The following is a 1119116-nucleotide window of genomic DNA, read 5'->3' on the forward strand; positions in this document are numbered from 1 at the left end:
TCCCATTTACGTCACCATCGTACTTGACCCGCTGATACCTATGTTCACCTATTCAGGTCAAGCATTCAAAAATATACCCTATACACATACAATTAGAGTATAAAATCAAAGTTAAAATAATGTTTATTCACTAAAATAGAACAGGACCAGAAAAAACAAATATAGATTAATTTGTCTTAGGAGATTACAGTAGTACAGAAAGAAATGACAACGGACAACGGCTCATAGAATTCACGTTTGCAAATAACTTAAAAATCTTAAATAGCTTCTTCAAAAAGAGAAAGACAAGAAAAGGGACATGGATATCTCCAAACGGTACAGATAGAAATGAAATCGATTTCATCCTAACAAGAGAAAAGAAAATATTTAGTGACATCGATGTAGTGAATAAGCTAAATTTTAATACAGATCATAGAATGGTACGAGGAGTTATACTATGTGAAAAAAATAAATCAAGAAAACATATTACCCCGGCAAATGGCAATAATATAATGTTAACATCGCCTATACCACAAGATGTCCTAATACAGTTAAAATATAAATTGGAAGAAATCGAAAGACATAAAATATTGAAAGAGAAGTATGATTTTCTAGAGTAGGCACTGAAAAATGTAAAAAAAAGTGTGTACTAAAAAAGAGCAGAAAAGTAAACTAGGAGAAGAAGCTATAAAACTAATGAACGAGAGGAAAATAATGTTAGAAAAACGAAAAGACAACCGTCATAACGTCTCACATATTAGAAAAAAAACTCAACTAACAACACGAAAACACAGGAAAGCAGAGAGACTAAAAGTACTAATTAAACAGATAGAGGAAACTGGCGGAATTAAAAAAGGTTTAAAGCAACTGAAAGAATACACTGCAATGGATACCTAATATGAAAATGAAAAACAAGGAGAAAAATGATAATGTAGCTACAAAGAGATTATCAATAAAGTAGCAACTAAATTCTATAAGAAACTATACACGGAGACAGAAAAAACAATAGCCACAGAAACAGAGAAGTTATAATAATGAAGAAGTGCTGCCTTGTATACTAGAAGCTGAAGTTAAAAGAGCTATAAAAACACAAAAATGCGGCAAAGCACCCGGAGGCGATAACATTTTCAACGAGTTACTGAAAGACACTTTGTCCATCATATCTGAGCCTTTGACGAATATATTTAACGAAATATTTACTATTGAACAAATACCAACTCAATGGCCTACTCGTAAGTCAACTATAGACCCATATGTCTAATATCCAACTTATACAAAGTGTTTTCTAAAATAATACTTGATCGAATAACAAAACGGTTAGAAGAAAACCAACCAAGAGAACATACCACCTAAATTAATTAAATTTATTATAAGTATTACTTAATATATAGTGTTATAAGTTATTCATAAGTATTTGGTCAGTGAATAAAGGCTTTTATTATTATGATTATTATTATTATTATTATATATATATATATATATAGTCACAAATGTCACAAATGTCAGAGCAACAAACGCAGCGTAGGACGCCCCTCAGCTAGGTGGACCGATAATCTGAAAAGGGTGGTGCGAGCCGAGAGGAAACGGAAGGTGGAAAAGCGAGAACTTTGAAGCATTTTAAGAGAGGCCTAAGTCCAGGGGTGGATCGTGATTGGCTAATGATGATAGTAATTCAATAAACATCCATTTCGATGTTTCAGTGCTAAGCAACCCTGGATGGGCAGGTTTTATCTTGTTCTACATGAAGATATACTGTACGATTTAGCAAATTTCAATTACTTAAAGTAAAATTTTAATGAGTCATCACTCTTTGATGTGTAGAAATATATGTCGAACACAACGTAGTCATTTTTAGTATTTACTTAAAAATTATTAACTTTACTTTATTCTGCAATGTTTTCAATTATAACCAATTCAATGTCTATTCAGAATTATGAATACATATCAAAAATACGTAGATATACAATTGTTAAATTCATTTATATACATACAAAAAGAAAATACAATAAAATTGTCGCTTTTCACTTTCTGAAACTGGTGAAATTCTTAAACGAGTTGTATGGTCTGGAAAAAAACCTTTTCAAATTATCTGAACCAATTAATAGCTTAAATTAACCAATTTATATTGGCTTAGTAGTTATTTCAGCCAGGAATTACAAAAATACACCTCGTTTATTAGTATAGATTATGCGCCTGATTAAAAAGATTAGCAACTTTTTCAATTTAAAATTTTGCTATTTTCAAACATCAGAAATAATAATAAAATTTTCATCAATGATAATAATCCACATAAGAGTATTTATCCTGTAGAATATAGGATAAATATTATGCAAGACAATCGAGTTCAATCATTCCAGAGTTTTAGATAGACTGACCACCCGATGGTAAATGTTCACCACCCTATAATTTCATTTTAAGACATACATAACCCTTCCAAGGTCCACCAACCTTAGGAACTAAATTATCACAACCCTTATATTTGAAGCTACACCTACACGGAACACCGCATTTGTAAGTATTGTTAAACAACGTTTAACAATACCGTCTTTACCATGTGGCACACGGGGCACGTACCCCAAGGCCCCCATCCTGAGAGGGCCCCGAAGAACCAACAATTTCTTTCACACGTTTGTCCTCCGGTTGACTGCAATGTATATATTCAAAATTGCCATATTTGTGAGAAATAAGTAACATATGTATCTAAAAGCTAGTAATGATAGACGATATTAACAGTAGAAAGCTACAGACGTGCTCTTCATGATAGAAATAGATGCATACCTATACAATAGCCATAAGATTGTACAACCAATAAGATTCCTACGAATTTACGAAAATTACCGCACCGTTTATTTGAAACTATACTTAAGGCCTGACCATAAGCAAATTATTTGAACATGGTAGTTAATATCTACCAAAAGGACCCTAAATTCATGAATGCCCAAGGGCCCCACCATAGCTTGAGACGGCTCTGCCTACGTACATATACATTGTAATCAAAAGTAGCATTATAATACTCGTCTTGCTGAATTCAACTTTGGTACATTTCCTCCTAACAGAAAACTCAAATTATACAACAAGTACGCTATACATTCTCGCGTTGACAACTGTCTGTAACACATTGACACAAACATGTTACGAAGAGCTTTGATTAAATCCATTTCTTAAGTTATTAAGTTCTTTCCTTATGTATATTGTTATTAAGCTCCCTTTGCATTCTATGTTTGTTGTTGTTTTATTTTGAGATCATTTTATGTTGTTGTTGTTTTTATTGTTGTGTTCCGGTTTGAAGGTGAGTGAGCCAGTGTAACTACAGGCACAAGGGACGTAACATCTTAGTTCCCAAGGTCGGTGGCGCATTAGCGATGTAAGACGGTAATATTTCTTACAGCGTCATGGTCTATGGGGGTGACCTCTTACCATCAGGTAGCCCATTTACCTATATCATAAAAAAAATAGCCCAGGAGTGGGCACTTCGAAAATATCACAAAGCTGTCAGTCTATCATTTACGATAGTATACGGTAACGTGTTGATCCGTTCTAACACAATTCATCCCACATCAGTAATCGAAACAGCGTCATCCCAAAAACCAGTTTCGGTCATCGAACTCGACCAAAAGTCACTCAGACGATCGCGAAGACTGATTTTATATACCGTTAAACAAGTCCTGTTCCGATTACAGCGATAACATCAATTATTTATTAAAACGTGCCAATATTACTATTTTACACCAATTAAAGTACATTAGGGTTTTAATTACTCACAATAAATTATATAAACAGCATGAAAATCAACGAATATTACAACGTTTTTTATTACATACGTAATCTTTAATTTCGTGATGTGTCGTAATTATCAATGATTTATTAACATGAATTATATTTTACTTAACAACTTTTACTTTAAATTTCCTACTGTTTTAAGAAGGATGCTTAGATCTTATTTCTCTGTCTGATGGCAGGGCTGAATACGAGCCTGCCTGGGTACCTCGGGATATATTCTAACGCCAAACGGCTATTGTTAGTACTTCTGTGTTCCGGTTTGAAAGGATTTAGAGCTAGTGAACTACAGGCCCAAGGTGTATGGTTAAGTTCCCAAGGTTGGTGGCGCATTGGTGATACAAGGAATGGTTAATATATCTTTCAGTACCAATGTCTATGGGTAATGGTGATACCACTTACGATTAGGTTTTATTTACCAGTCCACCTACCAATGTAAATTAAAAAAAAGACGCTTATCCAATAAATAGAATATCATCTGCACGAATAAAATTAAGGAAATATTATTAAATGAGCACATGAAAGCTCAGTAGTGCTTGCTCTGGTTTCGAGTAGCTTTGGAAAAACGGTGATGTCACAAAATTGAATTGAATTTGATCCTGTGACCGTTAATATAACGCGTACCACATACGGCATGTCTGAAAAAATATGACTATGTTTTATTAAAAGAAAATGTTTTGGTAACTTTTTTCTGTTCTATCATTGTTATTTTTTGCTAAAAATATAATAGTGTTAACGACACAGAACCATACTTAACAACAATCAGGTTGCGTCAACAGACGTCCTTACAACATGTTGCTTTAGATAACTTATAGATAACTTGAATGTATCGTTTCAGGGTTGCCACTTATTCGTTTACTTTTTATTTTAAATTAATTTAAATCTTAAGTACCACAGAAGTGTTATTATTATTAATAAGAAGTTAATAATAACACTTCTGTAATTCCGGACACTTATCACCACTGAAAGGCTCAGAGTATGCGCTTCTAAGGGCACATCCGGTGACCTCGACTTAGGACACAGTCGACGCCCCCTAACGCTGATAACCACCCGACATACGTCTAAGTGCAGCCGGGTGGTAGTAAACGACTAAACGTAGGAATTGAAAGAGTCGAGACCCTATATACATCGGGGTGAAGCAAACGTTAGCGCGATTCAGAAACTCGTTTCTCCATACAAACTTTATTTTTATTGTTTACGGTTTATAAATGAGCCGAGCAACATTACTACAATATATCTAAACTAATATAATATATAATTTAGATTTTAACTTCGCAAAGTGCAAACATCCTTCTCGGGATAAAGCATTCGTTTCCACGATAAAGTTCCACATATATTTTATAAAACATGGATACTTATGTAACTATAATAACAATAAAATTAAAATAAAAGGAATATCCGATAAAAGCCCAGAACGTGTGGACACACTACATTATAATTGTATTTATATAAAGTTATATTTTATTCAATATATTTGTATATGATTGTGAAAGTTGTATGGCGCTTGGTAAATTGTATTTTCGATTGAATTTGAATGATAAAGTCAAAGTTAATACGTATACAAAACTAGCGTTCCGCCCCGGTTTTGCACGCGTGCAGTGCTGGTACTAAATATACTACAGAATTTCTTGCAACGTTCACAGTTTCAGACATTAGACAATACAAACCGCTATGTCCCTGCGTTTTAAATCTGTAATATCTTCGAAAAAAATCATTTAAATTACATGCTGTAAAGGACCATAATGTTCTATATTAAATGCACAATGAATTTAAGGAACTTAATTGGATAAGGATTGATGCTGTGTTGCTTAAAATCGCTTCGAATATAAGCCATTATTTTTCTTAAAAAGTACAGTATAAAAAAAAAAAGTTATTGTTGGTTATCGCTAAGAGATAGACTTATACCATCGCGGACTATTTTGAAGACCTTTTTAAGGTGTACAATACTGTAGAACTTTATTTTCATCTGTCTCGTAGGGTTGAATCAGTATTTGCAATGTAAGCGCAAAAAATGTTTTTATTTACGACATCACTTTGGAAACCTCTAAAATTATTAATCTTTCCTTCCTTCCTTAAATATTAAACCTTCCTCTTTAATCAATCTATCTATTAAAAAAACACCGCATCATCATAATCCGTTGTGTCATTTTAAAGATCTAAGCACACATAAGGACAGACAGCGGTAAGCGACTTTGTTTTATACTATATAATGATGATAAAGACTAATTTTCCTTTTAACACTACGAGCTATTGAACCCAACAATGTTCGTCCTTCAATATAAATGTATGGGTTGTGATAATTTCGGATCTGGATGTTGAATATATGAGAATTATATATTTATAAGATAATCCGATTGTTTCGTATACTTTCAGTTACGAATATTGTCCGGATTAAACCTACACATCAGTGAAGCTGTTTAATAAATGTGAATGGTTTGCTTTGGAAAGTTTGTTATTTTTAGTTCCACGGTGACTCCTAGTTGGCGTTGTTAGGTTTATCTAAATTTGTGAATCGCGCTATGGTTTTGTTGGGCTGTAAGTATAAGACATTTAAAAATATTTTATTTTATTAAATCGTTTTACGAGAAAATAGACACTTAATTTGAAATTAGTGTTTTATTTCTTGCATAAGCAGCCTGCCGGATTTATTAAAATATTAAATTATTTAGACATTGCAAAAGGGAAAATACTTTGTAAGTAAACAGTTGGACTTCATTTGTAAGCTATTATTTGGTATAAGGTATAATCAAAAACAAATAACCTTAAAAAGCAAGTACTAAGTAAAAAAGTAAGGAATAAAATAAATTTTATTGCAGATTCGGTTTCGAATAGAATTTTATTTCGGATACTGTTATGGAGCTCCATAACATCCCTGCTATACTCCATGTGTACATGCTGGTGTATTATCGTATCTATGCAAGGCCGGGAGGGGCAGATAGCAAATTTGTATCTGTCTCATTTATTAGCTGCCTGAAAAAAAAAATCTCTAACATGAATTCACGACCAGTAATTGTTAGTTAGTGGTTAGAACACGTGCATCTTAACCGATGATTTCGAGTTCAAACCCAGGCAAGCACCACTGAATTTTCATGTGCTTAATTTGTGTTTATAATTCATCTCGTGCTCGGCGGTGAAGGAAAACATCGTGAGGAAACCTGCATGTGTCTAATTTCAACGAAATTCTGCCACATGTGTATTCCACCAACCCGCATTGGAGCAGCGTGGTGGAATATGCTCCATACCTTCTCCTCAAATGGAGAGGAGGCCTTGACCCAGCAGTGGGAAATTTACAGGCTGCTTATGTTATGTTATGTTAATTATTTTTGTCATAAAATATATTTACATAAGTAGTGGTCACCCTAGCGCAGACGTTATTCACGCTCATAGTACAGACTTCAAATCTACGACTCGGATAATATTGACACCTTATCGCGTTTTATTTATTGATACGTGAGTTCCCTTTGTGATTTAGTGTAACTTGCGTATGCGCGCGGTTTTACACGTAAAACGAAATCAAAATGTGCTTTATTCGCGGAGGCTTTGTTCGACACTTTTAAATCAATTATTCATGAAATGACATGCACCAAAATAAAAAATAAAATACTTTAAACAGGCAGACTTCTACAAAAACTTTGTTGAACAATTAATGTTTCGGAATTTAGATGCTATCATAAGAAACGACAAGAAAGTCAGTAGTTACTCTTTTCCAACAATTATTTAGAGGAACGTGTAAGTCAAAATATACTTTATTCAAGTAGGCTATTTTGATAAGCAATTTTGAATCGTCATTTTACAGAACTTTTAAAACGTCAGATAGAAAAAGTTTTTTTAACAAATGATTTCGATATATTAATAGGCAAAGGTGTTCAACACATAAATGATGCACAGGAGAACTGCCAGCAAGTTCTATTTAAAATTGATCTTTACCTTCACTGGGCCATCTTCGCTCTGAGGAATGAGGACAATAATGTCCAAAGGGGTCAGAATGTAACCCGCACTTTCACATCGCAAGGCGCCCACGAGATCGTTAGGCCATTATAATCTAACAATAATACTAGCCAGGCTAAAGAAGTAGCCATTGTCTTAGCAGCTCAATAAACTTGGAAAATATATATACATAACTATCTATAGTTTTATCTATCTATCTATCATATTTTTCTTATTGTATATTTCGTATTGACTCTATCATTATTCATTTTCTTTAAAAGTTTTATTACCAAACAACAACACGATCTAAATTTTAACCTCACTGACGACATGAATACGCTCAGATTGTAAAACAAAAGGAGCGAATCTATATTAATAATTTCGTGTAGATCTACGATGCACCCGATCGAAAACTTTCCACGATTATAGAGCGTTAAAAAACAATGACTTAGTCGACAACATATATCCGTAAAACGTACCATCGAGATATTGCATTCATGAAATGACAATTGTTTTGACAATAGGCTATTTGACAATGCGAAAAATAAAGTGTCAATTATTGTAATCAGTATATATTATGAGTTTAAAAATGGTTATTTATTAAATAAAGTTGAAAATAATAATTAATTTCTTCAAAAATCCATAAATAAAAATGCATTTCTATAAACGTTTGTCACGTGACACAAAACGCTCCTGATTGGTCGGGTTTATGATGACGTAACTTGCTTGTTAACGTCGTTTACTGTATGTACTGTATGTGGATTATATGTGCCACAGATTACAATACAGGCAAGTGACGTCACCGACCCCATTGCAGCGCCATATTGTAAAGGTAGCGTTTGAAAGTGGGTTCCTTAACCTCTACTAAATAATATAAAATGGATTTTAAAAATCAGTCAAATAGCCTATTGTAATTCAATGACGTGACAGTTCAACGATCGGCCATGTTTGACAAAAGGACTAACTTTCCGAATAATCGCTACTTTTGAATGTTATGTTAATTGGAATGTCAAAATTAGTAAAAATTCCTTTATTTTTTCACCATTTGTTTAGTTTCATTTATTTAACCTGAGCCAAGCCGGGTCTCCATCTAGTAATGAATAATTAAACTGACAGCACTTTTGTCGTATTAACAAAAAGGCGTGTCCTTTCGCACTGTCTACCGAGAATTTGTATTAACTTTTGTTGCTTCACGGTAATGTTTCGCGCGCTCCGTTTGTCTTTTGTTTTAAAATCTTAGACTGTACAAATTTAAATTGGACTCAAATATTGTTGTCTTAAGACGTAAGACGTAAGTATGTCCTGGGGGCCAATTTTTCTAATATAAAAAATGGGTACGCCACTCCGAGATCCCGGGTTCGATTCCCGGCTAATGTCGAGTCGATGTAGAAAAACGTTCATTAGTTTTCTATGTTGTCTTGCGTCTGGGTGTTTGTGGTACCGTCGTTACTTCTGATTTTCCATAACACAAGTGCTTTAGCTTCTTACATTGGGATCAGATTAATGTATGTGATGTTGTCCAATATTTATTTATTTATTATTTTAATGGTACGTTCTCGATTCTATTCAGAGGCAACTTCGACTATTGTTCACAAAAAATAACCTCATTTTAATCGTCATTGAGGACCAGTTAACTATTTATGAATATCGGTTACGATAAGATCCCTATATATTCCGGTCCAACCGTGACGGAAGCGCAACCGGGCGTTTGTAGACTAGGAAAACATGAACGGCTACGATTACGTTTCGATTCTACTATAAACTGTCGATAAACTGACGATTTGTTACTAGAATTGACACTACCAGAAAGAGTTTAACTTCACCTGCTATCCGAGGCACGGGGGCGAGGCGCACAAAATTCCTATTTTTAGACGCAGGGCTGTTACTGAGAATTTTTCCACACAAATATCCAATATTGTCCGACGTGAGGTTTAAATGGAGGACCTCGGAATTTGCGCCCTTTAATCGAACCATTAGACCAACGTCGGTCAACCTTTGTCCTGTAATATGACATTTGCAGTTCGTAGTCTCTCTACAACAACAGTCCTGATCGAAATAGAAGACATCATTATCAATATTATCCATACATTATTAAATGAAATTATGATACATTCATTGGCATATAATTAGTGCCACATACGTATATATCAAATCAAATCGAATCAAAATATACTTTATTCAAGTAGACTTTTACAAGCACTTTTGAATCCTCATTTAACAAACTCTATTAAGTAATTGAAAAATAATTAAACATTTTTAACTTTGCCGTTTCATAAATTCAAATCATTTGTAAAAATATATCGGTAAAGAAGGCATATTATTCGATACAAGATTATATTCATGATAAAAAAGCGTGGAGTTAATACTTGTTGACTTCCAGGCGGGAGACATAACATACATATATAATTGTATTTAACTAATATGACTGTATTTTTAGATGGTGAAAAATAGTAACTACTGAGTTTCTTGCCGGTTCTCGTCGGTAGATTAAATTAGAATCTAAATTCCGAGCCGTTGGTAATTTTACTTAATATAGTTTGTTAAATGACGATTCAAAAGTGCTTGTAAAAGCCTACTTAAATAAAGTATATTTTGATTTTTGATAACTGAACAATTTTTAAACACTCACGAGGGACAGAACACCGTAGACCCCATGTCTTGAAGGCCAATGAAGGATCTATACCAATATTATAACTGCGAAAGTAACTCTTTCTGTTGCGCTGTTACGGCTAAACTACTTTGATGATTTGATTTACCGAATTTGATGAAATTTGTCATGAAACAATCCCCTAAAAATGAAATTCCTCTGGAAACTAGTGGTTTACATTTCTTTTCATGCCAGAGTTTGCAGGTGCTCTTCTTAAAAGTAATCTCATTTTAATCACCATTAGTGATATTCGAGCAAGATTATCTATTAATTTTAATTGGTGGTAGGTTTTGTGGAAGCCCATCCGGGTACTAAGTGTGTGCCAGTGTAGCTACAGGCACAAGGGACAAAACATCTTAGCTACCAAGGTTGGTGGCGCAATGGTGACCTAAGTAATGGTTAATATATCTTACAGTGATAATGTCTATCGGCGGTGGTGACCACGTACCATCAGGTCAATCCCAGGCAAGCACTACTGTTTATAATTCATCTCGTGCTCGGCGGTGAAGGAAAACATCGTGAGGAAACCTGCATGTGTCTAATTTCAACGAAACTCTGCCACCTTCTCCTCAAAGGGAGAGGAGGCCTTAGCCCAGCAGTGGGAAATTTACAGACTCATAATGTAAAATGTTTTAATAACTGTCTTTTAAAGTTTCATCTCAGTGACGTGAAGCCTAAAAATAGAATTTGTAAAAACCTTAAAAATTTTGTGCCTGGACATAGTATCGGAGTGACCTAATCTTGTTATATTTAAGCAATTATCCACTTAAAATACATGTAATTAAAGTTCAATTTTAAATGAAATCATATTGACTTACGGCATTTTATTATCGTAGCGTAAGTCAACGCAGCCTTCGGGCCCACTCTCATAATGTTAGCTTTGAAGTGTAAAGCCTTAGACACACTGATTAAAGGTAATTAATTTATTCATAAGACTTATAAATTAAATATATGATAAGCTGTTATGAAACTTTTTTATTTTGAGATGTCATATTTTATACCCGTGAAGTTTTTGTATCTGTATTTTCGAATGACGTCATCTGACCAGACTGAGAGAAGAAGTAAAAACGCTAGCTAGTCCAGTGAATAGCACGAGTAGATATTAATAATTCCCGGGTTCCAATCGAGGTAAGAACCGATTATATTGTTGATTATATTGTTGATTATATTACTTTGTGTTTATTTTCGCAAGTCAGCTCGGCGGATACAAAATAAACATAATTTATTATACTAAAATAAAAAGTAGGGGTGAGACTCACAGACGCTATGTGAACCGGAATACTAAAAACAAGCAGTACCCACTCCGTTTCTTCGGGGCCATCACGGGATCACTTAACAGATCGTTTTCTAATTGTTTTAACACAAGCACTTTCATTTCATTACTATTTTATGAAAGTTTTGAGCATCACCTGAGCACACTTTTATATAACTCGAACTTAAATCATGTTGTGTACAACTTAAAGTTATTTTTAAACAGTTTTTATTTGCACTTTTGTCTGAGATAACATTTCCACAGGCAAACCAGCTGGTATATTGCATTTTTTATCCTGCCTTGATTAAACAGTGTATTCTATTTTTAAACTTTATATTTAACGGAATCGATGACATGCACGTCACAGACCGATTCTTGATCTTAATCTAGAAATTAATTATAGAAGTCGACCCAACAAGGTATGTACACACGGGCAAGAACTGCTAAATTGTATGGACACCTGCACACCTCGAATTAAAGTGTAACACCTCTTTCGTCCACTGCGGACGGGTGGGCTTAATTTTTTGCCCAAAGGATTGGAATTCTGATTCAACAGGGATATTCTGCTAGCATTCTTGCCAACGTTCCACGCGTTCATGATCTGGACAACTATATTTAAATTTTTATTTGTATACAATTAAGATATTAATGTAAATAATTCTTAAATTAAAGGGGAGTATCTTAGTTCAGTAGTTAGTAGAACATTTACCAGCTGTTAAGTATCTTTTAATGAAACCAGTCAAGTAATCGAGTAAATCTATTTACTCACGCGACCCGGTGCTCCACTCAGCCATTGCTCAGCAGGATATCCTGGCTTTGAATAAATCTAGGTCCTCTTTTTCAAGTCTTGCTTTAGATTTTTTTACTCCAGAAATGTTGCTCGGCTTATTAAAAGTATTGATTTATAAAAACTATTAGAAATGTATCCGTCTGTTAATTTGTTACGTATGATAAACGATGACGACATTTGGTTAAATCTACCGACTCTGTTTCCTTGTTGCTTCTAACCTAGCATTAATTCTAACTAATATTTTAAATGCATATACGTTTTAGTTCATTTATACGAGTATTTTTTTGTATATACATAGTATATTTAAAGAATATCATTGATAACAAAGTGTGAAAAATATGTGTATATTTGATTATTTTGTTTTATAAACTAGGAGAGTAAAATAGAATCTGATTAAAACCTTATAAATTGATCCATGACGTCTGATACAAATTGGAGTGACGTAACTTTGATATATTTAAGCGATTATTTACTTAAAATACATATAATTAAAGTTTAGTTTTAAATGGAATGCGATGTCTTTTGGTTTGTCTCTCACGCAACAGAGCATGTTTTTTTGTTGTGTACAAAAATACTTTACGGATCTGAACGTGATGTATTACATGCTGGTTCGTAATACAGGGATTTGATTCATGATTTTGAATTAAATTAGTTACAATAATAGATAGTTGACTTCCGGACAGCTGACTTGAAATTAAGTTATTTCAAAACAATATAACCAGCAAGAAATTTGAAATACAACGCTAACAGGTTGAAACGAATATTTAATGTCTCATTATATTGTTATATAATTTTAGTTTTTTTTTTTATTTTTTTCTGTTCTACATAAGACTTCAACGCGCTCCAAACTAAACGAAATCTTGTAAAATAATACGTCTTGATCCTTCTTCTTTAATTTAATTCCACTTGTTCAGTAGTGAGATGAAATATGAATAAATTTATTTATTGAAAACTTAAATGACTTAGATAAGTATAAAATTAACGGGGGATAAAAATACTATTAAATAAAACAAATAAATTTACATCATTTGACTCGTAACTACTAAAACAGTTAAAAAAAATCAAATAAAAATACCAAAACACTATATTTAAATGTAATTATATAAAAGTAAATAAAAAAAAACAATGAATATTACTTACCGTATTCAAGTCTTGCTAATTTTAAAGAACAATGTTTTATACGCATTAACATCTTTATTGAACGTCGGTTAAAGTGCATGGCATCACTAAGAACACAGCCTAACACGATCACGTATTCAAGGCAACGCACCAGTCGCTCCGACGCACGCGCACGCGACGCGCGTCGTGACCACACTCGCAATAAAACGAATTTAACTCCGCCATTTTGTTTATTCAGCTGTCAAAGTTTTGTGGTAAGTGTTTTTTTTTTTAAATCTGTGAAGTGTTGTGTATCGTGTTACTTAATATGTTGGGATTTTTTGATGACTCATTCATAGCTTGATGCGGATCGGTGGTACCATCCGTACCATGGGGTAACCACATTCGGTGATGATTGGTTCATGTGGGTGTGAAGGACGAGTGAACTAATTGCGAACGTAATGCAATACGAGGTGTTACGATGGCAGTCCTGCCTTTTTGATCTCTTCACTGGCATACAGTGTATTTCTGAATACATACGCAATCCAAAATAATATTAATAAAGGGTCAATAATTATTATTAATAAAAATACTGTACAGAATACGACTTCTCGTGCAGATGCTTATATTAACAGATATATACCGAATACAGCAAACGACCAAATAAATAACACATATACCGCAGAAGTGTGCCTGACACTAAAATACAAAAATTACAAATTAATAAAATTTACGAAACCCACCGACTTGTTTGCCGAGATTCAAATATAACAAAAACAAAACTATATACCTACTAAAGTTGGAAGTCAGAATTATACATATATGTCATATATACATTGTAACTGTATATAATGATTACATATATTGATTGATTGATGAAAAATAGTTACTGGGTAGCTAGGAATCTTTAGATTCTTCACGTGATGGTCAGAAACTTAAAATTAAAAAACTTTTGTCGGTAAAAAGTGATTTTTAATTAAGCTCAACTGAAGTAGATAGAGCACAAAGGCTGCACTTCAAAATAAACTAACCAACCAACAATATGGATGTTTGGACAACTTTTCAATGGTTTACAGGCCGCCTTGCGATGTAAAAATTCGCTGGATCGATCCTGACCCCTTGGGCTATGGTCGTCGCCACTTGTAACACAAACGATAAGCTTAAAAGGAGGGGTAAATAGGAATATCAGTAATTCCTTACGAATGTATGAATTTTGGCAATTGGTACTGTTCTTTATTTAAATACGTTCCCATTTCTATCGCGAGAGAAAAACCCAACATCAGAAACCACGCTTCAACACCGTCTCATTCACCAACACGTCAGACGTACAAAAACATTCCTACTTATATTTTCGTGACTTAACATTTTCGTAGTCGAATATTTGAATTTAATCTTCTAATAAAAACAAATGTAATTTTAAATTACACAACACGAGAATATACCCCGACAAAAACGTAGAGTATCGTATACGTTGGTTCTGTGAACGTTTAAATATAATTACAGATTCTTGATTCATTTTAAAAAAAGACTAACTACTTACTTTTTAGCGAGTGGAATAAACTTTTAACTGATGGAAGCCTTAAAATACTGTAACATGACGGTTCAACAGGGGTTGTAAGAGTATATTTAATTTGAGATAACGTTGATTTTGAAATAAAACAAAAGTTATTATGTTAACATATAATTATGCATTTAGTACATATATAATTAGCTTTTAAATTCCCTGTTTAAAGATATCGTACAGCCAAAAACATATTATATTATATTATATTATTTAAAAGAGCGTACTCTTTCCTGAAAGGCCGGCAACGCACCTGCAAGCCCCCCGGTGTTGCAGATGTCCATGGGCGGTGGTAGTCACTTTCCAACAGGTGAGCCTCCTGCTCGTTTGCCACCAATGACATAAAAAAAAAATTAAAAAGAATATTCTATACAATATAGTATATAGACGTATATACAAACAAAACGTGTGAAATTTTAATTGAGTTCCATACAAGATATAAAAAAGTGTTCTGTAAATACTTAATCGATACACTTAAATGAGTATATTTCTCGTAAGAATAAGCTCGTAATTATTCCATCGATGGACAAAGACCGTATTTTTATGTAATTTATTCAAAATCAAAATCAAAACATACTTTATTCAAGTAGGCTTTTACAAGCACTTTTGAATCGTCATTTAACAAACTATTTAAAGTAAAGCTACCAACGGTTCGGAATGTAGATTCTACCGTGAAGAACCGGCAGGAAACTCAGTAGTTACTCTTTTTCAACATCTAAAAATACAGTCATATTCCACGGCACTCCAGTATAAGTTGATGAATATGTGTCAGGATGTCATTCGACACAGGCAGGTTACCAATTCCACTAGCAAATTGATAGTTTATTGCAATCCAATCGAAACATAATCGTTGCCGTTCGGTCAAAGTTGAATCGATATAAAATCGGGATCGTCTCGTATCCGATATAAATAAATAAAAGTCAGTTACGATTTAAGTGAAGTTAATTTTTGTGAGGAATAATCAAAGTTGGATCGCAGTAGATGTCTGCTATGAATTATAACGAATTAAACAAATCAAGTTTATGATTGCCCAGATATCAACAAATAATCAATAAAAAAATATACATTAAACAGCTACAGACATTCGTAGCTCAATTTCAATTCTGAAATCCGTCCACACCATGTTAGGTAATAATAGTTTCCTTAACGCCAGGACAGAGGCAGCTCAGTCGATTTTCTTTTAGGATATTGCCTCTGTTAAGTATACGTCATAAAATATACTGCACGTAAACTCTGCGCGGCTTCGACCACCGGGAACTTTATTGAGGGGGCTCGCGTTAGACATTTACGGTTACAATCTTAAAACTATAAGCTGACATTATTATCTTTATATAAAACCATTGAATGCAAGAGATTCGTTTATGGTCGGATGAGTTAATATACTTCAAAACCATAAACCAAGATTTATAACTACGGAACTGAGATGAATAATTACGCTTTTATTATGAGAATCTAGTTTGTATGTATGTATGTATGTATCTACCACCGTAAACAACCCATTGCTTAAAGATTCTTCTACTCATGAGTTAATCTGGAGCTCCTACTTGGCTATTCGAATGTGATCTGGTGGTTTCCTGGCGATATTGTCCTACTTAAGCACATGTAAATTTTTGGTAAGAGCCGAAATGGCCCAGTGGTTAGAACGCGTCCATCTTAACCGATGATTGCGGGTGCAAACCCAGGCAAGCACCACTGAATTTTCATGTGCTTCATTTGTGTTTAAAATTAATCTCGTGCTCGGCGGTGAAGAAAAACATCGGAAAAAACCTGCATGTGTTTAATTTTAACGAAATTCTGCCATATGTGTATCCAAAAACCTTCTCCTCAAAAAGGAAAGGAGGCCTTAGCCCAGCAGTGGGAAATTTACAGGCTGTTGATGCAAATTTTGGGTTTGGTTGGACCCGCAATATTCGTTTAAGATCCAGTATATAAACGAATACCCTAAATTTTAGAAAATAGTAGATTTTTACATTAATACAAAAATAAAACAAACTCCACCCGGTTATCTCTTAATTATAATGAAATTGTAAACAATTACAGATTTGGGTTTAGATAAACGTTTACTTTTTAGTTATTATTTACTTTAACTACTGATAAGTAAATGTAACGTATTAATTTTAAGTTCATCACGGAGTTTTTATGCATAATATTCATAAGGATTTAATATTAAATTAAAAAAAAGCCAATAGCTCGAAACAGAAGACGACTACAAATGATTTTCACATATAAACACAGAGAGCTATAAAAACAGACACCGCGCTGTTCGATGTACTGAATACATCCTTACCGTAACCGCCGGAATTACTTCAGCTGTAGTTCAAAAATAAGTGGCATTTTTCGTTGTCACTTTATAACTGAAGGACGGGCTCATCTATCCAAACCAAATTTTCAATTTTCAGGGTTTGTTCGGACCATTTAGTAGATGGTTTATGTGAAGTTTGCACAAAATCGGTCGAGTGGTTCTTCATTTATCACAATTTTTTTGTAACAAATGATTTCAATAAATGGCGCGTCATTTTGTTAACGGAGATTTTTTAGACGGGGAATTGTCTGTCAAATGAGTACACTCATCCACCAGTTTCAATAGGTAATACGTCTTAATTCAATTTATTATTTCCAAATAACCCATGGCATAGCATTAAATACTGGCATGTAACACAATTTCTTATTTTAAAAATGATTGAGCTGTCATTAGAAATAATACAAAAATCAGTTAGAACATCGAACAAGAAATGATTCTTAAAAAAATATATTACTTAATTGCTAGCTATTTAAAAACTAAAATCATATAAATATTTATTTACGTTTGTCGATTTAAAAGTAGCGTGTACTTTCAATTTTTAAATTTTACTCAGTTTTTTAGTGCGCTGTCGGTTTTTCGTGTAGTTAGCAGGCTTTGTTTGAATTAAATTTTCAAACTCATTTACACAAACGGTAAGTTTTGAACTGTTGAAGTGATTACATGTATTTGTGTTTCTTAATTTGAAAAAAAACATATTGCTGTGTATTTTATTATTTTGTAATGGATTATTTTATTGACATTTTTTATACATTGACAACGAATGCAGTTATATAGGTACAGGGTGAAATTTTGTTGGTTGTTTTTCCGCAAAGAATAGATTTAGTAGTCAATACCTACTCCTTTTGTATTTTTATTTTTACGCGAAACTGAATCGATATCTTCCGGGAAAATAACCACCAATATTTCATCCCGTATATTTCCAAACACACATGTATAAATACTGATACACCACTATAATATTAATGTAGCAATTTGTTTTCAATTTCATTTTTTCTTTTGTATATATTTCTATTATATATTGCCATCTTCGTTTACTGGTAGCCCACGCCATATGAACGAATATGATATCGTGATATGTGATGATCGACTTTGATACATTTTCTGCTCAATTTTTAATAACATCTAAGATGTTATGTCGAACGTGAACGAAATTCTAAATTAATAACATCCCCCGTCTAACGTATTTACTACCAGTAACAGTAACATCTCATTAATTTCCTTAACATCACACTTAGTCACAACTAAATTTAAACCGTAAAGTTGTCAGCCGCCGAACGATACTAACACGTCTGTATTGCGCAATAGGACCCGGCACTGAAGATTAACACTTTGGTAGTTCAGCTTATGAGCTGACGTTTAGGTTTCGAAGTCAACGTAAAGATGAAGAGAATTTGAGATTTATTGTGATGGCTTTTCGCGCTTTAGAGATTAATTTCGTTTCCTTTAACGGATATTACGAAATTAACGACCTAGGGAATTTAATGAATGTCTGTTTGTCCTATTCTCATGAAGAGGAAATCTCATTACACCACGCTGCTCCGACGAGTTGTTAAACACCTTATTGAGAGACGTATTTACTGTCAAACACCTCCATAATCGTGGCGGGATTTTATTAAACGCGCACTTCCTGATAGTCTTCGGTCGCCGGTTAATCATGATTAATAAACAATGTTATCATTATGAAAACTCAGTCGCGCTTTGCACGTGTTTGAACGAACATACCGTAAGATTCACGTATCTACCCGCTGGGCCGTTGCGGCTTTACATACATAAATGATATATCCTACAATAGCCTTTTAATATACCTACCACTCATCAGATATTCTACCGCTAAACAACAGTACTTATTATTGTTGTGTGCCGGTTTGAAGGGTGAGTGAGGCAGTGAAACTACAGGCCCAAGGGACGTAACATCTTAGTTCCCAAGGTTGGTGGCGCATTGGCTATGTAAGGTATGGTTAATATATCTTACGGCGCCATTGGCTATGGGCGGTGGTGACCACATACCATCAGGTGGCCCATATGCTCGTCCACCAACATGTGCCATAAAAAAAGCCTGTTACAATGCCAGGAGTATGATATATAATGTCTTTATTAAAATTATCGGGAACGTGATTGAGAAATACTTTTAAGTATTTAATTTATGTACATTGTACATGTTTTTGGAGTTCATTCATATTTTATTTTTCCTCTTTTAATGAAATAACTGATGTCCCACCCCCAGGGGTGAAATTTACTGTTCAAATTTAAATTGAACCTTCAAAGTCTATACAATAATAAAATAAGAAAACGACGCAGACAGAAAAAAAAAACAGATAAGTGCGAGTCGGACTCACGTACTAAGGGTTCCGTACAAAAACATTACTTTACTTTACTTACGGTGCTCGGATTTTTCCTATACATGTGCTGCAACATATTGTTTCTTGCCAAATTTGATGGTTCTAAGTCAATAGATTACTTTTGCGAATGTATGAGAAATGCAACATAAACATATTTCGATTGCATAGACTTAGAGTTTTGATTATTTCACAGCTCCATGGAAGAGATCTTATAAGGGTCCCTTTAGAAGAACGGAACCCTAAAAATGAAGCCCTTTAGTGACAATTTTATTGAAATCAGTTAAATACTTCACTGAGGCGTATTTACAGTGCACAGATAATAAAAATTGTCCATTTGCGATGTGACGTTAAACTGTCTTCTAAATGAATAGTTATTGTTTGACATATATTCGTTAACGACACATTAGCAGTAAGTATTACTTACTACCGACTTAACTGTTGTTTGCTTTAGTAAGTTTATTATTTCATTTAACAAAAAATAAAAAAAATAATAAGCTGTTTTTAATTTTAAAGAGCCGAGATGGCCCAGTGCTTACAACGCGTGCTTCTCGTGCTCGGCGGTGAAGGAAAACATCGTGAGGAAACCTGCATCTGTCTAATTTCAACGAAATTCTGCCACATGTGTGTTCCACCAACCCGCATTGGAGTAGCGTGGTGGAATATGCTCCATACCTTCTCCTCAAAGGGAGAGGAGGCCTTAGCCCAGCAGTGGGAAATTTACAGGCTGCTTATGCATGTGTGTATGTATGTATGTAATTTTAAGTTACTAATTTATATTTGTTTTTTATTGCTACGTATATTTTTTGTCACTTTTTATCTTAATAGTAAATATATTATATAGTAATAAGTAAATATGTTATAGTAAATTTAAATTATTATTTAGTGCGTGTGTACATGCTGCGGTCTCCTATAATTGAAGGAGCACACAACTTGTAACCCTTATATTGTTTAGATTTAAGAACATGTATTTAGTGTGTATCTTTTGTTGGAGACGTGAATTAAATAAATAAATAAAGTATTGTGAACTCTTTGCATTCAATAAAATAAAAGAGTACATTTGATCAATGTTAATATTCTAAATGCGAAAGTAACTCTGTCTGTCTGTTTGTTGTTCTTTCACGGCCGAACTACTTAACCGAACTTGATGATATATGGTATGAAGCCAGCTTGAGCCCCAAGGGTCAACAAAGGCTTTTTTTTACGAGGAGGAAATACATTTACGCATTCCGCCCGGTCGAAAGGGGGGACCGGGACGGATATGTGGGACTCCCGGGGCTGAAGGCCCCGTCCTACCCACTTAAACCTCCTCGGATGTCCGCCTCACCGCAAGGCGGCAGGGCTACGGGAACGCGCGTGGCTCACCACCGCGGCCCTGCCAGCGGCAGTCGCTTAAAGGCGACCCGCCACGAAAGGCAGGCCAAGATGTTACGGCGCACCTTCCGACTCCGCCTCCATCTGAACCGTGACGGACTCCCCCGAGTCCGCCACTGCCAACCACACTATGCCTTATTCAAGGCATCCGGCCTAGATGGTCGGGGCCGTGTTTGCACTCGACCCACTCTTTGAGCACTGGCATAATGGCCGCTACGAGTTCCCTACTGGCTCCCGGGACTCGTAGCCTCTCCGACCAATGGCTGAGGAGCCTTTCGCGGGCTTCCTCTCGCCAAGCCCGAACCTCACGAGGGTGGGGCCGGTTCTCCTCCGCACTTGCTGCCTTGACCCTCCAGTAGACTAACGAGTTGACCTCGGCCTCGAGATCCCATGGCGGGCTTCCGGTCAGCAAGCAGGCCGCGGTGTATGACACCGTACGGTACGCCCGAGCCACCCTGAGCACCATCGCCCGCTGCAGACGTCGCGTTTCGAGCGCTCAAAGCGTCCGCCCATATCGGCGCACCGTACAGCCCCATCGAGCGCACCACGCCGGCGTAAAGCCGCCTGCAGGAACTCCCCGGTCCTCCGAAGTTGGGCAGCGTCCCAGCACTCCGGCTGCAGCCATTAGTCTCGGGGCCAAGCACCGGAAGTGCTAAGGGTCAACAAAGGCTACCTTTTAACCCTAACACCCGTTAACCAACCCCTAAAACGCGAGCAAAACCGCGGGCTTAATGTCTTTTAACAGTTTTCGACAAATTTCAAATATGTATACTTAGTATTGTTGCGGTACGGTTTAAACTTAAACTCTAGAAACAAATCAGAGTCAAAGTCATATTATTTTATTCAATATAGAAGATATACATACTTGCTTGTTGCGCGTCAAAATCTACCACCGGTTCGGGAAATAAACACCTCGGACCTGAGGAGAACCGAAAGAAGCGATATTTTTTTTAATGTCATATTTAAACGGACATAAGATCTTGGTGCCATAGCTTGTGGCGCATTGGCTATGTGAGGGATTGTTAAAATTTCTTACAGTGATACCACTAGATTGTCAATTGTCCGTCTGTCTTGACTACAAAATTGAAATTTGGAACATAGTTTATATATAACTTAAAAATCCGCTTAAAATATTAACTTGAATAATTTAAGTAACATTGTATAAACTTAAACGGTTGTAAGTAATCATTGCTTCGACACTAAAAAAGTTCCCGTCCAATGCATCCAGCGTGATAACCTAAGAAACGACCATACACAAAAGCTCCCAGGTTTATTAACACGACACAACGCCATAAATTCGCCTTAACGTACGTTTAACTTATTGTAACTTTTTAGTTTATTAACCGCTAACGTTCGTCCGTTAAAGTTTTTATACATCATAAAGAGAACACTTCCTAGTTCTGACAGCAATTATTTTAATTAATGGCGACTGCGCCGGGAATCCAATGGACACGGTCCGCCAGTGATCGCTCGACCGACACGCAACAGTTTGCTACGCATTCGTAATTATTTTAGCTCTGTAATGTGATAGCTTACTTTAGATATAATGGGCAGGCTACCTTTACTCGGAAGGGTTCTGTAAGCCAAGTAGCTACATTGCATACTTGGTATTGTTGTGTTACGGTTTGAGTGAGATAGTAGAACTACAGACACGAGGGGCATATCTTAGCTCTCGGGGTTGGTGGCGCATTGGCGAGGTAAAATGGCCCAGTGGTTAGAACGCGTGCATCTTAACCGATAATTTTGGGTTCAAACCCAGGCAGGCACCACTGAATATTCATGTGCCTAATTTGTGTTTATAATTCATCTCGTGCTCGGCGGTGAAGGAAAACATCGTGAGGAAACCTGCATGCTTCTAATTCCAACGAAATCCTGCCACATGTGTATTCCACCAACCCGCATTGGAGCAGCGTGGTGGAATATGTTCCAAAACCTTCTCCTCAAAGGGAGAGGAGGCCAGGCCAGCAGTGGGAAATTTACAGGCTTGCTTGCTTGCTAATGTATGTAATGTAACCTCCAGATAGGTGTTGACCAAATGTTTTTTGGGTGGGCTATCTTTTATACGTGGTTACCCAGTACAAATTAAGTCTTTAACATAATTCTCATATCGAATGCTGCTACTGGGGTAGCATTTCACGTAATCTTGTAAAATGACGATTTAAAAGTCAAGAGCCAAAATAAATACTTATTGATTTGGATTTTTCTTTTGTTACAGATATGAGTGTTCCGTGTGAAGAGTGTTTTAATATCAAGATGGTGGTTTTAAAACTGGTGTTGTGTCTTGTCTCTGTGCACATGGTGGCAGCTAAAGGTGAGCCAGTTTTATTTTTTACTCAGAGCGTAATGTATAAAGTTTAAATGAAGCGAATTTATTTGATATCGAGCGAATCAACGAGATGAGATCCAATATTAAGGGCGTCATTTGGAGCCCTTACAGTGGCTCCGTAAAGGATAATATTGCATTTCACAATCAAAAAATATCTAAAGTCAACATTTATTTTTTCGCCGGAAATTTTCCTTCAATATGTTACTAACGTATAAATAGGTTGCAACAAAAAAGTTTACATATAATCCGCAAAGTGACGTCACAAAGAGGAAAACCGCGTGCGCCGGTAATGTAAAACTAAGTTATTACATATCAACGTGTTTCTGAATTAATGGACCTACCAGTACCGTAGCGTTTGTGGTCAGCTGATGGTCATAAGAGCACTATAAGGTGGATAACTTACATTGACATAAACATCATCAGCCGATCGCAATCCACTACTTGATACGGACCTCTTCCAAAGTAATACTTAGCCTTTGATCTAAGATTTAAATTAATCTTAGAAATGTACTAAACGATATATTAATCTGCGTTCCAATACCGAAATATAATCTTGAATTGAATATCACACCGTTGCTAAACTACAATTATCTATTTATATTTGTGTGTGTGCGGTTCACACTGAAGTGAAACTTAGTTTGATTCTTCGTTGCGATGCATTTTTATCTCATCGAGTTTCAAATTATCGAATATTTATTTATTTATGAAGGACTGATTGAAATATTCAGATCAGTATATACATACTCTATTCCAAACATAACAGGAGAAAAGCCAAATAAATAAATTTGACAGCAAATTGACGCGATATCTTTGGTCGAGAGTTTGATTAATCTATGATATTAACTATGGATTTGCGAAAACATTGAGTTTTGAACGTCGACGAAACTATTATCGGATTTTCGGAAGTAAAATTAAAGTGGAAATGAGTGGTTAAGTGCAATAGTGTTATATTATAAATAAATATATATTAACTAGCTATTAGTAAATCGCAAGAAATACGTAAATCTAAGGTTTGTTTACCTTTTTTCCTACTTCTATTGGAATAGACTATATTTATGATGTGCCTTCGTAACTAACTTAACGTCTTCTATGGAATGAATTCTATATCTGTTTATTTTTAACTATGTTCAAAAAACAATTTTCTCAATTAGTCTTTGTATGATAGTTTTATAAGTTAAATATTCTTTATTTTAATTTCTAATCAGTATATTATAGAATCAAGTTTAATATAATACTACCGCCAAAAACAGCTAAGAATCAATCTACTTAATATATTTCTTAATATATGAAGAAAATCTTTATTAATTGGAACATGTTTAAGATCAAGAAATAAAAGATATATCTCCGAATATACGAATAGGTATAATATTTAAGTCTAATATTTATGCAGTTACATTGCTTCGCTCGGGTAAAATAAATAAAACTAAAAATATACTGTTTGTTATTTATAAATTATTCCGGATAAGTTTCAATTGAGTTTATATATATATCACTGAACGCACCCGTCAAACATGGCCGCCCGTTGAACTGTCATGTCATTGAATTTTATAGATTTAATATCGAAATATAACGATTATACGAATTGTGCGGATATATGTTGTCGACAAAAAAATAATTATTTTTTAACTATATATTATTGTAGATAAGTTTCGATCGGATCTATCGTAGACCTGCATGAAATTATTAATATAGATAGTTATTTAATAAACTCGTATTTTGTAAATGTATCGATTTCAGAACGTCATTCGTATGGCTTTAAAAATTAATCCAAGATGATTTCCCGCGTAAAATAAGAAATAAAAATGACCCTCACCGATTCAATGGAGGTCCCTAAATGGGATATTATTGTCAATTTTGATTTTATTTCAACCTCAGGATTATAAAAAAATAAAATTACAGTGTACTGGTGTATTTATTGGTAGGAAACCTATTGATCTAAATATCAATTGAGTATTTCGTATTGTCTTTTCAGTCAGTGTGTCAACAATTGCGTATTGAGAGCGTGAAATTTAATCAATTCGTTACGCCGAGCGATACACGAATTTTATGATTACTTTCTATGTTGTTCTGTTGACCGATTTTTTTTTTTCTATAATTGGTAGACCGACTTGCAAATGTAACTTGGTGTTAAGTGGTCTCCATCGCCCATAGACATTGGGCGCTGTAAGGAATATTTAACCATTCTCTACATCACCAATACGCTATAAACCTGTGACCACTTACCATCAGGTGCCCATATGCTCGTCCGCCAACCAATGCCACAAAAAAAACTGAGTATCGCTTTGGCGCTAAAGTATATGATAAGTGGGTGGTACCCAAACGGGCTTGTACAAAAACCCTACCACCAAGTAAAAATTTCAGTCCGACTTAAAATAAATGTTATAAAATTTGTATGAGATAACAATTTCTGAATCGTATCATAATAATATAATCAATCATGAAATATATTTGAGAATCTAAATAAACATATGAAAATTATTAAAATATATGAAATATAAACAGGAATTCAGCATCCAGCTGTCGTTGATGGAGGCATCAGGAGGCTTTTAAATATTTTCTTTCATTTTATTAAGCTGCGGTCAGAACCGTTTGAATCAAGCGAACTAGTCAAATCAAATCAAAATATACTTTATTCAAGTAGGCTTTTACAAGCACTTTTGAAACGTCATTTAACAAACTATTTAAAGTAAAGCTACCACCGGTTCGGAATGTAGATTCTACGGAGAAGAATTGGCAAGAAACTCAGTAGTTACTCTTTTTCAACATCAAAATATTATAGTAATAATAATAATAGTAATTAAATCACCTTTTATTTGTAACCAATCTTTATTTGGTAGTTTTCATTTGGTCGTTAGTTTGTAGTCTGCCTGTCCGTATTCATTGAAAAAATGAATTCTATACGATAAATAGATCTGGCTTTCCGACGACTTTACGTATCAAATTTTTTTTTTTTAATTCCCGACCGGGCATTAAACTTAGTACCTCGCTAATATACCGAAGCGGCTCAAAAACAACTTAATAAATTAGTAGTTCCGGAAACATTTACTTGGTAGGGATCTGTGCAAGCCCGTCTGTGTAAGTACCACAAACTGATCATAATAGCAAAACAGCAGTACTCAGTATTGTTGTATAGTTTGAAGGATGATCGCCCAGGAAAAAGGGACAAAATATCGTAGTTTCCAAGGTTTCAGGTTTCTTCGGTTCCAAGGCACTGGCGATGTAAGGAATGGTTAATATTTCTTACAGCGATATTGTCTATGGGCAGTCTTACCGTCAGGCGGACCGCTTGCTCGTCCGTATGGTAGATATACATATATGTTATATGTATATGAATAGATAAAATGGCTATGTTACAAATGATTTACTAATAAAATTTTTAACGATTAAATCCAAAATTGAGCTTTAACTCTGTCGTACAGTTTGTGGCGTAGATGATTCTGATTCGCTTGTTTGCGCAGATGTGGACGGTCACTTATACTTAAAGCTGTTTTCTTAAATATTTGAAGCGCAAGCCGGATTAAATGCGCGACGGTTTGTCACTGTCGTCTTCGTAATCGAGGCTGGATGAGTGGGGATTAAAGTGTATCTCTGGAAAAAATATTAAAGAACCGATTTGTTCTGTATATATAATATATATGTTCATATAAATAGAATCTTATATATGTACTAGCTGTGCCCTAGAATTCGTGCGGGTTTGAATTTAACAAAAAAGTTTTTGTTGTAGCCTAAGTTACTCCTTATTACATCAGCTATCAAATGAAAGTCCCGTCAAAATATGTCCGGCTAATCTCTGTAACGGCTTACAGATATTAGCCGGAACAAACAGACAGACAGACCAAAATTATAAAAAATTCTATTCGATATATGTACCTTGTATACATACATATGCATATATTACAAACAGACACTCCAATTTTATTACACGTTTAGATTTATTAAGATTTCTTTTGATATGTTTTGTATTTATTTTTCTGGTTCGAGAAGTGCTAATAACTAATATTTTTTTCATTGAGGCACATCGACTGAACCGTTTAACTTATCGTAAAGGTATGTATTATATACAAGCGAGAACAAATGCCAGCTAAATCGAAGTATACTTTATTCAAGTAGGCTTTTACAAGTCACTTCTGTATTGTCATTATACATAACCGCATTAAACGTAAAGCTAACGCCGGTTCGAAATGTAGATTCTATCGAGAACCGAAAAAAAACTCTGTATGTACTTTAGAAAATTTGAAATACGAAGTGATGTCAGTTAAATAGAATCGTATATAACATATCCTGCTTGAAACTTAACCAGTGTAAGCACCACGATTATTATTATATTATTTATAAAAACCTCTGATAAATTGATAACCCCATTGGAAGACAACTACATCGATGTAAATCTTAAAATTGCACACAGATACAGACGCAACTAGGAGTCCTAGTGTGATGTTAAATACTGTACTAGCTAGGCGTTTCAGTTTTGGTTGAAAATCCTTTAAAGATATTGCATAAGTCCGACCCTTCATAGCCGACTTTACCCCCTTGAGTGTCTTAAAAAGAAGCCAATGCTTTGGGGTTTAAACTTCTTTCGTGCTAAATTGCATCGAAAACACAGACAGAAACAGACAGTCAGAATTCACGCAATTTATAATATTAGTATAGATAAACTTCGAAATGAAATCTCCAAGCTGTTAAAGAGATTCTTGCTGATATAAATAAAATCAGATATAACCCAGTGGATGAGAAATGAATATCCTAACCAAAGATAATAGGTTCAAAATTGTTTTTTAGCTATAAATCAACTAACTTTATAAGTAACTTCGCGGAATCTATTGAATAATAATTGTTTAGTATAGTTTTGTGGAAACTATCGTAACATTAGTTTAATGCTCCGCGGCCGCATTAAATATTCCACATACAAAATGGCGTCGTGCGTATGCTAATTTAATCAATATTAACCAAGAACGTGTCTCGCAAATAAATTTGTATTCTGAACGAGGCTTGAAACAGTTTCGATAAAACAATGAAAAAGATTTAACAATTACTCTTAGTCTGATACAAAGTATTGAATACCTTATTCCTTTATATGTGGAAGTTCAAAGCTTTTAGTGCGTTGCTAAAGGCCATTTTAATATAATAAAGAGTATTACAGGCCATGATTGTCTGCTGGACACAGACCTGAACATCCTTAAAGAGAAGTTTGTGAACATAATCCACACTGCTGCAAAAAGGCTTGAAGAAAATTATTTTCATAGAAATTCATCCCATACAAAAATACTACTTCATGATACTTCCATAGCGTCGTTCACGAGATGAATTATAACACAGAACCTCAATGGTACATACGCTGTTTTATAACTACGACCATTAGTCCACGCGTTTCTCCACAAAGCCATCACGTCCCTTTCAAACCACATATATTCAATTATAAAATCATTACAATAATAAAAAAGTAACCAAAAAGTTTTTAATTAAGAATAATTCTCATCCGATATGATTCATATCATCCCACATGAGAGAACGGCCTTACGCCGTAAAAGGCTAACTTTATAAGCACAAGTACACCATTAAAAAACCGACCTTAATGCAATGTCATTAAAGTCAAAATTCAAATGCATTCTTTGACGTAATTACGTGACAAATATAAAAACAGATTCGGTTGAAAAAAATATATGAATCAGCCTTATGTTAAAGCAATAAGGTTGATTTTTTAAATATAAACTTAAAGAACAAATGTACCATTCAAATATCGACCTTAATAACGTTACTTAAAAGTCAATATTCCAATGAATTGCAATTCAAATACCTGACAAATATCAATACTAATTCGTTTAAAAATGTATAAAACAGTCTTATGTTAATGTAATAAGGTTGATATTAGAATGATAATCTCTTTTTTCAATGTAATTGTAATCCCACACAAGCCTTCACGCCCACGCAATGAGTTATAAACATTTCAAAGCTTCTATAATATGAATTTAAATAATACTTTCGTAACAAGAGATAAAGGATTAAAGGATACGATACGGTAAAAAGGCCGTTTCCATTTGTCGTACTGTAAACAGCGCACTGACGTTACGAAAAATCAACCTCAAATAAATAGTAAACTGTTAGGGTTAACTATTTGTGTGTTTTGCAAGAAGTAAAGATTGACAAACGAAACATTGCGGAGACGACCTCAAACGAGGTGCCCAGAATGGCTCAGAATTGCAAGAGGTAGGTGGAAGTGTTTGGACGAGGCCTTTGTCGAAGGACTCGCGTTGGAAAAATCGATTGTCAGTAATGAGTTTAATTAAGTCGTGTATTGTAAATTATAGTGATTCAGCAATAAAGGTTTTTTTTATTTTATAAGGCATTAAAAGTTTTTCGTGGCTGTGGGTTGTGGTGTACTTGTAACACCAAGCTTTCGACTTCACAAAGTTAGTACAACCCTTCTCAGGCAGGACATTTTCCATGTGCCTTTATTTAAACTTTAAACTCGTGTTATAAAAAATAACTATTCGTTAAGGCTTATTATATTGTACAAGATTATATAAATTATTGAAGATTTAGGTGTTTATATTCGTAACGTTGACATTATTTTTAATCATTTTTTGATTGGAAAAGAGTAACTATTGATTTTCTGGCCGATTCTTTCCATAGAATAAACATTTCGGTGGTAGCTTGATATTAAAATTAACCTTGTATGATATAAAATCCTACTGATTTAGTCATGTGGATCTTTTGACCGGTATAGAATTTCATCTTTCTCTTAAATATCAAGCGATACGATAATAAATTTTGTGAAAGCCCTTCTTGGTGGGTCACACCTCGTCACCTACCACCACCCACTCATTCTACCGCCAAAACAACAATACTTGTATTATTGTGTAAGGTTCGAAAGGCAGATAAGCCAATGTATTTACATTCACAAGGGACATAACATTTTTGTACCCAAGGTTGGTTGCACGTTGGCGATGTAAGGGATGTTCAATGTAACAGTGACAATGTCTATGGGCGATGATCACCACATACCATCAGCCCATTGGCCAGACCGATAATTAAAATTTGCCTTATAATCAGTAATCCCACGATTAGATTGGGATGCCTAAATATAATAACACGCATTCACAATAACAAGAATTCCAAAACAATAGAAAACTCACACAGGACACGGTCATTTGAGTAAAGAACAAGACTGTGTGACGTCACACTAAATTCAATATGGCGGCCTCTCGATAACACAAAGTCCTGTAGAACTAGATGTAAAGCGTTTTCAAAAGTGGATGTTAGTCGTTAATACCTAACAGTAGTGAATCGCAAACAATTTCGAATTAATAACATGGCCTTGCTAACGATTGCGAACGCCAATGACCCGAATAGTACAGTTAGCTTGATTCATCTGCAAAAAATTATACCTAATTGAGAGATAGTGGGCGTTTAATATACCACGCCATTTTACATCGGAAGACACAAAGACACGTGGGATGGTTACTGGTGCGGCACTCTTGGAAGTCTACGTCCTTTTGGTTGATTTCGTTAAGTTTAATATATTTAGATGAATGTAGATTTTAACTTAGTGAGCATCCTGCTAATCCACCTATAGCGTAAAAGTAACGTTTCCTTACAATATTTTCCTTTGTCGCTTTAGACAGACAAATTAAACAGGTAAAAATACATTAGTGCTCGGCGTAAACCCGTAATCGGCGATTGAGGTGCACGCGTTCTAACCACTGGGATATCTCGGCTCCGAGATTATAAAAAATTAGGACAGAATAAGACACAGGGTTCCAACCAACTCCGTTACCAACACCAATCCCACGTCACACGCGGCGGAAACTGTCGCCTTTATAATATATGGTAATATTATAAAGTTAAAGTTCAGTAAATGCTTAATGACTCTGCGTGACGTTGTTTAGTGCGTTTTTTCCGATCAACCCGTTGCAACGGTTTTATTAGATTAATGTTTCTGTTGTTAATTAAATTCCCTTCACGAATGAGTTATGTTTTTGGATTGTATGTTTGTGTGTATATTTTTAAACGGTGATTTGTCAATTCTTCTGGTTTGTCCGCACAAGCTTCAAAAGCAGTTTTTTTCGACTGGAAAATCTCCGTTACTCTAAATACTCTAATTCAAAGATCATCGATTCCGTTCGCCAGACTTTCTATAGCAGAGGTATTTCAGGTAGGCTGTTGTGCAAGGCCGTCGGTAGGTACCACCCACGTGTCATATATTCTATCATCAAGAAGCAATATTTATAATTGTTGCGTTCAGTTTTGTGGGGCGAGTGTGCCAGTGTACCTACAGGCAGGAGGGACGTAATATCTTAGTCCTCGAGGTTGGTGTCGCATTGGTGATGTTAGGAATGCCCAATATTTCATACAGCGCCAATGTCTAAAGGCAACGACCTCTCAACTCAGTCCATAGATTTTATAAAAAAAAAAACTTTCATTAAAACGTATCACCAATGACCTATATTTCTATTATATCTGTATAATCCTTCTGAACATTTTTATGGACAACGTTAAAAAAATAGCCGTTTTTCGTCTGAGTGGACATTCTGAGTAAAAAACAGTCCACTATGCAGGACATCATATAGTGTAATTGTCTCATGAAACAAAACAATTTCGAAATTGATAACAAACTAGCAATCGTTTCAGGACGTAACAGCGAAACGTTCAATTCTTAATTAAAACTTACGAAAATTCTTCAAAGTGTATATCGATATAAAACGAATACAAAATCGATATTAGGAACGAGCGAGTCGTCGCCGATGTATCGATATATCAAGATAGCGCTTCGTGGTAACAATGTGGACGTGCAGCGCGGACTCGGCGTTTCGTCGAACTATACGGAATGTTAGAAAGGGACGCAGAGAATAATCTATACTATAGTGAATAGGATAAAAGTTTTAAATACTAAACTTCAGCTAAGAACATAAACAAGCCGATTTTTTATATACCATACTGGCTGTTACTCGACCGCTTGGCTGGACATGAAATATAAAAAGGTTGAAAGATCAACGGAATTAAAAAAAAAAATAAGATTTTAAATTAACATGGTTATTTTTATTACTGTCAGTATTTAAAACGGGATATTTACCATGTTTTTATTTTTATTTGGTGCAGCTCGATATTTCGACATTATCTGCGAATGTCTCGTGAACAAGACAAAACATGGTAAATATCCCGTTTTAAATACTGATAGTAATAAAAAAAAATAGTCTAGAACCAAAGACGATTAGTAAGTATCACGTGATAAACACACAAAGAGAAAACATTTTATCATCATCATTCAACAATATAATTCATACAGGCTCTTAAAACACTTTTGAATCGTCATGTTTTCGATTCGAATTCATTTATGTACATCTAGTTTTTGATAGTGAAAGTGAAAACTACGACAATAAAAACTCAGGCATTTTTGGTAATTGAGTACAATGTTCAATATAACAAAGAAATAGCTACGAGGTGATATTATTATATTAATCATAAATTCAATTTCAAGTTACCAGTTCTGAATGTAGATTTTTACCGGTAAGAAACGCAGTAAAGATTCTTTTTCTCATATGAAAATAATAATCCTCGTTATACAATACTGTACTTACTATTAATAGACTTTACTATACAATGTTATTAATTTAATTAAATGTATATTTAAAAGTGTAATATAATATCGTGTACACGTTTCGCAGACCACACTACGTCTAGACATAACTGGTAACGGATGCAGGTTGGCGGGAAAAAAGCAAAATTGACACGAGTTTAAAAATAGAACGCGTTCCCGCCGATGGTTTAGGTTTTTTTTAAAGCGACATTAATATTTCTTCGCGAAGCTGCCAAGGTTTTTTTTTTTTTTTACTTTTAAAATTCCTCGTATAAAAAAGACCGTTTATAAGATAATGAATAGCTAGCCTTAAACGCATTGTGAATGGTATAGCTTCATAACTGGTTACGTCCCATGTTTTTACTTGTTTTAATAAATATATATATATACTTTTCGAACAGGGCTTTCGTTATTATTATTTATTATATATATGCGGATTAGCAAATGGGCAAACTAATGATAAGTGGTCACCACCGCCCATAGCCATCGGCGTAAGAAATATTAACCATTCCTTACATCGCTAACGTGCACAAACTTGGGCACTAAGAAATTATGTCTAAGCATAAATAAAAATAAAAAAAACGACACGTACTTAAAGAATTTGGTAGAATTTCATTTATTAAATCAAAGTATAAATATGTTCATTATATACATATATTCTAAAAATCTATTTAATATTTTACAAATACCATCTAATTTGTGATTTATCTGCTGTCTTTACGCTCAGATGTTTCGCTAACACTAAGACATGCTTTAGGTCCGAGCGGCACTCGTGCATCGATCATTTAAAGTGGAGGGGCGCGGCTTTGAGTGAACAGAACTACACTAGCTCTCAATGTGGTATATACTACCTTTGTCTGGTGGTGACAAGACATCCAAACGCACTTGAAGTCGAGACTCGAAGCGAACTTATTCCGTATATTTGTGGTAAGGCTTTGTGCAAGTCTGTCTGGATAGGTAACGCCCCACTTATCAGATATTCTACCTCCTAAAAATACTTATTATTGTCGTGTTCAGTTTTGAAGGGTGAGTGAGCCAGTGTACAAGAGACATAAAAATGCATCTCAATCTCTAGTCATAACCTTACGGGTCCCCCTCAGCCGAGAATTTCAATTTTCCGGCAAAAACTAGAATTTTTTTATTTATTTATTCTTCAATCTTAAAGTTGTATGAATACTTCAAGAAACTTCAAGAAAAATGACAATATAGTAACATATATATATAACGACGCGGACCCAGACGAGTTAATACTCGTGTGTTTGTTCGTCCACGTTTCTCGGTAACCATTGTTTGTTCAGTACACGTGGTTGTGCAATGTTTAACAATACACTGTAACTCGACTCGGGTCCGACTAATTAAATCACGCGGCGCCGCGTGTTTCACGAATATATAACAAACTGCGACTTTGCTCGCGTTTTACGGGTTGGATGTCAGTTGTAAGGCATAAAAACGTATCCAATGTCCTTTCATGGAGTTCAAGCTTGCTTCGTAATTCATACGGTTCTACAACAGGATCCCAGAAAGCGTTCAAAATGCTTCTGTTGCCAAATTAAAAAAAAAATGTTAAAGTACGCTTGTGTGCGAAATGTTGATGAATGAAACGATCGCCTCCTGGCTATTTCTATTCATATTTAATTAGATTGACAAAAAAAACATTATTGTGCACTACTAAGAGTTTATGATTAATATATCTTTATTTATAATACAACACTATTGCACTTAACATCTTATTCCTTCTTTAATTTTACTTCAAAAATTCCGATAACAGTTTCGTCGACGTTCAAAACGCCATTTTTTCGCAAATCCATAGTTAATATGATAGTTAATCAAGCTCAAGTCAAATGTTGTTTATGTGGCTTTTCTCCTGTTGTGGTTGGAATAGAGTACACGTTATAAAAATTTAAGTAAAACGGAAACTATGTCTAAAAATAATATCTAATATACCACGATTTTATTAACACGCAACCCGCCCTGGTTTCGCACGGTTGCAGATCATTGATAAAGAAAATGATATGATAATTATTTTGTTTGTACCCTATATCAATCGGGAGTAATGTAGCTTTCTAACAGGGAAATATTTTTAGAATTGGATCATCACACACACAGAAAACCTCTTCCCAATATTAGGTATAGGTATAATAATATATTCTTGTAATATATAACGGACTATACGTACTCATGTGTTTGTTTAACATAAGCTTTAAATTTACTTTCAACTTCACTGAAATAAAGATTTAATTAGTTGATTTTCGACGGTAGAACAAATCTACGAGCTACCTGTAAACATTATTTGGTGTACGATCCGTTGAATAAATTCGAGGCAATACTTTTAAAGGTCAAATCGAGTAAGTAAGTAAATGATAATCTACTAATACTGGAATCTAACTTTATTTTTATTAAGTAACTCTTAACCCAAATTAAGATTTTATTAGCTGTGAAAAAATTATAGGTAGTTAGGGCGGACGTTTAAATAAACATTACACTAAAATGGCGGGTTATTCTAACTTATCACACAGATAATAATTCATAAATTGATGACATAATAATGAAGTGCAACTTTTTAATAAATAATGACTGTAATTTAAAATATAGAAAAGAGTTTTATTACAAAAGGATGACAGAGAGTAAGAAATTCTCGTTTATCTAATGACCCGATAAACCTATTTATAAATAAAGTCGTAAAGTACTAAAAAATAGCCTCTTAAAATCCCAAAACAAGTCACTTACCATCAAACTGGCTCTATCTCTAGCTATTAAATAAACTCAGCCCAAAGAACACACCGTACGTGATGTCATCAATTCAAAATGCCGGCCGCCGTATCGCGAAAACGACTTCGAATATAAATCGACGAGTTTTAAGACATTGTAGAAAAATCTTCGGCCGTTATTCCCTTCGTTAGGACTAAATTCAATTGCATTTTATGGTATTTTATGCTACGTCGTGCAATTAACTCGGTTTAATTACCAATTATTTATCGGTCTTTTTTTATTTAGACTGTGGCTGCAGTAAATTGTATTACAATATGCTTCTATAAAACTTTATTTAAGCAATAACGGCGATATAACTCAGTGGATTTAACGTCAATTTTAAACGAAGACCACGGTTTAAAAGTCGCTTTTTATAAACTCAATTTGTATTAAGTTTTATAGAGTAAAATATCATGATAATATTAGCTTGAATGATATTCTATCACATGTATATTCAGAATAGTGCAAGACTTCCTTCCCTTTAAGAGATTTACATTACATTACCAATGCGCCACTAACCTTGGGGTCTGAGATGTTACGTCCCTAGTATCTGTACTGTTGTAGTACTGCTTTTTGGCAGTAGAATATCTTTTTTTTTGGACTCGCCGGTACTCAAGACGTGTAGTGCACCGAAGTACACCGAAATATCCACTACATAACCAACGATTGCATCCTGGCACAAAACCCTACCAACGAGTAAAATTTACGGGCTGTTTAGAACTTTTTTTAATATGAGAATTTTGAAAGAGGCCTTTTTTTAATTTACCATTTTAATTGTGATGGTGATGTCGCACAACAAAGGAACTAAAATGGGCCAAATCTGTTATTTTGGTTTACGTGACCGCTGCGCTTGACACCCGCCGAGAGTCATACTACTTTACAACGGTGCGTGCGCTTAGTTCAACTGTTAGCTACTATTTTTTTCGGTGCATTTTCAGCGTTGAAAATCTATCTAGACAAATAAATATTGACGGCGCATGCGTAGCACCATATGTTGAATTACGTCGGAACTAGATTTGATAACTACTCGTCACTGTCAAAATCAAGCGGAGCGTCGTGTGGATGGTTAGCGCAGACACAATGGCGGCATTCAACTGGAAAGAGAAACCATCATCGTAAATGCACCACAAATACGACGAATCGATTTTGTTCCATGTAATCTACGATAGTTTTTGTTAATTTCGATTCATTTGTGATATATACTGATAATTGAGACTTTTGATTTTAATTATATTTGAAGAAGTGAATTGATTATACAATTGATTTTGATGTTTTATCTTGTTATCCGATTGCATCCACAAGTCATAAATCATGATCTCTCGCCTTTACATTTATATATAATAGTTAGAGATATCGTTTCCTTTTCTAAGTCTTTCTATCGACCAATTTCGATTATACTCACTTTAATAGTGGCATGGGACACTACCAAAGAGATCAGACACAGACTAAAAACTCAATTTATCTGATTGCTATAACAATTCCTCTCCAGATAAACCTAATAGCTGCATTCAAACTCAGGAGCTCATGAGGTCATGACCTGGTATGAGATAGCCACTAGACGAACGCGGCGTTACCAGCTAAGACGGCGTAACCAGATGATTGTTATCAGCTACCAGACAATATAAAAAATATCCCACACTGTCGTCACGCTATAATCCACATGAAAGTTATTAGCGTTCGTTATATTTTTAATTGGTTAATATCTATATGGGTTTTTATCTCAAGATCAAATTGCATTTTTTCTCATGCCGCAGAATAATTGGAAAACACTGGAGTGACTATTGAAAATCTGTGGAGGTGCTTACACGCAGTAGAAGGAAATTTAATTCTTTGGAAAAAAATTTAAACTTTTCCTATTTCATTGGCATTTTTTGTTAAAAAATGACATAACATACATATATAATTGTATTTAACTAATATGACTGTATTTTTAGATGTTGAAAAAGAGTAAGTACTGAGTTTCTTTCCGGTTCTTCTCGGTAGAATCTACATTCCGAACCGGTGGTAGCTTTACTTTAAATAGTTTGTTAAATGACGATTCAAAAATGCTTGTAAAAGCCTAATTTAATAAAGCATATTTTGATTTGATTTGATTTATATATATTACCATTCATATTTCATCAAAATGACAAAATGGCATCTATTTAAAATTATCAAACTCCCAGATTTGCAAAGGCACGCGATATTAGCGAATAGTTACGTAGCCGTACGATTTGACCGATAGTTTTTGAAAAATAAATCAAGAATTCGTATATATACCTTGCTTGAAATTCATCCAGCGTGAAGGTGTCATTGACGGTTATGATCTTAAATGATCTAGATACTTCATCTTAATCTTCTGTTCTGTATGTAACTGAACTCCTCTTAAAAGTTTGGACTGATTTCGATGACATTTTTAGTGTGTATTTCAGTGTATGGTTTAGCTTGGACCCGAAATGTGGCATTACAATTTCTTATTAAAAGTTACAAAGTTGGGATGGACAGTATCTTGTGAAAAGAAATCTTTATGAAAGTACAATTTCATTTAGGTATCAAATTATAGGATAGAATCTTGCTCAGATGTGAAAACGAGATAACACACAGCGTGGGACGATATCAAAACTGAACTTTCTCGTCGTACTTATCTATATTAAGCAGAGAGTTGCTTTTACTAGCTGGTGCTAACTTAAGTGAACTTGTAAACGTGATATTTATGATTCACAAGACTAGTTTCACCAATATCTTAACTAACTTTATCGGGCTTTAAGCCAAAAAAATAAACCAATTTGCCTATTAGAGAATATGTGGCATCAATATTCCTCGCTGTAAAATATGCTTCTTGTAAAATATGATATACGGTAAATACATGTGGGTGGAAATTTAGGATATATTTTTTTTGCATTTCGCTTAAATCAGGAGCCCCATGGAAACATTGGTTGCATCGGCATAACTTTATCACTGACTTCTGCATGGGCAGCACTCAAGGGCCGATGGATGTGCTAATTATTAAAACGCGTATTACCTGGTAGTCGAAATTCGACCATATTCATTGTTTTAGGAAAAAAATGCCTATTTATACATAGATCCATTGAGTCCTAAAGATCAATTTAAAATCTGAAGTAAAATATTCTTTACTCGTGTAATCTTTGAGAAGGGCTTTTGAATTGTCAGTTTACAGCATCAAATAAAAAGTAAATATCATATTTCCTTCACCGGAAGCGTGGAATAAGCAAGCAGTAGGTGAGAAGAATCACAGTGAGCAACCGATAATGACACAATTTGTAACCCGACCCGATAGCAGGCGATTGTCCAAAAACTACTCATATCCCGGCGTTCGCTCGTCAGTGACGCAGTACTGTAACGTATTGCTCAAGATGGAATCCTGCATTACATTACATGCGAATTCTGCGGATAAGGGACCGCCCTAAAACTTCCAGGAAATATAGATTCTACCGAGAAGAATCGGCACCAAAATCATTTGGATTTTTTCAGCAATCATATACGTGTAAACATCAAATACATTGTTATTTCAAAAATACATAATCTGTATACAATTATATACGTCCAGTGTGAAATACGAATACGCAGTCAATGCTTTTTTATCGTCTATAAAACCATACTAAAAACATTCTTTATTCAAGCTCATAAAAGTACATTTGAGTCGTCATGTTACAGTATTGAATTAAATTTAAAGCTACTACCCGTTCGGAAAGTAGATTCTACCGAGAATTATTTATAATGCATGGCGTTATATGTAGCAAGCTTTACACCATAAGCGACTGAACTGTTATACGACATTCACCGCGCATTCAAGAATTAATCTTAATAGGACTGTGTATTACTCTAGCTTCACAAAAATATGTATTGTTCAAAGATCCAACGCGATGGGAAAATGCGACAATTGCTATTTTTGTGTCAACGTACTGGATGTACGGTTGACATTAAAATTACGATTCTGTTTTTATGGGAATGTTCGCGGGACACATAGTTACCGTATTTTTCATATTAATCACTTACAAATCAAGAGCTCGGAGGTAAAATTACGATCCAAGATTGTTTACGTCTTCCATAGACTTGGTACTTATTGAGGCCTGGAAATTCTTCCTGTTCTTAGTACTGTTGAGTACTATTTATTGTATTCATTTGAAACACACACTAGCAGGTCAATATAATACGCGCTGTTCTAGCGGTTACTTTTGGGCTAAGAGTTTGGGGTTTATCTATCAAGAAAATTCTAGAAACTGAAGTCTGGAATTTGCCAATAACAGCATTCCCATGCTTCAGGTTTACGGATCCAGTCTGAGATTATAGTTGAAGCGAACACAGATGGCCACTTAAAAATATTTTTGGTGGGGGGACATCCCCAGAACACTGGAGGCTTCCGGGCGGTTTTTGTATAGAAAAAATCATTACTGCAGCTTCGTCTATTTGTCAGTCTACTTATGAACTAAAAACTTGGACACCAACCACAGATACAGCTATATCGATTTACACTGATTTTAAATCGTTTTATCGTAATTATTTGTAATAATGTGATAATTATTTACACGAAGTGACCCGCTGCTAAGCGCGCGTGGAATTGATACACGTTTGATAAGAGAATGGCAATGAATGCTTGGTGCTAGGACTTACACCTGCTGTGTCTCGCGAGCTGATGGCGTTGATATAAGATAAATAAAACCAACCCATTTATAAATGTTACTAGCAGTATTCCTCGTGGGATTCCCCATCGACAACATCTGAGGAGCTCTACGAATCTTCTCGGTGATCAGTTCGGATTATGCCATATTTTTTAACCATTTAGTTGCGGTAGCTCTTTGTAAGCATTTACACTAAATTAACTTAAATATCTTACTTTAATTGAGCAATTTCCTTAAAAATAAGTAAGTTAGTAATAGCCAAAGGTCTAATCATCTCTGAAGATTTTTTTAGTTTATACCACGCTGCTCTAAAGGCGGTTGCTAATTTGTTCGTGCATAATATGTGTGTTGGCGATATTTTCCTTCACTGTTGCGCTACGGATGTATTGATCACTAATAGTCCACTATCTTTGATTAAGATTAACTAAACACTGAGCTCCATAAAACTCTGATAGAATGCAGTCTTATTTCGAACAGCCTAATCACCAATTTGAAAATTACTAATTTAAATAATTTTGGGAATACCATTGAGAGAAGTACCTTTACAGATTGGAGTGTACAACCAGAAAGTATTGAATATAGAAATATGAAACCAATAGATACATACCGTAAAGTGTATTTTTTTATCATTCGATGAAATAATTATTTGTCGTTATAAATGCAGAATCGTCGTTAGAAAATATTAAAACCGTTTCGAAGAAAACCTCAAGTTGTAAATGTGACTTCAAGGAAAGGCATCGTCGGAACACGCGTCAGTAACAATGCCTGTGGTCACAGCTTGTACCGTTAGCAGAAAAAACGATACCTACAAAAAAATACAGCGATACGAATTTTTGCTATTTGGCGGATAATAAAATTGATAATGGTAAATCCCACTAATTCAGTACCAAAAAGCCCAGTTAGTACCGCAAAATTGTTTGCTAATGAAATACAATCAAATGATTTTATTTATCCTGCGTCAAATCCGCGAATACAAACTCCTCGATTTTTTAACATCTAAATAGTATTTTATAGAGTACTAAGTCGTATTAATCTATATATATATATATATATATATATATATATATATATATATCTGTATTATAGAACATTATAGAAATTGTTCTGCTGTCTGTACCACATCCTTAGGTAATAGTCACGCTCCACCGCAGGGCACGCCTAATGTTAAACCTATTACAATGTTAGGATAACTTATCAAAATGGCGGATGACTATTTATACCGAGATAAGATACGACGAGACTGACGTTGTGGTCACTGAACCCAGTAGCGATTTGCGGCTTAACCTCATATACGTACTTCGAAGGTTTTATTTTAACCTGGAATGAATCAGATTGACAGAACTGCAAGTTCGTTGTCATAAAGTAAGGTTTTGTGGTGTTTACTATTTGGTGGTTTTCGTTTGTCTAAGCAGGTACCGCTAACCAGCAATACTTAGAATTGTTGGGTGTCGATTTGTAGGGTGAGTGGGCCAGTAACTACGGGCACAAGGGATAATTAGTTCCCAAGGTTGGTGGTATTTTACAATTTAGAGAATGGTTAATATATCTTGCAGAACTAACGACTAAACTATGACTAATCATATGACTAAACTCTTCAGTATCAAAGTGCTGTGCGTTTACGCTATAATAGCACATCTTAATATTCTGTGCTGTTAACTAGTCTCGGTTGAGAACAGCCTAAATTACTCAGATGGATATTATGACCACATAGTGAACGAGGATCGCAGCCTAGACAATACGACTTGTACCTTGACTGACTTGACTTGACTTGACGAAATGTATAAACATTTCGTGTCCGTTTATATTTATAAATTTGGAAAATAGATTGTCATTAAATAAGAACGAAATTAATTGTCATTTAGTAGTGGCCTTGTAAAGTACTTCACAAAATAAAGACAAGATGTTTTTGCATTTCCGTGTTTAAAAATACGACTTCATACTTTACCAATTGAACAATTACTTGCGGATCATATTATTACAAAGTATTTTTAAGAATATTTTCGTAATATATTCTTATGTTATATAAAATTCTAACAAAAAAAAACCTTGAATAACTCTCGGGGAAAATAAATTATAAATACATTTCGACCCCTTAAAATAATTTCATCCTGTTCACCCTTAGGACGTATAATCTCCGTAAAACAAATTTTTTTGTTCCAAATCGGTTTATAAATGTCGATATTATTTCTAATAATCAAATATAACTTAATTGAGAACCGCCTTCTTTTTTGTAAATCTGTTAAAAATACATCAAGTACTCATTGTCTTTATTCAAGTAGGCTTATAAAAGCAATTTGAATCGTTACAGTGTTGAATTAAATTTAAAGTTACCAACGGAGAGATTCTACCGAGAAGAACCGACAAGAAACTCAGTAGTAGCAATCATTACTCAACAATTAGTAATCATTAATACTCTACACTCAAAATTGGAGTTGCTTATCCATTCTTAAACAGTTTTGGAGAAGTTTTACCACTTCACTTCAGCGTGGGGAATAAACGTTTGTTACACAAGTAACCAAATTCCAGCCAACAGATGCCCAAAGCTCAAACCGAGCACAGGTTGAACCATGAACAGAAACGAAACGATTATTGGCTACAAACTATGTCCACGGGGTCATCGCCAAGTGTGCTCATGGGCCACATCAATAACTCAATCCTTGTCACATTTGTCGGGTCAATATAGAGGAAATCAAAGGTAAAACTTGTTTAAAACGTGTCAATGGGACGGACGGACTTACATTACCGGTGCGTGTTCACATTGACATGACCCGGAATCACCTGTTTACCTATCTAGGTGTTACGGAAACATACCACCAGCACGGACCAGTCTATTACAGCTATACCGAGTCATTTTAATGGGAATCACTCAGCAACTAAACCTGTAACAACTTCAGTTCACACATTACTAAATTTTATACTTTGGTTAAAAAACATCTATGCTTATAGAAGATTAAATATCCCACTGCTGGACGAACTCTCTCTCTCTTTGAGGAGAAGTTTTGGAATTTATTCTACCACGCTACTCCAATGCGGATTGGTGGATACAAATGTGATCCTCACGATGTTTTCCTTCCTCCGATCACAGAATGAAACATGAAAATTCAAAAGTGCTTGCCCGGGTTGGGAACCGATATTGTCAGTTAATATGCACTCGTTTTAACTACTGGGCTATCTCTAAGCGCCACTATTGAAAATTCAGTTTCACGGAATTGAAGCCACGATTATCAGGTAAGATATATGTTCTAACCGCTGAGCTATTTCGGCTGTTTTATCTTCAATTAAAAACAATTAAACAATATAATTAATGAATATGTACTAATACTCTGTACAAGATAACACACGTGATACATTAATTATAGTTCATGAAGTAATATGACCTATGTTCAAGATTAACTACTGAATTTCTTACCGGTTCCGATAGAACCTACATTCTGAACGGTTTACATTTAATTTAACCTTGTAAGAGTTAATTTAATAAAGTATTTATAACAATTAAAATCTGTTAAACTGTTGGGCAAAACTCTCGTATACCTTCGATCAAAGGAAATATTTTTTACATTTTCTTACTTCAGAAAAATTTTAAGCAACGAGTATCATTATTATTATTCATTATAAAACAAGATTAATCATTATTAATTGCAAGTATTTAATTAGAATTATGTTTTGTCATGAATATAGTTGTATGCTTGACTAAATTGAACATTAAAGTACGTCCTCTGCTAGCTCGGAACATTTATTTGCAATTGTATAAAATCCGTAGAAAAATGTAAGATTGTTTCGTCTTAACAAAATTTTATATGAGAGAAAATAAAGTTCGTTATTTTATAAAGTGATTTCTCCACGTGTATTTTGTCGCTGTTCCTGCGTAGGTATTGTATTAGGAATTGTTTTTCTGTAATAAAATAAGATTAGCACACATTTTTGTCGCCGGAATGGTACAGAGGCTGAAACGCTTGTGTTAGAAGAGTGTGGAGTCAAACTTCGACAAGTACTATTAAGTTTTCAGTTGCTTTTTTGTGTTAAAAATGCTCTTGTTTGGCGATGAAGGGTAACATCGTGAGGATACCTGCATGAGTCGGATGTAAATACGTATGTTACCGCCTTTAGATATTTAGATTTTGATACATTGTTTAATAAAGCGGGCAATATACAATACTTTAATAAATCACAAACTAAATCCTACAAATATTTTAGTATTTCAATTGATTCTTTCCGTTTAGATTTAAATATTTATTTAAAGTCGGACAACCAGTCATTCGTTTGACTAGATACGAACAAGAAAGGTGTCAAATAAATACCTACATTATAAAAATAATAAGTGCTTTTAATTATAATTAAAATCCTAAAGTCGAAAAGTAAAATGTATTAGTGAAAAATTAAGTTTGAGTGATTAAAATAATAAGGCCGTAACACGCAGCAGGAGGACTGGCAAATGCGCCACCTGATGGTGAAGCCACCACTGCCCATAGACACTAAGAAATATGAATCGTTCCTCATAATATCGATTTGCCCACCATCCATGGAAAAGGTTTTACATCCCTTGTTCCTGTAGTTTACTGCATTAGCAGCCTGTAAATTTCCCACTGCTGGGCTAAAGGCCTCCTCTCCCTTTGAGGAGAAGGTTTGGAGCATATTCCACCACGCTGCTCCAATGCGGGTTGGCGGAATACACATGTGACAGAATTTCGTTGAAATTAGACACATGCAGGTTTCCTCACGATGTTTTCCTTCACCGCCGAGCACGAGATGAATTATAAACACAAATTACTGTAGTTTACTGACTCGCTCGTGATTCGTACCAGAACACATTCCTGAGTATGGCTGTTTGGCAGTAGATCTGATGACTGATGTGCTTGTACAAAATCCTGTCACTAAAAAAGCGCACTGAACTCCAAACATTCTCCTTAAAAGGAAAGTGCGCAGTAACTTTTAACTTCTTGGCTTATCCGAGAGAATTTCGAAATAGATAAATTACACGCACCATAAACAAATCTTGTTTATTTATTTTATCAATACTCTAATGTTACTTAACTGTTGTAACGTTTAATTGCCTCATTAATCTAATCCGACGCTAAAGCAGATCCCAAAGGTTCTATGTCTCTCACTTGTGAATAGAACCTAAACTTTGACATTGAATTCAGACGCATTAATCGAAACTTAAGATAATTTATGAGATTCATAAAAAATACATTTTGAATACGTTATGATTTAATTAGAAGTATTTAAGAGGAATTTTATTATTTTTATTGTTATTGTTACAATAATGCATATCTTAAGATTTTTTGATGACAAGAATCGCAAAGGTTCGTTAAGAGGTTTTGTAATAGATATATCGGACAACATCACATACATTACTCTGATCCCAATGTAAGCAGCTAAAGCACTTGTTTTATGGAAAATCAGAAGTAACGACGGTACCACAAACACCCAGACCCAAGACAACATAGAAAAATAATGAACTTTTTCTACATCGACTCGGCCGGAAATCGAAACCGGGACCTCGTAGTGGCGTACCCATGAAAACCGGTGTACACACTGCTCGATCACGGAGGTCATCAATAGATGTTGAAAAGGCTATTAGTAAACTGGAATATGTACATCTAACAATTCTTTATCTCGACTCCGACCGCTGGAGTAGTCGGCTAGTGTTGCAAAAGGGTAGTTAGTCGAGCCATTATTGCTTGCATTTCATACAATCAAAATTAAATTTCAATAGTGCCTCATGCATTTGTAATACTTACGCACACAAAGGCACAGTCGACGTACAGAGCTTGTGTCCTATTCGTTTGTGTTCGTATAAAATATATCAAGAGTCCGGATTACAAGTTCTGTCTTGACCTCTCAGACTGTTGTTCACACCTCTTAGCAGATGTTAAACACGCTTGGAACGGACATTGTTAATGTTTGGAAAACATACATCCTTTATGTAATATATACCTATATATTCTGAAATTTACACCATCTCTAATTTAATATATACATTGATTTTTTAAAGTTAAACTTTTTTAACCGTCGTGAATATTCAATTGTTTTTTTTTTGACATTGTTACGTTTGTTACGTCATGTTCAATATTATTTTATTAACATTAAGATACGGACAACAGATGTGTCTATTCATATTAGTGACATAGTAATATTAAGTTTTAATTATATGCAATTATTATTCATATATCCTGCATGACCACCAGCGAATACATTATAAATTCAAACATATACTTATTCAAGTAGGCTCTGATGTCGTTAAGTTACTGGATTTAAGGTTAAGTTTCCGACCTGAGCCGAGATGGCCCAGTGGTTAACACGTGCATCTTAACCGATGATTGCGAGTTCAAACATAGGCAAGCAATACTGAATTTTCATATGCGTAATTTTTTATTATTCATCTCTTGCTCAGCCTTGAAAGAATCGTTCTCCTCATGGAGACTTCTGAGCTTATAATATTAATTAATTCGAGAAGTAATTGCTCATTTTCACAAAATAAATTATTATACAATCAACTGTATGTATCGTAACATTTCGTAATTGCTTTGGACCAGTGATTTGAGAGATATTACGAGATATTTGAATATACTCACGAGAATACGACGTGAGGCGGAAAATGTCAGCAAACGTTTCAAGCAGGCCTTCACGAACACTTTTACGGGATCGACTAAACGGCACCAACTTTTCGGAATGGAGTTTGATTCGGTTGCTAACTTTTATATTCAGTTTATTAAGAGACAAATCTAAATGTATTATTTCACATCTGTAGGTATTCTGGTAAATTTAAAACATGACGGTAAGGTCAGCAAGGACTGCCCATAGACATAGGTACCGTAAGAAATATTAATCATTCCTCATATCACCAACGCACCACCAACCTTGGGAACTAAGATGTTATGTCCTTTTTGATTGAAGTTACACTGGCTCAATCCCCCGTCAAACCGTAACACAACGAGATTGTCTGATGAGGATACCTATTGAGAGTGGCTTGCACAAAGCCACGTCAGCAAATTAATGGGAGATCACATGTGTATGCTCTAACACAGGTGCATTCTCGCTTCCCTCACTCTGATAATACAATAGGACGGCAGTTTATACACGATCAGAAAGAGTCCAGACACAGGAGAAACGATTTTAGGTGCTTTTGAACGTACCCCAAGTTGCTATTGAGATTTTTTCTCTCAGAGACTTTGTTGGGTCGAACTGGGCTTCAAACCCAGAACCACGGGATCTGCAGTCTTATATTTAGATATACCTTTGCATCTTGTATGTATAGCTGTATCAATAAGGGATGTGTTAGTTGTCATGTTCCCAGTAATCTCCTCGCGGATATAAGTATCCGAGAGCGCTTTGTAATTGAAATTTTTATTGCCTCGTTGGTTTAGTAGCTAGCTTGTTCTGCAAAATTGAAGGTCACGGGTTCAAAGTCCAGACCAGAAAACTTATTCTTCAAACGTCTGAATGTTAGTGATGAATGAAAAGGCTCACGAACTAAACACACATACAACATCCTGTTCAACTATTTTTAATTATCATATATTACAGCCGTGAAGACCAGTGGCTTCAGAGTTACTGCGAGTGATTTGAATGAACACAAGAGGAAAACACGCGAGGCGGAAAATGTATTCATACTCGTAGTATATTTAAGCAGGCACAAGTAATTTACAAGCACCTTTGGATTGCCATTTTGCAGTTTTTAGGGTTCCGTGCCGTAAGGATAAAACGTCTATTACTAAGACTCCGCTGTCCGTCCGACCGTACTCCGTATGTCCGTCTTTCACCAGGTTGTAACTCATTAACCGTTTTAGACAGTTGAAATTTTGGCAGATGATGTATTTCTGTTGTCGCCATAACAACTTATACAACAAAACATAATAAAATAAATATGTAAGGGCTCCCATACAACAGACATGATTTGCCGTTTTTATAGATAATGATACGGAACCCTTCGTGCGCAAGTCCTACTTGCACTTGAACGGTTATAATTAAGCTCCTCGTTTCAGTTTCAGGTTTGGTTGACAGGTTTTGGGCATAAAAAGTAGCCGATGTCCTTGCTTGGAGTTCAAGTTTGATTCAAACGAAATTTCATCAAATTCGATTCAGCGAATTGACCAAAAAACAGTATATTTCGCATTTATAAATAACGGAGAAGAACTGGAAAATTCGTTTCTCATTTAAAATAAATCTTGCAAAATTGCGTATCCGTAGCTTTCAACACTAAGATAACACACTGAATATATTCTGTCTCGACAGTGCAACGGTTTCCCGAGGGATACTTAAATCACTCCCCTGTTTATAATCATGAAGTTACTGGTTTACCAGCTCCGGGTTCCTCAAGGTCCGGTTCACTTCGGGCGTCCTCACAATGGCCTTTCACACAATTGCCACAATTAGTCTCGGTCGGTCAACGGTAGACTTTCCTACCTCAGAACTGGAACTGCAGGAAATGCCACGCGCATGACGTGCAGATATAACGTCTATCATCATTCAACACCGATAAAGAAAGATTTATAAAAGTAAGGACAGCAAAATAAATTCTTTCCAACAATAGCTAGGTAGAAATTAATTTCAGAATTTAATTTCAACCGAAAAGTGCGCATACTCAAGACTTGGATAAAAAATCATCTCGTGTACAGAAACACTGATAAATGTGCAACCAAATCTCCTCTTCAATGGGGAGCACGTCGCCCAGTGGAATATTTACTTGTTATTGAAATAAATTATTCATAATATATTCGGTCTATATGTATCTTTAGATTCAAATATTTTCCAACATTTAATTAAAGCTATCACCCAAATCTTTTCCTTCTAACGCGAAACTAATTGAACTATTTCGATACTCCTCGTCGCTGACGTAAATGCTTACCTACGTTTAATAAAACATTTTTTACTCACGACGCGAATAGTGAGGTGAGACGCGGACTTTATTGATTCGGTACAACGTATATGTATGTTACAACTTTACTCGGGTACATTCTATTGGCTCACTCGGATATGCATGTTTTTTGCAAAACTTTAACCGTTTACACAGAAGAAAATTTCAAAAAGACCTATTGCCACACAAAATACAACCTACCCCCCCCCCCCGCCATTACATAGATTTTAATTGCATGCAAATATTCTTCATTCAAGTAGGCTCATAAAAGCACTTTTGAATCGTCATGTTTCAGCGTTGAATTCGTCGGAAAATAGATTCTCGCGCGAAGAGCCGCCAAGAAACTCAGTAGTTACTCATTCCCACCATTTTAATTACAGAATATGTCAAGTACAATTTAATTTTTATAATACCTGCCTAGAAATCAATGAATACTAAGTGTATTGAGAAGTAAGCCTTATCTACCAACGTTGTTTTTTTTTTATGTGAGTATTTAAAAGGCCACGTTAAAAATAAGTGCGCAATCTTATAGAAACGAATACCGCGCCCCGGGAAAGATGTTTTAACTTTGCGAAGTCGGAAACTAGGTGTTATTAATTACCCTTCCTCCTCGAGTCTATACATGATTGTCACGGTTGCTTTTGAAAAGATGTATATTATTGTGAATATACATAATATTGTTATAAACATATAAAAAATAATTAGCTTTACATAATGCTTACATTGTTTTGTAATTTATATTTATTATTGAACTTAAAAAAATTAAGAGCCGAGATGGCCCAGTGCTTAGAACGCGTGCATCTTAAGCGATGATTTCGGGTTCAAACCCAGGCAGGCACCACTGAATTCTCATGTGCTTAATTTGTGTTTATAATTCATTTCGTGCTCGGCGGTGAAGGAAAACATCGTGAGGAAATTCTGCCACATGTGTATTCCACCAACCTGCATCGGAGCAGCGTGGTGGAATATGCTCCAAAAACCTGCTCCTCAAAGGGAGAGGAGGTCTTAGCCCAGCAGTGGGAAATTTACAGGCTGCTAATGTCATGTAATAAATATAAAAATTACAAAAAAATGTCTTATTTATAAATGATATTTTTCTTAAGAATCGTCCGCGAACTGCGGACTTTTCATAGAAACAAATACCTTATATCGGGTCAGATTTGGTAATATCGCGGAGTCGGTAACTTGATCTGACCCAATTTCAAGGTAATACTCATCTCGCAGCACTTCGACCAATCAATTGTAAGTTAAAGGTGAACCACTGGCGGACATTAGATTCAGATCCACCTAGATAGGAAATAAGTGGCCGAGGTGACCTATATCTATAAAACAAGATTGTATGCATGATATACGTCATTTAAAAAAAACGAGGTTTGGGATACCCGGTTAGAAAGAAATTGCTTTTGCTATATATTTTGTATAAAATAACAGACGCTATAAAATGAATTAGCAACGTTTGAGAATATTGAAATTATAATGACGAAAATTGTTTGAATTCAAAAAAATACCAGAAAGTATGTTAATGTAGAAAAAGTTCATTAGTTTTCTATGTTGTTTTGGGTCTGGGTTTCTGTGGTACCGTCGATACTTCTGATTTTCCATAACACAAGTGCTATATGGTTACTTACATTGGGATCAGAGTAATGTATGTGATGTTGTCCAATATTTATAAAAAGATTTCTGATATGTATTAAAAATATAAATTAAAAATAATCAATGATTAGAGATGAGAATTATAATCCTTTTTTTAACTGTTATAAAGAAAAACAAATCATATTAAAAAGGGACAGAGAAACAAAGGAAAACGTCGCCTGGAGGCGGTATTCTGCCAGCTCAAAATAATTACGAACGAACTGATAACTTGAAGTAGCCGTGTCGTCGTTGCGTAGTCGTCAATACATTCGGATATAAACATTTTGTAGTTGTTTTTCAATATATCTGGAAATCCCACACGAGCGGCCATTAAATAACAACATTATTACGACATAACATTCGCGGTTATAATATTACTTCAATATATATTACTTCTCGTATAACTTCCAGTCTTTAGTGTATTTTATTGTGAAGCAATCAACACATTCGTAGTTCTTATATAGCATTATTAATAACGTTAACACTGGAATACTATGTGTAAACGACTTCCTGAGTTTTAAATCGTATTTTATATGTAAAATCCGGCTTAGGCCTCTCGGCTAGAACATGACTCTATCGGAACAAGTACTGACTTTTCATCTGATTTTTCTTACATTTAGTACATTAGCAGCCTGTAAATTTCCCACTGCTGGGCTAAGGCCTCCTCTCCCTTTGAGGAGAAGGTTTGGAGTATATTCCACCACGCTGCTGATTGATGCTGCATGATGCGGGTTGGTGGAATACATATGTGGCAGAATTTCGTTAAAATTAGACACATGCAGGTTTCCTCACGATGTTTTCCTTCACCGCCGAGCACGAGATGACTTATAAACACAAATTAAGCACATGAAAATTCAGTGGTGCCTGCCTGAGTTTGAAGCCGAAATCATCGGTTAAGATGCACGCGTTCTAACCACTGGGCCATCTCGGCTCTGATTATTTTTTGTTTAATTATTTATATTCCACAGTTTTTGAAACTAGGCCTACTAAACAATTCAAATCTCATGTCAATTAAACTAAAAATATTCTTCATTCAAGTAGTCTCATGAAAGCACTTTTGTATCGTCACGTTAGAGTTTTGAGTTAAATGTAAAGCGACCACCGGTTCGAAAAGTAGATTCTAACAAGAAGTACCGACAAGAAACTCAGTAGTTACTCTTTTCGACCATTTTTATTACAGAGTATGTCACTTAAGTACAATAAACACTAAATCCACGATATTTTATCATTAATATAATCTTGTGTTGAGTAATATTCCTTGTTTATCAATGTTTTTTTGACATGAGCTTTAAATTTATTAACATTTCCACTGAAACCCTCTTAACATTATTCCAAGTTATTAAATATTCATAACGTAATGTCGTGTGGTAGATTGTTCCAAGTTTCAAGTTATCCCAAGTGCTTTTGAAGTCTAAACTTAGAACATTTATAAAGAAATGTTCGTTCTTATGACTTATTATACAAAAATAGACCGCGAGTATCGGCTATCTTGTTAAATGTCGCCCATAAGTTACGGGAGCGGCAGCGGGAGCGAGGGTTGTTACTTTATCGATATATTTTATCGACTTTAATTGAATTGAATAATTTTCATTATTATAATCGATAATAGATACTTATTAACAATAATATTTTAATTATATTATAGATATAAAAGTTATATAATTAGTATATATTTAGCAATTAACAATATATATATATATATTTGTATGTACTAAAGTGTGTTGTATATCCTAAAATTAAGTTAGTATTCTTTGATTATAATATGTATAAGATCTAGGTCGATATAATTTCATTTACAAACGACGGTAGATTTAAATTGAAAATGATGATGGTGCTTTAAAAACATTTGGCATTAAGTATGTTTGTTATTTTGCTTTTGAGTCAAAAACGTCTTGAGTGTTAAGTTAAACGGCCATCTTGATAGAATCTACATTAAAACCGGTGGCAACTTCACGTAACCATACATAGTAAATGTCACATACAGGCTCATTTACGACGTTTTGATTATAAACATGTGATAACTTAGAGTTACTGTATTTAAAATTGAAAAAAATATATCGTTATTGGTACAATAGCAAGAGATTTTAATGCTTGTTGACTTCCAGGCAGGAGACATAACATACATATATAATTGTAGTTAACTTATAGTTAACATAACTGTATTTTTAGATGTTGAAAAATAGTAACTACTGAGTTTCTTGCCGGTTCTTCTCGGTAGAATCTACATTCCGAACCGGTGGTAGCTTTACTTTAAATAGTATGTTAAATGACGATTCAAAAGTGCTTGTGAAAGCCTACTTGAATATAGTATATTTTGATTTTGAAAAAGAACATAAATTTTAATAAAAAAGAACATCTTTAAACAAATGACACTTCTAACCGGAAAGAATAGGACCATCCCGCGGGCCACGAGAGTATCGAAACTGATATTCCCGTATCCCAGGACATGAATAGTCTATACAGAAAAACTCCATAACTTTTTATTAGTCTGATAGTTGAGATGGGTTCAAACTCAGGAGTTTATTCAAAAACTCGGTATATGTAGCCTAATACGCTAGACCAAGAAGCCTGTCTACTGACTGCTAGCATATAATACACTAAAATACGCCATTTATGCTAGCTCTATAAACATTGCATTAAAATATTTTATCGATAAAAACTTGACTGTCGATAATTGCAAATCCAACACTACGTAACATTTACCTCCTGAGCCACTTTTTAGCCGTCATAAAAAGGACGTATAAATAAGTACTAGTTCTTTCTCGTAACAGGTCTTAACTGAACTCGTCTTACTGTTAATTTAATAGGGATGGGCTTGCCGTATGAGATATTTTTACATCGACTAATCGGTACTATTATCCTTGAAACTTTGTGTATGGTGTATGGGCCGCTTAACTCATTACCGATGGGACATGGTGAAATGAACTTTTTTTGTGATTTACAAGCTATTTTATGAGAATGCACTTGCATCTTAACCGATGACTGTGGGCTCAAACCCTTGCCTACCACTGTAGTTTCATGTGCTAGATTTGTGTTTATAATTCATCTCGTGCTAAGGTGCCAGGAAGCTGTAAGGAAACATGCTTGAGTCTAATTTCAACGAAATTCTGCCACATGTGTATCTAGCAATCCACATTGGAGCAGCGTCGTGGGATAAGCTCCATTCCTTCTCCTCAGAGGAGAAGAGGCCTTAGCCCAGCAGTGGGACGTATACAAGCTGATACTTAACCTATATTTATGATTATAATATAATTATTGTTAGCGATACAGAGTGGAATCCTACCAGGACTGAGCTAGTCTTTGTTCAAGCAAACTTTTTTTTTATGAAAAGTATAGTGACTCTTTCAGCGCAGATTCTGAGATCAAAATAAAATCAAATTCAAAATATTCTTTATTCAAGCAGGCACTTACAAACACTTTGTATCTTCATTTTACACAACTGTATTAAAGGTGAAGCTATCACCGGTTCGTAATGTAGATTCTACCGTGAAAAACCGGTAAGAAACTCTTTACTTACTCTTTTCCAACATTTGAAATGAGCTCCAAGCCTTTTTATTATCTATATAACATATAATATGCTTTATTTATTAATGTTTTCTTAACAACGACAAACGATTCGAATTTATGAATCGGCAAAGTTAAAAATATTTGCGAAATGTTTGTATAGAAACGGACGCATGACCCAAGAAGGATTTATTGACTTTGCGTACTCAAACACTTCACGTTGCAAGCTCATCTTTACGTCTCGTGATCATACAATGATTATCACTGATTCTATCAAATTGATCAATGCTACTGTGAATATACATAACATTGTTGTAAATATATTGTGACGCAACAGTGAGTATTCCTACTTTGTTGAAGACATCCCGAAGGGAGCTTCAAGATTGTCAATAGACCGGACAGTTCTCTTTTATAAATATCTGCAGCATTACCCCAAAGTTATTATGCCATATGACATTATACTATGAAAATGATCAAAATACACTAGACGAGCGGTATCAATATCAGTTAGTTGTCTAACTTTTCTAACCGCGTATGCTGCATAGTTGACTATTTCTCTTAGAATCCTTGATTCACACCCGGTCGGGAAAACAAGAAGTTATTAAGTTTTTGCCGAGAAATTCTCAGTAAACAGCCCGGAGTCTGCAAGGCGACGGTGTCCCCGTACTCCGGAAACAACGTAACAGCGCTAGTTAAAGCGTTAAAGCCTCAAGACTTTCTAGTCTCATTGGATTGTGGTCCCATCGGATTATTAGAACGAGAAATAAAGATTTAAAACACAGGAAGTCGTTTACACATAGTATTCCAGTGTTAACGTTATTAATAATGCTATATAAGAACTACGAATGTGTTGATTGCTTCACAATAAAATACACTAAAGACTGGAAGTTATACGAGAAGTAATATCTATTGAAGTAATATTATAACAGCGAATGTTATGTTGTAATAATGTTGTCATTTAATGGCCGCTCGTGTGGGATTGCCAGCGGATAGAAAACCAACCATAAATAATGAAATGTTTTTATTCAAAAATACTTTAGTAAGTACTGTTGGGAGTCAAACGTTAACACTGGGTTGGGATTCGAAATTGTGTAGCACGAAACATAAATTATAGAAGTTGATTATTTTTATTTTTATAAATACATTAAAAAACACTTTCACATAGGTTCTTGAAGTTAGATTTAAAGAGTATAATCACACAGGAATATGCATCACAGATGCATTTTATCGTAGTATCACAATATGACAATATTTTTATTAGAACATTTGTTTGTTTCAATTAACACAAGACACATAAAAATGTTAAGCACTAGCTGTGCCAGCGACTTCGTGCGTTAAAAAAAGTTATTGTTGTAGCCTAAGTTACTCCTTATTACATCTGCTATCTACCAGCGAAAATCCGTCCAGCCGTTGCAGAGATTAGCCGGAACAAAGAGATCGACAAAAATGGAAAAAGATGTTAATTTGGTTAGAACGCGTGCATCTTAATCGATGATTACGGGTTCAAGCCCAGGCAAGCACCACTGAATTTTCATGTGCTTAATTTGTATTTATAATTCATCTCCTCCTGTAGGAAAACATCGTGAGGAAACCTGCATGTGTCTAATTTCAACGAAATTCTGCCACATGTGTATCCAGCAACCCGCATTGGAGCAGCGTGATGGAATACGTTGCAAACCTTCTCCTCAAAGGGAGAGGAGGCCTTAGCCCAGCACTGGGAAATTTACAGGCTGTTATGTAATGTAATGTAATATATGCATATATACACTGACTATGTTCTGAGCGTATTAATAAATTTTATGTTTTAATACTCTACGTGGCATTTATAAAGTTAAGCTCCGATCTTATTCATCATTAAATGCATACTACGTTGCATTCAATGTAAGAAGGTGAGGAGACTTTGCCCATCATTGCTGCAAAACTGTTAAGTGGCATATGTCCGAAACGAAGCCTAAACGCTGTAATCACTTCGTTTCTGCTCATATTGGTAAAGACAAACCACGGTTTTTGGCACAAACTTGGTTGTATAGTTTTGTACCAGATTCCTTTAGTTAATGACCTTTCATCAAAGTGCTCGCTCCAAAGTCGTATGACATTAGCTTTAACAATATATAATCATCGTGTGAGATATATTATCCACTCCAGGTGAGGTGTCCTTTGACTTAATACATTTTTCTAATTCATGTAAAGTTATTTTTAATTCTAATTTGTCATTTCTGGATGTAAAATATTGCTTTTGAGTTGGTGCGTAGTCTGGTGTAAGGTTTCTTAACAATTCGCAAGCTGTATTCTCGTCAATATAATTTATTTGGGGCTTATAACCTTTTAACCATTTCATTTTGTTCCACAACTCACTTTGGGATGACGATTGATCGAAGGAAGAGCATAGATTCTGCCAAGACTGTGAACGTGCCTTCAGTATTACATTTTGGAAAATCCCTATTTTTTTCTGTAAAAGATTTAGATTATCAGGCGTTGGGTTGCGGCGAAATTGTGAAAGTGCTAGGCGACGCTCAGCTACACATTTGGAAAGCGTTTGATTCCAATAGGTTCGTGGATTAAATTATTACTAGGGTGTTCGCAAATTTTAGTGAATGGGATGTGAATGTCTGCAGCCGTATTCAAGTAGTCTATAAATTTATTAAAATCGTATTGCAAATCATTAGATAAATTGACATCGTTGTATAAGTTGTCTAGTAGTTAGAAATCCAATCAGCTTTTTTAAAATTTCTACGCACTTTATTTTTAGATTGTATGTTAACGTTTGCGTCAATCTTAATAATACAGTGATCGCTACCTAACATTTCGTTTAACACTTTCCAATTAAATTTGAGAGCTATATACGAAGATGCGAACGAAATATCCGGAGCGGATTGTTGAAGTACGTCACTCACCAGTTTGATCCTAGTTACCTGACCATTATTGAGTGTAATGAAATTATTGTCTGACATTAATGCGTTTAAAATTTGATTCCCTCTAGAGTCAATTTTATTAGACCAGTTTGAGTGGTGGCCATTGAAGTCGCCACATAACAACGTGTTTTTGTTTGAGAAAGCGAATAGATGTCCCCAATCTAGTTGACAAGTGTTGGCAGATGGGGGACAATATAAAGATATAATATTTTCAATATCATTGCAGTTGAACAGTTTTACTGAGATAACTTCTATACTTGAATTACGAGTAGGAAAATTAAATACCTGTGATTTTATTGACTTGTGCGTAAGTATAGCAACACCCCCATAGGAATCATATCTATCCTTTCGGTATATGTTGTAATTGTTAAGTCTTAGTTCACTGTCCCGACAGTGTTCTAACCAGGTTTCACATAGCAAAGCAACATGGATTTTTTCTTGACATAAAAGATTTTCTAATAAAATTAATTTAGGCTTAAGGCTCTGACAATTCAAATTTGGTTAATTTTGATTAATTTATCTTTGGACATTGCTGTTTTTTAGGAAATCAAGCAATACGTTTAAAATCGGCCAGTCGGATCTATTAATATCTATACACGCCAGGATAAACCATTCCATGCAGCACTTGAACGTTGCTAACATTTTTGACTGTAATGTAATTTCTTTTAGGAATACTATTTCTTTCAATTTTCTCAATAATTCGTTAAAATTGAAGTCTTTCTCTGAAACTTCCTTTTTCTCCTTCTCTGCTGGATGCTTATTGATGTTGGAATATGTGCCCTCCATATTTATACAGGGTGTGTGAGCGACGACGGTCGATGTCTCCGCCACACATATCTATCTGGGGCGCACAGACTCAACTGTCTTAATACATTAGCGTTATGGACTATACCTCTGAATACCTTAAATACATAGATAAATCTTATTTTACAATGACATTTTGCATATAAAGCTGAGAGTATACATACATATATATATGTATGTAACCGTTATAAGTAAAAACATTACCACCAAGAAACAGTTTCAACACATCAATAATTATTCAAAGAAATTATACGGTGACGTCCGGCGCGTGCGCAGACTGTTAACTTCGCGTAATTATTATGTACAGTATTACGGTTCGGGGAGAACTGAAGAATGCGTAATTGTGTTAGATGGTGCCATCACCACCACTATGCTATCTGATATGTTAATGTGTGAACAGACATCCTTTGACCTGCCGCCCAGTGACTGTAACCGTTTGACCGCGATGGTTCAGTAGATAATATCTAGATCTAATCATTATAAGGTTACGGGTTTAAATACGAGATAGTTAATAAATCTATTCGACTGTCTTGTAGATTTCAATCTGTTCAAATTGGGTGATTCAAAATGAAAATATTCTCAATTCAAGTAAGCTCATAATATCACTTTTGAATCGTCGTGTTACAGTACTGAATTAGCACCGGTTCGGAAAGTAGAGTCTACCGAGAAGAGCCGGCAAGAAACTCAGTTTCTCTCCCACCGTTTTAATTAAAAAGTATGGCAGCAAATTACAATTAAATTGATATCCTATTTAGAAATCAACAAATACTAAGTGACAGAAAACTACAAAGCTATATAGGTACATTAAATGTACACCAGACACACACACAGTGTATTTTGAAAGTAGTTTTAGTATAATAATATTATTATTACATAATGTAAGCCTATAAATTATTTTATATAAAATATTTATAAATAATCATTTAAGGTTGTATAGCTTTTAGCTATTGAGTTACATTCAATCACAGAATTATATAAATGTGATGAATATTTTTTGGTTTGACATTTTTATAATAAAAGTAGAGGAAAAATATTTTTGAATATGACATGGGAATTGTTAATCTGAGTTGAAAGGCGGAAGATAATGGATGATTGTAATAAAAACTGGAAAAATAAATATTGTAAACTATATTAAATATTGTTAATTATTTGACGTTCCCATTTACTTGAAGCTAGGTCTTCAATAAGTACTGCGCTTCGGAGTTTCACACGCGTATAATTTAGGCTATTCACGTGAAAATCGCGAATATCACGCAACTGACTAACGTAAGTTAATCTCTCTTAAATTTTAAATTAGTATAACGATTTATTAACAAACGAATTGATAACAATATATACAAATATGAATTAAAAATAGTTACTGTATAAAACTTGACCGCGAGGAATGGCGGCAAGAATGCTAGCAGCATTTCCCCGTTGAATCGCAATTCCGATATCCTCTGGGCTAAAAACGAACCAGCCCTCCTGTCTCCAGTGGAGGCAATAAGGCGAGGTGTTATACTTTTGATGAAACTTTTTGCACCACTACTCCAAGGGCCAGGTGTTTCGACAGCAAATGGGACAAAAAAGTAATTTGACATAAGACACGAATATTTAGATCTTTTGCTTCAGCTTTTTCCGCAGCGGCACCGGCTCTTAAGCGTCAGCGTGATAACATCATGCAGTTCTCTTAAATATGTCTATGCTAGCAATATCATATATGACTCGCACACCGTCTAGTATGTTAATGTTGCTAACCTTATTCATATGTGTCAGAAACCTTCACGCGCCAATATAAACAAAACGAGCATTATAAGTATTTTTATATTTGTCTAGTTTGAATCTTAACCTTCACTTCTAAAAGATGATCTATGTGTCTGTCTATGTTATTGTACTTCTTAAGCGTATGAACTGATTATTTTTATGAACTGATTAGATTTGATTTGAACGAAATTGTTCTTGGCTATGATTAAAGAAAATCTATTCAAGTATTTGAAAATCACCTGAAGACCTACTGAAGATCTTCTAGTCTGATCGATTCAAAATTTAATATCCTTTACCTGATGCTGCAGCAGCTTACCCAACTCCTCACCAACATAAATAATATTTAGAAGTATTTTTCGGTTTTATTAACATTTTTAATTATATTTTAACTCTACATTGTATAAAACATAGTCGTATCAATCCGTACGCTTAAATATTTTGAACTACACAACGGATTTTAGTCTGGTTTTTATCAATTTAACAGAATGACTCAAGAAGAAGGTTTATATCTATGTACATAAAATACATGCATATTCTCGTAGAGAAAAGCCGAAAATTTCAACTTTTCTAGCCGGAAATACCTTCAACCTAAAGGTTGTATATACACCCTTATTTAACTAGTATATTAATGTATGAGATGTCCTTAGAATGTATTTATGTATAAATTTCACCAACATATATAACGTAATGTACGATCAGCGACAACCCACGGTCTAGGACGAGTCTCAAACGCGAATTCCAACGACTAAGGGTACAGGTTTTCTAGATAAAGGTGACGTGCGAACAAACAGCCAGCTATTTTATCTAACCCCAATCAATTGAAACTTTGCTAATGAAAATAAACATTCATAAATAACGTTGCATGCGAAAATTCCTACCGGGAATCGAATCTGATACCATCTCGCGATTAATCTCTATGCTAATGGGACTTTTTTTAAGACTTGTATGCGTTTTATTTAACTCTCGACTGGGTTCAAGTGTAATTATAGTTTTAAAATCTTTATGTAGTATAGTAGGGCTTTGTGCGAGTTCGTCTGAGTAGGTACCACCCACTCATCAGATATTCTACCGCCAAACAGCAGTACTCAGTATTGTAGTGTTCCGGTTTGACTACAGGCACAAAGGATAACATCTTAGTTCCCAAGGTTGGTGGCGCATTGGCCATGTGAGGAATGGGTAATATTTCTTATGATGCCATTGTCTTTGGGCGGTGGTGATCGCTTACCCTCAGGTGTCTCATTTGCTCGTCCGCATACCTACATAACTCCTAAGCAGTTGAAAAGATTTCATTGTTATTTTTTCATGGTTAGTTTTAGTTGGCGCTGCGATCTGTTAGTAACTAAAATCCTTATTTCGCCCGGAGAAAGTCGGGCAGCTAGTTATAATATTAAATCTTCTGTCCTGACTGACTTTTAACACAGACAAAACTCCCGAGTAGAAATATGAAATTTGGAACACAGGTTTAGTTCATGGTATAAGCAACTTAACTGAGGGATATTATTGTAAGCAATAGTAATTTACATTTATTTACTTTCAAATAATAATCAAAATTTTATATCGGTTGTTTTTTATAGTTTTGGTGACGGATGTTAGATTATTTAGAAATTGTAAAAGAAACAACTACATCATAATAATTTGTTTACTTTCTCAGGTATAAAAACAGAAAAAAGGAACAGCTTTAAAATACAAATAGCTACTCTACTTAAGTACAACACTATGCATAAACAAATAATGTTTCGGATAGATTTTTATTTCGGATATCCGATAGTGTACGGAGCTGGAGGATGTTAATAACATCCCCGGTTGGAACGGCTACTATACCAGAGTTCATATTACGTAACAATGTCAAGACCTCTTTGTTGCGGAGCAGTTTTTGTAAACGTTATACGTCACAGGAAATTATATCTCTGTACGAAACACAGTACTAAGTATTGCTGTTTCCTATTGGCACATGCAGGGTTCCTCACGATGTATAATTTCACCGAAATGAATTATAAATATATCACATGAAAAGTTCGAGAAGCTTCCGTTGGTTTGAACCCGCAATCTTTGCTTAGATTCACGTGTTCTAACGAGTGGTCACAGCTCTTTTCAATTAATGCAATTATTAAAACTTAATTACCATCTAAGCAGTGTACGTGGTCGAGCAAAACAATTAATATAAATCACACAGTACTACCAGCGTAATGTTCAAAGCTTTGTTAGTAACAGAGCGATGCTCTGATAACATCTGGTTCCGTATACTGACTTATCTGATCTTAAGAGATAACGAGCGTATACAGAATGTTTATGTTTATAAACTTTAATAATTATTTAAAATTTAAATATTTCACTTCGGTATTAATACTTAATTAACAAATTTGCATATCTATAATTTATGTTTTTTTTTGTAATTATCGTGTTAATTTATAAAGTACTACTATGGTACATTTATTTTTGTCTAAATACTGTTTAGTCAATATATAATGTGCTTGGTGTGGGCTATAATTGGAGGAGAATACATTTCAAACATTGCTGCACGATGTTATGTTGTCGTGGATGTGTATCCTTTGTTGGAGATCCTTAATAAAAAAATTAAGGCTACTTGCCTTTAATTATTGGAAAAATTTTAATACTACGTTTCTTGATAGTTTACGCTCTGGACATTCAAACCGGTGATAGCTTTATATTAAATTTTGCAAAAGATTATCCGGCCTATTTATTATCTTGGAGATAGAGACTCCGGGACATTTCTGACGAAGTAGGAACGTACAATTGCGTCACAATATATTTACAACAATGTTATGTATATTCACAGTAACATTGATCGCTTTGATAGAATCCATGATAATCATTGTATGAACACGAGACGTAAGGATAAGCTTATAAAGCCAATTTACAGACTCCGTACAAAACAATAAATCTTTTTTGGGGCAAGGTATTCGTTTCTATAATCAAATCGGGCTGATATTTTTAATTTTCCCGATTCATAAATTCAAATCGTTTGTTACAAAAATAATTTAAATAAAGCATATTCTCACATTCTGAACCGGTGGCAGCTTTATATTTGATACAATACTGTAAAATTGGATTGGACTGGATTCAAAAGTACACGTGAATGCTTACTTCAATATATAACATATATTTCGTATATTGTAAGCAGTAGTGTATCACGCAGTCGAAGCATATTAACTCGTAAGACATAAATATATATATATAAAAAGTCGGTCTGTGAATTAAAAAATGACAACAGACAACCCGATAACTACAACAAACATCCTGACAGGATGCGGTATATTTTTTATAACTAATAATAAAACAGTTGTAACGTATCTAAATATATAATAAATTTACATTGTAAGGAATATTATATCTACGATTCAATGAGCGACTGAAAATACTTTATAACTTATTGACAGATATATCTGAATTTATCTTAGTCTCATCATTCAAATGGATGAATGTATTGTTATTAGTTTAATTAGTTTAATAGAAATAAATATTCAATTTATTTTAATATATGATATGAGAATACCGTGTACACATGCTTAGGAATGTAATCTAGCTCAAAATTGTGTACGTCCGTAATTGTAATGTATGTTCTGATCGTATTCTGTTTGTGTACCTCTGATAAATAAATAAAAATAAATTTAATGTTAATAAACTTGTCTCAGTTCATTGTAATCGAAATAATGTTATAAACTTAATAGCTACTTGGTATCGCTAGTTGTCTGACCCGACTTTGTTCGGATGTAAATGGTATTTGGGTACATTTGTTTACTATTATTTATTTTAAAAAAATATTCTGAAATTACAGCGCCATCTAGCGGGTCCGATCTAAGTCAATCAGTGTTCAAACACAATAATCAATTTAAAAATTAAAATGTAAACTGATCATATGCATAAAACTATAAGAAGAAAAATATATTTATTTTATTAAAGAATCTAAGTTTGATTTATTTTTTATCAAATAAAGGCTTTTTTAATTATAAATGCTATCAAATAAATATTCACAGTTGCCGACTTCCCCCGTCAACCACTTTTATTTTAATCTAGATTACCGAGGCAGGTCAAAATGTCCCCCTCTCTCCATAACATATTCCACTGTGCTGCTCCAATGTGGGTTGGAGGATTCACATGTGGCAGAATTTCGTTGAAATTAGACACATGCAGGTTTCCTCATGATGTTTTCCTTCAGCGCCGAGCACGAGATGAATTATAAACACAAACTAAGCACATGAGAATTCAGTGGTGCTTGCCTGGGTTTGAACCCGCAATCATCGGTTAAGTTGTACACGTTCTAACCACTGGGCCATCTCGACTTAAATGTCCTAACGCATATTGCAAATGAAAATGTGTGTTTGGTAATTTGTTCCGCCTTCGAGTAATTTATATTTTTATAAATATTAATTAACCAAGATATTATAAATTAAGATATTACGTTCCTTGTGTCTTTAGTTACACTGGCTCACTCGCCTTTCAAACTGGAACACCACAACACTTAGTACTGCTGTTTGGCAGAAGAATATCTAATGAGTGGATGGTACTAACCCAGACGGGCGTGCACAAAGCCCTACCACGAAGTGAATATGTGAGTGCATGGTCAATATCCATCCCCCACTTATCCGAGTGCGTCAGTTTCTATTCAGACGGGTGGACACAACTCTACAACTCTGGTGATGTATGGGTATAGCCATACCGGTTTTATTCGTGACATGGGATTCAAATCAAAATTAAAAATATACTTTCTTCAAGTAGGCTTTTACGAGCACTTGTACAGTAACGTAAAGCTACCACCGGTCCGGATTGTACCGAGAAGAACCGGCAAGAATCGGTGGTTGATTTATGACAGTAACTAATTGTAATGCGTCATTGAAAAAAAGTCTAAAATTTCTATTCTTTAGTAACGATATCTGCGATCGAACAAATGATATACCAGAACGCGTTCACAGTTCGTAGCGGTACTTTAATCGCTTAAAATAATCATTAAAACTTTAATACGTTGACGTTTCTAGCAAACCTTCATGAGATATTAAATTCCAGTGTAAAGTATTCGTCATTCTCATTCTCCTAAGCTGCTTGGAATATCTTAATGGCTCATGTGGACAGCTGTTACTCTGTACTGGCTTTAGTTAATTCTGATAAGAGGTGCTTCATTATCATTACATATTATAAAACAAAGTCGCTTACCGCTGTCTGTCTGTCCCTATGTATGCTTACATCTTTAAAATTACACAACGGATTTTGATGCGGTTATTTTAATAGATAGATTGATTCAAGAGGAAGGTTTATATGTATAAAACATTCTCAATATACCTAGTAGAGAAACACTGATACTGACTGATTTTAAGCAATACAGCATTAATTCTTATCCAATTAAGTACCGTAAGTACATTGCGAATTTAATATAGATCAATATGGCCCTATACAGCATGTATTTGAAATTAATATTTTCGAAGATATTACAGATTTAAAAAGCAGGGACATAGCGGTTTGTATTGTCTAATGACTGAACGTTGTAAGACATTCTGTAGTATATTTAGTATCAGCATTGCACCCGTGCGAAACCGGGGCGGGTCGTTAGTTGTTTATAAAACAGATAGGGCAAACGGGTAACCTGATGGCGAGTGGTCACCACCGCCCAATAATATTGGCTAAAAAACATGACGGAACAAATTTAAATCTTAATTTTATCAGTACGAAGTCGACACAGTACACCACTAAAATACTAAAATATCATAAAACGCAAAAAGTTATAAAAAAATATACAATAATAAAACTACCACTGCGTTCCGAAATAAAGACTATTTCACACGCTATTTACCGCGGCGGAGCGGAACGGGCATCGAACCTGCTACCTCGGACTTACGACCTTAGTATGTAATTATAGTGAAATTATATAAAAAAAAACATCTTACAACGATCATCTTCTGTTTGTACGTCGTCTTAAAGTATGTCGTCGTATTTATTTTTTTAACTATCTGTTGATTCTTTTGTATAATCAACTAGCTGCGTGCCCCGACTTCCCACACAAAATATTTCATCGAAATCCAACCGTTTGGGAAATTATTTACATTCATACGAACAGAGGATGTTCGATGAGGATATAGCCCAGTAGCTAGAACACATGAATTTACCTTATAAATATATCGGATCAAGACAGACAAGCACTTACATTTAAATAGGCTTAAATTTGTTTTTATAATTCATTTTGTGTTCGTCAAAAAATCGTGAGGAAACCTGCATGTGTCAAAAATCTACGACACGTTTATCTAGCACGTATTAGAGCGCGTAGATCAAATCTCAAAACGAGATGACGCATTTTCCCAAGCCCAAGCTCCAAGTGTTTCAACTCCAAGTATTATAGAATAAGTAAAAAATTTCAAAAGCTTCGAAAGATAATGAGCCGTGAGTCATGAACTAAAATTTTTTCTTATTGTAATTAAGTATTATTACCGGCTGAACCTGCCGCTCTACGACGAAACAACTACCCCACCCCAATTGTGATTAAAAAAAAGTAGCCTATATATCCTTCTTGAAACTCAAGCTACCTGTGAAATTTTATCTAAATCGGCGGTTTAAGCGTAAAGAGGTAACAGACGGAGTTACTTTCGCGTTTATAACATTAAGGATGTTGGCGAGTATCCCTGGCCCTGAATATACGGTGTGACGTCATAGGATGGCATAATTAATTATATCACGTTATTACATACAATGTTTATAATCGAGACTATTTATTTTACATCATTATGTACTTATAAAATTATTGCTATAATTAGTTGTTTAATAATTTACATTACATACATGCATAAGCAGCCTGTAAATTTCCCACTGCTGGGCTAAGGCCTCCTCTATCTTTGAGGAGAAGGTTTGGAGCATATTCCACCACGCTGCTCCAATGCGTGTTGGTGGAATACACATGTGGCAGAATTTCGTTGAAGTTAGACACATGCAGGTTTCCTCACGATGTTTTCCTTCACCGCCGAGCACGAGATGAATTATAAACACAAATTAAGCACATGAAAATTCAGTGGTGCCTGCCTGGGTTTGAACCCGAAATCATCGGTTAAGATGCACGCGTTCTAACCACTGGGCCATCTCGGCTCTCATATCTTAATTAATACTATTTTATTTGGCACACTATTTAAGACTGGCACAAACACGTATACCTACTTCTTTTTTTTTAAATATAGATCTGTCACGAGAAATAATGAGACGATTGCGAGGTTATTGAAAAATATATTTGTTGGAGAATTATTATAAAACGTGAATCTATTTTGTTATCTTAAGCTACTGAAATTACAATAGATAAAAGTAAAGCATTATATGTTAAAGTAAAGTAAAGTATAACATACGCGTCACGCACTCACAACGAGTCCGTCTTACTCCGAAATCGCATAATATGTTTATCATTAAAACTGATTAATTTTATCCGCTGACAACATTATTATTCATAATGATAATTTTAACATTAAATCCGTAATATTTTAAACAAGAATCAAGTAAAACTCGTCTGACCTTTGCAACGAGTGACATCATCCACATGTCTCGTCATCCGTGTATAAGGTAAACATTTTGAATAATAGAAAACCTGAGGTCATATAAACATTTTAATACTATTACTTTCCGGCACATTGAATTTAAAATTACCTCGCTAACGATACTAGCCGAGATGGCCCAGTGGATAGAACGCGTGCATCTTAATCGATGTTTGCGGGTTGAAACCCAGGCAGGCACCACTGAATTTTCAATGTGCTTAATTTGTGTTTATAATTCATCTCGTGCTCGGCGGTTAAGGATAACATCGTGAGGAAATCTGCACGTGTCTAATTCCAACGAAATTCTGCCACATGTGTGGATGTTGTTGGCATGGTGGATACCAACCCGCATTGAGGCAGCGTGGTTGAATATGCTCCAAACCTTCTCCTCAATTTCAGTGGGAAATTTACAGGCTGTTAATGTAAAAAAATGGCACTAGTAATCTACTTTATTAAATTTTAAAATGATTGACTGAAAACGCACTAAGCCCTTAAGTGCTTGCTTAACGGCTTAGTGTTAATTGTATACAACTTGGTATGAGAACGTGTTTATAAAGAAAATACTGTTTATAATGTTTCCGTTGAGGTAGCTTTAAATTTAATTCAACACTAACATGAATCGAGTCGAATCTAGGGGTTCATTTCCTCTCACCTTTCTGCTTCAGTGCAGCTTACTAACAATATTTTCCTAAACCGAGGTATAATATTCAAATTCGACGTGTGCAAACTCAAGAGTGACGTGGTTTTCAGATCTTCTATATATTAATAGACGGAGACAAAACAGTACGGTCTCTTTTCCTCTGTTTGTCAAACGATTTTCTTTTTTTTTGTAGCTATTACGAGCTTAAGTGCTATCAGTAAAAAAATGAGGAAAAAAATATATTCGAAAATTGTAAATCTATACACAAAAATACTAAGTAAACCAGAAAAGACCCACTTAGTTTCTTTCACCGATTCTTTTAAAATCTGCGGTGGTTCTTTCAGAATCGGTGGTTGACTTTCGACAGTCCATAACTAATTGTAATGCTTCTATATTGAATGAATATTTTTGACTTTTGATTTTGACTTTGAATGTTCATTTGTTTCAGGATCTGAAGCACAGATCGAGTGCACGCCAGAGTACATGCGGGTGATTGTTCCTATGGATGGAGACAGGAAGGTCTCCTACCTCGACCAGTTGAAAGGTGAGCTTGTATTATCCTACACCTTTACTAATCACCATTTTCAGTAGAAACCAATATATTTTAAAGATAATTATTTATTTAACTGATAGGCTTAAAATGTCCCACTGTTGCGTCGTTCGACCTCCAAGCAGCTCAAATGCGCCTCAAATCAGAACTCATCGTTGACAGGAGAAGAATGATAAACCCAAATTAAAGACATTAAGTGCAGTGGTACTTGTAGGACTTCGTAGCCACTTGGTGGTAGTCCAGCCCAGGTCTGGAATCTAGCATTGCTTGTGTAACTACAGGCACAAAAGACTTATCATCTTAGTACCCGAGGTCCGCCTACCTATATCTTAAAAAAGATCAAAAGGTAAAGTTTCACCCGCACCACCTAGATGTCCATAAATCCACAACAGCGCGATTTTTAAGAGAAAGACTTGGAAACCTTCGAGAAAAGAGCGTACTCATTTCTTGAAGGCCGGCAACGCACCTGCAAACCCCCGGTTTTGCATATGTCCATGCATATTCCATAAGATGACCCTCCTTCTTATTTGCCACTATAACATAAAAAAAGGTTTCCTCAATCTACGTTTAAGATCCACTCGTTCTGTTCACTGCGTCTGATATTGACTAAAGCATGTCTACTTGCTCCGTGTGGGTTCACACACGTTAAAACTTACTGCTCCTTCTCCGTGGATCGTAACTTGATGTGTAATGTAATCTATAAGGAAAGTGAACTTGTTCACACGTTTTCATAATTGCCACTGAATTGTTTTTGTGGGAAAGTTAGATTGAAATCGTCTGAGTTATACGAAACTAGTTTATTTATTTATATATTTATTTAAGCCTCATTTATTCCTTAGTGTAATAATAGTAATAAGAGATTTTTTATAAATCTAATTTTAACTAAGGACCTCTCGACGAGTACAGGCCTCCTCCAACTCACTCCATTTTTTTCTGTCTTGAGCTATTCTCATCCAGTCTTTGTTTAAGAACTTTAAGAGTTCGTCTTCCCATCTTTCAAGGGGGCGACCACTTTTCCTTTTTCCGGGAGGGCCAGCCCATGCAGTGATTTTTCTAGTCCATCTCTCTTTTTCCTGACGTGCAATGTGACCAGCCCACTTCTACTTTAGTTTCTTGCAGTGGGTTAAAGCATCAATCATTTTTGTCCTGTCTCTTATTTCACTGTGTCGTTTTTTGTCACTGAGTTTTAGGTTTAGAATGCTTGTCTCCATGGCTTCATTCCATGACATTCTTTCCTTCGTGTGCGTATTGAAGATCCAGGTTTGACTTGCATATGAGAGGCAAGGTAAAATACATGAGTCTAGGACTGTCTTTTTTAATCTTAAAGGTAGATCCGATTTTAAAACTTCTTTGTGGCTCCAGAACTTGTACCATGTCATTTTAATGCGTCTCTTTAGTTCGTCACGGTGTCTTGATTTTGAGAAACTAGTTTATGAGTTATCAAATAACCGAAACTATTCCACATATATTTGATCATCAAGCTTTACTACGTTATTTTTGAATATATAATGAAGGCCGTTTATATCTGATGATCTACGTGCAGTGGTCACACATAGCCAATGATAGTTTAAGAATTACCATGAAGAACCTCTTCTGACATTGTCAATCATCTACCAAACCTAATAGTTATGACCCTTTTACATGTAAATAAATAAAGCAGATAAGATGACCCAGTTAGAATGCGTGCACCTAAACGATGATCGTGGGTTCAATCCCAGACAAGCATCTCTGAATTACTATGTGCCTAATTTTTGATTATAATTTAGTTCGTGTTCGCCTGTAAATGAAAATATCGCAAGGAAACATGCATGTGTATAATTTCAAATAAAATTCTAATTTCAAAGCAAATAAAACACAGCCAACGTCCAATGTCCAAAGGCCAATTACCAACTTCCAAATTTAGTTACAAAACTGTAAACTTTTTTATCTACAACTTAGAAACATACAGTCACTAGAGCAAAAAGACATACATAAACATATACGGGTCACATGATACTTAGAGAATAAAGAAAAACCTCTGGTTTAACTTCAAGTAGATACATCCGTTTGTTCCGTATTAGTCAATAAACAAAGAACTAGAAATCTATTGAAGGGAAACCAAGACATTAAGTGTTATGTTACACAATAGATTGCACCATATTTGTATTTAATATCTATGTGATAATGTCGCGGCTAGATCTGCGCTAGAATCATCATCACGTGCGCCAGCCTTTACTTGCTGGTTGTAGAGTAATCCTTTAATCTGTGCTTACGGTTTTGTGTTGGCCTTGACCAGATTCCAATCGCAATTTTTCCATATAATTAGGTTAGAGGAGTTTTTTTGTAGGATAAAATAAGGTTTAACAAGTTATTTTTTTTTTAAATATTTGTCAATACGCACTTTACGTTCTTGGTAACATACGAGTAACTTGATAAGTTTTTGACCATTTAAAAAACTATATTAATACCGATTCCGAGTCTGAAAATCATTTTGATGATCTAAGGAAACAGTTTTTATTAATTGTAAACATATATATTTATGGACAGTTTTTAATTACAAATTATTTTAGTAATTTCCTTAGTGTAGCATTCTTAAAGCTCGCCTGGATAGCTACCATATTAACTCCCAAGGTTCTTCGGATCGTCAATGCACCATTGACGATCCGAAGAATTGTTAATATTTCTTGCAGCGCCAATGTCTATGGTTTGTGATGACCACATACCATCAGAGGACACAGTTGCTCGTCTACCTAAATTATTTTTAAATAAAATTTCAATCGTAGATGTGACCGCGGCATGTGAGCAGTTTTTACCATAAATCTGTTATGGCATTGCGCTAACATAATGCGTGTCTTCACCCATAAATGAAAACTATTGTCTTTTCATTAATCGCAACAATCTTTTCCCACAGACGGTAGTTTAATGATTTCTTAAAATCAGTCGATATATTTTCTCATGACGTTTACTTAAATCTGTACAAATATTTAACGCTGTTTGTTTGTCTCAAGATCGATCACCGTCTGTGACATCAATTCCATCATGCACGAAGAAATTTGGCAATTTTTCTTGGTCGCATCGCCAAAAAATGGAACTCTCCGGGACACGTGTTCCCCATGTTCTTATAAGTTAGGCTATAAGAGTCCTTGCCAGCAAAACGAGGGCGGCCAGTGCAGTTCATTCTCCCTGACTGTACTTGCCGTCTGGCCGAGGTGGAGTGGAGTCCAAACGCTAACCTAGTAAATATAAAAAAAAACTACCGAAAGGACATTTTGAAGATTAATTCCTAGATGGCGTTACGATAATATAATCGATAGGTTGAAAAGAATTGAGAGTTTACTTTAAGGACGCGTCATGTTTAGGGATATTTCGTTACACGAAAGAGAGGAAAGATGTATCGTAGAGAGCAAGAGAAGGACACCTATATACTTTCTTTTCTGTGGTACTAAGTAAATGTATCAGCCTTGAAGTAGGCTTGAAGCTTATTATACCACGCTGCTCCAATGCTTGGCGGACACATATGTGACAGAATTTCATTGAAATTAGACACATGCAGGTTTCCTGACGATGTTTTCGTGCACCGCCGAACAGACAAATTATAAACACAAATTCCCTTATTATTAAGCATCAGCAATTATCAGTTAAGATGCCTGCGTTCAGCCACTGGGCCATCTCGTAATCGCGTCGCCGATGGTTTAAAAACGAATACAAAACTAAGACACATTTAAGTGACATTAGGCAACATTAACTTTGCTAAATATTGAATTGTCCTGGTAAAAGAAGCACAGCAGCGTCATCTAATGGCGTCTGGCAGTGTATAGCTTGCCTACGAATGGCACAGAATAGGAATGCCTGGAGGAAGGTGGTGCGAAGTGTACAGGAGAGCCACACGCATGGTGGTCACGACCCTCAGTTATGAGGAAACGACTAGGAAGAAAGAAGAAGTGTATAGCACAAAAAAATCTCCATTAAAAAAATACGTATATATGCCAACTCTATTGTCTCAAATAGACATACTAACATACATTATATGTTATATATAGGTTACTCGCACAGACTCGTCGCGGACACTATTAAAGTTTTCTCGTGTTTTTTTTAAACTTAGTGATATTATAAAACAATCAGTCCAGCTCTGAGCGATTTTATAACTCTTAACTGCCCGACTCGACTTCGCACGGTTTTGTCCCGAGTTTTTTTTTCAATCGGCCGTTTTTTGCTCATGCCTCATACAATGTGCCTCGTATTATTTCACTCGTTCGTTTAAACAGAGCGATATTTCTAATATACAATTGCAAGCAGCGAATGGCAATATCAAGTTTTTGGGTATCTCTTATAGTTTTGGGAGCGTTCGCTTCAGAAGCATCTAGAACGACCATTCTTGCGACTACGTTTGGGCCTGTAAGCTAATAAATCTACAACATATTATCACACCGTACAGCCTGTGTCAATCCTGAAACTATAAAAATCATTAAAATCAGTTTATAATCACAGAAGTTACATCCGAATATTAAAAAGTGATCTTTGTACTTTTCCGAAACTGGGTAAAAACTAATGTATTTAAATTTTATAAAGCAAAATCTTTCGTTTCATATTTATAAAAACCGTTTTCTCGAACGTATAATTTGACGACCTCCGTGGTCGAGTAGTGTGTACACCGGTTTTCATGGGTACGCCACTCCGAGGTCCCGAGTTCGATTCCCGGCCGAGTCGATGTAGAAAAAGTTCATTAGTATTCTATATTGTCTATGGTCTGGATGTTTGTGATACCGTCTTTACTTCTGATTTTCCATAACACAAGTGCTTTAGCTACTTACATTGGGATCCGAGTTATGTATGTGATGTTGTCCAATATTTATTATTTATTTATATTATCTGTGAAAATTTTAAAGACAGCCTTACAACTATTAATAGTAAATACTGAATCGAAACACTGAATCAAATAAATTATCTGAATGTGTGATACACGCGTTATGTCTCGCCTATTCAAGTGTCGATCAGCGCGTGGCTCCTAAAATAAATGTCCTAAGTGGGCGGAACTTATCTCGAGTGATCTTCGTTCCACAGATACTAAAAGCGGAAAGATATCTCCCATCGATGTGGCAATTCTATTGATAACCGATATACAATACGCATTGTGTATTCGGCTTTGTCCGTGTGTATCTCATTTGTGAACGCATCTTCGTCTAGATCACCAATTATTTTAAACAATTCCCTGATACCTATAAAAATTTAAGGCGTTTTTTAGGAATGTCTATCTGAATAATGTATTAAACCTGTACATTAAGCTGACATTAGAAAATATAGCGCGTTTTGAACAACAACAGAACCAATTTTTGTTTACATTCACAATACAAACAAAACCGTCGCAATGTACTAAAACCATCTCCAAAACACGCTTCATCTTCCGGTGACAGTATTACAAATGTATATTGATTTAGTTGTTTTTAGTTAGAGTACACAAAAAAATACTTATTAAATAAATAGATACGCTTCCCAGTTTCACATGTTTCAAGAATATTGACATGACAAGCGTGAATTTCATCTTTTTGTGCTAATATTTAAGGCTGAGACGAGGCGTGAAGAGGCATCTTGCGTACGGCATGGCGAGGGCGGCCAGTCCAGTTCATTCTTTCTGACTGTACTGGCCGTCTTCGCGTTTATCACTAACACTTATCACCAGGTGGAGTGGAGTCATTTGTCTATAATACATATAAAAATTTTCGAAACGATAATGTTATTATCTAGCATCCGCTTTGGATAAAGTATTTGCGTTAGATAAAATTTAAATTTTTAGTTTATATAGCATCGCGGAATTGCGCGCTCCCGCTAATGTCAAAACTATTTAACAGCACTAAGAGTTGATTAAATTTTTGTTTTATAGTTTTCGCGTGATGTACGATCACAACGCAATTATCAAAGATTTTAATTCAAGTAAAGAATGGAGTCGAAAAGTCATACTGCTCTATTTGTTTGTCCAGTAAATAGTTTGACAGTTAATATTAATCATGTCCGTAAGAGAGAATTAAGTCTTAACGACTTTTACGTTAGCAAGAAGAAAGTTACGTAATCAAAAAAGCCTTCGAAAAAGTATCTGAATAAATGTCAGCAGTCTGTGTGTCCATGTTTGTGGTGAGGCCTCCTCTACTTTTAAGAAGGGTATTGACACCGACAGTTCTCCGTATATTGTTTTCTTCATGAGATAAATTGTAAAAATTAATTAAATACTTAGACTATTTATATATCTACATAGATAGAGTATCGAACTACAAAAATATTTATAACAAGTTTGCCAACTTTATTGTCTTGGTGATATATGCTATCTATTAAATAGTAGCCAACTGTTGGCTACGTTTTTTTTCGACGCGTTCTGAGCTTTTACAGTCCATCTAAGCATATAAATAATCAAAAATAAGTACGTAATTGTAGTATTAAGTTTCGAACACCGATCTTTGTTGAAATTCATATCCTATTTCCAGTAGGCCTTCCCAATTCTAGATACACACATCAGGTTGTAATAATAATACTTATATTGTTACAGAATACACGCCCTGCGAGCCCACTTATGAAGGAAACGCTTTAACCTTCGTCTTGGATCTTCTCGACTACCAAAAGTGCGCCGTCACAAGAGTCCTGAACACTCTGACAGTAAGTTAAGCAAACTAAAAAACATGTGCTTAAATAATATAATCCATTTGCATTAATATAATTAAATAATTAGTGTTATTCAAACGATTCGAGAAAGAAATGAGGTTTTGATGGTGTTTGGTACACTTAACTTTTCTTTCTAATGAACAACAATGGTTGCTTTAGATGGACTGACAGATGGTCCAGCTGTTAGTCCGTCTAGGTCAGTCCGTCCTGATGTTAAATGTTCACCGTCGCCATCCACATTAGATCTATAAGAAATAGTGACCATTGCTTACATCGCCAATGCGACACCGACCTTGGAGACTAAGATGTCTCTTGTGCATATAATAACACTGGCACACTCACCCTTCAAACCGGAACACAACAATAGGTAGACTTGCCGTTTGGCGGTATAACAAGTAATGTGTGGGTAACACATACCCAGATAGGCACGCACAAATGTCACCATGAAACACATAATTTTTTTCCAACACCAAACAAATCTTCGATAAAAAATAAACCAATTCCTCGTTATATGAAGTCTCTAAAAGGTTGTAACCGTTACAAGAGTTCGAAACGAATTTTCTCCCTCATTTTCCTTTACTTCCTGTTCTAACATTAACTCGCTAACAAAAACGGACCCGTCCAGAGTTCACATACTCAATAGAGTCAGCTGCGATACAAGTTTTTGTTTGCGAATCCGTTCGCATCGACTTCCTAGTTTTTTGTTCCGGCGTACTGTACTGCGCGTTGATATGCTCACCTGCGACGATTTTATTTCACTCTGAAAGTACATATTCTTAAATGTCGAACTGCTGGTCTTATGGACCTTTTGAGGAGATGGAGCTTTTTGTGAAACAGTTGTCACACGTGTGGCGGCCACGTATTCCATCCGACACATGAGAATAAATAAATAAATCTTGGACAACATCACATACATCACTCTGATCCCAATGTAAGTAGCTAAAGCACTTGTGTTAATGTAATATCGCCACAGATTTTCGGCCGATGTTCTCCTTAAACACAAGACGAGCTACATAAGCCAGATGAGCACCCAAAATATTCTTAAGATTCACGTATTTCAACCACTGTTTCAAAATCAAATTCTATGTTCGGATTATACATACCTCAGACCCGAGAAGAACCGGCAAAAGAAACTCCGCCAGGTTTTTGTTTGTCAGAAATTTGTATTTACAACTATAAATGATTTAATTTTGAAACGCGATGGAAGCGATCGTTTTATTCCCAAGACGTGCTATTATCTATGAAGTCGTTAATGTTATAATAACCTTTAGCGCACAAATGTTCTTTAACGGTATTTTTGAACCCTACAGCAGACTGAGCCTTATAAATGGACAGCGACATAGAAAATATTTCATAGATAATATTCCAGTGCTGGACAATCGTTCTGAAGAAGATTTGCACGCTTACTGTGCCACGAATTAAATCAAATAGAGGCTCGTAAAAGCACTTTTGAATCGCCATTCTTGAGTGGATTGAATGTGGAGCTACCGGTTCAGAAAGTAGATTCTGCCGAGAAGAACAGGCAAGAAACTCATTTTTTGCGCCATTTTGATTACAAATACGAGCTGGCATTTGGCTATCGTCAGACACATGAAGGGTTCTCCTTGGCGTTGGAGTTGGCGATGTTCTCCTTCCTCGTTGAGTATGAGATGCATTATAAACACAAATTAAGATATATTTGCACGGCATTTAACGTATAACATCTACTGAGCATTTTAAAACATTTTTATTACGTTTTAAAAAAAGACATTCGACGTTCGTTCGAAAGAAAAAGTTGCTTTAAAACGTCACGTTTTCGTCGAGTGTTTTTTACTCTCATAGTATTTCTGACACAGCGGGACATTTTGGATTGTTTTCTTCATCACGGCGGGACTATTACACTCAAAACGAGACTGATCGTTTACTACTTTTTATTAAAGTTTTTAAGTGAAAAAAAAAAAATCCAAGTTACTACTACGAAATAAATAAAGTTTAGGTTTTTAATACGTTTTGGTTGTCCTATAGCGTTTTTCTATTAAAACGCAACTTAATATCATATCAAGTGAAATGTTAACCGACATTAACAGTATTATATTTATATAGTATAATGTCACATCGACGCTATGCGAGAGACGATCGGAGGAAGAATTGTAAGAACAGAATAGCATTATTGATATTGTTGTAATCGGTGGTAGGACTCTGTGCCGTTGACGCAGCTAGTCAAGTTTCGGGAGCTTCAATTAGACTTTTTAAAAAATATTAAAATTGATTTAAAAATTAAATTGAATTTAAACAGAAATTAAAACTTAAATATAAAATGAATACATGTGCCAGAATCATTACGCTTAAAACTACACATTACATTTTAAGTAATCAGCAAGTTACTGGAAACTCACGGAAGATCTGGTTCCCAGAGATTCCTTAGTTGGCAGACTGCGGAACATAACTAGCTACCACTGATCTAATCTGTGTATTATGTATTTATTTATTTACACTTGAATGCACTCTAATAAACAATATATACATAACATGGGAACAAAATAAATACTTACCTAAACAATGTTGCATAAGGTAAAATTGACCCCATTATTCCTAAAGTGATTACCCCCAGGCAACCTTTCGGCAGAGGACTGATTGTAAAATAATAAAAGTTTAAAAAATTTACGAATGTAATTGTATGTAATATTTGTATTTTAAAGGGAAAACGCACGTATTACCATAAAATCGTGATTGAAGACTCGTCGGGTGGTAGCGAGACGGTGACCGTTCGGTGTGTGGTGACTGGCGAGAAGCACGCGATCGCTCGCCGCGCTGTGGAACCATTCCCACTGGATTTCAATGAACCGGAGTGAGTTACCAATCCCTATTGAGATTTGCACATGACCGACATTAAGTATTCTCTAAAAAAGCTGGATCCGTGCAAACGTCATTAGAAGGGCCAAATTAGGGAACCGTTTTGGAAAGCCGTAGATAGTTGAATAAGTCATTTGTACGTTTAAGCACTCGGATCACGGGCTTATGATAAAATATTTACACGACAATGTAAGAGAATTAATTTATAAAAAAACCTCATACTTTTTACAGCGTGCTAAACATCACGCGATACATGGAGAGCCGCGCGCCGGAACCAGTTCTGGGAGCAGTTGTCAAGCAGAATGGAAAACAGTTAGTATTAAAACTTAAATTATCACAGGATTAAATAAGTGTATACTTAATTAGCAGATCGATATTAATCACACACACAATCATGATTGTTTGGGCGCATGAACCAGTCATTTTTTTGTCTCGCTCGAAATAGGCGTTATGCGTTTCCCCTACATGATGGGTGTATGTGGACTTCACCAGTGCCCAGGGCACCAAAGCTCCCTAGTACATCGAAATACTCACTAGAAACATACATACATTAACAGCCTGTAACTTTCCCTCTGCTGGGCTATGGCCTCCTCTCCCTTTGAGGAGAGGGTTTTGAGCATATTCCACCACACTGCTCCAATGCGGGTTGGTGGAATACATATGTGGTAGAATTTCGTTGAAATTAGACACATGCAGATTTCCACACGATGTTTTCCTGCACTGCCGAGCACGAGATGAGTTATAAACACAAATTAAGCATATGAGAATTCAGTAGTGCTTGCCTGGGTTTGAACCCGCAATCATCGGTTAAGATACACGCGTTCTAACCACTGGGCCATCTCGGCCATTGTGTTATACTTGTGTTATATATACAGAAAGTTCTGTCAGCAGGATTTCGATAAAAAAATAATCCCAGGGATCTCAGATGATCACTAAGGTTTGGTTGTGTAATTACAATTTAAAATTTAAACAAGAGATCTCATTGGCTGTTTCTGTCTGAACAATTCGTCACCAAATTCATTTGATGTGACGGTCCAACGACGTCCATCGTTTACGTCTACCATCTGCTAATTGCATATTCGACATATTATATATTTATTTAAAAAAGTAAATTCCATCAAATCTCTATTCAATTTTTCGAAAAACAAATAAAGTGTCGTAAATATTTTAAAATTTACTTGTATAATTTCAGAGTGTCCGGCGAAATCTCCGTGAGTCCTGGAACTCCGCTGTCCATGGAGATATTCCTGGACAACAGGTCGATGCCCGTGTACGGCCTCCTCGTGAACTACATGCACGTCACGGACACCGGGAAACAACAGGAAACCATCATATTCAATGGGTTTGTATCTCGTTCGTAAAGTTTTACCACCAAGCGCGTTGTTGAACACAAAAGCTGCTACATCAGTGACTGCAATTTGTTCTACTGACACTGTTTTATTCAATTTGATATCAGATATTGACATCAGCCATGATTTGACGACCTCCGTGGTCGATAGTGTGTACACCGGTTTTCATGGGTACGCCACTCCGAGGTCCCGGGTTCGATTTCCGGCCGAGTCGATGTAGAAAAAGTTCATTAGTTTTCTATGTTGTCTTGGGTCTGGGTGTATGTGGTACCGTCGTTACTTCTGATTTTCCCTAACACGAGTGCTTTAGCTACTTACATTGGGATCAGAGTAGTGTATGTGATGTTGTCCAATATTTATTTATTTATATTTATTTATATTATTTCTTCAATCATAGCGTCCGCGTTTTTGTTTAATCTTCATGTTATTTTGATTGAGTTTAATTTGCACGGTTATAAAGCATCTCAATATCAATTTTAGGATTACTTATATCAATGAACAATCGTCGTCTTCTCGTGTAACTTTTTTATCTGCTGTGATCGAGACATCTCAGGCGATATACATTCAAACGAACATACATAGATAAATAAATACGCAACAGCATCATCGACTTAACACTTCCTTTTATATATATCTATCTCCCTCCCTCTAGTTTCTGTCCTCGAGCAGCATATCTCTTGGATATTCCATTAACATTTTTTAATTACTTGGTGGTAGGGCTTTGTGCAAGCCCGTCTGGGTAGGTACCACCCACTCATCAGATATTCTACCGCCAAATAACAGTACACTGTATTGTTGTTTTCCGGTTAGAAGGATGAGTGAACCAGTGTAACTACAGGCACAAGGGACATAACATCTTAGTTCCCAAGGTTAGTGGCGCACAGGTGATGTATGTCATGTGTGATGTGTATCAAAAACCTTCGGAATATACAGATCAAAAAGTTCGGAAAATACAACTAAAGAACCACAATAAATACTCAGAATTATAATGAACGAAACAATTTCCAAAAACTATAGAATATATTAAAAATTAACTTGAATTTAGTATTGAGCTAGTGAAACTACCGGCACAAGGGACATAATGTGTTAGATCCGAAGATTGGTAACGCATTGACCATGCGAGTGATGCTCTATATTTCTTTGAGTTCCAACGTTTATGGGTCGTGGTGATCAGTTCCTATCAGATGGCCCATTTGTCCATACACTAACAATTATAAATAAAAAAAAAAAATTGAATTCCAGCTGTTCCGTGGATCCATATCTATTCGACAACTTCCTCACCACCGACGGTAAGAACTTGACGGCTAAGTTCAGAGCGTTCAAGTTCCCGGACACCACGTACGTGCAGTTCAAGGGCACCGTCACGGTCTGTCTGGACAAATGTCAAGGGGTAAGTTGCTTATAGAAAGTGTAACATTTATTGTACCGTAATTAGTAATGAATCCTGTGTTTTTATGAAGAATTAGCGAATCATAAAAGCTATGAGACTTAGGGCCAATATTGCCGATAGTTGGGCAAGAAATGCCGAATTTATAAGCGAATCATTGTTGTTAGTATCATACTAACATACTGCTAAGTCTGTAGTTGTAGCTATATGATATAGGGGCATTAGTGTGCGTTAGATGTTAATGTGAGTAGTCACGATGGCGCCTCCGCGGACATAATCGAAATGCCTTAGTGTGAGTGAGAGGGTTAAGAGTAATAACAGCAAAAAGAATACAAATTAACTTTAATTTTTGCTAAGTTTATTTTACATATGTTGTGATGACGTATAAAAATGGCGTCGGTACCAGGGTGCCAAACACTCCACCGACTACGTTCTGAGTCGAGGTGCGATCTCATAGGAGACACCCTCAGGACGAACGTCACTCTCGAGCCCAAAAGGGTTCACCTTAAGGCAGAGTCTTAGCACTCGCCCCAACGTTCGGTGACGCTGTAAAGGCCAGTAGGGCCAACAGCAATACACAAATACAGATAAAACAGGGTGCCAATGCTACTAACCAATTGTCACGTGGTCGCAATCGAATCCAAACGGTATCGTTGCCGTTCTCGTTTTCCTACTCAACAAACGCAACAATCCGTTTCCGTCGAAGTTGAATCGGAATACAATCGTACCATCATCGATATCTGTTAGTAGAATTGTCCCTTGTTTTTATGTCTGTGTGTGTTCTTGTGTGCAGGTGCAGTGCGCGAGTGGCGCTACGGCTTACGGCCGTCGTCGGCGCGCAATCGCAACGACCGCGGACGCCAACAAAGTTTACGAGGTGTCGCTCACCACCATCATACGGGTGGACTGGGCTGACGGGAATCGGGAAGAAGGTAACTCAAGTCTACATTTAATTTAATTTTAATTGTATTGTACATCAACTTAAAATTTTAGAGCAATTAACACACAACGCACTTGAAACTAAAAATTAACTAACTTAACATAAACCAGTGTACTTAGCAGGATGAAATTTTTTTATCGAACCTAGGTAAGCATGAAAAGATTATTTTAAGAGAGGATTGTTCTGAATGATATTTTTCTGAGGGGTTAAATCTCTAAAGAACTCTTATCCCTCGATTAGACTTCTTATAGAAATTCATCATTTCCGATGTTAGACATATGGAAATCTGTATTTAAGCTTCCAATTATGAATTAAAGACAGCTTTTCTGAAAACGCATCATCCATCATCATCATCAACGGGGTGAAATTGGGTACATAAGTTTGTATAAAGCTGTCTAAAATTGTCTTTTTCCAATATTAGAAATATAAAAGGGCTTTTATTTTTGAATTAAAGATAGTCGATAGAGTTCCCTTAAAATGATAAAATTGAAGTTGGACATCGGTGTTTAGGCCTGCTTATGTGAAAAAGACTGTTCTTATCCAATTTTTAAACAAAAATGATCAGTACAGATTTAATTTATGTATCTATACGCAATATCTCTCAATAACTTATCCTAACTTATCGTTTGCAGAGGATGTCCTGACGTTATTGAAGAATTTGAAAGTCGGTAATCAACTCCTCGGTGACAAAGAAGGTTCACCAGCGACCGTCTCCGAGCAGACACAGGACACCAAACTAGTATACACAGAAGAACTAGTTTCCAATCTCGGCACTAACATTCAGACATACAGCTGTTTGTTGCTCATAATTAGTGTAATAATGAATTTCTACAAGTAGTACTGTGCGGTCTATTAGACCAGTGAAGGTCGCTAAGGTATTTTCGGGTTAACCATAGATATTTTCGCTATTTTTCTTAGTTTATACTCTCTTAACATGGTCTTACTTATAAATAATATGTAGCGGGCGTTTAAGAACTGTATATTCTGTAAGAAGGAACTCAAAACTAATGCACTATAATATTTAATATATTATATATAACATTTAAAGGATACGCGTATCAAAATGGCGTAAGTCGGTTGTCAACATTTCACGCGTGAGATACGAAGTGAACTCTTACAGAATCGCACTCCTGATCGATCTCTCTGTTCCATAGATTTGATGGCATTACTTTGTCTTGACCCCGTAAACTAAATTTATAGTTAAGCCCTTCATGTATTGATTGAAATTATGTAATTATTTGGTAACGTGTAGGTAATCTTATTTTTTTATTTCGAGAAAACATTTAGTTTGTAAGTAAAGTGATTTTAATTAATCTAAAGTAAGTGCCTTTTTAACTTAGTATAGTAATGCTAACGCATATAAGTCCACTAGTCTTTAATAATATGTTTATAATAATAAAGAAAAATAGTGTGAATGAATTGTACCATTTTTATTAGTTTTCGCAGACGATTTAATTCGTAGAATATTTAGATTGAAAAAACTGACAAAAAAAATAACAAAAGTGTCTTTAGTTTTTTTAATGTAATTCAAGGAACTTTATTACCAATAAAAATAAGTATTTTTACACAATATTACACAGCTAAATAACGAATATCGTTTTATCCTTCCACTCATTACCAGCAACACAAGTTTATGTCCTGACGCCAATGTTATTTTATCTGTGGTTACTGTCACGCGCTTCAAAATGACATTTCACTTACATTTACAAGGTTGTAGAGAAATATACTATCATCTCTTTTTGACAAGTGCTTTCATGAGTGTAGAATATGTTTTCTGTCTCTTTCACGCAAAAACAACAAATAACTTAATATGATGTTATTATACTGGCGAATGCCGAAAACTCTAGGTTGAATACATTCTACGTGAAACTCTAAATTAACGATTTTAAGAAATCACATAATATATTTCTCAATTGTGGAGTTAAGGCAAAGATATTGATTTTTTTAGAACGATATTGAATTTGAAATATTTATTTTTATCGAAATCTATTATGATGATTTAGTTGACGTTTATTTTGTGGGAATGTGACTACAGATAATATTCAATTAAATGTCAATTTCTTTTTTTTATTGAGAAACTCTATAATTACCAAACTTCATGTATTTATTTTTATTTCACGTATATAAATTGTTTTAAATAATGATCAACGAACAAAATAAAAATTATACCTAACATAATAAAATACTAAGTGTTCATTTTAACCCCGTGGTGCTTCAATAACTTTCACATTTGTGGAAAAATAACTATTTTAATAGAATTACATTTTAAGATTAATAAAAAACTTAAATCTACTAAGTGAAGTTTTATTTTCAACATTAAAGTAAAAAAAAAATACATTATTTCATTATTAAAAAGTTGTAAAATACGTCAATACTTCAAGTTGATTCAGATATATTTATTTGTGTTATATAGTTTAAACACAATTCAGAAAGAAATTTGAAAATTGATTTTCAGTCCGTTATGCAACTGAAACTTGACATCTTTACAACAGATTTATAATTCGTTTGGACCAACCAAGCGTTTTAGTATCATAATTGGTACTCGTGTATACTTCCCCTATTACGCTATCACGTAACACTACTACTAGTCAAAGACCTTAAAAGAATCCCATAGACAATACCTGTTAACTAACCATACATTGTCTGATGTATATTTTGCTGTGGTCATTTTACAATATTCTTGACATCCGAAAAATATCAGCTGGTTAAATGGTAGGTTTAACCCAGTGATTCCCAAAGTGGTCCATGTGGACCCCCATGGCCTGCGGGCATCTTACAATACCTCATTACTTATAGCAAAATCTGGAAAACCGCACACTATCGGAGAACATTTAATTTTACCCGCTGTTGAAGAGGTTTTAAAAACTATTTTGCACAAATCTCCATTTGACGTATTAAAAAGAATCCCATTAAGTAATAATACTGTACAGAGACGCATTGATGAAATGAGCTCTGATATCGAAAGTTTTCGTTAAGAAAGTTATCGAAAGTTAGTCAACGTTACCCGGTAATGAAGCATTATTATTGGCATATGTCCGATTTATTATGGAGGAAGAAATTCACGAAGAATTGCTATTTGCTAGAACTTTGGAGACTGACACTAATGGCGAATCAATATTTAATGTCCTGAGTAATTTTTTTACGGAAAAATCGATTTCATTTACAAACATTATTTCAGTGGCAACAGACTGAGCTCCTGCAATGGACTTACAGCTATTGATTGCGTAATCCACCGACAACATCTTGTGGCAAAACATTTAAGTAACAGGTTGAACCAATCTCTTCATCTTCAAAACAAAGGGGATAATTTCGGCTTTTATTGGGAAATTGAAATTTATGAAGCAAAACTGTCTGTCAAAAATTCTCTCAATTTCGAAACTTGTCGCAGGTAGAATGTATTGATGAGGATATCCATACCTACAGTCAACATTTAAGTGCCCTGCATGACTTCAAAACCAGGTTTGAAGATATGCTGACGATGGATATACCACCATGGATCATAAATCCATTTGATGAAACGGAAGTGGCCAATGTTGTATTACAAGAGGAGCTGCTCGAGCTAAACACCAATGAGGAGTTAAAGGTGAAATTTAGAAAAGCTACCAAACATTTTGGCTGCAAGCAGAAATACCCGGAAAATATCCTGGACTGTGGGAAATCGCAAGGAAATTTTTAATTGCTTTTCCCTTGTCATACCTTGTCGAAAGGAGTTTTAGTACCGTTACAAACCTCTTAACAAAAAAAAGGAGCAAATTAAACATCACAGAGCGGGGGTATTTGCGGTTATTGCTCACAAAAATAAAGCCAAACATTGATCGTTTGCTGACACTCCATCAAATACATCCTTCCCATTAATTAAAATTATGACCTGAACCTATACTACCTCATTAATTTTTTCTTGTAATTCTATTCTTTTGATAAATAAAGTGTTATAAAATTACCATTTTTCGTTTTTATTTTAGCTATCGGATTATAGGGACAGAACTCAGAAGCGACACAATTTTATTTTTTGGCGACTTTAAGAATGTGATAGAAATGTAGCAGCAGGGGGTCCACCGAAAACAGTAAAATTTTGAAAGCGGTCCACGAGAAAAATAAGTTTGGGAACTACTGGTTTAACCGAACGAATGGTAAAAAAATAATATGTCATTGAATATAGAAATATTTTATAATTTCTTTATAAGTTCCTTATTGGGCTTTTTCTAGTCGAAGAGCATACTTGAATAAAACATATTTGAGTACAAATCTAATCTAGCACTCAGACTGAGTAAGCTCTAGCTAAAATAAGAACGGGATAAATAATGAAAAACGTTGATAAGATTTCAGTCTTTTAATAGAACCATTATAGATAAATCTAACAATATAAGAAACTAACACTGAAAATTACAAATACGGACAAAAGAATCACATCACAAAGTTGTTTAATCTCAATTCCTAAGTATAAAACTGGACAGACGTGAATAGGATCAGTATTTCATGGACATCTTAGCATAATCATTAAAAAAAAAACTGTCAAAGAGAGCTGTCAAATTTTGACAGATTATTTTTTTATATGTCAACCGTCCTGGTGATTAACCTTCAGATTTAATATTTCATATTACTTTTACGTTTAGTAAGAAGTTATTTAAGCTTTCGTTTAAAAAAAAATGACCAATAATTATTGATTATAGTAAAATATCCATTACGTACCTATTAATTAAAATATCTAAATGTCTTAGAGTAATTACAAAAAATATACAATTACATATTTAAATAAAGATAAATTAATTAAACGGTAAAGTTTAATGAGTAATGATCAAATAATAAATGTCATTATTAATCTGTTTCCTAAAACAAACAGACATGGAGTCAAAACACCGAGTCGCGCCTGTCTAAATCATTGCGCATCGTGGTATTGGTGAGGCGCCATTATATTTGTATTTATTTACACACGTCTGGACCAAACCTTACAATGGAATTCTAAGCCAATTCCTCATAATCGATTAAGTTGAATTTTACGCACATTTTTAATACTGATGTCTATTAAATATAATCGAATATATTTATTATTTTAAGTATAACATAACTTAAGTATTAACTTAACAACTGATTAGTCAATTCAGTTCAATATTTAAATATGTTTTTATTAAGTTTGGTACCAACTACAGGGCCGGACCGTAAGTTTAGGGGGCCTTGGGCTAAAACTACTTAGGCTTACTTATCTGAACGTAGACTTGAATTAAATTAATTGAATGGGTTTGATTAATTGCGGGACTCGCAGCGCTGCAAACCATACGATTTGTTTAATTTAATAAAGTTATGGATTCTTTCGCATTATCGTCTATTTTTGACTTTGACTTGACTTATCTGAGGCCCCCTTGAATCCACGGGGCCCTGGGCTAAAGCCCAAAAAGCCATATGGCAGATCCGGCCCTGAATATATACTTGTAAGCACCAATAGTGTGTAGAAATTTTCAGATCGATCTCTGTGTGGAACTGGCTTAAATTTCAATTGCAATATTTAACTTGTAAAGTCGGTAGCGTTAGCAAAAAAAAAATTGTGAAAAAATACAAGAATAAAAAGTTTCTAGCAATTATTACTTTCTGAGAAAATGTTTTGAAACTACCTAAGGAAGTTGTTTCTGATTGCATTGTACAAGGAAAAATATTAAAATTTACAACAATTAAACTGCTATACAATAATTACTTTGCAAATATATTGCCAATTAAAGAATTACTTAAATATTTACTTAATTTTTTTAAATTAATGTAATGGTAGAATTTTTACAACTAAAATCCTGTCGCTAAGAGAATGAGTCAGTCTGTCAGTTGGTCACGAGATAACGTAGCAGCTCTGTATGAATAAAAATAAGTTTTCTTTTAGTTACAATTAAACGTTAAACACAATTATTCCATTCATAATGACATCGGTCTTTAAACTGCATGGAGTCTGTAACTTTTGTGGATTTACCAAATTATAATTACACAGTTAGTAATAATATTGAACGATCCCCCCCCCCTACCCCCCTCAAGGGCGAAACCTCTGACGTAACTATTCTTCTGACAGGACCGCGTTCTCTCAACGGGCGGACATTAAATAGGAATGAATTCCAGTTCGCGTAGTTTTAATTCATACGTCTAATATTAAAACACAAACCAGTTCAGATTCACTTTGTGCGCCAAATCAAGGAACTTTAGTATTCATATACAAATTGATACTTAAAGTAATATAGATTAAATAAAACCAGTGTTGCTATGCATAAAAAAATGCTATCGATTATAATTGAGTGAGATGAATTGGATAATATTTCCCCACGCGTAAATGGAGGTTGGTGATACGAATTAATTGAAAAAAAAAAAAAAACTTGTTGATTTCATTCGAATCTGAACCCCTGATGTATCCAATGTGCTCTATAATAATAAAATACCGTCGATACTCGTTCACAAAAATCCGAGCCGATTTCTCTAAGGGGTCTAACGAACCGCTAATACTTAAAATATGAATATTTACAAAGTATATTGCTCTATTGGAAGTCAACAGTCGCGAGATCGTAAAGGCAAGAAACGTTCGATCCGCAGAGCCGATGCCGAGTTGGCTGCGGACGAAGGGATTATAATTTTAGTTTCTCTATTGATTTGTGGTTTTTTAAAACAATTGAACTCGAGACGTCAATAGACTGACTCGGTTTTGTTCGGTATGTAAAAGGTCGTATGTGCAGTTGTATACACTAACAGGATATGTCAATTCGATTGTATCTCTAGTAACTCAGTTTCTTGTCGGATGTTCTCGTTTGAATCTACATTCTGATATAACGATTCAGTGTTATAAGAGCCCAGTTGAATAAAGTCATTTTTGATCGCAATTTTCGACTTGAATTTTGATTATCGTATCGATATCGACAACGATTACGATTCGATTATTAAATCGATTTTTTGTTCTTAACTATCAATTATATAATTAATTTAGCTCTTTGATATTTCTTTACTAACGTTAGAATTAACGTAACATAGAATTTATACGAAAAGACACCAGGAGGATGATTGTATGACTTATTTTAACAGCAGTGTTACATACGACCTTTTGCAATAACGATAATATTTTAAGGCAAAAGTCAAACTCGGCGAATTTCTAAACGTTTAAGAGATCAATATTTACAAAATGTTAAAATTTTCAAAGGCGAGATGTTATGAAATTAAAAAATCTTAATTAAATAAGAGTATTATTTCGATGACTCATTGATTACAAACTCGATCGATTACGAATCCGATCGAATGATTTCGTTCTATGATTCGTTTTCAAATGTAGATATCGATTTTTTTATAAAATCTTAAATTATTTAATTCGAAATTCATAATGGGAATAAATATTTTCCTTTATTATAAATTTGGTCGTATTTTTTTTATAAACTCGTTAATTGGCACATGCTTTACTTATTGTTGAATGAAAATTTGGTTTTCTATACAGATCGAACGAGTGACCTGTCCCGTTTCAGTCAAATTATAGTAGGTGGCTGTCTCGTCGGTCGGATGGTACCACATACCCTGTAAGTTGTGAGTAAATTCGAGATTAAGTAACGACACTGAGTCTAGAAGTCAGCAGAGTTTATCTCGCGTCTCGGGGAGCACCTGCACCCTAGCCCTGGTATGCTACGCTCGCTGTTAGAGTTTTATACTTCGGGACAAACGTGTAAATTCGTAACTAGCGGCCGAAATTTAACAAATTTAAACAATATAAGTGACTCCTAAGTTTTGAAAGTCTACGCAATATGTTCGATTGGTAAATAAATAAAAGTTTAGATTGCAACAAGATAATCGCCAACGACGGGTTCCGCTCGCGGGCGTCGTCACGTGTAGCGCAGCGGCAGGCGGCCGCCCGCCGGTCAGTCCGTGACCTGCCTCTCGGAGCCGCTCTGCCAGCCGGAGTCCATGGTGTTGGTGTCGCTGTAGCAGCGGTGGTGGTTCAGCTCGAGCTCGTCCTTGCCGTCCCGGACCGGCTCGTACTGCGAGTCCGGCGCCAGGCGCTCCGGCTCCGGCTCGTTGGAGTACACGGTCTCCGGCCGGCGCTCGTCCTCGTCCGACACGAGCGACTCCTCGGTGGCGGGCGACAGCGGCGACGGCGCGGGGGCGCAGTCCTTGGGCTTCGGGCTCGTGCGCGGGCGGCAGGGCGCCGGCGCCGGCCCGCGCCGCTCGCTCGCGCGCTCCCCGAGGCGCTCCAGCCGACACTCGTTCGGGCGCTCCCTCTCGCTCAGGCCCCGAGGCTCGTTCGGCCGATCTCGGGCTTCGCTAGTTCTGTCTAGCCTCGGGTCGGTCATCCGATCGGAGTCGTTGAGACGATCCCTTTCGGTCATTCTTTCGACTCTCTCGTTGAGTCTGTCTCTCGAGTCTCTCGACTCTCGCGACTCATTCGTTCGATCGATTCGGGAATCGTTCAACCGGTCTCTGGAATCGATCATCCTGTCGCTCATCCTGATGTCCGCCATGCGCTCGCTGATTCTGGAATCGTTCATTCTATCGCTGACTCTGGAATCATTCATTCGCTCGATCACTCTGGTGTCGTTCATTCTTTCGCTGATTCGTGAGTCGGTCATCCGGTCACTGAATCTGGACTCGTTCATCCGGTCACTGACTCTAGAGTCGTTCATCCGGTCACTGACTCGGGAATCGTTCATCCGGTCACTGACTCTGGAGTCGTTCATCCGGTCACTGACTCGGGAGTCGTTCATCCGCTCACTGACCCGGCAGTCGTTCATCCGCTCGATGCGCACGGAGCCGTTCAAGTGCTCCATCTGCTGCTCGGTGAGGCGCAGCGAGCCGCCGAAGTCCTGGCGCAGCTTGTCGAGCTTGGCGAGCTTGTCGGGGCGCGGCCGGCGCTTGGCGGAGCCCGGGGGCTGCGGGCGCGGCGGCCGGCTCGGCGTGAGCGAGCCCGAGTCGGACTCCGACGTGGACTCGGGCTGCGCCTCGATCGTGCCCACCAGCGCCGACACCGGCGGGTTCGCGCAGCAGTCCGCCTGCAGCGACATATCGTGTTACTCGTGTGATTTCATCGTGGTTACACTCACACAGGGGCGGTGTGGTCGCTTAAACAATGCCTATCTACCAGTCGCGTGGGTACTCACGTTGCAGCAGCTGGACACGTCCGCGAAGTACACTTCCGACTCCGCGGGGTGCGACGCGCACGCCGACAGCGACGACCTGGAACCGACGCCACTGTGACTTCTCTGACGTTACGGTTAGTTGGCCGAGAACTTCGAATAAAAGACGGGACCTCTGGACGGGCGAGGGAACATCTCAGTTCCCAAGGTTCGTGGCACGTTGGCGATTTAAGGAATGGTTAATATTTCTCAGAGTGGCATTATTTATGGGAGGCGGTGACCACTCACCAGCGGTGGCACATTTGCTCGTCCGCCAACGTATATCATAAAAAAAGACATGGAGTCGTAGCCCGATGAGGCCCTAAGGCATGGAGGCTCCGGGGGCATATATTACACCGAAGGCCGAAGACGGCCATCGCGGGCCGTGGTTTAAAGGATAAAAATTCCAAATAACCCAATTGCCACTTCAGAACAAATTCAAGAATCTATCTCTACGAAATTTCTATTTCAAACACGAGCTCGGAGATCTGGTTCCGGCCTGCAGTATTGAATCGAGACCTCAACGCGGAGTCGCCACACGTACCTCATCGGCGAATGTTTGTCGTTTTGGAACCCCAGGTTCTCCTTCCCCTGCTTCGGGCACGAGTCGCTGCTCTGATCTGAAACTGCAAACGGAGAGGTTACACCCGTTCCATACTCAGGGTGCTCGAAGACCAAACTCAACTTTGACTAATAATTCAACCGAATGGCTCAATTACGAAGCCTCCTCGCGGACCTTTGCTGGCAGATTTGAGGTGCAGGCACTCGGCGGCGGCGTCGTCCCGGCAGTCGGCGTGCAGGCTGCCGGCGCTCACGGCCAGCGACCTCGACCTCGACCTCGACCTCGCGCAGCCGCCGTACGGCACGAGCTGCCCGCGCAGCGAGCTGAACCGCTCCAGCTCGTGCGGCCGCTCGCCCGGGTACGCGCGGCCCGCCTCCGGGTTCATCCGGCCCGGCTCCGGGTTCGACCGGCCCGGCTCCGGGTTCAGCCGCGCCAGCTCGCCGGCGGGCAGGTAGCTCCGGGAGCACGTGTGCGCCTGCAGCGGCAGCGAGTGCTCGTGCAGCGGCATCGAGCTCCGATGCTCCATGTGGTGGTGGTGCAGCAGCGTGGTCGCCGCGGGGTCCTGGTGGTGGAGGTGGTGTCTGGAATTTGAGCCAGTGTTATTACTAGAACGCAATATTAAGACGCAGGGATTTAAGTCGATATCTCTCGATATCGATTCAACCATATTTACACATAGAGAGGGCGGTCCCATGTTGAAAATTGGAAGCGTACCTGCTGGCTGTCCTCCCCTGCGGGCTGTAGGGGGGCGGCGGACCCCACACGCCGGTCTGCGCGTCGAAGCTACCGCTCGCCTCTCCGAAGCCCTCCTGGAAACCTCCCGGTGGGAAACTCGTCCCCTGCACGAAGTTGGATCCTTGTGGGTATGGGCCTTGGAAGTTCGATACGTTCTGGGAGAAGTTTCCGGAACTCTGTACAAAGGTGACGGAAGATTGAGGGAAGTTTGCCGGATTCTGAGGGAAATTCGCGGAACTCTGGGAGAAGTTTGACGGATTCTGGGAGCGTTGAAATTGATCGAAATTATTCGGGTAGGTGCGTTCGTCGTAGGACTGTCCCGGGTTCTGGTTCTGTTCGGTCTCGCAGAAGCCGTACGCACTGTCCCCCGACTGCGGGACCCCACTCCTTCTGCAGCGAGACCTGAAAATATATTAACGCTGGTTATAAAATTATTGCAGACCGAACTCTGATTAATTTAAGACTCTTTCGATGGAGGCGACCAAGTGTGTCTGAATGAGTTGACGAAGAGCCAGTTAGTTAGTAAGTGTAGCCTCACGTTTGCTGCGTACGTGTCCAGGGCAGCCAGCTCCATGGCGACGCCTTGCGACCAGCTCCGGAGCCAGGAGTGGGAGAGTACAGGTTGCCGACGCGACCTGCATGAAATGGACTTTAATATTTGAACGTTTTCCTAAGAATAACTTGGGACTTTACAACCAAAACCATTTTTAACAGATGTTTTTATGATAATATTTTTTTGCCTTTTAAATAATTCAATTATCTTACGACAGCTGTACGTCTCCAGTAACAATAAACTCACCGGGCGCCCAAAACCTGTGCTGCAGGCTGAAGTCCCAAGCCGCCTGCGTCGGGTGACACTGCGTGCAGCAGCTGCAGGAGTTCTGGAACCATCGACACACGTGAGAGTTTATGTCGCTGGGATTATGATTGATTGATTTAAATATCATTACCATAAGCTGTATTCTATTCCATTAAATAAATTACATGCTCACGAAGACCCGCCCCTAACGGTGAATTAATTATTTTTTACTGAAATAAATAAAATAAAAATAATCTAATTTGTATATTTTTTTTGCTGTCTGTACTCTTAGTCCAGCTAAAGTATGACTTCTTGTAACCACGAGCATCCCTCACTCATACACGCACGTATATATTTTAACTTAATGGCACCTACGGGAATGAATAGATCTATACCACAGGGGTTAATAATTCCTTTATCCCCTTCAATTGACTAAATAGAGTTAGGGGGTAAATAGTCCAAGGGGTGAGGCTCTAACAACGACAATACAATATTTACAAATATTCGCCTTTAAATTTTTTTTTCTTACGTATGATGGGTATTTTAAGTCTACAGTCATGAAAATACCTGCACAGGTCTTCCAGCTGCAACAGCTGGCTGTCCACTGGGAGGTCGATATAGAGACCTGCATCTCAATTCCAGCTGCTCCCAGTACATCTTCTTTCGTTCGTGGCTGTAATTCATGGAAATTTATTATTCGAGAGGAAATACAAACATACATAGACAGTAGGTGGCGACTATAGAGAATCATGATCAGCGATGTAAGGACCACCGTGAGGAAATATCCATGTGCCAGGTGAAATTCTATCACATTTCTCTACCAACCCTCATCGGAGTATAGTGATGGCAGAGGCTCTAAGTCTTCTCCTGGAGAAAGGGGTCTTAGTTCAACGGTTGGACATTTTTATTGAGTTTATTGAAAATATAAAAATTTTGGATTACAATAAATCAACTCTGATTTTCTATGTTGACTTAATTTTTTCATAATTATTCTCGTGCTCGGCGGTAAAGGTCGCCATGAGGTTTTAGATTATTAAATCATTTTCAAAATTAATTATTAAATATTGTCTATAAGTATGTACAATTGTTTTATTAGTGTTATAGATATGTATGACATAGTCTTTTATATGGTCTGCAAAAACCATTCAGATTCAATTCCAAGACAAATTAAACCATCAATGATATTAATTCGCCCTAGACACAGGTCACGAGGTCACAATGGCATTGACACAAAAAGCCTATATACGGTTACCGTGGCAACCTCACTTGTTGACTTGAAACTACAATAGTCAATAAAAAAGCACACGTAACCAAATATAACCCTTATCGTCCAGGACTTAAAGGTCAAATTTGTTTTAATTAACTTCATAGACAAACAACGTCAAAATCGGTGTCACTGAGACTTGACGTGGAAATTTTAGATATTTGACGAGATATTCGATTTTATTTTACAATAATGTCGTATTTACAACCGCACGGACACAGAAGCAGTGTGAGCCAGCATTCGAGGTCGAGCTGCCACTTCGCGAACTACATCGAAGAAGTAACAGACGCGGAGCTGATCAAGCAAGTGAACGATTTGAAACAGCATATCAGGGTCCTCACGTTGGAAAATGAAATCATAGAGAGGACCATCATGAAACTCGAACCGTCTCTGATGCATGGAATCCAACAAGCACTGGACTACGCTTTGAAAATCCACAGCAACTCCTCGCTGAACGTTGGAAGTTTCATCAAATCCCAAACTTCTAAATTCGGAATGGAATCGCTGATAAGTCCGTCCCGAATGCTCGCCAGCCCGTCTAAGGTGTCGACGAGACGTGTCGACTCCTCGGCCAAGGTCAGCGGAACCGTCATCTTCGGTTCCGGGCCGAGGATCAACGTTTTGGAGCGTTCTGAACTAGTGTCAACCGAAATGGAAACTTTGATAAATAATCTCGAAAAATCCAGAAAGAAAGCTCAAAAGCAACAAGCGTTACTGAGAGCCCAGCTGGAGGAAATCGATTTGAGGGAAACGGAAATAAAAAAAGCGAGCGAAATGTTTGAGAAGGAAGTGATAGTCGAGGGCTGGGACAAAATAGCTCAACGTATTCCGGCGGAAGTCTGGATCAGGTACATGACCGAGTGGGCTAAGATAACCGACAGTTACATCGGCAAACTGAGACTCAGAACCAGCACGTTAAACACTCAATATTCAAAGTTTAAAGGTCAAATAAAAGTCAAATCAGAACTGAGCGAAAGTTTGAGGGCGGTCGACTTTGATAAATTGAAAATCGAAAACAAGGAATGTTTGGAAATCATCGACTACAAGCTCCAGCAACTCGGGGAGCTGAAGAAAATGACCGGCGACGCCAATTTAAACCTAACCATACACAAGAAAGCGATGATCGAACAAAATAATTACCTGATGAACATATTGAAATTGATCGAGGAGAAAAAGAAGCAAACCGTCGACTTGGATAAGGAGCGAGCCGTCATTCGAGGGCAAGCTGACGGGCTGGCCCAGAAACTCGACGGCGTGAGGAAATTGAAAATGGCGTACGAGGTACCGGACATACTCGACTACGTCAGCGTGAAGTCCGAGGTGACGGATCTGAAGCACAGCGTCAAGTTGCTGGAAAACAGAGTGCACATCCAACAGATTGCTTTGACCTCCTTGAACAGGAAGTTGAAATCTATTTTAACTGAATAACGGAAATTGCGTGTTCTGTTGTGGACGGCTTGTGTGATTTCTTATCAGTATTTACAGCAACTGTGTGTTCCATGCTGAATTACAGAATGTTTGTTTAAAAAAAATATTTTGTTGATTTATTTTGACTCTCACGTTTAAAATTAAGTTGCGTATCATAACATTTTTTTTTATCATAACAGTAGATTCTTATTGGATTAAGACTAAATCTAACCGAACTCCGAGGGAGCTACGTAAGCCAATATCACCTGACCTGAGCAGCTGGTAGGCGAGCATGCAGCTGAAGATGCAGACGAGCACGGCGCTGACGGAGAGCGCGAACACGCCGCGCAGGCACCAGTACAGCGCGCCGTGCACCACGCCGCAGTCCGACACGCCCTCGAACACGCAGCGCGCGCCTGCGCAACGCGAGGTACACCACCCGTACACCGGCCCACCGGCCCACCGGCCCACCGGCCCCCCTCGTAACGTCTCGTCGTACTCAATATACCAGGAATATATCTTCCGTGCGATACACGAGCACCAACTTGTAACTAACTACCTACCGGGGTGTCTTACAAGGAACTGCATTGGTTCACATTTAATTCAATACTCACATCGATGATAACCTTGTGAATGAAAGTACGAAATATTTTAAAAATATCGTGAGAAAAACTTCATACCTTCGAAATTATTTTAAATCAGCCTAAAGTAAATATTAATATATATATATCAGTAAAAGTAAATATTAATTCAATAACTAAACCAGCTAAAGCGATCGAAGTAAAAAGGGACATTTAAGTTCGGGGGATTGATGACGCGTATTATCCAAATATATTTTTTTATTAAATTGTATATTATTTCGCCGTTATGGTCTAAATTATTATATAGTTACCATCGTCGTCAGAGCTACTGTGCTGAACATCTGGAGACATGGAGAAACACGTACAGGTCCTCGTCAACTTGGTATACTCGCAGAATTTAAGAGTTTGCAATCTGAAACAGAAATACGTACAGATTATTGCTTTAGTTAGAAGCAGATTAGCAATTCATATGACCAGCTTTGACCTGGAATTACATATTTAGTATAGCTTTTGAGAAGAAAAGAGTTAAATGACTTAATAACGCAGTGACGACTGTATTTACTAATGACTTTCAACAAGAAAATATATCTAATTCAACGAATGTCGGTAATGTTGCTCTTGCACATGATAAACTCTTTAATCTATCTAAGTCATCATCATCATCATCCTCCTCCTGCCCTCGTCCGAGTTTTACTCGGGGTCGGCGCAGCACGTCTTCTTCTTCCATGCTTCTTTGTCGGACGTCATCTCGTAAGTCTCTCTAACCATATCTATTATTCATTTCATATAACAAGGTTATCACTTAGTCTTTCTAAATGTTACCATACAAAATACTATCTTTGCGATTAACAAATACATTTAAAGGAAATGTGATAAAGATGTCAAATACAATAATTTCTTGAATCATTAATGTTCTTTTGTTCTTTATTAATATTCCTATTATCAAACATTAGCAGCCTGTAAATTTCCCACTGCTGGGCTAAGCCCTCCTCTCCCTTTTAGGAGAAGTTATGGAGCGTATTCCACCATGCTGCTCCAATGCGGGTTGATGGAATACACATGTGGCAGAATGTCTTTGAAATTAGACACATGCAGGTTTCCTCACGATGTTTTCCTTCACCGCCGAGCACGAGATGAAGTATAAACACAAATGAAGCATATGAAAATTCAGTGGTGCTTCTTTCAGTCGTGCACTGGGCCATCTCGGCTTTTTTACCTATGATCATAATTTGATCGAAATACAACTCATCAGTGTCAATGGGGCGAAGTTAGAATACCAACCTAGCAAATTAACGTATGTATCCTAGAAATGGAGCAATGTGCTGAAATGAATTCCAGAACTTCAGTTAGGAGACGTGGTTTTGTCCAGAAGGTTATTCCCGTTTTTTCGTTTATGAATACACTTACTTGTTCATATGTATGACCGTCGTTGTGATGGTCACCAACACGCACGTCAGCGCGCACACGAGACAGCACGCTCCGACCACTTTGATCTGGGAATATCAGTTTGTTTCTCATCAATAGCCGTCTCCCTGTCTCCTAATCATACGTTAAGTTTAAACTAATTACACTTAACGGTAAAATGTATTGTATGTACATATTTTATAATGACAGGTTAAAATTCCATCAGTTTCGTCATTCTCACCACCTCTAAAACAGCTATTGAATCTAAAAGGGACCTCTGCTTACTATAAGTAGCCGTATTATTTCCGTCGTTTCCCGCTCCTGAACTATAACTCCTTATGGTTTTCAGGAGCGACAATCAACGGACTTCGGGACGATTCTGAGAATTCCGAGGCAGAGATTGCTTGCAAACCAGATACTAGTAATATTATAGGTTATGTGATCAACAATACGGTTGACTTTTGATTCGTACCATCAAATTATAATAATTTTGAACCAAATTCAAAATATCAAGCGCGTCAACTTCGGCCTGGTTACAATTGAAGACTATGAAGGGCTAAGTGACACTAAGGCATGCTTAAAATTCTTTGTCGGACATACTTTTCTTACCATATAGCTGTATCGGTTTCTTCGTCGAGCGAGGCTCATTATACAGACTCCTGTCAGGACCAACTGCAAGATACATTCGCGGAATATTAAAACCTTATCATATAAAAACATTTTTCAATGTCAAGCCCTATCAGAAATTATTTCGTGATATTTTTAGTATAATCCAGATTTACCAGGTAATTTTTGGGCTCGAAAAACGGTAAATTTTAAGAGAGTTTAGTAGACTCAAACTTAGCTTTTCTGACACAATTTTTTTTAATGCAAAATCAATTTGCAGTATAAGGAGTCCCTTAAGCCGATTAAATGCTAAAGAAAGCAGCAAGTGTCGGCTCACCATGGCGGCGGGCACGGCGGCCGGCACGGTCTCCAGGTGGTGCGGCGAGGCGGTGTAGGCGCGCAGCAGGATGTGCTGCGCCGCCAGCAGCCCGCCCAGCGCCGCCGCCAGCGCGCCGCAGCCGCAGCACCACCACGCGTACTTGCGCCGCCGGCATGAGGTCTCGTTGCCGTTACACCCCACGGACGCTTCAACGTTAATAGACAGACTAAAATTAAAACTAACACCAGAATAGTTTTTTTGTTTTATAACATAAGATCTAACAATCACCAAGGTCACCCGGTGTACCCACACGTAACCACTGCCCATAGATATCGACTCAATAAGAAATTCTAACCTTTCATACCTTACACCGGCAATGCGCCACCAATTTTGGGAACTAAGATGCCAGTAGTTACACTGGTTCGAAGCTTACTCTACAGGCTATTCCAATGACAGGAGTACAGATGGTCGAATTATTGAATCGTGAATAATGAGTTTTTCAATATCGACGAGTTTGTTATACAGAACAAAGACATAAGCATACGAAAATGTGCTGAGAGTTTAATTTATATTTTAATATGTATCTAAAGCAAATACCCCTATCCTATAAACGGAAAATGCATTAGCTGATTATCATTCTGGTCCCTTATTGAACTGGTAATTAAAACGCAAATTAAACTATTCTAGCGGCAAGATACGATGGCCGTTTTGACACATTAAAAAAGTGATGTGAAATGTAAATTTACTATCGATATAATATATTCAAATCTTTGTTTTTTTGCAAGTAATTTAATTCAAGTTTTTGTTGCAAGTAGTATCTGATTAAAAAGGTTTAATAAAAAAAATATAAAATAAGTTTAAGTAATATATTCGAACGAAATCAATTTAAATCAAAAATTGGAATTAGAATGAATAACTTTATAAACACATTACATACAAGAAATAAATTGATACAAAAAAAGAAACCAAAAACACTAGTGGCTATATTTAATCGGAGTCGTCCATACTGCTGCTTTCACTCTCACTGCTATCGTCACTCACATTAATTATAAGTTCATTTTCTAAAATATTATCTATTTTCACATTTATTTCATAATCGTCCTTTATTAATTTAATAGTTCGATTTACAACCTTTTCCCAGTCTTCTTTAGTCACATATTCACAAGCTTTTTCTAAAATTTTTAGCAGAACCAACATAACAATAGTGTCTTCTAAACTAAGAAACTGAATAAAAAATAACATTTTATCAAACAGGTCTGTGGAGTTAACATCCTACAGATCAGGACAATTTCCACACATAAAAATCGCGGGTTCCGTACATATTCGCTGCTCACATTTTGAACTTTGATCATTATATCGTTTTTCTACCTGATTTCTAAATACACTTACAGGATCTAACATAGTTGAGTTGTGATGGTGAAGGTTACTCTAATGACCGGAAATCCTCTTTTGTCTTTCCCATGTAATGATGTAGGTACGTTCTGTTGCCTGTTCTGAATACTAATATTATTTCTATTATCATTTTCTACAATAAACATATATAAATAAAATAAAATAAAATAAATAATTTATAAAATAGATAAAATATTTACTGTCAACACAAATATAACACCGACTACGAGGTCGAGTGTGAGAGTGTGACGTACACGTTTACGCAAAAAAATAAATAAAAAAGTTATATTCGCGGTACCCTAATATTTGTAGTTTAGAAATCACATTCGATAAATTTTATGACTAACTGCACGTCACTATTGACAATAAAGAACAACAATTTGCTCCTTTGATGTAATTATTTATTAAATACGAAACTTCATGAGCGGGCAAACGTCAAAACGGCCATCATAGCGTGCCGCTACTATAGTTAGCTGCGACATATACATTTTATTTACATTTTTACATTAGCAGCCTGTAAATTTCCCACTGCTGGGCTAAGGCCTCCTCCCTTTGAGGAGAAGGTTTGGAGCATATTCCACCACGCTGCTCCAATGCGGATTGATGGAATACACATGTGGCAGAATGTCGTTGAAATTAGACACATGCAGGTTTCCTCACGATGTTTTCCTGCACTACCGAGCACGAGATAAATTATAAACACAAATTAAGCACATGAAAATTTAGTGGTGCTTGCCAGGGTTTGAACCCGAAATCATCGGTTAAGATGCACGCGTTCTAACCACTGGGCCATCTCGGCTCGATATACACTCAAACGCATTAGAAGAACGTGGTGGAATAAACTCTACACCTTGTCCTTCAAAGGAAAGGAGACCTAAGTCCTCGACCTAAGACCAAGACCACTACTGTCCCAACATTTGCAGACTTTACTAAAAAAATATTCATCATCACCCTGACCTCGTCCACTGCAGGACATAGGCCTCTCCAATGGCACGCCAGTGAGCTCAATATTCTACAATCAATTTCCATCTACTGTCAGCTTCACATATATCGTAACTCCACCTAGCTGAACGTCTTAGACTAAGCTTGCCAATGCGCGGCCACTCCATAACAAATCTTCTCTAACGGTTATCGGTTCTGCGACCGCTGTATACGACCTGGGGGCCAATTCTACTAACTTATAAGGAATACGATACGTTTCCGATCCAATATTAACTATTCCTTATAAAAGTAACCCTCAGCTAAATCGTGTCAGGCCAATCGTATATATGTACTGTGTTATATCGGTTACGATACGATCCCAATTATATTCAAATCCAACTTCGAACGAACCGCCACTGGTTACGAATGCGATGACAATTTGTTAGTAGAATTATCACCCAGGCGACTTCAGCTTTCGAATCTTCTTTCAGAAAGAGAGGATCTTTCGAATACTAATTGTCATCATAACGAAACATATTTCGCGACGTACGCAATAAATGAAAACCGTTATTGTAGCGTAAATATAAGTATAGATAAAATACTGGACTATCATTATAAATTTAAGTGTATTTAATTATTTTTTCCTTTAATAAATATTTTAGTACCTTTCTATACAATCTAGCGGACTTCGCTTTGGCTAAAATATGTTTAAACATTTTTTTTTTATTTCGATCGTTAACCTGATAACAGTTAAATACCAGATAAAAAATGAAATTTGAATTGAAAACAAAGATAATTATTTAAGGCATATGTCTTGTTGTTGCCAGTTTAATTAACATTATTTATTATTTTTTTTAATACATATTTTTAAATAGTTACTAAAAAATATGTATAAAATATAAATAAATAATATTGATTAAGTTATGTTAACGTTCGAATATCAATTGTAATGTGTCCAAATCGGTGGTAACAGTACACGATTCAAAAGTACTTTTAAAAGTATATTTAAAAAAAATAAAAAATATTGAAATTCGTATTGTAACGTATTGTACGCTAAAGTGTAATAATCATTTTGGCGTATCTGTTTTTTAAAAAAATTACTCGATGCCGAAAACTACTTTAAGCTTAAATGTTATCAATCAATAAAAATATACTGTATTCAAATAGGCTTTTACAAGCACTTTTGAATCGTCATTTAACAATCTATATTAAGTGAAGCTACCACCGGTTCGGAATGCAGATTCTACCGAGAAGAACCGGAAAGATACTCAGTAGTTACTCTTTTTCAACATCTAAAAATACAGTCATGTTAGTTAAATACAATTATATACATATGTATGTCTTGTCTCCTGCCGGGAAGTCAACAAGCATTAACTCCACGCTTTTTTATCATCTATATAATCTTGTATCGAATAATATGCCTTCTTTACCAATGTATTATATATATATTTTATTGATAATTATTATTCTTAGACGACTTTATCGTTATTTTACAAGATCAGATTCAAGTCACCTGTTCGGATTATAGATTCTAACGAGAAATATTAAAAATAGGTAAATTATTATTTTTCTGTATGAAAATCAACGAATACAAGCTCTACGTTTGTGTGGTATACTAAATAATAATATCTTATAACAATAAAATATATCTATTAATCTTTTTAACAAGAGTCATAGATATTGACAGGCCAAGTTAATCAGCTAGTCGCAAAAAAACCAATTAGTGATTATTTATTTACCAAAATAAGGTGGTGGTGGTACGTAATGCTGGGCGACGTCCGTGGCGATGGTCGGCTGTGGCGTCGTCACTTGGTATTGTAAAACTTGCATTAGATCACAGGATTGCATGTCAAGGTAATCACTTCACAAAGAACCGTGTACAAAACTATCAGTGTTTATAATTTTAATTATTTTCGTTATTGTCACGTAAATAAATATTCATTTAATAACTTTTTACATTACGAACACAATAAAATAACAACTATCAAGTTTTGTTTTATTTTCGCGCTTAAAAAAACAAATGTCACTTGAAATTGCGCGCCATTTCTGCGAATCGATATTTACACACGCAAACACAGAACAATGACCCTCGTAACAACAACACTATTTACGTTCATAACTGACAGAATAAATGCCCGATTTAAATGAAAAGTAATACTATAATAATCATTTAATTATAATCTTTCAACTATAAAGCACCCAGTTAAATTACAACAGGATAAAATTGCATTTTTACACTCCGTTACATTTTATTTTAATGTAAAAAACACTCGTATATTTTTCACTTCACAGATAATTAATAAAAATAGAAAATAAGTTTTTTATTTTGAACATTGCAGGTTTATTTAGCGAAACATTTTGATTTATCTACATATTTGATGGAGTTCTTATAGTGAACTAGGTTATGTCGTTATGTTACAAAGGCCGTGATTCGCGCAGAAGCAGTGAGTTCCTTATGGTGTACAGGTAAAAAGGTCCTATATTCTATGTCCTATAGAATGTGCTAATATGAGATTTTCGTTCAATGAATACGTATTATTAACATCGTTTGTTACATTGTATATAATGTAGTTTATTTAGTGTTGCTATACTCATTACTTTATTGTGACAATTATGAAAATATTATTTAAAAAAAATATTTTAGCAAAATGTTAACGAAAATTTAAATTAATTTTGACGGATTTAAATCGTCCCTGCGTTGCTTTTTTTTTCAATGAAAAAAAAAAAACAGGTGAATACGGATCTCGTTGATAACTTTGAATGAATTTATTACCTAAGATTTTTACCTGTTATTCAGACAGGTAGTTAATACTTTTGTTAAAACGTTAGGGATGGAGCTTTTGTCGATATTCCATTGTCGGTTTAAGTTACGTGAGAACGTTTTGCAAAATTATATAGAACAGTTCTATTATTCCATACAATTTAAAAGTTATATATATAACTTTTGACCATGTTTTTTTTAAAATATTTTTATTGAATTAGATTGAAAGGCATACATTAACTAACTATATTCTGAACTGTTGAATCTTAACGTACCGTTTTTATCAAATATATAATTATATGCCTTAGTGTGGGTGGCACAATTTCATCGAACTATAAGTATATTTGACCCATTGGTTCTAACAATATAATTATATTCTTATAAAAACATTATATATTGGTAAAAACATTAAATAACTTACTTTATATTATTAATATGTAATCGCGAATATATAAATCCATATCCGACATAGTTACGATATATAGAGTAGACTATATTTGATATGTTTTATGATACAATAAAAGATATTTTTTATATATAAGCAGTTTTATCGCTACGAGAGCGATCTTTTCCAGACAACCTTTGGATAGAGGATTGATAATTACGTTGGTTAAATATTTCAAGTTCCTAAAGGCTTTTTGTTAGTTGTCTAGTTAGAGCAACGTTTTTATAAAATCCTCCCCCGTCATCGACGACGTACTTAACCGAAAGTCCCCACGGAAACACCTTCCAAACGCGCGTGTGCGTATTCTGAGGTCCCAAGTGGACTTAAGTGACTACTACTATTAATATTAATAAAACTATGGACTAGTTACGGTACCCGAGTTCATGTGAGTTCTTTTACAACTGGATCGTTCAGAGAACATCCAGAGAACGTTCAATAATATTCAATTTCAATTTGAATACAAATAATAACTGTACAAATTATATATTTTTAATTTTTTTATGATATCGGTATGCGGACGAGCAAATGGGCCGCCTGATGGTAAGTGGTCACCACCGCCTATAGACAATGGCGTTGTAAGAAATATTAACCATTCCTTACATCGGCAATGCGCCACCACACTTGGGAACTAAGATATTACGTCCCTTGTCCATGTAGTTACACTGGCTCAATCACCCTTCAAACCGGAACAGAACAATACAGAGTACTGCTGTTTGGCGGTAGAATATCTAATGAGTGGGCGGTACCTACCAAGACGGGCTTGCACAAAGCCCTACCACCAAGTGAAATCTAATATTTGCTTCTGAGATAACATGCCTTGGGAATCGATCATATATATTAACGAACTTCTCCAAATAATTCCGAATACAAATGTATTATATAATTAATTACAATTTAATTGCATATTAACAGCGAATAACGTATTTTTTTAACAATGATATTTGTAATGAGAGATGGCTCTGTGGTTAGAACGCGTACATTTTAACCGATGATTGCGGGTTCAAACCGCAACGCTGAATTTTCATGTGCTTAATTTGTGTTTAAAATTCATCACGTGCTCGGCGGTGAAGGAACACATCGTGAGGAATCCTGCATGTGTCTAATTTCAACGAAATTCTGCCACATATGCTCCAAACCTTCTCCTCAAAGGGAGCCCTTAGCCCAGCAGTGGGAAATTTACAGGCTATTAATGATAAAAAAAAAGATATTTATATTAATCGATTTGGTAAAGTTCCAATACGGCAATCGTAGTGGTTTATATTCGTTGGATGTTGTCTTCTGTGGGTTCCCGACCCCGGCAATTGGCGTCAGGAAATTCGCTAGTGGACAATGTCAAGTGTGTTACAATATATATATATATGTAAAAGCGAAAAACCACTCATTGATTACTCACGAATATCGGAAACTATCGGTAGGTACCTTATAGGGTGTAGACATCCGCTAAGAATCGATTTTACGAAACTCCACCCCTAAGGGGGTAAAACGGGGCTTGGAAGTTTTTTTTATAAATTTCGCGAAGGTAAAGCCGGAGGTTCAGCTAGTCTACCATAAAATCGTTTGACCCGATAATCCTGATTTGTATGTATCAATTTAAAAACCAAACTGTTGACTAAAAACAGTTTAAATGCTTAAAAACTGTGATAATTCTAGTGTTATTATGTGCCCACTTGATTGTGGCATATTTTTATTTAATGGTGGTCCAGACTTCTATCAATATAGAAATCTAAATAAAAACATGTACGTAAAGATGAATATTAAAGCACTTAATAGTAAATGTCTAGACCACACTGTTCAGACCCCACATCTCAAGGGTACTCAATCACACTATAATAAGCAAGAATCAATGATATGAACCTTATAGCTATAGCAATAACATTCAAAGTCGTACTAGCTTACAATTTTTCTCCCTTCAAAACTGTCGCGTATCTCAAATTATATTTATATATACATATATAATGTAGGGTTAGTTCTGTGGGGAGTGATGTATGGTGGTTTTTAAGTTAAATAATCTCAAGTGGTTACGTCCGAAGTACTATCGGGGAGGGGGGGGGGGATCAAAAGGGGAACGGTATAAAGGAAGTGTTATCAAAAGTTTATATAAAAGTTATGTTTAACAAGTTAATATAATAGTAACTGCCTATGGAGTCATCTTGATGTCTTTGACTAGACGTCTGAGTCCGATAACCTCCAGTAATATATGTTGCTTAAGATACATACGAGACTAGAGGCTTATGTCACACAAATCTAAATCAAAATATACTTTATTCAATTAAGCTTTTACAAGGACTTTTGAATCGTCATTTAACTATTAAAACTATTTAAAGTAAACCTACCACCGGTTCGGAATGTAGATTCTACCGAAAACCGGCAAGAAACTCAGTAGTCACTCTTTTCCAACATTGGTATATACATAAATACAAAGTTACATATGTCAGTTAAGTACAATTATATATAATACTTATATCCGGTCCAAAAGTCAACGAGTATAAGCCATTAAACCTACCATTATTTCTTCGATTGGTGGCTGCGAGTACGCTAGTGGGGGGTCGCGGTGGTAGCGCTGGTGGGGTGTCAGTCTTGGCTGGTGCTGGCGGGCCGGGATCGTCCGCGCATGCGTATTGCGCCGATGCCGGTTTACAAGTGCATGCCACTTGATACTGCGAAAAACACAAATCATTTAATATAAATTTTAATGTAAAAATCTATTTACGTATATATGTACGACCTAATCATTGAAACCATTTCAATGAACACGATACTTTCGCTGTTTGTGAGGTGTTGGGGATCCCGCTGATTGTAGTAATGCTACAGTATCAGGTCGGGGTGACCATGTTATTGTGATAGCATTTAAGTCACAGGATACGAAATTATGAATCGATCAGAACAGTGCGATGCATGAATTTTAATATAAAATAGATAAAATCTAATGGTCTTGAAACAGTCGTTCATTTATAAACAGCAACGTATAGCAATAGTTTGAGTCCCGGGAAAGGACACAGGCTACTTTTGAGGGTTCCGTACACAAAGGATTCAATGGAACCCTATTACTAAGTCCGCTGTCCGTATGGCCGGCTGTTACCAGGCTGTGTCTCATGAACCGTTATAGTAAGACACTTGAATTTTTTACAGGTGATGTATTTCTTTTGCCGCCATAACAACAAATACTAAAAAACAGAATACAATAAATATTTAAGTGGTTATCCCACACAACAGACATGATTTTATTGCCGTTTTTTATAAATAATGGTACGGAACCCTTCGTTCGCGAGTCCGACTCGGACTTGGTATCTCGGAAGTCTCAGGTTTAGCTTGTAATATTCACACTTGCCATATGGCGTGCCAATATTATCAAAATATATATGTATATTGCTTAAGGACTATATTAAGCAACTATACTTGCGATGAATACTTGAAACTTTGAAGTAGAATTATTAAGTGCACGGGGACCGCGTGTGTGTGACTTAACACTTCATTGGAGGGGATAGAGAAACTTTAGTAATTGAAGTGAGACAATAGTTTAGTTAAAGATCCTGGTGTCAATGGAGGTTGAGTTAACGGTCTTGCCGGTCAAGTGAAGTTTTGGACCGAATCGACCAAAATAATTTCGGACAATATATTAATTACTATGTTCTGTAAAAAAGAAATATATATGATTCAAGTAGGCTTTAACAAGCACTTTTGAATCGTCATTTTACAAACTATATTAAGTGAAGCTACCACCGGTTCTGAATGTACATTCTACCGAGAAGAACCTGCAATAAACTCAGTAGTTACTCTTTTTCAACATTGAAAATACAAAGTTATACATATAGTCAGTCTGTACACGTGTGTACACTTTTGTGCCTGGGAAAGCACTTCAAGACGTCCTGCACCTGAAGTCTTTCTGGGGGTCTGTTCTACTGAGGTATAACGGTAAAGATACGAACACCCTTTCTATTACGATCTAACTTAGACATTAAGAAAAACTTAGGAAGAAAACCTGCCTCGTTTTGTATGTCCTCTGTTTAATGTTAGTATTATAGAAAACAAACCTTATGCAAGTCTGATGTGACGGAGGCGCCGGTGTCGCACTCCGGGCAGGCGTCGGGCGCAGGGGAGCTGCGCGCTGACCGCACGTCCGCCAGCGACATCTCGTGGTCAGCTACTGGAATATAACAGAACATATTAATATAATACACACCAATGGGTAATAATATTAACATATGGTGACAGAAACAAAATTAAATTCAAATTTTTGGAAAAGACATTGTGGTAAGGCTTTGTGGGTAGATACCACTCATCAGCCGAGATGGCCCAGTGGTTAGAACACGTGCATCTTAACCGATGAATTCGGGTTCAAACCCAGGCAGGCACCACTGAACTTTCATGTGCTTAATTTGTGTTTATAATTCATCTCGTGCTCGGCGGTGAAGGAAAACATCGTGAGGAAACCTGCATGTGTCTAATTTCAACGAAATTCTGCCACATGTGTATTCCACCAACCCGCATTGGAGCAGCGTGGTGGAATATGCCCCATACCTTCTCCTCGAAGGGAGAGGAGGCCTTAGCCCAGCAGTGGAAAATTTACAGGCTGTTAATATAATAAAAAAAAAGCACTCATCAGATATTCTGCCGCCAAACAGCAGTATTTAGTATTATTATTGGTGAGTAAGCCAGTGTAACTACAGGCACTAGGGTCATAACAGCTTACTTCCCAAGGTTGGTGGCGCATTGGTGATGTAAGGAATGGTTAATATTTCTTACAGCGCCGTTGTCTATGGGCGGTGGTGACCACTTACTATCAGGTGGCCCATACGCTCGTCCGTCTACCTAATAATAAAAAAGAATCTACCCAGAGTTCAGACCTGGTTAAAACCGTGGAAAGAAATACAGCGTCAAATTTTATAATCAGGAATCTTGAATATGAAAAGGAATACCAAGACGAAGATTGTTTAAACCCTAAGGGATGCCATCATTAATGTACTCACTAATAGCATTGTTTAAGATGAAGTTATTTACATGAGAATTATTAACATTTAGGTCTGAGCCACATAAATAAGAATTAAAAATAGTTATTGTATAAGTCGTGAACGCGTGGAACGGTGGTACAAATGCTAGCAACATTTCCCGCAATCGCAAATCAGTTCCTCTGGGAAAAAATTAACCACCCTGTCACCAATGGAACGTAACTGTGTATTATTTGAGTAATGACTTTTTGCACAAATACTTTCCTTTACTGTTTATTTTAAAGGAGCGACAGAGATAGTACGATATTAAAAGAGGATGACATTATACATTTCGATTTAAATACCGCAGTGTTCTAGTAATCCTATCGATTTAAGAACTCTTGTAAGTATAGGTCTTACACGAACTTTCCTTTTTTTAATTTAAGTAAAACTATCGACTACTAAACGATGTAACTCCATACTTCATGAAAATCTAATCTAGATTTAACTAAATCTAATTAAACGGATTTATATCAAAACTCAAAGTGAAATTAAGTCATGGTGTTTAAGTTATATCGCCGGCTTAAATTTAAAACTAGCACGGGTTCCAACAGTATATTCCACTTAGAAGGGATGAAAAATGACTTCCAAGAATATGAAATTTAAGCTCGTCACGTCAAGTCTAGGTATATATATTATACATTATATTATACACTAAAACTTCTTGGAAGTTTCAAGTAGCTCTTTCGGTATAAGTTTTATGTATACTGAATTCGTAGTTATTTTCAGTTAGACATTAAAAAAAAGGTTTCGTATTTATTAATTATTTCCGTCCGGGGCCATTCATTTATTACGTAAGACGATTTAGGGGGGGAGGGGGTCGAACATGTCTTATGTCTTCTTACAAGGGGGAAGGAGTCTCGATAGTTCTTACGTAAGATCAAAAAAATGCGCAAAGTTAAAATTATTTGAAAAAGGTTCGTTTGTCGAGGTTCGCTCGGATGCGTGTAGGTATAAAACAATATTTCCATTTCCATGGCAACGGGCGGGCCAAAAAATAAAGATTAGTACCTTTGATATTACAAATAAATATTTTAAAAAATTATTCTTTGAAACATAAACATTAGAATAAACCAAACGTGTATTCATTAAGCGGGGAGGGAGTCGGCCTATTCTTATATTTTCTTATAATAGGGGGAGAGGGGGTCAAAAACAAGCGAAAATAGCCTTACGTAATAAATGAATGGCCCCTCCGCGGTATTACTCGTGCTTTAGGGGTTAGTCGTCAAGTGTAGACGTATGAAGTACGCTCTTCCTTGGAGTTCAAGCCTCATAACTAATTTCATGAAATTCGGTACAGTTGTTGGGTAGTGATAGAGCAATAGACAGACAGACAGAGTAACATTCCCATTTATAATATATGTATATAGTATGCATTATCGATACTCAACGTCGCATATAACCTTTTAACTTTTCACGATTGCGTCCTCCGTAAAGTATCAAGTATACACAGAATAGAGCTTAAATTATTTATGCTGCGAGTAAAAAGACTTGAAATCGCATCCTTCTAACTCGAACGAGTCGCCAATGCTCGTGTTATTAACGTCATAATAATTACTCACACAGGCACGTCATTTCCTGTCAAATGCGCAAAAAAACTCCCGATAGAAAGTTCCGCGTGGCTCAGAAACTACGTTAAAGCCATGTACACTACCTTATGTAAGGCTGCGTTAATATAAAACTATTTAAAGCTCATGTCAAAACAACATTGATAAATAAGGCATATTACTCGATACAAGATTATATTAAAGATAAAAAAGCATAAATTTAGTATTTATTGATTTCTAGACAGGATGTATAAAAATTTAATTGTATTTGACTGAATTACTTTACGTAATTGAGATGGAAAAAGTAACTACTGAGTTACTTGTCGCTTCTTCTAGCAGCCTACTTCAATAAATCATCGTTTGAATTTGATATGACAATTTATCTTTTAAAGTAGAGTATGGGCAACTTTATCAGAAATGGCAACATTTGCATTATTATAAGTACTAAGATTCAATCTTCAATGTGCCACAAATCTGATCGAAGATGTTAATGTCTCATGAACCTTTAATTGACACTCACCCTTAAAAATATAGTATCGCTGTTTGCCAGAAGTATAATCGGTACTTAATATGGAATTATGAATGTAATTATTCTAGACTTTATTGAACAAATGTCAGGCTTTATGCTGAAAGCATTATTTAACAGCAAAGGAACAGCAGGAAATGTTCTTGAAGGTGAACAAAAGAAATTAAACGACTATGACAATGAGTTCTAGTCTACTCTAGACTCTACGTGACTTCACTTTTAATATTCTAAAATGTCGATTAAAAAATATTGTAATGGGGGATAAATAAACAAATAAGTTTAATCTAGAAGTAACATGACATAAAATAATCATGGTATTCATTAGAGGTTTGATACAAAAATTCCGTTTCGAATGTCGACGTTTTTTTCGAAACTTAGGAAATAAAATTCGAATAGACATAAATAATAATAAATAAATATTGGACAACATCACATACATTAGTCTGATCACAATGTAAGTAGCTAAAGCACTTGTGTTATGGAAAATCAGAAGTAACGACGGTACCACAAACACCCAGACGCAAGACAACATAGAAAACTAATGAACTTTTTCTACATCGACTCGGCCGGGAATCGAAACCGGGACCTCGGAGTGGCGTACCCATGAAAACCGGTGTAAGCACTACTCGACCACGGAGGTCGTAAATGGCTCAGTATTATAAATAAAGATATATTAATCAAGTTGTTTATTGCAGAGTATAGCAGAACTACCGAATATAATATAATATGCCACATCCTCTTTTTTTTAACTGTATCTAAATTGTATAGATTAAAATCTTATTTCAAATAACTATATACAAAGCCATTAAACGACTTCGCACATAAAACGGCACGATCTGACAGCTGATGTCAGGGTATCACAGCAGATAGTATTCTGTTGTATATGTATTATTATACTTCCTACCCTTTCTAGTCGCATATATGTATGCGATTAGAATGGATAGGAAAATACCTACAGTCCTGTCAAATTATAAAAATGTCATTGACTAGTACAGCCTAACCTCAATGAGATAGTCAAATGTAGTCTCAATAATGTTTAATCTTATAAATTAAATGTTCATACGGTAGTACTAACATGATACTTATGTTTTATTTTTGCTAAATATAATTGTATCCGTATCATTTAAGGTTTCCTGTTTTGAAAGCTGGAAAAATTGCGTTTTGAACGTCGACGAAACTGTTATCGGAATTTTGGAAGTAAAATGAAAGTTTATAAAAGTATTTAAGTGTAATAGTGTTGCATTATATATTAATAATAAACTAAATAAATAAAAAAAACTCTTAGTAGTGCACAATATACCTTATTAAGAGTTATTAGCAAATCGCATGGGATTCGTAAACGTAAGGGTTGTTTATCTTTATTCCTACTTCGATTAGAATAGACTATATATATTAATAGTAATAAATTAATTACAGATTAAAAATATTTTTGAATTCTATTTTCAAAGGCAATAATTGTTTAAAATAAAAACGTCAATGCAAGGCAATTAAATGTCCATCGTAATCAGAGCTATAGTCTTAGAATAAATTAAAAAAATAAATAACGAATTCAATAAACCGGCCGCGTCCTGTCAGCTGTGTTACGCAAACATGGCGGCCGTGGTATATCGAGAGACTGAATTTGATTTCGTTCGTTGCACGCGTTTTTGTACTTTAAACATCTGCCAATTTCGCGAAGTTATGTTTTATGGAATCACCTGGTGACATTTTGGCAGCTATTCATTTCAAATATGATAATTATGAATACTTTTTTTTTTATGTAATAGGCGAACGGACAAATGGTCCACCCCAAGGAGAAATTTTAATTATTTTTTACAACTCCATTTCGTTACCAACTTTGGGAACCAAATTTTTATGTCCTTTGTGCCTGTGTCCACTGGCTCACTCCTCATTTAAATCCGAATACAACAATACAAAGTATAGCTGCTTGGCTAAATATATGATGATTGGGTGGCACCTCCCCAGACGAGATATTAATTCAGATAATTTTTAAACGGACGCATTTTAACTTGTCGAATACTATAACCCATTTTTACCCACATAAGATACATTATTCCATGCATTATATATATTTAGTCCTTCGTCGGATAATTATTTTTTTATGAAATAGCTCCATTTTTTTTTCACTCCAAAAATTAACAATTACAATTTAAAAAAAAAAACTTGAAGCAAAACTAAAAATTTTCGGTGGCAATTCCATTTAGAAATGTACTAAATATATTATTAAAATTACAATCTGATCTGTAATAAAATTATTCATTACTATTTTATGATTGCAATTTAAAATGATTTAATAACCACAGATAATAAATACACAGTAACAATTAATAGTCGTAGGTAATTGCGCGTTCAAGCGAGTGTAGTCACGGCATTATTGCGCAAGACAAAATGAATAAAATCGTTTTAGTGAATCTTGTCTCACTGATTGAATGATTACGGACGTTGACCTCCGCAAGCTGTCAACATGCAGCTTTGTTTCGTCTGTGGGAGTCGTTGCTGACATTAAGAGGACAGTCCTTGCGGAACGCCAAAATAGCGCTTACTATTTTTAAAATATCTTAAAACTGGAGCATAGATTATGGATAAAAAAATACATTCAGTATCTCAATAGATATATCTCAAGTTTCACCGCATGATATTTCTAAAATTTGTATCAATAACCTGGTAAATTAATCGTCAACATCACTCCAAACACTGAAATCGACCTTTTCTATTAACATTTTTTAAGCTATTTAGCGGCTAGTTTATACATGTATTTTTGGTTAAATGGGGACACGAAAGTGTAAATAATAAATTCACCGTGTTCAATTTCTATTATATCTCACAATGTTATAGTAATTTTTATTTAAATATTGCTTACTTTTTGGCATTCGTCGTCCATACATTTTAGTATGGAGAAAATCATTTGACGGTTTTGACTTATTATTCGACATCGCTGTCAATAAATTTTCAGTCCCTCCCCAGAGCCCAAGGTGAGAGCACGTCAATTTTTATTTCGAGCCGACTCTTATAATTTCGCAAAACGTCTACGCACACATAGACAAGTTAGCATAAGGGTGGGGCGCGAGTGTCGTGGGACACAATTGTTAATTTTTATGCTGCGGAGCTGTCTTCCTGTCAGGGACGATAAATGAGGACTCCACTGAAGTTTGGAATCCAATGCTATTCCCAAAAAAAACCGTAATATTGGCTACATCAAGACGGCCACCATTTAAAGATATATTATAATTTTGCTTTCTAAAATTTGGTAGGGTAAAAACTACACATTTCATTTTTTGAGTATTCAAAACTAAATTATTTACTGTAAACCAATCGTGTATCTGTGATAATGCACCGTTCACATCGTCATAGTCAGTTTTTTCCTGTCTACCTTAAAATCAGTGAAGTATCGTCAGCAAACAACATTATAACACAAATACCTTTAACATAGAAAGGAAGATCATTTATATATACTAGAAATAGAAAGGGACCCAAAATTGATCCTTGTGGAACACTCATTTATAACGTAGATCCAGAAAACTTTATGCCATTAATGAAAACTTGCTGGACTCTTTGACTTAAATATGAAGCAATGAGATCAAGAGCTTTACCTTTAATACCGTAGTATTTGAGCTTATAAAGAAGCGTCTCGTGTTCTACACAATCAAATGCTTTAGACAAATCACAGAATACTCTAATAGCATTCTGTGATTTTTGTCAAGCATCGTAAATATGTTTAAGAAGTGCTATTCTCGCATCAGTTGTCGAGCGACCTCTTGTAAAACCGAATTGCTCACTATGAAAAATAGTATTTGTACCGAAATGGACGAGAAGTTGATTTAAAATATTTTTTTCGAATATTTTACTTAAAAATAAAGTATTGAAAAAAATTATATTTAACTTCGTTATTTATATTTATAAAATTTAAGAAGTGATTATTTAATGTGTCTTTACTTTAATTTAATTCGGTATATCTACCAACCTTAAAATATCAAGAAAATAATTATTATTATTTAGTTAGACGAAAGCAGTTGAAACAATAAAAATCATAATGAATATTTGGCATCTTAATGCACTCTGACCGCACCCTATGCTAACAAATAATTTATAATTGCGTTTGCGAGTGACAACCTTATAGCTAATACATTACTCGTAATTAAATGTATTTTTATAAATCCTACGTTATGAACGCGCAATGAAAATTTAATTTATTCGTTGCACCGAAAACAAGCAACTAATTATCTCCGGGGATGCGTACGATACACTGCACAATGCAACTGTATTATTGAAAAGTACCTATGTGTGTGTTCTAAAATTAATTCCCACGCTTACAAACTACGCTCTTAATTAATTAATTACGTTTGTAAATATATGAAATTATTTTAAAATTCGATGAACGCGTAAACTCGGCGACTGGAACGCGAACGAATGTGAATGATTTTTATAAATATTATTCATAGTAATCAATTTAAGAATACTTTAACTGTACACCATTTTTTATCTATGATTTAATGAGATTACAAAAGAAAAACGATCGTTATAAACGACTTTATTTTTACGTTCAATTATTTCTAATTCAAAACGAATACATACATAAAAATTTAAACTGGGATTACAAAGCTGTTATTAGAGTTAACGACAAAGATGAGAGATGAATACTAATAAATAATTATCGTTTAACAGACAAGAGCTATTCCATTCGAAGGAATACGATGAACTCATATTTACAAATTCCATGCGATCTGGTTATGTCTTTGCTATATTATGCAGTACTAACAGCAGAGCTATTTTGTAAAAAGAAACTCGAAACTAATTTCAGAACAAGAGCGTGAAGTGTCAAATGTCGCATCATTGACTATAAATATTAAAAAAAAATAAAGTGACGTATCACCGTAAGTCAGTTGTCAACATTTCACAAGTTAGATACATACATACATACATACATACATACATACATAGATACATACATAGATACATACATAGATACATACATAGATACATAGATACATAGATAGATACATAGATAGATACATAGATAGATACATAGATAGATACATAGATAGATACATAGATAGATACATAGATAGATACATAGATAGATACATAGATAGATACATACATAGATACATACATAGATACATACATAGATACATACATAGATACATACATAGATACATACATAGATACATACATAGATACATACATAGATACATACATAGATACATACATAGATAGATACATAGATAGATACATAGATAGATACATAGACAGATACATAGATAGATACATAGATAGATACATAGATAGATACATAGATAGATACATAGATAGATACATAGATAGATACATAGATAGATACATAGATAGATACATAGATAGATACATAGATAGATACATAGATAGATACATAGATAGATACATAGACAGATACATAGACAGATACATAGACAGATACATAGACAGATACATAGACAGATACATAGACAGATACATAGACAGATACATAGACAGATACATAGACAGATACATAGATAGATACATACATACATACATACATACATACATACATACATACATACATAAATATATATGCGGAGTTCTAAACTCTAGGCTTTAGGGTCTTGTCATTGTATGAACTTTTAATGCAAGCTTATTACAAGGCTAAGGAATACCTATTTACGGTTCTTACTTTAAATCATTACTACTACGAGCCTTGAAGGGGGTGTTGACAAAAATCACGAAATATCACAAAGGGGGGGTTTGTAGTAAGATATCACGTGTATTTTTTTTTTTTTTTAATCGGAAACAAAAGTAAATCGAAAGGCGAAAAAGTTCTAAAAAATTATCACGTGATTAATGGTCGGCCCTTTCCGGCATGTTCCTCTCTTTTTTATTATAGAGGCAGGCGGATGGACAAATGGACCACCTAATAGTAAGTGGTCACCACAGCCCGTAGACAAATAACTAAGAAATATTAACTATTCCTTATATCGCCAATGCGCAACCAACCTTGGGATCAAGTTATATTCCCTTGTGTCTGTTTACACTGACTCACTCACCCTTCATACCGGAACACAGCAATAGTTTGTATTGCTGATTGGCGGTAAAATATCTGATGAGTAGGCGATACCTACACAGGTGGGCCAAAAAAAATTCTCAATTTTTCAATTTCAATTATGGTCGAATTTCGACCTCTAGCCGATCAACAGTAATTATTAAACCAAACAAGAATGTAAGGATTGTCCAAAGTTATATTCTAAAGGTTGATAACACTTCCTTGCAATAAATTATCTACGCTAAAACCGTAGAGGGACAAAAGCTGACTTCACAAATAAAAAATTTTTGTCGTCTCGTATTACACAATGGCCGTTTTGTATTCGTGATTTGTAGATGCGAAATATACACAAAAGATTTGAAATACTTTAAACTTTTACTTGGATTGTGTAAAAATCTACCTATGTATTTTTTTTTTTAATTTATCTGCGTGCAAAGGAAGCATTTGTTACGCACTTCACCAAAGAGTGCGCATTATGCTTTCTTTTAAAGTATTTCTATTCATAATCAATGACAAATAATCAAACATATCACATACATACCTATACTCTATTTCAACCACAGGAGATAATCCACATAAACAACATTCGACAGCAAATTAACGCGATATCATTGGCCGAGAGCTTGATTGATCTATGATATTCACTATGGATTTGCGAAAAAAATGAACGTTTGAACGTCGACAAAACTGTTATCGGAACTTTAGAAGTAAAATTAAAGTGGAAATAAGTAGTTAAGTGTAATAGTGTTGTATTATAAATAAAGATATATTAATCATAAACTCTTAGTAGTGCACAATATTGCTGAGTTATTAAGAAATCGCATGAAATACATAAATCTGAGGTTTGTATATCCTTTTTTCCTACTTCCATTGGTATAGGCTATAGACTAATATTATAAATTTGTTAAATATTTGTAGTAGGGGGTAATATCCGGAACTTACGACCAATTCTAAATTTTTTCACTGGTAGAAAACTACATAATTCATTAATGTTAAACAATTATATTATCTTTATTAATAATATGCACCCGTGCAAAGCCGAGAGGATTGCTAGTCTACATGAAATTCACGCTTGTCAAGTCGACAGTCTAATTTGAAACTGCGAAGCGCAACTACTTATACATATAATAATATTATATACCAAAACCTTCGAAACGCACTGCATCTTTTGGTATAAAATGTATATACATGTTTAGTAGTAGGGTAGATAACTCACGTCATCAGATATTCTGCCGCGAAATGGCAATATTAAGTTTTATTATGTTCCTATTTAGGATGAATGAGCCAGTGTTACTACAGGCACGAGGGACATAACATCTTAGTTCCCGAGGTTGGTGGCGCATTGGCGATGTCAGGAGAGACTATTTCCTATAGAGCCATTGTCTATGAGCGGTAGCGACTACTTACCATCAGGTGGGCCAGTATCTCCTTCTTATAAGTACATATATAATAGTTATCAATTTATGTATGTGATGTTGTCCAATATATATATTTATATTATATTTAGCAACAGTTTTTGCTCAATATATTAAGACACGAAACAAGATACTCAATTTCACATGAAAACTCAACAAAACATTTCAAATGACGCTTAGGACAGCTTTTCCCACGTGTGTATATGTTGCAAATATAATCGTTTCAAAATGTTTAGGACACTTAATTAAGCGCTGTAAAGCGCTTCTGTAACCAAGGCTAAACTAGAAACTGAACGAAGGAAACGATCGTGAAATATAAGAATTTGATAGCCGACATATTACTTGGTGCTAGATCTTTGTGCAAGCTCGTCCACCACCATTTTAATACCACACATTCATCAGCTATTCTACCGCCGAACAGCAAACACTAAATATTATTCTGTTCTCGTTTCAACTGTAAGCACAAGACATAATTTAGTTCCACTTTCAAGGCCAGTCCGTCTTCCAATATCATAAAAATGAAAAAATTCAAAGGAATATCTGATTTAATTTGTGTTCACATTGTGAGGAAACTTAATTTCAATGAAATTCTAACACGCATGTATCCACCAACTTTAGAAAAAGCTGTAAAACCTTCCCCTCGAGGGGAGAGGCTTGTAATTTATTTTAAAATCTCCATTTCAACAAACCATTTAACAACTTAAAATATAGTAAAAAGTGTAAATAATCTCTAAAAACATATGTCATATCTTTTAAATGAAATTTCATCGGAATTACCGAATAGCAAGTTACCTCAAAGATTTTGATGATGGATAGACGGTCATTGTGATAAGTACCTGCTTTATACTATAAGGTCAACCCACAGGTAACAATGCAACGCTCAACAATAACCAGCTCGTAATACCCCACAGATATATCTAGGAACGCTTAGAAAGTTTCGCGAGCAGGTAGATGAATCTTCAAAAACCTTGCTGCTCACATTTGCAACTACATCTGTCCCGTGAGAACGTCTGCACTTTGGCAATATACATGCCTATGTTCGCAGGCTAAATTTTATTTCATTGCGATCTGTGATGATGAAGAAACACACAATTTTTATGTGTCCGTTACGTTTTCACGGCTAAACTGAGTCGATTTTGATAAAATTTCTTACGAAGCAAGCTTGAGGATGTACATACGCCATGAGCGAAGCCGCGCGGAAAAATAGTTGATGAATAAGGTGACTCGATGACAGACTACATAGAAGATACAAAATTATATAATAATAGTTTAATTATTGTATTAAATTGACCTAAAACCTAAAGTAAACCTGAGTTCCTAAAATGTATGTTATGTAATTTAACTGTTGACAATTATAAATCAGTAACGACGGAATTTAGCCGGTTCAGATTTTTTTGCGATTCGGAACGCAGGTTTCGAACGACGGTAGCTTTACATTCGACACGACTTAAAAGTTCTTAAATAAGCGAACGCGAATGAAAATATTATAACCTATTTTAATTTTTTATAAAGTTTTTTCAAAAAAAATCAAAAATCTTTTCAATATAGTGGAATACACTTACTTATTGATTGTCAAAAAAAAATCATCTACTACCGGTTCTTAGTTTAACTAAAGATAAAATTGTTATAGTGACCAATATAGTATTAAGATGGTCTAGATCAAGATTTGTACTAGTCATATCCGTATAAAATAACAATATTCCTATTGCCTCCACTGGTGACGGGAGGGCTGGTTCGTTTTTTGCCCAGAGGATCGGAATTGCGATTCAACGGGGGAAATGCTGCTAGCATTCTTAAAACATTCCACGCTGTCATGATTTTTACAGTAACTATATTAAATTTATATTTATAGATGTTTAGGGCCTTCGTGTAAATAAATCTTTATTCATTTAATCTATTTTTATTACTTCAAATTCGTTTGAAATGAAAGTCGCTTTTACAGATCATTTCAAACCGTAATGTTTGCTCAACTTTTTTGAAAAATTTAGAAATTATTCATCCTGTATAAATATTTATTTACATCAAGACTAAATAGCTTTATACAATTCATTTTACAAAGAACAACCGAAAAATTATCTGTTATAAATCGTCAAAACGTACAAATTTACAATGGTATTAGTGATGCACCTTAACGGTTTACACATATCGATGAACGCCTATTCACCGATTTAATTTACTTCGGCTATAAAAATAATAGTGGAGAAACTCCGGGAAAATATCAATACAAATTTAATTGATTTTTTAAGGTTATAAAAATTAGATATACACTTTCAAAACCCAGACACAAAATCTTTTTTACGATATATCATTATTTGAATTGAAACGAATATAAGTTTCTTTGTACAGCCTATTCCAATGGAAGTAGGAAAAAGTTAAACAAACCTTAGATTTACGTATTTCATGCGATTTCTTAATAGCTCAGCTATATTGTGCACTACTAAGAGTTTATGAGTAATATATCTTTATTTATAATACAACACTATTACACTTAACTACTTATTTCTACTTTAATTTTACTTCCAAAATTCCGATAACAGTTTCGTTGGCGTTTAAAACGCCATTTTTTCGCAAATCCATAGTGAATATCATAGATTAATCAAGCTCTCGACCAATGATATCGCGTCAATTTGCTGTCAAATGTTGTTTATTTGGCTTTTTTCCTGTTATGGTTGGAATAGAACATATGATAAAAACGTTTAATTAAAAAATTTGTTGTGACTAATTGATATTCAGTCATTTAAATTCCAGGAAGCCATTTCTATTGACAAATTGTCAGTTCGCAATCAAATCGAAATGTAATTGTTCTTGTTTAGACGTTTTCTATTTCTACTAAAACATCGATCCAGCTGCGATTCGATAGAATCTCAATCGTAATATAATCGGGATCGTACTGTAACCGTTACAAATTAAGTGCTGTTCTGTGAAAACTCACTTCGTATTTTACGATTGAAATGTTGAAACCGGTTTTTGATGATATATTGAAGATAGTATCCATAAAGTGCTATATATTAGTAATCAATGTCACTTATAACTGTACGACATTTCACGATAGTTTTTCCTTATTCTTACAGAAAACCGGTAACCAGAGCCTGTAAATATCTCACATCAGGGATAAGCTTGGTTGGTTCACAGCTGAATTATTATAAACACAAATTAAGCAGTCCGAAAATTGAGCAAATTCAGTGGTGCTTGCTTAAGTTTGATACGATCTCGGCTCGTCAATTAAATAAAATATACACATTCCAAACAAAAGAGATGTCTCATGGGCCACCCTGTTGTCAAAAATACTGGGTACTGCTGTTTGGGGGTAGATTATATGATGAGTGGGTGGTACTTACACAGACAGGCTAGACAAGCTCTAACACGTAATTAAGTAATTATTTAGTAACTATTTACATTGCATACCGATTATTACTGCACGGGCCTTCGGCAAATAAAAAAAAATAATTCTCTAACCTAATCGAGCCTTCTGTTAAATCTATACTGATATTATAAATGCGAAATGTCTCTGTTTGTTTGTTGTTCTTTCACAGCGAAACATCGAACCGAATTTGCTGAAGTTTATTATGAAGCAAGCTTGAACTCTAAGGACAAAGGCCTTTTTATGCCCAACACCTGAAAACCAATCCCTAAAACGTTAGCGAAACCGCGAGCAATAACTAGTATTATACATACCAATCAAAGACCATGATATTTCGACGTTTTTGCTCATAGCTACCCTAACAAGTGATTCAATATACAACAAAAACGTCAATACAACAATTCTATTCGTAAGCAAAACGAGTCGTTTCTTCAATATAGTAAGCGAGCTTAGAGCTACACTTAAATATTACAAAACCAAATCGTTGTATCGTGACCAAAATGTTTTCCAAGAGAAAGTACGTTCTAGAAAAGTAACAACAATTCTTTTCCCACAATAGTTATGATTCACATCCTGTCGCGGTGTTAATTTGAAATTAATTTCGCCTCTAATAATGTTACCTCTTCCTTTTACATTGTAAGCGAATCATATTCCAATGTTAAAGAGTCTTAGTCGAAATAATTACTGTCGTCAAATACAGAAATCTTTATATAATCTATGCGTTTATACTTAAATTATAAATGGGAAAGTAATTCTGTCTGTCTGTTGCTCTCTCGCGACTAAACCACTGCATAAGACTTGGTGGTAGAGCTTTGTGCAAGTCCGTCTGGGTAGGTACCACCCACTCATCAGATATTCAGTATTGTTGTGTTCCGGTTTGAAGGGTGATTGAGCCAGTGTATCTACATGCACAAGGGGCATAACATCTTAGTTCCCAATGTTGGTGGCGCATTGGCGATGTAAGGAATGGTTAATATTTCTTACAGCGCCATTGTCTATGAGCGGTGGTGACCACTTACCATCAGGTGGCCCATATGCTCGTCCACCAACACATACCTAATACAATAATGACATAAGTTATTACGGGCGACATATACGCCGTCTGCCGTATAATTTGACAAGTTTTTATTGTATCTCACATTCAATATTTTATCGTTTATCACAACACCATAATACATATTAAGTATATTTAAATTGATTTATAAATATCAAAACGTTCAGACAATATATGTAATTTTAAACGACATCAATAAATGAGGTTCTAATGATTATTGCAATTATGAATCTATTGGTACTGAACCAATTTATACTAACATCATAAACAAGGTGCGCACGCGACTTCGTGCGCGTTTGGATTTAACAACAAAGTTATTTTTGTAGTCTGAGTTACTCCTTATCACATCACTATCTGCCAGCGAGTCCCGTCAAAATCGGTCCATCCGTTCCAGAGATTAGCTAAAAAAAATGTTACTGTGATATATGTACCGTGTATACATACATACGCATTTATTAAAAAGCCCATATTTTAATATTACAGACAGACACTCCTGTTTTATTATTATGTGTATGTATAGATGATAAATAACTCTCTGTTACTTTTTCAAGCGTAAACTGTTGAACCGATATAGATGAAATCTGTTATAAATATACTCTGAGCACAGGGGTAAGATAGGCTACTTTTTTAATTCACCCCTCGAGGGTAAAATTTATTAACTCTTGTCGGTTTGTGTGCTAGAGGTACAATTTTATAAATTCCGTGCGGATAAATCCGCAGGTTCAACTAGTTATGAATATTCTTTTTGCGTTGGGTCCAATATAGCGCCAAAAAGCATACGTTCTGCCCAAATTCTATTGCAAATTTGTTGATTACCTAAATCTGTAATCAATCAGAAAATTTAAAGTATTGTCTTCGATATTAATCAGGTTGTTCATTCCGCTAATAGATAAAACTAGAACAAGACGCTCGGTGTTGCGTGTACTGGGCTAAGTCATCTTAGCTGACCTTTAAAGCCAGGTCAATTAAACAAGATGGCGTCAATTGGCGGCAACATGTCACATACATAACGACCAATGGTGAATGTATATTGTAAGCTCGTTTATCTTTAAATATATAGATGTAACTGAACTCGATTAAATTGTTTGAGTCCTTGGATAGGTCAAATTGATTTACGTATTCCACGAGATTTTCTAATAATTTCTGTACTATGAACTAAAATACTTTATGATTAATATATCTTTATTTATAATACACTTAACTACTTATATCCATTTTAATTTTACTACCAAAGTTCCGGTAACAGATTCGTTGACGTTCAAAACGCCATTAATTCGCGAACCCATAATTAATATCATAGATCATTTAAGCTCTCAATGATGTCAATAGGTGCTACGTGATGTTTATCTATGTGTTCTGATCTTGTGTGTTTAAAAAACACTTTAGGGTTAAGACCTTCAAGACCATATTGAGGCACAGTTAACAGAGTTGCTTTTGTGTCAATATTGACAAAATGATCAAAAGAAACCGCAACAAACATAATGTTGTAATTAGGGATCAAATTTCTACCACGCACAACACTTTGTATCGTGAACAAGGAACTCTAAACCCAACCTTGTTTTTGCTGCGTAAGTACCAAATAGTTATATACATAGAAATAGTTTAATATTTTCACAATTTATAACACTAAAATCGATATATATGTATAAATGTATATATGTATATATAAGAGAAATACCACTAACTGATTAATCACGAAACATCAGAAACTATAATACCTATAAACTTGAAATTTGGCAGGTAGGTTCCTTATAGGGGGAAAACATCCGCTAAGTTAGTTGTGTTTTAAAAATTCCGGGTAAAGCCGCAGGTTCGGCTAGTACATTATAATTTTCAATCCAATGTGATACCATATAAAAATCAATAAAATATAACTTATTTTTTCTTTATTTTATTATCTGTATTATTGTCTAGGATAATATAATCCTTATTATTTTTATGTACGTTTGTCCTTAAACATTTAATCTAGTCACTTCTGAACAAGGAACTCGCTGAACGTACAAAACGAGGCCGTGGGTCAATTTAGCGCAATTCCTTTAAGTATGACCCTAACGAACAGCTACAGTACTGTCTGGTGTGAATTAAACGTTACTCCGGCTCTCGGCACTCGTATTTCAATGAACAACACATTCTTACATTCTTAACTATATAAAACATTTATTTGATAAAAAAAAATATTGCTTTAAAACAGTGGCAGGAACATTTTTCGTATTTAAGTCTGATTTCAATTCCAAAACCGATTTAGATTCGCCAAAACTAATAATTGTTTTTTTTTTTAATTTGGCAGATTATTTTCTATTATATTCAGTAATGGAAGTTTTAAAAAAATATATATTGTCTTTACTTTATGGTAGGACTTTGTGCAAGTCCGTCTGGGTACCTCTCATGACATATTATTCCTCAAAAATATATAAAATAAGTTAAATACAGGGATTAATAAGCAACACTAAACCCCGATTTAGTAATTTTATATCTCTTAATCGTGTCTTATTCACACATAGTATATAACATATCCCAAAGCCGAAGCTTCTGCAATAATCACAGCACAGCATAGCATAGCATAAAAAACAAATATTCAATTTAACTTATATTCAAATCAAATACAAGAATCGAGCGTTAAGCCGTCCTTAGCATTATCGATCTGCAATTAGTCGCAAACAAGTACAGTATAACTACACATTGCTAATTCCGTCCTCTTTAACAATGGTCATAAGAAAACACTCATTTCAATTTCAAAACGTTAACCAAGTGACATAAACAGAATATTTAGCGGCCATTGTAACCAAAACAGTAGTGATGCGTAAAAAAAACATCGATAATCGATAATAATCCATCACGTTTTCAAAGCACGCTGCGTGCCAACGACCGAGCAATTAGTTCCACGCCAAGTAACAAACCTTTACACGATAACTGTGGGAGAAATTCTTCAGTAAACGGTTGACTTTATATTGTATCAATCATTTCGCGTGATGACATGTTGCCCGCGCGGTCGAGTTACATTGTTTATGCACTTGAATTGTTTAATTTTCAATAACGATCACTCTAAAGTCAATAGCCTAGCAGTCGTCTCCATGTTTCCAAGTTGAGTCAACCTCAATAATGTTTATGTTTCACTAAGCGTTTCCAGTGTATTACACTGGAATGAATTGTTTGGTCTGTTTTAGGGTTCCATACCCAAAGAGTAAAACGGGACCCTATTACTAAGACTCCGTTGTCCGTTTGTCAACAGGCTGTATCTCATGAACCGTGACAATAAGATAGTTAAAATTTTCACAGATAATATATTTCTGTTGCCGCTATAACAACAAATACTAAAAACAGAATAAAATAAATATTTATTTAGTATGTAATAATCATTCATAATTTTACGCTATATTTTATCTGTTTGGATAATTGTCATCGGGTGACTTATCTCAGATCTGCCCTTAAGTATGGGGGAGGTATAAAGGAATTTAAAGAAATTAATCAAAAGGATAATCTTGTACAGCCATTACCGGTGGACAATAAACTTCCTAAAATAGAAATAAACGTGACGACACTTCACCCAATGAAAACTAACAGTAGTTAAAACGAGAGCGCTGAGATTTCAATCTAACGTACGGTATCATTGTTTGTTATATAAAGTTTCATTAAACTACAATTTAGTAAACGTACAGTTGATATAAGTTTTCTATAGTACGTGTATGAGGAAAACTTTACGCTTCTACGACTATTTATTGACGATCACATGATTTTAGGTATATTACAAAATTTTTGTATATAAGTGTTTAGGTGAAATGTGCTAAGGTTATTAACCAATTAACCAAATTATAATTAACCTTTCCAAGTTGCAGAAGGTTTGCTAAAGGAAGAAAGCATTAGATTACACTTATCTCAAGAAACACACTAAATTGAGATATTTATACTAATATAAAGAAAGACCACAGTGGTGTGCATTTGGAGAGGCCTATGTCCAGCAGAGGACGAATATGGGCTGATGATGATGATGATACTCATATTATAAATGCTAAAGTAACTGTCTGTTACCTCTTCACGTTTAAACCTTAACTGATTTAGATGATATTTGATATGAAGCTTGAACCCACCGCCTTTTTTAAACATAAAACATACGACCACCCCCGCCCTGACACGTGAGCGTAACTGCGGGAAATAACTTGTATTTAATCAAAGGCAAATTTGGACGATAAATGTGTATTAAGGATAAACGACTTTTTAATTTGATATGTTTATATATAAATAAGAATATTTTTTCTGCAATACCTAAGTTTGGTTGCTAGGGAAAGATTTTAGCATTAAACCCGCCTTGTACGATATAAGTATAGAATTACTCGCTGTGATCGTTTCTGTTGTAATCCAAGTGAGTCCACGCTTCCCATATGTTACGATTCTTGAAGAATTATGAGACGCCATCGAAAAATGGTGGGAAAATTAATAATACTGAAGATGAAATTGTACTTTATCATTCTAAAAAAAAACAACATAATTTTGACAATACAAATCGTAAATGAGATTAAGAAAATCTTAATCTTACAAATGAACATCATATTTAAAATTAAAATATTAATTTTATCTGTACTAATCATTGAACAGAACTGTATGTGATGTCTAACTCTAAACCAATGTAAATGAAATTTATATCAAAAGATACAGCGCGTATCGGAGAACGTTTTAGTATATAATATTATTATATAATTAGTTTAGTTAACTTGCTTTAATAATTAAGTTTATTTACGAAACAAGCGCGAATTTCATGTTCCTGTAGTATTAAATGTGTATATATAATTTCCAAAGTTCACATAATAACAATCTACTAATACGTATTTTTTATGATAGAGGTTGAGACTGTACTAATTTGACAGAACCAACAAACTATGCTATCTCTTTCTCGTGTTTACCAGTGACGAGGACTGCAACTTTGTTAGTTGTCTCAGTTACCGGGACGTCCGATTTTGATGTACGATTTACTATCGTGTCCTGTCAAACAAATACGTGCCCACTTTCGTGCTAACCTTCTTCTCAGGTTACTTGAATGAATATAATGCAGTCACTAAATGTAATGACCATCACTAAGACCTTTAAAGAAAGTCCTACCTTAGAAAAATCTACGACTATTAGGACAAAATCGGATATTTTGTTAGAGTAAATTATATGGCAACTTAACAACATATTTGAGTAACGTAAACTTCAACATGGTACCATCAATAGTGGTTTGCAAACGCAGAGAATAAGGTGAAAGGGTCGTCGGTCGTCAATATAAGGTTAATACTTGTCTCCTCGGTGAATACTTTTGAGGTCAGGGATTTAATACATTGTTTTATTATATACATAATTAAAATGAAATATATCATAATAAAATTACTAGAGTAAAAACTTGTACAGGAAGGTACTATTTGTAAACAGTCTGGAATATTATTGAAAGTATAATTTTAACTTTCTTGTAAGTCTAGTCCATAACGATAGAGTACATTAGTTAAATGTAAAGGTCACTTCGAACTAACATTCCATGCCGTTTATCGATACATAACTATAAAGTTCGATTTACATAAGCGAAATACAAATTGAAGTTAAGAAAAAATATCGACATCCAGCCCATCACTATTTTTTGCCGCCCACGCTAACTTTTTTTTTAACTTTAAATCCCTATGCTGATAACGTATAAAATTGAAAGGCCGCGCTTGTTCCAACTATTATCTAACAACAAGAATAAATTTAATTTAACATACCATATAATTCGTACCGAATCCTGTTTCGATTATAGCATCATTTTGCACTAAACTATTCGTAACTTTAACTGTGACGTCACTAAAACCAGATTAAAATGATAATTAAAGATTTATAACTCCATATTGTAAACTGTCACTTAATTTCGTTCATTTCGATTGAGTTTAAAAGTTTTGAAAGTATTTCAAACGCAGAGATGCGTTTAACGTACGCGCCGCGTTTTGACTGGAGTCAACTCCGCTCTAAGATATTTTTACCTGTCAGAGAAAAAAAGTTTTGTTCGTAGAACGACTAAATCGAACAACCGATTTTGAATCTTATTCATCTGTGTTAAAGCGCTAATTGCTTTGAAGTTTGTAAATGCATTAGTGTAGCCATATTGAAATAATATGCCAATACAATTTAGACTTTATTTTAATTGTAAATATGGTTGAAAATTTGTTGCCAATGATTGTAAAAGCTTAAGCCACCATTTCTGAGCTTGTACGTATATTGTGGGCAGTTGTTCCAAGTCGAAGCTTCTCAAACTTAGACATTTACTGTTGGCCTGTTTATAAGATTAATGAATTATTTTCGTTCGTTTTATTTCCTTTCATCTGACAAACTAAACGTATTTATTTCGAGATTTATTTGGATGGAGAATTACACACGCTTGGTAGATAACAAAACAGTCCTAGAATGTTAATTAATATTAATTAACACGTGGCTTTGGAACTAGAAACGTTTGTTTTCCTAAAAAATAATTTTAATATTTAGTATAGTGATTGTTTATTTTTAATTGTTTTTTAACTAAACTTCTGTTTTAAAAATACTTATATTAAACAAATACATTTTCGCTCTGCGTTCCCATTAGATATTTTTATCGTTATATTTTTGTAATCACCCAGTAATTAACATATTGAAATGTTAATAGGTGTATAACAACACGCTTAAATAATATGATACACATGTGAAGTTTGGGCACCACTGTCCAGGACCCGTAGTCCCAAACCTGTTTGTACTGAGAAATAAAATAACAGGCCCCAATTTGATATGAATTAACTCATTTCGATTGTTATCTAGTCGAAGTTTGGGATGAATCTTGTTAACAGTAAAAAAAATAATTGGCAGTACAAAGTTTGCCTTTTACAATAAAAGGAATTAATAGTGTTTCAAAAATGGAACACGGTTTTTGTTTCAATTTTTTTTTAGTTAACGGAGCGAAAGTCTTCATGCGAAACGCCTCATCCAGAAAAAATGGCAGAAAGTGATGCCATTCCCAAAATCTTTTTCAATCATGCTGTCTCTAGTAAAAATATACCTACTATAATTTATTTTAGTGGTAACCAAATTAACGTTTACAAAAAATTATACATAATTATGATACAGCCGAGTTTCTTGCACCTGCTCTTCGGTGAGATATTTCTTTTGGAGCAACTCGGAGATTTTTGACAATCAATGAGGAGAATTCATTATAATTTAACTAGTAGTAGTAGTTAATTATAATTTGACTAGTAGTAATCTGAGATTCTACTAGTCGGCAAATTTAGGCCGAGTAGGTCCAGGACTGCATAGGGAATTTAGTGTTTAAAAATGCATCCTAAGTGCCTCGAAATAAATAAATAAATAAAGTACCCAATTTAATTATTAAATTTCACCCCAGGAGCGGACATCTTCCATTGCCCTAAGGTATCCAATGCATCAATTCCGCCCCCGCACCCTCCGACTCAAGCACCAGAGCAGGTTCAGCTCGCAAGACCCCGAGACAGCTACTCTTAGATCTTGACTTTGATATTAAGTCCGTCGGTGTTGTTTCCTTTTTTCACTTGAAACAATAAACTTGCTCCACACAAACGCACTTTTAAATTGATTTATATAATCGTATACTAATTCAAACGTGTATAATATGTAGATAGACACGGCCGATCGAAGCGACGAAAAAATTGCTCGCTGCACTCTGAGCATAAAGGACATTTTTTGCATATTTGCCACGCATGATCCATGTGGTTTAGTCACATCTGTACATTCATATTTTAAATTAAAATGTGTTTCTAGTCAAACTTTCCGTTGGGTTTCACAAAGAACCCAACGTTTGGAACTTGTCCAGTCCATTCATTAAATAAACACTAGTATCCACCCGCGGCTTCATGAGGAGGCCCACATGTGGGAGGGGCAAATATTAGGTACCCCTTGCCCCACCACACCTCTAACATTGTGTTTGCAAAATTTAATGGTTATCAGTTGACTAGGTAATACGTGAGAGATTTACCAACAATTATGATATTCGTTTTTAGTTAGGATAAGGATCGGAGATCACATATTGCGTGAATGTTCAGTTAGCCCAAACTCCTCAATCCCATTTACGACGTTCCCAAAAGCCCCACGTACTGTAAATGTTGAACATTTGATTAAATTTGGTGAATAATACACTTAATTTTTTCATTGGTACAATGTTTATAAAAGAGAAGGCTGATGGAGTAGCAGAACTATAAAGTAAAGCAACAAAAGCGAATTCGAACTCCGGTGGATCGTGATAAAACGTCAAAAATGCTGTCAGCTGTCACTTTAACTTCAAATTATTGACGTTACGACGTATTAATAAATGGTTAATCAGTGTGTCTAACACTGTATATTAAATAAAATAGCAGTTTTAAATAATAGCCTTTATTTCATTTTCTACTTAAAGCTAAGCTATTAAAACCAAAATGTACACTCGGCTTTACATTAGATTATAAATTAGCGCCGATTTTTTTTATTTTTTTTTATCTGTTCAATTTCAACGTGTATGGAAAGATTTTATAATTAATATATAATTTTATACACTGGTCTTAGGTTTGGGCTGCCAGGCCTCGACCTTGGGTCTGGTCGTGCTGTAGGGAACATACTGGCCAGTCGTGCCTGACATGTTCTCTGTGAAATTCGCCATCCATTTGTATTTGGGTCTGCTTGGGTCCTGAAAAAAAAAAACTCTTACATTATTTATATTTTTACATACTTTTATTTGAGTACACAATTTTCTGTCAGCGGACTATTGCGGGATATTGAACTTATATTGTGGTGCTTTGAACAGCTCCGCCTTAAGCACAACAAACGCCCAAGAAGTGTTCTAGCGCTTCCTCCAAAAACAAATTAAAACACCTACTCGGTAATCGGAATGGCGATCCCAACGCGCGGCGTTCGTTTTATTTGCAAACTTTGCACCCTGCATTCAGATGGGACCGTTTCTGAAGGCAGCAAGGTGCCTTCAATACCAGGAGTAAATTCACATGCCTTAACTGGTCGAGGTTTAAATAATTTATAGTATTAAATATGGATTTCCGAAAAATGCCTGCCTAAATTTCGACGAATTTATGATCGCAACAATGAAGAAAAATTAAAGTTGATATATGTAGTTAAGTGGAAAAATGTATTACAAAAACGATAAAAAGAAAAAAAATCATATAAAGATTCCCCAATATCAAAAATACTAAAACAACATATAATTAACAAAATTATATAACAAATTTTACAACAAGTATAAGTAAATTAAATGCTGGTATAAGTAACATACATTTTCAATTAAAGTACGTAAACATGTCATATATTAGTGTCCAGATGGGGACTTCACCTGCGTGAGGCGGGAGAGTATAGGTGTTACGCAAGTTTCTCCTGGATAACCAAAACTAATGAAAATTAAAACCAATGTGCATGATTAAGTAACAAAAATCAATCCATCCTAACTTTCGCATTGATAGTATCCTACACACAAATAGAATCGCTAATGTTTGTTGTAAATTGTTAATTACTTTAATTTACCTGGTGAGGTGGGAGATCAGTTTTGTAATGCAGCCAACCGAACCATTCAGCTGTGACCTGGATTAAATTATTTCTATTAAATACACAAAGTTACAAATTTCATAAGAAATATAGACCACGACTCAACATCAGCAAAAATAATTTTAAAAAATAACTGTATGATCACATTTAATATCCAAATATATTATATGTAATAATAAACACATAGAAACATGAAATCCAATCTTGTCACAACAAAATATATGAAAAATTATTTACTAAAACCTTCAGATCACACTGCATCTTCTGCTATAAGTTTTATGTGTATTGGTTTAGTAGTTAAAATATATCTTACTTGACTACCATCATAATTCATGTTGAATTTATCCGAGTATTCAACCCATCGGTTCCTACTGTAGAAGTACCGGGGGTTCTCATAGTACTTATTGCCAAACTCATCCTCACCAACAAGGCGGCCATCTTTTAATTCATCCTGTCTGCAATATTATAGTTAGAATTTTAATGTAATAGTATTATAGACTAAAGATTTTAAGCTTTTAAAAATAATTATAAAATTAAATAAAACAATATTTACAGTACTTTTGAACTAGTTCAGTAGACTGCCATTTATTTTGAATTTAACACAATTTATAACCTCATTAAATAATAATAAGACTTTTCCTATTGTATATATATTGTATGTCACAAGAACTAAAATACTTTTCCCATAACTTTAAGGTAACATCAGGTGTCTTGTCTATAAAAATTTACATAATATCTTGCCTTCTATGGTCAGAGCCCAAAAATATTACATGTTAAAGAAAATAAAATTCAAATAAATGTATTATTCGCGCAGCGATGCAGGCTACAACAAATTCGAAAAAGGATTAATTAGATTCTCAATAATAGCAGTCAAAATAGAATGAGCACTTCCTCTCGTGTTTGTCAGAATGAACCTATTCTTGCTCTGAGGATGGCAAAAATTTTAGGGATTATTGCAGCAGCAAACATGGCTTTAGCACTGCTGAAACACTTCATTAGAAAGCGGAAAACGTTATTACGTTACAGCTGCGATTGGTAAACCTTATCCAAAACTGACAGGTGTAAAAACACTGGTAAAAAGTAAATATAGTATATTATAGTAGATATTATGTGTTTATCTTATAATTTCCTATTCTCAGTCTCTTTAATGTTATTGGTCTAATAGTTATTAAGTATTTGTTATTTTTGTTTATCAACGGCTGTATGTTCTCCAATTAAATAAATAAATAAATATATTTTATTCTAATAACTAATCAAGTATTGTTCGTTATCATGTTGTTTTAAATATCTATAATGTAATTAAACTTCAAAATTTGCGCTCTATTCGTTTCCTACATCTTTTCTCTATCATACGTGACATTGTCAGAATATAGAAAATAGATTTTTTAAGTAAAGAATCATCATTAAACACGAAAAAAATGACAAAATAACCAAGAAATTACATAATACAAAATAGTCTCACATTTACCTGTAAAGTTTATACATAGATGCTCTAATGCCACCATTTTGTTTAATAATTCTGAAAATTGTCGCCAATTTATCCAGGGCCAAGAATTTGGCGATGGGATTCGACATTTTTATAAAAAATAAAGCTTTCGCTCAGACGATATCAAAATAATTATTTGACAGTGACATATGACATCTCTTAATTTTTTTTTAATGATTTACCTTTTATCAAAAATCTTACACCACACAGCCTTATCTTAATATTTATTTATGTCAGATATACTAATTTATCACTTGATTATTTATATTTTTCTTACAGATAACATGAACAAGTAGTTACAAATTTCAATTATAAATCATCTATCGTTACATAACTCATTTGTAGCGTATATATGTACATACAAAATATAGGGGTAGCAGGGTCTTAAGTTTTTGCTGTACTTATTATTTAAAAGTTCATTATGTTTTTTGTATTAATATGATAATGTAAGGCTCTCAATAAATAAATTAGGTATAGTTTCCAAGAATAAAAAAAAACATTTCATACATAACAATGTATTCAAGTAATAGATATACAAAATTCTTCAAAAAAATACAATTATGCTAATCTCACTTATTGCGTTTTTTTTTCTTTTTAGCTAAACTATTTTCTGTTTCTTCTATTTCTAGATCGATTTCCGGTTCATCTTCATTTAAGGCACTATTGTTTGTACTTAGTTTACGCTTTTTCTTAGATAATTTGACATCAGAATCTTCAACAATATCTTCACTTACATTTTTCTTTGACTTTTTGGATTTATTTTTTAATATTTGCTCCTCTGTTTTAACAGTAACTTCATTTCCATCAACTGTATCAGGATTTATTCTTTCAGTAGACTCTCTATTAGAAGCTTCTATAACATTATTGGTACATTCATTCTCATTGCTCTTGCATCGTTTTCTCTTTTTCTTTTTCATCTTGTTTAGCTTAACTTCTTCGTTTAAACTTGTCTCTTCGATGACTTGAGTATCGTCCGTACTATTTGTTTTCTTTGCAAGGAATGTATTATATTTAGTTTGTTGTAATAGTAGTTGTTCCTGTTGCTCTATTCGTGCTAGTTTGCCCAACGCTCTAAGACCGTGCCGTGCACCTCTATAATGTAAATAAAGTACATGGGTTAAAAACAATATTTACCTATAAGAACATAATACATTCACAAATTTCAATTAGTTTGATTTAACATGTCAGTTTTAGGCATTAATAATGAGTTTTACAAATATTGTTTAAGCTTCATTACAATGTAGCATACAAAGTTTGTATGTAAATAAATTTAAATCTTAAACAGATGTTAATTTACTTCCATTTTGTGTATTTATTTCCTAATTTCCCGATTGCAAAGACTGGGAAAGTATTGAATGACAATATTATAATTTACTGGCATCTATGTAATTTGATCAAGGGCCTACAAGTTGGATGGTGAAACTCTTTAATGGCTCCTAATGAACTCGTCAAGTTAGGTTTCTTTGAACAAATCTCATAGATGATAGTCAAAAAAGATATTTTTATTTTTTAGTAGACAGACTGCCTTGGTTATGTGGTGTACAATAAACTATTTGTATTTTATTGTTTAGAAGTTCGTACTTATGTGCTGTCCTGCCCTGGCAAGCTGCAAACAATTCTTCATCAGTCAATTTCACATCTTTAGCACTGGACTCCTCATCCGAATCGGACTCATTGACTTTCGTAGTCTTTGACCCACCACTACCTAAAACAGCTTTCTTGACAAAGAAGTCAGAATATTCCTCTGTGTCATTATCATTGTTTTTCTTCTTCAGACGCCAAGTGCTGTTAGTGATTATGAATTCTTTGTCTTCTATTCTTTTCATCTTCTTTGTTTTACCATTTTCCTCTTCAACCTAAAACCGTCAAGCATATATAAAGCAGTTAAGTATTAAAATACATTAAAATAGAATTAAAATTGGATTTTTTGTTGTTTGTGCCTTTTGTGTATCTTTCTATTATTCCTATTAAGTTTATGTTTGTTTTGTCTGCATGTTTTTATTTTCAGCTTACAAAACAATCGAAACTTCAGGATTACAATTTTAAATATATTCTGTATCTTGAATAAGATTTTAAGTAACAAATATGAATAAATAAATAAATAACAGTATTTAATACCTGATAATTGCTAGCTGCCTTATCATACAAGGCGCTCCACCAGTGCTCCGTGAAGTCCGCGGCGGCATCGTATCCTATACCAGCTACGCTTCGCTTTAACTTAGGTTTTAACGGTTCGGATATACCATTTTCCTTTTTTCCAAGACCTTTGCCTGAAAAATTGTCGATAAATTAAAAAGTTACAATGAGTTGTTTTAAATTTTTATATTATTACTTTTACGATTTTTATTTATAGACTCGTAAATATTTTATAAGTGTTTTACCATCTGTCCAGCCGTATTTTTCTAGTTGCTTTCGAGCAAAATCCATAACATGTGTATAAAAAACTGATATAACAATAACAATGAATGAATTACAACATAATATTATATATATTTTTTTTCTATCTAACCTAAAATAAACACGTTGAAATGACAGCTGACAAAATTCATGACAACTGACTATCAATCAGGCCTCAGGGCTGCCAGAAGAGCCGATTTATTTAAATTCACTGAAATTATGCAGATTTAAATCTTATTACATAATACATATTTTTTCTTCGGTATTCTATTAAATGTCAAACTATCGATCTAGCAGCTTACGAAAATATTTGTTTTTAAGCAAAATTGATATATGAACTATTATTATTGTATGTAATTAAATAAGATAATCGGCTATACAGGCCACATAAGACTTAATTATACAATTTGTATCCAATTTAATGATCGGGCAGCTCTGCTAAGGAATACACATACCAGTAGCTTGCAGTTTGCACTGCAGCACACCAGCTTCAATTTATTAATAGTATTCTAGTCGAAGAACCAGTAAAGATAAATAAACCTTAAATTTACATATTCTTTGCAATTTGCTGATAGCTTTACTGTCTTATACACTATTAACAGTACTTGATTGATATAACTTGTTATGTCCCTATAAGTTAAAGAGGGGGTGATGGCTCGATTCCTTTTTATGTACCGGGGGCCTTACCCGCCTAGCTACGCCACTGCGCAGGGATGGTAATTGTATTTATTCTGCAGAAAATCTTTCTCCGAACTATTAATAATATTCGTTCTAGGATATCCTTACGCGAAAATTTTTAAGAAATAAGTATATTTATTATAATATAATGTTTATGCGAAAGAATATACAAAAATATTAAATAAAAGGTGATATATGTACATACCATTAATACAAGAAATAACAATAAAACTTGGAATCCCTGCTTTCAGCTTGAATACGGTACCTATACGCATATATTATAATGATATATTATTATATTAGATAGATTATAATAAGATAACGGAAAATATGATCAATTTACCATTCAACAAATATGAAAAGTGTATTAAGATTATATTAAACAATAAATCTTATTATTAATCAATATAATACGTTTTGAAAAAAGCGCCTGGTTATAGGCTCGGGTTTCATAACAGGACTGATTGAACCATAATTGTGAATAAGTTAAAACTATGCTAGCCACCTACATTTTTTAGCCACATAAATTTGCAGGTAGTTGGAAATGACTCTCTGTATGAAACGTCAATTGGATCTTACTATGGATAGAGTAGCTAAGTTAATCGCAATTGACGGAGAACACAGAGAAATGACCCAGATTAGTAAAGTGTTTTGTCGGTGCTTCTGATCACGCCAACTATAAGCAAAAAATGTCCATAGATATTGACACACACACAGGTGATTGATGATGATTATGATGACTTTAGTGTTGTCATGGGTATTATTCTACCTATTAAACTAGATTCTGGTGATCAACTTGGAAAACGATTCCCCTAACTCTGCATATTGGCATCGCCCAATCTTTTTCAAATTTCTAAAGGAAAACCAATTTAGCATTTTACAAGAAGATAGTACAAACAAGGCATAATGTACATATAGTCTTATGGCACATTTTTTCCGTATTTAATAACGAATAGATAGATCATAGATTATCTATATCAAATCAATATCAAGATCTTCAAGATTTTATAATAATAAATTAAATTCACAAAATAATAAGAATTAACAATAAATTTCGATGTATTCATTAAAAATTAGCAAAACATATTTAGAGCACCTTATATTTATTTTTCATTCAATAACTTACTGCGTAAACCCGTATTTTCCTAAAAACTATTCAGTGGAGTATATATAATCCCTCCAGTTCCTATTCTATGCAGTATGAATAAGAACTACTAAAATAGTACCTATTGAAATAAAACAAATTTATATCCTATTTTTTATTAAAACAAGTTTACTAATTATATTAAAATTCAAACAATTTAGGGAATGTGAAAATCACATAAATAATATCTATTTCTTTAATTTTCTATAAGTAATTATATACAAATTAGATAAATGTTTCATAACAATATTTATACGGCAGTAAATAATGTTGCCAGTGTAAAAATGTATTTAGAGCCCATTTTAAGTACGAATGCAATTTTGTTTTATTATGATATTTTACCACTTTGCAGCATATCGTCGAGATCATCTATTGATGATTCGTTGTTGCTGTAAGAAAAAAAAATAATTTTTTTATAAATATAACAAATTCTATAAAATTCTTAAGCCCTATTTTTGGTTACCATAGAAATTTGAAGGGTTGAATCTGCTTATTAAATACATACATAATTAATACATATCTTGCAAAATTTATATTTAATTTCAAACTACCGCCGATTCGCGTAGATTCTACCAAGATGCAGTTCAAGATAATTAACACTTTTACGGACAGTTTGCTACACACAATAGCTAATATTTATTTTTATTACATCTATAAGAGGTAAACTCTAATGTTGCAGTTTTCATTATTGTTTGTAAACATAGTCTATCAATGAAGGATTTGATTCAGTTGCTAGCAGATGTTTTTACAATCAACCTGTATAAACAACTCAATGAATTCAACACTAGCTACACTTCCTGAATACGCTTACCAAACTAATTCATTCTGATTATCGTTTAACTTCTGGATAATAATTATCATTAGGATCTCGTTTGGACCTTTCCATGTAAGGCAGGCCGTGTGAACCTTGGGACGAGTAGTTCTCTAGCTGCGGCTTGGTTAGCAGCTCTCGTCGGAAGTTCTTCAGGAAATATATCCAACATTTTAATGTTTCCTCTTCTGAAGAACCACTGAGACAAGAAATTCATTTTATATATCTATTGTTCTAGGTTGGAAAATTATTGAAAGTTTAGTGTATTCAAGAACCGAGATGGCCTAGTGGCTAGTATGTGTGCATTGTGTGTTATGATTGATAGTTCAAGCCCAGGCAAGCACCACTATTAAAACAGCAATTTTCTTGTGCTTGGTAATGAAGGATACTGCTTGAGAAAACCTGCATGTGTCTAATTTCAATGAAATTCTGCCACTTAGTAACCACAAACATGCATCGTAGCAGAGTAGCGTACCTTCTCCTCAAAGGGAGGGGAGGCATTAGCCCAGCGGGACATTTTTTATTTTTATTTTACGTTTAGTTTATTCAACAACAACCTGAATGTATTGTGCTAGCCTCATACCTGATGGATGTTTATTTATATACATTACATATGTTTTTTAATCGAAACAATTTTTTATCTTTTATCAAAAAATTACTCCCCACCTTTATTCTATTATGTACTTGTATCAATGTATATTAGTTCTAATTATCATTTATATAAATATGTAAACTTACTCTTTCTGAACAATAACATCATCCATTTCTCTAACATAATAGTTGGGATGGTCTTCCAGGATGTCTAATTTACCTAACATTGTGTCATCTACTTCATATACTTCTCCTGGAAATTATAAAATTATTAAAATATCTGTTGTGATATAGATAGGACAGGCAAATGGCCCAGCTCATAAACTTCAGCTGGGGACCACCACCCACCCCCAATAGACTTTTGGTACCGTGAGAAATAATAACCATTCCTTATGTGGCCAGCCTTAAGAACAAAGATGTTATGTTCCTTGTGCCTGTTCTTACACTGTTACACTAGTCTAACTCACAGTTGAAACCAGAAAATAACAACATTAACTATTACTATTAGGTGCAAGGATATCTAAAGTTTGGAAATAACTAGGCTACCGACAAAACCTAGTCTAGCCAATCCTTGACCCATTATAATTTCTAGTCACTTTATAATTTTTTTCGTTGTATTACATGAACAAACTTAATTTTAAATTATATATATTATTTGACTAAGAACATGTAATTATATCTTTACAATTCAAAAACATTGAGGTATTCTGTGTGTAAACTCAAAACCTTTCCGTCATAAATGAGGTCAATTCCCAGAAGTGGGATTTACTAACTGTTTCTTTTTACTTGTGAAACTGAGAAGTATATTGTAAAATCATTTTTCAGAAGTGCTAATGTGATCTGCATCCTTAACTATAAATTATTATTAAAAAGTTTTTATATCTTTTTCTTTTGCAACAAGCAAAAATTAATTCACACTAAGAAGAGATCTTAAATGAAAATTTGTAAAAATAAGATTTATTCCATATTGAACAAACTTGACAGATTTAATCAATGTTCATACAGTAACAAAACTTAAAAATATAATTTAATATATTGATAAGAATAAATAACTCTAGATCGAGTTTATAGTTTGAAACAAAATTTTGCATTGAGGTTAAATTGTATCTTGTAATTCACAATTCAAAGGTGCTTATCACAGCCTACTTGATTAAAGTTTAATTTGATTTGATGTACTCAAAAATGGACAACATCAAAACTATGTTATTCTAGCTCAAATACTAGAAACACGTAACACACACACACACGGAACACAGAGTAATTTACGAACTAAATGTAGTTTCCTTGCACCAATGAAGGATATAGGTATCCTATTCTCATTTTGAGTTGCACTCGAAAGATTATTGTGTGGACCATGTCCGTTAGGTTCTTTTATTGAATTATTCAACATTATTGTATTAAAAAATATGATACCTTTAACATTATGTCCATCACCTGGACTGTGTAATAAGAAGGGTATATTATACTTCGTTCCTATTATAAGAGGATATTTTGTTTTTGTCCTTCCCTCACTTATAAATTGTCCAACACCGTGATCTGGATTTGTGAGCCAATGGTGATTCGGCTCATTGCGTTTCAGAGTTCCATACACAAATACTTTATGAGACATCTAGAAAAATATTTTATTTATTAAATCGTATAATTGATTTTAATAAAATTTGCAACAAATTACTACTTACGGTTCTGTAAAATTGAAAAAAAAATACTTTAGGTTTTAAAAATAACAACTTAAATGGCTCTAGCATTTAAGACGACACATTTATTATTTGAAAAATATTAATCGAGATTAAGATACTAGTTCAGCTTTACAATTGTTTATTTAACAATAGTGTATTATTATTATTATGGTTTATCTTTGAGGCCAATAAAATATAAACAAAGAGTTTAAAATCACTACGTGTACGCAATGATAAAATTATTAAATGTCAATTTCAAATGTAAATAAAAATATTTATAAATCTCGAAGTCGAATCTCGATACTGTTACATTTGGCGTTTCGTCCAAAAGTCGAATCATTTATAAATTATACCTTGTTGTTAGTACTAGTAGACTTTGTTAAATAGCAACTAGGTTTAAAAAAAAATAAAAACGAAATTATAGGTATTTATTATTACTTTTAGAATAATATATATAATAAAATAGAAACAATAATAATCTATAAATATTATAATTTTATAAAAGTAAAAATATTTTTATAATTCTTCTTCAAAGTTAATTTATAGAGTATTAAAAAAGGATTCATTAGGAGGAGAGTTAAAATAATTATTTAAATTTATTTTATGACGTTTTACATATTTCAATTTTACATTTTAAACGCGACTCAATGACTATACATTTATATATATATTGTTACGTACTTTTAAGCTATATATTATATTATTTTATTTAAAATAATAATAGTAATAGTAAAGTTTAGTAACCTGCATATCCTATAACTTCATTTAAAGTCCGTCAGGGAGTTAAGACCATAACTACTATTATTAAAAAAAAGATAAGTGCAATGAATGTCTGGTGGAGTGTCTAATGGAAGGTCTGGGAGGAGTCACAGGATGCCTTAGGGATATTTTGTGATTTATCTAAGGCCTTTGATTTTGTTCAACACGAAATGTTGGTCAAGAAGCTATGTCATTATGGCATAGGGACACCGCATTCAATCTTCTTATCTGAATCCGAAGATTCAGAGTGTTGATATAAATGGAATGAGACCTCCCGGGGCTCCGGTTACTGTGGGGTCCCTCAAGGATCAATTCTCGGTCCATTTCTCTAAAATATCTCTAAATGACCTGCCACTTATTTTAAGTAATAAACACGAAATAGTTTTGTTAGTTGATGATACTTCCTTAATTTTTTTAAATAAACTATGTTTTGCAATATATGACAATGTGAATAATGCTCTCTCTGAATAGTATATAATACAGTACATTGATTCAGTGTTCATAAGTTACTGTTAAATATGTATTAAGAAGATAAAATGTATTAAATTCACTACTCCTAACTTAAGATGTGCCAAAACGAATGGAATTTTAAATAAGGAAGCATAAGATGGTTTAGAAACAAAAGAGTTCTTTGATATCACAATAGCCCAAGCTCCAATGGTCTTCATATAAATAGATACCTAGGGTATTTTAGTTAATTAAAAAATATATAAATACCATTAATACTAGGAACAAGAATAAACTTGTTAGTTCAATACCAGATTATAAGGATTTAGAAACTCTTTTTTGGGATGTAATGTATACATTACATTTCTACAACAGAATCCCAAATAACGTTAAAAAATATTCAAAAATACCATTTTAAAAGTATCACTAAACAGCGTCTGTAGGCTAAAGGATATTACAATACTAATGACTTTTTTTATTGTATGAAAACATTAATTGTAAAATATGACATTTAAAAAATTCCGCTAAGTTCCTCATCCTGCGTCGCATTCCTGCGTCAGCTTTTCTCAGGTCAAAGGTATTATTTCCGAAGCAAGTGTGACTTTAATTCAAAAAATTAGGAACTTCCATACAAAGTTTCATTCCCAATTTAACCTCTTAGGTGATGAATTTTCAAAAATACTGTATTAATTGTATCTTACTTATAACCAGAAGCTTCATCATCATCATCATCATCATTTCAGCCGTAAGACGTCCACTGTTAAACATAGGCCTCTCCCAATGACTTCCACCTCTACCGGTGACTAGCGGCCTGCATCCAGCGATACCCCTCGGACTTAACCAGAAGCGTAATCATCGATTTTCATATTTCTAACAGCAAAAATGGAGAGTTACATAGAAATCTATGTAACTAACATACAATAAATGATTCCATCAAATAATCCCCTTTTGAGTCATTAATTTTCAAAAACTGCTGTTTTATTACTCGTAAATAGAAGTTGAAATAACGATTTCCATATTTCTAAGCTAATTGGTAAATCATTAATTTTAGAAAAAAATTAAAGAAGAAAAGAAATATAATTATAAAAATTAAATACTGTTATTAAGTACCTACGTAATACGTCTTTAAATTACACCTACATAATTATTACAGTCAGTGATCTGTATTCTGTGGTAAGTTGTAGATATTGTAAACCGATAGTATGTTTATGTTTTATCATAGTACGCTATTTTTCAATCAAATCAAATTCCATTATTCAATATAGAAGCATTACACTTACTTATTGATTGTAAAATTAAACACTATCACTGATTTGGAAAAGAAAATACCCTGACCCAAGAACTGGCGAAAGAGATTCAGCGGGTCTTTTTTTTGAAGATTAGTGATTATTTACAAATATTCAATATCAAAAAAGAAATAGCCATGAGGAATCGTTTCATTCTTCTACTAATATTACAACTTTTTATATTTTAATGTTACGTCGACACTAATCTTCGATAATAATCGAGTTGTTCGAGTTTATGTATTCAAACGAGTTGCACCACCTATTATTCCGAATTACCGAGTAACGAATACGAATTACGAATAGCAGTAAATAGCAAAGCGAGTCAGTTGAATTTTTTGCGCGGTGATAGCTGGTTCGCGTCAAATCAAAACAATTTAGTGATTATTATTTTGTTGTCGAATTTAATTAACACTATGTGCGTCATTAATATCCAGTGAAAATATAATTTTGGGTGAACGTATTCTCAATATTCCTTGTGTCATAAAATCTGTAAAAAAAAAATAAACAAAAATGAGGCTGGCGGGCGCAATTTTCAGCAATGTTACAAAAATGTTGGACTTTTATTCGCAGTTCAACCCATCTCCACTTTCAATAAAGCAGTTTATTGATTTTGGTAAGTTTTAATTATAATATATGGTAATTTATAGTTAAAAACAATATTATTGATTCCCGATCAGTTTCGTCTATCTTGAAGGTCGAAAGGGTATGATTTTTATTTATCCTACGTTCAGAACTTACGCAATTATAATAAATTTATAACGAATATGACAATTGCGATGTATCATATAAGAAATGTAAGTCAAGGTTGGTCAGGTTGGTGATATTTTGCAAATAAATTGATTCTACAAGCTTAGGTAAAAGTTGTATTCATTTAAATAACTTTCATCTCATGATATTGATTATAAATTTTATTTTACTAGTATTGTGATAGAATTTTTAATAAAAATCTACATCATATATATCTATTTTATTATTACATTTATGTATTGCATAATCAAAGTTAGTTAGTAAAGTTTAAATGATAACATAAACATGATTTTCATGAAAAATATTGTAGTGTCAGATATATTGGAAATATAAATTAATACATATTCAATATTTTTTTATATTAAATATTTTAAGTGTTTTTTAACGAAATTAATTTATTTTAAAACAAACTAATTATTATATTTAATTACAATGGGAAGCTTTTATTTTACTCACTTGTTTAATGTCTTGGTAGAATTTTTCAACCAAACTTTAAACCAGTTGCACTCAACTACACAAAGCAGTAACAATGTTCATTAAATATATATATACATATTTCTAATCAGAATCATAAAATATTATTTATGGAACCATAAAAATGTAACATAAGCATATTGTACATGAAATTAATCATATCAATTTAATCAATATCAAAACACAATTATACAATTACAAAGTCAGTCGAATTACATGAATGTGAATAAATAGTTATATAATAATAATAAGATAAATAACAACACATCCAATTTGAAATTAGGACTATTTACTCTGAAAAAAAAAACATAATTAATAATAATAAAAAAATGACTATATATACTTTATTCAAGTAAGCACATATTTGTCATACAGTATTAAATTAAAAGTTACCACCAGTTCAGCAGCAGCAGAGTGTAACTCCTACAGTCAAGAACTGCTAAAAACTTCATAGTTTCTATTTTCTGACACTTGAATATGTTACGTTAGTTAAATGCATGCATGCATCAATTTATTATTCATCCTGCGGACTATATGAGGATGGGTACATATTTCAGCTATATTTGCATATAATTATCTATTATATATTATGAAGCATATATGAAGTCTAAAGTCACCTTAAGCAAGGTCATTTTGAACATACTCTGTGGCAATTATTCATGCATAATTTTACTGGTAGAGCTCCATATAGGTCTACAATATGTGTAGGAATGGAAAATATTGTTTTATTAATATCAAGGATAGTAAAATCAATATTTTTACTACAAGAATTGACCTTATGTTTTGTTTTTCTTTACACAATGCTCTATCATCTCTACTGGAGCAAACCAATGCAGAAAAAGGAAAAGCAGTGGTTGTCTGAACACCAGCTAAACAATGTATATAAATATAGAAGTCCTTGACTATGTCATGGTTGTTACCCATATGGAAAAAAGGGATAACTGAGAGAACTCGATACACAGGGAAAATAAGGGAAATTTAAAAAATCTCTGGAATTTTTCCAAAAACAACTTCAAAACCCATTTTAAATAAAAAAATGTATATTTTTCGAGGTGTTTAAATATTTACATTAATCTTTTGTTAATTAGAAAAAGTTGTATCAATGCCAAACATTGAAAATGAAAAAAAAAACATTGATTTACTGTAAAACTCTTATACTTTGGCATTTGATTAGGTGATATATTTTTTCTTTTCAAAAAAATTTGTGAGTGTGAGTCAGTAATGCGTTACAACCATTTGTTAATGTATATCTCCTATCAAAAGTTGTGATGTGTATGTGAATGCTTTACAAATGCAATTATTTCATTTATTTTTTTACATCCAATAAAAAAGTGCCAAAGAATTTTTGAGTAAACTGTTAAACCATATTTTACCATTCGGCAAATTATTTGAAATATATTAAATGACTTAACATCTATTGTTTCTATTCTCATTATCAAAAGTAAGGTTCGTGACATTAGCTCTTTTAGAAACAGCCACAGAATTATAATCAATAATAACTTAAATTTTATATACCATAAAGCATTCAAAGTTCTTTTGTTTAATTTGAAGTACAAATTAGTTTAGAATGTTCCTGATTTTAGTATTTGAAGATACCCTTATAGTTTAATTGCCGCTAATGTTATGTAATGTTTAATTCTATTAGATAAAGTCATAAGAATTTTGTATCTAGTTATTAATTGGTTCCATACTTGTGTGTATAATTATAATAATAATATTGATGCAAATTAAATTGCGCTTAAGTGCAACAAGCTACACTACAGTTCCTAATAATCTGTCTTCCACACCATAAAACTCATCAAGTCTGGCTGAAGATTACTCGCAAATGATCTAAATGAGACTCTTATCATTCTACAAAGAAACAGCACTATTTAGTATTATTGCATTCTGGTTCACAGGGTTAATGAGACAGTGTAACTGCGTAAGGGACATAATATCTTAGTTCCCAAGGTTAGTGATGTTGAAAAATGGTTATCATTTCTTATAATGCTAGCAGGCAGTGGTGACCACAGCCTTAGGTGGGATCATTTGGTAGTCCTCTTTCCAAATGCATATAAAAAATTTACATAATTGAATGTAAACGAAATATAAATCTAATCTTAATTACTTTGAAATATCTTATTAACTTTCAATTGTTGCTTATAAATAATTGAAATATTTTTTACATAAAAGGACATTAATGGCTAATTAAATAAATAATTAACATTAATATCCATTATGTACAAAATCAGGATTGAGATCTAGGTATTGTTTATGTACAAAATATTAAATTACACAATACACATTGTATTGTACAATGAAAACAACTTACCTCATACATATAGTATGATATTTGATATTGTTTGTGTTGTGAATATTATATTTCAGATGAATTGGCTCAAGTGTACTCAGTTGCTCCGTTTCCTCTATTTGAATATTGTCTCGAATTTGTAATGATATAATATTCTTATTGTGTAAATGCCGTTCATTGAAATTAATTGAGAAGAACTCTTGAAATTTCGAGAGAGCACTATTTTAAGACCTTTTGGTGCTTCTATGTATATAAAATAATATTCAGATATGAAACAGTTTAGTTCCATTTTCTCGTTTTTTTTCGTTTGGTATTTATAATTTAGAGTTTTGGTGCTATGAAGTAAATATTTTGGAAAATTTGGGAGTGGAAAAAAAGTCGTAACATGAAAATTTGTTTGTGAATGTTTTTCTTTAATGATTACAGTCGATCTTCGACAAATGGTTCAACAATCGTTTTAATAATTCATCGTTGTTATAAAAATAGGATATGACGCCCCTTAAGGGTAGGATAAGTGTGAACACTGCCCATTAGCAGACTGCTAGGGATGCTACTGAGAATTTATGCATGGTAAACCCACTAACTTTATATTGGCCCGACCCGAGGTTTGAGCCTAGGACCTCGGGATATACAGCCACATAAGCTCCTAGGCCAACGAGTCTGTTAAAGAGTACAATACCAATTCAAAGTATTCAGTCCGAAATGGAGCGTCGTAGTGGAATTAACAAAGAATTGTTTTCCTTGATCAGCTATGGGACTTTTGTCCAGCTATGGGACTTTCACGCGCTGTTGCCTTATTTCAATAGCGATGGTCTTGCGTACGAAGAAAATATTTAATTAAAAAGTAGGTACGTGGCACTGCTGTAGGGATCCAATATTATATTTTAGATATAGCATCAAGCTATGACCTTCACGGTTAAACGCGAGAAAACCGCACGAAGCGGGTGGCTTCCTATAAGGGTTGTAGGTTGTAATGAATATTTCAACAGCTTACTGTTTCTATTTCAATTTGAAAATCATGTCACGGACTCGGTAGACTTTGAAACTTTAGCGTCTCGTCCAATGCGCACTGCCAATTAAGCTTTTCATTCGTTCCGTGTCTGTTTTCGATGCATCTATTTAAATTATACTGATTTAATGTTCTTGTATTAAACTTTAGTGTTGTACGTGTGTCGTGTTGACGAAATAAATATAACATAATAACATAACATAATCAGCCTGTAAATTTCCCACTGCTGGGCTAAGGCCTCCTCTCCCGTTGAGGAGAAGGTATGGAGCATATTCCACCACGCTGCTCCAATGCGGGTTGGTGGAATACACATGTGGCAGAATTTCGTTGAAATTAGACACATGCAGGTTTCCTCACGATGTTTCCGTTCACCGCCGAGCACGAGATGAATTATAAACACAAATTAAGCACATGAAAATTCAGTGGTGCCTGCCTGGGTTTGAACCCGAAATCATCGGTTAAGATGCACGCGTTCTAACCACTGGGCCATCTCGGCTCGGCAAATAAATATGTATCGCTGTAAAATGAATGCTTGAAATGAAAATGCTTGGGGTTTCGGAAATTCTGGATTCAAATCCCTGATCGGTGGTAAAGTTATTTGTTTTTCCGTCAAGGTCAAATTCTCGGTAGCAGCTATAGGTTGATAAGTTAGGCGTCATACATCCCCGTGCCTAGGAAAACACAACTCAATCGAGGCAAAATAACGTATTGTAATAAAAACCTTTTTAAGAAATCAAGAAATAATTTATATGTACATGATTTTTTTCTCGAGGGTTATTTTGTTTTAAATAACACACATCTCGTCCTCAAACGTCGAGGAGCCAATTAGAGCGTTGACAAGAGGTGCCCCTCGCCTGCATATTATAGAAAGTTATGTTAATGAAAATAAAAAAAAAAATCAAAACATTTCACTGTCACTGATGTCGTTGTAAAGGTCATTTTGTTATGCGTCTTCTGTTAGTCAGTGTGACTTCAGAACAAGACTAAGGTATTCGTTGTGTACCCATTTGACTTACACGGATTATTTCCATCCGGTCAGTTGCTACACTGTTTCTGTACTAATCTAATAAATGCTTAAGTTTGGATCTGAATGACAATATCAAAATATTCTCTATTCAAGTAGGCTCATTAAAGCACTTTGAATCGTCATGTTACAGTATTGAATTAAATGTAAAACTACCACCTCCCTAATCTATCCCTGTGACGTTTCATAGATTCAAGTAATTTGTAAAAAATACATCGGTAAAGAAGGCATATTCGATACAAGATTATATTGATGATAAAAAAGCGTGGAGTTAATGCTTGTTGACTTCCAGACAGGAGACGTAACATACATATATTAATTGTATTTATCTAACATGACTGAAAAAGAGTAACTACTGAGTTTCTTGCCGGTTCTTCACGGTAGGATCTACATTCCGAACCGGTGGTAGCTTTATTTTAAATAGTTTGTTAAATAACGATTCAAAAGTGCTTGTAAAAGCCTACTTGAATAAAGTATATTTTGATTTGATTTGATTGGCACAGCGATAGATTGCAGTCTAGAATGGCACATTGGTTATTTTAGTTTATCTAGCTTTTTATCCCTAAGACCTGCAACTGCCCTACCCACTTCCTCAAACGGGTGAGATCGCGGGCGGAAACTAACGATCATATAATTATCGTCTTAGTAATGTATTGGCACTAAACCATACTATTTATATTTTATTATATCACACATATTATGTAGATGTCATAGTGATATTATGAGGTAATATTTAAAATTGATATGTTTATTATTCATATGTTAGTTGTGATGAATTTTTGCCGATTGTTCCGTGTTCAAACCCAGCCAGGCACGAGAATTTCCATTTGATTTATTTGTGTTTAAAATTAATCTTGAGCTCGGCGACAAAGGAATTCATCATGATGTTCGCATGTGTATCAATATATCAATCACGCATTAGAGCAGCTTAGTGGAATAAACACCAAATTTCTCGATAACAAATTGGGCCTTAGTCCATCAATGGAACATTTTTTAACCCTGAAGATATACAGAAATATTTAGCAAGGTTTTATTTTTTCCGGCAATCATCAACATGTTTTCCAGACGTGTGCGAAGCCCTCCCGCCACGTAATATCTATCGTATAGGTTTATCCTAGATCCTTATATACGGTAAATATATCGGTCACTAATATAACCAAGCAAATTATTTCAAGGCTCTCGTGATAATGGTATCTTCGCACGTGATGAGAAGGCTGACACTGTCTTGCCAGTGTGTGAATGACTTGAGTCATTGTAAACAATGAGTTCTTTCCTCATAAATAGGTAGTATAATTCATTATAATAAAAGATTACTCGATTAATTCTAGACGTAAACAAGCGTGTTAGCGCGTTGGGTATTCTTCAAGGTAATACGGGCTATTTCAAATTCATAATGTATGGTATAAATTCACATTTACACATCTAACTACGATCGATTTGTAGACTTAAGCGGAATACATAACCTCTATAATTCTGAAGAGTGATAGGAACGTACTCCTGCTACCAATCTGTGCAGATCTGTTTTGATAGAAACCACCCACACATTAATAGTTGTGTTTTTAGTCTGGTTGGAAGGGTAGTGGACAAGAGAATTACAGGTAAGGGATTTTGCATCCGAAATCCCAACGTGCAGTGGGCACTTTGCTGGCGAAGATGACGACTGAAGAACTAAACTTGACAATGAGATAAATATTGTGTTTTAATTTAAGGTCACGTTCTGATTGGTACGTTTTTTAAGTTTTTAAATTTACAATTTATTAATAAATTTATAAGACAACAAAATGTTTAAAAATGTTTTATCTGTTATAAATAAATTGTCATCTCCATCAAGTCTGATAACTTGAGTAATGTGATGAGTGGGTGGTGCATCGTGGTGATATATATCACCAAACAGCAATACTTAGTAGCCAGTGTTGGATGTGTAGTATTGAGTGAGCCAGTGTAACAATTGGCACAAGGCACATAACATATTAGTTCTTACGGTTGGTTGTGATAAAGACTAAAATGTGTAGATAGTGGTAATTTAATTACATCGCCTTTGGCGTTAAAAATCGCAACATCTTATAACTCGATCAGTACTTCTAACGGCTCGTTCTTCGTAGTAATTCAAAGTGGGACGTGTACTTCTTGCATTGCATATAATGCATAAACATAATCACAAACGACAATGCGTTTTATTATCCTGTGAAATCATTTAAGGACGTGACGATAAAGAAACAAAATGCACAATGTGTGCAATTGGCGAAGATTAGTGTATTTTGGTAATTCGAAAAATTTGGACATGATCTGGAAATTTGTCCTAAAGTTCAGTTCCACAAGTAATAATCTTTCCAGATTTCTGTAGTGTATTTATATTTAGTTTATACTAATATTATAAATATGAAGAGTTTGTTTGTTTGAACGCGCGAATCTCAGGATCTAGGTCCGAATTAAAGAAATCTTTAAGTGTTAGATAGCACAATTGTCGAGGAAGGCTGCATTTTAAGTACTATCACGTCACGACCTATAGGAACGAAATCATGTATGACAGAATCTTTAATATAGCCAAGCGAAGTCGGTTTATGATTAAAAGCCAACTTGTCTTAATTTTGTACAATATATTTGATTAATAAAAATATGTTCGTCATTATCAGAAATATTGGGCATTTTTTAGGCAGTTAGCGCATAATATAGCTGAGCTTTAAGCCAATCGCTAACTGAACCTAAGCTTTATCTTAACTCGTACTCCGATTGGAATGACCTACAGAAATGACAAGAGTGTTTGTCATTTCATTTGGCCAAATATACACATATTACCATTATACTATGTTTTTAATATGTATTTTTAATATATTCTGCGAAGTAATTTCAACTAAAGTCTATTCTCGAATCGAATGCATTTGTCAAAGTCAACCGTTGAAATATATAAAACAATTGAAATTATTTTTACCGAGATAAATATTCAATTAGTTTTAATTTACGGTATTTAGCATGTTATTTTTCTGTAGCAACAGTGGAACATTGAATAGCTGTATTGGAAAATTTCCTTCTGCCAAAGTTTCCTCCTGGCTCATCGCCATGCATGCTCTAGGTCAATGTCAACTTAGCAAATTTAAATAAAGACAGGTAGTTTTGCACAGTATCGGCACAAAACCACTCAAAACAAAATATTATTTACTGGTTTTTGTATGCGTGTTTGGGTGTTAGGTACCTTGTCCTTTCTCGTAGCTCTGACGAAGAATATCCAGCTCGTTTGCCACCTTTATAAATTAAAAAAAAATGCAAAATTTCACGACCATTGATTGAGCAACTGTTCCTGAAAGCGTACTAGGTAAACCCACTATGGTATTTTTATGTAAGTAATTTTCGATATATCACCTAGTTATAATAGTAAAAAAACTTATCGCAGTTCATGAATAATTCTAAATGTATTTTTTTTTTAATTTAAATTAGATTCGTCTTCACGGTACGTAATATTAAGTGTTATAAATATAATTGAAATTTACTTTCACGTTGTTTACGGTCCTCTAATCTCAGCGTAAACAAGTTGGAGCGATATTTTTTTATGTTTTCCAGCGTTACGTTGGCATGTTGTTTAGGAAAACACGTAACTCTTTTAATTTAAATTGTCTATCTATTGTGTGGTTTTAAATCTATTGAGTGATAATTGTTTAAAACGAAATCTATAATTAAATATTAACAAACATTGTCGTGATTAAACTTTTACAGTACCTTTCTGGAGACTGTTACAATACCTACGTAAAGATACAACGCAAAAGATTTAAATTGCAATAGTTTGCGCGAAAAGCTTAGTCCATATATAGCTTAGTCCAACAGTAGTGTGTGGTTTTGTTCTCGTGAACTTTGGACACGAAAACACATTTCCTGTACTGGTAGTAGAGCAAATGGGTTGATGGTCAATGGTTTTCTATGTTCATAAACATTGTCACTGTAAGAAGAATCTTAGATATTTTGTCTATTGTACTCAACGTTGGGCTAATTTTGGTAGTATAATAGAATATTCATTTGAATAGACACGTAACACTTGAATCTTAATAGATGATTGCGGGTTCAAACTCTGGCAAGCATTACTGAATTTCCATGTCTTCAGATAAGAGAAGTAACTTTAAAAAACGTCTACTTTTGGCAAATGAACTTAACTTTAAATGTAATTTCCAAAAAGCACCTTTTTGACGCTTGAGCCTTTCTTCCTGTTCACTGACGATGTGATTAGTTTCTTTTGTAATTCACTCGTCTTGTGCTCAGCGGAAATATCTTGAGGAAACTTGGTGGCGCTTGTTTTGGATGTATTTTGTATCCACTACCCGCATTAGGTGAGCGTTTCGGAATCTTCAAATCAAGATGAATGAGTATCTGAAATGTATAAAAAACTAACAATATTATACACCGATGTATCTTAGCTCACAAGAACTTCTAGAAGTTTCTACTATTAGTACGAACGTTACATCTTCATCCTCAATTATCACGGACGTGATATGAACGTAGCGAAGATTCAGTGCATCATGCGACGTCAAGTGTTGCGTACAATACAATATCGGACGAGTTCCTGCGGTTTATTTATAGCATTTAACGGGAAGATGAAGAGATTAAATTATTTGATGTTATACTTTGTCTATTTTTATTTTTAATCTGTGAATGTGATAACAAACCGTTGGTTAACAACTATTTATACATCCGAAAGGTAGAGCTGTGGTTCGCTTATTCTGTTGGCCCAAAAGTTAAGAAGACGATTTGTTTTGTTAAGATCATTAAATAATTTAATGAAACAAATTACTTTCTCGCGATTAAAACATTTTTCTTTTTCATATTCTAAGGAAATTGATTTGTGTTGGTAGTTTTTTGTGCCTTTGTACGGACCTCATTATTTATTTTTAAAAGCATCTCACACGCACTAAGACAAGTAGACTCTTGTAAGTACGAGCATAACAAATGTAGGCGGCTTCATGAGTACTTTGAAAACAATTGAAGAAGCTCAAATTTACAATAAAATACTTGACGGTAAAGTTGTGTGCAACCCCGTTTGGGTAGGTTAAGGTTTTTGAGTAGGTAGTATATTTAGCATTGTTGTGTTCCGGCTTGAAGGGTGATAGACCGGGAGATGATGACACAAAATACTAGGTCATTTGTACCAGTATGGCGGTTCTTCAGGGGTCTAATTACGTAAAGGCAAAAAGGAAAATGATGGTCACAGCGCTCGCACCGGCGGCCCAATCGCGTGGGCGTTAATCGAACGCGTCGGATAAATAACGACTGTCGAACGATTTGTTCCATAAAATGCTTGTATTTTCAGATAGTCGAAAAAAAAAGAAGTAGGCGGTAGCGTAACGCCATACTTCTCGGGTGTGACTTACTTGTAGTAGAGGGAAAAAGTGGCGCCATACTTGAAAAACCTGATTGTTCGACACGTTTTCAAGGTACAAGACATAAAATCATTTGCATTTATTGTATTCGGTTCATTTGGATAAAATTCAACCTAAAAAAAATAATCCCATACTATAACTATGGAGCGGAAGACTCACACTCGAGCAAGATATGAAAAAAAAAATTTGGCACGAATTGTAACAATATGGCATTTTAAATCATTTCCAAACTTGAAAAAAACAACTATGTTTGGGAAAATTACACCATACTTATGGTGTAGTGCCAAAGTGGTGCCATACTCGAAAAAATAATTTTCGGATTTTTTTTTGTGTTAAAAAATAAGCCTATACTGTGACCAGGGGAGCTGGAGCTGCCATACTCGCTCTGATATGCCGACAATTCGAGAAATCTTTCGAGCGGTGGGAGCCGCAATATTATACAACATAACATCTGCTTATAAGACAAGATTGCCGCCACCTAGGTGTTTGAAACTTTGTATTTATATTCGTTAAACCTCAAACTTACAGGAAAAATTAGTGCCATACTGGTACAAATCGTTCGAACTACGAATAAAATCTTAGGAGTTTTAAAATATATTGTTCACATTCGCCACCTCCCACAGGTATGGCATTATCAGACTTCTATTTATGATCATACAGGGAACTGTTAAAAAAAGTTTCAGGGCGGTACAAATCGTCTGGCGAAAAAAAAAAAATTACTCCTTTGCAGTGGTATGGCGGCCATTGGGAACTGTCGGAGAATATGGCAAGGTGATTTTCGTGTATGGCTCCTCGACGATGATTAGCTGTGCAAAAATTAGCCTGGTATGACGAATGAACGAATGAACTATTAAAAAAAATATGTTTCGTTAAAAGTTTAACCTTGAGAAAAGATTATACTTCTCGTCGCAGTTTTTAGTTTTGTTCATTGTTTTGTGTAACGCTTTTAGTAGCATATTTTAAAAACAAAAGACTTTAAAATAAACTTGTTATGGAGCTTAAAATTGTACTCTTTTGTGATGTAGACTTATTATGATATCAACATTGTTGGTACATTTTTAATGTCGTATATTTAAAATATACTTTCTTGAAGGATTTCTTTTGTATTCAATTTAAATATTGCATTGTTGACTTCCAGACAGGATGTATTATATGTTTATGTTAATGAAACATAACTTTGTATTTGTATATGTTGGAAAAGAATAACTACTCCGTTTCTTGATGGTTCTTTTCGGTAGAATCTAAATTCGGAACCGGTAGTAGCTTCGCTTAATATAGTTTTATAAAATGACAATTCAAATAGCTTGTAAAAGCCTACTTGAATAAAGTATGTTTCGAGTTTTGATTTGAGGTTGTGATGCTGCCGATCCCAAGGTCCTGGGTTTAAACCCCAGGACAGAACGATAAAAAATTGTTGGATTTTTCTGCCAATGAATTCACAGTAGCAACCTTGTATCTTCACTCGTGTCTCGGATAATATTTGCTCCTGTGTCTGAACACTTTCCGGTCTTGTCGGTTTTACGATCTCATCGAATTAAGAGAATTCACCTAGCCCCACCCGGACCAGGACATAAGATCGGACTTCTTTTCAACAACAGTAAATATATTTAAAATACGGAAATATCGAAAACAATGTACTTAACTATAATTAAAATTGTGATTTATATATGTAATTTAAAAGTTACTTAATATATCACGCATCTTATTGGCGACGAACTGTCATTTTAAAATAGAGCTGAAGCTGAGCTGAATATCTAGCTCATTAACTTGCTATTAGAGAGATCTATGTCCAGTGGTGGGCGAGTATAGGATCATGATGATAATGGTGATGAAATAATCACTGTTTATTTGTATGTATACTGTTGCGTAAGCGTGATGCTATAAAATTATTATGTTTATTTATGTACGAACGAGTTGAGCTATTGGTAGTATAATATATTGTATGTTTAGCTCTCGTTGAAAGTTCGAAGCCACCCGGGCACTACCTCGTAGGTAGCTCTGACTACCCCGTTATTAGTTTTGACCTGAAATGTCTGGGCCATGTGATAGGTTAGGCGCAAAGGCTATCAAGGCGATGATTCATAGCTATTCATAGATCCGATAGCGGTAGCTCCCGTACTTCTACTTAATTTTGCGATGCTTATATTTTCGGGGACGAAGTTGCGACGTGGCTTGCTAGTTTTCTTTTGTTTTACGATGACCTTTTGTAATTTGTTTATAAGGTATTTTCAACAAGATAATTTTTGTGTAAGACGCGTATTAATGTGTATGAAGACTAAGTAAATGGATACTTATGTGAAGGTTTAGAAGGCTGAAGGGCTAGAATAAAGATAAAATACAGATGCAAGTTTCCACTACAGAGCTCGAAATTACATAAATACAAATTAAGCACACGAAAGCTCAGTGCTTCAATGGATTTGAACCCGAAATCTCCGGTTAATATTTACGTGTTCTCACTGAGCCATCTTAGCTCATTGACAGTTACTTGAATTTAAATGATTTGAGGAGTACTTGTACTATATTTATGTATTTATTTTAAAAACGTTTCCGTCTTCGTTTAAGCTATTAGCGGTATTAATACTAGCTGTACCACACGATTCTGTCCGCGATCATTTTTCCCCATAAATCCGTATATTTGTATCCTTATGTCATGACGATGGTTTCAAGGCTTTGGTAGTGATGAGGTGACCGAGAAACTTACTTTTCCATGTATAGTACTAGTTACCCGTCAAGGCTTCACACGGGTAAAGTAAGTAAATGATCTATAATCTATATAAAATTATTGTTTTGATAGATAACATTTTAGAGTGATAAACAAAAATAAAAAGAAAAATCCTTGTTAGCAAAGTTGAATGTCTGCTTTTCTTTTAATATAATATCCGTGTATTATACATATAAGAGCCAAGATGACCCAGTGGTTAGAACGCGTGCATCTTAACCGATGATTTCCGGTTCAAACACAGGCAGGCACCACTGAATTTTCATGTGCTTAATTTGTGTTTATAATTCATCTCGTGCTCGGCGGTGAAGGAAAATATCGTGAGGAAACCTGCATGTGTCTAATTTCAACGAAATTCTGCCACATGTGTATTCCACCAACCCGCATTGGAGCAGCGTGGTGGAATATGCTCCATACCTTCTCCTCAACGGGAGAGGGGGCCTTAGCCCAGCAGTGGGAAATTTACAAGCTGTTTATGTTATGTTATGTTATACATATAAATGTTCCTCTTGAATCACTCTGTTTATTGACGAAAACCTCATTAAAGCCCGTTGTGTAGTTTAAAAGATCTAAGCGCACCGACGGCGGGAAGTGACTTGGTTTTATACTAAGTAGAGATTAGAATGTATAAAGTTTTTTTCTTATATATGCAGCAAATGTCAGAACTATTAGTCTGATTTTGAACAGTTAAAATGTTATTATGTTTTTAGTATTCCAGTATGTTTTCTATAGGCTGGTAATCGGTCTAGATAATTTTTAAATATACGCATATGTTACCAGCATGTAAGGTTTCATTTAAAAACAAGGTATTTCTTTGTTGTAAATTCTTTTATGTAATATTTGGAATCTTTCAGAGATAAGGGCTGTTCGGCCCGGATATTTTCCCGAGCCTATAAAATATATTACTTTTACTAGTGGCCGAGGAAACAAAGTTACTCCAAACATTTGTTAAAAAAAAAATGGAATTAAACTCCTTAATTCTTTAAAATCTGCACAACACTGCTCAAAGTCAACAATTACTTCGTCTGTGTAGTTTAAGTGTCCAAAAAGCTGTATCCTTTATTATCGCACAAATATGAGCTGATATAGATTATATATAAAACATTGGAAATTTAAAAAAAAACCATGGCAATATTCATAATATAATAAATGCAAATAATTTTATTTTGTTTATGTGATAAAAAAAAAAGAATAATTAAATTAAGATTCACTACAGCGACCTATTGATTTAAATTTGGAATAAGTTAATTCCAACGATCGGAATGTGCTACGTAGGTTTGTATATATGATATGTTTATCAAATAAAAACAATAGTGATTGAAGCCACTATGACATACACGTGTTATCGCTCCTAACATAGTAGGTAGGTCCAAAGTGCAAAGTGACGTCACTTTTCTGCTATCAATACAATATCTACATAGAAAGTTACTATTTATATTATTTATTTGTATTTCATTGTACGATGCGAGATTTTGACGTTGATCATTCTCAAGAGCTATCCACGCGACGAAAATTCTCAAGAGGCTAGTCGCTACTTCGATACTTTAGTTTCATAAAACAAAGGACATTGCCTTTTGTTTATCCTGATGGACGTATCAACGTTTATACAAAAATAAAACACTTGAAATACACAAACGAACCGAGAATATCGACGGCTTTGTAAGCATTACATTTTTATCAATGATGTGTTTATCTTAAGTGTAAAGGACACGAATACATATCTACCTAAGTATTCATTATTGAACTAATCGCAGTTTACTGCGGGACAATCGCTGCCTTTTTTCAGCCAGGCCTGGAGGAGGGAAATTGGGTTATGAGGAGGCGTACCCCTAAAACCACTTGGATGGGCGTCTTCGGTATGGATTCGAGGATACGCTGCGGCTGAGCTGATCGTATCGATGTAAAGCATCCGCGTGTGCTTTGTCCTGCTTATGGCTCGGTAGAACTAACTTCACGGAACAAAAGTGATTCATATCGTATATCATAAAGGAACGATATTATCGGTGGTTACCCTTAGCTCCAAAAGAATCGGTTACTGAAATAAATAAATAAGTAATTTGCAGTAAATAACAGCAAAAGCCTTCGTGTTCTCGTATAACTCAATTGCTAGAAAGTTTCGAGCATGCATTTTATTTACTTCCAATAAAAATTGATAAAACGTATTCATTCTAGTCATCGTGTTGTTTTGGCCATTATGTTTGTCTCATGAGTAAGTCTAATATGAAAGATGAAATGAATAGCAAGTGCTTTGTTCCGCACAAAGGCGTAAGGCAACCATACCTTCCTTCACACTTGTATCGACAAGGATAACAGTTTAAACAAACAAGCGAGGTCAATGAAAAGGTTGATCACACGATTTTTGTCAAGGAAATTCTGAGAAATATGCACTCGATATGAATATTAGAAATATATTAAGGATTTATTTCTTTGATTCGAGTGTGCACGCCAGTTTAAGTTGGTTGGTTTGATTTAAGGCTAAGCGAGAAGTATCATATCCGTCTCTAGAGCGTATTCCAATCGAAAATGGAGTTAAGATGATAAAACCTTAAATTTACAGAATCCATAATGAATATCGTAGATTAATCAAGATATTGTTTAATGACATCGCGCCAATTGATTGAAATGGGCTACAGATAAAAAATTGTGATTGGAGATATATAACATGTTCTGCACTTTCTCCAAATTTTCCAAGGATTCTTTTTGTTATGCTCCTTTGAGCAACAATTGTATTATAAATAATAAAAAAATATATATGTATTTAAAATAATTGGTTTTTGGCGAATTTGGGTTCCGCCAGCCTTAAGATTATATCCATGCGTTCTATCTACACGGCCATCTAGAAGCCTGAAGCGAGATCTTTTTCCCTCACATCTCAGATTACATATGACTAATTTAATTAAAGTCGAAGTACAAAATATTTAAATTGATGGTAGGGCTTTGAGCATTCTTCTCTGGGTAGGTAGAACTCCTCACATATTCTATCACCAAGCAGCATGTAACACTGTTCCGGTTCGAAGGGTGAGTGAGCCAATGTATCTACAGGACATAGAATCTTACTTCCAAGGTTGATGGCCTATTGACGTTGTGAAGAATGGTTAATATTTCGTACAGTACCAATGTCTGGGCCGTGACACAATACCCTTACAGTCTGCCTACCTATTTAGAGAATATGTGAATTGATTCGCAAGTGATTTAAATGTATCGATCCGAATAAAATTAATCCTGTGCCATTGCCATTATTAAGTGGAATATTTTAGGTGTCTCGGTACTTTAAAATAACAGAATATTTAAATACTCAGTTTTTCAATGTTTACGTGGTGAAAACAATTCTTAAGAAATTCGTAATGATGACTAAATAAACACATTGTAATGTGTCATCTCTGTTCGACTTCAAAGAAAGGAGGTTGTGTGTTACACGCGTGTATTTTATGCACCATTATTACATTAGTCTATTTTGCTAGATCTCCAGGTGGTTCCGTAATTCTTTGACTTGTACCATGTCGATTATCCACTAGTCCACTTCCTGATAACAATAATTGAAATTCTAAGACGCACCGTATTGATCCTTATCAAAATCAATAACATATTAATTATAGTGTTAATATCTTGTAAAAGATAAAAAAGCCACTTACACAATTTTTTTTTAATTTAACGCGCAATTAATGTGCAATTATTTTTTTTACAGTTAGGAATAAATATAGTTATATTCACGAGGAAAACATCTTACAATAATAAATTACAAGGAAAATAATAACTTGTTTTTTATTTCTATAATATATTATATCAATATGTAATAATCTAGACCTTGGATTGTGTATCTATAATTTTCACAAGATACAGATAGTAAAAATCGTTCCTCGAGGCTGTTGATAAGAATGTATTGTATAATATTATATAATTACGATTAGGCCTCCAACAAGGTCTGATAAGTGTCTTCGGTAGATACAGTACCAAGAAGAAAAAGAATAAAACAATATATTTAATTAAATAGTTATGGCTTTTAAATCATCGTCCATTGCCGGTTTTTATTAAAAAGTGACTTGGACTATTGAATTAAACGTCAAGATAAAATAGTATATCGTACTTTTTTTTTTGTTTACAATTTATGAACACTCGTACATTTACAGTAGGTACGTTATAAATCAAAATAAAATTTTTGGCGGATTGGTTATGGACTGAAGCCACAGTACTAAAGAGTCTTAAAAAAAAAAGGTGCCAATTTCAATGTCGTTAAATAAATTCTTTATTGTAAAGTCAATTTCTTTACCGTAATAATACAAAAAAAAATGTAAAGAGTTTCCGTTAATTGCGTGTAGTATTTACAATACGATACGATATTGTGGAATCATAGTAACCCAACTTTTGTAAATGTACTTGTACCGTTAAATACTTTGGCGTTTTGCTATTATTATTATTTTAATCGCGCATTGCTGTGCCCCTGCTAGCCTTGACTCCACCGGCTGGGGGACCGAGTACTGCAGCTGAAAAAGAGACTCCAAATATACTGGTTTTATACTCATTGTTCGTAGTTTTATTATTAACAATGGCATCAACGGTGTATTTGAGGACTGAATCTTCTAGAAGCTTTAAAAAAACGAAAGGGGTTTGAACAATTGCTTTAACTATATGTTATGGATATCAGACACAATAAAATAAATATTAAGTATGTTGAAAATATGTAATTAACTAACAAAATTGTTAATTAACATCCTGTGTGAATTAAAACGATACCAAAAAAAGTTTGTATATCATATAAAACCGCAGGAATTAGAAAGAGATAGAAACATAGATAAAGAGGGAAAAGTTACGTGACGATGTCTGTTAGATCCCTCTCCCTCTCCCTAGAAAATCTTCGTTCCAAAAATATTGAGATTTGTATGTGTTAGATTCGAAAAGTCTTAAGACGTTAAGTCTACGTAACGTTTTAATATCAGGCTGTTAAAATATATTATAATTGATGTAAATGTGTGTGATTGATTGTGTTAGTGATCGCGTTCAACGATTTCATAGAGGTCAAAGTATAGACACAAGTCAGAAATGGAAAAACTAAATTGACACATTTAAGGTTTATTTGTTTTGTTGATGCGATAGTTAAGAGTTATGCTAGGTGACGCTGCAGTATGTCATTAAACTCCTAAACGATGTTTTTTAGTGTGTTTCTATGACCACTCAAACGGTGCGACGTTTCAGGTTATTTTTCACCTGTACAAACGCGGGACAGGGAACCAGTTAATTTGTTAAACACAGACTTAAGAAGGCTGTAATCAAATCAATCAAAATCATAAGCCTATAAGTCAAATTCATCATCATCATCATCCTTCTGCCCTTATCCCAATTTTACTTGTGGTTACAGTCTGTTGCCAAATTTAAAAAAAATGTTAGGAACGCGTGTGTGCTAAAGGTTACAATTAGTGAGTTTATGTTTGATAGCACACCTTGGGAATGAAACGATCGCCTCCTGGCTGTTTCTATTCATATACAATTATGTATGTAATTAATTTGACAAAAAAAAATAGACCCGCTGAGTTTCTTTCGCCGGTTCTTCTGAGGTCAGGGTGTTCCTTTTTCCGAACCGGTGGTAGTGTTTAATTTGACCATCAATAAGAAAGTGTAATGCTTCTATGTTGAATAAAGGAATTTGAGTTTGAGTATGTCTTCTTCCATAGTTCTCTGTCGCACGTCATTTCACGAGTAACATTCTTTCTAACCATATCGTCTTTCACACAATCCATCCATCGTTTCTTTGGTCGTACCCCCACCTACATATCCATCCACATCCATACTCAAGATCTTATGACCTATAAGTCTCCAATTAATAAATAAATTTGTCTTAGTTGTCGAATATAGTAAATTAATTACCAAATCACATTAAAGTTAGTAGGTATAATCTATTCCAACCATAACAAGAAAAGAGGCAAATAAACAACATTCGACAGCAAATTGACGCGATATCATTGGTCGAGAGCTTGATTAATCTATGATATTCACTATGGTTTTGCGAAAAAATGGCGTTTTAAACGCCAACGAAACTGTTATCGGAACTTTGGAAGTAAAATTAAAGTGGAAATAAGTAGTTAAGTGTAATAGTGTTGTATTATAAATAAAGATATATTAATCATAAACTCTTAGTAGTGCACAATATAGCTGAGTTATTAGCAAACCGCATGATTTACGAAAATCTAAGGTTTGTTTATCTTTTTTCCTACTTCCATTGGAATAGGCTATAGGTATGAATGACTGCGATTAACTCGTTTTCTAATTGACTAATATCGAAATAATTACAATAACAATTACTTATTTGTATGTCGTGTGTCGTGTACGTGTTACACAGAATGGGTAATTAAAAATGATAATGACTGTAATGTTGTTCACACTACCCTTTACAATCGGTTTTAATCACAATCATTAGTTTCATTTGAAAATATCATTGCGCGACTCAGACTGCGTATGCGACAAGAGGGGGGGGGAGTGTTAGGTACTATATGACCTTTACTGTACCCTTTAAAGTGTATATGTGTTTCGTTAAGATCGCTTGGGCATTGAAGACGTGAAAGCGGAAGCTAACACGACCGCCCATAGACATTGGCGCTGTAGGGAATATTAACCATTCCTTACATCACCAATGCGCCACCAACCTTGGAAACAAAGATGTTACGTCCCTTGTGCCTGTAGTTCACACAACCGGAACACAACAATACTAAGTACTGCTGTATGGCTGTAGAATATCTGATGAGTGTGTGGTACCTACCCAGACGGGCTTGCACAAAGCCCTGCCACCAAGTGAAACTGTCTGAAGTGTCCTATAAATGTAATTATTATTATTATAGTCAATATCGGAAATCAAACCTGACGTGCGACGCTCGTGTTCTGCTGTCGGATGTTCTTACTGAATCGCTCTACGGGTATTACGGATAATGACTAAAGTTAAAAGTAACAAGAAATGTTTCTCTTTGTTTTATTTTTTTTAAGAAATATTTTTATTGAAATCGATGACTAAGCCGTTACCGTGGCTTCAGTTCATTGAATCGTTAATGTAAACTGGTTTACACGTACGGAATATATTCATGTAACGTAAAAACAGGACGATCACAAATATTTTACTCGACCAAGGCTGTCGATGTCATTGAATACATCACGGAAACTTTTTTTTTATAACATAGGTTAGATCTGCACTACACTGCCTCACTCACACTTTAAATTGGAACACAATAATACTGACATTATTGAGTATTGCTATTTGATGGTGGAATGGTGGAGCACAAAGCCCTACTATAAAAATAATATAACTATTCCTTATCTTGGGCGTGTTAAAAAAGGACAGCATGTATGAACGCTTACCTGCAAATTGAATAAACAGTGTGGAAAAAGTTGTTTTTTTAATTTAAAATAGGTTGGCAGATCACCTGATAAGTCACAGCACATCAAAATTGACGCTCTAAGATAATACTTTTCTCACATAACTCTTCTCGGTGGTAGGGTATTGCGCAAGCCCGTGGGTAGGTACCGTTCACTCACCACATCTGCCGCCAAACACCAATCAGTATTGTTGTGTTCCAGCTAGAAGGGTTAGTGATATGTAACTATAGGCCATAAGCCATAGAACATATCTTCGTTAACAATGTTACTTGTGCCTGTAGTTACAATGATACGTGTTATAAAAAATGCACTTGTCTCTTATTAAAATTATAGTCCCGTTATTGGTTAAGAGATTGTATTAAAGTGATTGACACATATGAGTGAATAATTGAGGTCTTAAAAACATTGATACGTCGTGACAGCGACTCGAGACATTTTAAAGAGAAAGTAAGCACCAAGTTTTTTTGGACATAATTCGTGTTAATTGGAAAATTTGAACGGAAAACTGTTTTGTTTCTCATTGTGAAATTCTGAAACATTTTTAGATCGCGAGACTGACTGGAGAAGTATCGTGTATTAATCAAGTCTTCCATAAGTTTGAAGGCCGATTATTCTTATTGTCCTTATTTGATGAAATTTTAGTTATTTCTAGGACAACGTGAAATATATAATTACTATTTCTTGCCCTATCACTGATTACGTACGAGTGACTCAATTCGACCTGCTTATGCACATGGTCGCTGAAGCGAGTTTATGCGCGTGCAATTGTTTTACTATTCGATACAAATTTATAGCACAATACACTTAATATTTAAATTAATAGTAAAAAACCACTGTAGAAAAAACAAGCTTTTAATTATTTGCTTAAATAAGAAATTAAACGATTTAGGTTTAGGTTTTCTAATATAATTTAAAATAATATTAAATAATGTTTTAGTCGATGTGCAATGAAAAATCCAAAAGATGAAAGAATTAGTGTTGCACATCGATAGTCCACTATCGATAGCCAGTAATTTCCGATAGTATTGCTTTCTCAAGATAAGTAATTTAGTAGACCAAGTATAGTGTATATTTAAATAAATAAAATTAAATTTACAACTATATTTGATTTTAAAATTAAGACATTTTGTACGGAATAAGGAATAACGAAAAATTTAAATGCGAAAAATGTTGCAGCTGTTAATATTTTTCGTGTTTGATTTATGAATAAACATTATAAATACTCATAACATTAAAAAAAACTTTTAGGCGGGTGGCATTACAATGAAACTTCCTTGTAGTAATCTTGAGTGTAGAATAGTCGAGGATAGAAAGGCCGGCAACGCACCTGCAAGCCCGCCGGTGTTCCAGATGTCCATTGGCGGTGGTAGTCACTTTCCATCAGGTAAGCCTCCTGCTCGTTTGCCACCCATGACATAAAAAAAAAAGCGATTAGAATATATTAATTGCGAAAATTAACAAGTATTTAGAAGGAGAGTGGCAGTATATTAAATTGTAGCGAGTAGAATTGTGGTATATTATATTAATAGAATCTTCATGTAATAGGCGCGAGAAATTCTCATTTCTGAGAACATTTTCTAAACAATTTGTAAATATGTTAGCGCAGTCTGAACACGTATTTTCGATTTTTCGAACTGTTTCTGTTTCAGTTACTCTATTTTCTACGTTTTTACGTCTTTTACGTATTTCACGTTTTATGGTAGCTTGTATTTGGTTTTCCCACTTCTCAGAGTTAAAAAGGGCAGGTTAGTTGCTTCGCTTAGCTAAAAAAAAAATAACAATATTCAACAACAAATCAACAAACATAACCGAAACTATCAAAACTAATAATTACAAAGTTTATAATTTTTCATTCCTAGTTTATTCTGACAATTTCCTTTATTAACAAAATCAACAATTACAAAGACAACAGACAGACAGACAGATTTATTAAAAACAAAAAAAAAAAAAACAATTAGCGTGACCTTGGAATTTCACACAGTTATAATTAATTAAAATATTCAACAAATAAACTTACCTATTTTGAATGAAGTGAGAACGTTACTGCTTCAAAAGAAAACTTGACAAAAAAACAAGCACAACATGAAAACTGGTATTAAAAATACAATTACTACATTACTTATATTAAAAAAGCAATACTATAAAAAAATCGCTGGCTATCGATAGTCCAAAACTATCGATATTATCGATAGTAGCAATAGTACCGCTACTACCAATAGTATTGCTTACAGAGAGCTAGCGATACTATCGATAGTATTGATCAATACGATACTATCGATAGTACTATCGATATCCTGAATAGTTTTCGAGGTCAACTATCGATACTCAAACTATCGATAGCTCTGCAACGCTGAAAGAATGAAATATCAAATGGAATCAATTTTCCCGCCATGACAAGTATCTGTCAATGCTAATGTTGCCAGATTAAAAATATAATATTGTAATGATTAATATACAAAGTGACAGATACTCGTCTGTAATATTCAGATAACAATTCGTTTTTATGTTTAATATTAAGTATAACATTCTAATACTGACGTGTCTATGCTGTCGACGGTTTAGATGTTCCTGGGTTACTTCTGAATGTAGAATCAGATCATGCTGAGCATAATAATGCATTGTCTGATCAAATTAATAAATATTGCAGTAATTTTATAATTCTATCCTAAATATAAATCCTTACTAATATTATAAATCCGAAAGATTGTATTTACGGATGTTTGTTACTCTTTCACGTAAACACTAATGAATGGATTTTAATGAAACTTTACATCAGAATAACGTATACGTTGTTATTTATAAAGATTGTGTGAATAATACCTCACAACCAATCTCTAAAACGAGTGAAACCGGTGGCGAAAACTAGTGAAAAATTAAATTAAGTAAAATTTCGACATGTTAAACCGGTCCTTTCCTTATAAGTATCGTAATATCACAATGTGTGGGGTCACGTGCGCAGGCGCGTATCTTCCTACTCGCACGTATCGTTTTGCGTTCAATTTCAAGTCAAATCAGAATAGAGTTTATTTCCAGATGGGTGTTCTACGTACTTTCAAATCGTCATATTTCAGGATTCAATTGAATGTAAAAGTCACCTCTGGTTTAGAAACCACAATAATGATTGCCCTCACACGCTGAAAAAGTCGCGGGTGGATACTAGTCGTATGTATCCCGGGAATTAAATTACGCTTTTTAAAAAATGTATGTATTATTAAATAACCCTTAATTTTTAATGTTTTGTTTTAAATATGACATTCAAATCATATTGAAATTGAGTTTTTTAATTTACTCGAAATACTTGTTGAGGTGCTAAGTAATGATACAGACCCAAAATACCCTTCCAAAGTCAACGGGTTGAATAGTCGATTCCAATGGTAGGAGGAGTAAAAATGAATAAACTACTTTGACCTTGAACTGACGCGATCGAGATCTAAAACGGTTAAAAGTTCAATATGGATTTATGAAGATATGACGTTTTGAATATTGGCGATGTGTTGTCCGAACTTTAATCGTAAAATTAAAGTGGATATAAGTATTTAAATGGAATGGTGATGTATTAATTATGAATTAAGATATGTCATTCAACTGCTTGTTCACAATAGCTTTTAACAAACCTCAAGGTAATAATACCAAAAATACGTAAGTACATTGAGGGTTTGTTTACCTTAGCTCGTCCTGCCATTGGAACAAAGTCTACCGAAAACCTTGACAGCGTCATCATTTGATAAATAAAATCTCTTTATTTTTTTTTACTAATTAGAGATAAAACAATGACGAGCACTCAACGATAAGACGTAACGTGTTTTGCTTGACAATATTGTTATTGTAACGATAGAGTAATCAGAAAACCCGTTTATTATACACGTAATAATATAAACTTCGTTGAAATAACAACTAACTAAATAACTTTGTAAATAGATCTTCTATTGTGACCCGTTTCTAATTGAATCGTGAAACGTCACAACATACATACATATATTGGGCACGGTAGTTGTGCCCCCCGTATCAATTGAATATGCGTATAAATTAAATTGTCGTAACTATTTATAGATTCGACCGATATTTACACCTATTATTTGCATACATGTAATTTTTAGCCGTTTTGAAGATTGTTTTGGACAGATGGACGGACTGAAATACAAAATAATGGTTGTAGAAATAGCCTTAATATTTTTATAGGAGGTAGTTGTTTTGTACTTTAATTTTTTTTATTATATATATAGATTAAAATTATAATATCATGATTTGGTGCAATGGATTCAGGAGGTAGATAGAATGGTATACTTCAATGGCTTCTTAATCTTCAATACTCATTTAGTTTGTTTTTTTTTGGAGTCCTGTTGCTCTGACAAAAATAGTCTTTAGAGTATAATTTATTATTATTTCGTCATTACGAGAAACCTTGTTTTATTTTAAAAAGGAAGTTAATACATGCAAACATCAATAATGAAAATAGATATCAATATTGAATGTTACTTTAACATGTCACGTTACGGAAAACTTACGTTTTAACGTAAACGCCCCTAATTTGATAAACAAACAGATTGACATACAAAAATTATGACGTAGTTAAACATTATTTATTTATTAAATACATTATTACACATAGCATAAATATTTTACAAAAGGCAGACTTAATAGTAGTGCAGTGCTTAGATTGTTTATACGTATATCTAGATAAAGTGTGCACTACAAAAGGACTAAAACAAAAGAGCCAACTGTATTATCTTGGTGTGCGTAACAGTTACACTTAACACTCGCCAATCGTCATACTTGTTTACTAGTGTGCGTGTATTTAGTGTTGGCTAGTAAGTAAAGCCAAAAGTTAACACACTGAGGCATTCAAATTTTTATATCATATGTAGTCGGACGCTTAAATGGGCCAGCAACATTGGTACTGTAAGAAATATTCCTCATTCCTCATATCACCAATGCGCCACCATCCTTGGGAACTAGGACGTCATATCTCTTGTGCTTGTTACACTGGATTTACTTGGTGGTAGGGCTTTGTGCAAACCCGTCTGGGTAGGTACCACCCACTCATCAGATATTCTACCGCCAAATAACAGTACTCTGTATTGTTATGTTCCGGTTAAAAGGGTGTGTGAGCCAGTGTTATCACAGGCACAAACATCTTAGTTCCCAAGTTGGTGACGCATAGGTGATGTAAGGAATGGTAATTATTTCTTACAGCGCCTTTGTCTATGGGCGGTGGTGACCACTTACCATCAGGTGTCCCATACGCTCGTTCGCCAACCAAAGCCATAAAAAAACCCTCCAAACAGTAACAATACTAAGAATTGCTGCTTGGTGTTAGATAGTAATTGTTGTCGTGTATCGTAATGTATTGTTTTTATCGCAGGTCTTGTCCACAATGATACCCAAATTGACAGATAACATGAAAAACATAAACAAGATTATAAATTAAATACCGATTATACTTTCAGTAAATATTATAAATAACTAATAATGTATAAGATATCTTATTTCCTACAAGATAGTATTTGTTTATTTTGACCAAACAGTTACAATAAGCAAATGTAACGCTTCCATTTTGAAAAGACTTAATTTGCATAGAATAGTTATTCCAAACCTAAATTTAATATAGATTTAAAATACCGAAGACTAAGACGACGATATTATATGGTTTCGGAATTTGACAACGGATCTCTATAAATAAGTCGTGAAATAGATATCCTAAGTACACACTTAAGCAAGATTAACATAATCTAATATAACATTTACGTAGCAAAATCCTTATATCTTTATAACTTAGCTATAATAATAAATGATGACGCTTGCGTGACGCCGAAGTCTCACCAGGGAATTATACCACTAGGGAATTAGTCTGCGTTCGACCTTTTGAGTTCATATCTTAACAATATAATAAATCTCCGCTGAGTCCTCAATTAGTATGGGAGTCCTTCAAGGATCAATTCTTGGACATTTTGTATTCCTCATATACACAAATGACCTATGAGACAAAGGCGAGATAGTGTTGTTTGCTGATAATATTTCACTAAAATAAAACAGATTCAGAATGTTGATGGAAACAACGCTATCGATGAGACAGTACCATTGGTTAGGTGTAAGTAATCTAATATTGACTGGATTGAATCTTGGTACAGCTGTCGCTCGATTTCGTGTAAGTTTCTGATATAGTACTAAATGGCAACTGATGGACAAATATATATATTTTAATTTCAAGGCCATTTCATGCATAGCAGATAGCTAGTAGTATTTAAAGTGATTTGTCACATATACGAATCGATACCACGATCTCAACACAAAAATATACGGTATCTACCGCTACAGTAATCGATTGTCCATCAAACAAAAAAATGATGGAGATATTTCTATCTATATAGACCATCTGAAGTTCTGAAATGTTATTGAAATAATATCTTGTATATGTTTGAGGATTAGATAAATATTTTCTTGTAAATATTGTTTGATTTATCACTTCAAGGATTTATTATAATTTAAAAAAGAAAAACAGCGCCCGAAAGGGATCATAAAAATATATCTCAAATTAAATAAAACTAATTAATTAATAGGCAATGATATCGTTATGTTAAAATTTTAATTCTAAAAAATCGAACTCGAATTCGATAAGATATAAGAGCCGAGATGTCCCAATGGCTAGAACGCGTGCATCTTAACCGATGATTGCGGGTTCAAACACAGACAAGCACCATTTAATTTTCATGTGCTTAATTTGTGTTTATAATTCATATTGTGCTCGGCGGTGAAGGAAAACCTGAGGAAACCTGCATGTGTCTAATTTCAACGAAGTTCTGTCACATGTGTATCCACCAACCCGTATTGGAGCATCTTGGTGGAATATACTCCAAACCTTCTCCTCAAAGGGACAGGAGGCCTTAGCCGAGCAGTGGTAAATTTACAGGCTGTTAATGAATTCGAATACATATTCCAAAATAAAGAAATTATAGTTCAAAAACAACCATTTTACTGTGATCTTGCGTCCAAAGTCAATGCTTGTAGAATCACGGTCAACTCTTCGCGTCGTTACAGCCCAAGGACGAGAAAGACCTTCGCCCTTTCATTAGTCTTATTCCTCACCGTCTTATCGTGGGTAACATGCGAGTAGAAAACAGCCAATTCTTTGGTATTCATTTCACCTTAAACAACAATAAAGTTTAATGGACACTTTGACGCTTATACGTTTTAACTTACTTTCGAAACAATCGTACGATTCCACCGAGTAGACCCGGCATGATAATTAAAAGCTGTTACTTCGAGGAGCGCTCTAATTTTATGGCGAGGGGGACAAAAATAATATACGCTACATATAGCTTTTGTCATCGAGGTGCTAATTTGTAAGGAGTACCTTTAGTGTGCTGGGAGCGGTCTGACTGCCGCTGGGTAGGGTAGGCACTAATTATATATCGCAAACAAAAAGAGAGTTGTTTTTTTGTAATACGTTATTTCATAACATTCAACGTTGTGTCGTTGGTCTAGTGGATAAGTTATCAGGCTGCTGATCTCTAAGTGCAAACCCGAGTCATAAAGCTATCAAGTTTTCTGCCAAAAATGTTTATGTTTGTGCTTCGTAAAACCGTAAATAAGATAGCCGTCACACGGGCTTATGAGAATGAAGATACAGATATTGCTCTTCAGTCAACAGCGGTCAGGCCGCCATCAACGTCACACGCTTACATTGTACGTAAACTGACAAATAGGCTACTTGGTGGTAAATTGCCACCGTTCATAGATATTGGTGTTTTAAGAAATGTTAATAATCCCTCACATCGTCAATGTGCATTCCTAAACAGATACGCCAATAACGTATAATTTGTATTAAGCTAGAAACTACACGACCAAAGGTCAAGCGCTAGTCAATATAACTGTTCATTGAAGGCTCAGATCACTCAACCGATAACCTTGGAAAGATAAAAACAATACAGCAATGAAAATTATCTCAAGTTCAACTCGAATCAATCGAAAATATATTTGCACGCGAATATAATCATTATCACGGGTAATCCTCTATCAATATCAAACAAATAAAATAGTTGGGATGATAAACACTTTAAATGATTTGACTTGATGGAAGGGCTTTGTCGCACTTATATTCTACCGCCATATTGTGTCTGGGCATAAGGGACATAATATATTAGTTCCCAAGGTTGGTGGGGCATTGGTGATGTAAGAAATATATCCAATATCCCACCAACCTAGCCACTTGGCTGTCCGCCTAGGTAAGTTATTTAAAATCACAGCCGGTAAGTAATTATTTTTAAATTCGATTTTACGTTGATTGAGAAAGGCCTTAGGCTATACTAAGTTAAACTGTAACGGAGTAGTACTCTTAAATTCCCTTGATGATAAATGATACGCCTTAAAAGACTTAAAAAAAAAGTGTCTGAAGTCTACGTCTCCTTATACAGTCAGATACTTCTACTGATAGACATTTATACTGCATATGAATATTTTACATCGAAAAATCAAATCCTCAAATTTAAATCGCTATGCTGGCTGGTAATAAAACATGTAGCTACAAAACATTTCTTTTTTATAGAATGGCTCCAGTCGCTTTTGATGTTATACTTTAATTGTCACTTATTTTGTTAATTTTTTATTTGAATTGTAATTTCACTTTTTTTTTCATTTGTTCGCAATGTTATGTATAGTTTTCTTGTGGAAACTGCATTGAGCATTTTGGCATTTGTCTAATGTTTAAATGTATTGCTTTGTACTGTTTGTTTCCTTAACAAAATAAAATTAAAAAAAAACACAAGGAAAATTGTCTCTAAAGAAATAACAATAAAATCAAAGTATCCGTAAATATGGAAAAATCTTGCAAAATGTATAAGGACTCATATAATACAAATTGAACAAAAATGAAACTTCTGCACACAAATACCATGAAATATAACCACGCCCATTAAATAGCATGTTCTTTGTCTCTCTTCTCGTTTCCCCTAGAGCGTCCCCCGTTTCCTTTTCACCAGTTTTCCCCCCTCATTACATCCGCGAATCTATTACAATGCACATCTGTGTTATAAAGTGAAGTAGAAAAGAGTTCTCGGTAGAATCTACTTTCCGAAGCAGTGGTAGCTTTGTATTTGATTCAATTCTGTAACATGATTGAAAGTTCTTTTAGGAGTCTACTGAAAATATATAATCTGGAACAGATGGATATGAAACAACAACAGATTCCAATATGCTTTAAATAGTAAATTATTTTGATAATGAAAGAAAAACTCGCGTAAACATTACAACAGACACAGGACATCCTCATCCCGACAAAATGTTTACGTTACGCTTAATTAGCCTCGTATTACATTGAATTTAAAATAATAAACATACTTATTAGTGTATTGTAATAATTTTGTGTATAACATGTATTTTGGTATATGTGTCGGATGAAAATCACAAGTGTATCCATCAATGTGGGTTGCATTGGAATTGCATAATGGAATAAACATCAGACCATCTCTAAAAGATGGAAGGAGGCGTTTGGCCTACAGTGGGACTTTTCCAAGCTGGTTTTTATAAATCCGAATATATCGATAATCCGAACTTGTTGTTTCTTTGTTCGTTTATTACTCTTTCAGGGCTTCACTGTTCAAGCGATCATTATTAAATTTCTCACACACGTAGTTAGGAGTACAGAAAAAGACATAGGATACTTAACACCTGTCCTGATCCTCAGCGACGCCAACGAAACTTGTGATACAAATATCTAAGCAACAATTGACGTCTGTTGCATCATTGTTGTGTGACAAAAGGAGAAATGAACAATTTAGGCAATTGGAATATTAATACCAATAACGTCAGTGTATGATTCCGCAATAAATGGGAACAATAGAAAAACAAATTAATAAATGAAAACGTTCAACCGAATTTGTATTCGACATCTTTGTTCACAAGTATCAAGACTATTTATAAACTCTCAAATGTATTTATAGCCAAACATATATAATCGTGCTAATTAATGTTCACGATGTGTTTCGTGATAGAATCGTGATAGCCGTCATCACAGCTCCCCGCATCGCATCACGACCCTTATCACCGTGTAAACGATCAAATATTATTAACAGACAGAGATGATCATGGAAAATATTTTGAACATAAAAGTAATTTATGTTATGATGTCGGTAAATTACTTTACTTTACACAGATACTTTCTTTAGACATATCATCTGATTCGACGGTAGGCAACATTGCCCAATTCTGGATTCCCTTGGACTGGACTTTTTATTGGCCGGGTATTTGAAACCAGCATTAGATGAACGGATTCCGTGCGATTTTCTAATAGCACAAGCTATTCTACTAATACTCCTACCTTGACTAGTATGTGTTTATTTATAATATAACACTATTACACTTAACTACTTATATCCACTTTAATTTTACTTCCAAAGTTTCGATAACAGTTTCGTTTTTGTCCCCTTGTGGTTGGAACTGACTGAAGACAGGCGCATCGGTCTCAGCGTAACAAAAACGTTCACGAAGGTCAATAGTCTTAGGCAGTTTGATCAGAATAATAATTTTATTTAATCTTACAACTACGCAATAAACGAATATTTGTTTCTTTTCCAAACAAATTGTTATATTAATTTGGCTCCGTGTCAACAGGATTTAAATTATACTGTCGCGTTTTTTTTCATTATATCTTTTACTGGTTGTCAGCCGCGGCTTCGCTTGCGTTTTAGGGGTTGGTCAAGTGTCATCTATCCCTCCATGGAGTTCAAGATTGCTTCGTACCGAATTTCGTCGAAATCGATTTATAGTTTGGCCATGAAGGAACAGAAAGATAGCCCATAGACATTGACTTCGTAAGAGATATTAAACAACCCTTTCATATACAATGCGCTTTTGAATCTAATCTCGCACTAGTATTGAGCGTCGTTCGTGTTTACAAGAAGTCTTAGTGTGTGTGAGACGATTACATAAGACTAAAGCCAGCAAAAAATACAAATTAAATTATATGATTACCTTTGTTTTTAAGTTTTACTCGTAGTTTGACGTAGACGCCCTCGTGGGTGAAAAGAACTATGTACCTCATGTCTTTTACACTGATTAACTCTTTTTTAATTAACTTAACTGTCTTTAAACCGGAACACAACAATTGAAGTATTGCTTTTTGGCGGTAGAATATATGCTTAGTGAGTGGTATCTACTCTGACGAGCAGAAGTAAAATTATTGTATCATATATTCAAATGGATAACTGTCCTGTGGGTCTCGTCAGAGTGTCTATTTCATATGGCCGCATGTTACGACTGGCTTTGAATCCTTGATTGATTGATTTTGGAATATTTTTGAGTTATTTTTTCAAGAATTTCTCAGTGTCAGATAAATGGGGATTGGTTACGCTACCGTGCTTCGGAGAACACGTAACGCTTGCTCGTGCGTCTAAGTATTATTATATTAAATGTTAGACCAAAGGTTCGAAGAAATTGCCGAATTTGTATTTAGGCGAAGGACTTCATAAATAATAGTATGTATTTCGTTGCAAATATTCGTCTACACGCCAAGGGCAAACATGTTTATAAATAACATTTTATAAATAAACAAAGCGGTTCCGAAGTCCACCTGTGTCATAGTCCACTGCGGATGGCACAGAGATGTTTTAAAAATAGATAGATGTAAACATTACAGACTGATGCTGTGAACATGTGCATGTCCCACTGATGGGAGGCTAGCCTGCAAACATTATCCGTCTCTGTAATCAAATTTCGCAGATATTTGATTTTGCCGTTTTATAAATTCAAATCATTTGTAAAAAATATGTATATAAGAAGGCATATTATTCAATACAAGATTATATAGATGATAAAGAAGGAGCTAATACTCTTTGACATTCGGGCATGATTTTATTTTATTTAACTGACATAACTTAGTGTTTCAAATGTTGGAAAAGAGTAACTACTGAGTTTACTGCTGATTCTTCTCGGTATAACCTACATTCCGAACCGGTGGTAGCTTTTCGTGCAAAACAATTCTGAAAAATGCCAATTAAAAAGTACTTGTAAATCTGTATATTGATTTAGATTTTGATTATCTATCAAAACGACGAATCGAGATACTGTGACCTTATAAATGTCCACAGCTGGGCTAAACTCTCCTTTCCTTTTTGAGTTAAAGGTTCGACCTAATTCAAGGTCGATGCATGTTGGGTGGTACACACGTGGCAGATTTTCGTCCGAGAGTTTTAAACAACAAATAAGCGCATGAAATTTTCATTCAACTCGCAATCGAACGAGATTCACGTGTTCTTGTCATTGGATCAAAGCCGAGATATCAAAATGATTTGAATTTAGGCCATGATGTTGCGATGCTGCACAAGAGCAGGTATAATGTATTCTCACAGTAAAATGTAGATTCTGAATGTCAAATCGCTCTAAAAATGGTTGAAACAAACGTATAAGCCACTTATGACCGAGACTTACGATCGAGTCAAGTGAGGTCGCTGGCTGAGCGTGGAAAATAAAACGTATTGGACATAGCTTAAGAGAAATTAGCAATCTTCTTGTTGGTAAAGTTCCTATTTTATTAAGGGATTACAAAAAGGGAAGAGTGTTTTAATAAGTCTGCACATCTGTGTATATTTTGTCTTGGTTGATGATATTCTTTGCATTGGGTTCACTATACTTTGAGGTGATCACGTCTCAATGACATTATTATCGGTAATTGTTAACATTTTTTTTAAATTCTCGAAGTTTTATTTTGGATTTAAATTATTTGAATTAAAATTTAGAATTGTCTTATGGCCATTTTACCTAATTTTTTATAGTTGTATCATTTTCCGCTTCACTGATTGATTTGTTATTGATCCGAGAAATATAATTCTATTAATACTAGATGAGAGTAATGCGATTATAATTCTAAATTCAAACGTGTTAGGAAACCATTACACGCGATGAATAATAATAACCGGTCTGGGCGGAGCATAATAATAAACGCAAAGAGGAAAGTCCGCTCTAAAAAATACTAATTGACAACACGTCTACAGTCAAGGACGAACTTGTTTATAAATACGAGTCCAAAGTCCGAAGAGCGTTTTTTCGTCTAACGGATTGACGATTCGTTTGGACGTTTTTTGACATTTGCACCTAAATACTTTTGCGGATTGGAGATGGTCCAGTGATTTTTTATGTTCTCATAATTTCCTGAATGTATTGGAAGCAAACGTCACATGAGGGGCCGGATTTAGGATAGGGCAACCGGGGCAACTGTCCTGGGGTTAGAGGTAATAGAGGTTCCAACGAGTTAAGAATTTTAATGTAAGATATGTTTACTTATATAGATATAGACAAATTATAGTGATAGTAATATTATAGTATTACCGTTTTTAAATAAATAACCCCCCCCCCCTTCTCTGTTGCCCCAGGGCCTCCAGACCTCCATATTCGGCTTGGCCACACGTATGAGACAACGCACTCGCCATCATTGAGTTATGTAATTGAAAGGTTTTAATGAAATTATACTTGTTTTGGTGCGCTATGATAAATTTTGATCATATGGGGATGGATTTTTATGACGCCCGCGCACAGGGTGACATGGAAAGGACGTTGTGAAGTTGCTCGCAAAATATCCAACTAAGTGTCGCGGAACTCGACGTAGCCAACTTCACAACTTATCTTATTTTATATAATTTATATCATTACAAATAAAAATTATGAATTTGTGAGTGTTATGGTGGTGGTGAGATTTAAGCAGTTATAATTATCATAATAATTGTATTATTAAAGTAGATTGTTATTATTACAAGCAATGTTTTAGTACGCTAAAGAGTAGAAATTTTTCACGCGCGCAATTTTTTTTGTTTTTGACGTAGGCGAAGGATAACACCGTGAAGGGACCTGCGAGGGTTTTGTCATCTGATTCTGCAGCGCAGAGCTGCTGGGATACGTTTCAAACTTAAAATGCAGTAAAATCAAAGCGGTTGATAATTAATTTGTATTTAGAAACTCTATTAAAATCGGATAACTTAGACAATGTTTCCGTTACATTAGTTGGTGGTAAGCCCTTGTGCAAGACTGTCCGGGTAGATACCACCCACTCATCCGATATCGTACGGCAAACCAGCAATACTTAATATAGAGGCTGTATACCTACAGACGCAACGGTCATGACATCTTAGTGCCCAAAGTTGGTGATGCCTTATTGTGTGGATATTTAATATTCTAATACTTAATAATACTTTTGAAGGTCGCAAACAAACGACCTTGAATTATCCGAAGGTTTATTGTCAATTTAGCGTATGTAACTCGGAACGTATCAGATTTCCGCACCGTTGATTTGGAAAATAGTCTTATCGACAGCTGTTTAGTAAATTGAATAATCGAAGAGCCGAGAGAGCCGAGCGGATTCCGTAAAGGAGTGTTGGCGTGTGATAAGCGATTATCTAAATTGAAGCCTTCTTTGTACGCTTTCAAATTTGACGATGTGTAACTATTTTCTTTGAACATTTGAAAATGTTGTTAGACGTCATATCCTGCCTGCTTATATATATATGAATGAATGAAGAACCCAAAGAGTTGCGCTCATCAGATACACCCTACTCATGCATCTCGTTGGGACACGGAATAACACGCCAGACAGTATATCTTCTTTAACGATTGAAATACTTTACTTATCGCAAATATTCACAAAAAACAATCGGACGGAAATATATCGGTTACGCGCTGCGACATTTGTAATTTTTTTGTCATGATCGGTTGAGCGATACAGCAGTTGCGACCATGAATGGCGGCACAAATAAATGTATCGTGCGAAATCGTTTATAGTGCACGCGTGTGTGCTCACTCTCATAATGCGAAGCGACGGCAAATCCGATACAATCGAAGAGTTCAGACGCTGTACCAACGTGCTTTCTGAAGCAAGTCTCCAAGGCTTGTTATAAAAGTTCCTTGACAGAAAAACCCGATAAATCTATTCGGGTCGACCTAGGATCTCGGGAACTGCGGTGTTCTACTAGACCAGTGATTCCCAAAGTGGTCCATGTGGACCCCCAGGGGTCCACAGGAGACTTGCTGGGGGTCTACGTAGGCGAGAATAAAAAATGGGGGTCCATAAGATGTTAATGGTGGTCTCCGAAAATGTATCTGCTTTTGATAGTAAAGAGCAAAAATGTAAGCACAGTTTTTATAAGGGCCTACCTACATTGTTTTAAGTATCTAACTAAGCAGATAATATTTTAATAAGGCAAGCGACTGTTACTTGTCCAAACTTGCGTATTCGATATTACGTACAATTTCGTGTACAGACTTGCAAAGCGCTATCCGCCCGACCATGCTTAATGCTTGTTCAGACATGAACTTGATCACCACTTTAAATACTTGATGCCAAAGGTCTTTTTTTTTCCCTTCTCGTCATCAGTTTGAGAGAATCACTAACCAATTCATAGATTTTAGTGTTTCTCCCAAACTGTGATTACGGGCACATGCCAATAGGTGGTCCACGAGAAAAATAAGTTTGGGAACTACTGTACTAGACTTTGAAAAAGAGATGAAATTTAGATTTTGATGTTGAAAAAGAGTAACTACTGAGTTTCTTGCCGGTTCTTCTCGGTAGAATCTACATTTCCATGCGGTGGTAGCATCACTTAATATAGTTTGTACTTGAATAAAGTATAGTATGATTTGATTTGATTTGAAAAAACCGATGATTCTATTCGGGTCGACTTACATTTACAGCCTGTAAATTTCCCACTGCTGGGCTAAGGCCTCCTCTCCCTTTGAGGAGAAGGTTTGGAGCATATTCCACCACGCTGCTCCAATGCGTGTTGGTGGAATACACATGTGGCAGAATTTCGTTGCATGTTGAATGTTACATGCAGGTTTCCTCACGATATTTTCCTTCACCGCCGAGCACGAGATGAATTATAAACAAATTAAGCACATGAAAATTCAGTGATGCCTGCCTGGGTTTGAACCCGAAATCATCGGTTAAGATGCACGCGTTCTAACCACTGGGCCATCTCGGCTATTGAGCCGAGATGGCCCAGTGGTTAGAACGCGTGCGGTGAGACGGCCATGATGCAGATTGCTGCATCATGGCCGTCTCGGCGGCGACTTAGTCCTACTACGAGACCAACGAGACAGTCAACGAACATTATAATTGTTTTATATGTTTAACTATAGTACCTGGTCTCTAGTTGACGTCATTGCGGTGTACTTGACACCCGACACCCGACACCTCGACACCGAGCTCTTAATAGACACCTGATTGACCGCGGTGTTGTATTACGTTAGTCAACTTACTGAGTAATTGTTCCTCCTCGTGCCGTCGTCACGTCGCGGATAAACATTTGAACAATATTACTTTCCCGTATATAAGTTACGTTAAGAAATTTAAAGCTCATGTCAAAAAACATTGATAATCAAAATCTACTTTATTCAAGTAGGATTTTTCAAGCACTTTAGAATCGTCATTTAATAAACTATGTTAAGTGAAGCTACCACCAGTTAAGGCATATCACTCAATAAAGTATTATATTCAAGATAAAAGAGTGGACTCAGTATTGAGATATGATATACCTACATATATATATATATATATTTAATCGTACTTTACTGACGTACTCTGTATTAAAATGTTGGTTGAGTATATATATGTATATTATCTATCTGTATAGAAATGAATATTAATTTTAGCTCGTGTTATTTTCTATACGTTCTTCTGTTCTGAAATGAACTATATCCGTTATTGTCGATGGCACTAAACATGCTTCCTCTCTTTCCAGGGCTGAACGCTTGCGAGAGGAAATCATTTCTCTTCCTAAGGAAGGAGCTGCCAGTCAGGTTAGTTTATTTGTTACCTACTAGCTGAATCTGCGGCTTTATACGCGTGGAATTTATAAAACTTCATACATCTAATTCCACAAACACCCAGACCCAAGACAACATAGAAAACTCAGGAACTTTTTCTACATCGACTCGGCTGGAAATCGAACCCTACACACTACTGTACACACTATTCGACCACGGAGGTCGTCAATGGTGTTGACCGTCCTCGTCAGTGAACATATCTATACACGTATAGGCTTGTAGTTTTTTTATTGATACGTATGTGGGGGTGTCACGCGTAGTACGAAATAAAAATATTATAAACGACATTGATACATGTTATTAACATTGAATTACGTCACAAGGACATGTGTTCCGAGTATAAAACAGTTTAAAAGCAAGTGTCATTGCTCCCATCGCGACAAAAAGATCCGAAACGTCACGCCGCTGAAGAACATCGAACTTTGCAGACGTGCAGACGCTTTGAAAATTTTAATGTAGATTTTATCTTGTATTAAAAAGTAGGTTGGTATATCTGACGATGTTTTTACTTCGATACCGTAGTACTGATCACGTAGTATTATGATGATGATGACGTCGTCCGGCGGATTTCGACAACGGTGGTCAATCTCGTGGGTGACCACACAACTGCGCAGGACATATAGTGTACAAGTGTATAAAACAGGTGGACTCTCTATTCCCTAACTCTCAAAATCTAAAGCCACATCTGGTTCGGAAAGTAGATTATACCATGAAGAACCGGCTTGAAACTCGGAGTACAGAGTATGCAATATACAATTAAATTCAAATATATTATGCTGTCTAGTAATCAAGAGATACAAAGTTTTTTTTTTTAATATAGTCTTGTATTGAGTAATATGTCTTATTTATCAATGAACTTTAAATTTGTTAATAAATAAGTATTAGTACAGAAGATGTAAAATTGCTGTTAAAATTAGCATTTATAATCCAATTTACAACATTTTGGGCAGACTAAGCTTTCCTTTGGTCATCTAAATACTTTATTTAAAACAAAAAAAAATATATATAAAAATTTAAGTTTCAAGAACCATCAGTAGATTTTTTTGGTGGGACGTATAACAGTTCGTAACAAGTAATAACAGTTCGTAGCTGATCTAATTATAACCATAGCATCGATAATGTTGTGTGCATTAATCACCGCGTATTAACAGACATCTTAAACTCCAATTAATATCTAACGTTGAATAATGACATACGTTCTGTAATCCGTGAAAATCAAATTTCTTTATGTCTTCCTGACTAGTATTGTTGATCAGGCTTTAATGTCTTAACTACTCACTGATCATGAAGTTTTGAATACCCGTCCGTAGCCGGGGTACAGTAAAGATCAAAGGCTATTTAACGCGGTGACTAGTATGTTATTTCGCCGGTTTTTCTTAGGTAGTAGTGTTTAATTTGACAATCAATAAGTAAGTAATGCTTCTATATTGTATAAAAGGATTTGATTTGATTTGTTTATGAGTGCAGAGAATCCATGTCGATTATAATTTATGACACCAGTTTAAGCATCTATTTGTGTTAAAATTTTATTCTAATTGATGCTTGATGGCATTTTATTGAGGTGTCATGTCTTCATCTTAATATTAATTGTAATCAACTGCCTCGTTTGTTTCGTAATTCGTTTTATCGTGAGACTACAAAACTTTACACTTTTCTTGGTGATAGGGCTTTGTGCAAACCCGTCTACCCAGACGGGTAACCTAACCTACCCAGGTACCACCCACTCATCAGATATTCTACCGCCAAATAGCAGTACTCAGTTTTGTTGTGTTCCGGTTTGAAGGGTGAGTGAGCCAGTGTAATAACAGGCACAAGGGACGTAACATCTTAGTTCCCAAGGTTGGTGGCGCATTGGTGATGTAAGGAATGGTTAATATTTCTGTGGACAGTGGTGACCACTTACCATCAGGTGGCCCATTTGCTCGTCCGCCTAACGATATCATAAAAAACAATCGGGTATCACCGATCATCACAAATTCTACCAGCAAACAGCAATACTTAATATATGCGTAGTGAGCCAATGTAACTACAGACAAACGGGGATTTATTTGTAATGTCTGTTGGATTAGGGCCTTCTTTCCCTTCGAGGAGAAGGTTTTTGAGAAACTCCACGACACTGCTCTGATACGAGTTGTGGCAGATATCATCAATATTAGACACATGCCGTATTCCTCACGGTGTTTTCCTTCACCGCCGAGCACGAGGTTAATTATAATCACAAATTAAGCACATGAAAACTCAGTGGTGCTCGCCTGGGATTGAAATCAAAGTCGTCGGTGTAGATGCGTGTTCTAAGCACTGAGATATCTCGGCTGCCTACCCACTGGATCTAATAATAAATCACCGAGCTGATGAATGATAACATGATACTCATTTAATAAACTCCTAAAGTGTTTATTTTCATTTTTATTTCAGGTTAGCGAATATAATGAAAGAGATAGCATTACTCCCGGAGAATTTGCTGCGTATGCCTTCCGTGGGCCTCGTCAACCAGTGGTACGAGAGGTCGTTCGAAGAGATCATCGAATTTGAGAAGAAGGAACCCGAACCGCCAGTACTGTCTCAGTGAGTATTCATTTTTTTGGATTTATATGGAGGAATTCTTCGGACGCTTGAAATAAAAGTCGATGGACCATAAAAAATCCACAAGCCTAAAACGTACGCTTTAAACCCCTAATTGCCTTCCCTTTAGATCCAGAGGTTTCCCACTGTCCCCTTCAGTTACACCTGGTGACTGGAATGATTACCTATCACTTTAATTTGACTTCCAGCTACGATCAGTTAAGTCGATATTCAAAACGCCATTTTTTCAAATCCATAATGAATTTCATAGATTATTCGAGCTCTCGATCAATGATGTACCTGTTAATTTGCATTTTGTCCTCTCGTGGTAGGAATTATAGGAGGTAATAATAAAGGATAGAGTTCGGTTCAATTTTAATTTTTTTTTTAAATATTGGACAACATCACACACATTACTCTGATCCCAATGTAAGTAGCTGAAGCACTTGTGTTATGGAAAATCAGAAGTAACGACGGCACCACAAACACCCAGACCTACAGATATGACAGAAAGATAGAAAACTGGTGGACTTTTTCTACATCGACTCGGCCGGGAATCGAACCCGGGACATCGGATTGGCGTACCCATGAAAACCGGTGTACACACTACTCGACCATGGAGGTCGTCAAATTAACACGTCACAAAAATCGTCGCCGTATTTTACCGAATGAAAATATTTAACTGTCGTAGAAAATATTAAACTGACAATCCACTTAAGTAAGTATAGGCAATAGAAGGCAACTCTTTTATAGTTAAAGATATTTAAAAGTCTACAATTTAAAGTTTTGCCTGTGAAAATCATTTAATAATTCAACAGAAATAAATACATGTAAGTTACGAATACGTTACGTGTGTCGCAGGCAGCTACGTCAATTAGTCATTCAATGAAACGCCTAGCCACTTTACTAAACGGCAGTCACTGCCTGTTATTAGCGTCCCTACCGTCCGACCGATGTAACATTGTACAAGCGTCTATTATATTCAGTGTTTCTATTTAATTTTTACTTTGAAGCAATAATATATAATAGAAAAAGTCTTAAAATTTTCGGATAACGTTTGAATCTTTGGGAACTTTTGTATTATATATATTTTATTAAATATTTTTACAATTTTTAAGTTGAAGCTTCTCGACTTTGGAATACATTACCTTTGGCTATAAGGAGCGCTCAATCATTAGGTATTTTTAAAAGAGAAGAAAGACTTTTATTTGTCGTTTTTTCTTTGTCCATTTATTTATATTAGTTTATTAAATTTTGTATTATATTATATATATAGTTATATGTATATTGTGTGTGTTATTATATTTTATTTACAGTATAATTTATAAAATTATTGTACACTAAGCAGTCCAAAGGTTGCCTGGAAGAGATCGCTGTTTTAGCGATAAGGCCGCCTGTTGCGTTCAAGCAACTTTTAAATGTTAATTCTTAGATATAATCTATTATTAAGTGTGGTGCAATAAAGCATAAATAAATAAATAAATTTTACACTTCTTTAATGTCGATTATATTTTTTTTAGTAATTAATTCTGACCAATGGGAGCACAGCAGTAACATTAATTATCCAAACAAATAAATGAACTCGTATGTTGTTTAGTAGCTATGATTATTACGGACAAACTTGTTCCTCAGGTTTTGCGAGCGTCTCGTCATGATACGCAACCGTCACGCGGACGTCGTGCAGACGATGGCGCAGGGCGTCCTCGAGCTGAAGGAGTCGCATGAAGTCGAACCGGGCATCGAGAACTCCATCCAGTACTTCCTCGACAGATTCTACATGAGCCGGATATCCATACGGATGCTCATCAATCAGCACAGTGAGGATTTTTTTTATTTTTCTAATGTTGGTTGATCTTGCAAATGTGATAGATGACGTGAGAAATATTAACCGTTCCGATGAGATAAGACGGAATGTTCTTTGTGCCTGTAGTAATGGCGTTAAACCGGAACACAACAGTATTGCTGTTTAGCGGTAGAGTGTATGCTTACTGGGTGGTACCTACCCAGACGGGCTTGCACAAAGCTCTACCACCAAGAAAAAAGTAGTATTACGATAAATTGACAGAACTGCATACAGTTTATATATGTAAATATCAATGTATATATTATATACAAAAAAAGATTTAGAAATATATAACATTTAATATATCTATATACTATGTAATAGACGGATAGCGTGCTGGCAGTGGGGTCACGTATTTTGAGATAAAAAAAATGAAATCTTGTTTTTGTTATTTAATTGATAAAACTGTAATTATCGTATCGGCCATGTTTTGTTTTTGAAATTCAGTTTATTTGTACTTTTTTTGCTCGTATGTAACTGGAATTCGTTGTAATGTCTCTTTGAATGATTTCGCAGTCATTCGATACGATGCGCTATCTGATGTGAGGCTACGAATACTTAATAGGATGAACGACGTATGTACGCGTTAAGTACAAACAAATATAGTATTAATTATATATACAGGGTGTGCCAGAAATGAGCGTCAAGCCGGCAATGGACGATAGGCCAATTGATGTGAGTTGTCAGAAAAATAAGAAAAAACATATTTATAAATAATTTAAAAAAAATATAAACTTTTTAGAGAAATTGACATTCTGTGACAGTTTTTCCAGCTTTGTGACCAAGGATCTTGACCGTGTTTTGTTTTTTTTTTTTTGTGTAACGGGGCCTGAATAATCGTTTTATAAATCGTAATCTAAAATCGATACAAAAATGCCTCAGTTTTAGAAAAGCATTATTTATTTCATTTATTTTAACCATTATGCAAAAGAGATTACATCGGCCATATTTATGTGACTGTCTAGTAAAAAAAATGTACTACGCTCTTTTGGCAAGTGGCTTCAAAAGATGGCGCATCTAGTCTGGATTCTAAAATGGTACTACACTTAGTAGACTACACCTAACATTAGGTAGAAAAAAAATGTAAACCAATTAAAAGTTAATTATTTTTGTCACTTAACTAGCTACGGATGCGATTGAGTACGAATGCTATAATATAGTGACGATAGTTTGCCGTGTATGAGCGAGACAGACAGAGACAGTATTGTGTCTTGTGTTTCATGGCCTGCTTGACGTTGATTTCTGGGACTTGGGTAACCCTGTATGTATGCAGTTCTGTCAATATATAATGATCGTAAATGTGAAAGTTTACAGAACCAAATTTAATGATATTTGGTACGAAACAAGTTTGAACTCTAAATCAGGACATAGAGTGCCTTTTTATACTCAACACTTACGACCAACCCCTAAAATGCGAGCGAAGCGAATCTTAATTTCATTCATTCGAAAATCATATCAAAGTATTTAAACTTAAACGGCTCGTATCCTCGAGCAATGTGGTAAAGTGGAAAAGACTTTGGATTTTCTTCGACTTATCATCAGAAGGAGAGAAGACCTAATCGTTAGGACAGTTACGGATAATTACTTCACTTGCAAGTTAATATCACACTATTACGAAATCATACCAAATATTTGCTCTTTTTCGGTGTAATAAGCGCTTTGCATGTTAGAGAAAAAGAGTTACCAACCAATACCTCAGCATGACCACTAATCGAGGCCTTGTGGTCGCCCAGCGCTGCTGTTCGGCGAGCAGCTGGGCGCGCGGCAGGCGTCCGTGAACGGCATGGGCAACGGCGGCCGCCACATCGGGTCCATCGACCCCGCGTGCGACGTGGCGGCCGTGGTGCGCGACGCCTACGAGAACGCGCGCTTCCTCTGCGACCGCTACTACCTCGCCTCGCCCGAGCTCGAGCTGCTGGAGGACGGCGGTGAGTGCCCGCACTACTCGAGTACATACGTATTCACGGGAGATGTATCCGATGGTACCCCTTCTCCGTATTCCTGGATCGTGTCTCCTATTTACAATTACCTTACACAAACATTCGACCCGCAAAGAATATGTAAGATCCAGGCGGTGTTACAGGATTTCCAAATATACACGATCAAAAGTTGTCATAAGTCTCGGAGCAAAAGAGGTCTTCGGTTGAATTATAATCTGAGGTCGCGAGCCAGGAATAGATGTTAAACTTACAAACTAAATAATAAAATAGAGACGGAAATGTTGCTCTAGTGTTAAGAGTACGGTGGAGACAGTACCGAATAGTTTATGAGTTATCCTGACAAGTTGTCAGTTGCTTGGTGTTAGGAAGTTTGTTTATTGTCCCAAGTTTTGGAAAGCACGGAAATCCGTTAGTCCTACGTCGGAGAGTGTCTGTTAATGATGGGCGCAGTTTCCGAAATTTGTTTTAGAAGACATTATATCAAATTTCAGCGCCAATCGACCGTCCGATGCCGATAGTATACGTACCGTCGCATCTCTACCACATGCTGTTCGAGCTGTTCAAGAACGCGATGCGTGCTGTCATGGAGACTCACGAGAACTGCCCACCCCCTATACAGGTTAATCTTGTTCGGGGAAGGGAGGACGTGTCCGTTAAGGTTGGTCGAGTGTGCCTTATTTCTTTCTGATACCTAAGTATACTTAATTCAAGTGAAGCGTCAGTTTTCTAGATTATATTAAATGTTATCACCGGAATGTAGATTCTACCGATAAGAACCGGCAACAAATTTTGTGTTAGAGTTGTCTTAGAGGACCTTGCATAGTGTAAAAGAAAACAATTTTAAAGAAACTATTATACAGTTATAAGAAATATTCTGATTATATGTCCTCAAGCTCCAAATGGTTCTGAAGAAAATTTATTGGAATTGTTAACAATTCTGCAATAAAATTTAATAAGCGGCGCGGGATGCACGGTTTTTAATACAATGACTGCCTCGTTTATCTGGTCGCTAGATATAAGGTCTTGGGTTCAAACCTAATTTGAAATTAAAAAAAAACTTTATTTATGACACACTGCTACAGAAAAATATATTAAAAAACGAACACACTTATAATAATAAAATATCTTGCTTAGTTGGCTGATCTCCCATGAGATTGGCCGTCGTAGCCTCGATATCTTGTGTATATTGCCTTTTTTATGGCATAGGTTGGCAGACGAGCATATGGCCACCTGATGGTAAATGGTCACCACCGCCCATAGGCAATGGCGCTATAAGAAATATTAACCATTCCTTACTTCAATGCGCTACCAACCTTGGGAGCTAAGAGATTACGTCCCTTGTGCCTGTAGTTACACTGGCTCACTCAGCCTTCATACCGGAACACAACAATACTGAGTACTGTTGTTTGGCGGTAGAATATCTGATGAGTGGGTGGTACCTAAACAGATGGGCTTGCACGAAGCCCTAAAACCAAGTAGATTTGCTGATGGTGTTATTCCTCATCTCCCTTGTTGAAGCTGATTCTTCTGACGAACAGAAAGGCGTCTTCAATATTCGTTCAGTATGAGCAACAAAGTTACCTTTTCCAGATGTCAGATAAAGGTGGCGGCATACCTCGCAGCGTCTCCGACCTGCTCTTCAAGTACATGTACAGCACGGCTCCCCAGCCGTCCAAGTCGGATTCCCACACCGTGCCGTTGGCTGGTGAGTGTTGCTCTTTCACACTCTACCGTTAGAGAAGGAGGATATTAGTATAAAAAATATTCAATATTTTCTTTAAGCTTCATTGGTTCACATGTAGTTACAAAAATGTACAATTTAAACAAAATCAAAGAAAACATTACCTTACGATTTAATGAATAGTCATATCATGGTCTCAACATGTGAATCTTAACCGATGATTATGGGTTCCAACCCCATTTAATATTCACTGAAATACCATGTACTCAATCTGTACTTATAATTCATCAAGGAAACATCGTGGGGAGTGCTGCCCTGGTCTCTAATAAACTTCAAAACTTGACTTTACTACTACTATTACCTCTTACTTTTACTTTAATCGAAGATTAATGATTGATTCCAGGTTATGGTTACGGGCTACCCATATCTAGATTATACGCCAGGTATTTCCACGGTGACTTGGTCCTCATGTCCTGTGAAGGGTTCGGCACAGACGCAGTTATATATTTGAAGGTCAGTCATATGTTCTATATTCGAATGTCCGGCTCGAAGGACCAATATTTTTGCACATATTTTACATTAATTATTATTAAATTCAATATATTGTTTATCATATAAGTAATGAGCTAATTGAATATTGTAATATTCCATTAAGTATTTTCGTATGGCGTTATTTTAAAAGTAAATTATGTAAAATGTTATTTTTTAAATTGAATTTCAGGCTCTATCGAACGAAGCAAACGAGTTACTACCGATATTCAACAGGACGTCTTCGAAGTTCTACCGCACGACGCCCGCGCCCGCCGACTGGTCGGCGCCCGTGCCCACGCAGGCCTGCCGGAAGGACAAGCCGTCGCTCTCCTACAAGGCGTAGGGGCCCGGGGGACACTGACTGCATACTTGTGTTGTGTTGTGAAGTATAACTGAGTGATTTTAGTAAGTGTAGTGCATTGATTGTGTGAAAGAGGCAGGAACGCGTTAGAAGAGGTGAGATGTAGTCTTAAGTGTAATGATCGACCAATTATACAGTGGTTAGGTATGAAACTTAATTAGAGGCCCAAGGGACGGTGTGCTTGTTGACAGTTCGAGGAGGTTTTAATACTTACATTGCCGATTTTCGGCCAGGTAGACCATATACCATAAGGTTACCCATTTGATCATAAACCTCCTGAAAGTTCTCGTCAATAAATACCACCCTAGTTGGACCACTGTTACAACTATAGTCTATTCCAATCGAAGTAGGAATGCGATTTGCTAATAGCTCAGCTGTATTGTGCACTACTAAGAGTTTATGATTAATATATCTTTATTTATAATACAACACTTACTTAACTACTTATATCCACTTTCATTTTACGTCCAAAGTTCCGATAACAGTTTCATCGACGTTCAAAACGTTATTTTTGGCAAACTCATAATGAATATCATAGATTAATCAAGCTCTCAACCAATGATATCGCATCAATTTGATGTCAAATGTTTATTTGGCTTTTGACCTCCTGTGTTTGGAATAGACTATACATATTAAATATCTGATCTCAAAATTTAAATCCAGTAAATCATTAAATTCCGTATATAATAGCAATATACATATTTCAATCCATCACAACCTAACCTCAAGTAACCTAACGTCTCTTCCACACATTCATTAATTACTGTAAGAGTGAGATTTGTGATTCGGCTTGTACGTTAACATTATTTATGTAACAGAATATTATAATCTGTGGTAAAAAAAAGTATACGTCTAACCCTATTTTAATTAATGAAAACGAGGCAAAAAATGTATATATTTGAAAAATCAAATATGTATAAAATCTAAGTTACATAACTTATTTTTTTAATTATATTGAGATGTGAATGAGAGATTTTGTATATAAATACTCTACAAATGCAAGCACAATTTAATACAATATTTGATTGAATTGAAGTCGGGTTTCTATTATAGAATTCTGAAATTCTAATCTTTGTCAAATAAACGAATACTATAATCTGATTGCTCATTGGTCGATCATAACCTATGACGTAATAGACGACCAATGAGTGTCCAATATTCAACCAATAAGCTTTATGCCCCAAAAAAAACTGAACTCTGAACTTTTAGAACTTTAAATAATCCTTTACTAATAAACGTTTTGGGTGCATATGGGTTAACTCTGACATTGATCAGCATTTCAGAATGGAATTATGTGGTTTAAAAAATTGAATATTTATATCTAATCATGATTTAAACTTACATCATAGTCCTGTAGTTTTTTTCAAATGTAAATAAAACCATATATATTATTTTGTATATATTTAATTCATGTGATACTCAGTTTTAAATACTTTGCTTGCGAGGATAATGCTCTAGTAACACCATTGCTCTTTGAAGCCGGTTGATTTTAATCAATCAATAAGGAGTATTCAAAGTCATTCTTATCAGGGGTGAATTTGATATCTTAGCTTACATAGGTATAAAATGTAAATAATTATGCATCTCAAATTATTTTTTATCCAAACAGAATGTGATGTATAATTATTGTCAAAAATGTATATTGTGTACCTTCTATTATGGTTTATAATTAAAAAAAAATAAACAAGTGACATTTAATAAATGATTTTGTGTGATTTACCATTGTAATTAAATTAAAATGTATAATTTTGAATTTTCTAATCCCTTTGTGATTATTTATAAATTTAAACAATTTAATTATTTCTATAGAATAATAATCTCTGTGTTAAAATAAATAAGATTCACAATGAAGCTTTGGTGTTACTAGAAAATACGCTTCATATGTGATTAACGATGAAACGCTGTAAAAAGTACTCTAGTTACTAAACAAGTTTAGTATTAGCAGAATATATCATAGATGTAAGAATAACTAATTTTGTATAGAATATGTAATTTTTTATCAACAATTCTACTACATAAAACGAAGATCGCTGGTTTTTTATTTATTACAAGACAATTAATGCCTGGTTTGTATTAAGTGAATAGTCATTGTACATCGCTAATTGATTGTTTTTGGATTAACAAGGAGTTTTAAGGTTTAACTATAAGATACATACGTGCAACTCCAGAACTTATACTTTGTTTTGTTTTTTTTTTTATATTGGGATGCTTTAGAACTTCACCTTGTCATCAAATTTACCATCTGCATCGAATCGAAATCAAAATGACTGTAATGAATACAGTAATTATTAAAATATTAGCACATTTAAAATGCATCATATGTGAAAACTATTTTAACAGAGATAAAAATATAAATGGCTCGGTTAATAATGGAATTGTTTTTAAAAGATTTTTGAGGACAGATTATAATTTTATAGAATTAAATGTAAGTGTCAAAATATTTTAACTAAAAACTATGCAAATATAACAATTGTTTGAATCGATGTTAGTACGTAAAAGAAACAATTAGATTGTTTTAGATATAATATTTATTTATTACATTATATTTTACTTAAAATATATTGTAAGCACGACGTTAGTGTTAGTTTTAAACTTTAAATCACTTAAAAAATATTCTAAATATATCTTTGTATGAATCTAAATTAACTAATATCATCGGGATTTTGTCGAGACATAGTTATTCGGAATTAATAATATAATAAATAAACAGTTACATATTTTTTTAATCATTTGTATTAGGAACGAAGTACAATTTTTGAATTGCAGTGCGATTCTGTAAGAATTCACTATCACTTCATGTCTCACTCGTAAGATCGTGTATCCTATAAATTAATATATCATACGTACGTATATCACATTTTATTCTGCGTGAGTTTCGAGTTTCTTCTTACAGAATACCTCTACTGGCACAAATTAACACTCTTTTGACATCTTAATTATTGAAATGCCGCGAGCGAATTGTCAAATAGTAACCAAGAAACGTTATTCTGACGTTTGTATATTTTGATTTTTGAATATAAGGCTGCTGCTCTATGTGTGTCCTACCGCGTTGCTCGCTCAAGTTAAAAAAAAAATGACTGAACAATATTGTGCTCATAACCAGAAACTAAAAAAAAAAAACGTAAACTCAAATGTTGCATTGTGTTATACTCTTTATTATTGTGTTTTAGGTTATGGACTAACAAAGAGTACTACTATTATGCCATCGAAATTAAATTAAGCCTGTTATCTCGACCGTGCCGTTCAATCTCCATCGTGTCTTCTCCATCGCGCGAAATAATCTGTGCCCACACGGCACAAATAAAGGCCAAATTAAAAAAAATGAGTTTCCAGCTAGTTCTCACGTAGAATCTCAGTAGATACAGAATACTTAAACAACATAACTTCACTGAAAATGGTTGTGATCATATCGATTTCACAATTCGCTTTCCGGTTGATATTTGACATTTTCTGAACTCACTGCATTTTCTTTTACTTCTTTTAGTTGTAAGCGTTATTCCAAAATTTTATGTTATTTAAATAAGGGTAGAAAATATTTAGAAAAAGAAATGTTTAATTTTTATGAATAAAATTTGATGAAATGTGATTATTATTTGTTTATTTTTAAATCCTATTCTCTAATCTGAATTGCATCATAATAATTATGAAAAAAGTTGTTTGACTAATTATTAAATTTAAAGCTACCAACGGTTCGGAAAGATTCTACCGAGATCAACGGACAACTCTTTTCCACCATTTTTATTACAGAGTATGTAGAAGTCAATAAATACTAGTCCGCGCTTTTTTGTCTTTAACTTGTTTTGAGTTACATTTTACATTAACAGCCTGTAAATTTCCCACTGCTGGTCTAAGGCCTCCTCTGCCTTTGAGGAGAAGGTTTGGATTGTTCCAATACGGGTTGGTGGATTTGTTTTGAGTAATATGCCTTATTTGTCAATGTTTTTTTGATATAGCTGTGGAATTTTATTATAGAATCAAATACCATGCCCCAGGGAGGATGTATTAACTTTGCGAAGTCGGAAACTAGGTGTTATTAGTTTACTTTTCCTCCTCGTATCCATGCAATGATTGTCACCGTTTCTTTCGAAAAGATTGTCTATTATTCTGAATATACATAATGTTGTTATAAACATATTGTGAAGCAACTGTAAGTATACCCACCCTATGAAAAACATCCCGAAAGGAGTCTCGAGCTCCAAAATTAAGAATAGACCTAACAGATCTTTTTTGCAGTATGAAAACAGTTTCAATATCTGTAGTATTCCCCAAAGCAAAATGCCGTAAGACATAATGCTATGAAAGTAACCAAAGTAAACTATTCGAGCAGTATCATCAGTATCAGTTAGTTGTCTAACTTTTCTCACCGCGTATGCTGCGGAGCTGAGTCTCCCTGTCAGGGATAATTCATGAGGATTCCACTGAAGTTTTGAATCTAAAGTGATTCCTAGAAATACTGTAGTGTCGGTTACATTTTGATCAATATTGTTTGAAGTTAACTTGTAATTTTGCTTTCTTATATTAGAAAGGCAAATATTGCAAATATAGGTAAATACGCATTTTGTTTTTTTAGCATTTACAACTAAATTATTTTTGTAAACCAACTTTGTATTAGCGATAATGCATTGTTTACATCGTCATAATCAGGTTGTTTCCTGTTAATTTTAAAAAGTAAAGTCTTCAGCAAACAATACAATATCACAAATACCTTTAACATATAAATGATCATTTATATAGAAAAAAAGTAGAAAAGGGCCCAAAATTGATCCTTGTGTAACGCACATTCTTAGAACAGACCCAGAAGACTTTATTCCATTAATAGACACCTGATTTTTTTTGATTCAAGTATGAAACAATGAGATCAAGAGCTTTACCATTCATATCGTAATGTTGTAGCTTGTACAAAAGCGATATTCTGCCGCCAAACAGCAATACCTAATATTGTTGTGGTACAGTTTGAAGGATGGTTGAGCCAGTTTAACTACAGGCAGGGGTACATGTCAGTCACCTCCTCGTGGTGTACTCTGGGAAACGGGACCGGCTTGAGCTTGCTCGTCGGCCACGGCTAAGACTGGCGGGAGGGATGCCGCGGGGCTGCTCCTGATACGTCCCTGATCGGCGTCAGGGCGGACCATGTGAGTAGCTCGGAGGAAGTGGGAGGGCTCGCTACTCGAGCCTCCCAGGTGTTTTACACCGGCGGTCGGCGGCGGAGCCTACCATCTTATCTGCCGCAGGGCGTCAGCCTCGTTGACGCCCAGCCTCCAGTGGCGGACTAGGGGGAGTTCGCCACATTCCCACAAGGAGGATGAGAGGGAAGGCGCGCACTAGGCGCGCTTTCCATGAATATTCAGCCGCCTTACGGCTGCTGCCGCTGGTGGGATCGCGGTTACATGCCCTTGGCGATCCCGTGGCCTCACCACTCGGCGGCATGGTGGAAACCCGAGGATGGTTTTAGTAAGTAGGACAGGGCATTAGCATTAGCGTGTCCTGGCACGGGGCATTAGATCCCGGTTGAGTCCCACATACCCGTCCCGGTCCCCCGACCGTGCGGCATGCGTAAATGCATTTCCTCCTCGTAAAACGTAAAAGAAAAGTGTAACTACAGGCACAAGGGACATAACATCTTAGTTCCCAAGATTGGTGGCGCATTGGCGAAGTAAGGGATGGTTAATATTTCTAACAGCGCCAATGTCTATGGGTGTTGGTGAACATATAGCATCAGGTGGCCCATATGCTATGATATAATAAAAATATATATTAAAAAAAAGGCTGATTATGTTTATATGTTTTTATAAAAAAAAAATACAAAATGCAAAACCATACTTCCATTTATATCTGTACATATATTCCATACTATTTAAATTTTACATTAGCAGCCTGTGCATTTCCCACTGCTGGTCTAAGGCCTCCTCTCCTTTTGAGGAGAAGGTATGGAGCATATTCAACCACGCTGCTCCAATGCGGGTTGGTCGAAACTACATGTAGCAGAATTTCGTTGAAGTTAGACACATGCAGGTTTCCTCACGACGTTTTCTTTCACAGCCATACTATATATACAAATATATTATATTACTCGCTTGTGGAGAGAGGCCTCCAGTAAATACAGCCCTGAACGGTCGGTATACTAGTTTAAACAACTAGATTTAAACATTCACTATATACTTAATTATTATGATTGAGTTATAAATTGTCCTAGACCCTAATCATACATAGTTGTCTTGCAAACTAATCAAAGGCGAAACAATTTTACTAATTTTTAATGATTTTAAACATTCTTAACAAGTATATGTTTAATATTTATTTCCAAGCTTCGTAATCTTCGTAGGAACCATGACAAATATTTAAAATTTAACTTACAACAATGTGTAAAATAATGTCTACAATTTTTGTAATATATGACAAATAAATTACGAAAAAGAAATAACGTACGTGGAAGGAATAACGTATCTGGACGTGGAAGGCGAGCCGGAAGATTTGAAGCTACTGATAACGTTTTTTGTCTTCATCATAAAAAAAGTTAATTTTAATGGAAGTGTTCACATAAAAACTGCAATTTATTGCTATAATTTATCATAGCAATATTGTATTTGTTTAATTGTCGTAGTATATAGAAATCTTAAATCAGTCAGGTTTTTAAATTTAAATGCTACATCAATAAATAATATGCTTAGAGAGCTAGCAATACTTTTTAAGTAACGTCATCGTGAGCTGTCAGTGTCATAGGTCATGCAAACTTAATGGAAATAGTCAGGTGCCAGCTCCAATAAGAATTACCAATTAGGTTATGTTACACGCAAGTTAGGCTTTTTGTACCATATATATAATATAATTAAGTAATAATGAAGATATATACGAACGATAATAATACCGCAACTCTAAAGTTGTTAATAGCGGCAAATTTAGCCGGCAAAAAGATAGAACTAAAGAAAGCAACTTTCGAAGGTAGTATTCTATATTTTATTTACAGATTTTATAAAAAAATAAATATTAAAAAGACATGATCAATACTATATACAATAATACTATATACCGTTAGGTTTATATTTTATAATTTTGCTGTTTTTCTGTTATTGATAAAGTTTTATTTATCGTAGTGTTAAGAATGATATAATTACATCAGTTTTTTTATTCTTACTCATTTTAACGCTGTTTTTCATTTGTTTACGTGGTTTTCCTTATAAGTCTTATAACCTTGTCATTCTTTGCTGTATGCTGTTATTACAGAAATATTTTTAAGTAGTTTTGAATGTAATTGGATTAAATTTAATTGCAAATCAACTACTGGTATGGAATGGAGATCATATCTAAACGAACTGGCATGAATTTCAATAGTTACGCTTTTTAATCGATCACAGTATATTGTATGATTAAATATATATCTTGCATGAAATCCTGTATAGAATAGAATATATATAAAAGTTTTAAATATAACATATTTTTTAAGATATATATTTAATATGTTACTTAATTTAAAGATCCAATATGTTGGTAGAAATATTTATACTTTTCAACATAATATTTATAAGTCTATATATAAATATTAGATTAATAACATACATATCTCATCATAACTATGCATGCAACTAACTGGGTGTTGGTACTGTTACTGAGCGCTAGTCTGCACGGCAGACGTGTCCGCAGGGCCAAAGGCGCTGCCACTGCTGGAGGTAGATGACCAGCTCAGTTTCTTCAGCAGTAATGCTGCCGTGCAATATTTATTCCCAGTATTGGATCTCTCTCAAAATGGACAGTGGTGAGTTAATTTTTTAAGTGTAGTGTTAATCCTTTATCTTCTTTTATGAAGAAGGTATAAATTATACTGTTTTAATCCAATGTGGGTCAATGATGCTTATTAAACAGAATTTATATTGACATATATAGGTTTCCTCAGAAAACAATAAAATGAAAATATTTATTAAAAATGCAATATTTCTTTATTTATGTTAGTTTTATAATTAACACCTCAGAAAGAGTATTTTAATATTACTTTTGAACTTCATTATAGAACATCATATTTACATCATACATTAAAAATGTTTCTACAAATTCAAAATAAGCTTTATTTTGTCAATTTAATATAAAGCTTCAACGGGCTTAGAGTGTAGTCTATTGAAAAGAACCACCAAGACACACAGTAGCACCTTTTTCATCGATCAATATTTGACTGTTTATTTAACAATACATGTTTTAAATACAATTATGTTTATGTATTCTTTTTAAAGTACTTGTTTTCACCCGCGAATTATGGGCATAGATTTTAGGCATAAAAAAAGTAGCCTATATCCTTATGGTTGTAGCTTTTTTCATACCAAATTTCATCAAATGAGTTCAAAGGTTTGGCCTTGAAGAGTTACAGACAGACAGACAAAGTAACTTTTGCATTTATAATTAGTATAGATTGATATAAAATTTCTTTTGTATTCGATATAATCTTGATCTATGAATCTAGTAGTTTTTTGTAAATGTATAACTCTGCAGTCAACAGATGCAAGAATGGGAAGCAACACGCTTACAACCGACCACAGCAGCCGTCTTGATGAGCAAGTCTGTTGCGTCGGACCTCAAGCAAGCAATGAACTCGCTGCTCTTGATGGTTGATGGGCTATTAAAAAAACATAAATATATTATTGGGGTAAGCATAATTTGACAGGCAAATTAGTCTCCTGATATATGCAAATATAGACACTGATATTTTAATTATTCCTTGCATCTCCAATCCACCACCAACCTTGTGAACTAAGTTATTATGCCCCTTGTGCCTGTAGTTACTGGATCACTCACCATTCAAAACGAAACACAGTAATACAAAGTATTGCTATTTGGCTGTAGAATATATGGTGAGTGGTTGGTACTGACACAGATGGGCCTGCACAAAGCTCTAAAACCAAGTAAACCACCAGACCACATTGGAGCAAGTGGTGGAATAATCTTTAAACTTTCTGAAAGAGAGAAGAGTCTTTAGCCCAGCGGTGGGGCTGTTACTTTTTGTTTAATTTACTTTTTATTTATTTAGTATATAAATTATAAATTCAATTTCCAGGATAAACTCTCGGCCGCTGACATATCTATATGGAGCACCCTGTATCCACTGTGTCACAACAAGGATTATCAAAAGCAATACTTAGCAGAATGCCCCAACATCATGAGATGGGCCGACGAGCTGGGATCGGCTAAGGCTATTCAGGTGAATAATATATTTCATTAAATCATACCTATTAAGTGATGACGCTGAAAACTTTTTCACGAATTCATAATGAATACCATACTTATTACCGTTATTCAAGATGTCGATAAAGGGTAACTCGTCATTTCAAGGTCCAAGTTGTTTATTTGTCAACTCCTGATGTTGTAATCGGGTTTAGGTATGCTAGTTAAATTGTTGTCGTGTTGTTCCAGGAAGCGGTGCAGCAGTGGGGCGGGTCGGTGCAGGGTCCGTTCGCGCCGACATCCGCTCTGGGCATACCGCAATTCACCAACATGGTCTCTCCTGTTGGGTGAGTTTATTAACATTAAAATAATATTAATCCTTTTTCAAGGAATGACTGTTATACCTTATTTAATTTCAAAGAGTAAAGCTTGCTATAATATTTCAACGGGTCAGGTAACGTCCACAGCCAGACAGCTGTTCCCATTCTTCATCAGTGTTAAGAATATTTTCACTATGCTGCTTATTATGCTCATGCTGAATCTTTATACAATACTTCATAATGCTATTTCCTCTCCAAATAAGCGTGTTTTAAATTTGTGTGTGTGTGTGTGGGGGGGGGTGTTTTTCGGCTTGTTGTGTATTAAAATAGTCATAATAGGTCAGGACCGAAACCTGCGTCGTGGTGTGGTGTGAAGGCTATTAAGTATTAAGTATTCAACATCAAGTTAAACTAGATCTTATATTTGATCGTTTGCAGGACTCCAGAATCTCAGGAAATTAGCGTCACGACAGAAGAAATAGAAGCGGCGAAGGAGAACTGGATAAACGGCGTGAAGAACTTACAAGAGCCACTGAAGAAGCAGGACGTGATGTAAGGGACATATTACCTTTATTGTGTACTGGCACTGGCAGGTGGCACGCCGCACCACCAACTTATAACTTGAGAAAGTTATTATGTCCTTTGTGCCTGTAGTTACACTGACTCACTTATCCTTCAAACCGGAATATGGCAATACAGAGTACGCTGCTTGGTGGGAGATCTGATGCGTGCTTGGTACCTATCTTGTCGGGCTTGCAAGAAGCCCAAGCACCGATTATAATATACATATATATCCTGTTATTTAACGTTATATATTTGTGTTTATATGTCAATTGTACACGTGGGTGAAGGAGAACAGCGCGAGGAACCCTGCATGTGTCTAAAATCTGCCATATAAGCTCCTAAGTTCCTCCTCCAACGGAGAGGATTCGTTCAAATTCAAATATCTTCATTAAATTTAGAAGTATTACACTTTCTCATTGATTGTCAAAATTCTACCACCCGTTCGGTAACAAACACCTCAGTACTGAAAAGGAACCGGCGAAAGTACCTTTTTTTTCCTTTTATTGTTCGTAAAATATTGAATAATGATCCTGATGTCTGATACGCGTTTATTCTGTTCCAGCTTACCGGTGAAGGGTCGGAGGAACGTCCTGATAACGTCGGCCCTCCCCTACGTGAACAACGTGCCGCACCTCGGGAACATCATCGGCTGTGTGCTCTCCGCCGACATCTTCGCCAGGTGGGGGGGGAGGGGGGCATGTCACTAGTATTAATAATTTCATATCCACAACAATGGATCGTTAAAAAATAATTATTTTTTAGTCAACATATTCAGCAATTCAGCAAAATTTGTGTAATCGAGATATTTATATATTAAATCAATATAATTCAATGAGATGACAGTTCAAAGGGCGGCCATGTTTGACGTTTACGGGTGCGTTCAGTGCGTTCCAAATAACAATTACGTGCAAGGAACGCGGAAAATTCATATAAATTAACCGTAAAATGTTTAATTTTATTTATTTTACCCGAGCGAAGCCGCGTGTTTCCTCTAGTATTTTTATAATTGGGACCTTACAATTTGAGTTCAGTAATTAAGTTTATTTACAATTCATTTTAGTCCACTCATTACTTGTCCCGGGGCCTCTGGACCTCCAAATCCGATCCTGCTTTTAATACTTTAGGCCCTCAACACGTATGTTTACACATATGTCGCAGGTACTGTCGCCTGTGTGACTACAACTCCCTGTTCATCTGCGGGACTGACGAGTACGGAACGGCTACAGAAACGAAGGTATGACTTCTTCATTAACAATCGTACCACTAAATATATTCAATGAATATTAACTTTGCTATGTAATATAAACGGTCCACTGCTGGACATAAGCTCCACAGACTCGGCTCCAAGGAGAAGGTCCAGGGCAGAAGTTAAACCAACACGTGCAATTTTCCTCATTATGTTTTTCTGCAACACCGAGCACTGGCTGCTCGTGCTGACTTCGCTCGGCTACGTTACAGGTTCTGTCACACGTTATTTTTGCGAAACTAATCGTTGAAGCAACGCCCGCAATGGAAGCTCTCAAAGGGAATCATTTTCCCACGTTTTTGCAACGTTATCGTATCGGTTTTAGCGTGATGGTATGGAGCCTGTAGCCTTTCTCGGTAAGTGTACTAACTAACGCTGAAATAATTTTTAAATCGGACCAGTAGTTCCCGAGGTTGGCGTGTTCAAACAAACATACAAACGAACTCTTCAGCTTTGTAATATTCGTAGTGATAAATCCGCTGGACCGTTTGGGATGTCCCTAATGTAGTATCGCTCGGCAGGCTCTGGAGGAGGGCGTCACCCCGCGGGAGATCTGCGACAAATACCACACGATACACGAGGCGGTGTACCGCTGGTTCGACATCGGGTTCGACTACTTCGGCCGCACGAGCACGCCGGAGCAGACCGAGTGAGTTGTGTACTCCGAGTCTAGTCATCTTCAGTGTTTTCATTGAGATATCTCGTTTTCTGTGTCTCTTGACGAGTTCTCACCGAATATATTCTTTATGGTTTAGGTTTTAGGTTTTATTGGATATTTTAAAGATATTTAAAAGTCTTAATCATGACATCGATGTGTATGTGGGATGTAGGGTTGAAAGAAACCACGAAATATCCACAATTTATATTGTCGTGCCGCCATCGTGTCTCCTTTATCTCTCTCTCGCTCACACCTACATAATTCTCTGTCGTGCTGTCTCTGTCATCATTGCACTATTATACTCTTGCTGTAACATTCCCACGTGTGTATATCATTAATCCGCGCTCATTTCCTAATTAGTTAAATCTTAATAATGTATGACGATTACTGTCATTAAAGGCCGATTTTTATACTTCCGTCGTTGAACAGAATATTTTTATTGTTAAATCTACTTCTCGTTCATTTTATGTATATACGACTTATAATTATGTAATAAGTAAATATTAAGTTATAATTTTAATATAATAAATCTATATCCTTATAAATTTTTTATGTTTCAAAGAATGTTTAAGTAAATTTCTACATAAATTTAAATTTCTTATCAAATTTCATAATATATTTTTCACTATCGAAAGTGCCCGGCTCTAGCAAAACAACGGAAGCTGGAATGACACTATTTGGACGTTTAAGTAGTAAGCATAGTAATGCATGGGAGAAATCACAGAACGCTATCGGCGTATTCCGTGATTCATCCAAAGCATTTGATTGCGTAGAGCACGAAACACTTTTGTACCAGGTCAAACGTTACGAAGTATATGGTAAAGCTTAATCTGATTGCTGCACACTCGAATCAAATAATTCAACGGGTGTCTGTTAATGGAATAAAGTCATCTGGATCTGTATTAAGAATGGGCGTTCCACAAGGATCAATGTTGGTTCCTTTTATATTTTTGTTCTATATAAATGATCTTCCTTTTAATGTTAAAGGTATTTATGATATTTTATTTGTTGATAATACCTCATTACTACAACCTGAGTTTGACAATGTAAACAATATATTATCACTAATAGAAAGTCGGTTTAAAACACTAATTTAGTTCTAAGTGTTAAAAATCAAAATGCATATGTTTGCCTTACGTAATGTCAGAATTAAGTTGACTTTGATCAATAGTGATCTAAATGTAACCGATACTACTGTATTGCTATGAATCAATTTAAACTCAAAACTTCAGTGGAACCCTTAGTTCATAGACTTAACACACACGATTAGAAAAGTTAGACAACTAATTGATGTTGATACTGCTCGATTGGTTACTTTCAAAGTATTATATGTTACGGCATTTAGGCTTTGGTGATATAATAGGTAATTAAAATGGCGGAAAAGAGTAGCTACTGAGTCTATTACCGGTTCTTCTCGGTAGAATCTATTTACCGAGCCGGTGGAAGGTTCACATTTAATAAAAATATAAAATATAACGGTAACAAGACGATTCAAAAGTCCCTCTACGATATGAATCTACTCGAATAAATAATATTTTAATTCGATTTCATGTATGAAATTATATAATCATGACAACAGGGTTGCTGTCGCTATAAAAATGAGTTTTTCTTTTAAATCTTAAGTTTTGCACAATTGACGTTGCATCTCTACGCAACTGTTATTTTTTACTTTAATAAGTGCGATTTTATCTTAAAATGGTACAACGGAGAAGCGTCCTGTGTGCGGGGATTCAGGACAATACCTACTGTCGAAATGAATATGTGATTTCGGTACGCTGTGACGTCACACAGGATAGCGCAGAAGATGTTCCTAAAGCTGATGGACAACGGGTTCATCAGCAAGCAGTCGGTGGACCAGCAGTTCTGCGAGAGGTGCCAGCGGTTCCTGGCGGACCGGTTCGTGGAGGGCACGTGCCCGCACGCGGGCTGCGGCTACGAGGACGCGCGGGGCGACCAGTGCGACGCGTGCGGCCGCCTCGTCAACGCCGCCGACCTCGTGCGCCCGCGCTGCAAGCTGTGCGCCGCGCCGCCCGCGCTGCGCGCCAGCGAGCAGATGTTCCTCGAGCTCGGACAGGTTGGACCGGCCCGGCCGCGGGACCGAGTGCGGGAGTGGGCGGTTGGGTCGCTTTTCGTTTTTGCCATACACGGATGATCCGTTCCACTGTAGTACCCGAGGTACCGTATGCTCCGATGGAAAGTTCGCTACTTTTTAAAGTTGACCAGAAACGAGCTAATTATGATAGCGTATTCGATTCCAAATGCTGAAAAACCAAAGGTGTAGTTTCAAGGTCGACACTCCGGCGGTACTAATGTCGAAGCCCGCGCAGCTGGAGCCGGCGCTGCGCGCGTGGGCGGCGGGCGCGGCGGGCGCGGCGGGCGCGGCGGGCGGCTGGTCGGGCCCCGCGCGCGCCGCGTCCCGCGCGTGGCTGCGCGAGGCGCTGCGCGCGCGCGCCGTCACGCGCGACCTGCGCTGGGGCGTCCCCGTGCCGCTGCCCGCCTGCCGCGACAAGGTGCGAGCCCCCGGCGAAACCCTAACATTGTTTCTTAGCTCGTAATCACTTCCGGCCGAGTCCGCTCGGGACAAACGAGTGTCCGACCTCGGGCACCCGACGGCGACCCTCGCGTCGCTATATAGATATTCACTAACTTCGCCGACGTGCAAAACGCCATTTTTTACGAATCCAACGTGACCGTTGCTGTCGTAGCGGATCAAGGTCGAAGTTATTTAATGATCTTTCGTCAACCTGTCATCTGAGTAAGATATATAGTCATGTATGTGCCTAATTATACTCGTGCAGGTGTTCTACGTGTGGTTCGACGCGCCCATCGGCTACCTCAGCATAACGCAGTGCGCCACCGGGCAGTACGAAAAGTGGTGGAAGAAAAACAAGGATTATGATGTACGTGTGCTCTACCACCGAATTAATCTAGCTTATGACATCTCTAACCATGAGGTCCTGTATTCCTACCAGATATCCCCAGGTGGATTAATAACTTCTCAATAGCGAGCCGGACTTGGTAGTTGTCAGTAATTACCCTCCCGTGGAATCAGAAAACTCCACTCCAGGAACTCCAGTGAAGCCCAATGACTTGAATGATCTAACGTGGGGTCTGAACCCATTGTCCCGGAATCTGCATCATTATAAGCCAGTATTTTTATAATAAATATTAATGTTAAGTGTACAGTTGGTCCTCTCCCCCAGGTGAAGCTGTACCAGTTCATGGCGAAGGACAACGTGCCGTTCCACGTGGTCATGTTCCCCGCCACCGTCATCGGAGTCAACGAGGGGCACTTGCTGGTCGACCACGTGTTCGCCACCGGTGAGAACGCTCCCACATACTCGTATGCAGATAAAAGTATATTATTATTTCGAGGTTTCAAATGTTGATACGAATGGACAGGAATGGTGGTTCTTGCGAACGAAAGTATGTGAACAATTTTTGTTGATCTGAAACTCGTCTCATCAATTTTATGATAACACTCACCGTTTACGAGATAAATGCATATTTACATTTGACCTTGAATACTTTTTTCACCGCACAATAGAGACATAAAAAAGTTAATTTCTTTTCGAATTATTATGAATTGAAATGTCTATTTTGATCGGGCTTAAATAAGTGCCGAGCGCCCCGTTTTTGAATTGAATCAAATTCCTTTATTCAGTATAAAAGTATTATACTTACTTATCGTTAAAATAAACACCACCACCGGTACCACTAGTATCGACGTGTCTAAATGTTACTGATGATCTTTTGCAGAGTACTTAAACTACGAAGATGGCAAATTTTCGAAATCCCGTGGTGTTGGTGTGTTCGGTACCGACGCCCAGGTATGTGATATTGTTTGGGGTTATAGTGTGATTAATAACCCACTGCTGGGCAAAGCCTATCGTATTGAGATGATCATTATAAAACGCTACTCCGTCTCGAAGCGGATTCGTCAGTTGATTATATAACCAAATTTCACCATAATATTTTAATTCCCAAGACTGCCTGTAAATTTCTTTGCTGGGCTAAGGACTCCTCTCCCATTTTGAGGAAAAGGTTAGGAGCATATTCCACCACGCTGCGGATTATTGGCGATGTAAGGGCGCCAATCTAAAGTCTAAAAAGTCCTTAGATTTATTAACGTGGCTAGTTAGGCCGCAAATATCTTTCTCGTATATTAATATAAAAAAAATTAAAAAAGGACAAAATTAATATAAAAATGTTTACCAGGAAACCGGTATACCGTCGGACGTGTGGCGGTTCTACCTCACCAGCATCCGGCCGGAGACGTCCGACTCCAGCTTCAGTTGGGCGGAACTCGGGACCAGGTTCGTTGCTACTCGTTTTCTTATATTTGTCCGTCTGTATCGCTTTTGAGAGGTTATTTTATCGTCGTTATACGTTCGCACTTCACTCAATTGCATGACACAGATTTAAAATGTCCCATAGTTGGGCTAAGGTCTCAATTCCCTCTGAGGAAGTGACTTAATATTGTCGCAAACCTTACGTTTAAATATTCAAAGTGATTTTATAATGAACTACAAACTGTTTTTGATTAATGACTATTTGTTTATACTACGACATTATTTCGTTTAACTACATATATTTAGGTTTCACTTCCGAAGTGCCGAGAAAAATTAGCCTTTTTTACATTTTCAATGAATACCAAGGATTATTTAAGATCCCAGCCAATGATGACAATTGAAGGTCAGACTTGTTTGTGAACGTTCACTACTCCTGCCGGAATGAGCTGCCATAGTGTTTCCGCGCAGGAACAACTCCGAGCTGCTCAACAACCTGGGCAACTTCTGCCACCGCTCGCTGAGCTTCTGCGCGAACACCTTCAAGGGAGTGCTGCCCGACGCCCAGCTCGCGGCGGCCGACTACGAGCTGTTCGCGCTCGTCAACAGAGAAGTCGCCGGTAGCTTGTTTGCTTTGATAAGTTAGAGGGGGGGGGGGGGCGTAGTAATTATTTTGATTAAAGATTACTTTGTCTTCGTATGTAAGTCATATGAGTTATTGTGTGTTGAAAAAATAGTGGTCGTTGGCCATTAGCAGTAAAGTTGTGGTCGGTGGTAGGGTTCGTGCAGCACATGGAGAAGGGGCGCCTGCGTGAGGCGCTCCGCTGTGTGCTGAGTGTGTCGCGTCTGGGCAACCAGCACATGCAGAGCAGCCAGCCCTGGGTGCTGCTGCGGGGAGACGAGCAGGACAAGTGAGTAAATGGAAATCTTAGACAAAAGCCACAGCCCGCAAACGTCCGAGCGCCGTGCGACGGCGTCGTCTCCTTCCGATTGGAAGCGGAGAGTCATTCCACCGCCGCGCCGGAGCTCCGACACGGCCGGCGGTAACGGACGTCGAGTCGGTCACTCCCGCGCCCTCAGGGAGGCCGCGAGGGGGGGCTGCGTGTGACGCGTGTGTGTGTGTGTGTACGCAGGGCGCGCGGCGCGACGGCGGTGTGCGTGTGCTGCCAGCTGGTGGCGCTGCTGGCGGCGCTGCTGGCGCCCTTCGTGCCGCGCGCGGCTGCCCGGCTGCGCGACCAGCTGCGCCTCACGCCCGACCAGCTCAGGATCAACCCCGAGTGAGTTCTTGCTTACGTTTTGTATTCGTTTCATTTTCTCCCGCATTAATACGCAGTGGCTTCGGAGTACCTACTGGGTTTCTTGTCGATTCTTCTCGGATGATCTACTTGCCAAACAGATTCAACGCCTACTTAAATAAAGAATATTTTTATTTTTGATTTTGATTCATTATATCTGCACAAGGGATACTTAAACAATACCACAGTAAAAATATACCCTATTAAAACTTTTGTACGACTCACTCTACAAAACGAATTAAATTTAAATATTCATTCATTCGACGAAAACTTATAAACAATAACATACTAATATAATAATGACTATATTCGTCTAGGAAACCATCGCTAATCCAGTACTTACCGCCTGGCCACGTGATCGGCAAGCCGGAGCCGCTGTTCGCGAAACTGGAACCGGAAATGTTGGAAAAACTCAAAGCGAAATACGCGGGAACACAGAGCGAGAGAGCCAAGAAGGTGGGTTACTAAAGTATTGCAATAATATAGACTTACTTAAGTTCTCGTGTAGCAAAAATTGTATAAAATTGGCTAAGATTTCAATCTATTAAATTTGATTTAGCAACGTTAATTATCAGAATTTCTATTGATTTTTATTCGCATAAATAATAGACAATGTCGAAAGGCAATGCCTTAGATAATGGCAACATTTTATATTGTGAGAGATCAGAATTGCTTAAAACACAATTAGACTTTTAGTTTCTGTTACATATACATCAGGTGATTAACTTTAACAACACGATGCAGGTTCAATAATAATAATAATAATACTCGTTACGATTGTCAATCAAGTGAACCCTCCGACGGCTAAAAAACGAATGTCGAACGTACGTAGGTCGTCGACGCCTTTCTACAATATACTAATAAATTATACTAACTGTAAAAATACAAAACGAACAAACATTATCCGGCTCGAAGGACCATTTTAATTTCTAAAAAACTTGACTTATTTACATACATTCAATTGAAATGGTCTAGTAGATTCAACATCGTGGATCATCCGATCGAGGATTGAGGCTCCGTACACGGACACTATTTTGTGTGTATCCGGTGTTCGTCGTGGGTGGAACACATCATTATGAAACCTGTGTAAGGTGGACGGACATGTTCCATATAAATATTAGGAACCCAGGAAAGACCGCTAGACCCCCCCCCCCGCCATGTGTATAATATACAACTCAATCTATTCAGAATACGGAATATTATTTATCTGAAGCAAAAAGAGGTCGTTACAATAAATGTTAATTACCAAATAGGAATCCTCACTCGTACACACATATTCAATAAACACGTGATCGAAATCAGTGTACTGTGATGTGTGTGTGTGAATGTGCAAGTAAGTAATAGACAATATGTATGTTTTCAGCAAAACGGGGCCTCGAAAGGCGCAGCGCCCGCCAGCGCCGCCGAACTGGAGGCCGCCGTCGCGGCGCAGGTGAGCCCCCGCGAGGGTGGGCTAGCGACCCTATCGTGATTTCTTTATGAGACAGGGCGACACTCACATTGCAGTATTGGTACAAGGAACGAACACAAATAGAGTCAGTGACTCTTTTGTGGGGCAATGTATACGGCTCTAGGACAGGATCACAGAAAGCGATCAAATTGCCAAAATTAAATAAATGTTGTAGATCGCATTGCGAAAGGTTTTTATACGATTAGTGAGTTTATGGTTGATCGCTATCAATCACCTTGGGAGGGAAAAGTATTAAAGATTATGATATTGATTATATGTTATATGTAATAAGCATAAATATACAAAATAAAAAAGAAAAACCTGGTAATATTTTGTTGGTTCTTCTCAGGTCAGGGTAATTTCATTCGATTTGGTTTGATCAGTATTTTAAATCACACCAAGTTATTATTAAAGTTCAGGTGCTGATCGACTATGGACAGATTGCGAACCACTGCTAGTATCACTTATCATTTTCATTTATTATTCTGACTGTACGCTTTGGTGTGGTGACTTGATATAAGGTAAAAGATCTCAAGATCCTGGGTTCAATCCCCACAAAAGTTGTCTGACCCTGCAAAAGCACGTCAGACCTGCCCCTGAACTCTTTCCCATCGTTTTGAATCAGCCGTCCCATCGGATTATAGGAGTGAGGGAGTATAGAGTGCACCTGTGTTTGTGCACACACTTGTGCACTATAAGAGTCCATGACATCATCATCATTATCCTAATTCTGTGTGCAGGCAGATAAAGTCCGTCAAATCAAGTCGTCGACGAAAGACAAAGCGGTCGTGCAGCCGGCAGTGGACAAACTGCTCGCTCTGAAGAAACAACTTGCAGCTGCGCAGGCGCAGGGGGCGCGGGGGGCGCAGGGGGCTCCTACCGGCGCTAACGATGTTGCCAGTCTGGAAAAAGCAATTGCAGAACAGGTCGGTGTTGCTAGAGATACGAATCGTTACCTATAAACCAAATTCATTTATTCAATTCGTGACCAATGAAGTTAGAATCTTTTGTAGCCTTGTTCTTTTTAATACTAAAATATAGCAATACTTACGTCGTCGTGAGGAACCCTGCATGTGACGCGTGAAAATCTGCTACTTGTTCATACAACAACCCAGTGGAATAAGGTCCAAACACTATCTAAAAAACTCTTAGCCCAGCAGTGGGACATTCACAATTATTATTTTAAGTTATTTTTATTTTGCACAGGGTGAAAAAGTTCGACAGCTAAAAGCATCAACAAAAGACAAATCAGTTTGGCAACCGGAAGTAAACATACTGCTCGCTCTCAAGAAACAACTCGCGGATGCGCAGGCGCAGCCCGAGGCCGCCCAGAGCGCCGCCAGCGTCGCCAGCGTCGCCAGCTTAGAGAAATCTATCGCGGAACAGGTTACACACGATAACTCGACAAATATCTAAGAGTTAAACTTATTTAACTAAGCAAAATACCGAACGTTTTTTTTTAACTTTTATCAAACATTTGTATAAGTAATATGTGTTCTAAATGTGATAGTTTGTCTGTATAGTCTGTTTTTTAATTTATATAATTATGAAAAAGGATTTCGTGGTTTATTAATATTATTTAGAATAACCGCTCTGTAAAGTAGAATGTTGTGAGGAGTTGGATTGCACCTCGACCTCTGACTTAGAGGCCGACTGCTCCTACTCCTCTTAGATAAATCTACATTAAAACAAATCTTAACACTACAGTGCGACTCGGTAATAATAATAAACAAAAAGGGTTTCACGACTGGGCAAAGGCACCTAATGGCCAATAAGCTCCGAGCTCCTCTTTTAAACGTACTTTTCCCATGTGGATATCCATGTGGCAGCATGTCGTCCGACACGTGAAGGTTACCTGACCGCTGGGCTGTGCTCCAGGTCCAAACCACTTAACCCAAGAAGCTCGTCAGTTTAATTCTTTCACTTTTAGGGCGAGAAAGTCAGACAGTTGAAGGCGTCGACGAAAGACAAGTCGGTCTGGCAACCGGAAGTGAACGTCCTCCTCGATCTCAAGAAGCAACTCGCGGCGCTGCAAGTCAAGCAATAAATTATATGTATTTTAAAATATTTATATATTCCAATGAATTAAATGCATTGACGAGAAATTTAATAATTAACTTATTGTACAGTTGAGTCCCGGAACATCTAAATCAACATCTGGTTGATGTTCGGTAAAACTATTTTCACCTGCTTAGAACAGTTTAACTCAGTTTAAGTTTCAGTCTAACTCACCGCACAGAAGGTCTTACAGTGCAGCTGTGTGTGTACAGACACTATTGTATCACTTGTGATCCGACTGATGAGACGTGCTGTCCGAGGCACAGGAGAGTCCACTGCCAATTAACAAATTTCGAGAATTACATGACAAACTCAAGACTTTGAATTCCATTCCAGGATCTCAGGATCTGCAACCGTATAGTTACACCAGCTTATGATTTTGTTATTATAACTGTTCTCTGTGTACAGTAACTTTATTATATAAGATGTAACTGCTAAAGTGCTGCAGAGTTAATGGTGTTCCAATGACATTCATTTAATAAATAAATGTTTTGTTAACCGTACACTTGGAAGTACAGTTAACAAAACAATATAGAAAACTTTTATCAACGAATACCTTATGTACCAAAAGTATATTTTAAATCAAAATATACTTTATTCGGGATTGGTTCCGTCTAGTCGGGATTGCTGGGGCTCCACTGTGTATGAGATCAGGTCGTACTTGCTCAGAAACGAAGAGTATTAAACGTCGCGAGCGCTCACGTAATCGTCGCCGTGACGTTGTGTTCATACAACTTAGAGTAATATTTATTATTTTGTATTCAAACTCGTAATAAACTATTGCTAAGCGTTTCTTTGTTTTATTTCCTTTTTAGTCTATAACAAAAAACCTCAAATAATGTTGGCTTTGCCAACTAAAATTTACTTCCATGTTAAAACAAACTGATAAATAAAAAATAAAGGCAAAAACAACTGCTATGTAATGTTTTTTATTAATAAGCGATAAACATAAAAGCGAAACCCGCCCCTGATTAATTACGAAATCTCAGAACCTTTATCACGTACAAACTTGATGTTTGGCAGGTAGGTTCCTTACAGGTTGTCGACATCCGCTGAGAAAGGATTTCACGAAACTCCACCACTGAGGGGGTGAATTACGTGCGGGTAAAGCCGCAGGTTCAGCTTACTTTTATATTCTTACAACTCTGTTATTTTTCCTCCGACGTGTTGCTATCGTGACCCCTCTTTATATATCTGTCAGTCTCTCTTGCATAAACTGACGAATGGCGATCGGAAAAGACTGGATCGGATAAGTAATAACTTAATTATTTGATTTATATATGTAACTGATTCTTGGTAAAGATGAAACTACTGAATTTCTTAATGGTTCTTCGCGATGGAATCTACATTCTGAACCGGTAGCCTTTAATTTAATTAAATGTCAAATGAACATTCAAAAATGCTCCCACGAGCCCACTTGAACAATGATTGTTTGATAGGAATCAATTGGGTAGGAATCCACTATAACTTCTGTAAGGGATTTCTTCTTCGGTACAGATTGGAGACGAATTCCACGACTCCCATTCCTTATTCAAATCGGTTGCCGTCCTCTTATAGGCACGTGAATCCTACCTCATGAATCTGAATCGTAATCACCGATGCCCAACTAACAGGATTTGCATTTTCGGATTCCAACATATGTGTTATACAGTCACGATTTCGGTCACCAGAGCCTCGTCCGATTAGTAGGATGCACCACGGGTAGGTGAAATCGATGGTGGGGAGCCTAGAGTTATTGTTGACTCCCCTTAAACCTCAAGATCGAGATGGTTGGCGTTCTTTCGTCCAGCAGTGGACGGCAAGGGGCTGAAAAAAATGTATATATACAATGGTTACATTACGTTCCTAATTCTTTTAACGGATCGTTGTGAGAGTCACAATTTGTTAGTATAATTGGTCCCCAGTCTGATGGTCGCTTTAGCAGATCCGGTGACGCGTTCGCACGCGTACCGTTACTCACGAAATCGGTTACGCCGCGTCACTAGGGCTCCGACGTTCCTGCCGCGTCTATATCATACCATGGGATCATAATTAAATCTTCTATACAATGTTACAGAGGAACCGATTAGATATTTACTCGAAAAATACTCTTGAGGCAACCTCAATAGTTACTCTTCTTCTAAATAAAGTACCTATATTATTATTAATGGGCCGGCCACCTGATGGTAAGTGATCACCACCGCCCATAGACATTGGCGCTGTAGGAAAAAAATTACATATATAATGCGCCACCAATCTCGGGAGCTAAGATGTGTGATTTTGACGACCTCCGTAGTCAATACTGTGTACACCGGTTTTCATGGGTACGCCACTCCGAGGTCCCGGCCGAGTCGATGTAGAAAAAGTTCATTAGTTTTCTATGTTGTCTTGGGTCTGGGTGTTTGTGGTACCGTCGTAACTTCTGATTTTCCATAACACAAGTGCTTTAGCTACTTACATTGGGATCAGAGTAATGTATGTGATGTTGTCCAATATTTATTTATTTATTATAAGATGTTATATCCCTCGTACTCGTTACACTGGCTCACTCACCCGTTAAGCCGGAAAACAACAATACTAGGTATAGATGCTTATAATATTAATAATTCCTGATAGTAACTTCATTAATTTGAATATTAATACTATTGTCACTGTACTACGTTACAGTCAAACATTTCTAATGAATATTAATTAGTTTATCGCGTTAATCATTCCATCCGAACAAATCCAGACGTAACACGAATTGACAAGCTAATTACGTCTTTCCTAATCATAAGTTTTTTTTTTATTAAATTTATCATAAATATTCCTCTTTCAAGAATTTGTATTTTAATATCAAATGTTACATTTGATGTTGAAGTTGATTTTTTTTATTCGTGTGTCTGTTGTAATCTTTGAAATTATTAGCCAGAATATTCAGGCTAATATGGCCAGGATATTCATTCGTGGCAAAGAGTAATCATTCCATTTATTAAAATTGCTCGAATGGTATAGATTTTTAAACATTTTGGATGGATTTTCATCCATGGTTAGGGGGTTGTTCACTTTTTGGCCAGAGGTTCGGAATTGCGATTCAATGGGCAAACGCTACTAGCTTCATTGCCCCAGTTCCACGCGGTCTTGATTTGCAAGTAATAACATATAACATACATAATCAGCCTGTAAATTTCCCACTGCTGGGCTAAGGCCTCTTCTCCCGTTGAGGAGAAGGTATGGAGCATATTCCACCACGCTGCTCCAATGCGGGTTGGTGGAATACACATGTGGCAGAATTTCGTTGAAATTAGACACATGCAGGTTTCCTCACGATGTTTTCCTTCACCGCCGAGCACGAGATGAATTATAAACAAATTAAGCACATGTAAATTCAGTGGTGCCTGCCTGGGTTTGAACCCGAAATCATCGGTTAAGATGCACGCGTACTAACCACTGGGCCATCTCGGCTCTTCATTTTGCAAGTAACGATTTTTGATTTTTACTTTATTTTATAAATGCGAAAAATTGGATGGATGGATGTTTGTAACACAATCTCGCTAGAACAGCTACACGGATCTGAATGAAATTTGGCCCAGAGATAGACTATAGTCTGGAATAGGTCACTTTTTCCCTAACACCTGCAGGCTCAAACGCGGACGGAAACTATCTGTGTTTGTATATAATTAAGGCACTACGACTCGGTTACTTTACATTCAACAGAATTTTCAAAAATAACCATTTAAATATCAACATTTATGAGCCACCTTAAATAATGTATATTTTGATTTATAATAAGTTTTACGCGGACAAGGCATAATTTAGTACTTGATATAAAATACGACCAACACTCAAAACGCTAGCGGAACTGATATTATACTACTTACTTATAATATGTTATGTTATATTTGAGCTTAGAGGAGATTATGCCGTAAGTTTTATGACTATTAAATTTTGCTAGTAAGTTTCATAACAACAAAGATTGTACATTGTTGTTAACTATTTATAATTATCATCATTTTCAAAGTAATTCGCTTTAAAATATCGTATAATATATATATTATCGTATAATAATACATATTTATTTAATAATTAAATTAAATATAATAATTAAAATAAAAGAATTAATAATAGTTAGCTCTGAGCAAAAAATGAATCAACCCCCAGTCACCAGTGACGGCGATGAGGCGAAGTGTTATATTTTTAATTTTATTGTCATTCTAAACCACGTGAATAAAATATCCTACAATGATTTTAATTTACGTTAGCTATATTTTAATAATAAGTATATATTAAAAATGTTTAAAGGCTTTGTACGAATGATCAGTCTGTTATCACGGCGCGTCAGTGCCAGGTATTATCAATGGGAAGGTGGGCGCGAGGAAGGAGGCGTTCAGTTCCTCGCTCGGGACACCGCAGAAGGACTCCTGCCGTCACATGCGCTGGACGTCGAATTATTCGATATTTATATCACTTAATAAAACCGTTTCGTGAACTTATAAAGGTGAGTTGTTTTCATAAAATTATTAAATTAAAAATATTTATATTATTAATGATAAAATTAGTATTTTTCGTAATATATATTTTTTGGATTACAATTTTTTTTTTTTAACTTTTATTAGAATATATTATAAATTGAACTGATTATAGTGTAACTGAAGAATACTTCGTAATTATCCTTCATATTGCTTAGAGCGAAACGCGTTGATGTCTTTTAGAAGACGCCCTATAATTCAATTTTGTGTAATATAGAAGCAGTTTATTTTACGATAATCCATTTTTATAACCAGATTCAAATCTTTTATATTATTGTTTCATAAATTTTATTTAGTTACAGTTCAGCAAAATTACCCTACACGTTGTCTTATAAAAAGTGAAGTTAAAAACATTTAAACAATGAAATAAAATAATTTCCTTTCAAAATGTTTTAATTTTTATTAAATAAATAAATATTACACTATTAATATAATAGTCAAGAAAAAATATCTACCGCGATTAGTGTATAAAAACTAGTAATTTATTTTATAGCTTGGTAAGATTACAAAATAATAATAAACAGTTAAGTTCAATGTGTTAGTATTTTATGATTTGGTTTTGAATTGCTGTTAAACTATAACACTAAAAATAAATACATAATTCTGGCTATATAACTTTAATTGCAATATAAACGTATGTCTCGTGACGCTAAATTTAACTGGCATTCGGTGGATTTTACATTCATTTTGTAATAGACTTATAAAGTAACCAATAAAAATTGGGTTGTAAATTTCTTGACAGCCTTCGTTCCTTACAGAGCGACTCTAACCGCTAGTGATAGACTTAAATACTGAAAAACTGAAAAATAAAAGTAACACAATACTAATATCCCACTGCTGGGCCAAGGCCGTCTACATTGAGTAGCTTTGGAGCTCATTTTAACACACTGCCTCAATACGGCTTGCTACATGTGGTAGAATTTAATTGAAATTGGCACTTGCAGGTTTTCTCACGAGAATAATTGTAAATACAAATTAAGCATGTGAAAATTCAATGCTGACCTGAGTTTGAACCCGCAATCATAGGTTAAGATATGTTATAACAACTGGTCCATCTCAGCTCTTAAAATCTAAAAAATATCTTAGAAGTATATCGTTCTTAAAATATAAAACGTATGCATTTCTTAAGAAACGTGTCTGCCATTAGTTAAGTAAATGTGTTTGATACATGCTTCATGCTTTGACAAAATCAACGAGCACTTTTAAGTCGTAATTTTACGAGATTGAATTTAATTTGTGCTTATTTCGGAATGTAGATTCATTCGAGATGAAACGACGAATTCTAGCAATGATTATTTAATGTTGTTTTTGCTCTTTGACGTCGTACTTATAAAAGCTAACTACAGGCACAAGGGACATAATAACTTGGTTCCCAAGGTCGGTGGACTATTGGAGATACAAGGAATAAATTAAATTTCTATACAGCGCCGATGTCTACGGGCGGTGGTAACTACTTACCATTAGGTGGCCCATTTCCCCGTCCTACTTAAATAAGAATATACATATATTAAACCAACTAATTTATTTTTTCTATGTATTGATATTTTAATGAAAAACAGGCGAAGGAAGATTTAGTTCACTCATCCATTAAGTTGCAGATAAATTATTAAAAATTATTATATGTATTTAAACTTTATTTTCAAACAAACCTTTATATTTTCCTTGTTGTCAAAGAAAAGAAACGTAGAAACTGATTTTTCCGTCGGATCTCCGGGCGGATGTGCCTCGAACTTTCCTTTAGTGTTCTGCGAAGACTCTTTATTGAGCTAAGTGTGCTCAACCTCCAATCACTGTTAACATATTTTTTCAATAAAATTATATCCCAGATATTATTATATTAATAACAAGACTCAATACTTAAAACAATTTCAATTCGGAGACGGACAGGTTGTAGAACACATGAGTCTAAGTGAGTGAGTTTTTATACATACTTGTTGTTACTTAAGCAACTTTATTAAACATACTTGTATTTACTTAATAAAATTCTACAGAAAACGTACAGCATAAATCGTTTAGTATGACAGAATGAAAGTCTGTGCAAGAATACTTTTGGATTGAGGGTTAGAGAAAAATGAACACAGAGAAAGAATTTTTCGAAAATCATCTCTTAAGGCACTGAAATGGACGTTGAAAGTTTAAATTTAAAGTCGTCATTTCTGGTCGTTAGATACATAAAAATTTGTAATTTTGTATTTTTTGATTATTTAACGTCAATTATAAATGGTTTTATTCGAATATTTATCACTTAAAAGGGTGTAATTTTGCGTGATTTTTTGTATGGATGTTCGTCACAGGAATTCGGTTTTTCGACTACTTATGCGTAAATGTTATTCGAAAATTTATCATCTGAGAATTTTCGATGTAATGTAGCTGTTGGTAATATAGCTTACGTATTTCATCTTTAATTTATATAAATGTTTTGGTACATAAGGTTGTTACATAAGGTTTTGATTATGAGTAAAAGTAAAGTTGACTTTTATTTGCGACTTTTGATTACCTAAAAGGATGGAATTGGGGATGAAAATATGTATAGAAGTTATATTTAAGTTAGGAGTATGGAAATTGATAATAATACTTCTGTTTATGAGTAAAAACAATATTGCACAAGTGTTTCGATTGTGGCTGAAATTGAGGAGGTAGTTTATTAAAAGACAATGTACTTTACCAAAGCACTTTAATACTTAAGAAAATTAGGCTTAATATTCCTATATAATATTTCCCTATAGAAATCCCATCGGTATAAAATAGCATGTAAAAAATTTAAAAGTCTGATCAAAAAAATTTAAGATGCGATTTGTACTCGTACCTGATTCTATTATTTAAGGCTAAATTAATAAATAAATCTTATTATTCATTAAAAGAATACTTTTTAGAAAAATACGCCTGGATTTAGGTTCGGGTTCCATAACAGGACAGTAAAAAACAGCATTGTAAATCTGTTTATTTGAAAAGAGCAACTATGCGAGTTTCTTGCCTTTTCTTCTCGCTGGAGGCTGCTTTCCGAAACGGTGGTATTTAAATATCAGCGATTCAAAAACGCTTCATTGTGAAGTATACTTGAATAAATTGATTTTGATTTTTTGATTTTATAATAACAGAGAAGTTTGATGTTTTGTAATTAAGTTGTTTCAAGGAGCTTTGAGTTCTTAATAGATTTCCTAATAGCATTTTAATCCTTTTAGGACCAGAAAAATTGACTATCTGTTGACTAGTTATGATATATATGTTACTGTAAAAGCTCGAACTAAGGTAAATCTTAAGATTTTCCAGTAAAACCTAAGATTTACCGACATGAGTTGGTAAATGTAAGTATTTCTTATAATGGGACGACTTTTTCTGACTTTTACCATTCCAGCCTAACCTAACCTAACATGTAAATCCTAAGATTCACAAAGTGAATGATGGTAAAAGTTCGAATCCCAAAGTTTTATGGACATTTACCATTCATAATCGGTAAATCTTAGGTTTTACTGGAAAATCTTAAGATTTACCGTAGATAAAGCACCACCAACCTTGGGAACTAAGATGTTGTATCCTTTGTGCCTGTGTGACGGCTCACTCACTTCAAACCGGAACACAACAACACTAAATATCGCTGTTAGGTTGAATAAGTGCTGAATGGTTCATCGTAGTCGATAAATAATATCGTATTATATTATATTAAACATCAACACTAACACACACTAAATATTATTAAAAAATACAAATGAATATATTTAGAAAAAGTTTTCGTTAGCGAACAATCCTAAACTTGCTGAGCCCCGCGGCGTCGTTCAAACTTCTCACCTTATTAGCATAGCGGTCAGATATTTCGACTTTTAATTCACGAACTTTTAAAATAAACATCCTATATAATTGGATTGGCGGGGAGTGTGTTCGCATTAATGATGAAGATTATGTTTTTTATTATGGATCGAGTTTATTACCGACGTGTTAAGAGAGATCAGATTAATGAACGTCGCTAATTACTGAACTCCCATTGGTCAACTCTCCTGGCAATGCATTCCATTAACCAATGAACATTTAGATTTAAAAAAAAAAACAATAGAACTACGATACTTTTGAAGCTTTAGTTTTAATCTGTTGTGGAATTTTAAGTCTGATTTCAAACTAACTGCCTGTTATTAAAACTAATTTTATTACAATGCAAGGTTTTTTGTTTAATCTATTATTATATATTTATTTTGAATTTTTATTTTTTATAAAATAAAAAAATCATTTAATTATATTATTGTAGATAACCTTTCAAGGCGATATTTTAATGTTTATTTCATGAATATTATTTAATTCTATCAATTCACGTACATATTTATGTGTCGTTATTATAAGTTTATAAATATGTACGTAATTATCACGACGTCTATTTTCTAAGAAGAATTATTCGAAATTCGTAGAATTAAGGATACGATGAAAAGTATTGTTTTGCTTTCGTTAATATCGTTTTAATATTATTGGAGTAATACACTCCAAACGATGAAATAAACAAGATGGCGCAGATGTTAAAATGATTGCGAGGATCACGTGTCGATTAAAATTGCCACGTATGTATGTGACATATTGCTTATTGCATTTTAACGCATTATTTATCGCTATAAATAATGCGTTAAATTGCAATTATATTTCACAGTTCATAATATATCGACAGATCATAATCATTGTAATCTAACGATTTTTGTAATCTTACGGTAACGTATACAACGATCTGAATTAGAGCAGCATGAATTGATTTCCAAACATATTCAAAATTGAGGCGTTATCCCAGCAGTGGGATATTCATACAAGCAACGCGCACTAACATCCCTTATGGTTGATAGCACACCTTGGGGATGAAACGATCGCCTCCTGGCTGTTTCTATTAGTATTCAATGTATGTCAATAATAAAACTGATCAAAAAGACCCGCTGAGTTTCATCCGCCGGTTGTTCAGGACAGGGTATTTTCTTTCCGAACCGGTGGTAGTGTTTGTAATGCTTTTATATTGAATAAACGTATTTGAGTTTAAGTTGAAATTTATAGAAGTTACCACAAGAGCATCACGGAGCACATCGAAACTGCTTTGAAATAACTTCGTTTCGTATTCTTGTGACATTAAGGCTCATTGGTGTTTAATATACCAGTAGATTCTATAAAAATAAAGAGAGAGGTATTCTTGGATAGTGTTCAACGATGTGGCGTTGGGCGTGCGCAGTGGCGCTGCTCTGCGCTGCGCTCGCCGATGCGGAGACTTTTAAACGAGCAGAAAGTAAGTTATTAACTGTATTTTTTTTTCTATTTGAAATAGGTAGATGGGCAATTGCCCTAGCTGATGACCGATCCATGGTCGAGTTGTGCACTCCAAGGTCCCGGGTTCGATTTCGGGCGAGTCGATGTAGAAAAAGTTCATTAGTTTTCTATGTTGTCTCGGGTCTGGGCGTCTGTGGTGCCGTCGTTACTTCTGATTTTCCATAACACAAGTGCTTTAGCTACTTACATTGGGATCAGAGTAATGTATGTGATGTTGCCCAGTAGATGGTAAGTGGTCACCACCTCCCGGACTTTCGCAGGGTAAGAAATAATAACCATACGATGTATCGTGCTACTAACCTAAGATGTTATGTCCCTTGTCAGTGCAGTGGCTGGGTTTTATCTTTTAAATATTCCGATTCCGATTGTATTCCTACAATAATACTAATTATTGCTGTTTGGCGATATAATAATAATCAATTAGATAGTCGCGAGACATTTGCTAAACCTGTTCGTCGAATCGACATGGTTTTTAATGTCACATTGGTAAGCGGCATTGTAAATGTGTTAACATCTAGACATTGGTACTGTTAGAAATATTAATCTTTTAATTTTACTCATATCATCAACGCATCACCAATTTTGGTATGTCCCTGTGGCTTTAGAAACATTGGTTTACTCACCTTTCAAACCGGAACACAGCAGTACTGTCCATGTTTATATGATATGAGCTCGTTCAAAGTCAACGTAAAAAAAGGAATTGATCTTTATTATAGTTATTATTTGATTTTAAAAATGCCTTATGTTGTATCGGATAATCATTTATCTGGAGCTTTTAGGTTCGAATGCCCGTCAGATATATGAAATAGATTTCGTTTTTTGTGTCAATAAATTCTAAAACACAGAAAGTAAGTAGTTTTTGGTCCAATGATCAATGATGATTAGACTGAGGGAATAGGGAATGTTCTTATATTAGCGAACCTTCTGGTGGTGATTGGTTGACTATTTATGTATATTTTTGTTAACAGTGTCAGCATCGCCCTTCGTCTTGAGTACACGCTACGGCCGCTCCTCTCCGCGAATGATCGCTCCGCGCACCGACAGGTAAAGAGTTCGTCTATTTAATTGATCAAAATTTACAAATGTATAGTCTATTCCAATCGAAGCAAGAACAAAGATAAACAAACCTTACATATAAGCATACCACGCGACTTGTATTCAAAACGCCATTTTTTATTTTCATAATGAACATCATAGATTATTTAAGCTCTCGACCAATGATGTCGCGTCAATTTGCTGTCAAATGTCGTCTTGTGGTTGCAATAGACTACATAGCCGAGGTGACCAAGTGACCGATGAGTGAAGTTATAAATAAAAATATTAGAAACGCGAAATTTAGTTTGTTCGTTACGCTTTAAAGTCATAACCACTCAACCGACCATCATCAAATTTTGCATGATGTTGCCAGGGCTACAAGAAAGAGTAAGTAGTAAGGGTGGGTACCTAACACCTGTGCCTCTCCCTCTCACACGGACGGAAACTATTATTCTTATAATTCACCTGATATTGTTTCATATGACGTCCTATTTTATTTATCGTATAATATTAATGAATCCTTCTTGGGGCAAGGTATCCGTTTCTATAATTAAATTCCGCAGATATTTATAGAACTTTGACAATTCATAAATTCAAATAATTTGTAAAAATATATTAATAAAAAAAAGCATATAATTCAGTACAGGATTATATAGATGATAGAACGGCGTCGAGCTAATACTTGTTGACTTCCAGGCAGGATATATTATATTCATATAATAATTGTATTTAGATAAAATTATGTTCAATGTTGAAAAAGATTAATTACTGATTCTCTTACCGGTTCTACTCGTTAGAATCTACTTTCTGAACCAGTAGCTTCTCTTAATATACTACTACTCAAAAAAACTTGACTAAAGTATATTTTCATTTTGTTTTTTTGAAAATGTTGGGCCTTAAAGTGTTGGATCGTATATATTACTGCAATAATTATACCTATATGATTATAAACATGTGATTAATCTTGGGATGTTTCTTGCGCTTTTAGAAGTATTTAAAGAGATTCACAAAAAATAAAAAAATCATTATTAAAGTAGTACTTTTGAGCATTTTATAATTCACATTACAGTTTAGTGTAAATCTACCACAGCCGTGATAGATTATTTGACCACATGTAAAAAAGAACCATTGATAAATACTGCTAATTACCAACTCAATAAATATAATAGTACTTTACTGACATACTCTGTAACTATAATGGCGGAAAACAGTTACTGTCAGTTGTTCTCGGTAGCTTTAGATTTAATTCAACAGTAACAATTCGAACAAATAAAATCAAAATATTCTTTATTCAGGTACGCTCATATAAGCACTTTTGAATAGTCTTATTACAGTGTTGAATTCAATGTAAACCTACCGCCGGTTCGGAAAGTAGATTCTAATCAGAATAAAGATTTCGCTGTTGATATTTTAGACTTATATAGCGGTAATTACATAATATATAAGAAATATAATCTTTATATATAAATAATAATAATAAAAGTCGAGTCCCATCGTTGCAAGTAAAGACAATTATTTTTTAACGTCACACGAAATCGTCGTTCAGTTAATTGAAATAACAAGTAGTTAGGAGTTACTGTCGCCATTAAATTGCATTGATTTATTTTTAAACGTTCAAGAAATAGAATCTATGAGAGAGTAAATTATTTAGAATTAAATTATTCTTGGTAAGAATATGTTACATCTCAAAGTATAAATCGAACTTAAAAAATAAATAAATATTGAAACAATTTATTTCTTATTTTTTATGGTAAGTGTTCACCACAGCCCAATATCTGATGGGTAAGTGGTACCTACCTAGATGGGTTCGCACAAAGCCCTACGACCAAGTAAAATATTGAATATGACTTTAAATTGACTGTAAATAGTGAGGTTCTTGCGGATTCTTATCGGCAGAATCAACATTCCGAATTTGTATTTTGTTTATTTCACTTAAATTCGTGTATTTTCTTTTATACGTATTTTATAGGTTCTTCATGAATGGTAGATACGGGAAGCGATCCGACCCTTTGGCGAATGTATTTGACATCACTGCGAATATTCAAAACGAGAAAGAAAGAGTCAGAGATAGAGGGAGAGAGAGGGACAGCGCATTTTTACAAAACTGGCGCCCAAGGTGTGACTGTCCGTCTTACATCAAAAGATTTGATTTGAAGAATTATTATAAAAGGTAATTAATTTATAAGTTATATGTAATAGGACTAATATGGTTCAGTGGACGCAGTGAGTAGATCTTAATTGATGATTACGGGTTCAAGCTCACATCGGAAAATATCTCTGAATTTTCGAAATCGTTTTAATTATTTTCATGTTTGGTAGTGAAGGAAAGCATTGTATATAGGAAATCTGAGTGTATCGATTAAATATAAGCGATTCGCAAAGGTCTTTTGCCAGCAGCAGTGCCGATAGAAGCTGATTGGCAAATAGGCAAAAAGATCTACTCAAACATCGTCAATGCGCCACCTATGTAGAGAACTAAAATCTTATATTCCTTATACCCGTTGTTACACTGGCTTACTGAACCCTGACCACAACAATTGTTGATGTTAGAACAATTGACTTGCACCCAGTACTTATATACTTATAATAAGATTCGGGAATAAACGAAATCTGTTGTAACTCAAATCATTTCCTTTCCACCAGAACACCAGAGACCATTGATCAAACTGTATATGAAGATTAAGAGGAACTTCCGCGACGTCAATTTTAATTAGAGTTCAACGTCCTTTATGTAATCGCTTAAAGTTAACTTTTATATAAATATGATGAGTATTCAAATTAATAACTACCTATGTATACGATCCCTACATATTATGATGTATATATTATTATTTACCTTTATTTTAATGTCACGACAGAGATTATTATTTATTATTTAATAAATTTCTATAGATATATATGTATGTTTAAAAATTTCGTTCGTGTGAAGTTTTGGCTGGGACCTTCACACGAACCACGTCTGTCGTGGACAGGAATTTTTCAATCAGTTGTTTGTAAAGAAAATGATTGTTTATAAATGTATACAATGTATTGTAATAAAATAAATAAGAGTCATATGTTGTTTTAATTTTAATAATATATTTATAAATGAAATCATTTATGTAGAGAAGGCTTCGGTCGAGTTTTAAGGGGGGTTGGTCGTCAGGCCTTAGCCGTAAAAAAGTTCATGCATATTTTAGTAAGAAAAACTGACAAGTCATTCAGGAGTACATATATTCCGATACTTAAATTAAATAGAGGTATCTTGAAATAAATACAATTTTTAACCTTATTTAACCTTCAATAAAATTACCGTAGAACTAACTCTACACGATCTTAATCGAATTTTACACGTGAAAATAATATTTTTCTGTGTATATAAAAATTCTAAAGTTGCCAATACCGATAACAGTGTATACAAAGATAGACAGATTCATTTTATCAAGTCGACATTTACAATTATCCTTGCCTTATAAGTGAGCTCAAATCCCACATAATTTTTAATATAACAGAAATTCTTTTCTTTTAAATCTATTTTCAACAAGTGCCCACGACTATTCGCGTGACTTTAAAGCCTCAACTCAAAATGCGGTATTATATGATCGACATACCTGTGTATCACTGTATCTGTTGTGGCATCGTAGTTCCGGAATGGATGGACCGATTATGAGTTTTTTGTTGTTTGATAGACGACTTATTCGATAGCGTTCTTTGCAATGTTCAATAAAAATCGGTTCTGCAATATAAAAGTTATGGGGCTTAAAGGAAATGTCAACTGAATGTTTTAAATTTATAATTTAACCTTGTTAGTGTACATTTTAATATACTCCCATAGAGCTTCCTTCCGGTCTTTATGTTCAGCTTGGGAAATTTTGAGACGTTTTAGTATATCCCTGTTTTGGCGCTCCACCTCCCCATTCTGTTGAGGCCCGTAGGGAAGGTGTTAAAGTGAGTATTTGTAACTTCGCAATATATGAGAAAACGGCAAATACTTGACGTTACAATCACAATTATTATTATCATAGTTACAGTAATTAATTTGTACACGATAGATATTACTGCAGTGCTAAAGCCATGTTTGCTACTGCGAGAGTCGTTGACTTCTTTGCCATTTTGAGAGCAAGGACAGCTTCATTCTGCCAAAGGCTGAGACGCAGTACTCCTTGACGATCTATATAATCCTTTTTCAAAAATTTGGTGTAGCCTGCATCGGTGCGGTTACTTAAATTTTCTTTTCTTTCTATAAATGTAATATTTTTGAAACTTTTTGGTGTCGTTATATTTTAGTTATGGGTTTGATTATTTACCTGTTTGTTTAGTAAAAGCTGTTATTACTATTATTATAACGTGTGTCATACCATCGGGGATTAAAGCATAGATTTTTTTGGATTTGCTTATCCGTGATAGAACCAAATAAAGTTGGCCGTGCGCACTGGAAATTGGACTCGCTTAAAAGTAAACGCAATGTTTTTGTAGTAGAGGGATCTGAGGTATAAAATTAGAATAGGATTCTACACACCCTGCTTCTATAACGTTACGAATTGATCACTTTTAAACTGGTACCGTTACTTACATACATAGGCTTAAATTTCTAAGAAGGTCTACGGTGACTTTTAAATTAATCATGTGAGCTGGCAGGCCAGGACCGCTCAGGGATTCCAATTCCGAAAACTCTACAAGAGCTTTCGGAATTGTTACATTTTCATCACTTCCAATTCGCGCTCGTATTATCAAATGTAGAGGGATGATAAAACACTACGGAGCTCTTTAAAAAGCTTTTAACCTCATCAGCCCTGGGTTCAAAAAAGTACCATGGGTTATTGGAATTCTTTACTAATTTCTAAATCATCGAACCTTTTTTTTTAGATGAAGTCCTCCTATCCTCTTAAAGAGAAGGTTTCGAGATTATTCCACCCCGCTGATCCAATGCGGGATGGTGAATATGAGACAGAATTTCATTTAACACATGCGGGTTTCCTCAAAATGTTTTCCTTCGCCGTCGAGTACGAGTTCATGTATAAACACTGATTAAGCTCATGAAAGTTAAATGATGCTTGCTCGGATTTAAAATCGCAATCTTTGCTTAAGACTCAGGAGTTCTAGACACTGGGACATGTTGACTCGGTATAAATAAGATAAATTATGTTTTAAGCGTATATTTGCATGTTAACAAAAATTGGTCCTTCGAGCCGGATAATTTTAATGAGTATTATATATTGTTCACTTAATTAACTACAAGATCGTAAAATCAACATTCCGAACCGGTGGTAGCTTTACTTAATATAGTTCGGTAAAATGACGATTCAAAAATGCTTGTAAAAGCCTATAGAGTAAGATCCCAGAGCCGCCAGACCTACGTCATTTTAGAACAGCTGAAATTTTGAGGATTTCTAGTCTACTATGTAGTTAAGGCAGTATGCGCACTTACTAGCTCGAAAGATTCATCTGTTATATCTTCGAAAATATTCATTTAAATTACATGCTGTAAAGGGCCATATGAAATTTACAATGTATTTAAGGTACTTTATTGGATAAGGATTAATGCTGCATTGCTTAAAATCACTTCGAAAATAAGCCATTATTTCTCGTAGCAAGTAAAGGATAAAAAAATGGTTATTCTAGGTTATCCCTAAGAGATGGGCATATACTATAGCGGACATACGTACCATCAGGTGGCCCATTTGCCCGTCCGCCGTTTTACATAATACAAAACAAAATCCTGCTGTCTGTCTGTCCCTATGTATGCTTCGATCTTTGTAACTTTGATTGGATTGTAATTTAAGTGAATATTTTCGAAGATATTACAGATTTAAAATGTAGGGATATAGCGGTTTGTATTGTCTAATGACAAAAAGCTGTGTGTATAAAACTTTGTATATAAAAAAACATTCTGTAGTATATTTAGTATCAATATTGCACCCTTGCGAAGCCGGGGCGGGTCTCTAGTATTTATTTAAAATTTTAATCAAGCTCAATAAATAATATAACCATCATTTAAATTATCTCTCTCATAAAATCATTTAGTGTTCTCATTCACAGGAGAATCTTTAAGGCGTCTGGGAGAATAATTGTCCCATCGGATTGGTCTGGCAGCCGACAAAGGATCTTGAATTAGTACCATGAATAATATATGTATGTAAAATGTAGGCTCGCTTCAATAACGTAGTGCCTCATTTTTAAATATTTTTTATAACGTCTGGCGGCAGTAATGGCCCACGGAAATGCTCTGGCAATAGTAAATATCAATTTTTGATAATATACTTAAAAACATATTTAAATATGAGCCTTTCTACTTTAACGTAGGTGAGTAAGGTTTTAACACCTTAGTTCGTGCTACCTGTGAAAGGGCCCCGCTTTCGAGCTGGTAAGTACGCATACTGTCTTAACTACGTAGTAAACTAGAAATCCTCAACATTTCAGCTGTACTAAAATGACGTAGGTCTGGCGGCTCTGGGATCTCCGCCAACTACTAGATTTTGATTTTGACAACTGTCACGTCAATTGATTTAAATTTAAACGAGGTTAAAATGCGAATCGAAGCTTCCTATATAATAATAATATATATTAACTCTTTCTCAAAAAATGTACAGCCTCTTCTGATATATAATATAGTCTTATATATGTATGTATTCGTTTGGTACGGTGTTATATATTTACAGTTAAGGTATTACAAAATTAGCGTCTCATGTATTAGAATAGATTAGCTCAATCGATGACGTACTTATGACATACATACGTAGCGAGCGGCGCGAATCAAAACTGTCCACAGTACTTAAGCAATTAATAAGCAATTATTAATAATGTTAATTTTTATCGCGATAGTGACGCTACGCGCTCGGCCGAACGCGGAACGCGCTCTTTGATAGCAGATAACGACTGATTTCTTTGAACTATTAGTAATTTAAATATAACAAAGTCAATAGACCGACTGCCTCGTCGGTCTAGTGGTTGGCTAATTAAACTAGAGTTCCGGGTTCAGTTCTGAACAATATTCACTGTGTTATGTCATACGGCACTTTCTTTTCGAGTAAAGTTGCCGAAATTATAACGATTTTCAGTCTTTAATAAGATATACGTACGTAATTCTAAATTTACCTCTAATTTCTATGAGTTTTTGTTAATCGTAAATCTGTTTAGTCGTCATTGTAAATGTGAGCAACTAAGCGAGTTAACTTTAGAGGCTGCTTTCGAAACGGTGGTAGAGTCAAATATTGGCGATACAATGTTTCAATTGTGTCATGGTAAAATGTACTTCATTAAAATACATATAAAATACATACATACATACAAATATGCTTATGCGAGGGTTCCAATATATCTTTAAAAAAATAGTATTATTTAATTTGCACCACAGTTCTTATATTGATATATAAACGAGATCAAATTGCGAAGCGCAGTTAGGTATATAATCATATTATATTATACTAAAATGTCCGAGGCGTTGCATTTTGTGGTATAACTTTTATACTGTAGGTATACTAATTAAGGAATTTGCTAAACTCAATAATTTAATGGCAAACGTTGCAGATTACAGGCAAACAGTCACCTAGACATAATCTTTACGTAATTAACCCAGCATGTGTCAATTTAAGAACTATAGTAACTGATTTATTTCTATTTCGCAGAATTTACATTTTTCGTTTAAAAGCTCGTCTAAGCAGAAAGGAAATATTCCATATAGTGTTGTTTTTAGTCCAGCCACAATGCATGTTATATTATGTGATGTTATGTTTATTCGAAAAAACACTGAAGTCTTAGCGACCATCATAATTGTATAATATTGAATTGTAAATATTTCAAAAATTGTCCAATTTTGAACCAATGAGCTTTGGTTTATTTGTCAGCCACTAAACCAACGCGGCAGTTGGTGTATGGTCTTTGTCATTTAAACTTGTACAATAAATCATTAGAATTATTGCCGTAGGCAGACAGTTTTATGACTAACACAGACAGTGACAAATCAAATGTATTTGTGAAGTATTCATAATATCAGTGAAGCATTTTTATCTATCGTCAATATTTCAACTGTAACGCCTTTTCGGAAAGCAGCCTCCAGAGCTGATGAAACTCTTATAGTTGCCTTTTTCAAATAACCAGATTTACAATGATGTTAGATTCATAATTATTGTTAAATCAGCCTTATCCAGACTTAATCCAGGCGTTTTTTTTTTAAGCGACGACCTCCGTGGTCTAGTACTATGTACACCGGTTTTCATGGGTACACCACTCCGAGGTCCCGGGTTCGATTCCCGGCCGAGTCGATGTAGAAAAAGTTAATTAGTTTTCAATGTTGTCTTGGGTCTGGGTGTTTGTGGTACCGTAGTTACTTCTGATTTTCCATAACACAAGTGCTTTAGCTACTTACATTGGGATCAGAGTAATGTATGTGATGTTGTCCGATATTTATTTATTTATTTATAAAAAGGTTCAAAATAAGTTAGAATAATAATGAAACACTGGGCGAATAAAACTTATTTTGACTTTTTGTAAAGCGACATAATGACACAATTTTGACAAGCTCAAGACAACTCTCGACCAGGAAGGCTCAGGTCACGAGACTAGTAAATCTGTAAAAAGTCTTGGGACTCGGTTACACGAGACGTTCGTAATTCACGTCCCGTGTTCACGTGTGCTTGATGGGAATTCTTAAGGCGGTGTTCAAAACATTTTATGAATATCTTAGTTATCTAAGTATTTAAAGCATTAGAATTTAATTTTTCTGTTAATAATGGGTCTCTATGATTCTCATTTAAACCTTTTCACGATCAGAATACCTTAATTTGGGTAAAAAAAGATGATATTCAATTGTCAAGTTTTAATCAACCTTTAGTATGTGTGTTTTACTACCTTAAAGATATCCAGGCTGGTAAAATATAACTAAAAATAGATATATCTCTAAACTAACGAAATAAATTGCCGAATAAATGATCTCATGTTTTTAAAGTCGGCTAAGAATAAGTTTATTCGCAAGACACGTAGAAAAATTGCAAACGCTGGGAGTACCTGTCATGCCATGTTAACCTTTATCGTGAAGACGTTAAGAGATACATTACCTTACACAAAGATAATGCCTTTGCGACGCGTGTCGTAATAATATTTATTACAATGCAATATTTGTGTGAATTGCAACCTCAACAACGCTTTTGTAAATAATTCTTTGAAAATACTATTAATGTACCATAAACAATGGTTAATATGGTGAATATAGACTGACCTTTAATTTAGATATTTGGTACGACTTACTAATAACACTGAATCAATAAAAGAAAATTATTACAATGTCATATGAAAAAAATTAAATTTATAATTATTTTTTAGAGAAAATAATGAAAGTGTCAATCTCCAAACTCGAGATTCGTTTTGAGAGGCTGTGCTCAGAAAAGCAAGTATACATCCCTCTCATTAGTAGCTAATAAAGTATCTCTATGATTTTGCCTTCTTATGTTGGGTTTTTTTTTATAAAAATTGTAAATTAAATGGAGTTTTCTCATGACTTAATACGACTAGAACTAGAGGGAGGGAAATAATCACATAATTGCGAGGGATTATAAAATATAGAGGTTGGAGCAATATTATCAAACGTGATTTTATCTTGTCATCTTAATCTACTCAGATTACACCAGACTTTTTTTGCATCCTACTCAGCGCCACTAACTTGGTCTTGTTAAATGAATTCGCTTCGATTTATTTGTGAATTCGTACAAAATCGTTTCTTGTACGAATTATTGTTCTTTTTCTTGTTGTTGATGTTACAAAATATAATTTAGGCCTCTCCTCTATTTTGTGGAGAAGGTTTATAGCTTGCTCCACCAGGCTGTTCCAGTGATTCTCATCCATCACATGCATCCTCACGACGTTTTCCTTTACCACCGAGCACGAGATAAATAGGTACAAATTAAACACGTGAATTTAGCTGTGGATAATCCAGCATTGAACTCAGAATCATCAAAGGGGTTTGGACCCAAAAACAATAGAGTTTTTCATACTTTTAGCGGCACGGGTGTGAACCTTACCACTGCAAACTTTAATAATTTCTAAATCTACATTTTTTTGATTTATCTGATTTAAAGTTTGAACTCCAGACCTTGGGATCTGCAACCGAAGTTAGCAACTGGACCACTGAAACAGACTGTACTAATATTATAAATGCGAAAGATAATCTGTCTGTTTGTCTGTTGCACTTTCACGGTCAATTAGTTAATTAATGTTTTCTATTTCTGTAAGCAGTGCTTTGGAAATATAAAAATATACAAAGAATTATTATGTTGAAGACGTGATCCATATCTCCCCGCCACTCCATCAGAACTCAGGTGGCGAGCACAATCAGCGATACATTATAATAATATTATTTGGTACGCGTTGATTGACCCCGATGGACTAATAAACAGTATTTATAGTACACGTAGGTATATCTTACAATTACATTACATTAGCAGCCTGTAAATTTCCCACTGCTGGGCTAAAGCCTCCTCTCCCTTTTAGAAGAAGGTTTTGGAACATGTTCCACCACGCTGCTCCAATGTGGGTTGGTGGAATACACATGTGGCAGAATTTCGTTGAAATTACACACATGCAGGTTTCCTCACGATGTTTTCCTTCACCGCCGAGCACGAGATGAATTATAAACACAAATTAAGCACGTGAAAATTCAATGCCTAGGTTTGAACCCGAAATCATCGGTTAAGATGTACGCGTTCTAACCACTGGGCCACCTCGGCCATATCTTACAATAATATACGCTTAATATAATTAAGACAAAAGCTTATTGTACTTTAAATAATATATGAACTTTTACATATGTATAGAAACCTATCATATTTAATCTGTTTATAAACTATTGGTAGCGAGTAACCTTATATATACATAGGATGCGTAACCCTGGCCTCCTGTACGGTGCTATGTCATAATTAATTATATCACATTATTGTATATTATTACTAGCGAACCGCCCCGGCTTCGCACGGGTGCCATTCTGCCTCTAAATATACTACAGAATGTCTTGCAACGTTCACAGTTTTTCAGACATTAGACAATACAAACCGCTATGTCCCTGCGTTTTAAATCTGTAATATCTTCGAAAATATTCATTTAAATTACACGCTGTAATGGGCCATATTGTTCTATATTAAAGGCACGAAGAATTTAAGGTACTTAATTGGATAAGGATTATAAAATAAGCCATTATTTCTCGTAAAAAGTAAAGGATAAAAAATGGTTGTTGTGAGACATTCCTAAGACCTTTTTAAGTATACTGTATAAATACTGTAGTACATAATTTTGATCTATCTCGTAGGGTTCAGCCAGCGTTTGCAATATAAGCGCAAAAATGTGATTATTCATCACTTCAGAAACTTCTAGAATTATCAGTGTTTCTCAACCATATTGTGTATGTATTATACATACAAACCTTCCTCTTGAATCAATCTATCCATTAAAAAAAACCGCTTAATCAAAATCCGTTGTGTAATTTTAAAGATCTATTCATACATAAGGACAGACAGCGGTGAGCGACTGTTTTATATTATGTAATGATTATATTCGAAACCATTTCCATTATTATTTACTTATAAAGTTATTGTTGTTTAACAATTTGTTGAAATATAATTTATATTATTCTATGTGGCAATACATACAAGACTGGCACGAATAGACATATTTCTTTTTTTTAAAAGAACGATCTGTGACATTACATGATTTCGTAGTATTGAGAAATATATTTGTTGGAGCATTCTTATCAAACTTGAATTTATTTTGTCATCCTGATCAACTGAAATTACACGACTCTAGTATATATATATAGCTACCCGTCCCGGCTTTTCACGGTACATTAAGGGTCGTTACATAATTGTTAGGTTGAGGAACAAGCATTATGAGAAAATTTCTTGTTATTTTTCGGATAGGAAAGACTAAACTCTCGGCTTTGATCTACGATAATATACCTGTATTATACATATAAACTTTCCTCTTGAATCGCTTTAAAACAAGCGCACAGACGGCGGGAAGCGACTGTTTTATATTAAGTATACGCGAAGCCAAAACAGTTCAGCAATTTTTTCTTCTTCGTTTGTCAATCGGTTTTCTTTTTCTGTTTAACAGTTATTAAGAACTTATATTTCCTCGAATTTTCGTTCGGCGAACGACACTAACCTCCACCACGACACAGCGACATTGCATAACGAATAGTTCAGAAATAGATAACGTTATTTAGGTCAAAGTAAAATGTAATCACATCAAAGTACCGTTTATTTTCTGAAATCGTTAAAGAAATATGTCCGTGGAAATCTTTAGATACTAAAATTGAAAGTCCCTTTACGATATTATAAAATCACATTTAAATAGATTTCAAAGAAAATTAATTAAAAACTATTCACATTCAATATGAAATGCAAGTATGACTCGGGTTTGGAATCTTGGCAGGATATTTTCTTTTACGTCACTTGTCCGATTTCATGTCTCGTCTCTAAGAACTTAACTAGACTTTAATTAGAATATAAGATTTTAATATTTTAAATATTTGCCTTACTTTGTAACTTTGTGCGAGCCCGTCTGAGTATACCCATTCGTCAGATATTCACCAAACAGCAGTAGGTACTCAGTATTGTTGTGGTCAAGTTTGAAGACGGAGTCGTGTAAATTACAGGCACAAGGGACCTAACATCTTAGTTCCCAAAGTTGATGGTGCTTTGGCGATGTAAGGAATGGTTAATATTTCTTACAGCGCCATTGTTTATGAGTGGAGGTGACTACTTATCATAGAAAAAAGAATTTCAATCATTGCTTTGATTATATAAATGCATTACAATAGTTAGGAGATTATACTACCCTTAAAATTCCCTTGTAAAATAAACAAAGGCGCGAGAAATATATATTTAATCAGTATAAATACATTTAATAATATTATGTCAAAGATTTACTATAATTTCAAATAAGATCAATTTAGGAATATTACACGGCGCGGTATTCGTTTCTATAATAAGATTCAGTTATTTTTACTATTGAAAATTTAAAGTTCATTTCAAATACATTGATAAATAAGGCATTACTCAATACAAGATTATACCGAAACTTAGTATTTATTTATAAGCATGATATCTAAAAATATATTAAAAAATAATTGTACTTTACTGACATACTCTGTAATCGGTGTAAAAGAGTAACTACTGAGTTTCTTGCCGGTTGTCTTGGTAGAATCTACTTTCCGAACCGGTGGTAGTTTTACATTTAATTCAACACTGTGACATGACGATTCAAAAGTGCTTTTATGAGTCTACTTGAATAAAGGATATTTAGATTTTATAAAAAAAAAGTAACAAAATTGTCATTTATTTGTCAAAGATTTAAAAAAAAAATCATAGACAAATGTAATACATTTATTTACAATTACGAATAAGGTTTTTCTAGCTATATTTTAAGAACTTAAAATAAGACTTCATTCCATATTGACAAAGATAAAAAAACCGATTATACGTGTGTGAAGTTAGCGGCTCTCAAATAAACTTAAATGCTATTGGCATCCATAGTTCTACAGCTCTTGATAAGTTTTTACGATAGTTCCGTCGACTATGAGATGGTTCACATGTTAGCATTTTAAGCCAGATGCCAGATTTTAACCATTGTTAGCCAGATCATAACAAGCATCTGTCTCTAGCATTTATGAGTTTTTTAAATTAATTATTTTTATAGTTTTGCGTTAGTTACCTAAGTGTAAGCCAAACTCTACGTAGTATGAGAAATATCGAAGTTGGTGAGATACTAGCCTTTTTTTAGAGTTTTTCCTCAGTCAATGGTGCGGTACTCTAATTATTTAGAATGAGTAATATCGAAATTGGTGAAATTATAGCATTTTGCCCAATTAGTGGTGCCAAATGATAACTAGCATCTGTCTCTAGAAAGTTCCAAAGAGTTCTGATTAAGTACCTACGTAGATTTGTTAAAAGAAAGTATGTTTAGTTTAAGATTGCGTGGGTACCTTATTTAAATCATTGAATTGAACACATAAATATTGTGAACCAACCATAACAGGCAAGACTTCTACGTTTATTGACCAGTAGTATGAGGCCAGTCATAAACTACAAGTTCCAAATTGTATAAAAGAAAATTACTAAAACAATATCAAGATTATTTGATTTGCTGTTAAAAAAATTCAGATATAATTTTTGTAATCTCGACTTCGGGCTATTTGATGTCCCCTCTGGCGGAGGTACACAGTACACATTGAACGTCGACATACACAAGTCACGACGTTACACCGTCACTAGAAAATTCCTACGGGTCCCCATCCTTACGATCTTTCTAATTACGCTTTAATTTTTATGTGATATAAAACATTTTACATGGTGGTAGGGCTTTGTACAAGCCCGACTGGGTAGGTACCACCCACTCATCAGATATTCTACCGCCAAACAGTAGTATAACAGTATTGTTGAAGGGTGAGTGAGCCTAGTAAGTACAGGTACGAGGAACATAATGTCTTAGTTGCCAAGGTTAATAGCGTATTGGCGATGTAAGGAATGGTTAATATTTCTAACAGTGTCATTGTCTAGGAGCGGTGGTCACCACTTACCTCAATGTTATACAAAAAAAACGGAGTTTTATATGAGAATGGCATATGGAGCACGCGGAACATTAAAGTGAAGCAACAAAGGTGCTCTCGTTTTAATTATTCATTATTGATGTATTACCAAAGATTCGCTTCGTTTCGCACTACCTGAATTTGTATTTGATTTTGTTGTTTGAATATAATTTTCAGCGCGCTACTGCCTTTTGTTTCCTAATCTGAGACACCGATGATCTGATGTAATAGGATGAAGATATTTCTTTTGAGGCGAGGCCCCGAGGCGAGCTTCGCTGAATACTTGTAGAAGACTTCCGAGGATGTAGGCATCGAAACGAGTTTTTCCCGTAACCTGTATAAGGAGCATCCCAGCAGGGCTTTCATTGCCTTCTTATATAACCTGGATCTTTAAGAAATCAGATACCTATAGAAGTTTTCCAGTGCGTATAAAAACTCATAAGATTGAAGACCCTCAGATCCAAGCACATTTGTGCACGATTACGTCTCCTGCACAATGGTTTCTGAAATCAGCTGCTTGGGCCGAAACCTGGTCAGAAAAACTAGTTCACTTATATAAATAGTGCCACTTTATAAATGGTAACCATTTAACATCAAGCGTCATAAATATATGGTAATAAAATTTACGACAGCTTTATTTGGAGTCGGTGTGAGCGCGGGTCGGACGAGTATTGTCGGATATAACAAAGACAGATAAATACTTTGCTATCAAAACAAGTTCGACATTTATTAATAATTTAACGCGATGATATTTACAGGGTTTGTAGATTTATTAAGGGGGTCATCCGCTCTTGGTTCGTTGTAACACATCGACTTCTATATCGAACACAAAGCAACCAAAACAGGGTGAGTGTACTTGTACGCTTGAGAAGTTCTACTTCGTCGACGGAATGAAAATAGTTACGCGTGCATCTTAACCGATGATTTCGGGTTCAAACCGAGGTAAGCACCACTGAATTTTCATGTGCTTAATTTGTGTTTATAATTCATCTCGAGCTCGGCGGTGAAGGAAAACATCGTGAGGAAACCTGCATGTGTCTAATTTCAACGAAATTCGGAAAACCCGAATTGGAGCAGCGTGGTGGAATATGCTCCAAACCTTCTCCTCAAAGGGAGAGGAGGCCTTAGCCCAGCAGTGGGAAATTGGAACAGGCTGCTAATGTAAAAAAATGTCACTCGTGGCTTAGTTCACGTTTTGTTGGACGTCAAATATTAAACATAAGAACTAGTCTATGTCCTTCCTTGGGGTCAAGCTTGCTTCATATCAAATTTCATCAGACGGACATAGAGTTACGCTGGTACGGCGATATCCTGAGACGTACGATGACCATCCTGTCTATAACGCCTTAAATATCCCAGACCGACCGCGGGGAAGAAGACGACCGCCCGCTACTTGGTGTTCAAAAGAATCTGAGTAAACAGACAAGCCAGAACAGAGCTCTCTGGCGCAGACGTATAAGGAGATCCGACCCCGGCTAAACTGGGTACAGTGTTTGGACAAAGAAGGACATAGAGTTACTTTCGTATTTATATGAGTATAGATCTGACAGCACGTCACAAGGCTTTGTTAAAATGGGGTCTCTGTAGTAATAACCAGTATATAGTGTAAATATTAACTAATCAAGTAAGAACGTATTAATTATAACAGTACAGTATTTGCATGTGTGCCAAAACCGCGATCACAGCCTGTTTATAAGTAACGTAAGAAATAATAATAAAAAAAAACAAAATAAAATCAAAAATATTTATTTTTTCAAAAACAAAACATTCTATTATTTATGATTAAAAGTTTTTATGAAATTGACATTACATAAAATACTGAGTATTTCATACCATTAAGGTCGTCTTCAAACTTGCGACAAAGTGCGCTCGGCCGCGCTGGGAACTGATACTGATAAGAAAAATAAATGTCTCAAAATACCTTTCTTCGTCAGATTCCATGCTGACTACAATACTGAGACTCCTGAAGCTAGCGACAGAGGCGCGCCACTTTGCAAATTTAAAGGCGCTCTTAACGTTTACGATAAGTACGTAACGCGACGCGTTTGCACGTCTATATAAACCAAAGGCAGGTTTGTATTATTTTTACACATGTAAGCGCCTCTCGGTAGTCCCTATTTTATCCGCTTGTGGGTTTTGAGACGCGCCAGTCAGTCTCGATATAAGCGTTACTCTTAATTCTATTTAAAATATGCTTTAGAAAAAAACAAAAATGACAAAAAAACAACATAGTCTTAGAATTAAAAAAAATATTAATTATCTAAAAGATTCATTTATAAACGTTCGCCCATTTTTCGGCTTATTGATGGGAAAATTTATCACTGAATTTGGATGACATTGCGCCGATGCCGTTGAAGTATCCGACGTCACTGAAGAGACTGGTATAAGTATGACGTCACTGATATCTGTGAAGGTACAACATATTAAAAAATATATAATTGGAGCTGTCGCAATATTATAAGCCTTTCTCCGAAAGACGCTGCAACAAGATCACGTAATATTTGCAGTTAGAGAACAAGAAAAAACGTCTTGTGATTTATAAATGAGATCACTTAAGCCAAAGCAGGTTTTATTAATATAAATTACCGATACGATACTAAGAACTGATTTTATTAAATGAAATGGTAAACATGGACCGATGTATATCAAATTTAATACATTATCAAACGTTGGTGTAACACGTTAACCACAAAAGTGTGCTTTCATTAAATTTTAAATATGACCTCTGATTTTTAGAACAGATCCGTCTAGATGCTTTTAAGGGCGTCTATATACGAGCACGTTCAATAATCATACTTTTAAGGAATACCGTTTTTAAGAAAATAGAATCAAATTTAAAACTTTATTCAAGAATTAAATACAATTATATTAATAAATATTTTATTTAGAGAAACTTCTTTGACAATTGTGGTGAGAATTGAAAATACTCAAATTCAATCAAAATTAAATTTAAAGCTAACACCGGTTCGGAAAATAGATTCTAGCGAGAAGAACCGGCAAGAAACTCAGTAGTTACTCATTTCCACCATTTTAATTACTACGACAATAAAGTATAATCAAATGTATATATGTACATCCTCTTTGGAATTGAACAAATACTAAGTCCACGCTTTAATCTTTAATATAATCTTGTATTGAGTCATATGCCTTATTTATCAAAGCTGTTTTGATATAAGAATTAAATTTATTAATGGCAAAGTTAACTTAAGGGAGAAGATATCGAAAAATCAAACGCTGGAATCATTTCTTCAATAATCATTTTATTGTCAAGACATATCGTACAGGTAACATAAATGTTCTTAAATTAATATTTTCCAAATAACATTTAAACGTGGTCTGCAGAATATAAAATTGAATCAGTGGTCTGGTGTTAAAAGGACCAATGTCAATAACCCTATTTTCCTTATGAGGATAGACACAGTGACCAAATGTTTTAAATGAATAATTGTTTTATATAACATTAGTTGAAACTGTAAGTCTATGTCCGTCCTTGAAGATCAAGGTTGCTTCATACTGTTTTTCTTCAAATTAGGTTCAGTGTTTTGGCCGTGAAAGAGCAACAGACAGACAGACAGACAGACCTTTGCATTCAAAAATATTAGTACGTGTATGCCTTTTTATTTTTCCTTTGTAATGCCTTTAGTAATGTTAAAATGCTGTTTTGGCAAAAATAAATGTTTAAAATGATTTGGCAAATGGCAAGGTGTGGTTTAAATTTCATTTAAAAAATACACTTTGACACACACTTTGGGCACCAGGCCACAGTATTCTCCAAACAAACACCAATGAATATTACAATGAAACAAATAATCAGTTCATTCATGCAACACTATTTATATTTTTGGTATAACAAAGAGTTTCTTCCAGTTTTTTTCAGTCTTGAGGTGTTTCTCTCCGAGCTGGTGGCAGATTATTGACAATCAATAAGCATTTTGGATTAAACCACCACCTCTGTAAAGGAAACTAGTGAAGAATTGTACATTAGTACCGGCGTACATTAGAACGTGTACATCAGTACCATTAATTCTTTTTACGTCTAACAGCTGTCTTCGTGAATTGTTTTCTGTTTCGACAGAGAAGTTTCTCGACGATGGAAATTCCGATCTCTTCTTAAACATTTAGGATAAATTTATAATAAATTCAATTTCAGCATCCCGTTTAGTTAGTTTGTGAAAGATAACGGATTCAATATTCTAAATCATGATTCCATTGTTGAATTTAAACACAAAATCAATGCAACTCAACTCATTCTGTAAGAAATTGCCCGACAAATCAGAAACGTTACATCATCGTCTTTTCCGTAGATTCCGAATCGTCAAAATTCCAATATTTACAACTTAATAATATATTCTTAGAAATAAGACCAGAAGTTATTTTTTTTTAAATACAAATTTATTACTACCCTCAAGAAAATAATTTACAAAACTAATCTACTTTGAAAACAATTAAATTTAACAAACTATAATTAAATTAGACAAAAACTAAAAATGTAAGACCTCTGAAACTTACAACAATTACGGAACAATCTAACGAAAAACCCAACGGACAGAATGACGTTGCCGAGATGTTGACCTGATAACAGCCGAACAGCAAAGAGAGCGCGCCGGGTGCTGGCGCTGCTTTTTATATGTTTTCCCCACTCTTCTTCAATCTTCTACAATATATACATGTTTGCTGTCGAGTGGCTGATGTATTTTTGTCATCAGCTTTCCTTCCGAGGCATTTTTTCACCTTATAATCTTTAATTTCATGATTTTCCATGGTTATTAGTTGTTATCTAACGTCGATCATACCTAGTTAGTTTAGATGATCTTTCAAAAGGTTGTCAAATTAACTTCTACTCCATGTGTACTTCCAAGTGTTACTATAAATTTTGCGAAACATTACATTCAAGTTGAGCTGTACGTCCAATCGAATCAATAATGTTTGGCTTCGTTTCTTCGCTTGCTTTGAGTGAGCATTCATTCATTAGAGTATCAGTCGTAATGTCTTTTTAAATGTAATTGAATTTTACTTGAGGTTCATTCTGATCCGTAAAAGATAGGCTCATCCTTTACGGATACATCGTTCGATGCATCAGATAGGTAAGAACTTGTTTCTTGATCAGTAATTTCAGTTTTCACGTCTTCCGATTCGGACGAACTTTTATTTATCACTTCATTGTGATTGATATTTAAGGTCGTTTGACATGCATTATATTCTCTACTAGTTTCTGATGGCGATTTTAAAATATTTTTATCTTGAAGTGGTTTGTTAAAAGCGTCGTTATCAGACTCGTCGGTTGAAGTTTTATTTGTACTTTGACTACCATCGACAGATTGCTTGGCTTTTTGACGCGCTCTAAACGCCCTACTGCGTTCTGTAGATGTTTTCGCAATGATTATTTTTTTATTTCGATCGGCTAAGGCTTTTAAGGCTCTTTGACGCGCTCTAAATGCTCTGACACGCTCGCAACCTGTTTTACGTTTTTTCTCTCTAATTATAGTTAGCATCGAAGGCTCTGCGTTGTCTTGACAACTAGACTGTCCTAAATTTATTGGATTGTTCTTCGATGGTTTTAGTTTTACAATATAATCAAAATTTGACTCATCGTCACTGGCTGTTCGCTTAATCACATTACTTAGTTTTAGAGAATTGTCAGGTGGAGCAGCATTACTTGAAGGTAAACCAACTCCATTCTCTACAATATCGAGTGGAAATTCTTCTTTAACGATACACACTTCGTCACTGAGAGATTTGTCCGCATTTATCGGCGCGCGTTTTTTACTCGCTCCATATACTCGTTTAAGCGGAGATGTCTTGGCTTGTTTCATCACAGAGAACAAATCGTTTGCTTGAGTGCTGGTGGATAGCTTTGGCGCTACCTTGGGCATAAAATCTGTAAATTTTACATCGCTAAGTTCAATTGTATTATTATAAACTTAAATTTATTACTTTTTCTTTAATTTTAAATTTAAGTCTATTACCATTACAGGGGACTCTAATTGCTTTCGTGGTTGTTGTTTAAAATTATTCAAACTACAAGAAAACAAGTTAATACAATTAGTTACGTATAAAATAGTAATCATTTTATTAACAGACAAAACAACTATACTTTGAAAAAACACATATGTAAATACATAATTATAAATATAATTAAATTAAAAGAATGAATTAATAAAAAACATAGTTTATATTCTATAAAATAAGATAGTTGTCTTATTTAAGCTAAATAAATATACTTTTTATGAGAAAACGGTTGATCCTAAATAATATTTTGTAATAACATTTTCTGTGCCAAATCTGTGTCGCTAGATTTTTCTTAATATATATGGTCCTGGTAAAAAGAGGAAGACGTGTTTGGAGTGTCTAAGATTTGGCCCACTGCCTTCACACGCATTCTATTTTGAAGTGTGTGTTGTTTAATATTACGTTTCTCAAAGCAAGCGAAGAGATTGAGACTACTTCCACACTCGCATCGTCAGGCATGTGGATGTACCTTTGAAAGGGGACTACAAATATCGACTGAGCTTAAAGTAACAAATTCAACTGTTCTCTGGAGTTAGGATGTATCTGGAACAAGTAATTTCAACCGCCAGATCATATGCGGATCAGAAAGTGCACTGAGTGCCTGAACCGGCTGTGAAACACGGGATTTATCGAAAAGGGTATCCGGGTACACGGTTAAGATGTCATCTTGATCAATTAAAGTTAAAGATTCTGCTGCTTTTTGATGGATTCAGCATAAACTCACGACGTGTTAACTTGTCCTTCTGACACAGTATTGATTGACGAAAACGGTTATGACATCGATGATATGGGAATTCCATTCTGCTGTGATATAATGCTGCTGGCGATGTAAGCAACACTTCTATTTTACGCAAAGCATTCCTAAATTAATGTCTTATTCGTTTTTAAAAATATTAAAATTACACATTGATTTAATATCTTTTAAGGTGAGGTCCGTCTTTGACAGAACGTCGCGGTCTACTGACCGGCATATGGGACCTCTGGAAGCTCATTTTGATGGCATATTATAAATTCCTATAACACTTGGTTGAATAAATATTGAGCGCAATGATATATTTTTTGTTCAAATGATGATTTTTATAAAAGTTTGGTATTAACAGTATTCCAAAAAATGGTTTTAAAGCTTGGACAACGCGACCGGGACAAATTCGTAGAAACATATCCAAAATCGAATAGTAGCTCAATAAGTTGAGTATCAATAAGTTGAAAATGTATTTGAGTCAGACATCATTTTGGTATTAAGTCAGCAAGAAACAGCTCGACTTCCGCGGGCCTCGTAAACTGAACAAAGGAGTCTCACTAAAAATAATTAAGATCCTACTCCATAACCAACATTATCTGTTGGTTTAAATGTTATTTAAACGATAGTTATTACTTTGTAACTCATGAGTTCTGACATTTGACCGCCCGGCTGGATTATGTGACTACAGAATTCGTAGTCCTGTCAAAGCACGATGTACTCCGTTTTGTTTTTATTTTATAAGTGGGCAATTGGAGTAACTCTTTGTAAGTGGTTATCATTGCTAAGTGAAATTGGCGCCAATATGCTATCAACCTTGGGAACTAAGATGTTATGTTCCTTGTGCCTGTTACACTGGCTGATCACCCTCGAAACCGGAACACAACAATACTAAGTACTGCTGTTTGGCGGTGGACAATCTGATGAGTGGGTGGTACTTACCCAGACGGGCTTGCATAAAGCCCTGCCACTAAGAAATTTACTTAATGGTAAGTGGACATCACTGCCCATAAACAAAGACACCTTGAGAATTAATAACCATTACTTAGATCGCCAATACGCCATCAAACTTGGGAAATAGGAGCTATGTCCCTCGTGCCTGTAGTCCCACTGGCTGACTCGTGTTTCCAATCGAAACATAACATTACTAAGTATAGCAGGTTAGCGACAAAATATCTGATGAGTGCGTGGTACCTACTCAGACGGGCTCGCACAAAGCCGACCAAGTCAATATTAACTCCTAGCGTCTATGCTTCTTTACTTAACTGATAAAAATATACGTGATACGATTTTACATTAAGCACTAAAGTAAAGTAAAACTTTAGTTCAATCCGTAATCGTCCCACTGCTGGGCTGAAGTCTCGTTTCCTTTTGAGGATAAAGTTTGAGGCTTGGACTTGAAACTAGGATTATAAACAGTTAGATGAACCAAAATTAAAAAAAAATATACACTTACTCGTCTCGGGAACGTTCCAGATTGGTATCACTTGAATACCACCTTCAATTTCTTCTTTTGCGGTCTCGCTTCTAGAATTACCACTCGTCACAGTGACGGGGTAAATTTTCTGACTGACCATTGTCGCTGGATGATTCGTGTTCGGCCATGGCATATTAGAAGATTCTGTTTTCAAATCGTTCTGGCTTGGCAAAGCCGTTACGGACGTTATTGGCATTGGCACAGAGTTGTTTCTTCGCATTGGCATTGAAGTGCTTGACATATGTGTCTCATAGTTAATGTCGATTTCGTCTCCCAAATTTTGAGGATACGTCCGCAAATTGGGTGGAAATGTAAATTTTTGGTTTCGTTGAGGTATTTGATTTAGAGAGGATACGCTTTGTATTATAGGCATTGGGGGGTTCAGTGATTCCGGTATGACGGAAGTCCCTCCCCCTTGAAGATCCGGTATCTTCACTACATAGTACAGCGAGGAGGAATTCGCAGGGATCGAGACATTCGCATCATTCGGCACATCCGTGTTTACGTTCAATGGTTGGATGTTAGTGTTTCTGTTACAGCTTGTTTCTGTGATTGCGTTTGGTGTTTTAAGATCTGTCGCTTCATTCGACTGTTGGTCCTTGTCGACGGATTTTATAACGTAATACACGGTCGAGTTATTTGTAAGTGGAGTCGGGGTCGACACCGCTGTTTTGTTTTTCGCTTGTATTCTCCCGGCGACTTTCGATAGGAATGTTAGTATTTCTCCGTTCTTGTCCTCTGGTACTTTGCTGTCACAGTCGCCATTAATTTCTATGGTATTTTGAACTATTTTTATTTTTATTTGCGGTACACTTTCATTGTTCTGTGTTTCTTGGTCGTGTACTTTAATGCCATCACGAGGAACATTCGCAAGTGCGTTTATTTCTAATTTATCATTGCTGTCATCGCACAGATCAATCACGCAGTCAGATGCAATTGTTGACGTAGTCTCGGTCTCAATATCAGCCTTAGATTCGACTTTTGTAATTTTACATAGAGTATCTGGTGGCGTGTCCAAAGATTTCCTTTTTAAATCTTGATCTGTTGTTGTATCTAGGTTAATTACTAGTCTACCCATTTCACTGTCACTTTCGGATGATTTACGAGAACTCACACACGTGACTGTCGAGAAATTATTTTCTAAATCTTTGGTGACGTTAGTTACGTCACTCACAGTTTCATCTTTTAGTTTGATTATGACATTGAAGTTTTCACTTTGAATTACACTTGCTTCTTTTTTAATAATTTCTTCTGTTTTTTCTTTGGGTTTCTTAGGTTTTTTACGCTTTTTCTTCACATTTTTATTTGTTTGAGTTTGAATTTCTTTTTGATCTGTTTCGTCAGCTTTGGGTCTTAAGTTGAAATATATTAGATTTTGGGACTTCTGCCGCTGCCACTCTTGAGAACAGTTTATGTTCGGATCGAGCTTGAGCTCTTTCTTGAATAGAGATTGTTTCGTCTCTTTTTTCTTATTTCCTTTACTTTCATGTTGCTGTTAAAATAATAGTAAAATCAGATATAGATTATCATAGGAATTATTTGATAAACAACGTTTTCAATGAGACCATTTAAGATGAAATAGGTTAAGCATGCATATTTTTAATGTAATTACGTCGATTGCTGTTCAAAGTACAAGTCACTGGTTCGGAAAAGAAAACTAACCAGAGATTAAATGGGCGAAAAGAGACAGCGCGTTTATATATGCGAGGGTCTGTGTTCTGATGTGTTGCTTTAAAAAAATAAATAAAGTACCAGCCTCTAAATTAGTCACTTCTGGGCTAAGGCCTCATCTTTTGAGGCTAAAGTTTTAAGACTGATCTGAATTGTTATTGGTCGGTGTCGGTGTCGCTGCAAGATATATTAACTATATATATATACATATATTTTTTTATGATATCGGTAGGCGGACGAGCTAATGGGCTACCTGATGGTAAGTGGTCACCACGGCCCATAGACAATGGCGTTGTAAGAAATATTAACCATTCCTAACATCACCAATGCGCCACCAACCTTGGGAACCAAGATGTTACGTCCCTTGTGCCTGTAGTTACACTGGCTCACTCACCCTTCAAACCGGAACACAACAATACTAAGTACTGCTGCTTGGCGGTAGAATATCTGAAGAGTCTATATCTCACATCAACGTACCACCAACACGTGAGCCTATCCCTGAGTGGTGTTTGTGTCTCGTGTCTCCCTTACCTTCAGCAGCCTCGTGCTCATTTCTCGTATGTCTCTGTCCAGCCTTCTCTGTTTGTTTCCAAAGTCGATGTCGTTCTTCGCGGGCAAAACGATAACTGGATCTGGTAATTTAGCCAATCCGCCTCTCCTCTGAGAAAGTAGGAAAGAAAAAATACTTAACATACAGCCTATTGATGCCTTACAGCTGTGCCTGGTAACGTGTTAAGGGTTCTATATGGGCAATCTGATGATAAGAAATAACGACTATCAACTAATATCGAAAATATAAGAAATACGTGGACTAGTGGATCTGTAGGTCGGGTTCAAACCCTAGGGTCACACTAACATACTTTTATGGGGTTTTTCAGTTCAGAATTTCTCAGAAATTTGGAAGTAGCCAGTTGACCCCGGTGCACATATAAAACTATGCCTGCGTCTGGAGCCTTTCCAGTCGTGTCAGATGGAGTAATATATCATCTGAGTCTGTTCCCTAACATCATCGTGTATACAATAATAACATACCACAATTTTCTTTATCATTTCTTTCACTTCAGTTTCGCTGGGTAGATTTACATAGTATGCGGGGGTTTTAGTTGTTACGTCAGTCGACTCTTGATTATCTGTAAAGTGGTAGAATGAAATAAGTGTTTAAGTGATTATCCCATATAGGTTATTAACGCTGCACTAGGAATAAGGCAGACGTGAAATGACACCTGGGGGGGGGGATTCTGGTGTGGAAAAAGTATGACGCTCTCTAAAGCCATTGTGGGTTTAGAGAGCATCTCAACTGCCCCCTACTGTCTTGTGTACATGGCAAATATACTATACACTATGTTGCTATGTATATTGTATAATAATAATAATAATTTAAAATATCAGCTATCAATGTAACATTGGAGGCGCCCCGAGTGTCTAAATTTTCAAAATTTAGAATCGATGAGATTTTTTTCAAAGTTATTCATAAAACTGTTTATTTAATTAATTTCCAAAACAGAAACGGTATTACCAAATAAAGTAGTACACAAAAATTATATTAAACATTTAAATTCAATACTTACTGATAGAAATATTCGTGGGTTGAACCTGTGATTCTGATATCGGTGCTTGGAGTTTAGTGGAATCGATAACCTGAAAAATTAAATAATCTCAAAATATTTCTATACAAAGAGTTACTCCAAATGTATATGTTACTTGCAACCAGTTCAAATATAGCCATAAACAGCCTAGACGTTTTAGCAAGCGGCGTTATTCAATCAACGGTCTGAATGAAGTTTAGTAAATCTTATATATTAATTGCGTAAACCGTTGTCCCAGTGGTTATTAACGATCGGTTAGTCTCATTTTGAAGAGGATTAAAATTAGAGAGGATTCTTGATTGCAATTTACTATTTAGTCACAAATCAACAAATAATTAATTTTAGAGAGCACAAATAAGTTACTGAATTTATAAGAAAAAAAATGAAAAACGTAATCAAAGTTAAAGTAAGTCGCTATCGACAAACTGTAATTCTAACTGAACTAATGTATATGATGAGGTTTCATCATTTTCGCACCAAAACCTGTCACAAGTTTCGAAATTCCTCCCACCACTACCCACTAGTAAATCTTCATTAACAGATTAGGGTAACTTGCTTTACTCTCCTGAATAACTGGCACCAACCCATACGGACGTGCACAAATCACCGCCACCGAGCGAGTTAAGAAGCGATGAACTTACAATCGTGCGATTGCTCCCGACGGTTATTGGAGCGACTTGAGCCGTCAAAATCGTCCTGTTGATTCGCCGAACTTCATCGATACTAGCCAGCTCGACCTTCTTCACGACCCTCGACACCCTTTCCAATCTGACGAGCACGGGCTTACACGATTCCAGCAATCCAACGTTCCTCTCATTCCAAAATTCAAGCGAGAAATATGTCCGAGGCAACTTCAAGCGTTTGGTCAGAAATCTTCGCTTATGTTTCAAACTTTTCGGCATTTGATTTAATTCCAAGTTCTTCTGTCTCGAGATACCGTTTCTAGAGGCTCGGTGCGGAGGAACATAAGGCCGGCATTTCGCTAATTGCTTCGATGTTACATTTATAACTTTGGAAAAATTTCTGACGCTGAATCGTCTGCAGTTTATGGTATCGAACTTCGACAATTTTCTCCAAACGTCTATTTCTTCGAGCGGCGTTAATACCACTTGAGATAATTTTAAAAGTTTCTCGTCTGAAATGAATTAAATGTTTGTCATGTCAATGTCAATAAATGGGAGAATAAAATACCTTCGCCTTAAGAATATTCTGAATTAATATTCTTTATATATATAAAGTGTGAGGAAACAGTGTAATTAAAGACTATATAAGGCCGGAGTTGCAGAATATCTCTGAAGCGAACAAATGCGCAAAAATTGCAATAAAACTTGGACCCCGGACTTAATGCAAAAACATTTCTAAATGACCCTTCTTTTGCCATAATCAGTGACAGACAATCGGAACTTACGGAGCGATTTAAGAGGGAAACGCATCTTGTTTTTAAACCACGCTGTCATGATTTGTAAAGAAATTATTTATATCTTAGTTTTAAATACAACAATTTAAGGTCTCACTAATAGTCTACGGAGAGACCGTCTGGTGTAGTGACCCGCATCGACGTCTGGGTAACCTACCCAGACGGGCTTGCACAAACATACGACCAAGTAAACACACTGATCATACAATATTCTGTAACTTAGAAAAGTACACTTACCAACGAATGTAGAGTCATCATCATCAATTTCACATTTAACAGAACCATCTAGAGACTCAATTTCATCTTCTTCAGATTCTTTAACAATCAAGCTAGTTACGTCGTTAACACGGCCAGTGTCTTCAACATGACTGTCCGATATATCATCAATTAATAAATTATTCTCGACAGTTTTCTCATTCTTAATTATTGTGTCGTTATTTTCAACAATAGCTTCTGATTGTGTATCAGTGTCATCTAACTTTTCGATAGTTTCAGTTTTTATGGTAATGTTATCTTTGTGTGATGCAGTGTTAAGTTCATCTGTAGGAATTGTATTAAGCAAATAATTTAGTTTTTCATCTTTTACAGTCTTCGTTTCGATTTTATCATTGCTAATAATATTCGATTTTTCACATTCACTTGAAGGGCCCGCGCCCTTGTCTTTGGTTCTTGTATTGTTTGAAGTATTTTGTTCAGTTTCCTGACTATATTGAGCTTTTATATTATGTACATCACTATTCAAAGCTAACGTTATATTCTTAATATCTTCATGACAATTCAGATATTCATTGACATCGTAATCTGAGTCATCTTCGAAAATTATTTTAACTTTAGCGCTCGTTGGATCTAAACTTTCTATTGTTTTAATACTAATGTCACTTTCTTCTATTCTAGTAGTTATTTTATCTATTTCTAAACTTGCTTCTTCCCTATCTATATGGTTATCACTTGGCAAGTCAGCTATATTTGGTTTTCTATTTGTAACGTTTATCTGTTCGTCGTCAGAGTCGGACACTGTTATAACTTCTCTATTCTCATTAATTATTTCGACTTCGTCATCACTCCAATCGTTAATTTCATCGAACAATATATTTTCATCTAAAATGGAATGTTAAAGATAAACATTTATAAATTTGCTTTATTAAAAATCACTTTTAAGTGTACATGAAGCATATAAAGTAACACTTACCAATGTCAGGTACCTCCAAGTCTGTATTAAATAGTTCCTAATGAAAAAGAAAACGTTTGTTTAAAAGCTTATTTTATTACAAGCAATACATCTGTTAAAAAGTTAATTTCGTCAGTCCGGACATGTAAAATAATTACTAATATTTTTTCTATATATACTTATTTACTTTACTTTATATTTTACATATCCACAGTTTCGCAACAAAAATAAACGCTATAGAGGACATAAGGAAATTAATGACTTTATGAGTACAGCGTGGCCTATTACAATGGAAGGACTAGAGATTAACATAACTTTGACTTAGATATTTCATGCAATTTTCTATAAACTATGCTATATAACTAGACTTTACACGAGCTTTAAATATATAAAACTACCTAATATACCCCCCGAGGGGTGAATTATAAAGTAACCTAGACTAATATCACACAAAGTTTCATCTGAATAACAGACAGACTTACTTTCGCCTTTACAATATTAGTATAGATGTTGATATAAAATATAGTATAGCAAGTCTATCTCGACCAATTATATCACGTGAGTTTATGGTCAAATTTGTTTATGCTCACTCCTCCGAAAATTGAAATAGGCTATAGAATTCCAATGACTTAAGACGAGAGATAACAAAAATGGAATAAATTCTTACAAATTTATAAGATTCTAAATCACAGTCCAGGAACACTTGATCAGTCCCCACGAGTTCCTTCCAAGAGGGCAACGTCTCGGTCAAAATAAACGGAAACCTGAAATAAAAAATTGGGCTTAGAACATTTCACATATTATGAGCATCACTTACTTGGTGTTAGGGCTTTTCGCAAGCCTGGACTACCATGGAAGGAATGGTGGGTAGGTACATTTAGCAGTAGAATAAGTGATGAGTACCCACTCTTGAAGTATTATAACAGTCACGAGAGACATAACATCTCAGCTCCCAAGGTTGATGGCGAATTTGCGATGCAAGAATTATTGAATATTTCTTACACAGATCTCATTGTGTATGAGCAGCGGTGACCACTCATCGTAAGGTCCGTTGGTACATTTGTGCTTCGTCTATCTATTATAATAATAAAAACAAACTAGCAATAATCACACCTCGGATTAACTTATTGGGAGTGATATTCTCCTTGCGCAGTCGTTGAGCCTCGTGGTCAGAGCACATAGACCTTAAACGAAGTTTGCAGCGTCTAATCCAGACAAGTACTGCTGATTTGATATGATTAATTCGTATTTAAAATTAATTTAGTCTTTTTCGGTGGAGACAAAAGCTCACCTCTTGCCCATGGCCAGCAGCAGCGGCACCGGCGTCGCCCCGCACAGCAGCGCGCGGGTCTGCTGCTTTATCTCGTACCAACGCTTTTGCAGCAACACCGCTGACGCAGATCGACCACTACGACGTACCACATTTATGAGGAAACTAGCGATTTCAGTGCGAGACAATCTTATTATACAAATTTAATGGAGTAGCAGAGAATTAATAACAATAATAAATTAAAAGTTATTCTCAATAAGAAAAATTCTAACCAATTCGTGTATTTCGAGTGCACTAATGCCCATATCTCCGCGGTTTCGTACTCATTGCGAGCTTTTTTCTCTAATTTTTCTTTATGTGTCGATAATTCGTCTTCACTGAGCTCACGCGTATGCTGTGCTTGGGATGTTGATACATTATTGTCGGAATCTTTTCTACATGATGATGTAACATTCGTTTCCTTATTATTACCAGTATTCGATCCTTCGGTCTCGGTTCGGGCGCCACTTTTTTCTTTTTGGCACCCAGTGTGGGACTCGTTTGATTTTAACTTAGCTGCATTTCTTTGGTCAATTTTTTCTTTAGCCGCAATCATTAATTTGAAGAGCAGGATCATGGGATACAAAGTCACAGCGTTGTAAAAATATTGCTGTGAAAGCAAATCAACAAGTTAATTAAAAATATGTTGTGTTTTTACGACCAAGAATACAAATATTAATTTTTATACCCCTCTTTTAAATAAATGATATATGCGTTCTAAATGTAATAACGTTAGAATATATGTTCGACAAAAAAGACATATAATAATATAAAATATAAAATAATTTGCACTGTATAAGCTGCGAAGTTAGCTAATGGCTACCATGAACGGTTTTTTTTAGGAAGACAACAATAATATAAATGTTGTTTAAGATAATTGATCATAGAAACATATACAATATCGGCTTTTAGTTCCAGTTATAGTAAAAACGCAAGTATTTCCAAAGAAAAAATATGAGAAAGTAAAGAATCTCATTGACTAGCACACAACATACCTCTCGAACTATCCGCAGGCGGACATCATAAAGTAGGCTGACGTCTATAACGCGCCAATCTTGCAACGTGAAACGTTTTAACGTATCGAGTCTTTCCGAGCAGTCACCTACATTAATCAAGGCCATTAATTTGTGAACAGCTTGGTCGTAGTAACGGGTCCTGGGAAGTAGATTTTACAATGTATTTATTGTGACTGATCTTTGAAATGGTATTTTTTTAATTATTATTACACGTTCTCATTAATTCTTCCCTAAGTTTATAGCAGAAAGGCTAGAGCACTTGAATCTTAAACGAAAATCATTGGTTTAAGCCCGGGCTAGTACCGCTGAATGTATGTATGCACAGTAAGTAGTTCATGTGCTAAACATATGCTTATAATTCCACTCACTCGGTGGTAAAGGAAAACAATGTACGGTAATCCAAATGTGTCAGATATGTGTCCATATGTGTATTCACCACCCCGCATCGAAATAGCGTGGTAGAATTCGTTCCAAGTCTTCCCCTCGTAAAGGAGAATAAGTAGGTCGCTCGGTAGTGAGACGTTAACATGCAGGAAGTCCTTCTTCGGGCATATGTATATGTCGGTCAGTAAGGTGCGAATTAAGCAGAGAAATCAATCTAAGATAAAGTGTCGATAAAGCAAAATGAGTGCTAAATGTTACATTCTGTATCGTGTATAGTGTATCGTGGGTATAAGTGCAGAGGCGGGCTCACCAGATCCCGTGCACGCGGGCCAGGTCGAGGCGCATGGCGCGCGCGAGCGGCTGGAAGGAGGCCGGCGCCGACAGCGCGCGCGCGGCCGCCAGCGGGCAGCGGGCGCGCGCCGCCGCGCGCTCGGCGCAGCGCAGCAGCTCGCGCACCACGTGGGGCGCGCGCCGCGGGGACTCGGCCTGCGGGCGGATGGTCCGTCGTCGCCTTTCATTCGCGACTTTTATACAGGAGTCAGCTCTCCGACTTACTCAGATAGAGAGCGTTCGTTATCTTTTACCGTCGAGGCAGCGTTCGTAGGCGATTTCGACGACTGAACTTAGCCTAAATTCATCCTCATGCAAGCTCCTTCTGAATAGTTTTCGTTCATTCGTCAATCATGAGAGCTTATTCTGAGTACTTTTAGAAATCGGATGAGTAGCTTTGGGGAATACCTACTGATGTAGGCGGTGATTTCCAAATATTTTTGAAAATTTAGTCAAAAACGATGACACTAACGATGACGCACGAAGTCTCCACGGTCTCTCCATCTCTATACCCTCAACGGAGAAATGCTGTGGCATGTGGATACCCATATTACAGAATTTCATCCAGCACCAGCAGCTTTCCTCACGATGTTTGCCTTCATTTTTGAAGCACGAAATTAAATATGAACACAGTGTTGATTTATGGGTTTAGAACTGAAATCAATATTTAAGCTTCACGTGCTGGGCTATCCCGACGAGGTAGTTATTTTAGAATACAATATACACGCTTAAAGCAAATGAATGCCATACGGTCTGATCTATCCTCCTCTAATGTGTCTGCATTTTTTATTGTCAAGCAGCATTACATTTTAAGATTACAAATTAATGACAAAAATTTGCCTTTTCTACTACGACGACTGCTTCATTGACGCAAATGTGTCTTTGTTGAGTATACCTAGGTGTTATTGGTCATGAGATTCTGGAATATTCGGCTGGTCTGGATGGTATTTGTCCATTTTATCTGTTATGAATCGCCATTTTTAGGTTGTAGTCCAGAATCTCTTTAATGGTCGCCATTTGTACCCCCTTCACCAGTGTTCCCAAACGCGTGTATGCTGTTATCGGTGTAAAATATGAATGGTATTTAGTACTGTTATGTATATAAGCACGTTTCTAGCATTTAGATTACACGATCTCCCTGTAAAAATGACTTACCTTAAAAGCTTTCTCGAACAAATTCCAAGGTTCGTCAAGTTTTTTGAGCCACTCCGGCGCAAATTTCAACGCATCGCGATGACCGTGTAGTCCTTGGTTTTCCGATCGGCTTACGCAGTGACGCATCTAAAACATAATATATTTTACCTATTCGTAGCAAAGTTAGAAATATTGACCAACCACTAAAATATTTATTGGAAACGATATATGAGTATTCATACATTACGTATAAGGGGGACCGTTTAATAGGCTACCTGATAGTGTAAGAAACATTAACAATTCCTTATATCGCCATAGTGCTACCAGCCTTAGGAACCAAGATGTTGTCAAATATACATCACACACGGAATGGTGAATATTCCTTACAACGCAAATGTCTAATATCTATTGTCTGGCAGTGGTACCATCAGATGGCCCAAATGCCCGATTGCATACCTAATACATAAAAAGGGCAAAAAAAATTATGACCCTTGTAAAAAGAAAATTACCAAATGAGCAATTTAGTAGTAGTCTCTAAATCAGAGACTGAAGGTATCACTTATGCCCCCTATATCAATTTATTCTTAAATATATAGCAGCATTGTTGACATTTACATCTCTATTTCATGATGACTTAATATTAGGTTAGCAAGATCACGAGCCGAGATGGCTCAGTGGTTAGAACATATGCATACTTGCTTAGCACATCTTTGATTGCGGGTTCAAACCCAGGCAAGCACTGCTCAATTTTCATGTGCTAAATTTATGTTTATAATTCATCTTGTGCACAGCGGTGAAGCAAAACATAGTGAGAAAACCCACATGTGTCTAATTTCAATGAAATTCCACCACATGTGTATACCTGCCTTCTCCTCAAAATGGATGCGTGTCCTAAGCCAACACAATGCACATGCACAAATGCAGCATAACCTTAGGTACAGGGTGTACCTATTCCCTCATTATCATAATCTAATCCGTAGGTAATTAGACTGTATTAAAATCTTGACAGGAAAACCCAATCATATTTATTGATCCAACATGAGATTTGAAAATATGATCTCTGGTTCTGCAGTTCTCTGCACTTTTAAAGCAAAAAACTTGACCAAGGAGGCTAGTTTTTAGTTTAAACATTGTCCAGCATAATTATAAATAAATTGCGATTATATAATTGAATCAAATTGAGAGAAATGGGCTTATTTGTATGTCATTCCTTACCTTGCAATAGGAGAAAGTCTTCAAGCGCTGTATTTGTGCTTTCAATGTACTAATATCTGGTAAATTAAGTTCTCTGACCAATTCCTTGTATGCCTTTGCTTGAGCGAGCTGAAATAAATGTAGTTAAACATAATGATTTTTTATAAATACTAAATAGAACATTTTTTTAATTTCATTCAAGTAGGCTTTTACAAGCACAAGTATATTAAATGAAGCCATCAGTTCAGAATGTAGATTCAACCGAGAAGAACCGGCAAGAAACTCAATAGTGACATTTTTTTTTCAACATTTAAAATACAAAGTTATGTTAGCCAAATACAATTATATATGTATTGAATATACCTTCCTGAAAGTCAACCAGTATTAGCTTCATGCCTTTCTGTCATCTATATGATCTTGTATTGAATAATATGCTTTTTTTATTAATGTATTTTGTAAAAATGATTTGTATTTATGAATCATCAAAATTAAAGTTAGTTAATTCGTATAATTAACAATTTTATTTTCATATCATAGAGAAGAATTCATGTATGAATTAAAAATAACTGTCAGAATTTAAAATCACTCTTCACATAACTATAAATAAGTATTAATCATAGAAAATAATTCCTAATTGTCAACACTGTACTATTATACTGATCACACTATTCACTAGATAAATTAAACTTCCATGTTCTTGAATAACTCATTTTATTGACTCGCATACAATATTAATATGTAAATCATTTGTACAAAACATCAGCGCGATTTAAAAGACTAGTAATTCCATCTATACAATTTTATGAGAAATAAAACTAATTGACATAAATGACACAAAATATTTTAGACACTAATGTTTAAATCAATTTGATCCAAATTGTCATACACTAAAACCTAATTTCTAGAATAGTCTAATAAAATAGGTTTAATTGTACCTTACCGACATACTATGTAATAAATTATGCTAAAGAGTAACTAATGGTTCTTCTCGGTAGAATCTACTATCTGAACCAGTGCTTTATACTTAATTCAACACTGGAACATGATGATTCAAAAGTGCTTATATGAGCCTACTTGCTTATTAAAGGAACATTTTGATTTTTGAAATTTATTTTTTAAAAAAGTCATTAATTTTAAGTAAACGGACAGACTTTATTCTCATATCCATTGATATTACGGAAAGATTTTATTATTAAATAATCATGGATGTAGTTTTCTTATAAAATAATCAATATACTCAATTTCTCTTCATCAATATAGGTTTTGGACTAGCCTGTCTCACCATATATTCTACTGCCAAATAATATTTGGTATTGTTTTGTTCCGGTTGGAGTGATGTGTCTACTGAGCCTTATTTATCAATGATATTTTGAGATATGATTTAAATATATCAGCCAATCATGGAGACAGGCCTCTTTTAAAAGCATGAGGCATTGAATTAGTTTCGACAGTTAAAAATTCACTGTTAAATTAATAATTACAACATATTTAACACAAGCATATATTATTTGTTATTGTTTAATGCAGTATTTCCATTCCACACAATAGATTTTAGGTAAGTAATTCCATTTTGCTGAATAGGTGACATTAATGGCACTATTCGTTTACTTATGCGATTGTTAACACGAATCCAGTTCTTGAAAAACTAGATTGAATTTTATCACTATTATTAAAAAGTAAACAAACCTTGACTTGAAGACTTTTTGACTTATAATGCGAGGGATTGAAGAGTACTTCATATTTAGAAAACACTATTGCTAACTTTTCTAAGTCCTCCGATTTCTCTCTTAATTCCTTGCTTCTCTTCATCTTGTTGTGTACAATGCTTGGTAAACTTATAAATCATGAAAAACTCAAATATATTTTGTCATTTGCTTTTGTTAAATTTGTCATGTTAACAATCTGTTAGTTTATAAATAAGTAATATTGACGTACTATGTTTGGTTCGTACATTATGGTTTGAAAATCAATAGTTATTTTAATAAAAACAATAATTAATTATATATGAAAGACTAAATATAGAGTTAAAACATTGAACTTATTTTAAATTAGGTTTAATTTATATTATTTGCCGCGTAAAATAAAACTTTGAACATTTTATTGACATCTAAATTTAATTTATTTCGTCTGACATTCGACTGTGCAAATACAAATAGTGGCATTAAGTTAGCTACATGTTTAGTTTCGATGTTGCCATATTGATATATTATTTTAATAAAGTTACGCCCTTTAAAATATTTTTTGTTGCAAAATGTAGGCAATTTCATTATATTTGGCAATGTACTATAAATTTTTTTTTCAATAATGATTATATACGTTCGAATAAATTGATGCGATTTTACGAAAAAATATACATGCATGAAGTAAAACTTCAAAAGCTTCTATTCAACCATAATAGCAAAAAAAAAACAAATAAACAACATTTGACAGCAAATTGACGCGCTATCATTGGTCGAGAGCTTGCTTAATCTATGATATTCACTATAGATTTACGATAAATTGGCGTTTCGAACGTCAACGAAACTGTTATCGGATTTTTTAAAGTTAAATTAAAGTGGAAATAAGTGGTTAAGTGCAATAGTGTTGTATTATACTACAGTTAATACAACTTAGGACGAACGTCACTCTCGAACCCGAAAGGGCTCAAACTTTAATGCTGAGTATCGTACTCTCCTCAACTCTCGATGACGCTTTAAAAGCCAGTAGGGTCAACGGCAAAACAACACACGGACAAAGAAAAACAAAAAAAAACTGTTGTATAAATAAAGATATATTAATCATGAACTCTTAATACTGTACAACATAACTTAATTATTAACAAATCGCATGAAATACCTAAAACTAAGGTTTGTTTATTTTTTTCCTATTTCCATTGGAATGTACGATGGAATAGGCTATACATAAGGATGTATTAAGTATAGTATTCTACTTTAGAAATCAAGATTAGCTCATACCAGAGTGTTGAATTAAAATACTACCGATTCGGAAAGTAAATTCTACCGCAGGGAGCACCGGCAAGAAACTCAGTAATTAATCATTTCCACCATTACAATTACAGAGTATGTTAATAGAGTACAATAAACAAACACTAATCAAAGCTTTTGATCGTCAATATAATCGTATATTGCGTAATACGCCTTATGTATCAATCGTTTATTTTGATATAAGTTTTTTTTAATAAGCTAAACGTTAGTGCGGTATCTTATGCTCCAGGAAGCATAATATATTAACTTTGCGAAGTGGGAAACTAGGTGTTATTAGTTTACTTTTCCTCCTCGTGTCGATACAATGGTCGTCACAGTTTCTTTCGAAAAAATCTATATTTCCTCAAAGAAAATTGGTACAGTTCTGCTCTTCTATAAAAACTCTCTTCGTATATCATGCGATGACGAAAATCGATGATACGATATTTTGATGCACGATGTATTTTACGATCGTTTTCGCGATGAGTTCTGCGTATCTTCTGGTAGGAATAGCTCTGCAGTTCTGATAAATAAAACAAATTAACAGTCAATAAATAATACAAGTTTATTGAGCTAGTTGTACAGTATATGGCACCACGGCGTGGTCATTTCATTTATACAAATTACAAATGTCTAATTACAAAAAGTCGGGTTCCTTAAACAATAGATACAAAATTAAAAACTAGAGAAATCCAATCGTCCAGTCTCTTGGTGGTGGGAACGGAACAGTGCTATTTAAATACTCCTCACGTCTTACTGACCAATTAAGTTCGTGACATTGAACATTTTAACTAATATTATTAGTGGGAAAGATAGTTTGATTGTTTATTACCGTTTCAGGGATATAGGTTACGTAATATCTGTGTACGACATACGCCCCCCCCCCCCTTCAGTCTAGATGTTTAGACTAACAATAATCCAAATATATATTAGATTAAATATTTTAACTCATCGGAATCTCGATTGAGAGGCCTTTCTTGTGGAGGCTCCAGGCTGCTGCAACGGTCGCCCTCCCGTAAATCCAACCCTACCAGGCTACCGGCAAAAACTGTTATTATTCCATATTTGAAGATAAAAAGTAACAAACACACAGGTACAAGAGACGTGTGCTTCTTTTCATAAAAAAAATATAACCTTAAAGTTTAACTGCTATCCAATACAGAGATTTCATTAAACAGTAGATTTTACGTTTAAAAAGCAATTATTTATATCGCGAGGATAACTGTCAATTGTCAAAAACTATCTAATGGAATTTTCCGTCGCCATATTCGAATTCGTGTGACGTCATATAGATAATCCTTGAAATCCATCATTTAATCTGTCTCGTTCTTTTGACAGTACTTGAACATTGTCAACATTTAGGTTGTGTCCAAATTATAGGAGTCATTTGTTTTTGTGTAATGAATGACAGAAACTTAATCGGTCAGTAAAATTAAAGATATCAGTTATATTTTTGAAATATTAAAAACAATACAAAAAATCAGTCTAAAAGTTCCCTTAATAACTAATAATACACTAGTTTGGATACCGCCGTTTAGAATATAACCAAATTATGCCAACGATTCGTTATTGTACATCAGTAACCGATCGTTTTCGAGTAACGACCCGTTAAAGTTGTACCTTTAAGTTTGCAATTCAAGAAGTTATGGACGTTGTTTATTGGAACGCTTATAATTACGCCTCGTAGATAACCTAATATCCGTAGGCAAAGCGAATCGTATCTTAAATATAGTAGCTGGGCATTAAATAACGTCAATAAAATACCCATGAGGGTACATATGAAATAAAACTGTTGTTCCTTGGCTTCGCAGATATAAACGTAGCTTAAGATGTACATTGGACATCATTCCCTTTGTCGCAAGTGTATCCCATCCTTAAGAGATTTTTAACAACAGTTTTTAATGCTTTAGAGCATGGCATTTATAACATGCAATTAGTTGCAGCATGGCATTTATAACGGATTCACAGAGTTCAATTTTAATTAATCAAAAATTAATTCTTATTGTTTCAATTCGTTTGGAAGTCTATAATTGATACAGTTCAAATAGATTTAACAGTTCGATCGATTAAAACCTCGTGTTAACCGTTATTTATTTTGACAGGTCATGTCAAAAATTCGCGCCATTTCGGTTACTTTTATAAATTATAATGGCAAAGGCGGTTTTCCAAACAGATTATCTACAGAACGTGTAAATCAGTCAATAAAATACAATACACAATGAATATTAAATAAATGCGATCAATTGGAAGAATGAAATGGGAAGAGAGGTTTATGTACGAATTTTGTCAAACCAATTTGAGCCTTGAGCGTTTATGATAAGACTAATATTGGTTTGTCAAAAATTAGACATCAAAATAAAACATTGATGTACAAATTCATTGATTTTAATCTTTATGTTCTAAGCGGTAAAATTCATAATTGGATATATCAATGTTTTATTCGTTATTTTCATGGCTATGGCATTATTGAACACGATAATTTCCTGAATATTTATTTTAATATTTTTGAATAAATATTACATTACAATAATTTTGTGTTGTAAACTAAGATTACCAAATATCTTTATTGGACTCTTTCGCAAAATCTCAGTTCGAATAAAGATTTTGTAGGATTTTTTTTTAAATCGCGTTCAATGTTGCCACACTAAAATATTTATAACTATATCAAATTGGTGCGCAATTCCAGTGTCACAGGCGATCTGCCGTTAGTACCTAAGAACTTACATTAGAATAATTATAGAAAAATATTAAACGAGGACTATTTACAAGGAGATTGTGAATATTAAATGAAAATACTCGGGCATACGATAGGTGCTATAGAAAACGAACTGATTTCATAATTACGCTGTGATGTTAAATTTTAATATTAACCGACTTCAAAAATAGGAAATGTATCTATTTGGCAATATAATTGTACATAACTTTGATATTGGATTGTTTTCACTTGAAGCGAATATTCAGATTGCCTAAATTTGAACTCGGTATTTATTTTCCAAATATAATTATATTTAGGAAGACAAGAGCCAACGGCATACTTCATGGTAACCTTACCCGATGCACATAGTTGATGAGATGACTTAACGCCGTCACAATTGATCTATGACGTTAGATTGGCTGATTACACACCAAATAGGACCTGCCATTCTACCATCAATAAATGAATACGAACGCGTATTACTAAAGCACCTTCCGTACGCCCAGATACATCGATAAAGCCCGAATAAAAGGTTGAGGCGAAACCCTTCAAAAATATTAAATAACAATATCAAAAACTGGTGTTCAATATTCATCCTTATTCCTAACGCGGTACGGTACAAAATATTTACATAAAGTGAAAACGTGCAAACGACAAATATTATGTTCTGTCTCACTCCAACACCGACTGTTCGATAAAGACAAATATCACGACGGTACAATAGTATCATTGAAATGTTGACGTTCGTCCTTTACAATAGAGTCCAAAATGCCTTGACTTGTTAGTGATTGAAATAAAATATGAAAATTAATTACAGAACGATTTGAACCAGAAATCATAGTTTTTATAAACATACAAATATTTATGTCTCAAAATCTCAAAAAAAAATCTTTCCAAAAATTCAAAGAGCGTAAACCCCAACGTTGGTTTAAATTTAACATACATCATTTATAAAAACCAAAATTACCTTCCAAACTATATATTTTATAAATCAACGTCTCCAAGCGACTGAATTGACTCAATTTGACCTTGAATCACTCAAGTTGACGTTTCAACGTATCGTAGAACAGCTTCATAACAATTTATTCTGGAAACGTCTAATGACTATGAATTTATATCCCACGTAATAACTCCAAAGTGCAATATATTATGTAAATATATAAAATGTAATTTACATAAGTTATTAAGTATAAAAATTTATACAAATCGCTTAACTTATCCGGGCTAATGGATACGCCCTAATCGGAAGTTTATTTCATATTGCGTTAACGAATTTTATTTATACTAACTGAACCTGCGGCTTTACTCGCGAGAAATATGTTATAGTATTTTAACTAAAGCACACAAATCGTAACCCCCCCCCCCATTTTACTCCCTTGAAAACAGTAGCCTATGCTCCGGCACTCAAACTATTTCGATAACAAGTTTCATCGAAATTTCAAATTGAGCGGTTTAAGCATGATGAGGTAACAGATAGACTTACTTTCGCGTTTATAATATTAGAATAGATTTAATATGTACGCACTTGACTATTATTATAATATTGACGTTTAAGTTTGTACCAACTTAAATGTCAAAACAAATCTCAAAATGGTCGATTGCGAGACGAGTGCGGATTGGGTTTGCCTCGTGTAAGAAAAGGACAGAGACACTTTTGTATAGTTGCACTTAAAATTCATTCGAGCAATATGAAATCACCTTTCCAATCTAACCAACCTATTTGACTAGCTTTACACGAAAAATTATACATACAAACTTATAATACAATTATTAAATATATAGAGAAAATTCTGTTACGTCCTTGTATTTAAAGGTAAAGTTTCTTACCGGTTCTTATCGGCACTGAAGTTTGATGTTCGAAAAGTGCCTGAATCGAATTATAATTAATTATGATTTCAGTGTTAATTAGTAACACAGTTTAGATCATAAAACGTTACGTAGGCCAAAATATTGTAAAATTTATTACAAAAAAAAAAAAAGATTCAAATCTTTATAAATATAATTTCCTAATTAATAGAATATTAGGCAAAACGATTTAATCCTATTATATTAAATTCTTGCAATTTCGTTTTTAAGATAAAATCGTGACGTCGTAGGTCTTCGCCCAGACGTGGGAATTAAACTTTTAGAAGTAATCGAATAATATTACAATAATTGAGACTAAGTTCAGTGTCACTTTTAAATATCAAAATTAAATTTATACACAATTTTTTACGATATTAATTTTAGTTCTGCGAACAACGCCTTAGTAACATTTTCACTTACAACAGTGCTATTCTGAACGTTCGCATCTCACTCGTGAAATGTCGAAGAACGACTCACGTTGATACGCTTTTTGATAACTTCTTATAGGAGGGTAAGCCGCTTCGTTACGTAACGCGTTACGGCGCCCGTCCGGCTGGCTTCCCTTTCTCTTACGCCTACGACAGAGGCAGGCAGACTCCTCTCTCACTCCAACCCACAGACAGTTTAAGTTATCACTTCTGTCGGGCGTTCCGAGATGCACGCGTATTTTTATTTTTGATTGCGTGTGAACTTGAAATAATATAATTATTATCAGAGATGTTACGGATATGTCATTTCGGATCTGAATATGGATAAATTTGACTTCACTTGTAGGCTATTATTTTACTATAATCACAGAAAGGAAACAAACAGCTTTAAAATACAATTATTTGCTCTCTTTAAGTATAGCACTATGCAAACACATAATCATAATAAAAAAATATTATCGGCTTCGGTTACGGAGCTCCATAACATCCCTGATTATAGTCAATATCGAATGTCACTTTCTGACATTTCACGACCGGGTTCTACGGTGAGTTTCGAGCTCGATCTAACAGAATAGCTCCACCGTACTGCGTGATTGTGTCCTAATACAATAAGAAAAGAGAATTACAAATACCAAACGTATCGTCCACAATTCTTCAATAGAATCATCATAACATTTCAAATATCTTGAAAAAGTCCAGAGGTCACAGTGACGAGTTCGGTTTGAGCCGATAGTTACTCAGTGACGTCGAGTCATGTCCCATCGGCCCGACGCGGCGTCACGTGTCGGTCAGACGTCGATCCGGTACCGGTCGGACGCGTCGGCCGGACGCTAGCAGTGGAACTGGTTCTGCGTGATGGCGGACAGGTCCTTCATGAGACCCTCGAGGTTCTGCATCTCGCGGTGGAGGCGCTCGGTGGAGCGCGACGGGGTCAGCGGCTCCAACTCCTCGGCACGGTGGGATACGCTGCCACCTGACGTTTTAAAATTATGATTAAATTGATCTTGCCCTTAAAGTTTTCACATATATTATTTCATGGAGAAGGATTTTTTGCACTTTCCAGCTCTCCGCTAGATGGCGCTGCAGCAGAACAACTTCTATACCGTTCAACTGACCACCTTGAGAATTGTTATAAATAGCTTGAGGATGGAGATTATCTTAGTGCAAGTCGTATGGCATGACAGTTTTCAAAGAGTTTCAGTTGAAAGACTAATTGGAACATTAATTACAGTAGCGGTACTCTAACCCGGACATGGTCAGTCCAGACTCCGGCGATACTGAAAGTCAGGATCAGTCAGTTTGCTGTGAAATATTCATAATATTTTAACATTGTATTTATGCTTCAACTCGACTTTTCGATCTACACACTTTGTAAGTAGGGTTAACATAACAAATATTTCTAAAAAATTAAAAAGATATTTAAAAATACAACTTTTCCATCAGAAAGAATTAAATAAAGGTGCAAGCCCTTTTGAGCCGCTACCGCCGTACATTCTTGTGCTACACTTTCGCTAATTCATCTAATTTATATAAAAAGAAGAATCTTCGAATGCTCACCGAGCTGGAGCCTGTTAGGAATGTGTCCGGGCGACGAGCTCGCGCTCTTCTTGTAAGGAGACGTGTCCCTCACGCTACCGGCTACGGGAACGGACAATTGTTGCATTACGATATATGTGGACAACTCGGCTCAGCGCACGGCAAGGCTGAGACTATGGCAGACGACGTGAGCCAAGACGTTTACTCGACAGTACTCGTGAGTAACTTGGCACTCAAAACTTTTTTTTAATTTTATCCCAGCTCATGTAGTTCAGACTACTATTGGGTGTGGAGTTGTCTATATCTATTCGCCGGCGATGTTTTGAAACATCATGAAGTACCATGAATTTATCTGATAAAATTTTGAAACGTGTGTGAGCCATCAACTCGCATTGAAGGAGCTTGGTGAAATTAATTGTATGAATTGGGCATGTTTTGATGTCTGTAGTCTTCATCTGGGTAATAAAACATGACGTGGTAGGTGTAATTATGCCGCATTTATGAATACGGGTGGGTAACCGTAGTGATGTCGAATACACCTAATATTTCGAATACGACAAATTGTAGTTATTAAAAAGCCTCTCTCACACGTGTTGAGACTTATTAATACTCTCTACAACTCGTGACGTGTGTGTGTGTGTGTGTGTGTGTGTGTGTGTGTGTGTGTGTGACTCATGTCAGGTAGACGGCAGGCTCACCCTTGGAGTGCGAGGGCGTCGAGTGGTCGGAGGCGGTGTCGGGCAGCGCGAAGCTGTGCAGGGGCCCGCAGGCCGCCCGCCGCTGCAGCGAGCCCGCGCCCCCCACCGGCCCCCCCACCGCGGGGCCCGCCGTGCCCACCTCGCTGCTCAGAGAATCGCGGCTGCGGACGGTGCCATTGTTACTAGTTCAAACAAGTAGGGGCTCACAAAGATTGAAGGAGTAGTGCACTGTTGTATGAGATTTAATAGTAGGGGGTATAGGGAGGGAGGGAGGCGAGTGATTATTATTGTTAATCTTATAGATTCAGGGGGATAGGAACCGAGTCAAATAATTCGGAATAAAATTATTTATTGTAGTTTTAAGCAATTGAGCGTACCAATTAAAATCAAACAATCTCCTCGATTCCACAAAAAAAATTAAGATATTTGTCAAGCAATCTCTCTCAAGTAAAAATATAAATTATATTTTATATTGAATTTAGTATATGACAATTGCATCGATCCTAAAAATATTATGAAGGGGAAAAAATATTCCACCAGTAAAAATGTTCCCGAGGAGGGTCAGCACCAGGCAGGGGCCCGACTACTCACTGCGTGTAGTGGCCGAGCGGCTCGTAGGCGACGTAGTGGCCGCGCTCGCGGGCGGAGGCGGCGCTGGCGTACACGTCGGAGCCCGAGCCCGCGCCGCCGGGCGCCGAGCACGCGCTGCCCAGCGGGCACTGCCCCGAGCCGCCTGCGGGCAGGGGGGGCGTTAGTGGGCGCCGGCCGAGGGCCGCGGGGCGGGGGGAGCGGGACTCACAGGGCGCGGGCGGCGGGTGCGCGGGGTGGTGCTGCAGCGACGCCAGCGACGCCTGCGGGGAGCCCAGCGGCGCCACGCCCGACAGCAGCGGCGTACTCTGCCAATTGGTAACAGTTACGAGTTACGTTTCAGCAACGTCGAGCAGGAGGTCACCTCCTGATTGATACTAAATTGGATACTTAATATATTCATCAAATATTTATTGGTATCACATGAATATAAAGATGATTATTGGAGACGAATAACTTTCGATTGAAACAAGTCACGGAAAATTTGTTTCTAATTATTATGGGAGTTACTGTATTTGATAGATAATACGGCATTTATGTCTGAATGTAATTTAGGGCGAGTGACCGCCGTGACTGGAGCCACATGGCTTCACCTGGAGATCATGTTCTCATATTATAAAGGAGCTAGCTGTAAAGTGTTTCTTGGTTTTTGTTAATATATAAGCGTCATATATAACAGACAGACTTACCTGATCCGGTAGATGCCTCCGTCGTTCACAGGTCCCCGTGCATCCCACTCCAACTCCCACGCCCACGCCTACCCCTGTCATGGCTAAAAACAACAAGATTATCATCAATAAAACGTCTTCAAAATATTGAAATAGCTTTTACTTATCATTCATTTATATTGTAAATTATTATACATTTAATTTCCTGTCTATATCAATAATGCAGTAAATAATCTTTATAAACACAGACACTCTCTTCAAAATGTATATTTGGATTGAATTAAATTCGACTAATTTTTTCAGCTAGATGCTGTTAGAGGACCTTTTGAATAATATAAGTTCATTCGACTACTTTTACAATAAATACTACGAGATGGGAAGTGCCATCAGGCCATTCGAATTCATGTAAATTAATTCTTCATCTTTATGGTCTGTAGGTTGTAAAGTAACATTATCTTAGAATGTAGTGTCACAGAACAAAGAGGGACCTCTCCCCACAGCCGGACAAAGGGCTCCCGTTAACGATAAGGCATGAAATAATGATACAGCCATTGAATCGAGATAAAAAAATAAAAATGTGCAATGTAAATAAAAATAACAAAAATAAAAAACCTAGACACGGCACGAGCGGGTCGCAACGGTAATCGCAGCGGAACGGAGACGCGCGCAGCACCGCCGTGTCGTCGCTACCACTACCACCCACCGACGGCGACCGGCGGGACTCTACGGGACACGCACTCAGTACAGCAAACGAACACGCGGGGGGCAGGGGGGCAGGCGAGTTCGAATGAAAGTAAGCGGGACTGACCGACGTAGGTGGGCACGTAGCGGCGGTCGAGGCTGGCGAGCGAGGGCGGCGGCGCGTGGCGCGCGGGCTCGTAGTCCGCCAGCGCCGGCGCCGCGCGCGCCAGCGTCAGCGTCGACGCCACCAGCGCGCTGCCCTCCGCGCTGCCCGCCGACACTGCGCGGCACGCACTGCGTTAGCGGGGAGAGCGAGCGGGCCGAGGACCGCGGGCCCTTTGGGTACCGTTACGGTCATGCCTCTGTCTTTTCTTTATCAGATGCGCAATTTAGACAAGTTTCATTTACGGGTAGATTATACGGGAAGGAGGGACGAGTCGAAGAATACGAAGGGAGCGCTGGGCGGAAAGAGATAGAAAGTCGTACTCTTACTGGCAGAGCTGTGCAAGCTCTTGTCCATGTGTTTCAGCTCCATCTGGTCGTGATGTATCCACAGGTCCGGGGGCTTGATGGCCGCAGACGCCGACGCCTTCTGGTACGTGCTGAAACGCATTTCACCGGGGTCAGGACCGAATAAGCGTAAAAGCGAACAGATACAACGATAAACAAGAAATAGTCGATAGTTAGAGAGTTAAAGTGGAGCACGGAAGCGGCGGGCGCACCTGGTGTCGGGCGACAGCGGCGCGCTGTTCCGGCGGCAGCACAGCGACAGCGCCAGCGCCGCCGCCAGCGCCAGCACGGCGCACGCGCCCCCCGCGCTCGCCCACAGCCACGCCGACGTCGCGCTGGCCAGCCCGCCGCCCTCGCCGCCTTCTGGCGACAGCGGCTGGCTCACTCGCGTGACAGTGCATACATTTACACTTTAGGGTAATGTCTCAGAGTGGGAGGGATCCCGCAGCATCAAGTAGCCCCCTTTCGAGACTCTCTTATCTCTGAGTCATAAAAAATAAAAACGACTACGGAGCTCACCGGGCCCCGTGGTGTAGGCGACCGGCGGGCTGAACGGCCCGAGTCCCTTGCCGTTCCGCGCCTGGATCTTGAAGTGGTAGGTGGTGCGGGCGCGCAGCCGCTCCACCCGCGCCCGCCCGCGCTCGCCCGCCACCGTCACCGTCGTCCACTCCTCCGCCGCCCCCGCGGCGCCCCGCTGCGCCGCGTACATTACGATGTAGCCTGCGAGGACACGGACCGATAGAGTGCCGAGCGCGAGGTCGGGGTTCAGTTGCGACGGATGCCTACCTGTGAGCTGCCCGTTCGGTCTCGCCGGGGGACTCCACTGGAGATCAGCGGCGCGGGCCGGGGGCGCAGCGGCCGACACCCGCAGGTCCCGGGGGGCCGAGCCCGGGGCGGCCTCTAGCGACGTGTTCGACGCCAGCATCGACCACGCCGACTCCCGCTCGCCTTCGGGTACGTTGTGAACATGATTACGAGGTCGACTTTGGACTAACTTCACGTATCTCGCTTCCCGACTGACGTTCCTACCTTTGATCAACTTGACAGCGAATTCGTAGTGCGTGTAGGGTCGCAGGTCGTCTACCATGCAGTTGAGGTCGGAGACGTTGTAGATGCGCGTGCGACCACCACCCGACCACCTCACCGCGTATCGGCGACCGTCTGTCGCCGTCTGAATGAGACACGCGGTTTCAGCTCAAGAATTGACTTGCTTTGATAAAAATCCAGATACACTTTCAGCTTAAATGTCCTGATTAGTAAACTAGAACAATAGAATTCTTTGAAAATATCCTAAATTATCTTGAAATATTTGAATCCTTTAAATGTTATGTCACTTATATGGAGTACCTCAAGGATCTACCACTGGACTGGTACGTCTGGATCTATCACTGGACTGGTATTTAACGTCGTCATAAGCCATTTTATCATAAATATGTACGTCGCATCCGGTCAAGCGTACAGACACTCGACGGAAAGAAAAGCGCGCCTCCGGTTGTGAACTTGACTTCGGTGCAGTTCGGAGCTATCTTTAGCGCGCTTTCGACAGAGTCGTGGAAGCATCGCTCGGCTCAGGGCAGAACTTGCTGCAACGCATTAGCCGAGTGAGGTCACGGAACTGTCCTACCGTTCCTGTAGTGCTACGTGTTATCATTCCTATTTGATTACTTTGTGTGTGAACCTAATAGTGTAATAAAGTGTAATTAAATACTAACTAAGTGATCTTTGATAGATTAATGTCGGAAATGCAAACACCAAAGAGATGAGAAAAGATTTTTAATCCGTATGTTAATACATTCGAGAACGTTCCAGAAGCAAGTGAGAGATGTCAATTTTTAAAACTATACAGCTAAGGAACATTCTTTAAGACCCAATTATTAAGCATTTATAGAGTAAGATACAATAGGCATTATGTGAGACCCAATTCATAATTATTTTCCTTATGACATTGTGTTTATAAAGACAGCTCTAATAATCTCTGTATTCTTTTCACGATTACCCACTGTACGCCCACACGACGAACAATAAAAATGACAATATATCTGATGTCCCTCCGACATATGTGTCCAGTGATAAACTTACATACGGCAATATAATCAGTTTAAAAAAAATCCGTATTACAATTTCAACTAATTCGGCCGTGTTCGTATCATCATTGAACTGGGATTGACTAAGCCAATATATATCCGTTAATCAAACTTAACTGCCTAAATTATTTTTACGTTTACTGTCGTGTAAGAAATTGACCAACGTTCTACATGGTCCTTCGAGTCGGATTTATTTTCAAAATTACTTTGTTAAATTTAAAATAAAGGTAATTAAATGGAAGCTTACTTGTCCTTTTGGTAGTGTAGGATCCGTCCAGTAAACAACAGCGGTGGTACCACTCAACATTATCACCTGTAATATTATTAATATTAATTTTAGTTGGCGCGTTCAACAACACTTCTAAAGCATTTGTTTGTACTATTAACATAATAATCTTAATAGAAATTCTTTTTTATTAATTGTTAAATAGTTTAAAATAATGAATTCACTTATCGATATATTAATAAGTATATCTGTAGTTAATCTTTCCAAAAATTTGAATTTTATGCTCTAAGACTACTCGTATTAAAAACAAAATTTTTGAGACAAATTTCAAAGAACATTCACTAATTATTTAACATCAGACCCTGCTCTCACCTTGACCCCGACCGGTGGTATAAGAGGTGGGGTGTCATCTTCCTCCTCGTCCGGATCGTCTGGTTCATCCGCGTCGGGTTCGTCTGGCTCGTCCGGTTCATCGTCATCCGGCTCGGAGGGCTTCGTCCGGACCGTCGCGTACACTGCCGGCCCGAGACCGAGGGCGTTGCTCGCACGCAGCGATATCACGTACTCCGAGTTTGATTCTGCAAAGGGTCGAGAGATCATTTTTAATTTTTAAACAGCTCACGGCCGACCGACAGGCCGAGACACAAAACAATTGCAAGGAAAAGATAGCTATGTCTTTTAAACAAGAAAACATTTGCGCACTCACCGAGTGTGCGTATAACGTGTGAATGCGCGTGCGCGGGCAACTCGCGAGAGTGTGAGTCTGGCACACCGAGACCCCACCCCAGCAAGTAGCCGCGCACCAGAGCGCCGCCGGAGCCGTCATCGCCCCCCCACCACACTGAGATCCAGTCGCGACCAGCGCGCGCTACGGAACGACCACGACACGTACAGACACGGAGACGGTAAGGCACGCGGAAGTTAATGGTTAGGAGACTGTCGACTACACAGATAATACTATGGAGAGAAAATAGCTTAGAGAATTACGGTTATACTGTACCCGGGCCTCGATATATTTGCTAGTCTACGTGGCAGAAGTGTTAAGTGTAAACGGAGCTGTGACATTTGACCTTGAAATTGTTTAATGATGCATTTAAAGGCCGAACGTCAGTCAAGGGCGCGTTTGAGCAGACTCTACTGAAATACGTCAAGTGTTATTAGTTACTGGTGAGCGGCGGCGGCCGGCCCGGCACGGCGCTGTCGGCGCGGCGCCGGCCCTGAGTGCTGGCCGACACCCAGTCGCTGAACGGGCCGGAGCCGTTCGCGTTCATCGCGCACACACGGATCTGTACACAGATGTAACTTTTTTACTTTTTACATTTATCAAAGAGAATGGGGATTATGAGTAAACGAATAATATTCGCTCATCGCCAGAATCCTCTATAATAGTGTATAGGACCTGGTACGAGGTGGCGGGCTCCAGGCCGCGCAGCTCGGCGCGCCGGGTGTCGGCCGGCGTCGTCAGCGAGTCGGCGCGCCGGCGGCCCGCCGCGCCCGCGGGGGGCGCCGCGCCGCCGGCCGGGCCCACCGCGCGGTAGCGCAGCTTGTAGCCCGTCAGCGCGCCGCGGTGCGTGCGCGCCGGCGGCGCCTCCCAGCGCACCAGCAGCGCCTGCGGCACGAGAGCGTCGGTACGGGCCCCACGGCGGCGGGGCGCCGGCGTGGGGGGGGGGGGGTCGTGGGCGGCACTCACGGTGTCGGACAGCGTCGCGGCGGACACGTTGGCGGGCGGCGCGGCGGGCGCGTCGGTGCGCGTGCGCGCGAGCGCGTCGGCGCTGGCGGCGCCGCCCGCGGCCGCCACGCGCACGCGGTAGGCGGCGGCGGCGCGCAGCGCGCCCAGCACGGCGGGCGCCCGCTCCGCCCACTGCGCCTGCTCGCGGCCGCTCTCCACCTGCCGGCCGCAGAAACTCGGGTCACTGAGGCGTCTCCCCGGACCGTCGTCGAGCCCGGGGTGCCGGAAGGGAGTCTACCTCGGTGTAGTAGACGGCGTATCTGGCGGGCGGGGCGCGGGCGGCGCCGCCGGCGGCGGGCGGGTCCCACGACACGCGCAGCGCGTGTGCGCCCGCCGCCTCCACTCGCACGTTTAGCGGTGGACCGTACGTCAACTCCTCCGGAGGAGTCGTCGCCTCTATTATCTGAAAAAAAAAAGTACTTTATACTGAGGTACGTATGGGTAGATACTTAACAAGTAATATTAAAATTTGTCAGTCGAAGAGAAAATTCGTCTGCGTTTAAAAAATAACAGAAACAGTAAAAAACGTTCAGTAACCTCAGTGGGAGGGGAGACGGCGTGGTCGGTGAGCGCCACCGCCTTGAACTGGTACGTGGTGTTGGGCTGGAGGGAGGCCACGTTCATCTCGTGCCGACGGGCCTCGCCGCGCGAGAGGCGCTCGCTATACACGGAGCGCAAACGGGAACATCACAAAAACGAGTTAAACTTTAAAGTAAAAGAAAAAAATTTATTATTTAAAATTAATATACGCTCAGTCAGTGACAGTTAAAGAAAAGAACGTAAAATCACATTAATTTTGCAATAATAAATGTCATACAGTTTAAGACAAACGAAACAATTGAACAAAGAAAGTCACTCCACTGTCCTCTGTAGCGAATTGTATAGACGACGCGATTCAGAAAAGTGATCATTTCCATCAGCGCCATCTCTCGGTTCCGGGTCGTATCATATGCAATTATACATACAGTTTAACACTAAATAAAACTTGGCTTGGCGCAAACTTTGGACTTATGTAGAAAATTAAAAAATTTACAACAAAAATAAATTGAACCCATTTAAGACAAGACTCTTTCAAACTTACAAAGTTAAATGAATCAAAATTCAAACACTCACCGCTCACTCCCCTTGACCTTGTACAGGATAGCGTACCCGGTGACCTCCTCCAACTTATGCTCCGGCTCCTGCCACGTCAGCGTCACGAACCTGTGCTTCACGATGACCGCCTTCAAGTCCTTGGGCGGAGAGACGGCGGTCGCGTTGCCGTTCCTAAATTCCTCCGTATCCAAATCTTCAGCAGCGTGAAAGGAATAGTCGTTATCTAGAGCGTTTTCGTTATAATCGTCGTACGCCGGCTCAGACGTGTACGCGGAGGACGTCTCGCCGAGGAAGTCTAGGTCCTCGGGAGTGGGGTCTAGGGTTTGGTCCAAGTCGCCGGATATCAGGGTATTGAAAATATCTTGAGTGGAATTTGTAAAGGACTTTTGTTGGGTGGGGTTCGGTTTGTGATCTGGAAGTGAAAGATTAAAAAAAAAAAGTTAACGAAAAGAAAAATAACAGTTGGAATGTTTGTCAAAAATACATTTCTTGAATAATGTGTGGCAGTGTGTGTGTGCGCGCGAGTACGCGTGCGTGCGTGTATGCTCATGTGTGTGTATATAGCAAGTAGATAACGCATGAGTGCTTAAAAAAATTCGTATCCTATCTGTCTATAGTAACCTAATTTGTTTCCAATAGGAATATTAAAAAATAAACATCAATGATTATTTTAAACAATACCCCTCGCTCATTTCCTTTTACTCCTATGGGTAGAAATGATGATACTTAAAAAGAACAGCTTATACACAAACAATAGAAAATCATAATTTAGGTTCATTTTCTTATCCGTTTAGCATCGGGTGACCGTCTCCAACTGCAGATCGTGATCTAGCAAGAGACCTAAAGCCTAGACAAACTCAAGACTAGTTAAGATGTACGTAAATGCTAAATGTATGAAAATGGTCATTCCGATGATATGATCATTAACGGTCGTCTAATTGTAAACGAGCTGACTATTGTTTATTTTAATAGATTTAAAATATTATTGAAGCACGTTAACAGAAATCTCAATGCATTTGGTCGAGTTTTTGTGATCGGGCTAAGGACCGCAAGGAGTGCACAAACCGTGCGGCGCCACGAGCAGCCTCAGCGCGGCGACGCTGCTGCCGGCGGGCGAGCTGGCGCTGCACTGGAACACGCCGGCGTCCACGTCCAGCACGCCGCGGATGCGCAGCGAAGTGCTGCAGAAGAGCGGCGATCAGTACAGATCAGTCCGCGCACCAGCGGCACCAACAAGCGGCGCGCAGCACGTACCCGTCCACGAGCGCGATGTCGTGGTCGTTGGGCGTGAGCGGCTCGCCGTCCTTGAGCCACGTGACGGCGGGCGCCGGCCGGCCGCGCGCCTCGCAGCGCAGCGTCACGTCGCCCCGCGTGCGCGCGCGCACCACGCCGCCCTCGCGCAGCGCCACGCGCGGCGCCGTCTGCGGACAAGTTCCCGAAACGTCACCCCGTGGAACCCCGACCCGGGTCTGCTAAATGCCATTAATCTGTGCTAAGATTTCATTATGAAGTAAGGTGGAAGGAATATATTTATGTGTTTAAATGAAATAAAACATGAATACTCCCTCATGAGACACATTAAGGCTCAATTGAACCCTAATATTAAGGAACAAAGAGAAGTCAAGGGAGCAGCGGTACCATGACGTGCAGCTGCGCGGAGTGGTCGGCGGAGTCGAGGCGGTTGGTGGCGCGGCACGTGTAGGCGCCCGCGTCCTGCGCGCGCGCCGCCGCCACGCGCAGCGAGCCCGAGCCCACCAGGTACAGCCGCGAGTCCAGGTCGCTGCGGGCGGGCGGCGTTTGAGTTTGAGTTCATATTTCTTACAGAGCTAATGTCTGACCACTTTCCATCATGGAAATAACTTGCCCGTCCCGGAGCCAATTTTACAAAACAATACATACTTCTTCAATAACAATAACAATTTTATTTATATATTACGATTATTAATATAAATGTCGTAACTAACTTGAGATCGATAGCGACACCGTTGTTCAACCAAATCATTTCCGGCTTAGGATTCCCGACGGCCGCGCAGTCGAACGTCACAGACGCACCTGAAAAGAAAAACTGTCACTTGAAGCTAACTCATTCCTTAGTTTAGTAAGTTCATTAGTTTTCTATGTTGTCTCGGGTCTGGCTGTTTGTGGTGCCGTCGTTACTTCTGATTTTCCATAACACAAGTGCTTCAGCTACTTACATTGGGATCAGAGTGATGTATGTGATGTTGTCCAATATTTATTATTTATTTATTTAAATACAGAGTTCCATGCCGGTTAAATTTATCAACAAGGTTCCAATTGACAGCTAATACTTGTTGATTTTCAGGCAGGACATATTATCATACATATAATTGTATTTATCTGACATAACTTTGTATTTCAAATGTTGGAAAAGAGTAACTACTGAGTTTCTTGGCGGTACTTATTGGTAGAATCAGCATTCAGAACCGGTGGTACCTTTACGTTTAATACAATTCTGTAAAATTAAAATTCAAAGTGCTTGGAAAAGTCTCCTTCAATAAAATATATATATTTTGATTGTAATTGATTTTGACAACGCCTTACCAGGATGTTTAGTGTACATCAACTAATGAATATAGCTCAGCTCTAATCAGTTACCTTCCATGACGGTGACTGGTTGCGGTGTTGTGATGAACCGCGGTGCAGACTCCAGGTTAGCCAGTTCACTGTTCACGCGCAGTTCCACCTCCGGTCCGAGTCTGTAGCGTTCACAAATTGACTGTATTTAATTATTACCCTGAACCGAGTGCACCAAAATCTACAATTGGCGAGTTCATTGAAGCTTGCGAATGAAGTTAGTACTTCTAGATCCTAAGATTCTGTTCTTACTTAAAAATTGTCAACAATCATAAATTTTGTAACCTAATAATATAAACTAAACCTTTCGCCGGTTCTTCTCAGTTCGGGGTATTTTCTTTGTTGGTTCTTTATCTTTAACCACCAATAGAATTGAATTGAATCAACTAAACTAAACCTATGGGTATCGTCAGACGGTGAGGGAGTTTTGGTGATTAAGTGCTTAAGCTCTCAACTATCTACTGTAAAATTATCCCCTTGCTAATACAGTACCATGGCGGTTTGTGTCAAATGCTTTTCATGGAGTATTAGCCACACCCCAAATAAATTGTATAAGGACAAACGGATGCCAATGAAGCTAAGTAGCGCTATAATGAAGTAAATCTTGAATGACCTGGGCGCGAGATGTCCGTGCGCGTGCGCCAGGGCGACGACGCAGCGGTAGAGCGCGGCGTCGTGCGCGCGCAGCGGGTCGAGCTCCAGCGCGCCGCCCGGCGTCAGCGACACGCGCGCCGCCTCCATGCGCACCGGGGAACCGTTTTTCAACCACGTCACCTAGGGTATTATACGTGCCGAATTAAAGGTAACGTTACACTCGACATGTTCCACGACTGGACAAAGGCTCTTTATCAGAAATGAGGTTTGGAATTTATTGCAGCACACAGCTATAATGGTGGAACTGCTGAATATACAATCGCTTCGAATGTTTTCTTTGTCGAAGAGAACGAGATAAGTTAGAAAATCCAGTTACACTCGTCGGGATTGAATTCCTAATAAACGGTTAAAATTATTACTAGAAAATGTAATAAAGTTCAAGTCATCTACCCAAAAAATTATCTGTAAGATATCGTTGAATACCTCTTTTATATACTATGGTAGTATTCATGTTTTCTTGTTATAATTGGCTTATGTCGTGCAGAAATATTCCAACCCACAGAAGTACAAAAAAAAGTTGTTAAAGTTTATAAGATAAATAGTTTTTTGTGGCTTTTATTTGTACCGAGAAGGCACAGATTCTATCGCCGATGTCACGTGCGATGGAAAAGACACGATGAAGATTGAACGGCAGGATATTACAGCCACAATTTAATTTTAAACGCATAATAGACGTAGACTCCTTGTAAAATACAATTTGATGAAATGTCTTTGAAGTAATAAGCATAAAATTATACTTATAAACTACTGTCACTATACAAGTGACTTTCTTTTTGAAATCTTAAAAAGTTTTATTAATGCTGCCATTTCTTCGAATCACAGTTCAATTGTTACCGTAAAATAAAATGTATTTGTATGCTGTTATATACTTCTATATCTTAATAAAAGTATTATGGAGTCTGTTAAAATATTTCATTCATCACTGCAGGATACTCACGTTCAGTTTTAATACTGGTGGCGGAGCATGTATTTTGGCGAGTCCGTACACCCGCCTCTCGGGCTGCGGTGCGGAGGGCGAAGGAATGATCCGCACCGCTAGCCTTTGGGGCAGCTGAATGGGACAGGACAGAAGCGCCGGCGACCCCAAAACGCCCATCACCACTCGTGGACCTTCGCCTAGTTCAGGTACTTCTGAAATTTTTCCAAAATAATTTCCCAAGATTAGCGAATTTTTTGTTTTTTTTCGCTCCGTTCATTGCGAGATTCTATTAAACGATACACACATCATGATGGTGTCGTCAGCGATTCCGGCCACGGCAGGCAACTACGCAGGGCAGAGTTAAGTGCATAAGAGTGCATAGGTGCAACCTGATACAGATGGGACGGCAAATACGATACGACTGGAAAAAAACAGGCGCAGGACCCACAGCATCACGGGCTTCTTGAGGCATGAGAGTGTACACACTTCGTCTTCCAGACTCCGAGGGGTTACTGATAATTATTCGACCGAATTACCCAAAAAAAAACCATCGGTTCGACCTGGGGGGTTTGAACCCAGGCACTAGATCAACGAGGCATACATAAATATCTACACAAACATATTATATAACTAAAACAAATTTTACTCTTATGTAAAACACACCACGCGGCGTAACATTATTTAGAACCGAATCCAGTCAGCCTTGAACGTGTAAATATATTTTATCTTTTTACAAACAAAGACACAATCACGATCAATTTTACGATGAGACTAGAGGTAATAGATGCTTCTAGGGCTTGTAGCAACAAGTTCAGTACAAACTGTAGCTAATAATTGCTGTTTGGATTTTACAAGTGTGCGCGCAAACACAAGTGCACTCGTTGTTCCAACACTTTCATAATCCAATGGAATCCAGAACTGGCACGGAGCCAACGTATAATAGCTGGCAAAGAATACGAATTATAATAATTTTCGTTATATTCATGTAATCGTGTATTACAGAGCACTGGCTTTTAACTTTTGGAACATTTGACGTACAAAATTTGAGAAAATGACAGAATAAACGGTTACAGTAGGGGGTCATACGGTGGCGGATCCAGGATTGTCATTTGGGAGCGGCTTGACTTTGCTGAGGGTTAGCAAAAAATTTCTTAAAAAGCACAATAATTGTCAAGTTCACTTTAAAATTTATCACGGAAGGAATTTATCAGATGATTTATAGTGATACTTGATGACTGTCAGGGGGCCACGGTAGCATGTGGCGCCCGGCGAAGCCACAGAAAAGGTACTACTAGTGTTTAATAAGTATTCCGTTGTATAAGAACGCGCTGGGCGTCTTGGGCACCGGCAAGTCCCACATAATCCCCCATTTCACGTGAGGGAAAGACATAATGCGTTTTTTTAAAGAAAGAAATAAAAAGAGGGAGACTAGAGCCTCTGCACCAAAGTGTAAGGATAGCCGTTCAGCATAAGTTGGCACATCTACATACGATTAAAAAAAAAAAAATTTATATTCGTCCCAATCAAAATACCATTCCAAGTTCATACGATTAGCGTTATTACCTTACCTCTGGAGTTACGAAGCAGACACTGTAAGTATCTTACCGGCTAAAAAAACGGTGGCCACTCTCGACACGATGGTACCGACGCCGTCCACCGTCGCCACACACTGGTACTGTCCAGCCAACGCCAACGACATGCTCTCTATTACCAAAGAGCCGTTCGCGAGCTGCTTCCTGGAAGAGATATAGATTGAATGATACAACATTGATAATGTAAAATATATACTAATATTATAAGTGCGAAAGTAATTCTGTCTGTCCGTCCATTGATCTTTCACGGCCAAACCACTGAAGAGAATTTCGATGTACTGTAGTATGAAGTAAGCTTGAATTCCAAGGATACAGGCTATTTGTTTCGATCCTAGCACCTAAAGACCAAAGCCTAAAACGCGAGAGAAGTCACTAACTTAGCCACAAGAATGCGCGTCCGGATCTGCTTGTATTTAATCAACAAACAAATCAAATCAAATCAAAATCAAAATATAATTTATTCAAGTAGGCTTTTACAAGCACTTTTGAATTGTCATTTAACGGTTCGGAATCTACATAGATTCTACCTAGAATAACCGGCAAGAAACTCCGTAGTTACACTTTTTCAACATCTAAAAATACAGTTATGTTAGTTAAATACAATTATATATGTATGTTATGTCTCCTGCCTGGAAGTCAACAAGCATTAACTCCACGCTTTTTTAACATCTATATTCATGTATCGAATAATATGCCTTCTTTACCAATTTATTTTTTCGATCATTTGTATTTATTCGATGTGAAAATGTATTATTGTTATATACAGGGTTATTCGTAATTCGACGTATTCCCGTTAGGAGGTGATAGGGGTACCTATTTACGATAATTTTAACCCCCATATGCATGATGCAAAAGTGAATCATTTTTGAGTTATCACGTTTTTTAGATTTTTTAAAATAAGTCAAAAATGCAACTTAAAAAATGTATGTAAAAAAAAGTATCATTTAAAATCTATTTTTTTCTTCTGATGTATAAAAACGAATAAACACTGTTTATTTGCCAATATAAAAACAATAATTATCGGTCCAAATTTAAAAATGCGAGACGGAAAACGGTATTATTTCTATCCTTTTTTGATTTTTTTTCCACAAAAATGCCTTAAAAACAAAAAAATAAAACGTTATGAAACTTGTCCTGCAGATTATTTTAAAAACATAACCGTTTCGTTAAATTTTTGAAGGTGCATTTTTGACTTAATTTGAAAAATCTAAAAAACGTGATAACACAAAAATGATTCACTTTCGCATTATGCACATGGTGGTTAAAATTATCGTAAATAGTCACCCCTATCACCTCCTAACGGGAATACGTCGAATTACCAATAACCCTGTATATAAAGTTACCATCCATTGTTGAGATGTTGTACCGCTAAGCAGCAGTACTCAGTATTGTTGTGTTCCCGTTCGAAGGGTGAGTTAACCAGTTTAAATCCAAGCATAAGGGACACTTTATATATGTTGGTCAAGAAAAACTATTGTATTAATATTTGGCGGTAGAATGGTGAGAGGTACCAACACAAAAAGCACAGTCACCTATCACCATCTACCACCGTGTGATCACGTTTACTCTGATACCGTTACGTTGTGATAATTAACCCAACCACAAGTGCATAAAATTAAAATACGTGAATCCCAAAGTTAGTTCGAAGGCTTAACGGAACACTCCAATTACGTTCCGCTGAATAATTCACTTTGTTGACAACAGCTGTTTGGAACCGCTATAATGTATTAAACTTTGTAAATTGACTTAACACGAAGGTCGCTAACGTGGATAACGTTTTCGATATGACTTTATACTGTTTAGGTATATGTAGATAATTTATACATATTATTAAATAAATTCTCCATTTCGTTTTCGCTTACTTCTCCTATAGCAACTCCTCCCTTCTCTCTCTCTCTCAACTCAACATGAGTTTGATACGGTTTTGAGCCGAAAGAGCGATAAACGAGGGAGATATGCGTATATCTTTTGTAAATATTCTGTACAAAGTGGCTGAACTAGAACCGCGTGTAGGATATTCCGGTGGATAATGAAACAAGTTTTGATTTAATTTGATTCACCTTCGCACACGAGATATTAGTAGTGCTTACCCGGATTGTAACTGCCTACCTTTAGGTTAAGATTCACATGATCTTAACCATTCGGCCAACTCGATAGGATTTAGTGAGTGACTACTGTGTGATCTTACTAATAAGAATACAATCTCTGTTTATATGGTGATCCAAGACCTGCCCAATTCCTTATAAACATCCTACCCTACAGTACCCGTCCCAATTTCTTAGTGTACTTAAATGATTAGTTATAATCATTTAAGTACACTAAGTTATTGGTATGTTACAGGTAATCTTTTACCTGTAAGTATCAGCGCGTGGTAATGCGTGGTCTCTGGTAGGGGGCGCTGTGGCGCTGTACCGCCACGAGAGACGCGCGGGTGGCGGCGCCCCGCAGGCCAGCACGGCGCTCTCGCCCTCCGCCACCACCGCATCCGCTGGCTCTGATGACAGTCCAAACATTGTTTCGCTTGCATCTTCACCACCTGTGAGCAAAAACATAATATTATTGTATTTATCAGTTATTCTCCTGTAAAACTTAGATTGAGCAAGTGTAAATAAAGGCACATGAAAGGACGTAACATCATAAATCTTACGGTCAGTGGAGTGCTTGCTATTGGGAGCTATTGGCAGTTATTGGCAGCTATTGGCAGTATAAGGAATAGTCAAAATGCCAATTATTTATGCTAATTATTAGCACGGGTGACCATATGTAATTAGGTGGTCTTTATATACATTACTTTCAGCCAATAAAATACATATAGTGTACAATAATATATGCACATATATATCTTTAAGGAATTTATAAGGAGAGAGGTTTTATATAAAGACATAAAAACCTTTCAAGAAAAACAATTTGTTTGAAACCGGTTACGGATGAAGAAAAACTCAAATACATAATATATATATAGTCTATTCTTAACAAAAAAAGGACAAAAGACAAATAAACAACTGTACACATCGATTCGCAAAAAAACGAACGTTCGAATCTTGGAAGTAAAATTAAAGTGGCTATAAGTAGTTTATTGGAATGGTGTTCGGTGTTCAGAAAGTAGATTATACAGGAAAGCATCGGCAAAAAAGGCAGGGAATAGTCTTTTCTGAGAATCGGTAACTAAAATCAATTGAAATATTTTCAATCCTGCTAGCAAGCGACGAATGCAAACTCCAATACTTTCAGATCACCGATATCGCTCACAAACAATGAACAGTTCTCCTTTTACAACGAGAATCGTTATTTAATTCAATACCGTAACCATAAAAAATTATACCGAATCATAAAAATAAACCCCTTTCAAAGACCCCACAAAACACGCCTTCAACTTTGCACTGAAGAGCTCCTTAACGACCTACAACGTAAACCATCCTTTATAATTAAACTAAAAACCCTTCAAACTTCGCACAAAGACTTAAACCTTCGATTGAGTTAAACACAGACAAATATCACCCTTATCACAACGACGATAAGGACGATTGATAATCCACGCGACTACCTTCCAAATTTGTTCGATGCGAAATGATAAGATCCCTCTGAATAGTATTTGATTGGACCGACAATGGTGTATGGAAAAGTTGGTGAATTACGAAATAGTTCACACTACAATGGGTCCTATTACGTTTCGTTTAACGCTAAACTTGCTTGCACGAATTCTGGGTCAAAGGCTTTAGGTTATTGTAAATGAACGCCCGATCGGACGGTCACAATTCGCGTATTCCAATATGGAAACACAATGGCGTAGTTTCGATATGTGTATCCTTTTCTATTTTATCGTTCCTTTATCTAAATGTACTGTATCGTAAGTATTAGTAGCTGCTGTTCGGGATTAGTTTGGTGGTAGGGCTTTGTGCAAGCCCATTTGGGTATGTACCACCTACTCATCAACTATTCTACGATTTAGCAGCATTGTTGTGTTTCAATTTGAAAGGAGAGTGAGTCAGTATTATTAAAGGCACAAGGGACATGACATCTTCGTTCCCAAGTTTGGTGGTGCATTGGTTATGTAAGAAATTGTTAATATTGCAACCGGCGCAAATGTCTGAGGACAATTATGGCCTACTACCGTCGCCCATATGGGAGATCTCCTACCAATTCTATTTAAAAACATACATAATCACCATTGTATAAATGGAAACTGACAACCAGATCAGGTAAGAGCTTACGATTGCATTATTTAACTTGAAGAGGAAATTATTGGGTTTGATTTCTGACGCCACCTGGTATTCACGGTTGACCGCAAATTCACAATAGTGTAGGTTGGGTCAATTAATGTTTATATAGAATGTTGTACTACGTTACTGGAGCGCTATGTTTAGTATTACACTTAGAAAACATATGCCTTAACTGAAGATTGCGTTAGTAACTCTTTTTTGGGGCAATGTATACGTTTTTACAACAGGATCCCAGAAAACGTTCAAAATTATTCAATTATAAAATTCAAAAGAATCGTTAAAGAGCGTTTGTGTGCTAAAGGATATTACAACACTAATGACTTTTTAGTTGACTGCACACCTTGGGAATGAAATGATCGCCTCCAGGCTGCTTCAAATAACTAAAATATAATTATCATTGTACATAATAATGGTTAAAATATATATATATATATCCCGCTGAGTTTCTTTCGCCGGTTCTTCTCAGGTCCGAGGTGCTAAATTCCGAACCGGTGGTAGATTTTTGACAATCAATAAGCAAGTGTAAACACTTCTATATTGAATAAAGATTTTTGACTTTAACTCAATCAGAAATGAAAACATCGTGAGGAAACCTGCGTTTATCGGAAAACAATCTGCCACATATGTATCCAACTTCCCTTGGAGCAGCGTGGTGGAATATTCTCAAAATATTATCCTCAAAGGAATGAGGATGTGTAAGCCCAACTGTGGGAACTTACAAGCTGTAGCTTTACTATAGTATAGTATAGTATGGAGATAAGAATCACTAATTTACTGTCTGGTAAAATGTTTAGTTTGCGAAACAAACTTGCAAAATTTCGTTAATTGTTATATAAATAACTTCCTAACTTTTTTTTTTATTTTATGGCAGTCCCAGTACACTCCAAAGAGCAGGATCGTTTAAAAGAAATACGAGTTGTATCTCTTAAAGTTGATTTAAACTGATATTTTCTGCTATACTCGAGGAACTTTTTGATGAGTAAATATTTTAATTTGGAATAAGTATTCTATCTTTTTTGTACTGGGGTATTGGTAGTTTCTGTGTGCAAGCCTGCTTGGAGGGGTGGGTACCACTCACTCATCAGACACTAAAAATAAAGTAAAAATTCAGTGATGAGGGTGAGGCTTTCTTAGCTCTTCAAATAGCTACGCAGACTGGCACATCGGCCACCTGATAGTAAGTAGTCACCACTGCCCATAGACAATGACTCTAAGGGAAATAATAACCACCCCTTCCATCGCCAACGCACCACAAACCTTAGAAACTAAGATGTTATGTCCCTCATAGCTGTACTTACAGTATATAAATATAACTATTTTAGATAAATTTAATTAATACTAAGTTACATTTTTCCTTAATTCCAATTCTAACAAAAATGGTACTTATGATAAGGAAATAAGAACTATATTTATAAAGCACGTGAGTTAAAAATTAAATTTAAAATCTGTAACAGCTTAACAGATGAAACCAGATAATTTTAAATCGAATGTTTTTAATGAACATAAATAACTTTCAAACGAACAATGACGACCCGCATGCGTACGCGCACCCAATAAATCCTAACAAATAACCGATATAAGTGCAAGGGGAAGGGACAAACATGACAATAAAATCAAAGCAAACTATACGAGATTTTAAGCAATTGCCGCTCTTTATGTATTCGGTATAAGGTCGAATTTTTCGTAAATGTTTTTGACAGCAGATGTTCAGTCAGGTAGCAGTTTTTAAACATTTGAAATGTCAAAATGTTTACTGACAATATATTTAACGTTTTTATTGTTATATAACGTATTGCAACAAGCCGAAGTGACCCAGTGGGTAGAATAATTGAATCTTAAACGAAGATTACCGGTTCCTTTCTTACGGCGCTGTGAAGTTTTATTTACTTTGTGCTTATACAACTTTTAGAAAAATCAATCATTGGGTAAGTAGCAAACACTCATCATATATTCAACCACCAAACCAGTTGAAAGGGTAATAGAGCCAATGTAACCAGACACAAGAGATATAACATCGTAGTTCCTCAGGCTGGTAGCGCATTAACAATTTAAGGATGGTTAATATTTCTTACAGCACTAGTCTATAGGCGGTGTTGACCAATTGCCATCGAGTCGCTGATTGGTCAGTCTGCCTGCATGTTTCCATAAAAAACGTATCTTTTTAAATAAATTATACATTTCTAATATGTTAAAGTAATAACAAAACTATATCTATATAAATATTCGACATACATTACTCTGATCCCAATGTAAGTAGCTAAAGCACTTGTGTTATGGAAAATCAGAAGTAACGACGGTACCACAAAAAGCCAGACCCAAGACAACATAGAAAACTAATGATCTTTTTCTACATCGACTCGACCGAGAATCGAACCCGGGACCTCGGAGTGGCGTACCCATGAAAACCGGTGTACACACTACTCGACCACGGAGGTCGTCATATCGAAATAGTTGTCTGTATTCGCTTGCATATTAAGGATTATCGTCAGGGATTATCGTCAGTTGTTAAGCGTATAAGCTCAGCTTATATATAAATACAATTTGCATCATCAAACATGAAGCAAACGAGGTCGCGCTGAGTTCTGCTCATCCCAAGACCTAGATACGAAAACGCTAATAAAACGCACCCATCTGACGAGTCAATCAGCTGGAGCACGACAGTCGAGCGGACGTCTTCTAATTAGGTCGATTGCTAATCCACTCGCGATCAACGTAACAGACACACCAAACGACAAGTATATAAAGTTAGATACACACATCTATACGTTTGAAATGTATGTTGGTTTATCTTTTTGGGCTTAGAAGACCAATACCGTTCAAGCGACGGCCATTTAAGTTGATACAGTCGGTTTTAATATGGGCAACTGTGTGGTAAGTGGTCTCTCACTACATGGTGCTGTATCTCCATGATAACAGACTAATAGGCTCTTTGATGATGTTTTTAAGTAGACCCGTGTTATATCTGTGCGAAGCCGGGACTTTTAGCTGCTATTACATAAGCAAAATTTTAGTCATTCTTAAATACTTCCTCCTTCTTGTCAGCAAAACTAAGAAAGCTCTTACAACACGCCCCTCTCAACGCCTACGTAAGCGTCAGAATGAGGACTGTTATATCTGGTGAAATGAGAATTATTGACATTAAGTCCTTAAATATTAAAAAAATGAATTAAAAATAGATACTCTATAAATCTTGACCGTGTGGTGGCATTTGAAAATATATTAACTTTTCTTATAAAAAAAGGTAAAATTTAATATAAAATACATATTAAACACCGACACTTACAACATTCAGTCAAGGTAAAGTATATTAATTTTATAATTTAACTTGAATTACCCGAAATGATGGCACATTTTTCATAATTACCATTCGGTGCCTGTTAATATTAAGCGTTAATTATGACTCTTACGTTAACGAAAATTTAACAGGTTGTATATTTTACGGTATCGCGTTGCCCTCCCATCCTCATTAAAGCAACAAATGATGGCAAAAATAGGTGTTAAAACACAAAGCTTATATAAGAAAACTTGAAGACACTGATTCATATCTTCTGATCAGTCCTGACCGACTTCCCACAGTCGTAAATCTCAACAAACTCGCCAAATGCACAGAAGATATTATAGAGCACAAGTTTGTGCGCAAGCACAAGTATACTCCCTTCCCTCACTTTCATGAACGTGACGTTATGGGATATACTGGAATAAAGTATACTTTGTTTTAGTGACAAGATATTTGGTTCATTTCTAAAATCCCGCTGAGTTTCTATCGCCGATTTTATTCTAATTCCGAAGTGTTTATTTCCGAACCGGTGGAAGATTTTTGACAATCAATGAGCAAGTGTAACGCTTCTATATTTAATATATATTTGTAACTTTGAAAACAACTCAGAGTTAAAATCCAAACGAGACCGCTACCGCGTTAAGTGTTATTCTTCCAACCATTACACGCGGTTATAACATAAAGACAGTAGTTATTTTTAATTATGATCTCTTTATATATTACGTTTACATTTACATTACATTAGCAGCCTGTAAATTTCCCACTGCTAGGTTAAGGCCTCCTCTCCCTTTGAGGAGAAGGTTTGGAGCATATTCCACTACGCTGCTCCGATGCGTGTTGTTGGAATACACATGTGGCAGAATTTCGTTGAAATTAGACACATGCAGTTTTCCTCACGATGTTTTTCTTCATGAATTATAAACACAAATTAAGCACCTGAAAATTCAGTATTGCCTGCCTGGGTTTGAAACCCGAAATCGGTTAAGATGACCGCGTTCTAACCACTGGGCCATCTCGGCTATCTTTATATATAATCAAGTCAATTTAACTTCGACTTTGCAAATTAATTATATCATATAATTTCAAAAAAATATATCAACACAAGATTATATAGATAATAAAAAAGTTTGGAGCTAATACTTATTGACTTCCGGGCAGGATTTATTATATACATATATAATTGTATTTAACAAAACTTTGTATTTTAAATGTTGGAAAAGACTGTGTATTGCCGATTCTATTATAATCTACATTCCGAACCGGCGTCAGCTTTACTTTTATTACGATTCAAAAGTACTTGTAAAAACCTACTCGGAAATAGTACATTTCGATTTTAGCATCCTCTAACCGCACTAAACGTTGTCTAGTAAGTATGTAGGGCAGTCACACAACGGTTTTCTTGTTATAATCCTATAGAATTGTTTAAAAGGTGAAGACAACTAACTCATTTGTACGGAAAATCTTAATTCATAACTTCATCTTGTTAAAATTTAGGAACTTTAAAATCCAGCTCTTTAATTAAACAAACTCGCAGACAAGGACACTAACTGTGTCAACTACGGCCGTCGCGTGACGCGTGGAGCGCTGCTGGAGAGCCCTCACAAGACACTCGGTGTAATTTTGCTTGGTTAAGCCTCATTAGTCGTCGCGAACCCTGAACACATGCAAAATAAAGGATTTGATGTAATAACATCTGAACATTTAAGCTGTCATGTAAAGTTCGGAGTATCAATTCTACCGATTCTACATTTACATGACATGCAGGCATATTACCAATTACTTTTCGGAATACATAATTCATACTTAAAAAGGCTTTAAACAAAGTACATTAACATGAGTTCTTGCTTTTTTTCTATATATAAATATAAAATAATTACATGTCAAAATTCGAGAATGTTGTGAACAATTATAATTGATATACTTATTAGTAATTGTATAGAACTCTACGTTCTTAATGCACCTTTTTAAATAAGTTAAAAAAAATCATCATCCTCCTGCCCTTATCCCAATTTTACTCGGAGTCGGCGCAGCATGTCTTCTTCTTCCATACTTCTCTGTCGGACGTCATCTCACAAGTAACATTCTTTCTAACCATATCGTCTTTCACACAATCCATCCATCGTCTCTTTGGTCGTCCCCTACCTTTATATCCATCCACATCCAATCTCAAAACCTTTCTCACAACATGGTCCTCATTCCTCCAAATAAGTTAAAAAAATGTGGATTATAAATCATTTAATTATCATTTATTCTAACACGGTCTCTAGCGATGTTCTGTATAAAGGAATCAACAATCATACAAACAGACATCAATGCAGATTCAATCGTGTAATTACTTCACACAACATAATATCACAATACCCCATCGCTACAATCTCTCTGGCGCGCTCCATTAGCTTCGAGAACTATGAAAGGGCGAGCCCTAATGAGTTCCCCGTTCTGTATCATGTAGCACATTGTACTTACATAAGTTTGCCCGTAACGTCCACAAAATGCCCCACTGCTCGGCAAAGGCGTCTTCAAAACATAAACATATTATTTTTTTAGATTATGATGATTCTTTTTTAATTTTGAGTAAAAGATTTCTATAAATAATTAGCTCACCGTCTAGGCTTCAGACGGGTAAAGTATAGTCTGTTCCACACACAGGGGGATAAAAGCCAAATAAACAATATTTGACATCGAATTGTCGCGATATCATTGGTCGAGAGCTTGAATAATCTATGATATTCACTATGGTTTTGCTTAAAAATTCAACGAAGTTATTATCGGAAATTTGGAAGTAAAATTAAAGTGGATAAAAGTAGTTAAGTGGAATGGTGTCGTATTATAAATAATTCGATTGGAATAGACTATACACACAACAATTAAAAGACGAACATACAAACATTTACTTTTATTTATTTAGAAGATTACGCGTATAAATGTTAAGACAGTGTGGGCGGTGTACATATAAAGGTAATTAATTCCAAACATAAGAAACTCCAATATCATAAAAGACTTGATCTATTTAATCTGTTGGTAACTTACTATAATATTTAAGTTTCAATCTCCAGTCAAAACTATAAAGCAGGTTTATCCCATGCATAGATACCACGCACATATCCAAGTAATTATAAATGCTGACATGACGCGAAGTTCGAGCTGAATGGGCCCTAAATTATTCAGGGTCTGTTAGTAAAGTAACATTTGGGTAACGACATGCTGATGTTTCACGTCTCCTGAATATAAAATACGGGCATTAGGTAGCCAGGGAATACTCGCCTTGGAAGGCTTTAATATTATACCAATAGGTATTTTGTTTAAAGTTTGATACTTATGGAAGAAAATGGTGATTTCAACCTCTCTTCAAACAAGAACCTCTTGAGATAAGAGCATTTATATTTGTAGGGCGTATGTTATGTCACATTTTAATATGATCTTCGATTTTTACCGTTCTGGTAAATCATTAGTCGGTATTAAATATGTTGTTTTATATGGAAATATAATTAGAGCCTTATGGCTGAGTACCAAGTTTGTTTGCATTATCTCTTATAACCAGAGATGTATTCATAAAACAGAGAGACGTCTTTTGATTTTGATGTTAGATTAATAATAAAAATAATAAGACATTAGACTATGGTCCAACATTAAAAATGAAGTTCTTAATTTCAAGGAAAGAAGAAGTCTCCGAGGAAGTTTACGAACGAACAATTCAAAGTCCAAGTCCTTATCACTAATATAGTGACGCTTGCTCGAATTCGAACTATACGTAGTTATTCACATCATCAGCATTACTTTTAATGTATATATTTTAATACATATATACATATATTAACTAGAAACTAATAATAGATGAACGTTTCCCCAGAGATGCATGCAAGCATGCAGTTAAATTTATTAAATTATGTGCCTCTTTCATACAATTTTCCACATTGACAATTATGCTTACCGCTTGAGGTCATCATTTAATTATCGGAAATAAACTTTCTATTATAAATGTACATAATTTTTTATCAAGGTGAAATGGTACAAAAAAAAACTTTTTAGTCTGACAATCTCGAGATACATTACTTGTTCATTTAAGAAAATTTATATTATTACATAAAACAAAAATGGAACATATTCGACGTTCCCATTAGAAAAATTAAAAATATCAACCAATCGCCACCAAATGCTGAAAAAGGTAAAACAAGCAGAACACAACGCTGACGGAAAACCGATACACAAAGAATACAATAACGAAAGTACGGGAACTGTGTCAGGGAGTCGCTGACGAGCGCCCGCTGAGGCATCAGCTACTACCGTCGCTCCAGATTATAAGGAAAGGATTAAAAAACGAGAGCAAATCGTTGCTTTCAAGATTATTATCCACGAAAGCGCGACTTTTAAGGCATTTTCTGCTTCGCACAACCGCTCTGTGGAACCAACTTCCACCGGTAGTTCTTTCGATCTGATATGACTTGGGAACCTTTAAGAGAGGAGCCTACAATATAAGTACGCTTAAAGGTGTTGTACAAGTCAATGAGCGGTGGTAGTCACTTTCCATCGGGTAAGTCTTCCGATTGTTTGTCAAAAAATCTTAGTTGATGTTTTTGTTTTGGAAATATTTTGGAGGGAATGAAAATTATGATGATGAATGAAGGATGACGATTGACAAATTTTATCCACGTCTGTATGCTCTTTATGATCAACTATATGCGAATGCAGCCATCTCTATTTCCTCGCTCTCAATTCAATAGGAGAACACATCCGACAGTACCGGAGATAAATCAGGTGCAAAATCAATGACTGTAAATGATACCAAAGACACAATAGTATACGCCCTGGCAAGTTACCAAAACCTACAGATCACCACTAAGTGGTCTTTACTCGAAAAATTAAATTACTATAACCGGACCGGTTTTTGTTTGTCCGGTCCTGCAATCTACAAAGCCTAAATAAAGAATATTTTGGTTGATTTCGATTTTATTGTCTTCGAACTATATAGAAACAAAAAGAAAAAATATATTATCACTAAGCATTATCAAACAAACCATCTCGCCGCTTCCGTCTGTCTGTGCAATTGCAAAAACTACCGAACGTCATCTTGATATAAGTAATAAGTTTTAAATTTACTTGCTTATTGGTCATTGTGTGAGTTCGTTTGGATAGGTATCACCCACTCATTAGATCTACCTCCAAGTAGCATTGTTCTGTTCCGATTTGACAGGTGAGTGAGCCAGTGTAACTACAGGCACACGGAGCATGACGTGTCAGTTCCCAAGGTTTGTGGCAATGGTTTAATTTTTTTACGATGGCCACTTAGAATCAAGTGACCCATTTGAAATACTACAGTGCAACCCATAAAACAAATAACCTCCTCAGCTTGATTTTGAAGACCTCAGTACTCAGATCTCCAAACTGATTTTCATTGGCTTACGTTGAATTGTTGCTTAAATACAAAACATCTATCAAAGTTGGCTTGGAGTGTCGCGTAACCGATTAAACAGTGACACGACAAATTAACGAAGCGTTACAAGCAAGTTGGCACGCTTGTTTAAGTTTTAAATTGGTAGATAATTTCGTATCTAATTCAATTAAATATTGTTTCATAATATGCAGTAAGTAACAATCGGTTTATGTCCCACAACTGGGCAAAATAAGTTTTTCCATTTTAAGAAAGTTTCGATCTTACTCCAACACGCTGCTCCGATGCGAGCTGATGGACATTAACTATATCATCGAACGAAGTCAGGACGGGTAAGTCAACTAGTATTAATTATAAAGTTATTATCAGCATAAGTCGATATTCATTTCACGAGTAAGATTCAAAGTGAACCTAAATAAAATAATAAAAAAATATTCATAGTTATTTCAAATTATAAACCGAACAAACAAAATGTTAAAATTTTGCCTTATTTTTTTAGTAAAAACAAAAGCTTCGTATCTTGTGGAGGAAGAGCTTAAAACGAGAGGTTACTTCGGAGGCACTTTTTGAAAACGAAAGTTTTCATTATCTGTAAGAACTGGGTCTCTTGTTAACGGCTCTGACAACAATGGTATCATTATTGAAGACAGTTGCGCGAAAATAGGTTAAGTTATCGTGTTTCGCAATAAAGGCGAAACACGATAACTAAAAAATAAGGGTCTAAAGGTCTTAAAAATATTGAATTAAAAAAATAATATTTGAATAATATTTGAATTAAAAAATAGAATTAAAAAATATATGTTAACAATTGCGTTAAACTTCATGACAGTGTTCTGGTTGGTGGAAGAGCCTAACTAACGATTTTTTGTACAGATTCATCTCAGTGAAACCTAGATCCCGAAAATCCCATGACTCAAAAACGTTTAATGCTTACACTTAAATATAGAATATAAGGACTTTATAATAATAGCGATGTTATGATAAGATCATTTACTTAATGAGTAGTACTGAAATATTTACAATGTTTTTTGACACTATTATTATCTTTCTTCCTTCAATTATAGATATGATGTATATTATGTCAATATTGTGGTCCCTGCCGTGTATACACGTGCTAGAATAAACTTGTTACTCCAAGTACCCGATTACACAGAGTTAGTAACTCTTTTTTGGGGCAATGTATACGTTTTTACAACAGGATCCCAGAAAACGTTCAAAATTATTCAATTATAAAATTCAAAAGAATCGTTAAAGAGCGTTTGTGTGCTAAAGGATATTACAACACTAATGACTTTTTAGTTGACTGCACACCTTGGGAATGAAATGATCGCCTCCAGGCTGCTTCAAATAACTAAAATATAATTATCATTGTACATAATAATGGTTAAAAATATATATATCCCGTTGAGTTTCTTTCGCCGGTTCTTCTCAGGTCCGAGGTGCTAAATTCCGAATCGGTGGTAGATTTTTGACAATCAATAAGCAAGTGTAAACACTTCTATATTGAATAAAGATTTTTGACTTTGACTTTGACTAGACGTGGAAGATATGAGAACGCTTAGAACGATAGTGTAGGACGCCCCATGGCGAGGTGGACGGACGAGTGTACGTCAAACGGTTGAATAAAATAAATAAATATGAATGTATGAGAATTAATAAACTGTTTTCGAAAAAATCTGTCATTTACTTTTCGGTGAGCGGTGGGAACCATACCGTCTGGCGGCACATCTGTCGGGAAAAAATCAAATCATGAACAATTACATTGTTTCAGATCACAGTACGATTTTTTTATTAATATATACGAGAAGTTGCCTTAGTTTTACTTCTCACTGTCACACCTTTGAAGCCTTCACGTAGTGCTGTTGGAATGCCGTTGGCATTTGATAGTTGATTGATTGATTTGAACATTGTTCAATAAATCTTAAATTTATAGAATTTGATATTTTGTTTCTTCAGGTAATTTTTTTAATGTAGGTATTTTCTATTTGTCCGACGAATCGGTCACTGTTTGGTTAACACCCTCATCCCATGACATAGGTACTTTAGAAGTACAAGACTTTCCTAATAAAGTCAAAGCATCGCCAACCATGAGATCTAAAATTTTATATCCCTTGTAGATAATACATAGACTCATACACTTCAATCCGGTTCACACCTAAACAACCTTTGTACATTAAATGATGGCGGATAGGTTTGCATAATTGGATAATTACAAAAAAAAACCATCATTTTAGCTTCTAACAAAGCTATGAACAAAAACGTCATATTAAGAAAAGGTCTTAAAAATATTGAATGGTTAACAATTGCGCTAAACTTCATGAAAGTGTTCTGGTTGGTAGAAGAGCCTAACTAACGAATTTTTGTACAGATTAATCTCAGTGGAACCTAGATCCCGAAAATCCCATGACTCAAAAATGTTTAATACTTACACTTAAATATAGAATAAATTGAATTATCAGAGAACATTAGAAGTGGGCAAATCAATCAGTATTTATAAATCCAGCAGTTTAGATAGCTGCAATAGCATTGAGTAAAAAAAAATGCAAAGCGCTCTTCAAGCGGCACATTTCGACAGAGCGTATCAATTGATTGACGGACAATGGGTGCCACTGCATCAATTACTGCTGCCACGAGACAATCTGTTCAACAAATTGTTTTGGTTTATCGTTTCTCAAATACTGTCGTGCTGTCCTTTTATTTTGATGTATTACTATTTCGACTCTTAACATTAAGCGACATCTTTTCATTTTGAACGAGCTGGTGTGACAAATGTCATCTAAGTAAGAGCGTAAACGAAATTGAATTAATCTACTTCGAGGAGATCTTTTTTGTAGCTTAATGCAAACGCCAAAACGGGTTGGGTAGATGTACATGTGATAAAATTTCATATGATACTTCTGCAGATCTAACGATGTTTGGCTTTAATACATAAGTACGTGAAAATGAAGCGGTGCTTGGGCTAATTTGATCCCACAATCTCCGATTACAGGTGAGCGGAGACATGTTCTAGCTACTGGGTCATCTGAACATTTTTATTAGCTGTAATTAAAAGTATTTTGTTTAAATTGCTTCCATAGAACATCTTAAGGATTGATGACGAGGTAAAAATTGTTCCACAAATAAAAGACCCTCTACGTATCAAACAAATTCTGACAAAACGATCTCTTCAATTTCGAGAAAAACACACGCCGAACGATACCAAGAGTTGCCACCTAGTTCATATAAACGTCAAATTCTCCATCACGATTAATGGGGTCAGTGTACCCCTATACTGGTATCGGAAATACAGAGGAAGCCGTCTCGTCAAATGGGTCAAGCGACTGGCCGTGCGGGCAATTTCCGGAGCGACACGCTTTACTTCCGCGAGGTGTTTCGTTCCCATTGATTCTATTGGAAATATTTTGTCCGCGTATTTACAATAAGTCATTGATCTAGTAAACTGTGAATTCATATTTCCAGTAACATTGGTTTCATCTTTAGGGCTCGGTTCTTTTGACCTCAATTTCCCTATAATATTGGTTGTGTGATTAGTGTGTCCATTCGGACAGGATCTATTCACACTAAATAAAACTTAACGGAAAACGGCTTATTGTTCCGTGTATTTTTAAAATGTTCTAAGATTTGATATAAGTTATATAAGAATAATTGTTACTGTTTTTTTTTCTTTAAATTAACAAATCTCAGACTGACCGGTTTCTGTTTCGGTGTATCCAGAAATCCAAAAGTTTAAGAAAATCAGCTTATCCGAAACGAAATTAAGAGACATTTCAAGTAAGATACCAAATTAAATCACAGGAGATGCTGCGCAATGCGTATACGATGACGAGGGTCGGCTTATGGAACGTCGAACAAATTACGTGAGATGACAAATTTTATCAGTGTTCTTTTAAAAAGCTTCGAATTTCGTAAAGATACGTTTTACACGACTGCCCAAAAATAGAAAGAAATTTTTTCGGGTTACATACGTATGTTAACTTATTTATTCCACTATAACTTTTAAATTTCTGCACAGAATTGGATGTATGGGATATCGACCTAATTGCTATTTACCTTTTCTATTTTTAAGATAAAAAAAATGTTTATTTAACAAATGGTAACATTATAATATAGATTTCATTGGCTCACGCGAACTATTACTCAATAGTGATCCAAAGTAAAAAAAAAACTTGCTTCATTATATAGCTTGCCTCGTCGTAGTGTATGTTTGTTTATGTGTCGAGATGGTATTGACTCAACGCGTGAATCTTAAAGAGATCCTGGGTTCAAATAATAGTGACACTACTAAGGTTTTATATTAATTATGATTTGTATGTTTATTATTGTCAGCTATGAAGTAAAATCTAGTCCTAATTTCTGCTTGACAAATAAGGCTTTTGCTTGGCAGTGGGACATTTATAAGTGACCTTAGTTAGCAAATGTTGCATACTAATTATGTTCTAGTTATAGTACGATCATGCTCACTGACTTTATAGCTTAATATATCTATATAAATACGTGAAGAGAAAACTATGCACCTCTTTCTAAACATATTGCGCGCACGGAATGTGAGATTTGCCATAGTTAAAGTTCATATAGAAAAGCTTAGAAAGTTTTAAACATTTATGTACAAATATTTACTAATACTATAAAAATGTAAAATTTGTTTGTATGTATATAGGTGGAAATGTAAAAAAAGTCACTGGTAGATATGGGCATTATTCCTGAGTGCTTTAAATATACATAATATGTCTTTGTTAATAAATTGCACCAGTGCGAGGCTTGGCGGGTCGCTAGTACTAAATAAGATGAAACGTTCATACTTTACGTTCGTTCGAATGGCAAAGACAACACACGTCATGTGAAAGTTAAAAATCAATAACGCATACATTGTCATTTCATACGTTCCGTTCGACAAGGTATCGTCGGACTGAGGCATAATTTTTCCTTTCGAATCAATGAATCTTACATTTTCATTAAAACAGTACTTATTTTACCTACTTGAATAATGCAATATTTTTTTATTTTACCCCAGCATCATAATGATATCTTCAGCAGTATACTTTTAAGATGAATTTCAGTAAATAAATAATAAATTTTAATGAAGATTTTTCTTCGTGAAACGGAACGTATTTAAACTCCAAAATGATGAATACTAAAGGCAGCTAATTTACATAAATCGTCGTAGAAATGGAATAAAAATGATATCCAGCTGTTGGAGCGTTCCAATCAACAGTCCGTTCCGGCGAATCTCGGAATCAGATTAGGGGTGCAATAAATACGTCTCAACTAGTGATTTGACGAGGGTCGACTCGTGGACGGAATTACAATAGGATCGCTAAAACTCTTTCGACCCACCGTTTTTCGTTTAAGTTATACAAAATTATTTATATTATTAAATACAAATCTTAATTCTGAATACTGGAATGAACCCAGTGGTTAGAACACGATATTCTCTACCTCAGGTAGCGGGTTCAGATAGTTTTTCGTGTGATTAATTTGTGGATAATTAATCTCGTGAGATGAAAATTTGTATGAGTATCCACGAGTATCCATCCTACATTGGCTTTCCTCAAAGTAGGTGTCAGCCCAGCAGCGGGACACTTACTTGGGTTACTTTACGAATATTGCCATGTTAATTATAATCTATTTACGTATTACATGATCACGTTTTACCTGTTCTAAGAACCCTTATTTGATCACTTATTCTTTATTAAGAAAGATAAATGAAGCACATAAATTCTGACACCGCAAAACTGCCCTTATTGGGGCAAGGAATTATTTTCTACAATATCACTTTACTATGCCACCTCAATGCGTTCCGGTGGACGTGTAACAGAATTTGATCCAACACTTTTAGGTTTCCAATACTGATCACCAAGCAATCAAATTACAAAAACAAATTAACCACTTGAAAATTAAACACCACTCCATAATCCAAAATTGAATCCAAGATTCACATATTCACAGGGCAATCTCATCTCAGCAACACTCGCAAAGACTCGAACGCAAAAACCACTTCCTGTATCCCGCAAGTCATAAACTATCGAGTCGACGAACGGAATTTCCAACAATTAACTATCACAGAAGACACAAACAGGTCGGGGCAGCTCCGCAGATAATTGCTAGATAAGAGGAATATGGTCGTCATTAACGAGGCTCTGAGAACGCCGAATGGTTTGAGTCGTAAATAATCTTGTGCAATCGGTTTTTGCTCGTCACCGGAACGAATGCAGGGAGTGCGTTGACTGCGATTCTATTTTTTCATAAAAATCATTAGAAATAGACTTTTTATTAAAATGGCATCTTGATGTTCTTGTTTTTAGTTAAAGTCTAGAATAATAATCGATTTGAAATAAATGTTAAAATATACTTCATTCAATTAGGCTCATTTTGATTTTGATTTTCAAACAAGTATTTTTGAATTATGAATCGTCAATAGTGCCATTGCTTTGTTACGGGTCGCTTAGCGATGTAAAAAGTCGCAGGATTGATCTCGACGCAAGTGATCAGCTTAAGAGGTGTTGGTAAATAGGAACAGCAGTAATTCCGTGACTAATTTGGGGAATTGCTACTAAACTTTATTTTTAAATCATAATCATTCAATATTAAATCCAAATTATATTAAAGCCATTATGGAAGAAACAAAATTATCCGCGAAAAACGCTCGTGAAACGTCTATAAGCGATATCCGACTGTTCAATCCAAGAAGGCTTTCACAAGCACGGCAATAATTAATAATTACAAAGACAGCTCTTTTGACTTATTAACAAAAAGACGCGTCGTTATGCACTACCGAGAATTTGTATTCACTTTTAATTTTGTATTCGCTTTTGTTACTTCACTATTATAGTTTCGCGCGCTCCATCTGGCTTTTCTATTCTAATCTGAGTTTACGAGGCTAAATTTTAAGTTACGACCGGATCGGAATACGTAATCTAAAAGGGAACCGAAAAGAAACTTAATTACACTTTCCGACCAATTAAATTATAAAGGGAAGCATGTTAATTAATACAATTAAATATACTAAATTTTCTAGAAGTGCTTAATATCAAACTCAAACTCAAATTCCTTTATTCAATATAGAAGCATTACACTTACTTATTGATTGTCAAAACACTTACAAAACAACAATGGTGTACCATTTATAGGTTTTAAAATAAAGGTAATTACATTTTTAGCTGAGTGTTGTTACAATTAAAAGTTATCACGGCATAGAAAAGGACAGTTTTATCTATTAACCTTACACAACATTTTTTCTACTATATTATACAAAAGAGGAAAAAAAATTACTAACAATAATAATACAATATAAAAATGCAAATGACAAAAGACAAGACAATTACAAATTACCAACTAATTACTAAACTATTAAAAAATGAAAAAAATAGTGTAACCTTTTCTATAGGTAACAAAAATTTTAAAACAACATTGTAACAACAGCCACACACTGTTACAAAACGTAGACGATATTCTAAATTTGATCTTTATTTTAAATGAAACACTACCAACGACAAAAAAAAAAGACAACACTCCGACCTGAGAAGAACCGGCGTTCATAATATACTTGTTTTATTAGGTTATGGATATGAGACGAGATGGTAGACCGCGAGCGAATTCAGTCGTTCAACTGTTTTTAACGATTAAGATACGTTATCGATACTATTCCGATCCGACGTCCACCAAACCGTAACATCGTTGTGTACTGCAATACGAAAACGGATAAACAGCAACGGTTACGTTACAATTCGATGGCGATAAAGGGACAATTTGACAGCAGAATTGCCCCATTTAGATTTCGTTTAGTTTTATAATTAATAACAGGGTTATTCATTTTATATGCAGCGGATGTGTGACCAATCAGCACTGGAAGGGCTCCATAGAAACTGCAAAAGTTTTCCTTAAGAACAACGAAGGACTTTGCGAAGCGCTTCAGCGATCACAAACATTATTTTTTAGAACAACCCTCGAACCATTACCGTAAGAGGTAAGACAGCTTCGCTGGTTGTGGCATTTATGGATTGACTTTTAGAAATATAAGGACTTAAGTGCAAAAACATTTCATACGAAAAAACTTCATTAAGCGCGTTATGTGGCTACTTGATGAAGTCTTTAAGGCATCGTTTATAATGTTGAAAGTTTTTTGCGGGTACGTCTGCGTTGAATGAGCCTCGATACCGGTCCGCGCGTTCTCATTATGTGCATCGCCGTAATAAAACACTTTATAACGAGCTAATTAAACAATTGATGATCTGTACAAGCCTGTTTAGGTAGGTACCACCCACTCATCATAAACTCTAACAGATCCTGTAAAACTCCCACGTCTGGGCTAAGGCCTCCTATCCCATCGAGGAAAAGGTTTTAGAGCTTATTCACACATGTGGCAGAATTTCATTGAAATTAGACACATGCAGGTTTCCTCACGATGTTTTCCTTCAACGCCGAGCACGAGATGAACACAAATTAAGCACAGGAACATTCGCGTGCCTGCTTGAACCTGTAATTATCAGTTAAGATATACGCGTTCTAACCACTGGGCCATCATCGGCCTTAATATTCTACATCTAAAGAGTAATAGCTTAGTACTGTTCATTCAAAGGTACAAGGGACATAACATCTTTGTTTCCAAGGCTTGCAGAAGCCCCACCACCAAATCGTACAATTATGATTACAAACGTAGATCGCATAGCCATATGATCCTATATATTTGTCTATGAATATAGAAACAGATTTATTGCCAGACTAGCGAATAAACAGCACAATAAGATATGCACTTTGATTGAAAGAAAGACATGTTCATTTAGGCCACGGCACAATTATAAAAGTATCAAAAAAAAAAAAACAAAAACAAACCAAACATAATTGTGTAGATTACCTAAGTAGTAACATAATCTACAAAAAAAAACACAACAAAAAGGAATGAAGATATAAAAGAAGAAATTTGGTAAGCAATGATAGGAATGGTGTCCTAAATAGGTGTACTATCCAGCTTCCAAGTTGGGTTCCAACAACCCAACGCTGATTTTCAATGGTACCCCATGTGTTTATGACGGGCTGTGACAATCTATGCTAATATTTAATTTAATATTTATACATTAAATAAATATCAAAAGTAACAATGGTATTATATAAATTTAACCTAAAAAACGTTGATTGCTAACACAAGTTTAAGCCATCACATGATACAAGTATTTTTGGTATCGTACTATTTCGAGACGATTAAGTTTTGAATGTCAGTTACATGTACAAACAGACAAAGCCACCATGAGAATACTCTATCCGTTTGATACAAACGTTCAGACGAAATGAATCGTTGACAGTCAAAAGCTTGAAACTTCGTTGAAAATTAAAAAAAAATGGAATAACAAAGACACGGTAGACACAGATAAAAAAACGATTCAAAATTAAAAAGTTACAATAACAGACAACGGTATAATTCATTCAGCTCACGTAGCGAGGGGCGGCACGTGGGAGGGGGTTGTACTCAATTAGTATCATCATTAATCAAGCGACTGACCTTATTGAAAGGACAGGACATTAGTTTAAGAGATCGTTGATAGACTTAATATAACCCGGGACTAAATAAACAATTTGGTGGTAGGGCTCTGTGCAAGCATGGTAGGTATTAACTTCTCATCATTTATTGTACCGCCTAGCGGCAATATTTAGTCCTATGGTGTTGCTATTTAAAGGGTTAGTGAGCCAGATTACAAGCACAATCTCAAACTTAAGTTGGTAATAAAAATATGTAGGCAAATATATAAAAATGAAAATTTAGGTTAGCAACGTCTGAGACACAAGTCACAGGAACGAGGAACATAACATCTCAGTTCCCAAGGTTGGTGGCGCCCTAGTTTTGTATGGGATGGTACATTATTCTTACATAACCAATGTCAATGGGCAGTGGTGACCACTTCCCATCAGTTGGTTCATATGCCAGTTTCCCTTAGATATATTTAAAAAATAAACTGCCCACTCAAAAGTTCCTCCCTCAATCACCCCCGATACTAGTATCAACAAAAGCATCCAGACCACGACAAACAGATACGTTTTGTATAAATATTAGTCACTGGGGATGCAACTGCGCGAAATAGTCGTTTGCTTTTTAAAAATAAACTTTTGAAAAGTGAAAAGTTTCACGCCAAGGGGACATTTAGACTTTGATAAATATTCTGTGAGCCTAAATGTTATAAATACAACTTGGATAAACTCCGAAAGCAGGAAACTGAATTTGGTTATTAAATTTAACGTACAACGTCGTTTTGAATATTATATTATTCGGAGTTCCCTCCGAAGGTTTTTGGGCATTTTAATAATTTTCGAGTTTTCGAATTTTGAAGTACATCTCTGCCGATAATCATGTTTAGAACATTTGTTTTCTACTCTTATCAAACACCTCAGAACTGAGAACAACCGGTGAAAGAAATAAATTAATTTCGTGCTCGTTAAGGAAAACATCGTTAACCGAATTTAAATCTACATGTGTATCCACTGGAGCAGCGTGGCGGAATAAGCTTTATGTACATTTTTTTTTAATTTTGCCGTCCACTGCTGAACGAAAGACTCCCCCATAGAAAGACAACCATTCCGATCTTGGGCAGTCCGTATCTATCTCGTATCTGCCCCCTTTTTTAATCTTCTGTCTGCTCGCCACAGGACGTTTACCTAAGCGTAGTCTCCACTCCAGCACGCGTCGGCTCCGTCGGCAATTGAGGCACCCGGAGACATGACCAGTCCACTTCCACTTCAGCGACACATGTAGTTAATTTACTTTTACGTCCAAATTCTACATACATACATCAGATTTCCACCAACCCGCATTGGAGCAGCGAGGTGGAATATGGTCCAAACCTTGTCCTCAAAGGGCGAGGACGCCTCAGCCCAGCAGTGGGACAATTACAGGCTGTTAATATAATGTAATACAAGAGATCGTAGAATTGAATTAAAATCAAATAATCCTTTAACCAGGGTAATTCTGCATTATACGAAGATTAGTTCCACTTCGCATGAGCCGAGCGACCTACAAACAAACAGTTGTATAGTATTAATTCAAGCAGCGAACATGGAAATTGTGTTTGTAATCTCGACACTCCGTCAGCGCGCTCTCAACGGCGCGATGTTAGGAACTTTAGGGCTGAGGCGAACTTATTTTGTCAATAATTTATTATCAAACAAAATTCACAACCATTACGTTTAAAAAAAATGTATTGTGTACTGGATACCCTCGCGCTTATAATCCAATGATGATTATTAAACATGGCAAACCAGTCTGGGTAGGTCCGCCCAGTCATCAGATATTTTCTACCGCCAAATAGCAATATTTACTTTTGTTCTGTTCGAAGGCACTGTAACAACAGGCACAAAGGACACCAATTCTATAGTCCAAAGGTTGGCAATGCATTGGTAATGTAAGAAATTATAAAAAATGTACACGGCGCCAATGTCTATAAGCACCCAACTGTATTATACAAAAAAATGGAATTTAATCGTCAACACAACCATAACACGATATCAAATTACTTTATAAAGTTTTTAATGAAATAATAGATAAAGATAGACTGTTGATTGTAGATATAATATTAATGTTGCTAGAAGACCATTTGGCAAATCATGTCCGTTCTTTAAAATTGGCCGCACTCGAACGAAACTTGGACAAAATGATCCGATATCACAAATATCGTGAGAGTGTAATCATTGTGTGTGACATCGGCTGTGGCAGGCACTCATAATTCATGAACACATGGTATTTATTTTATAGTGCAAATGTTAATTTAGCTTAAGAATTTAGTTGTTACGTCTTTTTTTTTGTTTTTTTTTTAACTAAAATAAGGTTTTACAATTAGTTACCTCTTTTTTGTTATTTTTATGTAAATATATATTTTTTTAATTTGATATATATATATATATACCGATAACATTAAAAAAAAATATATATATATATTTTTAATGTTATCGGTTGGCGGACGAGCAAATGGGCCACCTGATGGTAAATGGTCACCACCGCTCATAGACAATGGCGCTGTAAGAAATATTAACCATTCCTTACATCACCAATGCGCCACCAACCTGGTGAACTAAGATGTTATATCCCTTGTGCCTGTAGTTACACTGGCTCACACACCCTTCAAACCGGAACACTACAATACTGAGTACTGCTGTTTGGCGGTAGAATATCTGATGAGTGGGTGGTACCTACCCAGACGGATTCGCACAAAGCCCTACCACCAAGTAATATATTACTTTTTGTAATTTTGTGTGAGAATGGTGTGATCTCCTGTAATCGGTTATACATAGTTAGCTTTAATTTAATGTAAAGTGAGTTCTGATATTATGTTCGACTGTTGGGGATCCAAATAAATAAATAAATAAACAACTAAAACGATGAGATCATCATCATTTTCATCATCATGAAAATTTTCATACACTCTGCGATACAGGAAAGAACATCGATTGGATACCCTGGTCCAAACTTTAATAACATAATAATAATTATGCAATAATATTATGTAATAATTAAATAATTAACTAGTCAGTAATTACACAAGTACTGTTCTTGTTAACTAAGCTAGGTATATGTTTTTTAAAGCATGCTAGGTTTACATCCAGAAGACTGCAACTTAATAACACTCTGTTTAGCTTAGATTTTATTTTGTATGCACTAGTTGTAAGTCAGTTTTGTAAACTTAAAAAAAATAAAATAATAATAATAATATGGAAACATAAAGAAAATATAATAATAAGATGGAAACTAGTAGAGTATATTTTTATTTTTGGCACAATTTCTTAAATCCGACAGCCCTGGTTCACAAGGCGAGTCGGTCTTGCGAAATCAAACAGTTTCCAACTTGTGATTGATCGTGTTCGACTTACAAACAATATACGTCTTTGTACTTGAATGCCATCTTAATGGAATACGCCGAGTTCCGACTGAGCCCTTAACTCTGAGAACGATTACCTTAAACTCGACGAATAATTGAATATTATAACATACGAGTTCTACATATTCTGTAACTCACTCGGGAGTCCGATTTACAGCGATGTCGTTTCGATAGATTTGCCAATTATAAATATATATATGATTAAAAAGCATGAACTTAGCGTTCGTGGATTTTCGTACAGTAATTAAATTGTATTTTATTTGTATGACAGTTTCTTGACGGTTCTTCTTGGTTGAATCTATATTCCGAACCGATTTGTTGACTTCCAGGCAGGATATATTATATACATATATAATTGTATTGAACTAACATAACTTTGTATTATAAATGTTGAAAAAGAGTAACTACTGAGTTTCTTGCTTATTCATCTCAGTAGAATCAACATTTCAAACCTGTGGTGGCTTCACGTAATATAGTTTGTAAAATTACGATATATTATAATTTGAATTAATTTTGTAATATGACGATTCAAAAGTGTCATTGTTGTAATTACTTCAGTCAAAGCTTCATATCACGATCGTATTTCGCCAAGAGTTTCGATGTTTTTTTTTCAGAATAGTTCAACTGATTGTGGATTCATTCGCTTTGAATACAAACAAACATACAATTGATTTGTTGTTTCTTTACTTTGTTGATCAGAAAAAGTTATTATTTTTATAAATCATAAATTCAATCTGTTTCGACGGTTTTTTTTTTATTTACCTAATATTAGTGTTCGACCACGGCTACGCCAACGCGTTGGGGGTTGGTTTTAGGTTTAAGTATAAAGAAGTATTTTATGTCCATCCTTGAGGTTCAAGGTTACTTCATACCTTTCATCCAATCGATTCAGTAGTTTAATCGTGAAAGCATATCAGACAAAGTTTCGCATTTATAATATTAGTAGATATGAAGGCAAATGCAACCCGAAGGCAAGTCACCATCACCAATTAAACGTCAAAATGAATACTGGTAGATATATCTTATTCGTTGCAAGTACTTACCACAAACGCGTGGCTCTGTAGAAGTCTATAGTCCATACCATACAAAGAGACACGGAGCCCACTCCCTGACAAATTTTCTCAGAATACACAACATCACATTCCACCCTATCAGGTCGACAGAAGGTGGCATAACCCACTGGATACGGAATGCTTAGTACCTTCGGCAGACCTCGAGAGAGACGGGGGGAAGAGTACATGTTACAAACCCCTTAAATGGTGATATTCGGCTTTTTTTATCCTACCATGTTGCTATTTTTCATTGTTTGGCAGACGCAAAGACAAATAGTACCACCAGTTATGGACATCGTCAGTGCGCCACGTACCTCGATAACTAAGGAGATCATTACACCAGCTTACATGACCTTCAAAACGGAACACAATAATACTAAATACTGCTATATGACGATAGAATATGTGATCATTGAGCGGTATCTATCCAGGAGCTTTTAACCAATCCACCTAGGCCCATAAACCATATCTGCGGTGGTCTGAACCCCTGCTACGATTATTCTTCAACGATTTCGCAAATACATACAAAAGTATCTCACAACTGAAGTTACTTCGTAACTGTTTACAATTAGGGCCGAATTGTCTGCGCTTTTGTAAAGTCGCAGACGTTTCAAATGCGCTCTGAACCGCAAGATAACGAGACAGGTCGACGGGAATTCACCCGATCGTACACCAAAGTACATGATGCTTTTTCGGTTCTACTTTTTAACGTAGATTTAGGAGCCTTGGTACATCTCGAGAGAGCCATATATCTAATCAGCCACTTCTAATCAGTGGATTACAATTAGTTGAAGATATCGATGACATACACAGTTTCAAAGCACACCGGGTTTATCTTTTTGGGGTTACACGTTATATCTAGTGGTACTTTTGGGAAGGCTTTGAGGAAGATCTTGCACCGTCAAATTTGGGTAGGGTACCAAATATTTCAACAACGAACGGCAATATAATATTTGAAGAGTAAGTGAGCGATAGTGTAACCACAGGCACAAGGGACATAAAATCTCATGTCTCGTGGCCTATTTTAATATTTAACAATCTTATATAAAAAAAAACGAATAAATACAATCTCAGATGCGGTGAGTTCTGAATGACGTTGGTTTCCGAGCATGTGCTCGTTAATACTGATTACATAAAACCTATTGCGTACGAGAAATACTGTTTTAATAACGCTTAGAGTTCAGTCCACCATACCAATGAGCGTTAGTGGAGAGAAACAGATATATGGAATACCATCACGCAGGATTTTATATATTTATATGTAGTTAATAATTTTGCTCTTAAATTCATTGATTTTATTTCTTTCCTGTATTTTCTTGGGCATGTAGAGAGACCTTTTGTAAAATATAGATTTCGTGTTGGACAATGAAGTGTTACAGAAATAATTTCATCCTTTTTCGTGTTCGGGTATAAGTTTCACAAAATCGAATTGTTTGTTAGAAAAACTTTAATAAATAAGACATACTCGTATTATTCAACACAAGATTATATAGTTGATAAAAAAGCGTGGAGCTAATATTTGTTGACATTCAGTCAGGATATGTTATGTATAATAGTATTTAACCGACGTAACTTTGTACTTCAATTGTTGGAAAAGAGTAACTACTGAGTTTTTCCGCGGTTCTTCTCGGTAGAATCTACATTCCGAACGAACCATAATTTCACATTTAATACAATGTGAAAACGACGTTCCAAAAGTGCTTGTAAAAGCCTACTCGAATAAAGTATATTTTGATTTTAGTTTCTAAAAACTTTGATGTTTACTCGTGAAAGATTGATCGAGATCGGTATCGCTTCGGATAATTTATCTGCAAGTTGGCAGACCTTGATTAATTATTCATGTTCGTTTACGAGATCCAGAGATCGGGGGCCCTTTGCGAGGGCAATGGAGTATTTTAAGATCGACCTAAATTATTACCTAAGTTCTGTTCGATATTCTACATCAATCATTATTATAAATTTGCAACCAAATATTTTTTAGGCGGACGAGATAATGGCCCACCTGAAGGTAAGTGGTCACCACCGCCTATAAACATTGGCGTTGAAAAAAATATTAACTATTCCATACATCGCCAATGATGCGTGACCAGTCTTGGAAATTAAGAAATTATGTCCCTTGTTCCTGTAGGTACAAAAATACAACAATACTGAGTATATTGCTGTTTAGCGGTAGAATATGGTACCTACGCAGATTGGGCTAATACACAGCCCTACCATCACCATACAGAAATCCCTTTTCAAGGTTATTATACCTTTCAAAAAGAAACGATAATCTTATTAGGTGAAGAAACGACATTCACATCGCCAGTTGGTATTCATACTGAGCTATCGAGGCAACAAATTACATACAGTTTATACAACATATCTTTATATATTTTGGATTATCTATATGTGTATGTCACTTTCCAAACGATATCAGTCCTCTCCCCTTTATAATATGTACAAAAACCTACGCATAATTTTCAATATAAATTTACCTATTAATATAAAATTTATTGCTCGCGAAATTCGTCGATCTGAATTCATACATATTTTAAAATTAGCATAATCATTATTATTTATCAACTTAATCATTTAATATTTATATTACATGCGAAGTGCGTATGTAGGTATTTACATTAGCAGCCTGTAAATTTCTCACTGCTGGGCTAAGGCCTGCTCTCCCTTTGAGAAGAAAGTTTGGAGCATATTCCACCACGCTGCTCCAATGCGGGTTGGTCGAATACACATGTTGCAGAATTTCGTTGAAATTAGACCCATGCAGGTTTCCTCACGATGTTTTCCTTCACCGCCGAGCACGAGATAAATTATAAACACAAATTAAGCACATGAAAATTCAGTGGTGCTTGCCTGGGTTTGAATCCGCAATCATCGGTTAAGATGCACGCATTCTAACCACTGGGCCATCTCGGCTCTCAATTAATTCTATACAAATTCATAGTCATTAATAGTGCATATACAATAAAAATATATATGTTTATGTCAAAGGCAGGCGCTCTGGCAAATGGGCCACCTGGTGGTATATGGTCACCACTGCATACACGTTGGTACTTTATGAAATATTAATCAATACTCGTATCACTAATGCACCATTAACCTTGGGAACTAAGATGTTATGTCCTTGTGGCTGCAGTTACACTGGCTCCCTCACCACCACACTATTGACATTTGGCGGTAGGATATTTGATGAGTGGGTGGTACCTACCCAGACGGGCTCGCACAAAGCTCTACCACCAAGTAAGAAAAGTCACAGTAGAAAAAAATAAGGTATTATTTCACATATTATCCATAATGAGAGTTATGTCCTCTTGTCATTTGTAAGTGCAAACTACTCTCAATTTTCCGTCCGTTAATCTCATAACAGAGGCTGTCTGGGAGAGATCACAGTAAGCGACAATGTTTTCCGTCTGTAGTTTGCAATAAAGAATAAATAAATATATAATGTAGATTGTATTATTAACATTACTGTTATATTGTGTATAATTTACGATTCGAATTCATTTAGTGCTTTGAAAAACGTGAGGGAACCTGCATGTGTTTGGAGCCGCACGGTGGAATTAGTTTCGAACATTCTCCTCAAAGGGAGAGGAGGCCTTGGCAAGGCAGAAGGACATTTAGTAAGGAGAATAATTAAATTACAAAAAATTGAAACAAAAAATAAGTTTGAATAATGTTTTATAAAACCGCCTAGAAAGAGACAGAGAGAGAGGGAGAGAGAGAGAAAGAGAGGTGAAGATCGCCTGGAGCCATAACGCTTATTCCTTGCGTGACGATTTCTGCCAGCTCACTCTTCTGTAACGCGCGAAAAACAACTTCGTCTCGAAAATAAAAAAAGAATTAGAAGGAAAATTACCCTCTTAATAAAAATAAATATTTCATAGGCTCGACTGAAACGTAACTGTAGGACTATTCTGTTACAAGAAACTCGAATCTCACCGCAGAAAACGAGCGTGAAATGTCAGAATATGTTATGCGATATTGACTATAATATATAATATTATTATAAAATAGGATACAAGCATCAAAATGGCGTATCACGTGAGTCAACATTTCACGAATGAGATACGAAGTGAATCCTCACAGAATCACACTGCTGTTAAAGAAATCCCCACATAGTTAAACGAAAAAAAAAAACAATATCGTGGCACAGGGCAGCAAGCACAACAGCCACGGGGGGAGAGCGCCACTCATTATATATTTCATTACACGACTATCGCTCATAAATCCTCATCAGTAAGAATGAAATTCGTGTGCGCCTCGGAACCCCCGTAAGCAAATACGCTTTGTGGCCTCGGTTTGATCCCGTTGCCGTATTAAAGAAACATCGTTTACATTTTCGTTTATTAAAATTTAAAGAAAATTAGATCTTGTCTGAACATTAAATATTATTTTTTTATTTCTAATTAACCTCCAGACTCTGGTGTAAAGTGAAACTCACGCTTGTCACTTCTATAGTGTAAATTAGAAGCGGATGAAAATACATTGTTATATTTAATTAAAATAGGTAGACGAAGGGGCAAGTCGCCTGATGGTCACCACCACCGTAGACATTGGCGCCGAAAGGAATTTTTAACATCTTCAAAACGCCACCAAACTTGGAACTAAGTCATTATGTCCCTTGTGCCTGTAGTGGCCTGTACTGGCTCACTCACTTCAAACCGGAACACAACAATACAAAGCATCGTTGCTTGCCGGTAGAACATGTGATACCTACCCCGACGGGCTTGCTCGAAGCCCTACCACCAAATGAATATAATGCTTTGTATCTACGTGAACAAGACATTCGTAGATAATGTCGAAATATCGAGCTCCACTTTAAATACTTAGAGTAACAAAAATAACCATTTTAATTTAAAATCTTATACGTATATAATTCAACGTCCTCTGTGGAAATCATCGAATGCGAGTCCCACGCTTTAAACTTTACGTCATAGAATAGAATTGTATAGAGTAACAAAATTATTAGCTCCGTTTACTTCAAAGTTTGTTTTCTCCGTTTAATTACTCTCAAATACTGTTAATTTATCTATATAATACATTATATACATATACATATATATTCAAGCGCCAATAGCGCTATGGTTTACGGGCCGCCTAGCGATGTAAAATTCACAGGATCGATCCTGCCCCTTGGGCTATTGTCGTACTCCTAACACAAGCGATAAGCTTAAAAGGAGGGGTAAAAAGAAATATCAGTAATTAATTTAAGAAATCGGGCCATTGCTACTATTCCTTCAAAAAAAAAAAAGAAGAAAAAAAATATATGTCAAAAGTCACCCGAAATCAATTATTTTTCAAATTTACGAGTAGGTAGGTACTTTTGAATTGAAACCCGACACAGCCTGTTTAGATGTGGATTCTACCGACAGCGATTAACAAAAAAGTGCATATCACAACGATTGAGCAATATTCTACAGAATTAATTTTTCAATTTCACTTAATTACACTACATTATTAACTTTGTAACTCAAATAATCCATTACAAAAGCAATAAATGCACTCGTAGCGAAACCCCGACCTACCCTATAATTTAAAAAACCTCAACAACAACCGAATCTATTCTCTCACACATAAGGTTCAAAATCGAAAAACACCATCAGGAACATTTCCGAATAAATATAAACGCTATTTCCATGAGCGTAAGATTCAAAATAATACAAGTAATAGCTAATTTAAATCGACAAAACCAATAATAAACAGCACTGTCGTTGGAATATAAGTATTAATGCGATGATTTTAAAGTTCATTTTTGACTGAGAATTATTTAAGCAAGCTCTTAATGATTTCTGCGACCCTAGTAACATACTGGCATACTTACTCCCTATTCTTGGAGCCCTTGAGATGTAAATCGGTCAAGTGTGATCAGCTGATGTTCATTTAAGGTTCCATTTCAACTTATATGTAAAAAAGTAAGAATGTGTCGATCTAAAAAGACAACTGTCGGTTCAAGCCCAGAAAAGGAAAACATCATAGGATGTGTTGGCTAAGAATCTGCTTCATGTTTATCACAAACCAACAATGGAGCAGCGTGGTGGAATAAGCACTAAACCTTCTCTATAAAAGGCGAGGCTTTAAGCCCATCAGTGGGATATTTACTTGACTTTTTTACTTTACTACTATTTAAGCCCAATAAAAAACGATATTATAATATAATGATAATCTATATACATATATAACTCTTGGTTTTGGTCACGAATCACTCCGTCCATTGGTGTAAACCTTCATTGATTTTTGAGCACATCCCGTTCATACAGACAGACAAGCGTAACGTGACTTATGACAAAAGTCCCATTTTAATTTCTTTAATTGTAGAATACCCTCACCCAAACCAAATCAAATCGTTTGGATTAATCCCGACGACTGCATTTCACATTCGGACATTGCATCAAAATTCGAAGTTTATCCGCACTCGCCGGCGTTTTTCCGAACCGATACGACTTGGGAACCTTCAAGAAAAAAGCGTACACATTCCTACTAGACCGGCAACGCAATTGCAAGCCCCCAGGTGTTGCGTATCCATTAAAAAAATATTATATTACAACACGGTTAGGATATACCAAATTTTTCTTAACAAAAACGTTTCGAAACAAATTTTATTAATATAAACATTCCGTCTGCTGGTGTCACAAACTTAAATACTTCCACAGTATCCCCTCGTCTTCCCCCAAACTAAGCTCTCGCTATTTATTGATTTTCTTTTAAATATAGCCTCCTCAGGTTAACTTCCTCTTAATAAATATCGTATCTATAAGTGTGTTTTCATTTATGAACATTTCGAAAATATTTCTTTTTGTAGAATATTTTGGTTAAATATTTTTAATATTATCTACGAGTATCTATATTATTAATTTCGTGCAGGTCTACCACAGACCCGATCGAAACCTATCCACATTTATAGAGCGTTAAAAATAATGATTTTTTAGTCGACAACTAATATTCGTATAATTGAGATATTTCGACATTAAATCCATGAAATTCAATAACATTACAGTTCCTATAACTATTAAGTTTCTTGCCGATTCTTCTCGGTAAAATCTATATTCCGAACCGGTGGTAGCTTCACTGTTCAACATTTCACGTATAAGATACGAAGTGAATTATTACAACATCGCACAGCAGTAGTACAGATTTAAAGCGGCTGGAAAACGCAACTACTAATAAAAATATAATATACTAAAACCTTTTCCGTAAGGCGTTGTATCTTCTACTATAAGTTTAACTTATATTGGTTTAGTAGTTTCTTTCAATTAAGGAACATAAATTAAAATTATATTAATGTAACTATATGTTGAAATATCAAACAAAATATTTTACCAATACTGACCCCTAAAATTAAATTGGCTCGGTCATACCCCGAAGCGAAGTACAACGACTTAGGGAGACGATTCGATTCCTCGTTACGACAACACGTGTCCCAGCGAGGGATGCATTACGGAATAATTGGCTGAGGCGTCCAAGATTTCATATAATAATTATATATATATATATATATATATATATATATATATATATATATAAATGGACAAAAACAATGTTTGTTTGTTTTAGATTGTTAGCTAGATTATATACTAGCTACCCGTCCTGGCTTCACAAAGGGACAATAAGGTTCTATATACAAATTTTAAATTGATGAACCAACATAAAAAGAACAATTTAAGAGTTCAGTTACATACACACAGAAGATTCATATATATACATATATACAATGATTTGCGTTGTAATATTTCTAAGACTTGAATGTATATATAGAATTTGTATATTTGTATATCACGTTGGCTTCCCGAGTAAATAAACAAAGGTATGTTCATGTACAACACAACATAAGTTAAAATATTGAATTTAATGTACCACCGGTTCGTAAAAAGCCTGCAAAAACTGATTTTTGTTCATTTCTACCAATTTAAATGTAGATATTAATTAAATACTATTAAAATAATCATTTATCCTATTATTTTGTTTATATGTATTCAGATAAATTATACATGTTTTTGAAAATCCTGTAATAATCCAAAATACAGTCAGATAAGAATCTCCATTCTGAGCATATTATCGATGAATAATAAACCAAAAAAAACTGCGCAAACCGTCGAGCAAAAAGTCACGAGGCAAACGTGAAAAATATTGCGGAAAACGAAAAAAAACTCTGACTGCATCGCTTTCTGCCGTTTTATTTATCCGACGTCCGGCGAACTAACTGTCGAAAATACTTGTTACACGTACATTTTTAAATAAAAACCATTATTTTCCAAAATAACGCATTACCATATAGAGTATATTGAAATATGTAATAACTTAATTTATGACACACACTGAATATATTAAAAACGAGCTGTGCCCGCGACTTCATGCGAGTTTGAATTTAACAAAAAAGTTATTGTTCTAGCCTAAGTTACTCCTTATTACATCAGCTTTCTGCCAGTAAAAGTCCCATCAGAATCGGTCCAGCCATTCCAGAGATTAGCCGGAACAAAGAGACAGACAGGCAAACATTTAATTATAATTTAATTATATGTATGTATAGATTGAAAAAAGGATACACTATATTCTAACAATAAGATGTCCGCACAGCAGTACCGATACAAACGGACGGTAACTCAGCTTGTGTTAAAACTGGAAGCCTACAATGACCCCCAAAGTCCAACACTGATTTTCTGTGGCCGCTTTAGAACTATTGAGAGGAGCCACAGAATTCTGCGTGATTCTTGACCAAGAGAATGCTGAGTTGGGGTATCAAAATCGCTTCACCATTTGTGTCTATAGTAAGTCCAAAATTGTATTCGTTACCAAATTTTTAAACGAAGATGTTAAGTATCTTGTGCCTGGAGATACACTGACTGAATCACTCTAAAAATTCAAGCACAACAATACTAAGAAAGCTGTTTGGCGGTAAAATATTTGCTAAATGGGAAGCACAAGGCTGGCTGGCACTAATCCCTACCACCAAGTAAATATCGTACAGCTCGTAACTTGAACACATACATAACATACATAATCAGCCTGTAAATTTCCCACTGCTGGGCTAAGGCCTCCTCTCCCGTTGAGGAGAAGGTATGGAGCATATTCCACCACGCTGCTCCAATGCGGGTTGGTGGAATACACATGTGGCAGAATTTCGTTGAAATTAGACACATGCAGGTTTCCTCACGATGTTTTCCTTCACCGCCGAGCACGAGATGAATTATAAACAAATTAAGCACATGTAAATTCAGTGGTGCCTGCCTGGGTTTGAACCCGAAATCATCGGTTAAGATGCACGCGTTCTAACCACTGGGCAATCTCGGCTCAACACATAACCTATTCCATTTCGATCAAATTTATATAACCCAATCTCTCAATTGTAATTCCATTTTCCCATCTGCCAGGCAAATTGGCACACGTGTCAGATTTAAAAACAAATGTAAAATATGCTAACCGGATCGTGCAGGTTACCGTGGAGTAAAATCGATGCAGCGACAAGACAGATTAAATAAAGCGATTTGCATTTTCAACGACGCGCCGTCTGAGGCACGTGTGAGCTTGACACAATCAACCTGATATCACGATAAAAACGGATGCAGGTATTACTTTCAACCGAATACGGAGTGAACTGTTCAAATCACTTGTAAAAATACATCAATAAAAAAAGCATATCATTCAATACAAGATTGTATAGATGATCAAACAGCGTGGAGCTTATACTTGTTGACTTCCAGGCAGTATCTATACTAATATTATATAATAAGAGGAAAACTTTGTTTGTTTGGTTGTAATGAATAGGCTCAAAAGATACAGGACCGATTTAAAAAAATCTTTCAGCATTCTATTTATTTAAAAAAAAAAAAATTGTATCTTTATGGGTTATTTTGATTTCCGTTTGAGATACGCAATCCTGTCACAAATCCGAAACCTACGCGGATGAAGACGCGGGCAGAAGCTAGTATATTATATACATATATAATTGTATCTAACTAACATGACTGTATTTTTAAATGTTAAAAAGGAGTAACTTCTGAGTTTCTTGCTGATTCTTCTCGGTAGAATCTACATTCTGAACCGGATGTAACTTCACCTAATTCTTTTTGTAAAATGATGATTCAAACTTGCTCTTAAAAGCCTACTCGAATAAAGTATAATTTTATTTTATTGGATTAGGTACCACCCACTCTTTGCCATCAAACCATGGTTGGCTGTGAATAATCATTGTAAGGAATGGATTTATTTATATGGGTTAAGGAGATCATTTAGCATAAGGTAGCCAAGTTCATTTTTCTTGTTTAAAATAATAATATTTTATAGTAAAAAGGCCCCTCACCTTTTAAACTTTATGGTACGTAATTTACATTTTGGATCGTAAAAGAACCAAACTTGCCAAGTTATTTAAATATTCCAAGTGTCATAAATGCATGCAATATAAATCTTATAAATAACGTTAGCTTCTATGGGGGATTGACCCGAGAGGAAATGTTATTTATCAAATTGGACAACGTAACACTTACATACTAGAAGTAAAAGCCATAAATGGCCCATTGCTGGGCTAAGGCATTCTTTCATTTTTGATAAGGCTTTGGAGCTTCATCACGCGACTGAAATGCGCGTTGCACGTGACGGATGAAAATCTGCCACGTGCAGGTTTCCTAATGAAGTTTTCTTTCATCGCCGAACACAAAACGAATTAAGGACGTCATGAAAATTTAGTTAAGATTCACGTCTTCTAATCACTGGAACATCATGTCAGTAACCTAGTATACTATATGATCCTTTTCTAGTTTCCTTATATACAATAGAAGAAATGAATACCAATTCAACAATATCGAATTTATCTGACCCGGTACTTAAGCACACATACACAAAATAAGACGACGATCCGTAATCGAATCAAAGTCAGATCCTGTAAAAAAAACGCTTGCAAAAACATGGCTTTCCATACCAAAGCGGATATTTCCATAAACGCTCCACACCTCGTGCTTCGAACAGACGCTGTTTGGATAGCGAAACTGACACATTTAGCGATTTGCAAGTACAAGGAATCTCTACTATCGTATCAAATTTTATGCCGACCAAAGCGTTCGCTGAAATTGCGGATTTTTCTGGAAAAAAATGTAGAATATTTTGGTAAATATTCGTTTGAAATTCTTTAATATTATATTCTTTCGACGTCTTTATGTCAAGATATTTATATTACGACGTTGTTACATTCTTGGGTATACTATTATTTATTTAGAAAAAGTTGAGAAAAAATGTTGTAAGCATTTATAATCCCACTGCTAATCTAAGTAGTTATTGGAGCATAACCTACCACCTACACACTCCTAAATTTAAATACTGACAAAAAAAATACAACTGACTTTAAGTAAAGATTATTTAATGGGTATAAGATATGAACAGTTAAGATTTTTCTCGTAAGAAATTAAAACTATGAAATTTATATAATTAAACAGCCAAATGTAAATTATTTATATTTCATCAAAGAACAAGTATCATTAAACACGCACAAGGCACGTGTCGCCTTAATGTCCCACGTTGGGCGCCATTATTTGAGATGTTATGTAAACTTCGATTACGAGATTGATGAATTGATTGTGGTTAAATATTTAACTTATTATATTTATATTTGTTCCGGTCGGAGATTGTTTATTTTGGGTATACCGAATATTGTACCTACTCAAAAATATTGTCTGGTTTTCAAGTTATTTTACGCAATGTATTAAATTTAATATATTCTTTTTTCTTCAGAAATTGAAAATCCTTTCGAAATTTATCTTAAATATTAATTTAGGAATTTAAATACTATTACTGTTAAACGTTGTTATACGAAATACAATATTGAAATAATATTAAAAGTTGAATTAGGTAAATCGACTAACACAACGAAAAGGAAAGCATAAAATGAAACATATATTAAAAATTTAAATATAAAACCTTATCAGCGAGTTCATTAAACGTAATTATCATTTTCGTGGACAATTTTACGACGACGAAATATAAATAATTCCTCCAGAAAAGGCAGTTACTTACAAAAGCGTACTAATAGGGGAAAATAGCAGGTTAAGAAAAATAAAACCATAATTGATCTTCAACGACTCAAGTCCAACAAGCCCTGGAGCTTTTATATTAAACTTTTAGTAGAAACGGAGAAAGCATTGCTGGCAGAAAATTGTCTCTGCCATTTTGGAATCGAATCGTCTAATATTTCAAGATACATAACTGAAATAAAAAATACATTTTTTTATTACATTATTCGTGTCGCATGACGTTAAACCTATTATATGAATTTTAATGAAACTTTCAATGAATTAGCTTTTACTTCATTAATAATTCAGTAGACTCAAGGAAAGTCCTTGAGTCGCGTCTGCACTATCAATTACTATTTTTGTATGTGATTTTTTGCTCTTAATTGCGAATTAAATTTGTAATACAATTTCTACATATACACATAAGGTAGATTATGATACTAGTTTACGATATAGCGTTTAATTATAATTGTATTACTGAGTACAACATTTTTGATCGACGGTGAAAAAAAATATCTTATAGAAAACATGAATACGTAAAATGAATTTCTACCACACGTGTATTCACCAACTCGCATTATAACGTCGTAGATGAATAAGCTTCAAGCTTTCTCCTCAATGAGAGCTTTCTTAGCTCAGTTATAAGTCATACACAAAGCGTTACTGTTTTTCTTTTATTGTAACTTATTCAAATTGCCCATCAATGTGGAAGAGAGATCAGTCAATTTCAATAGCTAAGTGAAATAACAAAAACTAAATTCAAAATAAACAAAATATTTTCATTTCATTCCAACCTTCTTATGGCAGTTGCAAAGTCGAATCCCTGGGCGGGATGGGGAAGCAAACTTACCCCAGCGTTAACAACGACACCCGTGGGATTTCGGACCCTGAACATTTCTATTATCAGCATTATGTTCAATGTAACCTTTACGCAATGAAAATATCTATGTGGATGCAATCTCGTTTAGCGGTCAGAGAATCCGTGGATTTATTTTACATAAGTTTGGTCAAAATTGTCAAGATAAGTTGGTCAGTTAAGATTAAAAATCAAAATACACTTTATTCAAGTAGGCTTTTACAAGCACTTTTGTGTCGTCATTTAACAAACTATATTAAGTAAGGATATATATATATATATATAATATTAAATTTGAATTCGTTCATTGGGCTAGCAAGCAAACACTTTAGGTTTAAATTAAAATAAAATCTGAATACACTTTATTTAAGCAGACTATTATAATCCCTTTTGAATAGTTGAAAATAGTCGAACATCGACATAAAAAAATCAAACGAATTAAATATGATTAAATTTATTTATCTTGTTTGAAAACCAATAAATCCTAACTCTTTTAAATAGAAAATTAACTAGAAAGTAAAACAAATTCGAATATAAGATTCAATTTCCCTTGAAGCCAAACAGGTACATTTAAGTCTCTTTTGTTTGGATACTAACAATTAATATAATGAAGATTAAGTATCTATACTAAATTTTTTGTGTCCAATTTACTGACCATTGGCGCCCAACATGGGGCAACCTTTAATGACACTCTTGAGAACTGACGTACGTGTAATAATATATATTTACATCTAAGAATCATGTTCTTACGTTTTCAAATAAAACATTTTTATAATGATATAGTGTATTTTTTTTGTAACAAAAGTCATTGTGACTTTTGAGTATTTGTAAATGTATATACGACCTTTTTGTTTTAAATGATATATGATAGAATAAGATTGTATTAAATTTAAAGATATATATATATTTTGAAAATTATTAAGGTATCATATTAAGATATTGTTAATAGCAAAACATTAAAAAAAACCACTATTAAACCAGATTAATTTGATGACAAATTTACAAAAGAGACGCAAAGTACTAGAAAACAAGATCTTAATTAAATCAGTAATATTTGAATAACAATAATAGTCACACTAACAAACGGTAAATTTTACTTTAAATTCGATGATTACAAAAATACATTGCAAATAAGAAAACAATTTATCTGAATTTAAATTAAATTGTAATCTATATGGTAATGAGCACATGCACGGAAACCAGCGTCATGCAGAACCGTCGTCACCGCGTTTGTATTTATGGTTGGGTGAACGGGAAAATAGACCAAAATGCATGAGATGTAATGTCCCTTGTGCCTCTATTTACACTGATTCACCCAAATGCTTAGTATAAGCATGCAGTTTGGAGGTACCATATGTGTCGTGGTGGTACCTACCCGGACGGGTTCGCACATTTATACATAAATACCAACACAGATATAAAATTCAGATAATAATTTTAGCCAATTAGCAGTACCACTATAAGCAACGTATTAAAAACTGTTATGGCTCCCTGCGCAGAGTGTGAGCGAAGATAATCGGGATTAAACCATTTGCCAAGGAACCGGTGTGAAGTTGAAAACTATACAACAATTAATTTCTATGACGTACTAGATTTACTACTAGGTTTGTACCGGTTTGTGCCGCATTTTGAATCGTTTTACACCTTAAGGTTGTAAGAGATATATGAGAGGTTTAATTTTTCCTTTTGAATTTAATAATTAATTTCTACGACTTCCATTCGAGAAAATCATAAAATTAAATATTTTGTACCTAGTTTTCAACTTCAAATAGGTTAGATAGGAGGCAAAAACCTCACGAGTCAGAGCGAAATCCTCCATTTATCTCCCTGTCCTATTATAAATATAATATATTTTATCGTATAACACGAAACGACAACACAACACAGACAAATGATATAACCAACAATAATAAGGATTAAAATCCGCGACCTTTGATCAACTCTCGTCATCATGATGAACATACCATTATTAAGTTGCAGTTTTCTTAATTAATTAAGTAAATAGACGTGAGAAAACAGAAGTGACTTGACGACAAGAAAGTTCCTTTCAAAGTATAATTAAAAAAAAATTCAATGAAAATGTAATCCTCTTTCGACGACACTGAATCCATTTAATATGAATGCCTTTGAGCGAACAGACGGCTGTATAATGGCGTAAATTAAGTTTCAGTTTGACATCTTTGTAATTCGTTGTAAAATAAATATTTGCCGTTTATTTTATGATTTTATTAATATACAACCATTTATCGCTGGTGTCTGGGCGACCGAGCCCATTCAGCCCAGAAACCGGAATGATTTGACGACAAATAAATGTATACCATAATTGTCATTTATACTCACAAGATGCAATTATTTATAATATAACTGATACATTTATTTTTTATACAATAACTTGGATAGCTCTCGAAGTTTCAATGATGAAACATCGTGAGTTAAATACGAGGAGACTGATGATGATGACGATGGACTCCTGACCAATTTTAGTAGTTATTACAGAGCTTTAGTGTATGCAAAAACATAGCTGCACTGAAAATCCCATCACTCCCATAATCCGAAGGTGTTCAGCCTTAAGGGCTCTCTGAGGCACTAGCAGCTTTCAAACACAAATGCCCAAGTAACCCTGTCTGTCTGTTCGAATCTTATCGCGACAAATCAATGAACCTATCGTAGTGATATTCGACATAAAGGTAGCCTGGAAAATCAGACAAAAGGACGTAAGAATAAAAATCACCGAGACGGAGTTTTGTACTTTATTAAACCACTTGTAGCTGAATTTTCAAGTCAAACAGATTTATTTGTATTGTTTTCATCACATGAATTCTTCATTTTATGTAAGAGACTGGTTAATGGAAATGGGAACCTAAGGTGAGTGGTCACACCCGTCCATAGACACTGACGCTATATCATCATCATACATCCACACATACATGCGCCATCATATGATATTCTACCTACTACTTATATAGATACTCTACCGCCAAATAACAGTACTCTGTATTGTTGTGTTCCGGTTAGAAGGGTGAGTGAGCCAGTGTAATCACAGGCACAAGGGACATAACATCTTAGTTCCCAGGGTTGGTGGCGCATAGGTGATGTAAGGAATGGTTAATATTTCTTACGCCTTTGTCTATGGGCAGTGGTGACCACTTACCATCAGGTGGCCCATATGCTCGTCCAGCAACCAATAACATAAAAAAAAAATATATATCCATTGTATTTCTAACACTGGCTCACTCACCCTTCGAACTGGAACCCAACAATGCTGAGTATTGCTGGCGATAGAATATTATTTATTATGTTTGGTCACTTTAATCTTATAAATCTTGAACTACGTACACCAGTAACTGACATGCATACTACAAATAAATAAATAAAAATATCTAATGAGTGTGTCGTAACTAACCCAACGGATACAAATCCCTACCACCGATCTTCGTTCAAGATACACGTGGTCCAACTATTGGACCACTTCAGGTATTGCAGGCGGTATATATGTATATATTTATCCAGGACGAGACCAAGTTAAATATGAACACTGCATACAATATACACGACGATCTGTAATCGAGTTTACGATCGACAAAGAGGCGGTACTGTGCGCTTGTATGACTGAATTCTTTATAACTAATCGAGGTAGCGTACCTCGACGTAAACTTCAGTAGAGGATGTTTACCTATAGACGAACTCCTTACAACAACCAGCTAACAATCTAAGTTTAAACTTAATAATACATAAAAGAGATCAAGATAAGAATATTGTGAAAATAATATAGATATTTACGAAAGAAACGTTGACGATCATTGTCTGGACACGAGGAGGAAAGGTGTATTAATAACACCTAGTTTCCGACTTCGTAAAATGAATACATCCTTCTCGGGGCACGGTATTCATTTCTATAGTAAGATTCCACAGGTATTTTTCACTATTAAAAAATTTAAACCTCAAAAAAACCATTAATAAATATATGCCGGTTCTTCTCGGTAGAATCTACATTCCGAACCGGTGGTAACTTTAAATTTACTTCAACAGTGTAACATAACGATTCAAGGGTGCTTTTATGAGCCTTCTCGAATAAAAAATATTTTGATTTTTTGAATAGCACGAGAGAGAATTTTTTGTACACCATTGAATTGGTAACATTCTTGTATCGGGTATTCCCCGTAATATCTACATAACGAAACGGTCTTGTCTTTGAATATCATTTAAATAGAAAAATATATTATACTTTCTATTATTTAACATAACTTTTATGTGTCTATTTAAATACTTTCTGTATGAATACGAATCACTTTATTTTTGGATTTCCCACTAATAATGGCGTAAATTATAAAGCGACCGCCCCGGAATCCTTAATGCGAACCTTTTTCAAACTTAAATAATTATAATAACAATGTCATTACAAAATTTATAACAGTTCCCGACGATACTACTACGTTCCAACAACTTAAAATAACCAAAATCCGTGTAACGAGCGTCGTCCCTTGAATAAAACATTTTCAAGTCCGTCGTTACGTCACCGTAATTAATTTCAACTGAATTAAAATAACAATAACCATGCTGTATAGTTTGGCTAGGTCACGTGGGCTCCCGGGTCCGTAGTATAAACAAGACGCAACAAAATACGATCGATGAGTTCGCGTTTTAGAGGTGATTGTGTTTTAGACAGACTGATACTAATGTACAAATTTGTAAGTTGGGATGGTTTTAATCAATGACGGCTGAACGGATTCGGATGAAATTTGGAACAGAAATAGCTTGACTGATAAATATGTATATCCTAACTTAATATATAGACTTCTTTCATTACATACAATTAAACTATGTGTTGTCGATAATTTATAATCTCTTAGGTTAGGTTACTATGTTTATAATTTAACTGAAATTGATCCGTTATATTAAAAACATGTGCTACATTATTACAAGATATACACAGACAGGACGAGGATGACCAATCTTTTTTTGTTTTTATATTAAAAAAAAAATACGCTTGGACCACTTATACTGCCGTACCGATACTTAATTCTTTTTTTTTATGCAATAGGTGGCAAACGAGCAGTATGCTCATCTGATAGAACGTAACTACCACCCATGTATAACAGCAATACAGGGGAGCTAGCAGGTGTGTCTCCGGCTTCTAAAGAATAGTAGATATCCAAATCATATCGGTACGGAAAAACCGGCGAAAGTTGGTTCCACAGAGCGGATGTGTGAGGCAGAAGATCCTTAAAAACGAGCTGTTCTGAATTCCCTGGTATCGACGTGGTATGAATGGAATTGGGAATTCTGGTGAAATTGGACGGGATTAATTTAAATAATTCCTCGGAACATTCTCTATGATAAATTCGGTAGAAGATGCAGAGTGCTCCAACATCTCTACGCCGTTTGGTAAGAACTTGATCATCCATAATTCGAGTAGTCCTAAATTGAATGCGGGCAAATGGAAGCTGGTACTGGGAAGCTCCCTTGTAAAGTTTTAAGGCCGATGTGAAGTCCTGTCTCGCCTTGCTGAGCACACAAAGCTTTATTGAATTTATTTTGGCTTTACCTTCCAATTGGCCGCGAAACTGAACTGACACTGGTTGTGGCAGCTAGAGGAGTGGTCAAAATGAGCGTATATATCAAATATCCTTGAAATCTGGGCCAGTAATTAATTATGCAAATGTACTTTTCTGTGTTTTAGGGTAGAAAATAAAAAAAAGGTCAAAGAAACGATCTGATTTAGAAAACATCAACTCAAATATGTAAGACTAAAAAAAACGTCAAATGTGATTCGGGTTCACGAGGAGCACTCTTTACTATTCCGTTCGTCGTGTAAATTTACATATTCAGGATTTTAATTTAGGTTTAACTAACTGTGACAGTTGCGCGATATTGCATTTGATTTTTTTTTAATTAAGTCCTCATTTTTTTTTAGATTTAGAGTATAAAATATAACCTATATTTTTAAGAGTGCGTTAGGTGAAATTTTTAGAATTATCATCTAACTTAACTTATTAATCAGATAAAGAAACATTATAATTTCTGTAACAAAGTCCAAAACAAAAACCTGTAACACGTGATCATGTCCAAAATCAATTTAAAAAAAAATCGCGTGCGTATTTTAACAAAGCTAAAAATAATTGTGCACCAAACAATCAAAGCGACACTTGTTTAATGAACCGTATAGTTACACTATCAAGGTCGATATTCGAATGAAACGGTAGAACTAAACGGGAAGGGCACACAGACAATTAGGAAAGTTTGTTTGACAATTACATTAAGAGCTCTTTCGCAGTTATGTACGCCTGGTATCCCGTGCGCTATGTAAAACACAGTTCAGTGCGCGTGTGGGTTTTCATTGTTTAAAAGTAATAAATCTGTCTGTCTTTATTTATTGTGTACGTAAATAATACCTCGTAGGTTTAGTGGCTAAATTATACGGCTGCAAATCCCGACTTCCCGGCTTTGAATGCCAGGTTATGGCAATAAAAATCTTTGTGTTATTCTGGCAAGAAATCCTGCCAGACACAATGAAGCGTTTTCCCATTGGCTCACATAAAACTGCAACATAAAGGCTCTCCGCGGGCGGAAACTAGTCGGCAATAAAATTTCAATACTCCGTTGTAATATTCGTTTGATTATGGAACGTCAAAAAGTAATTTCCGTTACTTTAATATCAAAGTGAAGTTAATTAAGTCACGTGGTTCGTATTTGATTTGAATCACGAAGCCTCATTTCTCGGAGGTCGGTCCCTCACGAATAATATTCAAAAGAGTGTCCCAATTCAATAATTCCATCACGACGCGAATACGAATATCCGATATATATTTTACTTACATAAATTTAAAAAAAAAACGGATCACTCCTGAAAGCTATTCTGTACGACAAATTTGATAATCGACGATCGACCCGAATATTAAATATCTAGGGATTAAAGACGTTTGATTTTCTCAAGCGTTATGTTATCCTGGTAACAAGTAACACTTTTGCTTGATACTCAGTGATGTGTACGAATTTTCTGACTTTACTGGTCTCACACAGGATCAGAAAATATATTTATACGTTTTATTTTCTTTTACGAAGCATAGTAAGGGTAAATAACAGTGAACAGCTTGTAAAAATATCCCACTGCTGGGCTGAGACTTTTGTAATACAAAGGTTTGGAGGTCCGATGTAGTTTGGATACGTGGCAGGCAGAATGTATTATATAAATAAGTTTATAAATAATAATTGTATTTAACTAATATATAACATAACTTGTTATTTTAAATGTTGAAAAAGACTAACTACTGAGTTTATTGCCGGTTCTTCTCGGTATATGATAGCTTCACTTAATATAGTTTATGTAATAACGATTCAAAAGTGCTTGTAAAAAAGCCTACTTGAATTAAGTATATTTCAATTTTGATTTTTGATTGATGTTTTCCTTCACCGCCGAACACAAAAAAACATTACGAAGCAGATGTTCAGAATGTAGACACTCAAAACCGACAATGACCTCAGTATCAGTCACTTCAACAAATCAAATACACAGACAAGTAAATACAATTATATTTATATTTCCCGGATGGTATGTATCTTGCCGCAGGAAGGATGTATTGACTTCGCAAAGTCGGAAACTCGGTATTACAAGTTCATCTTTACTTATCGTGTTGACACGATGTTTGTCACTGTTTCTACCGAAATCGACGATGCTTTTGTTTACATAACATTTGGTAACGCGAATTAATACTGTATTAGAAACATCTCGAAGAATCCCTTGCTTGTAGGGCTATGTGCAATCTCGTCTATACACAACAGGTAGGTAGGTGAATACTCATCAGGTATTCTACCGGAATACTTAGGGTGTAGGGTAAAGACACAAGGGACATAACATCTTAGTTCCCAAAGTTAGTGGATCATTAGCGATGCAAGAAATGATTAATATTTCTTACAGCGCCGCTGTCTATGGGCGGTACTGACTAACTCCAGGTAGCCCATTTGCACGTCCTTAATTTTTAATTTCATTAAATTATTCTAATTAGATTAAAACTCGATCACAAATAGCAATAGCAGCTTGTTTTTGAAGAATAAAAATAAAAATAATCTGAACATATTTAACTCGGGTAAATTATTTCGAGATTTTGAATCATTATTTTAAAAGATTGGATTAAATTTGAAGAAGAGAAGAAGAACCGGATAGAAAGTCAGTCAATATTAAGTTCATTATCTAGAATCTAAAATAACCTAAAAAGATCAATTTCAGATAAAACATTTGATAAGATTTGTCGTGTAGGTTCTAAATGACAACATACGTGTGCTAATTCTTGATTGTATACAATTTAACAATTCAATAGTTTTTCGTTAGCTGCAAGCCGACGCCACTAACGACCGGTGCAGGCAGCCTTAGGCAAGCCGGCTGCAGCATTGTATATGTACCTGTCGGATTTATTTACACCGAGTCTATAGCTTCTGAAAATGCTATTGTCGGACCAGTGGTCGAATTTCGACAATAATCATTATTGAAAACTTAAAGGAATAATATATTAATTGCTCGTTTCGCTACTTTTCTAAATGTTGTTAAATTAAAGCCGAAAACAAAAAACAAAGAAAGAGGATTGAAAAACAGAGCTGAATTGTCTCCTTGTTTCCTATTAGGCCTCTTCAATAAATAGATATTAGATATAGAGAATAAAGTTTCTAACTACTGAATTTCTTGCATATACTTGTATATACGAAAAGAGCAAAACTTAAACTTTTATATTGGTTTAGCTCAGTAAATTCACATTGAAATTAATCTTGAAGTTTACCATTTGCTGCGCCCAAAAATAGTACTCAAACATTGTGGCCGTTACGGATGCCTCATTTGATAATCAATTTAACGGAAATGATTTTATAAAAAGATATTTCGTCCAGCGAAATATATGTGAACAAAAAAAATCTATAAAAATTAAACAGATACATCACTTAACGAATTGACGTCAAGCGTATAAAATCAACAGCTCAAATAATTCGAGCAGGTATTTTTTATGTGTTATAATTAAATAGTCACGGCGTGATACTTCCGAAGTCATTTAATTTAATGTCACGCGGTAACCTCGTTAAATACTTGCCCACGGATCATCTGCTACGAAATAATAAACCCGTGAATTCAGCGAACATACCTGAAACAAAATGAAAATACTATAAGCGTTTGTATATACATACAGATGAAAAATACATTTCTTATTGAATATTTTATTTCAGTTTTTATATATTTATAAATTATGCAAAGGCAGACATTATGCCAATTATTTTCCAGACAATTCAAATCTATGTGTGTTATGTTGCAAACAATATAAAAGGCAAAAACAAAACAAATTGTTTGACCTCAAGTATAATAAAAATAAATATTATATATAACTGTTATTCTTAGAATTACATATGTATGTCGTTTCGCCTTTAAAGTGTAAACATTACGTTTTTTACATTAAAAACAAATCCATTCGCAGCCATTGGCTCGCCGCCAATCAGTCGATCGTCGACCGCAGAGCCGAGCAGACGTCCGTAGAATATATTATGCATTATTGCTCGTATAAGTGGCGACGAGAAAACCGAGAGAAGCTTTTATACGAATGTGTCGCTATTTTTGCTGTACCGAAGACATTTTAACGAGTTTTATCCGACGATATAAAGGAGATTTGAAATTTAAATCAAAAGCTCTCTTTTAAAATAGTATTCTCTCTTAAATAGTTTAAGCTTGTAAATGTTTAACGCTTGAAAACATTTTCTAACAATCAAAATTTCTACAGAATTATTGTTCTCCTTGTAAATAGGTCAAGAAACTGCGAGTTAATCTTATGGATTAATCTTCGGTAATGTGGCTATTGTTAACGCATATTCAAAGTTTGTGACACCAAAAGTTTGGGCGTAACCACAACAGCCGTAGATCACTTTTGGGTCTGATTTATGACCTCTCTCTCGGAGTAACGGGTCGATAGTCATAAGCTGCTTTAAACTTTTGTAAATAAAACAAAATAAAGGGTTGAGCAGGGATGCAGGTAGCAGGGCTACCACTTCCCGTTGACATTATAAAAATAATAACATATATTAAGGTATCTGTCGTCAAATGTTGAGGACTTGAACCGACTTACAGTGAAAACACATACCGACATGTCACGTTCGTGTTCTTTGGTGAGTTTCGAATTTTTTCATACACCTTTACAGATATAAAAATTAAAACCAATCGCCGTATTTAGTTATTAGTAACTCACGTTTAAAATTATGTTTTTATGTAGCTCTGTGGTTAGAACGCGTATCGTTATGCAAAATCATTTATATTTAAAGAAAATATCGCCCAAATCGAAAATCACTAAATCTAAATCCAAACACTGAACTAATTATTAATACATATTATACTAACTCAATATTACAATACGAAGGTGAGTTTGTTTATATATTACGCTTTTAAATCTTAACTATTCAACTGATCATTATGAAATTTCGCACACATGTCAGGAATATAGAAAATTACATAGGGTACGAACCCTGACTCCGCTTCTCACACGCGGAACCTTTTTTGAGTCCAAAAACTATATCGACGTGATTTGCAAGTCTGCAAGACTATACTCTCCGAAAGTAATCTCAAAAGTGATGTGTCATGTAGCCATCCTTAACCCGTTGTCAACGAGGACTTATCTCGCTGGGCACGCGTGCCCGATCCTCGACTCGATTTATCGCTTCGGATTAGCTCGGTTCAACGGTTACCTTAATCTTTGCTCGTTTATAAACATTTACTTTTAGTTATTTTCGGTTTATGTTCATTAATGGTAATACTTCGGCGTTCCTTTTAACATTCATCACATTTAGTGGACTTTTCGAGTCTTTTTAAAATACTTAACCGCTAAACGTGTAACTGTTGTTAATCGGAAACTTAACTTTTATTTAATAATATCTTGATTTATTGTTTAATTTGAACAATTCGGGTCTGCCACGTTTACAATTCATTTACGTTTTTTTTATATCAGAAAAACCTAAAAATAGATTACAAAAAACTCAGATCTTCCCACATTCACATTGTCCACGTTTTTAGAAGGAGCTTAACTTCAGCGTCAGAGCAATCAATATTTTATTACTTTCTATCTGAATATTTCTAAGCCGCCATTTTTATAAAAATTTGATACCGAGGTTGCAGTCGCGGTCCTCATTGACGATACTTATGGCACAATAATCACTATTAATGATATCTGCCACATGAGTATCTAAACCATACAGAAATTTTCTTCAACAGCTCCCTAGCCATTATTACTCTTAAATTTTCATGTTTGGAATGTAAATTATATATATATTTACATCTTCTTTTACCTAACCTTCTCTCAAATTATTTGGGGTCGACACAGCATCTCTCCATTCCATTCTCTTCTATTATTCGTCATCTGATCGGTCACATCAATCTCTTTCATATAGCTCGTCAGATATTCATGTCCTCTTAGATCGTCCTCTTCCTCTCCTTCCCTCTTCGCTCACACACATCAGTTTTTAGTAGATTTTATCAATTTACATAATTATGATAATTAGTTACAATGAAATATTTATCCATCTGCCTAAAATAAGCAGTTTTCCTATTTCCATATTTATGTTTAATATTACTTGACAATATTTAGTAGTCACTACTAACCACAAATACTGAAGCTGTGAAATATAGGTCTTACGTCATTAAAATTTGCTTAGGAGTAAAATTTTGACAAAAAATCATGACGATCGGTGGAGTAGTTATGACATAAAAAAGAAACAAATAAAAACCTAACCTAACCAATATCACGAAACTAGAACTATCACGTTCCAAATAAGGGCCACGGTTTATTACCCATATTTATTGCATCCCAAAATGATAATGGGATGTCTGGTATTAGACACAACTTATATGCCATTATTTGACATTACATTGCCTGTGTAGCGATTGTCTCTTACCATGCAAATGTTATTAGGTGATAAGTTTACAATTCGGAAACCTATGGTTATTTTACTGATAACAATCTTGGGTAGTGACGACATCAAAGATAATTTGAGTCTACTTAAGAAAAATGTCAAAATGGCCTTCTTCTCGAGAAATTTTGATTAAGCCATATTTAGATTTCTTTTTTAAATTAAAATGTGAAATAAGGTTAAGTTATCGTTCAATCAGTTTTCTAAAAATAAGAATATTCGTGGATGTTTTTTTTGGGTTTAAATAATCAAATATTGATACGTATTTGTAACTTCTTCCCTCTGATCAAATTTGTTCATGGATATTCTTGGAAGATAGCCAATTGCATAATAGATATTATTGTATTTTAAATGTTGAAAAAGAGTAACTATTGAGTTTCTTGTCGGTTCTTCTCGCTACAATCAGCATTCCGAACCGATGGAAGATTCACTTAATCTAGTTTGTAAAATGACGATTCAAAAGTTGTTGTAAAAGCCTACTTGAATAAAGTATATTTTGATTTTAAGAGGGGGGTCATAATCCAATACGGCCAAAGAGGACTGAACCTCAGCTGATGGACCCAGCTAACTCCTTGACTCAGAACGTCTTCCGAGATATTATCAACAGGAGAACCCAGGGACATTTATGATTATAATAAAAACCAAGATGAACTCAGTACTTCCAGAAACGAAACCGTATGAGATGGCCTATACACTATTGAAGTTTACCGTATAAGCCACCGAATAATTCAGGATTTTTTGGTAGGGAAAATCGTATGGGTTCGCGGCACCGAGCTGCTTAGTAGGAGTATATATGTAGATATACAGCTGACGTATTGTAAAAATTAGTGACGTGTATATTTCGTTTGAATATTATAAAATTACAAATTAAAAATTCAATTCTGACAAACGGGAGGCTCGCCTGATGGAAAGTGACTACCACCGCCCATGGACGTCTGTAACACGGCTGTTGATATATCCAAACATTTTCTTATTTTAATAAACAGACACCAGAAAATCAAATACCACTGATTCGTTTAAAAATAAGTTTATATTATAAAACCGTTGACCTCAGACACCCAAACAGTGCAAAATTGGCGGAAAGCGAACGGTGCGAGTGCCAAAATCGATAAGGGTGCGGGAGGGGGGGGTGTCCCACTGTCAAGTTAGAGTTTTATTAAAACTATGTAACGGAAGTGTGTTGCTTGCTAAATAGCTTCAATGATTTATACTGCGACGATTGCAGAAGTTTTCAAACAATACGTTTTAGACCATTTATATTACACACGTATACTCATTGGTCCAGTGGCTTGATATAAGGGCGCGGATTTCCAGGTCCTGGATTCAAAAGTTATCGGGCTTTTCTATCGACGAACAATAACATAACCTGTGTTCGCTCCCGTACCTCGGAAAGCACGTTAAGTGGTCGTACGTAGCTACGCGTGTATGGCGCGTTGGTTATGCCCCTGAACTCTTTCTGATCCGGAATTGAGAGTGCATCTGTGTTACACAATACAATGAAAAGTAAGTCCGCGATTTCTCATCATCAAAAACCGTTTAATTTCATCCAGGTTTAAGTGAAACATGCAGGTTTCCTAGCTATGATCATGCACAGATATAAACAATTCAATAAATAATCAAATCGACAAACTGAATTTAAAACAACTATTATGAAATCGACTCGTATTGCTTTCATGTTAATAGGCAATTTAAATAAACAAAAGTCGACCATTTCGGAATTATTAATCGTGACTTAAATATAGTTTCTATTAAAACCAGCAGATGTGACGCTTCCATCTGTTTCCAGCACGTTGAGATTGACAGCGACTTCAAACGTCACTAGGACGGAAACAACGATTTTCATACAGTGAGTAACCGCACGTGGTCCGCGTCAGCGCGCCGTCTCTGGATGAGTTACGACCCACTACCGGCGTTTACTGCCGGAGCATTCAAAGTTTGCCTTTTAAATTTATTACCTTTGTTTTGTGCTATTTATTGAAATCATACGAAAGCCGAGGTGGCCAATAGTTGGCAATATTTTGTGTTATTGATTGGCAATGAAAAATATTGTGATTAAACCTTTGTCGGATGAAAATCTAGCAAATCTATATTCATGGGCGAATGAGCTCCTAACCGTCTTCTCAACAGGAGAGGAGGTCCTAGCCCAGCAGTGGGACATTTACGATGTTTTTTGTACATTAAAAACAAAATGCAGCACGCTTCAGAGAAGAGTAGTACATCCATATCCATTTGAGAAGAATTGGTGGATACGTGTCAGAATATCTTTGAAATTAGACACGTGCAGATTTCCTCGCGCTGTTTACCTTCACAGCCGAGCACGAGATGAATTATAAACACAAATTAAGCACATGAAAATTCTTTGGTACGTGCCTGAGTTTAAATCCGCAAACATCGTATGTCAGCACGCGTTCGATATCGACTCTTAAAAAAAGAATTAATATATTTTTCAAGAGCCAAGTTACATTGTTCAAAACTATCTATGTTTAGTTTACCTAATATTAAATATTATTTCGAGTCTAACACAGTTCGCGTTTGATTTACCGAGGCACCGTTGTTCCGGCACGTGGGCCTCATCCATCAATGAGCTGTCTCCGAGTATCGGTGAGTTACGGCTCGTTCCGCAACTGTCGATCTAACTAACCGTGTAGCGTTTCATCAAAAATATACCATTTACCATAAAGTTATCTAGCATGAGAAATATATTTTTAAGCTACTAAAATTATAAATAGGAAAGATGTGTGTTTGTAATAAATAAAACCTGAATTGAACCGATTTCATTATTTTAATTTGAAAGGTACTTACATAACATAACATAATCAGCCTGTAAATTTCCCACTGCTGGGCTAAGGCCTCCTCTCCCGTTGAGGAGAAGGTATGGAGCATATTCCACCACGCTGCTCCAATGCGGGTTGGTGGAATACACATGTGGCAGAATTTCGTTGAAATTAGACACATGCAGGTTTCCTCACGATGTTTTCCTTCACCGCCGAGCACGAGATGAATTATAAACAAATTAAGCACATGTAAATTCAGTGGTGCCTGCCTGGGTTTGAACCCGAAATCATCGGTTAAGATGCACGCGTTCTAACCACTGGGCCATCTCGGCTCCCGTACTTGGTCTAGAGAAACATATATGCTAATGTTATAAATGGGAAAGTAACTATGTCTCTTCTGTCTGTCTGTTTCTGAGGCTTCCACGACCAAATCACTGAACGAAATTTGATGAAGTACTTAGTACTTAAGTACTAATATTATAAATGCGAAAGTAACATCTTACATTTGTCATTTGCACAACGACTAAACCGAATTTGAATTTTCAAGGCATCATCTTGAAATCAATCAATTTGAAATTTCAAGGAAGGCTTTGGGGTTCAAGCTCGCTTCGTATATCATACATTATTGGGCTACTTTTTATACTTTAAACCTACGACGGTAAGAATACCCCCCCCCCCCCGCATCACGCGAGCGCAGCGGTGGGCAAAAACTCGTTGACTATAGATATTTGTTAATTGTAAAGCTAGAAGAAAACGCCACCGAGCTGCTTTATGCCGCGTTTCTATGTTTGTACTCTGATATTCACCAAGTGTATTCGAGAGCGAAACCGCGGTCGCAGCTAGTCGTAATATGATAATGGATGTGCCAGCAGTTCGAGGTTAGTAGCCTTCGATACTTGAGCGATCACCACGCAATTTGGCATACATATGTATTTTTTCTTGGAGGTTTTTCAATAAGGCATATTACTCAACACAATATTGAAGAATGCTTAGTAAACCTGGACTTGATATTTGTTGATTACCAGGCAATATTTAAGTGTAGGAATAGTAAATATGTTAAATGCGCTCATTCGGGGCATGCGAGGAGCATTGACTGGAACCTTTCGGAGTTTTCTTTTGGAGTTCAAGCTTGCATCTAATAATATCATAATTATTATGTAAATAAACACAAAATGCATAATTTTGACAATTCACTTAGTGGTAGGGCTTTGTGCAAGCCCGTCTCGGTAGGTACCACCCACTCATCATATATTTACGTACTGCCAAGCAGCAATACTTTGTGCTGTTGCGTTTCGATGTGAAGAGTGACTGAGCCAGTGCAATTGCAGTCCAAAGGGTTGGTGGCGCATTGGTTATGCAAGAAATGCTTAATATTTCTTACAGCGCTATCAATCATATCAATTACAGCGCTATGTCAATCGGCGGTGGTGACCACTAACCATCAGGTGGTCCATATGTGCGTCCGACTAACTATGTCATAAAAAAAAAACTTTAACGACATATCACCGACAAAACTTATAAACATCAAACCTCAAACGGTCGAGCGCAACGACACCTCCGACACCAGCCGCACTCGGGCGAACTCTTGCGAGGCGCATAAATCGATTCCCTATCTCAGTGACGGTTGAAGCTCACGATTTCCAGATATTTGAGTTCACTTGCAAACGTTTTGGCGTTTCAAACTTAATTCGAGTATCATTTACTACATTCGAAATCGAAGTATACTTTATTCTAGCTCTTATTTTAATATTATTTTATATTACTCAACAACACATTGTTATAGATACAATCACGATCTGGATATAAATTATCTGGATATAGATATTGATATATAAATAACATTTTACCGGTTTCATTAATTATATTTTCTATATTGTATCTTCGTTAAAATAAATTTATTACTGTTTTATAATTTTAAACTTGCGATAGATATAGTATGATGTCCTCTACTTGGACTTAGCCACACAGTAGTTACTTTAAAAATAACAAAATATACTTTATTCAAGTCTTTTACAAGCACTTTTGAATCGTCATTTTACAAACTAAATTACGTGAAGCTTAAATTAATTATAGTAGGGGTATACTGACTTTAAAAGTAGTTGATTTTTTATGTCTATCGTCGTATGTTACACCAGTATAATAACAAGTATCAACCGATAACTAAACGGTCAGACTAAACAATGGCTATGTTGACACGAATGACACTTACACGCGGCCCAGCTGGTGTTTACTGTTTATGAAACGTCACGTCACCAGGTGGAAGGGCAGGACCATCTGGATCGGTACGAGTGTATTATCAAATAACAATTATACCGCCATAGGTACTTATAATATATCTGCATCATCATTATTATTACATAATATAAAACAAAGTCGCTTACCGCTGTCTGTCCCTGTGTAAACTTAGATCTTTAAAATTACACAACGGATTTTGATGCGGTTTTTTTCATTAGATAGATTGATTCAAGAGGAAGGTTTGTATGTATAATACATGCACAATATAGTTGAGAAACGCGCTTACATTGCAAACGCCCTACGAGAAAAAATAATGTACTACAGTATTGTACACCTCAAAAAGGTCTTCAAAAAAGTCTGTCTTGGTATATGTCTATCTCTTAGGGATAACACACAATAACAATTACTTTTTACGAGAAATAATAGCTTATTTACGAAATGATTTTAAGCAATACATCATTAATCTTTATATAATTAAGCACCTTAAACACATTGTACGTTTAATATAGATCAATATGGCCCTTTACAGCTTGCAATTTAAACAAATATTTTCGAAGATCTTATACTCAACCGATCATCTTGAATATTTGCACACCTACACTTGTCAGATTTTTTTAATATTGTCAGCTAGAGGATCACCTACCATTTCAGTACAGAAAGGCATAGGTTGCCTAACACTAGCCCCTCACACGCGGACAATTCCACAGGAAGAAACTAGTTAAAACCTATACTTTTTATAATTTGGTATTAAAAAACCATACATATATACATTTTCAAATAACATAATATACCGTGATCGAACGCGACGAGTATCACTCCAAAGCACAAAAGATCTAATGGCTCACCAAACAATATCAAGTATCCAACGCTGTGTTCACAACGGGAGTACCAGGTGCTACTCGCAATACACACAGTCTGTCACGGGAGCTACCGGGCACGACCGAATGTCTCAATGTAATGATCTGGCAAAATTTAGCAACGTTACTGATTTTATTGTAAGTTGACCTATTAGGCGGACGGGCAGAGGGACCACCTGGGGTTAAGTGGTCACCAAAGCTTATAGACATTGGCGCCGTAAAATTTTAACCATTGCTTACATCTTTGGAAATAAGATGTTACGAGCCGTGTGCGGTGTCAGATACACTGGTTCTCAAAGCGAAGCACAATAATACTAAGTATTTCTCTTATGTGTCTTAGACTACATGTTATTAATAGTAAAATAAATATTTGATTGGTCTTGTTATCATTAGGGAAGGTAGTGTTGGACTCATGTAAATATATATATATATATATATAATTCCCGCTGAGTTTCGTTCGCCGGTTCTTCTCAGGTCCGACGTGTTAAATTCCGAACCAGTGCTTTGGTAGATTTTTGACTATCAATAAGCAAGTGTAAACACTTCTATATTGAATAAAGATTTTTGACTTTGACTTTGACTTGGAGTTTTACTACACTTATGACTTATAACTATAATTAATAAAAGTAAAGTTCATACATATTCCATTGCCATGTCAGTGTGACTTGACTGATTTTGATGGAATAAAGACTGAGCGACGCCTATCGTAATAATCCAGTCAGTCAATTTAACCCGTTTTGTAACTTATCCAAGACAAAAAGTGATTTTGCAAATAACAATATTAACTTTAAACAAGGCAAATTTTGAAATAACAGACAGACATATAAGATTTATTTATTTAGACAGATCAGGTATCGAATGCGGTGTGTTTAACGCGAACTGCGCATCGGACAGCTGCTATACAAACAATATCCTTCCGTTAGCTGTTACGAGATGCGAGAGATGCTGTCAAGAGAGACAAATGTGTAAACAATCTATACTAATATCATCATTGCGAATGTAAATCTGTTTGTCTGTCTGTCTGTCTGTTACACTTTGACTGCTAAATCACTGAACCGAATCCGATGATATTTGATATATAGCAAGCTCGAACCCTAAGGAACTTTTTAATATCTAAAACCTTTATTCTTTATCGAGCGAGCGAAAGCTAGTCAAAATTAAAGTCAAAAATCTTCATTCAATATAGAAGTGTTACACTTGCTTATTGATAGTCAAAGATCTACCACCGGTTCGGAAACGAAGACCTCTTACATGAGAAGAACCGGCGAAAGAAACTCAGCGGGATATTTTTTTTGTAAATGTAATTTTTTACAACTATACTACTTCAATACACCAAAAGATCATTAAACGACTACCAATATATATGCACAGATAATAAAACAGTACAGGAATTATTTTGATAGATTTCTTCTTTATTTCTAGAAGTCCTGAGACATAAATTCAAAAGTTTAGTTGAAGAATTGTTATCATTTGAAACAGAAGTTGGGTCAGGAATCATGATAGCGTCACGGTAGCATGCGCAAGCGATCCCGTGGCGCCCACCGAAAGACGGAGGGGGTACCGCTGGTTTTTTAGTGGGTAAACCCGGCGTACCTGGGCGCACTCGGCGTCCAGGGCTCCGGGGAGTCCCCCCCCCACCTTCCATCACGTGGGGGAAGCACGTAACGCGTTTTTCCAGCGAGAAAAAAAAAAAGGAATCATGATAGCGAAAGAGTTGTGTCATTATAAATAATACTTATCCTTCTCAAGTACAACAATAATTATGATCGTCCATTACAAATAGATTTTAACAAAATCCAAATATCACAAAATTAAAAAGCATTGCAACAAAATTTATAGTGAACTTAAATAAATATTACGTTATTCTGAATTGTATATGTTAGTCGCAGCGTTGAGTATATCATATTTTTTTTTTTTTATAGTATAGTTGGCAAACGAGCAGGAGGCTCACCTGATTGAAAGTGACTACCACCGCCCATGGACATCTGCAACACCAGGGGGCTTGCAGGTGCGTTGCCGGCCTTTCAGGAAAGAGTACGCTCTTTTCTTGAAGGTTCCTAAGTCGTATCGGTTCGGAAAAACCGCCGGCGAAAGCTGGTTCCACAGAGTGGTTGTGCGAGGCAGAAAGTGTCTTAAAAATCGCGCTGTTGTGGATTTTCGGACATCTAGGTGGTGCGGGTGATATTTGGAATTTTGACGAGATGTCCGAAGGTGAAATTCAGCAGCCGGGATTAATCCGAACAATTCCTCGGAACATTCCCCGTGATAAATTCTGTAGAAGATGCAGAGCGATCCAACATCTCTACGCAAAGCCAAAGGATCAAGCAGATCGGAGAGGGCTTGATCGTCGATAATTCGAGCCGCTCTACGTTGGATATGGTCAACTGGAAGGAGCTGGTACTGGGGAGCACCCGCCCAGACGTGAGAGCAGTATTCCATGTGAGGCCGAATTTGCGCCTTGTATAGTCTTAGACGATGGGCCGACGTGAAATAATGTCTTGCCTTGCTGAGCACACCGAGCTTTTTTGATGCCAATTTGGCTTTGCCTTCCAATTGACCGCGGAACTAAACGAGGCTCGAAACATCGACGCCAAGTATTCCGATACTAGCTTATTGCATATTGCATTAGTATAGGTGCTTAGATATTGTACATACTATATACCCTGCTCAAGTTAGCTTGATCTTTTTGACAGACGGGCTAGTGATGAGAAACAGAAAATATAACATACATAGCAGTCAATGCGTAATTCAAATTAGAATTCAATTCCTTTTTAACTTATTTTTCTAAAAATAGTTATACCAGCTAAAGAACAATAAGTTAACAATGATCTTTAAGAAGGATTTTTGTAATCGATATTTGTAACACTGCCTGTTATTAGCGTCCCTACCGTCCGACCGATGTAACATTGTCCAAGCGTCTATTATATTCAGTGTTTCTATTTAAATTTTACTTTGAAGCAATAATATATAATAGAAAAAGTCATCATCAAGATCAAGCTATCTTGTACAGGATATATATTGTAAACAACATACAAAAAATAAATCAGTCTCGCACAATAAAGAGCCGTAAACGTTCATTAGCTACTTGCAGACCTCTAATTTGAGTGCATCTTGAATCTTTAATAACGCTGAATGATTTTAATGTCCCGTGTCGTTACCTCAATGTTTTCTTTTTAACTTTAATACAGATTATAACTGTATAAATGTATTCGATAAATTTAAATTGCAAATTATTTGAATCATCCATAAGTTAAGGATCAAAAGAAATTGAGTTTAAAAACCTCGGCACACGAAATGTCGTTTATTAATGTTTACAGTCTATAAATTTCATACGTTGAAATGTTTACGATCTGATTTTAAAGAGAAAAAATAAAAACCTGTCTTAAATAAAAACTGATATCTCTTATTTACTTTAAACATTTTTTAATGGACTAAGAATTTAGTAATATTAACCATTTCTTACATCGCCAATGCGCCACCAACTTTGAGATCTAAGATGTTATGTTCCTTGTGGCTCACTCACCCTTCAAACTGAAACACAACAATACTGAGTACTGCTGTTTGGCGGTAGATTATCTGATGTGTAGGTGGTACCTAACCAGACAAGCTTGCAGAAAACCCTACTACGAAGCATACTCTTTAACGTTACAAGAACTCATACATTTATGTTTTTTTTCTCCGGAATGGGAATTCCTGTTGGTCCTATTGACAGGGACACTTCGCGTGTACATATATATTTATATATAGGTAACTAGTTGTCGCCCGCGTCTTCACTAGTATTTTATTATGCATATATTGAAACGTCAATAATTTTGTCTATGGTATGATTTTGTCGTATGACGTACTTCCCTTCTCGCGTGGGCGGTAACGTGGGCATCGTGAGTGCGCCGCGCTCCAAAGTTAGCTAGTGTAACGGACTAGTATCCTTCTCCTATAACATCCCATCCCTTGGCTGTGTTCTTCGCGCTCCCAAGAAGAAAGTATCTTCAAAAGTAAGAGCCCAGATTTCGAGGTAACAACTCCCCTTTTTACCCACCATAATACAGTATCATCTCTCTCACGTACAGGCATATAAAAGTACCCTTTATTGGAGGTCAAGCTAGCTTTATACCAAATTCGATAAAATTCGGTTCACCAATTTAGCCGTGAAAGATCAACAGACAGACAGATTTACTGCCGCGTGTATCATGACACAAAAGCTCAGCGCTTAAACTATTCACTCCACAACCCTCGATCAAAGACAACATCCACAACAAACACCGTTTCGTAATATCAAAAACACCATACCCTTTGTTTCTCTCAAGTAGGTAACAATAGCGATTACCCAACGAAGGGTTACGACGAGCGTTCTAAGAGCCATTGTTTCAGGGCTAAGTATTTTTAAACTAGCTACTGTTAACGGTGGTTTTATTTACAGGTGAAGAGTTTCAAATGAAAAAAAAAAAAGCAGTATTTCTCACTCGTGAAATATTTTAAACCGACTTATGAAGGGTGTTTGATCGGGCTACAGTTAGTACATATCTCGTGAAGTTTATAATACTTATACACAAGCCTTCATCCCCAAAGTTGCCACCCCTATCAAGCAGCGAATTAAAATAAAAGTAGCCTATCTTTCTTGAGGTTTAAACTCACTACGTACTCATCTCATCAAAACCGGTTTAGTGGTAGTCCACTAATAAGCCAGACACCCGACAGACAGCCATTATTTATATTATTCAAATCTTAATACATACAACAAAATTACGTAAAATGCACAATTCATAACTTTAAGTATTAACATTACGAGGATTGATTTATAGCATCGCTATCACTACGACTCAAGTCTTAAACTAAACGCAATTAAATTATTAATTAAAGGCTCTTAATTAATTTCCATTTCAATCTGATCGTTAAAATTATATTTTAATTATATAACATTAGATGCGACCACAGTTTGAATATTTATGTGATATTATATGAAGCTCGTATGTACGCAATACGGTTTTTTTTTCATTTGTATTAGGTAGACGGACAGACAATTGTTCTACCTGATGGTATTCACAAATGCACATAGACATTGGCGCTTTAAGAAATATTAACCATTCCTTACATCACCAAAGCGCCACTAACTTTAAAAGCTAAGGAATTGTGCATAGTTGCATATATGTCAAGTCAATTGTAAAAAATACATCGGTAAAAAAGCATATTCGATACAAGATTATATTGGTGATAAAAAAGCGTGGAGTTAATGCTTGTTGACTTCCAGGCAGGAGACATAACATACATATATAATTCTATTTAACTAACATGACTGTATTTTTAGATGTTGAAAAAGAGTAACTACTGAGTTTCTTGCCGGTTCTTCTCGGTAGAATCTACATTCCACATTCCGAACCGGTGGTAGCTTCGCTTGATATAGTTTGTTAAATAACGATTCAAAAGCCTACTCATAAAGTATATTTTGATTTTGAATGATAGAATGACGTCATCACGTTTATCAAACACATAAACTCCTCCAAATTAAACGTACACTAACATTAGTTAATTCGGAGGACGGTCCTCTTAATTAGAGAGGTGCATTATCACTGAGTGACTCCGCAGATCCTTTGTGTTACATTACGAGCGACAGATGTCTGACATTTCTGTGTCACGGGGGGGACGGGGGTGATTGACACTAATTATAATTACTCTATGAAAATTAATTGTAATGTTAAATTGTTAATTAAATATTAGAGATAAAAGATAAATATAATTTGACGACCTCCGTGGTCGAGTAGTGTGTACACCGGTCTTCATGCGTACGCCACTCCGAGGTCTCGGGTTCGATTTCCGGCCGAGTCGATGTAGAAAAAGTTCATTAGTTTTCTACGTTGTCTTGGGTCTGGGTGTTTGTGGTACCGTCGTTACTTCTGACTTTCCATAACACAAGTGCTGTAGCTACTCACACTGGGATCAGAGTAATGTATGTGATGTTGTCCAATATTGATTTATTTATTATTATTTATAAGATAAATACTGTTAGCATCACAGTAAATCATAATGTTAATCTTGAGTTTATGGCATGGCAAGTTGTAATATACAAACAAACACATATATTTATTTTTGGTTTTACCGCGGTGCAAAAGGTTTATAAAAATACATCTCTTTTTAAAAATAACTTTTTACGAGACACAGACGTAGCGAGACATCGTCTACGCAGCGTAGCTATACGTGACTACGACGTAGTACCGTAGCGTCTGCTACGTGCGCCCATAGGAATAATCGCTGTGACATAAGTTGAAATTTTGTTCAAGAAAATTCCAGATTATAAATGTACTCTTATATAACATATAAAAGATAATATTAAAGAACAGACTACCCTATATCTAATGTACTACGAGTTAATCTTCTATGTCAAATTTTATCAGAATCCGTCAGCGTTTCGAGCACAGTGTGTTTGGGCAAAAAACAAGGGGGGGGCAAACGACATAACATTCTAGTTCCTAAGGTTGGTGGCACATTGACGATGTAAGGGAATCTTAATATTTCACACTTATTCTTAACTGAATATCTAATTAAGTACAAAGTATTAGTGAGTATTTTCTTAGTGATCTAAAAAAATGCAGCACCAAAATCTATGACGTAACCACTTACCAGGACTGAAAACACTTCCACCTGTTTTATAAAAAAGGAACATCCCAAAACACAAGAATAGATACACTAGCTGCTACACGTCAAATTGTCGGAGATCCTTTATCTCTGCGTAATATACTGTATACAGAGATACTTCCTCATTTACAATATAATTCTGATAAGAAGCCAGATAAATAGAGCGCGGTTTTATCCACTTTATAAGAATAAAATGTCCTAATATTATTTGACTACAGCTCAACACAAATGCACTCTATATTCCAGCACTCTAATAATGGATTGTCAAATCCAACACGACTAGAATGATTTCAGACACAGGACCGACTGCTTGTGTACGTGCTTTTTGAAACAAGAGAGTTTAAACATTAGCAACTAACAGAGCTCTCTGCTTTAACTTTACAGATAAATTCAAATATTTTTTTTTAAATGTTTCTGGGAAAGTACTGAATATCTTACCGGTTCTTCTGGTAGCTTTGTGTTTATTATAATTCAAAAAAAGGACGATTCAAAGGTGCTTAAAAAAGTCAACTTCAATATACAAGTATACTTTGAATTCGACTTAATAAAGAGGACTTATTAAATGTTCCAGTTACAAAGCTTCATGTCCTACCTCGCGAGAGTCATCACATCCCACCTTATAACATTATAAATAACTAAACTTTTTGTGTGTTACGCTTTCACGTCTTAACTATATTATGCGAACACGCTTCTATTAACACGGTTACAGAAAAGGACATTGCCCCAAATACGCCAAATAACGGACGAATCAGCGGTTCGTAGTATGTATAGCTATTAACAGAAACGGGAAAATTGCTTCCTATTCAGAAAACGTTCGACAATATTCATATGGAACATACAAGTATGATATTCCAAGCGTGCTGAAGTATCTCGCGCTCACATTATAACATATAATTTGAATACTTTTCGTAGAACTCGTGTTTATCATGATAACATTTAATTTAAACCAATATATATATTGGTTTAAATTAAATATATAAATATATAATTTAAAACAATAATATACGTAAAGTGCTCTGCGAAATTCTTTGTTTTTATGATATTAAGAAATAAGCAATGGAACTAGCAAATGGCTCACCTGATGATAAATGGTCACCACAGAGAAATTTTATTCATCCTTAACGTCTCCAATATGCCACCAACTGTTGGTTACACTGGCCTTAAAACCGGAACACAACAACACAAAGTCTTGTAAGGAAAATAGTTAAAATCCCCCAGGATTGAAGGTATCGAGCATGGTGTCAATTTTCCGTACCTTGGAAAGCACTCGAAGCCTTGATTGCTGTCTCTGGATAAAGAGGATAGGGTGCATATATGTATTTTGCCATATACGCTTTTATGATATCGCTTAAGCAGTTCACCATCTTCAAGAACTCCAACTCAAACTAATTTGGTCACTTTAGTTTTAATTAATTTCATGTGGAATATCTATCAGCAAACCTCGACAGCAAAATCAGCTGTTCCCCCCCCCCCCCCCCCCAACACTGCCTTATATCTGTGTACCCGCATATTGGTGGCTTCTCTATAAAACCTGCGTATTTTTTTTATTAATGTCTCGTGACGGCCCTCTATTTTTTTATACCAACGTCTATAATACTTAGTCTGTCTCAAAACTATTTCAACAAAGATTCGAACTCGATTATAAGCAGTCGCATCGTCGCGTGGAAAAACGAATTCGACGCTCTCAAAAGTTTTTAGCGATTTTTCTTTTCTGATTTACTGTTAAGTTACGGACAAGTTACTCAGTTGATTGCTTAGAACAACTTAATGTAAGGTTGGCGTGTCGAGATACCAACTTTAGTTGAGTAAAAGCTTATTTCGTAACTTTCGACGTAAACAATTTAGTCGTCGCTGAGTTTATTTTAAAAGAAAATAATATTTATAACTTCCCATTTTAAGTTTTCGGGCACAGACAAACTCCCATTGTTATATTATTATAAATCGTTGGTTGCGTGATTCTGTAAGAATTCACTTCGAATCTCACTGTGAAGGGATAACTCACAGTTATATGCCATTTTGACACGTGTATCTTATATATTTTATAATTATTAAAATCACTGTGGCATATAAAATTCTAACATTTAACGGTCGTGTTCTGCGATGAAAACTTGAAAACTGACTGGCTTAGGTAGATTTTTAGCTTTGCCGTTTCATACATTCAAGTCAATTGTAAAAAATACATCGGTAAAGAAGGCTTATTATTCGATACAAGATTATATAGATGATAAAAAAGCGTGGAGTTAATGCTTGTTGACTTCCAGACAGGAGACATAACATACATATATAATTGTATTTAACTAACATGACTGTATTTTTGGATGTTGAAAAAGAGTAACTACTGAGTTTCTTGCTGATTCTTCTCGGTAGAATCTACATCGATAATATTTTAAATATTATTCCTCCCATTACTGTAACATTTTCCGCGATGAATTCTGTATATAATATAAAAAAAAACGTATATACAGACAGACATTAAACTGTCGGCTCCGTTAAATTTTTATGAGTGATTTTATGACGGCGTATCATTCTGACATTATTAATATAAAGACAATTTATGTTTAAATGTTGTTTATCTTGAAACACGTGTAAGCATTCCGTCCTATTTTGTGAGCTTTTATTCGACTTATTTTAGAAGTATATAAGTATTTATCTTAAAGCTATTAACCTAATATGTTACTATGCGTGGGTCATATTTTGCATTGAATTTTAAACAAATTGCACACAACCGGACGGGTTGAAATTCCACAGAGTTGGTTCTATCTTTCAAGTTGCCTACACCATTTTATATCGTATAGGTGGCAACCGGGCAGGAGGCTCATCTGATGTGAATGTGACTACACCCGCCCTTGGACATCTGCAGCACCGGGGTGCTTGCAGATGCATTCGCGGCCTTTAGGAGAAGTAAAACATACACACAGTAACGTGACCAGCGAGATAAATGTGTCTATTGGAATGTACGTAACGGGCTACCCGTCCGGGCTTTATACAGTTGTAAAGAACAAACATACAAAGAAAATTTTATTTCTCTCGGTTAGGGAAGTTGAAATACTCGGCTTTTCTCAACTAGAATATCCCTGTATACATATAATCATTAAATCACGAGGTTTATTGATGAAAACCGCATTAAAATCCGTTGCCTACTTTAAATGACCTAAGCGTACAGACGACGGGAAGCGATCTGTACAATGTAGATATTAAATTAAAATTAAAATTATACATACAAAAAAATAATATCATCATCATCCTCCTGCCCTTATCCCAACTCTACTCGGGGTCGGCGCAGCGTGTCTTCTTCTTCCATACTTCTCTGTCGGACGTCATCTCACTAGTAACATTCTTTCTAACCATATCGTCTTTCACACAATCCATCCATCGTTTCTTGGGTCGTCCCCTACCTCTATATCCATCCACATCCATTCTCAAAACCTTTCTCACAACATGGTCCTCATTCCTCCGCATAACATGCCCATACCAAGACAGCCGGTTTCCGGATAGCTTCTCGGTTACCGGTGCCACTTTCAAACTTCCTCTTATGTACTCATTCCTTACTCTATCCATTCGCGTAACACCACACATTCCTCTCAGCATTCTCATCTCCGCCACATGCAATTGTCTTTCAGTCATCCCTTTTATAGCCCAACACTCTGATCCATATAGAACAGCAGGTCTGACCATGGTCTTATAGATCTTCCCCTTAAGTTTAATTTATTTTTTTTATACAAAAAAATAATATCTGATTGAAAATTAGCTAAACACTTATTATATTAACACAAAGTATGAATTTTTATAAAAGGCAATTCAAATGTAAGCATAACTTTCATACTAAACAAAAATATATATAATAGATAATCAAACCCATTCAATTAATTTAATTCAAGTCTACGTTCAGGTGTGTCTTGAGTGGGGCCCCTAAGTAGTATTAGTCCAGGGCCCCCTCACTATTGAAAGTGACTACCATCGCTCATGGAAATCTTCAAAATCGGGAGGAGCGTTGCCGATCTTTAATCTGATGTAATTGAAGAGGAAAATGAAGAGCATCAGTAACAAGTAAGTGTTCTACCTAAATGTTAAGTGCCGTTTGTCATTTCCTGTATCCCCGGCAGGGTATACGAATTTAGATGATGACCAGCTATTAAGAAGTGAATACGGAAATAAACAAATTAATATTCTCATTTATAACATTAGAGAGAATTACTTAAAAAGAAATATTGTTAATATTAAATCACCGTTATTTTTTGGTTTTGGTAGAACTAAAACTATGTTTCGAAGATTCGTCGGAAGTTGATTCAAAAAGGTCGTAACAGTTAACGTGACGAGATAGGACGAGGGTTTGAATAACTTTCGTTGTTGGACAAAAGGCGTTTTATTGAACTTTTATAAGTTTAATATTTATTCATAGAATCTCAACTCAAAGTCGTGATTTTGGAACGATTTATGTTGTAGCATCGCTTTAGCAAATGGTACTTTACTGTTTGTGGAATAGATGTGAGTTTTCTTTGTCATTAAATTGTTTGTTACCGAAGGATGTATTTATGTAGCCGTCAGATTTCGATAAAATGAGGGTGTTATCACATGTTCTTATTCATACGCATTATAAATCCATAAAATCGAAACATTATTTATACAAGTAGCTTCATAAAAGCACTTTTGAGTCGTCAGGTTACAGTGTTGGATTAAATGTAAAGCGACCACCGGTACGGAAAATAGATTCTACCCAGAAGGACCGGCAGAAAACTCTGTAGTTTTTCCACCATTTTAATGACAGTGTTGTCAGTAAAGTACAATGACATTTTTGTACATCCTGTCTCATATATCTCATTTGAACCTCCGACCTTCGATTAAGATTCACATGTTCCAACTGCTGAACACCAGTAAGTTTAACTAACAATCTTCTAATATGATATATAACTAGCAATAATATACACTACAATTTTAATCATTTAAAATAAACCATATTAGTGCATTTCACGAAAGGAGCTCCCAAAGAAAATTGTCCTTGTGTATTCATTGGATGGTAACCTAAACTAATCATCACAAGCCAAATCGTTTCATAGGATCGTCGTCATGATTGATAGTCTCGGCCGTGCGGATCAACCAATGAGGTGCGAGTATTTTGTTCCCTTGGAGTTCGACTCGTGGAATGCACTACAAAACTTTAACCGTCGAGCGAAAGAACCGAGAAACTATAACACCGGCGAAAACACTTTATATTTCAGTCCACGCACGCTGGATATGACGCTATTAAAATACTTTTAACATAATACGATGCGCTTGAAAACACTTAGAGCGAGATGTTCTACACGTGCAACTTCTTATAATATTTTCAAAGGCAGAAGTAATTAAAAAAACCTTAGTTTTACATATAATAATCAGCCTGTAAATTTCCCACTGCTGGGCTAAGGCCTCCTCTCCCGTTGAGGAGAAGATATGGAGCATATTCCACCACGCTGCTCCAATGCGGGTTGCTGGAATACACATGTGGCAGAATTTCGTAAATTAGACACATGCAGATTTCCTCACGATGTTTCCCTTCACCGCCGAGCACGAGATGAATTATAAACACAAATTAAGCACATGAAAATTCAGTGGTGCCTGCCTGGGTTTGAACCCGAAATCATCGGTTAAGATGCACGCGTTCTAACCACTGGGCCATCTCGGCTTTTTAGTTTTACATATTCTATGCATTTTACTAATTATTCTATATGTTATGCATTACAAACAGTTCTCGATATATATAACCTTTTTATTTTGGTAAGTGGTCACCACCGTACATAGACAATGGTGCCGTAAGAAATATTAACCATTCCTTACATCACCAATACGCCACCAACCTGGTGAACTAAGATGTTATGTCCCTTGTGCCTGTAGTTACACTGGCTCACTCACCCTTCAAACCGAAACCCAACAATACTGTGTACTGCTGATTGGCGGTAGAATATCTGATAAGTGGGTCGTACCCAGACGGGTATGCAAAAAAACCAAACCCAGTAGCCAGATATTTGAAAGCTAACTTTATGAACAGTTTTATAAAAATCGATTGAGCCAATCCCGATAGGGTTTTTGCCACACTCGGTGTTAATGTCACCGCAACAAAACGAAAGCTGAGTGAGTTATGGAGTGTCGATAAGCTTATCGGATAGCGTTTGGCACGCCAAGGGAAGGGCTTGGCACGAGTGACAGCGGACTTGAATACAATTAAAAGTAAATCTATATAAATTAACGTTAAACTTTGTCTGAGATAGTCCAATCATGAAAATCATTGTACTTTGCGTTGAAATATATCTGACTAGCTACCCGCCCTGGCTTCACACCGTACTATAAGTATAAGATCTATATATACAACTTTTGGATTGAATATAAAAACATAAAAAGAAAAATCCTTTTCCTCCGGCTAGGAAAATAGAAATTGTCCATTTTTCTCGACTTCAATATATACATGTATTATACATATTAACCTTCTCCTTGATTCACTCTGTTCATTGATGATAACCGCATTAAAATCCATTGCGTAGTTTAAAAGCTCTAAGTGTACAGTACAGGAACCGTCTTTGTTTCGTTCAATGTAAAGATATAAAAAGTTTATACAAAATTAGCAAAACCTACGTGATTTTATAAAACATAGCAAGTATAATAACATTTTCATGTAAATGGCAAATTTTAAATGGACATTAGCCGAAGGTAATAAATCAAAAAATTTGACCGTACATCATACACAAATAACGTCATCCTTTTCTGACAAAACAGAGTTCTAAACAAAACAAAAAATTATCCGTCCATTCGTTCGAGCGATTTAGATTTAAAATATATATATATATATCGAAATCCTAATTAAGACGTACAATGTAAAACGAAATGTTAAATATTCAAAACAATACAAAGAAAACAGATCGTACAATAATTTCCCGCTGAATATTACATCGTCGATAGCGCTAAAATTTGGAAAACCAATATCTAAATGGATTTTTCCGAGAAATAAAGAAACATAACTATAATCACAACAAGAGGAGGTTTCGGTGCGAGTTGTAGCGGAAACAGACCAATTATGTTTTTTTTTATGCAAACGAGCAGGAGGCTCACCTGATCGATAATGACTACCACCGCCCATGGACATCTGCAACACCAGGCTTGCAGGTGCGTTGCCGGCCTTTAAGAAATGAGTACGCTCTAACAAGTCGTATCGGTTCGGAAAAACCGCCGGCGAAAGCTTAACAATCGCGCTGTTGTGGATTTTATATAATGTACATTTGACAGTGTTAGCCAAGGTCATTATTTGACTATTGACGCAATAGATACTATTGCATGATTGAGTAATTTAAAAAACCTCCATCCTTTTATAAATTAAATAATTTATTTTAATAAAAAAAAATCACACATAACTAACAACATGTTTTCAATATCGTAACTTAATTAAGAATTCTTAACTTCACGTTAATTAAGTGGTAAGTAATATAAAATAATTGAATTGATTGTTATAATAATGGTTGATTCTTAACTTGTGTTATTTGATTTAGATGTATTAGTCGCGACAACACGCTAACACGCGAGGGTACGGTGCGAGAGGCAGCGATAATTAAATACGGATATTATTCATTCAACGCTGACTCTCGCACTGAACATATTTTTTACAAAACGACCTAAATTAAATAGACCCCTTTCATTATTAATGCTGTTTGCACATTTTAGAGATTTTCGTTCAACACGTAGGCAGGTTTCGCTGAACACGAGATGGATTATAAACTGAAGTATCATAAAGTTTAATTGTGCTTTAATTTGAGTCAGCAACTTAACCGCTGAACCATTTTGGCTCCTAGTTTACATCGCACTTGTTTATTATTTAATCTGTGGACTTTGTTTATCTTATTGATATTATTATGATGTATATACTTCGTACGGGTAAAATTCATGCAGGTTTACATTTACAGTTCAAATTTCCAACGTCGCGTCTGGTCTACGTCGCAAAAAGACTAAATATACTTGTCAAGTCAATCGGACCTTTAATTTCAAAGACCTCGTGATGGTATTACACGAAAAATATAAAACGCAATTCTTCGATTCTTATATAAAAACTTGGCATTAAAACTGGAATATGCCCTGGAAGCAATTTGTAAAAAAAAATAATTAAAATCGCCGTCACAATGAGCGCGCCTTTATGACGTCATAGGTACAAAACAGTACAATACTCTCTGTGCAACATAAATGTCATTTTTAAGCGTAGTTTCATGTATAGTCTAATCGAAGGTATAAAGATAAACAAACCTTAGATTTACATAGTTCATGCAATATGCTAATAACTCAACTATATTGTGCACTAGCGGCACGCTCCGGCTTCGCACGGGTGCAATGCTGCCACTAAATTTACTACAGAATGTCTTACAACGTTCACAGTTTTTCAGTCGTTAGACAATACAAACCGCTATGTCCCCCTGCGTTTTAAATTTGTAATATCTTCGAAAATATTTATTTAAATAACATGCTGTAAAGGGCCATATTGATCTATATTAAATGCACAATGTATTTAAGGTACTTAATTGGATAAGGATTAATGTTGTAGTGCTTAAAATCGCTTCGAAAATAAGCCATTATTTCTCGTAGTAAGTAAGGGATTAAAACTAGTTATTGTGGGTTATCCCTATGAGATAGACATATACCATCATGGACTTTTTTAAAGGTCTTTTTAAGATGTTCAATACTGTAGTAATTTATCTCGTAGGATTGAGCCAGCATTTGCAAGGTAAGCGCAAAAAAATTGTGTTGATTTACGACATCACATTGGACACCTCTAAAATTATCAGTGTTTCTCTACTATAATGTGCATGTATTATACATATATACCTTTCTCTTGAATCATTCTATTTATTAAAAAAAACGCAACAAAATCCATTATGTAAATTTAAAAATCTATGCATACATAGGGACAGACAGATGTACAGCTTTGTTTTATACTATGTAATGATTACTTACAGTTCTTAATTAATATATTATGTCTATTAATATTCCACTTAACTACTCATATCCATTATAATTTTACGTCTAAAGTTCCGATAACAGCTTAGTCGACGTTCAAAACGACATTTTACCGCAAATCCATAACGAATATCATAGATTAATCAAGCTCTCGACCGATGAAATTGCATCAATTCGGTGTCTCATACCGTTTGTTTGGCGATTTGTATTTGGAATAGACTATTTATTGAATATAATTTTTTCAGAGCATATGTCTAAATCTAATTTGGGTCATTACTCCCCTCTCAATAGAATTATGAGAGCCTATAATTCAATAAACGGAGACAAAGATTTAGATATTTTCGATAATATGAAAAAATTTAAAAGTAAAATATTAACTATAAAATATTAACTATAATTGCTCAAAATTGTTAGTTTAGATAGTTTAATTGTGTTCTTATCTTTATTTTAATTTATTGTTGTTTTGTAATAGTCTTTAATTAGCATTTTTTACCTCCCTTTTGTTGTCGCTTAACTTTTATTTTGTGCATGCTGTTATCACCTATAAGTAAGATACCACTAGTCTTACTTTTTATTCATGTATCTGGATTGTTTTTTGTGTGTATTTTGTTGGTGATCTAATAAATAAATAAAAAATAAAATAAAATAATCGAATAAAGTTACTGTCAGCAACTCACTAATATTAAATAATTACCATCGGCTCTACTGCGTACGCTATAATGACCTGCTTGAGTTACGCTTAACACTTTCTCTACGATACCCTGGCCGCTGTTGGACAGGTGTTATATCTGGTCGATGCCGAGGGTAGCGAACTAACACTTTGTTGTTAATTGCATTGCCAGTGATTATATTAACCGCACTGCATATTCTCTATGATGTGTGATGTAGGTACTTTTTTTTTTTTTTTATGGTATTTTTTGGTGGACGAGCATATGGGCCACCTGATGGTAAGTGGTCACCACCGCACAAGACAAAGGCGCAGTAAGAAATATTAACCATTCCTTACATCACCTATGCGCCACCAACCTTGGGAACTAAGATGTTATGTCCCTTGTGTCTGTGATTACACTGGCTCACTCACCCTTCTAGCCGGAACACAACAATACAGTGTACTGTTATTTGGCGGTAGAATATCTGATGAGTGGGTGGTACCTACCCAGACGGGTATGCACAAAGCCCTACCACCAAGGTATACAGGTTTTAATTCATATTTCTTTCATCAATAAATGTTTTGTATTTGATTTGTAATGAAATCTGAATTACTGTTTTCACCCATTTGTTTAAGAGACGACGTAACGTTAAAAGCGCTGAAGTATTATAGAGTTACTACACGTCACGGTTTTCCCGCGGATACCTAAATACAGCACTAAGTAAATTTTTAGCGCGACAGGTTCAAATACACTATCCAATCTTAAGGTACTTTAAAAGAATTTGACTTTGATTCGATACAGTTGAAGATTGAGAGGCTTTCCTCAAAACCAATAAAAAAAGTTAAAATTCAGAAAATACCGCCTTAAAGCTTCTCCACGTAACGAACAAGACTGAACCATTGACATTTAAAAAGCCTCTTTTCCGTAAGTAGAGGGGTTGCAGCGTGAAATTTAATCTTATCCTACGGACTTGAAATTTTAGAAGCTCGACATGATTCTACCAGGATTGGCTTCGGACGATGGAACTCGACGAGCAACAGCAGCCACGAATTTTTTTACAACATAAAGGTTGCTTTTTTTTTGGAATTTATTTACAAATAATTTTTTCAAAATTTAGCCAACATCGATGTATACATGGGTGTTTGAAAAACATTCATATATTGACACGACAGTGTTTCCTATAATATATATATCATATAGTTATAATCCGTTATTAATATATAATAGTTTAAAAAACTAAAAAACACGGTTTTAGCACGCACTAAAAATTACAAAAGCAAATCCTTTCATTTAATATCCATATCATGGGGGTGGATTTCAAACAGCCAGTCCGCCATCTTAAGGAGGCCGCCATATTGGATTTATAATGACGTTTCTTAGCTAGTCATGTATTGTCATCAGAACTCAGAGCGTGTGCAAAATTTCATCCTAATCGAAGACCGGGAAGTGGCTCAAATTAAGATTCCAAGATTTTGTCACATACATAGTTACAAGTGAATCTAATATAAGCGTGTTAAAAACGTTTTTTTTTTCTTTTCTTAAATATTAACATCAATAATGGCGCCAATACTAAATACAACAAAACATATAGCCATTAAATAATTAACGAGCTACGAACAGAGCTCTCAAATACGAAATATTCACAAGCCGAAGCACCATTATTGATTTAACAATTCATATTAAACCTTAATCTGCTTAAAATAGAACTCAAAATCAAATATAGAGTGAATACAATTTATTTTCAATCTATCAAACGAAATTGTACTTTATAATTCACACATAAAGTTCAAATTCAAATGACCCCGTGAGTTCAGTAATATTTGGTAATTAATTTGTTAAGACTTGAAATAAAAACACGTCTTCTTTTAATAAAAATGCTGGAGGAATATGTGCTTTATTACAAACGCACAAGGGGTCGGTTAATGTAAACATTCGCACATGTAGAACAAAAAATATAAAGATGCGTTATTAGTCCTAAAACGGTCACAGACCATTTAATATTTTAAATGGCGTCGCTATATTTGTTTATATGACGAATTATATATTCTACCGACAAGCAGCAATATTTAGAATATTTGTGTTCCGGGTTGAAGAGCGAGTGAGCCAGTGAGTAAGCTTGATGAAATTGGGTATGAAGTGATCTTGAACCCCATTGAAATACATTGCTAATTTTTTATACTTAAAACTTAAGAAAAACTGGCAATCGTAGTCTCGAGCGTAAACTAGTCTATAAAAAAAAGTATTACTGATAGAATATCAATGAATAACTTAAAAATCTTACTGACTTTGTGGTCTAGTGATACAAGTCTCTTAGGTTCAATAAAATTTCTAGTTCAATTCTTCAAATTATTATCAGTAGCGGCCGGAAGTTTGCAAGTTGGCAACGGTAACACTCTCGTGGAGAAGCTCTTTCATTACCGCAGTGATCGCACGCTTCTTAAGTTTTTTCGCATTACGAGTTATAAAATTATTTAAGTTTACCCTCATTTTATAATGTGTTTTTAAAATGGATGATTTAAATTCACCAATATTGTGTTCAAGTGATATTGATGAAGAAGCGGTAGTAAATAGTTTTTGTGAACAACAAATGATTGTCAATATGGAAGTTTATGGGATAAATTCCAATGTATCAAGAATAGCGGAGAAGAGGCAGAGAGAAGATAGTGATGAAAATAGAAATGGAGATGGTGACTTTACAACCGTGCAAAGAAGACCAAAACGAGCTCATAGAAGACTATCTGAAGCAGAAGATTCTTACGAAGTTTGTCTATCATCTAAGCAAATCCTGCCTAAACAAATTGGAATGGCCAAGTTATTAAGATATTTAGAGTTTAAAAATATTATAAGAATTAAACATAAGGGCCCTTACAAATCTTTAATTACATTTAGTAATAAAAGTGATTCAGAGAAGATGTTAAATTGTCCTAAATTTACCGAACTAGAATATAAATGTTATTTAACAAATCAAGTGAACATTACATATGGCGTTGTCAAAAATGTAGATCTAGATATAGAAGAAAAAAAATTTCTAGAAATATTTGAGTGTGACGTAGAAATTCTTTCAATGATTAGACTTAGACGCTTAAATGAAAAAAATGAATGGGTACCCAGCTCAACAGTGCGTTTGACTTTTAAAAGTTGAACCTTGCCCTCGTATATACTAGGATACGGGTGTAGGTTCAAGGTTGAACCATATACTTTCCCAGTAACCCAATGTTCTGGATGTTGGAAGTTTATTACATATTAATTGTAAAAAGTTTGTTATATATTCCGATAGTAAAAGTGCTATACATCATATAGTTGCTTGTGTCAGAGGTAAAATAGGAATGACCATTGCGTACAAAATTTTAGATAAAATAAATCAGTTAAATGCAAGAGACATTGATTTCGTATTGCAATGGGTTCCTGCTCATATCGGACTCACGGGAAACGAGAAGGCCGATTGCTTAGCAAAGAAGGCATTATTAGAAGGAAGGGAAATAGAAATTAGACCAAACTATTTTGAAATATTGGGGAAGTATAAAAAGGAATGTTTTAAACAGATTAAAGAATATTTTGACGAAAGATCAAAAACTAAAGGAATTTGGTTCAAAACCTTACAAGCTGAGCCCCTCGGATGCCGTGGTTTTCTGATATAGATTTAAATCGCCAACAAATTGTGATGGCCTTAAAAATACGTTCTGGTCACGTTCCTCTAAACAAGTTTGGATTCATGATGAAAAAGGTTAACTCATCTAATTGTGACATTTGTGGTAAAGAAGAAGATATCCAACATTTTTTGGTGGAATGTGTTCGGAACAGGGAAAAATGATAAGAACTAGTGAGAAAGTTTAATTTAAATTTAAGTGCTGTTGGAATTTTTCAAAGCATACTGTCTTCTCCTACGGCTGAAGCAGCCAGGATACTTTATAGTTTTAAATTTAAATAAGATGCAGTAATTTTATTAATATGACACTCAACTCAGATTAGGGCACGATGGGACTGACATTTTCACCTGTGGAAGAAAGTCCCTAAATAAAATTAGAAAAAAAAAACACTCTCGTGATTTGGAAAGCGCTTAAACCTGTTGGTCCTGCGCCTAAGCTCTTTCCGGTCGCGTCGGATTTGACGTCCCAACGGATTATGAGAATCAGGGAATAGTCAGCTTGTGCTCTAAAATTTGCCCTACACAGTATCGAAGTCCGAAATCGTTTAGATGGACATCTTTATCAAATATTATAAAAATTTGAATATCTGTTCAAACTGTATTCAAAATTTCAAAGAAAATGGAAATCACTACAGAAATCTACAATATTATAAGAAATTAACATTAAGACAGAAATGGGACCCTGGCTCTTGGTAATTATAACATTTAAGTTGTTATAAAGGGCCATACTAAAAAAAAACATGTTATTAACTAATTAAATTGCTTGTAAATGATATTTAAACTTACAATCCTAATTAAAATCACCGTAACATAAAACAACAGCTAAAATAAGCGATAAAATAAAAATAAAGCTGAAATAAAAAATAAAACATAATCGTTTATGCACATACGCGTATCCGAACGTTGCAAAGAACGCACAGATTATAAAATATTTCCCGCCACTCGACGAGAGGGCCACTCGAGACTTCAAAGAGGTTCTGCTGTAAAGAGCCGGCTAAGTGCGTTACCGACTGCTGACCGACGGTAAAAATGATAGTTGAACTTTTATTTCGTTAAACTTTACTTTGTTAATTAATATAACCGGCTTATGAATTAAACCATTTTTATATTAACAGTCGGTAAAGTTCCCGTGTAAATTAGCCAACTGATGGAGGATATATTTATAAATACGCACTACACCAAAGAGGTACAAAATTTACTAAGGAAACAAAATCTCATAATTACCTTGACTTAACGACAAAGTATTAATATAGTCCAATCCAATGGAAGGAGGAGACCCATATAAACTTTGTGAACTGTTTCGAATGATGTGTGAGCCAGTATAATTACAAGAGATATCACCTGAGATGGTAGGGAAGCTGTATATACATATATTGTACAGCGCCAATTCCTTTGTGAAATGGATACTTATTTCGTAGCTCATCTGTTCTTACTACATTCAATAAAAACATTGATAAATAAGGTATATTACTTAATACCAGATTTCAACGATAAAAAAGCGTGGACTTTGTATTTGTTGACTTCTAGACAAGATATAAATTAATTGAATTGTACTGTATTGACATTATTATTTGTAATTATATCTCAAATGGTGGAAAAGTGTAATTACTGAGTTTCTTGCTGGTTCTTCCCGGTATAGTCTACTTTCCGAAACCGTGGCAGCTTAACAATTAATTCAACATTGTAAAATGACGATTGAAACGTTATTTTTTGAGCCTATTTATATATAGATTTTTGATTTCGATTCTTTTGTATAGTCCATGGAGTGAGGGAGGAGGAAGGTATGAGTTTGAATGGCTTGGTAGGCATTCTCTGTTGTCACAAACACAACAATTTCCAATGTTACCTGGGAACAAAACTCATTGAAAACATCATCTGTTTTATTTAGCAGGACATAACCAAATAATCCTTGTTTGTGTTCAATAATCAATACTTGTTAAATAGGGGCGTGATGGCTGTGTTGCTGGACACGTGAATCTTAACCAAAAAGATTGTGTTGCCTTAAGATTCGATAACATTGTCCATTTATTATACATGAATGCAGATATTTAAAAAAAGGCAATAAGAACCTCATTAACACAACTTAATTGAAACTAATTATAATATATTATATTATATATTGGTAATTCGACATATTCCCGTTAGGAGGTGATAGGGATGACTATTTGCGATAATTTTAACCCCCATATGCATAATGCAAAAGTGAACCATTTTTGAGTTATCGCGTTTTTTAGATTTTTTCAAAATAAGCCAAAAATGCAACTTCAAAAATTTATTAAAAGAAATGTATCAATTATAATTTTTTTTTTTTCTTCTGATTTATAAAAACGATTAAACACTGGATATTTTTCAATATTTAAACAGTAATCATCGGTCCACATTTAAAAATGCGAGACGGAAAACGATATTATTTCAAAATTTTATTTATTTTTTTCCCTTAAATATACTTGAAAAACAAAAACAAATCATTATGAAACTTGTTCTGCTGATTATTTTAAAAACATAATCGTTTACTTAGCTTTCTGAAAATGTATAAAAACTAGGAATTTATTTCAAAGCAACCGAAATAAAATGATCAGAAAGGACGCTGGCGGAAATTCGTATTCGAACATGACCGAATTCGTACTAAAGGTCGCTCTTTAAAATTCCCACAAAATTGATTTAAAATAATAACCAATGTAAAAAAACTTACTTATTTACTTAACTTACATACGTAATACAAATTTAAAATAAAATTTGAGTTACATAAACAGTTCAGTAGCTAAGTTACAATTAAGATATTTTGTAATTTAGCCTAGTTATTGCTCGAAGTGACTTCCCCTATTGCGAACGCAAAGTCGCATTCTTTTTCTAAGTTGTAACTTAACTACCGAACTAGTCAAATTATTCCGCATTGTATTTGAAGCGTTCATAATTCTTATTTTGATTTCTTCCGCGGATGACACAGGCGAGACGTCATAAACTAGGGATTTCATGTGAGCCCAAATATAGAAATCAACCGGCGTTAAGTCCGGACTCCTCGCAGGCCACGTGATTGGTCCCCTTCGGCCTATCCATTGCTCAATGTTTTTTTTTATAAAAAATATCTTTCTATATGACCTAGTGACAGTATCTGCTAAATTTTACAATGGAAACGAATTCCTTACACCAGCAATCTATTGATTTTTCTATTCTAATCGTCTATCGTTATGGCTCTTGTTTACACAGAGATTGTCACTGATTATATCAAAACCAATATTGTGAACACAGCTACACGTCTACCTACACAAGTTATTATTTACTTATTTTTATTTTATAGGCAATCGGATGGGCCAATGGGCCACCAGATTAATATCAGTCCCATGGACATTGACGCTGTAGAGAAATATTAACCATTCCTTACAACGCAACAATACATACATACATTAACAGCCTGTAAATTTCCCACTGCTAGGCTAAGGCCTGCTTTCCCTTTGAAGAGAAGGTTTTCGCTGCTCCAATGCGGGTTGGTGGAATACAAGTGTGGCAGAATTTCGTTGAAATTAGACTCATGCATGTTTCCTCACGATGTTTTCCTTCATCGCCGAGCACGAGATGAAATATGAACACAAATTAAGCACATGAAAATTCAGTGGTGCTTGGCTGGGTTTGAACCCGAAATCATCGGTTAAGATGCACGCATTCTAGCCACTGGGCCATCTCGGCTATATCGCAAATGTGCCGCCAATCTTGGGAACTATGATGTCCCTTACGTAGTTCACAGACTCATCCCACCCGTCAAGTCGAACACAACCAGTGGGCTCACACAGAGCCCTACCACCAAGTAAAAGTAAGTATTATTTACATTAGTGACTTGAATACGTAAAGAAAGCTCTATATTAAAAATAGCTACTGTACAAATCATGACCTCATGGAATGTTGGCCGCAATGCAAGAAGATTTGCTACGTTCAATTGCAATTCCAATAATGTGGATAAAAATGAGGAGTCCCCCTACAACTAGTGGAGGCAATAAGACGTGGAGTTCTTTTCACAATAAATGTTTCTGCAACCTTACTGCAAACTTCCAATCGTTTCAACTACAAAAGGTGATAAAATTAATTTTTGCCCAACGCAATTAGAATCGCAGATTCATCGCCTCAGCATTTTCAGCTAGGGCTCGAAACATTGGTTCCCCTTATATGAGACGGGACTAATATGTCAACGTGTGTAGCATCCCATAATAGGGCCTGTCCCAGTTCCCAGGAAACCTATACCAGTCTAGCAGGTAATTTATCATTACGTCTGATTTCAGAGAATTCAATAACATTATAGTTGTGAACATATTGCAACTATTTTAGCACTTAATAACTAGAAGGGATTTAATCATTCTATACCATTTCAGAGGACTTTCGCCTTTCTTCCAATATTGTTACGGACTATAGTCGACTGTGAGGAAATTTAATACTGTTCATAGCATCAAAAAATTCCGTGCACTGACACAAACGTAGTCAAAGCACTAAGTTCATTATAAAAAAAATTGTAAATTAGTCGGTCAGTTATTACAACACATACCTCTTTACCAAAGGCTGCAGTTTCAAATCCAGACAAGCGTTAATTTGTGTTTGTAACTCATATCGTGCTTGATGAAGGAACCTGTATGTGTCTGATGAAAGCATCCCCGATGTGTAAGTACGAACCATTGAAGCACCCTGTCTGTATAAGATTCAATACTGTTCCACAATGAGCGGGCATTAGCCAAGAAGAGATATCAACGGGCTGAACTGAATTGACTAAATACTAAAAATGCGATAGGGACCTTATTTGTTACGCTTTCGGTACTTAACTACTCCACCAACCATCATGAAATCTACATACGCATTGTCAGATGTTAAGAAAAGGACACAGTGTAATAAACACTTGGATCCCCCCCCCCCCCGACACGAGGACGAAACCACGTTCTAAAACTGGCCAGTCAATAGACAGATCCATAGACTGATATATATTCTTAAACAAACCTAAAGCGACTACAGCTAATATTTTCCACAAAAAAAACACCAACAATATTCCATTGTAGCCGCTTCCAATTCCATTAGTGTCAATTTACTTATCGTTAAACAAAACTGTGCCAAGCTTTTTACTCGGATCCGAGAGCTATTTACTAAGTGAGCTGGTGGCTACGATGCTTGAAAAAACAATTTATTTTGTTTAAAAAAAACGTTTACAATGTCGAAATAGCAGACAGTGACCTTGAATAAAAAAAAACAACAGTTCCGTTTGGGACAGATTAATTATACTCTAATTAATCAACACTTAAAGTATGGACCCAATGTTTCCGAATGGATTACTATTTTACTAATATTATAGGTTCTAATTGACTGCCTCGTGTGTCTTTAAGTAAACTTTTAAGGCTGTAGAAACAGGACGGGTTCAAACCCTGGCTCAGGCAGTCAAATCAAACTTTGTTCAGAAAATATCAGGAGCAGCTCGAAGTTTGAAAGTGTATTCATAGTATTCATACTTTCGTGCCTCAGAAAGTTCGTAAATATGCTAAACGTGTGCTTGAACTATTTCCTCTCGTGTCAGTTTGCAGTTTTTTTATTGTAATTGATAGGAACGGGTAAATTGATGCTGTAAGAAATAATAACCATTCCTCACATCACACCAATGCGCGAACAACGCTGGGAGCTAAGATGTTATGTCTTCTGTGTCTGTAGTTACACTGGCTCATTCTGTATATAAAAAGGAACACAACAATCCAAAGTATTGCTGTTCGACTGTAAAATATGTGATGAGTGGGTGCTATCTACCCAGATGCGCTTGCTCAAAGACCTACCACCAATTAAGATCACCGAATTATAAGAGTAAGGGAGAGTACTGACTCGTGCACTGTAAATGTAAGTGCTTAAATAATTCCTTAGCTGCTCGAAATCGAAATATTACCGCGAAAGCGCAAACGCCAAACTATTCAATAATTGGAAATGTCAGCTATGATTCTTCAATCGTAGCACAGCTAAAGCAACGATGACAGCTGATTATTTCTTCATTATAAAAAGGTAGCAAGTCACCAACAAATCAATGAGTACCAACGATGGTACTAACTTTATAATTCCTTACGACATTCTTAAGGACAAGTAATTAAACGGTTTTTTTAATAACTGATTAGAAAGAAAAATTAAGCTAAAACGTTATTTTGACAGCTGTTATATGGTTTGGCGACCGTGTCAAAAATTCACCAGGAATTCCTGGTCAGAAACAAAATCAAGGATTATCAGAAAATATTTAGTAAGCTGGATAATATATGTATTTACAAAATAAATAATTAATATTTGTGCAGCTGAATTATACAATCGGTTGGCGTAAAGATAAGCAAACCAACACCGTTTTAAGTGATCATTCTTAAGCAATATCTTTTAACAACCATTCTAACACACACAGACATACAGTTGAACACAATTAATGCGTGTAACTACTGGATCTTAAGGTTGTTAGCATCTTATTCACAACGTAAGGGATAGATAATATTTGCAGTCCCGTATGTGGGCGGTAGGCACTTACTAGCAGGTTTCCTCTTTGCCAGTCGGTTTACTTATTTTAAATTTAAACAAAAATAAGCGAAACTTTCTTAGAGAAAATATAACATACTATTCAAACGACACGATCGTGTTTAAGACTCGTGGCGAAAGCTCAAATCATTGCGCCTTTTGAATATTCTATGGGCATTATTTTGCAAAACATTATTGCTCGCAGTGGAATACTAAAATATACAATATTACTTGTTCGCAATCAAATGGGCAATTAAGAAAATTTGTTTCTGTACAGCTTTAGATTGGAATGTGACCAAGAAAGCAAATTAGTCGAGGATATTTAGGACGAAACAACATAAAACAAGACTTTAAATTCAATACCGTCTCGGCTTAAGCTGACACAGAACAATTTACAATTTAATCCAAAATCTCATAAACACTTTCCCGTATTAAACATATTTCTTCAGAGTCACTTAACAATCAACATAAATTTATCCTTAATAACACAGAGCACTACAAGTATCCCTAAATCTCATCCGGTTTCAAAAACCGGTAAAGCGAGTCATCGATACGCTAAATGTAATTGAAGAACTCTTTCGAAGATAGCCATAAAAACTCATGTCATATGAAATTACCGTTGGTACGCCATAAAAAACGGATGCGGTCAACAGACCGACCGCAAAATATCGATCAATGGACTTATTTATCCCGAACGTGCGAATGTTAACAGAGGGTCCTCGACTCCGACTTTTGGATATCTTTCTTATATATTAATAACGTAAGCCGATTTTTGTCCCAGTGATTATGGGACGATGGTTTCATATAAAAAATCGGTTATAGTCTCATTTCGAAGAGCTCCAGCTTATATGTATAGAAAATTAAAGAGGATTCTTGATTGCAATATACAAAATTTATACGATTTAACAAAGAATCAATTTCGGAGAGCGAAAAAATTTAATGGCCGGTTACAGAGCGGTACTACTGCTGCTGTATAAGAAACAAAATTAAAACGTAAACATTCTAACTGAACTATTTGATATTCCGAATCATTTAAAAGAGGCTTCATCATTTGGCGCCAAATGTAGATGAAATGAAATCAAAACAAAACACAGGTTACGAAATTCCTGAAATAATTTTTGAATTATAATAATTGCATACATTATTTATTCTGCATGATAACCAATGAAAACGAACTCCACGCTTTTTTATAATCTAAGACACTTATCGTGTAAATAAGTCTCAGTGCAGTACGATTGTAAGAATTCACTTCGTATCTCACTCGTGAAATGTTGGCAACCGACTTACAATGATATACCATTTTGATATGTGTATCCTATAAATGTTACAATTATTAAAGTCACACACAGTCGCTTAACACAATGAAATTTCAAGTCCATGGTCTGCGTTTCTGACTGAGTTTCGACTTTCTTCTTACAGAATAACCTTAATTATGTTTTTATTTTTCCTATATATAAGATCTAAATTGACAGGTTAAGTGTTAATGTTAAGTGGTGTAAAGTAGACCTGAGCCAGTTTAATTACATTTATCAAAAGATATCACGATAGTGTACGACAGATGAGTGCATTAATCATTTTTATGGCCATTACCTTTCACAAAGCCAATATTTTTGATCAAAAATTTTAATTCATTGCAAATTGATCCATTAGCGGACTGTCTGATGACAGTTTTGATGCTGTTAAATCAAAATTTTCCTGCTAGAACATAATTATTCCCATGAATTTCAAATGCAGGGTTTTGAGCGAGTATGTCTGGATAGGTACCACTCACTTAACACCGCTACGTGCTGTCGCCAAACAGCAGTACTTAGTACTGTCGTTTTGAAGAGTGGAACATAACAACATAGCTCCCAAGGTTGGTGGCGCATTGGCGATGTAAGGAATGGTTAAAATAGTTCTCGACGCCAACGTGGGTTGAGTTGAATAATGCTAAGGGCCGTAGTGACTGCTTAGCATCAGTAGCCCAGATCCAGAAACATTAATTAAATAAAATAAAAAAGAAAGTGTTAGTGACATGATATGTTTTATCAATCCAGTAATTACTAAGGCCTCTTCTCCATGTCCAAAAACTTGAAAATGTTCGTCAATTCACCAAAGTCACCAAACATAATAAAAACTCGACTGACAAACAGAGAAGAAAACGATACCGAACTGTTTTGTCTTTGTCTATTTATATATAGATGTATAGACAAAATTATATGCGTCTCCCTTTATCAACAGATAAATGACCATATTATCTATCTCGCTCACATGAAGTGTAAAAGGTAACATATCTATATACAATATGATTAGATGCAATTCAAAGTCAGTCGAGATAATTTTCTGTCTCGAGCGAGTATTATCATATTTTTAAACTTTATTACAAGAACGGACGCAGAAACCGTTTAAGAGTACATCATTTCCATACTAATCTCGGAGACACCAGTAGCAAGTTGCGTGTGAAGAAACAGATTACAGTATGAATATGCATTAGGCGACGGCGACCCGAACAGCTTGCTTTCACAGCCGGATCGAATGGACGTACGGTGGGCGAAGCTGGTTACGCTTTTAGGAAAACTACTGTTTTATTTTTTTTTAATACTACTTTATTTATAAAACATCCTTACATATATTATACAGACGAAATTTTGTATTTATGGAAGTTTGTTCCATTTCACGCAAAAACTACTGAATGAATTTTAATGAAACTTTCAACAAAACAGCTTATACATATATCACATAGATTATAATTTATGAAGATATTGTGTGAATAATACCCGGCAACCCCTAAAACGAGAACAAAACCGCATGCACTAGTATATTATAATAAAGGTCAGAAATCATAGAACTAAATGATTATACAGACGTTATCAACGACAAAAAGTGTATCCCAAGTACCAGAAAAAAAATTCGGAAAAATTGATGACGTTAAAATGACGTGTTAAGCTCAAAAATAAGCTTTAATGAAGTGATACGCAAAACACCCAAACTGTAAAACTTTCAAATATTCCTGCGATAAATATTCTCAAGTGGGCTCTTACGAGACTTCTAAATCATCATTTTAAAAGATTCATTTAGATTTTAAACTACTAACTCGAAATGCAGACTGAAAAATACCCCAACATTCAAAGAATTATTTTAAGATGCTGCGTGGTGTGGATACCCTTAGGCACGTGGGTTTACACGGGATGTTTCCTACACATCAGATATTAGGATGAATTGTGGTCCCAGAATTAATTAAGCGTCATAAAACTTTAACTTAGCTAAACAAATTTGAACCTTGGGTTAAAATTCTCACATTTTATCTTCGGTCACATCTTCACTGCAACACGCGGCGATGTCATTTCCTAGAACTCTGGAAAACTAACGGTGTTCATAATATTTCACGAATCACGAAGGAAAATTTCTTCAAATTGTTACCACACTGCCTACGAGAAGCTCAGTAGTTGCTCTTTTTCTAGAATGATTACATAATCAACTACATACAATTGTATTTATATTTCCTATATGGATTTCCTTGAATAGAATAATAAGATTATTTTCTTGGTGTATATTTTTAAAGATTAACTTGTCGTGTATCTATTGGTAAATGGTAATAAAATATCTACGAGATTGGGGTACGAAAATCGAAACGACTGACTACATACGCACAGCGTAAGCCGATTTTGCAAGCGGGATGAGTTATTACACAGGAATTCCTTATGGTAGGTTAGGACTAAGAGAGGTTCAAAATTCTTCTCAAAAGGATGTTAAATATTGTGAACTTGGTGATTTCTGATGAAATACTGAAAACGGTATTTGGAATTACGATTATGAGTAAAAAAAATATCAGCGTTTTTGTAAATCATCCCCCAGGGGATGAAATTGGGGATGAGAATTTTAATGGCAATATATGTTTATAAATAACCAAATTTTCATTGTGTTCTGACGGGATATGCCATCGTGTATACGGCTAGTCTTTAGATAATATTTGATCCCGAACGGATAAAAGGACTTTGTAATATTTACTTCTTCTTTAGACTCTCATAGGTACATAAATCAGCGTATCTTGCATGTTATGATATCACTGTTATTAGACGCAGTTCGACCAACAAACTGACGCGACGGCACGTAGTTACCAGTTATATTTACTGAACGCCGCGAGCGCACCTGCTCGCTAATAATAAACGAGATGAGCCGCCCAACTTCCTTTGTCTGTTTATTTAACAATTATACGTACAAATAAAAATAGCAGGATTCATCGTTAAGACAATGGTGGCTTTCGTTGTTTTCAAAACGGTACCATTAATACTGGATTTATGGTTGCTTAGTATTTATAATCTCGCATTTCAAAAAACAAGATCAATTCTACTTAAAGTTCAACTTTCGAATGCGAAATCCGTTCGAGCCACCTTAACTTTTGGGTTCGATAAAGGCGTAAGTAGCGATAAATAAATACCCGGGTCTGACTGACTGACAGTTAATTCACAACCTACACTTTGAGACTTGAATATATATAAAATGGATGTTGTACAACCTTTTGATTGTACCCGATTTTAATTTTTAAGGAGCTTTACCTGATCGACTTATTTATAGTATGAATCTGATTAGTACACCAAGACAAATTAATTATGGTTATATATCTTGTTTTTCAGCCGAGATGGCCCAGTGGTTAGAACGCGTGCATCTTAACCAATGATTGCGGGTTCAAACCCAGGCAAGCACCGCTGAATTTTCATGTGCTTAATTTGTTTTTATAATTCATCTCGTTCTCGGCGGTGAAGGAAAACATCGTGAGGAAACGTGCATTGGAGCAGCGTGGTGGAATATGCTCCAAAACTTCTCCTCAAAGGGAGAGCAGGCCTTAGCCAATCAGTATATATGTTTATTATATTAGACAAATATGTAACAACACACTTATAATTTAATATCAACTACAGTCCTACATATTGTTCTGAAATCATGGACACATTTTAATTTATTTCATTTAAAGGTGTTTTATAACTGTAGGTACAGCTATAAGCTATTACGAAGGTAATATGTAACCCAAATCATTGCCCGGTCTAGAAACTCAATTAAAACATTCAAAACAAAATACAACCAAAAAAGCACAACATTAACTTCAACATATTTAATTAACGTTAACTCTATTTTAAAACCGACAAGACCGGCTTCAGCTTTTGGAAATTAAAATTACCCAGTAAAAATGGTTTAATAATTAATTATTATCAGGCGTCGGGCACCGCGCCAGACTGAAGTTAGCTCCGAGTGCCGTGACCGAAGCATAAAAATTATGTCCTAATGTTTTAATTAAGATAAAACTTTATACCGTGATATGATACATGATCTTAAATGATACGTTGGACATATTTAGATCGCCCAATAATTATACTAATTAACTTGACCACAATCTTATTTTTTACTCTATTAAACCTGGTACCAATTTTGTTGAATGTTAACACTAAAAAAATATCATTCTTTCTCCTTTTATTTTTAAGAACTATTTAGTTTTTATTTTATATAAACCGATTTATTAAAAAAAAAATATGGCTCAGTGACCAGGTCTGAACCAAAAGTGTTTTGAATATATTCACCACCATTATCGTCAAATTTCCGATATTGCCATCCTTGAGTATGGACTTTGTGTGGCAACCCTGTTCGCGAGCTCACATTTTGTGGTCCCGTGTCTCCCCGTCTGGTGCTATAAAATATAATTTGTCTAAAAGCTGAACGTAATGTTTGACTCGTAAAAATATCGTCAAATTTTAGAATTCACCGAGAAAGCCCCAGGGCGCAGCCCCAGAATATAAATGTGCTTGTAATAATAGTTTTTAATGGTTGGGTTTTAATTAAAACCTTTTTTTTTAAATATTGTCTCCTAGGAGTTCGACTTTAACCAGTCTCTTAGACTAGATTACAAACTATACTATAATTATTATATTATATTAATATGACACACATTGTTCATTGAAACATATGTGTGCGTTTCTACAATTCATTTTTAATTCTGAAAATGTTTTTCAAAAATAGAACGTAACAAAAATTATGATATACCCGCCTATGTAGACATTAGTAGTAATTAAAAATATCAATTACTCGAATAGTATTTGCGTGAATTCGAAATGTTTTGGGAAATTCCACCACACTGCTCCGATACTGTATGGTGATTTGGAAAGTTATAAACATAAGTTAACGATTTAAATCTTTAATGGCAAAGTTGTGACATTATGGCGTCAATAGATTCACGATTTCTTAGCGATGTTTACATCACAGGTTCAATCTAACCCCTAGGGACGATCCTCGTCACCCCTACCACAACTTCGTGTTCAGGAGAAAAAGCGAACGGCTGTAATAAAAAAAAAATGTTACCGAATTTAATTTGAATATCTATGGTGTAAAAAAATTTTCTCAGGTTTGAAGTACTGTTTTCTGAACCGGTGATAGATCACAAAAAATTGAGCTACATACATTATGTTTTTGTATTAACGAAAGAATGCCATTAGAGTAAAGAAGAAAAACATGAACTTATGATCTTTTGGAAATTGAATAATAAGTACACAACAAAATTGCAACTCCAGAGAATGTCATACATCATCTCTCGTCTTAAGATAGATTACATGCAGGGACGAAACGAAGGCGAGAGACAAACGCTTCTATCAGGACAACGCGTGTGGCGCGTTTGTTGGCGACGAGCGGAAAATATTATATATCAATAGCGTAAGCCGATTTTTGTCCCAGTGATCATGGGACGATAGCTGCACGTAGTAGATCGGTTATGATCTCGTTTTGATGTAGATGTGACGTGCAGAAATATAAAGAGGATTCTTGGTTGCAATTTACTAAATTGTTACAATTTAACATAGAATTAATTTTAGAGAGCGGTAAAAAGTTACTGGCCCGTTAGAGAGCGGCACTACGGCTGTATAAGAAAACAAACTCCTAAAAAATCTTTTGAATAAATGCGAAGTTTCGCGGGACCCACTAATATTAACTTTAATAGGGGAAATGGAGATATAATCATTGAGTATGTATTTATATATAGCGAGTGCATATGATAGAGTTGAGGCTGCATTTAAAACCGACTTTATAAATGAGGCCATTCTCAATTCAACTCAATACGTGTATTTTATATGGCATTGTTTTTGGTCAAGACAGGCTTAATTTCAGTATCGGACCTAATTCAATTTTAATTAGAAGCATACTTTTTGTTTAAACAGTCAATATTTCCTAAAATAAAATCTTTTCTATTCGTGTTATATTGTTTAAATTACAACAGATTTTTCATGTTATGTTATTAACATTAAATTTAACTTCTGTTCGTGGTTTGATCTCCTCATTAGATCTTCGTTCCGAAGCGGTGGTAGCTTTGTGTTTAATTAAATCATGTAAAATGATTCAAGGACAAGAGCACCTGATTAATTTATTTACTTCGTTGGCTTAAGGTTAATAATAGATAAATTATACATGTATTACTAAGACAAATAGAATGAATGTCGTTACACGAAGTTAATAAAGATTTCGGTCACGACAGACAATATCAAGGGAGGCCAGTCAACTATGCAAAGAAATTTGTGTACTGAAATATGTTTTCTGGTACATTCTAATATGATAGACCAACGTTCCTTCCAAGGCACGGAGGTGTACACACTTCCAACTACCACACTCCGGGCTGCAACTGCTAAACCCAATATTTTTTAATCAGCACGACCTGGGATTTTAACCCAGGCCCTAAGGATCTGCGACCTTGAGTTATCTAGCTTCCAGACCAACGAATGAACATATATATATAATAAATATGTTCCAGTAACGCAGACGAGCACTGCAAATCCGGTCGATGATGGTTGACATTGCTTTTGTCATTTTCATTTGCAATGAGTCATTGGGTCACATATTTAAACCGGACAGCGATACAAAGCTGTATAGCGATGAACTAGTAATTCATTTATCAGCGCCGATACTAAATATAATTGGGTAAACAATTATCCCTATATTTTTATCCACGCTCGCACCATCGACCCACAGCTCGCTATATCCGTCGCACCCTAACATCTGCTGAATCGGTAAGGCGTCTAATTTAACCTCAGACATGCCTGCCTACACCGGTATTCCATTATACTTTCTTAATACAATTAACCACTGTACGTAATCCTTAAAAAAACATTTACAGTACAATAGACCTTATACTTTTATAATACAGCTCAAAATCCATTGAAAATATTATGATATAGGATCAAGATATCGCCATTGTATACCTTCATTGTATGGAGTACAATATTGAATAAATTTCAATATCATTTTAAGCGAATACCAACTTTAATACTAGTATATAAGTATCTTAATTGCGTGTACGTACCATATGTATGTTTTTTAAGGACTGATTGAGCACTAAATGCATCTAAAATTAACGATTTAATGGACAAGATGAATGTTATTATTAAAATAGAAATGAATTTATAGCGCCCTGCTTAACGTTTTCTATTTCTTTCACAACTCCATACTTCTTTATTAAAAGCAACTGCTCCCTCCGCACGTTTTCATCTGCGTTAAACTTTATTGCGCCCCGTGGGTTGTAACATGGTGTTATAGGGTCTGTAACCATTCCAATAAATGACCTTTAACGCAAATGGTAGATACTTATATTAGAGCGTTCAAGCCGACAAACTCATAAACGTAAAATAAATACATAATCAGCCTGTAAATTTCCCACTGCTGGGCTAAGGCCTCCTCTCCCGTTGAGGAGAAGGTATGGAGCATATTCCACCACGCTGCTCCAATGCGGGTTGGTCAAATTGGGTGGGTCAAATACACATGTGGCAGAATTTCGTTGAAATTAGACACATGCAGGTTTCCTCACGATGTTTCCCTTCACCGCCGAGCACGAGATGAATTATAAACACAAATTAAGCACATGAAAATTCAGTGGTGCCTGCCTGGGTTTTGAACCCGAAATCATCGGTTAAGATGCACGCGTTCTAACCACTGGGCCATCTCGGCTCACAAACTCTCAGACCAGTCTTAATCCGGTAAGCACATCGCCGATGATAATCACCTTGAACCATCAGAACTGGACCATTTAAAATATCTGAAAGGAAAATTGCCAAAACACTGCTTGTACCCGAGTCCTTATTGTGGTTAAGACGGTGCAAACGGCTGTGGCTTCAAGGTGATTAAGCTGGTGTACAGGCCCAAGGGACATAACATCATAGTGCCCAAGGTTGGGAGTGCCTTGGAGATGTAACTCTTGTACTACTACTGTATGTCTTGCCAGTTATTGTCCGTAGAATCTACATTCGGAACCGGTGGTAGCTTCACTTAATATAGTTTGTTAAATGACGATTCAAAAGCTCGTAAAAGCCTACTTGAATGAAGTACATTTGATTTTGGTTTTGGTATGTTGATTACTATGTCGTCATAAAGTAAATACTATACCCTAGTTTAGTATAAAATAACGATCTTTACAATATCCGATAACATATACATACATCTAAAAGATTACCAAAACATACCATATTTACCAACCAACAGTTATCCGCTAATAAAGACTAAAACGCAAATTTACTTTAACAATTCAAACCCGATCTTTAATCAAACACCAAATAACCACGGCATTTTGAGCCTTAATATTTCAAAAATAAATGTCAAAATACAACGAACGTATTAGATTGGCTCTTAATAAACTTTTGCGTAAGTGCGAAGTTCTCAAGAGTAACAAAGGCTTCAAAAATATTGCATCACTAAAAAAATATTCTGTATTTAAATACAATGTTTGTATACTTGCAACGCGTACTGTCACACGTGTCCAAGAATCTATATAAAACTTTAAGATTGAAGAACAAATATAAAAAAGAAATCTTGTTTTACTGACCAGGAAAGTTGAAATTCTCAGCTTTTCTCTACCATAACATCCGTGTATTATACATATAAACCTTCCTCTTGAATCTCGCTGTTTGTCGATGAAAATCGCATTAAAATGTCTAAGCGCACGGGGGGCGGGAAGCGAGTCCGTTCAAAATCAAAATTAAAATATTATTTATTGGAACAAGCTCATAATATCACTTTTGAATCACCATGATACAATGTACGAGGCTATCACTAGTTCGGAAAGTAGATTCTACCGAGAGGAAACGACATGAAAATCAATAGTAACTCTTTTCCAAAACTTTAATGTTTTATATGTAAAGATATAGGTATAATTGCCAGCCACGTTCAGTGGACAGCTTGTACAGCAGATACGGGATCCTTGATTCAAATCACTGGAGGGGCACTAGAGTCTTTCACTAAATTTTTAGCAGATACTACAGTTTATGGGTTGGAAGTATTTACGCTTTTATATTTCGAATAACAGGTAACGGTCTTCAGCTTGGACTCCATGAGTTAGTCTTTAGTCTACAAGTTTGTATATTCCACAAACATTAAAACTTAAAAAATGCAAATAATACGCACCAAGCCGGTATAACGTAAGACATTTGATATTAACTACGTTTCTCTCAAACATTACATACAAAACGTTGCAGCGGTCTCAGTTAAATAATTTATTCTTAATTTGAAAATTAATTCTATAACGTCATATGGAAATCTCTCAATACAAAAGTTTCCATCTTAAACATAATCAAGCAACTCGACCCGTGACAGATTAAAATCCTAATACATGAATCCTTTGTTTAAGAGATTTAAGATTAATGCAATCGAAAAACGACCTTATTATCTAAAAAATAAAGTGCATTTCTTAATAAAGAAAAGCACGCCTTCGAAGCCTGAGACGAAATACGTTTGAAACAAAAGCGAAACAAAATATCTTTAGATGTTTCGACTTAAGTTATAAGCGAGTTTTAATTAGATATCGTCTTGTTTCAAAGTGATTTAAGGTAAATTCACTGACAAAACAACGCGGCTTTGAACGCGAAAGATTATCTAAAGTAATATTATAAATACGAAAGTAACTCTATCTGTTTGTCTGTTGGTCTTTCACGGTCAAACCAATGAACCAAGCTTGAACTCCAAGGAAATACAAATGCTACCTATTTCGCTTAACACCTGAAGATCAACCACTAAACTATAAATATATGTCGCAGGCAATTAGTTAAATTATCTTAACAGTCAACAGCCTAGCTATTATATTAAGTTCAACCAGCGGCATACATGACATTTAAGCAAAACATAGCAAAACATATCTTCCGTTCATAGAATAGGGAATACTGGCTTTAGATTTTCCAGGAAAAAATATATGTGGGTTAGGTTAGCCCTATTATGGTTTGCCCGTGATTATTATATATATTCTACCGCCAAGCAGCAATACTTATGAAACCACAGGCACAATCTGGTCCTATAGTTAAAAATTCTTAGGGCACCACTTACCTCCAGCTGGCACATCCGGCTACCTACATGTTAAATAAAAAAAATTAACTCAGTTGTGGATTTGACCACATTCGATTCTAGGATTGCAGCACATTTTTTTTTATTATATCGGTAGACGGTCGAGCAAATGGGCCACCTGATGGTAAGTGATCACCACCGCCCATAGAAAATGGCGTTGTAAGAAATATTAACCATTCCTTACATCACCAATGCGCCACAAACCTTGGGAACCAAGATGTTACGTCCCTTGTGCCTGTGGTTACACTGGCTTACTCACCCTTCAAACCGGAACACAGCAATACTGAGTACTGCTGTTTGTCGGTAGAATATCTGATGAGTGGGTGGTACCTATCCAGGCGGGCTTGCACAAAACCCTACCACCAAGTAAAAACAAAAACAAAATGCCACTAAACCAGCAAGATGACACTCTAACTCCTTCAAATACCCTATCCTATAGCTGTAAGTCTTCATAGTCAATGAGTGTTGAATAAGTTCCAAACCTTATCTTTAAAAGAAGACCTTCCCCAGCAGGGGGGCGTATTGAGGCTTCGTATAAACGCTCGCTGTCTACAACTTGTGCCCGCGACTCGGGCAGATGTTTGAAAATAGTGCCGGCTATCTCGCCATCGGACCTCCATTGTCGTGACGATTCATTGCTCGCACGACATGTGATCCGTTTATTTTATTTGTTACACTTTATATTAAAACGTTTTGAGCGATCCTCGTTTGAAGTGCTCTCTTTGTACTTTAATAGCTCTTGACGATCAGATGGATCAACGTTACTAAAGTTTTCTTGCAAAACGCATCTAATATTCCTTCCTCATTCCTCCCTTAATTTTTGCTCCAGTGCGAATCCGGGGCGGATCGCTAGTATGTATTATTGTTGTATATGCGTACTTATTCAACAAATTTTCCATTTTACATCTAAGTTAAATACTCGGTAACTGAATTTTAAACCAGTTCCAGACAACCGGTTGCGCTGAAAGTTTTGCCCACACGTTTGGTGATTGTTTCCGGCGCTAATAGAGTTTATTAGTGTGAGGTAATCATAACATCGACGTATCAAATTTTTCATTTCCTTGTATTATAATTACGTAATATCTATGATATATTTGTGGGAGATAATATTTTTAATCAAGTACCGGTCTTATAACACGGTTGTGTAATTGACTCAAGTGACAAGTCTTTATAAGAAGCTCGACAGATGTCAACAGATCAGAAGTGGTTCAGTGTTGAACACGCACTATCGGTGCTCCGAATCTTTTTATTTGGTAATAACCCAGGTGAGCGTATTGTTGTATTTATTCTGTAATAATGTAATTGAACTTAATTGTTTTATATGGAATTCATTGTAATCAGTGTTTAGAAGTAAGTATAATTACTTGCTAATATATTAAATAATACTTTGTTTACTTATAAATTGGTTTTACTATTTGTTTTGCCTTCCGATCTCTCACATATTATATAAACTAGTGGTCGCCCGCGGTTTCGCTTGCATCTTAGGGGTTCGTCATCACGTGTTAGGCATAAAAAGCGTATGTCCTTCTTTGCTCAATTTTGCTTCATACCAATCATCATCATCATCCTCCTGCCCTTATCCCAATTTTACTCGGGGTCGGCGCAGCATGTCTTCTTCTTCCATACTTCTCTGTCAGACGTCATCACAAGTAACATTCTTTCTAACCATATCGTCCTTCACACAATCCATCCATCGTTTCTTGGGTCGTCCCCTCCCTCTATATCCATCCACATCCATTCTCACAACCTTTCTCACAGCATGGTCCTCATTCCTCCGCATAATATGCCCATACCATGACAGCCGGTTTCCAGCTAGCTTCTCGTTCAGCTTTCTTCATGACAAATTTTATCAAATTCGGTTCAGAGGTTCAGCAGTGAAGGAGCAAACAGACAGTTACTTTCGCATTTTAAATATTAGCAAAGATGAAATCTTTTCTTTAATTTTTTTTTTATATTAATATTAGGATCTAATACAACTTTTATTAAGTAATTTATAAAGATGAAATACAGTATCAGATTAAACTTTTTACAGTTTATTATATAATTAAAAACAGTTGAACAAGTACCTTTTAAAGTTCAAAGCGATAAACTTAAATTTTAATCAAATGTGCTTCAAACTTTTAAACTTTAAACTTAACATATAAAATTTATCTGTTTTAGTACGTGAATAGAAACAAAAAAAGGAGCTTGTTTTGAAATTGATAACTTAATTCAAAATATTTTATTTAATATTTTGCTATTTTTAATATAACATTCATCGCTAACCGTCCTAGCGTAAATAAAAATTGAAGAAAAGAAATGGCCCAGTGGTTCGAACGCGTGCATCTTAACCGATGATTTCGGGTTCAAACCCAGGCAAGCACCGCTGAATTTTCATGTGCTTTAATTTATCATCTCGTGCTCGGCGGTGAAGGAAAACATCGTGAGGAAACCTGCATGTGTCTAATTTCAACGAAATTCTGCCACATGTGTATTCCACCAACCCGCATTGGAGCAGCGTGGTGAAATATGCTGCATAACCTTCTCCTCAAAGGGAGAGGAGGCCTTAGCCCAGCAATGGGAAATTTACAGGCTGAATTTACAGGCAGATATATATAAGGTCCTGGCAGTGAAAAGTTGATGTAGCAGAGTTTGAAGTGAGTTTGAGAAAATCTATTCCAAGGACAAATATTAACACCCTGTATATATCCTTATACATAATCAAAGGCCTCCACTCCCTTTAAGACGAAGCTTCGCCTAGGAAGGCATTTGCTTATTGACCTAACCCAACGCCATATTACATCACCTATATACGCAAACATTGGTATCCAGATAATGTCCCTTGTGCCTGTAATTACACTGAGTCACTCATATACTTGCTGCACAAATCTATCGTCTTAGTTATTCCTAAGACATATTTCACTTGCAAGAAAGAGACGCATATATGTCTAAAACATCGAGTAAATATTTATTTTTATATCGTTAACTAGAACAAAGAAATCCAATTATAACCTGTAAGAACTCTTCCGTATCTAAGTTTGAAATGTTTTAAATCGACTTAAGTGATAGGCTATTTAGATACGTCTATCCTTTGAATGTTATAAATTAGTTCTGCAGTGAGTTTGCAGTCAATACTTATAGAATAACTACGCTTATTTTGATTTTTTTATTAGAAAAGACTACAACATCAAAACAAATAAAAAAAAAAACTAATATTATTACTTAGGTTCAATAATAAGATCGTAAAATCATTGAGCTTTATTATCATTTGAATTAAATAGCATTAAAGAAATAAAAACGAGCAACCTTTATCCAAAAAACGACCAAAATTTCATTAAGCGTGAACAAAAACGGCGACAGTTTAAACTCGACCTTTAAGCATTCAACGTACGCCTAGTCTATTTCAATGGCAGGAGAAGTAAAAATAAACCTTTTATTTGAATACATTCCATACAATTACCTCATAGTTCTGCTATGTTCTGCACGATAAATAGTTCCTAATTAATATACCTGACATAGAGCCTTAAATCCCAACGTTTTGGTTTCGCAGCATATAAAGAATTGTTGAATTTTTCCATCGAAAAATTCTTTGTAACGGAGTCTGGGAGTTGGAAGTGTGTACACCCCCTTTGATTCGGGAAGCATTAAGCCGTTTACTCTGCCATCGGATTATAAGAATGAGGATATAGAGAATTGTCAGGTGCTTGCAAACACATTTGGGCACTACGATATGAATAAAAATCAACATATACTTTATTCAAGTAGGCACTTTTGAATCGTCATTTAACAAACTATATTAAGTAAAGCTACACCGGTTCGGAATGTAGATTCTGCAGAGAAGAACTAGCAAGACAGTAGTTACTCTTTTTCAACATCTAAAAATACAATCATGTTATGTCCTGTGTAGTTGGTTGGTCTCCCTTGCCGTGCCTAATTTAACTTACAATGTTCTGATAACCTTTCGTTCTATTCGAAACACAAGTTTTTAAATACTCCTTATTAAACCATAGATTATTTCACCAATGATATCAAATCCATTCAATGTCAAAGTATTTAAGTATCTTTGCTTCTCTTGCCATTGGAACGGACTATACGTATCATACGGTTCAGTCGTTTTGAATCGCATGCATTATAATAAAATTGTTAAAATATTGCAAGTCCGCGGACATACAACACCAATTACCCATAACGCCACATCCGTGTGTGAATTACCTGCAAACAAAAATAATGCATGTTATTTCGCGATCGAATACAAAAAAGGTTGATGTTTGCTTGCGATAAATTAACTATACGAATACAAAAATACAATTCACCGTGTTATTTTAACCCGAAACATTATTCAAAAATTTAATCACCAGCAGATACAATGTAGATCTTAATTTAGTTAAACGTGAAAATTGTCACGTAACTGTCGTTTTCTCCGATACATCGAAATATTAATTGGACAAAAATGGGTCAAACTCAATCAAAAATGATTAATCTTTTAATCCCTTACCGCCTTACAGAACTACAGCGTAGTGCTTTCGGAACTACATACGTTGTTTTACCTATTCTTTTTGGATATTATTAGAAAAAAATTTAATCAATATTTTCGAATTAGTAGCTTTAATTCTTGTTATAATATTAAAAAAAAAAAACATTTTCCTGTAGACATTTTTTTGCATTAAATTTTTTTATATGTTAACAACCCAGACAATCAATGCACATCGTATGAAATTACATCAAAATCCGTCAAGGAGTTTTCGCGTTATACAATTACATACCGACCGACCCACTCTATATCTACAAACAACTACTATTTGATAATATATTAAAATATAATAATGTTCACCACACGGCTCAGTTACGATTTAATTATACGCATTGAAGAAATCGACCAACTGGCAGTACACATCATTCGATATTGGCAAAACGTGTCGAAACAAGAAAAAAAGGTCTCAATCAGAGCACGAGCCCCCGGTAATGTGGCACGTTTTAATTACGACATGAAAGGGCCCCGAAACAGACTAATCGCCGAATGTTCTGCACACTGTTTATTTTTGGTTTGGTTGTTTTTCCAACTTCGACGACTGATTGAACATTCGAATTGAAACGTTTCACCGCATTTAAATTTATCATTCATTCGTATTTAGAAGAAAAAATACGAATTCCATTATTTACGTATAAAAAAAAAACAATATTGTGTACCATTTAAAAACACTTCCAAATTAATTGGTGAACCACTAGTCCACAATTGTGTAACTTTTGGATAAACTTTACTTTTGTAACAAGAGGTGAAGACGTGAGAGAAACGCTTAAAAGCGTCAGCTGGATGGATCCGCCTGAAGCCGATTTTTGTTTCTAGACGTGACATACTTCGAAGCATCCTACCGACTGCGCGAATTACGTTTTCTACAGCCGTAGGTCTCAAAAAAACCAAAGGTTTTATAATTAATTTAACTAAACTAAACGATTACACTAATTTGAGACAATACTGAACAATGTTCAATTCAGATATTGAATGATTGATATTCATTTATATTCTGCTGATGAGGACTCGTTGATCTGTGTCGCACGTGGAACTGGCGGCTCACAGCATCAGCAATACCCCTACAGTCGTCTTATTTAACAAACGCTTAGTCAACCAAGTAGGTTCATTGGATGATGATTGATACACAAATAACGGAACTTCATCGGACATTTTCCACATAATGTTTTCTTTCAATCCGACACAAGGTAAATCTCTTATCTTACGGCACGTATACCGCAATGTTTGAAAACGAAAGTTTTCAACCAGCCATAACATACTACGGAACTAGTTCAGAAATGAGGATATACGGATAAGAACAAGAATTGCCGACATTACTTGTACGATTAGCAGACTAAAACGGTATTGAGCTGGCCACGTATCGAAGGACCGATGGCCGCTGGATCAGAGGAATCCCACAGCGTCACAGATTTATATTCTTGACAATCCATTAGAAAATCATCAATAATTGTATAAATTTGACGTCACAGGCCGTCTCGACCAGTGCATGTGACGTTTCAAAACTTCATCCGATAATTAAAACCTTACGATATTTCATTTTGCTACTATTGTAGTATTCATTAGAAAAAAGTGATTATAAAGAACCAACTTGAATTGTTTTAACATATTCCATATCATATCAGCTACAAGAACTACGTCGTCTCATAAATATACATAATAACATTCAAAAGATTCTTTCAAAAGCCCAGTAAGTAGATATCGTCATCGTTTTAATTTTAAATCATAAGAAAAAAATACAATCAGGAAAAACATTCGTCACCGAAAAGGAGACGCGCGGAATTGAATTTTTTTTTTTAAATCGTTACAACTTTATATCCTGCGAGTTTATCTGTTCTCATTACTCGTGCACAGCCGTTGAATAATAAGCAGCCGGCAGATAGTAATGGGTTCAATTAAAATTAATTCAATTAACAGTCCGGGGAGCGCTTCGTGGGTGAAAATCTGATAACGTTTGACATTAAAGAGATAAGAATTATAAATATATTCATAAATATCAAATGTAAATCCTTGGAAAAAGAAATTCCTTTGCCGTTCGCGGATATATATGTTGCAGAATTTCACCTGAGATCTGCAGGTCTCCTCACGATGCCCTACTGGGCAAAGATTACGGCTTTAAGTCTAAGCACAAAGTCATTCAAAGGTGAACTAGGAGGTTCCCGCTCCATTTTGAAGCCGTGATCGTAAGTTGAGATCCGTTCTATTTGCTGGGTAATACATTTTTCAATTTAAAATGTGATTGACCAATTTGTACTAATGTTAGACGGCAGAATATCTGATATGCGGATGATACTTAGGTCGCAGGGTTTCCGATTTAGATTGACATAAACAGTACGATTAAAAGGCATGGCAAAGACATTAGGACTTGTTGCAAAACTATTTTATGGCCGCGGCTTCGGCCGGGTTTATTTTTTATGTTTCTCCAACAATGGGATATATAAAAGCTGAAACTACATCACAAGAAATGTTTCACTAAATACCATCACCATTTACTTAAATTATACTATTGAACCTCCTTTTATCTTTATTTAAAAACTACAAACATATACTTGCATGCAACATCTGAATAAATCATTTACGCTAATATACTTCCGAAGACCGTTCAAAGAAATAACATTTCGTATCATCAAATAAATATTTAAAACCATTAGCGAACAGCAAGTTGTCTTCATGTGAGCTTAAATGTTCAAAAGGAAGGATTATCGCAAACGAACGAACGCGCCCCTGTTTTAAATCATCAAAATCTCTGGTTCCAACCCCTTTGACGTCACCCCTTGGCAATTTGATAATAAATTCATGGGCAATTAGATGCACGCGTTCTTTAATTAGAAATACGTATAAATCTATTCCTCACAGCTTCCTTTATAGTTGGGAAATAAATGTTCACTATCAACGTTATTAAATAAACATAAACATAACATAATCTGCCTGTAAATTTCCCACTGCTGGGCTAAGGCCTACTCTCCCGTTGAGGAGAAGGTATGGAGCATATTCCACTACGCTGCTCCAATGCGGGTTGGTGGAATACGGTTATTAAATGCTTATATGAAATAACTACTAAACCAATGTACATGAAACGTCTATCAGAAGATGGAGCGCGCTTCGGAAACGATTTCAGGATTGGCGGCTGAAGAACAATGACGATTTCAAATCTTATAATGTCTCTCGTAAGTCACACCATCGACTTAACACCAAAGCCATCAAATGGTATATCATTTGAAATATTTTGATTTAGCTAACATATTTAAATCTGATCGATAATCAAAATCAAAATATTCATTATTCAATAGTAGGTGCATTAAATAACTTCTGAATAGTTATGTTAGTGTTGAATAAAATGTAAAACTAACAATAGTTTGGACAGATGATTCTACCGAGAAGAACCGACATGACACGTAGTTACTCTTTACCATCGTTTTAATCACAGTATGTCAGTAAAGTACAAAAAAAAATACTATATAATATGATTATCACCGTTTCTTATAATATATTTATAAAAAAATAATACGATAAGTTGAAAATCGCCAAAACTCTTAACAATTCGAAGCCTAGTGAAGTGCCCTCAGTGACCGCGTTACCGAACATCCGAGCTGGGATGCTGTACAAGTTCCATTGAAAACTCGGTCTCGTATTTCAGAACACAATGAAAGTCCATCACGCAATAAAGGTCAAGAGTCAAGGATGTTTTGATCTATTTCGCGGGCGACGACAATTTTTGACCTTCTCGAAAAAATGATTGTGTAACAATATTTTTAATTTCGTGAATCTTCAGGTATCGTTCATATTTTACTTAAACTAACTCCTGGTTCTTTAGCTGATTCTTCTCAGGTTAATCTACATTCGGAACCAATTATAACAAGCAAAATAGTTACAAACGTTGTCAACACGAGGCGATAAAATCATAACACCAAATTTCCGTCTCAGCAAAGTCAACATTAATAAAATCCCTCAGATTTTATCTTATCTAAACCAAAGATGTCGGATTCGAATCCGGGGTAACCACAGAATTTTCATGGGCTTCATTTATGTTAAACCGAAACGACCTAATGGAACTCGTAAATCTTAAGCGAAGTTTGTGGGCTCGAGATTTTTATTTGTGTGTAATTTATCTCGTTGACTGTACCTGTCTATGTATTGGTCTAGTGGCTGCAGTTCCTGAGCACTGGCGTCTAAGCTCCAGGTCAGGCCAATCAAAAGTTATTAGGTTTTTCTGTCGAATAATTCCCAATAACAGCCTGGAGTCTGGAATGAAAGAGCCTTCGGAACAAGTATAGCATATGGTTCTGCGAGTAAACTCTTTTCTGCCGTGTCCGTGTCTGTGTGTGCCGTCCCATCGAATTATAAATGAGGAAATAGAGAGTACGCCTGGGTTAGCGCCTGCACATGACGTGTACTATAGTATGTCCTGCGTAATCGGTTAGTCTCCATTGCGATTGGCCGCCGTGGACAAAATCCGTGGGAACGACTTCATCATCACGCATGGGTATCTACATCATCATGTGCACATGTATCCACCAACTGACATTTTTTTTTATAAAGTATACTAGCAAAGCCCCAAATTAATTAAGGAATTACCAATATTCCTATTTCCCCATCCTTTTAAGCTTATCGCTTGTATTAGGAGTGGTGACGACAATAGCCCAAGGGTTCAGGATCGATCCTGTTACTTTTTACATCGCTAGGCGGCCCTTAAACCATTGAGCTATTGACGCTTGACATTAGAACATTATATTTTGAATTGCTTAACAAGAGTATCCACTAAGCTACGTGTCTGTACCCCCTAGAATTAAGATTCTGATCCCCTAAAAATATGACAATATTGCTTGTAAGAGCTCAATTTAATTAGGTGTATTTTGATTTTAACACTAAACCTATCGACATATTATACATGCCTATCTCTACCGGTGGCGGTCAAATGACCGCTTTTGAAATAAACATTATAGTCTTGTCCAGTTGATTGTAATTAATACAGAATTTAGCATAAACAATATACACAAAATAATTATCAAATAATAATTTAAAAAAACATTAATTTTTCGGGCTTGAGGAGTACATTTTTAAAAAGAAGGCTCGAAACTGAAAGATTTGACCGCTCTGGTAGGTTTAGTGTTAAATTAATAGAAATCCATTTAGTCGATCAAACGTAAGCGATTTAGTCGGGAGCTGGATTTTAAAATTTTCCATGAAAAAAAAAAACAACTTCAAAGCATATCGTTTCTTACACAGCTCTAAAAAAAATCACGTAAAGTATAAAACGAGAAGAAGCGTTAGTGAAGTCTTAGAATACCGGTTTAAAGATTTAATAGCTTGGCAGTTCACTTCCGTGCACCATACGACATACGGACTCCGAGGACAAATAGCAAAGATGAAAAAACTAAGCAAAGGTCTTGTAAACAGACTGAGAAACGGTTACAAGGTTCCTCGAAACACAGTTAAAGTTGACTTCTATTCTATTCTCTACGTCTATTCCACATTTACTGTAGGTTTTTTTAAACGCTTTTGTCTAATTTAAGTCATAATTTTTGATATACTGTACTTACTGCTAGTTATACAAGACACTTTTACAAGTTATATTTAAAAGAGCTCATAAAGTATTTTGGATAGCAGATCAGTATTAACTTGTAAATTTGCTGTCAAAATTTGATGAAAATTACTAGATTTTTCATCTTCGACATTTCTTGCACTTGCAAGCAAATCGAATATTTTTTTAAATGTAATACCTTAGTATTTTGTTTATATATTATTGGTAAGTCAGAAATAAATAATAAGAAGAAATTATCAAGATCGAAAGACTAAAAAATTATATACTTGGGGGAAAGTCTTTGTGCCAGTCCGTCTGGGTCACCACCTCATTAGATATTCTACCGCCAAACCACAGTACTCAGTATTATTGGGTTTCATTTTAAAGGGTCAGTGAGTCAGTGTAACAAGTAACAACAAGCACAAAGGGCATAACATCGTTGATGTTAGGTTGATGGCACAATGGCGCTGTTAATTAATAAGAATGGTTAATATTTTTCACAGCGCCATTGTCTATTAGCGGTAATGACATACCATGATGGTGAGCCATCAGCTACCTATATCATAAAAACAGAACCGAGTGGGGAACGGTACCTTCACGACTCACGTACCATGTCAAAATTCTTATCGACGCCGGAGACATCTCAAACTCATCTACAACAACTTAACTGCTAGAAAATTAACTATGATCAATTCTCTAACTAAAACTAGGTGCTCCGCTCCAATTTTAATGATGAAAATTCAAATAAAGTTAACCCCTTAAAACTTATATTGAAAGCGCGCAGAGAAGCTAGAAAACCCGACTTCGCTCGGGTACAATAAATAAAACTAAACAAATACGGTTTATCGTTTATTAATAAATAATTTATTGTGGATAAGTTCACTTACTGAACATCTTACAGAACTGAACTTTCTGAACCCACCAATAAACGTCAAACATGGCCGCCCATTGAACTGTCATGTCATTGAATTTCATGTATGTCGAAATATCTCGATTATACGAATTTTGCGGATAAAAAACATTAACTTTTAACAATATACATTTGTTACAGGACGATCCGGTCTATCGTAGACCTACACGAAATTATTAATAAAGACAGTCTATTCCGACCGAATGAGGAATGCAGAATATACATAATAAAGATACACAAACATTATATTTATGTATTTCATACAAACTCAAACTCAAAATTCCTTTATTCAACATAGAAGCATTACACTTACTTATTGATGGTCAAATTAAACACTACCACCGGTTCGGAAAAAGGAACACCCTGACCTGAGAAGAACCGGCGAAAGAAACTCAGCGGGTCTTTTGTTTTTTGTCAAATTAATTAGATACATAATTGTGTATGAATAGAAACAGCCAGGAGGCGATCGTTTCATTCCCAAGGTGTGCTATCAAACATAAACTCACTAATTGTATAGTAACCTTTCGCATACAAGCGTTCCTTAACATTTTTTTTTAATTTGGCAACAGAAGCATTTTGAACGCTTTCTGGGATCCCACAAAAGAGTTACTGACTCTATGCAGTCGAGTAACAGGAGTAACAAGATTGTGTTTGTTCCTTGTACCAATGTTATGAGAATCACATTTTCTCATAAAAACATTAATATTTTTCCGTACATACAAAACATTAAAGAATATATATTGAGAAGCAACAGTTAATGTCTTAATTTCTTTAAATTTATACCTTAATGATTCCTTGGCTCCTAGGTTATAGATTGCGCGAATAGCCCTCTTCTGCGTCACAAATATAGTATGGATAGCGACTGCGTTACCCCAAAGCATACGATTCACTAATAGCTCAGCTACACTGTGCAATACTAACATATCTTGATTGATTTGCTATATATGAACTGCTTATATACACCTAAATTTTACTCCCGGAGTACCGGTAACATCTTCGTCGACCAAAACGTCAATTTCTTGCAAATCAAATTTGAATATCATAGATAATTCAAGCTCTCGGTAAATGATTAGGTTAGAATAGACTATACGAGTAGGTTAGCCTGACTTATCGTCACGTCACACAATTTGTCGGCCTAATTGTTTAAACGTACACATTACCAGATAACTAAAACAAATATTGTATACAAATAATATAATTACACTAGTGGCCCTCGTTAGAAACAGGTAAATATCTAGCGCGGACCATGCACTGATACAACTCTGCACGACCGCAGACACAGATAAGCAACTGACATGTTTATCGTCTCGTTTCGATCAAATATTTACTATGACAGATATTTCACTAAAAGATCATTTTAAATCTCACTAAAAGCTGACGTTCTTTGTGATTCTGCCCCATATCAACCTTGGTATGATACCGCATCACTGCTGTTATATTACTTTCGGGTCTGATAACCAAATTATCTGTCTGTCTGTCTGGGTCTGATAAAAAAATTAGAGAACTTGATAAAAGTCCTAATGGCAACTTAGAATAACATGATAAAAAAAATCTCAGGCAGTAAAGCAACTAGACTCAAAGCCAAAACTACCATCCCATATTGACTGAAAATTACATTTTTTTTTAATGAAAAAACTGATGAGTTCACTTATCGAAAGTAAACCTCTGCTTTATTAGTGATAGGTTATTTTTTGTTTTCATTTCCTTGATCAATTTTTTTTTTATTTTGTATTGATTTAAGTTTTTTATCTGGGTTTTCGTGTTTTTGTTTTTATTTTAAACATTAACATAATATGTATATTAACGTAGGCGATAAGGACTAATTCGATATTAGACTATCGGAGACGGTACCAGGGATTGAGATAGGAAGAAAATAATTAGATTTTAATTAAGACAACTGACTGAAGACTGGTCACTGGTTAGGATTTGGAGACGTTAAGACAATGCTAATCATGAGTAAGCATTAAAGCGTGCAAGGACTTCGGTACAATATAACGAAAGAAATCCCGTAACGCCCGTCGAAGAGAAGCAGACGGTACCGCTGGTGTTTTTGTTAGATATTCGGGTATACTCGCAGCGCTAGGCGTCCTAGGCACTGGCGAGTCTCGCATACCCAATCACTTCATGTGGGGTGAACGCGTAACGCGTGTTTCCAGCGAGAAATAAAAGTGTAGTGTTTAGCCTTATTATTGTTAATGTATAATGTAGTGTCATCACACTGTACAAGAACTTTTATCCCATTTTTGCTCGATTTTTTTTTTTAATATACCTCTGGTGTTTCTAAGATTGGTAAATAAATGAGTTTTTAGGTTTAAAATGATATATATATTCGAATATCAAGGAAATATTGATAAAATCTGGATCACTGTGTTAAGATTCATCTTAGATCCCATGACTGGTGAATTTGACCGAGCGAGATATAAATAATTTTCTAACTCACATGTTGCAAAGGTGACCGATTACTAGTCCACACTGAGTAAACATTTGAATCAGTTAACAAATTAGACCATAATAGACGAGACAACACAACAAAATAGCCCTTTGCCCAGCATTGATGCAATAAACTACTTATATATACGGTTGACTTTGTTTAGACTTTAAATATTTATTGTATGATAAATTGAATTCCAATAATGTTATCAGTATTAGTGACCGCATTATAATAATAATTATTAATAAATATTGACATTACCTAGATAAGAGTGTCTAATGTGTCGGGTTAGAATCTAGTCATCGAAATAGTACGGTGTGCGCATGCGCACCCCTGATGTCCGATAACAAAGAAGGTATCGCTGATGTTGAATGGATAGTTTAGCATCGACCAGGAGTGTCATATATTTCACTTAGTAGAGAGGAAGATTTTGTTATGATACAGATAGGCGGACGAGCAAATGGGTCAAATCAAAGACAATGACGCTGTAAGAAATATTAACCATTCGTTACATCTCCAATGCGCCACCAGTCTTTGGAACTAAGACGTTATGTCCCTTGTGCGTGTAGTTACACTGGCTCACTAACCCTTCAAACCGGAACACAACAACACTGCGTACTGCTGTTTGGCGGTAGAATATCTGATGAGTTAGTGGTACCTACCCAGACGGGCTAGCACAAAGCCTTACTAGTATTGTTGTGTTTTGGGTTTGAAGGGTGAGTGAGCTATCAAAGGCATTCGCAGGAGGCAAACAAGCAGGAGGCCCATAGAAAGAAACTACCACCGCCCATAGACATCTGCAGCACCAGGGCTTGCAGGTGCGTTGCCGGCCTTTAAGAAACACTTTTTCTTGAATCATTGTAAAATCTTTGTAATCGGATTAGCTTCCTGGATGACCAGCTACATCCAAACTAACAAACTTTTCCTAGTTTCAATATATGGATATATATACAAATTATTTTTTATTACAATCCCTTTATGAATACAACCGTTATGTTCCATTTCTTGTGAGCAACACCGTATCCCACAGATAGAGCAATGTCCCGACGCCCGCGCAGATAAACGTGTGACATATTTACAATCTTGTCATTATCAGATCGAAATGTTGCGAGTGGACGCGAAGGCGACTTTTCGTCGCCATTTTTTAACCGACTTCAATAATATGACGTTCAATTCATCGAATTATCTCCGTTACGCTTGTGTATGTATTATTAGAAAACAAGGGGGGGGGGTGATTGGTTTAATGGGGTATCTCGATCTCTTCTCTATTTTTTTTATTATTATTTCGTGTATTTAAGTATTAGGATATAATATGCGTTATGTCTGTCATACACAGCAGCTGTAAATATATTTTACAATTTAAAAACATACTAATAAAGTACTTAAACGTACGTTTTATTGATTATCGAAATCTGATTACATTCTTTTAATTAAACGTCTGTTAAGAAAAACTAAATGACAACTGATTCTTCCATTATTTAAAAATAATATTTGCATTTATATTCAATATAAAACGATAATTTATTATAACGATAAATTTAAATAAGACAATATGAACATCGAATATACTAAAGAGGTATTAATAAAAAGATTAATTTACACCCAGGCTCACGGAACACAGAGTATAAAATAAAACTCGACAGACTCGATAACGTCTTAAATATAGATAAGGGAAAAATTGTGATATCATAATATAGCATTCATATCAGTAAAGGGATTCTTGAACAAAATCAATAAACGACTTGAATTCATTTTCGAAATGGCGTAAGTCGATTTATAGATATGCTAAATTGACACTTGTATCGTTTAATCATCATATATATTGTTATCAATATTGCTTGATAACACCTTGACATTTAAATAAGTATTAATAACGGATAGACCACCACTCCCACCAACCCGCGTTGGAGCAGCGTAGCGTGGCATATGCTCGAAACCTTCTCCTCAAAAGGATAGGAGACTTCTATGGTGATGATGTCGTCCCGAACGATTTCAACCACGGTGATATATCTAAATAGACTAGCTACCCACGCAGGACATTATAGTGCACAGATGTGTCGCAAACACAGGTGCACAATATATTCCCTCACTGTTATAATAAAATGGTACGGCAAATCCGACGGAAAGAAGTCAGACGCAGGACCAACGGTTTTACGTTTTTCCGAGGCACGGTAGTTTACACACTTTCAACTTACAGACTCCAGGCTGTTATTGAGAATTAATCGACTTAAAAACCTAATAACTTTTGATTGGCCTGATCTGGAGCTTAGTCGCCAGTGCTCAGGATCTGCAGCCACTAGACCAACACACAGACACGTACAATCAACAAGATTAATTACACACAAATAAAAATCTCGAGCCCACAAACTTCGCTTAAGATTTACGAGTTCCATTAGATCGTTTCGGTTTAACATAAATGAAGCCCATGAAAATTCTGTGGTTACCCCGAGTTCGAATGCGATATCTTTGGGTAAGATTAGATAAACTCCCGTGGAGTTTACACACTTTCAACTTCCAGACACCGGGCTGTTACTGATAATTTTAAGATTGAAAACATCCAATAATCCCAATTAATATCCCACAAGATCAACGAGGCAGTCAAGACCACTGTATATTTATACATCACAAGCCACAACTGATAGACGTTATCCTGTCTGTGTGTGTATTCCATTGTCATGGTGACCGGACGGATCTTTGATTATATGTCTAGATAAACTGTTAAAGGACGCGTCGAACGAAATAGTGACCTACAGTTGGCCACTAAGTACACGCACACTAGTAAAGTATATGACGGTTGGCGATAGTCTGGAATTCGAAAGTCTGTAAACTCCCGTGCCTCGGAAAAACGTAAAACCGTTGGTCCTGCGCCTGACTTTGTTCCGTCGGATTTGCCGTCCCATTGGATTATAACAGTGAGGGAATATATTGTGCACCTGTGTTTGCGACACACCTGTGCACTGTAATATATCTCAATATACAAATAATCTAAACGTTAACTAACTTTGCCATAAAAGCTTTTAATCGCCGGCACGTATTCTTGAAGGAAACAGGCAGGTTTCCTACTCATGGAAATATGTTGAAGTATCCTTCAAAAATATAGGACAAGTACAAAGGTCGTAATGACTCCACTGCAAATGACAAAACCGTTAAACATTCATCAAGTACTACACTTATTTTAGGAGTGGGACAAAAAGCCCAAAAGGGATCGAATCAATGAGCATCCATTTCTCGTAAAGTATTGATTTATTGTGATAATGTCAAAACAATAAACAATAGTATAAACATTACACAGGTTTACATTTGTAATATAATTTATGAAATTAATAATATTGTACAAGTCATGATCACGTTTGAAGAATCCAATCGTTAAATCGAGAAAGATGTTTTGGACGTAAACCGACCCAGTTTTTTTGTCAGGATGGAATTTGGTGAGTAGGATCGTTTTATTGAGTAGACACCCACTAAGGAAGAAATTTTGAAAATTCTACGCCTAAGGAGGTGAAATAAGGGCAGAAAGTTAGTATGGAAATCTGATATTTTTTAAGTTAGAAACATGAAACTTTATTTTTGGGCTACTGATTAAATGAATAGATACGTATTTAATCGTTTCTGGACACTCTATCCTAAGGGGTGAAATACACACCAATGTGGTATACAAAGAGGTCTTAAATCAACGTGATATTTGAAGTTAATCCGTAAATATATTGAACTTTCGCGCGAGAAAAGCCGCGAGCAACAGCTAGTAATGTAGTGTGCCAAATCACTGAACCGAGTTTGATGTTGGTATGAAGCAAGAACTCCAAGCTAGGACATAGGCTATTTTTTTTAATTTCTAACACTTGACGACCAACCCTAAAACGGAACTTTAAATACTAAAGGAACTCCTCGTATTTGTAGTCTTGGTGCCATTATTCTTTTACCAGTTCTCCCTTAAAATCCACATTCCAAACCAGCGGCAGATTCATGTCAACTCACGTGATACAAAGATACCGATTAAGTGCTCGCATAAGCTTACCCGAATAAAGTATAATTTGATTTCCAATTTTGAACATTTTTATGCTAATTCAAGAAACTTCATAAAACCTTTTTACGAGTATTTCATCCTCAAATCGGCTTTAGCATGTTTTCTGGTTTTTATACCTTTTATAATTTTAATATTTTAACATCGTACAATGATTAGTATGTTTGCCGGTTGGTAAATTTAAGTATTTTATTAAACATTTAACTATAAATAATAACACAGTAGATCGTATTATCTCCGTGCAAGATTATCTAAATATTATATGAAATACGACGACTAAACCAATAAAATTATGTAGATAAAAGCTTTACCAGCTGATTTAGAGCATTTTGGAGAAGTTTTTAGTACAATTTTTACTGTAAAAGTAATTGCGCTTCGCAGTTTCACACGCTTTTTTACACTATTAACGTGACATGCGACTACCAGTGATTTTTATGATATCGCAGAGGACAAAATAAGGACATAAAAGTTGTAATTTAATTGGAAACCAGTAATTCCTGACTTGAGTTAGATTTCGGTGGTTATTCGTAGTTGAATCTGCATTCCGAATCCATGCCAGCTTTTCAGGTCATTCTGCAAATCGACGATTTAAAAATGCTTGTGAAAGCCTACTTGAATGTCATACATTTTTATTATTAGGATTAACAACTTGTAAATGTCCCACTTCTGGGCAAAAACCTCCACTTTCTTTCAGGAGATTTGGTCTGACCGAGGTCTAATGCTGGTTGGCGGATTAACATCTAGCCTAAATCTAACCTAACCACTGGGCCAATTTGGCTCACGAGTACCTAAATATTTAAATTTTAAGTTCATTGCGTGAAAATTGTATTACGAACAAATATTTTTCAAACATAAAAAGCGGTGCATTTAAAAATGCATTTCTAAATAGAAATCACAAACAACCGCTTTCCAAGCTCCGCGTTCGGAAATGTTGTCTCCACATTTTCACTTCGTTCTGGATCGTTCAGGAAATTCACGATTAAAATAATATTTTGCAACGTTTATTAAAATAACTCTGTCACGAAGTCGACGACGGGACGTACGAACGGCACAATTAAAGGCTGATTAACCAGTTCAATGTTTATCGTTAATCATAAAATATAACGCACTTAAAGAATGCCGTTTGTACAGAAATGTGTTCGAGATCTGATGAAACACATTTTTATAAACTAAATTAATTTATTGAAAGTGGAAATATAAAACCTACATTTACATTACATTAACAGCCTGTAAATTTCCCACTGCTGGGCTAAGGCCTCCTCTCCCTTCGAGGAGAAGGTATGGAGCATATTCCACCACGCTGCTCCAATGCGGGTTGGTGGAATACACATGTGGTAGAATTACATTGAAATTAGACACATGCAGGTTTCCTCATGATGTTTTCCTTCACCGCCGAGCAGGAGATGAATTATAAACACAAATTAAGCACATGAAAATTCAGTGGTGCCTGCCTGGGTTTGAATCCGAAATCATCGGTTAAGATGCACGCGTTCTAACCACTGGACCGTCTCGTGTCCTATACAAAACCTTCATGTTCATGTTACATAATCAACGTTGAAATTACTAAGCAGTTTCCTATGAACCAAGCCTAACTAGAAGAATTATGGAAATTGCCCCCCCCCCCCCCATTGATTTGGAATATGATCTTACAGTAGTGTTATTTATCTCCATGTGATTCTGAATTTCTTAGCCATTTGGATGACGTCTAATTGTTAGACTATGAGGCTGAGATAGTAACCTATACAAAGTTATGTAGAATGATTTTGATCCCTAGGAAATTGTCAGTGGTACACTCTCGTGATCTCGTAAAGCTTGCCTCCGATCTCTCTCCGATCGTGTTAGCATCCGTCCCATCGGGTTTTAGCTGCGAGGGATTTGTAGTCACTATGCTATGCGCCGATTAATCCTCGTGATTAAACTGGTCGAAATTCAATATATTTAGCCGAATATTTTTGAAAGAATTTTGTCTTCACAACCAAATACAACAATTACTTTTAACAATGGACCTTTTAACTTTTACAGCTTAAGAATTAAATATTAAATCACCACGCACGATACTGTTATACGGTTTGTTTATAACACAGTTATTAAGAGAGACAGCCAAGCGATGTTTTCAAAACGGTATTTTTAGTCACCTTATGGTCAATTTTATTGACATAATAAACTATCTTTAAAAAATATTCAATATACTTACTTATAAAACACAATAGTAAAACAGTGTTTGCTGCAGTATGTGCTGCAGCACAGATCAACGACCACTGTCTTAAAAATATCTAACAACATTCCATTTAGCCTTTTACAACTACACAACAACTAGCAACCACAATTATGATCATTGTACCCTCTTCCGGTATTACAAGGTGTCAATATGAAGTACAATATACTAACAAATCATACATTTTCATTAGTTTTCTATGTTGCCTTGGGTCTGGGTGATTGTGGTACCGTCGTTACTTCTGATTTCCATAACACAAGTGCTTTAGCCACTTACATTGGGATCAGAGTAATGTATGTGATGTTGTCCAATATTTATTTATTTATTACACAATATATAAAAACATCTTCTAAAAAAATTTGAATATATAACAAATCACAAAATAAGGTTTCATAGCATCCATCGTTGTACTTTTCCTAACACGGCTATTTAAGATTGTCATTCTCCGAACAGCTCCAGCTAAATGTATCTTCATAAAATCTGCCACGACCCTGAAATATTCAGCAATGAGGTATGACAAGACTCCAGGCATTCGTATAACGGTACGTTGGAACTCACAAACAATTCGCGGTATATCTCTATTCCCCCCCAGTTATTATTAGAAATACCATTACGTGAGTACGTGAGCTGAAAGGGTGATTTCAGAATAGTTTTTTATTCCTGCTTTTTGTTAAAAAAAATATCATTTATCGGTGAGCAGAACTTCGGTGCACTCGTTGATTTTTTCGTTAAAAAACTATCGTTATAGGATTTGAAGCATGCGTTTCAATTTATTTAGACGAGATTGCCAAGAGAATAGAACATGTGGATTTAATCCGAGCAATTCGAAGTAACAATAAATCATATAAATTCTATATGATTTATTGTTACTTGTGGATACACCGTCCACTAAATAATCAGCTAATCTACAGCTAAACATTAAAGTTCCCATTTTAAGGGTGAGTAAGTCAGTGTAACTACAGATTATACTATATGACACGTTAGATCCCATGATGTCGGTATATTGGAAAGGAATTGTTTAAAAATCATATTACTAAGACAGTTTCTATGGCCAGAGGTAATGTGCCTCTCCATTGATCCGATTCTGATGAAAATTTGCTGGGTTCACTATGAACAGCAAAAAATGGAGAAAGTTTTAAATCTTTAAAGAATCTTATTTTATCTAAAATCCAGTTTCATCCAAAATAAAATCGGATAAGACCGATACTTTACTCCTCCGAGAAAATGTCTTTTAACTATAAAATATTCAATCGAGCAATCTTTGTAAGTGCTGAAGTACCACAGAACTGGAGAGCATATTAGAAAAGGCACGTGAGAATTTAACCAGCAATAAAAAGTTTTACGCTCCTTTGTTTTTTTAGTTACGAACCATTAATGTCGTATCTATGGTGACTGATCCATACAATCGCCCAACTGTATCGCCCAACATTCCAACATGATTCCAATCTGTCCCAAGTCACTATCGTCAAAACTGACTTTACACATACGTTCCAACCCCATTCACTATGGAAGACATTGAAGTAATGGTTCTTTCTGAATTTTTGTATCATAAATTCAACCCCGTCTTAAGCACAACAAGGGTCGGGACAAGAAGTGTTCTGGCGATCTTCTCTCCCCGACAATATTTTTAGGGAACTTTTGCCGATAATGGTCATGTCATGGACCATGAGATTTACGACCTTCTGCACCCTGGATTAAGACAGGACTGATCCTAACATCCCAGGCTGGTATATTCGTATTAAAATACAAATAATAATAAATTAAAATATATTAAACCAATACTACCTAAAGCTCAGTAAAGCTTAGAGGTAACAATCACAATCAGTAAGTAACATATAAATATAATGGGCTTATAACCAATGATTGCGGGTTCAAACCTAGCCAAGCGCACATTAAATTTTCAAGTGGCATACATTTGTATTCATATTCATATCGTGCTGGACGATGTAGGAAAACATCGTGACGAAACCTGCATGTGTCGGATGTGAATCTGCCACATGTGTATCCCTCAATCCACACGGAAGTAGCGTGGTGGAATAAGCTCTGAACCTTTTCTCAAAATTAAGAATAGGCCTTCACGCTGCAAGAGGTCTGTTAAAGGTATTTGCTTTACTTTTAATGTACACGTTTATAATACTTGGTGTCGCCCACATCGTCGCTCACGTTTCCGGGGTATCAACGTTCCCTAAAACGTGAGTGTCTTAGAGGACGTTGATACCCCTAAAGTTTCAAGACTTAAGTCCTTCCTTGGAATTCAAGCTTGCTTCTTAACAATTTGAATGCGAAATAGACAGTCAGAGAGAGTTACTTTCGCATTTATAATAATGAAAATATAAATTATAAAAAATATATATATATATATAAATATTGGACATCGCTTACATTACTCTGATCCCAATGTAAGTAGCTAAAGCCCTTGTGTTATGTAAATCAGAAGTAACGACGGTACCACAAACACCCAAGACAATATACAAAACTAATGAACTTTTTCTACATCGACTCGGCCGGGAATCGAACCCGGGACCTCGGAGAGGCGTACCCATGAAAACCGGTGTACACACTACTCGACCACAGAGGTCGTCAAAGTTTAACATATGTCTTAAAATGAGTTCATTTTAAGACATATGTTAAACTTTGACTCATATATAAATATTGTTAAGAAGATGATCAGATAAACATCAACGGCAGTGGAAAGGAATAAATCAGTTTTTAACTAAACATTCGTTAAGCATTTTCAAGTACCACTGTTTTCGTAAACTAAGTAAATAAACAATTACTGTAACATTAACAATTACATGTTCATTTAATCCTCGATATCATTTCTGACACAACCTGTATTCTTAGACCTGAGCGACAGACGAACATAAAAATGGAACTTTAATGGTTTCGCTGCGAATAATTTTTCCCATAAAATTTGGGACCCAGCCACCATGGCTTTATGGGTTTTCGAGGGCAGTTAAGTCTCACATTTAGTTCATGTTACAATGTACATAAAAACATATTATATACATTATATAATAATAATAATAATAATATATGTTTATTTCAAGAAATTAGATCCCATAGTTTTGTTAGTAGAATGTAACTTATATTTAAATGTTAGTAAATTTAAAAACTATTACAATTACAAAAATATCAATTACAATTACAAAAGTTAAGAATCAATACGATAGCTGGGAGCATGCAGTCCACAGCAATACAACATATAGCGACAGTCTAGTCTTCCTGCTATCATTTTCAGGATGTTGTTTGGGCTGTCACGCACTCGCTGTACAAGAGATGCCGCTCTCCTCCTCATTATAGTCCAAAAGCAGTGTACGCGAGCCTCTGCAAACATAGTGGAGGCACTGCAAGAACGAGACAGCCCCATCAGCACCCTAAAAGCGTCATTGTATTGAACACGAAGGGCTCCATATGCTCGTTTCGTATAATTCCTCCACAAAGAACAGGTGTAGAAAGTATTACAAAAAGCTCTAAACAATGTAATTTTCACTTCTTTTGCACACTTACCAAACCTGCGGAATATCATGTTAGCTCTGGCCGACAGAGCCCTTCGTTCTCGTTCAATATCCATATTGTCCTTGAGATCTGGGGTGAGTATATGGCCGAGATACTTAAATGTATGAACTCTTTCTAAGGGAACCGAATTAAGCTGTAAGATAGGCACTTCAATATGTCTCCCCCCAGATTTGCTCTCAAAGACCATGTACTGACTTTTCTTCGCATTATACATCAGTCCGTGTTGAGTTGCATATTCCTCACATTTTTTTAAAAGTGACCTTATACCACAGACCGAAGCACTCAGCAGCACCATGTCGTCAGCGTAGCTCAAATTATTTAAGCACACTCCATCTATGTGACAACCAACACGCATACTACTGAGTGACTCGATTAGCTGGTTGATATATAAATTAAAGAGACTAGGAGAGCTTAATCCCCCTTGTCTCACTCCACACTCCAATATATAAGGTTCCGAAAAAGTACTAGCCCATTTCACACTGTTGATCTGATTTCCATACCAGTATTTATAAATGTTTACAAGTTCGTAAGGCAAATTGATAGATTCTAACTTTATAACATTACATTTTCTGATTTACTTCATATTGTTTGATATATAATTAGACACATATAATATATATTATGTTAGCTTTTTAATGGCAGAAGTTGTAAAATAACAAACAATGTTGATCTTATTTAATCAGTGATATTCGAAGAGCCGAGATGGCTCAGTGGTTAGAACGCGTGCATCTTAACCGATGATTTCGGGTTCAAACCCAGGCAGGCACCATTGAATTTTCATGTGCTTAATTTGTATTTATAATTCATCTCGGTGGTGAAGGAAAACATCGTGAGGAAACCTGCATGTGTCTAATTTCAACGAATTTCTGTCACATGTGTATTTCACCAACCCGCATTGGAGCAGCGTGGTGGAATATGCTCCAAACCTTCTCATCAAAAAGGAGAGGAGGCCTTAGCCCAGCAGTGGGAAATTTACAGTTATTTAAATATATTATAAGTACTTTGTTAGTAAAATTAAAATTGATTTAAGTAGTTAAGTGAAATAGTACCCAAATGTATTATATATATTAATATATTAATGAAGGACTGTTTGTAGTGAATAACAGAGCTTATAACAGAGCCATGGAATACGTAGATCTAAGATCCCTCCTGACATTATATCACACAGAATCTTCATATGGCTTTCAATATCCAAAGACAGAGAGCGCTGAGGAAATATTGAGGAAATTCGATCCAAAGTAACAGCCTTCTTATGCGAATAATTTATTCAATTTATATTCAAATTCATTATATGAAGGAATTCATTCAATATAAAAATACATATTTTTTATTAGAACTATAACCAATAACATACATATATATATATAATAACTTATGAATAACTTAAGAAAAACATTACTATTTGGTACGTATTTATTCAAAGGGTACACGTGCATGAACTAGGCCGAATGTGTCTCAGACGCTAGACTAAAAATGACATGCTAATACATACTAATATTAAAATAGTAGTTTATTAATAACAAAAGAGATGTATTTTCTTCTGCATTTACCGACAAAAAAATAAAGAAGTATTAGAATTACTTATTGACAGTCAGAGAAGATACGAGAAAATTCTATACGTAAAACATAAAAAGTTCGGAAAATAAAATACCCCAACTGATAAAACAACGGCGTAATTATCTTCGGTTTATATTTCTAATTTGGTAATTATTTGTAATACGATAAAGAAACAGCCAGAATTAATATTATTCACAATTTGTGAATCTTTGAATATTAAAGCAAATTTTGAACATGTTTTAAAGACAGGTACTTGGTTCGTGGTGTCGCGTCAGCGTTATAAAACGTCAGACCACATCGTGACAGAACATTGTGCACGTCTTCATAAAAAGCAAACTAAATTAATAATACCTTTGATGCGTTACGACGGGACACGAAAATCTAGTGTGAATATGCCTTTAGTAAGCTGACTTTCAAATGGGGTTATGTCAAAAAAAATTTGAAGCAATGAAAGCAGACAGGCGCGAAGGCTCAAAGCCTCGAAGAAATTCGAACATTAATATTTTTTTGGGATACACAGACGTTTTCGTTTCTTTTATTATTCATTGACGTCAAAAACGTTTGGACGTTTTGAAATTCAACAGCTTTTAGGATCTTCTCTATTCTCGTGTTCATACGGTCGCGTACATATGTACGTTACAGAGACTAATTCGTCAAATGTTTTAGAAGTTTATTCAACTTGATGTTTGTTAGTTAGTGTTAGTCAAATTTTGTAAACTGAATACGAATTCTTATCCCATGAAATTTGAGTTGAAATTTGTTGAGATGTTTGTTCAGATCTGATGAAAACATAAAGTAAGCGGGACTTTGTTCTATACCAGGATTAGCTTCAGACGGAAAAACTCAACGATCAACAGTTATGACCACGAAATAATGCATATAAAACCTTATTTTTCAATATTATTATTTTATTATTCCTTTATTTTTTTTAATAAGTCCTCATTCTATAATGTTCTGAACTAATTAACAGTCGTTACACCTGCAGTAATTATCTATACTAAAATTATGAATGCGGTCTAACCAGAGAATTGAATTTGATAAAATTTTATAAGAAGCAAGATTGAACTCCAAGGAAGGACGTAGACTTTATTATGCCTAACATCAAACGACCAATCCCAAAACGTAAGCGAAGCCGCGGGCGACAACTAGTATCAAATAACTTCGCATCTCACTCCTGAATTCTCCTTATTAGGTATTGTCGATGTCGCTTATTAATTTTTGTCTGTCCGTCGCACATCACGATCGTGATCGTGAGTTTTGCGTAAATGAGCTCTACACTTTTTGAACTCTACACTCATTTAGGAAAGGTGTAGGCTCTTTTTTTTAAGGTTCCCAAGTCGTATTGGTTCGGAAAAATCGCCGGCGAAACCTGGTTCCACAGAGCAAGGCAGAAAATGCCTTAGAAATCGCTCTGTTGTGGATTTTCGAACCTCTAGGTAGTTCGTGTCGAACTTAGAATTTTGACGAGATGTCCGAAGGTAAAATTCAACAGCCGGTATTAGTATTTATATTGTCCCCAACAACAAGGATATGGGCAAAAATTTAACCGCAAACGGTTTGCAGAACTGGTATAAAGTTCAGAAACAAGATTTGACATAAACATACTAACAGTTGAATTTAAATAAAAGCTTCTTACTTGATTGTAAATCTTTGTACCAGACCCTTTGGGTAGGTACCACCAATTCATCAAATATTTTATCGTCAAGCAGCAATTTTCAGTATCGTTGTAGTTCAGTTTGGAGGGTGCACCAGTGTAACTACAGGTACACGAGATATAACATCTTACCTGGCTGGTGGCGAATTCCCGAGGTATGGAATGGTTAAAATTTCTTATGGCACCAATCTTTGATATCGGTCAAGACATCTTCTTGACCATATTATTAAAAAAAAACTCAGTAACTTTTTTATGTATATTTCCGTCAACCAACAATGGAGCAGCGTTATACATCCCAAGGTCATATCTTCAACAAGGCTTTAATTATTCATGACTTTGCTATAAAGTAGGTCATGAACGCGCTGCTGTTAACCCATATACACCCAGAACCTTTTTCGACATCTATTTTAATAATTTTGACTCATGTTTTTTATGGACTTTGAACGAGCTCTGCGATAGGAATTTATATTTCTAGTTGGTTGTTTTCGATGTGGGCAAATAAGGCTGGAATGATGGTAATTTTAGCTATAAGTTCTCCAAAAGATAAGCTTTTTGTATCACACGACCAGCAATGTATTGCAGAAAGCCTGTCTTAATACAAGGGGCATTTTATTTAATAATGACGGCCCCGATTCCATGCAAGTATTCCTCACAAAAATTAACCTCATTTTAATCGTAACCGAGGACCAATTCTTGTTATTTTAATCGGTTACGATACTATCCCGATTATATTCCGATCCAACTTTACCCGAACGGTAAGTGGTTTGTAGAATAGGAAAGCGATTGAACGGCAACGATTATATTTCGATTCGATTGCGACAAACGGTCAAATTTTTAGTAATTGGAGCCTAGGTTATGTAAGGAATGGTTAATATTTCTTACAGCGCCTTTGTCTATGGGCGGTGGTGACGACTTACCATCAGGTGGCCCATATGCTCGTCCGCCAACCAAAGCCATATATTGCAATATAACAAGCTATATTGCAACGCACACAAACACCAATTACAATATACACACTGACATGTGATTTAGCTCGTCTTCGTGTTTCCGTTTGCAACACGAGGGCATGTTACAGACATGGCTCGTGGGATGGGATTCTGCATCATAAATAAAAAGAAAAAAACCGGCCAAGTGCGAGTCGGACTCGCGCACGAAGGTTTCCGTACCATTATCGATAAAAACGGCGTAAAAATGTCTAGTGTATTGGAGCCCCCTTAAATATTAATTTTATATTGTTTTTTAGTATTAATTATTATAACGGCAACATAAATACCTCATCTGTGAAAATTTCAACTGTCTAACTAACACGGTTCATGAGATTAAGATAAGATAGCCTTGTGACAGAGGGACAGGCAGACTGGCGGACAGCTTTTTAACCTTTGGGCACGGATCCCTAAAAACGATATACTTTTACCGTTTCGTCGTAAAACAGATATTTAATAATTGATTGTAGCAGTTTCATGTTCTCTGCGAGGACCTAAAGATTTTTACAATTGTCTGTTTTTAGACGAATTTATATACACCGACATGCGCTTACGATTTCGTCCAGACTTCCGCGTTTTATTTGATATTAGAGCTTTGTGCTAGTCCGTCTGTGTAATCTACCCCCCCCCCCCTCATCATCATCAAATATTTTACCGTCAAACAACAATCAGCATTGTCATGTTTATGTTATTGTGTTTAGGCTAAATAAACCATTGTAACATCAAAACTCGTTCGCCAATCTATTTAAAGAAAATTCTGGAAGTACATGCCATGGATTCCAACTTTTGTTGCAGTCCAACATTCTACACTTGATGAAACGAATTAAAAAAAATCATAATATTAAAAAAATCTGTAATATTCATTATGGATTAGCGAAGATACAACCTTTTATTTATTTTTATTTATGACCTCCGTAGTCGAGAAGTGTGTACACCGGTTTTCATGGGTACGCCGCTCCGAGGGCCCGGGTTCGATTCCCGGCCGAGTCGATGTAGAAAAAGTTCATTAGTTTTCTATGTTGTCTTGGGTCTGGGTGTTTGTGGTACCGTCGTTACTTCTGATTTTCCATAACACAAGTGCTTTAGCTACTTACATTGGGATCAGAGTAATGTATGTGATGTTGTCCAATATTTATATTATATTATATTATATTATATTTATTGGTTAAGTGTTAACATTAGATATTAGTCGGAACTTTGGTAGTAAATATTAACTACATATTAGTAGAGAAATTTTGTATTATTACTATAACAATATTAGAAGTAGATAAAGTTTGTCTGTTCGTACTAATGATCCGAGTCTAATTATCTTTTCACTGGTAGATAGATGCATTATCCCTGAGTGCTGTAGATTATAAATTATACTAATATAATATCAATTTCTTTATTAATAAATAGCAAACGTACTAACCGGGACGAGTCGCTCGTCTAAGGATATACAGATCAAGAGCTGTTTGTTATCTATACGTATAATAAAATCGGAGTGTCTGTTTGTAATATTAAAATAACCGCGTTTTATTAAGTGCATATGTATGTATACACGGTACATATACCTAAATGACATTTTTTACAATATTTGTGTGTCTGTCTCTCTGTTTGTTCCGGCTAATCTCTAGAACGGCTGGACCGATTTTGACGGGACTTTCACTGGGAGATAGCTGATGTAATAAGGAGTAACTTTTATTTTAGAATTATATGTAAAATAATAATAAAGTCACGCTTTTTATTAAATTCAAACGCGCACGAAGTCACGGGCACAGCTAGTGTATAATATAGCAGAGCTGTTATCACATGTGTGTGTACATCCGTACTCCGATTCGAATAGGATATAAATGATTACACGATCTATCCGATACAACATAATTGTAACACGTTACGGCAACAAACGCTCAAATAACCTGCAATGGAAACGCCCACGAGCGCACGCATACCGTTACGAGATAACGGACTCGAATTTGCGACCCTTGAAGTATTTACGCTATTAATAACTTAATCTTAAATCTATTTCGTGTAATTTGTTAACAATTGTGTAAAATCAAAGCAGGCTTTTGTTACGAAATGCCGGTTCTATCCGTGATTAGGTACTTGTTATATTTTAACGCGGACAATATTATGGAAATGGCGTCTTATTTTTATTTTATTTAAATATGATGCCACTGTACTCAGTGGTTGATCTCTGTGCAAGCTCGTCTGGGTCACTCATCATATCTACTATCATCACTTACTTAGTATTCTTGTATTTCGGTTTTGAGGTGAGTTAACTAGTGTAATTGGGGTAGGACTTTGTGCAAGCCCCTCTGGGTACCAACCAGCCATCATATTATATACTACCGCCAAGAAGCACTACTTAGTGTAGTATATTTCCACCGTCGATCAAAAAGAAAATATTCTTTATTCAAGTGGGCTCATAAAAACACTTATGAACCATCATTTTACAAAAGTATATTAAAAGTAAATCTACCACCGGTACGTAATGTAGCTTATATCGGGAAGAACCGACAAGAAACTCAGTAGTTACTCTTTTCCAACATTTGAAATACAAAGTTATGTCAGATACCCATACATACATAATATATCCAGCCTGAAAATCAGCAAGTATTCGCTGCACGCTTTTTTATCGTCTATATAATGTTGCAAGACAAACAACAAACTTTTCTAACAAACGATCGCCAAAATTAAAAATATCTGCGGAAATTTCATATAGAAACGAACACCTTACCCCAAGAAGGATTTATTGACTCTGCGGAGTCGAAAACTCGGCGTTATTAACTTATCCTTGCGTCTCGTGTACACACAATGATTATCACTTATTCTTCCGAGTGATCAATGGTACTGTGAACATAATAATTGCTAGAGTAACCTTAGCCCCCAACACTGTGCCGTGTCATAGGATATCTTCTTTAATTTATTATTACTACACATAATTATTATAAAAAAGTATTTATTGCACATTATTATATATAAAATTAATATTTTAATTAATCGTTTAATAATTTTTTAAACTTTAATATGTGTCACACTTGAGACAAAAATATGAATCTGTCACGAGAAGAATTAAATTGCGAGTTATTGAGACATACATTTGTTGGAGAATTATTATCAAGCTTTAATAAATTTTTTCATCCTGATCTATTGAAATTACATAATACTTTTGTAAATATAATGAGACGCAACATTAAGTATTCCTATTGTTACCGCAGCCTCTCCCAGTGAGCCACACTTGACACTTCCAAGAAATTCTAATCTAAGGTGTTTACGCAAGCATTACGAACGGTTTAAACCTGCAATTTAAGTAAAACAGGATGATGAGTACGCGATACGTAGGCGGTATGCCCACGCCATAACCCGCAATGTTACTAACTCGATTGAGCAAGTGATCGGTGATCGTTGGGCAAACTTTACGTATCTAACTGTTATCGTTTCTGGTTATTCAATTTTTAATCATTCTGTATATATTAGATGAACCTGAAGCTTCACGACACATACCGCATGCACAGCACACAAACCGTAACCCCCTAATTTTACACTACCCTAAGAAATATCGAATTTAGATTTCAATTTTATTTATCCCTACATAGTATAAAACAAGGTCGCTTCCCTCCGTCTGTAGATCATTAAAGCCACGGAACAGATTTTAATGCGGCTCTCATCAATAAACAGTGAATTAAGATGAAGGTTTATATACAGGGTTATTGGTAATTCGACGTATTCCCCTTAGGAGGTAAGAGGGGGTGATTATTTGCGATATTTTTATTCATCTTTGTTGCATTTTTGACTTATTTTGAAAAAATCTAAAAAACGTGATAACCCAAAAATGTTTCACTTTTCCATCATGCATATGGGGGGTTAAAATTATCGCAAATAGTTACCCCTATACCCTTCTAACGGGAATACGTCGAATTACCAATAACCCGGCATACAATACATACATTTTACAGTTAAAAAAGACAACTTTAGTGTCTGAAAAAAAATATGAATTATATTTTTATGTTTGTTGTTATATATCTAAAAGTTGTAGTATCAGCTGTTATTGTACCCGTGTGAAGTCGGGGCGGTTAGCTAGTTGATTTATCACGTAAGGTAAAAGCGTTATGCCGCCTCCAGCTGATCTTTCTCTCTCATTTTCTGTCTCTCTGTCTCGTTCTATTAAAATTAAAATTTAATTAATAATTTATATATTCTCAGATGTTTGAGGACGTTGATTTATTTTATGGTATCTGTTATTTAGTACACAATATATAGCAAAAGGAAATTCGCTCCATCTGACTGTCCCAAGAACCATCTCTTTTAAGAGTTCCGTACCCAAAGGGTAAAACGGGACCCTATTACTAAGACTCCGCTGTCCGCCCGTCCGCCTATTCGTCTGTCACCAGGCTGTATCTCATGAACCGTGATAGTTAAACACTTGAAATCTTACAGATGATGTATGTCTGTTGCCGGTATAACATCAAATATTAAAAACAGAATAAAATAAATATTTAAGTGGGGATCCCATACAACAGACATGATTTTTTTTTGCCGTTTTTATGTATGTGATGTTGTCCAATATTTATTTATTTATTTATGTAAATTTCATAATTACTATAGTCAGTGTAGCATATAACATGTTGATATTTGACTCTTGTATTCTGCGATAAGTTTCGTGTTTCTTCTTAAACAACACCTCTACAGACGTCAAAAACAATACTTTACTTGCCCATACGCAATACAAGCCTGACTTTTCATGAGCTTTAATTTTTTTTTATAAATCTATTTAGTGTGCAGAAGAACATCGTAAGGAAACCTGCACGTTACGAATGATAGTACCCCATGTGTATCCAACCCTCCTTCGTCTTCAGAAAGTAGCCCAGGCAGTAGCGAATAGTGGGAAAATTTCGGGCATTGAGTGGGATTTACTTGTTACTTTTTTTTTTAATTTTCAAATTAAAAGATAATATTTGTAACAATCTTAAATTAACTAAATTATATACTTTTAATATTGTCCAATATTTTTTCTCTTATTGTGTTAAAATATTTGAGTGCATTTTATGTTTTATCAATCGGTGGAAACTTCGCTGGATAATGTGATATTTAAATTGTATTATGTAATCAGATTATATTTTATATCTGTTTGTTTCCCAAATATTAAATAAATAAAAAACCAAATACAACGCCTTTATTGTAACAGTTTATTGTAACGTTTCTGATGGTAAAAAAAGTTGTATCTTGAGATTTAATAATACACTGAAAATATTTGTTATTTAAATATACTTATAAATACTCTTGAATCGAGCGCTATCAAAGGGGCAACTTAAAGTGAATAAACATCTTATTTAAATTAAGTGACGCCTAAGTGTGAACGTCTATAATAAACTATAATAATTAACAGTTCAATTTTGTTGCTGTTCGACACTCTGAATATGTTTACATTAAAATAAACATTAACGTAGATTTTTTTTAAAACAACTTAAGTCGAAACAAAAGAACTTCTCTAAATAAAAACACGTTATATTGTAATAAGAATAGCCTAATTAGAAAATATATAACATTCTTTATGTGTTTGTTTATAAACCTCTAAAGGAATATAGCTTTTAATTAGCTTAAAGCACTCTATAAAATGCATTAACGTCTCGCGGCGTCGTTACATCTCGAAGGGAACGTAAGAGACGTCAACGGAGCCCTAACATCAATAAATACACCAGCAAAACGCCTCCGTACATCACTCAGACATTAATGCGTTTCCCTAATTAAATAGACCTATAAACAGTTACCCGAACGTAAATAAACGTCCTAGTCGTTCAACGCTTCCATAAAACTTTAAAAATACCACAAATTCTCCATAAAAATCTAATGTATTTAGGATTTATATCGTCTTATTAAAGTTTGAATAATAAACTTATTTTACCAAAAAGTTATACAATAAATGATAAATATACAAATAAAATGAATGATTATCATTATGAATCTATGTAGACTCAGCGATCGATTGTAAGAGATAATATTTATAAGAAAGGCGCTTACCTTGAGTGTACGTAAACAAATATACAAAACCCAGCAAAAAAATCCAGTTCCCAACACCAAATCGAAACATTTCTGTCCGGCACATATTTAAACGCACTGAAACTACACTTCACAACAGGTTTTAATTCATCATTATCACATTTTCACACAAAAATCGCATTAAAATCAAATAGCACTTCAAGCGACGCAATGCCGATGGACCACCGTACGATCCGCCATTTTCGTCAGCCTGCTACTGATACGTTCGGATATCCAGCTCGAACTCAATAATGAAAGGTCATTGTCCGGAACAATCATGTTAGGCACTAGTGTGAACTCAGCCGATTTAAGTAAGTTTGGACTGAAGATAGATACAAAAACGAAAAAGAAAATTATCTATGAATTGAAGAATAGACATTTTTTTACTTTTTGCGTTATATTATTGCAAGAACAAGTATTTTTAAATTATATATTTAAATTATAAAAAAAATTATATCGAAAATTGAATATATTTAACCAATTTTAATTTTGTAATTTGTTTAGTACATATTTTTGACTATACACTTTTATAAAAAAACATTGAAATGAGGGAATATTTTCTCAGATTTAACTTACAAATCACAAATTGTATATTTGTTCAAAATAGAGAATTATAAATAAACAAGAGTTAAATGTATTTTAATTGATTTGTTGATTAAGCATTAAATCAAGCTTCGTTCTGTTAATCCATTAATCGGTAACTATAATAAGTTTGTATGCAATCTGTGCTCTACGTCAAATTTTATGTCTTGAGAATTGTCATACCCGACAGTAAAGGATAAACTATCAAAACGCTTTTGATGCTTAGGCTTTGGCTTACTTGAGTCAGATTTTGAATAAAAAAATACATTTTTTAAATGGTGTAGCATCCTAATTAATTATAAAATGGAGCTTATTTACTCTATGAGACGTAAACCTTTAAAATGTGAACCGCCCCACTTCGACATGTAACTATTTATTTTAAATTTCGCAATTACTTATCGAACTCAGATCTCGTGAAGTTCAAGTTTTGAACAAAACAGTTAATTGTATTGTATGAAATTAAATATAATAAATTGTACGCTATTCCTCCTTTTTCAGCACATCAGATCCAGAAATAATTAGGCCTATTTGTACTATATCTACTTGCAATATCATTGCTTTCACATCGTTGACGGAGCTGTCCGACTGTGATGGGGACACTTGGGGTGGTCACGTCTATGTTTGTGATCTTGACACACCGTGGGATAGCCATAAAGTTACTAGCACTGTACATCCTGTGAGTAACATTTTAATTTTACAACAAGTAACCTAGTAGAAATAAATATGCCACTCCAAAACTTCTCGAAACTCTCTATTAAGGAGAAGGCTTCGAGTTTATTGTACTATGCTCAATTAATTAAAAAAACAAAATCAAGCTGCCAGCAATTTTTCATAAAAATTAAAATTTCTATCTATTTGGTTTATGTGTACAATTTATGAGTAAATTTCTAATTTATTTTCAAATATTAGTTGACAAATAGATAAACTATACATGTACTATTTTATATTACCAGTTTGATTGTAGATAATAATGTACTCTTTCTAGATATCAGCATTAGAATGGGATGGTGAGGGAAAGCAGCTGTTAGTAGCCACTACAGTGGGAGAGGTGTCTGTGTACGGCCAGAAAGACTTTCTCCTTAATGAATGGACATGTTTGTACACTGCTACCTTCCCAGGTAAGTGTAACACTATCACAGCTGTAAGATCAATGCCTTCATTAGTCTAGCTTTTATTATATGTAAACCTAAAACCATATTACTATAATTTAGTTTCTTTTCTTGGTGGTAGGGCTTTGTGCAAGCCCGTCTGGGTAGGTACCATCCATTCTTCAGATATTCTACTGCCAAACAGCAGTACTCATTATTGTTGTGTTCCGATTTGAAGAGTGTGAGTAAGCCGGTATACAGGCAAGGGACATAAAATCTTAGTTCCCAAGGTTGGTGCATTGGTGATGTAAGGAATGGTTAATATTTCTTACAACTTCATTAACCAAATCACATGGCCCATTTGCTAGTCCTCCTATCTATTATATAAAAAAAAATCTAAATTCTGATCATTGTCATTCCAACATTATCTTATTTAAAAATGCATGTAAAAGTCTACTAAACAAGATTTTGAATTTTAGATATTAGATTCATCAATTAGATTTTAAATTCAGTTAAATTTATTATAACATTTGAGAGTAAAATAAACAGATTGTATTGTACAATAACTGTTAGGGCCAGTTATAATGGCCTTGTATCTGTAGTTATATAAGGTCACTCGCCCTTTAAATCTAAATAGTGTAGTTGATTGATTCACAATAAATTCTTAGTTTAATGGCTTTTACTTGTGCCGACAGGGCACTGATTATTTCGCCAATGTCACGTAGGATGGAGAAGACACAAATGAGATTGATCGGTATGTTAAGATAACAAATTCAATTAAATTTTAAAGCCAAGTATCGTAGTAGTAATTTCCTTGTTAATCCTTAACCTAGAACAACAGTAGTTGATGAATGGACAGTACCTACCCAGATCTGTTTGCCCAAAGACGTACCAAGTAATTAATATTATATTAATCAAATATTGTTTCAGGCGAACACATAATTAAGGCAACATTTTTCCACAATGGTCGAAGAGTTCTAGCATTAGAAAAGAAACCGGATGCTCCGGTTAGTGAAAGAATACAAATCCTGAGGTCAACGCCAACTTTGAAAGGCTTCGGGTAATACATTGTTTTAATAAATAATATTTTTATACTAAAAGTAATATAGCAATTATTACAATTTCGTATCTTTTAATTGATTTTATTTATCTATGTAAGCATGGTGCTGGTAGCTTTTTTTTTGTAATAGGTAAGAAAATACCCAAATGTACCTGATAATGAGTTGTTACCACCAACCATAAACATTGTTGTTGTAAGAAATATAAACCAATGTACAGCACATTCCCAAGGCGCCATCAACAATGCAATGCATAGTTTTCTGTTACTCAAAATATTTTCATGATAAAATTCAATATATGCAGGAAATTATTATTAATATATCATGAACGCTAAAAGTGGATGGTCTTAAACATCAGTCATTATCTCTATCGGCAGTGGTGTCGCGTGTCGCGGTGCGTGTGTCATATCAAGCACAGGACTGGTGGGTGCGCTGCAAGCAGGAGAGGGGACACGTGCACAAGTCGCCAGCGACTGCCTTCGTTCGCCGCGAGACCACATCTGTGCTGCTTCCATCGCGCATAAAAGTGGGTATTGTTTTATTGCAACAAACATAAAAATTACACATAAAATGTTTTAAATTTAAATTATAAAAATATTAGGTGTCCCTCAAGTCACAATTTTAGGGCTTTTTTTATTGCTGAGCTATGCAAATGGTATAGCTAAAACAAGCTTATTTAAATTATTTAACTTTCAGTTTTATTATTAATTTTATAATGTTTTCATTTTTATATATAGTATATCTTATGTTATAACATTTGGGAAACTATTTAAATGATAAGATTATAATTACTTTATTATATCTTATGTTACAAATATATTAATTTCTCTTTATTTGAAATGACACGTAACTCTAATGCTTCAGACGGAAACCTGCTGGTGGCGGCGGCGTGGCGGCGCGGCTCCAAGCGCGGCGTGCGCTGCGCGGTGTGCTCCGTGCTGCGCTCCAACACCTCGCGCGCCTCCCCGCTGGCCGTGCAGCTGCAGCCGCTGCCGACCGTCTACCTGCTGGACGACGACATCTCGCCCGGTGAGTCATGCGAGTCGAAAGTATGTGTACCAGGCAGCATCACAATTTAAATTTGAGGGGGTGCTATTTGTCTTCTTGGGATGCTGGTTTTCTTTGGCGGATAGTATTTGGCCAGACTGTTAATTGTAAAATCGTCTGTACTAAGCCTTGCGGACTTAGACAAAAGGCATTAATTATAAATGCACAATGCCGTCTTAAGCAAAACAAGCACCCAAGCAGTGTTCTAGTGATCTCCAAAATAGATCCTGCATGAAGACGGGCCAGTATCCACAAATTAAGAATAAGGTCATTTAGTAGCATTGTCCCGACTTTGAAGCCGCAGTCTGCGGTCGAGATGAGCTCAATAATAAAGTCTGCTATTATTCGATTCCAGTGTCATTGTGTTGGTGGCTCCGGGACGACACGGACGCCCTCCTCATCGCTGGGAACAATTTAACTCTATGGAAACTCACGGAGCGATCTTATCCAGTACACAAGTTACTATCGAAAGGTATGTGCAAACAATTAACTTCTTAACCAAATACATCGGCTCTATTAATTGCCAATAAAGAGAGCTTCCCGCTCGGTAGAGCTGATTGAAGTTAGAATTGATATTTTCCATTACATCAGTCACGTTTGACGTTACATATAGGTTTTGGTCATCGGGTGTTAAGCATAAAAAAGTGACATATGTCCTCCGTCAGAGTTTTAACTTGTTTTACACCAAATGTCATCAAATTTGGTTCAATGGTTCAATTTACTCTACAATATTAGAATAGACGTAAACAAAGTATAATAACAATGGCTGTTTTATCTGTTAAGGCCCAGTACAAGGAAGCACGACGCCTGGTGGTGGACCTAAAACTTTGGATTGTTTTAATACTGTAGTAAGTATATAAAATATTGTAGTATCTTAAAAAGTAGTGTTATAAATCTGTGACTGGTGTTAAAAGGGCCACAGTATATTTCAGTGCCATTTTTTACATAAAATAAGTCAAAATAGTCCGACCGATGGTAAATGGTATTGACCCCCATTGACATTGGTGCTGAAATGTTAACCATTCCTTACAGCACCGATGCGCGACCAAAATTGGCAACTAAGATGTTGTGCCTGTAGTTAAACTAATAGATAAAAAAGTTGTAAGTTAAAATGGGTGTTCCCCGAGGATCCATTTTAGGTCCTTTTATATTTCTAGTATATATAAATGATCTTCCGTCCTATGTAGAAGGTATATATATACACGATTGATTCACAACAAATAATTTAGTTATGAAAGCAAAAAAAAAAAACAAAATGTGTAACCTACCCATTGTTAGAAAACAAAATTATAATTAGTACTAAACAGTAATTCGAACAAAATTCAAAACTTCAAAACAAGGATTCGCTTATCCTGATACATATGGTCTTAGTATGTGGGGCGTACGACAATATTGCACACCGACAAGTAGGTAGTGTTTGCCCCTAAAACTACTTTCAACGCGAGGGTCGAATGAGAATTTCGTGACTTGTACATTTGAAAACATTTAGCAAAATGTGTTGATGTGGAGTTCCCACCTGTCATAGTAACGAGCGCGTTCGTTCCGCAGTCGTGGCAGCAGGCGGCGGCGTGGCCGCTGGAGGGCGGGGAGAGCGCCACGCACGTGTGCGCCGCGCGCCTGCCGCCCGCCGCGCACGCCGTGCTCGCCACCCCGCGCGCGCTGCACCTGCTGCCGCGAGACACGCACCACTATGTACGCACGCACGCACGCACGCACACACGCGCACACGCGCACACGCACACACATATGCACGTTAGCATATACGATACAATAATACTAAAAGCTTTTATTAAAGTTGATTGTTTAAAAGCTTAAAGCATCTAAGAAGATCTAAGAAGCAAATCCAAGAAGAATCCAGTAATTAAGTCTTTTTAGAATGGGTGTTCCACAAGGACAATTTCTAAGTCCTTTTCTATTTTGAGTATATATGAATTACATGCTATGTTAACAAGTACTTTTAACTTTGTTGTTTCACCATTTCCTTAGAAGAATGTTACGTATATGTAGTTACAATATATTATGATCGGGCACAATGTCTGTAAAAACAGAAATATTAAATGTACACCTATTACGCCAAGCAGACACAACAACTACCGACAACTATTTTATGAAAATGATATGTTTTTGATTATCTCGCTGATCCTTCTAAAATCTAAACAGGTGATACATTCAATTGAATTGTGTAAAATGAGGAAGTGCTTATAAAAAGCTACTCGAAATACTATCGCTGTAGGGGTCTCACACAAATAATATTTTCTTGACATTTGCATAATTTTACATAATTGCCAAAAAGGGTGTAATTACTTCAGGGTTCATGTACATATGATGCGAGTATTTTTGTGAGTGACGCTGGCTACACTTAAAAAAAATGTTTGGTTAAGTTTACTAAAGTTTTTATTATTATTATTTCTTCATTTGTAAATATTTTCTAACATTTCATTATATATACAAAAGTCGTATCGTCTTTTATTTAGCTGGTTTCCCGTCCAATCGTGTCAAATGGCACTTCAGCACCGGAAACGGCGGCCGGCGCGGGGACGCCTCCCAAGAAGACCAAGTACGGGCCCGGACTAGCGCCGGTGAGTGGGCCTCCAACCTGGAAGTCGAAGACAGAAACTCATCTGGTTAAATGCTTTTATTTTTATTGACTTAAATCATTTTATATTAAAATTTTGTTAGATTCCGCTCGCGGCTGAGAGAGAGGGGAGGGGAGAGATTGCAGGTGTTAGGTTACCTACGTCCTTTTGTATCACCTGACAATGTATATGCAATTATATGATGGTCGTCTGAGTAGTTAATAACTTCTACGTCACAAGCGTAACAAACAAATGAATGAACCCAGTTTCCCGTTTTATAATAATACTAGCTGCCATTCGGCCGCTTCGTCGGTAATGTAACGCATGTCCAGCGAGACCCTAATAAGAGCTCGCCATCGCTGGCGCCCAGCAGAGCGGCGGCTCGGCCACGGTGTGGTGCGCGGAGCTGTCGGCGCTGGGCAGCGTGGCGGTGGCGCTGGACTCGCGCTCGCAGCTGCACGTGTACAAGCTGCTGCAGCCCGCGCCCGACGTGCGTGAGTACCCCGCCCGTTGCACGGCTGGTTTTTTAAAGAATAGTAGCTGTGTCACTAATATTCCTATTTTTATTTTTATTTTGTCTATCGCAGCGACTCCGCTGTCAGTACAGCACGTAACGTCACTGCTCGAGTACTCCATGGTGTCTGGGTACGACTGCCTCGACGTACTGATGACCCTCAAATCGAATATCGTTGAAGCTGTATACGAGAGGTACGTATAATAAAAAATTGGCGCCCGACATGGGGCAAGAAGCCTTTGTAAATTAACTAAAATTAACTTCACGTCACTATAAAAGTATATCTCTATTAGTCTGTATAATGGCGGCATGTTATAATGCCACTTTTTTATATTTATTAAAAGCAATTGTCCGATATGATTAATTTTATTGGAAAATGAAATGTCGGACAAGCTTCACTGATATTCGTGTTTTGTGTCGAGTATTTATAGGCAAGCCGTGAAGAAAATCATTGTCAGGTAATTTTCAAATCATTTGCACACTATGGTTGAATAACCTCCAAACCTTATCCATAAGGAGAGGAAGCTCATGCAAGCTTTTGTGGGTACATTACAGTTTTTACTTTTACTTTTTTATTATATCAACAATATTACATAATATTTATGTGATTTAATTGGTAGGAAAGAGTAACTGACTTTTAGCTGAGGTAACTTTTATCTACTTATTTTATTTTAATAGAACATTTTTTTTACAGATTAACGGAGAATTTCCAAAGACAAGCGCAGTCGTTCCAACAGTATTACTATCACAGCTGGCTTAAGCTAAGAATTTCCCTGTGCAGGTAAATTAACAGTGGCTTCTTTTATTTCTTTTGATCAATTGGATTACATAATTTATACTCAACAATATCATCAAATCGCCCGCAGCCTGTCGGGCGCCTGGCAGAGCAGCGCGGCGGCGCTGTCGGCGCAGCAGCTGTGCGGCGCGGCGTGGGCGGCGTGCGCCGGCGCGCTGCGCGACGACAAGCCCGACGCGCTGGCCGCGCTCGCCGCGCTGCTGGACGACCACGCGCCGCCCGACCTCGACAAGGTCTCTCGCGCGCACGCACGCACGCACGCACGCACGCACGCACGATCTTCACCTGATAAGAAACCTTACGGTTGATTGATTTGCAATTTCAGAATCTCCTAGCATTGGAGGCTAAAATGGATCTGACGAGCGAGGGGACGCTGCAAGCGTTGCAGCCGCTGCAAGCTCTTAGACGACCGTTGCAGCGAGCCCTGCACACGGCGCTCACGGCGCTGGCGGCGATGCAGCCTTCCAACTTGCATCAGATGCAGCATCAACACGGGTAAGTACACCATGGACTCAAGTGTTCATTAGAGGACGAGTTTCATTGAGATTAGATGGTAAAATACTCATCCATTGGAAGCTAGAAAAATAGTAAATTAGGGTATAGGCTCGCGGGTTGGCATTATTCCTAAGTTGTGCCACCTGTGCAGCTACGAGCTGTGGTGCGCGGCGGGCTCGGCGGGCGCCCTGCGGCGGCTGGTGGTGCTGGCGCGCGCGTGCGGCCGCGGGGGGGACGCGCTGGGCCGGGCGCTGTCCCGGCTCTCCATGCCCCACAAGCCGGACTTATTGGGTGAGAACCGCATGCTGATCTCTACTTGGAATTTTAACATCGTACTATTTCTCAGCATCATTTTTTTATATTAAGTAAAATCAAAATATTCTTTATTCAAGTATGCTTATAAAAGCACTTTTGAATCGTCACGTTAAGGTGTTGGATTAAATGTAAAGGTTTCAGAGGTAGATTCTACCGAGATGAACCGGCAAGAAACTCAGAAGCTACTCTCTTCCACTATTCCGATAACAGAGCTATAGTGTTGAGATTAGAAAAAAAATAGATATATGAATTTTTTCGAGTTCAATTTTCTCCATAGTACCATATCGGTGCCATATCGTAGTATTTTTGTATTGGCTTTAATTTAATACAGTTTTCATACTGAAGTTTATAATTTTTTATTTCCACTTACTTAATTAGTTGGTAGATTGTTTTTCTATAAATAAATAATAATAATACAATCTAGGATTTAGGCCACTATATGTCTACTGATGGCAACTTTAACTTTTTGTAACAATAGTTCCAGTAACCATGCAATTGACAAGGATGCCAACCTAAATCATGACTGCAATTAAATTAGAAATAATTTTGTTTAGAATTCAATCCAAATCAAATGAAATGTTTTTTATTCAAGTAAACTTCACAATGAAGCGTTTTTCGATATTAAAAACACTACCACGATTTCGGAAAGCAGCCTCAAGTGAGAAGAAATAGAAAGAAACTCGCATAGTTGCTCTTTTCAAATAAGCAGATTTACATTGCTGTTATTCATAATTAGCCTTCAATGAGTCCTGTGATGGAACCCGAGCCAGGCATTTTATTCTAAGTTTTATTTAAATGAATAATAAGATTCATTGGCTAATTTATGTTAACCCATACCATATATTCCTTTAATTATATTTGTGCAAACCACGAGAACTAAGACATAACCTTAGTAAATCATACTGACTGTTTATATATCGGCAGCACAAAGACCATTAAGTAATGAATATAAAATGTTGTTGTTAGAGGAGTGTGCGTTGCTGTGCGCACAGGCACCGGCGCGTGTGTGGGACGCACTGCCGCGCTGCTGTGTGGCGGCGCCGCACGGACGTGCCTGGCCTCTGTTCGTAAGTATTAGTTGATATAAATATATAAATATTGGACAACATCACATACATTACTCTGATCCCAATGTAAGTAGCTAAAGCACTTGTGTTATGGAAAATCAGAAGTAACGACGGTACCACAAACCACCCAGACCCAAGACAAGATAGAAAATTAATGAATTTTTTCTACATCGACTCGGCCGGAAATCGAACCCGGGACCTCAGAGTAGCGTACCCATGAAAACCGGTGTACACACTACTCGACCACGGAGGTCGTCAAAAGTTGATATCTGATGGCTTTGACTATTTATAATTATGATTTAGATATTATAGAAGGTGGGTAATCAGGATGGCCGCGAAAATGACGAAACGTTATATAAAGAAACACTTGTAATGCTCGTTAGAACGGTTACAATACAAATGCCCGATATATTTCAACTGGCGATATTTATACTAAAACATCTTAAGTTAATACTAAATTCACAAACTAAAAGATAATATTAAACATTGTTTATCTTAATTATTCTAATGATTATTTACGGACAAATATTATTTAATAATACCGGATTATGTAATATTAAATATTAAAGATTAATATATTACACCGCAAGTTGATAAGCAGCAGAGATTATACCTAGCCAGATCAGTAAAATAAGATTCTAGTAGCTTAATCCTTACATTATACATAATAAAACAAAATTATTATAGCATTAATTAATCGACATAATTTGAGAAAATATAAATAATAATATGCACTAATTAATAGAATAATATATAATAAAATGTTCCAAGTATAAAGAAATATGAATCAACTATTTATTTGATTATGAAATTAGTAATTAAATTGTAGAACAAAAGTTTTTACCCGAACTAGCCGTATATGTTGGGCCGGAAGTGTTAATTGATAATAATATGTTGTAGTTTATAAATCTATTTTCTATTAATATGTACCCACCAAACAGATAAACAAAATCCTTATATATAGATAATTAAAATGGTACATTGAATGGTATAGAAGTTGTTCTGTTATCTCCATTATTAAGCCAGTTTCATCGATGTGCCCTCTGATGATAAGTCATCACCCCCACCCAGACATTTATACCATAAAATATTTTAACCGTTCATTAGCGATATTTTGTGTCCTGTTTACAAACAAAGCATAACAGGAAGTTTGGATTTTACTTTTATTTCTTATCTGCCAATCTTTATAAGTTGGGTGCAAAATCTTCTGCCTTTGTCACAAATAAAAGAGATGACACATCAGAGAACAATTAATTTAAAATTTGAATAGTTTAATGAAGATGATGAGGCTGAATAGAAACTGAGTAATACAACAGTAAAATTAAATGAATCAATTCATGGGAAGGGCTTTTACATATATAATATGTTTATACGGTTACAAGTACATACACATTAATGTTTTGCTTACTAAAATACTTCTATGAAGTACTTTAATTATTGAAGTTACAGAACAAGTTTGACAACTCAAACCGACGACGTCTGTTCGGTTCAGTGTATTTAATTGCACTCGTTAAAAATGTCACGAAGCATCGCCTCGAAAAGCTATCGCGCAAAGTAAGCAAAACAACAAATTAACATGAAACCGTACAATATATTTTGCTCAAGATAATGAGTACTCTGCACAAAAAAATATTGGAGAGGCTACTGGAAGTCCCGTATAAAAATACTAGCCAATAAATGGAATAAAACATACAAACAATAATAATTTAGGTATGTAATTCATAAAATAAAACGACAAATAAGAATCGTCATAACTTTGACTTTGACATAAAACGTCATGATTATAAATAATGTTCAGTATAATAGTGTTGGCTGTAAAAGCTAATTACCGTAAATATATAAAATTACGATATTTTTTGAATGATGAAACGATTTTTTTTTTTATTACAGTTTGAATATGGTGTTGAGCCAAAATCACTACGCTACGTGCCGGAGCCTCCGCCGTTCGCACAATCCGATATAACGCCATCTTTAGATATGGATTCAATAAGGTATAATATTACATGTAGATAAAATGCGAGTTAAATTTGTTGGCGCGCGTGAATTTCTTACAAATCTCTATAAAAATTGTAATGAAAAAATATAAAAATACTATTTATTTACATAACATCTTAAGCACGAATGTCATGGTTGTTAGGTACATGTATTTGGGTGGGGGAAGACGTGCAGCGCGCTGGCGGCAGTGCGGGCGTTGTGGAGCCCGTGCCCTTGCTGCCGCACAGCCTTCACGACATCCATTACAGAGGGCGTACGATGGACGTTTCGTGGCTGCATGCAGGTATGATAATTTTATTTAAAAAATGGTAGGCAGACTGTCAAATGAAAGGCCACTTTATGGTAAGTTGTCACCAATAGATATACTGGCTTTTCTAGTAGAATATGGAATGAGTGGGTGGTACCTACCCAAAGCCTAGTAGTATATTAATTTGTATCAAGCCATAAGCGTTGTGAAAATATTTTAACAAAATTAGTCTATAAGATAAAGTTTTTTAAAGTTGCCCACAGTTTTATTGTTCATGTCTTTATAAAATACCCCTTTTTCAGGTGTGGTGGGAAGTGGACCCTGGTATCGAACGTATAAACTTAAAATAGTCTTAAATCAATTGATGTAAATATTAGGTATAAATAAATGGATATTTTCTATTATGGTTTTTCAATTCACCTGTTCTCATTTTTTAAGTTTAGTTAATAACATCATACTAATTACGAGTTAAGTATTTGTTTCTTTTTTTTTTCCTGGTAACTCAGATTGTTTTATATCTCGAGAACTACTAGCAACTTTCACTGGACTGCATATGACAGGACTGGAGGTGCATTATACACCTGTTGTGCTAATATTACTAGGGAAAACGTTGACGAAAAACGCAACAAACTTGTCTGAAATCGAGTCTTTGTTAAGCAGTCTCGGACTGAGGCCGACTAAACTTGATCCAATTCAACCCCAATGAGACTCAGCTTTGTGAGTTGACCGCTTAAAGGTCACTATTTGTCTCAGTGAAAAAAAAAACAGTTCATTAAACCAATCGTCTTTTATTTAAAAACTTCCTGATCGTTTTATTTAATTCCTGTTACGCATAAAAATATTGTATTGAGAAAAAAAATAATGTCTACCTCTTATTTGAATCAACTTAAATTATTATTTTTTCTTTCTTGGGTGTACTGGTATTTGTACTCTTAAATTTTATATCTTATCATACAATGTTACAATAAATAAAACATTGCAAAATAACAACGTTTTTTATTAAAATCAAATATTGAAGCTTATATTTATGCTTCGAAAACGTGCACTATTGCAATCGAAGAAGGAATAAAGATAAACAAACCTTAGATTTACGTATTCATGCGATTTGGTAATATATTGTGCACAAATAGTCCTTAATTAATGTAGAATTTTTATAATTCAATACTATACCTACCACTAAACTACTTATATTCATAGGAATTTTACTTTCAAAGTTCTGATAACAGCTATGTCGACATTCAAAATACCATATTTTTACGAATCCATGATGAATATCATAGATTATTCAAGCTCTCTCGACCAATTAAATCACGACAATTCGATGTCAAATGTTGTTAGGATAATAATATATAATTTATATATGAATTGATGAATGATTAGGAATAATTATGTCCCGGTATGATAAAAATATATTGTTTTATGATGTTTTTGTTCAATCAACTCTTCTGCCACAAAGGTTTGTGAATATGGTTGTAAATTTATCATAGGGGCATCTAATCATCCTGTACCGACCCTAATACCATTACATATAAGCAAGTAAATATTATATATTTAGAAGCAATCTTTATTAAAACAGATTTGGTAATGAAGGTTTATTTTCAAATTACTAAGGGGTAACGCTACATATATTGTTACGTTTTTTTCATGTCATAAAAAAGAGCTCTAACTGTACGGTCTCGTTATAATTTTGGAACTCAAAACACTCTTTGGATAGTTTATCAAAAAAGGCATACTTTACATCAAATAATTTATAGACATAATAATAAAGCTAATTTTAATAGAATCAGCGGCAGTCATCACGACACATATTTTGGACGTTGCCTGTTAATAAATTTTAAATCAAATGTTTTAAAAAACCCTCTTTAAATAAGGCTTCTTTCTAGTTTTAATACTGCACATATAGAGTGAAGTTAATATTTTCTAATTTTCGAGTAAAACGTATTTTTTTTAATTTTACTTACTTAAATATAAAAATTCGGTTAAAAAAATATAAAAATACATAATGAAATATAATATTGCAATACATTATCAATTAGTGTTCAATTTTTAAACTATTTAACCGAAAATCAATAACCGGTAAGCTGTAAACACCGTAATTCTACTATTGTATTGTGTCCATCACCAGTGTCGTTGCAAGAATCGAAGAAGCGTTTGATCTACGACTGCGTTCTTGTAATTAATCGCGAATATCCTAATAATTTAGCAACGACCTAACTGTAGTGTTAAAATTATAATAGTAAAATCGTTATAGTTATTGTAATGGCAGACAAGAAAGGTATTTATGCGCTTTAATTATCATTTTTCTTTGTTCTTTTCTATAATATAGAAGGTTGACATATGTAACGTCATTTTGCCTTGAATTGCAGTTTTTGCAATTTAAAGCAATATTTTAACACGTAACAGTATTTCCGCTGCAAAAAACTGCACAATAACACGTATTATATCAATAGTAATAAAATTTCTCAGATTTTTCTGTGGATCAATAATTGAAATCCAAGATGGTTGACGGTGGATGGAGGCGCGATCTTCTAAGATTTATCTGAATATATTTCTATTCCATGTACTTGCAACGAAATATAAAGCAATCATTTCATTTATATTTATAATGTACGAACGGTTGTGACCGCTTAGTGAAATTACAAGTGATTTCAATTGCCCTAGTTAGTGCTGTGTAGCTATAATGTATTTCGTTAAATTATTTAAATACATCGTCACAGATTATTTCTCGTGAAATACAAAGCATTAATAAAAAAAAAATATTTTTTAAATATCGATTGTCTCCATAATGATGGCAAAAAAAACCTTCACATTTTAACCAAAATGCATTAAAGAACATTCAAGATATATATATTTTTTATATGTGTTACAAATATTAGTTAGCAAAAAAAAATATAAAGTGTAAGCGATTTGTTCACTCACAACATAGGCTGTTTAAAAATTGCTACTGCTATTTAAATAACAAAAAAAAAACAATAAGGAGGTTCACACACAAGATGTTAAATTATAAAAAGATAATTTCAATACAATAGCATTAATATGCAACCTTGATGTCGTTACATATGTCAGTCGTTCATGGAGTTTAAGATATTAGTAAATACCAATATAGGACTATGATATGGTATTCATACATAGTTACTGTTTATAAACAGCATATTACAAAATTATGTAACAGGTTTTGAAAGGTGCTTAGATGATGGAATGCTGTCATCCAACCAAGCACTAATAAACTATAATGATTATAATGATGCGTTACCTACACCCCGCCCTCTGTCCCTCCGCACCCCTTCTACAGGAGCCGCGGGCGCGCCAACGCAGACCCCGCGCGGCAGACGCCTATTCGCTATCATGTAATGACATTACATAGAATTTTTCTTTCTTTTTCTTTTTTTGAAACATAGAGAGAGACAATATGATATGTGCGTAACGGCGTGTGGACGATCGTATGTGTATTGATTACGATGTAACCCCTTAATGGTTCGATTGCTATAAACAAAATTCCCATTTTTCTAATTCAGTACATAAGAAAACTATTGAAAAAACTGTTAGCGGTTTACAACGGTGACTTTAAAGTAATATAATATTCTCAAAACTAAAACATCTCATGATTTTATTCTTAAAGTCATAAATTTATGTTTTTGTGGTCTTATTATTTTGTACAAAGGTGTGCATTCTTTTTTAGATGTTGATGCTAAGTCGAACAAGTTTATAGCCCAACCCAAAAACCTGTTTGTAATGATTCACACTTCAACATTTTGAAAATATTTTCCTTTATAACCAAACTAAAACTATTATATACAAGCTCACAATTTAAAGTACAAAAAAAAAATAACAAAGGAGTTTTTTAAGGTCACGACATAAGCGTTAAACTTGACTCTTTGCAAAGTCAATTGTTAATTCTATGTTATTGTTCACAGACAAAGGGGTTTCATTTATTTCATACTTAACTTCAATGATCAGTTTAAAAATTGAAAATATATCCTTTCATATAGCAATCGAATCATTAGAATTTATAAAGTGTTAGGAACGATCATATCTTTTAATCAAATCAATACTTCTTAAAAAAAAAATTCTAATGTAAGTTTTATTATACATGTAACTGGAAGGGCTGATTGTCGTGAAATAAGTGGTTGGCTGTACAGTAGATGTTTTTGGCTTGACAATATTTGTATAGTTATTGAAAAAAGGAACAGTCTTTCTGGATGCATATTTAGTTGCATATGTGTAAAAGACCTGATCGTACAACACTTCATAGTTAACACAATAAATATGGTAAAAAAATTTGTTTTAAGATGCAAATTTCTGTTTCTCAAGTCAGAGACGACAGAGAAACAGAATTTTTCCACATAAATTTAAATTGATGTTCTCTGCTCCTATTTTTCCTTTTTCTATAAACATTTAGTTTTTCAGCTTATTTTTTTACCTGTTTTTTTTTTAACACTTTTTATTTTTTTTTAAATAATGGCAGTCTCCTTTTTTCATTTCTATTCTAGTAGAAATAATTAACTCACTTTAAAATGCCAGACTGCTATTATTGCATTTGTTTTGCTACATTTTTTGCACCAGCAGCGAGGCATACATCTCTATAATCACAATGATAATTATGCCTCGCTGGTACAGGCCCACGTTGAAATGTTGTTGGGCTGCCTAACTTCCATTTATTTTTTTTGGTTTTTAGACTTCTAAACGCTAACACTTTAGATATAAATGTTGTGAAATGGCGTGAAGGAATTTTTTTTTTATTTTTAAATTCTTTAACGCCATTTTTCTTTTTCTTTATGAATGGGATCTTAAAATATTATCTATTTTAGATTCCAGTTTTGTTAACAGATGTGACTTTAATTTTTATTTATATAAATCAAAAGTCTGTCTGTTTTTAAGATGAGTGTTCCACTAACAATTTTATTTGAATAAATCAGTTTTTTTTTCTTGATTAATTTATACAAATAAACTGATTACTGATTTATGAAATAAATATATTCACAAAAAAATATATATGTTTAATTTTTTTTTTGTGGATTTCTTGTAAGGTGACGGCTAAGGTGACACAAAAAATTAGTTTTTTATGTCACAATTTAATTTATATGTTTACACAAATAAGCTAGGTTTAACACTTTTGTCTGCACATCGTTTGACAAGCGATATGCAATCAAAAATATTAATATAATCACCTTTTTAATCCTTTTCAAGCTGTTTTTTTGTTTTTTTTTTTTTTAAACTTACATAAATATCTAATACACATTCTAAAGAAAATATCGATTAAAAAGGTACAAAGAAATACGAAAAATGTTAACATGAATGACACTTGTTAGTGCGTGTGTGATTAGAATAAGGATCGAATGAAGATAATTATCAAAGAATATTTTTTAAAAAAAATTATCTTCTTTCATAGTATTGTATGTGGTATTGACCGCGTGAGAGGTGCATGCAAATATGAGCTTTATTCGAGTACAAAATGCGTTCAGGGATCCAGTTTATATGATCTTTGATTTTTTATACTATTTAGCGAAAAAATAACTTGGAATTGATGTAATATTAGAATATATTGTAACAGCATTTTTTTTTTTTTAATATTAGTATTTCTTTTTACACAGGAAGGTATTCCAAAAATATTAAATTAACTCATGTAGTGGTCTAAGTATATGAATTAAGTGTAAATTTAATATAACCAGGATTTTGTGGTTTTAAAATATATATTATATTATAGAATTTTGCTGGTACCAGTTAGATATTGGCGCATATTTTATTATTTAACGCTAGCAATCTTTTTATTTTTTTCGTTCGTACGCGTTATTAATTGGTATTATATTATGTTTAGTTTTAGAACACGCATGTATCATCGTGGAATGTTCTAGATATTTATGTTTCGTTATGCATGTTACTATGTCCTTTAACGCACTCATCATAGTAATTGTTTAAATATTTTTAATGAAAACGCTTTTTTTTGCATTCGCTTCATAGTCGAAACAGCAAAATATATGAAGGTGTTATCAATTAGCTATATATACATACATAAAATCTTGGTAAATAATGTCTTAGTTAGATAATTTAAATAGTTATAATGTTTTTTTTTTTTTATTGGAGAATGTTCACGATGTTCATGTTTACATGGACGCCATTACTGGTGGCCATGTTTCGTAATATTCTTGACAAGTACGTGCAGCGATCTTTGTGAGCTTGAAAGTTTTTTTTTTTTTTTTTAATAAATCTATTCAGCCCAAGGATTAAATGAAAAACGTTGCGCGAACTTTTGCGTGCAAGCTCTGTAATGGATTTTTTTTTTGTTAAAGATCTTGTTTGACGTTTTATATTAAATAAAGTAAGGATTTTTCATTTTTGAGCTTGGATGCTATTTATATCTTGGTTTTCCATATACAGACAACACCATTCTTATCCCTTTAATACCTTTTGTCTGATGCTATTGGTGTAGGCAGCGATTTTTTTCCTTGAAACTTGTCTTGATAAATAAGTTTAAGGTGGAATTGAATTGCAACGTTGCCAGTTGTGTTTTGTGTTTCAAATCAAAATTAAATATTAAAGAATTCAATTATATGAGTTTTAAGCTTTCGGTTTCCTTAAGTTCTCCTAGGCTACGCCAATATCAGATACATGTTTTCTAATACAATATAATTGCCTGTGTCTTTAAATGGAACACTTTAGATCACTAGTTATGTTATACATATAAAACTAATGTCTTTTTTGATAAGATCGATTATCGTGTGATGACTGATTTGTTACTTAAGATGTTTTTAAGATGTGGTCACACTCGCTATTTGCACATAAGTCATTTTCGACACTTATTCAACATTATAGTAAGTGTGACCAATGCATAAGGAATGCGATGTAAATAAATATTTGGTAGGTATTTCAGCACCTGCACACTGTGTTGAATTGTGTATAACCTACCAAATCTAAGACTTTGGTTCAGTTATGTTGTAATTGAAGCAAAGGTCCGCCATTATTATTAGAATTTCTTCCAAAAAAAATTTTTTTTGGAAGGATGACTTTGGCATTGTAACGCGTTGTATGGGTACCGCTTGTCGTTAACACTGGCGCTAGTGTGCATAGATATTACGATTTAGTGTTTGAAGAGAAGTATTATCTATGCTTGGCGACGCGATCGAATGTTGCTTTCATAAAAAAATATTATTTTTTTCATTGGCAACATTTACAATAGCGTGGCCACACTACGTCACGCGTGAATGCTCGGGCTTGGGTTGCGGCGCGCGAAAGCGCAATACTGGCGCGACTGACATTACACTGGCAAAATTAATAAAGTTTTGAACATTAACAAATCATTGTGAAGTGTATCTAATGTCTTCAATGGATGTGAAAAGACTAAATAATAGTAATTTAATATTTTACTATGCAAAGGTATGATTATCGTTTTTAAAACTGCTGAATCTAAATTTTAAAACGATTTTAAAAATACTTGAATTAAAAGTAATTTTAAAATTATATGTAACTGTTATTTAGTCATTAAATAGCACTTAATATATGGCAACACTATGTAACAAATAAAAAATGCAATCATAATCAGTGTTGCTACAGCGAAAACGAAATTGTCAGACTAAGTGTGCATATAACTAATATATTCTCGATGTGGGAGCTCAATCAAAATTATAATTTTCACCACTTGTCTGGTAGTTTTACACACATGCATCCATTAAAGGTGTTGGTTGTCAGTGTCCGTCGGTCGTGCTGTATGTTGTTTTATATTTGTCTCATGGTCTGAGTTGTTACAGTTACTCCTCCACTCGGAGCCTACCCCCAACCTCAGCCTCCGCAAGGACCCTTCCTACCCGCGCCGCCGCAGCAGCATCCGCAATATGGAGGTATGTGGATATCGCTTAGACTCAGTTGTGATGGCCAAGTGGATGGCACACTTGGATCTTAATCCAAGGTCGCGGATTTCAATGCTGGCTAAGCACCATTGAGTTTCATCTAAATAATTAGTCAATTTATCCCTTGCTTCGGAAGATCGTATCAAATAAATGGTTGCTACATGTATTCAGCAAATGTTGTAGAATAAATTTCAATACTTCGTAGGACAGGAAAACTTTGTCCGGCTGTGGAAGATTTACCGACTATATTTAAATATATTTTTAAAAAGAAATACAATAGCGACTTGACCCAGTAATCTAGTTTTGAGGTTGGCAGTTTTTCACTCCCTTGTAAACTCCGCCTGTACTCGGTCAGCACGTAAAGCCGTTGGTCCATAAGCCCTTCCGTTCGTGACACATTTGCTAGTCCGTTGGTTTAAGAAAGAAAAGGAGTACTGGGTGTACTTATGTTGGCAAACACACTGCCAACTATAATATATCCTGCGTCATTTGCTAAATGTTCGCAATAGCCGAAAACACAAGAAGGCATCATCATCAGCTTAGTACTGTTGAGCTGATGTATGGTATGGTGTAGTATATGACCATGTGGTGGAGATAGTACTCTTAAGTACCAACTGCCAACTTGTCCTCCCAATTTGACCTCCTTTAGTTAATTTGACGGTTTGTTTGATGAATAGCCTCCTCTTCTGTTAAGTCAGGCCTTGTTAACGCACAACGCTTGACTTAACAGGATGCAGGTTCCCTCACGAGGATTTACTTCAACGTCTATAAGGAAAATTGCCTAAATTAGTATACGTAATAATAGAAGAAGATCCATGTCAATCTCCAACTGCTGCGATAATTTAAAAAAAAAGTAGATCAATCCTATCTTCGTTTCTGAGGAGAAGATATGGAGATTAATCCATCACGCTGCATTCAATGCTAACCAGCACATGCAAATTTTCTTTCGATACATGCAGGTTTCCTCATAACGTATTCCTTACATAATCAGCCTGTAAATTTCCCACTGCTGGGCTAAGGCCTCCTCTCCCGTTGAGGAGAAGGTATGGAGCATATTCCACCACGCTGCTCCAATGCGGGTTGGTGGAATACACATGTGGCAGAATTTCGTTGAAATTAGACACATGCAGGTTTCCTCACGATGTTTTCCTTCACCGCCGAGCACGAGATGAATTATAAACACAAATTAAGCACATGAAAATTCAGTGGTGCCTGCCTGGGTTTGAACCCGAAATCATCGGTTAAGATGCACGCGTTCTAACCACTGGGCCATCTCGGCTCACGTATTCCTTACCTAAATTGTATTCCAACTGAAAGCCCATCTCTTCACTTTTGGAGACACTTAAAATTTAAAATATTGCAAATGCTTTGTAACGTGTAACGGTTTAGTGGCAGGCGGGTCGCCGTACGGAGTCGCGTTCGGTGGCGCGGGCGCGGGTGCGGGCGGGGTGTATGCGCCGCCGCCGTATGACCAGCTGCAGCACCACCAGGCCATCCCCGCGCTGAGTCAGCAGCTACCCGTGAGTACATCTTCAACTTACCGTCGGCATTTAGGTTAAGCTAATCTGGGTTAAAAAAAAAACTATATTTAAGTAGACTCTTGACTAAAAATCCAATACATCAGGAATTTTAAATCGTCACATTACCGTATATTATACCTGGATATTCTGGAGACTGACTCATCTTTTTGGGATGCCTTTCAGCTGGAAGTTTTTCGCCAGCTTTATCCATTCGTCTCTACCCGGAGCGAATGGAATAAAATGTTATTATGTATTGAAAATGTGAAAATTCTTGTCCACTTGTAGCCATAAATTTCAAAGCACCTCTTGGTACCCCCCTAAGTGTCCAGGCTTCGCAGTACTCTACTGATCAGATACAATTTATTCATTGTTTATTGAAATTTTTCATTAATAAGCAGAGGTGACAAATTTAGACTCTGTTTCCTGTGCTATAAAGTTTAGGTATACCGATACTTGGCTATATGCAACTCCAGTAAGTGCTCCTCGCATAACTATGTTACCCACACATTCATATATAGTCTGTTAATGCTTGCAATGCACTTTAATATTTTATATTTAAATAGTTAATGGCAAAAAGGTATTAGCAATAAAGTTCAATAAGGGCATCCGTTTTTAGTCTTAATCTTGATTCAATGGCAATCGTTTTTTCTTTATATTAAACCCTATAATAACTAATGAAACTAACGGTTTGTTCATAGATGTATAGCCCTGCAGCAGCAATGTACGCAGCAGCTGCCGGATACCCGGGATATATCGGCTACCCAGTACAGTACTACCCGTACTACCCGACGGCCGTTCAGCCTTCCATACAGCCCCTGCGCCCCACTATCATGATCCCGGTAAAAACTAATTTAATAAAAAAGTCACTTAACACAAAATTAGATAACTATTCTTAAAATTAACGAAAAAACTTAACCGAATTCTCATGTTTTATATGAAGAACATTTTAGTGTATATTATTGTGTTATTTATCTATTTTATATGATTAAGATTGTACGTTCCTCGTGTTAATAAATACCTGTCGATTGCAGAACGGCTTCGAGGCGGGCGGCCGGTTCGAGGGGCTCGCGCAGACGCTGCTGCCGCCCGCGCCCCCCGGCGTGCCCCCCTCCCCCGCGCACCTCGCCGCCATACAGCCGCACCAAGTGCTGTGAGTACTCTACATCCGGGCTCCCATTCGTGTTAACAGTGATATGGATTATAGCGGCAGAGAGGAATTCCACAAGTATTGATGATGCTTTTCATCGTTTAAAATCACAAAAAATCCACTAATCAGGCCATTTAAAATTCTAAAAATTCATTTTGCGAGTTAGGTCACATTTACTTCATACATACTTGTATTAAACAAGTATCGAAAAGTATTCAGCAACGCATGTAGATCAATTTCAGTGCTATCGCGTTAATTTGAGTATTGTTCGTGAATGTGAAAGCCGATCGCAGTAAATGATGAAAGAAATGCCTTACTGAGCAGAGTTGTGTCCACTCTGACCCAAGTACAACTAGAACTCGTAATGGTGCATAATGAAATTATAAATGCTGAAGTAACTCGTTATCTGCCTGTTGTGCTCACACCCACATCACTGAACCGAATTTAATTAATTATAATATCAAGTAAGCTTGAATTCCAAGGGAGGATATAATATAGGCCATTTTTACACCTGACGACCAACCCCCCAAACGCGACATCGTTGCGGGCGACGACGTCTGTTAATCTTCCTATAATTGATTGAACACATAGATATATAATTCTAAGTATTATCTAGCTTGGATATTTGTCGTTGAAATCCCTTTAAAATAAAAATGTTAATGTTTACAAATAAAATATTGAGATATTTTCGTCTTCCAGGTGGCGTTAAGTGTAGACGAGTCGCACGAGCGGCATTGAGAACATTGACCGACGGACACAGGCTCTAATATCGTCTTCATCACAAAAGAAGTATACATACTGATTATTTTAAAAACATGTTTAAATTTCTCGACTCGATACACTAAAAAAATATCATAAAACTCCTACTAAAATGACTTGAACGACTGAAATGTATAATAAATCAATAAAAATACAAAAGTAGAGTCATTTCAGGAAAGGGCAAACCGTTTTTAATTTAAATGAAGAGAATGTTACATTTATATATATGTAAAAATGTTCCATAAATGAAATGGAGGCGGTTTCATTTGTGTGCCGTCGGTGAATATCAGCTTAGCCGGTTATTATTGACTGTGATGTGTTAAGATAATGTTTGCCACTTGCTAATTATAAAGCTCTCTATACAATTCGTGCCTTTGAAAACGAAATTGAACACTAAATTGAAAATCTCAACCAGTTCAGAAGGTATTCCGTGAATGTTTTATTTTCTTATAAAACCAGTGATAATTACAGACATTCCAGTCGTAATAGCATTGATGAAATTACATTTAAAATGAAAATATTCATGTAACTCATTTAATAAAAGTAATATATTTTTTAAGCTTGTTCCTTTTTTTTTTTTATAAAATGTATAAGTATGATTGATAATCGATTAATTTGGCACAATAGTAATAAAATAATTATCTCGTATACCAAATAATACGTTTTACATTTAAATGTAAAATTGATTCATTTAATTTCAAAATCAAGTGGTGAACATTACTGTCGGCCGAGACGCGGTCTCTGCATAGTATTATTGTGGCGTCGCCACTCTACGACTAGACTATACTCGCGGGCTTGTGCTGTGTGTGCGTCTGTTCGTTACGTTATGGATTTTGAACGTGGACTTCATTGTTTTCGTTTTATATAATCATCGAATGTTTTTATTGTAACTAGAATTTTCGATAAATAAACTGCCTATTTGTTTTATGGCAGCTATATAACGACAGTCATTGTTATATGAGTATGTATATCCATGGTTTTTGTTACATAATTACTAATATATCGAAATAAATGAGATCCGTCACAATTTTATTCGATAAACGCACAGACAGTACAAAATCCGAACTTTAGTTATATATAATTGAGAAAAAAAAAAATTAAACAGAGGTTGTGCGTGACACGTGCGAGTGAGACGGGCGGTGTGTGTGAGAGAGAGAGAGAATGTAACTCGGTTTAATTATTATATAAATTGAGTAGTTAATTGTGAACCGTTTGAGAATTCGTTTTATTCTCAAATATGATTTGATTATAAAATATAGTCGAATTATATTTGTGAAAAAAAAATTGAATTTGAAAACGGCTTAAATCTTTAATAAGCGAATGGATATCTCTCGAATAGCATATTTTTAAGGATTATAGCAAATACCAATAGCTATTGTAACTTTTTTCAATCTTGTGTCATAATTTTTTTTTCATAGTTTAAAGAAATATAATGTATTCGCTTATTAAATACTAGATCTGTTTCGATGATGTTTGAAGTTGATATCAGAATCTCCGGACGCTTTCACGCGTCGTAACTAGTTATAATGTGTAATACATTGAACGTGATTATATGGAAATCGTTTTAAATATCTAATTGGTCTTCATTTATTTTAAAAATAAATGTACGTATCTATCTATATGTAATATTGTTTGTTAAAACGATTTGAAGTAACATTTTTATAAATATTTGTAATGTGAAACTGTGTGTTTAAGTATTATGTAAGCAATTTTTTTTTATCTTCCCACTCTAAAATGATAACAAAATTGTCACTCCCCACCCCCTACTATTTAGACGTAAGTGTTATTTATGTTACTAGTGAGTTACGTCGATTTAAAAACATAAGAAACGAAATCTTTTAGTTTTAAAAGATTAAAACATTTATTATTTTGTTTATAGTAGTACTTAAAGCTCAAGAAATATGAGTACTCCAAGCTTATGTAATACTTAAACAAGTCTGTAGTCTGTTTGAGCTTAAAAGCTTTTTAACGGAATATATTATATATAATGTTATATGTATCAATAACTAGTTTGTCACAAATGTATATAAATGCGTTCAATGTCTTCATACGAATGTATTGTTTTGTGAAAAATGTATTATTGTCTCTGTGTGTAAACGAAGCTATTGTTATATGTTATTTTAGTTCTTATTATAGTATTAAATACAGGTGTCTAATACGGCTAGTGAAACAGGTCTGTATGTGAACTAGTTTCAACTTGTTACGTGTTGTGATCTGTGTCATTTTTTATAGTTTGTCTTATATGATGTAGTTTTTTTTTAATATGTTCCGGATTGACGTGTCAATTTGTTTAATGTTTTATAGTAATACAGACTCGTCAGTAGTTTGTCGGGTTATTGAGGTTATTATTACAGAATAGTGCGTTACAGTTGCAACTCTTTCCTCGTCTAGGTAACTTTTGACGATAAACATTTAAGCTGAAAGTGTGTCATCTGCTTTATCTGATAGTCTGGTTCTTATACTGAGATTAATGTATTAACTTGACCTAATTAATGTTGTGTTCACAGTTGAACATAATAGATCGGGAATGAGTTTGGACTGTAACGGGTATGTTTACTTGGGGTTTTCTATTCTCAGCGGCCAACAATTCAAATATCCTTTAAATTTGTTTAAAGAAATAATGTATTAGCAATTGTGCATTTGAATACTATAACGAATTCTGTATCAATACTAAAGTCTTCTATATGCTCCATTACAGGCTTAATATATATTAAATGGAGTATTAACGGTTTGATCAGAAGTCACAGTTTGATGATGAGATTATATCAATTTTTTACATCCTGTATAATGTACGTATAATAACGACGAAAATATCATAGAACATAGCTAAGTATTAAAAAAAAATCTCATTTTTGTTTATATACCAGTTTATATACTTTTTGATTATTGCATTTTTTTTTTAAATTTAAATCATGTCTACTAAACTAGGATGGACTCAAAATTTTATACTTTAACCAAAAAAAAAAAACTTGTTCATGGTGCCTTTATTTAATTGTTTTACATTTTTTTTTATATGTCTGTATCTCGAATGTATTGTAACTCAACAGATTAAAAAAAATATATATTGTAACACTATGATTTAAATGTCAGGTTTAGATAAGCATTCGAAAAGTATTATCTTTATAATTTATAGAAAAGAATGGAAATTTTATATATAATCTGTTGTGTGATAGAGAAAGGTAACGCAGTAACAATCCCACGCGGTGTAGGGACCATAGAGTAATTGCTTTTTTTTTTCCAACTATGCATTTAATATTGCAACATTTCAGAGTGATCATTTTGTTTTGTCATTGATAACGTTAATAGCAAGTGTTTCATAAAAGAGCATAATAATTCGTATGTCGAAAGCATATCGAAGTATAATTAAAGTTTTATAAATAACGATAAGTTTATAATTGCGTTTGTTAGTTGTTGGAAGGACCGGAGACATCTACGCGACCGATCGCTACTTAACGACCGGGGTCTCTTCAAAGCTTTCTACGTTTAGTATTTGTTTAATATGAAATTGTACCAAAAATATTTAATTAAAGTCAAGTAAAAGTTTAATTTGTCTTTGTGCGACATTATGACAAGCCTTGTCTTTTATAACAAGGTCTTATAAATACTAGGATTGAAAGTGTTATCTTTGAGTAATTATTATGACAGATAGATGAGTGGGAATCGTTAAAGTGAATTAACAAAAGCGAATGCTCTCGGTATTGTAACGAAGTATCTTTTTGTTAGTAGATCAAAATTACTTTAATTATTGTATTGATGTTTTAACAAGTCGTTAATAACAATATACGATTTTTATTTTGTGTTCACTTTTGTTGGTCCACTATAATGTTCCTTGCGCTCTATCTGCCTTTATTATTTAAAAAAATAATGAGTTTAAATTTCGATTTGAAATTGTAGTCGCCGTCAAAATTTTGCCAATTTTTTGATGTTTTTGGTAAACATATGGCTGTATGTTAGAAAGCGTCGTTTGGTCTCGTAGGTGTGTCCGATGCTTAAGACTATTGTTTTAAAGTCGTTTGTGCTCTGTTGTCGTTTAAGCGAAAGTGAGTGCTGCTCAAACGTGTGAATCTATCGACTTCGAGTCACGTGCAATATATAGCATAAATATTATTTTGTTTCCAATAAAAATTAAAATTCCATTGATGTTTTATTTCGATAACCCTTTTTCTAAATATTTTGATTACTGGGGTGACCAGCTCAGATAGCCTAATAAAAAATACTTGATTTACTGATGAACCGTGAAAACAAAGGTAAGGTACAAAGTTTTGTAGGGAATTAGAAATGCAAAGATTGCATTTCCTAATTATTTAAGATCTGCTTAAAGCTGGTCAAGTTCAACAATTACGTCTGTCAGTGTTGTTTAGGTGGGCAAAACAGCTGCATCAATAATTTCATTGTAATATTCGTTTTCGCGGTAAATCAAACTGTGAAGTTAAAGGGGCCTCGCGCGGGCCCTTTCTGTTTGTCTCTGAGAGTATCATAGTGGTTTTTTTAAATTGAGTAACGGTCATAATTGTTATAATATTAAGACGATTACAAAATAATTATAACAATATATAATCAACATAAAACGATTAGTTTATAATACTTTACACAACAATTTTATACCTCTGTGGGTATATAGAGAATATTTTTTAAAGTATCGAAGAAAAAACATTCGAAATTTTTATAAAAAAATTAGTATTTTTAAAAAATAAATGTATTTCTAGTAAAGAGTAAGCGAAATGACATATCAAGATGCCTGTCATGCATGTAATTTTCGTAAATGAATTTGCTTACAAGACAATACGAATGAAATTAGTTACTAATCATAAATATAATTATTAAATCATGTAAACAAAGTGCTGCTTTCAACAACTGTCAGCTCCTCTTGGTCACTCGCATTCGACTAAATGACTTGTGGTCAATTAACCGTAACTTAGTGCGCAAAATCTCAGTACCGCAGCGCGTTCAGTAGTATTCATATAAGTCAATGTATAAAGTACGAAAATAATGTCAAAGATGTTTCTTATGTATTTTAAGTGACCTCACATAAAATATTTAATTACATTTTTGTAAAGAACATTGTCAATCAAATGAAATATAAGGTCTTCCTTGATTTTGGGCTCCGAAAAGGGTATGACGGCCCGCCCGTATAAAAGTTTGATCTTACCCGCCTCTGCAGCAATTCATCAAAATCGTTGTAAAAGAAATGAGACAACGACAAATTGGTAACGCATTGAATCGCAGTCAGCGAATATATATTTTTCCTAATTAATAATAATATTATTTAAAGTTTTCTGTAATTAATCTTTCAATATAACTCATATTGCTCGATTAAACAAATAATTGAACCGCCCTGCCTGTATCAATTAATGGGTATGCTCTTTGCATACAGACGTTTTATTAATTAAAAAAAAATTATAACTTTACTTTTTACTGTGATAATTCGTTTTAAGATTTATCAGTAAGATTTATAAATTATTTACAATCAGTTATTATTGTAGAACTAGTTGCATTATCATTTTCAGATGATTCTGGTCGTAAAGGGTTTTAACTTTAGCATTTATGTTGATGAAACTTCTGTTAGAATCATAACACTATTGCATACTAAAAAGTAAAAAATAACTTATTTTTTTGTGGCTTTTATTTACACAGAGAGGACACAGATTAGTTAAATAATTTCTGCTATCTCCAAATATAATTGTCCCTAAATGTCATCGAATGACAGGTGAAAATTTGCAAGATGACTATCGTATTTTATTGGATTGCAATTCGGAATTAAATGCATCTCGAATGTTATCAGTTTTATATGTTTCTGCTTTTTTATTTTTAAAAATAAAATACCTTCAAGAAAAGAGCGCACACATTAAAAATAATTTAAATAATTCAAAAATTTTATATGAGATCATGACCGGTAATTTTATCGGCAACACAGTATACGACTATTGTATGATATCGATATTTATTAACTGTCTACACAGCACCGCTCTAAAGCTACCAAAATATGGTTTCGTTATAATAATACTTTACTTCTAGTATTATTATATTCTATACAAATAATGTATGTATGTGTGGGTGAGCGGCTATATTGTTCTAAGCGCCGCCGCCGGCGCCGCCTCTAATAACATTGATTATATTCTCTTTGCCACAATTATACAATAATACTTTTTGCTCTTTGCGTCAGAATGCTATGTATGTGTGGGGACTATGCTAGAGGCCTCTGAGATAATAATCGGTATATAGAGTAATTAATAGTTAAACAAGACAATGATACAGTTTTACAAAATGCTTTTAAATATTTAATTTGTCTAATTCGGAGTTTGAAATAGCAGCAGTACTCAAGTTGTTAACCACGTAAAGTCGTTGATCCTGTGCCTGAATTATTTTTGTGTCAGACTTACTATCCCATCGGATTAAGGGAGAAAATAAACAGTGTACCTGTACTTGCGCTCATACTTGATTTGTTTTACGTAGTAGAAGCTGAAATCAGTTAGAAGGATATCATGTTAATAAAAAATAAAACAATTTAATTTGTACATTTTATTAACTACTTTCACAGTAACAGCAACGACGCAACACAATATTACAGCTATAATTTTTTATTCACTACATCAATGACATTGACAATGACAATGACTAACAAAGTCAATAAATACTATTTTTACACTGAAACACTAATTTATACATTTTCCATTACATTAGAAGTTGTATATCAAGTAAAATTTAAGTGCTAAGTTTTTTTTTCTATTGCTGTACTTTGCTCGATATTTATTTATCACAAAACGAACGCTGTTATTCTGCAAATGTCACGTAGAAAATTAAAAAGTTTTTTTTACGTCACTAATTTATATAGCACTAGAAGGCGCGCTAGAAGGCTTGTTCTAGAAGGAAAATAAAAATTATGGAAAACTTTGATTATGATATACCTAATGTTTTTTTTTTACATTTTTCAAAGTTTTATTTAATGTATGTATCTGAAAATATTCTTACCATAGATAAGCTAGATATTGAAACTATCTAAGAATTTTTTTTGAACATGTACATGAGTCTGTTTTATGTACAGTCGGCATAAAAACGCATACATTTTGAGTCCACGTGTAATAATGTAAAATTATGCAGACTATACCCACATAATGCAATGTATAAAAGCACAATGTATCTATTATTATATTTATTATTTTTGACAACAAACATGACAACGACATCGTTTGCTAGAATTAGTATTTTTATGTCAAGTACATTGTTATTAATCTCAATAAACAATAATTATTTCTCTAACTTGAATCCACAAATCTAACAAATTCTAAGCCTTTTTTTCACAATTAAATTCATTCCTAATTATATGGAAATACATTTTCAAGCCTTTTAATGTAACTCTATTTTTTTTATCTAAATTTTTTGGCAACATCGAGTAACATGACAAAAGCCTTAAGGCAGCCTGCCTTACATTAGATCATAAAATTAAATGACATTAATATTATTCACTAACGATTTTATACAATGTTATCAATATTCTACTGTAAATATATATACATATACATATGTATATTGTTTAATTCTTTTCTAAATTGATATGGGTTTGATAAACGCAATGTAATTATCAACTACGGTATTAACAATTATTTATATTATTAATAATAATTTATAAATAACACTAGTGAAACATTACAACAACAAAACAAAACAGATTAAAATAAAAACGTTTTTATTCTAACATTTTAATAATTAAAACCATATTATCTATGTTTTTTAAATATATATTTGCACCGCGTGTGGCACAGATTATAACCAAAAAAAAAAAGGTTAAAGCTGTTTTGTCAAAAATTTCAGAAAAAAAACACTCTAAAGAGATATAACTATATCTAGATGCAGTTAAGCATTTGAATCAATAAGGCCTTATTTTGTAGTTTTAGTTGAGCGATAAACGCTAACGCGAGCCATTTTAGTTTCTTGTCATTAAGTGCGCTACAAGCCCTTCCAATAGCAGGAATCAAAGATAAATAAACATCTTTGACCCTGAATTGACATGACATCATTGGTCAAAAGAAGATCAAAATAGAAGAAAAAAAACTTCGACTTGAATTTCAGCGAAATTATTCTCAGTAATTTACTAAGAATATAATAGTACCTATATTAGATATATAATATATAGTTATATTAATAAAAAATGTAAGTATAAGGTATGTTTATCCTTAATCCTTCTGCCATTGGATATACATAATATACAAGACATCTTTCGACTTAGAGCGCCACATCGGTACTCTGCAAAGTTCTTACAATACATTGAGATCTAAAAATGTCTTTAAAACTGATTTGCGATATTGTAGCGTGGGTTTAAACTAATGTCCGACCGAAAGTTCGGTTTCGGTTTCGGTTGAGTTTCGGCAAAAAATGAGTTTCAGTTTAGTTTCGCTTTCGGCGGTAAACTTGCCGAAACTGTGACCGAAACCGAAACTGCGTTCGGGAGTTGCCGCGCTGTGCTCGGTCATGATCGGAGCGGTAATTGTTTAATCATGTCGTGACTTGCTTGTGTTCCCAATGCGCTTTGTTTGTTGTAAGCTGGGACTGGGATATTATAAACAATCTTATTGAGGTACTAAAGTTTTTTTATGAAGCTACACTTGATCTGTCATATGATATCGCATGCATTTCCCTTGCAATTCCTTTGATATCACTATTAAATAGAAGGCTGCAAACTAGAGACGAAAATGAAAGCGAAATAATGAAAAACATGAAAACACGGTTGCATGAATCAATGAATAGACGATTTGCATACGTCAAAGGACATCCTGTTCTAATAACCGCAACATTACTGGATCCAAGATTTAGGAGCACATACCTGAATTCTGATGAAGTTGGCATTGCCACCTTAGAAATAGAAAACCATTTGAGGATTTACACGGACGATGTTAGTTATACAATAAGTGAAAACTGACATTCTGAAAAATCACAGCCATCTTGTTCATCTAGAGTATCGTCTCCCGAAAAGGTGGAAGGGCTTTGGAACGCCCATGATATATCTACTTGTAATTTAATAGGAACCTTTGGTGTGGAGAACAGTGATTGTTTATCCCAAATTAAGACAACCATTCAAGCACACTTGTCATAACCAAAAAAAAAATTAAAACTTAAAACAGACTGATTATCATTATGTTTAGATCTCTATTTTCCCTCTAAACATGACTCCTGTAAGAAAGTTTCGGTTGCGGTTTCGGCCGAAACTGAGACCGTTGCCGAAAGTCGGTTTCGGTCGTAAAAACCAGTTTCGGTCGGACACTAGTTTAAACACAAACCGTACTGAAAATACGGGGTGCAGCGGTAATTGTGTATTGACCACAGTCATTGTAGAAATAATTACCTTTTTGTTCGTATGTAATTAAAAGTAAGCAGATGCTTTGAAATGCTATTTTAGTTAGAATTTTATAAAAACTAGCAATGTATTTACAAAATCAATAAATATATTAGGTAGTTTTTTATGCTAGAGATAAGTTTCATAATATATATAAGAAGTAATTTATTTTTAATGGAATTGTGCGTTTTGGTTTCAAATTCCGTACATAAAGCGCGCTTATAAATATTGAAAATATTACAAATTGTATTAAAAGAGACTATTTAAGTTAATACAGAGTTTAATAATAATGTTTAAAACCAAAGACATTATATATTAATAAATAAATAACTACAAATATTAAAAAAAAATGTTCTTATACAATTTTTTTACGTTTACCTTTGAAAATTAAAAAAAAATTAAATTTAAATTTTGAAGATTACGCTTATAAGAGAGAATATTCAACAATACTATGTTTATAATGAGTATTTTTATCTCCTATATTTATTTAACAATAGATATGTATGTACGTAAGAACTATATCAGCTAATATTTGTTAATTTTACATTAAAAATTTCGATGACATATCACTTGACGTAGCATGTTCGGTAGCTTAAGTAATATTCTGAAATTAGTACAAAAGAGGACATTCAGTATTTAACACCTGACCCTTTCCCCCCCACGCGTGGTACACTAGACAGACGATAGGGATGTGAACATTGTATTTGAATAATTTGGATATCAATTCGGACGACGTGTTTGTAATATATTTGCGAATTAATCAAATGTTTAATCAAGTAAAGTGACATACGACTACGCAAATATGGAATACCAAGTGAAATGTCTCCTTTAATTAGAGTATACTCGATTACTGTATTCGACGAGATCATGGACCCAATAATCCAATATTTAGACAACATATTCAACCGCTCTAGTTCTTTTCTCAGTCTAATTACTTCTTGTGTTGAATCATTAAAACAATTTTCAAATGTAGCATGTTCGTTTTTTTTTTAAGTCTTTGTCGAAGAAATCGTTTTAGTATTCGATATTCCGTTACACGTAATAAAGTCGAATACACAGAGTATCGAATAGTAGTCGAATATTTCCGTGTTTTTTATAATTAATTCTTACATAATGATAAATTTATTACATTTAACAATATATTTAACATCTAATCACTTAAGTTATTGGAAGACTTTTGTGATATTGTTTGTTGTGATATTTCTTGGTTGTTTTAACCTAATTCTTAAACTATTTAATTAATTATTATTTACAATACTTTTTAATACTAATTTCACTATTCCTAAGATTTATGTTCACCAGTAAAGCGTAATATAATATGTAAATGTGCGGATTATCGAAATTAACATTTTTAAAGTCAAATAATTAAAAAAAAATGTTGTAGCAAGTTAATTTGTATAAAATATGTTTTTTTTTTTTTCATTCGTACGATCAATCTCACAGATAAATTACATTGATGTTCATGCGTTTGCACTAATGTCGTATGCAAATCGGTGTAAGAATACATCTCCAACGCAAACTTTACTACAGTTCTTAATAATACATTAAATTTCTATTTATTTAAAATAAAAATAAAAATGTTTTTATAGAAAGTGTTTTTTTTTTTAAGAGACAATAATAGTTACATTATTACAATTGGAGTTAAGGTATCGAATCGTTGAAAGATAGATGGATCGAAATAAAAATAAATCATTATACGAGTTAAATTATGTCACTTGTCTTGAATCGTCCGGATGACCTCTAATACTGTATTTGTAGCTGGTTAGATGTATCCCATAATTATTTCCAACGGTGGCATACGATTTTATTTTTTACACTTGTCATGTTAGGTTATTTATCCAGATAGAGTGTCGCACTACAAAAGATCTAAAACAAAACGAACTTCATTATCTCGGCGTGCGTGACAGTTACGTTTGACACTTGCCAAATGTCATATTACTTCACTAGTGTGTGTGTGTAATTATGTTGATTTTTTTTTTCGGCAGATCTTCAAGGCAGGCCAAGACTTCAATTGACTGGGTTCTAAAAGATTTATATTATTCGAACCATAATCCCTGTCAATGTGAAGCGTGAATAAATCATACCGATACGCTCGCCAGCTCAAAATGTTTGTGCTGTTGTAACTTTGAGTAACGTTGGTGGCGTAATCCTAGATGACACATATGTCAATTATTATGAGCGATAATTATTGCTGTTCAATTTTAAATCTTATATCAATACGTGTAAAGTTCAATGAGATTTTATTACTTTGAGTGCTTATAATTTTAATATTGTCTTTATAACGTGTAGAAATATCGTTTTGATTTTATTTAATTACTTGCATTTGAATTAAAAAGATATTCTAAATGTGTTAAACTTACTATTTTTATACGAGAATAATTTTATAAAATAAAAAAGAATTAATTATTTGTTTTTATAATATAATATAAAAAAATATCATCAAAATAATCTCAATACGTGTTTTAAAAAAATATTTTGAGAGACAACAAACCAAATTTTTGTATTGAATAAAAAATAATAAAAATATCTTGGAAATATCATTATTTATGTAAATATGTATTTATTATATTCATCATAGTCAAAGTTATCTTTGAACGTGACATATTAGGGGTCAGTAATAAGTAATATCGATTTTTCAAAGGCGGCATTCGAGGAGTTTTTTTGTTTTGTATAAATTCTTCCATTGGATATCTGTTACTTTTTAAGTCTATGGTTTTTAATTGAAGCTGCTAAATTAGTTTTGATTCAGTGTGAAATAATGGAGCCGAGAATTAAGTAAGTGTTGTTAATATTTTTTTTTGTATATTAGGCATACACATTTTTTCCTTTTTCAAAATATATCAACTAAAAAAAAACAAATTTAATTTTTTAAATTAAATGCGCCTTTTTTGTTTATGTACATATTTACAAAGTAGAAAAACGAGTTCTATTTTTTTTAAATCGACTACTCAACGACTAATTTCACGAATATTTTAAATTGAAAAATTTAGGGAGTCAAATTAATGTGCCTTTGACCTTTAAGATGTTTTTTTTTAATGTAGTAATAGACTATGTCCGTTATTAAAAGGCCTCAGGCAGTAATTGACTGGTAGGTTAAAAAGGAAAATAAAAAAATAAAAAATAAAATAAAATGAAAATAATTTAATAGAATTGAATGTATCTAAACATACATTATATATTTAAAGGAATAACTTATGTTAGTTCCTTTCCTAATTTTAATTATATATTGTCTTTCGCACAGTTCCGCCGTATATATACAGATATAACTTATTTATATTAATAGTTAATCTATTAAGATTATGTGATCATGTCAAATATGACAAAATAATTATAACAGGAAGAATTATAATTATAGTATTATAGTAGGTGTTCTGTCTCTTTCTAACTCGTGCTTCGCTACCATGGGAAGGAAAGTATAGGATATTGTAACGAGAGAAATTATTCGACTGATCACAAAATCTTTACACTTATAATTTAAATAGCAATGTACTCACCTTATATTAAACGATTATGTTTATAGTTATATTATAAGTGGTATATTATTAAAATAAATGACTTACCTAAGCCGTCAACGAACTCTGGTCATGCAATTTTTTTTTTTAAATTATTAAATTTATAATTAATATTAAACTGTTACATATATCTTAATCTTGTAATTAATGCAATATTTTATTATGATTTCAATTTGATGAGGCTGAACATTTAATACCGTAACATACTTATTAAAACTTAAAAAAAAAAATTATAAATATAAGATACACATAATTATTTTAACTTGTAAAACTAATAATTATATAATATTTCATATTTAATTATATAATTATTAAACCATTAAAATATTGCGTTAGTCTATTTCGGGAAAATAATTTATAACAATGGTATTTTTGTAAATTTGGATTTCATATTCTTCGTTGGTCTGCTTGGTCTTTTTGGTATTTCCGTCTACTGAAAGGGGGCACGGTCGCAATTGCAAGCCGCTCCACCTTGCCCCTGTCGGCATTGGACATTACACCATGACTTCCAGCCCTCTGCTGTATTGAGGACCCTTGAGCTGGCGACTTGGATTGATGAGGGTTTTGACTCATCACAAACTGGGCATCCTGTATAATCGTTAATATTTATTATGTAATTTGGATAAGAGGAATGGTACTGGTGCGTTATTAAATGTTTAATACTGGTCAATAACTTTGTTGAAATAAAACTTATTGCTTATGACTATTTATACTAAACAGTTGTGAATTTATGGTTGATATTCGATTTTAAACTGATTCGTTGATTAAATACCTTTTACTTTTATATACGTATTTGTTTTTTTTTTTTAAATATATATAAAATATTAAATGAAAATTTAAACATCAGACAATAAAAATTTAAAATCAAATAGTTACAAAATCGTAGCACCGTAGCGAACCGTAGATGTGCTACGGAAAGTAATCATTCTACTATAAATTCGTAGACGAAATAAGTATTACATCTTTCGTATCGTAAAGCTATCGTAGAAGCTTTTCTGGTATGAAAGGAAAATCTCAAGCTCCTTATCATAGACGCAGAACCGTATATGGTACTAAAAGATGAGGCTGTTCTGACGATCCTATTTTTGGTTACACTAGTCTTATGTACGTAGTGAAAACTATACCTATATAAATAAATGTTAAGCTATTCATATTGTTATATAAAGATATATTAATCATAAATCGTTCGTTCATAAGATCAAATGCAAAATTATAAAAAAAAAACGTTAAGGAACGTATGAGTGTTAAAGGATGTTAAAACTAATGACGTAGATGATAACAGACCTTGGAAATTAAACGGAATTAAAAAGAAATATTATAAATACAATTTTTAAAACATATATAAAAGAACGAAGGTCCCGCTGAGTATTTTTTGCCGGTTCTATTTAGTATTTTTTCTGAACGGTGGTAGATTTTTTCTTAACAAGCAAGTGGCATCTAAATTGAATGAAAACTTCTGGTTTTGATTTTGAATATAGCAGAGCTATCATTTAATCGCGTGGTACCCATAAATCAGAGGTCTTTCTTCCATTGGTATAAGCAAAAGACCAAGGATTTTATGAATAATCAAATCAAGTCAAAATATACTTTATTCAAGTAGGCTAGGTAAGCACTTTTGAATCGTCATTTAACAAAGCATATTAAGTGAATTTACCAACGGTTGGCAATGTACTTTGTACCGAGAAGAACCGGCAAGAAACTCAGTAGTTACTCTTCTTCAACATCTAAAAATACAGTCATGTTAGTTAAATACAATTATATATGTCTGTTATGTCTCCTTATGTAATGAGCCGAGATGGCCCAGTGGTTAGAACGCGTGCATCTTAACCGATGATTTCGGGTTCAAACCCAGGCAGGCACCACTGAATTTTCATGTGCTTAATTTGTGTTTATAATTCATCTCGTGCTCGGCGGTGAAGGAAAACACCGTGAGGAAACCTGCATGTGTCTAATTTCAACGAAATTCGGCCACATGTGTATTCCACCAACCCGCATTGGAGCAGCGTGGTGGAATATGCTCCAAACCTTCTCCTCAACGGGAGAGGAGGCCTTAGCCCAGCAGTGGGAAATTTACAGGCTGATTATGTTATGTTATGTTATGTTATGTCTCCTGCCTGGAAGTCAACAAGCATTAGCTCCACGTTTTTTTATCATCTATATAATCTTGTATCGAATAATATGCCTTCCTTACCGATGTATTTTTTACAAATGATTTCAATTTATGAGACGGCAGAGTTAAAAATGTCTGCGGCGTATTTTACCGTTTTCAGATACGAAATTATTTCGTATTATTCAATCGTTTGTAATAGTTTAATTACGGATTTTAAAATTATTTTGAAATTGTAAAAGCTATTATATACATATAAATATATATAGTATTAGGTATAATCACAGAGAAAACAAATAGCCTTTAAATACAATATGGCACTATGCTATGGCACTATGCAAAAACAACATTAAATAATAAAAAAAAAAAATATCGTATTCGGTTAGAAGATTAAATTTTTATTTCTGATTCTTTCAGTTACGGTTACGGAGCTCCATAACATCCCTGATATAGACGCTTTGTGTGTAGTCGGAACGGATAACTAGTTGATTATAAATAAACCTACCGTACAACACATAGTTGTCTGTCGCGCAGAATGTGCCGCAAACGGAGTTCCAATCTACGGACTTGGGTGTCCTGCTTTCACAGTTGCAAAGGGGCTGACCTGTTAAATAAACGAAAATTGTGACATCGTCCTTATTAAAATACTACCACCGTTTCGAAAAGCGACCTCCAGCGAGAAGAAACGGCAAGAAACTCGCATAGTTGCTCTTTTCAAGTAAACAGATTTACAATGCTGTTATTTTACAATAATTAGTGTCCTGTGATGGAACCCGAGCCTAAATCCAGGCGTTTTTTTCTAAAAGTACTCTTTTAATGAATATAAGATTTCTTTATTAATTTAGCCTTAATAAACTTTTTAAAGGGCTAAATGATGGTATGTTGTCACCTCTGCTCATATGAGCATGGCTGTTTGTCTGCCTCATTGGTAAGGCCACAGATTCCACGGTCTTGGGTTCGAACACCAAGTCCGATAAATATTGGGTTTTTGTCGAAAATTTCCCAGTAACAACTAAGAGTCTGGAAACGGGGAGTGAGTACATACCTGTGCTTCGGAAACTACGTAATGTCGTTAGTCCTGTGCTGGAATTATTTCCAATCGTGACAGGTTTGTTGTCCCATCGAATTACGAGTGAGAAGCAGTGAATGTGAGTGAGGGAGCCGAGATGGCCCAGTTGTTAGAACGCGTGCATCTTAATCGATGATTTCGGGCTTAACCCAGGCAAACACCACTGAATTTCATGTGCTTAGTGTTTATAATTCATCTCGTGCTCAAAAACATCGCGAGGAAACCTGCATGTGTCTAATTTCAACGAAATTCTGCCACATGTATATTCCACGAAACCGCATTGGAGCAGCGTTGTGGAATATGCTCCAAACCTTCTCCTCAATGGGAGAGGAGGCCTTAGTCCAGCAGTGGGAAATTTACAGGCTGTTAATGTGGCAGTGAGCATTACCTGTGTTTGTGCACACCACATGTGCAATGTATATATCGAATTGGAAAACATTTCTGTACCTTGAAATTTGAAACAATTTCATGGTACAATTTGTTATTTCATAGAAATTGAACGATTGAAAATAGCCCTTATTAATTTAATTTCAATTACGAGAAAAAATTTAATTACTAAAAAGTCTAACCAATAATATCGTTTTTTATTTGGTGAATATTAGCTGTAATTTAACGACGACCGATGACCAGTGTCAGTTGTGTAATACTCGCCGGTTTAATTCTTATTTTCTGGAGTAATTATTGCACTTCTCCACGATCTAAACTTAATATTAAACTTAATATTTACTTCAACTAATGAAAATAAGTTCACTCTGACGAATTAACCAGCTGCGTTTGGAGAGTGTATATTAGCTTAGCTTTATCGGGTGTTTGCACAGACCCGACGGGATTAGTAAGACACCAAAAAGCAAAATACAGAGTGCTTCTTTGTAACCGGTTCTGCTCGATAGATTCTACATTTCCAATGGTAGCTTCACTTAATATAGTTTGTAAAATGTCGATTCAAAAGTGCTTGTAAAAGCCTTCTTGAAGTATACTTTGATTTGATTTCATACATCATAGATTCCGTAACAAAACAAATCAGAATGTACTTAAGTAGGCACAACAGGCAATATTAATTGGTTATTTTAGAATAATTTAAATTATAAGATACCATCGCTTCGGAATGTAGATTCTAACGAGAATTAGTTTTCAGTAAAAACTCAGTAAACTCTTTTCAGATAGTTACGTGTGTAAGTTGAATAAAAATCTTATAATTGTTTGTCATGTATGAAAAATTAAAGTTGTTTTATTTATGTAATAGGTGGCAAGCGAGCAGGAGGCTCTACTGATGGAAAGCGACTACCACCGCCCATGGACATCTGCAACACCGGGGGGCATGCAGGTGCGTTGCCGGCCTTTAACTGTATACTAACTTATATTATTTGATGTAAATCACTTGGGGATAAGACCAGCTCGAATACCTAACGTCATCATGACGTATTTTTAATTCCCTCGTGACCACTCTCCGCCGCGGATACATATATACATATATTCCTACATATATTCAAAAGTATTACTAACGAAACAATTTCATTCTTTTCATAAACAAAAAAAACAATTTCTTTAAATAAACATTTTTTATCGATATTCCACATCTGCCGTTCCTGACGCCTCAATTTTTAGGTAAGGAGTCGTTTACAGTGGGCAAAGGAACACTAACAGCTGCCTTATTTATATGTCTGGCTTTATAATTGTATTAGCTACTCACCTAGTCCATTGTCACAAAGGACAGGACACACAGCGACTCTGGGCTCGCCGTATTTCTGATTCGTTTCGTTGCTGTTAGACAAAGCAGACTTCAGACCAACTGGTACCAAGTCCAAACATGTTGAGCCACAAGTTTTGCCGCCGAGACCTGGGAAGTGTTTAGTTAATTAGTATTATGTTTAGCAGCAGTAGACCTGGACATGAATTATTGGATTTAAATGTCCTTTATTATAGTCTTAAATAAATCGAGTTCCAGGAAACCTACACGATCGGATGAAAATCTTTAATGTTATTCACTAAACCGCTTTGGATTAGTATGTTGGAATATGCTCAAAGCCTACTATAAAGGAGATTTACAGGCTGTTTACTCCACTTTTAATATTAAATCAGCCTGATTGAGTGGAAAGCGAAACAATGTAACAATTGATGTACAATTTTGAAACTGTTGTCTTTAAATATGATTTTTTTTTACTTTGTGCTGTGATTAAAATAATATGATGTGATATGAATTCGCAATCAATAACGATTTACAAGTACACGCAAAAACAAATATACGACAAATTTAATTTTTAAATCGAAATTAAGTATGTATTTATTCCATTTCAAGTTCAAACCGGACCTTACAATTACTGTTAAAATGTTTATATAATATCCTCACAATAAGACGTTATTGTGTCCACTGGTGACAGACATGAAAAATGAATCATATATTTCGCTCAGAAAGAACTACGATTCAACCAGGATTTTTTCTTCTTTATTCCAAGAAGTAAAGTTGAAATTTCATTGTCAGTACATTAACTAAGCTTAAGTTACTGGGAGCTTTTCAAAGGAAGCATTCTTAATGTGCTTTTATGAATTAAAACATATGTAAATAAACTGACGTTCAAATGGCGAAAAATCAAATTAAAAAGGCTTCAATCAAATCTTCTTAACATATATATAATTAAAACATGTTTATTTATTTTATAATTAAATTAAGATAAATATTTTATTAAGTAATTCAAAGTTAAAGATAATTTGTATAACGAATTATTTTCTAAATACGACTATGTAACGTAAAAGACTTCTCAATCTTTTTTCTATTACAATAAATATTTGTTCTTAGAATTTTTTGCAATAATCTTTCCTCATAAATATTTTTGAATTAAACATAGATAATTTTGGATCCTTTATCATTATCATTGTTATAAGGAAGTGTGTTTCAATTTAACTTTAACATAACTTAAAATACACTTTGTCAATATGTGTGTGTCCCAGTTATACATTTTGGGGAACAGAATATAATTAAAAATATCAATACTGAAAATAAACTGATAAAATTATATCCAAATTATGGATATAATTTTATTATTGCAATGTTTTTTGTTAAATCCATCGAATCTTTTGAAAAATAAATTTATTATCAAAGTAACATACCTTAACTTATTCTCCAAATCTCAAAAAAAAAATCACAAAAACACCACAGACACAAAGAAAACGAAACAAAAGAAAAAATAAAAAAAAATAAAACCTGCGCGACACAGGTCCGTGCACAAGTTGCCTCGAGCCGGTACTGAGGGCGCCCATCCCTTGTTCTCCTTCCTGAACTGCGTCAAATATATCTTATTCAGTTCCCCGCCATCATATTTCAATTGTAACACAACTTCAGGCGTATCTCGCTGTCTCTCTCTAGCATCGAGCACGCTGATTGGATCGCCGTTCGCGTCAGAGACCGCCGATTGGGCGGCTGTGACGGTACAGGGTGCTTGGAAAATTTGTAAAACGCCCAGAAGGGTGAAAACGATTTTTGCTCTCATCTAAAACAATGGTTTGATTAAAATGTTTGTTGAGTCAAACAGGGATGTTCTTTGAATGCAAAGGCGTCGATATTTTTTACTTCAACTTTGTCATTGTCATTGTCCAAGCAAAGGTCGCAGGTAAAAATATCAGAATATTAATTATCTTTAACGTGCCTGTTGTATTTGAGTTCAGAGATATGACATTCAGATGACATTTACATAAAATCTATGGTACAAACCTACTAGGGATGTTATGGATATGTTATTACGGATACGGATACCGAATATATGAATCATGTAGTATTTTACCGGTTTCAGAGAAGTTTAAAGATACGAAATATTTTCTTGTTTGCTTGATTAGAAATTTTAAAAGGAAAAATTACGAGATATCAATTTGATTTTATATGTAGACTATTATTTAGTGTTAGGTTTTAAAATACAATTAGGTACCCTTTAAGTGCAAAAGCAAAATACGAAACATGTTTTTAATCGGTTCGATTTCTTTTACGGATTGATTTTTATTTCGGATATCCGATAGTTACGTTTACGGAGCTCCATAACATCCCTGATATAAATATGTCTTCATTTTATTTATTTACTTATAATACAAAACTATATACATATCATTACGGGACATGGTTGTCCTAATTCGATATTACAGCACGTTTAACAATATTTAAAATAAGTCTCTACGTTATATAGATACGTATGTTATTATATTATTGGTTGGCAAACGGGCTTATGGTCTAACTTATGGTAAGTGGTCACCACTTACCATAAACATTGGTGCTATGAGATATTTTAACTATACCTTGTCTCGCCTATGCTTGGAGGTATATAATTATATGATTATATGCGACTCGGGTGTGTACATTACGTAAACTCCTACATACATATAAATATCATAGACTTATGTTTATTATTAAGTTAATTATTTCGGATGTTTTCGAGTTAAGCGCTTTCTGTGATTCCTACGTGACATCTATAAAATAATCTCAGAGTCATGTATGTTATGTTTCAAAAAGATTATAAATCATATGTACGTCAATGGTCCCGTGATTGAATCTTGATAATTACGATTGAGTTTATAACGTGGTAAGGTATATCTGATGTTAAGGAAAAAAAAAACCGTGAGGAAACCGTGTCGAATAAAATTGTAACACATAGTTTGGTTGTAATTTTAATTTTTAATTTATTTTCCATAGGTTCACAAATGGAAAGTCGTCTGCTCTTAGATATTAACCCCATACTCACCATAAATGATTCAGACTAACAGAGTACCACCATATTATACAAAGATACGTACTACAATAACTTTGCCATTTAACACACACAATGATTATCCACTCATAATAAATATTTGAAGCTCAAATGTAAAATAAACAATAATTGACTTTATTTATATAGCCATACAATTTAAAATCAAATACAATCTCATATCTAAAAAGGTTCTATAGACAGAGATGGTGTTAGAAAGAGATAGACTAACCGGTATTGATCGAAGGCTTTGATACATAAGGCTTATGTGTTCGTGGAGTGAGGTACATAAGAGGTTTATTCGTTATGTACTAGAATAGTTAGGAACGGCACGCCCGTTTCGTTAAAATATTTATCTAGAACAATACTTGATAGGCTTTTGATGTTTTGGGAGACTTTGTATTTCGTAAATATGTATTTATAATTAGAGGCGTGATGACGCAGTGGTTTCAGGAGGTAAATCTTAACTGTTGATTCTATTATTTTAAATTTCCTACTGCTGGGCTAAAGCCTACTCTACCTTTGAGGAGAAGGTGTGGAGCATATTGGAGTTACTTGAAGATTGTAATTAAAACTATATACATATATATGTATATTTTATAAAATATATTTCATCCCCTATGATGACTATGTTCTTCCTAGGAGGTCGAACTTGCTGCATATTCAGTTTCATCAAATTCGGTTCAGTGCTTTGGCTATGAAAGCGTAACGGACAGATAGTATTACAGACAGAGTTACTTTTGCATTTGTTATATTAGAATAGACAGGAAAAAGTTCGTAAGGATACAATGTAAAATTTTTGAATATGCATGTGTTAATTTCGAAAAATAAACCACCAATCATTATAAAACCATAAGATTCGATTTTTTTGCGGACAAAAAATGGTCTAACAAAACGTTCCTTAAAAACGCTCGCTTAAATGTAAAGATATATCAAAGTTTTATACTTCAAAAAGCACTGTAATAAAACCCGTAAAACATATATAATATAATATTTCTATTGAATAATAATATAACATAATTCTCACATTCAGAAGCGATGTTTTCCGACGACACGAAGTGACTTAATAATTCCAGTATGTTTCATAACAGATTGCTTTTGTAATTGATAACACGTACAGATTAAAACAACACAGAGCTTGCGACTTAAATCAGTCTAAATACACCAAAAATATACACATTTTATGCCGTCCTAATTTTGTACGAGAACTATTTTGAAGCTTCAAAGAACAAAGAGTTTAATACAAAGTTACACCTGACATTACTCTAAATTAAATAAATCTGCTGGAACAATATATGTAGAGGGTGGAATTCGATCATTCTTTGTGTTAGGGCTTTTGTTCAAGGCACAAGTAATTAAAGGCAGCAGGGATGTAACACATCCTAAGGTTGGTGGCACATTTATTTATTTATTAGGTCCGCTAGCGATTTTTACATTTGTCATTCTTACATAAATACACAATTAGGTATATACATCCACAGATTATGTAAAATCATTTAAAAGCAAACACTACATGCTAATTAAACTATTAATTACAATTGCTTGCTACAACAACAAAAGTGAAAAAAAAAAACTAAAAATGAGCAAAAGAGAAAAATTAAAAAAAAATTATTAAAACGTTTGTACACATATTTCGGCTTAAACATTACTCTGGTATATAAACATATGTTTAGACTAGTAAAAGTTAACGAAATTTAATAATAATATAATTACTAAAATATAATCATAAGTGTATTTTATTAATAATTCATTTAATCTTAATTTAATTTTCTTTCTTAATTTAATTTAAGCTTTCACTCAGAAGTTCGATTATTTAGTTTTCTACTTCACTTTTTTATTTAATAACTTGACGAGAGCACTGACACCCGACTTGCTTACACGATGCGCGTGCGCGAATCGAATCGTGCCAATATCCAAAAAAATAAAGTGTCAATTATTGTAATCAGTATATATCATGAGTTTAAAAATGGTTGTTTACTAAAGAAAGTTGAAAATAATAATTAATTTATTCAAAAATCCATAAATAAAAATGCATTCTTTTAAACATTTGCCTACTGTATGTGGATTATATGTGCCACAGATTACAATACAGGCAAGTGACGTCACCGACTCCATTGCAGCGCCATATTGTCAAAGTAGCGTTTTCGCGCGCTATTTAAATATGGAATTTTTAATTTGATATTTTTTAGCAAATATTTACAAGAATAAAAAAAAAAACAACTTTTACTGGGTTCCTTATCCTCTACTAAATAATATAAAATGGATTTTAAAACCCAGTCCAATATCCTATTATTATGTAATAATAATTAATGATAATTAAAGGCACCGAGGTGATAACATCCCAAGGTTGATGTATCAGTGTCCATGGGCGCTGATAAACGCTTACCGTCTGATGGCTCATCTTCCAGTCCGGCTAATTAGTATAAATAAAAATTATACTATTAATAATAATAATCATTTATTTCAGACCATAATTTACATAGATCCATATAGTGTTAGTAAAAATAAATTAATTAATCTTAATACCTAAATTGGTTAGTAAGTTCACAAAAGCAATTTTACTTAATTATTTATGTATGACAAAATTTTTTTTTTTTTTAAAACTATTTTTAAACTATTCTACTGGACTACGTGAAGTCGTATCCAGTGAGCTAGTATTGGTGAATCCCAGCGGTCCGACAATGCACGCAAGATGGTGTTGGGACTGTCCCGTACTCGTCGAAGTAAGGACGCGCATCGTTTGCGCATGATGGAAGCAAAACCATCTGTGTGAGCCTCTGCAAACATAGCAGAGGCGCTGCAGTATCGCGGCAGCCCCATCAACATCCTGAACGCATTGTTGTATTGCACGCGTAAGTCACCGTATGCCCTCCGAGTATAGTTCACCCACAGACTGCACGCATAGAAAGATTGACAATATGCGTTAAAGAGCGTAGTTTTTACTTGTTTTGTACATTTTGCAAATCTGCGGATCAACATATTGCAACGAACAGACAGCGACCTCCGTTCTCTCTCTATATCAACATTATCTTTCAAATCTTCCGTAATCCAGTGACCCAAGTACTTAATACGGTCAACCTTTTTTAGTGATGTACCACAAAGTGTAATATTTGGTACATGATTGTAACGCTTGTGATCCGGTTTAAATATCATAAACTCACTTTTCGTTGGATTGTATCTTAGTCCATGAGTCACTGCATAACTTTCACATATACTAAGAAGTCTTTTCATTGCACTAATAATTAATATACTAAACATTACTCTGTGGCAGAACGTGTCCTGCATGATTACTGATAAGCTTCTATTGACAGAGCTTTTTACTGAAATAAGCTTTTAAGATTCGTTATCAGATAATCCAAATTTTGACCTTGATTTAGGAAGGAGTGTTTATATGTAGAAGTAATATTTTGTACGAATCGACTTCTATTTGATGTATAATGTAATATCAAAGCAAAGAAGCTGAACACATACATATCAATAAAACATATAATAGAAGATACAGCACCTTTCGGATAAGGTTTTAGTATATAATCCGTACTAATATTATAAATGTGAAAGTATCTAATTATGCTTTCACGACAAAATCACTGAACGGAATTCGATAAAATTGATCTCCAAGGACAGACAAAGGCTACTTTATTATACCTAACACCTGACGACCCATAAAACGCATGCGTCACAATTTAACGCGCTTTAAATTTCGACTGTTGACATGACAGGCGTGAATTGCACGGTCGTTTCTGTATAAAATTTATATATATTTTAATATTTTTTGTGAATATCTGTTTATTCACGAACGTTGGAATATCGGCTTGCATTAGTATGAGTGACGGTCGTGCTTACACGATGTCTTAGTGTGCGTGAGTAGAGACAGCAAAAAAATTACAAATTCTTTTTATTAAATAAATACATATGATAGATAGATATTTATTTTCATACATACATATAAGCTGTATATCATATTGATTACGCACTTCAACTATACCCTGTACAAGTTAGCTTGATCTTTTTGACAGATGTATTTTTTTCTGATCGACATAACTTTGCAATGACATAATATTTTCTTAATTTAATGATTTTAAAAATTGTAAAAATATGAAATAACATAAGTATAACACAAAAGTCCCTAAAGATTCAAGCGTTATCCGAAAATTTTAAGACTATACATTGCTCCAAAGTAAATTTTAAATAGGAACACTGAAAATAATAGACGCTTGTACAATGTTACATCGGTCGGATGGATGGGACGGGACACGAAGCAGTAACTGTTACAAATATCGATTACAAAATAACATTTTTAAAGATCATTGTTAAGTTATTGTTACGAACGGGGTTCCTTTTGGTTGGGGTCTCTTTAGCTGGTATAATCTCTCTCTTTTTTGAAAAATAAGCTAAAAAAATAATTGAATTCTAATTTGAATTACGCAATAATTTTTATCTAGTGCAATAAAGAATTTCACACATAATACACCAACACAATCTCGTCACAGTTACAAGTATTTTAAAACGTTATTTTTTTGACTACTAGATATTTTTTTTTTCCCATCACTGCCTGTCAAAAAGATCAAGCTAACTTGTACACTTGAACCTGCCTTACTATTGGAATGCTAAGTTGCAAGATGGTGGTCTGTATGTATGGAAGTAACATGCTCGATTTATCGCGAGATCAACACATGACTTATACAAATGAACGAGATTTAGTCCAGTCGAAATTCAACCATAATCAACATTGAAAATATGTATTTGCCATTATCGATTTTGTTTTCGTTTTTTTTTTTTTATGATTTATAAAACTGACACGGACTGCTGGTCAAAAGATACTAAACAAAAAAAGAATATCGTTGAAAAAACAAAGTAGAAGAAGATATTAAACATTTTTTTCTTTGTCTATTTAAGTCACCCAACGCTGGGCTAAGACCTCCTCCCCTTTTCGAGGAGGAGGGTTGGAGCTTTCTTCACCACATTACTCCAATCCGGTTTGCTGATACACGTGGAATCTCACCCCCACAGATTTCCTCACGATGTTTTACTTCACTGTCGATTATGAGATGAATTATAAACACAAATTAGGTACATGATAATTGAATGGTGCTTGATGTTTGAACTTAGAACCATCAGTTAAGATTCACATCTAACCGCTGGGCCATGATGGATCCTGTCCATTTATACGTGGGTAATTTAAATAAAAGCGAAGTACAAAATCGCTTCATTAAATGTCAAATGCACTCTTTTCAGTTAGAGCTATCGACCGCTCTCTTAGCGATAAGGCCGCGTCTTGTATAACTTATTCCACCAAAAACATTTTCATGTAAAATATTCCCAAGACCATATGACTCGCAATGTCAAAAAGTTATCAGATCTCATGTAGAGCCAAGCTTCCAACTCTACACGCCCTAACTCTTCTCATATTCTGTACCGACAAAGACAAACAAACCTGTAAATTACCTGAGTGTCTGAGGGAGAGGGATGAGGAACTTCTGGCTCTATCCTTACTTATTTTAATATGATAAAGGTGAAAGTTTGTATGTATGGATGGTTGTTACTTCACGCAAAAACTACTGAATAGATTTCAATGAATCTTTTCGATATATTTTGGGCAATTGGGCCACCTGATGGTAAGTGGTCACCGCCGCCCATAGACATAGACGCTGTAAGAAATAATAACCATTCCCCATATATTAAACCAATGCGCCACCAACCTTGGGAGCTAGGATGCCCCTTGTGCCTGTAGTTACACTGGCCCAATCACCCTTCAAGCTGGAATACAAGAATACCGAGTACTGCTTCTTGGCGGCAGAATATCTGATGATGGGGTACCTAGCTATGCTACTAACAATGCTGTTTGCCGGTAGAATATCAAATAATATTGCTTATACATCAGAATAACCAATAGGCTATAATTTATAAAGATATTTTGAGACTAATACACCAATGACATCCGACCCTTATAAGCCGAAGCTACACGTGAAATCTAGTATCCAATAAACGTATCTTGCAGTTAGCAACATTTGCAGTTAGCAGCATTATGTCTGAAGTAGATACAGACTTCGACAACAATGTCACGAATTTGATGGATTATTGTAAACGTCATGTTATCTGATCAAGGAAATGCACTTATTTATCAGTACAATCTTTATATCTTATCTATTAACAATAAAAATGTTCAGATCTAAACGAATTTAATAAAAAACCGTGACTTTATTGTTATTTTACATAGTTCTAAAATAAAAGTGGCCTAAGTTACTTATTACATCAGCTATCTGCCAGTGAAAGTCCCGTCAAAATCGGTCTAGGCGTTCCAGAGATTAGCCGGAATAAACAGACAGACAGAGAAAAATTGTAAAAAAATAATTTAGGTATATGTACCGTGTATACATACATATGCATTTAGTAAAACGCGCTTATTTTAATATTACAAACAGACACTCCGATTTTATTATATGTATAGATTTACTAGACTATTCGGATGAATGACAATTGTTTTGGAGTAATATTTCGTACTCCTTTAAATATTCTAAGGATTTTATGGAGTTCCGTAACCGTAAGTTAAGCTATCGGATATTTGAAATAAAAATCTATCCGAAACCGCAATAGGATCCGATCAAAATTGTATTTTTTTATAATTTTGTTGCCTATAGACATTGGCGCTGTAAGAAATATTAACCATTCCATACATCGGCAATGCATCACCAACCTTGGGAACTAAGATGTTATGTCCCTTGTGCCTGTAGTTACACTGGCTCACACACCCTTCAAAGCGGAACACATCAGTAGAATATCTGATTAGCGGGTTACCTACCCAGACGGGCATGCCCAAAACCTACCACCACAGATGCTCTTTTCCAACAATTCAATTAAATCAGTTCACGATTTTATCTCATTAGTTGGAAATTGTAATTACTTTGCGATATACGTTAACTTATTTAACTGACAAAACGATGTTAAGTGAAGCTACTACCGGTTCCGATAATTGCATTTGTAACAGCCTGAAGATCGTATAATTACCAAGTTATCATCTAAAGATAGATTAATTTTAGATTGTCCCATAAAATAACTAACCTTGTGACGTCGAGTAACCATAATTAAAGCTTGCTTCTTCTTGGTACCTTGGCTTGAGAACCGATCGTCAATATTTAAATTGATTTCTTAAAGAAGTCTAATTGCGAGCGAAACCTTGGCTCAGTGCTTGTAACTTAATTAAATTTTGAGCCGTTACCTAAAACTAAACTCTCGTCAGTGTTCAGTTTTAAAAAAATCTTTAGGATTTGTAAAATACACATATTAAGTTATCATTTAAACAAACAATACTGTATGTATTTGGTCATTAGTATGATAAAACTCTTTATATAACTTTCATACGGTACGACATGCTATGTGAGACGGTCGCCTCGTAGGGCGTGGCTCCGCCCACTGACGTCACACGCCCAGGTCATTGGGGTGGCAGGGTGGCCGGGTGGTTGTGTAGGTGGTGAGTGGGTTTAAGTACGTCGTGATTTTTTATATTCTTCGTACGCTATCGACCGATACCAGCTCGACTCGACATATTATAGATATATGTATGTCGATACGTTTTATTGTTAATTCAAAACATACAACATATAATTTTATAATAATATATTTCATAGCTTTGTACTATGACCGATGAAAAAAGTAATTATTGGTTTTTTTTTTTCGGTAACATAGCGAAAACGCTGGTAATTTTACATACATACTAATAACATTGTTTTTCTTGCCTGGCTACACAGCCAGAACTACTGAATCTCGATAGCTGAAATTTGGAACATGAATGTTGTTTGTAATTTGTCACGGAAGCTTAAACTTTAAGAAACGGTAATGGGAGTTGTTACTTTCACCTTATGGAGTCCGGACAGGCAGCTGTGGTCTTTGGAATTCTCAATTCATTTTCTCGAAATCCAGATAAAGTATTGTAAGAATGAAATATGCTGCTTTAAATAAATGAATGAGATAAAAAAGGTATGAAACTAAGCCGTTACCGCCGTTACGAGTATACTCAATGAAATTGTAAAGAATGCTTACCTAACGCTCTGGTTAGCAATTTTCCACGATCCAAAAAACAACTTCCGTAGCTTGGGGTGACATTTATTACCACTTCGTGGTAATTACTAATATAAAAAAAATCCAAAAATGTCAACATTATAATTACTGATATAATTCAAACCAAACAGTAACATTTTTAAAATTTTTGCTGTGTACCGGTTTTGAGGGTGAGCGATCCAGTGTAACTACAGGCACAAGAGACATAACATCTTAGTTTCTTGGTTCCTTAGCACAAGGTGGCCTATTTACCCGTCCGTCTAACTATATCATAAAAACAAAAAAAAAAAATCCACTGGTAGAAAGCAACATTGTTCCTTAGGGTACAAATTATAATAATATCAAATCATTTCCTTATTAATAAATTGAACCGGGGCGGGTCGCTTGTTAACAAACACTTTCATTTGAACTCGCAGTCATCAGTAAAGATTCACGTATACTAGTCACTGGACTCGACACTTGAGATTTACAAACAGCAAGCACGCGAACAAACAATGATTAGGCTCAGCCCGTCTTTGTACCCGTGACCTTCATCTGAAGTCCACTTCATTACATAATATATTATCCGTATCAAATAAGGCATTGTGTTATCCAGAGATAAAACAACGGATAACAGAACTGTGAGATGCAGATAGTTCAACGGTAGCTAGTGTGGAAGTCGTAGGTTCGATTCTAACTTCTTGTGCTAACTTCAAGAAAAAGTTTTAGTCGTATTCGACTAATTTATGAATATTTGTGTTGCAACGAGGACTTTTTTTTTAAATTTTAAAATAGGTAGGTTTTTGTATGTATTTAAATTTTATTTTTAATTTTATCAATCGTACGTTTTTTTTTCCTTATTTTCGTCATAAACAACAACGTATTTGAATTCCTGGCCAGATTTAAAAATTCTTGGGATTTCATTATCCGCCAAATACAATTTTTTCATTCAAATAATATCTTTTATTATATTAATTATTAATCTGTTGACATTTAAAAAAGGAATACAACTTTACAATTACTATAAAAACAAAATTAAAATAAACCTACTTTATTCAAGGAGAGTTTTACAAGCACTTTCAAATCATTTAGTCATTTTCCAGAACTTTATTAAACGTAAAGCCACCACCGGTTCGGAATGTAGATTCTACCCAGACACCCGGTAGAAACTGAATCGTTATACTATTATGATAGCCGATATCTTTTTCCTACCAAATTTATCAATTACAAGTTGCAAATTACATTAATAACATTAACAGCCTGTAAATTTCCCACTGCTGGGCTAAGGCCTCCTCTCCCTTTGAGGAGAAAGTATGGAGCATATTCCACCACGCTGCTCCAATGCGGGTTGGTGGAATACACATGTGGCAGAATTTCGTTGAAATTAGACACATGCAGGTTTCCTCACGATGTTTTCCTTCACCGCCGAGCACGAGATGAATTATAAACATAAATTAAGCACATGAAAATTCAGTGGTGCCTTGAACCCGAAATCATCGGTTAAGATGCACGCGTTCTAACCACTGGGCCATCTATAAACAATTCCGTGAACCTTACTTGATAAGAACTGGTTGTTTTTTTTTAAATCAGATTTAGTTATTTATATTTTTTCAACAACAAAAATTTGCCAAGAGGTGATCGTTTCGTTCCTAATAACTGTCTGTCATATGTCATATGGTTCACCCGACATTATTTTTCATTATTTTTATTCTGATCACCATAATAATATAAGTCATTTTAATAACATCCCACAGCATAATTTTTAATCCTGTATAAAAAATAATTCAGTTAGCTCTCATGAAATATCCGAGCGTTATCACTCGCGTGGGCGTTAGAAGCTCTGACGTAAACGGCATCTGACGTTACTTGTATGACCTTTATAATATTAATAATGAACTGTTCCGTATCCCACTCAAATCAAATCATATCAAAATATACTTTATTCAATATGACACTTTAAAATTGTCATGTTATAGAATGAAATTGATAATATTTTCCAATTGAGAACGCAGCCAAGGATACAAGCAAGAATATCAGTATTTACTTAAATTAAATATTTTTTATAGAAATCAATAAAATACTTACAGCTTTTTTTTGTCATATATATTGTTTTGTGTTGTATAACAAACATCCTAATATTAAAGTATGTTTTTTTTTGTTATTCATTTTTAATAATAAACTAAGTTAAAATATTTGCTGACTTTTATTATAAAAATTATATTACAAAGCAATAACATAGCAAATATATCATTTAAAAATAATTATCTCCTGTATATAAGTACATACATATATTTATGTAAAAAGTAACATTTTAAAAATGCGATCGTCAGTATGTGTCCTAAAAGGACTATGAGTAGAAATTAACCTACGTGATAATGTTCTTACCCTGGAGCAATGTACAAAATACTCTTTTAAACAGGAAATAAAAGGGTTGCCATAGAAGAACATTTCAAACGATCAAAATTAAATAAAAATGTTAACAGGTTAAATAATGTTTTCAATTTAAATAAATAAAAAAATATATTACGTAGATAGATCATAAAATATCATACATTTAGACCTTTATCCTTTTAGCAAATGTAATTAAATATTTAATTACTTGTTATATCATTCATTATATTTATTAGGTATGTAATTTTGTTAATATTTTTTAATAATAATAACAGTATGAATTAAATAATTTACGTAAAGGACAAACAAAGCAACGAACCTACATTAACAAGATGGCGTTCATTGTCGGCCATGACACTTCGAAGTATTTAGGTAGATTGACCTCATTTGATGAAATCAATAATATTATAGAAAATTATAAATAAAAAAGCGGAGAAAACGAAAATATCCAAATGATAAACGATAGTAAGCATTTTGGAACGCAATCGAGAAATAATCTTTCCGATGCAATCTCATATCAATATTCTGCTGATTAAAATATATTGCAAATGTATATCTCTAATATTTCCATTAAAATCTCCATCTACAATATGGAATAACATCTAGAATAAGCTACGATATTCATCAGAGCGTTTTACCACAGTCAGATCGATCCCAAAATGGGGGTTGACCTGATTCCGTACCTCCTCCCATTTTCGTAAACCCCCTTCACCTACGACCTTTGCAAAGCGCATGCGCGTTTCAGACCCCAGGTCTCCCTGAAATATATACCTTAGTCGCTGACCAGCTCTCGTGGCATACGCCGCTGAATATTGTCCATTAAATCATATAAAATTTCTTTATATATGAAAAACATAATTGAATTCTTACGAGAAAATCCCATTCCAAATTTAAAATTTATCAACGATCCTTTCTGTCACATAGTAATCTGTTTTTCAACGAAAAATATCTCATATAAGTAGTGTTAAATTAATCCCCTTAAATAATTATTATAAAATAAATTTATTGGTAGTTAAAAGTCGTCGGTTTACATAAGGTTGGTATTATTATGTATTCAATTTATGTATATAAGTATTTAGTTTTACGTAGTTTTTGTATTGTCATTTTCTTTTCATTCATTTCTAAACGTACAATCAATCATTTACAAAAAATCGTAAATATTTTTTATGCATTTAAAAATATATTTAAACATTTGTAAACTAAAAATTTGTATAATTGATTATGAAACCTAACTGTAAACTGTTTTTTTTTTATAATACAGATTATTTTTTTTATTAAAAAGATGTCAGCCGTTCGTTGTGTGAAAGAACCTCACAGATAAAAAAAGTCTAGTAAATTAACATATATTTTTTCTTTTTACAGACTAAAAATAAGAAATTGAGGTTAGCAATGTCTAAGCTGACTCTGGACGGCTTTTTTTCCTACTGCAAGCAAATAGCAGAACACATACAATTGGTTCGTCCACTTTAGCCGCCATTTTGTGATCGCTGCCATATTGATTTCCCGCCATCTTGTTTTTCTTGCGCTTGCATGTTACATAACATTATTTTTGCTTGTGTAGTTTAGGATTTTATTATTTAAATAATTATAAATAAGTTTTTTATTGTTAATATTAGTAACATAATTATATTTTATTTATAATGATGTGTAGAAGTCATAATATAAATTAATTGATGTATAGAACAAAGTACCTACTCCTGCATATGCAATATTATTATTTAATTGTGGCGTCTCGAATCGATAAATCTTTGAACAAATTGATCTCAAGTTTAATACGCATTTTTATAAATCTCGCGGATAATTTAAATGATATTCGTTGTGTCAAATTTCGTCTTCGTATTTTGTCTTAACTCCAAAGTTCACCCCATGGAAATTATGAGCACTGTTAAAATTTATTCGATGACGTCTTATGTCATAATCCAATACTTTTTTTTTATTTGCAACTTGTAACTAACCAAGAACAAAGGACTACTATAAAGGGCCATAAAGTTTTTGATTTTTTTAAATATACCTGGCGAAATTTTTTGGCAATGATATCTGGCATAGCAAATCGTGATCGAAGTAGATTATTAAGTGAAGATTGCAATTGCAGACAAGAGATTACAACTTGAGCACAAAAACATTATCATTTATTTTTTCTGCTTGACGTGTGACTGTAAGAAATATTTGTTTATTTTTCCGAATTGCGCTATCGTTTGATCACATTGAACTTGCTTGACCACTCGCTCTTCTCGCAAGGAGTATTCGCCATATCTTGTTCATGGAGGACTATTTAGGCGTATCAACTAAAGACTAAGATCCCTATTACCGCGAGGACGGTCAGATCAAATTAGATCATTATTCTACGTCACATTTCGCGGAATATAACATTACCGATCAGAGAAAACAAGAACAGGTCCCGATATTTGGTTATAATTACACTGACTGACAAGTATTTTAACTCCGTCACCGACCAAGTCAACCCATAATACAGACATTTCATGCAATGATAAATTTCGACCTTACTCTGGTTTAAATGAGACAGTGTTATTACACCCACAAGTGACGTAACATTTCCCAAAGTTTATGGGCAGTGATCAATTATACTCATCACCATAATCATTTGTCCGTAAAAAAACCAGGTGCGTCGCATGTGATGATTTATATATCACATACATTGAGAAGAAGAGTTATTTCAACTTCTGATGATTTCATTCCTAACCGTTGGTAGTTTGACATTTAATTTAATCCCGTAAGGCGGCGAGTCAATGTGCTCATTGAACGTAATATAATTTGAAATGTTAACAAACTTTTCCAAAAATATCAAAACTGTACATTATATATGTATGTATATATTAACTTTATTCGATAAAGGTTTTAACCAACATAGCACCTGTTTCTTATTTTTCCCTACGATTCGACGGGAGTTGACTTAATTGAATCGTTTAGGATCTACATTCATACTGAAATACGGTGTTATGATTTGCGTGCTGTAGGTGAAATTTTACAAATTTCGCGCAGGTAAAGCCACAAGTCCAACTACTATCAAATATGTAAGAGTACATATTTAATTTTTTAATAATACATTTACTGTGATTTATTAAGAATCCAAACTATTTAGTGCTTTAAAACAGTTTAAATTTTTTACAAGAACTTTTTAAAGCCTACATAAAGTTACATAAAAAAATTGAAACTGAAGGTGACGTCACCTTTCACCTTCTCTATTGTCATAGTATCCTTCATATAGTATATGTCATATATATGTCATAGTATTCCTTTGATGGAATTTCCTATTCGATTATTTCAATTTCGTGCATAGTTTACGACATTTTTATGACGTCACAAAGATGGCCGCCATGTCGCGTGTTCGCCTATCACGACATATTTTGTTGTTTTTCTATCTATAAATAACTCTATGAAATAAAAAACCAAACTATAAAAAAAACCGATTTACGGACATTCCGTGCTATTTACTTTGTATTCCGATAAAGACTAAATAGGTTTTATGTAAGATTATTAAAGTGTTCATTTAAGTATTGATGGAGTGTGTTTTACTATCTAATATCTGCTAATATCAAATAATGCGTTTTAACAAAGAAATTTATTGCAAGTAAGCGTTCATGCGGCGTATCTTAAAATACATAAAAAACTACATATATCAATGAAAAAAACATCATATAATTTGCCAAGCTTACACGCTTCAGTCGTGAATTTTGTTATATATTTAGATTTAATATAACATTTATTTTAATTTATTTCTTTGTTCATAGGGCGAAAGGATGGCTTCTCTCTCCGGTCAGAGTACTCCAAAGTTAACATCCGGTGTCGGCAATCTCTATTATGACTGTAAGTATATATTTTATGTATTTATTTGCGTATGTAGTAGTTGTTACCTCACTTCGTTGGGTATTAAATAAAATGGGGAAAAATAATAGGAATAAAAAAGCCTAATAAAATGCGTCGTAGTTTTTGCAGTGGTCATAGTCTCATAGCGGTACGTTTAGGAGTTTTCACGTGACTGACGCATATAGAAAAAAAACATTATACTTAATGTTATGTAAAACATAACTTATAATTTTCTATTGTGTTTCTTGCCGATTCTTCTCGGTAGAATCTACATTCCGAACCGATGGTAAATGTACTTTTAATACGGCTGTGTTAAATCACGATTCCATTGTGAAAGACTAATTGAATAAAGTATATTTCGATTGATTGATTAACTTATAAGATCTATTCAAGAAGACGCGCCCTTCACCTTAAATTATCTGCGCTCATTAGTATTTTGTCTATACATATAATAAAATTGGAGTGCCTGTTTGTAATATTAAAATAACCCATTTTTTACTAAATGCATATGTATGTATACACGGTACATATACCAAAATAACATTTTTTACAATTTTTGTCTGTCTGTTTGTTCCGGCTAATCTCTGGAACGCCTGAACCGATTTCGACAGGACTTTCACTGGCAGATAGCGGATGTAATAAGGAGTAACTTAGGCTACTTTTATTTTAGAATTATATATAGAATAAAAATAAAATCACGCTACAATATCCAAATAACTTAAATTCAAACAACGCGCACGAAGTCGCGGGCACAGCTTGTTGGGTAATATGTTTTAGTGTGCGTAATACGATTCATGTAAAAGTACAGACAACAAATACAAATTATATATAAATGTTACATAACATAAACATAATCAGCCTGTAAATTTCCCACTGCTGGGCTAAGGCCTCCTCTCCCGTTGAGGAGAAGGTATGGAGCATATTCCACCACGCTGCTCCAATGCGGGTTGGTGGAATACACATGTGGCAGAATTTCGTTGAAATTAGACACATGCAGGTTTCCTCACGATGTTTTCCTTCACCGCCGAGCACGAGATGAATTATAAACAAATTAAGCACATGTAAATTCAGTGGTGCCTGCCTGGGCTTGAACCCGAAATCATCGGTTAAGATGCACGCGTTCTAACCACTAGGCCATCTCAGCTCTAAATGTTAACCTTTGTTTTAAGTTTTACTTGGTAGTAGGGCTTTGTGCAAGCCCGTCTGGGTAGGTACTCATCACTCATCAGATGTCCTCCGCCAAGAAGCAGTACTCAGTACTCTTGTGTGCCGGCTTAAAGGGTGATTGAGCCAGTGTAACTACAGGCACAAGGGACGTAACATCTTAGTTCCCAACGTTGGTGGAGCATTGGCGGTGTAAGGAATGGTTAATATTTCTTACATGACCACTTAACACCGGGTGGCCCATTTGTCTGTTCGCATAATAAATCTTAAAAAAAAATTTTACGTGGAGCCGTCTTCGTGAATAGATCTTACCTAATGGACGTTGTGTTCGCCATAAATTTAGTTATTATAATGTCATAACTAGAGTAAGGCAATAAAAATAAAAATCCTCGGTTTATAGACAGAGACAAAGTAACTGTTTGTCATTGACTTTTTCTAGATTTATATAATATATATGTAGATATATTCTAAGCTGTTTAATAACTGTGAACTATACTGTGTCTAAGCTGTTTCAAATAAGGAAAAAGGATTTTTTTTTTATTATTATCAAATGTCAAAAAAATATAAATGTCAAATGTGACATTTAAAAAAAACTTCTTTTTTTTTTTGGTCTTTGAATATAGAACATTCTTATGATTTAAATAATTTAATCGGACAAAGTACTTTGATTTAATTACCTGTTTCTAACTTTTTAAACGAGAATTATACGTTGAATATGAAAAAAAGCAACAATAGTTTATTAAAGTATATTTTTTATCGATACATAGACTATCTACCCCAAGAGTACCCGTAATTTCCTCCGCACGCCCTCCGGACGTCACGATAAGCTGACCGATTATGATGTAACTTTACACTGGCGTCCATATCTTTATTTATAAATCATTGCGTTGAATTCAATTCACAAGCCGGAGCTGATGGCTCAGTGCTTAAATATTATCATGGATGGATATTATCCGATGATTTTGGGTTCAAAACCAGAAAAGCAATTTTCATGTACTTAATTTGTGTTTATTATTAAAGAAGACGTCGTAAGAAATAACCCACGCAGGTAAATCTAAATGTAAATCTGCTAAATGTGAGCATTGGTCCATATGATCCAAAATTTCTTCTCAAGCGAAGAGGAGGCCTAAGCTCAGCAGTGAAAATTTATAGAATGTTACTTATTCTTTTAAAGCATCCTGTAGTACGAGTCCTATTTGCTCTCCCAAATAAGCGTCAAGCATTTGTCGGATAAAAAGTGTAAAATGAATTAAATAAACCAGCTGATTTTTGACTATCAATAGTTAAAATCGAGTTCGTGACGTCACATCGATTGGTGGCCTGTGAATTGTAACTATTAAGGATTCATTACAAAATACGTCTTTACCAGAAATCCACACTGAGCGCAGTTCTCCATTCTCAGGGGAGCCCCGGAATCCCGATACTAGATTCGCCTCGAGTGTATTTTTTTCTATCTTATTGATGTATCCCAGCAAAAATATTAAGATTGTAAATTAAGTTTCGACTGGCAACACTGAGCGTTAATAATAATTGTCAGTTACATGATTTAATTTTCTGTTTCGCAAGCATTTCGGCTTTTTATTTGGCCTGAGTAGAATATACGATCAACAATTTTAAATTTAATTTATTTAGCAAACCAGATCAGATTGCTTTAGAAACAAATATATAATTAAAAAATGCCCTAAAGTTCTTGGTCCATTTTACAGGGCCACATATTTGCCCTAGAGCCTCCTTGGAATGGACTAATATGACCCTGCCTCCACCCTATTACCATCACGCAATTATACGCCCTGAGTGAAATCTCTTCGTCTTTGATTTTCCAGTGTGTTTTGCTTCCTTATCCTGATGGACATTTGACGTGGTAGAACAGGGCTTTGTGCAACTCCTCCTGGGTAAACACCACCAGAATATATGATGAGAGGTCAGCATATATTCTACCTGCCTGTTACCTCTTCAAACTTTAATCGCTGAACCAATTTTCATCATTTTCAAAAATCAAAAAGTAAAATTTAAAACAATTCATGTGTTCTGTTAATTTAGATTGCAAAAATCTTAACAGCTAAATTCACTTACGTTCAGTCACTGTATAATTTATTATAGGATGACAGTTTAAAACAGCACAATTAATCAACGCTTTGAATACCGCAATTGGCCAGCCTGAGTTACTCTCAACAACGATCAATGAATCAATCAAAAACTTGGCTTTTGATACTTCATATATTTCAGTTCTTGGACACGGACTTGGTTGTGGTAATGAAAAATTCAATTAATCCTAATTTTTAACGATTAAATTATACAATGTAAAAATATATACGAATCTTGTATATCTTAAAATGTCTATGTTTTATCAAAAATCAAAATCAAAATATACTTTATTTTTTAATGTAGTTGTATGTGCGTGGTTAGTAGTCTTTAGTATATCAAAAAAAAAATAAATGAACAGTCAACAGTTTATTGTTCACACTTACAAATATAGCACAGCACAGTAAGTCTACATACACAGAAGATACAGTCAATAGGATAACAGCACGAGGAAACAAACAAAAAGAAACAAGCAACTAAGGCGTAAGTGAGTGCAAAGCATAAAATTGGGCAAAGCAGTGCGCATCGAGATCGAGATCCCACTGAGTCTCCGCGCGCGGCGTTGCCGTTGACCGCTGGCTGCCGGGGTAGGAGGGCAGCGGCAGCAAATGAGCGAGGCACGCGATCGTACGATCGCTTACGTATCTAACTAATATAAAAAATTATCGTCGCACGGCTGGAACTTTGTTTGTTTGTTGAATATAATAATTTTATGCAATTATAAAAATGTTATATATATATATATTTTATACATTTATATTTATTAAAACAATGAATGTGGCGGGACGCCACATAGGCTTTTACAAGCACTTTTGAATCGTCATTTAACAAACTATTTAAAGCAAAGCTAGCACCGGTTCGGAATGTAGATTCTACCGAGAAGAACCGGCAAGAAACTTAGTAGTTACTCTTTTTCAACATCTAAAAATACAGTCATGTTAGTTAAATACAATTATATATGTATGTTATGTCTCCTGTCTGGAAGTCAACGAGCATTAACTCCACGCTTTTTTATATAAATATATATATTTATATTGATAAATAATAGTATTAATCCTTGACAAAATAATGTATTATTTTTTAAAGTATATTTACGAAAAACATTTCCCTAAAACTAACCCCTAATGGGCGCCCAGTAAAATATAAGAGTATACTATGTTATGATTGAAGATTATCTTTAAATATTATAATTTATTTGAATGTTATTATAAAGAGATGGCCTACTGGTTAGATAAATATTAAATGTACACCGCGGTCTCAAACCAGGGATACCATGGAGCTTCGTAGACGTAACCGAAACCATCGGATATCCGAAATGAAAATCTATCCGAACTATTATTTGCATATTGTTATACTTAAATAGAGTACTTAATTTTTTCTATTATACCTAACAACAAATAATTACATCCTACAAATAAGGTCCATTTCTTAACTCATTTTCTCTTTTACAATTTAATATAATCAAACATTCGTATCCTGAACTAAACTAACGAATCAATTGGATAATAAATAATTTCGTATCCGTAACCGTGTCTGAAACCGATAAAATATTATTCATATATCCATAGTCATAATTAGATTCGAACTTACGTATCTATAAACTGGTTCAAATCCAGACAAGAACAACTAACATTTTGTTTACAATCCACCTCGAGCTCGTCGAAGGAAAACATCGCGAAATGTACTTACGTATGGGTCTGTTGTAATTATGCCGTATGTGGATTCCACCAATTCTCATTGGAGTTCCAAGCCTTCTCCTCCAAAAGAAAGGAAACCTTAATGGTCCACTTTTAACGGCTTATTTTATATTTTTACTTTTTTTTTATATATTTTTATATAATAAATATTGAACAACATCACATACATTACTCTGATCCCAATGTAAGTAGCTAAAGCACTTGTGTTATGGAAAATCAGAAGTAACGACGGTACCACAAACACCCAGACCCAAGATAACATAGAAAACTAATTAACTTTTTCTACATTGACTCGTCCGGGAATCGAACCCGGGACCACGGAGTGGCGTACCCATGAAAACTATAAAAGTATTAAAAAATGTACTTTTACCAATCAAAACCACCATGGTTTCCAGTGTTAAAATATGTACCATAAATTCAAATACTAATTACGTATCAAATAAAAATAATAAGACACCTAATTAATTATGAGTTTCGTAATAAATCGTTACGTAATATGGGAAAGATTACTCAATGGGGTCACAAATACCCATGGAGGGGAGTTGATCCTGCCTCTCTCGCGGTAATGACCGGGTTTAACTTAAATCCCTTATTTGTGAGAGCATTGTCTTGGTAACGGAACTTTGAATGATGTATGTTGATTAAGATTTTTTAGACGAGATTGTTCTTTTTTTTTTATATATTTAGTTATTTGCGAACAAAAAAAAAGTTGACTTCTGTTTAACTAATAATATTTTAAAATGACTTACTGACAACGCGCATAATTCTTTGGGTATGGACATTTACTGGAACGAATTTTTAAAAATGGGTGACCAAACTATATATGGAAATTCGACCTATCTGATTTTAGAAATAGGTATTTAGATTTATGTTAAGTTTAAGACAATTATTAAACCATTTTTTTAAATTCATCACCTAAGTGGGCTAAACACAAGATGAAAATTTTGAAAGTTAAAAATATTGAAATCGAGGTTTAGCCTTCAATGAATAAATGGCGACTATATCTTGTTAAAAATGAATGTTTTTAAAAATTCATCACCCAATACGGTGAAATTAGATATGGACTACACAGATAGTTTGATACTTTAATTCAACCTATGAAGTTTCATTGCAAGGATGTCATTTTAATTTCAATGTTTGAACAGATGTATGTTTATAACTCAATCACGACAGAACTCTTTTTTTTTTTTTATTTTAATAACTGTGTAATTAGTATCAGTGGAAACTTAGCTGATGTACGTAATATTGTATATTTTTATGCCATAAATGTCATATCATTGCTTGTTTCCCTCATATAAAATAAAAAAAAAAAAAAGAACGTCTGAACGGATCCGAATGAACTTTCGCACAGAGATAGATAGATTTATCTCTAACACTACATTTACACGCGGACGAAACCGCAGGCGGAAATTAGTATATAATTTATACCTAATAAGCGACTAGAAATAATTTCGTATAGTTCCTTTTTATGATATAAACAAAGTGTGATCATTAAATAACCAGAAAAAAACATAAGAAACACATTCACAATTTTAAATACACCATAAATAACAGAGAAAAACTGTTAAAAAAAATCTATACCCCATCTAAATCCTCATGAGCCGGGTCTATCAATCCTCGCTAGGGATACAAAGGATGGGCATTTAATACCGCTATGAAGGGGCCTTCCAGATCACCGACGGAATTTGTGGGTTATATTGTTTATTTGAATGGTATTTTTTTTAATACAGTGAGTGATTGTATATCCGGTATTATATTTCGAATATATATTTTTGATTCTGCAAAACGACAATTCCAATATTTTATTAGACGTATTTTAATAAGTGTTTACGATTTTTAAACGTACGAAAGAGATTTATCTTAAAATATTTCAAAATATATGATAATAATGATGTTAATGTTGTTTACACCTTTAAAGACGTATCATTTTGTATGTTACCCAACAGATATTAATTTTAAGTGCTTAGTGATATGTTGATGGTGTAACTTTTCCAATAAATAAATAAATAAATAAATAAAAGCGTCGAGCTAATACTTGTTGACTTTCATGCAGATATTATATATATAACTTTGTATTTCATATGTTGGAAAATACTACTAGTAACTACTGAGATTCTTGTCGGTTATTCTCGGAAGAATCTACATTCCGAACCGGTGGTAGCTTTACGTTTAATGCAGTTCTGTGAAATGATGATTCAAACATTTTTGTAATAGTCTTCTTGAATAAGGTATATTTTGATTTGATTTGTGGACATTTGATAGCATTTATAAAATAAAAATTAAATTTCTCTGTTAAATATACTATACATATAATAAAATTGGAGTGTCTGTTATATACGCGGTACATATGTATACCAAAATAACATAATCTAGAATTTTTGTTTGTCTGTTTGTTCCGGCTAATCTCTGGAACGGCTGGATCGATTTTGACGGGGCTTTCTCTGACAGATACCTGATGTAATAAGGAGTAACTTAGGCTACAACAAAAACTTTTTTGTTATATTTAAACGCGCGCGTATACACGGGCACAGCTAATATTTTAGAAATTTGAAATCGGTCGTGCAGCCAATCAGAACCGTAACTTTTTTTTCTGAACTTTTAGTATTAATAGGTACGATTATTAAGGATTGGAGGTCTTGTGTTACCAGATAACTTTATTACTAAATTTGATAACCAATTGATTGAATAATAAATCAACAAAAAATTCTAAAATGTATCATTACTTTTAATATTTTGAAGAGAACAATAGCGGGCGAATTTCACTGTTAACCCAGCCGTGTCTAAAGTTCTAAGTGAAATTCCTGACATCGCTGGGGTCGGTCCGGCCCCTATCGGTATGCTGTAATTATTTCTGTTGAAAAATGTCCGTGCAGTCTTTGAATTCTCAAAAGAACATTTTTCGTACAGATAAAATATGCTGTGTAATAAAAAATCGGTTTAGTTTAACAAAATAAATATAAAATGGATTTTTGAATTTCGACGAAGCCGTTATCGAAACTTAGGTCAGTAAGAACTACAGTGGATATAAGTAAGTAAGTAGAATGTTGTTCTATTATAAATAAAGGTTTGTATTGCACAAAATAGCAGAACTAGCATATGAAAATCTAAGGTTTATATCTTTAAATATTAATTTATAACTTTGCCGTTTCATAAATTCAAGTCATTTGTAAAAAATACATTGGTAAAGAAGGCATATTATTCGATACAAGATTATATAGATGATTAAAAAGCGTGGAGTTAATGCTTGTTGACTTCCAGGCAGGATAGAATTATATTTAACTAACATGACTGTATTTTTAGATATTGAAAAAGAGTAACTACTGAGTTTCTTGCCGGTTCTTCTCGGTAGAATCTACATTCCGAACCGATGGTAGCTTTACTTTAAATAGTTGGTTAAATGACGATTCAAAAGTGCTTGTAAAAGCCTACTTGAATAAAGTATATTTTGATTTGGATTTCTTCTATTGAAATAGGTTATAAATACTTAATAACAAACGTCGCTGTAGACTGACACGCTTGAAACAGCGTGGTCGAATAACCTACAAATCTTTTAGAGAGCAAAAGGATCTTTTACCCAGTAATGTTTAATTTATAGTTATTTTTTTATTTCGTTACATATCTGTTATTTCAATATAAAATAGCACAAGTTAGTTGGCAAATAAATAAGTGAAAAACCCATTTGCAACGCAAAGCTCTCGAAATGTACAACTCAAGAGCAATCGGCTTATGACGTCCAAAACATAAGTTCATACTAAATCTCATCTTTTCTATCCCATGGACCATTCAAAATATAAAATACACCGTATACTACACACACAAGGTTGAATTTAGAATGATGATGTTCTTTTTTCGAGGGTAACATCTGGATTGCAGTGTAATGCTTGACAAATAAATTTTCCTCGTACAGGGGTTAGTGAATGTTTGGTAAAATATATGATGTACATTGAAAATGTGTCTTGAGGTAATAGTATTTGAATTCAGAATTGTTTGATAGTTGTCATTGATTATAAAATAAATGGATGCGTCTTCGAAAATGATTTCGGATTATCTGTCATTGGCGTTGAGGTATATAATAATACTAGCTGTGCCCGCGACTTCGTTCGCGTAGTTGTCGGAAACACTATCATGATTATCGTTTGATTGTTCACGTTGGTTTTTGTTATTATAATCGTCAATAAGATTTAATAATATGTTTTACAGTACTTAAGCGTAGATTATATTTTTAGTTTTATTTTCTTGTGGTAGAAGAACATACTGATTTTGCCCGCAACCCGATCTTGACAACGCGACATATAGTTGGCCGTGTGAAAAGCAGTCTTGACGTAAATCGATTCCTACGTGTTTAAATGTTTGGCCCTGTGATTTATTAATGGTTACGGCAAAAGATAACTTAATGGGAAATTGAATTCTTTTAAAATTAAAAGGTAAATCATTTGGAATCATTGGGATGCGAGGTATAAGCACTGTTTGACCAACTGCCGGACCAGTCAAAACTGTTGCAACGATCACGTTATTGCGAAGGAATTTTACTTGAAGGCGGGTCCCGTTACATAAATTTGGTGGTTTAAGATTTCTGAGTAAAATTATCGCAGCACCTATTTTTAACTTCAGGGAATGTGGTGGAAGGCCGCTCGGGTTTAAAGAATTGAGAAACTCTTGTGGGTAATGGACAGCATCTTCTTGATCCATTACATTATCAATAGATGTGTAGGTAGTTATATCGCCTGGAAGTTTGGTTAAAATTAGGTCGTTAATTTCGTCAACGCTACTATTTCTCGCCGCCAATATTGCCCTTTGACACATCCATTGGTAATCTTTATTTTCTATTTCGACGATATTAGGGTAAACTTTTGATATTAAATCCTCTATGCTAGTCACTTTTTCTCCTAAATCGCGATCAATTTCAATTTTATTTTCAGAATGAGGTACTTTTCCATCTCCTATTAAAAGTAACTTTGAAGGAAAATTTGTACTTCCTCCCCCAAATGTGCTCTCATATTCGTAGATAGTTTTAAGGTATGGACAAATTTCCATAACGGTGAACTTTTAAGGCAAGACCTTACAATGTCTGCTCTAGTTCCTCTTAAAATTACCGGTAAAGTTTGTCTAAATAAATTACCAACATCTGTGTTTTTATTGCTTATTGTTATACGGTCAATTATGACAACCCTTTTCTTAAACATAAAAGAAATATTGTACAATAGTGTACGATTGCGAATATTTTTTTTGTTAACAATTCGATGCAGGTGTATCGACATCTGGATGTAAGACAAAAGAAAAAGTCAATTGTAAATAAATAAATCACAAACAAAATTCATACTCTGCCAAAACAAACAAAACGTTCAACAGGAAATGTAATAGTAAATCTGAATGACTTTTCTTTGTCTTGGATTAGGAGAAAAGTTCATGAATTGTAATACCTGACGGTAGACATGTTTGCTTAAACACTCAATTTTGATTCCAATTTTCTGTCATTATATAGGACCACTATGTACGTATAGGGTTTAAAAAAACATCAAGAAGAAGTGTATTTATCGATAGACCAGATTTACAAATTTGGAGTATATCATATATTTACAAACCTACCTTAGCTGACACCGCCTCCAAAAATAACAATAATTTTAACTATAATATATTATCGTAATAACTTTGCTGACTTTTAAATAGTCTAAATATTTTTAATTTCATTTTACATAGTATAAATCTAAAAAATATTGTGATCATTGTTTGTTATTCATAGGTTTGTGTTAAGTTAGATTTAAAGTGGGTAGGTACATACTTATCTCCTTGCGTGGAAACACAGAACGTACCTACATATTGGTAAGTAGAATAAGTTACTTGATTATTAAGTTGTAGAATAATAAGCAATTATTTTTTACTTTTTAGAGCAGATTATTTTTTTTCTCTTTTGAAGTCGGTTTTGTTTTTGTCAAAATTTTTGTTTCTAAAAGATTCGGCCGAGTATCGCTAACGTGCTCCTTAGAATTGTTCCGTTCCCTTCCGTACCGTTACTTTGTCATGGATCCTATGCTCAGAACCTTACCAAACTTTCACCATAGTACCCTTGAAGTATATCCTTTATAATAAAAAAAGAATCATTAAAATTGGTTGGCACAATTTTGAGTTATTCACCTATTTATCGCGCACATACATAATGCACATTTAAGACTTATATCGTTTTCATAAGGATACCATCATCGTAACAGGATAAAATTAAAATGGAGCCCCACGGGAAGCACTACCTTTCAAACAAAAAAAAAATTATCAAAATCCAGTGAAAAGTTATGAGGTAACAGGCATATAAAAAAAAAATAGAGACGAATTGATAACCTCCTCCTTTTTGAAGTCGGTTGAAAACAAACAATATTAACTTAAACGTAATAAGATAAACAAACCGAACAATAAGAAGTTTAGATTGTTTCTCCTTTGGTGTTATTATTTCATAAGGTGATTATAGTACAACCGTGTTGAATATGCTTGAACGTAATAGAAATTACTTGAAATATTGAATTACTAATTTATTTGTGTAGTCATTTTAAACGATATTCACCTATTTGCTTATTTGCATAATTTATTTTCTCAGTGATGATTAAGCTGCATCGGTGAAAGTATCGCTCGCCATTTTGAACTTTTTTACGTGTGTAATGTAATTTTTATACCTTATTTATACCGTGAAACGTTTGAATTGTTTACTTGCAAAGTACGAAGGAATGTTCATTGAAATTTTATCTTATATCGTAAGTTAAAACTACAGCAGATTATGATTTAAATGTAACCGATTTTAAACGATAAAAAATAATGAGCAAATAAGCTGATAACAAAACCTAATTTTGATAAATAATTTAACTATTAAGAATGTTAATTTTTTTAAGTCGTTATGTGCATTGCTACTTCGCAGAACTACACCCGCGGGTGAGAGTGGCGAGCGCGGCGGCGGGGCTGACCCGCCTCCCCCTCATCCGCCGCCGCGCCCCGCCTGCTAGCACACTCTTAACAAATAGACATATAGTGTCACGGACTTTTTTTTTATTATTAAAAGAGGAATATATCTTTCATACACATTTTTTGAGTAACTTAAAACGTTTATGCTGCGCACGCATCGAAAGTCCATAAATGTGAATAATTTTCCCCGTTTTTGCAACATTTCTCACTGTCGCTGCGCTCCTATTGGTCGCAGCGTAATGTTATATAGCCTAAAGCCTTCCTCTATAATTGGACTATTCAACAAAAAAAGATTTTTTAAAATCGGACCAGTAGTTCCTGAGATTAGCGCGTTTAAACAAACAAACAAACAAACTCTTCCGCTTTATATATTAGTATAGATATTTTTGAGTAAACCTCTTGTATAATAGAACTATATCGTCATAATTTATTAAGAAGTAAAAACAAATAACAATTTAAGTTTAATAGAACATTCGTTTCTAAGATTTTTAATCGCGTTTTACAAGTACGTTATGTTTTATAACAACCACAATTATAAAAAAATATTTCGCTGAAATCTGAGTTTACTGTACTGAATAAGTAAATAAAATATCATAAAGGTTTGTACATCAATGTATGGACATCGCAAGCGTGCCAGTGACTGTAGGATGATAGTATTACGGATTATAACAGCTGGGGTCTGAGAGACCGCGGCTTCGGAGGGATAGTGTTGAGAGTTGTAAATGCTAAAAGGTTGAATTACTATTTAATTTAAATACTTACTCGATGGTTACGTGGGTCACAATTGAGGGCATTATTCGGTATGTATCATAAAAAAAATGTTACCTCATAAAATTTAAATAACTGCTCGATGCATTAACATCGTGCGGACAAACATATCTATTCATGAATGTTTATTTGACATTGGTTTTAAAATAGAACGTGATAAGTCATAATACATAACATAACATAATCAGCCTGTAAATTTCCCACTGCTGGGCTAAGGGCTCCTCTCCCGTTGAGGAGAAGGGTATGGAGCATATTCCACCACGCTGCTCCAATGCGGGTTGGTGGAATACACATGTGGCAGAATTTCGTTGAAATTACACACATGCAGGTTTCCTCACGATGTTTTCCTTCACCGCCGAGCACGAGATGAATTATAAACACAAATTAAGCACATGAAAATTCAGTGGTGCCTGCCTGGGTTTGAACCCGAAATCATCGGTTAAGGTGCACGCGTTCTAACCACTGGGCCATCTCGGCTCTCATAATATTAACCGTACAAAGTCAGGTACGAGGCTAGATGATGAAAACTTTCAACCCCATTCCGATCTCCAGTGAAAGTTTTCATCAAGAGTTTTTTTTTTTTAATTTTTCACCTTTCAAATCAAAAGGGCAAACAATCCTTCGCGAGAACAAAACATTCAGTGATCACAGCACAAAAGTGTAATCTCGACTTTATTTCTAAAAACGTATCTTTGTGTCTGTAAAATTTATTTACCACCTTATTTTTAACGTAATAAAGACTATATTCTTATGACGATTTATCTTATATACGCAGATGTATTGATGGTATTTTGATATTGAAAATTAAAAGGGTATTGTTGTTAATCCTGAGTTAAAACAGTAAGTATAGATATCAAAAATCTTAACAAAACCAAATAAAGTTCAAATTTTTTTAAAGTCATTTATGAGAGTGTCGTATAAGGAACTGTAGAGATATTCTTCAAGACTAAACTCGATTCTCACTTCAGAACACGATCGTTTAGAAAGTTAGGATCGTGAAAAAAGTGTCAGAAAGTTATAGGCAATATTTATCCTCTCTACATATATATATATATATATATATATATATATATATAATTGTTCTGTACGTGCGTATATCAATGAACTTAAAATCAAAAATCAAAGTAAAAAAGTTCTTTATTAAAGTAGGCTCATAAAAGCAAAATCGTCCCGTAAATTTTTAAAAGCATCTTCCTATAGTAATGAAATGAAATGAATTTGTAATTGTTACAGCTATCCTGCCATACCGCGAGGATGCTAATCCCCAGACTCGCGAATTTCTCGCCAGGGTCGTCGATGTTCTTCTCGACTACATCCAGAAAGTCAATGATAGGAATGAAAAGGTAATTTACTCGATTTATTTTATTCATATGAATGATTTATCTGCCTTTATTTTGTAGATAAGCATTCTATCGCCCATTTACATTGGGGATGTGAGAGATATATGCGCTACCAACTTTAGGAACTGAGATATTTCCTCATGCCTGTAGTTACCCTTCAAACTTGATGTTTGACGGTAGCATATGTGATGAGTGAAAACATAATCATCCAGACTAAGTATAAACATGCTAGAAGTCCAATCAAGACCAATAAGATAGAAGACCAGCTCACTACGCAGGACATATTGCAGTGCAGAATTGTGTGCGTAAACACAGGTGCCCTCTCTATTTATTAACTCTCATAATCTGTTGGGATAGCAAATCCGACACGACCGGAAAGGATCCAGGTGCTGGACCAACGGAATTTAATGAAAGCAAGTTTGTATAACTCGCCGCTACTGATCAACCGATCGCCATAAATCATTGTCCTCCTGCCCTTATCCCAACGCAGCATGTCTTCTTCTTCCATACTTCTCTATCTGACGTCATCTCACAAGTAACATTCTTTCCAGCCATATCATCTCTCACACAATCCATCCATCTTTTCATTGGTCGTCCCCTTCCTCTATATCCATCCACGTTCATGCTGAAGACCTTCCTCACAATATGTTCCTCATTCCTCCGCATAACATGACCATACCATGTTAGCCGCCTTCCACATAACTTCTCGGTTATCGGTGCCACTTCCAAACTTCCTCTTATGTACTTAAGATCTTATGATCGCCATAAATATTAGTATAAATACATATACCGGACCAAGTCTATCGGGTTTTGCTGGAACTTGGTGTAAAGTTCACGAATTTTACGACGAATTTATAAAAACTCCCTTTCGTCAACGAGTCCCATGTTCAGTAATAAAAAGATTTTCTATCATTAGATTCTGGAGTTCAAGATGCCGGAGGAGATGAATAGAATGCTGGATCTTCACCTACCAGACGACCCTCTCCCCTTGAAGCAGCTGTTGGAAGACTGCAAGGTCGCCCTGAAGCATCAAGTCAAGACCGGTGAGTTTTATTAGACGTAGCTTGTAAAGGTTTCGATCCTGGGCTGAATATAGAATTGTTTTTGGTATACGGTCCTTCAAATATAGAATTCTTTTTGGTACACGGTTTTTCAAATATAGAATTCTTTTTGGTACACGGTTATTTTTGGTGATCGAAATTTAAATAAAAGATATATACTTGTATTGTATAGAGAAAAGATTCGTTCGTTTGTAATCGATGAACTCTGAGGTTTTTGAGCCGATTTTAATTATTCCTTCATCATTAGCTTTTTTTTATCCAGTCGTAACATAGGCTGCATTTTAGTACCTACCTTATAATATATACCTGATCCTCTCCGCTTAGACGTGGACGAAAACTTGTTTAATAAGCATAATTAGAATCTTTTAGTCACAAAAATGGGAAAATATCTCGTACCTAGAGATAAGAGACCTAAGTTCTTATAGAAACCCCAATCTAATTTGAGTGGTCATCATATTTATAAAATAAAATGAGGGACGTATAGCAATTGAAACACGTAAAAAAAAATAACAAACTTTATAAAAAAAAAACAAATTTTGAGACCACTTCAGAAATCATATAATTTAATTGAAAAATATATCATGCTCAATATTTATTAAAGCAAGTGTTTTATGAAGCTATTTTACTTGCTTACTAAAATAACAAAGAAAAAATAAACAAAACTTATCAATATGCGTTCAAATTGAGATATTCCAGGGGTTCCATATACCGAGTAAGTTGACCGCGACGCCTGTACAGACCTACGACGACCTCGACGCCTCAAGTAACGATTTCAGTAGGAAAAAAAACATCATTGGTCTATTTTTAGAGGATTTGTCAATTAGACGTATACAATTTTGGGCGGTACCATGTCACCTCTGAGACCATGCTTGGCTTGAGAACATACTTAATGTAGCAATCGACTCCCAAATTTACCGGTAACAGTATGAAATAGACAAGCAAAACCACGGGTAATTACTATCTCTTAACGTTAAGGGAAAAAGAGCCACAAATGATCACTATACGTAATAGCAGCGATCATTCCGCACCGTTTGATGATATAATTGAATTGTTTGGCCGGGGGTACGTTTTATTGTATACAAGGGTTGCATTGTGACTTTTCTTGTTTAAAACGATACGTTTGACCTATCAGAAATTTTCTCATAGACAATTGAATGGAAAATATATGCTTATATTACTCTATAAATGAGAAACTACGTTACGCTTTCACGGCGAAATCACATGTACATTGTCTTTCCACTTTTGGGGTATGTCCTCCTCTCCTCCTCTAATTTGTGTTTATAATTCATCTTGTGCTAATAACTAGTTCAATAACTAAAGAAATAGTTATATATCGTGTCCTTTTATTAAAATGTCTGGTTTTGTTAATAAAAAAATGATCGAAACGTGCAAATTAATACTCAAATTATCAATAATAGTTGGGGTCGAATTTTGATCACCAACGTACGTATCGCTAGATTTTTTCGCCAAGAAATTGCACTAAAACAGCCGTACTTAACAGAGCCGTACTTACTCGCAGCTCCCCCTATTGTAGAATTACGTGCTCGACCGAGCACGGAGTAATCGACAGCAGCTATACGGGCTCGTGATTGTATGACGGGACAAACGTTTTTGACATGAAAGAGTTCATTTTAAGGGTGCATGCATACTCTGTAGGTTAAAAAATCCAGTTCTGAAATCCTATGGACAAAAGTTTAATCCGTGCAAAATTATCATGTCTATGATAAGTTGTAAACAATTTTCTTTAGTACAGATAAAATCTAAATATTATTGATTCAAGTAGGCATTTTTTCTATATCAAATTTGTCCACTGCCCGGAGACATTGGCAGCGTTACATAATTAACCATTCCTTGACTTGCCAGTGCGTCTAGGCTGGACCGTAAGTTTAGGGAGTCCTGGGCTAACACTACTTAGGGGCCCACCTAAGATATATCTGAACGTAGACTTGAATTAAATTAATGGAATGGGTTTGATTAATTGCGGGACTCGCAGGGCTGCAAGCCATACTATCTGATTAATTTAATAAAATTATGGATTCTTTCGCATTATCGTCTATTTTTTACTTTGACTTGACTTCGCTGGGGCCCCCTTGAATCCATGGGGCCCCTTGAATCCACGGGGCCCTGGGCTGAAGCCCAAAAAGCCATATGGTAGATCCGGCCCTGAGTGCGTCACCAACTTTGGAACTTAAGATGTTAAGTCCCTCGTGCCTGTAGTAGCACTGGTTATAGACTTATGAATCGCCTTTTTACAAAAATAGATTAAATGCACAGCACCCCGGACTCAACAATATTCAACTGAAAAGAAGATGCTACACCATAAAGCTGAATGTAATTCTTAGAATCATTCTCTCGCCAGAAAGAGACAAAGTTATATGATTATAATACCTGTCTCCTGTAGGTGTGTGAAATGGCTCGGAGAACTGACCACAGGTATTTTTGTTTTTAATGACTAGTTTGTTCAGCTGTCGAACATGGGTTCAAAACCTTGAACTCTCTATTCTTCTAACGATCCAGTTGCAGTTTGGTCAAAGTTGGATCGGAATAGAATCAAATCATAGCATAACCATTGTAGAATTAGCCCGCAGAAGTTGGGAAGCGAGCAGTTTCCATATAGCAACTCAAATCAGACATTGAACCTGTGCCTCTTTACTTTCCGGAAGTGAGGAATCAGAGAGTGCATCATATTGGCGTCATCAGCATCTTGGCGTGTACACATGGTTACTTTTATATACCAGCATCTTGATAATCTCCATTGAGAATAACCGCCATGGACAAAATTAATCAGAAGCTCATGATTATTTATAATTGAATGTAAAACTTCTACCAATCTCCAAAAACATTACAATTTTGAACCAACAAATAAATCACTTTAAGCCAAATTAATTCAACCAAGTCCGCCATTACAGTGAGCCGTTAACTTAAACCCGCGGCTTTTAAATAAAAACAATAAAACCCTAAGCCGTATTATAAAAACCCGTCTTGATTTACACCGAGTGCCCTAATATCACCCAAATCATTGGATTAAGCTACCGCAGTAGTGTGACCACATGTTTGATTATAGTTGAGACATACAATATGGTACATTATTTTTGTATTCCGGATTAAAACTTAAGCCCGTTTTTATAAAGGCTTAAGGGTACAATAACTTAGAGTTGATGCTTAAATAATGAATTATACCTACTTCTTAAAACCAATATTTATGAGCAGGGTACACCACATACAGATGGTCCAGTTCATCTGCATACCTAATTCCTGTTAAGGCTGTATCTATTTTGTGTTTGGAATAAAAATAGCCGGTACATGCAGTACCAAAGGAACTTTGATATGATGGTCACCCTACACGTCACCCCCATACTCAGGGTGCTATTGACGTTGAATTACCATAGTTTGATAGATCATCCCCCTTCAACGAAAGGCCGGATTGATTTTATGGACTCCGCCATTGTGTGAGACTCCTATTATTATGAGAGATAAGAACATTTTTAGTGTTTATATAAAGCCGATGCAGAGTGCCTCCTTGAACTAGTGGTCGGCTTACAAGGACGTAGATCCTTTGGTCCAGGGTTCAAAGCCATTTTAGGGCAGGAACTGTACATGTCAGTGCTTTAGAATGCACGTGAAACCATTGATCCTTCGCTGAAACTCTTTCTCCTGATACTTTGTCCTGATAATCGTCTTTGATAGTGGCTATCAGTGGCGAGTTCGTGCGTAGCAGTTTCAATCGCTTTAAATTTAGACAATTAACGTGACAGGGATTTGATATTCTTGTAATAAAAAAATCAATAAATATTCAACCAATCAAAATAACCGATTGCGTCCTAACTTAATGCTGTAACTTGAATACATCATTACTGTAACTTGGGGAAGACAAACTTCATTAAACTACGAGGAGTGTACTACGTGCTTGGACTTTCTGTTAGGACTATACCAATAATAATAATTATTATTTTTTTATGATATAGATAGGTGGACGATAATGGGCCATTCATGTTTGCCAAAGGACGTCCACTGCTGGACATAGGCCTCCCCCAAAGATCGCCACAACTACCGGTCTTGTGCAGTCCGCAACCAGCGGCTTCTCTCGACCTTCACCAGGTCGTCGGGCCACCTTGTGAAATACAATATGCTCCTTAAGTGGCGAGAAGGTTTTTTACCCGGTTGTGGTACATTCATATGCTTTTACTTATTTTTTTTATATTTTAATAAGACATCCTGATCAATTACAGTCACGTGTGCCAGTCTCAAAGGAGACTAGTCAAGTATGAAGTATACTACGGTTTGCTATTGAAAAACCAGATAAGTTTTCACAAGGCCTAGGTCGAACCATGGTCGGGTTGAGCCAGTACCTCAGGATCTGCGGCCTTATACTCACTAGCGAAACGGTGCAGTCGGTTTATATTCTGCATGGCGATAAAATGTTTTCATATTTCACAATGAAATTTGATCAATTTCATCTTGTGTAATTTTTATTTGGCTCCCCAATTTATATATAATAGCAAGTCTATTCGTAAACCTAATTGTAATTTCAGTAACAATCATTCCGATATCTAAACAATAGCTTATAACACCATTGTTAGTTAAACAAATCCAGTTTCTCGACGCGACCACAATGGCCACTGATTGCTGTCACTTTGACAGCGGCGCGTGGCGGGAAAATTATAACCTTAAAGTATAAACATTATAGGGCGAGTTAATTGCGTGTTTGTTACACATAGGTAAAAGTTTAATTTTGTCATATAGAAACTCTTTTTTTTTATAAATATAATGTTTATTTTTCATTGTTATACTTAAAATATTTCACAGTTTACATCTTTAATAAACATTTTCCTTATTTGACTGATATATTCTTAATAAAAAAAGTTTTTTTTTTATTAAGAATGTATCATGGCCTCAGCTGATCTGAAACTTTTTTTTATCAAATACAATATGTATAATAATGCAAAGATTTTTTTATAAGTACATCAGTATCGACACAATCATACCACCAATTGATAGCACAAAACTGAACTTTATTTCGAACTGTATAAAGTACAATATTTATTTAAACGTGTTTTTATATACTTGTTTGTTTTTGACAGCTATACTTAAGAGATGTCCTCTGGGATTTTTGCGGCGAAAGATAAGAGTTCTGAGGGGCGTCTTTTTCTGTTAATGTCAGAAATATCAAATGTGTTAGATCGTTTATTTTATCGGATCGAGGGCGTGTTCGTTTTATACTATTTTTTATCTATAAACAAAATTATTATAGAGGTTTTTTGTTATCTATGGTACTAAATTTATGGTTGACAGATGCCTGCTTTTATTTTTATATAAGTTAATGTACTGACTGACTGTCAAATAGAATTAATTATAGTCAATTCTTGGCTTAAGCTGTCTTTATTTATAATATAAGAGTGGAATACTTAACAACTTAAATCACCTTTAATTTAACTGCCAGAGTTCCGATGCATCATCGCATAGCATCCTCAACGTTCTAATCGCCATTTTCGAAATTGATTTTCGATAATAAATATCATAGATTATTCCAGCTATCAACCAATGACAGCGCGTCAATCTGATGTCAAATGTTGTTTATTTGACTTTTGTTCACTTGTGGTTGGAATAGGCTATATTAATTGAATTTTAAAGTCAATTTTTAGTGAGTTCATATTTAGTTAACGATATGATGCACAATCACTTTTGCATTTATAAAATTATTTAATATAAAGATGTTGATGCGTCCTTTAAATATTACTTATAGTATGTAATCAAATTAATTATTATTCCAAATGGAAATATATATTTTAATAATTACATAATACATATCACATTAAAAAAGTCTTATATGTTTAAAATGTGAACAAATGTGAATAAATGTAAACAAGACATTCGTAGATAATATCGAAATATCGAGCTCCACCAAATAAAAATAAAAAACATACTAAATATCCCGTTTTAAATACTTATAGTAATAAAAATAACCATGTTCATTTAAAATATTATCAGATTATTATTTAAATATAATTTACAAACAAAAAACAAATATGTTACGAACAAGGGACTACAAAAAGTAAATTCCACCAAACCCCATTCAAGTCAGTCATACCAAATAAACAATCATTCAAACCATTTCAACCCTCCTCTAGTGTTGCCCTCTAAAATGTAGATTAATTCTGAATTACTCCACCTGACTTGCCAGCCCAAATTAATAGCGACCCCATCTGGTTCATACCGAGGGGATTATATTAAATTCCTACAAATTTATATATATTTTATTATGGTAACCCCATGGTATTGAATCAACATTATTGTTGAGATTGACATGAGCTAATTTTTTTATTATTACATTACATTCAAATATATTATAAAAAAAAATATTAACTGCCGGTAGTTATCTTCTGGAGCAAAGGCTCGACTCCTCCTAAGAGAAGTTTATACCACCATGCTGGTATACTTGTTGGTAAAGTTGAGTAAGCCCGTGTCATCACCCACTCATCAGATATTCTAACGCCAGACAGCAATACGTAGTATTGTTGTCTTCCGGCTTGAAAGGTGAGTGAGCAAGTGTAATTATAGACACAGGGACATTAACATTTAGCTCCAAGGTTGGTGGCGCATTGGTTATCTAAGGAATGCTTAATATTTCTGACTGAGCGGGCGGTGGTGACCACTCAACATCAAGTGGCTCTTTCGACTATAAAAAAACTGTTTGACGTCGACGACGATTTTTTTCGTCCCATGATCCAAATACCTAAAAAGTCTTACATACATTTAACCTAAAACGAGACTCAAAAACCAGCCTGAACTATCTGTACTACAATTCTTTGTGGTACAAAATCCAAATTCGAAAATCGCACCTTCTCACTGTTATCCTACGTTCAGATCAGTCAACATAGTTTGAAGAATTGCATATGTAATGAGATTTTTATAACAGACAGTGAAGCTACTGTTCCTTTCCAGTTTTGTTATTTCAAAAAGGTCGAATCATGGAGTTTTATGATTCAAAAGTACTTATTAGAGCAACCTGGTTAAATTTAGCAAATTCTTAATTTTATATGTGTTCATATTTATTGTATTTACTAGTGTTCGTCCCAAAGGTCTGACTTCGTCCATATCGTCCATAAATTTGCATATTTTCAACATTTTTTCTTTACTCTTAGACTATTTTTTGTCGACACTAAACACTCGTCAAAAGCTATCAAATAAAAAACAAAGAAAATCTGAGAAAACAGAGAATGAAAAGGACTATATATCGTAAATGTTGATTTGTCAATCAGTCAATCTGCCTGAAATATTTTTTCTATAAACAGATAAAAGATAAAAACTATCAATAAATCGTTTCAGAACGGAAATTAAGAATGTAACCGCGGCACACGACAAGACTCGGACTATTTCCTTTGATAAAAAATATCATAAATAAGGGTCACCATACGTATTGAAAAGTTACGGGACACGCGTCATAATCAATATTATAAAATTGTCAATGTTCTTTTAATAAACTCGATAAATATTTATTTCTTATTCCTTACTAGTCCAGTGGTTATGTAAGATAAGGACCATCTTCTTGTCTCCCTTGCCAGTCTGCCATCCAATAATTACTTACTGGTAACCCGTGCATGTCCGTCTGGGGAGGTACCACCCACTCATCAGATGTTCTACCGCCAAACGGCAGTACTCGGTATTGTTGTATTCTGGTTTGACATAAAATCTTAGTTCCCAAAACGGTTAATATTTCTTATAGCGCCATTGTCTACGTGCAGTGTTGACCAGTTACCATCAGTTAGCCCATTCGCTCGTCCGCCTACCAACATCATAAAATAATATATTTGCAAAACCTAATAAAAAAATCATTTATTTGATAAAGATGTTATGCCTTGAAGCAGAGTACACATTCATTCATCACACACATACAAGCTAGACTAGTCTATGGTATTTAAAGACTTACATAATAAAACAGCACACTATTAATCGGAATGTGTGGTAACCCTAAGCGTCAAGCCCCATCTCCCGCGGGACGATTTATCACAGCTGGGGTGAGAGTAAACAATATCAAAACCGAAGTGGGAATTTAAATTAGTTATATCGTTGTCAAGAAGTGTCTGCAATACGCTTAATGTGACCATTCGTTTAGTTTTCACTGGGGCTGAATGAAACTGTCCTCAAAAATTCCAAAATTTACAGTCATCACAAAACGCAGACACTCAGACACGGAGGAATTCAAAGACTAAAACTTATATTTTGATGGTAAATTGCAATACCGAGAAATTTGGGAAGTGAGTCCTAATCTTTTAAAAAAATGTCCGAAATGTTTTCTCCACTTTTTAAACTATCACTTTTGTAGATAACCAGGGAACCAATTCTACCAATTTATAACGGGGATGATTTTATTTCGATCAAACTTTGTTTGAACTGCTACTGAATCGTTATGTGGAATAGTAAAACAGCAACACTGTATTATTGTGTTCCGGTTAGAAGGGTGAGTGAGCCAGTGTAATCACAGGCACAAGGGACATAATATCTTAGTTCCCAAGGTTGGTGGCGCATAGGTGATGTAAGGAATGGTTAATATTTCTTACAGCGCCTTTGTCTATGGGCGGTGGTGACCACTTACCAACAGGTGGCCCATATGCTCGTCCATAAAAAATAAAATAAAAATAAAAAAAATTTAAAGGCCACAAGATCTAAATTGCATATCACCGTAAATCGATTTACAACATTTCACGAGTTATAAACGAAGTGAGTTTTTATGGCTTTTATTTGTGTCAAGAAGGCACAGATTATTTCGCGCATGTCGCAATGCGATGGAGAAGACACGATGGAGATTGTACGGTACGAGATGAAAGGTTCAATTTAATTTCGAAGGCATAATAGTTGTAGACTCTTTGTAAATCCACAACCTAAAACAACACAATAACAAAATAAGTATTATCATTAGTCAAAACACATAAGAACAATCACAAAACCATTTACAGCATAATCTTATGACATTAAATATATTTACATAAAAAAATACAAATTTTATATCGTAAAGGTGATGATAGTTTTTCCCTTTCTATCACAACTGATTTGACATTCAAAAGAAAGAGACAAAATTGTTTCGTTCCTCACCGTCTAAACCGTAACATATGTTTTGTTCATTATTATCTCGGCTCTCAGGCCTCCTCTGTCAAGTAACCTCTAAATCTCCTACTACTGACGGTTTTGAGCAGAAGGTTTGGAGATTATTCCTCCATTATTAGACCAGCTAGTGCAGGTTTCCATCATGAACCAGATGATTTGTATTTAACAAATTAAGCACATGAAATTTCAGTGACGCTTTTGGGTCTGAACTCGGAATCATCGGTTGAAATACAAATATTTCGTCTCTATATAATATTGTTCTGATGGCATTTGACACATGCCGAAAATTGGATTGGAGATTATTAAGGGTACAAGCGGAACTTGGATCACATTTCAATTGTGCGGATAAGTCGACCGTGCTATTGCATCCGGACGAGAACCGGTCGGTGATATTGTTTGTCCCGGATATGTGAACAAAATTATATTTAAAGAAATAATATTTATTCTTTGAGAGAATTATATGGATACTCATTTAACTTACTTTTAAATCAATGTAAACTATAGGCCCTCAACTGCAAATTCAATTATAATTATTTGACCAGTAGAGGCTCTGTACGAAGTTCTTAAACTCGAAAGTCACACACGAACGTGATATGTCATTGATTATGACAATTATAAAATTTACACAATATACTCATCAAAATGGCGTATCAACATTTCACAAGTGAGATACAAAGGTCATCAAAGTCGCACTACTTGTGCTAAAATGGTAAAAGTACATTGAGTAAAATGTCCTTAAAATTCTGCCATTTTCCAAGACATTTCAAAACATAATTAATTTAATTGTAAATCGACATAAGCTTAACATTACTAATATTACCCAAAAAAGCATATTCTACAATACATATAATTTATTTTTATTAATTACTAATCATTAATTATATCTTCCTGATTACCAAGAGTAGGAGTAAGATATTGATAAAGATACTGGTTCATCACCAGGCCTGAGAATTAAATTTGTTATAATATTAGGCTAGCATTATTTAAACAAACATTAATAAGTAACGCGTTCATTTACTTTATTTTAGTGAAACTGAAGAATGTACTTAAACATATTTTTTCTTTCCCAGGCCACCCCCACTTCTTCAACCAACTGTCTTGTGGTCTGGACATCATCTCCCTGGCTGGCGAATGGCTGACGGCTGCCGCGAACACCAACATGTTTACATATGAGATAGCTCCTGTCTTCATCTTGATGGAGAACGTTGTTCTGGAGAAGATGAGGAACATGATTGGCTGGAAGAATGGTGACTCTATTTTGGCTCCAGGTAAGAATGAGATGCAAAATATAAGTAGATTATATCTTTTGTCTTATAGTCCAGAGATGGCTCAGTGATTAGAATACCTGAATGGTAACCGAAGATTTCGGGTTTACTAAGAAGTTTGGTAGATTGGTCACCTGAATGTAAGTGGTCCATGTTAATGAATTTTAGTATTGTTGTATTCCGGTTTAAAGGGTCAGCGAACCAGAGTGACAAGAGCCGTAAAATATTACATACATATTAGTTCCCAAGGTTGGTGGCGCATTACAATGTCAGAGATAACGACTTCTTACCGTTGGGTGACCGATTTTTTGGTTTGTGAAATATTAAAAAAAAAACAATTTTTAGATCATTGAAGATTGCTGTTCTCATATTTATATTTATAATCATAAAAAGTATTCACCTTTTTTGTCTTCTTCATCAGGTGGTTCTGTTTCGAACCTATACGCCTTCCTGGCAGCTCGGCACCACAAGTTCCCCCAGTACAAGGAGAAGGGTCTCTCCAGCATTCCTGGGCATCTGGTCATGTTTACTTCTGATCAGGTAATATTTATTCCCTCGTTAAAGATAGTCAGCCAAGACTAGAAACGTCTTCTAAGTATTTCAATCATTATTTTTCAAAAATAGTAAATTTTTCAGAAGATTATTATTTTTTTCGGAAAAATTCGAAATAAATTTATTCCAAAATATTTAATAACGCAGTAGACGTATATAAATACGACGGATTCTCTTCTGTGCAGTGCCATTACTCGGTGAAGTCCTGCGCGTCTGTCTGCGGTCTGGGCACGGACTACTGCGTGTGCGTGCCCTCTGATGAGAATGGGCGCATGATTTCCAGCGAGCTGGAGCGGCTTGTGAAATACCATCGTGACAGAGGAAATGTTTGTATCTTCAATTGAGATAACTTTATTTCAGGTTCCGTCTTTAACGTTTATATTTTTTCAAACACTAGTATCTGTCTGTCTGCTTCATACATCTATTCTACAATCCGTTATCCGTAGCCCTTTGATCTGTAAGTAACAAGCCAATGGTTTTCTGAATAGAAAATCTTAGCCATGGTATCGTAGACAATGATAACCGCTTTTTTTATCATTTTTGATATATATCCTTTAATTTACAAAACTAACTAAATAATAATAATACAGTATACTATTCAAATAATAATAAAAACCCGCTGGAGCGTGCGTAACATCATAGTGAAGCACCAAAAGCGAATACAACATTAAAAGAGACTACAAACTGATGTTAGAGCGAAACGACTCTTTTTTGTAAAAAAAAGGTGTGCCAAAAGTGCTGTCACTTTAATTATTGCATTTGATGTAATCTTATATATTTCATTCAGGTACCGTTCTTTGTGAACGCGACGTCCGGTACAACGGTACTTGGAGCTTTCGACCCTCTGATGGAAATCGCGGACATCTGCCAGAAATATGATCTCTGGATGCACGTTGATGTGCGTATACCTAATTAGATGATTTTCAATTTCCATAAGACTGAATACTAATTATAAAAATATGATATTTTTTATAGGCGGCATGGGGAGGCGGTCTCTTGTTTTCCAAGAAGTACCGCCACCCTCGTCTCACTGGCATCGAACGGTAAGTCTTAGTTAGCTGTAAATGTAAATGTAAAGACTTGATCGATTGTGCCAAAATACTTGGCTATGTAGCGCGAAAAACACAACAGTCAGACACAGACGAAAGACTAAGTTTTTATTATCTGGACTTAACACGGGCTGCAAAACTTAGCACCTTTATCAAATGTCAGTTATTGAAATTAAAAAAAAAACATCTTACCGCAATTGAGCTTGATTTAATGATTGTGGATATTATTAAAAAAATCAACCGATGGTCTAGTGGCTAGAAATTAGAACTCGTAAATCTCAACCAAAAATCGAGAATTCCAACGCTTGGTAGCTTTACGAAACGTAGTGAGGTAACATTGAGGATTTAAGCAACAAAAACTTCATTCAACAACAAGCTGTTCGACTTCGTGCGCGTTTGAATTTAATAAAAAAGCGTGACTTTTTATTATTAATTCTAAAATAAAAGTAGCCTAAGTTACTCCTTATTACATCAGCTATCTGCCAGTGAAAGTCCCGTCAAAATCGGTCCAGCCGTTCCAGAGATTAGCCGGAACAAACAGACAGACAGACACACAAAAATTGTAAAAAATATTATTTAGGTATATGTACCGTGTATACATACATATGCATTTAGTAAAAAGCGGTTATTTTAATATTACAAACAGACACTCCGATTTTATTACACGTATAGATAGGCTCTTTGCATAATCACTTAAAACAACTAATCGTTAGTACTAAAAAACTACAGTAAGATTGTCAATACGATCTTGTAAAAAAACTTCAAATTGAAGGAAGTGTAGTTTATTCTGTAATTTCTCACACATAAGTCTCTTAGTTTTCCTTGAATTCAGCCATTTAATCCCATCTTTCCACCATTAGCCGCCATCAATCATGGCTGTTAAATACTGCACTGGGGATAAGGGAGGCAAATGCGAGAGGCGTGCGTAGTGGAGCGAGTGACAATGACATAGGGTTGCCAACTTGCCTGAAAATATTTAATTTGCTTATTATTTATTATCTTTTTTTTTTTTTTTTGATGAATCGATAAGTAACTAACTGAATCACTATTTATTTACTAATTAATATGTACATTAATGTCCTTTATAAATAAATCACATAAAAACGCGTGGATTAGGATATTTTCAATATATATTTTCATACTGAACGTATAAATTTAGTTGCAGTTTATTGACATAGGTTATGTTAAATGTTTCATTGATGGAAAAGAGTAACAACTGAGTTTTTGGTATATAAACATATGGAATCGGTAGCTTTAAGTTTAATAGTCAATGAATCATTGCTTATAAGATCTTATTTTAATACTTATCTAACTACCTTAATAATTATAGTGATTTTGTTTCTGATGCATAATATCATAGTTGAAAAATCAAAGTCAAAGTCAAAGATCTTTATTCAATATAGAAGTGTTTACACTTGCTTATTGATTGTCAAAAATCTACCACCGGTTTGGAATTTAGCACCTCGGACCTGAGAAGAACCGGCGAAAGAAACTCAGCGGGATATATATATTTTTTTATTTTTTTTTTAACCATTATTATGTACAATGATAATTATATTTTAGTTATTTGAAGCAGCCTGGTGGCGATCATTTCATTCCCAAGGTGTGCAGTCAACTAAAATTTGACAGTTTGACATCACTTTAAATTACCATACTTTATACAATAACCTTAAATTCTCTATTTCTCACGTTAATTGTCTAAATTTAATCTTAAAACTGCAAAGCGCTTTTATTTTTACTATAACTGTTCTGCAACGCACTGCATCTCCTGGTAAAAGTTTTATGTGTATTGATTTAATAAGTTTTTTTGTTAGAAATTACAAAAACGTCACCAATAAATACTTATGAGAGTAGATGTGACAACCCTAACAATGGATTAATTCGCACCGAATGAATGCTCGCACATCACATCTGTACTCCGAACTCTGACATTTTAAGACAGACATTTTATTTAGAGATTTTCGATATTATATTAATTGCGATACTGGAAATATCTTCATGAGGTTTGTAATTGTCATGGGTTCCGATCTCTACGATAAGATTCTACGATTAGTATTAATTTGGCCTATTAAAAAATGTTAAGCTCATGTCAAAAAAACATTGATAAATAAAACATATTACTCAATACAAGATTATATTAAATATAAAAAAACGTGGACCTAGTAATTGTTGAGATCTAGGTAGGAAATATAATAAATAAAATTGTGGAAAAGAGTATTGAAATTCTTGTCGGTAAATAGAGTCTACCAAGACTCTTAGAGTTTAAAAGGTAGATTCTACTTACCAAACTTTGTAACGTAGCTTTTATTTTATTCAAAAGTGCTTTTATGAGCCTACTTAAATAAAGAATACCATGATTTTGAAATAACCTGTAATCTATGATATAAATCTATATAAATGTAATATATTCAAATTATTTATTGGCCTGATATGGTTTTACGAAAAGATTTACTATTAAAAATAGTTTCATGTACCTTATAAATTCATGATAAAAATTTCGTGTCCTAAGCTTAACTGGTGGATTGATTTGTGGAGCCAATCCTCGGTGTAAAATGAAGTCACGGTTACCATAGCTTGCATAGCTTGCACAAAGTCCTACCACCAAGTATTTGATACGAGTATTCCTAAATTTTATAATTATTATTATCAATATGGTTGATCACTCTGACATTACAAAATAATCCATCAATGAATTTCAACTTTGTCCTTGTCGAATACTAAACATACTGAAAAGCTTGCAAAGTTTCGATTTTTCGTGAAAAAAAGCACTTTTTTATCCACCCTTAGTTAGGGCTGAAATCAATTAAAGTTCCCTGAGGGTGAAAACAAAGCACATAGCTCCACTTGCGCATTTAACGCGTGGAAGGAAATGGCTGAATTTACACGGTAACGAAACTATTGACGATTATTTATTTTATGGTATATTTATTTTTAAAATTTGTAGATACTTGTGCAAGCCAATCTGGGTAAGTATCACCATCATCATCTACTGATTTCATATTCTACCGCCAAACAGCAATACTTAGCATTGTTGTGGTTCGGTTTGTAGAGTGAGCCAGTGTACAGGCCCAAAAAACAATATATCTGACTTCCCAAAGGCGATGGTGATATAAGAAATGCTTAATATTTCTTACATCGCTAATGTCTATGAACGGTGGTGATCACTTACCATAAGGTCGCTCATTTACCTACCACCAACCTATTCCATATATAAAAGTCATCTTATATACAACCCATAGCTTTATATATCAATACAATATCGTATAGACATTTCATATAACCTATTCCGCGGTGAGTTTCGAGTATCTTATACAATACCTCCACAGTACTGATAGATAAATATTCAATTTGATTCTGTTAAATTCAATTAAGTATTCCTTGTTAGGACCTACTTGACATATATTCGTATTTGACCGTTTAAATGTAAGTTTTGTTTTAAATTAACGTCACCGATTCGCGTCGGTGTGATAGTCTCTCAAAACACGTTCTCCCTAAAATGTAAGCCGGGATTAGCGTAAAAGGCGAGCGAGAACACAACTGTGTCAATATAAGATAGTCTAGTATTTGAATTAACATTAAAAACGCATTAAAAGTTTTATTTTTAATTTGTACGATATATTTTTGACTTCAATTAGGAAGAAGAAATATATATTGTGTACAAGGTTACAACAAAAAGGTTAAATACAATTTAAATGATTGTGTTACAGGGTACGTTAACTATTGAACTCGATTTTCTACCATTCGTTTCCGAAATATGATATCACATTATTTTTATGTCTTTATTTAAAAATAAATAAATAAATTTGGTACCGTCGTTACTTCTGATTTTCCATAACACAAGTGCTTTAGATACTTACATTGGGATCAGAGTGATGTATGTGATGTTGTCCAATATTTATTTATTTAAAAAAAAAAAATTTTATACATATTATTTTAAAGATATATCATAAAATTATATTTTTATATTAGTTACTTACTGTCATTATAAAAACAATTTTATCTTTTGAATAATAATAGGTTTTAATACTGTGCCTGTTGTTGTTATAAAATAACGTTATAAAAATTTAAAAAAAAATAAATAAAATTATTGGTTCATTGATTCACATACTATAGCACTTGAGCCATCTCTATTAAAGTAGCAACTTTATACTTTAAATATTACAAAGAGCTTTAATTCGTGGTAGGGCGGAGCAAGAGCTTCTGCGTAGATAGCATATATTCTACCGCCAAACAGCAATACTAGTATAGTTCTGTTCCGGTTTGGAGGATAAGTGAGCCAGTATAACTATGGGCACAAGTGATCTCAGCTACCGAGGTGTTATGAGAAATTATTATTTTTTATATATGATATATATTTATAAAATACCATTGTCCATGTGACCACTTACCATCTGGTATCTCATTTGCTAGTCCGCTTATCTATATGATTTAAAAAGGTTTAATAACGAGCATTTTTTTATCTGTAACAGAGCTGACTCCGTAACCTGGAATCCGCATAAGCTGATGGGGACACTCCTACAATGTTCCACCGTGCACTTCAAGTACGAGGTGAGTAAACATTTACATTTTGAATCTATCATAATTTCTATACGTATTTACGTAGTAAGAACTATTTGCGAACAAAAGTAAGTATGGCAATACTACTGTTAATATTTTTAACTCCAAAGACATTACATTTGATGGTTTGTATTAAGATCATTTGTTTATCTGTACCAAAATACTCTACATTTTCATATGCACACCAGAAATAAACATTACTATTCTGTGACGCAGAATAAGCCTACAAAATTCAATTTATTTAATTAAATATACATTTTATTTTATGTTATACTGTATTAAGAACGACGTAACAAAAACCCGATTGGATTTATCCGTACGTCGGTGTTCGTTGCCAACACTTATAGACTTAAAACTTTACAATAAAAAAAAATAATAAAAAAAAACATTTACATATCAAATAAACAATCAATTAGAATTAATTGTTTGCTTTTTATCTTAAAATAGCGACAAGTGAATACTTATCAACCGACTTAGAAAGGTGCTCGACTAATAACAGTATGATTAGTAAAGTATATCTTTGATTACATTTTATTACGTTTTATTTATATGTTAAATATATCATTTATGTAATGTTATTATGTAAAAGGTGAATTATATAATACTATTTAACGCCTGTTTCACTCTCGTTTTAGAGGTTAGTCGTTAGGCTATGTCCTTCCTACCTAATACCAAATGTCATGAAATTCGATTCAATGATTTGGCCGTAAAAGAGCAACAGACAGTCAAAGCTACTACAACATTTATAATATTAGTATATATAAATGTTTTTATTTAAACTTGGATAGGTAATCTATGTTAAAAAATAAATATTAATAAATAACATATAGGGCATGATAAAAATTATTTTAACTCGTTGAGTAATAAATTATCATCCAAAAGACATCAATGTTATTTGTAGTATATGGTTAGAGCTTAAAGAAAGTCAATCTACCCAAACATTCCTTTAAAATATTACCATAATCTACCACCAACGTCAATTGAAATGAACGGAAAACAAACATCTGCTCCAGTAGATAGCGACCCTTTTAAATGCTTTGCATAACAATACGCTGACAAGTGTTATCTGTGGAATCCAGTTCTAGTTTGACAGATTTGTGCAAATATTGCTTATATTTAATCTGTTTTAATTTAAAAAGGCGGGAATTCAATTTTTTTCATGCTAAAGATTTTGTTTGTCAACGGTGCTTCAATATAAGATAAAAAATATTTTTTTATTAACAAACTTATATATTAAGTTGACGGAGAGATATTAAATTGCTTTTTTTTTGCTCCCTAAAACGAACAACAAATATGTGTTTATTACTATGGATTCTCAATGGACTTGATGATTTTTTTTTTTATTTATAGATTTTTTGAAAATTTCTTTGTTACTTGTGCATGTTACTTATTCTGTGTTATACTGATCGGGACATAGATAGTTATGAATTACTTTTTCATTGAATTTGTTATATTTTAATTCATAGAATTGTAAAGAATTTTTCACCTAAGAATAACAAGTGAAAGAGGCTCAGAGGGATCCCGGAGGTGATCATTTCATTCTCAAGGTGTGTAATCTATAAACTGACTAATTTAACTACCCTTTGCACACAATCGTTCCTTTATGTATATTTTTATTCAGGAGGTGAGACCATTTTAAAAAACTGACTATACGATCTCATAAAAGAAGAATCATTCTTACAATATTTTTTTTATATCTTTCCTAATATCATAATTGGTCTACAATTTTTACATGTTTGCATTCCTCTTACAAAAAAAAAACACTTGTCATAAAATTAGACAAATCAAGTCAACCGCACTGAATGAAATTAATTTGTACTGTCCCGATTTCTTTCGCGTTTGGCTGATTTAGAACATACAACAAATTGATAAGGGTGATTTTCCCCTGCCAAGCTCCAAAAATATGCCGTCCACGTCAACACAATATGCTAAACAATAAATCTTCACAAACTCCGCCTTCTTCGTAAACTTTGACAGTAGTTACGGAAAGTCAAACATCGATAACTTTTAACTCTCGACATCGATAAAAAAAACTGTTACGTATCGAGCAGAGTTTGATTCAAGTTTAAATTACAAGCTGAATTATTTGCTGAATTTCCGCTTAATAATACAATCAATAAAACATTCATCAAAAAATCAAACATTCTTATTCTGCTTCTAGTATACGTTTGTAAATATATAAGTGAAATATAAGATTTGTATTAAACATTATTTATTATAATACCAGTATTTATATGTATCCATTATATAATTATATTTACTGTCTACACGTGTTATTATGACTATAACGCGGTTGCATAATTGTTGTCAAGATGGCTATCTTAGGAGTAACAATCTAAGGAGCCTGTACCCATTATCGTAAATTTAATAAAATAGACAAGTTACATTTAATATCATGGATCTCAATGAGCTTTACTTTAAATAGTTTGTTAAATGACGATTCAAAAGTGCTTGTAAAAGCCTACTTGAATAAAGTATAATGTGATTTAAGTGATTAGTTTTGAGTGATTATGATCATTGACGTTGCCTTTCAAATATGATTTACATTTAAAAAAATATTATTAAATAAAGCTTAGTATATTGTACAGGATATACTAATTATTATTTAAAAGATTATATAAACCATACAAAAGCTTGAAGCTAGTTGACAATATAGAATACATTTATATAATTGTATATGATTATTATTTCAATATATGTTTAAACCTAAACTATATTTTTGATAAATTAAATGAATAATTTAAGTTAAAAAAACGTTATCGTATTCATTTTATCGATATTAAAATAAACACATCTTGACATCACTAGAGCATCTGACGATGGCACGTGCCGCATTTAATTAAATTCCTCTCTCGACACTTTCTAACATATGTTGCCAATTGGGCCCCTTTTCCTCTTTTCGATAACATTACAAAACCGACCTTACCCACCGAGTAATAAAGTCCAATTCCGTTTGCAAATATTTTTCAATTTGCTTTTACATTAAACTGAATTCTGTGACGAATGGATTAAAGTTGATTTTTGTTTAAGCATTATATTTAGATATTGATAAATTGAGTCTTATAACGTAGATAATAAAGGCGCTTTTGAAATGATCCAATGAAGAATATTAGTTGCAGATTCCGTAGCACGGCTGTGTTTGATGGTGTTTTCATGGCGTATAATTCGAAGTTTATGTTGTGTATAATTTTGGATATAAGGGGATTACACGGAAGTGTTTGTTAACAGTGGAATGCTGTCTATATGTTTAAGTTTTAGCTATGAAATATAATAACATTCTGGCTAATTTATTAACATTGATGGTGAGCGTCCAAATCCTAAGAAAGTATTCAAGTATTATGTTAACACAAGTTTAACTATTAAACGCACGTCAACCACATTAGAAATATTACTTCTTAAGGCAAACTAATAGTGAATCTTGCCATCGTGATCTAGAAACATCGAAATTATGTCATAGCGCCATCTAGTAACCAGAAGTTGAGTAACATGCAACAATTTACTCTTGTAAAACACTTTGAGAACAAATGGGTCTACACGATTGGGACTTATTGTTAAAAATATAAACGGCAGCGGTGAGAAACTGCCCGGTCTTTGGAGAAAAGGGATGCCCGGTACCAACTAGCTTACGGTAAAGGAAAGACATACTCTCTGTAGATGCTATCTCTGTCTGTCTTCATTGATTTGACATCTGCAGAAAAAAACATCAAACATCACTGTTCAGCTAATCAACCTAAATATAATTTTAGTAAAAAGCCTTTTACGACACATTTAGTTTTAATTTCGTAGCTTCGTAAATGTTCTATAAATATTAACAATTTTGCTAGACAGACGTATGTTTATCTTGTGCTCATCTATTATTTCACCTGATAAACCAATATCTTTACGATGTTTGATCACCACTGACCTCGAGACCAAGTGAAGAATTACAAATTTAAATAAATTGTGGTGCCTACTTGGTTTGAACTCGCAATCGTCGGTTAGAATTCTGGTCCTAACCACTACACCAAGCTCTGATAACGTTATTAAATATTATATTGTAATATTGTAGTTTATTGCCGGTTCTCTTCGATAGAATATACGTTCCGAACCAGTGGTTAACAGCTCTACGCTAAATATAGCTCTGTACAATTACGATTTAAGAGTGCTTGTAAAAATCTACTTAAATAAAATATATTATGATTTTACTTGTTTTGTCATCAGTACCATAAATCAGTGCATAATTTCAGCTCCATCGTTATGTGGAATTTAAAATTAAGTTGTAACCTTTGATCCATTCATAACTTAAGTTAAAGAGTTCATAGTAAATTTACAAATATTTCTCAAATGAATAAACTACGAACCTTTCTTTAAATTTTCATTAACATACGAGTAACTGACATAACTTGGGCAATAAGTAATATTTACCTTTGATTTAAATAACATAATTAAATTAATAAATCATAAAACCCCGTAGACGTTCTACGCCGTAGCTCGTAACTCGATATACTCTTAATAAAGAATTATGCTATATTAATAAAACTGCAGATTTCTATCAAAATGTTTTCTTAAGCAGTAGGTTGGTTATTGCAGGTTAGTGGATAAATGTACCAGAATTTTCCTATAGGATTAGTAGAATGATCCTTCACTTCGGAACAAGCAAGGTTATTAAAACTCAGAGGGTCTTCCTCCGATTCAAAGTACCTATTCCAAAACCAAACGTTCTATCCAGGGCATCCTGCTGAGCTGCAACGCAATGTCCGCTGAGTACTTGTTCATGACTGACAAGATCTACGATCCTCGCTACGATACGGGCGACAAGGTGATCCAGTGCGGCCGTCACAACGATATCTTCAAGCTGTGGTTGCAATGGCGTGGCAAGGTGAATATGTTTTTTTATGGCATACAATTACATTAACAGCCTGTAAATTTCCCAATGTTGGGCTAAGGCCTCCTCTCCCTATGAGGAGAAGGTTTGGAGCATATTCCACCACGCTGCTCCAATGCGGCTTGGTGGAATACACATGTGGCATAATTTCGTTGAAATTAGACACATGCAGGTTTCCTCACGATGTTTTCCTCCGCCGCCGAGCACGAGATGAATTATAAACACAAATTAAGCACATGAAAATTCAGTGGTGCTTGCCTGGGTTTGAAGTCGAAATCATCGCTTAGGATGCACGCTTTCTAACCACTGGGCCATCTCGGCTCGTATGTCATAGATATACGGGTAAGAGGACGTGCTCACCACTACCCATATTTATTGGTGTCGTAAGAAGTTTTAACCATTCCATACAACAACTATGCGCCACCAACGTTGGCTAAGATTGTATGTCCCTTATTCGTAGTTAAACTAGCTCACTCACCTTTTGAACCAGAACACAACAATACTAAATAATACTTGAGAAATAGAATATGTGGTGTCTGGAAGGTAGCTATCTAGATGGGCTTACACAAAGCCCTACCACCAAATTACCCTAACCTAAACCTTATACCGTACCTGATGAGTAATGTTGATCAGTATAAACACGAATGTTGAGGAAATACCAAAACAAGAGCCACTTAAAAAAATTAAGCAACGAGTTTATAAAAACTAACGTAATTTGTATCAAATAATATATTTAAATAACTAAACGCCAAATTTAAGACGATTGTATTTCCAAATATAAGAAGTATACGAACAAATCTTCTGTGAAAAAGAAAAAGACTTGTAATTAAGTATGTATGTGTAGGAAGTATACATCTCCCGTGATGTTTTTCTTGAACAAAGTGTTAAAAATGAAATAGTACTAAATAAATGGATACAGATACATCAATAGAAAATATACAACATTGTCAAATTATAAGCCGATTACTTCTTATAACGAAACCACCAAATTCATTCAATTTGACAACTAGTAAAAATAGTTTTTTCTAAATAAGGGTACCTCCGGCTTCGAGCGCCTCATGGACAGGCTGATGGAGTTGTCCGAGTACATGGTCAGACGCATCCGCGAGCAGAACGACAAGTTCTACTTGATCCTGGAGCCAGAGATGGTGAACGTCAGCTTCTGGTATCTTCCCAAGCAGTTGCGTGGACTACCCCATGATAAGAACAAAGAAATCAAGCTTGGAAAGGTAAGATAATATTTCCATATAAAATATATTTTACACTAGTTTCCGCCCGGGGTTTCGGACGCATAAGACGTGACTGGTGTGATAGACATTAAAAATACCTTCGTGACAAACACTCAGATCGTGATAACGACAATTGCATCTCAATAACAAGTTATACCTCGAATAAAATATTTAAAAACAATAAACAACTTTACTGAAGTCATCAATTTAAAAATTGATTCTTCGATGTATTGTAATTTAATCATAGAATAAAGTTTTAAATTTAAATTAGACTTTAAATTTAATTTAACTGATAATAATTCTCGATAAAATTTTAAAGATAATAATTCTCGATAAGTTCAACTCTACATAATGAAAAATTCTATGCATGGTTATTTTTTTAAAACAAAACATTATATTACATCTGTATAAATGCAAAAAAAAACAATCACAGGTTTGCGCCAAGCTTAAGGGTCGCATGATGCAGTCCGGTACACTGATGGTGGGCTACCAGCCAGACGACCGGCGACCAAACTTCTTCCGCAACATCATTTCCTCAGCGGCCGTCACCGAAAAGGACGTGGACTTCCTCCTCAGTGAGATGGACCGCCTCGGACATGACATAATTGTCGACTAAATTAACTTAAATATTTTACACCATGTCCTAAACGAAATTAAAAAATGAATATGTCAATGTTAATTTTAAAATTTAACCGTGCTTTAAATGATATTTGCTGTTTTAAATTATAAATTCTTCCAATAGTATAAACTATAAAGAATATAAATCTATATCAATGTCTATTTTTCGTCTGAAATGTTGACTGTTTACTTCGGAATGTGGAATTGTATAAAATATAATCGTTAACGTTAAAAAAAAAAGTAATTTCGTTGCTTTAAATGGTTATATATAAAGGAATCTTATCGAATTAGAAAAAATACTATTTTTTTTTAATATACAATAAATTAACCGTCTATCGTGTCATTTTGTCCTTAACGTTAAATAATTATATTGACAATGAAAATATATCTAATCGTATAATAAATAAAATGTTAGAATTTTAGTAAATAATTATTATTATAGAAATATAATGTATGCATGGTCGTTTGTGGGAATATTTATTTTTTATAATTTTGGCATTCCGTTATTAATATATAATTAAATTTATTATTATCGAGTGACCGAAACGATATTAATATCAATTTATTATTAGACATAAAACATATATAGTTATAGATTTAATAGATATATATAATTATAGATCATTGAAAAGTTACATTTGTTATGCTAAAAGCTTATATTAGTTTATTAAAAACGCTTAGCGTATATTATATATTATTTATGTTATAAAAGTATTCATATATGTATATTAATATCATTATTTTTACATATTATAATAGCTAATGACATCATAGTATTATATAAAAAAATAAAATATATAAACTTTATTTTGCCATAAATAAATACATTATTACATAATATTTTTTATCTATTATTGATAATATATTATCAAAAATAATTAGAAATAGTTATAGTTAGTTTTAAATAGATCTAAGATTTCTGATTCACGTATGCGGACATATCTCCCGTTTTGCCAATTAAAAAGTATATTTTGTATCTTTAAAACATATTTGGCATAATAGATTTTACTCAGTTCAAAATTCTCAATTTTTTTTTTATAAACACTTTCTATGTAATGTTGTAAGTGTAAATTAAATTTTGTGTAATAATGCAATAAATATATATTCTAAAGAAATTTATACTTTATTAAGTAGAATATTATTATTTCATAAATTTTTTGTTCAATATTAACAATAAAAAAAAACAATAACATTTTGCATTGTCTGCCATATAAATAATCAATGTTATATTAATAAAACTAGTTAAGGGATAAGGAAACCAATTTGTAAATATAATACAAAAATGTGACGATGACAATACTGAAGTAGGTTAGAGTTTCTTTTTTAAATAATGTTTTAAAATTACGGCGTTTAGCCATTGGCGCCATTTATTTCATAGATTAAAAAATATATTCATAAGAGATTTGAATGAAACTGTCTGTCAAATTATGAATTAAAATGTAAATATGTAGCGTGGATTGCAATTAGCTTTTCGTTGTGTTACCATTTGCAATTATCATCATATATAATAAATTTTTTGGTCGACGCCATTTTTGAATATGTTAATACCTTTTTTTACAACGAAAAATATCTCTTATAGTTTATTGTTATACGGTTTTTTATTTATTTATTTATAAAAGAAAAAAAATGTATAAAGCTTGTTACTCGAAATATATTTTCAATGTCAATATAAAATTACGAAAATGGTCTTCCAAAATGTCTTCCTGGTTTATATAATTGTAACGTAGAAACTGTTTGTATGTATGTTCCCTTGAAACGTGTGTATGTATTTTATTAGAGTTTTGGAATGTTTAGAATTTAGATGCGATGTATCTTGAGAATTTTTGATCACTTATAACGTGTCGAAATATTAGCCGATATCTTACTCCAATTGTTGCTATATGTAAAAAACTGTATAACCAAAATAAATGGAATTGTTGTTAGTTTGATATAGTATTATTTACACCCAATATCATACAAAAATATAATTTATATAATTATTTAAACTTCAATTTCAATAAGGAATTTTATTTTGTTATTATTTTGAGATTTATTATATTGACATCCAGGGAAATAACGGCGCAGTCAATGATGTTCTAGTAAAAAAAATCTCTTTGTTTAACCAGATATTTATTATGCTATTTAATTGATATATAAATATGCTGTTTTGTTTCTGATAAAATAATAAAAAAATTAACCTTTTTTAAACTATATTCGAAATACTCTTAATTATTTTGTCTATAAACATTGGGTGTTGGTTCGTAGGTTTTAGGTATAAACGGTAACATTTGTCTTTCCTTGAGATTCAAGTTTTACTGTATATCAAATTTCATTAAATTCGTTTAGCCTTGAAAGCGTAACAGACAAGACAGACAGTGAGTGACAAAATTAAGAACTTTGACTAGTTATAATTCTTAAAACATTTAAATAACATTTGAAATATACCATATCTATACAATACTTGCTTAGTTACTCGAAATACAGGCTTCTAGTTTAATCCACAATGAAGTTATAGGGCCTGAACTGGTCGGAGAAAAGTATAGTACGGCCGTGTCACTTTTTTTTGCTCGACTTAGCGGGGGCAATGCGCTGCCCCCAGATTGGACGTATTAATTGAATCATTAAGGTTTTACGGATACGTGAAATAGTTTAATTTACATACATGGATCCCTTTTTCTCGGGAATGACTTTAGGAAAGAAAAAAAAATTGTTAGTCTGCATCATATAAAGCATCGCCTCTTCTTCACAAAAATAAATAAATATATTGTTAAAAGTAATAGAAATAATTATGTAACTCTTGAGTACCCTTTCAATTTATCATTATTACCTTTTTTTATCATATGATTTATTTTTATTTACATTGGAATATTAAGTAACAATAAAGTTTCCCACTTCGCTTTATTCTTATATTTTTTTTTAATAATTTTAACGATGTTTTTACGTAATCGCTCTATCGCTTAAAAAATCAGTGCAGTTCAAGATGCTCGGACTTTGCTAAATAGACCCGAGACACTTTTTTCCGGAATCTCAGGATGTAGGGGTACACCCCTAGATTTCCGCGCGGCATATTTATCAGTAACGCCTAAACGAGCACTATTTAAAATTAATTCGTCGCCTTTTAGTGGTTATATTTTATTATTATTATTTTATATAATTTATGGATTTAGATATTTCTTAAATATTTTTATTTATTCTTTTAGATTAATAAATATTTATAAAATATTAAAAGAATTGTAAGACGGTTACGACTGAACGCACACTATTACCACAATGCGTAAATAAAAAAACAAAGCACAACTACAATTCTACCTGTGCTCCAGCGAATGATACGTGTTTTAGGAATTAATGGTGAAGTATCCCTTTTAACGCGTCTTTGATTTCTGACAAGCCCTTTTGGTCAACTTTTAAAATTGGATATACAACTCAGAATATTTTTTGATTTAACTAATATATAGAATACAATTTCATTGAGTTTTTGCATATAAAAAAATTAAAAAACAAACAAATATATATAATATTATACAAATATTTTTTATGTAACTGATATTGATATATTTTACACACTTTTAAAATAGAAAAATTGAAAAAATAAAAGATTTACTCTATGCTCCATGCTTATTACCAATATAAAGTAACTAGTCATTCAATTTTACGTTTTGTAATATCGATATCGATTATCGACTCGATAAACATTTCAACTTTTGTTTATTTATTTTTTTAAACCTTTTTCATTAATATTATTTTCCACCATTATATAAAATACACTATTTCATAATAGTTTTATATAAATCGATTATTCATTTATGTAATATTCTAGTAAAGAAATCCGAATTCCGAATACAGTCTTTATTTACTCTATCCCCGATATATTTTTATTACAGAAATCTTAGACAGAACTTACAAAATAATCTCAGATGTTTAGGACTGTTCATATCGTATAATAATTTTATTATGAATCAATTTCTGTAATTAAAACCTTTAGAAAGAAATGTGTTATAGAAATGAACATATTTAACATACATTCATGTTATCAATTCAACTGATGTTGTGAAGGATTGTGATTTTGTTTTGTTTTACTACTTTTACTAAAAGAAGTAGTTTAAACTTGTTAATAAAAATGGAAAACCCGAAAAATATCTATTGCAGGTTTTGTGCCGAACAAAAAAGTGCGGAAAAAATGTTGAATCTGTTAAAAGACACTAAGAAATTCGACGAAATCTTGTCCAAGTTGAACTTTTTAAACGCTCTATATGTTGAAGTTTCAAATAGAGATTCTTTGCCGAAAACGATGTGTTTCGTTTGTTACGATTCATTAAACATGGCATACGACTTCCTGGACAGAGTAAAGAAATCACAACAAGTTTTATTACATATGTTTCCTGAAGACACCGAGAAATGCGACTTATCAGACGACGAAAGAATGATAGGCTTCGACGAAATGCTAAACACCGAAGTATCAAGCGATAAAAACATCATCAAACAGGAAAACCTAGATGAAAAAACAGATTTAGATAAAAACTCATGTATAGAAGTTAAAAAAGAACCAAAGGATGAAATAGATGCAAGTTTAGATACTAGCCAAGAAAGTGAAATTTACGATCAGACAGTAAATGTACAATATATATTAGACGCTGCTATGTGTAATGTTCCTTATCCTGAAGAGACATTATATGCGAAAGAGGTCAAAGATGGAAGCAAGAGATCTGTGTCCAATTGGAAAGAATATCCGTGGTTGTGTGCACATTGCAATATAGAATTCCTCGACATAGTAACATTACGCTTGCACTCAAAAATGACCCACAGCAAGTGCAGTGCCTTCGTTTGTATAGATTGTGATAATTATGGCAATGGTGATTTTGATTATTTTATAAAACATGTTAAATTACATAGAAAGAGATTAAGGTAATTACAAATTTATTATATTACATATATTTAAAAATAGTTACTAGCAATCATAAAGCCGAGGTGGTCCAGTGGTTGGAACATATGAATCTTAATTAAAGATTGCAGGTTGAAATACTCGGCAAGTACTACGAGGAGACCTGTACTAATTTAATTAAACTTAACCTGTCAATGGGTTCACATACATACTACAACTAAACTATTACATAAAATAGTTATTTATAAGCTCTAAATAAAGTTACATTTAAGTTATTGAAGAATTAAAGCAACAACTTTAAATTTAATTTACACTAATATTATAAATACGAAAGTAACTCAGTATGTCAGTCTCTTTCTCTTTAACGGAAAACCACTAAACCTAATTTGTATTTTGGTATCAAGGAAGCTTAAATCCTAAAGATAACTATCATCACCTTTTTTATGCTAACTATCTGACGACCAACCCCCTAAACACATGTAAAGCCATAGGCGACAACTAGTTTATCTTATAAAATTATGATACACAGTTATTTTAATTGCCAATTCGAGTAAAGTATATTTTTAACTTCCATATATATACGACAAACATTAATGGAATTAAAAAGATCTAATGTAGAAATAAGTTCCTTAGAGTACATTTATATAATTTTTTAATATACATATATTGTTTTATCATTTCTGTTCACATTTTTTATGCAACTTATATTGAAAACAATTGTGTGGGGACAGCCGTAGCCCAACTGGGTTGCCCTGTACTAAGACGTCTCCTAGCAGAAAATAAAATACAATTAAAATTCTAGTAATACTAGATAGTAGTATTCGACTATTTCACTTATGCTGTCCTTAATTGAAACTACCATATTTAAATAAAGACAGCTCAATGATCATACTAATTATATGAATTGTTATTGAATTTCAGAAAGAGATGTCACTACTGCGATGAATCGGTGAACGAGGAGCTACTCCCATCACATATACAGGATCACTTTCAAAAGAATCAAGTGTCGTGCAATATGTGCGGTGAAATATTAAAAAACAATGAATCATTACAAAAACATCTTGGTGAGTACAATTCAACGAAAGTCAAAAGAAAACCACGTAGAAAGCGTGGAACACCATTAACCATAGAGGACTTAACTTGCAAATTATGTAAAAAAGTATACAAGAATCCTAACAGCTTACGTGACCATATGAAGATACATACTAATGACAGAAAAAGGAACTATACTTGTGATAGATGCGGTAAAATGTTTTATAATAAAGGTACTCTCACGTCACACATAATGGCTCATGATCAAGTCCGTCCACACATATGCAGGATATGCAATAAATCATTTTTATTCCCAAATATGCTACGACGGCATGTCGAAATGCATTCAGGTATAAAACCGTTCTCATGTGAACAGTGTGGCAGGTGTTTTAGGTTACAATATCAATTGAATGCACACAAAATAATACACACAGATTCAATGCCTCATGTTTGTCAATATTGTAATAAGGCGTTCCGTTTTAAACAAATATTAAAGAACCATGAACGACAGCACACTGGTGCTAAACCATACTCTTGTAAAAGCTGCAGTATGGAATTTACGAATTGGTCGAATTATAACAAACACATGAAAAGAAGGCATGGTTTAGATACATCAAAGAAGAAAATAACCCCAGAGGGAGTGTTTCCAATCAACCCGCAAACTGGTGAACTGGTTCAGTTTAATGATGCTGGCACTGAAGAATGGAAGACTAAAATCATGATACCTGGTAAACGAGGAAAGAAAAAAATCATAAAAAAAGAAGAAATAATTTAGAAATAGTGCAGTTGGAGGAGTATAGCTCATACCGTTAGCCTGGTGTGCTTCAGTTTGGCTTATTAATGTACAAAATATAGTTTTTAATATATTGTTATGGCCATCTATAGTGTCTTAAGTTATTGAAGAATGTAAATATAACATGAGAAAATGGCAAATTTGAGTTACTGCACTGTTTTGTAGTTTAATTTTTATAGCTGCATTGCCATCCAAGGTCCACCATATAAAAGTGAAATACATTGATTAATCACGAAATCTCTGAAACTTGAAATTTGGCAGGTTCCTTATTGAGTGTCGACATCAGCTAAGAATGGATTTTACTCAACTGCACTCCTGAGGGGGTAAAACATGGATTGGAAGTTTGTGTTCGGGTTCAGCTAGTTCACTATAATTTTTTTATTGGTAAAAAAAAATTATAAAATCGATTGCAGAGTAAATATAATGTCTATTAATTTTGGGCAAGCTGAATGTGGGATATAATAAACTTCACCAAATTTCTAAAATTGATGAATTTTCAATTTTAATTTAACTCGACTAAGCAAACCACATTGCCTAATTTCATGATTTTAAAAGTTGAGAAGAAGCTGTAGTTTTTTTTAATTTTTACTTTTTAAAATATACAAGATGATGTTGCTTTTATCTCGAAGAGTTTTAGCAATAAACATTTAAGTACAATCAGGATTTATGGGGACAGTAATACCTCCTTGTCAATGATAAAGACGTAGTGTATTCTGTTTATGTTACAAATTCCTGAAGTAAATTTTAATTTTAAAAATAACTTTTTTAACAAAAGAAAGTAAAAGTCGGCAAAGGTGACTTTCAATCAACTCTGAATGGACTGCATTCTAAATTAACCAAAGCTACTTTAATTATGATTTTTAGCTAACTTTTGTTTACTCTACACACTTGAATGCCAACGTATATAATTTGATATATATTCCCTTAAAAACTTAATTTAGCGTTATTAAAATGTCAATACAAATTGAATAACAAAGAATAGACACAGTATTGTAATTATAATATTAATAATGTAAAGTTTACACTATTTTTTACATGATAATGTATATAAATAAAATATAGATAACATATAGATTGTTTTTTAATTATATTTACAAAACAACACTACCTTATAGTTATATAAGGTAAATATTAAATAAATGAAACTAATGTAACAATCTGTAGAAGTCCCACTGTTGGGCTGAGATTCTAGAAGCCTATTTCACCAAGCTGCTTCATGTGGATTGGTACATTTGCATATATAAACTGTTTCACGAAATAAATTATTAATCTTTGGTTAAGAAATGTTCTAGATACGAAGCTTTGTTATGTTATAAACTTCAAATTCAGGAGACTCTGGTGAAGACTCGTGTAAATTGGGAATTCAAATCCAACAAAATTAACCAAAGTCTGTAAAATTTGAATAACTATTAGTAAATACTGATATACTGATATAATACTGATAGCTCTGTACGGCTTAGTCCGCCACTGAAGTAGGCCTAGGTGATATGTTAATTTTTATGGGCACGTACGAAAAGCATAAAAATATAAAATCCCGAAAACATCTTGATTACATCATCCAGACCACAATTATTCCTTTTCTCTAAGCAAACTCAAAATTTAGTACTTGTAGACTACACAAACAAAATGAAGTAGTTCGTTATATTTAACGAACTACCAAATGAGCTATGTGGTTAACTTCTAGACGGTGGAAGTGAGAGCCAGAGTTATATCAGCAAAATCTTTTTGTGATCACCTAGAATACTGTGGCCTGTCGTGATCTGTAAGTTCTACGTTAGAACGAATGTTCAAAGCTTTGTTACCAAATTTTGAGGGCCACATGAGCTGATCTTCAGATAGGCTTTGATGCGCATTACAAAGGGAGCCACCATAAACTTATACCCAGGTTGTTAGTCCTGGGAACTGCTCTTTCCCCTATGTACCACACGATGGAACCCGCACGGAGAATTCATAGAATGCTGAGGAATTTCATCTCTAAAGTTTTTCGGAACATACTTTTTTATATCAGTATTAGCGTTTTGGAACATTACTATAATTAATTTACTATAAAAACTTACATATAGAGTTATTAATAATTTATTTAAGTTCTTATATTTTTAACTTATTTTATTAGTACGCTGTGTTTTAATCAGGTACGTGTATCTCGGTTGTTGTCAAAATTATCAAATGCCATTTGAGAATGGAGATTTGTCAAAAATGTTTGCAAAATAGAAAACGTCAAATATATGTGAAAATTCGCTAAAAAATAAACAGATAGGTATAATTTATTTTTATTAAAACATGAGTGGCGTGGAGAATGCGTACTGTCGTCTTTGTGCCACATTAAAATCTAGCACGAAACTCGTAAACCTTGCAACGGATGAAGAAACTCGTGAATCAGTAATAAACAAATTAAACAGATTTAACATAAATATGAATTTCAATACCTTAGAGGATAGATTGCCTTGTACCGTATGTTTAACGTGTATTAACTCTCTGGATAAAGCGTTTGATTTCATTTGGGAGGTCGAAAAAGCACAAAAAGCTTTAGAAGATTTAACCGAAATCAAAAATATAAAAAAAGAAAGTCGTGTGTCTGATGATGACACTTACGAATCATCTTCACCGGTATTGGAAGTTAACATAAAAATTAAATCGGAAAGTGACGGTCAAATTCCCCAAATGGACCTCAAATCAGAGAAACCCGTTAAAAAGAAGCGAAACAAAATTGAAGTAATCCATGATCTGGACGGTTTACCTTTAGCTCAGTTAAAAATGTCCTGGAAGGATTATTCATGGCAATGTGCTTATTGCGAAACACTATTCCCCTCGATAGATGAACTTAAAATCCACTCGTTGCAGTTCCACGAGTGCTGCAACCCATACAGATGCACAGATTGTAATATACGTAAATTAAAACTAGATAGCTTCATTGCTCATGTAAAACGTCACCGAAAGTACTTAAAACTGTCTTGTTTCAAATGTCACAAGAAATTTTCTAAAACGTCACATGTAAGAATACACTATAACACACATATTAAAACAAAACATATTTGCCCTGGATGTAATGAAACATTTAAATCTTCTGAGGAACTTAATCAGCACAGCAACACATTCAACAGAGATTTACGAATAAGGCAGTTACCCCCCATGGCATTACAAAACTTAAACGATGGTCTTACTTGCATGATCTGTCAAAAAACATTTAAATACAAAGGAACTCTTACAAATCATCTATTGATTCACACTGAACGTAAACGGGATCACACTTGTGAAAAATGTGGCAAAAGATTTCTGAGTAAGCAGAATTTAGCTGGACATATGATGCTTCATGATGATATTCGACCTTTTCCTTGTGAAATTTGCAAGTTTAGATTCAGAACACCGGGACAACTAAGAATGCACGTAGGCATTCATGATGGGGTCAAACCATTTGAATGTGATCAGTGTGGTCGATGTTTTCGTTTAAGAAAACAACTAATGAATCATAGTATTATACACACTGACACCATGCCCTATGTCTGCTCATATTGCAACAAAGGTTTTCGTTTCAAGAGTATACTTGATCAACATATACGTCAGCACACTGGAGTCAAACCATATTCCTGCCAACTTTGTGAAAGACAATTCACTAATTGGCCAAATTATAACAAACATATGAAACGAAGACATGGTACGAACATGGCAAAGAAGAAACGTACACCAAAGGGAGTTTATCCGATTGATCCAGTTACTGGAGAAATGATTATGTATGAAGAAACAAATAAAACGAATGAATGGAAAAAGGAACTTTTAGAAGGATCAAGGAAACCAGGTCGGCCAAAACTTAACCATAACGACAGTAACATAAATACAACATCTGAGGATATAGATCTTTTAAATAATTAAATTAAGCAGATTTTAATATATGAAAAGACAATATAAATTATGTACAAATCAATTTGAATGAATGGTTTTCTATTAAAAGGCAATATTTTAAGAAATATCTTTATTTTATCACATGAACCTTTATACCAAATATTTATTTATAAATGACACATCACTTTCTAAAGTTAAAGTGAGATTACAATTGAAAGGTCACAAAGGTTGTTAATATTTTTTCTAGTAGATACAGTATTATCTATAATAATTGATCTAGATTAAAATGATCTTTAATAAGTGCATATAAGGGCGGTCCCTTACTTGCACTCGTCTAATGTAACAACCCAATATTATAATTTGACAATATCGGACGAAACGGTCTTATTGAATAATTATAACCGTTTATGAATTATTGAAAAAAAAAACGATTTTGGTGTCAAGTTATTTCAAAATCAGCGAATTTTGCGAGGCTGCCCACTTTAATCATTGATTCTACTGTCTCACTGATGTAATGTTACAAATAGATCATTACAGGATGCGCTCTGTAAGTTCTTCTCATTCAATACAGCAAAACACTCTCGATTAGGGACCTAAAGTTTAATTTTTTTTATGGCCCAATGTAATACTATTTAGTCGGAGATTGCGTTTTCAAATCCGAGCAAAAAATAGTTATGTGATTTATTTGCAATTACGATTCATCTCCTCCTAACGGTGTGATCTACCTATTGTGAATAAAATCTCATCGTTTAAATAAAGATAGGTAAACTCAAAATCTTTCTTCATAAGAGAGGAATGACCTAGCTATGAAAAGTAACAACGTAAGTCTCACTGCTAGGCTAAAACCTCTCCTCTTCAGGGCAAGCTTTAAGGCTTGTACTGCCACGCTCCAATAACAGTTGATTTATTACTTTATTCACATATGGCAGATTTTAATCGAATACATGCAGGTTTCCTCAATATGTTTTTCTTCACCGTCAAGCAAGAGGTGACATTAGATTTAGATTTATTAGATGTTAATTTGTGTTCATACACAAATTAACATTTGAAAAACTGTGATGCTTACTTCGGTTTTAACCCACAACTATTGATTAAAATTCACGTGTTCTAACCACCGAGCCAACTCGGCTATAACCTGTGACTTGTGAGATATTTGCTATAAGTAGATAAAAAACAACTATTTTTGAGCCAATAAAGCTAAACAACGAGGTGATATATTTTCATTAGCGATTTTCTTAAATTTACAATTTTTTATTCCTTTCTCTTGTAAGTAGAATAATCTATCGTATAAAATAAAATTTTCGCAAACCGGTTGCAAAACATTTTGAAGAAAAATAAAAATGGCGGCCTTTTTAAACGTCAATGGATGAATTTCGCGCCATATTCTAGACAATTGTTCAGTATCCAAAAATGTACTATTCTTACTATTGTCTGTGTTATTGCATATTAATCTATAGCCAGCAATAGCATCGTGTATGTATTCTTCAAAATTATTTCCGATCGATTTTAAACGTACTGCTTTACGTTTATTTCTTTTAAGCTGACAATTATCTGCGAAAAAAAAAGTATATAGCTTAGTAAAAGTTAGTTAGAAATAATTAAAAAATTAGCATAATTTATACTTACATTCAGAACTGTAAAGTTGTAGAACAGCTCGTGCTAACAAATTAAAAACCAAGTCTTCCATTTTTTCTTGACAAGCATTCGGAGGTTGTGTTGCTAACCTCAAAAACGGCACCGTCAAATAATCACTTCCATTGTATTTTTGATATATATCTTTCAAAGCATTACTTAGTGGAAAATTTTTAAACTTACAACTAGTTTCTTCAAGTATTCTATGATAGCAACACGGCATTATTAGAATAGCGCGCGCTTTTTCCATTTTCAAAAATATATTCATCGCGTCTATTGTCAAGTCTGCACACGCGTGTAAGCCTGCTATGCAAAAACTATTACAGCTTACAAATTTATCTTCTACATATTCGTCTATATTTACATATGATTCTTCATTAACAGTATGTTTTACATATTTAACATGATCAATTGAATCACTGTGGTATTTTCTTTGACGTTTTTTAGCACCAACGTAATGCGTCTCATTGCATTCTAGACCTAAAACGTTATAACCTGTCGTCTTAAATATTTGTTGATCCAAGTATCCCTAAAATAAATAACATTTTATTTTTTGTACGGCAATTGAATTTGTTTCGATTTCGAATTATAAATATATATATATACATATGTTACTGTAAAAAATCTTATAAAGAACGTTTCGAACGTTCAATTACAAAAAAGTTAACCTAACATGCAAAATTTAAAATAAAATGTTTTATTTCTCTACCTAAATATATGTGCATGAATAAAAAAATGAGAAGATTTGATGCTGAAATTATTTAAAATCTTACCAATCCTGACCCAAAATCGACGACAGTTTCGCAGTTTGAATCCTTTGCTAATATTTCGATTTCTTTAGCTAAGTACGCTATTTCGTGCTTCTTCTTAATACTCAGCGGCACATCGATTAAAAATTCCAAATCTTTATTTTCGAATTCAACATATTGCACTGTCAATTTATTTAAGCTTCGATAAAAATCCGTTAAATAGTCGCTACGTATTGTACTAAGATCAAAATCATCAGCAAAGACATCTATATTATTTAAACAATCAACTTGAATCTGATCTAAAATGTTTTTTACTAAAATATCGGTATTGGGATATTTAAATAGATGCTGATATTTTTTAAAGAATACCATGCACTCTTCAAAATAGTCGATTGGGTTTTTGAAGCCGTCTGGTAGAGCCATACTGCCACCTGAAAAATCAAATTTTCAACTAAATTTCAAACAACTTTCCATGTTTCTTCAACTGAGATTCGGCTTAGTTGTGATCATTGCAATTCTTTTTTCGACTATTTTTTATAAGATAATATTTAAAAATAGTTGACATTTAAAACCATTAAATACGAATAAAACTTTTAGCCATTGAACTAAGAATTGATTAAATAAAACTTTCATTTAAAAGCATGGATACGTAAGAAATTTGGCCATTTTTCAAATTGTTGTGCGTTTTAATATTGATATGTATGTATAGGCATATTTTAGGCGAATTTATAAAAAAACGATGGATAAAACAGTCTATTCTTAGCGCTATAATATTCAAAATTAGCGCTCTCAAGGGTCATGACCCTTTCCGTTCGTCGTCTCAGAGTCCCGTTCACATTCCAATTTGTGCTGCCAGATATGCCTATTATGAAACATATTTTTTATAAATGCTTGTTGTTTAGCTCAAAACTTAATACAGCATGATAATTTTAATAACCAAATCATCCAATTTGAAAATTACACACTCATTTTACTTTATTTCAAAATTTACCTTAATTGCTCTGGTAACTGTTACCAACTCGAAACATAATTATAAAGTCAATTAAAAAAAATATATATATATAAAGTAGCGCTGGTTATCATTCTTTCTCACTCTCACCCTATTGCCATCTATACGCGGCAGTACTTCGTGTAAATTTTTTTATCAAAAAACAAAACTAGTCATTCCTATAACGCAGATCTATTTCCACAATTTTAAATCCTATACACAACAATAAATAGTTAAAATAGTAACGAAATTAATGACAAAATCTCTAGGTTAATCGCAAAGCGGACTTACAGGCGACTATATATCGCTTATTTTTTTGGTAACTGTACTATTATTATTGCAAGTGCAAGCCGCCATTTTAGATTTCTCAAAATCCTATAATCTATGTAATTCATAAGGCTCATAAACAGTATTATAGCCCTTTAAAACTGTTTAAGTCATTACATTTGCATACATTCCAATCTGGAATATCTTTTCATACTTAGAAGTTGGTAAACTACTAAATAAAACGATCTGTAATCTAAAATACATATTTACTAACAGTCTCAACATATACTTTGAAATAAATAATACATTGCAAATATAACAGTAGGTATTTTGAAACACAGTTTCGTATTCAATTAGAAAACTTAAGATAAATTGAATTTTAAGTAAATTACAGCTATAATATTAAAACCTTTCTATTTAAGTAATAATTCTTTAAATCAACAACTGTGTTGCCAGTTTTTATTGAAATTGCTGTAAACATATTGGTTTTAATTAACACAAGTCACATGAATACATAAGTAAATAATGCTTTAATGAGTTCAATACAAGGTTTGTTCAATCTTGTGGTCCACTTATAGTTTCCCAAGCTTCGCCATCTTTTATCAATTGTTGGGATGCTCCATCACCGATAACGCATTTTCCAGCCCATTTGTCCGCTGTTAGATACTTTTGACACACTTCAATTAAGTCTTCCTTCTGGACAGCTAAAACTCGTTCTCTCTGCATCTGCCAAATATCATATGATAGACCATATAAGAACATTTCTATACCCTTCATGTATTCAGCTACAGGTTGGTCCATCTGCTGTAAAATCGACAGCTTCGCTTCAAATAAATTTTGTTCATCAATAAGATCTTTGTTCCTCGACATCCAGTCTGCTGTTTCATCGAATACATCCATAGTGACACGTGAATTAGGATCTCTGTATGAATAAAAGTTAACCACTCCATCGATCGTCAACATCGCCCCTCCACCATATGCTCCATTTTGTTCTCTAACAATAGGATGTAAGTATTTAGATGTTAAAAATCTGGACAGCACACGCAGCTTAGGGTAATCAGGGTCTGTATATGGCACGGTTGGTACAACTTTAGCGCAGAAATTTACTGGAATGTTCATTGATATATGAATACCTCGGTTCTCTTTCTGAAATGGTTTCGTATCTGTCCAGTTGATTCTATTTACATCTTTGTTTGTTTCACCTTTGCACAGATTTGTGCAGAATTTATCAATAAACTTATTTAAATTTTCAGTTGCGTTTGAATAGTGGAATGCAGCTCTTAAGTTATCACCTTTCAATATATTTTTACCGATAAGGTCAACAATGTCTTGAATATCTTCAGTCTTATGAGTCTTTTGTATTTCTTGCATACTCACAATGTGTTTAATTCCTAAAAGACTTTCTTTACATTCATCTACAGAAGATAAAAGAGACCGTGCGGCTTGCATTGCATATGTATGGCCACTATCTATGATCCCACTTGTTAAGGCTGAACAATAGTTGGTTAGGAGCATTGTCATTCTATCACCATTCTCAAAGTTTGGTCTAGAAAATATTTCAGTCCAAATATCAAGCATTTTTGGTAAATTTTCATCAAGACAATGACTGCTGATTAAAACACCCTGTTCATACTGTTCTTGTTGATCAATGTGCTCAGCAATATGAGTCACAAACGATAAGCCCGAAGTGGACTTACTGACGTATTTGTCGAAATCCCGATAATTATAAGATTTTGTGTCGAATTTGTCTAGAACATAGTTGAAGAATGGTAACAATGGCCTCAGTTTTTCATTCAAGCAATCTGTACCTACAACACCTTTGAAATAAGTCACACCATTTGTGTTTGCTTTACATAGCTGTAGAGGAATTGTACCCGAAATTGTATGTTCTAAAGACGGTGCAGTTTTATTCAAAGTAATCTCGTCAATTTTTAAACATGGCAAAACGTCCAGTCTCTGTATTTCCTTTTGAGCCTGTGAAAGTTCTATACCATCAGCGAATATCTGCTCTTTCTGCTCTGGAGTTAAATTTTTCACTTTCGTTTTAAGTAATTTCGCTTCAGCCTCAGTAAATACATCATCAAATTTGGGATCGGGCTGCATTGTCATAATTAATTTATGATTGTTTAATAGAAAATATTTTTCAATTACGTCCTTTACGTATGAAGGATTCATGAGATTTGTTTTAAGTTTGTCAAGTAATGTATTGACTTTTAAAGCATTTAATATTGGTCCATTATGATTCCACAATGGCATTAAACTGAATAGTAAATTAAGTCCGAATTTCGGTGACTGATGCTTAATTGCTAATTCAAATCCATGCAAGACACTTTCAATATGATTTTTCTCAAAACCCTTTGTAAATATTTCATCAATGGTTTGATTAACAATGCTTTCTATTGTTTCAAATTTAGATTTTTCAACATCACGTAACCCAACAACAAAGAGAGTATCTCTAATTTGATTTTCGTACCCCGTTAATGAATTATAGCCACCAGATATGTTCTTTTCAATCAAACTTTTGTAGAAAGCCGAGTTAGGACCTATAATCATTAACTCAGCTAACGCACTAAGCATGAATGTTTCATATATCTCTGTTATATCAGACATAACATAACCTAAAGCAATTTGATTCTGTTTTTCCACTGGGCCCCCATATTGGTCAACTCTACACGCAATATTTGCTCTCTGTACCATCTTCCACCTCTCTTGAGGCGTTACAATACTATTCGCTGGGTCCAAATACTGGTATTTACTCAGATATATCTCATTTAGAAATTTCAAGTTTTGTTCCAGTGGGAAATTGCCATATGAATATATCCTTGCATTGCTTGGATGATAGTATGTTGCATGGAAATTCTTTAAATGCTCGTGAGTTAGGTCTGGAATGCACAGAGGATCACCACCAGAGACATAGCCATAAGTGCCTTTTGGTAGAATTGTGTTTATAAATTTTTGGCCAAATAGTGAACTTGTCTCAGAGAAGGCGCCTTTCATTTCATTATACACAACACCCTTAAATACCATTTCTGACGTTTTATCTTCTAATTTCGAGTGTTCTAATCTCCAGCCTTCTTGTAAGAAATCTAGTCTAGCTAGATTAGGCTTAAAAACTGCATCTAAATAGACTTTTTGGAGATTTCTATAATCTATTTCATTTTGGGAGGAAAATGGATAAAATGTGTAATCTGGACCAGTCATTGCATTCATGAATGTCGCTAATGATCTGTTAAGCATTTTAAAGAATGGGTCTCGGACTGGATACTTTTCAGATCCACATAAAACAGTATGTTCTAGAATATGAGGAGTTCCCATAGAATCTAAGGGTGTAGTTCGGAAACCAACAGAGAAAACATTATTGGAGTCATCTCTTTCTAAATGTAGGTACTCAGTCTTAGTTTTTTCGTGTGTAAGTAGGTATGCTGTCATGTTATACTCTTTGATGGGCTCGACTTCAGTGCACACGAATCCATGGTAAATTTTTCCTGGCTGTAAGTTATTGGATAGATTTTCTTTCTTTTTCAGAATACTTGCGTAGCTTCTACAATTTGATAAGTTCAGACGCTTTTGGAGAGCCGTCCAGCCGCTGTTATGAAATCTCGCGTACATGTTTTCTTAAATATATTCTTCTATAGTCTTAGCTCCTGCAACACAATAATCACTCACTTTTTTCTAAAATACCGACATGATGACTGTATATTTTAAATGCGGCGTTTTTTTTATAAAAATAAAATAAAATTTTTCACGATCTGTCACCGATCGAAAACAAATGAAAAATGATGCAATGATTATCAACTTACTTGTCGTAATGTTTTCATATACAGCTCAGTTTATACATTTAGAGAATTATTCCAGTAGTATATTATGCATTTATTGTACTTATTTCAACAATAAGCATATTTTTAACTTTATATTAACCTCACATGAGCCGGCCATGAAACCTTGAAATGACTTTTGACTATGTTGCCCTTTGCGAATTACAAATTACAATACAATTCATTGTAAAGAATAAATAGAGATTCTCAAAAGTTATGACTTGTTGATTAGTAATTTTTGTTTAGCACAAATAAGATTTTAATGGTTATTTATTTACTGGGTTATACTATCTCTATTAAACAAGTTTAAAAAATATTAAAAATAAAATATAAAAAAGTTATTTACATTTTTAGGAATTTGCACAAACATTGCAATTTTTAGGAATCTAAATATATACTTGAATACCCTAATACGTTAAGATATTACTTTCTAGTTAAGAAATGGGTCAGTTAATTACGAGCTAATTTGTATTATAACTTTATTAATATCATAAATCTTTTCTGAGTTATATTTAAAGATTCTAATGTAACGGATTGAATTTTATGGATTTAACTAAAACTTACTTTTGGAGTGAAATTTCGTATACAACAATTCAATACTCGATAGGTGAATGAGAAATTAGAGTAAGGTTTAAAAAATATATATTGGGTTCAAATATAAAAGTAATATTTTAAAAAATTAACTTAATTTTAAACTTACATTTATTAATTATTTTTAAATAATTACTCATGATATCGATATTCGTGTAAAAAGTGACCTTTACTAACCACTGAGCTGCAATACTCGCATACTAGTTTTGACAGCTGTCTCAATTCTCAAATCCTTTTTCATTTGGGCTGTAAACACGTGTTTACATGTGTAGCCCAAAAAGTAGTTATTTTTATAATAAATGACTACAAAATAATACAAAATGAGTTTGTACAACTTTAAAAAGATTGCCGTAGTGCCCACGGCCAAAGTAAGTTACTTTATTAATTTTTGAACCACCTATTAATAACAACAATATTTATATTAATCGCAGATATAACCTAAAATAACGATAAATGTGTTTTTTTCAGGACTTCATAGATATTATTCTATCTAAAACACAAAGAAAAACACCGACAGTGGTGCATAAACATTATAAAATCACAAGAATCCGTGCCTTTTATATAAGAAAAGTAAAGTTCACTCAACAGAACTTTCACGACAGATTATCTAGAATAATACAGGTGTGTATCATTTTTAATACAATATTTAATCAATTTGATGAATAAAGAAAAGAAATACAAAAGGATAGGAGACTCACTCATAGTTGAAACAAACATACCCTCATACTTAAATCAGATTTTCGTAGTAAAATTTAAATATTACAAGTAATTGTCAACACTGTTTAACATTTTTTATAGTTAAAGGAACTATTTATAAGAGTTATATATATATTTTTATTATTTATGTTTTTTTTTCATAGCAAATATTTTATTTAATATTCATTATTAAATAGATAAATTCCATTAAGCAATTGTAAAATAAGATATTATTATAAATTTGTTTTGCTAAAAATAATATATAATTAAATACTTTATATAAATAATTGCATAATATTATAACAGAATGTATCAAATTACATTTGATTCTTAGGAGTTTCCGAAACTTGATGATGTTCATCCATTTTATGCCGATCTCATGAATGTCCTGTACGATAAGGACCATTACAAGCTCGGTCTCGGACAGTTAAACACAGCCAGGCATCTAATTGACAAGTAAGAAACTACATACTTTCATGTTACATCAAGTATTTTAATTTGTAATTAATAATGAAATAATGTCAAACATACCAGCAGGATAATTTTATACTAATAACTAAAGATATGTTCAACTCAAAATTTAGTTATGTCTTCAATAATGTTTTAGAAGAAAATTCAATTTAATTTAACCTTCCTTGTAAAATAATTAGCCTATAAGAAATTTCTCTACTATTGGTCTTCTATGTAATTCATTTAAAAAATAATTGAGAACTTATGTCAGTTTAGAAGCACCCTCCATAACTATGGCAACACCACAGATGTTATGATGATGAATATGTGTCATATGGTTTTTATATTTGTTTTCAGTGTAGCAAAGGATTATGTACGTTTACTGAAATTTGGTGATTCATTGTACCGTTGTAAGCAGTTGAAACGGGCTGCTCTCGGTCGTATGGCCACGATTATGAAAAGACAAGCAGCCAATTTAACGTATTTGGAACAGGTAACTTTCACTGCGTTACAAATAAAACTTTTCTTATTTTCATTTTGAATAATTTAGTTGTAATCTGTGCTATATTTATAATTTTTTAACTTTGTCATAATATTGTTCAACCTTAATTAAGGGAAAAATGCCTAGTGTATATTTTTTATACGCTTGATTAGTTTCTAGTATCTTTTTAGATGTATTTAAAATTTTATAAGATACATATGTAATTGACTTTTGACTCGATCTTGAACTTTTTTTAACCTATTTTTTAGGCTTGTCTGTATTCAATTACATTGTTTTTGTGCTAAATATATTTCAGAAAAACAAACAAACAATATCACTTAAAAATAAAATACTGAAACAATAAAATACCCAGCTAAAATGGTTTATAAGAATATATAAATATACATATATATTATATTTACATATACTTTATTATTATTATCAGACAAATTAATATTTTTTGTTTTGCACACAAAATCAGGCCTGTTATACCCTAACCGCATAAGCAGTACATTATTATAAAAAACATTATTTGTTCTATCCAGGTCCGTCAGCACTTAGCCCGTCTGCCCTCAATAGATCCGTACACTCGTACAATCATCATCTGCGGTTTCCCTAATGTCGGAAAATCAAGCTTCATCAATAAGGTATAATATTAAATCTATAAATATTTATTTTTGTAATGTGTACTCTTTACAAAACAAATCTATTAAAATTTGACATACATTTTAAAATATAAAATGTTGTAATATAAAAAACTTAAAAAAAATCAATGCAATAAAATATAAAATATTTTTATATATATTTTATTTTATGAAATCTTTATAAAATAGTCAATTCTTAATTGACGAATGACTGCAAAGCGCCAACGTTCGGATAATCAAGGTCTTACTGTCATATATATCTGTATTACCATATAGTAATTTATGAAATACTATTATATAAATCACAAAAGCTTAAAATAAAATTAAGTCATTAAAATAGTGCATTCCCAAGCCAATCCCCAATGTGAGATAATTAATTATTAATATTTGTTTACAGATCACACGAGCAGATGTGGAAGTCCAACCATATGCATTCACAACAAAGAGTTTGTATGTCGGACACACGGATTATAAATATCTAAGATGGCAGGTGAGACGCTGTTTTGATAAACATCAATAGATTGTACAATCCTCTAGAATCTTATGCAGAGATTAGTAATTTAGAGAATAAGCACTTTACCCCCATCACTTAGTGTACCAAATGGTGTTAGTACCAAAATAAAATGTAAATAAAAAGCTTTTACAATCTAACCATTACTTTGTCAAATAATTATTCAATGTCATAAGTAGTATTTCCTTGGACCGAAATTATTCAAAGTATTGGTCAGCTAGAATGTTTGTGTTGATATATTACAGATATAAATATTGATATCCAATTGGAAGTCTATTCTATGACAAATTTCCTTGACCAATCAGATCCTGAAGAATTTATTTATACAGTTTTGGTGACTGACTTATCTCATAATATATTTGATATTTCAGGTAATAGACACACCCGGTATCCTGGATCACCCACTGGAACAAAGGAACGTGATTGAGATGCAAGCAGTAACAGCACTGGCTCACTTGAGAGCAGCAGTCCTCTATGTATTGGACCCCTCTGAACAGTGCGGACACAGTCTTGAGGAACAGGTTAGGATTAACAGTTATATAGAAGGGTATTAGCAAAGGCAAATTCTGAGAAAGTGGGTCCAAAATCTAACTAAGTAAGTTGTCACACAGGTTGTTAATATAGTCTCTTGTGTCTCAACGTGCTTGTAAATACCTTAGTGAATATCTGCAAGTGTTTCAATACAAAATCTATAGAATCTTACACTTCAATATCTTCTATCCTTTTTCATGCAGATATCTCTCTTTGAGAGTATAAAGCCGCTCTTCAGTAACAAGCCTTTAATAGTTGTGCTGAATAAGATGGATGTGATCAAACCTGAGGAACTGCCTCCGAACAAGAGAGCCTTGATCGAGGAGTTGGAAGCCAACTGTACGAAAGGAAATGTTGTCAAGTTAGTATTAATAATTATGTACTAGAATATCTTAAATTTACAATAACAAATCCTAAATATCTCATAAGGAGGATATTTTATGTTGTCTTGATTTGGGTTAGTAGACAAAAATGAGTTTTGAAAATTCGTAATTTTCAAAAGTCGTGTCAGATTCAAAAATTATCAGAAAAAGTTCTAAATCAAATTAAAACTTAAATTTTGAGTAAAATTAATCCTTATTTCAGTGCGGATACAAATTCAGAACTCAAAACGGTACCCGTAATGAGGATGTCTACTATGACAGAGGAGGGTGTGCAGGAGGTCAAGATAGAAGCCTGCGAACGGCTACTAGGTCACAGGGTCACTGAGAAGATGAGGACGAAGAAGGTAACTGATTATCAAAATATTCTTTATTCTTTTGAGTTTACATTAAATTGTTCTTAACAAATATATTATGTTGTCTCTGTAAACAACTCTATTTTGTAACAACATTCTGGACATTATTGGAAGACTTTATATGGTTACTAAGATATACATTTGAAACGTCTCATTAGTAGTTTAATAAGCTGTTTATGGAAATTACAATTTATAACTTCTGCGGTATATTTAATGGAATTCTTATGGCGTGATAGGTGGACGGTATCCTCAACCGACTACACGTGGCTACCCCGACGCCGCGCGACGGTAAAGCGCGACCACCCGTCTTGCCGCCAGCCGTTCTACAAAAGATGCAGAAGACAGCAGAGAGAGAGACTCGCAAGAGGAAACTCGAGAGGGAAATTGAAGTGGAACTTGGTGACGACTATGTTCTCGGTGAGTGTAGTGATGCGATAGTCAAGGGTGAGCGGTAAAGATCATCATCATCATACCCTTGCCCTCATTTCCATCTCTACCATGAAGCTGATCCTTCTCAGATAACATATTTATTTATACTTTGTATTGTATATGCTAGCTTGGTCGGTGCATCAGACAGTTAAAATTTACAGGCACAAGGGACATAGATCCTAAAGTTGCTCATGTATGATGGTAAACCCCTTTCTTATATTTCTGATGTTGATGGTAGAAGGTAATAAATACTATCAGATGACCCATTTACTAGTTTTCCTTTTATTATAAATACATTATAAAGGAAATAAGGATGTTCTACATAGTCACAACATGGTTTTGTTTTTAATGCATATTCTGTATTGGATATTACAGATTTACAGAAGAATTACACAGATATTGATGAAGAGGAACGATATGATCCCATACCGGAGTTCTGGGAGGGACATAACATCGCTGATTACATTGATCCGGAGATATTTGATGTAAGTGTATTTTTGTATTGCCAAAATCTATATATTCCTTCTAAGACTTATTAGTTCGCACGCAAACTCGTGCGTGCGCACGCGTATTATTAATATAATGGTTGCGTAATATATCACATGACTTTAAATTTTCAAGCTTAGTATAAATCAATGTGAATCTTTCCAAAAATACATTTTTCATTTAAATTAGAATCTAATCCTTGGCCTAATCGAAGCTGTTTGAAGTTACATACTTCATGTCAGTCAAAACTGGGCCTAAATTAAACCTTTGGCTTTTGGTCGCGCGGCGAGCGTCTTGCTCATCGCGCATTACCCGTGTCAAATACAATTTTATTTAACTAAAAAATAATAAAACTTGTAGCAAGTTTATAATAATTAATTAATTAAATACATATTATCAATGTGAATTTATTTTTTCAGAAATTAGCAGATCTAGAGAAGGAAGAGGACCTAAGGATGGCTGGAGGCATGTACGCTGTGCCCAAGATCGAGCTAGATGAGACAATGAAGGAGATTCGAGACCTGGCCAGGCAGATACGGTAAGACATTGATGAAAACATTATTTTTTTGTAGACTCTCCAACTTGGGGTAGAGTTAACAAAACAAAATATGTCTAAATATTTTGCTAATTCTATGATATACAATGACAGAGGTAGAAATAAACAAACTTTTTTTATCCCATTTAGTATTTACTTTATACTTTTATATGTACTTTAGTTTTACCATCGAACCTTTGATAATAACTTCGTTGTCATATCAATTCAAGGTCAAATATTTGTATATCTTTACTCCTGTCATTGGTATTGGCGACAGGCCCTATCGAAGCTGTCTGGAGTTATATACTTCATAACAGTCAAAATGAGGCCGATATTGAATCTTTGATATTATGGTCGCATCGTGATGTATTACCGCACTATGACGCACGGTGCATTACCCATATCAAAAACAATATTATTTTTAATTTATTAGTTTTGTGTGAATGAATGTGATAATATTTTTTTTAATTTTAATAGTGGCCATCTTTTCTTTCAGTCAATAATAATTAATATTGCTATAGTAAATAGATGGTATTTTTCTAGATATGTCAGGTCTAGTCTTGCCAGTAATGAAATAAGTTTTTAAATGCTAATCAAAATTTTTATCCACAGCAACAAGAAGGCTGTGCTGAAGGATGAGTCCCGACTCGTGAAACAGTCCACCAAACCCGTGATGCCGCGCAACAGTCGCGCCAGAGATAAGGGTCGCTCCACCTCCAAGCTCAGGGATGAGATGGAGAAACTCGGTAAGACAGTCTTGATTTTAATTGTAACTGTAAAAATAATCTGCTTTACGAATCACATCCCAGTCGCTAACCGCGTATCTATCTGCCCGGCAGGCGTGGACATGTCGGACACGCAGAAGGCGCACTTCACGCGCACGCGCTCGCGCTCGCGCTCGCAGTCGGCGCCGCGGGCCAAGCGCGCTCGCACCGACGCCGCGCCCCCCGCCACCACCGCCCTCGCGCGCACCCGCGACACGCTGGGCGTGCGCGACGCCGCCGTACGTACCCCACCGCCCCGCTCGGTGCTCTCTCTCCCCGCCTGGGTCGCAGCCACTCATGTCGTGTTTTCCGCAGATGCAAAGGCGAGCGAAGCACATGGCGCACGTGGCGATCTCCAAGAAGACGAAGAAGATGGGTCTCAAGGGAGAGGCGGATCGCTTCATCGGTACCAAGATGCCGAAACATTTGTTCTCCGGCAAGCGAGGAGTCGGCAAGACGGACAGACGGTAGACGTTGCGTACGGAGTACATACCGTGCTATTTATTTCATACTTTGCGGAGCCGTGGAAATATTTCTACTTCATTATAAAATACAAACTTATATTAACTTTGCTGTACAATACAAAATGTATGTATGAACCGAGTGTCACTTGTGACTTCTTTTATTTTAATTTGTTCCTAACGTCGAGAGAGTCGATGGGTTTTAATAAAGTGATTATGAACAATTAATGTATTTTATTTAAATAAATACCTCACATGTATAAAAATTAAAGGTCAACCAACTAAAATTATTTCTTTTGTTGATAATATATAACTGAAGATAACATGCAACTAAAGTAAAACAGACCTTCACAGTGTGGCTTACTTTATTTAAGTTTCATTTTTTTATAATTAACTTCAATGATTGTATCCTATGAAATAGCCGTGCTATGCATTTTTTGCTTGTTAAACAAGTGATAGACACATTGTTAGGAGTAAGACGATTATTGAAAGTTTCGAAATTTTGGCTATGGGCCGAATTATTATTATATAAGGCCAAACAAGATAAAAATCAACTGATATGTGACATAAATAAGCAGGCCAATAGTATCTCCCAATTCGTTTCGTTTCGATAGATCGTTCAAAGAAACAGGAAGATCTGACAAAATATCTCTATCTGAGTTTAGACTACGTCATTATACGTAATATTATGTATATTTAGGAGACGCCTTTATCCAATCAAATTAACTGGCTAGAACAATTTAAAAAAAAAACAAAAGGGCGCGAATCTGAATTAAACCGCCATTGTATTTTGGGCGCGGACAGTAAGGTAAATTGGCGCGACTTGTAATTTGTTAAGTCTTCGTAGTGTTTTATTTTGGACTTGTAAGCTTAACTGAGTACCTAAGTAGTTTAGTAATTACTTCAATGTGTATGATTAGGTGATTTATTTATGTTAAAATAAATTCGAAGTTAGAACTATTTTTGGTTTCTCAATGAAAATTTGTAAATTTTTTTACATATTTTAAATTCTTGTTTTTTTTTTTTTAAAAAACTAATTTTCTTTGTACGCTAAATGTATCTATATATACCTTTATTTATGTATATATTTAGGTATAGTTTATTCCAATCACAAGATAATGAAACCCAAATAAACATTTGACATCGAATTAACGCGATATAATTGCTCGAGAGCTTGATTAATCTATGATATTCACTATGGATTTGCGAAAAAATTGCGTTTTGAACGTCAACGAAACTGTTATCGGAACTTTGGAAGTTAAATTATAAGGGATATAAGTAGTTAAATATAGTGTTGTATTATAAATAAAGATATATTAATCAAGAACTGTTATTAATGCACAATACTGCTGAAATATTAGCGAATTGCATGAAATACGTAAATCTAAGATTTGTGTATCTTCATTCGTTCTCAGATTGGTACACACTATAAAATATTTGTGTAATCATTGTAATATATTATGAGCAGAATTAGTGTAACTTTCCGAACGTCATACGTCAAGCTGTCAGATTGCTTTTTAATTTATTCATTATTGGCGGGAGGCAGCCGCCAGGCGCATCATTGTAATACTGTTTTTATAATAATATAAACAAACCAGAAATTGATAAAAGTATTTTGTTATTCATTATTATTATTTTATAATCTTGTCAAATCAAATCAAAATATACTTTATTCGAGTAGGTTTTTTCCAAACACTTTTGAATCGTCATTTAATAAACTATTTAAAGTAAAGCTACCACCGGTTCGAAATGTAGATTCTACCGAGAAGAACCGGCAAGAAACTCAGTAGTTACTCTTTTTCAATATGAAATATGTTATGTCTCCTGGCTGGAAGTCAACAAGCAGTAAATTTATAATACATTTACAATATGTAATAAATTTATTAAAAGTAATTTTGTTTTGTTAATAATATTATATAACTCAGTATATGTTTCACGTTAAGTGTAAATTATGATTTAGATTTTAGAAGATTGTCATTGTCTACCTGTTATTGTTAATTATCAGTCTATATTATTATTCTTTCACTTTGTGGATACTGAAATAAATGTACAGGGGATAAGAGGGGATAAGTATGCCTTATGTATTTAGTAGTTTTCTTTGCAATGTTTTTTTATTAATTTTATTTTTTTCCTACAAACAATAGTGCTAATTAAATGAAACAATAACTCCTTTATCGTTCAACGAATTTATAATACAAGGCAACATACGTGATATCAATAGACATTTAAAGTAATCACAATCGACAAACGAAAATACTGTCAATTTTATAACCTCTTTATTACAGCACAGATATTAGAATGACACATTTGTCAAAGTTGTTAAATACAAAAGCATTTTATCTGTGTAAAAGTTAAATTTAATTCGCAGATCGTTAAAATGACACTAAGATAACTATCAATGAATCTGAGATTAACTATCAAGGATTTTGGGTCTTTGTGTATACTTAATTCAACTTAAATGATTATGAAAAAAAAAAAACAGTTTAATTTGTATATTTATGAACAAAAATAATTCTATTTAATGATAAGTGTGATCATATATTGATCACTAATATGAACGGTACTTTGTCGATGTCCTTAAAGTAGAACTCATCTGAAAAGGTGGCGGAGAGATCAAATAAAACACAAAATGTAGCAAAATGAATGGCACATTTATATTTAATTAATATTATTCATTTTTATAATAAGAGCTTTCTTGTAATGATATTTTAAACTATGCATTTGAACTGAGAAACATACGGTCCATTATAAAGTGCCGCAGCGCGCCGGACGCGATACATTGATTGAAAACTAAGCCTCAAGTCGACAGTCTCCAGGACTGTCTACGAACGGAACAGAACGACCCCGAGTGCCTCCTCGGCCGGAGACAACAGATCCCTGATGGTATAACCTGTCTCGTACGCACCTACGTCATCATAGACGATCATTAAAAACGAAAGAACTTAAGATATAACGCTAAATGGAAGAGAAAGTCAACTAAACTACGCGCAATTAATTATAAAGTGACTTATCCTACGATACGATACTAAAAAAATATTTTGAACTTTTATCAATCAACTGACGACTCTGCGCTCGTGTCGAGGCGCGCAGGGCCGCTTCCCGCCACGCGCGGTGTCACTCCATTTAGACAAATCAACGTCAAATGAAAATCAACCTTATGCCTATATAATACAGAGTTCAAAATCAATTAAAATAAACCAACTACCAACACTGTACTCCGTAGCACGGGCGCGTACTACTTGTAGTACAGTTTGTAATCGTTTCTTTTATCATTATTGTATATATATATATAAATATATATTTTATACTAAAAAGCGCTGTCATGATTTAAAGCGATCTGAAAAATCGTATTAAAAATAATTTATCATACACAAGTAATCGAATAAAAAAAAAAATATTGTCAAAATGCAACTACAAAAATAACCGACAATCAACGATTGAGCTTCCTTTAACGAATATCATTTTTTTTTTTTTTAATTTTATTTACAATATTTACGCGATCGTCGTAACCATGTGAAGTCGGAGAATACACACGTAGGGAGCAAAACGAACGTTCCATGTGCGGGACTTGATTGTTTTAATTCCGTTAACAATTAAATATACACTAGTATGGCATTTTATTATGTCTATATTATTTCTTTTCTAAAATAAATTAGTTTCGCCATTCATCATAACAGAGAACCTCCATGTTTCGTTTTAATCCCACACATCTTCAACATAGAATTCATTAAAATGAAAAACGTCCGTTTCATCTGTCGAATAAAGTTTACCGCGCACAATAAATACACATATAAAAAAATAATAATACGGAATTCAAGTACATGCTATACTTCATGCGTCATACGATCAATAAATTAAAAATCAACAATTTTATTAATCACAATTTTCAAATTTAATCTGTGCGGTAAACTTTAATTGAAAATAATAATAATAATAATAAAAATAAGTACACGATATTTTTTCAACATGGGTGTATAAAGTAAAAAAAAAAAATAAAAATAAAATCTACGCGTAAAGCGTAGACGCCGGATGAAATAAAATCACTGGATTTGAATACGTAAACAATCATTCTAAGTACATATTTAAGTTAGCAGCCAATATAATTTCAATGTTTCTTGTAAACGCACGCACGTAATGCACGGCCGATGCGCCGTGCGCGACGACCTCGACACGTTTACAAAACACATAGCTACACGAAATAACGAGCGTTTACACAACATCGTTTAAAAAAACGCCTTCTGTATATAAAATGGCGGATTCACAATTAAAAAAAATTTAACAAATTCGCTCCAAACGTCATCCATACGCTCTCAAATCATATAACTTCATATATTATCCGGAGCCCACTTTCGATTATTGTCGAGCTTGTATTCCTGAGCGTTAAACGATAAAACTCCCAACGAAAAAAAAAAACAAACAAACAGAAAAATATAGATAGGACGAGCGGTGTTGCCATAAGAAAAATGGGCCCCGAACCTTAAACCTACGCTTATGGCAGCGAAATTAAAATCGGTAATTAAAAATATCTTTTTTTCCATATATTTATCAATTATTCTAAACCTACCTAGGCTATGTTACAAGTATCCCACTGTCTTTGGGCGCCTGTGACGTCACACGACGTCACGTCCGTAGTAAAACTAAATGTATAATATACACACTTAACTACTATAGTCCATTTACTGTTTCACTACGCACTGCTTCCGATACACTCTTTGGAAATCGTCGGTCGATATTCACCACAGATAATAAAATAACATTAAACGAAAACGTACAGACGCAAGCGTACCCGAGGGACGCCGTCGGCTGCAGACCGCGAGCGTCTCTGGGGATTCCATCACTGGCTTTTCTATTACTTAAGAGGAACGCCGTTCGAGGCGGCCGTGTGTCGCTCGCTTTCGATTTACATCGATTTTGACATTCGACAGATTTAAAACAAACATATTCGAAACACTGAGAACGGAAACGAGGGATAGAATAGAAAACTAGTCGACGGGGAGTAACCGGAGAATCCGGTGCTATTTACAAACCGAAACGAAACCATCGTCAACATCGAGCGCGACACACGGAGCCCGGCGCCCTAGTGCCGGCTAGGGCTGCGCGGCGGCGGTAGTGCGGTCTAGGGCAGCGCGCAGGCGCGCGGGAGTCGCTATTGCTGCGGGGCGCCGGAGGGGGGCTGCCCGGACACCTGCCCCATGCCCTGCGGACGAAACGGAACGCATGAGTGTGCGGCGGCCCTGGGGGCGGGGGATGGAGGTCGGGTCGGGGTGGGGGCGCGTACCGGCATGGGCTGGTAGTGGTGCAGCGGCGCGGCGAGCAGCTTGGGCGCGTCCTCCGCCTTCTCCTCCTCGCGCCGCTTGAGGCACGCCGCCTTCGGGTTGAGGTTGCGCTCTGCAAGTAAGCTTGTTGTTCTAGAATCTTGTTCGAATACGAGTTCGATTCCAATCCAAATTTACTTTATTCACGTAGGCGCTTGCGAGGATTTTACATGATTTAAAAGCTCGTAGGTTTAAAGATTGTGTGGAAGTTCGCTTCGCCGTGACAATTAATAAAGTACGAGGTCGAACTTTTAAAATAGCTGGGGTAGGTATAATCGAAACATATGTCACTTGCATTGTGATCTACATACATACGTGCGAGTCTACGTATTCACGACACTGACCTCTGACTTGCTGTTCCAGCGTCATGATGACCTCCACGGCCATATTCAATATGCCCAGTTTCGTCTGAGGTTTATCGCTCTTGAGGTGAGTCATACACATCCTACCGAGCTCCTTCAGCGCTTCGTTGATATCCCTTATCCTTATCCTGGAACATTCAATGAGGTCTATTGAAAAGAGTTTCTATAATATATATATATACACATACAGCTATTTATAATATTATATATCAAAATATGACTAAAGAAATAAATTTAAAATAATTAAGAAAGTATATATGTATTATGTTATATAACAACTTTATAATTGTATATTAGATAATAAAAATGTGTATTTTTTAATATAGTGCAAATATATCTGTCCGTTTATGTCGTTTTTAATCTGTGTTAAGTAGTGTACATTAAAAAAAAAAAAAAACAAACAATATACAATATAACAAGGTCACAGTATTGAAGATGTCGCTTGGGGAAGGCGGAAGGGGGTAACCTGCGGCCCTTCCACAGTCGCATTTAGATCTATTCGCTCACGAAAACTCATCCCATCTTGGTAAATTATTTTAATTTTAATATACACTTAACATAATTTGTATTGTTTTGCTGACTTTACTTTAAGTAGTCACGCACACGAAGACATCTAAGCACGAGCGTCACTCATACTGATGCACGCTGATAATTTAACGCGTGTCTGTGTGTGTGGGGGGGGGGATTTGTCGTCTTCATGAGTGAATATTTCGATACTTTTTATATAAATGTATTGCATATATCGGCCTCCCTCTTTAACCATAGACAAGACATCACACCGCAGAGGACAATATTCATTTCGGTCTTCCTCTGTACATCATACGTGTCTGGCTTGAGGACACATAATATCACTAGATATAAGGATAACTTAATAACAATAAAAAAAATGTCCTCGTTGGTCAAGTGGCTCAATAAGGCTGGATTGAGAAGCGTCTGAACTAGTAGTAGTCTCCGCTCGTATCAGATTGAGAAAAGAGTGTGTTTAAGCCTACAGTGTAGTACATTCCACAGTTGGCTATCCCTTGCGGACGGTTTGGCCGGAATCGGTCAGGAAGACATCAGCATCAACAATACAAAGTGTTCAGTACAGCTAGTTTCCCAATCACTTCACCTACACCAGTGATTAAGAGCACTGCTGTGAGATCTCACTTACAGTATACGTCAGTTGGATACGAGAATCCAACACCCTGTAACTACATATAATGCCGCAAGCTGAATTAGACCCTACGTGATTACAATAAGGCGTACCTTTCCCTGGCATTGTTCGCTTGCCGCCTCTCCTTCTCCCTGAGCGCCTTCGCTTGCGGGTCCAACTCGTCGTCGCCTTCGTCGGCTGATGAGCAACTATGCATGCAAATATCGCCCTAATTACATTGAGTTTGAACTCAAAAATACTCGCTACTAAATTAATATTTTAAGTCTTTTTTTTTTTGGTTTCCAATTAATTTACAGATTTCGCGTAACTTTGAATAATATTAAAATATATTTCTGATTTAGGCTTTCATTGTTTGAAACAAAAGAATTAGTCTGTTTATTTTTTTTAAATACAATCTATATACGGAGTGTTCAACAAACGATATCAATCAAATTCGTATTAAACTTTCTTTTTTTTTATTTCAAATATTTATAAACTATATACATATATAGAACCGACATATAACTACGGAAGCTCTGTGGAAAAAATTTAACGAAACCATACTTCACCTCGGAAACATTCACGAAGGCAGCGCGAGAGAGAGACAGCCGACCTCCTAGTAAAGCCAATGAAAGCGTCCAGCGATAACCAACTTTATCGGGTTAACAATAAAGTCCAAAACTGTCTGTCGATGGGAAGCGGTTTTGATAATGATTTAAAAATAGCGTCAGTCAAGCGTTATAAAGCGCGTACCTTCTTACAAATAACATTTAGATTTGTTTTTTAAATGAACGGTGAAAAAATGAATTTCTGATTCTATTTTATCTATTGTTATCTTTAAGTGATATTTTTTTGTATAACGCAAGTTTCGACACACTATTTAAAAATAACCTCCTGCTCTCTGTATCAAATCAATGGCGACCAAACTGAAAGAATAGCAACTTCACGAATCAAATCAAAATATACTTTATTCAAGTAGGCTTTTGAATATAATGACAAGCACTTTTGAATCGTCGTTCAACAAACGATTTAAAGTAAAGCTACCACCGGTTCGGAATGTAGATTCTACCGAGAAGAACCGACAAGAAACTCAGTAGTTACTCTTTTTCGACATCTAAAAATACAGTCATGTTAGTTAAATACAATTATACATGTATGTTATGTCTCCTGCCTGGAAGCCAACAAGCACTAACTCCACGGGATACTTTATAGCGCACACAGCGCTACATTGCGCTTTATTAAGCGCAAACAAACAAACTATATCCTCACTCACGTAATGCGATGAGTTCCTACCCGACCTGAACGATAGATCGGCATTGCATATATAACTATAAGCAACAATTCCATTTGTCGTTTCCGGTTCCCAGTGAGCCAGTGTACTTACAGGCACGAGGGGTATAAAAACTCATACATTTGATACTTTTAACGCAATGGGGCGCGAGTGACGTCATATTATATGTACTCTCCAATAGATTAGAACGTGATAAGCTATGACGTCACTAGCAATTCTTGACATTGTTTAAATATAAAGACAGACCTGACAAACGTCTGACCCGCCCCCCTCCCCCTTTCAACACACGGGCGAAAACTAATCCATTACTTTTTTACCTAACATCTGACGACCAACCAAAAACGCGAGCGAAGCCGCAGGCGACAATGAGCCTAGTATATTGTGTTGCCACCAAGCGAACCTTCTAAAGTACATTCAATACCTCACCTTGGGCCAGGGACCTATATACAAATGCACACAGACAAAAGCATAACGATTAGTACGCGAAAGGATGCAAGTGTCGCGGCGTTACGGCGCGTCATGGGACGTTTCAATACTGTGACCTGGTTAGCGCGGTGGTAAGCTCTGAAATAAATGTTCGTTAGTGTGTGTGTTGTACTCAGTGGGGGGTCAATACGTTTGGACAATTTCCAAATTTTTTGTCAAATATGACGATGTCGTTCTGACCGATATTGGCCACGGCGGGTAATCTCAGGGGAGACTAGCCGACCGCGCAGGGCATTACATACAGGACTAGAGAGCGCACCTGCGTCTGTGCAGGCGTGTGTGCGCAAACACAGGTGCGCTCTCTATTCCCTCACTCTTTTAATCCGTTGGGACGGCAAATCGGTCCGACCTGGGGTTCGAACCCAGAACCTCTAGATCGAGGCAGTGAAATAGGTGGTCCTGACGACAGGTGCGTGTTAGTACGGAGTGGTGTGTGCGTGTGTGTGCGTGTGTGCGTGCGTGCGCGTGTGCCGACCTCTCGCGCACGTTGTTGGCCTGCCGCCGCTCTCTCTCTCGCGCCGCCTTGGCGTCGGGGTCCAGGTCGTCCTCGTCGGCGGACGAGCAGCTGGTGTCAAACGGATATTAAACAAAACATTGCCGAACTTTTTGAGCATATCTTATATTAGTGGGCGTTTTCGGGGGCCGATTTGGCGCCGTGTCTTAAACTTGTCCATTTCATTCTACATCGCGAGGAAACCTGCATATCTCGGATGAAATGGCAGCAAACATATATATAAACCTGCGTTGAAGTCTATAATTCTTGTCCTGCATCAACCCAGCAGTGGGACATTGATACTTTTTTTAAAACTTAAAGAAAATTAACAAAAGAAAAAATCGTTGATACCGCAAATTCGATATCAAGTTCGTGATGAAATGGATAATAGTGCTGTCTCTTTCATACGCGACTATTGAATATCGCCATCCCATTCTAACGTTTCAAGAAAAGATAGCAAGTCTTAAGATTCCAATATAAAAAAATGTTACAAAAGACATGCATGTACATTATTTGGTCGTGACTTCTAATAAACAATAATTCTAATAATAAGTCTAACAAACATCAGTCACTTGTTAAATATCAACAAGTAACGCTTTGTTACGGGGCGGGCATACGTAACGTGACCATATCGAGCGGGACAGTCCCGTTATACCCCTACAAGTGGTGGGTAGGACTTTGTGTACGTAATGAAAGATTCTTCCATTTATAGATAAACGATTTACAGCTAAAAAAAAATTCTAGCAGTAGTAAGGCTACTAACTATCAATTGGATTTGATTTTAGTATTAAAATTATATGAAGAGAATTACTAAAATTGTATAGAATTGTCGTTTGTCGAACCTCGTATACGGTTAGCAGCACAATAACGTTCTATGAAAATGATTAATTGATCTAATAATGACAATATCTCTGGGCTATCTTACATTAAATTAAAAAAAAAAATAACTGCACAGTCCTCGTTAAAAAATTCCAATATCTCATTAAAACAAACATATTAGACATTCTGCTCTATTGAAAAAATGATGGTCAGGTGTGGTATGCCCGTGTGTGGTGCGTGGCGGTGCGAGTGGTACTCACTAGCGACGCGAGCGCTTGTTGCCGGCCGCCTTGCCCAGCGCGTCGGCCGAGCCCGACGACGACGGCTTCGAGTCCAGGCCGGAGTCCGGGGGCTCTTTGCGTTTCTCTGCGAACGAAAGGGCTGTGAGCTAGTCGCACTTGTTTGAATGTCCCCCGGGGGACAAGTGGGGAGGCCTCCTGGAGAGGACGGTGCTTGTTGTTGTCACGATTGTTTTGCCATGAGTTAGTTTTTCATATTATTCATATATTCTGTTCATGTTTTTCATATATTCTGATGTGGTCTGGTATTTTAATATATTCCTGTTACTTACTGGTGTTGGGCAACAGGTGTCTCTCCATCTTGACGGGCGGCTCTGCGTGCAGGTGCGGCAGCGGACCCCCCACGCGACTCACTGCGGACCGAGACAATCAATCAAATCATGTGTTAAGAGGAAAGTGAAGAGATAATTACCACTAATATAATTGTAGAAGTTCGATTCAACATCATCCACCACCTCAGTTACCAAACATTCCGAACTTCACTTTACTTGGCGGTAGGGGGTTGTGCAAGTCTGGGCTACCACCTGCTCATCACATTGCATCAAACATCTATACCTAATATTGTTATGTTGCGGCTTTAAGTTTGAGTGAGCCAGTGTAAACAAGTACGACGGATCCTAATATCTTAATACCCAACGTCGGCGACTGACATTGACGCCGTAAGGGTTGGTTAATAACTCTTAGAGTGGCTATATAGCCAGAGTTGCCTTTGCCGGCCTACATATATCGTGTTCTAAGCGTCAGGAGGAGTACCGGGCGGCGGCTGGTGGGGATGGTGCACGTCCTGCGGGTAGAGCTCGGGCGCCTCCGCGTGGTTGCGCAGCACGTTGATGGCGTCGTCCAGCCGCTCCTCCATCCGGGCTCCCTGGAATACACCGGTCTAAAATATTAATAAGTAGTTTTCTTAATTATACAATATATACAAATAGTACCGATACCAGTTTAATATATTGTCATCGAGGAATTCTCGGCGCGCTTTGTTCGAATTTATGAATGGTACACTATAAAGTAACGACAGCAAAAAAAATTAAGCGATTTGAAAAAAAAAAAAACAATTACAGAACTTAAATATAAGTTAAAAAAAAACATTGTATTTTTTAGCTTAAACTTTTCAAAACATTGCGAGAAATCCTTGATATATAACAATCATCGAACCAGCATAGTTAACAATGATATGAGCACTTACAAAGAATTTACTTAAAGATTATATATGTATCATTTGAATTAACATACTAATACTATTTGAAGTGAGATCGACTAAATAGTAAAGAATAAAAACAAACCAATACATACAAGTAAATATATATCTTACACTCATATAAATACAGTCGATTTTTTTTTTGCAAATACAATCCAGTATCAATTCATCATTTTTTGTATGAACGTTTAAGAGTTTTTTAAGGAAAGCTAAAATAATATTCGAAAGGGATTTATAAGCGCAAATCGATAAGCAAAATAAATATAAATATCATGCCACACTTAATATCGTATTGAGTATCAGTCGAAACAAGATATATGTTCACGTAATATTATATATATGTATATATACAATATCTCAATTTCAACTAATACCTTAATACATTAATATATACAAAATTATACATGCTCATGTATCGTATTGGAGTTTTACAACGAAATTCGTATTATATAATTATTAATATATAAAATTAAATGATGTAAATATAGCACTCAGGAATAAGTTTAATGTATTCTTCTATCAGTGAGAAGTGATTTAGAATTGGATCATGGAGACCCCCCCTTTAGGTTAAAATAATTATTTGTAATTTTTTGATAAAGAAAAGTTTTTTTTATTTATTGGAAGAGTTCAAAGACCCATCTCCTGTCTGACTTTAATTCTTCCTGCGTAACTTCTTGCAAGTAGGTTCCAATAGTTAAAGGGTTCCAATAGTTAAGGGATAATAGTTATAGGGTTCGCTTCGTTCTACCGTATGCTTATTTTCTTATTACAAGCAAAAGGTATTAAGTGCCATATTTTCACCCAACAGATGAAATGATAAACAATGACTGTCCGTTCCGCTGTTCCGCTTCAATATGACGATATATAATTAAAAAATGTACTAATTAATATAATAACGAAGGTTTTGACTATAAAAAATACCAAACATGATAAAGGCTTCTTAGTAATAATAATCTTATCTATTTAATTTTTTCGAAAAGATCAAATATTTTTCTGAACAATAATCAGATATTAGTGAATTTCATTTGTTATGTAAAACTGAGAATGTGCGACGTTTCTGTGTGTAACGTTGAAGTGAAACGTTTCTGACGCTTACGATACGATATCTCGTGTATTTGTGTGTGTGTGTGTGTGTGTGTGTGTGTGTGTGTGTGTGTGTGTGTGTGTGTGTGTGTGTGTGTGTGTGTGTGTGTGTGTTTGTTTGTATATATAAAACAAAATTATTAATATTACATTAAATTTTCACTGACAGACTTTTTGCGATATTTCAATATAGACACGTGTGCGCGATACACGAATGTTAACTACTTTATATGAATATATTCCAGTAAATATGCAACGTGAAGCCGTTATCGCGTGGTACCACCAAGCGCTACTCACCCCCACGTCAGAGTGCTCGCGGAGGAAGACCATCGCCTCGTCGAGCTGTCGCTGCTCGGCCGGCGCGCCCTGACCATCGGTATCGTTCAGAGGCGAACGGGAGCTACCCAGCCGTTTTATTGGGGGAGTTTCGGTAATAATTTACAACTCTAGGCATCGGTTATATTTACGCCTAATGTTATGTGAATGTTATTCAACTATTACTTTGGGTGGGGATCATTTTGTAAATAGAATTGCTTTTTACAAATAAAGGTCTGCCGGTTGATGTTGAGTAAATAATTAATATATTACAACTTTAATTTTCTTTAAACGAATGACAATTGATTAAAAAATCCCCCCTCTTAAGAGACGTATCGTAATTTTTTCACATCATAGAAGAGCAAAATACATACTCTAGCGACTAGCTACAAACAAAATCAACTCAATAATTATTTATTAAAGATTATTAAAAAAAAAAAAACCTACGAAGGCTAATAGCTCCACGCTCGCTGGTATTAAGAACACAGAAAACAACAGAAAAAAAAAAACAAATAAGTCGAGTGTGATTTAAATTAAAATTCGAGACAAAAACTGATTAAAAATCGGAATCAAGAAGAACTGTTCCATCTTCAAGCAAACCAGACACAATAGTGACGTATCTTGTTACGAGTGATATATTGTGTTGCCACAGTAAAAAAAATAATTTAATTTATTATCACACTCAACTGTTTCAAACAAAAAAAATATATATATCAAAAGCTTTACATTGAAACGTCTATGCTATAAAATATTACTACATTCAAATTATAGCACTTAACATTTCGTACACGGATCAAGATCATTTACAAAAAAAAAAAAGTTAGTAACGTACATGCGGGGAACATGCCACAACTTATTTAAAATTACTCCAAAAATTTTCAATAAAAAAAAAAGCTTTCGTTGGTCTAAGTGGTGATGATGGTATGATGGTATGATGGTACCTCTGTCATTAACATTACTATAAATGATTAATATTATGAATGATGTAGTTATGAGTGGTCTTTGACATCGTCTACCCATGTTGGTGGCTACCGTCAGCAAATTTATCCGGTTTATAACGGAACGATGGAGCGTAGATCTTCAACTTACCATAACCGGTGGGAACACGACGTGCTGGTGACCGTTCGGTATGACGGAGCCGGGCAGCGGCGCGTGCGGGGTGGAGGCGGTGGGCGGTGACGAAACTCCCGTCGCTACCCAGTTTGCTTGCTGGAATTAGTGTTTATATATGTATAAATAATCACGCTGGTATGGTTCGTTGACTTTATAAAGCTTTTCAGTTCAGACAAATCGGTTCAAAAAAATCATGTTTAAGTTTACAATACTGAACTCATGTCGGAACACTTTCCGGTAGAGTTGGATTTTCCGACCCGTCGTAGCATGAGACTAAAACAGAGAGTGCACCTACGTTTGACGACATATAACCTGTTCGGAAAAGCCGCCGAGAAATCGGTCAGCAAGATGACATCATCATCATCACCTCCCGCTTTGATCCCTCAATCTTCGTCATATCTTCTTCTGCCATGCCTCGCTCTTGCTCCGCTCTCAATCTCTACCATGAGCTATCGGGTGTATAGACAGTGTCCGTACCTGTCCGTTGTGGTGCGCGTGGTGCGGGTGGTGCGGCGAGTGCTTGAGCGGGGGGTAGAGGCGAGCGTGCAGCGGCGGGGGCGAGTGCACGGGCGTGGAGGGCGACGAGCCGTACGACGACAGGCTGCCCGCCTCGCCGCCCGCGCCCGGCGTGCTGGCCGCGCCCGCGTACATCTACGGCGACATGGGGGCACATGGATACACAACAAATATATAACTAGAAGGCCGGCATACGGATCGCTATACAATTAGTAATGGATGAATTAAAATGAAATTCAAAAGATAAAAAGCAAAGACATAAGAGCCAAAACAAACTCAATAGACGTACTTCATCATGCTTGCACACAAAAATGGCATGGCGTGGGCATATACCGAGATACACAGACGACAGATGGACATTGGAAACTACAATATGGAAAGGACCTGCGGGAAAAATAAAAAGAGCTCATCCAAGGAACAGGTGGATCGACGAAATAATTCTAGTAGCAGGAAAAAATTGGTGAGGAAAAGCAAAAGATAGATAATCGTGGAGTAAGCTAGAGGAGACCTTTACCCGTGGGGTTCCAATAGTAAATAATCCAGTAGTAACAGTAAATAGGAATAGTACCAGAAACGTTATGGAGCTCCGTAACCGTAACCGAAGCTATTGCATAAACGAAATAAGAATCCATCCGAAACCGTAACCGAATCGGATAAAAAATTGTCCGTATGTGTGGAATTTGTAACACTTGCCCCATTGACCTACACCCAAAAGACATCGTCACGAATGACTCATTAAATCGCGTGGTCAGTGACGAGCTACACTAAAAAAATATACAGATTCCACTTTTGCTTCGCGTCGTCACTTGAGAACGACGTTTTAAGATATCGGATGAGATGATATTCAGACTCCGACCTCCGTGGTCGAGTAGTGTGTACACCGGTTTTCAAGGGTACGCCACTCCGAGGTCCCGGGTTCGATTCCCGGCCGAGTCGATACAGAAAAAGTACATTAGTTTTCCATGTTGTCTTGGGTCTGGGTGTTTGTGGTGCCGTCGTTACTTCTGATTTTCCATAACACAAGTGCTTTAGCTACTTACATTGGGATCAGAGTAATGTATGTGATGTTGTCCAATACTAATTTACTACTACTAAACATCAATGCCAATATTGCACATAGACACTAAAGAGAGTATATTTACTTGAAGGACAAAATTAAGTGAAAATCTTTATACTCTATTCCAACCATAAGAGGAAAAAAAGCAACAAATAAACAACATTTGACAGCAAATTGACGCGATATCATTGGTCGAGAGCTCGATTAATCTATGATATTCACTATGGATCTGCGAAAAAATGGCGTTTCGAACGTCGACGAAACTGTTATCGGAATTTTGGAATCATAAACTCTTAGTAGTGCGCAATATAGCTGAGTTATTTGTAAATCGCATGAAATACGTAAATCTAAGGTTTGTTTATCTGTATAGTTAATTTTTTCTTACCGGCTGCATGGGCGGTTTCGCTACGATCATGGGATCGCTGGGCGAGTGCACGGGCGCAGCCGCCCTGAACGATGACATTGGCGGCAGCGGCAGCTCGGCGCCGCCCGTCGAACTCGTGTCCGCCGCCGGCGCGCCTGCTATACCTGAAAGCGTAAGCACGTCCGGATTTAATTAATTATTATCTATACTAATACCATTACTGCCACAGTAACCGTCTGTCTGTTTTATCTGAAATGAGTAACTACTGAGTTTCTTGCCGGTTCTTCTCAGTAGTATCTACATTCCGAACCGATGGTAGCTTCACTTAATATCAAGTCAAAGTCAAAAATCTTTATTCAATATAGAAGTGTTTACACTTTCTTATTGATAGTCAAAAATCTACCACCGGTTCGGAATTTAACACCTCGGACCTGAGAAGAACCGCCGAAAGAAACTCAGCGGGATATTGTTTTTTTTTCCATTTTGCATGTACAATAATAATTATATTTTAGTTGTTTGAAACAGCCTGGAGTCGATCACTTCATTCCCAAAGTGTGAAGTCATATAGTTTGTTAAATAACGATTCGAAAGTTCTCGTAAAAGCCTACTTGAATAATGTATACTTTGATTTTGACTCTCCCTCCCATATCATCACCAAATCCACGCAAATCAAACAACTAATATATATATAATTTAGGTAATAACTATTGACCTCCCAATTCTGGTTCAAGCTTACCAGATATTTCGTTTCCAATCGAGAGTTTTCCGAGAAACAATCACATGCATTTGCTGTTAAGGAAAATCGTTTACGCTGAAATGATGAATTGTGTTCGTGATTTCATTTAAAGACTCGGAATCAAACATCGCATTTGTTACCGATTTGCGGATTCGATTCGAAATCGACTGCGTTGTCGATTTTGGACACAAGTTAAGTTATCTGGAAATGTCACAATAAGGCCTCTTATCATTTAGATTATAAACTTCGAATCTTATTCCGCCACGTTGATTCAATACGGTTCGGTGGACACTCATGTACGCTACATGAGTATCGTGAATTTCCATACCACTAAATAAACTAGGGTGTTATGTCACATGTGGCTGTACCGGTTACAGCCACAGAAACCCTTCAATTACATTTTTTTTTACATACATTAACAGCCCCTGTAAATTTCCCACCGCTGGTCTAAGGCCTCCTCTCCCTTTGAGGAGAAGGTTTTGAAGTATATTCCACCACGCTGCTCCAATGCGGGTTGGTGGAATACACATGTGGCAGAATTTCGTCGAAATTAGACCCATGCAGGTTTCCTAACGATATTTCCCTTAACCGCCGAGCACGAGATGAATTATAAACACAAATTAAGCACATGAATATTCAGTGGTGCTTGCCTGGGTTTGAACCCGCAATCATCGGTTAAGATGTACGCGTTCTAACCACTGGGCCATCTCGGCTCTAAACCCTTCAAACCGGAACACAATTATACTAAGTATTAACGTTGGGTAGTAGAACATCTAAATGTTTTAATCGCACACGTAATATAACATAATCACACATACCAGGTGACGTAGCGTAGGGGTCATGGTGGTAGGGCGGCGGCGGTGGCGGTTGGTAGTAGCCCGCCGCCCACTCGCCGCCGTAGTACGGCTCCTGGTAGCCAGCGCTGTTGCCGGCCCCCTTCGGAGACGCGTACCGGCTGGGCGAGTCGTGACCGAATTCATCGCTGCCATACTGTAAAATAAAAATATATATATATAAGTACTTGTTAATACATTATTTATGTATAAAAAATACATAACCTTTATGTATTATATACAATTAGAGTTGTGAGTTAGAGTGTATCTCTGGATGGTTTATATCGGATCCAGTAGGAGGCGCTGAGATTTGGTTTAAGGGAAACGAAACCCAAAAAAAAGTCAACAGTTATTTCAATCCGAACGTATTCGGGGTATGTTGTTCTTTATATTAAAAATAATTTAACTAGTATAATGAAATCGTTGTATTATAAAACATACTTAGATATAATTATACATCTATACATATAATAAAATTTAAGTGTCTGTTTGTAATATTAAAATAACCGCTTTTTACTAAATGCATATGTTGTATGTATATACGGTACATATACCTAAATAACATCTTTTTAAATTTTTGTCTGTCTGTCTGTTTGTTCCGGCTACACCGATTTTAATGGGACTTTCACTAGCTGATGTAATAAGGAGTAACTTGGGCTACAACAATAACTTTTCTGTTAAATTCAAACGCGAACGAAGTCGCGGGCCCAGCTCGTCTTAAATAAATTAATCATTGTACCTTTAAAAGGTAACGTAAAAATATTCATCATCATTTCATACCATATTATTCATCTCGATGGGTAAAATCTTCAAAATTAATATTATCTGGTTTTCACGAAGATGAACTACTAAACTTCTTGGTGGTATTTTTCGAAAGAATTTATATATTCCATACCGGTGATCGCTTTAAATCTAATTTAATTTAAACTTATCTAATTTAATTTGCAAAAAAAATCAACCATTTTTTGGTAAGTAGTTACCATCGACCGTAGACATCGGCGCTGTAAGAAATTTTAACCAAACCATACTGGGCCATTGGGCAAACCAACGATATACCATTTTAACAACAGTACCTTTATAAACGAATGATATATATTTAGAGCCCACAGTAAAGTCATTGGATATAATAACACGAAACGGCTTATAGAGATTTGCTTTACGCATTATAGAGACGAAAACGTACATTCATAATTGCAAAGGAAAGTCGGACAAGGGACATTAATATCATAGATAATTTCCGTATCTGGCGTTCAGAAAGCGACAATCACGAACCGAACTCACAATAGACCTCACTGCGACATTACAATTTTATAGGAAACTGGCGATCCGACCCGGCTTCGCACGGATAAGTAAAGTAAATTATATCATATCTTATATATTAATAGCGTAATTGTTGTAAATAACAAAATATAGATAGGCACACGAACGCCATCTTTTGGCAGCTATGTGAACTAAGTAATGTTCGTTCGTTCTTTTGTTTTAATAAAAGAGTCAGTCGTTGACAAATCCGTTGCAAGCAAGTTGTTTTATTTTATCTCACAGTAATCCGATTTTTGTCCCCGTGATCATGGGACGACAGCTGCATGTAGAAGATCGGTTATGAAGAGGTCCAGACGTAGATGTGCTGAGAATTAAAGAGGATTCTTGATCGCAATTTACTAAAAAGTTACAATTTAACACAGAATAAATTTTAGAGAGCGGAAAAAAGTTACTTGCCGGTTAAGGAGCGGCACTACGGCTGTATAAGAAAAAAATAATTAAAAACACAAAAAAAATTAAAGTAAATTGTTTTCGAAAACCCAATTCTATTTGAACTAATTTATACAATTTGACAACAAAGATTTCATTTAAAAAAAAATTCATAATTTTGGCGCCAAATGTCGATGAGTGACTTGCAGTTTAAAATGAAATCATAATAAAACCTGTCATTGCTTTTGATAACCTTAAAAAAAATATTCTAAATAAACGCGAAGTTTCGCGGAAGACCTACTAATACTAAACCTAATATATACAATTTATACTCTATAGCACTGATCGTTTAGAATTGTATTTGTAATTCCGAAGATTACAAAAAAAAAGATTACCTAAAAAGAAAAATTTATATGTAGGGGACATATTACTTTTTATATATATGTAAAGATTTATAAACGTGAGGCAGTTTAGTACAATTTGAGATACAACAAACTCAAACTCAAATTCCTTTAATCAATATGGAAGCATTAAACTTACTTATTGATAGTCAAATTAAACACTACCGCCGGCTCGGAAAAGGAAACACCCCGACCTGAGAAGAACCGGCGAAAGAAACTCAGCGGGTCTTTTTTTGTCAAACTAATTGAATACATATATTTAATATGTAACATATTTTTCGAACATGTTCTATATGTTGTTTCCAACGTTAACATTTCTGTTTTGTGCGTTAATCTCACAAAATCTACTTAAACGATCCGAGACTAACTAATTAACCCGGAATCACCCGTAGATTTTTGTAGGCTATAATTTTTTTTAAAAGATTCTTTATGTATGTAATTATTTCATTTCATACAAATACTTATATACTTCGATAATTAAAATGCGCGGAATTAATTTTCGCTGGTTATCATGAAGAAACAGTACTATTACATTTAATTTAATCTTTGAATAATAATTATAAAAATCAATTAATTCTTTAACATTTATAAAAGCCAACTCGAATTAGTTTATGTCGTTTTTATTAATAAGTACCATCATCTAAGACATTGATAGAATGTTACTTGTGAGATGACGTCCGACAGAGAAGTATGGGAGAAGAAGACGTGCTGCTCCGAACCCAAGTAAAATTGGGATAAGGGCATGATGATGATGATGACCTTAAACATCGATGACATTGAGCTGGTAGCACCTAGTGTTACACAAAACTAATCTAATTGAGATATTAAACACAATGTATTTTAATTACCAAGATAAAAACCTCGGACCATGATAAATCACTTACATTAAAATGTATTAAATGAGTAATTATATACAAGATTGTGCAATCAATCGCAGACCGATAACATACGGACAACAGGTACCGGTTGGCGTATTGGCGAATCGATATGCCGTATTATAAATGAAGATATAATCATTAAAAACTGTTGGAGACGTGCAAATTTTTTATTGATTTTAAAATGATAAAGATCAGATTTTACCCGCTCGGCGAACGGCGAACGGCGAGGCTATTTTATTATATATATATATATATATATATGTATATATAAACATATATACATTGGCATTGACATCACCAATGCGCCACCAACCTTGGACACTGGCTTACTCACTCTTCAAACCGAAACAACTATACTCTAAGTATTGCTGATGGCGTTAAAATATATTATGATGAACGGGTGCCACCTACTCAGACGCTGCATGGCTCGCACAAAGCACTGCCACCAAGTACCTATATTTGTATATATAATATGTATTTCCCTATATTCAATTTCATTCAATAAACCCACCGACTCGTAGCGGACTTGCGTGATGGAATGAACTCCTAATCCACCTTCTTCTATCAAAAATTACAATCTTAAATTATTTTTCAAGAACATATACAACAATACAATACAATATGTTTATGTGTATAAACATTAATTATAATATACGGTTAAAGCGTTCAAGCAAAGTGTCTCCTCGGTCGTGTTCGACCGCGGAATCGAACCTCATATATGGCTAGCTGACTTGTCAAGCGTTTCCCGTTAAAGCTTATGAGCATAAAGTACACCGCTGACTCAACTTAACTATACAGATTGTAAATTCAATATGGAATAAGCGGACATTCATTTAAATTGCTTTTATATTACTAAATAATTTAAAGAGTCTCCAAAACTATTAAAATTATGGTGATTAGCACCTTCAGTTCTTGGTTACGGTCACGAGTCATGAGCGTGACGTACGATAGTGCACATGTGTGTGCAAACGCGTGCAGTCTCTAGACTCTTGCATTCGTTATCTGATGGTACCATAATTCACCACGACCGCAGAGGTCGTAGAAAAAAATCTTGCCTACGCAACATCATGGACCGAAATCGTGAGTGCCGCTGAGCTGTTCTGTCTGGTGAGGTAAGGGAGGATTACGCGAAACTAACTGCCAATTTTTGCTGGTTGGAGGAGCACCCGAAGAAGAAGAAACTAACAACTCGTCCCGAATTCGCTCGTCTATGTGACAGATCCTATCATACAGAATTTTTACGAAACTTTAAGGAAGGACGAAGGAATAATTTACCCCCGTTTTTGCAACATTTTTCCTTAATAACCCCAATCGTTGTAGCGTGACGGTATATAGATCTATAGCCTACTTCGATATATGGACTATCAAACACTGAAAGAATTTTTGAAATCGGACCAGTAGTTCCTTATATTAACGCGTTCGACTAAACAAACACTTCAAATAAACTTTATAGTATCGAAAAACGACTTATCTTTTTCCAAACAAAATCACCTACAACACTAACATTAATTACGTAACAAATATATACGCGGACTCTTAGCTACCCGCGTGATTCAGGCCTCAAGTGTAAGTCATTATATATTACCGTTTACAATATTAGTGTAGTATTGTCCTCTATAAGGAGCGGCTAAGCATAATTGCTAATGACAAACTATTCGTTAAGTGTTGACCAAAATTTAAAGTATCTCTACTGAGCTTATACATTTGAATATAGTTAAATTTCTAATCGATAGAGCTTAGTACCCATTTGGGTAGTAGCTACAAATACCAATCATAATCTACCACCAAACAGTACCACCACAATACTCGCTGGTCGGTCTTAAAAGATCGCGATCGCGACTTAAACGGTATTTCATAACAGTCATCCTGCTTTTATGACACAGATGCATATTAACTGGGATTCTTGAAGTTTTGATTAGATTCTTTAGGATATCTTTAAACGATTTAAGAATCTTTATACAAAAGAAAATAATAGTCAACTTTTATTAAAATGATCAGATTTTCAGATACTTTAGAACTGTTTTTTCATTGTTTGAAAATAAGAATATTTCATTAAACGTTTTTTCGTTAATTCCGTGATCGAGTCGATGTAGAAAATTTTCATTAGTTTTCTATGTTGTCTTGGGTCTGGGTGTTTGTGGTACCGTCGTTACTTCTGATTTTCCATAACACGAGTGCTTTAGCTACTTACATTGAGATCAGAGTGATGTATGTGATGTTGTCCAATATTTATATTTATTTATTAAAAATTATCGTACTGGATATTTATTAAAGCAAACGTTTTTGGAATCGGTTTAAATTGTTTAATAAATCAACAAAGAAAACAAAAATAAAGTCTTATATGTGTACGCTATATCCTTATATTAATCGCACAACCTAACTAACCTAACATATATATATATATATAACTCCTTAAAAATTCCTCACACGTCATTTAAAAACGGTTAGTTTGATCGAAGAGCGTAAAATCGACTCGAGATCGGCGCGCGCGCAGACATTAAACTCAACAATAGACTCTGACTCATTAATTCCGAGACTCGATCGAGAACAAATTATTTTTTAGAAAAATTTGATTACATCCTTCCCTGAATTCCATTACGGTTACATTAAATACATTCGTTTGAGCATTACTTTGTCTCGAGTTTATATTTAAACTGTGACGTCACCGGTGACGATTCAAAAGTGCTTTTATATACCTACTTGAATAAAGAATATTTTGATTTGATTTGATTTTATACTTGGTAGAAATTAAATGAAGACACCAAATTCATTTTTATAACCTAACTTATACATACAAATATATATACTTATTTATTTATTTGTATTTCAAATGTTGAAAAGGAGTAACATCTTAATTTCTTGACGGTTCTTCTCAGTAGAGTTTACATTCTGAACCGGCGGTAGAGTTCTCTAAAATGACTATTTAAAAGTGCTTGTAAAATCTTACTTGTTTAAGGTATATTTTGATTTTTATATAATCTTAAAAACACCGACTAGAACATGAACAGGTAGATCTACTGCCATCCAGAGCATCCTAAACATTCTAAAGTCCCACACATACCGATAAAACCTTATTTGGGCACAGTTTAACGCATGGTGGTTGTTTTCTTGCTCCCTTGGAAATAAGTTATACTATAAAAAGAATCCGAGCCAAGCACAGAAAGGATACACAATCATATAATCTCACTGACGCATCCCTGGGTCGTTTCCTGTGGGATGAATTAGAACAACAGCCTATGTCATGAGCGACAGCGATTTAAAACGAATCAATTTTAAAATCCATCATTTCACCATCGAAAAAACTATAATTTTATCGTGAGAATATAAAATATTCTAGATACGTTTACGTCATGTTGCCCGTGTTCGACGAAGTCAAAGCCAATCCGACCAATGAAACCGTGGTTTCCCACGGAATTGACGCGATTTCATTGGTCGAGAGCTTGAGTAATCTATTATATTCATTATGGATTCGGAAAAATGGCGTTTTAAACGTCAACGAAGCTGTTATCGATACTACGGAAGTTAAAATTATTGTATTATAAGAGAATACTAGTATTTTATAATATCGCTGAGTTTAAAGGTAAATCTAAGGTTTGTCTATCTTTATTCTTCCTTCGTTTGGAATTGTGTATAGAGGTTTCTCTCAGGGGCAATTAGAGTTTAATCGTCCAAGAGCTAACAAAAACTCAAATACAGTAACAGCCCGTAAATTTCCCTCAAAGGGAGAGAAGGCCTTAGCCCAGCAGTGGGAAGTTAGGAGCATATTCCACCACGCTGCTCCAATGCGGGTTGGTGGATTCACATGTGGCAGAATTTCGTTGAAATTAGACACATGCTGGTTTCCTCACGATGTTTTCCTTCACCGCCGAGCACGAGATGAATTATAAACACAAATTAAGCACATGAATATTCACTGGTTCTTGCCTGGGCTTAAATCCGCAATCATTAGTTAAGATGCACGCGTTCTAACCACTGGGCCATCTCAGCTCTCAAAAAGACTCAAATACGCACATACAATAATATTTATCGTTAAAGAAAACACCCAATCGAATTGAAGACTTTTTTAAATATATTAAAAGCTCATACATTGGACCAAACGACTAGAGGGATATGTTTTTTTTGTACAAGAAATGCATTAGTAGTTACCCATGACATAATTATTGTTACATTTTAATTAATTACTGGATGTTCATGTTATTTATACATAACGGCCCAGTGGTTAGAAAGCGTGAATTAACCGAAGATTGCGGGTTCAAACTCAGACGAACACCTCTGAATTTTCACGTGTTCAATTACTGTTTATAAAATTTGAAAAACTATCATCATTACCATCGTTGGGAAACATGCTTATGTTGAAAGAAATTGTCTGACATGCATATATTTCACTCGTATTAAAGCGTGCCTTCTAAAGTACCCAAGCCTTTGTCCAGCCGTGGGAAAAATATGCATCGCCACAATGAACAAAATATAACATAAACATAACATAATCAGCCTGTAAATTTCCCACTGCTGGGCTAAGGCCTCCTCTCCCGTTGAGGAGAAGGTATGGAGCATATTCCACCACGCTGCTCCAATGCGGGTTGGTGGAATACACATGTGGCAGAATTTCGTTGAAATTAGACACATGCAGGTTTCCTCACGATGTTTTCCTTCACCGCCGAGCACGAGATGAATTATAAACAAATTAAGCACATGTAAATTCAGTGGTGCCTGCCTGGGTTTGAACCCGAAATCATCGGTTAAGATGCACGCGTTCTAACCACTGGGCCATCTCGGCTACAAACCGAACCGAACAAAATAAACCTTATCAAATTAGAAATAAGTATAAAAATCGTTTGAATTACACAAAAATCTTACAAAAACCTGTATGTGTATAATAATTTATAACGCACCCTATTCACAAGCGACCCCTAACTGCACCTTCTAACGCGTCAATTATAAGTCTCGCGTTACGCAAATCCATTAGTCCGAAATCGAACCTAAGTATCGAATTGCGTTTCACTTCGATTTTTATCCGATAGGCATTGATAGGCGTTTATGTTGAATCAGTTATCAACTCTCTTCGGATTGGAATTAAAAAAAAAAAACTCTGAAACACCTTACTTTGTTTAAGTAAGCCGTTTCAAACACTTAAATAGTCAGATTACATAATATAAAGTAACAAAAATCTAATTTTCTAAATCGGTTTATAAACGACGTATGCTGTACTGACAGGCTTTTTTGCAGTCGTTTAAAAAATAATTTAAACTTAAAATGACCACGGATTTATAATTTAGACCGGATATTTTAGTGGCATATTCTGCTTATTAAAAAAAAACTACAAACAGTCCAAAAATATATCTAAACTAAAAATCGACTTCATTTACGTATGTATATATTATATTCATATATTTAAACCTAAACCCTTGTATTAAAAATTGCGATCGCCGAGACGAATCAACGATATCGTTTGAAAACAAAATACACAGAATGTTTATAAACTCCGTGCTATTTTTACAGCCGTGATTGCACAGTAGAGCCGAGATGGCCCAGTGGTTAGAACGCGTGCATCTTAACCGATGATTTCGGGTTCAAACCCAGGCAAGTACCACTGAATATTCATGTGCTTAATTTGTGTTTATAATTCATCTCGTGCTCGGCGGTGAAGGAAAACATCGTGAGGAAACCTGCATGGGTCTAATTTCAACGAAATTCTGCCACATGTGTATTCCACCAACCCGCATTGGAGCAGCGTGGTGGAATATGCTCCAAACCTTCTCCTCAGAGGGAGAGGAGGCCTTAGCCCAGCAGTGGGAAACTTAGAGACTGCTTATGATGGTCCAGTGATTAGCAGGTGTGAATCTCTACTTAAGCTTACTGAATTCATGTGTAAATTCATAACGTACTCTGCGGTGAAGGAAAGTAACACGAGGTAACCTGCACGTGGTGAATCAGAATCGGGCACGTACATACATGGATCTGCATTGAAGCAGCGTGTCGGAGTCAACTTCTAACCTTCTCTTCATTAGGGAGACTTTTGACCAGCAGTGTACCAGCAGTGTGACGTGAACTTTACTTTTTTTTCTATTTCGATGTATTTTAAAAACAGGCTAAAATATACTTATAGCATCAAGACATTCATGTTTACATTTGAAATTATTTCACCAATTACAATGTTATCATAACACCTCCCACCACATAGAGGGGACCCGCGGCTAATCGGGAACGAGTACATTGACCTCTTAAAGTCGGAACGTCGAACGCTCACGTATACGCGCAAGTAGCGTAAATTAAAATAATTAATTTATAAATTATTAAAAAGCCGACTTGGCCCAGTGATTGGAATTGAATCTTGAACCACTTGAATCTTAATCGAAGACAACGGATTCGCACTCAGGGAAGCACCACTGAAAGCAGAATGAATCAAAATATACTTTATTCGAGTAAGTTTTCACAGGCATTTTAGGATCGTAAATTTATAGAATTATACTGAACTTAAGCTACCACCGGTTCGGAGTAAAGATTCAACCGAGAACAACCAGCAAGGTACCAAGTAGCTACTAACTAAAGCTTGTCATTATAAAACAAACAGAAAAAAAAACAATAGATAAACAGAGGACAAAAAGGCACTGAACTCTCGCCTTTGGCCATTTGTATTAAAATAATGAACAATAATATTCTCACGTTCTACCGTATTGTTTAATTCAATCAAAGTAATATTAAAAAAAAAAAAAAAAAGACGCCAATTACGTATGTATCACCAAATAAAAAAAAAACACCACGACACGTGAGAAAACAAATCAAATAACAAATAAATAAATCACAAAGTTTACACACGTAACGATAAAATTTGAAAAAAAAAACCACCGTCGTGTAATTAGGAAATTTAAAATCGTATTTGAAGTCATCATTAACACCGTTAAGACCTTTTACGACATAATAAATCTGAGAATAAAATCTATTATCTATATCTAGGAAATAATAGTAATATAATTAACCAACTACGCTACATACGAGGCTATCAAAATGTCAGTCGATAACAATAACTATGTCACAAATACTACGCTCAAAGACATAGTAAATACTCGCGGCCAGAACGCGTAACGCTCCCATCCACCCCCCCCCTTTCCTCGTCTAATTATAACACGTTAGCGTATCACTAAAACACGCCTATACTCTATTCGATGTAAATCCCTACTAATATTTTAAATTCGAAAGTAACTTGTCCTCGATCAAGATGAAATTTTGTTCGTTGATAGTTTGAGTTCCGGGAAAAACATAGTATTTTTTTTTTTTTTAATTTCATTCCTCGAGGATAAATTGCGCGCACTCAAAGCCGCGATTTCAACTAGTTTATCATAATCAACAAGCAAAAAAAAATCTTTTTTTTTTTTTTTCAGTGGATGACACTTACGTAGATATTTAGAACATATTTGCTTTAAGTAGAATATTATTCTAGAGCTATTATGTAAGAACACGCCCACCAAATAATATAAAAGAAAAATGTCAGAAGGTTATATGCGACATTTTTACTAATATTATAAACGTGGAAGTAGCTCTGTATGTCTGTTACACACACGGCAAAACCACTGAATCGGTTGGAGCGACGTGAACTTGAACTCCTTGGACGGAGATAGGCTAGTTTTTTGAGGGTACTGTTAGAGATACAAGTTCTTGAACCAATTTCGGCACAAACTGAATTCCAAGCGGGCGAAGCCTTGAGTTCATCTGGTTGACTATATTAAATATATACATAAAAATTACCTGTACAATCGTTCAAAGAAAACAAACATATTTCCGTGCCTGTAAATGTGAATCTCACGTTAATTGATTACTAACCCCACTCTCCTGGCTGGTCACCGTCGTCGGCAGACCATGCTCCTCGTTGTATCTTCGCCTCGCCCTATGCCTGAGTAGGGCTGAAGCATCCGGCTGTCCAAACTGAAAGATCTGCTCATCTTTCCCACTCATAAAAACTCTCTCCGCATATTCGGCCTGGTACTCCTTGTTCTTCACCAAGAAATCTGTGCTTATGAACTCGTCCCGAGCGCCGTCTAGGATCTCAGACGATAGCCGAAGCGTATCCGATGTTTGCCGAAGATTGACATCGGAGTCAGTTCGGTAGTTCTCGCATATTTGGTTGAACGTGTTGAAATATTCGCTGGCTAGGTCCGTCTTGGGCTGGTACACGTCTGGAGCGGGTGGGGGGTCCGCGGGGAGGAAGTTCTGGTCCATGTTCATATTGTGACGCATAGCCATATCTCCGACGACATCACTCACTTTTATCAGTTTGTCTTTCGTTTGTTTGAATTACTTTTATAAATTTCACGTATTAAAAAAAAAAAAATCACTAATCACTTGGTCGAGTGTAAAAGTCTAACCTAAAATATATTATTTTGATGTTTACTTCGGGTTGTAAGGGTCGGTGCACATCTGGTGAAGCGCGGGTTGTAAAACGCGGTTCATACGACAACACGCGACGAATGTGCTCTAATCGAGTCTATTGCGGGATCATAAGGTGCTTCTTAAACTTGTCGATCAGCGACGATCAAATATCCATTTGGCTATGCCGAGCTGCTTTAGTAAGTAGCATTTGTTCGATCTGTATTTTAAGTTAAACTATCCGATCGATTTTCTTCGAAAGCATTAAAACATTCCAAGCCGATCGACTAATTAAAAAGCACGTTAACGTTACCTTTTATCCAATTAGATAGGTAATCTCAAACAAATCCGATTATATATTTCTAAACATTAATAATCATTTAAAAAAAATCGTAGTCACCGCCAGATGTGCGCCGCGCCTTACAACACGAACGAACTTAAGAGACGAGCGTTCAATCGACCGCCCAAGCGTCCGACCGCAGATTTATGTAAACAATAACCTTTTTTTGTCAAGTGCTTAAATCTGCGCTCAGAGACGCCGACTCTGACAGACAAGTCGTAATAGACTCTATCCTTAATAGAAGCTGTCCAAAAAAAAAAACTTTACGCATTTCTTAAAATTCATTTATCAAAGTAAATTTATACATTTAACAGTTCGAGAAAGTGTTCAAAATGCCTATGTTGCTAAATTAAACAAAAATGATTGAATAATGCTCGTGTGCGAAAGGTTTAAACAATTAGTGAGTTCATGGTCGACAGCACACCTTGGGAATGAAACGATCGCCTCCTGGCTGTTCCTATTGATATTGAATATTTGTAAATAATCACAAATTCAGTTTCGTTCGCCGGTTTTCCTTAGGTCGGGGTATTTTCTTTTCCGAACCTGTGATGGTGTTTGGTTTGACAATAAATAAGTCAGCGAATGCTTCTGTGTTGAATAAAGGAATTTGATTTGATTTAGAAGTCCAGGCAGGATATATATATACATATATAATTGTATTCAACTAACACAACTTTGTATTTTAAATGTTGGAAAAGAGTAACTACTGAGTTTGTTCCCGTTCCGGTTCCGGTTCTTCTCGGTAGAATCTACATTCCGAACCATTGGTAGCTTCACTTAATATAATTCTTAAAATGACACCAGTCTTATAAAAGCCTACTTGAATAAAGTATATATTGATTTTGATTTTTGATTTTGTAGATTGGTTGCGAATAATTTTTATGACCGCTTTTAAATACGATTTATATTTCTATTTAATAAGCCGTAGACTGGAATATTTATTTGTAGTTATTTCCAAAATATATTTTGTTATGAGTGAGTCATATTTAAGCTATTATTTTTACATAATTACGTTTTCTTGTAAATTATTTATTTTAACTGAAATCATATCGTTAATTCTAAAATGATTTATTTTGAATTGTTTAATACTATATTCTTCTATGTATTGAAACTTATAACACACGTAACGTAGTATCCCTTGGCAAAAATGTCTAGATATGTTTATGTATAATGTTCAATAAATAAATAACATAAATTCTTACGAAAACAATAAATCTTCTTGAACCCGAATTAATAGTTCAGTTAAATAAGTTTTATTTATATAAAATATTTATATATAAAGTTATACTTAATTTAATTATATTTTATTTATTTAATATTTTATGTACAACTGTTTAAGATCCTTATCAAAATTTGTATTATATATTTCAACATTATATATATAACCACTAGCATATGTCGTGAGCTAAGACTCACTTGTATTCATCATAAATATATGTTTAATATAATATCTCAAAAACAAAACTTAAATAGCACGGACGCAAAGGAACTGTAAAGTAATATATATTTCATATATATATTGTGCTATACCTAAAGTTAATCAGACAGAGAATCTTATAAGCAATATGCTATATAATAAAAACGGAGATTATTAAACAAAATATCATTGCAATACTTTATATTTTAAAGAAAAAACATTTCTCTACGTATTTAAACGACCATAACCGTGAAACCAATGAATCCCGTACTGAGACACCTTGCGTCTCAGGTCCCTGAGGAGAAATTTCACCGTCCTGGGAATCGAACCCCTATACGCAGATAGATCCCTTTCTCTTTGTTAACTTAAAAGAACTTTTAAGTAACAATGATTTTAAGCGTCATTTCTAAAGCTTTGCAATTTTTTATTGCAAATTATTTGTATTAAACGTTCAAAGTTATGAATATAATATCAATTTTGCAAGCTGATTGATCTATACGACTCTATTTTTTTTGATACATTGTCTTATTATAAATCCATTCACTCACGACACAATCCACGTTAAAGTATCTAATTATAAGTATATATAAGTAATAAAATAAACTTAAGAAATACAATCTAATTTTTATTTTGCTGTCCGTACTCTTCCCCTCACGCACACTAAGGCAACTCACCAATGACCAACTCTTTATATGTGTTACGATACGATCCCGAATATATCCCGTATATATCAATCGCAACTGGATCGTTGCAATTGATAGATAGACGACTGAACGGCAACGATTCGATTCGATGCGATAACTCTCAACTTTTTAATAGTACTGGGACGAAAGTCGCGATTTATACAGCCAGACATCCGACCGATTTGAAAAAGAAAAAATCCATGTAATTCAAATCCAAAAACATAACTTTGTTCGGCTTCATCGTTATGGAGTAAATTGTGCGTCCACCAAATGACCCCGTTAGTATTACGGACCGCTAATCGTAAGGTTTCCTACATAACCTAAATGCCCAAATTTGAAGAAAAAAATTAGGAATAATTCTTTAGTGTTTTACTGTTGTCTTGTTTTAATCCGATTTGAATAAACGTTTTTTCGATAGATAGCTCTACCGCTAACTAACTATAAAAGCATCATACGCCGCTCCGAAGTCCCGGGTACGATTCCCATGTAGAAAAAGTTCATTAATTTTCTATCTTGTCTTGGGTCTGGGTGTTTGTGGTACCGTCGCTACTTCTGATTTTCCATAACACAAGTGCTTTAGCTACTTACATTGGGATCAGAGTAATGTATGTGATGTTGTCCAATATATATTTATATTTATAATAATGACACGATATGTTAAGAAATATGTCGTAGACCACCAATAGCATATCATCCCCTAACACTACCCGTATAAATGATTGTTTCACTTAATAGATAAGGGATCATTGTTATATAAGCACATTTTTTACGTGTTACGAGCGTATAAAAATTATAACATACATTGTAAGGAATTAGATATATTTAACTCAAAAATTAATTTACGTCATATTATTAAACTTTAACCGTTTTCCTTGCTCTTTATACTTGCTGTTTCTGTTTTTGTTTTTAACGTAAGTTGTCATCTTTTTGTATTAATTTTAAGTGAAAACTTGATCGATTTATGTTTTTTCTTATATTTTTTTCTTACTATTAAGTGTTATTATAATTGTTTGTTTGCCAAATAAATAAATGAAACAAAAATATTTCAAGTATAGTCCAGGGCTCCTACGAGTTGTAATATTAAAAACTAGCTGTCGTCCGCGGATTCGCTCGCGTTTTAGGGATTGGTCGTCGCGTGTTAGGTCCTATCTTGGAGTTCAAGCTTACATATACCAGATTTCATCAATTTCGGTTCAGTGGTTAGGCCGTGAAAGAGCACCTACGGATTTATTATATAGTACAGATATTCTCCTCACTAAAACATATGACTTATAACTGTGTCGGAAATAGCAATATATATAGTCTTAATATAATATACAATAATGACTGAAAACTGATGAAATATATAAATTAAATTCTCTCTTAATTTCATGTTTAAACATTAGAAGGTATTATCATTGCCTAATACATATTTTTTAATGAAACATTGTTGACCAAAGTCTTAAAAGAAATCCGAGATAATTCCATTTAATTATCAAAAAATAACTTCAGAACATTTAAGTAATATCTGATTTGATTATAACAAACAAAAACTTGCGATGTTACAACATTAGCGCGCCACACTAAACAACCACGCGATGTACATAACACCATTTGGTCACGTCGCAGTCGGGCAAAAGCGATCCGACCACCGACGTCGAGTAACCCAACACTCTCGATATAGCTCAGTCAGCGTCACACGGCTTCTCCTTACATACATAAAGGCAACGATACACAGCACGAAATATTCCAAAACCTATGTCAAAATATTTCGGTACTTGATGTTTATCAAAACATACTTAAAATAAAATCCTCTACTGGGTAAACTCGACATGCGAAGATGTTAAGAAGCTTATTCCACAACACAGGTGGGATTCGACACATGTCAATCACGAGATGAATTTTAAACACAAATTAAGTAAATGAAAATTAAGCGTTGCTCTCCGGGATTGAACCCGTTGTCATCGATTAAGATTCTCGAGTAGCTAGGTACGATCATAATACGGTATAGACCAGTAGTTCCCAAACTTATTTTTCTCGTGGACCACCTATTGGCATGTGTCCGTAACCACAGTTTGAGAGAAACACTAAAATATGAACTAAATTTAAATTTGTTTAATATTGGTGCTTTACCCTACGAGTATTTCAACAATTAAAATCTATGAATTTGTTAGTGATTCTCTCAAACTGAAGACGCAAAAAAAAAAGGTAGGTACCTTTGGCATCAAGTATTTATACTGGTGATCAAGTTCATGTCTGAAAAAGCATAAGTCTGTACACGAAATTGTACGTAATATCGAATACGCAAGTTTGGACAACTGTCGCTTGCCTTATTAAAATATTATCTGCTTAGTTAGGTACTTAAAACGATGTAGGTAGGCCCTTATAAAAACTATGCTTACATTTTTGCTCTTTACTATCAAAAGCAAATACATTTTCGTGGACCCCCATTAACATCTTATGGACCCCCATTTTTTATTCACGCCTACGTAGACCCCCAGCAAGTCTCCCGAGGATCCCTGGGGGTCCACCTGGACCAATATGGGAATCACTGGTATAGACTATAAAATCTCATAAACAATCCGTCCACAGACAATGGCGTTTTAGGAAATATCAACAATTCTTTACATCACCAATGCGCCCAACCAACCTTGAAAATTGAGATGTTGAAACGCAACAGTACCGAGTATTGCTGTTTGCCAGTAGAATATCTGATGAGTTTGTGATAACTGTGTTACCCAGACGGCTAGCACAAAGCCCTTCCACCAGACATATATTTTGTTTTTTTTACAGTATTATGTCATATGGCATATTGCTTTGGGGTAATGCTGCAGATATTGAATATATGTAATATATATATATAATTGTATTCAACTAACATGACTGTATTTTTAGATGTTGAGAAAGAGTAACTACTGAGTTTCTTGCCGGTTCTTCTCGGTAGAATCTACATTCCGAACCGGTAGTAGCTTTACTTTAAATAGTTTGTTAAATGACGATTCAAAAGTGCTTGTAAAAGCCTACTTGAATAAAGTATATTTTAATTGGCTTTGATTTGATTTGAGACAAACTTGAAGGTTTTAGAGATCATCTGATAAATGCCGACTACATATTTATTCCTTAAATCCATACTAATTAAAAAAACAAAATGTATTTAACTCTACTGGTCCGGATTTGAACTAAGTATTCTCAGTTAACGTCCACACGTCGACTAGACAATCTTGGTTCTCGTATAATCAGTCGCTATTAAAAAAAATATTTCATTTTAATAGTCAATCTCGCCACCTGCCGCTCGTCACGTAATCAGTAGAAACGTATGGATAAGATAACCCTGGTACAAATTATTTAGCTACAAGTTGTTACGCGCGGTTTTACAAGCATTAAATATTATTGCTTCCGCTGGAATTACAACATTAAAGATTTATTCAAATCGATCGAGTTGATTTTGATATTCAAGAAACGTACAAACAAAGAAAATCTTCAATTTTATTTCTATATTAATGAATTTTAAAATTTATATTAGTAGCCTGTAAATTTCCCACTGCTGGGCTAAGGCCTCCTCTCCCTTTGAGGAGAAGGTTTGGAGCATATTCCACCACGCTGCTCCAATGCGGGTTGGTGGAATAAACATGTGGCAGAATTTAGTTGATATTAGACACATGCAGGTTTCCTCACGATGTTTTCCTTCACCGCCGAGCACGAGATGAATTATAAACACGAATTAAGCACATGAACATTCAGTGGTGCCTGCCTGGGTTTGGACCCGAAATCATCGGTTAAGATGCACGTGTTCTAACCACTGGACCATCTCCGCTATTAATGAATAAGGAGACTTTTTTTATGTAATACCAAACTGATTTAAAGTCCTAAACCAATATACATAAAACTATAGCAGAAGATGCAGCGCCATTCGGAGAAGGTTTTAGTATATTATTTAGACTATTAACGTAGCAAGCATGACGTTTATATACTCGAATTAGTATTGATAATATTAGATAACAATAATAATTAATAAAAAAACGACTCCAAAGGAAATATAAAATAAACTGTCACCGTGAATAAAAAAATGCTTATTTTTAATCAAAATTACACGAAAACAACGTAAAAATATTTACAGTACACATCAAACGTGATTGGAGGTGGTCACGGTCGACCCCATACATTGGCGCTGTAAGAAATATAAGCCAGCTGAGATGGTATGTCCACAACAGTATTAACTACTGCTGTTTGGTGACGGGCTAGCCCTACCATCGGTGGTAGGGCTAGGTTACTCGGGTAAAATTTGATAGTTTTTTTTAAAATATATTATATAGATAGGCAGACGAGCACATGGGCCACCTGATGGTAAGGTCACCACCGCCCACCACAAATATTAATCATTCCTTACATCGCTAATGCGCCGCCAACCTTGGGAAATAAGTTATGTTCCTCGTGCCTGTAGTTACACTGGCTCACTCACCCTTCAAACCGGAACAATATTGAGTACTGCTGTTTGGCGGTAGTATATATGATGAATGGGTGGTACCTACCCAGACGGGCTTGCACAAAGCCGTACCACAAAGTTTTTATATAAGTTAACATAAAATATATGGATCTAAGATCAAGATCCCGCGCGTCTGGAAATCGGACTTGGTTATATTTCCGAGTATATGTATGTATTCCACTTACATAAAAATCAATTACACAAAGAAATCTATAAATACATAGAGCTTTAAGCTCAAAGCGCACCTGCCCGCCAGCTGTTTAACCGGTTCGATTCCCGCCGCGTTCAACTTACGAGTTACGACTCAGCTGACCCGGATTTTTTGGTCATCTAAACGCGAGAATGTTAAACGTTTAACATATATTAAAAAAAATCGGTAATTTTTACCGATTTTCATCAATTTCACCTTCGTTAATAAATGTCACTCATATAAAAAAAAACTACATCGTAGTTTATGTATATTTACATTTACATCGTAGTTTATGTATATGTTTATGTATACGTTTATTGGTCGAAATATGAACAAAGTCAATACACATATACAGGGTTATTGGTAATTCGACGTATTCCCGTTAGGAGGTGATAGGGGTGATTATTTGCGATAATTTTAACCCCTATATACATGATGCAAAAGTGAACCACTTTTGAGTTATCACGTTTGAAGATTTTTTCAAAATAAGTCAAAATTGCAACTTCAAAAATTTATTAAAAAAAAAGTATCAATTAAAATCTATATCTTTTCTTCTGATTTATAAAAACGATTAAACACTGGATATTTTTCAATATTTAAACAATAATTATCGGTCCAAATTTAAAAATGCGAGACGGATGCATATGGGGGTTAAAATTATCGCAAATAATCACCCCTGTCACCTCCTAACGCGAATACGTCGAATTACCAAATATCCTGTATAATATATTTAGGGAAAACATAGGAATAACAGGTTTTTTCTGTTAAGTCAATTATAACTATGTTCATATAATATTGTATATGAGGAGAACATATAGAAATTATATGTTTCGAACTTGTTGTTCTATAATATTTCCATATATTTATTGCACCAAAGCTCCATAGCTAATTAACAAAAAAAAAAAAAATTAAGATAAATTACAAAAAATTTTTAACTTAAAAAATAATAATAAGCCCATTTCGATGTAACTTTAAACTGCGTACTTAATTTGAGTATAAAATACCTGATAATAACGCCTATGACTTTCCCTTCGAAAATAATAAACAATAACCGTATAATAATAATATCAACATATAATTAATGAACCCCCGACACGACGCTACGTGTCAGGTGGGACATCTGTGAGTCAAGGTCGGAAGTTCGATTCCCCGGTCACGAGTACACTTGAGACCATTTCTGCAACCACGTTTTAACCCTCAAGTACGTCACACGCACTTTTTTCAATTACACAGAATGAGTTTTTTATATATAATGTTTGGAAGTATTCAAATTCATTTTGTCAAGATATTCAAAATCAAAATATACTTCAAGTAGGCTTTTACAAGCACTTTTGAATCGTCATTTAACAAACTATTTGAAGTAAAGCTACCACCGGTTCGGAATGTAGATTCTACCGAGAAGAACCGGTAAGAAACTCAGTAGTTACTCTTTTTCAATATCTAAAAATACAGTCATGTTAATTAAATACAATTATATATGTATGTTATGTCTCCTGCCTGGAAGTCAACAAGCACTAACTCCACGCTTTTTTATCATCAATATACTCTTGTATCGAATAATATTCCTTCTTTACCAATGTATTTTTTACAATTGTCTTGAATCTATGAAACGGCAAAGTTCAAAATGTCTGCGGAATTTTATTATAGAAGCGGATACCTTGCCCCAAGAATGATTTATTGACTTTGCGGAGTCGGAAACTTGGCGTTCTAAGCTTATCCTTACTTCCTGTGCACATACAATGATTATCACAGATTTCCAGCTCCTAAACACTTTAATTTAAGTTCTTAATTGTATATAGTGGTTGTACCCATCTGGGTATCTACCACTTTTAATAGATTTTACTGCCGAACAGCAGTACTTTATATTGTGTTCCAGTTCGAAGGAGAGAGCTGATATAAGTGTAATTACAGGCGAAAAATCTTAGTTCCCGAGGTTAATGGCACACTGGTTATATAAGGAATGTCTATGAATGATGGTAACCATTTACCACCACGTTGCACATGAGGAATGAGAGTCTGTGTGCTTTAATAGCTTGCATAATGCAGGGATCCCTACTGTGGAAGTATTACTGTTGTTAATGATATTGTATCTGTGGTTAAGGCTTTAGTTTAAATTATTTGGTGTAGATGTCACTTAACTCCGTAGTACTTTTGCCATGTTCTGAAACGTATTCGTTATATAAAACTTAAATATATAAAAATAATCTTTCCTACTACGTTTTGTAAGTATAGTATTATAATCTATTTCGCAACAACACCCACTTGCCTCGGTGGCGCAGTAGGCAGCGCGTAAGTCTCATAATCTTAAGGTCGTGAGTTCGATCCTCACCCGGGGCATATCTTTTTATATTTATTTTCCTTTTTATATTTTTTATTACAACGATACAAATACAAAGTTAAAAAAAATTTTAAATACCGCAATAATCTGCAATTCATAGAATCTTAATAAACATTAACCATTTCAAAGAAAAATGATAAATTAAATAAATGATTAGTTTATACATACAAAAGAAAATATATGTTAGTATTTCTGTTTAGCTGAGATTATTACACTTCGATACTGTTAAACTGTCCACCTTGAAAAATAGCACATATAGAATATGTATTTTTTTTTTATAAAGTTTTTTATATTATCTACTTTATGATAATTCCTCACTAGATGGCGCTGCAGCACATCCAATGTATACCACCATACTAACATTATGTTTATTTAATATAAATATTGGACAACATCACATACATTATTCTGATTCCAATGTAAGTAGCTAAAGCACTTGTGTTATGGAAAATCAGAAGTACCGACGATACCACAAACACCCAGACTAAAGACAACATCGAAAACTAATGAACTTTTCCTAGATCGACTCGGCCGGCAATCGAACCCGGGACCTCGGAGTGGCGTACCCATGAAAACTGGTGTGTCGAGGAGATGTGAAACTAACTCCGTCTGTCTGTTGCTTTTTCACAGCCAAACCAATCAAAATTTGATACGAAACAAGCTTGAACCCGTTAAATTTTCAATACCTAACACTTAACGACCAACTCCAAAAAGGAGATCGAGGCCGCGTGCAACAACTAGTTTAATTTAAATTTAATGTCGAGACAAACTTATAACACATTTTTCATAGCAGGCATTATTTAATCGAACGTTTAAATAATGAGTAATAACATTATCATTGTTCGCGAGATACGACCGCTACACACAACGCACACGTGTAAAAGCGTTACAGTAAATAAGGCCGCTTACACACGTAGCGATTGGAATGTAAACTTTCCTATTTCTACGTGAAAATCAATAAAATCTAACTCCACGCTTTTCTATCATCAATAAAATCGTTCCTTAACAAATTTCGGAGAAAGTTAAGGAGTTCGGCCCTAAAGACTTTGGCGCAAGAGATATCGACCCTCTCTATTCATTCAGACTTCTATGAGAAAGCAATTTGACACAACCAAAGAATGATTGGGTTGGTTAGTTGGTTAGTATACTTGGTTGTAAGGTTCTGTGCTAATCCATCTATGGAGGAACCTCTAATCATACATTCAGCAATGCTTGGTATTATTGTGTTCCGGTGTTAAGAAAGAGTGAGTCAGTGTAGTTAGATACACAAAGAACGGCTTAGTTTCCAAGGTTAGTAAGTTAGTTAGCATTGGTGATATGAAAAATTATTAATACATTCAAACTCAAACTCAAATTCCTTTATTCAACATGGAAGCATTAAACTTACTTATTGATAGTCAAATTAAACACTACCACCGGCTCGGAAAAGGAAACACCCCGACCTGAAAAGCACCAGCGAAAGAAACTCAGCGGGTCTTTTTTTTTTGTCAAACTAATTAAATACACATATTTAATACGAATAGAAATAGCCAGGAGACTATTCTTAATATTGTTGTGTTTTGGAGAGCGAGTGTATCGGAGTAAATACTCTTATTATAAACTATATTCTATTATTAATATAGTTTTTAAAGATTTATGGCGCATTTATATGAAGTATATTTGTATAGTTCTTTTAATTTGTGGCATTTTGGATATTTTGTGATACAAATCAAATCGAATCAAAATATTCAATAGTCTCGTCATTTTACAAAACTATATTAAGTGAAGCTACCACCGGTTCGGTATGTAGATTCTACCGAGAAGAACCGACAAGAAACTCAGTGTGTTGGGAATATTACTTACAGAGCTGAAGTCTATGGTCCGAATTGGATACTTATCAATAGGTAACAATTTTAGTCCACCTGGCACACACGAAACAAGAAGTGAATATTATTGACAGGAAATATCCACTATTGGTCAATAATTTCGTCATACGAGCTTTAAAACTATACGGACGACGTTTTGTAACGCAACGTCGCCTCGTCTGCTTTAAACCTAATAAAAATATAAAATGCAAATTGTCATAATTACAAACGATCAGACAGCGAGTCGCCTCGTCTCTCTGTGTGTGTGTGTGTGTGTGTGTGTGTGTGTGTGTCTGTGTAACCTCGTAGAGGACGGAGGTTATCATTGTTAGATTTAAACATGTCATGTACAATATATTTATACATACATACATATCTAATCAATTAATTTAGCAATAACAACTATCGTCTAGTATTCATGTAAATATGCCGATGCCGGTCTGAGGCCTCATCTCCTCCTTTCTACATCACGCCAGTCCAATTGGTGGATAGACCACGATTTTTCTCGATAGAAACCAACGGTAGCTTTAAGAGCTTGAAAAAAGATATTTCGATTCAGATTTTTGGCCTAGATTACCCCTGACATAATCCCTTCAACAATAAAAGGCAATATTAAAACGACTAGAAAATATCTCTTTCTAGTACATACTTAAGAATCTCGTCACTGGTGTCTGAACATCATTAATGCAGGAATGCCGATGAATACATGCAAGACCTAGGTCGTACACGCTGAGAATAATGTTTATGAGATTTATTTAATTGTATGTTTGTTTTATAAGGGAAACTGATTGATAACATTAAAACGTTTTTCTTTGTCGGTTTAATTTATTTACAATTACGGAGACATTGTATTCAATCACTATGTATCATAAAACAAAGTCACCTTGCGTGTTTGTCTGTACGCGATTCACTCAAAAACTATCGAACAGATTTTCATTCAATACGAAAAGTTTTTTGAAGTCGTTGGTAATCCGGGGCTCTTACTGGGAGCTAAAGTTAACTAGCTAGTTAAAAGGGAGCTACTGGAACCAAGCGTTATATGTATTCTGATAACAGCCAAAGATCAGTAATCAGTATTATTGTGTTCCGGTTTGAAGGGTGAGTCGGTGTTATTACAGGTACAAGGGACATAACATTTTAGTTTCCGAGGTTGTGGCGCATTGGCGTTGTAAGGGATGGTTAATATTTCACACAGCGCTATTGTCTATAAGCGGTGGTGACCACTAACCATCAGGCGACCTATTTACCTGTCCCCTCATTTATGTCATAAAAAATCATGTAAATATAATAAAAAACTCATTTACGATCCAACTTTTAAAAAGTTCGTTTACAGACGCTTTTATGTAATGTTACTCGATTTTTTTAGATGTAGGCAATAAATGGTAAAAAGCTTTCAGTGCTTGCAAGTTCAAGTCACATTGTATAAATGCTTATTGTTGTATCTAAGATGCGGTCTGTAACTGTAAACTACACTGACTCACCGAGTTTGCGAATTGGAACTGACAAGGTATTGAAATTTGGCGGTAGAATAAAAATATATATATATAATAAAACGGCGAGTAAATACTAAGATTATATAACCTATCACAATCCAAGTAATGAACTCGCAAGTAAGGACATGTTTATGCCTAACAGAGCTAACGACCAACCCCTAAAAAGTAAGCTTAGCCGGCAATGACAAGGAGCTCATAAACCGATCTCATCTCAATCAAAATCGCGTGCACTAAGTGTGTGACATATTGAATCAACATCCGGTTAACGAACGACAATATTCAATCACAGCCGGATGGGAACGATATCGTGTTGCCCGGGAATCGAACCTGACACTCCCGACATCCGGCTCAAACGCACGCTACTTACGTTCAGAGCTAGGGGTTAATTTATGTATGACAAGCGCGTGAGGTCTTTAAGGTGATCGACTTTAACGAGATCAAGTTATTGTCGCAATTGAAAAAACTCCGACAAGAAAACAGACAAACTCTATTTCTAAATACCTTCCTAGACATCGCATTCCTTCCAACCTTCATTCTTTCCAAGATTGGTGGTCCATTCGAATCAAATCAAATCAATTTTATTCAAGTAAACTTCACAACGAAGCGTTTTTAATTCGTCGATATTAAAATACTACCACCGTTTCGGAAAGCAGCCTCCAGCGAGAAGAAACGGCAAGAAACTTGCATAGTTGCTCTTCTGAAATAGACAGATTTACAATGCTGTTTTTTTTACAATAATTATTGTCCTATGATGGAACCCGAGCCTAAATCCAGGCGTTTTTTTCTAAAAAGTAAGTCATTGTCGGTGTAAGAGGTTAATATGTCCAACAGCCGAGATGGCCCCAATGGTTAGAACGCATGCATCTTAACCAATGATCGCGGGTTCGAAACCGAAGCAAGCACCATTGAATTTTCGAATTTTTGTGTTCATTATTCATCTCGTGCTCGGCGGTGGAGGAAAAACATCGTGAGCAAACCTGTATGTGTCTAATTTCACATGTGTATCATATATGTGTGGTGTAATATGCTCTAAACTTCTCCTCAAAGGGAGACGCTTAGCCCAGCAGTGGGAAATTTACAGGCTGTTAATGTTATATTAGTATTCAAAAAAAAACGTAGGTTTACGAGGTTTCAAATGAACTCGAAGTAACGAGTGTTACCGAGTACTACCGTCTATGGATTGTAAGAAACATATACCATCGGATGGCCTATTCGGTCTCCCTACCAACATTAAACATACTTCGAGATATCTCGCGTCATTTAGGCCAATCGTTCCCTAACTGTTATGATAATGACGTATAATATATTTATTTAACCATTTACAACTTAGAATTCCATATCACACACACACGCACACACACACACGGCACTCGTGTGTGTACACGTGTACGCTGTAGACGCTACGTCTCCATGCGTATGAGCATTGAATATTTATAAGACATTTAATACGATGATTTATTAACGTTTCTGTAAAATTAGCTGGAATCTTATAAATAAAGAGGCTCCTAGCGGGCTAGCGTCTCCACTCTATACATATATTGAAATCAAGTGACAATTATGTGAACTTTTGCCGGAGGGGGGGGGGGCTCTTTATGATCTACCAAGTACCGAGTGCACATCACATTTAAAGCACGATTCAATACTCAAATTACGTAGAAATTCCCGTAAGCAACAATTCAATGGAGATTCTGATTTACGTCTAGTCGACAATTCTGTTAACCTTTCGGATAATGGAAGCTCAGTCGTTAAAACACTTGAATCAAACCGAAGATAACGGATTCAAACTCAGGCATGAACAACTGAGTTATCATTTCATGTAAACATCGCGTGCTCGGTGGTGAATGATGACAAGCAAGTGTCGGATGAAAATCTGCCACGAGTGTATCTACCCAGCCCTGGTCAAATAAGCTTCAAACCTTCTCCTTAAAAGGAGTGGGGACGTAAGTAGCACTAGAAGTAGAACATTAACAGGCGGTAACTTTACTTCAATGCATAGCAATTATATAAATTGAGAACAAGTTTCTTTCCTTTAATAATAAATGAAAAAACGATCATTAAAAACTTAGTAAAAGTATGAAGGAGCCGAGCCGCATAGCAATCAATGGGCCCCTCCCCCCACGAGGGCCACGTCAGAGACTTCAACTATTGAATATTTTATAACATCGCGAATAAAATCGATTATGCAACAGTAAATTAAAATATTTACGTCAACTATAAAGGAAGGTATATTTCATTGGATCGATTTTGTTTTGAAATGTTTAAGGACAGAGCAGCAATGCGATCCTGTACGAATCTCACTCGTGAAATGTTAACAACCGACTTACGGTGACACGCCAATTCGATACGTGTATCCTATGAATGTTATATATTTTACAGTCAAAGTCGGATGACACATACTGACATTTCACACTATAGCTTTGCGATGAGTTTCGAATTCTCACAGAATACATCTACGGGACCAATTTACAAATAACATTTTAATGTTAAAGTTAATAATATACTTTTTGGACTAAAAGAAAATTGTACTAAAAATAAAAATAAAATATTGTTATATTGTTTTCGACATTTTTATTCTTATTTTAGTTTCGTTCGTTTCGTTTATAATCGAATGAATAACTTTCGTTCTTCAACGAATCACTATTTATATCTATTGTAAAATATTTATTTATATATTTTTACAAACTTTTTTTTATCTTTATCTTATTTATTTATTTATTGGAAAAGTTACACCATCAACATATTACTAAACACTTAAAATTAATATCTGTTGGGTAACATACAAAGTGATACGTCTTTAAAGGATATCTTAAAATAAACCGTTATTCCTCACGGCTATAGCCGTAGCAAAATAATATATGGTCTATATATTAATTTTATTGTATTTGTTAAAGATATAGGCGTAAAAAATATTAACCATTCCTTACATCGCCAATGCGCCACCAACGTTGGGAACTGAGATGTTATGTCCCTGTAGTTACACTGACTGGCTCCTACACACAGTAACTTTTCCGCTTCATATATTCCAATCATTTGTAAAAAATACACTGGTAAAGAAGACATATTATTCGATACAAGATTATATAGATGATAAAAAAGCGTGGAGCTAATACTTGTTGACTTCCAGGCAGAATATATAACATACATATATAACTGTGTATATAGTTAACATGACTGTATTTTTAGATGTAGCTTTAATTAATATAGTTCGTTAGGTGACGATTCAAAAGTGCTTGTAAAAGCCTACTCGAATAAAGTATATTTTGATTTAGTTTTTGAGTATGAATAAGTATTTCTGGTTGGCGGTTGAATATGTGATAGGTATCTATCCAAACATATTTAGCATCTATTTTAATTCTACCGCTAAACCTGTACAATTTTCTGTAGAACCTTGAAACAATACGCCATTTCCCAACAAACATAAACATACAACCTACGCTCTACATTCTTAAAATTATAACTATTAATTGTGAAAGTTTTACACCAATCAGAATAATTTTCACGTGAATAGTAATCAAAAAAAAAAAAAGCTTATCACATAAGTATGATAACACCGTCCCTATCAGAAGGCGATTGATATTAGTGACGTCATAAAACAATTGCCAGTTCAAATGGCGCGTAGGCTTTTGTTATGCAATGCTTCCTAGTCGGTTACGTCCTTTGTCATTATTTGTATAATTTCAAACATTGATATTTATTAATATCGAAGGATTCCGGCGATGGCGACCGTTCTAGGCGATACTAGGCAACTGCACAGGACATGTAGTGTATATGTGTATGTGTCTGTGCACAAACATAGGCACAATATTCCCTCGTACTCTTAACCCTATACGGCCCGTATATCGGATATGATCGACAAGACTTAAGCCACGACAGCAACGGCTTCACATTATTCCTGCATTTGGAATTTCCTAAAAAAAAAAACTTTTGTCCCAACCCGGGGTTTGATCCTATGACCTCGAGATCTGTCGCCTTATAAATCAAACACACAGCCAACGAGTCGTCAAAATAATTATAACTAGAATCTAAATATGTATATCCAAAGTCAAAATCGGGTAACGAATGCTAGTAAATACACTACAAGTAATTCTACATCGAGGAAGTGACGTTATGATTCATAGCGCGAGGGTTACTCAACGATACAACACAACCCTATAAGATAACTTATCTGTGTATAATTAAGATAAAATTAGATTTAACATTGTTTAATTTATTTAATTTAAATGTTTTAAATGTAAAGAGAGGGGAGAGTGCACAGTTGATAAAACACGCAGATTTCAAACGCGAATACAAATCCGGGCAACACTCAGGGTACGTGAAGCCTGTGAACCAGGTGGACAACTACTACATTTCCGCGGGAGATCGCTGTATTGTCAATAAATAGAGCCCTATGCTCAGGCCCGTCTTAAGCACAACAAAGCGCCCAACTCCATTGCCGTTATGTGCAATTAAAATGGTAAATAATGGCAACTACAGAGCATGCCGGATCTTCTCAACAGAATCCACATTCCGAACCCATGGTGACTTTACATTCAATTCAACACTCTAACGATTCAAAAGTGCTTTTATGAGTCTACTTCAATAAAGAGTATTTCGATTTTACTTATATATCAACATTATAGATTAAATATATCTTCTCAGACGATATTTCGAAACAGATACAAGAAAGTCAATTGTAGATCTAAAGACAGACATATATACCTATACAGTATAACATTGTTCCAGCGGTCCGATGAAAAGTGAAATTTAATTTGATTTATCGTCTTGAAAGTGGGCGCGGGCGTCGGTTACAGTTCGCGGACCGATTATTATATAATTAAATTGTTAAAATCCTCTTATGAAATTACAGAATATAATTAACGAAAATGTTCGTTCTTTTGCTTTAGATTTTATATCGAACGCACCGAAAGCTTCATCAGAGACGATAACGAACGCAAGTAACTTTTTGTGTAGCTGAAAACATCGTAAGGTCGTATGTTTCATATGAAATTCTGTCACGTGTAGCGTTCAAACAATGGAGCAGCGTGGCGGAGAAAGCTCTAACTTCCTTACGAGTTATTTAAACAGAGAAACATTATTATACGTAACATTTCAATATCAAACGTGCGTAATGTTAGATATTGTTACGATACGATAACATTTTCTATGTTCACGTTCGAAAAAAAATACAGAAAAATGACATTTCACAAAAATATCTTTCAAATTGTATTATATATTTACTTTCATTTACTACTTAAAATATACATATATATATAAAATATTTTAGACATATACGTACTTAAATGATCAACGATGTTATTCTATCAGTGTTACGTATGTCACTCGTGAATTGAAAACCGACTCACAGAGTTTAATTATTTTTATATCTTTGAATGTTATAATTTTCATAGTAAATGTCGCACACTACCCTACATTTCACGATCGTGCTCTACGTAGAGTTTCGAGTTTCGTTCTTACAGAATAACTCTACTGAACGGTTCAATAGACCTCGCGTCTTAGACCACGTGGGCATTTATATATACGGATAGTATTCTAAGTTATAGTACAACTTATATTTTATATAAGAAACTATATTATATATATGTTAATGTGACACGTAGTGATATTTAATTATAAATAATTTAAACAGAATAAAATTCTCCTAAATTTTAAATGGATAAATTCTAAAAAACACTATCAAAATAAATCGTTTAAATAATTATATGTATGCTAACTGTTCATTGAGAAATTTTAATTTTAACAATCCTCACACAAATATATGATAATGTTTAATACGCGTATAGTTTAGAATTACAAAGTTACTAGTTAGCTATTTAAATTCTTATTATATTTTACTATATTTCCCTTGGACAGCTTCATTTACCGAAACGTACTACTATCGTTCTCCATGAAACGAAAACGCAGAAAACTTTTTATCTTCATAAAACTTAAAAAACAAATACCATAAAAAAAAATCCACAGTAAATCCTTACGACACGATAACTTCAATTCACAAAATGAAAACAAAAATCAACACTTCACTCAATCTTAACGTACACACAATAGTTTTATAAACATTTGTCATCACTTGTTATAATTTCATGTTACGATGTATCTGTGCGCGCGGCGCGGCGCGTCGTACGCTACTGGACGTTCATGGCCGACTGCCGCTCACTTGGGGCAGTGTTGCTACACTCATTTTATTTATTACCGATTTATTTTAATTTTAATATCATGTACACGATTTATTATTTTAATTAATCTATATATCAAATGTATAAATAAAATATAAAGACTAAAAATTCATAAATTCAAAAAATTAATAAATTTGTGCCTTGCGTACGTCCATAACGCCTAATCGAAAATAGTTATTTTATTTTCTTAAATTATGACATTAATGATTAATTTGCTGTGATAATAAAATGCTTGAAATCAATAAAATGATATTATTTTAATAAAACGATTACGAATAAATAAAAATAAATATGTAAATTCTATAACAACATTCAGTCCCAAAAAAGAAGTCATCTTTTTTTAATTAGGTCATCTTACTACAAGATTATATTCATTAAAAAAAACCACATGCGTTAATAAAAGAGATAAATGCTTCTCAATATTATTTATAACAGGAACATTGTACATTCTATACTTAGTATAAATAATAATTATTAGCAAATAAACTTTATTTAATAATCATTAGCAGTAAATATACAAAAAGTCACTTGACATACAAAATGTAAGATAAATAATACAAATATGTTATTAATATAAGTACTGAAATAAAATTAATTACCAACATAATCTCCCTCGAATCGGGCAGATTAATGTATCGTCGGTGTGGCATCATGCGACGTTGCCGCTCTTACGCGATACGTACAACGAGGTTAAAGTTTTCTCAACAACTTTTTTTTTTTAATTTTCAGCGAGCTTAGAACTTGGGACTATACGGTCGTTAGCCATTTTTTAAGGGAATTTTAAAAGAATGATAAATGATAACAGAAATGTCTAAACTTTTTCAGTTCATTGTTTTATAAATACATTTTATACGAAGTATAATATTATATTGTAAAGTTGCTTTCATTACAACTTTAACGAGGATTTCATATCCATGACTCTAACGTCGAGTTCCTTTATTCGTTATTAGGTCAGTTACCGATCGTTTTCGAGTTACGAGGGACGAGTCGTTAGCTCCCTTTATACACGTCACAAGATGACTTTTACTCGGTAGGGCTTTGTGCGAGCCCGCCATCATATGTGCATATATTCTAATAGCAACCTGTGTGTCGTTGTTTGAAGAACGACTGAGCCAATGTAAAAAACACAAGGGACATAACATCTCAGTCCCCAAGGTTGGTGGTGCATTGGCGATGTAGGGATTGGTTTTATAGTGCCAATATTGGCCGTATTGGTCATTTACTATTAAAATGGTCGATTTGCAAGTGTTTAATAAAAACACTTTTAATTAATGCCTATTAATTCAATGAAAATCAAACATTTTATACCAACTTCCCGGCTTCACATGAGTCCAATAAGGGTCTACACACAACCTGTAGATTGAAAATCTTGTTTTTCTTTCAGACTAGGAAAGTTAAAATTCCCGGCTATTCCCTAAAATGATATGCATTAAACATATAAACCTTCCTCTTGAATCACTCTGTTTATTAAACTCAAACTCGTTTATTCAATATTTTTTATGTTATTGGTTGGTGGACGAGCATATGGGCCACCTGATGGTAAGTGGTCACCACTGCCCATAGACAAAGGCGCTGTAAGAAATATTAACCATTCCTTACATCACCTATGCGCCACCAACCCTGGGAACTAAGATATTATGTCCCTTGTGCCTGTGATTACACTGGCTCACTCACCCTTCTAACCGGAACACAACAATACAGAGTACTGTTGTTTGGCGGCAGAATATCTGATGAGTGGGTGGTACCTACCCAGACGGGCTTGAAACACACACACACACTCTTATTGATAGTCAAATTAAACGCTACGACTAAAAGTCGCATTAAAATCCGTAAAAAAAGATCTAAACGTGCATTTTATATTACATTCGACTAACCACCCATCCCGATTTCATACGTGTAATGCAAAGCAACCACAGTACAATTTCCCGCGCTAACGATTAAAATATCAAAAAATCCCTTCGTAGCATCCGCTCCACATTAGAACGGACCTGTGTTCCAAATACAAGCATCCGAAACTCAGTAGCTTCGGCTGCGATTTCACATTCAGTACAAGAGCAATTCTCGTAGTTTCGTCTTAAAATTTATCCGATAGGACATTTTGTATACGACAATTGATTTATCTTATTAATAAACATCTAAACTATAACTATATCTCAACTCAATTGGTTGAGTAATGCTTGTATATATAAAACACGAAATGTACGACTTTACGAGTACAGATTGTATCTAGATCGGCAATCGTAATGTTTGCACAGAATTCGTTTTCTCTTCACAAACGTAAACAAAACTTGAACAATGAACATCGGAAACAATCCCGCGGAACATTTTGTTTTATTTTGATACTTAATTACCTAGAAATATCGTTACTTTGAGTTCATTTCAAACTTCGAAAACATACGTTTCTTTTAATACTAATATTACATTAGCAGCCTGTAAATTTCCCACTGCTGGGCTAAGGCCTCCTCTCCCTTTGAGGAGAAGGTTTGGAGAATATTCCACCACGCTACTCCAATGCGGGCTGGTGGATACACATATGGCAGAATTTCGTTGAAATTAGACACATGCAGGTTTCCTCACGATGTTTTCCTTCACCGCCGAGCACGAGATGAATTATAAACACAAATTAAGAATATGAAAATTCAGTGGTGCCTGCCTGGGTTTGAAACCGAAATCATCGGTTAGGATGCACGCGTTCTAACCACTGGGCCATCTCGGTTCGAATACCAATATTATAAAGGCGTTTTTACTGTTATCTCTTCACGATTAAACTACTGAACCGATTTTGATGAAATTTGGTATGGTATGGTAAGTTTGAGTCCCGGGGAAAGACATAGGTTACTATTTAAATCACCCCTCGAGGGGGTAAATTGGGGGCGAGGTTTGTGTGCTACAGGTAAAGTTTTATAAATTTCGTGCGAGTAAAGCTGCAGGTTCAGCTAGTATCATTATATATAATACAGTCAGCGAGATTAACTTCGGTTAAAAGTTATTACTTTCTGATAGAACTTGGTGCAAGAATACAGATAATCATATCACCGAGTACCGCTAAACAGCAATGATTAGTATTGTTATGTTCCAGTTTGAAGGGTGAGTCAGCCAGTGTAACAGCAGGCACTTGGGACGTAACATATTAACAAACATAGTTATATCAGTATAGATAGAACTCATTAAAGTGCTAATTAATTAATTAATTAAAAACCGTCGCTATATTTCGGCATCGCCAAGGTCCAACACGTCGCATTAGGATATCATTGCAAATCGCACGGCAGATGAATGACAATGTGGTACCACCATATTCATACGACACGTTCCACTGTGAATGACTCGTGACTGGAGGCTTGCGGATTTACCATTATTTTAAATAATACCAATGCTCTTGTTAATTATTACTAATATGCTAATTACGCATCAAAAATTACGCAGCAAATCGCAAGCGTAAGGCTTTTGCTAGTGGGGACGGAACTTGGCGCCATTTTATTATTATACTCGAGAATCTCCGCGGATTTACAAAAAAAATATCACATAATCCAATGAGGTGTCGATACGGCGTTCAAGTTCGGAGCATATCTCTTAAAGTGCTGGCGAGGAACGGAAGTGTCGACAGTACCAACCAAAAGAGGTTTTTTTTTTAATAATAATAATGTAATAGTTAAGCAGACGGGCAAATGAGCAACCTGGTGGGATGGTCACCACCGCCCATAGACATTGGCGCTGCAACCTCAGCAACAAAGATGTTATGTCCCTTGTGTCTGCAGTAACACTGGATCACCGTTCAAACCGGAACAGAACAAATATTGCTGTTTGGCGGTAGACTACCTGATGAGTGGGTAGCACCTACCTAGACCGGCTTGCACAAAACCCTGCCACCAAGACATAATAATTCGGACATTGATATCATTCCCGTGTCTCGGACAGCACGTCAAGCCATTGGTAATTTTATGAATTCTTATTATTCAATAATTGTAAACTATTTCAATAAAATAAAAGCTTTGGACCATTACTAATATAAATTAGAGAAACAATGAATTTTTATATTAAAAAAAAAAACCGATAATATCAATAGCGACATAATACAAAACCGGTATTAAAAATATGCGTCACCATCGAATACCTACTTAATAAAACGTATCGTATCCACCAGATACTACTGGACATCTATCTACAGTGACAAATAATAAAAATACGTAAGACGGACCGTCCGCTGTCAACCAAAGACACGTATTACGTAGAGGCTTCTTCGTCCATAATATAACTTGTCTAAGGCACTCCCTGTCGACGTAAAAATATTATTTTTAAGGAACGGCGTGATGAGAACAAGAAAACTACACGAAGATTGCCGGTTCGAAGCCGAGCAAGAAAAATTGACATTTGCTTAAAATGTCTTTAAAAAAAATCATCTCGTGAATTTGTAGCGAGTATCTACTCGACACTGGACGATGAAGTCGTGACAGTATTTCAGAATCAAATCTAATCAAAATATACTTTATTCAAGTAGGCTTTTACAGGCACTTTTGAATTGGCAAAATGGCGTGTGGACGTTAACTGAGAATACTTAGTTCAAATCCGGACCAGTAGAGTTAAATACATTTTGTTTTTTTAATTAGTATGGATTTAAGGAATAAATATGTAGTCGGCATTTATCAGATGATCTCTAAAACCTTCAAGTTTGTCTCAAATCAAATCAAAGCCAATTAAAATATACTTTATTCAAGTAGGCTTTTTTGAATCGTCATTTAACAAACTATTTAAAGTAAAGCTACCACCGGTTCGGAATGTAGATTCTACCGAGAAGAACCGGTAAGAAACTCAGTAGTTACTCTTTTTCAACATCTAAAAATACACTCATGTTAGTTAAATACAATTATATATGTATGTTGTCTCCTGCCTGGAAGTCAACGAGCATTAACTCCACGCTCTTTTATCATCAATATAATCTTGTATCGAATAATATGCCTTCATTACCAATGTATTTTTTACAAATAACTTGAATCTATGAAACGGCAAAGTTAAAAATGTCTGCGGGATTTTATTACTCCGGCTTGTTACAAATTTTTCAACAGAAAAACCCAAAATCTTTTTATCGGTCCGATCTGGAGTTCGAACTCGGAACCTCGGAATCGGTGACCTAACAGTTATCCATGAGCCAACGAGCTGGACGACCGCATCGGATAAAGTGGTGGAATTAGCTCTAAACCATATTAACTGGGGAGGCCTTTGTTCCTTTGTTCTATTATTGCTAATTAATTTAGTAATTATATTAATAATGATTATTATTTACATTAGATAACCTCTGAAAGTACTGTGATTATAAGTCGTATGATTTTTTTATCTGGAATTTTCAATTACGTTAGTAGATAAAAATTGATAGAGATCGGAGGATTTACTAGAAAAAACACTATATATACACACATACATATTTATACCTATATGCGTATGTGTGTGTTTGTGTGTGCGTCGACGGAACGATAGTATCTGATATAGATGAAAAGAATTACTAATTTACAAATGGCGGAAAATTTAAATAAATATTTTTTTTTTTATTTTCGACACCAAATATTTCAAAATCAAAATATGTTTTATTCGAGTACGCTCATAAAAGCACTTTTGAATCGTCACGTTACAGCGTTGAATTTAATGTAATGCTACCATCGGATCAGAAAGTAGATTCCACCGAGAAGAACCGACAAGAAACTCAGTAGTACAACTTTCCACCAGAGTATATTTGTAAAGTACATTTTTTTAAATATATCCTGCTTATATATCAACCAATAACAAGTCCCTGATTTTTTATCTTTAATATGATCTTATATTCAGTAACATGCCTACTTTATCGATGTTTTTCGACATGAGCTTTAAATTTCCTTCCATATGACTGCAACTTCACTGACTCACCAATAAAATAAAACTAACCATCCATAATATTAATAGTTGTTTTATTAAATGACGTGTCATTCCTTGGTGGCAGGGCTTGGTGCAAGCCCGTCTGGGTAGGTACAACCCACTCATCAGATATTCTACCGCCAAACAGCAGTAGTCAGTATTGTTGTGTTCCGGTTTGAAGGGTGAGTGAGCCAGTGTAACTACAGGCACAAGGAACGTAACGTAATCAAACCTACCTACAGGCAAACAGTCTATTCTTATCTAAGAAAGAGTTAAGACAAACATACTTTAGATTCACTTACATATATATAATAAAGCAACAGTGTAAGTCTCCCACTGCTGGACTAAGGACTCCTCTCCGTTTTTAGGTTATGATTTCACACGTGGCATGTTTCATCACGATGTTTTCCTTCACCGCCGAGCACGAGATGAATTATAAACACAAATTAAGCACATGGATATTCAGCGGTGCTTGCCGGGTTTCGAACCCGCAATCATCGGTTAAGATGTACGAGTTCTTACCACTGGGCCATCTCGGCTCACTCGAAGATCTATGTACATATTCCGTGCATACTTATAACTCAACAGTTCTTAATAACCACTGGGCTAAATTAATATATCCTTATTTATAATATAACACTATTCCACTAAACTAATTATATCCTATTTAATTTTACTTCCAAAGTTAAGACGACAATTATCCGAAACACGTTTACTCGAATCCATAATGAATATCAAAGATTGTTCAAGATCTCGACCAATTATATCGCATTAATTCAACGTCAAAATTGTTTAATTGTATTTGCCTACTGTGGTCGGAATATTCGATACGCGGCTACAAAACCATACCAAAAAAGTACGTTTCAATTTATATATCCGTAAAAAAAATATCAAGATATTCTACATTCAATGAGGCTTTTATGTGCACTTTTGTATTGACACTTCGACTATTTAGATTTTATAGAGGAGAACCGGTAAGAAATTTAGTATCTACTTAAATAGTTATCCCTTAGTCATAATCAATATTCCAATATATTACTTTAATAAAACAGGACTATAAGATATTTTTTATTTAATATATACGATATTATTTTATCGAAGCTTTTCGACTGCAAACAATATACTTCTAAGATATATAATATTGATTTTATATATATGTTAATATCAATTGACAATACAAATAATTTTGAGATATGAACTTGATCGATTTTTTTTTTGGAACGCGATTTTCCAAATGTCAAAATTTAAAAATAGAACACTTATAAAACAAATATTTGTTTAATCCATTGTCACACAAACATGTTAAACTCATTTCTAAATTCAAATAAGTATATCGATCTAAATTAAAACTTCAAGGCGTGGTATGTCTTGAAACTTGTGTAAACAAAGTTCCACGGCTCGTCACGGTATATTCTATGATTAAGAAAAAACAAAGATCCTTGATGTGACGTCACTAGATAAATTAAAAAAAAAAATCTTACAATTAATACTTCTATAGCGATTCTTGTCTACCCAAAATTTTCGAACAATATTTCCAAAAAAATCTCCTATTACCGCCCTTGAAAATCATAAAAAAAACATGACTTTATAACATACTCTATTCCGACTGACATAAAGTCTATAATAGCTTACGGAATATTGAAATTAGAAAGATCGTTCCCCACCCTATCCATAGTCTCGCTCGCCGCGTACACCCGTCTCGCTCACACGGAGGGTGGACCGGCAACAGCGCTCTGATAACTGTGTCAGATATAGATATAATATGAAGTGTAATAGTTTTGTGCTATTTCGTTTTGAGATAATTATATCTATGAATATAATAAAGCATCAAGCTTAGTAATATCTGTGCGCAATCATCTCGTCACGTGACGCCATTCAAACGCGCCGTGCAAGATCGACTTGTATACCGTCACGGCAAACGGCTTCCCCTTTTCGCCACCACTTACACCCCCCCTCCTCTTGTTTCCAAATCTCGCTTACACTATACGTACATTTTATTTTTGCTATATATTATTAAAATAGAACTGAATTAATTATAATTTATTTCAATAGTCATAATTTTTTTATTTAAACATTTTTCGCGCCATTTTTTTTTTATTGTGACATCAAGCAAAGAACCTTTCTCATGCAGCCATATATATGTATTTCGAATCGATATTACACCATAAAAATGTTATGTATGCCACGTCCGACTTAAGGGGGGTTGAATAATTCAAATAGCAATTAAACACCATCGTATATAATTCAAGGGGTTTTATGGGCAGATCGAAACATGAATCTTGTAAGAGTTCGAGGCAACCTTTACTTAAACGAAGTTCCTTCAATAACAAACTGACATATTGACCATGAGAATTATTGTATATTTAAAATGTGAATTATTATTAAATACTCTTTTGTATTAGTAGTCTCGTCTTGAGGAAACATGCATGTGTCGTAATTTGCCCGAAATTCTGTCAAATGTGTATCCACCAACCCGCATTGGATCCGCGTCTCGGAGTAAGCTTGGAACCTTCTCCTAAAGGGTAGAGAAGGCTTTAGCGAAGCACAACAGTCTTAGGTTACTTATCAAAGTTCAATGAAATCTAGAAATCCTATTCTTTGTAGAAAATAATATTATTGATTACATGAGTCATGACATTAAAATATTTAATTAATTAATTTTATTTGGGATGATTAGTCTTTTACTACAAATCGACTGTTGAGTAGGTTTGTCTTTCATTTCACACGATGTACATGAATGAATTTCAAGCAAGTATACTAGGTTATTTTCTAACAAAACCAGCAGTGTAAGAATTGCAATAAATTTAAATCACTTCTGGTAACATTGATACGCCAAAAAATCTTCTATATGTCCCTTGTGCCTTTTATAACACTGAATCAATCCAATGCCGCAGGGTATCGAGTAATGTTAGTTGAACTCAAGTCTGCACAGAGCCCATTAACAGCCTGTAAATTTCCCACTGCTGGGCTAGTCTCCTCTCCTTTTGAGGAGAAGGTTTGGAGCGTATTCGCTTTTGTTCCCTCACTAATCCCATTTTGGATAAAACTTTTCTAGCACGAATGTCACAGGAACCGAAATAAACGACGACCTTCGTGGTCGAGTAGGGTGTACACCGGTTTTCATGGGTACGCCCCTCCGAGGTCCCGGGTTCGATTCCCGGCCGAGTCGATGTAGAAAAAGTTCATTAGATTTCTATGTTGTCTTGGGTCTGGTTGATTGTGGTACCGTCGTTACTTCTGATTTTCCATAACACAAGTGCTTTAGGTACTTACGTTGGGATCAGAGTAATGTATGTGATGTTGTCCCGTTTTTTATTATTTATTATTAAACACCCCGCCCCCTTTTGGTACAGACTTCTTAAATTAGGGGTAATCTTTAGATAGCTCTAAGTGCATGTATTAGTTGTTTAATATAAAAAAGCAATTTTTTTTTTCAAAATATCAATCATAAATATATACAATCAATGTGATTATTATTATTATAATTAAATCTCAAAATCTTCATTGACAATGTCACGAAACAGTTCGTCTAAAAATCAAAAACGCTATAACGGACGAAACAACATAAAAAAAAAATTACTACACATCGAAGCGCGCCCGAACGTATCCGACGCGGACCGAGTCCACCCGAGCCCCGAGTCGGACATCTGTCGCGGCGCGTGCGCCGATACACGGTATTATTACCTGCATAATGATCTACGCAGGTGATCCGAACAGTTCTTCCTTGTATTTGCGTTTCGAGTTCGACGGACGCAGGGTCGAATGATGAGATTGTTTTCATTTTCGTTGTTTGTTTTTTCTTCCAATGAAATACATATCAAACTAGCTGTAAACCGCGGCCCAGTGGTTGGAAGTCGTGACTCTTTATCGACGATTGTAACTTCAAAACAGCACGACTGATACCAGAACCTTTTTCATGTAGTGATTTGTTTGTTTATAATTCAACTAGTTTATGCGTAAGGGAAGGAGTGGTGGTGCAGGTGGTAGGGATGAAAAGTAACCTATGTTCTGTTCCAGACTATAATCTATTTCTGTGGCAAATTTCATTCAGATTCGTTCAGTCTTTTTGGCGTGATGGATTAACAAACAAACAAACTAAACTTTCGCATGTGTCATCAAAACTTTCAAAAACTCATCTCCCGATCCGCACGGAACAGCCTTTTGAGATAAGCTCCGAACCTATGATAACCCAGATATTGAGGAAGGTTCAGCTATTTGACTTCACGATCCGGCCCACTGAATCGGAGCAGAAATGTTCAACGCACGGAACAGCCAGTGACACATGCTTTGGTAACGTAGACGAATGGTCAGATGGGCCACCTGATGGTCGGGGCGTATATACATTAGCGCCGTAAGAATTTTTCACCATGCCTTACATAGCCAACGCGCCACCAACCGTGATGACTGATATGTACTGCGATCTGTCCCCGAAGTCTGTAGTTAAATTGGCTCACTCACTCTTCAAAGCAGAACACAAAAATACTACGTATTGGTGCTTGGCGGTGCTTGACCTACCCATACGGGCTTGCACACATAAATAATTGATACTCGTATGTTTGTGATGAAAATTTCGAATATTTCTTGGCATACTGGCATACTTGTCTCTCAATACAAACGCACACTCTTATTCCCCTGGTAGCTAGTCTACCTTTAATCGAAACCTATTAAAGTCTCCGAAAAAATCTAGCGAAAATTACTGATCATTAAAAAAAATATATATACAGACTCCAGAACCATAAAGTCACAAAGACCAAACAAATGTAATAAAGAACGAAGTATACTCGCGCACTTGACCGGTTCCAACAGACAGTCACGTTATGTAGATTTGCGCAGGTGTGCATGGGGTGAGGGGTTCTTATCTACCCCCGCTGTGGAATTCTATTTGCCGAGTCGATGACCATTAAAGAATAATATGAGATGGTTGACATTGTAAATATTTTTTTTTTCAAGTTTTCCTTACAATTTAAATATATATTAGGTATTAGGATAAAACCCAATACCTAACATATCTATAATAATACGATGACGTCAACGCATTAAATAAAACCCCTAATGATATAATTATGACGTTCTAAGACCGAACACAAAGAAACAAACAAATACATTAATTAACTTATACAATATATAATATACTAGTTGTCGCCCGCGAGTTCGCTCGATTTTAAGGGGTTGGTCGTGTGGTGATAAGTAAAATAATACAGGCACAAGGGACATGACATCTTAGTTCTCAAGGTCGGTGGCGCATTGGCGATGTAAGGACTGGTTAATAAATAAATATAAATAAATAAATATTGGACAACATCACATACATTACTCTGATCCCAATGTAAGTAGCTAAAGCACTTGTGTTATGGAAAATCAGAAGTAACGACGGTACCACATACACCCAGACCCAAGACAACATAGAAAACTAATGAAATTTTTCTACATCGACTCGGCCGGGAATCGAACCCGGGACCTCGGAGTGGCGTACCCATGAAAACCGGTGTACACACTACTCGACCACGGAGGTCGTCACTGGTTAATATTTTGTCTAAAAAAATTATACTTGAAGTATTCATAATTATTTGGTCTACTAGGTTTAATAGTAATTTAGGTAACAAAATGTCAGCGTATATTAGCGTCTAGCGTCTCCTATTGAGCAGACGGTTTGAACTTATTCCACCACGCTGCATAAATGCGGGTTGGCGATACACATGTAGTTAATTTCCATCATGCAGGTTTTCTCACGGTGTTTTCCTTTACCGACAAACAAGTAACGAATAAAATTATAAACATAAGTGAACCTAGAAATTATTTTATTGCTATAAAAAGTATATAAATTAATATTGATATTCATTTTGTTCTTCATGCACTTAACACAAACTCAATTATCTGTTCGTACAAGCACCACGCAAAAATTACTGGAGCGATTTTGGTAAAACTTTTTAAGTTCAAAACTTAATATATTCTATCTTACTATAAAATAATAATAATAATCAAATACGAAATGAGCCATTAAAAACCTAAATAACTACGCAGTACTACATAAACATAGTTTTCTAACAAACCACGCACTTATCCTGATAGAGTACTATCAAAATTCAATCATGACTAAAAAATGAAACGAAGTTCACACACTCACTTAACCCTATCTATAACAGTTACGTCACTTCCCGGAATAGAAAAAAAAAAAAAGAAATTCGAATTGAATGTTACGATTAAAAAAAAAAAAAAGCATTGCGCACGACACATTGACAGAATTAAAGACGAGTCTGTTCCCGAGCTTTTTAAAGGTTATATATATATATATATATATATATATATAGAATAGCAAGCATAATCAAAAAATACTTCAATACACCAAAGGCTCCTCCTTAAGCCTTCAGGCTTAGAGTTGATTCGATCACGCATCCGATGTAAACATACAGACATATGTAGTATTCTAGAAATATCATCATGATTTTATCAAACTCTGTGCCTACCCGGGTTTGTACTCACAATCATCGGTTAAGATTCACATGCTTTGAGTTACTTTACTTTTTTTCTGTTTTCAAGCCAAAATCATGTCTGTTAACGCACTTTCTTATACGTGAATTGTTTTGATTGTGTCCTCGGATATTTTTTAAGCATATTGGTTAAGAACCTACGCCAATGATATGTAGAAAGAACTCCTTTTTTTTCAGAGCCGTGGCATCAAACATACAAGTTGCCTTAACGAAGATGGCACTTTAAGAAGAAGATATTTTTATATATCTTAAATTAGGATTGACACACAAATAACAAAAACATATAATTAAAAATATATATATATATATATATACGAGAGCCATAATGACATTCCACTTGACAGCTGACCGCGTCGCGTATTAATCACGAATTTAATTAAAAATCAGATATTTAAATATCCACATAGTTATTATACTTAGTTCAAATTAAAAGATCCACACCTAATTTATTCAAGAAGGTTTCTACGACTTTTATCGAAATTTTACTAATCTGTCACGATGTTATATGGATATCAACGACGCACATAATTATTCTGTAACGAAAAACTCGACATTACGAATACGATAAGATGTCCCTTGTGTCTTGCGTGTGGTGTTACACTGGCTGACTCACCCTTCAAACCAAAACACAAGGGTAATAAGTATTGCTGAATTGCGGTAGAATACGTTTGAGTGGAGTACCTACCCAGACGGGTTTGCACAAAGGCATACCACCAAGTAGAATTTTGTTGTGTTATAGTTGCGGCGAAAAAATAAGTACAATAAGATTTATTATTATTTTGTTTGTATTAATTATTTGCATTCAATTAAAATATATTTTTAATTACGCCAATGATCTTGAACTTCTCACGCACGTAAATAAGTACACGCATCTTATTTTTACGTTTTCTAATCGACCAGGAGTGTAGTGTGCCAGTTCGCTTCAAGCAAGTACATACGAAAACATACATACATATGCAATAACCGCTCACCTGAACAAAAAAGACCGTCCAAAATAAAAGGGATGTAACTCAGAAAGGGCCGTTTTTGGCTCGTCGCGTGCGCACTTATTAATTTCGTGCAATTACAACACGAACCCCTGTCCTGATTCAAAGGGCCGGCCATTGTGAGGCAGTTTTTAGCCCTTTTTTAACGCTCCGGTCGTTCAACTTGTCTTTTTGATGGGATAAAAAACATTATTGAGGGCATTTCGGTTCTCGCGAGATGACTGAGGGTCGCGGTGTTCAGTACATTGGGGTTCCCGAATGTGTTGATCTCGATTCAATATTTGGGTAACTGTTTAAACAACCGCACAACATTCGAAATTCAATTATGTCACTCGAGAAATTGACATGATTTGAATTGATTGTTTTTATTTAAATACAATTTTTGAAATTTAAATAAAGATAATTGTTTATGTTACGAGTAGTAAAAAATTAAGTTACATCCTGTTAATGTCTCACAGTTGGCCTAAGGCCTCCTCTCCCTTTGAAGGAAAGATTTGGAACTAATTCCACCACGCTGCTCCAATGCGGATACACATGTAGGTTTTACTTACAATATTTTCCTTCAGCGTCGAACACGAGATGAACGATGGATTATGAACAAAGATTAAGCTCATCATAATTCAGTTGCGTCCTGTCTGGGTTCGAACTCGCGATCACCGGTTAAGATGAAACACTTATCAACTGGACCATCTAGCTGTTACGATTAATCGTTAAATTATTACCTTCGTACTGCAATCAACGACATGCAACTAACAAGAGGCATTTATTAAACGATCATATGATCATCGATATTCAAAACAAACCGACAGTTAAAATTACATATCCGTACAAAAAAAGTATTTTAAATTACGAGTTTATTTAAACAATTACAATTAAAATAAATAACCAATAAATTAAACTAAATAAGGTACGGACCACATAATCGTAAAACACCATACCGAATAGTCTTTTAAAGAATTAAGTTACGTCATTTTGCCGTAGCGACGTATAAAAAGGGTTTGTACACAATACGACCCGTATTAAACTCGAGTGCTATTTAAATTTGAACTTTATCAAAATGAGTTTAAGAGTTGATTTGGTTTTATTTCATAATATTTAATCCTTCTTTTAATATCCTTTGTCCGTCTGTACATTTTAATATGAATACGATTTAGCTTTACGGATCCTGTGGTTATGTCAAACGTAGTAGAAGATATTCAATTCAATTCTTAGTTTAATGGCTTTTAGTTGTGCTAGAAGATATTATTTATAAATTAACATTATCTAAAACGGGATATTTACCATGTTTTTTATTTTTATTTGGTGGAGCTCGATATTTCGACATTATCTACGAATGTCTTGTTCACGAGAGAGAAAAAAAAAAAAAAAAAAAAAAATAAAAAATAAAAAAAAAAAAATTTATAAAGCTTTTTCGACGTACCTATTTTTAATTTTTTTGCTACCGTCAGACATATTATGTACCAGAGTCGCCCGCGGCTTTCTTCGCGTTTTAGGTTAGTCGTGGTCGCTCGTTAGGTTAGTTATACCAAATCTAATCAAATTCGGTTGAGTGCTTTGGCCGGGAATGAGCAAGAGAACCAGCTATGTCGCCAATGCGCCACTGTCTCACTCATCTTTAGAACTGGAACACAGTAATAGTTAAATCTACCCACCCAGATGTGATTGCACAAAGCCCTACCAAGTGTCCTACAAACATCTGTATCTGTTAAAATATTTCAAAACAATTAACTGTTTTTGTTATTACTTTCCGCAAGTTATTAAGAACGATTTCAATGTAAGTAATGTATTTGTGTATGGTACACGTATGAGGAAACTTTATTATTTGACTGTTGTAAATCTTATTGAATACTAGCTGCGCCCGCGACTTCGTGCGCGTTGTCTGAACTGAAGTTACTTGGATATTGTAGCGTGATTTTATTTTTATTCTATATATAATTCTAAACTAAAAGTAGCCTAAGTTACTCCTTATTACATCCGCTATCTGCCAGTGAAAGGTATCATAGTATATTATTATTGTAGCCATGCGAAACGGGGACGGAGTATCTAGTCTATATCTATACGTATAATAAAATCTGAGTGTCTGTTTGTAATATTAAAACAACCCATTTTTACCAAATACATATGTATGTATAAACGGTACATATACCACAATAACATTTTTCACAATTTCAATCTGTCTGTCTGTCAGTTTGTTCCGGCTAATCTCTGAAACGCCTGGACCGATTTTGACGGGACTTTCACTGGCAGAATGCTAATTTAATAAGGAGTAACTTAGGCTATAACAAAAACATTTTTGTTAAATTCAAACGTGCACGAAGTTGCGGGCACAGCTAGTTTATTAATATAAATGAAACACGTTCGTAAGTGTACTCGATGAGAGAAAACTCTATGATTATATAAATAACTTAATTTCAAGAGGTCAGTAATTTATAACGAAGATCAAATATTAAAATTCTGATGAAATCATTTCAAATCTGTGCAAGTTAAATTCTTTTCACAACTTTAACTAAATCAAAGATGTTATTATGTAATTTAGTATAAAATATTTCGTTTGTTTGTGTTTAATTTATTAATAACATAAATGTCTTATCCACCAATCCGCATTGCAACAGCGTATTTGACGCTTCAAACCATTTCCACAAAAGGAAGAGGAGGATTTTGTCCAGCAGTGGGACGTTAACTGGCTGTGACTATCATAATTCTTATTTTTTTATTATGTTGAATGCCAAAATCAAGGAATATTTTATATAACTAGTATGTTATACGCAATTTGAAATCATTTTACAATATAAAGTTAAAATAGTCTTAATTTATAAAAGTAACTAATTCAGTAGTTACGTTAAGTTTCCCGTCACCGTCAAACACCGGACGAGTTATCAACAAAATCAGCACACGATAATTCAGTTGGGATTAGAGGATTGATCACCACGACTCTATCACAGTGTCGTATTCGTTAATATTCACACAGGAAACACAAATGTAATTGTATATAACATAAAAAAGTGTATTATTTTCTATTAGAAAAGAGTACTCAGTTTCTTGCCGATTCTCACCGGTAGCATCAACATCGTTGGTAGCTTAGTATTAAAATTAAAATAAACTGTTTGTAATTACTATTAAAAATGTTACCTATTTAAAAAATATACATGGGAAAAAGCCTTATCAAAAACATTACATTAAAATAACTATTTCAATAAACATTATATATTTCAAGACAACATAAATGAAACACGAATCGCCGTCAATTCATACCTTAGGCCCACAACCAGAACTGGCCTCCCCGCACCTGTCGTATACTAGTTCGACTCCCTGACGTTTCGCTGTTACGTGAACTCAAATCTATAGACACAATATTGGATAAAAATCTACAAGGACTAGTTTACATTACAAAGTTATTACAGCCTTACTTTAAAATCTACTAAACCGATATACATAAAACTTATACCAGAAGACGCAACGCGTTTCGGAGAAAAATTTAGTATATAATATTACTACATAAATAGGCAATCTTCGCTGCTTTTTATTGAGACAATTGATCTTCACGTTTAAGCTAAATTAGATAAATTTACACCGCCGTTCTTATTGAAAGCAGCTACAACGTTGATTGCGTTTTCGACAATGATGATTTGATAGCCTTTACGCTGCGGCCACACTGCCGCGATAAGGCAAATATTCGTAGTCGCTACATGTCTTGAAGCGACTTGGCACGTCGAGAATGACTCAGGCGAACTTGACTGCCCTTCGCGCGGCTGTCCACGTACTAAAGGGTGGGTGAGCCATGTCAATAAACGTCTATAACGACTTAGATCGACTGTTCGTAATGTTGATGATAAGAAATGATTAATTTTTTAGTGTTCATATTTATGAGCGGTGACCACTCACCGAGATGGCCCAGTGGTTAGAACGCGTGCATCTTAACCGATGATTTCGGGTTCAAACCCAGTCAAGCACCACTGAATTTCATGTGTTTAATTTGTGTTTATAATTCATCTCGTGCTCGGCGGTAAAGGAAAACATCGTGAGGAAACCTGCATGTGTCTAATTTCAACGAAATTCTGCCACACGTGTATTCCACCAACCCGCATTGGAGCAGCGTGGTGGAATATGTTCCAAACCTTCTCCTCAAAGCGAGAGGAGGCCTTAGCCCAGCAGTGGAAAAATTACAGGCTGCTAATGCTAATAAAAAAAAAAGACCACTCACCGAGGAGCACATACCTTACTGCGTTTTAAATTTAAATGATATATTTTTTTATTTGTTATTAAAAAAAAAACCATTCGAGCCAATCGCGAGATGACACAATCATTCCATTTAGATCATCGACGTCCCTTGATGTAGTTTATAGATGTATTTTGACCGGTTGTCAATACTAGTCTGGGGTCGATTTAAAGTCGAAAACACCTGGTCAAATTATTTGCATACACCAAAATTACTACTTGTTTTAAGAATTAATTTTTACAATCGAGTTACATTCGAGTGAGAAATTTTAAAAGGTCAATATTTTTCGAGATGCAATAAATTTAAATATATCATCGGTTCCGAATGCAGATTCTACCGAGTAGAGTCAGCATAAGACTCAGTAGTTACTACTCATCAATCAATCAGATACTAGTTACTTCTAAAACATGGATCCAATACAGTGCGTTTTCTATGAATATATAACTAATAATATAAGTATCTACGAGCTACACAGGACATATTATAGTGCACAGGTATGTGCATAAACACAGATGCGCTCACATCAATTATACGTGACACAAATCCGACACGACTGGAAACACAGAACCAACGGCTTTACGAGCTTTCCGAGGGACGGAAGTACATTCACTTCTAAATTTCAAACTTCAGGCTGTTACTGAAATTTTTCTCTACAGAAATACCCAATAAATTTTGGGTAGCCTGGGGTTTAGTACCAGGGTCTCGAGATCTGTGCTTATTCATCCAGTAGACCAACGAGGCAGTTATCTATAACATAAAACCGCTCAGTATCATTTTCTCCTATTATTTCTTTATTTTTGAGTGGTATCGACTTGTTTTAATGTTATTAACTGACTTCAAAAAAAGGATTTGATTTGAAAAATACGTATGGTAACATTTAAATTCGATATGTTTTTTTACATTTTATATTAACAATAAATCTGACCCTTTTTATAAACGTATGTATTTCTACATAAATACTATAAACACGTCTATGTATATAATAGTTCAATTAACTAAGTTTTCATATTCGAGTATCTGTCGAGAATCGTTAGTAGTGGCTCGGCTACGACTCTATCTCTAATATATATGTGTGTCACTTTAATTAGTACATTTATATGCGCGGACATACAGATATTGTGTATTATGTTACTTCTGGCATATATTAACTAAATTTAGACGACATATAAGGTAATAGAGAACAATATATAATATAAATTTTTAATTACGTTTCATTATTATAAAAATTTTGTTCGATTGAATTTCTACTAATTCCATAGTCTTTTCGAAATAGTATAGTCAGCCCCGTCCTAATCATAGTAAGAGTTGAGCTGTTGACCACTTACCATCAGATTGTCCAATATTTAATAAAAAAAAAAAAATAACTAAAGCCATCAATTTTTTTATGGCACTGGTTGGCGGACGAGCATATGGGCCACCTGATGGTAACTGGTCACCACCGCCCATAAACAATGGCGCTGTAAGCAATATTGACCATTCCTTACATCACCTATGCGCCACCAACCTTGGGAACTAAGATGTTAAGTCCCTTGTGCCTGTGATTACACTGGCTCACTCACCCTTCTAACCGGAACACAACAATACAGAGTACTTCAGTTATTTGGCGGTAGAATATCTAATGTGTGGGTGGTACCTACCCAGACGGGCTTGCACAAAGCCCTACCACCAAGTAAAGTAAAGTAATACTTTCAAATCAGTTTCGATATATCTATCCGTATAATTTAATGTAAAATAAATATTCCTTCAGGCCGCTGATAAGATATGATATACTTTAAATATTGAACACGCAGCACGCGTCCGACGATCAAATAACATATTTACATTATTTTATTTAAATATTAGCTTAGACAGCTTAAATATTTGTTATTTTAAGGTACGGTTCAGTTCTGATGTTACATTGAGTTTATTTTCATCGATATATTTTTTTAATTGGTGGTAGGTCTTTGTGCGTGATCGTCTTTGAAAGCTGCTACTGCTAACTAGCGTTTATAGTATTGGTTCGTTCTGGCTTGAAGAGTGGGTAACTGACTCATCAGTGTAACGATATCAAAAATCAAAATCAAAATATACTTTATTCAAGTAGGCTTTTACAAGCACTTTTAAATCGTCATTTAACAAACTATTTAAAGCAAAGCTACCACCGGTTCGGAATGTAGATTCTACCGAGAAGAACCGGCAAGAAACTCCGTAGTTACTCTTTTTCAACATCTAAAAATACAGTCATGTTAGTTAAATACAATTATATATGTATGTTATGGCCCTGTCTGGAAGTCAACAAGCATTAACTCCACGCTTTTTTATCATCAATATAATCTTGTATCGAATAATATGCCTTCATTACCGATGTATTTTTTACAATTGACTTGAATGTATGAAACGGCAATGTATATAATGTATTAGTTCAAATGGTTAGTGGCGCATTGGCGATATAAATAAATAAATATTGCACAACATCACATACATTACTCCGATCCCAATGTAAGTAGCTAAAGCACTTGTGTTATGGAAAATCAGAAGTAACGACGGCACCACAAACACTCAGACCCAAGACAACATAGAAAACTGCTGAATTTTTTCTACATCGACTCGGCCGGGAATCGGACCCGGGACCTCGGAGTGGCGTACCCATGAAAACCGGTGTACACACTACTTGACCACGGAGGTCATCTATATAACATATGGTTATATTTCTTCAGTGCCAATGCGACGGTGATGACACCTTAGCATATTGTGCCCTATTTGCCAGTCTTACCTACCTACCTACTTAAATAAATAAAAAATGTAAATTAATCGAATTTATATTATATTTATCTATATTTGTCAATGTAAATAACGCTCTGCTGTCGAAATAAATACAATATTACGATTATTATAAGTGAGGATATCTCCTTAGAAAGTACATATGCGTACCTATAATGTACGACGGGTAGCCGGTTCGAAACCGCGGCACGTTACCAATTAAATTTAAATAAGTACAAATTCCTTAGAATTAATAAAACGCTAACGCTTTAAATGCAATCAGGTGTATTATTCGCAAGGAGAGTGCGTAAATTTTTCACGCGGGTGCTTGACCCGAGCTATTTCCGACACGGGAATCGAACCGGAGCTTTATCGCTCGGGGGAACGACACAGCGATTAGCCCAAGTGAGGAGAATTGACGATTTATAAACAAACACACGAATAAATATACGTCGCAGCGTCAGATAATTAAATAATTTGATTGTAATCTCTTAGTTTTGAGATTTGATTCTGGATGGCCAGTGAAGTCTCTTTGTCAGTCAACTAATAATACAAAAAGTCGAACGAGGGACTCGCCAAGGGCTCCTTTTGGGGTCTACTTTGTTCCTTTAGCATACAATTGACAAGCTCTCATGACATTAATTTATTAAAACACAATCGAGTATTACATAAATTCTACATAACATATTTATTAAAAAGATATCACAGCACAAGAATCAAACCACCACTAGCAACATAATTTTGCGTATCACGTTTGAATATATTTGATAAACAGTAACATATCCCCCTACATATTAATATATAGCATGGATTTTTTTTTTACATTTCCAATGACAAAATATCATTGTCAACTCTGATCCACTCACCCCTCACTGATATCAATATCAATAACGTCTTTCATGAAATACACGTAAATCGTTATTTGTAGGTAAAATTTAAATACGACAAATATAAAACCTCACAAAAAATACAATTACGTTAAAATTTAAACCTAAATCTGAAAAGTTACAACGCAACAACTAAGTCTCGCATTAACAATTAAATCATAATACAAAAGTGCTTCAATTACAAGACTCGCTTCGTCTCCTACCTTGTGGGCGACCGGACGCGTCGCACATAGCGAGTTATCCCGCATCTTAGTGTCCGGCCGTGTATACAATTAAACAATTATTCACCGATTGCCTGCGCATCCACTTACCTGTAAAAAGAGAATTCATTATTATTATTCGTTACAAATTGATACTTATTTTCTTACGATCGTTCATTTACGACGATAATTACGTCGCTCGTCAGTTGTACGATTACCGCGTGCCAAAGTTGGACAAATGCATCCTGTCCTATTTAGATTTAGTCGGTTCTTTCACCGCTAAACACGAGATAAATTCAAGCGTTGCCTGCTGGCTTACACTTGCTGACTTAGTTGAAAGTTAACGTGTCCTAGATCCTAGATCATCTCGGTTTCACGTTGTTTGATATTAATGTCACCTTCGGTATTACATTTTCATACACTATCAATACATAATCAGAAATGAGAAGAACGGGCGAAAGATACTGTTAAAAATATTAATAATGTTAAAAGAAACTCGTGCAACAACATTTCAAGAAACAATTTTAAAAAAGTGGACCTGATTGATAAAATTGAACTTCTCTGCAAAGCTGAAGATGCTATTTGCAAATGTAAACAGCTTAAAGAGTATTATCAAGCGCTTGCGACGTACTAAGATGTTATGTCACGTGTTCCTTCGTCCATTGATTTTTAAGATTATCTGATGCATGCAATTAACATGATCAAAAGAGTAACTACTGAGTTTCCCGTATCTACATAGCAAAATAGTTAAACTTACTACATTAAATTTATTTTTTAAAATGTAAAATCAAATGTAAGAATAATTAAAAAATGTAATGAAGATTTTTTTAAGAAAACAATTATAGAATATGAATTAAATACAAAGCCGAACTGTAACTATCTATATATACATAAAGAAGCATTACTTAATACAATGACAAAGCAAAAATACTAAACGTAAAGAAACATCAAGTTAACGGACGTAAATAAATTCAGGATCGTAAAAGGCTGTATACCTGTGAACACATCGCCATATGCCTTAAAATCTTAAGTCGCCATTGTTCAGAACCGAATCGAAAGGAAAAAAAAAAAAAAACATGATCTCTCGAACATCTGGCGCTTGACACCCCCGAACACCCTCCACGAGCGAGATCGGTGTACAATGAAATGCGAGGTGGAGCGAGACGGGTAGAACGATTGTTACAATGCACCCTCGCGGCAAAAAATCAAAATTGGATGCGCGCACGCATCTAGCGCTGTTCCGTTTCCGAATTCAAAATGTAAATTTTATAAGATTTAATTTCTTATCCTGGACAATATTTTGAACAAAATTATGCATAATGTAAGCTTACAATTAATTATATAATGGCATGTATATAGCAAATAAATTAAATTTTAAGTAAATAATTAATTGCATTTATTAAGACGTTACTAGCCTTATGCACATATTTTAATAATTACCTAAAAAGCTACAGTACATTAACAATTATATGCAGAGAATGAGAAGAATGCATATATTCAATAGATTTATCTTATAATAGTTCAAATTTTGTATTTAAATAATAATGATATTTTTATGACTAACGCTTAGCTTCGTTTACGTAACAATTTGGAAATTATTTTGCGCATAGCCTTATTTAAAAGGCCAATAAGCCGTTGCTAAATTTCAAATTTAGAAGTCTAACAAACAGTTTATAACATTTTTAAAATTTGCAAATTCCATTAGACAATGGACAATTATAAAACATCTGTTTCGGCGACCATTGTCGGAGGCGCGAAAAACAAACAGGTCATAGATAATATTGTTTTATTTTTAAAATCCCAAATTCCCACGGAAGGCCAGGAAGCAATAGCCAACCCTAAGCTACCTTTCGAAAATTAAAAAAAAAAAAAAAACGCCCGCATACTTTCGTATTCGAACATCTGTCCTGTCGGGTTTCATCTATCTCTTTCGCGTATACTGTATTTGCGTACAGGCGTCTCGCTCGTGTGCAACGTCAGGTAGTACGTACTTAGTCACTTGCACACTTGTAAAACGAATGCAAGTGAGCCTGTGTGTGATTACACTAGTTTTCGTATAATTGACAAGTCTGTGATGTACAAGCGAGTAAACAATGGAATTTTAATTTTACGACGGCGATTCGACAATTGCCGTTAATCTTTAGCCGGCCTCTGTTAGTTTTTGTTTAGTTTATAAATAGAATAGTTTATGGTATATTTTATGGTTTATAAGTTTCGCTTTTATATAATTCGATATTTGAAATAATGACACTTAATATTTTAATCAGCGTAGCGTTAAGTATATACAAATGTAATTAAACCAGGTTTATCAAGCTCGAAAAACATTATTAGGAATTTTAATTGATCTTAACTTTGAAACAAAAAAAAAACGTGTAGAGAATATTTTGCGTACGAATAAGTATGGATACGTTTTACACACGCAGCTTTATTAACAATAACAACAAAACGTAATTAATAAAATAAATATCATGAACTCAGCAAAATTTTAAATTTCACCTCTTAAACACACAAAACACGCTTTTTCGGTCTTAAACTACGCGCCCGACAACAGTGATACGCGCCTATCTCGTCTTATACGACAGTGGCGCCATCTGCGCTAAAATCTATAAAAAAAATTAATAGTTATGTTGCATCTTCCATTTCTCGTAATGGAATGCTTATTGCAATCGAAGATGCGCGATCTGCCAACAACCCTGATATATACATTATACACTATAGACAGTTCTTGATCGTCACTATTTCTCTCAACTACTTATATCCACTTAAATTTTACTACCAAACTTCCTATAACATATATATATCCAACAGCTACAATACCTCATTCGAACAACGTATTCTAATCGATGATTCGAATCATAGACCACAATTATATAAAGTTAATAGATAAGTATTACAGAAAAAAAAATTGTCGCGTACGAATAATTTTACATATACTGCACGCCACCCCGCTTCCACACAATTACAAAGGTATTTAAACAAATATGACTTCTATAATTTAAGTACGAAGGTTCAATTTTCAGTGAAATAATATTAATGCTTTGTACCTATTTATAAATAGTCCGTCATGCATAAAACAGGGGGCGCCCGCGCACCCTAACTTGTTGATTTTCTGTCCCTTTCGAACGAGCGAGGGTGGAAGGAGACGATAAGGGTACTCACAGATTAAACGTTTTTATTTTAGCATTCCATTTTTGAATTTAATGTCGATTATTCCATATCGAATATTATATCACAGTGTAAAACAAAAAAAAAACTGCTATTAATTTAAATAATTATAATATCGAATATGAAGATCAACCGTTTCCACACGTACATATATTTTAGAAATTATATTTGACTACAAAAAAAAATAATAATTAGAAAACACCATCTCCGATGTTGTAACTTAGATATCCTGATGTAAAACATATCAACGAGCGTTTAAATCCCATACAACAATTCAAGGCGATTTAAACGCTACACGTGTAACTAGCCTTATATTACAAGTACGAACCTTCCGTCTCGCTCTGGCCGTGCGACTTACTCACGTTATTACTGTTACATTGGATACAGGATTTTTAATTTCTATATTATTAATAATAAGATTTTACGTCACGAAAAGGATTTAAACCAAAATATACTTTATTCGAGTGGGCTGAACAAGCAAATTTTTTTACAGTAACAATAGTATTAGGGTATGATTATTTTATCATAAACTTAACGTCAGTTCGGAATTGAGCTTGTACGAGCGGTCAGTTGAGATTAAACGCTTCAACGAGACGCTTTGTTACCTCTGACTTTACCGATACACGACAAGTAATTGAGTAAGTACTGTCACTGTACAAAATAGTACATAGGTTACTTGTTATATGAAAAAAATTACCAAGCACTTGCACCCCCTTTCCCCGTAACCGCGGTTGAAGCTTCGGGCGAAATTTTGTTGTATAAAAATGCGAAAATACGTTTGTTTATTACTCGAACCGATCATCACAAAATTGGGCATACACATAGTCGAGTGTACAGGAATGTACATAGGGTACATATCGGTACCCCTTCTCCCTGAAAAATGGTCTAATTTCATTCATAAAAGAAAGGACGCAAATTTAAATTAAACTGTGAACTCGAACTGATTTATTAAATAAATTATAATTCTTAAACCAAAACAATGAGAAACGTAACATTATTAATCCCTATTAAAATTATAAATGAGAATGTAACTCTGTCTGTTTGTCTGTTGCTCTCTCAAAACCAAATCACTGAACCGAATTTGATGTAATTAGGTATGAAGCAATCTTGAACTCCAAGGAAGGACATGGAGTACTTTTACAAGTCTAACAGCTGACGATCAGCCTTTAAAACGCGGACAAACTAGCCGGCAACAACTAGTAACAAAATACGACCTCCGTGGTCGAGTAGTGTGTACACAGGTTTTCATGGGTACGCCATTCTGAGGTCCCGGGTTCGATTCCCGGCCGAGTCGATGTATGACGAAAAAGTTCATTACTTTTCTATGTTGTCTTGGGTCTGGGTGTTTGTGGTGCCGTCGTTACTTCTGATGTCCATAACACAAGTTCTTTACCTACTTACATTGGGATCAAAGTAATGTATGTGATGTTGTCCAATATTTATTTATTGTTATTGTTACCATATATCGATACAATCGTTAGATTACATTTAGATAGATTATTTCGCGAGTACTCATTACACAACTAAACTTTAGTCATGCTATTACAAAAAACATCCAAAACTCAAAGTAATGAATGAGTTCGTTTTCATTTTCACAACCGGGTCACTATCCTCGTATGGTCAAAGGCCCCAACAGCTGTTGATTCGACGACAAAACATGCGCGTGAGTCGATTAGTGCAACGACACATCAAGCTTGATTGAAGATTTATTTTTATACATAAAAATTTAACACTTGATTCGCATCGAAATTTAAATTTTAAACATACAAAAATATCCGAACTTTTAAAATATACGTATCAAATCCAATCAAATCAACATATATACTTTATTATTCATGAAACCCACCCATTGGGAAGTTAGATTCTACCTAGACGAACCGTCAAGAAACTAAATACTTACTCTTTTCCGAGAATCAGTTATATAGATTATCAAATACTGTTGGAGATTTCTTAAGTTAAGAGTTGGGTTATGATGACGGTTGCTACATAAGCGGCTGAATACCAGCGCCTCGCCATCCACCGACTACGTTCTGAGCCGAGGTGCGATCTCATAGGGGACACCCTCAGGACGAACGTCACTCTCGAGCCCAAAAGGGTTCACCTTAAGGCAGAGTCTTAGCACTCGCCAAAACGTTCGGTGACGCTGTAAAGGCCAGTAGGGCCAACAGCAATACACAAATCCAGATAAAAAAGCGCCTCGCCCCTATTCTGTTGGCGTCCGTCGGGCGAGATAGACGTGTGTCGTAATTTAAGTTTTGTCATATTTTATAAATTGTTATTTGTTTTAATTTTGAAAGAATTTGTCTCATTTAATTCCAAATAATTATTTAAGTAATTATAAATTTTAGTTTTAGGTTATAAATTGTACTTTTTAAAAAAAAATTAAAACCGCTTCTGATTTCTAATAATACAATAATTTAATTGTTACATATTCAATCAACGAATACTAACTCCATACTCTGCTATCATCTACGTAAACGATTATCGAGTAATACGCATTATTAATTAAAATGTAATTGAAATTTATTAATTGTTTATTGTTGTGAAATTGTTTTGTTTGTGTTAGGTAGTCAATATATATCTTATATGTTTCCAAACACTTATCCAAATAAACTTTCATCCGATGTATCTCATCATTCAACCGCCAAGCAACAATTTTTAGTAACGTTGTGTTTAGGTTTGAAAGGAGTGAGCCAGTGTAACTACAGCCACAAGGAACAGAACATCTCTATTATAAGTCAGTAGGGCATTGGCGATGTAAGGGATGGTGACAATTCGTATATCGTATTTATCTATAGGCGGTATTGACCACTCAAGAGACTCACCTGCGATCTAGCTACAAATTAAATAAAAAAAAAAAACTACTTTGTCTTCTCAAAAGTATAGAAAAAATATCAACGCGTCAATTTTATTATATTATAACATAAACTGCCTTAAATTACGGAAACATAAAAAATCATTTTCATTGAACAATTCATGTTTACAGACCCTACAAGTTTTCAAGTAAATTTTCTTAAAGACATCTTGAGAAATATTTGTCCTGTACCATCACATACAAACATATCAATATTATCATTGTTTCAAAAACCTCATAACATCTTAAAAACGTACTCACTCACGGTACGAAAATGATCCACCAAATGTGGCGCGACCATTACACGGAGCGTATAACATTTGCAGGATACGAAAGCCTTAATATTTTCTGCCGTTATATATTTAAATTTAATTACATAATTTCGTATCAAGGCGAAAGGTTTATATCGTTTAGTGTGTAACTTACTTTTTAGTACAAATTATGCATACATATTATTTATAAAAATGAATGTTGGTATGTCCGTTTGAGGCAAATAGATGTCGAAGTTTGATCGACGACCATAAGTTTTGTTTAAACACCGATAGACCGACTTGAAAATAGGCCTGATGGTAAATGCACCACTGTCCCATAGACTTTTGAAATTCTAACCATTTCATACATCACCAATGCGCCAGCCACCTTGGGAACTGATGTTGATGTCACGTCCCTTTTGGTCAAGTTACACGGACTCACTAAAAACCGAAACATAAAGTACTAAGTATTGCTGACAGGTGAGCTCTAGTGAATTCAATATCAATCACGACCATTTTCATAGTACATACCTACTTTTTTTAAAGATACACTCAAATTCAAATTCCTTTATTCAATATGGAAGCATTTGGTACACAAAGTTTACCTGAGAAGAACCTGCGAAAGAAACTCAGCGGGTCTTTTTTATGTCAAATTTATAGGTGGCCGACGAGCAAATAGGCCACTTGATGATGTATGTGGTCACCATCGCCCATAGACGATGGTGCTGTAAGAAATATTAACCTTGGGAAGTAAGATGTTATGTCTCTTGTGCCCGTTAACACTGGCTCACTCACCCTTCGAACCGGAACACAACAATACTGAGTACTGCTGTTTGGCGGTAATCGGAATATCTGATGCGTGGGTGGTACCTACCCAGACCAAAAAATTATTTCCACCATACTTACACACCTGTTTAGCGTATTCAAAGCGACTGTCGTCCAATAAATATTGAAATGTAATTAGGGATTCGTTTAGATTAGATTAGGGATCCTTATCGTTAGCTCAGTTGATTCCTGTGTAGAAAGTGGACACGCTACTCGTTTCGTGAACGAGTTAATGAGATAACCGAAGCAGAATACACAAATCTAAATACACTACACACGACGGATCCACGTAATCGAGTCGTCGCCCGAACTTCGCTCGAGTTTCATGTTCTATGTCTTTCCTTGGAATTTGAGCTTACTTCACATTGAATCTTATTAAATTCGATTCAATGGTTCGACCGTGAAAAAGCAACAGATAGACAGACAGAGTTGCTTTCGCATTTATAAATATTAGTGTAAATTGAAGAGTGAATGGTAATAGTTGTTAGTTTGTTCTTAGAGAATAATCTCAAGAAGTAATTACACAATTTAAAAAAAAATCCGTGACAGATAGATACATCATTCATTCAGTATATCAAAATCAATAATGATTATCACTGATCCTATCAAAGTGACCGATTTCACTGTGAATACACATAATATTGTTATAAATATAATGTGAAGCAACAGTGAGTATTCCTACTTTGTTAGAAACAACACGAAAGGAATCTCTAGCTCCAATTTTATAAATATGTCTATTGTGTAGGTATCATATAATTTCCTTTATCAATAAATTGCACTCGTGCGAAGCCGGGGGGGTCACTCGTATAAAATATACTTAGGGCAGAATACAACGGTCTTGGTTACCATCAGAATAATAGTCTAAGAGCCAGTGATCGGCAGACTTACGGTATAGTAGCAAACTCCATATTACTGCCAGGTATACTGCTTCACCAGCTGGTGGTGGGTAAATGGAGGTTCACTATTCCCATCGAGGGTTCCTTTGACTGCGCCAAGGAGTCGAAAAGCATAAAAATTGACTTTCAAAACGTGATCGCAACATGTCTGCCATTTTGATATCTTAAAATATATTAGAAAAAATATAGAAAAAATTAATGGCAGACACTTATTCCGGTTCCTAATATATTTTTTATAATTTCAAAGGTACCTAAACTTGATACAAATTTACGTTAGTTCAGCAAAGCCTATATTTATATATAATATTAATACTATTATTGCATACATATATTATATTTACAAAAGCATAGGTCGGTTCTAAGATGCAGGCAGACCACATAATAGTTTCTATTATATTTCTATACACCGTAAGTCTGCCGATCACTGGCTCTTAGACTATATGAATATTGATCAAAAGACACTTTCCAAGGTCTCTAGTATTAATATAAGTTGTTATTAATTAACTATACACGACCTTACATCCAATTAAAATAGGACAATCCGGTCCTGAACTAAGCCATGGCGCCCCTCGACCACCGGTTCCCATGGTCTCTGTAGTTTCACCGTCGCACGCGCACCTGCTACGGCCCGCCAATCGCGAGCGAGTCCGACTCGCTTGACACGTGGTAGGAATGGCAGGAGATTGTGAGGTTATGATGATTATTACGGACTAGTGGGTAGATAGAGAAGTGTAGAAGAAGAAGACGTGCTGCGCCGACCCCGAGTAAAATTGGGATAAGGGATGAAACAACTTTGACATTACATTCAATCAAATCAATCAATCAAAATATACTTTGTTCAAGTAGGCTTTTACAAACACTTTTGAATCGTCATTTAACAAACTATTTAAAGTAAAGCTACCACCGGTTCGGAATGTAGATTCTACCGAGAAGAACCGGCAAGAAACTCAGTAGTTACTCTTTTTCAACATCTAATAATACACTCATATTAGTTAAATACAATTATATATGTATGTTATGTCTCCTGCCTGGAAGTCAACAAGCATTAACTCCACGCTTTTTTATCATCTATATAATCTCGTATCGAATAATATGCCTTCTTTACCAGTATATTTTTTACAAATGACTTGAATCTATGAAACGGCAAAGTTAAAAATGTCTGCGGAATTTTATTATAGAAGCGGATACCTTGCCCTTATGACGATTCAAAAGTGCTTGTAAAAGCCTACTTGAACAAAGTGTATCTTGATTCGATTTGATAGATCAATAACATTAATCGCATGTACAAAGTCGTCACAACTGACCGGTTATCTAAAACAACGTCTTCCGATATCCTATAAACAATAAATAAATATTGGACAACATCACATACATTACTCTGACCCCAATGTAAGTAGCTAAAGCACTTGTGTTATGGAAAATCAGAAGTAACGACGGTACCACAAACACCCAGACCCAAGACTTTTTCTACATCGACTCGGCCGGGAATCGAACCCGAGACCTCGGAGTCGCGTACCCATGAAAACCGGTGTACACACTACTCGACCACGGAGGTCGTCAATAAATCGTTTTATACAATATAAACGCTGAAGAATTAGCTATCTGATTCGACACACACCCTTAAAAGTCACAACGAATCCTAAAACAACGGAATAAGGTTCGAAATCGTACGGATATCGATACGTGCAATGGACGAGATGTTTTGTTTCGTAATAATATATTCAAAGTGCGGACAGATAGATCACGTCGACGTGATACTATACGTACTGTATATAGTTCAATAGTTTTAATATTAGTTACGCATTTTAGTAGATATGGACGAAATGACGAACGCATATTTACTTCTATAAACCCAGGTTGGTGGGTTCAATGTGTGGGTTGACGGTAGGAACATTGGAGTATGGAATAAGTCACCGTCGCTAAGGAATATGGAAGTATTTTTGATGATGGCAAGTGGTCACTACCGTCCAGTCATTGGGGCTGTTAGAAATATTAACTATTCCCATACGTCATCAACCTTTGGGGCTAAGATGTTATGACCTTTATACGTCTAGATGCACTGTCTATTAACGATTCAAACCGAAACACAACAATACTAATTGCAGTTCCGCGGTAGAATATCTGATGAGTGGGTGGCACCTACCCAGACAAGCACAAAAGAGCAACCACCAACTTAGAGATCTAATATTATTACATTAGTTAGTTTGAATCATTTATAATGCTTTAGCCACTTACATTGGGATCAGAGTAATGCATGTGATGTTGTTCAATATTTATTTATTTATAATTCAAAGCGAAACGTAGGAATAGATAAGTAACGGTATTTTTTAACACGATTCGAAGTAGCGTGCCGAGATATGTTCCAAACCTTATTGTGAACTGGAAGCGTTTGCCCAACAGTGGGACAATTATAGGCATACGTAACATACATAATAAGGTTGTTTGGAAGATATCGTCTCCTTATTAGTTTAGTAAGTTTGAAGTTTCATTTACCGTGACGTTATCGCGTTCAAACGGACAGACAGATTTATATATAAATTCCTGGATCTGGCCAATAATAAATAATCTAGATTATATGGGTGGTTATGTTTCTTACGATGCCAATGTCTACAGGCAGTATCGCTTTGAGTGGGAGTGAGTGTTAGAACGAGTGGGAAGTATAGCCAAGGCCCTACCACCCGATAAGAGGTCAATACATCCAAACTTACCATTTTGTATTAGTAATCTAGTGCTTTTTTTAACATTACGAAATTTAATAGTATTATATGTTGAAAATATTTTTAAAACAAGAGATAAAAAAGTAATGGTCAAGAATGGTAACATCTACATACGGTACATTTACCACACAGATGAAAAAAAAAACATGATACCAAGAACATTATCTTATTTCAAATAGAGAACGACTTAAAAATACGGACACGTTAAAATATACATCAAGTTAGAAAACAGCCAAATACTACATTAAAACCTAAAGCAACAAATTAAAAAAAAAGCAAAACGATAACTAGTAGATCACACAGAACACAACAACAGATACAATATTGTGCAACAATGACGGAATAATCCTGCAAATTAAAAACGAAACAAAGAAAAAAAACCACATCAAGTGCAAAGGAAACACAACAAAAGTGACACAAAAACAAGTGCTAGCTGCCACAACGCTCACCCATTGTGGTGGCACGTCCGCGTGCTGGTGGTGCTGGTGGTGACTGTGCCGTCGGTCCGGTTGCTGGTGGCCGTTGGCGGCCGCGCACGACGTCGCCGCCACGCCATACTGGCGCGAGAAATGTTTTATGAGATCGTGGGGCTACGATGAAGCTACAATAATACAATACAGATCTATTTGTGAATGTATTGTATCGCTAATTATTCTAAATTTGTGACTGTATTCAATTTATTTGTAAATTATTAATGACTGATGTCTTTACATACAAAACGACTTCGTAAATTTTTGAAACAAAAAGTTTGGGTCACCTTTTCGAAGAATCTTCGATATTTAAATTCGGAATATAAGTACGTAATTGTAACGATTTTGACGCAAAAACGTTTCAACTCTGCCACGTAACCTGATTTTACGGTTCAATTATTACTTACGAACGATTAGAAAGAGTCGAACCCACAAAACATTCGCTGTAAGGAAATACATTCGACTTCCCTAATCCATCATTATGACAACTTTGCTTGTAACAAAAGAAATATGAAAGAGATAGATATATTTATATACGTGTGACTGACACACGGAGATTAGCTTAACATAATACTATTGTATAGGCTTACTATACTAATAAACGGGTAGAGGCTTTTTTGTAATCTTAACTTTTCAACAAATATACTATAAAATTTATACCGAAAGATGGCGCGCGTTTAAATACACCACGTATTTAATAATTATTACATATGTAGCTGTACGGATAAACAGGCCATCTGATGGTAAGTGGTCACCACCGCACATAGTCATTATCACTAAAAGAAATATTAAACATTCCTTACATTAGGTGGTGGTGCACCACCTAATTTGGGAGCTAAAGCTAAGATGTTATGTCCCTTGTGCCTGTAGTTGCACTGGCGTCAAACCGGAACGCAACAATATTAAGTACTGTTTGGCTGTAGAATAGGCTGATGACTGGGTGGTACCTATCCAGACGTACTTGCACAAAGCCCTACAAGCAAGTACCTTTGCAGTTTCACTCGTTTCAAAGTACTTCAAGACTATTTACGTGTTAAGCGTGAATTTCATGTTCTAGTGTGAGGACCTTTTTTCTGTGGGACTCACCGTTGGCGGGAACGCCTGGAGCGCCCAAGCTCAGCGGAATACCCACTAAAATACCATCAGTACTCTCCGACAGCCCCCTCCGTCTCTTCAGGGGGGGCATCACGGGATCGCTTGCGCGTACTAACGTGACGAGTATACGTCGACTTTGAATGGATGTGCTTTTAATATATTTAGTCCTTGGTTCGCAGGCGGACCAGTTCCAATAATAATATGAGCAGCCTACACTATACCTTTATAAGCCGCTAGTGTGTTTGGTATTTAATCATTTTTTTTATAATAACTAAGACGAGCCAGTTGTCAAATAAAGAATCAACTACTTGAATAATTAAGTTACTCTGACTAATATCATAAATGCGATAGTCTGAATTGCTGGATGTTTGTGTAAATGTACCTAACAACTATGTAGACATCTACTCCCCCTCATGTAGACAAAGCTGCGGGCGGAACTACTCATCTATAACATATTCAAAGACAAAACGATTTCTTTTTCTTCTCTATTTGTTTAGCGATTGTCTATTTTTCATAGCTCCTGATATTGTGTTTGAGTAATATATTGTAAATAAAACAAAATAAAGAAAGATAAAAAATGTTTACAATTATAAAACGTATAAAAAAATAAAAAATAAAGAATCCCGACAAATAAAAATAAACAAAGTATATACTACTTAACCTACGAAAAAAAAAACGCAACGAAAAAGGGAAGAAGATATAAAAAAAGAAATTTGATAAGCAAGGATTGTAATCTTGTCCTAAATTGGTGCAACATTCAGCTTCCAAGTTGGGTTCCATAAACCTTTAATAATTTTCAATAGTACTGGTATGCTGATTTATAATTAACTTCAAATCTTACATTATGATTAAGTTCGAATTTCGAACAATGGACTAGTGAACTAGCATGATAAACTCATCTTTGATATCCACTGAGTCCACTGACTGACGTCTTCTATTGGTGAATCGATTACTAAACGAACATTCAGACATTCCTCTTACGTTTTGTAACACTATTTAAAGTTCTTCATTTACTACAGCCTATTCCAATGGAGGTAAGAAAAAAGATAAACAAACCTTAGATTTACGTATATCATGCGATTTGCTAATAACTCAGCTATATTGTGCACTACGAGAGTTTATGATTAATATATCTTTATTTATAGTATTTCACTTAACTACTTATTTCCACTTTAACTTCCAAAATTCCGATAACAGCTTCGTTGATGTTCAAAACGCCATCTTTTCGCAAATCCATAGTGAATATCATAGATTAATCAAGCTCTCGACCAATGATATCGCGTCAATTTGCAGTCAAATGTTGTTTATTTGTTTTTTTTTTTCCTGTTTTGGTTGGAATACAGTTTAGTAGTAATACATTAGGACAAAAGTCCCTTGAGCTCTATCGCATCAGTTTAACGACGATCCTTGCGACACGCGTCCATCGATATACTTTTATTTTTACAAAATAAACTTCATAGCATCGAAAGCATTTTCATTTCGGTACGTCGAACTTCAACAAGACGAAAAACTTTACAAATCGAATTTTTCGTTTCGATATATCGAAGATTTGCTTTACAGACTATTAAAGGCGATATAAAAATGATTACTAGGATATAGGAACATTAAAAAAAACATATGGAGCCGAGATGATTCAGTGGCTACACTGACGTGAATTTTAACTGACGATTGCGGGAACAAACCTCTGAATTTTTACGTGCTTAATAGTTTATTTCTAGTCGGAAAATATATTTCTCATGAGTGGATACTTAGTAGGAAGTATCCCCACTAATGAGAAAGCTACTCCAATACCATCAGCATTAGACGAGCGGTTGGAAGGCCCTGAGTCAGCGTAATTACAGTTCCTAAGGTTTTCGGCGTGTTGGCGATGTAAGGAACGCTTGTCTATGGGCGGTGGTGGTCCGCATATCTATATCATAATAAAAATGGAGTAGTAACCTATAAAAAATTTAATTAGAGTGACTTCAACAATAATAAAAAAAAATACCAAAAAAACAAAAACGATGGAACTAAATTATTTCGTATAAAAAAAAAAACATTTACTTATTCGTATAATATGTATATACATATATATAGAAATGCTTTATACGTGCGTATTGTACGTCTGTACGTGTATATGGCACAAGTATTAGCCACTCGGCTGAGCGCGTCTTCAGTTTTATAGTCAGAGTAATGTCTTTGAACTGTCGCCGACAAAAGTGGTTACGTCTTCTAACAGTGCCATGAAGACTTAATATTTAGTTATTTTCCTAGACACCTCTTGATCCTTATCATATTAAACCACTAGCTAAATCTGCGGTTTTATCCTCGCGAAGTTTACAAAACACATACTTCCAACACCCGTTTCCACCCCCTTTCTTTTTTTTTTTTATGTTTTTGGTTGGTGGACGAGCAAATGGGCCACCTGATGGTAAGTGGTCACCACCACCCATAGACAAAGGCGTAAGAAATATTAACCATTCCTTACATCACCTATGCGCCACCAACCCTGGGAACTAAGATATTATGTCCCTTGTGCCTGTGATTACACTGGCTCACTCACCCTTCTAACCGGAACACGACAATACAGAGTACTGTTATTTGGCGGTAGAATATCTGATGAGTGGGTGGTACCTACCCAGACGGGCTTGCACAAAGCCCTACCACCAAGTAAACTTTACAGGTCGTATAATCCGTTCTTAGCGAATGTCTACACCTTATACGAAACCTACCTGCCCAATTTCAAGTTTGTAGGTGTTATATTTTCTGAGTGAGTGAGTTTCGTGATTAATCAGTGAGTAATGTCCTATCCCACAAATTTTTATTTCGAATCGTTTAAATACATTTCATAGATTTGTAAATTTAAATCATTTGTAAAAAATACATTAATAAAAAAAGCATAATATTCAATACAAGATTGTATACATGATATAAAAGCGTGGAGTTAATACTCGATGACTTCCAAGCATGATATGTTGTATACATGTATGATTGTATTTAAGTAACATAGCTTTGTATTTTAAATGTAGGAAAAGAGTAACTACTGAATTTCTAGCCGAGCTTCTCGGTAGTTTTGGCCGTCCAATAGTCAATAAGACAAAGAATTTTATGTCTATAGGATATATAAAGTTGAACAGTTTGTTTAAGCGCACTCATATGAGGAACATGTGTGTGTCTCATTCAAATATATTTTTTTTGCATTAGATAGATATGATAACTATGGACTACATAACATAACTCTACCCATGGAGGTGGAGCTATGACGTTAAACTTAACTAATGTATTAAATACGAAAGAATATATATTTTTTGATTATTTAATGTCTAAAGTACTCAACCCCCGATCGTGAAGTTTCATACACATCGACAGGACACAGAACAACACATAGGATACCTTACACTCCCCTTTCCCTCTTACACTAGACTCAGACCAGTTATTATATAAAATCCTCGTATTAAAAATAATGGACCACGACCCATAAACTGCACCTTGAAATTTGCCCAGGATCACGAAAGGGTTTAGGGTGAGACCCTTGCCAAAATTTTGACAGCTATCTAAATCGGTTTTCTTTCGACTGACATTTTAAGGCTTATACTTCCTAATTTTTTAAATACAATTATGTCAAAAATATTATGTGTATAATCTCATTAATTTTACATCTACATATGTACATATTAAGCTTAGTAATATACCATTGATTGAATATTTTTCATAAGGCAAGTAACTATGAATTCACAAACAGGCTAGAATCAATTTTTCTTACGAGCAATTTTGTATCGTAATTTTTCTTTAATCGTATTAAATGTAACAGTGATTATAGATTTCCGTTCCAGTTCCAGCTTGGCATCAGGTGGCCCATTTGCCAGTCCACATAACTATATGTCATTAAAATTATACCAGTGTTAAGTCAAACATTTCGGGTTCAAACCCAGGCAGGCACCACTGAATTTTCATGTTTTTAATTTGTGTTTATAATTCATCTCGTGCTCGGCGGTGAAGGAAAACATCGTGAGGAAACCTGCATGTGTCTAATTTCAACGAAATTCTGCCACATGTGTATTCCACCACCCGCCGCATTGGAGCAGCGTGGTGGAATATGCTCCAAAAACCTTCTCCTCAAAAGGGAGAGGAGGCGTTAGCCCGGCAGTGGGAAATTTATAGGCTATTAATTTAAGCCAAACATCCTGTACGGCGTCCACGTTAAAGTCTGATCGACTCATTATTAATACACTTTATTAAATATCACTTGATATTAAAAGTTATATCGAACCAAACCAACTAAACCCGCAATTACAGACTTAAACGTACAATTAATAGTAATCTACTTACAATTATAAAACGCTTTTCCGGTCGAATGTACACGGTTAGAGAACCCGTGAATTAAAGACAAGACGGTCCCCCATCCCTTGAATGGGGGACTAGGGGTGGGGGGGGGTGAGATAAATAGGACAATTTGGTACAGTTACGTACCTGCCCCGCGTATTTACTCGGATATTTTCATAGAATCGTTTTAGACTATTGTTTTTCCTTATTAGATTAGAGGATACTGTTTTTAATTAGTTTCGTAATAAACGAACTCTATAATACCTACGTTAAAAGTCGTGGGGTGCATTCTCAAATAGTATATCAAGTTCTGGGTAGATACAACTTACTAATCATGAACATCGTATTCTACCGGCAAGCAAATAAATCATTATATATACAAGCGACCCGTCCAGACTTCGCACGGGTAGGATAAAGGTTTTCAGAAAATGTTTATATTGAATGATTTTTTTTGGGGTCTTGATGAAAAACAATTCAAAAAAGATTTATCATTGTTTCATGCGTGGTTTAGGCATGCATTTTATATAGCCGGAGAGTTTGAGGTTTGAACGATGTAACGCAATGAAAGTTTAACAGAGTATCGCGTACTTTTAGTGGACCAACTCCATCGGTGGTCAACACCATTCCTTGCATCGCCAATGCGCCACCAACCTTGAAAACTAAGATTTAATTTACCCCGTGCCTGTGGCTACACTGGCCTTACTGGACTTTCAAACCAAATCGAATCAAATCAATTTTATTCAAGTAAACTTCACAATGAAGCGTTTTTGAATCGTCGTTATTAAAATACTACCACTGTTTCGGAAAGCAGCCTCCAGCGAGAAGGAACAGCAAGAAACTCGCATAGTTGATCTATTCAAATAAACAGATTTACAATGCTTACGTTTTACAATTTTACAATAATTAGTGTCCTCTGATGGAACCCGAGCCTAAATCCAGGCGTTTTGTTCTAAAAAAAAACCGAAACTCAACATTACTAAATATTACTGCATAATATTAACACGTGTATTCCACCAACGCATTGGAGCAGCGTGGTGGAATAAGATCCTAACCTTCTCCTTGAAAGGGAGAGATCGTTGCTTAGGTGATCTAGACTTTATTAATATGTACTGGATGGATGATATAACATTTGTATAAAACAATTTTGAACCAAAGTTTCGTGACCTTTATTTTTTTAAATACACACAATATCAAATCAAGTAGGCTTTTACAAGCACTTTTGAATCCTCATTTAACAAACTATTTTAAGTAAGGCTACCACCAGTTCGGAACGTAGATTTTACCGAGAAGAACCGGCAAGAAACTCAGTGGTCACCCGATTACTTGACCATAACAAGATACGTAGATGTATTTTAAAAGCAACATATAAATTAATATACTAATCATAATTACATACATATTCATATACTGTGTTTATTCCACGATTTTTTCCAATCCACCTAAATACGCGTCGCGTGCGCAGAACGCGTGTCCAATTGAAAAACTGGTCGTCCACCGAATTAATATATCTATACCAAAATAATAAATGCGAAAGTAACTCTGTCTGTTAGTCCGTCACGCTTAAACCGCTGAACCGATTTAGATGGAACTAGTCGTCGCTCGCAGCTTCTCTCGCGTTTTAGGGGTTGGCTGTCATGTGTTAGGCAAAAAAAGTAGCATGTGTCCTTCCTTGGAGTTCAATTTTGCTTCATACCATACATACATAATTCAGTTCATTGGTTTGGCAGTGTAAGAGCGACAGACAGACAGACAGATAGAGTTACTTTCACATTTATAATATTAATAAAGAAGTATAGATTTGAGTACCCGATAAGGTATAATGTTAGGTAACGGTTTGTGTTCTATAGGTAAAGTTTTATTAATTTGGCGCGAGTAAAACAGCAGGTTCAGCTTGTATACATAGCATTGATTCGCGTGAAGTAAATATTCACTGAAAACTATCACGATTAAAAGTTAGTTTTACTAAATAAATTAAAAAAAAAACGGGAGGTTTCATGGGACATATATTTCGTATAAAGAGACGCGAAGTATCGTGGGACATACAGTTGGACAAAGTTATTTCCGCTATATATTACTTGTTTATACGACAGACCGAAATGTCAGAGATTTGAATATAGATTATGTTTCAAACAGAGTAACTTTTGCATTTATAATTATTTCATTTTTTTACGCAATCATTGCGCTTCAATTATTAAGAACAGTCAAAAGTATACGTACATACATATTGTAAGCCTATAAATTATTTTATATAAAATATTTATAAACAAATCATTAAAGGTTGTATATCTTCTAGCTATTCAGTTATATTCAATCACAGAATTATATAAATGTAATGAATACTTATTGGTTTGACGTTTTTATAAATAAAAGTAGACGAAGAATATTTATGAATTCGACATGGGAATTGTTAATCTGGATTGAAAAACGGAAGATAATGGATGATTGTAACAAAAAAATAAATATTGTAAACTATATTAAATATTGTTAATTATTTGACGTTCCTGTATACTTGAAGCAGGGTCTTCAATGTATATATCCGAAATCAGAATATCAAAGCTATCTAGCGATATAAATCCAGTGGATCGAAACCCATCAACTTGTTCGTACGTCTAAGGTATGCAACCGGATGGACAGATGTGAGGCTACGTGTCACATTTATGCATATAAAACTAGATACGATTCGATAACATTGACAGCGTTTAAACTGTAACCAGTTAAATGAACCTGGGACTCCAAACGTGAAACCACAATAATTATCCAATTATAACTAGATCAGGTGGCAGCTTTACAATCAATTCAGAGCTGTTAAATGCCGATTATAAAGTACTTTTATAAGCCTAATTGAACAAACAACGTTTTGATTGTGATTAATTTAAAGTTACAATTTGCATTACATTACAAAAGTGTTATATTAAAACACAAGTTACACTTTTCACGTCGATAGTCTAAATTAAAAGCGGGTGCAATCGCGATGCTCTGTTACTATACCCTGTTCAAGTTAGCTTGATCGTTTTGACGGACGGGCTAGTGATGTGAAACAGAAAATATAACATACATAACAGTCGATGGAACGATGGAATGCGTAATTCAAATTAGAATTCAATTTTCTTTTAACTTATTTTTCTAAAAAGAGTTTTACCAGACTAAGAGACCTCAACCACTAGCCAAAGAGACCCTAACCAAAAGGAATTCTCGAATCTCCAACAAAAGATACGATCAGACACACTAAATACATATTCTTAAAATTAAACAATATTAGGGTTACAAGTTGTGTGCTCCTTGAATTATAGGAGACCGCAGCATGCACACACGCACTAAATAATAATTTAAATACAATTAAGCGAGAAGAAACGGCAAGAAACTAGCATAGTTGCTCTTGTCAAATAAACAGATTTACAATGCTCTTTATTTACAATAATTAGTGTCCTGTGGTGGAACCCGAGTCTAAATCCAGGCGATTTTTTTTAAAAAGTACTCTTTTAATGAATAACAAGACTTATTTATTAATTTAGTCTTAATAAACATTTTAAATTTTGTAAATGGTAAATTGGTTACATTTCCCGGTATCTTATTATATATGCGTTTTATTATTCCTTAAAGTTCAAGTTTCCTTTATACAAAATGTCATCAAAATCCGTTCAGTGGTTTGGTCGGGAAAGAACAAAAGACAGACAGAGTTCATTTCGCATTTATAATATTAATATACATAGAATTTGGCAACCGCCGTGGTCGAGTAGTGTGTACACCGGTTTTCATGGGTACGCCACTCTGTGTTCGATTCCCAGTCGAGTCGATGTAGAAAAAAGTTCATTAGTTTTCCATCTTGTCTTGAGAGTGGATGTTTGCGGTACCGTCGTTACTTCTGATTATCCATAACACAAGTGCCTTAGGTACTTACATTGGGATCAGAGTAATGTATTTTTTTATTTATGACCATTACACTAATGAATCATCAAAGTTACACCGTGTCTAAAACACCTGAGAACCGACCAAAGAACCTCCTTGTTCACTGGACCATAGCTTATCGCGATATTACTAAACATTAAAATAAACAAATTGAGAAAACTAAAGTTTAAAATCGACCATCACCTCACGTTCAATATTACACGAATATAAATGTTTCATTTTCTATATTAAACTTTTACAACTTCCTCGTTGGACGAATCTTGAAAGCGGATTCAAAGTCTTTGGTAAAATATCGCGTTAGGCCGTAAGAAAATCAAGAAATTCTGCGTAAGGGTTTGTCCAAGCTCGTTTGGGTAGATACCACCCACATCAGATATTCTACTAAAAAACACCCATCCTTAGTATTGTTTTATGGTTCGAAGAATGATTTAGCTAGTGCAAACTACAAGTACAAGGAACTTAACATCTTAGTTCCCAAGGTTGGTGGCGCTTTGGTGATATGAAAAATAGTCCAGTGACCAGTCGTTATATACAAAACCAGGCCGAGAAATACAAATGAACCGAGAAGGCTGATTTTTAGATATGTTATATTATGGCTTAGAAAAGCTTAACTAGAAATTGTCTCGATTTTCTATGTGCGTTCGCCGCCATCTTTGAAAATGGGTTGAATTTCGTTTTTTTTTTGTGATAACTCTGCTGATACGAGAATTATGATGAAAAATGTTTTTCTTGCTTAATTTACGTTCACGCTTACAATTTAGATTTAACATTAAAATTGGTTATTGAGGTATCGACAAAATATAAAATATCCAAAAATCGGCCTTCATGTACACAAATACTACTACTAATAATACATAATAACTAGACTAGAATTATTCTAATTTATACATTCACTTATTGACTATCAAGAAATAAATCCACAGGGTCGGAAAGGAACATCTCAGACCTGAGGAGAACCGGCGACAGAAACTCAAGTTTCTTACACCTACCAACGTCTGTGAGCAGTGGTGACCACTTACACGTATCCCGTTTGCTAGTACGCCTATATATGACATAATATATATATTAGAATAAAGACATATAAAATTTGAACCAAGGACAGCGTAAGTGATTTAAGACTATTAATTCCGATCGACCGAATAATTCATAAAGTACCGAACGGAGCTGCGCGCGCGCACGTTATATCAAACCAATCCACCTGTCACAACTGGTTATCAAGAACGGCTGTATAAAGTTTCGTATGTGTGTTAAGAGCAATTCAAAAGTTATAATTTATTTATGTGGTTCATTGGCTAGCTACTCGATAATGTTAGATGATAAAACTATATATATGTTAACGGTAACACATAGTTTGTGTTGTGTGGTTGTCACCAGTAAAAACATTCCTCACCATATCTGAATTTGGTACACCTCACCCCAAAAGTTTGATCAGCAAACCATTCGCTATACTTACGATGTAAAGTTTGAGTGAGCCAGTGTTATTACAGGAATTGGAGACTAAGCAACTGAATCTGTTGAACAGAATATTCGAGTACTATATACCTTAAGTGAGTGATAATCGACGTGGAAATCAAAGATTAGTTTGAAATTGTCCCTTTGGCATACCCCCTTTGATAGGTTGGCACTTTAACAAATTGAAAAAACTATTATTGTTTTATGAAAAACTAGTAGCAAATCAAATGAAATCAATTTCATTCAAATAAACTTCACAATGAAGCGTTTTTGAACCGTCAGTATTTAAGCACTAACACCGTTTCGGAAAGCAGCCTCCGGCGAGAAAAAACGGCAAGACACTCGCATAGTTGCTCTTTTAAAATAAACAGATTTACAATGTTTGATATTTGATAAATGAATTCGAGCCTAAATCAAACACTACCACCTGTTCGGAAAAGAAAATACTCGGACCTGAGAACCTGAGACCTGAGAACGGAGAAAGAAACTCAGCAGGTTTTTTTTTTTGTCAATTTGTGATTATTTACATATATTCAATATCAAAGAGCCGGGAGACGATTGTTTAATTCCGATAGGTAACATAAAAGTTAATCGCCGTCAACTATTCTATACAACCATCGATTAACGATCGATTGGTCTAGTCCCCCCCCCCTCAAGTAATTACGTAAATAAAAACTATACGTCAAATTACAAATTAAACTCGTTTATTATCTATTTAAATACATTAAACATACATACACATTTCGTTTACACGATCGAAACACAAACATTGCTATTTGTAAATATGTTCGTATATCAGCAGTCTTGTCAATCAAAGACGCAATCACGCGTATTTTAATTACAAGTGATTTTAATTGAATAGTAATCAACATTTATATTGTAAACAAAGTTATCGTACAGTAATCGATTGTACATGTCCCACAACTGGGCTAAAGCCTCCTCTTCTATTGAGGAGAACGATTGGAGCTTAGTCCAGCACGCTGCTCGATACAAATGGCAGAATTTCAGTTAAATAACACGTGCAGGATTCATCACGTTGTAAACACAAATTAGGCACATGAAAATTAAGTACTGCTCGACCGGATTTGAACCTAGAATTCACATCAGTCGATGTGATTGATAATGTAATTAAAAATAATTTAGAAAAAAAAGAGCCCTGGATTTCTTTCGCCATCTAGTCTAGGTTAGGGTTGTTTCATGGCAGACCGGTGGCAGATTTTCGTCAATCTATACTAATAATATAAATGCAAAAATAACTCTGTCTGTCTATCTGTTGCTCCTTTACAGCCAAACCACTGGATCGAATTTTATGAATTTGGAATGAAGCAAGCTCGAACCCCAAGGAAATATAGGATACATTTTTATGCCTAAACTTGATAACCGATCCTTAAAACGCGAACGAAGCTGCGTGGAACAACTAGTCAAAAATCTTTTTAGCACTTTTGTACTGATACTATACAAAATAAAGATTTGAATAAATATTTCACATTGTTGATATTAAAATCGATCATCGGTCTAGACGAGGTAAGTACTACAGATACGAATGCATTTGATAAGATGTTGGATAGCAGAACGTGTTGACCTATTTCGATTTATCGTTCAACAGCCTCGGTGGCGCAGTAGGCAGCGCGTAAGTCTCATAATCTTAAGGTCGTGAGTTCGATCCTCACCCGGGGCATATATTTTTGTTTTCTTTCTTTTTTTTTTAACTTAATAATGTTACACCTATAATTTTTTATTTTCAAATACATAATTATTAGTTATTACACAGAAGAGTTTCAGAAATACATTTTTACTTTTAGTGAATATATTATGCTGTTCACGTTAACTAATCGAATAAGAACATATTCTAAAACAATTGTGACATTTATTTTGTTTTTATTAAATTTAAATTTAATTCATTGCCTCATGGATATTGATTAACAAAAAAAAAAAATGCGAGTGTTATAAAAATGGCGGGGTTTCGTACGAAAATCGACTCGGTTTCTATATAACTGAAATTTTAAAAGAACCAAATGTAAATTAAAATAAGTCAATACAGTAGGAAGAGTACAGCGCTTAGAGGAGGTTGTATATAATATTTAAGCATTGCTATATTAATTTCAGTATGTACTTGGGCGACCGAAGTTTGCTCAGCTCTAATAAAGTTATTGAAACGGTGCGTGTTTTTTTTTTTTTAGGAAAGATCTATTAAGAAATACTTAAAATATGTAAATACAAAATTTGAGCCAAATTCTTAGAGTCCGACAGACACGAATGTCTCATTTTGAAGAGCTCCAACCAGAAAAATAAAGAGGATTCTCGATTGCAATTTACTAAATTGTTAAGATTTAACAAAGAATTAATTTTAAAGAGCGGAAATAAGTTACTGGCTGGTTAGAGTACCTTCTACGGCCGTTTAAGGAAGAAAAAAACGTAAACAGAATTAAAGTAAATTGACATGCTCCAATTCTAACTGAATATAATATAATAATAATGAATACTATTTGACTATAAAAATTTCATCAAAAAAGTTTTCATCATTTTGGTGCCAAATGTAGGTATATGAGCCTTGCAGTTTACAATGAAATCAAAACAAAACCTCATAAAAAGACATAGGTTTCGAAATACCTAAAAAAAAAATCTTGAATAAACGTGAAGTTTCGCGGGAAACCCACTAGTCTATATTATAGTCTATATATATATTAATATTATAAAGTCTGTCTGTTGCTCTTTCAACAAAAACCATTGAATCGAATTTACCAATTGATTTGATTTGGTACGAAGGAAGCTTGAACTCCAATGGAGTACGTATGCTACTTTTTTATGCCTACCACCTAACCAACCTCAACACGAGCGAAGACACGGACAACCATTAGTATTATGTAAAATATTATGTAAATACAAAATTTGAGAGTACCTAATTAAATACTAAAAGAAAGTTAGCTAATTATTTTTTAAGCTCATTTGTCCTTTTTTTTATTATATACCGAATAGTAATACATTGGCCCAATAAATAAATTCAAACTGTTATCCTGTAATACTATCATTTACAATATCTAAATAACAATAACTCCGTAAACGTTTTTAAAACCGGTAAAATATTCATATATCAGATCCATAACACTCATGATAAGGAATAAATAGGTACTTAAATAACAAAAAAAACATACGTATTTCAAACATAAAACCGATGTTCCTTCGACTTAATACGAAACAAAAAATTTCAATAAAGGTTTTTCCAGATGACACAACGAACCCTAAAATGTAAATCGCAATAAATACAAGTCAGAAGGGCAACGCAGGACTCAGCGCTTTTTACAGATTTATAAAAAAAAAGGGTTCGTAGATAAATCACAGAATACGATACTATATTTAGGATTAAACATTTTTTGTCCCGGTATAAGAAACTTGCAAAAATATGAGAACCGTGATACCATATCGATCAACATATACAGTGGAATCCGTTTATGATGACATCGAAGGGAATTGACAAACACGTCACAATAACCGGACGTCATACAAAGCGTTTTGTGAAAAAAAAAATATATATATAGCATATATATACATATATATTTTGCACGTAATAAGTACATAGGAAACATGTATGTATGTACTATATTTTTCATATTTTAATGTAAGTAATCTGTAATTTTTGTCTGCCTTTGTTTTTTTCATTTTTTTGTAATAACAGTCTCTAATACTATTGTGTATAGAAGACATAGCCATGGTCAAATTATCATTTTCAACATTGCTATGAACAAATCTGCAGACGACCTTTGAGTGACAATTACTTACTCAGATTAAAAACAATGAGCCAGGTGCCGAACGTCGCTGGGAACATTACCGAAGGTGTAAAGGATCATATCGGTCACTATAACCGGACACAATTTATTAAAAATGGGTCATAATAAGCGAACTGTCACTATAAGGGAAGTCATTATATCCGACTTTTTTACAAATAATTTTATATGAGAACCAAACTTCATGGTGTAAGTACGTCACAATAAACGGTTGGTCAATATAGGCGGAGTCATTATAAGCTGATTCTACTGTATATATAACACAATTCCAGATTCAAACCCGACACTATTGCACATACGTCAAATACAACTGTGCTACCTACCTACCCAGGTACAACAAACTCTAGACGCGCACTCATGTTAGTTACTATATAGTTATGTTCAGGTTTGAAGGATGCCATTGCGTCAACTACGGGCACAAGGACTGGAGAATTGAACTCTTGTGCATGTAATCATAATAACTCATTCACCCTTCAAATTGATAAACAGCAATACATAGCAATATATTGCTGTTTTTCAGTTTGGCAACATCAGCGCGTACCGTACGTAACATTACCAACAGACGAGCTTATCCTAAAACCTACCACTAAGTAATGAGGTATCCAATATTATTAATTAATTCAATATTTTATCGAAAAAGTTCCTTGACCTTAAGTTGCTTACATTTACGCCCCGGTACACCGGAATACCCACTAAAACACCAGCGGTACCCTCTCCGCCTTTCGCGCGCCACGGGATCGCTTTCGCATGCCACCGTGAGAATGTTAGGTACATAGATTGACTTGCACAAAGCCCTACCACCGAGTAAACTCTTATTATTTATAATATAAGATAAATTGGATCGTGTCAAGCAATGTACCAAACCACAGAAGCGTTACTAAAAGTTGTTAAGATTTAAAAGAAAATAATTTATATCTTGAAAGTAACCCTATTTAATTATATATGTATGTATATACAATGTTATGCTTAATACTTTAAAGTTAAGTTAATTCAATAATCTTATATCTTAACAACTTTTATAAGTCCTTTTGTAATTGGTTCATTTGAGCAAAACATGTAATTAATCTATTATAAACTAATCTAGTCTTCACATACTTTTAGTTTGTAAATAATATCTACAGCAACAATTCTTATACGGGCAGTCTAAGTCTGCTATCATTATGAGGATGCTGTTAGCTTACCAGAGACGGTGAGCTTACGCATAATTGCATTTAAGTCATTAGATTTTTATTTAGATAGATACAAGACAAGACAAAGACAAAAGACCGGTCGTTGTGGCGATCTTTGGGGGAGGTCTACGTCCAGCAGTGGACGTCCCTCGGCTGAGAGATGAGATGAAATTATTTAGATAGATTGTCGCCCTACAAAAGTCCTAAAACGAAGTCAACTTTATTGTCTTGATGTCCGTAACAGCAACGCATGACAAACCAAACGTGGTACTACTTTACTAGTGTGCGTGTACATAGCGGCCAACTATTGGCTACTATTTTTTCAACACGTTAGCATTGACAGGATATCTAGACATATGAATAACCTATGGCGCTACAGCTTGGGGGGGGGTAGTACCCGAATAGCATAGTAAGTTTTTTAATAAACCTTGACTGTATATAATTTTGAATAAATGTATACATTATTCATCACACTTACCAATATTTTATATTACTTTACAAATGAATAATTAAAACTGATAAGAATTAAAACCACGAAGCGTCTGAAAATAATATTGCAAACAACATAGAGCTGTATAAAATAAAAATAATAATAAACTGATGACATTAATATTGGATGAACGTCGCTCGATCGTGACAACAAATAAAAAAAAAAAAAAACAAACAGTTATTAATAAAAAAAAAAGTGCACTCACCATTCCATTGTCCATGCCTCCATATGGCGACTGGTAACCAGGTTTTTCTGTGACTGATATAATTGAGATCGTTATTTATACATGAATTAAAATATATCAATGTGTATATAAGCGGGCCATATTGATTCCGTTCCTCAATCGAATTGTACTACATCGACATTTCGTGTTATGCCATATTATGAACCAATTTTTACCTTTTTACCATTCTTACGAATAATACAAACTGAATAACTTGACTCAATTCGAGGAGGCTTTACGACCTCTTTCTTTTTAAAAGCTCCAAAATAAATTTTGACCAATCAAATCTTGCAATCTGAATAAGATTTTTTGGGTGACCTGATTCAATGACCAGGATTGGTTCAAAACGAAGGTGTCCGTCAATAAATCAACAGCAGAGACACGTAGTTTTGTATATAATTTTTTTACCACATTAATTATTGGCTCTACATAGTATAAAACAAAGTAAGCTTAGATCTTCTAAATGACGCAACGGATTTTAATGAAATTTCCGTCAATAAACAGAGTGATTCAAGAGGAAGGTATATATGTATAATACATGCATATTATAGCAGATAAAGGCAGAGATTTACAACTTTGTTTTCCGGAAAAAATTGATATTTCTTTTTATATTTATTTTTCTAAAAGTCGTATATATACACTTTTTATGCTTGTGTGGGTACGTTCGTCCTCTTGCCACCAAAAACTATTTTAAAAGACCTTCGCCCCCAACATAATAGCGATCTGCAAGTGTAGGACCTTGGATTAAGACACGCTTCCTCTACTTTCGAGAAGTTTATTTCATGGCAGAATAAGATTATTGCGGAATATTATTAAGAATCATAGAAAATAAGTTTCATAGTTTCAAGTCAATTGTAAAAAATACATTGGTAATGAAGGCATATTATTCGATACAAGATTATATTGATGATAAAAAAGCGTGGAGTTAATGCTTGTTGACTTCCAGGCAGGAGACATAACATACATATATAATGGTATTTAACTAACATGACTGTATTTTTAGATATTGAAAAAGAGTAACTACTGAGTTCTACATTCCGAACCGGTGGCAGCTTTACTTCAAATAGTTTGTTAAATGACGATTCAAAAGTGCTTGTAAAAGCCTACTTGAATAAAGTATATTTTGATTTTGATTTTGAATCCTACTAATACAATCAATAATCATCAACTTGAATGAAGATACCATTAATACCTGGAAAAATAACATCTCTGCGCAAAACGGGAGTAATTTAACGACAATAACCACCCCCATCCCAACAGTCAACCCCTAAGCGACACAATTTAAATAACGAAAGTCTAAACAATGGTTAAATAATTGGACTGTTATAACACAAAAAAATATTTAATTTTGTCTGTCGGTCTGTAAGATAATTAGAGTTTATTTCATCGTGTCCGTATTCAAAATAGATCTGTCCGTCTGTACACTTTAAACTTTAGAATTAGATTACTTTAAATCTCTTAATGATTTCTTGGCTTGGTGATAAAACTATTCGGCTGCATGTCACGGGACTCAAGGTTTGAATCTCAAGTTGAACCGTTAAACATAACAGGTTTATCTAAAGAAATTTTAAAAATTTATAGCCCTCTACCTCGTATGGACAGAGCAACTTTTACGGAACGTATCTTTAAAAAAACCATTTAGAATCTTAGATTATATCAGCTGGCAAAGGGGCAAATTATGGACCATGGGTACTGTTCCATGACTCATGCTCCAATAGACATTGGCATGTAAGATATGTTACCTATTTCTTACACCATCGATATTGACACAATCGGCTTTAGACCTCATGGTTGACAGGGCATAGCGGTCTATGTACTGATTTATACTTCTTACAATGTTTGTGTCTATGGGCGAATGTGACTTCTAAGTCATTCATTTAAAAGTAAACTAACAATTGAGATCCCACTGCTGGTGTTAGACTTTCTTTTTATTATTTGAGATTATTAGAGAAGGTTTGGTGCTTATTCCACCAAGCTAATGCAACGTAAATTGGTGGATACTCATGTTGTATATTTTATTCCAACACATGAGCACGAAATTATTTACAAACACATATTAAGCACATGAAAGTTCTGTGTTGCTTGCTGGGTGTGAACCCGCAACCATCAGTTTAATAGTAATCAATTAATCCTCTGTCTCCAAATACAAAATTGACCTTTTCACGGAACTAGCGATATCACATTTTATCGCTTTGAAAAGATAACAATAAAAATTAAACTGATTGTAATAGATTTTAAATTAACATGGTTATTTTTATTACTAACAGTATTTAAAACGAGATATTTACCATGTTTTTTAATTTAATTTAGTGGAGCTCGATATTTCGACATTATCTACGAATGTCTTGTTCACGAGAACAAGAGTCAACAATAAAAAACATGGTAAATATCCCGTTTTAAATACTGATTGTAATAGGTTCGACAATGTTTAAGGGCTTAAAACCCCATCAAATAGAAAAGGAAATCAAAAATTGTCCCCCAGAGCCTGTCATAAAGCCGATCCATATAATACTGTTACGAAGGGGTGCGTCATTGTCCACATGCGTCGACACAAACATTTATTAGATTTATAAGACTAAACGCAAAAATTAATCAACAAAGAAAACTATAAATATTAAAATCTAGATATCTGCTCAGCAGTGCCGATACGAAGTGTGTTCTGCTAGCTTATATTAAAACAGGGAGGCATACAATGATCCCCAAAGTAATTTTCCGTATCCGCTTTAGAGAGTAATTATTGCATAATATTTATTCTAAATCTAACTGCCTTACTTATAAAAATTTTGGAGACTACATTCGAAAAAACTTTATTTAAATAATGACACCCTAAACAACATTAAGAAACAAAGGCGTGAGTTATTTTTTAATTACTTATATCAAGCTGAAACACTTGAAAGTAAATGATGTATTCAAAGAACATAGAAGTGTGGGAGAAATAAACATTCCTTGCAGCCATAATATGTTGGGTTTATGTTATTATTTTCTATGTGTATATCATAAATATGTCTATATAATATATAGTTGGTCAACTGTACCAAGCGATAGGTACATAAAAATTATACCAATAAATGCAGCATGCTTCAGAGGTTTAAGTACATAATATTATAAGACAAGAAGCTGCTATCTACAACTGAGTTTTTTGCTGGTTGTTCTCGGTAGAATCCACATGCCGAATCAATAAGATGTACGTTCAATACAATTAGATAAAATGACGATTCAAAGTACCAATGAATATTATTTACGTATCTAGACAGAGTGCACTACAAAAGAACTAGAACAAATGAACTTTATTATCTTGGTGTCCGTGACAGATAGGCTTGACACTCGTCAAACGCCATACTACTTAATTAGTACGTGTACTTATTTCCAACTGTAGGCTACTATTTTTTCCGATGGTTTCTCAACTTTGACAGTCTATCTAAACATATCAAATCAAAGCCAAAAATGATCATCACGTTCGAAAATTTAAACCACATGTTTATGTTTATCTGACACGAACGAATGATAATTTAATCATTCCCTACAAATCTTAATTAGCAACAGAACCAATGTAGACGATAAACCTTTCCTTGGGAGTCCCCTGGGTGCCATATAACGCGACTCCGTTTTTGTGTATGTTTACGACATATCCCAATAGTTTCATGAAACAGACAGATCTTTCTATTAGCTCAGCGTCGGTAACTGGTGATAATATTGCATAGAATCTATTATTTTGGTAATTTGACGGCTGTTCCGACCTCGGCGGAAATTTTCAGGTGAGACTTGGTGTAATCACTTTTCCTTTACTCTCATAATCTCATGGCACAGCAGATCCAACACGACTATAAAGACGACCAACGACTTAACGTGCCCACCGAGACACGTACTTCCTGATCGCGGACTGCTACTTTGGTCCAAACCGTAATTCGAACCCTCGTGACCTGCGATTATAATTCACTAGATCAACGAGGCGGTTGCCCACAAACTTTCCTTCACATTTATTTTAAATTACACAATATATTAAAATTTTAAAAGGCGTATCGATTACCATATTTCTACTACAACCTTTGCTTTTTTGTCATTTCAAATTGAAAACACTTTATACTATCAGTTCGACCACAAGCACCTCGAGAAGAACCGGCGAAAGAAACTCAGCGGGACTTTTTGTTAAATGTCGTATTTTACAATCATTGTTTTGCATACAAAAATAAATATATTTTCGTTATTTGAAACAGCCGGAAGGTGACCATCTCATTACAAGTATTATATATATATACTTTATTAATGTGAACTAAACAGAAAATACGATTCCGTACATTAAAAAAAAAAACAAATAAGTTCCACTTAACGAAGGAATTGTTGAACATGAATAAAATCGAAGCGAAACTAAATGGGGTAATGGACTCACCCACTCAAGATAGCAGAGAGCCATTATGATTTGAGATAGATTTTTTTATTAGGGATAATCTGTTATTATTTTGAGTATATATACCTACATATATATTTTTCGTTGTTTTTTTTTGTGGCATAAGCAGGCGGACGGAATAACGGGACACCGGAGCAGGAGACTGATGAAAAGTGACTACCACCGTCCATGGACATCTGCATGGGACTTGCAGGTGGGTTGTCGGAAAAATGTATGAAAAGTTGATGTTAAGTTATCCTATTCATTACATCGCCAGTGGGCCACCGACCGGGAAACAAGATATTACAGCCCTGTAGTAACACTGGCTCACTCATCTTTCAAATCTGAACACAAAAATACTAAGTACTGCTGTTTGGCGGTAGAATATATGCTGAGTAGTTGTTACCTACCCAGACGTACTTGCACAAAGCCCAAATACTAAGTAAAGCCATTCTCGACCTTGCATTTTCTCAATAATTTGCAATAATAAACTATTTAAAACATATGAATACAAAAAGATATATTCTTTATATACAAGACGGCACAACGAGAACACTCGATTATTAACAGATTGCGGGTTCCAACCCGGGCAAGCATCACTGAATTTCTATTAGTTAAACACAACATTTTTCGTGTTAATAATTCATCTCGGAAGAGAGGGAGACATTGTAAGGTCACCTAGAGAAAAAATACCGCTACATATGTATCCATCAACACGCATTAGATCAGCATGGTCGAATGAGCTCCAGATCTCCAAAACAGTAAAGTAATGAGACATAAAATAAAGCTACTTTACTTTACTTTCAAAAATATTGACAAACCTTCAATTTTTTATTTACATGTTTAACGCTGAAGAATTTGTTTGTTTAAACGCGGAAATCTCATAGACTACTGGTTCGATTTAAAAAATAATTTCAGCGTCTGATAGCCCATTTATCGAGGAAGGCTATAGGCTATACACCATCACGCTACGACCAATAGGAGCGGAGTATCGATGAAAAATGAGACAAATACGGGGGAAAATTATTCCTCTTTGTTAACTACATTTATGACGGAGTCTGTAATATAGCCGAGCGAAGTTTGGAGTAACAGCTAGTATTTAAATAAAATTATTTATGACATCTTTAAAAGAAGTTTTCTGCCCCAAAGCTTCCATTATTTAATTTCCACTCCAGCGTATAATCCTTGAGTTGTCAACGTAACTACAGACATTAGACCGGCTCCCCCCGCCCTAGTCAATTGCAATGAAACTAATCCAAATTATACGGTGCCATACTTTGTGCTAGTGCGGTCGTTTTCCATAGTTGTCGACACGGATACATTTATGTACGTTTTTTATGCGAATAAATAAAATTTAAGTGTCAGCTTTTTACTAGATGCATATGAAATGTACTGAATTACCACCATAACAACAATTTCTAAAATAGTTGTCAATCTGACAATTTGTTTCGTTTAAGAAAACGGATGGACCTATTTCGATGAGACTTCGACCGATATATAATAATAAAAAAAAAAATTAGGGTTGCGCAAAAAATATATACACCTATAAACTATTTCTTAATATAAATAAAAACCAAAATGTATTGACGACTTAAAAAAAATTAAAACACATCTTTTTTTTATATAGCTATTATATATGTAAAAATTAAATAAATAATTTTCCAAATACTAATCCTTGATAAATTTATTATTATTAATTGATATAAATTAAGAAAAATGTCTTAAATTAATTTATTTCCTTATATATAATGGTCTATTTTCATAGCACACGTCGTACGCTGAGCCACATAGTGCTGTGTAATCTCCAGAAAATCAATTATTAAAACTTATATCACGGTTTTAGCGAAAACATCGTCGTCATAGAGGACCCCGGTCCCCTCTACTTAGCGGAATGAAACTGCGACAAATACAAATTATACGGTACGACACATTGTACCAACGGGTGCTGTTGTCCAATGATTATTTATATCGACACAAAAAAAGACATCCTTACTAATATAATTGGATAAGGTTCTAGATAAAACGTATATCACATCACACACATCTACAGCCTGTAAATTTCCCACAGCTGGGCTTAGGCCTCCTATCCCTTTGAGATATTCCATTTCCACCGCGCATATTCATTAAATAAATAAATAAATAAATAAATATTCCACCACGCTGCTGCTGAAGTGCTGGTGGATTCATATGTGGCAGAAATTCGCTGAAATTAGACACATGCAGGTTTCCTCACGATGTTTTCCTTCACCGCCGAGCAATAAAACGTATATATCAACACATAAATCTGTTGGTTTAGGGGTGCGCCAGTAAAACTCCCAGTCAGCATGATTTTTTCCGACATCAACAATCAACATCAACCTTAATGAATACCAAACCGAAACCGATGATGGAAACCATATAAACATTCGTTCATTTATTTATTGCAGACAGACAAACAGACACGACTGGAATACTTTGTTAAATATCGTGATGATGATCATGTCCTGACCGGGATACCAGCCAAATGCTCAGGACATATCATAGTGCACGAGTGTGTGGTATCCTCTCTATTCTCCCACTCTCATAATCCGATAGGACGGCAAATATAACCGGAAAGAGGTCAGGCGAAACAACGGCACATGCTCTCCGAGGCACGGGACACACGCTTCCAACTTACATGAATAATATTTTTTATAATAATTAAACGGATAAGGTATTATCATATCTAAGGCTATTATATCATCAGAGAGAATCATTTACAGACGATTCAACGAACAAAACGATTTATTAAATAATAATGTTATAACAAAGGAAACGTAACAATTTGTCCGCTGCAGCGAGACACATGATACAAATGACAGGCTTTAAACGTACGGGCCAAGATACACTGCGTTTTTTTTTTTTTATAGTGTAAAGGTACACAAAGGAGGTTCCAACTAAAATATGATAATATAAGGAACACAAAAGTGCCGAAAAAACCGAGAAGCTATGTGGAAACCGGCTGTCATGGTATGGGCATATTATACGGAGGAAAGAGGACTATGTTGTGAGGAAGGTCTTGAGCAAGGACGTGGATGGATCGTCACGGTAGCATGCGAAAGCGATCCCGTGGCGCCCGCCGAAAGACGGAGAGTGTACCGCTGGTCTTTTAGTGGGTAAACTCGGCGTACCTGGGCGCACTCGGCGTCCAGGGCTCCGGGGAGTACCACCCCATTTCATACCATTCCATCACGTGGGGGAAGCGCGTAATGCGTTTTTCCAGCGAGAGAAAAAAAAAGGACGTGGATGGATATACAGGTAGGAGACGACCAAAGAAACGATGGCTGGATTGTGTGAAAGACGATATGGCCAGAAACAATGTTACTTGTGAGATGACATCAGACAGAGAAGTATGGAAGAGGAAGACATGCGCAGACACCAAATAAAATTGGAATAAGGGCAGGAGGATGGTAAGGAACACAAATTTCGATCCCATATATATGTACACGTCATCATTACATTAAATGGACCAAACAAAACAATATTGTTGTTACATTTATTTTTTAGAAAATAACACCGACCTGCATTAGGTCCGTAAGAATTTTTTACCATTATTTATCATCGCCAATGTACCACCAACCGCCTGTAGTTACACTGACTCACTCACTCAACCCAACACAACAATACAAAGTATTGCTGCATGGCGGTAGATTATATGATCAGTGGGTTGCACAAAGCCCTACCACCAAGTACATATACGGAATATATAAGATATGGAAATATCCAAAATATACTATAATAAAGTAGTATAAATACAGTATATCAATAATCATACATATAAACGCTGCTTCTAACCAACATACTTAAAGACGTAAAGAAATAAAAATCGATCGACATTCGCCGTGAACTTATATCATAAAGGAATACTTTATACATATATATATATATATTTTAATCATAATATGTTTTGTTATATTATTATTGATGATATTGTAACTGTTGGGAAAACCGCTAATTAGGCGTCTACTATCTAAAAAAAGTAAAGTTACTTATTTCGACTTTTTCTTGTAATTTTAAAGCTACCTGACTATTTATATTTCACGATAATAACCCCGAAATACCCTACCCCGTTGAGTCTCTTTGTTTGGAGTCAATCTTACGTAGAATCAGGTCATGGGTACCATAAAAATTCAATGTCATCGGAACTGAAGCAACTAATAAAATTTCAACTCCGTTCTTGGAGAGGAAATGATTTTAATTCAGCTTCCAAGAATTGATCTATACAAGCTAACACACATTGCTAATTAAATAAAAACTTGTACTTTCAAAAAAGCCATACTAAATATATTGAATACTAGTTGTCGCCCGCGGCTTTACTTGCGTTTAAGGGATTGTGTAAGTCTGTCTGTCTGTGTTGTAGAAAAAGTTCATTAGTTTTCTATGTTTTCTTGGGTCTGGGTGTTTGTGGTACCGTCGTTACTTCTGATTTTCCATAACACAAGAGCTTTAGCTACTTACATTGGGATCAGAGTAATATATGTGATGTTGTCGAATATTTATTATTTATTTATTATTTATTGTCTTAGGAATTCAATCTTGCTTCATGCCAAATTACATCAAATTCGGTTCAGTATTTTCCCCGTGAAAGAGCAACAGACAGACAGACTTACTTTCGCATTTATAATATTAGCATAGATAATCCTGTGACTTGACAATTCAAAGTCATCCCTCATATAAACTATCCACCCTCCGAAATTATATCAATGGTATAAAAACCCATAAATCAGCGCTCGTTTCACGGTGAACGGGCAAAGTGAATGGTGGAGACGGTAATGGCGGTAAGTATGAGCTCCGATATAATGGCGCCCGCTGACTTTGACATATAATGTTATATGAGAATGTGTAGATCGGGTGGATTTGTACGTATTAATTAGAAAATTTATTAATAAAACTAGTATTTTATACAAATATATAATATGATAGCGAACCGCCCCGGCTTCGCTCAATAAAATGTTATGATATAAATATAATTTATACTCTATAACGCTCAAGATTAGTGCACATTTTTTACTAGTAAAAAAAACGGTGAAAAATTAATTTATTGAATTAAATTGACAACCTCCGTGGTCGAGTAGTGTATACACCGGTTATTATGGGTACGCCACTCCGAGGTCCCGGGTTCTGTACTAATATTATAAATGCGAAAGTACTGTCTGTTTGTTACACTTTAAAGGCCAAATGACTGAACCGAATTTGATGAAGCAAGCTTGAACCGCAAGGATGAACGTAGGCTACTTTTTATCCCTCACAACGACACGTCCCCCACCCCAGTCCGTCATTTATGAACAGATTCGAGAGAATATTTTTAATTTTTGGGAGGATATACTTTTCATTAAAATTTGAAAATAAAAGTAATACCAATTTTTATGTGCTCGGATTTATAATAATTATAACATTTAAAAGATACACGTATGAAAAAAGTGTATCACTCATAGTCGCTTCATACATTTCACGAGTGAAATATCAAGTGAGTTTTTACAGTATATAATTCTTAGTATATTTAACATAAAGTTTCGTTCAATTATACTATTTAAGCACGAACATTTAATAAAACCATGGCGTCATAATTTCGTCAATAACATTGACAAATCGCTTTAACAAAACTTCAACGTGTCGACACGACGCCGGCACGCGTCGGACATACGCAGCTTCGAGTGTGTACGATACCGTTTCGAGGGTTTTTATAATCATTGTTATGGTGCGAATTATATCATTACATGGTTTTAAATACCACATGGTCAATTTTATTGCTACTTAGCAAAAAAAAAATAACAATTTTTCTATATTTATAAGGAGTTCAGATAAACAAACCTTATATTTACATATTACATGAAAATAGAAAGAAAATATTTGACAACATCACATACATTACTCTGATCCCAATGTAAGAACTTAAGCACTTGTGTTATGGAAAATCAGAAGTAACGACGGTACCACAAACACCCAGACCCAAGACAACATAGAAAACTAATCAAATTTTTCTACATCGACTCGGCCGGGAATCGAACCCGGGACCTCGGAGTGGCGTACCCATGAAAACCGGTGTACACACTACTCGACCACGGAGGTCGTCGAACATGAGTTTTGCTAATAGCTCTTCTATATTATTTACAATTCTAGATAACATATGTATATAAAAAATATTTTTTTATGACGGTAAGTGTTCCACGGGTAAATACAGGATATAAAATTAAAAGCATACAACAGTCAAATTGCCCATTCCAACTACTAGAGGAGTAGAAACAAATAAACAAAATTCGACCTTGAATTGACGCGATATCATTGGTCGAGAGCTTGAATTATCTATGATATTCATTATGGGTTTGCAAAAAAAAACTTATCGGAATGTTGGTATAGCATAATATAAGCATAAGCAGCCTGTAAATTTCCCACTACTGGGCTAAGGCCTCCTCTCCCTCTGAGGAGAAGGTTTGGAGCATATTCCACAACGCTTGGTTGGTGGAATACACATGTGGCAGAATTTCGTTGAAATTAGACACATGCAGGTTTCCTCACGATGTTTTCCTTCACCGCCGAGCACGAGATGAATTATGAACACAAATTAAGCACATCAAAATTCAGAGGTGCTTGCTCGGGCTTGAACCCGAAATCATCGGTAAAGATGCACGCGTTCTAACCACTGGGCCATCTCGGAATTTTGGTAGTAAAATTAAATTAGATATAAGTAGTTAACTGGAAAAGTATTGTATTAAATTATTGTGTTGTATAAATAAATAAAGATATACGTATATTTATTTGTCAAGAACTATTCAGTAGAGCATGATATAGCTCAGCTATTAGAAAATCGCAAGGAATACGTAAATCTGAGGTTTGTTTATCTTGAATCCTCTTTCAACTTAAATACATTACATATATATACCTATGTATGTACATATAAACTTATTATTACATCATTATTTTTACACATCGTAACGAACACAACAGCTACACGCAGATATATTGGATTTAATACGATAAACGGGGGGTGCAAATAATAATTACATTAAATGCGTAAAATCACTCTTTATTGAAGCGACTCGACGCCCCTTTGACGTAATGCAGTATCTGTAGTACCGACGAGGTTTTTTATTATGAAATATTTTTAACGAATTTAATAGATATGAACATATGTACACGGAAGTATGTTATATATATTTAAATCTCTCTCCTGTGCATTTATTATTCCCATCTGATGGTGGGGTCCGACTTCCTAGTCTTTTGCTTCCACTTCGCTCTATATGAGATATCGTCAGTAACATTGCAGGAACTAAGATCTTTTCTGACCACAATTGTCATGTGTTATAAGTATTTAAATACTAAGAATAAATTTATTGAAAATAGCTTTTTATGATATAGGTAGACGAATGAGAAAATTCGCTACCTGATGGATAGTAAGTAGACGCTGTAAAACATATTAACCATTCCTTAACCAATGCGCGATCAACATAAGGAACTAAGATATGCTGCGTATGCCTTCAAACCAAAACACAACACAAATTTGGCGGCAGAATATCTAATGAGTAGGAGGTACCTACTCAGACAGGCTTGCGCAAAGCCCTACGATCAAAAATTTTTTTTAATAATACAATCAAAGAGGCCCTTATCCCTAAACTAGAAAACCTCGTATCTTATGGACCAGTGACTTCCAAATCAATAATTTCATTGGTTAAACTTATTAGATTTCTCTTTCCCAAGTAACGAAGCGCAATAATATAACTACATTAACAACAATCGACGCCATATTTATGACAAATATCTTTTCTATATTGTATGTATTGGACTGTAGTTAACTATATCGTGAAGATTAATATGCCGCACACCTTTCTGAGTATAATAACTTATTGTTCTAATTAAATGTCAATTGTCAATACGTATTAATATATTTAAGTCGTTTCCCGCCGTCTGTATGCTTCGGCCTTTCAAAATACGTTACGGATTTTAATGGGGTTTTTATCAATGAAGATAATGATTCAAGATTAAGATGTATGATACATCAATAGTTACTTTTTATTAATATTTTTAGAAAGACATTTTCAGTTTTTTATAAGCAGATATTTTCGTAACGCGACTTTAATTCACGGAAAAATTCGTAGAAAAATCCTATTCTACTATAAATACCGCAGTCACAACCCTAAATCAATTTGAGCTTGACAATATTTGTAACATCAAAACCTTACATTATTCGCGTCACCATCTCCCCTACAATCTACCCCTCTCTTTCAAACCACTCACGTTAGACGGAAACAAATCTATATTTCTGTCTTTTGCATCATAGGAACTGTACAAAAAACTTTAAAAAAAAATATGCTAGTTATGAACTAGCATAAGATTTGTAATAGACACTTTTGATTTATTTAAAATCACATATTTTTTTAAATTATGATTTGATTTTTATTCTAATTTGAATTTCTTTGTATTGACTTAATGGATTGAAAACAAAAAAATATTATGTATTTATGAGCTACCAACCACTCATTATATATTTTACCACCAAGTACCAATACTTAGTATTGTTATATACCTACTTGAATGGTGAGTGAGTCAGTATAACTACAGGCACAGGGTACGCCACATCCTAGTTCCCAAGGTTGGTGGTCACTGTCAGTGTCAATAGTGACCACTTAGCATCAGTTGACGCATTGACTCGTTCGCCAACCAAATTTAAAAAAAAAGATATATTTAGTATTTTTATCAATTAGACACTAAAATATATATATATATGTATCAAGGTTAGTTAGTTAGTTGTTAGTACCGTTTCATTGTCTCAAACCACCCTTTATTTATTTTGGCGCGTAAACATTTACGGTCTTTAGGCTTCGATGACCGACACGAGGCAAACATTAACGAACCTTTTTCGAGTATTATTTAATTAAGAAACCATTACATTGAATCATTGGGTGTTATTTATTTAAATATTTACATAAAACAGACTTCTTATAGCATGTAAGGTATTTTAACATACTAGCGACCCGCCCCGGCTTCGTACGAGTGCAATTTATGAGTAAAGAAAATTATATAACATAAATATAATTTGAAGGTATAATGTAGTTTTCTATCAACGATTTTTTTTAAAGAATCGGTTCATTAGTTTAGGGTAGTACTCCCGACATACAAACAAATTTAACCTGTTCACAATATGAGATTTAAAATATATTTTTTTCCTTGTAGTGGCTAGACGGACAAAGGCAATATTTGGTAGCTCATTCGATGACTCGTTTGAGCCGTGATGAGCCAGGAGTTAGAACACGTAAACCTTAATCGAAGATTGCGGTTTCAACCCTGGGCAATCACCACTAATTTAATGTGGTTAATTTGTGATTATTCATTTCGTATTCGGCGGTTAATGAAAACAGCCAGTGGTGGAATATGCCTTAAACTTTCTCCTAAAAACGAGAGGAGGCTACTCTTTAAGTTGACAGACATACAGTAGCGCAAAACATTGATACATTTTATAAATGTATTTTTCTTAGCTTGCATATAGAGACTGCGGTCATGGCTGGTCTGTGCCTACAATGATAATTTCATTCTTCAGACTCCAGCACTCATGGAGTCGGTGCCTCTGGACTAGCTTATAAACCCCAGAACGGGGTTTCGGGGTTCGGAGGGTAGAATTTTTCTTAAGAGATACTTTTAGGTAAGCCGTGAAAAATAACATCGTTCAAAAATATTTTTAAACAAACCAATCTCATAAACTAAGACTAGTTATCAGTTTTTTTGCGTTAAACACATGTTCGAGCTTGAGCATTAAGAACGGAGCGGATAACCGGCGTATATATTAGAGCATAGCTAACTAACCCCCCGAGGGTTAGCCTTAAACCACCCGCTGTTTACTAACGACTCATAGATATTTGAACTCCATCGTCACCTCGAAGTTATTTATGTTTAAATTAAATCTAATTCAAATTAAATCAACCGACGTGCAAGATATTTGCATTTGAATAGATAACCGTCTAACGCATTAAAACATTTGCACAGAGATATCCAAAAACAATACGAATGTGTGTGTGTTTGTTTGTTGACGATGACGATGTGGTCGTGACTGACTTCGACCACGAAGGCAATTAAAGGGAGCCCAGCTAACTAATCAAGACATATTCACAAGTGTGTGCACAAAAACAGGTGCACTCTCTTTTAGCGCACTCTCAAAATCCGAAGGCACGGGAAATACGACACGACCAGAAAGTGTGCAGTCGTAACTAACGTCGTTACCTGCTTTTCTTGCACTGGAGAGTACCTACACAGACAAACGTCCAGACTACAGGCTGTGACAGAGAAATTCTATAGATAATCCTAAAAACTTTTCATCAGCCCGACCTGGATGTTGAACTCAGGACCTCGGAATCTACGGCCTTATATCTAGCCAATAGACCAACGAGGCTTTGTTATACTTCACGTCTTATTTACTAAACTGATTATTACAAAGTTTTGTATATACATTGTCAGAATAGAATAGATTACTTAAGAGCTCCCCCTCTCAAGCGGGAGAAATCCAACTTTAAACTGCAGCGGTTCTATTCTGCAAGAGCTCATTTCGTATCTCACTCGTGGAATGTTGATAACCGACTTATATGTGTTATTATACGTTACGTATATACGTCTGTAATTCGACAGTAAATAATACATCATAAATTAAATGTTTTACTCAAAATCAAAATCAACAACAAAATATTCTATATTCAAGTAGGCTCATAAAAGCACCTTTGAATCGTTATGTTACACTCTTGAATTAAATTTAAACCTACCACCGTCCGTCGGTAGTCCGAAACTAGGTGTTATTAGTTCATCTTTCCTCATTGCGTTTAACCAATAATTTACTGTTTCTTTCGAAAAGATCTACATTATTGTGAATATATTTACGTAACATTGTTGTAAACATATTGTGCAGCAACTGTAAGTATTAGAACTCTATTAAAAACATCCCGAAGAGTCTCGAGTTCCAATACTATTTATAGACAAAAATAGCTTAGTTTCAGTTACTGACAGTATTTAAAACAGAATATTTACCATGTTTTTTATTTTTATTTGGTGGAGCTCGATATTTCGACATTATCTACGAATGTCTTGTTCACGAGAACATGGTAAATATCCCGTTTTAAATACTGTTAGTAATAAAAATAACCATGTTAATTTAAAATCTTATATAGTTTCAGTTATTTTATAATCAAAATACATAAAGTTATTGATAGACATCGGACTTGATACGAACCCACGTAACGTTAAGATTAACGCAATCTCTCCCACCTATTTGATAATACTTATGTTAATTAATTTTCCTTAATAAACATTATATATTCACTTTGTGAGTCTTTACTAATAAAAAATATATATATATAATTGACTTCTCGGAGACTGTAGGTTCGTATACCATTACTTCGTCACGTTTTAAGTGAAATAAAAAAAGTCATAAAATATATTTATTTAAATAAATACATAAAAATAGATGGCGTTTTTTAACAGCGTTATCTAGATCTAAATTAATTATAAAAGCAATCATTTAAAATATCCGAACGTACGATCAACGCAATTTAAACCTTATATGGGTGGTCTAGAAGCCACAATCGCAATTACACAGTTGGGAAGCTAAATTATAGTTTTTCACACGATACATATGGTAAGGTATTTCGGCGGTCATTTTTGCACGTTTCTTGTGCGCATACGAATTGACTAAAGACATAAATTTTTCACCAGCTATAAAAAAATACCGTCAAAATAAAAAAAAAAAACTTGTATGGTTGAATGAGAAATGTCATCATATAAAATAATAATAAATCTATATGTTGGTCCCTAAATAACGCTCAAGAAACGAAACGTTATTTATCAGCTATTTATATAATAATACTACATATATATACTAAAACTTCCGAAACACGCTATATCTAGTATAAATTTCATATCTATATTCGTATAGTAGTTTATTCTACAAAAAAAAAAACATTCTCAAATATGAGTGTATTACTAATTGACCCGAGGTCAAGTTTCAACAATTCATATGTTATTTTTTATATCAATATAAAATTAAACAGTTCATTGACGGGTCAGTTTATATTTTAAGATAACACTGACTCACCGTAATTCGATCGCGATGGGGGGACGCGACGATAATTATAGTATAATGTGGGGGAAATACATACTTATATATACAAATAATTTAAACGTAACTGTCCGTCTATTACCTCAAAATAACTACAGCCTATAAATCACCTATTGCTGGGCTAAGCCAGCCCTTCCCATAGAGGGGTATTTTACTAATATGTTAGTAGAGCTTCAGCGCGGACAGGTCCTTTACAAGGTGTTGGGGATGATCTTGTGAGCATTGCGGAAACCGGAAATTGACCTTTTAAACCCCGAACAGAAGAAAGAGATAACAATATTTTTAATCCCATCAAATGAAATCAATTTTTTTTTCATTGAAAGACAATTAAAAAACGATGACATAATAATTATAGAACTGAGAGAAATCCCTTTGTTTTATATACTAGCGATAACCTCCCGATATCGGACCACGTTATATAACACAAGCATATCGTATTAGTATATAAGTACGTATTGTAATATAAGACATACAATTTATAATGTCAACGACATAGTAGAGACAAGACACTTTCTACACGCTTCGACCTTTTTGTAATATCGGATTAAATACGTCATTCAGTAAATTCGCGTCGCCATCTTGTTTGATCAGGTGCGCGTACGCCGCCCTACTGCGGCGACCAATGGTAACGCCCAGTTAAATTTCGAACACGAATTACATATACGATTATTTTTATAACTTTAAATTTTAATTATCTTGTACGAAAACTACGTTGTATAGATATTTAAATTATATGAATTCTAGAAGAACATCGATGATATTCTGACTGACTGAATCTAGAAAGATGAAATTTGGAATATAGGTATAAATAGGGAAGGGTTGTTGAACTTTAAGGGGGGAAATGGGAAGCATACCTTTGTAGGTATCTCAGTTTTGTTTCATAAAAACTAAATTATCGAAGCACCAGTTGCTAAATTCATACGCTTAATCGTTACTGAATATATAATGTCTAGTTAAAGTTAAATATTTCTCTGTCCATATGTGATATCTATGTTAAACATATACTAACACAAACATTATTAATCTATGCGCATATTCCATAGACAAAAAGACCTGAGAGTTGTCTCTGGCTATCAGAGATACATCGCCACACTGCCTCGTAATTTCTTTATCATTTCCATACTGAAGTAATGTTCACATAAAAAACAGTATTTTTTTAACATCTGCATTTATACATAATATTAACTAATTTACAAAAAAAATATACTCTCCGCCATTTCGTCTGTTCATAAAATCGATGGTGTGAATAGGTTTACTCATGATAAGTCACCAACACCAGTAAGAATTGGCGCTGTAAGAAATATTAACCATTCCTTACAACGCCATACGCATTCATCCTGTGAACGTATACGTTATGTCCCTTGTGACTGTTACACTGGCTCATCCTTCAAACCGGACTCAACAATACTATTTCTTTTTGACGGAAGAATACGAGTAGATGGTATCAACTTTTTTTTTTAAAAATAAGAACCATATTAATTGCACAATATTATGATCATTACATAACATACGTTATAATATACAATAGTAATAGCATTTACAACACGTACGAATCAAAACAAGTGAATTACAAATGATATAATTACTAGTATGTTGTGATACGACGATAACCCTAGGTCGTGTGTACATGTAACGTATATCGCTTCATTAATTAACAAATACTTATAACAATTAAAAAAATATTTTAACATATTTTTTTTAAATGTAAAAACATTACTAGGCTGTATGAATCCTTATCAACTTGGAATAAAATTAAAAAAAGAACGATTCTAAAATTTTTAAAATTAGAACAATCAAATAATGTTATATATTTTTGACAAATAGATAAAGAATATATGTCACAATAACGCCCACCTAATTGTCAGTTACTATAGTACGAATTCTGACAGTAAAATGACATAGATAATGAAAACATATTTCGGAAAAATAGAACGAACTTTTTCATTTATCATAATTATGTTCTAAGTAACTTTTCACAAAAATATGTCCGTGATTTTGAACTTGTCTGACGTCATGTCAGACTATATAATTAAAAAAAAAAAAAAACGATAATAAGTTTACATAATTGGTTACCATTTAGCATATAATGCATATTAAAATTCTTATATAATAATTTAAAAAATCTCCATTACAAATAAGGCCGCGGTCAGATCACATACACATAATAATGAACGAGCACTAAAAGTCGCGTTTAGTAGCTTGTAAATAACAATACGATACATAAACGATAAACGTATATTATTGATAACCCGAGGTTACAACGTATCGGGTCGCGTGTCTACAATAATTATCTGAACATTAATTTAATTAGCTCAATATTCTTTGTTTGTAAAGTAAACAGCTTATTTAGAGATAAAACTCATTTTTTATTAATAGATACGGTTCTTCCGGCACGCTTTTGCAATGCTCATTTTTCTATAAGCCAAGTAGGATCCGACTTAGGACGGCAAAACTTTATTGATGGAGCTCTTCATTTAGAAATCGCCGCCTCTGTGTACCCACACGTCAACGTGAAAACTTAAAAATTCGTCTCCAGCACCTCGCCTAAATAATTTACCTAAATATGCTTCGTTCAATTTTCGTGATTTACAAGCAAGTAAGATAATTATCAAATTCGCTATTGGCTAATCCTTGTGTCTTAAATTTCTCAGATCTTTATCTAGAAACTAAAGAAGCATTACTGACGTCGCTTAAAAGAAGTTTTTAAATATATAAACTAATCAATGTTAAGAATACCTTTATTATTTATTCGTTTAAATGCCTCAAAATACGTCGTTAACAGCATTAACTGTTCCAATAAAATTAACTAAGAACTACACCTTCGCACTGACCACCCTGCCCTCGTTTAGCTCAGCAGTTTTCAATTTTACCCCTCCCTTAACTTAGCAACTTAGTTTACGAACGCTCCTTAACTTAAACTTTATAATTTGTATTGCAATATAACGATTTATACTAAAAAATTGTCGAATTTTACACGTTTCACGAACCAGATCTGAGTGGCTATAACTATTTTATAGCTACAAGCGGAATCAGTAATCTTACTAATATCATAAATGTGAAAGTTTGTCTGTTTGAATGTTGTCCTTCGATGTCGCTCGAACAGCTGGAAAGATGCTAACGAAATTTGACGTAGAAGTCGATTGTGTCATAGAATAAAACATCGAACATATTAATTCAAGAGAATAAATAGTTTATTTAGAAAGAAAATGGGCAATTTTTTACAGCTTTCGTAGCGTGCATAACGTTTTGTATTGTGTACAATGTTATACCATATTATGAGCTCTCTCTTATAATATGAAACCCGATAGCAGACCAACCTAGTAGCTAAGTAATCCTTGATACCCGTGATGAGGATGATACCAAAATAGTACCTTTGCTATTGCCTAAAATAAAGAATATATATATACAAGACATTCCTTAACTGTCAAAAATTGGAGGTGAAAATGATACGTCCATTGCTGTAATTACACTTCGCAAACATAGCGGTAGCTATAAAACCGTATGATTGATCGAATTACTGGTTAATAAGTGCTACTTATAAAAGAACTATTAAAAGTCTTTGATAATTTTAACATTAAAAATGATTTAATGAAGATATAAATAATTAGTTAATTATCATCGAATGGACGGCCTCGGCACGGATACCGAGGTAGAGGTGACATACCCACTGATCCGAGATACACTATATTTGTACATATAAATAAACTAACTGTTTAGTAGCTACCCTATTAAGCCGCAGGTCCTGGGTTCCAATTCCAATAAAAAGGTGATAATTTTTTTTTACATCAAGATAATCTCAGTATATGCCCGAAGTTTGGAAGGTAGTTTGCAATCATGCTTTGGAAAACACATAAAGCAGGTAGTTCTACGCCTGATCTCTCTCTCTGGTAGTGCTGTCCCGCCCCATTGGATGGATGTGTGACGAAGATAATACACCTGGGTTTATACTCGTTCACTATCGTCCCGTTGAGAATGAATGTCAGAAATCAACCAGCTGTAATCTCCGACCAGTGATATCGGCTGGTAAATTATAAACCTCTGACGTTCTTAAAAAATATATACAAATACGGTAGATCGAACACATTTGCCTAAATATTATTTTAAATAAAAACCAGTACGTATATGATTATTTGTACTAAGCAAATCTTAATCCAATGTTCAAAGCAAACGGTCACGTCACAGACGGACAATCTATTTATAACGGACGTCATTATAATACATCATAAAGCATCGTGACATACAAACACGTATTATTAATATTGTTCGCGTGACGCACCATATTTGGCCGGACTATACGGTTCCATGTTTGAATCGAAAATCATAGTTATTTTTAATCTATTGAAATTCAATTTTAAATACATTTAATTTTAGATAAGAAAAAATCTGCAAATCACATTATTCATATAAAAATATAAAATAAGTGACTTTGTCAGTCTGTGAAGTTTTCACGGCTAAGCCGATTTTAATAATATTCGTTAAGATAGTTTCAGTTCCTAACTAGGAAAAATATAAACTGTAAAATGTTTTTCTTCCATTGAACACAAAAAAAACAGACACGCAGAACGATCACTGCCCGATCAATTGAAGGGTTTCGTGCAGACCCGTCTGGATATGTACCATCATTGCTTCGTATTGTGGTTATCTGGTTTAAAGGATGAGTGAAACAGTGTATTTAAAGGTACACGGGACTTAGCATTATAGTTCTGAAGGTGGGGGTGGAGCATTGGCGTTTTAAGGAACGGTTAATATATCTTACAACACCAATGTTTATGGGCGGTAGTGACCACATCTCACCACGAGATCCATTTGCAGGTTGCCGTCTGCCTCAATAAAAAAAAGTATTTTATCAATATGCAGAATAATAAAGGCTTTTTTACAACAGGTCTTTTTATTTTATTTAAATACTTACCATGCCTTAACAATACGTAGACACGGCACATAGAATATGTTGAAAATTAGATTTCGTTAATCTTAATGCAGTTTATACAAAATTTAACCGTAATTTATGAATATATCATCCGTTTTAAAGGGATACTAGTAAGTTTCTTGCTAGTAATCTTCTTGGTAGAATCTACATTCTGAACCGTTCGTAACTTTACACTAAATTTTAAATTTTTAAGAGCCAGTTTGAGTGAAGTATATTTTGTTTTTGAATAACAATTTTTGAATTTAAGTAAGTCGATATATATATATGTAAATAAATTTATTGATATATTTATTACATACATGTGAATATTTCCGTAACTGCCCGAGTCAGGAAGTATCTGGTGTTTACTCCCGTGCCTCAACCTTTCCCTATCCCTATAATGTGTAGTTACAACTTTAGTTTGTGCTAGCTGTGCCCGCGACTTCGTACGCGTTGTTTGAATTTAAGTTATTTGGATATTGTAGCATGATTTTATTTTTATTCTATTTATAATTCTAAAATAAAAGTAGCCTAAGTTACTCCAGTCAGTGAAAATCCCGTCGAAATCGGTTCAGCCGTTCCAGAGATTAGCCAGAACAAACAGACAGACAGATAAAAATTGTGTATACATACATATGCATTTAGCAAAAATGGGTTATTTTAATATTACAAACATACACTCCAATTTTATTATATATATAGAAGATATATTAAAAAAAAAAGCATTTATATTACCACATATAAGTACATATAATCTATTTATATTAGGTCGGTTGTGATAAAACGACAAGCGTACAAAAAACTACCGTCGTACGTGAACGTAAGGTGTCGTACGCCGGTTTCTCATAACTTAGAACAATACAGACCTTGGGTAACATAAATGTTACAAAGGAAATAATAAATATAAATAATATACGTATAAACTCGAAGTAGACGAGCAAAGCAATTCAGTATACAATATGTTCAACTTTCACATGGCACCTCTGTACGTATTACTAGATCTGCATTACAGGTGCATACAGACAGAACGATAACACACTTACGGCTATCTTAAGGTCTTACTTTTATTCCTTCATGGATGTAAAGCTAAAATGGTAAATAACAAAGCTATCATTTTTTTTAATCTTAAGTAATGTAAAAAAATAACAACATATTTGCTTATGTATATAAACAGTTTATTTATATATCAAAATATAAGATAAGATTAATTCAATGATGCTTGTAAAAGCACGTTGCATTAATTTATAAGTTTTAATTAAATCTCAAACCATCGGTTTCCAATGTAGAATCAACCGCGAATAACCGGCAAGAAACTCAGTAGCAACTCTTTTCCCCAAAAATCAATAACTTGAGTACCTACTTGTGTTAATATGTACTAATATTATAACATTACATTAACAGCCTGTAAATTTCCCACTGCTGGGCTAAAGCCTCCTCTTCCTTTGAGGAGAAGGTTTGCAGATTCCACCACGCTGCTCCAATGCAGGTTGATGGAATACACATGTGGCAGAATTTCATTGAAATCAGACACATACAGGTTTCCTCACGTTTTCCTTTTTGTTTTCCTTCACCGCCGAGCACGAGATGAATTATAAACACAAATTAAACACATGAAATTCTTTGGTGCTTGCCTGGGTTTGAACCCGAAATCATCGGTTAAGATGCACGTGTTCTAACCACTGGGCCATCTCGGCTCATATTATATACATATCGGCAAATATTATATATTCGAAAGTAAATATGTCTGTTCGTCTTTAACGTTCTCACGCTTAAACTACAGAATCTATTAAATTTGATACGAAGCAAGCTTGAACCTTACGGACGGACATAGGGTACCTTTTTCACCATCGCAAGCAATAATTTGTGTATAAGGGGTTGTATACAAATTCTTGACACACTTCCGTCTCTGATAGAACTCCTTATGGTTGAAACGGAGCTCAGATAGTGGAATATAAATAAATTTATTAAACCTGCCTGGAAGTCAAGAAATACTAACAGCAAGCTATTTTACACGTACATAAAACTTAGTTGAGTTTTGGAACCCAATTTAGAAGTTCGATGGTACACCCATTTGGGACACGATTGCAGTCAGTGTTATTTAAATAATACAAAAAAAAATCTCTTCATCATTTCTATTAAGTAATTTTTTTCCCCATAATTTTTTTGACATACACAATTTTTAATTGTATTTTTTTTAAATAAGATATAAGTTTATTATTGGGCAAAGTTAAAAGTATCTCCAGAATTCTATTATAGAGACGAATACTTTGCGCCGGGAAGGTTATATTGACTTAACGTTAGACGGAAACTTTGCGTTAAGTTTATCGTTACTTCTCGTATTATAAAAGTTTAACCATCAAGACAAGCCTTCATATCATCCGTTTGCATGTTATGAAGTAATTTTATAATATATAAAGTTGGAGATGGACTTGGCTAGGGTGATGGGACTAATGTGATCACGAAGTGGTGGTCAAGAGAAGGAAGGCGGTGGGCCGACCACCCACCTGATGCTCAGATGATAAAATCAGAATATACTTTATTCTTGAACAAATAGGCCGTAGATTTTTTTGTTTTGTTTTTCAAGTACTTATGATACATGTTCCAAGATTAAATTAAATGTAATGTTACAAATTTAATTTTACTGAGTTTCTTGTTGGTTCTTTTCGGCAGAATCTACTTTCCGAACCGGTGGTAGCTTTACTTTTAATATAGTTCTTTAAAAAAGTGCTTGTAAAATCCTACTTAAATAAAGTATCATTTGGATTATTTGTCTATAAATTGAAATTGTCTAGAAATATAGTTTGCAATGCTTATTAAAGCCGCAGTCACCTAGTGAAAAGAACACGTGAAACTCAAACGAAGGTCACAGGTACACTTCCAGGTGAGCAATATTAAATAATCATCTTGTTAATTTGTATTAATTCCGTGTCCGGCTTTAGAAGAAAACATCGTGATGTATCTTGCACATATAAGATGAAGCAGCCACATCTATAACCTCCAATTTGCCTTGGAACAGCGAGGTCGGACTAGCTCTTAACGTTTAATTGTTTTTTAAAAAATTGGTAGGCTGACTCCACTGCCCATAGACATTGGTACTGTAAAAACATTGACCATTCTTTAGACCGCTAATAAACGACCAACATTGGGAAATAAGGTGTATATCCCTTATGCCCGTTACACCGGCTGACTCACCCTTCAAACTGTTACACAACAGTACTAAACATTGCTTGGACTTTAAAAATATGTCATGAGGCTGAACGCTCTTAACTTATACCCTACGCTTTAATAAGTTCCAAATAAGGCCTGCGGTCCAAACTTGGATTTGCAATTCATCTATATCGATATTCAAGAGAATTATTGCCCCGATGTGAACATCTAATTTGACCTCATTTGCCTACGATGTGAAATATTTGAACGCTAGTTATTATAATAAATTTTAAACGATTTAAATTACAGTTAAAAACTCTATTTATGGTGTGGATTTGTGCATGTCCGACAACATACTATTTACTTATTTAACCGGCAAACAGCAAAACTTAGAATTGTTGTGATCTGGTTTGAAGTTTGAGTAAGCCAGTGTGTTAGCTCCCAAGTTTGGCAGCGAATTAGTTATATGAGGAACTTGTTTTTAACCGCGCCTACGCCCACGTTTGCAGAGGGTGGTTGTCGGTTTTAGGTATAAAAATTAGCATATGTTTTCCTTAAGATTCAGTTTGCTTCATACCCAACAAATCCGGTTGAGAGTTTTAGCCTTTAAACCACTTACTAACACACGGGCGAAGCCTTCGAAAACGTATTTTTGAATATGTGACACTTGAATCAATTTTACGTGACGTTTCTCGAGTACGTAATCATAGTCAAGAATTGAAGAATTAAGTACGTAATAAGAACGTCAACGATTTTCACGTCTACATACCACGCCAAGTGTCCGATCGCGTTACGTACCTATCTGAACACATCTCATTTATATACTACACTAATACGCGCGAAGATTAGCCCACGGAAAATTTAATATTAGCCTATTGCAATGACGGGATTAAGATAAATAAACAACTTTGACATTACCGAAGGAAGGTCTTGAACGTGGATGTGGATGGATATAGAGGTAGGGGACGACCAAAGAAACGATGAATGGATCGTGTGAAAGACGATATGGTTAGAAAGAATGTTAGTTGTGAAATGACGTCCGACAGAGTAGTATGGAAGAAGGAGACACGCTGCGCCGACCCAAAGTAAATTTGGGATAAGGGCAGAAGGATGAAACAACTTTGACATTACATTGAAGCGATATCATTGATCGAGATCTAAAGTCTCGTTGATGATTCTGGTTTAACCCCTAGGTCAGGCCAATAAAAAGTTCTTGTAGATTCTCGGTAACAACTCGAAGTTCGGAATCTGTTTACATTTCCATGCCTCGGAGTGCACGTGAAATTGTTGATTCTGCGCCGAACTCTTTCCGGCCGTGTCGGATTTGAAAAGATGGCGTCTTTATTATCGGCGAAGTCGTTACTGGAATTTTGGAAGTCAAACTAAGAGGATATAAGTAGTTAAAATGAATAATGTAGCATTATAAATAAAGAAATATGAATCAAGAACTGTCCGTTGTGCATAATGTAGCAGATCTAATGGCGAATCGCATGGAATATACAAATCAAAGGATTATATAATTTGATTCCTTCCCAATGATAATTGGGACGAGCAATTGTAAAAAGTAGGTATATTCCAATGTCTGTCTATATTTATTTTAATACTATAAAATACGATATCTGTCTGTTTGTCTGTTATTGTGTCACGGCTAAACCACTAAATCGAGTTTAATCAATACATATAATGAAATTAGAGTGTCTGTTTGTGATATTAAAATAACAGCTTTTTACGATATATACACAGACTATTTTTTTCATAAAACGTAAAACCTACAACCGTTAAATATATAAAAGAACACGACACTAAAAATTTAAGATTATTTGTATTTTGTAAAAAATTATATATTTTTTATTGAGACAAAATTCAGGTTAGAAATATTAACCAGCGTCAGTGCACCGCCAACCTTGAACTGTCACACTTGCCCACTCACTCTTCAACCAGAAACAACTTTACTAAGTATTGCTGTTTTGCGGTAGCCCCGGACAATCTCACCAAGGGCTAATTTAGGTGGTATTTATGTATATATGGAGAATATAACCGAATATATAACTGATACCACTTCCAGTAAAATCTATTGATCAGATACATTATAATTATCTAGACTTACGAAGATATTTTCCATCGTTTCAGTTTAAAACAGTGCGATCGTAAATCATCATTTAATGGCGCTTACGTATCGACTCTAAATTATATGATGAAGGAGGTCGGATCAACGGGTTTTTTACTAGCTATAATGAGAAAATGCTTTTCTTACTCTAAATTTTATTGTTAGCGAATAGCAGTACTCTCAATACATACCTTATATAAATCTGCCACCGAGTAACTATGAAGCCTGTGTATATGTATAATCTAACAATTGCGAAAATGAAAATTGCTGAGAAGTTCGTTAGTGGCAAATAGCAGTGCCTCGATATATCAATAGTTTATCCAGCACCAAGGATTTATATACCCTACCCAATCACTGTATGAACGGTGATTTGATGATCGCCTCATTTTGGGCAAGGCAACTTGACTTGACAATTTAGTATGGCATATTTTAGCGCACTGGTGCACACGCTATTGGATCACTCTCATAATTCGATGGCATATCTCACACTAACGAAGCCATTTCAGACGCAGGACGCCTTTACGTGAGTTAGTAAAATCTCCCAAAATACAGCCTCCGAGACGCTACTAAGAACTTATAAATTTGCCATAAAGAAAATATATATTAGCCCGACTGATGTTTAAACGCAGGATCTCCATTTTTACTGCTTTATAAGCCAGTCACCTAACCTTCTTTTATGCTATATGTAATAAACGAGCGAGAAGAAAAATCGACTCCACTGCCCATGGAGATCTGCAACAAAGGGGGCTTACCTCCAATAATAATCCTTTATAGAAAAACATATATGATAAATTGGTGTAGTCATTTAGGATAACTAAATGATTTATACCATCAATGCTTAAATATGCCTAAAGGGGATCTCTCCGGGAACAGTCTATATTGTAACCTCATTCATCCGATTGGGTACTAACGTTGCACCTTCGATTATTTATATGTCCAGGTAGACTGTCAAAGCGGAGATCGCGTCGATATGGTGTCCAACATTTGACAGTAAAGTATGACGTGCGGTGAGTCTCATGCGTAACTGTCACGCACCCCAACATAAATTAAGTTGATTCATTTGTGTTAGTAGTTCGACACTCTACCTAAACATATGAATTGCATTGTTATTCATACTTGCATGGACGTTTTGAATAACAACGATCAACAAGTGTTAAGGGTCTCATGGCGGATAATAAATACAGACGAATTGAAATGCAGAAGTTATTTGTAAATAAAAATATATTCATTTTAACTTGATCTCTTACTTTATTAAAGAAATTTACTTTTATAACTAGTTCATGTCCGCAGGTTTTTCCGCGAGTTCGGGTCGTAGATTTCAGGCAAAAAAAGGTAGCCTGTATCGTTCCCTGGGGTTCTTGCTTGCTTCATAACAAATTTAATCTAATTCCGTTCCGAGGTATAAGCCATGAAAGCGTACCAGATAACATTCGCATTCATCATATTAGTATAGATTTATCAGATATGTACAAATTATTGAGTATGTTATACAATAACAAAGCCTTAAACCGGCTGCATGGAAATGATTCAGAGGGAGGCGGGACGAAAGTGCTCAAACCATAAAGCAACTGAACTCTTCCATGATCAATCTTAAAGTATAATTAACAGTTATTAATATTCTAATAAAACTACTTGTTGGTAGAGCTTTGTGTAGACCAGGTAGGTACCAGGTACTCATCATACATGGTACCGCCAAACAACAATAGTAAGTATTATTGCGATCAGGTTTGAGTGAACCAGTGTTACTACAGGCACAAGAGACATAACATCTCAGTTCTTAAGGTTGGTGTTGCATTGGCGATGTAAGGACTTTTCTGCTACTTATTTCAATGGTCAAAACAAAGAAAAGCGAAAAAATTGCCTTTTGAACATGGACGTAACTGCCACTGGAACTTTAGTGTAGTGTTGTATTATAAATAAACATACATTAATCAAGAACTGCTAGTAGTCCACAATACAACAGCTATAAGCAAATCGCATGGAATACTTAAACCAAAGGTTCGTTTATCTTTAATCCTTCTTTTGGAATAAATGAAAGATAAACCGATTTCATAATTCGATAAAAACTTTAATATCGATACGAAATTAAATAAATACATCACTTAACAGTGACTCATACCGAGCGCTGTTAGTAAATAGCAAGACTTGTCGGCGATAACAATCGTAATATCGTAAAATATTTCATTGATTACAATACGCGCGATCTAAGTTTACCAGTTACAAAAGTCACAAACGATATCATTATACATATATATATATATTTTAGGAACAAAGACCACACGCCATGTTTAGTATATGGCTAGGGTTTACTTATTGATTCCAATGACAGGAGTAACGACAATCAAATTTTGACCTTGAATCGGCGCGATATCATTGTCGAAATTTAAAATAATCTATGGTATTTATTATGGACTCTTGAAAAAATTGCGTCTGGCAAAGTTAGTATCGGAACTTTGGATGTTACATTACATATGATCTAAGTAGTTAATTAAAAAGATATACGACAGCAGAGCTATTAGCAAATCTCATGGAGTATGTATATGACGCGTTTTCACATAGTGTAAATACTCGACTGTCATAAAAAAAATCAACCTATATAACCTAACATAGAACATAAATGGATTCTTTGCCACTTAAAATACAATATATTATTGTCGAACAAACATAGTATAACCAAATTAAATTTAACCGTTTTTTATTATGGTATATAGGTTGGCGGGCGAGCATATGGACAACCTGATGGTAAGTGGTCACCAGCGATCATAGACAATGGGGCTGTAAGAAATATTAACCATTCCTTACATCGCCAATGCGTCACGAATCTTGGGAACTAATATGTAATGTCCCTTGTGCCTGTAGTTACACTGGCTTACTCACTCTTCAATCCAGAACACAACAATACTGAGTACTGTTGTTTGGCGGCAGAATATCTGGTAAGTGGGTGGTACCTCCCAGACGGGCTTGCACAAAGCCCTGTCACCAAGTATATTTTATAAAGGCCTATCTACAACTTTTAGATTGAAAAACAAACTAAAAACAAAATCTGCTATTTTTTTTCCGGCTAGAAAAGTGTACAATTTCGGCGGTTTCCTACTATAATATTCATGTATTATACGTACAAAACTTCCTCTTGAATCACTCTGTATATTGATGAAAACCGCATTAAAATCCGATCCGTAGATCTAAAGATACAAGCGTACAGACAGCGGGAAGCGACTTTGTTTTATACTACGTAGAGTTAAAATTAAATATGTGTAATTATATTATCAAATATCTTTTTAAAATCGTTTCTAGCGATTAGCCGGCTAACCCCTCCCTAAAACACATGCAATAACATCCCATACATAATACTTCATAATTTTTATCTAGGTTAGACTGTTAGTGTACTAATTCTCAGCATTATAAGCTTGACTCATCATTATACGATAAATTAAACCTACGGCTTTATATTAAATGACTCGCTACTAAAATCTTGACGCCATTTTAATATAGTTGGTTGTCAACTCCCCTGCCATTATTTGAGTATAAAAAAATATATCAATTAACTTGCTATCCGTTTGACTTCTTATGGTTAGAATAATCTACTCAGAACATTTATGTTGATGTACAAATATACACAAAAATGTCTTCGTTTTTATTGCTAGGAACCATCTTGATTGTACACAATCAGGTGAATAGTATTACAACGCACAGTTCACAAACGTACGTACATTATTATTTTTTATAAATATATAAAAAAGTTGCAGGCAATTATATAAGCTTGGATAAAAAAAAGAATTAAATATTATTTATCTGATATTAATAGCAACACTCAAAATTTCCTGGGAAAAATTCATAGCGTATTTTATATATAATCATGCATCTAATAGCAGAAAAATAATAATTTATTTCAATCACGTATAGAATCGGAGATTTCTAAATTTCTTTTTAAATCACTTTTTGTTTATCAATTTAGGAGGGTAGTTCTAAATTTTTCTTACATACGATCAAAATAATATTTTGTATTGTCAGTATACATTTATTTCTTTCACCATGCCTCGCTTTTTTTTGTTAATTCTCCAGATTTATTCTGTTTTATTTGCGGTTTATTTTCTCCAAAGAGTCAAAAAAAATCGTATGTATAACGCCTTTGATTACGAGGTGTAATCGTGCATATATTGGATTAGACATTCACAACCAAGACAAATATTGGTTACCACATATGTGTCGTTACTCATGCCACAAGAATTTGACAAACTGGATTCTATGGGAAACCAACAAAGATGTCTTTTGGTCAACCTATGATTTGGCTAAGGATTATATGAATGACTGTTATTTTTGTCTAACGGATGACAAAACTTTTTTTGGCTACTGAGACCTTATGATGCAGGTCAACAAAATTTAATTAGTGTAATTAATTGAAAATCTTAAAATTAAATTTGTTATGTATATCTATTCGGGATTAATAACTTCAACACGGTTTGATGAATCACCATGAATGTGTATACATACCGAAAGCAATGGGTTCTGTTAGTAATATATATATATATATTTAGTACTTTCTTCTGACAAGAAATCTTTCTAAAGCTATAGATTATTTTTATTAGAATATGACCTGAATATACTTTAATATTGGCATATTTTGAAATTTTATATATCTTTTGAGCCTTTAAACTACGCATAACTATACAATCCAAACTACTAACAGCAATATTAGATGGTATTGTCACTTTTTATTTATTCAGCTTTCTAAAGATTGCAATTGGTAACATTGCTGTTTATTATTAATAACTTTACTTAAGGTACTTCCTTCAAAAACTGAAGAATACATTTCCTTTTAAACTTACAAAGACAATAAAAAAATGTGTTAACAAATTTAATCAAGGACAATCTACTTTGCATTACAACATTGAATCATAAACAACGATCGTTCCCATTCAATCAATATGACTGTTAATAGATACGTTGGACCAATCACGGGTGAGCCTTGATCTTATTACTGTAATTTAAACGTGTTCTATGATCATTTTTAACAATTCCTTCTTCATAGAAATAGAATATAATTAGCACAAAAACTTTTGATATTTTGCATAAGTCAAATGATGTGTATAATGAATTAAAAGGCATTAGAGCCCTTAATAAATACTGAATGAGTTTTAAGGTCATGTGATAAGTGTGATCATCCTGGAGCCAACGACAAGGGGTAGCTAGAGCACAATTACGCTATTAAAGGTAAGAAATAAACTATTGTAAAAATAATTTTGGTGTTTTCTAGAAAAGTAAGTTTCTGGAATATATGATAAAAAGCTTACGATATTGCACAAAGTGATTGTGTGTGTGAGTGACATATTATTAAAAAAAAATCTGAGAGAAATTTAACTTCAATGACAAAAAGGTTTATTATATAAAGGTAAGGATTACATGTGAAAACATATTTCACATATAAGTGTATTCATTGTATGACAAAAAACACAAGGTGTTTATCTGTTATATTAAACATATAACATATATTATGCCTAAATCAGATTGATTACAAAGAGTTGAAAAAATAAATCTTAAATGTATAAAATTATTATTTCTTACTTTAATTTACGAATGAACAAGGGGCAGTAACTTAGCGTTCTTAGAATACCAGACATTTGTTTATTTTCATTGTATACAGACGGACTATTTGTATAGAAATGTTACAAGACACAACTCTTTGTTTACAGATTTGTACTTATTTACAATGGTAAATTTCATTTTTAATAGAAATTAATGGTTATAATTATGCTATAAGGAAAGGAAAGGAGTAGAAATAGTCGACGCTGATCGACTATGGTAACTCCTAGAACGCCGTGCGCGGTAATCGTGTAAATAAACAATATCTAATTGTAAACACACGCGTAAAGAGAACATAAAAACGGTAATTTGCGATCTAAATCGGCGCTCGCGACGATCACAACTATCGGTGTTCTGCTGAAGCGTCCATAAAGGAGTACCAAGCGTATAAAAAATATACACTGATGCTACGCTTTAGCCGCCATTATACAGTGCGAATTTTCATTAAAACGTTATAATTCCGACTTCAAATTAATATGATTTTACCTGTTTGGTCGAGTGACTTTCGAAAATAGGACAAAGCTTAAGAGAATAAGTTCGCAACATATACCAGCAGGAGTACAATGAGGAGCACATTTGACAATCGCCTGCCTAACCAAAACATAGCCTTTTCAGGCCTAAAACGCAACAATAAAGCGGCGTGAAATATTATAACACTCGTATTATCTTTCTAGGAACGGCGACAAACTGGTTTCGGTAACGCAGAACAGCAAATTTGGCCGCAATTTGGAAAAATGCTGGTCGGCTACTACACTGAATATGGCATAACACGCAAACACTTTGGTCGAATTTCACAATGAAACACTGCACTTATACGCGGTAATTCGATTGAGGAACGCGCGACGAGCCACGGTATGCAATTTTTAACTCACCTTGTTGTTTATTTGCTATTTTATTAAAACAGTTTTGAAAAACTTCATATAAATGCATAGGCTCGTCATCGCTCGTCGCCATTTTGGAATTTACTGTCCAAATATACCAAAAACAACATAGACTGTAATTAAATAGTTTCCGTTCAAAAAGACAAAAATATTAAAGTGAATGTTATCGTTATTAATCTTATAATAAAATAATTTGGATAAAACAAATTTTCTTAGTTTAAAAAAAAACAATGTAATCCGTGCAAGCTTTTATTTAAATTTTTAATTCATCAAAGGTTTCTAAACTAAAACCATAGAGAATGCTTGTAGTGCAGTCTGCAATATTTTAAAGTAAAAATACGATAATTTGAAGAAGTAGGACGAACCTAGAATTAAAAAAAAAGTCTTTATTAAGAAAGAGGTTACAACGAAATAGTTTATTAAATATAGCAATAGACTATGATTCATTTGTTATATTAAAAAAAGTATTTATCAAAAAATATATGTAATTTGTGTTAAAATTATTTAGAAACAAAACATTTTTTTATTTATTACTACCTATATTTAATAGTACCATATATTTTTCTCAAGCCACGTAAATAAATGAGTCGAATGATAACAAAAATCGGTAATTTGCACTAAATATGTAATTTATCGATAAACTTCGCCATGTTTTGCTACGGATTGACGTAAGGACATAAAAACCTACAAAATTTTCGAGTGCACTTTTATGAAAAAGAAACAAACAACTCACCTACATGTAACATGTTCTCACTGAACTCTATTAATACCCAAAACCAGGCAAGTATTTATTGAGAAACAATATTTATTATAAAAAGGAAGAAAACACTGTAAAAATTGATTGTCATTATAACCTTGTGTTGTTCCAGATTCTTGTAAGTTTTAGCCAGTTATCTTCGCGTTACTCGGGTTTATTTAGACAGAGGAAGCAAAGCAACGTTAAAAACAAGGATGTGAAGGGAAAAGAAAGTGCGGCTGTGTTATGTGATGCAACAGTTTGTTCGGATAGTTTCGAAGAAGCCGTACGTCATTTTGATAAGAATGTCTTAGCTGAGATGTGTAAAATAGACGTACGGTCTGCAGTATCTATCGCCGGAGCCTATAAGGCTGCCGTGAGAGATGTCCCGAACTTAAAATCAGCTCGGAAGATATCGCATATATCCGAAACTTCATTCGAAAAAAATAAAAATGGATGGTTACCAACACCGACGGTCACAGTCGATCTACGCGGCAAAAAAACTAAATTTAGTTTCACTGATAATTTTGTGGGTACACTGTTTAGAGATTTACATAATGATTCATTTAAATATAATATACAAGTGCGTGGGTTCAAGACAGAGAGGGGAATTCATGCAGACCTTAAGAGGAACCCTAATTTAATAAATAGACTACGTAAGTTTTTCGGTCAGTATTAACACAGATTATTATTAAGGTTGCTTGAGATGCCATTGTAGGTATTAATCATTCATTAATTTATCATACATAAGTAATTAATTTTGAATATGTATTTTTGTTTATATTGATACCAATGATTCTTTAGTAACTAATCTTTATAGTTAATAGTTTATAATTATATCCTACTAACATAATATATTTTACATTTAATATATTTTGTAATATATTGTACAGAAAATTTAAAATTATAGTCATTATTTCCAAATCAAATCAAATAAGACTGATTATAAAAGATCAGAAAGCATACAAGAGATGCAGAAAGTTCCTTAATCTTGGATCATTATATACTTAACAACACTGGGATTTCTAAATACACTCCTAGGCCTTGGTCTAGGCTTAAGCAACAAATTGTTTGAGTAACTTTGGTAACTAGCTAACTTTGGTAATTTCAAAGTGGGTTTTTTTTTTAACTTTACGCTGCAGTAACTGATGATTGAGGATTGTTAGTTTGATTGAATCCGTTTAACATATTCTGAGGTATATATTCATCATAAAATCTAAATAAAGTTTATTAAAAGAAGCTTTTATAAATGTATATATACTATATACTGGAATATACATGTACCTGTTTTGAAATAAATGTTAATTTACCATAATGTTAATAACTTAGTGGTAGGGCTTTGTGCAAGCCCTGGATAGGTACCACCCACTCATTATAAATTCTACCACCAACAAGAGGACTTAGTATTCTGGTTTGAAGGATGAGTGAGCCAGTGTAAGTACATGCACAAGGGACATAACATCTTAGTTCCCGAGGTTGGTGCCAATTGACAATGTAAGAAATGTTTAATTTGTCTTACAGCACCATTGTCAACGGGCACTGGTGACCCTTACCATCAGGTGGCCCATTTGCTCGTCCGTTGATCTATATGATAAAAAAAAATTGTTATTACCTGTATATTTAATTTCATAAAATGTTAACTATTTCAAATATTCAATCTATAGAGTTACATAAGTAACGAGATTCTGACCTGTTCTATGTATCTAAGCAAAGTCACATTAAGTTAGATAAAAATATGACAGTGTTAATATTCATGGCTCTAATTGAATTCTTATTAATATTCAAATAGTAGATACTAGTAGAGTATAAGATGTTAACACAGTTTAAACAGAACTAAATAATAGCTGTATATAACTATACCATTTCATTAAAGTACCATATTAAATAACATAGTTTGAACAGTATCAGTTACAAGTAAGCACAACTATTTGAATAATTGATTTTTAAATTAATTCAATTAATTCACGAATGCTGACACTACATAAGAATATTTGTCATATATATAATATATGAATTTAATAATGGTAAATTTTTAATAAGGTTGTATTGCATGGATGTTTTATTTGATAACTTTGGACATACTAGAGCTACTTTCATTTTGACTCACTATACTCAGATGTAGAGCAACATCTTGAGATTATTTGTGTGTTGGAGTTATTTTTGTATAGCAGTATGGTATATTATGCTAAGTTCTTAACAAACAAATAGATCTTATCCTGGGCCCTAGACATTACATGTATTCAGTTTGTTGATTCGAGTATTTTGGCCTCAAGTTTAACATCATTTGATAACACTAGATAACTAATTGCAAATCTTTTTTTTGGATAATGTAGTCAGACTGTTAAATGGTGTCAAGTGGTAATCACATAGATATTGGTACAGTTAGAAATATTAACCTTTACTTATATAGCCAATGCACCACCAACCTTGGGAACTAGTTTATTATTGTTCTTGTGCCTGTAGTTAAGCTGGCTCACTGAAGGTCCTGTGTCACACTAATATATAAAAGATTTTAAGATATTTTGTTTTACTTGAAACTGAATCTGAGGGATTTCATAATGCACTTGTGTGCAATGTTTGTTCCTCCTATTATATCTCTTTTGCCATTTGCTAGTATTGAAAGCCCGGACCAATTTGGGGTATATCTTAATAACAAGTTATATTTTTATGAATAGCTTATAACGATTCCAGGTCTTAACGTCACAGACAGCTCAGATAAACAATCCAATCTCGGTCCAGATGTTGCACCGAGATTGGAGAAGCTCCTCAGCGAGGATACAGTGCTCACGCACCAGCAGAAAGATAAAATTAAGATAGCTTTTGCTGAGGGGTATTTGGCAGGTATGTTTATAGTTTTTATTTAATTGTATACTACAATATATAATCTTATGAATTCTTGATGTGGGTATTTGTATATCTTTATTTTGTATTTTTTTTTGTTATCGATACTATGTCATCTATCAATATAAACATCAAATTGCTGAAACCCGATCGCAGTGTAGATGCAAATAAACTTAGTGCCCCTCACTCCTGAAAATTATTTATCCAAAAATCTAAAAAAGTGTTGGTCCTCCGAGGGTTTTGTTATTGGAGTCTACAACCAAACCCTGGCTACTCCTATGACCACGGAGGTCGAGTAGTAAAGTTGAACGTAAACCATGTATTGATATAAGCGCCAAATCTTCTCAAGAGGAGGACAGGCCTTTGCCCGGCAATGGGATATTACACGCTGTTACTTTATTATTATTACAAGCTGTTACTTTACTTTGTATAATATTTACAGACGAACACTTATTTACTTTGACCAGTTTTGTAAATGATATTGTCTCACATACATAACTTCAACAACTTTCAGGGTCACATCCGGACAATGTTCGTGGTACCAAAGCCTCCAAATACCTAAAGCTGGTGCAGCAACTACTCACCATAGTACTATTCCTGGCTATATTTGTCAGTCTCATGGCGTCTGTTAGTGGAACTGTCTTCCGGTAACTCTCTACACTGAGATTTAAATTTATCTGCTTAATTTGTTCTTATTCATGAATAATTCACATGTTCGACTCTGAAGATATTAAAAATATACATACTTACATAATTAAGAATTCTGTAGTGTGTGAGTTGGATAATACTCCGCTTTGTATCCATATCTATCGAACTGTAATGGGGCAGCTTGGTTGTATAACAGAAGGTCTAAGATACGAAGAGATGTCTACTCAACTATGAGATATTTATAGGCCAACATCAAAGGTCACGACGTTCATAAACATTGTCTAAATAATCTTAAGTGTCATGAATCATTATATTTAAGACTATATACCAATAATTAAAATAGCTCATGAATTTAGCACCAATACAAAGTTTTAAGTGAAGGGGCAGAATCACTGATACCCTAACCTGGTGGTACTTACCCAGACAGGCTGCAAAGACCAGTATAAATAGTAAACAATCCTTCTGACCGATTTTGGCCAAGGTGGCTTTTCTCAAGGGGACTAGCCAACTGTGCAGGACTTATGCACAAGTGTGTGCTATAATCAATAATCCGGTGGAACGGCGAATACGACACAAACAGAAAAAGTTCAGGCGCAGGATCAACGGTTTTACAAGCTTTCCAAGTCATGGGAAAGTTGCCATTTCCAACTGTTCTCTTACTGCTGGAACTACAGCCTAAATAGGACATTCTTTGGGAGAAAATCTTTATGATTTTTTACGGTAGTTTTTAAATTAAAAGAATATGTCCAGTGGACAATTGAAAGAATTGCTGACTTAAATATAAATTTACATGTGATAGGTTATACGATATTCCAAAGCAGTGTATAATCAGTGCATATGTGGCAACATGCGCAGGATTCAGCTGGGCAACCAGGTGGAGGTGGATCCTGAAGACATCTCCGTCACCTTTGATGATGTCAAGGGAGCTGATGAAGCTAAGCAAGAACTTAAGGATGTGGTACGTAATATGTGCTAAAAATAATTACTTTGCAACAGGTTAAATCAATGAAGTTAATGATAGAGAGCTTCTGCCCCCTCCTCCTTCAAATCAAAATGTGTTGTAATGAAAAGAAATTATTTACAAAAAAATATTCAAAGTATTTCTAAAAAAATATGTCACTCGTTTTTTTTCAAGGTGGAGTTCCTAAAGTCACCGGAGAAGTTCTCATCTCTGGGTGGCAAGCTGCCGAAGGGTGTGTTGCTGGTGGGTCCACCGGGCACCGGCAAGACGCTGCTAGCACGAGCTGTGGCGGGGGAGGCTAGGGTGCCCTTCTTCCATGCAGCAGGACCTGAGTTCGACGAGATACTGGTGGGGCAGGGCGCTAGAAGAGTACGAGACCTCTTCAGTGAGTCGCCACTTATAGTGATAATTATACAACATTACACTACGCTACAGCATAAGGAATAAGATAGGACAGGCATTATAGTCCACCTGAAGTGGCCACTATCATAGACATTGGTACACCACCGAGCTTGTTAACTAAGATGTCATGTCCCTTATGCCTGTAATTACACTAGGTGACTCAAAAATAATAAATATTTCTACTAAGATATAAAAGAAATTTTAAAAACATCACCTTAATATCTTAACACATCTTTTAACAGCAAAAAAACAGCAACAACCGTTACCTATTGTCATATAATCAGTAGAAATCCTAATAATTATTTAATCTTATCGATCATATCTAATTTTCTATATATTATATTAATATAATAATAATAATGAGTATGTTTTAAATTATATTTCCAGAGGCAGCTAAAGAGCGAGCGCCGTGCGTTATATTCATAGATGAGATAGATTCAGTCGGTGCCAAAAGAACCAATAGTGTCTTACATCCATATGCTAATCAGGTAAATATTCGAAACTTACCAGCTAGCTTGTAAGGCCGAACATCTCGGGTGTTTGGTTCAAACCCAAGGTTAGGCATTAAACTTTGGTATTTTTTTAAAAAAAAAGTTTCAGCCAGGGGTCTGAAAAGTTACAGTAGTTACTCCCGTGCCTCGGAGAGCATGTAAAGCCATTGAGTTGTAAACCAGTCAGTGAGGACATAGAGCTTGCACCTGTGTTTGTGCACAATATGTCTTGCGCAGTTAGCTGGTCTCCATTAAAGTTGGTTGCTGTAGCCAAAATCGATCAGCAGGACATCATCATCATCTTGAAACATTGTTATTGCCTTTTGAATTGAAATAATAAAACAAAATAATAATTTTTATTTACATTAATTTGTTCATTTTTCATTCAAATTTGTATGATCATTTCAGACAATTAATCAACTCCTATCAGAGATGGATGGTTTCCACCAGAACGAGGGTGTGATCGTTCTGGGAGCAACTAACCGGAGAGATGATTTGGACCCAGCTTTGCTGAGGCCGGGCAGATTCGACGTAGAGGTGAGTAAGAACTGTCAGTTGCTGAAATTATGATTGACGTCATACTAACTTATATGATTATATAAATGATTCTGATTGGTCCCTTGTTATGTCATCTGCCATCGACCAATGACCATTCAGATTAAAGTAACAATTATTTAATACAGGCACAAGAGACATGACATCTTTATTTCCAAGGTTGGAAGAGCGACTTTAGAGATGTTTAATGCACAGTACCAATAATTATTGGCAATGGTCCTTTATCCTTCAACTTACCTACATAATAAAAAACGAACAAATTTTTTTCAAGTATTACCTTCAACACGCACTTCCATATCGGTTCAGTCTCTGACACTGACAGTGTATTCTCTTATAGAAAGATATTATATCATTGGCAAAGAAGGCATATTATTCAATAAAAGATTATATAGATGATAAAAAAGCATGGAGCTAATCCTTGTTGACTTCCAGGCAGGATATATAACATACATATATAATTGTATTAAACTAACATGACTGTATTACTAAATGTTGAAAAAGAGTAACTACTGAGTTTCTTGCTGGTTCTTCTCGGTAGAATCTGCATTCCGAACCGGTGGTACCTTCACTTAATATAGTTTGTTAAATGACAATTCAAAAGTGCTTGTAAAAGCCTATTTGAATAAAGTATATTTTGATTTTGATTAAATATTTATTTCTCCAGGTATCGGTACCCACACCGGACTACGGCGGTCGGCTGGAGATCTTGCGTCTGTACGTGGCGCGTGTGGCCGCACATCCAGACTTGGACGTGGAGGCGCTGGCCAGAGGTACCACTGGCTTCACCGGAGCGGATCTTGAGAGCATGGTCAACCAGGCTGCGCTAAAGTGAGTATGGCCGTGGTAACAGCTGCTTGATGATATAATAGCTCGGAACTGCCACCGTCAGGGATTCATAATTTTTTTTTGTACTATCAGTTCAAAAATGTATAGTCCATTCCACGAATCGAACTCCTAGGGAACAATATTCTTTTACAGGTATGTAAGATGATCCTAAAAAATGATTTGGCTATTGGAGGCTACGGAAAATTTTCTTTTATATAATATTTATTGATTTATTGATTTACGATTAAGTTTGTGCTATGAATTAATGCTATGGTACGATAAAAATCTGCAAGGTAGGATCGAACCAATAACCATTGAGGCTGTAAATAGCCACAAACAACTATTTAAAATAATATACAGTCCTCCTGTCTTGAAAGCTATGTATTAAGAACGTATGTGGTCTCGTCCGCAGAGCCGCCATCGAGGGTGCGAAGACGGTGTCGATGTCGCACCTGGAGGAGGCGCGCGACAAGGTGCTGATGGGGCCCGCGAGGCGAGCGCGCCTGCCGGACGACGAGGCCAACAACATCACCGCCGTACACGAGGGCGGACACGCCGTCGTCGCCTACTACACCAAGGTACCCGAGCCGGACTCGACGTCGTCGCCTACTACCAAACCAAAAAGATATTTTTGGTCCTTCAAGCCGGATACGAATTATAAATGTATGATTGTGGTGGTGAAATCGTTGATACCGTCACATTTTTGTATTACATACACGGAAATCGTATTGAATATATGATATGTATCACAATTACAAGATAATGTGTAAATAAAAATAATGCTTACGTATTCGTCACAAGTAAATGTGAATATTGCTCGCAGGACTCGCACCCGCTGCACAAGGTGACCATCATCCCGCGCGGGCCGTCACTCGGTCACACCGCCTACATTCCCGCCAAGGAGAGGTTCGTGGGATATATTGTAACTAATTATAACTAATAACTAAATATAATTACACATATTTAATTTTATCTCTAAGTAGTATAAAACAAAGTCGCTTCCCGCTGTCTGTACGCTTGTATCTTTAGATCTACGGATCGGATTTTAATGCGGTTTTCATTAATATTCAGAGTGATTCAAGGGAAAGTTTTGTATGTATAATACATGAATATAGTAGGGAAACGCCGAAATTGTACACTTTTCTAACCGGAAAAAAAATAGGAGATTTTGTTTTTAGTTTGTTTTTCAATCTAAAAGTTGTAGATAGGCCTTTATAAAATATACTTGGTGGTAGGGCTTTGTGCAAGCCCGTCTGGGAAGGTACCACCCACTCAGATATTCTACCGTCAAACAGCAGTACTCAGTATTGTTGTGTTCCGGTTTGAAGGGTGAGTGAGCCAGTGTAACTACAGCCACAAGGGACATTACATATTAGTTCCCAAGGCTGGTGGCGCATTGGTGATGTAAGGAATGGTTAATATTTCTTACAGCGCCATTCTCTATTGGCGGTGATGACCACTTACCATCAGGTGGCCCATTTGGTCGTTCGCCTACCGATATTATTTTAAAAAAAATGCAAATAAACAACGCTGTCTAGCATTATTGTCCTTTGATCAGCCTGTAGCCTTTTAGGATTTCCAAGACACATTGAAAAAAAAGCAATTTTTGTGATTCAGTTGAATCGTGCAATATCTAAAATTATATATTGTTTTGCTAGATACCACGTGACAAAGCAACAGCTGCTGGCTATGATGGACACCATGATGGGAGGACGAGCGGCTGAGGAGCTTGTCTTCGGACCTGACAAGATTACGTCAGGTATGTTCCAATGTACTTTAACTATTGAAAAGTCTTTCAGCGGCATAAGCTTGTGTAATTACGAAGGCTTGAATGATCGTAATGACTTTTTTGTGTTTATAATTCAACTCCCACTGTGGTAAAGGAATATATTGTTTAAGAACCTGGTCGAGTCTGATGAAAATCTGCTATATTAGTATCGGCCAACCTGCATTAGATCTAGCCAGCGTAATAAAATAATCTTTTCACCTTTTTTTAAGTAGGGAGAAGGTATTTGCCCAGTGGTGAAATTTTTAGGAGCTGTGGTTTTGACTTGAAACTAGATTTAAAAGTACAAATATTATTTATTTGTGACATAGGCAAACTTTGTCTACTAAGCCTTCAAAGCAAATCAAATCAAATCAAAATACTCTTTATCGTACACCAGTAAACATAAAGTTGAATAACATTTAAGAAAGATGCACAAGAGGCGACTTTATCGCTAAACAGCGATCTCTTCCAGTCAACCTTAAAAATAAAAAAGCACATACATTTTGACCTAGTGAATTCAGTTTTACAATTCGTTGGAATTTGAAAGGTTTTCAAAAAATATATATTTATTTTTAATTATTTAATAGTTTTTTTTACTTAGTTCTATAAGTAAATTAATGAATCATTCTTTGTATGTTCCAGGTGCATCTTCGGACCTGAAGCAGGCGACATCCATCGCGTGTCACATGGTGCGGGAGTGGGGTATGAGCGAACGGGTCGGGCTCCGGGCGCTGGAGCCCGCCAGGACACAGGACACCCTCGGACCTTGCACCAATGAGCTTGTGGGTATCCCATACTGAACCTCTCGTACTTTATGCATTACGATACTTCCTCCCTTCTCATTTGTCAAGCATCACTGTTTTTCTGAACATATTGGTGCCATAGTCGAAGCCTTGCCCCATGAAGAGAAATAATGCTAAATCTTAATACCTCTCTTTACTTGGTGCCTTTTACAGGATATTTTTCTTCTAAGAGAGGGATATAGGAGACCAAATTAGGTTATTTATATATTTTTTATGTTGTATTGTAGTGTATTGTACTAAAGTTAGGCGAATGGGCATATGGGCCACCTTATGGTAAGTGATCACCACCAACCATAGACATTGACGCTGTAGAAATATGATACCATTCCAATAAATGACCAACCTTAGGAACTAAGGTGTTATGTCCCTTGTGCCTGGAGTTACTCTGGCTTACTCACTCTTCAAACCGGAATACAACAAAACTACTCTTTGGTGGTAGAATATCTAATTAGTGGGTGGTACCTAACCAGACGGGCTAGCACTTGTTAGGTTAGTGAGTAATACAAGTTAGCTGGTAGGACGACAAGGATATTGAACTTTTAATGTCTGTTAAATGTATAAAATTTATTTTAAATTACAGGTTGATGCGGAAATAAAGAAGATACTATCAGAGAGCTACGAACGCGCCAAGGCCATTTTACGTGCTCACGCCAAAGAGCACAAAGCTCTGGCCGATGCCTTACTCAAGTGAGCACTTACTTTGTCTTTTAACCTTACGCTTTTCGCGAATTGTTAACTAAGATCGCTATAAAGATTATAAATCTAGTCACCACTACTAAATGTGTCCCAGTTTGTGTTTCATACGCATCTCGAACTTTGTGCAATCCTATCTGTTAAGTAAGTATCCCCCACTTAGCAATCATTTTACGGTTTGAGATATCTTTATTAATATTTCTCACAAGAATAAAATTCACTTAGGAGAAAAATAAGGTACATTAAAATTTGTTTACATGACTAGCGTTAACAGAAACAGAGGGTAAAATTAAAAAGTTATTCATTCAACTGGAAGTGTCTTTTTATTTTGAAGATTTTATTATTATATTATTATTTGTTTTGTTTTAAAATATGGAATTTTATATTGCTTTTATTATTATATTTTATTTTGCCAGTATTACTCCAGCTACATGAGACATAACATCCTAGATCTCAAGGTTGTGAGTGAATTAGAGATGTAAGAAGTGGTGAAAATTTCTTACAACAAATGTCCACGGTCAGTGGTGATCACTTAGAATCAGGCAACCCGATTATCAGTACTGTTGAAGTACCTATTATAATTAAAGTAAAGTGAAGAAAAACATAGCAAGAACCACCATACCCCCTTAAAGCAGCATAGTAGAATAAGTTCCAAGCATTTTTAAGAAGCGAAGTGTTTACTTGTATTCTACACAAATTAAGAGAAACGAATAAACCCAGGTCAATTGGTAAAAGCACTTTTGACTGGCAATATTTCTAACTGTATGCATAATTTTTGATGTAACTTTAATTTCAGATATGAAACACTCGACGCTGATGACATCAAGGCGATAATGAACGGAGACAAGATTAAGTTAGATAAACAGAGAGCCGGCAAGGAGTCCGCCGGTAGTCCCGGGGCTCCCGTGCCGCCCGCGCTGCTGCCGCAAGCAGTGCCCGCATAGAAACAGGTTGCTTGTTTTAACACATTTATTTATTAAATACACATATGTACGTCAATATCGTATTGACGCGATATCGTTGGTCGAGAGTTTGAATAATCATTGGTGTTCATTTTTATACAAGTCAGTGAGGCTGTTATTGAGAGTTTGGAAGTAAAATTCTTTCGTGTTAGGTAGGGAGAAGCTTTTTTTTAAATTTAAAACAGCTTCTTGCAGTTCCACCTTGCTTCATACCAAATTTCATCAAATTAGGTCGAGTGGTTTAGCCATTTCACGGCTATTGCATTGCATTACAAATTGCATTGCAGACATAGAGACTTTGGCATTTATAATATTTAGCTTTACTTAAAATAGATTGTTAAATGACGATTCAAAAGTGCTTGTAAAAGCCTACTTGAATAAAGTATATTTTGATTTCTTTTTTGATTGTAGATTATTTATACAGCCCGGCAGTGAGATTGTTACTTTATTTACTAGGTTTTTTTTACCTTACAATTTACAATAAGTTTATAGTAATATCTATTTTAATATATCTATATTATTTCCAGATATATCCTGGACTTCATTAGACGCTAGTGAGAACGTAGAAGACGGACAGATGTCTCAATATGTACAAAATAGTGAAAAGTGACTTTGAAAATTTTGCAGGTTGCGCTGTTGTTGTTAACCGATGTTAAATTCAATAAAAATAAGTATAACATGTTTATGAGGAGTTTCTTTTGTAGATTTGGTTATTATGATTTTATTTGGATAATATTACAATAACAATATTGAATATTTTATTTTGTATTACATCATAGCAATACTTTGAATTGTGTTTGTCAAACAAGCCTGTTATTTTTTAACATTTAAAATGGAAGATTTTAATGATAATGTTAATTGAATAGGAATATTTAAGCAAATAGATTAAATTGTCATTATGTAACTGTTTTGTTTTTTAATTCGAGTTAATAACTGATTAGTAAATAATGATTTTACATGACATTGTCAGTGTAGACAATTCTGAAAATACAGTTTGTGTCATGAACTTTGGCAATATAGATATTCTGTAAGAACGAACTAAAAACTCGCTGTAGAACACAAATGTGAAATGTTAGAAAGTGATATGCAATATTGACTATGCCAATGACAAGGATCTTCAGTAACTGAAAGTATTTTTCTTTAATCTAACAATCTAAGTTTCAAATTTAAGCATTTAGTTTTTACAATGTTGGACATTTACATCATTACAGGCTGTGCATTACAATGCAATGCACAGCTTGTAATGCTCGGTTCTTCTGACACTTATGTAATGCAGGAAAGTGAAGTTACAATAAAGGCTCTCCTTGAGGGACGGCCCTAATGTTTAAAGGATACATACATGAACAGTGTATCGCTGTAAGCCAATTTTTAAAACTTAACGAGTGAGATGCAATGTGAATTCTAACAGAATAACATTGCTGAAAAGCAATGTCTGGAATGGCAGCAGAGTAGTTACTTATATACGTAACCACTTACAATTAGAATTTTAATTTTAATCGGAATTGTATATTAATATTTTTATAAATAATACAATAATTCTGATTTCTTATAATTCTTATATATTTATTCTCTTTTATTAATTTAAATATGTATAAATAAAAGTATAATTTACAAAACAAGGCCGAGAGACTCCTAATTTAAACCTATTTTGCCTTTAAAGGCTGCATATTCTGTCATGTCGGAATCATTTTCTGACCCCCTTGCCGAAATCGATCTATACATCGGCTATGTACCTATATTATAAAGTTTATTAACAACTCCTTATACTTGCGAGAGCAGATGGATAATGATAGAGGCGAGCAGTCGTCGAAGTTCGAATACACACAAACTTCACAAAGTAATTTGACACAAACTGAAACCTCACAAATCAATCAGCTTGTAAAATAATAACAACCAATAGCATTGAATACGCTCAAATCCTATAAAAAAAGTATATTCGCGTACAAAATATATAATAATTATTAATTCAATTTAATAATTAAAATTTAAACAAAGTAGGAAAGTGAAATTGGCGCGTTTTTATGAAAAAAGATTGTCAATGTCAAACATTTCCGTAGTCAGTTATTCGTTTTAGAATTAATTTTCGTAACATCATTCGTTTGACGCTTATAATATACAGATAAAAACTAATTATAATATATTTTATTTATTTCATGTGCACATTTACTAGATCCTAATTTACTGCCAATCGATTAAACATAGATTTTATTAAATTAGTTATAGATACACATTTGTAGTCTTTTTATTTTAACGGTTAAAAACTCGAAGACACAATATGCTTATTTTACATTTATTTGTTAATTATCATTTAAATTGTGACGTTAAAGTTAATTTCCAATGTCATAACGAAACTTTAAATTTCGGTACAAGTATCGTTCAAAATATTTATTTAAATATATAGACCTAGTGGTAGCACTAGAATTTTAAAACTATCATTTGATTTATTATAATTTAAAGTTCTCCACTGCTAAAACAAAGGTATTTTTTTATTGTTAAGCTAAGACCGAATAATAAAGGTTTTTAATAAAATAAAATATAAAAAAAATGTGTTGTGTTTTGGTTTCGTAAGTTTTAATATTAAATCATGACTTTACACGATTTTTTTAAGTCGTGTTATGTTTTAACGGTATTTGTATTGAATTACATCTGTTACAAAATAAAGTATTTAAAAATAAAAGGTGTTTCATTTAAAAATCTTGTTATCTCATCCTTATTAACAACTGATATAGTACTTTTACTTACTTTAATAGCCGTAAAGTTACTGGATCAGACTGATTATATACGAAATATTGGATGGAGTTACATTATCACAAACATTTCGGAAGAAAATAATTTAAAGAGAAAAACGAAAATTTTATAATTATACATATAAATTAGACCTCCACATATAGATATAGAATTAGATATGTTAACCTTGAATTGTATTTATTTATCATAGAGTAATTCATCATTGAATAGAGTAGTTCTCGAGCTCTATAACTCCCGAATCGGGGAAAAAATTAAATTTAAGAATTGAAGAATGATGATTAAATTTGTGTTAATTTTAATTTATAACGTTTAAGTGAGAGACATTCTTAAATAGCTACTAAGTATTTGTTAATTTTTAAGTAACGTTTTTAACTAAAGACCGTTAAAGCTTTCATAAAAAGTTAAGGTCCGAAATGAGACCCTTGTGGTACACCTGTCTTTATAGGATGCAAAACTAGATATTAAACCTTTATTTGCTACAGACAGATCTTCTGCAAAAATAATATATAAGTAAATGATGCTAATCACCATATTCACTGGAATTATTAAGTATTTTTAATAACAGGGCATGAAAGATTTTATCAAATGCTTCGAAAAAAACTTTATTCTTCTGCCAAACAGGCTGAGTTTATTTTATGAAAGTTACATAAGTACTGACGTTTTATTTAAATAATTCTCAATATTAATTAATATGTAAGTTTGTAAGAGAGCCGAGATGGCCCAGTGGTTAAAATGTGTGCATCTTAACCGATGATCAAACCCATGGGGTCAAACCCAGGCAGGCACCACTAAATTTTCATGTGCTTAATTTGTGTTCATAATTCATCTCGTGCTCGGCGGTAAAGGAAAACATCGTGAGGAAACCTGCATGTATCTAATTTCAACGAAATTCTACCGCATGTGTATTCTACCAACACGCATTGGAGCAGCGTGGTGGAACATGCTCCAAACCTTCTCCTCAAAGGGAGAGGGGGTCTTAGCCCAGCAGTGGGAAATTTACAGGCTGGTAATGTATGTGTATGTACCACTCTTAAAAAAAAAGAGAAAAGCGTATTAATTATTGTCTTAACAAAACATTTCAATTTATTTGATTCGTACTATAACTGAGTTCGTTAAACTTATATATTTATTACAATAAAAAATCAAAAACCTGGTTATAAACGCGTTCCACAGATAGCGTTAAGATTAAAAAACTATCTAACCTCATTAGGGTTCAAATATCAGACTCGTGATAAATACAACCGCATTGTGTCAAGTTTGTTTTACTCGGGTTTAAGGGATAGGGATTAAATAAAACCTCAAAAGAATATAAAAGCATGTGTATATTAGAGCGCGTGCGTGTGCTTCCGCTCGGCGGCGAGCGCGTGCGCGGCGAGCGCGCGCGTGCGCGGCGCCGAGCGCGCGGCGCGGAACACGTGCTCCAGCCGGACGCTCGTGCGCGAGCTGGAGCTGCGAACAGGACGGACAGTCATTTATTGTCTACGAAAATTAGTCTATAGTACTCGCTTCCGAGTTCTGATCATGGCGACCGTTCTTTTCAGAGACGAGACATCTGCGCGAGAGATATAGAATTATACCGATAAGACTAAAATTTATTACTATAAAATTTTCTCCTCTGTTTTTCCTTAGTGACTAATGTATTATATAATGTTTATAAAAACTATAAATAAAAATAATAATTCAGTACGAAACGACATTTAGTGTCTTCAATTTGTAATTTTAATTTTCATTTGCGACCTTTTCAACTATGTCGTACAACGTGACGCTAACGTGAGCTATAGTCTAGAGTCTATAGCCCATTCCACGATTTGAACACCTAGGTAACACAATACTCGCGTCTCATTGGCATATAAGGCGATTCTAAAAATGATTTGACTTATAAAAGCCACGCGTATGACTCATGAGCGAACAAGGATATATCATTTAGGAGATTGATTTCGTGAACAAATACATTAAACAAGCAAGGTAATTATAAAATGTTTTGACATATGTTTCTTTGTAACATATAATTATACTCACCCAGTCCAAATAGTTGGTAATTGGGGATCGTTGGACAGGGACAGCTGGTCCGCTAAGGAGGACCGTATCAGTTCTTCCGCGAAGCACTTCGCAGCTGTTAGTAACACTCTGTGTACCGCACTGGAATACAAAATATACAAATACAAAAATTGCCATGTCTCTTTGAGCAAAACACACGAGCTTAGCAAGATTTTTGGAACAATTCTGTATCTAATGATGAAGAAGACCTACCTACTGTACAGGAAATATTGACAGCTGCTGAGTGCAAACATAGACATCCTATCAGCGCAGTTACGCGCAGGAACGTACAGCTTTACGTGGCAAGGCAAGGAAGAGTAACTGTCAATCTACTAGCTCCAGACTAATGGGTATTCCTGCCCGCTCACAAGACATCTTTAAGCTAAGGTAGGTGCCCAATATTTAAAGGTAACAATCATCATAATTTTTCTACCACCAATGAGTAATATTTTTTTAAATGGTCTGTTTAGACAGAGATAACATAGGAACACGGCGTGGACGTCTAGCGATGATGAGGACCGAACGGGTTACCCTCTAGTCTACCTTCTTATATTAAAAAAAACAAGTCGTAAGCCTTCCTTCTATTTCTTACCTGTAACTATATCCACTTCCAATATTCTCATTCCGCAGTTCAATCCCTATATCCGAACAAATCTTTTCAACATAGTAAAATCTTAACTTTTCGTCCTTATCAACCGGTAACGCTTTCAAACTAACTTCCGTTTCCCTTTTAACATTTCTCGCTTTGACCGGCGCATCTGTATTGACGACATCGATCTCTTCATCCGAATCACACAAGTCCATGGTTTCTGATGAATTCTTATCGACATATTTTTCACTATCGAACAAGGACAAGCTGCTAATATCCGAGGCGTTCGGATATAACTTGCGAATATTGGATTCAATTTGCCTCGTGTTCTCCAAATCGTTCCACGATGACCATTCATTAGTATCCATATCTGGTTCTTTCTGGATATTTTCGGATCGAACCGGATAGTAGCCGTGTAATCTGGAATATACTAATATTTGCTTCGTTCGCCAAACGCTCGCCGGGTCGGTTTTGAAACGGTCCGTGAGCATTTTGTTGATCAATTTCGCCCGGGACCACTGGAAAACGGGAAATGTAAAATATAATCGCAATTATTATTTCAACGGTAAATGTAGACGTGTCGACTTTCTCACGATGTGATCTTTAACCTCCAGCCGAGGTGCACTCATATAACAGTAGTGCTTAATATTTGGTTAAGATCCGTGTGTTTAGTTTGCACACATTGTAGATCACGTAATAAAAAATGTCTATTGAATATAAAAGGTGATCCAAGTGCATGTTTCTGTCACAGTTTTCGCATTTTTCTGGGCAGAGTCCCACGTGACACATTCAACTCGGATGCGCACGTATCGTCCTTAGTCATTAAAATATTATCAACCTGATATCACTTTTTACAAACAAAATCATTTAAATATCTAATTGTATTAGTGATTAAAATATCAACTACCTATTAAGATATAGCCGAGATGGCCCAGTGGTTAGAACGCGTGCATCTTAACCGATGATTTCGGGTTCAAACCCAGGCAGGCACCACTGAATTTACATGTGCTTAATTTGTTTATAATTCATCTCGTGCTCGGCGGTGAAGGAAAACATCGCGAGGAAACCTGCATGTGTCTAATTTCAACGAAATTCTGCCACATGTGTATTCCACCAACCCGCATTGGAGCAACGTGGTGGAATATGCTCCATACCTTCTCCTCAACGGGAGAGGAGGCCTTAACCCAGCAGTGGGAAATTTACAGGCTGATTATGTTATTATTACGTATTAAGATATAACAGTACCTCCATATTTCTCCGTTTGGCGAAGTCCAATTTCCAGTATCTCTCATCGTTTTCCACGACAAACGGCAGACACTGAACGAAGTCCGGATCCCTCGCCTCCACGCTTATCAACGGTATCTTCTTCAACAAATAACTGACAATCACACGCGCACACGAAAACTTTTTTATAACAGTTTTGAGTTTATCACATACAGACACACCGTTCACTTCCTCCGTTATATTCGGTTTCTTATCAAACGTACTCCAATTGGTCGCCAGATAACAATGATCATTTTCAATATGATTTAATTCGTTTCTACGTAGAATCTTCTCAGATTCTACACCTTTCTTTAGTTGATTCTTCACCTCAGGTTTCAATAGTGACACAGGTTTTTTATTTCGGACATGTTTCAGACCATTTGTTTTGATTGGACTTATCTTTGCGGTTTGCATCTCTCCTTGAGAATTAATAACTATTTCCTGTACTTTACTTAAATCTAGATTCCTATCCATTTCTAGATAGTATATTTTCCTCGTCGTTGGATCCATGTATTTCATTATTCGCTTCTTAGGTTTGTTATTGACTTCTATGGGGGGGTTTTCCAACTTAATTTCTACATTGTTATCGATAACTTGATCGTCGACGCCATTAGCTAGTATCTGTTTATCATTGTTTACTTCTGGTATATGTTCTGTTTCATTTATTTCATTGCTTTGGTTGTCTTCTGGTTCCTTCTTAATGTTCTTAACGAACATTTCATCGACATTGACCTCTGTTGTGTCCTTTGAGAAGAAATCCAGCCAGCTGTCGTTCTGTTCGTTTTTCTGTTCACTGGGCTCATACTTGACCACTGGCGGTTCCTCTTGTTTTATTTCTTCTATTGGTTTCGGAGAATACGTTAATTGTTCCTCATCGGCCTTGTATTCAAATTCTAGCATTTCTGGTGTACTGTATAACCAAACATCCGCTACCGTTTCAGCACCTAAAATATTAATATATTTATTTGACTATAAAGTATAATAATATCACAAAAATAACCAATCGTTAGATCTAAGCTTCCTCTTCTTTTACAGACTCCTCGTCTATGAACGTAGGTGAATATTTATCATCGGACCTGATCGCCGGTCTGCTTGATGCTGAATTAAATAAATCATGACAACTGATGGTCACAGTGAGGTTCACCTTTTACTAGGTTTAGATAGTTATTAAATTTGTGTTGGCGAAAGCAGGTGCACTGTGTAGAGTACATAGGATTTCAATGCTATTGTTTTAATATATAAATGTTCTATAATTATAATAAAACAAACCGATAAACAAGAAACAGATGACTGTGAAGGGTTTGACGACGTCAGGTACTGACCGAGGGTCTGCAGGCCCGTGTAGTGGCGGTCCAGCTTGATGGTGTGCGTGAGCGTGGCGGGCCGGTTCCGGTCGGGCAGCGCGAAGTGCAGCGTCACGCGCGCCGGGAACTCGCCCCAGCCGCGCCGCGACACCTGGAACGGCGGCTTGCTGGCCACGTGGGGTCATTGCTATTAGTTATATTGTATTTTATATGATTGACTGATGACTTCGATAGAGATTTTAGGTTGCTACTTCCTACTTCTCATTTTTCCTAAAGTTAAACAACTGCACAGTGTACTGTTTGATTGTATTTCGGTTTGAATGGAGAGTGAGGCAACAAAGAATATAACGCATTAGATACATCCTATCATTAGCAGCGAATTGACAGAGTAAAGAATGAATGAAATGAAATATATTTCTTACAAAGCTAAGCTACGACTAAAAGTTACAACTTAGTGACACGAAACGGACGGTCACAGTGAAGCTTTAGATGTTATAACAACTATACGGTATACGTCTGACAGCCCGCCGTCTTATCCTACGTTTAGAGTTGCGTTAACAGAAATATATATTTGTTTCAGTTGAATTCAGAAGATTTAAATAAGTATTTTATTTATTTCTAAAGATTACAAAGCCTCTGATATTAAATAACATTATTAATTTGTTACAAAGTAATATTTATATAACTTTATTTTATAATTTGAAATTATATAAACATTACTAAACAAATATAAGAAGGAAATATTTGTTTTGGAGTAACATGGGGTCTCATATTTGAGCCATTATTGTTTCCCGTATACGGCAGTCGAATTGATAGTACTCATCGAACATTTCATATCAATCACAGGAAAACTAGCAATCAGGTTAAATGTGTTTGTTGATGAGTAAGTGATATCCTTAAAACGCGTAGGATCAAAGGTAAATAATGGAAAACATTCGCAAGCACAAATTAAGCACACAGGATAAAAATAATTCATTTCGAAATCACATATAAGAACTTTATAGCCACTTGACACGCTCTGCTCGATAACAACTGGAGGGTCCGTGCCATCCCACCTGCGTTAGCACCACAACCACTGGGTAGCCACTCATCACATATTCTACCAACAAACAGCAAAACACAGTATCGTCGCGTTTTGGCTTGAAGACACTTACAGACACGAGGGACATAACAGGGCAAAGCGGGCACTCACTCGATGTGCACGGTGTGGTGCGGCGCGTAGGAGTGGTGCAGCTGCACGGACACGGCGCGCAGCACGCGCGACACGTCGGCGCGTGGCGGGCCGCGCACGTACAGCAGCCACTTGTGCGTCGAGCGGTCCAGCCGCGACGCGGGCGGCGCGTACTTCGACGTGTTGCCTGCCGCCGACCGACACATTCGAACTCACCGTCTCGTATGCTCATCGCAAAGGGACCCAGGCCCCGGCCCGGGCCGGGCCCCCGTGAGACTGAGTTTATGTAATATATTTGTAGGTATCTAGATATAGTCGAATAACAGTAATATTACTAGACCCTTTGTTACGGGGTATTTATTCCAGGGGTAAATAAATTACTCTTTACAGATAGAAGAAAAAATGTTCAAATTAATTTTTAAAATAATAATTAGGGCCTCCACTTTTTTGTGACTCCAGTGCCTCAAAACCTACAAGTCCTGCCCTACCATGCCCTCTGCTGTGCTGTATTGTGTACTGCGAACAGATCTTGATTTATATATCTCTATTTATAATGCAACACCGTTTTACTGAATTACTTGTATCCATTATAATTTTACTTTCAAAATTCTGATAACATCGATGAAATTTAAATTTCATTTTTTTTTCATCTATTATTTTAGAACTCAACAATGTCATATGAGTCTGAGTAACTAAAAGGGTAACTACTGAGTTCCCGGCCGGTTCTTCTCAGTAGAATTTATTTACGAACCAGTGGTACCATTACATTTAATTCAACACTGGAACGTGACGATTCAGAATTTTTGAGCATACTCGAATAAAGAATATATAGATTTTTTGATTAGTTTTAAAATAACTAATATTCTGTAAATGTCGTACTGTTAGGACAGGCTCCCATCCATTCAAGGAGAAGATTTTAATTTTAGAATAATCTTTACGCTTAACAAGAAGGAGGAACAGACCTATAATAATTCTATATCTGTGCTTCTTCTTATTTCTCGTGATCTCATCAAATGTGACCACATTGTTGACTTTGGGATCGATCTGTCGCGGTATCTTCTTAGGTCTACTGGAGCACGGCTCCTCCTCTTCCATCTTCTCCGTGCTGGGCCGCAACGATATTGTCGAATCGGCTGATATTGTTATGTTTTTCGTTTGGACCATCGCCTGAAAAAACAAAATCTCATTCAACCGAAACATTTTTTGTCGTTATTTTATCATCTTTTAAATAATCTCTCTCTTCGAAATGGAAATGCATTTCTGTGAAATGGTACCACACAACAATGTAGTACCAATATATACTGATGTTATAAAGAGGAAAAATTTGTTTGCTGGTAATATGTTGGGGGTAAGGGTAGAAAGTTACAGTATTACTGAATATTTAGGGGGTATAAATTATACTTATATCAAATAACTCTTTTTATTAATTCATTGCACCCGTTTGAAGCCGGAACGAATCACTAGTCCTTTATATTAATCCTTACATTAATACTTTTTTGTTTTGTAATACATATATGTAAAACATAAAAAACATAATCAGCCTGTGAATTTCCCACTGCTGGGCTAAGGCCTCCTCTCTCGTTTGAGGAGAAGGTATGGAGCATATTCCACCACGCTGCTCCAATGCGGGTTGGTGGAATACACATGTGGCAGAATTTCGTTGAAATTAGACACATGTAGGTTTCCTCACGATGTTTTCCTTCACCGCCGAGCACGAGATGAATTATAAACACAAATTAAGCACATGAAAGTTCAGTGGTGCCTGCCTGGGTTTGAACCCGAAATCATCGGTTAAGATGCACGCGTTCTAACCACTGGGCCATCTCGGCTCTTATATCTCATATATGTAAACAATCTCTAAATTTCCATATAATGATAACGTTTCCAACTGTTATTATAACATATCTTAACAATAAGAACATCAAGTATTTTCGGGCACCTCCCAAAATAATCAATACTCACCGAATAATCTTTCCTCGCTTTGTTCCTGGGCTCTCTCGACCTGAATATTTCTTCCAAATCTACTGTTTGTTTGCCGAGCAGCTTACGGACTGATGGATGAAGACGGCGTTGACTCTCTCGGAGTATTGATGACACCTGGAGCAAATAGGCCATTTAAGTGGTAAGTTTTTAACGACCTTCCCCTTGCGGGATTAAAAACGACTCCTGCAACCCTCCGAATCAAAACGCCTGACAAGCTCGAGATCTCGGTAACTCAGGAGATGTATCCTCATAATCCGATTGAAATACAATCGGACACGAGTAGAAAGATATCACGGGCAACACTTACGAGTTTTTGAGGCACGAACATTTGCTTACCATTTATTTCTATACTAAAATTAAAAATGCGTAAAAAAGTATCCTCTTCATGCTTAAACCGCTGATCAAATTTAGATGAAAATTGGTAAGGACATAGTTTCGCGTGTAGGGGAAGCACATAGGCTGCTATTTTAATTCACCCCCCGAGGAGGTAAAATTGGTGGTGACAATTCGTGTGCTATGTTGTGTGTTAATTTACAGAGTTCAGCTCTGAATCGATGTTAAGTTATATTACTGAATTTGATTTAACTATTTATGAATAACTTTTTTAAAGACTTACTTCCGATCGAGCTCTAGGTTCAGTCTGTGCAGCCACCTCGTCTTCAATCTGACTTCCAGTGAGCTGTAACTTCTGATCTCTGTAGTAATTATTTACAAGTGAGTATCGTACTTGGTGCAGGTATCTTCGTGCGGTGGTCATTCTGGAAGGAAGATAAATGTAATTTAGACATAATAAATAGACAAAATAATATCTTGTGTTCAGGAGAAGTCTAATTCTTTGAAATTGAGGAGGAGGAAAGGAGTCACTGAGTTATCTGATATTTCAAATAGATATTCCAGTGACTTTCTTCTACCAGTTCTTCTCAGTTTGAGATACTTCTTTCCGATTGCTAGTAGATTTGCTACACAAACTAATCAAGCTTAAAAATGCTGTATTAGAAAAGACTTCAACTCTGAATCTACACTCCTATTCTAATAAAGCATGAGGAAGCACATTTGGCATATATGCTAAATAATCTGTCTAAGATTTATAATCATAATTCAAACTCAATGAAAACTATATCTGTTAGAAGGTTACACCTAAGTTCAAGTAATGAGACATTCCAACCCCCTTCTCAAGTCCGAGGTGTTTATTTTTCAAAAATATTGATCGATATGACAATCAATAAGTAAGTTTAATGCTTCTATATTGTATAAAGTTTAGGGGTGCTCGTTGACAACCCACCCCTAAAACGATTTGCTCGCGTTTTAGGGGTGGTTTGTCATGTGTTAGGCAAAAAAGTGTCCTATGTCCTTTCTTTGATTTCAAGTTTGCTTCATACCGAATATCATCAACTTTGATTCAGTAGTTTGGTAATGAAAGAGCAACAGACAGACAGACAGAGTTATTTTCACATTTATAATATTAAATATTAGTATAGATTACCAATAGAGCCATCTCAAGCTATCCTGGTGCCCTTGCACACACATTAATTTGGGGCCCTTTTGCTAGATATTTACTAAAACTAAATATCTAACAAAATATTTAACAAAATAACAATGAAATAATATATAAAATGTTTACAAACATGTGAGAGAAATTCTTGGGCCCCTCCTCAGGATACCCCTGTGCACGTGCCCTGTGTGGCCTTATGGTAAAGACGGTTACTTCAATATTGTATAGAAAAACTTATGTAAATATTTTGAGAAGACATACTCAGAAAAAAAAAAAAATTATTTCTAAGTCATTATTCTTTTCATTGATACAATTTTAAATACATTAAGGGGAATTAGTTTTATCATTATATATACTAATATTACAAATGCAAAAGTTGCTCTGTTTCTCTGTCTGTTACTCTTTCATGGTCACTGAATTAAACAAATTAATTAGGTTAGGTTAGAAACAAACAAAAACAAATAAACAAGGTTTAGATAAACAACCGAAATATCAACGTAATCCGAACTTTACTGGTATTTAATATATAAAATCATGAAGCATATAAAATATCTGTATACTATCCTAATTTAACGCAAGTAAAACCGCGGAGCACAGCTGGTATGATTTATACATAAAAAATAATAAAAAAATACTTAAAAATAACACATGTTTTTGTATAGTCACATGTTGCTATGCATTTAGCGTTTTTTTATTTCCTAAACTGTTTATATATATTGAATTTGGTTAATAACACATATTATAGGCTCAAAATAAACTAACCTTTGATCTATAAGAGTTACTTCATTTTCTCTTATGTTTAATTCGTTCCTGAATTCGCGGTGAATTATTTGTTTGATTTTAACGATTTTCTCTTCTTCGGAAAGTATTGGCGCCTCTTCCTTTACATTAATTAACGTCTCAGGATAATCCGGATCGTGATATTCCTCGTTATGTTCCATTTTTATCTAATTAACACTAATAAAAACGTAAAAAATCACTTTTACAAAATCAGAAAGTTATTGAATTATTTGTAATATTAATCACTGAATACACGCGAAAGTTGTTTTATCACATTAGTTTCACAGCCCGCGTTGGTGGGAGTTTAATTTAATAAAATAATTACAAAATAATAAAAACAATTCGGTTTTTAACCAATTTCCGCGATTTGACAGAGGTAAGGTCAACAACCGAGTCATTAGGGTGGGATTTTTTTTCACGTTCCAATACCTGAGATGCGCGTAATATAGGGTGGTATGACGAACATTCAATGTCATTGACAAGGACTGTGATAAAATGATTTATTTAATTCATAGCATACTTGAAAGCATTTCGTTAGATATTAGTAATAACAATTATTATATTGTAAATGAAATAGTAAAAATATCCTAAACAAACTGGTTGTTACAAGAAATTAGACAAAACAAAACCTGTTTGTCTAGAAATTGTTGTAAAAGGGTACATAAAATTTACATGCAATTAATGTTTCCTTTTTGAGTATTTAACGTTAGTAGGCTTAGTAACAATTCAATTTTTGAATTCGTAATAAATTCTTATAAAAGCGAAAATCCAGATGTATAAAATAGTCAACTCGAGTTAGTAACCCACAACTACAAAAAAAAATGTATATATCAAATTATGAATGTTGCAACATTATCAATCCATGCGTCACAGCACTGTGACGTTCGCCATCACAATTTTCGTAACAAACAAAGTTTTCCACGACGAAATCTAGAAATTCATTAGTGCCGTTGCTGAAGCGCAGGCAGGGCAGCGTCGAGCGTGATGTAAGGGCTCGTTACGAGCGAGCGTCCATGTCCGATTCGCAAGCGATAGGCCAAGGGGCCATGTTAGATACACGTAGGCATTTTTTCTACCCTGACAGCAGTAGTGACACAGAAGAGTACAGAAGGGACGCAGAAGAACGTCGTAAGCGTCTTTCTAAGCGCAACGGGCCGGGTTTAAGAAGAGTTATATCAAATATGCCACCAAAAAATCAAGCGCCCAATACACCGATGCCGTCTACGTCCAGTCAGGAACCGCCGAAAAATGGGCAAAAAAATCAGATGTGTGATGATAGAATTACTCTTGTGGTGGATAACACGCGGTTCGTGGTCGATCCCGCCCAGTTTACCGCTCATCCAAACACGATGCTGGGAAGGATGTTTAGTTCTGGTAAGTCTTCAAACCTTTTTAAGTTAGAATATTTTATTATTAATTAATATGTAGTACAGTCCCGCTACTAGATTTAACCAATCCAGTAAATCATTTTTTCTAATGTTCACATAGTAAATTATTTACTCATGAATACCAATTTGAACAGTTAAATTTATTATCAACTAGTTGTCGCCTGTGGCTTTGCTCATGTTCATTATAGCAAATTTAATCAAATTGGGTTCAGATGTTTGCCCATGAAAGACCAACAGACAGAGTTACTTTCTCATTTATAATATTTGTATCTATATAACATGCATGTTAGTACATGTTTTTAAGATTCGCAGAAAGGATAAACAAAAGAAAATATAGATAAAAAAAGTTTAATAAACTTTGATTACTTTTTATTTAATGATACCAGAATAACCAGACTCCTGAATTAGCTCACTTCTCACCTCCAGTTGCGTAATATCAAATAAATTTAAATATAACCTTAATATGATTTGTTAACTAAATAAACATTTACACAATATTAAGAAACGTTTGATTGCGTAAAATGATTTAACTGATAAAAATATTACGAATTGTTTGTCTATGACTGTATCAGATAAAAATACAAAGCAAACATCCATTAAACTTCCTTATTGATGAATTATCTGGAAAAACATGACTGTTGTTAATTTTAACCTCACCGATTTTGAGGTATGACTAAAGATATATATATATATATAGTCTATTCCAATTGAAAAACAAATAAAGATAAACAAATCTTAGATTTACATAATCTGTGAGATTTGCTATATGGTGCACTACTAACAGTTCTTGATTAATATATCTTTATACATAATATAACACAATTCAATGGAAATACTTATATCCACTTTAATTTTACTTCTGAAGTTCTTATAATAGTTTGGTGGATGTTCAAAATGCCATTTTTCATAGGTCTATTATGAAAATCATAGATTATTCAAGTTCACGACTAAGGGTGTCACGTCAATTAAATGTCAAATGTTTTTTATTTGGCTTCTGTCTTTCTGGGGATAGAATAGATTATATCTTTATAGATAAAAGTTAACATTTGTATGGTTCTCCTCTACATGTTACTAAACTGTTTATGCGTTTATGATGAGTCATTGGTGAACTGTTCTAAATAAAGAAATAAGACCTTTTCTTAGTACTAGTTATATAAATGCTTTGTCCACTTTACTCACCAGAGACTGAAGTCATATGAAATTATGTCCATTGCTCTGTAGGTATTATAATACTAGAGCAGCAGTATACAGCATTTATGGATGTAGAATTGTTTGAGGTTATTTGAATTAAATATTGTTTGACCAATCACCATGTTACTTGTTGTATTTTTTCATTGTCAATCTTATTTTGCTACTGACATATGTTTGTTGCGATTAAATATCTGCTAAATAATGTTGCAGCAGTTCGAATTCTATTCCGATCATGTATGTCATTTGTTATATGTAAAGACAGAACAAAATCTGTTAAGTCTTAAGTCTTACTTAGCTTACTTAGTACTTTAATATTATAATGATCTAAAATTTGTTTGTTTGTTATGTTGAGGGTATTTCCGAAACCAATTCTTGTTTAGATAAAACTTTTGTGATTAAAAGCTTATTGATGTTTTGACTTTGAAAATTGGTTTATTGTTTTTTGGTAAAAGTTGAAGAAAGAACAATAAAACTCAATATCTATGATTAATGTAACTATATATGCACACAGTTGCACACTAAGTTACAAGAGTGAAATAATTTGAAGTTGGAAAAAAGTATGAATTTTAAATATCATGAGTAATTAGAGATTATTATACATCTATAAATACATATCTATTTATTCACAAAGGTGTGACGTTTTATCAATAATTTGTTAATAAATAGAACTTAACAAATTAAATTAAATTTTTATTTTTTTGCTGTCATTACTCTTGTGTGTCTGACGCAAACTAAGACATTTTTTGAACCTGAACGTCACTCACTCGTACTAATGTACGGCGACAATAGTTTACTGTGAAAGGGTGGGCCTTTGTGAGTGAATAGATCTTTAAATGTGTATGATATTCAAATTGACCAACCATGTGATATATTCAAGTATACAGGGCTCGGTGGTGAAAATCATAATGAAGAAAACTGCAAATGTGCCGTTTGTAACTCTACTCATACATGTGTATTTAATGACCCACAGGAGAATATGGTAAAATAATTTTGGAATTATTTCCCTCGACTATTTATTAAACCAGAATGAATTGTAAAGTGAAAGGAAATTTTAACACTCTACATTCCTTACACAAATAACAAATTTTATTTCTATATATATATACATTTTATATTTTGTCTGGCTAGTGTTTTGTTTTACTTAAAAATCTATTTACTTGCTTCAATTTGAGTCACTAAGTATTGCTGTTTGGTGGAATATGTATTGACTGGGTTGCCAGATCAAAAAGGGATTTTACCTTTTTTCTGTTTCTTTATAAGTCAAGAAATAAACCATTTAACAATATCCCATTGGTCCCATAAGATGGTTTAATTTTTTAGGTGGAAATTGTTATTCCGCTTACGATCTGGCTTAAAATAAATGCCATTGACCCTGGTTCTGATTCTGTTAGTATTATTAAATATATATAATGTATCTTCGTTTTGTTATTACTTCTGCCGGTCCAGATTTCCCCCATTTGAATTCATCCATGTTCGTCCGGTTTTGATATTGTATACTGTCCGGTTTTTAAATACTCGTCGTCACCTCGACTAGGTGTAGTTTGTGTAGTCTATTCCACGAGTCGAACTCCTAGGGAGCAAAATACTCTTATTTAATTGTTCGATGCGCTCGGCTAGAGATAAACGAGACGAACCCAATATATGAGACAAGCCTAAGAAATCTTTTGGCTACTCAAGGTCAAGCACATTAACAAATTAGCACTCAAGAGCAATTTCCTTTGGGAGCTCGTTTCGTGGAATAGCCTATAAAAAGTAATTACAAAAACTGTTTTTGTGGTGGGTTGAAAGGAAATGAACATCAATCGGGCCGGTGTTCAAGCTGAAAGTTTGCTGTAGAGATGTTCTTATCATAATAATAATTATTACACATGGCGACCCCTAGTTATATGTTGTAATTAAATTACGCTGTGACTTCTTTGTGCGTCACGAATTATTCACTGATCCAATTAGTGATTTACATGTAGTATTTATCTTAACGAGTATGTTATTTACATTCATAAAATTAAATTAATTTTATTTTTTTATCCATCAATTTGCTGTCAAATGTTGTTTATTTGTCTTTTCTCCTTTTATGGTTGGAATAGAGTATTGATATATACGTCCTCTAAACAACATCGAAAGGTAGATTATACGTTAACGTTCCCGCGATAATTCCTTAAAATTCACTTGACTTGTCCCTAGACTGTCACGGCTTCAATTTCTTAATGCATTTCATTATGGCGCAAAGAAAATCGCAAGCACGACCTGATAAGGGAGGGAATAATAGACACGAAGCGCATTTAAATGAGTTATTTGTGTGAATCTGAACACGAAGCGTCAATAGCGCAGTAGTTTATGGGCCGTCTAGCGATGTAAAAAGTCACAGGATCGATCCTGAATCTTTGGGCTATTGTTGTCCCCACTCCTAATATGGGCGATAAGCTTAAAAGATGGGGGTAAATAGGAATATTAGTAATTCCTTAATTAATTTGGATCATTCCTACTATTCCTTAAATATATATATATACAAAAAGAATATTTAACTCAAGAATAATCTGTGTATCATTTCTCAACATAATATGCCCCGATGGTGCACAAGGCTCACTTGCCAGTCGGATTAAAAAAATAGTGAAATAATAGGTATTTTATTACAAACTGATGACGAATGATGGGTTTTTTATTTTCAAGGTATCGAGTTCACCCATCCAAACGAGCGTGGTGAATACGAAGTGGCTGAGGGCATATCCGCTACCGTGTTCCGTGCTATCCTGGAATATTACCGCGGTGGTACCATCAGATGTCCGCCGACGGTCTCCGTGCAGGAGTTGAGGGAGGCCTGCGATTATCTGCTGGTGCCTTTCGACGCTAACACTGTCAGATGTCAAGTAAGATATTATTTTATTACTGAATGTGATTGTTTATTTTCCGCAGTAGCTTTAACCCGTGAATGTAAATTGTTGATTGTGGGGATAGACCCCGGGAATGTCCTGGGTATGAAAAGTACGTCAGTGAGTTAAAATAAACATGCAAGTAACAGATTGTAAATAACATATTTCTGGGCAAAACCCTCACCTCTCGAGTATCTTGATCCAATGCAGGTTAGCGAATATTTACATATGTGTCAGAAAATTATCCGACATATGGAGGTTTCCTTACGATGTGTTCCTTCGCTACCTACTGAGCACGAGATGAACTATAAGAACAAGTTAAACATGTGAAAATTTGGTAGTGATTGAACATGCAATCTTTAGTAAAGATACACTGGGCCATCTCGCCCCTTAAAAACGAACATATTTCCAGAACCTCCGTGGACTTCTCCACGAACTATCTAACGAGGGTGCTCGTCGGCAGTTCGAGAGTTTTCTGGAAAGGCTCATCTTGCCATTGATGGTGGAGTCCGCCCAGCGAGGCGACAGGGAGTGTCACGTCGTGGTGCTGCTGGACGACGACTCGGTGGAGTGGGACGAGGAGTACCCCCCACAGATGGGTGACGAGTACAGTCAGACGGTGCTATCGACTCCCTTGTATCGGTTCTTCAAGTACATCGAAAATAGGTATGGTTTGCGTTGACAACATTAACAACTGCACTACGGAAACGCCCCAAAATCTGATGTATACATATGTACATATGTTTATATAATTTTAATATAAAATTGATTTCGACACCACCATAGAAGTTAGTATGAATATGTTATTTCATGACAAGGTTTTCATCCTATTCAATTTATTGTAGTCCACCGCTAGATGGCGCTGCAGTACATCACGTTTTATAACGTTATACCGATCGCCTTGATATTCGGTGTATAATATCTACTAATAATGTAATATTTGCGTCCCGTGCCCCTCAAATGTTTATTTTCAAGTTGATACTGTCATTGCGTGGCTACAAGGGAGACAGCTGAAAATCAGCAGAGGGATAAAAATCCCTCATAGCCTGAGCTGTCTCCTTTTGACTGCACACAAGTGTCATATTAATTATATTTAATTATTTTTTCTTTATTATTATGTTGTTTTTATATCCATTTTTTGTATATATTTTTTTTTTCTTTATATGTGTGTATGTCAATAAATGTTTTTTCTTTCTTTCTTTCTTCTTTCTAATATATTTAACTTATTGTAAAATAAAGATCATTCCTATTTCCAGTGGTGGAATAAACTCATTATCTTTTTCTCATAATAAGAAGAGGCCTTAGCCCAGCAGAGGGCCATTGATAAGGTTTTACTTTATTTTTAATGACATTCCTGTTTTAGAGACGTCGCCAAGCAAGTAATGAAAGAACGCGGCCTCAAAAAGATACGCCTCGGTGTAGAAGGGTACCCGACTTACAAGGAGAAAGTACGCAAACGACCTGGGGGCAGAGCTGAAGTCATATACAACTACGTCCAGCGACCCTTCATCCACATGTCGTGGGAGAAGGAAGAAGCCAAGAGCCGGCACGTGGACTTTCAATGCTTCAAGTCCAAATCCGTCACGAACCTGGCGGAGGCGACCGCTGATCCAGTAATCGAGCTGGAACCGAACAGAGCGAGGGAGGAGCTCGAGGTCCAGGATCCGGGGGAGGTACAGGAGGAGGAGCAGTGATTATTGGTGCCGCGGAAAGCGGTGAGGATATTAATGGCATTCTTTTGCTGGTACTCGATGTGACTTATGGAGGTACGGGAGGAGGGATGGACAGTGATAGTTCGGTATTTGTAACGGTTGTGTTTAGTTGGAATTTATATATCGGGCCCATAGTGTACTTGCGACGTGTTTGTCTGCTGCCGTTGGGTAAATGTGAGGGACACGTAATGAGATAAAAATGAGTCTGAAATGAAGAATAAATATAATAAAGGCTAATGAATCAAGTCAATCATTAGATAGAAAAAACAAAGCGCGGTCGACGGTCGCCATGTTTGTTTTGGTGACGTCATGAAGGTCAAAATAACGTCTAACAATGATCAACATGTTCTTTGTGACGTGTTGTATTTTAAATCGCTTGTCGCGCTTAAAGCGTAACGTATACACAATTGGGTTACTTGGGTTGTCAATTGGGTTACTTTGTCCATTTTAATTCTCATATAAAGTGTAGTTTTTTTTATATTTAAAGATAATGTATACATTTACATATTATATGATGTGCGTGCAAAAACAAAAAAAAAAATACGCAAGCTTTTATATGTCTTACAAAAGATATATGAAAAATGTTGGCACATATATTTCATGGAGGTGGTTTTTATATCACCGCTATGTTGAAACTCACCACAAGATCGCCGTCCCAGCCGGTACGTTTTCGTAGTCGTTGACGTTGCGAGTCGAACTCCTAGGGAACGAAATACTCACACGTCATTGGTCGATGCTAGAGGTAAGTGAGACGAATCTGGCTAAGAAATGTTTTGGCCAATGAATATCACGTGCATGTAATTACCGATGACCGCACACGTACATATTTCTTTGGGAGCTCGTTTCGTGGAATGGCCTTAATGATATTTTTTGTAAAGGACGTGTATTGATTGGAGTAAAAACTTTTATAATGAAAATAATATAAATATCGGTATAAGGGCTAATATCGAAATACCTGAACGATAGAAATGTCGCAAGTTAATAATAAATTGTATCTTTTAAAACATAATTTAATTTTGTTTAATACGTGTTTTATTGTAAAGAAAAAGGCTATCATTGTAAAGAGTGATGACTTGTCGGGGAGAAATGTATCTTACGTGAAATAGCCTACATATTATATGTTTAAAAAAAAATTTATGGCTCTCAAGGATTTTATCTTTGTCACCATTATAAAAAAAAAAAAAATCTTACAACTTATATTTTTGAGTATCAACGATTTCCTTATATTTCTTCTCATATAGGTTGTGTAAAATCCTTTAAATGTTATATCGTTTGGTCTGTGCTAATATGACGTATTTTGCGTTGAGATGGTCAGATCGGCAATGACGTAAGATGGTCCAAATCTACTGACGAATTGATAATTCGCAATCGAATCGAAAAGTAATCGTTGCTGTTCAGCCGAGTACCTTTTCTACAAATATACGAGATCGTGCTGTAGCCGATATAAATAAGTACAATTGGTACTCAATTACGATTTTGAGGTTATTTTTTGTGAAGCATTAATATGCTATACGAGTTAATAAAACGGCTTCTATTGACTTGAACAACATAGACGTACGTATTTGGATTTCAGTTACGAGACGGTATTTTATGAATAAACTATGATTAAATTAATTTTATTTACACTCGTATGTAAGAAACGTAAATTAAAATTAAACTACGCTTTAGATAGATAGATGGCAATGGAAATATACACGGTTTATAAAAGTAATCTGGATAATTCAAAATGGCTACCAAGTAAGCTGATGCAAAATAGTTCTTGCATGGTTGCAATTAGAGTTGATTTTTGTATGCACATTGTGTTGATACATATATACGGTTATTATATAATCATTTGGTAAATTCAAAATGGCGGTAACGACAGCTGATGCTATGAGTCTTATGACTGTAATTAGAGTTGGTTTTTGTACGTTCATTATGTTTATAGGAAAGCTTATTGTCTGCTAGATAGATGATACATTGAATATATTCCAATGGTGTTCTTTTTTATTATATTTATGATAAATATTTTGTGGTTTTATTTTCCCCTATTGAATCAATTTGCAAGATTGTCTCTGCTTAATCACTGAACTAGTGTTCCATATCGATAGAGTACTATCGACATGGAACTCACACACAGACACTATTGTCTATGGATAGTTAAGGTCTATCGATAGTATCGTCAAGTGAGCTTCCCATGAGAAATACTATTGATATCGGTATTATTACAAAAACATTCATTTTTAAAAGAATTAATACGTTTTGAACAAGCGAATAAAGTTTAAATTTGTTATTCTGATTAAGTGAACCAAAATTAGCAACACTGTGACTTTTGTTAAAATTTTCTTTATATTGATAACAAAAAACAATACAATACTGGCTATCGAGTCCAAAACATCAAAACTATTGATATCCTGTAGTTTTCGAGGTCAGCTACCACAGTCAAACTATCGATGGTTTTGCAACTCTGCACTGAACTAACTTCCCCTTTCCCTTTCTTTGCATTTTCCGTCACTATGACACACTCTAAATTTGGTACAGCTTGTCTAGTAGTATTTTGAGATGACATTGTAAAAAATTTTCAATAGTAAAAAAAACGACGTTATATATATTTTTTTAATTAATTATTTCCTTAAATAAAATCAGGACGTGCATAGATTCCAATATCGTAATCAAGAGCACCTCCTCTTTCACTTTTGAGCCTCAAATTTACAAACGTAGATCCGACGCCACCCGCCGTTATGTTGATTGAAGATTTGCTGTGAAGGTTGTCCAAAGCTTGTATACCCTGAAAAAAAGTATCAATATTTTTTAAGAACATTCAAATTATTAATAATACTAATAATTAACAATATAGTTATTCTCTATGGATTTAGCTTAGTATTTACTAACTACCCGTCCCGGCTTCAATCGGATACAATAAGAGCCTGTTTACAACTTTTACATTAGAGAGAAAAAAAAATCATAATAAGTATAAAGAAAAAAAAAAAAAAATTTTTAGGCCAGGAAAGTTAATAAGCATGTATTGTACATATAAACCTTCCTTTCGAATCACTATTGACAAAAACCGTATTAAAATCCGTTGCGTATTTTAAAAGGTCTAAACATACCAATGGCGAAGCGACTTTTATACGATGTAAAATTGATAAGTTAAAAAACTACTATACAAATACGTGACAAGCTTTAATTTCATATTTTCGTAAAATAAGCAAGTATTTGCAAGCAGTGGTTTCCTGTTGTTTGTATCTTTTGTTGGAAATCGTTAAATAAATTAATATAAATAAATAATAGGATACTATTTATCGGTAGAATGTATGCTTTATGTATGTTATGTCTAATATATTATATATACGAGACTTAGTGATAAATAAAACAGCAGCTCATATAAAATTCTATAAGCGTTTGTGGTATTAATATTGTCAGGCAATTATGTCAATTACCTAACAGGTTTTCCACAGATTAGGAATACATTGAATGCGTGCTTTACTTTTGCTTGTTTTGCTTTTTTAGTTCAAGCATATTATTTTTTAAGAAAATTTTTATTAAAATATTTAAGCATAAATACTACTTTGAAATATTGTGACAAATATAATTTTTGATTAATCAATCTTTAATGTGGGATATATCTTTAGACTCTATACCAGACGCCATGACAATTTAAACACACGCTAACGTCTCGAAGTGCTTACTTCAGACAAGTCAACATAGTTTGCACAAATTAATGCTAAACTTTGGAAATTTTTTTCTGTATAATTATGATTGGTGGATTTTGGTACCTATATCTGTTTGAATTAAGAAACTCCGACACTGTTTTATCAATTGCCATGAATGCACATATATGTATTTTTTCATGGAGGTTTTCAATTCTCTATGCCGAAGCTCGCCATTAAATGGCGCTGCAGTTCATCAACTTCTATACCGTTCAACACATTTACTTGACTGTTGTTACAATGGGAGCCAAGACGTCTAGTTTGTTTTGTTATTTATAACCTATACTAACATTATTAATATAAAAGTAACTATGTCTGTCTGTAACACTTTCACGGCCAAACCACTGAATCTTGATGAAATTTGGTACGACGCAAACATGAACCCCAAGGATATAGGCTACCTATATATCTTTATACCTAAAACTTGACTATATAAAAAGATCTTTTTATAAGATAGTTTTATATAAATGTATATATTGAAGAATAAAGATAAATCAAAGGTTATAAACTTACTTCAATCACTTTATTCTGTGGATCCGTGTAGAAGAAATATTTCACTCTTTTTATGAATGGTATCGCGTTGTACTGGACCAGCTCGTGATGTCTCAGGTCCACTCGGTTCGCTACATTACCTACCAAGAAGTTGCTACCACACGCACACCACAATAACGTGGAGATGATAGTAATTATTAGGATCACGCGCATTTTACTAACACAATCGTCCTACAATCTCGACGCTCGTTCCACAATGAGAGGTCGCTCACTATCGCGGAGGGCAGCGTGAGTAGGTAACAATGATGTAACTGTTGTGAAACTATGTTTAGTTTGAATTTAATAATTTAATATTATAAATGTATTAGAATTTATTGGTTTTATACACTCTCCTATACCGACACAACCGATGACCATAAGATATCATTTAAACGTATTTCTACGGATTGCATCGCTGTGAAAACTTTCTATCGTGTAATTTAAAACGTAATTTTAACCAGGGGACAAATAAATAACAATTGTTATACTTAATAACGACACTTTACTAAGTAATCTACTACTAGATCAAGTACTACTTTTCTATTTAGATTCTACCATGAAACATCGATGCTTGGTATTGCTGTACCTATTTCCATTTTGAAGGGTACACTTACAACTTAGAAGGTAGTTATTTAAGAAGCTCACACGGATGGAGGCACACTGGCGATGTAAGGGATGGTTGATACTTCTTACAGGCAGACCCGTCCCAAGCTATGCTGGGGCCCTTGGGCACCCATGAATTTGGGGCCCTTTTGGTTGATATTTACTATCTTGTACAAATAATTTGCTTATGGCCTTAAGTATAGTTTCAAATAAACGGTGCGGTAATTTTCGTTAATTCGTAGGAAACTGATTGTTTGATCTTATGGTTATTTTATAGTTTATATTGTATCATGGAGAGCACGTCTTTCTACTTTTATTACTGACTATCGTCAATAGCCTTTTTTGATAAATATATGTTAGTTATTTCTTACAAATATATCATTTTCGAAAATATACATAGCAATCAACGTGAGCACAAACGAGTCAAGGAAATTGTTGGTTCTTCGGGGCCCTCTCAGGAAGGGGGGCCTGGGCACGTTCCCCATTTGCCCTATGGTAAAGACGGTAATGCTTACAAGGCCTATGTCTATTTGCAACGGTGATAACATATCAGGTGGTCCATTTCGTAACTTAGCCTTAAATTTATAAAAAAACGATCAAGGAAAATAGTATAAATTTAGTTCATAACTTTTAAAAACTATAAGTAGAATAAGTCTTTCGAATTATCAGTTAATACATTTTAGCGCAAATAATGGTTACCCTACCTCGATATCAATATGCTATATTACAAGGAAAATGACATAAGCAAACTCAAAATAAGTTGTACAGTGTTAAATTATACGAAACCATCAACGCGACATTGATACACAAACTACGCCGAAACTGACCCAAATGGTCAAGCCTAAATTGACATCACGCTTAAAATAACACAACTATTAATATCAAAGGATTGTAGGCGAAAATGTATTTGAGTTTTTTATTGTAATTTGTTGTTAAATGTTTTATCTTAGTGACACGAAATAATTTAAATAATGTTATGGCAACATCTTTGTAAGAACGATTGGGGGTATTTCGGAATATCTTTTTTTTTTAATTGTAGTCGTTTTTGGTAAATTCGTAAAGATTTTACTACAATAAAAATATTCTTGAGTAAAATGTTATGAATGGCAGTTTAGAAGTCGGGACGACGTCTTGGTAACCATCGTATTTTACATATTCTACGATGTAAAAAGTTGCTTGAGCTGAGTTTCTTTCGCCGGTTCTTCTCAGGGTATTTTCTTTTCCGAGCCGGTGGTAGTGTTTAATTTGACTATCAATAAGTAAGTATAATGTATTGAATAAAGGAATTTGAGTTTGGGTCTTGTCGTCTCCACTACATTAGACTAGCACAATTCTAAGCTCCAGCACAACCTTTAGTCTTATTTGGTAAATAGGAATATTTGTAATTCATTAAAATGGGGCATCGCTAGTATAGTTTATTATTTTTATTTTTAAAATATCAATTTTGTACCGAGCTACCTTTATATTAAGACTTTTGCCAGGCTCATTATATCTATGGCTTTGTACTAAAAGTACCAAAAACAATCTCTTGATTTTGTTTGTTTTATATAAAATATGTAATTTTGCGTAATACTGTCGATATAAGTATGTAATCAAAATATAAAATAAAGTAGGCTCTTGCTAGAACTTTTAAATCGTAATTTTACAGAATTGAATTAAATTTAAAGCCAATGTAAAGCTTACGCCCGGCCTTACCAGCAAAAAAAAAAGATTTTTTTTTTAAATAAAGGCACAATGTATTCGACATAGACATAATTTGAAAAAAAAAAAACTTTTAGTATCATTATTTTATTGAATAATCATAAGTCTTGATTTAAAAATTCACAATATTCAGTCTCTAAAGCCTTCACAGCTCCCTCGGTGAGGAGGAGAGCGTTTTGTTTCTTCAAATTTTCTATGAGTGACGTTTGTTTGTCTATGTGCGTTGATAATATTTTAATTTTTCCTTCTAAGCGCGTTATGGAATTCTGGTGCGAAGTCGCCAGAGATCGTGTCGAGTCTCGGAAATCCTGTAAATAATAATTAAAACGCATGGTCAGTAGCCAAGATGGCGCGGCTAAAAGGGAGAAGGGGGTTATCTTACAAAATATAGTCTGGATTTTGTAAGACGCACTTTCGGAACGAAACTGCACGAGACATAACAAAATTAATTGTCCTTTAACGAATGTTTCAGTCAATATTTAATATATAAATATTGCACTGATTGGACTACATCACATACATTACTCTGATCCCAATGTAAGTAGCTAAAGCACTTGTGTTATGGAAAATCAGAAGTAACGACGGTACCACAAACACCCAGACCCAAGACAACATAGAAAACTAATTAACTTTTCCTACATCGACTCGGCCGGGAATCGAACCCCGGACCTCGGAGTGGCGTACCCATGAAAACCGGTGTACACACTACTCGACCACGGAGGTCGTCACCTATTTGTAGCGTAATTATAGAAAAATTGATATTTAATCGCAGGCATTTAAAATATTAAAATTTATATAATTGTTTTATACGCATTTTGTATATAAAGTGAAAGATCATCCTTTCATTCATTAACATCCATCATGGTCTCTGTACATATATTTGAGTAATTAACAAAATTGTTAATCTGAGAGCTATTTACAAATATAATGAATCAATATTCCAATAATTAAATACTAGATAGCTAATTGCCGCTGTCACAGTGCGCTGTTGACTTCTTAAACAAAATCAAAATGGCCGCCTCTCTACCACAGACGCCATTCACCAACCAGTAACAAGACTCTTCCCATAGACACGCCGTCAAATATATTTACCTTTTCGGACAATTTCGCAGTCTCCACTTGCCGTTTAAGATTAGATATCAATTCCTCCTGTGACGCGCATCTGGCTTCGAGATTTACAGTTTTACTTCTAAGATGTTTCAGTTCCGATGTCTGTCTGTCTGAGTCGCTTCTCTGTTCCTTATAAAGGCGATCCTTTTCCTGTATAAAATATACTTTAAATACTTGCACGATATTATTATACCGTGTTACTTATTTTAAACTATATTTCTATGTTACTCGATGGTGTGGCTTTATGCATGTGGCCACCTGATGGTAAGTGGTCACCACCGTCCATGGACAATAGCGTTGTCAGAAATATTAACCATTCCTTACATCACCAATGCGCCACCAACCTTGGGAACTAAGATGTTATGTCCCTTGTGCCTGTAGTTACACTGGTTCACTCACCCTTCAAACCGGAACAAAACAATACTGAGTATTGCTGTTTGACGGTAGAATATATGGCGAGTGGGTGGTACCTACCCAGACGGGCTTGCACAGAGCCCTACCACCAAGTTACCACAAGTTCCACACTCATTACATATTCTATCGCGAAACTGGAATATTCAGTATTGTCGTGTTCCGGTTGGAAGGGCAGTGAGCCAGTGTAACTATAGACACGAGGAGAGCATATAATAATAATTCATATTTCTTACAATACCGATGTCTATGGTCCACTTAACGTCAGGTGAGCCATTTGCCAATCTGTTAACCTATGGAAACTCTCGCTAGTTTATGGTGGATCAAGGTAAGGTTTGTAGCCAGCTATTCCCTAGCCTCCTTGTAATTTGTAAATTCTATAAACAGACTTGAAATCGATATCCACTATCAAAATCTCTTTAGCTTTAAGAAAATCAGTATTACACGATGTAAGTGGGTAACATTACCATTGTTTTATTGTAACTTTATTTTTATCTTTAGAGGTTTATAACAGGCTATTTGACAATGCGTAAACTAAAGTGTCAATTATTGTAATCAATATATATTATGAGTTTAAAACATAACATAACATAACATAACATAATCAGCCTGTAAATTTCCCACTGCTGGGCTAAGGCCTCCTCTCCCGTTGAGGAGAAGGTATGGAGCATATTCCACCACGCTGCTCCAATGCGGGTTGGTGGAATACACATGTGGCAGAATTTCGTTGAAATTAGACACATGCAGGTTTCCTCACGATGTTTTCCTTCACCGCCGAGCACGAGATGAATTATAAACAAATTAAGCACATGTAAATTCAGTGGTGCCTGCCTGGGTTTGAACCCGAAATCATCGGTTAAGATGCACGCGTTCTAACCACTGGGCCATCTCGGCTCTCATTCATTGGAGTTTAAAAATGATTATTTATTAACGAAAGTTGAAAATAATAATTAATTTATTCAAAAATCCATAAATAAAAATGCATATTTTTAAACGTGACACAAAACGCACCTGATTGGTCGGGCTTATGATGACGTCATTTGCTTGTTAACCTCGTTTAACTACTGTATGTGGATTATATGTGCCACAGATTACAATACAGGAAAGTGACGTCACCGAGCCCATTGCAGCGCCATATTGTCAAAGTAGAGTTTTTGCGCGCTATTTAAATATGGAATTTTTAATTTGATATTTGTTAGCAAATATGTACTAGAATTTAAAAAAAAAAACTTTTACTGGGTTCCTTAACCTCTACTGAATAATATAAAATGGATTTTAAAAACCAGTCAAATAGTCTATTGGTATGTTTGTATTAAGCCTTAAGCCGTATCTTTTGTCTAAGTTTGTGCTCGTTTAATTTTCTATTATTAATTTAAGAGTATATTACTTTTTGTTGTAATACCTACAATAGTGCTGTAAATACCTGTAGTGGGGTATCACACTGCATCGGTCCGTGTACTTTTGATGGAATTGTTTTTGTGAATATGCCGATAGTGTTCACGAATCACGAATCAATAAATAAATAATTCTTCTCGACTCAATAACATGACATTTTGCTTCCTTGAATGTATTAGTTAAAATGAGAAATCAACAATACTATTTCGGTCTAGTGGTTTGATCTGATGAGTGGGTGGTACCTACCCAAACAGACTTACAAATAGCCCGGGCCAGATCTTCCATATGGCTTTTTGGGCTTCAGCCCAGGGCCCCGTCGTTTGAAGAGGGCCCCAGCTTAGTCAAGTCAACGAATAGACGATAATGCGAAAGAATCCATAATTTTATTAATTTAAACAGATCATATGATTTGCAGCCCTGCGAGTCCCGCAATTAATCAAACCCATTCAATTAATTTAATTCAAGTCTACGTTCAGATATGTCTTAGGTGTGTATGTGGAACCACTCTGTGGAACCAGCTTTCGCCGGCGGTTTTTCCGAACCGATACGACTTAGGAACCTTCAAGAAAAGAGCGTACTCTTTCCTGAAAGGCCGGCAACGCACCTGCAAGCCCCCCGGTGTTGCAGATGTCCATGGGCGGTGGTAGTCACTTTCCATCAGGTGAGCCTCCTGCTCGTTTGCCACCTCTAACATAAAAAAAAATAAAATGTAGTGTTAGCCCAGGGCCCCCTAAACTTACGGTCCAGCCCTGCTAGCCCTAGCACCGAGTAATGTTGCACGCGGATACACTTACATCGAGACGATTCTGTATCACAGCGTACTTGGCCTTCATATCGGACGTTTCGGATTTCAGGATGTTTGCTCGATTCCTAAGCGTTAGACGTTCGCTTTCCAGCTCAGCGATGTGTGTCATGTGCCCCTCGCATTGTTTTATCTGTTAATTAAAAACACGCGTGTATAGAACTAATCACACTATAATGACCCCCCCCCCCATTTTAAATTAATTTATACTAATATGACGATCTTCATGGTCGAGTAGTGTGTACGCCGGTTTTCATGGGTACGCCACTTCGAGGTCCCGGGTTCGATTCCCGGCCGAGTCGATGTAGAAAATTTCATTAGTTTTCTATGTTGTATGTATGTGCTATTGGGTCTGGCTGTTTGGGGTACCGTCTTTACTTCTGATTTTCCATAACACAACTGCTTTAGCTACTTACATTGGGTTCAGAGTAATGTATGTGATGTTGTCCAATATTTATTATTTATTTTGCTTTTTAATATTACATTCCAGATGAATGAGGTTAAGACTTACAGCTCACTCACGGCGTAAAAATGTATGGGGAAAGAAAGACACTATCGCGTGGCATTTAAACGTCGAATTTTGAAAAATAAAAAAAAAATTACCTTCTTGTTTATGGTACTCTGTAGTTTGTCAATTTGTTCTTGCATTAATTTCACTTTGGCTGATAGAAACTTACATACATTTTCTGTTGTTACTTTATCTGAAATATATCAATAGTCTATTGTTTGCGAGCAACGTTAGACACGGCGTTATGTCTTAAGATATCATAATTAATATATTTATCGGCTGCGGCTTCGGTCACGTTATAGGGGTTGGTCATCATATGATAGACATAAAAAGAAGCTGTTGTCCTTAGAGTTCAAGTTTGCTTCATAACAAATCCACAAAATCCAAAAAAAGCGCGATTTTTAAGACATGTTCTGCCTCGCACAACCGCTCTGTGGAACCATCTTAGTCACTTTCCATCAGGTGAGCCTCCTGCTAGTTAGCCACCTGTCACATTAAAAAAAAGAAAAAAAAAAATCATCAAATTCGGTTCATTGGTTTGAAAGAGCAACAGACAGACAGATAGACAGACGGACAGACAGAGTTACTTTTGCATTTATAACATTAAGTGCAATTTCGGTAGATCAGGATGATAAATAAAAATTCGGTGCGAAGCAAGCTTAATCTCACAGAAAGGATATATACTACTTTTTACGCCTAACACCGACAACCAATCCCTAAAACGCGAGCAAGCCGAGGGCAACAACTAGTATAAAATAAAGAAAATTCAAAGATTACTATCTACCTTAACAGATGGATAGATATTGATATAGTTTATTACTCATATAAATATTATATGTTTACTAAATAAAATCAAATAAAAATATACTTTATTCAAGTAGGCTTTTACAAGCACTTTTGAATCGCCATTTAACAATCTATTTTAAGTAAAGCTACCACCGGTTCGGAATGTAGATTCTAACGAGAAGAACCGGCAAGAAACTCAGTAGTTACTCTTTTTTAACATCTAAAAATAGTCATGTTAGTTAAATACAATTATATATGTATGTATGTTATGTCTAAAACCTGTTTATATGCCGCTTTTTTGGTATGAACTTCACATACATTGATTTAGTAGAACTATATGTAAATATGGTCTATATATAATTACATATATATATTAATCACGAGATATATTAATATAATGCAAATTGCTTTATGACCTAGTTATATTATTTTGACCTATGACACTGATATGTTTACTTGTGTTAATTTATATATAGTATATTGCACAAGACCATGAAATAGAACTAAAAGTCGGCTTTAAATACATTGTCTACCACCCAAATGGGTAAAACCACCAAGCGAGGTTGATAGTAGTAGAAAATGAAAGATAAATACCAAATAAATATATATATATACACACATACATTTCAAAATAAAGTAATCCATCAATCAAATCAAGCTATTTAAGTAAATTTACAAGTACAATTCTCACAACTCATTTATTCAAATATTTTTATTTTTTAAATTTAAAACTCTCAGGTAGACTAATATTATGGTAAGTGGTCATTATCACCATTGGCAGTGTAATAAACATCAAACATCCCATACATCACCGATGCACCAATAACCATGACAAGTAAGATGTTACATCTCTTGTGCACATTTTAACCCCGGCTCACTCACCCTAACAATACTGAGTATTACTGTTGGGTGGTAAAATATGGGATGAGTATGTGATACCTACACAGACACGCTCACAGAAAGCTTTTCAAGTAAAACTCATATTAGATATTACCTACATGGTATTTTTTTTTGTGAACGACTACAGGTTGCGTACAAAGTGAATTGTTATATACACATAAAACCTTATTACAACAGCAATATAATTTACTTCTAGACATCATATTCTTAATTATCATAGTATAAAAATTGTCAATTAAATACGGAAGAATCACCACAAATCTTCATAATATATCTCATGCTGAACAAGGCTAAGGCTAGCTATGTTGGATATACTGTATGTGCAAGACCACATTACAGGAGCATGGTGTATATAAGCTAAAAATCACTCTCCTAGAGCCAAAGGCAGGCTGTTGCAAAGTATTGTTACGTGCTGTTGTTTTTCTTTACTAATTACCAAAGATAAAACAAATAAACAAGCATTATGAATTATTAATAAACACTCTCAAACTAACTTATCATGATTAGAGATATTTATTTGCATATAATTAAACTTATATAAGTATTTGTAATAGTTCTTGTAAATAACATAGGCTTAGAAGTTTTTGGGCGGTAAATTGTTAAGAAATCTTACCCTTTACAAACGATTCAGGTAATATTTTATCCTTAACGCTAACAGACACAAAAGCATATAAAAATTCCATATCATTATCTATTTTTTTGTTATAAGATAAAAGGCAGCAACATGGTTTTCCTCTAGTCTTATCTGACTCTTGTGTGTTTTCTACTGTTCCATTTTCAAAATTAGTATCGTCTTTGGGTTCTAAATTTGAAATTATTTTTGGTTTATTTTTGCTTGGAGGTCTATTTTTTTTGGTGTTATTTACAATTTCTTTGCTCTCTATTGATACTTTTTGAACTTCACAGCAATGTTTGTTCGTTTTTCTGTGAGCGGGGCTCAGAGTGAGGTTGTGAGAGAATTCTGAAAATATATCTTGCTTTTGCTGTGAATAAGAATAATTAATTAATGAATAAAATGTTATGGACGCACCTTATAGAATGTACTAATATTTTTTATACAGAATATTATCCTATTCTTTTAAATAAACGTTGATCTGTCTTTGTACGTTTGCCATGATAAATTTTTCATATTTTACCCGTGTGAAGCCGGCATGAGTTCGAATTTAGATCACTAATATAATTCCTTAAAAAGGTTATGAATTAATTTTTCTTACAATATGTATTGTGAATTTGTGAAGTCGTTATTGCTATTTGTTAATGACTATCTTATTTTAAATAAAATATAATCAAAAACACCAATTTTAGGATAACAATTTTAAAATTAATTTAAAAATGGTCCACCTCTTGGTAAGTGACTCACTGCCCGTCAAATTTAGCATTGTATTAAATATTGACTATCCCTCGTTAAGATATACTGCGCCGATCCCAATTAAAATTGGGATTAGGGCAGGAGGATGATGATGACTGACTATCCCTCGTCAATGTGCCAGCAACCTAGGGAACTACGATGTCTTTGTTATTTTTTTGAGCACCTAGTTACACTTGCTCATTCAATATTTAAACCGGAACACAACAGTACTAAATATTGGTGCTTGGCAGTAGAATAAATGAGTTTATTATCAAGAACGCCAGTTACAGTTACCATTAGAGGCAATTTATAACACCTACCATTACTTGTTCGATTTCTTTCATTAGGCTTTCCGTTTTCTTTTCTAATTGCTTATTTAACTTCTTGAATTCGTTTTCCCGTGCTACGAGATCTAATGAATCCATATTTATAAATGGTAGAATGTATTCTTAGTAATCACTTGAATTTTAAGAGAAATTAATTAAATATACATAATTTAATATTTTGCTTCTAAAAGATACAATACTTTTGGTAGTGAAGAGTGCTATTTTCTTAAGAATTATTTACAATAGAGACTTAAGTTGGTATAATAAATTAAGAGTGCTTGAAATCAAATAGAATCATAATGGCGACTGGCTAGCAATCACTGTCATCAAACAACATTTCGTTGCTATGCCAACGCAAATGCTAGGACTCATACTAAAGTCTACATTCATGACATCATTGTGTCAAATTAGCAACATTTTAATTTTATCCTTGGAATTGTTGTACGATAAAGGAATACTAAGTAAATTAAATTAATAAAATAAACTTGTTATTTGTACAATTCTGTTTAAATTATTATTAGTATAACTTGTTGGTATTCAGAAAGTGCTGCCATCTAGATTTAATTAATGTTATTATATCATTGTAGAACAGGCGTCAAAAACAGCTGTGCGAGGACCAATAGAAACAGGTTTTGAAAATGTCAATATAACTACGTAAAATGTTGACAGATTGCTTTGTCTTCCATATGATTCGAAATGGAAAATCTTGGCTATATTTTAACATAAAATTATATCAGAAACAAAGTAATATACGAAAAAAATACTATTTTTCACTTTTTAATGTTTAATATTAATTATATGATGATAAAATCGGGAATATTTGTGGCTGTGTGAGCGAGAGAAAATATGATAAAGCAAGACAGATGTAAAGTTTAATGTGTGTTCCAGGGAATTTCAATCGATTTACCAATGAGAACGTACTTAGCCCAGCTGACATTTTTTTTTAGTTCTTGATGGCAGCGGGCGGTGAGTGGACGCCCGCTTTGTGACGAAAACATTTTTGTTTTAAATAACATATTTGGACAGCGTATACGCTCAGGACTTATTGTTAATTGTGCAATAATGTGTTTAAAGAGAAAAAGAAACGATTATCGGAGTGTTATATTATAGCGCAGGTGTAATAGTGTGGAGATAGACGAATTTGCTTGCTGCTAATAAGGTAAAACTCTTTGTTTTATTTAGACACTTGTTTGAACATATGTTAAGATTTCTCTGCATTATGATCGCAACGTTTCCGCATTTACGTGAGACTGTAAATATCTTCCGTTTATACGTTTTCGTTCCTGCTTTTTAGAAAGTTAAATTGACAGGTTTTACTGTGTATAATACAACCGTTTGAAATGATACTATCACGGCAAGTTCGCTCTAACATATAGCAACGAATTTAATTTAAGTGGGTTATTTATTAATGAATGCGAATGTGTGTGGAAATTGAAGTGTATTTATCCGGTATAATTATGAGTATGTTTTTTTTTGCTAAATATTTATTTTCGAATCAGCTGATCTAGCAGGTAGACGTACCTTTTTTCTAAACATAAAAAGTCAGAACAAGTCTTTAGATATATTTTTTTATTGTGAAGTGTAACGGGTTCTGCGACTATTGTAAGATATACAGCTGTTTTGTGTTCACTATCAAGAGATTTTAGTTCTTAATGGTACGTATTTAGGTCGATTTTTGATTACGGCTCCGTAAAACGACTTCCCCGTCCCTTTTTTCGATTAGTGATGTGTGTAATATCGATGAAAAGTTTTTCGAATTGGCAATAGTTTGTACGTGAGTTATATTGCCAAGATTATGGTCGATTGGTTTAATTATGAATAGTTTTGTTCGTGACATTATAACTGTATGACCTCGGACTGTTACACGTGTAGGAAAAACAGCTGTGTTTAATTATCGAGTAGTATTCGCTCTTTATAATCACGCACCCTTTATGTACCTACCTTATTTATTTTGATATTTCTCAAACTATCGGATATTTCTTAGTTAAATGCAAAATATATAATAATGATTATGTATTTATTACTAAGTATAATTGTTGTTTTATATTATATAAGCGCATAGTATGAATAATTGTCATTAATACGTGAATCATTGTGATTACATACATGTTTATTTAATTTTATTTCCATTTCTTTCAGTGGTGAATAAGCAAAGGTATTTTATTATACAGCATGAAATATATTATTTTTAAAATTTCCATCGTTTTTTTTATATGTAGTTAAAAGTATACTGCTACTTTTCGTTATGAACTTACGATCCACGTGCACGTTGTACTTCCCAAGGTGACTCAGTGAACAGAACACATCGATCTTAAAGGAAGGTCGCGCAGGTTCATAGAAACAAAATTACACAAAATAAAGAACCGAAATATGATGATAAATATGCAACAAGGGTCTTTTACCATTAATTTCAAATTTATGTTTTTATTTTTTAATAGTTTAATATAAAGCTTTAATAGTAGTTAATTAAAAAGTTAATTAAAAAAAAAAGAATCGCCTATTCGTTATCATCATATAATATATGATATAATTAAATTAATGCTTATAAAATAATGAACTAGATATGAATTTATAAAAATGCCGACATTCCGTGCAACGAATTATGAAATGCTTGCAACACTTCAGTGTTGCTAATTTCGAAAAAGATAACAGTGATAAATAAAGTATAAGCGTGTACAATTTGATACTACACGTTTGATAAGTAACGTAAGTTCGGTGATTTGTTGTGTTAAAAATATTTTACGCTCACCGGTGTGTCTTTTTTTTTCGTTCCAAGTTTGAACTTCATAAGTAGTATTCATTTATATTCGTTATATTTAATGTTTTTTTCAATGAAATCTATAGATTTACCAAGCTTCAATTGGTTGTCCAGTAGATTTGGATTAAGAAAATAGGCTGCAACTGACGGACAGACAGCCATGAGAGGAGGGCCGGATTTAGGGCATGCGGGGTAACAGCCTCGGGGTCTCCACAAAAGAGATTCTAAATAAAACATGTTTATACGATATTTTTGCAAGCTAACGAACAGAGAAAACAAATGGTATTCTGCAAATTATTGTAAAACCCTACAGGCAGATATTTTTCAATTAAATTTTTAAAATAATAAATATGGGCCTGTACTCTTTTATTGCCCCAGGGGCTGCTGATTTCTAAGTCTGGCCATTCACGAGCCTATTGTGTGAACGCTGTTTTATAAACGTCAGCGTCATATTGATATTTAAAAAAAAACGTGACCACTTAAAAATATTATCTCGTAAAAACTTTTGAATAACTTAAAGCGGTACCACACGTACATACATTGCAACTTATTATCTTGCATAACTTAATTAAAGTGATACTTAAAACGAGCACTAATTAATTTTATTATGTAATCTTAATATTACAAATACGTATACGAGTGTGATTTTGTTTATTTGCTTGTTTTCTTCGCTTTTACTTCTTAACTACTAAACTGATCGTGAATTTTTTCGTACATGTTATAAGGTTAGAAAAAACTTACCAAAATACACAATATTTTGCTTTGAGTAGTGTAATGTTTGTTAAAAAGTTTAGGCAGAATAATAATTATCAAGGTAATTTTAAGCTTTGTCACGGACCACCAGAGAGTCCCTGAATACTGTTCTTGCGCCTGTACTGTCGTATTATATGTGCTAAATAGGACAGTTTTCGTAGAAAATGACTACCGTTCGAGGAATCAAATAGGATATTATTTATTTTATCTATAGTGTTTTGTTATCTATAATAGGTAGGGGAAGGAGTAAATGGACCACCTGATGGTAAGTGGTCACCGTTACTCATAAACATAATACAATAAAAATACAAATTAATATCGCTAGTGCTCCAGGAAACTCGGGAACTAATGGCGGACGGATAAATTTTCTGATGGTGCGGGGTCAACATCTCTTAAGACATTGGCGCTGTAAGAAATATCAACCATGTCATATCGTGCGGCACCAGAGCCGTCTCAAGCTATGCCGGGGCCCTTGGGCACCCATGAATTTGGGGCCCTTTTGATAGATATTTACTACCATGTACAAATAATTTGCTTATGGCCTTAAGTATAGTTTCAAATAAACGGTGCGGTAATTTTCGTAAATTCGTAGGAATCTGATTGGTTGGACAATCTTATGGCTATAGTATAGCTATTTCTTTCATGAAGAGCACGTCTATAGCTTACTACTTTTAATATTGACTATCGTCACTGGCCTTTTGATAAATATTTTAGTTATTTCTTACAAATATGACAATTTCGGAAATATACATAGCAGCCAACGTGAGCACAAACGTGTGAAATAAATTGTTTGGTTCTGCGCGGCCGTCTCACGTCGGGGGCCCTGGCCAAGTGCCCCGGATGCACTTTAAAGACGGTAATGTGCGGCACTGTCCTTGGGAACTCTGCATTTTTCCCTCGTGCCTGTAATTACGATTCGCCAATCAAATTGGATCACAACAATGCTAAGTTGTTTTGTTTAGCGGTACAATAAATAATGACTCCGTGGCATGGTACCCAGGCAGGCTTGCACAAAGCTCTGCCGCCATTTTTGTACAACATATGCTACAATATAGCTATAGAAATATTTCGATGCAAATATAGAAACGTATTTGCCATATTAATAATAAACTCGCGGAAATAGAATATCCTGCCATATCAGATTACATAATCCCTACTAATATTATCAATGTCTGTCTGTCCGTTACCTCTTAAACCGCTGAACCGAATTAGATGGAATTTGTTGTGAGGATAGTTTGAGTTCCGGGTACGGACATAGGGTAACTTTTATCACTTAAGGGTGTGAAAAGGGGGTGGTGAAGGTATGTGCGGTATAATGTTTAATAAATTTCCGGTGAAGCCGCGTCGCCGGGTAGTTTTTATATAACTTTGTTAAATACTTGCTGTTAAACGCTCGCTTCGCTTTACATGGGTTTATTATTGATTAAGAATAATTTTAAATTTAGATGGATCAGTATAGAACTTGATATTAGCTGAAAGTTGCTTGCATATTGATAGTCAAAGATCTACCGCCGGTTTGGAAACAAACATATTGGACCGTAAAAGAACCGGCGAAAGAAACTCAGCGGGTTGTTTTTTTGATGTTACATTTTACAAATTATTGTTTTCATACAATAAAAAAAAATATAATTGTTATTTGTAATACTCTGGAGGCGATCGTATAACCAGCTATAAGTTCATTATAAATAATTGAATTCTCAGTGAATTGATACGACGTGACCGCTCGTATCGGATGTAATTTGTCTTACAGCCCGTACTGGAACAGCCTTATGGAAAAGTTGTAAATTACAAGAGGAGTTAACGCTTTTCTTTTGAATGATGTAGCTGGCAAACGTGCCAGCCACCGCCCATGGACATTTGCAACACCAGGGGGCGTACAGGTGCGTTGCCGGCCTTTAAGAAATGTGCACGCTCTTTTCTTGAAGGTTCCCAAGTCCCAAGTCGTATTGTTTCGGAAAAAGCAACGGCGAAAACTGGTTTCACAAAGTGATTGTGCGAGGCAGAAAATGCCTACAAAATCGCGCTGCTGTGCGTTGATCTAGCTGTGACATATTTATATATAGTTAAAAATGCACCACGAAAAATTTGTCATGAGTACCAGAAATTATTAGCTAGAGTTAAAGAGTTACTAGTGGGTCGCACGCGAAACTTCTCGTTTATTCAAGAGATTTTTACAAATTTCGAAACCTATGACAGGTTTTGTTTTGATTTAATTTCATTGTAAACTGACGACGTCTGTTTTACATTAGTTATTTTTTAATATACTGTCATAATGCCACCCTCTACCGGCCCAGTAACTTTATTCCGCTCTCTAAAATTTATTCTTTATTAAATCGTAACAATTTAGTAAATTGCAATCAAGAATCCTGTTTATTTTTCTGCACATCTTTGGCTGGAGCTCTTCAAAATGAGACCATGACCGATTTTTATATGCAGCTATCGTCCCATATTCACTGGGACAATCGGCTTACGCTATTAATATATAGGATTTCGAATAAACTCAACTCAGTGACGGATGAGATCGTGAAATGTCATATATTGACGCGCGACATTGAGTATAATATTACGTTTAAAGGTTACGCGTATCGAAATAGCGTATCACAGTGGGTCGATTTTCCAACATTTCACGAGTGAGTTACGATATGAGTTTAAACAGAATTTCAATGCTAACTGCTGCTGTTAACGTCATTAAAATCAATACCAAAAATCAAAGTATAATATATTCAAGTAGGCTTTTACGGGCTCTTTTGAATCTTCATTTTACAGAAATGTATGAAATGTTAACCTACCACCGGTTTGGGATGTAGGGCCGAGAAGAAGTCAGTATGAAACTCAGTAGTTACTCTTTTTTAACATTTGATATACAAAGTTATTTCAATTAACTACAATTCAATTTATATAATATTAGTTAATACCCATGCTTTTATTGTGTTTTAGTGGTAGATCGTCAAGTGTTAGGATATCCTCTGTCCTTCCTTGGAGTTGAGTTTGCGCACTACTGAATTTCATCTAATTCGGTTCAGTGGTTTGACTGTAAAAGACAGACAGACTGACAGCGTATATAATATTAGTATATAAAAAGTTCATAAGTATTAGCTCTAAGTTTTTTTTAATCATCTAAATAATCTCGTTTAAAATAATATGCCTTACTTGAAATGTTTATTTTTTTAAAAATGTTTTGTGTTTATGAATCATCAAAGTTAAATATCTGCGGATTTTTAATACAGAAACGAATTGAGTGGAAGACAATCTATTATGAGACCTGAGAATTGTTTTAATTGAATAGTAAATAATTCCCAGACCTTTTTTATAATCGTTTGATTATAGCCTCGTCTAAAACAACAAGCGGTGCAGGGGGGGGGGAACCTGCTAACTCATAACTGTAATGATACGGTATTCTATTCCGATCGAACTTAGACTATTCCTCACAAAAATTAACTTCAGTTTAATCGTAACTGAGTACCATTTATTCTTATTGATATCCGTCACGATACGGCCGATATCGCGATCCAACTTTGACCGAACCTCAACTGTATCGATGAGTTTGTATTGCCAATTCCAATAGAAGTAGGAAAAATGATGGACAAACCTTAGATTTACGTACATACATAACATAACATAATCAGCCTGTAAATTTCCGACTGCTGGGCTAAGGCCTCCTCTCCCGTTGAGGAGAAGGTATGGAGCATATTCCACCACGCTGCTCCAATGCGGGTTGGTGGAATACACATGTGGCAGAATTTTGTTGAAATTAGACACATGCAGGTTTCCTCATGATGTTCTCCTTCACCGCCGAGCACGAGATGAATTATAAACACAAATTAAGCACATGAAAATTCAGTGGTGCCTGCCTGGGTTTGAACCCGAAATCATCGGTTAAGATGCACGCGTTCTAACTACTGGGCCATCTCGGCTCTCAGATTTACGTATTTCATGCGATTTGCTAATAAATAAGAGTTTACGATTTATGTCTTTATTTACTATACAACACTATTGCACGTAATAACTTATTTCAACTTTAATATTACTTCCAAAATGCTGATAACAGTTCCGTCGACGTTCATAACGCCATTTTTCGCAAATCCGTAGTGAATATCATAGACTAATCAAGCTCTCGACCAATGATATCGCGTCAATTTGCTGTTAAATGTTTTCTATTTGGCTTTTTTCCTGTTATGGTTGGAATAGAGTATCGAATAGGAACACGGCTGAACGGAAACGATGACGATTCGATTCTGATAAACTGTCGATTTGTTGGTAGTATTGGAATTGGGGTCACGGTTTCTGATGACCTCTCCTCCCCCCAAAGAAATACTTTTTAGTAATTTCGTTACCGACGGTCCAAGACTTGATCTTTTTAGAGGCAGGCTCAACGCGCAGTGCCTGGTTTTTTTGTGCACTCTCTGCAACCTGTGTTAGAGAAGGTAACCCCACCGCGGGTCACTTGTAAATTGTTGCTATGGCTTATCATTTTGCATCGTCTGAAGAAAATAATACACTTGAGTTTTTTTCGTCAACAAATTCAAAACAAATTCCTTATCAGCAATGATGTATTGTAAACAACGCTATTATAAGTGTTTAATTAAATTAACTTAATTAAATTAAAGTTAGTTTTTTTTTATACTTTATCATTCATTATTATACGATATTATTTTTTATTTTATATAATGATAAAAATGTTAGTTTGTTTAAATAAATAAATATATGTCTTGTTACATTAAAAAATATTTTTATAATTTTAACCTTTTTTTAAATTATATAAAACGTCACAAAAGTGTTAATTCGCTAAAATCCGTGCCGTTATCCCATTTCCCACTTCCCATATATCGGTATTGCCAGCCCAATACATCATTTTGACATTTTCTTTGAATTTAAATAATACAATTAATTACCTTTATTTTATCAGTGCAGTGAAATAATTAGTATAATTGGGTTTTATTATCTAATTCGTTTGCTATATTTGTCTAGAAGTCATTTCGCATCGTTTCAGATCAATTTATTAGCTGTCATCCAATAAAGGGTTAGTATTTGTACGGAAATGTCGGAAATTTATTACGACAGATTTATTTTGCCTTATAATTGGCTTTTATTAAATAAAATAATTATTCCATAATTATTTCTTTGATTTAAATATGGATATAATTCCTATTTAATTTTGGTGGTGATGCTGGCCACACTCCCGCACCTTTCAAAGTTTCAAGAACTTTCGATTTGGTTCTTTTTGCATTTTTACATCTTCGGTTTAACACCGAATTCAAAAATTCGATATTCTGAATATATCGGTGAGTTACCTTAAAAGTTGAGTTTCTTAATTTGTCATTGATTATTACTTCAGTGCTTTAACGGCATATATCTTTTCAGAATATATTTATAATTGAGTTTTGAAGTTTGATAAAAACTTTATACAACATATTTCTACCGACCTTAAAAAATTGTAAGTCTTTAATTCTTGTTTTTGCTTAAATGCGTTGGTTTGCAATTTAGAAAGTCGTAGTCATGTTTACTTTGTGATTTACAGTGATTTTTGACCCATTGGAATGATTCTCCGGAGTTGAAATCGTCATTTAAAGTAAGCAGGACTTTAAACCTCCAGAAGGTAAATTACTGCTTACATCCCTCGTTAAAGGCATTTATTTCTGGTTATTTACTCGATTATTGAACCTGTATATTTCGTATTGCAGGAGGTTTTTTTTTTACCCATCACATGGATTTGAAATATTAAGTGTGGACGGCTGTAGTTTCCTGTTTGTGTCCCGACAGCTGCTGGTGCAACTCCAAGGATGGCATGCCTGTTCCCTTAGATATAATCAATATCCACATGTAGCTGGAAATTTGGTGATGTACCCACTTTAATTTTTTATACCAACTTAGTTACACCGGGCTGGCGGATGGTGTACTTAATAATCAAATATACAATCTTTGAATCGTCAGTGGCGCGTAAATTTTAATATTTAATAAGATAAATTACAATGCATTGTATTTTCAAACATTCCTTTTATCCCAAGTGACCCACGCTGAGTCTAGCTGGCATATTTTTTAATTATCCATATTACAAAAGCTGTAACTAAATGAAGTAACTAAACTTATTGTGAGATTTATAAATGTTGGTTTCTCCAATTAAATAGTTATATAACAAAACTGATTTCTTCAAATCCATACCCGCAGAAAAAGGTAACAGTCTATTAGTTTTTTAATAAAAAAATCTTACTACCTCCTTAAACCTGTTAGGTCAATAATTCTTGAACTCTGGTTTACTAGGTAGGTTATTGTGCAAGCCCACCTGGGTAGGTACCACCCATTCATCAGATATTCTACCGCCAACAGCAGTATTGTTGTGTTCCGGTTTGAAGGGTGAAAGAGCCAGTGTAACTACAGGCACAAGGGACGTAACATCTTAGTTCCCAAGGTTGGTGGCGCATTGGTGATGTAAGGAATGGTTAATATTTCTTACAACGCCATTGTCTATGGGCGGCGGTGACCATTTGCTCGTCCGCCTACAGATATCATAAAAAAAAAAAAAATGGTGTCCGTAATTATGACAGGCCGTCACAACGTAACGTTTAACGTGTATGTGTTCCCGTTTCTCTATTGTTCTCACTTATCTCGTAAACACTGATCATTAACCTCTTGGTCGTTTACTATAAATTTATTTTTAGCGCGGCACAATGCGGTTGTATTTATCACGAGTCTGATATTTGAACCCTAATGAGGTTAGATAGTTTTTTAATCTTAACGCTATCTGTGGAACGCGTTTATAACCAGGTTTTTGATTTTTTATTGTAATAAATATATAAGTTTAACGAACTCAGTTATAGTACGAATCAAATAAATTGAAATGTTTTGTTAAGATAATTATTAATACGCTTTTCCCTTTTTTTTTTAAGAGTAGTACATACACATTCATTAGCAGCCTGTAAACTTCCCACTGCTGGGCTAAGGCCTGCTCTCCCTTTGAGGAGAAGGTTTGGAGCATATTCCACCACGCTGCTCCAATGCGGTCGGTGGAATACACATGTAGCAGAATATCGTTGAAATTAGACACATGCAGGTTTCCTCACGATGTTCTCCTTCACCGCCGAGCACGAGATGAATTATAAACACGAATTAAGCACATGAAAATTCAGTGGTGCCTGCCTGGGTTTGAATCCGAAATCATCGGTTAAGATGCACGTGTTAGATTTTTTTATAGCGACTTAATGTATTATGTCAGGATATTTTAAGAATAATTTCTATTTCTTTATTATTTTATTATATTTTAAGGTTTTAAGACAATAAAAGATTATATATGAAACACAAATATTTATTTAGCCATTATAATAGCTGTAGTAAACGTAATATTGTATCAATTAATATTTACAATAAAACCAATTACCTTAATCAAAATATACTTTATTCAAGTAGGCTTTTACAAGCACTTTTGAATCGTAATTTAACAAACTATTTAAAGTAAAGCTACCATCGGTTCGGAATGTAGATTCTACCGATAAGAACCGGCAAGAAACTCGGTAGTTACTCTTTTTCAATATCCAAAAATACAGTCATTTTAGTTAAATACAATTATACTAACTTTGTATATATAATACTAACTTTGTATGTTGATAATTGCAAAAACACAATTCATATATTCATCAATAGTTTAACAAGCAATAACAATTATACTATATCACAAAATTATATCGTACCTTAAATGTTAGCACCTTGCTGCTCCAAGAGTAAAGTGTAAAGTAAAAGTGTTCTGTACGGAGCTTCCATCACTTACATAAGCCTCACTACAAATCACGTGACTCACAATACTGAACAAAAAAGTCAAAGTACCCTCTTATTTAATATCAATGTTGTCAACAATTCAAAAATAACTTAAATTAAATTATTGTTATTACAGAATTGATTAAAACATACAATACATAGTGTAAGCCTTGTTTGTAATTGTCTAATTATTTATTTATTTCTTACTTAATCTGACACGCGCGTTCTAACCGCTGGGCCATCTCGGCTCAGTAGTAAATATAATAAAATAAATTATTATAATTGGTACAGCTATAATGGTGGGAAGGGGTTACTACGGAGTTTCTTGGTTCTCTTCGGTGACATCTGCGACTTAGATTACTTTTCTTGAATATCGTTAAGTAAGCGTAATTCTTCTATATAAATATAAATAAATAAATACTGGACAACATCACATACATCACTCTGATCCCAATGTAAGTAGCTAAAGCACTTGTGTTATGGAAAATCAGACGTAACGACGGTATCACATACACCCAGACCCGAGACAAGATAGAAAACTAATGAAATTTTTCTACATCGACTCGGCCGGGTATCGAAGCCGGAGTGGCGTACCCATGAAAACCGGTGTACACACTACTCGACCACGGAGGTCGTCTATATTGAATAAAGATTTTGGTCCCTACCTTAATTTAGATTTAATAAAATTCCGTAAAATGACGATTCAAAAGTGCTTTTTGATTGATGTGTGTTCAGATTATGTAACGTTGTTTCGCGAGTGATTTGATATTCGACGGAAGAAAACGGGATACGGTATTGATTAAATTCGTAAGTTGTCATCACTTATGATAGATTTAACCCATATTATAAAATGAACGCTACCTTTTTTACGGTATAGGTAGGACGAGCAAATAGGCCACCTGTTGGTATATAACCACCATTGACATGGCGCTGTAAGGAACATCAGTTATTTCCTGTATCACGCAATCTATCTCAGGAACTAAGATGTTATATCCCTTGTGTTTCAGTTACAGTGGCTCACTAAAACTGAAACACAAAAATACTAAGTATTGCTGTTTGACGGTAGAATAGATGATGAGTGGGTGGTACTTAGTGGTACCCAGATCTTGCACTCGATAAGTCCCACTACGGAGTAAAACTAGAGCCGAGATGGCCGAGTGGTTAGAACGCGTGCATCTTAACCGATGATTGCGGGTTCAAACCACTGAATTTTCATGTGCTTAATTTGTGTTTATAATTCATCTCGTCCTCGGCGGTGAAAGAAAACATCTTGAGGAAACCTGCATGTGTCTAATTTCTACGAAATTCTGCCACATTTGTATTCCAACGCATTGGAGCAGCGTGGTGGAATATGCTTCAAACCTTCTCCCCAAAGGGAGAGGAGGCCTTAGCCCAGCAGTGGGAAATTTACAGGGTGTTAATGTAAAATGTATAAATTGACTACGGCAGAATTTCGACGAATCGCCATGGCAATTACCGAGATCGCCAAAACACTGCCTTGCCCGTGTTATGCTTAAGACGGGATTGACATGATTTCCTGCCATCATCAGAATCTAATCCAAAATTATTTAACGAAACAGAAACTGTTTTTCTTTATTCAATTTTTTTTTATAAAATGTAAATTTGTATAACCCAAAAACATGGAGCTGTAGGTATAATGTGACACAGTATTTATACACACCTGAAAATTGCTGGACTAAGTCCTCATATCCTTAAGAGGAGGCTTCTATTTTATTCCACAAGTGGCTTTTTATCCGACATTATCCGATTTCCTCATAAAGTTTCCTTTCGTAGTACGAGCTGATTCATATACATAAATTAAACACGAAAATTAAACGGCGCTTGCCCGGGTCTGAACCCGCAATCATGGGCCGTTTTTAAAATGTTCAGTATAAATTAGAACGGATACCGTTATAGTTAAGACGTGACACATCACACGTACTATATTCTTTAAGCACGTTGATTAATTGGTTCGAGCGATTATGAGCTTTATTTAGCTTTTAATAAGGACCACAATACATTGCGTATATTTAACATATACCTTAGTAACAATGAAATGTTTCTTTGATTGCTATTAGGGTCTGTGTTATGGAGTTGAATTGGAAGCTGACTAAAATTACAGATAGTACTCGGAATCTGTACTGTATGTGTAACTCACTGAGCCGCTAAAAGACCCGTTGAGTTTATTTCGCCGGTTCTTCTCAGGTCAGGGAATTTTCTTTCCCGAACCGGTGCCGGTGGTAGTGTTTAATCTGACTATCAATAAGTAAGTGTAATGCTTCTATATTGCATTGTAAATCTGTTTATTTGAAAAGGGTAACTATGCGATTTTCTCGCCGTTTCTTCTCGCTTGAGGTTGCTTTCCGAAATCGTGGTAGTGTTTAAATATTGACGATTCAAAAACATTGATTGTAGTTTGAGTTGAGTTTAACTTCGTACCGCACTCGTGAAAAGTTGGTAACAGTTATCGATACGCTATTTTGATTTTGTAACCTTAAAATGTTATCATTGTCATAGTGAAAATCGCGAATCAGTTGTGATATTTTAAGAGTGTATTATAACATCGAAACTGGGGGTCAGGATTTGTGCAAGCCCCGTCTGGGTAGGTACCACCAACTGATTAAATATTCTACCGTAAGGTTCAAGGACAGGCAAATGGGTCATATCATGTTAAGAAGTCATCACCGTCCATAGACATGGCGCTGGAAGAAATATGAGCTATACCTTTCATTGGCCATACGCCACCTGGGGACGAGAGGTTGTTCCTAGGGTCTGTAGTTACACTGCCTCACTCACCCTTCAAACCGGAACACCACAGTACTGAGTACTGTTTTTTGGCGGTAGAATATCTGTTGAGTGTGTGGCACCTTCCTAGGTGGGCTTGCACAAAGCCCTACCACCAAGGATTACTATTCTTTTAATATAATGAGTATTAATAACAAAATCTGTTTAGCTTGGTTTATTTGTTTAGAAAGAAAATATATTGAATACAATTTATTTAAAGATTATATTATAAATAAAAATGTATGTACATCAAATTCATCAAACATTCTGTTCATTTCGTTCGTAATAAATCGAATAAAATATTTTTAAATATACTTTATTAAATTTTAAGTTCATCGATATCGATATTTCCAACTCATACGCATCCCTGATATAATTTTAGCTCAGTGCGTTTGTAAAGTCGAAGCCCTTTAGTGAGGTCTGTAACCTCGAAGGGTTTAACTTTTGTTTTGCTTAATGTTATGTATGTTGATATGTTTATTTGTATGTATCATTGTCTGCTTTGAGGACCGATTTAAATTGACCCCTTTTTAGTATGACGATGGAAGGTAATGAGAGGTACATATATTTTGCTATTGTTATCGATATAAAGTTTAAGTACATTTGAATCATTAAATTAATTCACTACCGATTCATATGGAATGTCATAAGAATTATGCGAACCGGCAACACTCCACTCACACACAAATACTTACGGTTAAAAAACATACCAAATTACTTAAAAATGGGGGGAGGGGCGTTCGTGTTACACTTCCCCCCCTTAAAGTTGACATTTCTAAAAAATAATTCTTAACGGACTTTTTTATACGGTAAAGTTGCTTGTGCGTAGTTAGTCAGGTTTGTGAAATAATTATTTCTTCTGATTTTGACTTTTACCGTCCGTTTCTGAAATGTCAAGCAAACTTTAAATACCAATCACTCATTGGTTGGTTATTACGTCATAACCAATCAACCAATGACCATTGAGATTCAAGTCGAACTAATCTGACTGATCAATCGTTTCAGAATGTTGAGATTAATTTTCTATAATCGTAATACTGCGTTAGGCTAGATATAAGGCAGATCCCGAGGTCCTGAGTTCGAAGCCCAAGTCGGGCTGATGAAGAATTTTGAATTTATTTGTTGAAATATTCTCGGTAACTATTCGGAGTCTCGAAGTTGTATGTGTGTACAATACCGTGTCTTGGTGCACACATAAAGTTTTGGTCCTGCGCCTGAACTGTATCCGGTCGTGTCAGATTGCCGTCCCATCGGATTACGAGTGCGGGAATAGAGAGTGCACCTGTGTGCGCACACATTTGTCCACTGTAACATGTCCTGCGCAGTTGGCTGGTCTCCCTTGAGATCCGCCGTCGCCGAAGTCGGTCAGGAGGATATTATGTTAAAGTTTACAATTAACGGTGCACTGATTAGATTTAAATTAAGTAAGTACCGCAGAACAAGAGCGTTTCATGTCAGAATGTATTCTTAGCCTGTAAATTGCCCATTGCTGGGCTGACGTCTCCACTAGCTTTGAGAAGGTTTGGAGCTTATTTCACCACGCTGTTCCAATGCGGGTGGATACACATGTGGCGGAATATCGTTGAAGTTAGACACATGCAGGTTCCGTCACGATTTATTCACCGCGCACGAGCATTATAAACTCAAATTCATCACATGGAAATTCAGCGGTGCTTGCCTGGGTTGACCCCGCAATTAATTATTAATTATAAAATGTATCAAAATGGGATGTCACCGTAATTCGGTGTTATATTCCACGAGTGAGACACGAAATGATTTCTTATAGTATTGCGGCTGGTAACTGTAAGCTGAAGTGTTAGAATAATATATACAAGTGGTTCTCCCGCGAATCTTCGCGTTTATTCAAAAGATTTCATAGGATTTTCGAAATCTATGACAGCTTTTGTTTTGATTTAATTCCATTGTAAATTGCAAGTAACTCATCTACATTATGCGTCAAAATTACGCAACCTCTTCTAAATGAAGCTATTTACTACCAAATAGTATACATTCGTTCGGTTAGAATCGGAGTTTGTCGAAAAGAAATCATATTTAATTCGTAACAATTTAGTGAAATTCCATCAAGAAACTTTAATTTTCTGCACGTCTACGTCTGGAGCTCCTCAAATTGAGACCAGAACCGATTTCTTATGTCTATCGTCCCGTGATCACTGGGACAAGAGTCTGCTTACGTTCTTAATACATAAGATAATGTATAAATCATTGCCGTATTTTCTGAAGTCGGTTAATAGACAATTCAAATAGTCTCATAGCGATTGTAATCTCAACATCATCCTTTGTTTCCTAGTTTCAATTGTATGTCTATGTGTCACATGCAATTGTTTATTGTCTTACAGACTAACAAACACGTTTATGTTTATATTAATTGTGTCAGCATTCAATCGCGACTTCGCTCGAATTTACATTAGTAATATTTAAAATTAGTAAGTGTACTGTAAGAGATATTAGTTATTCTTTATATAAAATTAACAGCCTGTAAATTTCCCACTGCTGGGCTAAGGCCTCCTCTCCCTTTGAGGTGGTTTTTGGAGCACGTTCCACCACGCTACTCCAATGCGGGTCAGTGGATACACACGTGGCGGAATTTCGTTGAAATTAGACACATGCCGGTTTCCTCACGATGTTTTGCATGTGTAAATTCAGTAATGCTTGCCTGGGTTTGAACCCGAAATCATCGTATAACACACACGTTCTAACCACTGAGCCATCTCGGCTCATATCACAAATGCCTTTCCAACCTAACTAGTAACGGGAACTGTTTCCTCGTGCTAAGTTAAACTGGCTAACGAATCCTTCAAACCGGAACTCGACTATACTATGTATTGCTGTTCGGCGGTAGAATGTGTGTGGTATCTACCCAGATGCGCTTGCACAAAGCCCTACCACTAAGAACTCCATCACATGCTCGTTCATTTACTTTTAAACGTTTAAATTATGAGTCAGTAAGGACTGTGGCTTATGTATATATTGACGACCTCCGTGGTCGAGTAGTGTGTACACCGGCTTTCTTGAGTACGCCGCTCCGAGGTCCCGCGTTCGATTCCCGGCCGAGCCGATGTAGAAAAAGTTCATTAGTTTTCTATGTTGTCTTGAGTCTGGGTGTATGTGGTACCGTCGTTACTTCTGCTTTAGCTACTTACATTTGGATCAGAGTAATGTATGTGATGTTGTCCAACATTTATTTACATTTATCTTAGTATATATATGTTGTATATAATCATATATACAACTCCACGTGTAATGACATATAAATATTCATAATGTATATACTTGCGCACTTTGCTGTAATAGTATTGAATCGATATATTCAAGTAAAAATTGTTACGAACAGTTTTTTGCTAAGAACGTTGACCTCTACGAATGTCGAGTTCGATGCCCGCTGCTGGACCTAGGCTACGAACACTGAGTTTCATCCTTTTTTTTTTCGTAATAAATTGCGTTTTTTTTTAAAGAGGTTAGGTCTTTAGTGAATCCGTCTGGGTTTATCATATTGGTCGCTCATTGGTTGAAATTCAATCAGGATTGTTATTAAAGGTTGAGGAAAACATATGTATGTTTTTTTTAGATTCTCACGATTTTTTTTTTAATTTGATTTTTTTTTGATAACTGTCAAGCTAGTCAATCGTTGAAAAAAAGTTCGTTGACAATTAGAGGAGCAAAAGTGCTGAACTGTTTTTTTCTTTGCAACTTTTTATTATAACTAGTTTGCGCTCGCGGCTGCGCCCTCGTGCCATGGGTTTCAAGTAAATATATTCCTATGACCTTCCTTGAGGTTCAAACGTGTGTCATATCGAATTTCATCAAAATCGGTTTAATGGTTTAGCTTTTAAAGCGTAACAGACAGCTTTTAAAGAGTAACTGTAGCATTAATAATATTAGTATAAATAGTTATTAAGGTAAACCTCATAAACGACTCACTGTACGTCAACTTCCTTGGAGATAACTCCACCACGCTTTTCCAACACGCATTTGTTCGTGTATAATTTTATTATTGCAAAACTCAAACTCAAACTCAAATTCCTTTATTCATCATAGAAGCATTACACTTTCTTATTGATGGTCTAATTAAACACTACCACCGGTTCGGAAAAAGGAACACCCTGACCTGAGAAGAACCGGCGAAAGAAACTCAGCGGGTTTTTTTTTTGTCAAATTAATTACATACATGATTGTATATGAATAGAAACAGCCAGGAGGCGATCGTTTCATTTCCAAGGTGTGCTATCAAACATAAACTCACTAATTGTATAGTAACCTTTCGCACACAAGCGTTCCTTAACATTTTTTTTAAATTTGGCAACAGAAACATTTTGAACGCTTTCTGGGATCCTGTTGTAGAAGCGTATACATTGCCCCACAAAATAGTTACTGACTCTATGCAGTCGAGTAACAGGAGTAACAAGATTGTGTTCGTTCCTTGTACCAATGTTATGAGAATCACATTTTCTCATAAAAACATTAATATTTTTCCGTACATACAAAACATTACAGAATAATTTATTATGTTGCTTAATGTTAAATGAATCGCGCAAATATTCGTCATCAATTAGCTCGCTTTAATTACATAAACTTATGACGTCATACGGCGTTATAATGTTATATAAAAGTAGCTAATTATATATATATATATATATATAAAGTGGTACAGTTTGTTTGTATGTAGGCAATAAACACCGGAACTAATGAACCAATTAAAAAAAATCACTGATGGAAAGCTACTTTGTGCTTTAGTGCTATAGACAAAAAATTATACCCCATAATTTTTTAAATTTATAATGTGCAACCGGTGTTTATGTAGAGGTGAAGCCCTTTGTTAAGGACAAGTGCCCTGGTGCAGTGTACTGGCGTTCCTGCTCCGAAAACATTTTTAAGAGACATAGACTTCTTTGGGCCTGGGTTTAGAAGAATTTTGGCGCAGGGCTATCTTAATTCTTGAAATGAACAGTCATCCGTTTATTAATTGGAATTTTCGGAATTCTTATATGATTCATCAGTTGACACTTTTTTCGGTAAATACTCCAGTTCAAATCAAATGATTTGTTTTATTCAAGTAATCTTTACATAAAGAATTTTTGAATCGTCAATATATAAACTCTATCACCGTTTCGGATAGAAGCCTCTAGCGAGAAAAAACGGCAAAAACTCGCATAGCTTTACAAATAAACAGGTTTACAATGCTTTTATTCATAACTACTGTTCAATCAATGTGATGGAGCCTCCAAAAAGTATTCTTTTAATTTAATGTTCTTTAGGTTTATATTCGTTAATTTAAACGCAAATTACAATTGTTGACTTAATACTCTGGGCGAGGTTGTATAGTGCACTGCATTTGACTATACCAAGAAGATTAAAAAAAATACCTGACGTCATCGATGTCAAGAGACGGCAATATCTGGTCGTCTCGCTTGCTCGGAATGACGAATGAGGTTCCCGAGTGTTCTTCATAATACGCTTGACATATTTGTCATGATTGCGATACGATTATTTAATTGGTATATAATGATTAAATTAAATTGAAATTGTCGAGTTGAAATTAATATATCATTATATTAACCGACTTAATAAAGGAGGTTCTCATCTTTACTGTATAGTCATATATATTTTATGTGACTATATTTTAAAACTCGAATTCATATTCCTTTATTCGATATGGAAGCATTACACTTAGTTATTGATAGTCGAATTAAAAACTACCACCGGTTCGGAAAAGAATACCCTGAGAAGAACCGGCGAAAGAGACTCACTGGTTCAAATGTTCGGATATAACATTTTGTTTATGAATCGAATTTGTTGAATAAGTATGTGTTGGGTTTTGTATAGTTATGAGGTCTCATTTTTTTATTTAATAGCGTAGATTCAGGCGAAGTCTCTAAGGTCGTTTGTTTTTTTTTTTTATTTACATCGAAGCAGACGGGCAAAGAATAACTCTCCCATGTGTGTATTTTATCAGGAATATTGAGTTATTTGTTTGTATTTAATATTAAGACGAGCAAATCGCCACCTGATGGTAAGTGGTCACCGTTGCTCATAGACATTGGTTAACACCAGGCATTATGTTATAAGAAATATTAATCAATCCGTACATTACCAATGCGACACTAAGCTTGGGAACTAAGACAACAGCCTATTCCAAAGGAAGTAGAAATAAAGATATAAACCTTAGTTTTACGTATTTCATGCGATTTTTTAATAACTCGGCTATATTGTGCACTACTAAGAGTTTATGATCAATATATCTTTATTTATAATACAACACTGTTACAATTAACTACATATTTCCACTTTAATTTAACTTCTAAAATTCCGTTAACAGTTTCGTCGACGTTCGAAACGCCATTTTTTCGCAAACATCATAGATAAATCAAGCTCTCGGCCAATGAGATCGCGTCTATTTGCTGTCAAATGTGGTTTATTTGGCTTTTTCCTCTCATGGTTGGAATAAAGTATAAGTATCTGTAATTACACTGCCAATTTTCAAACCGAAACAAAACACTATTTTTACTGTCTGGCGATAGAATACGTGGTGGGTCGATGGTACCCAAACTGGCTTGCACAAAGCATTACACCACTGCAGTAAGTATTGCACCAAGCATCATTCGTTTTATTGTAACAAAGTGTATTTTGTGTGTATTGTAAGATAGGTTATATAACATACGCATAAGGTTTCACGCGTCGTTTAGAAGCCTGACCGCACATACTGATTATGTTATAACGCCTCGTTGGTCTAGTAGCTAAATACGGCTGAACATCTTGAGGTTTGAATTCGTTGGTAGTTCATTGGGTCGAGGAATAAGTGCAGCTTGGTATTAGGATGTTGATATTGTTGCTTGATCTTTGTCTGGTCGTGAGGTCGTTCCATCAAGATAGAGACCCCCCTCTCCTGCACACTCATTGCATATTTAAGGGAATATATCTTGACCACGAACGGCTCGATGACCGGTTTCGAAATAAACAAAAAACAACAAAGTTCCGGATAACGGCTCGTATGTTTCGTGAATGTTTCAGATGGTTTATTTACCGGTGCAGAAAATAAAACAAAGTGCATTGCACTCAGCCGGAAGCCGTTGTAGGGAGTTTGTGCGTGGTCAATGATTTTTTGGACAGTACGTGTAATTTAAATCCGAAAAAAGATTTATCATAAAAACTGTTGGTACCATCTGATAGTAGGGTCATAAAATATTATATAAATAAATGTTTAACCACCGTTAAATTAATTAATGTTTAAAAAGTATAATTTAATTTTAAATGTTTTGCTGTCGTTACACTCATACGTCACACGCACACTAAGACATGTTGTAAGCAAGAGCGTTACTCATACCAATGCAAGCTGATTATAATTAAACGTGGAGGGGCGCGCCTTCGTCAGTGAAGAGATCTTAAATTTTCTTCAGAACTATTTTGTACACTTGCCAGTAATATATAAGGAAGTAATGTCTCTCTCGCAGCGAAAACCGCGTGCGGTAACTTGTTTGTGTACGCATATGTTCGTTTTATTTACGGAACAGGGTAACGCGTCAGCGAGTTCATAGGCCTTATAGCGTTCAATCTCGTAAGATCAAGGTCTTTCTATTTTAGGTGGGTCGCTTTTTGCGCAGATTTTTTCGTGTTAACTAATTATAGAGGGGTCTTTGAAATACAGCGCAATTTTTCGTATTCCCTTTGTTATAAACCGTTTTGTTCGTTGTGAGTTATTTTGTTCATATATTTTGACTTGTATTTGCGCATCGACCTTTTTGCGTGGTTATCGTAATAATTCCTACCAACCTAAGGAATTAAGATGCTATGTTGGCTTGATTTAAGGCCACGAATATACAGGTCCGAGGTTCAGGTTTTATTGGGTTTGTCCGTTGAAAAATTCGCTGTTATTACCTGGAGTTTGGACGTTGAATGTGTGTATGCTCCCGTGTTTGGGAAAGCACGTAAAACAGTTAGTTCTGCACGGTTTAGTAAAATGTGTATATCTTTTTAATATTGCTATAATGTGAATTTTGGGGTACTAAATGAACACTAAACTACTAAAATCGACCACAAACGACTATAAACTACTGCTAAAACATAGCTGCTTAAATAATCTATCTTTAATGACAGTTTAATTCTGATGGACTGACGTGTTCATTTGTAAAACTTCCACCGTGACGTCTAGTGGCTGGTATATTCGGTTGCAAATCCGAAGGTTCGGATCTCAGGTCGGACGAAAATATTGAGTGATATTATTTGTTAAGTTTATCATATTGCAAAGGATAGTTAAATAAAAAAATATTTGGAGTAAGTCGCAGTGTGCCACAAAATGATTCTGCTAGATGATATTATTTCATCGTTAATTCCAATTGCGTTCCCACGTAGGTAGACTGGCAAATTGGTCACCTGAGGATGAGTGGTCGCCACCACCCAAATATTAACCATCAATTACATCGCCAATGTGCCACCAATCTTGGGAACCAAGATGCTATGTCCCTTGTACCTGTAGTTACTCTGGCTTACTCACCCTTTAAACCTGAACATAACGATACTAAGAATATGTGATAAATGGGTAATATCTACCCAAAAGGGTTCGTACAAAACCCTACCGCTCGGTGCATTAATTATTACACCAAATATAATTCGTTGCACCTGTTTGATTTACGTTGGACCCGGTAGGTGGCGCTGGGACCGGTAAGTAAAATTATTATTTCATCCGGATGAAGTTGAGATGGCAAACTAGTTTGAGTATAAAGATTACATACATATTTTTTTTTATTTTTTTTACTGAGTTTACATATAGTAGGTACGTGCTATTTACTTTACACAGGGAAAATAATTAAATACAAGTTAGATCCAGCCTTAATAAAAGACACGTACAGTTTTGGCGACTTTATCGCTACATAGCAATCTCTTCCAGTTTAGTATACCATTCTCAATAAATTACTTTATTGACGGAAATAATATAATTCTAACCAGACTGAGAGTTTTTGTTCTTAGCACGTGGAAACATACGAACAATGGCGCCTGATTTGAAATATAATTTGATAAAATTAATTAGGGCATAGTGAAGTCCGTTGCAAATAAACCGTGACTCAGGTATCATCCGAGCTCGCTGGCAAGAGCTGAACTAGATATACATACAAACGTACATAGATACATATATGTAATAACGATCTCTCCATTCCTCTGCAAATTTATAGGCAAACGAATAGTTAAAACAAAATGAGAGGAGTCGTGGGACATACGCTTGGAAACAAGTAGTTTTCGCGGTATCAAATAGCAGACACGTTAAATAAACAACGTTAGAGAATGAAATGATAAGAAATAAAATTGTTATTAAAAGTGCTGTGTGAATTATCATTAGTTTAATAGATTCAAGTCATTTGTAAAAAATACATTGGTAAAGAGGCTTATTATTCGATACAAGATTATATTGATGATAAAAAAGCTTGGAGTTAATGCTTGTTGAATTCCAGGCAGGAGACATAACATACATGTATAATTGTATTTAACTAACATGAGTGTATTTTTAGATGTTGAAAAAGAGTAACTACTGAGTTTCTTGCCGGTTCTTCTCGGTAGAATCTGCATTCCGAAACGGTGGTAGCTTTACTTTAAATAGTTTGTTAAATGACGATTCAAAAGTGCTTGTAAAAGCCTACTTGCTTAAAGTATATTTTGATTTGATTTACACAACAAAAATGGAGAGAGAGAGAGAGAGAGAAAGAAAGAGACAGCAAGATTCCCTGGAGGGCGATTAACGCTAATGTGACGATTTCTGCCAGTTCACTCCCGTATGCCGCGTGAAAGAACTTGGTTCCAAAAATTTCGTGTCTATGCTAATAACCATTAAGTAGTTCTTTTACTTGCCAATCTTGATATTTCAAATTGCTGATCAGGTCACGCTTCCCATAAAAAGGCATTGGTACCGTTACTGAATATGTACAATTTCAATTGCGTATCATAAGAGGAAAGGCCTTTGATTGAAACCTGCATTGTTTGACTACACCATAATAACAAATATTGCTCGTTAAGTAAAAACTTTTAATAAACTATTTTAAATCATATCCCCAGCGAGACTATATGCTATCCTTCTAAATTCCTATACAGTGGAAAGAGATGGAAGTATTCTTTGTCTGACCAAATAGGCGTAGAGAAGATGCTAAATAGAATAACCATGGTTTCCCACCAAAATTGGAACTGTTTTTGGATGTATACATTTTATATTTTCATGTATTGCAGAATGTAGATTATACATCGATAATTGTTCGACTGTGTTACCATAACAAAACAGTCAGGCAGATAAGAAATAAACTCAATCACAAAACGAACAGCTACATCAAGACACGTCTGTCGAAGTAATGTTTACTTAATAAGAACACAAAATCTACGTGTTCTGGAATTTCCGGAATAAGTATTGTATTTTATAAGCGATCACAGACTCGCATGAGTCACAATGTCAATTCACGTCTCGGTTTCCACTCGTCAACAAAAACATGCCCCTCCATAGTTTCAAGTAGGAGAACAGCTAACTTAGTATTATAGTGTTCAGTTTTGAAGGGTGATTTATCTCGTGTGACATCAAAAGAATGAAAATATTCTATGTTCAAGTAGGCTCATAAAAACACTTTTGAATCGTCATGTTAAAGTGTCGAATTCAATGTAAAGCTACCACCGTTTCGGAAATTAGATTCTATCGAGAAACTCAGTAGTTTATCTTTTCCATTTTAAGTACAGAGTATGTCAGTAAAAAACAGTTATATTTATATATTTCCTGCCCAGAAATCAAGTATTACTAAGTCCACGATTTTTTATCTTTAATATAATCTTGTAAAAGGCACAAGGGACATAACATCAAGCTCCTAAAGAAGGTGGTGATTTTAATGAACTGCAATATTTCTCACAATGTCTATGGTGATCACGTATATAATACCATTAAAAATGTCTCAATTAATATTATAAATACGAAAGTCTGTTTGTTTGTAACGCTTCTATGTCTTACTCAACCGATCATCATAAAAATCTGGATACGATTTATCGAGGATACAGATGTTGACGTAGAGTACCCAACACCTGACCCCCCATCACACGCGAGTGAAGCAGCGATATTTGAATCGTAATCAGCGTTGTGTTTGTCAACAACAGGATGTGTTCAGTTCGGTTTTTATATACAAAGACATTTTAGTCATGTAGGATAATTTTAAGCTTTAGATAATGGTAATGTGGTCACAGGAAGTCATTTAAATGTACAGTAGAAGCTATTTATATATCCGTGAGTGTCACACTACAAAAGATCTTAAATAAACGAGTCAACTTTATTATCTTGGTGTGCGTGATTGCTACGCTCGACACTCACCAAAAGTCATACTACTTTAGTAGTGTGCGTGTACTTAGTGGCCAAACGTAGACAAAAATATACAAAGAGTAGAATGTTTACAATTATTTTAAACGCTTGCTAATTAGGCTGCTGATATCGATCCTCAGTTCAAAACCACACAGACACTTCTTGGGACAGATAATTCTTTTAGTTATTTCGTCAGGATACATCAGCTCGAAGTTAACGGAAGGAATTTACATAATGCTTCTGGAAGCATGTAAAGTCATTGGTCCTGCGTCCGAATGCTAGTTGACCACGAAACTGCTATGAGAGACATAACATTTTATTGGTTGGTGGCGCATATAAGGAATGTATAATAAAAACTTCTTAAAGTACCATTGACAGTGCAATGTGGTCAACATTCTGCTAATGGTAACATTCATCTGGTAACCGATTTGCTAGTTCACGGAACTGTATGACAAAAAATATGACCACAGTGACTGCAATGGGTTAGGAAGACTTCATCATCATAATGTAGTTTAGTCATCAACTATACAAATTTCAAAGAGATGTATATGATTCACACTACTACGAATGCTGAAGATTTTGTTTGTTTATTTGGTCCATCGCGCTAAAATCAGGAACTACTGGTCCGATTTGAAAAAATAGTTCAGTGACAGGTAGCCCATTTATCGAGGAAGGTCATAGGATAGGATATATATACCATCACGCTACGACCAATAGGAGCGGAGTATCAATGAAAAATGTTGCAAAACTGGGGAGTATTATTCCTTTTGATAGCATTCGTTGCGTGTGCCGCGTAAACGGTTAAATTTTTGCCAAAATCACGTGTGACGGAGTCTTTAGTACCGCCGAATGAAGTCAGGACGAACAGCTAGTGCCTTATAACATGAAATATTGGTATTTACCGTGAAATATGAATCACCTCAGAGGTTATGTTTTATATGGTGTCAAATTTATTACCTACGAATTACTAACCAGTTGTATAAACTGTTCTAATTATATTAATTAATGGTATTAATTAGATTATTAAAGAGCCGTTGTTATTGTTATATCGATTACTAGTTGTTGCATGCGGTTTTGCTCGTGTTTTAAGGCTCGTCAGATGTTCGGTATAAATAGTCTATGTCTTTGGAGTTCAAGCTTGGTACATGAAAAATTTCATAAATTACGTTCAGTGGTTTGTCAGTGAAAGATCAACAGACAGACAAGAGTTAGTGAGTTAGTTATTATAGATTATGTAACTTTTTAACACTATGTCTTCTCCTTTAATAGGGGTTATATATAAATTTAGTCTTTTATAGCTCGTATATTTGTATTTTATGAAATAAATGTTTAACAAATATATGCTTGTCTCTGAATACGAATTGTACAAAAAATTTAAAACATTCCTGGAAACTAAAATCATATTAGCTATTTGTGCTAGCGGTAATCGTTGACACGATGGTATCCATGAGGTCAGGATTGAACCTGTTTCCCATCGCTGCAAGGTGCCATATACCGTTAATAAAGGTTCGTATTCCTTGTCAAAGGGCTAACTTACGAATTAACAAAAAAAAGCATCGCCAAACTCTCTTTGTTCCAATAATTTTACCCTAAAGTAATCTGAACATATATATACACTCTGAATAAATTAGATTTGTCTTTAAAAAGTAACTTGGTCTGGATAAAATTAGTTTAATTATACAAATTGTGATTCGGTTCTATGCACTCATAAACACTTGAATAGATTTTTGAGTTCCAAAGTGCATATCACGGATTTCTCCCCGCACCCCACCCCCTGTCTAGACTAGGTATGCAACAGCTGATTTGAACTCCAAACTGTATAAAAGTGTTTAGTTTATTGTTTGACGCCGCGCAGTTCAGACGTGCACCTGCGATACTGATTTACTGATATTCTTTGTTTAAAAAATCTAATTTAATATGATTTTAAAATTTTAATAATAATATATATGATTGGATATTTATTGTCGTGTTTAGTTTATATTCTATTTATTTTTTAAATATATTTATTTCAATGAAATTTATTAATTATGCGTTAATATTACTTTGTTTAACACTTCAACTCTATGTCTAGACTAGTGAAGTGTTTTAAGTAATTTAAATTTGGAATGTTACATCTTGTCAGTTCGAGACGAGACGCCGCGCGGTACGGACGTGTATTTGTGGTTTTTGTTTTTCAATTTATATAATGAACTGCGGTGAATAAAATAAAAATACATGAGATTCTTTAATTAAAATAAAACTGACATTACTTGTAGAATAGCTCATATTTATTTATAACAATTTTTATTATATTATACCTATTGATATATTTATTTTATTGTATTGCTACAAACATTAATATGTCTACTTAAGTTTATTGCAGATCAGACGTATTTTTTGGGTTTAAGTGTTATGTTTTTTTTTCTTTTTTTAAATATTTTTTTTGTGTAAAAAGTATAAGACTAATATATTAAATACGAAAGGTTTTGTATGCTTGATTTGTCACACAATTTGGTATAAAAGTTTATTATGCCGTGGAATAGAAAAAAAAAACATTATTTATTTAATTAGACAAAGTTTTATATTATTATTATATTCCTAGCGAAGTGATAAATAAGCTATTATATGGACTGGAATTATAGACAGACAGATATTTTTGCTAAGTTTCTCGTTTTCCCGTTGGATTATAGGACTTTATCCCGTACGTTGCACTATGCTACTAATGCTAACTTATTCACGACATTATATATTTAAAAGCTTTCAAGTATTTGAAGTCTTATAGCTTCATTTTTTTTATACTTTTTAATCGGGCTTCGATAAAACTATTTTTGAAAATAGAACATGTTATTCGGATTTAAAAAATTAAGGACGAAGAAATGTTTCATATTATGTCAAATCTTTAACGTGTTTTTTTTTAAGTTGGTAACATTTTAGTGACAGGTAGCAGTGTGACGAAGACTCAAATTTAAAGTGCCATAGCAATATTGTGATTTAAGTGAATACTACCAAATTAAAAATAAATATTACACGTACTTTTGTGCGCGTATATTATGATAATGTTCCGTTGCCAATGTTTATATCACAATTGACATAGTGATTAGTTCGAAGCCATGTTCTGTCTCTTTGGTCAACGTAAGTATACTTTTTTAATTTATTTGGTGACAGTTTCTTTAGTAAATAGTATATAAATTTTAATTAATTCTTGTTTTATGTAGTTTTGTTAATTATTTAAGTAGTATTTTTTTTGAGGGATTAAAAATAATTTATTATTAATCAATGAGTTAGTTGTATAGTTTACGCTGGCAATATTGTTTTGAATAAATAATAAATTACTAGTATAAAGTGTCAGTGATATTAGAAATGGAACAGTATAAATAAAAAAAGCAGGTATGTTTACGAAGCGATCGAATTATGAAATTTTATAAAAGTACAAAGCAATTTAAGGCAGTTTGTGTAATTTCCTTTAAAAAATTTAACTTACACCAAAAATTATAATAATTAAAATGTTTTGATTATATTAATTTAAATTCCGTTTGCAATGAATATAGCTTTAACATAACCTTAATGTAAAATCTCGGATGTTTCTTTAAATATTAAAAACAAAAAAATTGAATGATTCTGGATTGGTCGATTGAAATTTAATTAACATATTAATAAAATTGTATCGATGGTTAGACTGCCTCGATAGTCTAGTGGCTAGATATACATATGTCCGCTGATCCCGAAGTCGGTTCTAACCCCGGGTCAGGCCGATAAAGTTATTGGGTTTTAAGTTAAGTTGGAAGTGTACAGTCGTACAGCCGTTGCGTCTGAACCCTTTCGGGTCGTGTCGGATTAGCTGTCCCATCGGTTTATCAGAGTACACGTTTGTTTGCAATGGTGCACCATAATATGTCCTTGGTAATTGGCTCGCCTGCCTTGAGATCGGAAGCCATAGTCGGGATCGATCAGGACGACAACATCCTCATCATTGGTGCGAAGAGTAACAACAGAGTTCTATGGCGGTAATTCTCGATGTTTTTTTTCTGGAACGTTGGTGATGTTAAATTTATCTTTCGAAATGACGATTCAATGTATCTCCTACTGGAATAAAGTATATTTAGATTTTCTTCTTAAATTAATTAGACACTCAAAGGACAATTTAATGTTTTCCTTATTACTTATGTTATAAATGTGATGATTTGTATGTTTGTTACGCAATCACTCTCGAACTGGATTAAGGATTCTAATAGTATTATTTAATTTGTGATTGAATCGTGGAATACTTGATTATTTGAAATGTAATTATTTTGAAGTGTCTGTTTAATATAAAACCCTAACTATTTTAAAAAAAAATATTAGTTTTTCTTGCATGCATTTTTTTTGCATTAACAGCATGTAAATTTCCCACTGCTGGGATAAGGCCTCCTCTCCTTTTATAGGAGAAGGTTTGGAGCATATTCCACCACGCTGCTCAAATGCGGGTTGGTGGCACATGTGGCAGAATTTCGTTGAAATGAACAAATGTAGGTTTCCTTACGATGTTTACATTCACCGCCGAGCACGAGATGAATTATAAAAACAAATGAAGCATATGAAAATTCAGTGATGTTTGCCTGGGTTTAAACCCGCAATCATCGGTTAAGATGCACGCGTTTTAACCACTGGGCATCTTGGCTCTTTCGTTTTTCTTACGGATAGTAAATTTTCAATGTTAGGAGCTTCTTAATTCGATCGTATGTTTAACGTTTGTTAAATCAAAATATTCTTTATTCGAGAAGGATCATAAAAGTACTTTTGAACCGTCACGTTACAGTGTTGAATCAAATGTGAATACCATCGGTTCGGAAAGTAGATTCTGCCGAGAAGAACCCGCAAGAAACACAGTAGTTACTCTTACGTAGTCCACTTTTAATTACGGTCAAGGTCATTGTCAATAAAGTACGATTAAATTTTTGTATATCCTGCCTAGAAATCCTCAAATACAAAGTTCTTTTTTTATCTTTGATATAATCTTGTATTGAATAATATGATTTATTTATCAATGTTTTTTGATATGAGAACGGATTTAGAAAATTGAATTTTTGTTCTTGCCGGTTCTTCTCCGTAGAATCTACATTCCGAACCGGTGGTAGCTTTACATTAAATAGTTTGTTAAATGACGATTCAAAAGTGCTTGTAAAAGCCTACCTAGCAGCCACCTAGATGTCCGAAAATCCACAACAGCGCGATTTTTAAGACATTTTCTGCCTCGCACAACCACTCTGTGGAACCAGCTTTCGCCGACGGTTTTTCCGAACCGATACGACTTGGGAACCTTCAAGAAAAGAGCGTACTCTTTCCTGAAAGGCCGGCAACGCACCTGCAATCCCCCCGGTGTTGCAGATGTCCATGGGCGGTGGTAGTCACTTTCCATCAGATGAGCCTCCTGCTCGTTTGCCACCTATGACATAAAAAAAAAAAAAAGCCTACTTGAATAAAGTATATTTTGATTTGATTTGATTTGTAAGGGTATACTTGCCATATGATTCCATTTAAATTTGAAGAAACAACATTTGGAGTGAAATTAATTATGAACTCGAATTTCCTTAGGGGTCTTATTTGACGTCGGTGTTATTTTTTGTTTTGTTAAAATGTATATTAATCTGTCATTTTTATACATTTAATCTTTCCCTTATTTCTAGCGTTCTGATATGTTAGTAGTGGATCAATTATGCTATATTTATATAATAGTGTTGTAAGTGAAACGAAGACGTAATTTTGTTTTTCTGTAAGGACAAAAATTTTGTATTTTTCTTGACAAAAATTTGAGTAAAATACATTGATTTTCACTTATATCAAATTACTAACTCACCTGTAAGGACGAAAAAACAACATTTAAACCCTTTATTTCAATATGATACACAACCTTTACACACAAATTCCCAATGACAGTGACAGTGACATCTCCCGCATGGATAAGGCGGCAAACTCAGAAACAGATAATTAAGACAAATTACACTATAATGTAGTGATTTTTCTTTACATCTCCCATCCTCCGAGAGAACAATTGCATGCGATTGTTCGATTAGGCGCTCGACACTGCTGGAGATAGCTTGGTAATATCTTAGAGATTGGATTCTGCTTTCTTATGTCCGGCACCAACTTCATAGATTGAGCTAGAAATTTCTACTAGTCTAGAAGTCCAATTTTTAATTCATCCATTTTGTTTCTATTCAATCGATTCCGATTATAGACATATACTCTGTCTCCCACTTCGAATTTATAATCTTTCCTACCTAAATCATATATTTTCTTATTGTAGTAGTGAGGTTTTATTGAATTTTGAAGGGTTCTCAATCTCTTTTCAGATCTTTTGTACATCTTGATTTTAATTCAAGTGGCAGAATATCCACATTCTCGCCTTCTAAAAGTTATTTTGGAGTAAACTTTGTGACTGTATGTTCTGTTTCGTTATATTTTGCTACACATTGTTGTGCTGCAGTTGTCCAGGCAGTTTTCTTATTATTTTCGTTTATTTTGCATCTTATCCTGTTGACTAAAGTTTGATTTAGTCTTTCATTAAGTCAATCTGAAAATGGTGCGTCCACAGCTGTAAATATTATTGTTATGTTCTCCTTTTTCAGGAAGTCTTTGAATTCTTTGGAATTTATGCCAGGGTATTGGTCTGTTAATACCGTATCAATAATATAGCTTTGTGTGACACTTTTTATAAGCTTAATAAAATCACTGGAACTTTGATTTCTTGATGTCAATAAAATGATCAACCAGAAGATGTTAGTATTTTGTTTGTAGAACGTGATCCTCCAAAACCTCCACTGGTATCAATTGATATAATTTGAAATGGTCGTGTTGCAGGGCCTAAATGTGACATCAAGCCAAACTTAGATTTTCTTCTGGATTTGTTCTTTATACAAATGTCACGTTCATCACAAGTTTTCTTAATATTTGCTATGATATTTTTTGCTGTGTAGAAAGGTGTTATTTTATTTATCATCTGGGTTCTTCCAATGTGACAGTAAGAATCGAGGACATCTCTAATTAGTGCTTTGCTAAATGCTTCTGACAATATGATTTTATTTCTTTTTTAATTCTTTTTGTAGTCAAATTCATTCTCTATTATAAACTTAGATTTTTCATTTAGTAGATCTAGATTTGTGTGTTGGCCCTTTTTAATATCTTCCAAGGTAATTAAATTTACAACTTTTAAAAAATCATCAGCATTATCACAAGGATTCAGGACTGGGTTTCATTTTGCATTCATTTGCCCTTTTGTATGCAATCCAAGCCAATTAGAAAATCATAATGAAAATTTTCATTTTGTATGACGAAAATATCCATAATTCTTTCCATATTAAATATTTTAATTTTTAGAGTTTCCATACCTTTTGTTTTTTTCTCACCATTAATCGTTTTCAAGTTAGCTGTTTGTGTAACACTTATATGTTCTACTTCTTGTATCTTCAATAATTTAGCATTAATTAATGACACATTAGAAACTGAGTCATAAATTCCTGAAACTTGTAAAGTGTCGTTTAATAGTAATGTTACTTTTATTAATGGTGGTACTTCTAGGTTTTTGGATTCTCATTATTTAGTTCAATTTCCAGTTCAGAGTTGTTTACACTTTTCTCCACACCTTTTTGATTTTTCCCTTTAAACCAACAATTTTCCTCCAGGTGGAAACGTTTCCCTTTTTTCTCGGACAGATTTGGCATGGCTTTTTTTCTTCGATTTTTTTTTGTTTTTGTGTCAGAGTATGTGTAGGGTTTTTTATCATATTTATTCTTTCCAACAAGATGTTCTAGCTTTCCTAACTCATTGTACAGATCTTCAATTTCTTGTAATGTCTCCCGGTCAATTTTATCAGTCAGATAATTAGGCAAGCCAGCAGCTATAAGGTCTATAAGGGTTCCAGTATCAATCGACTTCCTCGCATCTAGTAATAATTTTTCTTTTTTTAATGCATAATCAAGTAATGAACCCGTTTGATACTTAAAAGTAAGAGCATATCTGATGGGCGACCATCCTTGGTTTTCGAACGTATCACAGAAATTTTTCTCCCATTTGTTCCACCCTGATTCAACTGTAAACTTTATTAGCATACAGCTGTACCAATCCATACTGGAGTATTCCAAAAAGTTTTTTAATATTTCAATTTTCTTTCTGTCTTCATTAATATGGAAACGTTCACATTCTTTGTTGAAATCTTTAATCCATTGATGAGCATTTGCATTTCTGCCATTAAATTTTTCAATCATAAAATCTTTTGAGATTTTCCCTAAATTATGAGTTTCAGATTTAGTTTGTTTTTCCTCAAGTAATTTTTCTAATAGTTTTTTCAATGTTTGATTTGAGCTACTAGGTAAATATTTATAATTATTTATGTCTTCCATTATTTCCTCTAGGTAAAAATCATTAAACTGTAAGTTTTGTCCTTCATCTAAATATGTCTTAAATATCTCCCCTGTTAAGGTTATCCAAATATTTCTTGTCTGGTGCCTTTTATTCAATGTTTTTCTTATCTTGGCATAATTGGAAGTATTTATAATTACTTGATGTAAACTTGCAGGCTGGTATTCGTCCGGTATACCGAAAACTTGTCCAGTAGGTGTACCTATTGAGGTTATGCAAATTATATTTGATTTTCCATCCGCTGAAGCTTTTACAGCAATGTCAAACCTCAACGTCTCCATAGTTATTTAAATATTTGCAGAAAATGTTGTTTTATAATAGTATTGTAAGTGAAACAAAGACGTAATTGTGTTTTTCTATAAAGACAAAAAAAACAACATTTAAAGCCTATATTTCAGTATGAAACACAACCTTTACACACAAATTCCCAATGACAGTGACAGTGGCATCTCCCGCATGGATAAGGCGGCAAACTCAGAAACATATAATTAAGACAAATTACACTATAATGTAGTGGTTTTCTTTACATGTATATGTTATTTGAAGCATATATAACTTTTTGTACTTTGTATCAAAAGCCGTACGGAAACCAGACACTGCAGACCGGGTCCTCCGGGGCTAAGTCTAGTCTAGACGGAACCTAGGTCAACGTTCCGACAACAAAGGGTTACCTTAGACTAATTCGATTTTTCGTCAGTCTGTCGTCGCTATGACGTTATTTATTGCGAATGTGTAGACGCGACTTTGTTTTTAAGCTTGAAGGTGCAGTTTAGACGTTTATGTGGCTACTGCTCATCATGACATCTGATCTAACCTACTGTTCCATCACTGTTTTGTCAAGATGGCTGCGGTATGAACTCTAGAATGACAGAAGGAGATTGTGTGTTGAAACTTATGAAGGGATCAGTTTATAAGTTCATCTCGTACTCGGTGGTGAATGACTACATCTTGAAGAAACCTTCTCGTAGTGGATGAGACTTTGAAATGTGTATCCAGAAACTCACATTCGAGGATCGTGGTAGAGGAGGCCTTTGTTTACTAATGGGACGTTAACATACATTCCTTTTTACTAATTTACAAATAAAATTGGATACTACGACTTAACTATAAAATAAATGTAGTTCTTCTAAAGTATGTTATGAGTAAATATAAATAATATATACAATTATATATACATGTATTGTGGTTACTATAGGTATGTAAAAAATGTGGTACCAGACCATTGCTGACCACTATCAGAAGTTCAACAGATATGGCACGATACATTCGGTTATTCAAACAAAATACACGTAGTCACACTAACAGAAACCGGAACTCCAATGCGCCATATCTCGACCCAGAAATGACGCTCAGTCGGTATAATGACACGTTATTATTGTACTGGTTGGATGTTATAAACATCTCCAAATCAAAAATATTTAATATTTCAATCGAACAAAGTCTTGAACCTGATTAAGAAAAAATATTTTTTGGAAACAATTGTGACTCAATACCATTCAAACGACTACGAGTTTAAACAATCGGTATATATATTAATATAGTATTTTTTCTCTGTATAATGTAGGGAATTCAATCAAACATCAAGGGTTTGGTCATGTTTGTAAGCTTTGTCTATTTTCTCAGAATGATGACCCTGGGATTAGAACGGGTGCGTCTTAAACGATGATTACGGTTCCAATCCAAGGCAAGCACTACCGAATTTCGATGTGCTTAATTTGCGTTTATAATTAATCACGTGCTCGGTGAACGAAAACATCTTGTATCTTGCATGTGTACAATTTCAATGAAAGTCTGACGCATGTGTACCAACCACGTGGAACTAGTCTGGAAGAAAATTTACAAACTGTTAATATTTTCTTTAGTATTTTTTAACTTAGGACTCTGTCTTTAGATTGCACTAGTGATGACTCGATCCAGTTCGGCTTGGCTAGTGATGATATCCTCCAAACTTTCTAGACCAACGCGGTGCAGCATATATTATTTGAAACGTATTCCTTATTTTAATGTAGTTTTTATTGTTTCAGGTGAGTGTGACAATCCTTTCCAGTCTAAAACAAAGACAGGCGATGATCACGTAAGTAATTTTTTGACTGGCAACCCTTCATGTCTTTAGAAATCGATATAAATAAAAATTAATATCCATTACCTAAATATTTGTAGACCCTTGTCACGAGTGGTCTAAATTAAAAGCGGGCGAAATTTTGAGGCTCTTATATATAATACTAGCTGAAGCTGCGGCTTTACTCGCGAGAAATTTGTAAAACACGAATTTTCAAACCCCGTTTTACCTCCTTAGTTTAGGAGTTTCGTAAAATCCGTTCTTAGCGGTCGTCTACGAGTCGTCTATAAGGAATATATCCGTCAAATTTAAGTTTTTGGATGTTATAGTTTCTGAGATTTCGTGATTAATCAGTGAGTGGTATTTCGCTTTTGTATATATTATATATTAAAACCTTTTTTTTTTATGATATCGGTAGGCGGACGAGCCAATGGGCCACCTGATGGTAAGTGGTCACCGCCGCCCATAGACAGTGGCGTTGTAAGAAATATTAACCATTCCCTACATCGCCAATGCGCCACCAACTTTGGGAAATAAGATGTTATGTCCCTTGTGCCTGTAGTTACATTGGCTCATTCACCCTTCAAACCGGAACAAAACAATACTGAGTACTGCTGTTTGACGGTAGAATATCTGATGAGTGGGTGGTATCTACCCAGACGGGCTTGCACAAAGCCCTAACGCCAAGTAAACACCTTCTAACTACCTTCGAAACGCGCTTTATCTTCAGGTATAAGTTTGATGTATATAGGTTTAGTTTTTCAGTTAGGCATTTAAAAAAGGTCTAGAATTTTCGGTCTTAGTAATATATATATAAATCAAAATGATACCTATATGTTTGTTTTTTGCGTTCCTAGAACATCCATCCGATTGTGATTAAACTTTGGTCAGTAGTTCCGCGCACGCCGTATAAAGTGGTAAAATTTGTTTGTTTTTATGCAGGGGATAATCTCTAGAACTACTGATCCAATTATAAATATTTTTTCACTGGTAGAAAGTTACGTTATACCTAAGGTTATAACCTTGGGTATAAATTATATTTAAATATCGTATCATGTTCTTTATTAATAATCTGCATGTGTGCGAAGCCGGGTCGGGTCGCGAGTCCTTCAATATAAACCTTTTGTGTAGACGAATTGATTTCGTTATTTCATACGGGTATCCTTTCGGTTTCTTGAACCGAGATATATTATAAGTATTTAATTCTTGAAGAAAAAGCTTTGGCAAATCCCTGGCAATTCCTTGGCAATACTTATTTTGATGAGACAAGTTTTAGTTTAGTGTATTTAATAGGCCCAGCAAAGAGAATCAATGAATGTTTTCGAAGTCAATAACTGGTTCAATTCGAGCAAGTTTGTGGTAACAAGTTTTTATTTAATTTGTTATTGGAAGGCCTACCGGCACATGTGTGAGAGTAAGTGGGGAAGCCCCCACCACAGATTCAATCAAATCATTAATAAATATATTTCATTGTCCGCCGTAAAGAAATATTTATATGCGAGGCTACCATCGGTGTTACTTCTTAAGAAGCAATATATAAACCGTTAAAAAAAAATCTCTTGCGAAACACAACGTTTTTGCGTAGTCGGTAAACAAGATGGCGTCGATTACCAATACTTTCACTAGCTAGCGTACTCGTACCATATGGCCCAGATAACCGCTTCGCGTTTTATGTAACCCTGGTACTTTTTAAAATGTCGCAGTGTTCATTGATTTTTTTTTTTTTTAAAAAATGTTTTTTTTTTTAAACATATTTATACGTTTAAAGGGTAAACAACATAAACTTATTTAAAAGTTGTTTGGAAACATTTCATTTTAACGTAAAGTCACCTTTGTAATCTCCGACAGTTTTATGAATTGTAATTATTTTTCATGCAAAAAATCATAAGTCTGTATATATTTTGTTATATTCACAATAACTTCTTGTAACGTCAACGGTATAAATTAAAAACGAATGAAACGCGTTGCATCTTCTGCTATAAGTTTTATAAATATTGGCTTAGTAGTTTTTTCAGTTAGATATTACTAAAAACACGTCTACCATTTTTTAGTAGATAGATGGTTCAACCAACTATATTTCCTTTACATTTTATCGACTGTGGTAATATATATATATATATATATATATATATATATAAGTAATTGGTAACACTATGAAGGTGGTTAAACAGAGCTTCCTTCGATAATAATAACCGCATAACCACCACAGAATGTAACAAAACAAATTCAAACATAAAAAAAAGTTGCACAAGAAAGTTTTATAAAATGTACTAGAAAGGTTCCAGGCTCAAATGTCACGAAACTAATTATTGAGGTGACATTTTTGTAAAGCCCAGCTGAAAACTACTAAACTAATAAACGTAAAACTTATATCAGGAGGTGGACCGCGTTTCGGAGAAGGTTTTTGTATATAATATTATGTATAGTTTTATTCGAACCACAAAGGACAAAAGCCAAATAAACAACATTTGACATGGAATAGACGCCATATCATTGGTCGAGCTCGAGGTCGAGCTTGAATAATCTGTGGTGGTCAATAAGGATTTTCGGAAAACGTCAACGAAGCTGATATCGAAAATTTGGGAGTAAATTTAAAGTGGATATAAGTCTAAGATATAAGTTAACAGTGTGGAATATAGCTGGGTTCTATCAAATCGCATGGAATACGTAAATCTAAGGTTTGTTTATCTTTACTTCTAGTTTGATTGGTTCAGACTATAAATAGAGTAGAGTACGGATGAAAATTAGACTATTAAATTGACAATCATGAATTTTCAGGTACTTAGTGCATGATTTAGGGTTGTGACTGTGAATCGTTCACGATTACCTATTTTTTTTAAACTAATTTCCGGTGCTGCTTTTTTTAATTTTGTTCTTTACTTTGTTCTTAACTTCGTCCAATTAATTACTAAGTCTAGATGACTGAAATTTGGTGCATATGCTTAGGTCATAACATAAGCTTACGCAAACAAATTATTTTTGTATGAATTTTATCCGTATGATGTCAGGACCCTAGTTAGTAGAGGCTAGTTAAAACATATTATTTTAATATGCTTTGAATTCGACCAGCTGTTTAATAAGATTTGGTAACAGACAAATAAACACATAATCTATATTAATATTATAGATGTGAAAGTAAATATGTCTATCTATATGTTATGCTTTCATAGCTAAACCACCGAACTTCTTTGACGAAAGGATAGAGAAGGAAGAAGGATCAAGAAAGGATATATATAGGCTACTTTTTATAACTAAAACCTACGAACTGTCGAGAACAACACCCCCCCCACACATCTAACACGCGAACGAAAACGCGAGTAAAAACTGGTGTTCTACTAAGATTTCAACTTTCGCTTTTAGAATATTCATAAGATATATAAAATAAAATATATATATATATGCTAAATTTGTTTGAGATTTAATATATTTCGACAGCGTTTGACCGACTAACCATGAATGTTGGTCACAAGTATGTCTTCATCAAGAATGCCTTTGTTTAAATTTGCCAATAGGAGTTCCATACTGTTCAATCAATTGCGTTGGAAATTGGCGTATAGGGAAACACACACAGGACAATGTCTTCTAGGTTTTGCTAGTAGGGAAATCTTAGTAATATTATATGGGTTTTATTAGTAAACCTTAGTAATATAATACAAATCAAGGATGTTATGGAGCTCCGTAACTGTAACCGAAACTACCGAATATCCGAAAAAAAATTATACGATTTTTTTTATTGGTATTATTTTTGTATTTAAAGATAGTAACTAAGATACATTCAAATGCTATTGTTTTATTAATATTACTTTTTTCTGTGATTATACCAAATAATAGTCTATAACTTAACTTAACGTTAAGAATGGTACACTTGTACAATTTCTAAATAATCCAAAATTCGCAACTGAAACTATCTGAAGCAATCGGATAATGAATAATTTCGTATCCGTAACCGCATCTAAAACCGGTAAAATATTTTTCATATATCCATGTGCCTTTATCATATACAGATCAGAAATAATATATCCATGACATTCCTGATTTAAATCTTGTATCTAACAAGTATACCTCGTTAAACAATCACGCAAAAACAATTGACGTATTTGGATGGAATACAGAGATATTAATTGACTTAACACAGGCTCCCTTACACCTCCCCAACCCCATAATAATGTTTTTTATAAACAGTATTTAAGTAGAGACCAGAGTACCCCTTTAAAGTATTAATTTGAATTACTAGGATACCATGACTTTAAGAGAGTTGTTCTATTTATTTGAGAATCATTAAAAAATCGATTAATAATTATCCCAAGGAGTTCCGTTTTTGCATATCAATGATGACGTAACACTATAAGAGTTCAAGTGTAAATTGAATTTCTTCATCGATATTTGGTTTTATAAAAACGATTAAACAAACGTAATTAGTATTAAGCAAGATTTGTGCCAAGGTTCATTGGTTGCGTCAAACATATCATAGACGAAACCTGTCTAGACCACTTGACGCCTGCAACACGTCGATTTATTTGAAATCTATTATTAAACGATCACTACATTATAGCGCTGAAGCGCATTTCGTACACAAGTCACTATCAAGAACAGTATAGTTCATCGATGATTTAATGTTACCTTTTCTCTAATGAGCGATTTAAGCGCTTGATAAACAGAAACGGCTTCAGAACGTTCTATTTTCAGCATAGCGACAGCGTTTCTATGTCAGAAGGGTTCGGAGGGCTGTGACGTAAAAGTGCATTCGAATTTTAAACCGAATCCAAAACGTAACATGTATTTTTTTTAAATGAAAATGAATCTTTTAGCGTATGAAATAAAGATCAAAATTCATTGTATTTAAATTAGACGCGGTTTACCTTGGCAATTTCAATATCAAATGGTAATATTACGAGGAAGTGGCGTTCTATTTAGAAATTTATGTTATTGGTATAAAGTCCGTAGTTTAATGTAATGTTTATTGCGTTGTATTGGCATGTGATTACCATACAAAGGTGGCACCGAATATATTTCTTTAAGGACACAGTGTTGAATCGCCCTGTTTTAGATAATGATTCATGGACAAAGAAGCGTATTGTGTTCCGTGCTGGAAAACAATCCAATTTGTTAACACTGTTTAGATAGATCGTTGAACTTGAATTTTATGTGGCGGAAATAAAGTTCGAATTGAATTGCTTTGCGATTTGAAGGGCGTTTTTTTTGTTTAGTTTAATGCGCTCAGCATTTATGCGTTCCTGGTACATTTGCGCGGTTACTAACAAAAACTACGTACTTTGGTTGGTAGTTTAGTGACTCTTGACGAGATTTTGTTTACGTTTTAAAAAAAAACGAAACACAGCTAAGCAACAAATACGGAAAATAATAAAATAAAGTATCAATTTTTTTTTCCATTTTGGTCTATATCTTGTTTAAAAACATTAAATACATTCACGCAAAAATATCGACTAGCTCTCAGTAAATAAGAACTATTGTTGTATATTTAAAACGTCCGTAAATATGTTATGCTAATGGATGATCTGGGTCGTTTCGGCCATGTTCTGGTAAACATTGAGATGGATATACAATTTCGCGCATGCCGGAAAGAGATAAAGCAATGTTTGTCAACATACCAACGCGATTTTAAATTTAGAACTTGTTGGCTTCCGTGTTTTTTTTTTCAAAGATGTGTTGCTACATTCTATAACATTTCTAATTCTACATTTGTTTTGTTTTTTACGTAAGAGGTTACATATGTTATACAAATCTATTATGTAATACATATTGCACTTCTCGTGCATCTGTTATATTATTGACGCAATACAGTTGTTATCAATTGCTTTAAAAAAATACAAAGTAATATAAAAGTATATTTAGTAAACCCACCCATCATTTAAACATTACTTAGTATTGTTGTGATCCAGGGGGGGTGAGCCAGTATTATTACAGGCGTGAGGGACATAGTGTCTTAGACGTAAGGTATGGTTAATTTTATGGGTGGTTGTAATCTATTATAAAAACAAATACTATAATCATCGCGTATCTCTCTGTACACAGAGAAACCCAATCGGTATCGGTATAGTAATTATCTCTTGTAAAATAGTAGGGCTTTGTACAGCGCCATTTGGAGGGTACCGCCCACTCTTCAATCTATTATCGAGCTGGACGTAATGTACGAAGGCTAAGAATTTAAAATATATATCCGACATTATCGTTTTTATTTATAGCGGTTTTGAAATGAATTGAATATTAATAAATATAAGTTTATTTTGATAGTATTATTGATACGAATAATTTGTCAATTAATTTATTTATGATAAAGCAGTCAAACATATTTAGGCCCCTAATAGTAAGTCCTTTGCTCATTAATTCTGTAACTGTAAGAAAAAAAAAAACAATAATTTTATTGAGTTACAAACCTAAAGATCTAAGATCGCATAACCTTTGCGTCTGAAATTGAACTAGCTCACTGACTTAGGTTACCATATCGACATTTGCTAAAGGCGACGAATAAAACGGTATTTATTTAATGACCCAATCGTAAAAAGTTTCGTTTGTTTGTATATTAATTACGTTTCATAATCAAACGACGGCTTCGTGACCCACAGGCCCAGTGAATTATCGATTAATGTTATCACGTGTGGCGAATCTTATCGTTTTATCACAAGGGCGTGAAACTAATCTCGCTTTGATAAGGTTTTATGTTTCTATCAGACGATTTATGTTATTTACGATGTCTGCCTCGTTGGTCTAGTATAAATATATGGCTGCAGATCCTGTGGTCCTGGACTCAAACCTCAGGTCGGCCGAAAAAGTTTTTTGGCTTTTTCATTGAAAAATTCTCAGTAACAGCCGAAGCCGAACCAACAGATTTGGAAGTATGGAGTGTGTACACTCCTGTGCCTCGGAAAGTACGTAAATCCATTGGTCCTGCGTGCGTGCGTTCGATTACGAGACAGAGGGAATACTCTGCAATTGTGTTCAAACTTGTGCTTTATGATATGTAGTGCGTAGTTTGTTAGTCTTTTTTTTTCGCTGGAAAAACGCGTTTACTCCACATGCTGTGGCCGTTATATGCGTACGTATTACGATACCGGAATACCCACTAAAAACCAGCGGTACCCCCTCCGTCTTTTCGGCGGACGTCACAGGATCGCTTCCGCATTGTACCGTGGTAGTTGGTTGGTCTAGTCTAGCCTTGAGTTAGGTCGCCGTGACGGAAATCGGTCAGGACATCAAGTCTTTTTAAGCTCCCCCGACTTGTCATAGTAAGCATTCATGTATTTTTTACCGTTAACGCAGCGCTCATAAGAAACGCATTCAATCGAACGTTTTTTCGTCGAATTGCGTTACAAAATTGATCTCCTCGAATAGTCTTTTTATTTTAATAATACTATCCTAAATCCATCATAAAGGTTCCTTCTAAATATTGGTGAAATAATTTGTGTAATCTCCTTAATCCTCTCTCCTCTTTATAATACAGATGTAACCTAACCTAACAGCACATAAATGTCCCATATTTGGGCAAAGTCCATCTGTCCTGTTGACTTCCACGCCGTTTTATTTTCGGGTTCGTGGTTTAGTGAATGAGTTCAATATGAGGACATTATGATTGTAATATTTGTAGACGTGTCGTAATTTGTAATCAGTTATAATGAGTTGTTAACCTACGTGAGTGGTGATTTAATTTAAAAATAGTTAGAAATAGGAACACTTGTATATTTTTGTATCAAAACAACCACGAAAGAAGTTCAGTAAAATCAATGAATTTATCAAAACTATGTACATTACAGAAAACAAGCGGAAAGCGCTTTAAAGCTAATCATATATTTTACGTTTTGATTTTTCAATAAAAGAGTTATAACAATAATTTAACAGATTTTGATAGCGTCCATTAACCATACTGTGTCGAGTTTAATAGTATTTTCAACCTTTATCTGAAATACCTACTTAATAATAGCAGAAAAACACCTACGCATTTTGATACTAGGAAAACAGTTGCCGCAAGGAGCACTCAAAAAACGACCTTCGAATCAACAAAAAACGTGTACAAAAGTTCATTGAGCTATCTTGAGTGTTCGTAAATAAGTTTTCCAGCAGACGACACATGACGCTTTTTCTTTTTATACAAAACACCGTGTTTAAACACTGTGTCTGTTTAGAAGTGATTACATTGTTGTTTTAGTTTTTGCTGATACGCCATGTTGACCAGCATACATCAGCATACATAAGCTTTATTAAGTTTTCTTTATCTTAAAGTCTTGTCAATTAGTAATGTCCTGACTGATTTCGAGGGCTAGCCAAGTGCGGAGCAGACTGCTGCCAAATATAATAATTATATTACTAGTTGTTGCCGGCGTCTTCGTTCGTGTTTTAAAAGTATCCATCAAATCAAATCAAAATATACTTTATTCAAATAGGCTTTTACAAGCACTTTTGAATCGTCATTTAACAAACTATATTAAGTGAAGCTACCACCGTTTCGGAATGCAGATTCTACCGAGAAGAACCGGCAAGAAACTCAGTAGTTACATTTTTTCAACATCTAAAAATACAGTCATGTTAGCTAAATACAATTATATATGTATGTTATGTCTCCTGCCTGGAAGTCAACAAGCATTAACTCTACGATTTTTTATCATCTATATAATCTTGTATCGAATAATAAGCCTTCTTTACCAGTATATTTTTACAAATGATTTGAATTTATGAAGTCCTTGATCCTACAAGCTTGTGTCATATCAAAATTAATTTAATTCGGTTCTGTGATTGACATACTGATTCTTGCCGTTTCTTCTCGCTGGAGGCTGCTTTCCGAAACGGTGGTAGTATTTTAATATCGACGATTCAAAAAACGCTTCATTGTGAAGTTTACTTGAATAAAATTGATTTGATTTGATTTGATTTGAAACAGCATTTATTATGTTAGTATAGATTTAATCAAAGACAATGAGATTGACATAGACAATTGCAGAATATTTTACTAATATGATATGTTCCTAACTAAATAAATATACAAAAAAGTTATACGAAACGATGCAGCTCGGTTCAGAGCAGGGATTAGCATATAGTATTATTATATAAGTACCTACTTTTTAATAAAATAAACTAATGTCTACATTGACGATGAATTTGCGAAATAAATGGAAAAATGTTTTGACCGTCGACGGAACTGTTATTAGAATTTTAGAAGTTAAATTAAAGTGGAAATAAGTAGTTAAGTGTAATAATGTATTATAAATAAAGATATATTAATCATAAACTCTTAGTAGTGCACAATATAGCTGAGCTATAGCAAATTGCATGAAATACGTAAATCTAAAGTGTGTTTATCTTTTTTCCTACTTCCATTGGAATAAGGTATACAGGGACAGGTTGTTAGTGCATTGGTGTTATAAGAAATGATTATAAATTGATATTTATAACCTGAAACCTACCCAGATTCGAAAAAGGCCTACCATTAAGTAAAATTTATGAGCAATTGATCTTATTGGGATTCCGGAAGGAAGTCTAGATAGACTGGTCTGGATATTATTAATTGTCTTTATAGGGTTGTAGTTCAGACATTTGTCGATATGGTTTTGTTTTTTTTGTTTTAGGTCAATATTTTTATCTTTCACACGACGATAAGAATTTAGGTTGTTTTGACTAAGTGCTCGTTCCTTTGTTAATTTATTTTCTGTTTTGTTTCCTTATTGCTCGCAAATATTTATGAAAAAATGAAATGTCCAGTCGCGGCTTTGATCGCGATTTGAGGTTGGTCGTCAGGTGCTCGGCGTGAAAACGTAGCCTTTTTGTCTTTCCTTTGAGTTCAAGCGTGCTTTATGCTAAATTACATCAAAGTGGTGTGGCCGTGAAAGAGCAATAGAGAGACAGACAGACAGAGTTACTTTCGCATTTATAATATTAGTATAGAAATTGTGTTTTATATTTTAAAGAATTACAAAATTTAATATATATACGTGGCCGAAAACTAGACCGTGATGCGCTTTTTGGAGCTGGGGGCAATGGTGCAGCATCTCCATCGGCAATTGTCATTCTTGTCTTCTGCCTCATGGAACTCTCTTTCTGTCGTCACTGATTTCACATCCGAAAGAAGACCAAGAATGTCTGTTGCCTCTTCCCGTCTCAACCGCTGAACCGATGCAGATTTTTTATTTTTTTTAATAGGTAGGCGAGCGCCCACCTCTTCATAAGTGATCACCACCACCCATTGAAATTGACGCTGTAAGAAATAATAACCATTCCTTAAATTGCATCAATGCGCTACCAGCCTTGGGAGCTAAGATGTTACGTCCCTTGTGCCTGTAGTTACACTGGCTAACTCACCCTTCGGACCGGAACACAACAATGCTAAGTATGGCTGTTTGGCGGTAGAATATCTGACGAGTAGGTGGTTGCTACCTAGTCGGGCTTGTACAAAGCCCTGCCACCAAGCAACTAAAAAACAAAACACCAAATAAATCATGTTGCAAAGTTTAATCTGTTATTATTGGCTCCAGTAAGACATTTGATTTACTATATGCGTGGCGGTCGTAATGTATACAAACCTTAGCTTCATATATTATATATATATGTATGTTACTGTAAAAGCTCGAACTAAGGTAAATCTTAAGATTTTCCAGTGAAACCTAAGATTTACCGATTATGAATGGTAAATGTCCATAAAACTTTGGGATTTGAATTTTTACCGTCATTCATTTAGTAAATCTTAGGATTTACGAGTTAGGTTAGGTTAGGTTGGAATGGTAAAAGTCCGAAAAAGTCGTCGCTTTATAATAAATACTCACATTTACCAACTCACGTCGGTAAATCTCAGGTTTTACTGGAAAATCTTAAGATTTATCTTGGTTCGAGCTCTTACATAAACATACATATATATATTCCATGTGATTTCCATTCTATACACAACCATTATTTTTATATCCATATGTAATGCAAGCTTGCGAGCCGAGGTGGCCCAGTGGTGAGAACGCGTGCATCCTAACCGATGATTTCGGTTTCAAACCCAGGCAGGCACCACTGAATTTACATGTGCTTAATTTGTTTATAATTCATCTCGTGCTCGGCGGTGAAGGAAAACATCGTGAGGAAACCTGCATGTGTCTAATTTCAACGAAATTCTGCCACATGTGTATTCCACCAAACCGCATTGGAGCAGCGTGGTGGAATATGCTCCATACCTTCTCCTCAACGGGAGAGGAGGCCTTAGCCCAGCAGTGGGAAATTTACAGGCTGATTATGTATGTTATGTATATGTATGTAATGTAACACTGTTCCTCTCAGGTTGTGTCCTTATTTTAATTCCAAACTTTCGATAACGACTTCGATATTCAAAACGTAATTCTTACGAGTCCACAACGGATGCCATGGATTATTTCAGTTCTCGACCAATGAGGTGACGTCAATTCAAGGTCGTCGTTGTTTATGTATCTTTTTGTTATAAAAAATGCCTATAGTTTTATTGTTATAGTACAAAACTATAGTTTACATTTGATCTGGTTCGCTGCTGGTTTACGATTCGTCATTATCTTATCGTTTATGAATAATAAACAATTAATAATGAAATTATAAAACGAGTTGTGTCTGCGATTTCGTTCGAGTGGACTTTGAACTAGGAGTTATCAATTTTACAAAGACTTCCGTGGTTTGTTTTTAATAAAAATATTACAAGTCTATAGGTTTAAGAGTTCAATGAATTCTTAGGGCATGTCCGAAGTCCTCTCTATAATTGCAATAGTCTATGGTGAGTAGTCTTCTATTCTCTCATGTTTAAAAAATAGAATAGTTTTATGATAGCTGTAATAAAATGAATGTTACCTTGCCAGTGAAGTGTTTTTGCGAAACAAATGATTGACCTAGTTTTTTTTTTTTAATATATATGTGTGAAAGGAACCGAAATTGGAGGTTTTGATATTGATGCCAAGCACAGAACAGTGATATAAAGGAATATCTATGGAAATTTTAATATACCTGCTCAATTCTAGTCCCTTGCGAGCACTTTTGAATCGTTTAATAAGATTCATTTTAATTTAAATAATAGTTTCGAATGTAGATTATTACGAGAATAACCGGCAAGAAACTCAGTAGTTTGTCATTCTCTCGAGGTTAAGGCATTAAACGATATACGATTAAATCGATACGATCTGTATAAAAGTCAATGAATATAAAATCACACTTTTTAATTTCAAAATTTAAATATAAACGTACTTATTATGGTATTGTACAATAGATCTCATTAATAAATATTTTTAACAAAATATTTGAATAGTTAAATAAACCGGAAGTCTCCGTAAAAGTTATTATTGACGAATCCAGCTGTATTTACCTTGAGAATTCCTCGATATTTTCGGACAACAGTTCTCGTGATCACGTTTCATGAGCACGATAAGTCGGCTTTCAATAAATTTATGATTTTTCAATAAAATTCGAAGCGAGGTCTTATAGAACTGCAGAACGCGATATGACATCACTCTCCAGTTACATCATCATTTCAGTAATGTTAGAACTCACGTCGTATTTCACTCGTGAAATGAAAATTGACTTATTGTATGTGTGTGTTTTTAATGCCGCTAATCGTCTTCGGACATGTTAAGATCTCGCTTTTAAATAGTAGTTCTACTTCATTACTAAAGTAACTTTTAATTTGTTGTCGTCCTGACCGATTCCGCCCACGGTTCTCAATCTCCAAGGAGATCGACCAACTACGCAGGACACATGTGTGTGTAAATACAGGTGTATTCTCTTAATGGATAGGACAACAAATCTGATATGATGAGAAAGATCAGACGCGGGCTTTCGTGCTTTCTGAAGCATGGGTGTTCTACACTTTCAACTTCCACACAGGAAAAATCCAAGAGCTTTTTTCGGTCCGACCTGAAATTTAAACCCAGTATCTAACCTCGGGATCTAGCCACTACAACAACTAGGCCTGTTAATAATATCATATGTATATCATGGAAGTCATAAATAAAAATGATTATGTTTAATCTCTGAGTCGCGATGTACATTAGGACTGTTATTTATAAACGATTACTACACACGTTCAGAGCTGAAATTTCCCAGTGACGAGAACATGTGAACCTTAAACGACGATTGCGGCCCCTAACAGGACAAGCATCGCTGAGCTATCACGTCTCCATTTCATGCTCGTTGGCGAAACATCAGATGAAACTCTGACCTCTGGAGCGTGCTGGTATAAGCTCCAAAACTTACCTCCGAGAGGTGAGAACGTCTTATCAATGGTGGTAAACGTACTAAAACGTAGCCAACGTTACACGCACCACAAACTGGAGTTATTTTTTTAATTTGTTGCATGTCAGTTCTATAATGTTCTGAACTCTGTGTTTCGACTATTTAGCGGAAAGTTTTTTAACTTTCTCGTTGGTATATTACATATATAAATATTTTTTTGTAGTCTTGTTCTTAAATATCAGTTAAATGTTTTAATCTAATTACCACAGGTTATGAGTGTCTTGGTTTTATCTATTTATATCAGGTTTTTTAGCGGCTTCGCGCGGGTGTAGTTTACGAATAGTGAAAATTATATGATATAGCACTCAGTATTAAAATAGCTTTCTGTCTGTGATTTTTTTTTTAGAATTGGATCATTAGTTTCGGAGATTATCGCTTACTTACAAACAAACAAATTTTGCGTCTTCATAATATTAGTATATTTATGTAGAGATGATGGATGACGTATGATTCTTAATCGAAAATCCGCGGTTCAAACCCAGGTAAGCAATGAAACGTGGAATACGCTATCTAATCAATCAAATAATATATGAACTCCAGGGGAGGAGACCTGACGATCTACCCCTAAATAGTAAGCGAAGCCGCTGGCGACAACTTATGTAATCTTGTATTGAATAACGCCTCGTCTATGATTACAATAACGTAAAATATGAAGATAAAGTGTAACAATGAAACGAAACTCTTTGTTTCCCGCTCGGTGGGCGCGGCCTGCGCTCACCTTGACCCGGAGCGAGGGAGATGGCTTCATTCGGTCATAGTTTTGTAAAACTAAAATTCCTATTGATAATCAATTTTATTGACACAGCAGACTTATCAGTTCGAAACGTTGCAATGTTTGCTGTAAGTTATGAAACCTTTTTGGTTCGTTTTTTTTTTTTTTATTTGAAAACGAAGCTAGTACAATCACTGTCAAATGTAAATCTCATTCTGCCAATGCGCTTCTAACCTTAGATGACAAGATATATTTTGACAGGCAAGACAAGTTTATCGTGTATGTCATTACACTGGCTAACTCATATTTTTAACCGAAACCTGGCGGGATGCATATTAGACATCATTTTAAAAATGTGATGTTCCTTAATATAAAAATACTGACTTAGGATAGGATTATCCTGTCATAATTTTAGAGAAAATCGCGGACATACAAACATACATACGTATGGAATATAAATGAATAAAATAGAAAATAGTGGAAAACATACATAATAGAGAATCTGAAATTTAGTTTACTAAATAACCTGCATAAGAATATTACCAAAATGCTATTGCAATGAAATAAATAAAATAAAAGGTTATAAAAATATAAATAGACAATAGATTATATGATTTATAACTTCAAATTTTAATCAATTAAATAATTATTGTTGATTTGTTTTTATTACACAATTAATAAATAATAGTAATTATTAAAAAAAATTATGATATTCAATACCCGCCTTTTTACATGTTTTGACAGATAATAAAGACTAACATACTTTGACCTACATTCGATGCGTACCCATATTCAGCCTAGATTCGCTTCAAGCGCTTTACTGTTCAGTGAAAGGTAGGTAACTGGGTCGCTGCAGCGGGACAGTTGTTCGAGTAGTGTTCTATTTTTAAAACTGTGGCGTTGGCAACAGCTCTACAAATTAGGGCATGGTTGCACTTAGGTTTTAAGAATTAATACTCTGTGTACACGCGACGTCGTAGGCTTTGTTCTTTTAATGTTTATTTTTTAATGTAGCTTTAGTGTTGTTCGTAGCATTTTGATAATGAATGAGATGAATGAATTTAAATATTGTTAATAAAAACATAATTTTATTTTGAATTTAGCGAATGCAATTTTTTTTATAGTAATTTTTGGCAACGATTTCCATTCGCTTTGTTTGGAGTACAAATTTTTGGGAGAGTCGGTTCTCTAGCCCTCATTTCACGTGCCTTCGGCGGGTCAAGGTTGTTCTGGTTTTGAGGTCGGGTCGTATTAACTGGCTGGTTAATTCGAAATTTCTTCATTTTCTTATTTCGAATAAATTATAGTTTGTTTATCATTATTAAAGTACATGTTATATGTACCAAAGTACTTCATGTTTAAAGTGTAGGAGCTGAGCTGGTAACTACGGTACGGTACTGCTAGTTGAGTGATTTAAAAATGGCAATATATGTTTGTCTATCTTCTGGGGTCTCTTGGCAGGAATTAATAATTCTAGATGGAATTCCAGAAGGAAAATCGAAAGTTCCTTCACTGGTTCGTTGTTTGCAATTCTGCTTAAACGTATTCATTGAACTGTTGTTCGTACTAAATTAATAAATAAGTAATAAATAAATATATTTTTTGATTTGTTGTGTTATTGTTTCCAACAGATTTTTAAAAAAAGAAGGTGGTTCTCGATTCGATTGTATTTAAATTCTTACTTTGAAATACTCTAAAGTTGAGAAAATACGAGTGTTTTTTTTTATTGACTCGAATTTTATTTATAAATTATTATCTAAGTGCTATTTAACTAATTTTGTGGGTCAGTTGTAATACATGAAATTGTGTTATTGGTTGTTTTGGTTTTATATTAATCTGCATGGTAGTCGACCAGTTAGTCCATAATGTCGTAATCTCTGTTATGTAAAAGTGCTCAATGTGTCCTTTCGGTGTAAAGCCTTTTTGACAAAAAAAAATCAGCCGCAGTTCGGAATCTCTCGGTGTAAACCGGAAGTGCCTCGTAAACGGGCTCACGTATACGAGTCTGCACTATAATATCCATTGAGTATGTTCGGGCATTGAAGCTCACCATGGCATGATCACGTGCTTATCGTGTGATGACGTCACGTGTTCTGTAAAGGTTTTGGACTACTGTCTGTAGGTTTGTTTTATCAGCTGCGGCAACTTTGCATTCTTTACATTAAAATTTTTTTTTTTTTTCGTATATGTCAACTAAAATTAAATTTAAAAAAAAAACATGTTCCATATAAAGAGCCTATATTAATAGCTTAGAATCGATAATAATTTATACATACATAATAAAACTCGTGAGACTGATACTTATATATAACTTTTGATAAGGTTCCTGGGTGGTTTAATTTGGACCGGGTGACGCAGACATCGAAAATTTTTATTACAAAAAAAAAAATGAAGTCGGGACGGACAACTAACCATAATTGGTTAGCTGTATTTATTAGGTCACACCCACTTAAACACAAACAAAAAAAATTAGATCAAAACTTATATAGCCGTTTAGAAGGCATTCAGTGACATATACATATAACATAGCAAATTAATTTTCATTTCATTTACAGATGCACAGTAACGAACCTCCCCCAGCGACGGGAACGGGGCTGCTGCTCCAGCTGGGCCGGCTGGTGGTGCGCGCGCGCAGCTCCAGCCCCGCGCCCCGACGCCACCATATCAACCCCTCCACTAGCCAACAGGTATATTATATCTTTAGACCTTTACCAACCACTTTTAGGTCTAGTCTAGACTAAGTTTTTATGGATCTCGAGGTCCTTGTTTTAAATCATACTTATACATATTAATTTTTGGGTATTTCCGTCTATTCGTCATCAGTTATATATCCTCATGTTTCAAAATTGGTACTGTTAATACTCGCCGTACTTCGGAAACCTCGTAAAGCAGTTGTGGAATCCTCCACGCACTTCCCTGACCACCTGGACCGAAATCATTTTAGTCGATATCATCAGCAGTTTATTAAATTTAGAAAGGGCAATGAACTATATCGTGTTATCATTTGAAGGACGAGTGAGCCAGTTCAATTAGAGGCCCAAGGGACGGAGCAAAGTTGGTCGCAAGACCAGCATTGCATGGCAATTTTACAATATGATAAAACTGTTCTACTGTTTGTAAACATATCTATTATTTAGTCCAAAAAATAACATTTTATACAGCGTGTTCATTTTATATATATTTATTTTGTTGTATGTCTTCAATTTTTGTATTACTATAGATCTAGTTTATATGACTTTATTACAGGTTCCAAAGGACATAAGATCCGATCTTGGCAATCCCGGATCGGATCACGTAATCTCAATATATTATGTGACCGGTGGGAGGATATATTTCACTGTCCAAATGTACTAATGTCGTCTGTAAGATATCGCTTAGCGATAAGATCGCCTGTCGTACCGAATTATATGTTTCTATAAATCTTTTTAGTATTTTAACCTTTTTTCGTTTATTTGTTACTCTCTAACATCTTAACCGATCATTATGAAATTTCGTACGTCAATGTTCATACGTTGTTAGGTTACAGAAATAATAAATAAATATTGGACAACATCACATACATTACTCTGTTCCAATGTAAGTAGCTAAAGCACTTGTGTTATGGAAAATCAGAAGTAACGACAGTACCATAAACACTCAGACCCAAGACAACATAGAAAACTACTGAACTTTTTCTACATCGAGCCCGATCGAATCGAGCCCGGGACCTTGGAGTGGCGTACCCATGAAAACCGGTGTACGTACTACTCGACCATGGAGAAATGGTTATAGGGTCTGTTTTCTCACATGGGCAAAGCCGCGAGCTTGAATTAGTGAACGAATAAAGAATTAGTAGTAAAGGAAGATCTCAAGATTGATCATGTCAATTTCCAAGTTAGATAGATATCTCCAAAATGATCTGCCGTAATTTAGAGGATGTTCTTCTAAATTCTCCATTATGTCGGAATATAAAGAATGGATGGTTCGTGATCCTTGTTTCGTTACCATTTCAGGTGATTACCCAACCGAAGCCGGAGACGGACGAGCCCAAACCAGCAGTTGAAGCTCAACTCAACAGCCACGTCCACGCTCTATGGAATGACCAGATACCCATCTGTATCGAGGTATGTTCGTAAATCTTCACCCAGTAGCTGTAATTAGTAAGGAAAAGTCTGTAATTGTCCCACTACTGTAAATCAAGACCAACAAGGTTTGAAGCTTATTTCACGACGCTGATCTAATGCGGGTTGGTGAATATTATTGGTTGGTAATTATATTTAAACATGCAGGTGTTTATTTCGCGATGTATTCGTTCACCACCGAGCAAGAGATGATTTATGGTATAGGTATCTGAATCTTGGGTTGAAATTTATCTATCCTATCTACTGGTACTAAATAAAATATACCTATCACTTAGGAGAACTCAGTTCCACTGCTAGGCAAAGGGCTAAGTGTTAAGTGCTCAAAAAAGACAACTTTATTGTTTAAAAAAAAAAAGAAGTTTAATCCTGGAAAAGTCAATTCGATCACCAATCTTATTCATTAGTAAAACATATCTGCACACATCTTCAGGTGCTGCTGGCTCCGGATTGTCAAGAGTGCTACGCCTCCCTCAGCCGAGTGGAAGAGGAGGGCATGTATGACAAACTCCACACACAGCAGAAGGCATTGCTGCTCGAACGATGGACTATAAGGACTATTACTAGCAAGTAAGTTTCAACGATTTGGCTATTTTTTTATACCATGTACCAGTTCGGTGGCCTGGCAAATGGGCCACTTGATGGTGAGTCGTCACCGCTATCTAGTACACATAGATATTGGTACTATGATGTGATGTCATTTATGTCTGTAGCTAGACTAGCTCAATTACCGTTCAAACCGGAACAGAACAATACTAAATATTGCTGTTTGCTGGTAGAATATGTCAAGTACCTACATAGAATTGCACAAATTAATACCACCAAGTATTTGCAGAAGCGTTTACAAAAGTTCTTGATGCTTAACCAAATAATAGCGTTACAGTTTGAATTAAATGAAACTGATAGTGATAGTTTGAAGTTTCACAAAGCAACACAAGTTCCCCTTGGGACATATCGTCAAAATTCTAATGTTCACCCGCACCACCTAGATATCCAAAAATCCACAACAGCGCATTTTTTAAGACATTCTCTGCCTCGCACAACCACTCTGTGGAACCAGTTTTTCCGAACCGATACGACTTGGGAACCTTCAAGAAAAGAGCGTACTCTTTCCTGAAAGGCCGGCAACGCACCTGTAAGCCCACGGTGTTGTAGATGTTCATGGGCGGTGGTAGTCACTTTCCATCAGGTGAGCCTCCTGCTCGTTTGACATAAAAAAAAAACTTCTTGGGGTATCGTATTGGTTACTAGAGTGAAGTACCACAGATATTTTTACTCGGACTATTAATAAATTAAAATGTCATGTCAAAAAACATTAATCAACAAGGCATGACTAAACAATGACTATATAAATTTGTTGTTCGTTGATTTCCATACAGGATACATTTTATTGTATTTAATTGGTATAACTATGTAAATTGGTAATTACATTTAAATTACATTTTAGATATTTCTAACTTTGCCGTTTTATAGATTCAAGTCATTTGTAAAAAATACATTGGTAAAGAAGGCATATTATTCGATATAAGATTATATTGATGATAAAAAAGCGTGGAGTTAATGCTTGTTGACTTCCAGGCAGGAGACATAACATACATATATAATTGTATTTAACTAACACGACTGTATTTTTATATGTTGAAAAAGAGTAACTACTGAGTTTCTTGCCAGTTCTTCTCGGAAGAATCTACATTCCGAACCGGTGGTAGCTTTACTTTAAATAATTTGTTAAATGACGATTCAAGAGTGCTTGTAAAAGCCTGCTTGAATAAAGTATATATTTGAAAAATAAAAAAGTAACTAATATGCTTTAAATTTAATTCAATACTGTAACATGACGATTCAAAAGTGAAAAACTTATTTCAATGATGCAATAAAAAAATTTGTTGACATTAGGTGCATGTAGCAGTTAAAAAATCTTTTGAACGCCCTCATTATCTTACACAAGTAGTCAAGGTTACTTAATAATCAGCTTTAAGCTATTTGACAAAAAATTCAATGAGATGATATATGGCCCACAAATAGAACTAGAATGAAAGCCTTATGATGTATGATATAAAGATTAATTCGGTACAACCTATCCTTTAGTAATAACACCTATAAACTTCAACAAAAGTATTTGATAGCAAGCAAATGATAAAAACTCATTGAAATAATATCTGTCATTTATCTGTCAAAAGATGACATTCATTAGCATATTTTTTTTTATGTGTTATATAATTAGATTCTGAGTTTTGACTTCCTTTTCTTCTTTTTTTTTTTTTGTTTTATGATTGTTGAATTAATTATCTATGTCATTATGTAAATTTTTTATTGATATATTAGATATTCAGAACTGTGTAATATATATATATTGTTAGAGTGCTTAAATAAAAACATCAGAATAAAATAAAAAATATCTTTAAACGGTTGGATTTAATGAAATGTTGCTTTTATTTCTTTAAATGTAAGTAATTTTTCTAGGTTGGCTAGGTAGGTATTAAATGAATTTACATACTATATTTAGATAATTTTAAAGGCATGAGATATAATGTATGTATTTTTTGTCAATGTGTTAGCATTTGCCCCAATTGTGAATATATGCTTAGCCCAAAGGTTGACTTGTAGATAGAAGGCGTTGACACAGCCTATTGTTCCGTTAAATGATTTGGGGACAGTGACATGAAATAAACCTTCTATACTTATAAAATCGTTAATCCGACTGTATATTAACTCACAGTCAAAACTATTGAGTCAAAAATTCTTTGGATTTAACGGCGGAAATGGGAGGGGTGACTTTGTATGAAGGTTACTGGCTAGTGAATAAATTAAAGATCCGTTTGAAGGGCAAGTGATTTTATATAATGAATCACACGTGGGTCAGAATATCTTGCATACGTAGTCGATGACGTAGAGCGATGACGTCATAAGAAATAGTTTATGTTTCTCAGTGCCATATAGTCTGTGGGTTGAAGCACTGTACTATTGTTAGATTAGATACCATTTAATGTTTAAAGTGCTAACTTTACTTGGTGTTAGAGCTCTGTGCAAACTCGTCTAGGTAGGTACCACCCATACATCAGATATTCTACTGATAAACGGCAATACTTAGTATTATTGTGTTCCGGTTTGAAGGGTGAGTGAACCAGTAACTGCAGGCGCAGGCATTTTAGCTTCTGAAGTTTCGCATTGGTGTGATGTAGAAATGGTTAATTTACAGTGCCCATGTCTATGGGCGGTGGTGATCATTATTTGGTAACAATGTGAATTATATTGCCGAAGGTGTAAATTGTCCAGCCGTATTTGATTCCTACTTTCTTCTCTTGTCATCTAAAAAAATTGTTTGTGTGTGTGTGTATATTTTTAAATTAATAGTAGTAGTTTATAATTTGAATTTAAACATACAAAGAGCTCAATTTAATACTTTTATGAAATAAAGGCCATTGTCATCATGAAACTGAAAAATATACTATCTAGTAAGTGAATGGATACAAATGGCGTTTTTCTTCCAGAAGCCATGAAACACCGTCGGCTATTACCCCCCACTGGTTACTAAACGCGGTTCGCTCCCAGCTCCACTTCTCCCAACTGTCAGCTTGGAAAGCCATCATCAAGAAGACCGATGACAAACCTGCTGAGAGAAGGTAATTTGAAGATACACTTAATCATAAATCTGATAGGTATTTTGCCGTATTATTAAATTTTAAATATATATTTTCAGGAGAAAGCTGAGCCGTGAAACGTGCAACTTTAAAAAAATAGAAGCAAACTGTGACGAAACAGATCTCGAAGAACGCAAGCTAAACGTCGTCTACTCCATAAAAATACCGGGGGAGAGCTACAAAATAGCCGACTTCCCGAGACCACCCAATGGCCACAAGTTTCCGGTAACAGATATCGGGAACAATATCTATCTGAAAGTGGTCTTGGAAAGTCTGCCTCGCTTAGACGATATACCAGTAGTTAAATGTACCTGCCAGAAGAGGAGAGCTAGAGAAGAAGTGCCTAATGTGCACGACGAGCTCGTGGGCAAACTGAATGATCTCACACTGGGCCCAAGGAACACCAAGTACCCGTCCGACGCCAACATCGGATCGAATGGCAGACGCATATCTATCATTCCCAACCAAGGCATCGAATACATGTACTCCTGCCTCGACAAAGACAAGAAGATTGTCGACGACAGGATGTTGACGCCGTGCAGCGAAAGCGGGAAGCACAAATGCAGTTGTGACGACGAATCCGACGACAAAACCCTCAATACCAACTCCTTAAACGCCCAAGAAACGAAGAAGCTAGACGAACGGAGACTGAAAGAGATAGCTAAATACAAACGCCGTTTGAGAAAAGAGAGTAAACTAAAAAAGTTGTGCGATAGTACGTCGTCGGAAGGTGACGGGTTGAAGGCTAAGGAAACACATACGTCCATACCGATATTACAAGCCGCTAGATTCGACAGATTCCGAGCGATTGGCTGTTTCAGAAATCAGACTTATTTAACGCTACCCGCCAGTCGCATCGAGAGTAGGTCGCCGTTCGTTGAAACCATGAGCATACCACCGACCGAGTTCAGGAGGACCAATACAGTGGCAACCCAGACGGAGGACATGTCGTGTCAGTGTGGCAACTCGCTCCAGATGAAGTGCGTCGGGTGTTTGGACAGGGGAATGGTCAGGTCGCAGGGAAATTACAATCTGGCATCTATAGAGAGCGGGGCGAGGCGGAAACGCGAAGAGGACGAGAAAGCGTTTAAGAAGCATAAATGTGATAATATTAGCAGTAATTCACAGTGTGATATAAGTTTAGATAATTCTAGTGATAAGTGTGACGGCATTATAAAGAGGCCAAAGTTGAGACGTTACTTCCCGATAGTGGACCGTATCGAGAAGGTTATAAGTGACAGATTCGCGCAAAACAACGATATACAGGAGTTAAATTTGAGGGACGATGACACGGTTTTCTCTATACCGAAACCGGAACCGAAACGGCAGAAGACGTTCTCGATAAGCGACGATTACGTCCTTTACGAGAAATGTGACTACGGTACCTTTGACAAATGTGACGTCGAATCCCCTAGGGAGGAAATCGAACAGAATGGCTTTAAGTTTCCCGATCCTAAAAAGGGTGGGCCCGATAATCAAGTGCCTTCGCCCACGGAAATGGATCGATTTCGATGGAGGTTCGATTCTGCAGCATCAATGGTGTTTCACAATAAGACGGGACTCCCCCTAACGTCGAGTCCCGCCCCGTTGAGAAGAGGAAACAATTGTTTTGATTTTGATGATTCGATTAACGGCGTGTCTGGTATTAAGAGGTATGATTGATTGTTTAATTATTATAAGTTATAATAAAAAATATACATAATGGTTAAATATATATTATATAAAAACTTTTTGCAATAAAACTTATTCGTCATTTATAAAAACGTTGAATGAAAATGGTCCCAAAAGGATCCCATGTGGGATGTCTTTTGTTTGTGGTATGTCTTTAAATACGATTTGATTTAAGTTAAAACATGTGCACCAAGATCATTTAACTCGAGATACTGTATATTCTTGATATTATTAATAATAGAAAGATTTGTCACTACCATCATCTTCTAATGGTCAGATCCGAGGCAAAATATATTCCATGTTTGGATATGCTTATCATAATTTTCTCATTGCAGCGCGCTGTTCCACCCGATCTCGCCGCCTCCCCCCGCGCCCGCGTCGCCCGCGTCCCCCGCGCGCGGCCCTCCCCCCCGACGCGCCGCGCCCCCCCGCCTGCGCCTGGGCCCGAGCACGGGGCTGCTGGGCAGCTTCGAGGAGTCGGCGCTGAAGGGGCGGCTGGAGCCCGTGGCCACGGTGCAGGGCTTCGCGGCGGAGCTGGGCGCGTCGGGCGCCTTCTGCCCGCCGCACCGCCGCCTGCCCGTCACCGTGTTCTTCTACGCGCCCGGCGGGACCAACGCGCCCTACATGGTGAGCAACAGCTTGTTCTTACATCAGAACCCCTGGGCTGCTTATATCCGCGTCAAATCTTGTTTGTGTTCTCTTTCATGTGGAGTGGACTATACGTTTTCTATACTCCTTATAATGTGTTTGCGAAGTTTCCTGGTGATCGGATTAGTAAATAAAACGGATTGATAAAATTATACCTTATACCATGTCAACCATATCAACCATAACAGCTTGAATTTGCTATGGACAATGTTGCCAACCGAACAGAGACAGATAATATTTCTTTGTTCTCGAGTTCAGTTTCTCTTATGATTCGAAGACTTTTTTTTGTAACTCGAAGTCAATTCGCGTTATTTACGTATTAATATCAATAATAAAATAGTATTATGACTAGATTACATCAATTTCCAATACAATGCTTTAGAAATAACACAGCTGTTAATGAAGGCTGATTAGAAAGGATGACTTGATACTATATTGTAAATCTGACTCCGAACGTACAGTTCCAATAAGTCGCCGTGATATTATAACAAAAATCAAAATCGAAATATACTTTATTCAAGTAGGCTTTTACAAGCACTTTTGTATCGTCATTTAACAAACTATTTAAAGTAAATCTACCACCGTTTCGGAATGTAGATTCTACCGAGAAGAACCGGCAAGAAACTCAGTAGTTACTCTTTTTCAACGTCTAAAAATACAGTAATGTTAGTTAAATACAATTGGAAACCGGCTGTCTTGGTATGGGCATGTTATGCGGAGGAATGAGGACCATGTTGTGAGAAAGGTTTTGAAAATGGATGTGGATGGATATAGAGGTAGGGGAAGACCCAAGAAACGATGGATGGATTGTGTGAAAGACGATATGGTTAGAAAGAATGTTACTAGTGAGATGACGTCCGACAGAGAAGTACGGAAGAAGAAGACATGCTGCGCCCACCCCAAGTAAAATTGGAATAAGGGCAGGAGGATGATGAAGTTAGTTAAATACAATTATATATGTATGTTATGTCTCCTGCCTGGAAGTCAACAAGCATTAACTCCACGCTTTTTTATCATCAATATATAACGTAACCACAATTCCAGGGGCACATCAACCTGGGTCCGGGAGGCTACCGCGTGGCGCGCTCGGGCACCGTGCAGGTGTCGCTGTTCAATCCGCACGGCACGCTGGTGAAGATGTTCGTGGTGCTGTACGACCTCACCAGCATGCCCCCCCTGGCGCGCACGTTCCTGCGCCAGCGCACCCTGTACATGCCGGCCGGCGCCGACCCCCCCGCGCCCCACCACATGCACAAGTGGCTCCGGTACCTGATTCATCTGAGGTAAGTAATATAGTTTATGGTAGAATAATATTTCTGAAGTTTGCCTCATTAGTATAGTGGCTAAATTTTGAAGCCTCAAGTCAGGTATGTCGAATTCTTATAACTCGGCAAGTAAAGCAGTTAAACCTTCGTCTGAACTCACTTCGTCGTGTCCAGTCCATAAGATAGAGATAATGGAGAGTCTGTGCTTACCCACACATATATATTTCATAATATCTCCTGTAAGCCTTTTAGTTATACATAAATATTCTCTTGTTGGTAGGACTGGTGCCAATGACTCCTACTTAGATAAAAAAAAAAAAACAAATGTTCCAATTTTGAACTATTTTCAGTTTTAACTAAAATAATGTAACTGTTGTTTGATATTCGCACTACCCCGATTCAATAATGTAACTTATTTAATTTTATTTCTATTTCAGATTTATGACTTCAAAATCTGGAAAACTGTACCTGCACACCGATATCAGGATACTGGTATCCCGTAAAGCCGACTTAGATACGGCTACCGCACATTCCGCACTATTCCGCCCTCTGCCGACCAATCAGAACAAGGACGACGAGGTCGCGTCATCGTTGACCAATAAGAGCACAGAGCGCGACGGCCGAAACGCTTCGGACAATCAGAAACCGGGATTATTGACCAATCGCACGCCGAACAGAGTTTTTGGCGGTTGCAGCGATTTCGATACTGAGATAAAGAATGAAATGCGCGAATTCGGTTACGAGAATCAAAATGGCGTCTCGTACGAATTGAGAAGTTTCACATACGCCCCAGAGAACCCTAAATATTCGCCGCGATAATATTGGGCTAGTTTGATGGACGTGGTGTATTTGTTTTTTAGTGCCTGTCGATGTATGTAATAATTTTTGTGTTAAAATATGTATGTACTAATGAAAAGAATATATTTTTTGGTTTTATATACCTTCGTGTTTGATTTTAATTCCATATTTGAAAATTTAAAATACAGAGTAATGTATGTGTAGGTACTTTTCAAATATCTTATGCCTGTAGTTACACTGCCTTAGTCATCCTTCAAACCGGGAAACAAAAATACTAAGTCTCTTTGACGGCAGAATATCTGATGAATGGGTGGTACTTACCCAGGTTTGCAAAAGGATCTAATTACCAACTAAGTACCAATTAAGTACTATTTATTTTATGCATAATTATAGCCTTGGAGGGGCTAATCTCCTTTGAATGTCAATTGTCGAAGTTTTTCAGAAGAACATAATTGAAATAAAATAATTAATTGAGATAAAATCATGGCAGAAATTACATACAGTATTAGATAATAGATTAATTATTGTTATCTGTATATTACAGATGAGTATCTGTCATTATAATATTATACATATTTTTAATCTAGCAACATTACCATTGACAGATACTGTCAGGGCGGGAAAATTGACTCACTTTAGATTTTAAGTTTAATATAAAATTGTTATAGGAAATACTAATAAACGACGTTTTATTTGAGTTTAGATCAATTTATTTCAAAAGCAATAACGATTCATTGATTTTAGGTTTACAGCCGGTTATCTGGGTAACTCTTTAAGAATACTTAGTACTGTTGTGTTGCGGTTTGCAGAGTGAGTCTATGTGATTACTGGCATCTTAGTTCTATAGGTTAGCGTTGTTAAATATTTTTTAATGTCAATATAATATACAGTAATTATAGTAATAATGAATATAAATAAATTAGTCATTTCATTATTAAGATATCATTTAATGTATTTTATCGTTTACACAAACACAAATAATAAATAAAAACGAATTAAAATCCAACAACGCGTCGCACTCACTCAGGAAAATGAGTTCAGTGTCATTTTGCAAATTCTCATATGTCATAACATATAAGTATTCGTTAATTAAATCGACTCAACGATAATTTATATATATATATATATATATATATATATATACATATAATAAAATGTGACCGTCTGTTTGTAATATTAAAATAACTGCGTTTTACTAAATACATGTGTATGTTTACTCGGTACATATAACAAAAGTATGTTTGTTCCGGCTTATCTCTGGAACGGTAGGACCGATTTTGACGGGACTTTCACTGGCAGATAGTTGATTTAATAAGGAGTAACTTAGGCTAAAATTATATATAAAATAATAATAAAGTCACGCAGCAGCGTCCAAATACTGCAGCCCCCGCGCATGCTAGCACTCCGTCGCCACGTCAGGTGCCTCCTACCAACGACTTAATATTAAAGCTGCCTAATACAGAATTAATGTTAGTAAAAAAGGGGAACTGAACAATTACTTTTTTTTGTTAAATTCAAACGCGCACGAAGTTGCGGGCACAGCTAGTATATTTAAATGATATATGATGAGAACCGAAATTAACTTTTAGAAATAAAATTCAATGGTACTGAAAATCAACTTTTCTTAAATTTAAAATGCAATTTTAATAATTTTACGAATATTTAAAAGCAGCTTTTCACTACATAAATGATCCCATGTAGAGTATCGATTCAAAAAATATCGTTCACTAATACAAAGTTGAACGGTTTGATTGTCCTAATCTTTGTTGATTGAGTACGATTTGGAAAAATAAAATCGTTAGTTCGATTCGTTGAGAAACTCTTATCTGTCACTGACCGTGAGGGATATTAATATATCTCCAATCAATGAGACTTTTTTTTGTAATGTATTACTGTAAAACCTTAACAAATATAGATAAAACTAATACTAGAAGATGCAGCGTGTTTCGGAGATGGTATATAATATATTATATGTGAGTATATAATATTGTTTTATTAGTAGTTGAATTTCGCAGTTTCCTCTTAAAATTTAGAGCACTGACGCGACTATTTTATACTATTGTAAATATCTTTAGCAGATCCCGAGGGTTTGGGTTGTAACTAAATAAGCATGGGAGTGGAGCCGAGATGACCCAGTGGTTAGAACGCGTGCATCTTAACCGATGATTTCGGGTTTCGGGCACCACTGAATTTTCATGTGCTTAATTTGTGTTTATAATTCATCTCGTGCTCGGCGGTGAAGGAAAACATCGTGAGGAAACCTGCATGTGTCTAATTTCAACGAAATTCTGCCACATGTGTATTCCACCAACCCGCATTGGAGCGTGGTGGAATATGCTCCATACCTTCTCCTCAACGGGAAAGGAGGCCTTAGCCCAGCAGTGGGAAATTTACAGGCTGATTATGTTATGTTATGTAAGCATGGGAGTAGAGCGATGGAGGCGAAGGGGACGACTTAGGTCGAAGATATGGATGGAGGATGTGAGGAGGCATATGTAATGGAGGATTCTGGAAGGAAAAGACAAAATCCGCCGATTCCAAATAGTTTGGTACAAGAGCATGGAAAAGAACAAAGAGGATACCAATTGGGTTCAAACCAGCGTTGCAGAACTGCCGATAGTTTGACTATCGATAGTTGACCTCAAAAACTATTCAGGATATCGATAGTACTATCGATAGTATCGTATTGACCAATAGTATTGATTACAGCAATACTATTGGTAGCAGAGATACTATTGATACTATCTATAGTGCCGTAGTTTTGGTCTATCGATAGTTTAGGTTAAAATTTTGACACTAACAAAAAATTAGGGTACGAACATAAATTGTAAATAAAAGCCAAAAACGATTTTTTAAAATAATTTAATTTGTATATTGTATTGTATTGACTAATGAACTATAATTAATAAATAAATAAATTAATTAATGTCTTAAATTAGGAGAGGGTGAGCAGCGGCCGGGGCGGGTACACCGGGACCGCCTTCTCGTGAGCTCGGTACGGCGAATTGTTTATATTTTCACCTGAATCAGATTCAGCATCCTGTAAAGAAATAACTTGTTAATCTTACCTTAGAGTAAAAGAGGGGGGGGGGGCGAGTGTTAACGATGAAAGGTAACATAGTGTTATTTTAGACTATTATCTCTGCGTCAAATTTCATTCAGATCCGTTCAGCAGTTCTGGCGTATTTGGGTAAATAACAATCATTCAAACTTTTGCATTTATTATATTAGTATAGATCACCTCAGGCTCCATGCTCCTGGACCAAGGCCCCCAGCCGGGCTCCTCTTCGTGCTCATAGTGATGTTGATGCTGAGCATGTTCATAGTAAATCACCTGTAACAAAAATACATGTATATAGTTATTTAGTTTGGAGCTTATATCAATGTGGGTCGAAGCAGCGTGGTGGCATGAGCTCCAAGCGTCCCCAAAGGGAGAGGAGGCCAGCCTACTTACGATTAAGTTGTTTGTTGTATTTAATTAGTAATTACCCAATGAGAGATTTAGAGTAGGCTATATACCAAAAGATGTTCGACCAGGCGTGTCCAAAGTTGTGTTACAGATGGTAGGGTAGAGAGGCCAGGCTCACCAGACTGACCGGTAATTTTAGTGCTAAACAACGCACTGTCATTCTAAGAGTAAGCGACTGCGTGTAAATTTATTTATTTATTTATTTATTTATTTAATATGGAACTCCAACACAGGTACATATGTAATACAAAAAATACAAGTTTAGACAATAAAATATTAAATGTACCTCCAATTATAGGAGAACACAACATGCACTTATTGAACTCTAAAACAAAACTTAAACTAATTATTACAAAACAATGAAATAAAATAATTTATCGAAAACTATTTAACAAATCTAAACTAAACAAAATGTAAACTAAACAAAATGAAAATAAGTTCAGAAGCAAATTATAGAAACAAATTTACTTTGACTAACAATTTGCATAAAAGGCATAACATTTCTTTTTGAAAGTGCTAAAAGTGTCGAAACCCATGTCGCTAGTTGGTATTGCATATAATGATTTTGTTAAAATTAATCTCCTTGATCAATCTCAAAATGCATAATTCCATATATTGTTTGATGTAAAAAAAATCGCAAAAAAAATCATACTTTACTCAAGTGCTTTTAAATAGACATTTTGCAATGTGAAATTAAAACGTCAACGCGGTCTTGGAATGTAATTATTATTGTCAACCAATTAAATACATTGTCATGTCATTATATACAATTTAAGTATTATTTTTTCTGCATGCCAATCAACAGATACTTTGTAATAAGATGACGCCTCGTACAGACGGTTTTATTCTACATAATAAAAGTACATAGATCTAAACAGTGACATATAACATTAGTTATAAAATAATATAAAAACAAGGAGGTTAAATATTACTACAGACTTCTTCGAACAATGCTTGTGTAACGTGTAGCTAAGCAAATTATTAAAACCAATTTTAAACCAATTCCGAATCACATAAATTGACCTTGGTGTTATAGTTACTTGGTGGTTCGGTTTTGTGCAAGCCATTCTGGATAGGTACCACCCACTCACCATATAGTCTACCGCCAAACAGCAATACTTTGTATTATTGTATTCCGGTTTGAAGATGTAACTACGGGCATAAGGGACATAACATCCTAGCTTCCAAGTTTGGTGGCGCATTGGTGATGTAAGGTATGTTTAATATTTCCAACAGTACTAATGTCTATGGGCAGTGGTGACCGCTTCAGGTGGCTCATTTGTCAGTCTGCCAACCTGTATCATAAAAAAATAGACCCCTTATTGTTTGTTACATTGGAGACAGGACACGTTCCGTTCAGAGAATCTGGAGATTCAACGTAGACATGCTGACTTTTAGTCTCTATTCCACGCGTCAAGATTTAAAGCCTTAGGTCTTAAGCACAACAACTACTCGGGTGCAAACAGTATTCTGGCGACCTCCATCCCTCCCAAAAATTGTTTTAAGGCGCTTTTAAGGTCTAATCGAGGTCTCATCATAATTACGTAATTAGGTTCAAGCTAAATCAAAAACAAAGTATAATTTCAGAATTACTTTTCGTGAAACACAGTTGGGAATGAACCGATTATCTCCACCAAGAAACCGAGTACTTACAGTATCTTAATTAAAATTTTGTGTTAACATTTAAATGAAAGTTATTTACGATCAAATATATATTCAAAAGTTAATTCAATTAGTCAATTAAACTTGAATTTTATTCCACCCGAATACGAAGAAATTAAGAAAGTCGGTATCTTAAAGGAATTTGTAATCGCGGAAAATACGAGTTGCAATCCGGTTGACTCAGGTCACTTTCACTCTAGTCTGACCTTATACTGACTGACCCTAATAGTCTGACATTAATTCTGACGCGGTCACGATCATCGATAATCGCTAACCGGCTTCCTATAGCACACTTAGAAATATGTCTCGTTATTTTAATAATAACACATTATTAACGCGAGCCGAGATGTTCTTAGTTGTTGAAACGCGTGCATCTTAACCCATGATTGCGGGTTCAAGCTCCGAGAAATATTGAAATTTGAGTCGGAAACTTGGTGTTATGTGGCTTATCCTTGCGTCTCGTGCACATACAATAAATAAATTAATAAATATTGAACAACATCACATACATTACTCTGTTCCCAATGTAAGTAGCTAAAGCACTCGTGTTATGGAAAATCAGAAGTAACGACGGTACCACATACACCCAGACCCAAGACAACATAGAAAACTAATGGACTTTTTCTACATCGACTCGGCCGGGAATCGAACCCGGGACCTCGGAGTGGCGTACCCATGAAAACCGGTGTACACACTACTCGACAACGGAGGTCGTCAATGATTATTATCACCGATAATTATTGTATGATATGGAGAAAGTCTTCGAAAGAGGTTATATATCGTGAGGAAACCTACATGCGTCTAATTTCATTGAAATTCTACTACATATGTATCCCGCCCTCATTGGAGTAGCGTGGTCGAATTAGCTCCAAACCTTCTCCTCAAACGAGAGACGAGGCCTTTGTCCAGCAGTGGGATATTATACAGGCTGTTTCACTCAGCTCATTCAAATTGACGTTTTGTTATTGACTGAGAAATGAAAGGTTACACGTGACAGATCCACCACGTAAAGGTTTCCTCACGAGTTTTTCCTTAATTGATAATGAATTAAACATTAATGTAGTAATTAATGAGACGATGAGATTTACAAAAGAAATAATAAAATTAATATAAATAAACTAAAAATAATAAACTATTCGGAGATTCCATATTTTTGTCGCTTTTTTTAAGTACGAGTATATTGGCTTTGGTTCCAGCCTGACTCTGAGCCTGAGATCGCCCAATGGCCAAATCGTTATTTTTTTTATAATTTTCACAGTGGTAAATAAATACTCAAGCGTACGAATAATTCCGAATAACTATAATTCTTAAAGACCAAGTGATAATGTCTTTTTAAAAAGAAATGAAAAAAATATCTACGACTCAGAAATTGTACGTCCGAATCACCCGAACTTCGCGCCAAAAAGTGAACCCAAGCATCTGTGAGCAAAAAGCGCGATCTCCAGCCGCTTTTTTTTTTTTTTTTTTTTCATTTTACAAGGTAGAAATCTATAAGACCTATACAAAAATAATTGTTTCTCTTGGTCGGAACATTTCTTCAACACGGTCCATTTCTAATATCAAGTTTTTAGATAAACCTTTCAACTACTGAGGATTGTATGTTTATTCGCGTTGATTTAAGACATCTGTTTGAAGAAAGCCGTCAGACCAGTGCTTGTGCTATTTTCATAAGAATTTGTTAGCACCGCAAACGATCAATTGATATAAATTTTCAAGTGTAGGCTATGTTTATGTTAACTCCATAACTGTTCTCGTTGTCAAGCTTGAGGGCTCGTCTCCACGGGAAACGGTATCGCTACTACTGAGCTATTCCGCTGAACCAGAATGATTCATCGAAGCCTGGATGAGATGAAAGTTTTGAAACATCTTCTGTGTGATCGTCAAGATCGTGAATGAAGTCTATACCCTATTAAAATAAATGATGACGTAGGGTCGTTGAAGTCTAATGTGTGGAGTCTCGCTTGTCCGATTTCAGAGAAGCTCTTTGAAAGAAAACAGCAAAATAAGGGATGGCTCTACGCTGTATGCACGAGGCACGGCGAGATCACCTTTTAATCCCTGAGGTAATTTTACTGAGCGTTATATCGAAACGACTCATTAGCACCTCCGATTTGTGTAAACGTCAACGTAGGGAAGCATGACCGGTTCCCCTCAGGGCTCAGGTGTCTTTACGAAGGTTTCCCGTGCGAAAAAAACAACTCTTCGCTTTTAGAACTATCTTACATCATCTAGGCTGGCAAGTGGTCACCACTGCCCATAGACACCGGTACTGGAAGAAATATTAATCAGTTCTCATATCACCAATGCACCAACCTTGGATAGGACGGTGTGTCCTTTGTGGTATAGTTATCCGTAACATAAAAATACCACGCATTGCTGTTTAGCGGTAGACTATTTGATGAGTGAGTGGTACCTTCCAATTGTGTAACGAATATTCGCTTTTACAAGATTAGTGTCATACGTGTAAACAGACATTGGCGTTATGTTGATTTATATTTAATTGGATACTAGTTATGACGCGCGGCTTCGCTCGTTTAAGGAGTTGGTCGTGAGGCGTTGAGCATTAAACAGACTATATCCTACAAAAACTACTTTATAAAAAATGACATCAAATTTAGTTCAGTGATTTGGTCGTGAAAAAGCAACAGACAGACAGAGTTAATTTCGCATTTATAATATTAGTATGGGCATATCGAATTCATCATCACAGTTCTCTGCGCTGATAAATACATAATGCATCTGACACACCTGCGCGACGATGCGCAGCGGTAACGCGAAGTCATATGTTAATAAACGACCACGCGAAGACCAGTAAGTACATTGAACATTTTTTTTAATACAATATATAATTTAACACAAATATGCAGTTATGATTTACACCTAAGTTTTTTAATTATCAATAATTTATTTTTTTAATGACGGGTTTAATGGATGAAATGTTAAGTGGTCTCCACAAAGCTGCTACAAGAAATATTTCTTACGTCAAAAATACTACCGACCCGGGAACTAAGATATTATATCCCTTGTGTCTGTAACTACACTGGCTCACTCACCCTTCCAACAGGTACACAACAATGCTAAGCATTGCTGTTTCGCGGTAGAATCTGATGAGTGGATGGTACTTACCCAGACGCCATTGCACAAAATAGTTCTGGAATATGTTTTCATGCATTATAGTTAAAACCTACCTTCTGTGGTTGTTGGTGCTTATTCTTCAGCTCCACCCAGAACCTCGCCAAGTTGATTGCCAAGCCGATAAGCGCGATTATGAAGAATTTCACCTGAAATTATCAATTGAAAACATTATTAAAAGCGAATAATAAATTAGACGCCCGTCTCTTTTCCGTCAATATCGATTTACCATACGTAAGAAAGAGACAGCATTGTTTCCCTAATGACCACATAAATAACACGTATACGTCACAGCTAATTGGTTAAATTAGTCATTCATTGAATAAGGTGAAATGAGGCTGAATGATTTTTTGAACGAAGTGAATCGTCGCGCAAGGACAAAGGTTTATCTTCAGCATCTTTATCTATCTTTTATTTTTTTATTTATTAGGAACCAAAACCAAATAATGTACATGGATGTATCATAACTTATGAATAATATTACAATTTGTATGCATGTACTTATTCTGCGAGTACAAGCGCCTGAACTAGGCCGAGCCTGCGTCTCAGGCGTCTCTTCCGATGACGTTAAACGTCTCTTTATATTGTATATTCTATTATTTAATTAAAACAACTTTGTAAATGTAATTTAATTATTTTTTTCATAAGCGCAAAATCCATCAAGTTTAGAAATTATCGATAGACTAAATTATTTTCGAGAGCGACGTTAGTCTATGAACGGAAGATGTATTGGCTGTCAATTAGGACACTGAACGGAACCGTTTGTTAAAGTGACTAGGCGTTTTATTAAATGGCCGATTCAATGTTGGCTGCGACACACATATAAATATGTTATTTATTTAAACATTATTACATTTAATCATAATCAAGGATTTAATGTTAATTTCCGGTTTCATACTGATGTTTTTTTTTAAACTGTAACTCGGTCACAGCTCCATCGCTAATGTCTAACCCAAATCAAAAACCAAAAGAACTAAAAAAAACATCAAAATCGGTCCAGCCTTTTAGGAGTACATACATACACCCTTACAGAAGAATTATACATATATAACGATGAATGAGATCATATTTACACAATACAATGAAAACAAAATCAATGTACTTCAATCAAGTAGGCTTTTATAGGCACTTTTGAATCGCCGAGATGGCCCAGTGGTTAGAACGCGTGCATCTTAACCGATGATTTCGGGTTCAAACCCAGGCAGGCATCACTGAATTTTCATGTGCTTAATTTGTGGTTATAATTCATCTCGTGCTCGGCGGTGAAGGGAAACATCGTGAGGAAACCTGCATGTGTCTAATTTCAACGAAATTCTGCCACATGTGTATTCCACCAACCCGCATTGGAGCAGCGTGGTGGAATATGCTCCATACCTTCTCCTCAACGGGAGAGGAGGCCTTAGCCCAGCAGTGGGAAATTTACAGGCTGATGATATGTTATGTTATGTTTAAATCGTCATAACGATACGCCCTATCCGTCGTTACATAACAATAATAATCACACATACATTTCGCGGTCAATGAATCTTAATGTACATTCCAATGGCGGGAAGGTTAAAGAAAGATAAACAATATTGACCTTGAACTGAAGTTATATCATCTTTGAGCCTATTCCAATAGAAGTAGAAAAAAAGATAAACAAACCTTAGATTTACGTATTTCATGCGATTTGCTAATAGCTCAGCTATATTGTGCACTACAAGAGTTTATGATTAATATATATTTATTTACAATACAACACAATTACACTTAACCGATTATTTTCAATTTGATATTACTTCCAAAATTCCGTTAACAGTTTCGTCGACGTTCAAAACGTCATTTTTTTCGCAAAACCACAGAGAATATCATAGATTAATCAAGCTCTCGACCAATGATATCGCGTCAATTTGCTGTCGAATGTTGTCTATTTGACTTTTCTCGTCTTGTGGTTAGAATAGAGTATATGACAATTTACGGTATTCGTTTTGAATGTCAGCGATGTTATCGGAACTTTGGATGTAAAATCAAAGTGGATATTAGTAGTTAAGTGTACAGTATTGTATTATAAATAAAGATAAATTAATGATGATCTGTTTGTGCATAATATAACAGATTGTTTATCTTTCTAATTCTGCCATTGGATTAAACTTTGAGTAGTATATTAAAAAAATATTCACCTGTAATTTGAATGATAGAATTTGTAACAAGGTCCCGATCTTCGCTTTGAGCACGGCTCCCAATATCAACAGTTTAAGGATTGCCTTCTTCTTTTTCTTCTTCTTGCCTCTTTGTTCTAGAGTTTTTAAGATTATTAAACAAATCAGTAAAAGTATTAACAATTTTATATTTACAGCTCACTGAATATATTCTACACGTGCAATTTCTGGACCATGTGTGTTCAGAAGACTTACAACTGCCGTTGATAAAATATAATCTTTACAAATAAATAAAATCGAAATGTCTGTCTGTGATCGAAATGCTGAAATAATCGAAATAGATAAATAAAACTATTTAGAAGTTACTAAAATCGATATAATTATTATTGTATCTGTAATCTTCTGTTTGGTTTTTATCTTCAAAAATGGACAAAAAATTACGAATGTGATTTGATTATTATAAGGAGGAGGCATTACACGTTTCGTTTAGTACTTGTTTCATTGACATCGTTTAAGTATATCTAAAGTTTTCCTATATATTTGTTTAGCTATTCGTCTATTTTTATGTATCTACTTTGCATAAGCTAGCCATAGATTAAAGGAACTCCAGTTAAATTAAATCTTCTATCGTTTTTTAAATCTTCATTTAAGTAACGATCAGAAGTGTCAATGTCTGAATGCCTTGTTGAATTTGTGCAATTTAGTCATTTTATGAAATTCCCCGGAAATAAATATTTTATGTAAAAATCTTTGGTAAGATGTCTTGACGTGTTCTTTCTACAATACATGATTACATATAACATACTTTCTACAATACATATACAAAAATTTTGGTAAAAAATCTTGGTCTCTAAATTTGCCTTCCTTCAAATCACTGCTCCAGGTTCAAGACTAGGTTTGCCTATTCAGTCAATTGATTTATCCATAGGTCCTCGTCATGATATTTCCTACACGAAATTGTCGTGCCCTAGTTCTATTCGAGTAGAATTTTTAGTCGAGTTAGAACCTTCGATGCTGGAAACTAGTTTGACAATCACTGACTAATACGTTTTTGTCATGGATGACCAGTTTACAGAGTACCTAAGGCTTTTAGAGAATGTAGTTTATTCATTCGTATCAGACAAAATTACTTAAATTATTTTATTCATTTTCAACTACATACAAGTTTCACAGACGGATTTTTTATAATTTCCGACTTCACTACTTAAGAATTATTAATGTATCGTGCAAATTAAAACAGCTACCAAAATTGGGTCAAACATTTGCACCAATACATTCATAATGGTCCAAAATTGGTGCAAATCTTTCGACGTGCATGTAACATGCAATGATGCTAATGTCATGCTTAGATGCATTTACGAACTACAAATCACTATTTAAATACCATTCTAGACGTACTTCTAACTACGACTACATACATAAAGTTGGTGTAATTTCGTAAATTAAATATAATTCTATTTTTGCTAAAAACACACTTACGTACACTGTTTTCATCCACTGATACACTTAGAAACAGAAAACAATGAGGTGAGCAAAATTGTCAAATTAAAACTAATAAAAATATGTCCATAGTCTATAAGTAGGTAGACAGGTCCCATTTACCTCTAGATGGTAAATGGTATAAGCCGACCATCGGCATAAGGGCTGCAAGAAATTAATCATCCTTTATATAAAGACCTAATCAAACTTGGCTTTTACTACACACGTAATGAAATATTTAATATTGTCTTTTTTATTATATCGGTTGGCGGACGAATAAATGGGCCACCTGATGGTAAGTGGTCACCATCATCAGCAGACAATGGTGCTATAAGAAATATTAACCTTACACCGTCAATGCGCCACCAACCACCTTGGGAACTAAGATGTTAGGTCCCTTGTGTCTGTAGTTACACTGGCTCACTCACTCTTCAAACCGGAATACAACAATACTGTTTGGCGGTATATTTAATGGGTGGGTGGTACCTACCCAGACGGGTTCGCACAAAGCCCTCACACCAAGATATGAAATGTCATTTTCATGATAATCATAGAGTTAGATTTATTCATAAATCATCTTGTACTCAGCAGTGAAGAAAAACATCATGAGGAACCCTCCATGTTACGGAGGTAATTCCACCAGTGGCACATGGTGCTGGTGAAATCAGTTTCACATCGAGAGGTGAAGGTGCCTTTTGCCTATCAGTTACTTTAGGTTTTACTTTTAATAGAATAATTAAATTAGTTGAACAATGCTATCGTTAAGAAGATTTATCTCGATTAATTGAAAATTCTTCTTTTTGAAGATGTGACTAAAGACAGTGGATTTATGTGAAAGACTGCAACGTTGATTAATCAGAATTTGAAAGAGACAGTCCCCATAATCGCTCTCTCTCTGCCTCCCTCTGATGTCTTTTCTATAATATAAACCAAGAAATAAATCAAAATACTTTGAAATTTTGAACCATTCATCTAGACAATTTTAAAGAATAAGAAATATTTTCTATAATCATGCTCCATCACCAACCTTCTACGGAACTGCGATCTACTATTCCATTCTCTGAATTTTCATTGTCTAAAGCATGCTCAGCCATTGCGTCCAACGCTTTCGCTCCAAGACTCCAGGCGTCAGTCATGAGATCCCTGCCCCGTCTAGCTGTTTCATTTTGTCCTACAACCCAGGACTGAACCCTCCCGAAATTTCGACCTTTCTCTTCCATCTTCTTCATGGGCATCATCACTGGTTGGATCAGCTGTATCTTTGGCGGTTTCTGTTTTTTCTTCTTCATTTTCTTCTTTTCATTAGCTGATGTCGAGATTGTTATGCTGTCGATTCCACCGCCATCGTCGTGCTTCTTTCTTGATAATGCTCTGAAACAAAGATGACTATCATAAGCTAAGGAGTAATTTAAACCAGACTGTTCGTTAGTAACTTCGTCAAAACCTCGGGTTAAATAAAAATATATGTATAAACAGGCAGGACAACGTCAACCAGGCATTGACAGTAATGAAAAATACATGGGTCGATCAAATACACGAAATTTTGACACTTGTAAACTTAGGTAGAATTTATGTCACAGAAAAAAAACTGCAAATACAGTTAGATTCAAATAAATCTGGCGAGAATGTAAAAAATGCTTTCACAATATTAGGATAGTTTTTCAAATTTGCTAGATTCATTGTAAATTATTTTACTTGGTGGTAGGGCTTTGTGCAAGCCCGTCTGGGTAGGTACCACCCACTCATCAGATATTCTGCCGCCAAACAACAGTACTCTGTATTGTTGTGTTCCGGTTAGAAGGGTGAGTGAGCCAGTGTAATCACAGGCACAAGGGACATAATATCTTAGTTCCCAGGGTTGGTGGCGCATAGGTGATGTAAGGAATGGTTAATATTTCTTACGCCTTTGACTATGGGCAGTGGTGACCACTTACCATCAGGTGGCCCATATGCTCGTCCACCAACCAATAACATAAAAAAAAAAAAAAAAAATATCAAAATTATTCCGTGACATTTATAGGATGGCGATTTATGCATTGAAGTTCTGGTTTTTGAACATAGTTGCACACCCTGGAATCTATATATATTATAATAATTCAATTTATTTGTAGACTATTGTGGACGTAGCATCTTTGTTAACAAGGTTGGTTGTCTTAATATTGTATTCAAATGTTTGTAATTTACAATTTGTCATCGCTTAGTCTTATAACAAATAAATAAAAATTGTATAATTATTTTGGTCATTTCTATAAACGAAATGTTGAATCGTCACGGACCATGCTTGGGCTCTCTGATTTCCCATGTAACGTCTTTAAACTGACATTTATCAACAGTAATTCGTACTATTCTGTTAACACGTGTAACTTAAACATTAAAAGTGGAAACTAGGACGTTCTAGGTACTTTGTTTAAATTTTCTCTCCAAAGAAATCTCTAAGCTAATAGACAGTTCAAATATTTGCTCGGGTACTTCGGACATCGCACATCGTATTTCTCGACGGTACCTTATTTAATGTCTAGGATTCCGTTGGCAAATGAGAAATCTTTATAGAATTTAATGTTCACTAGCCACACTACTTAGACGTCAAAGAAGACCACGGAGATGTCAAAGAAGACTTAATTATTCAAAGTGTACACGTTTATAGCGGTTTCTATATGTTAATTTAACCCCCATAACTAGAATGGTAAGGTATGAAGACCGAAAACGGAAATCGAACTCACGTTCATCGATATTCGAGACATAGTAGCTTTCACTAACGGAATACACGTATGATCTACATACGAATGACCATCGACTAATTTGACTTACTTTATCTGAACAAAATGTGACAATAGTTATAAACATAAATTGGTTTATAATAATTGTTAGCTTCTTTTACTAACACCATAAACAAAATCAATAAAAGATTGTCTATTACTTTAGAGAGAACCTCTTAGTGTGTTGCTGCCATCGATAGTTTGATTCTTCGATATGCTGAATAGCATTTGTTGATTTCTAGGCAGGATATAACATACATTAGCAGCCTGTAAATTTCCCACTGGTGGGCTAAGGTCTCCCTTTGAGGAGAAGCTTTGGAGCAAATTCCAACACGCTGCTCCAATGCAGTTAAGTGGAATACATTTACTTGGTGGTAGGGCTTCGTGCAAGCCCGTCTGGGTAGGTACCACCCACTCATCAGATACTACTGCCAAATAACAGTACTCTGTATTTTTGTGTTCCGGTTAGAAGGGTGAGTGAGCCAGTGTAATTAATATAGATAAAGAGGATGCCCTCTTTACCAATGTATTTTTTATATTATTCGATACAAGATTATATTGATGATAAAAAAGCGTGGAGTTAATGCTTGTTGACTTCCAGGCAGGAGACATGACATACATGTATAATTGTATTTAACTAACATGACTGTATTTTTAGATGTTGAAAATGAGTAACTACTGAGTTTCTTGCCGGTTCTTATCAGTAGAATCTACATTCCGAACCGGTGGTAGCTTTACTTTAAATAGTTTGTTAAATGACGATTCAAAAGTGCTTGTAAAAGCCTACTCGAATAAAGTATATTTTGATTTTGATTTTGACAATTTGTTAGTAGAATGTCCTGTGTTACTTAACCCAGGTAATATTTTATCGATGCTGATTAAATACTTTTATTTTATGGTAAAGGTCGATAACGTACAGGATGCTTCCTTGATGGAAAGTGACTACCACTGCTTTGAACACCTGCAACAGCGAAGGGCTTGCAGGTGCATTGTCGGTTTTTAAAGGCTACTAAGTGCATTTTGAAGCTGGTTTCGTGTTGTTAAAACCATTATTTTATAATCGGAAGTCGTAAATATTTGATTAGTAATTCAATGCCTTGTATTTAACTGAGGTTAGATTTCAAATCTTGGTCTTTCAGCGTCGTTTTAAGGTTAACAAACTTCAATTTTGTGTATTGTATTTAAACAAATCAAAATATTATTTATTCAAGGGGGTTCATAATTAATTGGTTTTTTTTGGATGTGTGACATCTTCCCTCTCGCTCCTGCAATCTGCACGAGTGATTTCGTGAAAAGGGACGGATGTATGTAACAGGAAGCCGGAGATGTGCGCGCTGTTTGATTTGACCAATGATGACCGACGTTATAGTTAGCCGTCAGATGTTACCAACCTATTTTCCAAGGGGATATAATGTTAAATAAATTTATTACCAAATTTGGATGTCCTATGTTATGTTATGTATTATACAAATATGATGTTATTTACAATAACATTGATCATTTTGTTAGAATCAGTGATAATCATTGTTATAAACACGAGAAGCAAGGACAAGTTTATAACGTCAAGTTTGCGACTCCGCAAAGTCAATAAATACTTCCTTGGGCAAGGTTTCTATACTAAAATTCGGCAGATATTTGCCGATTTTTAAATAACTTGTTAAAAAACATAAAATAAATAACAAGACTATATAAATGAAAAAAAAATTACATTTAGGCACGTAATATTAAAAAAAAAAATGATTATACTATATTAATTTTGTATATGAAATCTTGACAAAGATTAACTGCTACTATCTTTCTTGCCGGTTCTTCTCAGTAGAATCTACATTCCGAACCAGTGGTAGCTTTCCGTTTATTACAGTTCTTTAAATTACGCTTCAAAAGTAAATGTGAAGTAAGCTCGTAAAAGCCTAGTTGAATAAAGTAAATTTTGATATTGTTTGTTTGAGAATATGTCCTAGGTAGGCGAACAAGCAAGTGGAACCTTATGGTTAATGGTCGCCATGACTTATGGACATTGTCACTGTAAGACATATTAACTAAACCTTACATCATCAATGCGCCACCAACCCTGGAAGATAATATGTTATGTCCCTTGTGACTGTAGTTACACTGGCTGGCAGTTGGAACAGTATTAAGAATTGATGTTCAGAAGAATGGTATTTACCTAACGTACCAATATGTGACACGAATTGGCCCAGTGGTTAGAACACGTACATCATAACCGATGTTTGCGGGTTTAAACCCAGGCAGGCACCACTGAATTTTCATGTGCTTAATTTGTGTTAACATGTGTCTAATTTCAACTAAATTGTGCCACATGTGTTTTCCACCAAACTGAATTGGAGCAACGTAGTGGAATATGCTCCTAACCTTCTCCTCAAATGGAGAGGAGGTCTTAGTCCAGCAGTAAGAAATTTAAAGGCTGTACATGTTGTACCAATATGTAAAATGTATTCGAACGATTCAAATTGCTTTCGATTTAACTGGTTGATTGAATACGAACTTGTGTTAACCTGTAATAATATTTGTAGCAAGTCTTGCTTTCCCTTAAGTATAGTTTTGTATAATGTCATGTTGAAACAAGTTTTGACTGAACGGTCAATTATCACGAGTCACGTCGGAAGCTGTTTTCTCTAAAGGATTTGCTCTTAATTTTGACCATCGATCTCGGTTTCTCTGACACACATCGCCACTTTCATTTTTCCCGAACACACATTTCGACATTTTTGACTTTTAATAGTATAATAAAAATACTAATAGTAGTATTAAAATGGCCCACTGCTGGGGTAAAGCCTCCTGTCCCTTTCCAGGAGAAGGCTTTGTCGTTATGTACTTACGTAATACTTTTATGAGGTTTCATTATATATATTACAATCAGTTTACTGGTTTTGCCTTTATGAAATAACAAATATACATATATATTTACTTGGTGGTAACTTTTTTTTTGTACATTAGCAGTCTGTAAATTTCCCACTGCTGGGCTAAGGCCTCCTATCCCTTTGAGGAGAAGGTTTGGCGCATATTCCACCACGATGCTCCAATGCGGTTTGGTGGACTACACATGTGGCAGAATTTCGTTGAAATTAGACACATGCAGGTTTTCTCAAGTAGGTTCTCATGCAGGTTTCTCGGTAGAATCTACATTCCGAATCGGTGGTAGCTTTACTTAAAATAGTTTTTAAATGACTTGTAAAAGCCTACTTGAATAAAGTATATTTTGATTTTGATGGACAAACATCTGGATTCCTTATAGTTTTATTAATATTTATGTATAAATTTTCACCTCGATAATGCAAATATATCGTAATTGACATGCAATATATTATATATTTTAAATATATTATGTATTGTCACATATAATAATACTATTTGATTGTCTGAGTAATAAATCCTTCTTGGGGCAAAGTATCCGTTTCTAAAATAAAATTCCGGAGACATTTTTAACTTTGCTTTTTCATAAATTCAAATCATTTGTAAAAAATACATTGGTAAAGAAGGCATATCGGTCCATGACCATGGAGGTCGTCATGGTCATTCTAGGATCATCCTTTGAATTTCTTCTATATAATCATCCTGCGGCATTTATATCTAATTATTCTAATAGCCCTTTCACTTACCTCGCCATACCCTTTTGAAGGAAGTCAGTGATCCCCGTCAGAGACAGTTCGATCTCCTCGCCAAGTTTCGAAGGCATCTCGTCAAAGGATCTACCTGATGACCTCACTTCGGCATCCGCAGCATCTGGAGCAATGTTAAATAATGCTTAATCTGATAACGTTTCGATCGAGTCCATTTGTAATTATATTATGATGTACTTAGATTAGTCATATATCATTGGTTGGTACGCGTGGCGTTGATCAGTGAAATAATTTCTAACTTATTAAATTTCGATATTTCGTTTCTTTTTAACACGATCATATTAGCTTCACTTGTAACCATGTATGTAAGAAAATCTTGGAATCTTAATTTGACCCTCTTCCCGGTCTTCGATTAGAATGAAATTTTGCACACGCTCTGAGTTCTGATAACAATACATGAGCTAAATCCAATATGGTGGTCTCCCTAAGATGGCGGACTGGCTATTTGAAATGCGGGGTGCATTGATGTGGATATCAAATGAAAGGGTTTTCTGTCAGGAATACGAAAAAAAAATCATGTGACCTAAATCCAACATGGCGGACGACCAAGATGGCAAATTGGCTATTTGAAATGCACCTCAATGATATGGGTATTAAATGACAGGGTTTGCTTTTGTAATTTTTAGTGCGTGCTAAAACCGTGTTTTTTAGTTTTTTAAACTATTATTTTTGGACAAAACGCTCCATTTCTAATTGTTAGCGCGTGCTAAAACCGTGTTTTTTAGTTTTTTTAACTATTTTATAAACACAAATTAAGCACTGATGATTTCATTAATGGAAATTCAGAGATGCTTCCCTGGATTTGAGCCCGCAATCATCGGTTAAGCACGCGTTTATACAATATTGTGTTAGTCTTATTACGACTATGTAAGTTATATATAGAGATGTACAGTCGGTGTGGGAGTTAGACAAAAAAAAATGTAATTTGTTACTGCATATACCAATTTTGATTAAAACAAATCCCCCTTAGTTTCTTTTAACGGTTCTACTCAGTTCTGAGTTGTTTCTTTTCGAACCGGTGGTACATTTGACAACCCACTTTGTGGTAGGTACCATCCACTCATCGGTTACTCTACTATCAAATAGGGATACTCAGTATTGTCGTGTTCCGGTTTGAAGGGCGAGTGTACTAGTGTAACTACAGGCACAAGAGACGTAACATCGTAGTTCCAAAAATTGGTGGAGCATTGTAGATGTAAGGAATGATAACATCTCTAATGCGTCATCGTAATAAGGGAGGCATCGCATAAGTTTAACTCAAAAATTAGTGAGTTTAAATTTAGTTTACGTCATATTACTAAACTATAACTGTTTTATTTGCTTTTTATACTTTCTGTTTTTGTTTTTATTTTTAATGTAAGTTGTCATTTATTTGTACTAATTTTAAGTGGAAACTTGATTGATTTATGTTTTTCTTATACTTGTTTTTTTTTCTATTAAGTGTAATTATAATTGTTTGTTTCCAAAATATTTAAATAAATAAATAAATAAGGTTTGCCCACCTTTATCAAAAAAAAAAAAAAATCAATACGAAATTATAATACTTGGATTTGTATTTCAACCACTTGAGGTCGAATTTCAACCACTGAACAAACATAATATTTACATTCATTCATGTATGAAAGTCTATTCGAATGTGAAGATTGTAATTAATTACATTAAATCTCCTCGCATTCATCATCCCTGAGAACAACTTTCGTGTATAAAGCGACGACAACAAAAGAATGAATGGTTACTTTCGTTCAATGAATGAATGAGAACTGTTTCACTTTTCATAAGACCGGTTAATCCAGCTTCACTTTTAATGCTTTTATATGTTTGTATTTGGAATAAAGGGCATTCACTAAATTCTCGCAGCTGGTAAAGGGTCTTTTCTTTTGAGGAGAATTTTGGAACGCTCATGTCGGATTGGTGAAAACTCATGATGAAAACGCAAGATATTTTCTCAAACGAACTACGAACTTTTGGGGTGAGATCGATTCGTACACGGTTACAGCAAACAGCATGAAGGTTTCATGGATGGTCAAACCTAGTCAGGTTAAGCAGAAATCCTATTAAATTCAAGTGGGGGGGGGGGGATGTCGTGCAACGATTTCGGGCGATCGAAAGCGGCCACTCGCGTCCGAAACGCCCACTCATTCACCGCATGACAATGACTTCCTTTTTTTTGGACTAGGTTCAGCAGATTCATTTCATTGGCTTTTAGCAACCCCAGTCATGGTCCAACTTAGTGTTGCATATCGATAGTTAAGGTGTTAGTGATAGTATCCATAGTCTATCGATACTATCGATAATCAATAGTATCGCTCACGGTGAGCTATCGATAGTATCGGTAGTGTTGATCAAAATGATACCATCGATAATACTATCGATATCCAGAATAGTTTTCGAGGTCAACTATCGACAGTTCTGCAACGCTGGTCCATCTCCGTCAGCACTCTACCTGCCTTCGTTGCTGATAATTATCTCTGTATGTTACAACAATAAAGTCACTCCCGCTGACTGTACGCTTAGATCTTCTAAACTACGCAACGGATTTTAATGCGGTTTTTATCAATAAACAGAGCGATTCAAGAGGAAGGTTTATATCTATACACCCATATTATAGTAGAGCAGACGCTGTAAAAGCCTACAACTTTCTTAGTCAAAAAAAAAAGAACATTTCGTCCAATTTTTGTTCTTCAATCAAATATTTGTATGACCTTCATTGCACCCGTGTAAAGCCGCGTTGACTGACTAGTTAGAATAAAGACTAGTATATTATTATTTTAGTGACGAAACTCTATGTTTACAATTATGGCGGATCCTTTGCTCCGCGATGGTCATATTTTAATTAATAAAGTAATATATTTTCCGTAATGCATTGTTTTGATAGTCTGTAATAAGGTTTCAAGGTTAAAAAAGCGGAGCGTGCGTGTTTCGCACCCATTAGCGCACAAGAACACAACACGGGAATTATACGAGTATCTACAGTCGTGATATAAAAACTTTTTCTCTTGTTTTTGAGACTGTTAAGTTGTTACACTTTGCTACGGATAGATGGCGCTTATTAAAAAGAAATCACGTCACGTTTCTGCAATCGTGCAGGCTAGTCCTGGAGCTTCCAAGATATTCCGTCAAACTATAAAAATAACACACAAATTATAAGACAATTTATAGAAATATTACTAATTACTTTTTTTTTTAGTTTTAAAAGTTATCGATTGCTGTGTTAAGAGTAAATAAATAATTGACAAAACTTACAGAACTGACAGAAATAAAATTGTTCAAATTAATTATTAGAATAATTATTGCACACACTCATCTCGCTCCAGGGCCTCCATTTCTTTGTGGCCCTAGGACCTCTAGATCTATAATCCGGCACAGCACAAGCACCAACAAACAAAGTAATACGTCATACACCTCGCTTAGCGGTAACTAGTGTTGCATATCGATAGTTCACTATCGATAGACTATCTATATTTAAGGTGTTAGAGATAGTATCGATATTCTATCGACAGTATTATCACGAGTCAATACTATCGATAGTACTATCGATATCCTGAATAGTTTTCGAGGTCAACTATCGATAGACAAACTATCGATAGGCGCTGGCGATAACCGACTAGACAGAATCAGGCGTATTTCACTACAACGAGAATATTAAAGGCATCGTGATCCCCGAACGCTCCCTTCCAAGGACATACCTACACCAGTTGCGCTTGTGGAGAAAAGTACGTCACACAAATTGAGGTTACGAATGTGCCAATGGGTGGTAGTGCCCACTTAACAGTGGCCTTTTTGCCATTCCATATCATATCGATATCTATTTTAATAATGGGGATGAACAGTCAGTTGCCCGAGTGACCTTCACAATGGATGAGTCCAGATAGTGCGAGATTTCCGTTTGTTGATACATGGTTTTTTTTTTCAGGGACGATTTTTTCGTGATTTACAGGAACTAAGTCACTGTGTGAACACCGTGAACTACTCCGAAAACGTATCTATTGCTATCGCTGGGTACCATTCGATCTTGAAGAACGCCAAGATCTTTCCAATGATACAGGAGTGAAAAAAAGCAAGTCCTATAAATACGCTGGAGACATCAAATCAAATCAAGTCAAAATATACTTCATTCAAGTAGGCTTTTACAAGCACTTTTGAATCGTCATTTTACATACAACAAACTATATTAAGTTAAGGTACCATCGGTTCGGAATGTAGATTCTACCAAGAAGTTACTCTTTTAAAACATTTCAAATACAAAGTTATGTTATTTAAATACAATTATATATGTATATTAATATATCCTGCCTGGAAATCTACAGTTATTAGCCCACGCTTATGTTTGTATAGTATGTTTTTTTTCATATGATTTGAATTTATGAATCGGCAGTTAAATATATCAATTCAGTTGAATTCCGTGCTAGCAATCTACCAATATCTGTAAGATCCGTCCCTGCTTATATTTAAGGTGCGCATGTAATAACAGTTACTATACTTTGGCAATTGATAAAAATAAGTATATAATTATATTTAACATATTTAATATGTTATACCATTTTTTAATAAACGTTGATTTATCTCACGAACATCGCAACCGTGCGGTATGATGTGCCAATCTTAATCTAGAAATTACGCTATCACGATGTGAAAGTTGTTTGTTAAACAAATATACATTATTTAAGAAGATTTTACGTTAATTTATACGTTCTGGCAAACTGTGTATTTTGATTATACTAATTTACAATTAAAGAAGACTATCAAATAAATATGAAACGAAACCAATATCAAAATCATAGAAGCACTTTTGAATGGTCATGTTACAGTATAGTAGTATCGGTCGGAAAGTAGATCCTACCGAGAAACACCGACAAGAAATTTCGTAGAGAAATATTTCTTCTTATTATTGAGATATATCATATACATCAAGATGTAAATACATATATAGCCTATTCCAACAAGAGGACACATCATCGAAAAGCATTTGGCATCGAATTGCCGCAATTTCATTGGTCGACAGCTTGATTAATCAGGTGTTCTGAACGTCGACGAAACTGTTATCGGAATTTTGGATGTAAAAATTAAAGTGGAAATAAGTGGTTTAGTGCAATTGTGTTGTATTATAAATAAAGATATATTAATAATAAACTCTTAGTAGTGCAAGTCAATATAATATCTGAGTTATTAGCAAATCGCATGAAATACCTAAATCTAAGGTTTGTTTATCTTTTTTCCTATATAACGCTAGCGTAGACGGCGCAAGAACTGCATATAAACAACAAATTAAAGAATATTAAAACGACTTTCTTTTACATAAAATTTAAAACTCCCTAATAACACTTTCCGTATAATAACAGAGACGCGAACTTTCTACTTATTTAAAAAAAAAAAACGCAACCGGTTTGAATTAATAAATACGTGAATTTAAACGTCCCACATTTTGAATTATGGGATGATGAATTTCGATACGCCATTTTGTTAAAATTATAATAATTTCACATTTATTCTTGAAATTCGTGGCGTATTTTTCGTTACGGTATCATTTCTGTTTGGAATGTTAAAGTGTATGTATGTTATTCATTACCTTTGTAAGTTAGTTTTCGTATATGAGTATCAAATGAGTTTTTATCGTTAGAATATATTAGAAAATGATTCAAAAGTCTAAAGAGCCTTTCGAATATAAATATGAAATACTAATTGTCGGATATGTCTATCCTTGGGTTTCGAGGATTGCCTCATACCAAATTTCAACTTATTCGGTTCTGTGGCTTACTGTGAAAGAACCGTAGATAAACAGACAGACAGAGTTACTTTCGTGTTTATAATATTACTAAGTATATATAGGATTGGCAAATTAGGAATCAGAAGATCAGGTTGTTACCACAAATAGAGATGGCGCTGTAAGAAATATTAACAATTCTTGATGTTGTCTCTGCGCTTGCAACCTTCGCGAAACAGAACGCTAAAATATAAGATTTAAATTAACTACTCAATAAAGTTAACCTTTAGGGTTCTTATAAATAAACCAAAATCAAAATACTTTATTCGAATAGGCTTTTAGAAGGACATTTGAATCGTAATTTTACAGAACTATATTAAGTGAAGGTACCACCGATTCGGAATGTGGATTCTACAGAGAACCGGAAAGAAACTCAGTTTGTTGTGTTAGTTTTTATATGTATTATATAAAACGAAAACTATACCCAAGTTAGGATAAATTAATTAATAATTATTATTGTATATAATGATGTAATAGAGAACAATTAATAAAGACGTGCAGTTAAAATATATTATAAAAAATAAATAAACGACTTTGACATTGAATTGACGCATTGTCATTGGTCGAGATCTTGGATAGTCTATGGTATTCAATAATCGTGAGAAAATGGCGTGTTGACGGCGAAGTTTCTATCTGAACTTTTGGAAGTAAAATTAAAAGTGGATACAAGTAGTTTCTTCGAATAGTGTTGTATTATAAATAAACCAGCGGTGCAGAAATATCGATAGTTTGACTATCGATAGTTTGACTATCGATAGTTTGACTATCGATAGTTGACCTCGATAACTATTCAGGATATCGATAGTACTATCGATAGTATCGTATTGATCAATACTATCGATAGTATCGCTAGCTCTCTGTAAGCAATACTATTGGTAGTAGCGATACTATTAATAGTATCGATACTTTTGGACTATCGATAGTTTAGCTTAAAAGTAATACTATCGATAGTATTGATCATGGGGAGCTATCGAGCTATAGAGCTATAGATAGACTATTGATACTATCTCTAACACCTTAACTATCGATAGTCTGTCGATAGTGGACTATCGATATGCAACACTAAAGGTATATTAGTCAACTGTTTGTAGCGCACAATATAGCAGAGTTTAAAGTAAATTGCTCGGAATACGTAAACCTAAGTTTTGTATACCTTTATTCCTTTTGCGAATAGAATATATAATATGAGATTTATTTATAAAATATATAATTTAAAACGGTATATATTTATCACGTTTTGCATCGGTTAAGTTTATCCGAGCTTTCTACTTTGAACGATCACAGGTTGGGTTCCCATTTAAGGCACTGTACCGGAATTCGTGTTGTTTTCACAGCAGTTACCGGTACGTCCATTAGCGTTGTAAATGTCTACAGTAATACAATTTATTAATGTCGAAATCTTTATCTTAATTTGTAGACCAGATCATCAAGATTTGAATAATGGTCTACATAAAATGTTTACATCGTAAAATATATTTATATTGATTCTTTTTTTTATTTATTATATTTTAGTCAATTTACAAAGAATCTCAATGAATTATACACCTAAGCCTTGGACATAAATTACGTCACCAATCTTTGGAAGTGTTTGTTGTGTACCTTAATTATCTGACGGTAGAATATGTGATACGTGGGTGGTACCAACCCAGACGGGCTCGCACAAAGCGCTACCACCACAAGTCCTAAGGTAACAACATAAAAACAATACAACAACACTGTTAACCTACTTATGTTTGACGACCTCCGTGGTCGAGTAGTGTGTACACCAGTTTTCCTGGGTACGCCACTCCGAGGTCCCAGGTTCGATTCCCGGCCGAGTCGATGTAGAAAAAGTTCATTAGTTTTCTATGTTGTCTTGGTCTGGGTGTTTGTGGTACCGTCGTTACTTCTGATTTTCCATAACACAAGTGCTTTAGCTACTTACATTGGGATCAGAGTAATGTATGTGATGTTGTCCAATATTTATTTATTTATTATTTACTTGTTTTGAAATCAGTTAAAATAATACCCGTAACTATTATTATTACATTTGCTTCACCTGCGTCGTATAGTGATGTTATACAATGTAAAGCGTTTTTCGATAAATATAAATATATTTTAATAAATATAACAAAAGACACGCTCTGTAGATTCTTACGAGAGCTCTTAAACGAACAGATACATCAGCTTTATAATTATATTTAATAGACGATTAATTAATTATGTCGTCCTGACCGATCTAACTTCAGCTTATACTAATACAATATAATATAGATTAGTATAATATATATATATATATATATATATATATATATATATTTTGTTTATGGTATAGGTATGTCGACAAATTGACCAATATGTGGATATTAATGGATGGGCTTAGACATTGGCGCTGTTAAGAAATATTAACCATTTCTTACCAGCGTCCTACCATGGGAACTAAGATGTTATGTCCCTTGTGCCTGTGCTACTCACACCTCAACACGACACGACAATATCTATTGCTATATAGCGAAGAGGTAGTCAGGTAGTCTGTGTTTATAGTCAGTCAGGATAAATGATTTTATAAATAAAGATGCGCTTGGTTTTCATTCTATTTAGTGAACATGCGGTGTCTAGAATAATATGAATCTTATTGAAAGAATGGGGGATAATCATTGTATATATGTCGCAGGTAAATAGCTTAATCAGTCATCCAATTAAACGGCTAGTGACTTTACAAAACGGAGCCGTTCAACCAGCGGCCTGAATGACACTCAACCGATTCATAGGAAGCCAGGGCAAATTGATTTAGACTCTCCTCTTTTTAAAATTCTTTAAAAAAAACCGGACTCTCTAACTCTGGTCTTCTCGGTGTGACCCCTAACCCAAAATGCTGCGTTCCTGAGATATTAAGCAAAAATAAATTTTATAATTCTGACCCTTAGAATTAGGTTTATCAACAATTTTGAAACACGTAGAAAGAAAATTTGCGTAAAACACAGAACCTCGTTCAATATAAATCGGTTAAGAAATAAGAATTAGTGATAAATACACGATTAATAGAAATTTGAACGTAACCACCGTGACATCGAAATAAAACGTCTTCGACTCGCTAAATTCCTTTATTTATATAATTGTATTAAGTCAATTATGTATTTGAGGCTTTGTTTCAATGTACATAAGTGTCAAAATTGCATGAAAACATTATTATTGTTTCATCTGCTTACTGAGTTGCGGTAGAATGAAACTGCTTTCATTGTGTAAACAAACACATAAAGATATTATACTAGCCGACGTTGCGGCTTTACCCGCGCGAAATTTATAAAACACAAACCCTGATTCCCCCTTAGGGGTGGAGATTTATAAAATCCGTTAACAACATCCTATAAGGAACCTACCAAATTTCAAATTTGTAGTAGTTATTCTGAGATTTCGTGATTCATCAGTAAGTGGTATTTCGATTTTATATGCGTGTATAGATTGTATTTATTCGCGTAACCCGAGTGCGAATGCGTACATCTTAATCGACAATTGTGGGTTCAAACCCGGGCACGCGCCGCTGAATTTTCATGTGCTTAATTTTTGTTTATAATTCGTCTCGTGCTCGGCGGTGAAGGAATACATCGTGATCTTGCATGTGTCTATTTTCAACGAAATTCTGTCACATGTGAATCCAGGAACGCGCATTGGAGCAGCGTGGCGGAATATGCTCCTAACCTTCTCAAAGGGAAGGCCTTAGCCCAGTAGTGGAAAATATAGGTTGTTACTATTACTATTAAATCAATATTAATGCGGTCAATAGGACCGCTTCATCCGACATTGTATAAAGAACTGATTAAATACAGGCGAATGCTTAAAATGCTCAAAGTGAGGCAGTATTTTAACATAATACTCAAAGTCGTATCTTAGTCGACGCGTAAGTCATAAGGAAATTAGCAATTTGATCTCCTTACAGGAAAGAAAACTTTTGACATACATACGACCTTGTGTTATAACGGAAGTGTAATATCAAATAAAATGCAATATGCAGTCAAAATTAACTTTTGAGAATTTATTTATAAATATCGTAAATGTTTTTAAAGGAATAATATTTAACCCATTTAAATGGATTTGCAAAAAATGTGTGTTTTTTTTTATATATAAAATAAAAAAAATATTTTGTTTTTTAATTACCTGCCCATTGCCTCCTTTGTTTATCGACATTTTTATCCCAGCTGTCAAGTAACTTTCCCGCCATTTCCCTCGTACAGGACCACGCATCCCTCTCACCGAAACAGTCCATAAATGAATTAAAACTCGGCGCCAAATTCTTTCCTAAATTCATAACATATTCGTATGATTTTTCAAATAAACTATCACTTTTAACGTTCGTAAAAAACAGCACGAAAAATATGAAACATATTTTCGCCGCCATTTTGACGTCAATGTCAAAAATTTACGCGGCGTTTTGTTTTTTTTTTTATTTCAATGTGCTAGTGCTTTCACGTTCAAGGCTGAACTGAATCATCGGTGTGAAAGTCGTCTTTATACATACTTGGTATTCATATACACCGGTCGCTCCCACACGTAGGGGAAAATAAACTTAAGTGTGAACAAGACAGTGTTTATTTTTAATAATATTCGTTATATTTCCCTCCTCTCTCGTATTTGTATATTTAATGGTTATTATAGGCCATATTATTTATATACTTTCTTTTGACGCAAGGAGTTTGTCTTAACTCATAACTGTGCGTAAAGTTAATTGAGAACTTTTTATCTGTTTTAATAATTTGTTTGATTTTGAATCTATTAGGGTCATGTTTAAAAAGAAAAAAGTTTTTTTTTTTAATTTCGAATTATTTTACACATTGAATATAGAAATTGATATAAATCAAATAATATTTATAATAGATATTTAACACATATAAAATGTACCTAATTAAGACAATATATTCTGTTTAAAAAATATTTCTCTTTAAAGTGTTTATTGGAAAGTAACTAACATTTTACTACACAGATAATAATTATTTTTAATTATTAAGAGAAATGGACAATTTCTTATAAATGTAGGACTTTAGCAAAACTATAGTTATAAAAAAAACAACAACAAAATTTATCTTATAAAATCTAAATGTAAATAATATTAAATTTTATGCAACTTTGTAGCTGGATAATAACTACTGAACCATATAATATAACAAAGTAATCTTCGACTAAGCATTATAATGTTCAGACGAACAATATCATCGAACGCGTGTTAATTTTTAAACAATTATTGTAATCGTAGATTACGTAGACAGTGATTTGATATATTTTTTTTTTTATAAAAACATATATTTTAGTAACCAAAGTACAATTTAAACAATCGGGATTTGAAATTTCGAGATTCGTTCAATCAATCCTACTAAAATTATCATTCTTATTTTATTACTCTATGCCATTGTACGATATAAACTTATTATATAGATCCTTATTCTAGCCGTTACTTGAAGGGCCGTTACTTAAGGGCACCTACTCATCAGATATTCTACCGTCAAACAGCATTACTCAGTTTTATTGTGTTCCGGTTTGAAGGGTGAGCGAGCCAGTGTAACTCTAGGTACAAGGGACATAACATCTTAGTTCCCAAGGTTGGTGGCGCATTGGTGATGTCAGGAATGGTTAATATTTCTTATGGCGCCATTGTCTATGGGCGATGGTGACCACCACCAGGTGGCCCATTTGCTAGTCCGCCAACTGATATCACAAAAAATAGTGTTATATATGAATAGACAGATAAATTTCAACATTTTGAAAATAATAAATTATTACTGGAGACATTTATCACTTTGATGTGATCGATTAGAGCCGGTAATGCATTTTGTTGTAATGTGATTATGCGTCACGCAGGATAGTCAAGCGAGATGCTATCAACGTATGTAATTTTATAAAATACTAGCAGCCCGACCTGACTTTGTCTAAGTGAAATAAGAATTTTATTTACTTCTCAATCGTAGGGTTACCTACCAATCAAAACCGTCAGATAACTCATTTCAAAATATACAAAAAAATAATCGAAATATCGTTTTATTAAACGTCGTCCATTGCTCGACATGGGCCAAGACATTTCCCAAGGTGCGGCAATGCTCCATATTCTCCGCCTTCCGCATTAAGACAGGTCCCAACCACTCCACTTTAGGACTCGTTTGCTCCAACAGCCATCACCAACCAGCACGCTGCCACCTCAATCTGCTAATTTTACAAGCTGTGTCATTATCTCCAGTTCGTTTCTGGATAACCTCATTCCTGACTTTATTCTCCAAAGATACTTCGAGTAAAGAATATTATTTAAAGATTATCAATTGTATTCTTCGTAAAGTTGTATTAATTAAGGTTTTATATAAGGATATGATTCCGAATAATTTAATTATCTGTGCTTGTAGATATCGCAACGTAAACGCTTTCCATCTGAAGACACTCTAACAACGATACGTTATTTAGGTTAGTGCGTTAATTATGAGCTCACGTTAAATATATTTAATTGTTTAAAATCGATTCTATATGGACACACTTTCGTTAAATATTATTCTGTTATTTAAATTATTATAATTAAAAAGTTTCATCGTTGACAATAAAGAGGTTCAGGTAAGAATAAACCTCCTTTGTTTTTGTTGCAGGAAAGTAAACAGGGAAATTGAAAACTTGATGATAAATGGTAGGTTTCCTTTGTTCTTTATGTCATTGGTAGGCGGACGGGTTAATGGGCCACCTGGTGGTGAGTGGTCATCACCTATAGACATTGGCGCTGTGAGAAATATTAACCATTCCTGACATAACAGGCAGGGAATAACAATTAGGATTATTTTCCATCAAGCAATATATACTATATTAATACCATAAAGTGGTAATATTTGTTTGTTTCTATGTAGGTAACCTCCAGAACTAATGATCACATTTTTAAATTTCACTGGTATAGCAAGATTGTTGAGTGTTACAGAGTATAAATTAAATTTAAATCATATAATTTTCTTTGTTAATAAATTGATCCGTGCGAAGTCGGGCGTTTCACTATTAATATTAATATATCGGTCTTGATTTATGAAGATTTCCTTGTCGATCTTGTTTGTGCGTCTGTCTTGATGGTTTATCTCCGATTGTGTTTAATATCCGTCCTAGTGGACCTCGGGAGTGCACTAGAGATAAGACATACTTTGTAAACTCCAGTGCATCGGGACAATATTTGAGAACGGCCGCCGTAGAAACCGGGCCAAGAGGTGTATATGTTACTGTTAAAGCTCGAACTACGGTAAATCTTAAGATTTTCCAGTAAAACTTAAGATTTACCGATTATGAATGTTAAATGTCCATAAAACTTTGGGATTCCAACTTTTGCCATCATTCACTTGGTAAATCTTGGGATTTACATGTTAGGTTAGGTTAGGTTAGTATAAAGTCGTCCCTTTATAATAAATACTTACATTTACCAACTCTTTACTGGAAAATCTTAAGATTTACCTTGGTTCGAGCTTTTACAGTAACATATACATAGTTTTGTTGTTTAACGTCGGATTGAGTTCAGAATATATATTATTGATTTACATTTCAATATTTAATGTTTACTATTTACTAGCTGTCAGTCAAGTTTTAGTCCGTTTTATATGTCAAAGAGGTAGATATATATAAAAAGCTGAGCAAGCCATGAACTTTATGTACAGAATAATGAAAGTTCATTGGTGCTTGCTAAGGTTTGAACCAGGGACCTTATGGATATGTCATTTCGGATCTGGATATGCATTAGCATTAGCATTAGCAGCCTGTAAATTTCCTACTGCTGGGCTAAAGGCCTCCTTTCTCTTTGAGGAGAAGGTTTGGGAAAGAGGAATACACATGTGGTAGAATTTCGTTGAAATTAGACACATGCAGGTTTCCTCACGATGTTTTCCTTCACCGCCGAGCACGAGATGAATTATAAACACAAATTAAGCACATAAAAATTCAGTGGTGCTTGCCTGTGTTGGCACCCGCAAACATCCGTTAAGATGCACGCGTTCTAACCACTGGGCCATCTCGGCTCATTTATATTTCGGATATCCGATGGTTTCCATTACTGTAACGGAGCTCCATAACATCCCGGATTTGAATAGGACTCGTGAAGATTCTCGTATTCCAACCTCTATTTTGGTGTGTTTATAATAAAAAAGAGATGTGTCCTGGACACCCGGTTGGAACTTTGCTCTTGCTAAGTATATATTATGTGTTAAATCACGGACACAATACAATTAATTAATTTATTTATTTAATTCACGAGTCTCCAACAAAAGATACACACTAAAAAATAATTATTTAAATACAATGAAGATAAAAAATGAAAAAAAAGAAAAACAATATACGTAGCAGTAAAAAACAAATATGAATACAAGAACTTAACAACGTTCGAGAAAATTAAATATTTTATGATGTGAAACGATTTTGTTATTAAAAATCACAAAAATTTTGATGACCGTATTATATTATACATTAAGACTTTAGTCACAGTAATCATGTAATAGTTTTATAGATGATTTTTCTGTGAAATAAAATATTATTATTATAATATGAATGAAACAAAAAACAGAAAATTAATAGAAATAGAAAGAGATAGATAGATAGAGGGAGAAAGAAAGACAGAGGTCGCCTCTAAGGGAATTGGCCAGTTCACTTTTTTGTACCAAAAAAAACTTCGTTCCATAAACATTTTGAATCTATTCTAAAACGATTGAATAATATTATAAATAAATCATTTCTAATAGACTTAATAAAGTTGCGGATAGGAGACATTAATTTAGGTCATAGGTCGACGCAATAGACACTGACACACTTAGCTGATTATAATCAGACACACACACAGACATATGTTTTATCTCCGAAACTAATCATTTTATCCATGTAAGGAATGATTATTATCTCTGACAACCCCAACGGACGATGGTGACCAGTGGGGCTAATACGGTTCGTCGGTTTCATTGACTGTCCCGATCTGTTGCGATTAGTATCTGTCAAAGTGATACTTTGCCGAAACTAGTTGTGTATTGATAAAATAGTTTTGTATCAAAATCAAAAGATACTGTCATGATTTTTTATATAATTTTAATTGAAATAATAATATTTAGTACTGCTTTGATTTTTAAATATGTTTTTTTTTTTTTAAATTGAAATAACATGCATGAAGTATGATTATTGATTCCGTTATCGACACCGTGTTGTGGCACTCCCGCCACTTCCGTCTCGTGGCGTGGTGAGGCGAGCTGGTATACTCCTTTTCATGAAAGAAGTCCCGCGGTGGATTGTGGAACTAAAAAATACTTTCAAATTTGACAGATCCGCCATGTTGTTGTTTGTCAATGTCAATGGTCAGTCAATGTTATCAAGTTCGTTTGTTGTGGTAGACGTTTGTGTGTTTTTAATTAGATTAGTGCGTTAATAAGGATTTTTCGTGATCCCTAAAGTTGTAAAAAGTTCGGCTCGAGAAATTATATTGAAGGTGAAGGAGTTCTGTGATGCGGAACAAAAGAATCAAGGTATTTTAATACCACTAAACAATGTTCCCAAGAGAGTCGCCGCAATGACAGGTATGTTTTAGGGTTGCCGTGCGAATTATTTTTTGTGCCGATTTATTGTATTGTTGATATATTCCTATTATTTTTGTTTTTAAGATGAATATATATTTAAAAAAAAACTTGCAAGTGATATATATTTTTTAATTTTAGTATTTATTATTTGTTCTTAATTTAATTGCAGGCGTGTCCGACAACATTGCACAGAATATTACATAACATTGGTTTAAAGTATAAGCGATGCCAATCTAAACGTAAATTTCTTATGGAACGCCATGACATAATCGCATGGCGTGCAAGATATTTGGAAAAAATCCGAAGAAATCTCTTCACTTTGGAAAAAAGACCTATCGTATATTTAGACGAGACCTATATACATAATACTTATCATACAAAAAGTTGTTGGCAAAGTGAGAAGGAGCCGGGACTGATGGTCTCAGAATCTGTAGGGAGTCGCTGGATAATCGCTCATGCAGGGACAGAAAATGGTTTCATAAATGGTGCATTGTTGATGTTCAAATCCCAATCAAAGTATTCATCAAAGATTATCACGACGACATGAACTCAATAAATATCCTTAAATGGCTGAGGGAAAAACTGATTCCTAACCTACTTGAAAGGTCTCTTGTGGTAATGGATAACGCTCCTCATCACTGTACACAATTAAACAAAGCGCCCACAATGTCGAGCATCAAAAGTAAGTTGCAAGAGTGGCTGCGAGAAAAGGGTATCCATTTTGAAAATACCTGGACAAAAGCTGTATTGTTTGATCTTGTCAAACAAAATAAAGGTCCACCGACATATGCTGTGGATGAATTATTGAAAGCTCACAACCATGAGGTTTTGAAATTGCCACCTTATCTCTGCGAACTCAACCCGATCGAAAAAATCTGGAGCCTTGTGAAAAGAATGGTGGCGGATAAAAACGTGTCCCAAGACCCAAAAAAAATAATGAGTATACCCGAAGAGGCTTTTAAGAGTATCTCAGCGGAAGATTGGGCTGCTGCATTTGGAATAGTAATATTTAAAAAATGACAGCCTTATAGATGAAGAAATAGACCGACTCATTATATCCACGGCTAGTGATAGTGAAACTGAATCGGACTCTGTTTCCACTCACTCTTCCGACAGTGATGTTAGTATGACCGATGTAACTGATTATAATTATTCAATAATACTGTGATTTCTTTTTGTTTTTTTCTAGTATTTTGTTATATACAGAATCCCGTTTAATATCCCGGAAAATTCAAAATAAACAATCAAATTACATAATCAATATTAATAACGACACTAATAATTCCATCTATTCAATAATTTTCATTAATATAATAATAAATTACATTTAAACATCTAGCCAATAAAACAAATCCAATTAAATAATTAATAAAAATGCAACTTATACAATATAAACAATAAATATAAAATTTAATTAATAAAATACTAAAAAAACAAATTTAAAACTTATATTCAAATAATAAAACATTCTTGATATTGTGTCTTAATATTCATAATATAACCTTTTCCCGTAATTAACCCTGGCAACATTATGTCGCGCGAATACAGCGCTGCGTCTGGGGGACTTCTTTCGTGAAAAGGAGTATACTGCCTGGCACGGAGAAGCGCGGGATTTTGAACGGGGAGTGGAAGAACCAAGTGCGGATCTTTGGTGTTAAAGTGATAAGTAATTTATGTATCGAGTGGTTAATTAATATAATGGAAGTTAATGTGATGTGAGTTACTTTATTTTTAATAATTTATTCAAGTAGGCTATTACAAGTACTTTTGAATCGTCATTTTACAAACAACAAACTATATTAAGTGCCAAGCTACCACCGGTTCGGAATGTAGATTCTACAGAAATTCAGTAGTTACTCTTTTACAACATCTAAAATACAGCCAAAATTATTAAAAAAAAAATAAAAGTAAATTTAGCCAAATACAATTTTATATAATATATCCTGCCTAGAAATCAACAAGTAGCTCTACGTCTTTTTATCATCTATATAATCCCGTATTGAATAATATGCTTTTTTAATGAATGTATTATTTTAAAAATGCTTTGTATTTATGAATCGGAAAAGTAAAAAATGTCTGCGGAGTTTTAGTATACAAGCGGATACTTTGCCCTAAGAAAGATTTATTGACTTTGCGGAGTCGGAAACTTGGCGTTAAATTGCGGCAAAAAAGATCGAACTGCTCTATTTTGTAAAATATGATAAGAAATAGCAATTATTGTATTTTTAGTAACTATGGAAATGACGGCTTGGGTTGCTAACAATAACATTGCAATAGATTTCACCAAAGAGTGATATTATAAGAATGAAATAGCATAATTTAAGTATAAAAATGATAATTATATCATTATTCATACAGTTTAAATACATTTCGAATTGATGGAAGTCGTTTAAATACTAAATACCACACCAATACGAACCTAATTCGTTGATTACTTTATTACATAAAACTCACACTGACATATGTTTTTTTTTTATTCGGCTTTCCATAAAATGCCGAAAGCTGTGCTCTTAAAGGTCTTTGTAGGTTGACACCGGAAACAGTTCAGAGAGCCGGCTGTAAATATAAAATGAAAGTTGTTTGTGATTTATTTTTTGCACGTACCCGTATGCGTCGTTATCACTTTGAAACACCTTACTGCAATATTAATTTCAGTCGAGTTAATTTGTTTTACGGGTGATTTTGGATAGGAATTTCGTTTGTCTGACCCATGACGGTATTAGCCATTCAAAAGACATTAGCCCGGTAGATATGATGATTATGTCACGGTAACAGCCTGTAAATTTTCCACTGCTGGACTAAGGCTTCTCCCTTTGAGGAGAATGTTTGCAGCATATTCCACCACGCTGCTCCAATGCAGGTTCATGTATACACATATGGCAGAATTTCATTGAAATTAGACACATGCCATTCCTCACAATGTTTTCCTTAACCGCCGAGCACGAGATGAATTATAGACAGAAATTAAGCAAATGAAAATTGCTGGTGGTGCTTGCCTTGTTCTAAACACTGGGCCATCTTGGATAATTATGTCGTCCTAACCAATTTCGGGCACGGAGGCCAATCTGAAGGGAGGCCAGCCAACTACGCAGGACACATTATACTGGACAAGTGAGTGAGCCAACACAGGTGTACTCTCTGATCCCAACTGTTATCCGTGCTTTCGAAGAGTCTCAACTTTGTCAAATATTTGCCAATAAAAATCGTTTCGATATAATGATGAGTTTTGAACCTAAGAATTGGAATCTGCAGTCGTAAAAACAGCCATTAAACCAATGATATGTTGTTAGTATTGACACTGAACAGGTAGTGCAGAGGCGGCCATTTTGATTTTGTTTAAGAAGAGACGTCACCATGACATGACAGTGCGCCATAACAGCGGAATTAATATTTATAGGGTTGATTTAATATCTTTATTAATTACTGTTACTGATTGTAATACTTTGTTTTAGAAAGATTTTATTGACATTTTTATTAAAAACACATCTACAATAACCACGATGAATTCAGGTGATCGTCCACGCGTTTTTGTATATATTTTATGTGTAATAAAAATATATAAAGACTTAAGGCATTATCCATACTAGTATTATTAAGAGGTCAAATTTGTTTGTTTATATGTAGGGTGTATAATTTCCGGAATATACGCACATTGTATTTATTTCATGAATCTATTACAATGATTGTCCGAAAGTAATGGCTCTTAGAACAATTAATTTAAACACTTAATCACTGTAAGATATTACCGATTCCACATTATGTGTAAATAAAAAATCCTTCGCTTCGTAATGAGCGGTCGGTTCTAAAATACCCTTGATCTTTATTAAGTGATAAACAACACACCTTCGAAGTAGTTGATAAAAATATAATATAAAATTAATAATTTACTGCACAACTAATGAATATACGACACTGAATATTTTATTATTTTTGAACGAAGTTATTTTACGCGGGTTACTGAGTGAATTGGCAGAAATCTTCACGTAAGGGAAAGGCTTTATCCTCCAGGCAACCTTCCCCTCTGTCTCTTTCTAATGTATACGGTTTTAAACATGTTATATTATTTAAAATATTTTTTGTTTATGGTTTTTATTTACACGGTTTTTTTAATGGCAATTTAATTTTTTTCATTGAATTATTCTCAAACGTGGTTAATTTATTTTATTGTTTGTGTTGTTTAATAAAAAATCCGTAGCGGAAGCAACTTCGTTCTAACAGGGCCTCCCACGATATCATTATTTTTTGATATAAATATTTATTAACCTTATATTTGTAAAATAAATATAAAGGTATATCACTGCACGCGTCGATGAAGGTTATAATTATACTCAAATATTAAACTGACAAAAACTATATTTCTTGAAATAAAAATAGGTCACTTCATTATGCCTGCGCTAGGTCCCCAACCGTCGTTTTGAATGCCGCGCCCCACCGAGCGGCCACCAGTGTGATAAAAAAAATCATTTACCCGGTACAACTATTTTAAATTTAGGATTTCGGAATAAAATAAATTTTACGACAATCATTCATTTCAGTTCATTCGGTGATGTTTAATTTATTATTTACGGGAGATAATCTATTGTACCGATTGTAAGACAATACGAATATCGTTCATTAATTTCAACTATGGTCTAATTTGTGCTGCACGCCGGGACATGACGTTACATGACTTTGACATTTAATTTAAAATACTTGCTAGATTTTGAAATGACATCTGTCAAAAACATCAAGCTATCTTGTACAGGTTGTAGCAAATTTTCATTCTTTTTTTTTTTAATTCGTTAATTTATTTTTAAACTACGTTAAATAACAAATTTAAAAAACGACGGGTATCGTGGGGGCACCATGTTGCAACGAAGTTGATGTCGCTATATAATCATGTTATTAATAATCAACCCAACAAAATAAATTTATAACGTTTGAGAATAACATGACAAGAAATAAAATTGATTTTAAAAATCTCGTGAAAATTAAAACGATAACAAAAATAATGACAGTGCCAGAGAAAAGAGGGGGAGAGGGGGGGAAAAGTAGCCTGGTGGGCAAAATGGTTTTTACTCATAGCCTATTCCAATGGAAGTAAGGAAAAAAGATAAACAAACCTTAGATTTACGTATTTCATGCGATTTTCTAATAACTCAGCTATATTGTGCACTACTGAGAGTTTATGATTAATATATCTTTATTTATAATACAATACCATTACACTTAGCTACTTATTTCCACTTTACTTTTTCCAAAATTTCGATAACAGTTTTGTCGATGTTCAAAACGTCATTTTTTTACCAATTCCATTATGAATATCATAGTTAAATAAAGCTCTCGACCAATGATATTTGCTGTCAAATGTTGTTTATTTGGCTTTTTTGTTGTTATGGTTGGAATAGAGTATACGTGGCGATTGCCAGTTCACTCTACTGTAAGCCGCGATAAAGAGCTTCGTTCCAAAAATACATAATTGTGTAATTATTGTGCTATAGTATAAACTTATAATCTGACTATTAAGACAGATCAGGATGATGACCCTGGCCTTTACGGCCTAAATGAGTAGCGCGGCTACTTTTACGGCAAGGAAATTTTCGTATAGTGGGGAATTCTTCAAGGCCCGTCTGGACGGGCAGACTTTGTTCCTAGAAATCTAAAAAAAAGCAATTAATGAAAGCCGCGCGCCTTCGAGTTGTTATATGATTAAAAAAAAAATCTTCCAGTAACATTAATTAACAAATACATTAAATAAATCTTCTAGTAATTAAATACTAGATAGCTAATTGCCGCTGTCATGGTTCGCTGGTGACATTGAGATATCTTCATAAACAAAATCAAAATGGCTGCCTCGTTACCATAGACGCGATGCTCCACTTGTGTCAGTAATCAACTAACCGTGGAAACTAAGCTGTTACATCCCTTGTACCTGTAGTTATACTGGCACACTCCCTCGTCAAACCAGAACACGACAATAGTAAATATTTTAAGGTAAAATATATGTGAGCACCTGCCCGCTCTATAATTTTACCTACCTAGGTACCACCGACTCATCAGATATACTACAGCCAAACAGCAGTACTTAGTATTGTTGTGTTCCGGTTTGAAGGGTGAGTGAGCTAGGGTAACGACATGCATAAGGGACAAGACATCTTAGTTCCCAAGGAAGGCGGCGCATTAGTGATGTAAGGAATGGTTAATATTTCTTACAGCGTCATCGTCTATGGGCGGTGGTGACCACTTACCATCAGGTGGCCCATTTGCTCGTCCGCCTACCGATACACTACCACCACGATTAACCATCATGATATACTTAAATAATATTTATGTGCATTTTTATGTATTAATATATAAACATATATGTATTAATGTATAAACACCTCGGCAGATCCAAGATCCGGCGACAGAACCAACCCTTGGTGGCAGGTCTTTGTACAAACTTGCCTGGGTAGGTATCACCCTGTCATTAGTTTTTCTACCACTAAGCCGAAGTATATAGTATTGTTGCGTTCTGGTTTGAAGGTTGAGGAAACAGTGTTACTGTAGGCAAAACGGACGAAATATTTTGGGTTTCAAGATAAATATTATATACAAAAAATATTTTGGTTATGCATTGGTCATGACATGTAAGGCATGATTAATATTTCTTACATAGCCATTGTCTATGGACGGTGGTGACCACTTACCATCAGGTGGCCCATTTGCCACTTTACTTATATCATAAAATATATTCATCCATTTTAAAAATAAGCTATAAAAACTTGTGTTGTTATGAGCTTGTTATGGAATTAAAAAAAAAACATTTAATGAACCAGTTTTAAACGGGCGAAATGTCAACAGTACAGAACAGTACTATTCTGAAAAATAAAACAAATTGAGAACTCACCGCAGATCGTGAAATATCAGTAAGTGATATTATAATATTGACTTTAATAATACTTGGTTACTATATTCAAAGAACGGGTCGTTATGCCTACGGATAGTAGAATTATCTAAATGAAATCATCTGTTATCAAAGATTTACCTTACTAGCAGTTATTCTTAGCTTTTTGATTCCGTTAGTTTAAATCAAAATATTCTTTATTCAAATAGACTCATAAAAGCACTTTTGAATCGTTATGAATTTTAGTGTTGAATTTAAATTATAATTTTTAAATAATTTTAAATTTAGTTTAAAGCTACCACCGGAAAGTAATATCAACCGCGAAGAACCGCCAAGAAACTCAGTAGTTACTCTTTTCCACCATTTTAATCACAGAGTATGTCAGTAAACAACAATTACTTTTGACATATCCTTTCTAAAAGTCAATAAATACGTAAAGTCCACGCTTTTTTAACTTCAATATAATCTTGTATTAAGTAATATGCCTTTTTTATGAATGTTTTTGATATGACCTTTAATTTTTTTAATTTTATCGTATAGATTGGCAGTAGTGGGGGGCTAGTTCGCGCATGTACACTTTCGGCCAAATCACCGTAGCCGAATGACGAAATGAGTGAGTGTCCAATTGACGACTACCGTTTACTGACGGACCAATCACGTTCAGCCTCGGCGCCACCAGCTCCTTCATTCCTCCAAAGAGACCTAAAAATGCACTACTGCGCAGGTCAAGGTTATGCTCACGTCTCAAGTCACTCACTATAGGTTCGGAATTAAGTCTCGTAGACTATTTTATTATCTGTGAGCAGAACGAATCGTATTTTGCATATAGCGTGTTATACTTTCAATACTGGGAGTCAGCGTTTGTCTCTTCTCTCAAGGAAATTGGTTGGATACCCATATACTAAATTGTTAATCGTAGAGACCACTTCTTTCCTAAAAGTCCGATAACGCACCAGCATGCCGAAAGAGCAGAGATAGCCTAGTGGTTAGAACACGTACATCTGATCCGATGATTGTGGGTTCAAACCCAGGCAAGCACCACTGAATTTTCATGTGCTTAATTTTTGTTTACAGTTCATCTCGTGCTCGGCGGTGAAGGAAAACATCATGAGGAAACCTGCATTTGTCTAATTTCAAAGAAATTGTGCCACATGTGAATCCTCCAAACCGCATTGGAGCAGCGTGATGGAATATACTCCTAACCTTCTCCTCAAAAGGGAGAGGACACCTTAGCCCAGCAGTAGCCTCCGCTGTTACAGACCATTATCCATCACGTGAGCCTTTGCTTATATAAACAACCGCTGATTTTTGTCGGTATGTCAATCCAGAAGTCTCATATAAGTCGTTAAATAAGATGATACGGCTTTGTAACGTTTTAAACCAATATTACTTCTAATAATTTTGTTTTCATTAATGACAAGTTGACCTGTGGCGTCACCCCTAGAAGACAGGACGGGGAGGTTATAAGGTAAGTAACAGATAAAACAGATAAATAAACATACTCGCCTTCGCATATACAATATTAGTTAAGCCAGACAAAAAGGCATTTAAAAAAAAAAACGAGAGTCAGATAACCAGTTATGTTAATAATAAATGATCTCAGAAGATCAAGGAAAAAATATATATATACTTGGTAATCTCAGACTATAAAACAGGCGAATGGAGCTCACGGAACATTATAATGTTGCAACAAAGCGAATATAAAATAATAAATTGAATACAAATTTCCGGTACTTCCTTCAGATATGATCACATTTTTGGAATATACATGACTGTTCCATACTTTTTATGTTTCAAATCAAATTAAAGCAGCATAGTCATATTATTATATTAGCCTTGATGGAAGAAGCGTAAATTCGCGCGGCGCGGATATCAAGCACACGGACAGATGCAATCTGCATTACAAGACAATAAAACTGCTTCTTTTGACTGGAGAACGAAATAATATCGATCTTACTCCATTGCCGATCCTTTTTTTTCAGGTACTTACTCGCCGGGAGAGGTCTCGTCTAATCTCACGGACCAGGATCTGCCTCTCGGCATTCCATTCGTGACGTATGCAGAGCGGAGTTCTCGAGGCATGTCACTAGAGCCCTCTAGGGGCCCCGCGTCTTCAACACCGAAGGTTGCGCACTCACAACGTCCTGACCAACGTCCTGGAGGATGCTGATGTCATGTAGATCTGCTGATAGACTCTTGCGTCCATATTCGCGAGAATGTCCAAAGGTAGAAAGTGCGCTAAGACTGTGGCCACTCTCTGCTGCGCTGGATTTTAGTTCTGCAGCATCTTATTGCCGATCTTGTTCCAACTAACCTAATTTTTATTTTAAATTTTGATGATTTGCTAGTGAATTTCTACAGGAAATACAGGAAATATACAATACAATCCTTATTATCTGCTCTCCTCAATGTCCCTATTCGCTTTAAGGAAACATCCGCATCTGTTTTGCTATAAAATCTAATTATATATCGGTAGTATTGAAAATTTATTTCTGTTTCTATAAATTCTATGTACCATCCATGGTACCGTAAGAAATCAACTCATTCTTTAAAACACCAAGTGCCATATTTTGGAACTAAAATGTAATGTCGCTTGTGCCTGTAGTTACACTGGCTAACTCACCCTTCAAACGGAACACAACAATAATGATGCCATATATTGTAACGATCACGTAGCTTCCTCGAATCGTAACCACGACGGCAATTGTAAGACATTTTAATGGCAAAAACCCTATATCTTAAAATTTTTTTTTAGCCTGACTCGTGGTTTGAAGCCTTACTAGGATCGGCCTTAATAGCCATCAATTTCATCAACGAAATTCAATAGCCAACAAAGCTAATAGCCATTCAGAAACTGGTCATACATAAAATGTATCTTTTTTCTCCTCGATTCTTGGTTAAAATAAAATTATATTATATCTGCATAAATGAATATCGAGACATTCCTAGCCTTAACACCCAGCTGACAAGGCCGTTGGAACTGGAAAAAATAATGACATACAAGTGTTTGGTATTACCGCGAACGCACGGTTCAAATTAACACAGATATAATAATACATTAAAAAAACAAAAAAAAAACTAATGACACATTAAATACTTTTTTATTTTTAAAAATAGTGTCGATTCGAAATTTTGACGTGTTCTATTTTAAAAAATGAGTGATATCGAAGCTAATGTTCAATCGGTGCGTAAATTAAGACAGTATTCAAAAATTAATTTAATTTTAAGGTCAATATTCCACGGTTGTTGTTTTGTTGCCTTCGTGCTAGTGTTGTCGTGGGGGTGTAAAATATGGTTTACGATAAGCGCAGCGCACATGAAAGAACAGATACTGAAGGATTTGAAAATATTCACGCCATTTTTTTTTACAAATTGGAATTTTGTAAGTACCTACGTTTTTGTATTTTTAATAATAAAATATGAATATGTAATAAATACACCATTACCTTATAATTCTGATGTTATAAAATTATAATTCACAGAAATCTCCCATTCATTGGAGATTTTTGTCATCAATGACAGACATTTTTTTTTTTAATTTTACGCGGGAATACGTCTTGTATTAATTTTTAAAGCCACGAATAACTTTTAAAATCGATTATACTTATTTTTATGAGATCGGATACAATAGCTAAATATGTGTTTATTAAATATAAGTATAAATTATTAATATATGAATTTAATAATAATATGAATTTAAAATTTAAATAAATATCATAAATGACTTTTGTAATTGATAAAACATAAAAACCTTAAATTATATTATATCTTGTAGACTAAAGTTGTGTTTACTTCTAATAAACTTAGGGTAGGTATCACACACTCATCAGATATTCTACCACCAAACAGTATGATATAACTATAACAGGGCCATCTTAGCAAGGTTGGTGGGGTGTTGGCTATTCAAGGAATCTATACTGAAATTATAAAAGCGAAAGTAACTCTGTCTGTCTGTAACGCTTTAATGGCTAAACGATTTAACCGAATTTGATGAAATTTCGAATGAAGCAAGCTTGAATCCTAAGATTTACCATAGATACAGCCTTCCCCATCCGATGAATTCGTGTGAAAACAATTCCATTTGCTCGTCACAGACAAAAAAACAACTTAATTTAATAGTTAAAAGTTATAAATTTATTACACAAAAAAATTATTAAATTAAGATTTTTTTTTTTTTTAAATCGTTTAGACAATTATTATATATTTTTTCTACCTATGAATGTATTTGTTTTTAATCTGTCGTTACACACGTTACCAAATTTATACTACATACCAATTTCAGTGTTACATACAGTCGAGTTTTCAATGAATTACAATGGTACTTACGCCATTATTAAAAAAAAGTATTTACAAGAAATTATCTCACGCGCCAGTTGTTCTTTTGTTTTGTTACTCATTATAATTAAAGAAATCATTATTTCCCTATTATATTATACTAGTGACCCGCCCCGGCTTGGCACGGGTGCAATTCTGATACTAAGTACTACAGAATGTTTTTATATATAACGTTCACAGCTTTTCAGTCACTAGACAACATAAACCGCTATGTCCCTGCATTTTAAATCTGTAATATCTTCGAAAATATTCATTTAAATTACATGCTGTAAGGACCATACTGATCTATATTAAATGCATAATATATTTAAGGTACTTTGTTGGAAAAAGTTTAATGCTGTATTGTATAAAATCGCTTCGAAAATAAGCCATTATTTCTCGTAAAAAGTAAAGGATGAAAATAGTTGTTGTGGGTTATCCCTAAGAGATAGACATATACCGTCGCGGACTTTTTTGTAGGCCCTTTAAGGTGTACAATACTGTAGTACATTATTTTGATCTACCTCGTAGGGTTCAGCCAGAATTTGCAACATAAGCTCAAAACAATGTGTTTATTTACGACATCACACTAGAAACCTCTAAAATTATCAGTGTTTCTTTATTATATTATGAATAGCACTATATCTATTAAAAAAAACTGCATCAAAATCCGTTGCGTGGTTTTGAAGATCCAAGCAGACGCAGAGACAGACAGACTGCGGAAAGCGACTTTGTTTTATAGAGCTACACCTGCGTAATTTTTTTGGCGCAAGTTTTATAATAATATCTATAAAATTTTATTTACACGCTTAAATTGAAGATACGTTTTACGTAAACATTTAAGTAACTTAATGATCATTTAAGATTTGATCTCCGTAATGGTCTTGCTTTGTAGGTTCTTCGTTTTTTTTTCTGGAATAATCTTTTGTTTACGCAGACATCCTCGTACATTATAGAAATATATTTCGATGCGAGTCCCCGTACAATCTGGCATAATTAGTTACTCATAAAACTTAATTAGAACTTATTTTAGTACATTGGTGATAAATAATAACTCGTTTTTAATAGTTTTGTTTAAATACTAGTTGAAGACTGCGGCTTCGCTCGCCTTTTGTGCGTTAATTAAAAGATGTAACGGATAAAACAGTAGCCTATGTATTTTATTGGGGTTTACTTCATACTAAATCTCATCAAATTCGTTTCATCGGTTTGACCGTGAAAGAGCAACAGACAGACTGACAGCTTTACTTTCACGTTTATAATATTAGTATATATTTTATTTAAAAACTTGCTGTGCTTGCGACTTCGTGTGCGTTTGAATTTAATAAAAAAGCGTGACCTTATTATTATTTTACATATAATTCTAAAATAAAAGTAGCCTAAGTTACTCCTTATTACATCAGCTATCTGCCAGTGAAAGTTCCGTCGAAATCGGTCCAACCGTTCCAGAGATTAGCCGGAACAAACAGACAGACAGACAGACAGACGAAAAATTGTAAAAAATGTTATTTAGGTATATGTACCGTGTATACATACATATGCATTTAGTAAAACGCGGTTATTTTAATGTTACAAACAGACACGCCAAGTTTATTATATGTATTTACAAGTTTACAAGTTTATAATTTGTATACATTTTTAAAAGGAACATTTTATTAATTTATTTATAGTAGGTAGGATGACTGGCTAGATGTGCCAGCTGATGGTGATAATTACAAATCTTCTAAGATATATTCCTTGTGCCTGTAGTTACACTGGCTGACTCACGCATCAATCCGGAACACAACTATATTAAGTAAAGCCGTTAAACGGTAGATGTGAGGATTGGTTGGTATCTACCCAGACGGAATTGCAAACAGCCTTAAATATAACACAATTAATGTTTATCTATTATTATTATTTTATTTTTGTGTTTTAGTTATATTGTTGAAGATTTTGCTTAATATGATGTTACAGTCACTTCCTGAAGAATAATTCTCTCCGATTCCTCTCATTCCCGAGATAGATAAGCCATGCATAGCCTTTTCCAATGGAAGTAGGAATAAAGATAAAAAAATCTTAGATTTACGTATGTCATGCGATCTGCTAATAGCTCAACTATATTGTGCAGTACTAAGAGTTTATGATTAATATATCCTTATTTATAATACACACAATTACACTTAACTACTTATTTCGTCGACGTCGAAAACGCTTTTTTTTCGCAAATCCATGGTGAATATCATATATCAAGCTCTCGACCAATAATATCGCGTCTATTTGCTGTCAAATGTTGTTTATTTTGGATTTTCTCCTTTTATGTTTGGAATAGAGTATACGCAGGACATTATGAGCAGACATGTGCATTCTATATTCCATCACTCTCACGGTCTGATAGGATGTTAAATATGACCGGAGAGTTCAGACTCAGGACCGAAGTCTAGACATGTTTTTCGAAGCACGGCAGTATTACCACTGTCTTTTATATTCTGAGGAGCAATTTTACAGACATACGTTATATATTATATGCTGCTGCAACTACGACTAATCCTTGCGTGAATCTTCAGTTTAATGGTAAGTGAGCGCCAATTCTTGTGATGATACATATGATCCACTTTCGATCGAATATTTTTCTGAAAAGGTTTCGAATCGATTCGATTGCGATAAAATGATGACATGAGCCGAGATGGCCCAGTGGTTAGAACGCGTGCATCTTAACCGATGATTTCGGGTTCAAACCCAGGCAAGCACCACTGAATTTTCATGTGCTTAATTTGTGTTTATAATTCATCTCGTGCTCGGCGGTGAAGGAGAACATCGTGAGGAAACCTGCATGTGTCTAATTTCAACGAAATTCTGTCACATGTGTATTCCACCAACCCGCATTGGAGCAGCGTGGTGGAATATGCTCAACACCTTCTCTTCAAAGGGAGAGGAGGCCTTAGCCCAGCTGTGGGAAATTCACTGGCTGTTTATGTATGTATGTTATGTATGTAAAATGATGACGTAAGTGGAATGTGCGCCAGGTTGCGCCCATAAAAAACTCAAAATCATATTTAACCGTCAATAGTATATTGGTTTAAAGGGCGGATATAGTAAATAAAGTGCGAGGTTCGATGCTGACACCTTGGGCTATTATCCATCCCCCTCCAAGCATAAATTTTAAGCTTAATTGGAGAAGTAAGTACATTAGTAATTCCTCATAATGGTGGTCTTACTACAAAAAAACAAAAATATACTTAAGTTTCACTTTTGAATCTTTGTTATATAATATTATATTCTGAATGTACGAAAATTAATAAATATTTATAATTATACTTTTATCAATAATTTTTGAAATTTTGTGACGTGTTTTTGAACGAGACTGCAGATTGGCCTTATAGGATCCTCTACATTGCGCCCTCTATCTCGAGGACGATTTAAAGTATAAAAAATACTTAAAATAAAATTGTAGATAATTTTGTCGTCTACAATATTGATAATAAACACAAATAGCGTAAACCTCACTCGAAACGAGTTATTTGGAAAAAATGTGTAAAAAATAAATTGTGACCTTTGTCCTTAGTTAAGGACGGTCACGTGCGCCTATAAACACATATGTATGTACACACATGTAAGTTTTGAGAAGTTTTAGGGTATCAAAATAAAAGTTTGTACAAGTTCATAGTTGGGTATTCCGAGATACTTACCTAATTTTGACTAAGAAGACTGGCCTATGGCGGTTGGAACGTTGGCGAAGTTGTTACCGGTACTTTGGGTGTAAAATTAAACAAGACATAGTATTTAAGTGGAATAGTGTTGTGCTATAAATAGAGATATATTAATGATAAATTGTCTATAGTAGTAAATATAGCAGAGCTTGATGGAATACGAACATTTCAACTTTGTTTATTTGTTCTCTGTCTGCGATTGGAATAGTTAAATTACCTAAATCCTACTAGTGGGAATTTCTGAAAATAACTTTTGATACGTTTGACTTAATGGTAAGGCTTTGTGCAAGTCAATCTGGGTAGGTACCATTCAGTCTACAGATATTCTACCACAAATATAGTTATTGTGTTCCGATTTGATAGGTAAGTGAGCCATTGTAACAGGCACAAGGGACATAACATCACATTTTCCAAGGTTTATTAATTTAATATGGTGTAAATGTCCGTGGTAGTTCATCACAGTCGGCTGAAAAAAAAGCAGCAAGGAGGCTTACTCGTAGTAAAATTAATTACTATTGCATCTTCCGCGATAATTAAATATTGACCTTCCACTTGTATTATTAGTAATTATATTATTATTTAAATATAATTACACCAATTATTACACGATGAATAGTTTATTAACAACTGTCCCACGTAATAAAATAAAAGTATAATTTCGTTTGATCGAAGAAGCGGTGTTTAGTGATGAGATTTTTGTACATCTTCCTTTATGTGGTCCAGTGCCGGGAAAACAGCAAAATTGCTAAAAAAATGTTAAGTTGGAAATATTATAAATTAAATTAAACGAAAATGAGCTTTATTGTCATAGATATATAACCCTTATTTGAGTATCACGCCTTAATATTTAATTTTAATGTTGGTATGAATTGTGAATGTCAAATGTCGTTTATTTGGCTTTTGTCCTCTTGTGGTCTATATATATGTTCCTACGTTATACGATCTGTTTAATAAAAAATTAAATGACTAATATACAACGCACAGCCTAAATCTATTGTGGGTCTAACAGGATGAATTTCGGACCACTAAGAAAGGATTATTCCAAATTCATCTCTAAGGCGTTAAATGGGGGACGAATGTTTTATGGAAATACGTTATTTCTTGATGTTATAATCCTTATTTACGCATATTAATCAGTTAAAAAAAAATGTTAATATATTTTTGTATCTTTGACATTCACCATTTTTAAAATTAGAAGGATGGGAAGATTTTTAATTAGGCTTTTGTTTATGAGTTAAACACACATGTAAAAGATTTTTTTTAAAAAAACATCGTTTTTATAAATCAGAAGAAAAAAGTAGATTTTAATTGAAACTTTTTTAAATACACTTTTGAAGTTACAATTTTGACTTATTTTGAAAAAATCTAAAAAACGTGATAACTCAAAAATGGTTCACTTTTGCATCATGCATATGGGGGTTAAAATTATCGCAAATAGTCACCCCTATCACCTCCTAACGAGAATACGTCGATTTACCAATAACCCTGTATATATATATATATCTCACAGATTTCACATAAATGGTCGTGGATCTTCGAGTAGAAGCTCTCCTAACCCCATTAATTTACATGAGGTAACCTTAGGACGCGTGGAAAGTGGACAATTTCAGGTTTGAGTATTTTAACTCGTCTTCCTGTCCGGTGACGCTGTAGAGGATATTAAGGCCAAAAGCAACACAGAATCCCAAAAAAATTATATAGCTTATGGCAATTTGAGAAGTGTCAATTAAAATTTAAAACTATTAAATTTAAATTAAATTGAATGACATATATAATTTTATTAATTACTTTGGCCGTAAATAGTTATATTCGTTTGTAGCATTTTGATAAGACTTCCGTAAATCAGTAAGGGTTTGAAATCTAAACTCAAAATGAGGATACTCTCTATTTGGGCAATACAGGTAACCAAAAAACTAAGTTATGTTCTAGTTGGTAATTTGAAATCTTTTTGAACTGATTTGTAGTTAAAAATCTAGATTTCAACAATTAGGAACGCTGGCAAATGGTCCACCGGACTGTAGGTGGTCACCAGTCACCACAGACTTTGGTACACGCTACCATCCATAGGATATAATAGTTGTTTCTCAGTTTTAATCGGACGGGCTCACTCATCCTTCGAACCGGAACACAGCAGTTACGAGTACTGCTGCTTGGCGGAAAAATATCTGATGAGTGGGTGGTACTAACCCCGACGGACCTGATTAAGGCCCTACCACAGGGTACAAATGGATTCTCTAAGAAACTACTCTAGACCATTAGGTAATCTTGCCATCGCGATGTAGAAATATAAATATTTCTGCGTGGCGCCATCTAGTAGTACATGGTGAAGTTACGTGCAACAACCAACTGATATTAATGTACGATAAAAGGAAAATCTTATTAATAATAAACTTTAGATGTTTAACAAGCTGTTTTATGTCCTGTAATAAACAAGCTATTATAGTTTAATGATAGAATAATTATATAGGAAGAACAAAATTATTCTTAACAACCTATTGTGAAAAGAAGATCATTTACAATTTCTCTTGGATATAGCCAATTAAAGTTATATATTTATTAACGAGTCTTATTTTATTTAAATCGTTTGCCTTCAACATTATCGGAGTACAGCGGCGTTATTTTGCAAGAATTCCTTTCGTACGTCACTCATGTAATATCGAAAATCGAGTTATGGTGATACGCTATATACTCTACTCAGACAATAAGAGGAAAAATACCAAAATACAACACTTGACAGCAAATTGACGCGATATCATTGGTCGAGAGCTCGATTAATCTATGGTTTTCACTATGGATTTGCGAAAAGAAGGTTTTGAACGTCGACGAGACTGTTATCGGTATATTGAGAGTAAAATTTAAAGTGGAAATAAGTAGTTAAGTCTAATAGTGTTCTATTATTAATGAATAAGATATATTAATCATAAACTCTTGGTGTGCACAATACAGCTGTATATAATTTGTCTTTCATCATACTTCCATTGGAATAGGCTATACATACATATATCCAATGATTGTTATAATCAATATAGCGTGTAGAATTTCACGATCGTATTCTGTAATAAGTTTCGAGTTTGTTTGTTGTTAGAATCATTCTACAGATATATGGTTATCACTCGTTATACTCGGCTGATGCGCAGCGGACCTTTTCACGTGTTATGAGCCTATGAGCCTATAGTTACACGGATCTACTCACAGTCACACACTCATCACTCAGTATTTCATTCGAATACGATTGTGCTCTTTATTTCTAGGCAAACACGGACCAATTTCCTATTGAAGTATTTTTATCTTTGGCTACAAAATATTCCTACGAAAATGCTGCGATTTGAAAATTGATTTAGTAATTTTATATACTCGTATTTGAAGGCCTTATTATTTATATTCTGCAAATATAATATCAATCTCAACGTAGCGACAATTAAAGCTCTAGTAGTACAACACGGAACCATTTCGCTGTACGTTAAGTGTTACGTTTTTGACATTCGACGATAGATGTCGCTAGTAGTCGATTAGATCGCGCTAACGAAGTTCACTGTCTGTGGACATATAAGAGCGGCCAACGGAGAGCAACGCATACTTACCTGGCGTAGGGGACACCGTGATCATGAAGGCGGTTCCCCCAGAGCGAGGCCTATCCATTGCACTGCGGATGGGTTGACCTCTGCGATTATCCCTAATGCGGATAACTCGGACGCGTAATTTTTGGTAGTGGGGACTGCGTACGCGCCGTCCCCCTTAAAAAAATATTATAATTGCATGATGCATCAATTGCAGTCGACTAGAGCGTTAAAACCCTAACAGTTATATGAATAATACTTATATTCTTAGCTCAATATTTATATGTAAATCAAATTATTCAAATTCAAATAGGCCCAAAAACACTTGAATCGTCGTGTCATTTTTGAAAAAAAATATATATAGCTACCACCGGTTCGGAATGTAGATTCTACCGAGAAGAACCGGTAAGAAACTCAGTAGTTACTGTTTTTCAACATATAAAAATAGTCATGTTAGTTAAATACAATTATATATGTATGTTATGTCTCCTGCCTGGAAGTCAACAAGCATTAACTCCACGCTTTTTTATCATCAATATAATCTTGTATCGAATAATATGCCTTCTTTACCAATGTATTTTGATTGATTTTACAATTGACTTGAATCTATGAAACGGCAAAGTTAAAAATGTCTGCGGAATTTTATTATAGAAACGGATACCTTGCCCCAAGAATGATTTATTGACTTTGCGGAGTCGGAAACTTGGCGTTATAAGCTTATCCTTACTTCTTGTGCACATACAATGATTATCACTGATTTTATCAAAGTTATCAATGCTACTGTGAATATACATAATATTGTTGTAAATATATTGTGACGCAACAGTGAATATCTGTAGCGATACCCCCAAAGCAAAATGCTGTAATCGAGCAGTATCATTCTAACCGCGTATCCTGCGGAACTGAGTCGCCCTATCAGGGACGATATATGAGTATTCCACCGAAGTTTTGAGTCTAAAGTGATTCCTAGAAAAACTGTAGTGTCGTTTATATTTAGATCACTATTGTTTACTTTAATGGTTACTGTAACTTAAAATTTTGCTTGCTTGCATTAGGTAAGGCAAAGAGTAGGCATTATGTCTTTTTAACATTTGTAACTAAATATTTTTTTGTGAAATCAATGTTGAAATCCCCACACACAATCAGAAATTGTATCCTTTCACCTATAGTTTTAAGAACATTTATAATATAGTAAACAGTTATTTACTGTTGTTGTTTACCTAGTCAATGGTACGGAACCCTTCGTGCGCGAGTCCGACTCGGACTTGTCCAGTTTTTTTTATACTGTGTATTATATTTTTTGTATTTAAAGGTAAACTGTCATTATGCATGAATACTATTTAAATGTAATAGTATTGAAAATCCAGATGCATAGAATTAATCTTATTAATCTTGTAATCATATGTATATATTATATCTTTTATCTGACTACTGAGAGTTGAATCAAAGCAAGAGCTGAGATGGCCCAGTGGTTAGAACTCGTAGTAAAATCTACGAGTTCTAACCACCGATGATTTCGGATTCAAACCCAGGGAAGCATCACTGAATTTTTATGTGCTTAATTTGTGTTTATAATTCATCTCGTGCTCGGTGGTGAAGGAAAACATCGCGAGGAAACCTGAATGTGTCTAATTTCAACGAAATTCAGACACATGTGTATTCCACCAACCCGTATTGGAGCAGCATGGTGGAATATGCTCCAAACCTTCTCCTCAAAGGGAGAGGAGGATTTAGCCCAGCGGTGGGAAATTTACAGGCTGTTAATGTAAAAAAAAAATGTCTATCACAGTTTATCAGATACTACTACAATTTTTCGATTTGACTGAAATGAATTCCGACTTAAATGTGGTTGTGTTACCTTGTTAATATGATGTTCCTGAGGACCTGTCAACTGTTCTTGTTCAGCTTGCAAGGACACCAATATGTTTGTGAGTGTGACTCCAATCTCTAAGTTGGAGTTGCATAGCTCAACAAGAAGCTAATAGCTAATAATAGCTATTCTAATATGTTCCTGTATCGTTTTTGTGCAGTCAAACTTTCCATTAACATATTCTAAAGATTAATTTCTAATTGTAGTTGCTCCAAATCAGTATTATACATTTTTTTTATATTCGGTAATTTCATGTATCTGTTTACATCTCTCTTATAGAATATATCATTTTATTGTATTAGAGAGATGTAAACGGTCTTGTCTCATTTAAATGTAGTTACATCTCTATTTATTTTTTTTAGTTTTATCGATGATATAATTTATTGTGTGCTCATATATATGGGGTTCCTTTAGTAAGAATCATCCCAGATGAGTTCAATGGTTATGCTCATTCAATGTGGCATTAAAATTATTGTTTTGCTCAACTAACTCATTATGAAATCTTGGAGTATCATTGTTTTCCTTGATTGCTTTAATGTTTTGAAATTCAACTAGTAGTTTTGAGTGGTCATTAGTTCAAAGCTTTTTCATGTTCATCACGACACACATCTCCACAATCTTTTAAAGATGATCCCGCTGACAAGTTATATCTATGCATTTTTCATAAATATTGGACATCATTAAATACATTACTCTGATCCCAATGTAAGTAGCTGAAGCCCTTGTGTTATGGAAAATCAGAAGTAACGAAGGTAACAATTGACTTTATTCCTTATGTTCTTGGAGTAGTTTGTTGCATAACTCTTTTGAAGATTATAATTTGTGCATGGTCAATTTTAATTTAGCCTCTGTTTCTTTTAAATTAGTTCTGCGTGCCCTCATTGTATTGTCCATATTAAACTGGAAAAGTGTAATTTGTTTATTGAAAGAGAGGATATCTATGTGTATGATTTTAATTATGTTGTACTTAAATAATCATTATTAATATATTTTCTTGAAAGGATTAGAATTATCGATATAGGATTTTAAATCGATTAATTACATACTTCTTATGTATATATTAATATACATAAGTATGTAAAAATTATTGCTACATAACTTTGCCTTTTATTTTTTATAGTCAATATTATATTCTATTTAGGTATAAATATATTTATATTAGTACTGATTCAAACAATATAATAAGCTCAGTTATACTGAATACAAGAACTATGGTTTAAAGAATAAACTGTGTCTGTCTGTATGTGTGTAATTATGCACAGTATAAATAATTTGAAGAACCATCTGAGGTCAATGTCAAAATCTTCAATTTTGGTTCCATCTGATTGTCAAGCAAAGTGAGACAATAACTGAGACATATGATTTGAAAACAGATATTGTTTACAATACTTATGCCTTGTTTGAGTTAATTTTTTTTAAGTTAAAGGACACAACATATATTTAAAACAAAAATACTTCCGCGATTTTCATATTAATATTGAAGTTTCAGCCGTTGAAGTTCACCAGTCGAACCGATGATACTTTTGCTTGAGGAGAGTTTTTTTAACGCGACACAAGCACATCTGAGCAATTATAATTTAAATACACTACAGTAGCTAGTAGCTTATAAATGCTTAAATCTTTATATTTTTTAACTATTTATTTTCAAATATTTCAAATACGATTTAAATTTGACATGTCACCCGCCACCCGGATCAGTGTTGCAATATATATTAGTGTTGCGTATCGATAGTCCACTATCGATAGACTATCGATAGCCCAAAACCAATAATATCGCTGCTACCAATAGTATTGCTTACAGAGAGCTAGCGATACTATCGATAGTATTGCCGTAATCAATAGTATTGCTTACGGAGAGCTATCGATAGTATTGATCAAACCGATACTATCGATAGTACTATCGATATCCTGAATAGTTTTCGAGGTCAACTATCGATAGTCAAACTATCGGCAGTTCTGCAACGCTGCCCGAATATGTGAAATAAACAACACGTTCATTAATTTTAAATTTAAATTTTATTTTTACTAAATTTTATTTGATTCGTCTTTAGTAGTATGTTTTAGGCAAATTAGTAAGAATATTTAAAAAATGTTAAGTAATTAGTGTAGATATAAGCGACTTGGTGTAAATACTGTAATTCTTATATTTTTCAAATAAAGATTATTATTATTAATAATAATTTTCTAAATATAAACAAATTTAACAATTCAATTATAAACATTAGAAGCATAACACTTACATAATATACATAGTCAAAGAAATAACTACCACAATTTTAGTAAATAAAGTACACTGAACTGTGAAGTATTTAGTCTAAATCGTATTCATCACACTGAATCCGCTGAACCGATTTAGATGACATTATGTATAATTTTTTAATTAACCCTTCGAGGAGTTGAAAGGTGTTGATGGTTTGTGTGTTATAGGTAATATTTTATGAATTTTGCGTGGATTAAGTCGGAGGTTCAGCTGGTATACTATTTTAATAAAATTATTTAAATATTTTTTAATAGATTTTAAATGACCGGGGTGTAAATAAATTCAAACTACAGACTTCAGGCTGTTGCTGAAAAAAATTGTACAGAAAAACTTAAAATCTGTGATGTTAGGTTTAGGTTTAGGTGTGTAGCAGGCTAGACCTGTTTTAAAAGCTAGGATCTTCTGGCCTGGCCTTATATCTTGCCACTAGACCTACTTGTCCGACATAAATATTATGTATAATATTACATTGTACGTACCATATTTTATTTATTAAATAACTAGCTATATACATAATAAATGTTGCATTGTATGTTAATCAATATAATTGACATTAATTGCCTAATGATATCAACTACAATTATTTTATAAGAGATTGGTAGCAAATCTCTTTTCGTAATTCTAGAATCGGAAGTGAAATTAGTTTTGAATATTAATTTAAACGATTTAATGGAAACGAAGTCAACCTATTGTCCAATTCTTTGGTTTACCAGACCACTTATATTGAGTGGTGTTATTACTCGATATGTTATAGTTTGGAATCTTTTGTTATTATGATGTTGGTGGCATTACGCCGGCTGATAATAAGTGATGATTATCACCATGGGCGCTGTAAGAAATATTAACCATACTTACATACATACATACGATCATACATACATACGAGGTACTTACTGTAAGATCTAGCCACACTCACCCTTCAAACTAAATTAACCAATACCAAGTATGGATGTAAAAAATACAATATAAGTCTTTAAGAAGCCGAAGAAGAAGAAGAACCTTGACCATAAGGGCTGAGCACGTGCCATCGTCCATCGTAAAGATTGTAAGGCTTTATAAGACTATTGGGAATTTTTGTATAAAAGATATTATTGATGTGTTAAAATAGGGTTCCCATAGAAACTTATACTTGGTGGTAGGGCTTTGTGCATGCCCGTTTGGGTAGGTACCACCCACTCATCAGATATTCTACCGCCAAACAGCAGTACTCAATATTGTTGTGTTCCGGTTTGATTGGTGAGTGAGCCAGTGTAACTACAGGCACAAGGTACGTAACATCTTAGTTCCCAATGTTGGTGGCGCATTGGTGAAGTAAGGAATGATTAATATTTTTTACAGCGCCGTTGTCTATGGGCGGTGGTTATCACTTACCATCAGGTGGCCCATTTGCTCGTCAAGCTACCCATACCATAAAAAAAATGTATCGTCCATTCAGGCTTAATTTATTTTTTTTTAATTTATACTCAAATTGAAATTTTACAATATAATGCAAAAAGGCCAACGACACGCGGTGTTCCCAGGCGGTCACCCATCCAAGTACTGAACGCGCCCGATGTTGCTTAACTTCGATGATCGGACGAGAACCGGTGTGTTCAACATGGTATGGACGTTGGCGACAATCTAATCAAAAAAACTCTGATATAATACTTTTCATTTATCATACTTATTTAAAGGTTATTATTTAAATTGTATCAGAATAATGCGTAGAGTAACAAGAGTAGTTAACAAAGAACGAATTAGGTCCGGTTTTAGGTCAAATTCTCAAGGAGTACCGCAAGGTAGCGTTTTAGGACCGTTACTTTTTCTGATCTACACACATGAAATGTCAGATACAGACATACATGACTGACAATTCTATTGAGATGATGGTTAAGTGTGAAAAATCTGTCAAATAAGTCATATTATATTAAAGATAAAAAAAGCTTGGAAATAGAATTTATTACGCTATAGCCAAGGTAATCGCATGTTTTTTTTTTTATCAAGAAGGCAGATGTGTTCGGGTCCTGTTTCTTTATATATATAACGATGCTAATTCAACTGTTTTTTTTATATTAAAGATTTTTTATAGTAAACATTGATTAATTGTGTAACTGGAAAGCTGATATCGAAGGAAATAGGACCTCATTAAAATTAAAACTATATTTTAAATGCCTGAAAATGTAATGTTAAATAATTTATGATTGATAGCACACCTTGGGAATGAAACGATCGCCTCCTGGCTATTTCTATTCATATTCAATTGTGTAAATAATAAAATAGATAAAAAAAGACCCGCTGAGTTTCTTTCGCCGGTTCTTCTCAGGTCAGGATGTTTTCTTTTCAGAACAGGTGGTAGTGTTTCGTTTGACTATCAATAAGTAAGTGTAATGCTTCTATATTGAATAATGGAATTTGAGTTTGCGTGTGAATGCGTAACGGCAAACGATACGCGGTATTTCCAGACGGTTACCAACCTCAAAAGTACTGAAAGCGTCAGATGTTTCTTAACTTTGGTGATCGAACAAGAACTTGACATGGTTTGGACGTGGCGAGAGTTTTATTAAAACACATAGATAAAAAACATTCAACTTTGTATTCATATTTAAGCATATGCACACGGAAGCTCACGAGTCTTGACATAGTTAAAGTTGATATCGAGAAGAAGACAGGCGTCCAGAAAGGTGAAATGTAGATATAATATCCATTCCGAATACATTATATTCGATAAAATAATACATACATTGTTTACGTCAAACTCAATAAAATTCGTGAAATAGACAACGTCCGTTGTGACTTGCTATTAATAAAACCGTGTTACGCTTACGACATTGAGAGGAGAGATGTCGCTAGTAGTACATTAGATCGCGCTAACGAAGTTCGCTGTCCGTGGATATATAAGGGCGGCCGACGAGGAGCAACGCATACTTACCTGGCGTAGGGGACACCGTGATCATGAAGGCGGTTCCCCCAGAGCGAGGCCTATCCATTGCACTGCGGATGGGTTGACCTCTGCGATTATCCCTAATGCGGATAACTCGGACGCGTAATTTTTGGTAGTGGGGACTGCGTACGCGCCGTCCCCCTTATAATATGAAATAAATAAATAGACTAATACTTACAGTTTTTAGAGGAATAGAACCTCAGCAGTTTTAGTCCGATTCTGTAATATCTACGAAAATATTCGTTTAAGTTACATGCTGTAAAGGGCCATATTAATGTATATGAAATGCACAATGTATTTAAGGTACTTAATTGGATAATTGCTTAGAAAATAACCCATTATTTCTCGTAAAAAGTAGAGGATATAAAAAGAATTGGTGTAGAGATAGACGTATACCATTGCGGAGTTTTTTGAAGACCTTTTTAAGGTGTACAATACTGTAGTATATTATTTTGACCTATCTCGTAGGGTTCAGCCGGTGTCTGCAATGTTTTGCAAAAAAATGTGTTTATTTACGATCGAATTATTTTACAGATCTAAGCATACATAGGGACAGCGGTAAGCGACTTTGTTATATACTACGTAATGAAGTATTAAATCATAACAGACATCTGGTGCGTGGCTTAGTCAGTCTTTTATTTTAATTGAGTTAGTAGTTGATCTGGTGCCATTCTTTTATGCCCTTTATTACAAATATGCCACCTAGGGACGGGGTAATATTTCTTGCAACTTTGTCAATTTCAGGCCATTTGGGACACTCGGTTTAGTAAACAGGATCCATGCTATCAGTTTTACAATAGAACCATTCCAAGTGTGATCTGAATTCAGATTTTTTTTACATTGACGTGAGTTGTGGTCCTAGGCACAATATCTGCAACACATTTCAGCACGTCTGTGCATTTTGACCGCATCACCTGGATGAGGAGTCTTTGGGAGCTTTGCTTAATTGTTTTGTCGTGTAGGATTAACCATAATTCTATCGTTTAATTGGGTATCACCGACCAATAATAATTCAGGTTAAAGCCATAGTAGTTAATTTATCTTTGACTAGCGACCCCCCAGGTTTCTCGCTTGTGCATATTTTTAATCAAGAAAATTAGAAGTGCGCTTATATATTTATTCATTAGCTTATAATATAAGTGGATACATTATAAATGAGGAATTTGAATAATATCCCAAATGGTTTGATTCGTAACTTTATTGTGAAACGGATTTGATTTTGTCCACGGCTTATTGGTTAAAATTGTACTTTTTCAGCCAGTTTTAGCCAGTGTTCCTATCCCAAAGTTTATTGTGATTATTGCAGGATTCGAGATTCCGAACAGCATTGTCTGCTAAAGTCAGGAATAAGTTCTATTTTTATAAGAATAGTTTTCATATTATTGCTGTATTGATCGTAGATAATTATAAAATAAAGTTCATCGTGATGAGACTAATACTGTATTCATGTAAAAATTGAAATTTGACACGAAATAGCAAAAGCCAACACTGTTCCAAATCCCAGCTTTTAAGACTCAGTTGTTTTGACTAAGTAGACAAAATTGATAAAAAAGGCCAACGGCACGCGGTGTTCCCAGGCGGTCACCCATCCAAGTACTGAACGCGCCCGATGTTGCTTAACTTCGGTGATCGGACGAGAACCGGTGTGTTCAACATGGTATGGACGTTGGCTACGAATCACCGAAAAAATAGAAACGAAAACAGTTAATTCAGTCGCGTCGTTAATAATAATTGACAACGTTTTGTCATCACTTATTATTACGCGAAAATATTTTTTTTATACATACCCGGTGATTGTGAGACTTTGCAAAGTCAAAGTCAATATAGAGATGGGGTCCAGAAATCGGTAATAATAATAAATAAAAGGTGTGAGCACCAAGTGACTCAGTGGAATAGTTGAGGTGTAACAAGTCATACAGCCACTAAGTCAGATGAGCTACAATTGGAATGTCTGCAACATCCACCGTACTTCCCGGGCCTTTCTCCAACAGATTACCATTTTTCCGAAATTTGGATAACTTCTTACAAGGAAAAAATTCAATTTCGATGCGGCAGTCCAAACCACCTTCAAAGAGTTCATTGTTTTTCGCCCCCATGGATTTTTTAATAAAGGGATCAATGAACTACCTATGAGATGGCAAAAGTGCATAGGTAACAACGGTACAAAAAAAATTGACTTTATATTCCTCCCGTACCAAACGCCAATTTCATATGTAAGGGCCTAATATTACATTTCTGTTAATATACACCCTTGCCTTTGTTTATTAGTATATAAATTTAAAACAAGTTATATAATATTACCTTTATACTCATAATCTAATTATTTTGCAAATACGAAATAACAAACGCAGATCACTTAAATTGCACGGAAGTGTACTGTAGTCGAATGACAAGTGAGAGTCCAATAGACGACAAGCATCTACCGATGGACCAATCACGAGCAATCTTGGCGCCTCCGGCTCCTTCATCCCTTTAAAGAGACCTGAAAATGTTCTTTTGCGCAGGTCGAGGTTGTGAGCTAAGATTATACATCAAGAATTGTTATGTTGCGATATTGAGACGATAGATGTCGCTAGTAGTCGATTAGATCGCGCTAACGAAGTTCACTGTCCGTGGATATATAAGGGCGGCCGACGAGGAGCAACGCATACTTACCTGGCGTAGGGGACACCGTGATCATGAAGGCGGTTCCCCCAGAGCGAGGCCTATCCATTGCACTGCGGATGGGTTGACCTCTGCGATTATCCCTAATGCGGATAACTCGGACGCGTAATTTTTGGTAGTGGGGACTGCGTACGCGCCGTCCCCCTTAAAATGGCAATTATTAATATTTTCGTACACTAAACAGGGATTAATCACTGGTATTTTTGATTAAAGATGGGCTTAACTGTTTAAAATTATATACGACCTTAATCGGTAATTTTATTTCATAAGTCACTTTTAATAACTGCTTTTTTACGTAAATGTTTTTTTTTTCGTTGAAAACCTTTAACATATACACATACCTACGTTTGTTCGTTTAACTACTTTTACGGTGATTAAGCGGCTGTACGTCTTAACACCTTTGCATTGTGCAGTGTTGCATATCGATAGACTATCGATAGTCAAGGTGTTAGAAATAGTATCGATAGCTCCCTATGAGCAATACTATCGATAGTATTACTTTTAAACTAAACTATCGATAGTCCAAAACTATCGATAGTATCAATAGTATCGCTGCTACCAATAGTATTGCTCACGGAGAGCTATCGATACTATCGATAGTATTGATCAAAACGGTACTATCGATAGTTCTATCGATAGTCAAACTATTGATAGTTCTGCAACGCTGCTTTGCATTTTCAAAAGAAAACACTGTAGTCTAAAGGCTTGTTTTGTTCTCTAGGCTTTTTCACGCCAAAGCATTCAAAATACGATAACATTACTCATGAAATATTGGCTCTATTACTCTTTAACTTTACAGATTTCGATCTAATATTCGTTTCATCTCTTTCTCACATATCGTTTAATGTAAAGTTGAACAAAGACAGGGCGACATCATCAACACTGACATCCGTTACACGACAGATGTCATAAAATTCGGATATCGCCCATGCCAAAATTAGTCTATAACAAAAAAAATATGATTTTTCTTACAGTCTACAACAATTTCAATGAACTTTGCTTCGTACTTTGCAGACTTAGGAATGTCTGAATAATATTATATATCTGCATTACTTTAGTGATGTATTTCAATTTGTAAAAAATATAGATTTTATTAATAAAATCATATTCAGGCGTACTTAAGGTTCTTTGATTTTATATACATATAATATTATTTAAACACTTATATTTACTTCTAAAAATAAATCGTTTTCTATTTACATATCTCTGTTAGCATTTAAAAATATAATTTTCCATTTTCACGCACTTTAGAATTGTACTAATCGAAATTTATTTATTTATTTCAGTGTCACCAAATCGAGCAACTTAACCAAATTTTAAATTATTGATACATTGTTAATGCAATAGTTATTACCCATAGTTATTATATACCAAATTTAAACGCGGGCAGGTCCGCATTTAAATTTGGTATTGTTGCGTGCACAGCGTCCTTTCTCGAAATCTTTGTAGCATTTGATACGTCGAATTCCATCGCGTTGGGATAGAAAGCAATAAACTTTTTACATGCGCGACATTTTGCACTGTGATCTGATATTTAAGAAGCCTTTCATTGGTTATCACGCCCCTCTTAAAATGTACCACCGGCCATGTTTTTTGTATTTTCCAATTGTCCTCGATATAAAATCACCGTTGTTAGCTATTGCACAATTATATTTAACTTATGCCTAAGTCTGAATTTGTTTAGGAGCTTGTATTAGTGGAACAACACCAGAAGCGGGATCGAGCGGTATTTTAAGCGGATATTTTAATTTAATACTTGTATATATTCTTGTATTTTTTTCAAAAAATACTTGAATTTATTCCTTCTAACAGTATATATACCTACACGTATATAAAATGAACGATTTAATCCATTAAAAATATTAAAAAGATTATATAACTGAAGTGTCTTCAAATGACCGGTAGATTATTAGATTTTATATCGGAATAGTAGATTTTTGGAGAAAAATTATAATTAAAGAAAATCACTAAATAAATCTGGAGTACATCCAGACCCAGATTTAGTGATATTAATTGATAACGAATACAAATGCTTGTAAATGAAACATATCAGACGAGATGGAGTAAATAAATGTTTTGTATTCGTGTTTTTTGGATGTACTGTCGCCAACGTCCATACCATGTTGAACACACCGGTTCTCGTCCGATCACCGAAGTTAAGCAACATCGGGCGCGTTCAGTACTTGGATGGGTGACCGCCTGGGAACACCGCGTGCCGTTGGCCTTTTTTATCAATTTTGTCTACTTAGTCAAAACGACTGAGTCTTAAAAGCTGGGATTTGGAACAGTGTTGGCTTTTGCTATTATGTACATGCAAAATGAAAAAAAAAAAAAAATATCCCGCTGAGTTTCTTTCGCCGGTTCTTCTCAGGTCCGAGGTGCTAAATTCCGAACCGGTGGTAGATTTTTGACAATCAATAAGCAAGTGTAAACACTTCTATATTGAATAAAGATTTTTGATTTGATTTGATTATTTCGTGTCAAATTTCAATTTTTACATGAATACAGTATTAGTCTCATCGCGATGAACTTTATTTTATATAATTGTCTACGGTCAATACAGCAATAATATGAAAACTATTCTTATAAAAATAGAACTTATCCCTAAATTTAACAGACAATGCTGTTCGGAATCTCGAATCCTGCAATAATCACAATAAACTTTGGGATAGGAACACTGGCTAAAACTGGCTGAAAAAATACAATTTTAACCAATAAGCCGTGGACAAAATCAAATCTGTTTCACAATAAAGTTACGAATCAAACCATTTGGGATATTATTCAAATTCCTCATTTATAATGTATCCACTTATATTATAAGCTAATGAATAAATATATAAACGAACTTCTAATTTTCTTGATTAATAATATGCACAAGCGCGAAGCCTGGGGGGTCGCTAGTCAAAGATAAATTAACTACTATGGCTTTAACCTGAATTATTATTGGTCGGTGATACCCAATTAAACGATAGAATTATGGTTAATCCTACACGACAAAACAATTAAGCAAAGCTCCCAAAGACTCCTCGTCCAGGTGATGCGGTCAAAATGCACAGACCTGCTGAAATGAGTTGCGGATATTGTGCCTAGGACCATAACACACGTCAATGTAAAAAAAATCTGAATTTAGATCACACTTGGAATGTGTCTATTGTAAAACTGATAACACGGATCCTGTTTACTAAACCGAGTGTCCCAAGTGGCCTGAAATTGACAAAGTTGCAAGAAATGTTACCCCCGTCCCTAGGTGGCATATTTGTAATAAAGGACATAAAAGAATGGCACCAGATCAACTACTAACTCAATTAAAATAAATGACTGATTAAGCCACGCACCAGGTGTCTGTTGTGAGTAAGTAAACACATTTTATTGGAAAACATTGCAGACTCTGGCTGAACCCTACGACATAGATCAAAATAATGCACTACAGTATTGTACACCTTAAAAAGGTCTTCAAAAAACTCCGCAATGGTATACATCTATCTCTACACCAATTCTTTTTATATCCTCTACTTTTTACGAGAAATAATGGCTTATTTTCGAAGCAATTATCCTAAAATACATTGTGCATTTCATATAGATTAATATGGCTCTTTACAGCATGTAACTTAAACGAATATTTTCGTAGATATTACAGATTTAAAACGCAGGGGCATAGCGGTTTGTATTGTCTAACGGCTGAATTACTGTGTACGTTGTAAGACATTCTGTAGTATATTTTTAGTATCAGCATTGCAGCCGTGCAAAGCAGGGGCGGGTCGCTAGTATAATATAAATTAATATGTTATTTTGTGTAAATAACGTCATTTCTTTTGGATGAATGGGATATGAACGTAACAAAAAATAAAAGACCGAGCAGGAGAAAGTTATTGTTAGTGGATATAATTAACTTTTATGAATTATCGTACCTGCCATCTGTACGTATATTCTAGAAGGTTACTTGCATACTAAAAGCGATATAGCAGCTGTTGTGTGGCGGCAAGGCGTAGGAAGACTTTCAATTTCAGGTGGGTAGATTCGATTATTATCCTCTCCAAAATATTTGCTGGAGATAAACCAAGTATCTAGCTAAGGCTTAGTGTTCCCGATTCAAAAACGTATTTACGAATCTGAGATACTCTTAATTTCCATCAAGGCGGTTAACAAAGCAGGATGTGAATAATCCCCAAGTTATATTAAAACTTCTAAATCGAGCGGTAGTCCTCTACTTGAAAACCTAACGAGTGTAGTGTGTGTCTAACCTAATCTCATTTACGATTGCTAAATCTTATTTTAAGAGTCAAAAAAGTCCCTCTTACGTAAAACCTTTCATTGAACTATCGATTCTAGGACCTAGGTGCTATTAAAGGAATCGGACTAAAACTGCTGAGGTTCTAATCCTCTAAAAACGGTAAGTATTAGTCTATTTATTTAATCCATGTTATGAGGGGGACGGCGCGTACGCAGTCCCCACTACCAAAAATTACGCGTCCGAGTTATCCGCATTAGGGATAATCGCAGAGGTCAACCCATCCGCAGTGCAATGGATAGGCCTCGCTCTGGGGGAACCGCCTTCATGATCACGGTGTCCCCTACGCCAGGTAAGTATGCGTTCCTCCTCGTCGGCCGCCCTTATATATCCACGGACAGCGAACTTCGTTAGCGCGATCTAATGTACTACTAGCGACATCTCTCCCCTCAATGTCGTAAGCGTAACACGGTTTTATTAATAGCAAGTCACAACGGACGTTGTCTATTTCACGAACTTTATTGAGTTTGACGTAAACAATGTATGTATTATTTTATCGAATATAATGTATTCTGAATGGATATTATATCTACATTTCACCTTTCTGGACGCCTGTCTTCTTCTCGATATCAACTTTAACTATGTCAAGACTCGTGAGCTTCCGTGTGCATATGCTTAAATATGAATACAAAGTTGAACGTTTTTTATCTATGTGTTTTAATAAAACTCTCGGCACGTTCAAACCATGTCAAGTTCTTGTTCGATCACCAAAGTTAAGAAACATCTGACGCTTTCAGTACTTTTGAGGTTGGTAACCGTCTGGAAATACCGCGTATCGTTGGCCGTTACGCATTCAAACTCAAACTCAAACTCAAATTCCTTTATTCAATATAGAAGCATTACACTTACTTATTGATATTCAAACGGAACACTACCACCTGTTCTAAAAAGAAAACACCCTGACCTGAGAAGAACCGGCGAAAGAAACTCAGCGGGTCTTTTTTTTATCTATTTTATTATTGAATATGAATAGAAATAGCCAGGAGGCGATCGTTTCATTCCCAAGGTGTGGTATCAATCATAAATTATTTAACATTACATTTTCAGGCATTAAAAATATAGTTTTAATTTTAATGAGGTGCTATTTCCTTCGATATCAGCTTTCCAGTTACACAATTTATCAATATTTACTATAAAAAAACTATATATGCATTATTCTGATACAATTTAAATAATAACCTTTAAATAAGTATGATAAATGAAAAGTATTATATCAGAGTTATTTGATTAGATTATCGCCAACGTCCATACCATGTTGAACACACCGGTTCTCGTCCGATCACCGAAGTTAAGCAACATCGGGCGCGTTCAGTACTTGGATGGGTGACCGCCTGGGAACACCGCGTGTCGTTGGCCCTTTTTATCAATTTTGATTTTTCAATTCCTGGGTCAAAACTATTGAAATTTGGAATAGGTTAAATTTACAACGTAATCAACTGCTAAGAACTGATTTAAGAACAATTAAATTCTATATAATGGACGTACGTGATTCTTAGATGGACGAGATGGACTTCAAAGCCGAGACGAGATGGAATTCAAATTCGAGATGGACAACTAACTCAGTATGAAAGCAAGCGGTATAAGTCAAGCGAGAAATGTTTAATAAAATAAACTAAACAATTATAATCTAATTTTAGGATTTTTTTCCTTTCTATGAGTACGAATATACGTGCCACACACACTAAGAAGTTTTGTAAGCACGTCGATATGTCCTGTAGAAATATATACCGACGATGTCCCTGAGGGTGGGTTGCCTGAATTTATTCAAAATTAAAAGTAGATACAGTTGAACATAATTATAATTTAATTGCATAATTCTATAATATCAGATACATCATCATCTTAATTTAAAGTTTTATTTGTTTCAAGTTCCGGTTCACACCAAAAGTATCCGATTTTTTGTATCTATTGTGTTTGTGTAATTATCTCTTCTGTACATAAAAGTAAAAAAAAGATTAAAATTGTATGCTATTCTTTGCTGGTTGATTGACAAAATATGAAATAAAATCCATTTGTCAAATGTAGAGCTTTTCTCTAAGAAAATACACTCGAACCTGCAGTATACGATCGTAAAATCAAAAGTCAGAAATCAGGTGTCGTTGATTATAATAATTATGTTGTTTAAAGATTACAAGCATCAAAGTAGTGTATCATCGTGAATTAATTTTCTAAGCTTCATAGAGCCGAGATGGCCCAGTGGTTAGAACGCGTGCATCTTAACCGATGATTTCGGGTTCAAACCCAGGCAGGCACCACTGAATTTTCATGTGCTTAATTTGTGTTTATAATTCATCTCGTGCTCGGCGGTGAAGGAAAACATCGTGAGGAAACCTGCATGTGTCTAATTTCAACGAAATTCTGCCACATGTGTATTCCACCAACCCGCATTGGAGCAGCGTGGTGGAATATGCTCCATACCTTCTCCTCAACGGGAGAGGAGGCCTTAGCCCAGCAGTGGGAAATTTACAGGCTGATTATGTTATGATTATGTAGTCATAAAAAAGTAGTCAAGTTTTCAAGTTTAAGAATTGATTTTATTAATTATATATTTCCATCTAAAAAATATATGTATGTATATATAATAGATCTCTAAAGCTTTTCCTCTAAGCAACCTTTGAGCAAGAGTACTGATATTACCATAAAGTTTAATTATAATTGTACGATTGAGAGTGAGAGATTTATATGTGTATATAGGCGGATGTTGAAATGGGCCACCTGATGGTACGTGGTCAGCACCGCCCATAGACAAGGGCACCGTAAAAAATATTAATGAATCCTTACATCGTCAATGTGCCACCAATCTTGGGAACTAATATATTAAGTCCCTTGTGCCTGTAGTTTCACTGTTTCACTCACCCTTCAAAGCGGTACACAACAATACTGGGTGGTAGATTATCTGATGAGTGGGTGGTACCTACCTGGCCAGTCACATATATTCTACCGCCAGTAACAATACTTACTATTGTCATGTTCCGGTTTGACGAGGGAGTGTGCCAGTGTAACTACATTTACAAGGGATGTAACAGCTTAGTTTCCACGGTTAGTTGATTACTGACACAAGTGGAGCATCGCGTCTATGGTAACGAGGTAGCCATTTTGATTTCGTTTATGAAGATATCTCAATGTCACCAGCGAACCATAACAGCGGCAATTAGCTATCTAGTATTTAATTAAGCCAACCACAAAACCCATCCAAGACAAGGGAACCTTAAAAAACAGCGTACGTATTTCTTAAAGCTGCAAGCCCTCCAATGTTGCAGATGTCCATGGGTGGTAGACACTTTCCATCAGGTGAGCCTCCTGCACGTTTGATTAAACCTATAAATAAAAATAAAAAAAACTTTCATACTCTGTACGTCCCTAACTTGAGTTTAAATAATAGGTATAATTGAATATAAATGAATTGTTCGTAAGTTATTTCTTTGAATACGGGAAAAATGTTAATTTATTCGAATATGAACAAAATTGCGGTCAAAACATTAACAAAAATAACAATTAAGGTAATTAAAAGCTTACTTATAACAGACAAAAACAAATAATTAATTATTATATACAGGGTTATTGGTAATTCGACGTATTCCCGTTAGGAGGTGATAGGGGTGACTATTTGCGATAATTTGAACACCCATATGCATAATGCAAATGTGAACCATTTTTGAGCTATTTCGTTTTTTAGATTTTTTTCAAAATAAGTCAAAATTGTAACTTCAAAAATGTATTAAAAAAAAGTATCATTTAAAATCTATTTTTTTCTTCTGATTTATAAAAACGATTAAACACTGGATATTTTTCAATATTTAAACAATAATTATCGGTCTTTATATTTTTCCCTCAAATATGCCTGAAAAACGAAAAAAAATCATAATAAACTTGTTCTGCAGATAATTTTAAAAACATAATCGTTTACTTAGCTTTCCGAAAATGTATAAAAACTAGGAATTTATTTCAAAGCAACCGAAATAAAATGATCAGAAAGGACGCTGGTGGAAATTCGTATTCGAACATGACCGAATTCGTACTAAAGGTCGCTCTTTAAAATTACCACAAAATTGATTTAAAATAATATCCAATGTAAAAAAACTTACTTATTTACTTAACTTACTTACTTAATAAAATTATAGCAAAGAATCACCCCTATCGCCCCCTAACGGGAATAAGTCGAATTACCAATAAACCTGTATACATGATTTTTTTTTTGCAAATGTAAATTAACACTTTTATAAATAAAAACTTCTCAATTACGACGTGAAGTTGCCTCAGTACATTTTAAGACACGTTTTAGACAATGGTTTTTAAGATGGCGATTAATAAGAATTTGGTAGTTCTAAAGTTAATTATACATGGTGTTGAAATTATTTCATTATTTATAGTGATGGGGTATGGATTGTCGTTGCTTAAGGGAATTACTCATAATGGTGACACGCCACAAATAATATTAGATACCAAGAAGTATTCATTCGCGTTCTTAACACATTGGAATCTGGTAAGTTTAATTTCTATAGCCTAATCCAGTGGAAGTTAAAATATATATTTATTATATTTAATAATTCCCTAGCTCACCCCTTTGGGGGATAATTTTTTATCAAATGAATCATTTGATAAAAAATAATTATTATTTATTTACATTTTGCTGACCATATCTTTCCTTATATTTCCCACACCTTTTAGGTACAAAAGATTCTGATTGCGGTGCAATCCGGTACGAACCTAGTACAATTGAATGGAACCCAAAAAATATTATAATCAGGTCTCGTCGATAGACAGGTGTATGATTGATGCACACATCAATCCTCCCTCCTAACGTCGACGGCATCCTAAACAGCAGTACTCAGTATTGTTGCGTTCCGGTTTGAAGGGTGAGTGAGCCAGTGTAACAGGCACAAGGGACGTAACATCTTACTTCCCAAGGTTGGTGGCGCATTGGTGATGTAAGGAATGGTTAATATTTCTTCTTACAACGCCATTGTCTATGGGCGGTGGTGTGCATTTACTGTCAGATGGCCCGTTTGCTCGTCCGCCTACCGATATCATAAAAAAGGCTCATCGGCCTCACAGGAGGCACCTTTGGACGCTTTTTTTTTTATTACATTAGCAGCCTGTAAATTTCCCACTGCTGGGCTAAGGCCTCCTCTCCCTTTGAGGAGAAGGTTTGGAGCATATTCCATCACGCTGCTCCAATGCGGTTTGGTGGAATACGCATTTGGCAGAATTTCGTTGAAATTAGACACATGCAAGTTTCCTCACGATGTTCTCCTTCACCGCTGAGCACGAAATGAATTGACTGACTTGAACCCGAAATCATCGGTTAAGATGCACGCGTTCTAACCACTGGGCCGTCTCGGCTCTTAATAACAATTAAAATTTAAAAAAAGGTGCTAGTATTTTCGTATGCGCTTGAGAATATATACTTCTACCGTGTAATTAAAACAAAATCATTTGCATTTTACATGCATATGTTTATCTATGCTTAACACACACAACACACACACACACACACACACACAATTTCACAAACATACAGTTTATGAACAGTACCTTTACCTATCACAAATTGTTTAACTTTTATAAATAACTAGTATAAAATCTTCATATTGTAACTGCTTTTCGAATTCATGTTATAATAGTGTAATCCTTTTTGGTCATAATTTTTGCATTATATTGTTAAATTTTATAAGATATTGTAACACTGTTGGATTGCCAAATGAAACAATAAACAATAAACAACATTATAAATGCAAAATTAACTCTGTCTGTCTGTTGGTCTGTGGCTCTTTCACAGCCAAACCACGTAACCGAATTTATGAGTACCTACTTATATTCGTTTGTACGGAGACTCGCATCGAAATATATTTTGTATAATTTGCGAGGATGACAGCAAAAACATCACACAAATACCTATAATGTTAATTTTTGTAACTTGAACGTTGAAATGTTTATGTCTTTGCTGACGTAAACGAACGACCAACGAAATAACCAACACGAGTTCTTTTCTTGTGAATCGATCAGCGTTGCAGAAATATCAATAGTTGACCTCGAAAACTATTCAGGATATCGATAGTATTATCGATTCTATCGATAGATACGAATGACGTTTTAAAATCGATTACACTTTTATGAAATCGGATACTACGAATGTAACTACATAAATAAATTATTGTTAGAAATATTTATTTATATAGTTATATTTATATAATAATTATATTATTTAATAAACTCATATTTTGTTGTATCCGAATTTGATTTGTAACAATATATATGTCGCAGCGTCAGATAATTAAATACTTTGATTGTAATCTCTCAGTTTTGAGATTTGATTCCGGATGGCCAGGGAAGTCAACCACTCTTTGTCACGTTAGAAAAACGTTGTCAAGAAGGAGAAGACAGATGTGGTCGCGGCCAATGAAATATTGTAAAAATCAATATACGATAATCCAGCTATCGATTTGTTGTATTATTTTTGAATATGCATGACGAAGATGGCGATCCCGAACCAAACAATACTGCCGGCTCGCCGTTATATATATATATATATATATATATATATATGTATTATCCACCACATCACGTAAAAATTTTTGCTTTAAGAAATATGGCTCACTCACCCTTTAAAACGGACAAACAGTACTAAGTGTTGCTGTTTAGCGATAGAATATAATTATGAGTGAGCGGTACCTACCCAGATGGGGTTGCACTAAAAGCTACCACCATCAAAAATAGTAATTAAATGTCGAGGTGGTTCAGTCATTAGAATAGTAACTAAGATTGTGGTTTCAATCCCGGACGAACACAACAGAACTTGTAACTATTTTATACTTATACTAGCGAAACGCTCCGGCTTCACACGGGTGCAATGCTTGATACTAAATATACTACAGAATGTCTTACAACGTTCACAGTTTTAACCGACTTCAAATAAAGGAGGTTATCAATTCGACGCGTATGCATATAGCATTGTTAGATCTGAACGACATTTGAGTATGATGATCCATTTTTCAGTCGTTAGACAACAGAGACCGCTATGTCGGTGCGTTTTGAATCTTTAATATCTTCGAAAATATTCATTTAAGTTACATGCCGTAAAGGGTCATATTCATCTATATTAAATGCACAATGTATTTAAGGTACTTAATTGGATAAGGATTAATTCCCGTCGATGGTATCACATCGGCCAATGCTGACTTGATAGGATGCACTTTAAACACACACCGACCCCGCCGGCGGGGTCGAGGTCCCTCGTTTATTATCAACCGTTCGCGCCTAGGCGTATGACGGATCTCAGAGCACACATGTTCTCCCTCCAGACGTCGACGGCGTCCTAAGCCGAGGTGCGGCCTCACAGAAGGCGCTCTTAGGACGCGCGTACTCTGAGCCCTTCAGTGGGCTCTCAACATCCGGCAGAGTCTTCCACGACTCGCCTACCCGCCCGGTGACGCTGTAGAGGCCACTTTGGCCAACAGCAACTGTCTATTCGAAAAAAAAAGGGATTAATGCTGTATTGCTAAAAATCGCTTCGAAAATAAGCCATTATTTCTCGTAATGATTATTTTATAATATGTTTAATTTCGTTATAGGGTTTATAACGAAATATAAGTCTCTGTCAAAAGTCTAATGATTTTGATTGGTCAGTTGCAGTAGTTAATTCAATAATTATCGTTATTTATTTGTCTAGCGCAGATAACGTTTTAAATAAACGAATCAGTAAATACATACAGATAAAATATACTAATATAGTTGACGTTAATTCTATCAGTGTTGTCAGTATATATTTTTTATATAATTACACATTTTGTTGGAGACTTTATTTTTAATATCAAGTTAATAAATTAGAATGGATTAGCCCTATTACGTTAGTGTTCGTTAATTTCCATGCAGGATAAATAATTATTTTATTTCATTGATATACCTAAGTGATTAATTTTGTTCCTTTTCCACATATATAATTCTAGTTGTCGCCTGGGGTTTCTCTCGCATTTAAGGGTTGGTCGTTACGTGTTATCTTGTACTGTAATTATTTAAATATGACAATTGCTCGTATGAGCCTATTCGAATTAAGAATATTTTGATTTTAAAAATTGAATGAAAGATTTTTTTTTTAAATAATTGCTTGTAAGTAAATTCAGTATAATTAAAAAAAAAGAAACATTATGATACCGTAATGACGGTGACCTTTGATTTGGTAATTGTCAGTTGGAATTCTGTAAGATGATGTTTTAAATACTAGTAGCGACACGCTCCGACTTTGCAAGTATGCAGTTTGATAATTTAAAAAAAAATAGTATAAATATGTATAATGTAGCCCCTACAGATGAACAAACAAAATATACCTCCTTATAATATTAGTATAGATTATTAAAAAATTAGAACTGATTAAGTTATATTTGATACATACGAAATAACACTGTTTAACAATCAATCAAACACGTTGATACTAGTGATACGGCTCATCTGATGTCCTAAAGTTACTTCTAAAGTGAATTGTCACGCAGAAAAGGACTATTCATTTAAATTATAGTTATAAAAACAATATAAACGCAGATATTTTATATACTTTTAATACAAGAGGCATAAAACACTGATGCCCTGCAGCACAGGTTTAGTAACTGTTTGTGAGACGATGCGTTAAATGTCTGATGAAATATTATCATACACAAAATCAAAATATACTTTATTCAAGTAGGATTTTACGAGCACTTTTGAATCGTCCTTTAACAAACTATATTAAGTGCTACCACCGGTTTTGAATGTAGATTCTACCGAGAAGAACCGGCAAGAAACTCAGCTGTTACTCGTTTTCAACATCTAAAATAGTCATGTTAGTTAAATACAATTATATATGTATGTCATGTCTCCTGCCTGGAAGTCAACAAGCATTAACTCCACGCTTTTTTATCGTCAATATAATCTTGTATCGAATAATATGCTTTCCTTACCAAAGTGTTTTTTATAAATTATTTGAATTTATGAAACGGGAAGGTAAAATAATTAATACAGTATTATTATTGGCTAAGTCCTTACTCTATTTACAAAGAGTGTAACTTAATTTATTTAATATTTAAAGGATAATTTAAAGTAATAAAAATTAATTCAAAGAAGAAAAAACAAAACGTAAAATTGTATAAACGAGCGCTGTGTGTGGAAACATAGATGTGTTTGTGTTTGCGTGTGTGTGGGTGTATTAAAAAAGTAATTTGTAAATCAACAGACAGAAGCTTGTTGTTTCTTGGAAATTTATATTTTTATAGATTCACTTACTTATTTAGCTTGTAAAATTTTACTGCACCACCATATTGCCGTCTTCCATACACATTATTCTTCTAACCCAAAGGTTGTCTGGAAGAAATGGCTTATAAGCCATAAGACCGCCTTTTGCTTGGCCAATTTTGTTTTAAAGAAAATATATTTTGTATCTTTATGTATATTTGGTGTGCAATAAAGAGTTAAATAAATAAATAATAAATAAAAAATATAATATATTAATATTTTTTTTTACATAAAATATAATATATTAATCACTTTATTTTAATATTATATTATATGTTTATATTATATTATTTTAAAATGACAAAAAAAATAACATATTAAATGTGAATTCTCATTTCGATATGGCAACACTCCCATAAGACATTTTAACGTACCCTCTTTATAAAACAAAGCAGTCGCCCGTAGCCTTAGTTCGGGCGGTTAATTAGTCTTAATTATTTAGTTTAATTTTAATTATAATTATACAAAATATATTAATAATAAACGTACAGTAATATAATAATAAATAATTTTAAAAATGGAAGAACTATGGCGCGATACGAATATATTTTATAATGTTCTGTGTTTCTTGATAACGGAAAATGAAAAATTATTTGATCGGAGTGATTCTAATTTGTATTGGAGGACTGTATTCCATATATTCGGTATTCTCCATCATGTATATATCGGAATAACTGCTCCCAGCCTTAACATTGTCAACAATCCAAACCCAGACATTAGAATTTTATATACATTTAAAGCGGCCTACCTTACCGGATGGAATTTTGTAAGTACCTACAGATTTTTATACCTATAATACTTATTAACAAATTACTCGTCCTGATTTCACTCGGAAGAATAAACATAAAATGAAATAATCTTGTTTTCTCTCCGGCTAGGAAGGTTGAATTTGTCAAATTTTCTCTGGTTTAATATGCATGTAAACCTTCCTCTTGATTCATTGTTTATTAATGCAGACTGCTTCTAAAATCCGTTGCGTAGTTTATAACATCGAACCGTACAGATGTTGGGAAGTGATTTTGTTTAATACGACTCAGATATTAGAAGCGGGAATGTCACAGATACACAAACATTCTTAATACGTCGATAGGATTATTGATAGTTACTGCAGTTAACGGCTTTGAGCTCTAATTAAATCTCACCATAAAAATACTACTAAAACAATGTTTTTAATTATTAATTCAATAATAAGTGTGTTTTTGTAATACTTCTAAACAGCTTTTTAAAATTACGTAGACATGCAGGGCGATTCTGTAAATCACTTCGTGTCTGAAATATAGACAACTGAGTTTCTGTGATATTAAATGATATAATTATTAGTATAGTAAATATATATATCACAATTTGAAATTTCACGCCCGTGTTCTGCGGTGAGTTTCGAGTTTATTCTTACGGAATGCTTCTACTGGAAAATTCTCAATCGTCGTTGGTATATCTTTGGCCGACATCACAATTTTTGACCAATTTTTTTTCATAAATCTATACTAATATTATAAATGCACAGGTTACTCTGTCTGTCTGTCTCTGTTGCTCTTTCTAACACTTATTTGTAAATAAATAAATAAATATTGGACAACATCACATACATTACTTTGATCCCAATGTAAGTAGCTAAAGCACTTGTGTTATGGAAAATCAGAAGTAACGACGGTACCCCATACACCTAGACCCAAGACAACATAGAAAACTAATGAACTTTTTCTACATCGATTCGGCCGGGCATCGAACCCGGGACCTCGGAGTGGCGTACCCATGAAAACCGGTGTACACACTACTCGACCACGGAGGTCGTCAACTAAACCCTTTTTACAACTAAAAACGGGGGCGACGCCGCGAGCGACATCTAATTAGACTTAAGTAAAATTCGTATCTTAGTTTATTGGATTCGAATTCACGATCTTCGGCAAAATTTTGTATTTCGTACATTGTCAAAGAAATCAAATCGATCCAAATGCAATATTTTTTTTTGCAAATATTTAAATGATAGTACCACTTCTTCGACGCAATTAAAATTAATTACAAGAAAATAATAATAATTTAATTATTAGTGATATGGTAATAATTATTATTATGATAAATGTAATCTCTCCTTTTTACCATTAAAATAACACACGAAAATTTAAACATTAACAATATAAATTTGTAATAAAACAAACATTGAAAATTAAGATGAGGTATGACGGAATGTTCAAGTTAGCTTGATCGTTTTGACAGACAGGCTAGTGACGAGAAACAGAAAATATAACATATCGATGGAACGATGGAACGATGGAATGCGTAATTCAAATTAGAATTCGATTATTTTTTAACTTATTTTTCTAAAAAGTGTTATACCAGCCAAAGAGACCCCAGTCAAAAGGACCCCCGGTCGTAACAATAACTTAACAATGATCTTTAGGATATTTGTAGCAGTTACTGCCTGTTATTCGCGTCCCTACGAAGCAATAATATGTAATAAAAAAGTCTTAAAATTTTCTGATAACGCTTGAATCTTTAGTATTATATGTATTTTTTTTTTTAATTTTTATAATCATTAAATTAAGAAAATAATATGTTCGTCATTGCAAAGTTATGTCGATCAGAAAAATTTACATCTAATTTAAACTTTCTCTAACAATTATATATTATAGCAATTTAAAGTTGTGTCCTCGTTGAGCGCTCAGACCAGAATGCCTCCGTTATCCAGCCGTTCTCAACTATGATCAAGCCCTCGCTGTGATTGGCGAACGCTTCTGATTGGCTATCGCAAATTTAGTCAAATTAACATCCAATATAAATATATCGTATATTTTACATACTAACAAAATACATAACAATTTTAACAGGTATATCTATTAAAACCATACAGACGCGATACCATTGCGAGAGCTTGATTAATCTATGATATTCATTATGGATTTTCGAAAAAATGCCGTTTTGAAATTCGACGAAGTTGTTATCGAAATATTGTGAGTAAAAGTAAATTGAATTAGTGTTGTATCTATACATGTAATAAAATTGGAGTGTCTGTTTGTAATATTAAAATAACCGCTTTTTACCGCCGTGCGTCCGTCTGTCTGTCCGTCAACAGACAGACGGACGGTCAGCGGAGTGTGTATCTCATGAACCGTGATCATTAGACAATTGAAATTTTCACAGATGATATATTTCTGTTGCCGCTTTAACTACAAATACTAAATAACTGAATACAATATTTTTTTTAAAGGATCATAGGACAAACGTATTGTTTACCGTTTTTATAGATAATTATACGGAACCCTTCATGAGCGAGTCCGACTCGCACTTAGCCGGTTTTTGAGTTATTTAAATATCGTTTAAAATTCACGTGTTCTTTCAACTGGGTCACTACATGCTTAATTGATTACACAAAACATCAATTAATCAAATTAATTAATTGTCCGATTTGAATAATACTGTTTACATTGTACCCACACTAAGGTTATCTTGTAGACACGTGTGTGTGTGTGGCGATAAATTTTATAACTACGAACACGTTGCGATCAAAGTTCGTAATTGCCACTTTTGTTGTAGAGATTTGTGTTTGTCTGGGTCAAACTTGCTCACACAATTGCGCACTATACCATGTTCTGCGTAGTTGGCTGGTCTCCTTTGAGTGTCAGAGCTTCCGGTTAAAAATTTAATGACAGAACGAAAGACAGATAGAAAAAGGAAGTGAAACAGTCACTTGAAGGGGTGTAGCCCTTTTTCCAGTTCACTCTACTGTAACTCAAGAAAAAAATCATTTCAAAAAAGGCAAAAAAACACGACTTCAACTGAATGCTTACTTTAAATGCAACTTAACTTCCCTTTTAAAAGTATATATTTTATACGGCTTGTAAATTTTCAATGCATACTTTGCGTTCATTATAAATATATATATATTTTAAACATAATTAGTTTTGCATGTCGGTCAATGAACGATTTCTCCTTACGATACCAATTTTAGTTAAAATTTAACATGATTGACTCATAATTACTTATATATGAAGCAACAGACGGCATTGATAAGAGACAGTACGGTCAAAGTTCCGTCACGAGACTGACGCGTGATAACAGCCGATAAGGGCCGATTAGGGCTGATTTCAACACCCCCCTGATAACAATATTATCATCGGAAGCGAAGAAAATCACCATAGTCAATGGTGTTTAATATATAAATTAATTAATAAATAATTATATTTACTTGGTGCTAGGGCGGTACCTAGTATTGTTGTGATCTGGTTTAAAGGGTGAGTGAGCCAGTTTAATTACAGGCACGAGGGACATAACATCTTAGTTCCCAAGGTTAGTGGCGCCTTGGTGATGTAAGGAGTGGTTAATATTTCTTACAGCGCCATTGTTTATACTAACGATAGTCTATCGTTAGTCTATCGATATGCAGCACTAGTAGAGACTATATATAGCAGTTTAGTTTAACATCAGTTCTTTACGATTAAGAAATGAGTTGAACGTGTACTTTGTTTATTAAATTGACGAGACGTCGAAGGCCATTTAGATAAAGGAGGTCGTCTATGTGGCTATCGTTCATAGATTAATAGTGTATAATCATTTGAAACTAATGTTATTCGATGATAACGTTAATAAGATCACTCTAAAGGTCAGGCATATGGTTTGAGCCGGAATCAGCTGTTAGATAATCAGTTAAAACGTGCGAGTTACGCACACATCCCTCAAGAGTCACTGATATATAAATTTTCACGATTCGAATAGTAAATAGACACTAAAATAAACTGCGTTTATTCAAAAGATTTTTTGGGAATTTCGAAACTTATGACATTTTTGTAAACTATTAGTGAACTATAATTACTAATATTATAAATGTCTCTTTGTCTGTCTGTTTCTCTTTCAAGGCGAAACGACTGCACCGAATGTGGTGGAATTCGATATGAAATAAGCTTGAAATCGAAGAACATTTTTTTCTTTCTTTTTTTTTTTTATGTTATCGGTAGGCAGACGAGCAAATGGGCCACCTGATGGTAAGTGGTCACCGCCGCCCATAGACAATGGCGCTGTAAGAAATATTAACCATTCCTTACAACACCAATGCGCCACCAACCTTGGGAACTAAGATGTTATGTCCCTTGTGCCTGTAGTTACACTGGCTCACTCACCCTTCAAAACGGAACACAACAATACTGAGTACTGCTGTTTGGCGGTAGAATATCTGATGAGTGGGTGGTACCTACCCAGACGGGCATGCACAAAGCCCTACCACCAAGTAAATAGCCAATATTTATGACATTAGTACTCACTGTGTGTAATCACACTAATTAAATTATGTAATTATTTACTTATTATAACGATTAAGGGCATTGCTCCGTAATTGATACAGGTTTCGTCCAAGATCAAACACGTGCTTAAATAATTGCTAGAGGGATGTATTTTCTGAAAGCAAAGTTTAAATATTTGAGGATTGAAACATTATTTGTTTATTTTAAAGTTATACTGGATATCCTTAAATATGGTATTAGACCATCTGATGATAAATCTTGTACCACTAGACATTATCAGTGTAAGAGATATTAACAATTCATTACATCATCAATGCGACTTCGAAACTAAGATATGCACAATATGTTTGTAATTACACTGGCTCACTCACTGTAAACGGGAACACAACAATACCGGACATAAAATCTTTCGTGATGATTAAGAGTGATTTTTAATATTTCCACGAGGTGAGGTGATTAACCACTGGATGATCCATTTGCCAGTCTGGTGCCAGGGTGATGAAAAAATCTGCAACTTTAGTCATCCGTGTGTTCTATGAACATTTTTTTATTTTCAATAATTCACTTAATGGACGTTTTTCTAAGATTTTTTATTGTATTTTTTGTATTGAGTTTGTACCTTTAACAAAACGATTTTTTATACCTAACGCCTAGTGTTAAAAGGACCAATATAATTAACCCTTATTTAGTAATCAGCTTGGGATTGATAAGGACCTGTGAACCACAATGAACGGTTGACACAAGAGCCAGTCCGTGGGTTTTAGGCGTAAAATAGCCTATGTAAAGGACATCTTTAGGCTTCAAGTTTGCTTCAAACAAATTTCATCAAATACAGTTCAGTGGCTTAGAAAGCGTAACACACGGACAGATTTACTTTGTAATTATATTAGAAAGATATGCCTTTTTCATTTTTTTATTGGTAATGTTAAGTTTATGTCGTTTAAGCATTTTTTTTTGTTAATTTCGCAATTGGTTATAAGGATGTATATACATTATTCAAAAATCTACTTTCGTCGTTTTGGAACCAAGCCATAGAGTTCTTCATTTAAATTTTTTGATTGATGTTAAAATTTTATTCGCAGACCTTCCAGACCGTGTTCCTCGGTCTGTCGCTGGTGCATGATATCCTGGAGTGGCTGGACAAGCAAGAAAACTCATTAGCTGCAAAGATTAGATACTGGAGAAATATCATATTCAGCGGAATGGTGGTTCCGTTTACCTTAGTAAGTAATTTTGAAATATTTAGTCAAAGAACACACGAAGCGAATAAGTCGTGGGTACTTGTAATTTTATAATTTGAAGGATGTTTTGGAATATATAGATCGCCAAATTGTCGACGTCGTTAAGCCTGTCTGGGTACCTACCGTACCGATTCATCATTTTATTCTACCCCCACCCAGCAATAGTTACTTAGTATTGCTGTGTTCCAGTTTAAAGCCTGAGTAGGCCAGTGTACTATAGGAGCAAGGGGCATAACATCTTGGCTTCCAAGGTTGGTTGCGCATTGGGGATGTAATAACCAATTTAAGCTCTACATTGAATACCATAATGTACCTTGACCTTATGAGTCTACTTGAATAAAGAATATTTTGATTTGATTTCATTTATTTATACATATAATAAAATTGTAGTGTCTGTTTGTATTATTAAAATAACCGCTTTTTACTAAATGCATATGTATGTTTACACGTTACAATATAATCTTTTTTACAATTTTTGTCTGTCTGTCTGTCTGCCTGTCTGTCTGCCTGTCTGTATGTCTGTCTGCCTGTCTGCCTGTCTGCCTGTCTGTCTGCCTGTCTGTCTGCCTGTCTGTCTGCCTGTCTGTCTGCCTGTCTGTCTGTCTGTCTGTCTGTCTGTCTGTCTGTCTGTCTGTCTGTCTGTCTGTCTGTCTGTCTGTCTGTCTGTCTGTCTGCCTGTTTGTCTGTCTGTCTGCCTGTCTGCCTATCTGTCTGTCTGTTTGTTCCGGCTAATCGCTGGAACGGCTGGACCGATTTTGACAAGACTTTCACTGGCAGACAGGTGATGTAATAAGGAGTAACTAATTCTACAACAATACCTTTTTTGTTAAATTCAAAAGCACACGAAGTCGCGGGCGCAGCTAGTGATTAATAATTTTCACAGCGCCATTGTCTATAGCCAGTGATAGCAAATACTAACAAACAGTTTTGAAACTACAAGTGTTTGTAGCATACTCGTAACAAACGATACTTTTCAATTACAGTTCGTAACGGCCATGTTCTGGTCTGTGTACGCCATCGATAGAGAGCTGGTTTTCCCGCGGATTTACGACCAGGTTGTACCCTGGTGGTTCAACCACTGCGTCCACACCAACATAACGATTGTCGTCATCATCGAAACATTGCTTCAAGCGAGAAGATACCCCACTAACCAAAGACTGGAGCTGATTCTCTACTGGATAGTTGCTTTTTCGTACGCTATAGTGTGAGTTTATTTATAATTTTAGTATTAAGTATGTCACACTTGTGGGCAAGAGTTAGGTCCACGCCACTTCACTATAGGTTTGGATATATAACCGAATTTAATTTGTGACGACACAAACATCGATACAAATATTAGTGTGTGTTCACACACACCGATACTTGTTAAAAATTACAATAAACAAGCGTATTAAACGTGTGCATCTTAACCAATAATTGCAGCTTTAACTCAGGCAAGCACCGCTGAATTTCCATGTGTTTATAAGTCATCTCGAGCTCGACAGTGAAGGGAAACATTATAAGGAAACCTGCATTTGTCTAATTTCGACGAAATTCTGCCATCCATGTATATCCACCAACCCGTGGTGGAATATGCTCCAAACCTTCTCCTCAAAGGGAGAGGAGGCCTTAGCGCAGCGACTGGACCAACGATATTATGAGAGCGAGTGGACACAGAGTGCACCTGTGTGTGCTTTATAATGTGTTCTGCGTAATTGCCTAGACCCATGGCTGAAATTTGTCAGGAGTATATCAATTTAATAAAGTACTACAACTTATGATTTTTAGTAGCATAGTAGTAACAGCCTTTGAATATCCTACTGATGGACCTAATGCCTTCTCTCCTTTTGGAGAAAATATTTGGAGCGTATTTCTCCATTTCAATGGTTTTGAAAATGCGTAGGTTTCGTAACGTTGTTTTCCTTCCCCGCCCAGTGTGGCCAGGTTACTAAAGTTTTAATAACCTGCCCAGCACGACTTATGTTTTTATCTGAATGATCTCTTTAACCATCGTTAAATAAATAAACATCAAAACGAAATAAACAACATTTTCATCTTAAATTTTTTATGATTTTACGATTTCCACTTTTTCAGATATTACACGATATACTTCTTCACGGATCGCTGGCTGTACCAGGTCTTCGGTACAATGAACTGGTGGCAAGTTTGTTTATACCAATTAGGAATCTGGTTGGTTTCATACATCTTCTATAAAATCCAGTTTCCGATCAACAGATTAATCCACGGTCACGAAGATAATGAAACAAATACAGAAAAATCTGATGATGATGACAAAGATAATGCCGTCAATAATAAAATCAACGAAAACGATACGGAAATAAATAAAACGAAGACAATTGAAAATAGTCAAACTATAACAGATTCGAACACAAGAGTGTTACCTAAAAAAACATGGAGCTTAAAATTTAGGAGCATCAATAATCACACAAATTAAACAAAAATCATTATTAAAATGTTCCTATTAAATAATATAGTATTAATAATAATATAATAGAATTTAATCGAATAATAGATCACATGATAAGCATAGTAAATGTTAAACGAAAAAAACTATATTTTGCATCAGTAGAAGCTCTTTTAGAAATGGTACAAGGTTTAATTATAGGAAATGAAATTGAAGATATCAAGGATGTATTTATATCGACAAATATATGAGACTTAGGCGAAGAAATAGTTATAAAATCAAATTATCTAATGCATAGCATACAAGAGGAACTGACCTGATAATAATGCTACATAGAAATCAGAAGAAATCGAAATATTTAAAGAAGAATTATTAAATATTTATAAAGTTTAAACATTATCCTGTCGAGACCAAATTTGATAACCTAGTTTGGATCAAATAAAAGTTCCGAAATAGATCGGTTGTATTTTTTAAGTTAACGATAAACTTTGCAATATTTAATATAGTTTATTCAACTTTTAGTGTTATAATCGATGTACAGGAATATTAATATACAATTATTGAAGCATGTTGACTCTCTAATATTAACAGTACAAGACAAAGTTTTCAAGCAATCTTATCATCAGATTTTAATACTAACCTTGATTTACACGACCTCAAAAAACTAAAAGGACTGTATAAGGATTTATATTTGAGTTACAGTGAAACAAAAAATAACTTTATTCCATAAGCATTTACGAGCTAATTTTAATTGTCATTTTAAACTTCGCATATGTAAGAAATTATTTGAACTGTGCAAGGCATTTTGATGTTAATCGTATAAATGTATCTGAAATAAAAATGTTTGGTCTTTGTGCGAAGGTTCCTAGTATAATACGTGTAATTTAAAGAGTCATTGCAATGCATGGTCTTTATCTGGTGATGAAATTATTATATAAAATCGTATGTACAATAATGATCAAGCCTCTGTACTTCTCTGAGATAAACTTATCTCTACCGTCGGACTATATATAAATTCTTAGTAAGGACCTAAAACATCAAACATCAAGACTGGCTGTGAGTAGACCTTTTCCCATAAACAATGGAATAGAAAAAATATTTTACTAACTATTGGAACTAAATTTTAAGGCTGATGAAAAAAATACTAACAATAAATTTTTCCAATCTGTCATCACAATAAAAGTCACACATGAATGCGAGAGAAGATAAAAAAATTACGTGAGTAAGGGAGCTAGATATCTTTAAGCAATTGCGTTTCAAACATTGTCCCATGATCGTTGTCTAACAGCACCCATAGACCAATTTGATGTCTTAAGTTGGCAAGTTTTCAAAGTTTAAATATAACGTAAATTTATATTTCTAGCTTCAAAGAACATGCGACCATGTTTATTGTCCCAAGTTTTTAATTATTCAAATCTGTTATTCTTATTTAAATTATTCGGTTTATATATATATTTTGTTGCACTGGTTTTCATCACTGTTGAGTTGGTAACTGTGCTTGACGTAATTGGACAAACTTCGAGCAAAAAATCTCTGTTATCAAAACACAAAAAAACACAAATGTTAAATTTATTTACTTTTTATATGTATATTTATGTATAGTGCAATAATTTCAATGCTAATATATCATCCATTGTTCTTCTACGTGGGTATAATTGGTTAGATTTATAGAATTGTTTTTTAAGGTTTTAATTATTTAATTATATGTAATATTGTAAATTGTATTAAAATAAACGCTTTAGAGACTAAATTTCTAATTTATTTATTCAGACAAGACAAATGATAGAATCACCAATTGCAGCATGAATTTTCATATGCTTAACTGTTTTTATAAGCGTGATTAGAAGACAAACATCGTGAATAAAAATGCTTTTTTTTATGATATAGACTGACGAGCAAATTGGTCACCTGGTTGTAAGTGGTCACCACCGCCCATAGACAATGGCGTTGCAAGAAATATTAACCATTCACTACCTCGCTAATGCGCCAGCAACCTTGGAAAGTAAGATGCTATGGGCCCACTGTTCACTCATCGCTTAAACTGGAACACAACAATACTGAGTATTACTGTTTGGTGGCAAAATGTCTAAAGAGTTCATGGTACCTACCTAGATCTATAGCCCTATCATCAAGAAGATCCATCTGTGTTTCTATTAATTCACGAGCAACATGGTAAAATAAACTATTTTTTTTTTGAAAAGGGCAGATCTTGATCTCAGTATTATTAGCATTTACACGCAGTTACTTTATTTTATATCTTTCTGTGTCTTTATTAAGTCTAAATTGTCGGCTACACGTGCTTTTTTATTCATACTAATATTATAAATTTGAATGTAACTCTGTCTTAAGGACTAATCTGTCTAAATTAGGTATGGCGATAGTTTGAGTAAAGGGGTAGGTCACTTTTTTTAAGCCACTCCGCGAGTTTTCCTTGATTCTCGTTCGAAATTTCGATATTTTCTTGGGTAGAAGCCGTTTGCATTGGACAAGAATGAAACGAAAATGCAAAATTTTATAATTATTATTTATTAAATTTTTACAAAATCCTAAACTACGAATATAATTACAAAATGTTTACCAATAACTTGATCGACATGCAACAAATCGACAAAGTATTAAACGACTTTTGATATAAAAAAAATATATATTTAATTTGCACGTCGTAAAATTCTCTGTCCGATCACGATGACTTTTGGTAACCTTTGAAAAATACTATCAACTTAACATAAAAATAGGTAACTAAGAGTATTCACTGTTAAAGATTACTGCAGTTCGTTTATTCTACCGTACTGATCTCATTAATTTGGCTCTCGAATCTTTAAGATTCACTAATCCAATGTGTATAATTCTTTCTTCTTTAGACAGTATTTTTATTGGAAGTCTAAGGACTACGTCTGGGTATGATTTTAAGCAACCGTAAACATCGGTTATATACGCAACATATGTATTGAATGGACGCGTAAAATCCAAATTTAGGGTCAGTAAAACTGTAAGGCATACTAATCGATCAACAAAGGTAATAATTTTGGTTTAATATAAAGAAAATAATTAATTATCCTTTTTAAATAGATGAAGTTCAGTAAGTTTAAATCATTTCAATATTCCACTCCTGTTTCCACGTATCATTTAATGGTGCATTAATTTTTAATGTCGAATAAATAATTTTTGTAGTACTAATAAATATATATATAGTTATATTTTATCAAATATCTCTAAAAATTATTCTGTACTTGATAAAACATTATTATTTCATTTCGTATCTTCGTTTAAATATGCTGACGCACTCGTTACACGTTAACGTTTGTTCTCGTCAAAACCTACAGCATCTCCGTTGATGCTGAAAGGTTTTCCACCATCTCTCAAAGGTTACCTAAAGCACTTTTCTAAAATATATCGCTGAACTGACGATATACCAATTGCCGAGCTGGTCTCACGAGACTTTCATCATAAACTACCCTTTGAGGCTGGATGTAATAGGAAGAGGGCGTTCTAATACTGACTCCAGATATCGTTGGTCGTTTTCTTACTTGGTAGTGACTGATTTCTGATGCAGCGTATTGAGGCTCTGAATGTAAGTTATTTCTAAATCTTGAATAAGCATAATCTCTTTCAGCAGGAATTATAAACCCACTTGGTATTCTCACTGGTAAGTTTGGAGCTAAAGCTTCGTTTAACCTGACATCATAATCGTTTTCAATTGAATCGGCTAGATTCTGTTTTATATCTGGAATTTTCAAGGGTTTACCGGTTGCTGTGTATCCCTTCGATATTTCCGGTTTCGGTTCTGGTTTTTTTGTTTTGACCTCTCTATATTGGTTTTGTGTATGACCTAGATACGGTTTGAGGTAATCGCCTGGTGATAGAGTAGATTCAAGTTTTTCTTTTATCGCTTCGTAATTATCATTAAAGTTTCTTAAGACTTTTGTAGCTAGCAGTTTCGCTTTTTCGTCTGTTGTTGCTTCTTGGGTAGTAGGGGTTGCTGTTGTAGTTGTTATTGTGGGAGGCAGGGAATTTTTTTTAACTACAGCGGGTGTAACCTCTACTGTTGTCGTCGATTCCTTATTATCCTTAGATTCGTATTCAATGTCTTCTTCATCATAATATTCGTATTCTTCTTCTGGTACAGATGTTACCGTTGGTTTCTTAGTTGCGATAGTTGTTGTCAAACGTTCAGTTGTTGTACTAGGGATAGTCCTTGTTGTAGGTGGTTCTGGTGTAGTTGTGGTCGTAGTAGTTGTAGTAGTAGTAGTCGTGGTTGAAGTAGAAGTAGTGGTAGGTTTAGGGGTGGTACTGGGTGGTGAGCTCAGATCTTTTCCGGCTACTGGCTGTAGCCCTCTTGGAAGATACGGACTCCCACCCCTAGACGGTAAAAAAGGCCTCCTTACAATTTTGACGTTTGGCCTAACATCTTTTACCTTTGCAGTAATGTCTTCTTCAACATTTTTTCTTCTTGGCCTCTCTGTTGTCTTTTCTTTTTCATCGTAGTAATAGTCATCATCTTTCGATTTAGCGGGTCGTTGATCTCTGTTAAATGGATTATAGGAATACTTTTGAGATCTCGTTGGCGGCTCGTCGTAGTACTCTTCTTCTTCATAATCTATAGGTTTTTTTGTCTTTTTAACATTTTCAACTGCACTAGAGTAATGAGGTCTTGATGGCTTAAATTTTTCTTTTTCAACAGGTTCGTGTTTGGGCCTTTGTTGGATTGTACTTGTTTTCGCAGAAGGCATTGGTCTTCTAACATCCTCATCTTCATAATCGTCATAATATTCGTCATCATGTTTCGGAGGAGCTTTAGTTGTTGTTATCGGAACATAATCATATTTTTCTTTTTCACTTATCGGAACTGGTCTTTTAATTTTAGGCGGCATTCTTGGCTTACTAAATATGCCATGCCCATTTGGTTTTACTAGAGGCTGATTTTCAGGAGCCGTCGGTGTTTGCCGTTTCTCTTCCTGAACTTTATCGTCTACATCACTATTTTTTTCAGACTTTGAATATGGTCTGTCATCTCTATTCCTATAAGGTCTATCAAATAATCTTCTACCTTCGTTTGATTGGTATCGTTCATCTCTTGGTCTGTTCTCCCTTGGTTTGCTTTCTTGTTCAGTTGTTTCATCCCTAAATGGTCGTCTCTCATCACGTGGTCTGATTTCATCTCTTGGCCTTTTTTCGTCCCTGGATTTAAATTCATCTCGAGACCTTATTTCGTCACGTGGTCTGATTTCATCTCGTGGTCTGATTTCATCTCGTGGTCTGATTTCATCTCGTGATCTGATTTCATCACGTGGTCTGATTTCATCACGTGACTTAATTTCGTCGCGAGGTCTGATTTCATCACGTGATCTGATTTCATCGCGTGGTTTAATATCATCCCTTGAAGTACCCTCACCTCTCGTTTTTTCATCCCTTGGTCTTATATTATCGTCTTTATATTTAGATTCATCTCTAGGTCTTTCATCATCTCTTGGCCTGCTTTTGTCTCTCGGCCGATACTCGCCCCTTTTACCACCTCTAGGTCTATCTTCTTCATCATCAGGACTGTACTTATCTTCCTCTTCATCTCTAGGTCTGTTTTGTCTCCTTCCACCTTTGTAGGGCCTTCTGTCTTCGTCTTCGTAAGGTCTTCTATAATCTGGATATGGTCTTTTGTTAGATCGTGGTTTGTCGTATGATCTCCGATCTTCGTAATCCTCTTCAGGCTCATCTCGTGGTCTCGAACGGGTTTCATATCTGAAATACAAATTTAGATTCGCATAAAATATAATTCGATTTCTTTAATTAAATATGACAATAATATAAATATTTAAAACTTTTATATATTATATTTATTTGTATATCTTGGCTGTTATTTAAACTAAATTGGTATTTTGGTCTCACCTGTCATCATAGTCATCATGTGGCCGACGCTTGCCAGGTCTACGTGGTCTTGTTCTTCTTCCACCCCTGAAAGTTACATTTGAAAAATATTTTATTGATATTTTATTTTATACGTTATCACTGTTTAGACAAATTATGATATCATCTCTTGAAATTGACCAAGTAAACATTTTTCATTTTAATACATGGATTTAAATTCGCCCAGTTTTTTAAAACGTTTCAGTAACTCGATACGAGATGGCCCAGTGGTTAGAAAGCGTACAACTTAACCGATGATTGCGGGTTCAAACCCAGGCATGCACCACTGAAATTTCATGTGCTTAATTTGTGTTTATAATTCATGTCGTGCTCGGCGGTGAATGAAAACATCGTGAAGAAGTCTGCACGTGTATAATTTCAACGAAATTCTGCCACATTTGAATCCACTAACCCGGATTGCTCCAATATGCTCCTAATCTTCTCCTCAAAGGGATAGGGGCCTTAGCCCAGCAGTGGGAAATTTACAGGCTGTGCATGTTGATACTTTGAATGATAACAATAATTTACCTGTCCTCGTATTCGTAGTCATATTCATCATCATAGTAATCATAGCGAGGGTGAGGACGACGACGCGGTGGTCTCGGTGGTCTAGTGGTAGTTGTGGTTGTTGTAGTCGTGGTAGGAGGCGGCGGCGGTGGTTCTGTTGAAGCCGACTTGTAGAGAGCTTCGTTTCTATAAATTGTAAATTAAAAGCTTAATATATTTTAATCGTCTACTAATTAAATTGTAGCGTAATACATTAAAAAAAAGAGCGCATGATCCCTTATCATGGACTCTTGGGTTTACTTTTTGGCGGGAAATTTTTGTAGAAAGGAGGCACTAGCCCGGCCGTGGAACGTCTCAAGGCTTTGCTTTTTTATTAAATATACATCTCTACTGTTATTTTTGTTTACTTTTCTCCGAAATAAACCTTCTTTTTAAAACCTTCATTGTCTATATTCTCAGTTAAACTAATGTTTATAACTAGTGTTGATTTAAATGTTTATAAAATAAACATTAATTGTTTTGATTATTCTAAAACACATGGTCACCACGTCATCCTTATGACATTACCAAAAAAATTTTATATACCTGCTGAAGTAATTCGGTGAATTCTTGCAATCGACTTCCGAGACGAAATGGCAGATGAATGTCTTCTGATCGAAGGCTGTGTAGTTGGCGCACAGGAAATCGTATCTTGTACCGAAGAGGCAGTGATGGTAGACCTTGAAACAAAAGCATTAATTAATTGAGTACCATTAAGTAACGATTCATAATTTATGACAGGAGTTAGATTTATCACAATACTAGTAATAATAATAACATAATTATAAAATAAATATAGAGAAGTATGAAAAACTTGTAATAGTTGGTTTATATTCACTAAATCTGATTATCCTTCTTTGGGCACGTTATGGTAAATGATCACCACCGCCCATAGACAATGGCGCTGTAAAAATATTAACCATTCCTTACATCACCAATGCGCCACTTACCTTGGTCACCTAATTATGAATGTGTTTTATAATGGCTTTAGTTTAGATTCTAAATTAATTAATTATATGACATACCTGACATTTATGAGGGACTGATGCATAGAAGCCATCATGAAGGCCGTCGCATTTGAAGTCCATAGTTTCTGGAGGTGGAACGGTCTCGTAAAATGGATATTCGGACAGATTGTATCCGTTCAGTTCCCGGGGCAAGTTAGGATCCAGCAAGTAATCAATTTGCGGTATCCCGGTCAGCTTGCTCGTCGTGTTCGTCTCAGCTGCTTCCCCTGTGGTCTCCGCCTAGAAGTGAATAAAGAAAGTTTTAAAATAACAGGTTTAATATTTATGTTAAGTGTCCGCATATTCAAAATATAATTCGTGTATCGAATTTTGCGATAATTGATGGACGCGTGACAAACGGACAAACATACTTTCAAAATTTGAAAAAAAATATATTAAAATTTATTAATAAGTATGCGTAAGTAATTGTCGTAAAATTTTTGGATGAATAACATTAGTAGTTATTAGCAGCCGTAAATCCCAGTGCTGGGCTATAACCCAATCTACTGAGAACATTTAAAGCTTATTCCACCAAACTGTTCCAATGCAGTTAGCTGTGTACACTTGTGGCAATATTTCAAGCGACACACGATTCCTTCCGATGTTTTTCTTCTTCTATGTCTTATGGTTGAATAGGTAATTAAAACTTATTTTCCGTTAGTTAAAACACATCCAGCTGGACCAATTTTATTGAGGAACAAGCTTACAAACATACTTCTCACATTTGCTACACAACATCCAAAGCTTATCGTATGCTTGGATTTATTTTAAGAGTTGGAAGGGGTTTTAGACAGTGCTCGACTTTGGTTCTGCTCTATAACTCATACGTTCGGTCTACTCTTGAATACGCTTCTACTGTATGGAGCCCTCAGTATAAAACTTATATAAATGATTTAGACTCTATACAAAGAAGATTATACAAACATCTGTGTTATAGAGCTGAATCTTCTGCTAACATACAACTTATGTCTCCTCTTATTTTACGCAGACAAGCTAGAGACCAACTATTCTTATATAAAGTAATTAACAGTTTTATAGAATCACCATTCCTATTGTCTAATATAGAATTTAACTGACCACGAATTAATTCTAGATATAAGCCATTATTTAAATCTGCCAAAATTATAATAAAGTATATTCAGATATTGTTATTTTATTCGAAAAAATGTATTCTTTTAAAAATAAAGTAAATAAGATAAATTTATGTATCAATTTATAAAATATGTTCTGGCATGTGTAAATATTTAACCTGTAATTAATGTAGCCATTAATGTCTTATATTTTGTTTAGTTTTTTTAAATTTTATTTCGTTTGATTATGTTTAACTTTATTCATAATTGTTTAAGATATCCCTTAGTATACGTTTATTGATCTCATTAATCGTTTAATGTTACCTATTTGATTTTATGTATGTTAGTCTTTTTTTTTTTAATTTTAATAACTGTAATTCGTATCAGAGGAAACTTAGCTGATGTATGTAATATTGTATATTTTATGCCATAAGTGTCATATCATTGTTTGTTTCCCTAAAAAAAAAATAAACAAAATACTTTTCCAATTGCCTGTGAATGTCATACGAATGGGCAAAGAGTGTTTCCTTTAAGACGGTTTGCATTCCACTAGGCAACTCCATGCTCTTTGAAGATGTGGACGAGCAAATTATTCATCAGATAAGTCTTCCTAAATACTTGCACTGTATGGTACATAAGCCGCTTCGTTTACCATAATCGTTTTACCAACCAGGACCGGATTTTAAGGTCTGGAGGCCATGGGGTAACAGAGAAGTGGTCCCTAGTTTTTGTTTTTATAATTTAATTTTAAGAAATTCATTTTAAAAATTACTAATACAAAGAATAAATAAATTATAAACAAACCTTATTGACTAAGGTTATAATTATCAGTAGCTTACAGGTCGGAACGTCTCTTGTGGAGGCCCCAGGGCAGTTGCAACGGTGGCCCTTCCCTAAATCCGGCTCTGCTCTCTCTGAGATATGATGAGATGTTGAAAACCATGACCAGACAACTGTTTCCTCTCTTTTTCTTGCTTTCTGTCTCTTTCTATCTATTTATTCTATCATTCAATACATAATATTATACAGAGGAAACAATTTTGTTCCAACCGTGTGTCTCAACACTAACCTCTTTTATGTATAATTTTCCTTGTACATACTCTGATCAATCTCGATCGGAACACAATACGAAGCATTGCTGTTTGACGACATAACTAGTCAGTCCCACCTAGAGGACTTAGGCAATACCAACAGTGCCCTAGTTTAGCAGACAAATCGCAACATAACAAAGAACGTGTACAGTTCATTAATATAATAGCAGTTGCATTAACCAAAAATAGCTAATTAATACCTTATATAATAAATCAAGGAGCAATATCATATAAAAGAGGAAATGAAAAACCGATCAACCTTGGCAACAAGTCACAGGAATCCAATGTTTCCTATTTGATTATAAGCGTTGCACGATTTCCGGTATTTTCTTTTGCCTTCATAAAGTAATTATCGGTTATTCGAGGCTTAAACAATCTACGAATATTTAACTAAAATATATTTGAAACTGTGGCTGAATTAATTTATACCTTTGCCTGTATCCCATTTATTTGGATTGGTATAACATATTGAATATATTTCTATCCCGTTCATCTCTATGTCCACTCGTTTTCTTATTTTGCCAGTCTCAGAATTTATAGTTCATAAATAAATAATTGCACTGTATTATACATATTTTTATGTCTTCCATCCCCCCCCCCACATTCTTTGAATATCCAGAAATCAGATAATAATTATTTTCAAATTGTTATTTCCAGCCCTATTTTAATTACCCATGTGTCCCAGTGCTACAAAAGTGCCTTCAAATAAAGAGGCTTCTTTTCATTTCTTTTTCAAAATCTTTCACCCCCTTTCCCTTTATTAGAGAAGTCTATGCCTTTAAGTAACTCCACTATCGAACCGATTGTAAAATGCTTCTACGTTACGACGATTGTGACATTGAATATTATCTTTACATAGTAAAAAACAAAGTCGCTTTCTCTGTCCCTATGTCCATTTGTATGCTTAAATCTTTAAAACTACGCAACGGATTTTGATGCGGTTTTTGTTAATAGATAGAGTGATTTGAGAGGAAGGTTTTTGTATATAATACATAGACAATATAGTTAAGTAACACTGGTAATTTTAAACGTTTCTAATGTGATGTCGTAAATTTATACATTTTTTGCGCATACATTGTAAACGGTGGCTGAACCCTACTAGATAGATCAAAATAATGTTCTACAGAATTGTACACCTCAAAAATGTCTACAAAAAAGTCCGCGATGGTATGTGTCTATCTGTTAGTGATAACCCACAATAACATTTTTTTGTCATTTTATTTTTTACCACAAATATTGGCTAATTTTCGAAGCGATTTTAACCTATACAGCATTAATCCTTATCCAATGAAATACCTTAAATACATTGTTGTTTTAATATTTATTTATATGGCCCTTTGCAGCATATGATTTAAATGAATATTTTATTACGTTTTTATGGAAGTCAGTCATTTTTTATGTTAAAAACATAAAACTTTATTTTTGGGATTAATCAGTAGATTAAAAATGAATAAATACGTATTTAAGCGTTTTTTGATATTCTACCTCTGAGGGGTTTAATAGAGGTTGACATTTGTTATATAGGTTAGTCTGAAAGTCCGTCATTTTGAAGTTAGAAGCTCGAAATTTTATTTTTGGGCTACCGATTAAAAATGAGTTGATTCGCATTTAAGCGTTTCTTGATATTTTACGCTTAAGGAGAGAAACTGGGTTGACATTTCGTATAAAGGATAGTTTGGAAGTCCGTCATTTTGAAGTTAGAAGCTCGATATTTTATTTTTGGGCTACCGATTAATCATGAGTTGATTCTAAGGGCTGAAATCCGCACCAATGTGGTATACAAAAATGTAAACGTAACTTACATTAACGTAATATTTTAAGTTTTAATTTGTAAATATATTCATATTCTACGCGAGCAAAGCCGCGGGTAACAGCTAGTAACTACATATTTTAATCAATATCTCATCACTTTCTGATATTTCAAGATAATTATCATATTCAACGCAATAATGAAGACATTTAGGTGCACTGGTAAATGGGCCACCTGATGTTAAATGGTCACCATCATCAATATTGACACTGCTGAAAATATTGATCCCTTACAACGTCAATGTAACTTTGGAAACTAAGGTGATATGTTCTTTACTTATCATTATAATCACGAAACCTTCAAACGGTCATACAACAATACTAAGTACTATTATTTGGCTGTTGATAATCTGATGAGGGGGGATACCTATTTAGAGGGGCTAGCACAAAGGTCAACCTTGACGTAAAAATGAAAAGGTCATAAGAACAATGTTGTCATTTACCTGAGCTTCATCTTCTGGTCCCGTCGGCTCTTCATTTGGAGCTGCTGTCGTGGTACTGGTCTTCGCATGGATCAGAGATGTAGCTCTGACTGCGGCTGTTGTGGGAAGATCTACTGATAAAACTGCTATTGTCACACCTGGAAAGAGATAAATTTGCATTGATATCACTTGAAAAACTTGTCCTACGCAATTTGTGGTCACAGTGCTCAATTTTAAAGCAACTTTATACCTACTGGAGATTTAGTAGGTCTAAAGTACCACGAATTCATATGATCTATTAATATTTAATATACTTCTTAATACCGTTTTCCATTTCAGATAAGTGATCAATTAAAAATAAATAAATTTGTACTTATTTAAAAGATTCTATGATGCGTCCCGTCTACATAAAATTAAACCTCGCGTTTTGAAACACAAAAAAACATGTATTTTGTTTTCGTTGTTGTTCATGCGAGATATTATAATAATTTGATTACTTTTGATTAACATACGTAGGAAATTAAACTGTAAAAGAGTGTCTACTGAAATTCTTTCTTATTCACGACAAAATCTAAATTCCTAACCTAGGTTTACAGTAATAATACTGTAACATAACGATTCAAGCAACGTATGTAATATTTTAATTGATGATAAACTTACTTGGTGGTAGGGCTTTGTGCAAGCCCGTCTGGGTAAGTACCACCCACTCATCAGATATTCTACCGCCAATTAACAGTACTCTGTATTGTTGTGTTCCGGTTAGGAGGGTGAGTGAGCCAGTGTAATCACAGGCACAAGGGACATAACATCTTAGTTCCCAAAGTTGGTGGCGCATAGGTGATTTAAGGAATGGTTAATATTTCTTACAGCGCCTTTGTCTATGGGCGGTGGTGACCACTTTACCATCAAGTGGCCCATATGCTCGTCCGCCAACGCATGCCATAATAATAAAAAAAAACAGTAACCACTTAGTATCGGTTCTTCTCGGCAGAAATTTTAATAGACTCGGTGGTGATTTAAAAATAAAAAGTAAGGTAAAGTAAACTGTCTGCATATCTGGTTTGGAGCTGACTTCACCACGCGGCTTGGTGAATTTCCTCTCGATGTTTTCACGATGTTTGATCTCAGAATCTTTATTTAACATTGACGTGTTTCACACATCACGGTTCAACTTTTAAGTTTAGATTTAATTAAAAAATATATACATATATCTCCAAATGTGAAGAGTCTACTTGAGTATATTGATTTTGTTAAGTGTGCCATTTTTTTTTAAACTCAGTATTTTGTTATTTAAGTATTTTGTTATTCAATCATAAAGACCTTGATATCCATATAAATTTTAATGCCATGTTTTTTTTTTTTAAATCTTGCAGTCATAAATATTTTTCCTTGTATTCAAAACTTTTGGGAAATCTTTTTTTGGGCGTCATTGACCGATTTCTTGTTATTCAATTTTAAAAGGATAATATGGAGGTCGTTTATCTTAAACTTTACCCGAATCATAATTTATTTCATTTTTTCGATCTTTTATAACTTTAACACGTTATAATAATATCGTCCTGACGGATTTTGGCTACGGTACACGTGTGTGCACTCAACAGGGACACTCTCCATTACAGATTTGGAAACAGTTCAGGTACAGAACCAAATGCTTCACGACCCGACCTTAATTTTGAACTCAACCTTGGGATCATTTTTTGATATAATTGGGTAGGTGAACGACCCAAATTAAACATTCAACCTTGGGAGTTTAGATGTTACACCCCTTGCGCCTGCAATTACACTGGTTCACTCACCCTTTAAACCAGAACACAGCACCAAGTACCTCTACTAGATTACACTCAGTTTTCTCGACAAACACATCTAATTTGTTACACGAGAACACCCAAAAATTGGCAATAAACGGTTGTGTTCTGGAATACATCATATGGACATCATCATCATTATTATTAAAGCGTCTCAAATATATTCCATCTCGGTTCCAATTGGCCAAATGTCTGCTCTTGACTTTTAAACTTTGGGATTTTACTAAAAACTTGAAATCCGTTTATTCAATAGATTTCATTTATATAAAAACATTATGGAATTTACCGTCATGCGTCTGATTTGTATGACTAGTTCCACCCACGGCTTTGACTGCTATGAATGAAGATTAAGTTGTTAGGTACCCGATATTAATTAGTGAATTTCTGACAATCAATCAACAACAATAGCACAAATTCACTTTCAAATTCGAAAAACCCTTGCGGATGCTTTTGTTACAAAGTTAAACTAATTGTCATTTGTTGTAAAATCAAAATATTCTTTATTCAAGTAGGCTCATAAGAGCACTTTTGAATCGTCATGTTACGGTGTTGAATGAAATATAAAGCTTCCACCAGTCGGAAAGTAGATTCTACCCAAAATAACCGACAAGAAACTCAGTTGTTACTCTTTTCCAAAATTATTCTACTAATATATTATTAAAGTACAACTAAATGTTTATATATCCTGCGTAGAAATCAAATTCCGCAGACATTTTGAACTTTGCCGTTTCATAGATTCAAGTCAATTGTAAAAAATACATTGGTAAATAAGACATATTATTCGATACAAGATTATATTGATGATAAAAAAGCGTGGAGTTAATGCTTGTTGACTTCCAGGCAGGAGACATAACATACATATATAATTGTATTTAACTAACATGACTGTATTTTTAGATGTTGAAAAAGAGTAACTACTGAGTTTCTTGCCGGTTCTTCTCGGTAGAATCTACATTCCGAACCGGTGGTAGCTTTACTTTAAATAGTTTGTTAAATGACGATTCAAAAGTGCCTGTAAAAGCCTACTTGAATAAAGTATATTTTGATTTTGATTTTGAATAAATACTAAGTCCACACTTTTTATCTTCAATACAATCTTGTATTGGGTTGTTTGATATGAGATTTAAGTTTTTTAATAGGCCAAGATAAAATAGTGGCATCTTTTTATAGAAACTAAAACCGTGGAAAAACTTCCCGGGAAGTCTGTAAGGATAAACGATTTTGTAAGTACAGACTGATAATTTCATCAGCTAAATCTTAGAAACATATTAACGGAAATATACCGCATAGTCGTTAGATTATTTTGCAAATATAGCAATTTAATAGTTAGTTTTAAATGTTAAACATTGAAATGTCAATCGCATTAAGTCCAAGGCTGTTCGACCAGAATTATTCACTGTGAATTTAAAGCTTTTAATTATAATTTGAATAAGTATAGACTTGTCTAGGATAAATTATTTTGATGGTCGTCAATTTAATCTTTTAAGTCCGCTGTCCCCGAGTTCCTGTGTTCTAAATCTGGGTCGAGCCCAAAAATTATCATGGGTTTCTTGAGTCCAGAAGTCGAGACAGCACTCTGGTATCAGAAAGCATATTATTTCCGATTATGCATGTCAAATTGCCGTCACATCAGATCAAACGCAAAGTGCACTCCACTTTGCGTGCGTGCGCAAACACTTGTGCCCTATAGTTTAGTCCCATTTGTAATTTAATAACGTTTTAACAACATTTTAATTGCACATATTATCTTTAACAATAATTTGACAGTTTAATCGTTTAAAATATAATAAGCCGGCTCCTGCCCGTTTCAATAGGTCATAGCGTCAGATCACATATAGCCAATTAAATAAACGATCCATTAAACGCAAAATATTTTTTTTCCATATCGACCTGATAGGATCTTATTTTATCGAATTTAAACAAATACTATAGTTTATAATACTCGTTTTAAGAAGTCGTATCATTGTATTATCAGTCCCAAGTCCATTCAGATTGAAGTTAATCGAAGGCCTTGACCTCCTCTCTCCTTCAGGAGGTGATTTAGAATTTAGCTGTACTGGTGTGGGTTTTATTATATAAATATACTTATATCACCCGACATAAGTTTTCTGCACGATGTTCCCCTTCACTCTTGATCACGACACGTATTAATCCAGAGTAATGTACTTCGCCTTTTCTGCTTTTTAGATCTATTACGTGTAATTATTCTAAAGTTTATTAATAATAATATTATTAGATATAATTTTTGGCGTATTATCGAACTAAGGTCGTTTCTTTTACGTGTACTTAGTTTACTTTAACTGTTAAACATAAATAATATGAATCCGAAATTGGCTTCGATTTGGTTTTATTTTTATATGATTTTTTTTATTTTGATTGTGTGGATTTCGTGAATAAGGAAAAAAATGTTTACTTAAAACTCTCGTTTTACGGTTCAGACTCACGTGTATTTTTCGCCTTTGTGATGTTACGTGTTATAAAAAAACTTATCCCAATAAGGGCTTTACATTATTTACTTGAATCGTGAATATAATTTAAGTAGCAAAATTTGAGTTACGTTACTACCTTTTTTTAGTATTAATTACGAGATATACTTTAAATATATATATATGTTAACTTAGATGATATTTATCAGTTACTCTTCGGTTCAAATTAATGAAAAAACAATTAAAAGACAAATAAACATGCAAAGTCCGCTTTGATTTCGGTTATATAAGCTTTTTATTCCTAAGATATCTATGAAAAGTTTTTTTTTTTTATTTACATGAGATGATTAACATAATACTAAGGGAGCCTTCAGCCTATTTTTGCAAAACATTTTTTTACTTAATAGATACGCGCATATCGCGATCCAACCCCTCTGTCGCCTTATATATTTACGGAAAGGACGTTGTTCTAAATGGACGGAATTACATAGTAGTTTAAGTCTATTAAGGCCCTTTTAAAACTAGGCTCGTAGTTAAATTGGGACCATTCCACAATATAGGCTTCGTTATGTATGTATGATCTTGGGAAGGTCATGAACTTGAGACGTTATTTCTTTGTGATCATTCAGGTCGTTGACCTAACAAGCTTATGAGATTTGTGTATTAAAAGGTATACTTACAGAATAAACTGAATCCCAACCATCTGTGTCGTGATCGCTTCATTGTATCTTAATCTGTAACAAAAAGACTAAATTAATATCTGAAACCGGTTTGAAAGGAAAACGTATATATTTTAAAAAATCTACGTTTAACGTAAATGTATTATGATATTATTATATTATCTATTCCTTATACAAATTGCAAATACAATACGTTTAAAGTTGAGACCTCGGTTTTAAGTGTAAAAGCACTTTTACCCAAAGGACTCATTCCTTCATAAAAATATACTGTAACAAAATAATAATAATAATGGGAAAATGTTATAAAAACGAATACAAAACAAAATAAAAAGGTAAAAAAAACTATTTACATAGGTAACTAAAGCATATATGTTCCAGAAAAATATATGTCTGTGTGTGTCTGTGATCGTGTTTATATGAACGTGTTAAATATATATTTTCTACGCCTTAAGAAGTAAGTGTGCTCAACCATTTATTTACTGATACTCTACAGTCGTAGAATATGAATTTCCATGACTGATGGAACGGACTGATGGATGACGATATAAAAATATCGAGGAGGGGCGCGCCTTATATGGTGATTAGGTCTGGTCTGAATAGACTATAGTCCGTTCCAACAACAACAGGACGAAAGTAAAATAAACAACATCTGACATCGAATCGACGCGATATCTTTGGTCGAGCGCTTGAATACATGATATTAACTATGGATTTGCGAAAAATTACGTTTTTAACGGCGACAAAACTCTTATCGAAACTTTAGAAGTGAAATTAAAGTCGATATAAGCAGTTAAGTGGTACAGTGAACAGTTATCAGTGCACAATACAGCACAATTAACAAATCGCATGAAATACGTAAGTCTAAGGTTTGTTTATATTTATTCTCCAAATCAAAATCAAAATATACTTTATTCAAGTGGGCTTTTACAAGCACCTTTGAATCGTCATTTAACAAACTATTTAAAGTAAAGCTACCGCCGGTTCGGAATGTAGATTCTACCGAGAAGAACCGGCAAGAAACTTCCATTAGAATTAACTACATACTACAGGATATTGTTCCATATAGTTTACTAGTAAAAACAAATACTTTGATATCTGTACAAGGAGGTCGCATATAGAATTCTTGACACCAGATATAAGATGTGTCCAATCGGTTACTGGTTTCAAGAACTAGTAAAACCTAATTACTTGTCTTGACAAACCTGTCTTATTGTTTCCACTGGTCCTGTCGTAGTGGATTATTCGCCGGAGAATCGAAATTGCGATTCAACGATTAAATACTGTTAATATTCTTGATATTATTCCAAGCGGTCATGATTTGTACAGTAGGTGGTCGCCATCAATGAGCTTTACTTTAAAATTAACAAAAAGTTAATTTATATATTTTGAATTTGATGAAGAACCAAAAAAATTTAATCACAGATTTGAATCTGCAACTTAATTTAAAACATACTTATATAAACTGAACCGCTGTGAATCTAATGACCTTCTAACAGTAGAATGGAATAAAACACGTTTATCTTATACAATGTTTAGTCGTATAAATGAAATGAGTTCAATCAAAAGTCATCATTGATTCCATACATTCCAGTTTTATTCCTAAAACCAACATCTACCAGCTGACACCGGTAAAACGTAGCATATACTGAATTCGAATGGTAAAAGCCCGATCAAATCGTCCCATTTTCAGAAATACTTACATTTACCAACTCATATCGGTAAACACTATGACTTACTCTTAAATCTTAGGATATATATATATGTATGTCACAATACATCTTCACAAAATTTCATAACATTAATAGTATAGTACTAAAATTCAAAGTTTCTTATAAAGTTCGATTCGAAATCATCTTCATCAAACATAAAACCTGACGATCGTAAAACCATTCTACAAATATTTGACATTTATTTGAAGGTAACATTAACATTTCACGTTTACAGCACCCATGAAGGAGATGAGATGATTGTATCTTATTTAAACATAAATGGATGCTGCGTTTAACATCCGTCACGAGAACTTATGTATCCTTTAAACATACTATAAATTATATAACAATATCAAAATATACTTTATTTGAGTAGGCTTTTACAAGCACTTTTGAATGGACATTTTACAAAACTTTATTAAGTGAAGCTACCACCGGTTCGGAATAGAGATTCCGAGAAGGACCGACAAGAAACTCAGTAGATACTATTTTGCAATATTTAAAATAAGAAGTTAGGTAAATTAAATACAGTTATATACGTAGGTACACAATATATCCTGCCTGGAAGTCAACAAGTATTATTAGCTCCTCGTTTTTTATTATCTATATAGTGTTGTATTAGTGTTGCATATCGATAGTCCACTATCGATAGACTATCGATAGACTAGTTGTATTGAATAATATATGTATATATAGTCTGTGAAAAGGATGAACGGCTTAAGCGCCAAAATTTACGTTTTGGAAAATGGGATTTAAAGTAGATATTTTAAACTTCATTTGAAATATAAAGTCAAAATTCCCTATTAAATATAGATATAGTCAAAAATCTAACACCGGTTTGGAAATTAACACCTCGGACCCGAGAAGAATCGGTGAGAGAAACTCAGCGGGATCTTTTTAATGTAATTTTTTACTATATATTTTAGACGGGTAACACTGATTGTCCGGTTTGAAGAGTAAGTGATTATAGAGAGTCAGATTGGTGGCGAAATGGTGATGTAAGGAATGGTCAAATTCCTTACAGCATCAATGTCTATGACCAGTGACCACTTACCACCAAGTGGCCAATTAGCTCGTCTACCTACCATATTAAAATAACAATTATACCTACATATAGTTGTGATTCTGTTAAAATAAGATAAATCTCGATACAGACAGATAGAGTTGCTTTAGCGTTATATAATAATACTAGCAAAACTAGTCGTGGCTCGTTATGTGGTAATTTATGTTAAATATAATATATTCTATATGTAATATATCAAATACAATATATAATTTATTAAAATTGGCTTTTACAAAGATATATACAAAAGCGAAATACCGCTCACTGATTAATCACGAAATCTCAGAAACCATAACACTTGCAAACTTGAAATTTGACAGATATGTTCCCTATAGGGTGTAGACATTCGCTAAGAACGGATTTTACGAAACTCGGTTATCGTCGGTACGGTTGGAAGTTCGTGTTTTATAAATTTCGAGCGTTTAAAGCCGCAGGTTCAGCTTTAAACATAAAGTTAGGCTTGTAATTTAGAGCAACCTTCATTTAATAATGCAGAGCTCCAATAAGGATTTTAAGAAGTTCTATCTTTTCGATGAATTTTTAAGAATTCGGTAACTCGAATTAAGTGTCATTCCTATATAACACCACGTGGGGAACATTTAACTGATAGTATTGATGTTATGACTCGCCAATAGATGGCGTTATAACATATCAACTTCTATAACGGTCAACTGGTCGCCATGACAGTTTACACTACACAAGCAAAACATTTGCGAAGGTTTGCTAGTGTAGTTTAATTAAACAAAATACAATACTTTAACTCTAGTATGTTATTTGTATGTATTTATGGATATATACACGAATACCACAATTGCTTTGCATAAATATTCAAGCTAGGAAACCACGGGATTTAGGGTTGCCAATTTTCAATTTAAAAATAATTAAACTTAAATTAAGTTTACGTGACTAAGATTAAACGATGCAACCATGAATGATTTCATTGTTTCATATTCTAAATAGTGTTAGGTATGTTATTTATATAATAAAATTATATATCTGTTTGTTATATAATAAAGTAAATAGTATATTAATCAAGTCCGGATTCCAAAGGTTGAAAAGAATTATTATTATTACTTTTAATAAGTAAGTTAGTATTAAATAAATAAATATTGCACAACATCACATACATTACTCTGATCCCAATGTAAGTAGCTAAGGCACTTGTGTTATGGAAATCAGAAGTAACGACGGTACCACAAACACCCAGACCGAAGACAACATAGAAAACTAATGAACTTTTTCTACATCGACTCGGCCGGGGATCGAACCCGGGACATCGGAGTGGCGTACCCATGAAAACCGGTGTACACACTACTCGAACACGGAGGTCGTCAATTTTATTTTTTTTGTTAATTAATCAACCAATCTAACCGCCCACACAATCACATAAAAAAATATCATCAAAATCGATTCAGTCGTTGAGAAGCCAATGACATACGTACTACTTTGTTTAAAAGATCCTTTATCGTTTAATTTTTTTTACATATAACGTTTATATGTAATGTACATTTTTTACTGGCAACCCTACAGGTTCTATAAGAGAATTCCAGGCGTTTTATAATCATCTGATCGTGGGTCGTTGACCTTGCCTTCGTCCTTTTACCGTCAAGGAATAAGAATGTTGATATGATAATGGGGGGTAAAACCTAGGTCTTCGATTACGCATACAGAACACAATGCTACTAAACCTGACGCGCGCCCTCAACGTGAGAGCCGACAGTGATTTGTTTTGTTGCAGCTCACAAAGAAAACCATCTATATTGTTACCCCCCCCGAAATCGTTGTCAACGATTTGATAGTAGAATTACCCCCAGTGAGTTATTTAAAACACACAATTAAATACAATTTCTTTAAACATAATAATAATCAATTAAATATTAGATTAATATACTTTTAAATATCTAAGCGTTTTCGTTGTGTCGCTTTGTCGCAAAGATGTGGCCTTCGCATTATATTTCACATCGCTATCGTTTCGCTTGGTTGCGCGAGTGTATTCAGTCTTTAAATTAATAGTCCAATATAATTTTATTATTATTTCTTTTTACATTAATCATCCAATAGTATCAAATTATGTTATATAGCCAAAGTGATCACCTGATGGCAAGTGGTCACCACGCCATTGGCTGTAGGAAATATTAACCATTCCTTAGATCATCATTGCGCCACCAAACCTGGGAGCTAAGATGTCATTCTTAGACTTCAAACTGGAACATAAAAATACTGAGTAATTGCTCTTTGGGGGGCGAATATCTGCTTCCTACACAGACGGGGCGCACAGAGCCTTATCAAGAAAATCACTACATAGATAAAACAAAGTCGCTTCCCGCTGTCTGTCGGTCCCTATCTATGCTTAGATCTTTAAATCTACATAGCGGACTTTGATGGGATAATTTAATAGATAGATTAATTTAAGAGGAAGGTTTTTGTGTATAATACGCGCATAATATATTAAATAAACACATTTTTTTTGCGCTTATATAACGCTGGCTGAACCCTAGATAGATCAAAATATCACTACAGTATTGTACACTTTAAAAAGGTATCTATATCTTGGGGATAATCCACAATAACAATTTTTTATCCTGTACTTTTTACGAGAAATAATGACCTATTTACGAAGCGATTTCAAGCAATACAGTATTAATCCTTATCCAATTAAGTACCTTAGATACATTGTGCATTTAATATTGATCAATATGACCCAGAACTTACTGAAAAAGTTGTGGACGTTGTATATTTAGTAGCAGCACTGCGACCGTGCGAAGCCGAAGAAATAATTATTGTATACGAATTTCGACCAATGGGCGAACTGTGTTTTTTTTTTTAATCAGTGATACAATAGACGAAACGTAACAACAAATGACGTAATATATTAATAAGGTCATTGCATTAGTTACAGCTGAGGTCACTGAGGTACAGGGTTCGTTTCCATTACACGTTTGACAAATTATAACTTTTTTTTTTAACATGAGCCACCTGATGGCTAATATGTTCTTGTACCTGAAGTTACACTGGCTCACTTAATATATAATATAAATATATAAATTATAAATGCTAGTGTGCTTGTTGATTTGTAGAAATTCAGCAAACACGTTATCGGGGATGCGCTGAAGGATATAGGGTACGGAACTCCTACCCCTACCCCCAAAATGCGGCCTAAGCAGCTGGTGGAAACAAGTATAAATATTAAATATTAGTGTGTTTGTTTAATTTATTTATTGTGTATATTAACATGATCACCTCTCGGGTAAGGGATTGGTACAATCTGAGGGGAACTCCAGCACTGCGCGCTTATTAAATCGTATGTAGAATCAGTAAAGGTTCCTATAAAGGTACATTCAACAACAAATTCATTATCTGGTTGGTACCAATGGTAGCAAAGTGAATCTTCAGTTTGCACATGTAAAAAGTCGCAGGATCGATTCTGAAAATCTCTCATAAAAAACGCAAGCTTTCAACTTAATGGGTATTGTTATTTAAAAAAAAAAAAAAAAGACGGAATTATATAAAAAATAGCTTAATAGAATCTGTCTTAGTTATAATAATGATTATTAAAAAAAATTTGATACAATAAAATTTTGATAATTGTTTTTTTTTTTTTTTTTAAATTCGTCGTCTGTATGTTTATTTCGTGCGACAATGGAAACAGTGCGCAACGCTCTACTGCGCACTTTCACTGCTGATGTGTATCGTAACGCGTAGATGAACAGTCTTGGGATGTATTCCTACATATACATATATAGAAGACATTGTATATGTATTGTTAGAGACTAGCCCTAGCCTGCATACGGTGCTACGTCATAGGCTATTATAATTAATTATACCATTAATAATATCACATATTATAAATATATACAATTATTATTGTAATTAATTGATCAATAATTTGTACAACTTTGGTTAATATGGGATAACATTTAATATTGGCATGTAACACTATTTCTTATTTTAAAAATGATTGAGCTGTCATAAGGAAAACAATTGGATGATTGTATATATTGATTGGAGCATCATTGTAAAAACATAATTTTATTTTGCCATCCCGAACTACTGAAATTACAGTATATAATATTAAACATGACTATGATATCAACCAAACAATCTTTGCTTTTAAATTGAGTGCTCTTAGGCCCGTATTATAGAATCTCAGTTATGAATCTAGTTTTAAAACAAATTTTAAGTATCGCTTTTATTTGAGAACGACTTTTAAAATAATACTTATTACTCGTATTTTTTTTTCATTTTAACAAAAAAAAAATGAATAGAATCATATTTGATAGAAAATCGTAGCTCAAGTATCGATTTGATCTTAGTTTACTTCAAAACTATCTATTTATCTATCAAGTAAGCTTGAAAACAGATCATATGTACGTAAACATCCCAGGAAGATACTTACGTGATGCCTGAGATCTTTTTACAATGGACGTTAGAACATGTAAATGCAAATTTTAACTTTATTTAAAACATGAATACTTACAATAATATCAATAATATATTAATATTATTATTAAACATAAATTTACGTGAACTATAGTTAGCACCTGAATTGCAAATCTTGGAATTTCTGTTTACTTGGTGGTAGGGCTTTGTGCATGCCCGTCTGGCTACCACCCACTCATCAGATATTCTACCGCCAAACAGCAGTACTCAGTATTGTAGTGATCCGGTTTGAAGGGTGAGTGAGCCAGTGTAACAGGCACAAGGGACGTAATATCTTAGTTCCCATGATTCGTAACGCTTGGCGATGTAAGGAATGGTTAATATTTCTTACAGCGCCTTTGTCTAAGGGCGGTGGTGACCACTTACCATCAGGTGGTGTTAAGAAATATTTTTGAGAAAATTATTAAAGAAAACTATGTTCGTTTTGTGACATAAAACTATATATTAAAACAACATTTTTAAAGTTTGACAGAAGAAGAATATTTTTTAAAATATAAATGAACCTCCTTTTAGAATTTGACATGTTAATAGCAAAAAAAATAGTTTTAACTAAACACGTGGCCCATTTGGTCGCTCGCCAATCGATAATATAAAAAATATACATATATATACTTTACTGCCAAACAACATCATATATTGTTGCAATCCAGTTTAAAGGATAAATGATTAGCGTAATTATAATAGAAGGTACACATTTTTAGTTCCGAGGGTTGATGGTTGATGGTGCTTTGCTGATGGGCTAATGTATATAAGTATATAAGGGCGGTTGTGACCTTATTATCATGTGGCTGATTTTTAAGTCTGTCTATATATATATAACAATAAAAATCAGTCCATTAACATGAAACAGATATACCAATGTCCTTTTTTATTACAGTACTAGCGTTTAACCTGGCTTCATACGCGTGAGATTAATAATAAAATATATTATGCTATGATAAGTACGATTTTTTTTTAATTGGTCCTCTTACCTACGAAACAAAACAAATTATACCTCTTAACAATATTAGTATACATACTATGTATAAAGAAGTATTATTATTTTTATAACGTGTCTAATGATAATCCAAAAATAAATACATTTTTATATTAATTAGATATAATTAATTGATTTTTTTATGATGTAGGTAGCTGGTGGTAAGTGGTCTACATCATAGATATCACGACCCTCGTTCCTACAGTAACGCTGGCTCAATCACCTTTCAAACCGGAACACGCCAATACTAAGTCGGTAGAATATTTGACGAGTCTGTGGTACGTACAGACTTGCACAAAGCCCTAACCAGTTAAATATTATAATATCCTTCAAATTCTTTAAACAAAAACAGCCTTATATGGCGTAACTAATATTTTTCAAACGTGACACGAATATGGGTCGCTCGTTGCAGCCCGATCACGTCGTATTCCGTCAGTCACGTTACGTAACTGTATAATTGACGTGACGAGAAATTAACTTTGAATAGTTTTGGAGGCATTCATTTAAAATGGCTGCCATGATTTTTATGGTTTTTATATTCTTTATTTGAAACAATTCAACCAACTTGTAGCGGCGTGACAGCCGAGATGGAACAGTGGTTAGAACGCGTATATCTTAATCGATGATTTCATGTTCAAATCCAGGCAAGCACCACTGAATTTTCATATGTTTAATTTGTATTTATAATTCATCTCGTGCTCGGCGGTTAAGGAAAACGTCGTGAGGAGCACTTTTTAATCGTCATTTAACAAAATATTTAAAGTAAAGCTACTACCGGTTCGGAATGTAGATTCTACCGAGAAGAACCGGCAAGAAACTCAGTAGCTACTCTTTTTCAATATCTAAAAATACAGTCATGTTAGTTAAATACAATTATATATGTATGTTATGTCTCCTGTCCGGAAGTCAACAAGCATTAACTCCACGCTTTTTTACCATCAATACAATCTTGTATCGAATAATATGCCTTCTTTACCGATGTATTTTTTACAAATGACTTGATACTATGAAACGGCAAAGTTAAAAATATCAGGGTTCTTGTCTGGTCTGATGAATTTTGGTTTAACAATTGTTAAACAAACTCCACTGCGTGGAGTTCCACCTTCTCCTCAAGATAGTAATGTTGAATAGGAACGTACTAATAGTATATATACTATTTATTTATATGTAGAAGTCGACAACATATATCCGCAAAATTCGTATATTTCGTAAATCCATAAAATTCAATGACATGACAGTTCAAAGGGCGGCCATGTTTGACGTTTACGGGTGCGTTCAGTGAGTGTGTCAGAAATAATAATTTCGTGCTCCGATACGGTAAGTTTAATGGAAACTTATCTGCAATGAATTATTAATAAATGATAAACCCTATTTGATTAGTTTTATTTATTTTACTTGAGCGAAGCCGGGTTTTTATCTAGTATTTGTATATTATATAAACATAGCCTAGATATAAAATATGCAGGTTGCGTTGTAATCTTCTTATGGTCGAGGGCTCATTACCGCCATATTTGACTCGACCCAGTGACCTCGTCTGACTAGCTCACTTAACCTTGGAAGGTCAGTAACACAATTTAAACAATCCATTTAATATAAATGATTTGTCTGTGTGTTCTGCGAAATCTTCGTCGATTTTAATGTATTTTTTATAGGATAAAAATGTTTGAAAAAACGATTCTACCGAGATGAACTGACAATATACTTAGTTTCTAAGCTTCAAAATAACATACGAAAATTATATATATAACTACATTTTAGTAGGTTTCAGATATAAAAAGCTTATGCCCATGGGGTTGCCTTTCCTTGGGGTTCAAGCTCGCTTCATACCAAATTTCATCAAATTCATTCAGAATTTTTTTTTATATATCATATATTACGTAATAGATAGAAATATTAGCCTATCTATCTAAAGGATGGTTAATATTTCTTATATCGCCAAAGCGCCACCAACCTTGGGAACTGAGATGTTATGTCCCTTGCGCCTGCAGTTACACTGGCTCACCTTTGAAACCGGAACACAACAATACCAAATATCGCTGCTTGGCGGTAGAATATCTTATGAGTGGGCGGTACCTACCCAGATGCACAACCCCCTACCACAAAGTAAGCCTTGAAATCGTAACGGTACGGACAGATAGATAATGTTACTTGCGCGTTTATAATATTAGTATATATGGCACAGTAGCTCAATCTTCTTGGAGACGATTCCACCAGGCTGCTCCAAATCGTTTCAGTGATTTCGCCGTAGAAGCGTAACAGACACATGCAACCTGCATGGAGGATAGGTATTCTCACGATGTTTTTCTGAATTATAAACACAAATTAAGCATTTGAACCCGTTTGCAAGTCATTTGAACCCGGACGTCGGTTAAGATGCACGCGTTGTAACCCCTGGACCATAACGGCTCTATGATATATGAATGATTATCAATTTGAGATTATATAGATGAATTAAAGTGTATTCAAACATCGTTTTACTTTCAAACAACAAGATTTTTCTTATTTTCATTTATTGCTAAACAATGAAACCTCTTTTTATATCTACGATTCAAATCGACGTTAAAGTAACTCTTGGAATAAACTATGTTTCGAACAAAGGGTAATATTTAAAGGACTGTCTGATTTGCATTTAAATTCATGACTGTATAAGGATAATAATTTGAAAAGGGCGAGAACACTGTATACGTGGATAGAATTTTATTTTATAGACAGACAATAAAATACACAATCTGGATATGTAATACTAGTTGTAACCTGCGGCTTTTCTCGCGTTTTCGGGGTTGGTCGTCAGCTGTTGGGGATAAAAAATTAACCTATATCCTTGGAGTTCAAGCTTGCATCATAAAAAAAAAACTAAATTAGGTTCAGTGATGAAAGACCGACAGAGACATACAGACAGAGTTACTTTTGCAATATTAGCATATAAGTATAGATAACAATATATACATAACATAAGCAGCCTGTAAATTTCCCACTGCTGGGCTAAGGCCTCCTCTCCCTCTGGAGAAGGTTTGGAGCATATTCCACCACTGCACCAATGCGGGTTGGTGGAATACACATGTGGCAGAATTTCGTTGAAATTAGACACATACCGGTTTCCTCACGATGTTTTCCTTCACCGCCGAGCACGAGATGGAATTATAAACACAAATTAAGCACGTGAAAATTCAGTGGTGCCTTAAGATGCACGCGTTCTAACCACTGGGCCATCTAGGCTCATAATATAATAAAAAATGAATAAATAAAAAATGAAAGATGTCCTGGTACATCCGGTTGGAACGTAGTTGCCTTCGCTATAAATCAAAATCAAAATATACTTTATTCAAGTAGACTTTTACAAGCACTTTTGAACCGTCATTTAACAAACCATATTAAGTAAAGCCGGTTGGGAATGTAGATACTAATGAGAAGGACCGGCAAGAAACTCAGTAGATACTCTTTTTCAACATCTAAATATATATATTAAATGACAGTCATCGTTCAATTTATTTAAAATTAGAACATAAAAAAAAAATGAGTGACAGAAAGAGACAGAGAGATTGACAAAGGTACACTATACTGCAGGCCGTGTAAAAGTACTTCGTTCCAAAACAGAAAGTATGAAAAACTAAAAAAACCTTTAAGATTTAAATATAATTTGTAAACTATTTTTGTATTCACTCATTTTTTAGGCTAACAGGTCTAATTCTTTATAATATGGTCATCACTGCTGACTACACTTTAAACTATTAAAATTTTATTTAACATCAACAATGCAGTTTTAACCGTCAACGCGCCAACCTTGAAAATTAAGACGTCCTCTTTGCCCAGTACACTTTTTTCTCGTCATACTTGTTACTAGGTGTTACTCAGACTCAGAGTCAGAGTCAGACTCTTACTCTGACTCTGACTCTGACTCTGACTCTGACTCTGACTCTGACTCTGACTCTGACTCTGACTCTGACTCTGACTCTGACTCTGACTCTGACTCTGACTCTGACTCTGACTCTGACTCTGACTCTGACTCTGACTCTGACTCTGACTCTGACTCTTACTCTGACTCTGATTTTGATGGTACCTAGACTACTTTGCACGCAGCCCAATCGCGAAATTTCTCACAACGTATTTCTTAATCAGATTCTTAATTGGAGCCGAGATGGCCCAGTGGTTAGAACGCGTGCATCTTAACCGATGATTTCGGGTTCAAACCCAGGCAGGCACCACTGAATATTCATGTGCTTAATTTGTGTTTATAATTCATCTCGTGCTCGGCGGTGAAGGAAAACATCGTGAGGAAACCTGCATGTGTCTAATTTCAACGAAATTCTGCCACATGTGTATTCCACCAACCCGCATTGGAGCAGCGTGGTGGAATATGCTCCATACCTTCTCCTCAACGGGAGAGGAGGCCTTAGCCCAGCAGTGGGAAATTTACAGGCTGATTATGTTATGTTATATGTTATATTATATATTTCTTAATCAAGCGCAATCATAAACACTTTTACATTTTACTTCTAAAATAATTGTATTTGCAATTAAATTCTACAATTTTTATTCTAGAACATTTATTTGTTAAACTATGACCTATTATTTTAAAATCTAAGTTCGAACTAAAGTACTGAGTCGAGTAAGTGAACGGCAAACGCCCGTCGACTTTCGAGTGACAAAAACGATTTTGAAATATATCGACCTGAATACGTGAATTATTGATGAAGTTTTGTAATGTTTGTCCCGCCGCTTGATAGTGAATACGCCGGTTGATGTAATTATTGTTGGAGAATGATTAAACAGTTTTACAAACTGAAATAATACGAAGACTTTAAAATAAATCATTATTATTCATGTAAAAAAACCAAATTCAAAAAACAAATTCTATTTTCAAGTATAATTAAATATTATAATATTTATAAAACTCGACTGACATAAGCCGCCATTTTGGTTTTATTAAAGACTAACTATAGCAATGTCACTCGGAATGGTGTAAGGATTCTAATACTGCATTTTTTAAGATACAGGTAAATATTCTATCTGATGGTGAGCGGTCACAGTTATAGTTTCCAAGGTCGGTGTCAATGGGCATTTTAAATAAGTGTTAATAACAATTTAAAAAAAAATAATCACAGTAAATATATTTATAAACTGTCAATATTTTTTTTGACAAATGTCATTGACGTCCCGATGACTAATCTTCTAATGTGTTTTTTTTTTATGACAAAGATTAAGATTTCATTTTTATATTAATACAAATAAAGGTCTAATTAATTTGTTAGTCAGTTGTCAGTCATGAGCACGACTTACGTTTGAATAATACTATTTTAAAATATTTGAGTCAAATCAAATCCATTTAAGCATGTTTTATTAATAAACATAAATGCCTAAAATAAAGATATACCATGACATACTACTAAAAATTTAAATGTGTTTTGTCATTTCGAACGAGCTAACTAATTTAAAGTGGATATAAGTTGTTCAGTGGAATAGTGTTGTATAATAAACAAAGTTATATTATTTATAAGGAACTGTTTGTAGTGCACTATGTACCAGAGCGATCGCAATACGCATGTGATATTTAAATCTAAGGTTTGTTTGTTCATTCAACTCATCCTGCCTTTGGAATGTACTCTTGTCATAATACGGGTATTGTCAGAATTCTTGCCACGATTCCGCGCGGTCATGATTATCGAGGTAATTAATATTAATATTTGATGATTAATTAACGAAATTAATACGCTCCCTATGTCGTAATCTGGATTTGCAATTAATGAAGTGTACCGCTCACCAGTTAAGTTTATTTAACATGCAATTCATGAGTTTCTAATAACTTATATTTATATATGAAACAAAAACACGTTGTTTGTCTGTGTTGCTATGGTTTTTGAAAAGTTTTTTTAAAATCATTATTATTAATATGGTTATATGAGTGGTGAGGCTTTGTCCCCGTCTGGGTAGGTACCACTCACTCATCAGATATTCCACCACCAAACTGCAGTATCCAGTGTTGTTCCGTGTGAACTATAAACACAAATCGAGCATGAATTCAGTGGTGCTTCGCCCGGGTTTGAATTAAGAATCATCTGCTAAGATTCACGTCTTGTAATCACTGATCCAATATATTATCCATAATTACTAAAAAAAAAAATAAAAAAAAAAAACATTGAAAATCTCATTCAAAAATGTGCGTTCTATTTATTAATGAAATGATCCAAAAAAAATCTAGTTAAAAGGGATCAGATTTCCATCAAATTCTGTAATACTTACATAAAAGTTTACTTTGGTCTCTCTAAACATAGCACTAAATCAGACATAAATGATCACTGTTGGACGGCGAATTACTCGACGAGTGGTACCTACCTAGGGACTCTCACAAGGTTACCTCGAACTTTCAAATACTACAGAATCGTTTATAAGTATTTTATGTTATATTGAAATATTAAATCTCATATTATAAAACAAAAGGCCGACGTAGCGCGGTACATTATTGATGTGTTGACATAAAGACGGGAAATCTGTATTCGATTTTCATTTTGTATTCGCTTTTAAAATGTAAAATTTGCGTATACATTGCAAAGCTATATTACTAATCTGAGAAGAAAGATTCGCTTCTCAGATAATTTATTCTGATTTCATTGCAATAATCAAAAAATATACGTCAAATCACAATCAAAATAAAAAATATATATATTCAGGTAGGCTCAAAAAAGCACTTTTGAATCGTCATGTTACATTGTGGAATTAAATGTAAACCACCTTACCGGTTCGAATAGTAGATTCTACATAGAAGAACCGGCAAGAAACTCAGTAGTTACATTATCAGTAAAGTACAATAAAATTTGTATATATCCTGAACAAAAATCAACAAATACCTAAGTCGACAATTTTTTATCCTTGATTTATATAAATATCTTGTATTCAGTAATGCGTTTTATTTATCAATATTTTATATATGTTATTCGTTTTACTCTATGTACACATATGTATAAACATTATGTAATAAAATAAACAATTGTCTTTGTGTTACGACGGTGTATTTACATAAAATATAAAGACATAACTAACTGTTGCGAAGTGTGCTAGTGGGTCGTGTTGATTGCTTGTTATTTACAATTTTTAAATGTCAATATTATATAATATAATGTATCTTTGAACAGGTTTTTGTTTGGTAAATAAATTAGCAAGTCCTCGCAACAAAGTCTGCGTTGACCTAATTTGTGAACGCGTATATTCGCGTGAGATGTTCGCTTGCGAGAACGTTAAAGTCTCGAATGTCACCTGAATATTCTGTACGCAGGATGTATAATAGAGCATAAACGTGGGCAAACAGAGATGAAGAACTCTCTTTTACTCTCATAAACGGCTAATCCGAAACGACTCGAAGGAGTTCAATCGAAGGACCAACCGCTTCAAGGCAAAGGAGTGTACACCGTTCCAAATTCTAGGCTACGGGTTGTCATAGAGATTTTTTTCGTCAGAAAATTCCGGATAACTTTTCATCGACCCGACTTTTCCGAATATTTTTTATTATTTCGGATCTTCCTAGCACCTATTTTTTTAAAGAACAGTAGCAACGCCCCGAATCTTTCAAGGTATTACTAATATTCCTATTTACCCCCCCTTTTAAGCTTATCACTTGTGTTAAGAGTGGGGAGGACAATAGCTCCAGGGGTCAGGACGCTTGAATTGAACTCTTAGTTATGACTTATTAATCTCTCATCAGTTAAAACCTATTTCGGAATCATTATCATTATTTTATCATACGAATTCGGGTTCTCCGTCTCGCTCTAAATCACTTAAATGAACTAGCAAGAAATTTACCAGAAATCTTCTACGACTTCTACTTTAAAAAATACTCACAAATATCTAACGTGTTTGCTTGAATTAGAAATCACGCCTTTATGTTAAAAAATCACATGTTTTAATCAACAATGTCATATCTATAAAGTTGTATATCTATATTAACATAAGCAGCTTGAAGAGTTCATTTGTTCGCTTACAAAATTGTTTGTTTTAACGCGCTAATCTAAGTATGTACCATGACATATATCATTTACTTGCTGGTGGTGGTACCTTGTGCTTGCCCATTTGGGTAGCTACCACCCAATCATCGTATGTTCAACCAAACAACAATAATAAGTACTGTTGTGGTTCGTTGTGATGGGCACTGAGAAACAAAGGTGGCCTTAGTAATCTTAGCTCCAAAAGTTGATGACGCTGTAGGGAATTGTTAATATTTCTGACAGCGCCAATGTCTATGGATGTCTGTATTACAAAAAAATAATAACCATAGATTAAATCTATAATTACATTATACAATATCAAGTCGTTAAAAAAACATCTTTAAGCCTAAACCCCGTTTTACAATACCGTACAATACATACCTCTTGACCGACTTACAATAATAGAGGTTATGTAATTTCGTAATTACATAACGGCGGTTGTTTCCACGTGATATTTCCGATGTGTGACTGACGGTTTTATTGACGTTATTACCAACTATAGTTGCGGGTTCGATTCCTTATACATAATACATGTTGATTATATCGAGTTTAAATTTTGGGTCAATATAGCTTTGTCTCTTTTTAACGCGTTAATACGATGGTTGAAAAACAGAGATGTGTAGTAATGTTCTGATCGGTCACGACATCCTTTTGTAGGAAACTCTCACGACTTCGCGTGTTTTCTGTGTCATGGTATTGAAACAGTACAATATTGTTAATTCGAACTGCCTAGAAAATCCTATAAGAAAAATCCACAAAAAATATTTTGGTTACCCGGGATTCAAACCTGTGATCAAAGATTTGCTGACGTGTAAGTTGGATTATAGACGAAGAATGTCAAATTTTTTTTTTGTTTTGCGAAGCGTAATTCATATGTGTCTCAATAAAAAACGCTTCGTATGTTTCGAAATCGAATCGCATACAATAACCATTCGTTATATATAAGCAATCCGATATGTAACATACAAATAAAAATACAATAAACATATAGATATATCCTAAAATAGATTTGTATAAAAATAATTCGATTTTCGTCCAGTAAATCTTGAAAGTTGACAAGTTGCATAATATTCTATTTTCCGGTATACATTAGCTACAATATCCGGGAGGTTATAAGTGGCAGCCTTGATGTTTTTAGATTTTGAACTTAAACCCACTAAAAATACGGTATAATTTTCATTATAAATAACACATTTGTACTATTTCGGTAAAAGAAAACTTCACAGATTTGTTTGTAAATCTCAAATTTGTAATAAATTGACATTTAATTATGAATTCTATTTCAAGCAGATTAAGGTCTAAACAATAAAATAAATACAAAATTTTGTTGGATATTTTGTTATTGTATTTTGAATTCTATTACGTTGTGATAAAATCCATAAAATGAACATTCATTTAGTTGAGACAACAAGGCCGTCGTGTTCCATAGACTAACTAATCTGTAGAAGTGTCAAATCGATATTTTTTTTATTAGGTGGAAATTAAATGAAATACGGAGCTTTGGTTTTCTTTACAAACCAAGATCCTTATATCAATGATAATATTATTTGAATAGTTTATATCTAGAAAATAATATTATTAAGAAGCCTGTTATATTATTACGTTTGTTTAAAATGCATTAATTCTGTCCTAGTTCAATCAGTAACTATGTCTGAAATCTTACTTTAAGACTTTTCTAGATAACCTTAATATATTAAACTTTATAAAATATCTAAACACTCTTAGCTCTGTATTATAGCGCGTCCGAACGATCTTGAGCAAGTAGCCTTTACTGGTTCATGACATTTTGCCAATAAAATAAAACTATACGAACGATGTTCGTCGGTTTATGGTAATTTTTATCTGTCGTTTTGAAAGTTATTTATAGTAAAAGACAGACTAAAAAGGAAATTGATGGTATGTAAGAATTGAATGGCAACCTTGACGTGTTTATGTTTGTCAAAGTGATTGTTTTTTTAAAATGTTTATGTGGTTAGTTCAAGGCAATCTATACGTGACATATTGAAGGTCATGTTAACTCCTGTATTCATAATCCATTTTAGTACAGCGTAATTAATTAATCTCCAAAAAATTTACCTCAACCAGGAAGAAGAATTAAAGTCTTTGTCCGGCTGTGGGAGGCTTAGGGGCTGTTATGTTACTAAACACTCAAATACTTTTTTTTTAAATTCTAATTAGGTAAACTGGTAAATGAAAAATGGCCCAACGACATTGGAATTGTAAACAATACTTTATATAAATATATAATGGACATAAGACATTTTTCAACTTTCATATACTGATAAAGAACTCAGGGTTAAATTCTTGAGCCAATGTCTTTTCAAACTATAGTTGTCTCTTTCTGACATACTATATTTTTATTAAATGAAAGAGATGACACTATTAGTATTTTAATATTTTATATTCGTAGCTTACTTTCATCATCTTTATGTGATTAATAGACATAAAATTGATAGATTACACTTATAGTTGCAACATACAATATGTATATTTTAATGGAGAAGTTTTCATACAATTCGCTTTTTAGTAACTCGCCGCTAGATGGTGCTGGAACATAGATATGTCGTGCTGAACGATTCCGGTCACTGCGGCCATTCTCAAGGGAGACCAGCCAACTGCGCAGGACATATTATAAGGCACAAGTGTCTGTGCGTGTGTGTTTGTGTGTGTGTGTGTGTGTGCACACAGGCGACTCTCATAATGCAATGGGAAGTCAAATCCGACACGACAGGAAATTAAATCAGATACTAAATTTTACGTAACCTCCTAACACTGAGCTTTTGGTGGTAGGTTTACGATTTTTAAAATACATCTAATAAATTTATATTTAAGTCTATTAACGAAGTTATCAACATAATTATAAATTTACAAATTCCAATCGTAAGGTACTATCAGAAATCAACACTGCTGCACCGAATCGATTATCGATAGAACCGTTACATCACTTCTGCCCGATTAACAAACGCTTTTACTTACCGAATATTGCAAAATTATGGTCAAAAGAGAGCCGAGATGGCCCAGTGGTTCGAACGCGTGCATCTTAACCGATGATTTCGGATTCAAACCCAGGCAATCACCACTGAATTTTCATGTGCTTAATTTGTGTCAATATTCATCTCGTGCTCGGCGGTGAAGGAAAACATCGTGAGGAAACCTGCATGTGTCTAATTTCAACTAAATTCTGCCACATGTGTATTCCACCAACCCGCATTGGAGCAGCGTGGTAGAATATGCTCCAAAAAAATGTAATGTTAAATGTGCTGTTAATGTCATGTTATGTATGTAGTGATTAAAATGAATAAGCATTACAGAATCTATTTATGAAATATTTATTATAATTTCGCCCTCCTGACCGATATCTAGAAGTACTAAGAAACTAGAGGGACTTATTGCAAGCATAGATTCACTCTCTCAATGGAACGGCAAATCAAATACGACCAGAAGAATTCAAATACACGACACTACTAACAATGATCTTTTGGTTTTAGGGCTTTGTTGCTAGCTCGTAATAGGTACCACCTATTCAAATATTTCGGCGCCAAACAGCAATACTCAGTATACGTTCTGACTTGAAGGCTGAGTGGAATAATGTTACAACACACACAAGGGGATCAAATAACATCATAGTATCTGAATTTGGTGGTACATTGGAAAATAATACTTAATAATACCTACAGCGGCAATTTCTATTGGCGGTTGTGACCACATTTTTAACCAACATTTTTAAAAAATCAAGATGCATCGCGGAACACCGTTTTTGAACGATGTCGCTTTCCTTATTGAATATTTAAAAAGACACAATTAAATCAATTAACAATGTTTGAATTGAATTAAAACATTAGCACGAAAAAAGGTTTTAATAAACCTATGAAGAGATATGATAAGAAATCAATAAGACAGAGAAATAGAGATAAAGAGAAAGAGACGGAAAGATTGCCTTTCGTGACGTAACGTAACGTAAATATATCTGTCAGTTTATTCAACTGTATGGCGCGTAAAAGAAAACTTAAATAAATAATAATTACACTTACCAATATGACTTCTTTACAAGCACAATATTGTTGTTGTTGTGTTATATATGTTTCTTGTGCACTTATCACTTCACAGCACACATAGTCTCGTGATTAACACAGATAACACATTAACTAAAATACAAATCATGGTAATAAAAAACGACGTAAACAAATATCGCGTAAAGAGTAAATTTTAAATATATACAAAGGAAATCTTTCAAAAAATCGAGAAATACTTTTAACGCTCCGTTACTTTGCTTTTCGGTTGATTGCATTGATTATTTATAATCTGTAATTTTTTATTATACAAATCGTCAATCCTATTAAAAAAAAATACTTAAAATATATTCTATGTAAGAGATATTACGGGCTCGCAAAAGCCTTTAAATTCTTCCGTGATATGTCATAAAGTGAACTTGATAATTGTACTTTTAGCAAGCATTACCTGAAGCATAATAAACTTCTGTGAATTTTGGTGTTTGAACCTACCCTCGTTAGAGCCCAGCTGCGAAAACTACACTACGGATCCGCTTTGCCACGAGACACATTAAAATAAATGAATCTAAATTGGTAAATCGTGACCGGTTAAAACTCACCGGTTTGTTTGTTTGTTTGTATGCAGAATCATCTCCGGAACTAATCTAATCTAATTCTAAAAAATTTTTCACTGGTGGAAAGCTACATTCATTCATACATACATTCCTGGTACAGGATATATATACAAATTTATATATTTATATATAGATTTTGATTAGTTTAAAATGCTTTGTCTTCTATCTTTGAAGGTTAAATCAATGCTGAGAGAACGAGACAGGGAGATAGATAAGTGTTTATTTTAATAACGTTTGTAAGCAAGACTCTTACACAGTGAAATCGATAATTGCACAATATATTTTTTTACCAAAAGAATTAGACTACATTAATAAATAGAAATACTACTAATATTATTAATGCTAAAGTTTAGGTGGATGTTTGATACTCAATCACTCCATAGTCTAGAACAGCACATAAATTACTTTTTATCCCGGAAATATATATACAGATCATCTGCAGAAGTACTAACTACATACACCCCCCCCCCCCCCTCATAGGCGAAGCCGCGGATGTAAAGTTCTTGCTAACAAAAAATTGATCCCGTATCTTTTATCCTGAGTGTAATATTTTTAATTTTCAAAACTATATGTAACTTCAGCTCCAAGCAATCATTAGAACTTATTCAATCGTGATACAAAGCATTCTATACACGTACTGAGAAATGACCTAAAACTATCTCACTAATCAAATGTTGTAAACTCATCTTGATACGCTATTCTGATACGTGTGTCCTTTAAACTTAACAGCTATTATAGTTAATGGCACATATCACCTTCTGTTATTTACGATTGCGTTCTTCGTATTCGAGTTCATTATTTTAACTCTACGATATATTAAAATATAATTGTTCATTTGCAACGTTGCAATGTTACATGGAAATAGATTTATATAATCAACAATTTATTACCAAACTAAATCTGGGATTCGTGTGAAAGCAGGACAGATAAACATACATTCACTTGTTTTTTTAACGTCATTAATACGTATTATTATTATACGTGTAATCTTTTTACTTCCCCGATACAGGAGATTAGTTTTTGACGCGGTTCCGCATATATATTTATGTAGTTCTTTATTTCATAATATCGTAATCAAGATTTTATTTATTTCCAATCGACCCCGACTTCGCCTGTATGTAATACAGCCACGTGTTTCTAACGAAAATGTATACGCTTTAACAGGATTCAACATTTAACTAAAGTTCTATTAAAATTGGACATTACAAAAGATTATGCCTTATTACAAAGAAATTCAATTTAAAAAAAAACTCTACTCATGAGTTACGACTCCTTTCGGTTGCGACGTTGCTGATTACGCAAACCCGAGGGAAATAAGTAACACTAAATCATACGCCGGACGTTAAACAAACTTCCTTCCAAGTTATATATACGCAGTCTGATATAATTTAGAATTGATTTAGTTCTTTGCATTTTTACTACCTATAGTTAAATGAGCTTATATCCTTTTTTAGTTAATTAATTTTTAAAATCGTCTTATTTTCAGGATAAACAATACCGATACGTAAATCGTAATACGATCTATTCGTAAACCTAATTTATTCAAAATCGATTCAGTAATTATTATGTCACGAAATGTCAAAAGCACAGACGATAAAATGTGATTTTTTTTTTTTAATATAGTGCTGAAATATATTTTGATAATTTTATTTTATATGATAATGACATTTCATAGGGATTACATTTTTTTAAAGAAATATATATTTTTTTTTTAATTGTCGATGAATTTTATTTTATTTTTTAAATGTTTATTTATACATAGGACAGAAGACAAATCGACTAATGGATTAAAGGCTCGTTATTTTATACGTATACATTAAAAACGAAGGTATTATTTTATATATTATTTATTTATATTTATATTATTTTATATATTTTTATCATCTATAAAAAAAATATTGGGTGACGCCAAAAATATTTAAGTAATTCTAATCTATATTTGATCAAAACGAGGAACTAATGACTTATCGATTTCCATTGTCTACGCAAATAAAGTTGCAAGTTCTTAAGTAACGCGTTTGTCTGTACGTTGAGGCAATATGAGTACGTGGATAGAATCGTAAAAAACATTTCAATGAACGAAAGCCTTGAACGGTCTGTCTATATTTAGGTGATAAAATTGTTAAAATATTTTCAGATTTTTTAACTAAAAATTTATCAATCATCTTTTTAACACATCACATCGTATAAAACTTTCTTAAAAAAAAACAGACATTTTCCTAAAATAAATGTAAGAAAAACAAAGAAAATAAATTAAATTATACAACTTTAATGATATTCATCGAATTTAAATAGTATTTATAATCAAGCGTAATCAAAATATAAATTACTTACTAATCAATCCAATAATAAATATAAGAAAACGTTGAATAAAAAAATTTTAATAATAATACGACTCAAAATCAAACCTTAAAACTAAAATTCACAACATAAACCGAAAAGCAAATAAAAATACTACCTTTATACGATTTTAACCCAACACTTTAAAATCACAGACCTCAGTACATTTTCACAGTCTTACGTTTAAATACGACAGTACCTTACTTTCAAACGACTTGCCGTCAACTAGCGGATTCGACTCGAGGCGAGAGAGAGGGGTGTAGGGTGACCATCTAGGAAGTGTACAAGGAGGGAGATATTTCGACGCATTCGTCGTTCAATTAAAGCAAGGACGATAATAAAATTTATTATATGTGATATCACAAGCATGTATAGACAAGGAAATGTAAAGGAAACAGAACTAAACCAACGATATATACGAGAAATAGTATGGGACCATGAACAGTCCCTTGAGGAACTCCTATATTTCTTTATTATGTACATAAAATCGCTTTTAATATAAAAAAAATTACTGTGACATGACAGAAATCTGTCAAGATCCTACTAGTTAAATTCTGACCGAACACGAAAGAAAATATAAACAATATTTAAGCACCCGTAAAGTCCGAGTTACTGGAACTGGTTTAAAACCAGCAGTTACTAAAATACTCGAATGTACTGACATAAATATCTTGAGGACAATTTTTTTGAGAGTTCAAAACTTTTATATATAATTAGGTATATTATATTAATAAACCTTTACTATATTTTAAATATACCATTCTGATTAATTTATTACATAATTATTACACGTAATAATTTATCATAGATTTGCTGAATAATTTAAGATTAAATGAACATTTATTTTAATACTAAGAAAAACACCGTTTAAATCCGCGCGAATTGATGGCAGGAATGCTGGCAGCATTTCCTTATTGATTATCAGATTATCTGGACGAAAAGTTAACAAGCCCTATCATCAGTGGAGACAAATGTTCTTTTTTTAATGAAATAATTGCACTAAACTCCGAGGTTTTAACTACAAACGATACAAATTTATATGCAATATTATTGATACAAAAATTCACAATAACTATTAATCTGTTTTGTTTTAATAAATTAAAATAATTCATATTCATCAAAATTGAATATATTTCATTTATTGATCTATATAATACTATATTATTTCGTGGTAACGTTAAATATCAAGGATTTCATATAAAATGAAAACGAAAACATAATTAATGAACTGGTTTAAACTTGTTATTCGACTGGTTTTTTCCACAGAATGGTCATTTGACCTTCATAAAAAATCAACCGATAAATATTGGGTTAGATTAATGTTATGTGAATGAATGAATCATAAGTTAAATTTAAATTTAGAATGTTTATATTTCCTCATAATACATTTAAACTGTCTAGAATTCTAGGGAACACTCACATAAAGTAGACTAGAAAATTTATAATGTTTATTTTCATCTAAATCTATTTTATTAATTGGTTATATGTCAAAAAGATAAGTATATACAAGTCCTGCTGAGCAAACGCCTCTTTAAGTCTGTTTAATTTAAATAAAAATGAAAAATGATTTATGAAATAGACCGAACCGGTTATATATCTATTTCACTATTGATAGATTTCAATTCGACGGTTATCACGTTGAAAATAGGCATTATATACTTAAATATGTAATAGTTCCTAATTTAAATATATCAGCAAATATTTTTCCACACCTACTTTCTCCATCTTGTGACGTAAGTTCTACGGGACTGTCCGCGGTGTACAAAAATCGAGAACATCCTACAAGATTGCGTGCGACGGACAATGCAGCTGGTTGCGCAGGCGCAAGAAACTTGCATTAACATAAATAAGACGCCCGATTGAGTTTTATTTGAAAGACGAATGTTATGAAATTTTTCGTTGTAGCTTTTAAATATAAAAAAAAAATTATATATAATTTATTTAGCACCTTCATCAGTTCTATCTTAAATAAGATTATTATATTAATATATATTTTATAATCAATTTTAAAAACATGTATTTGTTTTATGTGACTGTTTATAAAAGTAAAAACGGAATAAATTTTTGTAAGGCTTTCTTTAAAATTTACACTTAAAAATGTATACGACCGGTTGATACACGATTATTATATAACACGGCGACAAATATGTGGTTTTAATACATTGGCTAAGGTATTAAAATGCAAGGTTATACGTAAATATGCTAGTAATTATTAAGCACATATTTTTTTGTTAATCAAAATACTTTACAAATTTCATGCATATTCCGTGCAAAATCTACTAATAAAACATATTTAATAAATAACGAAAACCAAATTGATATGTGTTTAATGTACGAAGAAATATAACTGGAGTACCTCAAGGGACTGTTCATGGTCGTAAACTTTTCTTTTTATACATGAATGACTGATGTAGAGGTATATCTATTTATCGAATACCAATGTATATATGTGTGTTTATATTTAATTGCGTAATTAATATTAAATATTCCAACACTTTTTATAACAGGAATAATCTAATCGGAAACGGTTCGGTATGCTATAAGTCTGTGTATGTAGATTTTATTTATGTATTTCTTTGGATTTTTTTTTAATAAAATATAACTAAATACGTGAAAGCTTAATTAAGAAATATCATCTGGATGATGGTAAGTGGTGGTAACTTTTTTACTTAAAACCTACTACAATAATTTGTTAATTACGCGATCTACAATTTATCTATACATCATAGTCTATTGTTCGTTTGAACTTCTTTTTTCGATGATATATTTTTCAATGATTACTATAACCCAAGACTTTAAAAGAATATATAGTACTACACTTTACATAGCCAATTTTTATGGCTTCAGTTTTGTCCAACAACAAGTGATGCTAAATGGAAGAGGTAATCACTAAGAGTACCGAGGACTAAGCCAATGAACTTTCCAGTTATAGACAATTTCATATCGAAGTTAGAGCTACAAATGCCGATTATAAATTACATAGTACATCAGTTAGATCAGTCAGGAAGAGTTTCCAAAATAATATTAACCAAATAAACGTGTTCGTTGAAGCGTATTTGTGTATTAGAGCTTGGCCTATAAACACACTTAATGATGTCGTGTTAAGTATTATTTCCTATATCAACTAATTATAAGTTTACATAAGTGATTTCCTATTTACTACATAAGTAGTTTCCTTGATTGAACGGAACTAGTATTTTTTTTTTAAAGTTCCTGTACCAATCACGAATACAAATTTCTTATTAATTTTCATTGTTTCTTTAAATATTTGTTATAATTCATTTGTAATATCGTCAGATTGGTAGAACATTTTCAGAAATTTAATGAAGCCTAAATATTTTGACAGATCAACTGTAACACTTTTTTTGTAGTATAGGTAGACGGACACGCAAATGGGATACGTGATGGTAAGTGGTCACCACAATCCATAGACAATAGCTCTTTAAGAAATATTAAATATACTTTACACTGCCAATGCACCACCAGCCTTTGGAGCTAAGATGCTATGTCCCTTGTGCGTGTAACTACACTGGTTTACACACCCTTTAAACTGGAATACAACAAAGAGAAGGCTTTAAATTTATGATACAAATCATTCTATTGTATAATGTTTGCGACTAACTTAAGTCAACAGACAGCAGTTTTTAATACGACTCCGAGGTAAATCTCTGCTAAGTGACTTTGACGATGATAGAGTTCTAACTGCAATGTATATAGTAAAGCGGGGCCCAATTGAACACTATCTCATATCGAGATAATGATTTTAACATACACAAACAAACGAACACATCGCGTGACAACGTGACAGAGACATTCGTGTTCAGTAGAGCGCTGCACTTTCTACTGATATACAGATGGACACATAATTTTAATTTATTCTTATAATGAACTGGCTTTTACCTGTATATTGTTAATATACATTTGATGTGATTATTATTATTATGTTACAACCTATTTAATAAGTACATATATACATATTAAGCAACATCAAATTTTTTTTATTTTATTGTATGTGCTGAGTGCGCGTTGATGTCTTCTGTTGGTCATTTTGTCATCGTTGTATTTGAATATTATTTTAGCAACTCTACAAAAAAGTGATAATGAATTTGATTTTAGTATATAAATAAACATCAATATATATTATCAACTATGACCATGTATATAGTATTTCGTCTAACGTTGCCAATCCGCTGCATCCCATGACATTTTTATGTTTGTATTTTCAGATGCAGATATAATATATTAGTAATGATACTCGTATAAAAAAACGCGTGCCAAGTACACAAATATATGTAACGGCAATGTTTAATTTTAAAAGATTACACTTGTAAACGTTGCTCTAACGTTGTTCAAGTTTAGTAATGTCCCTTTAAATCCAAAGGTAGCAATGTCGAACAGGAATTCATATTTTATTAAAGAAAATTAACTGTATTATTACAAAAAAAAAACCTGTATAAATATGTAGAGTTGTTATTTTAGCAATATTTTTAATTAATATCACTTATTTACAAAAACAAACTTTTATTAAAGACGCTTTTCGCAGCGTTCTAGGGTTTGGTAGTCGGGATAAACACGATATCTTTATAAATCATATTTATATGTGTTATTCTGCTGTATAAACTATGTTATTGTATATTTTCCATTTAGTAGTTTCATTCAAGAGTAACAAACGTACATGCATACAAACTGTTGCCTTTATTATATTAGTAAAAAGAGAAAGACATTTGCTATTATTATGATTGAATATGCTTACATCTGAACGTATTATTTAGATGATAAAGCTTAATTTACAGACATACATTATTTTCCAAATTTTGTAGAGGTATTTTTCATGTTATTAACATGAAATGATCTCTATATGTTATACGTAATTAAAAATAGAGTCACTGATATGAATTTACAAACGGCAGTGATACGCAACGCATGTGACGACTCCTCTAATTTTTTTCATATCTTCCTCAAACAGATGTAATTTTAAATTTTTTTTTCTTTAAAAATTGATACAAGTCCATTGAAAATTGTAATCTATACTTATAAAATAACATGTCCTGACTGACTGATTCATCATTGCCGAACGTAAACTATTAAAGTTAGGGCCATGAAATTTGGTGAGTAGGATCGTTTTATTGCGTAGACACCCAGTAAGGAAGGAATTTTGGAAATGTTATCCCTAAAAGGGTGAAAAAGGGGGTAAAAGTTTTTATGGAAGTCCGTCATTTTTTAGGTTAGAAAGATGATACTTTATTTTTGGTGTACTGGTTAGAAATGAATTGATGCGTATTTAAGCGTTTTTGGATATAATACCTTTAAGGGGGTGAAATAAGGGTTGAAGGTTTGTATGGGAATCCTTAATTTTTTAAGTTAGAAACATGAAACTTTGTTTTTGGAATACTGGTTAAAAATTAGGAGATACGTATTTATGCGTTTCTCGATATTCTCACCCTAAGGAATGAAATATACACCAATGTGATATACATAGATATAATCTGTAAATGTATTTAACTTCCTTGCGAGCAACGCCGCGGGTAACAGCTATATATATATATAAACACAAACAAAAAAAGACTTAAATTATCGTCATCCTCAATTCTGAATTCGTCTAAAATATTTTATTTATTGGAAAAGTTACACCATCAACTTATAACTAAGCACTTAAAATTAATATCTGACTTGGGTAACATACAAAGTGATACGTCTTTAAAGATGTAAACAACACAACTAACTTACGTTCGACTGTACTCCACACCCTTGAAAGACTGGCGTTAAAAAATGTTAACATCAAATTAAACGACGTTATATAATAAAATCGTACGTTTTATCGTTCATTGTTAAAGGTCTTAAAACATCATAACTTTCTTATGTAAATTGCTTTAATTAAACGAACATAATATTTAGCCCGAATTTTCTTGCGTAATAATATCTCGTTGATACTATGATAATGATGTTATGAATGATTTCAATCATGAAAACTGTTCCTAATGTGACTAGCCACCTGTAAGATAAATTATATTACAGATGACTGTGCACAGACAAAGATATGTTATCAATGCCTACTATCGAAGACCAATAAGTTGGAAATCTGACACTATACGAAAAAGATACTCTACTTAAAAATAATTAATATGCTACTCACTAGACTAATCATGTAATTTATTTTGATTAATAACATTTAATTGTATTATTAATGAACGTGTATTGATGATTTGAGGAAATTAACTGACACTATTGACAGTTCTTCATAAGTAGAGCATACTCATTACGAAGATTATTTTGACTGAAATTGCAAATAGCGACAAAATTCAAAATAACATGAGTGGACAATATTTTATATTATGATGATTATGTGTTAGGAATATATGCTTGGCTTATAAGAGTTATGGCGCGAGGCTTCGCTCTCGTTTAAGGGGTTGGTCTTCGTCATAAAAAATATGTCCTTCCTTGGAGTTCAATATCATACAAAATTAAATCAAATTCGATTCACTGGTTTGGCCGTGAAAGCGTAACATACAAAATTACTTTCACAATGATATTACTATAGGTAACGGTCACAGAAACGAACAAACAGACATGACATTATATAACACACATATTTAAATATAATTATTTAATTGAGTCATAGAATGCATAAGGCGTTAAAATGTTATTGTTCAAGTGAAATTGTCGCGATAAATGCAGTACAATAGCCGTTTCCTGTTTCTCATTAATTTAGACACATCGAATGATACATACGGACATTGTAACAGGTCTAATTTCATATGTAATATTGTCTTTGTTGCTGTATTGTTATTTACGAGTTCAATGACCGAGCTGAATAATTATAATTTTATAATTATCTTTATATTTACTTCGCGGTGGGGCTTTGTGCGAGTCCGTCTGGGTAGGTACAACGTCAACATCAGATATTCTACCGCCAAGGAGCAATAGTTAGTATTCTTGTGTTCGGGTTTGTGATGGTCAGCCAGTATAACTACAGGCACAAGGGTCATAACATCTTAGTTTCCAAGGTTGTCGCATTTGTGATGTAAGGAATAGTTAATTCCTTACAACGCCAATTTTTATGGTTGATGGTCACTTACCGCTTAACGGCCTTCCTAATAAATGTTTGTGTAGACGCAAGTGCATAGTTACTAATTGTATCTCTTTCCTTCATCAGGAATTTGATATTCCAAAGAAGAAGACAAAAGTATCAACGGATTGCACCTTATAACTGATACTGTAACAAAATTATAATTACAAAATTTATCTTTGTTTGTTGTTTTACTGTTGGCCCTACGGGCAAAACGGCGTCGCCGGGCGTTGGAGCGAGTACTAGACTCAGCCTTGAAGCTTGGGCTAGTGTTGCATATCGATAGTCAACTAGTAGTATCGATAGTTAAGGTTTTTTTTTTTTTTTTATGTCATAGGTGACAAACGAGCAGGAGGCTCACCTGATGGAAAGTGACTACCACCGCCCATGAACATCTGCAACACCGGGGGGCTTGCAGGTGCGTTGCCGGCCTTTCAGGAAAGAGTACGCTCTTTTCTTGAAGGTTCCCAAGTCGTATCGGTTCGGAAAAACCGTCGGCGAAAGCTGGTTCCACAGAGTGGTTGTGCGAGGCAGAAAATGTCTTAAAAATCGCGCTGTTGTGGATTTTCGGACATCTAGGTGGTGCGGGTGATATTATCGATAGTGATGTTAGCTATAGTATCGTAGTATCGATAGCTCCCTGTGAGCAATACTATCGATAGTATTGCAAAAAGCATTACTTTTAACCTAAACTATCGATAGTCTAAAACTATCTATCTATCTAGTATCAATAGTATCGCTGCTACGAATAGTATTGCTTATAGAGACCTATTGATACCTGAATAGTTTTCTGCAACGCTGGCTTGGGCCCTCTCTGGCTCCGAGTGACGTTCGCCCTGAGGGTGTCTCCTCGGACCGGTTTTATGTTACATTTAAGCCACTCATGCCTTTAGACTCAGATCGTGCCTGATCAGTAAGCAATAGTTATATTATTAGATTTCAAAGTGTTTAGCATGCGGAGTGCGAGCCTGCCTTACTTTTGCGTAACTAGTGAAAGTGAATTTAATGTTTCATTTGAATTTAAGTTAAGATTTAAAAACTAAGGCTATCGTGTAAATATAGTTTAAGTTAACTAACTTATGTGTTAATGTATTTAAGTGTTTGGTGTTTTGGTTGAAATCATTTGTAACCAGCTGGATGTTTTTGGATTGAGTTATTAATGTAACTATTACGAGTACTATCTGCTTGTTGGGTCACGATTAAACCCCTGAAATGATTGTCGTGAAAGACCTTTAAGCAATCTGGGACCTGTGTAAAGAAAAGGGATTTACATTACGAGATTTAGGTACAAAACTATTTAGCACTCGGGGCTTCGATCGCTTCTAAAGGGTCGTTAAGTGTTAGCCATAAAAAAATCCTAGTATGTCGTCGTAGTATGTCCTTGCTTTGAATTTAAACTGGCTTTATTTATTTATTTTTTTTTTGTTTTTTTTATGTTAGAGGTGGCAAACGAGCAGGAGGCTCACCTGATGGAAAGTAACTACCACCGCCCATGGACATCTGCAACACCGGGGGGCTTGCAGGTGCGTTGCGCCGGCCTTTCAGGAAAGAGTACGCTCTTTTCTTGAAGGTTCCTAAGTCGTATCGGTTCGGAAAAACCGCCGGCGAAAGTTGGTTCCACAGAGTGGTTGTGCGAACTTGCTTTATACCAAATTTCATCGAATTCAGTTCAATAGACAGATTTACTTTGAATATATAAATGACGATTAGAAATACGTATTCTATAACGTAGAAATGGCGAAGCATATTAGAAGGAACATGATCATAGACAGACTGGTCAAATACTATCCTCACTGGCTAAGGAATCCAGAATTCCATGCAGAACAATCCAGACCCAAGGAAGACTGTAACAGATTCAAAATTAATAAAGACTTCTTCGTAAAGTTCAATTGAAACTTCTACATGAATGAATTGCTGCATTTTGTACTTGGTGGTGAAAGAAAACATCGGAAACTTAAATGAGACTAATTTCAATGAAATTCCGCTTCATGTGTCACAAACAAACCCAAACCATTTTTTAATGTTCAGTTTTTTATAGACAGATAATATTTACAATAATACGGTGATGATCAAATCAATTCACCAATCACAAGGCGTCAACAGCACGTTCGAAATCACATTCGTAATTTCGACCAATCACCAGGCGTGGACAGAGGGTTACAAAAAAAATATACCTTTAGAAGGAAATGTCATTTTAATAAAATTGTCAAACGTTGAATATATTTAGCAATAGACATTACGTCATCGCAAATCGTTGGACATAAATACATACAAGTCGTTGAGATTATGTAATTATTTGATTTTCTATTCAAATACTGATGTTATTAGGAATTTAAGTGTTTTTATTAGTTAACTAGCTAACCTTTCTGGTTTCGAAAATGATATACGTGAAATGTTTATATTGAACAACAAATATATGAAGAGTTATTCTTGTTTTTTTTCGAATCCAAGGCTCTCATCTCACCAGAGTTTCGTGACAGTCGTATCTTATTCGGAAGAAGGTCACTACAATTTTTAAAAATGATATCAACAACAATAATTGAAACATCAACAAAAATAATAAAAAAAATTATATCAACATCAATTTCATTATATAAATAAAATCTTAAAAAAAAAAACAAACTTTTGACAAATTATTGAACGTTGTCCGGGAGCCTGTTGTAAAAACATTATACATTTGCGTTATACTCGTGGCAGTATTTCCTACCGTCATGCAGGTTCCGTAGAACATTTTCCTCTTTTATATTTAAAAGAATTTGCCAATGCCATCTGATGGTAGTCACCATCGATCATAAATACCAACACCAAACATTAAACACACTTAACATCAGTGTGCTACCTACCTTGGAACTAAAATATTGTTCCTGTACACTAACTCAAAAATTAATAAGGCTCTAATGAGGTTCTATTACAGAATATCGGAATCGTTACAAAATTATATCAGATCTGTATTTCAATACGGAAGATATTATACGCAGCGGCTTAAATAATCAGTGGAGCAAAACAGTATGGAGTAATTCAATCAAATGATTCAGTAAATGAAATCATTTTATTGATAACGAAATAACGAATGATACAAAAATGATTGTTATTTGATTAAATGACGAGATGGTACAGCGGTTAACGTGAATCAATGATCGCGGGTTCAGGTCCAAGCACTAGTAAATTTCCGTTTTCTTTATATCGGTGGTAGAGCTCTGTGCAATCCCGCCTGGGTAAATATCACCCACTCATCAGATATTCTACCGCCAAAATTAGTACTCAGTATTGTTGTGTTCCGGTTTGAAGGGTGAGTGAGCCAGTGCAACTAACACAAGGGACTTAACATCTTAGTTCTCTAGATTCGTGACACATTGGCGATGTAAGGAATGATTTATATTTCTCACAGCGCCTGTAGACATGTTGCCTGTGTTGTTAATGTATCTTATCTATATATATTTTTTTTATTTTTATCACAATTTTTGACATCTACCAACTGGATATTGCTACGTTAGCTTACCACGCTGCGGTTGGATCTTAAACCATCTCCTCAAAGGAGAGGAGGCTTAGACCAGTGGCTGTTACCGTCCCTTTATGTATAAGGTATTTTTTAAATTGTAAAATTCAATCGTAAAGACATGCTGCACCGATCCCAAATAAAATTGGGATAAGGGCAGGATGATGATTATTGACTAGATATGTATCATTAAAGGCTTGTTGAAAAAGAGTAACTAATGTGTTTCTTGCCGGTTCTTCTCGTTAGAATCTACATTCCGAACCGGTGGTAGCTTTACTTAATACAGTTTGTTAAACGACGATTCAACAGTGCTTGTAAAAGCCTACTTGTTTAAGTATATTTTGATTTGATTTAATTTTCTTTATGGAATTTTAGATTCCTTAACTTGTGTATGGTATTCGATCAGTCTATTCAAAATCGGATGATCTATGGGTTGCTTTTTTTAATTTGTCATCTAGAACGTCTTTGGTAGTCGCCAAATTACATACGGTCAATTTGTGTTTATACTTCTTCTCGTGCTTGGTTAAGGACATCGTGAGGAAACCTACATGTGTCCCACAGTGCGTGAATGTGTGGGTAAACAGGAGAACTCTCATACTCAGATTGAGGCGCAGGACTAACGGCTTTAGGTTCCGAGACACGAGAGTGTCGCACTTCCGACTGTTAATGAGATTTTTTTTAACAGAAAACACCAATAAGTTTCTATCAGCCCAACCCAGGGTTTCAACCCACGACCTCGATATTAGCGGCGTTATATTTAGCTACTATACCAACAAGGTAGCTATATGTTTGTTATAACAATATATATATAATAAAAATCATGATCTCCGAAACGATATTAGTAAAACTATTCAATATCGGTATATATGTGAATTCTGTCACGTAGTTCTTGCAGTAATAAGCGTTTCAAGGTTTCATATCTTGGAGTCGTTTCCAATTGTGCAATAAAATTCCATATAATATTTATATTTATTATTTTTAAACAATTATATATTTACAACAATATTATGTATATTCACAGTAGCATTGATCACTTTGATAAAATCAGTGATAATCATAGTATGTGCACAAGAAGTGAGGATAAGCTTAGAACGCCAAGTTTCCGACTCCGCAAAGTCAATAAATCATTCTTGGGGCAAGTTATCCGTTTCTATAATAAAATTCCGCAGACATTTTTAACTTTGCCGTTTCATAAATTCAAGTCAATTGAAAAAAATCATTGGTAAAGGAGGAATATTATTCGATACAAGATTATATTGATGATAAAAAAGCGTGGAGTTAATGCTTGTTGACTTCCAGGCAGGAGACATAACATTCATATATAATTGTATTTAACTAACACGACTGTATTTTTAGATTTCGAAAAAGAGTAACTACTAAGTTTCTTCCGGTTTTTCTCGGTAGAATCTACATTTCGAACCGGAGATAACTTTACTTTAAATAGTTTGTTAAATGTCGATTCAAAAGTGCTTGTAAAAGCCTACTTGAATAAAGTATATTTTGATTTGATTTGATTATCTATATTCGTTCAAACTACTAGTTCTCATACGAGACTACCCAAGTTATTAATATAGTTTACAAAGAATAATCTTAATTACGTCACGTTTATATTTATTTAAATAAGATTAACTATATATGAATTAATATTATTGACGACCTCCGTGGTCGAGTGTGTACACCGGTTTTCATGGGTACGCCACTCCGAGATTGGATTCCCGGCCGAGTCGATGTAGAAAATTTCATTAGTTTTCTACGTTGTCTCGGGTCTGGGTGTTTGTGGTGCCGTCGTTACTTCTGATTTTCCATAACATAAGCTTTAGCTACTCACATTGGGATCAGAGTAATGTATGTGATGTAGTCCAATATTTATTTATTTATTTAATTTTATTTTTATAGTCGAAATTGTTTGTTTTGTGAAATTACAAAGTTATTAATATTGTTATGATTGAACAGTTTCACATTTTCACTTGGCTACGAGGCATAATAATTAGTTAAGGGAATTATAAAATACATGTATTAATTATAAGTAAACAAATATGTATCAATTTTTAACCGCCTGGCGATGTTAAAATTCGCAGGATTAATCTTTACTCCTTGGGCTATTTTCCACGCCTTCAAGCTTCAAGATTATTAGTAATTCCTTGTAATTGGGCATTGCTACTATTTTTTTGTTTTTGAAAAGTTATGACTGGTTATACAATAAATACTTTTTCATGTGAATGCCCTATTCCTGGGCAAAGGCGTTCTCTCCCCTTGAAAAGGTTTCGCGCTTAGTGTTCAACGCTGCACCAATTCGGTTTGATGGAAACTTGTGTGGCAGTTTCACATCCGCCATGCAGGTTTCCTAACGATATAAATTATTCACAAAAACTTGAATGAAAATTAATTGGTATGAGTTTGAACATGTTTGTTTTTTGTTTATGATATCGGTAGGGGGAAGAGCAAATAGGTCACCTGATGGTAGGTCACCACCGCCCACAGACAATGGCGCTGTAAGAAATATTAACCATTCCTTACATCACCAATGCGCCACCAACCTTGGGAACTAAGATGTTATGTCCCTCGTGGCTGTACACACGTTCATTTACCCTTCAAATCGGAACACAACAGTACTGGATACTGCTGTTTGGCGGCGGAATATCTGAGTGGGTGGTACCTAGCACAGAGCCCTACCACCAAGTATAAAATAATCAAGAAGTATTTTTACAAATACACTATTGGGTAGTCTTCGATCGAATCCAAATGCAAGGATCAAGGTTTAAACGAAAAGATTAACATTACTATATTTAAAGTGGTTTTTAAATAGTTTTTGAAACACACACTCCTCATTTTATCAATTAGCAATACTTAGTTCTGTTGACGACCGGTTTAAAAAGTGAGTAAGCCAAGGTAAGGTACAAGGGATATACCATATTTAACCTAAGGTTAGAAATAGTTAAAGTTCTTATAGCGCCCATGTCTATGAGCAGTGGTACCATCGGGTGGTAACCATAACTATAGCCAATTCCAATGGAAGTAGGAAAAGAGATAAACAACCCTCAGATTTACGTATTTCATGCGATTTGCTAATAGCTCAGCTATATTTTGCACTACTAACAGTTTATGATTAAAATATCTTTATTTATAATACAACACTATTACACTTAACCAATTATTTCCATTTTAATTTTACTTCCGAAATTCTGAAAACAGTTTCGTCGACGTTCAAAACGCAATTTTTTTCGCAAATCCATAGTGAATATCATAGATTAATCAAGCTCTCGACCAATGGTATCGCGTCAATTTGCTATCGAATGTGGTTTATTTGGCTTTTTCCTGTTATGGTTGGAATAGATGCTTATTATTTCAATTAATTACTTAAATACACTTCCAAAGTTCCGATAAATACTTTGTCTACATTTAAAACACAATTTTCAGACATAATTAAGGATATCAGCCAATTATATCGCGTCAAATATTTGTAAAAGTTATTTATTTGTGTTTTCTCCTCGTTTCATTCGATTAGACCTGATCGAAAAACTATCTGTCAGAATGACATTAAAAATTTTGACAGGCGCCATGTTACAAGATTATTGGCACAGATTATCAAACCACAGCTTATAAATAGGTTTTAAACTTACGTAAGATACTTGTGTAACGAATTTTGAAATGCGTCCGTAACCGGTCACCCAAGGGCGTTACAATATCATTTATTGGGTTAACCAGTATTGCCGAGTATTTAATACATTTTTATATAGTATAATTATTATCCGATAAAATGTGATAGTATTCATGAGTTAAGTTATTTTTATTTAAAAAAATATGTTTTCTTTAAATGAGATTGGTGTTATTTAACTAATGGTTAATATATCTTAGGACCAGGGCCGAGTTTAGGGGAGGGTAACCGGGGCAGCTGCCCTGGGGCCTCCACATGAGATCCCGACGAGTTAACAAATATCTAGGTAAAGTCTTAATTGTAATAATGTTGGTAGTCATTGTTTTAAAAGTTACCGATATAAGTAAACAAGTTATAACTTAAAATATTCAAATTAATTCATAATATATATAGTATTCAAGCCTCTCTTGGTCTAGGGCCTCCACTGCTTTGTGACCCCAGGGCTTCCAGACCTTTAAATCCGACTCAGCTTAGGGCGCCAATATATATGATAAGGTACCCTGGGCGCCTCGGAGTCTACACTCTGTGCCTCGTGCCTAGAGTGTTTATGAACTATTTCTGGTTGGATTGCTGGTCCGTTGGACTAGAGTGAGGAAATATCTCTCTATATCCTCACATATTACGCAAATTTCAATACTATATTATAAGCAATTGCCTAGTCTCCGTTGTGAATGACCGCTAAAAATTTAAGTAAAGTAACTTGTTAATGCAATCCCACTGCTGAGCAAAAGCCCACGCGGCTCCAAAGCGTTGGTACACGTAACTGATTAACATCCTCAGGTTTAACTTCAACACTAAGAATATACACAACATTTAAATACAAATAGTCTATCAAGAAGGTTTTATATAATTTATGTCAATATAGAATTTTGAATTGTGTCATATATTACTTAACGGTTTTATAAAGATTGGTTTTTATTTGATTTCATCTGTATTAATAATATCGTGCAGGTCTACGGTAGACCCGATTGAAACCTATCCAGAGTAATAGAACGTTAAAAATAATGTTTTTTTTTTTGTCGACAAATTATATCCGCAAAATTCGTATAATCGAGATATTTCGATATTCAATCCATGAAATACAATGACAATGCAACATGACAGTTCAACAGGCGGCCATGTTTACGAAAATTATATTTGATTAGTGTTATCTATTTTATCCGAGTGAAGCCGGATTTCCATCTAGTCAAACAATAATATAAGTATATACTTATTAGTTTTTTTTTAAGATGTTATATTCGGATTTAATTTTGCAAACTTAATTAGAACATCTTATTTTACGGAGTTGAAGTTTTACATGTTCATTTCCAAAGACAACGCATTAAAGCGGGACTTGATTATGTGAGGCATTTGTCGTATTAATGAAAAGTATTAAAGTTGTCTATGTCTAGATTATATTGTCTCTGGTTAGAACGTCAGAAGGGTTTGTTGCTGTATGACTATGGCGCGGGACTTGGTAGTATTAAGCAGTATTTAGTATAATTAGTAACAAAATAAGATTAAGAACTCAATAGTGATAATTCCACAGATTAAACAGCCAGTATTGAATCCAGACGCTCCTCAACAGTCAGTTTTTATAAAATGCTTGTTTTTAATTATTTTTTACTAAGTATTAAATTATTAATCTAAATTAAAACTTTGACATTAACTCTAAATACATTTAAAAAAAACTCATTGCAATTCCGTAGTAAAGTAGAAATGTAAACAAAATCAATATATTATATTGATTTATATTGAATTTAAAAAAATAATTGTTATTTATTGCGTCATCGTAAAATCAACATGGCGGATGCGTGGTGTAATCAAGAATTTCAATTAAAACCGCTATATAAATATATAGGATGATTATGTCGAAAGATCTAGTATAATATAAACTATTAATAAATGGCTGTTTCATTTTTTTATATCAATTTAAAAACATAGCGTGAAACTATTTGTTTTACCGCGAACATATCAAATGGCCTTCCAGAGTGAAAGTAAACGGCTGGTGTCTAGTAAAACATGACCTGTATCAAAACTACGAGCAACCGAACGTCGGTTCATTTTATACCGGTCATAACACGTCCAATGCTTATTGGATTTTAAAATAGTTATAAATGTTTGTATGTTTGATTCATTTTAAAATGGTCGCATTATACGAATAATTTTAATGATTTATATAATTCGCCACTCCTTATACGTGATATAATCAATTAAATTAAAAAATTAACGTCTTTAAAGACGATTTAAAAGTATATTTAGTAAATAGAAATTATAGGATAACAAAAAGTCTAACAGGAAATCGTTGAAAACTGTCGCCTTAATTATAAACGGTGATTAAACCTCGGTTTCTTTCTGACATAATTATTTTGACAGACAGACAGACAGACATTATTTATAAATCACGTTAGATGGATTGACAATCGCGTGGTCATGTCTACAAACGTTTATAACTCAACACGGCTTCGCGCGAATGTGATTTTTCTTTACGATTTGCGTCTTTGCTTCCCGAGATTACAACATACAAACAAACTAATTTTATCTCTTTATAATATTAGTAAAGATGTCGTGTATCAGCGAAGGTAAACATCGATAGTCTATCGAAGAAGAAAATGAAATGACGATAAACAAACCTTAGATTTACGTATTGCCTTAGGTATTCGATTTGCTAATAACTCAGCTTTATTGTACACTACTAAGAGTTTATGATTAATATATCTTTATTTATAATACAAATTATGTATACAAATTTACACTTAAATTTTACTTCCAAAATTCCGATAACAGTTTCGTCGACGTTCAAACTGGCATTTCGTAAATCCATAGTGAATATCATAGATTAATCAAGCTCTCGACCAATGATATCGCGTCAATTTGCTGTCAAATGTGGTTTGTTTGGCTTTTTTCCTGTCATGGTTGGAATAGAGTATACCTTCTTATTTATATCTTTTACGATACGATCCCCATTATATTCCGATTCAACTTCGATCGAATTGCAACGGGGTTTCATTAATAAAATAAGACAATAGTTAAACGGCCCCGATTACTTTTTTTTTTATTGGTAGGCGGATGAGCAAAACCGCATGTTAAATCGTCACTGCCCATAAACATTGGCGTCATAACTTAAGAAATCTGACGTCATAGAGATCAGATATAAGAAATCTGAACTAGTTCTTACATCACTTGTGAGCCACTATCCTTGGGAACTAAGGCCCTATGTCCCTTGTGCATGTTACACTGGCTCACTTGGCGTTGAATATAGATTCGATTGCGATAAAGAGACAATTTGATAGTGGAATTGTCCCAGATTATTCCGGTAAATGGAATTATCGAAATGATAAACTCATTAAACATTTTTTTTGTGATATCGTTAGGCGGACGAGCAAATGGGCCACCTGATGTTAAGTGCCACCGCCCATGTGGCGCTGTAAGTAATATTAACCATTCCTTACATCACCAAGGCGCCACCAACCTTGGGAACTAAGATGTTATGTCCCTTGTGCCTGTAATTACATCAGCTCACTCACCTTTCAAAACGGAACAAAACAATGAGTACTGCTGTTTGGTGGTAGAATATCTGATGAGTGGGTGGTATCTATCCAGACCAGCACAAAACCCTATCACCAAGAAAATATACTGTATACTTTTGTTTTATATAAATAGTGAATGAATTATTTCAGAGTTGGAAAATTAAACGCTTGCAAAATATAACTTTAAAGTTTTGTAATAATTCGTTGTTATAAAACAGCGAAATAGTAAAAGATTTCGTCATTGTTTTAACACTCATTATAATATAAGCACTGAAAATAAAATCAAATAAAAATGAGCGAGTTTTTTTTTTTAAAATAAATAATTAATTACTATGTAACTCTGTTTGTCTTTTTGTTTCTCATTCACGATCAAATCACTAAACCGATTTTGATGAAATTCCAATCTCCAAACCCGAGCGAAGTCGTAGGCAAAAACTAATTATATAAAAATAAATATACATCTGCCTTTAATACAGCCTCGAATTTTACCAGAATTAATTAATATACATAATATTACTCAAAGAATCTGTGTGTTCAAAAATAGTTATTTGAAAACAATTAAACTTTTATACCAGGAGCATGGAGTTCATACTAGTCGTGTAGTCTAAATTTAAAGCTGGCGAAACTTCGAAACCACTCACTGAATAATCAGGAAATCTCAGAAACTTTAACACCTACAAACTTGAAATTTGGTAGGTATGTTCCTTATAGGGTGTAGACTCCCGCTAAGAACGGATTTTACGTAAATCCACTCCCTAAAAGTAAAACGGGGGTTTGAAGTTTGCGTTTTATAAACGCGCGGGTAAAGCAGCAGTTACTAGGTATTAATATGTCTAATCTATATTAAAATGAATGAGAAAGTAACTGTCTGTCTATTGCTGTTTCACGGCTAAACAATTGAACCAATTTTGATGAGGTTTGGTATGAAGCTTGAATCCCAAAGAGTAGCCTTACTTTTTGTACCTAATCTAAGTATATACTAAAATCTTTCCCGTAACGCGTTGCATCTTCTGCTATAAGTTTTATATAAATTTTATATTTTTATTGTTTTTTATAAGTTTTATATAAGTTTTATATAAATTGGTTTAATAGATTTTTCAGTTATTTATCAAGTTACGTAAGCATAGAATCAAATCGCGACCGCTAGTTTAAGAGCCCGTTGCAGTAACCACTAGGCATATGTATTGGATTATTGAAAAACGTCGTAACAATGTCGAAGTATATATTTTAAGTATTTTTTTTTTTATGAAATCAAGTGCCGTTTTAGATAACTATTGTCAATTATACGAGAAAAGCCTTTCGGCATATTTGAAAGTATGCAATCACGTAAAATGGAAAATCTATTTTCATTTCAAATAATAAAAATGAACTTACGGCTTTAGTTTTAGAGTTTTTAGTTCACGTCGAAGTTGCACTGCAGCTAACGCAAGAATTATCAAAATCGGACTATAAACAAAATAATTATATACAGACCAATTGAGAACCACCTCCTTTTGAGGTATTAAAAAATAAAAGCTATAATATATTTAAAAGATACACAGAATTAAATAGGTAATTCAAAATTCGAACGAGGACCTTTTGTGGTTTATATTCGTACACAATTAAATAAATAAAATTTAAAAATCGAACGATTAACCTTCCAATAAAAAATTAAAAAAATATACTTTATATCAAGAAACCTTTAAATAATTTAAAATTCGAACGAGGACCTTTCCAAACAATAAGATCCATAAATAATGCAAAACCAATGACCCCATTAAAAAGAAACAGGTCCATACTGCACTACCAAAAAAAAAACATAAAAGTATTATGCAATGATAATATAAATTATACAAAAGATATTATACTCTTTCAACATATAATAAAATAGCTTAAGTATTTTATAACAGCCATTTTATATTTAAAAATCTTTCAACACATATTATTTATCTATATTTCATGAGTGAAATTCTAATAAAAAAAACGTTTGCAATTAAGAGAAAGATATTATAAACGATAAAATTTCTAATGTAATTATATCTAATTTATAAATCTATAATTATTTATTCGTAAACATAATTAGGCTGTATATATTTACCGAATTAAAAAACTAAAATGTCAACACGACACTAAATGTCACTGATAAATTTGTTAGCAAAAAAGTTTTTATTTAACACTCGCGATGTAACGCGATCAAGCGTCTCAGCGCTGTTGGAATCACTGACTGCTTAGTCGTCGGTACTGGTATAGTGTTGGTGTAAAGTCGTGTTCAATTTGGTAGCTAAATAAAGCGACTTTTGTTATTTTAATTTAATCTTATGTGTCGTAATTTATAGCTGCACATTTTTTTACGAAACTACGAATTTAAAATAACCAAAAATGCATTACGTATAATGAACTTAAACTAGTGCTTTGTTTTGACAGTTCCGAAAATGTATAAAAACTAGGAATTTATTTCAAAGCAACCGAAATAAAATGATAAGAAAGGACGCTGGTGGAAATTCGTATTCGAACATGACCGAATTCGTACTAAAGGTCGCTCTTTAAAATTCCCACAAAATTGATTTAAAATAATAACCAATGTAAAAAACTTACTTATTTACTTAACTTACTTACTTAATACAAAATTAAATTTAGATTCATAACCAGTTCAGTAGCTAAGTTTTTGAAGTTGCAATTTTGACTTATTTTGAAAAAAACTCAAAAACGCAAAAAATCATCCATATGGGGGTTAAAATTATCCCAAATAGTCACCCCTATCACCTCCTAACGGGAATACGTCGAATTACCAATAACACTGTAGCTTTATTGATGAAAAGAGTAATTAGTAAGTATCTGACATTTGCAGTATGTCAGTGACGTAAACGCTAATAATTATAATCATAAGTAAATTTTCTTAAAATTAAATTGGGCCTGTGATCTTGACCGTACCGTTCAATCTCCATCGTGTCTCCATCACACGTGACATTGGCGAAATAATATATGCCTTCTTGGCACAAGTAAAAGCCACAAAAAATAAAGTGAATTTTAAAGTCTGCCCTTACAAGTACATTTTACTCTGTGGAACAAGCTTTCGCCGACGGTTTTTTTTTCCAAACCGATACTACTTGGGAACCTTCAAGAAAAGAGCGTACTCTTTCCTGAAGGGCCGGCAACGCACCTTCAAGCCCCCCGGTGTTGCAGATGTCCATGGGCGGTGGTAGTCACTTTCCATCAGGTGAGCCTCCACGTTTGCCACCTATGACATAAAAAAAGAAAAGTTTTAATTGATATTTAAAATTTTGAAAAGATATATTTTTTTTAAATTAAATTTAAGAAACACCAGTTCGAAAAGTCTATTAAAACGAAGAAAATGTTTCTTGTTCAAATTGAAATATTGATAAACATATTTATAATGACTTCGTAACTTTTTTACGTAAAATAATTACACTATACTGAACGCGTCTTTACATTAGTGAGATGCGACTGAGCAACGTAACACCACGGCTGTCTTTACGAATCGCTAGCTATAATCATAGTAATAATTTAAAAAAAAAAAGTAAATGTTTTTACGTGACGTTTTAATGGAATATTTCCAAGCTTATTAATTTCTATCGAATTAATTTTATACTATTCGTTTATTAATTCATTATAGTAGACTATGAAAACAGCAGGACAATTACAGAATTGTCCTGCTCTTTTTAGGAACACGATTATCAAGCATGCTTATTAATAATTTTTAAGATTATTCACTTCATGGTAGTTTGTGTTTGGGTCACGTCTGGGTACCCTCAAATCGCAGCACATTCTACAGCCAAACAGCAATACTTTTTCGTAAGTATTGTCTCCGTTGGAAGAATGATGTTAGTACAAGGGATATCATATCTTAGATCCAAGGTCGGCACCGCATTGTAATGTAAGGATGATGCCTATCAGTATTTGGTACTTTGCTTACCTTATTTTAAATAAAATAAAACATATATCTTACAATAAAACAACAATTTCGGTTAATATCCACTTGGCATTCGCGGTTCCTCAATTATTACTAACTACTACTAACCAACTATCGAAGTTGTCTAGTTTCCTAATACCAAACCCGACAAACGAGTGTGTAACTCAGCGAGTGAGCCAGATCATGTTATAACACATAGATCATTTAATTGCCAATGTTTTGGCATAAATTGTTGTCCTGACCGTGACCTTCATTTGTGGGTACAATTACCAGATTTTTCCAATTACCAAGTTTTCATTCTTAACGTTTAGCTCTGGCTCGGAATGTAGATTCTATCGGGAAGAACTGGCGGTAACATTTAATTAATAAAATAAAATGGAGTTATTGTTTACATAAGTATATTAAGTTCTCGCTTTATTAACTCTTGAAACATTGTCGTTTAAGGGTGTAAAGTTTTTTGTTTGACCCCTGCGCAAACACTTAAACTAACTTAAAAATTTAAAACAAGGCGGAAATCTCGAGTTCCTGGGTTCAAACCCTATGTCGGAACGATAAAAATTTACTGGTTTTTTCTATCGTACATTGTCAGTAGCCAGAATCTGGAAGTTTAAAGTGTTTCAAGGCACTCGAGTGCGGAAAGCACGCAAATATGATCTGTGCTTGAACTCTTCAGGTCGTGTCGAATTTGTGGTCCCATCGGATTATGAGTGCGGGAGCACCTGTATTTGCGCACACACTCGTGCTCAGCAATATGTCCTCCATACCTGGTCTCCATTGGAGTTTGGCCGAAATCGGTCAGGACTATATATTTACTAGGGATTCAGACATATGTTCCATTATGAAAAAGGAGTTTTTGCTGTGGATATTTATGACATTATTTCACTAATAGCTATTTGAACAATACCTATAGTTTCTTTATCGAAATCAAAATAATCAACTTTATTCAAGTAGGCTTAACTATTCATTGAAGGTAACAAAAAACACCGTTGAGAAGTACCGACAAGAAACTCGATAGTTTATTTTATCCAACAATTAAAATACAAACTTATGTTAGTTAAATCTGGTGTTGAATAATATACTTTATTTATTAATATATTTACAAATGAATTAAATTTATTAATCGGCAACGTTTGCCTAAGTAATATACGCAAACAAAAAAAAAAAAACTGATCGAGCAGTATCAATGGCAGGTAAGTATCTAGATTTTCTAACTAGGGTTCGTTCGTGATGACAAAAGCATAAGCAGATGTCTCTAGAAGGCGAGAGAATCTCCCAGTCTCCATTCACTAAATCCTAACTCTTAAAAAAACTTTATCATCAGACAAATTAAAAACTAGTTGAAACTGGTTATAAAAAATGTCATCTTTACCTCTGACATTTCTAAAAGATAATCCTATATATTTCCTAGTATTTTCTTGTAACATACGAGTCGTTAATTATGATTTAGGTATTTAAATGTATATATACTGCGGTTTTCCTCAAAACATTATGATATATTAACATATGTATTGAACATTGTGTCAAAACACACTATCAATGAAATAATCCTGGTAGTGGTGACCGGTCGTATACCTACCACCACCTATCGCTATGCAATTAAATAAAAAGACAAGTTTATCGATATTATTTTATTTATACAAATAGAAATATAAAAAAAGATTTTATTTACAGATTTAAGGATAAGAAATAATTCGTCTTAACTAATAAAAAAAAAAATAAGGAAAAATGTTTCACTAACTTATTCTAAATAAATGACCAACGATTTGGCAAATAAATGGCAATTAATTATAAGAAGAAATTCAGAGACATAACTCGTTAAAATACTTGGCATTATAGAATACGACCAAGTACAAAAAAAAATATGAAAATTAATAAAAAAATACAAATACAATGACAAACTGTAAATTAATGTTTACACAATGACAATTCTTATTATTATAAACAATTCCAGCTTTAACTAAGTTGTCTGCTATATGTAGATAGTAATAATCATCCCAAACTTCTCTACAAACAAACATAGTAACATAGTGATGTCATAATATATTAATATATGTCCCTCTCGTACCGGTATTTGCTATATGTAACTTAAAAGGGAACACTTTCATAATCAAACAATCAACCAATCAACTAATTTATTTTATTATTCGTCATTGTTCTTTGTAATTTATCGTGGTTTACGTGTCTGTTGATTTATTTTATGTATTTGACTAACTGTTATTCGTTCAATGGTATTTTCGTCTTGTCACCTTGAAAGCATTTGGAGGGAGTTTGATAGCAAAAAAAAATTGAGCAATAATATTTTCTATTAAGATAGATTAACTAAATAAACCTACAGAAGCGAAATGAAATTGTTTTGTACGTTATTCTTATTAAGTAATGAACATAAAATATTCGGAAAACATACATTTCTATATAACATACATCGATTTTTCATTTGTGACGTTAATTCTAAATGTAAAATTATTGTTTTTAATTAGCTTATAAAAAAACAAATCATCAGCGCCTTATATTATTTCAATTCACGCTTATTCAAGACATTGCTATATTTTACAATCAGGCGCTTTCATTTAAATTTCGTTTGATACATAACTTATCATCATTAATCACATTTAAGGTACCAATTAATAAATAGTATAATTATTATATTAATCAAGGTCATCATTTCATTTTTCATTCAACTTTTTAAAAAAAATTATGTATTTTAAATTTCTTTGTAATAGAAGTACATACTAATTATAACTTAAATTTGGTTTACTTTTTTCCTGCAATATAATTGCCAGCTTCGTCTTTGTAGAGATCCTCGTTAACCCCATAGTAAGCTGGCGCGTTAGGACAATCAACCTGAGAAAGTAAAGTGTCATAGAAATCATATATTTTAAATACTTCATGATTTAAGTAAATATGTAAATTTAAGTTCAAAATATTTTATTAATTATAAATTGGACATGTGATAGACGAAAATCTAAGAACCATAATAACATGAGGACTATAAATAATTAAGTACTTAAAGAAACGGAAGAAAACTTTAGAAATACAATGAAAGTTAAAATTTTGATGATACAATAAATAATTTGACCTTCGAATAACGTACCTTGAAAAACCAATCACAGACCCTGGACTGCTGATTGAACACTGTTCCTGGAGCGCAGAGGAATGAGTACATCATGTTGCCTCCCAGACCGGGCACACACCAATGCCAGACCTGAAGACATGACAAATATATTTGGTAACTGTTCCTTTAATTGATGAACTGACTACTAAGAACCTTGTCGGTTCTCCTCAGTACCGGTATTATATTTAATATTGTTAATTTACGATTTAAAGGTGTATCATGTCAATAGTGCAATTGTTTAAAGGCCACCTGACCCTAAAGATCAATCCTGATCTCTTAGGCTTTTGCCTTCCCCATTCCTAACACAAGCTTAAAAGGAGGGGTAAATAGGAATCTCAGTAACTCCTTATAATGGGGCATTGATACTATTCTTAAAAAAAATAAACAAAAATAATGGCTAGTAATTAAAATTAGTATAACTCGAACGCTGTTTAGATAGACAACATAATATATTTTTGTCGGCTGTATGAAAAGTTCACCAGCAATTCCTGGTCAGGAAGTAAATCAAGGATTATCAGAAAAAAAAAGTAGAGATTTCAACTTGATAATTTAAACGCTTCTAATATAAATAGTCCCGATACAAAATTATTATTTGCTCAGCAGAATTAAACAATAGATGGACATTAAAATAATATTTAAAAACTATAATTTAAATTAATATAATAAGGTTAGAATGTTAATTGATGAACAAAATTAAATGTTTACCCACTGGTTGCTTACTAAAATTTAATTTACTATGAAATCAATTTTAAGTCTGCCCAATAGTACATTTCTTCTAGGAGCTCAATTTACTTTGTTTGAAAGAAATAATTTAAGTAAACCAAAACCGAATAAATTATCTGTCCGTTTAAATGACAGCTGTATTCAATTCGTTTAAATATAAAGGTAACGGTAATTTTAAGAGATCTCGTGCCAGAACCTATTGTTTATTTGATTCTCATTAGACCTAATTATAAAATATACAAATCGTACTAGAAAATCAGTTCTGTGTATTTGCTAATTTTAAGCATCAGGCGTTATATATATTATTGCCTTTTTTCTTTGTTAGCAATTCATTTGTTTATCTTGATTACATAGTATAAAACAAAGTCGCTTACCGCTGTCTGTCCCTATGTATGCTTAGATCTTTAAAATTACACAACGGACTTTGATGCGGTTTTTTTAATAGATAGATTGATTCAAGAGGAAGGTTTATATGTATAATACATGCCCAATATAGTAGAGAATACTGATAATTTTAAGGGTTTCTGAAGTGATGTCGTAAATGAAAAATTTTTTGCGCTTACATTGCAAACGCTGGCTGATCCCTACGAGATAGATCAAAATAATGTACTACAGTATTGTACACCTTAAAAAGTTCTTCAAAAAAGTCCGCGATGGTATATATGTCTATCACTTAGGTATAACCCACAATAACCATTTTTTATCCTTTACTTTTTAATTTTTATCAGCATTGCACCCGTGCGAAGCCGGTGCGGGTCGCTAGTTTAAGTTATGATATTGCTAATTGTATAGATAATATACATATATATTTTTTTTTTAATTATCTTAGATTCTACATTCCAAAAAGTATGTTCGAATGATGAATCAAAATCAAGACCTTTATCAAATTACTTATAACTTGATCTTAATATATTCAAAATGGTGACCCGGCCCGAGGCGAAAACTAAAATTATTTTACGAAAATCTAAGTTTATATAATTTAAAGTAAGTCTATCGACTCAACCCGACTTTACACATATGCTATTAATGTATCTATCTACTAGCGAAAACATTATCAGAATTTGTTCATTAGTTTCCGAGATTATCTCTTTATAATATGTATATAGACAAGTATTTAAACATGTATATTATATATAGTAGATAATTACTTGACACATAGTTTCCGTATCCGCGTAATACCCAGGTATCTTGTCGTTACAGGTGAATGACAAGCCCTTTGGCACCTCTTCGAAGTCCGGGTAGTCTTGTCCAGCGATGTAGCCATCGAGAGCCTGGAAAAACAATAAAAAAAATACCTTTTATACAGTAAACTAGATTGTATATTCGTTGATTTCCATACTAGGGTTGTATTCATTGTCATGATTTATCAAAATAAAATATTCTTTATTCAAGTAACCTCATAAAATAACTTTTTACATTACATTAGCGCCCTGTAAATTTCCCAATGTTGGGCTAAGGCCTCCTCTCCCGTTGAGAGGAGGTTTGGAGCATATTCCACAACGCTGCTCCAATGCGGGTCGGTGGAATACACATGTGGCAGAATTTCGTTGAAATTAGACACATGCAGGTTTCCTCACGATGTTTTCCATCACCGCCGAGCACGAGATGAATTATAAACACAAATTAAGCACATGACAATTCAGTGATGCCTGCCTGGGTTTGAACCCGAAAACATCAGTTAAGATATCACTTTTGAGTCATGTTAAAATGTTAAATTCGATGTAAAGCTACCACCGGTTCGTAGACTATATTCTACCGAGAACCGGCAAGATCCGGTAAGAATTTAATTTATTAGTTAATCTTTCATTTTAATTGCAGGATGTGTCATTAGAGAACACCTAAATTTTTACATATCGTGCCTAGGAATCAACAGCGAAGATGACCGGTATTGGTTAACCTCCCCCCCTCATAGAACACAAACTATCGATGGTTCTACATTACTGCAGGAGGTTAAGATTTAAGAGTTTTATAAGGGTTTAAAAATCAGCCGCTCAGACAGCGACAGCGCCCCACGCTCCTATCCCGAAAGATAGGAGTGAACGATCATCGAAGGCTGACGACCGAAGTCGTCGCCCGCCTCACGCTCAGGACGCCGCGCCACGTCTCATCTTCGCGACTGGTACGATCACACGTAGTGTGTTGATCTCGTGAAGAGCTTACTATAGAAATGATCCTATGAAGTAAGGTCTTAATTGGAACTGGGCTGACGGGCCGATGTCATTAATCGCGCGAAAATCTGGCCAGCGCGATTCAGTTTTGTGATTAAATCGTACAGTGCCATCTAGTGTCAGGTTAAGTAAAGTTTACATTTAGTTTTAACTCTGTTAGTTAATAGGAATACGAAAGTATATTTGTATAGTATTAAAATTTAATTTGTCATTACTTGAATAATGCTTTAAATTGAAAATAGAATTAAATTATTTACATATCTCGTAATCTAAAATATGTAATACCTACATCACGAAATTATCAAGCAACGCCATCTTGTGACGGCTAACGGAACTTACCCCGGCATTATAAATTTAAACTAGCATCATTGGTTATACCAAAAAATTACTTTAGCTAGCATCAATTTGATTTTAAATATTTGTTTGTGAAGAAAATTTAAAACGAATAAGGAATGACTTATAATTGTTTTAAGAACCTTTATATGAAAGTTTATTAACGAAAAAGACTACTTAAATAGCATATGTATTATGCGCCAATCGTAATAATTTTACAGGGCTTTAATGAATAGTTCCGTCTAGATAGGGTGTCGCACTACAAAAGAACTAAAACAGTCGAGCCAACTTTACTATCTTGGTGTGCTAACTACGCTTCACACTCACCAAGCATCACACTATTTTACTGTGCGTGTACAGTGGCCAACCATTGGCCACTATTCTTTTTCGTCGCATGGATCTCAGCTTAGACAGTCAGCTTGGACATTGTTAATTGATTTAATGTATGTAGTGAATGTTACTGTTCTAATCGTAGAAGGAATGAACATAAACGAACCTTATATTTACGAATTCCATGCGATTTGCTAATAGCTCTGCTAAATTGTGCACTACTAACAGTTCTTGACTAATAATATATCTCTATTTATAACACAAAACTATTCCACTAAACTACTTATATCCACTTTAATTTTACTTCCAAACGTTCGATAACAGTTTCGCGCCGTTCAAAACGTAATTTTTTCGTCAATTGCAACCGGCAACTACACGTCACACGACGACATTAGACGATTAGACAATTTACTGACAAATAATAATTTGACATCGAATGACGCGACATCATTGGTCGAGAGCTTGTTTAATCTATAATATTCATTATTCATTATGGATTTTCAAACATGGCGTTACGAATTTCGACGAAGCTGTCATTCTAATTTACGTTAAGTGAAAATAAGTAGTTAATTGTAATAGTGTTGAGTTATATATAATGATATATTCATAAATTAATCTCAAGAACTCTTAGCAGTGCACAATATAGCTGAGCTGTTAGCAAATCGCATGAAATACGTATATATAAGGTTTGTTTATGTTCATTCCTTTTTCGATTTAACTTAATAACTGTATAACTACTTGAAGGTGAACAATAATTAAAAAAAAAGTTATATAACGTCATCAATTTAAAAAAAAGGTAATTATATCAGATGACAAGTTTTTAATGGTAAGACTAGTGTTAGATTGATTTGTATGATTAATTACTCACTATTGTATTGAATCATTAAATAGCATTTAATGACTTTTAAATACAAATAATGACCTTAATTATTATATAAGTGATTTCTTATCTGATAATTTATTTACCTTTTTATAGATGACGTGAAATGGATAGATTATGTTCACATTAAACTGGTATACGAATACATTAGCAATTTCTTAAGGCGATCTTTAAGTAATCCAGTACTTCTAGTTTTAATTTTTTTTTGTCAAAGGTTCGTCATGGTAGCACGCAAAAGCCGAATAGACGGAGAGGTTACGCTGGTTTATAGGTGGTATTTCGGTGTACTAGGGCGCGCTAGGCGTCCTGGGCACATACCTATTTCATGCGTGGGAAACTCGTAACGAGTTTTTTTTAATCGAGATTTTTTTTTAATAAGGTACCCATTTTTTAATCCTATAAGACGTAATTTCAAAAATGTTTATAGAAGCCGAGCAATTAAGTAAAACATAAATATATATAGAAAACAAAATTAGAATGTTTTTTTTTACAATTGAGACTTGGAAGTGACGGTTGAACTTAGCCAATGTCTATATTGGCTATGGAGACGAACCCAGTTACGCAGACAGCAGACATTGGCTAGGTTCGGTGACATTGGCCAACACATTTGATATCTCCCTCACTCACACTAGTGCACATATTCATTTAAACAATATATTAAATGCTGTTTTCTGAAATATCTGTCGAAATTTAATTTATGTCATAGGCAGGTGGACTGGCGCACGGGCCACCTTATGACAAGTAGTCAATAATAGACATTAATAATGTACGAAATATCAACAATTTTTTAATATATGCCACCAATCTTGGGAACTGAGGTGTTACGTCCCTAGTGCCTGTAGTTACACTGGCTTACTCGGAACACACAGTATTGCTGTTTGACGGGAGATTATATGATGAGTGCGTGGTATTTACCCACACAGCCATGCACAAATTGAAAGAATTAATTAGATTTATAGCCAATTATAGATATTAATACTTACAGCTCTTGATGTATCAATCAAGTAGAGAAGTACAGCTAGTATTCCCACAGAACCCAGCTTCAAACCACATATTCTCATTTCCGACATTGCTGAAGTTACTTGGTACCAAATCTGAAACAAGAAATGCAAATTAAAATATTAATACTTCTATTCTTATTTTTTTTATTACCCAAAATAGTGGGTTTCAGTGGTGACGACGTTAATATATATTTTCTTACGGCCTAATGCATCAATACCTTGTAGCGTGATACATTAAAAAAAAAACAAAGCGCGCGATCGCTTGTCACAGATGCTTGAGTTTACTTTTTGGCGCGAAGTTCGTGTGCTTCGGACGTACAATTTCTGAGTCACAGAAAATGGTGTCGTGTTTTTGATTTTTGTAATTATTATTAATTTAAAGTAATTAATGATACTGTTGATTGTTATTTGTCATCATTCAAACATGTAAGGTATGATTAATATTATTAAAGTCGGAGTCCACTTACGGTAAGGAGGTTTATTTGTTAGTCTATTGTAAATAAAAAAAAAACCCTATTTTTTACACAAAGTCAAATTACCAATAATTACCATTGTAATATCGTGTTACTGTAATAATAATTAACCCGTGTTGTTTGTTGTTAAACAAAATTGTGTTAAAAGTAATAACAATGATTTAATTCAGTCATTGTCTATAGAAAATACGACAAAAAAGTAGTCAAGTGCGAGTTGGAATCGCGTGGAGAGGGCTTCATAGCATTCTGCAATCGCATTTATAAACTTGGAGTTTTATTTTAAGGTATGAATAAGGCTTAACTTCCATTTATAAGATAAAGGTCTACAAGTAATCGACAGCGGCTTCACTCGCGTTTTAGGAGATGGTCTGATCTTAGGCATAAAAAACCTATAGCGTGGGGCTCAAGTTTCATCAAATTCGGTTCAGTAGTTTGAAAGAGTAACAGTAAACAGAGTTAAATTTGCATATATAGAATTATTTATAATAATATTCAAATAAATATATACATTATTCTTCCATATCACGTGATGTACGAAGCTTTTATTTAGTTAGACATCACAACTAACCTCTAAAACCAAACCTAGTTGAGAAGGTCACAGTAATATTAGTCATAGTTCAAAAGTAAAACGTTTTCATCTCATAGATCAAGAAAGAGATCTGCGTCTGACCAACAGGCGGCCAAGTAAGGGATCCCTTTGTAAAGGGTTTTTACATGAAGTTTACGGAACCCCAAAAAATCTATAAAAACATGTCATTGTAGATCGAAAGATTAATGTATTAATGGAACAATGTATGTTTAAAAACCTACAACCAAGATGGTACAGTGGTTAGAACGCGTGCGTCTTAACTGATGATTGCGGTTTCAAACCTAGGGTAGCACCACTTAATTTGTGTTTGAAATTCATCTCGTGAGGAACCACGCATGTGTTTAATTTCAATGATATTCTGCCACATGTGTATTTACCGATCCAAATTCGAGAAGCATGGTTGTATACGCTCCTCAAAAGGAAGGGGAGGCCTTAGCCCAGCAGTGAACTTTAGACTCACTTTAGACAGACTTACTTAGATATCAAATAATTAGTCTGACTGTCAACATTCAAAAATACTGAGTCTAGAAATTTTAAAAATAGGTTTATTAAATAACGGAAGCACCTGCTAAGGAAGAATTTTTTGGGTTTCTGCTTTAATTTTAGATGTTGGAACTGATAGTTTTTGTACAGCTATGTTGCAATGCAACAATATGACTATGATTCAATATCAGTGGGTAGAATTAAGGTTCTATCGAATGAATTAATTTTGTGTGGTGGTGGAGTTTATACAAGATTGTTTGTGTAGATACCATCTACTCATATATTCTACTACCAAATGATAATACTTAGTATTGTATTGTACAGTTTACAGAGTGAGTGAGTCAGTGTAACTACAGGCACAGGGGACGTGTGGTGGTGCTTTGGTGATGTAAGGATATGTTAATATTTCTTACAGCTTAAATTCTGTGGGCGGTGGTGACCATCTACAATCAGATGACTAATTTGCGAGTGTCTTATAAAATAAATGTAATTTTTGTATATTTTATATCATATACAATTTAAAGAAACAGAATATTTAAATGTTTTTTGATCATTCTGTCGCCAACGTCCATACCATGTTGAATACACCGGTTCTCGTCCGATCACCGAAGTTAAGCAACATCGGGCGCGTTCAGTACTTGGATGGGTGACCGCCTGGGAACACCGCGTGCCGTTGGCCCTTTTGCATTTAAATTGTAATGTTTCGTAAATTACAGATTTGTGACTGTTCTAAAATGATTGTTATTTTAGCATAGTTTATTATTCTATATTATTTAATGTATTAGACTTATTATAATTTAATTCAATTTTTGACTAATAATTTTGTTTTTATTGTTCTGGTAATACTTAAATGCGTATTTGAATTATGAATAAAACTGCCCATTTTTTGTTAAATTCTTTGAAGTTCTTATATTTTGACAATTTTTTCGGTACTCGCGCGTCTTGGAGATATAATATTGATGTATATATTCCACTTTTTCATTTTAATATTATTAGCAAGCTGTTTTAGTATATCACTATATATTAAGGGGGACGGCGCGTACGCAGTCCCCACTACCAAAAATTACGCGTCCGAGTTATCCGCATTAGGGATAATCGCAGAGGTCAACCCATCCGCAGTGCAATGGATAGGCCTCGCTCTGGGGGAACCGCCTTCATGATCACGGTGTCCCCTACGCCAGGTAAGTATGCTTTGATGTCCGTTGGCCGCTATTATATATCCACAGACAGTGAACTTCGTTAGCGCGATCTAATCGACTACTAGCGACATCTATCGTCGAATGTTATAAACGTAACTCTGAGGGTGAAAAATGGAACGCGCTGATACTGGTTAAAGAAATACAATATTTTCAAATTCGTATTGTGATATATACCAAAGAAAATAGTATTTAATGAGTAAATATTTAGTTATTACCAATTAAAATGATTTACCTACATGTTTATGGTTGAAAATCACCCACCTACCAAACAAACGGTTGATAAGTAGAGATCACTTGGTATGGTTTTTTCCCAGTCCGTCTAGGTAGACTACTCATAAATTCGCCCGCCACGTATTCAAAATCAAAATATACTTTATTCGATTAGGCTCCTACAAGGTTTTGAATCGCCATTATGACCAAATCAAGAAAAGCCACCACCGGTTCGGAATGTAGATTCTACTGCGAATAACCTCCAAGAATTTCTGTGGGTATTATTTTCCAACATTTAAAATACAAAGTTATGTTACTTATATACAATTATATGTATAACTAGCCATTGTCCGCGGCTTTGCTCGCGTGGAAGTTGAATATATTTTTTATTATATACAGACATGTGTATTTTACCCATTAGGAGTACAATATCCAGAAACGCCCAAGTACGTATCTACTCATTTTTAATCAGTAGCCCAAAAATACAGTGCCATGTTTCTAGCTTAACAAATGACGGACTTCCATACAAACTTTCAATCTCTATTTCACCCCCTTAGGCGTAAAAATTCCTTCCTTAATGGGTGTCTTCTCAATAAAACAGGGTCGTTTTATTGAGAAGACTCACTCACCACACCTCACCAAATCTCATGGCTCTAACTTTAATAGTTTACGCTCGGCGATGATGAATAAGTCAGTCAGGACATATTATTTTATAAGTACAGATATATTCTGACTGAAAGTCAGTATTGTTGGGTTCCAGTTTGAAGGGCGAATGTAACTACAGGCATAAAGGTCATAACATCTCTCTCATGGTTCGTGGTGCATTGGCGATGTAAGGAATGGTTAAAATCACGGCACTAATATCTACGACATTTGCCAGTCCACCTACAAAAAAAATCAAGAAAAGGGTACTGTATCGATTTACATATAGATTGAACGTAGATAGACGGACAAATGGACCACTTGACGGTAAGTTTTTAAAGCGGTGTTGACCATTAATCTCGACCAAAAGAAACTAGGTCTTCTACACGAGCATTTTATTAGTAAATGTAATATATAATCTCAGAAATAGTCGTAATGTCGTAACGTAGTGTATCGTGGGATTCTGATGCGATCTCCGACCGACCCGCTCGCAACTGACCCGATTTTATGATAATTAGGCGAAAAATTGTTTAAAGTCATGTTTTTTCACGCGATCACCATTATTGTGTGTTTAGTAACGCGATTATGTTTATTCATAGCTTTAGAATTCTAGAGAAATAATTAATTTCGAGGTCGGTGCCTTTGTTGTGGAATTATTATTTAATATACGAATTACTATCTATGTTCTGCTGGGAAATTAAAACAGTGATTAATTGCTCTATTTCGTTGCAGTTAATTTAATTTTGCTTGGTGGTCTAGGTATCCTCATAATATATTCCTACCGCGAAGCAACAGTACTAAGTATTGTTGTGTTCCGGTTTGAAGAGTGGATCTGTGTAACTACAGGCACATGGAACATCTTAGTTCCCGAGGTTGATGCCGCATCGGTGACGTAAGGAATGGTTAAAATTTCTCACGGCGCCAATGTCTATGGGCGGCAGTGTCAACTTATCAGATGGCTCATTTGCCCGTCAGACAATCCAGAGGTGACCACATACCAAATTTGCTCGTGTGCCTATGGAATATATATATTACAGTATAGTACAGCTACCAACGGTTTGGAATGTAGAATCTTCGATAAACTTAGAAGTTACTGATTGTATCAAATATAATACAGTTAATTATAATAATTTGTACGTTTCCTGTATGTAAATCAATGTACACGAACTTCAAGATCATTCTAGACCATTTCCTCTGCTCAACGGTTCGTTGAATGAGATGGTTTAGCGATAAATGATTGCAACATTCGTTTTTTTTTGTGTAACATCTTCCCTCTTATTTTCTGATGTATTGTTATATACACCTGAAGGTGGAGAGAACTGACTGGATGCGGAAGGTGGAGAACCAGGGAATTTTGTGCAGTTTGGTGAAGAGCTTTGCCAGCAGTTGATTGTGTTGTTGGAGCTAATATTGATGATGATGATGATACAATACAATCTTTTGGATGTCATGCTTTTTCTATATATTTTTTTTCATTGCGTATTTTTAAGGTTTTTTTATAATAGGCAGGTGGACTAGCAAATGGGCCACCTGATGGTAAGTAGTCACCACTGCCCATTGACAATGGCACTATGGGAAATATTAATCATTCCTTACATCGCCAATGCACAAACAGCCTTGGGAACTAAGTATTATGTCCCTCGTGCCTGTAGTTACACTGGCAATCCCCCTTTAAACCGTACAGTGAGTGATATCTACCCATCGAGTAATAATTAACCGATTTTATTACATAAGGCAACGAAGAATAGCAAAAGCTATAACGCAAAATATTAATACTTTCGAAGCTTTCAAAAAGCATCGAAAATATTTTTACGATCCTTTACAGTTCGACTTTTATACAATGTAGGTCAAAGTAATGAAATCAGGGTCGACATCTCAACATCCTTTATATAACGCGCTCTTCTATGTATTAAAATTCGATTGTATTAAACTGTATGTCTAAAGTCATTAACATAATTATATAAACATCGACGGTCTAGTTGCAAGAACATGAGAACTTTAGCCAAAGATTACGTGTTCGAAGCGTGACCAACGCTGAAATTTGACGTGCTATGCGTAGTTATCTAGTTAATATCGTTGGTGGAAATTGTTGTGAGGAAACCTGCATGTATGGAATGACATTCAGCAACATGTGCATCCACGTTAATAGAAAATTAAAAAAAAAGGCAGGACCGGATTAAGCAGGGCAAGGGCCCTGTTATATTTTCCTAACTTCGTGAAGTTTATTTTTTGTACCACAACGGTATTTTATTCAATATCGATTTACTTTATTACGAAGGTATGCTTCAACAATTTAATTAAATATTACATTTGATATTACATTACATTAGCAGCCTGTAAATTTCCCACTGCTGGGCTAAGCCCTCCTCTCCCTTTGAGGAGAATGTTTGGAGCATATTCCACGCTGCTTCAATCCGGGTTAGTGGAATACACATGTGGCAGAATTTCGTTGAAATTAGACACAGGCAGGTTTCCTAACGATGTTTTCCTTCACCGCCGAGCACGAGATGAATTAAAAACACGAATTAAGCACATGAAAATTCAGTGGTGCATGCCTGGGTTTGAAGGACTTGCCGAAGGGTCCTGAATTAAAGGACCTGTTTTTTTTTATTCGAAGCCGCTTAAAAAACAGTTAGTATAGTAACTTTAGTAATCTTACTTTATATATAGTAACTTTAATAAGCTTATCTGGATGTTATCTAAACTCAGTATAAATTAAATAATAAAATGATTTCTCTTAAGTAAATTTCATCTAAAATTTAAACTATTGGGAAATACTTAAAACTCTATTTCGAGAACAATTTAAAACTGCGGTTTACAATTATGAAGATACGATTAAATATTATGTTAAGATTTTAACATTAAGCATCGTTTTAAAATTAATTAGGTCGAAGTTATTAAAAATAATTTAATCACGAAAGCTATTAAGATTATAATTAGTTTAATATAAACTGTTTAAAACTATCATAATCATATTATAAAGAAAAGATTGTGTGTCTGTCGGACTGTTGTGGTAAGTGGTCACCACTACCTTTATTAGTACTGTAAGGTTTCGGAACTAAGATGTTATGTCCTTTGTGTCTGTTACACTGGCTCACTCAGCCATCAAACCGGAACACAAAGATACTAAGTATTACTGTTTGGCGGGAAATCATATGATGTGGTACCTACCCAGACAGCACAAAGCCATACCACTAAATAAGTTTCCCGTTTCACGCAAAAACATATTATCTGATTGATATGAGAGTTTCACTTTATTGTATAAGGCTGCTGAAAAAACTGCTACTGTTGCTAAATTAAAAAACCTGGCAAGTGCAATTCGGACTCCATCGCTGAGGGTTCCGTACCACCAAATTAACAACAAATTTACGGTTTTTAGATTTTCAGATCCCTATAGGTATGATGATAGATTTTTATTACATTTGCGAATGTTTGAAAAACGCGCCATAAACAGCTATATATTTTATTGGTTTGATAGAGGATTGATATTTTCACAGCTATAAGAGACCGCGGACTTTAATATTTGGTATTAATTTCAATTTTATGAATATACGAGTTCCTGAGAAAATTGGCCTTGAAGTTACCTCATAAGGATATTTTTTCTTTTATTTTATTTATTTATATTAATTAAATATACATTTTTATTTTATATTCTACTTTAAAAGAGCCGAGATGGCCCAGTGGTTAGAACGCGTGCATCTTAACCGATGATTTCGGGTTCAAACCCAGGCAGGCACCTCTGAGTTTTCATGTGCTTAATTTGTGTTTATAATTCATCTCGTGCTCGGCGGTGAAGGAAAACATCGTGAGGAAACCTACATGTGTCTAATTTCAACGAAATTCAACGAAACTTCACAATAAAGCGTTTTTGAATCGTCGATATTAAAATATTACCACCGTTTTGGAAAGCAGCGTCCAGCGAGTAGAAACTCGCATAGTTGCTCTTTTCAAATAAACAGATTTACAATGCTGCTTTTTTTTTACAATAATTAGTGTCCTGTGATGGAACGCGAGCCTAAATCCAAGCGTTCTTTTCTAAAAAGTACTCTTTTAATGAATAATAAGATTTATTTATTAATTTAGTCTTAATAAACTTTTAAATACCAGTTTCGGATATCCTATAATTTCGGTAACGCTCACAGAACCGTATACCGTCCGTGTAAATCTACTAGACCAACGAGACTCTACTAAATCAAAGAACTTGATATGAATTGACTATAGTTCGTTTTGATTCGATCACATTATAAATGATCGTTCCCACGAGTCGTATTAGTAGTTATACTTCCACGTTTGTCCGTCTTTTTGTATGTCATTACAAATCATTTGTTCAAGTCGAGAATGTAATTATACTAATCAATAATGTCGTAAGAAGTTGATTTCGGAAACAATACGATTTTTCCTTTAAATAAAACATGATTACACGTTGTTAATAAGTAGGCAAAATGTCCAGAGGCAAGAGTAAATCTTAGCAGGATGTCATGGGTTCGAACTCGATCGTATTTTATTTCGTATTTATGCACAAGTTGCTGAAATGCCATATGTGTGAGGGGCAGGCGATGCCCCTGGTTGGAAACAATTGATTAATAATCACCGAACTTATGAAGATATGTATGTGTAAATATTCGATTTTAATAAAAAATATTAATTTTTATTGCAAAAAATATTTAATTTTATGAATGATATAAAAATTTGGTAATATTGTACGATTTACATTTCGATATCATAAAAAGGGTAATAAAAGTTATTTTAACAAATAAAAAGCCGATTTCATACAATAATGATATAGCAGTTCGATTTACTGTCTCCGAAACTCATCGTCTGATCTTTTCGAATAATATTATAAAAATTAAGTTTGTCTGTCTTTACAGGTGTTTTGGTAAGTTATCACTTATCATTGATATCACCAATGCGTCACTAAACTTTTGAACTGAGATGTTATCTGCCTGCAGTTTCAACAGCTCAGTCACCCTTCAAACTTACACGACATTGCTAAGATGCTTATGGGGTTAGAATATATGTTGAGTGTAACCCAGACGGGCTTGCACAAAGTCCTACAAGAAAGCCGTTTCGTAATAAAATTAGAACATTCAAATGCAAATTCTATATACTTACGACGAAGTTATGCCCCAAGATCTATAATCTTTGAAACCGAGATCCTGCTCCATTTTAAAAAATCGATTTAAAAATTAAAAACGCTTCAGTCCGAATAAAATCGCCTCGTTAAATTAATTTTGAAATACTTTTAATGGACAATTTTATTATAAACTTGAATTACAATAAAACTATAAAAAAATATATATTACGCAAATATTTCTCACGAACTGCAAATAGGCGGACATTTTGTTTTTAAATTGTCTCTTTACGAAATAATGAACGTAATTTACCTAATTATGTTGAATGTCACAATATCACGATGAGCAACTTGAGATGTAATTTTAATCAGGTGGTACCACCCAATTATTAGGTGCTTCGCATTTCGGTGTTCAGTATAAAGACTGACTGTGGACCTAAGATACTCGAAATAATAATATTCGAAATAACGAATAAAACTTAAGATATTTTTCAATTTTTTTTTTCTTTTTTTATGGCATTGGTTGGCGGACGAGTCACCTGATGGTAAGTGGTCACCACCGCCCATAGACAAAGGCGCTGTAAGAAATATTAACCATTCCTTACATCACCAATGCGCCACCAACCTTGGGAACTAAGATGTTAAGTCCCTTGTGCCTGTAGCTACACTGGCTCACTCACCCTTCAAACCGGAACACTACAATACTGAGTACTGCTGTTTGGCGGTAGAATATCTGATGAGTGGGTGGTACCTACCCAGACGGGCATGCACAAAGCCCTACCACCAAGTAAATATATTTGGTGTACTAGTGTATAGTAATACTATATTCTCAGCAGAAGTGCCTATTTACTATATATTACTCCAAGTCGCGTTCTGTACCTAAAAATCTTATTACTCGATGGACGATGACAAAATGGCGGCCAACAGTTTGCTACTCACTACAAGCACCCTCGTTAAGTGTGTGTGTCAAGTGTCAAGCGCAGCTGTCACGCACACCAAGCTATTAAAAATGGCCTGTTTTCTTATAGTTTACAAACTATCTAGACACATATCTATAGCTATACTAAGTTTACTTACAAAAACGGTCCTCGTTTAGTATATATACGTAATTATTTATATTTGTGGGAAAAAATGTGTAATTAATTTATTAATTATTGTCTTATATTTCTTTATGTTAATCAATTGTTTTTTTTTTTTTCTAATTAAAGTAGGTTACACAACACGGAACCATATTTAAATTTCTGACACCTGTTTTAAAATTGCATTGCGTTCGACACGCGTGCGTTTTTAACTTTAAAAATTAAAATTGCACGCGACTTTTGACATATTTAAAAAATACATTAAAATCGAACAAACACATCATTTAATATACAAGAATAATTTATATGTAAAATCATACATTTTGAACCATCTGGTCGTAAGAGGTCATCAAAGGCCATAATCATTGGCGCTGTAAGAAATATTAACCATCCCTAACATCGCCCTTAATGGGATCACACTGGTTCATTCCCCTTCAAACCGGAACACAACAGTACTAAGTATTGCTGTTGTTAAAATATCCGATCATTGGGTACCTACACAAAAGGCTTGCACAAGGCCCTACCAAGTGAGTTACTTGTGGTTTTAATGCTTGACCTAATCCTTAAACGATATCAAGGAAATCTAAAAACCGCAATTAGTTGAAATTATGTAACGTATGTTTATTTCCCTTATTAAATAATAGCGTATTAATTTTACATTGCGGTGAGATGTAGGTCTCTGTGTTTCGAGTATCACTCCTAACAATAACGTTGTTAATTTGGAATTTAAAAAAATGACCATTTTCGTTACTTCATAACGTATTCTTAATTTTATTCGTATTGGGTTAGAAAAATTCTTCGTTTCTTATTTGATTTTTTTTTTCTCACAGTTTTTGTATTTCATGTTCGTTCTAAGTATATATATAAACATAACATAATCAGCCTGTAAATTTCCCACTGCTGGGCTAAGGCCTCCTCTCCCGCTGAGGAGAAGGTATGGAGCATATTCCACCACGCTGCTCCAATGCGGGTTGGTGGAATACACATGTGGCAGAATTTCGTTGAAATTAGACACATGCAGGTTTCCTCACGATGTTTTCCTTCACCGCCGAGCACGAGATGAATTATAAACAAATTAAGCACATGTAAATTCAGTGGTGCCTGCCTGGGTTTGAACCCGAAATCATCGGTTAAGATGCACGCACCACTGAGCCATCTCGGCTCAGTATATATATATTGTTCATAATCTGCCTAGCATATATATAATTATACTTAGAATATATTTTAACCAATTCAAGAAAAGTCGGTAATAACAATATACCTAATTTAAAAAAAAAAATTGGGACCCAGAAAATAAAGCTTATAGATATTTCTCGTGCTGAAAATTCTTTATGTCAACAACAGCACTGTCTACCTAGTCCAAATATAACTAAAAACGGTTCTGCCCCTGAGCTCCTTGAAATATGGTCACTCCCGTATCGTATTTTTGGAATAAACAGGATAAGTACAAAGAAAAAAAAACAAATCAGTCAAAACACAGCAAGTTTGAGTGGGATCCTCTCCTCATATATTCTAACGCCAAACAGAAATACTTGGTATTTTTGTGTTCCGGTTTGAAGGGTGAGTGAGCCAGTGTAACTACAGGCACAAGGGTCATCTTAGCTCCCAAGGTTGGTGGCGCTTTAGCGATGTAAGGAATGGTTAATATTTCTTTTCTTATTGTTCATCATTATTAAGTCTCAACAGCGGTGCTTAAGATAAGATGGGATGACTTCATGCTTAAAAAAATGGTTAAATTCTTTATCGTATTTCAAGATAGATAACGAATTTACAAATCAGACACAATAATTTGGTATATCAAGCTGATCTGATGATGGAGACAAGATAATGGGAGTATTCACTTTGGGCTAATTTTCTTGTTTTGTTCAGTTAAAACATTATACTGAAAATAATATCTAGATCACCACACAGACCTCAGTTAAGATTATCTATTTTAATATCATAAATACGAAAGTGAGTGAATATCACGCAACCTCCTTTTATTAAGGTTGGTTAAAAATTAACGTACTAAGTCATTTTCTTGAAATTTAAAAACCTATAAGTAATTAGCGTAATTATTGCTAGTAGGGTAGGTGAGGGTAAACAGGAATAAGGGAAGGTTCGCGGTTATATAAATATACAAGATACCTTATATATGATAAGATTATTATTGATTATTTTTACAAAAAAATTCATACAGAAATATCTTTCGAAAGCAAAGGTCAATTACACAGATATGCAACTAGACGTGCTAGCCATCTAACACTGCCTAAAACTAGAACTAAGAGTGGAAAAAAAATGATCATTTTTGAGGGAGCAAAACTTTATAACAATTTACCTAAACAAGTAAAAAATCTAACAATTTTTTCTATGTTTAAATCTCGACTTTATAACCATATTCTGTGTAACGATTCCCTGTTAAAATAATCAATTGAAACTGTTATCTCATCTGCTTTGCTGATCGGAACGAATTGTTATATTTATAAGTTAGATATAAGTTCTCATGTAAATTACGTTGTCGTAATGAGAATAAAGTTCTTAAACTGAGATATATAATTGTAAAAGATAATGATCAACATAGTAGGTATTAGGCTCGTATCGGTTTTCTCTTAAACGCCAATTGCATTTACATAAAAAAAAAATCCGTTCGTAAATATCAATTGGGCGAAAGTCAACTCTCCCTTTTGGAACACATTACACCAAGTGACTCAGTGGAGTGGATTTGTGGATGTCAAATGTTAACACACATGAATTTTCTTCCCACTTTCCTAAACCGTCTTAAATAACACACATGAAAATGTTGCTATGTTTGAACCCGCAATCAAGTTAAGATTCCGTTCTAACCACTGGACCATCTCAGTTATCAATTAATAATTTGAACGAAAGTGATCAACTGTTCTTAATAACGCTAAGTTGTTTAATGAGGAAATAAAACAGGAAGGTACTCGTAGACTGGCACGCGTTGATTGTGCATGCATGGATTAATTGCACTATTAAATTTAATAGTATGAAATATGGGTTGATTTTTACTTTAAAATTTAATTATGACGTTAATTTTTTTTTATTTTAAGTACCCCATAAGTTGTGACCCAACGTCGATTTGATGCTATGGCCTCATCCTACGAACCGAAGTTGAAAATCAATATACTTTATCCACACATTACATTACATAACGTTAACAGCCTTTAAATTTCCCACTGCTGGGCTAAGGCCTCCTCTCCCTCTGAGGAGAAGGTTTGGATATTCCACCACGCTGCTCTAACGCGGGTTGATGGAATATACATGTGGCAGAATTTCGTTGAAATGCAGGTTTCATCACGATGATTCCTACACCGAGCACGAGATGAATTATAAAAACAAATTAAGCACATGAAAATTCAGTTACTTGGGTTTGAACCCGAAAACATCGGTTGAGATGCACGCGTTCTAACCACTGGGCCATCTCGGCTCTTTATACAAGTAAGCTTAAATTCTCTATCACTAGCGTAAGTAAAGCATTGCTATTTGGGTGTAAAATAACGGAGGTACTTATTAAGGGTATGGTCAAAAACAAATCATCAAATAGTACATACGAGTTACAAGGTAATAAGATATATATCTGTACTCTAATATTAAAATACGAAAACTCCATCTGTCTGTAACGCTTTCACGGCCGAAAAACTGAATCAAATTTGATGAAGTTTGGTATGAAAGGATTCGAAGTATTCCCCATGGAAGGTTATAGGGTACTTTTCTTAGTACTCGACGACCAACAACTAAAACGCGAGCGAATTCACAGGCGACAATTTTATTTTTACAAATTTTGATTAAACGCAAAACTATTTAAATAAAAATCCTAAGAAATTATATTATAAAAATAATTTTTTGTTATTAAAAACAACGTAATTTTTTTTTTATTTGAGCATCGTTTCTGAAAGTCCAAGATCCATGAAATATATATCAATATTAAATCATAACTATTAAATAAATACAACTGCCTCTAATAATATGTATTAAATAAATAAAACATTTGATGAATGATTATTATTTATCCGTAATTTTTTTTTTTTGATTTATCTATTTCATGATCCATTATTTGGCAACAATTAAAAAAATACGTACGTAATTTACGTAAATATAAAAAAAAAAACTGCAATTAACTCTTTAAACCGAATTGTTTTTTTAATTTCTTTTAAATACCCCAAGATCCTAGGTCCATATTAACACATAAAAAATATTAGTATTTAATAAATTAATTTACATACCTAGGCAAAGAACAAAACGTGCACCCAGCACAAAAGTTCACACTGAACTGAATCAACAATGCTATTTGTTAGGAATTTTATACGCTACAATCACAAAATGTAGACACGCTTTTAACATACTAGCAACACACCGGAGCTTCTCACGGTGGGATTAGAAAAAAAAAATAAACCATTCTATATGTTTTTGAAATAAGAATATTATTTTTAAAAAGTTTTTTTTTGTTTTTGAGTTATACTTTGGGCTCGTTATGGAAAAATTCTGATCGTGAATTTTAACGACGCGCGCGCACAGGGTGACTTTAAAACTGCATGAAGTTGCTCGCTGAACCGCCAATAAGTGTCAACAGTCGCTCGAAGACAACGTCACGTCTTATTTTATTTTACAATGTTTATTTTATTTCAAATTTAAATTGTGAGTGTCATAGTAGTAAGGAGAAATTACATTTAATTTATAATAATAGTAATTATTTTATTATAAATAAGATTATTATCATTTTATTGTAATTAATTATTTTTATGCAATTTAAAACTATTTATAACAACGTTTAAGAAGTAGAACTTCTCACGCGCTTAACATTTTTTTTTTTTAATTTTTCATTTTACATAAAATATTTTACTTATTTATTTACTTAGAATATATAAATAAAAATATCTTGTAATTTTCCTATAAATATAAAAAGCTAAATATAATATCATATAGAAAACCTTAGTAAAATATATTTTTATTCGCGATCGATGTTATCTTGATGGCAAGAAATTCAAATATGCATCAAGACTTTAAGCGTCAATAGTGCAGTGGTTTAAGTGCCGCGTAGCGATGTAAAAAGTCGCAGGTTCGATCGAGGTGGGGTGTGAACGCCTTTGAGCTATTGTCGTCCGCACTCCTAACACAGGATCAAGCTTAAATTGCGGGGTAAATAGGAATATTAATACTTCCTTGAAAAGGATGGAGGCATTTGAGAGAACAGGTTAACGTGTTTTCCGACACTGGAGTGTAATCTTGGGTTAAATCTCTTACTTGGCAGAGTATCCTTATAATTATCTACCCGGCCTAGTTTTTGAATTATATTATATGTAGTTTAACAAACTACCCGATCCGGTCACACAAGGGTACAATAACGGGTACTATATACAACTTTTGAATTGAAGAAAAACACAAAAAGTTTGTTGTTTTTACCGGTAGTTAAGTTGAAAATCTCGACATTTCTTTACTACAATATTTGTGTATTATACATATAAACCTTCCTCTTGAATCGCTCTGTTTATAGATAAAAACCGCATTAAAATCCGTTGCGTAGTTTAAAAGATCCAAGCGTATAGACCGCGACGGCCTTCTTATTTTATACTATTTAGAGATAATCTAGCCCTTTAGTATTTATTTACAAGGGTATAACTTCAAAATATACCCAGTTCCCTGGTGGATAATTCAGGTTGACTGAAGCCCCAGCGATGTGACTCCTCGAATCAGACCATGATACTTAATAGAACAGTGTAACAGTTCAAATTTTTCGTTATTGTAAAATGCTAAACTCTGTTTTGTAAATTCAACAATAGCCCTCATCTCCCACGGTCACGTTACGTTACGTCAATAGACATGTTAAATATAATCGTAATTTATAAATACATATTAAACGAAATTTATTACGTTTGAAATGTTGATTTATATCTGTTTAGTATTGTGGTTCGTAGATAAATAAATAAATAAATAAATAAATAAATATTGGACAACATCACATACATTACTCTGATCCCAATGTAAGTAGCTAAAGCACTTGTGTTATGGAAAATCAGACGTAACGACGGTACCACAAACACTCAGACCCAAGACAACATAGAAAACTAAACTCACTAAAGATAAGAACTAACTAAAGATGGCGTTGTAAAGTCAAAATCAAGTATTCGAGTAGTTTGAATCGTTTTTTGACATTACATTAACAGCCTGTAAATATCCCACTGCTGGGCTAAGGCCTCCTCTCCCTTTGAGGAGAAGGTTTGGAGCATACCACCACGCTGCTCCAATGCGGGTTGGTGGAATACACATGTGGCAGAATTTCGTTGAAATTAGACACATGCAAGTTTCCTCACGATGTTTCTCTTTACCACCAAGCACGAGATGAATTATAAACACAAATTAAGCACATGAAAATTCAGCGGTGCTTGCCTTGGTTTGAACCCGAAATCATCGGTTAAGATGCACGCTTTCTAACCACTGGGCCATCTCGGCTCGGCTTATTTTACATAATCGTTTTAAATGTAAAGTTGCCATCAATGTAGATTCTTCAGTTATGAACCGATAAGAAACTCAGTAGTTATTATTTTCTAACATTTGGAATACAAAGTTATGAAAATTAAATATTATTGGTGAACGAAAAATAGTGACGTGGTCAAGGAAGTGACGTCACCTTTCAGACGTAGTAAAAGAAAGGGGCATCCATCTTGGGTTGTCACGCTGGTAAAAAAATTGAACCGTCACGTCAGTTGCGTTCTTGATGAATTTCATATTTTTTGGTAAGTATATTAAAAAATATATTTAGTAAGTGTCAGTCAATATTTATTTTAAATGTTTTAATAAATGGTCGTTTATAATATATGTGTATATATTATTATAAGGAGAATTAGTGTGACTTTCCGAACGTCATACGTCAAGCTGTCAGACGTCTTTTAAATTCATTCACTTTTTGGCGGGAACCAGACATAAGCGCGATATACGGTCAGGCGTATCATTCATAGTGACCTCCCAATATTACCGGAGAACCTCAGCGCTCAGATATTTTCATGTGTGACTCACACGAGGCCACTGGAACATATTTAAATATATATATATTTGGAGTTCACGCTTGTGATTTGACATTTGATGTATATCTGTAATCGTCACTGGGTCGTTTTATTCAGAATCGTATGAATTTTATTGTTATGAAAACTAATAAACGCAGTGTTGGGTTGACCTTAAAATCATAATAGATTGTTCTAGAAAAATTGTTGATTAAAACTTTAACATTGAAATAAACATAAAAGTAATGTAATCGGTTAATATTCCTTTGGGCTAATGGCCCTTTTAGAAGGTTTTGGAGATTTTCCAACACGCTGCTCCAATACTGGTCGGTGTATACATGTGGCACACGATGTTTTTCTTCCCCGCTAAACATGGGATGAATTGTGAACATAAAATATTTGCTTTATATAAAGTAGCTTGGTAAGTTTCGAGGTGAAAAGGTGCGTAAGTTAGTTTAATTTCTTTTAAAATTAAGACTAAACGAGTTTGAGAGAATTACTAAAAAATTCATTAATTTTAATTGCTGAAATACTCTAAAGTTTCTAAGAAAAAGATTAAAAGCACCAATATTTAAAAAAAAAAAACATATTTTGGTTTTTACGACGCCAATAGTTAAAAAAAAAATTACAATTTTTATTGTTTATAGAAAAGTCACTTGGCTGTATATGTATGTGTGGGTAAGTACCACCCACGCATCAGACATTCTACCACCCAATACTTAGTTTTGTGTTCCAGTTTAGATAAGTGATCTAGGGTAACCACATGTAACACAAGGCACTTAACATCATATTTCGTGATGTAAGAAATGGTGAACTTACAGCGTCTATAGGCGGTGACCATTTACCATCGGGTAGCACATTTGACCACAAAGAGATAACATATATATCATTACATAATATAAAACAAAGTCGCTTACCGCTGTCTGTCTATGCATGCTTATCTTTAAAATTTCACAACGGATTTTGATGCGGTTCTTTTAATAGATAATTTGATTCCAGAGGAAGGTTTATATGTATAAAACATACGCAATATAGTACAGAAACAATGATAATTTTAGAGGTTTCTGAAGTGATGTCGTAAATAAATACATTTAGATCAATATGGTCCTTTACAGCATGTAATTTGATTGAATATTTTCGAAAATATTACAGATTTAAAATGCAGGACATAGCTGTTTGTATTGTCTGACGGAAAAACTGTTAACGTTGTAAGACATTCTGTAGTATATTTAGTATCAGCATTGCATCCGTGTGAAGCCGGGGCGGGTCGCTAGTATCATAATAAAACTATATATAATATATATAATTTTAGAAAATTACTATATATTTTGTTTCTTTTCGTCGGAATCTATATTCCGAACCGGCAGCTGTTTTTCCTTTATTTGGTTCAATAACAACATAACATTAATATATATTTATGAAAGGTTTATGTTTATAAACTCAAAAAATAATAATAATAATAAGTATTTAGATAAGAATTAATTAGTTGAATAAGTAACAATAAAAAGTATACCTACATTAAAATAAATCCTTCTCGGGGCAAGGTATCCGTTTCTATAATAAAATTCCGCGGACATTTTTAACTTTGCCGTTTCATAAATTCAAAAAATTTGTAAAAAATATGAACATTGGTAAAGAAGGCATATTATTCGATACGAGATTATATAGATGATAAAAAGCATGGAGTTAATGCTTGTTGACTTCCAGGTAGGAGACATGACATACATATATAATTGTATTTAAGTTACATGACTGCATTTTTAGATGTTGAAAATGAGTAACTACTGAGTTTATTGCCGGTTCTTCTCGGTAGAATCTACATTCCGAACCGGTGGTAGCTTTACTTAATACAGTTTGTTAAAATACGATTCAAAAGTGCTTGTAAAAGCCTACTTGAATGAAGTATATTTTGATTTTAATAAACTTAGTTATAAGAAAAGAAAATCTATTTAATTCTGTACAATCATGATTACGTTGCATTATTTACATAGGTCCATTAAATTAAAGCTCATTTAAAAAAAATGATAAATATGAGATTATGTTAAAGATAAAGCGTAGATATTATTTATTGATTTCTAAGCAGGACCTATTAAAAATAATTTGTTTAGTGACATAGTCTGTAATTAAAACGGTGGCAAAGAGTAACTACTGAATTTCTTGCCGGTTCTTCTCGGTGGCCTTAAATTTAATTCAACACCGTGACATGACGATTCGAAAGTGCTTTTATGAGTCTACTTGAATAAAGAATATTTTATATATGATTTTAACAGAAATCGATTTAAACATTAATACCTAATTCGCCTACATATTTCCGATTATTTATTTAAAAAAATATTTTTTTTTTTTACTTTTTAAATTACTAGAGTATTTACTTCTCACTCTACCGTATTGCTTTTTGGGCTTCAGTCCAGGGCCCCGTGGATCAAGGGTAACCCGGTAAGTCAAGTGTAATTTTATCAAATTAAACAGATCGTATGGTTCGCAGCCCCGCGATTCCTGCAATTAATCAAACCCATTCAATTCATTTAATTCAAATTTACATTCAGGTGTGTCTCAGGTGGGCCCCTAAGTAGTATTAGCCCAGGGCCCCTAAACTCACGGTCCGGCCCTGCTCTAAATAGTGCTGTCTCATTTAAACTTAGGAAGCGTATCCATATAACGAAAAAACACATCTATTATTAATATGAATAACCTTTGTTTAGATTTAAACAATAATAGTTCCTTAGAATAAGTTATTACACTTTATCTACAGCGATCAAGTGAAGACGGTCAGTCTGTCGCAAGTCTAATAAACTGTGACGTAATGTTAGTGTTGTGCAATTTGACGATAAGTAGTCTTGGTGCTTTACTTTTGAATTGTTTATGTATGTGACTGAATTGAACATACAGATTTCCTTACGATATTTCAAATTGAGTAAGTGAGTGGTTTGTCACTGTTTCCATGGAAACCATCGATTTTGTAATGGATACACGTAAGTATTCCTTTCAAAATGAAGAACAAAACGAAATCAAAATATACTTTATTTAAGTAGACTCTTGCTAGCACTTTTGAATTGTCATTTTCAAGATTAAATTCGATTCAAAGCTACCGTTTCGGAATGTAGATTCTACCGGGAATCGTCAAGGAACTCAGTAGTTAGTCTTTTCAGATTACACAGATTATTAAATACGGAAGATATGGAAATTAGCGAATACGAACTCGACTGTATTTTCCCAAAAACACCCCGAAAGGAGTCTACTTCTAAGATTTCAAGTAGCCAGTACCGCTCGTTTTTGAAGAGTGATAGTCATTCTTTTTTGCCTAAAGCGAACCCTGTCTAGCGCTTCTAAAAGGTAGTCTAAACACCACAAGCGCCCGGGTGTAAGCAATATTCTAGCACTCTCCCCAAGAAATCCATATAGTTTTTTCAGTAACCTGGAGCGGCTCACCTGTGATCCGAGACTTGATCATCATTAGCAAAACTTTTGCACTGCTGAAGCATTACCCAAAGTAATCTATCATATTGACCAGCAATTACAGCCATTTTATTTTTATTTTATCTCTTAAAATATATAGAATATTCACAAAGTATCAAGAACATTTGCACGCGCTACAAGCTCGTCGTAATGATTGCAAGCAAATTATTGTGGGAATGAGATATTGCGTGACCTTGTCAGCTTTCGTGGGATATTTTGATACCTCTCTTATGTTTTACCTTTATCTTTTATCTGTTTAGAAATAGAAGGGACTGTTCTAGATAGTGCGGTTATTAATTTATTTGAGCTCGGAAGATACCATTGTTTTTCGAGTATGCAAAGATATCCTTCTTTTACGTGCCTACGTGCTTGACTTGCCTTCTTGTGATTTCGATTTATTTATTTATCAAGGTTCTCCCACAAAGGATACATACTTGCAAACAGAGTCGCATTTAAAAGTTTGGAGGCACTGGGGTCACAAAGGAGTGGAGGGCCTAGAGCAACAGAGGCGTGGAGATCCTAATAATTATACTATTAATTAATTTGAATATTGTAATATTTGTCAGTATGTTATAATTTATTTACTTGTTTCGGTAACTTTTAAAACAGTAAGTAGTAACTATTATTATAATTTAACTAGATCTACATATTTGTTAACTCGTTGGAATCTTTGGAAGCTGTGGGGGCTCATGTGATGGCATGGCCAGTTGCCCAAGCCCTCCCCTAAATCCAGCCCTGCTTGCGAATACATTACACGGTGCAATAATGATTTTAATGTATGTGTTCTTTCAACTAGGAGACCACAACAAGCACATTAAATTGACTAAACTGGTTTTAAACAAAAATAAATGTTACAAAGTAATACTTAAAAATGTTAATATGGGAACTACAATAAAATGTAATTAATATTTATATAAGATAATTATACAAATTTGAAATTATATATAAAAGGACAAAGTGTAAAATATCAAACTATTAATAGAAAATAACAAAAGCGGGAACTGCCCATACATAAATATATATATTTATACTTATGTATGTATGTATGTGTTTCATCTTAGACATTTCCTCACTTAATATAACCTCAGATTAATCGTAACTGGGGATCAATTCTACTTATGTATTCTAAAACAAATTTGATAGAACCAGGATCGGATTTGGAGGTCATGAGGCCCTTTTTTTGATCTCGCTGGAAAAAACGCGTTATGCGTTTTCCTCGCGGAAGTGAGGGGTATGTGAGACTCGCCGATACCCTGGATGCCGAGTGCGCCCCGGTACGGTACTCCGTCTCGACGGCGGGCGCTACGGGATCGCTTTCGCTGTTACCGTGAGGGTCGGGAAAGGTCATGAGGCCCTGAGGCAACAGAGAACTGGGGGACCCTAGTTATTTTTTATAAATTAATTTTTAATACTTATCTATAATCGTCGGAACCTCTCTCGTGGACGCCCCGGGGTACTTGCCTTGGTTACCCTAAATCCGGCCCTGGACAGAACCGCAACCGCACTGTTTGTTCATGTTGAAAACCGCTGATCAGCAACGATTATTTGTGGATTCGATCCCGATAATCTGTTTAAATTTTTTTTTTTTAGAATATTTTAGGGCTGTATACCAGACAGAAATATCATTGATATTGTTGTTGTAATTTGAAATATTAATGAATTATATAATATTATTAGCCGAGATGGCCCAGTGGTTAGAACGCGTTCATCTTAACCGATGATTTCGGGTTCAAACCCAGGCAGGCACCACTGAATTTTCATGTGCTTAATTTGTGTTTATAATTCATCTCGTGCTCGGCGGTGAAGGAAAACATCGTGAGGAAACCTGCATGTGTGTAATTTCAACGAAATTCTGCCACATGTGTATTCCACCAACCCGCATTGGAGCAGCGTGGTGGAATATGCTCCATGCCTTCTCCTCAACGGGAGAGGAGGCCTTAGCCCAGCAGTGGGAAATTTACAGGCTGATTATGTAATGAATTATCAATGAATACAAGAGTAACTGACCCAAAATAACGACTTGAAAGGTTTTCCGTGCGAATAAAAATCGAGATTCAGTTGTGTAATACTGTAATTGATCGTGAAATGTCAACAGTTCATCTTTGATTGTTTATAATCATGATTATAATTAAAGGACCGATCCGAGTCAGCTATTAACTTAATACAGTAACCATTGCAGTTTAGAAACGATTATTCGTTACGAAATATACACGTACGATGTCAAACTGACCGACTTCAACCATGATGACAAAATGACAAGAGAGAGTGCGTAGAACTCTATCTCATAATCTGAAGAGCTCAGGCGCATGATAAAAGGCTTTACGTGCTGTCCGAGCTACGGAAGTGTACTCAATATAAACATCTGGACTCACACTGTTGCTGAGAATTTGTCGACAGAAAGACCTACTAACTTGGGGGTTCATGAGGTTTAAACTCACGATCTTGAGATCGACAGCCTAGCAACGTTGGTCCAGTGGTTTCATAGTAGTTTGTAACTGTAAGTTAAAGCTCCGGGTTAGTCAGAAGTGTTAACAAACCTAGAATCCATAAATTTTGATATGCGTATGAACAATATATATATAGGTGGTTGGACCGAATGTATTACAATTAAACTATATTATGGCAAGGTACCATAATAGGTACGATGTATCGACTTTTGTAAAGCACATGCTATGTATTAACAACGTAAACCGATTTTTGTCCCACTGATTAGGGGATAGCTGCACATAAATAATCGGCTATGATCTTATTTTGAAGAGCTCCGACCTTAGACGTGCTGAAAATTAAAAAGCATACTTGATTGCAATTGACTAAACTGTTACGATTTAACAAAGAATTTATTTTAGAGAGCGGGTAAAAATTACTGGCCGGGTAGAGAGCGGCGCCATGTCTGTTTAAAAAAAAATTAAAACGTGCGAACAGACGTCGTCAGCTTACAATGTTATTATATTAGTAAATTAAATAAAAAAAAAATCTATGACAGGTTTCAAAATTTGTAAAAATCTCTTGAATAACCGCGAGGAACGCGAATACGAATTTTTTTAATAAACAATTTGAAATAGTACTTACTGAGAAACTGAGGAAAAGTAACTTAACTAGAATCCAACATAAGATAGACACAAGCGTTTAAGTTTTCGGGCCAAGCACCTCCCACAATCAAATATTATAATTGTTGTATTACGAACTGTTTTTGCTGATATCTTATTTTATTGCAATAAAACAATGAACGTTGTTTTTGCTATATTTTAAATTCAGGCGTTTTTTAATTTCAAGCAATTCTGAAAGTAAGCAATGGTAAGTAAAGGGAGTCTAGTAATAATAAAATACTAGGTCTTCCCCTAGGGCCCCATATTCGGGGTGCTCTAGAACCCGAACTCGCTAAGACTGTCTTACAACTAGAAAGATTGAAAATATAATAATGACAAATAATAACTTTTATTTAACACTCAATCAATAAATAAATTTAAGAGATCGTTGGATCATATGTTCATTAGATATATTTTATTTTACCAATTATTAGTGCATAGTATTGTGGCTAGGCGTTTGATTAAATGACTAATTTAACAAGCTGCGACTTTAAGAAACTAAGCAAACAAATTATTAAAAAAAAAATAAGCTAAATATTGTATACTTTACCCGACATTACGAAGGAGGTATTCAAATATTTTTTTTATTTATATTTATTTATTATTTATTGCACACCAATATTTAAAACTAAATTTGACATGGATTAACAAAGTTGCATGACATGCAAGAGGCGTTTTTTTTTAAATGGGTACGTTATAAAAAAACAATGTAATCGCTGTAGCGAGACAAAGCTATTTAGGTATAACCCAGAACCAAAAAAAACATATATATGAGTAATCTAAATAACATAATATACAAATAATACTGACCTTAAAATCTTTACATAATAATAATTGAAAACATTGTTTTAATATTTTTTTCTATTGACATTGAAATTCGCGCCATTAACGAATCCCTACATCACCAGTGCACCAAATAACCTTGCAACCTTGGGAACTGAGATGGGATGTCTTGTGCTAGACACTGGCTGACTCATCCAACAAACTGGAACACAACAATGGTAAGTATTGTTGCGTGTCGGTAGAATATGACAAGTGATACCCAGACATTCTTGTACAAAGCTCTACCAACAATTTTTTGTAGTATATATTTCGAGCATCTTGACCGATGATTGTCGATTCAAATCCAGGCAAGCGACATTGAATCTTCATGTGATTAATTCGTGCTTGTAATACATCTCGTACTCAGCGGTAAAGGAAAACATCGTGAGGAAATGGAATTTCAACCCTTCTCCTTAAAGGGGGGCCTTAGCCCAGAAGTGGAATTTCGTGCAGGTCTATGATAAACCCGTTTGAAACCTATCCACAAATATAGATCGTTTTAAAAATAATGATTTTTTAGTCGACAACATATATCCGCAAAATTCACCGCGAAATTCAATGACATGACAGTTCAACGGGCGGCCATGTTTGACGTTTACGGGTGCGTTCAGTGAGTGTGTTCTAAATAAAAAATCGTACAGTGGTATTGGGTAGACTCGATAAAAAAATTATCCATTAAAATATAGATAGATAGAGCAAAGCTTAGTACACTATGTACTGCATAAGAACTATAACAAATAAGCCGACTTTAATATCTTGGTCTGCGCGATAGTTACGCTTGACACAACGAAATGTTGCTCTACTAATGTGCGTGTACTTGCTGTCCAACTGTTGGCCACTATATTTAACGGCACGTTCTCAACTTTGATAGTAGATACATCGAGATATATTAATAACGTAAGCCGATTTTCGTCCCAGTGTTTATGGGACGATAGCTGCACATAAAAAAATCGGTTATGGTCTCATTTTGAAAAGCTGTATGCACTTCGCAGTTCAGTCACTTTAAGCTTAAACTATAAGAGGAATCAAATCTTGATTCTTATGTTCTTGAATTAAATTAATAAATTCCATATTTATATATTTTATGAATCTATACTACAGGATAGATTGATCTTTTTGACAGATGTAAATTTTTCTGATCGACATAACTTTGCAACGACGAACATATTATTTTCTTAATTTAATGATTTTAAAAATTGTAAAAATATTTAAAAAAATACATATAATACAGAAGTTCCTAAAGATTCAAGCGTTATCCGAAAATTTTAAGACTTTTTCTATTATATATTATGGCTTCAAAGTAAAATTTAAATAGAAACACTGAAAATAATAGACGCTTGTACAATGTTAAATCGGTCGGACGGTAGGGACGCGAATAACAGACAGTAACTGCTACAAATATCCTTATAAAAGATCATTGTTAAGTTATTGTTACGAACGGAGGGTCCTTTTGGTTGGGGTCTCTTTAGCTGGTATAACTCTTTATAGAAAAATAAGTTTAAAAAAAATTGAATTCTAATTCGAATTACGCATTCCATCGTTCCATCGACTGTTATGTATGTTAGATTTTCTGTTTCTCATCACTAGCCCGTCTGTCAAAACGATCAAGCTTACTTGAACAGGGTATAATATTATAGATGCGCCCACCGAAAGACGGAGAGGGTACCGCTGGTTTTTTAGTGGGTAAACCCGGCGTACCTGGGCGCACTCGGCGTCCAGGGCTCCGGGGAGTCCCACACACCCCCCCACCTTCCATCACGTGGGGGAAGCGCGTAAAGAGTTTTTCCAGCGAGAAAAAAAAAAAAAAAAAGGGTATAATATTATAGATGCGAAAGTAACTCTGTGTGTTATCTCTTCACACTTGAACCGCTGAACTGATTTCGATGAAACTTTGTATTGAGGTAGTTTGACTCCCTGAGATAGACGTAGGATATTTATTATTCACAACCCGAGGGGCGTGAAATGAGGGTGAGAGTTTGTGTGCTATAGGTAGTTTTATAAATATAGGGCGAGTAAAGCCGCAGATTCAGCTAGTGATATTATAAACGCGAAAGTAACTCTGTCTGTTGTTTCGAACAACTGAATCGTAATTAATGAAATTCAGTATAAAGCAAGTTTTAACTCCAAGACATAGAATACTCTATATGCTTATAACTTGACGACCGATTTAAATGCGAGCAAAACCGCGGGCGATAGCTAGTAATATTTATAGTTTAAAAGTAAAGTTCAAAACCATAGAATACATTCCCACCGACCGTCTACCACCTAATTATAATGTTACATGACCGGGATCGAACACTGAACCACGTGTTACTTGAACCGTGGACTCTACCGGTGTGAGACGCACGAATGGAAAGCTGCTCTATTACAAAAAACAACGTAGTTTATTATATTGCCTGAACTGAGTTATATTTTATTTTAGATATTTATTTATAAAAAAGTCACCAAGCATGAAGATTAATTAAGTATAAATTAGATGATAGATTTTATCGAAAAATAAAAACGGCAAAATTAAGCTGTTTCACTGTCTGTCATTTTACCTGTATACCTAAACTAACTGTTACAAACAAATAACGATTACAATAGTGCAAAGATCGTTTAATATAAACTTATTTCTGGTATACGTCTTTATATCTGGCTATATATTTGAATCCTGAATTCAAAATATCGCCAGATCAACTAGCTTCCATTTAAATCAAATAATCTAACCTAACCTTTTACCCTAATCTACCTAATTAAAACCTAATTACAAATGCAATCTAATTTATCATAAGAGTTATCGTATTACTAACAAATAGGTCCGTTATTTTACCCAATTTTCGCCTGACTGCTATAACAAATAGAGATGTAGTCTAAAATGGCTAAATCAAGCCGATTCGCAAATTTCTTAAAGGACTTCGGACACGAAGGATTTTAGAACAAAGAAACAGCAAAAAATATAATTGTTCTTGTATTCAATTTCATATATTTAACCAAAGCATGTACAAGAAATTATATTACATACGCATATGTTATTCTTATTTTATTTATAAAAAGCCATGTTAGATAAGTCACTATTGTAAAAATTCAAATTATAGTAAACATTGTCACAAAGAGACCCGCCTCATAACACAATAAGGTAGAGCAAACTTCACGTCAGTCACGCATCACTTATTCCTCACAAATACGTCACACTACGCACATTCACAACAGGTGAGCACACACACATGCAATGATTATACAGGTGGATTAAAAGTTTGAAGCAATAGGGGGACGAACAGGGGGGTCTTGTAATTTCAAATTTTCTTTATTAGCTATAGACAAAAAATATTTTTTGTATTTTAGATAACATGTTGATAATTAAATCAAATTCAGAATATTATTTATTCAAGTGGGGTCGTTTATATTATGTATAAGCATTTACAACGAATACTAACTCCAGCACTAAATATTTGTAGCGTTAACCCAATAATGAACACCGAATTTTAACTAAATTCCGGTTAGAAAATAAGATAAACCTGGTTATATAAGCCGAAAAAACGGCATATTTTTTAAAGTATAAAATAAAAAAATATAAAGTTTAGTTAATAATGAGAACCAGCTTATTAACTAAAATAAAAGCCTTAAAGAAGTTTTGATTGTCATATCAAATTGCACTTATTTTATCTTAAAATATTAATTATATAAAAACTATTTTTAACACGCTGTATACCTTATCACTTGGTTACCTTAACATGTACGTAATCTACAAATTTTCTTTTACATATACATTGCACTCTATCTGTATAAAACTAAGGTTCATTTTAAATAACACACTCGTAATAAAATATTGTAAAGTAATAAACAGTGACCGTAATAACTTGAGCTCCTTCACCCTTCTCTATCAAACAAATTAGTACCGAGAGAAGGTTTCAATATTGTTATGCAGGGATCAATATAATTTGGTTAAGTATATTCGTATTTGGAACAGAGTATTCCGAATTGAATTGGCGCGAATAGCGGACGTGTGTTTTATTTTTTTAAATATTTTACTTAATTTTTTTAGTGCAAAGAGGTTATATTGTGCAATTTAATTTTCTGGATATTATTTTGTGAGTACTTAACATGATTATTTATTAATTATTTGTTATTAATAGTTATTTTTTATATATTTTTTACTTTGGTGTATTTATTTTTATTTATAAATTATTTTTGATGTTGTATTTAAATGTTATTTATATTAGAGTTGGCAGAATAGTTTATTTCTTTGATACATTCTCAAATTATGAATCTATGAATATATTGATTATATATATTCTATATTTAAATTGATAAGAAGCGCCATAATAATGACGAAGCGTGAATAATTGTGTGCACAACTGTTTTATATGGGAGTTTTGATTAGTGGTTTTATTTTTACATGTCTACGTTCATTGGTTGAAATTCGATCATAATTATTGATAATTTGACGCAAATATATCATAAGCGGAAAGGAAGAAAAACTAACGCGACATATTGGTACTTCTTGGATGTTTTGGATGTGAAATTTCGGATCTTCGTATAAATTATTTCGTATACTTTAAGTTACGGATATAATATTGTTTAGGGATTGAAATAAATTTAACACCAAGGTAAAAATTTGACTATATTTTTTAGAATTATTTGGTACTAATAGATATATAATTAGCCTTTGAAAAGATTAATATAGAATGGACTTAGTGGTAGGAATTAGTGGGGCTTTGTGTTATCCCGGTTAACCACCCACCACCCACTCAGATATTCTACCACAAAACAGTAATATCAAATCGAATCGAAACAAAATCTATTTATTAATGTAAACTCCACAATTAAGCGTCTTTGAATCGTCGATATTTAAATACTACCACCGTTTCGGAAAGCAGCTTCCAGCGAGCAAGAGCAAGAAACTCGCATAGTTGCTCAAATAGTATTGTTGTGATCCGGCTTAAAGGGTGAGCAAGCAATGTAACTACAGGCACAAGGGTCATAACATCTTAGAATTGATATCGCATTGGTGTTATGTAAGGAATGGTTAATATTACTACTAATATCTTTAGGCGGTGATGACCAATTACCATCAGGTGGTCCATTTGTCCGTCCACATAAATATGTACACCATAAAAAAAATCATATATTTTATTGTACATTGTTACAGAAACGTTAATAACTTTAATATTTAACACAAGATTGACTGACTTTCAGGCGAGATATATTATATAATATAATATATTATATTTAATTGTTATTGATCGACATAGCGTTTAATTATGTTTAACTTTATTCATATATTTTTTAAGATTGCCCTTTGAATACGTCTATTGATCTTATTAACTGTATAATGTTACCTATTTGATTTTATGTAGGTATGTTAGTCCTTTTTTTTTATTTTAACAAGTAATTGTATAATCAGTATCAGTTGAAACTTAGCTGATGTATATAATATTGTATATTTTTATGCCATAAGTGTCATGTCATTGTTTGTTTCTTAATAAGAGTTTTCTTGATAAGAGTAACTACTCTGCCAGTTCCTCTTCATTGCATGTTCCGATCAAGGAATAAAGTTAAACAAACCTTAGATTTACGTATTAAGATAAACTAAATTCTAATATGAATACTAGCTGTTTCCCGCGGCGTTGATGAAGACCTTAGCATTTAAGGGGTAAATTACTCAGAACCGCTTGAATACTTCATTACTAATTTTTAATCAGTATCCCAAAATAAAAGTTTCATGTTTATAACTAAAAAAATTACGGACTACATTACAAATTTTCAACCCCTATTTCACCCCCTTAGGGGTAGAATTTCCAAAATTACTCCTTAGTAGGTATCTACTCAATAAAAAGATATTCACCAAATCTCATGGCCCTAACAATAATATTTTACGTTCGGCGATAATAAATCGGTCAGTCAGTCAGAAAATGTGATTTTATAAGTATATATATCTTTCTTAAATTGTTATTAGAGTTCCGTATCATTAATTTTATTAACTCGTGATTCATGGAAAACTAACTGTCAAGTTACGTTATCAGAGTGACGTTTGAAATTGATCTCAGTATGAGTGGAAAGAGCCGAGATGGCCCAGTGGTTAGAACGCGTGCATCTTAACCGATGATTTCGGGTTCAAACCCAGGCAGGCACCACTGAATTTACAGGTGCTTAATTTGTTTATAATTCATCTCGTGCTCGGCGGTGAAGGAAAACATCGTGAGGAAACCTGCATGTGTCTAATTTCAACGAAATTCTGCCACATGTGTATTCCACCAACCCGCATTGGAGCAGCGTGGTGGAATATGCTCCATACCTTCTCCTCAACGGGAGAGGAGGCTTTAGCCCAGCAGTGGGAAATTTACAGGCTGATTATGTTATTATTATGTTATGTTATGAGTGGAAAATATTGAAAAGGAATTCAGAGTTGCCTAGTTTAGAAGATCTAAGTGTACAGACGGCGGGACAGTGACTATTTATGCTGTGTAAAGATATATATATACAATAAAAACATTCTTTGTGCGTCAATCACGTGAAAACTACTGAACGTATCGGCATGAGACTATAACCAATCGACGCGGAATTGTTATTATAAGCTGTGTAACTGACTGTCGGAAAAGAGTAACTACTGAGTTTCTTGCCGGTTCCTTTCGATAGATACAGAAAAACAGATTCTGTAAAATGACGATTCAAAATTGCTCGCAAGGACCTACTTGAATAAAGTATAAATGTTCATTTTTATTCTGGACCCTTTTTTATTTGATGCCAAACGAAAATGGCGGGTAATACCTGAAATAAAATTAGCTATATTACAATGAACTACATGTAACAGTACCAAGGCTTCATGCCCTCTCGTCTGGGTATTACCGACGATTAATTCAATCCATAAGATTAATGTCAGTACCTCCTTCCTGGGGCGAGGTATTTCAGTGAAATAGTTTCCCGGCGTCACCCTCGTAATGAATAAGGGGGGTGTCTTAAGTAAGGGACATGTTATTTTCTATGCCAGATGGAAAACAGAATTTTCTTAATCTAAGAAATCTTCTAGTTTATCTTAACTAATATTCATATACATACACATATATATGTATATATCTTGTCGAGAACTCGAAAGCTTTATCATCAAATTCTAAGGGTTTATCAATTCATCTAATGCTGCAGAATATCTCTAGAAACTCTTAAAAATAAGATAAATTAGTACGTTTACAGTCTATGTCAATGATGTTGATAAGGTAGACCTGATCGATTTCGCCCATGGCGTTGAATCTCAAGGAAGAACAGACAAAGACGCGGGACATATTATAGTGCACGTGTGTGGGCGCAAACACAGGTGCACTCTATATTCCCTCACTCTCAAAATCCGATGGGACGGCAAATCCAACACACACAACATGACAGAGTTGAGGCTTACAGACCGGACATTTTTTGGACCTTGGGATCTGCGGCCTGCATCTAGCGAGTAGACCAACGAAGAAGTTAAGTCTTTATATTTAAATTTGTAAAAAAACAAGCGCCGAATTTTGAACCGCCTTCAAAAGAAGGAGGTTATGAATTCGGAATGTAATTGTTATGTTTTGCCTCGTAACTCCGTCATTTATGAACGGATTTGGAAAATTACTGTCTTGTTTGGAAATAAATTTGAAATTTATTATTGTACTTTAGGCAATCTTTTGAAGTTATATGATAGATGTAATTATATTGAATACTAGCTAAAACTCCGGCTTTGGAGTGGAGTTTCGTAAAATTATGAACCTGTAATGAACCTACCCGCAAAGTTTCGAGTTTGTAGGTGGTGCTGAGATTTCGTGATTATTCAGTGAGTGGTATTTCGCTTTAATATGTATAATACAGCTACATAATACAGTGGTTTTGGTATTCTTCTTGTCTATCCATCAGCATCACCATCCCCATGGACATTGTCACTGAAAAATAAACCGTATCTTACTCTTAATAAGATTTAAGAAGCTACGCCACTTATGTAATTACACTGGCTCACTTTATCTTCATGGAAGTTTTACTAAAGTCTTTATCAATGTCTATTTTGATTTTCATATCGAAGCCATGTTTTGTGATGACTTGCAACCGTCCTCGTGAAAAGAGAAATTGTATCTTTTAATAAAAAACAAAGAAATGAAATTTCATTTACAATCATATTTCGACCAATGAGCGAACACTAGTTAAAATCTTTATTTTCATTTGATCTTAAGAGTTTTTTTTTTCAATTAATTTAACAAATTTAAATTAATCAAATCTTTTTAATAAATACGCTTTTATTTAAGATCGGACTCCATCACAGGACTGATTGAAAAATAATTTCGAATACTAACATAATTGTAAATCTGGTTATTTTAAAACAGAAACTATACGAGTTCCTTGCCGTCTCCCGCTGAAGGCTGCTTTCCGAAACGGTGGTAGAGTTGAAATATTGACATTACAAAAAATGTTTTATTGTATTGTTAAGTTTACTCGAAAAAAATATTTTAAAAAAGGCCTATAAACATTGGCGCTGTAAGAAATATTAGCCATTCCTTACATCGCCTATACATCTGCAGCCATTGGACCTAAGATGTTCTGAATAGAGTCAGTAACAATTGTGGTTCGGTTCTACAACAGGATCCCAGAAAGGGTTCAAAATACCACTAATGCCAAATTTAAAAAAAATGTTAAGGAACGCTTGTTGCAAAAGGTCTTATAAATTGAGTGAGCTTATGATTGATACCACACCTTGGGAATGAAACGATCGCCTCCTGGTTATTTCTATTCATATTCAATATGAGTTTCTTTCACCGGTTCTTCTCAGGTCAGGGTATTTTCTTTTCCGAACCGGTGGTAGTTTTTAATTTGACTATCAATAAGTAAGTGTAATGCTTCTATATTGAATAAAGGAATTTGAGTTTGAGTGTGTCCCTTATGTAGTAACCTCAAAGTCAACCAAGCAAAATATTGTTTTTATTTTAACATTAACACAACATTAACAGCTTGTAAATTTCCCACTGCTGAGCAAAGGTCTGCTCTCCCTTCGAGGAGAAGGTATGGAGCATATTCCACCACGCTTCAATTGGTGTTGGTGGATACACATGTGGCAGAGTTTCGTTGAAATTAGACAATTGCAGGTTTCCTCACGATGTTTTCCTTCACCGCCGAGCATGAGATGAATTATAAACACAAATTAAGCACATGAAAATTCAGTGGTGCTTAACTTGGCTTTCAATCCGTAATCATCGGTTAAGATGCACGTGTTTTGCCACTGGGCCACCTCGGTTCTTCGGTTTTAATTTTATTAATTAGTAATTATTTATAAAAAGTACTATGTACGGTTAGTCCTCTATGACATATTGTCTTATCAGTGAACGCGGCTTATGATACGTTATCCGGGTGATAAGATGTTAACACAACCGCTATTTTTATGTTAAAAAAACATCTAAATACGATAGTCACCTGGTGTTATAATGAACAGGACCATATCGCCGATTTACTTGAAACAATGGTTGCCGAAATTGATACTTGGTTTTGCGTATTTTTAAACTCGCTCATGAATATTTATAAATAAATAAATAAATAAATATTGGACAACATCACATACATTACTCTGATCCCAATGTAAGTAGCTAAAGCACTTGTGTTATAGAAAATCAGAAGTAACGACGGTACCACAAACACCCAGACTCAGGACAACATAGAAAAATAATGAACTTTTTCTATATCGACTCGGCCGGGATCGAACCCGGGACCTCGGAGTGGCGTACCCATGAAAACCGGTGTACACACTACTCGACCACGGAGGTCGTCAAAGATTTAATAAACACATTGCATTATTTTTGTTTTAGTTCGGTTTAAAGGATGAGTGGTCCAGTATATGAATCTGTCTCTCATGTTAGCCCTGGCTCAGTTTGTCTTCATGGAAGATTGACTAAAGTTTTTACCGATTTTGATTTTCGTATTGGAGCAATGTCTTAGAATAATCCAATCATCCTCTTTAAGGAGAGAAATTAGCTTTATTTATTTTTTCTTGTTAAGTTATTTAAATTTAACAAATTTTAAAATATTATTACAAAAAAATTAACCAAATAATGTTTTCTCTTCAAAAGAAGATTGTAATACCATAAATGTAAGCAAGCATCTTAGTTTTATTTTAATGTTATATTTAGAAACAAAACGAGCAAGCATATTACCTGATGTTACACGATAACCGTCAGTTTCTTGCCGGTTATGCGCAGTAGAATCTACATTCCGAACCGGTGGTAGCTTTACTGAATATAGCATATTTGAATCATTATATAGTATAAAACAAAGTCGTTTCCCACTCTCTGCCTGTCCTTGTGTATGCTTGGATCTTTAAAGTTACACAACGGATTTTGATGCGGTTTTTTTAATAGATAGAGTGATTCAATAGAAAGAACACATTACTACAAAATATATCAAAATAATGTACTTAGGGATAACCCACAACAATCATTTTTTATCGTTTACTTTTTACGAGAAATAATGGCTTATTTTCGAAACGATTTTAAGCAATACAGTATTAATCTTTATCCAATTGACTACCTTAAATACATGCATAGTAATTTAAATTAATATTTTCGAAGATATTACAGATTTAAAATGCAGGGACATAGTTTGTATTGTCTATATATCCGTGCGAAGCCGGGGCGGGTCGCTAGTAAAATATATTTTGAGTAAGATTTTTTGATTTCTGCGAAATATAATTAGATAATAAATAATATGTTAGAAGGACTATATCTATTTTGATAACGATAATATCGATTTTGCGGATCTATAATGTACTGTTGTCAAACATCTAATCAAACATGGCGATACGTTGTATTGTATATAAGTTTAAACACTGACTGTGAGAGGAAGAATGACTAGAAAGGCAAATGGTGATTATTGAAAATGAGCTTAACTAACTTAACCGTAACGTGACTTAGCACAGAGAAAAATAAAAATATTTACATGTAGAATTTTGGTAATGAAAATCGAAATTGTTTTTTTTTTTTTGTGTATTCATTTATACCCACACAAGTATACAAATCACACGCATAAATACGTAAGTACTTCATTTACATATCAAAGACACAAAGGGTTTGTAGGCTAATTGAATGGAAACAGTTAACTCTTGATTTGCATGTTATAAGAGTTAATTGAAGTTTGCACCAGTTTTCTGGGGGCGATTCTACTAACATCTCGATAGCGATAAAGCGAGATGAGCCTAAATTATTTCCGTTCGTATCCGATATTCCGTCCCATCGGATTATGAGTGAATCTGTGCGCACACAGATATCCACTATAATAAATCCTTCGTACTTAGTCTCCTTTGATAATGATGATGGTTGCATTAACGGAAATCGGTCAGCACATCATGAGGTCTACTTCTAAGTAAGTAGCAATAAATTCTGATGACAATCTTGTAACAACAAAAGTCAAGAACGATATAAAAATTCAATAGATTGATAAAATGATATTATTTATAATTATTTATCACTGATAACATCTAACGATGACCTCCGTGGTCGAGTATTACGTACACCGGTTTTCATGGGTACGCCACTCCGAGATCCCGGGCTCGATTCCCGGCCGAGTCGATGTAGAAAAAGTTCATTAGTTTTCTATGTTGTCTTGGGTCTGGGTGTTTGTGGTGCCGTCGTTACTTCTGATTTTCCATAACACAAGTGCTTTAGCTACTTACGTTGGGATCAGAGTAATGTATGTGATGTTGTCCAATATTTATTTATTTATATTATTATTATTAATGAATTATTTTTTGAGATTAATTTGTGATGGTAATTCATGACGTGACGGAAAACTTCGCTTCGAAACCTGCAAACGTCGAAAGTCAAATATTTGTATAGTGTTTACTTAATTAATCCTCAATTTTGATTAAATTTTTTTTTAACATATGCTTAGCATCAAGCACCTGTTCTTAACGGTTGTGCCGTCTGTCCGTCCGCCCGTTCCACCCCAAAAGATATTTCGACAGGTGTGAGCTGGTATCAAATCTTTCCTAATATTTTTACATAATTGGATAACTACAAGTGATGAAAATATTGAAACGATATAAAATAATTATTGTTACTAGTACTGGACTAGTAGTTAGCGTATTCGGTTACAAGCTCTTAGCTACTAGGAGCAAATCCTGGATCTAACCAAACAAAAGTTCACACAGATGCGAAATAATCCGAAAAATATATCGAAGATCATTTCAATAGAATCAGTAATAATCATTGTATGTACATGAGACGTAAGGATAAGCTTATAACGAGTTTCCGACTCCGCAGTCCTTAAATCCTTCTTGGCAAGATATCCGTTTCTATATTAAAATTCCGTAGATATTTTTAACTTTGCCGATTCATTAATTCAAATCATTTGTAAAAAGTACATTAACAAATAAAGCATATTATTCAACACAAGATTATATAGATGGCAAATAGCGTGGAATGAATTCTTGTTGACTTTCAAGATATTATATATATACAGTTTTAAAAACATATTAGTTTAATACAAATATATTTTTTCTACTTTTCATTTTAAATGATGGAAAAAAGTAACTACTGAGTTTCTTGCCTATTCTACCCAGTAGAATCTACATTTCGAACTGGTACTATCAGTACCAGCTTATCTTAATATACTCGTAGTTTTGTAAATTGACGATTCTAAAGTGCTTGTAAAAGCCTACTTGAATAAAGTATATCTTGATCATGATTTTCATTATATATTTTCTATATATATACACCAGTGGGTACATAAGCATAGATCGGCTCTCAAAACCCAGATACTTTTTAATCGGAACCCAGGAGGTCAAGATCTGCCGCCCTTAACCTAACCAATGAATCAATGAGGCAAGGGTAAACAAAACCTTACCGTACCTTCGCAACACTTGCGTGCCCAGTCGGTAAAAAAGATAGTCAGCCTTCCTTCCGGCGAAATCATTGAACTGAATATAAGGGTGAACCTTTAAATGTCAAGCGTGAAATATAATCATGTAAATATATTATTAGTATATAGAGTCAAAATTTATATACAGAATGGGGAATTTGAATTTGTGACATCAAAAAATATATATTTACTAACATAATACTTATTAATATAATAAGTAACATTTAATTAGATGTCGTAAAATTACAATTACAACAACATATATGACTGGAGTAAATTAAATATAGACATTAATTTAAAAATATATACGAGTTTCTTTAAACTGTACTTCTTAGTTTAATATATACTCTTCCAACCGTAACATGAAAAAAAGTCAAATAAACAACATTTGACAGCAAATTGACGCGATATCATTGGTCGAGAGCTCGATTAATCTATGATATTCACTATGGATTTGCGAAAAACTAGCGTTTTTAACGTCGACGAAACTCTAATCGGAATTTTGGAAGTAAAATTAAAGTGGAAATAAGTAGTTAAGTGTAATAGTGTTGTGTTATAAATAAAGATATATTAATCATAAACTGTTAGTAAAGAGCCGAGATGGCCCAGTGGTTAGAACGCATGCATCTTAACCGATGATTTCGGGTTCAAACCCAGGCAGGCACCACTGAGTTTTCATATGCTTAATTTGTGTTTATAATTCATCTCGTGCTCGACGGTGAAGGAAAACATCGTGAGGAAACCTACATGTGTCTAATTTCAACGAAATTCTGCCACATGTGTATTCCACCAACCCGCATTGGAGCAGCGTGGTGGAATATGCTCCATACCTTCTCAACGGGAGAGGAGGCCTTAGCCCAGCAGTGGGAAATTTACAGGCTGATTATGTTTATGTAAACTGTTAGTAGTGCAAAATATAGCTGAGCTATTAGCAAATCGCATGAAATACGTAAATCTAAGGCTTGTTTATCTTTTTTCCTACTTCCATTGGTATAGGTTATAGATCTATTCACAAAGACGCGCCCGTTCACGTTAATTCATAATCGTGCATTAGTATGAGTGACGCACATGCTTAAACGTCCTAGTGTGTGTGAGACGAAGACTACAGTCAGCAAAAAAATATATAGGTATTTTTTTAAGTGAATTTTACTGAAAATTAATTTATTCAACATTTAGTGTACGTGCATAGTTTACTTTAAGATTGTAAATATAAATACATAGCTCTATAATACAAACTGCACGATCCTTTGTTCCTTATAATCTTATCACATATAGTTAACATAATATACGTAACTATATATAGTTACATTGTTGACAGAACAAGATACCTATATTAAAATAGATCTTTCCATTGATGGTAGAACTTAGTGTTTTCTACATTCAGCTCCGTCTTAATAATAATTAGCATTCTTCTGGCGTAACTACCACCCCCCCCCCCCTTCCAAAAATATATTGTTAAGAGACTTTCTCGGGCGCGTCATCTATGGTATATGTTTCAAAGCTGTATGTATACGTAGCACCGTAGACCAAGCTTATTAGTTCTCCCAAAAATTAGAACAAAAATTGCAAAAAAAAAAAAAAACTTTCGATGGAGCACAACTTTATAAAAAAATTGCCGTCTTATATACAAAATGTAAACTCCGTTAACGGGTTTAAGTCTTCTCAAAATATATTTTAGAGAACCCACTTTTGTAGCGATTTAATTATATTATATTCCGTTAACTAAGTACCTACCGATAAGGCGAATATTTAATTGTAACATATCGTATTGTTCTCGTGTAAGTGAAAATGTCTTTTTGAGAATAAACTATTAAACCTTAACCTTATTTTTTGTAAAAGGATTTAGCATCCTCTGCATCTCCCAGGATGCATTAACCCATTGAGATGTGTCTGTCTGGATTACGTATGCCAATTGCCTCGTTGGTCTAGTGGCTAGGTTAGATCACGAAGTCTTGAGTTCAAGTTATTAGTTTTATGTGTAGATATTTAAAATGGAAATTGGACAAAGTGCTCTAAAAGGTTCTTTTTTAAATATAAAATAGGTATACGGACGAGCACATAGGACTGTTTGTTACACATCCATAGATTGGCTCCATAATAAATATTAAACGTTTCTCACAACACCAATGCAACACCAACCTTGGGAACTTAAATTTTATGTCCTTTGGGCCTGCAGTTAAACTGGCTCACCCTTCAAACCGGAACACAACAATATTGTGCAATAAATAGTGGTACCTACCAAGACTAAGTAGGCTTGCACAGAGCCCTACCACCAAATCAAATATTCGCATTAAAGAACAGTTGAGCTACATATTAAAGTATATATATATTATTATAATTAATGGTATATGTTTATTGTTACAGGTGATTTGGGCACATTAAAGAGGAGAAACATTTCAACAGTGCCCATGTGAATATTATGTGATATTTTAAAAACGAAATGGCGGAAAACGAAGGTCCAGTTCTGGTTAACGATCTCCCGATGACATTTCAGGTGACACTAAAGATATATTACTAGTTTACGTAATTAAATATGTCGCTAATTAACACATGTGATTTTATCTGACAGATAGCATCAGGCGTTTTATAAACACGTGGTACTTGCGTTTGATTTATGTGAAGAACACTGGGGCATCTCATTTAACACTAGTTTAAGTGTATTTCAAATTTAAATTATATATATTTTTAATATGGCTTAATTTTCTAAGCTATTCGTTTAATCAGTAATTCTACTGCAATGACCTCGATAATGAGCGTCAAGGTTATGACTAGTGAACTTGAAAATAATTTTCAAAGTCATAGCTAAAGTTAAGTTAGACAGTGTTCCGATGGCAGAAGGAGTAAAAATAAGCAAATGCCAAATTGTTTTATTTTTACAAGATGAGCTAATGGGCCACCTTAAGGTAAATGATCACCACTGCTCATAGGCATTGGCAGTATGTAAATTAAAAACATTCCTTACATTGCCAATGCGCCAACAACCTCGGGAACTAAGGTTTTCTGTGCTTTGTGGCTGCAGTTACACTGATTCCTTTACCCTTCGAATATTAACACCACAATTCTGAGTGTTTTTGTTTGACGGTAGAATATACAAGTGGGTGATACCTACACAGACGGACTTGCACAAGACCCTACCGCTAATTAATTTATATATTTTTGTTGTATCGACCCCTTCTAACTTATAGATCGAAGAACTAACAAAATGAAAAACTCTTGATTTTTTCCGACTAGGAAAATTGAAATTCTCGACTTTTCTCTACAATAACATACATGCAATATACATATAAACCTTCCTCTTGAATCGCTCTGTTTATTTATGAAAACCGCATTAAAATCCGTTGCGTAGTTTAGAAGATCTAAGCGTAGAGACAGCGAGAAGCGACTAGTATCCACTTTAATTTTACTTCCAAAGTTAAGGTCCATAACAATGCCAATTCAATGACAAAGATTATTTGTTTTCAACTCCCCCCCCCCCCCCAATGATCGGAATGGATTATTTACGAGAACCGACGGGACGTCACGGTAACATGCAAAAGCAATGTGACGTCGTTAGTATTCCGGTGAACTCCACATGCCATTCCGATACGACTTGGAAACCTTCAAGAAAAGAACGTACACATTTCTCAAAGGCCGGCAACGCACCTACAAGCCTTAAGGTGGTGAATTGTCCATGGGCGGTGGTACTTTTCATATGGTGATCCTGCTCGTTGCCACCTATACCATAAAAAACCGTCATATCCAGCAGATCAGAGGGAAAAGAGAGCGTTGTTCCAACAAAAACTTAGTATGAACAATCAAATTATATTACAGTATTTTTTTGTTTAATTTAACCGTTTCAATGGTTATAAAAGAATTGGAGAACATTCTAGATTCATTTTCATTTCGTTTACTTTTCGACGTGTTATTTATCTAAGTAATTAATGTCAGGAAGTAAGGTATAAAAACGACAGTGTAATAGTGGATAATAATTGCAAAACGAGAAAATTATTGTTGAATGCATTTTGACAGTTCGGTACAATGAGTAGACGCGTCACGATTTTAAAAATGGTAACAGATGCACTGCTGGGCTAATGCTTCTTTGCGATGCCGAGATGGCCCAGTGGTTAGAACGCGTGCATCTTAACCGATGATTTCGGGTTCAAACCCAGGCAGGCACCACTGAGTTTTCATGTGCTTAATTTGTTTATAATTCATCTCGTGCTCGGCGGTGAAGGAAAACATCGTGAGGGAACCTGCATGTGTCTAATTTCAACGTAATTCTGCCACATGTGTATTCCACCAACCCGCATTGGAGCAGCGTGGTGGAATATGCTCCATACCTTCTCCTCAACGGGAGAGGAGGCCTTAGCCCAGCAGTGGGAAATTTACAGGCTGATTATGTTTATGTTTATGATTATGATCTAATACTTGGTTAACATTTCTTACAGTACTGTTGTCTGGATTACTTACTGTCTGGTGACCCATCTAGCCTAACCTTAGATTTACGTATTTAACGCTATTTTTTTGCAAATCCATAGTGAATGTCATAGACTAATCAAGCTCTCGACCAATGACATCGCGTCAATTTGCTGTCAAATGTTGTTTATTTGACTTTTTCCTTTTATGGATATATATATTATAATTTAGGTATTAGCATAGGTGTACTAGGTATAATATATAAAGTTAATTGAGCTGATAATATATGAAAACAAAAATGATATAATAATATGTTTAGATTTGTATAGCATGTATATTTCATATATAAAGCATCGATTAATTAGTTACACGGCATTAGATACGGAACCTTTAATTGTTAAATGCACGAAACACATTGATGTCTGTTTTTCAAACTGTAACGGCCGTCCGTCGAAACTACAGATACTTAACGGATTCATATATATGTATATTTTTAAAGCTATACTTCTTTTGGCGCGTTGGAAAATTGTAACTACTGAGTTTATTGCCGGTTCTTATCGGTAGAATCTACATTCCGAATCGGTGGTAGTTTAATTTAATATATTTTTTTAAATAACGATTCAATAGTGCTTGTAAAAGCCTACTTGAATAGTGTATATTTTGATTTTGATTTTTTTGAAATTGGTGCTATGGTGGAAAAGAGTACTAAGTTTCCGGTTCTTTTCGGTAGATTGGACTTTCCGAACCGGTATCAACTATATATTTTCAATAATGTAACATTAGTTTACCGTCTGGGTAGGTACCACCCAATCATCAGATATTCTACCGCCAAATAACGGTACTCTGTATTGTTGTGTTCCGGTTAGAAGGGTGAGTGAGCCGGTTTAATCACAGGCACAAGGGACATAACATCTTAGTTCCCAAGGTTGGTGGCGCATTGGTTATGTAAGGATCAATATTTCTTACAACGCCATTGTCTTTAGGGTGGAGTGGTGGTTACCACTTACCATTATGTGGCCCATATGCTCATCCGCCAAACAATGCCATAAAAAAATGACGATTTAAAACTGCTTTAATTATAATTGAATAAAGAATATTTCGATTTGATTTGGTTATGAAAACATACTGATAGTGAATTTTATGATGCGCGCGCGCAGGGTGACGTTATAACCACATGAAGTTGCCCGCTGAACTGTCAATTGAGTGTTAAATCATTCGAAATAGACAACTTCACACCTTAACTTATTTTACAATGTCCTTATCGTATTTAATTTGTTACGAATTTAAATCGTGCATGTTTAAATTTGTAAGTGGATTTTATAGAAGTGATGACAAAGGAAGAAATTAGCATTACCATAATAATGATTGTTGTCTTTCTGTTATTAAATATTTTATTATTGTTTTAATATAAATAAATAAATATTGGACAACATCACATACATCACTCTGATCCCAATGTAAGTAGCTAGAGCACTTGTGTTATGGAAAATCAGAAGTAACGACGGTACCACAAACACCCAGACCCGAGACAACATAGAAAACTAATGAACTTTTTCTACATCGACTCGGCCGGGAATCGAACCCGGGACCTCGGAGCGGCGTACCCCTGACAACCGGTGTACACCCAGCTCGACCACGGAGGTATAGGATATAGGATAGATCAAAATAAATATTTGCATGCGATACCGATACGACTTGGAAACCTTTAAGAAAAGAGCGTATACATTTCTTGACACCTTCTGACCACCTTAAATAACCGTCATACTCAGTTGATCAGAGGGAAAAGAGGGCGTTTTTCCAACAAAAGCTACTAATAAGCTAGCTAATACTTACTATTTTTTTTGTTTAATTTCACCGTTCCAATGGTTATAAAAGAATTGAAGAACATTCTAGATTTATTTTAATTTCGTTTACGTAAATCGTGTGTTCTCGGACCTTTTTTTGTTTTGAGTTTCAATTAATTATTTTTTAATCATGATAGCAACACCGTCCCGATTTGACAGGAGAAGGATAAGGAAATTGAAACGTATATCAAAGAATTTTTACAAAGAAAAGATCTTGGTCTCTTCTGAGCCAGGATGCTTCTCGGGTGATGGAGATTGAGTCACCGAAGATTCATCAACTTGATATATAGTTTAGAAACGCAGAGACAACAAACAGACAAACATACTGTATACATAGATTGTTTAAGAGCTAAACTGATAGTAAAGTAACCATGAAAATTAAAATATTTTGAAGATCATGACCCAATGACCAAATAGATCAAATAACGAAGGCCTCTAATTTGTTTATTTTCCAAATAATATTAATATTTTTTTCAGTCGGATCTATATTAATAATTTTGTGCAGGCCTACGATTGATTCGATCGAAACGTATCCACATTTATATGTATATCGTTAAAAAATAATGATGTTTTAGTCAATAATATATATCAGGAAAATTCGTATAATCGAGATATTTCGGTATTATAACTGAATTTCAATGTAAATGACAGTTCGACGGGCGGCCATGCTTGACGTTTACGGATGCGTTCAGAAACTGTGATAAAAATGAAAATTTCGTGCTGGGTTTCGTTAGTTAGTGGATATATATTTATATTTGTTTACTTTTTTTTATTTTACCCGAGCAACCGAGGTTTTTCCGATAGACAATCCCACAGTACAAGTCACAGTAACAGCCTGTAAATTTCCTACTGCTGGGCTAAGGCCTCCTCTCTCTTTGAGGAGTGCGTTTGGAGCATATTCCACCACGCTGCTCCAATGCGGGTTGGTGGATACACATGAAGTAGAATTTTCGGTACAAACCTCTATGATAAATCGCATTAGACAATACAAACCGCTGTCCCTGCATTTTAAATCAGTGATATCTTCGAAAATATTCATTTAAATTACATTCTGTAAAGGGCCATATTGATCTATATGAAATTCACAATATATTTAAGTTGCTTTATTGGATAAGGATTAATGCTGTATTGCTTCAAATCGCTTCGAAGATAAGCCAAAAAGTAAAGGATAAAAAATGATTATTGTGGAGTTTTTTATAGATCTGTTTAAGGTTTACGATACTGTAGTAAATTGATTTCAACTATCATGAAGGGGTTCAGCCAGCGTTTGCAATGTGTTTATTTACGACATCAGAAACCTCTAAAATTTTCAGTGTTTTTGTACTATATCGTGCATATATTATACATATAAACCTTCCCCTTGAATCACTCTATCTATTAAAAAAACCGCATCATAATCTGTAGCGTAATTTTAAAGATGAACTATGTAATGAGGCATACTTGCCATATAAAAAAAAAACATAATTAATTCACCTGTGAAATCTCTCGTGCCGAGACTCCTCTCTCGTCTCGGTTCTCCTAAATACAAAAGTACAAACGTCAGCTTTTTAATATCAGTATAGTATCTTTGAAGCCTTAAAAGCCTATCCATAAGGCTTGTGAAACACTCGTATATGCAAATAACAAGTAATACATTTCGTAATATTGTCTGCGCATGCGTAGCGGAACTTAAGAAATAAATTCTACAACTGTTTGTATGTAGAAATTAATATACATGATCGAAACTCGAAGGTCCGTCTGTGTTTTTAACTTTACCGATTCGTAAATTCAAATAAATTTTAAATAATACATTCATAAAAAAATCATATTACTCAATGCAGGGTTAAATAGACGATAGAAAGGCGTGGAGCTAATACTTGTTGACTTCCAGGCAGGAGACATAACATACATATATAATTGTATTTAACTAACATGACTGTATTTTTAGATGTTGAAAAAGTGTAACTACTGAGTTTCTTGCTGGTTCTTCTAGGTAGAATCTACATTCCGAACCGGTGGTAGCTTTACTTAATACAGTTTGTTAAATGACGATTCAAAAGTGCTCGTAAAAGCCTACTTGTATGAAGTATATTTAAGTTTTGATTTGGCTAAAATAATTTTGTATATCGAATGTTGAAAAAAAGTAACTACTTAGTTTCTTGCCGGTTGTTTGTTTACGTACACTTACATCGAATAAAAAAAACTTTGATTTCGAATTTGATCGGAAATGATCGTTCCATGAAAATTTCCGTCGAAGGAATATTTTTATAAAATACTCATATGCCCTTAATTATATTTATTGTATGTACAAAAAGTTATAAAATACATCATAGCAGTCTTTGACAAAAATATTATTATTTAAGAACTATAAGAAACATTTAAAATAATATTGTGTTATCTGTACCAACTTCAACTTTAGAATAAATTATTTCAATCACAGATTAAAAAAAGCAAACATTAAATACAATATCCTTATTCTGTGTCGGTTAAATAATAGAAGTTAACAAGCGACTCTTAATCACAAATGCGAGGTCAAGTCTTTTGACATTATTATGCTTAATGCGATTCATTATAACGCTTATTCGAACACAAAAACTTTAGAGCGGTTATATGTTTTACTTTATTTTGTACAAATACTCGTCAATATTGCAATTATGAGGATGTGGAGGTTACTTAAATAAGCAATTAATAAGCAAGTAGTTTCAATTGAGTTATCTACCGAAGTTACAGTTAAGGTCTGCATGACAAACATCTAATTACAGAAGGCTAGCTATATGCACGTAGAATAGTTAAAGAAATCCTATCACAAAAAACCCGACCCAACAAAGAAGTACACTAGGCCCAGGCCTAGATATACGAAGAAGTTTATCTGCTAAAATTTACACATAAGAAAGACGGTTGCGTCTCAGGGCGCCCGCCAGAAGTGATAACTTAAACTGTCCGAAATACGGCTAGCGCTGAGGGTTAGAGTGAAAAAGGAGTCTGCTCACCGCTGCCGTATGCGTTAGAGAAAAGGCAGACTCTCGCCGTAACGCGTTACGTAACGAAGCGGTTTACCTTCCCATAAGTATATTTTCAATAAGCAAATGAATCCTGTTGGAGGGTGATCACCGCACAGACATTAAGGCCGTAAGAATAAATATTGTTTGTGATCTTACGCCCATGTTGTGTTTCTGTTTGAAGGGTGAGTGTACCAGTGTAACAACAGGCACAAGGGACATAACATCTTATTTCCTAAGGTTGATGGCGCATTGGTGATGGTTAATTTCTTACCATCAGGTCGCCCATTTGCTCGTCCGCCTACCGATATCATAAAAATAAAAATAAGATCCCGACAAAAATACGAAAAAATTTCGAAAAAAAAATTCGAAAGTTGTCATCGGAACTTTGGAAGTAGAATCGAATTGAATATATGTAGTTGAGCCGAGCCGAGATGGCCCAGTGGTTAGAACGCGTGCATCTTAACCGATGATTTCGGGTTCAAACCCAGGCAGTCACCACTGAATTTTCATGTGCTTAATTTGTGTTTATAATTCATCTCGTGCTCAGCGGTGAAGGAAAACATCGTGAGGAAACCTGCATGTGTCTAATTTCAACGAAATTCTGCCACATGTGTATTCCACCAACCCGCATTGGAGCAGCGTGGTGGAATATGCTCCATACCTTCTCCTCAACGGGAGAGGAGGCCTTAGCCCAGCAGTGGGAAATTTACAGGCTGATTATTATGTTATGTTGAGTTGAATAGTGTTGTGTTATAAATAAAGACGTTTTAATAAAAAACTGTCTGCAGTATATTATATATACGAGTATACCTCCGGTATCTACGTTTGTTTACCTTTAATCCTACTTCAATATGATAAAAAATCGAAAAGAAATCTCGCTGAATTTCGTTCGACGTTTATTCTCTTGTCTCATTTGACATTAAATAAGTAAGTGTAATACTTCTATATGGAATAACGGATATTTTATTTTATTTTATTTCATTTCATTTCATTTCACATCATTTCATTTCATTTCATTTCATTTCTTTTTATTTTCATTAGGACAACCAACAGTAGATACAATATCACATCCAAAATAAAAAATAAAAAATTACATTTCAAAATAATCAAGGCAAAAGTTCTAGTACTTACAGGTCTCACCGCGCACTATCATATTACACAATGTAATTATTCAAAACATGAATTAAACATAAGCATAATAATTAAAAATAAGAAATACGATACATTTTTTAAACTATTATATAATAAATAATTAATAAGATAAACCATATGATTAGAATTGGGCACAAATTAAATTCTTTATTTTTCGATTGAATTGAGGTCGACTATCGTGACATATGTCTAAATCTTTTACTTTAATACTGATGGCGATTATATTGATTTGATTACAGTATAAATCAAATCAAATCAAATCAATTTTATTCAAGTAAACTTCACAACGAAGCGTCTTTGAATCGTCGATATTAAAATACTACCACCGTTTCGTAAAGCAGCCTCCAGCGAGAAGGAACGGCAAGAAACTCGCATAGTTGCTCTTTTCAAATAAACAGATTTACAATGCTGGTTTTTTTACAATAATTAATGTCCTGTGATGGAACCCGAGCCTAAATCCTTGCGTTTTTTAATGAATAATAATAATATATTGTGAAGCAGCCGTTAATACACCTATTTATTTAAATTTCTCGCGTATAGAAGTTTCGTAGAAGGATTGCAACTGATTCTCTGGATCGAATCAGGTCATTCGTGCTATTAATTAATCTCGCGCCTTCTTTTCTTGTTTTTGTTATGTATGTTTATAAAAACTTATATTGTGGAAGAGAGTAACTACTGAGTTTCTTGCCGGTTCTTCTCGGAATATACTTGGTAGCTTTAAATTTAATCCAACACTGCAACGTGGCGATTCAAAAGTGCTTTTATGAGACTATTTGAATAAAGAATATTTTGATTTTTTTATTTTATGTTCATAGTGAGGATATTACTTTATTGAACCGAGTATCTTTCGATGGGTTCAGCAGGTATTCAAGGCAGTAAAATCTCAACTCCATTTAATTGGCTTTTCTAAAAGTATTAATTGAGGCGAATTTACTAAATCATTTTGTGTTTTTTTTTTTTTTTAATTGTATAATCTGTTTTTCTAAACAAATTAAATAAAAATGTATTCTCCGTTTATAGTTCTGTCACCGTAGACGAATATGTATTGTTTGGTAACTAACTTTCACTTCATATATTCATAATATAACCGTAACAATGAAGACCGTACTAATTGGTTCCGTGACGTCACATCCGCTTACACAATTACAGTCATGGTGGAATGATCCGGATTGTTTTGCATACATATATTTATATGGTATTTTTAAATATGTCGAGAAGATTTTTTTTTTTAATCATTTATTTTACCCGGAAGTTTAGTCATTAGATAGACTATAGACTAAATATTGACAACATTTTTTACATTTAAATTTATCATTATTCCTTATTCCGCACAAAATGTCTTAATTCTAAAAGCAAATATTGTGGTAAATTTAATTTCGTTTATTTAAATATACACTATAGTCGGCCTACTAAATTACTTATCTTGAGAAAGTAATACTATCGGAAATTACTGACTATCGATAGCACAAAAGTATCGATACTATCGATAGTTTAGGTTAAAAGTAATGGTTTTTGCAAAACTATCGATAGTATCAATAGTATTGCTCATGGGAAACTATTGACACATGACAATAATATAAATATCGATATGGAACACTATTGACAGTCGTTCAAAGTGATAGAATTTAATGTAATAATTTCTACAGCGATAATCGCTAAACCCATACAAATGGTAGCCAAGTTACAGTTTTGACAAGCGCTGACGAAACGATGTCGAAGTTTTTGAACGATAACTAAATAAATAATATATATTGGACAACATCACGTACGTTACTCTGATCCCAATGCAAGTAGCTAAAGCACTTGTGTTATGGAAAATCAGAAGTAACGACGGCACCACAAACATCCAGACCCGAGACATGAACTTTTTCTATATCGACTCGGCCGGGAATCGAAACCGGGAATGAAAACCGGCGTACACACTACTCGACTACGGAGGTCGTCGAGGTCTAAGCAATCTTAGAGACTCAAGAGTGGCCCATTTCACCTACGTGTTAAATAAAATAAAAAACATTTACCCACATCATAAGATTTTAATAAATGTTGAGCCGATTCAATGCTAATAATTTAAGCACGTGATTTGACATTGGTCGCTGATTACTCTTCAAACTGGAACAACAATACTAAACATTACTATTTGCCCAAACGGACTCAAAGTCTTACCACCACGACAATAGTCCAGAACTATGATACCGCCCTTGACTTTGCTGATCCATGTACGTATTTCGAAGGTTTTGATGTATGCATAATTTCTTTTCCAGGTCAAATATTTGGGACAGAGCGACGCTAGAGGTCTATGGGGCATCAAGCACACGAGGAAACCCGTCGACCTGATGGTCGCTGCAGCTAAAGCTTTACCTCCTGGTATGTTTTAAATATATATTACAAGATTTTATTTAACTTGCAATGTAGGTATGTTCGGATGAAATTTTGCAAACCAATTTAAGGGCAGATATCTTTAACCGATTCAGCTGAATTGTATACACGTTCAGTTTGGATGACAGTGCATGGTTGACTGTGTGACGTCGTATGATGACGTATATTCTACTGTGAAGAATCCACGAGAAAGTCAGTAGTCACACTTTTCCGAAATTTTGAAATACATGATTATGTCAGTCAAATACAATTATATGTTCCAGCTCCAGACATACACTGCACTGTAAACTGTAATCATAGTTTCGTCACTAAAGATATATTGTAACGTGAGATTATTGTGTGATTAAATAAAAAGAATAATTTTTGTTTTTTGTTATTTCTTGCAGGTCAAGTGTTACCATTAGTAAAATTGACGATCACAGTTGACGGAGTACACTTGGAAACAATAAAACAAGATATCAAGAATGAGTTCGAGCACATGGCTGTGTTCTTCAACATTGAGTCCATCTCGTACGGCGTCCAGGACCTGGTGTACACGAGGGTGTTCTCCATGATCATAGTCAAGGACAGCGCGGACGTCAAGGGGCTGAATCCGTTCGAATGTCACGCATTTGTTTGTGAATCTAGGTAAGGCTTAAGAAAAGTATGTTCCATTACTGAACTAAGGCCTCGCTTTGAAGAGAAGGTTTTTGGAGCTAATTCCACTGCCTGCTTCAATGCGAATTGGACTCGTGGCGGAATCTCTAAATATAACTGGTGTGTTTAATTTTTAAAAGGACGGATATAATTCGATCTCCATAACGAATTGACCTTAATAAACTATTACTTTTTTTTCAAATCTTTGAAGATTTTAGATACACAAGGGCTTAATAAATCCAAGACACTCTTACTTTCGGTCTCAAGTACCTGGTCTCTGCCCCGAGTAAGGCAATTAAAAAGTTATTAGGATATTTAGTTACATAAATACGACTGTTAGATTGGTTACACCATGCTACCACCAAACAGAAATACTTAGCATTGTTGTTTTTGGTTTGAAGAGTGCGTTAGCCAGTATGACACAAAAGTCATAATCATAGTTCCCAAGGTTGGTAGCACATTGACGATGGTTATAGTTTCTAACAGTACCAATGTATATGGGAGGTGGTGACCATTTACCATCAGATAACCTATTTGCCATATATGACAATAAAAAAGCTGACCCATTTGTCTGTTTGTGAAAATTAAAAATCAATATCAAGAAACTCTTATTGCATGGTGGAATATGCTCCAAACCTCCTCAAAGGGAGAGGAGGCCTTAGCCCAGCAGTGGGAAATTTACAGGCCACTAATGTAAATGTAATGTAAAAATAACCGTTAATAATCGATAGTTTACAATAGCGCGAGATAGATTACAATCTAACGGTATTTAACAATTTTACGGTGACATAAAATACTATTTTATATGACATTTCGCACCCCGTTTAATTGAAACTCTAAAATTTAAGTGTCTGTCAGACCACGGATTGTTACCAATCTTTCACGTCAAATATATATTTCGAAACGTATTATCACTTGACCAAGATCTCTAAAATTTTCCCACAGATTCTTATCAATGTATTTTGATATGACGAAACGTATTTTTTTTTTATATTGTAAATTAAACCTCTTTGTTATTTTTAACTTTGTTAATTTTGATTTGGTTGAATAACATATTTCCATTGAAAACAACATTCAATATAGACCGAGCGTTGATCGTAAAATTAAATTCGAATTTTGTTATATTAATTTAAATATATTTTTTTATTCAAACTAATGTTATATAGTATTGATTAATATGTTCATGAAAAGTTGGACCCTGATAATAGAAATGATAGAATTAAATAGTAGAACTATGTAGTCTGCGGATTTGCTTGCGTTTTGGGGTCGTTACGTATTAATTGTAAAAATAGCTTGCTTCATTCCAATTTTGATCAGGTTTGGCTGTGAAAGAGCAACAGACAGACAGAGTTACATTTGCATTTATAATAGTAGTATCGATAGAATTTAATATAAAGTTCCTAAAAGAATTCGACAAGAATAATGTTTACCAACAGTCAGTAAAAGAGTCACTTCTTCCTAAACAATATTTCACATTCAATGATCATTGAAATTTGAAAGAGGCACTACTTATATATTTTCTATCTTATATATTTTTTTAAATATATATTTTAAAGTATCAAATGTCATTGAATTTTAACTCATATCAGACATAGTATTTGAATTACACAAACCTATACTAAAATTAATACAACAACAATTCACAAAACTCGACCAAAACGCGTGTAACGATATTTAAACAGTAAAATAAAAAATAATTATATTGCTTTACAGAAACGCCGCTCGACGTCTGACATATTCATTGGCGGCAGCGTTCCAAGACTACTCCCGAAGAGTGAAAGAGATGCAAACAGCCGGTAAGAAAGAGAGCAACTACTTAATAACATTAAACAAGCATACATTTTTTAAATATTACCGCTCTTGTTCGTTTTTTAGGAACATTTTAATTGTTAAATATATGATATAGTATTTTTAAATTAATTAATTTTAGAAGAATTAAATCTCATCACTGTGTTTTTGTACTTCTGTCCTTGGTTGTATGTATTTGTATTGTTTAATTACAAAACATTCATCACAATATCTTTAAATATGTTTATCACATATTATTCTTGAACAAAATACGACGTACTTGAACTTCGAATTAAATATGTATTGAATCTTTTATTGGATTTGATAAGAAAATACTCGTAATTACCTATTGATGGAATGTGACAGGACTCTGAATCAGAGAAAGTTTCTCTTAATATTAATTTAAAAGCATATTTGTTCGATGTTGGATTTGTTCAGAGTACTCTATCAGATCCTTTATCAGAATCTGCTAGGATGCTCTTGGAATTCTATTTTTTACATTTACATACATTAACAGCTTATATATTTCCCACTGCTGGGCCAAGGCCTCCTCTCCCTTTAAGGAGAAGGTTTGGAGCATATTCCACCACGCTGCTTCAATGCGGGTTGTTGGATACACATGTGGCAGAATTTCGTTGAAATTAGACACATGCAGGTTTCATCACGATGATTCCTACACCGAGCACGAGATGAATTTTAAACACAAATTAAGCATATGAAAATTCAGTGGTGCCTGCCTGGGTTTGAAACCGAAATCATCGGTTAAGATGCACGCGTTCTAACCACTGGACCACCTCGGCTAATACTTTTACTTTTATGTATTTTTTTTTTTCAGAAATAGACGAAAGACCGCCAAGCTTGAAGAAACGTTTCGCAATCGATTTAAGAACACCAGAAGAAATAGAAGCTGATCTTGAAACAGAAGCATAAACTAAACGAGAGGACATCGTATAATTACCAATATTGTGATCGTGGACTTAATCTTATTTTAATATTAATTTATTTAATAATTCGTATTGTTTAATACAGATACAAAACATTGTACAAAATGAGATGGGAGATTGTACAAAATTTAGTAATAAATTGTTAATTTCGTTCAATATTGGACCGTGTTGGGCAGAAATGTTTCGACTCAGACGTGAATAAGAGTCACTAAGATAAGAGATTAAATGAAAATTATAAAGATGCTCGTACCTACGTGAGTTGGAACGTATTTTTTTTAAATAGTTTTTGTTGCACGCAAATGTATATTTTTCTTCATTACACGACTAATATGAAACTCACAAATCATTTAAATTTGTAATAAAATAAACATTATACAATAAGATAAGATGTGAAGGTGTCTATTTCGACCGACTGGACATTACTTGGTGGTAGGGCTCTGTGCAAGCCCGTCTGGGTAGGTACCACCCACTCATCAGATATTCCACCGCCAAACAGCAGTACTCAGTATTGTTGTGTTCCGGTTTGAAGGGTGAGTGAGCCAGTGTAACTACGGGCACAAGGGACTTAACATCTTAGTTCCCAGGGTTGATGGCGCATTGGTGATGTAAGGAATGGTTGATATTTCTTACAGCGCCGACCACGGAGCGCCATTGAGCGGGTGACCACTTACCATCAGGTGACCTATTTGCTCGATATAATAAAAAAAAAATAGTTGACGGTTCAGCGAGCAACTTCATTGAGTAGTTTAAATGTCACGATGTGCGTGCATCATTAAAATTTAGTCTCAACGATTTTTCATAATGTGCTAATTTCAAAAATATTATAGTTTTTAAAAGAATATGCACAAAATTATAGTCATACACACATGGTTGCCATCATTATAAAAAATATTTTCAAATTTCAATCTTAGTTACTTTAATTTTGACGCTGAGCGTTGGAACATTCCCGCACAGCACTGTGCCATCATCAGCAAATAATTACCAATAAATTTTAATTTACATTCACTTGTTAGTTAAATAATTTAATTTAATATCGTATAAAGAGAATTATAATTTATTTATATATTGTATAAATGTTTCTATTCAAAAACAATGTCTCGCGGCTTCAAATAATTTAATTTAAGTGATTAGGAATTGTTCTACGTGAAAATAATTTCCATTGTAACTCACCTTTTTTTAATTATATAGTTAGGAAGTGAATCAAATGAGTCATTTGATGGTAAGTGGTCACCACCGGCTAATGGCGCTGTAAGAAATATCAACAATTCCTTACATCACCAACGCGCCACCAATCTTGGCAACTAAGATCTTACGTCCCTTGTGCCTGTAGTTACAGTGTAACAATACTTCGTATTACCGTTTGACGGTAGAATATCTAATGAGTGGGTGGTACCCAAGTGGACTTGCACCAAGTTTTTAATATTGCCAATTTGAAATTAGACAATTGTATTTTATTAAATACTTAATTATAAAAAAAATACCGTATAGTATATAATAAAAGCTGTATAATCTTTTAAATGTTTACAGTACCGTTGATAAATTAACAACAATGACTTAATACAAAATATATATACAGACGAAGGTTTGCAACGGGCTGTGGATTTTTTAATTTTTTTTTATATCAAATTAGTTGAGGATTATAACGATCGGTGCTTGGTCTACAAACACAATCGGGCCTATTCAATACTAATATTATAAATACGAAAGTATCTCTGTCTATTGCTCTTTCACGGTCAAAATGCTCAACTGATTTTGATGAGATTTTGTATGAACAGGACATAGGCTACTTTTTATACCTAAAACTTATCCAACCCCTACATCGCGAGCGAAGCCACGCGCAACAATTAGTATTATATATTTCCTAATTTCAGTTGCAATTATTTTAATACCAGCATTGGTGTCATAGAATAGCTTCATATAACGGTCGCTGTACACCGTCGATTTGCGTCACAGAAACTTTGTCTATGGAATTGTCATGACGTCATTTCAGACGTTGTAACGTCAATTAGCGGTGCCTTTATTAATCCACTTTAAAGCACTAATTGTTCCTATTGAAACGTTTTCTGTGGAAACTAAATTCTGTACATATTTACGCCATTTTGATATGCATTTATACAGACTATTGGGTCGCCCGTGAAACTTCGCGTTTGTTAGGTATTTCAAAAGATGTGACAGGTTTTATTTTGATTCCATTTCATAGTAAACTGATGAAACCTTTTTTAAATGAACTTTTTAATGTCAAATACATTAGTTCTCTATGACCGTCCAGTAACTTTTTCCGCTTTATAATTTTTTTTTTTCTGTAAATCATAACAATTTATTAAATTGCAATCAAGAATCCTCTTTATTTTTCTGCACGTCTACGGCCGGAGCTCTTCAAAATGAGACCATAACTGATTTTTTACGTGCAGCTATCGTCCCGTGATCACTGGGACAAAAATCGGCTTTTAACAAGATGGCGATTTTGACAAGTGCCAAATGGCGGCAGACTATTTACGCCATATTATATAAAACATCATTGAAACGTTGGTAATATTGAGATACTGTTATAAATAACATATAATTTCCGCTTTAAATACGTAATCCAAAGATAATTTTCGTTATATAAGTTAGTTTATTGTTTATATAGCGTTGAATACCGAAAGCCTTTTTTAATAATGCTTGAGTTTCTATATTATTTTGCTTTTCAACGTATTTGTACAAATTCATAACATCAATAACGAAGCGTCCATTGCGCAATGGTTTAAGGGCTATGTGAAATGCTACAAGTCTGATTCACATCCCTTAGATAGAGCGGTAAATAGGAATATTAGTAATTCCTAAAAAAAGGGGCATTGATACAATGTTTTAAATATATTTATGTCTATTGCGTATATATTTATTGAGATATATATATTTTTATATAACTTAATAACTCCATGGGAAAACCAGGGAATTCAACAATGTCACACGGTTATCCAAGATATCCAGTTTTGACGCTTTGTAGATAGACGAAATGTTATATAATAAAATAAATATTTTTACAAACAAATAACATTGTTCAAACAAAACAAAATAATTTATTAAATGTATAACTTTTTATGGAATTTTAAATATAGTCCTAGTTACTATTGTTTTTAGGAAAAATAAATAAATAAATTTTATTTATAATGTTCGTTTTTTGAAATTTGTTTTTTTTTTTTTATAATACGTAGGCAATAAGAACTGTTTATGAGCCCATAGATACTGACACTAAGAATTTTTAACGATTCCGTATATCACCAAAGTGCTACCAACCTTGATGACTTAGATGTGTCTCTTGTGTTTAGTTACACTGGCTCACTCACCCTTCAAACCGAAACAGAACAATACTAATTATTACTACAAGTATTTACCATTTTTTTTTTGGTGGAGCTCGATATTTCGACATTATCTACGAATGTCTTGTTTCACGAGACTAAAAAAAACAATATTGCTGCTTGGCGATGGAATATCTGATGATTGAAGTGTTACCAAATCCTTAAATCCCTGATTTCCCTTGTGACTAGCTACGCAGGCTCAATCACCCTTCAAACTGGAAAACATCGACACTAAATATTACTGTTTAGCGGTACAAGGGATGAAATGGTAAATACGACGCGCGAAAAATTCTAATTTTTTATTGATACTGAGCTTTTTGCCGAGAAATTCTTTCTTGAAAGGCCGCTGCGATCCAGATTGGTAGGAGAACTTAATCACGATAACATATTAAAACAAAATATATTAATAAACATTTAATCTACTTAATTCTTTTAAAATACGCAAAACGAATATAAATTCCTTCCTAGTGTTATTAACAGCTCTCGAGTTATTCTCCACGAATTCCCTAAAATTGATTTCTGATCCATTAACAGCGTCTTCCTCGACGCGATCCAGAAGATTAACCAGGCTCAGATGTAGTATCACCTGTCCGAGTTCTTTTCTCGTGGCATTTTTGAAGAATATCTGTTTAAGGTCATAAAACCAATTTTGGTCTTGGAACCTCGTCACAATTGCTACGTGTTTAACAGCATCGTGGAACTGGAAATTAAAAATGTATTTATCATTGACTGCATATTAAAATAACTCTCCTCGTTTATTTTATAATATAGTTTGGCGGACGAGAACTTGGGCCTGATGGGAAGTGCCGATGTAAGTGCCAAATGTAAGAAATGTTCTGTATTCGTTATAACGCCAATCACCAATTCGTTATAATGCCATCGACCTTGGTAATTCAAATGTTTTGTCCATTGTGCCTATAGTAACACTTTAACTCGCCCGAAACTGAAACACAACAATATTAAGTATTTCTTCGTGGTGGTAGAATGCCTGATGACTGGGCTGGATACGGGCTTGCAAAAAGCCACCACCACCTACCAAATAACCACTGGTATATTCTACCATGTCACTTGATACCATACGATGAGAACTAATAAAGAACTATTTTGTATTCGTTTCCAGGACTCAAACCTATAAATGCGTCAAAGTTTCACTACAATCAGTGGTTTATCAGGATTGGATTATCAGTCAGATTTTCTATTTTAACATTAGTCTGATTTTTCGAGAGGCAAAATATTTAAATTTATCGTCAAACATCTTTAAATCCAATCTTTAAATGCCATATATACGGAATACAAGTTGTATGGTTCGCTTTTAGGCCAGTAAATTTTCTCAGTAGAAGCCCACCAGCACTTACTCTTGCTTGCTTTGTTATGCACTTCAAACTGATAGTCCTATGTTTGAACTAAATCCTTGTTGTCTCCGTCCCATTCCGTTATGTTTATAATAGAGAGTGTTCTATGTTTGTTACTTATCCACAATTATACATCTCGTAGGTAACAATGAGAATATGTCTTACGTGTAACAAGGCTGTCGTGGTCGAAATCGGTCAGTAGTTAATCAACAATAAAATAGTACAAAAGCCTATAATTTAACAATGGAAACTGAAATGATTCAGTGATAAAAACGCGTGCATCTTAACCGATGATTGCGAGATGAATCAACTCTAAACCTGCATGTGTCTAATTTCAATGACATTCTGCCAAATGCGTGTAACATCCCGCTCTACAAAGGAGAAACCTTTAATGATAAATTTCTAGCTTTTTTATTGAAAATACTACTTACCTCGTTCAAATAATAAAGTACTTTTTGAAGGAAATCTTCAAAATCATACAAAAGAGTCATTTTTTGTTCACTGCCATCGTTATTAGCAGTTCTTAAATACTTCGCGAAATCTTTCCAAAGTTTCAAGGGCTGTTTGATTCTGTTTCGGTTTCTGTTACCTTTGGGCAGGATACCTGTCTTTTGTTTTCGTTTTTTAACATTTCTACCAAAACTCTTTTTTGGGCCATCTCGTAATATCACTTGGGATGATTTAAATTGATACAAGCTGTATTTCAAAAGTTCAAGATCTTTGGGATGTATATGTTCAGCGTATTGTAGACTTTCTCTGAAAAAATAATTTTATGAACGATAATACATAAGAAATATTGTATGACTTTTGAATTAGAATATTGTTTTCGCCAACTATCATAAACAACTATTTTTTGAATAGCAGATTGATTTATTGTGATTTATGTTATTACCAGTTGCCTGCGGATTCGCTCGCATTTAGAGGTTATCACAGGCATAAAAAGTAGGGGTACATGTCAGTCACCTCCTCGTGGTGTACCCTGGGCAACGGGGCCGGCTTGAGCTTGCTCGTCGGCCGCGGCTAAGACTGGCGGGAGGGATGCCGCGGGGCCGCTCCTGGTACGTCCCTGATCGGCGTCAGGGCGGACCATGTGAGTGGCCTCGTTGGCTGGGAGGGAGTGGGAGGGCTCGCTACTCGAGCCTCCCAGGTGTTTTACACCGGCGGTCAGCGGCGGAGCCTACCATCTTATCCGCCGCAGGGCGTCAGCTTCGTTGACGCCCAGCCTCCAGTGGCGGACTCGGGGGGGTTCGTCACATTCCCACATGGAGGATGAGGGGGAAGGCGCGCACTAGGCGCGCTTTCCATGAATATTCAGCCGCCTTACGGCGGCTGCCGCTGGTGGGGTCGCGGTTGCATGCCCTTGGCGATCCCGTGGCCTCACCACTCGGCGGCATGGTGGAAACCCGAGGATGGTTTTAGTGGGTAGGACAGGGCATCTGCCCTGGCACGGGGCATTAGGCCCCGGTTGAGTCCCACATACCCGTCCCGGTCCCCCGACCGGGCGGCATGCGTAAATGCATTTCCTCCTCGTTAAACAAAAAAAAAAAAAACAAAAAAAAAAAAAAAAAAGGCATAAAAGGTATGCCTTTGTCCATCTATGTCCTTGCTTGGAGTTCAAGCTTGCTTTATACCAATATTTATCTAATTCGATTGGTTAGTTTGACCGTGAAAGAGCGACAGAGAGTTACTTTCACATTTATAATATTGGTTGTAAAAGTATGTAAAACTTTAAGAGCACCCATCTTGATTTAATTATGAAATTAAATAATACAAGACTGTGGTAACCATATACCATTTTAAGCGGAAATAGCGCAAAAAAATAAACAATTTACTGGTCGCCTAACGATGAAAAAAGTCGAAGGAGCGACCCCTTGGGCTGTTGTCGTGCCTACATCCTCACTACTTATCTTTGATGCTACATTATAAAATTAATTATGAGTATCTTCGATGAATACTTAAATTGTCTGAAAATTTATAAGCTTAAATGTTATCAGTACAACTCTGTCTTGCTCCACATCACGATTTGATTCTGATTATAAATCTCTTAGTCCACTAATCAGTGCACTATTTTCGTTCATCGTGCTATCAGTGTTCGAAACTATAGATTTAGCTACAATTCAAAAATACAAATTCAATTCTTGCCCAAAAGTTAACCAAATATATTAAATGTTACTTAAGCGATATAATAATATAACTAATATAACTGTTGAATTTCTCGCCATTTTTAATCGGTCGAATGCCTATTTATGTAAAGTATATTTTGATTTGATTTGATCTATATTATTGTTACTTACGCTAATTTCAACAACTTTCTTACTGCTGATTGAATATCTACTGATGTTTTCAACCAATCATAATGTTGTAAACCCTCATTATCAAATCTTATGTTATCTTCTGTTACATTCAAAAGTGCATCGAAAAATGAACTAAATTTGTTTTCATCTTCTAGTATATCGTTTAATTTATTTGCATTTTCATTACTACTCAAGCCCGAAGTTTGTTTTTGATTGATAGAATTTATATTTGTTTGCAAATTTCTAATTGGTTCTTTATTTTTTAGTTTTTTAAATAATTTGAATTTGGATATGTTTCCTCTGATTGATTTTTCTGTACTTTTCGTTATATCTCTATCGTAATAGTAATCTATACCAATGTCATCGCTTCGAGGATTTTCGAAAAAGTATTCATATCTATTTTTCTTAGATCGTTCATCAAATTTGCGGTTCTCCCTATCTATCGTTGGCACATAACCGAACACTTGCTGAAGGTATAATATATTTCTGATAGCACCGACGTGATCTTTTAATGTTTTACTTTTGTATATTGAATTATAAGGATGATCCTGTTCATCTGAATTAGGAAATGGCTTGTATTTCGATCGATATTTGCTCTTTCTTAAAAACGATCTACCATTATAACGATTGTTGTAATCCAGATCAAAATAATCGTATGGATTGTAATACATTTTTTGATTTAAATAATTTACAGGTTTCATGAAACCATAGATTTTAGAATTTCCTTTATTATTTGGAAAATTATTGTTTTGTATTTTATATGGCCTATGATTATTCTTATTATAGCTTGCAAATCGACTTCGTTTATTTGGTACAATAAATTCATGAGTATTCTCTTCGTCTATATTATCTCGAATGTTATTATAATTTTGTATATATTCTTGTTCAACACTTTCAATGTTTGGCCCAAATCTATCATATGGTCTGAAATAAGCTTTTTCAGGAGCATATTCGTATATCGGTACATAGTGTTGCTGTTCATTTATTTTAACATTATTTATCAATGTAAATGGGGTTTTTTCTGGAGCTGTAACAACAACAAATTTTCTTAATAAACTATCTCAAATCAAAATTGTATATAGATTAGTCGTATTTAACTTACCAATTTCGTATACTTCATATTCGTTTCCTAATCCAGTTTTATTGTGTAATTTTTTTATCAATACCTTGTTATCTTCCTTTGAATCTTCTATGTCTTCTGATCCTGAACGTAATCTTGTCTTAGGATCTTCAATCTTATAATTCGAATTATTCTCTTCATTTATTAGGTCAGCACTTTCAACGTCCTCAGTTTTTCTTACTGAAGTGGAATTTAAAATACTATTTGTAGCTTGAGTTTCTTCATTATTAGTAATTTTAAGAATCTTTGTAATATTATCAGAATGGTTTACTTTAGAAATGTCGTTTGGCGATGTAGTTAATTGAATTGAACTATCAATTTTAAGATCATCAATGTTGATCGTAGTTGTATCAACGACGTTAGATACATTTTCATTAATATTTAACGCCCCCATTCTTTGAAATGGATGATTGAAGATTTCAGAAGTGTTTTCTGTTTCCATTTGCTGGACGGTAACAGTTTTAAAGTCACTCGAATTTGTTTTTTCGTTTGAAATAATTGTGTGTATCGTAAATGCTGTAGTTGAAATATTGCTACCAACAGTTGCGGATGCATCTGTTCTTACTTCTTCTTCGAAATCATCTCTTTCATTGTCACTAGGTTCATCTTTTTTAATATACTCACTCGTTGTTTTATCTATTTCTTTTTTAGATGATAACATAGTTATTTCACTATTCATATTTAAATCTTCTTTTGCTAAACTATTATTATCAAATTTTGTATCATTTGTTGATGTTTCTGTATCAATATTATCAGTTAGAAATGTTTTTCGTAGATTGCTATTTAAAGTTTGCGGTAAATCTTCTCGAACTAAGAAAAGGGATAAATCACTTTCATTTTTATTATTATTGCTTGTAAAATTAGTTTCTCGTATTGTAATAGATTTTTCTTTTAATTCTTCGTTTGAAGCTTCAACGTTTGTTTCATTATCATGAACATCTTCAACTGGGATAACATTAAAAGGCATTTCAATTGTAGTTTCCAATTCATGATCTACATTTTTTCTCTTTGATCTCTTTCCAGTGCGTAAAGTCAAATCTATATGCCTATTATTATCATCACCATTATCACCATCATCACTAGGTTCCTCCATTCTCACAGAATCTCCTATTTTCTTTTCATCTTTTAAACGATCCGTTTCTTCTTTTAGAATGTCTTTTACGTACGCATCGTGAACTTCAAGTTGATCATCAGGGATTTCAACCTGTGATTTATCGGGTACATTATCAGTATTTATTTCTTCTAGAATCCTTCTCGCAACCCGATCCAAAAATTCTCGCTTTTCCTCCTCGGGTAATAGATCGATAAATTTCTCGTAACTCTCTTCATCACCGAGGGCACATTCAAAAATGAATATGATCAGGAATATTTTCATCATTTTGTTTTCTAATTCTAAGTCATTTTTTCTAAATATATCATTGCCTTGGAATAACGTAGCTAACTAATTTATGCATTGAAATTCTATTTGTAATGTTAATCATGCGTTGAATTTTTAATTTATTTTCAAACGTTAAGTAGAAAATTGTTTTTATATTTCGATAAGCATTTTTATTTGTTATTCGTGATTTGTGTTACTAGGAAAAATAGATTAATTACATTAGATAATTAAAATTTTATGAGTTAATTTGGAAACCTAATATCCACATGATATTATTTCATGAATGTAAAGAGAAGCTATGTGGAAACCGGCTGTCATGGTATGGGCATGTTATGGGGAGGAATGAGGACCATGTTGTGAGGAAGGTCTTGAGCATGGATATGGATGGATATAGACGTAGGGGACGACCAAAGAAACGATGGAATGGATGTGAAAGACGATATGGTTAGAAAGAATGTTATTTGTTAGATGATGTCCGACAGAGAAGTATTGAAGAAGACATGCCGCGTCGACCCCAAGTAAAAATTGGGATAAGGGCAGGAGAATAATGATTATTCCATGTACAATATCCTCGATTTTCTGCGCACTTCGTTATGTATCTCTGTATTGTTTATTTTGATAGCATATACTATTTCTAGAGACTTTAAATTCAGTTTAATAGTAACCTAATGTTTTGTCGGTGTGAATGAAAATATTTTGGAATTAAGAAAAAGTTTTCAGGCTTTTATGTAGTCAATTATAATTATGATCAAATTTTAAGCACTAGGCGAACACTAATAATGGTAATATAATTACTTGTATATCATTTACAAACACAAACCAGAGCGTAGTCGTGGGCAGAAATTAGTATATCATAGTTAAAAAGAAAAACTCACATAAAGTGAATCTTTATGGATAACAGTAGCTCAATTTCCAGCTGTTTTAATTTATACAGCAAATTTTTTATACGTTTCTTCCTAGCAATTCTTCAATTAATTTTAACTATGCTATGATTCCATTAAACAAAATTATATATGTAAATACTATAAAAAAATCTGTCTCATTATAATTGAAAATATTGTTTATGAACGTAAAAAATGTCGATTAAATTATTTTATTAATGATCTAACCATTTTTCAACATATCAGTTACTACATAAACCAGCAATACATTTTAAATAATAAATAAAACAACGAAAATATTACTTTCACATTCTATATTTTCTCTAAATGTATCGTCTATTTACATGATAGCAGATTGCGTTAAATTATCAATAACTTTAAAATCAAATCAGACATCAGATCTGAACTTCATTGATCCCCTCGAAATTTTCCTTCCCGTTCTCTTTAGACTTCTCTCAGTACCGATTCTTTCGTCGATTTCAACATTAGGCTCTTCGAGTTGAGGTTTAAATTCGCTCGTCTCCAATTCTTCATACGATTTAACAGTTGTTTCATCGACTAGTACTTCGTCTATTAGCTGTTCTATTGGTTCAGCTTCTTGTAATAATGCTTGCATGATTATGTTCTGCTTTTTACGACTGGGTTGTCGGTTTTCTTTCTTTGTGGGTATTATTTCTGCTTCTTTTTTCGGTTCTTCTTCTTCTTTTATCGTTTCTGGATTAACCATTTTACCTATTTCCATGTTCAGATCGTAGAAGTCAGGTGATTCTTCGCATGGGATCGAATCAATTTCTCGTGTGCAGACTAACACTTCCTAGAAAATAATAAAACAATTGTTAGTTCAGGTAATACTTCTAACTATGAAACAGTTCGTTTTCCTGACGGATTGTAATATCCACGAGGCGTAATTCGGAATAATTGCTACTAACATTTAAATGCATACAGAAATATGATCTGCTATAGTTATTAAAACGTGACACTAAAACATTTCTTCTAGAAAATATTTAAAAAGAATTACAAACAGCTATACTGTAAGACTGATTTCGTATCTCACTCGAGATTTATTGAAACTTATGGTGATATGCAATTTTGATGCGCGTGTCCTTAAATGTAGTCATTACATAGTCAATGTCGGATATGACTTTCTGACATTTCACGGTCGTGCTGCGGTGAGATTGTTCTGAGGATAGCAGCCGTATTTTATTTTACGTTCAGATTTCTTAGCATTCGTTGTGTATCTGATTTAAATCACATAAGGTATTCTTTAAAGATAAACTTTGTTACTTGAGCTGCATTTTAATTCGAAAGAATGTTTTCCATGAACATCAGGATAAGTTTTTGTTTATTGATAAGTATAACGCAGCCTCATAAATAATTCCACTGTACTGACTCTTGTGAGTCAATCAAATTTTACCCGACTTCAAAGGGGAAAGAGGTGATCAATTCAGTTGAATTTTTTTCTTCCGTTATAAAGCCATTTTTTTTTTTGGAACGAAGTTCTGTTAAGCGGCTTACAGTTAAGTGAACTGGCAGAAATCGTCTCGTAAGGAAAAAGCATTATGAGCCCTCCTGATGACATTTCCGTCTCTGTTTTTCTGTTTCTGTTATATATTATATCTATTATTTAAAACTATGTACCGAAAGAATATATAACAAAGCAACTTCGCTCCAACCACGTGTACAATACCACTACAGTATGATTTATTTTATTAGTTAAATTTTTTTCTCGGAGTGTTACTTGAAGTCGGTTGTTTTTGTTCGTAAAAATTAATATTGTTATTATTATTTATTTTTGATATCCGCGCTGGAAAAGCGTCATGGTGAAACCTCCACGTATCATCACATCCGGCTACATGTGTCATCAACCAGCATCACTAACAGCGAGGTGGAATAATCTCCAAGTCTTTTGGGCTGCGATTTACAACATTATAATTACCTGATTAAAAACAGTTTCTTTGGGACATATAAAACTCCATTTAAAGGTGACGTTGCGCCCTGAGGGAGTCTGCGATGGAAGACACACGTGGAAGATCTGACAGTCATTGTCCACATCAGCGTAGTAGCCGTAAGTTCGATTCTCGCAACTGTAAAGGAAAATAATCATGAATATTTTGAATGTAATAAATTCTTGGGAGCAAAACCGACTTCCACGACGAAAAGGGTATGATGATATCTTAGATCTCTAGCCTCATGTCCTTTCTAACCCACGCTCGTATCCCCCTTGTGTATGTATATTATACTTAGTACTTAGTGTGAGAACCGAGATGGCCCAGTGGTTAGAACGCGTGCATCTTAACCGATGATTTCGGGTTCAAACCCAGGCAGGCACCACTGAATTTTCATGTGCTTAATTTGTGTTTATAAGTCATCTCGTGCTCGGCGGTGAAGGAGAACATCATGAGGAAACCTGCATGTGTCTAATTTCAACGAAATTCTGCCACATGTGTATTCCACCAACCAGCATTGGAGCTGCGTGGTGAATATGCTCCAAACCTTCTCCTCAAAGGGAGAGGAGGCCTTAGCCCAGCAGTGGGAAATTTACAGGCTGCTGCATCTTAGTTCTCGAGGTTGGTAGCGCGTCGGCGGAGGAATGGTTGAAGTTGGTCACGTCTCCAATGTCTTTGGACAGTGGTGACTTACTATATAGGAGCCCATTTCCCTATCCGCCTAACTATGTTTACAAAATAATAATAATGACACTCAATGTTCTTATTTCAAAAATGAATATTTCCATCACCTGAATGTATCGGTTATGTTTTCTCTGATAGACGTAGAGTTTGCCGGTAAATTCAATGAATCTGAACTCGACTGGTTGACCATTTCCTGTAAACATAAATTCAACATTAAACCATTCAAAAATACAATCAATCTCAGTATATGTCACCCTTTATTAAACACTATCATACCTTCCAAATATAAGAAAAATACAAAAAAATTACAAATGTAGACGGAAGTATAAAAAACTCATAGAGATCCAAAACATTCAAAAGGGATAAAGGATTTAAATATATATTAAAATTATAGGTTTTTGCCCAAAATATGTTTCGGTTACGGATGGAATTTTCGATTTTTCGATCACTTTTTATATGTTGTTCTCCGGACAATAGCAGCTATATTACCTTGAATTGCCCGAAGAACATGATCAATAGAAAGCTGTTCATATCGGATATTCCATAGATACTTTACATTGTTAGTAACTATTAGCATAAAGTACACGGGTCATATTAAAAAAAAATGTAATTTTAGTACTGTCGTAATGTCCAACGGCGATTTTTATTATTAAGACTCATAATAATACATAAACATAACATAATCAGCCTGTAAATTTCCCACTGCTGGGCTAAGGCCTCCTCTCCCGTTGAGGAGAAGGTATGGAGCATATTCCACCACGCTGCTCCAATGCGGGTTGGTGGAATACACATGTGGCAGAATTTCGTTGAAATTAGACACATGCAGGTTTCCTCACGATGTTTTCCTTCACCGCCTCAAAATCAAGTTCTACTAGAACGATCACACCAATAAATCATTAATGACCATTTACTGGACATCGATGACGTAAATTATATTCCAGGCATAATTCCAGACATAAATCAAGTCAAGGATATACATCCTTATGATCTTAATCCAGTATAAGTTTCAGTTACTTTTCGATTATCAAAATTTTACAACGGTTACAATGCTAATGAAAAAAAAATTAACTGTATATCAGTGCTTTCAAAATAACTAACATTTTTTAATTGTGGTTTGTTGATAACAAGCTCCCAAAACAATTGGTTACGTAGTTAAAGTTTGCACAATGCTGTACCACCTAGAAGTGGAGCATTGTGCCTTTGGATGCGTTCTGGTTAGGTACCCTTTAATCATATATTCTATCGCCAATGTAGTTGACGTTCTTGTGTTCCGTTTTGAAAGATGAAAACCAGTGTAATAAAAGACTCAAGGTATATAAAATTTCACGTCCCAATTTTAGTGGCGAATTGGTGTTGTAAGAAATGGTTAATATTTGTTACGGCGATATCTAAGGGCGGTGGTGACTTATAGTACTATCAGGTGGCCCATGGTCACGTCTCTAAATTAAAAGCGGGTAAAACTGCAAAGTTTAGTTATTAATATTATATACTAAAGCCTTTCCAGAAAGGTGCTACATTATATATAGTATAATCCTCCACCTATCCACCGGATGTTAAGTGCGAGGGGAGTCGGGAAGAATGAACTGCACTAGTGGTTCTCGCCATGGCGGCCGTAAGATCCCTCAGGTCTATTAAGTTTATAAGAGGACGGGAACACGTGTGCTGATAGAGAATTCTATTATTAGAAGTGTTAACGTCACAGTTAGCCGGTAACATAGATTTGTATATTGGTTCAGTACTTTACTAAGTTAGGCATTACTAAGAAACTTCTCCACGTTTTTTTAGTATTAACATATTCAAACCCGAACACAGCAATTCTGAGTATTGCTGTTTGCCGGTCATCACCGTCTTTACCATAGGGCACATGGGCCACGTGCCCAGGGCCCCCATCCTGTGAGGGCCCTGAAGAACCAATTATTTCCATCACAAATTTGTGCTCACATTGACTGCTATGTTTATTTTCTAAAGTTATATATTTGTAAGAAATAACGTAACATATTTATCAAAAAAGGCTATAAAATAGGGGTAAGAAGAAGCCATGTACAACCAATCAGTTTCCTACGAATATACGAAAATTGCCGCACCGTTTATTTGAAACTATACTTAAGGCCATAAGCATATTATTTGTACATGGTAGTAAACATCTACCAAAAGGGCCCCAAATTCATGGGTGCCCAAGGGCCCCAGCATAGCTTGAGACGGCTCTGTTGACGGTAGAATATTTGATCAGTAGGTACCTACCCAGACACTTCAAAAGTATTATTCAAGGTACAAGACTTACCCTCAGCATCTTCATAATCGCTCCGCTTTGCACCTCCATCTCAATTTCATCTCCGAACACATAAATTGATAATATCACGAATAACACACTTCGAAGTAATATTGTCGCCATTTTGTTTTGTTTTCAACTAAAAATCTAAAATATTTTGTTTACCTGAAAAATAATTTGTGTATTACGTATTTGTAACTCATTTTAAAATTAACTAAAATTGATATAAAATCGAAATACTAGTTGCTGCACGCGGTATTGCTCGCGGTTTAGGTATTAGGCATAAAACTAGCCTACGTCTTCCTTTGAAGTTTAAGTATACTTCATACCAAATATCATCAAAATCAAAATATACTTTATTCAAGTAGACTTTTACAAGCACTTTTGAATCGTCATTTAACAAACTATATCAAGTGAAGCTACCGCCGGTTCGGAATGTAGATTCTACCGAGAGGAACCGGCAAGAAATTCAGTAGTTACTCTTTTTCAACGTTTAAAAATACAGTCCTGTTAGTATTTAACTGATGTATATATATGTATGAAATATATCCTATCTGGAAGTCAACAAGTATTAACTCCACGCTTTATTTCAAATTTGGTTTAGAGGTTTGACCGTTAAAGAGCAACAGACGGACAGGCAGAGTTACTTTCGCATTTATAAAATTAATATCAATGATGATGTTGACATAAAACTATTTTAATGGAACAATTAATCTCAATTTCTAAAAATATAAAAAAAAATTAACATTCTTTTTTATTTTTTTTAAATCATCAAATTGTAATTCTAAATCAAACTAAAAAAAATATTCAAATTCGAGACTATAAGTAATATTTAAAATTCGAAAATTAAATAATTGAAATCACGTATTGAAAATCGTATCAAAATCAAATTAGTAATTTTATGACAGCTTTCAACAAACTGTACAGATATAAATAACTAAATATTATTTATATTTTTTAAGATTATTAATTAAACCAACAAACACTTCAATAAACAACAAACAAATAAGGACTTACCCGAAACAACACTAATCCCTTATAAAATCACAGATTAAAAAAAAAGTAAAAATTAAAAATTTCGCTCGCCACCGTTTACTCGTGCGAGATATATTGGAATGCAAAAATTTTCATTCTATTTCTGTCTTATATAAACGTCAAACGGGTCGCGTTATTTATTCGTGGAATCCAGAATGAAGGATTTGGTAGAGTCAGCAGGAAAAATTTAAACTTAAAATTTAACTTTAATCTTCCATTGAATTAATTAAAGTAGTTTCTTGATTTTGATATTTGAGACATACTCACATTAACTACCCTTCCCGACTTAGTATGGGTAAAAATCATACTAAGTTACGCCTCCCATTTCCCCTTGAAATTGAACCTTCTAAAAATGCTTTCTTAGTGAGAGTTTACGTCCCGTTAAGAGTAACTATACTATAAAGCAAGTTAATAGTATTTATAGTTTAGAAGATCTAGTTAGGGGCCATTCATTTATTACGTAAGACGATTTAGGGGGGGGGGGGTCGACCATGTCTTACGTTTTCTTACAAGGGGGTGGGAAGGAGTCTCGATAGATCTTACGTAAGATCAAAAAAATGCGCAAAGTTAATTAATTTCAATAAAAGGTTCTTTGAAACATAAACATTAAAATAAACCAAACGTGTATTATTTTTTTCCTTTACATTCTTACGTAATAAATATTAAACAGGGGGGAGGAGGTCGGCCTATTCTTATTTTTTCTTATAATATGGGGGGAGGGGTCAAAAACAAGCGAAAATAGTCTTACATAATATATGAATGGCACCTTATTTGTAGTATTATATAAACGTATAGATATCTAGATTTCAAGAATTAAGCGATTATGAAATAGCTGAGTGGTCACGTGAATCTCAAGATTATCAATTCAAACACAATGCTCGGTTGTGATAGAAAACATCACCAGGAAACGTATATGTGCCGTTAAAATCAACCATATTTTTTAGGTAGGTAGACGGGCAACTTAGCAACCTGAGGGTATGTGGTCACCGACACCAATATATATATTAGCTCTGTAAGAAATGTTAGAGAGCGAGCTTGAGAGACAATAAATTTCCTAGTGCCTGCAGTCACACTGGTGCACTGACTCTTCAAACCGAAACACAACAATACTAAATATTACTGCTTGGGCATAGAATATTTCATGTTTGGGTGGTACCTAATTAGACGAGCATTGCACAAAGCCCTACCACCTTATGTGAATCCAATGGCTTGGAACAGCAGAAACAAGCTGTAAGCCTTCACGATGCTATAGGACATGCAAAGGCTATTATTGTTTTATCAGTTTACTCGCTATCGTCCTCTTCGTATAGTGGTTGAAACTTCTTTACATACATTTTTTTTTTACATTAACAGCCTGTAAATTTCTTACTGCAGGGCTAAGGCCTCCTCTCCCTTTGAGGCGAAGGTTTGGAGCATATTCCACCACGCTGCTCCAATGCGGGTTGGTGGAATACACATGTTTTCACATGAATTCGTTGAAATTAAACACATGCAGGTTTTCTCGCGATGTTTTCCTACACAGCCGAGCACGAGATGAATTATAAACTTAAAAAATTAAGCACATGAAAATTCATTGCTTGCCTGGGTTTGAACCCGAAATCATCGGTTAAGATGCACGCGTTCTAACCACTGGGCCATCTCGGCTTTAGACAGATTTTTAGATAATACAGAGATCTATAAATATGAATAAAATACCAATAAGCTTACTGTCCGCCTGTTTATATTTAACTGGCAATACCAGCGGCTTTACGCGAAATAAAATTTTACCTATAACTCCCAAACTGTAACCCCTTTCATCTCATATTGGGATGAATTAAAAAAATTTCAACTGAAACAGTTCAGCAGTTTAAGCGTGAAGAGGTAACAGACAGACATTCACAATTATAATATTAGTATTGATTATTTCTCAACTGATAACAGAATTACAAATTAAGAAAAAAAAAAGCTTTTTTCTTGTTTTGCTATCCGTACGTGACTTTGGCTGGCCCGCGAAAGATGTGACCCGAACTCTAATAGCTTTAAATTTAACCAACAACCTTGACTTTCAGCTCATTGCTATCTATGGAAGACATCTTTATCGATGACGTATTAATGAGTCATTTTAATAGTATTTGGGAAAAGTTTAACCACGGTTAAAAGTCGAAGTGGATCAGACGATCGATGGACATTTATGTAAGGTCTGCTACAGTCATACTAAGATGGTGGTAGGCTTTGTGCAAGCCCGTCTGGATAGGTACCACCCACTCATCAGATATTCCACCGCCAAACAGCAGTACTCAGTAGTGTTGTGTTCCGGTTTGAAGGGTGAGTGAGCCAGTGTAACAAGTGTGAACAGGCACAAGGGACGTAACATCTTGGTTCCCAAGGTTGATGGCGCATTGATGTAAGGAATGGTTAATATTTCTTACAAAACCATTGTGACCACTTACCATCAGGTGGCCCATTTGCTCGTCCGCCTAGCGATATCATAAAAAAAAAGATAAGGAACACCATTAAAATAGCATTACGTAGCAAACACTGTACCCTTGTAGTTACTAGAGTCGGGGGGAGCGATTTAAAACCACGAAGCTTCATAACAAACGTCCATTGAATTATAGTTAGTTCCTGCAATTTGTATTTAATGTTTTTTTTTTTATGGAATAGGCAAACGAGCAAGGAGCTCATCTCATAGAAAGTGGACCTGAATGTCTGATGTGTTTAATGTTACGGGATTTTTTTTTATTTAGAGAGGCAGTTTGGCAAATAGCCCCTTGATTCATAGACCTATAGAAGTTGATCATTCATCATCAATGTGCCACTAATCTTAGGAACTGAGATGTTACGTCCCTTGTTACACTGGCTCACTCACCGTTCAAACCGGAACACAAAATAACTAAAAAAAACAATAATCTTTCAACCTAAAGGTTGTAAATAGACCTTTATTGTACCTGTGTAAAGGCGGACCGGAGGAATTTAATTTAATTAGGTAATTAATTCATAATTAACGTCTAAATTGAGTTATTTACTGATTACTTCCAGGGCAATCTATTTAACAAATCGATAAATATATAACATTGAATCTAATCTTGTAAAATTAACTCGTAATGATCGTACTGTTAGTAAATTGCTTATTTCTAAATCGTCCTGCCCTAATACCAATTATGCTTGGGGTCGGCGCAGCACATCGTCCAGACTCTGTCGGATGTCATCTCACAAGTAACATTACTTCTAACCATATCGTCTTTCACACAAACGATACGTCCATTGTTTTCATATTTCTAAATATTATTTATTTTATTTATTTATTTATTTAATATCTTATAATCAATATCGGCCATTCGACCATTGTTTCTCATTCTATTATTTAGCGTTCGTAAAACGTGACGCGCAAATGAACGGCGTGTAATTCAATAGTGATCTTGTAAGGCCGAAACGTATTAAAAATTAATGTTTTCTAATTTAATTTAAACATATATATTATAAAAAAATACATATAATATATATTTGACGATCTCCGTGGTCGAGTAGTGTGTACACCGGTTTTCACGGGTACGCCACTCCGAGGTCCCGGGTTCGATCCCCGGCCGAGTCGATGTAGAAAAAATTCATTAGTTTTCTATGTTGTCTCGGGTCTGGGTGTTTGTGGTGCCGTCGTTACTTCTGATTTTCCATAACACAAGTGCTTTAGCTACTTACATTGGGATCAGAGTAATGTATGTGATGTTGTCCAATATTTATTTATTTATATACAAGATAGCCGAGTTGGCCCAGCGGTAGGAAGGCATCTTAACCAATGATTGTGGGTTCAAGCCCAGGCAATCCACTAAATTTTCATGTTTAGTTTGTAATTGAATCACGTGCTCGGTGATGGAAAACATCTTGAGGCTACGTAAAAAAAAAGGCAGTGTGCCACGTCTTCCAAGACGACGACAAGCTCGAAGCTCGATATCTTCTGTACGAGCGTAAACTATCAAAGTTAGGGCCGTGAAATTTGTTGACTAGGATCGTTTTATTGAGTAAACACACCTTTACAGTTAATAGGAACGGGAATAGACGTTGAAAGTTCCTATGGAAATCAGTCTTTTTTTTTTTAAGTTCGAAAAATGATTATTTTTGAGATGCTGATTAAAAATGGGTAGATACGTATTTAAACGGTTCTGGATATTCTACCCTAATGAAATACAAACCAATGTATACAAAGAAGTCTTAACGTAATATTTGAAATTAAGCGAGCAATGCCGCGGTAAACAGCTAGTCTATTCATCTATACTAATATTATAAATGTGAAACTAACTCTGTCTGTCTGTCTGTCGCTCTTTCACTACAAAACCAACGAACGGAATTTGATAAGAAGGAAACTTGAACTCCAAGAAAGGACATAGGAAACTTTTTTGCCTAACCCATGACAAGCAACCCCTAAAGTTCGAGCAAAGGCGCGGGCAACAACTAGTAAATTATATTTATTCCCTCTTTACCGTTTACTAGTGTAAGCCGACGTTTATTTAATGTTTTAAATTATTATTTTTCATTTTATATTTTTATTTACAATAAAATATTATTGACTGCCGGTAATTATATTTCGTGAATGGCAACAAAAATGTGTGCGGGGAAGGAGGATACGGTAATTTGATTCATTCGGTTTTGAGCGTTGAAGGAAAACCAAAAAAAAAAATTAAAAAAGAGAAAAATGTATCATCATCATCATTGCGGAGTTTTATTTTAGGCATATTTTGTTAAGTTTACACTAGTCACTGTTGACAGTAACCGCCATAGCCGAATGTCAGTCTGGAGAATATCGTCATCATACGATACGTCATTTCATAGTCTGGCTAACGCTATCACGACCGCGTTCAAACGATCTTTATCTGTAACCGAAACAATGGTATCCTTTACAGTTATTTTTCCGACGATTCACATTTTATATTCGAGCCCAAAGATCGACACGACGCAAAGGTCCAGTGGTCAAAACACATTAAACTTTATCGAAGTTTACCGATTCATACACGACCAACTGTCACAAATGACAAAAAAAATACAATTAATTTGTAGTAATTTGAAAAGATGGTTATAAAAATTATAAAATATATATTTGTATAGTCGATTTCATAATTTAATTTCTGTATAAATGAATTGGGACGTTTTATAACACGTATTGAAGTTAAAATTATTTTAATTTACAATGGCAACATTCAAACTAAAACGAAAAATGTAATTTTTTATATATATTTTGTTTTATTAACACATTTTATCATAAAAATTAAAACGTATTTTTATTCAATTCTAGCTGAATATTTCGAAACATACATCGTTTGAGGTAAAAAGTATGATCCAAGACGTTTGCGCAAAGCTTAATGCCGAGTTAAAAAAAAAAAACCGACTGCATATTTCTATAAAAAACAATAACCTACAAAATTATTGTCTATGTTAAATTTCACGGTTTAATAAAATTATCCGCGAAAACAATTTCAATTGTAGCTTAAAGACGAAAATTAACTTTTGAAAATAATTAAATATTTATTAACCGATATCGATGCGTGAAAAAATCCTTTAGTGATTTAGTGCAATTAAAATATAATAACTGCTATATAAAAATTACATAATTACTGTTCACCAAACGTGTAATAATATCTTATATAGATACGCTTTATAGCGCTGTATCGCTTCAAAGGAATCAATGTAACCGAGCTGATAGTTTCGCAGTTTCGATCCTTAGCGATATATAAATAATATAAAAACCAGTCAAGTGCGAGTCGGATTCGCGCACGAAGGGTTCCGTACCATTATCTATAAACACGACAAAAAAACAATGTCTCTTGTAATAAATACACAGAATATTTATTTATTACTTTTTTTATTTTATAAATATTATAGTCCTGAAGTTAAAAATCCAATTAACAAAAATCTTCTATTCTCATTCCATGCGCGAATCTCTTTTTTTTTTAAATCAATTTTCGCGGGAAACCATCTTGTATTATTTTTTTTTAAAGCCACACGAATGACGTTCTGAAATCGATTACACTTTTATGAAATCGGATACAATAATAAAATATGAGTTTATTAAATATATAATTATAATATAAATGTAAATAAATAAATAAATATTTCTAACACTTGTATGGGTACCCCCTTAAATATTTATTTTATTCTGTTTTTTAGTATTTGTAGTTATATAGGATAATATCATCTGTGAGAATTTCAAATGTCTAACTATAATATATGAGATACAGCTTGGTGACAGACGGATAGACAGCGGAGTCTTAATAATAGGGTCACGTTTTACCATTGGGATACGGAATCCTCCAAAAGGTAACCAAAATAAAAACTCACTTCAAATAATACTATACGAAAATTACAAAAAAAAATCGGGTCCATAAAAAAATTCAGCCCATATTTTTTACCCGTAGGGTTGGTATTTATTCTTCAAACTCAAATGGGACCAAAACGAGAAGTAGAGTGTGATTACGAAAATCCAAAAGAGTTCATAAATGACGTAGTTCTGTGACACGAACTTTTTATTTTATTTTATAGCTAGGCGGACGGTTCCATAGGCAACAGGATGATAAGTAACCACCACCAACCATAAACCCTGACGCTGTAAGAAATATTAACCATTCCTTACATCAAACCAATGCACCACCAACCTTGGGAACTAAGTCCCTTGAAATTAGCAGCCGTGGCTGGAATAGGTCAGCACAAACACGGGAATTGACCACCTACCATTAGTTTGCCCAGTTTTTTGTTAGCCATTCAATCAAATATACACTCTATTCGATATTCAACAATCGATATTTCACTGGATGACTTGCTTTATTATTTTAATTGTTAAAGGTGATCCTTAATCGTTCAATCCTCGTTTAGTTCCTATAGGTCAAGGCTGTTCGACGTATTGTACTAAAATATAATCGTAGTATGATACACGTTTGATTAACCCGGAACAGAACTTACACTAGTTATTAAACAGTTACGTCGGCAATCGTAAAATTAAACGAGGTATAATTTTTACGAATAAACTATTTTTTTATAGAGGTTACTACTAAGATTAAATTGTTATGGTCTTACTAAAGACTGCAGAAGCTATAGGATTACATAATCATACATACATACATAATCAGCCTGTAAATTTCCCACTACTGGGCTAAGGCCTCCTCTCCCGTTGAGGAGAAGGTATGGAGCATATTCCACCACGCTGCTCCAATGCGGTTTGGTGGAATACACATGTGGCAGAATTTCGTTGAAATTAGACACATGCAGGTTCCCTCACGATGTTTTCCTTCACCGCTGAGCACGAGATGAATTATAAACAAATTAAGCACATGTAAATTCAGTGGTGCCTGCCTGGGTTTGAACCCGAAATCATCGGTTAAGATGCACGTGTTCTAACCACTGGGCCATCTCGGCTTCTTGCTATAGGATTAGTGGAAATTAATACGCGCACTCTGATGCTGTCTTCCGCTGAGAAGCAAAAAGGTATCTCACCCCGGTTGACAGCCTCGGAGGCTGAGGTACAGGATAAACGAATTATCCCAAGTATAGTTGTGTAAATTATCTTTTAAATTCAAAATTTCAAAGCTTATGATTATTTTAGTTGTTGTTTTATTTTATTACTTAGCTAATATTGGTGGTTTATTTTCGGTAAGGCCAGGCTTAGCAGTAGAGTATCTGATGATGAGGTTATTACCAAGACTCGTACGAAGACCTACAATCAAATAGAAATATGTCAATTAACATTCAAAATTGTTTTAGTTCGTAGATAAAATCGAACTTTTTGCGAGGTCCCAATTGTAAATTACACAGATTGTAATACTTTCCTAAACTGATAGAAAAATTGTTATTTATTAAGGGCTTTCTGCTGCGCCAGCAGGAGAAGATGTATGTTGATGATCATCTTTTTTCCACTACAACCTGACGTCAAACAAGGGTCAAAACCCCGTCGCTTATAAATTAAAGGGCATTGATATTCCGCGCGCGAAAGTTTAAATTGTTGGGTCATCTAAAAATACAGTTAGTGACCCAAGAACGGTTAAATACGTCATCGATTTTGGGATTAACATTATATGGAACAGTTAAACGATGAAACGGGAAAAGTGTGTATTCTGAGAGCGTTTATCAAGTTTTATTCAAGTACCCGTAATGGCCCTTTAAGAACCTTTAAATCTAAACCAAATACTGCTGGTAAAGATCCAGGCAATCACCAATTTTCTTGTGCTTAAGATTAAAAGAGCCGAGATGGCCCAGTGGTTATAACGCGTGCATCTTAACCGATGATTTCGGATTCAAACCCAGCCTAGCACCACTGAATTTTCATGTGCTTAATTTGTGTTTATAATTCATTTCGTGCTCGGCGGTGAAGAAAAACATCGTGAGGAAACCTGCAATTGTCTAATTTCAACTAAATTCTGCTACATGTGTATTCCACCAACTCGCATTGGAGCAGCGTGGTGGAATATGCTCCAAACCTTCTCCTCAAAGGGAGAGGAAGCCTTAGTCCAGCAGTGGGAAATTTACAGGCTGCTAATGTATGTATGTAAAAAAAAACGCATTAAAATTATAGCACCTCGCCTTACTGTCACTGGTAACAGTAAGGCCTTGTTGATTTATGCTCAGAAGATCATCAATTCTAGCATATATGCCACTATAACAGGCGATCATGACAGTTTTTTTTGTTTATAATTAATGCCTTAATGTAAATCATTGTTATTTAAAAAAAAGTCAAGGTTTCCTCACTAACAATCGGGTGTTTGTGTGTTTATGTTATAACATAACATACATATATAATTGTATTTAACTAACATGACTGTATTTTTAGATGTTGAAAAAGTGTAACTACTGAGTTTATTGCCGGTTCTTCTCGGTAGAATCTACATTCCGAACCGGTGGTAGCTTTACTTTAAATAGTTTGTTAAATGACGATTCAAAAGTACTCGTAAAAGCCTACTTGAATAAAGTATATTTTGATTTGATTTGATTTGCATCATCAGATCATGAGATTGAGGGTGCCCTTGTGCACAAACAGATCCAGCATTGTCTTTTAAGAGGAGCTCGACCCCGCCGACATTTTTATTTTAATTTACGTAGTGTAATGCTAAAAAAAAATTCGAATAATAATTATGACGGTCACATTTGAAATGTTTGGGCTTGAGTTTCGACTCCCTAGAAATAAAACTTTAAAAAAAAAACAATATCACATCAACATAAAATTATACTATATATCTTTATTAATAATGTTTTATAAATATGTTTTTGAATCGTCATTTAACAAACTATTAATTAAGTGAAGCTACCACCGGTTCGGAATGTAGATTCTATCGAGAACAACCGGCAAGAAACTCAGTAGTTACTCTTTTGCAACATCTAAAAATAAAGTCAACACCTCGCCTTATTGCCCCCACTGGTGACAATGACTGTTTCATTTTCCCAGAGGATTGGAATTGCGATTCAACGTAGAAATTCTACTGGCATTTTTACCACCATTCCACGAGTTCATGTTTTGTGCAGTCGATCTGTTAATTATTATTAGTATTTGTCTTTATGCTATTAATTCTTATGTAAATAAATGATTTCATATACTGAAAAGTTCAAACCAAAGTTATAGGGAAAAAAGCGCGTTGGCAAGCGTTTCATTAAATAAAACAGTCTTGACAATAATTTTGTCAGGTAAGTACCACAATCCCGGCAGGTGCGAAGGTTAATACCCTCGTGCGAATTAAAAATCATCACAATATATTACGAGTTACAACTCTATTTGTGCGCGTGCGCAGAATTAAGATAACGAAATATTTTAAACATTCCATTGACAAAACCGTCAGGGTATTTGTCAAGTGAAATAGGTCAATGAACTGAGAGACGTATTGAATACCGTAAATCATAATATATAAGACCTTGCTATGTATTTCGAAACTGTGAACGCGATTTCGTGAGACTTGGTACAGATTTTGGTATTAGATTTTTTTTTCAAGTTCAAAATTTGTGATGTCTCCTGTTCCGTCGTTTTTGAAACGGGTATGGTTTTGTCTGTTTCTGAAGTACATTACAATATTCGTCTCGCCCGATTAAACTGGACGCATGAAAATCTTGTTGAGTTTTATGAAATCATTATTATTTCTGCTTAACAAAAAAAAAAAAATTAATTACTTTAACATTGTTCATTTTTTGAATTAATATACTTGGTGGTAGGGCTTCGTGCGCGTCTGTCTGGGTAGGTGATGAATATCTGACACTCATCACATATTCTACCACCAAACAGTAGAACTCAGTATTGTTGTGTGCCGGTTTGAAGGTGTAATTACAGGAATAAGGGATTAATTCCAATCCAATTCCCAAATCCCAAATCCCAAATCTAACTTACATCGCCAATGCGCCATCAGCCTTGGGAACTAAATTGTTATGAACCTGCCTGTAGTTACATTGGCTCACTCACCCTTCAATCCAGAAAACAACTATTTATTTATTTTTCTAACGATTAACGAAGGCAATCTAACATTAAAGGAAATGTCACTAATTTCACTAATGTCATTATGAATCTCTTCTCATTCGTTGAAACGAATTGGCATATCGTTTCAGGCAACCGGCATATTGAAAAGAAATTATTAATTTAAATATGAAATCTACATTTGTAAATAATTCTTACGTTATAAAATATATTGTAGAGTAATTACGAGTAGATACAGTAATAACCTAAAAGACAAGGCTTCAATAGATCCTCCTCTGTTAAGCGGAGACACCTTTGACATAAAGATTAAAAAAAAAAATACTCAAACGATCATCAGATCGAACATGTGATTTCACTGACTCACTAGTCATTCAAATTGGTATATAAGTATACGAATGTTCCCACGGGATTTAAAATAAGCGCTGTTTAAAAAGTGCTTGAATTTTTCATAGTGTTGCCCTTACATTTTTAAACGAGCGCTTGAGTCGCTTTATGTTGCTACTTTGCGTTATTCTGCAAATTGCAGCACTTAGTACTTTACACAAAAAAAGTTTTTTTTTGATATTTTTTATTTTCATATTTGTTTATTTTTTCTTTATTATTTATATTTACTATATATATATATATATGTAAAATATCTTTTACTTTAATACCATCAGTCACGATAGTCGACCTCAATTCAATCGAAAAATAAAGAATTTCATTTGTGCCCAATTCTAATCATACGGTTTATCTTATTAATTATTTATTATATAATAGTTTAAAAAATGTATTGTATTTCTTATTTTTAATTATTATGCTTATGTTTAATTCATGTTTTGAATAATTACATTGTGTAATATGATAGTGCACGGTGAGACCTGTAAGTAGTAGAACTTTTGCCTTGATAATTTTGAAATGTAATTTTTTATTTTTTATTTTGGATGTGATATTGTATCTACTGTTGGTTGTCCTAGTGAAAATAAAATAAAATAAACATAGTCAACGCGACGTCAGTATAGGGCCTTACAAAAGTCCTCATCAAAAACTATCAATAAAAACAGTGCTTGGACCGATTCAAAAGCCTAAAAGAGATACGCATGTTAATAGAGTCACTAATGCAATGGATATTGAATTTTATTCAAATGAAATTTATCTTTAGCTAGCCGAAGCCTACAGATCCTGGAGACCTGGTTCAATCCCAGGCGGAATCGTCGAGAAATTCGCAAACAACCCATAGTTTTAAGTTGGCATACTGCTGCGACCTCCGTGGTCGAGTAGTGTGTACACCGGTTTTCATGGGTACGCCACTCCGATGTCCCGGGTTCGATTCCCGGCCGAGTCGATGTAGAAAAAGTTCATTAGTTTTCTATGTTGTCTTGGATCTGGGTGTTTGTGGTACCGTCGTTACTTCTGATTTTCCATAACACAAGTGCTTTAGTTACTTACATTGGGATCAGAGTAATGTATGTGATGTTGTCCAATATTTATTTATATAAGTTACATCGGATGATATCTCGGGTCACGTTGAATCAATCAATGCCCATCGAAATGTTACCAAATCGGTCCGAACAACTTGCCTAAGACAGATTACTGAGAATGCGTCTAATATATGCATTTATTTGTGAATTATTTCGATGTTGTACAAAAGAATATATACATATATATTATATTCCTTCAACCAATGACACAGGCTGAATTGTAATCGCAACGAAGGTTATTTCCCGAAAAAATTCAAATCACAGACACGTGTTCAAGTTTTGTGATTAGACTTTGTTAAATAAATAAAAATAATTATAGCACATCCCTAATGTACATATTTATTTGTATATTAGAATTATTTACGTCAAGAAATTATATGTGTCGCATCCAGGTGAATATTGAAACAAAAGCACGCCATCTAGCGGTTACTTGGTTACAACTGCCTGTACGTCATACTTCGCGTGAAATCGGCTGTTATGGGTTGGTTGCTCGTGCTGTACATTCGGGGCCTGACTCCGGTCCGATACAGACTCACGGAACTACAGTAGCAGACTATAAATTACCCAGTGCTGGGCTAAGGCCTCCTCTCCCATTGAGGAGGAGAAGCATATTCGACCACGCTGCTCCAATGTGGGTAGATGGCACACGTGACAGAATTTCGTTGAAATTAGACACATGCAGGTTTCCTCACGACTTCACCGTCACCGAACCCGAGATCGTGTTTTAAGATTCACGTGTTCTTACCACAACTATATATAAATCAAAATTGACCTTAAAGTCAAGAACGTAGAGAATGTTCTCAGGAATTACACGAATCAATTCCGCCTGCCCCCTTTTACTATCAAACGGTCAGGCAAACGCGTCCAAATTGCCATAGCTATGCACTTTGAGTCCACCTTTAACATTCGCACTGTTAACTGCGGAATATTTTGCCTGAGTATTTTCCGATTACGGTACAACCTTAATGTCTTCAAATCTAGTTAACAGGTATCCTCCAGACAAGCATGTTACGTAGACCGTGTCGATACTTAACATCAGGCAAGACAACGGGCAAAAGCTTGCCTATAATGGGTAAAAAAAGAATTTTACCTATACTATACTAATTTACTAATCTGCTAATCTACTAATCTACTAACTTACTAATTTACGAATTTACTAATAACTAATTACTAATATTACTAATACTAATAATATAATAAATGTGAAAGCAACTCTGTCTGTCTGTCTATGGCTCTTCTTATTGGCTTCTCTAACCAAACTACTGAACCGAATTTGATGAAATTCGGTATGAAGCAAATTTGAACTCCAGGAAAGGAGATAGGTCACTTTTTTTTGCCTAACCCATGACAACCAACGCCGAAAACGCGAGCGAAGCCGCAGGCGACAACTAGTATTACATAGGGATAGTATAAGGATACATTGTTTAATTGTATCTCTTAAATCTACTTTATAAAGACAAAGCTCGAATTTAACAGTTAATTGAAATGTCACTGACTCTTGTAAAATGGAGTGTGTTTTTTTTTTTTTTTAAAGACAAAATTCAACTGTCTGTTACGATGTTATCAATCTCTACATAGTATAAAACGAAGTCGCTTCCCGCCGTCTGTAAACTTAGATCTTAGAACTACGCAACGGAATTTAATACACGCATATTATAGTAGAGAAAAACTAAGAATTTCAACTTTCGTAGCCGGTAAAGAACAAGAATATACGTTTTATTCTTCTTATTTTAGTTCTGTTATAGGTTGTATATGTATATGAAGGCCCTTATTACACCAGAGTTCAGCCAAAAAGGGTAGCTATTATTTTTATAAAAATACAAAATTTTCATAAAAAATAATTAATATTTACTATTTATACTTTCGCTTCAAAGTCGTTTGGACTATAATATAAAAAAAAAGAAGTGAACTTCAACCATAACTTTAGACATATGTATTTATTTCATGAAGTTTGCATGGACGACATCCAAGGCTCGTGATCCGTTATCTTTCAAATCTCTACGATAATTATTTTAAAATCGATACATCGAACTTCGAACTTTATTATTTAAAGTATCTAAATACATAAACATTAGCAGCCTGTAAATTTCCCACTGCCGGGCTAAAGGCCTCCTCTCCCTTTGAGGAGAAGGTTTGGAGCATATTTCACCACGCTGCTCAAATGCGGGTTGGCGGAATACACATGTGGCTGAATTTCGTTGAAATTAGACACATGCAGGTCGCACGAGATGAATTATAAACACAAATTAAGCACATGAAAATTCAGTGGTGCCTGCCTGGGTTTGAACCCGAAATCATCGGTTAAGATGCACGCGTTCTAACCACTGGGCCATCTCGGCTCAAATACATAAATACATTCTTTTTTTTTTTTAAATACATAAACATAATTTTTAATAATTAATATTTCATATGACTCTTAGACAATAGACTATAGACTGTTTGACATCGAATTAACGCAATATCATTGGTCGAGAGCTTGGATAGTCTATGATATTCATTACAGATTCGCGAAAAAATTGCGTTTCGAATGTCGACGGACATGTTATCGAAACTTGCAAAGTAAAAGCGTATATAAGTAATTAAGTGGAAAATTAATATATCTTTATTAATAATAGTGTTGTATTATTAATAAAGACATATTAATTGAGAACTGTTAGTGGCGTACAATATAACTGAGCTATTAGCTGAGCAATACGTAGATCTAAAGTTTGTTTATCTTTATTCCTTCTTTGATTGGAATAGGTTATATGAACTTTATGATTTTAGTAGATCAAAATCAAAATAATATTTATTCTAGTAGGTTCATAAAAGCACTTTTGAATCGTTATGTTGAGTTGAACCACCATTTCGGAAAATAGATTCTACCGAGAAGAACCGGCAAGAAACAATTACATTTTTAACAGTCTAGAAACATTTAGGTATGAGAGCTGTGGATATTAACACACATTTATTCGTTTGTCTTGTGGCATATCACTTTGGGGTAAAGCTACAGATATTGAATCTGTTTTCATTTTTAAAAATAGAACTGACCGATCTCTTTATAATCTTGGAGCTAAAGGCTCGAATCTATAACACAATCCGTTTGATACAATTCTGTAAAATGGTGCTTACAAAAGCCTACTTGAATACATTACCTTTTAATTTTGATTATTCAACGTAATTCTTCAAATTAAACTAGACATCTGATGATAATGAACACACTAATTACAGACGACTATACAATAATTCTGTCCTAGTGTTATTTCTGTCATAGCTAGGATGGCCGAGATAACAATTTAAAAAAAAAGACCGATACAGTTTGCCTACGATACGTCCACCTAAGTCATCGGTATCTATTAGCATTTTTTTAGTATTTTTTCAAAGTATCATATAAAATTTTATTCTTATATTTAGATTAAATTCACATAATAATACATATATTTTTATATCCAAAATACTCGTAAACAAAGTCGAATAGAGGACTAGTCTCTCGAAATGACGTGCAAAACGTTATTAAAACCGTTATTTCTTTAAATTCAATTCGTATATAAGTTACTTTTATGGCAACATTAACCGGTGTTGCGAGTAAACAAAATAACAAAACTGCTATATATCAGAAATCTCCAGACGGCGATAACAATTTAGATTCCGACAGTAAAACAACGCATCACGAATACTAAGAAGTTCCTTATGAGAAGCCATTGACCTAGGATCTAGGTACACCATTTACGCAATAACTACTCTCTGTTGATCCGTTAAGAATGTTGCCAGGACAGAAAATACTAAGAAATATATAAACGGATAAAAATTGTTAAATAAATTTGATTTTCTTTTTGCCTTTCTTTTCTTTCTTGGCAAATGGGCCGTCTGATGATGATGATGTCGTCATGTCCGAATTCAGCCATGGCGGATTTCAATGGAGACCAGGTAACTACGAAAGACATTGTATAGTGCACGAGTGTGTGCTCAAACACAGGTGCACTCTCCTCACTCTCATAATCCGATGGGACGCCATATCAGACAGGAGCGGAATTAGTTCAGGGGCAAGATCAACGGCTTCACTTCTAACTTCGAGACTCCGAGCTGTTACTGAGAAGTTTTTGATGAAAAAAAAAACCAATAACTTGTTATCAGACCTGGGATTTGAACGCAGGATCTTGTTATCTGCGGCCTTACTTCTGGTCAATAGACCAACGATGCATGGTGATACATCGACATAATATTACTATTATATACTATCACTATATAGATTTATTCAATTACATAAACATAATCAGCCTGTAAATTTCCCACTGCTGGGCTAAGGCCTCCTCTCCCGTTGAGGAGAAGGTATGGAGCATATTCCACAACGCTGCTCCAATGCGGGTTGGTGGAATACACATGTGGCAGAATTGGCGTTGAAATTAGACACATACATGCAGGTTTCCTCACGATGTTTTCCTTCACCGCCGAGCACGAGATGAATTATAAACAAATTAAGCACATGTAGATTCAGTGGTGCCTGCCTGGATTTGAACCCGAAATCATCGGTTAAGATGCACGCGTTCTAACCACTGGGCCATCTCGGCTCAATTCATCTTTATTCAATTATTAATCTATATATATATAACACCGATATACCACTCACTGTAACATATATATCTTAGAAACTATAACACTAACAAACTTAAAATTTGACTGGTAGGTTCTTTATAGAGCGTAGACATCCGCTAAGAGCGGATTTTACGAAACTCCACCCCTAAGGGGGTAAAAAGGGGATTGGAAGTTTGTGTTTCATAAATTGAATTAAGGTAAAGCCGCAGGTTCAGCTAGTTTACTATAAAAGTAAGTAAATAACAGTCTGTAGATGACTCACTGCTGGGCTTACGCCTCCTCTACTTTTGAGGATTGAGGATTGTGTTATTCCCATCACGCTGTTGCAATGCGGTTAGGTTGTATACACATGTGGAAGAATTTCATTGAAATCAGACACATGCAGGGTTCACAACGCTTCCTTCACCGCCGAGCATGACATAAACCTTCAATGCTTGCTTGGGTTTGAACCCTAATCATCAGTGCCGATGCACGCCTTCTAACAACTCGGCCATCTTGACTAATTAATTTACTATATTATATGACGTACTGTCAAATATACATAGACAATTTTACTTATTATTTGTTTTGTATCAATATCAGGAATCCATCTTGAGTCAAGCACCAATATTTCTGCCTTAAATCAGCTTTTGATACTTGCTCTCCGTTAATGGCGGTATTTTTTTTTTTTATCGACAAAAATGTAACAGACATCACCGCCCATAGACAATAGCGCAATAAGAAATTTAACTAACTAATTTATATATATCATTTGTAAAAAAATACATTGGTAAAGAAGGATATATTATATACATATATAATTGTATTTAACTAACATGACTGTATTTTTAAATGTTGAAAAAGAGTAACTACCGAGTTCAGTCTTTTTCTCTTTTTCACTGAACCCGCAAGGAACTTCTTGCGGATTCTTCTCGGTAAAATCTACATTCCGAACCGGTGGTAGCTTCACTTATTATAGTTTGTTAAATGACGATCCAAAAATGCTTGTAAAAGTCTACTTGAATAAAGTATATTTTGATTTGATTTGCCTGCCCTCCCAACCTTGGAAACTAAAATGTGTCAGGGCCACAGATAAATAATCATAGTTTAATTATAAACCTTAAACCCACCGAGAACATCTATACTAATATTATAAATACGAAAATAACTCGGTCTGTTACCTCTTCACGCTCAAACCGCGGAACTAATTTAGATTAAATGTCGTATGTGTTCAGTCCCGGCGAAGAACATAGGCCTTTTTTTAATTCAGCCAGCCGCATGTTCAGCTGGTATCGGATATGGCAATGAAATGTATTGCCAGTCGTAATGTTGATCAAAATTATGCTCCATTGATCACATTTTTAATGAAACTTTTGAACAAACTACAAAAATTTGTTTGGACTGTCAAAGTTGGACTGTTGAAATGTCAGCATATTTAAAATTCAGAAGACGAGTATTTGAATTACTTTGATTTAGGTTTTAGTTTCGTTATAAATGTCTGTCTAATGTATTCTTATAGTTTACTTCAGTATAATATAATTATGTTATATAGCCATTATTAAAAAAAATACATGAAGAAACGCTTTTTCTTTTAAATATTGTCTTTACTTAAGATTTTATATTGGCGTCTATTTTTATTGTTTGCTTTGAAGACTTAAACTTGTACGGCTAATGTCTATGGACAGTGGTGACCACTTACCATCAGGTGACTAATTTGCCGTCCGCCTATCGATGTCATAAAATATTATTTTTTAATCAGCCTTAATCCAAGGTGCAAAACACGGGCGCCGCGTATCGGGCGCTACGATAGTCAAGTCTTGGACAATCACAGTAACAGCCTGTAAATTTCCTACAACTGGGCCTCCTCTCCCTTTGAGAAGGTTCGGAACATATTCCACCACGCTGCTCCAATGCGGGTTGGTGGATACACATGTGGCAAAATTTCGTTGAAATTAGGCACATGCAGGTTTCCTCACGATGTTCTCCTTCACCGCCGAGCACGAGATGAATTATAAAGACAAACATGAAAATTCAGTGGTGATTGTCTGGGTTTGAACCCGAAATCATCGGTTAAGATGCACTCGTTCAAACTACTGGGCCATCTCGGCTTACTGGACAATCGGTGAGGTTTAAATATATTTTCGAGGAACAGAACACTGCTTACATTCATACACCTGTGGCGCTTAAGCCAAACTCAAAGGAGACTTGCCAACTACGCAGAGCATTATAGTGCAACTGTATGCGCACACAGGTCATAATCCGATAGACACAACCAAAACGTGTCCAAGCGCTGGACCAAAAACCAAAATTACAAAATGACAACTTTCAGATACCGGACTGATACTGAGAATTTCTAAACAGAATCGCCAAAAAACTATTTAATAGCTCCACCCGGGGTCTGAATCTAAGACATCGGGATCTTCCTTATAACGTAGCCAATAGAATAACTAGGCACCCATTTAAATGTACTCTAGAAAATAATTCGTATCCTAATTTAACAATGACTTCAGTGTTATTTTAAGAAAAACAGGTATCAGGTATTGGGCGTGGGAAGAAATAGTTTTCGGAATTCGAGCGATCTTTCGGGCGACGAATTTAAATGACCACACGATATAAATACCAATTGATATACTTTATTACAATCCGTATTAAACATATACTATGAATTATTATAAATCCTCGGTTCAATCAAAAAATCAAGAATTTTACTCGTGCACATTTCAAATTTCATGGAAAATATTCCATAAAATTATTGGTTTTATTAATTAGGTATATAATAATTTAAAAAAAAATGTTATAACTTCTTATCTCGAATTATTGCTTATTTTTAATACAGATTGTGCAATACGATGGTGCACGGTGATAGAACTTTTGCCTAGATCATTTTGAAATGTATTTTTTTATGTAATATTGTATCTACTGTTGGTTGTCCTAATGAAAATATATAACCTTGTGGTAGGACTTTGTGCAAGCCCGTCTAGGTAATTTACTCATAAAACTGTGTAGGTACTTACACGGCAGTGTTTTTTTATCCAGTTTAAAGAGTCAGTGAGCAGAGTCGCAAGGGATTATATCTTAGTTTCCAGAGTTGTCAGTGCATGGTAACTTACGGTCCGGTGTCCATTAGAAAGATTAACTTAGAGTAGATGCGTAAACATTTTTTAGAAAAAAAAGCATCAATTTTACAGTCAAAAGTAAATTAATTAACTACCGAGATTTATGTTGGTGATTCGCACTCTCGGTACAATCTAAATAGGGGATTGTGCGCTGGTAACATTGGGGTGATATTTGATTAATGAACGTACATTTAATATGACGATTTTTGAGGTACTAATCGAATTGACTATGTTTTTATTCGTCAAACAATTGATAGGACCTATATCTGGTAAATTTATAATTGTAAAATCAATAATTGATTACGTAAAATGTAGCTATTAACACGTTGAGATTAGTTTACTTTATTCCTATAAAAAATAACACAGACTATCATAGAGAAAATGAAAATTAAAAAGGCCAACGGCACGCGGTGTTCCCAGGCGGTCACCCATCCAAGTACTGAACGCGCCCGATGTTGCTTAACTTCGGTGATCGGACGAGAACCGGTGTGTTCAACATGGTATGGACGTTGGCGATGACTCGATCAAAAAACATGAATTTAAAACATTGATTCTATATCATTCATTGTTAACAATAATTTTGTTATCGTTATTAATGATCACATGATTTCAACGTTTAATTTGCTTTGATATGCGATTATATTAAACGTAATTTTATCATGCCAATCTAATTTAGAAAAACTAAATGACATTTCATTCATATTGTCGTAAACTAAAATATAACCTTAACAAATTAGCAATACCTACTGCTAACTTTACACGAAAAGTATTAAACATATTTGAATTAATAAGACCGTAATTTAGAAACATAATATTTAGTGTTTCGTTACAATACTATTAGAAATACCTACTTATTGATATTTACCTCTGGATTCTAAACAGACGGATTTCAGTTTCTTATCTTTTAAACAATATACCAACTTATATGTCGAAGAAAAGTCGTATTTAAGTGGAATCTCGATAACTCGAATGCCAGGGGAAATTCTAAAAATTTCGAGTTGAGGAGTTTTCGACTTAACAATAATTTCGACATAAAAAATATTTAACTCATAAAATTTCGTCTAAGAAAGACGCGTTTTCTAATTATATTTTTCGACGTGTAGAATAAAATATAAATAAATTCGATTTGTTCAGACTGAATATATGATCCTCGATATCATTACATCTGTCAAGGTAAATTCGTAGTGTATTAATTGCTGCTCTGGCTATTTTATCTTATATCAATGGTTCAAAATCTGCTGGATCAGTATGATCAATATTATCGTCAATTAGGGAATTCCATGTAAGGCGTCATTATATTTTATTAACTACAATTTACGAAGCCTGCTTTCTGAAGTTCGAGTTATAGAGTATAAATATGTACTATCAATACCTCGCAGGGAAATATCATTTTTTTTTTAATTACAAAGTCAAAATAATTCGAGTTACCGCGTATAGGGGTTCAGCGGAAGGGAAAAGTGTCTTTTTTCGATTTACTGAGGATTTCGACTTAAGGAGGTTCGAATTGTAGGGATTCCGCTGTACTGTACTATAAAAAAAATATATATGCTCCTGAACTACACTGCACATAAATAAAAATACAAAACATAAAAAAGACCCTTCAGTTGACATGTTGACATATACAATTTTTATAGAACTCGGTTAGAATGATATTTTAAACTTCATTACTGAGGTTTTAACTTTGAACATATCACTCGTTTTGCGTCAATTAATACTCGAGTCACGAAGAACGAGAAAAAAACATCATTTACATTGTTACATACACATCACATACAATTTATTCTCACTACTGAACGAATTATATGTGAACATGTTTATGTCTACGTCTTTATTTTAATAAATTAAAGTCATAACTTAACGTTCTTAACAAGGAAATTTTGAATTTACCTAGGAATTTTAGACCTTACCAAAAACATGACGGATAAGAATCGAAGGATTAACACCAGATGGTCAAATAATAATTTCTTAAGTACGCACTAAATAAATTGAAAATTAAAATCCTATTATTATTCTCAATTCACATTATATATATAAATTTTATTAACCAACGACAACTTTGGGCTGTCAACTTCAGAGAGACTAAGACAAAAAATACGAGTTTTTGTTTTTTAGACAATTTAAGTTACTTAAAACATAATTAGATTTATATTTATTTTATAAATTATTACTTAAATATTTTTTCATGCATTTACTTTCAAATTTTTAAAAGATTTATGTAATTTATAACACAATATTAAATTATTAAATATTATTACTAGATGTCAAAATTGTATCTAAAAGGCGAGTATTGCAATTTTTCATTTAATTTTTTTACTAAAGATATAATAGATAGTAAATAATACCTTTTCATAGAGCAACCATTTTAGGTAACAATAAGTAGCAACACCGTCGCGTCCTTACGTCAAATAATAGTAATTGTATTTATTTATCGTACATTTTTTTTAAAATACATCACAATATATTACAAAAAGAATTTTAATATATATATAGGTATTTAACACCAATGTCTGAAGATATAGAAACTTATTGTCGACTTTGTGCAGAACCAACTCCTGTAGATCAATTAATATCACCGGAAGAACATGAAGTGTTTACTCCAAAGGTAGCAACCAAACTATCTTGGATAAACATTGATATATCAAAGCCTAACGAACTTCCTAAAACAATATGCTTCTCGTGCTTCACTCTGTTAGACAGAACATGGACTTTCTTAAACAACGTAAGGACTGCACAAGAAAAATTAAAAGCAATATTTGTTAAGATATCGCAACAAAACAATGAACAAACTTGTGAGGAAACGCGTGCAAAACTTCCGAATATTCCAGGGAAACCAATAGACACAAACTGGGAAGACTTCCAAAGACCTAAACTAGAGATTAAAATAGAAGAATCTACAGAAAACCCTGAGGTATTGCTTCAAAAAACTGTCAGCATCACCAACGAAAACTCCGGTGACAACGGCGCCGTAAAGACTGAAAACGATACAGACTACGAAGATCTTCTTATTGAGTCCAATAATTGCTACTTGAGCTCATCAGATAGTGATTCACCTTTAAAAAAAATTGCGAAAAAGAAAAAAGTAAGTCGAAAAAGAAATAAAGATTCTAAATTTGAATCCGATAGTACTGAGATACCTATTGATATTCTTTCTTTAAATATTACATGGGACAATCAAACGTGTAGATGTGCAAAGTGTGACATACTCTGCCAAAGTATTATATCCTTACAGCTTCATTCTCTACAAATTCACAACCAATGCTGTTTATTTAAATGCATCGAATGCGAGAAAATTGTCAGTACATACAGATCCATCGTCAGGCACGTACGGACACACAACAGTGCACTGAGACATTGCTGTGAATATTGTAATAAGGTGTTCTTACGGACATCGGAACTCAATTTACACAAAGTGAAAGATCATAAAGACATTTATAAAACAAAGTGTACGTACTGTGGTGCATCATTTGAAACACCAGAAGAATTAAAGGAACACAAGACTATATTTTTCAATGGATCAAAGAAATCATCAAAGGAAATTAAAATCATAAATAGTGATAAACACACAGATTGCAAATGTGATCTCTGTGATAAAGTATTTAAAAACCGTCAGAATCTATACCAGCATCGAGTTCTACATACGGAAAGGAGTAGGAACTTTGCTTGTCATGTCTGCGGTAAAATGTATTACACTAAAGGTAGCCTCAGTGCCCATATGAGGACACACGAAGAATCCAGGCGGTACAAATGCGACCATTGTCCGAGAGCCTTTCATGCAAAGGGGAATCTCATCTCTCACTTAAGCTTACATTCCGGTTTGAAACCATTCATATGTGAACAGTGCGGTAAAAGTTTTAGGGCTAAACGTCATTTGATCTCACATTCTATCATACACACAGACTTAAGACCTTATGTTTGTGAATATTGCAATAAAACATTCCGTTTTAAAACACGTTTAAATCTCCATGTTCGTCAGCACACTGGTGTGAGGCCGTACAAATGTGTGTACTGTCAACATGACTTCACAAATGGGTCGAATTATAAAAAACATATGTATAGACGGCACGGTATCGACACTTCTTCTAGGAATAAGTATAAAGTAGTTGTAAATAAAGAAGATAATGAAGAAACTAAAGTATAAGAAACATGATTGTATTATTAATGAAGTCTCAATAAAATCATATTTAATTTTATCTCGTCTAATTATTTATTGACAAACGATTGATATACAATAGCAGAATTATCATTTACTTAGCCAAACATTACTGCAGTGATTAATAAATTAAATTATAGCACATAATTTGTGTACATTTATTTTTTTTAATTATTTTTTTTTTAAGATCTTGTACTAAATTACCTAATTATTTTGAAAATTATTATATTAATTACAAAAGATACATTTCTTTATTTCTCAACAAGATTTTTACAAATAGAATATGAAACCTCCTTTAAGCACATATCCTGTATAACCTGTAGGCTTCGCTGTTAATACAGTTATTAAAGTACAGAAAAAAAATCATAAAAAAACAAAATTGAAATATAATAACAAATTTTTGACTATAAATAATAGATTAGCAAATCAATTGTAAGTACAATCATGTGTATATATAGGAATGAGTGTGTACTGTATGATTAAGACGTGAGTGAATGGGTTGATTTACATTACAAGAGTGTTTCCATATCTTCAATCTTCGTAATAATGTCAACAACATGATAATGTTCATTTGTTGATCTATTTGCGTTTTGTGAACTAGTACAATGAAGCCAGTTTTTGTACAAGGAACTTGAGTTGTAATATCCTGCCTTGTAGATTTAAAACTAGGATGTAGAAGCACTATTTATTGTCACTTTAGAATATATTGTATATTAATAATATTTAATTGTTTATGTATTGTGACAGCGAGCATGTGTGTTTTATAACCATATTATGCTACAAAATTAAAATGACCCCAATACAATTTGTTAGCCAAGTCACGATCAATTCCAAAAGTCAAATTTATTTATTTATGTATCATAAAAACATTTAATGACAAAAATGTTATCTTACAAGAGATCTCTTTCAGAAACCTGAGAGAATTTCGAAATTATATAATTATATATAACACGAGAAACTCAAAATGTAGGTACATTGTCAACAGTAGGGTAGATTACCTTCTTTGTGTTTTTTTTTTATAATATTGGTGTCCTACCGATATTACATTGGCTCACCGAATTACAGTCGCTGCTGAAGGCGATAGAATATGTAATGAGCGGGTGGTTCTTACACAGGCTTACGTAAAGCCACTTACATAAATAAGTATAGGCCTGAAAATAATAAATATAACTATTCGTTCCAAAATAACCCCCATACTAGAATTACCTGTGTCTTGGGGGTAATTTTTCTTTAAAAACATTTAAGAAAAGTAATATTATTTAGATCATTTACAATTTACTCTTATCAAGATATTTTTAAAATATTTTACAGCTAGCAACATTTTAACTATTTGATTAAAAGAGACTTAACCACCTATTAAAACTTAATGCCACTTCTATGCTTTTGTTTATTCTAAGTTATCACAATTACGAGTAAATCAATTTGATTGAATATCGTACCCTATAATGAATAAAACGAAAATAAACTTTATTCGAGATGTTAACAAGCTGTTTTTAATCGTCAATTAACCGCCATTTCGGAATTTATGTTCGCCATCAAAAAACAATTCTGTAGTTACTCTTCAATAATTTGCCAGCCAAATAAATAAATTAATTTAATACAGTAAATAAAAGCCTTTATCGTAAAAAAATTGCTATTTAATTTATGTCAGAATTATAAAAGACATTTTGGTTATTTTTATTTAAAATTATTAGGAATGTTCCCCGTGCGTTTGGTGTACGTTATTTTAATTAAATACTGATCACTTAAACTCGGACAGAATTCTCCAATATCATGCAGGTATATCGCGTTTAAATAACAACTGTTTTAAAAACCTATCGCCGTTATAAACAGTATTGCTCACGGAGAGCTATCGATAGTACTATCGATATCCTGAATAGTTTTCGCGGTCAATTATCGATAGTTCTGCAACACAGAATCGGATAGTCCGAAATAATTTCTAATCCGGTAACTATATCTGAAACCGGTAAAATATTCAGATCTTAAATTACGTATCCATTACACTCTCTCGGTGAACTGATTGTTCTAATGCATTCATTTCAATGAATGCTAGCAGTAATCTTATGAATCAGTATTCATTCATTTCTACCCCATCGATCGTAAGATCGCAAACAGTACCTAAACGTTCAATGGCATTTGACATTTCTAAAACATTTTCCGTACTATTTCTCTTTCTCTTTCTTTTCTGGACAGGTTAATTTAATTTGACATTCAATATGTTTGGTGCTTCTACATTTAATGAAGGTTTTTGATTTGATTTGATTTAGCCCTGTGTAGCCTACCTGCCTAATGGATAATGTTGGCGATGCATTTGTGAAATGAGGAATGATTTACATTAACAATCCATCTAACTACTCTTATATGACATTGTTTATGTCATATAGGAATAGGGAGTCCGGCAAATGGGCCATCTTTTGGTAAGCAGTCGCCAATGCCCAAAGACATTGGTACTGTAGGAAATATTAATCATTCCTGATATCACCAATGCCCCACCAACCTTGGCAACCAAGATACTACGTCTCTTGTGCCTGTAGTAACACTGGCCTACTCGCCCTACAAACTATGACACAATAATACTATCTTTACTCTATCATCTCCTCAGTATCTTTTCTTTAGGTTTAAGAGAATAAAATTGTTTATATTATATAGAACATATCCATTTATATTGATAATAAAACCCTTGTCAACAGTAAGAGTGATAAAATAAAATATTTATGTTTGTCTTTTTTGTTTGAGTTGTTGCCAACGTCCATACCATGTTGAATACACCGGTTCTCGTCCGATCACCGAAGTTAAGCAACATCGGGCGCGTTCAGTACTTGGATGGGTGACCGCCTGGGAACACCGCGTGTCGTTGGCCGTTTTTGTTTTTTATTTTCTCTATTTTGTAAATAACTAAACTAAAAAAATTTTTTTTACCATAATTTGTATTATAGTCTACAGTAATCAATTATTCATCTCACAACTGTTCATTTACTTACCATTTTCGCCATCAACTGTTACGAAACGTGATGTTACTTGTAAGTTTACCAATCAAATATCACCTCTGTGCTACCATCGCATAAAAAAAGTATTTAACTATAATAATTTTAGTTGTTTGCATAATGTTTTACATAAAGAGGTTAACCAATTGTGTTTTAAAGTTATTAATTTTTTTTGCGATTATACCTAAATAATAGACTGTAAATAAAGTCAAATTTATATCATGTATTTTATATTAAAATTTCTAAATAATCTAATATCCGTAAAGGAAACTATCCGAAACCATCGGATAGTCCGAAATAACTTCGTATCCGGTAACTATTAGTATTATTTGTTTATATTATTATTGTAGTATCATTTCATTTTTTTTTTGTGTTAGGCCTAAGATTTCTGTGTGTTATGTTTGTGGTGTACAATAAAATATATTAACAAAAAATAGTTTTTGTAGATCAGATATGGTCTGAACCCGGTAAAATATTATTCATATATCTGTATGCATATTCAAATCCGAAATTTCGTATCCATAATATCCCTGCATTTTACTGTCTCCTGTAATTAAGGTCTAATGGTTCTAACGCAACGGATTTCATTGAATGCTGACAGTAATGTCATGAGTGTCAGTGTACAATCATTTCTATCGCATCTGGATGTATAGCGAATTTTATAGGAACTATATATATATTAATTTTAAGGGGGACGGCGCGTACGCAGTCCCCACTACCAAAAATTACGCGTCCGAGTTATCCGCATTAGGGATAATCGCAGAGGTCAACCCATCCGCAGTGCAATGGATAGGCCTCGCTCTGGGGGAACCGCCTTCATGATCACGGTGTCCCCTACGCCAGGTAAGTATGCGTTGCTCCTCGTCGGCCGCCCTTATATATCCACGGACAGCGAACTTCGTTAGCGCGATCTAATGTACTACTAGCGACATCTATTGTATCAATTTCGCAAGCGTAGCAGCTTGTACTCTTACTTAAATTCGCCCCGAATGGGCGCTAGTGTAGAGATACGTAGGTCTTTAAAAATGTCAGATGTCATTGAACTTGGAAGACGAGTTTTCTCTTACGGAAACGTACGACCTCTTTTTTTTAATGAAACGGTGACTATGAGACAATATATGATTTATTTGATTATTTATTAACAATTATTTAAAATAAAATCAGTATTGTAGATCAAGTCGCATTAACAGATACAACTTCCACGACTGCGATAGGTCCGTATTCGCTGATGCTGCTGCTGTTGTTACCAACTGAAAAGTCTCCAGAAACCAAATAGGCTTAAATATTTTGCAAAAGGAGCGTAGTGCTATATAAGAATCGCCAAATAACCACGCTCGTTAGAAGAGGCGACTCTAGCCCTTGTGGCGCCCGTGTGCAACCAGTACCCTGGCGCCCTCTAGTAGAAGCGGGGTCAAAATGGAATATTTACATTTTCAAACGGAAATGCGGGTGCAAATAGTGCAATTTCAAAAGATTTCAGGACGTAACAAGTGTTTTTAGGAAGGAATGGGTTACAACAATAAAGAATCACAATTTTGTAGTTCTTTTAAAATACTTAATTAAAAAATATTGTACATTACAGAACGCTCGTTCACACAAATATATATATACACACACACACACACTAATCTATTTACAAAAAAGTTACTTATTGTGCTTTTGTATTAGCGAAATCTTTAACAATGCGGAACAAGCGGAATTCAGACTTATTTTTGTATTATCAATTATTTTCACCGCTTCTGACAATACAAAGTCTGATTTTTAAAGTGCCTTGCTAACTACTTTTATCTTGCCTAAAATTTTAAACCAAATAACCAATTGAAACGACTTAATTTTTGCCAGTGATGAATTTGCCATATTTCTTGACTCCGCATCTTTGCTGCGACATCAAACAAGGCATCATACACTTTTCCCAGTTCAAAACGTAGAGCTTTTACTGTTTCGACCCTGCCACTCCATCGAGTATTTGAGAGTGGTTTTAGACTTAAAGCTGGCACTTTTTTAGCAAGTATTTGCCAACGTGCTGTTGACGCAAAAAAAAAAACATAAATTTCTTGCATAATTGAAAAGAAATTTACAATTTCTAATGAACTTTTAGCAGCGTCATTCACTGCCAAATTAAGGCTGTGTACCGCACAAGGTTTAAGTCTAAAATTCGTATTTGTAGGCCTATATTTTTCCCTTTCATTTTTGCACCATTATCCTAACCTTGACCACGCATATCTTGTATGTCGATTTCGTTTGAGATTAAAAAATCTAACAAAAATTTCTTTAAGCACACGCCAGTACCGTCTGTAAAAGGAAGAAAACCCAGAAAGTGTTATTTTACTTGAACCTTGTTGCTTGCGTTTAAAAGAACATACCGTACGACAACCGATATTTGTTCTTCGTGTGCAACATCTGGAGTGAAATCTAAAATAATTGAAAATATTTGGATTGGGTCAATTCCCAAACAACAGCATTTTTTTCTTTCTCCTAATAATTGTATTATTTCATTCTGAATATTAGGACCAAGATAGTGAGGTTAGGCGTGACTCAGATTCTTGAATAAGGGGCGATGTGTTCCGCAAGAACACTATCAAAATTAGAGGTATATTCAACCAGCTTTAAAAGTAACCATTATCAGAATCGTAACATTTTTCAGATCTTCCCCCGAAAAGCCAGACATGGCCTAACTAAAAAATGAATTATGTTAATTATTCGTTCGAGTACTGCAGCCCAACGTTTTTTTTTTCAGTTCAATTTCATTTTTGTGGAAGAAATGTACTGACTTTTCTTTTAAAATAACAGTTTTCAATGTGATTTGTTTTTTAAGACATTAAGGCGCCGCCCACGCTGCACTATAGGTAAAACCGCCTCTGCCCGTTAGGAGAGATAGAACATTTTAATTGCTCTTTAAATCGGTATCCGTATAAACTAGCCATTACACTTAAGGTGGATAATCTTATATGAATCTTCAGCCGAAAAGAATCACAGAAGTGTATGAAATAAGGGTTCCAAAAATTGGGAGATGGTGCACCTATAACTACATGAAAATAAACAGTGGTCGATGAAGCGAAGTGTGCTAAGAGAGACACAAAAAAGAAAATTTTTGATGTTCATAAAAGCTCCAAAAATGAATGCTAATTTTTTAACCTCGGACGTACTCTATCGAGGGTTTGTTCCATCAAATTTCACCCTCAGTGTAACGTTTACTGCAAAGAGAAGATAGATGTCGCTAGTAGTACATTAGATCGCGCTAACGAAGTTCATTGTCCGTTTATATATAAGGGCGGCCGACGAGGAGCAACGCATACTTACCTGGCGTAGGGGACACCGTGATCATGAAGGCGGTTCCCCCAGAGCGAGGCCTATCCATTGCACTGCGGATGGGTTGACCTCTGCGATTATCCCTAATGCGGATAACTCGGACGCGTAATTTTTGGTAGTGGGGACTGCGTACGCGCCGTCCCCCTTAAAATTAAACTATATATATGTCCTGCAAAATCCGCTATATATCCAGACGCGATAAAAATTATTGAACACTAACTCATGAGATTATGCCAGCATTCAATGAAAAAGGCTGCGTTAGAACAATTAGACCTTAAATACAGCGATATTATGGATACGTAATTTCGCATCTGAATATGCATACGGATATACGGACCGGAGATGGCCCGGTGGTTAGAACGCGTGCATCTTAACCGATGATTTCGGGTTCAAACCCGCAACTCCCGCACTCGGCGGTGAAGGGAAACATCGTGAGGAAACCTGCATGTGTCTAATTTCAACGAAATTCTGCCACATGTGTATTACACCAAACCGCATTGAAGCAGCTCAAAGGGGGAGGAGGCCTTAGCCCAGCAGTGGGAAATTTATGGGCTGTGAATGTAATGTAAAAAATATGAATAATATTTTATCGGGTTCAGATATAGTTACCGGATACGAAATTATTTCGGACTATCCGATTGTTTCGGATAGTTTCGGTTACGGATATTAGATTATTTTAAAATTTTAAAAAGAAAAATACAAGATAAGACTTTATTTGTGGCCTATTATTTAATATCAGGTATAATTATTGAATAACAAAACTAATAGCTTAAAGTAGAATTGGCTACCCTCTTTATATAAAATATTATGCAAAAAAACAAAAATACTTTTTTTATCGGTCTCAGTTACGGTTACGGGGGTCCTTAACATCCCTGGTGAAAGGCAAAGTAGATTAACTACCGAACTTTACGTTGGTGCCTCTACGTAGCGGACGGTGCGATGGTAAGACAAAGTTGATATTTGATTGGTAACATCACGGTTCGTAACAATTGATGGCGCCAATAGTGGGTAAATGAACAGTTGTGAAATTAATAATTGATTACTGTAGACTATACTACAAATTATGGGAATATTTTTTTTTTTAATTTAGTTATTCACAAAATAGAGAAAATAAAAAACAAAAAGGGCCAACGGCACGCGGTGTTCCCAGGCGGTCACCCATCCAAGTACTGAACGCGCCCGATGTTGCTTAACTTCGGTGATCGGACGAGAACCGGTGTGTTCAACATGGTATGGACGTTGGCGCCAACTCAAACAAAAAAGACAAACATAAATATTTTATTTTATCACTCCTACTGTTGACAAGGGTTTTATTATCAATATAAATGGATATGTTCTATATAATATGAACAATTTTATTCTCTTAAGCCTATAGAAAAGATAGTGAGGAGATGATAGAGTAAGGATAGTATTATTGTGTTACAGTTTGTAGGGCGGGTAAGCCAGTGTTACTACAGGAACAAGAGACTTAGCATCTTAGTTGCCAAGGTTGTTGGGGCATTGGTGATATCAGGAATGATTAATATTTCCTACAGTACCAATGTGTTTGGGCAGTGGCGACTGCTTACCAAAAGATGGCCCATTTGCCGGACTCCCTATTCCTATATGACATAAACAACGTCATATGAGAGTAGTTAGGTGGATTGTTAATGTAAATCATTCCTCATATCACAAATTTATCACCAACATTATCCATTAGGCAGGTAGGCTACACAGGGCTCTAAATCAAACCAAATCAAATTCCTTACTTAAATATAGATGCATCAAACTTATTGATTGTCAAATTATATTAACATGTGCGGAAAAGAAAATACACTGACCTGAGGAGAACCGGCGAAAGAAACTCAGCGGTTTCTTTTGTCAATTTGTGAGTATTTACATATATTGAATTTTTATTATATTATATTTAAAGAAATAGCTCGGAGAATGTTTTATACCCAAAGTGCTATATGCTATCAACCATGAACTCATTCAAGATATAATACTGTGAACTAGTGACTGATATGTACTAAGCGAGCCGCATAAACGCCAGTAAATAATCGAATTTTTTGACCGCAAATGAGAGCTTTGTTTAAAAACTAAGGAGCAGCAAACAATAATACATCATATTTGTTTCCAACAAAAAAGGGCAAGTTCTGTATGTGAGGAATGGAAAATGCCCTAGAATTGCACCTCGAGGGGCCCCATACCAAATCAGACCCTAGCAGACCTTTTCCCTTTAACGTCAACATCCTAAATTCTATTGAAGAATTAATAAGAAGTCAAAAGGTGTAACGAACATTCTCGAATTCAATAGTCATAAAGTGTCCTGACCATAGTTTCATGTTGAACACAATCAGAGGTTTTGGGTAAGTCACAGAAGATCCCTAAGGCATACTGTGACTCCTCCCGGACTTCATAGATATATATTTTTTTTTTCGCTTGTATTTGCAATGAACCCTAAAACTATGAGCAAATCTGTTCCGTGATGCTGTCATGCGGAGCGGCTTCCCATTGGAGGCTCCACTCTCCACTCCGCGCTACTGCCGGTCATATAGCTCTAGGATATGATGACGTTTGAGTCGTCTCACATATTGATCCATGGTGAGTTGGCGGGCGAGTTCGTTAGGGTGACTGATTAACCGATCTTAAAATGAGATATAATTAGCTCCAATACCGGCGTTAGTTGCTGAGCGATTGTAAATTCAAATTATTTCCTATGAAGCAGATTGTCTGTTAAAGTAGGCAAATAAATAATTGATTTAAAATATTTTTTTATTATTGCGAAATATTAATCCACCAAAACTGTGTAATCGCACCAGATTGACAGTGAAAAAGTTATTGCCAAATTTGATCGAAGCTACGATCTTAACTGGTAAATCTAAAGGTGAAGTTTGTTTGATACCGCGTATCCCTATGATTCAAACTGATATGCCATTCGAATTCAAACGATTACAATATCCTGTTCGTTTGTCATTTGCGATGTCCATCAACAAGGCCCAAGGGCAAACATTTGTGGCGTGAATTAGGAAGAATCATGTTTTTCACACGGCCAACTTTATGTTGCCTGTTCCAGAGTCGGTACCCCCAGCCGTTTGTTTATTCACACTCAAAATGGAAAAACCAAAAATATAGTTTATCCAAATGTTTTGAATATTTTTTTTAAATAGCTAGCAATTAAGTAAATATATTTTTTTAAGAAATGAATCGATGTTCTAACTCATTTTTGTATTATATCACTTTATACGTAGCGAAGCACGTACCGGGCCGCTAGTTAAAGTATAAAATATAGCTCACGTCACTCTGGAATAATGTAGAGTTCCATAGCAGAAGTTTTTTTTTTCAAGAATGATAAAATAATAATGTGTCTTGTGTTTGCCTATTTTGGGAGAGACATCGCCAACGTCCATACCATGTTGAACACACCGGTTCTCGTCCGATCACCGAAGTTAAGCAACATCGGGCGCGTTCAGTACTTGGATGGGTGACCGCCTGGGGACACCGCGTGTCGTTGGCCCTTTTGCTTCTCATTCTCTCTATTTTGTGAATTACTACTACTACAGGAATAAAATAAATCGGTATTTGCGCGCTATCAATTGTTGCCGGACAAAAATGTATTCAATTCGAGCTGTATCGTACTAAACGTCATATTACATGTAAGGTTACCACTTAAATATCACCTCTGTGTTACGACCGCACCGTCCGCTATGTAGATTGTCCGAGAGGCACCAATGTACAACTCGTCAGTCTCATCGCTCTAATGCCACCGATTTCAATGAAAGCTTGTACTAGTCTCAAGAGTATCAGTGTTCAATCTTTTATAATTGCTTAGGTGCCTGGATATATCGCGGATTATTTAACAGGTATACATAATTATATATATAGTTTTAATTTAAGGGGGACGGCGCGTACGCAGTCCCCACTATCAAAAATTACGCGTCCGAGTTATCCGCATTAGGGATAATCGCAGAGGTCAACCCATCCGCAGTGCAATGGATAGGCCTCGCTCTGGGGGAACCGCCTTCATGATCACGGTGTCCCCTACGCCAGGTAAGTATGCGTTGCTCCTCGTCGGCCGCCCTTATATATCCACGGACAGCGAACTTCGTTAGCGCGATCTAATGTACTACTAGCGACATCTATCGTCTCACTGTCGTAAACGATAAACAGAGGGTGAAATTTGAAGGGTAACACTCTCGATAGAGTACGTCCAAGGTTAAAATTAAACATTCATCTTCGGTAATGTCATAAAATGTTTTGTTCAAAAAATTTGTCAATTATTTTGTGCTGTGTCTCTCTTAGAACACTTCCTTTCAAAACACTGCCTATTTTCAGGTAGTTATACTGGCACCATCTGCTAATTTATGGAGCCCTTCATACACTTCGGTGATTCTTTTACCGGTTGAGACTCATATGAGATAATCATCCTGTCCTCCACACTCTAGTCTAATGTCTAGCTTATTTAACTTTTAGAAGCATGAGAGTCTTCTATCCCTTCTATGGAGAGTGATTATTAGACCTTTTTTAACAGTGGTTAGAAAGTGTGCAAATTCTACCACATGTGTATCCACCAACCAGCTTTGTAGCAGCGTGGCGGAATAAGCTCAAAACCTTCTTCTCAAAGGGATAGGAGGCGTTAGCCCAGCAGTGGGATATTTACAGGCTGTTACTGTCGTTTTGTTTCTCTTGAATAATATATTTAGTTTTATTTCGAATGAGGGATGTCGATTCTAGCTCTACAGTTTATCAGAAGCGAGTACGGTCCTATCACAGTCGTGGATAACGTCAAGTCAAGCAAATTTAGAGTATTGACTCTACTATGTACTTTATAATACGACACAATTTAAATGTAGCATGGAAAAATTAAAAAAAAAAAACAATCGTCAATTTGGCGAATGTATATGGTTATATGACATTACAAACTATTACGTTTGCATAAAGATTATATTCGCGTAAAAAATAGATAATTGGTTGATTTTGAAGACGCACTTATTTCGTATGCGATCGGTTTTACGAATTTGCCGATGTTACATCTACGTTGTGTCGTGCTATACCTCATTCGATCCCAATTCTCCCCCCTGTTTAAAACAACGAGTTGATTTCATGAATGGCTCGCATAACCGTTCACTTTGATTCGATGATAACCAAATCCTAAAAATATCTTTACACTCGTCTACCTTTTATACTAAATCCTTTTTGTGCCCGTGCAATACGTCTGTGGAACTCTTTGCCCATTAACACTAGACGCGCTCAATCTGTGGAAATCTTTGCAAATTAAATAAAAGTTTATTATTTAGCTCTTTGAATAACGAACGACTGGTTAAAAATCATTCGACAGCTACGTGACGTTCTTTCCGAGGCACGGGAGTGTACTTACACACATTCAACTTTCATGAGAATTATTCGACAAAAATCCTTATAAATTTTTATCGGTCTGACCTGGAGTTCGAACTCAGGACCTCGGATCTGTAGCCTTACATATAGCGATCAACGATGCATTTCAGTCACTAATTTACTTCTTTTTGAAGCAGCTATTGTCTCTTAAGGAGAACTCCATTGAAATTATGTTTAATTTATTTATAAGTTGTAGCAAATTCGTATAAAAATGTTTTAGCTTAGTGTTTCTATATACAATTTTCGCCAACGTCCATACCATGTTGAACACACCGGTTCTCGTCCGATCACCGAAGTTAAGCAACATCGGGCGCGTTCAGTACTTGGATGGGTGACCGCCTGGGAACACCGCGTGTCGTTGGCACTTTTTGCTTTTCAATTTTATTCAATAAATATATTCAATTTAAAAAATGTATGGCTTCCATTTATAATAATTATTATTATTATTGTAAATCGTTAACTTTAAAATAATTTTAAACGCTTATCGAAGCGGGCGGGTATCAGCTAGTAAGTGTATAAGATAATATAAAATAAACAAGAAAAACAAAAGCGTTCGAAACACGAAAATTTATATAAAATCATTAAAATTACAAAAACCATTCTGTTCGAATTTCGTCCGGGGAACCAACGTTAGTTTATCTCAATAAAAGTGTTAACGACTGAAAGCCATTCAGCCAAGAATTTAATTAAATTCAAATGAGAATACTATCTAAGATTTAAATTATAACTTATTGTGTAGGTAATAGAAACTAATAAGCATCCTCTTTACGGCTTAGAAAGGGCCAGGAACTAACAATAAACAGTATTCGGAGCATAAACAGAATATTGTATTACCTATTGTGACGTTTGTTGTTAAGAAAAACAATATGGCGGGCGTCATGGCGCTCTTTCGTATACTTTTTAAGCCATATTATTCCGGTTTTTTGCAAAAGTATTTCTTTTGTTTGTATCAAGGAATCTGAAATAAGGAATATTAATATTACATTATATAACATTCTGATTTAAAAACTAAATTAATTTTATTGTGGTATTACTTTATTTATTTTTGTGTTTGAAGTACCTAATCTCTTTATGAGATAAGCGTTTTATCCGAGCCGAATTTAACGCTTCGAAGCCATGAATAATTTTGAACCTAAGAATTGCTGAATTTAAATGTCAGTGGGTTAGAACCAATGCCCGATGGCACAAACATTTCTTGATTGACCACGAAACTGAAGACGTGGGTTTACTTACAAGGTTGAATGATCTTGTAAGGGTCGCGGGAAGCCGCTGTGGAGATCCTTAGAGGCCTTTGTTCAGCAGTGGACATCTTCCGGCTGAGATGATGAACAATGAGAAACTGATAATATTTTGAAAAAGTACTTTCTTAATGTGTACTATTATTTTTCATTGATAAAACGGTTATATTTTTTTTAGACAGTAAAAAAATAAAATATATATATTATATATATATAAATATATATATATATATATATATATATATATATATATATATATATATTATATTGTGGGTGAAGGTCTGCGGGCTGGAGCCTTACTCTAGACCGAAGACCATACTATTATGATCGTACCGTTTACACAGTTCTCCTTTGTAATCATTTTTTCATCTTATTTCTATAAGTAATTAAATTAAATTGTTAAATGAATGAGTAAAGCTCTCACAAAACAACAACTGCTTAGAAGACGGACCACAAAAGGACTCTAAAATAATTACCAGATGCACGCTAAAATTAAAAAAATAATATATGTGTCAAAATTAAATTAACTGTATATTTTCTAATGATTGCAGTGATAATGACCGGATATTGCAGCTTAGCGTTTAATGGAGCACGGCCATCGAAACACGCCCTTTGCCTATTTTTTTTTTTAAATCTAAGTATTCATTTGTTGTTATTGCAATCTTTTTTAAATACAATTAACGAGACTTTCGATTTTATTTGTCACATAAATACAAATATTTTTTGGTTATCACGTGATAAAATTAATATTAAAGCTGACATATTTCGGGCGATAATTAAATCATATTCAGTCTATACGAATCGAAGAAGGAATAAAGATATACAAACCTTAGTTTTAGCTCAGATATATTGTGCACCACTAACAGTTCTTAACTAATATATCTCTATTTATAATACAACACTATTGCACTTAACTACTTATATCCAATTAAACTTTACGTCCAAATTTCCGATAACAGTTTCATTGACGTTCAAATCGCCATTTTTTCGCAAAACCATAATGAATATCATAAACTAGCTATGCCCGCGACTTCGTGCGCGTTTGAATTTAACAAAAAAAATTACATTTAGTAAAGACCGGTTAATTTAATGTTGCAAAAGATTATTCAAGATCACGACCCCACATTTAGAGTAGGAGGGCTATTAATAATGCCGTTAACTTAAATAACTCTTCTAGGGTAGTATCGAGTCAATGGAAGCCTATCGGGAGGCCTCAAGGACAATTGCTTCCGTCCATCTATCAGCCTGTAAATTTCCCACTGGGCTAAGACCGTCTCTCCCTTTGAGGAGAATGTTTCGAGCATATTCCACCACGCTGCTCCAATACGGATTGGTGGAATAAACATGTGGCAGAATTTCGTTGAAATTAGACACATGCAGGTTTCCTCACGATGTTTTCCATCACCGCCGAGCACGAGATGAATTATAAACACAAATTAAGCACATGGAATTCAGTGGTGCTTGCCTGGGTTTGAACCCGAAATCATCGGTTAAAATGCAAGCGTTCTAACCACTGGGTCATCTCGGCTCTTATAATAATAATAATAAATCTAAAATATTAAAAAAGGTTTAAATAAAATATGAGTGCGTGACTGCATACGGAAGGGTGCGTGTACGGACAGTCGTCTTTAATTAGAGTAACGTCAGCAACACAATTAATTTAGTCCTAAATGAACATCTTGTTTGACAGCATCTTTGCCCGTTTTTTCCAATACTTAGAATATATCCAAAGATTATCGAAAGTAAATCATTGTATAACTGAGCTAAATATTTTATTAAAAATTAAATCTGAATGGATAATTTTTGTATAGAGCTTGGATTGAACTCGATTTTCAATCCAGGACTGGTCAACAACAGTAATAATGGATACAAGGATCATTGTAAATCTGTTTTTTTTTAAAACAGCAACTATGCGAGTGTCTTGCCGTTACTTCTCATTGCTTTCCACAACGATGGTTGAGTTGAAATATTGACGAATCAAAAATGCCTTATTGTAAAGTTTACATAATCAGCCTGTAAATTTCCCACTGCTGGGCTAAGGTTTCCTCTCCCGTTGAGGAGAAGGTATGGAGCATATTCCACCACGCTGCTCCAATGCGGGTTGGTGGAATACACATGTGGCAGAATTTCGTTGAAATTAGACACATGCAGGTTTCCTCACGATGTTTTCCTTCACCGCCGAGCACGAGATGAATTATAAACAAATTAAGCACATGTAAATTCAGTGGTGCCTGCCTGGGTTTGAACCCGAAATCATCGGTTAAGATGCACGCATTCTAACCACTGGGCCATCTCGGCTCTTTCTTGTAAAGTTTATTTCAATTAAATATACTGAATTATGGATTATAGAAGTTGATTCTACCACGTGAGTCAGATGTTTCCTCACGACGTCTTTACGACCGTAAACGTTTCATTTTTTCATTCATTTTCCAAATTCCATTATAAATAAATAGTAAAACAAATCCTCCGATCACATAATAATAAAGCCTTTATTGCTGTTCCTGTTTATACAAATAATTATAATATAATAATATATTTTACTCTTTGAATGTTTCTTAAACTTTCAAAATCTCTTACAGCTTCTCTTCAAACTCAAACTCCTTTATTCAATATAGAAGCATTACGCTTCGGAAAACAAAATACTCTGAACTGAGAAGAACCGGCGAAAGAAATTCAACGGGTCTTTTTTTTGTCCTAATTGAATACATACATTGAAGATGAATAGAAACAGCCAGGAGGCGATCGTTTCATTCCCAAGGTGTGCTATCAAACATAAACTCACTAATTGTATAAAACCTTTCGCACACAAGCGTTCCTTAACATTTTTTTTAAATTTAGCAACAGAAGTATTTTGAACGCTTTCTGGGATCCTGTTGTAGAACCGTATACATTGCCCCACAACACACTTCCGACAAAAGCCTCCTCTAACGATATCAGATACAGTCCTCCGATCACATAAACTCAGTTAAATTTTACCCCCACTAATGTTATAGATGCGAAAGTAAGTCTGTCTGTAACCTCTGCACGCTTAAACCGCTGGACCAATTTAGGTGAAATTTGTATGGAGATAGTAGCCATAGCAAAACATCCTCAATATCGAGCTGAGTAGCCATTTTCTTGTATCAAATTGCTCTGTAAAGCAAGCAATTACATTTACATTACATTAACAGCCTGTAAGTTTCCCACTGCTGGACTTTTTAGGCAAGTGACGTCACCGAGCCCATTGTAACGCCATGTTGTCAAAGTAGCGTTTTCGCGCGCTATTTATATTGAATTTTTAATTTGATCTTTTCCAGCAAATATGTATCTACTAGAATTAAAAAACACAACTTTTACTAGGTTCCTTAACCTCTACTAAATAATATAAAATGGATTTTAGAAACCAGTCAAATAGCCTATTGCTAATATTTCTTACAGCGCCAACGTCTTTGGGTGGTGATAACCATTTCAGAGCCGAGATGGCCCAGTGGTTAGAACGCGTGCATCTTAACCGATGACTTCGGGTTCAACCCAGGCAGGCACCACTGTATTTTCAATTTTCAATTTGTGTTCATCTCGTGCTCGGCGGTGAAGGAAAACATCGTGAAGAAACCTGCATGTGTCTAATTTCAACGAAATTCTGTCACATGTGTATTCCACCAACCCGCATTGGAGCAGCGTTGTGGAATATGCTCCATACCTTCTCCTCGACGGGAGAGGAGGCCTTAGCCCAGCAGTGGGAAATTTACAGGCTGATTATGTTATGTATGTTATGTAACCATTTTCCGTCAGCCTACACATATATTAAAACCAAAATCATCTTCCATACACATACAATTTTCAAAAGTATTACAATTAATTCTTAATACTACTTTTCTTACTTTAAATTCTAAGCAGTTATTGCTTGTGTGTTGCGTGTCCGTATGTATATGCATGTGTGCGTGCGTGTCGGTTGTCGGATAATATTTGACAAAAATTGGATCAAACATTGGACGCAGTCTCTGTGAGACAACATATTTTAGGCATATTGTAAAACATATCATTGTTTTCATTAACATATTCCTTATAATCTTTGTCAGTGTGTCGCATGCACGCAATCGACCGTCTCAACGTGGTACACGTGTAATTATTGAACCCAAGATAAATCTTAAGAATTATCATTTATTCTAAGCAATGTTGAACTGTATAAATTCATACAAAAACGTTATCACGTAGGTTATTTATCGTAAGATAATTATGACAATATAGTTAAACTTTGTTTTATGATATAAATAACCTAAAAATAAGTTATTAAAACTAACGGCTTTTGTTATTTAGTTATTTCTTTGTAAAACAACGATCAGTGATTGCTTATAATATCATTATTAAAAAAATAACATAAAAATTAAAATGTCACTTTGTTAATTAATATTAGTCATTTATTAGACAAACAATTCCCTTGTGCGATTGTATATATTTTTTTTTAAATAATCAAAATTCTATATTTAAATAATATCTTCAGATAAAAAAATCTTAGCCCGTGCCACACCCGTGTACAACGTCGTGTTCACCAAACCATATAGAAAACAAAAGCAAAGGAAATATTGTACCAGTCGTCGACAAGTAAGACCGCGAAACAGTTTTCTAACAGACTAAAAAACAATCACATATAATTTAAAAAAAAAAAAAAAACAAACAATTAACAATCAAAAACTGAAATTCGTTCAAATTTAGTGAATTCGATTCTATTAACAATAATATTTTTTACAAATATAATTATAAAAGTGATATTATTTTATTTAAAATTAAAAAAAAATATTATATAATACATAATTTTTAAGTGACACAATGTATTTACGTGTGTTAAGACAATAAATCCGACAGCTGATCCAAGATGGCCGCCGGCGTGCTTCTCCTACTTGCTTTCTGCACACGGTATGCGTTGTGCGATGATTACTTCAAGATGGTGAGAATCAATTATTTAAATACAGATAATAATCTCGACATAACTAGTTACGGTAAAAGAATAAAATTGTCAATTAGCGATATATGGGGCATAACAAACATGCTAGGATTCCATTGAATATCTTGAAATGAACTTTTCCAAGCGTATCTGTAGGGTTACCATTTAAATTTTGAAATTTGAACAAAAGTCCTAATATCTTAGTCACAATAATAAAATGGTTTTTAGTTAAGTATAATTAATTGTATTTTATTTGACCTAGAATTAATGGCAGTTCAAGTTAAGCCCTTTGCCTCCAAAATATGGAGGCTACAAAATATAAATAAATTGCAAGAAACTTATATTTTACATTAATTTCCGCCTTATAGTTAAAATGTACATATATTCTTGTAAAATTATTAAGCATATCAGCATTGACAATCCGGCTTAAAATTTCTAGCTCTTGTCGTAATTTATTCTGACTTAAATCCTTTAAAACAAAAACTAATGCTGTAAAATTTATAGCCATTAGGTAGTCTTGAGTGATAAATTAATTCAAGATTAAACTGTATAATTAGATCAATTAATTCTATACAGGTTTAAAAAAAAACTGATTTAACACTTATTTATAAAACGTTTTTATTTAAAAATAATTCCACTCCATTTCGAAATTTAAAATTGCATTCAAAGTTTTCCATCTAAACCGAAGTCAGATAAAATTGGAACGCGTCCGAACAAATGCGAACGAATGGTTATTATATATCTGTCTGTTGTTTTTTCTTGTGTTACAATTAAACTCTCAAAAATATTTTAAATTATAATCACTTTTTTGAGATTTCAATTGGACTTACAAGTCTTGAGGGGATGATGACACCCCTCATACATAATAGACATAAGAACTATAGGAAATATTAACAATTCCTCACATCACCAATGCGTCACCAAGCTTGAGAGCTTTTGTTAGGTCCCTTGTACCCTAAGTTACACTGGCTCACTGACCCATCAAACTGGAACACAACAAATACTAAGTATCGGTACCAACACAGACAGGCTTAACAGAAGGCATACATCAAATAAAAATCAAAATATACTGGATTCAAGTATTCCTCGTATTTGTATGTAAAATTTATGTATATAAAAGAGCTAATATATTATTGACATACTTGTCAAATTATATGTCATATTTCTCGTTAATATTCGTAGATGGCTTTAGCGGATACGATAATTGTGGATAGATTTCGAACGGGTTTATCGTAGACCTTACAATTATTAATAAAAATGTATGTCTACATGTTAAACGAATGGAATATGATGCATAAAAATAAGGAAAAATATAATATATTCTACAATTGATATCCTACAACAGGAATCACGTAACTCTCAACCAGTGAAAACAATTCTAAAATTCGATCGATTCCGGATATTTCCCCCGTACATACAAACAAACAATTCTTACCTCTTTATAATATTGTATTTATTATATAATTTATAATCTATTTACATATGATGGCTTTTTATGCATCTATCACGTGATAGCTACTGAACGTATCACTATGAGACTATCATCAACTGATGTAAAACCATCCGTTGGTAATTATCGGCCAGTAATTTTGAATTCCGTTGATAATTCCCTCAGTTTGCGAATTATTTGATGCCTAACAAAGCCAAATGTCTGTATTGACGAATTATTCTTTTTCTCAAACAAAAAAAAAACGAGTTCTAAAGTGATTAAAGTCGAAAAATCTGATGATATTTGTAATAATTTTCTATTTATCTTCTATCGTACTCATTTTCTTCAATCGTGTATCGAATACCTAAAAAATCTTATACAAAACCTAATAATCCCAGTAAGTATTTTTCAGTGTCATAAAAGCGTTTAAACTATTTTCAAAATTTAGTTAAAAGTAAGTTATGGCACCATGTAGGCACCTAGTCTATAACCTTAAGATAGTAACTCCGTATCTTAACATGTAAACCCGTTAGTCCAGCAGCTGATCTCTTTGAGTGTTGGATTACCGTCATTGTTCTATAAGAAAGAGAACAGGGAGTCGCTAGTACTTACGCATAAATATATCACGCGTAGTTGGTTTATCTAGAAGGGAATAACTCGTAACATCAAGTTTCTCGATTCGTCGAGTCAATAAATTCATCCTTCATAAAGGCATCCATTTCTCCTGCACATTTCCTTGTTGGCAAATATCAAAGGTTGTCGTAAAATTTGAAGATGCCATTAAAAAAGGACATATTTTCCTCTACAGTGGAATTAAAGTTGAGTACAAACACAAATCCAACACCACCGACTACGTTCTGAGCCGAGGTGCGATCTCATAGGAGACACCCTCAGGACGAACGTCACTCTCGAGCCCGAAAGGGTTCACCTTAAGGCAGAGTCTTAACACTCGCCCCAACGTTCGGTGACGCTGTAAAGGCCAGTGGGCCAACATCAATACTCAATCCAGATACAAAAAAAAAAAAACAAATCCAACGATCACTTACCAAAGGGTCAATTTGAGCACTTGCTATTAATAATAAAATAATAACAAAAAAATCCTTACATCTCACGTAATACCTGCTCAATTGCTTATTCAATCATTAATAGAGCCATTATGGAAATCAAACTGGACATTCGTAGAACACGATCGTAAAATATCACAGACTGATAAGCAATATTGGCTCTAATAATTATATCATTTAATGGATACAAGTGTCAGAATAGCGTAACACTGTAAATTGATTTACAACATTTCACGAGTAACATACGCCGTCAGCTCTTACAGCATTGGAGCGGTGTCATCTTTGACTCTAAAATATTACAAAGCGTTCATTATATTTCTAGTCACGTGAAGCATTTAATTATTGACTAGATTAATTACTTTATTAAGAAAAACAAATGAAAGTACGACCAGAGTTCTTTGCATAGATCAATGCACACTTAAACATTAGCTGATCCTGCGACTTTACGCGCACGAAATTTACTAAACATTACTTATAGCACACAAACCGTCACGCAACATCTTAACTCCTCGAGAGGTGAATTAACCTCCATACCAAATCTCATCTAAATTCGTCCAGCGGTTTAGGCATGAAGAGCTAACAGACAGAGTTACTTTCATATATATAATATTAGTAAAGATTGTAGTGTGTTTAATATGAACTATATATCAAATTAACATATGGTTAGTGGAAGGGCTTTGAGTAAATACTCCTCGCATATTCTATTGCCCAAGATATACTTAGTATTGTTGTGGTCCGATCTGAAGTGAGCAAGGCAGAGTAACTACAGGCACAAGGGACTAAAATCTGTGGTCTTATTACGGTTAGAGCTTAACTACTGGTTCTATCAAATATTTGTTGGGTATTGATATCAAATCAAATCAAAAGAATATAAATCAGTATCATAGAACTTATACAGTGCATAATACTCCATTTGCCATTAAAAAAACTTTAATTTAGTTTTAGTTACTCAGCGCATTTTCTACAAGCCGGGATAGCGCAGTGGTTAGAACGCGTGCATCTTAACCGATGATTTCGGGCTTAAACCCAGGCAGGCACCGTTGAATTTTCATGTGTTTCTTTGTGTTTATAATTCATCTCGTGCTCGGCGGTGAAGGATAACATCGTGAGGAAACCTGCATGTGTTTTATTTCAACGAGATTCTGCCACATGTGTATGCCACCAACCCGAATTGGAGCAGCGTGGTGGAATATGCCAAACCTCCTGAAAGGGAGAGGAGGGCTTAGCCCAGCGGTGGGAAATTTACAGGCTGCTAACGTAACTATTACTAACGTATTCTATCGCTAAAGAAATACTTATTATTGGTGAGTTCCGACTTGAAACTTAAGTAAAACCGTGACATAAACCCAATAACTTTTACCTAGTATATTTAGAATAGAAAATATAAGATATTTACAAGCCCGTCTTGTAGGTACCACCCACGCACCATATTTTCTACAGCAATACTTAGTATTCTTGTGCTCCGGTTTGGAGGATGAGCAGCCAGTATAACTACAGGTACAGGGGACATAATTTCTTAATTTCCAAAGTTAGCAACGTATTGGCGATGAAACGAATGCCCAAAATCATAAAAATTCAACCTTCAATAATCACATTTACGTCATAAAAATATCAAATCAAATTTACATAGATCAGATATTTTTTTTTAACTCAAAACAGAATCAGATGCTTAGAACCTCATTTTTGCTCCAGAAAAATATGACCATCATTGCTAAAGACGAATGTTATCGTTTCGGCAAATTAAAAGGATCGTTTATTAATGCCTTTATTTTGTACACATTAGCTGATGTGCTTCATAAAAAAATGAGCAATTTTCATTAAGAATTGACCCAAAAAAAACCCAGGCAATTGTCAAAATAACCAAAACAGCGGAAGATTTGTCAACAGTGTCATGGTACCTTAGCTAACCGTGAAGGTTACCGTAAAATACAAAAGACAACTCACTTAGTGTGGGTACCACCATGACTTGTTTTTGGGGTTATTACGTACAATTCAAATCTAATACCATAAATGTGAAAGTTTGTCAGGGAATAAACCGTATTTTAATTATACTTCACACACCTCGAATTATCCGACTATCGAGTACATACTACTGGTTTCCGAGAGGGACAGTAGTTTAGTAATAAGGAGGTTACGGGTGAGTACAAAACCACACTCACACGTATAATAATAGTAAATTTAATAATATATTTTTCTTTAGTAGTTAAAATGCTCGTCAACTTTGATCATGAGCGGTCGCAAAGAATTGTGGGGTCATATTTTTAAATATAGGAGCCAAATAGAAGTTTTCTGGTGTTGTATGATATTTAAAACATCTGTGGTTATCTCGGTAACTTTTAATCAAGATTTATTGTTAATAAAATGACGAATAAATTCTTAATACATTTATTAAGTATTTTCGTAAATTGTCTATTTTTAGAATGTTTTCGATTTGACGTATACGATTTTGCGTGCATCTGTGCAACGTCATCTATCAACATCACACCTTATAGAGCCCCGGTGTGCATATGCCAACTAATGGAATGGCAATCCAACAGGACCGCTAATACTTCAGGCTTAGGACATTTTTACATTACATTAACAGCCTGTAAATTTCCCACTGCTGGGCTAAGGCCTCCTCTCCCTTTGAGGAAAAGGTTTATCAGAGATACGTTAGGACATTTATCAGATACTATAGTTAAAATACTGTCATTTTCTAAACGAGCTATTGACAATTTTTATCAGAAAACCCTGATTACTTTTAAAATGAACCTGGGATTTAACAGAGAACTGCAACGATATTCTAGCGTCTGATTAACGGAGGCACTTCGATAAGTATAAGTATAAACTCCTATAACCTAGGAGCCAAAGAATCGTTAAGGTATAAATTTAAAGAAATATGGACTGTTGCTTCTCAATATATATTCTGTAATGTTTTGTATATACGGAAAAATATTAATGTTTTTATAAGAAAATGTGATTCTCATAACATTGGTACAAGGATCAAACACAATCTTGTTACTCCTGTTACTCGACTGCATAGAGTCAGTAACTCTTTTGTGGGGCAATGTATACGCTTCTACAACAGGATCCCAGAAAGCGTTCAAAATGCTTCTGTTGCCAAATTTAAAAAAATTGTTAAGGAACGCTTGTGTGCTATAGGTACTATACAATTAGTGAGTTTATGTTTGATAGCACACCTTGGGAACGATCGCCTCCTGGCTGTTTCTATTCATATACAATTATGTATCTACTTAATTTGACAAAAAAAAAAAGACCCGCTGAGTTTCTTACGCCAGTTCTTCTCAGGTCAGGGTGTTCCTTTTTCCGAACCGTTGGTAGTGTTTAATTTGACCATCAATAAGTAAGTGTGATGCTTCTATGTTGAATAAAGGAATTTTGAGTTTGAGTTTGAGTAAAAGTGAAACGTCTGAAGTATACGGCATATTTCGTCAATTAAAAACCGCTTACCATAGCGAGAGCTCATTGTGTTCCGTCTGTAATATTGAACAATGAACTGCTAAGCTCATGTACTACTTTCGATTGCGTACAAGAATTGAGTTTAAAAAAAAACTCTGTAGTACCTCTACAGATGTTTTTTTTCTGACAGAAGGAGCTCGAAACTAATTGACGTATTTCGCATATGAGTGTAAATGTTAAAAAAGTGATAAGCGAAATTGAATACAATAATAATAAAAATTATAGGATATAAGTATCAAAATGGCGCATCAGCGTGTGTCGGTTGTTACCATCTCACGAGAACACGAAGTGAATTCTCATAGAATTACACTGGTGATTTTTGCCAAAAATTCGAATATAAAATTTAAATTTGGAATGGTTTGGTAGCTGAAATTACAACACCATACAACGGTACAAATATCAATAACAAAATATATACATAAATAGATCAGTATAGGTTTATTTTTCGTTTGATTGCTACTAATTACATTACGTTTTTTTTTACATTAACAACCTGTAAATTTCCCACAGCTGGTCTAAGGCCTCCTCTCCCTTGGATGTAGCATATTCCACCACGCCGCTCCAATGCGGGTTGGAATACACATGTGGCAGAATTTCGTTGAAATTAGGCACATGCAGGTTTCCTCACGATGTTTCCCTTCACCGCCGAGCACGAGATGACTTATAAAAACAAATTAAGCACAGGAAAATTTAGTGGTGCGTGCTAGGGTTTGAAGGCATCGATTAAGATGCACGCGTTCTCACTTCACTTGGCCACCTCGGCTCAGTCCCACTGCTAAGGTATTTTTAAAGAGATTTGAAACACATTCTACGATGCTGGCCCCAATGGGTTAATTGAATACACATTCATCCGATGCATGCAGGTCTTGATGATTTCCATCACCGCCGAGCACGAGATGAGATTACAAAAATAAATAAACACCTGAAAAGTCAGCAGTGCCCACTATGGACTAGTTGGTACTGACTTTTCGGAATTGGGTCAAAACTAGCTTTATAACCGAATATTTGGTTAAAATTGTCAATGTTAACCACTAGGCCATTTCTATGTACATTCCTTTGATTATTTATATCTAAATATACTGTCAAAGCCGAGAACGTGTTGAAATAATGGCCAAAAGTTGGCCAGAAGTACACGCACACTAGTAAAATAGTATGCCGTTTGGCGAATGTCACGCACACCAAGATAACAAAGTTGACTCATATGTTTTATTTCTTTTGTAATGCGACATTCTATGTACCTAGATATATTATTAACTAGCGACCCACCCCGGCTTCGCACGAGTGCAATCCTGATAATGCAATCACATAAAAATGTGTTTATTTATGACATCACTTTAGAAACATCTAAAATTATCAGTGTGTCTCTACTAAATTATGCATGTATTGCACATATAAACCTTCCCCTTGAATCAATTTATCTATTATAATAAATAATAAATATCGGACAACATCACATGCATTACTTTGATCCCAATGTAAGTAGCTAAAGCACTTGTGTCATGGAAAATCAGAAGTAACGACGGCACCACAAACACCCAGAGCCAAGACGACTGAGAAAACTAATGAACTTTTTCTACACCGACTCGGCCGAGAATCGAACCCGGGATCTCGGAGTGGCGTACCCTATGAAAACCGGTGTACACACTACTCGACCACGGAAGTCGTCGGATCTATTAATAAAACCGCATCAAAAATCAAAATCGTCGTTGTGTAATTTTAAAGATCAAAGTTACAGACAGACAGCGCTGAGCGACTTTGTTTTATACTATGTAATGGTGATCCATGGTGTAGAATATACCTTTTTTCCCCTATAATCACCACTAACCATCAGCAATTATTATTAAGATGGATGCCACGAACAATAATAATTTGCGACGATTCATATAATTCTATTATTTAAAACGTCCTTCGTTGCGCGTGCGCGGCCACGAATTACCTTAACCGTGTAAGATCACGAGCTGCTACCGGTCATCATCTTGAATCATCATTATGTTTCTGAGTCAGTCATTCAAAATCAAAGTCATTCTCAGTAATTTAGCTTTTATAGTATCAGAGTACTTGTAATGTAGGTAAACAAATTGTCATACCTTCGAGACGTTACAATTATCTCTGTTAGACAAAACACAATAAGCAGTGGTACCGTTGAATAAGGGCCTTTCTGTCTTCAATTGCCACGGGACTTAAGCTTAACTTATGTCAGCCTCCAATTTGATAGATGAGGAGGCGAATAATTTGCAGCGACTCGCAAATGAAAATTTATATTATGAAAATATCAATAAATACGCAACAAATCAGGTACCGATAAAATATATTGCCCCTGGGACATCCTGAGCTTTGAGGTCTGGGTTCACTGCACCTTTCCCTATAACAGCTTCGCCAGTAACAAAAAGTTAATGTTCATAAAGTCTGCTATTATTAACTTTGGACCTATTCTTCAAACTAGACTAGCCAACTGCACAGGATATATAGATATGTGCGCCAACTTAAGTGCACTTTTTATACCTCGTTTTCATAATCCTAGTAGTACGACAAAAGCCATACAACCGGCAGTATTCAGGCAAACAATTAACAATATTAGGATAATATGCTTCTATACATTTTTCAAAGTACTGTATTGTAACTAATTTGTGTTTGTTCTTTTATAGGGCGTGAATACAAATTCAGCAGAAGCCACACAGTTTCTTAGAGAATATGATCGAGAAGCTTCTGGAATGTGCTACAGGTAAAAAGTTATCTTCTCTGTTTGATAAATATAAATAATCTTTACACAGGCCTTACCCAGCAGATCTCATTGCTGGTCTCTGCATAGAACTGCTCCAGTATGATTTAGATTTGTCAAAATTTCATCCCACGTATGAAGGTTTTTTAGACATTGGTTCATCATTGGTTCTTACGTAGATTTCCAAGATTTCCAAGAAAACCTTTATCTACAATTAACATCGACGTATTCTTATATAGTAATTTCACCTGAGAGAAATTTCGTATTGTATCTATAATTCTTGTATCTATTTCGTATTGTATCTTAATATTTTGTAAACAATAATTTCCTTAGTAATCATTTCATCTGAAAAGTATTTCCTTCTAACATTTGGTAATTTGAAAAACAATCTTGAATTTTTGAGGAATTGTAATCCATACCAAAATTAACTCTTAAAGAATGAAGGTGTGATTTGTTCCGTTGCTAAAGATTAAGTTGAGTGAGTCAGTTCACTCATATACAACAGATACATCACTATTTAGGTCATTGGTGACGCATTGTTCTCGTCGCGCCTTTTTTCTTATCCCTAGGAAAAATCGAACGAAGGGAGCGAGCGACCTTTGCCTTCTAATATAAAAAATAAATGTATTATCTAATTTTTATGCAGTTTTACTGTCTATAAATTAATTAATGAGTTAAATTCAATGTCAATTTTAAGGTTGTTTATTATATACAACGATACGATTTGGTACAAATTATAAACAATGCACATGAAACATCATGATGAGACAGAAAAGGTCACAAAGATCACACAAAGGACCCAATTTTATGTAAGATTTTGCTTGTGTGACCATAAAGATACATTCTTGCAAATGAAAGTGTCATTTACTGGGAACATCCGATCAATTTACATACTTCTATGAATATTTACTATATACTATACAAGAGATTCCTAATGCACGAATAATATAATACTTAAACTGTTCAGGGTTACTATGTCACAATGGAAATTCGTCACAAACATCACTGAGTACAATCGACGACGAATGCTGGAGGAACTGGCTCTGAGCTCCAAATTCGAAAAGTTATCTTGGAGGAAGGCAGCAGCTTATGATGCATCCAGATTATCAGACCCTCAAAGTAGGAGACAACTCTCCAAGATCATACAAGCCAGTCGTTCCAGTTTATCCGACGAAAAGTTTACGGAGGTATTTTACGGGTTACTTTTATATTTTTTAAAAATTGACGAGCATTCACTGTACAGGCCGTCTGATCATAAATACTCTTTCAAATTAAATCACCATTTGATATATAATGCTTCATATTGCTTTTAGGCAGTTAAATTCTTTCATTCATTCAGATACTGGTATATTCATATATTTTTATTTATTAAGAATTATTAACTTTGAGGCCTTAAATATACTTATAAAAATAGAAAATAGTTACAATATAAATCATGACAAGTATCCTCTGGACAAAAATGAACCAGCCCTCCTGTCACCAGTGGAAGCAATAAGGCGAGATGTTATACTTTTAATGACGGTTTTTGTACAATATCATATATTGAATAATTTATAATAACTTAAATTAACAAACTTAACTCGTCAAATTTTAAAATATAAAGCTGTAAAATAACAATAAGATATTACTTATTACGATTAAAAACTTGGTTGGTTCAAAATAGATTTTCTAGAGAACTGCAGCATTATAACCAAGTTATAATATTATTTAGAGAATTAACTACATCAGCTGTTCTTCCATTACCAGATTCATCAACTAATAACAGAAATGAAGGAGATATACAATTCAGCAAAGATTTGTCCATTCGGCCAAAAGCCATACGACCCTCATGTCCCAAGAGTATCGTATCCCACGGACTTCCCTGAAACGAATCGTGGCTACCAACCTTACCAGCTCACAAATCAGCCATACCAACATTACCAACCTTATCAAGAAAACCCCGAGTATCCAAACTACTGTGACATGCAATTGGATCCAGAAATTTCTAGAATTCTCGCGCATTCTAGAATCGAAAGCGAATTGCTGTACGTGTGGACGAGTTTTAGAGATAAAACTGGTCCAAAGTTGAAGAATCGTTATATGAGATATGTACAACTGGCTAACGAGGCTGCCGTTAATACAGGTAACTTTATTAAATAACTTTCTAAATTTTCTCATTAATATTATTAACTGTATTATAATATTAGATGTTCATCTTATTAAGAGTAAAAAGTAAGTCACTTCAATATGCGCTATGTTCTGGTTAATGTTTTATTAAGGAATCTGTTTTGATGCTGGGTGTCCCACAAGGTTAATTTTAGTTCATTTTTTATTTTACATCTACACAAATCGTTTGCTTGATAAAAGTTACCAATGGTTTTAAGAAAAAGTTTGTCGTTGATCTTATACCCAATTTAAAATAATTATATATGCATTATTGGTTATTCTTAATATTATTTTTAGTTAAATTTTATTAAGGACCAACATTTGTCTTCCCTTAATGAGTAATACTTTCATCCTATTCCTAATAATACATCTTCAATGACATATGAAAGCAACATATGATATATTTATCCAGCCATTTCATCTCAGTATGTCGTGACGGGTATTTTATTTACAGGTTACAGAGACGCTGGTGATCAGATGCGGTCTGCGTATGAAGACCCTTCGTTCAGGGCGAGTGTTGAGGAAATATTCAACCAAGTTGCACCGCTCTATAAACAGTTATTCACATATGTACGTCGGAAGCTGGTGCTGAGATATGGTGAAACCAGCGTTAGACCTGATGGTCCGATACCTGCGCATCTACTGGGTCAGTATTATGAAATATTATTTACTGGTCTCCAGAGCCTTAACCACGTTTGTTTGTAGAGAGAGGGAGGTTTAGGTAGGGTTCTGAACCCTTGAAAAAGTGTTATGATTGATTGAGAAATAAATACGTCAAAGTGTGATAAACAAAGTCACTTTCGAATATAAGGATTTTAAGAAAACAATATGCATTTCAGATCTTTAAAAACAGAAATATCAAGAAATGTTTATTAACGCTATAACAATTTCGTCAAGTATCGAAAAACAACAACACAACTAATATTAAACACATTTATTTGTTAAATATTTTACTCGAATATAAAATTAATTGAGTTACATAAGTACCGCGTTAAATGGTGTCAAGAATGCTATCAAAATTTCACCGTCAAAACGAATCTCTGGGTGTTAAAATGTCCATTTGAATCCCTGACGTCAGTGGGGGCAATATTATTAAACGAAAAAATGGGTGATTTCGAAATAAAGTCGAATATTAAACATTTACTTAGTTTAGACACAAAGCTCGTGCAATAAATAAAGTTAGCAAAGATATCTTAGGGAAGAGCCTGGTCATCCTAGATGGATCATAAGAATAATCTGTGTCAAGGATGACCAGCCTACCTCCTTCATTATTGAAAATTAAGTAATGACACAAATAACCATTATATCTTATATTGACTTATGAATGTAAAGAAATAATCCAATTGGAAAGGAATTTCAGACAATACAGTAATAAAAACTATAATAAATGCTTATATTTTAAGGTAACATGTGGGCACAAAACTGGAAGTCAATTATGGATCTGGTGATGCCATTTCCTCAAGCGCCAAACATCGACGTCACTTCTGATATGCTGCGGCAAGGTTTTACGCCACTGAGGTAATTTTATTATATTTTTTTCTTTAACACACGTAACTGAAAAATCTCATTAGTTTCTGATTGGCATCAGTATTTGACTGGCTCAAGTAAAATATTAGTATAGATTATTTACTTTAACGATGTTTTTAAAATAAAATGATAGATAAACGCAATATAAAAAAAAATTAAAAGTCAAGTTAAGGTCAAGGTCAATTGTCTTCTAGAATGTTCCAAATGGCAGAGGAATTCTACACATCGATGGGCTTGAAACCGGTACCACCTGAGTTCTGGCGAGGGTCAATGCTGGTGAGACCTCCGCAGCGTAGTGTGCAGTGTACTGCCAGCGCTTGGGACTTCTGCAACAGGATCGACTACAGGTTTTATCTAGTTAAATATTATACTATTGGTTAGGAAATTATACGTTGTATTTCAAGTAATTTAAATTGTCACCCGTTCCGATATTATACAGAATATTATTGCAATGAGAGTTTTTTTATTGATTAAAAGTATATTGAGAGAAGCTGCTGGAAAAATTAAGGACTATTTTTTATTGTATCAGTAGGTCGGGTAAACAGATCGTCTGGTGGTGAGTGGTCATCACCGCCCATATACTAGATATAGATTAGTTATGTCGCCAAAGAAATATTAACCATTCCTAACATCGTTAATGCACCTTGTGAACTGAGATGTTATGTCACCTTTACCTATACACTGGCTCGCTTAATCTTCAAACTGGAACACAGGAATACTAAGTATTGCGGTTTGGTAGGAGAAAATGTAATGAGTGGTTAGTACCTACCCAGACGAGCTTACACAAAGCCTTACTACCAAGTGTATATACTATCCATAAAAAAAGTATGTTTTCATATTTGACGTATTCGTAATTCTCATTTTTTACATAGACTTAAATCTTTTATTTTAATATATACTAGAATAATAAATAATACAAAATAATACTCCATATAAATTATAAAAGGTACCTTTCATTCTGTATTTCAGAATTAAACAATGCACAGAGGTAACGATGCAGGATCTAATATCTACCCATCACGAGATGGCACACATCCAGTACTATTTGCAATACGCTGAACAACCTCAACTGTTCAGAGATGGAGCTAATCCTGGTTTGTACCTCTTGTGATATAGGTAAGCGGACTGGCTAATAAGCCACATGGTGGTAAGTGGACACCACCGCCATTGACTTTGGCGCTGTAAGAAATAATCATGCCGTACTTGGCCAATGCGCCACCAATCTTGGAAACTAAAATGTTAGATACCTTGTGCTAGTAGTTCGGCTTCAAGGCACTCTTTAAACCGGAACACAACAACCCACAAACAAAATACTAAGTATTGCTGCTTGTCGTGCTTAGGCAAAAATCTTATACTTTATATTTTTAATATACTTATTTTTGTTACCTTCTAAAATTTGTCATTAATATTATTAACTGTATTATAATATTAGATGTTCATCTTATTAAGAGTAAAAAGTAAGTCACTTCAATATGCGCTATGTTCTGGTTAATGTTTTATTAAGGAATCTGCTTTGATGCTGGGTGTCCCACAAGGTTAATTTTAGTTCTTTTTTTGTTTTACATCTACATAAATCGTTTGCTTGATAAAAGTTACCAATGGTTTTAAGAAAAAGTTTGTCGTTGATCTCATCCCTAATTTAAAATAATTATATATGCATTATTGGTTATTCTTAATATTACAATAGTTTTTAGTTAAATTTTATTAAGTGCCAACAATTGTCTTCCCTTAATGAGAATAATAGTAAATTTCATCCTATTCCTAATAATACATCTTCAATGACATATGAAAGCAACATATGATATATTTTTCCAGTCATTTCATCTCAGTATGTCGTGACGGGTATTTTATTTACTTACTACGGGTATTTACTTGGTAAAAGTGATTGGGTTAACTGCCCAAAGTTGACAGTATCTAAACTCTCGTGCCTCAAAAAGTTCCGGTCGTGTGTACATGACAACTAATCGGAATATATCGTAATCCCACAGTTGTCTAGTCTCGCTAGAGAATTGTTGCAATGGCTTAAATCGGACTTCATGAAATTATCATAATAATAGGAATCATTACTGAACAATTTCGATTTTTTTTTTTTTTTTTCTTCTAGCCTTCCATGAAGCTGTAGCCAACGCCGCGACTCTGTCTGTGTACAACCTGCCGCATCTTCAAAGAGTTGGGCTTTATCAAAACAAGTAAGCATATAAGAATCATCAGATTATCTATGTAATGATAAAAAAACTCTTCAATCAAACATATAATCGTAGGATGTATTTGAAGTAAAAACATAGCCTCCAATAATTATTAAAAAATAAATCCTTTTTTATAATCTACATTTACTAATAATTATTTTTAATGTTATTTGACGAAACATTGCAGTCACCTTTTAACATATTTTAATTCATTTTAATTGCGCAGAATTAATATGTCATCGTCGAAAGCAATAACAATTAAAAATCAATATAGAATTGTGTAATTCAAATCCACATATTACTGATATTTTCCAAAAACCACAAAGAAAAACTCTTTGAAATGTTCAAATTGTCAAAAGCCTTACTTAATTCCAAAGTTGCTTAATTTACACATTTCTTTGCTTTACAGAACCCACGATCCTTACGAAGTCAGCATGAACTTCCTCATGTCGATGGCGTTAGAGAAAGTAGCGTACTTACCGTTCGCGTTTATGGTTGATCAGGTAATATGACATTGCGTAAAACACGACGAAAATACAATTATTAATTTTATTCGAGCGCTTTTTGTATCCTTAATTCGATATTTTGTAACGTTGTTTATGAAAAATAGTATTTGATACACATAGTTTACTTCGTGGTAGAGCTTTATGCAAGATATACCCGCTCAGAATATATTTTATTTTAACTTACAAAAATATGTTGTCTTCTATCTTACTATTTATTAAAACCTCCAAACTCCTAATTGGTTCTACTCGGTAGAATCTACATTCCGATTCGGTAGTAGATTTACGTTCAATAGAGTCGTGTAAAATGACGAATCCAAAAGTGCTTCTAAAGGCCAGCATGAATAAAGTATATTTTGATTTTGATTGAACATAAGTTTAAGCTGCATTTAACAACTTCTTCAAGCAAGTTGCAAGATGAAATCGTTGTCTAGCCAAATTTGACTCTTGGAAAACAAAGTCCAAAATATGGAATTTCGTTTATATTTTGGGCCTCTTACTCGATAACATTTTGTCTTCTAGAATAGCTGTATAATGTAGGAAGTTCATTATTTCAGTGGCGTTGGTCGGTATTTGAAGATGGAGTTCAGAACATGAACACAAAATGGTGGCAAATGAAATTGAGATATCAGGTTTGATTCCTTTTATTATTTTCCGCCGTTCGTATTGTATTTCTCAATCAGATTAATCTTAATTTGTCCAAGTACTTATCTTTTCTTCGATTTCTATTCCATTCATATTTATGATGTTTCAATATTTTGAAACGATTCAATAATATAAATTATTCTTTAATATTTCTCAATCATATGAGGGATATGATGATCTTAGCTTTTTAATAATCTGTTTAGCTGCGATGGATGTTCATTGATTAATTCTCATGAATTCAATTTAAATTTATATATAAATATTATCAAAATTACGAAGAAATATTTAAAAGATTATACTTTCATTTTAAATTTGACAAATAATCAATTTACTTCAATTATTATTATTATCACTAGACTTAAAGAAATATTTTGCAATCACAGGGCGTGACACCTCCAATTGCGAGAACGGAAGCGGACTTCGACCCTGGATCCAAATATCACATTATATCTGACCAGGTAAGGTTTTATACTTGTGTAGATTAAATTGTGCCTTTGCCTATTGGTGATTTACTGAAATTTAAAAAAAAAAACCATTGTGAGTTACAATCGAAAATCAAATATCATCAGGATTTTATCTAAAATTGGCAATTAATACACAAAAATTTTATGTTACACAGGAATATATCAAATACTTCCTAGCAACAATCCTGGAGTTCCAGATATTTGATCAGCTCTGCACAGTCTCCGGTCACAGCGGTCATCTGCATGAATGTGACATTTATAGAAGCAGGGATGCTGGTAGATTACTAAGGTAAACTCTTACTTGTAAATTTGGTAGTGTTCACAAATCCTTTGCCCAATTCAACTTAAGTGGCCTTTTTTGTGTTGATACACTGCTGTGCAGACATCTTGATATAAATTTTCCGTAGGATTGTGTGTTACAAACAAGTTCTTTCATTTTCAATTTCAAAAAGCACGTATAGTCCGTCTTGCTCCTGAAATCTACCCTGTCGTGACGAGTTTGCTGTCCCATCGGATTGTGATAAAATCACTCTCTGAGTGTATACTTTTATTAACGCGAATATTTGTACACGACTTATATCCGCGCCTAGTTAGTCTCTCTGTAGGATGGTCGTTCTCAAGTGTCAACAGGACCCTCAGCATTCAAACCAGAAAATTTACAATCAAATTATTGCTATTTGACGTTAGAAGACTTCATCAATTCTTCGTAGTACGTGGTGCTTTCCCAGATAAGTTACAAAGGTAACTCATCTGGGAAAAGTAAACCGAGCTCAAGATGGCGACATAGATGTTCCATAAATAAACCAGCTACTGTCGATCAAGCTCAAATTTTTCCATTAAATTTTCCTAGATGGTTCATTTTAAGCTGGTAATAGTTACACGTAGAACTGAGTTTGATAATATGAGAATCATGTGATCATAATATATTATTACATAATTTTCAGTGAAATTATGCAGCCAGGAGCGTCTAAGTCCGCATCAGACATTATCAGGAGTATGACTCGAGGCAAGACGAATAGGATCTCACCGGAATCGCTCGTAAGGTAAGACAATTAAGTATTTATCTGTGTATGCGAGATTTATTTATATTAAAATCTTAAATATATTTTATTTAAAAAGATTATTATACTATTAGTGAGTTCGTAGTTGACACCAGCCCACCTTGGGTATTAAACGATGGTCTCCTCCTATTTGATATATGGCATATATTATGTAAATAATGGCAAATTGTGAAAGAAAAAAAATACCGTTGAGTTCATTTTGTAAGTTCTTCCCAGGTCAGGATATTTTCTATCCGAACCGATGGCACCGTTTAGTTTGGCAATCACTAAGTAAGTGTAGTGCTTATAGAATAAATAACTTTCATTTGATTCGATTTAATTTTCAAATCAATAAATATAAAAAAATGTACAATCATGTACGTGGAATGTTAAATAAATAAATAAATATTGGACAACATCACATACATTACTCTGATCCCAATGTAAGTAGCTAAAGCACTTGTGTTATGGAAAATCAGAAGTAACGACGGTACCACAAACACCCAGACCCAAGACAACGTAGAAAACTAATGAACTTTTTCTACATCGACTCGGCCGGGAATCGAACCCGGGACCTCGGAGTGGCGTACCCGTGAAAACCGGTGTACACACCACTCGACCACGGAGGTCGTCGATGGCAAGGACGCTAGCAAAACAGCATTTATTGATCAATTTTTGACGGAACCGAGTTTGCAAATGGAGGGATTATTAGGATTGTTCAGCTATGAGATATTAATAGACTAATAATCAACGACCTGTAAATGTTTGATAAGAAATTTAAGAGCTAAAGAATAATTTACCTTTTCAGGTACTTCCGTCCTCTGGAACTCTGGCTTCGAGTACAAAATCGTGACGAGCAGATTATTGGCTGGAATTCGAACTACCACGACGTCGCTCTCTTCGCCCCGCAGAAGGCGTCCGCTTATAAAAGTTATCCGTCTGTTTTGTTACTAATATACTTAATTGTATTGTTTTGATTTAGTATTGTGATTAATAAATTTTGTTTTATTATAATTGTTTTATTTTGTCATATATTGAAGAACCAACTAACAAAGATACGATATTGATTATCTTTTGAGCCAGGAACCTTCCCGTACTTTCGTAGAACCAAATTATAACAATCAGAATTGCTTAAGATTATTTAGAGGAGAAATATTTTGTTTTGTATAAATAGGTCTGGCAAAGGACTCCTGATAAGATCCTCCTGATAAGATAGACAGGATAAGTTCATTTGTAATGCATTATTACGCTATTATTATTATTAAGCTGTGATTTAAATTGCGTTTAGGTTGCTTTTAAACGGCTATTGGATCAACTCTCCCTTGCCACGCTGTTAAAATGGGTTTCGCACACTTCATGAAACTATTGAATTCTGCATTCTTGGCAACATTTCATGCAGTATGTGTTACGCGACGGTGCTGAGAACGGCTTGTACCCAGCATACCGAAATATCCACTAAACAAACAGAGGTACCGGCTCTTACGGGCACCTTTTTCGTATGCTGCCGTGACTTCCCGAGGATTAAACCTTACCCAGTCCGGTCACATGATTAATGCTTATCGTTTAACTGTTCTGGAGGCTAATTAAACATTATCAAAAGAATAAAGGCAGTATTTTACGTAGCTATAAGGCATTCAATAGCTGACACATTTTAACTTTAAATACATGAAAAGACACAATACATCATATGCCACACAACTGAAAACGAATACTCAATGAGTTTTTAAATGTCGTTATAACCGCAAAGAAAGCGCATTCTCGTCGTGCGCAGTCGGTTTATTTGAAGTTCGCCGACTCCTTTCTCACGAGGCTGTTATGATCGATTATCTGTTATATATATTTCTTAAATGAAGAAATTTTGTCGGTTTTACGGTTGAGATGATATTCTTTGCGTGGGAACTTATTCAAAATTCATATATTTTAGCGTATGGTTAATTTTTCGATCGTAGTCCACCTTCTTCCCGGGGATTAGGGGATTCTCTGTACGCCGGGAACGTCGCTAGATTTGAGACCCGCAGATTTGAGACCCACAGAGATGGTTCAACAGACAACAGCGATCCCGAACAGACAGATAGAACTTAAAGCACTATTTATACAGTTTTAATAAATTTGCCTGGTTTTATATTATTAATAAGATTAATGAATTTATCATGGACATATATATATATATATGTATAATGTATATAAATTTATATATATTGACTGCATGCTCCGATATCGCTGAGATAAAAAAAGCGTTCAGATTGAGTTTTCTCTTGGACTACATAGGCGTAATTAGTTGCAGATCATAAATTATTATAACATATAATCATACTGTACAACTGGACCGGAAGTTTTTTTTTTTATTTAATTCAAAAGTGGTCACATATCTACTTTGTTCGGCTTAATTAAAAAAATTATCTTAAAATTAAAATTAATTTATTTCTGATACACCGCTACAGAAAAATATATTAAAAAAAGGGACACACAATTTTATAACAATAAGATGTCTGCACATCAGTGTACCGACACAAAAAGGAAGGTCACACAGCTTGTGTTGAAACGGAGAAGCGTACAGTGACCCCCAAAGTGTACCGCTGTTTTTCAGCTCACATGGAGCTATTTCTAATTCCAACATAATAAAAAAATAAAAATCAACGTAATCAATTACAAATATTTGACTTAATTAGGTCCTCTTAATTAGTATTTACTTGCCGTTTCGTTAGTCCAATGATCACACATAAGGCCGCAAATCATGAGGCCCTGGGTTCAAACCCCAAATCGTGATCGTGCGGTAACATCCCGAAGTTTGGAATTTGGGATACATTTTTGTGCCTCGAAATGCACATAAAACCATTGGTCCTGCGCCTGAGCTCAATCCGGGCGTGTCGGATTTACCGTCCCACTGTCAGAGTAAGGATACAGAAGGTAAGTCACAATATATTTACAACAGTATTACGTATGTTCAGATTAACATTGATCACTTTGATATGATCAGTTATAATCATTGTATATGAGCCGAGATGGCCCAGTGGTTAGAACGCGTGCATCTTAACCGATGATTTCGGGTTCAAACCCAGGCAGGCACCACTGAATTTACATGTGCTTAATTTGTTTATAATTCATCTCGTGCTCGGCGGTGAAGGAAAACATCGTGAGGAAACCTGCATGTGTCTAATTTCAACGAAATTCTGCCACATGTGTATTCCACCAACCCGCATTGGAGCAGCGTTGTGGAATATGCTCCATACCTTCTCCTCAACGGGAGAGGAGGTCTTAGCCCAGCAGTGGGAAATTTACAGGCTGATTATGTAATCATTGTATGTGCACGAGAACTGAGGATAAGCTTCTAACACCAAGTTTCCGACTCCGCAAAGTCAATAAATCCTTCTTGAAGCAAGGTATCCGTTTCTATAAAAAAATGTGCAGACATTTTCAACTTTGCCGTTTCATAAATTCGAATCATTTTTAAAAAATACATTGGTAAAGAAGGCATATTATTCGATACAAGATTATATTGATGATAAAAAATAGTGAAGCTAATACTTGTTGACTTCCAGGCAGGATATATAACATACATATATAATTGTATTTAACTAACATGACATTGTATTTTTGTGAAATGTTGAAAATGAGTAACTACTGAATTTCTTGCCGGTTCTTCTCGGTAGAATATGAATTCCGAAAAAGTGGTAGCTTCAATTTAGTTTGTTAAATGACGTTTCCAAAGTGCTCGTAAAAGCCTACTTGGATAAAGTATATTTTGATTTGAATTTTGCGATGTGCTTTACGTCGTACGTAATTGGTTTGTCTTCCTCGAGATCGGAAACGACGTCATCTTCATAATTGACTTCACTAAACTTACTGTGATATAATAACGCAGGAATTCAGTGAACTGGTTCATTCAATGTTGTTTTAATTTAAATATTTTAAATGAAAATAAAATGATCTCAATTTACTACGCGTAGTATTACGTTAAAAATTTCGAAATACACGTTTCCCGGATATGAAACAAATTCCTTAACTCGTATCCTGCGAAATCAGAGGAGAAATCGGTTTCACGTCCAATTTTGCTTGAGTAATCACAATGAATGTGTCAGCCGTTTGTGTGGAGCCGAGATTAGTAAGAACGCGTGCATCTTAACCGATAATTGGGGGTTCAAGCCCAGACAAGTGGAACTTTCATGAGCTTAATTTGTATGAAAACATCGAGAGGAAAACGCATGTGTGAAATTCAATGCATTTCGTCCACATTCGTATCCACCAGCCGGCACTGGATCAGCGTCGTCGAATAAGTCCTAAACCCTGCACTCCTCGCTATTGCGAACAGTAACGCGACGTCTTCCTTACTGTCTTCTCGGCCTTAAATAGGACACGCAATGACCCCACCTAACGCGTCCACGTCTCAAGGATTACGCCTTATGTTTTAAGCGTCAGGTGTCAGAGCTGAGCTGAGACACGTTCGTTGTCTTCACCGAGCAGGGTCTATACTATTCCATACCCGCTCTACCGTTTCCTAGGCTCTATCAGTGAGACCGTCATGTTACAGATACCGTTACGGTCTTATTTGTCATGTCATGTCATGTTCATCCGGAGTAACGCCAAAGTAAACGGCTGCGCTAGAAAAGAGAAAGTTTATGATATAGATAGGCTGAAGAGCAAATGGGCCACCTAATGGTAACACCCATAGACATTAACGCTGCAAGAAATATTAAGTATTCCTAACATCACCAATGCGCCACCAACCGTGGGACTTAGCTCCCATATGTCCCTTGTGGCTTCAAACCGTATTGCTGTCAGGCGGTAGATAGACTTAGACCCAGACAGACTTGCACAAAACCCCACCATAACCTTATACTTTATTGTACGCTACAAAGAGAAAATAAATAAATAAAACATGGATACAGCCTAACTAAAAGAATCGTACAATTTTGGGGACCTCATCGCTACATAACGATCTCGTCCAAGCAACCAACGGTGTAGGTTATGTTTCAGAATATGCGATGGGTGGTGCTGTAATAATAAATAAAATAACATTAATCTATAACTAAAACTAATAAATAAATTTTAATATAGAATACACATATTATATATCAATAAAAACATTAAAATAAAATTACTAGTATATAAGTAAGTATACTATAGATCCTCGAACATAAAGAGAAAGAAAAAAATAATAAAAATTAATAAATATATTGGTGATAAGACTTTGGAGACAAAAATTGATAATTTACAAGTTTTTTTATCGGTAGAAACATGTTTTATAAAGTTTTCTAAAATCAAACTTCAAAACTCCATTATTAAAAATATTCTGTCAAATGTGACGTTTGAATTCGATGCTAAAATAATGATATAAAAATGCAAAAAACCCATGAATATGTAAATTATTAAAATAAATACATTTTAATAAAGGACATTATTTTTTTAAGTATGTCGTAGAGAAAGCTGAAATTTTTAAGCTGTTTGCGCTGCAAATGCAAGGAACCTTTCCTTTGGAGGGGGGTTTTTAAAGCATAACCATGCAGATACGGTTCTTATAGTCGCTTATGGATAAATAACAATGATTGTTTTACAAGTTTTATAAACAAATTTTACCGAGAAGAAACGATAAGAAATTCAGTAGTTATTTATTAGTAATCCGTACGCAGAAATTGTTACTTGCAATTCAATAAATTTAAACATATCGTTCAAGAAAATCGAATGGTGCTAATATACTTTCTCCTTTTTTAACTACCACAGATATATTTATATATATAGTCTATTAATGATCTGTAAAAAAAGTAAACGAATATAAAATTCTACATCAAAAATTATATTATAATTTTTGAGTAATTTATTAGTCCTGGCTATTGGTAGAGGGTAGTACTTACTACTTAATCGATAAAAAATCAAAGGGTAGATCATTTATATATTTAGATCAGCGTTGCAGAACTACGATAGTTTGACTATCGATAGTTGACCTCGAAAACTATACAGGATATCGATAGTATCGATAGCTCTCCGTGAGCAATACTATTGATTACGGCATTACTATCGATAATATTGCTCATGGGGAGCTATCGATACTATCGATAGTATTGACACGTGACAATACTATCGATAAACTATCGATACTATCGCTAACACCTTAACTATCGATAGCTAGTCTATCGATAGTCTACCGATAGTGGACTATCGATATGCAACACTAATAGATACACTGTCGCACTACAAAAGAACTAATACAAACAAGCAAAATATTATCTTAGTGTGCGTGACAGCTACGCTTGACACTCGCGAAACGTCAAACTACTTAACTAGTGTGAGTGTACTTTTGTTTTTGTTCGGCGCGTTCTCAGTGACACTATCTAGACATATAAATTCTACCATTGCAGAAGCAAAGATAGGCCACAGAAGGAATACCGTAGTTCTTAAACGAGTATCGAAGAATCAAACACAAACATGTATCCGCGAGAAGCATGCTTCTTCAAACCTTATACTCAACGGGATAAGCCTTTGCCAAGCGGTTGTCTATTTTCTATTTGACGTTTAATATTTTTTTTATTAAACTTTCCAAGGCAGCATCGCATTGATCCTGAAAGGGTTTCAATTTTTATATAATTTATTTTCCGCTCTAGTTTCTAAGGACGTCTACTGTGAAATTGTCAAACCGATTTTAATAATTATTATTAACACCGGCTTAAGCGATATCGTTACAATTATGTACGTTATTCACCTTTCTTTTTTCTTTTACAACATAAGCATAGGGTTGCTGCTAATTGCATCATTTTTTTTTTGTAATAAATATATTTTTTTATAAATAAAGGAATCTTTTAAAGAGCCAATACGAAAATTATTATGGTATTTATTGTTTTTTATTCGGCGATAATTATAAAATAATTAATTAAATCTAGGCAATATAAAATTAAATTACATAAAGTATTTAAGTTATATGTTTTAATAACTTATTATATGCTAAAATCTTTACACAAAAAAGTCATATAATTTACCAAATACAAAAAAAAATATTATGTATCTCCCTACGATGAAAATCACGGGTTATTAAAACTGAGATACAAAAAATACTAATTTTTAAACGTTGACAACCCTATATTTAGTCAAGATGAATATTACGTGATGCCATACAAGTTTTTGGGCGACCCTTTTAAAACCATTTCTCCTTTTACTTTTAACCGACAATATTGCAACGGTTCAGTTGAAAATTAAAAATCGAATCGCGAGCACACGAATAATGTCGCGCCAAATTATGACATTATTTTTTTTAAGTTTCGTCCTAAGTGAAGCAAAGGCTCATATTGAAGATTCACATAAAAGAGATTTGATTATTGCATTAGAAAAAAAATTGGAAATTAAATTCTTTGAATACGCTAATAATATTGTTGAATGGTTGGAAAATATAAATTATAAGCATTTAAATAATAGTGATATAGGTAAAATGCTCGGCTATAATGAGATCAAAATGAAAGTGGACAATATTGGAACTGGTATTTTTTTTAAATTATTATTATTCATTACTGATATTCATTGTAACGATTTTATGATTTTTTTTTTAATCCTTGACAGATTAATAATTTTTATTTCTTTTAATGACATATTTGCTAGCATTGTATGAATTATTTACTTAATGTGGAATCTTGTTTAGTCTATGATCTAATATAAGTTCACGAATAATTTATATTATCTTATACTGTTTGTTTCCAAAAATAAAATAAAATAATGTTCTTTAACATATTTTTATACTTAAGAATTAATATAGGTCAATTATTTCGAAATGTATTTCATTATAACTAATAACAAAAAAATATAAACAAATGAAAAATAGCGAATTTGTAATAAAGTGAATAATAATTAATATTATTAAAAAATACTCGTTTTGATATGATTGTGTTTTAGTTAAATTACGCCTGGGCCATTTCCCATACGACAATAAACTTTTTCGCTTAAATAAAGCGGGTGATTCTAGCAAAGCGCTAGTTTCTTATATTGTATATAATTATTATTTACTAATATAGAAATATCATATACTTATTTAAACCTTTCCAAAACGCGCTGTATCTTCCGGTATATGTTTTATGGGTAACAAATACAATAAAAAACGTCTCCTAATTAACGTATCTTTACTAATATATATATTATTCTGTTCCATAGAAGCTCGAGGGATGAAAATGGTTACAATGGCTCTAATACCAATAATCTTTCATCTCGGAATTACATCAGCATGGATAATGCTGACAGCATTTTTGGCGGCAAAATCAGTTACAATAGGACTGATTCTTTTAGCTTTCAAAATTGTTGTCAGCTCTGTCAAAGTGAGTTTTTTTTTTTTTTATTACACAGTCTTAGGTCAGATCAATAAGTATTTAAATGATATGTATTTGTTTTTTTCAAACTCCATTGCCTTGCCTTAGCGTTGCCGATATTTTGTATGTATATAACTAATAATTATATGGTTGACATTTAAATATTTATCCCAATTTTAAATACCTGTATTTACAGATAGCGTCATTCATCACAGCTTTGAAAGTTAAAAAATATCACAATGAATTCGGTTGGCCAGTTTATCATGACCACCACGGTGAGGCTCCGTTATATATTTTTTTTGTTTATTTTGTTAAATCAGAAAATTTGTCATCTGATTTCTCATTGTCATCATCGCTTTTGGTCGCCCATAGACACTAGCACTTTAAAAACGTATATAACCATAATCCCATTTACTTAAGTATCGAGAAAAAATATAGTATTCTTTTTTTTAAATTAATATCCTCTTTTTTTCAGCCATTCACAACGACTATCATTCCCACATACCGGATTACAATCCTCACCATTCCCATTCTCCAGATTTCACTCCTCACCATTCCCATTCATCAGATTTCACTCCTCACCATTCTTACTCAGCAGATTTCTCTCCTTACCATTCTCACTCACCAGATATCAGTTCTCAACATTCCCACACACCAGATCTTACTTCCCCTAACTCTCACAAACCAGATTGGAGTTCACATTCGACCCCCTACAAAGTACATCCGCCTAGCTTACAAGAAATTGAATATGTAGAAAATAAAAAGGCCGACAAAAGGCTTGGTTAGTACAGATTAAAAATAAATATACATGTAAAAAATACTGTTAATTTAAATTAGTAAAATTAGATCATATTAATTTATTTTAGTTAAAAATTGACACTTTAGTAAAGTTTGTTCTAAGTTAATAAATTAAACGCATTTATTATTTGTAAATAGGTAACTTTATTTGTAATATATATATATGTTACGTGGAATGTTTTAAATTAACATGGTTATTTTTATTACAATCAGTATTTAAAACGGGATATTAACCATGTTTTTTTTTATTTGGTGGAGCTCGATATTTCGTGAACAAGACTCAAAAAAAATAAAAAACATGGTATATATCCTGTTTTAAATACTGATACTAATTACTTGGAATGTTTCATTGTATGTATAGATATATAACAAAACTGTTTTTGCAAACTATAACATATAAAATACGAACAAAATAATTCGGTTGTATATTATAAGAAGACATTATTAAGAATACGATCTTATTTTAAATAAAAAAAAAAAAATTTTATACATAAAAATACTATAAATTTGTATATAATATACAACAATACAAAACAATTGTATTAAAAAAAAATCACAAATAGAGATTCTTAGGACGAAAAAATCAAATTAAAGCCACAATGTATGGTGTAAAGATTTAAAAAAAAAATATTACAATTTAGGCGGGAAATAAAAAACATAACCTAAAAAAATATAATTTTCAATACAATGTAAACAATAATATAATTACGTCAGCCGTCTTATACTTAAAGTTTTATAATATTTTTACTGTTTTACAAAAGAAACGTAACTTGTAAGGAAATTTAATTTAACCAAAAAATATATATAAGTTATGTACTTTTTAGTACCAAATCGAAAAGCTATATTATTTATTATCTTGGTGTGAGTGACTGCTACGCTTAACATTCCAAACATCAGACTACTGTACTAGTGTGCTTGTATTTAGTGGTCAACTGTTGATAACTATTTTTTTCGAAGGGTCTCAGCTTTGATAGCCTCTCTAGACGTGTAAATAATAAAAAATTTACAATAACAGTATTTGTTCAGATCATTTTCAAATGATAAATGATATTTATTAATTAATTTACATTACACATAGATGAAAAGACTCACTTCCAAGTCACGCAACTTAATTTAAACGCACTGTAATTTAATTTATATTTTTGAACGAATAAAGAGAATTGTAATATTTTAGTCATGCTGAAATTTCAATAATACGATTTATGAGGATAATGATCTCAAATAACGATTTTACCAACTACTACAATTATTTATAAATCTTTCTTCTACCTTAAGAAGTGGATATACGTCGTTGACCTTGCGAGGAAACCTCACACCCCCTCTGCCTTGTCATTGCGGAGAACAGTGTCCAAAAGTTCAACAGATAACTTCGTCCCGCACTGTTTTATTAGGCTAAACAAAGATGGCGTCCCAATTTCCGCGTATCGATAACGCAAAACACTCATTAAAAATGTTTTTCTACAAAATTAAATCCAAGATTCCCTCGGTACTGTATTACATAATATTCCAAAGTAAATAAAAAAAAATCTTGTGATTGATACCTTAGGGAAAAAAGCGAAAAATAACTAATGCAGATACCATTATCATATTGTTATTACATGGAATATTTTTAAAAATTCTTTGGAAAAGAGAACATAGCATAGAAACGTTGTACGTTAACATATATATTTTTTAAAGTTATTCCGGTAACCATCGTCGATAAAAAAGTAATTAAGGGAGATTAAACGAAGCCATTTCGACTGTATTACACCTCAAGGTTGTCTGGAAGAGATCGCTGATAGCTGTAGGACTTGCACATCATGCTGGTTTTAATGTAAAAAAATATTTATTTATAATAAAGAAAATAATTTGTATTGTATTTGTCTTTTCATGTAAGCTTGACCCCCGTAAACTTGCCAGTAGATTATATTTGAAAGATGAAATTTCATAATTATTTACAATTGATAAATACATTTTTATTATAAATTTCTTCTAAGTATTTACTAAGTGACATTTATCAGTTTTTGGTAATATAATGCTTAGGCTATTACAAATTGGGCATAATAATATCAAGACCAAGCTGTTTTTTGAAAAAAAAAAACATTAACTAGCTTTTCTAAAGACGACTGATAATACATATAATATTTTGTGACATACGACAGGAAATAAAAATATGGCAGTATCATTATTTGGATGCAATTATTTATGGTAATGTAATATTTATATATATCATAAATATTTGAATATCCATAAAATATAATAATAGTTGTCTTTTTTTTAAATACATATAAATAAAACTTCATATTCTGACTTTGACTTGTTCAACTGTCAAAGTGACAGAGCAATTGGCGGGAAATTATTTTGTGCAACCCTCATTAAACAATGAGTGAAATCTGTATTATAAGAAAATATTTATATCGTAACTTTTTGATGATTTAAATGTCTTTTATGTTGAATGATTTTTTATCATTATTAATATTTTTGCATTTAAATACCGAACCAACCATCAAAAATGTTTTTTTATGAGATTTTATGAATTATATAATTAAATTGTATAAATAAGCTCGATAATAATTTAAAATTGTCATTAATGAGTATTTTAAACAGCAAAAGCCGTATTTGTGGACGGAATAAAATAAACGTTTTTGATCTGTTTTAAACACGAATTTTTCACGGTTTTTCAAATAATAATAAGCAAAGTACTCATTATCCTGCTTAACCAATAAACGCATCATACTTTTCTCGGAGTCTCTTTCTTATTAAATATATAAATTAGAAAGAGACACAAAAACTACGTCTTTCAATAAAAGCAAAAGTCAAAACCTCTTAAGGTCAATTAGTTTTTTCCAAAATAAATATATATATAAAATAATCAAATATCCAAATCAGCCAATCTCCTAAAACAAACGCCTAAAAATATGCAGAGCGTTATCAAAATCGAATCGCTTACTAGGCCAAGCACGCTATTCTTGCCGAACCAACCATATTTGACCTTCTTTTTCGACAACCTCCTTTTGTCAACTGTCAATTTCTTCGGCCATGAATCGAAATTCGACGGGACTATTTGACATTGGCTGTCAAACCATTTGCGCGCGAAACCGTTGGAACTCTTCGCTTGGATGCAGATGTCGGCGCCATTTTGGACTGTTGTTTTGAAATCTTTTTCAACCGGTATCGTTAGGGAACGGAGGTTGTAGGAAATATCTTGGCTGAAGTACAATGTGTTGTTTTTGTCCCTTATGTAAAGATAAAAATCGGCGACGTCGTCTGCCGTCGGTACGTACCAATGCGCGTATATTGACGTCTGCGAGCTGAAACATAAATTGTGTTTTAGTGTTTCGTATATCTAAACACCAATCACGGGTGTAGTAAAGACAAATCAAACACTTTAACTTTGAATTGACGCGATCTCATTGGTCGAAATTTCGAACGATCTAAAATGATCATTGTTTATTTGTCAAAAAAAAACCGCGTTTTAAATCTCGACGAAGTTGTTATCGGAACTTTGGATGTAAAATTATATGTAGTTACGTGGAATAATCTGGTATGATGTGGAATTATAGCAATGAGAAACTTGTATACGTATTTTAAATCTGTTATAGCCCGGCCGAGTTCGCTCTATAAATAAGGATAACCTTGCACGAGTTCCCGAAAAGCTGAAAATAATATACCATAAAGGGCACCATTATTTATTGGTTATGAAAACTTCCAATTGATCTCATGTTTGCAAATAAATTGTTCTTACACTTATTCCCTTAATATTATTTGTCTGAGTGGAAGCGATTCGAAGTTTTTTTTAATTTATTTTTACTCTCTATTATAGAGAAGTTTCCTTGTCACGTTCACGTTACGTAAACGTCACTTGACGCGTTTATTTAACGTGTTAGTCTACGCTCTGTTTTACTAAAGTTTACTAGAACGTCCTCCCTACTTTTCTCTGTGCGATTTTAATCATAAAACTATCAGTTCCTCTAAAAAATCCAAAACAATCGAATACGAACTTTGACATAACATTCTATTTTTGCATGACGATTCAAAAGTACTTCTAAGAGCCTAATTAATAAAAATACTTACTATTGCACATCCCTGAACAAGACATCAGGTTCGGACGTAAAATCGTACTCAGTGTTGCCATAATTCCTTATTTTATCATTCAATTCGACGTTGCTGGCGCACAATAATCTTTCCTCGTCCAAATTAAAGAAGTTCTCGTTTTCCAACGTCGGCGGCTCGAAGCACGTTATGTTTTTATATTTATTGTCAGCTGCCAACACCGACGCGGGTAATTTATCTATGTAATGCTTTAAAGGACGAGTGAAGCAATCGCATTTGAGTTTATTATCTGTAATAAAAATTAAGTATTGTATCATTAAAATATTTATTAGTGTATAATTGTAATAAATATATATTTATAGTTTTTTTTTTTTAAGAAAAGTCGAAATGCCTCAAATTGATTAAGGAATTTCTAATATTCCTTTTTACCCCTCCTTATAAGCTTATCACTTGTGTAAGGAGTGGGGACGACACTAGCCAAGTCAACCTTTGCGCTATTGACGTATATAGTTGTGTAAATATTTGTATGTAATTTTATGGTAGAACCGCCTGTCCAGGTTACGTTTTTAATTAATAAAATCTATCTCAGATTGGGTTGCCTGGAAGACATAAGTAATTATCCATAAGCCCGCCCATTTTACTTATTTATATTGAATTCCATATTTAAAAAATTCTATAGTATATATTCACAGATTATAAAATAAAAAAAAATCGAATACAAATTCCTGGTAGTGCGAAACGACGCTTCGTTTATTAATACGTCGTAAGTGCCAGTTTAATATAATTCATTATTGACGTTAAGTATTCGAAACGGGATATCTACCAGGTATTTTTTATTTAAGTTTCAAATACTTACAGTAATAAAAATAACCACGTTAAATTAAAATCTTAATTATTGACGTTTTAACAAATCGTTAATTACTACACACTACCGGGGATTCCCTTCGATTTCGCTTCGGGTTCGCTTCTGCTTTAACGTTCCAAGTACTCCAACTGACTTTTGATTTACGTAACCCAATAACAGTTGGTGATGTTAGGAATCCAAAGTGTACTCCATACATCGAAATCTGTTCAGGCCTTTAATAGTTACGGTGGAATAAAAAAACTCACATACTTATGAACCCTGAAACCATTGCACACCTTTTTGAACAGTCGTGTTAATGTTTATAAAATTTTAATTGTATTGCAATATTTTTCCTGCTCAAATCAATAAATTGTACCGTATGCTGAAATGTTCCAACCAATGTTACTCGGTGAAAGTTCTATGAGTGGTGACCACCTACCATCTAGGGGCCCAGTAGCCAGTCCGCCTACCTATTTAAAAGCAAATGTATTTTCGAAAAAAAATCAACCAGCGCTCAGTGAAATTCCGTCATATCCACCAACCTTTATTGAAGGGTTGTCGTGAGTTATGACCCTAAAACTTCGTGTACGCGCGAGAGAAAAGTGGACTTTAGTTAAGGAAAAAGGGGGAGTTGTTACCTCAAAACTGGGCTCTGACTTATGAAGACACGTTCTTCTTGGGAGCGCTCCCTTGGTCTTCATACACTCGAAGAACACACCAAAGGGATGGGTGATATTACAGGAGAAGGATAAGTCCGTTACACAAGCTAATTTCAAAGGCGCGGCGCACTCACACAACACACGTTACCGCGGCTCACACGAGAAGGGAAGAGTAGAAGGAAGTACGTCATACGTCAAATCATTCCATAGACAAATATTGCCGTTTCAATGTACGCATAAACCTAAATACGCTACACTTCTACTTAAAACTAGATCAGTAAAACAGCATAGATATTGTCCAATACAAATCTCAAAACACTTGTTAATATAATAACAAAACATTTAACAAATACTAAACAATGTAGGCGGCACGTTATGGCCTTAAAAAAAATCACCTTCGAAATATACTCGTAAGCCGTTGTCTCGTATCATTTTAACGATTTCCGGATAAAAACTCGTCAGATAATTTTTCCGGACGTCCAACACTTTGAAATACTTCGCCTTCACCAAACTGTCGACTGGCAACACTTCCAACGTGTTATTCTGTAGATACATCTCGGTTATATTGTCTGGAAGATTGAAAGTCGTATCCGCTGGAACAGAAAAATAATTCGGAATTCAAAACTTGGAATGATATTTTATATACTATATGGGTACCACCCACTCATCAGATATTCTATCACCAAACAGCAACTAGAGACGCAGTGAAGATTCCTTAGTTCCCAAAGTCAGCGACCAGAGACATCGAATAAATAGGATCATATACCCAAAAAAACGAAAAATTCAGTTTCATGAAATCTTAATCAGATTATTATTTCTAAAAGCGTTTAGAATACTTTTTCATAATAAAATCCCTAGCAATTAGTTAGGGCTTTAATATATATATTTAATTATCAGCTGATCTCGTTCCGACTCGCCTCCACTCCCTCCCACACTATTCACGTCTCTTTCGCACTAACGTGCGCAGTTACAACAAAAAATTGATGAGCATATATAAGTACTAATTTAAACAGGTATTCATTATTTTTATTTATTGCATTGGTTGACGGACGAGCATATGGGCCACCTCATGGTAAGTGGTCACCACCGCTCATAGACAGAGGCGCTGTAAGAAATGTTAACCATTCCTTACATTACCAATGCTCCACCAACCTTGGGAACTAAGATGTTATGTCCCTTGTGCCTTTGATTACACTGGCTCACACACCCTTCAAACCGGAACACAACAATACAGAGTACTGTTATTTGGCGGTAGAATATCAGATGAGTGGGTTGTACCTACCCAGACGGGCTTGCACAAAGCACTACCACCAAGTAAAATAACTTACATTAACTAATAGACAACAATAGACAATGTTTATACATGGTAGCCGATTTCCTTTCATCTCTCTTCCACACTATTCAGATCTCTGTTGCACTCAATACGGTTAGAAAAAAAAGGCAAACATAAATTTCTTTAAATTTGAATACTTATTCGAAACAACAATTACTAAAGACTTTATAAAGAAAATCTTTACATAAAACCAACCAAAAAAAAAAAACAACAACAAAATATACTTACACGTCCTCGATACCAGATCTTTCAGCTGATTATTAGACAGATCTATAACTTCCAATGACGTTAAGTTACCTAGTACATCTACAAAATAAATTTAAAAAAAAAACATTAATTTGCAAGGATTTAATAAAAGAATTCTATCTCTTTTCATTGCGGTATATGTGAAAGAGATAAAAAACTAAGCAATATATACTTCTCAAATTGAAAATGAAGCTGAGTATATTGAATATAAAACCACCGGCTTAAATTCAGATTCTATCTAGAAAAATCGACAAGAAACTTAGCTGCTACTCTTTTCTACCAATTAAATTAAATTATTAATTATCATTAATCTAAAATTAAATTAAATATGAATTAATATATCTTGCATGAAAATCAATAAAATACTTTAATTGTACTGTTAAGAGTCTTATTAATATTGATAATTATGAAAATATAGACAAAAACTTACTATTCCGAATATCATTAATATAGTTGTTGGAAAGATTCAACTTTTTCAATTTCTTCCCGCCAAATGTTATGTCATACGTGACAACCGGTATCTCGTTGTGACTCAGGTCGACTTCCATGAGTCTGTACGGTATCCAAGGATTCGCTGGGAACATCTTCCTTGTTAGAAAACCGAATTGATTGTGGCTTAGGTTCACCTAAAATTATGAAGTACATTATTGTTATATATATTAAGTAAATCTTACTGTAAGTTTATGCTCTTTCCGACTCGTTTACTTGAGAGTGAAGAGACAGAGACCGAACCGAATGACAATATCGCGGCATAGACGGTGGCTCCAACTAGTGAGCTATTTAGACAACTACGACAATTTACATTGTTTGGTTCTAACACCTCGCCTTGAAGTTGAAATTCCCAGATATCCTTTCTTAGTGAGCGTCTACGTACTATTACGTTCAACAAGGAGTAACTATGCTAAATTTCAAGGTAATCAGACATGCAGTTTCAGAGATCTCATAACGAGTAAATCATATATTTATAGATTTATAGTTTTGCTTGCACAAAGCCCTGATAACGTCTTGCCATATTGGCGAAGTTCTTACTTAAAACTAAAAGTTACTAGGCGATTCTGTCCAAAAATTTTCATTATCAGCCCGGAAACTGGAAGTTGGAAGTGTTTACAATCCTGTCTTGGAAAGCACATTAAGCAACTAGTTCTGCACCTGAACTCTTTCCGGTCGTATCGGATTTGCCGTCCCGTCGGATTACGAGGGTGAGGCAAAGTGCACCTGTGCTTGCGAACACTTGTACACTTAAACATGTCCTGCGTCGACTGGTCTCCCTTGAGATTAGCCGCCGTGACCGAAATCGATCAGGACGACGTCATTACCCATACTATTATACGTGTATGTATATATAACTATTCACCATTTCCAGTGACAGACAGTCGTCTAGAAGTCCATTCGTTTTGTTGTCTATCTTGTCCAGTTTGTTGTAAGAGAGATCCAATTTCCTGTAAACCATACAAAAAACAACCTTGTAATTATTGTAGGAAAGTAAATTTGTAAACAAATACAAAATAAAGCCTTATATACTGAGCGCTGAGGCCTTTGAAAATAAATCGAACATTTTCAAAAGTAGTTTTGGAGCTTATTCATGTAGCCGACTGTTGTTCAACCGAGACCTACAGGTTTCCTTCACCGCCGAGCACAATACGAAATCAAAAACTAAACACATGAAAGTAAAGCGGTACTTGAATGAGTCGGAACCCATAATCTTCGACCAAGACAAGCAGGAGACCATCTCGGCCTTGAATATAAATCAAAGATTCAGAAAGATAATATTAAATTAACAACTTCATTATACAAAAACCGAATGAAATTTTTATGCTGTCGTTACACTAAAAGTCGTCACAGCAATATGTGCTCTAACACGGTTACCTTAAAGCGACTAATCCTTTGAAAACTTCGTTCGGTATCTTCTCCAGTTGATTACCGCGTAGCGACAAATCCAACAGCTGTTGCATACCGTTGAACGTCCTCGGCCCCAAGTCCGTCAGCTGGTTGTACGACAGGTCGAGCTTGAATGTTGTAGGCAAGTTACCGAACGCGGATTTGGAGAGCGATGTAAGATTATTGTACTGTAAACAAAAATTAACTTATCGGATTCATGCTACTGAATGCTTTTATACACAAAATAATTAATGATTTATTGTTTATTCAAAATCGATCTTGTACCTCCAGTTACTCTGGCTCACCCTTCAAGCTGACATAACATAACATAATCAGCCTGTAAATTTCCCACTGCTGGGCTAAGGCCTCCTCTCCCGTTGAGGAGAAGCTAGCGGCTAGCTTATAAAGCTTCAGTGCCGAATGTTATGTCGTTTAAATGAATTAAAAAACGGGTTATCTCGAAATCACATTCAGAGAAACGATAAAACGTCAGACTCACCTGCAAATACAAATACTGCAAGCTAGTCAACGTGTTCAGCGCCTCCCAGGGGGGTCGAGTCAGCCCGTTGCTCGACAGGTCCAGCGACTGCAGCGTCAGCAGGCCGGAGAAAGCGGAGCCCGAGAGGCGGTCGGCCAGCGCGTTCGCCGACAGGTTGAGCCGCAGCAGCGCGTTCATCGTCGGCCACGTGTTGTACGCAATTTCCGACAGGTTATTGTGGCCGAAGTTTAGTTCACTTCAGGAAGTTCAATACGTTTTAAAATAGAATCGACTACTATTGATTGGCTAATTTAAAAAAAAGATGGTAGATATTTTCGGAAAACAAAATACCCTAATATTAGAAGAATTAGCAAATCAAATAGAGCTGGTTTTTTTTTGTTTTTTAATTATTGTTTATAATCTTTAATATATTAGAGAAATAGTGCCGATCATTTAATTCCCAAGGTCTGCACCATAGATGACATATTTATATTGTATTTATATAGGAATATCGGCATTATGGACACTATCCGGGATCCTGTTGTTAAATCATAAACATTACCACACAAAATAATTACCGACTCGCAGTCGAGTGATTTGACTTTATTGATGATCAATCAACAACATGTACATGTCCGGCGGTTAAAGTTCCCACTGCTGGGCTAAGGCCTCCTCCCCCTTTGAGGAGAAGGTTAGGAGCATATTCCAGCACGCTCCAATGCGGGTTGGTGAATATTACATTTATTATTTAAACCAGATAGACAGACTTAAATATACCACCTGGTGATGAACGTTCACCGTCTACCTAGGCACGGCAATATCTCTCAAATTAAACATCACTTACATCTTCAACACGATCATACTTGAGCAAGCAAGATGTCATATCATTTGTTACACTGGCTGACTCACCCTCCAACCGAAACACAAAAATACTAAACATTGCCGCTTTCCCATAGAAGAGACATCGCCATCAAACTATACTCACCCCAAACTAATGGGTATTTGGAAGATCTTGGTTAGATAGTTGTAGCTGATGTCCAGTAGTCTGCAACTAGCCAACTTCGCCAGACTACCACGAGAGACGTCTTGCAATCTATTGTGCGACAGGTCCAGCTCCAGGACCGTCGGTATCGTGCCGAATGTCGCTGGCTTGATACGCTCTAGCGAATTGTAACTTAGATTGAGGTATCTAGGAAACGAAACATATCTTTTGAATTCATCTTCTATCTTTCTCCAAAAGACAATTCTCTATTTTAAATTAATAATATCATATATCCATGGTGTTTTATTGGTCGTTTTATGTTCATACGTGATTCTGTAAGTAATGTTATTTTGCCCTTCGTTTTGTAATGTTATGCCTAGATTTACACATGGGGAACGAGAACTTCTAAACAATGCGACGGATTTCAATGCAGTTCTCATCAATAAACAAACATATTCAAGATGAAGGTTATGCATGCATATTATAGTAGAGAAACGCTTAGAATATAAATTTAACAAAACAAGAAATTTGCTTTTGATGTTCTTTTCATCATCCATCATCATCATCAAATAACAGTACACTGTATTGTTGTGTTCCGGTTAGAAGGGTGAGTGAGCCAGTGTAATCACAGGCACAAGGGACATAACATCTTAGTTCCCAAGGTTGGTGGCGCATAGGTGATGTAAGGAATGGTTAATATTTCTTACAGCGCTTTTGTCTATGGGCGGTGGTGACCACTTACCATCAGGTGGCATATGCTCGTCCGCCAACAAATGCCATTAAAAAAAAAAAAAAAAATTGTCGCGTGTATTCGGAACGGTTAGCTAGTTTTATGATAAATCGAACTCACCTGATAGAGAACAAGTTCTGGAAGACGGCGTTGTACACGTCCGTGAGGTTGTTGTGCGACACGTCGACCGTGTGCAGCTCGTACAGCTTCGGAAACGTCGCTTTGGGAATCGTCGTTATGAAGTTATACGACGCGTTCAACACGCGGATACCCGTCATGTTGTGGATCGGTATCTGCAATATCATTATTAATTATTTTTTATACAGGGGGATGAAAATTAAATACAAATGGAGGGGGGGGGCGTATTTTGTATTTAATGTATTAGTAATTGTTGTCCGGAATCACTTGCGTAAAATAAGCCTATCTTCCTCGGAATATAAACCTGCTTCATACCAAATTTCATCAAATACCATTCAGTGGTTTGGATCGTGAAAGAGCAACAGACAGACAGTTAGTCGCCTTATAATATTAGTATGGACTAGTGGCTTGCCCGCAAAACTTCGCGTTTATTCAAAAGATTTTTTACGAATTTCGAAACCTGTCACAGGTTTTGTCACAGGTTTTGATTTAATGTCATTGTAAACTACAAGTCACTCGTCTAAAAATGTTGTTTATCATTTATCTGTCAATGTTGTTTACACCTCTAAAGACGGATCACTTAGAATGTTACCCACATCAGATATTAATTTTAAGTGCTTAGTGATAAGCTGATGGTGTAACTTTTTCAACAAACAAATAAATAAATAAATAATCGCACTCAAAAATTTTGAATATCAAATAGTATACATCAGTTCAGTTAAAATCGTAATTTGTCTATGACAATTTACTTTAACATGTTAACATTTCTCATTTTTACTACAGCCGTAGCACCTTCAAAATGAGACCATAGACGATTTTTTAAATGCAACTATCCCATAATCACTGGGACAAAGATCGGCTTAAGCTAATAATATATAAAATGATTCCTCACCTGCCCCATACTAGTGAACTCGTTGTGTGAAACTTGCAGTTCATTCGCGTACGTATTTTCATCGAACGCATTCTTATCGATATCTTTCAAATTATTAAAACTCAAATCCAAGAGCGTCATGTTGTTGCAGTTCTGAAACGCGCCCGGTTCGATTCTCGACAGAGCATTGTGGGATATATTCACAACGGCCAAGTACAAATCGGTGAACGCTTGCTTGTCGATCAACGTGATGTTGTTCTCTGCGAGGTTGATTAGCTAAAGGAGAAACGAAGGAAATCGTGAAACATGGATTTTTCCTTATGATATCGGTAGGCGGACGAGCAAATGAGCCACCTGATGGTAAGTGGTCACCACCGCCCATAAACAATGGCGCTGTAAGAAATATTAACCATTCCTTACATCACCAGTGCGCCACCAAACTTGGGAACCAAGATGTTAAGTCCCTTTGCCCGTTGCACTGGCTCACTCACCCTTCAAACCGGAACACAACAATACTGAGTACCGTTATTTAGCGGTAGAATATCTGATGAGTGGATGGTACCTACCCGAACGGGCTTGCACAGAGCCCTACCACCAAGTGTATATTTATTTATTTATAATAAAAAACTGTATCCATATAATTGGTTGCCCTAATTCGATATCACAGCACGTTTAATAATAATATTTAAAATAAATCTCTACGTTATATAGGATATATTCCAGGTGGCAATCGTTGTGAGCTCACTCAGCTGCAACAATATAAATCTACCCTGTCGGCTGTCACGTTGAGGGTGCGTAACGTACACGTTAGCCACTGACTGATATTAAATTTTATTTCTAATAAACTTCATAATGAATTTCGAACATTATTGGGACCAAGATAGATATCTTCTTTAATTTTTTAAAATTTTTTTAGATTTAATAATTTTTTCTTTCTTATATTTTTACAAGTACGAGTACTAGGTTTAACTTTATGATTAAGATTTATATTATGTCGATGACTTAATAATACTCAACACATATTTATCACAACAGACATTAGCGCCGTAAAATATACATTCCTCTCATCGCCAATGAGCCTTATCTGTACACCGGCTCACTGACCCTTCAAACCGGAAAACATCAATACTCATTATTGCTATTGGTAGAATATACGGTGATACGTAGACGGTAGCTTGGTGGAATACTTTCTAAGTCTCTCAAGGATAGCGGGCTTAACCCAACTGGTAGATACAAATGAATTTGTTACAATATATACTAATAATAAAATTTTATTTTTAGTATTATTTCTACTTTTGATTTTTTTTTTTTGTGCTCGGTACTAACATTTCTGTATTTTATATTCGTGGTGTACAATAAAGTATATTAACATTATATTAAAATAAATAAATTAGATTTTTGTAACGCCGTTTTTAAAAATATACTGAACCAATAAAGATAAAACTTATATCAAAAGATGGAGTGATTTTCGGAGATTTTTTTAGTATATAAGAAGCTGATCTTCGTTGTTTCATCCGCTTTAAATTATGACTTATATATTTCAAACTCTTATATACTTTATATGTAAGATAATGTTAAAGTGTACGAATTCAAAGCACAAAAAAAAATAATTTAGTTAAATGGTCCTTTGCTCACCTCTGCATATTTGACCTGCTGGAACATCTGGTAATCGACCTTCGTAATGAAGTTCCTCGCCAGATCCACTGTTCCTATACGAGTCACCGCTGAGAACGTCCCTCTGCCTACATCTGATATTTGATTGTCCTGGAGGTACAGACGTCTAAAAAAAACATTTCAATTTTAAGATTTAAATTTTCGATGGATTTACGTGATCATTTATTTTGACTACAACTTGTACATGTAAGTGGTCACCACCGCCCATAGACAATGGCGCTGTAAGAAATATTAACCATTCCTTACAAGCGCCACCAACCTTGAGAACTAAGATGTCTTGTCCCTTGTGCCTGTAGTTACACTGGCTCAGTCACCCTTCAAACCGGAACACAACAATACCGAGTACTGTTGTTATGCGGTAGAATATCTGATGAGTGGGTGGTACCTACCCAGACGGGCTTGCACGAAGCCCTACCACCAAGTAAACTATGCGAGTAAACTAAGCAACTATGCGAGTTTCTTGCCGTATCTCGCTGGAGGCTGTTTTCCGAAACGGCGGTAGTGTTTAAATATTGACGATTCAAAAACGCTTCATTAAATTTATTTCTAATCTGAGATGAGACAGAAACGAATGTAGTCAGAATATCAGATACTAACGATTTGATGTTTTTACCGCATCTTAAAAAAAATCATGCATATCGTTCCGGTACGTCAATACAAAACGATAACATTAAACACGTGAAACATTCCTCCCATCTCTCTTTAACATAACAGTAACCCATCTGCGAGAAAGAGATGACGCGAATCATCCGTTTCGTCTCTTTCTCACATATCGTACAATGTAACGTTAAACAAAGACAGAGCGACAAATCAACACAATATTTAAACAAAAAATCCGTCACAAAAATCGGATATCGCCCAACATTAGCAGCCTGTAAATTTCCCACTGCTGGGCCAAGGCCTCCTCTCCCTTAGAGAAGGTTTGGAGCATATTCCACGACGCTGCTCCGATGCGTGTTGTTGGAATACGCATCTGGCAGAATTTCATTGAAATTAGACATATGCAGTTTCTCTCACGGTGTTCTCCTTCACCGCCGAGCACGAGATGAATTATAAACACAAATTAAGCACATGGAAATTCAGCGGTGCTTGTCTGGGTTTGAACCTGCAATCATCGGTTAAGATGCACGCGTAACCCCGGGGAAGTCTCGGCCATCCTTTTGACTTCACTTCATATTCTAAATTTTAAAATTACTAAATACCTCAAAAACCTCATCCCTCTGAAGCTGTTCGTGTCCAACTTCTTAATCTTATTATTGTCCAGATGTACAACTTTTATGACCGTATTTCTCGCGAACATACCTCTGAAACAAACATATCGATATTGTTTTATCTAGTTCTATTACAAATTATATACAAACAACCTTTAGGACTTTATGATATGTGTAGTCTATTCCAATCGAAGTAGGTATTACATATAATCAGCCTGTAAATTTCCCACTGCTGGGCTAAGGCCTCCTCTCCCGTTGAGGAGAAGGTATGGAGCATATTCCACCACGCTGCTCCAATGCGGGTTGGTGGAATACACATGTGGCAGAATTTCGTTGAAATTAGACACATGCAGGTTTCCTCGCGATGTTTTCCTTCACCGCCGAGCACGAGATGAATTATAAACAAATTAAGCACATGTAAATTCAGTGGTGCCTGCCTGGGTTTGAACCCGAAATCATCGGTTAAGATGCACGCGTTCTAACCACTGGGCCGTCTCGGTATTACATGGGATTTGATTATGACTCGGTACATTGTGCTACTAAGCTTTTTCTTTCGCTGGAAAAACGCTTTTTACACGTTTCCCCCACGTGAAGTGGGGGGGTACGTGGGGCTCACCGGCGCTGAAGGTGCCGGAAATCCACCAAAAAACCAGCGGTACCCACTCCTTCTTTACGGGTGGGTATCATCTCTTACGCGTGCTACCGTGACGCCCCGACGGTTGGCCCAACTCGGGCCTCTAGTGGAGTACCCGGGCTGTGTACTACTGATCTCATATATTAAAAGCGTAAGCCGATTTTTGTCCCAGTGATCATGGGACGATGGCTGCACATAAAACATTGGTTATGGTCTCATTTTGAAGAGTTCCAGCAGTAGACGTGCAGAACAATAAACAGGATTCTTGATTACAATTTACTACAATGTTACCATTTAACAATGAATTAATTTTAGAGAATATAATAAGTTACTGACCGGTTAGAGAGCGCAACGGCTGTATAAGAAAAACATGGAAAACGTAAACAAAATTACGAACTTTTGCGGGAGATCCACTAGTAGTTCTTCATTAATATATCTCTATTTATAATACAACACTATTTCACTTAACTACTTATATCCAGTTTAATTTCACTTCCAAAGATGCGATGACAACTTCGTCGAAATTCAGAACGCCATTTTTTCACAAATCCATAATTAACATCATAGATTCATCAATCACCAATAATATCGCGTAAATTCGATGTCAAATGTAGTTACCTCGGTATTTCCGGAAGTTGATTATGACTCGCATTGCACCATCCGAGTTTAGTCAAATCACCAATATGGCTTCCGTCCAGTTTAGTGATTTTGTTATAACTGTAAGAATGATACAGAAATTAATTTAAACTCACCTTACCGTATATCTATTAAACAATATGTATTTATTAATAATAATATTATATAGTTCAAATTAAACATAAGAAACCAACAACATATCAGTCGAGAAACAAATATTTTAAAAAAAAAATACAGTTGACCTTGAAATCTTTAAAATGATGAATCGAGCATAATATAATTTAATCAAGTTCTAAACTCTAAAATTTCAAGCTGAACTTACCCTTATAATATCCTTTTGTTAGCGGTAAATAAATAATTAAATATTATATTAATAATTATAATTACTAGACTCGCAACGAATAGTCGAATAGCCTCCTGACCGAATAGCCGAAAATTAGGTAAAAGTATTCGGCCGGATTTTATACCGAAAACTTGCAGACGTAGAAAAATTCTTAACTTTTCTAATACAGAAGAGGATTATGTACCAATGTCTACTTAAATTATTATAAGATAAATTAATATATACGTAATGAATCGATTTATTTTTCATTTTACCAATTATCCCCCTTTAACGAAATATATTTCTTATTTTTTCGGTATTCGGCCGAATATAAAAGCAGGCGATTAGGGAGAATACCGAATAGTAATTGAATATTCGTTGCAAGCCTAATAATTACATACATAACATAAACATAATCAGCCTGTAAATTTCCCACTGCTGGGCTAAGGCCTCCTCTCCCGTTGAGGATAAGGTATGGAGCATATTCCACCACGCTGCTCCAATGCAGGTTGGTGGAATACACATGTGGCAGAATTTCGTTGAAATTAGACATATGCAGGTTTCCTCACGATGTTTTCCTTCACCGCCGAGCATGAGATGAATTATAAACACAAATTAAGCACATGAAAATTCAGTGGTGCCTGCCTGGGTTTGAACCCGAAATCATCGGTTAAATGCCCGCGTTCTAACCACTGGGCCATCTCGGCTCTTACGGATAATTACATTATTGACAAAAAAAAAGGTTTGGTTACTCGGGGGGTTAATCACGTCAATTTTAACCAAGGATATTTAGTGCAAATCAACTAAGCCCAGAGTGAGGCACACTAAGGCAAAAATGACGTAAAATGACGTCATAGATACAACTACTAATACCATTGACAAAAAAATAACGATCGGAGTTCTCTTTGTAATTGTAAAGTATTGTATATGGTAACAAGTTTCATTGTACGGTAACGCGTTCACATTTATAATATAACCAAGGCAAAATAGTAAAGAATAATTGAAAAATTAACTTAAATGGCTTAAATGAAAATATTTTAACTGAGTTTCATTGCGTACCGTCTTCTTAGATATTAAAAACAAATAACAAGAGTCATTTAAAAGCAAAAGAGCATATCCATACTGAAATTAACTCTGTCCGTTGCTCTTTCATAGCCAAACCACTGAACTTGAATTTTCTTGAACTCCAAGAAAAGATATAGCTACATTTTACGCCTAAGACCTGTCAACCACTCCCTAAAACCTGAGCAAAGCCACGGACGACAACTATAATATATCCGGCTCGAAGGACCAAATAAAAGGATGTACGGTCCGTACAACCTTTTAGTGATAGTTGATTGTAGAGTGGAATGAAAGTCTCTGATATATGATATTGATTGATATATTGATTGATAGATTGATTGATATATTGATTGTAAGTAATTAAGAACTATATGATATAATTATATGAGCGCGCGCGGTATGATTGCTCGCCGCACACGAACTGATGAAATAATGTCAAAATGCTTATGCGACGATACATAACACTGTACGCGCTGCCTGGCTCGTACACTTAATACATCAAGAACTAACCTCAAATCCAACACTTCCGTGTCCCGTAGTCCCTTAAATTGATTCCTCTTCAGATTGACTAACCTATTACCGTGTAGATCTAATATTTTCAATTTTCTTAAATGCTGAAATAAATTGACATTATTTAGGAGCCAGTGTTGCCAGCAACTTCACTAATGCTGCTAGCGTAAAAAAAGGAAAATAAGATTTTAACTAGCTAGACGACAGTGTGTTAAATAGGTAAGGTATAAGTTTATTGATATGGTTAGCGTTGGATTTAAACTCCAGGCACGAAGGTTCGACGAAAGGGGACGCCAAAATTACTAGGATGAAAAAAAAATCTTTGCGTTATCAAATGTATTTTTTACCTTCCAAAATATGAATAATAATAAACTTTATGTCACTAAAGATGTCATTGCAGCGTTTGTGTGCAGTGATTTAAAAACTATTCAGCCGATTTTGGGTAACCCTCTAAATTAGGCTTTAAAGTAAAATAAACTTACTTGAAAGGCTTCAACGGGAATATCAGACAGCAAGCCATTAACGAGATGCAACTTCTCCAGCCGTCCGACAGCCAAGCTACCAGCGAAAATGTCCTTACTGAGTGACGTCATACTGTGTCCATCTATTGACAGGATTGTTAGGTTACCTAGTATCTAGAAAAAAATTCAAACAGTATAAATATCATACTAATATTTTAAATATGTGTCATTTTTGTTCGTTTCTTATGGAATTCACTATTTGATAATTTGAGTGCCTCGATGGTGTAGTGAATATAGAAGCATACAAGACAGATCTCCGAAAATCTGGTATCAAATCTCAGATCAGACCAGTAGATAAACCATTCCGTTTTATGCCAAGAAAGAAGATTTACTTGCTGGTAGGACTTCGTGCCTATTATACTGTTGGCACAAGGTAACCAGGCACCAGTGGCACCAAACACTGCTGGCAACGTTATGTCCCTTACATAACATTTTAGCTCCCAAGGTACCTGGAGCATTGATGTGATGAAGGGAATGGTTATTATTTCTTACAACACCAACTTTATGGGCGGTTATCATAATACCATTTGCGCGGCCCCCTGACCGCTAACGTAAAAAAAAACTATTTTGCAGTCGAAGTTTTAAGGTGTCTAGTGTTTTCTAGTGATCCGTTTTTCACTTGGGTTTTATGATCATTACCTGAGCACACATGGGCGTTATAATACCCCTAGCACAGCTTGTAAATTGTTGAAAGACGTCACACAAGATCAAAGACTCTTATGCGACTAGAGACACAACTTATCATCCAAATCGAATATAATTACATCATACTAAAGTAAGTCTGTAAATGTCACTCAACAAGGGTCTCGTCTCCTTTCGGGATTTTTCGGAGTTTAATAGACCACACGGCTTCAATACTTCCTTTATTTGATATTAAATATTTTGCAATATTTTTGCGTGTCTTAATGACGTGAAGAGGATGTTGGGCATTATTTAAATATGTCAGCTGATCAAGCGGAGCGCAAACTGTTATAGATGTTATATATGTAAAAGTCGAAAATGTGAAGTGAGATCATGAAATATTGTTGTCAGATGTACAGAAAAGAACAACTAACACCTATCCCCCTCCCTCACACGAAGGTCAAGCTAACTAAATGGTAATAGTTTGGAATACCTTAAAAGCATCCTTTGGAAATTGACTGATCCTTGTATTGACCATATATATTTCCTGCAAAGTCCTTTTCACACCGGCAAACGCGTAGCCATCTATTGACTTTATGGGTGTGTCGATGACGTGTAACGTACGTACTGTTGAGCGATGGAGGAGTGGGCCGAAGAGATGGGCTGAAATCAGAGAGGAAATTCTTGATTTTGAGAATAAAAACTTAGAAAATAGTAATCACAGATGTACAATTGATTTATTACTCCTTGTCATGTTTTATAATACTGTTGTATGTCATGTCATGTCATGTCATCACCAAATGTCTTAATCACTAAAAGTTAATCAATAAATAGTAATGATATTTCAGGTAAATCATTTATATATGGGGACCAAGAATTTTGCCTAGCGGAACACCGTCTACATTAATCGCGTTAACTATATATTATTGTGTGTACATTTTTACCTATGCAATATTGTTAAATGGTTATCTATTTTCAAAATATCTTTGTAACACTTTTTGTGAGCAATAAAACCCTATAAGGAGTTCAGCAATAGAGGTAAAAAATAGATTGAAACTGAATTAAATATTTTTACATTTAAAAATCAGTTTTCGATAAAATAAAAAGTAAGACAATCTATCAAACATAACAGCATAAGATATCAGCTTTAAAAATGTTGTAATAATAACAAAATAAAACTTACATATTTTGCATTCTTTTAATTCCAATCTTTCAATTGGCAACCCTAAACTAGCTATATTCCCCAGTCCAACACTCATGACTGCCAACCCTGTATTCTCACATTTAATGTGCAAGCCTGCATCTGTCCCCTTTTGACATACGCAGGGAAACAGGAGCTGATTGTCGGACTCTTTTGGACAAGGGTATACTGGGCCAGGTGGAATATATTCTGAATTTAAATTTGGGAGAATAGTTGCCAACATAAAAAATATGAGTATCGCCATTGTGATCTGAAAATAAATAATATTGTGTATTAAATTTGAGACAAATCGTAACTGAAATTCCTTCTGTGGTATTTTTCTTTAATTAATTTAAAAAACGATATTTTTTTTATGGCCTGTGAAAATCATATGAATTTAAAGTAATAGAGAAAGATACAAGAAAATATAAACCATTATGAGGCAGCAATTCGACATAATTATTGAACAAAATATGATTAACATTTTCTTATTTCATAATTTATTTTAAAGATGATAAAACTATTTTTAACATCATAAGGTAGTACTTGTCACTACTAAGTTCTTATAGTATATGCTAACTTTAAAATAAACGAATGAACAAAATCTATAATAAAGCAATTGGACAAAAAGTATGTATATTTTTAAAAAATCCAATACTTATAATGATTCATTTATTACATCATTCATTTAAAAACTTTCATGTTGAAGTGACCTTAATAATATAAATAACATTCATTAATATTGCGTTAAAAAATAGGATCTACGCGACATAATTCATCCAAGGCTATTTTAATACCAAGGAAGTACAACTATAAAAAAATAACACAAGAAATTCTTACAAGACTCACAAGGCCAATTAAACAACAAAATTGTTTTGTTTTAAAGAAAGCGACTACAATATCCGACAATCTAATTAATTAATATTATCTAGATATATTTTGAGTAACACTTTTCACAGCTTTATTATTTTTTTAATTCGTCTTAAACAAACTTTGTTAACAAAATATATGGGCTAACTTTGTAACAACTTTCACCTAAAAATAAACATGTATTAAAACGTTACCTGCTTTTAATTTATATTATAACAGCAATCACTATTATTTGTCTACTGGATTTAATATTTTAAATTAGTAAAACATAATAATTGCGAAAATAATACGCAATTTTTTTTCAGAGAAGCAATAACACAGCCCACTCCATAGTAGGAAGTACGGAACTGTCAAATTATGGATTGACAATAACAAGTTTTTCTCTTGGAAAAGACAAAGATTTTACATCACACGGCCTTAATATATATGTCTATTTTAAAAATATTTTTAGTATGACAGATTTATAACAGAAACGCGACTAATAAATAATAAATGTGCGTCGGTTCTCAATAAATAAGGTCTATCATTTATGATAAATTATATATATTCAAGGCCACGTAATTATTTTATCTTTAAGTATTTTATTGGTAAAATGTACAAATTAGATTTAATACGTGTTTATATTCATAAAAGTAATGTACTATTTGATGTATCAATGAAAATGAATAAAATTATATGAATTTTTAAGTAACATGTGTTGCCAGTTTAGTCCCTAAATAAAATTTTAGGGACAAAAACTCTCGATAGAAAATAATATTAAAAATATATGAATATTGTCTTTCAAATTTAAAAAAAACAGTGTTTGGTTTATTAACTTTAGTAATACAATATTAAATCGTAAAAATTATATGTCTATCCATTCAGTAGTGTGTTGTGTTTAAGCGTGTGAATCAACTTTAGGTTTTGTTTGTGATTTTTAATATGGGCTTATGTAAAGACCTCATTAGAAATTACCTCTTGCTCAAAATGACTGACTGTTTTTACTGACAATACCGGCATTGTATCCCGATCTGCCTGATATAATTGTATTAGGTAGACAGACTAGCTCTACCACCCATAAACATTGGCACTTCAAGAAATATTATTAATATTCACCACTAACTTTGGGAGCTATGATTTTATTCTTTTCCCTGTATAGCCTACTCCAATCGAAGAAAGAATGAATAAAAACAAACCTTAAATTACGTATTCCATGCGATTTGCTAATAGTACTGCTATATTGTGCTCTACGAACAGTTCTTGATTGAAATATCTTTATTTATAATATAATAGTATTCCATATCCACTTTAATTTTATTTTCAAAGTTCCGATAAATACTTCTTCGACGTTCAAAACGTTATTTTTTTGAAAATTCATAATGAATAACAAAGATTATTTAAGCTCTTGGCCAATGATATCACGTCAATTCGATGTCAAATGTTGTTTATTTGACTTTTGTCCTCTTGTGGTTGGAATAGACTATAAATAAACTGGCTAACTTAAATTTCAAACCAGAACACACCAATACTTAATCCTGTTTGGCGAGAGAATATCTGAATCAGTGGGTGGTACCTACCCAGACTAAGACAAAGCCTTAGTAAATAAAGTTATTCTTAAACAGGCATGACTAGTGGTCTGGTCAGATAAAGATATAAACGCTACCTCGTGCGATAAGTTTTACACTAAAGGGTTATTTATTTAATTTTATAATGTACGTATTTATTTACTACGAGAAAAGTCAGTTCTTCGTATACCGATTTTATTTATTCAACCTTTATTGAAATTATAAATAAAATTAAGTATTTTATATTTATTATCCTACAGAACATTATGTGCAAACTATAATCTACTTTTATTTTCATTTGTTAAATATATTTTAGAAAACCAATTACAAAGACAAAAGTAAACAGGTTTTAATGAATAACCTCGATAAATACTTTTTTTAAATAATCTGAGATAGATAAGAACAAATAAATGTTACTCTTAATTATGTCATTGTTGACATATTTATAACAAAAATGATTTTAATTTTTGATTAAATATTAAATTCAATAACAATTTAACCAGACTTTATATAAAAATTATACACAATGCCTCCAAAACAAAAGAATAAGCAACCACCAATACGGTGCGACGAGATTCAGGGAGAACGTTTCCATGCACCAACAGAAGATGTATTCTCCCACAATTGGTGGGAAGTCTTTTGCTTCCCTTACATATTGTGCGGGAGAATATGGGATTGTTTTGTTTCGCTATGTTCTGGTACAAACCAATGTCTTGTTTATTGGATGATGATACAATGGATCGTTTGTAAAATAACTAAATTAACAACACCCGACGCCATCATATTTCCATATTATTTTTATATGTTCTGTCAAGTTATACTGCTTACTCTCGCTTTCGTATTACTCTGGATATGGTTTGGCAAAACTGTGGTGATACCATATTTTGAAGCTTTTTATTATGCATTAAATGACGAAGAAAAAGTTGTATCAGCGAACACAACGAGATTGTCGTTAAGAAGATATTGTTTCAGAAAAAGTGATATATTCAACACGACAGTCGATAACTCAGCAGGAAATATTGAATGGAATATACAGTCTACTTGTCTAATTACAATGTCTGCCGATTACTTTATACATCGATTATATATTTAATTTTTTTTTAATTGTCTGAATTTATGGCTTACGTCTAAAATGAATGTATTCAAATATAATATAGCTTTAATAATGTGATATTTTTTATGATAATTACTTACACAAATATAATATATATATAATAATAATAACACGCTAAATGTATCACAGAAATCATGGAGTTCGGTAGTACTTGTAATGCTGGATTGAAGATTTTACCCTTAAGTTGTGGTAGTTCGTAATTCTTTTTTTTTTCTTGTTTTTTATTACCATCTTGCTTTTATTTTATCAAATTGTTAACAGTGTAGCTGAACTTTCTCCATTAAATATTAAGTTGTAGTTAAAACATTGATTTGGTTTTGTTAAAATTAAAAAATGTAAAGGCACTAAAAAAATCCCACAATAACCATAAAATCTCGTGACACAGTGTCTAACAGTTTTTAAAAATAATTAGCTTTTACAATAAACATGTGGACGGGCCCAGATGCATATTCTGAATTTTGATTTAATAATATACTATTTTTTAGAAAAATATATATTTTTTTTTAAAGTTGCGATATTAGAGCATGTTTATTCTAAACATATTAACTCTTTAAATTGAATTCCTATATTTTCCAGAATAACATCAAGGTTTCCAGGCAGTAGGTATTGGGATTTGACATCTCTCTTCATTTTTTTTTAGGAAATGAAATCTACATCTAAGAACAAAGTGCGTGTAGGGATTAAATATTTTAATATGTGGCAATACTAGACAGCTTAAGACTCAAACTTCAGACTGATTCTGAAAGAGGACTCGTTCTTTCTATTAGTGTTGATTAGTCTGTGAACGTCACTTCACATCAAAAATGTCGAAAAGTGTGTCAAAGCAATTTCATTTCACAATTTACGAATATTGAAGAGTTACTTCGCTCGCGAAATAAAACGTTCGCGTTCAAGAATCGAGTGCTTTTATAAATTTCCATCAAACACTTTGGAAGTAAATTAAATACCTGGTAAGTAAAGAAATTTCTTTTTTTCAAAAGTGAAATTTTCACGTAACACTGGCCATTTACGGTTAATTATCTTAGTCCATACTGTAAATATGCTACGAACTATGATTTAAAACTCGAACAACCATAATTTTTGGCGCGATTCAGTTATAATTTGTATTATTTTACGTTTTTTCAAAAATAATATCGTTCAACTATTCGTGGTAAACGCGATATCAATTTATAGCTCTATTGCGTATGTAAATAAATAAACTTGGTAGTGGATATCATTTATTGTTGGGCTAATTTATAATTTAATTTACCATGAATGTAAGTTAAAAGTGAAAATTAGTTGTCTATGCTGGTCCACTCTCTCCATTGGTGACCTTGATTTTTTGGCACACTTCGTTCAAGTACACGAGAAATCAACGCGTGTGCAAATATTTTTCTAAGCTCTTTTCGTCAGAATATTGTGTAATAAAGAAATCAATATATAAGTTTTTTTTAAATATTGTATGTATGAATCCTTAAATTAAACCAATATTCGTCTTTTTTTATTTTAATACAACATTTTTTTTCTGTTTTGTTATAACGCATATTTTGTAAATATATATGTTTTATTGCCACTACAATATTAAATAAAGTACTCGACACAACTTTATATTATCAAAATCAAAATCTAGAAAAGATATCAAAGTCATAAATATAGATTTTATTAGCAGAATATAGACTATTGCATGATTAGTAAATATATTTACTATAGTAATGTATATAAGTCAAAATAATTATTTAAATACATCCATTCTGTTATTAGTTACAGAATACTTCTGGTTCTTGTGTGACTTGTGGCTAATTCTATGGTTGGAGACAACCATTGAATGATCTGTATTCCAGACCAGTTGTCTGTCCAATCAGTCCAGAATGGTGTCTAAAGTTTAATTTCATTTCAATAAAATTATTTGACATTTTCTGTTTCTGGGTTACCAATGCAATAATTTGTTCAACAAACCAAGACACCTCTTTTTAGTGTCCCATCCACTTTCATTTAAATAATCTATCGCAAGTTGCCCAAAAACACATAAAGAAACAAGTTTACATATATTAAACTTGTTGATATATTTGTATGTAACTATATAATAATAAATTAAATTTAAAAATAATTACTGCATGATTGTTTTTAATAGAATCTCCTTGTTAAATTGGAAAATTAATTGTATAAACAAATAATGAACCAGCCCATCAATAAAGCAGGATATACACCGTCTTATTTATCCACTTGTAGAAAGTTTTATATCTGAAATTGTGACATAACATTGAGGAAATTATATATATATATATATATATACTTAATGCAATACATTATCTATATATTAGAATCAAAAATTTGTTATATAATATACTACTTATTTATTATTAAAGGAAAATTAAACTTATATAATTCACACAGCCATTGCATAAGATATTTTAAATTTGTCATAAAGGAACTGGGTGACTTGCTCATGTACTTTACTAGTGTTTTATTTATAAACTCTCATTTGCTTCAAGAAATATTATTATAATTATAAATTTGTTTTCGTTATAACAAATACTATATTTTTCCTTAAATTAAAGGGAGTCTTTGTTATGCTATTTTGTCTAAACTCTTCAACTAATCATCAGGATATTTTGCATATATTTTGTCAAAAGTACAGGAAAGAACTTTGGGGAAATGTGTTGAATTGTTAATTAACAACGTAGAGTTACATGTAAAACTAACACATTGGCACTATTAGAAATATTAACCTTACAAAATGCACCATTAATCTTGGGAACTAAGATAATTTATATATCGCACTACAAAACATTAAAAAAAGAAAACCTTGTTGTCTTGGTGTGCGTGACACCTACGTTTGACACTCACCAAACATCATATCTCATCATACTGCTTAACTAGTGTGCGTTTACTTTTTTCGACATGTTTGCATAATCTATCTAAATATATAAATAATTCCCTTGTGCCTGAAATAGCCTATACCAACCAAAAATGGACAAGAGAAAATAAACAAAATTTGACACCGAATTGGAGCGATATCATTGGTCGACAGCTTGAATAATCTGTGATATTCATTATGATAGAATGTCATTTTGAATTTCGAGGACGTCGTTATCGGAACTTTGAATGTAAAACTTAAATGGATATAAGTAGTTTAGTGGAATAGTGTTGTATTGTAAATAATATAACATTTTTTTTTTTTACATAAGCAGCCTGTAAATTTGCCCACTGCTGGGCTAAGGCCTCCTCTCCCTTTGAGGAGAAGGTTTTGGAGCATATTCCACCACGCTGCCCCAATGCGGGTTGGTGGAATACACATGTGACAGGATTTCGTTGAAATTAGACACATGCAGGTTTCCTCACGATGTTTTCCTTCACCGCCGAGCACGAGATGAATTATAAACACAAATTAAGCACATGAAAATTCAGCGGTGCCTGCCTGGGTTCGAACCCGAAATCATCGGTTAAGATGCACACATTCTAACCACTGGGCCATCTCGGCTCTCAATAATATAACACTATATTAATTTATACATTTGTTATGGTGGCACTACCTGTAAATAATAGAACATTTGCCAAGATAATTTTGAAATGTAATTTTGTTTTTTATTGTGACATTGTATCTACTGTTGGTTGTCCTACTGAAAATAAAATAAAGGTATTATAATTAAAAACTTTGTCATTATAGTGTACAATATGATGATGAATGAGGAATTTTCAACATATCACATTGAATACGTAAATCAAACTTTGTTCCAAGAATGCAATTGTTTTTAGTGGTACTTAATACCCTAAGACACTTCAACCTAGGTACCAGTAATATACATTAAGGCGAGTGGTGATTTTTTAGATATGTATATATATTATCCGGTTCATGGAATTGAATTATGTGTTTCTTCAAACAGTATATATTATGTATTTCAAAATGTTTCCTGTGGAAGATATTACGATACGAATCTGTATTCGTTCGACACAATGCGGCTGCACGGCTGGAATAATAATAGTTTGCGTCATACTTAAACTATGGTTATACCATAGACTAGATATTTTTTTAAGAATCCATTTATACCGCGTGTTCGAAATACGAATTTTATTATCTCATGTAAAGTCTTTAGAATCAAATATCAACGATGTTTGATCTAGTCCTTATAAGAATTTATTAAAGTACATTTTGTTATTTTATTTTTTGGTCCATAACGTGCTTCAGTGAACACGTTTATCTTAACCAATAATTATGGGTTCAAACCTAAGCATCAATGATTTTTCTTGATCCTTTTGACGATGAAGGAAAACTGTGCGGAAACTTACATGTGTCGGTTGAAAATTTGCCACATTGTAATCTGAAGTGTGGGATATGCTCCAAGCCTTATCTTTAAAGAAGACGATAGACCAGCAGTGGATTATTAACAAGCTGTTACTTAACAAAATTAACTTTCATTCACCATATAATATTAATTATACCTATCAAAAATATCGTGACCAGAATCGTAATGTTGTACTTAGTACTCTTTCAGCCCGTCTTTGATTTGAACAAAAGAGCCTGCGAATCTTCAACCTTATAGTTCACAAATAAATGGTTCTCAAAAGTAATTGTACAATAAACCCGAAACTTGGAAATTAAAAAAAATGACTATTAGAAAACAACTTTGTCGCTTTAAGGAGTTTTATCTGCCCCTATTGTGATCATGACTTCACCTTCGACCCCTGGAACAGCTGACGATTATCACTTAATTTAAAAGGTAGATGAATAAATGCATTAACATACTCGATTTGAGGCATTTTAACTTTGCCTCTAAGTATATATTTATATTTTAAATTCGTTTAAAAAAATTATATTTATTAAGTACAGGATCAAATCCAAATCAGTATCAGAATCAAAATATACTTAAATCAAGTGGCTCTTTCAAACACTTTGAATCCTCAAAGTACAAGGTTGACTTTAATATAAAGCTACCACTGTTTCGGATGTAAATTCTACCGAGAAAAACTAACAAAACTTAGTATTTACTCTTTTTCATCAATCCAAAATTTATATTGAGTTTGTTTGTTTCAACGCGCTAATCTAAGGATTTTATAGTCCGGTTTCAGACAGATGGACAGACGTGGCGGAGGTCTTTGTTTTAAAATATGAAATGATTGATTAAAAAAATATCTATATTTTTGTGCACCGATAAGCAAAGGTATGTCACTGTGCAGCCTATATCTCGTAAAACCGAAATACCTCTCACAATTTTTTTCATTGATCTCGAAATCTCAGCAACTAACACCTACAAACTTGAAATTTGGCAGATAGTTTCCTTATAGGGTGTAGGCATCCGCTAAGAACGGATTTTATGAAACTCCATCCCAAAGGACGTAAAACTGGGTTGGGATGTTTGTGTTTTATAAATTTCTCGCGGGTAAAACCGCAGGCTTAGAAATTTCATTTAAGTGATATTGATTATGGTGATTAGTTGAACAATGCTGTCTTCTTTCGAATGTCAAGTCAATGATGGAAAGGGAGAAATCGCCGTATAACTAAACGTTTCTAAGTAATATCCAGTCTGGAAATTATCTGATAACAATGATCAGTTGCAACGTTGCTGCGTGAAAGAAGGACAGATATACTTTCACATTTATAACATTAGAGAGGAATAAACAGATGGAAACCGTGTGGATGGAAAAAGCGCTGAATTGATACTGATTAATAATGATTTTCAAACATGATGATTAAGCATTGAAAGCGCAATAGTTTACAGGCCTAGCGATGTAAAAAGTCGCAACACAACTCCTAACACAAGTGATAAGATTAAAAGGAGGGGTAAATAGGAATATTAGTAATTCCTTAATTAATTTGGGTCATTGCTATTATTAATCATCAAAAAAAATTGATATATATATATAATACGTAGGATTGTGACTAGACCTGTTTCGGTCAAGATAAAAAGCATTGTATTCGCGAGTCTATACTATACTATTTGTCAATTACGTTAATTGCGAATTAAATCCATCACATTCCTTTAGATTCCTGAACGTTCCATTATAAGCGAAAAATTAGGTTCGCCTTAACCGAAAATTAACAGCAAAATCTCTAAGATTAGCCAAATGTATATCATTTATAATAGAGATGGGAAAAGCCCATAGGTCATGTAATGTAGGTGTTCACAGCTGTCCATATACATTAGCGTTGTAAGAAATATTAATACTAATCTTCCCTTACACCGTAAATGCACCACCAACCTTGAAAACAAAGATTGTCATCTCTTGTGCCTGTTAGACGGGCACACCCTTCAAACTGGAACACAGCAATACTACTTAACGCCTAACCTCACCCCTGACACGAGCGTGAAAGGCAGTTCGTTGTAATGTGAATTTGAAATTGTAGAATGACTCTTCCATCACACAATGTCAGATCAAATATGTCCAAAAACGATTACACGGCCAATTTTCTTAAATACAATGAACAAATTTAACTTGATGTTGTGTATGTATTTATATTTGGCACGTGTGAGTTCACACGTGTAGGAGTTCGTTATTTTAGCGCGGAGGGACACCTATTTCGAGATGATCAGAAGTGTTATGCTGTACATCGCTTCTGACTCGTGAAATGTCGAAACTTACTTACAGTTTTTTGTTTTTTTTTAATGTTGGTATTGGGTAAATGAGCCACCTGATGGTAAGTGGTCGCAATACATCGCCAATCCGCCACCAACCTTGGGATCTAAGATAAAGTGTTAAGTTCCTTGTGCCTGTAGTTACACACACTTTCTAACTGTTTAAAATAGTTCAGTTTGTCGGTAGAATATCTGGTAAGTACCTACCCAGATAGACTAGCACAAACTACCACCAAGTGAAAGTGTGTGTTCTTTAAATGTGACAATAATTACTAGTGTTCGTCCCGTGGTGGATTCAATTCGTTCATAATCATTATTAATTTGCACGTTTCGAACATTTTTTAATTTCCATTTTTAAATTGGTTACACTAACGCGTCGGTTGCTTTAACCAAACAAAAAAAAAGGAAATCAATGATAAACACGAAAAATATATATTGAACTGTGTTATCCCCGCCTTTATTTATATATAAATAAATAATGTCTATTTATTTTTTTAATTAGAAACGCCAACGCCAAAACTTACATAATTTAACAAAATCATAATGATACATTATATTGATATATAATATATCCGTAATTAGCATATACATAGTTCATGTCGCATATCAATAATATCATCGAGATCTACGTCGAGTATATCTAATTTGTTCGTTCAGGAATAACCCGTGATATCACAGTGAATGACTCAGCGTATCCCGCATCTTGAAATCACGGAAAGTCCCGACATCTTTAATAGGAATACTGACTGTGTAATTGACAACTTTAATAGCTTACGTTAAACTATAACACATTTGGATCCTGAGGTCATGATGTCAATTCTCGAGTCCAATAAAAAAATTAATCTGATTTTGCCGTTGAAAAAATCTCATTAGCCCAGAATTTGGAAGTTGAGTGCCCTTTCCTATGCTTAGGAAAGTACGGAAATCCTGATCCTGTGTTATCCCTTATCTCTCTTATCTGGTACAGATTTTGTGGGTAGGGGAAGATAACGAGAGTGCACTTCACAACTATGATATGTCCTCAGCAAATGTCGTAATTGCTGTAATGTCGGACTGTTCAGTCCGTAAGAAATGTTAGAAAAAATATGAATAATGTAATAATTTTCTATGTTCGATATTCAAACGAAAAAATGTCTTCACGGATTTGGATGAAATCTGACGTAACTGACTAATTTTTGAGCTTTTTGTTTGATATAGTAATGTTTACAAATATTTGAATGTATCGCGCAAGCAATCTTTCCTCTTGTCGACTTAAAGTAATAGCAATAAATCTCCACGCAATACTTACCGACTTTTAAAAGTACGAGTGTATTTAATTATTTTATTAGCGTTGGCTTCAGTTTAGTTTCAAATTGATAGTGTAAAGTTTCACTTGGTTATAAGGTTTTGAGCAATCTTATCTAAGTAGGTACCACCCACTCGTCATATTATATTGTACCGTCAAACAGTATTGTAACTTAGTATAGTAACAACACAGGACATAACATCTTAGTTTCCAAGGTTGATGGCGCATTGGTTTTATGAGGATTGATTAATATATTTTACAGTAGCAATGTTTATGAGCCCTCATGACCACTAACAGTAGTCACATATGACTGAAACATCTGACATTTCATCTTGGCAATAAGCAACATTAACATTATATCCTCTCGGATAATGGGTAAGTACCATCTGACAGCCAACTCAAGCACCGCGCGCTCATTGGTCTAATGAAATAGCGCGCGTTTTTAGGGCTTCCTGTTACAGACTTCCGTCCCGTTTCAAGAAGTTTGACTAATTGCAGGAAAGCGAGTGGAAAGATGTTACGCATCAAAAAGGCTTCGTTTCAATTTCTTTTGTACGACATTATATGTAAGAATAAATTCAAATAATTTTTAAAATCTTTTTTTTTTTTTTTTTTTTTTTTTTTTTTTTTTTTTTTTTTTTTTTTTTTTTAATTTGCAGAACATTCTAATGAAACGGCTCTCATTGCAGTGCTATTTTGTAAGAACTAACTTCGTTCACTTTTGAAATTATGCCTGTTTTTAACGTTAGTTCAGTGATGAAAATACGTGAATCTTAAACGTCTACGTTACTACGTTCCGCTGGTTCAAAGCCAAGGAAGCATTGAATTTCTATGCGTTTATTTATGTTTATAATTCATCTCGTTCTGGACTACGATTCGCTATAATAATAATAATAATAAACCATACTAAAACATTCAAATAAATTTAATAGAAATTTGTATGTCACATATATAGATTTCAAAAAAGCTTTTGATAGTGTCCCACATTCATGGTTAGTCCAAATTTTACAAACATATAAGATTCATCCTAATATTATTAAATTTTTGGAGGAGGCCATGTCTAATTGGAGAACCACAATAACTTTAACAACAAAAACATCTAAAATCTGTTGTGACGAAATCCATATTAGAAATGGCATCTTCCAGGGAGACTCTCTCAGTCCTTTGTGGTTTTGCCTCGCCCTAAATCCTCTATCTAGAATACTATCAGATTCTAAAATTGGATACCAATTAACACGTGACATAGCGGTTTCTCATTTAATGTACATGGATGACATAAAACTATTTAGTAAATCTGTGAAAGAAATGAAAGAAATGATAAAAATTACAGCGCAATTTAGTAAAGATATAAATATGAATTTTGGCTTAGATAAATGCAAAACTTTAACTATAAAGAAAGGAAAATTAATTGAGAAAAATTATGAAATAAGTGAGGAAATAAATATATCCGAGATGTTAGAAGGGGACTTATATAAATATTTGGGTATACTTCAAGCTAAGGATATTAATCACTCAAAATTAAAACAAGATCTTACCACAGAGTACATCAAAAGAGTAAACCAGCTGTGCAAAAAACATCTTTATTCGCGAAATCTCATAAGAGCAATAAATACTTTTGCTATTCCGGTCCTAACTTACTCCTTCGGGATAATCAAATGGTCTCAGACAGATATTAAGAAGTTAGAAATAAAAACTAGAGTCACGCTAACTAAACATAATTATCACCATCCGAAATCAGCTATAGAAAGATTAACGGTGAAAAGACAATTAGGAGGAAGAGGGGTAGTTGATTTAAAAATACTTTGGCAAAACCAAATCCATAATATTCAAAATTTTTTCTACAATAAAGCAAATACTAGTAAGATACATGCAGCTATAGTAGAAGTTGATGATAATTTCACACCGTTAAACCTAAAAAATAAGAATAAAGAGTTTAAAACTATCCAAGAACAAATAAATGAAAAAATTAAAGATTGGAGAAGAAAAGAACTACATGGTAGGCATATCCACGATCTAGAGCAAAATTTCATAGATTTAGATGCGTCAAATAAATGGTTACAAAAAGGTTACCTGTTCCCCGAAACAGAAGGCTTTCTAATTGCTATTCAAGACCAGGTTATCAATACAAGAAATTATAAAAAATATATACTTAAAGAATCAATAGAATCAGATTTTTGTCGAAAATGTCACAGAATGCCAGAAAATATACAACATATTACAGGAGCTTGCCCTACTCTAGTTCAAACAGATTACACCCATCGCCACAACCAAATAGTTCACTACATACATCAAAAACTTGCACACAAATATAACTTCACAAATACTCCACTAAAACCTTACTATGAATATCAACCCAACCCCGTTTTAGAAAATGAAGAAATAAAAATATATTATGATAGAGCAATTCTTACTGATAAAACGATTCATTACAATAGACCGGATATAACTTTAGTTAACAAATCATCTAAAATAGCTTACTTAATTGATGTTTCTGTTCCAAACACACATAACTTATTAAAAACTATTACGGAAAAGATCAATAAATATACAGAATTAAAAGAAGAAATAATTAGAATATGGAATTTAAATAAGGTTTTTATTGTCCCTATCGTGCTTTCCACTACCGGAGTCATACCTAAACACTTACACCAAAGTTTAAAAATTCTTGATTTACCACCTCTCACATACATCACCATGCAAAAAGCTGCTATTTTAAATACTTGTCGAATAGTACGTAAGTTTTTAGAATCTAATAATGAGCTGGCTGACTGACTGTACTGACTGACTTTTTCACTCCCCAGATACACTTGGTCATTGACCCGTGTGACTGGAATATTTGCCCCATTATTTGGGAGATAATTAGTCCAAAAAATATAATAATAATAATAATCATTTATTTCAGACCATAATTTACATAGATCCATATAGTGTTAGTAAAAATAAATATAGACTAAAGATCTTTTTACTTAGGGAGGAGTGACTCTAGGTTAAATTATTGGCACACGCCAATAACAAATAAAATCTAATTTGTTTATTTCTTTGCTATCTTTATTACATCAGTCATCTCACGCACACTAAGACATCTTATTAGCATGAGCGTCACGCCTATAAATTAGCGTCCAGGTGTGCGGTGTGCCTTCGTGATTGAATAGATCTATACGTCGTAACTCATTTTGAAAATGTTGATAACAGAGTCACGTTGATACACTTTTTAAATACATAACATAATCAGCCTGTAAATTTCCCACTACTGGGTTAAGGCCTCCTCTCCCGTTGAGGAGAAGTTATGGAGCATATTCCACCACGCTGCTCCAATGCGGGTTGGTGGAATACACATGTGGCAGAATTTCGTTGAAATTACACACATGCAGGTTTCCTCACGATGTTTACCTTCACCGCCGAGCACGAGATGAATTATAAACACAAATTAAGCAAATGAAAATTCAGTGGTGCTTTCCTGGGTTTGAACCCGAAATCATCGGTTAAGATGCACGCGTTCTAACCACTGGGCCATCTCGGCTCTTAAATACGTGTAGCCTTAATGTTATAATTTATATAGACCATATTCATATCACTTGGGATTTCACGATGTTCGATGCGATCCGAGTTCGTCCTCATAGAATATCTCCACAGTTGATGAATGTATGTAAATAAACTAAGTATATATTACTCCGTCGCAAAATATACAACATATTATGTACTTAATATTTTGTAATTAATTAACTATTAATTACACGTGCCTGTGTAAGGGCTTCGTCGCGTTGGCAACGATTTGTCTTTTTATAAATACGATTTTAATAAAGAATAATAAATTTATTTGTATAGAGCTTATTAGGCAAACATTGAAGTCAATATTACTTAGTGGTAGGTTTGGGTACCACCCACTTATAAAATATTCTACCGACAAATAGTAATAATTAGTGTTGTTGTGTGACTGTTTTAGGGGTGTGTTAGCCAGTGTAACTACAGACACAAGAGTCATAAGATCTTAGTTCCCAAGTGTGTCGCATTGGCGACGTTAAAGATAATTAAGTCTGTGATCGGCATTAACTACTTACAAAACAAACACAAAAACAAAAGTCTCATATTTTGTGTCTAATGACCAAGCAATGGCAACAGAATGAAATCAGTGTTTAATTAAACATCCGTTTAAAGTCTTTATAAGAGCCGAGATGGTTCAGTGGTTACAATATGTGACTTAACCGCTGATTTTGAGATGAATCCCGCGGCAAGCATCACTAAACTTTTATGTGTTTAATTGTCTTCATCTCGTGGTCGGTGACGAGAGGAAATCTGCACGTTGTAGATTCTCATTCGACAATCCGCATTGGAGCATCGTGATAGATAAACCTTTTCAAATAGGACAGGAGAACAGGCCCAGCAGTGAGATATTATCAAGTCTTTACTATACTTTTAAAAGTTTAAATGGTAAGGATATTAATTATTTCACGTTAAGGATTAACAAAGAAATTGATACTGCTATCAGTCTTCAAAGTTCATCGCTCCGATTAATCTCTTTTTTGTCTTCATCTTATGTGACGTTGACGAAGTACCCAACGAATATCTAGGATATTACCCAAATAAACTAGGCAAAGTCCCAAAGCGACGATTTTGTCAAAATAAGGAAATGACGTATGTACTCGATTCTACACTTGACCAATCATTGGCGATTGTCAATTGACGTTTTTGATCGATTATTTTCAACCAGTTGACAGATTTATTTGGAATGAAAAGTTCAAAATCGCTTCGACAGTTGTCGAATGCACATCGTCTAGATCCCATCATCTGTTTGCAAAATTACAAGTCATACGTCAAAGATAAAACGTTTTAATCATTATCGTGTTAACACGTTGAATTAGATCAATGTTACAAACATTAACCTAATTGTTTTGCTAAACAAGTCAATAATAAAGCGGTTTTGTTTATTCATTACATAATATTAGTTACTAACGGCGCTTATTTAAATACAATACATAAAAATGGCTATACTTAAAACTGGATTTTATTGTAAGGAAAACCCGACAGCACTGAACGGCTATGTGATAAGAATACATGCGAATACATAATAAAAAATGATTCATTTGAATAACAATGTGTGCCTGACAGCTCGTGTCAATTTACATAGTCTAAAAGATAAGTCACAAAGGTACGAGTTTCCTTATAATTACAGAGCCGAACATCGGTACGCGTCAGGTACCCGTTGATTGAGGAAAATTTTGTAGGGAAACAATCGTACTAATTTATATATGTTCTTGATTCCTGGTTCCCATTCCGATGCAACTTAGACTATTCTTTGCTAATATAAATTTCAGTTGAATCGTAGTTAAGGATTTATTCTACTGATTTATAGCGGCGAAGATACATTACCAATTCCGTTTCGATTCAACTTCGACAGAAGCGCAACTGGATCGTTGCTGTAGCAGAATAGCGGCAATTTGTTTGTAAGAGCCGCGTTTTTTTTTTATTTGGCTGGAGAAACATGATGTTTTGGCAAAAGGAGACCATCTTCTTCCAGCACCTGTCACTTTTAAGCATGACCTTTATCACGCTCGGCAGCGAGAGGTTTTCGCCGATAATGGCCACCAGAGAAGAGCGCTGGCACACTGTGTCAAAGTCTGGCGCGCCGTGTCTGAAGGCACAACACACTAATGGCAGGAGGGTGTCACCTCCTGCCTGGCTATTCCATGCAGGTCCTTACCAAAGCAGTAAGAAAACCCTGCCTATTGTCATGCATTTGGAAAATTTCTCCGTGATGTTTTCCTTGAGAACCAAGCGACCAATGTATTGTAAACACAAATCACAATATTTTTTAGTAGTGTACATCAATGTTTAAACTTCTCATTCTACCCACGCTATCATGACTCTAAGCTCAATAACTGACAGATCACTAACGAATTGAGCCTGTGCAAGTATAAAACTAAGGTATCACTATGACTATACTACGTGTATTGTGTGGTTTTCAGCAAAATAACAGCAAAAACGAACGATCTGATTTAATTTATTGTCCCGTATCGCTGAAATATCTCAAACATCGACCATGAAAAGAATTTACTTCAAACACATCTATACTAATATTAGAAATGTGAAACCGCTGAGCCAATGTAGAGGAAATTTAGTGTGAAGATGTCTGAGTCGCGGGCAAGGTTCACGGTTGATGTGTTGACATTGTAGTTGAAGGTTTATGTTCTATAGTTAGATTCATAAATTTCGCGCGGGTAAAACTGCGGGTTCAGCTAGTATTTCTATATCACGTGTGAGGTTTAATGTATGCTCAGATTCCATTTGCCGATAGCATCGACCTAAATCAGAATCTAATTGATTCACTTGATATGCCTGTTGGAATCATTTAATAAAAGACTTGGTGCAAAAAATATCTAGACGTTGTATTGTTTATATGAGTTGGTCTGTGCGCATGGATCTATTGATATCGAGACCTGGCTTCGAGATCAAGTCTAGTGTGTTAAATTTCTTTACTATATTTTTAGTAAAAGATATAACAGTTTTCTGGCACTTTATTTCTATTTCACTGACTATTATCTGGTTCACGACCGCGGTAAGAAGACCCGTGTAGACTGCTGATCCGTAATAATTAGAATTATTGATAACTCCGTCCGATAAATGTAATTATATGTACAAGATATATCGTAGACTTGCTTATACAGATAACAACAGTACTCGTTCTTTTTCTATTATTAGAGTGTTTGTAAATATAAAGACACTTACTTATATAAGAACTATTTGATGTCAAATAAAAATAGGTACTGTATAAATCAAGATTATATTTACTGGTTGAAGGGATTGTTTCAGTTTGTATTCTACCGCCAAACAGCAGTACTCAGTATTGTTGTGTTCCGGTTTGAAGGGTGAGTGAGCCAGTGTAACTACAGGCACAAGGGACGTAACATCTTAGTTCCCAAAATTGCTGGGGCATTGGAGATGTAAGGAATGGTTAATATTTCTTACAACGCCATTGTCTATGGACGTCGGTGACCACTTACCATCAGGTGGCCCATTTCCTCGTCCGCCTACCGATATCATAAAAAAAAACTTGCTGTATACAAAATTTCATCGAATTAGGTTCAGTGAATTAGCCTTTCCTTTCGCAATTATAATATTAATATAAATTGTGATAATTGTCACCATAGGCCAAACTTTTCGGTGTTGTGACTGCAAATTTACATATTTTTATGGCATTTTTGTATACCATGATTCTGAATTTGGCATGATATTAACCTTAATGTTGGATTCGTCTATCGCAGCTTTTGCTGAACGGTGTTTCTGTTAATTTAACAATCTGTTATTGTTTCACTACTGGGTAAAAGCGTCGTCAAATGTTGTCCAGAAAGTTCGGAGCGTCTTTTTTTTCACAGAGTGGAATCCTTCAGAAAAAGTGGAAAAATCGTGTTATGTGGTTGCCCTTGCTACCACAGTGCTAGCATAGGATTGAACCCGCAATCTTCGATAAAGATTCATGTGATCACTGGGCCATTACGGCTCAAAAGAATTTATACTTTCGTTAAATATCCCAGTACATCTTTACCTTGAAATATTATTAATTTCGTGTCAGACAATTTTGAACTTTATATAAACGTGATAAGATAATAAGATTTTAGAGATTAATGCAGTTCTCGTCACCGATAAACAGGTTTCGATAAAACAACCATAACTATGTGATTTCATTTTAAGGGCTGTCAACGTATCTTAATTTAAGCACATTTTTATAAAATCCCTACTTCTGAGTTATACAAAACGCGATATACATGTATATTTGATGATATTTGATGACCTCCGTAGTTGAGTAAGGTGTACCGGTTTTTATGGGTACGCCACTCCGAGGTCCCGGGTTCGATTCCCGGCCGAGTCGATGTAGAAAAAGTTCATTAATTTTCTATATTGTCTTGGGTCTGGGTGTTTGTGGTACCGTCGTTACTTCTGATTTTCCATAACACAAGTGCTTTAGCTACTTACATTGGGATCAGAGTAATGTATGTGATGTTGTCCAATATTTATTTATTATTATTATTTATATATATAATCTTTTTTTTTTGCGTCAATCACGTGAAAATTATCGGTATGAGACTCACGGACGCCAAATTTTTCGTACAGTGTATTCCTACCACAAGACGACAAAAGCCAAAAAACAACAAAGTTATCTGATCTTTATTATGGATTTGCGAAATTTCATAATTTGAATTTTGATGAAGCTGCTGTCGCAACTTTGGAAGTGAATTTTAAATGGATATAAGTAGTTAAGTGTAATAGTGTTGTATTATAAATAAAGATATATTAATGAAGAACTGTTAGTAGTGCACAATATAGCTCAGCTCAGCAAATCGCATGGAATATATCTGCATTGTTTCTTCCATGGGTATAGGCTTATTAATTTCTCAATGAAACGGACGGATAACATTTGGTTCATTATAAATATAGATATAAACGGAGAGACCATCACTAACGTAGTGTGACTTTCTGAAAGTGTTTTTACCTCTATTATGTGAATTTTTTTTAAGTACGTCTAACGGATGTGATGACTACTAATGACAAATTCGGTTCCCATAATTACTAGACCAAGCTATATGACCCTTTTATTAGACCGTGTTTTATATAAACCACTTAAATCTTTAATTAGTTGAACTAATATTTGCCTTTCGATGTAAGGAGTTTTCGAAGGTTGAAGTCGAAGAAGAAAAAATCACGTGGAAACTATTATTTCAATTTTAGAACATAAAAATACATAGCGGTTATATAGTTATGAAATGATTTATTGTTGTTATAACTTTGTTATTTACTTTGGAACCACGTGGAGATTTATCGCCTGGGCCAGTTCTAGCTTAAAACGGTAATGATACGTTTCCATTCAGATCCGACTTCGACTATTCCTCACTTAAATTAACCTCAGCTTAATCGTAATTGAAGACCAATTCTACTTATATCAGTATCAATTTGATCCCGACTAGTCCGGTCCAGCTTTGACTGAACCGTCACTGGATAAACCATTTATAGACTAGAAAAATGGCTCAACGATTGTTTCAATTCAATTGAATATAAACGGTTAATTTGTCGACTTGGGGCCCTAATAATCGAATTCAAATATATTTACTTGTTAAGTTTCCAAAATGGTAGAAATTAATTTAGTAGTGATAATTATCAATTACAAGTTTTCGTCTGATTGTGAATCTAGAGGGTAGGTGTATGTCACTTTCAGTACCCTTGAAAACTTATAAGGAAATTTTCAAAATGATCGAGTCAGCAGTTAAGATCTGAAAGCGTAACAAACAAACGCACTATCAAATTAGGAATTAGTTAGTATTTATTTGGTAATGCTTCCAATGCTTCCAACCATGTGAACTTATATCTAAATCTTCCATATTTTATGAAATAATCCTCTTATTTTAATCCAATATTATCTAATTTCATCGATACAGTTAGAAATAACTCCATATTGTACAAAAGTCCATATTTTTCGGCATTAACAGAATCCATAAGCATTATACAATGGTGATGATTTTGTATAATCCTAAATTTGGCACTAGCTGTTTTTATTTCGGCAGCTGGACCCTTATTGCGTGTTCATTGATCCCACTTATATATTAAATAAGCCGAGAAAGTATTAAATGGAACAAGTGGATCCCCACCGTTTATGGCTGAATGAAATGCGGTCAGATACCATGTGCCTAATTTGTGTTAAATGTCGTATTTGAAGGAAAACATCCTGAGGGCACATGTATTGGTTTGGATTTTGTTTCATGTGACTCTATCAACTCTCACTGGAACTGCATTTTTTTTACAAGTTAGGCGGACAGGCAAGTGGACCACCTGATGATTAGTGGTCACCACCGCCCATAGATATTGGCGCGTCAGTAATGTTAACCATTCCTTACTTTGACAATGCGCAGCCAACCTTGGGAACAAAGATGTTATGTCCCCTGTGCCTGTAATTACACTGGTTCACTCGCCCTCCAAACCGAAACACTACAGTTCTATGCAATTATGTTTAGCGGTAGTTACTAACCCAGATGATCTCGCACAAAGTTCTACCACCGAGATGGCATGGTAAATCTAATCCTGGAAGCCAAGCTGTGGGACTTATTCAATGACTCATTAAGGGACCCTTACTTACATTTATTTTTTCTGCTGTCTATATATTTTGTTGATCAACAATAAGTTTAAAATAAAATGAACATAAATACTTTAATTAAAACAGTCTCACGCATTCGCCGTCGTTTAAATTAGTTGACATGTTTGATTTAGTAGTTTTGCGTAATCCATATTTACATATAAATATCGTATCAATAATTATGACACATCTGATTTAGAATTATTGACCCACTGATCTAGGTTAAGGATTAACAAGGAAATTGCTACTACTATGCTAGTCTTCAAAATTTAATTGAGTTTGTTTCCTCAACCGATCAATCTCTTTCATCAACTCAACTCAACTCAATCTCTTTCGTGTCTTCTCCATCCTACGTGACATTGGCGAAATAATCCGTGCCCTGTCGGCGCAACTAAAAGCCATTGAACTAAGAATTGAATTGAATTGACCCACTGATCCTCGGCAGATGCAAAATTTCAAGATAAAAAGAATGTCACTACATATTTGAACAAATGGGTCACTTGATGAGAAGTGATTACCACCCATTGACATAGGCGCTGTAAGAAACCATTTCTTGTATCGGCAATGCGCCGCCAACCCTGGAAAATAAGATGTCATATTTCTTGTGCCTATAGTTACACTGGATCACTCACCTTTCAAACCGAAACAACAACTACGTATTGATGTTTGGTGGTAGATAGATAGATATGTTGTGTGGATGGTAACTATACCGCCTCGCACAAAGCCTTACCATCGAGGAAATAATGTTTTTAAATGAATGACAATAATAATAAATTTTGGTACTCGTTTTCATAGTAGTGAAATTTCGTTTTCATTTCCTATTCTATGATTTATTTCTTAATTTGAAATACTCCACAAAAATCAAAATTTAATAGGTCTGCGTGCGTTTTGTTTTTTCTATCGAAGTTACCATTATATTTGACATACACGAAGATAGCCGATAGTCTAATAGATAAAGCTAATTTAACCAACTATAATTGACATATTTAATTACGATTCCATTCGCATATCTTTAATCGTATACGAATGAATGAATCTTAAGAATCAGTTTCGGTATCATTATTTTAAAGAGTGACTTCGAGAAATATAAAAGTAGTAAACGCCCTAAAGGCGGGGAATGACACGCTAAGTGCATTTCAATATACAATTCTTAGCAAGAGGTTACAAGAACGTCAAACTAGTAAATACTTGGTCAAGGATAACAGCTTAAATGATGCTAAAGTTTTTAAAATGAGTCTCCAAAAGGCGAAGAGATTTGCTTGCGAAGTTTATTATAATTTTGAATATAATATATATATATAAAATAAACTTTTGTTTGATAAAATAACGACGGAATTTGATAAGCAAAATATATACTACATATGATATTTCATTTCACCGATTAGCAGGCTATGTCAAATCTTGCAATTGAAATTTCAACAAGATTCTCACGACCGATCGAGCTCGAATTGTTTGCACTTGTGGTCGCCGCTAACAATGCAATATAATTTATCTACTCTAACGATAAAGGAGATCTTTTTTGTAATGCCTAAATGAAGAAACTACTACCAAAATTCCGCAGACATTTTTGACTTTGCCGTTTCATACATTCAAATCATTTGTAAAGAATACATTGGTAAAGAAGGCATATTATTCGATATAAGATTATATAGATGATAAAAAAGCGTGGAGTTAATGCTTGTTGACTTCCAGGCAGGAGACATAACATACATATATAATTGTATTTAACTAACATGACTGTATTTTTATATGTTGAAAAAGAGTAACTACTGAGTTTCTTGCTGGTTCTTCTCGGTAGAATCTACATTCCGAACCGGTGGTAGCTTCACTTAATATAGTTTGTTAAATGACGATTCAAAAGTGCTTGTAAAAGCCTACTCGAATAAAGTATAATTTGATTTGATTTGATTTGAAACCAATTTAAATGAAAATTATACCAGGTTTTATTATTAAATGTTACTATACAAGTTTCAACCGCTTTAAATTGAGAAAATTATCGAGACATCCGTCAATTTCATGTTTTATAATTTACGCTGTTATCTTTTTCAAAATAGTCTCTTTAAACTAGTAACTAAATTAAAGTACTGTACGTAAATTATGAAGGTCCAGTTTATGTGGAACCGTGTTCAAAACGTATTTGCTAGTGGATTCTCCCAGTACTTGTCCAAACTTGATCGGCGACATTTGTAATAAGGAATTTGCATCAGAACTCATTTTATAAAGTATCGGGGTAGGCGTTATATATGCATGTATCCATACGACCAGTTTTGTTTCCCTGGGCTTCATTGACTAATTATTCTACTCTGATTTTACATTTCCAAGGGTGAGGGAGCCAGTTTATATCTCGTTTATAGAAAATAGTTATAATATCTTAAATTCCATGGTTGGTGATAAATTGTGACGATAACTTCCCATGAAGGAGTTCATTTTCCCGCCTGCTTTACAAAAGTAAAAAGATAAAATTTATTTTCGAAACACGAGACATAATGTAACTATAATTGAGATTTTTCTAAAAATATCTTTAGACTTTGGTCCAAGGACGGAAAAAGACATCACTAATTTGCTTAAACCAATAGACCTTTGGTCAGACCGTGGATAAATATTAACACAATGTTCTAAGTGCTGATGGGGACATCAAATATTGTCTACGTTTCAATATTGATACATTATTCATATTATTGATAACAATAAGTCAATACTATATGAGTTAACCATGTAAAACGCTGACTTGGATAAATTATATATTCCATCATGCCTCAAGATGGCTTAAGAATTCCGACTTTACATTTCCTCAATTGGATTGAATGGACTCTATAACAATTTAGATTTTTTCTATATCGTCTAAAATAACTTACACATGTATGATCCGAGATGGCCCAGTGGTTAGAACGCGTGCATCTTAACCGATGATTTCGAGTTCAAACCCAGGCAGGCACCACTGAATTTTCAAGTGCTTAATTTGTGTTTATAATTGATCACGTGCTCGGCGGTGAAGGAAAACATCGTGAGGAAACCTGCATGTGGCTTATTTCAACGAAATTCTGTCACATGTGTATTCCACCAACCCGCATTGGAGCAGCGTGGTGGAATATGCTCCATACCTTCTCCTCAAAGGGAGAGGAGGCCTTAGCCCAGCAGTGGGAAATTTACGGGCTGTTTATGTGTTATGTGTGTATATGATCAAACGGTAAAATATGAGGGCATCTGAGGACGGATACAGGAAGGGAGACTAATCTGACCTTCATTGGATCAGTTTCGATCTAAATTCTGATAAATGTATACGTAGACTACCTGTATTCATAGTGAACTGATGTCTAGTCTTTAACTCAACCTCTGAATTGTCTTAGTGATGGCCTTGAGAGTTATACTCAATTATAATGGCTTCTTGCATTGAAAAATCAAAACTCCATTAACGTAAAAGATAATATAGATAAAATATATGCCATGTTTAATCAGCATCTAAATTTATATATATTGTTTGAAAATATATAATAATATTTTCTTTTGCAACTTTTTTGTACGAAATATGAACCAGATTATTTTGAATTTCACTAAGCGGAAACTTTCTCTGTAATTTACGTATGAAGTTCGTATTTATTTTTATAATACTAGATACCCGTCTTGGCGTTGCACAGTTAGAACAATGAACGTTTTTTGAAGGGATTTTTAATTTTAATGAAGGTTTATTGAACGAATGATACAAGAAAAGCTGGTGGGGTTTTTTTTTTTTTGATTAGAAGCCGTCTAGTATGTCCACGTAGTCAACAACTCGCCAGTCCATTTTCATCACATTTGGATAAATGGTTAAGCACGCTTGTATAAAAACATTTATATTGTTCTTTCAAAAACCTGATAATGACCATGAAATAATATTTTTACAATAAAAAGTTAGATAAAATAAGATAGCTTACGACTTATTGACTTTGAACATGAAAGAGCTTTGAGTCGCATTTCAGAACTGGAAGTAAGTATTATTAATGCCCAAAAATCAGAAATAGAACTAGAACAAATTAAAACAATCCAGAAATGTGATGCGACTGGAAGGTTGTATCATGAGTTAGTTACACATGCCTCTGACCCCAATACCACCTTGCAGGAGTCTGAAGCTAATCATACCTATATGAATTCACATAATGAGATAAAAAAATACATAAAATTAAATAAATTCATTAAACAATCAAAAAAAAAAATTAGTAATACTTATAAATATCAATATATATACAAAATGAGAAAAGAACGGTCACATTTGATTAATAAAGTAAAATCATGTAATAATAAGTTGCAAAATAATAAATTGATATATGACAATAACATTGAACATCTGCAACTAGAAATTTCTAGCTTCCGGAGATCGTTAGAATTTGTGAATAAAAAATATGACTTGGCTCAAAAACAGATAGGGGAACATATACATGCAGCCAACAATCTTCTTGAGCTATGCACCTCGAACTTGGAAAAATTTGAATCCTTATCAAAGGAATCCACGTGTAACTGTTTGCATACTCAAGAAAATGAGTTGCCTCTGCTAATACTAATATTAACACCGTGTCTCCTAACTAACCTATCAAGTTGAGTCAATGTGCACCAGGGTTCCACAACCACAATAAACTGGGGTTAGAAATAAAAATAAATAAAAATGTTAAAAATGTTATAGTAGTATCTGACAAGTTAGGTCAGAGCTTTGGCTCAATACTAAAAAGTGAGATAAAAAATATATTCAACACATGCTCACCCTGGGCAACCTATCAGTACCAAATAAATAAGATAAGTTCTATGCATCTGGATTCCAATAATATAATTGTATTAATGCATGGAGACAGTTTATCTCTGAACAAAAATAATCTAATCATATAATCATAAAATATCTTTATATAAAATTATTATGTGAAATTCAAAATCAAAAGAAATTCAAATTTATAATTAGTACATTTCCATATTCACATACCTCGACAGATGCACAGAATTTACACATTTATGACTTAATTGTTTGTTTATACAATTTGACCCGACATTGTAGCAATGATTTTATGTTATTTGACATTAATAAATTCATATATAGATTTAAGTTGACAGAGGGTACTATGTACCTACCAATGAAATCCAGAAGACAAATTGGTAACCTAATTGCTTACAATATTAATAATTATTTTATGTCTAATGTTACCAAGGATCATATGTATAATTAAAATAATAATTTAATTTATATTAACACTGATAAAAGTAATTTAAATTGAATTCTAAGACAATAGAGGTAATCTCTGGCACAAGTATTATTAATACTAATATTAATTTACCTAATAGTAATTTATCCTTGGTTAAATTCCTAAATTTTAAAATTAGAAATAAACAAAATAATAATAATAGTAAACTTGTAAACCCGGTGCAACAAAACATTTAAGGAATGACAGGATATGATTTAGAAATTGAGTTATTCATAAACAGTAATGCCATCGATTTTTTATGTATAACAGAACATTGGCTTGTAACATTGGCTTGTAAATTATCAGTTTATGTTTAACTTCAGTGGTCACCAGATGGCTAGTATGTTCAGTAGAAAAAGCTATATGTGGTGGCTCATTAATACTTATTAACAAAAATCTAAAATTTAAAGAATGTAAGGATGTTGTGAGCCTTTCTATTGAGCAGACTATTGAAATAGCCTGTGCAGAGCTTGAGCATGTCATTGTTGTATGCGTATACAGACCTCCTAGCGGGTTATATGAAGCATTTGAGAAAATATTGGAAAGTGCATTATTGAAATTATCTGGATCAAGTAAATATATTTTTATTTGTAGTGACTTCAACATAAATTTATTAGAAAACTATAGCACAAGTATTAGATTCAGATCATTATTATATTCATATAACCTCATTAACTTATTCTTAGAGCCAACTAGAATCACTGAATCCACTGCAACATGTATTGACAACATATTTACCAACTGTGTACCTAATCATAAATGTATTATAAATATGTTAAGTTCTGATCATTGTGGACAGTTGGCTTCATTTAATTCGCAAATAAAAAATAATGCTAAGGATTTAAAACAGACATTTGTTCCAATCAATTTATAATATATATATATATATATATATATATATATATTTATTAAGCATTAGATGTTTTAGAATCAACAGAGTTCCTTGGTATGGTACACTAGACTCTAAGCTCCAATGGGGCCTCCATATAAATAAATTGGCGAATAGACTCAGCTCTGCAGCCTATGCGGTAAAAAAAATTAGACTTGACTGATGTGGATATGGCTCGCCTTGTGTACTTCAGTTATTTCCACAGTATAATGTCGTATGGCATCCTACTCTGGGGTAATGCAGCTGACATTAATACCATTTTTGTACTGCAGAAGAGGGCTATTCGTGCAATTTATAACCTGGGCCCAAAAGATTCGTTAAGAAGTAAATTTAAAGAAATTAAAATAATGACTGTCGCTTCTCAATTTGTTTTTGATAATGTTATGTATGTACGCAAAAACATAAATTACCCAGAAATTATGACGTACATTCTATTAACACTAGGAACAAGAATAAACTTGTTACTCCAAGTACCCGATTACACAGGGTTAGTAATTCTTTTTTGGGGCAATGTATACGTTTTTACAACAGGATCCCAGAAAACGTTCAAAATTATTCAATTATAAAATTCAAAAGAATCGTTAATGAGCGTTTGTGTGCTAAAGGATATTACAACACTAATGACTTTTTAGTTGACTGCACACCTTGGGAATGAAATGATCGCCTCCAGGCTGTTTCAAATAGCTAAAATATAATATTATTGTACATGCAACATGGAAAAAAAAAAAATCCCGCTGAGTTTCTTTCGCCGGTTCTTCTCAGGTTTGAGGTGTTAAATTCCGAACCGGTGGTAGATTTTTGACTATCAATAAGCAAGTGTAAACACTTCTATATTGAATAAAGATTTTTGACTTTGACTTATGACCTTTTGTCACTCATAAAAATTTACAATATTTCAAAATCTTACAATATGGTTGAATATTGAGACACGATATCTAACCCAAGGTTTTCTTTACAGGTATCAGCTGTGCGGCAGCTTAATCAGCTATAATGAAGGTGTGGGGTGCTCATGGCGAATTTTGCGCCAGGCATCAATGGGAGGTAATCGTAGCCACTTTGGCTCTATTGGCCTGTGCTGCTAGTGTGGAACGTCATGGCACAGGAACTCGAGCCGAACGATGCGCAGGCTGGGCTAGAGCTTGCCCTGGACTTGAAGCGGAGTACCAAGCAGCTGATGCTGTCATTATGACCTTCGTACGTTGTGCGGCTCTGCTCTACGCCTATTACCAAGTTTCAAATCTCCAGAAAATTGCTTCAAAATACCTTCTCATCATAGCTGGTGTTTTCTCAACATTTGCAAGTTTTATTTTCACATCAGCCCTTGCTAGTTTGTTCTGGAGTGAACTAGCCAGTATGAAAGATGCCCCGTTTTTATTTTTACTTGTCGCTGATGTTGCCAGAGGAGCGAGAATGGCGAAAGCCGGTTGGAGTGCCGGTGAAGATCAAGGCAAGAGGGTAGGGAAAGCTCTTTCACTACTCGGACCGACAGCGACGTTAGATACACTTCTAGCGGTCCTCCTCGTCGGTGTTGGTGGTTTATCTGGCGTCCCTAGATTGGAACATATGTGTACATTCGCCTGCTTGGCGTTATTAGTGGACTATTTGGTGTTTGTTACGTTTTATCCAGCTTGTTTATCACTGGTAGCAGATTTCGCTTCTGGGAGAAAAGAAATGGGAACAGACGGTCCGTTTTCTGAAACTGATTTAAAACCGAACCCAGTTGTGCAAAGAGTAAAAATGATTATGGCTGCTGGGCTACTTTGTGTCCACTTGACTAGCAGGTGGCCCTGGACTAGAGAGAACGGAATGATAGAAGGATCTTTGACTAACGATTTTAAGTCTGGATCTCACGAGAATGTTCTATTCCACTCCTATGTCAAATGGTTTTCAATGAGCGCCGACTACATAGTTATAGCGACCTTGCTGTGCGCCTTAATTATCAAATTCATCTTTTTTGAGGAACAAAAGAATTGGATTATTGATATGAATGATTTAACGGTTAAAGAAGTTGTAAAACGCAACACTAAACCAAAGTTTTCGGTTGGTGAAGATGTCAAATCTGACATGCAAACACAAACAGATGCCTTGCTCAATTGTGAAGAATCGGAATGGCCCCTACTTTCGCCTAGCTCTTCAGCCGCCAGGCTTAATTCTAAGAAGCGCCCAATGGCTGAATGCTTAGAAATATATCGGTCAGAAGGAGTCTGTACTTCTCTTAGCGACGAAGAAGTTGTAATGCTCGTTGAACAGTCTCATATACCTTTACATAGACTTGAAAATGTGTTAAACGATCCTCTACGAGGCGTCAGATTACGAAGGAGAGTTATATCCTCGAGATTCCAAACAGAAGCTGGCATAAAACAACTACCGTACCTAAATTATGATTACAGTAAAGTTTTGAATGCTTGCTGCGAAAACGTTATAGGATACGTCGGTATCCCGGTTGGATATGCTGGTCCGTTAGTTGTCGATGGTAAAGCGTATATGATCCCAATGGCTACAACTGAGGGCGCTTTAGTTGCGTCCACCAACAGAGGTGCAAAAGCCATTGGTACAAGAGGAGTTACTAGTGTTGTTGAAGATGTCGGTATGACGAGAGCGCCTGCTGTGAAATTGCCCAATGTCGTACGTGCACATGAATGCCGTCAATGGTTGGATAATAAAGATAACTACGCGATAATAAAAGAAGCATTTGATTCGACTTCAAGATTTGCTCGTCTTCAAGAAGTTCACGTAGGTGTTGATGGAGCAACCCTGTATTTAAGATTCAGAGCCACTACTGGTGATGCTATGGGTATGAATATGGTATCCAAGGGTGCGGAAAATGCACTGAAGTTACTTAAAAACTTCTTCCCTGATATGGAAGTGATCAGTCTTTCTGGTAACTATTGTTCTGATAAGAAAGCAGCCTCCATTAACTGGGTTAAAGGTAGAGGCAAAAGAGTCGTATGTGAAACTACAATCTCAGCGGAAAACCTAAAAAATATATTTAAAACTGATGCTAAAACAATGACTCGATGCAACAAAATAAAAAATCTCTCTGGATCGGCGTTAGCGGGCTCCATTGGTGGGAATAATGCCCACGCAGCGAATATGGTGACGGCTATCTTTATAGCAACGGGACAAGATCCGGCTCAAAACGTAACTAGCAGCAACTGTTCGACCAATATGGAAGTATGTGGTGAAAATAGAGATGATCTCTACATAACATGTACTATGCCGTCGCTGGAAGTGGGTACGGTTGGTGGTGGTACGGTTTTGACGGGACAAGGAGCGTGCTTACAAATCCTCGGCGTGAAAGGAGCTGGTGTACGTCCTGCTGAGAATTCGGCCAGATTAGCTTCTCTCATCTGCGCTACCGTTTTGGCTGGAGAATTGAGCTTGATGGCTGCCCTAGTCAATTCGGACTTAGTTAAATCACATATGCGTCACAACAGATCAACAGCGAATGTTGCAAACGTGGCTAATGATATGACTTTAAAGGTGCCGAAGTTATAACAGTGGTTACGTACACCAAGATATTGAAGATAGAGGAGAATAGCTTTCATCAAGAATGAGGTAAATGATTTAGTAATTACTTACGGAAAATTACCAAAAACCGTACACTGCCTTCTTTACAACGATTACTTGGATTATCGAACTAATAGTTCATAAAGTGTGTTAATTTATTAAAATATGTGTCGTATTACAATGAATATCATAAAATAATACAACATCCAGTGTGCACGAGGCTAAAATAAAATATCGGACTCAGAACTCTTCCCTGTGGAAACCCCGGTGATATAAACATAAACTCTGTAAATAATACTTCTTCCTATTTATAAATTCGTTACGAAAACAATATATTATTGTAAGTATAAATGAGTTTAATAAAGTATCGTAAATTATTATAAACGATGTACGATAAAGTCGAATGCATATTTAAAATCTAAATACGAGGAAGAAACTTGCTGTGAAATTGGAAGTTACTTTTTAAATCAAGTTTATTTAACTAGTTATAACAACTATACGCATTATTGTATAAGATATTAAAATGTACATTCGTGTGCAGTTTCGTAATGTTTACATTATAAACAATGTCTACATAAATAACATGCGAAGAATATAAATGATCTTGTATTGCAAAAAGTAATATTGATTTGGAAATGTCAAGGACATTGACGGGGTTGTGGAATATAGTTACGACCTTCATGTGACACGTCTGAAGATTATTCATTCAATCAAAAGTAAACTGAATTGAATTGATAAATATAAAAGATTTCACAGGTCGTGTTTATAAAATTAACGCAGTTCACGGCGGAGATTTGTTTAATCTTCAAATAAAGTAAAGTATAATTTCTGTTTAAAGTTACAATCAATAACTTTTATCAGGTATATATTATTCGCACAGTGATCGAAAGTCCATCGTCATTATTGAGTTTATTATCAGTTAAAACGCTCGGCAATATTTCCGAATTGGAGGAGAAGTTGCTCATCTATTTCGTCTTTGCAAAAGCAAAACACTTTATGTCCCAAAAAAGTAATACTTATATTTATTACATAGATACATTTTATCTATAGACATAAAACTATAAATAGCTAGTGTATACATTACCCGTTTAGTACATTGGCACTGACAAGTATTAACCCCATAGATCACCAATGCTCCAAAACTTTTGGGAATTAAGATGCCTCATGTCATTTACACTGTCTAAGTCATGTTTAGAAAACAATACTATTTATTGACATTTCATGGTAGAATATATGATCGTACCTAAGCAGACGGGTTAAAACATCAACCAAGAAAGATGTATATTTAAAATCATTAAAAGAAAATTAAAACTCACTGCCTGTTAATGAGTTCGTGACGATTAGAGCTAGCGTGTTAACTTAACAACCGATGTGTCGTCATATGAGCCTTGGGTCTCATTTTGTGAACGTTAAGCAAACGTAAAAATAACCTTAAACTTAATTCGCTTGTGATTCGCTCAGAATCGCTGTACGAGGCTTCACCAGCGAATTCGTGTAATACACGCCTAAAGCAACTTGTTTTCGATTTTTTCTCTGACTTTACAAATAACAATAATTTAGAGAGATATCTCATTGTTACGAAATAAAATGTAAGTATTATCAAAATCGGTTCAGTAGTTTCGAAGTTTATCGATTAAAACAAACGAATTTTCCTATAATCTTTATAATTAGGAAAGACTATCTCTACATAGTATAAAACAAAGTCGCTTCCCACGTCTGTATGCTTAGATCTTTCGAGCTACGCAACGGATCTTAATGCGGGTTCATCAGTGAACAGAGAGATTCAAGAGGAAGGTTTATTTGTTATAATAGAGAATAGTCGAGAATTTCAACTTTCCTACCCGGTAAAAACTTCAATTTAAAAGTACTATACCCTTATCGTACAAGATTGAAACCGGGCGGGGAAGCTAGTATAAGATATATTTAAATTAAATCATAACAACGAGACAGAGAAATTTCTACAGAACGTAATATTTAAGTAACCATTATTAGCACATACGTGCCAAAAAAGAATCTATATGCTGAGTCACAGTTCAAGATTTGCACAAAATTTACATCACCAATTCTTGGGACTTGCGCGTACGATACCTAAAAAAAATTACGTCGAAACGAGAATATACTTTATTCAAGTTGGCTGTTACAAGCACTTTTGAATCTATATTTTACAAGATTAACTATAAATCCTACTGATTTGGAATGTGTATACTATTATAAAGAACAGCTAATCTGCAATGTCTTATGGAGCTTATTGGATCTTTTCAATGCAAGTTGATAGTTCCACACAACGCCATAAGGAAATCTACATTTTCACCTGTTACCTTTAGATTAGATTATTATTTCCTGGTTTTCCAGGCACGAATTGAATTATAATAACCAAATTAAGCACATAAAAATTCAGTAGTGCTAGTCTTAAGTTTGAAACCGAAATCTTCGTTTAGGATTCAAATCTTCTAAATAGTTACTCTTTTTTTAAATATTTACGAACGAATTTTCTATCCCATAATATTTTAATTTTTTATGATGATATTGTTTATTTAAACTGTTAACCTAACCTAAATAATAATTATTGTCTAATCTTTATTACATAGTATAAAACAAAGTCGCTTACCGCTGTCTGTCCCTATGTATGCTTAAATCTTTACAATTACACAACGGATTTTTATGCGGTTTTTTTAATAGATAGATTGATTCAAGGAAGGTTTATATGTATAATACATAGACAATATAGTAGAGAAACACTGATAATTTTAGAGGTTTCTAAAGGGATGTCGTAAATAAACCCATTTTTTGCGCTTAAATTGCAAACGCTGGCTGAACCCTACGAGATAGATCCAAAATAATGTAATACAGTATTGTACACTTTAAAAAGGTCTTCAATAAAGTCCGCGGTGGTATATGTCTATCTCTTATGGGTAACCCACAATAACAATTTTTATCCTTGACTTTTTACGAGAAATAATGGCTTATTTTCGAAGCGATTTTAAGCAATAAAGCATCAATCCTTATGCAATTAAGTACCTTAAATACATTGTGCATTTAATATAGATCAATATGGGGTTTGTATTGTCTAATGTCTGAAAAACCTGAACGTAAGACATTCTGTAGTATATTTAGTATCAGCATTGCACCCGTGCGAAGCTGGGGCGGGTGTCGTTAGTATTAAAATAATTACACCATTTTGTTTACAAGCAAATTTGAATAAAGTATATTCATGACTTATACTGTTCTAAAAAGAACTAGAAAATAAAATATACCGTTATATTTTAACGACTAATACATTATAAAAATGTATGAAACGGGCTCAGACAACATGCTATGATTATTGTAAACTATATGAGTTATAGTTGCACAACAAATAGCGTAAATGACATTGCTGTAATATGACCTTGGAATTCATTTTCGTATTTAATAATCTATCAGAACGACCATGAAATTATTCTGCACTTACACAAAACACATGATCATCAAACAATGAACATCTCATTGTGACCTCATTATGTAACGACTGAATTAATTTAAGATTAAATTGTAAGTTTTTGTTGTTTTATTTATAATCGTTTTTATGAATATATAATAATAAAATTATGGGTCAGGCACACGTTATGTGCATAAATGTTTTCACTAAATATACTTTTAATTACATATCCTTTTTAACGGCTACTCTGTAAGAAAGACTTCGTATCTCATTCGTAAATTATTGACAATCGACTAAGTTTGAACCCGAAATCATCGGCTAAGATGCACGCGTTCTAACCACTGGGCCATCTCACTGGCTCTATAGGACATAATCGTAAAATATCAGAAAAATATTCTAATATTGACAATAATTTAAAGGATACACTTATCAAAATAATATTACAAAATATGGACAAATATGTCGCCTGATATTAAATAGTCCGTTCATAAATATTGGTTCAGAAATATTCACCATTGCTTACGTGGCCAATACGCCCCAAACATTGGCAATTAAGATGTTAATGCCTTGGCAAGTTACTGGCTCACGTACACCCAACATGTATTGCTGTTTGGTCGTAGTGATAAAATAAATGATAATATATATATTCCATGAAGCCCACTAGGTAACATTTCACTAATCACGAGGTATAAAGCGAGCTCCAAAAGAACACAGCAGGACTAAAATATAACTAAAATATAAATATACAATATAACCTATTCGGTGGATTATAAATTCATCATCACAATAAAATTCACCTGAAATATTAAAGTAATTGAAATCAGATGTTCTGCATGATAAACAAAGATACATTATTGTTTTAATAAATGCACCGCTTTGTTATACGCCATATTCTTAAAACAGCAGTCAGTTTCATCTTACGCGTCATAATTCAATTTGCGCGGAATACACAATAAGTGCGCTGCGTCATACAGACTAAAAATAAAATGATATTCCGTGCTTAAATCAATTAGGGCTCCTTCGGGGAACCCATTTCATTAAAAGCTATGCTACGGTGCAATATACGAGAAAATAACTTAAAATGTGCAATCTGTATTTTAAAAAAATGGTTTTTTTTTTTTCGGAAAATCTATTTCAATTATAATAATTAGCCTAAATCATAAAACATAGGTACTAGGAAGTAGGATTGTTAAAACTTAAAAGGTAATATTGAAAAATTGGCCCTATACCCTTATAAGAATTAAATGTATTTATTTTATAATCTAATTTATACATTTGTGAAATCTTGGGCGATTTATATGTAATGTTTAGCGCCATATCGATATTGAAATAATTTCTCGCTATTAAATCATCCTACTATGATTATTTTTAATAATTCTGATAAATCAATAAAAAAAAATACAGCTTGTTTACCCATAAGGGTTTATTTATTGGGTACAAGGCTTGTTCATAGATAAAAGAGGGTTTAAGTTTCGACCGAGTCACCAATCAAGCATGAGTTAAGTTACGATAAGACAAGGACTGTCACCGCCACCAATATATTTATAAGATTTTTTCTGGTATTCTTTTTATTAAGACGACACCGTTAATGAAATACAATTGAGTTTCTCTGTAAAAAGAGATTTATTTGTTTAATTTTACAATAATAAAAAATAAAATAAATGTTTGTATTTACCTACGCATTGTTTTACAAAAATAATATTTACGCACCTGTAAAAAGAGAAACGACATTTAATGTTTATTTATTAACAATGTCTGTTCCAAAATCACAAGATACTTTACTTTTCACAATCACGAGATTGATTCTAGGTTAATATTTTTCATGGCTAACAAAATGTAGTTTTCATGTCACTGAGCGTTCGATGACGGTTGATGCGTGGAATTCAAATTAAAGAAAAATAAATTTTTTCTTTACATATTTTTAAATTACATTTTGTTGTACTTAAAATATCAACTAAAAATTGCAAACTGTTTTTTTGAGTTTAATTTTTCTCAAAATGCATCGTGCATTCAAAATCAAAATATAAAATTTTCTGTTTTATTTGTGTTATTAAAAGTAATTCGAAATTTATATTTTACATGAATTTAAAGGTTAAGTCATCATGCGTTATCACTATCAGCTGTTGGTCTATCGTCACTTTAACAGTATCGATTTATCTGCTAACGCACTGACTCTGAGATAAATAAGTTACATAATTGCAATACGTTTTATATTAAGTACAATTTTAAGGTTAAATTATTACTTTTCCTTAAAATTATTGAAAATATAATTCACATATCCTGTGCCTGACTCATATTCTTAGTTAAAAATATATTTAAATGGAATGGGTTTATATTTATTTAACTAATAAATTTGACATTTACGCTAGTCAATAAAAATGAATAATACGGTTACACTTTGTCATTAAAAAATATATATATTTTGGCGCTCTTTTAAATGTCACTTGGTGTTTGAAAAAGATTGTCATTTGTCATAATTAGATTTTTGTATAATGTATGTCAATGTAATAACTACAACAATAATAAACCTGTTTAAAAATAATTTGTATAATATGTTAAGAATAAAAGCCTTTATAGTTGTTATGTTGTGCAAGTTGTACTAAATTGGACTGTATATTAGTATTAGTAATTAAAACGTGTTAAATAAAATATTAATTGAAGCTTGCCTTATCGGCTTAGCATAGCATTCAATATAATTTTGCCGACGCTTTAATAAAATGTAAACTGACACTGTTTGACAAGAAGAATTGTAATCATTTATAAAAAGAAAAATATATCTGCATATTATGCAATGTTTTTTAATTGTTACATAGTTTAGAGACAGTCTTAGAGAATGTTTAGAGCTAAATGTTAATAATATTATATTGGAATAATTTAAAAAGCCCAAACGTATGTACTTAATTAAAGTTTCAATTTTAAATAATGAATTGTATTTAAAAATCCTAATTAGCTTTTCTCATAATGTATTTTATTATAATAAGTATGAATGGCTGGAGATATTTCCCGGAAATATAGAGCCAATTTTTAGCCCTAAGTTATATGTAAGCTAAATATCTGTCTTCCAAAATAAAATTCCTAGCAAATTAGTTTAATTTGACATACCTAATACGTAGGAATTACTATGTAGATGGATGTTAGAGGCTCTGCTGATTAAATGTATATTTTATGAAAACGCTGTTTTATTTAGCCATCAACTTAACATCGTGTCTTTAAAAATAATTTACTATTAAAATATCTATCTAGCTTGAAAGATTTTATATATTTTAAAGTAAGAATATAAATTATGTAGTTTCAATGATGATATTCATTAGAAAAATGTCTTCGATAATTTATATATATTCGATTGAAGCATTCCACGTTAAACGACTACGATTATACTTCTAAATTTTTTTTCTTTTGTAGGAGTAAATAGATAAAAAAGTAGCTCCAGTATATAGCAAAATAATGTATTAATTTTTATTATAAGTGTTTATTGTAAGAGGAATTTAATTATATGTTTAAACTTTTAATATTTTTGTAATGTTATTTATGGTTTAATAAAAGACACTGCATCATATAAAATTAATTACCTACTACACGTGGGATGTCTAAGTTCACCATTTTTATACCTTTTAACTATTATAAATTGTTGTCAAAATCAAAATCAAACGTTGACTATATTTTGACAAATCATAGATATTTTTACTTTAAAAATAATAATACAATTTTCTTTTATGAAAAAATCATGGAGTTTAATCCACACGCTGATCTAATCTAATACTGTTTGCGCGAATTGTATTATAAACTTGAAACTCACGCCGAGTGAATCTAAACTGCTTTGTCAATTACTCAAGACGTTCAAATAAAAACTTACTATGTATGGTATCCATGTTTTAGTTCGCATTAAACAGCGAAAAGTTTTACATCTCAAAGAGTAAATTGTGCCTTATTGTGAAAAAGACCTTTATGTTTAAATTATTAAAACAACAGCGCACTAATATGTACGATACATATATAATCAGTTATTTGTACATGAAATTTATTATATAACTAGATATGCCCGCGACGTCGTGCACGTTGTTTGAATTTAAGTTATTTGGATATTGTAGTGTGATTTTATTTTGATTCTATATATAATTCTAAAATAAAAGTAGCCTAAGTTACTCCTTATTACATCCGCTATCTGCCAGTGAAAGTCCCGTCGAAATCGGTTCAGCCATTCCAGAGATTAGCCGAAACAAACAGACAAAAATTGTAAAAAATGTTATTTTGGAATATGTACCGTGTATACATACATTGCATTTAGTAAAAATGGGTTATTTTAATATTACAAACTGACACTCCAATTTTATTATATGCATAGTAAATATATGACTATTTTTTATTGCGTCAAGCACACATCTGTTGTGATGTTATGGATCGTTCAAGCGGAAACTGGCAAATAGAAATGAATAAAACCCGACTTATACTTTGGGTCAACATGACTTTATCCCTAGAGATGAAATAATTTGAAAACGTAGGGAAAGATAAGTTTCGATCTCTGAAAATTCAGTACGTTGTGAAAAGGACATTATTGGAATAGAAGGTACAAATCATTTTAAACATTTAATATTTTTATAAGCTGTTAAGGTACTGACACACAATACTTATATCTACCAGGGTACCACTATATACTCTATTCCAACCATAACAAGAAAAAAGCCAAATAATGTAATATATTTGACAGCAAATTGACGCGATATCATTGGTAGAGAGCTTAATTAATCTGATTTTCACTACGTCATTTTTAGAATTTTGGAAGTATAAAAATTAAAGTGGAAATAAGAGGTTAAGTGCATCATTGATGTATTATAAATAAAAATACATTAATAATAAACTCTTAGTAGAGCACAACATAGCTGAGTTATTAGCAAGTCGCATGAGATACGTAAATCTAACGTTTGTTTGTTTTTTCCTTAATTTTTGTTTATTTCTGTGTAATTAATTCGAGTTCTTATAGTGATATTAAATACTAGTATCAGCACCATTTGAGAAAATTACCCGG

General features: G+C 34.6%; 38 protein-coding genes, 4 long non-coding RNA genes and 22 other non-coding genes across 80 annotated transcripts; 34 read left to right on the forward strand and 30 right to left on the reverse strand.

Moving 5' to 3' along the window:
- The first annotated feature begins 13617 nt into the window (after positions 1-13617).
- LOC113395356 (uncharacterized) lies at positions 13618-82611 on the forward strand. The gene is made up of 10 exons (XM_026632958.2): positions 13618-13745; positions 23259-23354; positions 68368-68463; positions 74984-75090; positions 77775-77923; positions 78160-78240; positions 79121-79270; positions 80520-80667; positions 81458-81596; positions 82237-82611. Exons 2-10 carry the CDS (start codon positions 23261-23263, stop codon positions 82440-82442), a joined length of 1170 nt encoding a protein of 389 aa, XP_026488743.2. The 5' UTR covers positions 13618-13745; positions 23259-23260; the 3' UTR covers positions 82443-82611.
- A 6370-nt stretch (positions 82612-88981) lies between these two features.
- LOC113395354 (uncharacterized) lies at positions 88982-128785 on the reverse strand. Of its 3 annotated transcripts, none has more exons than XM_026632956.2 (16): positions 128556-128785; positions 107942-108051; positions 106414-106567; positions 98410-98597; positions 98076-98138; positions 97470-97555; positions 96374-96474; positions 95753-95897; positions 93378-93483; positions 92811-92892; positions 92550-92646; positions 91991-92413; positions 91451-91857; positions 91259-91340; positions 90700-90775; positions 88982-90591 (listed from the first exon to the last, which is right to left on the reverse strand). In XM_026632956.2, exons 2-16 carry the CDS (start codon positions 108038-108040, stop codon positions 89464-89466), a joined length of 3237 nt encoding a protein of 1078 aa, XP_026488741.2. In that variant the 5' UTR covers positions 108041-108051; positions 128556-128785; the 3' UTR covers positions 88982-89463. The 3 variants fall into 3 exon arrangements, with proteins under 3 accessions (XP_026488741.2, XP_064075609.1, XP_064075610.1); XM_064219539.1 differs by having other exon boundaries at positions 98067-98138; XM_064219540.1 differs by having other exon boundaries at positions 98067-98138; positions 107942-108054.
- On the forward strand, positions 94258-95502 carry LOC135194245 (coiled-coil domain-containing protein 113-like). The gene has a single exon (XM_064219509.1). It carries the CDS (start codon positions 94267-94269, stop codon positions 95500-95502), a length of 1236 nt encoding a protein of 411 aa, XP_064075579.1. The 5' UTR covers positions 94258-94266.
- Positions 128786-131177: 2392 nt separating the features above from the next.
- LOC113395361 (probable NADH dehydrogenase [ubiquinone] 1 alpha subcomplex subunit 12) lies at positions 131178-133984 on the reverse strand. The gene is made up of 4 exons (XM_026632964.2): positions 133817-133984; positions 132662-132803; positions 132328-132384; positions 131178-131485 (listed from the first exon to the last, which is right to left on the reverse strand). The coding sequence occupies exons 1-4, from the start codon at positions 133921-133923 to the stop codon at positions 131348-131350; spliced, it is 444 nt and encodes a 147-aa protein (XP_026488749.2). The 5' UTR covers positions 133924-133984; the 3' UTR covers positions 131178-131347.
- Positions 133985-134337: 353 nt separating this feature from the next.
- On the reverse strand, positions 134338-136366 carry LOC113395357 (G patch domain-containing protein 4). The gene is made up of 4 exons (XM_026632959.2): positions 136216-136366; positions 135953-136104; positions 135416-135690; positions 134338-134926 (listed from the first exon to the last, which is right to left on the reverse strand). The coding sequence occupies exons 1-4, from the start codon at positions 136259-136261 to the stop codon at positions 134404-134406; spliced, it is 996 nt and encodes a 331-aa protein (XP_026488744.2). The 5' UTR covers positions 136262-136366; the 3' UTR covers positions 134338-134403.
- A 1907-nt stretch (positions 136367-138273) lies between these two features.
- LOC113395359 (putative gamma-glutamylcyclotransferase CG2811) lies at positions 138274-141428 on the reverse strand. Of its 2 annotated transcripts, none has more exons than XM_026632961.2 (5): positions 141135-141428; positions 140869-141064; positions 139603-139708; positions 138932-139063; positions 138274-138442 (listed from the first exon to the last, which is right to left on the reverse strand). In XM_026632961.2, the coding sequence occupies exons 1-5, from the start codon at positions 141198-141200 to the stop codon at positions 138382-138384; spliced, it is 561 nt and encodes a 186-aa protein (XP_026488746.2). In that variant the 5' UTR covers positions 141201-141428; the 3' UTR covers positions 138274-138381. The 2 variants fall into 2 exon arrangements, with proteins under 2 accessions (XP_026488746.2, XP_026488747.2); XM_026632962.2 differs by having other exon boundaries at positions 138275-138442; positions 138865-139063; positions 141135-141425.
- A 2508-nt stretch (positions 141429-143936) lies between these two features.
- LOC113395355 (pyruvate dehydrogenase (acetyl-transferring) kinase, mitochondrial) lies at positions 143937-190792 on the forward strand. Its single transcript, XM_026632957.2, has 9 exons — positions 143937-144236; positions 181321-181378; positions 183821-183970; positions 185600-185784; positions 187544-187738; positions 188242-188408; positions 189341-189455; positions 189835-189944; positions 190153-190792. Exons 1-9 carry the CDS (start codon positions 144134-144136, stop codon positions 190303-190305), a joined length of 1236 nt encoding a protein of 411 aa, XP_026488742.1. The 5' UTR covers positions 143937-144133; the 3' UTR covers positions 190306-190792.
- A 6233-nt stretch (positions 190793-197025) lies between these two features.
- On the forward strand, positions 197026-212137 carry LOC113395362 (methionine--tRNA ligase, cytoplasmic). 2 transcript variants are annotated; one of them, XM_064219450.1, is made up of 23 exons: positions 197026-197262; positions 197962-198073; positions 198799-198952; positions 199361-199504; positions 199717-199814; positions 200226-200339; positions 200914-201030; positions 201510-201585; positions 202119-202246; positions 204047-204329; positions 204583-204765; positions 205054-205155; positions 205459-205576; positions 206015-206085; positions 206474-206571; positions 207016-207164; positions 207323-207455; positions 207678-207821; positions 208157-208295; positions 209203-209271; positions 210030-210215; positions 210496-210675; positions 211220-212137. In XM_064219450.1, the coding sequence occupies exons 1-23, from the start codon at positions 197160-197162 to the stop codon at positions 211334-211336; spliced, it is 3018 nt and encodes a 1005-aa protein (XP_064075520.1). In that variant the 5' UTR covers positions 197026-197159; the 3' UTR covers positions 211337-212137. The 2 variants fall into 2 exon arrangements, with proteins under 2 accessions (XP_064075520.1, XP_064075519.1); XM_064219449.1 differs by having other exon boundaries at positions 197027-197262; positions 197950-198073.
- Positions 212138-215679: 3542 nt separating this feature from the next.
- Positions 215680-225021, forward strand: LOC113395373 (uncharacterized). Its single transcript, XM_026632973.2, has 5 exons — positions 215680-215803; positions 220992-221076; positions 222086-222161; positions 224122-224322; positions 224796-225021. The coding sequence occupies exons 2-5, from the start codon at positions 221001-221003 to the stop codon at positions 224833-224835; spliced, it is 393 nt and encodes a 130-aa protein (XP_026488758.2). The 5' UTR covers positions 215680-215803; positions 220992-221000; the 3' UTR covers positions 224836-225021.
- Positions 225022-241712: 16691 nt separating this feature from the next.
- Positions 241713-254358, reverse strand: LOC113395372 (uncharacterized). Its single transcript, XM_064219391.1, has 14 exons — positions 254282-254358; positions 253790-253990; positions 253075-253234; positions 252313-252689; positions 252062-252178; positions 251438-251534; positions 250792-250828; positions 249840-250700; positions 248827-249320; positions 248168-248237; positions 247632-247729; positions 247131-247259; positions 244908-246420; positions 241713-242581 (listed from the first exon to the last, which is right to left on the reverse strand). Exons 1-14 carry the CDS (start codon positions 254356-254358, stop codon positions 241725-241727), a joined length of 5088 nt encoding a protein of 1695 aa, XP_064075461.1. The 3' UTR covers positions 241713-241724.
- Positions 254359-254934: 576 nt separating this feature from the next.
- LOC135194211 (uncharacterized) lies at positions 254935-258266 on the reverse strand. The gene is made up of 3 exons (XM_064219392.1): positions 257824-258266; positions 256159-256266; positions 254935-255090 (listed from the first exon to the last, which is right to left on the reverse strand). Exons 1-3 carry the CDS (start codon positions 257944-257946, stop codon positions 254935-254937), a joined length of 387 nt encoding a protein of 128 aa, XP_064075462.1. The 5' UTR covers positions 257947-258266.
- A 5890-nt stretch (positions 258267-264156) lies between these two features.
- LOC113395370 (neogenin) lies at positions 264157-408419 on the reverse strand. Its single transcript, XM_064219580.1, has 32 exons — positions 408104-408419; positions 281996-282179; positions 279657-279787; positions 278070-278263; positions 277092-277252; positions 276500-276600; positions 275848-275935; positions 275522-275663; positions 275138-275304; positions 274949-275064; positions 273902-274295; positions 273326-273449; positions 273027-273191; positions 272750-272947; positions 272459-272668; positions 272225-272345; positions 271766-271927; positions 271432-271637; positions 271081-271146; positions 269779-269920; positions 269536-269697; positions 269269-269469; positions 268962-269109; positions 268732-268841; positions 268367-268519; positions 268171-268281; positions 267580-267662; positions 267102-267198; positions 266894-267035; positions 266303-266463; positions 265626-265706; positions 264157-265041 (listed from the first exon to the last, which is right to left on the reverse strand). Exons 1-32 carry the CDS (start codon positions 408186-408188, stop codon positions 264899-264901), a joined length of 4749 nt encoding a protein of 1582 aa, XP_064075650.1. The 5' UTR covers positions 408189-408419; the 3' UTR covers positions 264157-264898.
- Positions 408420-408915: 496 nt separating this feature from the next.
- Positions 408916-420302, forward strand: LOC113395342 (mediator of RNA polymerase II transcription subunit 16). 2 transcript variants are annotated; one of them, XM_026632936.2, is made up of 20 exons: positions 408916-409068; positions 409202-409379; positions 409689-409821; positions 410722-410851; positions 411227-411375; positions 411714-411878; positions 412252-412368; positions 412680-412744; positions 413445-413588; positions 414371-414475; positions 414843-414966; positions 415060-415180; positions 415681-415767; positions 415853-416015; positions 416108-416277; positions 416429-416568; positions 417559-417659; positions 419550-419650; positions 419797-419937; positions 420204-420302. In XM_026632936.2, exons 1-20 carry the CDS (start codon positions 409007-409009, stop codon positions 420238-420240), a joined length of 2433 nt encoding a protein of 810 aa, XP_026488721.2. In that variant the 5' UTR covers positions 408916-409006; the 3' UTR covers positions 420241-420302. The 2 variants fall into 2 exon arrangements, with proteins under 2 accessions (XP_026488721.2, XP_026488722.2); XM_026632937.2 differs by having other exon boundaries at positions 414846-414966.
- Positions 420303-422019: 1717 nt separating this feature from the next.
- LOC113395343 (uncharacterized) lies at positions 422020-435304 on the forward strand. Of its 4 annotated transcripts, none has more exons than XM_064219578.1 (7): positions 422027-422176; positions 423074-423248; positions 427644-427733; positions 429132-429262; positions 429961-430101; positions 430294-430412; positions 431109-435304. In XM_064219578.1, the coding sequence occupies exons 2-7, from the start codon at positions 423134-423136 to the stop codon at positions 431116-431118; spliced, it is 606 nt and encodes a 201-aa protein (XP_064075648.1). In that variant the 5' UTR covers positions 422027-422176; positions 423074-423133; the 3' UTR covers positions 431119-435304. The 4 variants fall into 4 exon arrangements, with proteins under 4 accessions (XP_026488723.1, XP_026488724.1, XP_064075648.1 ...); XM_064219579.1 differs by having other exon boundaries at positions 429138-429262; XM_026632938.2 differs by lacking the exon at positions 423074-423248 and having other exon boundaries at positions 422020-422176.
- A 9037-nt stretch (positions 435305-444341) lies between these two features.
- LOC113395353 (uncharacterized) lies at positions 444342-452970 on the reverse strand. The gene is made up of 5 exons (XM_026632954.2): positions 452936-452970; positions 450384-450669; positions 448875-449021; positions 446621-446719; positions 444342-444596 (listed from the first exon to the last, which is right to left on the reverse strand). The coding sequence occupies exons 2-5, from the start codon at positions 450667-450669 to the stop codon at positions 444439-444441; spliced, it is 690 nt and encodes a 229-aa protein (XP_026488739.1). The 5' UTR covers positions 452936-452970; the 3' UTR covers positions 444342-444438.
- A 10144-nt stretch (positions 452971-463114) lies between these two features.
- Positions 463115-504922, forward strand: LOC113395365 (glutamate decarboxylase). Its single transcript, XM_064219513.1, has 14 exons — positions 463115-463341; positions 463666-463788; positions 466083-466158; positions 480045-480154; positions 481068-481194; positions 491385-491582; positions 492001-492119; positions 492317-492457; positions 492919-493029; positions 493107-493174; positions 497650-497728; positions 502446-502595; positions 503636-503830; positions 504264-504922. The coding sequence occupies exons 2-14, from the start codon at positions 463723-463725 to the stop codon at positions 504444-504446; spliced, it is 1623 nt and encodes a 540-aa protein (XP_064075583.1). The 5' UTR covers positions 463115-463341; positions 463666-463722; the 3' UTR covers positions 504447-504922.
- A 3363-nt stretch (positions 504923-508285) lies between these two features.
- Positions 508286-511283, forward strand: LOC113395369 (gastrula zinc finger protein XlCGF26.1-like). The gene is made up of 2 exons (XM_026632970.2): positions 508286-509329; positions 510228-511283. Exons 1-2 carry the CDS (start codon positions 508545-508547, stop codon positions 511111-511113), a joined length of 1671 nt encoding a protein of 556 aa, XP_026488755.2. The 5' UTR covers positions 508286-508544; the 3' UTR covers positions 511114-511283.
- A 2016-nt stretch (positions 511284-513299) lies between these two features.
- On the forward strand, positions 513300-515093 carry LOC135194238 (gastrula zinc finger protein XlCGF57.1-like). The gene has a single exon (XM_064219500.1). The coding sequence runs from the start codon at positions 513412-513414 to the stop codon at positions 514996-514998; it is 1587 nt and encodes a 528-aa protein (XP_064075570.1). The 5' UTR covers positions 513300-513411; the 3' UTR covers positions 514999-515093.
- A 1031-nt stretch (positions 515094-516124) lies between these two features.
- Positions 516125-517507, reverse strand: LOC113395349 (uncharacterized). The gene is made up of 3 exons (XM_026632952.2): positions 517374-517507; positions 516595-517080; positions 516125-516519 (listed from the first exon to the last, which is right to left on the reverse strand). Exons 2-3 carry the CDS (start codon positions 516866-516868, stop codon positions 516146-516148), a joined length of 648 nt encoding a protein of 215 aa, XP_026488737.2. The 5' UTR covers positions 516869-517080; positions 517374-517507; the 3' UTR covers positions 516125-516145.
- Positions 517508-518853: 1346 nt separating this feature from the next.
- LOC113395345 (presequence protease, mitochondrial) lies at positions 518854-522580 on the reverse strand. Its single transcript, XM_026632940.2, has 2 exons — positions 522405-522580; positions 518854-522248 (listed from the first exon to the last, which is right to left on the reverse strand). Exon 2 carries the CDS (start codon positions 522211-522213, stop codon positions 519160-519162), a length of 3054 nt encoding a protein of 1017 aa, XP_026488725.2. The 5' UTR covers positions 522214-522248; positions 522405-522580; the 3' UTR covers positions 518854-519159.
- Positions 522581-523225: 645 nt separating this feature from the next.
- LOC113395347 (nucleolar GTP-binding protein 1) lies at positions 523226-529958 on the forward strand. The gene is made up of 15 exons (XM_026632945.2): positions 523226-523378; positions 523479-523631; positions 524041-524162; positions 524514-524649; positions 525183-525284; positions 525679-525771; positions 526164-526313; positions 526527-526684; positions 526909-527050; positions 527296-527476; positions 527864-527973; positions 528394-528512; positions 529122-529255; positions 529349-529512; positions 529589-529958. The coding sequence occupies exons 1-15, from the start codon at positions 523331-523333 to the stop codon at positions 529742-529744; spliced, it is 1968 nt and encodes a 655-aa protein (XP_026488730.2). The 5' UTR covers positions 523226-523330; the 3' UTR covers positions 529745-529958.
- LOC113395387 (small nucleolar RNA SNORA16B/SNORA16A family) lies at positions 528782-528924 on the forward strand. The gene has a single exon (XR_003368656.2). It is a non-coding gene; the product is annotated as a small nucleolar RNA SNORA16B/SNORA16A family (small nucleolar RNA).
- A 2408-nt stretch (positions 529959-532366) lies between the features above and the next one.
- On the reverse strand, positions 532367-659601 carry Da (daughterless). Of its 8 annotated transcripts, XM_064219531.1 has the most exons (15): positions 659514-659601; positions 626391-626443; positions 609969-610076; positions 547135-547306; positions 545602-545744; positions 544121-544294; positions 543620-543739; positions 542513-542581; positions 540688-540814; positions 540207-540287; positions 539896-540001; positions 536660-536755; positions 535394-535539; positions 535013-535122; positions 532367-534931 (listed from the first exon to the last, which is right to left on the reverse strand). In XM_064219531.1, exons 1-15 carry the CDS (start codon positions 659593-659595, stop codon positions 534881-534883), a joined length of 1638 nt encoding a protein of 545 aa, XP_064075601.1. In that variant the 5' UTR covers positions 659596-659601; the 3' UTR covers positions 532367-534880. The 8 variants fall into 8 exon arrangements, with proteins under 8 accessions (XP_064075601.1, XP_064075602.1, XP_064075597.1 ...); XM_064219532.1 differs by lacking the exon at positions 609969-610076; XM_064219527.1 differs by lacking the exons at positions 609969-610076; positions 626391-626443; positions 659514-659601 and adding an exon at positions 557936-558470.
- Trnam-cau (transfer RNA methionine (anticodon CAU)) lies at positions 567835-567907 on the forward strand. The gene has a single exon. It is a non-coding gene; the product is annotated as a tRNA-Met (tRNA).
- Trnam-cau (transfer RNA methionine (anticodon CAU)) lies at positions 622350-622422 on the forward strand. The gene has a single exon. It is a non-coding gene; the product is annotated as a tRNA-Met (tRNA).
- Positions 659602-660393: 792 nt separating the features above from the next.
- On the forward strand, positions 660394-671961 carry LOC113395346 (ATP-dependent zinc metalloprotease YME1L). Of its 2 annotated transcripts, none has more exons than XM_026632942.2 (15): positions 660394-660926; positions 662950-663099; positions 663614-663746; positions 664603-664705; positions 664883-665093; positions 665498-665598; positions 666010-666138; positions 666821-666984; positions 667394-667559; positions 667805-667887; positions 668640-668740; positions 669392-669531; positions 670133-670239; positions 671042-671195; positions 671735-671961. In XM_026632942.2, the coding sequence occupies exons 1-14, from the start codon at positions 660578-660580 to the stop codon at positions 671187-671189; spliced, it is 2085 nt and encodes a 694-aa protein (XP_026488727.2). In that variant the 5' UTR covers positions 660394-660577; the 3' UTR covers positions 671190-671195; positions 671735-671961. The 2 variants fall into 2 exon arrangements, with proteins under 2 accessions (XP_026488727.2, XP_064075595.1); XM_064219525.1 differs by having other exon boundaries at positions 660394-660914.
- A 3298-nt stretch (positions 671962-675259) lies between these two features.
- Positions 675260-685037, reverse strand: LOC113395378 (uncharacterized). The gene is made up of 10 exons (XM_026632979.2): positions 684557-685037; positions 682919-683060; positions 682282-682416; positions 681282-681486; positions 680341-680506; positions 679167-679315; positions 677827-678788; positions 676585-677099; positions 675975-676094; positions 675260-675404 (listed from the first exon to the last, which is right to left on the reverse strand). Exons 1-10 carry the CDS (start codon positions 684733-684735, stop codon positions 675281-675283), a joined length of 2697 nt encoding a protein of 898 aa, XP_026488764.2. The 5' UTR covers positions 684736-685037; the 3' UTR covers positions 675260-675280.
- A 381-nt stretch (positions 685038-685418) lies between these two features.
- On the forward strand, positions 685419-692222 carry LOC113395379 (BTB/POZ domain-containing protein 10). The gene is made up of 4 exons (XM_026632980.2): positions 685419-685948; positions 689821-690017; positions 690433-690686; positions 691384-692222. The coding sequence occupies exons 1-4, from the start codon at positions 685588-685590 to the stop codon at positions 691712-691714; spliced, it is 1143 nt and encodes a 380-aa protein (XP_026488765.1). The 5' UTR covers positions 685419-685587; the 3' UTR covers positions 691715-692222.
- Positions 692223-692359: 137 nt separating this feature from the next.
- LOC135194242 (uncharacterized) lies at positions 692360-692699 on the reverse strand. The gene is made up of 2 exons (XR_010309725.1): positions 692524-692699; positions 692360-692489 (listed from the first exon to the last, which is right to left on the reverse strand). It is a non-coding gene; the product is annotated as an uncharacterized LOC135194242 (long non-coding RNA).
- A 1616-nt stretch (positions 692700-694315) lies between these two features.
- Positions 694316-696247, reverse strand: LOC113395382 (uncharacterized). Its single transcript, XR_010309722.1, has 2 exons — positions 695935-696247; positions 694316-694499 (listed from the first exon to the last, which is right to left on the reverse strand). It is a non-coding gene; the product is annotated as an uncharacterized LOC113395382 (long non-coding RNA).
- A 2096-nt stretch (positions 696248-698343) lies between these two features.
- Positions 698344-705988, reverse strand: LOC113395380 (testis-expressed protein 9-like). Its single transcript, XM_026632981.2, has 6 exons — positions 705837-705988; positions 704782-705151; positions 702578-702675; positions 701967-702107; positions 699349-699516; positions 698344-698564 (listed from the first exon to the last, which is right to left on the reverse strand). The coding sequence occupies exons 1-6, from the start codon at positions 705939-705941 to the stop codon at positions 698355-698357; spliced, it is 1092 nt and encodes a 363-aa protein (XP_026488766.2). The 5' UTR covers positions 705942-705988; the 3' UTR covers positions 698344-698354.
- A 604-nt stretch (positions 705989-706592) lies between these two features.
- Positions 706593-767861, forward strand: LOC113395377 (atos homolog protein A). The gene is made up of 9 exons (XM_026632977.2): positions 706593-707001; positions 758139-758270; positions 759576-759686; positions 760135-760271; positions 763193-763324; positions 763402-764994; positions 765349-765640; positions 766706-766944; positions 767364-767861. Exons 2-9 carry the CDS (start codon positions 758139-758141, stop codon positions 767743-767745), a joined length of 3018 nt encoding a protein of 1005 aa, XP_026488762.1. The 5' UTR covers positions 706593-707001; the 3' UTR covers positions 767746-767861.
- Positions 767862-770593: 2732 nt separating this feature from the next.
- Positions 770594-796236, reverse strand: LOC113398125 (uncharacterized). Its single transcript, XM_064219533.1, has 7 exons — positions 795897-796236; positions 785981-786104; positions 780632-780975; positions 778147-778262; positions 776044-776136; positions 770966-771058; positions 770594-770764 (listed from the first exon to the last, which is right to left on the reverse strand). Exons 1-7 carry the CDS (start codon positions 796135-796137, stop codon positions 770660-770662), a joined length of 1116 nt encoding a protein of 371 aa, XP_064075603.1. The 5' UTR covers positions 796138-796236; the 3' UTR covers positions 770594-770659.
- Positions 796237-819730: 23494 nt separating this feature from the next.
- On the forward strand, positions 819731-819892 carry LOC113395385 (U1 spliceosomal RNA). Its single transcript, XR_003368654.1, has one exon. It is a non-coding gene; the product is annotated as a U1 spliceosomal RNA (small nuclear RNA).
- A 5447-nt stretch (positions 819893-825339) lies between these two features.
- Positions 825340-825458, reverse strand: LOC113395384 (5S ribosomal RNA). The gene has a single exon (XR_003368653.2). It is a non-coding gene; the product is annotated as a 5S ribosomal RNA (ribosomal RNA).
- Positions 825459-826744: 1286 nt separating this feature from the next.
- LOC135194267 (U1 spliceosomal RNA) lies at positions 826745-826906 on the forward strand. Its single transcript, XR_010309743.1, has one exon. It is a non-coding gene; the product is annotated as a U1 spliceosomal RNA (small nuclear RNA).
- Positions 826907-828316: 1410 nt separating this feature from the next.
- Positions 828317-828435, reverse strand: LOC135194274 (5S ribosomal RNA). The gene has a single exon (XR_010309750.1). It is a non-coding gene; the product is annotated as a 5S ribosomal RNA (ribosomal RNA).
- A 976-nt stretch (positions 828436-829411) lies between these two features.
- LOC135194268 (U1 spliceosomal RNA) lies at positions 829412-829573 on the forward strand. Its single transcript, XR_010309744.1, has one exon. It is a non-coding gene; the product is annotated as a U1 spliceosomal RNA (small nuclear RNA).
- Positions 829574-831533: 1960 nt separating this feature from the next.
- Positions 831534-831652, forward strand: LOC135194265 (5S ribosomal RNA). The gene has a single exon (XR_010309741.1). It is a non-coding gene; the product is annotated as a 5S ribosomal RNA (ribosomal RNA).
- A 2202-nt stretch (positions 831653-833854) lies between these two features.
- Positions 833855-834016, reverse strand: LOC135194269 (U1 spliceosomal RNA). The gene has a single exon (XR_010309745.1). It is a non-coding gene; the product is annotated as a U1 spliceosomal RNA (small nuclear RNA).
- Positions 834017-834953: 937 nt separating this feature from the next.
- On the forward strand, positions 834954-835072 carry LOC135194270 (5S ribosomal RNA). The gene has a single exon (XR_010309746.1). It is a non-coding gene; the product is annotated as a 5S ribosomal RNA (ribosomal RNA).
- Positions 835073-843371: 8299 nt separating this feature from the next.
- Positions 843372-851883, forward strand: LOC135194207 (androgen-dependent TFPI-regulating protein-like). The gene is made up of 4 exons (XM_064219384.1): positions 843372-843743; positions 849291-849431; positions 850433-850653; positions 851523-851883. The coding sequence occupies exons 1-4, from the start codon at positions 843495-843497 to the stop codon at positions 851881-851883; spliced, it is 972 nt and encodes a 323-aa protein (XP_064075454.1). The 5' UTR covers positions 843372-843494.
- A 2478-nt stretch (positions 851884-854361) lies between these two features.
- LOC113396803 (FK506-binding protein 5-like) lies at positions 854362-868661 on the reverse strand. The gene is made up of 7 exons (XM_026634866.2): positions 868608-868661; positions 863718-863854; positions 859323-859544; positions 858844-858977; positions 858280-858444; positions 857734-857799; positions 854362-857586 (listed from the first exon to the last, which is right to left on the reverse strand). Exons 1-7 carry the CDS (start codon positions 868648-868650, stop codon positions 855237-855239), a joined length of 3117 nt encoding a protein of 1038 aa, XP_026490651.2. The 5' UTR covers positions 868651-868661; the 3' UTR covers positions 854362-855236.
- An 824-nt stretch (positions 868662-869485) lies between these two features.
- On the forward strand, positions 869486-1000590 carry LOC135194223 (uncharacterized). The gene is made up of 2 exons (XR_010309719.1): positions 869486-869572; positions 1000524-1000590. It is a non-coding gene; the product is annotated as an uncharacterized LOC135194223 (long non-coding RNA).
- Positions 916066-935958, reverse strand: LOC113396813 (U-scoloptoxin(01)-Cw1a-like). Its single transcript, XM_026634878.2, has 5 exons — positions 935885-935958; positions 921898-922008; positions 918352-918474; positions 916460-916570; positions 916066-916209 (listed from the first exon to the last, which is right to left on the reverse strand). The coding sequence occupies exons 2-5, from the start codon at positions 921982-921984 to the stop codon at positions 916120-916122; spliced, it is 411 nt and encodes a 136-aa protein (XP_026490663.1). The 5' UTR covers positions 921985-922008; positions 935885-935958; the 3' UTR covers positions 916066-916119.
- On the reverse strand, positions 919190-919393 carry LOC113396817 (small nucleolar RNA U3). The gene has a single exon (XR_003368780.1). It is a non-coding gene; the product is annotated as a small nucleolar RNA U3 (small nucleolar RNA).
- LOC135194273 (5S ribosomal RNA) lies at positions 924021-924139 on the forward strand. The gene has a single exon (XR_010309749.1). It is a non-coding gene; the product is annotated as a 5S ribosomal RNA (ribosomal RNA).
- On the reverse strand, positions 924488-924649 carry LOC113396816 (U1 spliceosomal RNA). The gene has a single exon (XR_003368779.1). It is a non-coding gene; the product is annotated as a U1 spliceosomal RNA (small nuclear RNA).
- On the forward strand, positions 949963-975108 carry LOC113396812 (low density lipoprotein receptor adapter protein 1-A). The gene is made up of 6 exons (XM_064219421.1): positions 949963-950090; positions 961219-961348; positions 971488-971590; positions 971989-972229; positions 973952-974034; positions 974862-975108. Exons 2-6 carry the CDS (start codon positions 961295-961297, stop codon positions 974954-974956), a joined length of 576 nt encoding a protein of 191 aa, XP_064075491.1. The 5' UTR covers positions 949963-950090; positions 961219-961294; the 3' UTR covers positions 974957-975108.
- LOC113396750 (uncharacterized protein DDB_G0286591-like) lies at positions 978692-984517 on the reverse strand. The gene is made up of 4 exons (XM_064219385.1): positions 983057-984517; positions 981955-982981; positions 980092-980416; positions 978692-979008 (listed from the first exon to the last, which is right to left on the reverse strand). The coding sequence occupies exons 1-4, from the start codon at positions 984450-984452 to the stop codon at positions 978712-978714; spliced, it is 3045 nt and encodes a 1014-aa protein (XP_064075455.1). The 5' UTR covers positions 984453-984517; the 3' UTR covers positions 978692-978711.
- Positions 985648-991339, reverse strand: LOC113396808 (uncharacterized). The gene is made up of 5 exons (XM_026634871.2): positions 991250-991339; positions 990245-990397; positions 988071-988156; positions 987270-987417; positions 985648-986147 (listed from the first exon to the last, which is right to left on the reverse strand). The coding sequence occupies exons 2-5, from the start codon at positions 990353-990355 to the stop codon at positions 985722-985724; spliced, it is 771 nt and encodes a 256-aa protein (XP_026490656.2). The 5' UTR covers positions 990356-990397; positions 991250-991339; the 3' UTR covers positions 985648-985721.
- A 10607-nt stretch (positions 1000591-1011197) lies between the features above and the next one.
- On the reverse strand, positions 1011198-1011316 carry LOC113396819 (5S ribosomal RNA). Its single transcript, XR_003368782.2, has one exon. It is a non-coding gene; the product is annotated as a 5S ribosomal RNA (ribosomal RNA).
- A 1870-nt stretch (positions 1011317-1013186) lies between these two features.
- Positions 1013187-1014990, forward strand: LOC113396806 (zinc finger protein 62 homolog). Its single transcript, XM_026634869.2, has one exon. The coding sequence runs from the start codon at positions 1013306-1013308 to the stop codon at positions 1014938-1014940; it is 1635 nt and encodes a 544-aa protein (XP_026490654.2). The 5' UTR covers positions 1013187-1013305; the 3' UTR covers positions 1014941-1014990.
- Positions 1014991-1017693: 2703 nt separating this feature from the next.
- On the forward strand, positions 1017694-1017812 carry LOC113396815 (5S ribosomal RNA). The gene has a single exon (XR_003368778.1). It is a non-coding gene; the product is annotated as a 5S ribosomal RNA (ribosomal RNA).
- An 813-nt stretch (positions 1017813-1018625) lies between these two features.
- Positions 1018626-1018787, reverse strand: LOC135194271 (U1 spliceosomal RNA). Its single transcript, XR_010309747.1, has one exon. It is a non-coding gene; the product is annotated as a U1 spliceosomal RNA (small nuclear RNA).
- Positions 1018788-1021228: 2441 nt separating this feature from the next.
- Positions 1021229-1021390, forward strand: LOC135194272 (U1 spliceosomal RNA). Its single transcript, XR_010309748.1, has one exon. It is a non-coding gene; the product is annotated as a U1 spliceosomal RNA (small nuclear RNA).
- A 980-nt stretch (positions 1021391-1022370) lies between these two features.
- Positions 1022371-1022489, reverse strand: LOC135194266 (5S ribosomal RNA). Its single transcript, XR_010309742.1, has one exon. It is a non-coding gene; the product is annotated as a 5S ribosomal RNA (ribosomal RNA).
- Positions 1022490-1024622: 2133 nt separating this feature from the next.
- Positions 1024623-1024741, forward strand: LOC113401468 (5S ribosomal RNA). Its single transcript, XR_003369137.2, has one exon. It is a non-coding gene; the product is annotated as a 5S ribosomal RNA (ribosomal RNA).
- Positions 1024742-1025120: 379 nt separating this feature from the next.
- On the reverse strand, positions 1025121-1025282 carry LOC113401469 (U1 spliceosomal RNA). Its single transcript, XR_003369138.1, has one exon. It is a non-coding gene; the product is annotated as a U1 spliceosomal RNA (small nuclear RNA).
- A 1581-nt stretch (positions 1025283-1026863) lies between these two features.
- On the forward strand, positions 1026864-1026982 carry LOC113401467 (5S ribosomal RNA). Its single transcript, XR_003369136.1, has one exon. It is a non-coding gene; the product is annotated as a 5S ribosomal RNA (ribosomal RNA).
- Positions 1026983-1032540: 5558 nt separating this feature from the next.
- Positions 1032541-1050972, forward strand: LOC113396805 (angiotensin-converting enzyme-like). Its single transcript, XM_026634868.2, has 15 exons — positions 1032541-1032780; positions 1041375-1041451; positions 1042416-1042635; positions 1043195-1043570; positions 1044048-1044239; positions 1044997-1045111; positions 1045315-1045467; positions 1046090-1046214; positions 1047225-1047309; positions 1047716-1047809; positions 1048367-1048441; positions 1048838-1048912; positions 1049074-1049207; positions 1049863-1049961; positions 1050767-1050972. The coding sequence occupies exons 1-15, from the start codon at positions 1032709-1032711 to the stop codon at positions 1050933-1050935; spliced, it is 2061 nt and encodes a 686-aa protein (XP_026490653.2). The 5' UTR covers positions 1032541-1032708; the 3' UTR covers positions 1050936-1050972.
- Positions 1050973-1057160: 6188 nt separating this feature from the next.
- On the forward strand, positions 1057161-1058531 carry LOC135194263 (uncharacterized). Its single transcript, XR_010309739.1, has 3 exons — positions 1057161-1057421; positions 1058086-1058246; positions 1058434-1058531. It is a non-coding gene; the product is annotated as an uncharacterized LOC135194263 (long non-coding RNA).
- A 2986-nt stretch (positions 1058532-1061517) lies between these two features.
- On the reverse strand, positions 1061518-1080810 carry Conv (convoluted). Its single transcript, XM_026634864.2, has 19 exons — positions 1080662-1080810; positions 1079601-1079868; positions 1078911-1079080; positions 1077758-1077910; positions 1077276-1077379; positions 1075364-1075462; positions 1074103-1074204; positions 1072862-1073006; positions 1071248-1071502; positions 1070338-1070510; positions 1069491-1069694; positions 1068527-1068761; positions 1068016-1068215; positions 1067504-1067588; positions 1066580-1066775; positions 1066132-1066209; positions 1064966-1065163; positions 1063089-1063356; positions 1061518-1062325 (listed from the first exon to the last, which is right to left on the reverse strand). Exons 2-19 carry the CDS (start codon positions 1079860-1079862, stop codon positions 1061887-1061889), a joined length of 3366 nt encoding a protein of 1121 aa, XP_026490649.2. The 5' UTR covers positions 1079863-1079868; positions 1080662-1080810; the 3' UTR covers positions 1061518-1061886.
- A 3041-nt stretch (positions 1080811-1083851) lies between these two features.
- On the forward strand, positions 1083852-1110996 carry Hmgcr (HMG Coenzyme A reductase). Its single transcript, XM_026634867.2, has 2 exons — positions 1083852-1084075; positions 1108127-1110996. Exon 2 carries the CDS (start codon positions 1108159-1108161, stop codon positions 1110664-1110666), a length of 2508 nt encoding a protein of 835 aa, XP_026490652.2. The 5' UTR covers positions 1083852-1084075; positions 1108127-1108158; the 3' UTR covers positions 1110667-1110996.
- Positions 1110997-1119116: the final 8120 nt, after the last annotated feature.

The sequence above is a fragment of the Vanessa tameamea genome, chromosome 28, assembly GCF_037043105.1.
Source record: "Vanessa tameamea isolate UH-Manoa-2023 chromosome 28, ilVanTame1 primary haplotype, whole genome shotgun sequence".
In the NCBI taxonomy this organism is placed as follows: Eukaryota; Metazoa; Arthropoda; class Insecta; order Lepidoptera; family Nymphalidae; genus Vanessa; species Vanessa tameamea.

Bases quoted from the DNA above. Each gene is read 5' to 3' on its own strand.
- LOC113395356 (XM_026632958.2), top strand. From the start codon at position 23,261: ATGAGTGTTCCGTGTGAAGAGTGTTTTAATATCAAGATGGTGGTTTTA. The intron at 75,091-77,774 runs GTAAGTTAAGCA...TGTATTTTAAAG, and splicing joins GAGTCCTGAACACTCTGACA to GGAAAACGCACGTATTACCA. The intron at 77,924-78,159 runs GTGAGTTACCAA...TACTTTTTACAG, and splicing joins CTGGATTTCAATGAACCGGA to CGTGCTAAACATCACGCGAT.
- LOC135194245 (XM_064219509.1), top strand. From the start codon at position 94,267: ATGTCGTATTTACAACCGCACGGACACAGAAGCAGTGTGAGCCAGCAT.
- LOC113395354 (XM_064219539.1), bottom strand. From the start codon at position 108,040: ATGTCGCTGGCGGACGTGCGGTCAGCGCGCAGCTCCCCTGCGCCCGAC. The intron at 97,556-98,066 runs GTATGTCCGACA...TGATATTCCCAG, and splicing joins ACAGCTATATGGTAAGAAAA to ATCAAAGTGGTCGGAGCGTG. The intron at 92,647-92,810 runs GTGAGTTTATTG...CATTTCATGCAG, and splicing joins GCACAGGTTTTGGGCGCCCG to GTCGCGTCGGCAACCTGTAC.
- LOC113395361 (XM_026632964.2), bottom strand. From the start codon at position 133,923: ATGTCGAATCCCATCGCCAAATTCTTGGCCCTGGATAAATTGGCGACA. The intron at 132,804-133,816 runs GTAAATGTGAGA...ATAATATTGCAG, and splicing joins TCTATGTATAAACTTTACAG to ACAGGATGAATTAAAAGATG. The intron at 132,385-132,661 runs GTAAGATATATT...AATTTAATCCAG, and splicing joins TGAATTATGATGGTAGTCAA to GTCACAGCTGAATGGTTCGG.
- LOC113395357 (XM_026632959.2), bottom strand. From the start codon at position 136,261: ATGGATTTTGCTCGAAAGCAACTAGAAAAATACGGCTGGACAGATG. The intron at 135,691-135,952 runs GTATTAAATACT...TGACGGTTTTAG, and splicing joins AGGCAGCTAGCAATTATCAG to GTTGAAGAGGAAAATGGTAA. The intron at 134,927-135,415 runs GTACGAACTTCT...TTTACATTATAG, and splicing joins CAGGGCAGGACAGCACATAA to AGGTGCACGGCACGGTCTTA.
- LOC113395359 (XM_026632961.2), bottom strand. From the start codon at position 141,200: ATGCTAGAGCCATTTAAGTTGTTATTTTTAAAACCTAAAGTATTTTTT. The intron at 139,709-140,868 runs GTATCATATTTT...TATAATTTCCAG, and splicing joins TGATGGACATAATGTTAAAG to GAGAAGTATATGAAGTAGAT. The intron at 138,443-138,931 runs GTCCAAACGAGA...TTTTTCTTACAG, and splicing joins GGCCTGCCTTACATGGAAAG to CAACAACGAATCATCAATAG.
- LOC113395355 (XM_026632957.2), top strand. From the start codon at position 144,134: ATGAGGCTGGCGGGCGCAATTTTCAGCAATGTTACAAAAATGTTGGAC. The intron at 185,785-187,543 runs GTGAGGATTTTT...GTGGTCGCCCAG, and splicing joins GATGCTCATCAATCAGCACA to CGCTGCTGTTCGGCGAGCAG. The intron at 187,739-188,241 runs GTGAGTGCCCGC...ATCAAATTTCAG, and splicing joins CGAGCTGCTGGAGGACGGCG to CGCCAATCGACCGTCCGATG.
- LOC113395362 (XM_064219449.1), top strand. From the start codon at position 197,160: ATGAAGATATATACGAACGATAATAATACCGCAACTCTAAAGTTGTTA. The intron at 197,263-197,949 runs GTAGTATTCTAT...TCTGCACGGCAG, and splicing joins AAAGAAAGCAACTTTCGAAG to ACGTGTCCGCAGGGCCAAAG. The intron at 199,505-199,716 runs GTGAATAATATA...GTGTTGTTCCAG, and splicing joins GATCGGCTAAGGCTATTCAG to GAAGCGGTGCAGCAGTGGGG.
- LOC113395373 (XM_026632973.2), top strand. From the start codon at position 221,001: ATGTGGCGTTGGGCGTGCGCAGTGGCGCTGCTCTGCGCTGCGCTCGCC. The intron at 221,077-222,085 runs GTAAGTTATTAA...TTTTGTTAACAG, and splicing joins GACTTTTAAACGAGCAGAAA to TGTCAGCATCGCCCTTCGTC. The intron at 224,323-224,795 runs GTAATTAATTTA...CCTTTCCACCAG, and splicing joins TTGAAGAATTATTATAAAAG to AACACCAGAGACCATTGATC.
- LOC113395372 (XM_064219391.1), bottom strand. From the start codon at position 254,358: ATGGGTATCCACATGCCACAGCATTTCTCCGTTGAGGGTATAGAGATG. The intron at 252,690-253,074 runs GTATGTTGTGTG...TTGCTTTCACAG, and splicing joins GCCTGCGGATAGTTCGAGAG to CAATATTTTTACAACGCTGT. The intron at 247,260-247,631 runs GTATGTTATTAT...CTACTTTCTCAG, and splicing joins AAATGATAAAGAAAATTGTG to AGGAGAGGCGGATTGGCTAA.
- LOC135194211 (XM_064219392.1), bottom strand. From the start codon at position 257,946: ATGAAGAGAAGCAAGGAATTAAGAGAGAAATCGGAGGACTTAGAAAAG. The intron at 256,267-257,823 runs GTTTGTTTACTT...CATTTATTTCAG, and splicing joins CAAAAAGTCTTCAAGTCAAG to CTCGCTCAAGCAAAGGCATA. The intron at 255,091-256,158 runs GTAAGGAATGAC...ATTATGTTTTAG, and splicing joins AGACTTTCTCCTATTGCAAG to ATGCGTCACTGCGTAAGCCG.
- LOC113395370 (XM_064219580.1), bottom strand. From the start codon at position 408,188: ATGTGCCGGACAGAAATGTTTCGATTTGGTGTTGGGAACTGGATTTTT. The intron at 275,305-275,521 runs GTACCGCTGCTC...ACTTGTCCGCAG, and splicing joins CCGCGCAGCTGCACGTCATG to ACGGCGCCGCGCGTGGCGCT. The intron at 272,948-273,026 runs GTAGACTCCCTT...TGCGGCCGGCAG, and splicing joins ACGCCGTCTACTACACCGAG to GTGGAGAGCGGCCGCGAGCA.
- LOC113395342 (XM_026632936.2), top strand. From the start codon at position 409,007: ATGGAGCTTATTTACTCTATGAGACGTAAACCTTTAAAATGTGAACCG. The intron at 409,380-409,688 runs GTGAGTAACATT...TACTCTTTCTAG, and splicing joins TTACTAGCACTGTACATCCT to ATATCAGCATTAGAATGGGA. The intron at 411,376-411,713 runs GTGGGTATTGTT...CTAATGCTTCAG, and splicing joins TGCTTCCATCGCGCATAAAA to ACGGAAACCTGCTGGTGGCG.
- LOC113395343 (XM_064219578.1), top strand. From the start codon at position 423,134: ATGATTATAATGATGCGTTACCTACACCCCGCCCTCTGTCCCTCCGCA. The intron at 423,249-427,643 runs GTAATGACATTA...GAGTTGTTACAG, and splicing joins AGACGCCTATTCGCTATCAT to TTACTCCTCCACTCGGAGCC. The intron at 430,102-430,293 runs GTAAAAACTAAT...TGTCGATTGCAG, and splicing joins GCCCCACTATCATGATCCCG to AACGGCTTCGAGGCGGGCGG.
- LOC113395353 (XM_026632954.2), bottom strand. From the start codon at position 450,669: ATGAGAGCAAAAATCGTTTTCACCCTTCTGGGCGTTTTACAAATTTTC. The intron at 449,022-450,383 runs GTTTTATTTTTT...AACACTTCCCAG, and splicing joins CACGGACCTGTGTCGCGCAG to GTCTCGGCGGCAAAACTTGT. The intron at 446,720-448,874 runs GTGAGTAGCTAA...TTTATTTAACAG, and splicing joins CCTTTGTGACAATGGACTAG to GTCAGCCCCTTTGCAACTGT.
- LOC113395365 (XM_064219513.1), top strand. From the start codon at position 463,723: ATGTCTAAGCTGACTCTGGACGGCTTTTTTTCCTACTGCAAGCAAATA. The intron at 480,155-481,067 runs GTAATTTACTCG...TTCTATCATTAG, and splicing joins TCAATGATAGGAATGAAAAG to ATTCTGGAGTTCAAGATGCC. The intron at 493,175-497,649 runs GTAAGTCTTAGT...TATCTGTAACAG, and splicing joins CGTCTCACTGGCATCGAACG to AGCTGACTCCGTAACCTGGA.
- LOC113395369 (XM_026632970.2), top strand. From the start codon at position 508,545: ATGGAAAACCCGAAAAATATCTATTGCAGGTTTTGTGCCGAACAAAAA. The intron at 509,330-510,227 runs GTAATTACAAAT...ATTGAATTTCAG, and splicing joins TTACATAGAAAGAGATTAAG to AAAGAGATGTCACTACTGCG.
- LOC135194238 (XM_064219500.1), top strand. From the start codon at position 513,412: ATGAGTGGCGTGGAGAATGCGTACTGTCGTCTTTGTGCCACATTAAAA.
- LOC113395349 (XM_026632952.2), bottom strand. From the start codon at position 516,868: ATGAATATATTTTTGAAAATGGAAAAAGCGCGCGCTATTCTAATAATG. The intron at 516,520-516,594 runs GTAAGTATAAAT...TTTTTTTCGCAG, and splicing joins ACAACTTTACAGTTCTGAAT to ATAATTGTCAGCTTAAAAGA.
- LOC113395345 (XM_026632940.2), bottom strand. From the start codon at position 522,213: ATGTACGCGAGATTTCATAACAGCGGCTGGACGGCTCTCCAAAAGCGT.
- LOC113395347 (XM_026632945.2), top strand. From the start codon at position 523,331: ATGAGTTTGTACAACTTTAAAAAGATTGCCGTAGTGCCCACGGCCAAA. The intron at 523,379-523,478 runs GTAAGTTACTTT...TGTTTTTTTCAG, and splicing joins CCGTAGTGCCCACGGCCAAA to GACTTCATAGATATTATTCT. The intron at 529,513-529,588 runs GTACGTACCCCA...TGTTTTCCGCAG, and splicing joins TGGGCGTGCGCGACGCCGCC to ATGCAAAGGCGAGCGAAGCA.
- Da (XM_064219527.1), bottom strand. From the start codon at position 558,355: ATGGCTATGCGTCACAATATGAACATGGACCAGAACTTCCTCCCCGCG. The intron at 543,740-544,120 runs GTACGGACACTG...CACTAATTCCAG, and splicing joins ACGCGCACCACAACGGACAG to CAAGCAAACTGGGTAGCGAC. The intron at 540,288-540,687 runs GTACTCCTCCTG...CTCGGTCCGCAG, and splicing joins TCCCCACCAGCCGCCGCCCG to TGAGTCGCGTGGGGGGTCCG.
- LOC113395346 (XM_026632942.2), top strand. From the start codon at position 660,578: ATGTGTAAAATAGACGTACGGTCTGCAGTATCTATCGCCGGAGCCTAT. The intron at 663,747-664,602 runs GTAACTCTCTAC...CAACATGCGCAG, and splicing joins GTTAGTGGAACTGTCTTCCG to GATTCAGCTGGGCAACCAGG. The intron at 665,599-666,009 runs GTAAATATTCGA...TGATCATTTCAG, and splicing joins TACATCCATATGCTAATCAG to ACAATTAATCAACTCCTATC.
- LOC113395378 (XM_026632979.2), bottom strand. From the start codon at position 684,735: ATGGAACATAACGAGGAATATCACGATCCGGATTATCCTGAGACGTTA. The intron at 681,487-682,281 runs GTGAGTATTGAT...TTGTTTTTTCAG, and splicing joins AAGCGAGGAAAGATTATTCG to GCGATGGTCCAAACGAAAAA. The intron at 679,316-680,340 runs GTGAGTGCCCGC...CCACGTGGCCAG, and splicing joins CACCACACCGTGCACATCGA to CAAGCCGCCGTTCCAGGTGT.
- LOC113395379 (XM_026632980.2), top strand. From the start codon at position 685,588: ATGTCCGATTCGCAAGCGATAGGCCAAGGGGCCATGTTAGATACACGT. The intron at 685,949-689,820 runs GTAAGTCTTCAA...TTTATTTTCAAG, and splicing joins GGGAAGGATGTTTAGTTCTG to GTATCGAGTTCACCCATCCA. The intron at 690,687-691,383 runs GTATGGTTTGCG...TTCCTGTTTTAG, and splicing joins TTCAAGTACATCGAAAATAG to AGACGTCGCCAAGCAAGTAA.
- LOC113395380 (XM_026632981.2), bottom strand. From the start codon at position 705,941: ATGGATTCATTAGATCTCGTAGCACGGGAAAACGAATTCAAGAAGTTA. The intron at 702,676-704,781 runs GTAAGATTTCTT...GATATATTTCAG, and splicing joins ACCTGAATCGTTTGTAAAGG to ATAAAGTAACAACAGAAAAT. The intron at 702,108-702,577 runs GTAATTTTTTTT...TTTAATTAACAG, and splicing joins AGAGTACCATAAACAAGAAG to ATAAAACAATGCGAGGGGCA.
- LOC113395377 (XM_026632977.2), top strand. From the start codon at position 758,139: ATGCACAGTAACGAACCTCCCCCAGCGACGGGAACGGGGCTGCTGCTC. The intron at 759,687-760,134 runs GTATGTTCGTAA...ACACATCTTCAG, and splicing joins AGATACCCATCTGTATCGAG to GTGCTGCTGGCTCCGGATTG. The intron at 766,945-767,363 runs GTAAGTAATATA...TTTCTATTTCAG, and splicing joins CGGTACCTGATTCATCTGAG to ATTTATGACTTCAAAATCTG.
- LOC113398125 (XM_064219533.1), bottom strand. From the start codon at position 796,137: ATGGCGGCGAAAATATGTTTCATATTTTTCGTGCTGTTTTTTACGAAC. The intron at 786,105-795,896 runs GTAATTAAAAAA...ACATTGCTCCAG, and splicing joins ACAAAGGAGGCAATGGGCAG to ATGCTGCGGATGCCGAAGTG. The intron at 771,059-776,043 runs GTAGGTTTTAAC...TTTTTGTTACAG, and splicing joins AGCACCAACAACCACAGAAG to GTGATTTACTATGAACATGC.
- LOC135194207 (XM_064219384.1), top strand. From the start codon at position 843,495: ATGGAAGAACTATGGCGCGATACGAATATATTTTATAATGTTCTGTGT. The intron at 849,432-850,432 runs GTAAGTAATTTT...TTTCAATTACAG, and splicing joins TGGTGGTTCCGTTTACCTTA to TTCGTAACGGCCATGTTCTG. The intron at 850,654-851,522 runs GTGAGTTTATTT...CCACTTTTTCAG, and splicing joins GCTTTTTCGTACGCTATAGT to ATATTACACGATATACTTCT.
- LOC113396803 (XM_026634866.2), bottom strand. From the start codon at position 868,650: ATGAAGCGATCACGACACAGATGGTTGGGATTCAGTTTATTCT. The intron at 863,855-868,607 runs GTAAGTATACCT...ATCTCTTTCCAG, and splicing joins GTTGGGATTCAGTTTATTCT to GTGTGACAATAGCAGTTTTA. The intron at 857,587-857,733 runs GTGAGACCAAAA...TTTGTATTTCAG, and splicing joins CATGATGACTATGATGACAG to ATATGAAACCCGTTCGAGAC.
- LOC113396813 (XM_026634878.2), bottom strand. From the start codon at position 921,984: ATGTCGGAAATGAGAATATGTGGTTTGAAGCTGGGTTCTGTGGGAATA. The intron at 918,475-921,897 runs GTAAGTATTAAT...TTGTTTTTCCAG, and splicing joins TGATTGATACATCAAGAGCT to GCTCTCGATGGCTACATCGC. The intron at 916,571-918,351 runs GTAATTATCTAC...TCATGTCTTCAG, and splicing joins ATACGGAAACTATGTGTCAA to GTCTGGCATTGGTGTGTGCC.
- LOC113396812 (XM_064219421.1), top strand. From the start codon at position 961,295: ATGGCGGAAAACGAAGGTCCAGTTCTGGTTAACGATCTCCCGATGACA. The intron at 961,349-971,487 runs GTGACACTAAAG...TTTCTTTTCCAG, and splicing joins ATCTCCCGATGACATTTCAG to GTCAAATATTTGGGACAGAG. The intron at 974,035-974,861 runs GTAAGAAAGAGA...TTTTTTTTTCAG, and splicing joins GAAAGAGATGCAAACAGCCG to AAATAGACGAAAGACCGCCA.
- LOC113396750 (XM_064219385.1), bottom strand. From the start codon at position 984,452: ATGATGAAAATATTCCTGATCATATTCATTTTTGAATGTGCCCTCGGT. The intron at 982,982-983,056 runs GTAAGTTAAATA...TTGTTGTTACAG, and splicing joins ATATGAAGTATACGAAATTG to CTCCAGAAAAAACCCCATTT. The intron at 979,009-980,091 runs GTAAGTAGTATT...TTTAATTTCCAG, and splicing joins TACTTTATTATTTGAACGAG to TTCCACGATGCTGTTAAACA.
- LOC113396808 (XM_026634871.2), bottom strand. From the start codon at position 990,355: ATGGCGACAATATTACTTCGAAGTGTGTTATTCGTGATATTATCAATT. The intron at 987,418-988,070 runs GTGATGGAAATA...TTTCCTTTACAG, and splicing joins AACATAACCGATACATTCAG to TTGCGAGAATCGAACTTACG. The intron at 986,148-987,269 runs GTAATTATAATG...ATTATTTTCTAG, and splicing joins AAGAAACTGTTTTTAATCAG to GAAGTGTTAGTCTGCACACG.
- LOC113396806 (XM_026634869.2), top strand. From the start codon at position 1,013,306: ATGTCTGAAGATATAGAAACTTATTGTCGACTTTGTGCAGAACCAACT.
- LOC113396805 (XM_026634868.2), top strand. From the start codon at position 1,032,709: ATGGCCGCCGGCGTGCTTCTCCTACTTGCTTTCTGCACACGGTATGCG. The intron at 1,041,452-1,042,415 runs GTAAAAAGTTAT...TAAACTGTTCAG, and splicing joins GCTTCTGGAATGTGCTACAG to GGTTACTATGTCACAATGGA. The intron at 1,044,240-1,044,996 runs GTCAGTATTATG...TTATATTTTAAG, and splicing joins GATACCTGCGCATCTACTGG to GTAACATGTGGGCACAAAAC.
- Conv (XM_026634864.2), bottom strand. From the start codon at position 1,079,862: ATGGCGATACTCATATTTTTTATGTTGGCAACTATTCTCCCAAATTTA. The intron at 1,074,205-1,075,363 runs GTAACTACATTT...TGTTTGTTTCAG, and splicing joins CAACTTCCGGAAATACCGAG to AGGTATGTTCGCGAGAAATA. The intron at 1,065,164-1,066,131 runs GTAAGTATATTT...TTTCTGTTCCAG, and splicing joins AGATCTGGTATCGAGGACGT to CGGATACGACTTTCAATCTT.
- Hmgcr (XM_026634867.2), top strand. From the start codon at position 1,108,159: ATGAAGGTGTGGGGTGCTCATGGCGAATTTTGCGCCAGGCATCAATGG.